The 977,098-nt window shown below is 44.5% G+C and overlaps 2 protein-coding genes across 15 annotated transcripts; both read right to left on the minus strand.

Annotated features, from left to right (window-relative positions):
• Positions 1-9,380: 9,380 nt before the first annotated feature.
• pcloa (piccolo presynaptic cytomatrix protein a) lies at positions 9,381-538,281 on the minus strand. 14 transcript variants are annotated; one of them, XM_052034279.1, is made up of 27 exons: positions 538,221-538,281; positions 536,826-537,300; positions 514,686-516,047; positions 352,573-353,214; positions 339,155-344,162; positions 336,726-338,791; positions 305,229-307,353; positions 301,817-301,879; positions 300,625-300,761; positions 290,591-290,672; positions 277,282-277,407; positions 266,228-266,336; positions 256,935-257,002; positions 224,687-224,895; positions 214,909-214,956; positions 210,598-210,728; positions 206,196-206,222; positions 192,280-192,373; positions 167,363-167,434; positions 157,464-157,644; positions 150,640-150,834; positions 148,051-148,227; positions 98,640-98,778; positions 87,806-87,906; positions 62,772-62,906; positions 39,965-40,110; positions 9,381-12,863 (listed from the first exon to the last, which is right to left on the minus strand). In XM_052034279.1, exons 2-27 carry the CDS (start codon positions 537,150-537,152, stop codon positions 12,690-12,692), a joined length of 13,944 nt encoding a protein of 4,647 aa, XP_051890239.1. In that variant the 5' UTR covers positions 537,153-537,300; positions 538,221-538,281; the 3' UTR covers positions 9,381-12,689. The 14 variants fall into 14 exon arrangements, 11 of the variants coding, with proteins under 11 accessions (XP_051890239.1, XP_051890236.1, XP_051890234.1 ...); XM_052034276.1 differs by lacking the exon at positions 538,221-538,281 and adding an exon at positions 537,961-538,139 and having other exon boundaries at positions 336,726-338,767; XM_052034274.1 differs by lacking the exon at positions 538,221-538,281 and adding an exon at positions 537,961-538,139 and having other exon boundaries at positions 256,939-257,002; positions 266,236-266,336.
• Positions 538,282-613,826: 75,545 nt separating this feature from the next.
• LOC127580625 (semaphorin-3E-like) lies at positions 613,827-812,388 on the minus strand. The gene is made up of 18 exons (XM_052034285.1): positions 812,319-812,388; positions 725,946-726,106; positions 714,584-714,646; positions 712,207-712,326; positions 685,190-685,283; positions 660,848-660,964; positions 655,470-655,612; positions 649,788-649,902; positions 643,580-643,649; positions 637,782-637,926; positions 629,723-629,954; positions 629,293-629,384; positions 629,157-629,198; positions 628,392-628,558; positions 619,914-619,978; positions 619,090-619,092; positions 616,023-616,162; positions 613,827-614,285 (listed from the first exon to the last, which is right to left on the minus strand). Exons 2-18 carry the CDS (start codon positions 726,057-726,059, stop codon positions 613,827-613,829), a joined length of 2,181 nt encoding a protein of 726 aa, XP_051890245.1. The 5' UTR covers positions 726,060-726,106; positions 812,319-812,388.
• Positions 812,389-977,098: the final 164,710 nt, after the last annotated feature.

Below are 977,098 nucleotides of genomic sequence, written 5' to 3' on the forward strand. Positions count from 1 at the left end.
GGCTGGCTCGCCAAATTGTTGTCCCGATCTTAAGTTCCACTTCTGTTTGCTGCAAAGTAACACAGTGCCACCAGGTTGATTCAGTAAAAACACATTTATTAGCAGTATGCCACTAGGGAGAGGTCTCGTCAGCACTTGTTGAGAGTCGCTATCCGAGGTCTCCACAGTACAAAGGAGCAGACAGTAACTTATACACATATTGTCATGCACACTCAATGAATGCGGCTCTGCAAGTTTTGGTCAGGCCTCGGAGATCCAAAGACAGACATCGCACCCATTGTTCAGTATCATTGATTTACAATCAAGCGATTCAAAGACAGGTATCACTCTCATTGTTTAGGACAAGCTTCCCACTCGCTGGTTATTACACCCATCACCCTTATTGCCTAGTATAATTGGCTTGCCACCAAGGTTCCGGACACAGTAATTATCACCTAGCCCTGAGTCAGGGGCTTGCTTGCTCTTTATTTTTTTCATCAGTTATATGTACAGACACAGTTTCTTAACACTTTACTTCCTCACCTGCACCCAGACTGTAACCCTCTATACCTCTCTCATTCATGTAACAATCCAAACTTCTCTTAAATACTTCAATTTAACCCACATTCACCACATCCGCTGGCAGATCATTCCACACTTGCACCACTCTGAGTGAAGTAGTTCGCCCTCAGATTCCCCTTAAATATTTCAGCTTTCACCCTAAACCTATGACCTCTAGTTCTAGTCTCACCCAACCTGAGGGAAAAAAGCCTGCATGCATTCAGCCTATCTGTACCCCTCATAATTTTGTACACTCCTATAAGATCTCCTGTCATTCTCCTGTGCACCAGGGAATAAAGTTCTAACCTATTCAACCTATCCCTATAACTCAGGTCCTCAAATTCCAGCAACATCTGTGTAAATTTTCTCTGCACTCTTTCAAGCTTATTGATATCTTTCCTGTAGGTAGCTGACCAGAACTGCACACAATACTCCAAATTTGGCCACGTCAACGTCTCATACAACTTCAACATAACATCCCAACTCCAGCACTCAGTGCCCTGATTTATGAAGGTCAATATGCCAAAAGCTCTCATTATGACCCTATCTACCTGAGATGCTACTTTCAAGGAATTAGGGATCTGTATTCCCAGGTCCCTTTGTTCTACCACACACCTCAGTGCCCTACCATTCACTGTGTAAGTCTTACCCAGGTTTTTCCTCCCAAAGTGCATCACCTCACACTTGTCTGCATTAAATTCTATCTACCATTTTAGCCCATTTTCCCAGTGGGTCCAGATCACTTTGCAAGCTTTGCTAGCCTTTCTTGCTGTCCACTATAACCCCAATCTTAATGTCATCTGAAAATTTGCTGATCCAGTTTACCACATTATCATCTAAATCATTAATATAGATGATAAACAACAATGGACCCAGCACCGATCCCTGTGGCACACCAGTGGTCACAGTCCTCCATTCAGAGAGACCACCATCTGCTACCACTCTCGGGCATCTCCCGCGAAGTCAACATTGAATCTAATTGACTACTACATCCTGAATTGCCAAGTGACGTAACCTTCTAGAGCAGCCTCCAATGCAGGACTTTACTAAGGTCCGTGAAGACAACATCCACTGCCTTCTCTTCAGAACCTTTCTGGTAACCTCCTTGAAAAACTGTATTAGATTGGTTAGACATGACCTGCCATGCACAAACCCATGTTAATTATCCCTATATCCCTAATCGGGCCCTGTATATCCAAATACTTGTATATCCTGTCCCTCAGAATATTTTCCAATAATTTACTCATGACTGACATCAGGCTCACTGGCCTATAATTTCTCAACTTCTTCAAGCCTTTCTTGAACAACATTCGCTATCCTCCAGTTCCTCTGGCACCTCACCCGTGGCTAAGGACGTTTTAAATATCTCTGCCAGGGCCCCTACAAATTACTGCTCCAGCCTTCCACGAGGTCAAGGGGATACTTTGTCAGGCCCTGGGGATTTATCCACCCTAATTCTATCTTTCTTTTCTTTTCCAATCTTTTTATTAGTTTCCAAATTAATACAGATTAATACATAACATCGATGCTTGTACATGTAATACAAAGAGATCAAGAGAACAATCATGGCATAGATAATCATAAAGAATAGTAAAAATATAAAACAAAATCTTTAGATCCTATGATCTCAGTAGATGAACATAATATAAAAGAAAGGAAAGAAAAAGATTTATTGTGTACATAAAAGAAAAAAATCCCCAAATCAATAAAAATAAAATTGTAAATAATATAACAAACCAGACTAAAAAGAAAATTTCAAAAAGATGAAAAAAAACTTGACTGAAATTTCTCTATAGAAACAGAGCAATATTATGTCGTCAACTCCATTCCTCTAAATTGAAAAGGGATCTATATCATATGAAAGTATTGAATAAATGGACTCCAAATATCTTCAAATTTAAGCAAAGGATCAACAGTACCACTCCTAATTTTTTCCAAGTTTAAACATGATATAGTTTGAGAGAACCATTGAAAAGTAGTAGGGGGTATTGGATCCTTCCACTTAAGCAAAATGGATCGTTTGGCCATTAATGTGACAAAGGCAATCATACAGTAAGCTGAAGCAGATAAATGGCCAGATTCTATCCTTGGTAATCCAAAAATTGCAGTGATAGGGTGAGGTTGTAAATCAATATTCAATACAGTTGAGATAATGTTAAAAATGTCTTTCCAATATTTTACCAAAAGAGGACAGGACCAAAACGTGTCAGAGAAGCCACATTCGATTTACATCTGTCACATATAGGATTTGTATGGTGATTAAAAATGGGCTAGCTTATCTTTTGACATATGGGTCCTGTGAACTACCTTAAACTGTATCAGAGTGTCTGGCACACATTGAAGATGTATTAACTAAATGAAGAATTTTCTTCCAAGTCTCTGCAGGTGAAGATGTCTGGAGTTCACTTTCCCATTCATTCTTAATTTTGTCCAGTGATTCTGGACGTATTTTCATAATTAAATCATAGATTATTGCTATCAAGCCCTTCCGATAAGGATTAAGACCTAATTTTTTTTTCCATAATTTCGGTTTTATAGTGTCAGAAAAGAGGGTATAGTAGCTTTTAAGAAATTTCTAATCTGCAAATATTGAAAAAAGTGTGATCTAGACAACACCCAAATTCACCTCAAGACAGGAAGCACCTCGTCTTCCATAATCCAGATACGGTCCATGACCTCAGTACTCTTTTTCCTCAGTTCTATAGAATGTGTCTGTCTTCTGAGTAAACAGATGCAAAAAATCCTTTTAAAATCTTCCCCCATCTCTTTCAGCTCCATGCATAGATGATCACCTGATCTTCAAGAGGACCAATTTTGTCCCTTGCTATTATTTTGCTCTTGATATAGCTATAGAAATCCTTTGGATTCTCTTTAACGTTGTCTGCCTTATTAACTTATTAATCTCTTCATCAAGGCTACTCAGCCCTCCTGATTTCTCTCAAGTGTAATCTTGCATTTCTTGTACTTCTCAAGTGCCTCATTTGATCCTAACTATAAGGTGGGACCTGTACAGAGAGGACGGGTTACACCAAACCTGAGGGGGACCAATATCCTTGCAGCCAGGTTTGCTAGGGTGGTTTAAACTAGATTGTGAGGGGGAAGGGAAATGGAGGAGTAGGTCAGAGGAAGAAGGGGATGGGGAAAAGTCAGATCTGACAGGTAGAGAGGCTTTGAGGAAGGAGAAGCAGAGTACAGGCTATAAAAGTAGTAAGGTGCATGGGCTAAAGTGCATTTACAGAAATGCATCAGGAATGAGGGACATGAACTGAGAGCTTGGATAAGTACATGGGATGACTATATTGTGGCTATCACAGAGACATGGCTGACATCGGGGCAGGAATCGATATTGAATATTCCTGGTTTTCAGTGTTTTAAAAGGGATGGTGGGGGTAGAAGAGGAGGTGATACTGGTCAGGGACACTGTCACAGCTGCAGAAAGTGCGGATAATGTAGAAGGATCCTCTAGAGTCAATGTGGGTGGAAGTTAGGAACAAGAAAGGAGCAGTTACCCTCCTGGGAGTATTCTATAGGCCCCCCCAGTAGCAGTAGGGCTACTGAGGAGCAGATTGGGAGGTAGTTTTTGGAAAGGTGCGAAAATAAGAGTCATTATAACGGGAGACTTCAACTTTCCAAATATTGATTGGCACCTACTTAGTGCCAAAAGTTTAGACAGGGCGGAGTTCAAGTGTGTCCAGGACAGATTCCTGACACAGTATGTTGACAGGCTGACTAGAAGGAATGCCATATTAGATCTAGTTTTAGGTAGTGAACTGGGACAGGTGACAGATCTATCGGTGGATGAGCATTTATGGGACAGTGACCACTGCTCCATAACCTTTAGAATTGACATGAACAGGGATAGGAGCAAAGAGGACGGGAATATATTTAATTGGGGAAAGGTGAATCATGAAGCTATAAGGCGAGAACTTGGGAGTGTAAATTGGGATGACATTTTTGAAGGGAAATGTACTATGGAGATGTGGTTGATGTTCAGGGATCTTTTGCAGGATGTTAGGGATAAATTTGTCCCGGTGAGGCAGTGAAGGAATGGTAGGGTGAAGGAACCGTGGGTGATGAGAGAGGTGGAACAACTAGTTAGGAAGAAGAAGGCAACATACATAAGGTGTAAGCAGCAAGGATCGGACAGGGCTCGTGAGGAATATAGAGTAGAAAGGAAGGAACTTAAAGGGCTGAGGAGAGCAAGAAGGGGACATGAAAAGGCTTTGGCGAGTAGGGTTAAGGAGAATCCCAAGGCTTTTTACTCGTACGTGAAGAGCAGAAGGATGGCTAGAGTAAAGACAGGTCCGATTAAAGACAAAGGTGGGAGGATGTGCCTGGAAGCTGTGGAAGTGGGTGAGGTTCTCAATGAATACTTCTCTTCAGTATTCATCAGGGAGAGGGGTCTTGATGCTGAGGACAGTGTTGGTAAGAGTAATGTTCTAGAGTATGTAGATATCAAGAGAGGATGTGTTGGAGTTGTTAGAAAATACTAGGACAGATAAGTCCCCGGGTCCTGACAGAATATTCCCCAGGCTTCTTCGTGAGGTGAGGGAGGAGATTGCTGAACCGTTGGTTAGGATCTTTGAGTCTACGTTGTCCAAGGGGATGGTACCGGAGGATTGGAGGGTGGCGAATGTTGTGCCCTTATTCAAAAAAGGTAGTAGGGATAGTCCAGGGAATTACAGACCAGTGAGTCTTCCGTCTGTGGTGGGTAAGCTGTTAGAAAAGATTCTAAGAGATAGGAACTATGAGCATTTAGAGAATCATGGACTGATTAGGAACAGCCAGCATGGCTTTGTGAAGGGAAGATCTTGCCTCACAAGCCTGATAGGGTTCTTTGAGGAGGTGACCAGGAAGATTGATGAGGGTAGTGCAGTGGATGTGGTCTACATGGATTTTAGTAAGGCTTTTGATAAGGTTCCACATAGTAGTCTTCTTCAGAAGGTCAGAGGCCAAGGGATGCAGGGAGGTTTGGTAGTGTGGATTCAGAATTGGCTTGCCTATAGAAAGCAGAGGGTTGTGGTGGAGGGAGTGCATTTGGATTGGAGGGCTATGACTAGTGTTGTCCCACAGGGATCGGTTCTGGGACCTCTGTTTTTTGTGATATTTGTTAATGACTTGGATGAGGGGGTGGAAGGGTGGGTCAGCAAGTTTGCAGATGACACAAAGATCAGTGGTGTTGTGGATAGTGTGGAGGGCTGTCAAAGCTTACAGAGGGATATCGATAGGATGCAGAGCTGGGCTGAGAAGTGGCAAATGGAGTTCAATCCAAGGAAGTGTGAGGCAGTACACTTTGGAAGGACAAATTATAAGGCGGAGTACAAGGTAAATGGCAGGATTCTGGGCAGTGTAGAGGAGCAGAGGGATCTGGGAGTTCATATCCACAGATCACTGAAAGTCGCTTCACAGGTAGATAGGGCAGTTAAGAAAGCTTATGGCATGTTAGCTTTCATAAGTCGTGGCGTCGAGTTTAAGAGTCGCAAAGTAATGATGCAGCTTTACAAAACTCTGGTTAGGCCACACTTACAGTCCTGTGTCCAGTTCTGGTCGCCTCATTATAGGAAGGATGTGGAGGCGTTGGAAAGGGTGGAGAGGAGATTTACAAGGATTCTGCCTGGATTAGAGAGTATGGATTATGAGGAGAGACCAAAGGAGCTAGGGCTTTACTCATTGGAGAGAAGGAGGATGAGGGGAGACATGATAGAGGTATACAAAATATTAAGAGGAATAGATAGAGTGGACAGCCAGGGCACCAATGCTCAAAACAAGAGGACATGGCTTTAAGGTAATGGGTGGGAAGCTCAAGGGAGATGTCAGAGGGAGGTTTTTCACCCAGAGAGTGGTTAGTGCATAGAATGCGCTGCCTGGGGTGGTGGTGGAGGCTGATACGCTGATCAAGTTCAAGAGATTGTTGGATAAGCATATGGAGGAATTTAAGATAGAGGGATATGTGGGAGAAGGGGTTAGATAATCTTAGGTGTGGTTTGAAGAGCGGCACAACATGGTGGGCCGAAGGGCCTGTATTGTGCTGTATTGCTCTATTGTTCTATACCTGACATACACCTCCTTTTTCTTAACCTGGGACTCAATATCCCTTGATCACCAAGGTTCTTAAACCTGTTCTCCTTGCCTTTTATCCTAACAGGAACATACAGATTCTGTACTCTCAATATTTCTCTCTTGAAGGCCTCCCACTTAGCAAGCATCTCTTTGCTCAAACACAACCTGTCCGAAGGCATGTTTGCCAGATCCCTTCTGATGCTGTCCTTCTTCTTCAGTTGGGACCTCTACATATTGATTGAGAAAACCTTCCTGAACACATTTGACAATCTCGATCCCATCCAATCCTTTTACAGTATGGGAGCCCAGGTCAATATATGGAAAGTTAAAATCACCTACTATCACAACTTTATTTCCTGCAACTGTCTGCTATCTCTCTACAAATATTGTCCTCTAAATTCCACTGTTTGGGAGGCCTATAATGTAGTCCCATTAACAAGCTTGTAACTTTTTTAATCCTCAGTTCCACCCAAATTGCTTTGGTAGTTGAGCCGTCCAGTATGTCCTCTCTGAGCACTGCTGTGACACTGATGAGCAATGCCACCCCCAGCCCCCCCCCCATGCCTAAAATAACAGAACCCCAGAACATTAAGCTGCCAGTCCTGCCCCTCCTGCAACGAAGCCTTACTAATGGCTACAACAACATAATTCCATGTGCTGATCCATGCTCCAAGTTCAAATGCTTTATCTGCAATGCTCCTCACATTGAAATAGATGCAACTCAGAACATTAGTCCCACCACGCTCACCCTTTCAGTTTTCATCTTTGCTTGTGGCCTTAATGTCTATTTTCCCCATGGTCTCTCTGCTTGCTGTCCTGCCTCTCTGGTTCCCACACCCCCTGCAAATCTAGATTACATCCCCCACCCCCCGAGCAGCACTCGCCTTCCCACAAGGATATTGGTTCAGGTGCAAACCATCCTGTTTGTACAGGTCCCATCTGCCCTGGAAGAGAGCCCAATGATCTAAAAATCTAAAGCCCTCTCTCCTGTACCATCTCCTTAGCCACATGTTAAACTGCACTATCTTCCTATTTCTTACCTCACTAGCACATGGCATGGGTCGTAATCCTGAGATCACCACCCTGGAGGTCCTGTCTTTAACTTACACCTAATTCCCTGAACTCACTTTTAGGTCCTCGTCGCTTTTCCTGCCTATGTCGTTGGTACCAATGTGCACCACAACCTCTGGCTGCTCACCCTCCCCTTAAGAATGCTATGGACTTAATCCAAGACGTCTCTGACCCTGGCACCTGGGAGGCAACGTACCAACTGAGAGTCTCGTTTTCGTCCACAGAATATCCCGTCTGCTCCCCTAACCGATGAACCTCCTATCACTACTGCTTGCCTCTTCTCCCTACTTTTCTTCTGAGCCAAAGAGCCAGACTCAGTGCCCGTGACCTTACTGCTGTGGCTTTCCCTGGTAGGTCATCCCCTCCCAACAGTACCTAAAATGAATTGCTTGTTATTGAGGGGAACAGCCACAGTAGTACCCTGCACTCTCTCCTGACAGTCACCCAGCTACCTGTCTCCTGCAACTTTGGTGTGACTGCCTCCCTGAAACCTTTGTCTATCAACCCTTTAGTCTCCCGAATGATCCAAAAGTAATCCAGCTCCAGTTCCCTAACATGGTCTATAAGGGGCTGCAGCTGGATGCACCTTGCAGATGTAGTCATCAGGGACACTGGAGGTCTCCCTGACTTCCCACATCATGCAAGAGGAGCACACCACTGCCCTGGGTGTCATTCCCACTGCTCTACCTGTGCAATAATAAAAAGAATTTAACAGAACCTCACCTTAGCCTCCACCCCTATTTGCCAAAGCCTCTTGAGCTAAAGCTTCAGCTCCTCACTCTTGCACCGACCCACTCCCACAATGGCCACTCTGCTTTGTCCTACCTGCCTTTTATTGGCTGAGTTGCTACGCACTTAAGCCAATCAGAGACAACTTTAAAAAAGAGCTGTTGGCTCTTCCCCTCTGCTGCTTTGGCTTCTGGATATTACAGCAATAAAGAGTGCAGAAGAGATTCAGCAGGATGTTGTCTGGAATGGAGGGCTATAGTTATAAGGAGAGATTGGATAGTTTGGGTTTATTCCCACTGGAGAACCTTATAGAAATTTATAAAATTATGAAGGGTGTAGATAGGGTCGATAGTTAGTCTTTTTTTTCCAAAGGCAGGTGATTCCAGAGCTAGCGGATACAGTTTTAAGACGAGAGGGAGAAATTTAATGTAATCTAGAGGTTAAGTTTTTCCACACACAGGGTGGTGGTTATCTGGCACAAACTGTCAGAGGAGGTGGTGGAGGCAGATACAATTACATTTAAATGGCATTTGGACAGGAAAGGTATGGAAGGAATACAGGCCTAATGCAGTCAAATAGGATTAGTGGAGATAGGCATCACGATCAGCATGGATGAGGTGGGTCGTAGGAACCCATTTCTGTGCTTATATGATTCTATCATTCCAACATGCCTGCACATGTAATATAATCTGAATCTGCAGTCAAAGGATTGCAGATGCTGGAATCCAGAGCAAGGAACAGAGTGCTGGAGGAACTCTGGGTCAGGCAACATCTGTGAGGAGAAAGGAATTGATGACATTTTAGGTCGAGACCCTGTATTAGTACTGAGTCAGTCTTTGTTTGTCTTGTAGTCCTACTTGGTCTCCTCCCACCCAAACCCACTGCACCATTTTTAATAGCAGATCGTAAAAATAATTTTAAAAAGTACTACCTCTTCATGAAAAAAAGCTGAAGTAACTGAAGAAGGAACTGACACTCAGTTATTTCCAATATTTATTAGCGAGGATAGGGTAACAGCCTTTATACACCACAGTTTGCATCCAGTGTCCCTAGAAACACTCTGTGTACAACCACACAATCAGCACACTGTGATCTTTACATAGAATGTGATTCCAGACAAATTTACAAGCATTATTTAAACCGGAATTATGTGGTATAATTGTCTCTATTTATATATCCTTCATATTGATTTGGCTTTGTCGAGAATCTAGAAGCAACCAAAAAAAAACAAGGACCACCCATAAAACATGCAACATCTACCAATGTAACAGAAATATAGCAACACTTGTCTTAAATCAAGGACAAATGTAATTTATTTTCAAAAAGGAAACAGTGGGTTTGGTGTACAAGTACTGAAAGGTTGACAGCACATACGCAATTCAGCCATCACTGAGGACCTCAGCACTTCACCGCACTCCTGGAACAGTTATACAGAATAGCTTTTTGTGGATTGTTTCAATGTTTTTTTGTCTTTTTTTTTAAAAAGTTTTTTTCTAAACAACAAACATTTCACATCCACATGCTGAATGTCAGACCAAATAAAATTGTTCAAAATCTGCTGTAGAAAAGAAGTTATATTTACATGGTACAAAGGGAACACTTTATCTGCACCAGACAAATGTTTTATTCATACTTAAAGACAACTAAGACACTCATCCATCAGGGAAAGTTTAAAGGATATAGTGTTCACTAAAACAGACATCAAATAGCATTAATACAATTATGTGGAATGAAAGAAACAGTGCCTTTCCTGCTGGTCTACATAGGCTCTATTTCAAGGTATTTAATTACAGTCCCTACAGTTTTCTTACCAACATCACTAACAATTATTTCAAGATAGATTCTTGTCTTTAATGTGATAAAATTGAATACTATTCCCAAAAAAGAAAAAAACAGGAGGATAGTAAACACAGATTCCAGTATCAGACCAACAACTTTGAGTAAAGGTGAACAAAGTTAAATTTAAATCAATCTGTCTTCCTCCAACTTGCATTAAAACTGGAATGTAACCATGCCATTAATCTTATGTCTTCATTGTTTGGTTTCTCATTTTGAAATAAAATAATCCTTTTAAAGGTACTTTAGGAAATATAATCTCATTATGCAAGTACAATTGATGTTCTTTACACCAAGAAATAAAGACAGCTGCCATTCACAATGGTTGCCATTACTGTGATTAGCCATTTGAGCTATAAGACATGCTATGAAATTGCTGTCATCTGGCATGTTTAAAGTATTTTCTCAGTTTTTTGTTTCTATAAAGGACTGAAAACTTTTAGCGAGCAAAATAAATCCTAGGAAATATATTATGGTGTCAGGTGTAAAAAGTACCTTTAATAAAATTTGTTACCCATGACACAATGTCATTTTCATTATCTCTTACATATATAACAAAACTTCTGAGGAATGTTAAAGCCAGGCAGTGACAAGTTGGAGAGAATGTTACCTAGGTTTTACTGCTGCAATTTTATTTTTACTTTGACATAAAGCCTGTGTAAGCAAGCAAAAGGAATGAATACTTTTGAAGAAAATTTGGTGCTGTACAGTATTCTCCAGTAACTGATTAATCTATGAGCCACACTTTTTTTTACAGTGAGCTTTATGTGTAATACCAGCACAATTTTTTCTATTGTAAATGCTGCATGTAACTGCATTGGAGTGCAACGTAAGAAAACATATACAATGTGCTTTTACTCATGTTTAGTCGCAAGCTCCCTTCATTTTTAGTTTAACTGTTGCATCCAAAATTTGTAGAGTCCATTTTGCATAGAGTACCTCCAGTCACAGAGTAAATCTTATTTTAATATATATGTGCATATATATATATATATATATATATATATATATATATATATATATATATATATAATGCGCATTTATATATAGAACAGACCATACACACTTTGGAAGCATATTTTAAACTCTTTACTGCACAATTAGCCTTCTGGATTGGCTCTTTACTTCCCACCCCTACACACTCAATGTATTTACACAACTGAAAATTTGCATATGAAATGAAGCAATAATGGAATTCAATTAAACATTAAATACTTTAATAGCTGCACAACTAGTTGAATTGTGGCCGTGCCCACAATAAGTAAGGAACCAATAGCAAGTCAGGATTTAAAAAAAGAGCCCCTCAAGCACGAGAATAATATGACAACTGTGTTGCTAAGTGGTTATGATTTCAGATCTTTCAGATTATTCCTGGCCAGATCTGGTCTAGTCATGGCAGGCTTGCACTCAATACGAATGTCTCTGAAATATAATTCCAGGCACTTAATCACTCTAGTCAAAAAACCTCACTCTTTTGCAAGTTTAGCAATGTTTGCACATTTGCCATCAAATTCTTTAAACAAAGGCTTTAAATCTTGAAGAAAGAAAGAAGTTAGGTGAAGAATTTATAAAGTACCTAGAAAATATCAAAATTAAGAATGATTTGTGATTATCTCCAACTTCCCATCAAGCAATTATGCTGACAACTTTAGACAAAACCATTCAGTCTTCTTCTTATCAATAAACCACTTCCTATTTTTTTTGCTTGTAATTCATATCTACAGTCCTTCACCTGAGTATGTCAGAGAATTACAGTAATCCACCTAAAGACCAGAATTCAGCATTTCAAGACCACATTCAACCTCAGCAGAAAGAGGCTTTGAAATTTCAACATTTGCCCCATGTATAAACTCTGAATCATACAGCCATTACCTTGCTCCGTCAATCACCATATTGTTTAAAAGTAACAAAAACCTGAATACTTTAATTTCAGAGATAATTTTTGGAACATTAGAAATTTTCTCACACTATCAAAAATACTGCAAGTTTGTGTATATTTGTGACTGGATATCAGGACAATACTGATATTTTCATATGAAAAAGGGAGTTTTCGCACAGTAGGGTGACATGGTTATATTAATTTTCTGTGCCTATTAAGGCTGATCTTCACAACCCCTCCACCTTACAACACAGATCTGTTCCAACACTTCCTTTGCCTTGAATGGATTCCATATAATACATCAGTATCTGCCCACTGTTGTACGTTAGTCCCTTCAACATTTTCTTTATATTTTTGCTGTTTAAAGGTGTTATGTATTTTATAACCTGGTTTCTTACTTGCAAATGCTGTCACTTTGAACCACCTAAGACTGGACTGAACTAGACTCTGGGGAGTCATGATGGCCACAGTATAAATAGACTGAGACACAATCTCTTTCCCTTTGAGAAGTTCCAAACTGTTCAACAGGACAGCAGCAAAGAGCCAGATTTCAACTTTCCACTTGGTGACCAGGTCAGTTTTGCACATTAAACCCAGACGTAGCTCCTCGTTGACTCTCAGTTGAGCTGACGAGCAGCTTGTGCCAGTTAACCACTCTCTTCCTGAGATCCACTTTGTCAAGCCAGATATATGCCTCACCAATCAGCGTCTTCCTCATGAATTTCCCACCATTAGAGACAAGTAAAATCTAAAACAGAGAAAGCAAATGCATAATCCTATCTTAATGGAGGAGACCAAGTACAGTTTAAGAGAACAATAAGGTAAGAAAAATCAGCAGAAAGCCAGTTTACCCCTCAAGCTTGCTTCACTATTCAGTAAGACTATCGCTGATCTAATCACTGGCCTCAACCTTGCTTTGAGCATGACCTCTGCAACCCTGGTTCTTTGTAATCTAAAAACTATCTTTGCCTTAAATATACTTAATGATTTAATGTCCACAGCTCTCTAGGAGACTGAACTCCAAGGATTCGTAAAAGATTCAGAAAAGAAATCCTATCTCATTTTAATTTTAAATGAAGCATTTTCAACCATCTTCAGTCATAAGTGTTAAGTGGATGATCCAGAGCAGTTTGCTTCTGACATGTCGGGACAGAAGCCACTTCACTGCTCAAACCTGTTGGGAATGGCTAAGAGCTGTGGATTGAGTTCTTTTGAGGTGGTGACAAAGATGATTGATGAGGCAGTGGATGTTAGAACATAGAACAGGACAGCACACGAACAGACCCTTCAGTCCACAATGTTACACTGAACTAATTAAGCTAAAGTCACAGAATTAAACTAGTCCCTTCTGCCTGCACATGGTCCATATCCCTCCATTCCCTGCATATTCCTGTGCCTGCCCAAGAGCCTCTTAAATGCTTCTTTCATATCTGTCTCCACCACCGCCCCTGGCAGTGCATTCCAGGCACCCACCACTCTCTGTGTGGGGGGGAAAAAAAACTTGCCCTGAACATCTCCTTTGAACTTTCCCTCCTTCACATTAAATGCATACCCTCTAGTACTGGACATTTTGACCCTGGGAAAGAGATACTGGCTGTCTAGATTTCTCATACTTTTATAAACCTATCAGGTGTCCTCTCAGCCTCTGCCACTCCAGAGAAAACAACCCTAGTTTGTCCAACTTTTCCTTATGGCACCTGTCCTCTAATCCAGGCAGCATCCTGGTAAACCTCTTCTGCACCTTCTCCAATGCTTCCATATGCTTCCTATAATGGGGAAACAAGAATAGAATGGCCTAACCAGAGTTTTATAAAGCTGCAACATCCTGACTCTTGAACTCAGTGTCTTGACTAATAAAGGCAAGCCGCCATATGCCTTCTTTACCACACTACATGTTGACTACATGGACTTTAATAAAGCATTCGACAAGGTCGCTCATGGGTAGGCAGTTCCAGAAGTTGAAGATGCATGGGAACCATGGTGACTTGGTAGATTGGATTCAACATTGGTTTAGCTACAGAAGGCAGATGGTAGTGGTGGAGAGGTGTTATTCTGACTGGAGGTCTGTGTTCAATAGTGTCCTGCAGGGATCAGTGCTGAGACTTCTTTTGTCTGTGAAAATGTATAAATGAGTGAAAATGTAGATGAGCTGATTAGTAAGTTTGTGGATGATACAAAAATTGGTAGAGTTATGGATAGTGAAGAAAGTTGTCAAAGGATAGAGCAAAGTATAGATCAGTTGCCGATATGGGCAGAGAAATGGAAGATGGAGTTAATCCAGATAAGTGTGAGATGTTTCACTTTGGGAGGTCAAATGTAAGTACATAAATGGCAGAACCCTTAACAGCATTGATGTAGAGAGGGATCTCCCTGAAGTTCATAGTTCCCTGAAAGTGGCAACACGTAGATAGGGTGGTAAAGAATGCATATGGCCTGTTTGTTAGCCAACCCACTGTCCATGCCTGTATGTTACCTCCAATACCATGAGTTCTTATCTTATGTGAGGGACTTTGTTGAGTGCTTTCTGGAAGTCCAAATACAGTACATCTGCTGGTTTCCCTCTATCTACTCTGCCCTGGAATGAGTGGTGAAGATTAGGTGAAAGACTAACCACTAAAGCCCGTGGACTCCCACAGCTGCCTTGACTTTACTCCTCTCACCCTGTCTTCTGTAAAGGTGCTATTCCCTTTTCTTAGTTCCTTTGCCTCCATCACATTTGTTCCAAGGTTCAACTCTGGTGCCTCTGAAATGTCCTCCTTTTTCCTGAAATATGGCTGTCCCTCTGCCATAGTGGATGGAGCGCTCAATCACATTTCCTTTATTTCCTGCATATCTGCTCTTACCCCATCTTTTAAACACTGTAATTGTACCAGCCTTTATAGCTTCCTCTAGCAGCTTGTTCCACGTAGCTACCACACTCTATGTGAACAAGTTTTCCCTCACGTCCCCTTTAAACTTTTCCCCTCTCACCTTAAATCTGTGCCTTCTAGTTTTAGACTCTCCAACCCTGGGAAAATACTGTGACCATTCACCCTATCTATGCCCCTTGTGATTTTAGATACTTCTATAAGATCACCCGTTAGCCTTCTACTCTCCAGGGAGAAGAGCCCCAGCATATCCAGTCTCTGCTTGTAACTCAAGCCCTCCAGTCCTGGTAATGTCCTTCTGAATCTTTTCTGCAACCTCTTCAGCTTAGTGACATCCTTTCTATAGCCCGGTGAACCAAACCATATAATACTCCAAGTGCGGTCTCACCAATGCCTTGTATTGATGTAACATGACATGCCAACTCTCATACTCAGTGCCCTGACTGCTGAAGGAAAGCATACCAAATTCCTTCTTCACCACCCTGTCTACCTGTGTGGTAACTTTCAGGGAACCATGCACTTGTACCCCCCAGGTCTCTCTGTTCTAGAACACTCTCCAGAGCCATGCCATTTACTGAGCATGTCCTGTCCTGGTTTAACTTCATAAAATGTAATGCTTTGCACTTGTCTGAGTTAAATTCCATCTGCCATACCTAACTTCACTTTTCAAATTGTTCTAGATCCTGTTGTAATCTTAAATAACCTTCTTCATTTTGGTATCATCCTTAAACTTACCATGCCCACTACATTTTCATCCAAGTTGTTAATATAGGTGACAAATAAAAGTGGACCCAACACTGATCCTTGTGGCAAACCTCTGGTCACAGGCCTCCAATTTGAAAAGCAACCCCTTCACTACCTCCCTCTGACTTCTACAACAAAGCAAATTTTGTAACTAATTGATTAGCTTACCCTGGATCCCTATAGGGCCAGACAAATTTGGCTCTAATACTGAAGGCATACTCCTTGAATTGAGATGCTTTAGGGCAGCTGAAACAGTGATATTATTTCTTGTCCAGCAAAAGCAAGACAAATCCAATCAGATTAGTTGCCATGACATGAGTGCTCCCTCAATCAGCAGCAAAGTGGTAGAAGGTGCTGTCAATAGTACTGTCAAAGAGGACCTTTTCACTGATGCACAATTTGTATTTTGCTAGAATGTCTCACCTCTGGATATTATAGCATTTTTCAAACACGGCTAAAAGACCTGAAGTCCAGAATGAAGTTGACTATTCCTGACATCAAGACTGTATTTGACGGAGTGTGATATCAAGGATCTCCAGTAAAATTAAAATCACTGGAAAATGAGGGGAATATTCTTCATTGATTGGCATTATGAATAGCACAAAGGAATATGGTTGTGGTGTGGACACCAATTAATGTCAGCCACGGGGCATTACTGCATGTGTTTCATAAGGCAATAGTTGTTGAATCAATGACCTTTACTCTATCAGAATTGGGCATGTCCACTGATGATTACATCGTGTTCAATTCATTTAGCTAATTCCTTATATAATGAAAGTCCATGGCCCAGTGCCAGCTATGGTCTCAGGGTTATACTCTGACCTCTGAGTCAGAAGGTTATAGCTTAAGGATGCACTCTAAGGTCTGGTGATCAAAAATTTACGCTGATCCTTTGCCTGGAGAAATGAAGCCCTCTAGTTTCATTTGTTTTACAGATGAAGCATTCTGCCTCTCAGGTAGAAATGAAACATCACTTGGCTGTATTTTGAAGAGTAAGTCAGTTATCTTCAGTATCACCTCCTAATGATAATTGCTTATAAATAACAATGCTGCTCAATTGTGTTTGTTCACATGGGATTTTATGTTTGATCATAAGTGCATAAGTACATTGTCTTCAGTCTCTCTCACAAACTCTGTTTCCTCTCCGCTGTCTGCAACTGAACCAGAATTATTGCAACTTTGGTGCCCATAGTTTACCCTGAGACAAGTTTCAATCTGCATATCCATATAATTACTGAGATTAATTAGTCCAGGCATCATATCATTGCCCAATCCCATCCCACCACATTGCCCCCTCTCCCTCAGCTTCATTGCTGCTAAATCCCTCATTGATGCCTTTCAACTTGACTATTCCAATGCACTCCTTGATCTCTCCACTCTATTTTTGGTCAAACTGAAGTAATGTGATGCTCATGATTTAACCCTTTCCAGGTCTTATACACTGAACACCATGTGTTCATTGATCTTGCTTCAGCAATAGATTTTAAAATGCTCATTTTGAAATCCCTGTGTGCCTCTCTCTTCCTTTTCTCTCTACTCCAGTTCTGTAACTTTCCAATATATCTGCCCTACTACAAATTTTGCCCTCTTGTTCATCCCAGAATTTAATCATTCCAGTGTTGATGACTACACCTTCAGATGCCAAGACCTAAGTTCTGAAAATCACCGGAACCGATTACAGCGGGATCAGAAAGGAAAGGAGAAAGCAAAAGGGAGCATGAAGAAAGACAAGCAGCTAACATAAAAGATCACTCAAAGATGTTCTTTTGGAATGTGATCAGGAAAAAGGTTATAATTGGAGAGGTGGGGTTGATAAGAGATGAAAAAAAACACTCATGATAGCAGTGGAGATGGCTGAAGAACTAGATGAGTAATTTATATCAGATTTTAATGAGATAAATACTGCTGGATTCTCAGCAATGGGAGGCATAGTCGAGATTCTGAATGGGATAAATATTGATTAAAAAAGACACAAAAGATTAGCTGGATAAAGCACCTCATCCAAATCGGATGCATTCTCAGTTGTTGAGGGAGGTAAAGGAGGAAATTGCAGGGGGAATCCCATAATCTTCCAAATGTCAGTAGATTTAGGGGTGCTACCTAAGGACTGGATAACTTCAAATGATACATCCTTGTTCAAAAAAATGTCGCAAGGATAAACTAGTAACCTCAGTGGTAGAGAAAGTTCTAGAAACATTAATCATTGACAAGATTAGAAGTCACTTTAAGTATGAAAAAGTTAGTGTGGATCTATTGAAGACAAATCATGCGTAATTAGTTTGGTCGTGTTTTTTCAATAAAGCAACGAGAGGGTCGATGAAAGAAATGGAATTGATACATAAGTGCACTTCCAAAATATATTTGATAAAGTGCCAAATAATAATATCATCATCAAGACTGAATCTTGTAGGATAATATGGTTGCAGCCACATGGATAAACATTGGCAATCAAAGGGGAAACAATAGTGATGGCAGGTTGAAGTTGTTATAGAACCATACAGCACAAAACAGGCCCTTCGGCTCACCATGTTGTGCCGTCCATCAAACCATCCTCACACTAACTAACCCCTTCCTCCCGCATATCCTCCCATCCCACACTCCTCCATATGCCTATCCAACAAGCTCTTGAACCTGTTCAATGTATCTGCCTCCACCACCACCCCAGGCAGTGCATTCCATGCACCAACCACTCTCTGGGTGAAAAACCTCCCCCTGACATCTCCCCTGAACCTCCCACCCATAACCTTAAAGCCATGCCCTCTCGTCTTGAGCATTGGTGCCCTGGGAAGGAGGCGCTGAGTAATACAGAGTAATACAGCTTGGAAAACAGGCTCTTTGGCCCAAAGTCCACAACGACCAAGATGCCGACCTATCTAGTCCCAATTGCCACATATGGCCTATATCCCTGTAAACTTGTTCTTTAGAATTGGAGTGAAGAGTGGAGTGAATTCCTCACAGATCAGCACAAGTACCATATTTTCCTTAATAAATAAAAATAACAGACGAGTGCCAAAAACAGAATTTCCAAATCTGCAGAGAACATGTACTTTGTAGGAATTGCAAATTGTGAAGTGATGTCAGCAGGTAAGGCGCAGGCAGTTTAAAAAGTGGGTTAAAAAAAACGGAGGTTTCGTGGGTTTCGCTTCGGCAGACGTCGGGACTTCGGAGCAGAGGTTTTTCTTTTTTCATAGGGTTTTTATAAGGTTCTTTTTTATAAGTTGTTATATAAGTTTTAATCGGGAATAGTGGGGGCTGGACTGCGCAGGTGCGTGATGTCAGCAGGTAAGGCATGAAAAGCAAACCACCATATCCAGCGGGTAGCGTCAGAGCGGGCAGCAGAGTGAGAGGGAGCAGAGTGGTTGGGCTTTGGCTTAAAGGGCTTAGGCGTAAAGGGGCAAGGTGGGTGAGTAGCTGGTGAGTCAGTAAAGGTAAGGCTTTACCTGTTACCTGTTTATAAATTTTTAAGTAGGAAAAACTAGGAGGAAAAAAAAGAATTAGTTCAGATGGAGGACATGGTGGTGTGCTGCAGCTGCTTGATTTGGGATCCCGTGGACCTTGCTGTGGTCCACGATGGCCACATCTGCAATAAGTGTTTGAGGCTGGAGGAACTTGGGCTCACAATCGATGAGCTGGAGTTGCAGCTTCAAACACTGTGCAGCATCAGGGAGGGGGAGAGTTATGTAGATACTGTACATCAGGAGATGGTCACCACCCCCCCCCCCCCCCCCCCCCCACCTTAGAGCAGGTACTTCTGGAGTCCAGGAAGTAGATAGAAGGGTGACTGTCAGGGGAGGGAAAAGGAAAAAGAAAACGAACAGGCAGATAGAGCAGAGGACCCCAGAGGCTGTTCCCCTCAGTAACAGGTTTTCTGCTTTGGAAGCTGTTGAGGGAGATGACCTGCTGGGGCCTAGCAGCAGTAGCCAGGTCTCTGGCACCGGGACCGGTCCTGCTGCTCAGAAGGGAAGGGAGGAGAAGAGGAAGGCAGTAGTGATAGGGGACTCGATAGTCAGGGAAACAGATAGGAGGTTCTGTGGCAGTGAGCATGAATCCCGGATGGTATGTTGCCTCCCAGGTGCCAGGGTCTGGGATGTCACTGATCAGGTCCACAGGATTCTAGAGCGGGAGGGAGAACAGCCAGAAGTTGTGGTTCATGTTGGTACCAACGACATAGGTAGGAAGAGGGATGAGGTCCTGAAAAGTGAGCTTAGTGAGCTAGCTAGAAGGCTGAAGAACAGGACCTCAAGGGTAGCGATCTCGGGATTGTTGCCAGTGCCATGCGATAGTGAAGGCAGGAATAGGAGGAGATGGCAAATAAATGCGTGGCTGAGAAGTTGGTGCAGGAGGGAGGGTTTTAGATTTTTGGATCATCGGGATCTCTTCTGGGGAAGGTGGGACCTGAACAGAGAGGACGGGTTACACCCGAACCTGAGTGGGGCCAATATCCTTGCAGCCAGGTTTGCTAGGGTGGTTCAGGAGGATTTAAACTAGATTGTGAGGGGGAAGGGAACTGGAGGAGTAGGTCAGAGGAAGAAGGGGATGGGGAAAAGTCAGATCTGATGGGTAGAGAGGCTTTGAGGAAGGAGAAGCAGAGTACAGGCTATAAAAGTAGTAAGGTGGATGGGCTAAAGTGCATTTACTTAAATGCAAGAAGCATCAGGAATAAGGGGGATGAACTGAGAGCTTGGATAAGTACATGGGACGATGATATTGTGGCTATTACAGAGATATGGCCGACATCGGGGCAGGAATGAATATTGAATATTCCTGGTTTTCAGTGTTTTGAAAGGGATAGGGAGGTGGGGAGAAGAGGAGGAGGGGTGGCGATACTGGTCAGGGGCACTGTTACAGCTGCAGAAAGGGTAGATAATGTAGAAGGATTCTCTCTAGAGTCTGTATGGGTGGAAGTTAGGAACAAGAAAGGAGCAGTTACCCTCCTGGGAGTATTCAATAGGCCCCCCGGTAGCAGTAGGGATACTGAGGAGCAGATTGGGAGGCAGTTTTTGGAAAGATGCGAAAATAACAGGGTCATTATAATGGGAGACTTCAACTTTCCAAATACTGATTGGCACTGACTTAGTGCCAAAGGTTCAGATGGGGCGGAGTTTGTTAAGTGTGTCCAGGACAGATTCCTGACACAGTATGTTGACAGGCCGACTGGAGGGAATGCCATATTAGATCTAGTTTTAGGTAATGAACTGGGACAGGTGACAGAACTATGGGTGGGTGAGCATTTGGGGGACAGTGACCATTCCTCCATAACCTTTAGAATTGTCATGAACAGGGATAGGAGCAAAGAGGACAGGAAGATATTTAATTGGGGAAAGGCGAATTATGAGGCTATAAGGTGAGAACTTGGGAGTGTAAATTGGGATGACATTTTTGAAGGGAAATAGACAATGGAGATGTTTAGGGATCTTTTGCAGGATGTTAGGGATCAATTTGTCCCGGTGAGGCAGAGAAGGAATGGTAGGGTGAAGGAACCGTGGGTGACGAGAGAGGTGGAACAACTAGTTAGGAAGAAGAAGGCAGCATACATAAGGTGGAATCAGCAAGGATCAAACAGGGCTTGTGAGGAATATAGAGTAGCAAGGAAGGAGCTTAAGAAAGGGCTGAGGACAGCGATAAGGGGACATGAAAAGGCTTTGGCAAGTAGGGTTAAAGAGAATTCCAAGGGTCTTTTCTAGTATGTGAAGAGCAGAAGGATGGCGAGAGTCAAGGTAGGACTGATTACGGATAAAGGTAGGAAGATATGCCTGGAAGCTGTGGAAGTGGGTGACGTTCTCAATGAATACTTCTCTTCAGAATTCACCAAGAGAGGGGTCTTGATGATGCTGAGGACAGTGTTGGTAAGGGTAATGTTCTAGAGTATGTAGATATTGAGAGGATGTGTTGGAGTTGTTAGAAAATATTAGGACAGATAAGTCCCCGGGGCCTGATGGAATATTCCCCAGGCTGCTTCGTGAGGTGGGGGAGGAGATTGCTGAACCGTTGGTTAAGATCTTTGAGTCCTCGTTGTCCACGGGGATGGTACCAGAAGATTGGAGGGTGGCGAATTTTCAAAAAAAGTAGTAGGGATAGTCCAGGAAATTACAGACCGGTGAGCCTTACGTCTGTGGTGGGTAAGCTGTTAGAAAGGATTCTAAGAGATAGGATCTATGAGCATTTAGAAAATCATGGACTGATTAGGGACAGCCAGCATGGCTTTGTGAAGGGAAGATCTTGCCTCACAAGCCTGATAGGGTTCTTTGAGGAGGTGACCAGGAAGATTGATGAGGGTAGTGCAGTGGATGTGGTCTATATGGATTTTAGTAAGGTGTTTGACAATGTTCTGCATGGTAGGCTTCTTCAGAAGGTCAGAGGCCAAGGGATCCAGGGAGGCTTGGCCGTGTGGATCCAGAATTAGTTTGCCAGTAGAAAGCAGAGGGTTGTGGTGGAGGGAGTGCATTCAGATTGGAGGGGTGTGACTCGTGGTGTCCCACAGCGATCGGTTCTGGGACCTCTACTTTTTGTGATATTAATGACTTAGATGAGGGGGTGGAAGGGTGGGTTAGCAAGTTTGCAGATGACACAATGATCGGTGGTGTTGTGGATAGTGTGGAGGGCTGTCGAAGCTTACAGAGGGGTATTGATAGGATGGAGAGCTGGGCTGACAAGTGGCAGATGGAGTTCAATCCGGAGAAGTGTGAGGTAGTACACTTTGGAAGGACAAACTCCAAGGCAGAGTACAAGGTAAATGGTAGGATTCTGTGCAGTGTAGAGGAGCAGAGGGATCTGGGGGTTCATATCCACAGATGACTGAAAGTCGCCTCACAGGTAGATAGGGTAGTTAAGAAAGCTTATGGGATGTTAGCTTTCATAAATCGTGGGATTGAGTTTAAGAGCCGCGAAGTAATGATGCAGCTTTACAAAACTCTGGTTAGACCACACTTATATTACCGTGTCCAGTTCTGGTCGCCTCATTATAGGAAGGATGTGGAGGCATTGGAAAGGGTGCAGAGGAGATTTACCAGGATGCTGCCTGGATTAGAGAGTATAGATTATGAGGAGAGACTAAAGGAGCTAGGGCTTTACTCATTGGGGAGGAGGAGGATGAGGGGAGACATGATAGAGGTATACAAGATATTAAGAGGAATAGATAGAGTGGACAGCCGGTGCCTCTTTCCCAGGGCACCAATGCTCAAAACAAGCGGAGATGGCTTTAAGGTAATGGGTGGGAAGTTCAAGGGAGATGTCAGATGGAGGTTTTTCACCCAGAGAGTGGTTGGTGCATGGGATGCGCTGCCTGGGGTGGTGGTGGAGGCTGATACATTGGACAAGTTCAAGAGATTGTTAGATTAGCATATGGAGGAATTTAAGATAGAGGGATATGTGGGAGGAAGGGATTAGATAGTCTTCGGTGTGGTTTGAAGGGCAGCACAACATGGTGGGTGGAAGGGCCTGTATTGTGCTGTATTGTTCTATGGTTCTATAGAATAGTAATAGACTTCAAGGAGAATTAAACGGGCTGGTGAAATTTAATGCTGAGAAATGCAGTGTTGCAATATTGACAGGAACACAGAACATTACAGCATAGTACAGGCCCCTCAGCCCACGATGTTGTGCTGACATTTTATCCTGCCGTAAGGTGTATACAACCCTTCCCTTCCACATAGCCCCCCCATCTCTCAATCATTCATGTGCCTATCTAAGAGTCTCTTAAATGTCCGTAATTTATCTTCCCCCACCAACTCTGCCAGCAATGCGTTCCACGCACCCACAACTCTCTGTGTAAAAAAACTTAGCTCTGCTATCCCCCATAGACCTTCCTCCAATCTCCTTAAAATTATGCCCCCTCGTGTTAGCCATTTTTGCCCTGGGAAAAAGTCTCTGACTGTCCACTTGATCTATGCCTCATCATCTTGTACACCTCTATTAAGTCACCTCTCATCCTTCTTGTCTCCAAAGAGAAAAGGCCTAACTCACTTAACCTATCCTCATAAGACATGCTCTCCCATCCAGGCAACATCCTGGTAAATCTCTTCCACATCCTTCCTATAATGAGGTGACCAAAACTGAACACAATACTCCAACTGTGGTCTAAACAGAGTCCTACAGAGCTACAACATTACTTTGCGGCTCTTGAACCCAATACCCTGATTAATGAAGGCCAGCACACCATATTGCCTTCTTAACAAACCTAGTGACCTGCGTGGCAACCTTGATGGATCTGTGGATGTGGACCCCAACTGCCCTCTGTTCCTCCACACTGCTGAGTCCTGCCATTAACCTTGTATTCTGCCTTCAAATTTGATCATCCAAAGTGTATCACTTCAAACTTATCTGGGTAGAGCTCCATCTGCCACTTCTCAGCCTAGCTCTGCAACGTATCAATGTCCTGTTGTTATCTACAGCAATCTTCTACACTATCCACAACATCACCAACCTTCGTGTCAGCTGCAAACTTATTAACCCACCCTTCCACATCTACATCCAAGTCATTTACAAAAATCACAAAGGGCAAGAGTCCCAGAACAGATCCCTGTGAAACACCACTGGTCACCGACTTCCAGGCAGAATACTCTCCATCTACTACCACCCTCTGTCTTCTATGGGTGAGCCAGTTCTGAATCCACACAGCCAAGTTTCCCTGAATCCCATGCTTCCTGACTTTCTGAATGAGCCTTCCATGAGGAACCTTATCAAGTGCCTTACTAAAATCGACATACACCACATCCACTGCTCTGCCTTCATCAGTGTGCTTTGTCACATTCTCAATGAATTCAATCAGGCTCGTGAGGCACGACCTGCCCCTCACAAAGCCATGCTGACTGTCTCTAATCAACCTATGCGTCTCTAAATCCCCATAATTCCTATCTCGAAGAATCTTCTCCAGTAAATTGCCCACCACTGAAGTAAGATTCACCAGTCTGTAATTCCCAGAGTTATCCCTACTCCCTTTCTTGAACAAAGGAACAACATTTGCCTCCCTCCAATCATCTGGCACTACTCCTGTGGCCAGTGAGGGCACAAAGATTGTTGCCAAAGGCGCAGAAATCTCATCCCTCACTTCCCGTAAAAACCTTGGCTATGTCCCATCTGGCCCCGGTGACTTATCTATCCTAATGTTTTTTGAAAAGCTCCAGCACATCCTTTTCACTCACGCCAACATTCCCTCGCGTATCAGCCTGTTGTACGCCATCCTCACAAACGTCAAGGTCTCTCTCACTGGTGAATACTGAAGCAAAATATTCACTAAGGACCTCCCCTATCCCTTCAGACTCCAGGCACATGTTACCTCTTTTATTCCTGATTGGTCCTATCCTCACTCTAGTCATCCTCTTATTCTTCACATACATGAAGAATGCCTTGGAGTTCTCCTTAATCCTACTCGCTAAGGACCTCTCATGCCCTCTTCTAGCTCTCCAAAGTCCATTCTTCAGCTGTCTCCAGGCTACCTTGTAATTCTCCAGAGCCCTGTCAGATCCATGCTTCATGAACCTCTGGTAAGCTTCTTTCTACCTCTTGACAAGATATCCTACGTCTTTTGTCAACCATGGTTCCTTCACTCTACCATCCTTACCCTGCCTCAATGGGACAAACCTACCCAGAATCCCATGCAAGTACTCCCTAAACAACCTCCATATTTCTGCTGTGCACGTCCCCAAGAACATCTGTTCCCAATGCACGCTCCCAAGTTTCTGCCTAATAGCATCATAATTCCCCCTCCCCTAGTTAAATACTTTCCCATATTGTCTTCTCCTCTCCTCTCCAAGGCTATAGTAGGAGGCAAGTAATTATGGTCACTGTCCCTAAATTGCTCTCCCACTGAGAGATCTGAAACCTGATCAGGCTCATTGCCTGGAACCATGTCCAGAATGGCCTCTCCTCTCGTCGGCCTGTCCACGTACTATGTCAGGAATCCTTTCTGGATACACTAACAAACTCTGCCCCATCTATCCCCTTTACACTAAGGAGGTGCCAATCAATATTAGGGAAGTTGAAATCACCCATGACAACAACCCTGTTATTTTTGCACCTCTCCAAAATCTGCCTGCTGATCTGCTCCTCGAGTGTCTCTGCTGCTATTGGGGGGGGGGGGGGGGGGGGGGGGGGGCGCGCACAATACTCCCAACAGAGTGATCGCTCCTTTCATGTTTCTGACTTCCACCCACACTGACTCAGTAGACAAGCCATCCAGGACATCTTCCCTTTCTGCAGCTGTGATACCGTCCCTGATCAGCAAAGTCACTCCCCCATCTCTTTTACCTCTGTCCCTGTCTCTCAGGAAACATCTAAATCCAGGAATATCCAGCAGCCATTCCTGCCCTTCTGACAGGCAAGTCTCTGTAATGGCCACAACATCATTGTTCCATGTACTTACCCATGCTCTAAGTTCATCACCCTTGTTCCTGATAGTTCTTGCATTAGACACACTTCAGCCCATGCAACTGACTGCAAATTTGCCCTTTCAACTGTCTATCCTTCCTCACAGTCTTTCTACATGCTGCATCCACCTGTACACTAAGTGCACCAAGGTCTGACCTATCGCTTGGGTTCCCACCCCACTGCCAAATGAGTTTAGGGGGACGGGGGAAGACTGATAAGAGACAATATAAATTAAAGGTCACAATTCTGAAGGATACAAAGAGAGGGTGATTAGACGATATTTGTGCAGAAGTCACTGACAGTGGCAAGGCATACTGAGAAAATGGTTGAAGTAAACATATGGGATCCTGGGCTTTGCAAATAGAGCAAATTGTGATGAACCTTTATAAAACTGTGGTTCAGCAACATAGAATCATAGAACACTACAGCACAGAAAACAGGCCATTCGACCCTTCTAGTCTGTGCCGAAACGTTATCCGAAACGTTATTCCGCTAGTCCCACTTGTCTGCACCCAGTCCATGACCCTCCAGACCTCTCCCGTCCATGTATCTATCCAATTTATTCTTAAAACTTAAGAGTGAACTCACATTTACTACATCAAATGGCAGCCTGTTCCACACTCCCACCACTCTCTGAGTGAAGAAGTTCCCCCTAACGTTCCCCCTAAACCTTTCCCCTTTCACCCTGAAGCTATGTCCTCTCGTACTTATCTCTCCTAATCTAGGTGGAAAGAGCCTACTGGCGTTAACTCTGTCTATGCCCCTCATAATTTTGTAAACCTCTGTCAAATCTCCCCTCATTCTTCTACGCTCCAAGGAATAAGGAACTAACCTGTTCAATCTTTCCCTGTAACTCAACTCCTGAAGATCCGGCAACATTCTAGTAGATCTCCTCTGCACTCTTTCAATCTTACTGATGTCCTTCCTGTAGTTAGGTGACCAGAACTGCACACAATACTCCAAATTTGGCCTCACCAATGACTTATACAACCTCACCATAACATCCCAACTCCTACGCTCAATGCTTTGATTTATGAATGCCAGGATGCCAAAAGCCTTTTTTCACAACCCTATCTACCTGTGACCCCACTTTCAGGCTTTTATGTATCTAATTCCCTCATGTTTTCTTTTTGCCTTCCTGATTTCCTCTTTTAGTATTTTCTTACTTTTTCTATACTCTTCAAGTACCTCTTTTGTTCCTAGTTGCCTTTACCCGCGATTAGTGTTTAAGGATCAAATACATAGGGTACAGGATAGGTATGCCCTGATTAGAAGGAAGGACATGAATGGCAAAATAAGGGAACTTTGGATGTCCAGAGAAGTGATGAACTTGGTCAAGAAGAAAAAGGGCAAGTATGTAGAGCTTCGGAAGTTCGGATCAGATAGAGCACGTGAGGACTACAAAGAAGCTAAAAATGAACTCAAGAAAGGAATTAGGAAAGCCAGGAGGGACCATGAAAAGTCCTTAGCAAGTAGGATCGAGGAGAATCCAAAGGCATTCTATACCTATGTCAGGAATAAGAGGATAGCAAGGGAAAGGGTAGGATCACTTAAGGATAAAGAAGGGAATCTATGTTTGGATGCAGAGGATGTGGGTGAAGTTCTGAATGAATATTTCTCTTCAGTATTTACCCAGGAAAGGGACATGCAGGACACAGAAATTGAAACCGAGGGCGTAAACATGTTAGGGCATTTATTGTCAAGGAGGAGAGTGTTAGGTCTCCTAAACAGTATTAAGGTAGATAAGTCCCTGGGGCCCGATGGGATATACCCTAGGCTATTGAGGGAGGCAAGAGAGGAAATTGCTGGGGCCTCAACCAGTATCCTTGTATCCTCTTTGACTACAGGTGAGGTCCTGCATGACTGGCGAGTGGCTAATGTTGTTCCTCTATTTAATAAAGGAACAAGGGAAAATCTGGGGAACTATAGACCGGTGAGTCTCACGTCAGTTGTAGGGAAATTGCAGGATAAAATTCTTCGAGATAGGATATACGAGCATCTGGAATCCAATAGCTTGATAAGGGAAACCCAGCATGGCTTTGTGTGGGGCAAGTTGTGTCTTACTAACCTGGTTGAGTTTTTTGACAAGGTGATGAGAGAGATTGATGAAGGTAGAGCTATGGATGTCATCTATTTGGACTTCAGTAAGGCATTTGACGAGGTCCCACATAATAGGTTAATCAAGAAAGTTCGGATGCATGGGGTCAGTGGAGAATTGGCTGTGTGGATCCAGAACTGGCTTGTCTGTACAAGACAAAGGGTGGTGGTTGAAGGGACTTATTCGGGCTGGAGGCCTGTGAGTAGTGGTGTTCTGCAGGGATCTGTGCTGGGACCTCTGCTGTTTCTGATGTATATAAATGGCCTGGATGAGTACGTTGATGGCTGGGTTAGTAAATTTGCAGGTGATACCAAGATTGGTGGAGTTGTGAGTAGTTGAGAAGATTGGCAATGGATACAGCGAGATATTGATCAGTTGCAGATGTGGGCAGAGAAATGGAAGATGGAGTTTAACCCGGATAACTGTGAGGTGTTGCACCTTGGTAGGACTAATGTCAAGAGGCAGTACACTCTGAAGGGCAAGACCCTTAACAGTGTTGAAGAGCAGAGAGACCTTGGGGTGCAAGTCCATGGCTCAATGAAAGTGGCTACACAGGGAGATAGGGTGGTTAAGGCAGCTTATGGAATGCTTGCTTTCATTAATTGAAGTATTGAGTATAGGAGAAGTTATGATGCATCTCTATAGAACTCTGGTTAGGCCGCATTTAGAGTATTGCATGCATTTCTGTTCACCTCACTATAGGAAGGATGTCGAGGCTTTAGAGAGGGTGCAGAGGAGGTTTATGAGGATGCTGCCTGGATAAGAGGGTATGTGCTATCAGGAGAGGCTGGACAAACTTGGGCTCTTTTCTCTGGAGCGGCAGAGGCTGAGGGGTGATCTGTTGGAAGTGTATAAAATTATGTGGGGCATAGATAGGGCAGACAAGCAATATCTTTTTCCCATTATTGAGTGATCCAATACCAGAGGGCATGCACTTAACGTGAGAGGGGGGTAGGTTCAGAACAGCTGTGAGGGGTCCGTATTTTACTCAGAGAGTGGTGGATGCCTGGAATGCGTTGCCTGATAGGGTGGTGGAGGCAAATTCATTGGGGGCTTTTAAGAGGGGCTTGGATGGGCACATGAATGAGAGGAAAATTTCGGGATATGGGCATTCTGTAGTAGGAGGGATTAGCTATGTCGGCACAACCTTGTGGGCCGAAGGGCCTGTTCTGTGCTGTACTGTTCTATGTTTAAGGTCCGACACAGGAGATTGATGAACACAGCACATGGGTAATTGGGGTTAATATACTAGCTTTAGTTGTGAGGTTTTGAAAATAAAGAATAGAAGTAAATGGATCCTTTTCTGATGGGCAGTCTGTGATGAGTTGGGCACAGGGATCAACGCTTGGACGTGAAGCTTTCACAATCCATATCAACAACTTATACTATGAATGGTAGGGCAATGGGGAGTGTATTGGGAACTAGGGAGTGTAGTCTAGAGGGACCTAGGAGTGCAAGTGCATAGTTCATTGAAAGTGGTGTCACAGGTAGACAGGGTGGTGAAAAAGGCATTTAGCACACTGGCCTTCATCAGTCAGGGCACTGAGCACAGGAAGCCACACTTGGAGCACTGTGTACAGTTTTAGCCACCCTGTTATAGGAAGGATGTAGGTAAACTGGAAAGAGTGCAGAAAAGATTTATGAGGATGTTGCCAGGACTAGAGGGCCTAAGTTATAGGGAGAGGTTGGACAGGCTTAGTCTTTATTCCTTGGAACGTAGGAGAATGAGGGACGACCTTAAGAGAAGTGTTTAGAATTATGAGAGGCATAGTAAAGATGGATGGTAACAGTCTTTTCTCCAGGGTAGGGGAATCCAAACTAGGGAGCATAGATTTAGGGTGAGAGGGGAAAGATTTAAAAGGGACCTAAGGGGCAACTTTTTCACGCAGAGGGTGGTGAGTATATGGAACGAGCTGCCAGAGGAAGTGGTTGAGGCAGGTACAATAGGATCATTTAAGAAGCACTTGGATAGGTACATGGAGGGGAAGGGCCTGGAGGGATCTGGGCCGAATGTAGGAAATTGGGACTAGCTGGGTGGACAACATGGCTGGCGTGGACTGGTTGGGTTGAAAGGCCTGTATCCGTGCTATATTGCTCTATGACTTTAATTTGGCTGAGGTGACCAGATGTAACATTTCTACGTTTACTGATGTCACAAAAAAAGTGGCAATGTAGGTAGTGACTATGATGCAAAGAGGCTTCAAGAGGATAAGGACGAGTGAGTGAGCTACAACATGGCAGAAGGACTAATATGCAAGGTTATCCAGTTTGATAGAGAGAAAAAAACATGCTTCGTATTTTTTAAATGGTGTGAAATTTTGAAGTGGAGACACAGGAGACTCTGCAGATGCTGAAATCTGGAGCAAAATGTAAACAGCCGGAAGAACTCAACGGGTTCAGAAGCATCCGTGGAGGCAAAGGGATGGTTGAAGTTTTGGGTTGAGGTCCTGCATCCGGGCTGATGGTGAAGAGGGACGATAGAAAGTAGATGTCAGAGACAGGGGTGACAGAGGCTGGTAGGTGATTAGGTCGAAACACACGAAGAGGGTTTGATGGGAAGATGGCGTCTGGTGTGGTGGCAGAAGGGGGCAGTGTTGAGTCGGAGGCCGGTGGATGATAGGTGGAGATAGCAGTAGAAAAAAATGGCAAATGGAGACAGGTGGGAGATGGAGGGGGAAAGGGTCAAGACAGATGCTGGTAGCCATAGAGAGCTTGGATAAGTACATGGGACTACGGTATTGTGGCTATCACAGGGACATGGCTGACATCAGGGCAGGAATGGATATTGAATATTCTTGGTTTTCAGTGTTTTAAAAGGGATAGACAGGCGGGAGAAGAGGAGGAGGGGTGGCGTTACTGGTCAGGGACACTGTTACAGCTGCAGAAAGGGTGGATAATGTCGAAGGATCATCTCTAGAGTCAATATCGGTGGAAATTAGGAACAAGAAAGGAGCAGTTACTCTACTGGGAGTATTCTATAGGCCCCCCGGTAGCAGTAGGGATACTGAGGAACAGATTGGGAGGCAGATTTTGGAAAGATGCAGAAATAACAGGGTTATTATAGTGGGAAATATTGATTGGCACCTGCTTAGTGCCAAAGGTTCAAATGGGGCAGAGTTTGTTAAGTGTGTCCAGGACGGATTCCTGTCACAGAATGTTGACAGGCCGACTAGAGGGAATGCCATATTAGATCTAGTTTTAGGTAATGAACTGGGTCAGGTGACAGATCTATCGGTGGGTGAGCATTTGGGGGACAGTGACCACTGCTCCCTAACCTTTAGAATTGTCACGGACAGGGATAGGAGCAAAGAGGACGGGAAGATATTTAAGTGGGGAAAGGCGAATTGTGAGGCTATAAGGCGACAACTTGAGAGTGTAAATTGGGATGATATTTTTGAAGGGAAATGTACTATAGAGATGTGGTTGATGTTCAGGGATCTCTTGCAGGATGTTAGGGATAAATTTGTCCCGGTGAGGCAGAGAAGGAATGGCAGGGTGAAGGAACCGTGGGTGACGAGAGAGGTGGAACAACTAGTTAGGAAGAAGAAGGCAGCATACATAAGGTGTAAGCAGCAAGGATCGGACAGGATTCATGAGGAATACAGAGTAGCAAGGAGGGAACTTAAGAAGGGGCTGAGGAGAGCGAGGAGGGGACATGAAAAGGCTTTGGCGAGTAGGGTTAAGGAGAATCCCAAGGCTTTTTACTCGTACATGAACAGCAGAAGGATGGCTAGAGTAAAGGTGGGTCCGATTAAAGACAAAGGTAGGAAGATGTGCCTGAAAGCTGTGGAAGTGGGTGAGGTTCTCAATGAATACTTCTCTTCAGTATTCACCAAGGAGAGGGGTCTTGATGATGCTGAGGACAGTGTTGGTAAGGGTAATGTTCTCGAGTATGTAGATATCGAGAGAGAGGATGTGTTGGAGCTTTTAGACAATATTAGGACAGATAAGTCCCCGGGCCTGACGGAATATTCCCCAGGCTGCTTCGTGAGGTGAGGGAGGAGATTGCTGAACGGTTGGCTAGGATCTTTGAGTCCTCGTTGTCCACGGGGATGGTACCGGAGGACTGGAGGGTGGCGAATGTTGTCCCCTTATTCAAAAAAGGTAGTAGGGGTAGTCCAGGGAATTACAGACCAGTGATCCTTACGTCTGTGGTGAGTAAGCTGCTGGAAAGGATTCTAAGAGATAGGATCTATGATCATTTAGAGAATCATGGACTGATTAGGAACAGCTAGCATGGCTTTGTGAAGGGAAGATCTTGCCTCACTAGCCTGATAGGGTTCTTTGAGGAGGTGACCAGGAAGATTGATGAGGGTAGTGCAGTGGATGTGGTCTATATGGATTTTAGTAAGCCGTTTGACAAGGTTCTGCATGGTAGGCTTCTTCAGAAGGTCAGAGGCCAAGGGATCCAGGGAGGCTTGGTCGTGTGGATTCAGAATTGGCTTGCCTGTAGAAAGCAGAAGGTTGTGCTGGAGGGAGTGCATTCGGATTGGAGGGCTGTGACTAGTGGTGTCCCACAGGGATCGGTTCTGGGACCTCTACTTTTTGTGATATTTATTAATGACTTAGATGAAGGGGTGGAAGGGTGGGTTAGCAAGTTTGCGGATGACATAAAGATCGGTGGTTTTGTGGATAGTGTGGAGGGCTGTCGAAGCTCACAGAGGGATATTGATAGGATGCAGAGCTGGGCTGACAAGTGGCAGATGGATTTCAATCTGGAGAAGTGTGAGGTGGTACAGTTTGGAAGGTCAAACTCCAAGGCGGAGTACAAGGTAAATGGTAGGATTCTGGGCAGTGTAGAGGAGCAGAGGGATCTGGGGGTTCATATCCACAGATCACTGAAAGTCACCTCACAGGTAGATCGGGTAGTTAAGAAAGTTTATGGGATGTTAGCTTTCATAAGTCGTGGGATCGAGTTTGAGATCCGCGAAGTAATGATGCAGCTCTACAAAACTCTGGTTTGGCTGCACTCTGGTGGGTCCAGTTCTGGTCGCCTCATTATAGGAAGGATGTGGAGGCGTTGGAAAGGGTGCAGAGGAGATTCACCAGGATGCTGCCTGGATTAGAGAGTATGGATTATGAGGAGAGATGAAAGGAGCTAGGGCTTTACTCATTGGAGAGGAGGAGGATGAGGGGAGACATGATAGAGGTGTACAAGATATTAAGAGGAATAGATAGAGTGGACAGCCAGCGCCTCTTTCCCAGGGCACCAATGCTCAAAACAAGAGGGCGTGGCTTTAAGGTAATGGGTGGGAAGTTCAAGGGAGATGTCAGAGGGAGGTTTTTCACCCAGAGAGTGGTTGGTGCATGGAATGCGCTGCCTGGGGTGGTGGTGGAGGCTGATACATTGGTCAAGTTCAAGAGATTGTTAGGTAAGCATATGGAGGAATTTAAGATAGAGGGATATTTGGGAGGAAGGGGTTAGATAGTCTTAGGAGTGGTTTGAAGGTCAGCACAACATGGTGGGCTGAAGGGCCTGTATTGTGCTGTGTTGTTCTATGATCTCCCATGCACAAAGCCATGCTGACTACCCTGAATCAACCCCTGTCATTCCAGATGTATGTGTATCTTATCCCTCAGAATCTTCTCCAGTAACTTACCTACCATAGATGTTAGAATTACTTGTCTATATTTCCCAGGTTTTTCTCTTCCACCCTTCTTAAATAAAGACACAACATTCACTTACCTCCAGTCTACCTGTTCCTCAACCATGGCTAATGATGATTCAAATATCTCAGCCAGGGTTCCTGCAATGTCTTCTCCAGCCTCCCACAGTGTTCTTGGATAAACCTGGTCAGGCCCTTAAGATGTACCTTAAAACTTTCATACCTTTATACATCCAGCACCTCCTCTACTGTAATGCAGACTATTGCCAAGACCTCTCCATTTACTTTTCCTAGTTCTGAAGCCTTCATGTCTTTCTCCGTGGTAAAAAGAGAGGAGAAATATTCATGAAAGACCTTGCCCATCTCCTGGCTGCACACGAGGTGAGAGGTGGAACCAGATACGGGAGTGATGATAAGCAATGGAATCAGGTGGGAGAGGGGATAAGAAAGGCGAAGGAAGGAAGAAAAAAACAAGGTAGATAGCTTTGTGGATGTCGGGCAGATGGAAACAGGTAGGGGAGTGTGATAAGTCTCGGTACTGGAGGGATAGAAGAGGTAAACAAAGGGAGAGAGACACTGGGTAGACTTGTGGAAGTGGGAAAGGAACACAGGGGAGTGGGTTACCTGAAATCAGAAAATTCAATGCTCATTCTATTGGGCTGTTGTCTACCCAAGTGGAATAATGAGGTGCTGTTCTTCTAGTTCTCCTAACATGTCAATAAGGTGTGAACATCATGGCAGTGGAGAAAGCTGAAGACAGATAGGTCAGTGTGGGAATGGGAAGGGGAGTTGAAATGATAAGCAATCAGAAGCACAAAATTACCTTTGTAGACAAAGTGCAGATGATTTGCAAAACGGTGGGCTGGTCTACTAGGATTTCATTGAAAAAGGCTGAGAAGGGGTGGAATTTTTAAAGTGCATCTGGCACAGTTTTTTGAGTCAGTTTATCGATAGTGCTACTAGAGCCAGGGCAGAACCCAAAGCCTAAAGCAACTGAATCTTAGGGAATGTTGCCAGGAACGTGGTTGAAATGCGAGAGGGAGAGCATTTTGGAGATAATGATCATAACTCTAAGTTGCAGGGTAGTTATGGAAAGGGATAGGGATGAATTAGAAATCAAGATAATAAATTGGAGGAAGGTGATTTTAATATCGTAAGACAGGAGGGAAGAACTGGGAGCAGTGAGTTGCGGACAGATCTGCATTTGACGGGTAGGAATCATTCAAAAATTAAATAACAAGAGTTCAATGCCAAAGTGTTCATAAGGATGAAATGTGTGGGCAAGAAGTCAAATGAGTTCATAACATTTAGGGATATCGAGGGTTGGATAAAAAAAAACAGATGGCAGGTATAGAGAACTGAAAACAGGGGCTCTTCATGAGTATAAAAGACCAGGGCTGACTACCTAAGAAGCAAATTAGGAGGGCAAAGCCGGGGGGGCGGGTGGGGGAGGTCATGAAATGCAAGGTTAAGAAACATCCCACAGCATTACACAGGTTTATGAAGGGGAAGAGAACAATCCTAACTTATCTTCTTTTTTCCTATAATTTTACAGCACTGACCACTTCCTCAAATTTCATCTGTACCTTGTCCACTGCAATGATATGTTTTGTGTAATGTGGTGATCAAAACAGCACTGAATATCCAAACTTTGGACTGCTAAGTATCATTTACATTGTTTACGATCTCCTGCTTTATAGTTAGTCAATAGTTCAGCTGATGAAGTACAAGTTCCCGCTGTTTTTTCCTGCTGGATTGGAGGACTTCAGTTATGTGGGGAGATTAGATAGGCTGGGCTTGTTTTCCCTCGAGTGAAGGAGACTGAGGAGTAACCTAATAGCAAAATAGCCTTCATTGATAGAGAGATTGAATTTAAGAGCAGGGAGGCTATGCTGCAACTGTACAGGGTACTGGTGAGGCCACACCTGGAGTACTGCGTGCAGTTCTGGTCTCCTTACTTGAACAAAGATATACTGGCTTTGGAGGCAGTGCAGAGGAGGTTCACCAGATTGATTTCGGTGATGAGGGGGTTAGCCTATGGGGAGAAATTGAGTTACCTGGGACTATACTCGCTGGAATTCAGAAGAATGAGAGGGAATCTTACAGAAACTTATGATAGAGGTTTACAAGATGATGAGGGGCATAGACACCAGAGTTAATGCAAGTAGGCTCTTTCCTCCTAGATTAGGAAAGATAAGTACGAGAGGACATGGCTTTAGGGTGAAAGGGGAAAGGTTTGGGGGAACATTAGAGGGAACTTCTTCACTCAAAGAGTGGTGGGAGTGTGGAATGGGCTGCCATCTGATGTAAATGAGGGCTCGCTCTTAACTTTTAAGAGTAAATTGAATAGATACATGGACGAGGGAGGTCTGGAGGGGTATGGGCTGGGGGCAGGTAAATGGGACTAGCAGAATAATGTTTCGGCACAGACTAGAAGGGCCGAATGGCCTGTTTTTCTGTGCTGTAGTTATGAAAAGGATAAATAACATCGAGGCAGGAAGGTTGTTTCCACTGGTAGGTAAAACTAGAACTAGAGGACATAGCCTCAAGATTCAGTGGAATAGATTTAGGATGGAGATGAGGAGAAACCACTTTTCCCAGAAAGAAGCGAATCTGTGGAATTCTCTGTCCAGGGAAGCAGTAGAGGCTACCTTATTAAATATATTTAAGGCACAGTCAGATAGATTTTTGCATAGTAGGGGAATTAAAGGTTATGGGGTAAAGGCAAGTAGGTGAGTCCTCAGCCAGATCAGCCATGATCTCACTGAACGGCAGAGCAGGGTCAATGGGCCAGATGGCCTTATCTTGCTCCTATTTCTTATGTTCTAATGGAACCGTATAAGATTATCAGAGGCATAGTTAGGAGAGATTGTCAATATCTTTTTCCCTTGATATCAAAAACAAGACAGCATAAGCTTTAGGTGAGAGGAAGGAGATTTAAAGGGGATCTGAGTAGTAAGTTGGTTTACTCAGACCGGTTGATTTCTGAAATGTGCTGCCAAGAGGAGGTGGTGCAGTCAGATGCAATTGTTACATTTAAAAGGCATTTTGAGAGACACTTAAATTGGCAAGGCAGAGAAGGAGACTGATCTAATGTGAGGAAATGGGATTAGTGTAGACAGGCAAAAAAGTTTGGCATTGACGTTTAGGGCAGAATGGCCCATTTCTGTGCTGTATGACTCTCTGACCCTGTGATTCTTTGACTTAATTTTTCTCCCATTTATTCTGCATTCTCTTGCCTGGTTGTAACTCCCCAAACTACCTTACACATCTCTGGATTAAACTTCATTCTCTCTATTTCTGCCCAACTGACCAGACAATCTCCTCCTGACATGAAAAGCTTTCCTCCTTTCATATGGCCAACTTCTGCAAACATCTTTGTCATGCTGACATTCATATAGTAATGTTCTTTCAGGAATTCTCCTTGGCAACCTTCAAGAGCACTAGTGTGTTGACCTTGAAGGTCTATGTGGCATTCCAGCACACAGAACATCCCTCATAGAGCCAGAGAGTCACAGAGTCATACAGCATGGAAACAGGCCCTTTGGCCCCACAGATCTACGTCGACAAAGATTCCCATCCAAGTTAGTCCCATTTGCCTGCATTTTGCTCATATCCCTCTAAACCTTTCCTATCCATGTACCTGTCCAAGTGCCTTTGAAACGTTGTTAATGTACATGCATCAGCCACTTCTTCTGGCAGCTGATTCCATAAGCAGAGCACCCTCTGGGTGAAAAGTTGCCCCTCAGGTTCCAATTAAATCTTTTCCCTCTCACCTTAAACCTATGGTCTCTAGTTCTTGATTCTCCAACCCTGGGAAAAAGACTGTGCACATTCACCCTATCTATGCTTCTCATGATTTTATACACCTCTATAAGATCACCCATTATTCTCCTGTGCTCCAATGAAAAAAAGCCCCAACTTGCTCAATCTCTCTCCATAACAGTCCCTTGAGTCCTGGCAACATTCTCATAGATCTCCTCTGCACTCTTTCCAGTTTAATGGCATCTTTCCTACAGCAGTGTGACTAAAACTGAACACAACATTCCAAATGCAGCCTCAGCAACATCTCGTACAACTTCAACATAACATCTCAACTTCGATACTCAATGCCCTGACTGATGAAGGCCAGTGTGCCAAAAGCCTTCTTCACTACCCTGTCTACCTGTGATGCCACTTTTGGGGAACCATATACTTGTACGCCCAGGTCCCTCTGTTTTACAACACTCCCCAGGGCCCTACTGTTCACTGTGAAAGTCCGACCCTCATTTGTCTTCCAAAAATGAAAACACCTCACACTTACAAATTAAACTCCATTTGCCATTCCTCAGCCCACTTACCCAAATGATCAAGATCCCTCTATAAATCCTGATAACCATCCTCACTGTCAACACCTACTTTAGTGTCATTTGCAAATTAACTAACCGTGCCTTGTACATTCTCATCCAAATCATTGATATAGATGACAAATAGCAATGGGCCTAACACTGGCCCCTGGGGAACGCCAATAGTCACGAGCCTCCAGTCCGAAAAATAACCTTCCACCATCACCCTCTGCTTCCTACCATCAAGCAATTGTATGCCTGGATCCCAAGTGATCGAACTTTCCATAGCCCTAACCCTAACCCTGGAATAATATTCTTCTTCACCCTTCTTCTCCTTGCCCACAATTGAAGCAGCCTTTATTGATGAAGGAGACACTCCAGTAGATTGGAAAGCAGTTTGGATCTAGGTTAAATCAAGGGGAAAATACTGGTAATGGCAGGACCTTTAGTAGGATCCAATTCCATAGTCCCCTAAAAATGGTAATGCAAATAGATAAAGTGGTAGAGAAGGCATATGGCATGTTTGCCTTCATTAGTTTTTGGCATTGAGTATGAGAGCCAGGAAGTCATGTTGCAGTTGTATAAAACTTTGGTTAGACTGCGCTTGGAGTATTGTATGCATTTCTGGTTGTCCCTTTGGACACACTTGGGTTGTTTTCTCCTGAGCATCAGAGACTAAGAGGAGACCTGACAGAAGTATATAAAATTATTAGAGGCATTGATAGGCTAGGCAGTCAGAATATTTATCCCCAGGTAGAAATGTCAAATTATAGAGTACATGCATTTCAGCTGAGAGCAGGAAAGTTTAAAGGAGACGTGCGGGGCAAGTTTTTGCTCACAGAGTGGTAGGTGCCTGGAACGGGCTGCCGGGGTAGTGGTGGATGCAGATATGATACTGGTCTTTAATAGGCTTTTGGACAGACACATGAATATGCATGGAATGGAGGGATATGGATCATGTGCAGATGGAAGGGATTAGTTTAATTAGGCATCATGGTTGGCACAGACATCATGAGCATAAGGGTCTGTTCCTGTGCTGTACTATTCTACATTCTATGTTCTAAACACTACATTCAGTTCTGGTCATACAAAATGATAAAAAGGCACAGAGAAAATGTAAATAAGACCTATAAGGCTGTACATATCTGGGAAGGATGAGTAGGCTGGTTCTCAGGGATGACCTAATGGAGAACCTTGTAATTACGAAAGGTTTTGAGAGAGTGGATACAGAAAGTTTTGACTTCTGATGAAGAATACAACTAGAGGCCACATTGTTGTTTAGTGAACCGTGAATTTCAATATCACAAGTTTTATGGTACTTTTAAGAATAATATTCGCATGCAACACAATGCTGCTTTAGTAGAATAGGAATTTGTATGCTCATGCTTTTTCAGTTTTGTTCACTGTGACCCGTATTTATCAGAACCACTGAGGTGCCTGACTGAGAAAAAAAACTGGCGATTTGATTGCCTGCTGAGATTGGAATCCTCTTTGATAACCATGGAACGCTTTAAGCGCTCTTATGCTAATATGACATTAAGATCGAGTGGTATGATGCAGATTCTCATAGAGTCATAGAGAGATACATAACAGAAACAGGTCCTTTGGCCCCACCAACCATCAACCAAATATTTAAATAATCTACATTAATCACATTTTATTTCATTCTCCCCTCATTCTTTGTATTTGACTTATTTCCCGTTTTGACTTAGACCATTAGGAATCCACTGTTTCTCATGGAAAAATTTATTGTGAACCTTAAAAAATCTTCAAGCAGAAGAGAATTACCTGACAAAATCCATCGATGTATAACGCACTCAAATTCAGTTTGTGCATAATATTACCTGAAGTGAGTGTCCAGCTGGGCTAAGACTAAAACGAAATGTCTCATTAAATGAAGGCTCTCGGTCATGCCTGCAGACACGAGTTTTCTTCTTAAATATTCGCTTTTGCGTTGAAATGTTTATGACATATAATTTCACGTACAGGTCTGTGAAAAGATACAGAATAATGTGAGAGGATTTCTTTCCAGTGGCTCAAAGAATACTAGTGACATTGAGCCGACATCTGATCGACACTGAATGAACACTTGCACTGTTCATTTGAATACTAAGCTATATTGAACAGTAAGGGCTGGGCTTGATAGTTTGTCAGTCCTCATTGAAAATATGCTAACCAGAGCCTACTGGAAACACTATATTCAGCTACAGTTTTATTGCTGGAAGCAATAAACCCTGTTAAAATGTATGTAGAAAAGCTCAGCTTCAGGCCTAACTGTGCTACTTTAAACAGAACATAGAACAGAGAACATTGAATACAGAAAAGGAATAGGCCTTTCGGCCCACGATGCCTTTGCTGACCATGATGCCAATTTAAACTGCACGTCTATCTGAACATCGTCTATATCTCTCCATTCCCTGTCTGCTCATGTGCCTGTCTAAATGCCCGTTAACCACTGATATCGTATCTGCTTTCACTATCTCCCCTGAAGGCGCATTTCAGGCACCTACCACTCTCTGTTAAAAACTTGCTTTGTAAATCTCCTTTAAATTTTCCCACTCTCACCTTAAAGCTCACCTTAAAGCATTTTTGACAATTCTAAATTACTAAGCTTGTCAAAGGATACAGCAGGATGCAAGGTTGTCAAAGGATGCAGCAGGATATAGATCATAGATCATTTAACATAGTATGTTCAGTTACAGGCATGGGCGGAGAAATGGCAAATGGAGTGATTCCAGGTAAGTGTGAGGTGTTACACTTTGGGAGCACGAACGTAAATTAATAGCAGAACTCTTAGCAGCACTGATGTGCAGAGGGATCTTGGGGCCAAGTACACTGAAAGTGGCCACGCAAGTAGATAGGGTGGTAAAGAAGGCATATGGCATATTTGCCTTCAATGGCCAGGGCATTGAATATAAGAGTCAGGAAGTTATATTGCAGCGAGATAAAACTTTGGTAAAGCCACACTTGGAGTATTGTCTGACATACTATTTAGCCCACTTACATTTTTATCCAAATCATATAAAAAATTACATCACAAATGATAGCGATTCCAGCTCTGATCCTTCAAACACCACTAGTCACACACCTCCAATCAGAATAACACCCCTCCACTTTTACCCTCTATCTTCTCTGGCCAAGCCAATTTTGAATCCAATTTACTATGTCACAGAGTCAAAGAGCATTACAGCACAGAAACAGGCCCTTTGGCCTATATAGTCCATGCCAGCCTAGTTTTCTGCCCAGTCCCATCTACCTGCACCCAGACAATAGCCCTCCAAACCCCTCCCATCCACGTACCTATCCAAAATTCTCTTAAATGTTACAGTTGAACCCGGATCCATCACTTCCGCGAGCATCTCGTTCCACCCTCGCACCACGCTCTGATGAAGTAGTTCCCCCTCAGATTCCTCTTAAAATTTCATCTTTCACCCTAAACCTATAGTTCTGGTCTCACCCGACCTGAGGGGAAAAAAGCCTGTATGCACTCAAGCTATCCATATCCCTCATAATTTTCTATACTTCTATAAGATCATCTAAATCATTAATGGAGATGATAAACAACAATGGGTCCAACATTGATCCCTGTGGCACACCACTAGTCACAAGCCTCCAATTAGAGAGACAACCATCTACAACCACTCTCTGGCTTCTCCCGCTGAGCCAACGTTTAATCCAATTGACAACTTCATCCTGAATGCCAAGCGACTTCACCTTCTGGACCAGCCTCCCATGGGGGCCTTTGGTAAAGACCTTGCTAAAGTCCATGTAGACAACTACTACCACCTTCCCTTGATCAACCTTCCTGGTAACCTCCTAGAAAAACTCTATTAGATTGGTTAGACACGACCATGTTGACTATCCCTAATCAGGCCCTGTCTATCCAAATACTGATATATTCTGTCCTCAGAACACCTTCCAATAACTTACCCATGACTGACGTCAGGCTCACTGGTCTATAATTTCCCAGCTTATTCTTAGAGCCTTTTTTAAACAATGGACCAACGTTAGCTATCTTGATGCCCTCTGGCACCTCATCAGTGGCTAAGAGCATTCTAAATATTTCTGCCAGGGATCCTGCAATTTCTGCACTAGCCTCCCACTAGGTCTGAGGGGACACCTTGTCAGGCCCTGGGGATTAATCAACCCTAATTCAACTCAAGAATAGCAAGTACCTCCTCTTCCATAATCTGCATACACTCCATGACCTCACTACTCTTTTTCTTCAGTGTTTGTCTTTCAATTAAACACAGACGGATAAAGTTCATTTAAAATTTCCCTCGTCTCTTTTGGCTCGAAGCGTACATGACTATGCTGATCTTCAAGAGGACCAATTTTGTCCATAGAACCATAGAACAATAGAGCACAATACAGGCCCTTTGGCCCACCATGTTGTGCTGACGTTCAAGCCACTCCTAAGACTATCTAAGCCCTTCCTCCCAAATATCCCTCCATCTTAAATTACTCCATATGATTATCTAACAATCTCTTGAACTTGACCAACGTATCAGCCTCCGCCACCACCCCAGACAGCGTATTCCATGCACCAACCACTCTCTGGGTGAAAAACCTCCCTCCGACGTCTCCCTTGAACATCCCACCCATTACCTTAAAGCCATGCCCTCTTGTATTGAGCATTGGTGCCCTGGAAAAGAGGCACAGGCTATCCACTCTATCTATTTCTCTTAATATCTTGTATACCTCTATCATGACTCCCCTAATCCTCCTCCTCTCCAATGAGTAAAGCCCTAGCTCCTTCAGTCTCTCCTCATAATCCATACTCTCTAATCCAGGCAGCATCCTGGTAAATCTCCTCTGCACCCTTTCCAACGCCTCCACATCCTTCCTATAATGAGGCGACCAGAACTGGACACAGTACTCTAAGTGTGGCCTAACCAGGGTTTTGTAAAGCTGCATCATTACTTGGCGACTCTTAAACTTGATCCCACGATTTATGAAAGCTAACATTCCACAAGCTTTCTTAACTGCCCTATCCATCTGTGTGGCAACTTTCAGTGATCTGTGCATATGAACCCCCAGATCCTTCTGCTCCTCTACACTGCCCAGAATCCTGCCATTTACTGTTACCATTTGCCTTGGAGTTTATCCTTCCAAAGTGCACCACCTCACACTTCTCCGGATTGAACTCCATCTGCCACTTGTCAGCCCAGCTCTGCATCCTATCAATATCCCTCTGTAAGCTTCAACAGCCCTTCACACTATTCACAACACCACCGATCATTGTGTCATCTGCAAACTTGCTAACCCACCCTTCCATCCCCTCATCTAAGTCATTAATAAATATCACAAAAAGCAGAGGTCCCAGAACCGATCCCTGTGGGACACCACTAGTCACAGCCCTTCAATCCGAATGCACTCCCTCCAGCACAACCTTCTGCTTTCTACAGGCAAGCCAATTCTGAATCCACACGACCAAGCCTCCCTGGATCCCTTGGCGTCTGACCTTCTGAAGAAGCCTACCATGCGGAACCTTGTCAAACGCCTTACTAAAATCCATGTAGACCACATCTACTGCACTATCCTTATCAATCTTCCTGGTCACTTCCTCAAAGAACCCTATCACTCTAGTGAGGCAAGATCTTCCCTTCATAAATCCATGCTGCCTGTCCCTAATCAGTCCATGATTCTCTAAATGATCATAGATCCTATCTCTTAGAATCCTTTCTAGCAGATTACCCCCCACAGACATAAGGCTAACTGGTCTGTGATTTCCTGGACTATCCCTACTACCTTTTTTGAATAAGGGCACAACATTCGCCACCCTCCAATCCTCCGGTACCATCCCCATGGACAACGAGGACTCAAAGATCCTAGCCAACCGTTCAGCAATCTCCTCCCTCGCCTCACGAAGCAGCCTGGGGAATATTCCATCAGGCCCCGGGAACTTATCTGTCCTAATATTTTCTAAAAGCTCCAACACGTCCTCTCTCTTGATAGCTACATGCTCCAGAACATTACCCTTACCAACACTGTCCTCAGCGTCATCAAGACCCCTTTCCTTGGTGAATACGGAAGAGAAGTATTCATTGAGAACCTCACCCACTTCCACAGCTTCCAGGCGCATCTTCCCACCTTTGGACCTACCTTTTACTCTAGCCATCTTTCTGCTCTTCACGTACGAGTAAAAAGCCTCAGGATTCCTCTTAACCCTACTTGCCAGAGCCTTTTCATGTCCCCTTCTCGCTCTCGTCAGCCCCTTCTTAAGTTCCTTCCTTGCTGCTTTATATTTCTCACCAGCCCTGTCTGATCCTTGCTGCTTACACCTTATGTATGCTGCCGCCTTCTTCCTAACTAGTTAAGTGTGGTTAACTTCACCCTGGTTCCTTCACCCTGCCATTCCTTCTCTGCATCCCCAGGACAAATTTATCCCTAACATCCTGCAAGAGATCCCTGAACAACGACCACATCTCCATAGTACATTTCCCTTCAAAAATGTCATCCCAATTTACACTCCCAAGTTCTCGCCTTATAGCCCCATAATTCGCCTTTCCCTAGTTAAATATCTTCCCGTCCTCTTTGCTCCTATCCCTGTCCAGGACAATGCTAAAGGTTATGGAGCAGTGGTCACTGTCCCCAGATGCTCACCCACCAATGGATCTGTCACCTGACCCGGTTCATTACCTAAAACTAGATCAAATATGGCATCCCCTCTAGTCAGCCTGTCAACATACTGTGATGGGAATCCGTCCTGGACACACTTAACAAACTCCACCCCATCTAAATCTTTAGCACTAAGCAGGTGCTGATCAATATTTGGGAATTTGAAGTCTCCCACGATAATAACACTGTTATTTTTGCATCTTTCCAAAATCTGCCTCCCAATCCACTCCTCAGTATCCCTACTGCAACCGGGGGGCCTATAGAATACTCCCAGTAGAGTAACTGCTCCTTTCTTGTTCCTAACTTCCACCCATATTGACTCTAGAGAGGATCCTTCTACATTATCCACCCTTTCTGCAGCTGTAATATGTCCCTGACCAGTATCGCCACCCTCCTCCTCTTCTCCACCCCACCAATCCCTTTTAAGACACTGAAAACCAGGAATATTCAATATCCATTCCTGCCCTGTTGTCAGCCATGTCTCTGTAATAGCCACAATATCGTAGACCCATGTACTTATCCAAGCTCTCAGTTCATCTCCCTTATTCCTGATGCTTCTTGCATTTAAGTAAATGCACTTTAGCCTATCCATCTTACTACTTTTATATCCTTTTCTGTCCTTTGGCTTTTACTATAGCTACAGCAACCCTTGGGATTCTCTTTCACCTTGTTTGCCAGAGCAACCTCATGTCTTCTTTGAGTCGTCCTTATTTCTCTCATGTGTTCTCTTGCATTTCTTATACTCCTCAAGACCCTCATTTGATCCTAATTGCATATACCTGATATGTACCTCCTTTTTCTTTACCAGGGCCTCAATATCCCTCGATAACCAATGTTCCCTAAACCTGACAGTTGTAACTTTTATTTTAAAAGGAAGATACCGGTTCTCTACTCTCAATATTTCACTCTTAAAGGCCTCCTACTTACCAAGCATCTCTTTGCTTGAAAACAACCTATCCCAATGCCTGCCTGCCAGATCCCCTCTGATGCCCTGAAAATTGGCCTTCAGTTTAGAATCTTAACCCTAGGACCAGTCCGAGGATTAAGATTCTAGACTGCAGGAAGGTACCATGTAGCGCATGTGCCTTAATTCTTTGAATCAGCCTACCATGAGGTACCTTGTTAAATGCTTTACAAACGTCCATGCAGACAACATTATCAATCACCTTCATCACCTCCTTAAAACCTTAATCAAGTTTGTTTGATATGACCTCCCCCACAAAAAGCCATGATGTCTATCTGTTATAGAACATAGAACACTACGGCACAGTACAGGCCCTTCGGCCAACAATGTTGTGACATTGTCTCCTGCTCTAAGATCTATCTCACCCTTCCCACCCACATAGCCCTCCATTTCTCTATTGTTCATGTGGCTATTGAAGAGTCTCTTAAATGTCCTTAATGCATCTGCCCCCACAACCTCCGCCGGCAGTGTGTTCCAAGCACCCACCACTCTCTGTGTAAAAAAAACTTAACCCTGACATCCCCCTTATATCTTCCTCCAGTCACCTTAAAAATCATGACCCCTCATGTTAGCCATTGTCACCCTGGGAAAAAGTCTCTGACTGTCCACTCGATCTATGCCTCTTATCATCTTGTACACCTCTATCAAGTCAGCTCTCATCCTCCTCCTCTCCAAAGAGAAAAGCTCGAACTCATTCAACCTATCCTCATAAGACATGCTCTCCAATCTAGGCAGCATCCTGGTAAATCTCCTCTGCACCCTCTCTAAAGCTTCCACATCCTTCCTATAATGAGGCAACCAGAACTGAAAACAATACTCCAAAGGTGGTCTAACCAGAGTTCTATAGCGCTGCAACATTACCTTGCGACTCTTGAACTCAATACCCTGACTAATGAAGGCCAACACATGATACGTTTTCTTAACAACCCTATCGACCTGTTTGGAAACCTTGAAGGATCTATGGACGTGGACCCTAAGATCACTCTGTTCCTCCAAACTGCTAAGGGTCCTGTCATTAAACTTGTATTCTGCCTTCAATTTCAATCTCCCTAAGTGTATCACTTCACACTTATCTGGGTTGAACTCCGTCTGCCACTGCTCAGCCCGGGTCTGCATTCTATTAATATCCTGTTGTAATCTACAGCAACCTTCTACACTATCCACAACACCACCAACCTTTGTATCATCAGCAAACTTACTAACCCACTGTGTTATTATGTGTTGTTATTGCAGTGATAATAAAGAACTACAGTTCCCAGTAGGCAATGCAAGGGGTCACATGGGGGAATAGGAAGTAGCTGGAAAGAGCAGGAAAAAGCAGCCAGCCGGTCTGCTGCAAGTCTGTTGCAGCCTGTTATCGTTTTGTTGTTTTGATAAATGTTCAGATGTTAAACACACGCCAAGTTTATCTCGTGATGAAGAACAAACGTAACACCCACCCTTCCACATCCTCATCCAAGTCATTTCTAAAAATCACTAAGAGCAGGGGTCCCAGAACAGATCCCTGCGGAACACCACTGGTCACCGACCTCCAGGCAGAATATGCTCCATCTACCAACACCCTCTGTCTTCTATGGGCGAGCCAATTCTGAATCCACACAGCCAAGTTGCCCTGGATCCCATGCCTCCTGACTTTCTGAATAAGCCTTCCATGAAGAACACCTTACTAAAATCCATATACACCACATCCACTGCTCTACCTTCATCAATGTGCTTTGTCACATCCTCAAAGAATTCAATTAGGCTGGTGAGGCACAAACTGCCCCTCACAAAGCCATGCTGACTGTCCCTAATCAGCCTATGCTTCTCCAAATGCCCATAAATCCTGTTTCTAAGAATCTTCTCCAGTAATTTGTCCACCACTGAAGGAAGACTCACCGGTCTGTAATTCCCAGGGTTATCCCTACTCCCTTTCTTAAATAAAGGAACAACATTTGCCACCCTCCAATCATCTAGCATGACTCCAGTGAAGACACAAAGATCATCGCCAAAGGTGCTGCTTTTCCAGATGTAAGTAGATTCTATCCTTACGAATCTTCTCCAATAAATTCCCTAGCAATGATTGTAGACTCACTGAGTCTATAATTTCTAGGTTTGTCCCAACTGCCCTTCTTAAAGAAAGGAACAATTTTGGCTATTCTCCAGTCCTCTGGGATCTTGCCTGTGGCTATACAGAGATCTTTGTCAAAGCATTGTCTGATGCCACTAAGGTATTTTAACTCTGTTTCTCTTTATATGGATGCTGCCTGACCTTGCGAATGTCTTCAGCATTTTCTGTTTTTAATGCAGATTTCCTGGATCTGTAGCTTTTGTTTGTTTAATTTGGAACTTTTAAAGAAATGGAATGAATGAGTTATTGGTACGATTTCTAAAGTTTTTACTACATTTGCAGTGGGATTCCAAAGGATCATCAAGATTTTATGGTTCAGACCAATAATAGTTTTGTTGAAAGTTCAGCAACTTGAGGCTTTATCTCCGTTTCTTTCTCCAAAGATGCCACCTGACCAGTTGAGTATTTCCAGCATTCTCTGGTTATATCTGTGGAGGCTTTGGTAGTCCAAGAATTTCCCTAGTATTTCCAAGTAAGATTGAATCAGGATTTGAACATGAACAATGAGCAGGAGAGTGAAGTAATGAAAGGATGCAGCAGGCCAGAGTATTTCACCTTTCAGATTCAAATAAATCCAAGAAAATATAACTGTTAATGAAAGGGATTGAAAGCCAAAAAAAACAGATGCAGGAAATCTGAAATACAGATAGAAAGTGCTGGAAATGCTCAGCAGCCCAGCCAACCTCTGCCAAGAGAAAAACAGAGTTAATGTTTCAGGTTGATAACCTTTCATTGGAACTAGGAAAAGTGAGGAGATAAATGTTTTAAGTTGCTGAAAGTATGACAACATAAGAAACAGAAGCCTGCACAGCCACTTAATAAAGATCTTGGCTGATATTTCACCTCAGTGCCATTTTCTTGCAATAACTAAATATCCTTTGATTCCCTTAATACCTAAAGATCTATGTACTCTGTTTTGAATAACAGCCTCCAAATAAAATTCCAAAGATTCATTATCCTCTGGGGTGAGAAATTAGTCCCTGATACGAGAACATGATCCCTGGTTCTAGCTAGGGGAGACATCAACCTTGCTTCTATTCTATCAAGGCCTGTAAGAATTTTTTTATGTTTCAACTTACAAAAGGTTCAGAGAACTAGGTAATGTTAGAGATCTGGAAGAGTATAAGGCTAACAGGAAGGAGCTTAAGAAGGAAATTAGGAGAGCCAAAAGGGGCCATGAGAAGACCTTGATGGGCAGGATTAAGGAAAACCCCCAAGGCATTCTACAAGTATGTGAAGAGTAAGTGGATAAGATGTGAAAGAATAGGACCTATCAAGTCTAACAGTGGGAAAGTGTGTATGGATCCGGAGGAAATAGCAGAGGTGCTTAATGAATACTTTACTTCAGTATTCACTGTGGAAAAGGATCTTAGTGATCGTAGTAATGACTTGCAGCAGACTGGAAAGCTTGAGCTTGTGGATATTAAGAAAGAGGATGTGCTGGAGCTTTTGGAGAGCATCAAGTTGGATAAGTCACCGGGACCAGATGAGATGTACCCCAGACTGCTGTGGGAGGCGAGGGAGGAGATTGCAGAGCCTCTGAGGATGATCTTTGCATCATCAATGGAGATGGGAGAGGTTCCAGAGGGTTGTGGATGTTGTTCCTTTATTCAAGAAAGGGAGTAGGGATAGCCCAGGAAATTATAGACCAGTGAGTCTTACTTCAGTGGTCAGTAAGCTGATGGAAAAGATCCTGAGAGGCAGGATTTATAAACATTTGGAGAGGTATGATATGACTAGGAATAGTCAGCATGGCTTTGTCGAGGGCAGATCCTGCTTTACGAGCTTAATTGAATTTTTTGAGGATGTGACTAAACACATCAATGAAGGGAGAGCAGTACGTGTAGTGTATATGGATTTCAGCAAGGCATTTGATAAGGTTCCCCATGCGAGGCTTATTGAGAAAGTAAGGAGGCATGGGATCCAAGGGGACATTGCAATGTGGATCCAGATAATGGCTGGCTCACAGAAGACAAAGGGTGGTTGTTGAAGGGTCGTATTCTGCATGGAGGTCGGTGACCAGTGGTGTGCCTCAGGGATCTGTTCTGGGACCCTTACACTTTGTGATTTTTATAAACGACCTGGATGAGGAAATGGAGGGATGGGTTAGTAAGTTTGCGGATGACACAAAGGTTGGAGGTGTTGTGGATAGTGCGGAGGGCTGTCAGAGGTTACAGCGGGACATAGATAGGATGCAAAGCTGGGCTGAGAAGTGGCAGAGGGAGTTCAACCCAGATAAGCGTGAAGTGATTCATTTTGGTAGGTCAAATATGATGGTAGAGTATCGTATTAATGGTAGGACTCTAGGCAGTGTGGAGGATCAGAGGGATCTTGGGGTCCGAGTCCATAGGATGCTCAAAGCAGCTGCACGGGTTGACTCTGTGGTTAAGAAGGCATATGGTGTATTGCCCTTCATCAACCATGGGATTGAATTTAGGAGCCGAGAGGTAATGCCGCAGCTATATAGGACCCTGGTCAGACCCCACTTGGAATGTCAATGTCAACAAAACTAGAGAGCTGGTCATTGACTTCAGGAAAGGGGGCGGTGTACATACACCTGTCTACATCAATGGTGCTGAGGTCGAGAGGGTTGACAGCTTCAAGTTCCTGGGAGTGAACATCACCAACAACCTGTCCTGGACAAACCACGTGGAAGCCATGGCCCAGAAAGCTCACCAGCACCTCTACTTCCTCAGGAGGCTAAAGAAATTTGGTTTGTCCCCTTTGACTTTCACCAACTTTTACCGAAGCACCATAGAAAGCATCCTATCAGGATGTATCACGGCTTGGTATGGCAACTGCTCTGCCCAAGACCGCAAGAAGCTGCAGAGAGTTGTGGACACAGCCCAGCGCATCGCGGACACCAGTCTCCCCTCCTTGGACTCTGTCTTTACCTCTCGTTGTCTTGGTGAAGCAGCCAGCATCATCAAAGACCCCACCCACCCGGGACAGTCTCTCTTCTCTACTCTTCCATCGGGTAGAAGATACAGGTGCTTGAAGGCACGTACCACCAGGCTCAAGGACATCTTCTACCCCACTGTGATAAGACTATTGAACAGTTCCCTTATACAATGAGATGGACTATGATCTATGACCTCATGACCTCACGATCTACCTTGCTGTGACCTTGCACCTTATTGCACTGTACTTTCTCTGTAGCTGTGACACTTTATTCTGTACTGTTACTTTTTTTTACCTGTACTACATCAACGCACTCTGTACTAACTTGATGTAACTGCACTGTGTAATGAATTGACCTGTAAGATCGGTTTGTAAGACAAGATTTTCACTATACCTTGGTACAAGTGACAATGATAAGACAATACCAATACTGTGCTCAGTTCTGGTTACCTCACTACAGGAAGGATGTGGAAGACATAGGAAGGATGTGGAAGCCACTGAAAGGGTGCAGAGGAGATTTATAAGGATGCTGCCTGGATTGCGGAGCATGCCTTTATGAAAGCAGGTTGAGGGAACTCGGCCTTTTGTCCTTGGAGTGCCGGAGGATGAGGGGGGGGACCTGATAGAGGTATATAAGATGATGAGAGGCATTGATCGGGTAGATAGTCAGAGGCTTTTTCCTAGGGCTGAAATGGTTGCCACAAGAGGACATAGGTTTAAAGTGCTGGGGAGTAGGGAGATGTCAGGGGTAAGTGTTTTACTCAGAGAGTGGTGAGTGCGTGGAATGGGCTGCTGGCAACGGTGGTGGAGGCGGATACGATAGGGTAAGAGACTTTTGGATAGGTACATGGAGCTGAGAAAAATAGAGGGCTATGGGTCTCTTAAGGTAGGAACATGTTCGGCGCAGCTTTGTGGGCCGAAGGGTCTGAATTGTGCTGAGGGTTTTCTATGTTCTAAGTGCTCCCTCGTTCTTCTCAGTTAAAAATTGGGGCAAGGCTAATCAACATAGTTTTAGACAAGAGCTGGGGAGGGTCGATTGGGATCAGCTGTTATTGGGTAAGTGGGAGTTGTTTAAAGGCCAGCTGGTCAAAATTCAAGATCAATATATTCCTGTGAGGAAGAAAGACAAGGATGGCAAGGTTCAGGAACCTTGGATGATGAGAGATGTTACAAATTAAGTCAAAAAGTAAAAAGGACTTCGGCCCATATGGTCCATGCTGACCAAGAGTCCCATCTGCCTGCATTTGGCCATATCCCTTTAAACCTTTCCTATCCATGTACCTGTTTAAATGTTCACAAGATCACAAGACAAGGGAGCAGAAGCAGGCCATTCGGCCCATCGAGTCTGCTCCAAGGAAAGGGAAATAGAATGAGAAATGGGGAATGGGGGAAGAAGAAAAAAAAACTATTCTAATCCCAATTACCGGCCTTATCCCCATATCCCTTGATATCCTGACTATTTAGATATCTATCGATCTCCTCCTTGAACGCCCCCACTGATCTGGCCTCCACTGCTGTATGTGGCAAGGAGTTCCACAAATTCACCACCCTCTGGCTAAAGAAATTTTTCCTCATCTCTGTTTTGAAACTGTACCCTCTAATCCTAAGATTGTGTCCTCTGGTCCTGGACTCACCCACCAAGGGAAACAGCCTAGCCACATTTACTCTGTCCTTTCCTATCAATATTTTAAATGTCGCTATGAGGTCCCCTCTCATTCTTCTGTACTCCAGTGAGTACAGTCCAAGAGCCGACAAACGCTTCTCATAGGTAAGCCCTTTCATTCCTGGAATCATCCTCGTAAATCTCCTCTGAACCCTCTCCAACGTCAACACATCCTTCCTAAGATGTGGGGCCCAAAACTGCGCACAATATTCCAAATGAGGCCTCACTAGTGCCCCGTAGAGCCTCATCAACACTTCCTTACTTTTATACACTATACCTCTCGAAATGAATGCCAACATAGCATTCGCTTTCTTTACCACCGATCCGACCTGGTGGTTAACCTTTAAGGTATCCTGCACGAGTACCCCCAAGTCCCTTTGTACTTCCGTGCTTTGGATTTTCTCTCCTCCTAGATAATAATCTGCCCGCTTATTTCTGCTTCCAAAGTGTACAACTGCACATTTCCCTACATTGAATCTCATCTGCCATTTCCTTGCCAATTCTCCTAAACTGTCTAGGTCCCTCTGCAACCTTCCTATCTCTTCAATACTCCCTACTCCTCCCCCTATCTTGGTGTCATCCGCAAACTTAGCCACGAAACCATTTACTCCATCATCCAAATCGTTAATGTACAAGGTAAAAAGGAGCGGTCCCGACACCGACCCCTGCGGCACACCACTAGTAACCGGTAACCAACCAGAACGAGATCCTTTTATTTCCACTCTTTGCTTCCTGTCAACCAGCCAATGCTCCACCCATTCTGTTATCCTACCTGTAATTCCATGACCTCTCATCTTATTAATCAGTCTCTTGTGAGGCACCTTATCAAAGGCCTTTTGAAAGTCTAAATACACAACATCTACCGCCTCTCCCTTATCCACCTTACCTGTGATTTCTTCAAAAAACTCCAATAGGTTGGTCAGGCAGGATCTTCCCTTCACAAAACCACGTTGGATAGGACCTATCCTGCCCTGCACCTCTAGGTATTCCATAACCCCGTCTTTGAGGATAGATGCCTCAACCACTTCATCTGGCAGCTCATACCATGCACTGACCACCCTCTGGGTGAAAAAATTGCCCCTCAGTTTCCTATTAAATCCCTCCACTCTCACAAACCTTTTCCCTCAAGTTCTTGATTCCCAAACCCTTGGAAAAGGACCCTATCTATGCCCCTCATGATTTTATACACCTCTGTAAGATCACCCCCCTCATTCTCCTACAAACAGAACCAGAATCTCAAGGTTAGTGATCTCTGGATTACTCCCGGTGCCAGGTTGAGGTCAGAAATAGAAGGATAGGCCAGTTGAATTTGTGGCTGAAGAGCCTGTGCGGCAGGCAAGGATTCAGGTTCTTGGACCATTTGGATCTTTTCTGAGGTAGAGGCAACCTGTAGAAGAGAGACCATAGAGAGACCAATATCCTTGCTTGGAAATTTGCTAATGCTACACGGGAAGGCTTAAACTAGCTCGGCAGGGGGGTGGGGCTCTGAGCAGGAGCAGGTCATGGGGTACAGCAGTAGCCAGCAAGAGCAAGTTCAGTCATCAGCATAGCCGGGGCACAGTAAAGACAGGGAAAGGAATACCCAGTTAAACTGCATTTATTTCATTGCACGAGGTTTAACAGGTAAAACGGATGAACTCAGAGTGTGGATTGGCTCTGAGGACTGGGATGTTATAGCCAAAACAGAAATATGGCTGAGAGAAGGGCAGGGCTGGCAGCTCAATATTCCAGGATACAGACAGACAGGCATGACAGAGGTACAGTGAAGCGAGGAGGGGATGTTGCCTTTTTTTTTATAAGGGAGGACATAACAGCAGTACTTAGAGATGAAATTCTTGGGGGATTGTCCAGTGAGGCCAAATGGGCGACATGTTAGTGTAGCGGTTAGCGTAACGCTATTACAGCGCCAGCAACCCAGGTTCAATTCAGGCCACTGTCTGTAAAGAGTTTGTACGTTCTCCCCGTGACCGTGTGTGTTTTCTCTGGTGCTCTGGTTTCCTCCCACACTCCAAAGACATATGGGTTAGTAGGTTAACATGCATGTAATTGGGCAGCGCGGTCTCATTGGGCCAGAAGGGCCTGTTACCATGCTGTATAAATAAAGTTCTCTTAAAAAAAACAAACCAAAAAGGGAGGGTCACTCTAGTGGGGCTGTATAGACCTGCCAATAGTCAGCGGGAACTAGAGGATCAGGTATGTAGAGAAATTGCTCATCGTTGTAAGAATAATAGGGTTAGAACATAGACCAATTACAGCACAATTCAGGCCCTTTGGCCCACAAAGCTGTGCCAAACATGTCCCTGCCCTAGAAATTACTAGGCTTACCCATAGCCCTCTACTTTACTCAGCTCCATCTACCGATCTAACAGTCTCTCGAAAGACCCTATCGTATCAGCCTCCACCACCATTTCCGGCAGCCCATTCCACACACTCACCACTCTCTGAGAAAACTTACCCCTGACATCTCCTCTATATCTACTCCCCAGCACCTTAAGCCTATGTCCTATTGTAGCCACCAATTCAGCCCTGGGGAAAAGCCTCTGACTATCTACCCTATCGATACCTCTCATCATCTTATACACCTCTATCAGGTCACCCCTCATCCTCCGTCTCTCCAAGGAGAAAAGGCCGAGTTCCCTCAACCTGCTTTCATAAGGCTTGCTCCGCATTCCAGGCAGCATCCTTGTAAATCTCCTCTGCACCCTTTCTATGGCTTCCACATCTTTCCTGTAGTGAGGTGACCAGAACCGAGCACAATACTCCAAGTGGGGTCTGACCAGGGACCTATATAGCTGCAACATTACCTCATGGCTCCTAAATTCAATTCCCCGATTGATGAAGGACAATACACCATATGCCTTCTTAACCACAGAGTCAACCTGCGCCGCCGCTTTGAGCGTCCTATGGACTCGGACCCCAAGATCATCCACACTGCCAAAAGTCCTACCATTAAGACTATATTTCACCAACATATTTGACCTATTAGGATTGTATTAGTGGGAGAATTTAATTTCCCTGGTATTGAATGGGCCACCCAGAGTGTTAAGCACCTGGACAGGGTGGAATTTGTGAAATGTGTCAGGAATGAATATATAGAGGACCCTACTTGGGAGGGTGCAATACTGAACCTCCTCTTAGGGAGCGAGGCAGGGCAAGTAACTGAAGTGCCAGTCAGAGAGCACTTTGGCTCCAGTGACCATAATTTGATTAGTTTTAAGCTAGTGTACAAGTAGATGCAGAGTGTAGAAAGACTGAGGAAGGATAGGCATTTGAATGGGCAAAATTGCAGTCAGTTGGATGGGCTGAAGTGTGTTTATTTTCGTACGAGAAGTATCAGAAACAAGGGTGATGAACTTAGAGCATGGGTAAGTATGGGGAACTATGATATGGTGGCTAATAAAGAGACTTGGCTGTTGCAAGGGCAGGAATGGGTGCGAGATATTCCGGAGTTTAGATGTTTCAAAAGGGACAGGGACGGAGGTAAAAGAGGTGGGGGAGTGGCTTCGCTGATCAGGGACAGGTCACAGCTGTAGAAAGAGAGGACATCCTGGAGGGATCGTCCACTGAGTCAGTGTGGGTGGAAGTCAGAAACAGGAACTGAGTATTCTGCAGACACACAAATAGCAGCAGAGATGCTGAGCAGATTGGGAGGCAGATTTTGGACAGGTGCAAAAATACCAGGGTTGTTGTCATGGGTGATTTCAACTTCCCTAATATTGATTGGCACCTTTTTAGAGTAAAGGGTATAGATGGGCCAGAGTTTGTTAGGTGTGTCTAGGAAGGATTTCTGACACAGTGTGTGGACAGGCCGACTAGAGGAGAGGCCATTCTAGACCTGGTACTAGGCAATGAGCCTGATCAGGTTTCAGATCTCTCGGTGGGAGAGCGTTTTGGAGACAGCGACCATAACTCCTTGACCTTTACCAAAGTCTTGGAGAGGGATAGGAGCAGACGATATGGGAAAGTATTTAACTGAGGGAGGGGGAATTATGATGCTATTAGGCAGGAACTTGGGAACAGATGCTCTTGTGGAAGTGCACAGCGGAAACATGGAGGTTGTTTAGGGAATACTTCCATGGGTTCTGGGTAGGTTTGTCCCATTGAGGCAGGGTAAGTATGTTAGAGTGAAGGAACTATGGTTGACAAGAGATGTAGAATATCTTGTCAAGAGGAAGAAAGAAGCTTACCTAAGTTCTAGAAAGCATTGATCAGATGGGGCTCTGGAGAGTTACAAGGCAGCCAGGAGGGAGCTTAACAATGGACACGAGAGAGCTAGAAGGGGCATGAGAAGGGCCTTTGGCAATGATCTTTGTGTCCTCACTGGCCACAGGAGTAGTGCCAGATGATTGGAGGGTGGCAAATATTGTTCCTTTGTATAAGAAAGGGAGCAGGGATAACTCTGGGAATTACAGAGCAGTGAGTCTTATTTCAGTAGTGGGCAAATTACTGGAGAAGATTCTTAGAGACAGGATTTATGGGCATTTGGAGAAACATAGGCTGATGGGGACAGTCAGTATGGCTTTGTGAGGGGCAGGTTGTGCTTCATGGGCCTGACTGAATTCTTTGAGGATGTGACAAGGCACATTGATGAAGGCAGCGCAGTGGATATGGTATACATGGATTTTTAGTAAGGCGTTTGATAAGGTTCCTCATGGAAGGCTCATTCAGAAAGGATATTGATAGAATGCAGACCTGGGCTGAGAAGTGGCAGATGGAGTTCAACCTGGAAAAGTATGAAGTGATACACTGCAGGAGATTAAATTTGAAGGCAGAATACAAGGTTAATGGCAGGACTCTTAGCAGTGTGGAGGAACAGAGGGATCTTGGGGTCCACATCCATAGATCCCACAAGGTTGTATCACAGTTTGATAGGGTTGTTAAGAAGGCGTATGGTGTGTTGGCCTTTATTAGTCGGGGTATTGAGTTCAAGGGCCGCGAGGTAATGTTGTAGTTCTATAGATCTGTAGTTAGACCACACTTGGAGTATTGTGTTCAGTTCTGGGCACCTCATTACAGGAAGGATGTAGAAGCTTTAGAGAGGGTGCAGAGGAGATTTTCCAGGACGCTGCCTGGATGGAAAGCATGTCTTATGAGGACAGGTTGAGTGAGCTCAGGCTTTTCTATTTGGAGAGAATGAAGGTGAGAGATGACGATAGAGGTGTACAAGATGATAAGAGGCACATATCAAATGGACAGTCAGAGACTTTATCCAAGGGTGAAAGTGATTAACATGAGGGGGCATTATTTTAAGGTGACTGGAGGAAGATATAAGGGGGATGTCAGAGGTAAGTTTTTTTAGACAGAGAGTGGTGGGTGCATGGAATGCATTGCCAGCAGAGGTTGTGGGGGCAGGTACATTTGGGACATTTAAGAGACTCTTGGATAGAGAAATGGGGGGTGGGGCTCTGTGGGAGGGAAGGATTAGATAGATATTGGAGCAGGATAAAATGTCAGCACAACATTGTGGGCCGAAGGGCCTGTAGTGTGCTGTAATATTCTATGTTCTATGTTCTGGAAGATTACAGGACAGATCCATAGGTTAGGGTCATAAACTGCAGCAGGGCTATTTTTGGGAGAATAAGGCAGGATCTAGCAGAGGTCAACTGGGTGAGTCTGTTTGAAGGGAAAGGAATGAATAGCAAGTGGGAGGCTTTTAAGAGGGTGATATCAAGAGTCCCGGAGCAGTATGTTCCTGTTTGGGTGAAGGGTAATCTTGGCAAGTTTAGAGAACCTTGGCTGATGAGAGATATTGAGGCTCTGATCAAATAAATGAAGGAAGCGTACACTGGGTTTAGGAGGTCGGGAACGAGTGAATCCCCTTGATGACTACAACAAGATTAAGAATACTCCTAAGAAGGAAATCAGAAGGGCAAACAGAGGGTATGAGAGGGATCTGGCAGGTCAGGTTAAGAAAACTCCCAAGAGGTTCTATAGCTAGATTTAGAGTAAAAGGGTGGCTAGGGTGAGAATAGGTCCTCCTAGAGGTCAGCAGGGCTGCTTAAGTCTTGAGCCGCAGGAGATGGGTGGGATTTTTAAGGAATATTTCTCGTTGGTGTTTACTGAGGAGAAAATCATGGCTGCTCAAGAGATAAAGGAAAGAAGTGGAGATGTTTTGGAGGACATTCATATTATCAAGGAGGAGGCATTAACGTGGATAAATCCCCAGGGCCTGACCAAGTGCATCCTTGGATTTTGTGGGAGGTTAGAGAAGAAATTGTGGAGGCCCTTGCAGAGATAGTTACTTCATCATTAGCCACTGGTGAAATTTCCAAAGACTGGAAGGTGGCTAATGTTGTTCCATTGTTTAAGAAGGCTGGCTAGGATAAGCCAGGGAACTACAGGCCGGTCAGCCTGATCTCAGTGGTGGGGAAGTTACCAGAGGGAACTCTAAGGGACAGATTCTATGAGCATTTGGATAGACAGAATCTGATTAGGAGTCAGCATGGCTTTGTGCATGGAAAGTTGTGTTTGACGAACCTTTTAGAGTTTTTAGAGGAGGTAACTAAAATGTTAGATGAGGGTAAGCTAGTGGACATTGTCTATTTGGACTTTAGCAGGGCCTTTGACATGGTCCCGCATGGTAGGTTGAACATAGAACATAGAAAAACTACAGTACAATTCAGGCCCTTTGGCCTACAAAGCTCTGCCGAACATGTCCCTGCCCTAGAAATTACTAGGCTTACCCATAGCCCTCTGTTTTACTCAGCTCCATGTACCTATCCAACAGTCTCTTGAAAGACCCTATTGTATCAGCCTCCACCACCGCTTCCGGCAGCCCATTCCACGCACTCACCACTCTCTGAGTAAAAACTTACCCCTGATATCTCCTCTGTATCTACTCCCCAGCACCTTAAACCTATGTCCTCTTGTGACCACCAATTCAGCCCTGGGGAAAAGCCTCTGACTATCTACCTATCAATACCTCTCATCATCTTATACACCTCTATCAGGTCACCCCTCATCCTCCGTCTCTCCAAGGAGAAAAGGCCGAGTTCCCTCAACCTGCTTTCATAAGGCATGCTCCGTATTCCAGGCAGCATCCTTGTAAATCTCCTCTGCACCCTCTCTATGGCTTCCACATCTTTCCTGTAGTGAGCTGACCAGAACTGAGCACAGTACTCCAAGTGGGGTCTGACCAGGGACCTATATAGCTGCAACAATACCTCTCAGCTCCTAAATTCAATTCCCCGATTGACGAAGGACAATACACCATATGTCTTCTTAACCACAGAGTCAACCTGCGCAGCCGCTTTGAGCGTCCTATGGACTCGGACCCCAAGGTCCCTCTGATCCTCTACACTGCCCAGAGTCCTACCATTAATACTATATTCTACCATCATATTTGACCTACCAAATTGAACCACTGCACACTTCTCTGGGTTGAACTGCATCTGCCACTTCTCAGCCCAACTCTGCATCCTACCTATGTCCCACTGTAACCCCTGACAGCCCTCCAAACTATCCACAACACCCCCAACCTGCGTGTCATCCACAAACTTACTAACCCACCCCTCCACTTCCTCATCCAGGTCGTTTATAAAAATCACAAAGAGTAAGGGTCCCAGTACAGATCCCTGAGGTACACCACTGGTCACTGACCTCCACTCAGAATATGACCCATCAACAACCAGCCAGTTCTGGATCCACACTGCAATGTCCCCTCACCTTCTCCATAAGCCTCGCATGGGGTACCTTATCAAACACGTTGCTGAAATCCATATACGCTACATCTACTGCTCTCCCTTCATTGATGTGCTTAGTCACATCCTCAAAAAATTCAATCAGGCTCGTAAGACAGGACCTGCCCTTAACAAAGCCATGCTGACTATTCCTAATCATATTATACCTTTCCAAATGTTCATAAATCCTGCCTCTCAGGATCTTCTCCATCAGCTTACCAACCACTGAGGTAAGACTCACCGGTCTATAATTTCCTGGGCTATCCCTACTCCCCTTCTTGAATAAGGGAACAACATCCGCAACCCTCCAATCTTCCGAAACCTCTCCTGTCTCCATCGACGCAAAGATCATCGTCAGAGGCTCCGCAATCTCCTCCCTCGCCTCTCACAGCAACCTGGGGTACATCTCATCCGGTCCCGGCGACTTACCTGACTTGATGCTTTCCAAAAGTTTCAGCACCACTTTTCTAATATCTACATGCCCAAGCTTTTGAGGCCACTGCAAGTCCCCACTACAATTCCGCAGATCTTTTCCCGTGGTGAATACTGATGTAAAGTATTCATTGAGTACCTCCGCTATTTCTTTGGTTGGTCTGGAAGATTAGGTCCTATGGAATCCAGGGAGGGCTAGTTAGGTGGATTCAAAATTGCCTCAGATATAGGAGGCAGAGGGTGGTGGTTGAAGGTTGTTACTCAGAATGGAGGCCCGTGACTAGTGGTGTGCCGCAGGGGTCAGTGTTGGGACTCTAGTTATTCGTTATTTATGTAAGTGATTTGGATGCGAACACGCAAGGCTTGGTCATTAAGGTTGTGGCTGACACAAAATTAGGAGATGTTGTTGACAGGTTATCATAGATTACAGGGGATCTTGATCAGTTAGGGAAGTGGGCTGAGGAGTGACAAATGGATTTCAATACAGATAAATGTGAGGTGATGCATTTTGGAAAGTCAAACCAGCATAGGACTTATACTATGAATGGTAGGACACTAAGGAATGTAGTGGAACAGAGGGACCAAGGAGTATAAGTGTAAAGTTAGTTGAAAGCAGCATCACAGGTAGGCAGGGTGGTGAAAAGGGCACTTAGCACACTAGCATTCATCATTCAGGGCATTGAATTTAGGAGTTGGAAAGTTATGTTGCAGTTGTATAAGTCATTGGTGAGTCGCACTTGGAGTACTGTGTACCGTTTTGGTCACCCAGTTGTAGGAAAGACATAGTTAAACTGGAAAGAGTACAGAAAAGATTTATAAGGATGTTGCCAGGACTAGAGGGCCTGAGTTATTGGGAGAGGTTGGCCAGGCTAAGTCTTTATTCCTTGGAGCGTAGGAGAATGAGGGGTGACCTTATAGAGGTTTATAAAATCATGAGGGGCATAGATAAGGTAAATAGTAGCAGTCTTTTCCCCAGGGAACTGGAGTCCAAAACTAGGGGGCATAGATTTAGGGTGAGAGGGGAAATATTTAAAAGGGACTTGAGGGGCAACTTTTTCATGCAGAGGGTGGTGAGTATATAAAATGAGCTGCTGGAGGAAGTGGTTGAGGCAGGTACAATAATATCATTTAAGAAGCACTTGGATAGGTATGTGGACGGGGTGGGGCTTCGAGGGATATTGACTGAATGCAGGAAATTGGGACGAGGTGGGTGGGGACCATGGTTGGCATGAACTCGTTGGGCTGAAGGGCCTATATTCATGCTGTATTGCTCTCTGACTTTATGACTCTAACTACCCAATCATCTACTCACCTTTTCTGATTGCATTGTACTGGATCTATAACAGCTTGATTCGTTGTTGGTTACACAGCATACTGATCATGAAATCTATTTCAGGAGATGGCAGTTAGTGCAGGAAACTGGTATTGAGGTAAAAGCTAAATAATGACCTTATGGAATGCTGAGTGTGCATGATGGCTTATTTGCTGGATCTATTTTGCAGTTGTACAAGACGTTGGTAAGGCTGCATTTGGTGTACTGTGTTCAGTTTTGGTCACCTTGCTGTAGGAAAGATGCTATTACACTGGAAAGAATGACGAAAAGATTTACGAGGATGTTGCCAGGACTCAAGGGACTGGGTTATCAGGAGAGATTGGACAGGCTAGAACTTTATTCCTTGGAGTGCAGGAGAATGAGGGGTGATCTTATAGAGGTATATAAAATCATGAGGAGCATAGATAGGGTGAATGCCAAGAACTTGAGGGCATAGGTTTAAGGTTAGGGGGGAAAGATTTAGTTGGAACTTGAGGGGCAACTGCTTCACACAGAATGTGGTCTGTAGATGGAACAAGCTGCCAGAGGAAGTGGTTGAGGCAGGTACAATAACATTTAAAAGACATTTGGACAGGTACATGGATCGGAAAGGTTTGAGGGATAGTGGTCAAACATGAGCAAATGGGACTAGATTAGATGGGGATCTTGGTTGGCATGGATGAGTTCAGCCAAAGGGCCTGTTTCTGTGCTGTATGACTATTTCTAATATTATTATATAGGTCATGCACTCATTCTCCACATTATTACTGCTAATGTAATTTTCGCAGTGTAATTGTAAAGTCTCCCACGATTACTCCATGTATCCTTGTTGTAGGTACCTCAAATTGCCTGAGGAATATTCTGCCCTGCAATGCTACCACCCTTCGATGCTCCTTAGACAACTCCAACACCAAAGCAGTCACCTAGTCTGTGATTCTGACTGGTGGCTGAGTCAACAAATACTGATACCTGGTAAATGATCGGGTGACTTAAATTTGTAGGTAATGTTTCTGCATTGAAGAATCTCCACTAATAGCTGCTCTCCATCTGTTTTCATCTCCTTCTTCAGAGCAATTTTAATCTCTCCCATTACTTGAGTTTTACCTGTGATCAAGAAGAAGAAAGTACGTTTCAATAAAAGTAATTTTATTAAAATTTTGTCAGTATTCATTTTAATTCACAAATGAGTCGAGAATTTTCCATGGGGCTTCATTCTGTTTCCAGGATATCGGATAAGGTATAAAAACAGAACATGTTGGAAACACTCAGCAGGTCAGGCAACATTGGTGGAAAGAGAAACAGAGTTAAGAACCTTGGTCTTCCACCTGAAATTTTAACTGTTTATCTTTGCACAGCTGCTGCCTGACTTTTCAGTTTCTATTTCAGACTTCCAGCATATGTGTTTTTCAGTTACTATTGGATAAGAAAACTCAGCAGCAATACATGGTTCAAAAATACAACATTATTGGAGTACCATGTGCATGGATGTGCTCAAAGGAGATAGTATTACACAACTATATTTGAATATTTTGTTAGCCATATAAAAGTGAGATTATAAAAGATCTATGGGTGCCATTTTATCCATAAATCTTACCAAGCCAATATATGATGGTAAACCCACCTCGTCTACTTAATAGAGAATACTCTGAAGAGAAGGAAGGGTAAGCGAAGGGCAAAAAGTATTTAGAGAAAGAAAACTTAGGTTACTTCATTACAGTTTAATTCTGCTTTAAATATTTATCCCAGAGATGTTCATGCCACAGGCGAGATCCCAGAGGACCGGAGAATACCAATGTTGTTCCTCTGTTTAAGAAATACAATAGAGACAAACAAGGAAATTACAGGCCAGTAGTAACATCAGTGATTGGGAAATTCTTGGAGACAATTCTCAGGGATAGGAATTATTCGTATCTGGAAAAGTACAGACTTTTGTATGGATATTCAGCATAGCTGCGTGCAGGGGAGATCATATCGTACAAACTTGATTGAGTTTTTTTAAGGAGGTGTCAAAGATGATTGATGAAGGCAGGGCAGTGGATGTTGTATACATGGACCTTCCTAAAACTTGACAAGGTCCCTCATAGTAGGTTGATCCAGAAGATTAAGGCATCTGGGATCCATGGTAGACTTGGTAGATTGGATTCAAAATTGGCTTGGCCATAGGAGACAGAGGGTAGTGGTGGAGAGGTGTTTTTCTGACTGGAGGTCTGTGACTAGTAGCGTTCCACAAGGATCAGCATTGGTATCCTTGTTGTTTGTCTTACATATAAATGATCTGGACGAAAATGTAGGTGAGCTGATTAGCATGTTAGGAGACAACATGAAAGCTGGCGGAGTTGTGGAGGAAGGTCGTCAAAAGATTCAGCAGGACATAGATCAGTTGGAAATCTGGGCATAGAAATGGCAGATAATGTTTAATCCAGACAAGTGTGAGGTATTGCAATTTGGGAGGTCAAATGTAAAGAGGAAAGTATACAGTAAATGGCAGGATCCTTAGAAGGATTGATGTACAGAGGGATCTTGGGATGCAAGTCTATAGTTCACTGAAAGTGGCAACACAAGTAAATAGAGTCGTAAAGAAAGCATAAGGCATACTTGCCTTCATCGGTCAGGCTGTAGAATATAAAAGTTGCAGCTGCATACAACTTTTGTTTGGCCACATTGGCAGTATTGCGTGCAGTTCTGGTCGCCCCATTATCGGAAGAATGTGAAGGCTTTGTGGGGGGTACAGAAGAGGTTCACCAGGATATTGCCTGGATTAGAGAGTATTAACTGAAAGGAGAGGTTGGACAAATTTGAATTGTATTCTCTGGAGCATCAGAGGCTGACGGGTGACTTGATAGAAGTATATAACATTATGAGAGGCATTGACGGGATAGATTGCCAAAGCCATTTTTCCCAGTGTGGAAATGTTAAATACTAGAGGGCATAGGTTTAAGTGAGAGGGGTAAAGTTTAAAGGAGATTTTTGAGATTTTTGCCAGGAACCCACTGCCAGGGGAAATGGTGGAAGCAGATACAATAGCAATGTTTACAAGGCATTTAGACAGGTACATGAACAGGCAGGGAATGGAGGGATACAGACCATGCGCAGGGAGATGAGATTAGTTTAAATTGGCATCATGTTTGGCACAGGCATCATGTGCCGAAGGGCCTGTTACTGTAGTATCAGAGAACAGTACAGCACAGAACAGGCTCTTCAGCCCACAATGTTGTGCCAACATAGCTATTCCTTCCTACCTACAGAATGCCCATATCCCGAAATTTTCCTCTCATTCGTGCGCCCATCCAAGCCCCTCTTAAAAGCCCCCAATGAATTTGCCTCCACCATCCTATAAGGCAACACATTCCAGGCATCCACCCCTCTCTCAGTAAAAAAAAAACACCCCTCATATGTCTGTTCTGAACCTACCCCCTGTCACCTTAAATGCATGCCCTCTGATATTGGATCGCTCAATAATGGGAAAAATATATTGCTTGTCCACCCTATCTAGGCCCCTCATAATCTTATACACTTCCAACAGATCACCTCTCAGCCTCCACCGCTCCAGAGAAAAGAGCCCAAGTTTGTCCAGCCTTTCCTGATAGCACATGCCCGCTAATCCAGGCAGCATCCTCATAAACCTCCTCTGCACCCTCTCTGAAGCCTCGACATCCTTCCGATAGCGAGGTGACCAGAATTGCACGCAATACTCTAAATGCGGCCTAACCAGAGTTCTATAGAGATGTATCATAACTTAAGTTATATGTTCGAAATTTTTTTCTGTAAGTTTGACACATCATTTTACTTAACCCTTGCAATCTGAGCAGAATTGACAAGTTCCCCACAAGTAGCAAAGGTTGTTCCAAATACTCCAAGCTCTGCTTCCTGACACCCTTTACATCACAGAGAACTATGGACCTGTTAGCTAAACATCCTTCATTATAGTTTCCAGCATTTCATGGACTGATATTAGTTTTGTGAGGGAGAGCAAGTCACAGTTAGAGGAGATATAGTAAAATCACCATTGATTTTATTAATACAAGCAAAAGTCAGCTTTCAAACTACTTACATAAGTAACTTGCATGTTTTAAAACTAAAAGGATAGCTGCATAAACAAATGTCCCTCTCTATGAAGGAATATGCTTTGAAAACTGACATCACCATGGGACATTCTTGTGTGGCGTGGCCAATTGTCAACATGGCTATGTTAATTGGATGACAGCAAAACCCCATCCTTGGCTACACCGAGAGGAAAATGTAGCATCCATTGATACAGAGGATCAATAGATGAAGGCCTAGGCATTGGACATCTTGAGTTAGATATTTTGCACCATTATGACATAGATAAAAGATGTCCCTCAATCTCCAATTCCAAATTGGATATTTTGCCACTTAGAACATCATATTTGTTCTGAAAATTAATACCTAGGGTGTTTGTGTATCCAAAAGTCACACCTCAAAATACTGTGGTAAAAGAAGGATAGATGGATGTTTTGGATGTCCTCAGAAGTGTTCAGAATATTTATATGAACTACCTTGTCTTCACAAAGATATTTGCTGGTCCTGTCACTTAAGATGTGCTCCCATTGAAAATGTATAATTCCATGGAACCATTTGTTCACACCAAAATATTTCATTAAACTGTATATTGTAACTATTGAGATTGTATTTAATCATCTGTTGGAATTTTTGTACTGAAAAGGGAATAAAAAATCCATGTATTTTGAGTTTGGGGAGATTCTTCCCCTGGGCCTCGCCTGTATGTTTGCAAGTGCTTAATAAAGACTTGTTAAAATCTACAGCCCTCAAATCTGACTGGCTTTCTGAACCACAACAGTTTTTTTTTATTAATACTGTGTTATCCACAATGCATAACTCACAGTAGCAACTGTATGCTGTAAATGTTTTCTGTTTGTTAACAATCTGATGTTAATAGACTTCCAGACAATAACTGAATCATTGCTGGAATTTTGCCGCCGTTGCAGAACGGAAGAATTTGACCATCATTTATTCGATCCTAGTAGAACCCCATCAGTCCCATTCTTCAGCTCTTTTGCCATGGTCATAAAGTCATACAGCACGGAAACAGGCCCTTCAGCCCAACTTGTCCATGCCGACTAAGGTGCCCACCTGAGCTAATCCCATTTGCCTTGTTTGGCACATAACCCCCTAAACCTTTCCTATCCTTATACCTGTCCAAATGTCCTTTAAACTTTGTGATTGTACCTGCCTCTATCACAGGTCATTCCACATGTCTACTACCTTCTACGCGAAAAACTTGCCCCTCAGATCCCTCTTAAATCTTTCCCTCCTCACCTTAAAATCTATGCCCTCTAGCTCAAGACTCCCCTACCTGGGAAACTCACTGTGACTTCATCTATGTCCCCCATGAATTTATAAACCTCATTAAGTTCACCTCTCAGCCTCCTTTGCTCCAGGGAGAACAATCCCAATCTATCTGGCGCCTCCATATAACTCAAGCCATCCAGTCCTTGCAGTATCCGTGTGAAACTTTTCTGCACCCTTTCCTGCTTTAATCACATTCTTTCTATAGCTCGGTGGCCAGAATTGCAAACAATACCCCAAGTGCAGTCTCACCAGCGTCTTGTACAGCTGTTATATAATGCCTCAACTTTTGCACTCAGTGCCCCGAATGATGAAGGTTGTTCAAGTTAAATTCCATCTGCCATTCTTTTGCCCACATTCCCAGTTGATCTAGGACCTGCTGTAAGCTTAGACAACCATGGTTTCTGTCCACCACACCACTAATTTTGGAGTCATCTGGAAACTTACTGACCATGCCACCTAAGTTCATCCAAATTGTTAATATGTATGAAAAACATTGGATCCAGCCCTAATCCCTTTGACACACCATTGGAAAGGAATTGTTGATGTTCGAGTTGTAGCCCTGCATCAGGGTTGACCCAAAACGTCGACAATTCCATTCCTCCCACAGATGCTGCTCGACCCACTGAGTTCTTCTAGCAGATTTTGTTGCTCCAGATTCCAGAATCTGCAGTCTCTGGTGTCTCCACCACTGCCACTCCCTGACTCCTTCCACCAAACCTATTTAATATCCAGTTCATAAGCTCAATTGCCCTCTGTAGCCAATTCATTTTATTCCTGTTTACAGTCATGGACACAACCTAGTTCTCAAACATGAAGAGCCTATGGCATATCCAGACAGGATTTACATTTCAAAAAGCATAAAAAACTGTATATGCTGGAAAACTGGAATAAAACAGACAACGCTGGAAATACACAGAAAGTCAGGCAGCATCTGTGAAGGGACAAACAAAGTTAACATTTCATGCCAAAGAAAATAAAACAACAAACTGAATAACTAGCTGTTTTTCTCACCACAGATAATGCCTGACTGAAAATCGTAGAGTCATACACCATGGAAACAGGCACTTTGGCCTAAATGGTCTATGCTGACCAAGATTCCCATCTAAGCTCGTCCCATTTGACTGTAATTGGCCCATATCTCTCAAAATCTTTCCTACCATGTACTTGTCCAAATGTCTTTTAAATATTGTTAATGTATCTGCTTCAACACTTCCTCTGGCAGCTCATTCCATTTACAGACCACCCTCTGGGTGAGAAAATTGCTCCTCAGGTTCCTATTAAATCTCTCCCCTCTCACCTTAAACCCATGCCTTCTAGGTCTTGATTCCTCGACTCTCAGAAAAAGACTATGCGCATTGACCCTATCTATGCCCCTCATGATCTTACACAGCACTACAAGATCACCCCAAATTCACCAAAGCTCCAGTGAATAAAGACCCAGCCTGCTCAACCTCTCTTCATAACTCAAGTCCCGTAAGTCCTGGTAACATCCTTGTAAGTCTCCTCTGCATTCTTTCCAGTTTAATAATATCTTTCCTACAGCAGGGTGACCAAAACTGAACACAATATTCCAAATGTGGCCTCACTAACATCTTGTACAACTGCAACATAACATCTCAACTTCTATACTCAATGCTCTGACTGATGAAAGCCTCCATGCCAAAAGCCTTCTTCACTTGTCTCTCTAATCGCAACACCACTTTCAGGGAACCATTTACTTGAACTCCTAGATCCCTCCATTCTCCAACACTCCCCAGGGCCGTACTGTTCACTTAAAAATTCTACCCTGATTTATCTTCTCAAAATGCAACACCTTGCGCTTATCCAAATTAAACTCCATTTGCCATTCCTGGGCCCAATTATCCAGCTGATCAAAATCCCTCTGTAATTCCTTTTACAATATTTTTATTAAATCCATGAAAAAAATACAGAGTACATGCATTAAAAAAGAGGATAAGAATACTACTGAATACATTGTGTTAAGTCATACTTAAGATCACAATACTCTAAATTAATAATCACATAATAATTAGTTAATAAAGAAAAAATTGGAATATTTTTATTGTAAAAAAAATCTTCCCCCACTACCAAAACCGAAGCTGTTTGATAAAAAAGACAAGGAAAAACCCTTGAAACCTAACATTATCAGCCAATGTCCGTATTTTAGTCACCAAATCAAAGGTTTGGAAAATAATTCAAAAAAAGGGTCCCCACAGGGTTTGAAAGTCTAAGTTAGATTCAAGAATTGAACAATGGATCTTCTCTAGATTCAGGTGTGACATAACATCCCGTAACCATTGAGCATGAGTAGGTGGAGTAACTTCCTTCCATTTAAGCAACACAGCTCTCCTGGCTATAAGAGAAATAAAAGCCAGAGTGTGGAGATCAGGAGCCTTCAAAGTTATATCTTTTTCTCCAACAATCCCAAATAATGTAGTCAAAGGATTAAGTTTAAAATTTATTTTAAAAAGCACAGAAAAAGTTTGAAACACCTCTGTCTAATATTCTTTAAGACTCTGACACATCCAGAACACGTGAATTAAAGAATCCTTTCCGTTATTGAATTTGTCACAGTAAGAAGATATATCGGAATAAAAACGGGATCGTTTGTCTTTAGACGTGAACTCTATGGACCACTTTAAATTCCAGGAGAGAATGACGGGCGCATAATGACGAAGTATTAACCAATTTAAAAATTTCATTCCAAGTTTCCTCAGAAATTGACATCCGCAAATCTTGTTCCCAAGCATTTTTAATTTTATCTGGTGGAACCTTACTCATTCTTAATAACCTATCATAAATATTAGATATTGAGCCATCGTGAAAAGGCTTCAAATTAAAAATTACATCTGATAGATTTTTATCAGGACTCATAGGAAAAGAATGTAATTGAGATCAAAGAAAGACTCTAATTTGAAAATATCAGAAAAAATGAGTTTTTGGTAAATTATACTTGGAAGACAATTTTTCGAATGAAGAAAGGTTTATATTAGTCACATGTACATTGAAACACACAGTGAAATACGTCTTTTGCGTAGTGATTTCCGGGGGCAGCCCGCAAGTGTCGCCACGCTTCCGGCGCCAACATAGCATGCCTGTAACTTCCTAACCCGTACGTCTTTGGAATGTGGGAGGAAACCGGAGCACCCAGAGGAAACCCACACAGACACAGGGAGAACGTACACACTTCTTACAGACAGTGGCTGGATTTGAACCCAGGTCGCTGAAAACAATCCTGAAAACAAGTAATATCCAATTTGTCCCACTCTTTAAAGACTACGTCAGTCATAGAAGTTTCAAAAAAAAATTAGAAAAAATGGGACCGGACAAAGAAAAACTCAATAAACCAAAATATTTTCTAAATTGTAACGAAATCCTCAAAGTGTGTTTAACTACTAAATTATCTGTTAGTTTATTTAATGATAAAGGAAGTGAAGAACCAAGCAGAAAAATAATAGAAAATTTTTTAACAGAGTTAGCTTCTGAAGAAACCCATACTGGACAAGCCTCTTGATTAACGTAATGTAATCAAAACGTAAGATTTCGTATATTGACTGCCCAGTAATAAAACCTAAAATTAGGTAAGGCTAAACCTCTGTTCTTTTTAACCTTCTGAAGGTGAACTTTATTTAGTCTAGGATGTTTGTTATTCCATATGTAGGAAGATATAGTTCCTGATATCCATCTTCATTGTCAACGACACCACCTGAAGTGTCATCTGCAAACTTGCAAACCATGCCTTGTACATTCTCATCCAAACCATTGATATCGATGACAAATAGCAATGAGTCTTGCACTGACCCCGAGGCACACCACTAGTCACAGGCCTCTAGTCCGAGAAATAACCTTCCACCATCACCCTCTGCTTCCAACCATGAAGGCAATTTTGTATCCAATTACCCGGCTCTCCTTGAATCCCATGCAATCTAACTTTCTATTGCAGCCTACCATGTGGAACCGTATCAAAGTCCTTACTGAAGTTCATATAGTCCATGTCTATGGCCCTGCCCTCAACGACCTTCTTGGTTACTTCTTCAAAAAACTCAATCAAATTCATGAGCCACAATCTTTCATGCACAAGGCCATGTTGACTATCCCTAATCAACACGTCTTTACAAATGCATATATATCTTATCCCTCAGAATCCCCTCTGGTAATGTACATGCCACAGATGTTAGGCTTACTGGTCTATAGATCCCATGCTTTTCCTTTCAGCCCTCCTTAAATAAAGGCAGAACATTAGCCAGCTTCTAGTCTTCTGGCACTTCACCTGCCATTAACAATGATACATATATCTCAGCCAGGGCTCCCACAATTCCTCTTCCAGAGATGCTTCCAGTATCATCATGTTTTTCATCTTGACCTTTTTTCCACAGATGCAGCCTGGCCTGCTGAGTTCCTCCAGCATCATAGTTTTTCATTCGTCTTCTAGCATTCCACAGTGTTTTTAGATATACCTGATCAGGCCCTGTAGATTTATCAACCTTCATATGTTTTAAGACATCCAGCACCTCCTCTGCTGTAATGTGGACCACTCCCAAGACATCCCCATCATCTATCTCAAGTTCTGAAGTCTTCACGTCTTTCTCCATGGTAAAAACAGAGGATAAATATTCATTGAGGGCCTCTCTGACCTCCTGCGGCTCCACATACAAAGATGTCCACTTTGCTCTTTGAGGATCCCTATTCTATCCCTAGTTACTCTTTTTCCCGTAATATACATAAAATATCTTTGGACTCTCCTTAATCTTCTCTGCCAAAGCTATCTCATGCCTCCTTTTTTCCCTTCTGATTTCTTTCTTAGGTATATGTTTAGTTAAGTACGGGAAAGGTAAGGTTCCAGTAAGAAGGAAAGACAAGGATGGCAAGGTAAGAGATTCTTAGATTATCAGAGAGGTGGTGAATTTAGTTAAGAAGGAAAAAGGAAATGTATGTAAGGTTTAGGAAGTTAAAGTCAAACAGCGCCCTTGATGATTATAAAGAAGCTAGAAAAGAACTCAAGAAGGGAATTAGGAGAGCCAGGAGGGGCCATGAGAAGTCCTTGGCAAGTAGAATTAAAGAGAATCCCAAGGCATTCTACACCTACATTAAGAACAAGAGGATCACTAGGGAGATGGTAGGACCACTCAAGGGTAAAGGAGTGAACATATGCTTTTGGAGGCGGAGGATATGGGTGAGGTCCTAAGTGAATACTTTGCATAGGTATTTACCAAGGAATAGGACATAGAGAAAAGTGAGATCAGTGTGGAGCGTGCTAATATGTGAGGGTATTTTGAGATTAAGGAAGAGGTAGTGTTGGAGCTCTTGAAGAACATGAAGGTGTATGTCTCCAGGGCCTGATGGGATATACCCCAGGTTATTGAGAGAGGCAAGAGATGAGATTGCTGGGGCCTTGACCAAGATCTTCGTGTACTCTCTAGTCACAGGCGAGGTCATGGAGGACCGGCAAGCAGCTAATGCTTTTCCATTCTTTAAAGATGGGAAATAGGGATGATCCTGGTAACAATAGACCACTGAGTCTCACATCAGTGGTAGGGAAGCTTTGGAAAGGATTCTTAGGTATAGGATTTACTAGTATTTGGAGAAGCATGGCTTTATTAGGAACAGTTAACAAGGCTTTATGCAAGGCAGGTCATGTTCATGTCTTACAAACGGTTGAGTTTCTTGAGGAGGTGATGAAGGTAGAGCTGTGGATGTTGTCTGCATGGATTCTAGTAAGGCATTCGACAAAGTCCCACGTGATAAGCTTATCCAGAAGTTTGTGATGCATGGGATCCATGATGACTTGGTCGTTTGGATTCAGAATTGACTTGCCATAGAAGACAAGAGGGTAGTGGTCGATGGAACTTATTCTGGCTGGAGATCTGTGACTAGTGGTGTTCCGCAGGGATCTGTTCAGGCACCTCTGCTGTTTGTGATATACATATATAAATCTTGGATGAAAATATGGATGTGTGGGTTAGTAATTTCGCAGATGATACAAAGATTGGTGGATTTATGGATACTATAGACTGCCAAAGGATACAGTGGGATATGGATCAGTTGCAGATATGGATGGAGAAATGGCAGATGGAGTTTAATCCAGCCAGGTGTGAGGTGTTGCACTTTGGGAGATCAACTGTACAGGGACAGTACATAGCTAATGGCAGGACCCTTAATGGAACTGATGTACAGAAGGATCTTGGGGTCCAAGTCCATTGCTCCCTGAAAGTGGCTGCACAGGTTGATAGGTTGGTTAAGAAGGTGGATGGCATGCTTGCCTTTATTAGTCAAGACACTGAGTTCAAGAGTCAGGAAGTTATGTTACCTGAAGGGACTGTTTGTGTGCTGTACTCTATGTTCTACGTATATTCCTGTATCCTTATACTCCAAGGATTCACTTGATCCTAGCTGTCTGTTCCTAACCCATGCCTCCTTTTTGCTGACCAAAGCCTCAATAGGGTCATCCAGTTTGTTCCCTCCTCCGTCATCCTTACCCTTTAATTTAATAGGAACCTGCAGACCTTGAACTCTTGTCATCTCACTTTTAAAAGCTTCCCACTTGTTTCAGATCCCTTTGTCCGCAAACGACCTACTCCAATCAACTTTTGCAAGTTCCTGTCTAATATCATCAAAATTTTCATTGTCCCAATTTAGAACTTTAACTCATGGACCAGATCTGTGCCTTTCCATAACTAATTTAAATGCAATAAAACTATGGTCACTGGTCCCAAAGTGCACCCCCACTGACACCTCAGTCACTTGTCCTGCCCTATTTCCCAAGAGTAGGTCAAGTTTTGCCCTCTCCCTAGTAGGACCCTCTATATAAAGAACATAGAACAGTACAGCACAGAAAAGGCCCTTCGGTCCACAATGTTGTGCCTGCATAGCTATTCCTTCCTACCTACAGAATGACTATATCTCTCTATTTTCCTCTCATTCATGTGCCCATCCAAGCCCCTCTTAAAAGCCCCCAATGGATTTGCCTCCACCACCCTATCAAGCAACGCATTCCAGGCATCCACCACTCTCTCAGTAAAAAAAAATACCCTTCACATCAGTTCTGAACCTACACCCCTCACCTTAAATGCATGCCCTCCGGTATTGGATCACTCAATAATGGGAAAAAGATATTGCTTGTCCACCCTATCTATGCCCCTCATAATTTTATACACTTCCAACAGATCACCCCTCAGCCTCCACCACTCCAGAGAATAGAGCCCAAGTTTGTCCAGCCTCTCCTGATAGCACATGCCCTCTAATCCAGGCAGCATCCTTGTAAACCTCCTCTGCACCCTCTCATCCTTCCTATAGTGAGGTGACCAGGAAAGTATGCCCAAGGAAAGTTTCCTGAACACACTTTAACAAATTCCACCCCATCTAAACCCTTAACAGCATGGCTGTCCCAGTCTATGTTAGGAAAGTTAAAATCCCCTACTATGACAACCCTATTATTCTTGCAACTTTCTGCAATCTCCCTGCATAGTAGTTCCTTTAATTCCCATTGAATATTAGGAAGCCTATAGTCCAATCCCAACAAGGTGACTATCCCCTTCTTATTTCTCAATTCCACCCATAAAGCATCACTGGATGATCCCTCAGTAATTTCATCTTGGACTACTGTCGTGATGTTCTCTTTAATCAGATATGCAACGCACCATCCACCTCTATCCCGCCTATAGCACCTGTACCCTGGAACATTCAGCTGCCAGTCCTGTCCCGCCCTTAGCTATGTTTCTGTAATGGCTGTAGTATCCATTCCCACGTACCTATCCGTGGCCTTTCATCCACCTTACCTGTCAGGCCTCTTGCACTGAAATAAATGCAATTTAATTCAATAGTCTTTCCTTGCTCGCTGCCATGCTGCTCCCTGTCTTGTCTACTGAATTTACTGTTGTTGAATTCTGTATTAACTTCTACCTCCCATCGGTGTTTGGACCCATGTTATTTATCATTTATATAAATGATTTGGATGTGAATGCACAAGGTTTGATCAGTAAGTTTGTTGATGACACAAAATTGAGAGGTGTTGTTGATAGTGATTGAGAGGTTGTTGTGGATTACAGGGGGATCTTGATCAGTTAGGGAAGTGGGCTGAAGAGTGGCAAATGGATTTCAATACAGATAAGTGTGAGGTGATGCATTTTGGAAAGTCAAACCTGCGTAGGACATACTATGAATGGCAGGGTACCAGCAAGTATAATGGAACAGAGGGACATAGTGCAAGTGCATAGTTCATTGAAAGTGGCATCACAGGTGGACAGGGTGGTGAAAATGGTGCTTAGCACGCTGGCCTTCATCAGTCAGGGCACTGAGAATAGGAGTTAGAACATTATGTTGCAGTTGTGTAAGTCTTTGATGAGGTTGTACTTGGAGTACTATGTACCGTTTTGGTCACCCTGTCATAGGAAAGACATGGTTAAACTGGAAAGGGTGCAGAAAATAATTATGAGGATGTTGCCAGCACTCGAGGGCCTGAGCTATAGGAGAGGTTGGCCAGGCTAAGTCTTCATTCCTTGGAATGTAGGACAATGAGGGGCAACCTTATAGAAATGTTTAAAATTATGCGAGGCATAATTAAGGTGGCCGGTAACTGTCTTTTCCCCAGAGTAGCGGAGTCCAAAACCAGGGGGCATAGATTTAGGGTGAGAGGGAAAGATTTAAAAGGGGCTTAAAAGATTTAAAATGAGGTCCTGAAGAGCGAGTTCAGGGAGCTAGGCAGAAGACTGAGGAAGAGGACCTCAAGGGTAGCGATCTCGGGATTGCTGCCGGTGCCACATGATAGTGAAGGCAGGAATAGGAGGAGGTGGCAGATAAATGCGTGGCTGAGAAGTTGGTGCAGGAGGGAGGGTTTTAGATTTCTGGACCATTGGAATCTCTTCTCGGGAAGGTGGGATCTGTACAGAGAGGACGGGTTACACCCGAACCAGAAGGGGGCCAATATCCTTGCAGCTAGGTTTGCTAGGGTGGTTCGGGAGGGTTTAAACTAGTTTGTGAGGGGGAAGGGAACCGGAGGAGTAGGGCAGAGGAAGAAGGGGATGGGGAAAAGTAAGATCAAACAGGTAGAGAGGCTTTGGGGAAGGAGAAGCAGAATACAGGCTATAAAAGTAGTAAGGTAGATGGACTGAAGTGTGTTTACTTAAATGCAAGAAGCGTCAGGAATAAGGGAGATGAACTGAGGGCTTGGATAAGTATGGGGGAACTATGATATTGTGGCTATTATTGAGACGTGGCTGACGTCAGGGCAGGAATGGATATTGAATATTCCTGCTTTTCGGTGTTTTAAGAGGGATAGGGAAGGGGGGAGAAGAGGAGGAGGGGTGGCGGCGATACTGGTCAGGGACACTGTTACGGCTGTGGAAAGGATGGATGTTGTAGAAGGATCATCTCTAGAGTCCATATGGGTGGAAGTAAGGAACAAGAAAGGAGCAGTTACTCTACTAGGACTATTCTATAGGCCCCCCGGTAGCAGTAGAGATATAGAGGAGCAGATTGGCAGGTAGTGTTTGGAGGGAAGCAAAAATAACAGGGTTGTTATAATGGGAGACTTCAACTTCCCAAATATAGACTGGAACCTGCTTAGTGCCAAAGGTTTAGATGGGACGGAATTTGTTAAATGTGTCCAGGAGGGATTCCTGACGCAGTATGTCGACAGACCGACTAGAGGGAATGCCATGTTAGATCTAGTTTTAGGAAATGAACCGGGACAGGTGAAGGATCTATTCGTGGCTGAGCATTTGGGGGACAGTGACCATTGCTCCATAACCTTTAAAATTGTCATGGACAGGGACAGGTGCAGAGAGGACCAGAAGATATTTAATTGGGGAAGGGTGAACTATAAGGCTATAAGGAGAGAACTTGGGAGTGTAAAGTGGGATGTCCTTTATGAAGGGAAATGTACCATGGAGATGTGGTTGATGTTCAGGGATCTTATGCAGGATGTTAGGGATAAATATGTCCCGGTGAGGCAAAGAAGGAATGGCAGGGTGAAGGAACAGTGGGTGACGAGAGAGGTGGAAATGACTAGTTAGGGAGAAGAAGGTAGCCTGCATAAGGTATAAGCAGCAAGGTTCAGATAGGGCCCGTGAGGAATATAGAGTAGCGAGGAAGGAACACAAGAAAGGGCTGAGAAGAGCTAGAAAGGGACATGAAAAGGCGTTGGCTAGTAGGGTTAAGGAAATCCCAAGGCCTTTTTCACCTACGTGAAGGGTAGGAGGATGGCTAGGGTAAAGGTAGGTCCGATTAAAGACAAAGGTGGGAGAATGTGCCTGGAGGTGGCGGAAGTGGGAGAAGTTCTCAATGAATACTTCTCTTCGGTATTCACCGAGGAGAAGGGTCTCGATGACGCGGAAGTGAGTGCTGGTAAGGGTAATGTTCTTGAGGTTGTAGATATCAAGAGAGAGGATGTGTTGAAGTTGTTAAATAATATCAAGACAGATAAATCTTCAGGGCCTGACGGGATTTTCCCCAGGCTGCTTCGAGAGGCGAGGGAGGAGATTGTTGAACCGCTGGTAAGGATCTTTGAGTCCTCGTTGTCCACGGGGATGGTGCCGGAGGATTGGAGGGTGGCGACTGTTGTCCCCTTGTTCAAAAAAGGTAGTAGGGATAGTCCAAGGAATTACAGGCCGGTGAGCCTTATGTCTGTGGTGGGTAACCTGCTAGAAAGGATTCTAAGGGATAGGATCTATGAACACTTGGAGAATCATGGACTGATTAGGGACAGCCAGCATGGCTTTGTGAAGGGCAGATCTTGCCTCGCAAGCCTGATAGAGTTCTTTGAGGAGGTGACAAGGAAGATTGAAGAGGGTAGTGCAGTGGATGTGGTCTATATGGATTTTAGTAAGGCATTTGATAAGGTTCCTCATGGTAGGCTTCTTCAGAAGGTCAGAGGCCAAGGGATCCAGGGAAGCTTGGCTGTGTGCATTAGGAATTGGCTTGCCTGTAGAAAGCAGAGGGTTGTGGTGGATGGAGTGCCCTCTTATTGGAGGGCAGTGATTAGTGGTGTCCCGCAGGGATCAGTTCTGGGACCTTTAGATTTTGTGATATTTATAGATGACTTAGATGAAAGGGTGGAAGGCTGGGTTAGTAAGTTTGCAGACGACACTAAGATCGGTGGTGTTGTGGATAGTGTGGAGGGCTGTCGGAGCTAACAGAGGGATATTGATTGGATGCAGAGCTGGGCTGACAAGTGACAGATGGAGTTCAATCTGGAGAAGTGTGAGGTGGTACACTTTGGAAGGACAAACTTCAGGGCAGAGTACAGGGTAAATGGCAAGGTACTTGGCAGTGTAGAGGAGCAGAGGGATCTGGGGGTTCATGTTCACAGTTCACTGAAAGTTTCCTTAACTGCTCTATCCACCTGTGAGAAGGCCTATGGGATGTCAGCTTTCATAAATCGTGGGATTGAGTTTAAGAGCCGCGAAGTGATGATGCAGCTTTACAAAACTCTAGTTAGACCACACTTAGAGTACTGTGTTCAGTTCTGGTCGCCGCATTATAGGATGGATGTGGAGGCGTTGGAGAGGGTGCAGAGGAGATTTACCAGGATGCTGCCTGGATTAGAGCGTATGGAATATGAGGAAAGGCTTAAGGTGCTAGGGCTTTATTCACTGGAAAGGAGGAGGATGAGAGGAGACATGATAGAGGTATATAAAATATTGAGAGGAATAGATAGAGTAGACAGTCAGCGCCTCCTTCCCAGGGCACCAATGCTCAAGACGAGAGGGCATGGCTTTAAGGTTATGGGTGGGAGGTTCAGGGGAGATGTCAGGGGGAGGTTTTTCACCCAGAGAGTGGTTGGTGCATGGAATGCACTGCCTGGGGTGGTGGTGGAGGCAGATGCATTGGACAGGTTCAAGAGTTTGTTGGATAGGCACATGGAGGAATGTGAGATAGAGGGATATGTGGGAGGAAAGGGTTAGATAGTGTGAGGGTGTTTTGATGGACGGCACAACATGGTGGGTCGAAGGGCCTGTTTCGTGCTCTATGGTTCTATGGCTTGAGGGGCAACATTTTCATGCAGGTGGATATATGGAATGAGCTGCCAGAGGAAGTGGTTGAGGTAGGTACAATAGTATCATCTAAGAAGCACTTAGATAGGTACATGGAGGGGCAGAGCTTAGAGGGATATGGGCCAAATGCATGATATTGGGACTAGTTGAGCAGGCACTGTGGTTAGTATGGACTCGTTGGGTCGAAGGGCCTGTATTTGTGCTGTATTGCTCTTTGACTATTTGCCTCACAGCTGCTTTGGATCCCACACACCTGCCAATCTAGTTTAAACCCTCCCTAGTAGCACTTAAAATTAGCCTACTAGGATATTGGTCTCCCTTCAGTTCATTTGCAAACCTCTGTCATAGAAGAGATCTAATGATGAAAAATTTGACACCCAGCCATCTGCACCAACTCTTCAGCCATGCTTTCATCTGCTATATTCATTAGCTTGTGGCACTGGGAGTAATCCAGAAATCATGCTTTTTCACCTCTTTCCTGATTCTCTGTATTCATTCCACAAGACATCATCCCTTTTTTTACCTGTCATTTGTGCCAATATACACAATGACGTCTGGCTTCTCACCCTCTCCCTTGAGAATATTCTGTAACCATTCAGAGACATCCTTGATCCTGGAACCAGGAAGGTAACACATCATCTTAGTGTCCTTTTTGGGGCCACAGAGTCTTCTGTTTGTCACCTTAACTTTTGAGTCTCCTGTCACTAATTCTGTCTGATTTCATCCTTCCCTGCTGAGCCTCAGAGTCAGTCTTGGTGCCACAGACCTGGCTTCTGCTGCTGCTGCTTTTTTCCTGAATGGTCACACCCCCTCCCCAATCCCCACCGCCCAACAGTATCCAAAATTCCCATTTTCAATTCAGGAGTTACATTTCCTGGATTGCTCTAAATCGGGCACATGAACCCCACTGAAACAGTAAGTACTATCCAAAACATATCTGCAGAATTTCCCTGACTCTTATGACAAAATTATTTGGATGTATGGAAAATCCCAGTGGAATCTCAGCTCCATCCTATTGTGTGTTTATTCAAGATATCTATGGTGGGCACAGGATGCTGTGTTTAGCCACTGAAGTGAGAATACAAGTCCTTTAACTGACTCCATCATGATGGAAGATTCAGAACCATTTCCACTCACATCTCTTCTATTGACGATTTAATTGTCATCCTTACTTTTTAATTTCCTACTAATGATCCTGAGGAAGTAAAGGGTTAAAAACTGACTAACTGTAGCCATGCATATAGCTGATGGAAAAATACTTCGCAAGCAAGAGCACGCAAGCTGCTGACTCAATGGATGGGTGTGAATTACTGTATCCGAAACCTTGGTTGCAGACCAGTTATACTAGACAATAAGGGTGCTGGGTGCAATAAACAATGAGTGGGAGGCTTGTCCTAAACAATGAGGGTGATACCTGTCTTTGAATCTCTTGATTGTAAATCAATTATATTGGACAAAGGGTCCGATGCCTGTCTTTGGATCTCTGAGGCCTGAGCGAAACTCACGGAGCCGTATTCATTAAGTGTACGTGAAAATGGTGGAGGCTGATACGATAGGGTCTTTCAAGAGACTGTTAGATAGGTATACGGAGCTGAGTAAAATAGAGGGCTATGGGTAAGCCTGGTAATTTCTAGGGTAGGGACATGTTCGGCACAGCTTTGTGGGCCGAAGGGCCTGAATTGTGCTGTAATTGTTCTATGTTCTATTATCTGTAACAATTACTGTCTGCTCCGTTGGACTGCGGAGAGCTCTGATAAAGACTCTACATGAGAGTTTGAGGAGAATTCTCCCGCAGTATACTGCTAATAAACGCGTTTTAACCAAATTAATCTGTGGCACTGTGTTACTTTGCAGCAGACAGGAGTGGGAACTTAAAATCGGGACAACAATTTGGCGAGCTAGCCAGGAGTCCAAGACAAGGTTTCGGAAGCGGCATGAGCGGCCGACGGGGATAACGACTACCTGAGCCAGAAGGGCCCCACAAGGTAAGATTCACCTTGATCCCTCTCAGGGAGTCGGACATCTGATCGATCCCTTCGCTTGTCGAATATCCTCTGACGGACTCCTCGCGAACCTATCTGAGTGCCACAGGTAAGAGGGGTTTGGGGTTCGAGTCCCCAGTTAGTTTTGTGTTTGGGGTTCGAGTCCCCAGTTAGTTTTGTGTTTGGGGTTCGAGTCCCCAGTTAGAACATTAGAACACAGAAAAACTACCGTACAATTCAGGCCCTTTGGCCCACAAAGCTGTGCCGAACATGTCCCTACCCTAGAAATTACTAGGCTTACCCATAGCCCTCTATTTTACTCAGCTCCATGTACCCATCTAACAGTCTCTTGAAAGACCCTACCGTATCTGCCTCCACCACCATTTCCGGCAGCCCATTCCACACACTCACCACTCTCTGAGTAAAAAAACTTACCCCGACATCTCCTCTATATCTACTCCCCAGCACCTTAAACCGATGTCCTCTTGTGGCCACCAATTCAGCCCTGGGGAAAAGCCTCTGACTATCTACCCTATCGATACCTCTCATCATCTTATGCACCTCTAGCAGGTCCCCCCTCATCCTGTCGCTCCAAGGAGAAAAGGCCGAGTTCCCTCAACCTGCTTTCATAAGGCACGCTCTGCATTCCAGGCAGCATCCTTGTAAATCTCCTCTGCACCCTCTCTATGGCTTCCACATCTTTCCTGTAGTGAGTCGACCAGAACTGAGCACAATACTCCAAGTGGGGTCTGACCAGGGACCTATATAGCTGCAACAATACCTCCCTGCTCCTAAATTCAATTCCCCGATTGATGAAGGACAATACACCATATGTCTTCTTAACCACAGAGTCAACCTGCGCAGCAGCTTTGAGCGTCCTATGGACTCGGACCCCAAGATCCCTCTGATCCTCCACACTGCCAAGAGTCCTACCATTACTACTATATTCTGCCAACATATTTGACCTACCAAAATGAACCACTTCACACTTATCTGGGTTGAACTGCATCTGCCACTTCTCAGCTCAACTCTGCATCCTATCTATGTCCCTCTGTAACCTCTGACAGCCCTCCAAACTATCCACAACACCCCCAACCTTTGTGTCATCCGCAAACTTACTAACCCACCCCTCCACTTCCTCGTCCAGGTTGTTTATAAAAATCACAAAGAGTAAGGGTCCCAGTACAGATCCCTGAGGTACACCACGGGTCACTGACCTCCACACAGAATATCACCCTTCAACAACCACTCTTTGCCTTCTGTGGGCCAGCCAGCCAGTTCTGGATCCACATTGCAATGTCCCCTTGGATCCCATGTCTCCTCACCTTCTCCATAAGCCTCGCATGGGGTACCTTATCAAACGCCTTGCTGAAATCCATATAAACTACATCAACTACATCTAGTTGTGTGTTCGGGGTTCGAGTCCCCAGTTTCGGGTTTGGGGTTCGAGTCCCCAGGCTTGGGTTTTAAGTTTGTGAATTTTAAGGTTTTGAGCTCTAAGTTTTGAGATCGGTTCTCCGGTACTACCACCCTGCCTTAGACCAGTTCTTAAGAGGGGAAATCCCCCACAGGAAGGTCAGGAACCTGAAGTGGGTGAAGGAAAGAGACCGATCTTATAGATAATCACAGCGATTTGTACCGTACGGTCGGAAAAAAATGGGACAAACTCTCGATAAGTCTGGGTCCAATACCCCACTATCTAAGTTATGTAAAGACGATCTGAAAAATGAGAATAACTTCCGTAAATTATTGGCATGCCTCAATAAAAAATTGGGAAATGAAATATGGCCATTAGGGGGAACTTGGGATGTGGATAAGTGCCTAGAGGCAGATAGGGTGATTTGGGAGTGCAATACGGGGGAAAAATGGAAAATATTAATGTCTACTTGGTGAAAAACGGCCAAAGACCTAACAAATAAATCTAAACAGAATAGTTGGGAACATAATGCGCGCAGAAGGGGGATTAGTGTGTGTGATGAATAGGGAAATCCTAAGAGTTGGGAAGTTATGAAGTCTCAGTGTGGAGACCACAATGCTGAGAGGAACAGAAAGGAGAGGGAATGGGTAGATCAGGAGAATAAGGGAAAACGTAGGAATAAAAATAGAAAAAGATAAGGATAAAGTGGAGGTACCTCCCGACATGTCTGGTGTGCCCGTTGTTTCAAGGTAATGATATGGACGAAAATGAGGATCGGATGGTCCGACCCACAGCCCCTACCTACCCGCTTCACTAACGCCCCCATATAATGCGACTAGTCCGCAAACCGTTCCGCTCTCACCACCAACGACTGCTAGCCAAGTCCCGCCCCAAGGACAATTCCATGGCCCTATTGCGTCCCAAACTAGGAATCAGCTTAGACGGAGAGAAAGCCCACATGCGAATGGCTCTCAGGCCACAGACAAGCGATGGGACTTTTTGGTAGGGGACAGACCTTTAGGAGACCCACAGACGGACACCGATTATGACTCCGATTCTACCACTGATAATGATGATACTAAAAATCCCGGCCCACCACCTGTGTTGAATGAGGTAAAGGGTATCCAATGCACTCCAACGTTCCAAGAGCCCCAGTGTACAGACCCCCTTACGTGCCACTACCACCCCCTCGTAATTACCCAGGACCCAGGGGATCCCAACAACCCGCACCGACGAGGGCCAGGTCAACAGGATGCTACCTTTGCGGGGCACTTGACCATTGGCGACGGGACTGCCCCCACTACCACCAACGGCAGACTAGACCCCCAGTAAACGACAACCTTTTTCAACTAGCAACCCGTTTTCCGCCTGACTAGCTGTGGGAAGTAGCCATTCCATGTACCCTGGCCTCACCGATAACCCGGATGATGAACCTATCATCAATTTATTAGTTGAGGGAAAACTGATCCCCTTTATGATAGGTACAGGGGCCAATACCTCCACCCTCGAAGCTCCTTGCATCACCCAGCACGATTTTAAACTGTCTACAGCCACGGTTCCATTGAGCGGGTAAGGAGGGTACAGCACTTTTAGTTCAAACGCCTAATGAATTGTGGAATCAGTCAGGCTTGATGTCCCCTCACATCACCCTATCAGTTAATGAGGGTCATATACTGAAGGAGCTGGGATTCCTAGCCCACCAACTTGAGGTACAGGCAGACACAGGCCTCTACGGGGTTCCCCAGATACTGCCAGAAGGGACCCTGACTTATTACCTCACCCCTTTCTCGGTGACAGGCTGTTTACGCCACCATCAGCTCCACTGACTCCCTTCGGATGAGCCAACCCCTGATCTATGGGCCGCGTCGAAAGCTGAGGTAGGATTCACCCCAGTCCAAATCTGTGCAAGACCAGGAGCACCACTGCCTTCTGTCCCACAGTACCCCCTTCAGAGAGAGGCAGTTGACGGAATAACCCATTTAATAGATTCGTTCTGCAAACAGGGCATTCTGGTTCCTTGCCAATCACCCTGCATCAGTCAGTGGTTGTTTATTCCTCCCATACCGTAATGGCACTCCTGACCTCCCATCAGACTCAACACCTTACCCAGGCCTGCTTAAACCAATACGAGGTAGCGCTCCTGAATAACCCACTCCTCGCTTATGTAAAGAACCTCCTGCAAGCCAGCCATCCTCCTCCCTAACAAATTGGCCATCATTAAATGCTCGGCTCACTTTTCAGATGCCTCCCTAGTAACACAGGGCAATAACAGGGCAGACACAGAGGCTAAATTGGCAGCACACCAGGGGTCTAAAATCGCTTCAACTGCGGAAAAACAAGCAGTTGCCTGCAAGCCAAAGATAACAACGCAGGGCACCCCAGACATGGTCACTGTGCAGCATTTATAGGGGTACTCCGACAGATAAGTTCAGACAATGGTCCCCACTTCATAAAGAAAATAAATGAGTTGTGTGAGGCACTGCAAGCAGTTTAATTGCACCTACCACCCTCAGGCAGTGGGTATAGTAGAACGAGCTAACAGCACCCTGAAGAATAAACTAACTAAATTAGTATCAGAGACGGGTCTAAATTGGCTGAAGGTTCTCCCCTTAGCATTATAGCACATGAGGATTACCCCCCCACCCCACCCGGCCACCGGGGTGTCAGCTGCCGAAATTGTCTATGGATGTCCGGGAATAACCCCATGGGATGCTGACACCCAGCCCCCACCCAGGTTGACTTTAATATCATGGGGGATGAACTACAAAAGTATTTCAGACAACTTACGTCCTCTTTAAAGTTTCTTCATGCACAGGTGGAGAGTGCCTTTAAACCACTGGAAGGACAGAATGCGGAACTTCCTGACCTGGAAATCGGAGATTTGGTACCGATACGAGATTGGGAGCACCCTAAACTGGGACCTCGGTGGAAGGTCCCCTTCCAGATACTACTACAAACTCCTACAGCCATGAAAGTACAGGGCCAGGAACACTGGATTCATCTGAGTGACTGTAAACAATGGCCGCCGGAAGAAAGATGGTATTTCTTAGATTCGGACTCCTTACCATTACCGGTACCCTTGCGTGGGCGTTAGAGGTAATTTGTTTTACAAAGTACATATGCAGCTACATGGGAATCGCACCATTTTCTACCCCTTGGCAGAATCAGTGGAAGGTCTTTTTGTAAACCCCAGGGCTCCCTTAAAGTATGAACACTCAAAAACAAAGTGTACTGGGCAGACGGGAACTTACGGGAGGGTGCTGCTGGGTAAATGCTTGCAAAGAACAGTAACAGGTCCAAGTAGCACAAATAACCACCTGTCCTTCTCTCGCTGCTTCACTGGTAAAGGATGGGGTTGTGGGGTAGCGATCGTTCAGCACACGATATCACGTGCCACCACCTCTTGTACAGAGAGAAAATGTGGATTTGGGGGGAATGGTTTAGGTGTGAGTGCGCTGCCACTAGGTGTGTTAAGTTACTTGGGGGGGAGCGATGGGTTTGTGGGGAAAGGAACGGGACCCATGTGAAATTGTCCAATGTCTCTTTAGAATGGCTAACCAGGGAGAATTACCTGAGAGAGCATGGGAGAAATGTTGTTGGAATCTCTTGGTATTCTCAGATGCCTAGTCCACAGCAATCGGGTCATGTAACCTGTCAGTGGGCTAAGGAGGGGTAGTGTTCCTCTTTAATGGTACTTACACTACCGCCACCCCCACTCTGCCAGCCTGGTTTGCAATGGGAACGATCGGGCCGGTCACGGTCCCCTGTCCCCAGAAGGCTCATGTCCGACGAAGACATGTGGTGTGGTCAGTTAGCGAGGAGTTCTGTGAGGACTGGAGGGATCCTATTACGTTGGGATCTCCCTTATCATTGTTAGGCTATGGGTTTCTGAGTAGTCTCTCTCTGGGGGGTTTCGGCAGGAACTATAGCTGCAAAAAACCGGAACTACCTTATTTGTGGACTGGCCGTGCTGGGAAATAGTACCATAAAGGGCCTGGAGGCAGTGAACCAGGGACTGGCAGAGCTTCGACTTTATGCCCAGCAGAGCCGGTATGCTGTGGACTACCAGTTGGCTCGGCAAGGAGGAGTATGTGCCATAGTAGGGGACAAATGTGTCACCAATGTGAGAGATGAGTCCTACAACATTTCCCATGTCATTCAGGACATTCAGAAGCAAGTAGATAGTTTTAGGAAGGGACTTACAGGAGGGGTGGGTTGGTTGGGGTGACTACGAGGAGGATCGTGGGCATCATACCTGCTGCATGGAGCAGTGGGGTTAATCGTTATTATTATAGCATGCTGTGTGGTGCTGACCTGCTTAAATACCTGTTGCAAGGTCCTTATTAGTAAACTCTCGCTCCTGTTCTTGGTGTCCCTCTAGATTATCATGTAATGATAATAGGAGGGAATGAGGAAGTAAAGGGTTAAAAACTGTGACTAACTGTAGCCATGCATATAGCTGATGGAAAAATACCTCGCAAGCAAGAGCACGCAAGCTGCTGACTCAATGGATGGGTGTGAATTACCGTATCCGAAACCTTGGTTGCAGACCAGTTATGCTACACAATAAGGGTGCTGGGTGCAATAAACAACGAGTGGGAAGCTTGTCCTAAACAATGAGGGTGATATCTGTCTTTGAATCTCTTGATTGTAAATCAATTATATTGGACAATGGGTGCGATGTCTGTCTTTGGATCTCTGAGGCCTGAGCTGAATTCATTAAGTGTGTGTGACAATATCTGTATAAATTACTGTCTGCTCCGTTGGACTGCGGAAACCTCCGATAAAGACTCTACATGAGAGTTTGAGGAGAATTCTCCCGCAATACACTGCTAATAAACGTGTTTTAACAGAATTAATCTGTGGCACTGTGTTACTTTGCAGCAGACAGGAGTGGGAACTTAAAATCGGGACAACACTCTGGCCAGGTCATTTTGTCCTCACTTCACATGTTACCACCCTAAAGAATAGGTTGTTGTCAAATATTAAAGAAATTTGAAGAAATGCTATTTATATCATTGTTTATATCGGTTAACCACAAATTCTGCCAATCACCCAAGAAAGGATCCCAATGGAAATTGCAGTCAAATATTGTTAACCTTACCTACGTTACCCATCATTATCCCTTGATATTGAATTCAACTGTAATTGGTTGGAATCACATGAAAATGTTTCTGTTGATCAGATATATTTTGAAAATACACACTTAAATACTCTCTTAATTTCTTTGCATAAGAAGTTTTGAAGAATGCCCAACATCCATGTATTGGACTGGCATCTTACCATTGGTTTCTGCTGGGCCAAGGCCCTGCTGCTGGAACTGGTCAGATGCTTTGTGCTTTTCCTCTTTCAGAATGATCTCAGAGTCCTGGCTCATTTTACCCCTGGTGAAAACAAGGACAAACAGTTGCAATTTATCAAGTTACAAGTAGAGCATGGTGAGACTAAAGTTGGGGTCAGAATATATGAAGATTATTTTATTTATTACATCAATAACCAAGATAAATGACTAAATATTCACACTTTGGGTCACTGAATTCATGCATCTGGCTGGCACCAACATTATATAAGTTTTACTGCGATATGTGGAAAGGGTTATGGAATCAAATAGCTGCTGGGTGACTGGATCTTACATGCCCCTGAAAGCATATAGATTGCATCATAAGAGTCATAGAGCAATACAGCATGGATACAGGCCATTCGGTTCCAATGAGTCCATACTGCCCAACAAGTCCATCAGTTAACACTTTATAAATCTTAAGTTGCTCGGCATACATTGACAATGTTTGATAGTTTTTTTGTTGCTTTTTTACTCTAGATTGGCTGTACTGTTCTACTGTATGTTCTATGCATCTCTTTCTCACTATTTATAACACTACTGATTTTCATGCCATCTGAAAACTTATTAACCATTCCTCCTATATTTGTATCCAAATTGTTAATGTATACAACAAACACTGTGGGTCCCAGCACTGATCCCTCTTGTCACAGATTTACAATCACAAAAACCCTCCACCAGCACTTTCTACCACCTATTACCAACTTTAGGTCAAATTTGCCAAATTGCCCCAGGTTCCATGGGGCTCTAACCTTTCGGACCGGTCTCCCAAGTGGGACCTTGTCAAAGGTCTTACTGAAGTCCCTGTAGACTACATCAACTGCACTGCCCTCATCAATACCTTTTATTACCTCTTCAAAAAATTCAATCAAATTGGTCAGACAGGATCTCCCATTCATAAAACCTTCTTACTATCTTTGATCAATTCCTGCCTTTCCAAGTGGAGATTGATCCAGTTCTCATAAATCTTTCCAATATTTCCCTACCACTGACAATAGACTCTTGTAATTACCTGGCTTATCTCTGCTGCCCTTCTTGAATAAGGGAACCACATTTGCTGGCCTCCAGTCATCTGGACCCCACCTGTGGACAGCAAAGATTTAAAAATCTCCTTCCTTTCCTCCTGCAGTAGCAGTAGCCTCATCTCATACAGCTCATCAGGCCCTAGGGATTTACCCACCTTCAAGCCTGCTAATACATAATACTTCTTCCTTAATTATAATATATTTTAGAATTTCAGTGCCTTACCTCCCCTCATATGGACACACACACACGCATACACACACACACACACAGACATGCACACACACGCGCACACATACACATGCAAACCCACACGCACACATGTGAATTCAAGCAAAGGAACATCAACCCAAAACATCAAATATCATTTTGCCTCCACAGATGCTGCTTGACCATTGAGTTCTTCCAGAAGATTATCTTTTGCTCCAGATTTCAGCATCTGCAGTCTTTTGTGTCTCTGAAATGCAGGACTGCAGGACATATCCAGCAAGTCAGGTGTGCCAATGGAGAGAGATAAACTGAGCCAATATCACAGAAAGACAACTTCTAGCAGAAATGGCCAGTTCTGATATGGACAGAGAAAGCAGGTTACTTGAAGATGCAGAACTCTATCGAGTATAGAAGGCTGCAATGTGCCCCGTGGGAAGAGCTGTTCCTCGCACTTACATTGACCATTGTTTAACAGAGCAGGAGGCCACAGACAGATAGCACCTCATCTTCTGTATGGCACATCCAGACTCAATATTAGTATATAAGATATTTATTAGTCAAATGTACATCGAAACACACAGTGAAGTGCATCTTTTTGCATTACTGACAATGTGCTGGGGGCAGCCCACAAGTGTCGCCACTCTTCTGGTGCCAACATAGCGTGCCCACAGCTCCTAACCTGTACGTCTTTGGAACATGGGAGGAAACCGGAGCACCTGGAGGAAATCCACGCAGACATGAAGAATGTACAAACTCCTTACAGACGGCAGCAGGAATTGAACCTGGGTCGCTGCCACAGTAATAGGATCATTTCGGCGAATGTCGGACTTCGGAGCAGCTCAGTGTTTTTTTTACTCTTTCTCTAATCAGAATCAGTGGGGCTCGAGTGCGCAGGCACGTGACGTAAGCGGGTAGCACGCGAGAGGTTTAAAAAGAAGACTGCCATATCCAGTGGGCAGCGTTTGCAGCGGGCAGCAGAGTGAGAGGGAGCAGAGTGATTGGGCTTTGGCGAGAACGGGTAAGAGGCGAGATTTATAGAGCGGGGGTAATTTACTAGTTTATTTATTTTAGTGACATTAGACAGTGCCATAGCAGTATGCATTTGGAGTGCCAGATGTGGGGACCCTGGGAGACTACCAGCCTCCCCGAGGACTACATCTGTGCAAAGTGCATTGAGATACGGTGCCTCAGAGATCACGTTAGAGACCTGGAGCTGCAGCTCGATGACCTTCGGCTGATTAGTGAGAGTGAGGAGACAGACAGAAGCTATAAAGAATTTGTAGAGAGTACCTCTGTGGCAGTCCCCCTCAAAAATCGGTATCTCATTTTAGATTCTGTTGGAGAGGATGATCCGACAGAGGAAGACCATGACAAACGGGACTTTGGCACCGTGCCTGGTGCCGTGGTCCAGTGGGCAACGAAAAATACAGTGGTTATCGGGGATTCTATAGTGAGGGGAACAAATAAGAGATTCTGCGAACCCGACAACAATACCCGGATGGTGCGTTGCCTCCCTGGTGCCAGGGTACGGGATGTCTCGGACTGGGTCCAGAATATTCTAGGGGAGAGGGCGATCAGCCAGAAGTCTTGGTACATGTAGGTACCAATGACACAGTAAAAGAGAATAGTAAAATAGAAAGAGAGAGGAGGCCCTGAAGGAAGATTACAAGGAGCTAGGAGGAAGGTTGAGAAGCAGGACCTCCAGGGTAGTAATCTCAGGATTTCTACCTTTGCCACGTGCTAATGAAGGTAAGAATAGCAAGATCAGGCAGATGAATGCGTGGCTGAGTAACTGGTGCAGGGGGCAGGGCTTCAAATTCTTGGATCATTGGGACCTTTTTTTGGGAGAGGTATGACCTATTCATAAAGGATGGGTTACACCTGAACTCCAAGGGATCCAATATCCTGGCGGGAATGTTTAATATAGCTGTTGGGGAGGGTTTAAACAAATTTGGCAGGGGGAAGGAAACCAGGATGTTAGGACAGAGGAAGAGGTATATAGGAACAAGTCCAAGACAGTGTGCAGTGAAGATGGTAAGAAGGACAGGCAGGTGAAAAGACAGGATAATTTGCTGAACAATAGAGCGAAATCGACAGCAGATACTGGTCTCAATGTGCTATATTTAAATGCACGTAGCATTAGAAACAAAGTGGATGACCTAGTGGCACGGCTACAGATTAAAAAATATGACATTGTGGCTTAATGGCAGATGTGATTGGGAACTGAATGTCCAGGGGTACATAGTGTATAGGAAAGATAGGTGGGTAGGCAGAGGGGGTGGTGTGGCCCTGATGGTTAGTAATGATATAAAATCAATAGAGAGAAGGGACATAGGGTCAGAAGAAGTGGAATCCTTATGGGTGGAGCTAAGAAATGGCAAAGGTAAAAGGACAATAATAGCAGTTATATACAGGCCCCCTAACAGCAGCCGGAATGTGGACTATAAGTTACAGCTACAAATAGAAAAAGCGTGTCAGAGAGACAACGTCAAGATAATTATGGGGGATCTTACCATGAAGGTAGATTGGGAAAGCCAGGAAAGCAGTGGATCTCAGGGGAGTGAGTTTTTGGAGTGTCTATGGGATGGCTTTTTGGTGCAACTTGTTGATGAGCCCACCAGGGGATCGGCTGTTTGGATTGGGTGCTGTGTAACGAACCCGAGGTGGTTAGGGAACTAAAGGTAAAGGAACCATTAGGAACTAGCAATCACAATACGGTTGAGTTCAGTTTCAAATTTGAAAAGGAGAAGCTGATATCAGATGTGTCAATATTTCAGTGGACCAAAGGAAATTACGGTGGCATAAGAGAGGAACTGGCCCAAATTGATTGGAAAAGTAAGCTAGTTGGAGGAACGGCAGAGCAGAAATGGATGGAATTTCTATAAGAAATATGGAAAATGCAGGATAGATATATTCCAAGAAAAAAGATTACAAACGGAAAAATGGCACAAATGTAGATAACGAGGGAGGTGAAGGCTAACATAAAAGCAAAAGGGAGACCATACAAGGAAGCAAAAATTAGTGGGAAAACAGAAGACTGGGAAACTTTTAAAAACTTACAGAAAGAAACTAAGAAGGTCATTAGGAAAGAAAAGATGAATTACGAAAGGAAGTTGGCAGATAACATTCAAAAAGATACTAAGAGTTTTTTTTAAATATATGAAGAGTAAAAGAGAGACAGGTTGATATAGGACCAATTGAAAACGGTGCGGGAGAGATTATAATGGATAACAGAGCGATGGCATCGGAACTAAATGAGTATTTTGCATTGGTCTTCACTGTGGAGGACATCAGCAATATACCTGATAGTCAGGGCTCTCGAGGGATAGGACTGAGTTTGATCAAGATTACTGGAGAGAAGGGAAGCTAAATGGACTAAAGACTGATAAGTCTCCTGGACCAGATGAGATGCACCCCTGGGTTCTGAAGGAGACGGCTTTAGAGATTGCGGAGGCATTGGTGATAATTTTCCAGGAATCTATAGACTCCGGCATGGTTCCGGAGGACTGGAGGGTCGCAAATGTAGTTCCGCTGTATAAGAAAGGTGGGAGGCAGCATAAAGGAAATTACAGACCTATTAGTCTGACATCGGTGGTGGGAAAGTTATTGGAATTGATCCTCAAGGATGATTTTATGGAATACCTAGAGGTGCAAGGCAAGATAGGTCCAAGCCAGCAGGGTTTTGTGAAGGGAAGATCCTGCTTGACCAACCTATTGGAGTTTTCTGAGGAAATCTCAGGTAGGGTGGATAAGGGAGAGGCTGTGGATGTTGTGTATTTAGACTTTCAAAAGGCCTTCAACAAGGTGCTGCACAAGAGGCTGATTAATGAGAGCTCATGGAATTACAGGTAGGATATTAGAATGGGTGGAGCATTGGCTGGTAGGCAGAAAGCAAAGGGTGAGAATAAAGGGATCCTGTTCTAGTTGGTTGCCGGTTACTAGTGGTGTTCCGCAGGGGTCGGTGTTGGGGCCGATTCTTTTTATTTTGTACATTAATGATTTGGATGATGGAGTAAATGGATTTGTGGCTAAGTTTGCAGACGACACCAAGATAGGTAGAGGAGTAGGGAGTATTGAAGAAACAGGAAGGTTGCAGAGGAACTTGGATCGTTTAGGAGAATGGGCAAAGAAATGGCAGATGAGATTCAATGTTGAGAAATGTGCCATTATACACTTTGAAAAAAGAAATAAACGGGCAGATTATTATCTAGAAGGGGAGAAAATTCAAAGTACAGGACTTGGGGGTACTCGTGCAGGATACCCTAAAGGTTAACCACAAGGTCGGATCGGCGGTAAAGAAAGCGAATGCTATGTTGGCATTCATTTTGAGAGGTATAGTGTATAAAAGTAGGGAAGTGTTGATGAGGCTCTATGGAGGACTGGTGAGGCTTCACTTGGAATACTGTGTGCAGTTTTGGGCCCTGCATCTTAGGAAGGATGTACTGACGTTGCAGAGGGTTCAGAAGAGATTTACGAGGATGGTTCCCGGAATGAAAGAGCTTACTTATGATGAGTGTTTGTCGGCTCTTGGACTGTACTCATTGCAGTACAGAAGAATGAGAGGGGACCTCAGAGACATTTAGAATGTTGAAAGGACTGGGCAGAGTAGATGTGGTTAAGCTGTTTCCCTTGGTGGGTGAGTCCAGGACTAGAGGGCACAATCTTAGAATTAGGGGGTACCGGTTTAAAACAGAAATGAGGAGAAATTTCTTTAGCCAAAGGGTAGTGAAATTATATAATTCTTTGTCATGTACAGTTGTGTGGAGGCCCAATCATTGGGGGCATTTAAGGAGGAGATTAATAGGTATCTAATTAGTCAAGGTATCAAGGGATGTGGGGATGAGGCCGGAAATTGGGGCTAGATAGGAATAGTTTTAGTTTAGCTCATGGACCAGACTCGATGGGCCGAATGTCCTACTTCTGCTCTTCTGTCTTGTGATCTTGTGATGATGCTCACCACTACACTACCATGTCGAAGTGCAACCTGTCCTTCTTATACAAGTCCCACTTGCTGGGGAAGCAATTCCAATGGTCCAAGAATCTAAAGCCCTCCCCACTGTACCAACTGTCTAGCCATGCATTCATCTGTCCTATCCCCATACTTCTACACTCACTAGAATAGAGTCATACAGTATGGAAACAGGCCCTTCGACCCAACTCTTGCACGCTGACCACATTGCAAACTTGAGCTGGTCCCATTTGCCTGCATTTGGTCCATATCCCTCCAAACCTATCCTATTCGTGTACCTGTCTAGATGTCTTTTAAATGTTGTAACTGTACCTGCCTCTACCACTTCCACTGGTAGTTTGTTCCACATATCCACAACCCCCTGTGGTCACAGGCGTCCAATCTGAAAAAAAACAAGCCTCCACTACTGCCCTCTGACTCCTATCACCAAGTCAATTTTGTATCCAATTGACTAGCTCACCTTGGATCCTATGTCATATAATCTTCTAGACCAGCCTACCAGGTGGTCAAAGGCCTTGCTAATGTCCATGTAGACAATATATAGGAAAGACGTCATTAAGCTGAATAGAGTGCAAAGATTTATGAGAATGTTGCCAGGACTTGAGGGTCTAAATTATAGGGAGAGTTTGGGCAGGCTAGGACTTTATTCCTTGAAGTGTTGTTGATTGAGGGGTGACGTCATAGAGGTGTATACAATCACAAGGGCCATAGACAGGGTAAATGCACACAGGTTTTTTTCCCAGGGAAAGGGAATCAGAAACTAGAGGGCACAGGTCTAGAGAGAAGGGAAAGAATTAAAAGGGATCTGAGGGGGAAGAAGGAGGGGTGAGGAGGAGCTAGCAAGTGACAGGTGAATTCAGGTGGGGAGGGGTTGATGGGATTAATTCATGGCCACGGATGGATGTGGAGGCCAAGTCATTGGGTGTATTTAAAGTGGAGGTTGACAGCTTCTTGATCAGTGAGAGTGTCAAATGTTACGGGGAGAAGGCAGGAGAATGGGGTCAAAAGGGAATAATGAATCATCCATGATCGAATGGCGGAGCAGACTCGATGGGCCAACTGGCCTAATTCTGCTATGTGTTATGGGTGGATGTAGCCAGGTTTGGGGGTTGGAGGGAGGGGTGGAGATACCAACAGAGACTGGGAAGTGGGATGTAGCAGCCGCAGACAAGGGTGGTGTTACTGGCAGGCTAGATGGCAGCTCTTGCACACCTCCTCATACCTTGAGCCATGATCCCACCATGAATACTAGGCCACTGTATTCCATACCATCATAGATCTCATCACTTGAGGAGGTCTCCCCTCCACAGCCTCCAAATGGATCGCACCCCAGCCCCCTACTGCCTGCTTCTGTTTCCTCCCCAAGATCCACAAATAGGTCTGCCCTGGTAGGCCCATTGCTTCTGCCTGTTCTTGCCCCACTGAACTTATCTTTTCGTACCTTGACTCTAACTTGCCACCCCTAATCCACCCCCCACCCTCCCCACCCACCCCCATCCAGTCCCTTCCCACCTACATCCAGGGCACCTTAAATGCTCTCTACCAATACATCAACTTCCAAAACCCTGGCCCCCACAGCCTTACCTTCCCCATGGGCGTCCAGTCACTATGCACCTCCATTCCCCATCAGGAAGGCCTTCAGGCTCTCCATTTCTTTCTAGACATAGATCCAACCAGCTCCCTTTTACTAACACTCTCCTCCACCTGGCAAAATATATTCTTACCCTAAACAGATAAGTCCCTAGGGCCTGACGGAATATCCTCCAGGCTGCTTCGTGAGGCGAGGGAGGAGACTGATGAACCGTTGGTTAGGATCTTTGAGTCCTCGTTTGCCACGGAGATGGTACCGGAGGATTGGAGGGTGGCGAATGTTGTCCCCTTATTCAAAAAAGGTAGTAGGGATAGTCCAGGGAACTACAGACCAGCGAGTCTTATGTCTGTGGTGGCTAAGCTGTTCGAAAAGATTCTAAGAGATAGGATCTATGAGCATTTAGAGAATCATGGACTGATTAGGGACAGCCAGCATGGCTTCATGAAGTGATGATCTTGCCTCTCAAGCCTGAAATGAGAATGTGTATAAGGTATAAGGAAAGGTTAGGAGCATAGAAGAATGTAAGCCCTGAGACGTGAATTAAAGGGTACATCACTATGGCTGTAATAGACTGCTTGAAATAGCTGTGCTTTGCATTGCCTTGCTTCAGAGATTTTGCTTGCTTCAGCTAGTTTTCTTCAGCCTTGAGGTATGATAATACCAGTACAATCAGTTCCTGTCTCAGCAAGTCTGCACAATTGACTCTTGCTCCACTAAACTGACCCTGAGCCCACCATGTATACAAAGATAACCAGTGGAACAAGATGGTCTGAAAAGATTAAGGAACTATAACTTCAGTAGCTTTAGTAACTTTTTTAAGTAAATTCCTTGGTCTGTAACCAATCACAATGTAGAAAACAAGTGCCATGCTGCCTAACTAATGCATGATCATTCCTTGTATGGTAATTGTTTGCACCTCTGAAAAAGTATAAGAATGTATGTAGATCAATGTATCTCAGAGACCACCCGGTCTGGGACGTAGGTGCCTGGCTTGGTGCCCTCTCCTCAGATCAAGTAATAAAGAGATTGAACGAGAACAGTGGTCTTTTGAGTCTTCTCTCCGACCGAATTTGAAAATTTTGGCGAGCCAGCCAGGGTTCTTTGAGGAGGTGACCAGGAAGATTGATGAGGGTAGTGCAGTTGATGTGGTCTACATGGATTTTAGTAAGGCGTTTGACAAGGTTCCGCATGGTAGTCTTCTTCAGAAGGTCAGAGACCGAGGGATCTAGTGTGGAGGGCTGTCGAAGTTTACAGAGGGATATTGATAGGATGCAGAGCTAGGCTGACAAGTGGCAGATGGAGTTCAATCCGGAGAAGTGTGAGGTGGTACACTTTGGAAGGACAAACTCCAAGGCGGAATACAAGGTAAATGGCAGGATTCTGGGCAGTGTAGAGGAGCAGAGGGATCTTGGGGTTCATATCCACAGACGATTGAAAGTTGCCACACAGGTGGATAGGGTAGTTAAGAAATCTTATGGGATGTTAGCTTTCATAAATCATGGGATCAAGTTTAAGAGCCTCGAAGTAATGATGAAGTTTTACAAAATTCTGGTTAGACCACACTTGGAGTACTGTGTCCAGTTCTGATCACCTCATTATAGGAAGGATGTGGAGGCATTGGAAAGGGTGCAGAGGAGATTTACCAGGATGCTGCCTGGATTAGAGAGTATGGATTATGAGGAGAGACTAAAGGAGCTAGGGCTTTACTCATTGGAGAGAAGGAGGATGAGGGGAGACGTGATAGAGGTATATAAGATTTTAAGAGGAATAGATAGAGTGGACAGCCAGCGCCTCTTTCCCAGGGCACCAATGCTCAATACAAGAGGGCACGGCTTTAAGGTAATGGGTGGGAAGTTCAAGGAAGACGTCAGAGGGATGTTTTTCACCCAGAGAGTGGTTGGTGCATGGAATGCACTGCCTGGGGTGGTGGTTGAGGTTGATATGTTGGTCAAGTTCAAGAGATTGTTAGATAAGCATATGGAGGAATTTAAGATAGAGTGATATGTGGGAGGAAGGGATTAGATAGTCTTAGGAGTGGTTTGAAGGTCGGCGCAACATGGTGGGCCGAAGGGTCTGTATTGTGCTGTATTGTTCTATGGTTCTATTATGACCAGTGGTGTACCACAGGGTTTGATGCTGTGACCTTTGGTAATTGTTATATACATTAATGATTTGGATATGAATGTAGGAGGTATGATTAGTAGGTTTGCAGATGACATGAAAAAAAATTGCTTGAGTTGTTGATAGTGAGGAGGATAGTCGTAGGCTACAGGATAATATTGATAGGTTGGTAAAGTGGGCAGAGGAATGGTAGATGGAATTTAATCTGGATAAGTGTGAGCTGATACACATTTCTTGATACTTTTGAAAAGTATAATTTGTAGAGGATGACATCTCAAGTGTAACAGAATTGCATGACAAAATTCATCTTGGATAATGTGAACTTTTAACAATATACTGATGCAGAGGAAGATTGATATTTCACAATCACTGGATTTATACTTCTCTTCCAGACTATTTTTCCATTGACATTTGAGACAATCTGCTAAGCAAACAATTATTTTAAGTATATTTGTCTGGGAAGAGTCTGATGATCATGTCACTGTATTTTAAGATTTCAGCTGGCCACTGTCTTTTTTTTAAAATCAAGTTACTGATTAACTCATTAGAAAACTGAACAAGCCAGTACAAAAGAGTGGAAATAAAAACAGAAAATGCTAGAAACACTCAGCAGGTCAGGTAGCATCTGTGGAGAGAGAAACAGGTAACATTTTAGGTCTGAGACCCTTCATCAGAATTGGGAAAAAGGCCCCAAGGCCTTAGACCTGAAACGTTAACAGCTTGTCCTCCCACAGATGCTACCTGACCTGCAGATTTTCAGCATTTTCTGATTTTATTTTAGGTTTTCACCATCTGCAGTTTTTTTGATTTTCAGAAGAGTAAAATTCATTCTTAACAAAATGTATCGAGTTTTAAATAAACTTACATTTGAGTGTCAGTGAACAGGTTGCACTCCCCTCCTGTCGTGCTGCCTTCACTATCTACATTGTAGCCACTTCCAGCACTGCTAACAGATGAGGCAGTGGAGATGGAAGACTCGCCGGGTCTGTGGTTCGTGGACTTTGCTACATAAGGAGCAGAATATGATGGTTTAGTTTACAGACAGTTTGAACAAATGTTTCACCGCTTCTGGCCAGGCAAAAAATTTATCTCTTTCTATAAATAACGTCTAAAAATTCTATCAAATATTGGCAGCAACATTTTCATGAGGAGAACATGAGCAACGTGATTGTAGTTGTTATAGCAGATCCTTGTTGTTACAATTCTCCTCTGTTAACAGGAACACATTTTGAATCTGATGAAGCTCCATCGTACTTGCTAAAAATCTGCACTTCCAATAGAATGGCCTACTCTGTGAAGCCTTAAATACAAACTTAAATTAACATTATAGCATTCTTAAGTTCAGTTTCAATACAACAAAATCATTGAAATCATATTTCAAATGAACAAGTTTCCACTCCAATTAATATATGGACATTATTTTACAAAAGTAGAATTAACTTTATCAGAAGATCATTTCACTAATCCAGGAGAGTGCTCTCATTCAATGTGAAATAAGTTACATCACTAAAATGTATAGAGGCAGATACTATACGGACATAGTAATAATGAAGATACTACTTAGTTAGCAAGGTTCACATTAGCCAGAGTATTAGCCATTTCCTAGTTATACAGCATGGAAACAGGCCCTTTGGCCCTATTAGTCAATGCCGACCAAAATGCCCATTCAAGCTTGTCCCATTTGTTTGTGTTTGGCCCACATCCCTATAAACATTTCTGATCCATGTACCTGTCCAACTGTCTTTTAAATGTTGTTATTGTACCTGCCTCAACCACTTCCTCTGGCAGCTCGTTCCATGCACGGACCATCCTCTGTATAAAAAAAGTTGCCCCTCAAGGTTCTGTTAAATCTTTCCCCTCTAAGTCTTGATTCCCCAACACTAGGGATATTCTAAATTGGTCTTCCTTCTTTCAAAATTAAGATTTTTTTTATTTTCAACTGATTTTTCTTCTTTTATAATTGAATATTCTGGTAAAAATAAAGCAACTTCCTGTAATTTTATCCATGAGTGTGCAGAGGTATGTCTTTGACACCTTGATCAAAAATATAGCAGTTTATGTGGTTAATGGAAGATGGTTAGACTATGAAAACTTCTATAATCTGTTATAGAATGATGCTTACTGTAAAAGTAAATTTTGACACTGATATATAGCTAGGCTCTATGGCACCTCCTGAAATAACTCAAAATCATGTGTTAAGTTTTATAGTAATTGGAGATAGAAACACTGTACCTTGATTAGCTTCCAGCAAAGTTGTCAGAAGAGCAAAGAGCACACCATAAATCAAAGTGTTTTGCAGTTTTTATTCAAACAACACTTTCAAACTGTAACTAACGAGTTTAACAGTGTCTTTCAATGTATTGAATTGCATTGAAAGAAGAGAAAAAGAAAAAAAGACTCAAAGAATTGAATCAAGAATTAAGTGCCTGAAAAGCAAAATGTTGCTGATTTGTAAGGGAGCAGAACAAAGAATCACCCTCATAGATTTTTAAAATGCAGCCTTGCAATATTACCAAAATAACTTCCCATCAATCTGCATTCAAGTAGAGTGGATTGGTTGTACACAGTATTGGGAAATTGGTGAGGTTGGAAGGACATCAGTAAAATACCTCACTTTGATTTAAATTTAATAATCTTTGTTAGCAACGAAATTAGGATTAATTCCCGACTTTCATACACAGCACCTTGAATGAAGGCAAGCATGCCATACACTTTCAGAATCAGATTTATTATCACCGTCTTATATGACGGGAAGTTTGTTGTTTTGAGGCAGCAGTACAGTGAAAGACATAAAAACTATAAGTTACAAAATAAATAAGTTGTGCAAATAAAAGGAACAATGAGGTAGTGTTCATGGACCGTTCAGAAATCTAATGGCAGGGGGAAGACACTGCTCCCAAATCGTTGAGTGTGGGTCTTCAGGCTCCTGTACCTCCTTCCCGATGGCAGTAATGAGAAGAGCACACGTCCCAGATGGTGAGGGTCCCTAATAATGGATGCCACCTTCTTGAGGCACCGCTTCTTGAAGATGTCCTCGATGGTGGGGATGCTTGTGCCCATGGAGCTGGCTGAGTCTACAACCCTCTGCAGCCTCTTTCAATCCTATGCATTGGAGCCTCCACACTACTCTTTACCACTCTTTTCTACTTGTGTTGCCACTTTCAGGAAGCTATGGAACTGCACCCAAATATCCCTCTGTGCATCAGTGCTTCTAAGCATCCTGCTATTTACTGTATACTTTCCTTTATATTTGACCATGTGAAGTGCACTTCACACTTGACAAGATTAAACTCACTCTGCCTATTCTGTCTACGTTTTCAGCTGATCTCTGTCCTTCTGAATCTTTTGACAATCTTCCTCATTATCTACAACTCTGCTAATTTTTCTGTAATCTGCAAACTTAGTTATCAACCTAGCTACATTTTTATCCAAGTCATTTATACATATCACACACAACAAAGGTCCCAGCACTGATCACTGTGGAACACCACTGGTCACAGATCTCGAATTAGAATATCACAGCTCCACCACCAGCCTCCATCTTCTATGATCAAACAAATTTTGAATCCAATCTGACAAGTCTCCATGAGTATCAGAGGCTGATGGAAGTTCATAAAATTATGAGAGGCATAGATAAGGTAGACAGAGTCTTTTTCCCCCAGGGTGGAGATGTCAAATACTGGAGGGCAAAGCTTTAAGGTGAGAGGAGAAAAGTTTAAATCTAGCAAGTTTTTTTCCCCCACACAGAGGGTGGTGGGTGAATGAACTCACAGTCAAGGGAAATGGTGGAAGTGATATGAAAGCAACTTTTAAGAGGCAATTAGACAGGCACATGAACAGGCAAGGAATGGAGGGATACAGACCATGTACAGGCAGATGGGATTAGTTTAAATTGGTATCATGGTCAGCACAGACATAGTGGCCTACAGTGTTGTGCCAAACTAATTAAGCTAATGACACCTAATCTGAACATAGTCCCTCCATTATCTGCATATTCACTTGCCTATCCAAGATCCTCTTAAACAACTCTATTGTATCTGTGTCTGCCATGCAATACACTCCAGGCACCTACCACTCTGTGTAAAAACTTGCCCCACACATCTCCTTTGAACTTATCTCCTCTCACCTTAAAATACATGCCTTCTAGTATTAGACATATCGACCCTGGGAAAAAATACCAGCTGTCTACTCCACCTATGCCTCTCAGAATTTCATAAACTTCTATCAGGTCTCCCCTCATCCTCTGCTGCTCCAGTGAAAACAACCCTAGTTTGTCCAAACTCTCCTTAAAGGCAGCATCCTAGTGAACTTCTTCTGAACCCTCTCCATAGCCTCCACATCCTTCCATAATGGGACATCCAGAATTGAATGCAATACTCCAGATAAATTCTAATTCAAATAAAACTCCCTTCCAGGGAAATTTATTTTGAATTATTTTCTAATCTGTTTTCATTATACAGAATTTCGATCTTAAAATGTCTTGTTTCTACTAGAACATAGAACATTACAGCACAGTACATGCCATTTTATCCTGCTCTAAGGTCTATCTACCCCTTCCCTCCTACATAGCCCCCCATTTCTCCATCATTCATGTGTCTATCTAGAAGTCTCTTAAATGTCCCTAATGTATCTGCCCCCACAACCTCTGCTGGCAGTGCGTTCCACGCACCCACCACTCTGTGTAAAAAAAAACTTTCCCCTGACACCCCCCCTTATATCTTGAATCATCTTAAAATTATGTCCCTTCATGTTAGCCATTGTCGCACTAGGAAAAAGTCTGACTGTCCACTTGGTCTATGCCTCTTATCATCTTGTAGATATCTATTAAGTCACGTCTCATCCTCCTTCTCTCCAAAGAGAAAAGCCCAAGCTCATCAACTTATCCTTATAAGACATGCTCTCCAATCCAGGCAGCATCCTGGTAAATGTCCTCTGGACCATCTCTAAAGCTTTCACATACTTCCCATAATGAGGCAACCAGAAATGAACACAACACTCCAAGAGTGGTCTTGCCAGAGTTCTATAGAGCTGCAACATTACCTGGTGGCTCTTGAACTCAATACCATGACTAATGAAGGCCAACACACCATACACCTTCTTAACAACCCTACCAACCTGTGCCGCAACCTTGAAGGATCTATGGATGTGGACCTCAAGATTCCTTTGTTCCTCCACATGCTTAGAGTCCTGCCATTAACCTTGTTTTCTGCCTTGAAATCCAATCTCCCAAAGTGTATCACTTCACACTGACCTGGGTTGAACTCCATCTGCCACTTCTCAGCCCAGCTCTGCATCCTATCAATGTCCTGCTGTAACCTACAGCAACCATCTAAACTATCCACAACACCACCAACCTTCGTGTCATCTACAAACTTACTAACCCACCCTTTCACATCCTCATCCAAGTCATTATAAAAATCAGAGAGCAGGTGTCCCAGAACAGATCCCTGCAGACCACTGGTCACCGACCTGCAGTCAGAATACGCTCCATCTACAACCACCCTCTATCTTCTATGGGTGAGCCAATTCTGAATCCACACAGCCAAGTTTCCCTGGATCCCATGCCTCCTGACTTTCTGAATAAGGCTTCCATGAGGAACCTTATCAAATGCCTTACTGAAATCCATGCACACCACATCCACTGCTCGACCTTCATCAATGTGCTTTGTCACATCCTCAAAGAATTCAATCAGGCTCGTGAGGCATGACCTGCCCCCCATAAAGCCATGCTGACTGTCTCTAAATCAGCCTATGCCAATAAATCCTGTCTCTAAGAATCTTCTCCAGTAATTTGCACACAACTGAAGTGAGACCCACTGGCCTGTAATTGGGCGACACTTGTGGGCTGCCCCCAGAACACTCTACATGTGACTAAAAGATTTTATCTTATCTTGAATAAAGGAACAAAATTTACCACCCTCCAATCATCTGGCACTATCCCTGTGGCCAGTGAGGAAGCAAATATCATCACCAAAAGGTACAACAATCTCTTTCCTCGCTTCCCGTAATAATCTGGCCCCAGTGATTTATCTATTCTAATGTTTTTAAGAAGTTCCAGGCCATCCCCTTTCCTCACATGGACATACCCTAGCATATCAGCCTGTTGTATGTCATCCTCACAAATGTCAAGGTCTCTCTCACTGATGAATACTGAAGCAAAATATTCATTAAGGACCTCCCCTACCTTTTCAGAGGGATATGGGCCAAATGTGGACAAAGGGGACTAGCTCAGGTGGGCAGCTTGGTCGGCATGGAGCAGTTGAGCCAAAGGGCCAGTTTCTGTGCTGTATTACTGTATGACTCTGACTCAATTTTATAAACTGCTGTCAGGTGTTCCCTCAGCCTCCAATGCTCCAGAGAAAACAACACGTTTGATCAGCCTCTCCTTATAGCTCATACCCTCTAATCGAGGCAACATAAGATATCTTTATTAGTCACAGATACATTGAAACACAGTGCACCCTTTCCAAAGCCTCCACATCCTTCTTGTAATGGGGCAACTAGAACTGCACACAGTACTCTGATGCTGCCTAATAGAAGTTTTATAGAGCTGCAATGCAATTTCCTTATACTCTTTATACAATTTACAATTATACAGGAAATTATACAATTTCCTGACTGTTATACTCAAGCCTCAAACAATGAAAGCAAGTGTGCCATATGCTTCTTTACCACCCTATCTACTTGTGTTGCCACTGAGTATGGACTTGGTCCCCAAGATTGCTCTGTACATCAATGCTGTTAAGAGTCCTGCCATTTACTGTGTACTTTCCTTTTACAGTTGACCTCCCAAAATGAAACACCTCACACTGGAGGGAATTCTGAGAGAGAGAATCTACCAGCATTTCCAAAGACAGAGTCTGATTAGGAGGAGTAAGCATGGATTTGTGTGGAAAGTCATGCTTGACGAACATTTTAGAGTTTTTTTTGAACAGGTAACCACAAAGTTAGATGAGGATAGGGTAGCGCAGTGCATGTTGTCTATTTGGACTTTCGCAAGGCCTTCAGCAATGTCCTGCATTGCAGGGTGGTCTGGAAGGTTAGGTCCTATGGAATCCAGAGAGCTGGTTAGATGGATTCAAAATTGGCTTGGTAGGAAGCAGAGGGTGGTGGTTGAAGGTTGTTTCTCAGAATGTAGGCTGGTGACTCATGGCATACCACAGGGGTCTGTGTTGGGACCCTTGTTATTCATTATTTATATAAAATGATTCGGATGCGAATACACAAGGCTTGATCAGTAAGTTTGTGGCTGACACAAAATTAGGAGGTGTCGTCGATAGTGAATAAAGTTATCGTAGATTACAGGGGGACCTTGACCAGTTAGGGAAGTGGGCCGAGGAGTGGCAAATGGATTTCAATACAAATAAGTGTGATGTGATGCAATTTCGAAAGTCAAACCAGTGTAGGACTTATGCTATGAATGGTAGGGCACCAGAGAGTGTAATGAAACAGAGGGACCCAAGAGTACAAGTGCATAGTTTGTCGAAAGTGGAGTCACAGGTAGACAGGCTGGTGAAAAAGCCATTTAGCATGCTAGCCTTCATCAGTCAGGGCATTGAGTACAGGAGTTAGGACATTATTTGGCAGTTGTATAAGTCATTGGTGAGGCCGTATTTAGAGTACTATGCACAGTTTTGGTTACCTGTTTTTGGAAAGAAGTGGTTAAACTGGAAAGAGCACAGAAAAGATTTACAGAGATGTTGCCAGGACTAGAGGGCCTGAGTTACAGGGAGAGGTTGGCCAGGCTAGGTCTCTATTCCTTGGAATGTAGGAGATTTTACAGAAGTGTTTAAAATTATGAGAGGCATAGATAAGGTGGACGGTAACTGTCTTTTCCACAGATTAGGGGAGTCCAAAACTAGGGTACATAGATTTAGAATGAGAGGGGTAAGATTTAAAAGGCCCCAAGTCGCAACTTTTTCATACAGAAGTGTGATAATATTGAGTGTACCATCCAAGAGCTCTAAACTTAAGTCAAGACTTTAAGTTCTATCTAGCATAAGTATCTCTGAGTACCCTCACTATAGGGAGATTCTACTGTATCAGCCTACACTTCAAGGACTAGTTTACTTCACTACTTTAGTCTCTATGGAAAGGTCTAGCTGTCAATAATCACTATTTTGAACAGTGGTCCCTCCTCCCAACCAAGGAGAAGGTACTTCCAGCTAACGAAGAAGTTTAAACACAGTTTATTTTATTTTAAATGATATACTTTTAACTCTAATAAGTAATTCTTAAGACCGACTTATAACTTACAAAGGATTTCCAAACACAAGTACAAACTTTACAAGCTAAAATGTCATACCAACAAGTTGAAGTCGAGCAGGTTGTCCGTTGCAAAAACCTAAGGCTGAGGAATGAATTCTCGGTTTTCTTTCTGTAACCCCTACCCTGACTGCTTTCTAACATTTATACTGTTTTTTCGCTGAGTCTACATCATTGGCATGTGATGTTTTTCAACTACATTTTCAGGCCAGGTGACTGGAATGTTTAAGTAAAGGTGGATCCCATTGTTCTCTTGTTTATGTTAAGAGGCTTGACCAGGGAATATTGGTTTGAAGTTTAACTTGGCAAACAACAAACATCTTGAGCCTTGGACAATTTCTGCTGTTTTTGCAAAAGGGATTTTAGCTTACTGAGCAACCACTACTTGACCTTTGGACAGGTCATGTTGCTGTGCTAAAAAAAAAGCCGAGTTTGGCAATAAACCTTTTTGGGGTCTGGAAAAGAAAATCCATCACAGAAGGTGGTGAATATATGAAACAAACTGCCAGAGGAAGTGGTTGAGGTAGATATAACCACTTAAGAAGCACTTGGATTGGTACATGGAGGGGTGGGGCAAAGAGGGATATGGGCCAAACACAGGAAATTGGGACTAGCTGGCAGGCACCATGGTTGGCATGGACTCATTGGGCTGAAGGGCCTGCATCTGTGCTGTATTGCTCTGTGACTCTATGACTTGATAGTTGTTACTTGTTTTGTTCTGAGATCAAGTTTTTGAAATGAAACAATTAATAATTAAAGTAATTTCACATTACTTTGAAGCAAGTGTTTTATAAACAGGGAGAATTTTTGGCATATTTGTTCTTTTTTTGGATCTAGGCAAGGTCAATATTTTTTGGGCATCCCTAAGTGGCCTTGAGAAGAAGGTGGTGATCTATGTTCTTGAAATACTACTGTCCTTCTGGGCAAGTTCCTTGTACATTGTAGTTGGTTAGTGAGTTCCAAGAATTAAAAGTGGTGATGGTGACATACAATATATTTCCACATCATTACGCTGAAATTATTGACTCTGCACTGTGGAAACTCTCCCATCATGTATTATCATAAAAACTTGCTCAAAGAACATTCCCTGGACTAAATTATACAAGATTGTTATTCAATTTTAAACAGATTTGGAAAACAGATTAATAATAAGATATTAAAGCTAAATATGGCTGAATAGAATTCCTTAATCCACTATCCAGTGAAGGAAATCACCCATTTAACATAAAATAGATGTCATATGATTTCCACGGAGGCAGCGCAAGTGAGTGGGTGGTGGTAAAATTGACACCACATTATGATGTCAGCTCCAATTTATTCAAGTACAGTTTATTATGCTGCCAGCAAACAACCACTTGGGAGAGGTGCTTGTCTATTCCAATATTATAATTGCTCAATTACAAATTAACATGGGTTTCAGTGTTTAACTTTTGCTTCAATAAACAAACTGCTGGAGGAATTTAGTAGGTCAGGCAGCATCTATGGAGGCAGAGGGATGGTCAGTGTTTGAATTGAGTTCCTGCATGATTACTGAGAGTGCAGAGGGGAGATAGCCTGTGCAAAGAGTGTGTGGGAGGGGCTCAGCAAAGACTGGCAGAGAAGAGCTGGAATCTGCTGAGGAGAGGGTTGATGGGCAGGGGTGGAATTGGGATACAGTGGCTGGTGGGAGATACGTAGAGGCACATAAGGAGAAAGAGGGACAGATGGAGGTAGGTGGGGGAAGTGAGGGAGAGACAGAGGCTGCAAGGTGATGTGGAAACCCAAGAGGCTGCAGATACTGGAATCTGATAAGTAAGGCAGGTGATGTGGAAACAAATAAGGGAGGGATAACAGGCAGACGGAACCATTTGGGAGAGAAGATACGAGACCTAATCGGTTAAGTGTGTCAGTGACAAGCGGATGGAACCAGGTGGGGGAGAGGAATGAAACTGCGTGGGGGTGGGGAGGGGAGGGAACCTGTGTGGATCATTAGGAGAGAGATAGGAGCATGTGGGGTACAGGTTACCTGAAAATGGAAAATTCAATGGACATTCTATTGAGTTGTAGACTATCCAAGCAGAACATAAGGTGTTGCTTTTCTAGTTTGGAATTGGCCTCACCCAGACATGGAAAAGTCTGAGGACAGACAGGTTGGTGTGGGAATGGGGAGATGAATTGAAATGGCAAGCAAATGAGAGCTTGGGATGGCAATTTAAGGACAGAGCGCAGGTGTTCTGCAGACCAGTCATGTAATTTGTGCTTGGTCTCATCAGTATAGAGGAGGCCACGTCAGGAGAACTGTATGCAGTAGTCAAGGTTGGAGGAGATGCATATGAATTTTTCCCTCACCTCAAAGGGCTGTTAAGGTCTCTGGATGGTGGTGAGGGAGGAGGTGCAGGGACAAGTGTTGCACTTCTTACAATCGCAGGGAAAAGTGGCAGGGGAATGGGAAGTTGGGGGGGGGGGGGGTATGGAATGAGTAGTGAAGGATGAGTGGACAACTGAGAGGGCAGTCCCTGTGGAAGGAATAAAGGAATGGGGAGGGGATAATGTGACTGGTGGTGGGATCGGAGGGGCAGGTAGTGTGAGGAAGCAGACAGTTTGCAGAAGGAGGGACAGGTTAGGAGAATGGGCAAAGAAGTGGCAGATGGAATACAGTGTAGGGAAATGTATGGTTCATGCACTTCGGTAGAAGGAATAAAGGTGTTGACTATTTTCTAAACAGGGAGTGAATTCAGTTATTGGAGGTGCAAAGGGACTTGAGAGTCCTGCTGCAGGATTCCTTAAAGTTTAACATGCAGGTTAAGTCAGTAGTAAGGAAGGCAAATGTGATATTAGCATTCATTTTGAGAGGACTGGAATATAAAAGCAAGGATGTAATGCTGAGGCTTTGTAAGGTGTTGGTCAGACCACATCTGGAGTATTGTGAGCAGTTTTGGGCCCCATATCTAAGGAAGGATGTGCTGGCATTGGAGAGGGTCCAGAGGAGGTTTACAAGAAAGATCCCAGGAATGAAAGGGTTAATGTATGAGGTACGTTTGATGACTCTGGGCCTGTACTTGCTGGAGTTTAGAATGATGAAGGGGGGGTGGGGGGGGGGGGGCGGTATGCAAATCTCATTGAAACCTACCGAACATTGAAAGGCCTGGATAGAGTGGATGTGGAGAGGATGTTTCCAGTAGTGGGAGAGTCTGGGACCAAAGGGCACAGCCTTAGAATAGAAAGACACCCCTTTAGAACAGAGATGAGGAGGAATTTCTTTAGCCAGAGGGTGGTGAATCTGTGGAATTCACTGCCACAGATGCCTGTGGAGGCCAGGTCATTGTGCGTATTTAAAGTGGAGGTTGGTAGGTTCTTGATTAGTAAGCGCATCAAAGATTATGGGGAGAATGGGGTTGAGGGGGAAAATTAAATCAGCCATGATCGAATGGTGGAGCAGACCCAATGGGCCAAATAGCCTAATTTTGCTCTTATGTCTAAAGGTCTTATAGATTGCGTTGCCACTGGCAGAAATGATGAAGGATGATGTGCTAGATGTGAAGGCTGGTAGGGTGAAAAGCAAGGAAAATGGGAAGTCTACATCAGTTTTGTATGGTGGGGGGGGGGGGGGAGAAGGTGGTGAGTGTTGGAGTGCCGGAAATACAGGAGATGCAGGTGAGAGCTCCATCAAGCACAATAGAGGAACAGCCACATTTCCTGAAAAAGGAGGGCATTTCAGATCTCCTGGAATGGAAAGCCTCATCGAGAACAGATGTGGTGGAAGTGGAGAAATTGAGATGAAGGAATGGAGTCCTTATAAGAGGCAGGGTGGGAGGAGTTGTAGTCAAAGTAGCTGTGGGAGTCAGTGGGTTTATTGTAAAATGTCAAGAGATAGTTTGTCTTCCAAGATAGAGACAGAGACAGAGAGATCTAGAAAATAAAGGGAGGTGGCAAAATTGATGAGTTCTGCATGAATGCAGGATGTAGCACCAATGAATTGTTGATATAGTAGCCAAAGAATTGAGGAGTGGTGCCAGAGAAGGTTTGGAACAGGACTGTTCTACATAGTCAATGAAAAGGCAGGCATAGCTTGAAAACATTGATTTGTATAAAGTGAGAGGAATCAGGGTAAGAACAACTTCTACCAGGCAGATGGGAGTGTTTCTGGAGAGGAACTGGATGGGTCTTTGTTGCAGAAAGAAGCCGAGGGCTTTGAGACCTTCTTGATGGGAGATGGAGGTGCCTAAAGACTGGACATCCATGGTGAAGATGAGGCGGTGGGCCCAGGGACTTTTGCTTTAAGGGTTACCCAGACATCTTGGAATACTCTAGTCCAAAAAAGGCCAGATAAAAATAGCAAGGGAGAGGTCAGCAACAAACAACTATTACGAGTTCACAGACTCCCACAACTATCTCAATTATACTTCTTTCCCTCCACTGCCTTCCATCCTTCCACCTCCAACATATCTTTTCTCATGATGATTCTTTCAATATAGGTGCTTCTGAAATGTCTTCCTTTTTCCTTAACTGCACCTTCTCCTCCACCATAGTTGACAGAGCCCTTAACTGTCTCATTTATTTTCCACACTTCTCTTATTACCCTATTTCCTCCTTGATGCAGGAAGGATAGAATTTCCCAGTTTCACCTCTATCCACCTCCACTTTCAATGGATCATTCTTTCAATTCCGCCACATTCAACAAGATTCCTTCAATGTCCATTGCCCTTCCTACTCTTTTCAGCATTCAAAAAGAGGTTTTCTTTCTGCAAGTCTCCCCATTTCCGGCAAAGCCCATTCCTTGTGAAAATTTCCCCTGCAACCACAGGAGATGTAAAACTTGCCCTTTTATCTCATCCCTTCTGACCATCCAAAGACCCCAAATGTTCTTTACGTAACACAGTGAATCATTATATGTCCTTTGGTCTGCACTGTCCCAATGACACCAAAGTAAGCTTGACAAAAACCCCTAATCTTCCATATTGTATCCTTTGGAGTACAAAATCAGAGTCAACAATTTCAGTTTTCTTTCTCTCAACTACAAGGAAAAAAAACGATTTTGTTTCTCCCGCTCCCACCAATGTCACCAAGATAAAGCAATTTTTGGGCTTTCTTATCATGTTAACCCCCGAAACACCCTATCCCTCAATCCTCACTGCACACTTTCAATTCACCATTACATAAATGACAGATCACTTTCTAATCAGAAAGATTAATCATTTATCTAGACTAAATTCCTCACATAAATTTAACCTTCTAATATATGTCAAATACATATTTGTATGCCCTTGTGCAAATACAAATCTTCCCTTTTCCTTTCTGTTCTATGAACTGGTTTTGCAGAGGTAGAGACAGACTTCTCAGTCTGTTCTGATGGTTGAAATACATGGTCAAAATTCTGAGAGTCTGAAAGCCCATGAGGACCACTACACAGGCAGTTCCATCTACACCTTGGCAGGAGCTGGATCTACCCAACCCCTGCTAGTTCCACACAACTTGCTGTGCACAGGTGAGGAAACTAAACCCTATTTATGCTATATACATATAACTGGACAATATTACAAGTCTCATACCATCCTCTCTCTCCCACCCCTCTATCACCCTTCCACTACACACACACACAAAGTGGGATTATGAACTGCTGGATCTAGGATAGCTGTCATGTGTTTCAAGGTGGCATTCTTGTTGTGTAACCTCTACTGCTTTACCACGAGACCATTTAGCTTCAGATTACATCAGAGCCTTGGGACCAAACATGAAATAAAGAACTAAGTTCCAGAGGCTTGGTGAGAGTGACTGCCCTTGATATCAAGGCAGAATTTTAAGTGTGGCAGTTGGGATCCCTGGGAAAAATGAAGTCAAAGGGACATGAAGGAAACTTCTAATAGTTGGAGTCATACCTTGAACAAATGAAAACAAGTAAAACTGTAGATGCTGGAATCCAAAACAAAAATGCTGGAATAATTCTCTCTTCTGTCCCAACCCACCAATCTCCATCTTACAAAATCTTCCAAGAAACAGGAGGAGATGCAACACCTGTCCACTGACTCTGAGAGTCATAGTGTACTACGGTGCAGAAACAGGCCATTCAGGCCATCTAGTCCACGCCACCTGATCTTCTGCATAGTCCCATCTACTTGCGCCCGGACTATTTCCCTCCAAACCCCTCCCATCCATGTACCTATGCAAACTTCTCTTAAATGTTACAATTGAACCCGCATCTACCACTTCTGCTGGCAGCTTGTTCCACACTTGCACCACCCTCTGCGTGAAGAAGTTTCCCCTCAGATTCCCCTTAAATATTTCACCTTTCACCCTAAACCAATGTACTCTAGTCGTAGTCTCACCCAACCTTAGGGGAAAAAGCCTGCATGCATTCATCCTGTTTATACCCCTCATAATTTTGTATATACCCCACAGTAGCATAGCGGTTAGCGCGACGTTACTACAGCGCCAGCGATTGGGGTTCGATTCCCGTCGCTGTCTGTAAGGAGTTTGTACGTTCTCCCGTGTCTACGTGGGTTTCCTCCGGGTGCTCCGGTTTCCTCCCATATTCGAAAGACGTACGGGTAGGTTAATTTGGGGGTTTAAAATGGGCAGCGTGGACTTGTTGGGCCGAAAGGGCCTGTCACCACGCTGTAAATAAAATTAAAAAAAAAATTTAAAAATTTAAAATAAAATCTCCACTCATTCTCCTGTGCCCCAGGGAATAAAGTCCTAACCTATTCAACCTTTCCCTATAACTCAGGTCCTCAAGTCCCGGCAACATCCTGTAAATTTTCTCTACACTCTTTCAAGCTTATTGATATCTTTCCTGTAGGTAGGTGACCAGAACTGCACAAATACTCTAAATTCAGCCTCACCAATGTCTTGTACAACTTCAACGTAACATCCCAACTCCTGTACCCAGTGCCCTGATCTATGAAGGTCAAAGTGCCAAAAGCTCTCTTTACGACCCTATCTATCTGTGATGCCAATTTCAAGGAACTATTCATCTGTATTCCCAGATCCCTTTGTTCTGCCGCACACGTCAATGCCCTACCATTCACTGTGTAATTCTTACCCTGGTTTGTCCTCCCAAAGTGCGACATCTCACATTCACCTGCATTGAGTTCCATCTGCCATTTTTCAGCCCATTTACTTAGCTGGTCAAAATCAAACTGCAAGCTTTGATAGCTTCCTCACTGCCCACTACACCCCCAGTCTTGGTGTCATCTGCAAATTTGCTGATCCAGTTTACCACATTATCATCCAAGTCCTTAATATAGACGATAGTAACAATGGACCCGTTGCGATCCCTGTGGCACACAATTAAATCACAAGCCTCCAATCAGAGAGACAACATCTGCTACAACTCTCTGGTTTCTCTCGCTAAGCCAATGTTGAATCCAATTGACTACTTCATCCTGAATGCCAAGTGACTTTTCCTTCTGGAACAGCCATGTGGGACTTTGTCAAAGGCTTTGCTAAAGTCCATGTAGACAAAGTCCACGTAGACAAAGTCCACTGCCTTTCCCTCACCAACCTTCTTGGTAACCTCCTTGATAGATTAGTTAGACATGACCTGCCATGCACAAAGCCATGTTGACTACCCTTAATCAGACCCGGTCTAGCCAAATGCTTATATATCCTGTCCCTCAGGATACCTTCCAATAATTTACCCATGACTGACGTCAGGCTCACCGGCCTATAAATTCCTGGCTTATTCTTAGAGCCTTTCTTGAACAACAGAACAACATTAGCTATCCAGCTGTTCTCTGGCACCTCACCCACGGCAAAGGACGTTTTAAATATCTTTACCAGGGCCCCTATAATTTCTGCATTAGCCTCCCCCAAGATCCAAGGAGTCACCTTGTCAGGCCCTGGGGATTTATCCACCTTCATTCGCCTCAAGACTGCCAGCACCTCCTCTTCCATAATCTGGATACGATCCATGACCTCACTTCTCTTTTGTCTCAGTTCTCTGTGTCAGTCTCCAGAGTAAATACAGATGCAAAAAATTCATTTAAGATCTCCTCCATCTGTTTTGACTCCATGGCCTATTGGCGAAACAGGTCTACAGCGGATGCCATCTCCACGGCCCTACACTCAGCTCTGGAGCATCTGGACAGTAAAGACACATAAGTTAGACAATTGTTTATTGACTACAGCTCTGCCTTCAATACAATAATTCCAAGCAAGCTTGTCACCAAACTCCGAGACCTAGGACTCAACACCTCCCTCTGTAACTGGATCCTTGACTTTCTAACAAACAGAACGCAATCAGTGAGGATAGGCAGCAATACCTCCGGCACGATTATTCTCAACACTGGTGCCCCACAAGGCTGCATTCCCAGCCCTCTACTCTACTCCTTGTACACTCATGACTGTAGCCAGATTCTGCTCTAACTCCATCTACAAGTTTGCAGATGATACCACTGTTGTAGGCTGTATCTCAAACAGTGATGAGTCGGAGTACAGGAAGGAGATAGAGAGCTTAGTGGAATGGTGTCATGACAACAACCTTGCCCTCAATGTCAACAAAACTAAAGAGCTGGTCATTGACATCAGGAAATGTACCTGTCTACATCAATGGTGCTGAGGTCGAGAGGGTTGAGAGCTTCAAGTTCCTGGGAGTGAACATCAACAGCCTGTCCTGGTCAAATCACATAAATGCCATGGCAAAGAAAGCTCACCAGCACCTCTACTTCCTCAGGAGGCTAAAGAAATTTGGTTTGTCCCCTTTGATTCTCACCAACTTTTACCGATGCACCATAGAAGGCGTCCGATCTGGATGTATCACGGCTTGGTACGGCAACTGCTCTGCCCAGGACCGCAAGAAGCTGCAGAGTTGTGGACACGGCCTAGCGCATCACGGACACCAGCCTCCCCTCCTTGGACTGTCTTTGCCTCTCGTTGTCTTGGTGTAGCAGCCAGCATAATCAAATACCCCACCCACCCGGGACATTCTCTCTTCCATCAGGTAGAAGATACAGGTGCCTGAGGGCACATACCACCAGGCTCAAGGACAGCTTCTACTCCACTGTGATAAGACTATTGAACAGTTCCCTTATACAATGAGATGGACTATGACATCACGATCTATCTTATTGTGACCTTGCACCTTATTGCACTGCACTCTTTCTGTTGCTGTGGCACTTTACTCTGTACTGTTACTGTCCTTACCTGTACTACATCAATGCACTCAGTACTAACTCAATGTAACTGCACTGTGTAATGAATTGACCTGTACGATTGGTTTGTAAGACAAGCTTTTCACTGTACCTTGGTACAAGTGACAATAATAAACCAATACCAATGCACAGGTGTCCACGCCGATCTTCAAGAGGACCAACTTTCTCCCTTGCTATTAATATAGCTAATAGAAACCCTTGGGATTCTTTCAGCCTGTCTGCCAGAGCAACCTCATGTCCTCTTTTTGCCTTCCTGATTTCTCTCTTTATTCTCTTGCATTTCTTATACTCCTCAAGCACCTCATTTGATCCTAACTGCCTATACCTGATATACTTTCTTTTTCTTTACCAGGGCCTCAATATCTCTTGATAATCAAGGCTCCCTAAATCTGCTAGCCTTGCCTTTTATTCTAACAGGAATAATCTTCCCTTCCCACCATCAAGAGACCCAAACAATCAAAGCAGCAATTCACTTCTTCCAATCTGGTGTATTGTTCACAATATGACCTCCTCCACGTTGGATCCAGTTTTAGCCACAACTCAACTTTCTCGCCTTTTCCCCCCACAACCTTGACTCTCCTGCACACCAAAAATACATTGATTTCAGCCTTTAATATATTTAATGACCGAGCATCCACAGCCCTCTGAAGCAGAGAATTCCAAAGATTTGCAAGCCTCTTGCAAAAAGAAACTTCTCTTAAGTGGGTGGCAACACACAAAGGAGCTGAAGGAACAAAGTGGATGAGGCAGTACTTATGGAACAAAATGGACAGTTGATGTTTTGGGCCGAGACCCTTCATCAGGACTCTCAAATGGGTGGCTCCTTAATCCATAATCATGCCCCCTAGTTTTAGATCCTCCCAGCATCTACCAGTGAAGCTTGCTCAGAATATGTTTCAACAAGATCATTGCTCATTATTCTAAACTCTGATAAGTAAAGGTCCAATCTGTTCAGTCATTCCTCATAGGACCCATACATCTCAAGTATTACACAGAATGAGCCTGTTCCCAACTGCTTCCACAGAATACAACATGGAAGGTGGACATCTGTCTTCGGAGTATGCACCAACTTGATGAAAGATCAATTTAATTATGTCTACTTCTATGCCTCCTCTGCAAAGCCTTGCACATTCTTTTCTTTCAAATGTTTATCTAGCTCCATTGTGAATTCTACGATTGAATCTGCTTGCACTGGAGTTTGTACATGTGCTCCATTATTGTATGGGTTTTCCTCCGGAGGCTCTGATTCCTTTGAATATCCCAAAGGTTATGATGTTAGATTAATTAGTTACTATCCCTTAATGTAGGTTAACAGCAAAAATAAAGAATCAAAGGGGAATTATTGGGCATGTTGTAAGAGATTAAGTTATAGTGATACAGGGGAATAAGGAGGGGATATAGGATAGTGATATTGCTCCCCCAGAGGCAGAATGGATTTGACTGGCATCTTCCTGTGCTGTTACAAAGACACAAGAGGAGTTAACACACATCTAACAGATCCCCACACAATCATCTGTTTCAGAGACAAGATGCCAGCTTTTTCCCATTTATCCATCCCTTATTCCTGGAATCTTTCTGGTAAATCTTCAAGCTCTATAATTTTGAAATAGAACCATAGAACACTTCAGCACAGCGAACAGGCCATTCGGCCCTTCTAGTCTGTGCCGAAACCTTATTCCGCTCGTTCCATTTACCTGCACCAAGTCCATAACCCTCCAGACCTCTCCCATCCACGTATCTATCCAATTTATTCTTAAAACTTAACAGTGAGCCCGCATTTACCACATCAGATGGCAGTCCGTTCCACACCCCCACCACTCCGAGTGAAGAAGTCCCCACTAATGTTCCCTTAAACCTTTCCCCCTTCACCCTAAAGCCATGTCTTCTCGTACTTATCTCTCCTAATCTAGATGGAAAGAGCCTACTCACATTTGCTCTGTCTATACCACCCATAATTTTGTAAACCTCTATCAAATCTCCCCTCGTTCTTCTATGCTCCAAGTCCTAACCTGTTCAATCTTTCCCTGTAACTCAACTCCTGAAGACCCAGCAACATTCTAGTAAATCTTCTCTGCACTACATCAATTTAACTGATATCCTTCCTATAGTTAGGTGACCAGAACTGCACACAGTACTCCAAATTTGGCCTCACCAATGTCTTATACAACCTCACCATAACATCCCAACTCTTATACTCAATACTTTGCTTTATGAATGCCAGGATGCCAAAAGCCTTCTTTACAACCCTGTCTGTGATGCTACTTTCAGGGAATTATATATCTGAACTCCCAGATCCCTTTGTTCCTCCACACTCCTCAGTGCCCTACCATTTACTGTGTATGTCCTCCCTTGATTTGTCCTTCCAAAATGCAACACCTCACACTTGTCTGCATTAAATTCCATCCGCCATTTTCTGGCCCACTTTTCCAGTTGGTCCAGATCCCTCTGCAAGCTTTGAAAGCCTTCCTCACTGTCCACAACACCTCCAATCTTAGTATCATCAGCAAACTTGCTGATCCAATTTACCACATTATCATTGAGATCATTGATATAGACAACAAACAACAATGGACCCAGCACAGATCCCTGAGGCACACCACTAGTCACAGGCCTCCAGTCAGAGAAACAATCATCCTTTACCACTCTGTCTTCTCCCACACAGCCAATTTCGAATCCAGTTTACAACCTCTCCATAGATACCTAGTGTCTGAACCCTCTGAACTAACCTCCCATGTGGGACCTTGTCAAAGGCCTTACTAAAGTCCATGTAGACAACATCCACAGCCTTTCCTTCATCTACTTTCTTGCTAACCTCCTCGAAAAACTCTACAAGATTCATTAAACACGATCTACCATGCACAAAGCCATACTGAGTATCCTTAATCAGCCCTTGGCTGTCCAAATACTTGTATATCCAATCTCTCAGAACACCTTCCAATAATTTTCCTACTACTGATGTCAGGCTCACCAGCCAGTAATTACCTGGTTTACTTTTGGAGCCCTTTTTTAAAAAAACAGAACAACATGAGCTATCCTCCAGCACCGCACCTGTGGCTAAGGACATATTAAATATACCTGCCAGGACCCCTGCAATTTCTACACTAGTCTCTCTCAAGGTCCAAGGAAACATCTTATCAGGCCCAGGGGGTTTATCTACCTTTATTCGCAGTTAGGCAGCAAGCACCACCTCCTCTTTAATCTCTATATGTTCCATGACACTACTGCTTGTTACCCTTCCTTCCATATCCACTATGCCAGTTTCCTGAGTAAATATTGATGCAACAAAACTGTTTAAGATCTACCCCATCTTCTGAGGCTCCACACATAGCCCACCACTCTGATCTTCTAGGGCACCAATTTTGTCCCTTACTATCCTTTTACTCTTAATATACTCGTAGAAACCCTTTGATTTTACCTTCACGTTATCTGCCAAAGCAACCTCATGTCTTTCTTTTGCCCTCCTGATTTCCTTTCTTACTTTTTCTATACTCAAGTACCTCATTTGTTCCTAGTTGACTATACCTGCTATACACCTCTCTCTTTTTCTTAACCAGATCGCCAAATTCCCTTGAAAACCAAGGTTCCCTATGCTCGTTAACTTTGCCTTTAATCCTGGCAGGAACATGCAAACTCTGCACTCTCAAAATTTCACCTTTGAAGGCCTTCCACTTACTGAGCACATCCTTGCCAGAAAACAACTTATCCCAATCCACTCTTCCTCGATCCTTCCTCATTTTCACAAAATTGGCCTTTCTCCAATGTAGAACCTCAACTCAAGGACCAGACCTATCCTTATCCATAATTAACTTGAAACTAATGACATTATGGTCACTGGACCCAAAATGCTCACCGACACATACTTCTGTCACCTGACCTGTATGGTTCCCTAATAGGAGATCAAGTATTGCATTCTGTCTTGTTGGTACCCCTATATATTGATTTGGAAAATTTTCCTGAACACATTTGACAAACTCTAAGCCATCCACCCCTTTCACAGTGTGGGAGTCCCAGTCAATATGTGGAAAGTTGAATCACCTACTATTACAACTTTGTTTCTTACATCAGTCTGCTATCTTTCTACAGATTTGTTCCTCCAATTCTCTGACTATTGGGCGGTCTATAAGACAACCCTATGAGTGTGGCCACACCTTTTCTGTTCCTGAGCTCCACCCATATGGCCTCTGTACACGAGACCTCCGGGCTGTCCTGTCTACGCACAACTGTGATATTTTCCATTACTAGTAATGCCACTCCTCCCACTTTCATCCCTCCCCCTCTATCATGTCTAAAACAACAGAACCCCAGAACATTAAGCTGCCAGTCCTGCCCCTCCTGCAACAAAGTCTCACTAATAGCAATGCCATAATCCCACGTGTCAATCCACGTCCTAAACTCATCTGCCTTACCTATGATACTCCTTGCATTGAAATAGATGCACCCGAGAACATTTCTATCACATACAAACCTTTGATTTCTGTCTATACATGCAGTCCTCGTGTGACCTTTTTCCTCACTATCTGCTTGAACACTCTGGTTCCCCACCCCTGCAAATCTAGTTTAAACTCCCTGGAGCAGCACGAGTAAAGCTACCAGCAAGTATGTTAGTCCCTCTCCAGTTCAGGTACAAACTGGCCTGTCAGAACAGGTCCCACCTTCCATGGAAGGAAACCCAATTGTCCAGAAACCTGAAGCCCTCCCTCCTGCACAGTCTCCTAAGGCATGTATTCAGCTGCATTATCCTCCTACTTTGAGCCTCACTGGCATGGTTAGTAATCGTGAGATTGCAACCTTGGAGGTCCTGTCCTTCAACTTTGCACCTAATTCTCTAAACGCTCTCTGCAGGATCTCCTTTGCAGGACTTTCTTAAAGTCTGGGGCTGAGAAATGGATACAATATCACAATACCCAATGTTTATGAAGGTTTATCATTACTTCCTTATTACCATAGAACCATACAGCACAAGTCAAGCCCTTCGGCCCAACCATGTTGTGCCGTCCATCAAACCACCCTCACACTATTTAACCCTTTCCTCCCGGATATCCCTCTATCTCACATTCCTCCATATGCCTACCCAACAATCTCTTGAACCTGTCCAATGTGTCTGCCTCCACCACCACCCCAGGCAGTGCATTCCATGCACCAACCACTCTCTGGGTGAAAAACCTCCCCCTGACATCTCTCCTGAACCTCCCACCCATAACCTTAAAGCCATGCCCTCTTGTCTTGAGCATTGGTGCCCTGGTAAGGAGGCGCTGACTGTCTACTCTATCTATTCCTCTCAATATTTTATATACCTCTGTCATGTCTCCTCTCATCCTCCTCATTTCCAGTGAATAAAGCCCTAGCACCTTGAGCCTCTCCTCATATTCCATACGCTCTAATCCAGGCAGCATCCTGGTAAATCTCCTCTGCACCCTCCCCAACGCCTCCACATCCTTCCTATAATGAGGCGACCAGAATTGAACACAGTACTCCAAGTGTGGTCTAACCAGAGTTTTGTAAAACTGCATCATCGCTTCGCGGCTCTTAAACTCAATCCCACGATTTATGAAAGCTAACATCCCATAGGCCTTCTTAACTGCTCTATCCACCTGAGAGGCAATTTTCAGTGATCTGTGAATATGAACCCCCAGATCCCTCTGCTCCTCTACACTGCTAAGTACCTTGCCATTTACCCTGTACTCTGCTCTGGAGTGTGTCCTTTGTTGCGGACTCAGTGAAAGTCCCTTTAAGATAGAGAGTGTGTGTGTGTATGTGTGTGTGGGGCGTGCTTACGTCAATAGAAGATAAAGGACGTAATGACGTGGTTGAAGGAGGCAGAAGAAGAAGGAGAGAGAGAGAGAAGGGAGAGAGACACCAGCCTGCTTGTTTTCTCTATCGATGGATGAGAAACAATAACTGTGTTTGCCACTGAAATCCATGTATGGAAGTTGGAAGTAATCCGGTGGAGTTCACTTTGTTGCTGACCTGTAGAAGGAAACAGGTATTTGTGTGTGGACGACCACGGTTCGGATGTTTTCGGGGTGAGGAAGTCACTACCGAGTAAACACTGAAGTGTCGTTTGGGTTCCATCGTGGAACATTTGGATTTCGTATGTACTCTCTCTATGTTTTTCTACATCTACATCTTATCTTCAGACAACGGTGGTTGTTGAAGAAGCCCTTGCTCATGTTTCACCTTATGGCTTGCGGAACTGAACTTTAAGAACCATTCCGGAACTGGGAGTTTTGGACTTTGTCACACACACACACACCACGAGTTTAGTTTTGGGGTTAACGTTCAAGGTTTAACATTTTTGAATTCTAACATACTAACATTTTTACTTTTATTTTACGTATTATCATAAGTAGTGATTAATAAAATGGTTTTTAACACTGAATCATGCTCAGTGTGTTTCTTTTGTTGCTGGTTTGTGACACCTTCCAAAGTGTACCACCGCACACTACTCCAGATTGAACTCCATCTGTCACTTGTCAGCCCAGCTCTACATCCTATCAATATCCCTCTGTAAGCTCCGACAGCCCTCCACACTATCCACAGCACCACTGATCTTAGTGTCATTTGAAAACTTACTAACCCAGCCTTCCACCCCCTCATCTAAGTCATCTATAAATATCACAAAAAGTAGAGGTCCCAGAACCGATCCCTGCGGGACACCACTAGTCACTGCCCTCCAATCCAAGGGCACTCCCTCCACTACAACCCTCTGCTTTCTACAGGCAAGCCAATTCCTAATCCACACAGCCAAGCCTCCCTGGATCCCTTGGCCTCTGACCTTCTGAAGAAGCCTACCATGAGGAACCTTATCAAATGCTTCACTAAAATCCATGTAGACCACATCCACCGCACTACCCTCAATCTTCCTCATCACCTCCTCAAAGAACTCCATCAGGCTTGTGAGGCCCTTCACAAAGCAATGCTGGCTGTCCCTAATCAGTCCATGATTCTCTAGGTGTTCACAGGTGGATAGAGAGTTAAGGCGGCCTATGGGATGTTAGCTTTCATAAATTGTGGGATTGAGCTTAAGAGCTGCAAGGTGATGATGCAGCTTTACAAAACTCTAGTTAGACCACACTTGGAGTACTGTGTTCAATTTTGGTCGCCACATTATAGAAAGGATGTGGAGGCGTTGGGGAGGGTGCTGAGGAGATTTACCAGGATGCTGCCTGGATTAGAACGTATGGAATATGAGGAAAGGCTTAAGGTGCTCGGGCTTTATTCACTGGAAAGGAGGAGGATGAGAGGAGACATGATAGAGGTATATAAAATATTGAGAGGAATAGATAGAGTAGACAGTCAGCGCCTCCTTCCCAGGGCACCAATGCTCAAGACGAGAGGGCATGGCTTTAAGGTTATGGGTGGGAGGTTCAGGGGAGATGTCAGGGGGAGGTTTTTCACCCAGAGAGTGGTTGGTGCATGGAATGCACTGCCTGGGGTGGTGGTGGAGGCAGATACATTGGACAGGTTCAAGAGTTTGTTGGATAGGCATATGGAGGAATGTGAGAGAGAGGGATATGCAGGAGGAAAGGGTTAGATAGTGTGAGGGTGGTTTGATGGACGGCACAACATGGTGGGCCGAAGGGCTATTTTGTGCTGTATGGTTCTATGGTTCATTGATCCTATTTCTTAGAATCCTTTCTAACAGCTTACCCACCACAGAGGTAAGGCTCACCAGTCTGTAATTCCCTGGACTATCCCTACTACCTTTTTTGAACAAGGGGACAACAGTCGCCACCCTCCAATCCTCCAGCACCATCCCCGTAGACAACGAGGACTCAACGATCCTTACCAGCGGTTCAACAATCTCCTCCCTCGCCTCTCGAAGCAGCCTGGGGAAAATCCCGTCAGGCCCTGAAGATTTATCTGTCTTGATATTATTTAACAACTTCAACACATCCTCTCTTGATATCTACAACCTCGAGAATATTACCCTTACCAGCACTCCCTTCCGCGTCATCAAGACCCCTCTCCTTGGTGAATACCGAAGAGAAGTACTCATTGAGAACTTCTCCCACTTCCGCCACCTCCAGGCACATTCTCCCACCTTTGTCTTTAATCAGACCTACCTTTACCCTAGCCATCCTCCTACCCTTCACGTAGGTGAAAAAGGCCTTGGGATTTTCCTTAACCCTACTAGCCAATGCCTTTTCACGTCACCTTCTAGCTCTCCTCAGCCCTTTCTTGTTCCTTCCTCGCTACCCTATATTCCTCACGGGCCCTGTCTGAACCTTGCTGCTTATACCTTATGTATGCTACCTTCTTCTCCCTAACTAGTCGTTCCACCTCTCTCGTCACCCACGGCTCCTTCACCCTGCCATTCCTTCTCTGCCTCACCGGGACATATTTATCCCTAACATCCTGCATAAGATCCCTGAACATCCACCACATCTCCATGGAACATTTCCCTTCAAAAAGGACATCACACTTTACACTCCCAAGTGCTCTCCTTATAGCCTCATAGTTCGCCCTTCCCCAATTAAATATCTTCTTGTCCTCTCTGCACCTGTCCCTGTCCGTGACAATTTTAAAGGTTATGAAGCAATGGTCACTGTCTCCCAAATGCTCACCCACCAATAGATCCTTCACCTGTCTCGGTTCATTTCCTAAAACTAGGTCTAGCATGGCATTCCCTCTAGTCGGCCTGTCGACGTACTGCGTCAGGAATCCCTCCTGAACATATTTAACAAATTCCATCCCATCTAAACCTTTGGCACTAAGCAGGTTCCAGTCTATATTTGGGAAGTTGAAGTCTCCCATTAAAACAACCCTGTTAGTTTTGCTTCTCTCCAAACACTGCCTGCCAATCTGCTCCTCTATATCTCTACCGCTACCAGGGGGCCTATAGAATACTCCTAGTAGAGTAACTGCTCTTTTCTTGTTCCTTGCTTCCACCCATACAGACTCTAGAGATGATCCTTCTACAACATCCATCCTTTCCACAGCCGTAAGTGTCCCTGACCAGTATCGCCACCCCTCCTCCTCTTCTCCCCCCTTCCCTATCCCTCTTAAAACACTGAAAACCAGGAACATTCAATATCCACTCCTGCCCTGACGTCAGCCACGTCTCAGTAATAGCCACAATATCATAGTCCCCCATACTTATCCAAGCCCTCAGTTCATCTCCCTTATTCCTGACGCTTCTTGCATTTAAGTAAACACACTTCAGTCCATCTACCTTACTACTTTTATAGCCTGTATTCTGCTTCTCTTTCCCCAAAGCCTCTCCACTTGTTTGATCTAACTTTTCCCCATCCCCTTCTTCCTCTGACCTACTCCTCCAGTTCCCTTCCTCCTCACAAACTAGTTTAATCCCTCCCGAACCACCCTAGCAAACCTAGCCGCAAGGATATCGGCCCCCTTCTGGTTCGGGTGTAACCCGTCCTCTCTGTACAGGTCCCACATTCCCGAGAAGAGATCCCAATGATCCAGAAATCTAAAACCCTCCCTCCTGCACCAACTTCTCAGCCACGCATTTATCTGCCACCTCCTCCTGTTCCTGCCTTCACTATCGCGTGGCACCGGCAGCAATCCCGAGATGGCTACCCTTGAGGTCCTGTTCCTCAGTCTTCTGCCTAGCTCCCTGAACTTGCTCTTCAGAACCTCATCCCCCTTCCTACCTATGTCGTTGGTGCTAACATGGACCACAACTTCTGGCTGCTCTCCCTCCTGCTCAAGAATCATGTGGACCTGATCAGTGACATCCTGGACCCTGGCACCTGGGAGGCAACATACCATCCGGGATTCATGCTCACTGCCACAGAACCTCCTATCTGTTTCCCTGACTATCGAGTCCCCTATCACTACCGCATGTCTCTTTCCCACCCTTCCCTTCTGAGCAGCAGTACCAGTCCCAGTGCCAGAGACCTGGTAACTGCAGCTAGGCCCCTGCAGCTCATCCCCCTCAACAGCCTCCAAGGCGGAAAACCTGTTACTGAGGAGAACAGCCTCCGGGGTTCCCTGTTCTGTCGGCCTGCCTGACTTCTTCCTCTTCCCTCCCTAACAGTCACCATTCTATCTGCCTCCTGAACCTCAGATGTACCTGCTCTAAGGGGGGGGGGGGGGGGGGGGGGTGGTGTGGTGACTGCCTCTTGATGGACCATCTACATAACTCTCTCCCTCCCTTATGCTGCGCAGTGTTTGTAGCTGCGACTCCAGCTCATCAACTCTGAGCCGAAGTTCATCCAGCCTCAAGCACTTACTGCAGGTGTTGCCATCTTGGACCGCAGCAAGGTCCAAGAGTTCCCACATCAAACAGCTGCAGCATATGACCATGTCCTCCATCTGACTACCTTTTCTTTCCCCCTTAGTTAATCCCACCTACAAATCTATAATAGACAACAGGTAAACCTTACCTTTACCTACTTACCAGCTACTTACCCTCTTTGCCCCTTCATGCCGAAGCCCCTTGAACCAAAGCCCGACCACTCTGCTGCCTCTCACTCCACTGCCTGCTCCGACGCTGCCCGCTCTATAGGCGGTTTGCTTTTTAAGCTGCCCACGCCGTGCCTGCGCAGTCCTTGTATGAGTTACTAAATGAGGATTTTGCTTCAGTATTCATCAAGGAAAGGACACAGAAGATAGTAAGATTGGTGTGGGGCATGCAAGTGTGCTGGGGCATTTTGAGATCAAGGAGGTGGTGCTGAGTCTTTTGAAGAGCATCAAGGTGGATAATTCCCCAGGGCCTGATGGGATATATTGCAGGTTATTGAAAGACACAAGAGATGAGATTGCCAGGGTCTTGACAAAGATTTTTGGGTCCTCATTAGCAATGTGTGAGGTCCCAGAGGACTGGAGAGCAGCAAATGTTGTTCCTTTGTACAAGAAGGGAAATAGGGATAATCCAGGAAATTACAGGCCTATGAGCCTCACATCAGTGGTAGGGAAACTATTGGAGGGGATTCTTAGGGACAGGATTTATGCACATTTGTAAAAACATTATCTGATTAGGGACAGTCAGTATGGCTTGTGCAGGGTAAGTCACGTCTTATAAACTTGAGTTTTTTTTTGAGGAGGTGACAAAGGTGATTGATGAGGATAGGGCAGTGGATGTTGTTTACATGGATTTTAGTAAGGCATTTGATGAGGTCCCTCATGGTAAACTGATCCAGAAGATTGAGATGCATGGGATCCACAGTGACTTGGTAGTTTGGATTCAGAATTGGCTTTTCCATAGAAAACAGTAGCGGTGGAAGGGTGTTATTCTGGCTGGAGGTCCGTGACCAGTGGTGTTCCGCAGGGATTGGTGCTGGGCCCTCTGTTGTTTGTGATTATATATAAATTACTTGGATGAAAATGCAGATGGGTGGGTTAGTAAGTTTTCAGATGACAAAGACTGCGGACAGTGAAGAGGACTTGCAGAGCATACAACAGAATATAGATCAATTACAGATACAGGTGGATAAATTGCAGATGGAGTTTAATCCGAGCAAGTGTGAGGTATTGCACTTTGGGAAGTCAAGTGTAAAGGGAAAGTATACAGTTAACTGCAGGACCTTGGAAGCATTGCTGTACAGAGGCATCTTGGGGTTTAAGCCCATTGTGTTATTATGTAGTTATAATAAAGAACTACAGTTCCCAGTAGGCAATGCAAGGGGTCACATAGGGGAACAGGAAGTGGCTGTAAAAAGAGGGAAAGCAAGCCAGCCTGTTGTTGGTTAATAAAATATTCAGATGTTAAACCCATGCGAAGTTTGTCTCTTGATGAAGAACAAACATAACATGGTAGATAAATGGAGTGAGGTCTGAAGAGTAGATGAATACTGTGTGCAATTGAGAAAGAGACTCCGAGTACGAAAGAAAAGCTGTAATAAGACAGAGAAAAAGCCGGCCGGCTGGCGAGGGAACACATTGTTCTTGAAGTTCAGCCGTCACTGGATTTGCCAAGAGATATTCAGGTGAGAGGCCGAGAGTTCCCGTTATGGATAAGCTAAGTCCTCCCACGCCTATGCAGTTTACTGGCAATCTAACCAATAATTGGAAATGCTTCAAACAGTGATTCAACATATATTTAGATGCTAGCCGAGCAGGAGGGAATGACGAAAAATTGGAAGTCTATTTTTCTGCATGTGATTGGCAAAGGTGCTTTGGACATCTAACAGCTTTCAAATTGATGAGACAGCTTTTGAGTTGGGCACTTTGATGAAAAAAATTGAGTAGTTTATCCCAAGTAAAAACATCACATTTGAGAGATATAATTTTTTTTCCCCCCTGTGACCAGAAACAAGGTGTTAGCTTCAACCAATACTTAGCTGAGCTTCACACAGAGTTAAGTCTTGTGAATTTGGAGATTTGAGAAACTCACTAGTTAAAGACAGAATAGTTTGTGGAATTCCAGATAATGGACTCAAAGACTGTTGCATGAAAAAGATTTGACCCTGGAAAAGGTGGTGAATATGTGCAGGTCAGCAAAAACCACATGAGCACAAGCTAAGGAGCTGCACAGGGCAGACAACAGTACATGCTGTGAAAACAGAAGCAGCACACAAGGCATTTCCAAAAGCAAAAGCAAAGCAAAGAGGAAGGCTCAAACAGCAAATGTGGAGGTAGACACATTCCAAAGATGTGTCCTGCTTATGGGAAGACCTGCAATAGCTGTGGGCAGAAGAATCACTTTGCAAGGTGCTGCAAAGCTGGGGCTAACAAGAGAAAGGTGCACACAGTTGATGAGGAAATGGAGGAATTCTTCATGGATTCTGTACAGACTGTGGCTGCTGGTAAGACAGAATGGATTGTTCCAGTAATTGTGAATGAGACAGTAATTCCATTAAAGCTTGACACCAAAGCTCAGGTGAATCTGTTATCCGTGGACTCTCACAGTAAAGAGTAAAATTTACCCTGTGAAGTTAAAAGTGACAGGCTACACTAGAAAGTCCCAGCGAAAGGGGGCTGTATGGTAACTTTTGAGCACAAGAGGCAGCACTTAAAATCACAGCTACTGATTGTAGAAAAGAAAGTACAGCCAATACTAGGTCTGAGTGCATGTGAAAAGCTCAACCTAGTGAAAAGAGTCTTCATAGTAGCTTCACATACCAAAGATGCACACACCAGGTAAGCATCCAAGCCCCTCAAAGACATCTGCATACTCTTCCATGAGAGTATGCAAATGTCTTTGAGGGGCTCGGACGCTTACCTGGTGTACACAAAATTCACATAGATGAGGCAGTAGCTCTTGTTGTCCATGCATGCAGGAAAGTTCCATTTCAAATTAGAGATAGAGATAAACTTAAACAAGAACTAGCATGCATGGAACAGATGAATGTCATATAGAAAACTGAAGAACCAACAGATTGGGCGAGTTCACTTGTCATTGTGCAAAAGAAAAATGGAGCATTGCAGATATCTCTATAAAGCCATCAAGAGAAAGCATTTTAAATTGCCAACATGGGAGGAGATCATGTCCTGGTTTTCAGGTGCCAAGTGGTTTAGCAAGCTCGACACATCATCTGGGTCTTGGCAGATGAAGCTTGATGAGGAAAGTTCGAGATTGTGTACTGTTAACACACAAGGAAGATATCGCTACCTTCAGCTGCCTTATGGAATCCTGCCCACACCAGAAGTCTACCATAAAAATCATGTAGATGATGATTTTTGTGGGTATACCCGGTGTCAAGACCATGATGGATGACATCATTGTCTGGGGGTCCACCAAGGAGGAACACGATACTTGACTGAGACAAGTGCTTGACGTGACTAGGAATGTCAATTTGAAATTAAATAAAGAGAAATGCGAGTTTGGTGTTAAGACACTGATCTTCATAGGAGATGTCATATCTGAAGAGGGAGTGAAGTCTGACCCAAGAAAGACGTCAGCCATTAAAAACATTGAGAGGCCCTAAAACAAAAAGGAGGCGAGACGTTTCTTCAGGATGGTGACTTACCTGCCTAAGTTCATCCCTCGACTGTCAACAGTGTCAGCACCACTTAGGTCACTCCTTGAGCAACAAAATGAATGGATTTGGTCTCACGAGCAAGAAGAATGTTTCCAAACATTGAAAAGGGTCCTAATTGAAGAGCCCGTGCTGAAGTTTTATGATCCAGAAAGGTGTATCAGGATATCAGCTGATGCGTCCCAGCGTGGCCTTGGATCAGTACTACTGCAGCAGCATGATGGTACATGGCAACCTGTGGCCTATGCATCAAAGGCTTCAACAAGTGTGGAAGCCAACTCTGCACAGATAGAGAAAGGGCTTCTTGCCAGTATATATGCATGTGAAAGGTTCCATCAGTACATCTATGGGCAAGCTATTGAAGTGGAGACAGACCATAAACCACTGGTGTCAATTATGTCCAAACCACTGAATGACTGTCCCATGAGGATACAGCGCATGCTGATAAGGCTGCAGAAATATGATGTGAAGATGACCTACACACCGGGAAAATATACGTTTGCTGCTGATGCTCTGTCTCGAGCAGTCGACAAGACAGAAAAGAGTGACCAACAGGTTAATGCAGATATACAGGCCTATGTTGACATGATTGTCACCTCTCTTCCAGTATCTCCAGATACAACAGAGCAGATTAGGAAAGCAGCAGAGGCAGACGAAACAATGAAAGTACTCAAGGATACAATATGGAAAGGATGGCCAGCAGCAAAGGATGACTGTCCAATGTGTATTCAGGATTATTGGGCATGCAGGGCTGAACTGTCAGTAGTGAAAGATATGGTCTTCAAAGGGAAAAGGTTTGTGATTCCAGTGTCACTACACAAGGAGGTGCCCCAGAAGATACACGAAGGGCATCTTGGGGAGGAAAAATGTAAACATAGAGCACGTGAAGTGATGTACTAGCCAAGAATGAACCAAGACATCAGCTGGACCACTGCTTCATGTGAAATATGCCTTATCTACAGACCAAAGCAGCGAGCAGAACCACTTACACCACACCCTGTACCAGACAGGCCATATTTCAAAGTTGGAGTGGATTTGTTTGACTGTAATGGGAAGAGCCATATTGTTGTTACAGACTACTTTTCCAATTACCCAGAGTTTGCGACACTGCAATCAATGTCCTGCAAAGCAGCTATCATGTTCCTGAAAGCTGTGTTCGCGAGGCATGGAGTTCCATGTGAAGTTGTATCAGACAGTGGTCCACAATTTTCGAGCTGTGAATTTGAATCCTTTGCCAATGTTTGGGGGGGTTTCAACATATAACCTCAAGCCCACATCACCCAAAATTTAATGGCCTAGCAGAGAGTTCAGTTAAGGTGGTGAAGGGCCTCATGAAGAAAGTGCAGGATGGACAAGAGGATTTCCACAGAAGTCTAATGATTTACAGAAGTGCACCACTGAAGAACAGCCTTTCACCAGCCCAAATGCTGATGGGTCGACGCATACGCACTAACCTTCCAATACACGAAAACCTGTTGACACCTTAAGGAGCACACAAGGTCAAACAGGCTAAAGAGGAAGGGAAAGAAAAACAAACAGAATCACAAGACAGTGAAAAGCCTACCAGTCCTGAAGCCTGGGGATCAAGTGCAAATCCGAGATCATGATTCTGGTACATGGTCCATGCAAGGAGTTGTGCAAAAGGAAGTAAATCTACATTCATACCAGATCCAGATGGAGTGAAGGACATCTGAGGAGGAACCGCGTGGATCTATGACCACAAGCTTCAATCTATGGCTGTGATCTATCCCCACACCAAAGGGGCCAGCATCTGGAGAAAGTGAACATGTGGACCAGAGTTCCCAGGAAAACAGCAAATAGTAATGCAGCAAATGAAAGCAACACACCTGCGAAAATAAGTACCAGACTAAAAAAGGACCATATAACCACCTCAGAGACTGACTGAAAGCTGCTGAGAAGACAAGGGTTCTTGGCAGATTTATAAGGACAAAGTATTGTGTTTGTTTTTCTATAAAGGGGGAAGATGTGTTATTATGTAGTTATAATAAATAACTACAGTTTCCAGTAGGCAATGCAGGGGGTCATATGGGGGAAACAGGAAGTGGCTGTAAAGAGAGGGAAAGCAAGCCAGCTTGTTGTTGGTTAATAAAATGTTCAGATGTTAAACCCATGCGAAGTTTGTCTCTTGATGAAGAACAAACATAACACCCATAGCTCTCTGAAAGTGGCCACACAAGTCAGTCGGGTGTAAAAAAGGCATATGGATTGCTTGTCTTCCTTGGTCAGGGCCCGGATTACAAGAGTATTTCATGTTGCAGCTGTATAAAACCTTGGTTAGGCTGCACTTGGAGTACTGTGTGCAATTCTGGTTGCCCCATTACAGGAAGGATATGGAGGCTTCAGAAACGCTGCAGAAGAGGTTTACCAGGATGGTGCCTGGATTGGAGGGTACGAGCCATCAGGAGAAGTTGGACAAACTTGACTCGTTTTCTCTGGAGAGGTGGAGGTTGAGGGGAGACTTGATAGAACTTTATACAATTATGAGAATAATAGATAGGGTTTTTCCCAGGGTAGAAATGTCAAGTACCAGAGGATGTGCATTTAAGGTGAAAGAAGGAATGTTTAAAGGAGATGTGCAGTCTATGTTTTTTTTTCCCTTTATACAGAGAGTGGTAGGGACCTGGAATGGGCTGCTAGGGGAAGTGGTGAAGGAAGTACCCCTTTCAGAAGCTGTTAGACAGACACATGAATATGCAGGGAATGGAGGGATATGGATTGTGTACAGGCAGAAGAGATTTAGTCTAATTTGGCATTGTGCTCAGCACAGACATTGTGGGCTGAAGGGCCTGTTTCTGTGCTGTCCTGTTCTGTGTTTTGTTGTTTTACTCTAAGCCTCTGTTTATATCCCAGGATCCCATGTGCTTCTACCTTAGAAGCACTTCCTCAATCTGACTATTCACCTGTCCTCCCAGATCTCTCAGTTCTTGTATCCCTTTTGGAATTGTGTCTCTACTTTATTCCTGACTCTTCTCATTCTTCCTAAGAAAATGTAACAGTTCCCATTTCAGTATTAAGACCCTCATCTACCACCTATCTGCCCATAGCATCAGCCTGTCTTACAATTCTCCTCTCATTTCACTACACATCCAAGTGTTGTGTCACTTGCAAATCTGGATATTCTATCATGTACACTAAATACAAGTTATTAATACATAAAGCAAAGCACTGGTTCCAGTTACTATTACCGCTGTTGCTCCTGCTCTGTTTCGGGTTACTTTGCTAATTTTATACACATTGCAAAAGCCTCTTCCCCCCCCCCCCATGGCTTTCAATCTTAATGACAAACTTGTATGTGGCATCTCACCAATTGCCTTTTGAAAGTCCAAATATTCTGTATCTAATGCATTCCCCTCACTGAGGCTCTCTATAAACTCTATTGTTAATTTGACAATTTGGCTTAAATCTATGTTGGTTTTCTGTAATTAATCCACACTTCTCCAAGTGACTGCTAACTCTATCCCTGATTATTGTTTCTAGGACTTGCCCCATCAGAGGTTAAACTCACTGGTTGGAGTTACTGCTTTATTCCACACTCTCTCTTTTGAGGAAGAGTGTAACATTTAGAGTTTCCAAATCATCAGACACCAGCCCTGAATCTATGGATGTTGGCAAGATTGTATTTGGGGCCTCTGCATTTTACTCCCCAACTTCCTTCAGCAACCCAAGATCTATCCCATCTGGACTGGGTCTATTTATCTACTTTTTGATACCTCCTCTTTCTCAATCCCATCTGGAATCTTAACATTTTCCTTTTCTGAGACTTCAGTAGCATCTTCTTCCTCAGTGCTGATTGAAGTAAAGAACTCATTTAGTACCTCAGCCATACCGTTGTAAGCACAGAAATGGGCCCTTGTTCCTGCTGTCTCCAAAAATAAATTTCCATTATGGTCTCTGACTTGCCCAATAACATGCTTATATTCTTATTTTTATTTATTTTTTATTTGATTGTGTGAGTATCTGATGGAGATGTTTAAAATCGTTTAATAGCTTAAAACAGCACAGGAGGATGTATTCAGATCCATTCTACCTTACTCCCCTTAAGCCTCATTAATCCCATTTCCCTCCCTCTCTTCCTCCCCCCCCCCCAATCTCTATAATCTATTCTCTTACATATACACCCAATAAATTATACCTTGATTTTTTAAATATATATGGTTGCACATAATTTTTGGATTCCCTTTTACCTTTATTGTCTGTCTTTACTCTTGGATTTCCTTTCATATTTCTGAACCATCTATAGTCATAGAACAGTGCAGCACAGTGACAGCCCACGAAGTCTGTGCCCACCATGATGCCAAATGAAACTAATCCCATCTGCCAGCCCATGATCCACATTCCTCCATTCTCTCCACGTGTCTGCCCAAGTGCCTTTTAAATACCATGATCATATCTGCTTCCACTACCACACCTGGCAGCCTGTTCCAGTCACCCACCACTCTCTGTGTAAAAAAACTTGCCCCACACATCTCCTTTAAACTTTCACCCACTCACCTTAAAGCTATGGACTCTACTATTTGACATTTCCACTCTGGGAAAAAGGCCCTGACTATCTTCCCTATCTATGCTTCTCAATAATTTTATAGATTTCTACCAGATCTCCCCTTACCCTCTGATGCTCCAGAGAAAACAATCCAAGTTTTTCCAACCTTTCCTTACAGATCATACTCTCTAATCAACACAGCATCCTGGTGAACCTCCTCTGCACTCTATTCTAAGCCTCCAAACCCTTCCTGTAATGGGGTGATCAGAACAGGATACAATGCTCCAGGTACAGCCAAGCCAATGTCAGCCAGATTCTCACCTGTGTTAAAACCTTGCATCTGTAATCTACTTTTTTTTCTGCTCTACTTTATACTTTGTCTTATTGGTTATTCAGGGAGCTTTGACTTTTCATTTCCCTCTTCCTTTTGGGGACTTTAGCCAAACTTTACTAGCCACCCATTTTTCAATTATCGCTGCCATTTGCCTCATGTATGTACTGATGAAAAAATTCCTCCCAAGCACATTGCAGATAGCCCTCCAACCATTTAGCCCTTATATTATTGTTATCCCAGTCTACACTGGCATAACTCAAGCCTTCAAGATCATTACTCTTTTGCATATTTGAGCAATTTCTCTGCAAATTTGATTCTTAATATCCTTCCATTTAGTTACCAATGCAAGTACATCCATTCATAAATAAGGATTCTTGAATAAAACCTGTATGCAATACTCTAAATAGCAAGACTACCTTACTTTTATAATGTCTCCTTAGTATTTGAGAACAACATTCCATTGACTTTCCAAATAACTGCAGTATGTGCCTGCTAACTATGCAAAAAACAAATACAACAGCAGAAGTGACCCTTTCACTGACCTTAAATGTTGACTTGCTTCTCTTTCCACAGATGCTGCTTGACTGGTTGAATTCTTCCAGAATTTGTTTTTGTTGCAAATCTTATGTATTTGATGGCTTAATTGTATTGTGATTTTCTAAATGTCATGCTAATACCTCGTTAATGGATTCCAGCATTTTCCTGATGATAGGTGTCAGGCCAACTGGCTTTTAGTTGCTTGTTCTCTTCTTCCATTCATGACTACTTGTCTTATATTTGCAGTTTTCCAATCCACAGGAATCTTCCCAGGAATAGAAACAGGAAGGGAGTGATCACTATTGGGAATATTCTTCAAACCCCCCCATTAGCAGCAGAGACACTGGGGAGTAGATCGGGAGGCAGATTTTGGAGAGGTGCAAAAATAACAGGGTTGGTGTCATGGGTGATTTCAACTTCACTAATATTGATTGGCACCACCTCAGTGTAAAGGGGGCAGATGGGACGGAGTTTGTTAGGTGTGTCCAGGAAGGATTCCTGACACAAAATGTGGACAGGCCGACTAGAGGAGAGGCCATACTGGACCTGGCAATGAACTTGATCAGGTTTCAGATCTCTCGGTGGGAAAGCATTTTGGAGATAGCGACCATAACTCCTTGACCTTTATCAATACCTTGGAGAGGGATAAGAGCAGATGATACGGGAAAGTATTTAACTGGGGGAGGGGGAATTATGACACTATTAGGCAGGAACTTGGGAGCGTAAATTGGGAACAGATGTTCTTGGGGAAGTGCATGGTGGAAATGTGGAGGTTGTTTAAGTAATACTTGCATGGGGTCTGGATAAGTTTGTCCCATTGAGGTAGAGTAGGGATGGTAGAATGAAAGAACTGTGGTTGACAAGAGATGTAGAATATCTTGTCACGAGGAAGGAAGAAGCTTACAAAAGGTTTAGAAAGCATAGATCAGACAGGACTCTGGAGAGTTACAAGGTAGCCATGAGGGAGTTTAACAATGGACTTAGGAGAGCGAGAAGGGAGCATGAGAAAGCCTTGGCGAGTAGGATTAAGGAGAACCCCAAGGCGTTCCGCATGTATGTGAAGAATAGGATGACGAGAGTGAGGGTAGGACTGATCAGGGATAAAAGAGAAAACATGTGCCTGGAGTCGGAAGAGGTAGTGGAGGTCCTTATTGAATACTTTGCTTCAGTATTCACCAGTGAGAGAGACCTTGACATTTGTGAGGATGGCGTATGACAGGCCGATATGATAGGACACGTTGATGTGAGGAAAGAGGATGTGCTGGAACTTTTGAAAAACATTAGGATAGATAAGTCACTGGGGCTGGACGGGATATATCTAAGGTTATTATGGGAAGAGATTGCTGCACCTTTGGCGATGATCTTTGCATCCTCACTGGCCACAGGGATAGTGCCAGATGATTGGAGGGTGGCAAATGTTGTTTCTTTGTTTCAGAAAGGGAGTAGGGATAATCCTGGGAATTACAGACCAGTGAGTCTTACTTCAGTGGTGGGCAAATTACTGGAAAAGATTCTTAGAGACAGGATTTATGGGCATTTGGAGAAGCATAGGCTGATTACAGACAGTTAGCATGGCTTTGTGAGGGGCAGGTCATGCCTCACGAGCCTGATTGAATTCTTTGAGGATGCGACAAAGCACATTGATGAAGGTAGAGCAGTGGATGTGGTGTACATGGATTTTAGTAAGGTATCTGATAAAGTTCCTCATGGAAGGCTCATTCAGAAAGTCAGGAAGTATGCGATCCAGGGAAACTTGGCCATGTGGATTCAGAATTGGCTCACCCATAGAAGTGGTAGTGGTAGGTGGTAGATGGAGCGTATTCTGACTGCAGGTCGGTGACCAGTAGTGTTCCACAGGGATCTGTTCTGGGACCCCTGCTCTTTGTGATTTTCATAAATGACTTGGATGAGGATGCGGAGGGGTGGGTTAGTTTGTTTGCCGATGATACAAAGGTTGGTGGTGTGGATATTGTAGAAAGTTGCTGTACATTATAACAGTATATTGATAGAATGCAGACCTGGGCTGAGAAATGGCAGATTGAGTTCAACCCGGAAAAGTGTGAAGTGATAAACTTCGGAAGACTGAATTTGAAGGCAGAATACAAGGTTAATTTGGCAGGGGAATGGGAACCGGAGTGATAGGGCTGAGGAAGGGGAAAACAGTAATAAATGAAAGATAGTGCGCAGTAAGGAGGAGAGGAAGGACAGCCAGGTGATGGGGCAAATTTGCAACCAGTGGGATGAGTTGCAGTGCAATCAAAGCAAAAGGTTCCAAATACTGGACTTAAAGTATTATACTTAAATGCACGCAGCATAAGAAATAATGTGGATGATCTTGAAACACAGCTACAGATTGGCAGGTATGATGTTGTGGCCATCACTGAGTGTGGCTAAAGGATGGATGTCTTTGGGAGCTGAATGTCCAAGGATACACGGTGTATTGGAGGGATAGGCAGATAGGCAGAGGGGGTGGCGTGGCTTTGCTGGTAAGAAATAATATTAAATCATTAGAAGGAGGTGACATAGGATCAGAAGGTGTAGAATCTTTATGGGTTGAGTTAAGAAATCGCAAGGGTAAAAGGACCCTGATGGCCGTTATATACAGGCCTCCAAACAGCTGCCGTGATGTGGACTACAAATACAGGAAATAGAAAAGCCTTGTCAGAAGGGCAATGTTATGATAATCGTGGGAGATTTTAACATGTGAGTGGACTGGGAAAAGTAGGTTGGTACTGGATCTCAAGAGAGAGAATTTGTCGAATGTCTACGAGATGGCTTTTTCGAACAGCTTGTTGTTGAGCCGACTAGGGGATCAGCTGTACTGGATGGGGTATTGTGCAATGAACCACAGGTGATTAGAGGCCTTAAGGTGAAGGAACCCTTAGGAGGCAGTGATCACAACATGATTGAGTTCACTTTGAAATTTGAGAAGGAGAAGCCGAAATCTGATGTGTCAGTATTTCAGTGGAGTAGAGGAAATTACAGTGGCATGAGAGAGGAACTGGCCAAAGTTGACTGGAAAGGCACACTAGCGGGAAGGGTGGCAGAGCAGAAATGGCTGGAGTTTCTGCGAGAAGTAAGGAAAGTGCAAGACAGATATATTCCAAAAAGAAGACATTTTCGAATGGAAAAAGGACACAGCTGTGGCTGACAAGAGAAATCAAAGCCAAAGTAAAAGCAAAGGAGAGGGCATAAAAGGAAGCAAAAATTAGTGGGAAGATAGAGGATTGGGAAGCTTTTAAGAACTGACAAAAGGCAAAACCATAGAACCATGGAACAATACAGCACAATACAGGCCCTTCGGCCCACCATGTTGTGCTGACCTTCAAACCACACCTAAGACTATCTCACCCTTTCCTCCCACATATCCCTCTATCTTAAATTCCTCCATATCCTTATCTAACAGTCTCGAACTTGACCAACGTATCAGCCTTCACCACCACCCCAGGCAGTGCGTTCCATGCACCAACCACTCTCTGGGTGAAAAACCTCCCTCTGACATCTCCCTTGAACTTCCCACCCATGACCCTTAAACCTTAAAGCCATGCCCTCTTGTATTGAGCATTGGTGCCCTGGGAAAGAGCCGCTGGTTGTCCACTCTATCTATTCCTCTTAATATCTTGTACATCTCTATCATATCTCCCCTCATCCTCCTTCTCTCCAATGAGTAAAGCCCTAGCTCCTTTAGTCTCTCCTCATAATCCATACTCTCTAATCCAGGCAGCATCCTGGTAAATCTCCTCTGCACCCTCTCCAATGCCTCCACATCCTTCCTATAATGAGGCGATCAGAACTGGACACAGTACTCTAAGTGTGGTCTAACCAGAGTTTTGTAAATTTGCATCATTACTTCGAGGCTCTTAAACTCGATCCTACGACTTATGAAAACTAACATCCCATAAGCTTTCTTAACTACCCTATCTACCTGTGAGGCAACTTTCAGTGATCTGTGGATATGAACCCCCATATCCCTCTGCTCCTCCACACTGCCCAGAATCCTGCCATTTACCTTGTCCTCCACCTTGGAGTTTGTCCTTCCAAAGTGTACCACCTCACACTTCTCTGGATTGAACTCCATCTGCCACTTGTCAGCCCAGCTCTGCATCCTATCAATATCCCTCTGTAAGCTTTGACAGCCCTCCACACTATGTAATGGGAGACCAGGAGATGGCAGAGGAACTGAATGAGTATTTTGCATCAGTCTTCACTGATGAAGACATCAGCAGTATACCAGACACTCAAGGATGTCAGGGAGGAGAAGTGTGTGCAGTCACAATTACAACAAAAAGGTACTTAGGAAGCTGAACGGACTAAAGGTAGATAAATCTCCCGGACCAGATGGAATGCACCTCGAGTTCTGAAGAAAGTAGCTGTAGAGATTGCGGAGGCTTTAGTAATGATCTTTCAAGAATCAATAGATTCTGGCATGGTTCCGGAGGACTGGAAAATTGCAAATGTCATTCCGCTATTTAAGAAGAGTGCGAGGCAGTGAAAAGGATATTATAGACCTGTTAGCCTGACATCAGTGGTTGGGAAGTTGGAGTCGATTGTCAAGGGTGAGGTTACGGAGTACTTGGAGGCACATGACAAAGTAGGCTGAACTTAGCAATGGTTTCCTTAAAGGAAAATTCTCCCTGACAAACCTATTGCAATTTTTTGAGGAAATTACAAGCAGGCTAGACAAAGGAGATGCAGTGGCTGTTGTGTATTTGGATTTTCAGAAGGCTTTTGACAAGGCGCCGCACATGAGGCTGCTAAACAAGATAAGATCCCATGGAATTACAGGAAGGTTATGAGCATGGATAGAGCATGAGCTGATTGGCAGGAAACAGAGAGTGGGAATAAAGGGATCCCATTCCGGTTGGCTACCGGTTACCAGTGGTGTTCTGCAGGGGTCCGTGTTGGGGCCGCCTTTTTTTACGTCGTATATCAATGATTTGGATTATGGAATAAATGGCTTTATGGCTAAGTTTGCCGATGATACAAAGATAGGTGGAGGGGCGGGTAGTGTTGAGGAAACGGAGAGTCTGCAGGGAGACTTGGATAGACTAGGAGAATGGGCAGAGAAGTGGCAAATGAAATACAATATTGGAAAGTGTATGGTCATGCACTTTGGTAGCAGAAATAAATGGGCAGATTATTATTTAAATGGGGAGAAAATTCAAAATCCAGAGATGCAAAGGGACTTGGGAGTCCTCGTGCAGGATACCCTAAAAGTTAACCTCCAGGTTGAGTTAGTGGTGAAGAAGGAGAATGCAATGTTGGCATTCATTTTTAGAGGAATAGAATATAAGAGCAGGGATGTGATGTTGGGGCTCTATAAGGCATTGGTAAGACCTCACTTGGAGTACTGTGTGCAGTTTGGGCTCCTTATTTAAGAAAGGATGTGCTGATGTTGGAGAGGGTTCAGAGAAGATTCACTAGAATGATTCCAGGAATGAAAGGGTTAACATATGAAGAACGTTTGACGGCTCTTGGGCTGTACTCCTTGGAGTTCAGAAGAATGAGAAGGGACCTCATAAGATAAGATATGATGTCTTTATTAGTCACGTGTACATCGAAACACACAGTGAAATGCAGTTTTTGCGTAGAGTGTTCTGGGGGCAGCCCGCAAGTGTCGCCATGCTTCCTGTGCCAACATAGCATGCCCACAATTTCCTAACCCGTACGTCTTTGGAATGTGGGAAGAAACCGAAGCACCCGGAGGAAACCCACGCAGACACGGGGAGAACGTACTGAGGAGCTGGAATTGATCCTGGGTCGCTTGCACTGTAAAGCATAATGCTAACCTCTACACTACCGTGCCTGCCTATCATCAGCTGTCAATCACCATATACATAGAACAGTACAGCACAGGCCCTTCGGCCCACAATATTGTGCCGACATAGCTAATCCCTCCTACCTACAGAATGCCCACATCCCTCCATTTTCCTCTCATTCATGTGCCCATCCAAGCCCCTCTTAAAAGTGCCTCCACCACCCTATCAGGCAACGCATTCCAGGCATCCACCACTCTCTCAGTAAAAAAAAGTACCCCTCATGTCTGTTCTGAACCTATGCCCTCTCACCTTAAATGCATGCCCTCTGGTATTGGATCGCTCAATAATGGGAAAAAGATATTGCTTGTCCACCCTATCCATGCCCCTCAATTTTATACACTTCCAACAGATCACCCCTAAGCCTCTGCCGCTCCAGAGAAAAGAGCCCAAGTTTGTCCAGCCTCTCCTGATAGCACTTGCCCTCTAATCCAGGCAGCATCCTCATAAACCTCCTCTGCACCCTCTCTAAAGCCTCAACATCCTTCCTATAGTGAGGTGACCAGAATTGCACGCAATACTCTAAATGCGGCCTAACCAGATCATAACTTCTTGACTCCTATTCTCAATACCTTGATTAATAAATGCAAGCATTCCATAAGCCTTCTTAACCACCCTGTCTACCTGTGTAGCCACTTTCAATAAGTCATGGACTTGCACCCCAAGGTCTCTCTGTTCTTCAACACTGTCAAGCATCTTGCCCTTAAGAGTGTACTGCCTCTTGACATTAGTCCTACCAAGGTGCAACACCTCACATTTATCCAGGTTGAACTCCAACTGCCATTTATCTGCCCACATCTGCAGCTGATCTATATCACAATGTATCCGTTGCCAGTCTTCTACACTATTCACAACTCCACCAATCTTGGTATCGCCTGCAAACTTACTAACCCATTCATCAACATACTCATCCAGGTCATTTATGTACATCACAAACAGCAGATGTCCCAGCACAGATCCCTGCGGAACACCACTACTCACAGGCCTCCAGCCCGAATAAGTCCCTTCAACCACCACTCTTTGTCTTCTACAAGCAAGCTAGTTCTGGATATACACACCCAATTCTCCGCTGACCCCATGCAATCGAACTTCCTTGATTAACCGATGACATGGGACCTTGTCAAATGACTTACTGAAGTCCACATAGATGACATCCACAGTTCTACCTTCATCGGTCTCTCTTGTCACCTTGTCAAAAAACTCAACCAGGTTAGTAAGACACGATTTTCCCTGCACAAAGCCAAGCTGGGTTTCCCTAATCAAGCCATTGGAATCCAGATGCTCGTATATCCTATCTCAAAGAATTTTCTCCAGCAATTTCCCTGCAAATGACGTGAGACTCATGAGTCTATAGTTCCCTGGATTTTCCCTTGTTTTTTTCTTAAATGGAGGAACAACATTAGCCACTCGCCAGTCATCCGGGACTTCACCCGTGGTCAAAGAGGACACAAAGATACCGGTCAAGGCCCCGGCAATTTACTCTCTTGCCTCCCTCAGTAACCTGGGGTATATCCTATCAGGCCCCGGGAACTTATCCACCTTAATACTGTTTAGGAGACATAACACTACCTCCTCATTGACCTCTAAATGCCCTAACATGTTTCCGCCCTCAGTTCTAATTTCTGCGTCCTGCATGTCCCTTTTCTGGGTAAATACTGAAGAGAAATACTCATTCAGAACCTCACCCACATCCTCTGCATCCAGATATGGATTTCCTTCTTTATCCTTAAGTGGTCCTACCCTTTCCCTCATTATCCTCTTATTCCTGACGTAGGTATAGAATGCCTTTGGATTCTCCTTAATCCTGCTTGTTAAGGACTTTTTATGGCCCCTCCTAGCTTTCCTAATTCCTTTCTTGAGTTCACTTCTAGCTTCACTATAGTCTTGGTGTGCTCTGTCTGAACCTAATTTCCAAAGCTCTACGTACTTGTCCTTTTTCTTCTTGACTAAGTTCATGACTTCTCTGGACATCCAAGGTTCCCTTGTTTTCCCATTCACATCCTTTCTTCCTTATCGGAACATACCTATCCTGTATCCTGTGTATTTGATCCTTAAACACTTTCCACATGGTCGATGTGGACTTGCCAGCGAAAAGGTGTTCCCCGTTTACTCTACCTAGTTTCTGCCTTATGCCTTCATAATTAGCCCTGCTCCAATTTAAAGCCCTCCCGCCAGCCCCATACCTATCCTTATCTACATCTATCCTGAAAGTTAATGAGCTGTGGTCACTGTTCCCCAATTGCTCACCCACTGACAGGTGAGTCACCTGGCCAGGCTCATTACCCAACACCAGGTCCAGAATAGCCTCCCCCCTTGCTGGACTGTCAACATATTGATTTAGGAACCCCTCCTGGATATACCTAACAAATTCTGCCCCATCTAACCCCCTTGCACTAAAAGGGTCCCAATTTATGTCAGGGAAGTTGAAATCCCCCATGACCACAACCCTGTAATGCTTACACATTTCCCTAATCTGTTTGCATATCCGTTCCTCAAATGTCCTGGTGGTTATTGGGAGGTCTATAGTACACCCCCAAGAGAGTGATTGCACCCTTCCTATTCCTGAGTTCTACCAATATAGACTCTGTATCCGAGCCCTCCATTATGTCTCCCTGGAGTGCAGCTGATATATTAATTAGTATTGCAACTCCTCCCCCTCTTTTACCCCCTTCTCTATTCTTCCTAAAACTTCAAAACCCTGGTACATCGATCACCCATTCCTGACTCTCCCTCAACCAAGTCTCTGTAATGGCCACAACATCATAGTTCCATGTACTGATCCGTGCTCTAAGTTCATCACTCTTGCCCATAACACTCCGAGCATTAAAGTACAAACACTTCAAACCGTTCGTCCCATCACATCTGGTGTCAGGAATCTGCCTAATACTACATTCCCTGACATCAGCCCTCCTGCCCGTTCCCTCACTTACTGACATGTTGTTCCGGTTCTCATCCCCCTGCAAAGTGAGTTTAAATCTTCCCCAGTAGTCTTAACAAGCTTCACTGCCAGGATATTGGTTCCCTCCAGTTGAGGTGCAACCCGTAAGCAGTTGGCACTATACAAATTCAGCAATGGTTTGCAATCATGTTTTTTCAAAGAATGTTTCTGAAGAAGTTGAAGGAGAAAACTAGACCTGTGATCCCAGAATTTACATTTCAAATGTTAAAAGGCCTGGAGAGAGTAGATGTGGCAAAGTTGTTTTCCATGGTAGGGCAGTCTAGTACAAGAGGGCACGACTTCAGGATTGAAGGCCGCCCATTCAGAACACAGATGCAGAGAAATTTCTTTAGCCAGAGAGTGGTGAATCTGTAAAATTTGTTGCCACAGGTGGCTATGGAGGCAATGTCATTGGGTGTATTTAAGGCAGAGATTGATAGATATCTGAGTAGCCAGGGCACCAAAAGTTTTGGTGAGAAGGCGGGTGAGTGGGGCTAAATGGGAGAATGGATCAGCTCGTGATAGAACGGTGGAGCAGACTCGATGAGCCGAATGGCCGACTTCTGTTCCTTTGTCTTATGGTCTTATTGGCAGGACTCTTAGCAGTGTGGAGGAACAGAGGGATCTTGGGGTGCATGTCCAGAGATCCCTCAAGGTTGCTACACAGGTCGATAGGGATGTTAAGAAGGCGTATGGTGTGTTGGCCTTTATTAGTCGGGGTATTGAGTTCAAGAGCCGCGAGGTAATATTGCAGCTCTGTCGAACTCTGGTTAGATAACACTTGAAAGGATACTAACAGGTTTTTATAAATATATAAGGAGTAAGAGACAGACACGGGTTGATATAGGACCAATTGATAACAGTGTGGGAGAGATTATAATGGATGATAAAGAGATGGCAGAAGAACTAAATGAGTATTTTGCATCGGTCTTCACTGTGGAGGACATCAGCAATGTGCCGGTTAGTCAGGGGTCTGACGGAATGGAACTGAGTTCAGTTAAGATTACTAGAGAGAAGGTGCTAGGAAAACTAAATGGGCTAAAGACTGATAAATCTCCCGGACTGGATGAGGTGCATCCCTGGGTTCTGAAGGAGACGGCTTTAGAGATAGCGGAGGCATTGGTGATAATTTTCCAGGAACTGATAGACTCCAGCATGGTTCCGGAGTACTGGACGGTCGCAAATGTAGTTCCGCCGTATAAGAAAGGTGGGAGGCAGCATAAAGGAAATTACAGACCTATTAGTCTGATGTCAGTGGTGGGAAAGTTATTGGAATCGATCCTCAAGGATGGGGTTATGGAATACCTAGAGGTGCAAGGCAAGATAGGTCCTAGCCAACATGGTTTGGTGAAGGGAAGATCCTGCCTGACCAACCTATTGGAGTTTTTTGAAGAAATCACAGGTAGGGTGGATAAGGGAGAGGCGGTAGATGTTGTGTCTTTAGACTTTCAAAAGGCCTTCAACAAGGTGCAGCATAAGAGACTGATTAATAAGATGAGAGGTCATGGAATTATAGGTAGGATAACAGAACGGGTGGAGCATTGGCTGGTTGGCAGGAAGCAAAGGGTGGGAATAAAAGGATCTTGTTCTGGTTGGCTACTGGTTACTAGTGATGTTACGCAGGGGTCCGTGTTGGGGCCGCTCCTTTTTACCCTGTACGTTAACGATTTGGATGATGGAGTAAATGGTTTTGTGGCTAAGTTTGCGGATGACACCAAGATAGGTGGAGGAGTAGAGAGTATTGAGGAGACAGGAAGGTTGCAGAGAGACCTAGATAGTTTAGGAGAATGGGCAAGGAAATGGCAGATGAGATTCAATGTTGAGAAATATGCAGTTGTACACTTTGGAAACAGAAATAAATGGGCGGATTATTATCTAGAAGGAGAGAAAATTCAAAGTACAGAAGTACAAAGGGACTTGGGAGTACTCGTGCAGGATACCTTAAAGGTTAACCACCAGGTCGGATCGGTGGTAAAAAAAGCGAATGCTATGTTGCCGTTCATTTCGAGAGGTGTAGTGTATAAAAGTAAGGAAGTGTTGATGAGGATCTACGGGGCACTAGTAAGGCCTCATTTGGAATACCGTGCACAGTTTTGGGCCCCATATCTTAGGAAAGATGTGCTGATGTTGGAGAGGGTTCAGAGGAGATTTACGAGGATGATTCCCGGAATGAAAGGGCTTACGTATGATGAGCGTTTGTCGGCTCTTGGACTGTACTCACTGGAGTACAGAAGAATGAGAGGGGACCTCATAGAGACATTTAAAATGTTGAAAGGACTGGACAGAGTAGATGTGGTCAAGCTGTTTCCCTTGGTGGGTGAGTCCAGGACCAGAGGGCACAATCTTAGAATTAGAGGGTACAGGTTTAAAACAGAGATGAGGAGAAATTTCTTTAGCCAGAGGGTGGTGAATTTGTGGAATTCCTTGCCACGTACAGCAATGGAGGCTGGATCACTGGAGGCGTTTAAAGAAGAGATAGATATATATCTAAATGGTCGGGGTATCAAGGGATATGGGGATAAGGCTAGAAATTGGGGTTAGGTTTTTATCCCCCAACCCCCCCCCCCCACCACACCCAATTTCTCATTTCTTTTTATTTTTTCCTTTTCTTTGGAGCAGACTCGATGGGCCGAATGGCCTACCCCTGCTCCCTTGTCTTGTGATCTTGTGATCTTGTATTGTGTTCAGTTCTGGTCACCTCATTATAGGAAGGATGTGGAAGTCAGAGAGGGTGCAGAGGAGATTTACCAGGATGCTCCTATTCATGTACAAATTTCTTTTAAATGTTGTTATTGTACCTGGCTCAACCACTTCCTCTGGCAGCTCGTTCTATATACCCGCCACCCTCTGTGTGAAGAAGTTGCCCCTCAGGTCCCTTTTAAATATTTCCCCTCTCACCTTAACCCTGTGCCCTTTATATACTCAAAGAATTTTGGAACACTTTCAGTACCAGTGCAGGTGATAAAGGGTCTCAGATCTGAAACGTTATCTGTTTCTTTTTCCAGTGACATTGCCCAACCTGCATTTTCCATTTTTTTTATTTCAGATTTCCAGCATCTACTTTTTTTTGATGAACATGTAAGGCTACAAAGGTTAATGGTAGTTCTGAAGATTGGAAACCTTATTTTGGAATTGGCAAAAGATGATTAAAATAAATTAAAGAGGGAGAAATTAGAGTATGGAAGTAAGTTAGCAAAAATTATGAAAACAGAGAATTAAACTGGGAAATAAGGAAATAACAGAAACATTGAACAAATAGTTCACGTTATTCTTCACAGTAAAAGACACCAAAAGCATCCTGATTGCAGTAAAAAAAATCCAGTTGTGAACAGGCAGGAGGAACTAAAAACAATCGTTATCACTAGAGGGAGTAATGGAACAAAATGATGATCGCTCCCTGAACGTTCTTCCCAGGATACTAAAAGAATGACTGCAGATATAATGGCTGCTTTGCTTGTAATCTTTCAACATTCACAGAACAAAGAACACAGAACATTACAGCACAGCACAGGCCCTTCGGCCCACGATATTGTGCTGACATTTTATCCTGCTCTCATATCTATCTCACCCTTCCCTCCCACATAGCCCCCTATTTTTCTATCATACATGTGTCTATCTAAGTGTCTCTTAAATGTCCCTAATGTACCTGCTCCCACAACCTCTGCCAGCAGTGTGTTCCACACACCCACCACTCTCTGTGTAAGAAACTTACCCCTGACATCCCCCTTATACCTTCCTCCAAACACCTTAAAATTATGCCCCCTCGTGTTAGCCATTGTCACCCTGGGAAAAAGTCTCTGACTGTCCACTCAATCTATGCCTCTTCTCATCTTGTACACCTCTATCAAGTCACCTCTCATCCTCCTTCTCTCCAAAGAGAAAAGCCCGAGCTCACTCAACCTATCCTCATAAGTTTTAGTTGAGAATTCTTATTTCCCTAAATTCTTTTTTTTTAACCATCTTACCTTTTAGTCCATATTCCCAAGCCACTTTAGCCAATTCTGCCAACAAACTTACGTGAATATCTTTAAGTTTAAGATATTTGATTCAGACCTAAGTTTTTCACAGATAAAGTGAATGCGAAATTCGGTCATCCTGTGACTATTCTTCTCAAATTCGTCTTGTACCATAAAATCTTTAAATAAGTGTTTCACTGCAAATGACCAGATCTAAATAGCTGGTTTTTTGGTTGGTTCCACAATATTATTACTTTAAGAAACTGATCTGTATTCTCTCCATGGGCTCATCAATAAAATGCCTTCGCTGATTCAATTGGTCCAATCTACATGAAGATTTGAAGATTGAATTTGCCCTTGATTATTGTAGTACCTTTCCCCCAGGCCCTTATTATTACCTAAAGAAGAATATATTTGATTTAAAGGCAGGTCAAAATCTTATTGAATGGATTTTTAGGCACAGCCGCGATCTTATTGAATGACCGGCCAGACTTGGGGAGCTCCCTGAATGACCTACTTTTGTTCTTATTTCTTACGTGCTTCTTTCTGATGTATACTAAGCATCATCCAACATAAAAATGGGCAGGGGTTCTGGATTGCAATACATTTCAACATTTTTAAATCAATTGATGAAATAATGGCAAATATCAAAAGCATCTTCTATCAGCCAGGCCATGTTTTTACCAGAATTTAGGGGCCTGGAGGTTTAACTAGTGAGAAAAATTGATTTGAATTACATCGACAAGCAGTTCACAAGAATAACTAATGAAATTACATCATTAATTTAGAGAAATTTATAAGCTAAATCTTCCAGATTCAGAATTTGGTAGGGGTTTAAGAAGGCTATAAATGAATTTCCACCTACTTACTTGTATCCAAAATTGGGAAATATTTTAGTAACGTTGATCTGCTTACCTCCTTCGGCCTTGGGTGATCCTTCTGACATCACCTTCCTTATGGCGAGTTGACTTTGGTCTTTGTTCTCATTGGCTGGTGAAGGTAGATTGTCAGACTGAGTTCTTTGTATTGGGACGCCTGCAATGCTGTGTCTGTGCTTCCTGGCGTGATTTTGAGCCTGACCGCTTTTATGTGCTGTGGCAAGTGTGGGTGAAATGGAAACCCAGAGTATGTATCCTCAGATGGAACCAGCTTAAGTGTATTTCATGCAAACAGAAGTGTTTCATTTAAATAAGTAGTGTAAACACCAAGGAAACACAACATGCAGAGCATTAAGGAGTTGAAACTGGCCAGTTCCTTTGCCCAGACCTAATTATGTTTAATTTGGCCTCATATTATTGTATTGTGGAATTTCACTAGCAGTGTTCTACCAACAATATTCAGAGTGGTAAACAATAATAGTCAAAATGCATTAGCAAGAACTCAGGTGGAATGAAGTCCTTGTACAGACGTGAACTCTTTCTGTAGGTATCTGTGCTTGGGTGTACGATAATCACGATGACAATCTGATTATGGGATAGTCATCACTTTTTCTAGTCCCATGAAGTTCTTACTAATGACTATCTGTACTTGTAATGGATACATTTTCCATTAGTTATCTGCATGCAATACTCCAAAGAAAGACAAATATTTCAATATTTCAAAGTTATTAGGATCACATCTGAGTGCTGAGATTCATATTCTGGTCAAACAAATTTTATACTGCAATTGGCTCCAATAAAAGTCAACAATACAAAAGTCCTGCTCTATGTTTTAAATTATTTCTTGGTTTATGCACAAACTTGCCCCTGTTAAAAAAGGAAGAAGTACTAAAACTATATTTTAAACACTACAATAAATTATGTTCAATAGTCTTGAGGTCCACAGGAATCTTCAATGATTAAAGTTAAACCTTGCATTACATTGTCCACAGAGCAGGACAGAGCAGAGTGATTTTGTTTGTCCTAAATTTACTGATAATGCATTTATTGTGTATAGTCCTGTTATAGTCATCATTTCATACATGCATAATAGGTACCAGTCTAGTGCTATTTTTTCCACCAAGACGAGTTTTGGAGCTGGACATTAGTACTATAGGTACTCTGATCTTTACTGTCATTTATCATTATTGGCAATGAAGTAAATGTTCAAGATCAATTGAACAATTTAAGTCCATATCATACACATGTGATCCAGTAATCCCATCTTTAAGTGGCAAAAGACAAACATGTATTAAAGCTAATGGTTTTGCCTAAAATGAGTAAATGTGCATTATATTTTAAAATTAAAGGGAGTCTCAGAACAGACCAAGAAGCTCATTGCAAATTATAAAGCAGGTCTCCTTCAACAGACTATTCTACCCAATTGCAGTACTAGCCAATGACGTGACTATAAGAACCACATTAGTTGGACTGCTGATTTTTTAAGACCCATTGTTAAGGTACTGTCAGTCTGTTCACCTTCCACCACAAGTAGCAGAAATTCTGCATATCATAAGCAGAATTAAGTTTACCAGTTGTGATCCACAAAAATGAAGTAAATTTAAAATTATTTTAATTATTTCCATTTGTGCAATCATGTGGAATTGTAGCTGTGTTTGGACAGGCTGGGTTTGATCTCACTGGGTTTGATCTCACTGGACTGTAGCAGGCTGAGGGGTTATCTTATAGAGCTTTGTAAGATTTATGAGGGGCACAGACAGTGTAGTCAGAGTCTTTTCCCTGGATAGGTGAGTCTAAAACTAGAAGACATTGATTTAGGGTGAGAGGAGAGAAACTTAAAGGAGATCTGAGCGACAAAGTTTTTCACACAGAGGGTGGTGGTTGTATGGAATGAGCTGCCAGAGAAGGTGGTAGGGGCAGATAGAATTACAACATTTAAAAGGCATTTGGACAGGTACATGGATAAGAAAGGTGTAGAGGTATACAGGTTTAATTCAGGCAAATGAAATTAGTGTAGATAGGCATCATGTTGGGCATGGACAAGTTGGCCGAAGAGCCTGTTTCTGTGCTGTACAGCTCTATGACTCTGTGTTGATGCATTCCAATAGTTACCAGGACAAGATTTTCTTTCAGGAAATGAAAGGGATTTCAGTATCAGTTCTGTGCCTTGTTTAGAGTGCCATTTTCAGCTGTTTGGGAGCAGACCAACTGCCTATTGAAGGGACTCAAGAACAAGAAGAATTCAAGCCAATTAACTTCAACAAAATGACAAATGAATTTCTTTTTTTTGCTTAATAAAGCCATTCACGTTGCCCATATTTGTTACTTTGGTCTAATCCATATAAACACAATAGATTTGTGTTGGTGAGGGGGCTAACAGTACAGGAACAGCCAGTTTCACTGCCTTATTCCAAATACAAAAAAACAGTTAGGAAAGTGATCTGTGATTTAGAAACACAGCAACACAAACAGATACTACTACGTACAGTGAGCAGACTTTGCAGACAGTTATAGATAACTGAAGAAAACCAGAGTAACTGATGCTCAGAAAGTTAAGGGAGCGAAGTAAAAAGGCAACAGATGAATGTTAAGCTGCCATGCTGAGGAAGTTATTTGTGTCGTTTACTTGGCTGGACTCGGAGCTGCTGCACAGCTGCTTCTGCGGCAGCAATGGCTGCTCCAGCATCTTCTAGGTGGGTCTGAGTGACGCTGCTTTTGCTCTGACTTCGTGATGGTCCATGAGAACGCAAATGTCCTTCTGATGATGATTTTGAGCTGGCAGGACTACTCTGAGATTTCTCAATGGTGGGCACGTGCATCTCTGGGGAAACAAAAACATATTCAGCAGTTGCACTACGATATTCAATATTATTGCTTTCAAGTTATGAAGTCGCAGAGTCACACAGCATGGACACAGGCTCTTTGTCCCAATTCATCCTTGATGAACAAGATGACTACCTAACCTAGTCCCATTTGCCCATGTTTGGACCATATCCCTCTACACCTTCACTATCTGTGTATCTGTTCAAATGTCTTTTAAATGTTGTCATTATACCTACAAACAATCTGCTGGAGGAGATTGCAGCATCTGTGGAAGGAAAGGAATTGTCGATGTTTCGGGTTGAAACCCTGTATCAGGACTCAATTTCTTTCCTCCCACAAATGCTGCTTGAGTCACTGAGGTCCTCCAGCAGATTGTTTGTTGCTCCAGATTCCAGCATCTGCAGTTTCTTGTATGTCCTTTGTTATTGTACCTGCCTCAATCACTTCCTCTGGCAGCTCATTCCATATATGCACCATTCTGTGTGAAGTTGCCCCTCAGGTTCCCATTAAATCTTTCCGCTCTTACCTTAAAATTATGTCCTCTAGTTTTTGATTCCCTTTTCCTGGGAAAAAGATTGTGTACATACACCCTGTCCATGCCCTTCATGATTTTATACACCTCTATCAGCTTTCAGTCTCCTACGCTCCAAGGAATAAAGTCCAGCTTGTTCAATCTCTCCCTATAACTCCATCCCTCGAGTCTTGGCAGCATCCTTGTAAGTCTTCCTTGCATTTTATCCAGTTTAATGTCATCTTTTGTATAATAGGTAACCAAAACTGTACACCATACTCCAGCTGTGGCTTCACCAATGCCTTGCACTGCAACAAAAATACCTTCGGAGGACTCGAGGGCTTCAGTTCGGAGGACTTCGGAGCATCTAAGTTTTTTCTGTTTATCACTTTTATTAGGGTTTTAAGTGTAAGGGTTAGTTTTTGTTAGGGTTTTAAGTATAAGGGTTAGATTTTTATAACTTTCTTTAGTAAGTGTTTTAAAAGTTTTTTCTAACTAGTCGAGTGGGGGCTGGACTGCGCAGGCGCGGCGCGGGCAGTTTATAAAAGCAAACAGCCTATAGAGCGGGCAGCTGAGTGAAAGGCAGCAGAGTGTTCTGAGCTTTGGCTCAAGGGGCTTCGGCGTGAAGGGGCAAGGAGGGTAAGTAGCTGGTAAGTAGGTAAAGGTAAGGTTTACCTGTTGTCCATTACAGATCTGTAGGTGGGATTAACTAGGGGGAAAGAAAAACAAGGTAGTCAGATGGAGGATATGGTCACATGCTGCAGCTGTTTAATGTGGGAACTCGTGGACCTTGCTGTGGTCCACGATGGCCACATCTGCAGTAAGTGCTTGAGGCTGGACGAACTTCGGCTCAGAGTTGATGAGCTGGAGTCACAGCTACAAACACTGCGCAGCATAAGGGAGGGAGAGAGTTATGTAGACACGGTCCATCAGGAGGCAGTCACCCCCCTTACAGCAGGTACATCTGAGGTTCAGGAGGCAGATAGAATGGTGACTGTCAGGGGAGGGAAGAGGAAGAAGTCAGGCAGGCAGACAGAACAGGGAACCCTGGAGGCTGTTCCCCTCAGTAACAGGTTTTCCGCCTTGGAGGCTGTTGAGGGGGATGACCTGCAGGGGCCTAGCTGCAGTTACCAGGTCTCTGGCACTGGGACTGGTACTGCTGCTCAGAAGGGAAGGGTGGGAAAGAGACATGCGGTAGTGATAGGGGACTCGATAGTCAGGGAAACAGACAGGAGGTTCTGTGGCAGTGAGCATGAATCCCAGATGGTATGTTGCTTCCCAGGTGCCAGGGTCTGGGATGTCACTGATCGGGTCCACAGGATTCTTGAGCGGGAGGGAGAGCAGCCAGAAGTTGTGGTCCATGTTGGCACCAATGACATAGGTAGGAAGGGGGATGAGGTTCTGAAGAGCGAGTTCAGGGAGCAAGGCAGAAGACTGAGGAACAGGACCTCAAGGGTAGCAATCTCGCGATTGCTGCCGGTGCCACGCGATAGTGAAGGCCGGAATAGGAGGAGGTGGCAGATAAATGCGTGGCTGAGAAGTTGGTGCAGGAGGGAGGGTTTTAGATTTCTGGATCATTGGGATCTCTTCTCGGGAAGGTGGGACCTATACGGAGAGGACGGGTTACACCCGAACCAGAAGGGGGCCAATATCCTTGCGGCTAGGTTTGCTAGGGTGGTTCGAGAGGGTTTAAACTAGTTTGTGAGGGGGAAGGGAACTGGAGGAGTAGGTCAGAGGAAGAAGGGGATGGGGAAAAGTTAGATCAAACAGGTAGAGAGGCTTTGGGGAAAGAGAAGCAGAATACAGGCTATGAAAGTAGTAAGGTAGATGGACTGAAGTGTGTTTACTTAAATGCAAGAAGCGTCAGGAATAAGGGAGATGAACTGAGGGCTTGGATAAGTATGGGGGACTATGATATTGTGGCTATCACTGAGACGTGGCTGATGTCAGGGCAGGAGTGGATATTGAATATTCCTGCTTTTCGGTGTTTTAAGAGAGATAGGGAAGGGGGGAGAAGAGGAGGAGGGGTGGCGGCGATACTGGTCAGGGACACTGTTACGGCTGTGGAAAGGATGGATCTTGTAGAAGGATCATCTCTAGAGTCTGTATGGGTGGAAGTAAGGAACAAGAAAGGAACAGTTATTCTACTAGGAGTATTCTATAGGCCCCCTGGTAGCAGTAGAGATATAGAGGAGCAGATTGGCAGGCAGTGTTTGGAGAGAAGCAAAAATAACAGGGTTGTTATAATGGGAGACTTCAACTTCCCAAATATAGACTGGAACCTGCTTAGTGCCAAAGGTTTAGATGGGATGGAATTTGTTAAATATGTCCAGGAGGGATTCCTGACGCAGTATGTCGACAGGCCGACTAGAGGGAATGCCATGCTAGACCTAGTTTTAGGAAATGAACCGGGACAGGTGAAGGATCTATTGGTGGGTGAGCATTTGGGGGACAGTGACCATTGCTCCATAACCTTTAAAATTGTCACGGACAGGGACAGGTGCAGAGAGGACAAGAAGATATTTAATTGGGGAAGGGCGAACTATGAGGCTATAAGGAGAGCACTTGGGAGTGTAAAGTGTGATGTCCTTTTTGAAGGGAAATGTTCCATGGGGATGTGGTCGATGTTCAGGGATCTTATTCAGGATGTTAGGGATAAATATGTCCCGGTGAGGCAGAGAAGGAATGGCAGGGTGAAGGAGCCGTGGGTGACGAGAGAGGTGGAATGACTAGTTAGGGAGAAGAAGGTAGCCTACATAAGGTATAAGCAGCAAAGTTCAGACAGGGCCCGTGAGGAATATAGAGTAGTGAGGAAGGAACTTAAGAAAGGGCTGAGGAGAGCTAGAAGGGGACATGAAAAGGCATTGGCTAGTAAGGTTAAGGAAAATCCCAAGGCCTTTTTCACCTACGTGAAGGGTAGGAGGATGGCTAGGGTAAAGGTAGGTCCGATTAAAGACAAAGGTGGGAGAATGTGCCTGGAGGTGGCGGAAGTGGGAGAAGTTCTCAATGAATACTTCTCCGGTATTCACCAAGGAGAGGGGTCTTGATGACACGGAAGGGAGTACTGGTAGGGGTAATGTTCTCGAGGTTGTAGATATCAAGAGGGAGGATGTGTTGAAGTTGTTAAATAATATCAAGACGGATAAATCCGGGGTCTGACGGGATTTTCCCCAGGCTGCTTCGAGAGGCGAGGGAGGAGATTGCTGAACCGCTGGTAAGGATCTTTGCGTCCTCGTTGTCCACGGGGATGGTGCCAGAGGATTGGAGGGTGGCGAATGTCGTCCCCTTGTTCAAAAAAGGTAGTAGGGATAGTCCAGGGAATTACAGACCGGTGAGCCTTACGTCTGTGGTGGGTAAGCTGTTAGAAAGAATTCTAAGGGATAGGATCCATGAACACCTGGAGAATAATGGACTGATTAGGGACAGCCAGCACTGCTTTGTGAAGGGAAGATCTTTCCTCACAAGCCTGATGGAGTTCTTTGAGGAGGTGACGAGGAAGATTGATAAGGGTAGTGCGGTGGATGTGGTCTATATGGATTTTAGTAAGGCGTTTGATAAGGTACCTCATGGCTTCTTCAGAAGGTCAGAGGCCAAGGGATCCAGGGAATCTTGGCTGTGTGGATTAGGAATTGGTTTGCCTGTAGAAAGCAGAGGGTTGTGGTGGAAGGAGTGCCCTCGGATTGGAGGGCAGTGACCAGTGGTGTCCCGCAGGGATCGGTTCTGGGACCTCTACTTTTTGTAATATTTATAGATGACTTAGATGAGGGGGGTGGAAGGCTGGGTTAGTAAGTTTGCGGATGACACTAAGATCGGCGGTGTTGTGGATAGTGTGGAGGGCTGTCGGAACTTACAGAGGGATATTGATAGGATGCAGAGCTGGGCTGACAAGTGGCAGATGGAGTTCAATCCAGAGAAGTGTGAGGTGGTACACTTTGGAAGGACAAACTCCAGGGCAGAGTACAGGGTAAATGGCAAGGTACTTGGCAGTGTAGAGGAGCAGAGGGATCTGGGGGTTCATATTCACAGTTCACTGAAAGTTGCCTCACAGGTGGATAGAGCAGTTAAGAAGGCCTATGGGATGTTAGCTTTCATAAACCGTGGGATTGAGTTTAAGAGCCGCGAAGTGATGATGCAGCTTTACAAAACACTAGTTAGACCACACTTAGAGTACTGCGTTCAGCTTTGGTCACCGCATTATAGGAAGGATGTGGAGGCATTGGAGAGGGTGCAGAGGAGATTTGCCAGGATGCTGCCTGGATTAAAGCATATGGAATATGAGGCGAGGCTTAAGGTGCTAGGGCTTTATTCACTGGAAGGGAGGAGGATGAGAGGAGACATGATAGAGGTATATAAAATATTGAGAGGAATAGAGAGAGTAGGCAGCCAGTGCCTCCTTCCCAGGGCACCAATGCTCAAGACGAGAGGGCATGGCTTTAAGGTTATGAGTGGGAGGTTCAGGGGAGATGTCAGGGGGAGGTTTTTCACCGAGAGAGTGGTTGATGCATGGAATGCACTGCCTGGGGTGGTGGTGGAGGCAGATACATTGGACAGGTTCAAGAGTTTGTTGGATAGGCACATGGAGGAATGTGAGATAGAGGGATATGCGGGAGGAAAGGTTTAGATAGTGTGAGGGTGGTTTGATGGACGGCACAACATGGTGGGCCGAAGGGCCTGTTTTGTGCTGTATGGTTCTATGGTTCTATAACATCCCAACTTCTGTACTCAATGCCCTGACTTCTGGCCGGTATGCCAAAAGCCTTCTTCACCACTCCATCTACCTGCGATACAACTTGCAGGGAACCATGCAATTGTACTCCTGGGTTCTTCTGGTCTACAACACTCCCCAGGGCCCTGCCGTTCACTGTGGAAGTCCTACCCTCATTGGTCTTCCTAAAGAAACACTTTGTACTTATCCGAATTAAACTCCATTTATCATTTCTCGGCCTGCTTACTTAGCTGATCAAGATCCCCCTATAATTCCTGATAGCCATCTCTACTGTCTACAACAGTACCTATTTTAGTGTCATCTGCGAATTTACTAACCATCCCTTGTAGATTCTCATTTAAATCATTGATACAGATGACAAATAGCAATGGGCCCGGCACTGACCCCTGGGGAACACCACTAGTCACAGGCCTCCAGTCTCCATGGCTTCCACCATCTCCCTCTGCTTCCTACCATCAAGCCAATTATCCAATTATCTAGCTCTCCCTGGACTGCATGCAATCTAACTCTCCATAGCAGCCTACCAAGTGGAGCCTTATCACAGGCCTTACTGAAGTCCATATAGGTCACATCTACCGCCCTGTCCTCATCAATCTTCTCGATTACTTCTTCAAAAAAACTCAGTCAAATTCATGAGACATGATCTCCCATGCACAAAGCCATGCTGACTATTCCTAATCAACCCCTGTCTTTCCAAATGCATATCTTATCCCTCAGAATTCTCTCTAGGAACTTACCACCACAGATGCTAGGCTTTCTTTTTAACTAAAGCGATAACATTAGCCACCCTCCAGTCTTCTGGCACTTTACCTGTTGCCAACGATGATGCATATATGTCAGCCAGAGCTCCTGCAATTTCTTCTCTAGCATCCCACAGTGTTCATGCAAATAACGAAATCAGGCCCCGGAGATTTATTTAGCTTTATACATTTTCAGACATTCAGCACATCCTCTGCTGTAATGCAGACTATTCTCAAAATACCCCATTAATTATCTCAAGTTCTGAAGTCTTCATGTCTTTCTCCACGATAAAAGAACGGAGGACATGATGGGCTGCAGCACCTGTTCCTGTGCTGTAGGTCTCTATGACTCTATTATACAATCTCATCAACATCTTCTTTAAAACCTTTTCTTATTTAATTTCTCCATCTAATCACCCTATCACAAGAATTCCCCTGAATTCTTGTCTGCCCTTCCTCCTTTCCCTGCATCTTAAAACTTATTTTGTGTCAATTTTTGCCCCAGTTGTGATGAAAAGTTATCCACAGAGTAAAACATGAATGAAGAAGAACCCTCCTTCTATGCAATTGGTAAATGAGAAGACCAGAGGGATCAAGGAAAATGAACTTACACAAACACTTGAGGGAAACATAGAAACAGTGTGACTTACCCTTGGATGGATCTGGGAAGATACCATGGCTGCGACTCTTGATTACTGAAGTTTTTGGAAGTTGCTGGCTGCTCTGTCCAGAATGTGACCTCACTTGGTCAATACTCTCAGTCTGTTCCTTTAGCGGATACCATCGCAAGGTGTTATCAAAATGTGAGGTATTAGACAAGTCAATCAGCACCTTACAAAGAACAAGGTGACACAAGTTCAAGCAATCAACTTACCAGGTTTTACAGAATCAGAGTCTCAAAACATTAATTATACTTAACTCAGTGATATATTTAGAGTATAAATAAAACATTTAAAGAAATATATTGATTGAAAAATAAGGTGATCACCTTTGTGGCATTGAGAAATTTACATCCCACAGAAATGCCCTTGGTTAACTGGGCCTTTGGAGGAGAATGACCATAATATGATAGAATTTTATTGTGAGTGTGAAAATGATGTTGTTTAATGCAAAACCAAAGGAAGCAATGAAGGTCTTTGATAAGAATTGACGGTGGCTGATTGGGAGAATATATTAGAACATAGAAACATAGAAAACCTACAGCACAATTCAGGCCCTTCGGCCCACAAAGTTGTGCCGAACATGCCCCTACCTTAGAAATTACTAGGCTTACCCATAGCCCTCTATTTTTCTAAGTTCCGTGTACCTATTCAAAAGTCTCTTAAAAGACCCTATCGTATCCGCCTCCACCACTGTTGCTGGCAGCCCACTCCACACACTCACCACTCTCTGAGTGAAAAACCTACCCCTGACATCTCCTCTGTACCTACTCCCCAGCACCTTAAACCTATGTCCTCTTGTGGCAACCATTTCAGCCCTGGGAAATAGCCTCTGACTATCTACACGATCAATGCCTCTCATTCTCTTATACACCTCTATCAGGTCCCCCCTCATCCTCCGTCGCTCCAAGGAGAAAAGACCGAGTTCCCTCAACCTGTTTTCATAAGGCATGCTCCCCAATCCAGGCAGCATCCTTGTAAATATCCTCTGCACCCTTTCTATGGCTTCTACATCCTTCCTGTAGTGAGGCAACCAGAACTGAGCACAGTACTCCAAGTGGGGTCTGACCAGGGTCCTATATAGCTGCAACATTACCTCTCGGCTCCTAAATTCAAATACATGATTGATGAAGGACACTATACCATGTGCCTTCTTCACCACAGAGTCAACCTGCACAGCCGCTTTGACCGCCCTCTGGACTCGGCCCCCAAGATCCCTCTGATCCTCCAAACTGCCAAGAGTCCTACCATTAATACTATATTCCGCCATCATATTTGACCTACCAAAATGAACCACTTCACACTTATCTGACTTGAAGTGCATCTGCCACTTCTCAGCCCAGCTTTGCATCCTATCTATGTCCCGCTGTAACCTCTGACAGCCCTCCGTACTATCCACAACACCTCCAACCTTTGTGTGATCCACAAACTTACTGACCCATCCCTCCACTTCCTCATCCAGGTTGTTTATAAAAGTCACAAAGAGTAAGGGTCCCAGAACAGATCCCTGAGGTATACCACGGGTCACTGACCTCCATGCAGAATATGACCCTTCAACAACCAATCTTTGCCTTCTGTGGGCCAGCCAGTTCTGGATCCACAATGCAATGTCCCCTTGGGATGCATGCCTCCTTACTTTCTCAATGAGCCTTGTATGGGGTACCTTATCAAATGCCTTGCTGAAATCCATATACACTACATCTACTGCTCTCCCTTCATCGATGTGTTTAGTCACATCCTCAAAAAATTCAATCAGGCTCGTAAGGCAGGTCCTGCCCTTGACAAAGCCATGCTGACTATTCCTAATCATATTATACCTTTCCAAATGTTCATAAATCCTTCCTCTCAAGATCTTCTCCATCATCTTACCAACCACTGAAGTAAGACTCACTGGTCTATAATTTCCTGGGCCATCTCTACTCCCTTTCTTGAATAAGGGAACAACATCCGCAACTCTCCAATCCTCCGGAACCTCTCCCGTCTCCATCAATGATGCAAAGATCATTGTAAGAGGCTCCACAATCTCCTCCCTCGCTTCCCACAGCAGCCTGAGGTACATGTCATCCAGTCCTGGTGACTTATCCAACTTGATACTTTCCAAAAGTTCCAGCACCTCCTCTTTCTTAATATCTCCATGCTCAAGCTTTTCAGCCTGCTGCAAGTCCTCACTACAATCCCCCAGATCTTTTTCCATAGTGAATACTGATGTAAAGTATTCATTAAGTACCTCTGCTATTTCTTCCGGATCCATACACACTTTCCCACCGTTACACTTGATAGGTACTATTCTTTCGCATCTTATCCTCTTGCTCTTCACATACTTGTAGAATGCCTTAGGGTTTTCCTTAATCCTGCCCGCCAAGGCCTGCTCATGTCCCCTTCTGCCTCTCCTAATTTCCTTCTTAAGATCCTTTCTGTTAGCCTTATACTCTTCCAGATCTCTAACATTACCTCGCTCTCTGAACCTTTTGTAAGCTTTTCTTTTCCTTTTGACTAGATTTATTAGTCTTTGTTCACCATGGTTCCTGTATCCTATCGTAACCTCCCTGTCTCACCTGAACATGTTTATGCAGAACTCCACACAAATATCCCCTGAATATTTGCCACATTTATTCTGTACTTTTCCCTGAGAACATCTGTTCCCAATTTAAGCTTCTAATTTCCTGCCTGAGAGCCTCATAATTCCCTTTACTCCAACTAAACGCCTTTCTCATCTGTCTGTTTCTATCTCTCTCCAATGCTATTGTAAAGGAGATAGAATTACGATCACTATCTCCAAAATGCTCCCCCACAGAGAGATCTGACACCTGACCAGGTTCATTTCCCAATACCAAATCAAGCACAGCCTCTCCTCTTGTAGGCTTATCTACATATTGTGTCAAGAATCCTTCCTGAACACACTTAACAAACTCCACCCCATCTAAACCCCTTGCTGCATGGAGATGCCAATCGATATTTGGGAAATTAAAATCTCCCATTACAACAACTCTGTTATTACCACACCTTTCTAGGATCTGTTTCCCTATCTGCTCCTCGATATCCCTGCTACTATTGGGCGGCCTATAAAAAACACCCAGTAAAGTTATTGATCCCTTCCTGTTCCTAACCTCTACCCACAGAGTCTCCGTAGAAGGTCCCTTCTCTATCACCTGCCTATCCTCCCTCTGGGACAGTCTACAAGTTTTCTCTACTTGAGAGCCAAACACCTCTTTCCCAGTCTCTCCAGTTTGGATCCCACCCCCCAACAATTATTGAAAGGATGACAATGGGATGTACCCCAGGGAGGCGAGGGAGGAGACTGCGGAACCTCTGACGATGATTTTCGTGTCGTTCATGGAGACGGGAAAGGTTCCGGAAGATTGGAGGGTTGTGGATGTTGTTCCCTTATTCAAGTAGGGATAGCCCAGGAAATTATAGACGGGTGAGTCTTACCTCAGTGGTTGGTAAGCTGATGGAGAAGATCCTGAGAGGCAGGATTTATGAACATTTGGAAAGGTATAATATGATTAGGAATAGTCAGCATGGCTTTGTTAAGGGCAGGTCCTGCCTTACGAGCCTGATTGAATTTTTTGAAGATGTGCCTAAGCACATCAATGAAGGGAGAGTAGTAGATGTAGTATATATGGATTTCAGCAAGGCATTTGATCAGGTATCCCATGCGAGGCTTATGGAGAAGGTGAGGAGACATGGGATCCAAGGGGACATTGCAGTGTGGATCCAGAACTGGCTGGCCTACAGAAGGCAAAGAGTGGTTGTTGAGGGGTCGTATTCTGAGTGCAGGTTGGTGACCAGTGGTGTACCTCAGGGATCTGTACTGGGACCCTTACTCTCTGTGATTTTTATAAATGACCTGGATGAGGAAGTGGAGGGGTGTGTTAGTAAGTTTGCAGATGACACGAATGTTGGGGGTGTTGTGGATAGTTTGGAGGGCTGTCAGAGGTTACAGAGGGATACAGATAGGATGCAGAGTTGGGCTGAGAGGTGGCAGATGCAGTTGAACCCAGATAAGTGTGAAGTGGTTCATTTTGGTAGGTCAAATATGTTGGCGGAATATATGGTAGGACACTTGGCCGTGTGGAGGATCAGAGGGACCTCGGGGTCCGAGTCCATAGGACGCTCAAAGTGGCTGCGCAGGTTGACTCTGTGGTTAAGAAGGCATATGGTGCATTGTCCTTCATCAATCGGGGAATTGAATTTAGGAGCCGTGAGGTATTGTTGCAGCTATATAGGACCCTGGTCAGACCCCACTTGGAGTACTGTGCTCAGTTCTGGTCGCCTCACTACAGGAAAGATGTGGAAGCCATCGAGAGGGTGCAGAGGAGATTTAAAAGGATGCTGCCTGGATTGGGGAGCATGCCTTATGAAAACAGGTTGAGGGAACTCGGCCTTTTCTCCTTGGAGAGACATAGGATCAGTGGGGACCTGATAGAGGTGTATAAGATGATGAGAGGTATTGATAGGGTCGATAGTCAGAGGCTTTTCCCCAGGGCTGAATTGGTGGCCACAAGAGGACACAAGGGAGCAGGTACAGAGATGTCAGGGGTAAGTTTTTTACTCAGAGAGTGGTGAGTGCATGGAATGGGCTGCCGGAAATGGTGGTGGAGGCTGATACAATAGGGTCTTTCAAGAGACTGTTAGATCAGTATATGGAGCTGAGTAAAATAGAGGGCTATGGGTAAGCCTAGTAATTTCTAGGGTAGGGACATGTTCGGCACAGCTTTGTGGGCCAAAGGGCCTGAATTGTGCTGTAATTGTTCTATGTTCTTCTATGTTCTATGAAGAGGGAATGAATAGTATTTAAAAAGCATAATTTACAAAAAAAATCTTTCAGGCACAAACACCCAAAAGAAAAGTGGTTCAACTGTGGTTAACAAGAGAAATTAATTATACAATATGGCTTGATGACAGGAGTCAGAGGGTGTTAGTGGAGGGTTGCTTTTCAGATTGGAGGCCTGTGACCAGTGGTGTGCTGCAGGGAATGGTGCTGGGACCTCTGTTGTTTGTCATCTACATTAATGATTTGGTTGATAATGTAGTTGGCATGATTAGTAAGTTTGCAGATGACACCAAAATTGGTGGTAGAGTGGACAGTGCCATCTTCTCGCAGGGACCATCAGGCAGGAGGCACAGAAACCTGATGTCCCACACCACCAGGATCAAGAACAGCTACTTCCCTTCAACCATTCAGTTCTTGAACCAACCTGCACAACCCTAATCACTGTCTCAGTGCAGCAACACTGTGACCACTTTGCTCTGCAATGGACTTTCTTTTGTTTTGTTTCAGTTGTGTTCTTTCTTGTATAATTTTGTATAATTTATGTTGTTAATTTGTTTTTCTTGTGAATGTTGTGTATCTGATGCTATGTGCCTGTGATGCTACTGCAAGTAAGTTTTCCTATGACAACAAAATTGACCTTGACTTGTTCTGACACCATGACACAAGGTTTGTGATCTCTTTTCTGTACCCTGTTCCATCATTGTTGTTGATCCATCCCAACACAACGGTGTCATCAGTGAACTTAAAGATCGAGCTGGCACTGTATCTGGCCTCACATGGATATACAGGGAGTAGAGCAGGGACTGAGCACACAGCCCTGAGGAGCACCAGTGTAGAGGGTCAGGGTGAGGGTGGATAAAATGTCCTGGCCAATTCTAATCGACTGAGGTCTGCTGGTCAGCAAGTCTGGAAACCAGTTGCAGATGTGGGGGGGGGGGGGGGGGCCAAAGCATCTCACGAGCTCACTGAAAGTGGCCACACAAGTAGATAAAGAAGGCATACGTCATGCTTGCCTTCATTGATCGGGACATTGAGTATAAAAGTCAGGAAGTCACGTTGCAGCTGTATAAAACTTTGGTTAGGCTGCACTTTGAGTAGTGAGAATTTCGGTCACCCCATTACGGCGGATGTGGAGGCTTTGGAAAGGGTGCAGAAGAGGTTTGCCAGGATGCTGCCTGGATTAGAGGGTATGAACTATAAGTAGAGGCTGGACAAACTTGGGTTGTTTTCTCTGGAGCACTGGAGACTGATGGAAGTTTATAAAATTATGAGAGGCATGGATACGGTAGTCAGTCAGAATCTTTTTCCCAGTGTAGAAATGTCAAATACTAGAGGACATGCATTTAAGGTGAGAGACGGTTAGGGTCAATTATATGGTCCATATATCCCTCCATTCCCTGCACATTCACTTACCTATCTTAAACACCACTATCGTATCTGCCTCCACCACCGCCCCTGGCAACACATTCCAGGCACCCACCACTCTCTGTGTAAAAAAAACTTGCCCCACACATCTCCTTTGAACGTTTCCCCTCTCACCTTAAATGCATGCCCTCTAGAATTAGAGATTTCGATCCTGGGAAAAAGATACCAGCTGTCTACTCCATCTATGCCTCTCAGAATTTTGTAATTCTGAGAGCCAGTGTCGCTCCAGAGAAAACAACTCAAGTTTGTCCAATCTCTCTTTATACCACACACCTTCTAATCCAGGCAGCATCCTAGTAAACCTCTTCTACACCCTCTCCAAAACCTCCACAGCTTTCCTATAATGGAGTGACCAGAATTGAATGCAATACTCCAGATGGGGTGAACCAAAGTGTTATAAAGTTGCAATATAACTTCACGACTCTTGAGCTCAGGTGCCTTGACTAATAAAGGCAAGCATGCTGTACGCCTTCTTTACAACCCTAAATGTACTTTCCCTTTACATTTGTTCTTCCAAGGTGCAACACTTCATAATTGACCAGGTTAAACTCCATCTGCCATTTCTCCACTCACATCTGCAACTGATCCATATCCCACTGTATCCTGTGGCAATCTTCTACACTGTCCACAAAACTGCCAGTCTTTGCATCGTCTGCAAACTTACTAACCCAACTATCCATGTTTTCATCCAAGTCATTTATATACTGTATATCACAAACAGCAGAGGTCCCAGTATGGATCCCTATGGAATACCAGTAGTCACAGACCTCCAGCCAGAATAAGTCCCATCGACCACTACCCTCTGTCTTCTATGGGCAAGCCAATTCTGAATCCAAATGGCCAAGTTCCCCTGGAATACATGCATTTTAATTTTCTGGATGAGTCTACCATCGGGGACCTTGTTGAATGCTTTACTAAACTCCATGTAGGCAACTTCCACTGCTCTACCTTCATCAATCACCTTTGTCAACTCCTTGAAAAACTCAGTCAAGTTAGTTAGACATGACTTGTCCCATACAAAGCCATGCTGATTGCCCCTAATGCTCATAAATCCTATCTCTAAGAAACTTCTCCAGTAGCTTCCCTACCACTGACATGAGATTCACTGGTCTTTTGTCACCAGGATTATCCTCATTTCCCTTCTTGAACAACATTAGCTACTCGCCAGTCCTCTGGGATCTCGCCTGTGGCGAGAGAGGACACAAATATCTTGGTCAAGGTCCCAGCAATCTCATCTCTTGCCTTTCTCAATTACCTGGGGTATATCCCATCAGGCCCTGGGGACTTATCCACATTAACATTCTTCAAGAGACCCAACACAATCTCCTCCTTGACCTCAAAATGCCCTAGCATATTAGTATGCTCCCCACTGTCCTCCATGTTCTTCTCCTCAGTAAATACCGACACAAGTACTCACTTAGGACCTCACACATGTCCTTCGCCTCTAAGCACATGTTCCCTCCTTTATCCTTGAGTGATCCTACCCATGCCCTAGTTATCCTTTTGTTCTTGATGTATGTATAGAATGTCTTTGTATTCCCTTTAACCCTACTTGCCAAGGATTTTTCACGGTCCCTTCCAGGCTCTCCTACTTTTCTAGTTTTATTAAATTCATCAAGGGCTCTGTTTGATTTTAGCTTCCTAAACCTTACATATGCTTCCTATTTCTTCTTGACTAAATTTACCACCTCTGCTATAATCCAAGGTTCCCTCACCTTTCCATCCTTGTCCTTCCTTTTTACTGGAACCTGTCCTGTTCTCTGTGCAGCTGGTCTTTAAATACCCTCCACATGTCAGATATGGACTTGCCCAAAAACAACTGTTCTCAATTAACTTTCTTTGGTTCCTGCCTAATACTTTTGTAATTTGCCCTGCCCCAGGTTAATACTTTCCTGTAAGCTCCATACTTAACCTTATTCACAGCTATCTCAAAATTAAGGATCTGTGATCACTGTTTCCTAAATGTTCTCCCATTGAAAGGTCAGTCACCTAGCCAGGCTCATTACCCAACACCAGATCTAGTAGGGCCCCTTCTTTTTTTGAATATCTACATAATGATATAAGAAACCCTCTTGGATGCACCTAACAAATTCTGCCCCATCTAAACCCCTTGCACTAAGGAGGTCCCAGTCTATATTAGGGAAGTTGAAGTCACTCACAGCAACAACCCTGTCGTTTTTACAACTTTCCCTAATCTGCCTGCACATCTGTTCCTCAATGTCCCTATAGCTGTTGGGGGATCTGTAGTTTAATTCCATCAGAGTGATTGCACCTTTCTTATTTTTGAACTCTACCCATATAGACTCAGTGGATGAGCACTCCATTATGTCCCCTCTGAGTGCAGCTGTGATATTGTCCCTGATTAGTAATGCAACATTCCCACCACCTTACCTCCCTCTCTATCTTTTCTAAAACATCAAAACCTTGGAACATTAAGCAGTCCTGTCCCTCTCTCAACCAAGTCTCAGTAATGACCATAACATCATAGTCTATGTACAGACCCATGCTCTAAGTTCATCATCCTTATCCTTAATACTCCTTGCATTAAAATAAAGACACTTCAACCCATCCATCCAATTGTGTCTATTACCTTGCTCCTGCCCATCCTTCCTTACATACTTGCTGGTCATGACATCTACTTTCCTCTCAACTCCTCTGCTTTCTGACCTGGTGCTCTGGTTCCCATCTTCCCGCCAAACATGTCTTCCAGATATGTTTGTTAACATTGTGTCATTGTGATTACCTCATACCTTCTGATTAGATCAACAGTAGACATTTTCATTACCATTTGTATTTCTGCATTAATAAAAGTATTTGGCTGCATTTTACAGAAGCATTAATTTTCTGCTTTGTCTTTGTAGGTGTCAGGTTAACCCACTTCCCCAGAAGACCATCACTCTAAGCAGAGGAAGGAGCAGGAGCAGAAGAGGACACTGGCAGGAGAGAGGAGACGGATGATGATGATGATGATGATAAAAAGCATAATGTAACATTTTGCCTGACACCTCATAGGATTGTCTAGACTTTGGCACCGAGGAATGAGCATATTATGACATCTAAAAGATATTTAGGCAGGTACATGGATTGGAAATCTTTAGAGAGATGTGGGCCAAATACAGGTGAATAGGACTAGTTCAGTTAGGAAACTTGGTCAGCATGGAACAGTTGGGCCGAAGGACTGATTTCTGTGCTGACAGCTCTATGAATCCACGACTCTATTAGGTTAGAGGGGCACATGAAACAGAGAGAGAATTATTCGTTAGTAGATTGCAGTCTGGTATCAGGTATATGGAATCTGGAGACTGGGTTTACTAGAAGATACCTTTGGTGTGGTGCAAATGTCACCTGCTACCAATGAGCCCTTGCCTGAATGATGTCCAGGTCTTGCTCTGTGGAGACATAGACTGTTTCATTTGTTGGTCTCTGCTTTTGAACCAAGTTTCTCTGCTACTACATGGGTTTTAATCATTTAACATATTTCCCAGGCAGAGTCTGATCAAGAGAAGTTATGACCAAATATATGGGCATCACCCAGAAGATGCAACACACTTATAAATAAAATCATTTTAATAACAGTGCAAGACACCTGAAAATAGAAAAACCCATACAAATTAAAGCTTCACTTGGAATTATTTTGAATTAACAAGAGATAATACTATTTATCTTGCTAAAAATCAGAAAGACTCACTTCACCAAGGAAGTCATTGGAGGAGATTCGATCGTAATCCCAAACGGTAACTTCCAGTGTCTTCTTTTTAAGCTGCAGTGAAAGCACCAAATAATTAACCGGAATTCTATCATATAATGTCAGATGTTGTTACAGCTAATTGTTTCATCATTACAAGGTGTTTTCTGTCATTAACAATAAGCCTGAAATACAATAACACGTTTGGATTATGTAATTAACTCAAGAAAATGTTTTAGGCTCAACAAAACGTAATGCAAAATGCGCAAATATTTCAGACTAAGATTGTTGGGAGACAAGATTGATGTTAGCAGCTATTTTCCCTCAACCAATTTAAAATACTGAAAAGCCTGAAGTGAGCAGTTTCTGCCCTGAGCTCTAATACTTTCTGAGGTTGAGTCAACTGTGATATCTTCAAGAAGCGGTGCCTCAAGAAGGCAGCATCCATCACTAAGGATCTTCACCATCTGGGATATGCCCTCTTCTCGTTATACCATCGGGGTGGAGGTACAGGAGCCTGAAGATCCACACTCAATGATTTAGAAACAGTTTCTTCCCCTCCGCCATCAGATTTCTAAATGGTCCATGAACCCATGAACACTACCTCGTTATTCCTTTTCTTACACTATTTATTTGGTAGTATATAGTAATTCTATGTCTATGCATTGTACTGCTGCTGCAAAACAACAAATTTCATGACATATAAGTCAGTGAAAATAAACCTGATTCTGATTCTTAATGTGTTCGTTAATTTCTTTAGCTAAATTCAGGGTTTCGTGTCAAACAATATTGCCAATAGGTACATACTTGGTATAAATGGGTTAAGCCTTTTATTCCATGAGAATTATTCCATGAATTCTTGATTAAAAGTACACTAAAATCACATATTTGCAGAGTCTTTTGGTAACTGCTGGCTACATTCCACAGAGCTCCTAGAATTCACCCACATGTTTGCAAGTTCACTGCTCCTTTGCTTGAGTCTGGTGGCAAAGTCAGAACTTACTGCTATTTCCTATTACTTACGGTGAGGAGCATCCTCCTGGATCCTGCACTGGCTTAGATTTGGTACATTCATTTAAATGGGTATTGGAGGGGTGCAGAAAGAACAGGAAGAATCAGGTAAATGACTTTTTATTATTTGTGCTTTTCATTTTCAATTAATAATAGAGACGGCGGTATAGTATGGAAACAGGTCCTTTGGCCCACCAGTTCTATGCTGACCACCAACTACCTATCTAAACTAATCCCATTTACCAGAACCTGTTCCATAGCCTACTATACCTTGGTGATTCTAGTGCTTCTCCAAATACTAACACATTGTGAGAGTACCTGCCTCCACAACCTTCTCAGGCAGTGCATTCCAGACTTCAACCACCCTCTGCAAGAAAATCTTTCTTAGATCCCTTCTATACCTCTTACTCATTTTACCTATGCCCTCTGGTCTTAGACATCTCTGTGCACCCTTTGGGTGAAAAAATTCTTCCTCAAATTTCCTTGACAACTCCTTCCCCTAATCTATTTTGTCTGGGTACAGACATCTCTCCTATGGGGAACAGTTTCCTTTTATCTAATCTAATAGTGCCGCTCATAATTTTGAATACAATCTATGCTCCTCATTATTCTGTAAGACTGCCAAGGTAATTTTGCATCCAATTTGACAAATTATTCTGGAACCTATGGGCTCTAATATTATAGACCAATCTCCCAAGTGTGATAGGCCTTACTGAAGTCAATATCAACTACATCAACTGACCACTCTCATTGACATAATCACCTCCTTGAAAAATACAACCATACCCACATCTCCAAGTGCCAATTAATCCTGTTTCTTAGAAATGATTCTCATTAATTCCTTAACACCAATGTCAGACTCACCAGCCTATAATTACACACTTTCAATGATAAATTATTTAACAATTTCACTGCCCCCTCCCTGAATTCTCCAACTAAAATACCATTCTCCTCAGTAAATACAGTTAAAAAGTTTTCAATTAAGAGCTCATCTACATCGTCTGGCCCCATGATAGATTGCTGCTTTGGTCCCTGATGTGCCCTATGCTTTCTTTGGTTACACTTCTTGCCCTTAATCTTCCAGCATGACTGGGCAGGATGTAAAAGAGGAAGTGACATTGTAATATTGACTAATTAATCCATTACTGTGGTCATGAGGGAGGATGTCCAACAGGGGTGATTTTTTAGAGGTATATAAAATAATGGGGGGTGTGGATAAAGTGGATGGTCACAATCTTTTCCACAGGGTAGGGGAGTCTAAAACTAAAGGACATAGATTTAAGATGAGAGGGATCCAAGGGGAAATTTTTTCACATAGAGGTTGTTGGGTTTATGGAACAGCTGTCAGAAGAAGCTCTAGAAATGGACACAATTACAATGTTTAAAAGACATTGAGACAGGTACATGGATAGAAAAGCTCTGGAGGGATATGGGCCAAACACAGGCAAATGGGACCAGCTGGGACAGACATCTTGGTTGGCATGGACGAGTTGGACCGAAGGGTCTGTTTCTGTGCTGTATACCTCAATGACTCGATGACTATGTCTTGAGAAGGTTCTTTAAATGAGGCCATATATATGGATCTAAGGAACAAATGATGGGGGAAGGTCACTTTGCTGGGTGTGTACCACATCTCCTCACAGTCAGCATAGTATAGAGCAAATATATAGACTAATTGCAGAGATGAAGAGTAATAACGTGAATCGCTTCAGTGTGAAAGGTGTAGAGGGGGCAGAATTTTTAAAGTGTGTCCATGAGAGCTCTTTGAGCTAATACATAGATAGTCCAATTGGAGAAGGAGTAGTGTTCAGCCTAAACTTAGGGAAAGTACCTGCACCAGTGTTTGAAGAGTCAGTGGCTAAGCATTTTGAAGAAACTGACCATATTTCTTTAAGTCTAAAGGTAGTTATGGAAAAGAATGACTCAAATTAAGGTCCACAATTAGGTTAAAGCCAATTTCAATATCATAAAGGAAGAACCTGAGAAAAATAGACTGGTGGCAGCTGCTTGCAGGTTGGCCGACATCAGGCAAGTGGGAGTCATTCAAAAGGTAAGCTCAATGTCTTATATGCCCGTTTTGAGCAGGCAAAAAAAGTTCCACCAAGGTGTGTCACCCCATCCTCCATTCGCTCCGTCCCTCACATCTCAGCGGCAGAAGTGAGATCTGCTTTAAACTCTTGGAAACCGGTTGACCCAGATGGAGTCCCTGGTCAGGTTATGAAATCGTGCATGGTCAGCTGGCCACCAACTTCACCAACATCTTCAACCTTTCACTTCAACAGTCTACTGTCCTCATCTGCTTCAAGGAAACCTCCATCACTGCAGTCCCCAAGAAAGGTAGTGCCCTGTCTCAATTACTCCCGACCAGTAGCTTTTACATGGACCATAATGAAGTGCTTTGAGAGATTGGTAATGGCCCACAACAGCACCAGCTTCCTAAACAATCTATACCCCTTGCAATTTGTGTACAGGAATAATAAGTTCAGAGAGGACACCATCTCCCTTGAACTACATTCAGCTCTGGATCAATAAGAGTACATATGTCAGGATGTCAATCATTGACTACAGCTCAGCCTTCAACACCATACTACCAAATAAGCTCATCTCTAAGTTTCTGGATCTTATCCTAGGTGCCCCCATCTGTAACTGGCTTCTAGACTCTCCGACCTCAGTCAGTCATAACATTTCATCCACACTCTGACCCTCAACACTGTGCCCAGTCCCCTGCTCTACTCCCTATACACCCATGACTGTATGGCCAGATACACTGCCAACTTGATCTTTAAGTTTGCCGATGATACCACTGTTATTGGATGGATTAACAACAATAATGAGGCAGATTACAGGACAGAGATCGAAAACCTTGGTAATGGTATCAGAACAGTAACCTAGCCTTAATGTCAGTGAGATGAAAGAGTTGGTTGTTGACCTAAGAACATGGGGGGGGGGGGGGGGGGTGGCGAACACAACCCTGTCCTCATCACCAGAGCTGCTGTTGAGATGGTCTACAGCTTCAAGTTCCTCGGTGTCCATATCACAAGTAACCTCTCCTGGTCCCTTCATGCAGTGATCAAGAAAGTCCATCAGAGTATTCACTTTCTTAGGCATCTGAGAAGACTTGGTTTGTCCACAAGGATTCTCTCAAACTTTTATAGATGCACTACAGAAAGTATTCTGATGAATTGCATCTCAGCCTGGTATGGCAACTGCTCTGCTCTTGATTGACAGAACCTGCAGTAAGTGGTAAACACTGCCCAGTTCATCACAGGCTCGTCACTTCCTTCCCTCAAGTCCATCTTCATGGTGTGTTGCTTCAATAAGGCTAACAATATGGTCTAGGATGCCTGCCACCCTGGCCATTCCCTTTTCTCTCTTCTACCTTCTGGAGGAAGATACAGGAGCTGGAAAGCCCAGACATCCAGATTTAAGAACAACTTCTTCCTCATGACTATCAGACTCCTGAACCAATCACCTCTTTCACACCTCCTTCCTGCTGGTGCTGCTATGATGTCATAGTCTTAACTTTCCCTCTCTTGGTTGTTCCTTTAATGTCACTTTAGCATATCTTTTTGCACTACTTCAAATTGCACTGCAATCTTTGAACCATTCTGCTGTTTTGCACTCATCTTTGCAGTTATTGTTGTTTTTATTATAGAGTAAGAGTCATATTATTACCATGTATGCTGTTTACTCTGTGAGCTTTAAGCAAACAAAGAATTTCATTGCACTCTGATAAATATGACAATAAACTAAGTTCAGAGCCAGCATGTTCCCATAAGGGTGAAAGGTATGGATTGTAAGTACAAAGAACCTTGGATGTCAAGGGATATTGAGGGATAGACAAAGAAAAAAAGCACACAGGGAAATGAACACAAGGAGGTCCTTCAGGAGTACAGAAGGTATTCAAAAAGAAAAACCAGGTGGATATGTTGGCGAAGGTGGTGTATTGCACGCTTGCATTCACCAGTCAGGGCACTGAGTACAGGAGTTGGGACGTCATGTTACGATTGTACGAGTTGTTGGAGAGACCACGCTTGGAGTATAGTCTACAGTTCTGGTCACCCAGCTGTAGGAAGGATGTCGTTAAGCTGCGAAGGGTACAGAAAAGATTCATGAGGGTGTTACTGGAACTGAAGGGCTTGAGTTATAAGGAGAGGCTGTATAGAACATAATATAGCAGGGCACAGAAACATCCACTTTGGCCCATGATGTTGTGCTGAACTAATTAAACATCTAATTAATCTAATCCCTTCTGCCTACACAATATCCATATCCCCGCATTCTCTGCACACTCAAGTGCCTAAGAGCCTCTTAAACCCCTCTATCGTATCTGCCTCCACCACCACCCCGGCAGCACATTCCAGGCACCCACCGCTCTCTGTGTAAGATACCTGCCTCGCACATCTCCTTTGAACTTGCTCCCTCTCACCTTAAATGCATGCGTTCCAGTATTAGACATTTCAGCCCTCGGAAAAAGATATCAGCTGTCTATCTATGCCTCTCAGAATTTTGTAAACTTCTATCAGGTCTCCTCTCAGCCAGTGCCACTCCAGGGAAAACAACCCAAGTTTGTCCAATGTCTTTTTTACACCACATGCCCTGCAATCCAGGCAGCAACCTGGTAAACCTCTTCTGCACCCTCCATAGCCTTCCTATAACAGGGTGACCAGAATTGAATGGAATACTACAGATGTGGCCTCACCAGACCTTTATAAAGCTGCAACATAATTTCCCTACTCTTGAACTTAATGCCTCGACTGATAAAGGCAGGTATGCCATATGCCTTCTTTACCACCCTATCAACCTGTGGAGCCACTTTCAGGGAGCTATGGACTTGGACCCCAAGATTGCTCTGTCCATCAACATGGTTTGGAGTCTTATATAAGATCTTATATCTTATCTTATCCACAAAGCCACCAATCTTTCTATCATCTGTGAACTTACTAACCCACCAGCCACAACAAGTCCCATTGATCACCACCCTCTGTCTTCTATGGGCAAGCCAATTCTGAATGCAAATTGCCAAGTCACCGTGGGTGCCATACATCTTAATCTTCTGAATGAGCCTATCATGATGAACCTTGTCAAACACCTTACTAAAATCCATGTAGACAACATCCACAGTTCTACCTTCATCAATCACCTGTAACCTTCTTGAAAAACTCAATCAAGTTCGTAAGACATGACTTGTCCTAAACGAAGCCATGCCGACTATCCCTAATTAGGCCATGGTTTTCCAAATGCTCATAAATCTATGTCTAAGAATCCTCTCCAATAGCTTCCCTACCACTGATGTGAGACTCACCAGTCTATAGATTCCAGGATTATCCCTATATTCTTTCTTGAACAATGGAACAGTAGCTACTCACCAGTCCTCTGGGACCTCACCTGTGGATAGAGAGGACATGAAGATCTTGGTCAAGGACCCAGCAATCTCATCTCTTGCATCTCTCAATAACCTGGGATATATCTCATCAGGCCCTGGGGACTTATCCACCTTAATGTTCTTCAAGAGTCTTCTTTCTTTATCTCAAAATCCCCCAGCACATTAATACGCTCCACACTGATCTCATCATCCTCCACGTCCTTCTCCTTGGCAAATACCAACACAAAGTACTCATTTAGGACCTCACCCACATCTTCCACCTCCAAACACATTTTCCCTACTTTATCCCTCAGTGGTCCTACCCTCTCCCTAGTTATCCTCTTGCTCTTGATGTATGTATAGAATGCCTTGGGATTCCCTTACATTCTACTTGCCAAGGACTTGCTCTCCTAATTCCCTTCTCTTTTAGCTTCTTTATAATCCTCAAGGGCCCTGTTTGATTTTAGCTTCCTAAATCTTACGTAGGAATCCTTTTTCTTCTTGACTAAATTCACCACCTCTCTCATAGTCCAAGGATCCCTTACCTTGCCATCCTTTTCCTTCCTTCTTACTGGAACATACCTGTCCTGTACTCTGTGCAGTGAGTCTTTAAACACGCTCTACATGTCAGATGTGATTTGCCTAAACACAGCTGTTCCTTATTAACTTTCCCTAGTTCCTGCCTAATACTCTTGTAATTTCCCTGCCCCAATTTAATACTTTCCTGCAAGGTCCATTCTTATGTTTATACATAGTTATCTCAAAACTTTAGGAGTTGTGATAATCATTCCTTAAAATGCTCTCCCACTGAAAGGTCAGTCACCTGGCCAGGCTCATTACCCAACATCGGGTCCAGTACAGCCCTTCCTCCAGTTGGTTTATCTACATACTGATTTTAGAAACCCTCCCGGATGCACCCAACAAATTCTGCCTCATCCGAACCTCTTGCATTGAAGAGATCCCAGTCTATATTAAGGAAGTTGAAGTCACCCACTACAACAACCCTGTTGTTTTTGCACTTTTCCCTAATCTGCAGGCTAAGGTTCAATTCCAGCCACTGTCTGTAAGCAGTTTGTATATTCTCCCCGTGTCTGTGTGGGGTTCCTCTGGGTGCTCCAGCTTCCTCCCACATTCCAAAAGACGTACAGGTTAGGAAGTTGTGGGCATGTTATGTTGGCACCGGAAGCGTGGCGGCACTTGGGGGCTGCCCCCAGAACACTTGGTGCAAAAGGATGCATTTCACTGTGTGTTTCGATGTACATGTGACTAACAAAGATATCTTATCTTATATCTCTTCCTCAATGTCCTGGTGGCTTTTGGTGGGTCTGTTGTATAATCCCGTCAGAGTGATTGCACCTTCCTTATTTTTGAGTTCTACACATATAGACTCAGTGGATGAGCCCTCCATTATGTCCCCCCTTGAGTGCATCTGTGATATTGTCCCTGATTAATCGCGCATCTCCACCAACCTGCCCCCCTTTACCTCCCATTCGATCTTTTCTAAAACATCCAAACCCTGGAACATGAAGCATCTGTAAGGATAATCTCTGGATAGGCTGGGACTATTGTTCCTGGAGCATGAGAGACTGAGGAATAACTTTATGGAGGTTTATAAAATCACGACGGACATAGATTAGGTGAATGGTCACAGTCTTTTTATCAGTTTTGGGGAGTCTAAAACCAGTGGGCAAGTGTTTAAGGAGAGAGGGGAAAGATTTACAGGGGACCCAATGGAAAATTTTTTTCACAGAGAGGGTGATGGGTATTTGGAAAGTGCTGCTAGAGGAAGCTGTAGAGGTGGGAGGTGGGTACAATTACAGTGTTTAAAAGACATTGAGACAGGTATATGGATAGGAAAGGGTAAGAGGGATATGGGTCAAATGCAGGCAAATAGGACTCACACAGGTGGACCATATTGACAGCATGGATGAATTGGGCCACGGATGAACAGCTTTTGGGTGAGGGGTAAAAGATCTAGACAGGATCTAAGGAAGAACTTTTCATCCAGATGGTTGGAGTCTGGAACACACTGCCTCATTGTGTGGTGGAGGCAGGTACTCTCACAACATTTGAGAAGAATCTAAATGAGCATAGAAGGTTATGGACCAAGTGCTGGTAAATGGCATTAGTATAGATATGTGGTGGATGCTCAGGGTGGACATGGTGGGCCAAAGAGACCCTTTCTGTGCTGTATGACTTTCTTGACACTTGAGGTTTGTACAAATTTCACAAAGGCAACACCTGATGTCAGGATTGAACCCAGGTCATTGGAGGTGACACAGCAGCTCTAGTAGCTGCATTATTGTGCCACCCACTCTTACTGCAGCACCTTTCTTGTAAGCCCCAATTATTTCTTGATTTATACCATCCTAAAATGTAGCCTTTAAGGGGCCTTTAGACTACCTTCCACCAGTGACTTCCTGTTTCTTAGCTCCACCCACGCTGAATCTGTATCTTGATCTTAGACAAGTTCACAACTGCACTGATCTCATCCTTTATCATCAGACCTACCCCACCTCCTTTTCCTTTCTGCCTATTCCTGTGAAATGTCGGGCCCCTGAAATATTCAGTTCCTAGCTTTCATCACTCTGCATCTGGATCTCTGTAATTATTACCAGATCACAGCCATTTAATTCTTTGTGCCCACAATTCATCTATCTTGTGAATACTGCATGTGTTCTGGCAAAGAGCCTTTAATTTTGGCTTTAGTAAAGTAAAATGTGGAATTTTGGTTTGTGCTTCTTAATAGCACAATGTGATTAGTCAAAGACTTTCTGGCCAGTCAAGGGCTCCTTCCTTCATTGTTCCCTATCCATTCCTGCTCTTCAGATAACTGGTGCAGAAGCTGAATTTGCATTGCTGTGAGTGTATGCAGCCAAAGACTTGCTGAAGAGCAAGGCTTTAAACACTGAAGGTCGCAGCACCCATGAATGTTTTTGCCTTTGGCTCTTTCTGGAATGGAATGATGTACATCTACAATGTTTATCAATCTGCAGCATGCTATTAGGGAGCCATCATTGCACACTACTTGCACATTCAGTGGCGTATCCTGTAATTCACATACGACACCCTCACTGCAATGTGAGAGCAGTCACTAGCACCCTGCATCATGTTCACACTGCCTAATACTGAATGCCAACAGAGCTGAATGTGATGCACTCCGTCCTCCTGTGCGACAGCAGAAATTCCTGAACTTGCCAAACTTTACCAATGTTCTACTTCCTATGGAAAATGTTGATGGTTGCCTTGATCTTAACAGGTCTTACAAAATGGCTCTAGCTACGAAAGAAAAAAGAAAATGCTGGAAATACTCAGCAGATCAAAAAGCATCTGCAGAGAAAGAAAATGAATTAATGTGTAAAATCAATGAACTTGCACTGGAACTAGATATATTGACTTTATCTTAAATGTTAGGCACCTGAACATAAAGTGAAAGACATTATAGAAAGCAATAGCTCTCTATCAGATAATGAAAATAAAAAGTTGTAATTTGCACATATTTATTACTCAAGATACCAGAGATCAAGCTGCCAAAATTACCATGGTGTAGCTGCAAGTATTTACCTTTGTCTCTGGTTGGAGGTTGGCCAGGTTGGCAGAGTCCCTGGGCTATTGCTGAACTACTGATCTTCTGACCTACAGCCCATTGTCGACTTGGAAACTTCACCACACTACTGGGAGCTTAATTGCAATATATCCTTTATTAGGTAGGGCAAACAGACCAGGACACAATATTCTGGAAGTAATCTTATCTTGCTTTTATACAACTGGTCCAAGACTGCTCTCCTCCATGACACTAATTCTCTTGCAATAAAGTCCTTCCTAATTGTCTGCTGTGTCTGCATAGCAATCTTCAGTGATCCATGAACAAAGACACCCAAGTTCCTCTGAATACTGACACCTTTCAATCGTTCACCCTTTTCAAAACATGTTGACTTTCTATTTTTTCTACCAAAGTGGATGATTTCAGTAGGGAGTACTGAGGAACAGAGGGACCTTGGTGTACAGGGGCAGCACATACACTATGAATGGTAGGGCCACAGGGAGCATTGAGGAACAGATTCCTAAAGGATCTTCTTCACAAGTAATAATGAAAGCAAAATGGTTGAGCCTTCTACAATTAATAACACAGAACACAGCGGTACCAGAAAGGTTGATTGGTAAGTCACCAGGACCAGATGGGATGCATTCTCGGATTCTGAGGGATGTACAGAGGGAAATTGTAGAACACTGAAAATAATCTTCTGATGTACTTTGGATGTAGGGATGGTGCCAGAAATATGGAGAATGGAGAATATTACTCTTGTTCAAAGAAGGGAATAAGGAAAAGCTCAGTTATTACAGGGCAATCAATTAGAGTACTGGTCGCCTCATTATAGGAAGGATGTGGAGGCATTAGAAAGGGTGCAGAGGAGATTTACCAGGATGCTGCCTGGATTAGAGAGCACGGACTATGAGGAGAGACTAAAGGAGCTAGGGCTTTACTCATTGGAGAGAAGGAGGATGAGGGAGACATGATAGAGGTATACAAAATATTAAGAGGAATAGATAGAGTGGACAGCCAGTGCCTCTTTCCCAGGGCACTAATGCTCAATACAAGAGGGCATGGCTTTAAGGTAATGGGTGGGAAGTTCAAGGGAGATGTCAGAGGGAGGTTTTTCACCCAGAGAGTTGTTGGTGCATGGAATGCACTGCCTGGGGTGGTGGTGGAGGCTGATACGTTGGTCAAGTTCAAGAGATTGTTAGATAAGCATATGGAGGAATTTAAGATAGAGGGATATGTGGGAGGAAGGGGTTAGATAGTTTTAGGAGTGGTTTGAAGGTCGGCACAACATGGTGGGCTGAAGGGCCTGTATTGTGCTGTATTGTTCTATGGTTCTATGGATATCTTTCCTGCAGGTAGGTGACCAGAACTGCACACAATACTAAAAATTCGACCACACCAATGTCTTGAGTAACTTCAAAATAATATCCCAACTCCTGTCCTCAATGCCCTGATTTATGAAGGCCAATGTACCAAAAGTTCTCTTTATGACCCTATCTACCTGTGATGCCACTTTCAAGGAATTATGGGTCTGTATTCCCAGGTCCCTTTGTTCTACCGCACACCTCAGTGCCCTACCATTCACTGTGTAAGTCTTATCCTTGTTCGTCCTCCCAAAGTGCATCACCTCACACTGTCTGCATTAAATTCCATCTGCCATTTTTCAGCCCATTTTCCCAGCTGGTCCAGATCACTTTGCAACGTTTGATAGCCTTCCTCGCTGTTCACTACACCCCCAATCTTTATGTCATCTGCAAATTTGATACATGATAAGAGCGGAGAGATTTAAAAGAGACCTGAGGGGTAACTTCTTTGCACAGATGGTGGTGAGTACCTGGAATGAGCTGCCAGAGGAAGTGATCGAGTTGGGTGCAACTGCAACATGAAAGAGGCATTGGATAGGTACATGGAGGGGAGGGGCTTGGAGGGTTATGGGCCGAATGCAGGCAACTGGGACTAGCAGGGAGGATGCTGTGGTTGGCATGGACTTGTTGGACCAAAGGCCCTGTTTCTGTGCTGTATTACTCTATGACTCTAAGGAGAATCAAACGACATTCTATATCAGGAGCAAGAGGGTAGCCAGGGAAAGAGTATGTCCTTTAGGTCCAAAAGGGTAATCTAAGTGTTGAGCCAGGGAATGTGAGTGAGGTCCAAAATGAATATATCTCATTTGTATTCAGCAAGAAGTACTTGGAAGTTAATGAGTTCTGGAAGGGTTTGTGGATAATCTGAAGCAGGTCAGTAATTAAGAAAGAGGATGTACTCGATGTCACGAGACACATGAAGGTTGATAAATCCCCAGGGCTGGATAAGATATACTGCAGTGTGCAATGAGAAGCAAGGGAAGAGATGTCTGGGGCCTGACAGATTTTTATCTTCATTAGCCATGGGTGAGGTACCAGAAGACAGGATAGCTGATGTTCCTCTTTTATTTCAGAAGGGCAGCAGGGATAAGCCAGGTAACTATCGGCTGGCAACCCTTGTATGAACATTGTGGGGCTGATGGGCTGCAGTGTGTTTATTTCAATGCAAAGAGCATTATGGGTAAGGCAGATGAAGTTAGAGCCTGGATTAGAACTCGGAACTATGATGTTGTAGCCGTTGCAGAAACGTAGTTGAGAGAAGGGCAGGACTGGCAGCTCAGCATTCCAGGGTTCAGGTGTTTCAGATGAGATAGAGAGAGATATAAAAGAGGTGGGGGAGTTGTACTACTGATCAGGGAGAATGTCGCAGCTGCATTTGGAGCGGGCATCCTGAAGGGTTCATCCAGTGAGGCAATATGCATAGAGCTCAGGAATAAGAAAGGTGCAATTGTTATGGGGTTATACTACAGAACTCCCAATAGAGGAGAAGATGTGTAAGCAGATTATAGAAAGAGGTAAAAGAAACACTGTAGTTGTGGGTGACTTTAACTCCCCCAATATGGGAAGTTTAAAGGTGACATGAGGGGCAAGTTTTTTTTTATATATAAACGCAGAGAGTTATAGGTGCCTGGAATGGTTTACTAGGGGCATCAGTAGAATCAGGCAGTTTGATGGAGTTTAAGTGGCTTTTAGATAGATACATGAATATAAAAGGAATGGAGGGATATGGATGATAAACAGCAGGAAGACATTTTGTATAAATTGGCATCAAGATTGGCACAACATAATGGGCTGACTGGCCTGTCCAGTGCTGTATGGTTCTATGTTCTATGCTCTATTGATTTAGAGTCCCTTAGTGCCAAAGGCTGAAGTGGGACAGAATTTGTTAGGTATATCCGGGAGGGTTTCTTGATGCAATATGTAGATAGTCCAACCATGGAAGGGACCATACTGTACCTTGGAGTGGGAAATGAGGTGAGCAGTGTTTCAGTGGGAGAGCATTTTGTGAACAGTGAACCATAACTCCACAAGTTTTCAGATAGTTATGGATGAGATTGTATCTTGGGGGAAATTGCTAAATTGGGAAAAGGTTAATTGCACACTGCAAGGCAGGAGATGCAAGAGACGGTAGATGCTGGAATCTGGAGCAAAATACAAACTGCTGGAGGAACTCAGAGGGTCTAGCAGCATCTGTGGGTGGAAATGGACAGATGACATTTTGGGTCGAGATGCTTCATTTGGACTACTAGGCCAATATTATTTCTCTGTTTAAGGGCAATAGAGATAAGCCAGAAAATTAAAGGCTGGTGACAGGGAAATTACTGGAGAAAATTCTTAGGTATAGGAGCTTCTTGTGTCTGGAAAAGCATGGACTTATTAGGGATAGTCAGCATGGCTTTGTGTGGGGCAGGTCATCTCTTACAAACTTGAATGAGTTTTTTTGGGGAGGCGACAAAGATGATTGATGAGAGCAGGGCAGTAGATGTTGTCTACATGGTCTTTAGTAAGCTTTCAACAAAGCCCCACATGGCAGGCTGATCCAGAAGATTAAGGCACATGGGATTCATGTGGACTTGGTAGATGGGATTCAGAATTGGCTCGGCCATAGAAGACAATGGTGAAGCGGGTGTTATTCTGACTGGAGATATGTGACCAGTAGTGTTCCGCAGGTATCAGTGCTGGGACCTCAGTTATTTTATAGGTATAGAAATCATTTGGATGAAAATGTAGGTGGGCTGATTAGCAAGTTTGCAGACAACACAAAAATTGGTGGAGTTTTGGATAGTGAGGAAGGTTGTCAAATGGCAAATGGAGTTTAATCCGGACAAGTGAGTGATGTTGCACTTTGGGAGGTCAAATGCGAGAGGAAAATGCTGTAAACGGCAGAATTCTTCAGACATTGATGTACAGAGAGATCTTGGGGTGTAAGTCCATAGCTCCCTGAAAGTTGTAATACAAGTAGATATGGTGGTAAAGAAGGCAATTGGCATACTTGTCTTCATTGGTCTGGGTGTTGAGTATAAAAGTTGGGAAGTCATGTTGCAGTCATATAGAACTTTGGTTAGGCCACATTTGAAGTATTGTGTGAAGTTCCAGTCACCACATTAAAGGAAGGATATGGAGGCTTTTGAGAAGGTGCAGAACAGGTTCACCAGGATGTTGCCTGGATTTGAGACTATGGATTTGAGATTTGAGTTTGGACAAACTTGGATTGTTTACTCTGAAGCATTTGGGCAACCTGATAAAGTATATAAAATTATAAGAGGATTTGATAGTGTAGATAGAGTCTTTTTCCTCCAAGGTGGAAATGTTAAATATTAGAGGACATAGATTTAAGGTTAGAGGGGGATAGCTTAAAGGGGAGTTACAAGGCAAGTTTTTTTTATAATAAAGACAGCGAGTAGTAGGTGCCCGCAACACACTGCCAGGGGAAGTGGTGGAAACAGATACAATAGCAACATCTACAAAGGCATTTAGACAGGCACATGAACAGGCAGGGATGGAGGGATGTAGAATATGTGCAGACAGACAGGATTAGTTTGGATTGGCATCAAAGTTGGCATAGACAGAGTCAGAGCATAATGCAGCTAAAAGTGGTGACACAGGTAGGCAGTGTGGCAGAGAATGCTTTTGGCACGCTGGCCTTCTCAGTCAGGGCATTGAGATTTGGAATTGGGATGTTATGTTGCAGTTGTACAAGGTGTTGGTGAGGCCTCACTTGGAGTATTGTGTTCAGTTTTGACCACCCTGCTATGGGAAAGATGCCTTTAAGCCAGAAAGAGTACAGAAAAGATTTAGAACACAGAACAGTACAGGAACCATTCGGCCCACAATGTTGTGCCAAACTAATTAAGCTAATGACGCTTAATTAAACTAATCTCTTCTGCCTGCACATGGTCCATATCTGTCCATTCTCTGCATATTCATGGAATATTTACAGAACTCTTAAATACCTCTATCATATCTGCCTCCACCACCACCCCAGTAGCACATTCCAGGCACCCACCACTTTCTAGGTAAAAAAAAACTTGCCCTGAACATCTCCTTTGAAGTTACCTCCTTTGAAGTTACCTCCTCTCACCTTAAATGCATGCCCTCTAGTATTAGACATTTTAACCCTGGGAAAAGATACCGGCTGTCTACTCTACCTATGTCTCTCAGAATCCCTCTGCTTCCGCCACTCCAGAGAAATCAACACTAGTGTGTCCAATCTCTCTTTATAGCACATGCCACCTAAATCCAGGCAGCATCCTGGTGAACCTCTTCTGCAGTCTCTCCAAAGCCTCCACGTTCTTCCTGCAATGGGGTGACCAGAACTGAATGCAATACTCCAGATGCTGCCTAATCAGAGTTTTATAAAGCTGCAACATAACTTACTGACTCTTGACTGATAAAGACAAGCATGCCATATGCCTTTTTTACCACCCTATCAACTTGTACAGCCACTTTCAGGGAGCTATGCACTTGGACCCCAAGATCCCTCTGTATATCAACACTGTTAAGCGTCCTGCCATTAACTGTGTACTTTCCCCTTACTTTTGATCTCCCAAAGTGCAACACCTCACACTTGGTCAGATTAAACTCCATCTGCCATCTCTCCACCCATATCAGCAACTGATCTATATCCCTCTGTATCCTTTGGCAATCTTCTACACAATCCACAACACCACCAATCTTTGTGTCATTTGCAAACTTACTAAACCACCCATTCACATTTTCATTCAGGTCATTTATATACATCACAAACAGCAGATGTCCCAGTACAGATCCCCGCGGAACACCAGTAGTCACAGACTCCCAGCCAGAATAAGTCCCATCAACCACTATCCTCTTGTCTTCTATGGGCAAACCAATTCTGAATCCAAACAGCCAGATCGCTAGGGATTCAATGCATCATAATCTTCTGGATGAGCTGACCATGAGGAACGTTGTCAAACGCCTTACTAAAATCCGTGTAGACAACATCCACAGCTCTACATTCATCGATCACTTTCATCACCTCCTTGAAAAACTCAATCAAGTTAGTAAGAAACAATTTACCCCGCACAAAGCCATGCTGATTGTCCCTAGTTTGGCAATGCTTTCCTAAATGCTCATAAATCTAATTTCTAAGAATCCTCTCCGATAGCTTCCCTACCACTGTTGTGAGACTCACCGGTCTATAGTTTCCAGGATTATCTCTATTTCCCTTCTTGAACAAAGGAACAACATTAGCTACTTGCCGATCCTCTGGGACCTTGTCTTTGGCTAGAGAGGACACAAAAATCTTGTTCAAGGCCCCAGCAATCTCATCTCCAAACCCTGAATAACTTGGGTTTATCCCATTAGGCCCTGGGAACTTATCCATCTTAACATTCTTCAAGAGACCAAACACTACCTCTGTCTTTATCTCAAGATGCGCTGGCATATTAGTACACCCGACACTACTCTCGCTATCCTCCATGTCCTTCCCTGTGATGCAAAATACTCATTTAGGACCTCGTCCACATCCTCCACCTCTCAGCACATGTCCCCCCCCCCCCTTTCATCCTTAAGTGGTCTTATCCTCTCCCCAGTTATCTTCTTGTACTTAATGTATGTATCAAATGCCATGGGATTCTCTTTAATCCTACTTGCCAAGGATTTTTCATGCCTCCCTGCAGGCCATCCCCCGCCCCGGCTCTCCTAGCACCTTGCTGGAGTTCTTTTCTGGTTTCTTTAGATTCCTCAGGTCCTCAGGGTCCCTGTTCGATTTAGCTTCTCAAACTTTGCTTACGCTTCATTTCACTTCTTGACTAAGTTCACAACCTCTCTCATCATCCAAAGTTCTTCTACTTTGCCATCCTTGTCTCCCTAGCCCCTCTCTAATACTCTCATAGTTTGCCCTGCCCCAATTTAGTACTCTCCCTAAAGGTCCAAACTTATCCTTATTCAAAGTGATCTTAAAATTTAAGGAGTTGTGTTCATCCGTTTTACCTGTCAGGCCTCTTGCATTGAAATAAATGCAATTTAATCCAACAGTCTTTCCTCACTCCCTGTCATGCTGCTGACACCTGTCTCGACTACTGGCTTTATAGTCATTGAACTTCCAGCCTCCAATCTGCTTCACTTCTGATTTGGATCCCTCCCCCCACCAATCTACTTCAAACTCTCCCTAGCAGCACTAGCAAATCTGTCCACCAGGATATTGATCCCCCTCCAGCTCAGGTGCAAACCATCACTCTGATGAAATGAAATAAAACCCCCAATAGCCACTGGGACGTTGAGGAACAGATTAGGGAAAGATGTGAAAACAACAGGGTTTTTGTCGTGGGTGATTTAAGAAACCCTTCTGGATGCACCTAACAAATTCTGCCCCAGCTAAACCTCTTGCACTAAGGAAGTCCCAGACTATATTAGGGAAGTTGAAATCCCACCCTCTTGCCAAACTAGTTTCAACTGTCCTGAGTAGCACCAGCGACCGTCCCTGCCAGGATATTGGTTCCCTTCTAGTTCAAGTACAACCTACCCCCCTTGTAAAGGTCTTCCCTGCCCCAGGAGAGATTCCAATGATCCAAGGACTTGAAACCCTACCCCCCACCACCATGCATTCATCTGTTCTCTCTTTCTATTTCTGTCCTCACTAGCACGTGGCACCAGGAGTGATCCAAAGATTTATGAGGATGTTGCCGGTTGTCAAGGGACTGGGTAGTAGGGAGAGGTTGGGTAGGCTAGGACTTTACTCCTTGAAGTGTAGGAGACTGAGGGGTAACCTTATAGAGGTGCATGAAATCATGAGCGGCATAGATAGGGTCAATGCACATAGTCTTTTTTCCCAGGGTTGGGCAATTAAGAACTAGAGGGTGTAGGTTTAAGGTGAGAGGGGAGAGATTTAATAGGAAGCTGAAGGGCAACTTTTTCACCCAGAGGGTGGTCAGTATATGGAATGAGCTGCCAGAGGAAGTAGTTGAGGCAGGTACATTAACAACATTTAAAAGACACTTGGACAGGTCCATGGATAGGGAAGGTTTAGAGGAATATGGACCAAACACAGGCAGTATGACTAGCTTGGATGGGCATCTTGATTGGCATGCATGAGTTGGGCCAAATGGCCCATTTCTGTGCTCTATGACTCTATCGCTTTTATTTCAGGAACTTCAATCTTGATGCCAAGCCTGTTGTGTGGCATTTGTTCAAGTGCCTTCTGAGAGCCCATATAGGCTATATCAATTGAATTTCTTCATCATCCTTCTCAGTTAGCTCATCAAAAAACTCTCGGAAACATTTTCTCTGCACACTCCACTCTTACTTTCTCTGCAAATTAAAACACGCTTGTCTTCCAAAGGTCATTAACCTGAAATATTAACTCTATTTCTTTCCCTACAGATGCTGCCTGACCTGCTGTGTATTGCCAGCAATTTCTGTTTTCATTTCAGATTTCCAGCACCTGTGCTGTTGCTTTTAGTAGTACACGGGGGTGGGTTAAGAAAGGTATCAGGAACATAAAAAACAGAAGGATTAGGTCATTCAACCTCTCACACAAGCTTTGCCATTCAGTAAAATCATGCCTGATTGTTTTGTTTAGTGTCAGTTACCTACACAAACCCACCTTACTTGATTCTCTTTATATCAAAAAATCTGTTGATCTCTGTCATGAATAAACACTGACTGCGCCTCCATGTCCTCTTGGACAGAGAAGCTTGGAGAGCTGCGCATGATATGAATGCACCTTGAGAGGTACATAAGGTTGTTGATCTACAGATGCAAATAGTCACATGAAAACATGGTATTGTGGCAGTAATAGAGAACTGGAATAGAAATATTCTATAAATGTTCTTATGGAAATATAAAGAGTAAAAAGAAAGATGGTGATGGAAGGAGGTGTGGCGGTATTAATTAAAGAGGCATGCAGTACTGGAGAGTGAACGATTTAGAATTCCCATTGAACAGAGGTGCGTTAATCATTCATTACATGATGTGTTCTGGACAGATTTCATCATGAATTTGCTGTTTGCAAATTCAATAGGGCCCAAGACATTCGGCAGCATGGAATCAGCCTTATACAAAGGAAGGTGTTGGTAGGTGTTGGACAGTAAAGGCACCTACGTTAGACTATTGTTTATTAACTACAGTTCTGCCTTCAATACAATAATCCCAAGCAAGCTTGTCATCAAACTCTGGAACCCAGGACTCAACACCTCCCTCTGCAACTGGATCCTTGACTTTCTTACCAACAGACCGCAATCAGTGAGGATAGGCAGCAATACCTCTGGCACAATTATTCTCCTCCCTATACACTCATGACTGTGTGGCCAGATTCTGCTCTAGCTCCAGCTACAAGTTTGCAGATGATACCACCGTTGTAGGCCGTATCTCAAACAGCGGTGAGTCGGAGTACAGGAAGGAGATAGAGAGCTTAGTGGAATGGTGTCATGACAACAACCTTTCCCTCAATGTCAAGAAAACAAAAGAGCTGGTCATTGACTTCAGGAAAGGGGGCGGTGTACATGCACCTGTCCACATCAACGGTGCTGAGGTTGAGAGCTTCGAGTTCCTGGGAGTGAACATCACCAACAGCCTGTCCTGGTCAAATCACGTAGAGGCCGTGGCCAAGAAAGCTCACCAGCCCCTCTACTTACTCAGGAGGCTAAAGAAATTTGGTTTGTCCCCTTTGTCTCTTACCAACTTTTATCTAGGCAACATAGAAAGCATCCTATCTGGATGTACCATGGCTTGGTATGGCAACTGCTCTGCCCAGGACCGCAAGAAGCTGCAGAGAGTTGTGGACACAGCCCAGTGCATCACGGACACCAGCCCCCCCTCCTTGGACTCTGTCTTTACTTCTCGTTGTCTTGGTGAAGCAGCCAGCATAATCAAAGACCCCACCCACCCGGTACGTGCCCTCAGGCTCCTGTATCTTCTCTCCCCTTCCATCGGGTAGAAGATACAGGAGCCTGAGGGAACGTACCACCAGACTTAAGGACAGCTTCTACCCCACTGTGATAAGACTATTGAACGGTTCCCTTATACCATGAGATGGGCTCTGACCTCATGATCTACTTTCTCTGTAGCTGTGACACTTTACTCTGTACTGTTATTGTTTTTACCTGTACTACATTAATGCACTCTGTACTACCTCAATGCACTCTGTACTAACCCAATGTAACTGCACTGTGTAATGAATTGATCTGTACGATCGGTATGCAAGACAAGTTTTTCACCGTACCTCGGTAAAAGTGACAATAATAAACCAATACCAATACCTTTTAACACTGCTGCAGAATAGAAAGTGCAAAGAAACTTAGTTAGACAGGGAAGAGGCTTGGACCAGGGAAGAGGGTAGGGTTGGATGTGGGTGAGAAGCACAAGGATGGGGTGGAGGGTTGAAAATTGAAAGATGGGGCTGTAGGATGAGGGTCAGCTGGCCACACTCAGTGGTGGGGAAAATATGTGATTACTGCACTTGTGGGTGAGGGAAGGACTCATCAGGTGATCAATGGGAAATTTCAGGTAACTGACAGGTCTGTAGATTGGTGTGTGATAATCAATGTCAGTTGTGGATGTACTGGATGATTGGTGGGAAGGGGTGTTGAGCTGGGTAAAGGTTATAAGCTTTATGGATCGGTGGGAGTCAGAAGGTCAATATCTTAAAGGGTAGCCACTTAATTTAGATTGAGTGGGAGGGCCGGGACCCATTCCTAGAGGAACACTTTAGGTTGCACAGAAGCAAAATGCATAGATGCTATGAAAGTTATATTGGCAGGAGTATTCTGTGGATGTGCATGAAAACCCCAGAAATGTCTTAGGGTTAGGGTTAGGTTCAGATTTATCTTTATTCATTGTGAACATTGGCATATTGCAGGCATAAGGGATGTACTGGTCTCCATTAGTCAGGGCACCGAATACAGATATAAAACATTGGTCAGACCTCAGCTGGAGCACTGCATGCAGTACTGGTCAGCACACTATAGGAAGGATGTGATCGTGCTGGAAGGGGTGCAGAGAAGATTCACCAGGATGTTGCAGTTCAGTTATGAGGAGAGAATGGAGTAGCTAGTTCTGTTCTCCCTGGAGTGGAGAATGTTAAGACAGACATGATTGAGTACATAAAATACAGGGGTACAGATAGGGTAGACTGCAGGAACCTTTTCCCCATATCAAAGGTATATAAAAACTAGAGGACATACATTTTAGGGTAAGAACCATAGAATCATAAGGGGAAGAGATTTACAGGGGATCTGAGGGGAAGGATGCAAAGATCATTGCCAAAGGTGTAGCAATCTCTTCCCTCACTTCCTGTAAAACCTTGGACATATCCCATGTGGCCCTGATGACTTCTCTATCCTAATGTTTTTTAAGAGTTCCAGCACATCCGCTTTCCTCACATGGATATGCCCCAGCGTATCAGTCTGTCATACGCCATCCTCACAAACATCACGGTCTCTCTCTCTCTGGTGAATACTGAAGCAAAGTATTCAGTAAGGACCTCCCCTACCTCTTCCGACTCCAGGCACGTTTCCTCTTTTATCGCTGATCAGTCCTACCCTCACCCTGGTCACCCTCCTATTCTTCATACTGTTATATACTTTACAAACCTTACATACTGTTCCTTCCTCCAGCTCATAATGTAAATTCCTCAAGGGCCATGTCTGATTTCAGCTTCCTAAACCTTACATATGCCTCTTTGTTCCTGCAACACTTACTTAGCAGAGTGGGAGAACATGGATCAAATCGACTGGGGAACAATTCTTTTTGGTCATTAACACAAGACTAGATTGGAGCAGCTTTAGATAAATTCTTTACTTGCCTTTCATCCTTTAACACCTCCCTTACTACCCTTCTCACCAAACATTGCTCAGATTTTTGCCCCTTGACCCACAGATCTTGTACCTGATAACCTGGTCCAGTCTCTAGCCAACACTATCCCCCACACCTTACCGGACCCTCTGAACCTTTGACCCCCAACCCGGCAACCTCAGACTTGATCATGACCCGCCCTGCCCCTGCCCCAAAGGTCCTTCTGATATCCCAACCCTCCAAGGCTTAGGCTTTGACCCATTGATCTCTTGAATGTCCTGAGGGAAGGCCCAATCACCAGCCACAATCCTTGCCCACCTGGACCTTGACAGTCCTCAGCCAATGATCCTTCACCTGTAATTCCTGAAGAACATCAAAAAATGCATGTTGGAAATCTGAAATATAGACAGGAAGTGCTGGAAACATTCAGCAGATCAGGCAGCATCTGTGAATAAAGAAATAGTCACTGTTTCAGATCCAATACTTTGTTAGAACTTGGGCAGAGAAAAAAATGGGTTAGTTTTGTAGCAGAGAATGTGTAGGAGGGTTGGGTAGAACAAAAGGAATATCTCTGGGGTGAGATCAAATGAGTTAATGTAGCAGTTAGAATCAGATTATGCTTTTTTGCATATTGTGTTGGCACTTTAAATCTCCATCACACTCCCATGTTGACCTCTGTCTGTGACCTCCTGTACTGTTACAATGAAGCCCAACACAAGTTTAAGGAATCTCATCTGCCATCTGGGCATGTTGCTGCCTTCTCCCACTTTAGGTAACTTGCCCTTTCTGTCTGTCTGCATCAGAATTGGCCATTTCTGCTTGGTGTCATTTTGGCTCAGATTTTCTTTTCTCTCTGAAAAGTTGGCCTGTAGGGTATGTTATACAACTTTGTACTTTAATAGACAAAGGAGCAATAGTCTGATTCTAACTACTACTCTATTGCTACATTAACTCATTTGGTCTCTCCCTATCAGAGATATTCCCTTTATTCTACCCATCCCTTCCCACCTTCTCTGCTACTGAAAACTAGCTGTGTTTTATCTCTTTCCCAGTTCTGATGAAGGGTCTTTGACCTGATACATTAGCTGCTTCTCTTTCCACAGATGTCGTCGGACCTGAGCGTTTCCAGTATTTTCTATTTGTGCTTCTGAAGAACAATTCCCTCAACATTTAACTTTTTTGGTGATTAGACCCTGGATGTCTGGCTGCCTGCTATCTCCTGCTCCACTCCCCTCATGTCCAGACCTTGGGTCCATTGCAGAAAAGTCTTTCCCCTCTAGTGCACTGCTTTCAGAATCTATTGTCTCTGAAATGTATGTGTGGTTGAATCAGAGCTATAAACAGCAGAAAATTCAGCCTTTTTGCCTTGTGTGACCATTATTGAGATTGTTTCATTGTGGAAGTTTAACTGTCATCAGTTTTTTTTAGAAAATTCTTTTAAAAATAGCCTGAAGAAAGACTATAAGTCAATATAACTTACCTTTTCTTGACAAGCATGTGCTTTTGATTTTTGTTCTCTTTTCTACTACATTGAAGAAAGTATTGGTCTGATTACATTGGAGCTTTTGAGGCTAACAAATACATGAAATCGTGAAAACCTGACTAAGTTTTGGTTGCAATGAAACTGTAGTTATTCATGTAAATTATGTAAAATAATTAGTTCCAGACATGAAATAATCACATATTTGCTATTATTTTAATAAAGGATTCAATGACCCAAGATGACTGTTAAATGAGCTTGGTGTTATTCGAATGTGTAACCTGGGAGAAAGACAAAACTATTGATACTGAGCAGTACAAAAATCTGAAAATATTTTGAAGTTTGATTGTATTTAAATGGTCTCAGAATATTTAAAATGAAGAATGACGTGATCAATAATTTCCAATTTTTTTCAATGTTTTAAAAAATCCATGTGATAAATAATGGTTTTCTCTCTCATGTTTTCTAGCTCAAACTTGGAAAACTGGAAGAACTCAACAGGTTGAGCAGCATCTGCAAGGGGGAGGGTAGGAATTGTCGATGTTTTGGGTTGAGACCCTGCATCAGGGCAGAGTAGAGCGGGAAGGTGGCCTCCTTATGCTGGCTACCTTCCGTCTCCACTCAGTCCTGATGAAATGCTGACAGTTCTTTTCCTCCCCCAGAGATACTGCTCAACCCTCCGAGTTCCTCCAGCAGTTTGTTTTTTGCTGCAGATTCTAGCATCTGCCGTCTCTGGTGTCTCCTTTGAAACCTGGAAATTGAAGGGCAAGTAGAAGTTAATTCCTGAATTTAAATTTGAAAATGTTCGAGAGTTTAAAGAAAAAATGCATAAAGTGTTTGATTCTTTTTGATCTGCATATGTTTTATTAAACGATTACATGAAATATTGCAATATTGTAACCTTATAAATTTTGTATTTCATTCCTTCTGCTCGGTTGTTTTGTCTTTCCTGGTTTCCCACAATTTTTATGAATGTAAATATGTATAATAGGGAGTGTTAAATTTAAATTTATTTTCTGCATTTTTCCTTTTAAATCAAGTACCATTTCACAAGACTGCATAGAATTTGATGGCACAGCATTATCATAAAATATTCACAATGAGAAATGCCGTTAAAAGACATTGATGTGTCTACCATTGCAATTTTTTGAACTTGATCATTTCCTTTCACCTTGTTAATTCATATACCAATAATAGGCAAAAATATTAACATGAGAATGACTGAGTGCACACCTCCATAGCTATTTGAATTCTCCCAACAACGTATCCTGCCAATTTTAGAAATGCACTATTCCATTTGTAATTATTTTCACCTGCATCTCACATTTTCAAAGGTATGTCTTCTCTTTCAATCATTATCTTCTTGACAAATGTACTGAGCTGTTAAAATCGCAGTATTACCTGCTCCATTGTGATGTTTTTGTAAATCACAGTTTGATTCCATTCTGGGTTGAGGCTTTTCTGCACGTGCTTAGTTCTGCGCTTGTTCTCTACACTGTTGTAAAACGCAATGCATTAGTTAATAAATCCGATGTTTAAAAATTAGATATTGTATTGATAACCATTGAAATAAATTAAGCATCTGCACTCTCAGTTTTTTTGAAGAAGGTATGAGGATAGTTTCAGAATCTTTACACGCTACTTTCATGCAAGTTTGTCATTTTAACCCACAAACTGCTTTCAATAAATCAATAACTAATGCAATTTTAAACTTAATTTTCCAATTATACTTTTTGATGTTTTCCTATATTGGGAATATACAAGTTGTGTTAGTAGTGAACTCTTGCACGTAAACAAACTTGGTGGACATTTAAGAACATAAGAAATAGGAACCAGTTTAGGCTATTTGCTATTCAGTAAGGTCACAGCTGACCTACCTCAGCACCATGTCGCAGCATTAACCCCATATCAATTGATTCCCTTAATATTATATCTTGAACATGTCAGCAACTGAGCGTCCACAGTCCTCTTGGGTTGAGAATTCCAAAGATTCATTATTCTCTGGACAAATACATTTCTTCTCATTTCTGTACTTAATGGCTGAATGGCTTTATTGTAATGCATGACTCCTGGATCTGAACACTTGTCAGGACAAATATCCCTATATCTACCCTGTCAAGCCCCATCAGAATTTTGTGTGTTTCAGTTATTTCACCTAGAGTCACGATTATACAGCATGGAAATAGGCCCTCTGGCCCAACTGATCCATGCCGATCAAGTTGCCTGACTTAACTAGTCCCATTTGCCTGCATTTGGCCCATATCCACAATACCAGTCCTATCCATGTACCTGTCCAAATGTCTTTTAAATGTCATTATTGAACCCACCTCTACCAGTTCCTCTGGCAGATTATTCCACATACCCACCACCTTCTGTGTGGAAATATTTGTCCCAGGGTCCCTCTTAAATCTTTCCCCTCTCATGTTAAACCTATCCCCTCTAGTTTTGGACTCTCCTACCCCGGGTAAAATAATGTGGTTATTAAGCCTTTCTATGCCCCTCATGATTTTACAAAGGTCACCCCACTGCCTCCTATGCTCCAGGGAAGAAAGTCCTAGTCTATCCAGCTTCTCCTTATAAATCAAACCCTCTAGTCCTGGTAACATACTTAAATCTTTTTTGCACCCCTTCCAGTTTATTGACATCCTCTCATTGTTCTGAATATGATTACAGACAAAGTCTTCCTAACCTCTCCTCATAGGGCAAATCCCACTTAAGACCATAAGATATAGGAGCAGAATTAGGCCATTCGGCCCATTGAGTCTGCTCCACCATTCAATCATGGCTGATTTTTTTTATTCCAACACTTCTCTCCGTAACCCTTAACCCCTTTACCAATCAAGTAATATCAACCTTTTCCTTAAATACATCCAATGACTTGGCCTCCACAGCCCTCTGTGGCAACAAATTCCACAGATTCACCACCCTCTGGCTGAAGGAATTCCTTCTCATCTCAGTTTAAAGGGAGGCTGTATTTATTCTGAGGCTGCGCCCTCAGATCCCAGACTCTCCTACATCCTCTCCACGTCCACTCTATCCACATCCCAGAAATCAGTTTGGTGAACTTTTTTCCACTCCAAGGCAGATGTATCCTTCGTTCAGTAGGGAGAGCAGAACTGCATGCAATATTCTCACTTGGGACCTATACAAATCCAACAAAACATTTTACTGTTTCCAAATCCTCTTGCAAAGAAGTCCATCCTTCCCTTTACACAAAAAGCTCAAATGATAACCTTAACTTCAGCAAGAATTCAGAGCTGTACCAATAACCTACTGGTGAACAAGACAAATTGGAGTCTATAAAGGAAGTCTACATCAGAGTCAGTCATACAGCACAGAAGAAGGCCCTTCGGCCCACCACATTCATGATGACCTACTTGCCCATCTGCACTAATCCCATTTGCCACGTTATGACTGTATCCTTCTATGCCTTGCCTATTCCAGTGTCTCTCTAGTTGTCTCTTAAACACAGTAATTACGTCTGATTCCATCACCACCTCTGTCAGCAAGTTCCAGATAGCAACCACTCTCTGTAATTTAATCTTACCCATCAAAGCCCCTTAAACCTATGTCCTCTTGTTTTTGATACCTCCATCATAGGAAAAAGATTGACTACCTACCCTATCCATGCTTCCTAATCTTGCAGACTTCTGTCAGGTCACCACTCAGCCTCCTTCGCTCCAGGGAAAACAAGCCCATTCTATCCAGTCCTTCCCCATAACTAAAGTCCTCCAATCCAGGCAACATTCTGGTGAACCTCTGCACTCTCTCCAATGCAATCACATCCTTCCTACAGTCTGGTGACTAGAAATTCACACAATACTCCAAGTTTGGTCTAACCAGTGTTTTGTAAAGTTGCAACATAACGTCCCAACTCTTCTATTCTTGGCCCTGATATACAAAGGCAAGCATGCCTTCTTCACCACCTGTGTTGCCATATTAATCTTGAGTCATAAGATTCTCTGCCTATTTTCAATGGTAAATCTCGATTTTACACAAATGCAATTTTGCTTAAATTTTAACATGGAATATGTGTACCTCGGAATTGGTCATTTCTTGAAATGGAGTGTAAACACTGGGTTCACGGCAGGCAAAAAATATGTTTCTCGAGCCATCATTACTGAAAAATTCAGTTGTGTGCAAGGCTGGAGGGAGATTGTACTACCAAACAGGGCTTAAAGTTTTACAAAGGCCTTTCCTCTGAGTACTCCATTATTATAGAGTTTGCAAAGGAAATCAATAGGCCTATTGACCAAGACTGGGTCTGGGTGTCACAGGGAAGAGATATCCAGAAATGGGGATAGTAGAATATCAGGAGTATTGGGTCAGGTTCAATGGTAGGTTAGGAGTTACAGGATGGGATCTGGGTGAGTCAGTGAATTAGTGAGTGTGTTCGTGTATTGAGTGAGTGTTGTGTGCTTGGAGAAGGAGCAGGGTGTGGTAAGGGGGATTGAGGGAGGTTGAACAAGTACGTTCTCTGAAGGCATTAAACTGATTCAACTTCCCAGTACCAGATTAGAGGCTGAGCAGATCGATATTCTAGGTTATGCTAAATTAGCCCTCACAAGCAACATGCAGGTCTACTTCCACCTGTGGCTGAGGACTTTGAACCATGAATGAATAATGTGGAAATCACTCCAAGTCGGATGAGGTATATCCGGGGTCCACAATGTGTCCATGCATGGTACTCAGGGCCCAGAATGAAAGTCATGAGTTTTGTGCAATTTGTCGCAAGATCAACATTTTCCATTATTTGATTTTTCATTGCAATGGAATTACATAGCGAAGAAAAACATGGCACTATGCAATCTATTTTCTTGACTGCAATCCCTTTCTCATTTGAACTAGTTGAAGTAAAATGATTAAGAGGGTGTTCTAAGTCAGAGGATTTCCAGTGGTTTCTGTTTCACTTTAAGCTTATTAAATTCTGCATAGAGGACTCTTATGTCTATGCAAACATTTTACCATGGAGACAGCCTGCAGATGCAAAGAGCTAAACATCCAAGTAAATTCTTATCTACTATTATGTATTACTTCTGAAAGAAGTAAATAACTGAAACAAAGTAACTTTCTCGATATGTTGTGGCTTGAATAGAGCATAGAACCATAGAACAATACAGCACAATACAGGCCCTTCGGCCCACCATGTTGTGCCGACCTTCAAACCACACCTAAGACTATTTAACCCCTTCCTCCCACATATTCCTCTATCTTAAATATAGAACCATAAAACATTGCTTCACAACAGCATGCATTTTGTGGGGCAGAACACAACTGATCATCAGCGAAAAGTTACTTTCGCAGAAGTACTTGTGGAATTAGAAAGTGAGTCAGTTCATGCTGATGTGAATCATTGAGTTTCTGTCTCAGGGTGAACTGTAGAACCTGTGGACACATCACCTGCTCTGCTCTCCTGAAAACAAAGGCTTTGTATGATAATTCTATAATGATTGGAAGAAAAGTGACAGGGTAATCATTGTATGAGTTTAATCTCTTCCATCTCTCTATTACACTGGCAGAAACTATGTATTTGAAAGATTGACTCACATTTCACTGATCTGGCTGAGAATGTAATCAAAAGTGCTTTGCTCTTTGTATGTGCAATAGAATGAAATTACAACTGAAGCTATTTCATTTCAAAGGTCCAATAAGGAATTGATGCTCATTTTGAAATAAGTTTACGTTCGCAGCTACTTGATTAATATGCCAAACTTAGAAAACCTCTGCAATGAAGTTCTTTGTCAATGAGTTTTAACCAAGACTTTTCCCAATTCTCCCTTAAACATTTTGTGTAAAACTGAGAATGCAGATCTCTCCGTAACTTTATTATGTTTTCACTCATCAGAAATGCTTCTGTTCAAATGTATCTGTAAAATAAAATTTAGTGAAACAAATATTAATATCATTATCCACATTCTTGGACTGCAGTGATGTTCAAACTTTTAACCTTTTGCAAATTCAAGCTTTCTTTGCTAGCTATTAGCATTTAACCACATCGATAAGAAATAAATAAACACAGGTAAAATTTTATATACAATTGCATTTCCTTTTGTGCCCTGCCCAAGAAACAATGGCCTCATCTCAACACATGTCTACACAGGGCGGCGCAGTAGCGTAGCAGTTAGCATAATGCTATTACAGCGCCAGTGATTTGGGTTCAATTCCCGCCGCTGTCTGTAAGGAGTTTGTACGTTCTCCCCATGACTGCGTGGGTTTCCTCTGGGTGCTCTGGTATCCTCCCACATTCCAAAGATGTACGGGTTAGCAGGTTAACCGGGGTGTAATTGGACAGTGTGGGCTTGTTGGGCCAGAAGGGCTTGTTACCGTGCTGTATAAATAAAGTTTAAAAAGCTTGCATTTGATGGAGTCAGGAGCTGGCTATCCAGTGCAATGTCCTGGCACTTCCAAGTCACATGCAATGAGCTTTGGTGCAACTAATGGGACACTGCACATTTCTGGTGGTTTACAAATGATTAGCAGTCACATGCCCTGTTGGGCTTTTCTGCAGTAAGTGGATGGAAATTGGACCAGAATTTGTTTAGAGGAGAGGGGCAGAAATCAGAGCAGTGGAATATTTTGTGGGAGAATTGGAGGCGGCACATGGACAATTAGGTCAGATAATTTTGTCAGAGGTGTAGGCTATTGATAAAGAGGTGTTGGTAGGGATAGGTAATTCCAGGAGAAGGGAAATAACCCAAGGATGAAAGAAATTAATACGGTTGGGCCACTACTGTGGTCCTAGTCCAGCAGTGCGCTTGGAAGACAAGGTTCATCCAGGAGTGTCCACCAACAGGCAGCCCAAGGACCACATGATCTTATTCTCTAGAAATTGTGGCAGGAGCACAAGAATGACTGACACCATGCAGAGCTCAGTCAAACATCTAGAGTGATGGAAAATGACCTGGGAATGCTTGTTAACTCTGGATAAAGATCAATTTCCAGTTGCTTAACAAAAACTTGTGCAACTGAATTTCAAATCAAAAAAAATTTACCCATGCTAGATGACCATAAGCAAGCTGGTACTTCCAAGTTATGGAGGTAGCAGATTAGTGTGGCAGAAAATTAGTCAAAGAGTAGAAAACAGAGTGGGGATAAATGGGATGGCCATAACTGAGGCCATGGGGTCCATCCTGGTCGCTTAGCTGTTCATGTTTTGGATTAATGACAAATAAAAAGACAGTGTAATATCTAAATTTACTTTCAGGACCTGAAATGTCGACTATCCCTTTGCATCCACAGGTGCTGCCTGACCCACCAAGTTCCTCCAAGCAGTTTTTTTTTCTGGGATTCAAGGTGCATTGACAAACCGGATCCAAAAATGGCTGGTGATAGGGAGCAGAGAGTAGAGGATGAGATGGATTTTCTGACGTACCCTGTAACCAGTGGTGTAGTGCAGGGATTAGTGCTGGGACCATTGTTGTTTGTCATATATAAATGACCGGAGCGAGAATATCGGTGGACCGATCGGTAAGTTTGCTGATGACTAAAACATTGGTGGAGTAGTAGATAGCGAAGAAGGTTGCGAAAGGATACAGAGGGATATAGATAACTTGGAAAGTTGGGTGGAGTGGTGGAAGATAGAATTTAATCCAGACAAGTGTGACCTTAGGGTGCAAATTCACAGCTCCCTGAAAATGGCAACAAAGGCAGATAAGGTAATAGACAAGCCATTATGCATGCTTGCCTTCACAGGCTGAGGCGCTGAGTACAAGATTTGGGACGTCATGTTGCAGCTGTGCAAAACACTAGTCAGGCTGCATTTGGAGTACACAAGAGAGACTGCAGATGCTGGAAATCTGGAGCAACACACTCAGCCTGAAATGTCAACTGTTCATTTCCCTCCATAGATGCTGCCTGACCCACTGAGTTCCTCCAACATTTTGTGTGCATTGCATTTGGAGTAGTGCGTACAGTACTGGTCACAACACCAAAGGATGTAGTAGCATTAGAAAGAGATCGGAAGAGATTCACCAGGATGTTGCCTGGAATGGTAGTTATAAGGAAATTGTATAAAGATGGGTTTATTCCCACTGGAACGTACGAGGCAGAGGAGTGACCTTATAGAGGTTTAAAAAATGATTAGGGATATAGAAAAGGTAGACGCGAGAATCTTTATCGCAGGATAGAGCATGAGTAGAGGGCACAGGTTTATTGATAGAGGGAAGAAAAATTTAAAGGAGATTTGAGGGGAAAGTTTTTCCCCCAGAGGGCAGTGGGTATATGGAATGAGATGCCAGAAGAAGTGGGAGAGGCGATTACAATTACGATGCTTAAAAGACATTTGGACAGGTACATGGAGAGGAAAGGAGCAGAGGGATGTGGGTCTAACATGAGTAAATGGTATTAGTGTAGATGACTATCACGGTCAGCATGGACAAAATGAGCTGAAGGTCCCTTTTCTGTGCGGTACAATTCCAAACCCACCAACTTCACCCAAATCCTCTGAGCTCTCACCTACACTATAGGAAACTAGTGGTAACCAATTAACCCATCTTTGGGATGTGGGAGAAAACTGGAGCACTGGGGAACTTGCATGGTCACAGGAAGACCCCCCAACACACAGCACCCAGTGTAGGAAAATAATGACAAGGTAGAAGACCAGCTATGTTCTTGTGAGCTTGTGAATGGCAGAGCAAGCTTGAAGGGCCAGATGGCTTGCTTCTATTTTTTAGTTACTACATTATTATATCCTCAGTGTTAGATTTGATACCTTGATCCACAAGCGTTTTTCTCAATCTGAGCTGAGAGGGGAAAGATTTAGAGTCATAGAGTAATACAGCACAGAAACAGGCTCTTCAGCCCATCTAGTCCATTCTGACCACTTTCCAGCCCATGTTTCTAGCTGGTCAAGATCACGCTGCAAGCTTTGATAGCCTTCCTCGCTGTCCATTACGGCCCCAATCTTGGTGCCACTGAGTCATAGAGCACTACAGGACAGAAACAGGCCCTTCAGCCCACCTAGTCCATGCCAGCCTAGTTTTCTACCTAGTCTCATCTACCTGCACCCGGACCAGAGCCCTCCATACCTCTCTCATTCACGTACCTATCCAAACTCCTCTTAAATGTTACAATTGAACCCGCATCTACCACTTCTGCTGGCAGCTCGTTCCACACTCGCACCACACTCCAAGTGAAGCAGTTCCCCCTCAGATTCCCCTTAAATATTTCACCTTTCACTCTAAACCTCTAGTTCTAGTCTCACCAAACCTGAGGGGAAAAAGCTGGCATGCATTCACCCTATCTATACCCCTCATAATTTTGTATACTTTCATAAGATCTTCTCTCATTCTCCTATGCTCCAGGGAATAAAGTCCAAACCATTCAACCTATCCCTGTAACTCAGGTCCTCAAGTCCCGACAGCATCCATGTAAATTTTCTCTGCACTCTTTCAAGCTTATTGATATCTTTCCTGCAGGTAGGTGACCAGAACTGCACACAATACTCTAAGTTCGGCCACACCATGTCTTGAGCAACTTCAAAATAATATCCCAACTCTTGTATTCAATGCTCTGATTTGTGAAGGCCAAAGAGCCAAAAGCTCTCTTTATGACCCAATCTACCTGCGATGCCAATTTCAAGGAATTATGGATCTGTATTCCCAGGTCCCTCCGTTCTACTGCACACCTCAGAGCCCTACCATTCACTGTGTAAATCCTACCCGGGTTTGTCCTCCCAAAGTGCATCACCTTACACATGTCTACATTAAATTCCATCTGCCATTTTTCAGCCCATTTTCCCAGCAGGTCCAGATCACTTTGAAAGCTTTGATAGCCTTCCTCGCCGTCCACTACGCCTCAACGTTGGCGTCATCAGCAAATTTCCTGATCCAGTTTAACACATTACCATCTAAACCATTAATATAGATGATAAACAACAACAGACCCAGCACCGATCCCTGCGGGACACCAGTGGTCACAGTCCTCCAATCATAGTGACAGCCATCTACTACCACTCTCTAGCTTATCCTGTGAAGCCAACATTGAATCCAATTGATGACTTCATCCTGAATGCCAAGCGATGTAACCTTCTGGAGCAACCTGCCATGTGGGACTTTGTCAAAGGCCTTGCCAAAACCCACGTAGACAATGTCCACCACCGTCCCTTCATCAACCTTTCAGGTAACCTCCTCAATAAACTCTATTAGATTGGTTAGATATGACCTGCCATGAACAAAGCCATGTTGACTAACCCTAATCCAGCTCTGTCTATCCAAATACTTATATATCCTGTCCCTCAGAATACTCTCCAATAATTTACTCAAGACTGACGTCAGGCTCACTGGCCTATAATTTCCTGGTTTATTCTTAGAGCCTTCCTTCAACAACGGAACCACATTAGCTATCCTGCAGTTCTCCAGCACCTCATCCATGGCTAAGAACATTCTAAATATCTCTGCCAGCTTCCCTGCAATTTCTGCACTAGCCTCCCACAAAGTCAAAGGGAACACTTCGTCAGGCCCTGGGGATTTATCCACCCTAATTCACCCTAATTCACCTCAGCAAGCACCTCCTCTTCCATGACCTCATTCCTCTTTTTCCTCAGTTCTATACACTCCTTTGTGTCTGTTTCCCGAGTAAACAGAGGTGGAAAAAATCAATTTACTATCTCCCCCATCTCTTTTGGCTCCACGCTGATCTTCAAGAGAACCAATTTTGTCCCTTGTTATCCTTCTGCTCTTAATACAGCTATAGAAACCCTTTGGATTTTCTTTCCCCTTGTCTGCCCTCTTGTCCTCTTTTTGCCCTCCTGATTTCTCTCTTAAGTGTTCTCTTGCACTTCTTAAACTCCTCAAAGCATCTCATTTCACCCTAACTGCCTATATCTGATATGCACCTCCTTTTTCTTTACCAGGGCCTCAATAGTATGAGCTACCAGGAGAGGCTGGACAAACTTGGGCTCTCTTCTCTGGAGCGGCAGAGGCTGAGGGGTGATCTGTTGGAAGTGTATAAAATTATGACCGGCATAGATAGGGTGGACAAGCATTCCCATTACTGAGAGATCCAATACCAGAGGGCATACATTTAAGGTGAGAGGGGGGGAAGATTCAGAACAGAGGTGAGGGGTACATTTTTTTTACTCAGAAAGTGTTGGATGCCTGGAATGCGCTGCCTGATAGGGTGGTGGAGGTAAATTCATTGGGGGGTTTTAAGAGGGGCTTGGAAGGGCACATGAATAAGAGGAACATTGAGGGATATGGGCATACTGTAGGTAGGAGGGAGTAGCTATGTCGGGACGACATTGTGGGCTGAAGGGCCTGTTTTGTACTGTACTGTTCTATGTTCTATGTTTCAATGTCCCTCGATAACCAAGGTTCCCTAAACCTGTTAGCCTAACTTTTAATCATAACTGGAACATACAGATTCTGTACTCTCAATATTTCACTCTTGGCCTCCCACTTACCAAGCGTCTCTTTGCCAGAAAACAACCTATCCGAATCCACGCCTGCCAGATTCCTTCCGATGCCCTCAAAATTGGCCAGTATCACCTTCACTCTTGTTGGGACCTCTGCATATTGATTAAGGAAACTTTCCTGAACACATTTGAGAAACTCGATCCCATCCAGTCCTTTTAGAGTATGGGAGTCCCAGTCAATATGTGGAAAGTTAAAATCACCAATGATCTAAAAACCTGAAGCCCTCCTCCCTGCACCATCTGCTTAGCCACATGTTAAACTGCATTATCGTCCTATTTCTTGCCTTACTGGCACGTGGCATGGGTAGCAATCCTGTCATCTGCAAATTTGCTGATCATTTACCACATTATCATCTAAATCATTAATAAAGATGTTTTTACCTTCACTACATCAATGCACTCTGTACTAACCCAATGTAACTGCACTGTGTAATGAATTGACCGTACGATCGGTATGCAAGACAAGTTTTTCACTGTACCTTGGTACAAGTGACAATAATAAACCAATACCAATAAACAACAACAGACCAAACACTGATCCCTGCGGCACACCAGTAGTTGCAGGCCTCCAGTCAGAAAGACAACCACCTACTACCACTTTCTGGCTTCTCCTGCTAAGCTAATGTTGAATCCAATTGGCTACCTCATCCTGAATGCCAAGCAACTTAACCTTCTGGAGCAGCTTCCCATGCAGGACTTTGTCAAAGGCCTTGCTAAAGTCTATACAGACAACGTCCACTGCCTTTCCCTCATCGACCTTCTCGGTAACCTCCTTGACTAACTCTATAAGATTGGTTAGACATGACCTACCATGCACAAAACCATGTTGACTATCCCTTTACTATCCAAATACTTATATATCCTGCCCCTTAGAATACCTTCCGATAATTTACCCACGACTGACGTCAGGCTCACCGCCTGTAATTTCCCCACTTATTTTTAGTGCTTTTCTTGAACAACGGAACAATATCAGCTATCCGCCAGTCCTCTGACACCTCACCCATGGCTAAGGATATTTTAAATATCTGTCAGGGCCCCTGCAGTTTCTGCACTAGCCTCCCACAATGTCTGAGGGGACACCTTGTCTGGCCTTGGGGATTTATCCACTTTCATTTGCCTCAAGACAGCCAGCACCTCCTCTTCCATAATCTGGATATAGTCCATGACCTCACAACTCTTTTGCCTCAGTTCTATAGTCTTTGTGACTGTGTCCATAGTAAATACAGATGCAAATTGCCCCTTTTAGCCTCCTGATTCCCTACTTAAGTTCACTCTTGCTTCCTTCTTTCCTCAATGGCCCTGCCTGATTTCAGCTTGCTAAACTTTACATTTGCTTCCTTTTTATTTTTGACTAAATTTGCAAACTCGCTTATCATTCAAGGTTCCTGAACCTTGCCGTCCTTGTCTGTCTTCCTCACAGGAACATGTTGGCCCTGAATTCTGACCAACTGGCCGTTAAACAACTCCCACATGTCAGATAACAGCTGCTCCCAATCTACTCTTCCCAGCTCCTACTAATATTGCTGTAATTAGCCTTTCCCCAATTAAGAACTTCCCCCAAGATTCAGCCTTATCCATAACTATCAGAAAACTTACTGAATTATGATTACTGTTCCCAATATGCTCTCCCACTGAAACTGTAATCACCTTGCCAGGCTCATTTCCCAAAAAAAGGTCTAGTATGGCATTGAAGTATACTTCAGCCATCAGTCCCACCATGTTCAATAAATTGTTCTAAAAAATGAAACTTTGCAATCTGTTAGCAGTGAATAAGATCATTTTTCTCTCTGATGACATTATAGTTCATTGAAATAAATGGGTAGCCCAGATCCTATATTGTATTGAAATGTTACTGCAGTTACTTGTGCTACCCTCTGTTCACCATCTGATTTTACAGACCTCCATCAAATCTTCTTTTGATTATCTTTATTAAAAAAAAGACAGAGAATTTATATTCACATCAACATTTTCACGGAAATTAGGAGAAGGAGCAAAACATGCGAGAATAAAAATTTTTGCCAATTATTGCTGGACAAGAAGAATGAAAACCTATGGCAATGGCTGTGTTAAATATGCATGGCACTGGATTATCACTGGCTGATATTGATTTGAATGCTAGTGGAGGGACTGCAGAATTACAATCCTATTCACCTCCCCTCCTGATTGGAAGAGTTTAATTGGAGCCAAATCGTTCCACTAGGGAAGAGCACAGAGAGAATCAATTTTCAATTGCGTTTTCAAAGAAGTGATGAACTCCTATGGTTTGGGGCTTGACAAACTGATGTCAGAATGATCTGAAAGCAACATGTGGTTAGTTGAACATTTAAGAAATAGGCAGATCAAGGAAATGGAATATTATCTCTTCTCTGGCTGGGTTTAAGCCAGTTATTTAATTTGGCCCCGCTACACAGAATACAAAAGCTGACATTTGACATACGACAGAGATGACATTTTCAAGTACAGCAGCAAATGTACAATGGTTGCACACTTCTTATTCTAAAGCAACAATAGCAAATAACTGCACCTCAAGCATCAATGCAGCTTGTTCTAATTTCAAAGTTTGACTTGCCTCCTACCTTCATGCAAAATAAATACCTGACTGGAAGGTTAGTGAAGGGTTTTTTTCTTTGTTGGCCTATAAAGCACATGTAGACATCACAACACTGGTGATTCACAAACCCCAGTGGCTTGCTTCAGTATTTACAGTCTGTCCCCAGGTGACGAGCTCCTGACTTACCAACACCCCAATTTATGACCAAGCTCCCATAATATTAAATTCAAAGGTCTGATGTATACACATTTGTTCCTACAAGTGGCAGAACTAATTTCTTCTCTCTCCACTTTCAGTAATTGTTATCAGTCTTATGTACTCTTTATGCCATTCACTGCACCACTGTGATGTGGGTGCCATATTGAGTCAATTTTGTGTATTTTATGACCTACTTGCAAAATTGACTTATAGGTGCCTGTAAAAACGGAACTCGTTTGTTACCTGGGGGCGTACTGTAAACATATTTAGATGACAATGCGAAGATTAGCCCTCTACAAACCTTCAAGTCAACAAAACTGAGACATGACAAAACAAAAAGTAAACTATATCATTGTGAAAGAGCTCAGTTATTAGTTTTTGACAACAGCTTTGCAGAACCTGTAAGGTAAAGATGTACCTAGGACTTCATCTCCACAAGTTTCTGTGCTGAGGTGATTCAAGGCCAAAAGGAGTTGTCAGATTTCATCTGGCGTGTACTGCACATGCACAAGATAACTTAAAGGTATATACATTCGAAAGTACAAGAAGTCTGAATTATTTCCTTTGTTAGTTACCCACGTTCTGTACTGACCAGCTGACTGCAATATTCAGCTGCACAGAAGGAAGTAATGTTACTTTTCCTGTGTTGCTGCCTGCTGGATTTTCATTGAATTTTGTGGTCTTTATTGCACAATTTAATCCTCTGTTTAAATGCAGATCTTAACACCTGCCCTAAAGCTGTGTTGCAGCTGGACTGACACATTAATTCATAAGGACTCTGATTTGGACCCAGTACTGTACTCATACCAACTGACCAATGCACTGTATTGCACCAGCATAAAACTTGGGTAACCATGTTCTTTTTCACTATTGCATTACATTAACAATTTCTTTCTCTCCTGGATGTTTAAGCCTCTATCACGTTTCTGTTATACTTAGGAAGTGATTAACTTTAGAGGTGAATTCTTATTTTGAAGTGTTGACCAGTCATTAATCAAATGACTGATAAGTAGACCAAATAAGTAATGCCTGTCATGCCACATACTAATATAAATGTGCAACAGAACCCAGCTCTAAAGTCAGTACATCCAGATCTTGTTAGTACAAAAATTGGCACAACATAAATCACAAGCAGAAGGGAAAAGCAAACACTACCTTGCATTCTGGACAACCATAACTTGGCTGCAAACGCCCAGAGATTGAGGAGAGAGCAGAGCAAATAGAAATAAAAAGATGCACAAAGGCAAAGACAAATCAGAGTGAGATCGGGAATAAAGTTAAGCATCTGAAGTAATTCATACAAAAATCTTTGAAGGCGAGCAAGAGAAGTAGGATTTAGGTTAGAGCACTAAAACAAATAGCTAATATAATATAAAACAGTTACTAGATTTTCCATGGCTTAGATGAGGCTCTGCACACAATTTAAAATTGCTAATAAATGTATAAAACAAGGCAACAGAATAAATCAATATTTTTCATTCAGTTTTAACTGTGAATATAGGACTAGTTGGAAGCCATTCATCGAGTCTGTTATGCCACACTATGTGACTAACTTTGTAACCTTGTTGTCCCCCAGTGGTCCCTCATACTTTGGGCTGTCAAAATCTTTCAGGGAGCAGATTGGACAATGAGGTATGGGAGGAATTGTCAGAATGGTAATTTAATGGAACTATCTACGTTATGAGATGCCGAGATAGTTAATAGGAAGGAACTATTAGTAGAAGCATCAAAAACTAGGTAACATAGATTTATAGTTATTAGTAGGGAACACGAGGAATTTCTTTTGCCACACTGGTTGAAAGGATGGTTGAAGCTGAGGCCCTTATCACATATAGAAGATACTTGGATATGTACTTGAAGAGTTGTAACCTGCAGGGCTATGGATGCAGTGTTAGAAGGTTGGATTCATTTGGGTATTCCTTTCTCGACTGACAAAGACACCATGGGTTAAATGCCTTTCTTTTTGTGTCCTGAATTTTCTATAAATCTCCTCAGAATCAGACCATTCAAATGTGAAGTTTAGGAAAACAAACTGTCCCATATTGAAGGAGAGAAATGTTTCAGATGAAGTTGGAATATAAGCACATGACCCAAACTGTTAGATCAGGCTGTATTGTTCATTTCAGTTTTACACAATTAAAAATTAATTTTAGAAGAAGTATCTTAACAACCATATCTGGGTCAAATTATGACGGCCTACTATATCAACTGGCCACTTCCCAGTATGATAAGTGGGTCAAGTGGAGCGGCCATTCTGGAGCAGCCATTTTGAGAGTGAATACCTACCTGTGAATACCAGGCTTCAGTGAGGAGGGTGAACAACACTGAGGGAAGGTGAGGGAAGGTTCTTATTCATTTTTTTTGTCTCTTTATTTTCCCTCAAAGCTTTTGAGTTATGGCAGGTGAGCTCAGACCCATGTCATGCTCTTCCTGCACAATAGAATATAGAACAGTACAGCACAAGAATGGGCCTTTCGGCCCACAATGTTGTGCCGAACCAATTACATGAGTAATAAAATGCCTGACTATATTAGTCGCTTCTGCCTACACAATGTCCATATCCTACCATTTCCCTCACATTGATATGCCTATCTAAGAGCTTCTTGAATGCCCCTATCGTATCTGCCTCCACCACCAGCCCAGGCAACGCATTCCAGGCACCCACCACTCTCTGTGTAAGAAACTTGTCCCGCACATCTCCTTTGAACTTCCCCCCTCTCACCTTAATTGCATGCCCTCTGGTATTAGACATTTCAATCCTCGGGAGAAGATACTGGCTATCTACTTTATCCACGCCCCTCATAATCTTATAAACCCCTGTCAGGTCTCCCCTCAGCCTCTGCCCCTCCAGAGAGAACAACCCAAGTTTGTCCAACCTCTCCTCATGACGCATGACCTCTAATCCAGGTAGCATCCTGGTAAACCTCCTCTGCACCCTCTCCAAAGCCTGCACATCTTTCCTATAAGGGGGCGACCAGAACCTAATGCAATACTCCAGATGTAGCCTTAATAAAGTTTTATAAAACTGCAACATAACTTCCTGACCCTTGAACTCAGTGTCTCGACTAATGAAGGCAAACATGTCATCCACTTTCTTTACCACCCTATCAACCTGTGTAGCCACTTCCAGGGAGCTATGAACTTGGACCCCAAGATCCCTCTGTGCATCAACACTGTTAAGAGTCTTGCCATTAACAGCGTACTGTCTCTTTACATTTGATCTCCCAAGATGCAACACTTCACATTTGGCCGGGTTGAACTCCATCTGCCATTTCTCCGCCCATATCTGCAACTGATCTATATGCTGTTGTATCCTTTGTCACTCTTCTAAGCTATCCACAATACCACCAATTAATTGGGGGAGGGGGAATTATGATGCCATTATGCAGGAACTTGGGAGCGTCAATTGGGAACAGATGTTCTTGGGCAAGTGCACAGTGGAAACGTGGAGTTTGTTTAAGTAATACTTGCATGGGGTTCTGGATAGTTTTGTCCCACTGAGGCAGGGTACGGACGATAGAGTGAAGGAACCGTGGTTGACACGAGATGTAGAATGTCTTGTCAAGAGGAAGAAAGAAGCTTACCTGAGATTTAGAAAGCATGGATTAGACAGGGCTCTGGAGAGTTACAAGGTAGCCAGGAGGGAGCTTAAGAATGGACTTAGGAGAGCTAGAAAGAACATGAGAAGGCCTTGGCGAGTAGGATCAAGGAAAACCCCAAGCCATTCTACACATACATGAAGAATAGGAGGATGACTAGGGTGAGGGTAAGACAGATCAGGGATAAAAAACGAAACATGTGCCTGGCGTCGGAAGAGGTAGGGGAGGTCCTTAATGAATATTATGCTTCAGTAGTCACCAGTGAGACAGAACTTGATGTTTGTGAGGATGGCGTACAACAGGCTGATACTCTAGGGAATGTCGACGTGAGGAAATAGGATGTGCTAGAACTTTTGAAAAAGGTAAGGATAGATAATTTATCTGGGCCAGATGGGATATATCCAAGGTTATTATGGTAAGGGAGGGAAGAGATTGCTGCGCCTTTGGCGATGATCTTTGCGTCCCCACTGGCCACAGGAGCAGTGCCAAATGATTGGAGGGTGGCAAATATTGTACCTTTGTTCAAGATAGGGTCTTTCAAGAGACTGTTAGATCGGTATATGGAGCTGAGTAAAATAGAGGGCTATGGGTAAGCCTAGTAATTTCCAGGGTAGAGACATGTTCGGCACAGGTTTGTGGGCCGAAGGGCCTGAATTGTGCTGTAATTGTTCTATGTTCTATGTTCTAAAGCTTCTCAGAAACATCAGGAGATTTTAACCACTGAACCATTGAGGCTACAAATAACAGATTCTATTTTAAAATGCAAAATAGGTATTTTGCTTCTCATTTGTGTCAATGATATATATAGAGTCATAGAGTTATATAGCACGGAAACAGGCCCTCTGGCCCAACTCGTCCATGCCGACCAAGATAAGATATCATACTCCTAAATAATCCAATGAACAAATAAACTACAAAGACTTAATAAAACACTTTATCTATGAAATTCTTTCTGGAATTAAAGAATATACTTCACCTTTATAATGTTGAGCACAGCATTTGCCATGGGGAATACCTCTAGACCTTATTTTTCATCATTCAACCCATATAAAATCCTAAATTTATGAATGCACATTAAAGTGTTTCTACTAAGATAAGATAATGTACAGCTTCAAGATCTGGCATCAGGCTGAAAATGTTCCTGAATTATTCAGCTCATGGTAACTGAGGTGGAAGGTAACTTTGATAATCAACTGACAATATTGTCTCCATCCCAATTAAAATGTAGTCTGCAGGTCAATTGAAAAGCACTGCATTCATTGTGTCCAAGCTCATTACAAAGTTTTAATACTGCATTCTCACAACAGGAGCCCTAAGGATTTTGTTTGGTACAAAGACCTAGTGATTGTGGGACCAACGGTACAGGGATTTCAAATGCATTTCTAACCAGAATCTTAGCCTTGAAATCCACAAGAATTTCAATGGAACAGGCTGGAATGTCCATTATTTACTCAAGTTTTGTACAAAGCAAAAATAACTGAATATTGAAAATACCAAAAAAATTACCATTTATAAGATCATGAGAGGCAAAGATAGGCAGCTGGTATCTTTTTCCCAGGGTCGAAATCTCTAATACTAGAGGGCATGCATTTGTGAAAGGGGTTAAGTTCAAAGGAGATGTGTGGGGCATGTTCTTTTTACACAGCCAATGGTGGATGCCTGGAATGCGCTGCCAGGGGTGGTGGTGGAGGCAGATAGGATAGAGGCATTTAAGAGGCTCTTAGATAGGCACAAGAATGTGCAGAGAATGGAGGGATATGGACATTGTATAGGCAGACGAGATAAGTTTAGTTGGGCATTTAATTACTAGTTTAGTTAGTTCGGCACAACATCGTGAGCTGAATGGCCCGTTCCTGTGCTGTACTGTTCTATGTTCTACTGAGCTTTAGTGTTTGCATTTCAGGGGAACAATTTTTTATTTTGCAAAGGCATTACAGTTCTTGAGTTATTTTTCTTACCCTCTGCCTGGAAGAAGATAAACCTTAACAAATGGGTCTGAATAACCATTGTTGTCTCTTGGAGCAAGGTCCCGGGCTTGTAGAACATGAACAATGAGATTTCCAACTTGCTTGTCATAGTTCATTTGCAACTAAGGGAAAATAGAGAATCCAAGTGACAGAAAGTTAGTGGAGATTACACATCTTCCATGTCTTGCTTATATTTTATGATCCCTTTTCCAGTTGAAAAATGCAAGATACTAATTTAGGGTGTGACTATTATTCTCCAATTCCCATATCTAATTGCTCATTTCCAGAAACCTTCCACTAGATTGCAGAATAACTGATAACGGAATTTTACGTCCAGCGTTTTGCTGCAATACTTTGACAATATGTAAAAAGCCACCATGCAACAGCCAAGTTAGTGGCAGTTCTAAATGTGGAATTAATTGCAGGGTGACTGGAACCAATATCATACTCATTTAATCATTGTCATTTGTACTTCCAATCAAAATCCTTCTGCTACTTGCCAGGAAGGAATAAGATCTCTCATCATACACCAAAGAAATGTCCCTCCAGAATGGGAGAGGGAAGGGAAAGGAAGGGAAGGAGGATCTGGCGATAAGGCGAGAACTTGGGAGTGTAAATTGAGATGACATTTTTGAAGGGAAATGTACCATGGAGATGTGGTCGATGTTCAGGGATCTGTTGCAGGATGTTAGGGATAAATTTGTCCCGGTGAGGCAGAGAAGGAATGGTAGGGTGAAGGAACCGTGGGTGACGAGAGAGATGGAACAACTAGTTAGGAAGAAGAAGGCAGCATATATAAGATGTAAGCTGCAAGGATCGGACAGGGCTCGTGAGGAATATAGAGTAGCAAGGAAGGAACTTAAGAAAGGGCTGAGGAAAGAGAGAAGGGGACATGAAAGTCTTTGGTGAGTAGGGATAAGGAGAATCCCAAGGCTTTTTTCTCGTATGTAAAGAGCAGAAGGATGGCTAAGGTAGAGGTAGGTCCGATTAAATACAAAGGTGGGAGGATGTGCCTGAAAGCTGTGGAAATGGGTGAGGTTCTCAATGTATACTTCAGTATTCACCAAGGAGAGGGGTCTTGATGTTGCTGAGGACAGTGTTGGTAAGGGTAATGTTCTAGAGTATGTAGATATTAAGAGAGAGGATGTGTTGGAGTTGTTAGAAAATATTAGGACAGATAAGTCCCCGGGGCCTGACAGAATATTCCCCAGGCTACTTCGTGAGGTGAGGGAGGAGACTGCTGAACCGTTGGTTAGGATCTTTGAGTCCTCGTTGTCCACGGGGATGGTACTGGATGATTGGAGGGTGGCGAATATTGTCCCCTTATTCAAAAAAGGTAGTAGGGATAGTCCAGGGAATTACAGACCAGTCAGCTTTACGTCTGTGGTGGGTAAGCTATTAGAAAGGATTCTAAGAGATAGGATCTATGAGCATTTAAAGAATCATGGACTGATTAGGCACAGCCAGCATTGCTATGTGAAGGGAAGATCTTGCCTCACAAGCCTGATAGGGTTCTTTGAGGAAGTGACCAGGAAGATTGATGAGGGTAGTGCAGTGGATGTGGTCTACATGGATTTTAGTAAGGTGTTTGACAAGGTTCCGCATGGTAGGCTTCTTTAGGAGGTCAGAGGCCAAGGGATCCAGGGACGCTTGGCCGTGTGGATTCAGAATTGGCTTGCCTGTAGAAAGCAGAGGGTTGTGGTGGAGTGACTGCGTTCGGATTGGAGGGCTGTGACTAGTGGTGTCCCACAGGGATCGGTTCTGGGACCTCTACTTTTTGTGATATTTATTAACGACTGAGATGAGGGGGTGGAAGGCTGGGTTAGCAAGTTTGCAGATGACACAAAGATTGGTGGTGTTGTGGACAGTGTGGAGGGCTCTAGAAGCTTGCAGAAAGATATTGATAGGATGCAGAGCTGGGCTGACAAGGGGCAGATGGAGTTCAATCCAGAGAAGTGTGAGGTAGTACACTCTGGAAGGACAAACTCCAAGGCAGAGTACAAGGTAAATGGCAGGATTCTGGGCAGTGTGGAGGAGCAGAGGGATCTGGGGGTTCACATCCACAGATCACTGAAAGTCGTCTCACAGGTAGATAGGGTAGTTAAGAAAGCTTATGGGATGTTAGCTTTCATAAGTTGGGGGATCGAGTTTAAGAGCCACAAAGTGATGATGCAGCTCTACAAAACTCTGGTTAGGCCACACTTAGAGTATTGTGTCCAGTTCTGGTCGCCTCATTATAGGAAGGATGTGCAGGCATTGGAAAGGGTGCAGAGGAGATTTACCAGGACGCTGCCTGGATTAGAGAGTATGGATTATGAGGAGAGACTAAGGGAGCTAGGGCTTTACTCATTGGAGAGAAGGAGGATGAGGGGAGACGTGATAGAGGTACACAAGATATTGAGAGGAATAGATAGAGTGGACAGTCAGCGCCTCTTTCCCAGGGCACCAATGCTTAAAACAAGAGGACATGGCTTTAAGGTAATGGGTGGGAAGTTCAAGGTAGATGTCAGAGAGAGGTTTTTCACCTTGAGAGTGGTTGGTGCATGGAATGCGTTGCCTGGGGTGGTGGTGGAGGCTGATACATTGGGCAAGTTCAAGAGATTGTTAGATAAGCATATGGAGGAATTTAAGATAGAGGGATATGTGGGAGGAAGGGGTTAGATAGTCTTAGGTGTGGTTTTAAGGGTGGCACAACATGGTGGGCTGAAGGACCTGTATTGTGCTGTATTGTTCTATGGTTCTATGGTATACTTGTAATCATAAATTACTTTCTGATTTTTTACTATCAAATCTTATTTCCAATGAGAGCCAAGATTGTCCCTGTGCTTTGAGGTTCAATGAAGACATGAAGTACATCTCAAACCTTATTAGCAGTGTAATTTATGGTGTATATATTGCAGCTTGTGTACAGTCTAAAATGTATAATCAAGCTCCTATTATTTACACCTACATAAAAAACGTATGCAAGTGATTTGCAGTTCTCTTTGTGAATTTTTCCCTCTGATGTAACGTCCCAGTTTGGCAACATAGATTGTAAAGCGTATAATTTAAAGAATACTATTTGATTCATTTTTTGGGACATGGGTGATGTTGGTCTGGCCAAGATTTGATGCTCATCCCTCACTGTCTTTGAGAAGGTAGCGGTGAACTTCCTTCTCGAACCTCTGCAGTTCACCCACCAAAGGTACTTCCATAATGCTGTTGGAAAGGCAGTTCCAGGACTTAGATTCAGCATGAATGAAGGAATGGCAATATACTGTATCTTCAGATGAGGATGGGGTGAGATTTGGATGTCAGCCTAAAGGTGGTGGTATTTCTTTCTGCCTTGGGTACAAGGGTAGTCTTGGTCTCAGGAGTGACATCAATGTGTTGGTGAAATGGGATGAGAAATGGCAATGGTGTTTGATCCTGATAAATGATAGAGAGGGTGCAGAAGAGATTCACCAGGGTATTGCTTGGAATGGAGGCCTATAATTATCAGGGGAGACTAGATAGACCAGGTTTATTCTTACTGGATATAGGTATGATAGACTAAACAGCGTTTATTTTAATGCAAGAAGACTGACAGGAAAGGCAGAGGATCTCAGGGTGTGGATTGGTACTGTATATGGGACTGGGATATTATAGCCATGACAGAAACATGGTTGAGGGAGAGACAGGACTGGCAGCTCAATGTTCCAGAGTACAGATGCTACAGGCATGATAGAGGTGGAGGCAAGAGAGGAGGGGGAGTTGTGTTTTTGATTAGTGAGAACAACACAGTAGTACTTAGGGAAGATATCCTAGGGGGATCGTCCAGTGAGGCTATATAGGTGAAACATAGAAATAAGAAGGGGGGTGATCACTTTGATGGTAGTGTACGCTAGCCCCCACCCCCAAGAGTTAGTGGGTATTTCTAGCATTTTCAGTTTTTGTTTCGTATTTCCAGTATGTGCATTTTTTTTGATTTCCAGAATTAAAATTATGGGCAAAAGCTGCCAGGGTGTTGTGAGAAATACCAGGATACTTTTATGCAGAGTGGTGATGACCTGAAACTCACTGTAAGGATGCACAGTCGATCAGGGCCATCTAAAGGAAATTGGATAGGGAGTGCAAGGAGATTAACTTGCAGGTCTGTGGGGAAGGGTACTGGTCAGATCTTCTCTTCAAGAAGCCAGCGCGTAAATGATGAGCCAAAAGGTCTCCTTTGTGCATTAATGATTCCATAATTCCTGAAATCTCAAAGTTATAATCACATCTGGTAATGTAAAATGTTGGAAAAATAAAGCATTAACATAACATAAAATGCCAGCAGATTTTTACCTGAATTTCTCCAGTAATTGGATGTGACTTGCTTGCTGTTTCAGGAGGCTGCAAAATAATAAACAACTATGCAACAGCTTCCTCACTTAATGAATAAATATTTTGTGTAATTGTTACTTTTTATCCCCTACATTTATGCAACATTGGGTTAATTTTCCTATTTGTTTACAGGAATGAAAACATAAATGAAAAGCAATGATTATTGTTAGATATCTGTTCTAAATTTCTGTCTTTTCCAAATTGTTCGGGCCTGAGTCAATTCAGTTTACCTCATTATTACATTCTTTCCTTGCTTCTATTTTCTTGGCATTAATGTGTTGCAATACAGTGATAATGGAAGTGAAGTAAGAATATAGCAAAAGATGTAGAAAGCATTCATCCAATCCATCCTCCGAATCTCTGCAACAGTGGAGGGATCCCTGCTGGATTTCTCTTTACTATTTCTCTCACTCTCTTCACTTGAAATTTTTTTACCTTGTATTCTCTCTATCCTTTCCATTCTGCTATGTGACCTGGAACTACTTTATGACGATTCTGGAAATAATATATCTGCACAAATACGTAATTAGCCAGACAAGCAGTCTGTTCTACACAGTGAAACACGAGCATGGAAAAGTCCACAGAGAAAAGGTCAATCAGCTCATTCAATTAACATGTCATTGTGTCATTAGCAAATGTTACCAGGCTGATAAAGTATGGCTGAATTCATTGGGACATTACAGCACCTTAACTCCAACTATAGGAAAACATTTCCAATAAAGATATTTTGTTTTGGCCAAACCAAGTATCTCTGAATGAGGTTGTTAATGCAATGTAGTTCTGGTCTCAACTTTTGTGGGTGGTTTTGGATTGTTTGTGTTTGTGGTATATACATAATTGAGAACTTGTACTTCATTAAAGGTAATCACAGCCCTTGGGAGAAATATTTCAATCTTATCAGTTCATAATAAGATTTCTTTATCAGTCACATGTACATCGAAACACACAGTGAAATGCATCTTTTGCGTAGGGTGTTCTGGGGGCAGCCCACAAGTGTCGCCACGCTTCCGGCGCCAACAAAGCATGCCCACAACTTCCTAACCCGTATGTCTTTGGAATGTGGGAGGAAACCAGAGCACCCGGAGGAAAACCACAACAGTGGCCGGAATTGAACCCGGGTTGCTGGTGCTGTAATAGTGCTATGCTAACCGCTACACTACTGGGCAAACCAATAAATTGAAAGCTTATTGAACACAATTAGAAATATCAGGCCTCAGGAAAACATTGATTTTGCTGTCTAATTGTTTATTGAACTTACCCAATTTTTCAGAGATGGTGACGACAACACGGGGAAGTTTTTAATTGGGGGAGGGCTAATTACAACTGGAACTTGGGAACGTAAATTGGGAACAAACGTTCTCAGGGAAATGCACAGTAAAAATATGGAGGCTGTTTCGGGAACACTTGCATGGGGTTCTGGATAGGTTTGTCCCGCTGCACAGGGAGAGGACGGCAGGGTAAAGGAACCACGGTTGACAAGAGAGGTGGAACATTTAGTCAAGAGGAAGAAGGAAGCACACTTAAGCTTTAGGAAGCAAAAATCAGGCAGGGCTCTTGAGAATTATAAGGGAGCCAGGAAGGATCTTAAGAAAGGACTTAGGAGAGCTAGAAGGGGTCATGAGAAGGCCTTGGTGAGTAGAATTAAGGGAAACCCCATGATGTTCTACATGTACAGAAAGAACAGGAGGATGACTAGAGTGAGGATAGGACTGCTCAGGGATAAAGGGGGAAACATGTACCTGGAGGCGGAGGAGGTCGGGGAAGTCCTTACTGAATACTTTGATTCAGTGTTCACCAGGGAGAGGGACTTTGACGAATGTGAGGTCAGCGTAGAACAGAATAATATGCTGGAGCATATTGAGGTTAAGAAAGAAGCAGTGTTGGAGCTCCTGAAAAACATCAAGGATAGATAAGATCCCGGGGCTGGATGGGATATGCCACAGGTTACTATGGGACGCAAGGGAAGAGATGGCTGGGGCATTGACAATGATATTTGCATTTTTCCTGGTCACAGGAGTGGTACCAGAGGACTGAAGGATGGCAAATGTTGTTCCCTTGTTCAAGAAAGGTAATAGGAATAATCCAGGGAACTATAGACCAGTGAATCTTATGTCAGTGTTGGGCAAACTATTGGAGAGGATTCTTAGGGACAGGATTTACGAGCATTTGGAGAAGCATAGTCTTATTAGGGAAAAACAACGTGGCTTTGTGATGGGCAGATCATGCCTCACGAGTCCAAATGAGGTTTTCAAGGAGCTGACAAAACAAATAGATGAAGGTAGAGTGGTGGATGTGGTGTATATGGACTTTAGTAAGGTTTTTGACAAGGTGACATAGAAACATAGAAAAACTACAGCACAATTCAGGCCCTTTGGCCCACAAAGCTGTGCCGAACATGTCCATACCCTAGAAATTACTAGGCTTACCCATAGCCCTCTATTTTACTCAGCTCCATGTACCTATCTAACAGTCTCTTGAAAGACCCTATCGTATCCGCCTCCACCACCGTTTCTGGCAGCCCATTCCACACACTCACCACTCTCTGAGTAAAAAAAACTTACCCCTGTCATCTCCTCTATATCTACTCCCCAGCACCTTAAACCTATGTCCTCTTGTGGCCACCAATTCAGCCCTGGGGAAAAGCCTCTGACTATTTACCCTATCAATACCTCTCATCATCTTATGCACCTCTATCAGGTCCCCCCTCATCCTCCGTCGCTCCAAGGAGAAAAGGCCGAGTTCCCTCAACCTGCTTTCATAAGGCATGCTCCGCATTCCAGGCAGCATCCTTGTAAATCTCCTCTGCACCCTCTCTATGGCTTTCACATCTTTCCTGTAGTGAGGCGACCAGAACTGAGCACAATACTCCAAGTGGGGTCTGACCAGGGACCTATATAGCTGCAACAATACCTTTCGGCTCCTAAATTCAATTCCCCAATTGATGAAGGACAATACACCATATGCCTTCTTAACCACAGAGTCAACCTGCGCAGCCGCTTTGAGCGTCCTATGGACTTGGACCCCAAGATCCCTCTGATCCTCCCCACTGCCAAGAGTCCTACCATTAATACTATGTTCGCCAACATATTTGACCTACCAAACTGAACCACTTCACACTTATCTGGGTTGAACTGCATCTGCCACTTCTCAGCCCAACTCTGCATCCTATCTATGTCCCTCTGTAATCTCTGACAGCCCTCCAAACTATCCACAACACCCCCAACCTTCGTGTCATCTGCAAACTTACTAACCCACCCCTCCACTTCCTCATCCAGGTCATTTATAAAAATCACAAAGAGTAAGGGTACCAGTACTGGGGTATCCTGAGGTACACCACTGGTCACTGACCTCCACTCAGAATACGACCCTTCAACAACCACTCTTTGCCTTCTGTGGGCCAGCCAGTTCTGGATCCACACTGCAATGTCCTCGTGGATCATGCGGTCAGTGGAGAATTGGCTGTGTGGCTCTAGAACTGGCTGTCCCGTAGAGGGTGGTGGTTGAAGGGACTTACTTGGGCTGGAGGCCTGTGAGTAGCGGTTTTCTGCAGTGATCTGTGCTGGGACCTCTGCTGTTTGTGATGTACATAAATGACCTGGATGAGTATGTTGATGGATGGGTTAGTAAGTTTGCAGACGAGACCAAGATTGGTGGAGTTGTGAATAGTGTAAAAGACTGGCAACGGATACAGCGTGATATAGATCAGCTGCAGATGTGGGCAGAGAAATGGCAGATGGAGTTTAACCCAGATAAATGTGAGGTGTTGCACCTTGGTAGGACTAATGTCAAGAGGCAGTACACTCTTAAGGGCAAGACCCTTAACAGTGTTGAAGAGCAGACAGAACTTGGGGTGCAAGTCCATGACTCATTGAAAGTGGCTACACAGGTAGTCAGGGTGGTTAAGAAGGCTGATGGAATGCTTGCTTTCATTAATCGAAGTATTGAGAATAGGAGAAGTTATAATGCATCTCTATAGAACTCTGGTTAGGCCGCATTTAGAGTATTGCATGCAATTCTGGTCACCTCACTATAGGAAGGATATCGAGGCTTCAGAGGGTACAGAGGAGGTTTACTCAGATGCTGCCTGGATTAGAGGGCATATGCTATCAGGAGAGGCTGGACAAACTTGGGGTCTTCTCTCTGGAGTGGTGGAGGCTGAGGGGTGATCTGTTGGAAGTGTATAAAATTATGAGGAGCATAGATAGGGTGGACAAGCAATATCTTTTTCCCATTACTGAGCGATCCAATACCAGAGACTATGCATTTAAGGTGAAAGGGGGTAGGTTCAGAACGGATGTCAGGGGTACTTTTTTTTACTCAGAGAGTGGTGGATGCCTGGAATATGTTGCCTGATCGGGTGGTGGAGGCAAATTCTTTGGGGGCTTTAAAAGGGGCTAGGATGGGCACATGAATGAGAGGAAAACAGAGGGATATGGGCATTCTGTAGGTAGGATGGATTAGCTATGTCGCCACAACATTGTAGGCCAAGGGTCCTGTTCTGAGCTGAACTGTTCCATGTTCTATGTTCCCCATGGTCGGCTCATCCAGAAAGTCATGAGGCATGGGATCCATGGAGACTTGGTTAAGTGGATTTGGAATTGGCTTGTCCACAGAAGATAGAGGGTAGTAGTAGATGGAGAGTATTCTGCCTAGAGTTTGGTGACTAGTGGTGTTCTGCAGGGATCTGTTCTGGGACCCCTGCTCTTTGTGACTTTTATAAATGATTTGGATAAGGAAGTGGAAGGGTGGGTTAGTAAGTTTGCAGATGACATGAAGGTTGGAGGTGTTGTGGATAGCCTAGAAGATTGTTGTAGACTACAATGGGACATGGACAGGATGCAGAGTTGGGTGGAGAAGTGGCAAATGCAGTTCACTCCAGAGAAGTGTGAAGTAATACACTTCAGAATGAACTTGGAGTACAAGGTTAATGGTAGGATTCATAGCAGTGTGGAGGAACATAGGGATCTTGGGGTCCAAGTTCATAAATCCCTCAAAATTGCCATGCAAGTTGATTGGGTTGTTAAGAAGGCATATGGTGTGCTGGCCTTCATTAGTCGGGGAATTGAGTTCAAGAGCTGTGATGTTGCAGCTCTATAAAACTCTGGTTAGACAACACTTAGAGTACTGTGTTCAGTTCTGGTCACCTTATTATGAGAAGGATGTGGAAGCTTTAGAGAGGGTGCAGAGGAAATTTACCAGGACGCTGTCTGGATTAGAGATAAGATACGATCTTTATTAGTCACATGTACATCGAAACACACAGTGAAATACATCTTTTGCGTAGTGATTTTTGGGGGGCAGCTCGCGAGTGTCGCCACGCTTCCGGCGCCAACATAGCATGCCCACAACTTCCTAACCTGTACGTCTTTGGAATGTGGGAGGAAACTGGAGCACCCGGAGGAAACCGGAGCACTCGGAGGAAACCCACACAGACACGGGGAGAACGCACAAACTCCTTACAGATAGTGGCTGGATTTGAACCCGGGTCGCTGGCGCTGTAAAGCATTATGCTAACCACTATGCTACCGTGCCTGCCAACATGTCTTATGAGGACATGTCTTCATAACACAAGAACATGTCTTATGAGGAAAGGTTGAGCGAGCTTGGGCTTTTCTCCGTGGAGTGACGCAGGATGAGAGGCGATTTGTTAGAGGTGTATAAGATTACGTTGGGCATAGATAGAGTGGACAGCCAGCACCTGTTCTCCAGGGTGGCATTGTCCAATACCAGAGGACATCAGTTTAAGCTCAGTGGAGGAAATTTTAGGGAAGATGTCAGAGGAAGGTTCTTTACACAGAGAGTGGTGGGTGCCTGGGACACACTGCCGGGGGTGGTGTAGAGGCTGATATAAAAGGGACATTTAAAAGATTCTTAGATAGGCACATGGAGGAAAGTAAAATGGAGGGTTGTGGGCTGTGTAGGAGGGAAGGGTTAGATTGATGAGGGAATAGGTGTTTATATAAGTCAGCACAACATTGTGAGCCAAAGGGCCAGTACTGCACTGCACTGTTCTATGAAAAGTCACAAAAATTGTGAAGGTATTCATTTTGAATTGTGATAAAATTGAGGATCACATTTAATGACAATATTCCAGGGCTCTGGCTGTAGAATAACTGGCCACAGTTCCTGCAGTTGAGCATGTACTTGCAATTTCTGTTAGAGTTGATAGAAATTAAGTGAAAGAGCATCCACTGTGACGTCCCCATTTCTGAGTGTCAAATGTTCTGCCGAAACTCACCATCAAAGCTTACACATCAACAAAGGTGACCTGGGAGAGGAACTGGAGAATGGCTGGTGCAGGTGCCACACCATGGGTCAAGAACTTCAGTAGGGGAGCAGACCGCTGCAGGGTTGAATTACTGAAACCTATTAATTACTTAAATAATTTACCTAAATAATTTCAAACATGAACAATTAAATGATAAACCCTAACTTCCTGACTCTACTGGGTTAGAATATGGTAAACCCATATATAGAACAGAAATATTTGAAAAGAAAATGTGAATAAGAAACAGGAAATGAAACAAATGAGGCAAACAAATGAACTGAATAAGACTTATTGCACCTTCTTCTTGCATGTCACTGCAGTAGAGCTATAAAATTCTTTTCAGGGATAGGGCTTACCTCAAGAATATTTTTCTCATATTTGTGTCAGGAGCAGGTAAATAGACAGGAAAGGTTTGGTGGGATATGGGCCAAACACGGGTAAATGGGACTAACTTTGATGAGTATCGGCATGGACGAGTTGAGCCGAAGGGCCTGTCTCTGTGCTGCATTGCTCTATGACTCTATGGGTCTAAGGGCAAGGAGTATTGTTGTGATCTGCTGTTTGATCTGGGTTATTGCAGGAACAGCAAGAGAAACTTTTATTCACTTTTCTGGGCATTACTGGCAAAACTAATATTTGTTGTCCATCCTTAAGTATCCTTCAACTGAGTCACCTGCTGGACCAGTTAACAGTCAACCACATTGGTGGGTCACAAGAAGTGTGAGCAGGAACAGATCTTTTGGGCCCTAGTTCCTGCTCTGGAATTCAAAAAGATCATGGCTGATCTCTTACCTGAGCACTACTTTTCTCACCCCTTATCCCTTACTGTCTAAACTTTGTCGAAACCTCTCGCTGCCTTGGTGAAGCAGCCAACATAATTAAAGACCCCACCCAACTGGATCATTCTCTCTTCTCTCCTCTCCCATCAGGCAGAAGATACAGGAGCATGAGGGCACATACCACCAGGCTCAAGGACAGCTTCTATCCTGCTGTGATAAGACTTTGAATGGTTCCCTTATATGATGAGATGGACTTGTTGACCTTGCACCTTATTGTCTACCTGCAATGCACTTCCCTGTAGCTGTGACACTTTACTCTGTATTCTGTTATTGTTTTACCCTGTACTACCTCAATGCACTGTGTAATAAATTGATCTGTATGAACGGTATACAAGTTTTTCACTGTACCTCGGTACAAGTGACAATAATAAACCAATACCAATACCAATAAATGAATCTCTGGAGTCACAAATAGTGCAGACCGGATAAGGGCAGCAAATTTTATCCCACAAAGTACATTAGTTAAGCAGGTAGGTTTTTGCAAGACCGTGGTGTTTTGATGATCATTATAACTCACAATGAGTTTTATTTTAATTCCAAATTATTAAAATTAATTGAATGCACAGCTAAAGAACTAGTGTAGGAGTGAGGGCTTCAGATACCTGGATCATTGGATTCTCTTCCAGGGCAGGTGGGAGCTCTACAAGAGGAGGGGTTGCACCTAAACTGGAGGGGAACAAAAATCCTTGCGGGAAGGTTTGCTAGTGCTACTCAGGAAGGTTTAAACTGGTGTGGGAGGAGGGTAGGAACAAGAGCAGTTGGTCAGCAGGAGGAGAGATTCAGGAGAAGGTAGAGGTTAGATCAAGTCAGTTTGATAGGAAGAACAGGTAGGACCACCTGACAGTCTGAAGTGTATTTATTTTAATGCAAGGAATCTAACAAGCAGATGAGTTTAGAGCCTGAAATAGTACATGGAACTACGATATTGAAAGAAAGGCAGGATGTTTCAGAAGTGATAAAGAGGGATGTAAAGGAGATGGGGGAATTTGCACTACTGATCAGGGAGAATGTCACAGCTGCACTTAGAGACGAGATCCTGGAGGGTTTATCCAGCAAGACCATAGGGGTGGAACTCAGGAATAAGAAAGTGCAATCAGTGTGATGGGATTAAACAATAAGCCTCCCAGGTGCCAGTGGGAGCTTGAGGAACAGATATGCAGGTGGGTCATGGAACGATGTAAAAACAATAGGGTAGTTGTAGTGGGTGACTTTTAATTTCCCTAATACTGACTGGGACAGAATTTGTTAGGTGCATCCGGGAGGGTTTCAGGATAGAAATGTGAAATACTAGAGAACATGCATTTAAGGTGATAGGAGAAAAGTTTAAAGGAGATGTGCAGGGCAAGTTTTTTTTAAGCAGAGAGTGGTGGGTGCCTGGAACGGGCTGCCAGGGGTGGTGGTGGAAGCAGATACGATAGTGGCGTTTAAGAGGCTGTTAGGTAGACACATGAATATGCAGGAAATGGAGGGATATGGACCATGTGCAGACAGAAGAGAATTAGTTTAATTTGGCATCGTGTTCAGCACAGACATAATGGGCCAAAGGGCCTCTTCCTGTGCTGTTCTGTGTTCTGTGTTCAATCATCATTTGCAAATTCCTGTCTAATGCCTTCAAAATTTGCCTTGCCCCAATCTAAGACTTTAACTTGTGGACCAATCCTATCTTTTTCTCTCACTATTTTAAAACTGATAGAATTATGGTCACTAGTCCCAAAGTGCTCCGCACCGACACTTCAGTCATTTGCCCTTGTGTGCCATCTTACATGAGGCCTTCTGAGAGACCAAATACACCACAGAACATAGAACGTAGAACAGTACAGCACAGGTCCATACCCCTCCCTTCCCTGCCTGTTCATGTGGCTGTCTAAATGCTTCTTAAATGTTCCTGTCCTATCTGCTTCCACCCCTTCTCCTGGCAACACATTCCACCTTGTAAATCTCCTTTAAACCTTCCCACTCTCACCTTAAACTCATGCCCTCTAGTATTTGAGATTTCCACCATGGGAAAAAGACTATCTACTCTATCTATGACACTTCATAATTTTATAACCTTCTATCAGCTCGCCCCTCAGCCTCCAATGCTCCAGAGAAACAATCCAAGTTTGTCCAACCTCTCCTTATAGCTAATACACTCCAGTCCAGGCAACATCCTGGCAAACTGTTCTGCGTCTTCACCAAAGCCTCCATATCCTTCCTGTAATGGAGTGACCAGAATCAGTCACAGTAATTTCAGAAGAAATGCTCAGGGCAAATTAAGACGTGGCAACTCAACACTTGTTAAATGCAACTATGTCCCAATAAATGGGTCATGAGCTGATCAGGACTTGTAAATGTGAAATGACATTTTCATGTTATGTGTTTCAGTGTGGTTCACCAGCCCTCTTTGATGTATATCATTCTTAGCTCTCCTGTTTTTTGTTCTTCAATGGCTGATCTCCAAACTAAAGCATATTCCTTTCATGCATTGATCAGTTTTTCAATTTAGGAATCTATCTTTTTGGAGATGTATAATTTCCACAGCAAACTTTACTGATTTCAATCAATCCAGCAGCAGAATCTCAGAAGAGACATCTTATTGGAGAAATGACTTTGCCTTTGGTATAAGCAACCTTCTGGACGGACTGGAACTCACCTTGCTGCTGTGTCGCTTTTTGCTTATTGAAGGGGAAGCAGGTTGCCCAGGACTCGGGGCAGCGCTCGAAGCAGCGGATGTGGTTCCTGAATGGCTGTGGGCTCCTTTCTCTGTGGCTGAACTCACTACACAAGGTGCCTGCTGAGACACCTTCTGTAGTTCTGCTGCCAGTTGCTTCGGGTCAACTCCTGGTGACCTTTGCTTTTCTCCTGAATAAAATGAACACATTGTCTTTACAAAGGAAATAAACATTGATCAAATTACAAGTTTTTAAAAAATAGGATTTGTAATTTTAAGACTTTTATTCCTACGGCCTCAAATTGTGACAGGCAATTCCAAAATGTTTCTCTGGCTGAAACAATCAATCACAAGGAGCAGGAATATTATTGTAACCAGAAATGCAAATGAATTTACATCGGTAAGCTTTGTCATGGGCAAGCCTAGCAGTTTAAGTTTGACTACTTGATATCCTCAATGCTTAATCCAAGGAATCAACACCCCTGTTGCCCCAACTCTCCCCTACTCTCTGTATACCCCTGAACTCTGCACATAGAGTACCAATTCTTAATCATAGAATCATTAACACACAGAATGCAGCCACTTCACACTGTGGAGGATATTAAAAGGCAATCTAGTTGGTCCAATGATCACAGTTGTTCCCTGGAGCCTTGCAAATTTTTATCATTAAAAATTTATCCAATTTTCTTTTGAAATGCACAATCAAATTTACATTGATCAGGCTTACCGGCAGTGTATTCCAGACCACAATCACTCATGTCACCCCTGGATTTAATGCCACTCATTGTACTTCTTCTGGCCAGTGAATCCAGCAGCAATGGGAAGAGTTCCCCTCTGTTCCCATCATCTTAGAACATAGAACATTACAGCACAGTACAGGCTCTTCGGCCCACGATGTTGTGCCGACATTTTATCCTGCTCTAAGATCTATCTAACCCTTCCCTCCCACAGAGTCCCCCATTTCTCTATCATTCATACGGCTATCTAAGAGTCTCTTAAATGTCCCTAAAGTATCAGCCCCCACCACCTTTGCCTGCAGTGCATTCCACACACCCACCACTCTCTGTGTAAAAACTTACCTCTGACAACCCCCCTGTACCTTCCTCCAATCACCTTAAAATTATGCCCCCTCGTGTTGGCATTTTCGCCCTGGAAAAAAGTCTCTGACTGTCCATTCAATCTATGCCTCATCATCTTGTACACCTCTATCGTTACCTCTCATCCTCCTTCTCTCCAAAGAGAAAAGCCCCAGTTCACTCAACCTATCCTCACAAGACATGCTCTCCAATCCAGGCAGCATCCTGGTAAATCTGCTCTGCACCCTCTCTAAAGTTTCCACATCCTTCCTACAATGAGGCAACCAGGACTGGACACAATACTCCAAGTGTGGTCCAACCAGAGTTTTATAGAGCTGCAACATTACCTGGCGGCTCTTGAACTCAATACCCTGACTAATGAAGGCCAACACATGATAGGTCTTCTTAACAACCCTATTAACCTGTGCGGCAACCTTGAGTGATCTATGAATGTGGACCCCAAGATCCCTCTGTTCCTCCATGCTGCTAAGAGTCCAGCCATTAACCTTCCTTGTATTCTGCCTTCAAATTTGATCTCCCGTAGTGTATCACTTCCCACTTTTCTGGGTTGAACTCCATCTGCCACTTCTCAGCCCAGGACTGAATTCTATCAATGTCCTGTTAGAACCATTGAACCATACAGCACAAGACAGGTCCTTCAGCCCATCATGTTGTGCCGTCCATCAAACCACCCTCACACTATCTAACCCTTTCCTCCTGCATATCCCTCTCTCTCACATTCCTCCATGTGCCTATCCAACAAACTCTTGAACCTGTCCAATGTATCTGCCTCCACCACCACCCCAGGCAGTGCATTCCATGCACCAACCACTCTCTGGGTGAAAAACCTCCCCCTGACATCTCCCCTGAACCTCCCACCCATAACCTTAAAGCCATGCCCTCTGTTCTTGAGCATTGGTGCCCTGGGAAGGAGGTGCTGGCTGTCTACTCTATCTATTCCTCTCAATATTTTACATACCTCTATTATGTCTCCGCTCATCCTCCTCCTTTCCAGTGAATAAAGCCCTAGCACCTTAAGCCTTTCCTCATATTCCATATGCTTTAATCCGGGCAGCATCCTGGTAAATCTCCACTGCACCCTTTCCAATGCCTCCACATCCTTCCCATAATGCGGCAACCAAAACTGAACACAGTACTCTAAGTGTGGTCTAACTAGAGCTTTGTAAAGCTGCATCATCACTTCGCGGCTCTTAAACTCAATCCCACGATTTATGAAAGCTAACATCCCATAGGCCTTCTTAACTGCTCTATCCACCTGAGGCAACTTTCAGTGAACTGTGAATATGAGCCCCCAGATCCCTCTGCTCCTCTACACTGCCAAGTACCTTGCCATTTACCTTGTATTCTGCCCTTGAGTTTGTCCTTCCAAAGTGTACCACCTCACACTTCTCCGGATTGAACTCCATCTGCCACTTGTCAGCCCAGCTCTGCATCCTATCAATATCCCTCTGTAAGTTCCGACAGCCCTCCACACGATCCACAACACCGCCGATCTTAGTTTCGTCTGCAAACTTACTAACCCAGCCTTCTACCCCCTCATCTAAGTCATCTATACATATCACAAAAAGTAGAGGTCCCAGAACCGATCCCTGCGGGACACCACTAGTCACTACCCTCCAATCCGAGGGCACTCCTTCCACCACAACCCTCTGCTTTCTACAGGCAAGCCAATTCCTAATCCATACAGCCAAGCTTCCTTGGATCCCTTGGCCTCTGACCTTCTGATGAAGCCTACCATGAGGAACCTTATCAAATGCCTTACTAAAATCCATATAGACTACATCCACCACACTACCCTCATCAATCTTCCTTATCACCTCCTCAAAGAACTCTATCAGGCTTGTGAGGCAAGATCTTCCCTTCACAAAGCCATGCTGGCTGTCCCTAATCAGTCCATGATTCTCCGGGTGTTCATAAATCCTATCCCTTAGAATCCTTTCTAACAGCCTACCCACCACAGACGTGAGACTCACTGGTCTGTAATTCCCTGGACTATCCCTACTACCTTTTTTGAACAAGGGGACAACATTCACCACCCTCCAATCCTCCGGCACCATCCTCGTGGACAACGAGGACTCAAAGATCCTTACCAGCAGTTCAACAATCTCCTCCCTCGCCTCTCGAAGCAGCCTGGGGAAAATCCCGTCAGGCCCCGGAATTTATCTGTCTTGATGTTATTTAACAACTTCAACACATCCTCTCTCTTGATATCTACAACCTTGAGAACATTATCCTTACCAGCACTCCCTTCCGCGTCATCAAGACCCCTCTCCTTGGTAAATACCGAAGAGAAGTATTCATTGACAACTTCTCCCACTTCCGCCACCTCCAGACACATTCTCCCACCTTTGTCTTTAATCAGACCTACCTTCACCCTAGCCATCCTCCTACCCTTCATGTACGTGAAAAAGGCCTTGGGATTTTCCTTAACCCTACTAGCCAACGCCTTTTCATGTCCCCTTCTAGCTCTCCTCAGCCCTTTCTTGTTCCTTCCTCGCTACTCTATATTCCTCACGGGCCCTGTCTGAACCTTGCTGCTTATACCTTATGTAGGCTACCTTCTTCTTCCTAACTAGTCGTTCCACCTCTCTCGTCATCCATGATTCCTTCACCCTGCCATTCCTTCTCTGCCTCACTGGGACATATTTATCCCTAACATCCTGCATAAGATCCCTGAACATCCACTACATCTCCATGGTACATTTCCCTTCAAAAAGGACATTCCACTTTACACTCCCAAGTTCTCTCCTTATAGCCTCATAGTTCGCCCTTCCCCAATTAAATATCTTCTTGTCCTCTCTGCACCTGTCCCTGTCCGTGACAATTTTAAAGGTTATGGAGCAATGGTCACTGTCCCCCAAATGCTCACCCACCAATAGATCCTTCACCTGTCCCGGTTCATTTCCTAAAACTAAATCTAGCATGGCATTCCCTCTAGTCGGCCTGTCGACATACTGCGTCAGGAATCCCTCCTGGACACATTTAACAAATTCCGTCCCATCTAAACCTTCGGCACTAAGCAGGTTCCAGTCTATATTTGGGAAATTGAAGTCTCCCATTATAACAACCCTGTTATTTTTGCTTCTCTCCAAACACTGCCTGCCAATCTGCTCCTCTATATCTCTACCGCTACCAGGGGGCCTATAGAATACTCCTAGTAGAGTAACTGCTCCTTTCTTGTTCCTTGCTTCCACCCATACGGACTCTAGAGATGATCCTTCTACAACATCCATCCTTTCCACAGCCGTAACAGTGTCCCTGACCAGTATCGCCACCCCTCCTCCTCTTCTCCCCCCTTCCCTATCCCTCTTAAAACACTGAAAACCAGGAATATTCAATATCCACTCCTGCCCTGACGTCAGCCACGTCTCAGTAATAGCCACGATATCATAATCCCCCATACTTATCCAAGCCCTCAGTTCATCTCCCTTATTCCTGACGCTTCTTGAATTTAAGTAAACACACTTCAGTCCATCTACCTTACTACTTTTATAGCCTGTATTCTGCTTCTCCTTCCCCAAAGCCTCTCTATCAGTTTGATCTAACTTTTCCCCATCCCCTTCTTCCTCTGACCTACTCCTCCGGTTCCCTTCCCCCTCACAAACTGGTTTAAACCCTCCCGAACCACCCTAGCAAACCTAGCCGCAAGGATATTGGCCCCCTTCTGGTTCGGGTGTAACCCGTCCTCTCTGTACAGGTCCCACCTTCCCGAGAAGAGATTCCAATGATCCAGAAATCTAAAACCCTCCCTCCTGCACCAACTTCTCAGCCACGCATTTAGCTGCCACCTCCTCCTGTTCCTGCCTTCACTATCGTGTGGCACCGGCAGAAATCCCGAGATCGCTACCCTTGAGGTCCTGTTCCTCAGTCTTCTGCCTAGCTCCCTGAACTCGCTCTTCAGGACCTCATCCCCCTTCCTACGTCGTTGGTGCTAACATGGACCACAACTTCCGGCTGCTCTCCCTCCCGCTCAAGAATCCTGTGGACCCGATCAGTGACATCCCAGACCCTGGCACCTGGGAGGCAACATACCATCCGGGATTCATGCTCACTGCCATAGAACCTCCTATCTGTTTCCCTGACTATCGAGTCCCCTATCACTACCGCATGTCTCTTTCCCACCCTTCCCTTCTGAGCAGCAGTACCAGTCCCAGTGCCAGAGACCTGGTAACTGCAGCTAGGCCCCTGCAGGTCATCCCCCTCAACAGCCTCCAAGGCGGAAAACCTGTTACTGAGGAGAACAGCCTCCGGGGTTCCCTGTTCTGTCTGCCTGCCTGACTTCTTCTTCTTCCTCTTCCCTCCCCTGACAGTCACCATTCTATCTGCCTCCTGAACCTCAGATGTACCTGCTCTAAGGGGGGTGACTGCCTCCCGATGGACCGTGTCTACATAACTCTCTCCCTCCCTTATGCTGCGCAGTGTTTGTAGCTGTGACTCCAGCTCATCAACTCTGAGCTGAAGTTCGTCCAGCCTCAAGCACTTACTACAGATGTGGCCATCGTGGACCACAGCAAGGTCCACGAGTTCCCACATCAAACAGCTGCAGCATGTGACCATATCCTCCATCTGACTACCTTGTTTCTTTTTCCCCCTAGTTAATCCCACCTACAGATCTGTAATAGACAACAGGTAAACCTTACCTTTACCTACTTACCAGCTACTTACCCTCCTTGCCCTTTCATGCCGAAGCCCCTTGAGCCAAAGCCTGACCACTCTGCTGCCTCTCACTCCACTGCCCGCTCTGACGCTGCCCGCTCTATAGGCTGTTTGCTTTTTTAAGCTGCCCGCGCCATGCCTGCGCAGTCCAGCCCCCACTCGACTAGTTAGAAAAAACTTTTAAAACACTTACTAAAGAAAGTTATAACAAATCTAACACTTAAAACCCTAACAAAAACTAACCCTTACACTTGAAACCCTAATAAAAGTGATAAATAGAAAAAACTTAGCTGCTCCGAAGTCCTCCGAACCGAAGCCCTTGAGTCCTCCGAAGATTTTTTTCTCTCTCCTTTCTTAAGCTGCCCTCACCGTGCCTGCGCAGTCCAGCCCCCACTCGACTAGTCAGAAAAAGCTTTCAAAACACTTACTAAAGTAACCTACAGCAAACTTCCACACTAATCACAACACCGTCAACTTTTATGTCATCTGGAAACTCACTAACCCACCCTTCCACATCCTGATACAAGTCATTTATAAAAATCATAAAGTTCACATCACATGAAAATCACATCTTGAACAGTTCTGGTAAATGACCTTACGAGGAGATCATAGAAACATAGAAAACCTACAGCACAATTCAGGCCCTTCGGCCCACAAAGCTGTGCCAAACATGTCTCTACCTTAGAAATTACTAGGCTTACCCATAGCCTATTTTACCCAGCTTCATGTACCTATCCAAAAGTCTCTTAAAAGACCCTATCATATCCATCTCCACCACCGTTGCCGGTAGCCCATTCCACGCACTCACCACTCTCTGAGTAAAACACTTACCCCGACATCTCTTCTATAACTACTTCCCAGCACCTTAAACCTATGTCCTCTTGTGGCAACCATTTCAGCCCTGGGAAAAAGCCTCTGACTATCTACCCGATCAATGCCTCTCATCATCTTATATTCCTCTATCAGGTCCCCCCTCATCCTCTGTCGCTCCAAGGAGAAAAGGCCGATTTCTCTCAACCTGCTTTCATAAGGCATGCTCCACAATCCAGACAGCATCCTTGTAAATCTCCTCTGCACCCTTACTATGGCTTCCACATCCTTCCTATAGTGAGGTGACCAGAACTGAGCACAGTACTCCAAATGGGGTCTGACCAGGGTCCTATATAGCTGCAACAATACCTCTCGGCTCCTAAATTCAATTCCACGATTGATGAAGGACAATACACCATATGCCTTCTTAACCACAGAGTCAACCTGTGCAGCCGCTTTGAGCATCCTATGGACTCGGACCCCAAGATCCCTCTGATCAAACTGCCAAGAGCCCTACCATTAATACTATACTCTACCGTCATATTTGACCTACCAAAATGAACCACTTCACACTTATCTGAGTTGAACTCCATCTGCCACTTCTCAGCCACGCTGTGCATCCTATCTACGTCACGCTGTAACCTCTGACAGCCCTCCACACTATCCACAACACCTCCAACCATTGTGTCATCTGCAAACTTACTAACCCACCCCTCCATTCCCTCATCCAGCTCATTTATGAAAATCACAAAGAGTAAGGATCCCAGAACTGATCCCTGACGTACACCACTGGTCACTGACCTCCATGTGGAATATAACCCTTCAACAACCACTCTTTGCCTTCTGTGGGCCAGCCAGTTCTGGATCCACACTGCAATGTCCCCTTGGATCCCATGCCTCCTTACTTTCTCAATAAGCCTTGCATGGGGTACCTTATCAAATGCCTTGCTGAAATCCATATACACTACATCTACTGCTCTCACTTCATTGATGTGTTTAGTCACATCCTCAAAAAATTCAATCAGGCTCGTAAGGCAGGACCTGCCCTTGACAAAGCCATACTGACTATTCCTAATCATGTTACACCTCTCCAAATGTTCGTAAATCCTGCCTCTCAGGATCTTCTGCATCAGCTTACCAACCACTGCAGTAAGACTCACTGGTCTATAATTTCCTGGGCTATCCCTACTCCCTTTCTTGAATGAGGGAACAACATCCGCAACCCTCCAATCTTCTGGAACCTCTCCCGTCTCCATTGATGATGCAAAGATCATCGTCAGAGGCTCTGCAATCTCCCCCCTCATCTCCCATAGCAGCCTGGGGTACACCTCATCCGGTCCCGGCGACTTATCCAACTTGATCAATCCCACCTTCTAATTTTATAGCTGAGTTTCCTTCTCTGAATGTATTTAGCAAATCTTTTCTGCACCTCCTCTAGGGTGTTCTTATTTTTCATGGAGTGCAGCAATTGTAATTGCAATAATCTACTTTTGGCCAAAACAGATTCGTATAAACACCCAAAATAACGTTTCTATTTTCGGTTAGAGAAACAGAAAATGCTTGACATACTCAGCAGGTCAGGCACTACCTTATACGAGAGACACAGAGTTAACATATCTGGTCAATGATCCTTTGCCAGGACAGACCACACAGGGAAGGTTGTGGTATGGTGTGTGACAGGAGGGACTGATTGACAAATGAAGTGATCATTCTGAGTCATTGAAGGTCGTATGGGACAAGTAAAGTGAGAAAAGATCAGTCTGGAGGAGCTGTAAGTCATAGATTTATCCAGCAATCTTTCCCTTCTTCTTCCTGAAGTGTTAAAGGAGAAATAATAAATCTGGAAATGTCAATTATTTGAACTTGTTGATCTCAATGCTACATTCTGGAGACAGTGATGTGCCCAGTTAGAAGATAAGGTGCTGCCCCTTGAGCTTACTTCAAGCTGTGTTGAAACAGGGATATCAGAGTAGGAAATGGGATGGAAAATTAAATTGACAGGTGACTAGAAGCTCAGGTCCTGTTTGGGAATGTCCTCCACACTGTTACCACACTTCCAAGCTTCATGCCATCTGCAAATTTTGAAATTTTACTCTTATTCTGTCTTTGTCATTACTTTCTGGTAAAAATAACAATGGTTTGGCACTGACCCCTGGAGAACATCACTGAATACCATGTTATAGAAACAGGTGCATGCGTCCGCAATTCAGCCCCCTCCTGCCTGCTCTCCATTCAGTAACATCATAGTCCAGATGAAGGGTCCCAACTTGAAACATCGACTGTCCATTTCCCTCCACAGATGCTGCTCGACCCACTGAGCTCCTCCAGCATCTTGTTTGTTGCTCCAGATTCCAGCATCTGCAATCTTGTGTCTCCTTGTTCACCTTCTACGCCAATATCATTTTCTTGTACCCTCCATATATTCCTTGATTCCATAAAAATATCCAGAAACATCAATCCCAGTTTTTGAATCAATCGGTGATTCAGCCTCCACAGCCCTCTGACTCACCAGCCGTTGAGTGAAAAAAAGTGACTGTTCCACTGGCATGTCCCTCATTCATTATCCTCTCTCCACCAACTCTCTACTACTTCCCTTCCCACTATCAAAAACACCATAAGACATAGGAGCAGAATTAGGCCATTTGGCCCATCGAGTCTGCTCCGCCATTCGATCATGTCTGATTTATTTTTCTTCTCAACCACATTCTCCTGCCTTCTCCCCGTAACCTTTGACATCCTTACTAATCAAGAACCTATCAACTTCCGCTTTAAATATACCCAATGATTTGGCCTCCACAGCCGTCTGTGGCAATCAATTCTACAGATTCACCACCCTCTGGCAAAAGAAATTCCTTTTCATCTCTGATCTAAAGGGATGTCTTTTTATTCTGAGGCTGTGCCATCAGATACTAGACTCTCCCACTACTGGAAACATCCTCTCCATGTCCACTCTATCCAGGCCTTTCACTATTCAGTAGGTTCCATTGAGATTCCCCTCATCCATCTAAACTCCAGTGAGTACAGGCCCAGAGCCATCAAACGCTCTTCATACGTTAACCCTTTCATTCTTGGGATCAACCTCATAAACCTCCTCTGGACCCTCTCCAACGCCAGAACATCCTTCCTTAGATATGGTGCCCAAAACTGCTCACAATACTCCACATGTGCTCTTATAAAGCCTCAGCTTTACATCCTTGCTTTTATATTCTAGTCCTCTCGAAATGAATGCTGACATTGCATTTGCCTTGCTTACTACCGACTCAACCTGCAATTTAACCTTTAGGGAATCCTGCACTAGGACTCCCAAGTACCTTTGCACCTCCAATTTCTGAATTCTCATCCCGTTTAGAAAATAGTCTATGCCTTTATTCCTTCTGCCAAAGTGCATGACCATGCACTTCCCTATGCTGTATTCTATCTGCCACTTCTTTGCCCATTCTCCCAACCTGTCCAAGTCCTTCTGCAGACTCCCTGCTTCCTCAACACTACCTGCCCTTCCACTTATCTTTGTATCATCCACAAACTTGGCCACATGTCATTAATTCCATCATCCAGATCATTGACATATAACGTGAAAGTGACCTAACATTGACCCCTGCTCGTCACATGCAGCCAACCAGAAAAGGCCCCCTTTATTCCCACTCTTTGCGTCAGTCAGCCAATCTTCTATTCATGCTGGTACCTTTGCGGGCTGTCCCCAGAACACTCTACACAAAAGATGCATTTCATTTTATGTTTCGATATACACGTGACTAATAAAGATCTTATCTTATCTTTCCTGTAATACCTGGGCTCCTATCTTGCTTCGCAGCCTCATGTGCGTCACCTTGTCAAAGGCCTTCTGAAAATTCAAGTTAACAACATCCACTGACTCTCCTTTGTCTATCCTGCCTGTTACTTCCTCAAAGAATTCCAACAGATTTGTCAGTCACGATCTCTCCTTAAGGAAACAATACTGACTTCGGCCTATTTTATCATGTGCTTCCAAGTCTCAATTATCCTGAAACCTCAGCCTTAACAATGGACTCTAAAATTGAAGTCAGGCTAACTGGCATTTAATTTCCTGTCTTTTGCCTCCCTCCCTTCTTAAAGAGCGGAGTGACATCTGTGATTTTCCAGTCCTCTGGAACGATTCCTGACTCTACTGATTCTTGAAAGATCACTACTAATGTCTCTTCAGCTACAATCTCTTCAGCTACCTCCTTCAGATTCCTGGGGTGCAGTCCATCCAGTCCAGGTGACATATCCACCTTCTAACCTTTCAGCTTCCCAAGCATTTTCTCCTTAGTAATAGCGACTACACTCCTGTCCCCGACTCTCTCGAATTTCTTGCATGTTGCTGATCTCTTCCACAGTGAAAACTGACACAAAGTACCTATTCGGTTTGTCCGCCATTTCTTTGTTCCCCATTACTACCTCTCCAGCGTCAGTTTCCAGCCGTCCCATGTCCACTTTTGCCTCTCTTTTGCTCTTTATATTTCTGAAAAAACTTTTGGTACTCCCGTTCACATTATTGGCTAGCTCACCTTCAAATTTCATCTTTTCTCCCCTTATTGCTTTTTTTAGTTGCCTTCTGTTCGTTTTTAAATGCTTCCCAATCTTTTAGCTTCCCGCTAATTTTTGCAATATTGTGTGCCCTCTCTTTTGCTTTTATGCTGTCTTTGACTTCCCTTGTCAGCCACAGTTGCCTCATCCTCCCTTTAGAATGCTTCTTCTTCTTTGGGATGAAGTGATCCTGTGTCTTCTGAATTACTCCCAGAAACTCCTGCCATTGCTGCTCTACCGTCATCCCTGCTAGGGTCCCCTTCCAATCAACTTTGGCCAGCTCCTCTCTCATGCCTCTGCAGTTACCTTTACTCAACTGTAATACTGATACATCTGATTTTAGCTTCTCCTTCTCAAACTGCAGGGTGAATTCTATCATATTAAGATCACTGCCTCCTTAGAGTTCCTTTACCTTAAGCTCTCTAATCAAATTAGGTTCATTGCACAACACCAGATCTAGAATTGCCTTTTCCCTGGTAGGTTCAACCACAAGCTGCTCTAAAAACCATCTCGTAGGTGTTCTTAATTCTACCCACAAGGATTCAGCATCTTCTGATCCTATGTCACTTGTTGCTAAGGATTTGATTTAACTTTTTACCAACAGAGCCACCCCATCCCCTCTGCCCACCTGCCTGTCATTTTGACAGGATGTGTATCCTTGAATGTTTAGCTCCCAGCTGTAATCTTTCAACCATGACTCTGTGATCACCACAACATCATACCTGCCAATTTCTCACAGTGCTAGAACATAGGGACCAACACAGTCCTTCCAGGTGAAATAGTGATTCACTTGTACTTCTTCTAATTTGATATTACTTGTTCAGTGCTAATGATATAATACTTTGTCCCTGTACATTGGAGAAACCATGCAGATTGTGTGACCACTTTATTCAGTTCACAAGGGTGACCTGAGCTTCCAGCTGCCTGTCACTTTATTTCTGCATTCCTACACCCACACTGCCCTTCTTGCAATAAAGCTCAGCATGAGTTTGAAGGACACCTCCTCCAGGCAGATCAGCAAGCTTTCCCCACCTTTCTCAGCCTTCAGCAGCACCACTTGTGTCAATCAGCCCCTCTTGGTCTACCATATCACAGACCTTGCCTTTTTTCCTGACACCACTCCCCCTTTACTCCTACTTAAAATATGTCAGGATGCTCAAGCATTCAAACTGAAAATCAATTGAAAGCATTGAAGCTAATTTAATAAATGATTAAAAAGTCCTACCCTGGGAGCCGATGCTTCATACTCAGTGAGCAGGACCTTGCATCAGGCTCAATCCAGCACTGACCTGGGACAGATTTCCCAGCATAAAATCTGGGACGTCTGCGATCGATCGTGTAGTCCTGCTGGACTTGGTGAGGAGTCGACTGGAGCAGCATAGAGTCAGTGGCAGAGGGGATAATGCTGCCATTGGCTCAGGCTGACTCCAGCACAGGACACTGAGAATAATCAACTGAATAACATTGAAGAGACATCCGGACAGGCACTTGAATGAGCAGGGTATAGAGGGATATGGAATTAATGCAGGTAAGTGGGATTAGTATAGATAGGCATGATGGTTGGCATAGACATAGTGGGCCGAAGGGCCTGTTTCTGTGCTGTATAACTCTGATTCTATGGCTGTGTTTAACTCTGTCCACTGCCAAAGAAATAGTTCTGTAGTCAAGATTTATTTTAACTTGATGATATAGTAACACAAATTATTTCTGAGCCAATTACTTTCTCCCGAAGAGGATCCTTTGGAAGTCCTTCAGTCCCTGAGGGATGTGTTAAACAGGCATCCAGGGGTCTACACCTGGTGTGTGAGACCCTGCAATAAACTTATGTCATAAATGAGACCCAAGGCATTTTCTGCATAAGGACAGAGGTCTTGTGCACACAAAGTCCTTTCCTCTTGAGCCACTGAGAAAGATCTGTTGGGCTGTGGATTGCTTGATAGGAGGGTGTTTCAGGCTTGAGTTCATGTGCAAGACCTGTACTGTTTACAGCCCTCATTGCACAGAAGAATGTTGTATATGTGACATCAAAGTGTGCATTGTGCGCTTAGGTACTATCATGCATGTTAGATGTCCTTCATTTAAACACGTAATAATGCACAGAATTAAAAACCAGTAAATGCTCACCTATGAACTCTATATCCAATCATGTTCAGCAAAAGGGATTTGAAGTAAGTTCAGTTGCACTGCATAATTAGCACTGCACGACTTGACAGAATTTCTGTGCTGATATTTCTTAATTTTATGCAGCATAATAATGAAGTTTATGAGTTACAAGTATTGTCATATGCACAAGTACAGCGAGGTACAGGTACAATGAAAAACTTGCAGCAGTATCACAGGTACGTAGGTACAGACAACACACAGAACATAAATTGTACAGAAGTTATTTTTAACCTTTTTTTTGTTTTATTCTTGCCATTTGGCTTTCCATTTGACTAACTAATTACTCACCTTTGTGCCACCTTGTATGTGAATAATTGGTTTTGTTATATTTTAACATAGAACATAGAACACTACAGCACGTACAGGCCCTTCGGCCCACAATGTTGTGCCGACATTTTATCCTGCTCTAAGATCTATCTAAGCCTTCCCTCCCACATAGCCCCCCATTTCTCTATCATTTATATCGCTATCTAAGAGTCTCTTAAATGTCCCTAAAGTATCTGCCCCCACAATCTCAGCCGGCAGTGCATTCCACACACCCACCACTCTCTACGTAAAAAACTTACCTCCAACATCCCCCCTGTACCTTCCTCCAGTCACCTTAAAATTATGTCCCCTCGTGTTAGCCATTGTCACCCTGGGAAAAAGTCTCTGACTGTCCACTCAATCTATGCCTCTCATCATCTTGTACATCTCTATCAAGTCACCTCTCATCCTTATCAAACACCTTACTAAAATCCATGTACACCACATCCACTGCTCTACCTTCATCAATGTGCTTTGTCACATCCACAAAGAATGGGATTAACACTGTTATCAGTAAAAATATTGGGAGCAATGCAGGAATACAAGAGTTATGATTGTAAAGGTCACTGGACAGATAATGCAGAGGGTTGGACTAATGATCCAGAGAGAAGAATTCAAATCCCACAACATGTTTACATTTAAATTCATATAGTTATAAAATTCTGGAATATATATTGATGACCAAGAAACTAACATAAGAATAATAAAAAAACAAACAAGAGGGGGGTCATTGGGTCTTTGTGCATCTTCATGGTTTAGCTTTCAGTACAGCACCACTTTCCTGCTCTGACCCACTGTTACTCAATAAGTAGGTGACTGAGCCTCCACAGCCCTTTTACACAGAGAATTCCAAAGATTCACTATCCTATGTGTTAAGAAATTTCTTTACATCTCTTCTTCAAATGGCTTTTGCTTTATTATGAGACTTTGACCATGATTCTTCACACCCCAGTCAGGAGAAAGATCAGCCCTCCACCTTCCCGTTCAAACCCTGCTTGCATTTTGTACATTTCAATGAGTTCACCTCTCATATTTTAAAATCAATACAGCATTGACCCAGAGTGCATAATCTCTATTCATATTGCAAATCCCCATTCCGGTAATTATTTTGATGCACTCTCTCCATCACAAGTATATCCTTCCTTAGACAGAGAGACCAGACCTGTGCATAATATTCCAGTTTCATTTTCACTGGGGTTCAAAATAATTGGAGCAAGGCATCTCTATTCTTTTACTCAAATCTTTTGGCAAAAAAGGCCACATACTTCCTAATTGCTTGCTATACCCGTGTGTTAGCTCTAAGTGATTTATGTACAAGGACTCACGTTCCTCTGAACACCAACACCTTGCAGTCACTAGTTTTCCTATAAATATGGATGTCCACATATTTTTCCATGTATATGTGTACCTGCCCATTCACTTATCCTTTCTGTATCCCCAGAAGCCATTCTGCACCTTCCTTACAGCCCAGACTTCCACCCAGCTTTGTTTTAACGGTAAACTTGGATACATTACACTTGATCCCCTCATCCAACCATTGTTACAGATCGCGTAAAGCTGGAGTCTCAGTGTTGATGCTGGGGCATCCCACCAGTCAGTCTCCTAACCCAAAAATGAACAGTTTGCACAAACTTTCTGTTTTCTATCTGTTAGCAATTTCTCAGTGCAGACCAGCATAGTACCCAATATTGTGTAGTCTAATTTGGTGTAATAATCTTACATGGCACATTGTCAAAGGTATTCTGGGAGTCCAAATACATTTCATTACATGGTTCACCCTTATCTAAATCTTTATTTTTATTCTGCTGGGTTCCCAGCTACCACTCCCTTAATAGTAGATTCCAGGATTTTCCCAACTACTAACTGCTCTGTTCCCTGTTTTCTCATGGCCTCCTTTCACAAACTGCAGGGTTACATTTACTCCCTTAGAACTGATGGGAAATTTTCCAATCTCTTTAGAATTCTGGAAGATAACAATCAATCCATCTCTTATCTCCATAGCCACCTCCTCCAAAAGAACATAGAACTCTACAGCACAGTACAGGCCCTTCGGCCTACAATGTTGTGTCGATATTTTATTTTAAAGAGGATCTGCCCTGGGCCCAACACATTGACGCATTCATGAAGGAGGCATGCCAGCAGCTCTACTTCGTGAGGAGTCTGAGGAGATTTGGGATGTCACGAAAGACTCTTGCAAATTTCTATAGATGTATGGTGGAGAGCATTCTGAATGGTTGCATCACAGCCTAGTATAGAACCTCCAATGAACAGGATTGCAAGAGGCTGCAAAGGGTTGTAGACACAGCCAGTTCCGCGTGACGTCACCCGGAAGCGCGCGGGCGATTTAAAAGTCGGAGGTTCGCCTTCAGTTTTCTTTCCAGCGACGAGAGAGCGGAGAGTGCCGGAAAAAAACGAGCGAGGTTTTTTTTTTCTCTTTCTAGCGTTTGGGACAGCGGCGAGTGAATGCGCAGGCGCGTGACGTCACCCGGAAGCGCGCGGGCGATTTAAAAAGCAGACGAGCATATCTAGCGGGCAGCGTCGGAGCGGGCAGCGGAGTGAGAGGGAGCAGAGTGGGTTCGGCTTTGGCTCAACGGGCTTCGGCGAGAGCGGGAAAGAGGCGAGATTATAGAGAGAGGGTAAATTATTAGTTTAGTTTAGTTGTTGAGCTCAGTGATATTCAGCAGTATGCATCTGGGATTAGTGTTGTGTTTGGAGTGTCAGATGTGGGGCCCCTGGGAGACGACCAGACTCCCTGATAACTACATCTGCGCAAAGTGCACCGAGATGCGGCTCCTCAAGGAACGGATTGAGAGTCTGGAGCAGCAGCTGGATGACCTTCGGTTGGTTAGGGAGAGCGAGCAGGAGATAGACAGGAGTTATAAAGAATATGTAGACAGCACCTCAGTGGCGGTCCCCCTCAAAAACCGATATCTCATTTTAGATTCGGTTGGAGAGGATGACTTCATAGAGGAAGACCTCAGCAGCCAGGACCTTGGCACCGTGTCTGGTACTGTGGTCCAGCAGAGGAAGAGACATGCAGTGGTTATTGGGGATTCGATAGTAAGGGGTACGGATAGCAGATTCTGCGATAGCGATAATGAGTCTCGGGTGGTGTGTTGCCTCCCTGGTGCCAGGGTACGGGATATCACAGACCGTGTCGAGAATATTCTGAGAGGGAAGGGTGAGCAGCCAGAAATCTTGGTACATGTAGGTACCAATGATGTAGGTAGAAAAAGAGAAGAGGTCCTGAAGGAGGAATACAAGGCATTAGGGAGAAGGTTGAAAAGTAGGACCTCAAGGGTAGTAATCTCAGGACTACTACCCATGCCGCGTGTCAATGACAGGAAGAATAGAAAGCTCTGGCAGTTAGATGCGTGGCTGAGTGACTGGTGCAAGGGGCAGGGCTTCAGATTCTTGGATACCTGGGACCTTTTTTGGGGGAGGCAAGACCTATTTGCTAAGGATGGGTTGCACCTAAACTCCAAAGGGTCCAATATCCTGGCGGGAATGTTTAATTTAGTTGTAGGGGAGGGTTTAAACTGATCTGGCAGGGGGATGGTAACCAGGATGCTAGGTTACAAGATGCTAAGGTGAGGGAGAAAGTGTATAGAAACGAATCCATTGAGGATGGCAAGAATGACAGGCAGGTGATAAGTCAGGATAATTTACTGAATAATAGAAGTACAACAAATCAGGATGTTAGGATATAGAATGTTAGGATCGGGGATGAGGATGTTAGGATACTGAATGTTAGGATAGGGGATGAGGTCTACACGAACATGTCTAAGATAGTAGGTAGCGAAGATAGTAAGAAGGATGGACAGGTAGAAAGTCAGGATAATCTGCTGAACAATAGAAGTACAATAAAATCAATACCAGTCTAAACGTACTATATTTAAATGCACGTAGCATCAGGAATAAAGTAGATGACCTAGTGGCACAACTACAGGTTAATAAATATGACATTGTTGCAATCACTGAGTCATGGCTTCATGATGGATGTGATTGGGAACTGAATGTCAAGGGGTATACAGTGTATAGGAAGGATAGGCGGGTAGGCAGAGGGGGAGGTGTGGCCATGATGGTTAGTAGCGATATAAAATCAATAGAAAGGAAGGACATTGGGTCAGAGGAGGTGGAATCCTTATGGGTGGAGCTAAGAAATAGCAAGGGTAAAAGGACAATAGTTGCAGTCATATATAGGCCCCCGAACAGCAGTCAGGAAGTGGACCATAAGTTGCAGATTGAGATAGAAAAAGCGTGCCGGAGTGACAATGTGAAGATAATTATGGGGGATTTTAACATGAAGGTGGACTGGGAAATCCAGCAAGGCAGTAGTACTCAGGAGAGTGAGTTTGTGGAATGTCTAAGGGATGTTTTTCTGGAGCAACTTATTGAGGAGCCCACCAGGGGATCGGCTGTTTTGGATTGGGTGCTGTGTAGTGAACCCGAGGTGATTAGGGAACTAAAGGTAAAGGAACCACTGGGAACAAGTGATCACAATATGATTGAGTTTAGTTTCAAGTTTGAGAAGGAGAAGCTGATAACTGGTGTATCGATATTTCAGTGGAATAAGGGAAATTGCAAAGGTATGAGAGAAGAGTTGGCCCAAATTGATTGGAGGAGTAAGTTAGCTGGAGGAACGGCAGAGGAGAAATGGAAGAAATTTCTACAGGAAATAAGAACAATGCAGGACAGATATATTCCAAGAAAAAAATAAGGTTTTGAATTGAAAAAAGGCACGGATGTGGATAACGAGGGAGGTGAAGGATAAAATAAAAGCAAAAGGGGCGGCGTACAAAGTAGCAAAAATTAGTGGGAAAACAGAAGATTGGAAAGTTTTTAAAAATCTGCAGAGAGAAACTAAGAAGGTCATTAGGAAAGCAAAGATGAGTTACGAAAGGAAGCTGGCGGACAACATTCGGAAGGATTCTAAGAGTTTTTTTAAATACATAAGGAATAAAAGAGAGACACGGGTTGACATAGGACCAATTGATAACGGTGCAGGAGGTATTATAATGGACGATAGTGAGATGGCAAGGGAATTGAATGAATATTTTGCATCGGTCTTCACCGTGGAGGACATAAGCAATGTGCCCGTTAGTCAGGAGTCTCACGAATTGGAACTGAGTTCAGTTGAGATTAATAGGGAGAAGGTGCTAGGAAAACTAAAGGGGCTTAAGACTGATAAGTCTCCTGGACCGGATGAGGTGCATCCCCGGGTTCTGAAGGAGGTGGCTGTAGAGATAGCGGAGGCATTGGCGATTATTTTTCAGGAATCGATAGATTCTGGCATGGTTCCGGAGGACTGGAGGGTAGCGAATGTAGTTCCGTTGTATAAGAAAGGTGGGAGGCAGCACAAAGGCAATTACAGACCTATTAGTCTGACGTCAGTGGTGGGAAAATTATTGGAATCTATCCTCAAGGAGGAGGTTACCGAATACCTAGAGGCGCAAGGCAAGATTGGACCCAGTCAACATGGTTTTGTGAAGGGGAGGTCCTGTCTGACCAACCTATTGGAGTTTTTTGAAGAAATCACAGGTAGGGTGGATAAGGGAGAGGCGGTAGACATTGTGTATTTAGACTTTCAAAAGGCCTTCGATAAGGTGCCTCACAAGAGACTGATTAATAAGATGAGAGGTCATGGAATTATGGGTAGGGTAGCAAAATGGGTGGAGCATTGGCTGGTTGGCAGGAAGCAAAGGGTGGAAATAAAAGGATCTCGTTCTGGTTGGTTACCGGTTACTAGTGGTGTGCCGCAGGGGTCGGTGTTGGGGCCGCTCCTTTTTACCTTGTACATCAATGATTTGGATGATGGAATAAATGGTTGTGTGGCTAAGTTTGCGGATGACACCAAGATAAGTGGAGGAGTAGGGAGCATAGAGGAAATAGAAAGGATGCAGAGGGACCTAGACAGTTTAGGAGAATGGGCAAGGAAATGGCAGATGAGATTCAATGTTGAGAAGTGTGCAGTTGTACACTTTGGAAGCAGAAATAAGTGGGTAGATTATTATCTAGAAGGAGAGAAGATTGATAGTACGGTAGTACAAAGGGACTTGGGGGTACTCGTACAAGATACCTTAAAAGTTAACCACCAGGTTGGATCGGTGGTTAAGAAAGCCAATGCTATGTTGGCATTCATCTCGAGAGGTATAGTGTATAAAAGTAAGGAAGTGTTGATGAGGCTCTACGGGGCACTAGTGAGGCTTCATTTGGAATACTGTGCGCAGTTTTGGGCCCCACATCTTAGGAAGGATGTACTGACGTTGGAGAGGGTTCAGAGGAGATTTACGAGAATGATTCCGGGAATGAAAGGGCTTAAGTATGATGAGCGTTTGTCGGCTCTTGGACTGTACTCACTGGAGTACAGAAGAATGAGAGGGGACCTCGTAGCGACATTTAAAATGTTGACAGGTAAGGATAGAGTAGATGTGGCTAGGCTGTTTCCCTTGGTGGGCGAGTCTAGGACCAGAGGACACGATCTTAGAATTAGAGGGTACAGAGATGAGGAGAAATTTCTTTACCCAGAGGGTGGTGAAATTGTGGAACTCCTTGCCACGCACAGCAGTGGAGGCCAGATCAGTGGGGGTGTTCAAGGAGGAGATAGACAGATATCTAAATAGTCAGGGTATCAAGGGATATGGGGATAAGGCTGGAAAATGGGATTAGAATAGTTTTTTTTTCTCTTTTCTTTTTTCTTTTTTTCCCACCCCATTTCTTTTTCCCTTTTCCTTGGAGCAGACTCGATGGGCCGAATGGCCTGCTTCTGCTCCCTTGTCTTGTGATCTTGTGATCTTGTGATCACGGGCACAACCGTCCCCACCATCGATGACATCTTCAAGAGGTGGTGCCTCAAGAAGGCAGCACCCATCTTTAAGGACCATCACCATCCAGGACATGCCCTCTTCTTGTTACTGCCATCAGGGAGGAGGTACAAGAGCCTAAAGACCCAAACTCAATGATTCCAGAACAGCTTCTTCCCCTCCGCCATCAGATTTCTGAACGATCCATGAACTCATAAACACTACCTCATTATTCCTTTTTTCACATTATTTATTTGTTTTTGTAATTTATGGATTTTTATGTCTGCCACAAAACAATAAATTTCGTCAGATTTCAGTGGTAGTGTCAGCAATAATACATGGCAGGCAAGGTAGTGTAGCTGTTAGTGTAACTATTACAGTGCCAGCGACCTGGGTTCAATTCCAGCCACCGTCTGTAAGGAGTTTGTACATTCTCCTCATGTCTGCGTGGGTTTCCTCCAGGTGCTCCGGTTTCCTTCCACATTCCAAAGACATACAGGTTAGGAAGTTGTGTATATGGTATGTTAGCGCCGGAAGCATGGCAACACTTGTGGACTGCCCCCAGAACACTCCACACAAAGATGTGAAAGCCATAGAAAGGATGCAGAAGAGATTTACAAGGATGCTGCCTGGATTGGGGAGCATGCATTATGAAAACAGGTTGAGTGAACTTGGCCTTTTCTCCTTGGAGCAATGGAGGATGAGAGGTGACCTGATAGAGGTGAATAAGATGATAAGAGGCATCGATCGTGTGGATAGTCAGAGGCTTTTTCCCAGGGCTGAAATGGTTGCCACAAGAGGACACAGGTTTAAGGTGCTGGGGAGTAGGTATAGAAGAGATGTCAGGGGTAAGTTTTTTACTCAGAGAGCGGTGAGTGCGTGGAATGGGCTGCCGGCAACAGTGGTGGAGGCGGATACGATAGGGTTGTTTAAGAGACTTTTGGATAGGTACATGGAGCTTAGAATATTAGCCCTCTATTTGCTATGGGTAAGCCTAGTAATTTCTAAGGTAAGGATATGTTCAGCACAACGCTGTGGGCCAAAGGGCCTGTATTGTGCTGTAGGTTTCCTAAGCTTCTATGTTTCTATGATGCATTTCGCTGTGTGTTTTGATGTACATGTGACTAATAAAGATATCTTATCTTATCATTTCTAATTCATTGGGTCCAGGGGATTTATTGCCTTTTGGTTCTCTTAGCTTCCCCAGTACAGTTTTCACGAAAGGTAGTTAACCTGGGTTCATCGTTTATTCTAGACTTTAAACCTCTACATTTTCTCAGAGGTTTTCTTCTGTGAAGACAAATACAAAATACTTATTTTATTTCTTTACCATTTCCTTTCTCCCCAACATAATTACTCCTGTCCAAGTCTTCAAGGGGCTCAATTTACTGTTTGTTTTACTTATCTGTAGAAGCTCTTACAAGTACACCAGTCTAACTCGCATTTTTGTTCTCAATGCTCTTTCATCTTCTGTTCCTCTATCCTCTTTTGCTGAATTATGCAGTTTTCTCTTTCCTTGGCATACCACTTTTTATTAGCAACATTTTATACATCCTTTGAGCTAATACTACCTTTAACTTCCCTTTATAACTATAACTGGACCACTTTCCCTGGGTGTAGGAGCATAAGAGCATAAGAAATGAAAACAAGAGAAGGCTACCTGGCCCTTAAATCTGCTCAACCTTTTGTTAAGATCATGGCTGATCTACTTCACCACCATTTTCCTGCGCTATCATCATATCACTTGAATGCCTCAATGTCCACAAATCTACTGATTTCTGTTGGGGGAAGCATCCTCCCACATCCATCCTGTCAAGCCCTTTAAACATTGTGTAAGTTGTGATGAGATCTCCTTTCATTCTTCCAAACTGTAACGAACCCAGTCTCAGCTCACTCAATCTCTTCTTTTATGGCAAACCTGCCATCTCTGAAACCAATAACGTAAATCTTTGTTGCACTACCATAATGGCAAGTACATTCTTTCTCAGGCAAGGAGACCAAAACAGTACACAATGGTCCAGATATGGACTCATCGAGGCTTAATACAACTTCTTTAAGACTTCCTTATTCCAATTATCAAACCCCCTTATAAAAAGGCTAATACACCATTTGCTCTGCTAATCACTTGCAGCACCTGTGTGTTGGCCTTCAGAACGTGTACAAGCTCACCCAGGTCCCTCTGAATATCAACATTATCTAATCTCTCAACATTTAATAAATTATCTGCTTCTTTATTTTGTTCACCAATGTGGATAATTTTATTTTTCCACATTATATTCTATTTGAAATATTCTCACCCACTCTTTCAGCTTGTCCTTATCCCTTTGAAGCCTCTTTACATCCTCTTCCATACCCACAATCCCACTAGCCTTTTCTGGTTTACTGTCTACCTTTTAATGTAGCTCCACAATCTACAATAGCTATCTCATGCCTCATGCCATTGTTCGTTTCATTCCGATTTCATTACGGACTCAGTGAAAGTCCCTTTAAGATAGAGAGTGTGTGTGTATGTGTGTGTGGGGCGTGCTTACGTCAATAGAAGATAAAGGAAGTAATGACGTTGTTGAAGAAGTAAGAAGAAGAAGGAGAGAGAGAGAAGGGAGAGAGACACCAGCCTGCTTGTTTTCTCTATCGATGGATGAGAAACAATAACTGTGTTTGCCACTGAAATCCATGTATGGAAGTTGGAAGTAATCCGGTGGAGTTCACTTTGTTGCTGACCTGTAGAAAGAAACAGGTATTTGTATGTGGACGACCACGGTTCGGATGCTTTTCGGGGTGAGGAAGTCACTACCGAGTAAACACTGAAGTGTCGTTTGGGTTCCATCGTGGAACATTTGGATTTCGTATGTACTCTCTCTATGTTTTTCTACATCTACATCTTATCTTCAGACAACGGTGGTTGTTGAAGAAGCCCTTGCTCATGTTTCACCTTATGGCTTGCGGAACTGAACTTTAAGAACCATTCCGGAACTGGAAGTTTTGGACTTTGTCACACACACACACGAAGAGTTTAGTTTTGGGGTTAACGTTCGAGGTTTAACATTTTTGAATTCTAACATACTAACATTTTTACTTTTATTTTACGTATTATCATAAGTAGTGATTAATAAAATAGTTTTTAACACTGAATCATGCTCAGTGTGTTTCTTTTGTTGCTGGTTTGTGACAAAATTGGGGGCTCGTCCGGGATCCAATCCAAAGATTAACGAGTGTCATCTGGGATCGTTCCCCAGATTGACGAGATTTGTTCGGGATTCAATCCAAAGATTTTTGAGGGAGGTCTGATAAATTCTTTTTAATTGGCTTGTGTGTGTGGAAACCAGCAGCAATGGATATTAAGGCATTTTTGGAGTCACCAACCCAAAAGGGATTGGAGGTGGCGAAAAAGGATGATTTGATAAAGATTGCTACAAGGCTAAACCTTACAGAAGTAAAGCAGTCTATGAGAAAGGCAGATATTCAGAGATTGATAGCTGGCCATTATGTGGAAAAGAAGGTGTTTGAGAAGGAAGTGTTAAAACAGTTTCCTGGCAGTGAAATAGCAATTTCTGAAATAGCAATTTCTGAAATAGCAAATTCAGCTGGCAAAGGTAGAAGCTGAACGAGAACAAACCCAGTTAAAGATAGAAGCTGAACGAGAACAAAAGAGATTAGAGGCCGAACGAGAGCAAACCCAGTTAAAGATAGAGGCCGAACAAAAGCTAACTCAGATGAAGATAGAGGCTGATCTAGCAATGAAGCAGATGGAGCTGGATAACGAGGAGAAAAAGAGGCAGCATGAGTTACAAATGAAGCGTAGGAGTTCGGAATCTGATTCTGATGATGATTTTTCAGCCAGCAGGGAGGTTCGATTAGTCCCTCAGTTTGAAGAAGATCAGGTTGATCAGTATTTCCAACATTTTGAAAAGGTTGCTGTGAGTTCAAACTGGCCAAGGAAAGGATGGGCTCTTATGGTACAGAGTGTGATTAAAGGTAAAGCTCAAAAAGCTTATTCTGCTTTGTCTGTTGAGGATGCAGCTGATTATACCAAGGTAAAACAAGCTATATTGAAGGCCTATGAATTGGTCCCTGAGGCTTATAGACAAAAATTCAGAGACTTGAGGAAATCTGCAGATCAGACTTATATGGAATTTGCCAATGGAAAGAGAATATGTTTTGAACGATGGTGCCTGGCTAAAAATGTAGATGGGGATTACGATAAATTGACAGAATTGATACTAGTGGAAGACTTTAAAAGATGTGTTCCAGCTGAATTAACAACATATTTAAATGAAAAGGCAGTGGAAACTTTACAAGAAACTGCTAGGTTGGCAGATGATTATGCTTTAACCCATAAATCCAAATGGGGACAACCTAAAACCTTTCAAAAGAGTTACGAAGACAATCCAGGTAAACCAGAGATTAAATTGGGAGGTAATCAAAAAGGAAAGGATGAAAAGAAGCCAGGGCTGGAGAAACCTGTTGAGCGTACTTGTTATTACTGTAGGAAACCTGGTCACGTGATATCTAATTGTGCCCTTTTGAAGAAAAAGAAGGAAGCTGGGCCCAATGCTTGCTTTCAGGCAATTAAAAATCAAAAAGGTTTAGGAGATGCTGTTAAAGATCAGTCCTTGCAAGAGGGAAAAGCGGAAAAGTTGGAGGAGGTGAGAAAGGAATTCCGTTCGTATGTATCAGAGGGTTTTGTTTCACTGAATGATGAGTCACCCCAGGTGCCAGTGAAAATTCTTAGAGATACTGGGGCTAGTCAATCTCTCTTGCTGGACAGTGTTTTAAATTTTGGTGAAGAAAGTGACACTGGTGAGGTAAATCTAGTGCGAGGCATTACAGGTGACACCATGTCTGTCCCTTTACACAGGGTGATTTTAAAGTCAAAGTTCGTAGAAGGACCAGTCGAGATAGGGATAAGACCTAGGTTGCCAGTGGAAGGAGTTTCTTTGTTATTGGGAAATGACCTTGCAGATGGAGAAATTGTTCCTGTGGTACGGTTAACGACCAAACCAAGGATTGATGAGTCTGAGGATGATTCAGATGTTTACCCATCATGTGCGGTGACTCGAGCTAGAGCTAAAGAATTAGCCAAGACAGACAGTCCGGTGCAGTCTGATGTGGTTCCTTGTGACAGTCCTAAACAGGAAGAAAATTATGATGCCTTATCTGAGACTTTTCTGTCTTCACTGGAGGATCAACATCCTTATAGTGAGCCTGAATTTAAAGATTTGTCTTTGTCAAGGAAGGATTTTATGGTGGAACAGACAAAGGACCCTGAGTTGACAGAATTGAAAGAAAAAGCACTCTCATGTGAGGAGATTGAAAAAGTACCAACTGGATACTATGTCAAAAATGGAGTGTTAATGAGGAAATGGAGACCTCCTCATGTTCCTGTTACTGAGGAATGGGAAGTTATTCATCAGGTTGTTGTTCCAAAAGTTTATAGGGATGAGATTTTAAACCTGGCCCATAGTATGCCTTTGGGTGGTCATTTTGGTGTGAATAAAACTGTAGGGAAGATCTTGAAACAATTCTATTGGCCTGGTTTGAGAAAAGATGTGGTGATGTTTTGTCGAACCTGCCACACATGTCAGATGGTAGGTAAACCAAATCAAAAACCCCCTGTGGCTCCTTTGAAGCCAATTCCTGCTTTTGGTGAACCCTTTTCGAAGGTGATTGTGGACTGTGTTGGTCCATTACCAAAGTCTAAGACTGGAAATCAGTATTTGTTAACCATCATGTGTGCCACTTCTAGATTTCCAGAGGCAATACCCCTTAGAAATATTAAGGCCAAGACGGTGTCAAAGGCTCTTGTAAAATTTTTTACCTTGTTTGGTTTGCCAAAAGAAATCCAATCTGATCAAGGTAGTAATTTTATGTCAAAAATTTTTCAACAAATAGTCTATGAGCTGGGAGCAAAGCAGATTGTATCATCTGCATATCACCCAGAATCTCAAGGAGCTCTGGAGAGATTTCATTCTACTCTCAAAAATATGCTGAAGACTTATTGCTTTGAAAACACCAAGGATTGGGACGAAGGTATCCATTTACTTTTGTTTGCCGTTAGAGAATCGATCCAGGAGTCAATAGGATTTAGTCCGTTTGAGCTTGTGTTTGGACATAGGGTGAGAGGACCTTTGGAGTTGTTGAGAGAGCAATGGGTTAATGAGGAAGTTCACTTGAGTCTGTTGGACTATGTCCAAAAATTTAAAACTCGGTTGGAGAGAGTCTGCCAGCTAGCGAGAGAGAATCTGAAAACAAGCCAGATAAGAATGAAGACATATTTTGATAGACGTGCTCGGCCTAGGACATTTGCAGTGGGGCAAAAGGTGTTGGTATTTTTCCCTAGCCAAAATAATCCCTTGCAATCTCGTTTTTCTGGACCCTATGTTATTGAATCTCGAGTGACTGATCTAACATATATAATCAAAACACCAGATAGACGCAAGAAAACACAACTCTGTCATGTAAACATGCTAAAACCTTATTATGAGAAGGATTCAGTTGTGGCCTTGGTGGATGGTGAAAAGGTTGTTTCTAGAATGCCTGATGTTGATGTTGAGGAAGGCCAATTTAGACCAAATATTGTTCCATCAAAACTAAAAAACCAAAATATCCTGGAGAACCTTGAAACGAAGTTGGACCATTTACAAGTTTCACAAAAACAACAGATGAGAGAATTAATTTTAAAATTTAAAAATCTGTTCCCAGATGTTCCAAACAGAACATCGATAATTACCCATGATGTTGATATTGGGGATGCAAAACCAATCAAACAACACCCATATCGAATGAATGTGGAAAAAAGTAAACTTGTTGATCAGGAAATAAAATACATGTTGGAAAATGATATTATTAGACATTCTACTTCAAATTGGAGTTCGCCCTGTGTTATTGTACCTAAACCTGATGGAACTGTCAGATTTTGCACAGATTACAGGAAAGTGAATGCTGTAACAAAGTCAGATGCTTACCCTATTCCTAGGGTGGATGATTGCATAGACAGAGTGGGAAAGGCAAAATTTCTTACAAAGATTGACCTATTAAAAGGGTACTGGTGTGTTCCATTAACAGAAAGAGGAAGGGAAATTTCAGCCTTTGTAACCCCTTCTGGATTGTATGAATACAATGTTTTGCCATTTGGAATGAAAAATGCTCCGGCAACATTTCAAAGAATGATTAATTCAGTGATTCATGGGTTAAAACATACAGATGCCTACATTGACGACTTAGTGACTGGGAATGATACTTGGGAGGATCACATCTCTGCGTTAGAAAGGTTGTTTGAAAGACTTTCCAAGGCTAACCTTACAGTTAACTTGGCTAAAAGTGAATTTGGCCATGCCACTGTGACGTATCTTGGTTATGTTGTAGGTCAAGGCAAGCAAGCTCCTGTTCAGGCAAAAGTTCAAGCAATATCTGAGTTCCCTATTCCCACAGGTACGAGGACTGTTAGAAGATTTTTGGGAATGGTTGGATATTATCGAAAATTTTGTAAAAGTTTTGCTGATATTGCTCTTCCCCTAACTAATCTTCAGAAGAAGGGAGTAAGTTTGTTTGGACAGATTCTTGTCAAGAAGCATTTGAGAAGCTGAAAGCCATTTTATGCTACCATCCTGTGCTCAGAACACCTGACTTTGAAAAGCCATTTTCATTAGCAGTAGATGCCAGTGATGAAGCTGCAGGAGCTGTGTTGTTGCAGAAGGATGAGCTTGATGATATTGACCATCCTGTAGCTTACTTTTCAAAGAACTTTAATGAGCATCAAAAGAATTATTCCACCATAGAGAAAGAATTACTGTCGCTTGTTTTAGCCTTGCAACATTTCAGTGTGTATGTTTGCACCGCTCAGAAACCATTGACTGTGTATACAGATCATAACCCATTGGTGTTTCTAAGCCGAGTCAAAAACAAGAACAGAAGGCTGTTAAACTGGAGTTTAATTTTGCAAGAGTTTGATCTCATGATAACTCACATTAAAGGCAAAGATAATGTGATTGCTGATTGTCTTTCCCGATGTTAAATGGGAAACATGTATCTGTACTAATCTGATAGTCTGTAGTTGTGTAGCATGATAATTATTAACATTACTAACTATGCGCGGTTAAAATTTTCTTGGGAAAATTTTTTTTTTAGGTGGGAGGTGTTACGGACTCAGTGAAAGTCCCTTTAAGATAGAGAGTGTGTGTGTATGTGTGTGTGGGGCGTGCTTACGTCAATAGAAGATAAAGGACGTAATGACGTTGTTGAAGTAAGAAGAAGAAGGAGAGAGAGAGAAGGGAGAGAGACACCAGCCTGCTTGTTTTCTCTATCGATGGATGAGAAACAATAACTGTGTTTGCCACTGAAATCCATGTATGGAAGTTGGAAGTAATCCGGTGGAGTTCACTTTGTTGCTGACCTGTAGAAGGAAACAGGTATTTGTATGTGGACGACCACGGTTCGGATGCTTTTCGGGGTGAGGAAGTCACTACCGAGTAAACACTGAAGTGTCGTTTGGGTTCCATCGTGGAACATTTGGATTTCGTATGTACTCTCTCTATGTTTTTCTACATCTACATCTTATCTTCAGACAACGGTGGTTGTTGAAGAAGCCCTTGCTCATGTTTCACCTTATGGCTTGCGGAACTGAACTTTAAGAACCATTCCGGAACTGGAAGTTTTGGACTTTGTCACACACACACACGAAGAGTTTAGTTTTGGGGTTAACGTTCGAGGTTTAACATTTTTGAATTCTAACATACTAACATTTTTACTTTTATTTTACGTATTATCATAAGTAGTGATTAATAAAATAGTTTTTAACACTGAATCATGCTCAGTGTGTTTCTTTTGTTGCTGGTTTGTGACAAAGAGCTTTGGTATTAGATTGAACTCAATACCTTTCCATTTTATATAAAGTTCTTTTGATTAGCATTGTTTCCTCAAGACTCTTTAACTACCAGATCATCAAGGAGTAGTTTCTCATTGCACAACAATAGATTTATAACATTCTGTTCCTCATGGACTCCTCAATATATTGATCTTGAAAACCCTGTACATTCCATGCATTCAACCTCCACACCTTGAAATCACATCTCTGTAATGGTTTTTATTCTGCACCCATTGATTTATCTTTTACCTGTGCTGTATGCCTTCAGATAAAGATCATTTAACTTTGTCCTTTTAGCATTTTCCTGCTCTGATCCTACATGGATAGCACAGACATTGTGGCCCAAAGGGCCTGTTGCTGTACTGTACTGCTTTATGTTCTATGTTAACAATGAAAAAATGGTGGAGTTGTGGAGAGTGAAGAAGGTTGTGCAGGGATTCGGTGGGACACCGATGGTGGCAGATGGAATTTGATCCAGACACGTTTGAGGTAATGAATTTTGTTATGTCAAACAACAGCAAATACTGGTCAGTAAGTTCATGGATAACACCAAAATTGGTGGTGCAGTGGACAGAAGAAAATTATCTAAGATTACAAAAGGGTGTAGATCAGCTAGGATTTGTCATGTAAGTTATGAATAATTTATGTTAGTTTAAGTTTATGTAATTTATGTTTATCATGCTGTAAGCTACTGAGCTGATGCTGCAAAGAGCTAATTTTCATGGCATTTATACGCTAGGTATGTATGTCCATGACAATAAACTTGAACTTGAAGTGGGCCAAGGAATGGCAGATAGAATTTAAGATAAGGTATCTTTATTAGTCACATGTACATCAAAACACACAGTGAAATGCACCTTTTGTGTAGAGTGTTCTGGGAGCAGCCGCAAGTGTCGCCACAACTTCCTAACCTGTACGTCTTTGGAATATGGGAGGAAACCGGAACACCTGGAGGAAACCCACGTAGTCATGGGGAGAATGTACAAACTCCTTACAGACAGTGGCTGGAATTGAACCCAGGTCACTGGCATTGTAATAGCGTTACACTAACCGCTACACTATTGTGCCTACCTGGAATTTAGCTCAGATAAGTGTGATGTGTTGCATTTTGGGAAGGTAAACCAGGGCAGGACTTACACAATAAATGGTAGGGCCCTGGATAGTGTTGCAGAACAGAGGAGCCTTGGGGTACAGGTACATAGTTCCCTGAAGGTGATGACACAGGTGGACAAGGTGGTGAAGAAGGTGTTTGGCATGATTGCCTTCATCAGTCAGGGCATTGAATACACGAGTTGGGACGTCATGTTGCAACTGTGCAAGTCATTGGCTTGGCCACACTTTTTGTGTGGCCAAGCCAATGGGTATTGTGTGCAGTTCTGGTCATCTAGCCACAGGAAGAATGTCACTAAGCTGGAAAGGGTGTAGGAAAACTCACAAGGAGGGCTTGAGTTAGAAGGAGAGGCTGGATAGGCTGGGATTTTTTTCCCTGGAGTGTAGGAGGCTGAGGGATGTCCTTAAAGAGGTTTATAAAATCATGAGAGGCATAGATAAGGTGGATGGTCATCATCTTTTTCCCCTGGACAGGCGAGTCTAAAACTGGAGGGAACAGATTTAAGGTGAAAGGGGGAAGATTTAAAATGGACCCAAGGGGCAACTTTTTCCACACAGAAGATGGTGGGTATATGGAACTTTTATGTTTGGATATGGTCACATCTCATGTTTCTAAACTACAAGGAATACAGATTCAAACTGTCTCGCACCTCAACACTCTCATCCAGGAATTGGCCTGGTACATTTCCTTTGGACTACCTTCAATGCCACTCTATCTGTTTTCATATCATCAGCAATCTTGGAAACCTTACATTTTATTCCCTCCTCCACTTTATTAATGTAAATAGTAAACAATTGAGGGTCAAGAACAGATCCCTGGGGTACTCCACTAGTTATATTGCTCCAGCCTGGAAGAGACCCACTTATTCTAACTCTTTGTTTTCTTTGTAACAGCCAGTTTTCAATCCATGCCAACACACTTCCTCCAATACCTTGGCCTCTTAGTTTATGCACCAGCCTCTTATATGGCACCTTGTCAAATGCCTTTGGAAATCTAAATACACCTCATCTGCAGGTTCCCCTCTATCAACTCTTCCCGTCACATCCTCAAAATTTCAAGCAAATTTGTCAAGCGTAATTTACCTTTGATAAAGGTTTAATTAGAAATTATTTGAAATGTTTAGTTATTTCATCTTTGATTATTGACCAGCATCTTGCCAACAATAGATGTTAAACTGGAGCAACACACAGATGCTATAGAGGAATTTGACAGGTCAGGCAGCATCTGTGGAGGGAAATGGACAGTCAATGCTTCACGTTGAAAACCTTCATGTGGACTGAAAGATAGAGGGGAGATAGCCAGTACAAAGAGGTGGAGGTTAGGGGTGGAGCAAGAGCTGGCAAGTGATACGTGGATCCAGGTGAGGAGGGGTGATAGACTGATGGAGGAGGGGGGAGTGGGAATAACAACAGAGTCTGGGAGGTGATGGGTGGAGGTGACAGAGGGTGACAGATAGTGGAATCTGATAGCAGAGGAAGGTGGAGCCTGGAACCAAATCAGGGAGGTGGGGAGGGCAGGTGGGAGCAGTGAGGAGAGGACCCAGTTGGAGGAAAATGTCCATTTTGTGTCTCCATAGAAGTTATACTAACCCGCCTTTAGTTTCCTGCCTTCTGAACAAGGACTACATTGGCTGTTTCGTGGCCTCCTGAAATTTTGCGAGTTTTGAAAAAGTTCAGCCAATGGGTCCACTATCTCCACAACCACTTTCTTTAAACCCCTTGGGTGCAGGGCATCGGATCCCAGCAATCTGTCTGCTTCTCACCCTGTGAGTTTCTATAGTATTTGATCCCTTCTGATTGGGATTGTTACAAGTTCCTCCCTGTTATCTGAAATTTGTCCATTTGCAGTTGAAAACGGATGTTTACATTTGTCCTACCTGCCTTTGTTCGGTCCTTCAGGTCCAAATGCTGGAGCTTCTCTGAATCGGAAAGCATGTTGAGGTCCCTAGAGGAAAATATTATGTCTTATTATTATATAAAATTATTGATCACTTTAAATGAGCATGCTGCAGTTTAATCACAAATATAACGTGATCGGTGCTGGATGGAATAAGAATATGTCACAGACATCTCCTGTTGGTGATGCCTCAACCAACTAGCAGTAGAGTTAAAACAGAAATGGATGAATTGTTGAAAGTGAAATCTTTCTTACTTGAATGTTTGAACCACTAATAAAATGCTCCAGAATATATCTAATTAATTCAAAATCAACTTAGCTATGTATCAACAAAAGGCAATGTACATTTTTTCATCAGGGTAGGAGGAATGGTATGGGGAGGGGTGTCCAGCACTAGGATGGATGGAGGGTGCCGACCATCAGGGTACAAGAGAGAAGAAAGAGGAATAAGAGCTAGAATGAGGGGACTGAGGGAGAATGAAGGACTACAGGCCGGTGAGCCTAGTATCAGTGGTGGGAAAGTTACTGAAGGGGATTCTGTGAGACAGGATCTATCTGCATTTGAAAAGACAAGGACTGAGAGTTAGGACGACCTTGTACATGGGAAATTGTGTCTCATGTATTTAATTGAGTTTTTTGAGATGTGACCAAGAGGACTAAAGAGAGCAGGATCGTAGGCGTGGTCTACGTGGACTTTAAAAAGGTCCTGCATGGTAGGCAGGTCAGTAAGGTTAGATCACATGGGATACAGGGTGAGCTGGCCAATTGGCTTGGTGGAAGGAGACAGAGTGTGGTAGTGAGGGTTCTTGTCCAAGTTTCAAATATTGTGACCAGTGGTGGGCTGTGGGGATTGGTACCAAGTCCCCTATTGTTTGTTATCTATATTAATGATTTGGAGTCCTCCTGACAAAAGCCTGGGAAGACAGTCTTGTCGTACCCACACCTTGTTTCATTAGAGAGACAAGTGCAAGACCTGATGCCAACACCCCAATCCAGCAATGGTACCTTTTAGATTATCTAATTGTTTGAGCAAGAGACCACAAGACTTTTTGCACAACTGTGCCCTGACAGATACCAATGACTGTCAGACTGACCACCCACTAATCTGCTCTGTTACCTCCATCAGCATGGCCTGAAAACAATAAGCAAAATGGAGCAGCCAGAAAATCAACGCTGAAAATCCCAAGGACCCTCAGATAAGTCTCCTCAGACAGCTCCTCAAAAACTACCTAACAACCCCTAACCAACAGGTGTCCTTTGGACTGTGTGCACACTTTTCTAGACTGAAGTTCACCATAACAAACACCAAAAGACACCTGGGCAGGTCCCATGAATATGACCAGGAGACACACAAGTTGGTTAACTGGAAGCAGAAAATGTTCTTTGATTGAAATCTCTGCCATACTTGAAGGTAAAAGAAACAGTTTTACAGGCGCTTGAATTCTCAGCCAGGATTTGCCCTTGTCTTGACTTTCATTGGTTGCACGCCTGGGGAAATTTTCTGGTCCAACCTACTGACAAGAAATCGAAAAGGCCAAATGACAACTGAAAATCACCAAGACCAGACAGCAGATGGGATCGGTGCTGACAAACTTCACTCACAAATTAAACTCCTCCTATTCCATATCCAGGACTTTAGAGACATTACAATTGGGCCCATCTTCAAGAAAGAAGACAAATCTCATTGCAGTAATTACAGAAGGATATCCCTGCTGTCTGTGTAAGAATCCTCTGCAGATGCCTCCTCCCTGTGGATGAAGGTTTGCTGCCTGAATCACTGAGTGGATTCTATCCATGTGAAGATGCATTGGACTTTCACTGTGTCAATTCCAAGGGAAATAAAGTGAGTGGTATCAACCATTGTATGTGGCATTTTTGACCTCATAAAAGCCTTTGACCATCAAGTGGGAAGGAATGTGGAGTTTTCATCTCAAATGTGGCCTGCCCTCAGAAATTCATCTCCATCTTACATTCACTACATGATGGCAAGCTGCAATTTTAAGCAACACATTACAACAGATCTTTATTTAGCACTGGTTGGTGTTCAGCACGGCTGCATTATTGCCTTGACACATTTTTCAATCTTTCTTGCTGGAATAATGCACTTTTACCGGAGTTGAGTTAAACAAAAGGACAAATGGGAAATTGTTCAAAGTATATGGTCTTGAAACATGGTCAATTCAACCTCACTACCAAGATGATGGGTGACCAGGCATACTTTCAGATGCCAAACTCTAAATCATCATCAGCTTGTTGACTGATATTGGAAAAGGGCTTCACTTGATAACTGCACACAAAAAATTCCTCTACCAAACTGCACAAAACCATTCCTAACAATAGAGCTTTATGACAAGACCCTGTCAAACATGAACTGCTCTCCCTACCTTACAGCTTCCTCTCAACAACAATGACTGATGATGAAATTCACCACTGTCTTCAGTGCACCAGAGCAGGCTTTGGCTGACTGAGAGAAAAAGTGAAGGCCAAATTTGGCACAAAGCTCAAAGTGTACTGGGTCGTGATTCCTACCCATGGATACAGACTGCCTACAGTGGGCACCTCAAAGCACTGGAGAAATAACGCCAACTCTGTCTGTGCAAACTCCTTCAATTCCATTGGAGGATAAGTGAACCATAATCAGGATTCCCTCCCAGGCCAACATTCTGGGCATCAAGGCCCTAGTTACGCTCCACTGGGTAGTCCGCATTGTTCTTGTGCCTGACACCAAATACGTGCACACTATGGTGAGCTCTGTCACAGCACAATATTACCAGCTGGACAAAGGAAACCATCCAAGAATTTTCTTAAAGCTTCCATGAAAAATTGTAGCAACCCTATCAACTTGTGGGAATCTCTGGTAAAGACCATTTAAAATGAAGAAGAAATATTCAAGATGGCAGAGTCCATTTGTTTAAATCATGCAGAAATGCAGTGGAAGTGCACCACCTCCCAAAGCCAAAATCCCTCTGCCTTATCAAACACCTCTGTCCCTCTAGGGGCAGAGTCTTCAAGTTACACATTTGCTTCATATGTCATTCTGTACACAGAGAACTGAAGTGGAATTAAATCATCTTCAATCTCGGGGGACTGCCTAAGAAGACAAATTATTAAGCACCACAGATTAGGGCCCTCCTTGATGTTATGGTTGATTTTATCAGCCCAAATTGGGGATTGCTAACCTACATTGTGTGGTTATAGGAGCTGAAGAGGAAGGGTAAGGCAAACTGCAAACATAACAAGAACATAAGATTATGAGAAAGTAAAAAAAAGGTCATTCAGCCCCTCATATTCTGTCATTCATTAAGATCATGGCTGATCTGTGACCACAGTGTCAATTCCTAGACTAACTCTATATCTGCTGAATATCTAAAATCTATTAGTCAATGAACAATAATATTTTATAAGGAATCTTGCTGACAATTAGCAGCCCTCTTCAGTCCAGAAGACAAAGAAGGAATTCTTTGACATGGAAGTTATTGGAAAATATTCTGAAGGACGGGATTAATCAATAAATGCATGGATCGATCACAGCTTTAATGGGGGAGATTTTGTCTGACCAATTTGATTTTTTGAAGAGGTAACAAAATAAATTGATGAGGACAGTGCAGTTGATGTAGTGTACTTCAGTGGACTTCAGTAAGGCCTCTGACAAGGTCCCATATGGGACACTGGTCCAAAAGGACAGACCATAGCTCATGGGATCCAAGCAAAGCTGCCAAAGTAGTTCCAAGATTGAATTAGTAGTAGGGTGGTGGTGGGGAGCTTATATCATAGTCACAGACAGAAACAAATTGTCTGATTACACTCAACCTACATTAATTCCATGTTTTGTTCTCCTCACATTTTCATCAACTTCACACAGATTCTACCACTCATCTACACACCCAGGGGAAATTTACTGTGGCCAATTAACCTATCAACCCCCATCTAAGATAGACAGCACCAAGGTCAGGACACAGAGAAAGGAGAAAGAACAAAGGGAAGGTCAGAAGGGAGATTGGAGGGCTGTGACTAGTGGTGTCCCACAAGGATCGGTTCTGGGACCTCTACATTTTGTGATATTTATTAATGACTTGGATGAGGGGGTGGAAGGGTGGGTTAGCAAGTTTGCAGATGACACAAAGATTGGTGGTGTTGTGGATAGTGTGGAGGGCTGTCGAAGCTTACAGAGGGATATTGATAGGATGCAGAGCTGGGCTGACAAGTGGCAGATGGAGTTCAATCCGGAGAAGTGTGAGGTGGTACACTTTGGAAGGACAAACTCTAAGGCGGAGTACAAGGTAAATGGCAGGATTCTGGGCAGTGTCAAGGAGCAGGGGGATCTGGGGGTTCATATCCACAGATCACTGAAAGTCGCCTCACAGGTAAATAGGTTAGTTAAGAGAGCTTATGGGATGTTAGCTTTCATAAGTCGTGGGATCGAGTTCAAGAGCCGTGAAGTAATGATACGGCTTTACAAAACTCTGGTTAGACCACACTTAGAGTACTGTGTCCAGTTCTGGTCGCCTTATTATAGAAGGATGTGGAGGCATTGGAGAGGGTGCAGAGGAGATTTACCAGGATGCTGCCTGGATTAGAGAGTATGGATTATGAGGAGAGACTAAAGGAGCTACGGCTTTACTCTTTGGAGAGAAGGAGAATGAGGGGAGACATAATAGAGGCATACAAGATATTAAGAGGAATAGATAGAGTGGACAGCCAGCGCCTCTTTCCCAGGGCACCAATGCTCGAAACAAGAGGACATGGCTTTAAGGAAATGGGTGGGAAGTTCAAGGGAGATGTCAGAGGGAGGTTTTTCACCCAGAGAGTGGTTGGTGCATGGAATGCGCTGCCTGGGGTAGTGGTGGAGGCTGATACGTTGGTCAAGTTCAAGAGTTTGTTAGATAAGCATATGGAGGAACTTAAGAGGGATATGTGGGAGGAAGGGGTTAGATAGTCTTAGGTATGGTCTGAAGGGCGGCACAACATGGTGGGCCGAAGGACCTGTATTGTGCTGTATTGTTCTATGGTTCCATGGAGGTGCACTACACGAGGGAGAATATGATAATGAAGTGATTTTGTGTTGTAAAGAAAAAGAAGGTAATACTGGAAAGGCAAACACTTCATTTTCTGGAAATCCCAAGATCCTCAGAATCTTGTTTCAATACGATCATCTTTATTATTAAAAATCAATGCATACAATCCCAACTTTCTCAATTCTTCCTCATAAGACAACTTACTTCCAGGAATCAGCTGAGTAACCTCTCTGATCTGCCTCCACTGTAAGCTTATCCCTCCGTAAATAAGGAGAAAACTGGTACTCGAGGTATCATTTCGTGAAATCCTGTACAGTTTTAGCAAGACTTCCTTTCTGCCAAACTCCACCTTATTTGTTATAAAGATCACATTTCATTCGATTTCTTTTCATTTGTTTCACGTGCACACTAACTATCTGCATTAAAGTGTGAGAATACAAACAAAGCAATGGGAAAAGGTGTTAAAAGCAAGTGTTTTACATTTGCTTTGTATTCTTTTTCTAAAACTGCTCCATTAACTAATCAACCATATAACCGCTACAACTTATCCTTGCCCAACCCTGACCTCACCACACAGGGATTTTCTCTTTGCTCTATCCATCAGCTTCTCTGCAACTTAAAATTGACTTCTTTACTCAGAGACACAGGAAACTGCAGATGCTGGTATATGGAGCAACACACAAAATGCTGGAGGAACTCAGTGGGTGAGGCAGCATCTATGAAGGGAAATTGGCAGTCGACATTTTGGGTCAAGACCCTTCCTCTGGACTGAAAGGTAGAGGGGAGAAACCCAGTATAAAAGGTGGAGGGAAGGGGTGTGGCAAAAGCTGGCAGGTGATAGGTGGATCCAGGTGAAGAGGGTGATAGGCCGATAGAAACATAGAAATTTAGAAAAACTACAGCACAATTCAGCAGAAATTACTGGGCTTACCCGTAGCCCTCTATTTTTCTCAGCTCCATGTACCTATCCAACAGTCTCTTAAAAGACCCTATCGTATCCGCCTCCACCACTATTGCCGGCAGCCCATTCCACACACTCACCAGTCTCTGAGTAAAAAACTTACCCCTGACATCTCCTCTATACCTACTCCCCAGCATCTTAAACCTATGTCCTCTTCTGGCCACCATTTCAGCCCTGGGGAAAAGCCTCTGACTATCTACCCTATCAATACATCTCATTATCTTATACACCTCTATCAGGTCCCCCCTCATCCTCTGTCACTCCAAGGAGAAAAGGCCGAGTTCCCTCAACCTACTTCCATAAGGCATGCTCCGCATTCCAGGCAGCATCCTTGTAAATCTCCTCTGTACCCTCTCTATGGCTTCCACATCCTTCCTGTAGTGAGGCGACCAGAACCCAGCATAGTACTCCAAGTGGGGTCTGACCAGGGATGTATATAGCTGCAACAATACCTCACGGCTCCTAAATTCAATTCCCCGATTGATGAAGGACAATACACCATATGCCTTCTTAACCACAGAGTCAACCTGTGCAGCCGCTTTGAGCGTCCTATGGACTCGGACCCTAAAATCCCTCTGATCCTCCACACTGCCAAGAGTCCTACCAGTAATACTATATTCTGCCATCATATTTGACCTACCAAAGTGAACCACCTCACACTTCTGAGTTGAACTGCATCTGCCACTTCTCAGCCCAACTTTGCATCCTATCTATGTCCCTCTGTAACCTCTGACAGCCCTCCAAACTATCCACAACACCTCCAAGCTTCGTGTCATCTGCAGGGGGAGAGTGGGAATGGCGACAATGGGCTGAAGATGGTAGAATCTGATAGGAGAGGCAGGTGAAGCATGGAATAAAGGGACGGAAGTGGGGAGGGCAGATGGGAACAGTGGGGAGGGGACCCTCTGGGTGGTGTGTTTGGGTGACAGGCAGATGGAGAGGGTGGAGGGGGGAAGAGACATAGTGATGGGGCCAGGTAGATCAGGAGGAGAGAGAAAAGGGGCAGAGTGGGAGCAGTGCTCATGCTGCTAGGTTGTGGATGACCCAGGTGGAACATGAGGTGCTGTTCCTCTAGTTTGTGTTTAGCCTCATCTTTGAAGTAGAGGAGGCTGAGAAAAACATGTCGGTGTGGGAACAGGGAGGAGAATTATAATAGCTCGCAACTGGGAGCTCCAGAGAGCCAAGGCAGACAGTGTGCAGGTGGTCAGTGAAGCAGCTGCCCAGTCAGCGTCTGGTCTCGGCGATGCAGGGGAGGCCCCAACCGGAGCACCGGATACAATAAATAACATTTTCTCTCTTTGTTCTGATGAAGTGTCTTCAACCTGAAACACTAACTCTGCTTCTCTCTCCACAGATCCTGCCTGACATGCTGAGTATTTCTAGCATTTTATGTTTTTTTTTCAGATCTCCAGCATATGCAGTTTAATGATTTTTAATTCATTTGATAATTTCAGATAACCATTCAATCCAGGGTCCGAGTTCATTTGTCTGGCATTTAGTTTTTCTTTCTCTCTCGCCTTCTGATAATTTCAGATTTGATTCACTTCCTTCCAATTACATCTTCACTGAACATATCTCCTGTTATTTACTTGCCTTTATCTTCCTCTTTCAGCCGGTACCTTATGGTGCTAGATGGCATAGGAAAAGTCTTAAATTAATTCTTTTTATCTGGATTTAACAAGGAGAAAGACATTGCAGCTGAAGATTTCAGACGGAACAGTAAATTTCTAAAGTGTGTTAAGATTAAAAAGGAGAAAGTATTAGATGCTTTAGTGGACACCAGGGCCTGATGAGATGTATTCCAGGTTGTTATGGGAGCAGATTGCAGGGTTCTGACTGAGATATTTAAATTTACCCTGGCCACAGGTGAGGTGTCAAATGATCGGAAGACAATAGATAGTTCCATTATTCAAGAAGGGCACAAGGGTAAGCCAAGTAATTATAGACCAGTTTGTCAAATGTCAGTTGTTGGGAAGTTATTGGAACAAAAAGCCTGAGGGACTGGATTAATCTACACTTGCAAGAAGGGAACGGATCAGGATACACAGCATGGGTTTGTCAGAGGAAGATCCTATCTGACTAATTTAATAGTTTTTTTGAAAAAAAAATCTAAAACACTGGTTAGGCAACAGCTGGAATATAGTGTGTAGTTCTGCTTGTAGCGTAACAACACTATAGAAAGGACATGATTGCACAGGAGAGAGTGCAGGGGATAGTGTCGAGGAGAACCAGGATTTTGCTTGGGATGGAGCGTTTCAGCTATGAGGAGAGACTGGATAGGCTGGGTTTATTTTTCTTGGAGCAGAAGAAGTTGATGGGGACCTGACAGAGGCAAACTAAATTATGGAAGGCATAGATAGGGAACATAGCAAGAAAATCTTCTCCATGGCAAATATGTCCAAGATCACAGGGCATTGTCTTAAAGTGAGGGGTAAGAAGCTTAATGGTGATTTGAAGAAGAATTTTTTCACCCAGAGGATGATTTCAAGCCGAACCCACTGCCTGAAAAGTTGGTGGAAGCAGGGATACTCACAACATTTAAGAAGCATCTGGACGAGCACTTGAAGCACCAAGGCTTAGTATACTATGGATCAGGTACTTGTGAATAGGATTAGTATGGACAGGTACTTGATGGTTGGTATGGACTCAGGCCATGGGGCATGTTTCTGTGCGGTATGACTCCATGACCATGATCATTTGCATCTTTCAGGCTCTCCAGATGTCCACCCTGTCACTACATTGTTTGCTCTGCCCACTTCAACTTTCTCTATCTTTTAACTGTCCCCATCTGAAGAACAATCATCAACCTGAAACATTAACTCTTTCTCACTCCACATATGTTGCTTGATCTGCTGATTATTTCCAGCATTTGCAACAGTTTGCTTTTTGTCCATCCAGAAGGTCTTCTTTGGTACACATTTCTTTCAGGTTAAGTCAGAATAACAGGAAAAAATTCTCAATTACAGTCATTTACATTGAGGTCTTGGTTGAATTGGTCAATTGTTGGTTTATTTCATAAAGGATTCTGTTTTGTACAAACTTCATCATGAAGATTTAGGCCTGAGACAAAATAAACTAGTTTGAGGAGAATGTGCTCAGTGAATGATAGCACTGTAACTTGTTCTTGTTGAAGGAACAGCTGAACTTAAAAGCCATTTCATGTGTTGTGATATTCCTCTGTTTTCTGGTACAAATGAACACATACAATAGGGTGATTTACAAAGGTTTCACCATAACATGATGTAAAATAAAAGTCATGGAGTTTGAATGGTAACAGAAAGGTGGGGAAAAACTCACAGTCTTACACATATTTCAGCTTCCCGAACTGGGACACCAATGACGCATTGCACTTCCTCATAGGTTTTACCAGTCAAAGGAATTCCATTCCACTCAAGAACTTGCATTCCTACCAAACAAAGCACACAGAATGAGACTGTCAAAGAGCCCGTAAGTACAGACCTGGCTGGCTGTGGATATCACTCAATTCTTTTAACTCTAAAGGAATTAGCTTAACTTCAATTAGCTTTCCATTCAGTGAATATGTATCCCAATCTCTGATCTTAAATATTTTAACAAATGGCTCAGATAAACGTGTTGCTATTATATTTCTGTTTACTGAAACTAATATGCTCAGCTGAAATGGAAATGAATGCTGTTGAAAACTATGAACTATTGCATTATATAAATAGCAAAAGCAAAAGTTTGAAAATTGTCAGTCATTAATATTTTAAACACTTAAATGGTTTTAAAACTATTTCACAGCAAACATAGGGAAAGTCTTTTTAAAACACATCAAACATGCATTTTAATAGCAATTACTATTTTTAATAGTAATTTTACTCATGAAATCAAGCACATCTCAGCAAATGGTTAAAGACAAGAAAAAGAGAAAACAGTAAAGTGAAAAAAAACAGATGTTCCAACTTACACTTACAGTAATGTTAGCGAGTCAATATAAAGGGTCGGTAATTATGGCCAAAAACTTTGAGTGCTGCACAAAATAAATGGCAAAATAAAAAGGACAATAAGCATGCATTTTCAAAGAAGACTATCTTTTCTCCACTGGTATCTTGCCCTTTCTTTATTTCCCAAATACAAGAGCCTACTGGCATTGCATGTGAGATAGCTTCATATCACAAACTTTAAAAAACAAGACCATTTGTGAATACCTTGCAAACTGAGGACAATGACATCTGTACAGGGGCCTTCCTGTCATCAACTGCAAGCATCTTTCCATTTCTCTTTTGTAATAGTCGAATCCACACAACATTTTCTACTAGTTTCATAACACTGATATTTCGAGAACTCCTACTCGTCAGGCACGTTATGGCTGAATGCATTCCATTTACTCCATTGACAGGACAGAGGCGACACTGATAAGGCCAGCATTTACTGCCCCTCCCAAATTTCCCCAAAGAATTTAGTAATGAGCTGTCTTCTTAATATCTTGCTACGATATCTCAAGAGGGCAGTAAAGAATAATCCACAATGAAGTGGGTCTGGAATCACAGGCCTAAGTTTGTACAATAATCCATCATTGAAAGTAGATTTTGTTTAAAAAAAAGGCAATAGATTACCCCATGGATTTGAACTCACGACTGATGGTCGAGGCTTCTGGATTATGAGCACTAGTCAGGGATGGAAATGGAATCGTCTCCTGCATGAGTGCAGTTCCAACTACAGTCAAGAAGCTCGGCACCATCCAGGACAAAACAACCTGATCGAATGGCAAATAACTCACTACCCCGAGTAGTCACCTCTACCAAGACTGACACATTATGGCTGAATGCATTCCATTTACAAAATTCTCTGTAGTGACTTGCCAATGTTTCCTCAACAGCAAAAACAAATTTGTGGAGGAGCTCAGCGGGCCGAGGGGGATGTTTCGGGTCAAAACTCTGCATCAGGACAGTTTCTGCAACAGGTACCTTCCAAACACATGATCTGGACTGAAAAGTGCAGCAGGAACATCAGAACACAAGTCTCTGCAGCTCACCTCCACGGATATGTTTCATTGTTGTCACTGAACCTAAATCCTGAACTCCTTACCTAATAGCACTTTGGAACTGCAGCAATTCAAGGTGGAGGACTGGCAATAAATGCTGGCCTTACCCGTCCTGTCCGCACTACACCAAAGAACAAAGGAAAACATCTATATTTACAAGTCAAACTGAGAAGTTGTTTTACAGTGTTGATTTGCCTTCAAGTTGACATTACTCATCATGAGGAAACTTCTTACACCCACAGCAATTGTTGTAATTTCTGTTCCTTGGCTGTGGAAGGGCAAACACAGCTTTCATTAGCTTCTGAATCAGAACATCTGAAGCATTCGACTCGTTTCCCTCCAGCACCTATGACTTGAAAGATTGTTATTGAACACCATTTAACTTTAGTCTCTGGTTGTTGACACATTGGCTCAGCTGCTGTGGTTTCTGCCTGGATAGATCCTAAAACTGTGGACTACGATGACAAAAGTACCTTGAAGTTACAGCATTGAAGATTTACTTTCATGTGTGAGACACAAAATATTATTTTAACCTTGTTACCAAACATAAAGCTGGATATAGTATACTGTTATACTGGATATAGCATTCATGTCTTTCTTGCATGGTAAATAGTTGCAAAATATTCATTTAGGACTTTGCCCATCTCCAATGCCTCCACACAGAGATAACCTTGCTGATACTTAAGGGGTCCTGTTCCCTCCCTAGTTACTCTTTTCTATAACCGTAGAATCTCTTTGGATTCTCCTTTACCTTATTTGCCAAAGTCATCTCGTGTCCCCCTTCTTGTCCTCCTGATTTCCCTCTGAAGTGTAATCCTCCATCCCTTATACTCCTCAAGGGATTCACGATCCCAGCTGCCTTTAGCTGACATATTCCTCCTTTTTGGTATTGGTATTGGTATTGGTTTATTATTGTCACTTGTACAGAGGTACAGTGAAAAGCTTGTCTTACAAACTGATCGTACAGGTCAATTCATTACACAGTGCAGTTACACTGAGTTAGTACAGAGTGCATTGATGTAGTACAGGTAAAAACAGTAACAGTACAGAGTAAAGTGTCACAGCTACAGAGAAAGTGCAGTACAATAAGGTGCAAGGTCACAACAAGGTAGATCGTGAGGTCATAGTCCATCTCATTGTATAAGAGAACTGTTCAATAGTCTTATCACTGTGGGGTAGAAGCTGTCCTTAAGTCTGGTGGTACGTGCCCTCAGGTTCCTGTATCTTCTACCCGATGGAAAAGGAGAGAAGAGAGAATGTCTCAGGTGGGTGGGGTCTTTGATTATGCTGGCTGCTACACCAAGACAACGAGAGGTAAAGAAAGAGTCCAAGGAGGGGAGACCGGTGTCCGTGATGCGCTGGGCTGTGTCCACAACTCTCTGCAGCTTCTTGCGGTCTTGGGCAGAGCAGTTGCCATACCAAGCCGTGATACATCCTGATAGGATGCTTTCTATGGTGCATCGGTAAAAGTTGGTGAGAGTCAAAGGGGACAAACCAAATTTCTTTAGCCTCCTGAGGAAGTAGAGGTGCTGGTGAGCTTTCTTGGCCGTGGCTTCCACGTGGTTTGTCCAGGATAGGCTGTTGGTGCTGTTCACTCCCAGGAACTTGAAGCTGTCAACCCTCTCGACCTCAGCACCATTGATGTAGACAGGTGCATGTATACCGCCCTCTTTCCTGAAGTCAATGACCAGCTCTTTAGTTTTGTTGACATTGAGGGAAAGGTTGTTGTCATGACACCATTCCACTAAGCTCTCTATCTCCTTTCTGTACTCTGACTCATCGCTGTTTGAGATACGGCCTACAACGGTGGTATCATTTGCAAACTTGTAGATGGAGTTAGAGCAGAATCTGGCCACACAGTCATGAGTGCATAGGGAGCAGAATAGAGGGCTGAGGACGCAACCTTGTGGGGCACCAGTGCTGAGAATAATCACGCCAGAGGTACTGCTGCCTATCCTCACTGATTGCGGTTTGTTAGAAAGTCAAGGATCCAGTCACAGAGGGAGGTGTTGAGTCCTAGGTCTCGGAGTTTGGTGACAAGCTTGCTTGGAATTATTTTATTGAAGGCAGAGCTGTAGTCAATAAACAATAGTCTAACATATGTGTCTTTACTGTCCAGATGCTCCAGAGCTGAGTGTAGGGCCAGGGAGATGGCATCCGCTGTAGACCTGTTTCGCTGATAGGCGAATTGCAATGGGTCCAGGTTGTCTGGTAGGCTGGAGTTGATGTGTGCCATGACCAACCTCTCAAAGCACTTCATGATGGTGGATGTCAGAGGCTCAGTATCTCTTGTCAGACTCTTGCCAGCCTTGCCCTTCACTCTAACAGGAACATGGTGTCCTTGAATACTCTCTATCTCACTTCTAAAAGCCTCCCACTTGCCAAACATTCCTTTACCTGTAAAAAGCCTCCCCCAATCAACTTTTGAAAGCTCTCTTCTCATATCATCAAAAATGGCCTTGCCCCAATTTTGAACTTTAACTTGTGGACCAGTCATATCCTTTTCCATAACCATTTTCAAATTAATAAAATTATGTTCACTGGTCCCAAAGTGCTCCCTCACTAACACAATTCAGTTGCTTGCCCTGCCTTATATCCCGAGGAGGTCGAGTTTGCCCCCTCTCTGATGAGGCCATTTACGTATTGATTGACAAATTTTTCCTGAATATGCTTACTAAGTTCCTCCCCCTTAACACTATGGTAGTTACTTGGAAAGTTAAAATCTCTTACTACTACCACTTATTCTTATAGCTATTTGCGATCTCCCTACATATTTGCTACTCTAATTCCCGCTGACTAATGGGAGGCTCATAGTACAATCCCATCAAGGTGATCAGCCTCTTCTTAGTGCTCATTTCTACCCATATAGCCTCACTGGATAATACATCAAGAATATCCTCTCTAACTGTTGTGATGTTCTCCCTAATCAAAGACAGAACTCCTCCTCCTCGCTTACATCCACCTCTATCTATCCAATAGCATCTGTACCCTGGAACATTGAGTTACCATCCCTCTCTCAGCTATGTTTCTGTAACAGCTACAATATCCCAGTTCCATGGACCTATCCACACTGTGAGTTCACCTGCCTTACCTGTCAGGGTTTTTGCATTGAAATAAGTGCAGATAATTCAGCAGTCTTCCCTTGTTCCCTGCCATGCTCCTGCTTGTCCTATCCACTGAACTTACTCTCTTCAACTTCTGTATTTACCTTAGCTTTCTTATCTGCCTCATCACTGCTTTGGGTCCCACCCACCCACCCCCATCCCTGCCAGACTAATTTAAACCCTCCCGAGTAGCATTAGCAAATTTTCCTACCAGGATAAACCCGTCCCTTTGGTACAGGTCACCTCTGCACCAGAAGAGATCCCAGTGGTCCAAAAGTCTGGATCTCTGCCCCTGCATAAGCTCCTCAGCCACGCATTCACTTTTTTGAAGAGGCTTCCATGAAAGATCCATGGTTTCTTAACTTTCACAAGATACATATCTTTCTTCAAAGCACCATCTACCAAAAATCAGTCTCAAATTGCCAACCTTGAAATTGCAGAAACAGCTCAAGATCAGGTTGAGACAACAGCCAATGCCCTCAGGTCCTGAAACCAGCACATAATGGCACCATCATGCAAGTGGAACTCCCTCATATCTAACAGATTTTGTAACAAAGTAAAGAATGTGAAGAATATAAAGTTTAAGAGAATCAAACACTTCTTTTAATTAACAAGGGTGTACATTTGTTAAGTAAAATAAATCTAAAAAGAAAGCTCATTATGGACTCAGATCAAGGGAATTATATTGGGGAATAAGGAAATGACAGTGAAATTAAATAAAAATATTTTGCATTTGTCTTACATAGAACAGTACAGCACAATACAGGCCCCTTGGCCCACAATGTTGTGCCGACCTTTAAACCTCTCCGAAGACTATCTAACCCCTTCCTCCCACATATCCCTCTATTTTAAATTCCTCCATATGCTTATCTAGTAATCTCTTGAATTTGACCAATGTACCTGCCTCCACCACCGCCCCAGGCAGCGCATTCCATGCCCCAACCACTCTCTGGGTAAAAAACCTTCCTCTGATATCTCCCTTGAACTTCCCACCCATTACTTTAAAGCTATGCCCTCTTGTATTGAGCATTGGTGCTTTGGGTAAAGGGTGCTGGTTGTCTACTCTATCTATTCCTCTTAATATGTTGTATATATCTATCATGGCTCCTCTCATCCTCCTTCTCTCCAAAGAGTAAGGCCATAGCTCCCTTAGTCTCTCCTCATAATGCATACTCTCCGAACCAGGCAGCATCCTGGTAAATCTCCTCTGCACCCTTTCCAACACTTCCACATCCTTCCTATAATGAGGCGACCAGAACTGGACACAGTACTCTAAATGTGGTCTAACCAGTGTTTGATAGAGCTGCATCATCACCTCGCGGCTCTTAAATGCGATCCCTCGACTTATGAAAGCTAACATCCCATAAACTTTCTTAACTACCCTATCCACCTGTGAGGCAACTTTCAGGGATCTGTGGATATGGATCCCGAGATCCCTCTGCTCCTCCACACTACCCAGTATCCTGCCATTAACTTTGTACTCTGCCTTGGAGTTTGTCCTTCCAAAGTGTACCACCTCACACTTCTCCGAATTGAACTCCATCTGCCACTTCTCAGCCCAGCACTGCATCCTATCAATATCCCTCTGCAATCTTCAACAATCCTCTACACTGTCCACAACACCACCAACCTTTGTGTCATCTGCAAACTTGTCAACTCACCTTTCTACCCCCTCATCCAAGTCATTAAAAAAAACGCATCTACAACCGGTACCTCAGCCGCATCTACAGGCGGTGCCTCTGGTGCATCTACAGGCAGCAAATTCCAGATTCCAGACATCTGCTGAATAAAAAAGCTTTCTCTAAAACATCTCTTAATACCTTCCCCTTTATTACCTGTGATCTCTAGTCCATGACCATCCACCAAAGGGATCGACCTCCCTCCCACCATCCACTATGCCCAGACCCCTCATCTCCCCTCAGCCTTCTCTTCTCCAAGAAAAGCAGTTACAGTCCGTAGAACTGGGAACTAGGCACACCTTTGGCCCACTGCATCCACACTAAACATTGAGCCCCCATTTATGCTAATCCTATTTTATTTTCCCCGCAGTCCCATCAACTTCCTCTTGCCATTCACCTACACACACAGATTCTACCACATCCACACACTAGGGGCACTTTTAGGTCACCAATTAACCTACCGACCTCTACTTGTTTGTTTTGTGGGAGGAAACTGGAGCAGCCGGAGAACATGCAAACTCCACACAGACAACAAATATGAGGCAGCAGCTCTTGTGCTCTTCCCACAGTGTCTCCCTAATATGTAACTGGAATCCCACATTCCAGGAGGGGTTTGGAGGGATATGATCCAGGTGCAGGTAGATGTGACAGGCAGAAGATCAGGTCGACATGGACTAGATGGGCCGAAGGGCCTATTTCTGTCTGTAGTACTCGATGACTCTATGAACCTTCCTCAAAAATCTTTTCTGGGCCCTCTCAGATGTCTTCATATCCTTCTTCGAATGTGGTGACCAGAATTAAACACAATACTCCAGTATGTCCGGACACATGTTTTTATAAAGGTTCAGCTTAATTTCCCTATGTCCCCATTGGTATAGCCCAGAATTTGTCTGTGTGAAGTTTGTGCGTTCTCCTCGTGTCTGTGTGGGTTTCCTCCGGGTGCTCCGGTTTCCTCCCACATTCCAAAGACGTACAAGTTAGGAAGTTGTGGGCATGCTATGTTGGCGCCAGAAGCTTGGCGACACTTGTGGACTGCTCCCAAAGTACTCTACGCAAAAAGATGCATTTCACTGTGTTTTGATGTACATATGACTAATAAAGATATCTTATTTTGTTTTCCTTATTAACTATTTTCTCAACTTGCCCTGTTGCTTTCAGCAAGTTGTGTCCTGACCCCTCTGCTCACACATCCCTTTCAGAACAAAAGCTTGTCTCTCCTCATTATCCCTACCAATTCTTTCACCTCATAAATATTCATAAGAGTCACAGAGTCCTTCAGCACAGAAGCAGGCCCTTCGGCCCACCTTGTCCATGCTGACCATTCTGCTAGTCTGCACTAATCCCATTTGCCCACATTAGGCCCATATCCTTCTATACCTTGCCTGTCTAAACATCTCTTAAATGCAGATTGCATCTGGTTCAACCACCTCCTCTAGCAGCGTATTTCAGGTATCAACCACTTTCTGTGTAAAAAACTTATCCTTCAAATCCCCTTTAAAATACATTCCTCTCATCTTAAACCTATGCCCTCAAGAGTTTCATACCCCTACCACGAGAAAAGGATTTTGATTATCTACTCTATCTAGGCCCCTCATAATCTTATAGACTGCTATCAAGGTCACTCATCAGCCTCCTTCACTTCCAGAAAAACAGGACCAGTTGATACAATTTCTCCCCATAACTAAAGTCCTCCAATCCAGACAATATTCTGGTGAATCTCCTCTGCAATGTCCAGTGCAACCACCACACAGTGGGGCAACCAGAACGTCACACAGTACTCCGTGCGGTCTAACCGGTGCTTTATAAAGTTGTTACATAACACATAACATCCCAACTTTTGTGTTCCATGTCCTGACCTATGAAGGCAAGGACGCCACATACCTTCATTATCACCCTATCCACCTGTGTTGCCATTTTCAGGGAACTGTGGACTTGAGCCCCAAGGTCCCTCTGTCATCAACATTCCTTAGCGCCCCACCATTTACTGCTTACGTCCTACCCCTACGTGACTTCACAAAATGCATTACCTCGCACTTGTCATGATTAAATTCCATCTGCCAACACTCTGCCCAACATTCTGTCTGATGTATATCCTGCTGTAGCCTTAGACAACCTTACACTATCCACCACACTATCAACTTTCATGTCATCTGGAAACTTATTTATCATACCTTCTACATCCACATTCAAGGCAGTAATTTATGTCACAAACAACAAGGGTCACAGCACTGATCCCTGTGGTATGCCACTGGTCACAACTTCTCGATTAGAAAAGCATCCTCCCACCACTACCCTCTGCATCCTTTCACTGTCAATTTTGGATCCCATTAGTCGGCTCACCTTGGATCCCATGTACGGCATCTTCTGTTCAAGCATACCATGCAGGACCTTATCAAATGCCTCACTAAAATCCATATACATGTCTACTGCCCCACCTTCATCAACCTTCTTAGTTATCTCCTTAAAAAACTCAGTCAAATTAGTGAGGCAATAAACTTCATCTATCACCTATGTGCCCATTCTATCAGCCTGATTATATCCTGGTGCAATCTATCAATATCCTCTTTAGAGTTCATAATACTGCCAGGTTTTGTATCATCTGTAAATTTAGAAATTGCTGCTTGCATCCCCAAGTTTAAATCACTAATACAGAACAAAAAAAGCAATTGTCCCAACTCTGATCCCTGGGGAATGCCATTATCAATCATCCTCCAGACTGAAAAGTAGCCATTCGCTGTGATCCTCTGTGGCCTGATACTTAGCTGAATGTGTCTCCATGCTATCAATGTCCCTTTTGTGCCACATGCTTCAACTTTGTTGGTAAGGCTTTTATATAACATTTTCCATAATTCCATAAGTTCTTGAACAGTTCCTACTCATTGGAAGGTAATAAGTGTAACACCAATATCGAAGCAAGGAGGAAGAGAGAAAATAGGATATCAGTATTTGGGAAAATGCAGGAATCTGTCATTAGGAACGTGCTAATAGAACACTTTGAAAATTCGTGTAGGATTTGGCAGAATCAACATGAATTAATGAAAGAGAAAGCACGTTTCTTAAATCTAATCTGTAACTCGCAGAACTGATCAACTACCTCAGCACCCCACACATCTGGGGTGGAAATCTAATCTGTAACTGGCAGAACTGATCAGCTACCTCAGCGCCCCACACATCTGGGGTGGAAATCTAATCTGTAACTGGCAGAACTGATCAGCTACCTCAGCGCCCCACATGAACCTGAGGGACAGCCTCAAGAGAAGAAATGAAGTTCTGCCTTTTCTATTTCTCATTAACACTTGATTCAAGGAGTCATAAGTTAGTTGATTGATTCAGGATCCAGACAAGAGAAGACTGATTATTTTGATTACTGTGGTTATTTCCAATGATATCTTTACTTCTGACATATTTGTAAGTAAAGTATAGGTTACTATAGATCCCTATATAGAACATATGTTGACTTTAAATAAACACGTAATATAAAAGATGAGCCTCAAAGCTAACTTAACCCAGAAGATAGAGAAAATGAAAACAAGGAGTGATGTCCCACTGTTTGTTACAGATGACTTATCTGTGTGTGCAGCCTTCCTCAGTTGTTTAGATAAGTGATCATTCTTTCACTGTGAGCCTATGTCAATGGATTCTGTAACCATAGTGAACAACAAAATTGCACTAGTCCAGCCCTACAATCTGATCACATCCCTTGACCAAAATCAAGACCAAGAATTAAAAGCAGAAAATGCCAGATATTGCAGATAAGGCAGCAACTGAGAAAAGAGAAACAGACTTTGCATTTCAATCACTGAAATGATCTTTGAGTGATGAACAGTCTTGTGTCTCTCTCCATGGATATAACCCGACTTGCTGACAAGCTCTAGCTTTCCCTGTTCTTGTTTCAGATTTCTTGCATTTTTTTTCACCGCCCCTGTTTCCAGTGACATTGCTTCTTGGTGCAGATTTCTATAAAGAACAAGATTTTACTGATGTTGTGAATTCTAACTCTCTATATAGGACCTTTTCTCTGAGTATTTTACATGTGGTTATTCTAAATTGTCTTTTTTATTAACCTAGTTTGAAATAAAGTGTAGAATTGTAGATTTATAGAATCATTACTGTGACAAAGAAGACATTCCCTCCAGTGCTGGTTCCTGTAGAGTAATCCACTTACTGCCTTTCAACCACATTTCCCCAAAGCCCTGACAATTACTTTCCTTGTAGTGCTGATCTAATTCCCTTTAAGGGCCTAACGTGACTCTATTGCTACCACCATTGTGGTAAATGAGAAAAAAAAGCACATCTTTCATGGATCAAACACAACAGAGAAATACAACTGTCTCTGGGAATAAAGTGTCCTTGAAGTGATTATAGTCCTTAGGTTGCAGAAGTGGTATTAAAGGCAGCTTCAATGCATCAACACCATGGTACAAAGGATGATAAACCAGAAATGGCATTTATTATATCAGGGACTACTCCATAAAAGAAAAAATCAATGAATGGGTATGACGTCTATCAAACTGTGACTTAGTAAATTAAATTTTCCAGTGTGATAGGGAAGAGTCCACTTACCTTCTGTGAGCTTGCCTGTTTGCTCCGCAGATCCCCCAGGAACGACCTTGGCAACATAAGCACCAATTTCTCCATTTCGTCCTGGAATTTCTTTCCCACCAATAATCCTGATTCCCAATCCATTTCCTGATTTAACAATAAATAAATATTAACAGTGGGAAGTAACAAGTGTCTTGAACTATATATTTCCAAGTTACTTCTACTCGAATTTCCTGTTAGCATGGTTGCTTGATCACTTCACACAGTAGGAGCGTAGATGTCTCAACCCTGCTATTCTTGATTTGGTAAGTTCCAAGTTTCAGTAGGTCTCTGGAGGACTACACAGAGTAAAACATTGAAACACTTAAATTCTTCATGCACATGATGTCAACCAATTGGCTGAATATTTGGCTCACTGTAAGAACAGACTATGTCTTTCAGATGAGGAATGGCAGCATGCTAATGAGGTGAAGAAAACAATGTGTTAAGTTGGACATTTCATTAAAGCTGCACAGAAAAAGTCATGTTTCTACTTCAGAAAACATGAGCAAAGTATCCAAGTATTGTCTTATGAAGGATTCTTCATCTTCTGTTTGGGATGAAGCAACCATAGAACCAAAGAACAATACAGCACAATACAGGCCCTTCGGCCCACCATATTATGCCGACCTTCAAACCACTCCTAAGACTATCTAACCCCTTCCTCCCACATAACCCTCTATTTTAAATTCCTCCATATGCTTATCTAACAATCTCTTGAACTTGACCAATGTATCAGCCTCCACCACCACCCCAGGCAGGGCATTCCATGCACCAACCACTCTCTGGGTGAAAAACTTCCCTCTGACATCTCCCTTGAACTTCCTACCCATTACCTTAAAGCCATACCCTCTTGTATTGAGCATTGGTGCCCTGGGAAACAGGCACTGGCTGTCCAGTCTATCTATTCCCCTTAATATTTTGTACACCTCTATCATGTCTCCCCTCATCCTCCTTCTCTCCAATGAGTAAAGCCCTAGCTCCTTTAGTCTCTCCTCATAATACATACTCTCTAATCCAGGCAGCATCCTGGTAAATCTCCTCTGCACAAGGAGGCAACTTATACAGTCATAAAGCAATACAACATGGTGACCATGAGTCCATGTCGACCATGGTGCCCACCCAACTAGTCCCCATTTCCTGCGTTTGGCCCAAATCCCTCCAGGCCTCTCCCCTCCATGTACCTATCCAAGCGCTTCTTAAATGATACTGTTGTACCTGCCTCACCCACTTCCTCTGGCAGCTCTTTCCATATACTCACCACCCACTGCGTGAAAAAGTTTCCCCTCAGGTCCCTTTTAAATCATTCCCCTGTCACCCTAAATCTATGTCTCTAGTTTTGGACTCCCCTACCCTGGACAAAAGACTGTTACCATCCACCTCATCTATGCCTCTCATAATTTTAAAGATTTCTATAAGGTCATCCCTGATTCTCCTACATGCCAAGGAATGGAGACCTAGCCTGGCCAACCTCTCCCTATAACTCAGGCCCTCTAGTCCTAGCAACATCCTCGTAAATCTTCTCTGCACTCTTTCCAGTTTAACCATGTCTTTCCTATAACAAGGTGACCAAAACTGTACACAAAGTGCGGCCTCACCAATGACTTACACAACTGCAACATAATATCCCAATTCATATACTCAGTGCCCTGACTGATGAAGGCCAGATGCTATGCATCTTTTTCACTACCCTTTCCTGTGACTCCACCTTCAATGAACTATGCACTTGTACTCCTAGGTCCGTCTGTTCCATTACACTCCCTAGTGCCCTACCATTCATAGTATAAGTCCTACACTGGTTTGACAATCCAAAATGCATCACCTCACACTTATCTGTATTGAAATCCATTTGCCAGTCCTTGGCCCACTTCCCTAACTGATCAAGATCCCCCCATAATCTAAAATAACCTTCTTCACTACCAACAACACCTTCTAATTTCATGTCATCCGCAAACTTACTGATCAAGCCTTGTGCATTCGCAGCCAAATCATTTCTATAGATGATAAATAACAAGGGTCCCAACATGGACCCCTGCAGCACACCTCTAGTTACCGGCCTCCATTCTGGGAAACAACCTTCAACCACCACCCTCTGCTTCCTACCTCTGAGATAATTTTGAATACATCTAACCAGCTCTCCCTGGATTCCATGGGACCTAACCTTCTAGACCAGCCTACCATGTGGGACATTGTGGAAGGCCTTGCTAAAGTCAAAATAAACAAATTTCATCCAAATAAATGTCTTGAGAAGAGAGTGAGTGATAGTTGAGGATGGGGCAAGTCATCACAGATACATTGATGAACACAGGACTGGGGGTGAGGGCTTCTGCAGAAATAGGATATAGATTCATTGACTAGTTTAATTTCATATACACTGGGGTGTAATGAAATTCCTTGCTTGCATGAAGTTGGGTAGAGCATTGGCAGATGGAATTTAATCCCAACAAGTGCGAGGAGATGCATTTTGGGAAGTCAAATAAGGGGTAGGACATAAACAGTAAATGGTAGGGCACCAAGGAATGTTGATGAACAGAGAGACCTCGGAGTCCAAGTCCATATGTTCCCTGAAAGTGGTAACGCAGGTGGATAGGGTGGGGAAGAAGACATATGGCATGTTTGCTTCATAGGTCAGGGCATAGGGTACAAGAGTTGAGATGCTATTTTGCAACTTTGCAATACACTGGTGGTGCCTTACTTGGAGTATTGTGAGCAGCTCTCGCTCCCACACGACAAGAAGGATGTGATTATGCAGGAGAGAGTACAGAGCAGATTCACCAGAATGTTGGCTGAATTGGAGGAATTTAGTTATGGGGAGAGATTGGATGGCCTGGCCATGATTTCCCTGGAGTGAAGGATGCTGATATATCTCCAATAGAGATGCATGAAATTTTAAGAGCTGTTGATTGGGTAGATAGTCAGAATCCCTTTCATAATTTTATATGTTTCTATAAGATCTCCTCTCATTCTTCTGAATTCCAGCGAGTATAGTCCCAGGCGACTCAATCTCTCCTTATAGGCTAACCCCCTCATTTCCGGAATCACTCTGGTGAACCTCCTCTGCATTGCCTCCAAAGCTAATATATCTTTCCTCAAGTAAGGGGACCAGAACGGCAGTCAGTACTCCAGGTGTGGCCTCACCAGTACCCTGTACAGTTGCAGCATAACCTCCCTGCTCTTAAATTCAATCCCTCCAGCAATGAAGACCTTCTTGATAACCTGTTGCACCTACAAACCAACTTTTTGTGATTCATGCACAAGCACTCCCAAGTCCCTCTGCACAACAACATGCTGCAGTCTTTCACCATTTAAGTAATAATGTGAACTTCTATTTTCCTTTCCAAAGTGGATGACCTCACATTTACCAACATTGTACTCCATCTGCCAGACCCTTGCCCATGCACTTAACCTATCTGAGGAAAAGGTTTTTTTTAACAGAGAGTGGTTGATAGCAGGAACTCACTGCCAGAGGAGGGGGTGGAATCAGATACAATCGTTATGTTTAGGAGACATTTACACAGGCACTCCAATAGGCAAAGAATAGAAGGATACAGGCCAAATAAATGAGATTAGTGTAGATAGGCAAAATGGTCAGCATGGACCCGGTGTCCCGAGTAGCTCAGTGATCTAAGAGTATGACCATGCTGTGCGACTGTCTCTGTGCTGTATGACTGACTCTGTGCTGTATGACTGACTATGCTGTGCGACTGACTCTGTGCTGTATGACTTGACTATGCTGTGCGACTGACTCCAAGACTTGTGCTGTGTGACTCTGAGTCTAGGTTGCTCTGCAATGGGAAAATCTCCCAGCATTCCCTCTTAAGCCCCATCAGAATCAAAACGCTTATCATTCTTCCAAAAACCAAGTTTTTACACAGAGAGCGGTGGGTGCCTGGAATGTGCTGGCAGGGATGGTGGTGGAAGCAAGTATGATAGAGGCGTTTAAGAGGCTTCTAGACAGACACATGAACACGCGGGGAACGGAGGGATATGGACCATGTACGGACAGAAGGGATTAGTTTAAATTTGGCATCTTGTTCGGCAGAGACATCGTGGGCCAAAGGGCCTGTTCCTGTGCTGTATTGTTCTGTAAACCAGTAAGTATAGGTATAACCAGCTCAATCTTTTCTCAGCAGACAATGCCAGAAATCAACCTGATGAACCCTCTCTACATTGTAATCCAGGTGTGACGTCACCAGCACACTCTGTAGTGTAGCAAGGCTTTTATAATAAAAACAGCAAAAATCTCAGGAGGTCAGGCAGCATCAGTAAAAGGGGAAACAGAGTCAAGTTTTCAAGTTGGAAACGTATCAACGGAACTGGGAAAGAGAGATAAAAAGGTAATATTAAGTTGCAGAGAAGGTAGGTGGAGAATTGGGTGTCGGACAAGTGCGAGGTGTTACATTTTGGTAAGTTAAACCAGGGCAGGACTTGCACAGTAAATGGCAGGGCCCTGGGGAGTGTTGTAGAACAGAGAGACCTGGGGGCACATAGCTCCCTGAAAGTGGCGACATAGGTAGACAGGGTGGCGAAGAAAGTGTTTTGCATGTTTGCCTTCATCATTCAGGGCACTAAGTATAAGAACTGGGACACCATGTTACAACTGTACAAAGACATTGGTGAGACCACACTTGGAGTATTGTTCTGGTCACCAAACTCTGAAAGTGATGTCTTTAAACTGGAAAGTGTGCAGAAAAGGATGTTACAGGGATTGGAGGGCTTGAGTTATAAGGAGGGATTGGTTAGGCTGGGCTCTTTTACTTGGAGCTTAGGAGGCTGAGGGGTGAACTTATAGAGGTATATAAAATCCTGCGAGGCACAACCAAGGTGAATGGTAACAGTCTTTTTACTAGGTTAAGGAAGTCTAAAACTAGAGGGCATAGATTTCAGATGAGAGGGGAAAAATTGAAAGGGACAAAAGGGGAAAGGGTTTCATCCAGAGGGTGGTGAAAATCAGGAACGAGTTGCTAAATGAGGCAGATAAAATTACAACATTTAAAAGGCATTTGGACAGGTACTTGGATAGGAAAGGTTTAGAGGAATATGGGACTAGTTCAGGTCGGCAACTTAGTCAGCATGGACAAGTTGGGCTGAAGGGCCTGTTTCCATGCTGTATAATTCAAAACTCCATGACTCTATGAACAGGACAAAAAAAACATCAGTGGTAGGGCGAGACCAGGTCAATGGATTAATGGGACAGTCAGGGGGTGATTACGTCTCTTTGTCTGTTGTATGTTCTCTATGGCTGTGATATGGCACATTCTCAGCAGGTCAGGCTGTACGAATGGTGAGAGAACACTGAGTCATAGTCACAGTTGGATAAAGTACAGTGGAAAGTTCTGAAGCAGACAGAGTTAGCAAGTTAACTAAAGTTGAGGAATTTGATATTGAGGTGGTCAGCACAGACATTGTGGGCCGAAAGGCCTGTTCCTGTGCTGTACTGTTTGATGTACGTTCTATGAAACATAAAGGCTGCAACGTGCCTAGACACATGAAGTGGTATTCCTCAAGCTTGCATTGAGCCAGTGCGGGAGGCCACAGACAGGACAGAGTAGGAATGGTTGGTGTCATGGTGCTGAGCTCACCCATGCTAACTGTGATGCCCATCTCTGCTAATCCCATTTACCAGCACTTGGTCCATAGCCTTCTCCACCTTGGTGATCAAATGCCCCACCAGGTACTTCTTAAATGTTGTGAGGCCATAAAACCATAAGACATAGGAAAAGAATTAGGCTATTCAGCCCATCAAGTCTGCTCTGCCATTCGATCATTGCTGATTTATTTTTCCCTCTCCACCCCATTCTCCTGCCTTCTCCCTGTAACCTTTGACACCCTCACTAATCAAGAACCTATCAACCTCTGCTTTAAATATACCCAATTCCACAGATTCACCACCCTCTGGCTGAAGAAATTCTTCCTCATCTCTGTTCTAAAGGGACAGCCTTTTATTCTGATGCTGTGCCCACTGGTTCTAGATTCTCCCACTACGAGAAACATCCTCTGCACGTCCACTCTGTCCAGTCCTTTCATACACAGTAGGTTTCAATGAGGTCTCCCTTCATTCCTCTAAACTCCAGTGAGTACAGGCCCAGAGCCATCAAATGCTCCTCATACGTTAACCTTTTCATCCCCGGGATCATTCTTGTAAACCTCCTCTGGACTTTCTTAGATATGGGGCCCAAAACTGCTCACAATACTCCAAATGTGGTCTGACCAATGCCTTATAAAGCTTCAGCATTACATCCTTGCTTTTATATTCTAGTCCTCTTGAAATGGATTCTGACATTGAATTTGCCTTCCTTTCTACCAACTCACACTACAAGTTAACCTTTAGGGAATCCTGCACCAGGACTCCCAAGTCCCTCTGCACCTCTGATTGCTGAATTCACTCTCCATTTAGAAAACAGTCTTCACCTTTATTCCTTCTACCAAAATGCATTACCATACACTTCCCTACGCTGTATTCCAACTGCCACTTCTTTGCCCATTCTCCCAAACTGTCCAAGTCCTTCTCAGACTCCCTGCTTCCTCAACACTACCTGCCATTCCACCTATCTTTGTATCATCCACAAACTTGGCCACAAAACCAACAATTCCGTCATCCAGGTCATTGACATATAACGTGAAAAGTAGCGGACCCAACACCGATCCCTGCAGAACACCACTAGTCATAGAACATTGAACAGTACAGCACAATACAGGCCCTTCGACCCACAATGTTTTGCCGACCTTTAAACCTCACCTAAGACTATCTAACCCCTTTCTCCCACAAATCCCTCTATTTTAAATTCCTCCATATGCTTATATAGTAATCTCTTGAATTTGACCAATGTATCACATCTTTACTGTGATGACCAAATCTGCACAAAATGTCCCAGATGTGGCCTCACCAATGTTTTACAAAACTGCACCATAACTTCTCTGTTCTTATATTCTATGGCCTAGCTAATGAAGGCTAGTATCCTGCATGCCACCTTTACCACTCTATCTACCTGCCCTGTCACCTTCAGGGACCTTTGGATCTGCATTGCAGGAAAATAGCACAGAGTTAGATCATCTGTGATCTTAATGAATGGTGGATGTCTTACTCGTCTCTTATTTCTTTGGTTCTTAATACTTAAACAACCTGTGTTGACTCAGGGAAAAGTGTCAATATTTGCAATGATTTCTATGCAAATTTGGCATAGATACTTCACATTTTAACATTGGAACATATCATTTTTGCAGATGGTTTTTCAAACTAAATGGCCAAAATATCACAAAAAACTACACAGGCTAATCTGCAGGATAAATAATATATTAGATAAATGTGCCACGAGTTTAATTAATATTTAGTACAATTGGCAAGGAACATGTGGGTTATCACTCACAGACTAAAATTAATCAGAATCAGATTTATTATCACTGACATATGCTTCTTCCCCTCCGCTATCAGATTCCTGACGGTCCATGAACCCATGAACACTACCTTGTTATTCCTCTTTTGCACAATTTATTTATTTTTGTAACTTACAGTAGAACATAGAACAATTGCAGCACAATTCAGGCCCTTCAGCCCACAAAGCTGTGCCGAACATGTCCCTACCCTAGAAATTACTAGGCTTACCCATAGCCCTCTATTTTAGTCAGCTCCATATACCGATCTAACAGTCTCTTGGAAGACACTAACGTATCGGCCTCCACCACAATATCCGGCAGCCCATTCCAAGCATTCACCACTCTCTGAGTAAAAAACTTACCCCTGACATCTCCTCTATATCTACTCCCCAGCACCTTAAACCTATGTCCTCTTGTGGCCATCAATTCAGCCCTGGGGAAAAGCCTCTATCAATACCTCTCATCATCTTATACACCTCTATCAGGTCCCCCCTCATCCTCCGTCTCTCCAAGGAGAAGAGGCCGAGTTCCCTCAACCTGCTTTCATAAGGCATGCTCCGCATCCCAGGCAGCATCCTTGTAAATCTCCTCTGCACCCTCTCTATGGCTTCCACATCTTTCCTGTAGTGAGGCGACCAGAACTGAGCACAGTACTCCAAGATCCCTCTGTCCTCCACACTGCCGAGTCCTACCATTAAGACTATATTCCTCCAACATATTTGACCTACCAAATGAAATGTTTATGTCTTGCATTGTACTGCTGCCGCAAAACAACAAACTTCACAAAGGAAAGGGGAAAACAATACTGTCAGGAAGTCCCCATGTACCCGGTGCATGTGGTAGAATGTTGTTAATTTGGTGATGGAGCGATTAATTGGGTCACTGGGCCACTGCATTGAAACTCATTAATTAGGGATTAACCAAGCAATTAACCAGTCAGACAAAGATGTACCACTTGGTTGTCTTCTGAGAGATGTAGTTGGCCACAGGTTCCAATCTGTGGGAGCAAGGACCTTGGACATTACTGATAGATTTACACAGTGCAGACCCTGGGCAGCTCAGAAGCAGGGAGAGGTTAGACAGTACTTCATATGGCAGAGACAGACAGTATCAGGACACCAGCTCTACACTGGGGAGAATGGGAGGGAGGTGGGGCAGGAGGTCAGTGAGGGGGCGAGAAGAGTGGGGTAGTGACGGCCAATACAGTGAGGGAATGGAAGGGTTCAAAGAGTTTCACTTCCTTGCAGGTCTCCTGCCTGATCGCTGTGGGATTAAAACCTTTGGGATGCGGGAGATCTGAGGAACAAGTTTTTCGCACAGAGTGTGGTGGGTGTATCGAATGAGCTGCTAGAGGAAGTGGTAGAGGCAGGTACAGTCACAATGTTTGGACAGATACATGGATAGGAAAGGCTTAGAGGGATATGGGCCTAAAGGTGGTAAATGGGATAAGCAAAGGCAGACAGCATGGTCGGCATGGACGAGTTGGGCTGAAGGGCCTGTTTCTGTGCTGTGCGATTCTATGACGTGTCTCAGATTGTCCAACAATGGGCATGCCCTGGACACTGTGGTCCTAGTTACCCTACAATTCCAAAACAAGCATTGCATGAGGAACCCCAACCCTAAAGCATGGTCAGTACAGACATGGTCGGCCAAAGTTGTTCCTGTGTTATACTATGTTATGTTCTATGTTCAATGTGTGAATCCAAATACAAGTTTTGTCCCAAGCTTGTAGAAACAACAGAGGTCACTGGAAACTGTGTAGTTGTGGGAACCTGGTACACTTTGTTCACATCTGAGGAATTTGGAAACTAATTTCAGAAGAGAGGTTGAAAATCCCAAATGTATCTGATCCAGCCACACACTAAATAATCTTCCAAGGCAATCAGGAGGGCACACAATTCAGAAGCCTTTGCTGATGAATGTAAGTTTGTTCTGAATGTCAGGGTATATTTGGTTATACTCCTGAGATTGTGGCCTGTGACTATGGGTCAGAACCAACAGTAACTTAAAACTAAAATGACGACTATTTTCCAGACATCCAGAGCAGGAGGTTCTCACTCTGGGACTCGAGTCTACTACAAAAGACATTCATTAAATGCAACAAGGCCTTTTCCAACATCCTTGCAATGATCCACCAGATTACTATCAGTGAGTCATTATGCCTTTCTTCAAATGATTCATTGTTCATGTTAGTCACTTTGCTGTCAACATGATCGGAAGACCAGGCAAGGCTTGTGCTGTAACAACTTTCACTTCGATGATTCATGTTCTCATCAGTTTTCCTGAAATCTTAATTTCATTGTGTCCCAACATTGTAAGTGTAGAAGTGAGAATACAGTCTAGGTGATTCAGCCCTGGGTTATTACAATGGGGCTTCAACAAATCAAAAGCAACTCTGGATATTGGCAAGGTTTCATCAGGAGACATGCTTTTCTGAAATTGATTTAAATATAATATTTATCCCAGAGTGAATGAACCTATCAGACATAAATGGGATAAATATGATGTGCATCCAGATTTCATGTAACATTTTAAATACCATAATTTTTCAGCTAGATTGGATTTTTTCCCAGATCATTTTGTAACAAAAGACAGATATAATATTAATGGCTTGTTACTTTTTCCTAAAAGTTAAACAGGGGACTTTAACGAGATGATTGGTGAGTAGATTGGGTTCTAACAAACTAGACAGGTTTTAGACTGGATCAGTTGTGCCAAGGTTACACCTGATTGACCAGAGGATCTGGATCAGTGGCTGCTGGCTGTGTAACATCTGCAGGCAGGGTGGGTGAGGGATCGCTGGCAATGTAAAAACCAAACACAGATTGGGTGACCACTTAGCAGAGCACTTGTGTTCAGTCCACAGGTCAACCCTGAGCGTCCTGTCGCCTGCCACTTTAATTCACCGTCCCACTCCCACTTTGACCATTCTGTGGCCTCCATTACAATGAGGCCCAACACAAGCCTGGGGAACAGGACCTCATCTTCCATTAGGGCAGCTCCAGCCTGCTGGATTCGATATTGAATTCTACAACTTCAGGTAACTTGATTTCTCCGCCTGTATCAGTTGTCTTTCTGTGATACAGGCTCAGACGGTGTTTTTCCCTTTTTTTCTTTCTTTTCTCTCTGGGAGTGAAGGACATTCCTGGCCTGACCTACTGGGCATGTCTTCCTGCTCTGCATTTCACAGCCGCCACATGCTTTAACCTCCCTTATTTAGTTCCATGCTCCAACTTCCTTTTCTATCAGATTCCATCATTTGCAGCCCTTCGTCACCTCCACCTATCACCTCCCAGCCTCTCGTCAGTATTCCCACTCTCCCCTTCTCCATCTGCCTATCACCCCTCCTCACCTGGCTCCACCTATTGCCTGCCAGCTCTTGCCACATCCCTCCCCTCATCTCTTTATACTTGATATCTCTACTCTCTCAGTCCAGTTGAAGGGTCTCCACCCGAAACGCCAACTGTTCATTTCCCTTCACAGATTGTACGGTGGAGAGCATTATGACTGGTTGCATCACAGCCTGGTATGGAGCCTCCAATGCACAGGACCATGAGAGGGTGCAGAGGGTTGTAGACTCAGCCAGCTCCATCATGGGCACAACCCTCCCCACCATCCAGGACATCTTCAAGAGGTGGTGCCTCAGGAAGACAGCATCCATCACTAAGGACCATCACCATCCGGGATGTGCCCTCTTCTCATTACTACCATCGGGGAGGAGGTACAGGAGCCTGAAGACCCAGTCAGTGATTCAGGAACAGCTTCTTCCCCTCCACCATCAGATTTCTGAACGGTTCATAAACCATGAACACTACCTCGTTATTTATTTTTCTTGCGCTATTTATTTATTTTGTAATTTATAGTAATTTTATGTCTTTGCACTGTGCCGCTGCTGCAAAGCAACAAATTTCACAACATACAAGTCAATGATAATAAACCTGATTCTGATGAGCAGATTTCAGGAACAGAAATTGCCAGATCTTGTATTATCTTTACTTTCTCTTTTTTTAAATTATTTAATATAATTTCCTGGAATGTCCCATGGTTTGCAGGAGACGTTGACTCACTGAGCCTGTGCTGCCCACTGGATTTCTGTTATACAGCGAGGCTCATCTATAGCTTGTCCCTTGTTGCTGGAATACAATTTTGGCAACTCTGCTATGGACTCAATGGCCTCTTCCTGCTCCTGTGATCTAGTGATTCTGGCAACTTCTCTGCTACCCTGATCCTGCCTAAACTTTAAGGACCATTTGAGTCAAAACCCAGAGCTTTTGCAGTGGTACTGGCTCCCATGAATGAGTTGGGAATGAGTTTCCCGGAACGGCTGATGGGTGCGGCAAGGCAGTTGGAGTGTGGAGGAAGCGTGTTCAATGTGCACGGATGGAAGTGACTTTCACTTGAATTTCCGCTCTTTAATACCTACACTGTGAACGCACTTCAACTGGCAGCAAATCAGCTGGAAGGAAAACTTCTGACGAACGACCATCTAACTGGCAAAGATCAACTTCATGTAATAAAGATCTGTGAATGGTCACAGCACAAATTGTGGACCGACATGAAGGACTTCAAAACACATGAAATTGGATTCAAACATAAAATCATTGACAGCACCAAAGGAGGCCATTCAGCCCATCGTGTCTGCACCAGCTGTCTACTGGAGCATCTCACTAGTTCTGCTCACTGGCCTCTTCTCTTGCAAACTTTTCTTTGCCTTGTATTTATCTGATTTCCTCTTGAATGCCACAATAGAACCTGTCTCCGCCATATCTTCAGCCAGTGGAGTCCAACCACGTACTGTATGAAAAAAAGATTTTCCTCACAATGCTATTAATTCTCTTCCCCTTTAGTTCATGGCTATGACTTGTTGGTCATGACCCCTCCATTAACAGGAACACACTGCCACTATTTGTTCTATCGAGATCACCCATCACTTTATCTACTTCGATAAATCACTCCTCATCCTTTCCTTCTCTAAAAAAGTCCCAGCCTCTCCTTGTAATGTTGTCCTTCATCACCAGAACCATATTTTTATCTCCTCTGAACCCTCTCCAGTGCCTCCACACCTTTCCTGTAATAAAGGTGACCAAAACTGTGCACAGGACACCAGCTGAGGCTGGATCAGTATTTGATAAAGATTTGTGCAGCCACGCTCTAGACCTCTTTCTTCCTGAGACTTTTTAAGAACATTTTTCCTTATTCTTTCTACCCGAGATACATCACCTCATAAATTTTATCTGCCAACTATCTGCTCATTCCACCAACCTGTTTATATCCTGCTGCAGTTTATCACTATGCTTTTTGAAGTTCACAATACTAACAAGTTTTTAATACCAATAAATTTAGAAACTGTTGCCTGCACCCCGAAGTCTAAGTCATTAATAAAGCTAAAAATAAATCAATGGTTCTTACACTGATTGCTGGGGAACACCACTATTCCCCTTCTCCAGTCTGAAAGTCAACCATTAAACACAAAACTATTGTCTGTTAGTCAGCCAACTTAGTTCCCATTCTGTCAATCCTCCTTTTATGCTGCATCCTTCAACTTTGCCTGTGATGCAATCTTATCAAAAACCTTCTGGAAGTTTATAGTGACTACATCATCTCATCAATTCCATCCAAACACAGCAGCGGTTTAGTCTTAATCATCAGGAACATTGATTAGATCGTACATGGAAAGCTGACCTTAGAAGAAAGACCTTCAAATGTTAAGCACATTATAGCTTTATCCAGGACTTATTAATGTATATATCTTTTATAGGCTGAAGAAACTCATTGAATTTATCATGCTCAACATGTTTCACCTCAAAGTGCAGTCAATAGTGCAGCAATGAATAGGAATACAAACAGGTTGGGAAGGATACCTACACAAAGGACACACCAAGAGTGGGCAGGGGTGGAGGGGGTGTAATCCTTTTACCTGAGATTGTCTGGTCCTTCATATCCCTTTGAACTCTGACCCGAGAGTGGGGAAAGTTGTACTGAACAGGCTTCCCACTAATCTGCAGAATAACATTTGGAAATTATGTTTTAACATATTCTTCTTGAAATAGCAAAACAAATATTTTGGAGAAAGCTTGGCATATCATGAAGGAAAAAACATGAAACATACAGACGAACACATATTCACAATAGAACTGCAACCAAAGATGTAAAGATCAATAAGTCAAGCAGTCAATTCAGCGAGAAAGATCACCCAGCAGCTCAATGATTTCAACTGCAAACCAATCAAATATTCTTCTGTACAAAAACACTTTCCCAGCATCATATTAAAGTAATCTTAAACTAACAACACATGTGAAAATATGGAAAACAAATGCCTAGAATTGGATCCATTTGCTCACATTTTGGGGTAATTTGTGTGTAAAAGCCAATCTATACTCATCATAGACACTGCTGCCGTATTCATTGGGAAATTGGCTCAGGTGCATCAGGGTGTGATTCACTTTAATGGATCTGTTGTTTGTCCTGCATCAGATGTGCATCCAGTGAAATCATTTCACGTCTAACAGGTGATTCCCCATTTACTAACAGAAATTGCCTTTTAAAGGTATGAGCTTTGACCTGCATTTATAACTCATGGAAAGAGCAAACCCTTCTGCAAGTTGACAAAGAGATTCAAATTAAAGGCTCCTGATGTGGACATTGTTTTTATCCAGTCTCTGTCAGACTCATTTTTCCACACCTATTCTTGTTCACATGCATCAATGACAAACATCAAATCTTCTCTAAGTAATGCTCCTTAGAGCAAGATCTGCATTCATTTACTTCTTGATGAGCCTGTACCTTACAGTGGTTTGAGGCCACTCAGACTCCAGTCACTGTCTCATGGTAGCTGTCCAGCTACACAGGAGATCACCAAGGCCTCCTGCTATCCCTTCCCATTTCCCCTCAGCTTCATGGCAGCCTTTTGTGTGTGCTGTAGTGTGGCTACAGGGAGAGTGCTCGTGAAATGCTGACTCACATCTATCAGGAGCCACGTGGGCAAAGCTTTACCACGATTCAGCTTAAAATCCACAGAAGTATTTTTAACAGGTTTTCAACCAACTTTGTGATCTTTGTTGATCAATTGAGTCATCAGGGCACAGAAAGCTATGGACAAGTGCTGGTTAATATAAATATCAATCATTTAAATATCCATCAATCTCTAGAAAGTAACAAAATGCAATTTTAAAAGGGAATTATCATTCTGACTGGAATTTTTTATTTATTAAAGTGCACAGTAATTTTATCTTAGAACAAACTGGATTGAAATGCTGTCATTTGTTTTTTATTTGTTTCCACGTGGACATTCTCATGATACTTTACAGCTTCCAGGTGGTTGGATTGTGTATGGGGTTTCTTTGGAATTTAACTAGAGAATATATTGAAAGTGAGGGCTGTGGTTAGGGTTAATCTCCCTCCAGGCTTCAGCGACCTCTTCCTATAGCAATTACAACTTTGCTGGATCCACTCTTACATTGTGGATGTCACTAGAAACACTGTGAGCTGCTTCTGATCCTTTCATCCAGGAAACTGAAGAAATCAGTGGCTTGCAATGTCATATCCGAGTGCAGATAAGAGACAGGAAGACAAGAGGGCAATACCAGACTGGGTAAGAACCACAGGTTAAGGACTTGAAAAGGCTCTCTTGTGTTTTCATCAGGTTTCATTCCCCAAAATAAGTTTCATCTCACAAATTGGTGAAGGTTGTTGTAGGTTGCAACAAGATATGGACAGGATGCAGAGCTGGGTGGAGAAGTGGCAGATGGAGTTCAATCTGGAAAAGTGTGGTGATACACTGTGGAAGAACGAACTTGAAGGCGGAGTACTAGGTTAATGGCAGGATTCTTAATAGTGTGGAGGGACAGAGGGATTTTGGGATCCAAGTCCCTAGATCCCTCAAAGTTGCCGCGGAAGTTGATGGGGTGGTTAAGAAGGCGTATGGGCCTTCAATAGTCAGGGGATTGAGTTCAACAGCCGCAAGGTAATGTTGCAGCTCTATAAAACTCTGGTTAGACCACACTTGGAATGTTTTCAGTTCTGGTCACCTTATTATTGGAAGGATGCGGAAGCTTTAGAGAGGGTGCAGAGGAGATTTACCAGGATGTTGCCTGAATTAGAGAACATATCTTATGAGAAAATGTTGAGCAAGCTTGGGCTTTTCTCTTTGGAGTAACGCAGGATGAGAGGCGACTTGATAGAGGTGTATAAGGTTGTGAGGGGCATAGGTAGAGTGGACAGCCAGCACCTTTTCCCCAGGGTGGCAATGGCCAATACCAGAGGACACCTGTTTAAGGTCAGAGGAGGAATGTTCAGGGGAGATGTCAGAGGTAGGTTTTTACAAAGAGAGTGGTGGGTGCTTGGAACACACTGTCGGTGGTGGTGGTAGAGGCTGATACAATAGGGGCATTTAAAAGACTCTTAGATAGGCACATTGATATAAGAAAAATGGAGGGGTTTGGGCTGTGTAAGAGGGAAGGGTTAGATTAATCGTGGAGTAGGTTTATATGGGCCAGCACAACATTGTGGGCTGAAGGGCCCGTACTGTGCTGAACTGTTCTATGGTAAAACTGGTGTGGAAGTGCTTGTATATATAATTTCTCAGGAGGGCAGTAGATGTTGTCTACATGGACTTTAGTAAAGCATTTCACAGAGTCCTTCATGGTAGACTGGTCCAGGAGATTAAGTCATATGGGATCCACAGTGAGTTAGAACACAGAACATGGAACAGGCTCTTCGGCCCATGACTGGAGGCTACCTCATTAAATATACTTAAGACATGGTTAGATTAATGTTTTGTGTAGTAGGGGAATTAAGGGTTATGGGGAAAAGGCAGGTAGGTGGATATGAGTCCACGGACAGATCAGCCATGATCTCATTGAATGGCGGAGCAGGCTCGATGGGCCAGATGCCTCCTCCTGCTCCTATTTCTTATGTTCTTATGAGCATGATGCCAAATTAAACTAATCCCTACTGCCTGTACATGATCCATATCTCTGCATTCCCTGCGTATTCATGTGTCTATCTAACTATCTATGTTGGTAAGTTTCATACAAAATTGGCCTGCATATAGAAAAGAGAGGGTAGTAATGGAGGGGTGTTTTTCTGACTGGAGGTCTGTGAGCAGTGGTGTCCTTCAAGGATAAGTGCTGGGACCTCTGTTGTTTGTAAATATAAATATCGAACATAGAATATTACAGCACAGAACAGGCCCTTCGGCCCACAATGTTGTGCCAACGTAGCTAATCCCTTCTATCTGCAGAAGTCCCATATCGCTCCATTTTCCTCTTATCCATGTGCCCATCCAAGCCCCTCTTAAAAGTCCCCAGTGAATTTGCCTCCACCACCTTATCAGGCAACACATTTCAGGCATCCATCATTCTCTGAGTAAAAAAAATGTGCCCCTGATGTCTCTTCTGAACCTACCCCCTCTCATCTAAAATGCATACCCTCTAGTATTGGATCACTGAATAATGGGAAAAAGATATTGCTTGTTCACCCTATCTATGCCCCTCATAATTTTATGCACTTCCAACAGATCACCCCTCAGCCTCTGCTGCTCCAGAGAAAAGAGCCCCAGTTTGTCCAGCTCTCCTGATAGCACATGCCCTCTAATCCAGGCAGCATCCTAGTAAACCTCCTCTGCACCCTCTCTCCCTCTCTAAAGCCTTGACATCCTTCCTGTAGTGAGGTGACCAGAATTGCACGCAATACTCTAAATGTGGCCTAACCAGAGTTCTCTAGAGATGCATCACAACTTCTTGACTCCTGTACTCAATACCTCGATAAATGAAAGCAAGCATTCCATAAGCCTTCTTAACCACCCTATCTACCTGTGTAGCCACTTTCAGTGAGCCATGGATTTGCACCCGAATGTCTCTCTTCTCTTCAATACTGTTACGGGTCTTGCCCTTAACCATAGAACACTACAGCACAGAAAACAGGCCACTCGGCCCTTCTAGTCTGTGCCGAAATGGTATTCCGCTAGTCCCATTTACCTGCACCCAGTCCATAACCCTCCAGATCTCTCCCGTCCATGTATCTATCCAATTTATTCTTAAAATTCAAGAGTGAGCCCACATTTACTACATCAGATGGCAGCCCGTTCCATACTCCCACCCACTCTTTGAGTGAAGAAGTTCCCCCTAATGCTCCCCCTAAATTTTTCCCCTTTCACCCTAAAGCCATGTCTTCTCATACTTATCTCTCCTAATCTAGGTGGAAAGAGCCTACTCGCATTAACAGTGTACGGCCTCTTGACATTCGTCCCACCAACGTGCAACACCTCACATTTATCCGGGTTAAACTCCATCTGCCATTTCTCTGCCCACTTCTGCAACTGATCTATATCACGCTGTATCCATCGCCAGTCTTCTACACTATTCATAACTCCACTTTTGGTATCTTGGTATTGTCTGCAAACTTACTAACCCATCCATCAAGATACTCGTCCAGGTCATTTATGTACATCACAAACAGCAGAGGTCCCAGCACAGACCCCTGTAGAACACCACTACTCACAGGCCTTTAGCCCGAATGAGTCCCTCCAGCCACCATCCTTTGTCTTCTACAGGCAAGTCAGTTCTCGATCCACACAGTCAATTCTCCACTGACCCCATGCATCTGAACTTTCTTGATTAACCGATTATGTGGGACCTCGTCAAAAGCCTTACTGAAGTCCATATAGATGACATCCACAGCTCTACCTTCATCAATCTCTCTCGTCACCTTGTTAAAAAAACTCAACCAGTTTAGTAAGACACGACTTGCCCCGCACAAGGCCATGCTGGTTTTCCCTTATCAAGCCATTGGATTCCAGATACTCGTATATCCTATCTCGAAGAATTTTCTCCAGTAATTTCCCTACAACTGATGTGAGATTCACTGGTCTATAGTCTCCTGGATTTTTCCTTGTTCCTTTCTTAAATAGAGGAAAAACATTAGCCACTAGTCAGTCATGCAGGACCTCACCCGTGGTCAAAGATGATACAAAAATACTGGTCAAGGCCCCAGCAATTTCCTCTCTCACCTCCCTCAGTAACCTGGGGTATATCCCATCGGGCCCTGGGGACTTATCCACCTTAATACTGTTTGGGAGACCTAATACTACCTCCTCTTTGACCTCTAAATGCCCTAACACGTTTATGCCCTCAGTTACAATTTCTGCGTCCTGCATGTCCCTTTCCTGAGTAAATACTGAAGAGAAATATTCACTCAACCACATCCTCTGCATCCAAACATAGATTCCCTTCTTTATCCTTAATTGGTCCTGCCCTTTCCCTCGTTATCCTCTTATTCCTTAAGTAGGTATAGAATGCCTTTGGATTCTACACCTACCTAATCCGATTTGAAATGGACTTTTCATGTCCCCTCCTGGCTCTCCTAATTCCTTTCTTGAGTACATTTCTGGCTTCTTTATAATCCTCATATGCTTTATCTGATCCTAACTTCTGAAGCTCTACATACTTGTCCTTTTTCTTCTTGATCAAGTTCATCACCTCTGGACATCCAAGATTCCCTTATTTCCCCATTCATGTCCTTCCTTCTAATCGGGACATACTATCCTGTACCCTCTGTAATTGATCCTAAAACACTTTCCATATGTTTGCTGTGGACTTGCCAGCAAAAAGTTGTTCCTAGTTTACTCTACCTAGTTCCTGCCACATGCCTCATAATTAGCCCTGCTCCAATTTAAAACTCTCCCCACTAGCCCCATACTTATCCTTATCTACAGCTACCTTGAAAGTTAAGGAGCTGTGGTCACTGTTCCCCAATTGCTCACCCACTGATAGGTGAGTCACCTCGCCAGGCTCATTACTCAACACCAGGTCCAGAATAGCCTCTCACCTTGTTGGACTATCAACATATCGATTTAAGAACCCCTCCTGGATATAGCTAACAAATTCTGCCCCATCTAACCCCTTTGCACTAAAAAGGTCCCAATCCATATTTGGGAAGTTAAAGTCTCCCATGACCACAACCCTGTAATTTTTACACATTTCCCTCAATGTCCTGGTGGCTACTGGGAGGTCTATAGTACACCCCCAAGAGAGTGATTGCACCCTTCCTATTCCTGAGTTCTACCCATATAGACTCTGTATCCAAACCCTCCATAATGTCAGCCCAGAGTGCAGCTGATATATTATCTCCAATTATCATTGCAACTCCTCCCCCTCTTTTATCCCGTCACTATTCTTATAACTTTGAAACCCTGGTACATCGATCACCCCATTCCTGTCTCTCCCTCAACCAAGTCAACTCAAAACCAACCACGACATCATAGTTCCATATATTGATCCGTGCTCTAAGTTCATCACTCTTGCTCATAATACTCCGAGCATTAAAGTACAAACACTTCAAACCATTCGTCCCATCACATCTGGTGTCAGGAATCTGCCTAATACTACATTCCCTGACATCAGCCCTCCTGCCCGTTCCTTCACTTACTGACCTGTTGTTCTGGTCCCCATCAGCCTGCAGCACAGGAGGCTGAGAGGTGACTTTAAAGTGGGATAAAAATTCATGAGGGGCATAGATCCAAGTGGAAATATGGGGAAATATATCAATAGTTTGGATGAAAATGTAAGTGGTCTGATTTGTAAGTTTGCAGACAACATGAAAACTGGTGGAGTTGTGAATAGTGAGGAAGGTTGTTAAAGGATTTAGCTGGTAAAAGAGGAGTTAGAAATTTGTATGGAGAAATGGCAGATAGAGCTTAATCTGGACAAGTGTGAGATGATGCATTTTGGGAGGTCAAATGCAAGAAAAAAGTATACAGTAAATGGCAGGACCCTCAGGAACACTGATATGCAGAGGGCTCTTGAGTCAAATGCAAGAGGAAAATTCATAATAAATAGAACCATAGAACACTACAGCACAGAAAACAGGCCATTCGGCCTTTCTAGTCTGTGCCAAAACTTTACTCCGCTAGTCCCATTGACCTGTGCCCAGTCCATAACCCTCCAGACCTCTCCCATCCATGTATCTATCCAACTTATTCTTAAAACTTAAGAGTGAGCCCGCATTTACCACATCAGATGGCAGTTCATTCCACACTCCCACCACTCTGAGTGAAGAAGATCCCCCCCAATGTTCCCCCTAAATCTTTCCCCTTTCACCCTAAAACCATGTCCTCTCGTACTTATCTCTCCTAATCTAGGTGGAAAGAACCTACTCGCACTTGATCTGTCTATACCCCTCATAATTTTGTAAACCTCTATCAAATCTCCCTTCATTCTTCTGCGCTCCAAGGAATAAAGTCCTAACCTGTTCAACCTTTCCCTGTCACTCAACTCTTGAAGACCCAGCAACATTGTAGTAAATCTTCTCTGCACTCTTTCAATCTTACTGATATCCTTCCTATAGTTAGGTGACTAGAACTGCACACAATACTCCAAATTTGGCCTCACCAATGTCTGATACAACCTCATCATAACATCCCAACTCCTATACTCAATACTTTGATTTATGAATGCCAGGATGCCAAAAGCCTTCTTTACAACCCTGTCTACCTGCGACGCCACTTTCAGGGAATTATGTATCTGAACTCCCAGATCCCTTTGTTCCTCCGCACTCCTCAGTGCCCTACCATTTACTGTGTATGTCCTACCTTGATTTGTCCTTCCAAAATGGCAGGACCCTTAGCAGCCCTTGACCAGGAGAAGGCATTTGACCGGGTGGATCATGGTTTCCTGACGGGCACTCTGCAGGTGTTCGAGCTTAGACCGCACTTTGTGGCCCAGATCCATCGGAGGCTTAGATAGGCTAGATAGTCAGGGTCTATATCCCAGGGTGGAAATGTCAAATACTTCTTGGAACCTATCCACATTACAAAAGGGAAAGTTCTGGTGGTCTGAACATATCATAAAGTGGATAAATCCCTGGGGCCTGACCAAGTCTATCCCAGGACATTGTGGGAAGCTAGGAAAGAAATTGCATGGACCCTGGCAGAGGTATTTGCATCACCATTCACATTATCTATGTCCTCATGAATTTTAACCCACTATAAGGGCACCTTTCAGCCTCCTATGCTCCAGGGAAAAAGGTCCAGGCATATCCAGCCTCTCCTTGTAACTTAAGCCCTCCAGTCCTGGTATCATCATTGTGAATCTGTTCTGTACTCTTTGCAGCTTAATGACATCCTTCCTTTAGCTGGGCAACCAGAAATGCACACAAGTGTGGTCTCACCAACAATTTGTATAATTGCAACATGACATCTCAACTCTTGTACTCAATGCCCTGACTAATGAAGGTAGAGGAGTGCCAAATGCCTTCTTCACCACCTGTTTACCTACGTCTTACCAAATGTTAAGCTGCTAGAAAACATTTAAAGCAATCAAATAAATTTAAGCAACAACAATTACATCTTCTTCTTCACACGGAATTCCTCAGGACTTGTTTCCACTTTGGTTTTAATGGGTTCTGAGGTGGCTTGTAAGTGCAATGTGGGAACTGTAAACTTTTCCATAGAGGGAGCAGGTAGTGACTGACAGGGTGGTTAGAGTAGTATGTGGGGTGGGTCACTCCTTCTGCTGCTCATGCAGAACTTCTGCACCTCCTGAAGCATGGCCTCAAGGTTCTCAATACCATTCCAAATACTCGTTTTCCATTGTGTACAAGAGGTGGCGAGGGGCAAGTGTGGATGCTGCACTGTAAGGAGGCTTTGAGTCATTCTTGAATCTTTTTCTCCAACTTCCTGGTAATGTCCAGCCATGACAGAGTTTGGAACAGAGTGTCTGATTCAGAAGTCTGGTGTTGGGCGCATGAACATCATGGCCTTCCTACAATGGCCAACTGAGATTAACGTGTGCGTCATTTCTGCCTGGGAGAGGACATCAACATTGGTTCACTTGTCTTTCCAGTGAATTTGGAGCATTTTGTGAAAAGAGTGTTGGTGGCATTGTTGCAGTGCCCTGGGATGCTTCAGGTCTCAGAAGCATGTTGGAGGGCAGGCCATGAGTTGATCTTGGTGAGGGCATGTCTGGAGTACTCTATACAATTGTGATCTCCTCACTGAAGAAGGGAATATACTCACTATAGAGGGAGTGCTACAAAGATGCAACAGATTGGTTCCTGGGATGTCAGGTGTGTTATATATGGAGAAATTTGGTAGGGCAGGTCAGGGAACGATATAAGATTCAGGCTAGCATCTCATCTCTAATATTTAGAAGAATGACAAGAGCCTTTATTGAAAGATATAATGTCTTAGAGAGCTCCACAGGGTAGCAACAGGGATCATGGAGTCACAGTGGGTAGGTCAGCTATGACTGAGATAAGTAACTTTCTCACACAGATGATGGCAGATCTTTGGAATTCTTTATCCTGCGTGCTGTGGTCTGAGTTCGTTCAAATCAGAGATTGATAGGTTTCTGGATATTAGTGGAAACAAGGAATATGTGGATAGGGCAGGAAAATGGTCTGGAGTTTGAAGATCAGCCTTGGTCTTGCTAAATGTCAGGGCAGGTTTGAAAGGCTGAGGCATCTGCTCCTGCTCATATTTTTGATATTGTATGCTCTTAAGCTTTATAAATTAAAAAAAAAATGTTGTCTGACTCATATCTTTCTCTGTCTCCTGTTCCTCTCCATTGAAATGAATGGTGTTGCTGTACCTGTGCCAGGTGGGTGCAATGGGCAGATTCCTCACTGTAACTAGTGGAAAACTACAGGAAAGCACATTCTAGTGCTGGACCGCATTGATCACAGTCAGGAACTCACCAGTGGCCACGTGTTCAAAACTCACATATTGTGTAAGGGTCCTGAAGTTACAGTCAGTACTTGGGTGAAATGCTAACAGGTCTATGGTGAATTCTGGTCTGCTGTCCATTAGGATACAATATTCAAAACTGAAGATAAGTCAATCACAACCATATTCAGTAATTAATTGGAACATGATAACTAACCCAAGAATTAAAAATAATTAATTCATATTTAGTGATGAAAATGTAAAAGACAAATGAATAAATGTTCCCTTACTTCTGCAGACTGTGGTTGAGATTGTCTGGAATGGGATAATTTCTCTGGAACTTTGCGATTTATGGCAGGTACATCTTCAATGCGAGATTCACGTGGCTTGTCAAACCAATCTGTTTCTTCCCGTCGAAGATGGTATGCTTTGAAAATCAAAGTACTATCAATTCTTAAGCCATGCAAAGGGAGTTTAGGAGTGGCAGCAAACTACAGGAAAGGATTGCATTCTTCCCACTGGGTTTATGCAGCATGCAAGCTTTTCAATATGTTCATGCACGATTATCACCTATGACACAAGACTATGGCAAAGCGCAAAACGCAATTGTAACATTTCATAGATTTATTAACTGGGGACGAAAGGAGTGCAAACCATTGAATGTTGAAATCATTCAATAGTTGTCTTAAATTTTAATGGGATCGAAGTTTTTTGCACAGGAATACTGTGAGTGTCATATGGCTATTTGTCAATTCTCATGAAGATTTTTTTAAGGATTGATAATAGTTATTTGTAAAGTCTAAATTCAAATCAAAATATAAAACAATCATTCTAATCTGGTGTTAGAATCAGATAAATTGGTCAAAATTTCTTTATTGAGACAATTAGCTTCCAAAGTTTTGATAAGAAAATGGAAACTAGTCAGGACAACATAAATTCTGCCATAGATTCTAGGAAACATGCATTTCTTTGATTTAAAACCAAAATGTAATATTTGGAATGGTGAGTGGGCCAATTCTGTATCAATTGCTGTTGTCACTGATGTTGCCTAAATCATCAAAGGTTAGATTTTCACCCACTGATGGTGAATGTGTGAGAAATCTACCCTTATTTTTTTTTGAGGACAATTATTTCACTGAGGGCTGATCTATAAAACCAGCTTAATGCTGAAAAACTATACAACACACCAATATAATTTGATTTGGGATTGGCATTTGTCTAACCTGAAGCAGTGGTGTCCTTAATTAGAACATCATGTTGCTCCAAGTCTTAATTGTTTCTAGTTGAATCATTGAAACCGGGGGGCCTAGCAACCACAGTGCACTTATTTTAGTTTCCTTTGGTATTTTCAGTAAACAAATCTTCCCAAGAACCAATGACCATGCCTTGCATATGTACCATATAATATCACTCAGTGGCCCTTCATTAGCTAGCAAACTCAATTTAACAAAGCTGAAAGTCCAGCCAAATTATTCAACTCACAATTGATTTCAATGAACTTAGTTTGGTTGGGTTCAGTTAATTGATTCAGTGCTGTGCATAGCCCTGTTTGATATAAAGCAAGAGAAGGAAAAAGAAAAAAAAAGCAGCGTCAGAATAATTCGGCTCCTCAGGTGTTATTCTATTTTTATGTGATGTAGGGAACCAAGAATTTTCACAGCAGTCACCTCTGATTGTTAACTAGCATTTTCAAACTAAAATCTGGTGAAGTCATTGTCTGTATTCACTTCTTCGGAAGGTAGTTTGGGAAATGGGACAGAAAGTAGACACTAGCAACAAATTCAGAATGTCCCAAAGCAGCAACTGGAGTCTTTGTCAATAATAAAATCAATGAAAAATATATAAAGCATTATTAACTCAGTAAAACACTTCTAAAAACTGACAAACACTCTTTCAATTACTCATCAATATAAACATTTTGAGGATGGGATTTTAAGTTGCAAATTTTGTCCCACTATAGGCAGACTAACACTGTTCACTAACCTAAGGTAACTGCAGTTGTCTTGCCAGAAGCTTAGAGAAAACTACTTATCCATGAACTCATGCAAACTTCTGCAATCTATTTGTTTAACTTATTGAGTCCAGAATGGAATTGACAGCTTCCTTGTGTAGCCAATTTCCAAATATAAAAATGAAAAATGTGGAAATAAATTGGCAGAATAGAGTGCGCCTAAATAAGTTAAAGCTCAAAGTGATCAGATCTCTAACACTATTTCCTGGATTTTCTTGGATCTGTCAAAATTGAAAGAAATACAGTAGAGAATCATAAAGACAACTTCCCCATTTTTATCAACTTAGACATTTAAAAATACATGACATCCTGCTGTGGTCCAATATTTCAAAACTAATAATGCTAATTCCTCTGTAGATCACAGTAAATGAATGTGAAAATGGTTTAAACAGTGATACGATGTGGACAGTCACACAGACAAAAATAATAAAAGGAAATTGCAAAAAAAGCAGTTCTTCATGAAATCATTGCAGATAAGGGGCAGCAACATAGACATTCACACAAAATATATGAGTCAAAGAGTCATACAGCACGGATACAGGCCCTTCGCCCCAACAAGTCCCTGCCGCCCACGGTGCCCACCCAGCTAATCCCAATTTCCTGAGTTCAGCCCATATCCCTCTGAGCCCCGTCCCTCCATGTACCTATCCAAGTGCTTCTTAAATGATACTATTGTATCTGCCTCAACCACTTCCTCTGGCAGCTCTTTCCATACACTCACCACCTCTGCATGAAAATGTTGCCCTCAAGTCTCTTTTAAATCTTTCCTCTTCAACCAAAATCCGTGCCTCTGGGTTTTGGACTCCCCTACCCCAGCGAAAAGACTGTTACCATCCACCTGATCTATGCCTCTCATAATTTTAAGCATTTCTATAAGGTTTCCCCTCAATTATTCTATGTTCCAAGGATAAAACATCCAGCCCGGCCAACCTCTCCCAATAACCCAGGCCCTCGAGTCCTGGCAACATCCTCGTAAATTTTTTCTGCTCTCTTTCCCAGTTTAACCACGTCTTTCCTTGAACAGGGTGACCAAGACTGTACACAGTATACATGGGACAGTGCAGCACAGGAAAAGGTTCTTCAGCCCACAATGTTGTGCCGAACTAATTAAACGCCTAACTAAACTAATCCCTTCTGCCTACACAATGTCCACATCCCTGCACTCTCTGCACATCCATGTGCCTGTCTGACAGCCTCTTGAATAACTCTATCGTATCTGCCTCCACCACCACCTCTGGCAGTGCATTCCAGGCACCCACCACTCTCTGTGTAAAAAAACCTGCCCCACACATTTCCTTTGAACTTACTCCTTCCCATCTTAAATGCATGCCTTTTTTATTAGACAATTTGACCTTGGGAAAAAGATACCAGCTGTCTACTTTATTTATGCCTCTCATAATGTTATAGACCTCTATCAGATCTCTCCTCAGCCTCTGCCACTCCAAAGAAAACAACCCAAGTTTGTCCAACCTCTCCTTGTAGCACATGCCCTCCAATCCAGGCAGCATCCTGGTAAACCTCTTCTGCACTATCTCCAAAGCCTCCACATCCTTCCTATAATGGAGTGACCAGAATTGAATGCAATACTCCAGATGCGGCCTAACCAGAGTTTTATAAAGCTGCAATATAACTTCCCAATTCTTGAACTCATTGCCTCGACTAAAAAAGTCAAGCATGCCGTATGCCTTCTTTACTATCCTATCAACTTGCAGCTATTTTCAGGGAGCTATGGACTTGGATCCCAAGAGACCTCTGAACATCAACACTGTTAAGGATCTTGCCATGAACTGTGTACTGTCCTTTTACATTTGATCTCCCAAAGTGCAACACCTCACATTTGACTGGATCATTTGCCATTTCTCCACCCATATCTACAACTGATCTATATCCCGCTATATCCTTTGGCAATCTTCTACACTATCCACAACGCCACCAATCTTTGTATCGCCTGTGAACTTACTAACCCACCCATCTATGTTTTCATCCATGTCATTAATATACTGTATGTCACAAACAGCAGAGGTCCCAGTACAGATCCCTACAGAACACCACTAGTCATGAATGTCCAGCCAGAATAAGTCCCATTGACCATTACCCTCTGTCTTCTCTGAGCAAGACAATTCTGAATCCAACCGGCCAAGTTACCGTGGATCCCATGCATCTTAATATTCTGGATGAGCCTACCATGAGGACCTTATCAATCACCCTACTAAAATCCATGTAGACAACGTCCACAGCTCTACCTTCATCAATCACCTTCATCACTCCTTGCAAAACTCAATCAAGTTAGTAAGACACGACTTGCCACACACAAAGCAATGCTACACTGTTCCTAATTCGGCTATGGTTTTCCAAATGATCATAAATCCTATCCCTGAGAATCCTCTCCAATAGATTCCCTACCACTGTTGTGAGACTCACTGGTCTATAGTTACCAGGACTATCCCTATTTCTCTTCTTGAATAATGGAACAACATTAGCCACTCGCCAGTCCTCTGGAACCTCGCCTGTGGCTGGAGAGGACACAAAGATCTTGGTCAAGGCCCCAGAAATCTCATCCTTTGCCTCTCTCAATAACCTCTGTGTATCCCATCAGGGAACTTGTCCACCTTAATGTTCTTTAAGACACCCAATACTACCTTCTTCTTTATGTGGTTCATTAGCCTCCTGATTCCCTCACTTGGTTGACACAAAATCCTCAATGGAAGCAGAAATCTAAAATATTTGTAACATGCTTTCAGGGAAACACCTCCGCTAAAGTATACACAAATAAACAAATAAACACAGGCAAGAGCAAGGGAGTACAGAAATGAACAGAAACTATGTACATGCATTAAAGGTACCTTTTGTCATTGATAAAACAACATTCAGATTCCATGTTACCTTCACTGTCTGACATGGCATGTTGGAAGTCATCCATGATGAATGCTATATCACGGTCATATCCACGGGTCCGAGATTCCTCTCTCATGTGCTGCTGCACTTCAGGCAGTGAGTGGCTTGAGCCAAACTGCTCCCTAGTATCAGCTGATATTGGTGGCAATGGACCTGCTGCTGCACGAGCCATTCCCATGGGTTGTCCAACTGGGCTCAGAGGACTTTCTTCTTCTGAATTCTGGGCCACAATGGGAATTCTCCCCCTACTGTGGCTGATGGGTAAACTAGATGGCTTAGTTCGTCCAGAAGGAGCATAGGCCATATCTAACGGATCATTTTCCTGACTTTTTATCCGTAACGATGTACTGGAAGGATCTCTTTTAATTGACAAATCAAGTCCATAAACAGATGAGGGCCTGGATCTTGTTCCACTTGTGTACGCTTTGTCAATTTCATCATCTAAAGTCGACCTGATAGCTGGCCCTAGAAATTTCTGCTGGTCACGAATATTTTTTCTTAGTCCAAATGTTATGTCATCCTGAATAAGTCTTGCCCTGGAACTAACTCCAGATGCTGACGGTGTACTGCCCATGTAGCTGGCATATTCTGCCTCGACATCTCGAGCTTCCTGAATTGGCAAAAACTTGGAAATTTTGGGGTCCAGCAATTGTTTTTTGTGCTTGCTTTGTTTTTGGTAAATAAAGGATGGGGGCAATTGTTTTGCAGCTTGTTTTTCCAGAGTCAGCCTGCTAATGCTGTACTTCTCAGACTTGGCAAAGTGCCGGTAGCTGCTGTCTCCGTGATAATAGTGGGGGAGGCCAGAAAGATGTTCTAAACCTTCGGTACCTCTGCGGAACTCTTGTTTTATTTGTTGCTTCAAAAGCTTCAGCTCGTAAGGATCCTCCATGGAGTCCTCTTCTGCTTTCCCATAGGAGTGTAACCGGGTAGACGTCTGCAGTGTCCCGATAAAATCTTTCACATCTCCAGCTCTCCGTGCTTCACTGGCACGGAGAAGTCGCTCACTCTTTTGTACTTCCTTTTGTATATTATGAAGGTTAAAACCAGTAGTAAGAGAACTAGATCCTTTAGTGAGTTCCCCAATGTCATCAATCAGAACATAGTTCCTGGGTGCATGGTGTTCTAGGTCTGTATAATAGGAATCTGCAGAAATACCTGACATGGGACTACTTACCATGGTTCCTCTTTCATCCAAACCTATTCTAAGGTCTAAATTGCTGTATTTACTACTCAAATGAGGAACTGCATATGTGGTGTCTGTAGAAGTAGAGGCCATTAGAACAGGCTGATTATGAATCACCTCATAGTTTGTGGTTATTTTTGGTTCAAGATCAACAAGTGCTGTCTGTCTGGGTTTTTGCTGAATCATCATTACTTGTGATGAATGTGGGTAGGTTGCGGACTGGCCTTGGGAAGCAGGGGACTGCTGTTGTTGGTAGGTAATGGTGGGGACTGCTTGATACGTTGGCTGGGTTTGATAGGGAGAAACTTGCTGATGGTATAATGACTGCTGTTGGTACTGTGTTTGGGCTTGTGTTGGTGTTGGAGTGGAGTACTGGTACTGTGTATAATGGCTGGGAGTGGTTGCGTACTGAGGTTGAGACTGGGTTTGAGAGGAGAGAAACTGCTCATAATCAGACTGTGGTGCCGTTCTCGGCCTCTCTAATCCACGTTGTCCGTCCATTCTGGTTTCCCTTATATTGCTTACTTCACTGTCTGACATGTAGTCTCTTTCTTCGGCCACACCCTGTAAATATGCTCGCTCCCTTTTCTCTCTCTCTTTCAGTAAAGCTTCTTTTCTTCGATTGATGCCCATTTCTAAATATCGTAACTTGGCATCAATTTCTTTTTCTTCTTCATCCAGCTCTGCCTGTTTTTTCCTGAGTTTGGAGGACTCTCTCTCCACAAGCTCCAATTCCCTGTCAATGTCCTGGAGAATTTTAGCTCTTGCCATGGTGTTTGTCCTACAGACTCGCCTTCGGGAAACAGAGCCCGCATTGGAGAATGTTGCCTGATTCCCTGCAGCACTAGCCTCCTCTGGAGGAGGGTTGGGAAGAGTTCGCTTCACTTTTTTCTGAGTACCCGCTGGAGTGATACTTTGAGAACTTTTGGTCTGAAATTAGAGCAAATAACTCAAGTGAATATTGCTTGCAATGGTCAAGGTTAGAAGCCCAGTGAAAATAACATAATGCTCAATGAAATTCAACAACTCTCAAGTTCAGGTAAACATTAAGACACAATCTCACATGTATGCTGTTAGGGCTTTGCTTGAGATTTCACTCACGATTAGACACTATAAATCACTGTCACCAATGAGCTTTTGCTTCCCATAGGACAATCTAATGGAAGGTATTCTAAGGGACATGATATATAAGTGTTTGGATAGACAAGACCTGATTAGGGATAGTCAACATTGCTTTGTACATGGTAGGCCATATCTAACCAATCTTATAGAGTTTTTCAAGAAGGTTACCAAGAAGGTCGATGAGGGAAAGGTGGTGGATGTTGTCTATGTGAACTTTAGCAAGGCCTTTAACAAAGTCCCACATGGGAGGCTGGTCCAGAAGGTTAAGTCGCTCGGCATTCAGGATGAAGTAGCCAATTGAATTCAACATTGGCTTAGTGGGAGAAGCCAGAGAGTGGTAGTAGATGGGTGTCTCTTTGACTGGAGGCCTGTGACTAGCAGTGTGCCGCAGGGATCGGTGCTGGATCCATTGTTGTTTATCATCTATATTAATGATTTAGATGATAATGTGGTCAGCTGGATCAGCTAACTTGCAGATGACACCAAGATTGGGGGTGTAGTGGACAGTGAGGAAGGCTATCAAAGCTTGCAAAGTGATATGGACCAGCTAGGAAAATGGGCTGAAAAATGGCAGATGGAATTTAATGAAGACAAGTGTGAGGTGATGCACTTTGAGAGGACGGACCAGGCTAAGACTTACACAGTGAATGGTAGGGCTCTAAGGTATGCGGTAGAACAAAGGGACTTGGGAATACAGATCCATAGTTCCTTGAAGGTGGCGTCACAGGGAGATAGGGTCATAATGAGAGCTTTTGGCACTTTGGCCTTCATAAATCAGGGCAATAAGTACAGGAGTTGGGATGTTATGTTGAAGTTGTACAAGACGTTGGTGTGGCAAAATTTGGAGTATTGTGTGCAGTTCTACAGGAAAGATATCAATAAGCTTGAAAGAGTGCAGAGAAAAATTACAAGGATGTTGCTGGGACTTGAGAACCTGAGTTACAGGGAAAGGTTGATAAGGTTCGGACTTTATTCCCTGGAACGCAGGAGAATAATGGGAGATCTTATAAGAGGTATAGAGGGGTATAATTATGAGGGCTACAGATAGGGTGAATGCATGCAGGCTTTTTCCCCTCAGGTTGGGTGAGACTAGAACTAGAGGACATAGATTTAGGGTGAAAGGTGAAATATATGAGGAATCTGAGGGGAAACTTCTTCACTCAGAGGGTGGTGCAAGTGTGGAACGAGCTCCAGCAGAAGTGGTAGTTGCATGTTCAATTGTAACATTTAAGAGAGGTTTGGATGTGAAGGGTTTGGAGGGATATGGTCCGGGTGCAGGTAGATGGGACGAGGCAGAAGATCAGGTCGGCATGGACTGGATGGGCGAAAGGGCCTATTTCTGCGCTGTAGTGCTCTATGATTCCATGACTCTAACATAACGTGTTTGCTGCTGTATTATTTGTGAATTGAACTGAAAACCATGTTGCTAAAATGGGATCACTGAATTGGAATGGATCCTTGTATCTCCTGTTCTTTGGGCAATGGAAGAGAACACATTTGATCAGTTTCTGAGATTCAGGCTACAGAATAGACATAGGGTTTGACAATTTAGATTTTTAGTTTCAGTCCCTTTGGTCATTTTCAGCTCAACTGGTACTTTTTTTCATATTTGATTAGTCCAGCAAAATCAGGTTATTAAAAACATCAATCAATAGATGCATCAACTTCTGGTCTCTGGTCAGAATAAAATAAATTGAAATTAGCAGTAACAACATTACATGTTCACATTAGGGTCATTAACTTTGTGAACACTTACCTACTATCATGACACAGGAGGTTATTCAGCACATTGGGGTCATGCCAGCTTCTGGGGAGCAGCTGCATCCATCCCATCCCCTCTCCTTATTTCCTTGCTCGCTCACATACTCATCTTTTGCCACTTGTCTATATACCAATGGCTAATTTAAAGCAACTAGTTAACCATTAGCACATCTTTGGAAAGTGGGGAAAATTAGAGCATCCAGAAGAAATCCACATTGACACAGGGAGAAAATGTAAACTCCACACTGACAACAGCCAGGGTCCGAGGGCAGGGCCAGAGCTGAGCCCCTGGAGATGTGATGAAGCAGCACTAACTACATCTGCAGTTTGTGATTTCCCTTCATTCTACGAATGTCTGGAAATCTAATGATCTTTGTTCTGAATGAACACAATGATTGGACCCCCATAGCCCTGCAGGGGAAAGAATTCCAAAGATTCCTCAATTATCTAAGTGAAAAAATCTCTTCATATCTCAATGCTAAAAAGGCACACTTTATATTACAAAACTGTGGCCCCTGCTCCTGGACCATGTTTCCTGCATCCAGCCTGTCAAGTCTGTTAGGAATTTTGAATGTTTCATTGACTTCTCCCATCATTCTTCTAAACAATGGAGAATAGAGTCCTAGTCTAACTCTTCTACAGGAAACCTGCCATCCCTAGAATCAGACTGGTGAACATTTGCTCCATTCCCTCCATATCAAGTATGAGGTAAGGAGACCAAAATTGTCCAGAATACTCCAGGTGCTGTCTCATCAAGGTGCTCTACCATTGCAATAAAACTTAGCGTCATGGAGTCAAAGAATCATATAGTGTAGAAACAGTACATTCCGCCCAACTCGTCCATGCAGACTTGTGGGCACCCTTCTGTATCCATAGCCTTCTATGCTTAAGTGATTCAAGTGCTCATCCAGACACTTCTTAAATACTCTCAGTGACCTAATTTCCATCACTCTCTCAGGCAGTTCATTCCAGGTACTTACCATTGTCTGGGTGAAGAAGGCTTCCCTTGATTTCTCCTCTGAACCTCTTCCCCCTTTCCCTAAATTCATGTCCTATAGTTTATCTATCTCTGATATAAGGAAAAGTTTACTGCAGTCTACCCTACCTATACCCCCTCATAATTTTATATACCTCAGTCGTCCCCTCTTAACCTCCTCTGCTCTAGGGAAAACAGAACTAGCCTCTCCAGTTTCTCCTCATAACTAAAACAAAAGTTGTTCATGTGTAGCATGTGGGTTAGCGTGCAGGCAGTTTAAAAAGGCAAGAAAAACTACTTCGTCAGTTTCATTTTTGGGTCGATTCGGCAGACTTCAGACCTCGGAGCAGCTAAGTTTTTTTCTCTCTAATTGGGAATAGCGGGGCAAGACTGCGCAGGCGTGTGATGTAAGTGGTGAGCACGCGGGCAGTTTAAAAAGTTAAAAAGTCTCCCAGCCTCCAGGATGACCACATCTGCACCTGGTGTGTCGAGCTGCAGCTCCTCAGGGACCACGTTAGGGAAAAGCAGATGCAGCTTGATGACCTTCGTCTGGTCAGAGAAAATGAGGAGGTGATAGAAAGGAGTTAGAGGCAGGTGGTCATACCAGGGCGACGGGAGTCAGGTAAGTGGGTCACAGTCAGGAGGGGGAAGGGAAAGAGTCAGGTACTGGAGAGTACCCCTGTGGCTGTACCCCTTGACAATAAGTACTCCTGCTTGAGTACTTTAGGGGGAGACAGTCTACCTGGGGGAAGCAACAGTGACAGTGTCTCTGGCACAGAGTCCGGCCCTGTGGCTCAGAAGGGTAGGGAAGGAGAGAGGAGGGCACTAGTGATGGGGGACTCTATAGTTAGGTGGGCAGACAGGCGATTCTGTGGATGCAGGAAGGAAACTCGGAAGGCAGTTTGCCTCCCAGGTGCCAGGGTCCGAGATGTTTCAGATCGCGTCCAAGATATCCTGCAGAGGGAGGGAGAGCAGCCAGAGGTCGTGGTACATATTGGCACCAACGACATAGGTAGGGAAAGGGATGAGGTCCTGAAAAAAGACGATAGGGAGTTAGGAAGGAAGTTGAGAAACAGGACCTCAAAGGTAGTAATTTCAGGATTACTGCCTGTGCCACGTGACAGTGGGTATAGGAATAGAATGAGGTGGAGGTTAAATGCGTGGCTGAGGGATTGGAGTAAGGGGCAGGGATTCAGATTTCTGGATCATTGGGGCCTCTTTTGGGGCAGGATTGACCTGTACAAAAAGGACGGGTTGCACTTGAATCCCAGGGGGACCAATATCCTGGCGGGGAGGTTTGCTAAGGCTACTGGGGAGAGTTCAAACTAGAGTTGTTGGGGGGTGGGATCCGAACTGGAGAGACTGGGGAAGAGATGTTTGGTTCTCAAACAGAGAAAGCTTGTAGTCGGTACGAGGGGGAGGATAGGCAGGTGATAGAGAAGGGACGTGCTCAGACCGACAGTTTGAGATGAGTCTATTTAAATGCAAGGAGTATTGTGAACAAGGCGGATGAGCTTAGAGCTTGGATAAATACTTGGAGCTACGATGTGGTGGCCATTACAGAGACTTGGATGGCTCAGTTACTTCAAGTGCCGGGTTTTAGATATTTCAGAAAGGACAGGGAGGGAGGCAAAAGAGGTGGGGGGGTGGCACTGTTGATCAGAGATAGTGTCACGGCTGCGAAAAAGGTGGACGTCGTGGAGGGATTGTTTACGGAGTCTCTGTGCGTGGAGTTTAGGAAGAGGAAAGGGTCAATAACTTTACTGGGTGTTTTTTTATAGGCCACCCAATAGTAGCAGGGATATCGAGGAGCAGATAGGGAAACAGATCCTAGAAAGGTGTGATAATAACAGAGTTGTTGTGATGGGAGATTTTAATTTCCCAAATATCGATTGGCATCTCCATATAGCAAGGGATTTAGATGGGGTGGAGTTTGTTAAGTGTGTTCAGGAAGGATTCTTGACACAATATGTAGATAGGCCTTCAAGAGGAGAGGCTGTGCTTGATTTGGTATTGGGAAATGCACCTGGTCAGGTGTCAGATCTCTCTGTGGGAGAGCATTTTGGAGATAGTGATCATAATTCTATCTCCTTTACAATAGCATTGGAGAGAGATAGGGAAAGACAGACTAGGAAGGCATTTAGCTGGAGTAAGGGAATTATGAGCCTTGCAGACAGGAAATTGGAAGCTTAAATTAGGAACAGATGTTGTCAGGGAAAAGTACAGAAGAAATGTGGCAAATGTTCAGGGGATATTTGTGTGGAATTCTGCATAAACATGTTCCAATGAGACAAGGGAGTCATGAGAGGATACAGGAACCGTGGTGCACAAAGGCTATAATGTCTAGTCAAAAGGAAAAGAAAAGCTTACAAAAGGTTCAGAGAGCTAGGTAATGTTAGAGATCTGGAAGAGTATAAGGCTAACAGGAAGGAGCTTAAGAAGGAAATTAGGAGAGCCAGAAGGGGGCATGAGAAGGCCTTGGGGGGCAGGATTAAGGAAAACCCCAAGGCATTCTACAAGTATGTGAAGAGCAAGAGGATAAGATGCAAAAGAATAGGACCTATCAAGTGCAGCACTGGGAAAGTGTGTATGGATCCGGAAGAAATAGCAGAGGTACTTAATGAATACTTTACATCAGTATTCACTATGGAAAAAGATCTGGGTGATTGTAGTGAGGACTTGCAGCAGGCTGAAAAGCTTGAGCATGCAAATATTAAGAAAGAGGAGGTGCTGGAACTTTTGGAAAGCATCAAGTTGAATAAGTCGCCAGGACCGGATGAGATGTACCCCAGGCTACTGTGGGAGGTGAGAGAGGAGATTGCAGAGCCTCCAACGATGACCTTTGCATCATCAACGGAGACGGGAGAGGTTCCAGAGGATTGGATGGTTGCGGATGTTGTTCCCTTATTTAAGAAAGGGAGTAGAGATAGCCCAGGAAATTGTAGACCAGTGAGTCTTACTTCAGTGGTCGGTAAGATGATGGAGAAGATCCTGAGAGGCAGGATTTATGAACATTTGGAGAGGTATAATATCATTAGGAATAGTCAGCATGGCTTTGTCAAGGGCAGGTCCTGCCTTACGAGCCTGATTGAATTTTTTGAGGATGTGACTAAACACATCAATGAAGAGAGAGCAGTAGATGTAGTGTATATGGATTACAGCAAGGCATTTGATAAGGTACCCCATGCAAGGCTTATTGAGAAAGTAAGGAGGCATGCGATCCAAGGGGATATTGCATTGTGGATGCAGAACTGGCTGGCCCACGGAAGGCAAAGAGTGGTTGTTGAAGGGTCGTATTCTGCATGGAAGTTGGTGACCAGTGGTATATGTCAGGGATCTGTTCTGGGACCCTTACTCTTTGTGATTTTTATAAATGACCTGGATGAGGAAGTGGAGGGATGGGTTAGTAAGCTTGCAGATGACACAAAGGTTGGTGGTGTTGTGGATAGTGTGGAGGGCTGTCAGAGATTACAGCGGAACATAGATAGGATGCAAAACTGGGCTGAGAATTGGCAGATGAAATGTCCACTCCGGACATTCTCTCTTCTCCCCTCTCCTATCGGGCAGAAGATACAAATGCTTGAAAACACGTACCACCAGGCTCAAGGACAGCTTCTATCCCACTGTTATAAGACTATTGAATGGTTCCCTAGTACAATAAGATGGATTCTTGACCTCACAATCTACCTCAGTATGACCTTGCACCTTATTGTCTGCCTGCACTGCACTTTCTCTGTAGCTGTGAAACTTTATTCTGCATTCTGTATTGTTTTACCTTGTACTACCTCAATGCACTGTGTAATGAATTGATCTGTATGAAGAGTATGCAAGACAAGTTTTTCACTGTGCCTCAGTATAAGTGACAATAATAAACCAATTCCAATTCTCCCCTGGTCAATTATTGTAATTTAGTTTGGCCCGCAGGTACAGTATGGAGTTCATGAATGTCACAACCTTTCCTGCCAATGACTATATTACTATTGCTGACGTCAGGAGGCATGGCAGGGTAGATGCTGGAATATTTCCACTAGTGGAAGATTCTGAAATGAAGGAACATCATCACAGGGTTAGGAGGTGGTCACTTAAAGCAGAACAGTGAAGGAACCTATTCTCATAGAGGGTGGTGGATCTCTGGAACTCTCTACCCTGGGAGGTTGTGGGGGCTGGATCATTGGGAGTATCTGAAGAGGAAGTTGATAAATTTTTGAAATATCAAGGAATTGAGGGCTATGGAGAACTGGCACCATCACTGTCTTGTCTAATTTATGTATAATTTATATTCTGTGTATTGTCTGTACCCACGTGCCTGTGATGCTGCTGTAAACAAGCTTTTCATTGTACCTGTACCTCACCATATTTGTGCACATGATAATAAACTTGACTTGAGATCAGCCATGACAAGATTGAATGGTGGGTCAGGCTTGAGGGACTGAGTGCCCTACTCCTGTTTCTATTTTCTTATATTATTATGTTTAGTTTATGGGATAGAAAACTGCAGGATCAAGTTTGAGATCACACAAAGACAGGCAACACTGAAAGCAATATAGGTGCAAACTGAAAAGTACAAAGAAATATCAGTGGATTAAGGTAACTGGCAATACTGTGGTCTCAATATAGGTAAGTCCATTACGGTGCTATAAAAAGTGCTTGACAGAGAAGAAAACTACTACAAATGCAGGAAGTCAGTAACAGTGACCGTATCTCAATCTACCACCTCTTCTGGCAGCACGTTCCAGATATCAACTACTCTCTGTGTAAAAACTTTCCCCTCAGATCCCCTTTAACACTCCTTCCTCTCACTTTAAACCTGTGCCCTCTTGCTTCTGATTCCTCTACCACAGGAAAAGATTCTGACCATCTAACCCTATCTCTGTCTCTCATAATTTTATATACCTCTATCAGGTTGCCCCTCAGGCTTCTTCATTCAAGAAAGGAAACAGAGCAAATGTTTTAGGTAGATGGTCATGGTCCTGAAACATTAATAAGAACATAGAAAACCAACAGCACAATTCAGGCCCTTCAGCCCACAAAGCTGTGCCGAACATGTTCCTACCTTAGAAATTACTAGGCTTACCCATAGCCCTCTTATCTTTCTCAGCTCCATGTACCTATAAAAAAGTCTCTTAAAAGACCTTATCATACCTGCCTCTACCACCGTTGCCGGCAGCCCATTCCACGCACTCACCACTCTCTGAGTAAAAAAACTTACCCCTGACATCTCTATACCTACTCCCCAGCAACTTAAACCTATGTTCTCCTGTGGCAACCATTGCAGCCCTGGGAAAAAGTCTCTGACTATCCACTTGATCAATGCCTCTTATCATCTTATACACCTCTATCAGGTCCCCCCTCATCGTCCGTTGCTCCAAGGAGAAAAGGCCGAGTTCCCTCAACCTGCTTTCATACGGCATGCTCCCCAATCCAGGCAGCGTCCTTGTAAATCTCCTCTACACACTTCCTATGGCTTCCACATCCTTCCTGTAGTGAGGTGACCAGAACTGAGCACAGTACTCCAAGTGGGGTCTGACCAGGGTCCAATATAGCTGCAACATTACCTCTCGGCTCCTAAATTCAGTTCCATGATTGATGAAGGACAATACGCCATAGGCCTTCTTAACCACAGAGTCAACCTGTGCAGCCGCTTTGAGCATCCTATGGACTCGCACCCCAAGATCCCTCTGATCATCCACATCTATGTCCTGCTGTAACCTCTGATAGCCCTCCACACTATCCACAACACCTCCAACCTTTGTGTCATCTGCAAACTTACTAACCCATCCCTCCACTTCCTCATCCAGGTCGTTTATAAAAATCACGAAGAGTAAGGGTCCCAGAACAGATCCCTGAGGCACACCACTGGTCACTGACCTCCACGCAGAATTTGACCCTTCAACAACTACTCTTTGCCTTCTGTGGGCCAGCCAGTTCTGGATCCACAAAGCAGTGTCCCCTTGGATTCCACACATCCTTACTTTCTCAATAAGCCTTGCATGGGGTACCTTATAAATGCCTTGCTGAAATCCATATACACTACATCTACTGCCTTCCCTTCATCGATGTGTTTAGTCACATCGTCAAAAAATTCAATCAGGCTCCTAAGGCAGGACCTGCCCTTGACAAAGCCATGCTGACTATTCCTAATCGTATTATAACTCTCCAAATGTTCATAAATTCTGCCTCTCAGGTTCTTCTCCATCAGCTTACTAACCACTGAAGTAAGAATCACTGGTCTATAATTTCCAAGGCTATCTCTACTCCCTTTCTTGATTAACAGAACAACATCCGCAACCCTCCAATCCTCTGGAACCTCTCCTGTCTCCATTGATGATGCAAAGATCATTGCCAGAGGCTCCGCAATCTCCTCTCTCGCCTCCCACAGTAGCCTGGGGTACATATCATCCATTCTCGGCGACTTATCCAACTTGATGCTTTCCAAAGCTCCGGCACCTCCTCTTTCTTAATATCTACAATATCTGCTTTTTCTTATGTTGATGCTGTCTGACCTGCTGAGAAGTTCCTGTGTTTTCTGTTTTTAATTGAGTTATGGAATCATAGAATTATACAGCGCAGAAACAGGCCCTTCGGCCCAACTCATCTATGCCGACCAAGTTGCCTCCCAACTTATCTATGCTGGCCACAATACTCCAGGTCTGTGGTCTCACCAATGCCTTGTACAACTGCAACATGAGGTCCCGACACTTGTATTCAATGCCGCTCCAATGAAGGAAAGTTTGCCCTACACCTTCTTCACTACCTTGTCTGACTGTTTCAACGTTCAGGGAACTATGTATTTGTAACCCTAGGTCTGCCTGTTCAAAAAAACTCTCCAGATTGAAAGAGATTTGGAGGCAGGCACATTGGTACAGGACTGATCAGAAGGGTCAGTGGAATTCTGGCCTTAACACCCAGAGGACTGGATGACCACCAGGTAGGCAATGCTGCAGGAAGTTATACAAACCTGGTTAGACCACAAGTGGAGCACTCTGAGCAATTCTGAGGTGATAGTTTGGCCTGATTGGACTGGATGTGACCCACCCAGTGCATTCAGGTCTGCATTCTCCCAACCATGTGCCTATATTTTGTGATCATGCCACCGGTCAGACTGCTGCAACAATGTGGAGCAATCCATGAGCGGTGGCAAGGTCACAGACAGTGAATCCTAAGGTCCTGCTATCAACCACCCTAATAGCTTCAAAAGCCTTTGAACAATGGGACCTAATCTTAGGAAACATGGCTGGGAATGTCCTTGAAGTGGTAGTAGGAGAGAATTTTGGAAGCAGAAGACAATAACTCTGAGTTTCAGCATCGCAGTAGAAAGAGATAAGGATGGTCTGGAAATTAAAGTTTTGGTTGATGACTGATATTGGTTAAAGGGCTCTCTCTTATTCCTCAGTTTGTAGCTGACGCACTAAATTCCATTGAATCTGGACAAACATGGATATCCTCCATGGTCATTCTCTCTTTATTGTCTTCACTAAATCATTTTGACTAACTGCTTGTTCTCTCTCTTTCAAAAGTTTAGGATTTAAAAGAATAAAGACAGAAAATTCTGGAAATATTCCACAGGTCAAACAGAATCTGTGGAGAGTGAAAGATTTCAGGTCAATGAACATTCACCACAGCTGCTCTCTGATCCCAGATGACCTCAGCTTTAACCCTCCACATCCTCACCTCAATGAATTTGAAACCCTACATGACATTGAGTTCTTCTACCACCTTTGCCTCCATACCCATTTCTTTGCCCAGGAACCTTTACGCCAGACTATGGACCCTTTCACCTGCCCAAAGAATTCTTGATCCGCCTGTTCCAATCATTCTGGCATACTTCTTTGTTTAGATCTCTTCACCACTAACTGCTGACACAACATTAAACGTGTCAATTCATCCAACATCTTATGCAAGAACATAAGAAATAGGAGCAGGAGTCAGCCATCTGGTCTGTTGAGTCTGCTCCGCCATTCAATAAGGTCAAGGCTGATCTGGCCGTGGACTCAGTTCCACCTGCCTGCCTTTTCCGCATAACCCTTCATTCCCCTACCATGCAAAAATCTATCTAACTGTGTCTTAAATAAATTTAATGAGGGAGCCTCTATTGCTTCCCTGGGCAGAGAATTCCACAGATTCATTACTCTCTGGGAAAAGCAGTTTCTCCTCATTTCCATCCTAAATCTATTCCCCCAAATCTTGAGGTTATGTTCCCTAGTTCTAGTTTCAGCAACAGTGGAAACAACCTTCCTGCATCGATCTTATCTATCCTTTTCATAATTTAATATGTTTCTATAAGATCCTCTCTCATTTTTGTGAATTCCAGTGAGTATAGTCCCAGGCAACTCAATCTCTCCTCATAGACTAACATGGTGAACTTTCTCTACACTGCCTCCAAAGCCAGTATATCTTTCTCAAGTAAGGAGAACAGAACTGCACACAGTACTCCAGGTGTGGCCTCACCAGTACCCTGTACAGTTGCAGCATAACCTCCTTGCTCTTAAATTCATTCCCTCGAGCAATGAAGGCCAACGTTCCATTTGCCTTCTTGATAACTTGTTACACCTGCAAACCAACCTTTTGCAATTCATGCACAAGCACTCCCAAGTCCCTCTGCACAACAGCATGCTGCAATCTTTCACCATTTAAATAATAATCTGATCTTCCATTTTTTCTTCCAAAGTGGATGACCTCACATTTACCGACATTGTACTTCGTCTGCCAGAACTTTGCTTACTCACTTAACCTGTCTACATCTCTCTGCAGACTCTCTGCATCCTCTGCACAATTTGATTTTCCACTCAATTAGCGTCATCAGCAAACTTAGATACGCTACACTCGGTCCCCTCTTCCAAATCATTAATATTCTAACCTAACCCTCTTTGTACGTGCCAGACCCTGGTAGCTCGGTCTAGTCCAAATTTGTCATCAAACTTGCTGATAAGGAGGAGATGGGGTGAACGGACTCCACCTCCCAGAAGAGAAATGCTTGCTCCCTGACATCCCCACATACCTCAGACTGCACCACAAACCCACCAGTGAATATCAACTATCATCTCCTAGAGAGTCATTGGCCTCATCTCCTCTGACAATCTGCATTCTAATTCATAATAATTGAGAGAAGATGGATTGAACAGTGATTAGTCTGATTGGATTTGCCCTTTTTTGTAAATGGGGCATATCTGGACAATTTTCTACATTGTCGGGTAGATGTCAACATTGCAAACGTACTGAAACATTAGTTCTAGAGTGTAAGTCTCTGGTGCCACCGCTGGTTCAGTAGCTTTTAGGAATGAAAGGATTCGTTGCAGATTTGTAGTAAAATGTAGGTTATTAAATCAATGTTCAATGCCCAGTTTATTTCCTTATTAAAAGTTAAAGTTTTGTCCCAGGATGGAAAGGTCAAATACTATAGGGCATAGATTGAAGGTGAGAGGGGGAAAGTTAAAAGAAGATTTAGATGGTAAGTGTCTTACACCAAGTGGTAGGTGCCTGGAACGTGCTGCCAGGGGAGGTGGTGGAAGCAGATATGAAAGCAATGCCGTAGAGTCATTTAGATGGGCAAACAAACAGGCTTGGAATGGAGTGATATAGACCATGTGCAGGCACATGTGCAGTTTAAGTTGGCATCACGGTCAGCACAGACATCGTGGGCAGAAAGACCTATTCCTATGCCGTAAAATTAATTCAGCCTCTAAATACCCTCTGCATCTGAACAAGTCCAAATCCATCAGTTCTCACTGCTATGAAGCGATCTCCCCTGTGGGCCAAATCCCACTTTTATCCGTGCAGATTCATTTGGACTTGAAAGTGATCAGACACCAGGGACAGACTACCTACCAGTTATATTCACAAACTGCAGAGGGCCCAGTATGAACCCCTGCGGAACACCACCAGTCACAGACCTCCATCTAGAATAAGTCCCATTGACCACTACCCTCTTTTCCATGGGCAAGCCAATTCTGAATCGAAATGGCCAAGTCACTGTGGACTGCATACAGCTCGATCTCTGGATAAGCCTACCATGTGGGACCTTGTCTTACTGAAATCCATGCGGACAATATTTACAGCTCTCCCCTCATCGATCACCTTTGTCACTTCCTGGAAAACTCAGTCAGTAAGATGCCCTGCACAAGGCCATGCTGACTGTCCCTAACTAGGCCAGGCTTTTCTAAATGTTCATGAATCCTATCCCAAAGAATCTTTTCCAATAGCTTCCCTATCACTGACGTGAGACTCACCGGTCTACAGTTTCCAGGATTATCCCTATTTCCCTTCTTGAACAAAGGAACTACATTAGCTACTCGCCAGTCCTCTAGGACCTCACCTGTGACTAGAGAGGACACATCTTGGTCAAGGTGCCAGAAATCTCTTGCCTCTCTCAATAACATGGGGTACATTCCATCAGGCCCTGGGGACTTATCCACCTTGACATTCTTCAAGAGACCCAACACCACCACTTTCTTCAACTCAAAATGCCCTAGCACAGTGTAGCCCTATGCGCCGTACAGATCTCACTATCGTCCACGTTCTTATCTTTGCTAAGTGCTGATGCAAAGTACTCATTTAGGACCTTGCCCACATCCTCTGCCTCCAAGCACGTTCCCTCGATTATCCTTGAGTGGTTAACCTCTTGCTCTCGATGTGTGTATAGAATGCCCTGGGGTTCTCTTTAATCCAGTAAAACTACTTTGTTTATTTTATAATCAGAAGTGTACTATTGGTTGCAATATCATCCTAAAACCACCACAACACTCTGGCATGAAATCATTGTTGACTGCACCTCCGGTAAAACTCAACCCACACTTAAAATGCAATTTCATTGATGTATTGTTAGGTGCTTATCATGAAATTAAAACTTCACAGTGTCTCATTGCTGCAGTGATTCCTAAATATATCACCAGACACAAAGATTCCATTTGGACATCATGAATGCAGTACTCCCCTGTTTATTTGATTTTGAAACAATGCAATAATTTCCACCACATACACATTTAACAAATTTATTATTCTGAATTCAGATTAAAAAAATCTAATATGAAACTGCCACCTACTACCAATAACTGTCTCAGAAGTTTATCATAGAATCATAGAACAGTACAGCACAATACAGGCCCTTCGGCTCACCATGTTGTGCCGACCTTTAAACCTCACCTAAGACTATCTAACCCCTTCCTCCCACATATCCTTCTATTTTAAATTCCTCCATATACTTATCTAGCAATCTCTTGAATTTGACCAATGTATCAGCCTCCACCACCACCCCAGGCAGCACATTCCATGCACTAATCACTCTCCGGGTGAAAAACCTCCCTCTATCTCCCTTGAACTTCCCACCCATTACTTTAAAGCCATGCCTTCTTGTATTGAGCATTGGTGCCCTGGGAAAGAGGCGCTGGCTGTCTACTCTATGTATTCCTCTTAATATTTTGTACACCTCTATCATGTCTCACCTCATCCTCCTCTCCAAAGAGTAAAGCCCTAGCTCCCTTAGTCTCTCCTCATAATGCATACTCTCTAAACCAGGCAACATCCTGGTAAATCTCCTCTGCACTCTTTCCAACGTTTCCACATCCTTCCTATAATGAGGTGACCAGAAACGGACACAGTATTCTAAGTATGGTCCAACCAGAGTTCTGTAGGGCTGCATCATTACCTCGCGGCTCTTAAACTCGATCCCACGACTTATGAAAGCTAACATCCCATAAGCTTTCTTAACTACCCTATCCACCTGTGAGGCAACTTTCAGGGATCTGTGGATATGAACCCCCAGATCCCTCTGCTCCTCCACACTACCCAGAATCCTGCCATTAACTTTGTACTCTGCCTTGGAGTTTGTCCTTCCAAAGTGTACCACCTCACACTTCTCCAGATTGAACTCCATCTGCCACTTCTCAGCCCAGCTCTGCATGCTATTAATGTCCCTCTGCAATCTTCGACAATCGTCTACACCATCCACAACACCACCAACCTTTGTGTCATTTGCAAACTTGCCAACCCACCCTTCTACCCCCTCATCCAAGTCATTAATAAAAATCACGAAAAGCAGAGGTCCCAGAACCGATCCTTGTGGGACACAGCTAGTCACAGCCCTCCAATCTGAATGCACTCCCTCCACCACACCCCTCTGCTTTCTGCAGGCAAGCCAATTCTGAATCCACAAGGCCAAGCTTCCCTGGATGCCATGCCCATGTAGTTTCTTGTTGATGACATAATTAAAAAAAACAATGTTGTTAGCTCAGCTTCTAATTCTTCACCTAACTCGAGGATTATTTATTATTTAGGAAAGAATGAACCAGCTTGAATGCTTCAGTAGCTGTAAAACTATTTGCCAGCTCCCCACATTGCTATTGATTTACACGTCACCTTTTGCATGCTTATTCGCCTTCTTCTTGGTTGATACAGTGTTCTGGAGATCGCAGTACAAATGGTTACAACTTAAGACTAAAATTTTGCTCAGGAACAAAATGACTGATGACACAGGCAGAAATTATATTCTGCATTGGTGAACAAAGAACTGCAACCTATCAATGACCAAATGTCGCTTTTCAACTGAACTATTATTAAATATTGTAGCATTGCATCATATTGAGAAAGCAGCCATCTATTTCATGAAAAAAACCTCATGACATAGTACAAAGTAATCACGAAGTAATTGATTACTAATAAAATTGTGAGAAAACAAGTAATCTTACAAATACTTGGATTTGTGCTGAAGAACTATGGTTTTCTTTATCATGTATATATTATTTGAAAACACAAATAACATAATGATGTGGATATTATAACGGTTTAACAGTAATAAACTTACCGTATCTGGTCAACAATATAACGGGTAATCCAATGGTTCAGTGGCTTTTCATTATTTAAAGTTGACATTTGCCCTCCTAATTTCCCTCCCCCCCTCCCTGCTCTCGAGGTACGGGCTGTGTGTTGCCCTCCACCTGAGTGGAGAGGACCGAGTGCTTCTTACAGAGAGACTGACACCTAGCATCTGCCGAGCAATTGGTGCAATCCCTTCCTATGACTCAGCACAAGGGCACACCAACCATCATCAAGTAATATCAATATTTATCCTCTGTCATACACATTCCAAAATGAATAATTGCTGAGCAGTTGCAAAAATAACCTTGTACGTCTAAATAATTCACAGCCTAAGGGATAAATTATAAAGTAGCGAGTGGATGAGGAAATGTTTGACGGATTGCTGATTACCTAAAAATCTATACTGAAGATCTATATCTTCAGTGAGATTGCCTTGAAATTCCCTTTCAAAATTCACCATTGTCATTAAACTATTCTATTCCCTTCCGGATCTATATAACCTCAGAGATTTTTGTTTAAATTTACAAAAGGCATTCTGTTGGCTATGAATATACAGTTTCAATCATTTGAGCCTTTTCTTATATTTAATTCAAATGTTATTGGTGAATGAAATACAAATACAATATTCTACTCTTCATTCTGAATAAGGTTATATAATTGAAAGTTAAAAAAGAATCATGCCTATTTTGAAAAAAAAATGAGACAAAAGGTGTTTTCTTTGAAAGCTGTCAGATGGTAAAGGAATGCTTCACTTTTGGTAACTGAAGGAGTTACTGTAAATAGATTATGACTCCTAATTGGATCAAGCAGACATCTGCAGGAGATCATTACACCATTAGATGGATCAGATAATGCACACTGCATGAAACTTTTATTATATATCTGTTTCAGACAATAAGTCATAATTGAGAGGAGGAAGAACACACTTGCCTAACTCTGGTATTTACAGGATCTGTTTCAGGGTCTGTTTTGACACATTAGGAAGATAACAGGAGTGAAAAAGACCCACGCTAAGAATACCGATGCACAGGAGACACTCTAAACACCACCTTCCGCCATGAATTATCATTCCTTTTTATCATAATGATGTTGAATATCTTGAGCAATTGCTTATAAGGCTTGATTGCTTTTATTTAATTTGTAACTTGCTGACCATATGATGGATGATTCAAAGACCAGACCCATATTCTTTTCTTCATTTTCATTCCAATTCCCAAATCGGTTTCGGGCCTGCATGTTCCTGTTAGGGTGAAGGGCAAGGCTGGTTGACATGAGATATTGAGGCTCTGGTAAAGAAAAAGAGGGAGGCATATACTGTGCATAAGCAATAGGGAACTAGTGAATCTCTTGATGACTACAAGAAGTGTAGGAGGGCAAAAGGAGGACATGAGAAGGATCTGGCACGCAAGGTGAGGCAAAATCTCATGAGATTCTTCAGGTATATTAAGAGTAAAAGGGAGGGTAAGGAGAGAATAGGTCCTCTTAAAGATCGGCATGGCCATTTGTGTGTAAAACTAAAGGAAATGGGTGAAATTTTTAATGAATATTTCCTATTCAGTTCCTGCTTACACCTTATGTATGCTGCCTTCTTCCTAACTAGTTGTTCCACCTCTCTCGTCACCCATGGTTCCTTCACCCTGCCATTCCTTCTCTGCCTCACCGGGACAAATTTATCCCTAACATCCTGCAAAAGATCCCTGAACATCGACCACATCTCCATAGTACATTTCCCTTCATCCCAATTTACACTCCCAATTTCTTACCTTGTAGCCTCATAATTCACCTTTCCCCAATTAAATATCTTCCCGTCCTCTTTGCTCCTATCCCTGTTCATGACAATTCTAAAGGTTATGGAGGAACGGTCACTGTCCCCCACATGCTCACCCACCGATAGATCTGTCACCTGACCCGGTTCATTACCTAAAACTAGATCTAATATGGCATTCCCTCTAGTCGGCCTGTCAACATACTGTAACAGGAATCCATCCTGGACACACTTAACAAACTCTGCCCCATCTGAAGCTTTGGCACTAAGTAGGTGCCAATCAATATTTGGATAGTTGAAATCTCCCACTATAATAACCCTGTTATTTTCACATCTTTCCAAAAACTGCCTCCCAATCTGCTCCTCAGTATCCCTACTGCTACCGGGGGGCCTATAGAATACTCCCAGTAAAGTAACTGCTCCTTTCTTGTTCCTAACTTCCACTGATATTGACTCTAGAGAGGATCCTTCTACATTATCTACCCTTTCTGCAGCTGTAAGTGTCCCTGACCAGTATCACCACCCCTCCTCCTCTTCTCGCCCCCTCCCTATCCCTTTTAAAACACTGAAAACCAGGAATATTCAATATCCATTCCTGCCCTGATGTCAGTCATGTCTCTGTAATAGCCACAATATCATAGTCCCATGTACTTATCCAAGCTCTCAGTTCATCTCCCTTATTCCTGATGCTTCTTGCATTTAAGTAAACGCACTTTAGCCCATCCACATTACTTTTGTAGCATGTACTCTGCTTCTCCTTCCTCAAAGCCTCTCTACCTGTCAGATCTGACTTTTCCCCATCCCCTTCTTCCTCTGACCTACTCCTCTGGTTCCCTTCCCCCTCGCAATCTAGTTTAAACCTTCCTGAACCACCCTAGCAAACCTGGCTGCAAGGATATTGGTCCCCCTCGGGTTCAGGTGTAACCCGTCCTCTCTGTACAGGTCCCACCTTCCCCAGAAGAGATGCCAATGATCCAAAAATCTAAAACCCTCCCTCCTGCACCAACTTCTCAGCCACACATTTATTTGCCATCTCCTCCTATTCCTACCTTCACTATCGTGTGGCACCGGCAGCAATCCTGAGATCGCTACCCTTGAGGTCCTGCTCTTCAGCCTTCTGCCTAGCTCACACTTTTCAGGACCTCATCCCTCTTCCTACTTATGTCGTTGGTACCAACATGAACCACGACTTCTGGCTGTTCTCCCTCCCGCTCTAGAATCCTGTGGACCAGATCAGTGACATCCGGGACCCTGGCACCTGGGAGGCAACATACCATCCGGGATTCATGCTCACTGCCGCAGAACCTCCTATCTGTTTCCCTGACTATCGAGTCCCCTATCACTACTGCCTTCCTCTTCTCCTCCCTTCCCTTCTGAGCAGCAGGACCAGTCCCAGTGCCACAGACCTGGCTACTGCTGCTAGGCCCCTGCAGGTCATCTCCCTCAACAGCTTCCAAAGCGGAAAACCTGTTACTGAGGGGAACAGCCTCCGGGGTCCTCTGCTGTATCTGCCTGTTCGTTTTCTTTTTCCTTTTCCCTCCCCTGACAGTCACCCTTCTATCTACTTCCCGGACTCAAGAAGTACCTGTTCTAAGGGGGTTGACCATCTCCTGATGTACCGCGCCTTACCTGCCGACGTCACGCGGCTGCGCAGTCCAGCCCCCACTATTCCCGATTAAAAACTTATAAAACAACTTAAATAAAAACTTTCCCCCTCCCTGATGCTGTGCAGTGTTTGAAGCTGCAACTCCAGCTCATCGATTGTGAGCCCAAGTTCCTCCAGCCTCAAACACTTACTGCAGATGTGGCCATCGTGGACCACAGCAAGGTCCACGGGGTCCCACATCAAGCAGCTGCAGCACACCACCATGTCCTCCATCTGAACTAATTCCTTTTTCCCCCTAGTTTTTCTACTTAAAAATTTGTAACAGATAACAGGTAAACCTTACCTTTACGTACCTACCAGCTACTCACCTGCCTTGCCCATTTACGCCTAAGCCCCTTAAGCCAAAGCCCGACCACTCTGCTCCCTCTCACTCCACTGCCCGCTCGGACGCTGCCCGCTGGATATGGCGGTTTGTTTTTTAAACTGCCCGCGCCTTACCTGCCGACGTCACGCGGCTGCACAGTCCAGCCCCCACTATTCCCGATTAAAAACTTATAAAACAACTTAAATAAAAACCTTATAAAATCTAACCCTTATAATAAAAACCTATTAAAAAAAAGAAAAAACTTATCTGCTCCGAAGTCCCGACGTCTTCCGAAGTGAAACCCACAAAGCCTCTGAAGTTTTTTTTTTCTACCTGCTTTTTAAACTGCCAACGCCTTACCTGCCGACGTCACGCACCTGCACAGTCCAGCCCCCACTATTCCTGATTAAAAACTTATAAAACAACTTAAAAAAGAACCTTATAAAATCTAACCCTTATAATAAAAACCCTATTAAAAAAAAAGATAAGACATCTGCTCCGAAGTCCCGACGTCTTCCGAAGTGAAACCCACAGTAAGTTCTGTTGCAGCTTTATAAAACTCTGGAGGACCTCAGGGGGTCAGGTAGCATCTATGGAGTGAAATGGACAACCGACATTTCGAGTCAATATCCTTCAGCTTGTCCAGATGAAGGGTCTTGACCCGAAACGTCAACTGTCCATTTTCCTCCATAGATGCTGCCTAACCCACTGAGTTCCTCCAATGCTTTGTGTGTTGCTCCAGATTCCAGCATCTACAGTCTCGTGTCTCATCTCTGCACCTACGTCCCATTTGAATTTTCTATGTTTCAATACGATCACCTCCTTCCTCAAAACTGAGTTCAGTTCAGTCTACTTATGCTCTCCTATGTGATAAACCCACCATCCCAGGAATCATCTGACATGTGTATTTGATCCAACCTGAAGATTACCAGATTATTCCTCCTCTCTGGTTTAAATATAGAAAAATTGAAACTAGGAGCAGGAACTATGGTCTCAACATGAAACGTTGACTGTCATTTCCCTCCATAGATGCTGCCTGACCCATTGACTTCTTCCAGTGCCTTTTATGTTACTCCAGATTCTGGCAAGTGCAGTCTCTTGGTCCTCTCTTTATAAAACTCTGGTTTGGCTGCATCTGGAGAATTGCATTCAATTCTGGTCACCCCATTATTGGAAGGATATGGAGGCTTTGGAGAGGGTGCAGAAGAGGTTCACCAGGATGCTGCCTGGATTAGAGGGCATGTGTTATAAGGAGAGGTTGGACAAACTTGGGTTGTTTGCTCTTGAGTGGCAGAGGCTGAGGGGAGACCTGAAAGATCCTCAGATAGGGTCCTCAGCCCTTTACTCTACTCCCTATACACTCATGACTGTGTGGCCAGATTCTGCTCTAACTCCATCTACAAGTTTGCAGATGATACCACCGTTGTAGGCCGTATCTCAAACAGCGATGAATCGGAGTACAGGAAGGAGATAGAGAGCTTAGTGGAATGGTGTCACGACAACAACCTTTCCCTCAATGTCAACAAAACTAAAGAGCTGGTCATTGACTTCAGGAAAAGGGGGTGGTGTACATACACCTGTCTACATCAATGGTGCTGAGGTCGAGAGGGTTGACAGCTTCAAGTTCCTGGGAGTGAACATCACTAACAACCTGTCCTGGACAAACCACGTGGATGCCATGGGCAAGAAAGCTCACCAGCGCCTCTACTTTCTCAGGAGGCTAAAGAAATTTGGTTTGTCCCCTTTGACTCTCACCAACTTTTACTGATGCACCACAGAAAGCATCCTATCTGGATGTTTCACAGCTTGGTACAGCAACTGCTCTGCCCAGGACCGCAAGAAGCTGCAGAGAGTTGTGGGCACAGCCCAACGCATCGCGGACACCAGCCTCCCCTCCTTGGACTCTGTCTTTACCTCTCGTTGTCTTGGTGTAGCAGCCAGCATAGTCAAAGACCCCACCCACCCGGGACATTCTCTCTTCTCTCCTCTTCCATCGGGTAGAAGATACAGGTGCCTGAGGGCACGTACCACCAGACTTAAGGACAGCTTCTACCCCACTGTGATAAGACTATTGAACAGTTCCCTTATACAATGAAATGGACCTATGACCTCACGACCTCACGATCTACCTTGTTGTGACCTTGCACCTTATTGCACTGCACTTTTTCTGTAGCTCTGACGCTTTACTCTGTACTGTTATTGTTCTTACCTGCACTACATCAATGCACTCTGTACTAACTCAATGTAACTGCACTGTGTAAAGAATTGACCTGTACGATTGGTTTGTAAGACAAGTTTTTCACTGTACCTCGGTACAAGTGACAATAATAAGCCAATACCAATACCAATAGAAGTTTATAAAATTATGAGAGGCATAGATAAAGTAGACAGCCGGTATCTTTTTCCCAGGGTCAAAATGACTAATATTAGAGGGCTTGCTTTTGAGGTGAGATGGGGTAAGACCACACTTGGAAAATTGTGTGCAGTTTGGGTTGTCCAGCTATAGGAAGGATGTAATTAAACTGGAAAGAGCGCAGAAAAGATTCAAGAGCGTGTCACCAGGACTGGAGAGCTTGAGTTGTGAGGAGAGGCTGAATAGGCGGACATTTTGCCCTGGAGCGTAGAGGGTTGAGGGGTGACCTTATAGAGGTTTATAAAATTATGATGGACATAGATAAAGTGGATGGCCTTTTTCCTAGGACAGAGAGTTCTAAAACTAGAGAGCAGAGATTTAAGGTGAGAGGGTAAAAATTTAAAAGGTACCCGAGGGAAGTTTTTCACACAGAAGGTGGTGGGTACATGGAAGAATCTGTGAGAGGAAGTGGTAGAGACAGGTACAATTGCAAAGTTTAAAAGATATTTGGACCAGTGCATGGATAGGAAAGGTTTAGAGGGATTTGGAGCCAAACGCAAGCAAATAGGACCAGCTCAGATAGACATCTTGGTTGGCAGGGATGTGTTGGGCCAAAGGGCCTGTTCCCATGCTGCATGTCTTCATGACTCAAAGAGCCTTGTTTATTGGATTGAATACATTGGCACCTGAATGAAGGGATTCCCTTGCTCATGATTCCACAGTGGTGTAACTGGTAGAACTGTTGCCTTACAGCCCCAGTGATCAGGGTTTAATCATGATCTCCAGTACTTAGTTGAAGAGTTTGCACGTTCTCCCTGTGACAACATAGGTTTCCTTTGGGTGCTCTGGTTTCCTCCCACACCCCAAAGATGTGCAGACTGATAGGTAAATTGGCCACTGTAAATTGCCCCTAATGTGAATGAGGTGTAGAATCTGGAGGGAGTTGATGGGAAACTAGGATCAGTGCAGGATTAATGTAAGTGGATGCTTGATGGTAGACCTGCATTTGGTTGGCTGAAGGACCTTTCCTGTAATATATGTGAATGACAATCTGGGACTTCTGTTTAATGATGAGGGTGTCTGTTCTGCTTCTTTTTTTCCAGAACAGTTCAGGTGAGTGCTGGAAAATAAAGTATTGGCTCCAGAAAGCTCCTGTATAATGTCACCTTGTGTACCTGTTGCAATCAAACAAATTTAAACCAGTAGTTCTCTGAAAAAGTGACACCAAGCTCCCAGGGTGGTTGGAATCGGTCCCATAACACTCTCCCTGTTCCTTGAGCTATGGAGAACATTACCCAGATATGAGCAGCAGAGAGTCATAGACTGCATGCAGCTGGACGTGCAGCCTAACTATAGGTATTGGAGCAAACATGGTAAATTATAGCCTGACTTACCAATGTGGCCCAGAGACCACCTGGTGGAATTTTAAGCTGGCTTTGTTTTTGTGATAACTGCTTATGGACATTCATGTGGACATATTGTAGTCCGCGATTTCACCTTGGATACTGAGGTTGTCATGAGAACATGTGAAAAAGAATCATTAGGAGGCCATTCTGCCCCTCATGCCTGCCGTTCAATAAGATCATGCTAGTCTCTTAACTCAGCATTACATTCCTGTACTAACTCCATATTCCTCAATTCCTTTAAAAACCTATTGATCCCTGTCTTGGATATACTCAGCGACCAAGCCTCCAAAGCTTGATTAGAGATTTCCAAAATTCAGTACCCTCTGGGCAAATAAATTTTGCATCTGTGCCCTGAACAGTTGGCCCAGTGACAATAGCAACCCAATAGCAAAGTTACTGCACACTGGTTGGACCACACATGGAATACTGTGTGCAGCTATGGTCGCCACACTATAGGAAGGATGTGGTTGTGTTGGAGAGAGTACAGAGGAAGATTCACCAGGATGTTGACCTTGATTAGAGGATTTTAGTTATGGGGAGAAATTAGAGAGGCTGAGTTTTCCCTGGATTGGAGGAAGTTGAGGGGGTGACCTGATAGAGGTGTATAAAATCATAAGAGCCTAGATAGATAATCTGGACAGATAGTTGGAGTCTTTTTCTCATGGTAGGGGAATCATTAAAAGTGGGCACAGGTTTAAGGTGAGAGGAAGGAGTTTTAAAGGGGATTTGAGGGGAAAGGTTTTTTTATACACAGAGAGTGGTTGATATCTGGAATGTGCTGCCAGAGAAGATGGTGGTAACAGATGAAATCACTGTGCTTAAGAGACATAGAGACATTACCTTAAGTAGGCAAGGCAGAGGAGGAGATGGACCTAATGTAGGTAAATGAGATTAGTGTAGATGGGCAAAAGGGTCACCATGGACATGGTGGGCTGAAGGGTGTGTTTCCATGCTGTACAACTTTATGACCCTTTCTTTTGATATAATCTTTGATCTAGACCCAGCTAGGGGGAAAAAAAATCAACTCTGCATCTACGAAGTGCTAGAGGAACTCAGCAGGTCAGGCAGCACCTATGGGACGGAAATGGATGATCTACGTTTCAGATTGAGACCCCTCAACTGGTTCTGATGAAGGGTCTCGACCCAAACCGCTGACTGCCCATTTCCCTCCACAGATGCTGCCTGACCCGCTGAGTTCCTCCAGCACTTTGTGTGTTACTCCAGATTCCAGCATCTGCAGTCTCTTGTATCTCAACTCTGCACCTACGCCCCATTTGAATTTTCTCTGTTTCAATAAGATCACCTCATTCCTCAGAACTCAGTTCAGCTAAGTCTTGTTATCCTCTCTCATGTGATAAATTCACCATCCCACGAATCATTCTGACACTTACATTTGATTCCTTCATTCATTTCACTGATATAGATCCAACTTGAAGATCACCAGTTTATTCCTACCTTTTGGTTTAAATATGGAGACATTGAAACTTGGAGCAGGAGCAGACCATCCAGCCCTTTAAACCTCCTCCTGTGTGATCACAATTGATCATCCAAATTCAGTCCCTGTTCCTGCTTTCTCCCTGATCCCTTTATCTAATGTTATATTACATAGGATCTAGGAGGAGATAGCTGATTGGATTCATAATTGGCTGAATGGTAGGAAGCAGAGAGTGATGGTTGAGAGTTGTTTCTCAGACTGGAGGCCTGTGTCTAGTGGTGTGCCACAGGGGTTGGTGCTGGGGCTTCTGTTGTTTGTAATTTATATAAACAATTTGGTTGTGAATATACAAGACATGGTTAGTGTGTGGATGATACTAAGATAGGTGGCGTTGTAGATAGTGTATAAGGTTATGAGAAGTTTCAGGGAAATCTTGATCAACTGGGTATGTGGGCAGAGGATTGGTAAATGGCTTTCAATCCAGATAAATGTAAAGTATTGCATTTTGGGAGATCAAACTAGGGTGGGACTTATACAGTGAATGGTAGGGCTCTGGAGAGTGTTTATGGAACAGAGGGACCCAGGAATGTATATGCATAGTTTGCTGAAAGCAGTGTCACAGGTAGATAGGGTGGTGAAGAAAGTGTCTGACATGCTGGCCTTCATTAATCAGGGCAGTGAGTATAAGAGTTGGGAAATTATGTTGCATTTATATAAGACGTTGGAAAGGCCTCACTTGGATTTTTGTGTACAGTTTAGGTCACCCTGTTATACAAAAACTAGAAAGACTTGGGGGCCTGAGTGACAAGTAGAGGTTGTGTAGACTAGGACTTTATTCTCTGTAATGTAGGAGATTAAGGGGTGACCTGATAGAGGTAAATAAGATCATGAGGGGTATAGACAGGGTGAAGACACATAAGCTTTTTCCGGGAGGGGGTGCTAAAAACAAGAGGGCATTGATTTAATATCAGAGCTGAGAGATTTTAAAGGGACATCAGGGGCAGCTTCTTCACAGAAGTGTATCTGGAATGAGCTGCAAGAAATAGTGGTTGAGGTGGGCACATTAGTAACATTTAAAAGTCATCTAGATAAGTCAATGGGACTAGCGGAATAAAGTTTCGGCACAGACTAGAAGGGCCGAATGGCCTGTTTTCTGTGTGTTGTGTTCTATGGTTGTAAGTACACAGATAGGAGAAGTTTAGAGGGCTATGGATCAAACACAGACAGATGGGACTAGCTCGCTGGGCAACAAAGTCAGCAGGGATGGGTTGGGCTGAAGGGCCTGTTTCTATGCTGTACAACTCTATGACTATGACTATTTAGTCACTTGTACCATATCTTTTGAAGTAGAGAAGTCAATTGGTTCTCCATTCTTTGGGTGAGGAAATTTCTTCTCATCTCAGTCCCAAATGGTTTGCTCAATATCCATTGGCTGTGACACCACCTCCTGAATTTCCCCATCATTGGGAACATCCTTCCTCCATCTGGTCTGTACAATCCCATCAGGATTTGATAAATTTCAGTGAGAAAATCTCATTCTTCTAAACTCTAGTGAATATGAGCCAACCATTCCAATCTCTCTTCATATGTCGGTCCTGCCATTAGTCCTATAGTCAATTTTTTGTCCATTAATTAATCATCAGTTCACCTGGTGTTTTACCTCCAATGCAGCAGGCTTTAATCTCGCATAACAACCTTTTGTGTGGCACTTTGTCAATGGCTTTCTGAAAGTCCAATACACCACATCGACTTGTTTACCTTTATCTTTTCTGCTGGTTGCAACTTAAAATGTACCAACTGATTTGTCAAACGTGATCTCCCTTGCATGAATCCATGTTGAGTCCTATTAGTGTTCTCTAAATGCCTGTTAGCATTTCCTTGGTAACAGATTGCAACATTTTCCCAAATATGGATTCCCTTTATGGGCACACAGCCCACAGTGAATGGATTCCATGGCCAAACCTTGTGTAGTGGAGACTCAGAAATGAGCTTTGAAGCCTGTGATTTGTAGCTTTTTATCCTTGTATTTAAAAACATCCTGAAGCATCCTAAGGTGAGATACAGAGAATACATCAGGCAAATATTAAGACTACTCTGAAGAAGCTCTTTCAGTCTCAACGAGCTCAGGGAGTCATCAGACGTCTCAGTTTAGACCTGAGTTAAGCGTCAGTCAAGGTATGACAGGCACCACTTGGCCTGCATCCCAAATGATGGAACTTAGAACTGGTGCACTGCCTGTAGCTGGCTCTATATCACCCAGCACATGGACCACACCAGTCCAGCCTGTCCACAGCTGCCTCCACCACTCCAAAGCAGCTCTGTCGGTGTTGCAGGGTTTTCATTGCCTGTAAACATACTGGAATCCAATGTACAACACTGGAATCATCCCTTCATTCTCATCTTCCTCCTCAGGCTTCTGTTAAGCTGCACCTGTCCGCTGCAGGGAGTCCCTGATGAACTGTAAACTGTTCTCAATGAATACTTCTCTTCAGTATTCACCAAGGAGAGTGGTCTTGATGACGCTGAGCACAGTGTTGGTAAGGGTAATGTTCTAGAGCATGTAAATATCAAGAGAAAGGATGTCTTGGAGCTGTTAGAAAATATTAGGACAGATAAGTCCCTGGGGCCTGACGGAATATTCCTCAGGTTGCTTCGTGAGGTGAGGGAGGAGATTGCTGAACCATTGGCTAGGATCTATGAGTCCTCGTTGTCCACGGGAATGGTACCGGAGGATTGGAGGGTGGCAAATGTTGTCCCCTTATTCAAAAAAGGTAGTAGGGATAGTCCAGGGAATTACAGACCAGTGAGCCTTACGTCTGTGGTGGGTAAGCTGCTAGAAAGGATTCTAAGAGATAGGATCTATGAGCATTTAGAGAACCATGGACTGATTAGGGACAGCCAGCATGGCTTTGTGAAGGGAAGATCTTGGCTCACAAGCCTTATGGGGTTCTTTGAGGAGGTGACCAGGAAGATTGATGAGGGTAGTTCAGTAGATGTGGTCTACACGGATTTTAGTAAGGCGTTTGACAAGGTTCCGCATGGTAGGCTTCTTCAGAAGGTCAAAGGCCAAGGGATCCAGGGAGGCTTGGCCGTGTGGATTCAGAATTGGCTTTCCTGTAGAAAGCAGAGGGTTGTGGTGGAGGGAATGCATTCAGATTGGAGGGCTGTGACTAGTGTTGTCCCACAGGGATCAGTTCTGGGACCTCTACTTTTTGTGATATTTATTAATGACTTAAATGAGGGGGTGGAAGGGTGGGTTAGCAAGTTTGCAGATGACACAAAGATTGGTGGTGTTGTGGATAGTGTGGATAGCTGTTGAAGCTTACAGAGAGATAAAGATAGGATGCAGAGCTGGGCTGACAAGTGGCAGATGGAGCTCAATCCGGAGAAGTGTGAGGTGGTACACTTTGGAAGGACAAACTCCAAGGCAGAGTACAATGTTAATGGCAGGATTCTGGGCAGTGTGGAGAAGCAGAGGGATCTGGGGGTTCATATCCACAGATCACTGTAAGTTGCCTCACAGGTGGATAGGGTAGTTAAGAAAGCTTATGGGATGTTAGCTTTCATAAATCGTGGGATTGAGTTTAAGAGCCACGAAGTAATGATGCAGCTTTACAAAACTCTGGTTAGAGCACACTTAGAGTACTGTGTCCAGTTCTGGTCGCCTCATTATAGGAAGGATGTGGAGGCGTTGGAAAGGGTGCAGAGGAGATTTACCAGGATGCTGCCTGGATTAGAGAGTATGCATTATGAGGAGAGATTAAGGGAGCTAGGGCTTTACTCATTGGAGAGAAGGAGGATGAAGTGAGACATGATAGAGGTATACAAAATATTAAGAGGAATAGATAGAGTGGACAGCCAGCTCCTCTTTCCCAGGGCACCAGTGCTCAATAAAGAGGACATGGCTTTAAGGTAATGGGTGGGAAGCCCAAGGGAGATGACAGAGGGAGGTTTTTCACCCAGAGAGTGGTTGGTGCATGGAATGCGCTGCCTGGGGTGGTGGCGGAGGCTGATACGTTGGTCAAGTTCAAGAGATTGTTAGATAAGCATATGGAGGAATTTAAAATAGAGGGATATGTGAGAGGAAGGGTTTAGATAGTCTTCGGTGTGGTTTGAAGGTCGGCACAACATGGTGGGCCGAAGGGCCTGTATTGTGCTGTATTGTTCTATGTAACTTCCTCGGGGACATCCCAGGCAGCAAAACATGCTCAACCTATGAAAGCAGTGAGTCTCTGTAGCCCACTCGATGCCTCCGAAGTTAATAACAAACTTTGTCCTCGGCATGGCTGACTGCCCCCACTTTTGGCATCCACTCCTTCCCCCCACCCCACCCCCCCACATCCCACCTACCTTTAATGCTTGAACAGATTCAAGTGTCCTTTGACCTCTTCTAATAGAAAGGTGCTTCCCTTCTATGCATCATCTCACACTCACCAGACACCCTTCCTGAACTTCACCTTTGTTGTAATTGTCCACTCTTTCAGAAACCACAGTGACAGGAAAATATCATGTGGTCAGATCATTACATTCTGCATTTACACTAATTGTTAACCACAGTGAAATGGCTGTTGCCAGTTAGTACTGCTACAACATGCTAGTCTGATTGGCTGAAGTATCAAAAACATTTTCATAACAATCTATTTCATTACTAGTGACATTTCACGTTACAGACAATGAGAAATTGTAATGTGGCCGAATGCTTACCATGTAGCTGTCGCTATATTGGAAATGTAATCTAGAGCTTTCTTCTGCTGTAGGACTCAGTGGTTTGGGGTCAGACATGGATCGCTGCATCACCTTGATGGTCCTAGGGCTTAGAGGCTGACCCTTAGGCAGTTCTGGAGCTGTTAGTTTCTGTGAGATTATGTCCACTGAAGAGGATTTATCATAGGGCTCAAACACAGCCTCTAGTTCTTTGTTTGGAGACATTGGTGAGATTGGTGAGTACAATACCTTGGGAGATTTGGGGGGGGAGGGAACAACTTGAAATGATGAATCTGCTCGAAGATGAGTTGAATATCCAATTTCTAATGGTGTTGGGCGTTTTTTGTCAGATTTTTGTGGGGATGCTGTCGCGATGACCTTACTGCTCAAGTATGGGGGACTTTGCCCATCAGAATCTGCCTCAGTCTGGCAACCTAAGCTTTCACCTTTGTAAGTTTTCTCTGGAGCTGAAATGTGCTTCACAATTTCTATCTTGGACTCAATTCGAGCCCTTATTGAAGGTGTCCTTATTATTCCTTCAGGTTCTGTTTGAACAGAAATTTCAGCTACAGTCTGCACTGCAATATTGGAAAGTTTTGTCAACTGCAAGCGCTTTGCTTTGTCCAACTCTGCACCACCGTCAGCGTACTTTCCCCCACGAGACTTGCGTCTTCTAGTGGGAATGTCCCAGTCCTCCTGATTATCTTCATCATCTGTCTGAACACTGGAATCCACACTCTTTTTTGATCTTCTTCTTCTACTGGTGTAGGATCTTTCTGTTCCTTCTTCATCATCAGTTTGGACTCCACTGTCAACTATCTTCTTGTACGATTTTGACTCTTGCATACCTTCATCCAGATCATCTGTACACTGAGCTCGCAGCCTCGGCATGGAGCTTCTCTTTCTCAGTGGCCTTCCTTCCCGCACATCCACATCTTTCAAAGACATTTCTGATACTGAGCTCGGCAGGCAGGGCCGAGGCATGTGCTGAGGAATTCCATCTGACTGAACAGCATACCATGACTGTGTCTGCGGCACCTCATGTCCCATCACAGCTGAGACTGAGGTACTGGCCTCTTGGGCATGCCAGAACTGACCATTGTCTGCTGTAGTGTACTGGGATTCTCGAATTGCTTGATCTGCAGATGTCTGGGGTGTGACCACACCGGAGGGATCATAACTGTACTGGTATATCTGTCGGATCTTTTGCTCCTCAAGTTGTTGTTGCAGTTGCTGCTGTAGCTGTTGTATTTGTTCGAGCTGCATCTGCTGCTGGGCTATGGTTTCTTGCTGCATCATAAACTGAGCTTGACGTTCCTCTTCTTGCTGATACAGGAGTTGCTGTTTCATAGTCTGGAGCTCCTGAAGTTCCCGCTGAACAATGAGCTTTTCCTGCTCTCGGAATATCTGGATCTCATGGCGCTCTCGCTCAAGTTCTTCAGCTAAACGGATCTGCTTCATCTTCTCAAACTCCAACATTTCTCTTTCCATCAGCAAATGTTTGTTCTCTTCAGATGTAGGTGAAACAACAGGTGACAGTTTGGGAACTGCTGGTGAGTCAATGTCTTGTTTCTGCATGTAATCAGTTTCAGATGGCATGAAGCTGCCTCTTGAAGAGGAGTCTGGATGTGTGGCTGCAATCATTGTTATGTGGGGTCCACTTTGCAGTGGTTCCGTGCCAACAGATTGAAAGGTTGAAGTATCTAAGCCTAGTGGAAGCCCAACACCTAGTTCTCTGCCTATTTTAGCTGGCTGACTATGGGGTAACCCAGATATTGAAGGTGAGGTTTCGCTGGTATGGAGACTAAGGGACTGGCTGAATATTGAACCTGGCTGGGTAGTTATTGCAAAAGTGGACGGGATTGGAGTTGCCACAGAAGAATAAACAATGCCACCAGAAGATCGTAGAACACTTGGCATGCCATAGTGGCTTCCTATAGTTGGTATTATTCTTGCTTGAGAATATTGTGGCAGCCCAGCTGGTCTTGTCTCTGGATAGCTCAGTGCTCCCTTGCTGAGGTGGTCTTGAGGCTGAGTACAAACTGCAGAATAGTCCATTAATTCACCTGTAATCATAGGGTCAGAAACACAGCTCATTCCAAGATACTGAAATTGATATGTGGGGATCATCATTGGCATTCCATCCAGGTGATGAAAGCAATGTGCATGCAGTTCTTCGTTATCATGAACAGTTGCAATTGGATATGAAGCAAAAACAAGCTGAAAACAAAACATGCAGACACATGCAGGCAGCCGTACGCATAATACAAAAAGATGAAACAAATGTCCTCGTGCTCAATATTCTGGGACCAAATGTAAAGAAAAAGGAATTAGAAATGATGCAAAAAGAAAGCATTAGCCCAACACAAGTTGAGGGAAGCCATGCAGCCTTAACTTTAAGGAGAGATCTGTGGCTTTTTCATACTGACCTGTCGTCAGTTTTCCTGCAGTTAAGTCAACTGCTATATCTGCTGTACCAATGCTGTCAAAGCTGTGTTTGCTCTTGTACAGAAACACACCAGCTTCTGCCAAGTTTGTATCAGACATGGAAGGCTTCATGCTCCCAATTCCTCGGTAACCATGGGGTCCACTACGATCATATACATAGTGGTCGTCTCTGTACCCATAACGATCTTCGGGTAGTGTAGAAGCAGGTTCCTGCACTAAAGAAGAACAACTGCGACCAAATGGAAACTTGTAAACCACATCACAGCAAACGTTTTGTCTTCCTGCCGTCAAATCAACAGGTTTGTCTTCCTCTTCCACAATTGCAGTAACAATTCCAGATGTTAAATCATCAAGTGCCACCATCATTCGATGAGGTTTTGTGGTGCTTAAGTCAACTGCTGCAACCTCTGCAGGTTGTATGTCTACCCATCCATTAGTTGTTCCAGTAGGAGCTATGGTCGATGGCTTTGGAACAGGCCAGCCTGCCAGTGATGCAGTGGTACTACACGTCAGGTTGATTGGAATTTCTTCCATGCTTGTTCCAGCTGGCTGACCATGAGTGATTGCTGCATCATCAAACTTGGCTGTTAGCTGAAGTGGTAATGACACAGCATGTCCCAGATCTACAGGTCCATCAAAAGAGTCGGCAGTAAATGATGCGCTTGTGCTGCAAGGAACTGCAGCTACACTCGTTGCAGGCAATGCCAGGGTGGAAAATGGCATTTGTTCCACTGATCCAGTTGTACTTAGATTCACAATGGCAGGCTGAACCACACTGCCCTGCCGCCCACTGCCAGCATCAACTATCAAATCCTGCCTTCTCCCGTCCACTGAGAATGTTGATAAATCCATCCCGTTATCCGTCATCGCAGAATCCAGAGATGACAAAGTACGAAGATCAATCACATCACTGAGGAATGGGGCTGTGTGATCCAGGGTTCTCTTGGTTTCCTGAAGGTGTGTCTGTTCAGAATATTTACTGTCAGGAGGTATGGATATAGAGACACTCAATGCACCAGTGCTTGGTACTGTATTGTATACCACAGGAACCTGTGTGACCTTAGCCGATAGCTCACGAGCCACTGTTGATATAACACCCTGTGCCAAACTCTGATAGAAATAAACGGTCTCTGTTTTCCCCTTTTCAACTATTTTCTGGGTTTCCAGAGATTGGGTGAAGTGAGCTAAGGATATGGTGGATGGTAAACAGGCGAGACCATGTGATTTTGTCACGGTTGCAGTTAGTTGAGTAGGAGATGATTGACAAGTAATGGATTCCGTCGGTGTACCAGGCTCCGATGGCAAGGTGATTACTACATAAGTAGCTTGGGAGTGCAGAGTTAACTTTGGAGAAGCTTTGTTTGAGAGAGGGGACATGGGAGATGTTGGAGAGGTTAGCTTAAAGTCCCCTGGCGAGGTCAAATTCAAAGACAAGGTTGTGGTTGAGGCAGTAGTTTTTTGCTGTAATTCACTTGGTTGATGCACAGTCAAGGGAAGGTGAGTGAGTGAAGGCTTTGGCGGAATTGCAGGCCGTATTCCGTCTGTTGGTTTTGTAGGGAATCCCAACCCAGAGGGAATAGAGGCTGGTTTAGGAGGGACAGGAGGTGGCATTGCGTGGAATAGCTTTCCATCTGCTGTCAAACTGCTTTGATCTGAGGTATCAGATATACCAGTTCTAACACTAGTGTGTATGGGAGAGCCCAGTCCACAGGTTGGAACTGAAGCCAGGGATGACTTTTTTGGGATGATAAATGGCTTTGGAAAAGTGAGAGGAGGGAGAGGGGGAGGAGGTGGTGGTGGGGGGAATTGCGAGTCTATAACAGATTGCAGTGTTGGCCTTGTGACAAATGGCCCCACTTTAAAAGGAAGAGAAGGATCCCAAGATGTGGTTTGTGGTCGTTGTGGGGCAGTACAGGTGACTGTGGTGAACACTGCCGTGGAGGCAGTGGAAACTGATGCAGTACTTGAGGCAGTTGTAATTTTCTCATTTTCTGACACTGGCACAATAGAAGCCAGTGTAGCTTTAGGTATCGGTTGTGTTGTATCCGGGCCTCCACATATAGTAACACTCACTGAAGGGACAACTTTAGTGTAAGTATTACCTACAATAGATGGTGTAGCTTCTGGTAATGAAGCCACTGCAGCAGAGTTGGGAATCTCAGAACTTTCCAGAGTTGGAGGCACTGAAATAATTACATGATCTGCCATGGTTGCAAGCTCAGAAGGGGCAGTAACAAAATATACATGAGAAGTCCTTCCCACTGCACAAGTTAAAGGACTTGTTGTAACTTTGACAGTAGATGTGGATGTAGGTGCTAAAATGACACTCTCTTCACTTGTGGATTTACCAGCTGTAACAGAATCTTTTGCCTCAACTGGCATAGTGTAGCAAACTGCTGTGGTAACAGTTGAAGGAATTGTGCAGGTAGGTGTGGCAAATGCTGTAGATGTTGCTGTTGTTGATGCCACAGAGCTGGTTGTAGCCTCTGATTTGCTGTGTTTCACAGCCTCTGGGGTATCATGTCCTTTATCGACACAATATTGTTCTGTGTATTCTGTTTCAATGTCCTCTTCTGTTGTAAAGTGCTGTGTAATTTTGACATCTGGGATAGAATGCATCATACCAGCTGTCATTATAGTTTGGGTGGTCCCTGCATCCAGATGTGGCATTGAGGTTGTCAATTCGTCACGTACCCTGGTGGAAGCAGATGGAAATGTTGCCACAGAAATGTGAGTAGCATCTGATTCAGCAGACACAGGGGACTCAGGAGAACTGGGCTGGGTTGGGCTGGTTCCAGGAGTTAATAGTGCCCTTTGTCGCTTCATGAGTTCCTCATATGCAGTGTCAGCGTCTAATAACTGCTTGTCCATGTTTGTGGAAGATTCAATGACCCCTGATGAATGAGTAACAATTACTTCTCCACCAGCTTGCATAGAGGAAAGCAATTGCTGTTGCTGGAGGCTCACGTCTAAAGGTTGTGCGTAACAGTACTGTTTGGTGTCACTGTAAGTGGGTGATTTTTTCATTATTTCTTCATAAATTTCATCTGGACTTCTTAATTTCTTTTCAGCTTCTTGGAACAGTCCAGCACCAGTATCCTGCCCTGTACTTAAGTAATGGTTATCTGTGGTTCCATTATAAGTATCTTCTACTAAAGATTCATATATATAATCTTCAATTAACATGCCCCCATATAAAGGCTCCTTTTCAAATACTTCATCAGGTCCTTTCTGATTCTGAAGTAATTTTGCTTTCTGCATCATTTCTTCATATGCTTCTTCGGCACTCTTCAATGACTTCCGACTAATAGCATCTTCCATAATGTTGCCAGTTTTGTCATCTGTTGGAGAATACAACAAAACCGATGTAGGCAACTTGTAAACTTTCTGGACCTCTAGAATTTTTTCTGGACTTATTTCGAAGCCTTCAGATTCAGACTCAATGCTGGGTGAATATTCAGAGCATGAAGATCGATGTAATTCCTCCATTTCTGCGGCTTGTCGCAGCTCTTCTGTAGGTGAGGCATCTTCAATTGGCGAGAGGTTGCTAGGAGGTGTTTTTGGACGCTCACGTCTTCTCTGAGCTCTCAGCTCATCTTTATCTTTCTTAGATTTCTTTGTTGAACTTTTTCTTTGTTGCTGCTCTAATTCTCGTTGTTTCTCTTGTTCTCGCAGAAGTTCTTCCTCCTCCCGCAATTCTTCTTCTTCAGAAGAGTCTTCAATAGTTGGCAACAACGGACCATGTGATCTGTGCCTAGCCTTCCGTTGCTGTTTACTCTCTCCAAGTACGGTTTTGTGACCTGGGCTACTGTCACTATCTTCATCCAACGATGACACTGATGTGGGTGAAGTACCAGGGGTGAAGCTGGAAGTTGCATGTAGGCTGGATGAACCTTCTCCTCTCGATCTGTCTTCTGGTGAATCAGTCAAGCTTTCCATCTCCAGCTCTGGTTCCTCATCGTAATACAACTCATCCTTTTTGTTCACAGAATCTTCTGTATATTTATTTGCAATAGAACTGTTCAAATCAATTGTTTTGAAACGTCGAAGACCTCCACCAGCTGAGACAGACAACTCTTCATTGTCTTGACTTTTAGTCTCTCTGTACTTTGCATCGGGGCTCTCATCGTACACTTCATCATCGTCATCATCGTGCCACGAGTGCCGTCTCCCTGGATCATCATCGTGACTTGTGCTGCTTTTCTTTGAAAGGCGTCTGTGCTTAACAGTTGATCCTTTGCTCTCAGGGCGCTCTTTTGTACTAATCTCTTTCAGCTGAGCCCTGATGAATTCATCCTCATCAGATCCTGATTCATCTTCTTCTGCACTCATCTCAATAATCTGCTTTCGAATAAATTCTTCTTCATCACCAGAACCGTGGCTGTCACTACTTGACGATCCAACACTGATTGTTCTCTGTCGGTGAGGACGGGGTGAGTGTTCGCTCTCACTGCTGTCCTCCAGAGAATCATACCTCTGTCTCCTCATGGCTGCTTCATCCTGAGAACCATAGGTTTCTCTCATCTCTGTTTTAGACAATGTATCACCATGATTCTCATCCTCCAGAGCTTCTTCATCTTCTTCCTGAATATCTTCCAGATCCTCTTCATCTGAGCTATAAGATTCAGGAGTAATTGGCAAGGTCCTTGGCCTGTGTCGTTCCCTTTCTTGGTCATTATAAAGTCCATAAGGATCTTTGTACTGGCCTGGCTTCTCATTGTTTTGTGTGTTTGCCTGAGCTTCTAGGATTGAAAGTACAGTACTTTCTAACTTGGCAAGGTCAGATGGACTTGAAGGACTACTTTCCTGAGAAACGGAATCTTTCTTCACTGGCTCTTTGAGCAAGTCTTTATCTTCACTTGGAAGGGTGGTTGTAATTTCACCCAGTGAGCTTGATATACCATCAGATGAATAGCCTGTATCACTCAAACCCTGTGGGCTCCTCTGCTGAAGTAATGCAGATGAATCTGATTTGTCTTCCTCCTTCTCCTGTTTAGGAAACATAGTACATTCTTGAATGAAATACAAACAATAAGCACATGAATTTATTCACCTATAACATCGAGGTATTTGTTAGTTTCAATGGCTCATGATCAGAAATGGCAATTGCATCATACTTACAGTTAATAACAGATGGAGCTAATCACAAGTCAATAAAAAAACAATTAAGTTAGCGGACGTACCCTCTGGTGTCAGACAATGGCGACTCAATTCTTGTCTATTGCAGGATTTACACTTTGTTCAGTTTATTAAAGAACAGATTTCCTTTTTCTTTTCAATTAATTCTACGGAAGAAATTTCCAGTGGGATATTATGGGATACCTTTAAAGCTTATATCCGGGGTCAAATTATTTCATACTCTGCTGGATTGAAAAAATGAACTAATAATGAAATACGTATATTAGCTGATAAGATCAAAGAAATCAATAAAAAGTACTCTGATGCTCCTAATTTGGAGCTTTATAAAAGAGAACTGAATTTCAATTACAACATAGTTTATTATTAACATCTCCAATTGAAAATCAATTACTCAAAACTAGGAGTCAGTTTTATATACCTGGTGATAAATCTGGTAAATTGTTGGCCAACCAACTGAAAGCTGCTTCAACTAAACGTCAGATTATTAAAGTTCGTAAACGAGATGGTAATTACACGGTGGACCATGATCAAATTAATAAATATTTTCAAGAATTTTATTCTTCTTTATATCAATCAGAATTTCCCGAGGACCCTACATTAATTCATGAATTTTTAAGGAATTTGAAGACTCTGAAATTATCACTTAATGAAGTTCAATATTAGATGCACCCATTTTGGAGGAATAAATAAAGAAAACAATTTTTTCAATGAATTCGGGTAAAACACCTGGTCCCGATGGGTATACAGCTGAATTTTTAAAATCCTTTTCTGATCTTCTCTCTCCCTGGTTAGGTACAATTTTTAAAGATGTCCTATTAGTAGGTAAATTACCACAATATTTTTATGAAGCAACTATCTCTTTAATTTTGAAAAAGGATAAAGATCCCACTGAATGTGCATCTTACAGACCTATTTCTTTATTGAATGTGGATTCTAAAATTGTTTCCAAAATATTGGCTTCTAGACTAGAAAGGGTACTCCCACAAATTATTTCTGATGACCAGACAGGATTTATTAGGAATCATTATTTGTATTTTAATATTAGGAGGTTAATGAATCTTGTATATACCCCCTCACCTACAATCCCAGAATGTGTAATCTCGCTAGATGCCGAGAAGGCATTTGATAGAGTCGAATGGGAATATTTATTTAACACACTTGAGAAATTTAATTTTATCCAAATTTTATATCCGTGATTAAATTGATTTACCATACACCTATGGATTCAATACTTACTAATAATCAGAGATCCCCCTTTTTTAGTTTTTTTCGAGGCACTAGGCAGGGTTGCCCTTTGAGTCCTTTATCATTTGACATTGCCTTGGAACCCTTGGCAATTGCCTTTCGGAACTCTTTTAACATATTTGGTATTACTCATGGAAAGGGGACCCATAAGATATCCCCATATACAGATGACCTGTTACTCTTTATCTCTAACCCGGAGAAATATATTCCTGCAGCATTATCATTGCTTGCTCAGTTTAGTGGTTTCTCTGGTTATAGATTAAATCTTGATAAGAGTGAACTTTTCCCATTAAATATGAAAGTCCCAATTTATAGGCAATTACCATTTAAATTAGTGACTGATTATTTTACGTATCTGGGTGTTAAAATTGCCAAGAAGCAGAAGGACTTATTCAAAGTTAACTTTTTACCTTTAATTGATCATGTTAAACAATTGTTCACAAAATGGTCCCCATTGTCTCTATCATTGATTGGTCGAATTAACGCGGTTAAGATGAATATTTTACCAAAATTTTTGTACTTATTTCAGGCGGTTCCAATTTTCATTTCGAGATCCTTTTTCGATTCTATTGATTATAAAATTCTTTCAATATATAGCAGAATAAAAATCCAAGGTTAAGTAAGAAATATTTACAGAAATTAAAAAAGGATGGTGGTATGGCTTTGCCTAACTTTAGACCTTATTATTGGGCAATCAATACTAGATACTTAATTTTCGGGGCACAAGATTTAGATGTAATTCAATGTCCTCGATGGGTGTATCTTGAGTATGAATCAGTGCAAAGATTTTCATTAGCTTCTATTTTGGGAGCCTCACTCCCCTTCGCACTTACTAAATTGAGTAAACAAATGATTAACCCAATAGTTAAACATACAATATGAATATGGTTTAAATTTCGTAAGTTTTTTGGATTAAATAAATTCATTTTATCAAGTCCTATCCAATCTAATTTTTTCTTTCAACCATCCAGAATTGACTTAGCTTTTTATTTATGGAAAATCAAAGGAATAACATGCTTTTGTGATTTATTCATTGATAACTGTTCATGCACCAACCACTCTCTGGGTGAAAAACCGCCACCTGACATCTCCCCTGAACCTCCCACCCATAACCTTAAAGCCATGACCTCTCGTCTTGACATTGGTCCCCTGGGAAGGAGACGCTGACTGTCTACTCTATCTATTCCTCTCAATATTTTATATACCTCTATCATGTCTCCTCTCATCCTCCTCCTTTCCAGTGAATAAAGCCCTAGCACCTTAAGCCTCTCCTCATATTCAATACTCTCTAATCCAGGCAGCATCCTGGTAAATCTCCTCTGCACCCTCTCCAACGCCTCCACATCCTTCCTATAATGAGGTGACCAGAACTGAACACAGTACTCTAAGTGTGGCCTAACTAGAGTTTTGTAAAGCTGCATCATCACCTTGCAGCTCTTAAACTCAATCCCGCGATTTATGAAAGCCAACATCCCATTGGCCTTCTTAACTGCTCTTTCCACCTGTGAGGCAACTTTCAATGAACTGTGAATATGAACCCCCAGATCCCTCTGCTCCTCCACACTGCCAAGTACCTTGCCATTTACCCTGTACTCTGCCCTGGAGTTTGTCCTTCCAAAGTGTACCACCTCACACTTCTCCGGATTGAACTCCATCTGCCACTTGTCAGCCCAGCTCTGCATCCTATCAATATCCCTCTGTAAGCTCCGACAGCCCTCCACACTATCCACAACACCGCCGATCTTAGTGTCGTCCGCAAACTTACTAACCCAGCCCTCCACCCCCTCATCTAAGTCATCTATAAATATCACAAAAAGTAGAGGTCCCAGAACTGATCCCTGCGGGACACCACTAGTCACTGCCTTCCAATCCGAGGGCACTCCTTCCACCACAACCATCTGCTTTCTACAGGCAAGCCAATTCCTAATCCACACAGCCAAGCTTCCTTGGATCCCTTGGTCTCTGACCTTCTGAAGAAGCCTACCATGAGGTACCTTATCAAACGCCTTACTAAAATCCATGTAAACTACATCCACCGCACTGCCCTCATCAATCTTCCTGGTCACCTCCTCAAAGAACTCTATCAGGCTTGTGAGGCAAGATCTTCCCTTCACAAAGCCATGCTGGCTGTGCCTAATCAGTCCATGATTCTCTAGGTGTTCATAAATCCTATCCCTTAGAATCCTTTCTAACAGCTTACCGACCACAGAAGTGAGACTCACCGGTCTGTAATTCCCTGGACTATCCCTACTACCTTTTTTGAACAAGGGGACAACATTCGCAACCCTCCAATCCTCTGGCACCATCCCCGTGGACAACGAGGACTCAAAGATCCTTACCAGCGGTGCAACAATCTCCTCCCTAGCCTCTCGAAGCAGCCTGGGGAAAATCCTGTCAGGCCCCGGAGATTTATCTGTCTTAATATTATTTAACAACTTCAACACATCCTCTCTCTTGATATCTACAACCTCGAGAACATTACCCTTACCAACACTCCCATCCGTGTCATCAAGACCCCTCTCATCGGTGAATACCGAAGAGAAGTATTCATTGAAAACTTCTCCCACTTCCGCCGCCTCCAGGCACATTCTCCCACCTTTGTCTTTAAATGGACCTACCTTTACCCTAGCCATCCTCCTACCCTTCACGTACTTGAAAAAGGCCTTGGGATTTTCCTTAACCCTACTAGCCAACGCCTTTTCATGTCCCCTTCTAGCTCTCCTCAGCCCTTTCTTAAGTTCCTTCCTCACTACCCTATATTCCTCACGGGCCCTGTCTGAACCTTGCTGCTTATACCTCACGTACGCTACCTTCTTCTCCCTAACAAGTCGTTCCACCTCTCTCGTCACCCACGGTTCCTTCACCTTGCCATTCCTTCTCTGCCTCACCGGGACATATTTATCCCTAACATCCTGCATAAGATCCCTGAACATCCACCACATCTCCATGGAACATTTCCCTTCAAAAAGGACATCCCAATTTACACTCCCAAGTTCTCTCCTTATAGCCTCATAGTTCACCCTTCCCCAGTTAAATATCTTCTTGTCCTCTCTGCACCTGTCCCTGTCCGTGACAATTTTAAAGGTTATGAAGCAATGGTCACCCACCAATAGATCCTTCACCTGTCTCGGTTCATTTCCTAAAACTAGGTCTAGCATGGCATTCCCTCTAGTTGGCCTGTCGACATACTGCGTCAGGAATCCCTCCTGGACACATTTAACAAATTCTGACGAGTTGAAGTCCCCCAACTGCTGCTCCATCCTTTCCTGCATCACATACTTCTTGGTTTATTGCCTGTGCCACTGTAATGTGATTATTCGGTGGTCTTTAGACAACTCCCACAGTGATTTCTTTCCCTTCACTATTCCTAATCTCTGCCCAGATGGACTCAACATTCTACTCCTTGGATCTTATATTGTCTCTCACTATCGCCCTGATCTCATCCTTAATTAAGAGCACTACCCCACCTCCCTTACTTCCCTGCCTGTCCTTCTGTATTACCCGATATCCTTGGATACTTCATTGCCACTCATCTCCACCCTGCAACCACATTTCTGTAATGACCACTAAATCATACCCATTTGTACTGATTTGTGCCACAAGTTCACTCACCTTGTTTTGAATACTACGGGCATTCAGATAAAGTGCCCTTACACTCATTTAGAATCTAGTGAGCTTTGTGTCCTTTGTGTTTGACTTTTCTGTACTCCACTCTTACTTTTCTCTTCCCTAACTTTTGATTTGGTCTCTGCTTTGCTTCCCACTGTCTTTCTGCACGGATTCCCATCCCCCTCCCCAACAGCACGAGCAAACAATCCCTCTAGGACATTGATCCCAGTCCCGCCCAAGTGTAGACCGTCCGGTTTGTACTGCTCCCACCTCCCCCAGAACTGGTTCCAATGCCCCAGGAATCTGAAACCCTCCCTCCTGCCCCACTGCTCAAGCCACATATTCATCCTAACTGTGCTGCTATTCCTACTCTGACCAGCACGTGGCACAGGTAGTAATCCTGAGATTATTTCCTTTGAGGACCTACTTTTTAATTTATCTCCTAGCTCCCTAAATTCGGCTTGTAGGATCTCATTCTGCTTTGTTCCTATATCATTAGTACCTACATGCACCACATCATTCCCCCACCCCCACCCCCACCCCCTTTCAGAATGCTCTGCAGCTGCTCTGAGAATCCCCGACCCTTGCACCCGGCAACAGCACACCAACCGGAAGTCCTGTCTATGACCACAGAAGCTCCTGTCTATTCCCCTTACGATGGAACCCCTGCCATTATAGCTCTGCCGCTCTCTTCCCTTCCCTCCTGTGCAGCAGAGCCAGTCCGCAGTCTCTTGAGTTAAGATTTCTCATAGATCCTCATTGCACTCTTTCCAACTCAATGGCATATTTCCCATAACAGGGTAACTAAAACCGTACACGATACTCCAGGTGTGACCTCACCAACATCTTGTATAGCTGCAACATAATGTCCCAACTCCGATACTGAATGCCCTGACTGATGAAGGTCAGCATGCCAAACGTCTTTTTCACCACCCTGTCTACATTTCATGCCACTTTCAGGGAACCATGTACTTGTACTCCTAGGTCCCTCTGTTGTACAACACTCCCCAGGGCACTACTGTTCACTGTGAAAGTTTTACCCTAGTTTTGACTTGGAACATAGAACAATACAGCAAAGGAACAGGCCTTTCAGCTCATGATATTTTGCTGAACAAATTAAACTAGTAATTAAATCCCGAACTAAACTAATCCCTTCTGCCTTTGCAATGTCCATATCCTTCCATTCTCTGCACATTCATGTGCTTATCTAAGGGCCTCTTAATTACCTCTATCGTATTTACCTCCACTACCACCCCTGGCAGCACATTCCAGGCACCCACCACTCTCTGTGTAAAAACCTTGCCCTGCACACCTCCTTTGAACTTACCCCCCTCACCTTAAATGCATGTCCTCTAGTTTTAGACATTTCGACCCTGGGAAAAAGATACCAGCTCTCTATCTATGCCTCTCATAATCTTCTAGACCTCTATCAGTTCTCCCCTCAGCCTCTGCCGCTCCAGAGAAAGCAACCCAAGTTTGTCCAACCTCTCCTCATAGCACATGCCCTCTAATACAGGCAGCATCCTGGTAAACCTCTTCTGTATGCTCTCCAAAGCCTCCATCTCCTTCCTATAATGGTGCGACCAGAATTGAATGCAATACTCCAGATGTGGCCTAACCAGAGTTTACTAAAGCTGCGTCATACCATCCCGACTCGTGAACTCAATTCCCCGACTAATAAAGGCAAGCATAGTCATACTCCTTCATTACCACTGTATCAATTAGTGCAGCCACTTTCAGGGAGTTATGGACTTGGACCCCAAGAGCCCACTGTACATCAACACTGTTAAGGGTCTTGCCATTACCAGTGTGCTGTAACTTTACATTCGATCTCTCAAAGTGCAACACTTCACATTTGGCTGGACTAAACTCCATCAGCCATTTCTCCACCGATATCTACAATTGATCTATATTTCACAACACCACCAATCTTTGTATCATTTGCAAACTTACTAATCCAACCGTCCACATTTTCATCCAGGTCATTTATACAAATGACAAACAGCAGAGGTCCCAGTACGGATTTCCCAAAATGCAGCACCTCACACTTATCTGTCTATTTTATAGAAATGTATAAAATCTGGAGGGGCATAGATAGGGTGAATGCACATTGTCTTTTTCCCAGGCAAACGGAACCAAAAACTGGACAGCATAGTTTTAAGGTGAGAGGGGAAAGAATTACGAGGGACCTGAGGGGCAACTTCTTCACCCAGAGAGTGGTGCATATGTGGAACGAGCTGCCAGAGGAAGTGTTTGAGGCAGATGCAATAACAACATTTGGATAAGTATATCCACAGGAAAGATTTGGAGGGGTATGGAACAAACACAGGCAAATGGGACTAGCCTAAGTGGGCATCTTGGTTGGCATTGGATATGTTGGACTGAAGGGCTTGTTTCTGTGCTGTATTACTCTATGACTCTCTCTCTCTTGCTTCCACATCTTTCCTGTAGTGTGGTGACAAGAACTGTACACAACACTCCAAATGCAGTCTAACTAATGTTTTCTATGACTGCAACATGATGTCCCTACTCTTATACTCAACTCCTCGGTCTATGAAAGCAAGCATACCAAAAGTCTTTCTCACTACCTTATCCACTGGTGTTGCCACCTTCAAGGAGTTATGGACTTGCACCACAAGATCTCTCTATTACAACTCTAAAGTTGCTACTGTTTACTGCAAGTATCCCTACAGAATTTGACATCCCAAAGTGCAGTACTTCCCATTTATGTGGATTAAATTCCATCTGCAACCATTCCATTCAACTTTCAGGCTGATCTATGTCCCACTGTATCCTTAGACAGACTTCTTTGCTATCTATGACTCCACCAATTATCAATTCATCTGCAGACTTACTAATGCATACATATATATAACGGTTCCAGCACCGATCCTTGTGGTACAACACGTTACAGATCTCTAGATGGAAAACACCCCTCCACCACTATCCTCAGCCTCCAATCACCAAGCCAATTTTGGATCCAATTCATTAACATACCTTGGATCCCTTGTGCCTTTACCTTCCAGGCCAACCCAGCATGAGGGACCATGTCCAAAGCTTTACTAAAGCTCGTATGGACAATACCTACCTCCTTGACTTCACCAATCTCCTTAGTTACCTCCCAAGAAAAACAGATTTGTGAAACCCATCCCTCATTGCCTTTGATGAACCACATACTTGAACTGCTGCAGTCCTTTTGATGAGCATACTGTCACAGTGCTATTGGGTAGGGAATATGGGATGTAGAACCCGAAGAAGAGGATTAAACCTTGTTCATGGGCACCCCAGCACCTGACATTTACCTGACCATAAATTCCCACAGGATTGTGTGGAAAGTTATAAGTGAAGTAATATTCAAGAATCCTTTGGAAAGGAGGAAAGAGAACAAAATCAAGATTCTACTCACTGTTGTTACTTTTTCTTTTACTTTCTCCACCTGCTCAGGCTTCCTTAGTTGTTCAGTCTGCTCCTTTGTCACTTCAGAGCGCGATTCCGTAAGGCCAGTTATGGACAAGGCTTCTTCAGCTTTCACATCCTTTATTTCAGCTGCTTCATGTTTGGTGACTACCTGCAAATGTTTTGGTGCAGATGATTCTGCGTCTTGTTTCTCAGCGGTTACTGTTTGCTCGGGAATAGATTGAAACTGCTTTTCCTCAGCGGATGGAGGCTGCTCTCTAGTGCCTGGTTTTGGGGCGTGTAATTCCTGTTCCAGAGCTGCGTCTTGTTTAGTTGTAAGTGTTGTTTCTGCTGGTTTGGCTGGAACAATTGAGACTGCTTCCTTTGTCTCTGCTACTTGGGAAGTTCTTGCCTTTTCTTGCTCTGTTTCTTTTGGCTGAGGGACCATTGTTTGTTCTCCTGAGGGTTTGGAAGGTGATGAACTAGTTGAAGGTGGAGATGGTTGTTGTTTGGGTGGGGGGAGACCAGGCGATGACTGTTTCACTGGTGGTTTTGATGACATTGGAAGCAAAGGTGGCATTTTTCCAGGGTCTCCAAGTTGTCCACTGAGAGCCCGTTGAGTCTGACAGGTCAAGCACAACCATTCCTCAACCTAAAAGACATAAACACCACTTCAGTAAAAATCCTTTCTTTTACCTGCTCACTTTCAGTCAAATTTTAGAATTATGGAGTCATGGAATATTAACAAGAGGGAGGTCACAGCCCTTTGAATCGATCCCATCTGTCTGTGAGACCAGGGCACTGAGTTCACTTTCTCTTATAGATCTGCATTTTTTATGCCCAGTATTAATCTCATTTCCTTCTGATCTGCCTCCACTCTGTCACAAAACATGTTTCAGACCCTAACCACATGCTGCAAAACAGCCTTTCCTTATGTCACCTGTGGTCCTTTGCCCAATCACCTTTCAAGCTCCGCCCTTTGCTTTTTGACCTTTCCATCAATGGGAGCAGTTTCTCTTGATCTATTCTGTCTAGACTCATTACTTTGAATCCCTCAATCACATCTCCTCTCAACCGTGTCAGGTTTAAGGAGAACAATCCCAGCCTTGGCCTATTCCCCTAGAGTTTAGAAAAGTAGAAGGTTATTTGTAGAATTCTGAGAGATATTGACAAGGTAGATGCTAATAGGGTGATTCCTCTCAGAAGAGAATCCAAAACCAAGGGTATTGGATTCTCTTCTGAGAGGAACCACCCTGTTAGTATCAGGGTGACCAATCATAGTTATACAGCATAGAAACAGGCCCTTTTGCCCAATACTTCCATGCTGACCAAGATGTCTACCTGATGTAGTCCCATTTGCCTATGTTTGGCCCATATCCCTCGAAACACTTCCTATTCATGTACCTGTCCAAGTGTCTTATAAACATTGTAATTGTACCCGCCTCTACCACTTCCCCTGGCAGCTTGATCCACATACACACCACCCTCTGTGTGCAAAAGTTGCCGCTGAGGTCCCCTTTAAACCTTTCCCCTCTCACCTTGAACCTGTGCTCTCTAATTTTATACTCCTATACCCTGGGAAAAAGACTGTGGCCATCCACCTTATTACACCCCTCATGATTTTATGCACCTTTCTAAGGTCACCCATTAGCCTACAATACTCCAGGGGAAAATTTCCCAGCCTATCCAGCTTCTGTTTTTAACTCAAACCCTCCAGTTCCAATAACATTCTCATGAATCTTTTCTTGCTTAATGACATCCTTCCTATAGCTGTGTGACCAGAACTGCACACAATACTCCAAGTGTGGTCTCACCAGCAACTTGAACAGCTGCATCCCACTCCTGTACTCAATGTCCTGACCAATGAAGGCAAGTGTGCCAAATGTCTTCTTTATCACCCTTTCTACCTGTGTCGCCACTTTCAGGGAACTATGTATCTGTATCCCTAAGTCTCTCTGTCCAATAACACTCACCAGAGCCCTAGAACTTACTCTGTAGGTCCTGCCTAGGTTTAACTGATCAAAATGCAGCACCGTACACTTGACTGAGTTAAATTCTATCAGCCATTCCTTGGCCCACTTCTTTTGTTCACCTAGATCCTGTCGTAGTCATATAACCTTCTTAATTGTCCATGACACCACCAATTTTCATCCGCAAACCCACTACTGGATTGGATATTCACTGTCCAGGCCCAAAAGGTTTATTGCCAACTTCATCTTTTCAGCACAGCAGCAGAAACGGTTCAAGGTTCAAGATGTTTGTTGTTCACTGAGTTAAACTTCTAACCAGTATTCTTTGCTCACCCTCTTGAATTAATCAAGATAAATAAAAGGATCCACGTTGACCTAATTAAACACTCCATCCACCTGGCCCGATAAGTGTAGTTGCGAAATATCACATACAAATGATGTCAACAAATAGGAAAACAATAAATGTTAGAAGGCAGTCAGGGTTGTTAAGGGTGACAGAGAGAAAACACAGAATCCATTCCTCAGCATCCGCATTAGGACATTATCCATCTAAGTCTTGCCTACTTATGTGTTTGTTTACAAGTAGTTTAGTACTTGATTCCAGCACCTCCTCTGTAGTGTGTCCCTGATATCAATCACTGTCCATATAAAAAACTTACCCTGCAGATCTCCTGTTCCATTTCGTAGGTTACTCCAAGTACAGGTACTTATTTCAGGTAAAAGTGCAAACTTTGAGAAAACTCTGCTCACCTATGTATTGAAACATAAGGGGTGGATCTTTTCAGAGAAATAATGATGTCAACTAATAAATATGTCAACAGTCTGCAAATCACCAAGTAATTTCAGGGGATTCAGGATATGCATATTGCAAATCTCTTGAACTAGTTGATCGATTTATGACCCTGCTCCTTGCTTTGCACAGGCACCTTCTTTCCCTTGTTGGCATTTTTAAGAACTGCTGGATTAGATGTTAATCACTCAGAGAACCAATTTAGGAATTAAGTCTTGGAAAATTTACTGAAGATTAACAATGCAAGTTTTCTAGTCTAGTAAGTTTAAACATCAATTTAAGCTGGACTGATCTGTAATGATTGGAATATCTTGAATCATTGAAGGTCCAAAATATATTTTGTTTTGCTTTGTGAAGTCATCACCAGTAATCAAGGGAAATAAACATGCTGCTGCCTTCTGAAAATATCTCACCCGGTCAGGTCCAGCACAGGGCCTGTGATCCCATCCACTCCAGTGGGATTATAAAGCAGAGATTAAGCAGGCAAAGGGAAAGGTACATTACTTGTATTAAAAATAATTGCCTCAGCTTCATGTTTTTAACGTTGTGTTTATGTGGTTTTAATTAACTTTATTTTAGAAAATCTATTAATTTTATCTTTTCATTGCAGGTTACAGCAGGGTTCTGTTCCTGTGAACTGTTCGTAACCCGGACAGTCCACAAGTCGGAAATGCAGCTGTGAACCAAGTTCCCACAGGGCAGTCCTGCAGCAGCCAGCGAATCCATCCCGCCAGTCTCCCAGACACTCCCTCATATGTAGGGACTGTACATAAGTTAGGTATTGATAAACTGGGGAGAACCTGTGCTTTATTTGACAGTTTTTGATACGTGTCTGAATGTCAGAGATGTTTAAAAGCTGGTGAAGCTGTGACACCTTCCAAAAGGCTAGCAGGGCACGATGTGCTGATTGCCCTCATACTCAGCTGTAAGCTTTCAAAAATCTATAACTCGGAAGCCACTTGAACTGCTCCATCATTCAATACCTCAGCTCCCCAGATTCTCTCAAAATTCACAACAGACACAAAAAAACTTTGTTAGACCACACTTGGAGTACTGTGTTCAGTTCTGGTCGCCTCATTATAGGAAGGATGTGGCAGCTTTAGAGAGGGTGCAGAGGAGATTTACCAGGATGCTGCCTGGATTGGAGAGCATGTCTATGAGGATAGGTTGAGTGAGCTGGGGGCTTTTCTCTTTAGAGTGAAGGAGGATGAGAGGTGGCCTGATAGAGGTGTACAAGATGATGAGGCAGTGCAAAAATGGCTAACATGAGGGGGCATAATTTTAAGGTGCTTGGAGGAAGGTTTAGGGGGGATGTCAGGGGTAAGGTTTTTTACACAGAGAGTGGTGGGTGCGTGGAACGCACTGCCGGCAGAGGTTGTGGGGGCAGATACATTAGGGACATTTAAGAGACTCTTAGATAGACACATGAATGATAGAGAAATGGGGGGCTATGTGGGAGGTAAGGGTTAGATAGATCTCAGAGCAGGATAAAATGTTGGCACAACATCGTGGGCCAAAGGGCCTGTACTGTGCTGTAATGTTCTATATAGACAGATCTCTCAGTGCTGAGCTTGTCTGTGAATAACAACTGCCCTGAGAACCTAGAGAATGGTGAAAATGGTTTGATTTTTACATTAATTTTCTATTAATTTCAGTCACAAGTTGAAAAGCAGCAAATTCAAAAAAGGACTGAATTGAGTTCTAGTTACATGCTTTAGAAATGTACGAACAGCACCCAGGGCATTAACATTCATTTGACAAGTTCTTTCAGCAATTCCCTTTAATGGTTTCTGACAGCTCTGATGGGAACAACCAAGTTAATGAGAATGCATGTTGTGTCCATACAATTATAGGGCTTCATTTTGCAATTTACATGGGCTTTAAGAGCCTTGTGTTATATCGTTCATTTTTAATAGAAAGTGTCCAATACCAGGCCTCAATTCACCAAATAAATCAGCAATATCACAAACTGAGAAACAAAACTAGATTCTCATGAAAATCAAAAAAAATTGCAGATGCTGGAAATCTGAAATAAAAACAAGGTCCTGTCAGCTGGTTCAGAAGGTTAGATCACATGGGATCCAGGGTGAGATAGGAAATTGGATACAAAATTGGCTTGGTGGTAGGAAGCAGAGGGTGGTTGTGGAGGGTTGTTTTTCAGACCTGTGACCAGTGGTGAGCCACAGGGATCGGTGCTGGGTCTTTTATTTTTCATCATATATATATTAATAATTTGGAAGAGAATATAAGTGGCATGGTATAGTGTAAAAGGTCATGGCTGTTATGTGACCGTGACAACACTGACCCCTCTGGCTGGGATGACACCACTGAGCACATGACCGAAAGCGACACCACTGTCAATCAAGGTTTGGCTCCACCCCACTAGGTAAACACCTTTGTCCTTGCTGGACCACTCGGAGCGGTCTGTGCGAGCACCTTTGTCCTGGGCACATTTACCATTGGCCTGTTTAAACACCCTTGTCTTGTTGGACCACCCAGCCCCCCAGCAGTATAAAAGTGCTGCATGTTTGGTTTCCTACCTCCTTCTGTCTCCGAGGATGTTGAGGTAAGCTGTGCACTACTTCAGGGCAGTGTGTGTGTGTGTGTGTGTGTGTGTGTGTGCGCGTGCGTGCGTGCGTGCGCGCGCACGGCGCACACACCTCATCCCCTGTTGCAATTTCCCTCCACATTCGCAATCTCCTGCTTGAGAGTGTGTGAGTGTGCATCCGTTCCCATTCATTCTGTCTCCGCGTTTGTCTTTGTTAGGGTCCAGACCTTTATCTTTAAGATACCAAAAGAACCTTTTTCATAACACATGGTTACTAAGTTTGCAGATGACACCAAAATCAATCGTATAGTGAACAGTGAAGAAGGTGTCTAAGGTTACAACTGGATCTAGGTCAACTGGGAAAGTGGGCAAAGGAGTGGCAGATGGAATTTAACTCAGATAAGTGGAAAGAGATGTACTTTAGGCAGTTAAACCAGGCCAGGATATACATAGTGAATGGCAGGGCTCTGGGTGTGTTGTTGAACAGAGTGACCTAGGATACAAATACATAGGTGACACAGGTAGACAGACTGGTGAAGAAGGTGTATGGCATGCTTGCCTTCATCAGCTGAGGCAATGAGTATAGGAGTTGGGACGTTTGGTACAGTTGTACAAATCATTGACTAGTCTGCACCTGGAGTACTGGTCACCACACTATAGGAAGGATGTGGTTTAGCTGGAGAGGGTGCAGAAAATATTCACCAGGATGTTGCTGGCAGTGGAGAGTGTGAGTTATAAGGAGAGACTGGACAGGCTGGGACTGGTTTCCCTGGAGGCTGAGGGATGACCTAATAGAGGTTTATAAAATTATAATAGGCACAGATAGGGTAGATAGTCAGTTTTCTTTCCAGGGTAGGAGAGTCTAAAACCAGAGGGAATCAACTTAAGGTGAGAGGGGAAATATTTAAAGGGGATCGGAGGGGCAGGTTTTTCGTACAGAAGTGGTGCATGTATGGAACGAGCTGCCAGAGAAGGTGGGAGAGGCGGGTACACTTACAACGTTTAACAAACATATGAACAGGTACGTGGATAGGAAGGGTTAGAGGGATAGGGCCAAATGCAGGCAAATGGGATGAGCTTAGATAGGTATCTTGGTCAGCATGGACCAGCTGGGCTGAAAGGCCTGGTAACTCTAGGACTCTTGTGAATCTATGAACGAAACAGAAAATGCTGGAACTGCTCAGCAGTTATGGCAGTACCTGTGGAAGTAGAAACTGTCAGAATTGGGGAAGAGAAAAGTCAATTTCAGTGGCAGAGAAAGTGGGGGAGGGATGGATGGAACAGAAGGAATATCTCTGAAAGGGTGAGACCAAATGAGTAAAAGTGGCGATAGGAAACAGATTGTGCTTCTTTGTGCTTTGTGTTTTTTACAGCAGGGCTGAGGGACAGGTATTTGTCGAGAGAGACAGAAGGTCAAACAACAGAAATGTTTTGATAGACACATTACCTAAAGTTGTGGAATTCAATATTGAGACCTTGGTGGCTGCAGCGTGTCCAGACAGAAGATAACGTGCTGTTCCTTCAGCTTGCACTGGACTTCGATGTGAGAGAGCAGAAGGCTACAGACAGGTCAGAGTGGAGTTTGGATCAAGAATTAAAGTGGCAACAGCAAGCCTACGGTCATTCTTGAGGACCTAGTGCAGATGCTCCACAAGATGATGACTCACCTGTATTTGGCTTCTCCAGTGTAGCAGGGACCACGCTGCAGACACTGTGATCAGTGGTGTTGTGAATAGTGTAGAGGTTTGCCAAAGGATACAGTGGGATATAGATCAGTTACAGATATGGGTAGAGAAATGGCAGATGCAGTTGAATCCGGCCAAATGTGAGATGTTGCACTTTGGGAGGTCAAAAGCAAGGGTAAAAGGACAATAGTAGCAGTTATATATAGGCCCCCTAATAGCAGTCAGGAAGTGGACTATAAATTGCAGTTAGAAATAGAAAAAAGCGTGCCAGAGTGACAACATTAAGATAATTATGGGGGATTTTAACATGAAGGTGGACTGGGAAATTCAGCAAGGCAGTAGAACTCAGGAGAGTGAGTTTGTGGAGTGTCTATGGGACGGCTTTTTGGAGCAACTTGTTGATGAGCTCACCAGGGGATCGGCTATTTTGGATTGGGTGCTGTGTAATGAACCGGGGGTGATTAGGGAACTAAAGGTAAAGGAACCATTAGGAACTAGTGATCACAATATGATTGAGTTCAGTTTCAAATTTGAGAAGGAGAAGCTGATAACTGGTGTATCGATATTTCAGTGGGACAAAGGAAATTACAGTGGCATGAGAGAGGAGCTGGCCCAAATTGATTGGAAGAGTAAGCTAGCTGGAGGGACGGCAGATCAGAAATGGATTGAATTTCTACAAGAAATCAGGAAAATGCAGGATAGATATATTCCAAGAAAAAAGGTTTTAAATGGAAAAAAGGCACAAATGAGGATAACAAGAGAGATGAAGGCTAAAAAGAAAAGCAAAAGGGAGAGCATACAAGGAAGCAAAAATTAGTGGGAAAACAGAACACTGGGAAACTTTTAAAAACCTGCAGAAAGAAACTAAGAAGGTCATTAGGAAAGAAAAGATGAATTATGAAGGGAAGTTGGCAGATAACATTAGAAAGGATATGAAGAGTTTTTTTTAAATATATAAAGAGTAAAAGAGAGACACGGGTTGATATAGGACCAATCGATAATGGTGCGGGAGAGATTATAATGGATAATAAAGAGATGGCAGAGGAAGTAAATTATTTTGCATTGGTCTTCACTGTGGAGGACATCAGCAATATATCGGTTAGTCAGGGGTCTCAAGGGAAGGAACTGAGGTTAGTTAAGATTACTAGAGAGAAGGTGCTAGGAAAACTAAATGGACTAAAGACTGATAAGTCTCCCGGACCGGATGAGGTGCATCCCCGGGTTCTGAAGGAGGTGGCTTTTAAGATAGCGGAGGCATTGGTGATAGTTTTCCAGGAATCGATAGACTCCGGCATGGTTCCAGAGGACTGGAGGGTCGCAAATGTAGTTCCGCTGTATAAGAAAGGTGTGAGGCTGCATAAAGGAAATTACAGACCTATTAGTCTGACATCGGTGGTGGGAATGTTATTAGAATCGATCCTCAAGGATGAGGTTATGGAATACCTAGAGGTGCAAGGCAAGATAGGTCCAAGCCAATGTGGTTTTGTGAAGGGAAGATCCTGCCTGACCAACCTATTGGAGTTTTTTTGAAGAAATCCCAGGTAGGGTGGATAAGGGAGAGGTGGTAGATGTTGTGTAGTTAGACTTTCAAAAGGCCTTCGACAAAGTGCCGCACAAGAGACTGGTTAATAAGATGAGAGGTCATGGAATTACAGGTAGGAATAACAGAATGGGTGGAGCACTGCCTGCTTGGCAGGAAGCAAAGGGTGGGAATAAAAGGATCCTGTTCTGGTTGGCTACCGGTTACTAGTGGTGTTCCGCAGGGGTCGGTGTTGGGGCCGCTTCTTTTTACCTTGTACATTAACGATTTGGATGATGGAGTAAATGATTTTGTGGCTAAGTTTGTGGATGACACCAAGATAGGTGGAGGAGTAGAGAGTGTTGAGGAGACAGGAAGGTTGCAGAGAGACCTAGATAGTTTAGGAGATTGGGCAAGGAAATGGCAGATGAGATTCAATGTTGAGAAATGTGCAGTTGTACACTTTGGAAACAGAAATAAACGGGCAGATTATTATCTAGAAGGAGAGAAAATTCAAAGTACAAAAGTACAAAGGGACTTGGGGGTACTCGTGCAGGATACCCCGAAGGTTAACCACCAGGTCGGATCGGTGGTAAAGAAAGCGAATGCTATGTTGGCACTCATTTCGAGAGGTGTAGTGTATAAAAGTAAGGAAGTGTTGATGAGGCTCTACGGAGCACTAGTGAGGCCTCATTTGGAATACTGTGCACAGTTTTGGGCCCCATATCTTAGGAAGGATGTGCTGATGTTGGAGAGGGTTCAGAGGAAATTTATGAGGATTATTCCCGGAATGAAAGGGCTTACATATGATGAGTGTTTGTCGGCTCTTGGACTGTACTCACTGGAGTACAGAAGAATGAGAGGGGACCTCATAGAAACATTTAAAATGTTGAAAGGACTGAACAGAGTAGATGTGGCCAAGCTGTTTCCCTTGGTGGGTGAGTCCAGGACCAGAGGGCACAATCTTAGAATTAGAGGGTACAGGTTTAAAACAGAGATGAGGAGAAATTTCTTTAGCCAGAGGGTAGTGAATTTATGGAATTCCTTGCCATGTACAGCAGTGGAGGCTGGATCACTGGAGGCGTTTAAGGAGGAGATAGATAGATATCTAAATGGTCGGGGTATCACGGGATATGGGGATAAGGCCTGAAATTGGGGTTAGAATAGTTTTTTTTTCATTGCCCCCCCCCATTTCTCATTCTTTTTTTTCCCTTTTCTTTGGAGCAGACTCGATGGGCCGAATGGCCTTCTTCTGCTCCCTTGTCTTGTGATCTTGCGAAGGTATGCAGTTAGTGGCAGGACCCAAAAACAATGTTGATGTGCAAAGTGATCTTGGGGTTTAAGCCCATAGGTCCTTGAAAGTGTACACAGTAAAGAAAGCATATGGCATGCTTGCCTTTATTAATTGAGGCATTGCATTCAAGAGTCAGGAAGTCATGTTACAGCTTTATAAGGCTCTGGTTAGGTCACATCTTGCATTCAATTCTAGTTGCCCCATTACAGGAAGGATGTGGATGCTTTGGAGAGGGTGCAGAAGAAGTTTACCAGGATGCTGCCTGAATTAGAGGGCATGTGCTATAAGGAGAGGTTGGACAAACTTGGGTAGGTTTCTCCGGAGTGGCAGAGGCTGAGGGGAGACCTGACAGGAGCTTATAAGATTACGAGAGGCACAGATAGAGTAGACAGCTGGTATCTTTATCTCAGGATCAAAATGTTCAATACTGGAAGACATGTATTTAAGGTGACAGGGAGAAAGGTCAAAGGAGAAGTGTTGGGTAAGTTTTGTTTCACACAGAGAGTGGTGGGTGCCTGCAATGCGCTGCCTGGGGTGGTGGTGGAGGCACATATGACAGAGGTGTTTAAGAGGCTCTTAGATAGGCACATGGATGTGCAGAAAATGGAGGGATATGGAGGTAGAAGGAATTAGTTTAGTTAAGTGTTTACTAGTTTCATTAGTTTGGCACAATATTGTGGGCCAAAGGGCCTGTTCCTGTGCTGTACTGTTCTACATTCTATGTTCAAGCACTGAGTGCAGGTGCAGTACACTAGATTGGAAGGAATGCCAGTGGACTGTTGCTACACTTGGAGTGTTTGGGTCTCTGGATAGTGGAAAGGGAAGAGGTGAACCCCCCGTGATTGCATTGGGGAAATGACATAAGATGAGGAGTGGTTGGTGGGGATGGATGAGTTGGGGGAGGGGTGGGGTGGCACAAGACAACACGTGTCCAGTGGTAGAACCCGACATTGAATATGTTAGTTGGTGGGATGGAAGATGAGGACCAGGGGAACTTTGTTTTTGCTCTGTCTAGGAGAGAGGGTGGGAGCAGCTTTGCTATAAGTATTGATGGGAAAGGTTAGAGTGAGTGAGGGAAGTGGTGTGAGGATTTGTTTACATAGAGTCGTACAGCATGGAAACATGCCATTGGCCCAACTCGTCCATGCTTACCATGGTGCCCACCAAGCTAGTCCCGTCTGCCCGCGTTTAGCCCATATCCCTCTAAACCCCTCCTGTCCACGCACTTATCCAAACGTCTTTTAAATGTTATTATTGTATCTGCCACACCCACTTTCTCTGGCAGCTCATCCCATATACAGACTGCCCTCTGTTGCCCATCAGGTCCCCTTTAAATCTTTCCCCCTCTCACCTTAAACCTATGCCCTCTAGATTTTAGTTCCACTTCACTGGGAAAAAGACTAAATGTGTTCACCTTATCTATACCCTTCATGATTTTATATACCTTTATAAGGTCACCCCTCAGTCTACTTAGCTTCAAGGAATAACGACCAAGCCCGTCAAACCTTTCCTTAAAACTCCGGACCTCGAGTCCTGGCAACATCCTCGTAAATCATCACTGCACTCTTTCCAGTTTTATAATGTCTTCCCTCTAACAGAGCAACCAAAACTGTACACAATACTCCAGTGTGGTCTCACCAAAGTCTTGCACAACTAACAAAACATCCCAAATGCTAGACTCAGTGCCCTGACTGATGAAGGCGAGCTGCAACACCTTCTTCACCACCCTGTCTACCTGTGACGCCGCTTTCAGCAAACAATGTACCTGTACCCCTTGGTCCCTCTGTTCCACAACAATCCCCAAGGCTCAACCACTCACTGTACAAGTCCTACCCTGGTTGGACTTCCCAAAATGCAACACTTCACACATCTCAAACAGCGATGAGTCAGAGTACAGGAAGGAGATAGCTTAGTGATATGGTGCATGACAACAACCTTTCCCTCAATGTCAGCAAAACAAAAAAGCTGGTAATTGACTTCAGGAAGGGGAGCAGTGCACATGCTCCTGTCTACATCAATGGTGCTGAGGTCAAGAGGACTGAGAGCTTCAAGTTCCTAGGAGTGAACATCACCAAGAGCCTGCCCTGGTCCAACCACGCAGACGCCACGGCCAAGGAAGCTCACCAGCACCTCTACTTCCTCAGAAGGCTAAAGAAATTTGGCATGTCCTCTTTGATACAACCCAGCACATCACAGAAACCAGCCTCCCCTCCATGGACTCTGCCTATACTCCTTGCTGCCTTGGTAAAGCAGTCAACATAATCAAAGACCCCACCCACCCCCCGACATTTTTCCACTGTACCTCGGTACAAGTGATAATAATAATAAACCAATCAATTCCATCTGAACTGAAAGCCATCTGCCATTCCACAGCCCACATACCTAGCTTGATCACAATACCCCTGTAATTTTTGATAACCTTCACCATCTATGATACCATCTATTTTAGTATCATCAGCAAACTTACTAACCTTGCCCAATACATGTACATCCAAAATCATTAATATAAATAATGAACAAAATTCCCAGCACCGACCCCTGTGGCACACCACTAGATACAGACCTCCAGTCTGAGAAACAACCCTTGACCATCACCCTCTGCTTCCTACTATCGAGCCAATTAGAAACCCAATTAGCTATCTCTCCTTGGATCCCATGCAATCTAACATTCCAGACCAGCCTGCCCTGCAGGTCCTTATCAAAGGCCTTGCTAAAGTGCAGACAGACCAGTGGTTTACAACCTTTTTCATGCTGCGGCCCCTCAGAACATGTCCTTGTTAGCTGGTGGACCCCTAAAGCCCACAAAATCAAACAATCGATAATTCATGCACACAACACTTAAATTACTGCACATAGGCCCTATTGAAATAGTGACTTTATAAAAGCGGCCTGGCTTTGAAAAAGTTAACGATTTTAATGCACATGGAAAACACATCCACAAGATTTTCATCCATATCGTTTGCAGCCAAAGCCTCACGGTGAATCATGCAGTGGGTTGCTGCTACATGTGGAGCTACTTCTTTCATCGTGCGACTAGACCCGACTTCCATCCCGTCACTGCGGCAGCACCATCCGTGCATACTCCAATACACTGTGTCCACGCCAATGTCGATTGTACAAAAAAAGTGTCAAGCACACGGAAAAGCTCTTCACTGGTTGTACGCCCTGGGAGCGCCTTGCAAAACAAAAAGTCTTCCAAAGCCTCTCCTTCCCTGCAATATCGAACATAAACCAACAACTGCGCAGCACTGGCAACATCAGTACTTTCATCGAGCTGAATCGCAAATCTGTCTTGCTGAAGACGTGCTATCAGCTGGCTCTGTATACCTTCCGCCATATCACAAATTCTTCTGCTTACTGTGTTATCAGACAGTGGAATGGCTTTCAGTTTTTGACTGGATTCTTTTCCCAGTACAACTTCTCACATATCTACTGCTGCAGGGTCTTCTCCAATTGTGTGAGGCTTTCTGGAACGTGCTATTTGTAATGCTACCAAATATGATGCGTGAAGAGCCTTCTCACTTACAGTGGCGCAGGCGGTCATTTTGCCTTTCTGCTTGAGGTACAGCTCCTTTTGCCACTCAAAATATTCCTTCGGCTTACTGGCAACATCTGGATGCGCTGTTGTTAAATGGCACTTCAATTTCTCTGGTTTCATTGCATCGTTGGACAGTGTTTACAAACACACAACACAGAGAGGTTGGTCCGCATTTGTCCCAACTGCGATGAAGCCATATGAAACTTAAACTGGATCGTACTTGCGTTGTTTTCTCTTTCGGTCACCCTTATCCCCTTAGTCATCAGAATCTTCCAGTTTCTGGTCAGCTTTTCTCTTCAGAAATTTCTCCACACTTAGCAATACACGCTGGACAGTTTAATTACTATTACTGATAAACAAAATTATCAAAACTAATCTAAAATTTACATGCTTGCGCACTTTTCATTTAACAGTGATGTCACTGTGGCGTAAATGCACGGTAAGTAAGCAATATTATTGAGGCACACCAACAACGTCACTCAGTCTCGCTAACACTACAGTGCACGACAGAATAGTAGTGAGTAGTGACTACTCTGACTACACAAATCGAATTTTAAGCAGCAGCTTACCAGAAGGGAACACCGTCTAAGTCTCTAAGATTGTCACCTATAACAGATAGAATAGGTATGGCTGATCTTCTGAATAGTGGAAAACTGGAGCAAGCAAGTAAGCTATGTCTTTGTAACAGGTTAGTTTTTCCATTTTTTTCCTTGGCTTGCTCGCGGACCCCCTGGCAACTCGCCGCAGACCCCCGGGGTCCGCGGACCACAGGTTGAAAACCTCTGATACAGACAATGTCCATTGCCCTGCCCTCATCTACCCTCATGGTTACTTCCTCAAAAAACTCTGAGACAATTTATCGCGCAAAAAGTTGTGCTGACAGTGCCTAATTAAACCATGTATCTCCAAATGTTGATAGATCCTGTCCCTCAAAATCTCCTCCAGTAACTTGCCCACCACTGATGTCAGACTGGCCTGTAGTTCCCTGGCTTGTCTTTGCTGCCCTTCTTAAATAATGGTACAACTTTAGCCACCCTCCAGTCTTCCAGAACTTCACCTGTGGCTAAAGATGAAACAAGTATCTCTGCAAGAGCCTCTGCAATTTCTCTCCCAGCTTCCTACAAGGTCTAAGGTTGCACTCGGTCAGGCCCTGGGGATTTATCCACCTTTATGCACTTTAGGGCCGCCAATACTGCCTCCTTGGTAATTCGCTTGTGGTCCAAGATGTCATTACTCATTTCCCTCATTTCTTTATCATCCATCATTTTCTCCACAGGAAAAACAGATGAGAAATATTCATTAAAAATCTTGCCCATCTCCTGTGGTTCCACACACATGCTGATCTTTAAGGGGAACTATTCTCTCCCTAGCCATTCTTTTACTCTTAATATACCTATCGATTCTGGCAATATTGCTTACTTCATCTAACTGGTGCTTTTTTTTACCTGGATTATATTATCTCAAAAGTTACAGTATGTTAAAAAAAATGTTATAAATGTTAGTGTAGGTGACTTCAGCCCAGAGTTTAATGTTGTCTGTTCGCGACTAAGTTGTTATCAGAATTGCATCCTGAGCCGCGTTGTTTACCTGCCCCCTTCCCAACATCATTTTGGCAGTGAGCTCTGCTGTAGGATGTCCATCAAACCTGGATGAATCTGTTACAGAGAGCAAGCTAGCTCAAGTACTTTTTGATCAAAGCTTAAATTGGAAAGGATGCAGGAGATGGGTCATTACAAGGAACACTGGTATAACAGAGGGGTATAAAACCGAAGGAAAGTGAAAGAGAAGAGTCTCAGACCTGAAACATTAACTCTTGTTTCTCCTTCCACAGCTGCCCAAAGCACTGAGCATTCCCAGCATTTTCTATTTTTATTTCAGACTTTCAGCATCTGCAGTTTTTTGATTAACATAAAATCAACTTTGTCTTACAATTCTCACAGCTGCCCACTCTGACATACAGTAACCTTGGTGGTGGCTTGTAACAGTTCTCCAGGCAATCGATATTGTAAAGCCTGCTGCATGGGTTGGACATGGGAATTTGCCTCTTGGGGCAATGGTTCCATCAGACAAATCTCCAGCAAGCGACTGATAAACCAGCTGGTTCCACCTGAACCTGGGGAAATGGTGCACTCCCCTGTTGGCAGCTGTCGGCTTCTCTCCATTTAACAGAACACTTTTTGTCTTCAGATAATCGCCTTTCATATCAACATGTATCAGCCAGACCCTTCACTGAAACATTCATTTCAACCACATTCCCAACATGAAAAATGGTCTTTCTTTCCTTAACCTTCCTACAACAGGTATCACTTCATGAGAAATTGCCGGGTTAGTTTTAGGCTGAGATAAAGGGTAGTTTAAGGCTAAACTTTCTTCAGAAGTTTTTTAAAATATGTACATTTTGTTCTTATTTTGGTTCGAGTCATTGATGCATTATCATCTGCATGAGGAAGATTGGGAAAGGACAAATTGTCTCCCAATCACATTTTGCTTCAAGATATCAGATCACCAATGGCATCAGGAAAGTTACAAACAAATCAAGGAGGGAATTTAATGTGAATGCTAATGAAACAGATAATGGTACTTAGGAGAAACAAATGACAAGAACCAGATGGCTTTCTCTGCAGGATAAGGGGCATGAAAAAGGAGTTTGAAGATGAGACAAAATTTGGTCATGTGGTTGATAGTGAGAAGAAAATCTTTAGACTGCTGTAAGATACAGATACAGATACAGACGGTCTGTCACATGGAGGGAGAAATGGAAAAAGTTTAATCCAGGGGAGTGTGAAGTCCAACATCTGGGAAGGTATAAAAAACAGCAGGGGAACACACAATAAATGGCAGGATATTCAACGGCATGGAGGAAAGGAACATTGAAGTGTACTTCCACAGACGTTTAAAGGTAGCTAAACAGATCTATATAGTAGTTAAATGTCACACAGGATGTGTTCCTTTATTAGACAAGGCATGGAATATAAGAACAGAGATCCTTTGCTAGAATTATCCATAAGAATAATTCTGTAACAGCTTGGGAACTGCACAGTTCTGGTCTCCAGATTACAGGAAATGTGTGATTGTACCGGAGAGGGTGCAGAGAGAATTTTGAAGATGTTGCCTTTCCTTGAAATTTGTAACTATGAGGAAAAATTTGACAGGCTGGGGTTGATTTCTTGGAACAGAGAAGGCTGAGGGGAGACTAAACTGCGAAGCCTATACAGGGTAAATCGGAAAGACCTACTTCCCTGCCTGCAACTACTCTACCTGAGACCGTGAGAAACTGTAGAGAGTTGTGGACACAGCCCAGCAGATTACAGAAACCAGCCTCCCCTCCATGGACTCTGTCGATACCTCTTGCTGCCTTGGTGAAGCAGCCAACATAATCAAAGACCCCACCCACCTGGGTCATTCTCTCTTCTCTCCACTCCCATCAGGCAGAAGATACAGGAGCCTGAGGGCACGTACCACCAGGCTCAAGGACAGCTTCTATCCCACTGTGATAAGACTATTGAACCGTTCCCTTATACGATGAGATGGACTTGTTTGACCTTGCACCTTATTGTCTATTTGCACTGCACTTCCCTGTAGCTGTGACACTGTTATTGTTTTTACCCTGCACTACCTCAATGCACTGTGTAATGAATTGATCTGTACCAACGGTATGCAAGACAAGTTTTTCACTGTACCTTGGTATGTGACAATAATAAACCAAAACCAATACCTTAGCAGAGGGGTCAATACCAAAGGGTAGAGATTTTAGAGGTTTCAAGAAGGGATGAAGAATTTCTTTTTTCACTCAAATGGTGGTGGAGTCTGCAACTCACCACCTGAAGGGGTGGGAAAGACAGAAACCCTCGTTACGTTTAAACAATACCTGGATCTGTACTTGTAGAGCCACGACCTGCAGAGCTGCAGATCCAGTTTTGGAAGGTCAGATTAGGTTGCGTATCGCTTGTTTAACGAGGTCTTGTTAGATGTTAGTGAGTTGAAATTATCAAAGGACATATGTAAAAGCAGGGTAGATGTAGATAAGATGCAGGGAGAATGGAAGAACAGGTTGGAGGGACTGAAAGTCCAAACATGATGTGCCAATGACTGACACGTTCAGAAAATGGAATGACAGAGTTTCCAGCTGAGGTTGTAGTGTTCAGACTACACAATAATTGTTGGTGTTTTCAGTGAATGAAGTCACAGTAACAAGACCTTCATCATACTTTAACATTTATCGAAGTAAGGAAATGTTAATTATAGGTGACATAGAAAAGCTTAAAAGTATTTCAGATAAATCAGGGTTGTGAAATTGCTGCTAAGAGACATTTCTAAAGCAGCACCAATGAGCTGTGTGGGGAGGCAAGGGAGAGTGAGAGGTCTGACAACAAGCTTAGTTTTACAATACATTTTGAAAAGGGTTCATTGGCAACATTAGTCAATGCAAGATAATCCCTAATGATAAATTTCCTTATGCATGAAAGGCCATTTATTCCATCAACTCTACGCTGGCACTCAGATGAATCCTATTCCCCCACTTCGTTCCCGATAATCTATCCCGTCTCACGCACCTTTCAACTCTCCACCCTCTACATTACTGGTAATTTACCAGTAACCAACCAACCTTCCAACCACTACACCTTTTGGATGTGGGATGACTTCAGAGTACCTGGGGAAACTGACGTGGTCACTGGGAATACTGGGTGTGAGCAGGATACAGTTTTGCAGGAGATTTTTATTGTCAGGATTATTTTTACCAATTGGCAAGAACTTTATGGTTTCCACACACAGTAAAACATTTGCAATTTATAGCATTACAACCTGCTAGTTTAATACTTTAACACTGCCCTCAGCATCCATGGGCAAGCTTGTCCTGAATAAGCTTCACAACCTCACTGCACCACCCATTCCGGGTGGAATGACATTTCTGTGAATGCACAGTGTGGAACATACGGTTGATGAAGTACAGATAGCCACATCAGGATATGATATGGTGAAGGTAACAGAAACTTGGTTTAAAATAGGGGCCGGGCTAAGCATTAAATATTCCTAGTTACAAAGAGTTCAAGAAGGACAGGGAAGGAAAGATAGGGGTGCTGGGTGGCGGGGAGGAAAGGGGAAAGTGTTGATTAAAGACAGTGCTGGAGAGAGAATGGTGCAAAGGGGTCAAAGATGGAACTTGCTCAGTTAGATCGAGGAACCAGTGGAGGGAGCATGACACTGCTGGGTGTGTTCTAAAAGTTACCAACAAGTTTACAGAGAAGTGCAAACAACTGTAGAGTAGTCATGATGTAGGACTTTAATATCTTTTTGTACATTTGGACAATTAATAGCATTAAAAGCAGAGAGGGTGAAGAGTTTCTAAAATGTGCCTAAGATAATTTTCCAGAGCGATATGTTCCCAGTCCAATGAGGAAGGAAGTATTGCTGGATGTGGTTTTGGGAAATGAAATGGGTCAAGTGCATCAAGTTCACGTATGGAACATTTCAGGGATAGGGATTGTAACATCATAAGATCTAACTTAGCTACAGAAAAGGAGGAGAAATCCAAAGTAGTACTATCTATATACTGTACATAATGGAAATTCAAATATTAGAGGGCATAGCGTTAAGGTGAGAGGAGGAAAGTTTAAAGGGGATGTGCGGGGCAAGTTTTTATATACACAGAGAGTGGTGGGTGCCTGGAACCGGCTGCTGGGGGAGTGGCGGAAGCAGATAAAATAGCAACATTTTAGAGGCACTTGGACCAACACAGGAGCAGGTAGGGAATGGAAGGATACGGACCTTGTGGAAGCAGATAGGATTAGTTAGATTGGCATCATGATTGGCACAGCCATGGTGAGCCAAAGGTAAGATAACATTAGATAAGATAAGGTTTCTTAATTAATCACATGCACATCGAAACACACAGTGAAATGCATCTTTTGCACAGAGTGTTCTGCGGGCAGCCCGCAAGTGTCACCACTCTTCCAGCGCCAACGTAGCATTCCCACAACTTCCTAATCCATACGTTTTTGGAATGTGGGAGGAAACTGGAGTACCCAGAGGAAACCCACACAGACATGGGTGGGGGGGGGGGGGGGGGGGGAGGGGGCACGTACAAACTCCTGATAGACAGCGGCCGGAATTGAACCCGGGTCACTGGCACTGTAATAGTGGTACGCTAACTGCTACACTACCATGCCTACCCTGTTTTTGTGCTGCCCTGTTCTGTGTGCTATAAGTTTTCACTAATTAAAATAACAGGAACTAATTACAGTGACTGTGGATCTACTGGACTGTGGGAACCGCATCAACTTCACCAATGCTCTTCAGTCTGGCCTATTTGTGACTCATCCCCACTCACTGTGGTTGACTCTACTCTCTGAAATGGTTCAGGAAACCTCTCAGTTCAAGGCAGCAACTAATGGGAATGCAAATCAACCCATTTCCCAAAAATAAATAAAGAAATAGTGATACCTGCAATTAACCAACTGCTTTCCAATCCACATCCATGTATACATAGAAATTTATGCACAACAACTGAATAGAATGAATGTAGATTGCAGAAGATTATCCATACTGTGCTTTGGGAATGTTGGAATTATTTCACACCGTTTCTGTCTCACCATTCCGGAAAATTTCTGTGAACATGACACCACATTATAAATCACTTGCAAAGTGTTCACAACCTGACAGCCACACAATACTCATTGCGTGGCTATCAGGACAGAATCACCACACGTAGCATCCTTTCAGTTATGCACCAATAAGACAATAAATCAGCTTCCACACAAGCTAAATGTTGTGTTAACCTGATTTTGCTGCATTTGCTGTTAAAGTGTGAAACTTGTGCTAAAATATTCTGGATAAAGGAAAGTTGAATTCTGGCCAGTTGATGATGATACACCAACAGTCGGTCTCAATGATTACATCCTCTACTTTTGTATTCTTTTGGTAAGAGTTTTTTTTCCAAAGGATAAAGAGGTCCTGTCTATGATAGAAAATGTCCTGCAATTAGAATCTGATATTTTTCAGCTGCATAACTCATCTTCTGCCATAATCATGTGGCTATGGTGATGAGTGTCTGCTGAGAGTTGGAACATAATCACAGCTGCATATCAGCGTTCTTTGATATTGTTGCTGCAGGAGTCAGCACCAGCTTCTCTGGACCCGACCACTAACATGGGCTAATTGAAAATGTGTAACAAAAGCTTTGCTAACAGAAGAAATAAAAAAAAATGCCTCTTAATGTCAATCAAATGAAAGGCAGGGAGAAATCAAAGAATTCTCTCTTCCAATCCCCTGTGCTGCAGGCTAGAATAATCTAATTGCAACTTGCATCTGTCTCGTCTGATTAAAGGAAGACACATTTTAAATCGCGCAACAGTACTCGGGGTATCCCTGATTAGGCAGAGGATGAAGCTTTAAAAATGGACAGGGAACAAATTCAGCTAATTTAAAAAATAGATGTGAATTAAACTTCATTAAAAGTTAATAACTGAAATTGGTTAATTCCATAGCTCCCCAGGTAACACCAGTTAGCAGTTCTACATGATGTAATTTCACACTTGACTCAGCTAATTTTACAAAATAACAGGTATTTTAACTTCCTACTACTATTTAATCTGTTCTTTTAACATTTAAAAAAATTACTTTGCTTTAAAACCTGTGCTTGTCCAAGCTGAAACTCAGTTGTCTCATTTGCTGAAACCAAGAGATGGGTTCAGGTGAAATACAGCTTAGATTGACAGCCAGGTTTGAAACTTCAATTTGAGGATAAAGTGTTGCTTTTATTTCTGATGTTTCCATAGAACACTACAGCATAGAAAAACAGGCCATTCGGCCCTTCTAGTCTGTGCCAAAACGTTATCCCGCTAGTCCCATTTACCTGCACCCAGTCCATAACCCTCCAGACCGCTCCCGTCCATGTATCTATCCAATTTATTCTTAAAAATCAAGAGTGAGCCCACACTTACTACATCAGATGGCAGCCCGTTCCATACTCCCACCATCCTCTGAGTGAAGAAGTTCCCCCTAATGTTCCCCCTAAACCTTTCCCTTTTCACCCTAAAGCCATGTCCTCTCGTACTTGTCTCTCCTAATCTAGGTGGAAAGAGCCTATTCGCATTAACTCTGTCTATACCCCTCATAATTTTGTAAACCTCTATCAAATCTCCCCTCATTCTTCTGCACTCCAAAGAATAAAGTCCTAACCTGTTCAATCTTTCCCTGTAACTCAACTCCTGAAGACCCAGCAACATTCTAGTAAAAGTTTCCTTTTCAATCAGATTTCACACCAGCACAGAGAAAGATGATGGGTTACACCCTCCAATGACAAGAAACAAAAATCTCCTCTGGTATCAGGGAGCAGAATTTGAATTGTTCACATTATTTGCACTGTATAATGATGTGAGATGCCATGTCATGCAACTATCTGAGAACACACAAAGCAAGGCCGATCCATTGGTTCCTTTCCAGTTAAATAATGTGAACATATTTTCTCTTCAAGGACAGTGTTCCCTTTGTAATATCCAACCACCTGGAATTTTCCATTACACTGGCTGCATGGTTCATTTATCTCATTCAAACAACAATGCACCTTGAAGGGAATTGTTTCTGGACTTTGTTCTCTGAATCTTGTGACTGGTCTGTACCCATTTACTCCAGACGTTACTATATGAGGCATTAGCAGAACATCTGCAGATTTCAACTAACTGTCAATCCAATCCAATAGATGAGTTTCAAATATGGTCAAACATCTTCAGTGAACAAGGTGAATTGCCTCTGCAGTGTGTGTGGTAGTCTGTCATGTCTCCTAACCATCTCTGAAGGTGGCAGGAAGGAATCGTGGAGGGGGTTGGTGGGAGGGAGGGGTTGGTAGAGGCAAGGAACAGACTGTTGGACTACTATACACACACCAAAGCTCTTGGATTTAGTTACAGGTGAATGCTGAGTTGGGGCCAATGTCCCTGCTGTAAAATAACCAACTCTGTTCAACAAAGGCAACCTGACATTCTCACAGGTCTTCCAAGCAAGTGTCTGAACACAAGAGCACAAACCTTGATTGGGCTAGGGTTTCTGAATACCTCATGGTCAAGAAGTGAGACTTATCCCACAGGCTGCAAAATTTTAACTCCAGTATGTGACTTTATAAATCTGCAGGTTGCCTGCCCAGAAACCACACAGATTGGCAGTGCAGATTATGCTGGGATCCTGGAGGTGAGCAGTGGTGAAGGATGAGCCAGATTGAGCCAGTTAGGTTGAGATGCCAGGGCAAAGTATTCCTACTACCCCTGTTCTACAGTGAGAGCACTGTCTTTTGTTAGCTGCCAGGTTTCACTGAGACTCTGAATGGTTAGGAATAGAGCTTCAAATGTTTCACTGGATCCTGTCTGATCAGGTACAATGCTGCCACAATCAGAGACTCTGTGAGGCAACTGGATCTGGTTTAATGTAGATGCACAGTTATTGAGATGAGATCAATCATCGCCTCTGAGTGAATTAATTATCAAATTTTACCAAATGATAATGACATCAATCCTTAATCACACTGTGCAATGGGTCCTTCACTCAATTAACGATCATGGAACTGAAGCTGACTGCAATGCAGCAGTTAATTCGCAACTGAATACCTCAGCATTACACTTCTGTCAAATTATATGCAGTAAGCTTCTCTTTTAAACATACTATTGCAATGTTTGAAGTACTTTCATCTGATTTCTGAATAGTATTTGCCTCTTTGTTCCATCTGCCAACACTTGCGTCTGTCTTATTGAAGATCAGACTCCATCCTAATGTCAGTTAAGGTCATATTTGATCACAGAAACAACGTATTTGTGTTATTTATGAGGTCTCACATTAACTCATTTTGGTGAGTGATGCATCATTAACACCCCCCAATGACTTTATTCCACCCACAGATAATGGGGGGCCAATTAATGCATCCAATACAGAGGTACTTGTCAGTATTAAACCTCACTAATCAGTCCAGGAAAATGCTTGTCAATATCACAGGACTGATGCAGGGTCCCAAGTTGAAACATTGACCCTCCCTTTGCCTCCACAGATGCTGCTCGACCTGCTGGGTTCTTCAGCAATTTGATTTTTGGACCCATGATGCTTTTTGTAGTTACAGCAGGAAAGTAGAGTTGAGGCCAAGATTAGATCAGCCATGACAGTATCGAATGGCAGAGCAGGCCTGAGGGGCTGAATGGTCAACCCCTGCTCAGAATTTGGACGATGTTTTTTCCCAGCTCTTGGTCTATAGTCCTGGAGATGACAGCATTTCACATAGTCACCCAGGAACATTTTCAACGTGGTGAGGTGTCGAACCATCAGCCTTTCCAACAGTGAGCTCCAGACTCCCACCATTCGACTCAGTGGAAATGATTTGCCACAACTTCCCTCGATTCCTTCTGATAACTAAACACAATGACTAAACAAATTGATGAAGGAAGAGCAGTAGGTGTAGTGTATATGGATTTTAGCAAGGCATTAGATAAGGTACCCCATGCAAGGCTTATTGAGAAAGTAAGGATGCATGAGATCCAAGGGGACATTGTTCTGTGGAATCAGAACTGTCTTGCCCACAGAAGGCAAAGAGTGGTTGTTGACGGGTCGTATTCTGCATGGAGGTTGGCGACCAGTGGTGTGCTTCAGGGATCTGTTCTGGGATTTTTATAAATGACCTGGATGAGGAAGTGGAGGGATGGGTCAGTAAGTTTGCTGATGACACAAAGGTTGGAAGTGTTGTGGATAGTGTGGAGGGCTGTCAGAGGTTACAGCGGGACATAGGGTGCAAAACTGGGCTGAGAAGTGGCAGATGGAGTTCAACCCAGATAAGTGTGAAGTGGTTCATTTTGGTAGGTCAAATATGATGGCAGAAAATAGTATTAATGGTAAGACTCCTGGCAGTGTGAAGGATCAGAGGGATCTTGGGGTCCGGGTCCAGAGGACGCTCAAAGCGGCTGCACAGGTTGACTCTGTGGTGAAGAAGGCATATGGTGTATTGTCCTTCATCAATCATGGAATTGAATTTAGGAGCTGAGAGGTAATGTTGCAGCTATATAGGTCCCTGGTCAGACCCCACTTGGAGTACTGTGCTCAGTTCTGCTTGCCTCACTACAGGAAAGATGTGGAAGCCATAGAAAGGGTGCCGAAGAGATTTACAAGGATGTTGCCTGGATTGGGGAGCATGCCTTTTGAAAACAGATTGAGTGAACTCGGCTTTTTCTCCTTGGAGCGACAGAGGATGAGAGGTGACCTGATAGAGGTGTATAAGATAAGAGGCATTGATTGTGTGGATAGTCAGAGGCTTTTTCCCAGGGCTGAAATGGTTGACACAAGAGGACACAGGTTTAAGGTGCTGGGGACTAGGTACAGAGGAGATGTCAGAGGTAGGTTTTTTTACTCAGAGAGTGGTGAGTGCGGGGAATGGGCTGCCGGCAATGGTGGTGGAGGCAGTTACGATAGGGTCTTTTAAGAGACTTTTGCATAGGTACATGGAGCTGAGAAAAATAGAGGGCTATGGGTAAGCCTAGTAATTTCTAAGGTAAGGATATGTTCGGCACAACTTTGTAGGCCGAAAGGCCTGTATTGTGCTGTAGGTTTTCTATGTTTCTCTGTTCTAATTCCCTAAAATCTCATTCCCAAGTTAGAGTCAGAGATGTACAGCAAAGTGTCGGGCTCTTTGGTCCACCATGTTCACTCTGACCTTTTTACCTATCTACACTATCCCATTTGCCCAGACGAAGCTTGTATCGTTCCATACCTTGTCTATTTAAGTGCCAAAATGTCTCTTAAATGTAGTAACTGTATCTGGTTCCACTACTTCCGCTTGGTGTGGGTTCCGGAAATCAACCACTCTTTGTGCAAAAGATATTCTCCTTAAGTTCCTTTTAAAACTCCTTCCTCTCACTTTCACCTTATGCCCTTTATTCTGATATTTGACCATGGGAAAAAAATACTAACTATCTACCCTATCAATGCTTCTTATAATTTGGTATCCCTCAATCAGCCTCCTTTGGTCCAGAGAGAAAAATAGCCCATCCTATCTAATCTCTCCTCATAACTAATGTCGTCCAATCCAGAGAACATCTTGGTCAATCTCCTCTTCACTCTCTCCAGTGCGACCACATCCTCCCTATGGTGTTGTGATGAGAACCGCACACCATACTACATGAGCAGTCTAACCAGTGTTTTGTAAAGGTGCAACTTAACCTCCAAGTTTTTATATTCTATACCCTGATCGATGAAGGCCTCCAGCACCGTCTTAGGCAGTGTGTTCTGGATTCCAACAATCTTCAGGGTAAAAATGTTCTTCCTCAGATCTCCTAGGAACCTCCTGTCCCAACGTTAAACCAATGTCCTCAGACCTGACGTAGAGTTTTAACATAGAACATTACTGAACAGTACAGGTCCATCAGCCCACGATGTTGTGCTGACATTTTATCCAACTCTAAGATCTATCAGCCTTCTCCCCACGCCCCATGGCCTTCATTTTGCTATCATTCATGTGGCTATCTAAAAGTCTCTTAAATGCCCCTAATGTATCGGCCTCCACCACCTCTGCCAGCAGTGCCTTCCATGCACCCATCACTCTCTGTTTACAAACTTACCCCTGACATCCCCCTTATACCTTCCTCCAATTACCTTAAAACTATGCCCCCTCGTGTTAGCCATTGTCACACTGGGAAAAAGTCTCTGACTGTCCACTCGATCTATGCCTCTTGTCATCTTGTACACTTCTATCAAGTCACCTCTCATCCTCCTTCTCTCCAAAGAGAAAAGCCCTAGCTCGCTCAACCTATCCTCATAGACATGCTCTCCAATCCAGAGAGCATCTTGGTAAATCTCCTCTGCATCCTCTCTAAAGCTTCCACATCCTTCCTATAATGAGGCGACTAGAACTGAACACAATACTCCAAGTGTGGTCTCACCAGAGTTTTATAGAGGTGTAACACTTCCTCGCAGCTCTTGAACTCAATACCCCAACTGATGAAGGCCAACACACCATACGCCTTCTTAACAACCCTTTCGACCTGCGCAGAAATCTTGAGGGATCTATGGACATGAACCCCAAGATCTCTCTGTTCCTCCAAATTGCTAAGTGTCCTGCCATTAACCTCGTATTCTGCTTTCAAATTCAATCTCCCGAAGTGTATCACTTCATACTTTTCTGGGTTGAACGCCATCTGCCACTTCTCAGCCCAGCTCTGCATTCTATCAACATCCTGTTGTAATCTACAGCAACCTTCTACACTGTCCACTACACCACCAACCTTTGTATTATCAGCAAACTTACTAACCCACCCTTCCACATCCTCATCCAAGTCATTTATAAAAATCACAAAGAGTAGGGGTCCCAGAGCAGATTCCTATGGAACACCACTGGTCACCAACCTCCAGGCAGAATACACTCCATCTACCACCACCCTCTGTCTTCTCTGAGTGATCCAATTCTGAATTCACACAGCCAAGTTTCCATGGATCCCATCCTTCCTGACTTTCTGAATGAGCCTTCAATGAGGAACCTTATCAAGCGCCACATCCATGTACACCACATCCACTGTTCTATCTTCATCAATGTGCTTTGTCACATCCTCAAAGAATTCAGTCAGGCTCGTGAGGTATGATCTGCCCTTAGAACCTCGCTCCATCTAGAACCACGCTCTGTCTTCTATGAGTGAGCCAATTGTGAATCCACACAGCCAAGTGATGAGCTTGCTTGGAATTATGGTGATGAAAATGGAGCTGCAGTCAATAAACAATAGTCCAACGTAGGTGCCTTTACTGTCCAGATGCTCCAGAGATGAGTGTAGGGCCAGGGGGATGGCGTCCGCTGTAGTCCTGTTTTGGTGGTAGGTGAATTGCAGTGGGTCGAGGTTTCCCAGGAGGCTGCGTGCCATAACCAGCCTCTGAAGCACTTCATGATGGTAGATGTCAGAGCCACCGGTCAGTAGGTATTAAGGACCTCCCCTACCTTTTCTGACTCCAGGCATGTTTCCTCTTTTATCCCTGATCAGTCCTACCCTCACTCTGGTCATCTTCCTATTCTTTACATTCGTGTAGAACACCTTGGGATTTTCCTTAGTCCTACTTGCCTTCCCATGCCCCCTTCTAGCTCTCCTAAAGTCCATTCTTAAGCTCCCTCCTGGCTACCTTGTAACTCTCCAGAGCCCTGTCTAGTCCATGCTTAAGGTTTATAAAGTAAGTTTCTTTCTTCCTCTCAACAAGGTATTCTATATCTCTTGTCAACCACGGTTCCTTCACTCCACCATCCTTACCCTGCCTCAATAGGACAAACCTATCCAGAATCCCACTCAAGAACTCCCAAAACAACCTCCACATTTCCGCTGTGCACTTTCCCAAGAACATCTGTTCCCAATTTACGCTCCCAAGTTCCTGCCTAATCGCATCATAATTCCCCATCCCCTACTGAAATACTTTCCCACATCGCCTGCTCCTATCCCTCTCCAAGGTTATGGTAAAGATCAAGGAGTTATGGTCACTGTCTCCAAAATGCTCTCCCATTGAGAGGTTTGAAACCTGATCTGGCTCATTGCCTCGCACCAGGTCCAGTATGGCCTCTTCTCTAGTCAGCCTGTCTGCATACTGTGTCAGGAATCCTTCCTGCCTCGTCTGTCCCCTTTACACAAAGGAGGTGCCAACCAAAATTGGGGAAGTTGAAATCACCCATGACAACAAACCTGTTATTTTTGCACCTCTGCAAAATCTGCCTCCTGATCTGCTCTTCAGTGTCTCTGTTGCTATTGGGGGGACTGTAGAATATTCCCAATAGTGATCACTCCCTTCCTGTTTCTGACTTCCACCCACACTGGCTCAGTAGACAATCCCTCCAGGACATCCTCCCTTTCTCTCTTGCCCTTTATGCACCTAACAAAGCTTTTGCAATCTTCTTTTATACCACTTGCTAGCTTACCCTTGTACTTCAATACAATAATTCCAAGCAAGCTTGTCACCAAACTCTGAGACCTAGGACTCAACACCTCCCTCTGTAACTGGATCCTTGACTTTCCAACAAACAGAACACAATGAGTGAGGATAGGCAGCAATACCTCTGGCACGATTATGCTCAACATTGGTGCCCCACAAGCCTGCATCTTCAGACCTCTACTCTACTCCCTATACACTCATCACTGTGTGGCCAGATTCTGCTCTAACTCCATCTACAAGTTTGCAGATGATACCACCGTTGTAGGCCGTATCTCAAACAGCGATGAGTCGAAGTACATGAAGGAGATAGAGAGCTTAGCGGAATGGTGTCATGAAAACAACCTTTCCCTCAATGTCAACAAAACAAAAGAGCTGGTCATTGACTTCAGGAAAGGTGGGGGTGTACATGCACCTGTCTACATCAATGGTGCTGAGGTCGAGAGCATTGAGAGATTCAAGTTCCTGGGAGTGAACATCACCAACAGCCTGTCCTGGTCAAATCACGTAGATGCCATGGCCAAGAAAGCTCACCAGCGCCTCTACTTCCTCAGGATGCTAAAGAAATTTGGTGTGTCCATGTTGACTCTCACCAACTTTAACTGATGCACCATAGAAAGCATCCTATCTGGATGTATCACGGCTTGGTATGGCAACTGCTCTGCCCAGGACCACAAGAAGCTGCAGAGTTGTGGACACAGCCCAGCCCATCACGAACACCAGCTTCCCCTCCTTGGACTCTTGTCTTTACCTTTCATGATCTTGGTGTAGCAGCCAGCATAATCAAAGACCTCACCCACCCAGGACATTCTCTCTTCTCTCCTCTTCCATCGGGTAGTAAATACAGGAGCCTGAGGGCACATACCACCAGACTTAAGGGCAGCTTCTACCCCACTGTGATAAGACTATTGAATGGTTCCCTTATACAATGAGATGGACTCTGACCTCACGATCTACCTTGTTGTGACCTTGCACCTTATTGCACTGCACTTTCTCTGTCGCTGTGACACTTTACTCTGTACTGTTATTGTTTTTACCTGTACTACATCAATGCACTCTGTACTAACTGCATATAAGTGTACTGCGTAATGAATTGACCTGTACAATCAGTATGCAAGGCAAGTTTTTCACTGCACCTCGGTACAAATGACAATAATAAACCTTTACCAACTCTGGCCAGCGTCTCCTTCATGCCTCTGTAGTAACCTTTACTCAACTGTAATACCATTACATCAGATTTCAGCTTTTCTCCCTAAACTGCAGGGTAAATTCTATCATATTATGGTCACTGCCTACTAAGGGTTGCTTCACAAGCTCCTTGATCATGTCTGCCTTATTACACAGCACCAAATCCAGAATTGGCTGTTCCCAGTGGACTCTACCACAAGCTGCTCTGAAAAACCATCTCGTAGACATTCCACAAATTCCTTCTCTTGAGATCCAGTACCAACCTGATTTTGGAATTGGAATTTGGAATTGGCCTATTATTCTCACTTTTACTGAGGCACAGTGAAAAACTTGTCTTGCATACCGTACATACAGATCAATTTGTTATACGGTGCATTGAGGTAGTACAAGGTAAAATAATACAGAATGCAGAAATTGCAGATTTGCAGAGAACTGCAAATTTTCCCAGTCTACCTGCATATTGAAGTCCCCCCATGATCATGGGGGAACCCTTGCTGTTTTCAAATGCCTTTTCTATCTCCTGTTGTAATTTGCACCCTACACCTTGACTACTATTTGGAGGCCTGCACATAACTCCCATCAGGGTCTTTTTTTTTACCTTTGCAGTTCCTCAATTCTACCCATAAAGATTCTGCATCTTCTGATCCTATATCGCTTCTTGCTATTGATTTAATTTCACTTTTTACCAACAAGGCCACCCATCCCCCTCTGCCCACCTGCCTGTTTTAGGATGCATAATCCTTGGATGTTTAGCTCCCAGCTCTGATCCCCTTTCAGTTCTTAGATTTGATCACCCTGGGGTTACATTTCTGTAATGGCAATTAAATTATTTGAACATCTGTGTTACTAATTCATCCACTTTTTTGCAGATGCAGCTTGCATTTAGATATGGTGCCTTCAAATCTGGCATTCTAACATGTTTTTGTGGATATGTGTTTCTTATTTTTTTGAAGGAGAAGCAGGGCAGGCATGGTAGTGTAGCGGTTAGTGTAACGCTTTACAGCGCCAGCGACCCGGGTTCAATTCTGGCCGCTGCCTGTAAGGAGTTTGTATGTTCTCCCTGTGTTTGCGTGGGTTTCCTCCGGGTGCTCCGGTTTCCTCCCACATTCCAAAGATGTATGGGTTAGGAAGTTGTGGTACTGGAAGTGTGGCAACACCTGCCCCCAGAACTCTACGCAAGAGATGTATTTCACTGTGTATTTTGATGTACATGTGACTAATAAAGAAAGCTTATCTAATCTAGTATATGGGTAACTTTAAAAATGGAATGTGCCATGCAGAATAACTTTTGATTTGCCGGCACTAGTGGAGAGTTCACTGCCTTCAATAACAAACACTCTCCTGGTTAGGTCTACCTTTGTTATTTGCCTTAGTAAACAGCAACATATAACAGCTGCAGAGATTACAAAGAATGAATGAGAGACCCCTATTCTTATAATTCTATATGTATACAGTTTCCAAGGTATTTAAATGTTCTGACTGTGATCATCAAAGATGCTCTCTTTGGTGTTTGTGAGATGTATCATTTGATGCCTCTCACAAATGATGAATCAGAATTGGTACACAATACAATTTCTCTCATCCCTTTGGAGCTCCCAATGGCTCAGCAGGACATCTCTCGTGTCATATCTGTCTGCAGCTGCAAACTACGTTATCCTTTCAATATACGTGTTAATGACCTAGGAACTCTTTTGCATCCTACAGGAATATTAATCCATCAGAGTGTGGCACGGCAATAACTGTTCCACTCTTTTGTTGAAGATTCTTTAAATCATCTTGCTCCAGGAAAGAAGTAATGTGAGCTTCAGAGCTGTGAACACAATGTTTCCGAGCAAGGTCCCATTGTGCTATGCACAGGGAATGGCATCATAACATGTTGGTCCAACGTGGAGGTTGCATTATCAGTGCCAGCACAATTCACCATGGGAATTGCACATTGAATTTCCATAGTGCTATAAGTGGACTCAAAAACTATCACAATCAAATTTGATTTTCAAGAACATACCACTTAAAAACCATGACTTGATCAACCTTCTAGACATCTATATTTTATATTTCAAGTCCACTGATTTGTCAACATCTTAAGTTGAAGTTTTCTGATTGATTGAATACTCCCATATCAGATTAGTTCAGTCAAAATAAAGGACTAATTAAAATACACTAGAAAACACAATTGGCTTAAGGGTGATCATTTAACATTTACAATAAAATAGTCATAGAATCAGGGAAAGTACAGCACAATACAGGCCCTTCGGTCCACTATGTTGTGCCGACCTTTAAACCTTGCCTAAGACTAACCCCTTCCCCCCACATATTCCTCTATTTTTTTTCTTTATAATATTTTCATTAAATCCACAAAAAAAAATAAAGAGTACATGCATCAAAAAAGAGAGTAAAAATACTGCTGAATATGTTGTGTTAAATCATACATAGGATCACAATACTCTAACTTAATAATCACATGAAACAGTTTTAGTAAAGGGAAAATTGGAATATTTTATTATGAAAAAAATCTACTCCCACTACCAAAAACCAAAGCTGTTTAATAAAAACAAAGGAAAAAACCCTTGAAATGTAACAATGTCAGCCAATGTCTGTATTTTAGTCACCAAATGAAAGATTTTGAAAATAATTCAAAAAGGTCCCCCACAGGGTTTGAAAGTCTAAGTTAGATTCAAAAACTGAACAGCGAATCTTCTCTAGATTCAGGTGTGACATAACATCCCGTAACCATTGAGCATGAGTAGGCGGAGTAACTTCTTTCCATTTAAGCAACACAGCTCTCCTGGCTATAAGAGAAATAAAAGCCAGAATGTGGAGATCAGGAGCCTTCAAAGTTATATCTTTTTCTCCAACAATCCCAAATAATGTAGTCAAAGGATTAAGTTTAAAATTTATTTTGAAAAGTACAGAAAAAGTTTGAAAGACCTCTGTCCAATATTTTTAAAGACTCTGACACGTCCAGAACATGTGACTTAAAGAAGCCTCTCCGTTATTGCATTTGTCACAGTAAGGAGATATATCGGAATAAAAACGGGATAGTTTATCTCTAGACAAGTGAGCTCTATGGACCACTTTAAATTGAAGGAGAGAATGACGGGCACATAATGACGAAGTATTAACCAATTTAAAAATTTTATTCCAAGTTTCCTCAGAAATTGACATCTGCAAATCTTTTTCCAAGTGTTTTTAATTTTATCTAGTGGCACCTTACTCATTCCTTGTAACCTGTCATAAATATTAGATATCAAGCCATCGTGAAAAGGTTTCAAATTAAATACTACATCTAATAAATTTTTATCAGGACTCATAGGAAAAGAATGTAATTGAGATCGAAGAAAATCTCTAATTTGTAAATATCGGAAGAAATGAGTTTTTGGTAAATTATACTTGGTAGACAATTGTTCAAACGAAGAAAGGTTTCCTCCAACAAACAGATCCTGAAAACAAGTAATACCTAATTTGTCCCACTCTTTAAAAACTACATCAGTCATAGAAGGTTTAAAAAAATAATGAGAGAAATATTTTCTAAATTGTAACTAGATCTTCAAAGCATGTTTAACGACTAAATTATCTGTTAGTTTATTTAATGATAAAGGAAGTGAAGAACCAAGCAGAGAAATAATAGAAATTTTTTAACAGAGTTAGCTCCTGAAGAAACCCATACTGGACAAGCCTCTTGATTAATGTAATGTAACCAAAATGTAAGATTTCGTATACTGACTGCCCAGTAATAAAACCTGAAATTAGGTAAGGCTAAACCTCCGTTCTTTTTAACTTTCTGAAAATGAACTTTATTTAATCAAGGATGTTTATTATTCCATATGTAAGAAGATGTAATTGAATCAAGAGAGTCAAAGAAAGACTTACGAATAAAAGCAGGTAAAGCCTGAAATAGATATATGAATTTAGGTAAAATATTCATTTTAATAGCATTAATTCGGCCAATCAATGATACAGAAAGGGGTGACCAACTTGATAACACCCTTTTCACATAATGCAGTAAGGTGAAAAAATTTTCTTTAAACAAATGTTTATAATTTTTAGTAATTGACACCCCCAGAAAGGTAAAACGATTTCTTACAATTTTAAAAGGAATGTTAATTTCAAATGGTACCAGGTTATTCAGAGGAAAAAGTTCATTCTTGTGCAAGTTCAATTTGTATCCTGAAAATTGACTAAAGCAAGAAAGTAAAGAAAGCACAGGAGGTAAAGAGGCTTCAACATTAGATATAAAAGGAAATAAATCATCAGCATATAATGAAACTTGATGGTTAATACCTCTTCTGGAGATACCGACGATATCCTAGATTATCGGAGAGAAATAACCAAAGGTTCTAAGGCCAAATCAAAGAACAAAAGGCTCAAAGGACATCCCTGTCTGGTTCCACGTTGAAGTTTAAAAGATTTAGAATTTTCAAAATTAGTAAGAACTCGGGCAGAAGGGGACAAATAAAGTAATTTAATCCATTGGATAAAATCGGGCCCAAAGTTAAATTTCTCTAAAGTTTTAAATAAGTAATTCCATTCAATCCGATCAAAGGCCTTCTCAGCATCTAGAGATATCAGACATTCCGATATTTCCATAGAGGAAGAATAGATAATATTCAATAAATGACGAATACTAAAATGATAATATAGAATACCTCTCTATTTTAAGTTCCTCCATATGCTTATCTAGCAACCTCTTGAATTTGACCAAAGTACCTGCCTCCACCACCACCCCAGGCAGCACATTCCATGCCACAATCACTCTCTGGGTAAAAACCTTCCCTCTGATATCTCCCTTGAACTTCCCACCCATTACTTTAAAGCTATGCCCTCTTGTATTGAGCATTGGTGCTTTGGGTAAAGGGTGCTGGCTGTCTACTCTATCTATTCCTCTTAATATGTTGTATATATCTATCATGGCTCCTCTCATCCTCCTTCTCTCCAAAGAGTAAAGCCCTAGCTCCCTTAGTCTCCCCCCTTAATGCATACTCTCTAAACCAGACAGCATCCTGGTAAATCTCCTCTGCACCCTTTCCAACACCTCCACATCCTTCCTATAATGACGCAACCAGAACTGGACACAGTACTCTAAGTGTGGTCTAACCAGAGTTTTGTAGAGCTGCATCAATACCTCGCGGCTCTTAAACTCGATCCCACGACTTATGAAAGCTAACATCCCATGAACATTCTTAACTACCCTATCCACCTGTGAGACAACTTTCAGTGATCTGTGGATATGAACCCCAGATCCCTCTGCTCCTCCACACTACCCAGAATCCTGCCATTTACCTTGTACTCTGCCTTGGAGTTTGTCCTTCCAAAGTGTACCACCTCACACTTCTCCGGATTGAACTCCATCTGCCACTTCTCAGCCCATCTCTGCACCCTATCAATGTCCCCCTGCAATCTTTGAATGTCGTCCACACTATCCACAGCACCGTCTTCGAACTTACCAACCCACCCTTCTACTCCCTCATCCAAGTCATTAATAAAAATCATGAAAAGTAGAGGTCACAGAACTGATCCTTGTGGGCACCACTAGTCACAGCCCTCCAATCTGAATGCACTCCCTCCACCACAACCTTCTGCTTTTTACAGGCAAGCCAATTCTGAATCCACACAGCCAAGCTTCCCTGCATCCCATGCCCTCTGACCTTCTGAATGAGCCTACCATGTGGAACTTTGTCAAATGCCTTACTAAAATCCATGTAGACAACATCTACTGCACTACCCTCATCAATCTTCCTGGTAATCTCCTCAAAGAACTCTATCAGGCTTGTGAGACATGATCTGCCCTTCACAAATCCATGCTGGCTGTCCCTGATCAGACCGTGATTCCCTAAATGCCCATATATCCTATCTCTAAGAATCTTTTCCAACAGCTTGCCCACCACAGATGTAAGGCTCACTGGTCTATAATTCCCTGGACTATCCCTACTTCCTTTTTTGAATAAGGGGACAACATTTGCCGCCCTCCAATCCTCCAGTACCATTCCCGTGGACAACGAGGACTCAAAGATCCTAGCCAATGGTTCAGCAGTCTCCTCCTTCACCTTGCGGAGAAGCCTGGGGAATATTCCGTCAGGCCCCGGGGACTTATCTGTCCTAAGATTTTCTGACAACTCCAACACATCCTCTCTCTTGACATCTACATGCTCCAGAACATTACCCTTACCAACACTGTCCTTAGCATCATCAAGGCCCCTCTCCTTGGTGAATACTGAAGAGAAGTATTCATTGGGGACCTCACCCACTTCCACAGTTTCCAGGCACATCTTCCCACCCTTGTCTCTAATCGGTCCGACCTTCACTTTCATCATCCTTCTGCTCGTCACATAAGTGAAAAATGCCTTGAGGTTTTCCTTCACCCTACTCGCCAAGGCCTTTTCATGTCACCTTCTTGCTCTCCTCAGCCCCTTCTTAAGTTCCTTCCTCGCTAACCTATATTCCTCAAGAGATCTACTTGATCCTTGCTTCCTAAACCTTATGTATGTTGCCTTCTTCTTCTAACTAGTTGTTCTGCCTCTCTTGTCACCCACGGTTCCTTCACCCTGCCATTCCTTCTCTGCCTCACCGGGACAAATTTATCCCTAACATCCTGCAAGAGATCCCTGAACATCGACCACATTTCCATAGTACATTTCCCTTCAAAAATGTCACCCCAATTTACACTGGCAAGTTCTAGCCTTATAGCCTCATAATTGGTCCTTCCCCAATTAAATATCTTCCTGTCCCCTTTGCTCCTATCCCTGTCCATGACAATGCTAAAGGTTATGGAGCGGTGGTCACTGTCCCCCAAATGCTCACCCACTGAGAGATTTGTCACCTGATCCAGTTCATTACCTAAAACTAGATCTAATATGGCATTCCCTCTAGTCAGCCTGTCAACATACTGTGACAGGAATCCGTCCTGGACACACTTAGAAACTCCGCCCCGTCTAAACCTTTGGCACTAAGCAGGTGCCAATCAATATTTGGGCAGTTGAAGTCTCCCATGATAACAACCCTGTTATTCTTGCACCTTTTCAAAATCTGCCTCCCGATCTGCTCCTTAGTGTCCCTGCTGTTACGGGGGGCCAATAGAATACTCCTGGTGGAGGGGGGTGTCTAATTTTTGCCATGAGTTTCCGTGTTAGAATAGCCAGTACTGTTTGCTGCTTTGCTGGTATCCATAGCCTCTTCCATCACTCCAGAGACCTGAAGGATGACAAGTAAACCAATCGCAGACCCTTTCGTTATGAGTGATAATGTTTGGATTACACACCCAATGTGTGGGCTCTTGTCACGCTCAACCTTCTCAGTCCAGACTTTCTCAACCCAGGGAAACAGTGACAATACTCAGAAGAACTTAAAATTAGAAGCAGGAGGAGACCATTCGGCCCTAGTTCCTGCTCTACCATTCAATGAGATCACGGCTGATCTATCTTAACCTCACTCTGCTGCACTAACTCACATCCTATTATATCTAAATATAATATCTAAATATCCTATTATAACCCTTCATATTTAAAATCTATCGCTCTCTCTGTCCAAACACAGTGACTGAGCCTCCACAGCTCTCATGGACTGGGAATTCCAAAGATTTACTGCCATATGGGTGAAGATGCATGTTCTCATCCCTGTTCTGAATGGCTCAGCTCTTACTGTGAGACTGTGACCCCTGGTTCTGGAGTGTCCAACCGGGGGGAGCATTATTCATTGTACCTCCCATTTTGTATGTTTTAATGAGTTTGCCCCCCATTCTTCTGCACGCCAAGGAGCAGACCCCAGTCTGCTCAATCTCTTCTCATCCCAGGAAGCCATCTGATGAACCTTTACTCCACTCCCTCTATCATATGTATTTCACTACTTCGATAGGGAGACCATCAGACTTTCACTGAGAGAGCATTTTGGGAACAGTGAGCATAATTCTAAGTTTTCAGATAGTTATGAATCAGGATAAGACTGGACCTTGGGAGACAAGTGCTAAATGGGGAAAGCTTAATTCTAACAGTATTGGGCAGGAGCTGGGAGGGTAGTTGGAGTGGCTGTTATTGGGAAAGTCAATATCTGACATGTGGGTGTTGTGCAAAGGCCAGCTGGTCAAAATTCAGGGCCAACATGTTCCTGTGAGGAAAACAGAGAAGGATGGCAAGGTTTGGGAACCTTGGATGATGTGATGTTGAAAGTTTAGTCAAAAAGAAGCTGAAATCAGACAAGGCCTTTGAGGAATAATAAAGGAGGCAGGAGAGAAGTTGAACAGTGAATCAGTACGCTCTCTATACACACGTGACTGTGTGGATAAGCACAGCTCTAATATCATCTACAAATTCACTGATGACACCACTGTTGTCGGACAAATCACAGATGGTGATGAGTCAGCTTACCGGAGCGAGATAGGACACATGGCTGAGTGAAGCCGCAACAACAACCTCTCGCTCAGTGTCAGTAAAACTAGAGACTGATTGTTGACGTCAGGAAGGGGAAGGAGGGCAAACATGTGCCAGTCTACATTGGGGGATCAGTGGTGGAGAGAGTCAGCAGCTTTAAATTCCTGGGCATTAACATATCAGACAACCTGTTCTGGGCCCAGCACATAGGTGCTATCATAAGGAAGGCACGCCAACAGCTTTACTTTCTTAGGAGGTTAAGGTGGTTCAGCTTGTCACCAAACACTCCAACAATCTTCTACAGATGTACTGTTGAAAGTATGCATCAAAGTCTGGTACAGCAATTCAAATGCACAGGAACACAAGAAGCTGCAAAGGACCGTGGACTCAGCCCAATACATCACGGGCCCATCCCTCCCCACCATCGAAAGTATCTGCACGAGGCGCTGCCTCAAGAAGGCAACATCTATCAGCAAGGATCCCACCATCCTGGCCATGCCATCTTCTTGCAGCTACCATTGGGCAGGAAGTACAGAAGCCTGAAGTCCCACACCACTAGGTTCAAGAACATGTACTTCCCTTCAACCCTTCGATTCTTGAACCAGCTGGCACAACCCGAATCACTACAGTTTAGCAACACTGTGACCACTTTGATCACTTTGCACTAAAATTGACTTTTTTTGTTCGAATTGTGTTCTTTCTTGTAAAGAATGTGTTTAATGTTTAATTTATGTTTTTCTTGAGAACGCTGCTTATATGATGCTATGTACCTGTGATGCTGCTGCAAGTAAGAACCATAGAACCAGACAGCACAAAGCAGGCCCTTCGGCCCACCATGTTCTGCCATCCATCAAACCACCCTCACACTATCTAACCCTTTCCTCCCGCATATCCCCCTACCGCACATTCCTCCACATGCCTATCCAACAAACTCATGAACCTGTCCAATGTATCTGCCTCCACCACCACCTCAGGCAGTGCATTCCATCGCCAACCACTCTCTGGGTGAAAAACCTCCCCCTGACGTCTCCCCTGAAACTCCCACCCATAACCTTAAAGCCATGTCCTCTTGTCTTGAGCATTGGTGCCCTGGGAAGGAGGTGCTGACTGTCTACTCTATCTATTCCTCTCAATATTTTATATACCTCTATCATGTCTCCTCTCATCCTCCTCCTTTCCAGTGAATAAAGCCCTAGCACCTTAAGCCTCTCCTCATATTCCATACGCTCTAATCTAGGCAGCATCCTGGTAAATCTCCTCTGCACCCTTTCCAACGCCTCCACATCCTTCCTATAATGAGGCGACCAGAACTGAACACAGTACTATAAGTGTGGTCTAACTAGAGTTTTGTAAAGCTGCATCATCACTTTACGGCTCTTAAACTCAATCCCACGATTTATGAAAGCTAACATCCCATAGGCCTTCTTAACTGCTCTATCCACCTGTGAGGCAACTTTCAGTGATTTGTGGATATGAACCCCCAGATCCCTCTGTTCCTCTACACTGCCAAGTACCTTGCCATTTACCTTGTTCTCTACCCTGGAGTTTGTCCTTAGTACGTTGTCCTGGAGTGAGTTATTCATTACACCTGTGCACACATGGACTTGTGCAAATGACAATAGACTCAACTTTAACGGAGGCTATAAGGGACCATGAAGTGTCCTTTGCAGTGGGAGTAAATAGAATCCCTAGGTACTTTCCTTGGAGTGTAGGGGTGGTCTTACAGAGGTGTATAAAATTGTGAGGGGTATAGATAGGGTGAATGCACATAGTCTTTTTCCCAGGTGGATAAGTCCTGCAGGGCCTAATGGGATGTATCCCAGGATACCAATCGAGGCAAGAGAGGAGATTGCTGGCGTCTTGACAGATATCTGACTTGTGATCTCTTTAGCCAGAGGACTGGACAGTAGCCAACGTTGATCCTCTGTTTAAGCAAGCAATAGAGACAAACCCATTAATTACATGCCGGTGATCTTTACATCGGTAGTAGGGAAATTATTGAAGAAGATTCTTAGGGGTAGGATCTACTCACATCTGGAAAAGGTTGGACTTATTTGGGATAGTCAGAATGGGTTTTGTGTGGGGGAGGTCAATTCATACATACTTGGTTGAGTTTTTTGAAGAGATGACAAGATGATTAACGAGGGTACAGAGACCAGTACAGCACAGGAAAAGGCCCTTCAGCCCATGACGTCTGCACCAAGCACGATGCTGAATTAAACTAAATCTTGTCTGCCCTGCATGACCCAGATCCTTCTGTTCCCTGTATATTCATGTGTCTATCTAACAGCCTCTTATATGCCACCATTGTGCATGCTTATACCACTTCCCCTGGCAGCCTGATCCAGGCACCCACCACTTTCTGTGTAAAAAAAACTCACACATCCCCTTTAAACTTTCCCCCCCTCACCTTAAAAAATCTCAAGTCTACCCTGGGAAAAATATTCTGACTGTCTACCCTACCTGTGCCTCTCATAATTTTATAAACTTCTATCAGGTCTCCTCTCAGCCTCTGACACTCCTGAGAAAATAACCCAAGTTTGTTCAACCTCTCCTTATAGCTCATACCCTCTAATCTAGGCAGCATCCTGGTAAACCTTTCCTGTAGCCTTTCCAAAGCTTCCACATCCTTCCTGAAATGGGGTGACCAAAATTACATCCAAAAATTTTAGGGCAATGGATGTTATATCGATGAACTTTAGTAAAGTTTTTGACAAAAGTCCCTCATGGTAGGTTGATCAAGGAGACCCTGGGATCCATGGAGACTTGGTAGACTGGATCCAAAACTGTCTTGGCCATAGTTAAAATTAGTTGGATTAGTTAAAATTGGCATGGTTGGCATTGACATCGTCGGGCCTGTTCCTGTGCTGTACTGTTCTGTATTCATAGCTGTACATAATATTGCAGATGTGATCTCACCAGACCTCTATATACGTGGAACAAATGTCTCTACTCTTATAGTCAAATCCTCTCACAATAAAGGGCAATGTACCATTTGTCTTCCTCATTGCTTCCTTACCTGCATGTTAACTTTCAGTGATTTTGGTACATACACTCAGGACCACTTTAACAGGAAACACTTCAGACCCTTCCATTATCTACTAAGGTGGTTGACCTCACGCTTCTCCACATTATGTTCCATCAGCTATGACCTTGCTATTGATTTAACTTTTTGAAGTCCTCTTGAAACCTTTTCACATTCTCCTCACAACTATACTGCCACCAGCCTTGTGACCCAGACAATGGTGGATATATTACACTCAATTCCCTCATTCAAATCATTGATATAGATTCTGAACAGCTGGATCTCCATTACTGATCCCAGTAGCATCACATTCATTGCAGTCTCCTGTTTATTCCTGTTCTTTGTCTTTTCTTGGTCAACTAATCCTCAGTCCATGCCTATATATTAACCCAATACCATGTACTTCAATTTTGTTCAACTACCTCTTGTGTGGCATCATCTTGTTGGCTTCTGAAAGTCCGAGTACATGACAGAACTGATTCCCTCATTTCTACTCCAATATCTTTCCTACTCCTGCTGTAAGACCAATTGGTTCTCTGTTTTCTCTCTTACTCCTTTCTTAAACAGTGGGATTTGGTCAGCCCTAACCCAAACCATTCTACGGAATGTTGGAAGGTGACAACCGGTGCAGCCACTTTCTCCATATCCATCTCCTCCAGAAGCCAAGGACCCAAGACATGTTCATTCCCTTCCCATATCAATGCCGAATTCTGAAATGTTCCCAGTCTTCAGACTTCTTGACCCCAGCCACAAGTGGCAATGCTGTAAAATTCTTCCACTCAAACTACAGTAATGTTAAGACAATGTGATTAAGCAGTGCATACTGCTTCAGCAGTCCCTCAGGATCGAGAATGACTTACTTGCTCTTTGGTTTGTGGATAAGGTAAGATATCTTTATTAGTCACATGTACATGAAACACACAGTGAAATACACCTTTTGCGTAGAGTGTTCTGGGGGCAGCCCGCAAGTGTTGCCACGCTTCCAGCACCAACATAGCATGTCCACAACTTCCTAACCCGTACGTCTTTGGAATGTGGGAGAAAACCGGAGCACCCGGAGGAAACCCACGCAGACACACGGGGAGAATGTACAAACTCCTTACAGACAGTGGCCAGCGGCCGGATAGATGGGTGACTGCGGGGGTGGGGGGGGTTGGTGGTGGGAAAGGGGGCAGGCAGGAAATGCCAGAGTCTCCTGTGGCTGTTCCCTCTTTAACAGGTGTACCACTTTGGATACTGTTGGGAGGATGGCCTCTCAGGGGAAAGCAGCAGCAGCCAGATTTGTGGCACCAAGACTGGCTCTGTCGTACAGCAGGGTAGGGCAAAGTCTAAGTATGCAATTGTAATAGGGGACTCTTATATTCAGGGGCACAGACAGGCTCTTCTGTGGCTATTGCTATTGGTGTTGGTTTATTATTGTCACTTGTACCGAGGTCCAGTGAAAAGCTTGTCTTGCATACCGATCGTACATGTCAATTCATTACACAGTGCAGCAGTGCAGTTACACTGAGTTGGTACAGAGTGCATTGATGTAGTACAGGTAAAGACAATAACAGTACAGAGTAAAGTGTCACAGCAACAGAGAAAGTGCAGTGCAATAAGGTGCAAGGTCACAACAAGGTAGATCGTGAGGTCAGAGTCCATCTCATTGTATAAGGGAACCATTCAATAGTCTTATCACAGTGGGGTAGAAGCTGTCCTTAAGTCTGGTGGCACGCGCCCTCAGGCTCCTGTATCTTCTACCCGATGGAAGAGGAGAGAAGAGAGAATGTCCCGGGTGGGTGGGGTCTTTGATTATGCTAGCTGCTTTGCCGAGACAATGAGAGGTAAAGACAAGAGTCCAAGGGGCGAGGCTGATGTCTGTGATGCGCTGGGCTGTGTCCATGGGTACATGTACATTGCCCTCTTTCCTGAAGTAAATGATCAGCTCTTTTGTTTTGTTGACATTGAGGGAAAGGTTGTTGTCATGACACCATCCCACAAAGCTCTCAATCTCCTTCCTGTACTCTGCCTCATCGTTGTTTGAGATATGACCTACAACGGTGGTATCATCTGCAACCTTGTAGATGGAGTTAGAGCAGAATCTGGCCACACAGTCGTGAGTGTATAGGGAGTAGAGTAGAGGGCTGAGGACGCAGCCTTGTGGGGCACCAGTGTTGAGAATAATCATGCCGGAGGAATTGCTGCCTATCCTCAGTGATTCTGGTCTGTTTGTTAGAAAGTCAAGGATCCGGTTACAGAGGGAGGTGTTGAGTCCTAGGTCTCGGAGTTTGGTGACAAGCTTGCCTGGGATTATTGTATTGAAGGCAGAGCTGTAGTCAATAAACAAAAGTCTAACGTAGGTGTCTTTACTGTCCAGATGCTCCAGAGCTGAGTGTAGGGCCTCCACGATGATGTGTTGCCTTCCTGGTACCTGAGCCAAGGATGCCTCTGAGCAGGTACAGGACATTCTGCGAGGGAAGGGTGAGCAGCCAGAGGATGTGGTCCATATTGGTACTAACGGCATAGGCAGCAAGAGAGGTGAAGTCCTGCAAAGTGAATATAGGGAGTTTGGCAGAAGGTTAAAAAGCAGGACCTCGAGGGTTGTAAGCTCCAGATTACTCCCTGTGCCACCTGTGAGTGAGAGTAGGAACAGGAGGAAGAGACAAATGACTGTATGGCTGAAGAGCTGATGCTGGTGGGAGTGCTTCAGCTCCTTGGACCATTGGGGCAGTGGTGACCTGTACAAGAGGGATGAGTTGCATCGTAACAAGGAGAAGTTCAATACCCTTAGAGTCATAGAGCACTACAGCTTGGAAACATGCCCTTCAGCCCATCTAGTCCACGTTGGCCTGGTTTTCTGCCTAGTCCCATCTACCTGCACCCGGACCATAGCCCTCCATACCTGTCTCATTCATGCACCTGTCCAAACTTTTCTTAAATGTTACATATAACATAGAACATATAGTCTTCATAATTTTGTATGTCCCTTCAAGATCTCCCCTAATTATCCTGCACTTCAGGGAAGAAAGTCCTAACCTATTCAACCTATCCCTGTAACTCAGGTCCTCAAGTTCTGGCAACATCTGTGTAAATTTTCTCTGTACTCTTTCAAGCTCATTGATATTGTTCCTGTTGGTAGGTGACCAGAACGGCACACAATACAAATTGGGCCTCATCAACGTCTTATACAACTTCAACGTAACATCCCAACTCTTGTGGAGAGGTTTGATAGTGCTGCTCAGGAAGAGTTAAGCTAGCGTGGCAGGGATGTGATCCCAAGTAGTCAAGTATTAGATGAAAAGGTTGAAGCAACTATAAAGGTTGAAGCAAGCAAAAAACATCAAACACACAGGAACAGGCCCTTTGGCCGACAACGTCTGCACTGATCATGATGTCAATCTGAATTAATCCCTTCTGCCTGCAGGTGGACCTTCTATTCCTACCTGTTCATGCGTTTATCTAAATGCTCCTTAAATGTTGCTATCACATCTGCTTTCACCACCTTCCCTGGCAGCTCTCTAAAACATTTGCCTCATAAAACTCCTTTGATTCCTTAAACCTATGCCCTCTAGTGTTTGACATTTCCATCCTGGGAAAAAGACTCTATTTCCCCCTATCTATGCTTCCGATAATTTTATAAACTTCTATCAGGTCTCCCCTCAGCCTCCGACGTTCCAGAGAAAACAACCCAAGTTCATCCAACCTCTCCTTGTAGCTAATACTCTCCAATGCAGGCAGCATCCTGGTGAACCTCTTCTGCACCCTCTCCAAAGCGTCCACATCCTTCCTGTAATGGGGTGACCAGAAATGTTCACAGTGCTCCAAATGCAGCCTAACCAAGGTTTTATACAGCTGCAGCATGACCTGCAAGTGCAGTAGGCAGGCCAGGCAGGGGCAGGACAGGGAGCGAGGGAAGGTCTGATAGGATAAATCACATTTACATTAATACGAGAAGCTTCACAGGTCAGGCAGATAAATTCAGAGCATGGATCAGCACATGGGGGTTGTGACAGTGGAGCTGTTACAGAAACATGGGCAAGGAATAGGCAGGTCTGGAGGGTCAATGTTCCGGGGTTCCGATACTTTGTGACAGAGGTGGAGCTAAGAGAGGAGGGGGAGTTGCATTATTGATTAGAGAGAACATCAGGCAGTATTTAGAGAGGATGTCCTGGGGAAACGTCCAGCGAGGCCAGATGAAATTTAACTCAGACAAGCGTGAAGTGATTCATTTTGGGAAGTTAAACCAGGGCAGTACAGACACTGTAAATGGCAGGGCCCTGGAGAGTGTTGTTGAATAGAGAAACCTCGGGTACAAGTACATAGGTCCCTGAAAGTGATAACATCGATATACAGGGCAATGAAGAAGGTTGGAACTCTACCTGAGAGATATATGTACCTGACCTTGGTCACATCATAACTATACATCTTCTTCCTTTGACTCTAAGGCAGAGATAGCAACTTATATTTTATCCAGTTTTGGTGCCAATCTACAGAATCTGGTATGGGTACATGACTATTAGTCTTTAGCCCTGGAAAAGATTAGGAACGAGGTTCAATCTGCTGTGCAACCACATGAATGAGTTTCCATCAGTGTAAAAGATGGATAATTCGTCTTCACCCATTTTGTCTCCTGCTTATGGTGGCATTGAAGAGAACAGTTAATGCTGCTACCTCCTGCTCCAGGAATGTTGATTTGATCCTGACTTTGGGTACTTTCTGTGCGGAGTTTGCTTGTTCTCTCCATGACCATGTGGGTTTCTCCTCAGTGCCCCAGTTTCTTCCCACATCCCAAAGATGTGCTGGTCGGTCAACTGATTACTGTAAATTACAACTTGATATAGGCTAATGGGAAGGGAATCAAAGGGGAACTGATGGGGTTGTGTGAGACAATAAGTTGCAGGGATGCAGGAAAATAAGAAGGGGGAAATGGGATAGCTGTTATAGAGTCATAGAGTCACAGACATAATCATACTCATGAGTATGAGTCATACTCATGTTCTATTTTTGATGTATTTATTTTCCAATTCTTTACACAGCCAGTAGATCTTTTGGTTGAAGGAGAGGACTACCTGACAGACAAAGGAGCTCAGCAGATGGCTGGTCGGTGGTATCCTCGACCAGCCTGCACTGCTTTCTGCAGCATTTGGATCTGAACACAGTCCTGATCCAAGCATCACCAGAGCAGATGGCACGGAACAACACTTCGATCACCAGGATTCTTCTCTGCAGCAATTTCAGATCATTCCTCATGAAATCACAGGAACATGACATTGCAATAGGAAACAGTAAGTAAACAACAACTATGGGGGAAGGAGAGGACAGGCTGCGGGGGGTGGGGGGGGGGAGACTGAATAGAAAGTAGATGCCTAACAGCCCTGATCAGAGACTGGGGAGAGAATGGGGAGGGCGGAAGAGAACAGGTTGGGAGTGCTAGGGTGGTGATGGGGTTGGAAGGGGGAGCTGTGGGTGAGATAAATCAGGACCAAGGGAAGAGAGCTGAGGGAAATTGAGAGCAGGGTGGAAGGAACCAAGAAAGAGAGCAAGGGGCAACTTTTTCACACGGGGTGGTGAGTGTGTGGAACGAGCTGCCAGAGGAAGTGTTTGAGGCAGGTACAACAATATCATTTAAGCACTTGGATAGGTACATGGAGGGGTGGGGCTTGGAGGGATGTGAGCTGAACGCAGGAAATTGGAACTATCTGGTTGGGCATCATAGTCAGCATGGACTGGTTGGGCTGAAGGGTCTGTATCCAGAGTCATGGAGCCATACAGATGTGAAACAAGCCATTCGGACCAACGAGTCCTCAATGACCAGTGGGCATCATCTGTATTAATCCCTTCTATACTTGGTGATTCAAGAGCTCATCTAGGCATTCCCAAATGCCATCAGCGACTCTAATTCCACTCAGGCACTGCATTCCAGGTACTGATCACACTCTGGGTGAAAAAGGTCCCCCTCAGATCCATTCTAAATCACTTACCTCTTACCCTACATCCTTTAGTTTTATTCACCTCCAACAAGGGTAAACATTTGCTGAAATCTAGCCTCTTCCCTCTTACCCTGAAATCCATATCCTCCAATTTTTGAATATGGGAGATATGGGAGAAAGTTTCCTGCTGTCCACCTTGTTTCTAACACTCATAATTTTATATCCCTTAATCACATCCTCTTTTAATCTCTTCCGCTCCAGGGAGAACAGACCCAGCTTCTCCAGTCTCTCCTCGTAATTGAACTGCTCCATTCCAGGCAACGTCCTGGTAAACCTCCTCTGCACTCTCTCCAAGCCTATCACATCTTTCCGATAGTGATGTGAACTGTACCCGGTACTCCAGCTGTGGTCTGACCAATGTTTTATAAAGTGGGAGCATAACTTCCCTGCTCTTTTATTCACTGCTCCAACTAATGAAGGCCAATATCTTATCTGTCTTCTTCATCATGTTATCTACCTACACTGCCACCTTCAAGGACCTTTGGACCAGTACAACAATGTCCTCCTGTTCCTCAATACCCCCAAGGACTTTGCCATTCATGGTGTACGTCTTAGCCTCATTATTACTCCAAAAATGCATCACCTCACATTTATCAGGATTAAACTCCATTTACCATTTCACTAACATATTGATATCACCCTGTAGCTGAAGACCACCCTCCACACTGCCAACAACTCCACCAATCTTTGTATCATCTGCAAACTTTCTGATCATGCCTCTTACATTCACATCTAAACAATTCACATATATTGTAAACAGCAAGGGTCACATTAGCATCAAAATGCTTTATATTTTTAGGTTTGAATTTATAACATTACTGCCTCGCACCAATGGCTATTCCAAGTGATCATTAATTCTTGGGATAGCCATCAGTGCAAGGCAGTACTATTATAAATTCATACCTACAAATATAAAGCTTTTTGGTGCTAATGCGACAGTTAAAAAAAAATCCTTCAACCAGATGACTAAAAATAATTCAGTGAGTTGCTGTTGAATGATTCAATGAGTACAGCAGTATGACACATTCTAAGAATCTGGATCAAAGGTTTTGAGCTGAGAATGCACTCAAACTTTATGCAAACTTTGTCCGCATTTTATTTCTCTCATTGTCACAGCTGTCATAGTCATAGAATGACAGAAACAGGCCCTTCAATCCACCACATCTATGCTGACCTGTATGTCCATCTTCACTAAACCCACGTACCTGCAATAGATCAGTATTCTTCTGTGCTTTGCCTATTTGAGTGCCTGTCTATATGCCTCTTAAGCATAGTGGTTGCATCAGATTACACCCCCTCTTCTGGCAGAACATTCCAAATGCTCTCACTTTAAACCTACGCCCTCCTGTTTTATGACACCCCTACCCTGAGAAAAAAAGACTCTGGCTATCTACCCTGTCTTCTCATTTTATGTACCTCTGTCAGGTCATTCCTCAGCCTCCTTCACTCCAGGGAAAACAAGCCCAGCCAATCCAATCTTATAACTAATGTCCTCCAATCCAGGCAACATCCTGGTGAGTCTCCTGCAGTGGAGATTTACCAGGATGCTGCCTGGATTGGAGAGCACGTCTTATGAGGATAGGTTGAGTGAGCTAGGGCTTTTCTTTTTGGAGAGAAGGAAGATGAGAGGTGGCCTGATATAAGATGATGAGGCATAGATTGAGTGGACAGTCAGAGACTTTTTTCCACGGTGAAAATGGCTCGCATGAGGGGGCCATAATTATAAGGCAATCGGAAGGTATCGGGGGGACGTCAGAGGTAAGTTTTTTGACACAGAGAGTGGTGGGTGCGTGGAATGCACTGCTGACAGAGGTGGTGGAGGCAGATACATTAGGGACATTTAAGAGATAGCCACATGAATGACAGAAAAATGGAAGGCTATGTGGGAGGGAAGGGTTAGATGGATCTTAGAGCAGGATAAAATGTCGGCATAACATCGTGGGCCGAAGGGTCTGTATTGTGCTGTAATGTTCTATGTTCTATGAATCTCCTCTGCACATCCTTCCTATAGTGTGTTGACCAGAACTGAACACAATACTCCAAGTGCAGTCTCTCCAGTGTTTTGTAAATTTGCAACATAATGTCCTAATTTTTACATATTATGCACACAATATCCAGACTTTCATATTCTATGACTCAGGCTTCTCAATCTTTCCACTGAGATCTGAGCTCAGAGTTGGGAATTTCTGCAAAAGTCTTCATCTTGGAAATGAATCTTTGATGTACATTCTGCTAATGTGCAAATATGGTTTCATCAATGTTACCCCTGCAAAATAGAGAACTCTCTGATTGTCTGGTGCCTCACTGCTCCTCTTCAATATGACGGGAAGTTACAACCTCCCTAGTAGCACCAGCAAACTCTCCTGTAAGGATACTGATTCTGTTTGGATGTCACCGGTACAATTTGTACAGGTCCCCTCTGCCCCCAAAATGGCCCAGTGCTTTAGAAATCTAAAGTCCTCCTTCCTATACCATGTCACCTGGAAGACCTCCATTTGGTCTCTCCTCCTATCCCTGTACTCATGATCATGTGGCACGGAAAGTATTCCTGACATACTATGTAGAACATAGAACATTATGGCACAATACAGACCCTTCGGCCCATGATGTTGTGCCGACATTTTATCCTGCTCTAAGATCTATCTAACCCTTCCCTCCCACATAGCCCCCTATTTCTCTATCATTTATGTGGCTATCTAAGAGTCTCTTAAATGTCCCTAATGTATCTGCCCCCACAACCTCTGCCGGCAGTGTGTTCCATGCACCCACCACTCTCTGTGTAAAAAACTTACCTCTGATATCCCCCCTATACCTTCCTCCAATCACCTTAAAATTATGCCCCCTTGTGTTAGCCATTTTCACCCTGGGAAAAAGTCTCTGACTGTCCACTCAATCTATACCTCTTATCATCTTGTACACCTCTATCAAGTCGCCTCTTCACTTCATTACGTTTGTATTCCAGCTCTTTAATCTCTTTCCTCATGCACTAAAACCTGTTCACAGAACATGCTCTCTGTCCACCTTTGGTATTGGGACTGATCTGGACCACAAACTCTGGCTCCATCCTCCCCTTTCAAAATGTTTTTCTGTCATTCTGACGTCCTTGACCCTGGCACCGAGGAGGGAACATACCACCCTGGGGTCACAACGTACCACCCTAGGGTCACACCTGCAGCCACAAAGGCACCTATTTGTCCCCTTAATGACTGAATCCACAATCACTTTGCTCTCCCTCTCCTTTTCCTTCCCTCCCGTGCAGTTGAGTCACTTGTGGCGCTACACTCCTGACTCTGACTGCACTACCCTCAGGAAGGATCACACCCAACATTATCCAATAGGGAAAATCTGTTAGCTAATCGGATTGACTCAGGAGCCTCCTGGATTATCTGCCTGTTCCTCCTGGTTTGGTCTCTATTCCCTCTCCATCCACACATCCTTAAACTTCAGGGTGACCACCATCCGAAATATACTGTCCATGAAGTTCCCAAACTTGTTGATGCTCCACAGTGACTCCAAACGTGCTGTAAGGCCTGAAACGTTGAGTTAGTGATCCCAGCATTTCCAAAATTTATGTCAGATTTCATGCATCTGAAGTGTTTTGTTTTTTGTACTCTTTAAATTATTGGCTGAATATTCAAGAGTGCCTCATACTAACTGAAGTTACTTCCTCTGCTTATTTATCTACATCAGGGGAATCCACCTACTGGAGAGAGTGCACAGGTGGTGAGTTGTACTCTGTGTACAGGGGAGCAGGGCAACCGATCTACTGGTGGTGAGTTGTACTCTGTGTACAGGGGAGCAGGGAAATCAATCTCCTGGGGACAGTACACAAGGTGGTGAGTTGTATTCTATGTACAGGGAGCAGGATTGTGATGGCAGATTCTCCCATTGTGTTACTCTCAGATTGTAAACTCACTTCCTAAATTGGTTTTAAACCAGGCCAACTGTTGGCAGACTACCTTAACTGGAACTGCTGAAAATTATAATAATGTAGGTTATCACCTTCTGAAAATGCATGCAATTAATAATTTTTTTCTGCTTATTAACAGGTAACTTTAGCAATTTAAACACACTGTAAAGTACCACGTGAACGCTCAATTATAGACCAACTCTCAACGAAATCTAATTTTATCGTGATACTCGTGTCAGCTTCTGGGGTTACATTCAGTTAAGTTCAGGACAATTATACTTGACCCTTTACAGTCTGGTTTACAAACATTTTCTGGGTAATTAGTAAATACTATTGTGCTCATTTATATTGCAAAACACTAGCTCACAGCTCAGGCCTTTAACACACAGCAAGAGGCTTCATCTCAACGTAAACAGCATTAGACTGGAGTGATGTGATACAAGCTGGCAGCTGGTTGAGCACCTCATAAAACTGGAAGCAGAGCAGTTTTCAGGAGCTTGAAGGAAACATGATTTCACCCAAAGGGATCATTAATGCCATATTGATCACTGTGAATAAACAGTGCAGTGGAAAGGGCAGCAACCTCCTCAATCCCAGAACAAACAGTCATAAACGTGTTCAGATCGGTTCTGCTATGTTTAAACAGCAGACGGTCATGTATGAATTTTCAGTTGAATACAGGAACGTTTTTCAGAGTAACACCATAATGTTTATTCGGTATTGGAATTTAATTTACAAGTGGGACAAATAGTAGCATTTGGGGTTTGGGAAGTGCTGTCAGCCGAGGCAAGAACCTCCTGCAGCCACAATGCAGTACAGAGGCAGGGAATGAAGGCTGAAGATAAGGATTGGCTGCCAGTCAAGCAGCTTTCAGTGTTGTTGGAGTGAGCCTTATCCAAACATAAGGAGACTCTTCCATTGCAGTATTGACTTGTGCCTTCTAGATGGTGGAAATGTTTTGGGGTATCTGGATTCGGATACCCAGCTTCTAACCTTTTGTAGCACAGCATTTATTGTGGTGATCCTGTTGAGTTTCTAGTCAATGGTGAACCTCCCTTTGCCCTACTTCCCCCAGGGAGTTAATGGTGAGGAACTTGATGATGGTAATGCCAAGGGTTGATGGTTGGGCTCCCTCTTGTTGGTGATGGCCATTGTCTCCGACTTCTGTTGTATAAATGTTACTTACCACTAGCTATGAATCGCTTCATTTACTGAAAAGCTCTGAATGGAATTGGACATTATGCAATCAGCAGTGAAATCTCCATTTCTGACCTTATGATGGAAGGAAGATTATTGATGAAGCAGCTGAAGGTAACTGGGTGAAGGACACTGCCCAGAAGAGGGAGCAGTTAACAACGTCAGTGAGAATTTGAGAATCTTTCTTTGACAGGTAATGGATGTGAGGCACATCCATTGACTGAAGAATTAGTTCACCACTCAGAATGCTGAATTTACATCATTATTTCCCGTTCATAAGGATTTTGATGAGTCATTTTATGCTTTACTAAATGTTCTACTGACGCTTCTTTAACAATGGATTCTAGCATTTTCCTGAGAATTGTTCCTGTTAGAGTGAAGGACAAAGCTGATAAGAGCAGGGAACCCTGAATGATGAGGGGTATTGAGACTCTGACCAGAAAAAAGGAGGCATGGGTCAGATACAGGCAGCTGGGATCAAGTGAATCCCTGGAGGAGTATAGGGAATGCAGAAGCACACTCAAAAAGAAATCAGGAGGGCAAAAAGGAGGCATGAGATAACCTTAGCAGAAAAGATTAAGGAAAATCCAAAGATATTTTAAAGTTATATTAAGAGGAAAAGAGTAACTAGAGAGAGAACAGGGCCCCTCAAAGACCAAAGGGGACACCTCTGTGTGGAGTCGCAGGAGATGGGTGAGGTCCTTAGTGAATATTTTGCCTCTGTTTCTACCGTGGAGAAAGACGTGAAGACTTTGGAACCAGGAAAAGTAAAAGTAAATGAGGTCTTGGGGATAGTCTGCATTACAGTAGAGGAGGTGCTGGATGTCTTAATAGGTTTGAAGGTAGATAAATCGGCAGGGCCTGACCAGGTTTATCCAAGAACACTGTGGGAGGCTGGTGAAGAAATTGCAGGAGCCCCGGCTGAGATATTTGCATCATCATTAGCCACAGGTGAGGTGCCAGTGGACTGGAGGGTAGCGAATGTTGTGTCTTTATCTAAGAAGGGCAGCAAAGAAAAACCTAGGAACTATAGACCAGTAAGTCTAACATCTGTGGTAGGTAAGTTACTGGAGAGGATTCTGAGGGATAAGATATACGTACATCTGGAAAGACAGGGGTTGATTAGGTCATGGGAGATCAAGTCTTACAAACTTGATTGAGTTTTTTGATGAGGTGACCAAGAAAGTTGATGAGGGCAGGGTGGTAGATGTGGTTTATATGGACTTCAGTAAGGCCTTTGATAAGGTTCCACATGGTAGGCTGCTCTGGAAGGTTAGATCGCATGGAACCCAGGGAGAGCTGGCTAATTGGATACACAATTGGTTTGATTGTTGACAGCAGAGGGTGATGGTGGAAGGTTGTTTCCTGGACTGGAGGCTTGTGTCTAGCGGTGTGCCTCAGAGTCGGTGCTGGGCCCATTGTTGTTTGTCATCCATATCAATGATTTGGATAGCATATACAAGGCATGGTTAGTAAGTTTGCAGATGACAGTAAAATAGGTGGTATAGTGGACAATGAAGAATGTTATCAAAAATTACAGGGGGATCTTGATCAGCTGAGTAATTGGGCCAAGGAATGGCAAATGGAGTTTAATTCAGATAAGTGTGAGGTGTTGCATTTTCGAAAGTCAAATCAGATAGGACTTTCACAGTGAACGGCAGGGCCCTGGGGAGTGTTGTAGAACAGAGGGACCTTGGAGTACTGGTACATGGCTCATTGAAAGTGGTATCACAGGTAGACACGGTGGTGAAGAAAGCTTTTGGCACGCTGGCCTTCATCAGTCAGGGCATTGTGTATAAAGTTGGGAGGTCATGATGCGGTTGTACAGGGCGCTGGTGAGGCTGCACTTGGAGTATTGTGTCCAGTTTTGGTCGTCCTGATCTAGGAAAGCTGTTATGAAACTGGAAAGAGTTCAGAAAAGATCTACAAGGACATTGTCAGGACTTGAGGGACTAAGTTATAGGGAGAGGTTGGACAGGCTAGGACTTTATTCCCTGAAGCATAGGAGACAGAGAAGTGATCTTATAGAGGTGTATAAAATCATGAGGGGCCTAGATAGGGTAAATGCACTCAGTCTTTTTCCCAGAGTTGGGGAATCAAGAACTAGAGGGCATAGGTTTAAGGTGAGAGGGGAAAGATTTATGAGGAACACGAGGGGCAACTTTTTTACACCAAGGCCGGTATCCGTGTGAAATGAGCTGCCAGAAGAAGTGGTTGAGGCAGGTACAATAACAACTTTTAAAAGACAGTTGAACAGGTCCATGGATTGGAAAGGTTTAGAAGGTTATGGGCCAAATGCTGGCAAATGGGACGAGGTTGGATGGGGCACCTTGGTCAGCATGGACCAGTTGGGCCGAAGGGCCTATTTCCATGCTGTATGACTCGATGATGTTCACTGACTGTTCCACTTTTCTCTCTCCCTCCTGTTCTGAACATAAGTTTTATATCTTCTGATTTCCAATCCTTTGGGAAATGGCATCCAATGCTTTCTCTATGACTACCTCCTCTGGAATTCTCGGAAGCACAGTTCTGTCAACCCTCAGTTCAATTGGTTTGTCTATTACTTTTGTGCCACAGTTCATCATTCTCCACCCTCCCTTGCCACTTGCTTACATTATTTTTTGAAATACCTTCGTGTCCTCTACTGCGGAAATAAATACAAAATTTTTCTTTTGCTTGTCTGTCATTTCCTTATTCTCCACTGTTAATTCCTACCTCACCGTTCAAGAGAAAACTGTTTACTTTTGCTACATTCTTCCTTTTTACCTGCTTGTGGAAGCGTTTACAATCTTGTTTTATACCAATACCAATATTTCTCGCCAATTTTCCCTAATTTTCAATCCTTTTCTGAATTTATCATTTTTTATTCGTCCTTTGCTAGTTTTCAAAGGCCTCAGGCCTTCGATGCTTTCAGCTTTCTATGCCCTTTCTTTCAATGTAATAGCAGCCGTAACTTCAGTCCTTAGCCGCAGATGAATCTCAGAGTCTTTAATTCTCAATGGAAATATATCTGCTGAGAATAAGAATGTTTTTCTTTAAATGTTTCCCACCATTTATCTACTGTCAAACATTTTTATCCAATGACCCCGATCAGAAAAGTGCACCCCCACCTTCCCTACCAAACTGCTTTTGTTAAGACAACACTCAGACTTCAGAGTTCCACAACGTAAGGTTCCAGAAAACCAACCCAAATTCATTCCATCAACTCATCCTTTTCTTGCTTTTGCCAATTTGATTTTTATTGTCAATATAATAGATTAAACACTCCAGGAGCTCTGCATTACCTTTGTTCCAGGACCACAATACTATTTAATTTGTATTCTGCCCACAAACCAGCTGTGGGGGCCTTTAAACTTTATTTGTTAACAGGATTCAAACATCGTTGGCAGCGTCAACATTTATTGTCCATCCCTGAGCAGAAGAAGCAATTAAAAGTCAATTTTACTGGGGGGGGGTCAGGTCAGATACCCACCAGAGTGGGTGAACACGGCAGGCCAGAATCTTTGAAGCTCATTCGTGAACCAGATGGGTGTTAACAAGTACCAGCTTTATTCATTAACTCTAACTGAAATTCCCTAGGATGTAGTTGGATTCAAACCCATATCAATGGAGCAATAGACCTGGGCCCTGGATCAATGGTACCTGGTCTTTGGAACACTGGTCTCCAGATCACCGGTCCCTGGATCACTGGTCTCGATCACTGGTCGCTGAACATACAACACTACAGAACAGTATAGGCCCTTCGGCCCACAATATTGTGCTAACATTTTATCCTGCTCTAAGATCTATCTAACCCTTCCCTCCTACACAGCTCCTCATTTCTCTATCATTCATGTGTCTATCTAAGAGGCCCTTAAATGTCCCTAATGTATCTGCCCCCACAACCTCTGCCGGCAGTGCGTTCCACGCACCCACCACTCTCTGTGTAAAAAACATACCCCTGACATCCTCCTTATACCTTCCTCCAATCACCTTAAAATTATGTCCCCTCGTGTTAGCCATTGTCACCCTGGGAAAAAGTCTCTGATTGTCCACTTGATCTACGCCTCTTATCATCTTGTACACCTGTAACAAGTCACCTCTTATCCTCCTTCTCTCCAAAGAGAAATGTCCGAGCTCGCTCAACATATCCTCATAAGATATACTCTCCAATCCAGGCAACATCCTGGTAAATCTCCTCTGCATCCTCTCTAAAGCTTCCACATCCTTCCTATAATAAGATGACCAGAACTGAACACAATACTCCAAGTGTAGTCTAACTGGAGTTCTAAAGAGCTGCAACATCACCTTGTGGCTCTTGAACTCAATATCCCGACAAATGAAGGCCAACACTCCATACGCTTTCTTAAGAGCCCTATCGACCTGCGCGGCAACCTTGAGGGATCTGTGGACGTGGACCCCACGATCCCTCTGTTCCTCCACACTGCTAAGAGTCCTGCCATTAACCTTGTATTCTGTCTTCAAATTCTATTTCCCGAAGTGTATCACTTCACACTTACCCGGGTTGAACTCCATCTGCCACTTCTCAGCCCAGCTCTGCATCCTATCAATGTCCCATTGTAACCTACAGCAACCTTATGCACTATCCACAACACCACCAACCTTCGTGTCAACTGCAAACTTACTAACCCACCATTTTACATCCTCATCCTACTCATTTATAAAAATCACAAAGAGCAGGGGTCCCAAAACAGATCCCTGCAGAACACCACTGGTCACCGACCTCCAGGCAGAATACGCTCCATCTACCACCATCCTCTGTCTTCTGTGGGCAAGCCAATTCTGAATCCACGCAGCCAAGTATCCCTGGATCCCATCCCTTCTGACTTTCTGAATAAACCTTCCATGAGGAACCTTATCAAACACCTTCCTAAAATCCATGAACATCACCTCCACTGCTCTACATTCATCAATGTGCTTTGTCACATCCCCAAAGAATTCAATCAGGCTCTTGAGGCACGACCTGCCCCTCACAAAACCACATTGACTGTCCCTAATCATCCTATGCTTCTCTAAATTCTCATAAATCCTGTCTCTAAGAATTTTCTCCAATAATTTGCCCACCGCTGAAGTAAGACTCACCGGTCTATAATTCCCAGGGTTATCCCTACTCCCTTTCTGAAACAAAGGAACTACATTTTCCACCCTCCAGTCATCTGGCACTACTCCTGTGGTCAGTGAGGATGCAAAGATCATCGCCAAAGGCTCAGCAATCTCTTCCCTCGCTTCCCGTTATAACCTTGGATATATCCCATCGGGCGCCGGTGACTTATCTATCCTAATGTTTTTCAAAAGTTCAAGCACATCCTCTTTGACATGCCCTAGCATATCATTCTGTCATACGCCACCCTCACAAATGTCAAGGTCTCTCTCTCTCTCTCTGGTGAATACTGAAGCAAATTATTCATTAAGGACCTCCACTACCTCTTTTGACTCCAGGCACGTTTCCTCTTTTATCCCTGATCAGTCCTACCCTCACTCTAGTCATCCTCTTATTTTTCACATACATGTAGAACGCCTTAGGGTTTTCCTTGATCCTACTTGCCAAGGACTTCTCATGCCCCCTTTTAGCTCTCCTAAGTCCATTCTTAAGCTCCCTCCTGGCTACCTTGTAACTCTCCAGAGCCCTGTCTGATCCTTGCTTTCTAAACCTCACGTAAGCTTCTTTCTTCCTCTTGTCAAGATATTCTATATCTCGTGTCAACCACGGTTCCTTCACTCTACCATCCTACCCTGCCTCAATGGGACAAACCTATCCAGAGCCCAATGCAAGTATTCCTTAAACAACCTCCACATTTCCGCTGTGCACTTCCCCAAGAACATCTGTTCCCAATTTATGCTCCCAAGTTCCTGCCTAATAGAATCATAATTCCCCCTCCCCCAGTAAAATACTTTCCCATATTGTCTGCTCCTATCCCTTTCCAAGACTATGGTAAAGGTCAAGGGTCAATGGGATGACATTTTTGAAGGGAAATGTACTATGGAGTTGTGGTCGATGTTCAGGGATCTCTTGCAGGATGTTAGGGATAAATTTGTCCCAGTGAGGCTGAGAAGGAATGGCAGGGTGAAGGAACCATGGGTGAGAAGAGAGGTGGAACGACTAGTTAGGAAGAAGAAGGCAGCATACATAAAGTGTAAGCAGCAAGGATCAGATAGGTCTTGTGAGGAATATAGAGTAGCAAGGAAGGAACTGAAGAAGGGGCTGAGGCGAGCCAGAAGGGGACATGAAAAGGCCTTGGCGAGTAGGGTTAAGGAAAACCCCAAGGCATTTTTCTCGTAAATGAAGAGCAGAAGGATGGTTAGAGTAAAGGTAGGTCCGATTAAAGACATGTGCCTGGAAGCTGTGGAAGTGGGTGAGGTTCTCAATGAATACTTCTCTTCAGTATTCACCAAGGAGAGGGGTCTTGATGATGCTGAGGACAGTGTTGGTCAGGGTAATGTTCTAATGTAGATATCAAGAGATAGGATGTGTTGGAGCTGTTAGAAAATATTAGGACAGATAAGTCCTCCGGGCCTGATGGAATATACCCCAGGCTGCTTCGTGAGGTAAGGGAGGAGATTGCTGAACCATCGGCTAGGATCTCTGAGTCCTCATTGTCCACAGGAATGGTACCAGAGGATTGGAGAATGGTGAATGTTGTCCCCTTATTCAAAAAAGGTAGTAGGGTTAGTCCAGGAATTACAGACCAGTCAGCCTTACATCTGTGGTGGGTAGGCTACCAGAAAGGATTCTAAGAGATAGGATCTACGAGCATTTAGAGAATCATTGATTGGTTAGGGTCAGCCAGCATGGATTTGTGAAGGACAGATCTTGCCTAACAAGCCTGATGGGGTTCTTTGAAGAGGTGACCAGACAGATTGATGAGGGCAGTGCAGTAGATGGGGTCTACATGGATTTTAGTAAGGCGTTTGACAAGGGTCCACATGGTAGGCTTCTTCATAAGGTCAGAGGGCATGGGATCCAGGGAATCTTGGCCATATGGATTCAGAATTGGCTTTCCTGTAGAAAGCAGAGGGTTGTGGTGGAGGGAGTGCAGTCAGATTGGAGGGCTGTGACTAGTGGTGTCCCACAAGGATCGGTTCTGGGACCTCTGCTTTTCATGATTTTTATTAATGACTTGGATTGGGGGGGGGGGTAGAAGGGTGGGTAGGCAAGTTTTCAGATGACACAAAGGTTGGTGGTGTTGTGGATGGTGTAGAGGATTGTCGAAGATTGCAGAGGGACATTGATAGGATGCAGAGCTGGGCTGAGAAGTGGCAGATGGAGTTCAATCCGGAGAAGTGTGAGGTGGTACACTTTGGAAGGACAAACTCCAAGGCAGAGTACAAAGTTAATGGCAGGATTCTGGGTAGTGTGGAGGAGCAGAGGGATCTGGGGGTCCATATCCACAGATCCCTGAAAGTTGCCTCACAAGAGAGTTTATGGGATGTTAGCTTTCATAAGTTGAGGGATCGAGTTTACGAGCCAAGAGGTAACGATACAGCTCTATAAAACTCTGGTTGTACCACTCTTAGAGTATTGTATCCAGTTCTGGTTGCCTCATTATAGGAAGGATGTGGAGGCGTTGGAAAGGGTGCAGAGGAGATTTACCAGGATGCTGCCTGGTTTAGAGAGTATGAATTATGAGGAGAGACTAAGGGAGCTAGGACTTTACTCTTTGGAGAGAAGGAGGATGAGAGGAGACATGATAGAAGTGTACAAAATATTAATAGGAATAGAGGAGAGTAGACAGCCAGCACCTCTTTCCCAGGGCACCAATGCTCAATACAAGACGGCATGGCTTTAAAGTAATGGGTGAGAAGTTCAAGGGAGATATCAGAGGAAGGTTTTTTACCCAGGGAGTGGTTGGGGCGTGGAAGGCACTGCCTGGGGCTGTGGTGGAGGCAGGTACATTGATCAAATTTAAGAGATTACTAGATAAGCATATGGAGGAATTTAAAATAGAGGGATATGTGGGAGGAAGGGGTTAGATAGTCTTAGGTTTCGTTTAAAGGTCGGCATAACATTGAGGGCTGAAGGGCCTGTATTGCGCTGTACTGTTCTATGTTCTATGTTCTTTAATCAACACAGTGATGCTTCAGTGAATTATTCCACAAAATGGTATCGTGTGGACCTGCAAACACTGTTTGCCTCAGTGATAGAACAGTGGTCAGAACTTCCCCATGGACAGCATGTTGTCAGCAACTACCAGAGAATGAACTATCGGAGCCAAATGTTCCAGTCAAAACTGTGGCTTTCAGCCAAGAAGTTTACGGAAGTGCTTGTGTGCATGAATTGTTCACTGTAGAAGTCCAAGACTTCCTGACAGCAGGGACATTAAAACACTGTTAAAGTCCTTGACAGCTGACAGAACTGTGAAGCTCTTCCCCCTACCTACTGTTCATTCTGGGAGTGGGCCTCTGCTGAGTCACTGCGGACCCTTTCTGCCCAACTCAGAAGCTTGGCCCTCCTCACCCGGCCCAGGAGTGTGGGTGTGAAGGAACTGTGGACATCGGTTCTAAGTGACGTGCCTTATCCAATTAGATCCCGTTGACTTTTGCTCGGATGTTTGGTTCTGTACATCTGTGCCACAGAAAATCTGGCCACATCATTGCACTACACACCATGCTGGTGTCAGATGGAAGTGACAGGTGTTTGCAACAATATGCTGCTCTGGGTAAAGTCAAGGGGTAGAGATTACCTTGCAGTACTAGTACAATCCAAACCCAATCAGTACCAAGGTTCTGGAAAAATGTAGAAACAAGCCAGTTACACTCAAAAACACTTAGAACCATAGAACCATAAAACACTACAGCACAGAAAACAGGCCATTCGGCCCTCCTAGTCTGTGCCGTAACTTTCTTCCGCTAGTTCCATTGACCTGCACCCAGTCCATAACCCTCCAGACCTCTCCCATCCGTGTATCTATCCAATTTATTCTTAAAACTTAAAAGAGTGAGTCCGCATTTACCACGTCAGATGGCAGCTTGTTCCATACTCCCACCACTCTCTGAGTGAAGAAGTTCCCCCTAATGTTCCCCCTAAATCTTTCCCCTTTCACCCTAAAACCATGTCCTCTCACACTTATCTCTCCTTATTTGAGACATTTTAGTTTGAGATGGGATTTGTTGCATTAGGCCTCACCCATACCACTGCAAGGACTCTGTTGGGCTGACAAGGCTCAGAGTTTGTTTCTAAAGAACACAAGACTGGCAGCAGAGTTTAAAAGCTTTCATGTCATATGGTTTTTAAGTGACTAACAAACTGACCAGTGTATCACAGTGTATCACATTTAGCTTTCAGAGATCTTGAATCAGAATAATCACGTGTGGGATGAATCCCATGTTAATGGTCATGGCAAACCCACTGTCAGTTAGTGCACTAACCACCCAAATACCTCAAACAAATGCTGGAGATACTCAGCAGGTCAGACAGTATCTGTGGAGGGAAATGAACAGTCGACGTTTTGGGTCAAAACCCTTCATCTGGACTGAGGTTGGATTGTTGAATATAAAGGTCAGGAGGTCATGTTGTAGTTGTATAACCTATCAGACCTTCCTCGCTCCCTGTCCTGCCTACTGCACTTGCAGGCCATGCTGCAGCTGTATAAAGCCTTGGTCGGGCTGTAGTTGGAGTACTGTGTGCAGTTCTGGTCGCCCTATTACAGGAAGGATGTGGAGGCTTTGGAGAGGGTGCAGAAGAGGTTCACCAGGATGCTGCCTGGATTAGAGGGTATGAGCTACAAGGAGAGGTTGGACAAACTTGGATTGTTTCTCTGTAGGGTCGGAGGCTGAGGGGAGATGATAGAAATTTATAAAATTATGAGAGGCATAGACAGGGTAGACAGGTAATTATAATCAGAGCTCACATACTTCCATCAACCATTTGGTCCAGGAGATTCATCAGTCTTTAATTTTTCATCATCTCAATTATTTTGTTTGCTTTAATTCCCTGTTACTGATTCAGTTTTGATTTCCCAGGGATGTCAGAAATGCCATTCTTTCTTTAACCATCAATACTAATGCAGTGATCACTTCCTTATTTATATTTATAACCCTGAACATTATCACTTATTAAGGAGCTCAGATTGATCCTGATTGTAGTTTCTAATATGACTGAAAAATTGTGTTGATTTTGATATCCCCTGCATGTTGTTCTTCAACAGTCTCCATCTGATTTGTCACTTTTTTGTATCACTCTCAGGATCTGTTCCAGTTTTTATCTTTTTGCAAATATTTTTCTTTTACTGTCTTTTATCTTTATTCACCCTAGCCTGCATTGTTCTTATTGAGTTGTGTAAGATGCACTAACTCTCCCAGTTTACTCTGAGACAGCAGCCTCAGAATAGAAGGATGTCCCTTTAGAACAGAGATGAGAAGGACTTTCTTTAGCCAGAGGGTGAATCTGTGGAATTCATTGCCACAGACGGCTGTGGAGGCCAAGTGATTGGGTAGATTTAAAGCAGAGATTGATAGGTTCTTGATTAGTAAGGGCATCAAAGGTTATGTGGAGAAGGCAGGAGAATGTGGTTGAGAGGGAAAAATAAATCAGCCATGATCGAATGGCAGAGCAGACTCGATGGGACGAATGGCCTAATTCTGCTCCTATGTCTTATGCCCCCCTCATCTCCCACCCAACCCCCCCTTCTCCCCCCTCCTCAGCTCCCCTTCTTCATCCTCCCATTCCTCTTCCTTGTCCTTTGGTCTTGTTAATTTACCTGGGGTCACTCTTTGTCTCTTCCCATAAAGTCAAAGTTACCCAAGCCATGAATCTCAGTAGACATGTAGAGTCAGTAGATGAAGTAGATCTGCCTCTCCCTTTCAATATTATACAACTTGATCATATTCAGGTCATTACTGGACATACGTTCATTCAGCAATCCAACACTGAACATGTTGGTCAGTTAAAGCACTTGCTCATTTGTCTCTTGATACAACACATCTCATTCTGATTCTGCCTCTTTAGAAACAATGAGTAAAGTTCAGAGTGGACTGTCTGGATATTCCTAAAGCCAGAAAACATAGATGAAAACTTGGAAGAATTACCTGCTAAATGGCAGGAATGAACAGAGGTTCTTTCTGCTCAAGAACATGGTTAAGTCATTGTTGTATAACTTGCTACAACTAGACCGGATGAGAGACCCACATCACTGATTGGCAACACATCGCAAGCACCATTGCCAAGATCAGATCTAAGGTAACAGTCAACTACTTCTCGGAATTCTAAGGAGAGCTTGGACAAACTTGGGTTGTTTTCTCTGGAGTGTCGGAGGCTGGGTGGAGACCTGATAGAGGCTTTTAAAATTACGAGAGGCACAGATAGGGTAGACAGTCAGAACCTTTTCTCTCGGGTAAAAATGTCAAACACCAGAGGACATGCTTTTCAAGTTGGTGGGGGGTGGTGGTGGAGTTTAAAGGTGATGTGAGGGACAAGTTTTTTTTATGCAGAGAGTGGTAGGCGCCTGGAATGGGTTACCAGGGGTAGTAGTGGAAGCAGGCAGTTTGGTGGAGTTTGAGGCTTTTACAGTCACATGAATATGAAGGGAATGGAGGGATGTGGACGATACACAGGAGGAGGACATTTGGCATACATTGGCTTCAAGATTGGTACAACATTGTGGGCTGGATGGCCTGTCCAGTGCTGTACTGTTCTATGTTCTATAATGAAATCCCAACTCTAGATGACTAATAGAAGTGTAATTGAGGTCTGTAGCTTGTCACAACTGAAGGTGCAGTTACCTGCACAACTACCTGGAGTGCCAAAGAAAATCACTGCTCGTAGAGCAGGGCGCCTCTCAGCCTCAGGCCCATTCCTTGGACATATTGTGTGCAGTAATAATGATTTATAAAATCAGCATGTGCCAAATGATCTCTGTAATTCAACTGACACCATATGTTAAAAGCACTCCCATTACATAGAGTCATAGGGTGGTCCCGCACAGAAACAGGGCCTTGGGCCCACCATGTCCACACCAAACTTCTTGCCCATCTACACTGATCCCATTTGCCTGCATTAGAACTGTATCCTTCTTTGCCTTGCCTATTCAAGTGCCTGCCCAAATACCTCTGAAACACAGTGACTGTATCTTAGATATAGGATATACGAGCATCTGGAATCCAGTGGCTTGATTAGGGAAACCCAGCATGGCTTTGTGCGGGGCAAGTCTTGTCTTACTAACCTGGGTGAGTTTTTTGACAGGGTGATGAGAGAGATTGATGAAGGAAGAGCTGTAGGTGTCATCTATAAGAACTTCAGCAAGGCATTTGACAAGGTCCCACATAATCGGTTAATCAAGAAAGTTCGGATGCATGGGGTCAGTGGAAAATTGGCTGTGTGGATCCAGAACTGGCTTGTCTGTAGAAGACAAAGGGTGGTGGTTGAAGGGACTCATTCGGGCTGGAGGCCTGTGAGTAGTGGTGTTCCGCAGGGATCTTTGCTCTGTCCTCTGCTGTTTGTGATGTACATAAATGACCTGGATGAGTATGTTGATGGATGGGTTAGTAAGTTCACAGATGATACCAAGATTGGTGGAGTTGTGAATAATGTAGAAGACTGGCGATGGACACAGCGTGATATACAGTAGATCAGTTACAGATGTGGGCAGAGAAATGGAAGATGGAGTTTAACCCAGAAAATGTGAGATGTTGCACCTTGGTAGGACTAATGTCAAGAGGCAGTACACTCTTAAGGGCAAGACCCTTAACAGTGTTGAAGAGCAGAGAGACCTTGGGGTGCAAGTCCATGACTCATTGAAAGTGGCTACACAGGTAGACAGGGTGGGTAAGAAGGCTTATGGAATGCTTTCATTTATTAATCGAGGTATTGAGTATGGGTGTCAAGAAGTTATGATGCATCTCTGCAGAACTCTGGTTAGGCTGCGTTTAGTGTATTGTGTGCAATTCTGTTCACCTCACAGTAGGAAGGATGTTGAGGCTTTAGAGAGGGTGCAGAGGAGATTTACTAGGATGCTGCCTGGATTAGAGGGCATGTGCTATCAGGAAAGACTGAACAAAAGAGTGACAAATGAGATAGAAAAAGTGTGCCAGAGTGACAATGTGAAGATAATTATGGGGGATTTTAACATGAAGGTGGACTGGGAAATCCAGCAAGGCAGTAGAACTCAGGAGAGTGAATTTGTGGAATGTCTATGGGACGGTTTTTTGGAGCAACTTGTTGATGAGCCCACCAGGGGATCAGTTGTTTTGGATTGGATGCTGTGTGATGAACCGGAGGTGATTAGGGAACTAAAGGTAAAGGAACCACTGGGAACTAGTGATCACAATATGATTGAGTTCAGTTTCAAATTTGAGAAGGAGAAGCTGATAACTGGTGTATCGATATTTCAGTGGAACAAAGGAAATTACAGTGGCATGAGAGAGGAGCTGGCCCAAATTGATTGGAAGAGTAAGCTGGCTGGAGGGACAGTGGAGGAGAAATGGAAGAAATTTCTACAGGAAATAAGGAAAATGCAGGATAGATATATTCCAAGAAAAAGGTTTTGAATGGAAAAAAGGCACAAATGTGGATAACAAGAGAGGTGAAGGCTAAAATAAAAGCAAAAGGGACGGCGTACAAAGAAGCAAAAATTAGTGGGAATACAGAAGAGTGGGAAACTTTTAATTACCTGCAGAAAGAAACTAAGAAGGTCGTTAGGAAAGAAAAGATGAATTATGAAAGGAAGTTGGCAGATAACATTCGAAAGGATACTAAGAGTTTTTTTTTAAATATATAAGGAGTAAAAGAGAGACACGGGTTGATATAGGACCAATTGATAATGGTGCAGGAGATATTATAATGGACGATAAAGAGATGACAGAGGAATTGAATGAGTATTTTCCATCGGTCTTCACCATGGAGGACATCAGCAATGTGGCGGTTAGTCAGGAGTCTCACGAAATGGAACTGAGTTCAGTTAAGATTACTAGAGAGAAGGTGCTAGAAAAACTAAATGGGCTAAAGACTGATAAGTCTCCCGGACCGGATGAGGTGCATTCCCGGGTTCTGAAGGAGGTGGCTTTAGAGATAGCGGAGGCATTGGTGATAATTTTCCAGGAATCAATAGATTCCGGCATGGTTCCGGAGGACTGGAGGGTCGCAAATGTAGTTCCGCTGTATAAGAAAGGAGGGAGGCAGCATAAAGGAAATTACAGACCTATTAGTCTGACGTCAGTGGTGGGAAAGTTATTGGAATCGATCCTCAAGGATGGGGTTACGGAATACATAGAGGTGCAAGGCAAGATAGGTCCTAGCCAACATGGCTTTATGAAGGGAAGATCCTGCCTGACCAACCTATTGGAGTTTTTTGAAGAAATCACAGGTAGGGTGGATAAGGGAGAGGCGGTAGATGTTGTGTATTTAGACTTTCAAAAGGCCTTCGACAAGGTGCCGCACAAGAGACTGATTAATAAGATGAGAGGTCATGGAATTACAGGTAGGATAACAGAATGGGTGGAGTGTTGGCTGGTTGGCAGGAAGCAAAGGGTGGGAATAAAAGGATCTTGTTCTGGTTGGCTACCGGTTACTAGTGGTGTTCCGCAGGGGTCGGTGTTGGGGCCGCTCCTTTTTACCCTGTACGTTAACAATTTGGATGATGGAGTAAATGATTTTGTGGCTAAGTTTGCGGATGACACCAACGTAGGTGGAGGAGTAGAGGGTATTGAGGAGACAGGAAGGTTGCAGAGAGACCAAGATAATTTAGGAGAATGGGCAAGGAAATGGCAGATGAGATTCAATGTTGAGAAATGTGCCGTTGTACACTTTGGAAACAGAAATAAATGGGCAGATTATTATCTAGAAGGAGAGAAAATTCAAAGTACAGAAGTACAAAGGGACTTGGGGGTAATCGTGCAGGATACCTTAAAGGTTAACCACCAGGTCGGATTGGTGGTAAAGAAAGCGAATGCTATGTTGCCATTCATTTTGAGAGGTATAGTGTATAAAATTAAGGAAGTGTTGATGAGGCTCTACAGGGCACTAGTGAGGCCTCATTTGGAATACTGTACGCAGTTTTGGGCCCCATATCTCAGGAAGGATGTGCTGATGTTGGAGAGGGTTCAGAGGAGATTTACGAGGATGATTCCAGGAATGAAAGGGCTTACGTATGATGAGTGTTTGTCGGCTCTTGGACTGTACTCACTGGAGTACAGAAGAATGAGAGGGGACCTCATAGAGACATTTAAAATGTTGAAAGGAATGGACAGAGTAGATGTGGCTAGGCTGTTTCCCTTGGTGGGTGAGTCCAGGACCAGAGGGCACAATCGTAGAATTAGAGGGTGCAGTTTCAAAACAGAGATGAGGAGAAATTTCTTTAGCTGGAGGGTGGTTAAATTGTGGAATTCCTTGCCAGGTACAGCAGTGGAGGCCAGATCATTGGGGGCGTTCAAGGAAGAGATAGATAGATATCTAAATAGTCAGGGTATCAAGGGATATGGGGATAAGGCCAGAAATTGGGATTAGAATAGTTTTGTTTTCCTTCTTCCTCCCCCCTATTTCTCATTTTTTCCCTTTTCCCTTGGAGCAGACTTGATGGGCCGAATGGCCTGCTTCTGCTCCCTTGTCTTGTGATCTTGTGAAACTTGGGCTCTTTTCTCTGGAGCGGTGGAGGCTGAGGGGTGACCTGTTGGAAGTGTATAAAATTATGAAGGGCATAGATAGGGTGGACAAGCTATCTTTTTTTTCCCATTATTGAGCGATCCAATACCAGAGGGTATGCAATTTAAGGTGAGAGGGAGTAGGATCAGAACAGACATGAGGGGCACGTTTTTTTTTGACTGAGAGAGTGGTGGATGCCTGGAATGCGTTGTCTGATAGGGTGGTGGAGGCAAATATTAGGGGCTTTTAAGAAGGGCTTGAATGAGCACATGAATGAGAGGAAAATAGAGGGATATGGGCATTCTGTAGGCAGGAGGGAATAGCTATGTCGGCACAACATTGTGGGCCAAAGGGCCTGTTCTGTGCTATACTGTTCTATGTTCTATGTTCCATATGTATCTGCTTCCACCACCTCCTCTGGCAGTGTGTTCCAGATATCACCCATCCTCTGCGTAATAAAACTTTCCCTCAGATCTCCTTTAAAACTCCTTCCTCTCACTGTAAACCAATACCCTCTAGTTTTTGTTATTTCAACCATGGGATTAAGATTCTGACTATCCACCTTATTCATACCTCTGATAATTTTATAAACCTTAACAGGCTATTGCTGAGCCTCTTCTACTTCACGGAAAACAAGCCTGTCCCATATCTCCCCATCGCTAAACCATGCGAATCCAGGCAACATCCTGGAGAATCTTCTCTGCCCCTCACTCTGCAACCACATCCTTCCCATCGTATGGTGACCAGAACTGCACACAGTGCTCCAAGTGTGGTCTAATCAGTTGCAACATAACGTTCCAACTTTTATATTCTATTCCCTGACTATGAAGGCAAGCATGCCATATGCCTCCCTCACCACCCTACGTACCTCTCTTGTCATTTTCAGGGAACTATGGACTTAGAGGTATCTCTGTTCATCAACATTCCTTAGTGCCCTACCATTTACTGGATATGTTCTGCCTCTATACGACTTCCCAAGATGAATCACCTCACACTTGTTGGGATTACATTCCATCTGCCAATGCTCCGCCCAACTTTCCATCTGATCTATATCCTGCTATAGCCTCAGACAACCATTCTCACCATCCCAATAACTTTTCTGTCATCTGTAAATGTACTCATCATTCCTCCTAGATACATATCCAAGACAATTATATATATCACAAACAACAAACGTCCCAGCAAGATCCCTGTGGTACACCACTGGTCACAGACTTCCAATCAGAAAAGCATCCTTCTACCGCCACTGTTTGCCTCCTATCACCAAGCCAATTGTGGATCCAATTAGCCAACTCACCTTGGATCCCATCCACCTTAACTCTCTGGATGGGCCTACCGTATGATATCTTGTCCCACTAAAATCTCTATAGACAACATCTATCACCTAGCCTTCATCAAACCTCTTAGTTACCTATATCCGTATCTCTTGATGGAAAACCTGTAATTCATTTGCCCAAATCATTCCTTCAGTCAGATGGGCTGTTGTCCAGTGCTGTATTACTGGAAGCTGGGGTTGAAATCACTCCACAACAGTAAATTAAAAATTATATTGTGTTTGAAGAAGTTTCCAGAAATTTACTGGAAATTATCAGGAAGACTGGTACATTTGTTAATCTTTCACTTTGAATACTATCACTCAAAGAGAAGTTTGTGTCTGAACTTTCCAAGATAAAACTATTTGGAAAATGTCTGACAATTCTGAAAGACGTAAATCACAGCAACTTCCTCCACTCTTCCTCATGCAATGACTAACTGGATAAAATCTGCCTCAAGCCTACAGCCTTAATTCAAGTAACACAAGCAATATATTTACTTAATAACTAGTTAGGAAAATTATTTCACTGACACAACAATGGTAATTCTTTAATTAAAATAATTGCTGGGTAGCAGAGAGGAAAGAGAATCTGCAAAGCATTGAGCATAATGTTCTTACGAAGAGTAACACCTAATTGATAAACGATGAACAATAGATCTGTGTGAGAAGATACCACTTCCATTGATGGAAAAAGACTGAAATGGAAAGGTGAAGATCTGGCTCTTGGATCCTTAAACCTTAGTTGGGCAATTCAGAAACAAAACCTTTTCACTGTATCTTGGTACACGTGACAATAATAAGCCAATACCTCTCCTTCACTGCTCTCATTCTCATACCAGGAGACTGAGTAAAATGTGCATCGCCACTGTTTCAGTTTGATACAAGAATTGCTCTGGGAGTAGCAGGTACTTGTTCAACTCCTGCTCCTATTCATTGATAAAAAAAAATCTACATTTCAGGAAATAGCTATTCTGCCCAACTATTAGAGTCATGGAGTCATACAGCACTGAAACAGGCCCTTCGGCCCAACTGGTCCGTACTGACCAAGATTCCCTTCTAAGCTAGTCCCATTTAGATAAGATATCTTTATTAGTCACATGTACATCGAGAAACACAGTGAAATACATCTTTTGCATAGAGTGTTCTGGGGGCAGCCCACAAGTGTCATCACGCTTCCGGTGCCAACATAGCATGCCCACAACTTGCTAACTCGTACGTCTTTGGAAAGTGGGAGGAAACCGGAGCACCCGGAGGAAACCCACGCAGACGTGGGGAGAACGTACAAACTCCTTACAGACAGTGGCGGGAATTGAACCTGGGTCACTGGCGCTGTAATAGCGTTACACTAACCGCTACACTACAGTGCGCGCATTTGGCCCATATGTTATAGTCGTTCCGTGCTGTAATAAAGCAAGGACAAACAGAACCAAGGAGCATACAACAAGCACTTTATTTTTCTTTTGCTAGCAGGAGCGAGGGATACAGAGAAACAGTAAACAGTGCAACCCGAGCTCTGTATTGATCCTCACTCAAAGATTCAAATGCCAGGGTCCCTCTTTTATACTTAAAAGAAAGAAGCCTACGTGCTAAGTTTCACATAGCAAGCTATGTTAACGATGATTTTTTTCTTAATTGTGATGATTTACTCCTTCCTTCATTATCTGTTATCTTCTTATCTTTAAGCACTTTGTAACCCAGCAGCAGTTCATCATGTTACAATCTGAAGTCACAGACTCCAAGGATAACCGCTTATCGCAACCAGCTCGCAAAGACAAGGGATACTCCTTTAACTAACTACTTCTTTGATTTACACAGGACACCTGGACATTGTGCATCTCTACTACAGTCCTGCCGTGGTTAGGCTACAGCAGCTGGATGACATTAACCCTTACGTTCTCAGTTACTTTTACACATAGACATCTAAATCTTTCCTATCCATGGACCTGTCCAAGTGACTTTTAAAAGTTGTTAATGTACCTGCCTCAACCATTTCCTCTAGTAGATCATTCCATACACTCACCACCCTCTGGGTGAAAAAGTTGCCCCTCAGGTTCCTATTAAATCTCTCCCCTCTCACCTTAAACCAAAGCCCTCTAGTTCTTGGTTCCCCAACCCAGGGAAAAAGACTGTGTGCATTCAGCCTATCTATGCCCCTCATGATTTTGAACACATCATTTTATACACATAAAACATTCTAGACCAACAGTATAGACCCCACAAGATTTCTCCCACTTTTCACTATCCTTTGTTTCTCTTTCCCATTCCCATCGGGCAGAATGTACAAAAGCCAGAAAGCACGTACCACCAGGCTCAAGGACAGCTTCTACCCTGCTGTTATAAGACAATTGAATGGTTCCTTAGTATGTTAAGATGAACTCTTGACCTGACAATCTACCTCATTATGACCTTGCACCTTATTGTCTGCCTGCACTGCACTTTCTCTGTAGCTGTGACACTTTGCATTCTGTTATCGTTTTATCCTGTACTACTTCAATGCACTGTGTAATGAATTGAACTGTATGAACGGTATGCAAGACAAGTTTTTCACTGTGCCTTGGTACACGTGACAATAATAAACCAATTCCAATTCCAATATCCCTTAATTCCCTTAAGATCCAAACATTCTTTTGATCACTGACTTGAATGAGACTCCACAGTTCTCAGGGTATAGAATTCCGAAGATTCACCATGCTCGAGGTGAAGATATTTCATTGCACCAGAACGGCAGGCCCCTTATTGCAGACTTTAACCCCTGGTTCTAGACACTTCCACCAGGGTAGGCATCATACCTCCATCTTCCATGTCGACCCCCAGTTGCATCAGTGTGTCGTACCCTGCCTTCAGGATACATTCCACTGGAGTCAAAGGCAGAGTACAAGGTGCCAGTGCTTCTATACAGTGTGATCAGTGTCACTCACCAGAGGAGGTGGTGGAGCAGATACTACTGGATGTTTAAAAGGGACATATACTTGGATAGGAAAGGCATGCAGGGATTCGGGCCTCATGCAGGACTACGGGATTAGTGTAGATCGGCGTCAAGGTTGGCATGGAGGAGGTGCGGTGAACAGGCCCATTTCTGTTCTGTACAACTCAGTGATTCAATGATTCTGTGACTGGGAACTTCCACTCCACTGGTTCTGGTTCGACCTTCTGCACTCCAGTCCCAGTGTCTCTTCTGTCACCTTCCTTATATTGTCCACAGTAAACCTGAACCAATAGCAATGCAGAGGTGGTTGCTAATGTCATGTAATGACATATGCTCAAATCAGCATATCTTCCTCCTCTGTCTCTCAATGAGCACAGAGACAGGACGTTGCAAGACCAGGAGTGCAGGTGTTTCTGAATGTGATGTAACCAGAGCACCTGCATATATCCTCAGTGGAAACATCTTCAGCCTGCAAATGAGGAGAAATGTTGAGGACTCTCCACCACTGGGGTCAGAAGGGATATTGACACACTGTGGGAAGTTATGCCACAGTAATGTTGGTTCAGGATGTACGACTGTTCAATGCAGTTCGTCTGTCGGAAGTACAGAGATGTCAGACAAAAGCCCAGCAGAATGGAAGCAATTGCAGCTCTGAACAAAGGTGGGAATTTGATTGGACAGATTCCTGAAGGAACTTCCAGATAAATATTTGGGAAGTGACTGAATGTTGAAGAACAAAGACAGGTGGAAGATGGAGCAGGATGGAGAAGAGAGTTGTGGGCTGACAGGTGTTGATGGTGGATGTGAAGGAGAGAGGAACTGTACCTGAGGACGAGACACAACCATTAGTGATACCACCGGATGAGGGGCTGGGATGGGAAGCTGGACAACAGTTAGTGAGGACACAAGGTGAAGATGTTGGAATCTGGAGCAACAAACAATTTGCTGAAGGAACTCAGCAGGTTGAGCAGCATCTGTGGGGAAAGGAATTGTTGATATTTCGGTTGGAAGCGCTGCATCAGGACCATTTAGTGGGAGTGGGTCAAAGGAACAAGAGGTGGACTCTGTGGACAAGACGAATCCAGAGAAGTCAGGACCCTGGGCTGGGTTAGGAGAGGGTGGGTATCAGGGGATTCGAGGTTTGCCTCAGAGGGGCAGGGGAAGTAAAGGAGCAGCAAAAGTACCAACTGTACCTTGTTGGTTTTCGTGATAAAGAAATCGAGGAGCTCTGCAATTGCTTGAGGTGAAGATGGAGGGGACAGGAGGGGAAGACTGAAGGCAAGGCTTTACATTAGCAAAGAAACCCCTCGATATGTTTGCACAACCTCAGATGCATTTATAGAGTCATGGAGTTCTACAGTGCAGAAACAGGCCCTTCAGCCCATCATCCATGCGACCAAGGTGCCAACCTGCTGCTTCCTTTACTTCCCCTGCCCCACTGAGGCAAACCTCTAATCCCCTTATACCCACTCTCTCCTAACACAGTCTCATTTGCTTGTGTTTGGCCCATATCCCTCCAAACCTTTCCTGTCCTTGTACCTGTCCAAGTGTCCCTAAAACACCAGAATTGTACCCACCTCTACCACTTTGTTTAGCAGCTCACTCCACATACCCACCACCGTCTGTGTGAAAAAATTGCCCCTCAAGTCCCCTTTAAAATCTTTCCCCCCTCACCTTAAACCTCTGCCCTCCAGTTTTAGACTCATCTACCCTGGGAAAAAGATTGTGAACGTTCACCTTATCTATACCCCTCATGATTCTATAAACCTCCATATGGTCACCCCTCAGCCTCCCTCGCTCCAGGGAAAACAGTCCCAGTCTATCCAGTCTCTCCTTATAACCCAAGCCCTCCAGTCCTGGCAACATCCGTGTGAATATTTTCTGCACCCTCTCTGGCTTAATCTCATCCTTCCTATAGTGTGGTGAGCAGAATCGCACACAGTGCTCTAGGTGTGGTTTCACCAACATCCTATATGTTTATATTCCATCCTTAAAGCTGCAGAAACATTGCAAGGTGCATCAGAGGAGCATTATCGGACAAAAATGGATGCCATGCCGCATGAGTCCTTGGAGGGAATGACAAAGATCATTGTCAAAGAGGTGTCTTTCAGGAGGAGGACAGAGAGGTGGAGAAACAGAGAGGGGGGGATGTGAATTGCAGAGTTTAGGTTCTTGGCACTCTCAGTGCTGCTTCCGGTAATGGGTTAAACATGGAGGTGATCAGGTCTGAATAAAAGTACCACTGAGATATTGGAGGGTTACAGAGTGGAGATTACAGAGGTGGGGAGGCAATGAGATCACAACAGGATTTGAAATGAGAATGAAATATCCGTAAACATGTTCTACATTCTTAAAGAATTGTCTGTTTATTGTGACAGGGAAAATAGTAACGCACAAGCTGAACAGAAATTATATAACTTGGTTGTGCAAATGAATTACAGTTTATTTCATAAAAATCACAGATGCAAGCCCCAAGACAAATTGAATTGTTGACAGGGATCTGAATGACTAACTGAGTAAATGTATTATTTTTCAGGCCTGCTCCCATGAAATGAGATAAGACAAGATATCTTTATTAGTCACATGTACATTGAAACGCACAGTGAAATGCATCTTTTGCGTAGTGTTCTGGGGGCAGCCCACAAGCGTCACCACACTTCCGGCGCCAACATAGCATGCCCACAACTTCCTAACCCGCACGCCTTTGGAATGTGGGAGTGAACCAGAGTACCCAGAAGAAACCTACACAGTCACAGGGAGAACGTACAAACTCCTTACAGAATTGAACCTGTAATAGCGTTACGCTAACCGCTTCACTACTGTGTAATCCTGATGCACAGTAAATCAAGCAGGCACTGATCTCATTCAGAACAGGAATAGTTTATTAAATTCTCAGCATATACTCCACAGACTAAGACAATCATTTGTTCCAAAAACAGGCATCTCTAAACCGATTGCTGTAATATGCAGATTATGAGCTTACCCTGACAAACCCTCCTCACCAGATTCCTCTCCATGCACGGAAGCTACGTGACTCAGTCAAGGAAATCATATTTACGTAAGCATTGCTCTGTTTGTAGAATTTTGCACACAGTATCTGCACTGCTGAAAGCTGGCTAATGGCTGTTTTGTCTAATGCCTTGTGACAGATGGAGGCATAGAATTGTGGAGTTGTACAGCACAGAAGCTGGCCCTTCGGCACAATTCATTCATACCAACTGTGATGCCTACATACACTCATCCCATTTGTCTGCATTAGGAGAGTAGTTCTCTGCTCTTTTCTGATCAGTTCCTGTCCAAGTGTTTTTTAACTCTGTAGTTGTATCCGCCTCTACCATCCCGCCTTGAACCACCACCCTCTGTGTGAAAAACTTACCCCTCAGATCTCCTTTAAATTTCTCCCTTCTCACCTCTAACTTATGCTCTCTAGTTTTGGAACATAGGACAGTACAGCACAGGAACAGGCCCTTCGGCCCACAATGTCTGTTCTGAACACAAGGCCACATTAAATTAAATCTCTTCTGCCTGCACATGGTTCATATCCCTCTATTCCCTGCATATTCACGTGCCTGCCTAAAAGCTTCTTAAACACCACTACTGTATCTGCCTCCACCACCTCCCGTGGTAGCCCATTCCAGGCACCCACCGCTCTCTGTGTGTAAAAAACTTGCCCCACACATCTCCTTCAAATTTTTCCCCTTTCACAAGTACATGTCCTCTAGTATTTGACATTTCTACCCTGGGAAAAGACTCTATCTACCCTATCTATGCCTCTCATTTTATAAACCTCTATAAAGTCACCCCTCAGCCTCCTACATTCAAAGCAAACTTACCAATCAGACCACCTACGTTCTCATCCAGGTCATTTATATATATGACAAACAACTATGGTCCCAGCACCAATCCCCGAGGTACACCACTGGTTACAGACCCAGTCAGAAAAACACCCTCCACCTCTACCATCTGCCTCCTGTCATTTGGAGATATTTGACAATGTCCACAACAATCATGAGAGGTATTGATAAGGTGGACGGAAGCAGTCTTTTCCCCAGGGTAGGGGAGTCCAAAACTAGGGGACACAGATTTAGGATGAGAGGGAAAAGAGACTTGAGGGGCAACTTCTTCAACCAGTGGGTGGTGAGTATTTGGAATGAGCTGCCAGAGGAAATGTTGAGGCAAGTACAACAGTTATCATTTAAGAAGCATTTGGATAGTTAAATGCAGGGGTGTGGCTTAGGGGGATAATTAACAGAGACACACAGAAAATTGGGATTGGATGGGTGAGAACTATGGTCGGCATGGACTCGTTGGGCTGAAGGGCCTGTATCTGTGCTATATTGCTCTTTGACTGTAGAACAAAACATAACCTGTGTAATTCTACTTACACATTCATGGCACTTATTTCTTGTCAAATGACCAAGTGCAATGTTACAACTAGAAAGTTCTCTTCACGAGTTGCCATTGTCTCCTGCTTCCAGCTGACAAGTTATTGTTTAATTTATAATTAGCTCACACTCATATTAAAAAGTGAACTTATGAACTTTTAAAAATATAACCATGGTAGCCATCGTTTTCTACATTTGTCTTCAAAGTCAAGCAAAATATTTATTTAAAGTCATCAAGAGACGAAGGAAATCAGAGAGATGGATGTCCACCAACTTTCCTTTCTCCTGACCCAGACCTGCGTTCATAGTTCCAGAGGAACCCTCACATTTTGTATTCAGCATCTGAAACTTAGCAAACAGTTTGAAACTTTATTTATTTTCAGACCCTCCTTCCACCTCAATTGTGATTACCTGTCACTCCATTATTAGTGCATCATGTTTAAATTACATATTGGCCAGTGATAGAATAACACAGCTGTTGTGACCGATCAGCCGATTTTCCAACTTGGAAAGGTTAATTTGGAGAATATTTTAGTGATTGATCTATTTATGATAAACATGACTGGTCTAATGCAAACCTCCAATTGTCTGGAAGTGACCCACGACTCCACAGAGCCTCCTGCTTGCTTGCACCCAGAATCACCATGAAACATAGATGCTGGTGACCAGTGCCGTGGTGCTGAGAACAGAGTGTCTCTGTTGAGCAAAAGATGTGGCCTGCCCAACTCAGCTGAGTGAGTGTGACCAGGGTCTCAATGCTGGGGATAGCGACCTGGGAGAGCACACAACATCGGTTTGTTTATCCTTCCATTTGGAGGACTTTGGGAGACAGTATTGTTTGTAATTTTCCAGCATCTTTAGTTAACCGCTGTAGGTAGTACAAGTCTTGGAGGCCCCAGTGGCCACCTCATGCCCCATCTGTTGTATAGTCAGCAGTTCCCACATTGGCCTCACCTGAGAACCCAAAGTGGAAGCAAGTCATCCTTGATCCCACAGGACTACCTAAGAAAGTACAAATGATGACCAGCCACATGGATTTAGGAATTTTAGCACAACACCGGGCTGAACACACACCTGCAGAGTGGGGAAATTCAATTTCTCTGCTTAAAGTAATAAAGTATTCAAAATTAAATAAATTGTTCTATCAACAGGACAAGCAAAGCTTTAATCCTTAATAGCTAATAAAACAATGCAGCTTTATAGATGAACATGGACCTTGAAGAACAAATACTTTACTGTTGCCTTAATGAAAACATAAAAAAAACAACTGGGTGCATTTAACAAACCTTCAGCAATAGCAAAACATTCCAAAGATCTTGACAGGAAAGTATCCAGGAAATGGGGAAAGAGGTAAAGCTAAAGTTAACAATACAGGTTTAATAGGATTCAGGATGTCGAAGAGAGTTCAGATGGGAAGAGTGTGGTCTCCACCAGGGTTAAGGCCTGGCCCCAAAATTGTGGTAAAATGATCAACAAAAAGGGCATTGAATGTAGAAGAGGCCAGAATCACAGAGGGTGTCATATGGAGGTTGGCATGTTGGCGGTCATGTTGGTGTTTACATGTTGGTATGTTATGGAGGTCTTATGGAATCACAGAGGGTGTCTTATGGAAGTTGGCATGTGCAACACCGGAAGAGCTTAGTATCAGAGGAGGGAGATAGTAGTGATCAGGGCATGAAGGAGTGAAAACTAGAAATTTGAATTCACAGTGACTGGGATTCAAAGTAGGTCAAAAGACACACCAGTAAGAAACACGAGGACCTTGGTGTGGGATAGGTTGTGGCAGTGAAGTTTGATATGTTGAAATTTTGTAAGAACATAGAACAGTACAGCACAGGAACAGGCCCTTCAGCCCACTATGTCTGTGCCAACCATGATGCCAATTTAAACTAATCCCATCTGCCTGCACATGGTCCATATCCTTCTATTTTCTGGCTGGTCATGTGCCTGTCTAAATGCCTCTTAAACATTGCAATCAAATTTGATTCCCCAACCAGCTTGTTCCAGGCACCTACCATTCTTTGTGTAAAAAACTTGCCTTTTCAATCATCTATACACTTACCCCCTCTCACCTTAACTCTATGCCCTCTAGTATTTGACATTTTCTCCCCAGGAAACAGTCTCTGACCATTGACCCTATCTATGCCTCTCATAATTTTATACACTTCTATCGGGTCTCCCCTCAGCCTCCAACACTTCAGAGAAAACAATCCAAGTCTGTCCAACCTCTCCTTATAGCTAATACTCTCTAATCCAGGCAGCAAACTGTTAAACCTCTTCTGCATCCTCTTCAGACTCTCCATATCCTTCCTGTAATGGGGAACTGCATATAGTACCCCAGTGTGGCTTGACCAAAGTTTTACACAGCTGCAACGAGAGTATGGATGAAAGGTTGGTGGTTGGACAAGACACCAACAGGTTCTCAACTGCGAGATGCAAGCAGATTAAATCGACTCTCCAGCCCAAACGGTAAATAAATGAGTTTGCACGACGCATGGTGGGAAGGTTATGGGGGTGTCGGTTCCATGACAGGGAGATGATTTGGCCAGAAGCTCAGCTCAGAGCCTAACAGGTAGAAAATAATTCGCTGTTTGGTGGCAGGATGGAGTTGATGGTGAAAGTAGGCAGCTGCTGAGTGCTGGAGATGATACCAATATCTTTCCAATATTTGTTCAGTCAAAGACACAATTACAGAAACAAGACAAATACTCAAGGAAGGCTATTCCTTGACGCAGTGTTTAGTGTGGTATACACTGAGCATCATGATCAAAGGCTCCTAAACTTCATGACTGGCTTGTTGCAGTGAATCAACACCAATAACAGCGCTGAAACATTGTCTTTGCACCATATAGCACAGACCATCAACCCACTGAATCCATGCCAGCATTCCTAGACAATGTGTGGAAAACTGGCCAGGATTCCCTGCCTTTGTTACAAGCTAACTGAGCCCAGACTACAATGTTCTCTGCAGTAGGGTTCTGCATCAGATGTAATCTACCCTCAGCCATGAAGAAGTAGTTTGTAACTGTTACCAGATGTTTCTATGTCCAATGTGACTGCACGTTGATATAAAGATAAATGGCAGAAACAAATGGAGATATTAGTGAACATTTTGTTCCCATGAATTTGTGGCTATCTGGTCCAGAATCCAAAATTACTGGGATTTTTATCTGTATAGTTTCTGAGAGGTTTTCCAGGATTGTGTTGGCCACTGGAAATTGCAGCATTTTGTACTGCAGCACAGGGGCTGTGTTTAGAGTCACTCATTGGTCAACATTTCAGTTTAATCCACTGAGCATTCTCATGCTGGTCTTTAGCAAAGACTGATTACAGTTCCCAATACTGTGTGCATTCTTCATCAAATTACAAGCATAACCCATTGAATTACAATTAGATGCTAGTTCAAATGCAAGAGCACCCATTGCTGAGTGTCACACGGCTAAAAGGGCTGAGATAAGGCAGCACAATTTGATTTTCAGAAATGATCAGATGGCTAATATTCCTGTAGACTGTTGCCTCAATTTTTGGCTTGCCCAGTGGTTTTCAGTCATGCTTGACATTCACCAGCAGAATCCAATAATTGCTCTTTTCATAGGGTTACATACTGCCTTAATTATATTTTGAGCGACTGTTACATTAATATTCAGGATGAGCAATTATTGCCCATCTAAATGCATGAAACGAACACGGTAGCTTTCGATCTGATTTCTGATAAAGGCTTTTCTCAACAGTTTGCAAGAAAAAAATCCAGCATGTTCTTCAACAAAAGGAAGTGTCAGTGTGAATGCTGGATTCCACACTATCAGTTCACAAACACCCCTCCTATCAGTACAGTAACTGACACAGAGGAGAACTTGCTCATGGGGGCATTTTCACACACTTTCTGCCCTTCTCAGTGGTAGAAGTTGCGGGTTTGGAGATCATTTTGTAGACAGTACAGACCACTTTCGTGGGATGCTGATGGCAGAGGAATGAATGTTTACATTCGCAGAGGAATGCACTCAGACGGGACACAATGGAGGGATGATCCACTGAGTCCATATGGGTGGAACTCAAAAATAAGAAAGGTGCAATCACTCTGATGAGATTATACTACAGACCCCCCCGGTAGTCACTGGGACATTGAGGAGCAGATATGTGGGCAGATTAGGGAAAGGAGTAAAAACAACAGGGTTGTTGTCATGGGAGACCTCAACTTCCTCAATATAGACTGGGACCTCCTTAGTGCAAGAGGTTTGGATGGGGCAGAATTTGTTAGGTGCATCCAGGATGGTTTTTTTAAAATATGTAGATAGTTCAACTAGAGGAGGGGCCGTATTGGACCTGGTGTTGGGAAATGAGGCTGGCCAGGTGACTGACCTTTTAGGAAACAGTGACCACAACTCCTTAGTTTTAAGATGGCTATGAATAAGGATAAGTGTGGACCTTTCGGGAGTGTATTATATTGGGGCAGGGCAAATTACAACAGTATTAGGCAGGAATGAGGGAAAGTTAATTGGGAACAGCTGTTTTTGGGGCAAGTCCACATCTGACATGTGGAGGGTATTTAAAGACCAACTGCACAGAGAACAGGAAGGTATGTTCCAGTAAGAAGGAAGGATGACAAGGTAAGGAAAACTTGGATTACGAGAGAGGTGGTGAATTTAGTCAAGGAGGAAAAGGAAGTGTATGTAAGGCTCAGGAAGCTAAAATCAAACAGAGCCTTCGTGAATTATAAAGAAGCTAAAAAAGGGAATGAGGGGAGCCAGGAGGGACCATGAAAAGTCCTTGGTAAGCAGGATTAAAGAGAATCCTGAAGCATTCTATACATACATCAAGAGCAAGAGGATAAGTAGGGAGAGGGTAGGATCACTTGAGGATAAAGGAGGGAACATGTCCTTGGAGGTGGAGGACATGGGTGGTCCAAGTTGAGTACTTTGCATCGGCATTTACCAAGGGGAAGGATGTGGAGGATAGTGAAATCAGTGTGGAGCGTGCTGACATGCTGGGGTATTTTAAGATAGAGAAAGAGGTAGTGTTGGGTCTCTTAAAGAACATTAAGGTGGATGTCCCCAGGGCCTGATGGGATATTACCCAGGTTATTGAGAGAGACAAGAGATGAGATTGGTGGGGCCTTGACCAAAATCTTCATGTCCTCTCTAGCCACAGAGGAGGTCTGGGAAAACTAGCGAGTAGCTCATGTTGTTCCGTTGTTCAAGAAGGAAAATAAAAATAATCCTGGAAACTATAGACCGGTGAATCTCACATCAGTGGTAGAGAAGTTATTGGAGAGGATTCTTTGGGATAGGACTTATGAACGTTTAGAAAACCATGGCCTAATCATGGACAGTCAGCGTGGCTGTGTGTGGAGCAATTCGCATCTTACTAACTTGATTACGTTTTTCAAGGAGATGATGAAGGTGATCCATGAAGGTAGAGCTGTGGATGTTGTCCACGTGGATGTTAGTAAGGTCTTTGACAAGATTGCTCATCGTAGGCTCATCCAGAAGATTAAGATGCATGGGATCCATGATTACTTGGCTGTTTGGATTTAGAATAGGCTTGCCTATAGTAGACAGAGAATAGTGGTCAACGGACTTATTCTGACTGGACGATAGTGACGTGGTGGTGTTCCAAGATAAGACAAGATATCTTTAATCATCACATGTACATTGAAACACACAGTGAAATGCATCTTTTGCGTAGGGTGTTCTGGGGGCAGTCCGCAAGTGTCACCACGCTTCCGGCGCCAACATAGCACGCCCACAACTTCCTAACCCATACATCTTTGGAATATGGGAGGAAGCTGGAGCACCGGGAGGGAACCCACGCAGACACGGAGAGAACATACAAACTCCTTACAGACAGTGGCCGGAATTGAACCTGGGTCTCTGCTTTTTGTGACATATATAAATGACCTGGATGAAAACATGGATATGTGGGTTAGTAAGTTTGCAGACGATACAAAGATATAGGCAGGCACGTTAGTGTAGTGGTTAGCGTAACACTTTACAGTGCCAGCGCCCCAGGTTCAATTCCGGCCGCTGTCTGCAAAGAGTTTGTACGTTCTCCCCGTGTCTGCGTGGGTTTCCTCCGGGTGCTCCGGTTTCCTCTCACATTCCAAAGATGTACAGGTTAGGAAGTTGTGGACATGCTATGTTGGCACCAGAAGCGTGGCGACACTTGCGGGCTGCTCCCAGAACACTCTACGCAAAGATGTATTTCACTGTGTGTTTTGATGTACATGTGGCTAATGAAGATATCTTGTCATAAAGGTTGGTGGCACTGTGGATAGTGAAGAAGACTGGCAAAGGATATGGATCAATTGCAGATATAGGCGGAGAAATGACAGATGGAGTTTAATCCGGCCAAGTGTGAGGTGTTGCACTTTGGGAGATCAAATGTGAAGGGATGGGACACACTTAATGGCAGGACCCTTAACAATGTTGATGTGCAGAGGAATCTTGGGGTCCAAGTCCATAGCTCCCTGACAGTGGCCGCACAGGTTGATAGGGTGGTGCAGAAAGCATACGGCATGCTTACCTTTATTAGTCGAGGCACTGAGTTCAAGAGTCGGGAAGTTCTGTTGCAACTTTATAAAACTCTGGTAGGTCGCATCTGGAGTATTGCATTCAATTCTGGTTGCCCCATTACAGAAAGAATTTGGAGGCTTTGGAGGTAGTGCAGAATAAGTTTACCAGGATGGTGCCTGGATAAGAGACCATGTGCTAAAAGGAGAGGTTGGACAAACTTGGAGTAGCGGAGGCTGAGGGGAGACCTGATATAAGTTTATAAAATTATGAGAGGAATCAATAAAGTAGACAGCCGGTATCTTTTCCCGAGGGTTGAAATGTCTAATACTAGACAGCATGCATATAAGGTGAGGGGGGGTAAGTTCAAAGGAGATGTGCAGGAAAAGTTTTTTTTACACAGAGAGTGGTAGGTGTCTGGAATGTGCTGCTGGGGGTGGTGATGGTGACAGATACGATAAGAAGCTCTTAGATAGGCACATGAATGTGCAGAGAATGGAGGGAAATGGACATTGTGTAGGCAGAAGGGATTAGTTTAGTTAAGGGATTAATTACTAGTTTAATTAATTTAGCACAACATCGTGGGCCGAAGGGCCTGTTCCTGTGCTGTGCTGGTCTATGTTCTCTGTTTAATTTGGTGGATGGGGTGCCAATCAAGCAGCCTAATTTGTGCAAGATGGTGGCAAGCTTCTTGAATTCATTGATGTACTTGTCCAGGCAAGTGAAGTGTGCTTCATGGTGGAAAGGCTTTGCGGTTTCAGAAAGTGAGTCAATTATCACAGGGTCCCCAGCATCTCGTCTGCTCTTCTAGCCATGGTGCTTACGTTGATTTTCTAGTCAGTGGTGACTCCTGGGAGGTTAATGGGGAAGATTAAGTGATAAAGATACCATTGGATGTTAGGGGTAGGTAGTTAGATACTCTTATTAGAAATGGTACTTGGAGTGGAAATGTTACTCGTCATCTCAGTCCAGACCATTCAATGCCATCCTGATGTGCCTTCCCACCTTGCTGTACCTTCACAAATCCACAACCTCACACTTCTGCTCTACTGACCTGACCATCAATATCTTCTTGCAGTCTGAAGTCTCCCTCCTCACTGTGAACTCTCAGGCAATGAGAGCCAGATCCCCACCTGCCTCTGGGTGAATCTATTTTTTACACACCTTCCTTCTGAAACTTCCAAACTGATGTTAAATCTGTGCCCTCAGTTTGTAACCATTTGCTAACGGGAGCAGGCCATCCAGCCCTTGAAACTGCTCTCCCATTCAATGGCTCCTCCTCACTGGGGTAGGGAGTCCCAAAGACTCATGTTCCTCTGAAAGAAGAAATTCCTCTTCCTCTCTATCTAAATGGGTAATCTCTAATTCTGAAACTGCACTCCCTCTGAGTGAAACATCCTCCCAGTGTCCATCCTGTTGAGCCACTTTGGTTTCAGACAGATTATTTTGGAAAGGTGCAAAAATAACAAGGTTGTTGTCATGGGTGACTTCAACTTTCCTATTGATTGGCATCTCCTTAATGCAGAAGGTTTAGCTCAGGGCAGAATTTGTTCGGTGTGTACAGCAAGGCCAACTAGAGGAGAGGCCATGCTGGATCTGGTATCAGGCAATGAACCTGGTCAGGTGAACGACCTCTCAGTGGGCGAGCATTTCGGGGATAGTGACCATGACTCCCATAGCCATGGAAAAAGATAGGAGCAGACAGAAGCTAAAATTGGATGTATCAGTATTACAGTTAAGTAAAGGTAACTACAGAGGCATGAGAGGAGCTGGCCAAAGTTGATTGGAAGGGGACCCTAGCAGACAATATTGCAAAAATTAGTGGGAAGCTAGAGGATTGGGAAGCATTTATAAACCAACAGAAGGCAACTGAAAAAGCAATAAGTGGAGAAAAAATGAAATTTGAAGGTGAGCTAGCCAATAATATAAAAGAGGATACCAAAAGTTTTCCTAGATATATAAAAAGTAAAAGAGGCAAGGGTAGACACCGGACTGCAGGAAAGTGATGCTGGAGAGTAGTAATGGGTAGGAGCAAAGTAGGAACAAAGAAATTGTAGACAAACTGAATAAGTATCTTGCGACAGTCTTCACTGTGGAAGACACCAGGAACATGCCAGAAATCCGAGAGAGTCAGGGGGCAGGAGTGAGTGTAGTTACTATTACTAAGGAGAAGGTGCTTGGGAAGCTGAAAGGTCTGAAGGTAGGTAAGTCACCTTGACCGGATGGACTACACCTCAGGGTTCTGAAAGAGGTAGCTGAAAAGATTGTGGAGGCATTAGTAGTGATCTTTCAAGACTCACTTGATTCAGGAATGGTTCTGGAGGACTGGAAAATCACAGATGTCTCTCCACTTTTCAAGAAGGGAGGGAGGCAGGCAAAAGACAGGAAATTATAGGCCAGTTAGCCTGACTTCAGTAGTTGGTAAGATGTTAAGAGTCCATTATTAAGGATGATGTTTCGAGGTACTTGAAGCACATGATAAAATAGGTGGATCAGCATGATTTCCTGAAGGTGAAATCTTGCCTGACAAATCTGTTGGAATTCTTTGAGGAAGTAACAGGCAGGATAGAAAAAGGAGAGTCAGGGGATGTCGTTTACTTGGATTTTCAGGAGGCCTTTGACAAAGTGCTGCACATGAGGCTTCTAAACAAGATAGGAACCCATGGTATTACAGGAAAGGTACTAGCATGGATAGAAGATTAGCTGACTGGCAGAAGGCAAAGAGTGGGAAGAAAGGGGGCCTTTACTGGTTGGCTGCCGGTGACTAGTGGTGTTCCCCAGGAGTCTGTGTTGGGTCTGCTACTTTTCACGTTATAGGTCAATGATCTGGGTGACAGAATTAATGGCTTTGTGGCCAAGTTTGCAGAAGATAGGTGGAGGGACAGGTAGCGTTGAGGAAGCAGGGAGTCTGCAGAAGGACTTGCACAGGTTGGGAGAATGGGCAAAGAAGTGGCAGATGGAATACAGCGTAGGGAAGTGTACGGTCACGCACTTTGGTAGAAGGAATAAAACTGCAGACTATTTTCTAAATGGAGAGCAAATCCTGAAATCGGAGGTGCAAAGGGACTTGGAGTCCTAGTGCAGGATTCCCTAAATGTTAACTTGCAGGTTGAGTCAGTGATAAGGAAGGCAAATGCAATGTTAACATTCATTTCAAGAGGACTAGAATATAACAGCAAGGATGTAATGCTGAGGCTTTATAAGGCGTTGGTCAGACCTCAGTTGGAATATTGTGAGCAGTTTTGGGTCCCACATCGAAGGAAGAATGTGCTGGCATTGGAGAGGGTCCAGAGGAGATTTACGAAAATGATCCCGGGAATGAAAGGGTTAACATATGAGGAGCATTTGATAGCTCTGGGCCTGTACTCACTGGAGTTCAGAAGGACGAGGGGGGAACCTCATTGAAACCTACCGAATATTGAAAGGCCTGGATAGAATGGACGTGGAGTGGACCTGGATAGTAGTGGGAGAGTCTGGGACCAGAGGGCACAGCCTCAGAATAGAAGGACATCTCTTTAGAACAGATGAGGAAGAATTTCTTTAACCAGAGCGTGGTGAATCTGTGGAATTCATTGCCACAGACGGCTGTGGAGGCTAAGTCATTGGGTATATTTAAAGCAGAGGTTCTTGATTAGTAAGGGCATCAAAGGATACGTGGAGAAGGCAGGAGAATGGGGTTGAGAGGGAAAAATAAATCAGCTATGATCGAATGGCATAGCAGACTCGATGGCCGAATGGCCTAATGGCCTAATTCTGCTTCTGTGTCTTATGGTCTCATTAATATTGCCTGGGGTGGAACGTTTCAGTTATGAAGAGAGACAGGATAGGTTGGATTTGTTTTCCCTAGAACAGAGGAGGCTGAGGGGGACCTAATAGAGGTGCACAAAATTATGAGGGGCATGGATTGGGTGGATAATGAGGAACTTTTCCCCATTATGAAAACATATATAAACCAATGGGCATACAATTAAGGTGAAAAGTAAGAAGGTTAAAGAGAATATGAGGGAAAGAGGAATCCCCTGGAGGAACACACGGGGTCAGTGGGTGGTGGAGGTCGGCACTGTCACAACATTTACATTTTATCTGGACAAGCACTTAAATTGCGAAGGCAAAGAAGGCTCCAGACAAGTTCCTGATAAATGGGATTAGTAAGGTAGGGCACTTGATGGTTGCCATGGACACAATGGGTTGAAGGGCCTGTTTCTATGACTCCATGGATGAACAGCCATTATCATATGGAATGGTGGAGTAGGCCAAAGCGCTGAATGGCGTCCTCCTCCTATATTCTATATCTCCATATTTTAGATTACCTGGTATCTAAAAGCCATGCATTCAATAAAATCCTGATGTTGGGAGAAATAATTTGAATCACTCGGTACTTTCACTTAAAAATTGATGATTGATGTGTTTTGTTCCCAGTGTGGCTGAACCAAGTGCACTGTTTTGGTTCCGTTTCACTGCCCTTTCACCCACCCATTTCTTACTGTCACATTTACCAAGGTACAGTGAAAAGCTTGTCTTGCATACTGTTCATACAGATCAATTCATTACACAGTGCATTGAGGTAGTACAAGGTAAAACAATACAGAATGCAGAATAAAGTGTAACAGCTACAGAGAAAGTGCAGTGCAGGTAGACAATAAGGTGCAAGGTCACAACGAGGTAGATGATCCGAGAGATCTTCAGTTGTTGGAACAAGTGCAGAGAACCCACCCCTTCTGAAGGTGGATTACATGCTGCACTGTGAGTGACTGCAAAGAGTTCTTCCTCAGTTTTGACCACATCAGGAGCTGATTTATTGAAAATCCATCTCTCATCTTGAAAACAAATGCTGAGGCTGGTTTGCTAATGTGGTTCGGGAGGGTTTAAACTAGTTTGCGAGGGGGATGGGAACCAGAGGGATAGGTCAGTGGAAGAAATGGTGGAGTAAAGCCGGATCTAACATATGGAGAGGCTTTGAGGAAGGAGAAGCAGAGTACAGGGTATAAAACTAGAAAGGTGGATGGGCTAAAGTGCATTTACTTAAGTGCAAGAAGTATCAGGAATAAGGGTGATAAACTGAGAGCTTGGATTAATACATGGAACTATGATATTGTGGCTCTTGCAGAGACATGGCTGTCACCAGGGTAGGAATGGATACTGAATATTCCTGGATTTCAGTGTTTTAAAAGGGATGGGGGGGCGGGGGGAGAAGAGGAGGAGGGGTGGTGTTACTGGTCAGGGATACTATTACAGTTGCAGAAAGGGTAGATAATGTAGAAGGATCCTCTCTGGAGTCAGTATGGGTGGAGGTTAGGAATAAGAAAGGAGCAGTTACTCTGCTGGTGGTATTCTCTTGGCCCCCTGGTAGCAGCAAGGATACTGAGGAGAAGATTGGGAGGCAGATTTTGGAAAGGTGCAAAAATAAGAGGGTTGTTATCATGGGAGACTTCAACTTCCCAAATATTGATTGGTACCTGCTTAGTACCAAAGGTCTAGATGGGGCAGAGTTTGTAAAGTGTGTCCAGGACGGATTCCTGTCACAGTATGTTGACAGGCCAACTAGAGGAAATGCCATATTAGATCCAGTATTAGGTAATGAACTGGGTCAGGTGACAGATCTCTCAGTGGGTGACCTCTCATTTGGGGGGACAGTGATCACCGCTCCCTAACCTTTAGCATTGTCACGGATAAGGATAGGAGCAAAGAGGACAGGAAGATATTCAATTGGGGAAAGGCAAATTATGAGGCTATAAGGCGAGAACTTGTGAGTGTGAACTGGGATGACATTTTTGAAGGGAAATGTACTATAGGGATGTGGTCAATGTTCAGGGATCTCTTGCAGGATGTTAGGGATAAATGTGTCCCGGTGAGGCACAGAAAGAATTGCAGGGTGAAGGAGCCGTGGGTGACAAAAGAGGTGGAACATCTAGTTAGGAGGAAGAAGGCAGCATACATAAGGTGTAGGCAGCAAGGATCAGATCGGGCTCTTGAGGAATATAGGGTAGCAAGGAAGGAACTTAAGAAGGGGCTGAGGAGAGCAAGAAGGGGACATGAAAAGACCTTAGAAAACCCCAAGGCATTTTTCACTTATGTGAAGAGCAGAAGGATGACGAGAGTAAAGGTAGGACTGATTAGAGACAAAGGTGGGAAGATGTGCCTGGAAGCTGTGGAAGTGGGTGAGGTCCTCAATGAATACTTCTCTTCATTATTCACCAAGGAGAGGGGCCTTGATGACGTTGAGGACAGTCTTGGTAAGGATAATGTTCTAGAGCATCTTGATATCAAGAGAGGATGTGTTGGAGCTGTTAGAAAATATTAGGACAGATAAGTCTCCAGGGCCTGACGCAGTATTCCCCAGGCTGCTCCGAGTGGCAAGGGAGGAGATTGCTGAACCGTTGGTAAGGATCTTTGAGTCCTCGTTGTCCACGATAATGGTACTGGAGGAATGCAGGGTGGCGAATGCTGTTCCCTTATTCAAAAAAGGTAGTCAGGATAGTCCAGGGAATTCCAGACCAGTGAGCCTTAACTCTGTGGTGGGCAAGGTGTTGGAAAGGATTCTTAGAGATAGGATCTACGAGCATTTAGAGAATCATGGTCTGATCGGGGACAGCCAGCATGGCTTTGTGAAGGGAAGATCATGTCTCACAAGCCTAACAGGGTTCTTTGAGGAGGTGACCAGGAAGATTGAGAGTAGTTCAGTAGATGTGGTCTACATGGATTTTAGTAAGGCGTTTGACAAGGTTCCACATGGTAGGCTTCTTCAGAAGGTCAGAGGGCATGGGATCCAGGGAGGCTTGGTCGTGTGGATTCAGAATTGGCTTGCCTGTAGAAAGCAGAGAGTTGTGGTGGAGGGACTGCATTCAGATTGGAGGGCTGTGACTAGTGGTGTCCCACAGGGATCGGTTCTGGGACCTCTACTTTTTGTGATATTTATTAATGACTTGGATGAGGGGGTAGAAGGGTGGGTTAGCAAATTTGCAGACGACACAAAGTTGGTGGTGTTGTGGACAGTGTGGAGGACTGTCGAAGCTTGCAGAGGGATATTGATAGGATGCAGAACTGGGCTGAGGAGTGGCAGATGGGAGTTTAATCTGGAGAAGTATGAGGTGGTGCACTTTGGAAGGACAGACTCCAAGGCGGAGTACGTCAATGGCAGGATTCTGGGTAGTGTGAAGGAGCAGAGGGATCTGAGGGTCCATATCCACAGATCACTGTAAGTTGCCTCACAGGTGGATCGAGTAGTTAAGAAAGCTTATGGGATGTTAGCTTTCATAAGTCGTGGGATCGAGTTTAACAGCCTCGAGGTAATGATGCAGCTCTACAAAACTCTGGTTAGACCACATTTGGAGTACTGTGTCCATTTCTGGTCGCCTCATTATAGGAAGGATATGGAAGCGTTGGAAAGGGTGCAGAGGAGATTTACCAGGATGCTGCCTGGATTGGAGTGTATGGATTATGAAGAGAGACTAAGGGAGCAAGGGCTTTACTCCTTGGAGAGGAGGAGGATGAGGGGAGACATGATAGAGGTGTACAAAATATTAAGAGGAATAGATAGAGTGGACAGCCAGCGCCTCTTTCCCAGGGCACCAATGCTCAATACAAGAGGGCATGGCTTTAAGGTAATGGGTGGGAAGTTCAAGGGAGATATCAGAGGGAGGTTTTTCACCCAGAGAGTGGTTGGTGCATGGAATGCGCTGCCTGGGGTAGTGGTGGAGGCAGATATGTTGGTCAAGTTCAAGAGATATTTAGATAAGCATATGGAGGTACTTAAAATAGGGGGATATGTGTGAGGAAGGGATTAGATTGTCTTAGGTGTGGCTTAAAGGTCGGCACAACATGGTGGGCCGAAGGGCCTGTATTGTGCTGGATTGTTCTGATTTAAGTTCAAGGGAGATATCAGAGGAAGGTTTTTTTACCCAGAGAGTGGTTGGGGCATGGAATGTGCTGCCTGGGGCATTGGTGGAGGCAGGTAGATTGGTCAAATTCAAGAGATTGCTAGATGAGCATATGGAGGAACTTAAAATGGAGGGATATGTGGGAGGAAGGGGTTAGATAGTCTTAGGTGAGTTTTAAAGTTTGGCACAACATTGTGGGCCGAAGGGCCTGTATTGTGCTGTATTGTTCTATGATTCTATGATAATTTAATTGTATACCATTGGAGAAGAGTATATAACTTGTAACTGGTTGATATTTTTGCCAATTCTGGTGGTGCTGGTGGCAGAGACCTCCAGTTCCGCCGACTTGGTGCTGAGTTTCTCTGTGCTGCCCCCACTATCCAGTCAAAGGTTCCTCTTGTTTAACGTTGGCTTCAGAAACCCAAACTTTTTGCATTTTAAAGGACCAGATATTTCACTGCTCTACATTTCTCACCAATAAATTATTACATTTGAAACCTGAATACAATGCACTTAACATGTAAGTTTCAGATAACTGATTGGATCTCCATTATTGAAATTACATCGGCTTCACTGCCATTGAAAGAAAGCTCATTGAAGGTGGCAGCTTCCCTCACTGAAGGTTGGATCCACACAGGTATCTACAAGACTGGTTACTGAGATCCATGTTGCCTTGTGATAAGGTGCTACGAGGAGGAAATCACAGTGAGCATAAGGTAGCAAGTTCTAAACTCGACTACAGCATGCTGCATGGTATTGTACCATCACAAAACTAGAAAAGAGACATCTTTGTGCTCACTATTATTGTGGATTATTCCTTTGTTATTTCCTGGAAACGGAATAAAGGCCCTTGGGATCAAAGGTGTAACCCGGGACTGGGTTTACCAGATAATTCACAGGCAAGAAAGAATTGAATAATTCAAAGCTGGTGTTAGAAATGGGAGAAAACCATCCTATAACCATCATTCTGTTCGGTTCCCCTTTTCAACATTGCTGTTGGGAAAATGCTAGATTGTTTCATAAAGGGTGTGCCATGAAGATACTTAGAAAATATCAACATCATTTAACAGAGTCAACATGGATTTATGAAAGAGAAGCCAAATTTGAGGAATCTATTGGAGTTCTTTGAGGATGTAGCTGGTAGAGGGGGAACCCATGAATCTGATCCATTTGTATTTTCAGAAGGTTTTCATTAAGCTCCCACATAGGAAGTTGCTGCCTAAGGTATGGAACTGGGGGCAACAGTGGAGTTGAATGAGAGTTGTTTAACAGATAGGGAGGTTGATAGTCTGTGGTTAGTGTTTAATGGGTACTGCAAGGACTGGTGCATGACTCCAACTTTTCACAGAGATTATTGGCAATTTCCAGATTTGGTGATGACATGAAATTAAGTGGGAACTTGAGAAGTTACAAGGATGAAAAAAAGCTTCAAGGTGATAGAAAGAAGTGAGAGTGGGCAACAACACTTCAAAATGGTATTACCAATGTCAATGTCACACCAGATTTTCTGTTCTTAATTTGTTGATGCTTCTGTAGAAAACCCAGCCATGTAGCTGAAAATCATAAGAAGATGGAGAATAATAAAAAGACCATAGAGAAATATGGACTGATTAGGGACAGCCAGCATGGCTTTGTGAAGGGAAGATCTTGCCTCACTAGCCTGATAGGGTTCTTTGAGGAGGTGGCCAGGAAGATTGATGAGGGTAGTGCAGTAGATGTGGTCTACATGGATTTTAGTAAGGCATTTGACAAGGTTCCACATGGTAGGCTTCTTCAGAAGGTCAGAGGCCAAGGGATCCAAGGAGGCTTGGCAGTGTGGATTCAGAATTGGTTTGCCTGCAGAAAGCAGAGGGTTGTGGTGGAGGGAGTGCATTCAGATTGGAGGGCTGTGACTAGCGGTGTCCCACAGGGATCGGTTCTGGGACCTCTACTTTTTGTGATATTTATTAATGACTTAGATGAGTGGGTGGAAGGGTGGGTTAGCAAGTTTGCAGATGACACAAAGATCGGTGGTGTTGTGGATAGTGTGGAGGGATGTTGAAACTTGCAGAGGGATATTGATAGGATGCAGAGCTGGGCTGACGAGTGGCAGATGGAGTTCAATCCAGAGGAGTGTGAGGTAGTACACTCTGGAAGGACAAACTCCAAGGCAGAGTACAAGGTAAATGGCAGGATTCTGGGCAGTGTAGAGGAGCAGAGGGATCTGGGGGTTCATATCCAGAGGTCACTGAAAGTTGCCTCATAGGGAGATAGGGTAGTTAAGAAAGCTTATGGGATGTTAGCTTTCATAAATCGTGGGATTGAGTTTAAGAGCCGCGAAGTAATGATGCAACTTTACAAAACTCTGGTTAGACCACACTTAGAGTAATGTGTCCAGTTATGGTCGCCTCATTATAGGAAGGATGTGGAGTTGTTGGAAAGGATGCAGAGGAGATTTACCAGGATGTTGCCTGGATTAGAGAGTATGGATTATGAGGGGAGACTAAAGAAGCTAGGGCTTTACTCATTGGAGAGAAGGACGATGAGGGGAGACATGATAGAGGTATACAAGATATTAAGAGGAATAGATAGACTGGACAGCCAGCGCCTCTTTCCCAGGGCACCAATGCTCAAAACAAGAGGACATGGCTTTAAGGTAATGGGCGGGAAGTTCAAGGGAGACATCAGAGGAAGGTTTTTCACCCAGAGAGGGGTTGGTGCATGGAATGCGCTGCCTGGGGTGGTGGTGGAGACTGATACGTTGGTCAAGTTCAAGAGATTGTTAGATAAGCATATGGAGGAATTTAAGATAGAGGGATATGTGGGAGGAAGGGGTTAGATAGTCTTAGGTGTGGTTTGAAGGGCCTGTATTGTGCTGTATTGTTCTATGGTTCTATAATCACAAAGATCCCCAGACACCAAAGAGGAGGCCATTCCGCCTCTTTAATCATCCAGTCTCCACAAGCATACTCAAAGAAACGTTGACTGCATTAAGCCCTCAGATAATAAATTGTTTACATCGGATCTCCTTGTCCTGCAACAACATTTTGTTTCTTCCAGAATTTACTGTTCACTTCTTTCCTTTAAAAGATGCAGAAGCCAATGTTTCTGATATTCCATAGAATCATACAAGTATTGTGGGACAAAAGAGGCCACTCAGACCATCAGATCTAGATTTGGAACTGGTTTATCATTGTCATATGTCCGTTCAAGAGTTTGATAACAGGGGGATAGAAGCTAACCTGGTGGTTCGTGCTCTCAAGCTTTTGTAGCTTTTGCCTGATGGGAGAGGGGAGAAGAGAGAATGACCGGGGTGGGAGGGGTCCTTGATTATACTGGCTGCCTTCAAGAGTGTAGACAATGAGGGGAGTCAATGGAGGGGAGGCTGGTTTGCATGATGGACTGGGCTGTGTTCATAACTCTCTGCACTTTCTTGTAGTCTTGGGCATAGCAGTTGCCATGCCAAGCTGTCCGGATCGGATGCTTTCTGTGGTGCATCTGTAAAAATTCATAAGATCTATGCCCAAGTAGGGTCTAGAACTATCAGAAAGGGTGGGAGAGGCAGCAATTTCACCACAGTTAAATGATACTTGGATATTTACTGAAGGCCCTGTGACTGCAGGATGACAGATCCAGAGTTGGATTAGGCCGGGTTGTTGTTTATCCATTGTCATGGATGTGATAGACCCATTTGGCCTCCTTTAGTGTCATAACTTTTCTACTCTATGATTAAACGAGGTGAAACTGACTGGGCTGTTCCTGCTCATCCTTACACTCATTTCTGAACAAGAGACATTTGTCATTCTCCAACATTCTGTGGACTCACTTGAATCCAGGCAGTAAAATAGGAGGGAAGGGTCAGATAGATATTAGAGCAGGAAAAAATGTCGGCACAACATCATGGGCCAAAGGGCCTGTAGTGTTCTGTGTATGTCACTCGGACACTCTTCCCTTCTATAAATTCTCCTGCAACCCCCCCACTCTCAACTCTTTCATCACAGCAGATATCCCAGGGCAGTTGTTTAAGTCGAATCAGTTGTTTTAGTCCCTCTTCTTCACCTATTTCCACTCCATCCATTATTGTCACCTCTTCTGCTTCTACTGAGATTCTGACATCATCCCTTCTTGGTAAAGGCCCATACAAAGTACTGATTTAGTATTCTGGCTTTGGCTTCTGCTTCCATGCATAGATAACATTTATCTTAATCCTTTTAGTACTAATTTATTGGTCACATGCTGATACGGGACTTCTGGATTACTTTTTTGGTAGCTGCCTTTCTTATCTCATTCCCTCTGAAAGATCACCTCTCTGGAACAGAGTATGCAGCACAATGAGTCATGGCTGAAATTTACAGCTTCAAAATGCCAGAAGTGGAGTGTCAGATTACAGCTAAACTCAGCCTCAAAACTCAGGGTACGTGGAAAGCCACCCACCTCAGACTGCCCTGCATAAGCAGATGTCAAGCCACAGACCTTCTGTTGCTATTTATAAGTCGGATGTTCACAAGCAACAGCACACCAGCACCAACCTCGCAGCCCTTCCCTCAAAACCTCTCCCAGGTAAGGAACAATTATTTAAAATAGTCATTGCTCCCATCTCTCTCTCTCTCTCTCTCTCTCTCTCTCTCTCTCAATATTTTATTCATCTTTCCAATTCTTTTAAGAGAGCTACTGCCTTAAATTATAAAATAACTTTCCATTTGGGAGTCTGTTCAAAGGTTCAGAGAACTGAGATATTCTGGGGCTTCCTCATGTTCCCACTGAAAGGAACCTGTGTTGTTTGTCATAGAATGCTGCAAGGTGCATCAACATGGCTGATTACTGGCAGGTGGCTATAGACCTTGTTTAGGACACAGTGCTGCCTTTAATCACATCAAGTCATGCCACCGCTCAGGACACACCCACACAGACACATTTTCCCAGTGTACCTTTAACCAATTGCTTTTCAACTGACAATGCAATAAAAATGATCAATCTTGAAATATAAATCCGTGCACCTAATAAGATATCATATTTAACATTACGTGACAGGTAGATTCTTGACTTTTTCTGCGTTAACTCTGAGCTATCATTCGCCAGTGAAGGACCTAGAGACAGCTCTTTAAAACACATCCCCAAAACATGGACATCACACCCAAAACTGACACCTAAGGCTCTCTGATCTCAAACTAATGGTCCATTTCAACTGTGAACACTATCAACATGTTACATTCAAAGTCTTTTCCATGATTGCTCTATGTCGTGAGGGAGCCATTTTCTTAATGTAGAGCAATTGACTTCAGCATCCTGAAGAAAATACAGTTGGAGACTGGAATCTGTAAACACATTCTGCAGTGCCGGTGGGATTAGATGGAAATTGAAGTGGAGGGGTGGGGTGGGGGTAGATCCGTTGCTTATTGTTCACAAGGCAAATAATAGATTCTACATTATCCTTCATTGAACACAGTGTCAATCTAACATAGCCCATAGCTACCAGAATGAATGCCTGTAAGTATTTCAATACAATCTGCAATGCTGCACAATTTGTGTCAGGTTTAATTTAAATCACTGAGGTTGATAAAAGCAAATTGCTTTTGGGCTTTACGATATTTTTATACAGTGCCTTCACTTGGAATAAAGTACCAAATACAAGACAGAAAAGAAAGACACAGTCTAGCTCCAAGCTCCATAAGAAATGTTGTAAATTTAACCATGACACAGGAAAATTCCATCCACCATCAACACATTACATTAAATTTAGAAAGTTAAAGAGAGGTGTGGTCACATTTTTCAAGAGATCATGAGGAACTGCTGGATCAGAAGTGTGGAGGCAGGAGACAGAGTCTAAAAATTAGAGGCTGGGTTTTAAGAGTGAGGTCAGGAAATATTTCCATATGGAGCTGTGACTTTTTGGAAATCTCTTCCACAAGAGACAAGTAATAGTATTAGTTTCAAATCTGAGATTGGAAGAGTTTAGTTATGAAGGAATATGGGGCAAAGATAGAGAAAAAAGTTAGATATCAGATGTTGTTATACATTGTGATCTCATTGCATGATAGAACGTTTGATGGGCTGAATGGTCTCTCTATTCCTTTGCACAATACTGAGAATATATGGAGACTGGTAGCTGATTATTAAAGTCTGAGGGGGATCAGATTTAGTTTGTGAAAATTCATGGAATGACTGAGATCACCGACCCCATTGTTGTCATTTGTTTGATTTTCATGACTTTCATTGAACAAATGTTTTCCAAAATGTTCCTGTGCTTACTGTTTCTGCCAAATGAAACTCGGTGCAATTCCCAAATCTCAATAATAAGAATCTTAGCTTTATTTAATGGGATTTTCAAATGTTACTGATTTCGATTCATTGAATTGAAAAATAAGATACCCCAGGATCATTATAATAACTTCTGCAGTTCTGGTCACCATATTATAGGAAGGATGTGATTAAGTGAGAGGGTGCAGATGAGATTCACAGGACTGTTGCCTGGAGCAGAGGAGATGCATTATCAGGAGAGATTGGATAAGCTGGGACTGCTTTCCTTGGAGTGAAGGAGGCTGAGGGGTGACTTTATCGAGGTTTATAAACTTAGAGATAAGGTGGATTATCAGAGTCTTTTCCCAGGGTAGGAGAGTCTAAAACTAGTAGGCATAGGTTTAAGGTGAGAGAAGGAAAATTTAAGGGGACCAGATGGGCAGGTTTTTCCACCCAGAGGGTGGTGGGTATATGGAACGAGCTGCCAGATGAAGTGGTCGGGGGAAGTACAATTACAGCATTTAAAGGTCATTTGGATAGCTGCATGGATAGGAAAGGTTCAGAGGAATATGGGCCAAAGGTAGGCAAATGGGAGCATGGACCATTGGGCTGAAGAGAGTGGTGAAACCTTCTTCAGCCAGAGGGTGGTGAATCTGTGGAATTCATTGCCACAGATGGCTGTGGAGGCTAAGTCATTGGGTATATTTAAGGCAGAGGTTGATAAGTTCTTGATTAGTAAGGGCACCAAAGGTTACGGGGAGAAGGCAGGAGAATGTGGTTGTGAGGGAAAAATAAATCAGCCATAATCAAATAGCGGAGCAGACTCGATGGGTCGAATGGCCCAATTCTGCTGCTATGTCTTATGGTTTTAAGAGCTTGTTTCTGTGCTGTATGAATCTCTATGAATCTATGACTGTGTCTGCCTCAGCACTGGATGATATATTAGGACCCCAAAACCCTTGTGCCAAACAGCAAACTTTGTTAAAAAGTCAAAGTCGGGTTTATTGTCATATGCACAAGTACATTGGAATTGGTTTATTATTGTCACTTGTACCGAGGTAGAGTGAAAAACTTGTCTTGCATACCGTTCGTACAGATCAATTCATTACACAGTGCAGATACATTGAGTTAGTAGAGAGTGCTTTGAAGTACTACAGGGTCAAAACAATAACAGAATACAGAGTAAAAGCATAGGGCGATTATAGTAAAAGTAATGAGTAGATCTGCAGAGAGCAGTTTGCAATGGGTTGCCACGCTCCGGCGCCATCTTGTTTTTTTTCTAATACGTGTGTGCACAGGTGCAATGAAGAACTTACTTGCAGCAGCATTGCAGGCACAGAGCATCAGATCAGCAGCATTCACAAGAAAAGCATAAATTAAACAAATTATACACAATTTTTTTTACAAGAAAACAAATTAGAACAAAGTCCATTTTAGTGCAAACTGATCAAAGTGGTCATAGTGTTGCTAAATTGTAGTGATTAGGGTTTTGCCAGTTGGTTCAAGAAATCAAAAATAATTTGCATTTCAAATATCAAATTTGCTGAATATTCATTGAACAACTCTAAAGTAAAGTAGGGACCTGCGTACAGTCAAAGAGGCCAATTTCTATATTTCCCAGTGATGCACAAGGAGACATTAGGCTTGGAATAAGCTGCTACTTGGAATTCTTCACGTGGTGCTCTGTGATGCGACCTGCATTGCCAAGGGCAATACCTTGCACTTAGCACTCACGTGCAGAGAATCTTCACGTCCAGCCAAACCGCACTATGACAAAAAGAATTTAATTTCCCACATTGAGAAGGCATGCCAGGAGCTGACAGGAAAGAGTTGTGAGGCACAACGTGATACAAAGAAAGTGAATTAGCCAAAAGGGGAAAAGTATCACCCAGCATGGCTCTTTACACCAAAACTATCGAAACAGTGAAACAGCAAGGGCAAAGCTTTCCATTTTCCTACCCCCACCATTCCACCCCTTGTAGATACTGCAAGATTTCCAGCCCAGTGATTTGAATAAGTTTCACTCACAGGTCACAAGACAAAGGAGCAGAAGTAGGCCATTTGGCCCATCGAGTCTGTTCCTTAAGGTGAGGAACCTCCTCAATGGTCACTGTCCACTACAAGAAGAGTTTGCATATGCAAACCTTTCAATTATTATCCAACCAAAATGCTAATCCCATTTGCCTGTGGTTGGTCCATATCCCTCTAAACCTTTCCAATCCATGTACCTGTCCAGATGTCTTTTAAGTGTTGAAATTGTACCTGCCTCTACCTCCTCCTCTGCCAGATCGTTCCATATACCCACCATCTGTATGAAAAACTAACTCCTAAGATCCTCTTTAAATCTGTCCCCTCTCACCTTGAACCTATGCCCTCTAGTCTTAGAGTCATAGAGCACCACAGCACAGAAAAAGGCCCTTTGGCCCATCTAGTTCATGTGGACCTGATCTTTTCGTAGTCCCATCTACCTGCACCCAGACCATATCCCTCCAAACCCCTCCCATCTATGTACCTATCCAAACTTCTCTTAAGTGTGACAATTGAACCCACATCCACCACTTCCGCTGGCAATTCATTCCACACTCGCACCACCCTCTGAGCAAAGAAGTTCCCCTTCAGATTCCCCTTAAATATTTCACCCAAAACCTCCAGGTGCTCTGGTTTCCTCCCACATTCCAAAGACGTACTAGTTAGGAAGTTGTGGGCATGCTATGTTGGCACCGGAAGCGTGGCGACACTTGCGGGCTGCCCCCAGAACACGCTATGCAAAAGATGCATTTCACTGTGTGTTTCAATGTACGTGTGACTGATAAAGATATCTTATCTTATCCTCTAGTACTAGTCTCACCTTGGGGGGGGAAAGCCTGCATGCATTCACCCTATCTATACCCCTCATAATTTTGTATACCTCCCTAAGATCTGCACTCCAGGGAATAAAGTCCTAATCTATCCAACCTTTCCCTATAAATTAGGTCTTTCAAGTCCTGACAATATCCTTGTAATTTTTCTCTGCACCCTTTCAAGCTTATTGATATCTTACCTGTAGGTAGGTGACCAGAACTGCACACAATTATCTATATTTGGCCACACCAATTTCTTATACAACTTCAACATAACATCCCAACTTCTGTACTCAATGCCCTGATTTATGAAGGCCAAAGTGCCAAAAGTTCTCTTTGTGACCTTATCTGCCTGTGACACCACTTTCAAGGAACTATGGATCTGTATTCCCAGGTCCCTCTGTTCTACTGCACACCTCGGTGTCCTACCATTCACTGTGTAAGTCTTACCCTGGTTTGTCCTCCCAAAATGCATCACCTCACACTTGTCTGCATTAAATTCCATCTGCCATTTTTCAGCCCATTTCTCCAGATAGTCCAGATCACGCTTCAAGCTTTGATAGCCTTCCTCACCATCCACCACGTCCCCTGTCTTGGTGTCATCTGCAAATTTGCTGATCCAGTTTACCACATTATCATCCAAATCACTAATACAGATGATAAACAACAACGGACCCAGCACCGATCCCTGCGGCACACCACTAGTCACAGGCCTCCAGTCAGAGAGACAACCATCTACTACCACTCTCTGGCTTCTCCTGCTAAGCCAATGTTGAATACAATGGACTACTTCATCCTGAATCCCAAGCGACTTAACCTTCTGGAGCAGCCTTCCATGTGGGACTTTGTCAAAGGCCTTGCTAAAGTCCATGTAGACAATGTCCACCGCCTTTCCCTCATCGACCTTCTTGGTAAACTCCTCAATTAACTCTATAAGATTAGTTAGACATGACCTACCATGTACAAAGCCATGTTGACTATCCCTAATCAGGTCTATCCAAATACTTATATATCCTGTCCCTTAGAATACCATCCAATAATTTATCCACGACTGACATCAGGCTCACCGGCCTATAATTTCTCAGCTTACTCTTAGAGTCCTTAGACCATAGAACACTACAGCACAGAAAACAGGCCATTCAGCCCTTCTAGTCTGTGCCAAAACTTTATTCCGCTAGTCCCATTGACCTGCACCCAGTCCTTAACCCTCCAGACCTCTCCCATACATGTATCTATCCAATTTATTCTTAGAACTTAAGAGTGAGCCTGCATTTGCGTCAGATGGCAGCTTGTTCCACACTCCCACCACTCTCTGAGTGAAAAAGTTCCTCCTAATGTTCCCACTAAACCTTTCCCCTTTCACCCTAAAGCCATTGAACAACAGAACAACATTCGCTATCCTCCAGTCCTCTGGCACCTCACCCATGGCAAAGGATGTTTTTAAATATCTCTGCCAGGGCCGCTGCAATTTCTGCACTAGCCTCTCAGAAGGTCTGAGGGGGACACCATGTATGGCCCTGCGGATTTATTCACCTTTTTTCACCTGAAGACAGCAAGCACCTCCTCCTCTGTAATCCAGATATTGACCATGACCTCACTACTCTTTTGCCTCAGTTCTATAGTATCCCCATCTGTCTCTAGAGTAAGACTCCCCTACCTGGGAAAAGACTGTTCATTAGGGCTATCCACTGTCATAGGAAGAATAGAATAGATTCATATGAAAAACATCCCTGTGAATCTTTTCTGCACCTCCTCCAGCTTAATCCCATCCTTCCTCTAGTGTGGTGACCAGAACTGTACACAGTGCTCCAGCATTTTGTACAACTGTAACGTGATATCCCAATTCTTACACCTAATGTTTCAGTTGATGAAAACAAACATGCCATATGCCTGCCTTGCTATGCTCTCTACCTGTGATTTCAGGGAAATATGAAATATGTACTTGTACTCCTAGGTCCCTCTGTCCTACAACATTCCCCAGGGCCCTACCATTCACTGTGAAAGTTCTACCCTGGTTTCACTTTCCAACATGCGACACCTCGCACTTAACTGGATTGAATGCCATTGGCCAATCCATGGCCCACGTACCAGCTGATAAAGATCCCATTGTAATTTCTGATAACCACCTTCACTGTCAACGACACCACCTACTTTAGTGTCATCTGCAAACTTGCTAACCATGCCTTGTACATTCTTATTCAAATTATTTAGATAAATGACAAACAACAATGAGCCCAGCACTGTCCCCTCGGGAACACCAAAAAACAACCTTCTCCCGTCACTCTCTGCTTCCTACCATGAAGCTAATTATGTATCCACTTAGCTGGCTCTCCCTCGAGATCTAACCTTACAAGACTAGCTTTCCATGTGGGATCTTGTCAAAGGCCTTGCTAAAGTCCATTTAGACAACATCCACTGCCCTGCCCTCATTAATTACAATCTCCTTATTTAAGGATTGATATCCTAACATTGGAAGCTGTTCACTGGATTGAGTCCTGGAAGAGAAATTTCTCTCATGAGGAAAACATGAGCAGATTGTGCCTACATAATGGAGCTTATCTCACCAAAACATGTCAGATTCTGAGAAGATATTTACCCTGGTGGGGGAATCCAGGACAAGAGAACATAGTTTCGGAAGAAGGTATCTGCTACAAGTCTTAGATGAGGAGGGAATTCTTCTCTCAGAAGGTTGTGAAGTTTTGGAATTTTCTACCCAGGGAGCTGTGAAGCTTGAGATATTGAATCTAATCAAGGCTGAGCTGGATAGATTTTTGGCCTGTAGGATTATGGGAACAGACTCTGAGGCCAACAATCAGAACAACTATGATCTTGCCGAACAATAGAACTGAATGGTTACTTCTGTTCTATTCTGTATGTTGTTATGTGTTAGTCATCAACAAACCGCAGAAATTATTCAGTCTAACCTCCTGTAACAATCACCCACCAGAACAAATTTAGATACAAATTAATCAAATTTCTGTCCAGTTGCCATCTCAAGAGACAATCAATTTGCCAGTGTCCTACATATTTAACCTGGATAGGGATTCAGACAGGATCACAAGTGCAGACAGCCCAGGATTACATTTAATCAAACCTATTTCAGTGTTGTGACCTCAGGTGCAAGATAAAATTGTATGTGGCATTTAGCCTTGTTCTGCAATTATCTTCAGCTTTGGAAGGACAGTCTCACAACAACATGCAGAGACCAGAAATCATGAAAATGTCTTAATACTGATAGCAGAAAGGGGTTGCTGTTGGTTTATCATTAGTGAATGAGCATGAACAATAAAATATCTATCGACAGAAGTTGAGCCTAACACAGCAACGAGCAGGGTGCATAGTTCACAGTTATACATTGCTGTTATGGCAACTAAAACATTCAATTATCCAAGATGCTACATATTAAAATGTGGTTAATTTGCCCAACTACAATGATAATATTTACACAACTGAAGTTCAGGGGCAGTATGCCTCAGCAGGGACTGACCACATGATAAGATGCAGTCACACCGACAAGGAGGGAGCCATGTGGGCCTCCAAAAGTAGGTTCAATAATTAGCCTCTGATTGATAGGCATTGCACTGAGGTGCTGCAGAGGAGAACAATCTCCACTCCTGAGGCCAGGGTAAGTCCTGCATATAGCTGTTGAATGATTGGCATCAGTGGGAGAGAACCTCGATAAGCTTCGGGTGTTCAATGTTGAGCAAGGAGGGGCAGGGAGACTGGAATGGGACAGAAGTCACAGCACAAAGATACCCACCATGATTTATAACATTCTGACCCATAGGGAAGTGGTGAGAGATACTTCAGATCCCAAGTTGGTGTCCTCAATTAAAAGATGGATAAATGTTTAGCTGAAGCATTGGTCTGAGTTCCATGAGAAGATCTTCCATGGGATGATCAGCTTCCTTGGGTTGGAGCAACGATTTGGGAGTTAACATAGAACAGTACAGCACAGGAAGAGGCCCTTCGGCCCACAATGTTGTGCTGAACCAATTACATTAGTAATAAAATCCCCAACTAAACTAACCCCTTCTGCCTACACAATGTCCATATCCTACCATTTCCCTCACATTCATGTACCCATCTAAGAGCTTCTTGAACACGCCTATCGTATCTGCCTCCACCACCACCCCAGGCAGCACATTCCAGGCACCCACCACTCTCTGTGTAAAATACTTGCCCCGCACATCTCCTTTGAACTTACCCCCTTCACCTTAAATGCATGCCATCTGGAATTAGTCACTTCAACCCTGGGAAAAAGATACTGGCTGTCTACTCTGTCTACGCCTCTCATAGTCTTATAAACCTTACTCAGATCTCCCCTCAGTCTCCACCACTCCAGAGAGAACAACCCAAGTTTGTCCAACCTTTCCTCATAGCACATGCCCTCTAATCCAGGCAGCATCCTGGTAAACCTCTTCTGTACCCTCTCCAAAGCCTCCATCACCTTCCTATAATTCAGACAACACTCCAGATGCGGCCTAACTAAAGTTATATAAAGCTGCAGCATAACTTCCTGACTCTTGAACTCATTGCCTCGACTAATGAAGGCAGAATGCTATATGTGTTCTTTATCACCCTATCAACCAGTGCAGCCACTTTCAGGGAGCTATGAACTTGGACACCAAGACCCTCTGTTCGTCAACACTGTTAAGGTTCTTTCCATTAACAGTGCACTGTCTCTTTACATTTGATCTCCCAAGGTGCAACACTTCACATTTGGCCGGGTTGAACTCCACCTGCCATTTCTTCACTCATATCTGCAACTGATCTATATCCTGTTGTATCCTTTGCCAGTCTTCTACACCGACCACGACACCACCAATCTTCGTATCATCTGCAAATTTACCAATCCACCCATGTACATTTTCATCCAGGTCATTCATATACATCACAAACAGCAGAGGTCTCAGTATGGATCCCTGAGGAACACCACTAGTCACAGATCTCCAGCTAGAATAAGTCCCATTGACCACTACCCTCTTGTCTTCTGTGGACAAGCCAGATCTGAATCCAAACGGCCAATTCTCCGTGGATCCCATGCATCTTAATCTTCTGGATGAGCCTCCCATGAAGGACTTTGTCAAACGCCTTACTAAAATCCATGTAGACAACATCCACTGCTCTACTTTCATCAGTCACCCTCGTCATCTCGTCAAAAATCTCAATCAAGTTAGTGAGGCACCACTTGCCCTGCACAAAGCCATGCTGACTGTCCTTAATTAGGCTATAGTTTTCCAAGTGCTCATTATTCCTATCCCTAAGAATCCTCTCTAGTAACTTCCCTTCTTTGATTTGTTTTGACCCACGAATGATTTGAATTTGTATGTGTAAACCTATGTATCTATGGAAATGCTTTTCATGAATAAGGGACTTTAATATAATTGTCTGTTATTTTTTTAAAAGGCTTATGATATTTTTGTTTCTAGATTAATTTTACGTGTGTGTTCCAGTCTTTACTCAGAATGTTTGTAATGTTAGAATAAAAACTTTGCATTTTCGTTCTCATTTGTTAGCTATGAAAATCGTTTGTTTCGATTGGCTGCCCATTGGGCTTGACCACATGACTACTGCTGGATGAGGAATCTCATTGAACTGATGCCCAAAAGCCACAGGCATTGGATGAGGAGACATTTGACCACAGGGATCCTTGTGGGCAGCTTGCTGGGGGCAGCAAGGACCACCACTGCTTCATCATTGACCCCACATTTTAGGCTAACCAACCTTATTTCTTTGACTCTCTTCACCTGATTTGACAGATAATGTGGTGAGGCAGTGACAAATAAAGCAGACCTATAGAAAATTAAATTCAAAACAGGATGAATGCAAGGTGTTGAACACTGATAGAGACACAGGAATAAATTTACTGCAACACTCAGTTGTGGATGCGGCTGTTAAACTGCTGACAGCTCACCTGAGTCAGACGCTGCTAGTTTCTATCCAGAGCAAAGCAGCTCAGGGCGAAAATTAGCAGAGATCTTCTAACTCCTACCGGGCCTTGTTAGTTTATTTTTCTGCAATATTCAGTAGCCAGAGGTCACAGATGAAAATATCTTCACAGCAGTGTTATTAGACAAAAACACTGATGATGGTTAGTCCACAGTTCTGGCTGTCACACCACAAGAGAGATGTGGTAGCATTAAAAAGAGTGCAGAAGAGATTCACTAGGATGATGCCTGGAACGAAGGAGAGGTGGGATCGACTGGGTTAATTCTCACTGGTGCGTAGGAGGCTGAGGGGTGAAGGGTGTAGATAGACAGTCAGAGTCTTTTTCCTAGGCTGGGAGAGTGTAGAGGGCATAGGTATAAGGTAAGAGGGGAGAAATTTAAAGGGACTTGAGGGGCAAGTTTTTCCGCACAGAGGGTGGTGGGTGTATGGAACGAGCTGCCAGAGGAAGTGGTAAAGGTGGGTACAGTTTGAACGTTCAGGAGGGATTTGGACAGGTACTTGGATTGGAAAGGACATGGACACAAAGCGGGCGAATGGGATTAGTGTAGATAGTCATCACAGTCGGCATGGACAAGTTGGGCCGAAGTGTCTGTTTCTGGACAACCTTTTGACTCTTTAACATAGCGTTATATTTAGGCAGATGTCCAAGTGCTTGTCAAGTTGGAGTAAAATGGGATTTTGAAGATTAGAGAGATGTGGAAAGTATTGGAGAAGGAATCTCAGAGCTTGGGAACCAAAGGTTAAGGCAGAGCCACTGATGGTGGAGTGATCAATGATGATGATGAATAAGTGTCCGAAACTGGAAGAGGAGAGAAATTTCAGAGGTTGAAAGTAAGGAATCTCGAGATGCAGAGAGGGGCATAACCATGAAGAGACTTTCACTCAGTTACAATTGACATGTTGCTTAACTGAGAGATGATGTTGGTCAGAAAACCTTTGGGTGGTGAGTGTGAGTTAGGACTTGGGCAGCAGACTCTGGACGCCCTCAGGGTTACGGAGAATGAAGTCCTCGTGTTGACAGATTCCTTACTATTCCACGTTATGGCAGCTGCTTCCCCGCACTCTCTGCAGTTCTCATCACTGGGCTGGAGCGATAGCAAAGCACTCGAAGCTGCCCTAGAAAAGCCCACAGCATTGTCATTTCTGCAGCTGTAGCTCATCAATCCCCACGTGCAATCGGGCAGCCTCGAGAAAGTTCATTCCACCCTCCTATTGGTGCATTATTAAGAATCCTGCAGTTGAGTTTTCTGATAGATGGCAGAACTATATGGAACTAAGTACTTTGATGTAATCTATCATTAGAACTCACTTTCATATCATTAAACTACAAAGTGATGACCATGCCTTGGATCAGACTCCTGCTGAGGGGTCACTTTTAGTGCTGGTACATTGAGTTGTTCTTCAGTCAGTCCTACAAGACCTGGCATGTATCTTCTGTTAGAAAAGGCTATTTGAAGCCTTGATCATCTGATATATTACTGGGTTACTTGCAGAGTGATCTTAGCCAGGACTGCTGCCTCTATTCTAGATCAAACTCATTACTCTACTGCTCAAATCACTCATGGCATCTCATGTTTGTAACAGCAGGTATGCCTGACCTAATTACATTTTTAAGAAAGCATTGTGATACTGTGTCCACCATCTGTTACACTAACTTTTAAAGTTAAAAGCTTAATACATTTAAAGATCTCCTCTTTGTACCTTCCCTCTGTATAGATTACTGAAATTATTAATTCCCAGACTCAGTACACTTTGTTCATTTTTCACATTGCTCGGTGGTTGTAACTGAATGCATAGCTTGCTCTGAACCTCGCTGCAGAGGGACTCCACACTCAGAGCAGCTGGTGCCAGTGGCAACTACCAGACCATAAAGACAACACGGGTCCCAGAGCTCAGCGCTGATCCAATCAGAGTTAAGAATAGTCAACCAGTACAAAACTGACGCTGGAAATGTGTGTGAGATGTTGGATGAGGTTAGGATGTATCTTGCTGTGACTCTCCTGCCCTCGATATTTTGCAACTTGCTGCCTGATCTCATGTGTCTGACTAGAAGCTGGGATCAAATCTCATCGATGATTCTAGGCACTGTAGTAATGGCATAAAAATTAGTAAAAACAAAATAACAGACACATGACTATATTTGCCTGTGCACCTTTGAATTATTGCAATGTTGGATGAAGTAACAACTTACTTTAAAACACCTGTGGGATGATATTTGTGAAATGAGATTGGGTTGTGTGTGGGTGGGACAATCTGCAAGGACCTGCTCAACAGACCAACAGTGAGCATCAAATATCTGAACTGTCAATTCCTTTGGAAGAAAATTGAGAGCAACGAGAAATAGGGAATCATTTACATATATTGTTTTTCAAGTTGTCATTCAATATCAGTCAGATTACACTGAACATTGAACAAGGTTATGTTCCATTGGAAGTGCACAAACCTGTTAAAGCGATGAGTTTCGTGTCAGTATCAGTGACTATTATGGGTTTGGAACAAACAGCAGCATGAATTTAGTGTTTTCTCAGTGACATCATCGAGAACCTGTCACCACAGGAATAAGCCTCATGGGTAGGCTCCAGCGAAGATGGTTACAGATCACAGAGTGCAGTCCTGCACAACCAGAGGGCAACTATGGGACCATGGAACCATAGAACCATACAGCACAAAACAGGCCCTTCGGCCCACCATGTTGTGCCGTCCATCAGACCACCCTCACACTACCTAACCCCTTCCTCCATATCCCTCGATCTCACATTCCTCCATATGCCTATCCAACAAGATCTTGAACCTGTTCAATGTATCTGCCTCCACCACCACCCCAAGTAGTGCATTCCATGCACCAACTACTCTCTGGGTGAAAAACCTCCCTCTGACATCTCCCCTGAACCTCCCACCCATAACCTTAAAGCCATGTCCTCTTGTCTTGAGCATTGGTGCCCTGGGAAGGAGGTGCTGACTGTCTACTCTATCTATTCCTCTCAATATTTTATATACCTCTATCATGTCTCCTCTCATCCTCCTCCTTTCCAGTGAATAAAGCCCTAGCACCTTAAACATCTCCTCATATTCAATACTCTCCAATCCAGGCAGCATCCTGGTAAATCTCCTCTGCACCCTCTCCAATGCCTCCACATCCTTCCTATAATGAGGCGACCAGAACTGAACACAGTACTCTAAGTGTGGCCTAACTAGAGTTTTGTAAAGCTGCATCATCACCTCGTGGCTCTTAAACTCAATCCCGCGATTTATGAAAGCTAACATCCCATTGGCCTTCTTAACTGCTCTTTCCACCTGTGAGGCAACTTTCAATGAACTGTGAATATGAACCCCCAGATCCCTCTGCTCCTCCACACTGCCAAGTACCTTGCCATTCACCCAGTAATCTGCCCTGGAGTTTGTCCTTCCAAAGTGTACCACCTCACACTTCTCCGGATTGAACTCCATCTGCCACTTGTCAGCCCAGCTCTGCATCCTATCAATATCCCTCTGTAAGCTCTGACAGCCCTCCACACTATCCACAACACCGCCGATCTAAGTGTCGTCTGCAAACTTACTAACCCAGCCCTCCACCCCCTCATCTAAGTCATCTATAAATATCACAAAATGTAGAGGTCCCAGAACCGATCCCTGCGGGACACCACTGGTCACTGCCTTCCAATCAGAGGGCACTCCTTCCACCACAACCCTCTGCTTTCTACATGCAAGCCAATTCCTAATCCACACAGCCAAGCTTCCTTGGATCCCTTGGCCTCTGACCTTCTGAAGAAGCCTACCATGCCTTACTAAAATCCATGTAAACCACATCCACCGCACTGCCCTCATCAATCTTCCTCGTCACCTCCTCAAAGAAATCTATCAGGCTTGTGAGGCAAGATCTTCCCTTCACAAAGCCATGCTGGCTGTCCCTAATCAGTCCATGATTCTCTAGGTGTTCATAAATCCTATCCCTTAGAATCCTTTCTAACAGCTTACCCACCACAGAGGTGAGACTCACCGGTCTATAATTCCCTGGCCTATCCCTATTACCTTTTTTGAACAAGGGGACAACATTCGCAACCCTCCAATCCTCCGGCACCACCCCCGTAGACAACGAGGACTCAAAGATCCTTACCAGCGGTTCAGCAATCTCCTCCCTAGCCTCTCGAAGCAGCCTGGAGAAAATCCCGTCAGGCCCCGGAGATTTATCTGTCTTAATATTATTTAACAACTTCAACACATCCTCTCTCTTGATATCAACAACCTCGAGAACATTACCCCTACCAGCAGTCCCCACCGCATCATCAAGACCCCTCTCCCTGGTGAATACCGAAGAGAAGTACTCATTGAGAACTTCTCCCACTTCCGCCGCCTCCAGGCAAATTCTCCCACCTTTGTCCTTAATTAGACCTACCTTCACCCTAGCCATCCTCCTACCCTTCACGTACTTGAAAAAGGCCTTGGGATTTTCCTTAACCCTACTAGCCAACGCCTTTTCATGTCCCCTTCTAGCTCTCCTCAGCCCTTTCTTAAGTTCCTTCCTCGCTACCCTATATTCCTCATGGGCCCTGTCTGAACCTTGCTGCTTATACCTCACGTATGTTACCTTCTTCTCCCTAACAAGTCGTTCCACCTCTCTCGTCACCCACGGTTCCTTCACCCTGCCATTCCTTCTCTGCCTCACCGGGACATATTTATCCCTAACATCCTGCATAAGATCCCTGAACATCGACCACATCTCCATGGTACATTTCCCTTCAAAAAGGACATCCCAATTTACACTCCCAAGTTCTCTCCTTATAGCCTCGTAGTTAGCCCTTCCCCGATTGAAAAACCTCTTGTCCTCTCTTCACCCACCAATAGATCCTTCACCTGTCCCGGTTCATTTCCTAAAACTAGATCTAACATGGCATTCCCTCTAGTCGGCCTGTCGACATACTGCGTCAGGAATCCCTCCTGGACACACTTAACAAATTCCGTCCCATCTAAACCTTTGGCACTAAGCAGGTTCCAGTCTATATTTGGGAAGTTGAAGTCTCCCATTATAACAACCCTGTTATTTTTGCTTCTCTCCAAACACTGCCTGCCAATCTGCTCCTCTATTTCTCTACTGCTACCAGGGGGCCTATAGAATACTCCTAGTAGAGTAACTGCTCCTTTCTTGTTCCTTAATTCAACCCATACAGACTCTAGAGATGATCCTTCTACAACATCCATCTTTTCCACAGCCGTAACAGTGTCCCTGACCAGTATCGCCACCCCTCTACCTCTTCTCCCCCCTTAAAACACCGAAAACCAGGAATATTCAATATCCACTCCTCTCCTGACGTCAGCCACGTCTCAGTAATAGCCACGATATCATAGTCCCCCCATACTTATCCAAGCCCTCAGTTCATCCCCCTTATTCCTGACACTTCTTGCATTTAAGTAAACACACTTCAGTCCATCTACCTTACTACTTTTATAGCCTGTATTCTGCTTCCCCTTCCCCAAAGCCTCTCTACCTGTTTGATCTAACTTTTCCCCATTCCCTTCTTCCTCTGACCTACTCCTCCGGTTCCCTTCCCCCTCACAAACTAGTTTAAACCCTCCCGAACCACCCTAGCAAATCTCGCCCAAGGATATTGGCCCCCTTCTGGTTCGGGTGTAACCCGTCCTCTCTGTACAGGTCCCACCTTCCCGAGAAGAGATCCCAATGATCCAGAAATCTAAAACCCTCCTTCCTGCACCAGCTTCTCAGCCACGCATTTATCTGCCACCTCCTCCTACTCCTACCTTCACTATCACGTGGCACTGGCAGCAATCCCGAGATTGCTACCCTTGAGGTCCTGTTCCTTAATTTTCTGCCTAGCTCCCTGAACTCACTCTTCAGGGCCTCATCCCCCTTCCTACCTATGTCATTGGTGCCAATATGGACCACAACTTCTGGCTGCTCTCCCTCCCACTCAAGAATTCTGTGGACCCGATCAGTGACATCCTGGACCCTGGCACCTGGGAGGCAACATACCATCCGGGATTCATGCTCACTGCCACAGAACCTCCTATCTGTTTCCCTGACTATCGAGTCCCCTATCACTACCGCATGTCTCTTTCCCACCCTTCCCTTCTGAGCAGCAGTACCAGTCCCAGTGCCAGAGACCTGGTAACTGCAGCTAGGCCCCTGCAGGTCATCCCCCTCTACAGCTTCCAAGGCAGAAAACTTGTTACTGAGGGGAACAGCCTCCGGGGTTCCCTGCTCTGTCTGCCTGCCTGACTTCTTCCTCTTCCCTCCCCTGACAGTCACCATTCTATCTGCCTCCTGAACCTCAGATGTACCTACCCTAAGGGGGGTGACTGTCACCTGATGCACCGTGTCTACATAACTCTCTCCCTCCCTTATGCTGCGCAGTGTTTGTAGCTGCGACTCCAGCTCATCAACTCTGAGCTGAAGTTCGTCCAGCCTCAAGCACTTACTGCAGATGTGACCATCGTGGACCACAGCAAGGTCCACGAGTTCCCACATCAAACAGCTGCAGCATATGACCATGTCCTCCATCTGGCTACCTTTCTTTTTTCCCTAGTTAGTCCCACCTACAAATCTATAATGAACAAAAGGTAAACCTTGCCTTTACCTACTTACCAGCTACTTACCCTCCTAGCCCCTTCACGCCGAAGCCCCTTGAGCCAAAGCCCAGAACACTCTGCTGCCTCTCACTCCACTGCCTGCTCCGACACTGCCCGCTCTATAGACTGTTTCCTTTTTAAGCTGCCCGCGCTGCGCCTGCGCAGTCCAGCCCCCACTCGACTACTTAAAAAACTTATTAAAAAATCTAAACCTTACACTAAAAACCCGAACAAAAACCAACCCTTACACCCAAAAACCCTAATAAAAGTGATAAACAGAGAAAACACTTAGCTGCTCCAAAGTCCTCCGAACCGAAGCCCGAGTCCTCCGAAGTTTTTTTTTCTCTCCTTTCTCCCCCAGTGATGTTATGGGCACGCAGTAACTTGTGATATGTCCTGCATTGGCTATGGGAAGGAAGGGTGTTGGACTTCAAGGCTCTGCTGCCCATGATTTTAATGGACACTGTGCAAGATTCCTTCCAGCTAGAGCAACAGCTGGCTTCTCCCTAACGAGATAATTTTACCATTCCAACGATGGACATGCAAGTTCAACATGGAAAGAGGTTTTACATAAAGAATTACCTGGAAACTAGGACACAGATTTCATTGGTGGTGATAAAGATAACAGGGAGCACAGATGTCAGAGGCGCAGTGTGTCACAAGGTGGAAGGGAACATTTGACTTTGAGTAGAGGAGTGCACAGAGAGGGAGGCACTCATGTTTGTCCTTTGTTGTGGTGAGACTGGAGTGTGTGTTTCCTGGAGTGACATGAGGCTGGCCTTAATGCTTCAAATCTCAGAGATATTTCTGTCTCTCCATTCTAGTGGTGCAGTCAGTGAGGAGATGGAAACCGATGCATTGTCATAGAAAAAAACAACCTTGAACCTCCTCAATCCTTGTCACTGGTTACTTTCCTACCTGTCATTTTATGCTAGCAACTATAAATTGTAAGAAGTTCAGGCCCCAGTACATCACTTAGAACATGGAACAGTACTGCACAGGAACAGGCCCTTCAGACCACAATGCCTGTGCTGATTTGATGACACCAATTTAAACCACACATCTGGTTGCATTTGGTCCATATCCCTCCATTCTCACCTGTTCATGTGTCTGTCTAAATGTTTCTTAAACCCCACTATCGTATCTGCCTCCACCACCTCCCCTGGCAGCCTGTTCCAGGCACCCACCACTCTCTGTGTAAAAAGAAAACTTGCCCCACACATCTCCCTTAAACTTTCCTCCTCTCACTTTAAAGTTGTACCCTCTAGTATTTGACATTTCCAATCTGGGAAAAAGACTCTGATTGTCTATCCTATCCCTGCCTCTCATCATTTTATAAACCTCCATCAGGTCTCCCTTCAGCCTCCGACGCTCCAGAGAAAACAACCCAAGTTTATCCAACCTCTCCTTATAACCAATACGCCAAATGACACCTTGGTGAACCTCTTCTGCACCCTGTCCAAAGCTTCTACATCCTTGCTGTACTGGGGTGACTAGAACTTTGCACAATCCTCCAGATGTGGCGTAGTAGTGCAGTGGCACAGCTGGTAGAGCCTCTGCCTCACAGATCCTGCAACCTGGGTTCAATCCTGACCTCTGGTGCTGAGTATGAGAGGGTTTCGGCTGGCTGTTTCCTCCCACATCCCAAAAAATGTGCAGGTTTGTTGGTTAAATGGTGGTGTAAATTGTGTAGGTGAGTGGTAGAATCTGGGAGGAGTTGATGGGAATGTCGGGAGAATTAAATGGGAAAATGTAAATCGGTACTTGATGGTCAAAGTATACTCAACAGTCTGAATACAGCACAGTACGGGCCCTTCAGCCCACGATGTTGTGCCAACCTATATAAACCTACCCCACAATCAATCTAACCCTTCCCTCCAACACAACCCATAACCATCCATTTTTCTTACATTCATGTACCTATTGAAGAGCCTTTTAAATGTCAATAGACAATAGACAATAGGAGCAGAAGTAGACCATTCGGCCCTTCGAGTCTGCACTGCCATTTTGAGATCATGGCTGATCCTCAACAATCAATATCCTGTTCCTGCCTTGTTCCCATATCTATAAGAAACCTATCTAGCTCCTTCTTGAAAGTGCCCAGAGAATTGGCCTCCACTGCCCTCTGAGGCAGTGCATTCCACAAATTCACAACCCTCTGGGAGAAGAAGTTTTTCCTCACCTCTGTCCTAAATGGCCCCTGGTCCTGGACTTCCCTAACATCTGGAACATATTTCCTGTCTCTATTTTGTCCAATCCCTTAATAATCCTGTATGTTTTAATCAGATCCCCTCTCAATCTTCTCAATTCCAGCGTGTACAATCCCAGTCTCTCCAACCTCTCAGCATAAGACAGTCCCGACATCCCCGGAATTAACCTCGTAAACCTACACTGCATGCCCTCTATAGCCAGGATATCCTTCCTTAACCCTGGAGACCAAAACTGTACACAATACTCCAGGAGTGGTCTCACAAGGGCCCTGTACAAATGCAAAGGAATCTCTTTGCTTTTGTACTCAATTCCCCTTGTAATACAGGCCAACATTCCATTAGCCTTCATCACTGCCTGCTGCACTTGCTCATTCACTTTCAGTGACTGATGAACAAGGACTCCTAGATCCCTTTGTATTTCCCCCTTACCTAACTCCACACCATTCAGATAATAATCCACCCTCCTGTTCCTGCTCCCAAAGTGGATAACCTCACACTTATCCACATTAAGCTTCATCTGCCAAGTATCTGCCCACTTACCCAACCTATCCAAATCATCTGGAATTCTCCTGACTTCCTCTACACATGTCGCACTGCCATCCAACTTTGTATCATCAGCAAACTTGCTAATGTTATTCACAATGCCTTCATCTAAATCATCAACATAGATCGTAAACAGCTGCAGTCCCAGCACCGAGCCCTGTGGCACCCCACTAGTCACGGCCTGCCATTCTGAGAAACATCCATTCACCCCTACCCTTTGTTTCCTATCCGCCAACCAGTTTTCTATCCATGTTAGTACCCGCCCCCCAATTCCATGAGCCCTAATTTTACCCACCAATCTCCTGTGCGGCACTTTATCAAATGCCTTCTGAAAGTCGAGGTATACAACATCCACTGAATCTCCCTCGTCTATTTTCCCGGTTACATCCTCAAAAAACTCCAGTAGATTAGTCAAGCATGATTTGCCCTTGGTAAATCCATGTTGACTCGACCCAATCCTATCATTGCTATCCAAATATGCCGCTATTTCATCCTTAATAATAGACTCTAGCATCTTCCCCACCACAGATGTTAGGCTAACTGGACGATAGTTCCCCGTTTTCTCCCTCCCTCCTTTCTTAAAAAGTGGGATAACGTTAGCCATTCTCCAATCCTCAGGAACTGACCCCGAATCTAAGGAACATCGGAAAATGATCACCAATGCATCCACAATTTCTAGAGCCACCTCCTTTAGTACCCTGGGATGCAGACCATCTGGACCTGGGGATTTGTCAGTCTTCAGCCCCATTAGTCTACCCATCACCATTTCTTTCCTCATGTCAATCCACTTCAGTTCCTCTGTCACCCTCTGCCTTTTGTCCATCCTTACTTCTGGGAGATTTCTTACGTCTTCCCCTGTGAAGACAGATCCAAAGTACTTATTAAATTCGACTGCCATCTCCCTGTTTCCCGTAATAATTTCACCCGATTCGGTCTTCAAGGGCCCAACATTGTTCCTAACTAACTTCTTTCCCTTCACATACCTAAAAAAGCTTTTGCTATCCTCCTTAATATTCCTGGCTAGCTTGCCTTCGTACCTCATTTTTTCTTCCCGAATTACCTTTTTAGTTAAATTGTGCTGCACCTTAAAAATTTCCCAATCTTCTATCTTCCCACTCAGCTTGGCTCTGTCATACTTCTTCCTTTTTAACACAATGCTATCTCTGACTTCCTTTGTCAGCCACGGTGGCCCCTTTCCCCTCTTTGAGTCTTTCCTTCTCTGGGGAATAAACTGATCCTGCACCTTGTGCATTATTCCCAAGAATACCTGCCATTGCTGTTCCACTGACAATTCTGCTAGGATGCCCGCCCAGTCAGCTTTAGCCAGCTCCTCCCTCATGGCTCCATAGTCTCCTTTGTTCAACTGCAAAATTGACCCTTCTGATTTGCCCTTTTCCCTCTATTCAATCAGCCTCGACCACCACCCCCAGCAGTGCGTTCCAGGCACCCACTACTCTCTGTGCACAAAACCTACCTCTGACATCTCCCCTAAACTTTCCTCAGCTTAAATGGATGTTCTCTGGTATTGTCCATTGCCACCCTGGGGAAAAGGTGCTGGCTGTCCACTCTATTTATGCCTCTCATAATCTTATACACCTCTAACCAGTCACCTCTCATCCTTCGTCACTCCAAGGAGCCCTAGCTCACTCAACCTTTCCTTATAGGACATGTTCTCTAATCCAGGTAGCATCCTGCTAAATTTGCTCTGCACCCTCTCTAAAGCTTCCACATCCTTCCTGTAATGAGGCGACCAGAACTAAATACAGTGAACTCTAAGTGCTGTACATTCATTGGTTCCCTTTTGTCCAAAGGGTATGGCTTCTTCAGAGAATTCCAATGAATTAGTCAAACATGATTTTCCTTTCACAAAACCAAATGATGCTCCTTGTATTGTCAAAAGTGAAGAATGTTGCAAAATACCTGTTTATTCATCTGCCATCTCCTTGTTTCCAATTGTTGACTATCCAGACTCACTTTCTATGAGGGTAATGCTCATTTGTAACTCCTGTAAAATATCTCTAGAAACTCTTATTGTTTTCACCGTTCTGACCAGCTTTTTCCTTCCTTCCTTGTACATTTTACAGTCATTGATGACTTTATATTCTGTTTAATATTCCAACCTTTCAGCTTTGTGTAATGTTTTTTGTTTCGGTTTGAGACTATCTTTAAAATTTTTGGTTAACCATGGATAGTGGCTCCATTCTTCCTCAGAAGAAAGAAGCTGCTTTGTGTGTTCTGAATTATTCTCTTGAACATCTAACCCTGCATCTCGACTGATGAACCCTTTACCTCATTGCCAGCTCACTTTTGCCTGCTCTGATTTTATGGGCTTATTGTTGCCCTTATTTAAGTTGAACAGACCAGTCTTGGCCCCATTCTCTCCTTCAAACTAAATGTAAAATTCAGTCACATAATGATCCCTCATACCTCCAGGCACTTTCGCTATAATGACATTAATTAATCCTATTTCATTGCATTATTGTATCCATTTCCATCCATTCACACTTAATAAAAAACATTTATCTGTGGTCCGAATTCCTTCCTCAAGCTGTGCTGCGCAATATTCCTGCAGACCTACAAATTGAGAAACTCAGAAGCAGATGTTGCCTGTCCGGTGAGTTCCTCCAGCGTTGTTTTCTGCTCCAGGTTCCAGCAGCTGCATTCTCTCGTGTCTACAAATGGCAAAATGTTCATTTTCACCAAGAAACCCACTTAATGGGCTCAGCTCCACTTGGACAAGACACAGGATCAAATGATGTTGGATTCAGAGAGAGTGAGATTGGCAAGGAGCTCAGAATATAGACAGTTTGATCAGTGATTTTACAACTACTGGTAATTTCCTTGTAGTTATTTAGAACCATAGAACCATAGAAAACTACAGCACAGAAAACAGGCCATTTGGCCCTTCTAGTCTGTGCCAAAACATTATTCTGCTAGTCCCATTTACCTGCCCCCAGCCCATACCCCTCCAGACCTCGCTCATCCATGTACCTATCCAATTTATTCTTAAAAGTTAAGAGCGAGCCCGCATTTACCACATCAGATGGAAGCTCATTCCACACTCCCACCGCTCTTTGAGTGAAGAAGTTCCCTCTAATGTTTCCCCTAAACCTTTCCCCTTTCACCATAAAGCCATGTCCTCTCCTACTTATCTCTCCTAATCTAGGTGGAAAGAGCCTACTTGCATTAACCCTATCTATGCCCCTCATCATTTTATAAACCTCCATCATATCTCCCCTCATTCTTCTCCGCTGCAAGGAATAAAGTCCTAACATGCTCAATCTTTCCTTATAACTCAACTCCTGAAGACCCGGCAACATTCTAGTAAATCTCCTCTGCACTCTTTCAATCTTACTGACATCCTTCCTGTAGTTCAGTGATCAGAACTGCACACAATATTCTAAATTTGGTCTCACCAATGTCTCATACAACCTCACTAAAACATTCCAACTCCTATAATCAATACTTTGATTTATAAATGCCAGGATGCCAAAAGCCTTTTTTACAACCCTGTCTACCTGTGACTCTACTTTCAAGGAATTATGTATCTGAACTCCCAGATCCCTTTGTTCCTCTGCACTCCTCAGTGCCCTACCATTTACTGTGTATGTCCTCCCTTGATTTGTCCTTCCAAAATGCAACACCTCACACTTGTCTGCATTAAGTTCCATCTGCCATTTTCTGGACCATTTTTCCATTTGGTCCAGATCCCTCTGCAAGCTTTGAAATCCTTCCTCGCTGTCCACTACACCTCCAATCTTAGTGTCATCCGCAAATTTACTAATCCAATTTACCACATTATCGTCTAGATCATCGATATATACAACAAATAACAATGGCCCTAACACAGATCCCTGAGGCACACCACTAGTCACAGGCCTCCAATCTGAGAAACAACCATCCACTACCACTCTCTGTCTTCTCCCACTCAGCCAATTTCGAATCCAGTTTACAACCTTTCCATGGATACCCATTGACTGAACCTTCTGAACTAATCTCCCATGTGGGACGTTGTCAAAGGCCTTACTAAAGTCCATGTAGACAACATCCACAGCCTTACCTTCATCTACTTTCTTAGTGACGTCCTCAAAAAAACTCCACAAGATTCGTTAAACACGATCTACCACGCACAAAGCCATGCTTACTATCCTTAATCAACCCTTGGCTGTCCAAATACTTATATGTCCTATCTCTCAGAACACCTTCCAATAATTTACCCACTATTGATGTCAGGCTCACTGGCCTGTAATTACCTGGTTTACTCTTCGAGCCTTTCTTAAACAATGGAACAATATGAGCTATCCTCCAGTCCTCTGGCACCGCACCCGTGGCTAAGGACATTTTAAATATATCTGCCAGGGCCTCTGCAATTTCTACACTAGTCTCTCTCAAGGTCCGAGGAAATATCTTGTCAGACCCTGGGGATTTATCTACCTTTATTCGCAGTAAAGCATCAAGTACCTCCTCCTCTTTAATCTCTATATGTTCCATGACACTAGTGCTTGTTTCCCTTCCTTCCATATCCACGATGCCAGCTTCCTGAGTAAATACTGATGCAAAAAAACTGTTTAAGACCTCCCCCATCTCCTGAGGCTCCACGCATATATGACCACTCTGATCTTCTTGGGGACCAATTCTGTCTCTTACTATCCTTTTGCTCTTAATATACCTGTAGAAACCCTTTGGGTTTACCTTCACATTAACTGCCAAAGCAGCCTCATGTCTTCTTTTTGCCTTCCTGATTTCCTTTTTTAGTAACTTCTTAAATTTCCTATACTCTTCAAGTACCTCATCCGTTCCTAGTTGCCTACACCTGCTATACACTTCTCTCTTTTTCTTAACCAGCTCACCAATATCCCTTGAAAACCAAGGTTGCCTATGCTTGTTACCCTTGCCTTTAATCCTGACAGGGACATACAAACTCTGCACTCTCAAAATTTCGTCTTTGAAGGCTTTCCATTTACTGAGCACATCCTTGCCAGAAAAGAACTTATCCCAATCCACCCTACCTAGATCCTTTCTCATTTCCACAAAATTGGCCTTTCTCCAATTTAGAACCTCCACTCGAGGACCAGACCTATCCATATCCATAATTATCTTGAAACTAATTGCATTATGGTTACTGGACCCAAAATGCTCACCTACACATATTTCTGTCACCTGGCCTGCCTGGTTCCCTAATAGGAGATCAAGTTTTGCATTCTCTCTCATTGGTACCTCTATATATTTCTCCAAGGTTCCAGTGCTCTGAATGTATTCTGAATGAGAACAAACAATAAAACGACTCTCAGTCTCAGAATAAGGAGCATGCATCTTCACACACAGATAAAGAGAAATACCTTCACTCAAAATAGTCAATGCTTTCTGGAGAGTAGCCAATGCCATCCCTCTGTTCAAGAGGGGAAAAATGAATAATCCAGGAAATTATAGGCCAGTGAGCCTCACATCAGTGGTTGGGAAGCTGTTGGAGTGGATTCTTAGGGATAGGATTCACGCACATTTGGAAAAACATGGCCTGATTAGGGACAGTCAACATGGCTTTGTGCAGGGGAGGTCATGTCTTACAAACTTGATTGAGTTTTTTTTGAGGAGATGACGAAGATGATTGATGAGGGTAGGGCGGTGGATGCTGTATACATCAATTTTAGTAAGGCATTTGACAAGGTCTCTCATGGGAGGCTCATCCAGAAGATTAAGATGCATGGGATCCGTGGTGATATGGTAGTTGGATTCAGAATTGGCTTGCCCATAGACAACAGAGGGTAGTAGTTGAAGGGTTTTATTCCAGCTGGAGGTCCATGACCAGTGGTGTTCTGTAGGGATCGGTACTCAGATCGCTGTTGTTTGTGATTATATATAAATGATTTGGATGAAAACGTAGATGGGTGGGTTAGTAAATTTGCAGATGACACAAAGGTTGGTGGAGCTGTGGACAGTGTAGAGGGCTGTCAAAGGATACGGCAGAATATAGATCAGTTACAGATATGGGCAGAAAAATGCAAATGGAGTTTAATCTGAGAAAGTATGAGGTGTTACACTTTGGAAAGTCAAATGTAAGGGGAAAGTTTACAGTTTGTGGCAGGACTCTTAATAACATTGATATGTGGAGCAATCTTGGGGCCCACTGAAAGTGGCAACACAAGTAGATAGGGTGGTAAAGGCAGCATACGGCATGCTTGCCTTCATTAGTAGGGACACTGAGTACACGAATCATGAACTCATGTTGCAGCTGGATAAAACTTTGGTCAGGCCACTCTTGGAGCATTGTGTGCAGTTCTGGTCGCCCCATTACAGGAAGGATGTGGAGGCTTTGGAAAGGGTGCAGAAGAGGTTCACCAGGATGCTGCCTGGATTAGAGGGTATGAACTATAAGGAGAGGTTGGACAAACTTGGATTGTTTTCTCTGGAGCATCAGAGACTGAGGGGAGATCTGATATGAGAGGCATAGATAAACAATCTTTTTCCCAGGGTAGAAATGTCAAGTACTGGAGGACAGGCATTTAAGGTGAGGGAGGGAAAGTTTAAAGGAGAATTGCGGAGCAAGCTTTTGCACACAGAGCGGTGGGTGCCTGGAACGGGCCACCGGGGTGGCGGTGGAGGCAAATACGACAGTGGTGTTTAAGAGGCTGGTTAGATAGACACATGACTATGTGAGGAATGGAGGGATATGGATCACGTACAGGCAGAAGAGATTTAATTTAATTCGGCATCGTGTTTAGTGCAGACATTGTGGACTGAAGGGTCTGTTACCGTGCTGTACTGTTCTATGTTCTAAAGGGTAGCGAATCTCTAGAATATTCTATCCCAGAGGACTGTGGAAGCTCAGTCAGTGAGTTCATTCCAAACAGGGAGCAATAGATTTCTGAAAGTTAAGGGAATCAAAAGAAGGTGCAGGTAAAGACAGCCGAGATTAAATATTAGCCACGATCTTGATAAATGGGATACGAGTCACGTGCAGACAGATGGGATTATTTTAATTTGGCATCATGGTCAGCATGAAGGGCCTGGTCCTGTGCTGTTTTATGTTCTATGCTAACAGCAGAACAGGCTGCAAGGGCCAGATAGCCTACTCCTTCTTCTTAACTATGATTAGACATGCAAAACAATAGCTCACTCCCACACACAGCCATCAGTCCAAACATTTTATTGATATTTTGTTTAGTTTGTTGTGCTTGATGAAAATAGCACATCGAAGACACAGATAAGTCACTACGCTGGCTTAGAAATTCACACATTGATTTAACATTGCTGAATTTACTTTTACTATGACAGATTTCATGTGGATTTAATAAGCAACACAGAGCCATAATCTGACAGTTTCCCACACAGAGAGACAACCTGTTCTACCTCAAAATGGCCTTCCCTCCTACCATCCACAAATGGCAGCTCCCCATCATCGCCACCATCGGGATGTGAAGGTACCACTGCCAACGCACCAGGAATAGAAACATTCTGACTCACTTTGGCTCTGCAATTCCCTGCTTCAGAACAACAGAAGGCGTTCATTCCTCCTGGGTAGGATCTTCAAACTAGCCAGAAACTGCATTAAGGATTATGTGCTTTTACTTTATCAAGTATTTATTGTAAAATCATTTTTATTTTGCCATAAAATTCAGTACTTTGGCAGTAAAGGTTGATATCTGGTGTTAATGTAGAAGCTGTTCTGTGATTCAGAATCCAATGGTGACAGAGTGAAGTGAAACTTGTACCGTATCTGCTCTGAGTTTCTTGGGCTTTGGGTGGATAATGGGAAGAAATGCGACTTCTGTCAGTTTATCCAGAATACGCACAGTAATTTCAGCATAAACATCATTTTTTTTGTGGGTTTCAGACATCGCTCTCAGTAACAGCAGCTAATTGAACTCCTTTGTGAAAAAGGAGATCTTTGTCCAGAACTGCCCTGCTGCCCCTACACGGGACGAAACATTAACTCGACAGATTAAATATTTGCAAGACAATCATCTTCCAGGGAATTGCTTTGTTTTCAAAGCAGGTAGACATTGGAGCCCCCATCCCCACAAAGCCTTGCATTTCTATTTCAGTCAGCTGATAAGTATGAGACTCAGAAAAAAAAATAGGAGTGAGAGAGTGGGGTGCGTGAGGGATTACAACAAAGTAAAGAAACCAATTTTTCTTTAGAAATGTTTTTCTTTCAAAAACTAAATTTGAGGAATTCGGTCCTTATCTACTCCACCTCTCCTCATACAGCTAACTCACCATCCCTAGAACCAGAACCAGGCTACTGAATCTTTACTGCATTCCCTAGATGAAAAGTACATTCTTTCTTAGGCAAGAAAACCAAAACTGTACACAATACTCCAAATGCAGTCTCACCACCATCCCGTACAGTTGTATTTGATCTTCCAACTGTGCAATCGCCCCAGTTCGGTAGTTGAATTTCATCTGCTGATTCACTGACAGATCACCCTACTCACTGCTTGGTTTCTTTGACCAGTATTTCCACCACCCACCCTAGAACCCGGAATAGAAAGCTGCCAGTCCTGCCTCTCTTTGAGCCATGTTTCACTCCTACTCCTCCAAGGTGTAGAAATGAACTGGATCGAATCTTTCCCAGGTCCCTGCAGATCCCCTGGAATCTGGAGCTGGGAACTGGATCTAATCTTGCTCAAGCTATTGGTGCTGATCCCCTCATTAATCTGGAGCTGAGAACTGCCATAATTCCATGCTCCACTCTTGGAGAATCCAATGTCAAAAAGATGGTGCAGAATAAATGGCAAACAGGAAATTCAACTATTACAGAGGGAAATGGTGGCAGTTCCCCTCAAATCCCAATGGGCAAATTTACAATCTAAGTTGCCTCCATCTCGGGTTTCTCTTGATGCCTCTCTGGACAGCACCTGGAGAGAGGCAGTCAAGAAATAAATCTGTTGCACAAACCCCATCACAACATCTCAGTGCTCTGACATCCCTGATGAAGGCAGCTGGTTATAACGTGTCTACAAGTGATGTTGGTCAATTAAATAGTAATGATTCAGACACACTTCCAATTATAAAGATTGTTTGAAACTGCTTCATTAACCCAATAATTTAAAATGTGAGCTGTGTATTAAATATTTTTTTCAGCAACAGTTCTGTTGCAATCATCATAAATAGAAAACACTTTGTTAGCTCTAGGACCCTCCAAAGTAGCCCAAAGCAATCTACAACTTTGAAAAAGTTCATCACTGAATTTACACAGGAATTCTACCACACCTCCCATCATCCTGGTGAATATTCAATTAATTCACCGGAAAACACCACTGAATGGTTTATTCTAGGTGAATATTTTGCAGATGTTCCACTTGAATCTGGATCGTTTTTATTAAATCAGAACAAGTAATGGCCCCTCCATTGATCTGCCTGACACATCTCCTCAGTTCAATGACTCCTCCAGTGATAATCCACTGCCTGCTCTCCCAGTGCATCCTTCACCTCAGTTTCATACGGCTCAGTGGCTGCAGATATTTGTGGAAACTGATGAACAAGAATGGTATCCAATGCCTATCTAGGAAGCCACTTTAGAAAAGTCTCACAAAATGTTTGAATAAAACCCTACAGAACAGATGGAGTTCAACCTGGATAAGTCTGAAGTGATACACTTTGGGAGATCGAATTTGAAGGCAGAATACAAGGTTAATAGCAGGACTCTTAGCAGTGTGGAGGAACAGAGGGATCTTGGGGTCCAGGTCCATAGATCCCACAATGTTGCCGTGCAGTTTGATAGGGTTGTTTAGAAGGCGTATGGAGTGTTGGCCTTCATTAGTCGGGGTATTGAGTTCAAGAGCCACGAAGTGATGTTGCAGCTCTATAGAACTCTGGTCAGGCTACACTTGGAGTATTGTATTCAGTTCTGATCGCCTTATTATAGGAAGGATGTGGAAACTTTTGAGAGGGTGCAGATGAGATTTACCAGGATGTTGCCTGGATTGGAGAGCATGTCTTATGAGGATAGGTTGAGTGAACTACGGCTTTTCTCTTTGGAGAGAAGGAGGATGAGTTGACTCGATAGAGGTGCACAAGATGATAAGAGGCATAGATCAAGTGAACAGTCAGAGACTTTTTCCCCAGTGTGACAATGGCTAACACGAGGGGACATAATTTTAAGGTGAGTAGAGGAAGATATAAGGGGGATGTCAGGGGTAAGTTTTTTTTTTACACAGAGAGTGGTGGGTGTGTGGAACGCACTGCCAGCAGAGGTTGTGGGGGCAGATAAATTAGGGACATTTAAGACACTCTTAGATAGACACATGAATGATAGAAAAAATGTGGTTATGTGGGAGGGAAGGGTAGATAGATCTTAGAGCAGGATAAAATGTCAGCACAGCATTGTGGGCCGAAGGGCCTGTACTGTGCTGTAGTGTTCTATGTTCTAACAATTCTTTCCATTTAATAACCTAGGAAGAGTCTCCCTTCCCAGGCACTGCTTTCAGTCGAAGTTTATAATTTTATAATTTGTGTAAAAGGCTTTGGGAAAGGCAGATGGCTCTGACAAATCACCTTCAGCATTCCTCCAGCCTTTCCTCTCCACTTTGCTTGCCTTATGCCACACACCAGGTCTAGCTGAGAGCAGAGAGACAACTAACGTCACTGCAGCAGTGGAGATTACACAACAGATTGGCAGCCTCTCTGTTCCTCTTTCCTTCCTGAGCCAAAGGCTCTGGCCTTTCCTCACAACCTCCAACAGCACAGCTAAAAATAGAACCATCGCTGTGTGGCACAAAGCCAAACCTTGGACATAAGCCGTAGATCCTCTGACATGATTGGCCTTTGAGAGATCTCGTCAGACATCAACCCACATCCAGCTGACACTCGCTTTCTGTGAAAAGACCTGGGTGCAGAATGTTGCTGTCCAGGGCATGAATAATAAGAACAAGGTTTAAATCCAAATTCTGTGCACAGGACCTGATGCAGTGATGTACTTGTTTGGTTTAATATTACATTCTTCCCTTCTTTTAGTGTAGCAATGACAAAGAAATACTGTGAACTTGTTCTTACACTGGATTCCATCAACACGCAAATGGTTAAGAATTGCCATCCAGACGTTGCTGCAGAATAGCTGAGGAGCTCAGACATTCTTTGGCTTGTGGACCCATCACCCTTTGTGTCACAGACAATAGGTGAACTTATATAATGTGGAGTTGATGTGACAGCTTCTTATTTACGTCCCATTTACTGTACATGTACATTTTACAAAACGTCTGTACAAAATGGATTCATCAAAAAATGACAAAGAAACCAAATGGTAAACAGCAGACAAGTCTGGGGCAAGTGGTTTTTAAACCTAAAATAGAATCTACAATTTAAAGAGAGAGTCATCATCTTCTGTTCAATGGTTCTTATTCTAAGTGCTTACAAAAATGAAGGAGGATTAAAAAATGCAACTGTTGTTGCACTTTAAGTAAAACCTTGCAGCCATTAGGAAAAAGATTAATGTCACTAAACTGTTTAATGAAGGTCATTACAGCAACCTGAACATTCTTGCAGCTCTGGATTTCATGAGGCACTTTTACTTGTGTTGATTACCTCTGATGGCGTGTAATTGCACTAGTTTTCATTAAAAAGTCACGTGAAATGTTTGTCTAACACTGGGATCGATACTGGAATGTGAAAGCTGGGCTTCTGCCAGAACATCCGGGCCCAGTCTTCAGATCCCAGCGTTACAGTCACCCAGCCAAGAATTCAACATCTCATCCATTGAACAGGCACACTACAATCATGGCTGGGTCCAAATCCTGGAACTCCCTCCCCACAGCATCTTCACCAGAAGGACAACAGCTGTTCAAGAAGGCAGCTCACCCTCTCCTTCTCAAAGACAATAAATGTTGGCCTTGCCAACAATGACCAGATTAAAAGGAATAATAATCTGCCAGTCTGGTACCATTTGCCAAATCCATACTTGGAATGCTAAGGGAATGACAGAGATTGCCTGCCCTCTCACCGGGATGTGGGACCTGCTAGAGTTCATCAACAAAAGATGATCGAAATGTTTGGATTCCTGGTGTCAGATCCAATCCAGGCAAGGGTTTTGATAAATTGCAATGCATCTCATTAACTTAGTGATTAGAAATGACCCTGCAATCTTGACAAGGTCTCTATCTGTTGCCCAATTTGTCCCCAGTATCGTTTACCCCCAGGTAAATTTGTGTGGAATCTGAATTTCAGAATTTGTCACAGGCTCTGGAACTTGGTGGTTAAAAATTAGTATTGAGGATGGTGACTCATTGCTCCAGCAGCCAGTCACAAGCAGGTTAAATAGCAGTAGCTCCTCCCATGGTAAACTAGATGAGTATGTTCCACTTATCTTCATAACAGCACATCAAGACCCTGAGAAGTGCTCGGTGATGCACTTCGGCAGGACCAGCAGTGAATCGTTGGGCCATGGGGAGTATTGAGGAACAGAGGGATCTCGGTGTGCAAGTCCAAGGATGCCTTAAGGTGGCAGCACAGGAAAGTAACGTGGTGAATGACTGGGAGGAACTCAGCGGGTCAGGTAGCATTTGTAGAGGGAATTCGACAGTTGACGTTTCGGGTCGAGACCCTTCATTGAACTGGATGAACAAATGACCATTCAAATGGACAGTCCAGATGAAGGATCTCCCAGCATCTGCCGTCTCTTTTGGTGTACAGGATGTTGGTCTTCATTAGCTGGTTGTATGATATAAGAGCAGGGAGCATGTGGTAAAACATTTCCCAATACCAGATGTATAGAGTCACGGAAACAGGCCCTTCAGCCAAACTGGTCCATGCCGACCATGGTGCCCATCCAAACGAGTCCCATTTGCCTGTATCTAAAACTTGTTCGTCACTTGTTCTTGAATAAGACCATGACATCCAGTCTATAGTTCAATGTGTACAGAGATGGGTGATAAGAAAACCTGGGCTGGAGGGCTCCTTTCATGCTGGTGACAGGTGTGCAGGTGCTGTAACAGCAATAGCTAGTGATCTTTGAGATTCTCTTTTCCTCTTTGCTTCCTCCATTCCAGCCTCCACGTTTTGTGCAGGTATGTCAGACAGGAACAAATAATGCTTGTTGCTCCCAGTGGTACGTAACAATGTTGAAACTCTTCAGGGATGTTCTAAGAAAGTCTTTGAACCTCGTTTTCTGTCTATCTTGTGACCGCTCGCCCTCTCCACGAAGAGTTGCTTTGGTATTCTGTCATCAGACATTCTTCTGCCATGACCTGACCACCTGATCTGTGATTGTTTCAGCAAAGTGTAAATGCTCGGGAGGTTTGTTTGGGACAGAATCTGTGTGTCTGAAATGTTTTCTTGCCACTCGATGTGGAGTATTCTGTGCAGATAGGTCAAGTGGAAGTGGTTAAGCTGTCTGGCACGTCCGTTGTACACCATGTGTCGCAAGCATACAGTAACGCGAGTATAACAACACCTTCAGCTTGGTCTGCGGGCTGATTCCTCTTCGTTCCCACACTTTAATTCTCCACAAGCAGAGCTGGCTTTTGCTGTCCTGTTGTTGACTTCATCATCAGCATTGACCGATATGGAGAGAGTGCTGTCAAGGTATGTGGAAGTCCACCACAGAAAACCTCTGCCCATTGTCACAAACCAGCAACAAAAGAAACACACTGAGCATGATTCAGTGTTAAAAACTATTTTATTAATCACTACTTATGATAATACGTAAAATAAAAGTTAAAAAAAAAATGTTAGTATGTTAGAATTCAAGAATGTTAAACCTCGAACGTTAACCCCAAAACTAAACTCGTCGTGTGTGTGTGTGACAAAGTCCAAAACTCCCAGTTCCTGAATGGTTCTTAAAGTTCAGTTCCGCAAGCCATAAGGTGAAACATGAGCAAGGGCTTCTTCAACAACCACCGTTGTCTGAAGATAAGATGTAGATGTAGAAAAACATAGAGAGAGTACATACGAAATCCAAATGTTCCAGGATGGAACCCAAACGACACTTCAGTGTTTACTCGGTAGTGACTTCCTCACCCCGAAAAGCATCCGAACCGTGGTCGTCCACACACAAATACCTGTTTCCTTCTACAGGTCAGCAACAAAGTGAACTCCACCGGATTACTTCCAACTTCCATACATGGATTTCAGTGGCAAACACAGTTATTGTTTCTCATCCATCGATAGAGAAAACAAGCAGGCTGGTGTCTCTCTCCCTTCTCTCTCTCTCTCCTTCTTCTAACTTCTTCAACAACGTCATTACGTCCTTTATCTTCTATTGACGTAAGCACGCCCCACACACACATACACACACACTCTCTATCTTAAAGGGACTTTCACTGAGTCCGTAACACCATTCACAAGGATGTTTGGTTCTGTCTCTGGGGTGTTTGGCGCGTAACTTCTGTTTTCTTCGTGCGGATTGTGAGGCCGACATTGCCACAGGCACTGCAGGTTTGTCCAAGCTTTCTTGCTGTCAGCAATTGAGCTTGCATTGAATGCAGAATCATCAGCAAAGGGGAAGTCCCTTAAGGTGGTTTCACAAACTTTGGTTTTGGCTGGGGGTCTCCTTAGGTTTAAGAGAACCATCTTAAATTAAAGCACATAGGTTTATGGTAAGAAGTAAGAGGTTTAAAGGGGATGAGAGGAAATATTTTTTACCCAGAGGGTGGTTAGAATCTGCTTGAGTGAATGACAGAGACAGGTACTCTCTCAATTTAGAAGCATCTGGACGACCACTTGAATTGCCAACACAGAGAAGTCTATGTACTGAGTGCAGGGGTTAGTATAGCTACTTAAATGATGGTCAGCATGAACTTGGTGGGCTGAAGGGCCTGCTCCTGTGCCGTGTGATTCTACGACTCTAACACCAATACAAGCCTAATGACTGTGCTGCAATGTGAAGACTTTGCACGTTCATTTGGAGCTGTGACCAACTGCTGACAATACCCTGCTCTCACCAAGGGGGTGATTATTATTTATGAAGTTGGCCATTGATCAAGGTTTTAATTGGCAATGCAAGTAGTAGACTTCATGGATTTTTTCTTAAGTAATGGAATGAAGACGTGGGTTTTGTCTTCAAACAGATTATAGTCTGAATGGCTTTACTATCCTAACTGAAACATCATTTTAAAACAGTGTAAATCAGCTCAGCTTTAATAACCTGCCAGGCACTCCATTATTATCCTGACTGTTCACCCTGTGTGATCTTCTTATGCAGCAGAGACTGTTGGGGCCAAGAATTCTAAAGTCCTCTCAATCTGAACATACCCAGCGTTTTGATTCCGAATAAAAATAAGGATGTTTTGGATGTGATGCAGCTCGAATTTAGACATTATATGTACCACACCAAGAATTGTCTGGTTTACATTACTGTCAGTGCTTAAAGGCTGTTGTAATTTTCAACATATTCACCGTCTTAAATGTTAAATGACATTTGATGTTTATACTGTAGCGTATACAGGAGGTCAGGTGTATTATCACTGAGAACGGGCAAAGAAATGGCAGATGAGATAACAATATTGAGAAATGTGCCATTGTACACTTTGGAAAAAGAAACAAATGGACAGATTATTATCTAGATGGGGAGAAAATTCAAAGTACAGAAGTTAAAAGGGACTTGGGAGTACTCTTGCAGGATACCCTAAAGGTTAACCACCAGGTCGGATCGGCGGTAAAGAAAGCGAATGCTATGTTGGCATTCATCTCGAGAGGTATAAAGTATAAAAGTAAGGAAGTGTTGATGAGGGTCTATGGGGCACTGATGAGGCCTCATTTGGAGTACTGTGCACAGTTTTGGGCCCCGTATCTTAGGAAGGATGTACTGATGTTGGAGAGGTTTCAGAAAAGATTTACGAGGATGATTCCCGGAATGAAAGGACTTACGTATGATGAGCGTTTGTCGGCTCTTGGACTGTACTCACTGGAGTACAGAAGAATGAGAGGGGACCTCAAAGAAACATTTAGAATGTTGAAAGGACTGGACAGAGTAGATGTGGTTAAGCTGTTTTCCCTGGTGAATGAGTCCAGGACCAGAGGGCACAATCTTAGAATTAGAGGGTACAGGTTTAAAACAGAAATGAGGAGAAATTTCTTTAGCCAGAGGGTAGTGAAATTATGGAATTCTTTGTCACGTACAGCTGTGGAGGCCCAATCACTGGGGGCGTTTAAGGGGGAGATAGATAGGTATCTAATTAGTCATGGTTTCAAGGGATATGGGGATAAGGCCAGAAACTGGGGCTAGATAGGAATAATATTAGTTTCGCTCATGGAGCTTGCTCCTTTGTCTTGTGAAAAAAACAAACCCATTCCTGACAGACAGGAGAATGGCGTGGTGGACTATTAATACAAGTTAATTAGGATGGAGCAGTCCTGCTGATGCTTCTGCTCACTGTTTCAGCACTTGGACACGTTGAAAATCTTACCAGATAAAGACAACCACAGCAACAAGCAAACTCGCATTTAAAGCAAAAGTGTATCAAGGGCTCTCAGCAGGGAATGGGGTTAAGTGGTAACCTCATACAACAGGCTTTTCTGATGATGCTGCTCCTAATCAGAGTTATGCTGACACTTTGGCAAGAGAATGGACCACCCCAAACTCCTCCAGGTCCAGATTATTCAATAGGCTCATCATGCACCATTTATCCTACATCCAACTTCAGGCATGCTAACTAGGCAGGTAAAGAAGTCAAAGATAAGCATTGCTTTAGACAAGTGGTAACCTGCAATAACATGGTGTCAGAGGTGTGTTCCAGTTAAGGACACTGGACCCAGACAAAGAAATATAATGAAGAATATTTTCACGGTAGGCTCATCCAGAAAATTAGGATGCATGGGATCCACGGTGACTCACCTGACTGGATCCAAAATTGGCTTGCGCATATAGAAGACAGAGGATAGTGGTGGATGGGTCTTATTCTAGATGGAGGTCTGTGACTAGTGGTGTTCCTAGGGATCTGCACTGGGACCTCTGTTGTTGGTCATATATGATTTGGATGAAAATGTGGTAGGGTGGGTGAGTAAGTTTGCAGATGAAACAAAGATTGGTGGTGGTGTGGATAGTGTAGAAGATTGCCAAAGGATACAGTGGGATACGGATCAGTTGCAGATATGGGCGGAGAAGTGCAGATGGAGCTTAATCCGGGCAAGTGTGAGGTGTTGCACTTTGGGAGATTCAACATAAAGGGACAGTACACAGTTAATCGCAGGATCCCTAACAGCGTTGATGAACAGAGGGATCTTGGGGTCCAGGTACATGGCTCCCTAAAATTGGCTGCACAGGTTAATAGGCTGGTAAAGAAGGTGTATGACATGCTTGCCTTCATTAGTCGTGGCATTGAGTTCAAGAGCCAGGAAGTTATGTTGCAGCTTTACAAAACTCTGGTTAGGCCACATTTAGAGTAATGTGTTCAATTCTGGTCACCTTTACCAGGATGCTGCCTGGATTGGAGGGCATAGGTTGAGTGAGTAGGGCTTTTCTCTTTGGAGAGGAGGATGAGAGAGGACTAGAAAGAGGTGTACAATCTTAGAGCAGGATAAAATGTTGGCACAACATTTGGGCCAAAGGGCCTGTACTGTGCTGTAATGTTCTATGTTCTCATTACAGGAAGGATGGTCAGGGCTTTGAGTATAAGAGTAAGGAAGTTGTGTTGCAGCTGTATAAAGCTTTGGTTAGGCCACATTTGGAGTATTGTGCGCGGTTCTGGTTGCCCCATTACAAGAAGGATGTGGAGGCTTTGGAATGAGTGCAGATGAGGTTTACCAGGATGCTGCCTGGATTTGAGGGTATGTGCTATAAGGAGAGGTTGGACAAACTTGGGTTGTTTTTTATGGAGTGGCAGAGTCCGAAGGGAGACCTGATAGAAGTTGGGAGTTGAAGAGACTGTTTGACAGTCACATGAACGTGCAGGGAATGGAGGGATATGGATCATGTTCAGGCAGAAGGGGTTAGTGTAATTCTGCATCATGGTCGGCACAGACAAGGTGGGCCAAAGGGCCTGTTCCTGTGCTGTACTATTCTGTGATCTATGAAAGCTTTTCCACACAGAGGGCGGTGGGAATATTTAATGAACTGCCAGAGGAGGCGGCAGAGACAGGTACGGTTACAATAGTTAAAAAGCATTTGGACAGATATGGATTGGGAAGGAAGAGGAGGATATGGGCCAAATGCAGGCAAATGGGATTAGCATAAACAGGCATCTTAGTCGGCATGGATGAATTGGGCCGGTTTCCATTCTGTAAGACTCCATGACTCTGAGTGCATTTAAATACTTTGATCCCCGAGTGAGCAGATGGCCATTGTGGAGTTCCGGAGAGGGAGCCTGTGGGGAGAATCCTCAAGCCCTTGCCTATATCGTGGGAGTATTTTGGGATGTTGGGTGAGGCATTGTGGGTTGAACAGGCGAGTCTTTCCTCGGAAGGAGAGGAATGGAAAGTGAATATATTTATCTTTGAGAAGCCATGATCTGATCTTCCCTCGCAGTGTTGATCGCTCCCAATGTGTTTGGATGGGTATTTGTAACCACGTCTGGGAATATGGGGTATCTCTCGTGCACTTGTATTGAACCAGCAGGAATTTCTTGGATTTGAAGCAATGACTGAAGGCAACATTTGGCAGCTTGCCATTACAGGCATTAACAATGAAGCAGTAAAGAGTGATTGAGAAGCCCATTTGTTTCATGCTTTCAGAATCCCTCCCACAAACAGCTATTAGAACATAGAACAGTATAGCACAGGACAGGCCTTTCAGCCCAAAATGTTGTGCCAAACTAATTAAACCAATTAATCTAATCCCTTTTTCCACGCACATTGACCATATCCCTCCCTTCTCTGTATATTCATGTACCTAGTTAAAAGTCTCTTAAACGCTCATAGCACATGTCCTCCAAACCAGGCAGCATCCTGATAAACCTCCTCTGCAAGTTCTTCAAAGCCTCCACGTCCTTCCTGTAACGAGGCGACCAGACTTGAACACAATACTCTAAATGTGGCCTAAGCAGAGTTTTATAAAGCTGTAACATAACTTCCTGGCTCTTAAACTCAATGCCTCGACTAACTAAGGCAAGCATGCCACCCACCTTCTTGACCAACCTATTGACCTGTGCGGCCACTTTTAGGGAGCTATGTACCTGGACCCCAAGATCCATCTGTTCATCAATGCTGTTAGGAATCCTGTCATTAACTGTGTACTCTCACTTTATGTTGGATAGCCAGCACATAGAAACATAGAAAACCGACAGCACAATTCAGGCCCTACGGCCCACAAAGCTGTGCCGAATATGTCCCTATCTTAGAAATTACTAGGCTTACCCATAGCCCTCTATTTTTCTCAACTCCATGTACCTATCCAACAGTCTCTTAAAAGACCCTATCGTATCAGCCTCCACCACCGTTGCCAGCAGCCCATTCCATGCACTCACCACTCTCTGAGTAAAAAACCTACCTCTGACATCTCCTCTATATCTACTCCCCAGCACCTTAAACCTATGTCTTCTTGTGGCAACCATTTCAGCCCTGGGGAAAAGCCTCTGACTATCTACCCGATCAATGCCTCTCATCATCTTATATACCTCTATCAGGTCCCCCGTCACGCTCCGTCGCTCCAAGGAGAAAAGGCCGAGTTCCCTCAACCTGCTTTCATAAGGCATGCTCCGCATTCCAGGCAGCATCCTTGTAAATCTCCTCTGCACCCTTTCTATGGCTTCCACATCCTTCCTGTAGTGAGGTGACCAGAACTGAGCACAGTACTCCGTGGAGTCTGACCAGGGTCCTATAACTTACTCACCAACCCTACCACATTTTCATCCAAATCATTTATATATACGACAAACAACAGAGGCCCCAGTACAGATCCCTGTGGAACACCACAATTCACAGACCTCCAGCCAGAATAAGACCCATCCACCACTACCCTCTGTCTTCTACAGGCAAGCAAATTTTGGATCCAATCAGGTGAGTCACCATGAATCCCATGCAACCTAATTTTTTGGATGATACTACCATGCAGGACCTTGTTGAATGCCTACTAAAATCCATGTGGACAACATCCACTGCTCTACCTTCATCAATCACCTCTTGAAAAACTCAGATTAGTCAGGCATGACCTGCCCCTCACAAAGCCATGCTGACTGTCCCTAATTAGACCATGCTTCTCCAAATGCTCACAAATCCTATCCCGGAGAATCCTCTCCATGAGTTTCCATACCACTGATGTGAGACTCACTGGTCGATAATTTCCAGCATTATCCCCATTTCTCTTCTTGAACGAGGGAACAACATTAGCTACCTGCCAGTCCTCCGGCACCACACCTGTGGTTAACAAAGATACAAAGATACAAAGATCTTGGTCAAGGCCCCAGCAACCTCATCTCTCACTAACCTGGGTATATCCCATCAGGCCCTTGGGACTTATCCACCTTAAGACACTTTTGTGGTATCTTTTTGTTCTCTCGCCCTTTGGGTAAGAATCAAAATTACCATTCTCCATTATCTTGATAAATTGCACAAGATTTTTTTGTGGTAATTTTCCTTTCTAGTTGGAATAGATTTGGCTGTTAGGCCTTCCCTGCCCATGGAGCAAACTCTGTAATTAGAAGGTTTGAAATGGAACTGCAGTGTGGTGATTAGGGTAGAGAACAAGCAATTCAACGTGAGAGGTTAAAATCTCAAGCTCCACAGTGGCAAGCTGTGAAAATGAACTGTGGTAATTCATTTACTGGAAGTAGAATTGCATGCACAACAGGACTTCTATATTTGCAGTTGTTCTCAGAGCTGAACGTTTTCAGAGTTGCATTGTCAAATCCAGATCTGTTCTCCAATTCCCCTTACTTAATGATTGCTGGTTCAAACCAGAGGACCAATAGGCATTTTCTAGCATTTTTTTTAAGTTGTTATTCATCTTTCCAGCTGAAGCAGATTTATCTTCATCGTCTGGCCCAAGTCACCAACCCTTCATGGGACCTGAATTATTGAGTTTCTTGGAATTAGAATAAAATCAAACTAGAATTGTTGGGGGGTGGGATCCGTACTGGAGAGACTGGGGAAGAGGTGTTCGGCTCTTAAATAGAGGAGGCTAGGACTAAGTACCGTAGGCAGGTGATAGAGAAGGGACGTATTCAGACAGGCTTGAGATGTGTCTATTTTAACACAAGGAGTGTTGTGGACAAGTCGGATGAGCTTAGAACTTGGATCGATACTTGGAGCTATGATGTGGTGGCCATTACAGAGACTTGGACGGCTCCGGGGCTGGAATGGTTGATTCAAGTGCCGGGTTTTAGATGTTTCAGGAGGGACAGGGAGGGAGGCAAGGGGAGGGGGTGGGGGAGTGGCACTGTTGATCAGAGATAGTGTCACGGCTGTGGAAAAGGTGGACGTTGTGGAGGGATTGTCCACGGAGTCTCTGTGGGTGGAGGTTAGGAACTGGAAGGGGTCGATAACGGTGCTGGGTGTTTTTTCATAGGCTGCCCAATAGTGACAGGGTTATTGAGGAGGAGATAGGGAAGCAGATCCTAGAAAGGTGTGAGAGTTGTTGTGATGGGGGATTTTAATTTCCCAAACATCGATTGGCATCTCCAGACAGTGAGGGGTTTAGATGGGGTGGTGTTTGTTAGGTGTGTTCAGGAAGGGTTCTTGACACAGTATGTAGATAGACCTACAAGAGGAGAGGCTGTGCTTGATTTGATATTGGGAAATGAACCTGGTCAGGTGTCAGATCTCTCAGTGGGTGAACATTTTGGTGATAGTGATCATAATTCTATCTCCTTTACATTAGCACTGGAAAGGGATAGGAACAGACAGGCTAGAAAGGTGTTTACTTGGAGTAAAGGGGCTCTCAGGCAGGAAATTGGAAGATTAAATTGGGAACAGATGTTCTCTGGGAAAAGTAAGGAAGATATGTGGCAAATATTCAGAGGATATTTGTGTGGAGCTCTGCACAGACATGTTCCGATGAGACAGGGGAGTCTCATGATGATGGGATACAGGAACCGTGGCGTACAAAGGCTATAATAAATCTAGTCAAAAGGAAAAGAAAATATACAAAAGGTACAGAGAGCTAGGTAATGTTAGAGATCTGGAGGAGTACAGGGCTGAAAGGAAGGAACTTAAGAAAGAGATTAGGAGAGCCAGAAGGGGACATGAGAAGGCCTTGGCGGGCAGGATTAAGGAAAACCCCAGGGCGTTCTACAAGTATGTGAAGAGTAAGAGGATGAAATGCGAAAGGATAGGGCCTATCAAGTGCAGCAGTGGGAAAGTGTATATGGATCCAGAAGAAATAGCGGAGATACTTAATGAATACTTTACGTCAGTAATCACCACGGAAAAAAGATCTAGGGGATTGTAGTGGGGACTTGCAGTGGCCTGAAAAGCTCGAGCATGTAGATATTAGAAAAGAGGTGGTGCTGAAACTTTTGGAAAGTATCAAGTTAGATAAGTCACCGGGACCAGACGAGATGTACCCCAGGTTGCTGTGGAAGGCGAGGGAGGAGATTGTGGAGCTTCTGACGATGATCTTTGTATCGTCCATGGAGACGGGAGAGGTTCCGGAAGATTGGAAGGTTGCGGATGTTGTTCCCTTATTCAAGAAGGGGAGTAGGGATAGCCCAGGAAATAATGGACCAGTGAGTCTTACCTCAGTGGTTGGTAAGCTGATGGAGAAGATCCTGAGAGGCAGGATTTATGAACATTTGGAGAGGTATAATATGATGAGGAATAGTCAGCATGACTTTGTCAAGGGCAGGTCCTGCCTTACGACCCTGATTGAATTTTTTTGAGGATGTGACTAAGCACGTCGATGAAGGGAGAGCAGTAGATGCAGTGTATATGGATTTCAGCAAGGCGTTTGATAAGGTAGCCCATGCAAGGCTTATGGAGAAGGTGAGGAGACATGGGATCCAAGGGGACATTGCAGTGTGGATCCAGAACTATGCTGGCCCACAGAAGGCAAAGAGTGGTTGTTGAAGGGTCGTATTCTGTGTGGAGGTCGATGACCAGTGGTGTACCTCAGGGATCTGTACTGGGACCCTTACCATTTGTGATTTTTATAAACGACCTGGATGAGGAAGTGGAGGGGTGGGTTAGTAAGTTTGCGGATGACACAAAGGTTGGGGTGTTGTGGATAGTTTGGAGGGCTGTCAGAGGTTACAGAGAGACATAGATAGGATGCAGAGTTGGGCTGAGAAGTGTCAGATGCAGTTCAACCCAGATAAGTGTGAAGTGGTTCATTTTGGTAGGTCAAATATGTTGGTGGAATATAGTATTAATGGTAGGACTCTTGGCAGTGTGGAGGATCAGAGGGATCTTGGAGTCCGAGTCCATAGGACGCTCAAAGTGGCTGCGCAGGTTGACTCTGTGGTTAAGAAGGCATATGGTGTATTGTCCTTCATCAATCGGGGAATTGAATTTAGGAGCCATGAGGTATTGTTGCAGCGATATCGGTCCCTGGTCAGACCCCACTTGGAATATTGTGCTCAGTTCTGGTCGCTTCACTACAGGAAAGATGTGGAAGCCATAGAGAGGGTGCAGAGGAGATTTACAAGGATGCTGCCTAAATGCGGAGCATGCCTTATGAAAGCAGGTTGAGGGAACTCAGCCTTTTCTGCTTGGAGAGACGGAGGATGAGGGGGGACCTGATAGAGGTGTATAAGATGATGAGAGGTATTGATAGGGTAGATAGTCAGAGGCTTTTCCCCAGGGCTGAATTGGTGGCCACAAGAGGACATAGTTTTAAGGTGCTGGGGAGTAGGTATAGAGGAGATGTCAGGGGTAAGTTTTTTACTCAGAGAGTGGTGAGTGTGTGGAATGGGCTGTCGGCAACGGTGGTGGAGGCTGATACGATAGGGTCTTTTAAGAGACTGTTGGATAGGTACATGGAGCTGAGTAAAATAGAGGGCTATGGGTAAGCCCAGTAATTTCTAGGGTAGGGACATGTTCGGCACAGCTTTGTGGGCCGAAGGGTCTGAATTGTGTTGTAATTGTTCTATATTCTATGTTCTAAATCAGATTTCTTCCAAGATCAGTAACCTGTCCCAGATACCAGGCTCAGCTGAAGATGAATGCAGATATCACAATCGCCCTTTGATGTTTGCCGCTAAGCACCTGTGTTTCTCTGCACAATTTGGTCAACTGCAGGTGGACCTTTTCCCCAAATCTCTTTACTGCCAGTTATTCATCCACCAACCTGCGAAGAGGCCAGGGACACACCTTGACCGAGCTTCCCAACCTGATCTGGCATGATTAACCACGACACCACACTTAGCCAACTTCCAACTCCTTCAATTATTGCAACAGGCTTTTCTATGACCACCTTTCTCAATTTCTCTGAAATTGATTCCAACACCTTCAAGTTACTCATCATCCTCAAGGATTCCCAACACAATACCAGGCCTAGGTGCATTTCACCATGCCTGCTACATATTGTAGCCATTACCTAAACACCCTCCAATCACTTTCACTGCACGCAATCACTAAATTCACATCCACTGGGTTTCAGTCGTGGATTATCTTAGTTCCAGATGGAATCAAGAACATTTCATTCTGCACAGAATTGAAGGATTGTTACAGCACAGCAGGAGGTCAGCGCAGACATGCTGGGCCGAAGGGCCTGTTCCTATGCTCTATGTTCTACGTTCAAAGGAGGACATTCAGCCCATCGAGTCTATGCTAACTACTCAGAAAACAACTTGTCCAGTACCAACCCCAAGCTTGTTCCTCACAGCCTTGCCAATTATTTCTGGTCAAGAAGCCATTCATTATTTATAGTGACTGATAACGGATGTTATCGACAAAAAGTTTCAATTCACCAGCACAATATTCTTCCAACTCTTTCAAAACAAAACAATTCAGGAAAGGAGGCAGTGCACATGCTCCTGTCTACATCAACGGTGCTGAGGTTGAAAGGGTTGAGAGCTTTAAGTTCCTAGAAGTGAACATCACGAATAGCCTGCCCTGGTCCAACCATGTAGATGCCACGGCCAAGAAAGCTCATCAGCACCTCTACTTCCTCAGGAGGCTAAAGAAATTTGGCACGTCCCCTTTGACACACACCAATTTTTATCGATGCATCATAGAAAGCATCCTATCTGGATGCATCACGGCTTGGTATGGCAACTGCTCTGCCCATGACCGCAAGAAACTGCTGAGAGTTGTGGCTGAGCACATCATGGAAACCATCATGAAAATCATGGATTGTCTATACTTCTCACTGCCTTGGTAAAGCAGCCAGCATAATTAAAGACCCTACCCACCCCGGACATTCTCTCTTCTTCCCCCTCCCATCGGGCAGCAGATACAAAGGCCTGAAAGCACGTACCACCAGGCTCAAGGACAGCTTCTATCCTGCTGTTATCAGACTATTGAACAGTTACCTAGTACGATAAAATGGACTCTTGACCTCATAATCTACCTCGTTATGACCTTGCAGCTTATTGTCTGCCTGCCCTACACTTTCTCTGTAACTGTTACACTTTATTCTGCACTCTCTTATTGTTTTATACCATCTCAACGCACTGTGTAATGAATTGATCTGTATGAACTGTATGCAAGACAAGTTTTTCACTGTATCTCGGTACATGTGACAATAATAAACCAATTTACCAATTTTATTTTACCAATTCTTTGAGAATTTTCTTCATAATAATTTAGAGTCCAACGCCACTGACTTTCTTGGCATACCTCCTTCTGGTGATGGAAGAACAGAAGTCATAAACTTTATCATGCAATACAGGTGCCAGTCAAAGGCAGCCTCATCATCACAAATCTCAGATTCTGAAATTAAGAAAAACCATTGTATTAATTAAGTGTCATCCATTCCATTGGGGTGCATTGCATGAGGTTTTCAGTACACAAGCAAGGCTGTGTAACTACAATTCTGTGGGACCTTGGAGAGACCTCCACCCCCTCCCTGGACCATTGTGTACACATTTGGTCTCTTTACTTGATATTCTTGCCACAGGGGGAATGCAGATAGAAGTTCACCGCAAGTTCTTGGGATGGTGGGACTGCTGTATGAGGAGTGGTTGGAGGGACCAGGCCTGTATCCAGAGTTGAGAAGAACAGGAGGATCTGACAGGTTTGACAGGCTGAGTGAGGGAAGGTTGTTTCCCGTGACTGGGGGTGGGGAGGGGGCACATACCTACAACCAGAGGTCACAGTCTCAGGAGTAGGGGAAGTCAGTTAGGACTGAGATGAGAAGAAATTTCTTCACTCAGAGGGTGGTGACCCTGTGGAATTCTCTACCACAGAGGGCTGTGGAGGGTAGGTCGCCAGATATAACTGAGAAAGTAGATGGATTCCTAGACAATGTCGAGGTGTGGGGAGGGAACAGGGATGTGGTACTGAGGATCAGCCAGGATAGTAATTAATGGTCAGTAGGCTTGGAGGGCTGAATGGCCTCCTTCTGCTGGTATTTATTCTGACAGGAGGCTGCTCTACATTTACTGTATGTTTCTCTGTTTCCAATTCACTGGAATGTTTGGATTTGTAGGTCAGTGCCACAGGCTGGAGTTTAAAACAGGTGCGTCAATTATTGTAATGCTGTCCTGTGCAAAGCCAGTCTTTGGTGTGATTCTGATAGGACAGGCACGAAAGGCAGGCTGTGTCTGCATGCCAGGAACTTATATAATTAACAGCACCTGCAGATCAGACACTTGGGAATAAATTATGACTAATGTCTAGTTGGTTCTAATTATCACAATTGATAATCTCACATTTTGGCTACCAAGAGTTTGAATAAAAAGCATGTCACAAATGGCTGCTCATTCACACCAAGTAATTCCATATTGATTATCATGTGAGGACACTGCTAATTTAAGATTTTCCTAAATGAATTTATCCAATTTAAATGTGTTTTAAAACCCATTATTGGCGATTGCACAGTTCTGCCTACAATTGCACACATCCCAAAGAATTTATTGCATTCCGTAGCCTTCCCTATATTTGATATCAAGTTGTATTCTTGATAAGACCCAGTTTGAATGGGTCCAGAGATTTTGTTTGACTGCATTACTGCTGTAGATTTCCCACCCTCTGGTGTAACCTGTCAGAAACATTCTGACATTCTGGGGTTTGAAGCACAAATTACACTTGGTGCACCTTGAGTGTCCAGGATCTCCAGGCTGGTGAGTGGGCCACCACCGGAAGGTCCCATGTATTCATAATTTACGTACAATCAGATAAAATGATACATTTTCAGTAAGTTTGATTTTTTTCCCAGGAATTTCTTAATTAAAACATAGGGTTTTGCAAGCAGAAAGCTATTCTCTATAACAGCTGAGGAGCAAAGCAGTGGATCCTTCACCACCCACCCCACCGCAACCCCCCCCTCCAAATCATGGCTGACCCTGTTCTTCACAAACATTTTCCCAATTAATCTGCATATCCCCAAGACCTTTGACATCTAACAGTCCACTGATCTCAGACTAAACAATTCCAATCCCTTGTCTCTGGTCTATTCAATGTGCTACTGTAACCAGCAGAACAGAGGTAATAGATCACACAACACTACTGAAAGAGATCACGCTGGTCTCTCCTGGACAACATCCATTCCTCAATCAACATCAGTATAGTATGTGTGGTGCCATTTGTGGACTTTCTAATGGTGGTTCCAGTCAGTATTCAACCTCACTTTCCCATTCCATTCCATCTGCAGAGAACTGCAAACTCACACTTGGCCCATTGAAAGGACTGAACAATTCAGTTTGCAGAATCTCACCCACCTGCCCCTGCTGAACATCTCATCCACACCTCCTGGGTGACCAATACAGCAGAGAGGGTGAAGGGAAAATTTTATCATGTTGTTCAAAATGATGTAATAGAATATTTGAAGAAAATTGCTTTCAACCAGTAAGGAAGTAATGTGGGAGGGTGAGTGAAGGAAGTAACCGGTGAACAAAGTTAGTGGTTCATTTGAGAAAAGAAACACGACACAAACAGTACCTGCCACATGCACACACCTGCCATGTGCGCACACGCGGGCACCTGCCACGTGCGCACTTTGGTAGAGGAGGCAGCCACAGACATGGTTCGAAAAGGGAGTGGGACTGAGAATTAAAGTGGCAAATGACATAGACATGTATGCTTACATTTATGGGACTTTAAAAAAAATCTTCATTAGTAATTTGAAACACAGATAACTGAATTTGTTTGACAATATGCCAAAGTTTTTCCAGAACATTTGTAATTAAGCAATTGTTAATTCAGAAGAACATGCTTTGCCATATTTTTCTTTATGGGTCACAAAGTCATGTTGCAGCTGTATAAAACTTTGGTTAGGCCACATTTGGAGCACTGTGTTCAGTTTTGGTTACCTCATTACAGGAAGGATGTGCAGGCTTTGGAGAGGGTGCAGAAGAGGTTCACCAGGATGTTGCCTGGATTGGAGAGTATGGGCTACAAGGAGAGGTTGGACAAACTTGGATTGTTTTCTCTGGAGCAGCAGAGGCCAAGGGGTGATCTGATAGGTTTATAAAATTATGGAAGGCATAGATAGGGTAGATGGTCAGAGTCTTTTCCCCAGGGTGGAAATGCCAAATACAAGAGCATAGTTTTAAGGTGAGAGGGGGAAAGTTTATAGGAGATTTACAAGGCAATTTTATATATCTATGAGTGGTAGGTACCTGGAGCATGCTGCCAGGGAATGTGATGGAAGCAGATATGATAGGAATGTTTAAGAGGCATTTAGACAGACACATGAACAGGCAGGGAATGGAGAGGTCTGGACCATGTGCAGGCAGATGGGATTAGATAAACTGGCAACATGGTCAGCACAGATGTGGTGGGCAGAGGGGCCTGTTCCTGTGCTGTACTGTCCTATGTTCTGTGATTACGAGAAAACTGAGACTGGGTTTGGTGTGGGTCTATGGCTGGACTAGTCAATGAGTGCAAGTTGAAATGCTTACAATTCAAAGTATCCCTTAGTGCAGCAGCTGAGGCTAAGTTTGGGACTAAGCTGTCAGCTTGCATATCACCTGAGCTCACCTGTCATTACTCAGGAGTTGAACAGCGATGCTCCACACTGCCACGGATCGAATGTCATACTGAACCATGGAGAAGTAAACATATCTTGACTGCTATAGAATAATGAACATTATCCAACATACTGATCACTACAGGACCTTCTTTGGGGCTCTGCTGAGTATTTCTGTCTTCAAAACTATTTGGTGAACAAAATATTGAAAGTCAGCTGCATAGTTTTATGCAACCTTTTAAAATCCCAAACTGAAGTTCCTTGTGTGGCAAACATGAAATGTCCTTCTGGTTTCCTGTTACAGAGGGAACGTAGTTCCTTGATTTACTCTTCAGTTTTCTTGTGAATCCAGCACTGTGACCTCCCAATCACTAACAGCCTCTGACCAACCCGCTGCCAGTGTGGGGAGGCTTGTTGGTGAATCCATTGCCTAAACAGCTATTTATCTGACCCTTGAAACTGGAAGAATTGCTGGGGTTCACTGTTATTAATTTCATGAATCTCAGAGCGGCAAAGCAAATCAGTCAGTGGCTCACAAGGGGTGTCAGCAGATGGTTTCAAATCGATGATCAGGTTCTCCATCTTGCAAGGATAAAAGGCACAAACCGAAGAACAAATTGTTTCCAACACAAGAGAGCCTGAAGTCATAAATTCCGATTAAATTCTTCATCTCCTCTTGCAGAAATCAATTTGGACAAGGCCCTGCTGACTGGTGTCCAATCAGGACTGGGCTTCCTGTCAATTCCAGATTACTGGTGATTACTTCTAAGCAAGTCCATTGGCATGTGTGGAGTTGAATCCAATTCTGGTTTTATTACATGGTAATTCAGTGCAGACAACATCTCAGTTGAAGTTCTACTGGGGAAGAACTTTGGTGACAAATATGCAGCCTTATCTCATTGGGGGAAGAGATGGAGATATCATATTCATGACCACCTTCTAAGGGGACAAATCTGATCGTGGTAACCACAAGGGTCTCCCTGCAGTCTGCCACAGGGAAAGTCATCGCCAGCATCCTCCTCAAAATGAGAACCCCCACTGGCTGAACAACATCTCCTCTGATCACACTATGATTTGCACTGTTTACCACCTGTTGACTCCACGAGAAACAAAGAAGGCAGGGTTAACCACTATACACAGCCAAGTTCAACTTCAGAAAAGAGGAGCATCCTTCTCAAGTGTGGCTGCTCAAGGAAACTCTCTTCAACTTCCTGCCTGATCACAACAGCCAGCAGCCTGTGACTTTAACCCACAAGTCCAAGCTCAGTGCAGACCGGTGGGTGACAAGAAGGGTTGCATCATCACCCAGTCACCGATGATCTGTGACTTCGCATTTTTCCAAAACATGGACTACTTACCGAAGCCTTGCTGAAGCATGGTGAGATATAACCAGTGCAGTCTCCTCATAATTCTCCAGATTCCTTGGCAGGATAAGTGAACTGACATCACTTTCTCTCCTGGGCTCATCATCCCCAGCAATGAGCCCCTAATTATACAGTCCTGGGGCTCACATGGTTGAATCAGGACTCCCAAAACATACACTGTGATCCAAGCTGTGGTCTGACCAAAGGTCCTTGACTGGAAACATTAATCCTGCTTCTCTTCCCATGGATGCCTCCTGACCTGCTGAGTATTTCCAACTTTTTTCTTTGCAGTCCAAGCTCACAGGAAGACCAAAGATTCAAGGTTGTGCTCAAAGTGGCTTTGAGGAGGAGCAACAACAACCCAAGAGACTTAGGGGAATTCTGAGCCCATGATCACTCAAAATGGAGGAGGAAGATTCAGAGTTACCCGAGAATGTCATCTGTTCCTCCAAGTGCTGGCTTCAGGTTAGAACATTTACACGGCCATCAACAGCAAAGGTTTTTCGCTGTGATTTATACAGGAGGAAAATAAAGATTAAAAACTGTGAAATCCCTTCACACAGAAACACACAGAAGTCCAAGTAAATTGTGAAGGAGATTAGCACCTCCGAAACTAACCATCCAATGCCACAACAAGCACCTCCTGGCCCTTCCGTGCCAGCGTCTGATGCTCTCATTGTGGCCTCGTCAGCGAGCCCAGAACCCACAGAACTGGACTGAAAGCAAATCATCCTCTATCCAGAGGAAAGCTGAAGAAGTCAAACATCAATGTTGGGAGAATTGGTTGGAGAACATTTTGTGAATCTGACTGAACAACATGACTTCCAATACTTTGATCCACATATATAGAATACGTTATTCATCTTATTTTGCTATCAAGTGTCAACCATATCTTGCTCATGCAAAGTATTTGGCGAAACTAGTTATAAAATGACTATCAAAGAAACACGGCAGTAAAGGAGCATCAAACCTTGACCCTTTGGATCACAATGAAAGGTAAATAATTGAATAGTGGATTCCTGCACAATAAACATTGGCAAGCACAGCCTTGAGAAAGTTATTCATCAAGGTCATCGTCAGAGGTGGAGCAAATATTGTGTTTACAATCAGGAGCACAGATGTGAAGCAATAAAATGACATTCACACTACAGCAAGAACATCTGAAGGTGATAGGCAGTGTGTGGACCTCCCCAGATCTCTAACAGAAATTATTACAAGCAGTAGAACTTATCTTAAGAGCCTAATTGCAGCCAAAGCTTTTGTGACCTCTCATCTTCTGAATTATAATTGCCTATTCTCATGTCTAGAGAAACAGTGACACCAGCTTCCAGTGTTGACGCAGCAGGTACAGCCACTGCCTTACAGCTCCAGGGACCCAGGTTCAATCATGTCCTCTGGTGCTGTCTGTGTGGACATTCTCCCTGTGACCACATGCATTTCCCCAGAGGCACTGGTTGCCTCTCATGCCCCAATGACGTGGGTTGATTTGTTAATTGGCCAATGTAACTTTCTGCAAGCAAATAGCAAGCATAGAGTTATACAGAAAGCTATTGGGATGCTAAGAGGTAATACTGACTCAAAATAGAGTCCCTGACCAGCTGTCAGTTACGGCAGGGCTTACGTGCCTTAACAGGCTACAAGATGAAGTCGGGCTGCATAGCTAACAGCAGCGCATCCCTTCCGGATGAATTTAACGCATTCTATGCGCATTTTGAACAGAAGTGAAGTGGATTGGCACCATCCACCCTGACAGCCACCAATGAAGCTGAACCTGTGATCACAGTGGAGGACGTAAGATCAGTCTTCCAGAGAGTGAACACAAGGAAAGCACTTGGCCCAGATGGCGTCCCTGGCCGTGTGCTCAGATCTTGTACTAATCTGCTGGCAGAAGTATTTGCGGACATATTTAACCTCTCCCTGCTTCAAGCACAGGTTCCCACCTGTTTTAAGAGGATCACTATCATCCCGGTACCGAAGTAAGCAATGACTACCGACCAGTGGCTCTGACATCCACCACCATGAAGTGCTTTGAGAGGCTGGTCATGGCTCGCATCAACTCCAGCCTACCAGACAACCTGGACCCATTGCAATTCGCCTATCACCGAAACGGGTCTACAGCAGATGCCATCCCCCTGCCCTGACACTCAGCTCTGGAGCATCTGGACAGTAAAGACACCTACGTTAGACTATTGTTTATTGATTACAGCTCTGCCTTCAATACAATAATCCCAAGTAAGCTTGTCACCAAACTCCGAGACCTAGGACTCAACACCTCCCTCTGTAACTGGATCCTTGACTTTCTAACAAACAGAACGCAATCAGTGAGGATAGGCAGCAATACATCCAACACGATTATTCTCGACACTGGTGCCCCACAAGGCTGCATCCTCAGCCCTCTACTCTACTCCCTATACACTCATGACTGTGTGGCCAGATTCTGCTCTAACTCCATCTACAAGTTTGCAGATGATACCACCGTTGTAGGCCGTATCTCAAACAGCGATGAGTCGGAGTACAGGAAGGAGATAGAGAGCATAGTGGGATGGTGTCATGACAACAACCTTTCCCTCAATGTCAACAAAACTAAAGAGCTGGTCATTGACTTCAGGAAAGGGGGCGGTGTACATGCACCTGTCTACATCAATGGTGCTGAGGTCGAGAGGGTTGAGAGCTTCAAGTTCCTGAGAGTGAACATCACCAACAGCCTGTTCTGGTCAAATCACATAGAAGCTAGGGCCAAGAAAGCTCACCAGCGCCTCTACTTCCTCAGGAGGCTAAAGAAATTTGGTTTGTCCCCTTTGACTCTCACCAACTTTTACTGATGCACCATAGAAAGCATCCTATCTGGATGTATCATGGCTTGGTATGGCAACTGCTCTGCCCAGGACCGCAAGAAACTGCAGAGAGTTGTGGACACAGCCCAGTGCATTACGGACACCAGCCTCCCCTCCTTGGACTCTGTCTTTACCTCTCGTTGTCTTGGTGTAGCAGCCAGCATAATCAAAGACCCCACCCACCCAGGACATTCTCCCTTCTCTCCTCTTCCATCGGGTAGAAGGTACAGGAGCCTGGGAGCACGTACCACCAGACTTAAGGACAGCTTCTATCCCACTGTGATAAGACTATTGAACAGTTCCCTTATACAATGAGATGGACTATGACTTCACCATCTACCTTGTTGTGACCTCGCACCTTATTGCACTGCACTTTCTCTGTAGCTGTGACACTTTACTCTGTACTGTTATTGTTTTTTACCTGTACTACATCAATGCACTCTGCACTGACTCAATGTAACTGCACTGTGTAATGAATTGACCTCTACGATCGGTTTGTAAGTCAAGCTTTTCACTGTACCTCTGTATAAGTGACAATAATAAACCAATACAGCATAGAGAGAGGCCCTTCGGCCCAACTCGTCTGTGCTGACCAAGATGTCCATCTGAGTCCAATTCTGGTCGCCTCTTTATAGGAAGGAATGTGGAAGTGTTGGAAAGGGTGCAGAGGAGATTTACCAGGATGCTGCCCGGATTGGAGAGTATGGATTATGAGGACAGACTAAAAGAGCTAGGGTTTTACTCATTGGAGAGGAGGAGGATGAGAGGAGACATGATAGAGGTGTACAAAATATTAAGAGGAATAGATGGAGTGGACAGCCAGCGCCTCTTTCCCAGGGCACCAATGTTCAATATAAGAGGGCATGGCTTTAAGGTAATGGGTGGGAAGTTCAAAGGAGATATCAGAGGGAGCTTTTTCACCCAGAGAGTGGTTGGTGCATGGAATGCGCTGCCTGGGGTGGTGGTGGAGGCTGATATGTTGGTCAAGTTCAAGAGATTGTTAGATAAGCATATGGAGGAATTTAAAATAGAGGGATATGTGGGAGGAAGGGGTTAGATAGTCTTAGGAGTGGTTTGAAGGTCGGTACAACATGGTGGGCCAAAGGGCCTGTATTGTGCTGTATTGTTCTATGGTCCTATAACCTGCTAATGGGTGCTTGGTGGTCAGCATTGAGTGGACTGAAGGGCCTCTTGCCATGCTGTACGTCTTGATTTCTCCAAGTTAGAACCAATCCAAATCCATTGTACTTTGAAACCTTTAACACTTACTCCAAATACAAGCTTCCAATTGGAGCAATTATATAGCATCAATGGCAAAGGGGACTTGACTGTGATTTAGAGACATGGGCTTCACGGGCTAAGCCAGCGTTTGTTGCCATCCCTAGTTGCCCTCGAGAAGGTGGAGGTGAGCTGCCTTCTTGAACTGCTGCAGTCCTAAGGTGTGGGTGTACCCACAAAGCTGTTAGAGAGGGAGTTCCAGGATTTTGACCCAGTGATGTTGAAGGAATGGCAATATATTTCTAAGTCAGGATGGTGTGTGCCTTGGAGGTCAACTTCCAGGTGGTAGTTCCTCATGCTTTTGCTGCCCTTGTCCTTCTAGCTGGTAGAGGCGGTGGGTTTGGAAGGTGCTGTCTAAGGAGTCTTGATGAGTTGCTGCAGTGCATCCTGTAGATGGTACAAACTGCTGCTACTCTGCATTGGTGGTGGAGTGAATGAATGGTTGTAGATGGGGTGCCTATCAAGAGCGCTCTTATGTCCTGCATGGTGTGGAGCTTCTTGAGTGTTGTTGAAGCTGCATTCGTCCAGGCAAGTGGAGAGTGTTCCCTCACACTCCTGACTTTAGCCTTGTAGATGGTGGTCAGCCAACTCCATCATGGGCACAACTCTCCCCACCACTGAGGACATCTTGAACAACCTGTGCCTCAAGGTGGCGGCATCCATCACTAATGACCCTCACCATCTGGGACATGCCCTCTTCTTATTACTACAGGAGCCTGAAGACCCACACTCAATGATTCAGGAACAACTTCATCCCCTCCGCCATCAGATTTCTGAACGGTCCATGAACCCATGAATACGACCTCATTTTTGCAATATTTTTGTAATTTATTGTAATTTTGTGTTGCACTGTATTGCTGCCACAAAACAACAAACTTCACACCATACAAGTCAGTGATGATTCTGATTCTGACTTTGGGGAGTTGGGAGGTGAGTTACTCACCATAGGATTCCTACCTTCTGACCTGCTCTTGTAGTCACATTGTGTACATGGCGACTCCAGTTCAGTTTGTGGTGAATGATAACCCCAGGATATTGATAGTGGGAGATTCAGTGATGGTAATGGCATTGAATGACAAGGGGTGACAGCTGGATTTTCCCTTGTTAGATATCATCATTGTCTGGCACTCATGTGGTGTGAATGCTACTTGCCACCCATCAGCCCAGGGCCAGATATGGCCCAGGTCTTGCTGCATTTGGAAGTGGACTGTCACTGAACATTGTGCGATCATCAGCGAACATCCCCACTCCTGACCTCTCAGTGGAAGGAAGGTCATTGATGAAGCAGCTGAAGGTGGTTGGGCCAAGGACACTGCCCTGAGAAACTCCTACAGAGATGTCCTGTGGCTGAAGTGATGGACCTCCAACCACCACAACCACCTTCCTTTGTGCTGGGTACAATTCCAACCAGTGGAGGGCTTTCCCTTGATTCCTATTGACTCCAGGTTAGCCAGGCTGACGTCAAGGGCAGTTACTCTCACTTCACTGTGTAAACTAAAGATAAAAATAGTAAAAATTATTTTAATAATTCTAAATGAATATCATTAAACTAAAATATTAGAATTCAGATGGAGAAAATATAGATTGGATGATGATTTCACCCTGAAACAGAAACTGGATACATCAATGTCAGTGATCTCCCATCTGACAAGCAGCTAATGTCATGCATGTAAACTGAATGAAATTGCCTCAGGTTGGAACTCTCTCATTTAAAGGATTTTCCATCCATCCATCAACTAAGGGTGCTCAGTCCACACATCATCATTGGCTCCTTCCCTGGACCCAGTCTTCGTACATTTGGCTTCCTCAACTTCCTACAACTTGTCTCCACTCCTACATGAGTGTATGTTACAGAGGGCACACTGACCTTTAAAGAAAAGCATCTCAAAATCTACTTTTTCAATAAAACCTGTGCTTTTGATGCAAATTATTTTTACAATGTAGCTGAATTATTTCAGATTAATAAAGTTAACATGCATGACAGTACCGGGAGTAACCAGCTTTCTCACAATTAAAATGATTGGAAAATGCTTACTAATACATGGCAAAGCTCCCTGCTAAAATTAGCCTTGATGACTCATCACATTAGCACAAGGGATGGCCTTATGTTCCAGCCATGTTTCTGCACAGTCAAATCCTGCAATAATTTTGAAGTAACACTTTTTTTTAATGACAGACAAGAGTAATGTACCTTTCCCAGGCTCTTTTCTGAATATTAAGCACTGTCACTGCAGAGGCTCCAAAGTAAATCTTAAAGCAATCTATACCACATCTGCAGCCAGAGTTAGACAAAAACCCCTCTGTCCCCACTGGTTCGTGCTGAATTCTATTCTCACAGCTCTGTCCTGCTCCTCGCTGCCACAAATGCAAAGATTTTTAATGCATTTTAGCACAATCTCTAGTGGATATAACATAAATTCCTGTATAAACATGGTCCATTTTACAAAGCAGATTGTGATTGACTTCACTCCTGCAACCAGATACCCCAACATCACAACAAAAACAGAAACGACAAGGTGCTAAGCTTTTTAACACTGGACATCGCACCTTGACCTCTTACATAAGCTTACCCCCAAGCTGTGGCTCACAGACTTCCCCACTAACAATGAGGTTATACTTCAGGTATAGGGATAGTTTCAGCAGATGTGTTGACACAACCCCATTGCTTAGCTCATGGTATGCTAGGCCACAGTAATTCCCAACCTACTGTAAACCTCAGTAGTCACATTCCATATTCCAGCCCTGGCCTGAGTCCCTCTCCATTTCTTCATGGAACTTACAGGACGATTGCCCTTAATATGAACATCTGCACAACAGAAGTCCTCAAGCACGTTCCAGCTGTGACACACTGCCCCGATGATAAACGTCTGCAGCAAGATCCCAGAAAACATGGACCACTTCCCACATCTCAGGAGCCACCTCTGTGTGATAAATGACTTCAAAAATAAAGAGGAGAGATAAGATGCTGGAATCTGGAGCAACTCAGCGGGTCAGGAAGCATCCGTGGAGGGAAATGGATGGTTGATGTCTTGGGTTTAGACCCTTCATCTGGACCATCTAAATATGATTGAGCAAAATCAACATGGATTAATGAAAGGAAAAGGAGACACAGTGGATGTCGTGTAGTCAGATTTTCAGAAAGTTTTCAGGAGAGTTCTTCACAAGAGATTGGAGAACAAGTTAGAACACTGGGAGTAAAGGTATTGATTGAAGCTGAGTTAACAGATGGAAAGCAAAGAATAGAAATAAATAGATCTCTCTCAAGTTGACAGGCTGTGACAGGACTACCACGGTAGTCAGTGCTCGGTCACCAACTAGTCACAATCTACATCCATGATCTAGCTGACGGGACCAACTGCAACATTTCCAAGTTTGCTGATGACATAAGACTAAATGGGAATGTGAGTACTGATGAGGATGCAAAGAGACCTCAAGGGTACGTGGACAAGCCGAATAAGTGGGCGAGGACATTGCAGATAGAGAAGCATGGAACAATGCGAGGTTGTCCACTTTGGTAGGGGAAACAGAAGTGCTGAGCATTTTACAAGTGGTGAGAGACAGGGAAACACTGATGTTCACAGGATGTCCTTGTACACCACTCACTGATAATTACCTGTTGAGCATGCATGTAAGCTAAGGCGGCAGATGGCACACTGGCCTTTATTGACAAAGGAGTTGAGCACAAGAGTAAAGATGTCTCACTACAATTATATAGGCCCCCCTTGGTGAGACCACATCTGGAGATCTGTGTATGGTTAGAATACAAGAAAATAGGAGCAGGAGTTGGCCACAGCCCCTCAAGCACGCCCCATATTCATTATGGTCATAACTGATTGCCCCAGGCCTCACTTCATCTTCTATGCCAGTTCCCCTTTTGGCCCTCAATCCCTGATTTTTCAAAAACCTATCTACTTCCTCCAATGATTCAGCATCTATAGTATGAGAATTCCAGAGGTTCACCACCCTCAGCAAGAAGTTCCTCTACACCCCAAATATAAATAACTGCCCTCTAATCTTATAACTATACTCCCTCATTTGAGATTGTCCACTAGAAGAAACACCTCAAAGCATCCCCTATCGTGCCCATCAGGATCCTTAATGTTTCAATAAGATCACCGCTCATCCTTCTAAACTCCAAAGAATATATTTTGATTTCCTAGACGTAAAAAAGGATACACCTGCTACTGAGAGAATGCAGTAATGAATCACCAGACAGGTTCCTGGAAGGCAGGTTTGTCACAAGGACAGAATGAAGAGGCAAGGCCTACATTCTCTAGATTTATACAATGAGAGATGACTTCATTAAAATATATAGAAGTCTTAGAGGTCTCAATGGAGTAAATATGGGGAGATGTTTCCCCAGCTTTAGATCTAGAACCAAGGGTCACAGGCTCAAAATACACAGGAGGACATTTAGAATGGAAATGAGGAGAAATCCCTTCAGGCCAAAGGTGGTGAATCCTTGGAATTTTTTGTCCAGAGGTGGGATATGGAGGTTCTGTCATTGACTGCCTTCAGCACAAAGTCCAGGTGAAGGGTCTTGACCCAAAATGTTGACTGTCCACTACCCTCCACAGAAAAACCAAGAAAGCTTTGTTAATTCCTCTCTGTTTTCTGTCTGGTAGAAGGATGAGAGTGGAGTTGAGGGGAAGTCATGAAGGAGGAGAGAGTGTGGGTCTTGGACATCAGCTGGACTGTCTCCAAGTCAGTCTTTAATTTCCAACCTGAATTGCCTTCTGGCAAAGATCAAGTCCAACATTTATTTCAATTGGATACTTGTGCGTATCTTAAAAAATTAACTTGTGTATGGCTCCCACATCAGATTTAGCATCACAAATGTTTCAGATCTGTCTTCAGCTGACAGTTGGAATCAAACCATAATGCAAACAAAGAAGAAACACCCATGATATCAGTGTCCAGGGAGCAAGAGCTAAGTTGTCAAACACTTACCTCATTTAATAGCCCATTTGGCAAGTCATAATTCAACAAAAGCACTCCATCAAATGTTTCTTTTAATTCATGTATTTCAAAAAAATCAAATTAATTTCTTCACCCAGGGTCTGCACTGTGCCACGCCAGTGAGGTGTGGAATACAACAGGTGGGGACAGAACACAAGCTGCACCTTGCCAGTGATGTATCTTCAGGGTCACCCAGTCAATGCAGAAAGATTCCTGGAAATTATCCTGGAACTTCCCAGCATCATTTTGTCCAGTGAAGGATTCCAAAGGTGATTCGTCTGTATTGAACACGTGACATCATTTCCCAAAGGTCCCCAAATTTCAATCATTCCCCTTTTAAACAGGAAACATTGTGACAATGCTTTTCATGACTAATTTTGAGTATATTTAATATTTTGTGTTATTTTCATTGATGTGCCAAATTCAATAAAACCTACTGAAAACTCTGAAGACATCTTTGCAGGACTAAAACAGTAACTTTTCCCAGCAGTGGGGCATTATCAGATACTGCACCTTGTTGGTTTTCTACTGCTGGTTTTACACCAGGAACGGAAATATGTGTTCCAAGGGAAACAATTTCTGATTCCTACTTGAAACAAAGATGTGAAAGTTTTCCAATTTAATTACAAATGATCCAATACAGAACAGGAAGTGATCATGGATGCCAAGGGTGAAAATAATGTCCTAACAGCTAACCCCCTTAGCAACCACACGTTTTCCTGGCAAGCTTTGACTTTCCTGGCAAGCTTAACACCTTTTAAGCACGCTTTGAAAAGGAGAATAACACTACACCTGTGCGAACCCCCACAGCATCCGGTGACCCTGTGATCTTTGTCTTGGAGGCCGACGTCAGAATATCCTTCAACAGGGTGCTGCATTTGGAGGTTCCCACCTGCTTCAAAAGGGCATCAATCATACCAGTGCCCAAGAAGAGCAGGGTGAGCTGCCTCAACATCTATTGCCCAGTAACATTCACATCTACTGTGATGAAGTGTTTCAAGAGGTTAGTTATGTCTAGAATTAACTCTTGCCTGAACAAGGACCTGGACCTGCTGCAATTTGCCTACTGCTACAACAGGTCTACAGCAGACACAATCTCACTAGCTCTTCACTCTGTTTTGGAGCACCTAAACAACTGCAAAATATACATCAGGCTGCTGTTTATTGATTACAGTTCAGCATTCAACACCATCATCCCCTCAGTACTAATCACCAAGCTTCGAAACCTGGGCCTCTGTACCTCCCTCTGCAAATGGATCCTCGAATTCCTTATCAGGAGACCGCAGCCAGTGCGGATCAGTAGTAACATCTCCTCCTTGCTGACAATCGACACAGTCACACCTCAAGGATGCGTGCTTCACCCACTGCTCTGCTCTCTCTATACTCATGACTGTGCAGTTAAGCACAACTCAAACACCATCTATAAATTTGCCGATGTCACCACTGTTATTGGTAGAATCTCAGATGCCGATGAGGAGGTGTACGGGAGTGAGGTAGATTGGCCAGTTGAGTGGTGTCACAACAACAACCTCACACTCAATGTCAGCAAGAGCAAGGAACTGATTGTGGACTTTGGGAAGGGGAAGACAGAAGAACACACACCAGTCCTCATTGAGGGGTCAGCGGTGGACAGGGTGAGCAGCTTCAGGTTCCTGGGCACCAACATCTCAGAGGATCTGTCCTGGGCCTAACACATTGATGCAATCACGAAGAAAGTTACTTCTTCATTGTGGCTCTACTTCATTAGTAGTTTGGGGAGATTTGGCATGTCACCAAAGACTCTTGCAAATTTCTATAGACATATGGAGGAGACCACCTTGACTGGTTGCATCACAGCCTGGTACGGAGGCTCCAATGCACAGGATCACAAGAGGCTGCAGAGGGTTGTAGATTCAGCCAGCTCCATCATGGGCACAACCCTCCCCACCATCGAGGACATCTTCAAGAGGTGCTGCCTCAAGAATGCGGCATCCATCATTAAGGACCCTCACCACCTGGGACATGCCCTCTTCTAGTTACTACCATCGGGGAGAAGGTGCAGGAGCCTGAAGACCCACACTCAACGATTCAGGAACAGCTTCTTCCCCTCCGCCATCAGATTTGTGAACGATCCATGAACCCATGAACACCACCTCATTGTTCCTTTTCTTTTGCACTATTTGTTTAATTTTGTAATTTATAGTAATTTTAGGCCTTTGCACTGTACTGCTGCCACATTGCAGCTTCTAGGGACTGGATAGAACTAAAAAAAATACAGCAACATGTAAGCAATGTGCTGACATAAACACAGGTTATATAATATGTTAAAGTTCCTACCACCCGGGCCTCTATAGTCTTAAACAATCTGGGTTACATGCCCTTTAATTTTGAAAGGTGTTTTGAGGAGGGACATATATTCTGATGAAATATTGATCACCACAAACTTCCACTCAGATAAAGAAGATCAAAAAACTGTAGATGTTGGAAACCTGGAATAAAAACAGAAAATGCTGGAAACATTTAGCTGGTGAGGCAGCGTCTGTGGAAAACAAACTTAATGTTTCAGGTTAAAGAACCTTTGTCAGAAATGGAAAAAAGAGAAAACGTTAGTTTTGAGAATGCAAAGAGATTTGGGGAAGGATGGATTGGACAATGCAAAAGAAGCTCAGTTTGTCTCTCTGCACTGACACTGCCCGATCTGCTGGTCAGTTCCTACACCTCTGACCTGCATTTCACCACATAGATCCAATTACAGCTTATCCTGGCCCCACTATCAAAGATATTTTCTTCATCCTATCATCCCCGAACAACAGGAGTTGTTAATACAAGTTTGTTTGCGAACACGTTGTAGACCAATCAGACATGAAGCTGCACCCATAACTCAGGAGTGAGGTACTGGGTATGTTGGACCCAGCCCTGCAGCAGTCAGAACATGCCTGCCTTTCACTGCAGTGACAGGGAATCATCTACCCATTCCTCCCATAAAACAAGGAAAAAAATTCTTCCCAGGAATTCTCTAAATAATTGATGAAAGGTAGGAACCTAAAACATACCATCATCCTGAAAAATTCAATCAGAAATGTGCTTATGAACACTGGGGCAATCTCGAAAGTTATAGATCCACGTGTAATACACGACCTGCGGAACATTATAGGGTTTGATACATTTTACATCCTGATGAAATATCGATTTGATCTGGCTGCCAATGCTCTTCAATTTTCACCTCTCAAAGGCTCACGGAAGGAATGTCAATAACACAAAACATAACTGAAATAATCAAACCTCGGCATTCATTCCCAACCTCACTGTTTGATGTTGAAAAAGCACATGGTATTTCTCATTCGTCTTGTTTGATGCAATGTTTTCAACTGTTCTATCAACACCATTCAACATTCATAAAGGAATCATGGTTGACAAGAGAGGCAAAACATTTAGCCAAGAGTTAAAAGGAAGCATACTGAAGAGTACGAGGCAAAAATCACACAGGGCTCATGAGAATTATAAGGTAGCCAGGAAAGAGCTTAAGAAGGGACTTAGGAGAGCTAGAAGGGAACATGAGAAGGCCTTGGATTAAGGAAAGTAGGATTAAGGAAAACCCCAAGGCATTCTACATGTATGTGAAGAATAGGAGGATGACTAGAGTGAGGGTAGGACCGATCAGGGAAAAAGGGGGAAACGTGCCAGGAGGCAGAGGAGGTCCTTAATAAATACTTTGCTTGAGGGTTCACTAGGGAGAGGGACTTTGATGAATGTGAGGTCGGCATAGAAAAGGCTACTGTGCTGGAGCACATTGAGGTTAAGAAAGAGGCAGTGTTGGAGCTTCTGAGAAACATTAGGATACCGTAGATAAGTCCCTAGGGCCGGACAGGATATACCCAGGTTACTATGGGAAGTGAGGGAAGAGATTGCTCGAGCATTGATGATGATCTTTGCATCCTCCCTGGCCACAGGAGTGGTACCAGAGGACTGGAGGATGGCAAATGTTGTTCCCTTGTTCAAGAAAGGTAATAGCGATAATCCTGGGAATTCTTGACCAGTAAGTGCCACATCAGTGGTGGGCAAACTATTGGAGAGGATTCTTAGGGACAGGATTTATAAGTATTTGGAGAAGCATAGTCATATTATTATTACATGAAAATTATATTGGGGATAGTCAACATGGCTTTGTGAGGGCAGGTCGTGCCTCACGAGCCTAATTAAGTTTTTCAAGGAGGTGACAAAACAGATTGATGAAGGTCGAGCGGTGGATGTGGTGATTATGGACTTTAGTAAGGTGTTTGACAAGGTTCTCCATGGTGGGCTCATCCAGAAAGTCATGAGGCATGGGATCCATGGAGACTTGGCTGCGTGGATTCAGGATTGGCTCACCTATAGAAGGCAGAGTGTGGTAGTAGATGGAGAGTATTCGGCTTGGATGTCGGTGACCAGTGGTGTTCCGCAGGGATCTGTTCTGGAACCCCTGCTCTTTGCGACTTTTATAAATGACTTGGATGAGGAAGTGAAGGGATGGTTAGTAATTTTGCAGATGACACAAAGGTTGGAGGTGTTGTGGATGGTGTAGGTTGTTGTAGGTTAAAATGGGATATAGACTGGATACAGAGTTGGGCAGAGAAGTGGCAGATGGAGTTCAATCCGGAAAAGTGTGATGTGATACACTTTGGAAGAATGAACATGAAGGCTGAGTACAAGGTTAATGGCAGGATTCTTAATCATGTGGAGGAACAGAGGAATCTTCGGGTCCAAGTCCATCGGTCCCTCAAGGTTGCTGCGTAAGCTGATAGGGTGGTTAAGAAGGCATATGGTGTGCTGGCCTTCATTAATTAGGTGATTTAGTTCAAGAGCTGGATGTAATCCTGCAGCTCTATAAAATTCGGGTTAGACCACACAGAGTATTGTGTTCAGCTCTGGTCGCCTCATTATAGGAAGGATGTGGAAGCTTTAGAGAGGGTCCAGAGGAGATTTACCAGGATGCTGCCTGGATTAGAGAAGATGTCTTATGAGGAAAGGTTGAGCGAGCTTGGGCTTTTCTCTTTGGAGTGATGCAGGATGAGAGACAACTTGATTATGTATAAGATTATGAGGTGCATAGATAGAATGGAGAGCCAGCACCTTTTCCCCAGGGCGGCAATGCCCAATGCCTGAGGACATCCATTTAAGGTTCTTCCTCTAAGAATGTTCAGGGAAGAAGTCAGAGGCTTTTTTTTTAAATATACACAGAGTGATGGGTGCCTGGAATGTACTGCCGGGGGTGGTGATGGAGGCTGATACAATCGGGACATTTAAAAGAACCTTAGATAGGCACATGGATGTAAGAAAAATGAAGGTTGTGGGCTGTGTGGGAGGGAAGGGTTAGATTGATCAAGAAGTAGGCACAACATCATGGGCCAAAGGGCCCATACTGTGCTGTACTGTTCTATGTTCATCAGTCATTCACCATTGACTTGCCAATTATACTCGTCAGGCTGCTCAGAGGTTCACACCAGAGCCTATCTAGTGACTGGGTGTGGAATTATAAACAAGCAGAATATCAACAAATCATTGAAATCATTGCTCTAAGATACTCCATGGTGTACTAATGGTTATAAAAATATCACAGGAACAAACTCAAACAAAACCTCTCTGGAGGTACTGGGCTTGGTTAAAGAAATTTTTTTTTAAGGAATGTTGGGATTGGTGCAGAAGGGAAGGAAGATTGGCATGGTCACCAACAGTGGAGCGATTCAATTCATGGATCAGAGGCCAGAATTAGAGGACTGAATATGTGACAGAAGATTATTGGGCTGGGGAAGATTACAGAGATAGAGAGGTGACTTCAAAACAAGGATGAGAGTTTTAAAAACAAAGCATTTCTCAACTAGGAGCTGGCACAGGTCTGTGAGCCTGGTGGGGCGAGCTCTGTGTTACAATACTGGCAGTAACCTTGGATAAGATCCTGTTTATGAAAAGCAGGAATGTGTTGGGATAATTGTGAATAGAGATAGCAAAGGCATGGATGAGGATTTCAACAACTTAACTCGGGGGGGGGGGCAGGGGGGGGGGGGTGGGTGGGGAAGGCCTAGAGATGAGAAAATGTGCTCTTGGTCACGCCACACAGAACTTCAGAAATTTGGTATTGGCATATTATTGTCACTTGTACCAAGGTACAGTGAAAAGCTTGTCTTACACACCGATTGTACAGGTCAATTCATTACACAGTGCAAATTTACTGCACAGAAAGAGGCCACTAAGCCGTGTATGGCTGGAGTGGTGAATAATGGAGGCAGTTCGGTTATTCCCACTTGGTCTATGGCTTTGTCAGTTGTCGCTAGTTAACTGGCTTTGTCACAGTTGTCATCAATGTACAGAGGGATCTTGGGATGCAAAATCATAGCTCCCTGACAGTGACGACACAAGTGGAACGGGTGGTAGAGAAGGCGCAGGGTGTGGAGTCAGGTAGCACAGGGCGTTTCCTGTGTTCCTGTACTCAGTTGACAGACTGGTGTGTGATAAGAGGATTCTCAGCAGACAGAGAACCATCGCATGGTTACTTTTATGTGGATTTTAACAAACCTATATTTCATTAAAACATCTCAGTTCCATTGATAGCTTTGAGTGAATGAGATGAACTGAAGACTTCCCTGTTAAATACCTTTCTGCAGATTCTGGGGGAAAGCAGTACTGATGGCTTGGAGAGGTAGACAGGACAACAGTCATCAACAGACCATACTGCTCCTTGAATACAGAGAAACAAGATTCCTTCCAAAATTTCAGATAGTTTTCTCCATGTTGGGAGTACTGCCACCAGAAACTGAACTTGCCACCCAAGTGCAGGACACTGCTGCTTTGTAAGTGTTCGAACCGAAGTGGAACTCCTTCCACCCAAGGGGTTAAACTCACTCTGTTCGGTCTCTCATACCACATATCAGATTACATGATTAAGATCAAGAATGAACAGTTTTCTTTACAATTCTTTAAAAACATGAAGTTGCAATTTGTTACATGAACATCTCTGAAAGCACACTCTGATTTTCACAGGGCATGTGTTCCATTGATCAGCTAATGCAGATCTCTGGTCATTACGAATGTGCTATTGAATTACTGGGAACTGACAAATGATTTTTAATCATCACTGTGAGATTTGTCTACATAACAAAAAATGATAAACCTTTAATACAAGATGCAAACAGATGGCAGCATTGCAAACTATCAGCTGGTCAATGTCAGCATAAATCAGCTTTAGCTTGACCTCGTTACAGCAGGTGTTTCATTAAGTCACAGATCATATACAAAAATAAATATTCATAATAAATACTTCATCAATAATGATTCATCACTTCAAGTATTTTAAAGCACAAAAGTTTCAAATACTTTGAGATTTTAATGGATTTAAATCATGAGGTAGAGAGTTTAATGCAAGGTATGGATGAGAATAAACACACACTTCATTCAATACTTGTAAACATTTTTGTTCAGAAGCCTTCTAATCATAACATTTCTCACACCAATAAAACCAAGAATAATTACTTCAAAATACAACAAATATGGATTACGTGTATGATCTACTCACCACATATTTTCAGTGCATGTTACTGGGGATCTATAAATAGCTGGAGGTTCAAAGTGAACTGCTGTCAACATCAGTAATTTCCTTCATTATACTGTGGCTATCCTTAAATTAGCAATTTGTGTTATCTCAGGGACACAATTGCCTGCTTTAATGAGAGTGAAATCCTACCATGGATTCCACCTGCTTCGATGCAATCAGCTGCAATGCGTTGGACAGCAAACATGACTAGCTGGGAAAAACATTTTGTGTGTTTAAAGGTTCCTTTCTCCTGTAAATCTGTGTAGGAGGAAATGGTACCAAGGTTGACCGTGGCTTTAAAGCCACTTACTATAAGAAAGGTCTTCACAACATTTGTAATGAATTGCTCAAAGATGAAAAATACTGCCAATCTGCAGTTTCTTACTTGAAAACAACAACAAATAATGTTAAAAATTGCAATTATTTCTTACCTCTGTTAGATGTGGCATTGGGTTAAATCCACAGAGGTTGCACACAACAGTCTTGCATTCTGTACATGTATTGTAGTTGGGAGCAGCGTTGGAACCAATGTTCAGATCAGTTTTACAAAGAGGGCATGTGGTCTCAGATGGAGCACCCATTTTAGGCTCCATTGGCTTGGGTCCCTTGGCAAGTACTTCAGCTGTTTGTTTTACTGCTGCAACCTTCTGAGCAGGTCCAGTCTCCTTCGTGCCTTGAGCTGTCACAGTTGCCTTCTGCTCTAATTTTTCTGCTGCTTGAGCTTTTATTTCTCTTTTACCGGTGTCTGGTTTAAAACTTTTCTGAGACATGCCACTTGCAGCAGGGGTTGGCTGTGCAGGATGCTGCTTGGGACCCAGCTTGTGTTGGTCCTGTTGCTGCGGTGTTGTTGATATTAAAGTAGAGGCTTGGCTGAAGAGCGAAGCCCCGAAACCAAAGAGCTTTCCAGTAACACTTTCTTGAGGAGTTGTTGGCTGAAACTGTGGGGGTTGGGTAGAACCCCCCAAGTTTAGGCTGAAACGCCGTGACTGTTCTGGAGGCTTCTGAACTCTTTGACTCTCTGGAGGAATTTGTGAAGACAGTGGCTTTGCAGCTGGCAGCCTCTGACTTGGTTTTCCAGTCTCTTCTTTTGGATGAATGGTTTTTGATTCCACTTTCAAAGCAGGCTGCTTGAGGGGATGAGCAACCCCAGCAATCTGCTTTTCCTGGGGAGCTTTGACCACTGGTGTTGGCTTCTGTGCCTGTGTTGATTGGCTTGCTTCAACCACATGCTCTTTTTGGACAACCTCTGGCTCTGGAGCAGAAACCCCCTTCATTTTCAACTGTTGTGGCTGCATTCTAGGATCAGAATCTTTCTGTTTCTCTGCAGGTTGTTGAGTTGCTGTTTGGTCCATTTTTTTAGTCTGTTTGGAATCTTTCTGCTGGGCACCTGGTGAAGGTTGTTGTCTTTCTGGTGTCTGAGTGGTGGAAACAACCTGTGGTGAAGCTTTAACTGGTTTTGGTTTCTGGACCGTTTGCTGAAGTGGTTGTTGCTCTGGTGGCCCATGGGATGGTTGTTTGGGCTTCTGTGGTGGGGATGCAGCCATTGATTTCTGCTTGGTGAGCAATGGCTGCTTCCTTGGTCCAGCTTGTGACAATGGCTTAGCTTGTTCAAGTCTCTGAGTGGGCTCTTTCTGTGTTGTCTGCTGAGCTGGCCCCTGTTTGGCCGCTTGTGGGGCTGAGGCAGGAGTTCCCTGCTTTGACTGCAGGGGCTGTGGTTTGGAGCCAGGGGCTGAGGTCACGTCCATACCAAGGGCTCTTTGCATCTGACAGTTCAAGCACAGCCATTCTTTGACCTGTGAATAATATACATAAAAATATGAGTTAAGTACCACCAGGTGTTCACTATCTGACCAAGCTGCATCTACTGAAATTAGTTAATAGTTAACTTTTAAAACTAGCAAACGTCAAAATCTGAGTTTTAGTAACACACTCATTAATCACATCAATGGAATCAGCTGTATTTATTCATTACAATTGCATCAAACATTACCACCTGATTTTATTGGTCTACACTGGATGCCTTTGCCTCATCTAAATGATCTTAAGTATCCAAATGTTCTTCTTCAAAGAGATAAACTTAACAAACAGAACATGGAAAAATGGAAGATTACATGAAATTGTAACAAAACTTCCCTGCTGTGATAGCAACTAGTGACTTTATTAGACTGTCTCTGTGGCAATAATGTTTCAAGGATGGAATCACACAGACTGTGTTGCCCAGTGAGCTAGTCCCACCTGCCCGTGTTTGGCCCATAACCCTCTAAACCTCTCCTTTCCATGTACTTATCCAGACGGCTTTTAAATGTCGCTAATGTGCCTGCCTCAGCTACTGTTTCTGGCAGCTCATTCCAAACATTCACCACCCTCTGTGTGAAGAAGCTGTCCCTGATGTCCCTTTTAAATCTCTCGCCTCTGATCTTAAACCTAAGCCCTCTTGTTTTTAGCTCCCCCTCCCTGGGAAAAAGACTATGTGCTTTCACCCTGTCTATGCCCTTCATGATCTTATACACCTCTATCAGGTCACCCCTCAATCTCCTACGTTCCAGGGAATAAAGTCCTAGTCTACGCAACCTCTCCTTGTAACTCAGGCCCCCAAGTCCAGGTAACAATAGGGAAACAAAGGACTGCAGATGACGGCATCTAGATGAAAAACATGATGGTGATGGAAGAAGTCAGCAAGCCAGGCAGCATCCATGGGAAAAAGCAGGACTGAAGAAGGGTCCTGACCTGAAACGTTGACCGCCTGCTTTCCTCCATGGATGCTGCCTGGCCTGCTGAGTTCCTCCAGCATCATCGTATTTCTCATTTTCTTCAAATCCAGGTCACATCCTGGTAAATCTTTTCTGCACTCTTTCAAGTTTAATAACATCTTTCCTATAACAGGGTGACTAAAACTGTACACAATACTGCACTATTGATATGAGCACCATTTGCAATTCTACATCAGTTCTTCCATCACCACCATGGATCTTTATAAAACACAGGAAAACTTTTGGAATTATATTGTAGACACAACATGGGTTTGATTTGCTTGTACTTTATATTTCAATGGCTCTTTAATGGCTTGTTACATTCAGTATCCACGAATCCTATCTAGAACTAATGGATATTAGTTGCTTGATTGAATTTTCTCAATGAAGTACAGAAGGTCGATATAGGTGGTGCGGTAGACGATGTGCATTGGGATTATTGAGAAATAGTTAGTAAAACAAGATTGAAGAGGCAGTTACACCACATATAAGAAGTTCCTAGGAGACTGAAAGCAGAGAACCCAGCAGCACGGTTGTTTTCAGATGGGTGGGGGTGGGGAGTTTTTGAGCTGTTCCCCAGGATCACTATTCTTTTTGATATGTATCAATGATCAGGGCTTGAGCTACAAAGCATCATTTCTAAGTTTGCAGTTGACACAAAACTGGGAAATATGGAAGTCCGTTGCACGGAAGGCACGGTGACTGTGCTGACATGAGTCATGTGAACTAGACCTGAGAATCCAATGAAAAACAGGGACAGACAAAACAGAAGTTAAATATACAAGTTTAAAGAGGGCATGGGTTCAAAGTGCTTCACAGGCATGAGAGGGTGACTGGAGAAGTTGAGAAGCTGTTAACAAGCATTTGAATCCTTTGTTTTATTGATACAGAAACAAAGACATTAGACAATAAGCCTTTGTAGGTCAGGCCAGAAGATCAGCAAAGCCCTGCAGAAGGTACAGGGGAGACTCACCAGGATGCTGACCAGCTGGTCAGAGAGACGAACAAGCCAGCTGTAAGATCACAGAATCATACAGCACAGGAACAGGCCCTTCAGCCCACATGGTCCACACTGACCATGATGTCTAGCTATGCTGATTCCATTTGCTCACATGTATCCAAATCCAGGTACCTGTCTAAATGCTTTTTATATTTGTAATAGTATCTGCCTCCTCCACCACCTCCTCTGGCAGCTTGTTCCAAATATTCACCACCCTTGGTATCAAAATCTCACCCCTCAGATCACCACCCAATTTCTCCCCTTTAACCTGTGCCCTCTAGTTTTATCCCACCTTGGGAAAAAGATATCTACCCAATCTATGCCCTTCATAATTTTGCAGACCTCTATAGTTCACCCTTCAGGCTCCTGATTTTAGATAATGACTAAAAATCCGCAGGGTAATAAGGAGACTTGTTAGAATGAAGCAACTGATCACAGGCTGGAATTCACTGATGAACAGGATAGAACAGCCACCTTCAAAAGGAAATTGGATAAATTGCAGAAAAATAGAAATCTTCAGAGCTCAGGGACAGGGTGGAGTTGTGCCAATTGGAGAGTTTCAAAGGGTTGACATGGACACAATGGGCTGAACTGCCTCCTTCATATTTCATATTATTGCCGATTCCTAATTGACTTCAAAAGAAGGATGATGTTTGACAAATTCTCCATCTGTTCTACATTCACTGAATACTGTAGACACTGTGTGTTCTGGGAATCAGTGGGAATGACTGAACTGTCATTACTTGGGCACCAGAGTGAGAGCTGTCATCAAGCTCCATCATCAGCCGATGTCACATTAGAATCAGATCCAGGATGTGCTGTGGGAGCAGTTGTAAAATAGCCAAGTAAACCATAGAACCACAGAACAATACAGCACAATACAGGCCCTTCGGCCCACAATGTTGTGCCGACCTTCAAACCACACCTAAGACTATCTAACCCCTTCCTCCCACATATCCCTCTATCTTAAATTCCTCCATATGCTTATCTAACAATCTCTTGAACTTGTCCAATGTATCAGCCTCCACCACCACCCCAGGCAGCGCATTGCATGCACCAACCACTCTCTGGGTGAAAAACCTCCCTCTGACATAACCCTTGAACTACCCACCCAATACCTTAAAGCCACGTCCTCTTGTTTTGAGCATTGGCACCCTGGGAAAGAGGCGCTGGCCGTCCACTATCTATTCCTCTCAATATCTTGTATACCTCTATCATGTCTCCTCTCATCCTCCTTCTCTCCAATGAGAACTGCCCTAGCTCCCTTATTCTCTCCTCATAATGCATACTCTCTAATCCAGGCAGCATTCTGGTAAATCTCCTCTGCACCCTTTCCAACACCTCCACATCCTTCCTATAATGAGGTGACCAGAACTGGACACAGTACTCCAAGTGTGGCCTAACCAGAGTTTTGTAAAGCTGCATCATCACTTCGTGGCTCTTAAACTCGATCCCCCGACTTATGAAAGCTAACATCCCATAAGCTTTCTTAACTACCCTATCCACCTGCAAGGCAACTTGCAGTGAGATGTGGATATGAACCCCCAGATCCCTCTGCTCCTCTACACTGCCCAGAATCCTGCCATTTACCTTGTACTCCACCTTGGAGTTTGTCCTTCCAAAGTGTACCACCTCACACTCCTCTGGATTGAACTCCATCTGCTACTTGTCAGCCCAGCTCTGCATCCTATCAATATCCCTCTGTAAGCTTTGACAGCCCTCCACACTATCCACAACACCACCAATCTTTGTGTCATCTGCAAACTTGCTAACCCACCCTTCCACCCACTCATCTAAGTCGTTAATAAATACCACAAAAAGTAGAGGTCCCAGAACTGATCCTGCGGGACACCACTAGTAACAGCCCTTTAATCCAAATGCACTCCCTCCACCACAACCCTCTGCTTTCTACAGGCAAGCCAATTTTGAATCCACATGGCCAAGCTTCCCTGGATCCCTTGGCCTCTGACCTTCTGAAGAAGCCTTCCATGCAGAATCTTGTCAAACACCTTACTAAAATCCATGTAGACCACATCCACTGCACTACCCTCATCAATCTTCCTGGTCACCTCCTCAAAGAACCCTATCAGGATTGTGAGGCAAGATTTTCCCTTCACAAAGTCATGCTGGCTGTCCCTAATCAGTCCATGGTTCTCCAAATGCTCATAGATCCTATCTCTTAGAATCCTTTCCAACAGCTTACCCACCACAGATGTAAGGCTCACTGGTCTGTAATTCCCTGGACTATCCCTACTACCTTTCTTGAATAAGGGGACAACATTCGCCACCCTCCAATCCTCTGGTACTATCCCCTTTGTCAATGAGGACTCAAAGATCCTAACCAACGGATCAGCAATCTCCTCCCTCGCCTCATGAAGCAGCCTGGGGAATATTCTGTCAGGCCCTGGAGACTTATCTGTCCTAATATTTTCTAACAGCTCCAACACATCCTCTCTCTTAATATCTACATACTCTAGAACATTACCCTCACCTACCCTGTTCTCAGCGTCATCAAGACCCCCCTCCTTGGTAAATACTGAAGAGAAGTATTCATTGAGAACCTCGCCCATTTCCACAGCTTCCAGGCACATCCTTCCACCTTTGTCTTTAATTGGACCTACCTTTACCCTAGCCATCCGTCTGCTCTGTAAGTACGAGAAAAAAGCTTTGGGATTCTCCTTAACCTTACTCGCCAAAGCCTTTTCATGTCCCCTTCTCGCTCTCCTCAGCCCTTTCTTAAGCTCCTTCCTTGCTACTCTATATTCCTCACGAGCCTTGTCCAATCCTTGCTGCTTATACCTTATGTATGCTGCCCTCTTCTTCCTAACTAGTTGTTCCACCTCTCTTGTCACCCATGGTTCCTTCACCCTGCCATTCCTTCTCTGCCTCACCGGGACAAATTTATCCCTAACATCCTGCAAGAGATCCCTGAACATCGACCACATCTCCATAGTATATTTCCCTTCAAAAATGTCACCCCAATTTACACTCCCAATTTCTCGCCTTATAGCCTCATAATTCGACTTCCCCCAATTAAATATCTTCCCGTCCTCTTTGCTCCTATCCCTGTCCATGACAATTCTAAAGGTTATGGAACAATGGTCACTGTCCCCCAAATGCTCACCCACCAGTAGATCTGTAACCTGACCCGGTTCATTACCTAAAACTAGATCTAATATGGCATCCCCTCTAGTCGGCCTGTCAACATACTGCATCAGGAATCCGTCCTGATGTCAAAAATTTATTTAGAAAACTAAATAAATGTTTGAGTCCTCGTTGTCCACGGGAATGGTACCAGAGGATTGGAGGGTGGCAAATGTTGTCCCCTTATTCAAAAAAGGTAGTAGGGATAGTCCAGGGAATTATAGACCAGTGAGCCTTACGTCTGTGGTGGGCAAGCTGTTGGAAAGGATTCTTAGAGATAGGATCTATAAGCATTTAGTGAATCATGGTCTGATCAGGGACAGCCAGCATTGCTTTGTGAAGGGCGGATCATATCTCACAAGCCTGATAGGGTTCTTTGAGGTGGTGACCAGACAGATTGATGAGGGTAGTGCAGTAGATCTGGTCTACATGGATTTTAGTAAGGCATTTGACAAGGTTCCACATGGTAGGCTTCTTCAGAAGGTCAGAGGGCATGGGATCCAGGGTAGTTTGGCCATGTCGATTCAGAATTGGCTTGCCTGTAGAAAGCAGAGGGTTGTGGTGGAGGGAGTACATTCAGCTTGGAGCGCTGTGACTAACAGTGTCCCACAAGCATCAGTCCTGGGACTTCTGCTTTTCACGGTTTTTAGTAATAACTTGGATGAGGGGGTAGAAAGGGGGGTTGGCAAGTTTGCAGACAACACAAAGGTTGGTCATGTTGTGGATAGTGTAGAGGATTGTCGAAGATTGCAGAGGGACATTGATAGGATGCAAAGCTGGGCTGACAAGTGGCAGATGGAGCTCAGTCCAGAGAAGTGTGAGGTGGTACTCTTTGGAAGGACAAACTCCAAGGCAGAGTACAAAGTTAATGGCAGGATTCTGGGTAGTGTGGAGGAGCAGAGGGATCTGGGGGTCCATATCCACAGATCACTGAAAGTTGCCTCACAGGTGGATAGGGTAGTTAAGAAAGCTTATGGGATGTTAGCTTTCATAAGTAGAGGGATCGAGTTGAAGAGCTGCGAGGTATTGATGCAGCTCTACAAAACTCTGGTTAGACCACACTTAGAGTACTGTGTCCAGTTCTGGTCGCTTCATTATAGGAAGGATGTGGAAGTGTTGGAAAGGGTACAGAGGAGATTTACCAGGATGCTGCCTGGTTTAGAGAGTATGCATTATGAGGAGAGACAAAGGGAGCTCGGGCTTTACTCTTTGGAGAGGAGGAGGATGAGAGGAGACATGATAGAGGTATACAAAATATTAAGAGGAATAGATAGAGTAGACAGCCAGCGCCTCTTTCCCAGGGCACCAATGCTCAATACAAGACGGCATGGTTTTAAAGTAATGGGTGGGAAGTTCAATGAAGATATCAGAGGAAGGTTTTTTAGCCATAGAGTGGTTGGGGCATGGAATGCACTGCCTGGGGTGGCGGTGGAGGCAGGTACATTGGTCAAATTCAAGAGTTTGCTAGATAAGCATATGGAGGAATGTTAAATAAAGGGATATGTTGCTGGAAGGGCTTAGATAGTCTTTGGCGAGGTTTAAAGGACGGCACAACATTGTGGGCCAAAGGGCCTATATTGTGCTGTACTGTTCTATAATTCTATGATTAACGGAATTAAGGTGCAAAAGCTTCCCATAACTATCTTAAAGAGTAAATCGACAAATGCTTGTCACCGGGACTGGATGAGATGTACCCCAGGCTCCTGTGGCAGGTGAGGGAGGAGTTTGCTGAACCTCTGGCTATGATGTTTGCATCATCAATGGGGACAGGAGAGGTACCGGAGGATTGGAGGGTTACGGATGTTGTTCCTTAATTCAAGAAAGGGCGTGGAGATAGCCCAGGAAATTATAGACCAGTGAGTCTTACTTCAATGGTTGGTAAGTTGATGGAGAAGATCCTGAGAGGCAGGATTTATGAACATTTGGGGAGGTATAACATGATTAGGATTAGTCAGCATGGCTTTGTCAAGGGCAGGTCCTGCCTTATGAGCCTGATTGAGTTTTTTGAGGATGTGACTAAACACATCGATGAAAGGAGAGCAGTAGATGTAGTGTATATGGATTTCAGCAAGGCATTTGTTAAGGTACCCCATGCGAGGCTTACTGAGAAAGTAAGGAGGCATGGGATCCAAGGGGACATTGCAGTGTGGATCCAGAACTGGCTGGCCCACAGAAGGTAAAGAGTGGTTGTTGAAGGGTCACATTCTGTATGGAGGTCAGTGACCAGTGGTGTGCCTCAGGGATCTGTTCTGGGACCCTTACTCTTCGTGAATTTTATAAAAGACCTGGATGAGGAAGTGGAGGGATGAGTTTGTAAGTTCGCTGATGACACAAAGGTGGGAGGTGTTGTGGATAGTGTCAGAGGTTACAGTGGGACATAGATCAGATGCATAACTGGACTGAGAAGTGGCAGATAGCGTTCAACCCAGATAAGCGTGGTTCATTTTGGTAGGTCAAATATGATGGCAGAATATAGTATTAAAAGTAAGACTTTTGGTAGTTTGGAGGATCAGAGGGATCTTGGGGTCCGAGTCCATAGGACGCTCAAAGCAGCTGCACAGGTTGACTCTGTGGTGAAGGCGGCATACGGTGTATTGTCCTTCATCAATCGTGGAATTGAATTTAGGAGCACAGAGGTAATGTTGCAGCTACATAGGTCTCTAGTCAGACCCCACTTGGAGTACTGTGCTCAGTTCTGGTCACCTCACTACAGGAGGATGTGGAAGCCATAGAAAGGATGCAGAAGAGATTTGCAAGGATGTTGCCTGGATTGGGGAGCATGCCTTATGAAAACAGGTTGAGCCAGCATGTGCACTTGGTGAAATTTCACAGAAAATGTAAACTGGAGACTCAAATTCATGAAGGTACGAAATTGAGCCGAGAATGGTAATTCTTCCTTCAGGGGAGAAATCTGAGCTTTAGTGATTGCTTCCCCACCAGAATGATGGAGAACTCCTGAAAACCCGAGAACCAGGACCTGTGCACCAGCCATCCTCTGCACATGGTGGCTCAGACACAGTGCAAGTCAGAGAGCCGAGTGATGACGTAACACAAAATACAAAGTTCACTTGTCATTTCTGTGTGCACAGATAGTTTGACAGAGTCAAATTATTCCCCAGTTGTCTTTATAGCTGCTTTGAATTATGGATTTATCAGGTTCTAAATCAAAGCACGCTTAATATTTTCAGAATGCATTAACTATTCGTGAGAATCATCTTCAGAGACGCACATCATTTGAGCATCCCCTGTGTGTTACCTCATAGAAATATTCTCAGAGGACCTGGTTGCCATGTAATGCTCTCACTGTACCTTAAATAATCGATATGAAACAGAATCACTTTAGATAGACAAAAAATTAACACACATTTCAGACAAAGAGTTTTTTGAAAAGATAGCAGGCCTTGAATTTATATAAACCCTTAAAATGACACACTCTGGCCACCTCTTCAAAAATTTGACACCAAGCCACTAAAGATATTCTGGTAAGTATCCAGAAGATTGGTCAAATAGATAGGTCAGGGTGCATTTCGAAGGTGGAGAAGCAGAGGGGTTTATGGAGGGCTGCAGACTCTAATTATTCTCTCTCCAGGTTAGTCTCTCTTTTCAGAGGGAGGAGCATAATCCTGAGCAAATCTAAACAAGGACAATCAGATTAGTGTGTCTGGAAAACAAGGATTACAGTACACATGGCTCACCAGGAGTTCTGTTGATCAGTTTCAAAGAAATTCTAAATTCTTCTCTTTCTATCAACCAGCCTCAATGTTCAAGTGCAATGAAGAAAAGGAAACCCAGGGGACACTTTGGCCAAAGGAGCTTTGAGGAGCCTTGGCTATTTTACAGAACAGAGGGAGAAAGAGATATGCCCACCTCCCTGTCAAAACGATGCCAGTAGAGCAGTCATGTCTTTGTGTCTGAACCCAAAAGACAGTAGTGAGGTGGGGGTGGGAGTAGGTTGGGGGGGAATGGGAGTAGGAGTTGGGGGGAGGGGGGAAATGAGAGGGAGAGGGAGAGTAGGAGCCACTGGGCCCAGGAGCTGCAGCACCATTCGATAAGATCGTGTCTGATCCAGTCCTCCACCTGAGCACCATTCTCCCGCTCTCCCCAAACCCTTTGACATGCTCGTAGTAAAATGTCTGCCGATCACATCTTGAATGTATTCAGTGGCTCTGTCTCCACAGCTCTCTGAGGGAGAGAATTCCCCAGGTTCTGGGTTCAAATCCTATTCCAGAGGCACAGTGAATTGTGCTTCATTTGTCCAGAAGTTTGGGCAACTGAACCTGTCGTAGCAGCTGGAAATTTAAATTCAAGAAGTTTTGTAACCTTGGACTTAGCAATGATTATGAAGCCAGTGGGTTGTTGTAAAACTATCTGGTTCATTTATGTCTTGTAGCAAAGGAAATCTGTCACATTCCATGTTCTTACCATATGTGACTCTAGGCCCACTGCAATGTAATTGGCTCTGAATTGCCAATCAGATTAGTTAAATCCACAGTAAATCTACACAGGGCCATCCAACATGGCCCTTTGGCCCAACTGGTCCATGCCAAACAAGATTCCCACCCAAGCCAGTCCCATTTGCCTGCGTTTGGCCCATATCTCTCTAAACCTTTCCCATCCATAGACCTGTCCAAGTGCCTTTTAAATCTTGTTATTGTACCTGCTTCAACCACTTCCTCTGGCAGCTCGTTCCATATACTGACCACCTTCTGGGTGAAAGTGTTGCCTTTCAGATTCCTATTAAATCTCTCCCCTCTCACTTTAAACTTACTTCCTCTAGTTTTTGATTCCCCAGCCCTGGGAAAAGGACTGTGCTCATTCACCCTGTCGACACCTTTCATAATTTTATGCACCTTAATAAGATCACCCCTCATTCTCCTACGCTCCAATGAATAAAGTCCCATCCTGCACAAATTCTCTCCATAACTCAGTCCCTCAAATCCTCGTAAATCTCCTCTGTACTCTTTCCAGCTTAATAGCATCATTCCTATAGCAGGGTGACCAAAACTGAACACAATATTCCAAACAGAGTCTCACCAACGTCATGTACTTCCCACAACAAAGAAGTCAAAGCTTCAGCACAACAATCAGGTTGACCCTCCTGTCCAGTACAGAAGAAGTGCTGCCACCTTTCTGAGGAGATGTTAACCTGACACCCAGACTATGCTCTCCAATTCATGTCAAACATCCTGTGGACTACTTATGAGTGAAAGTGTTCTCCCCATCCTCCTGGCCAATATAATCCTGTGCCCTGTATAACTATCGCTTCCCATAAGGTATTTCCTTCCCTGGGTTGTCATGGATTCAGAGAGACATGCAGCATGTAAACAGGCCCTTCAGCCCACTGAGTCTGTACTGACCATCAACTATGTGCATCCCCATTAGCTTAGTTTAAGTGCAAAGCTGATGCGGCAGGATTCATGTGCTTAAATCTACATCACAGCATCTGCACATGTTCTTACGCTGCCTTCCTTGTTAAACATCTCGGTAATTTTATGAGTTTAAATTGGTCTTGGCTTAATAACTTTTACACTTCTACTGTAAGTACTGTAATGACGGGCATAGCTATCAGCATGATTACGGTAGCTTCTGATACTGCTGGCTGGAACAAAAACAGATCAGGTTACAACTATGCAGCTTTACACTTTACTGGGATTATCTCCACATCCACTGAACTACCTGCAGCTGTCCCAGGGATATTCTTTTGTCTTGCTGTCAATCTGGAGTGAACATAATTCTGACATTAGAGATTTTCATAAAAATCATATCATAATTGTTCAAAATTAGAGTTGTGAAAAGATCTGAAATGTCTCTTCTCAATACCCTTTCCAGAATCATTACCAGGGCTAGAATAATCTGTATATATAAACATAACATAACAATTAGTTTGCCATAAATTGGCATATTAGAAATGTTAAACACATAGGAGAAAAAAAAAATCCCTTCAAATAAAATCAGAAAATTGGCCAAAATAGAAATGAGAGCATTGTCAGGATGGCTTGCGCCTGAAACATGCTTTGAAATGGGGCCGGTGTAGTTCCTGATTGGACCAAGTGTGATTCTACAAAGTTTCTGTGCCTCAATTTGAGGGACATGAGCCCCCAAAGGCTGGATCTCCATGGTGGCCACATGGGAGGGAGAGGAAATAGGAAAGAGGACAAACCTGGCCTGTTCATCAGTGAGATAGATGCCAAAGGGAAGGTCCAGTGTGCCGAGGGAGGGGGAAGGAGGTAGGGAGCTCCTCTTGCTCCAGCTATCCCCCATGCCCCTCAGGCTCCAGGTGTGTTTGCTGCTCCTTCTCAAGCACCGGCTGTTTGCTGCCCATGGCTAGCCTGTGCAGCAAAGACTGTCTGTAAACCTGCTGGATGCCACTGCACTGATGCAGACTGAGGAATCACATGTTAGAGAAAGATTCTGGCGCTTGTGTGGCTCTCGTGGCAGAGTTCAGTACCTGCGGTAGGAAGGTGATTGTTGTTGCGAGCCAGGGAAGGAGCAGACCTTGTCCCAGGGGATGGTTCCTCTGGGAAATGCTGGTTGTGGAAAATGACTGCGAGTTTGATCTTCCCGAGGATGGAGTCAGGGTGACCTTGACTTCTCCAGAGAGAGTAGTTCATATATGGGTGGGTGGCCAAGGGTCTTCCTGTAGCATCTCACGTATCTCGCTGGTGGCATAGACTTGGAAAGCCGAAGCCTGTGAATCCATTATTCATTAGAGAAGTCTGGGTAGAATGTGGTCTCTCTGGAGACCCTGTAGGAATTCTTACTTCTCAGATGGACGTGTCTTTGCCTTGTCCCTAGGTCTCAACACACTCTGCTTGGTCAGTCATTTCCATTCTGAAGCCTCCAATAATGGAATGTTGTCAACAGAGCCACCACTGAGGCGGCACAGACACCATGGGCTGAATGGCCTGTTCCAGTGCTGAACTGTTCTCTGTGTCCTTGGAACAAGAACCTTGGCCTCTAAATGGAGAAAACATTTCAGTGCATGGTGGATCTGGATGGTGATCAGTCCATGGTCAGGTTTCCATGTCAGCTGGGTCTCACTTTCAATGGGAACAAATGCCTCAAAGTGCAGCTTCAAGTTATCATGGAAGTATTCAACTAAGATCACAGATAGCACCCAGAGGGTCCAGCTGATGGTGGCAAGGTACAGACTGAGCGACCTCATTAGGTGTGTGACTGATGCCAGTAAAATGTTAGATGGACTAAGGTGAACTGTGGACAGAAATGTAAGGGCCAGTTTCCCAGTGGGGAAGATTTCACCCACAAATGATCACAAACAGAATTTAACCTGGGTTAAAGTGCTTTCATCCATGAATTGTGCATAAAAAGCAGGCACAATCAATCCGATTTCTAGCTGGTACGTTTTAGACAATGGTGACTACTGACTCTTTTTAAGAAGAAATCAATGTTTTTTAAACTTATACTCAAATTGCATGAGCAATTCAAGTCCTACGTGCCCACATGTACATAGTTCCCTGAAAATGGGAATACAGGTAGACAGGGTGGTGAAGGTGGTGTGTAGCACGCTTGGCTTCATTGGCTGAGGCTTTGAGTACGAGAGTTGGGACGTCATGTTACAGCTGTACAAAATGTTAGGCCACACTTGCAGTATTGTGTGTCGTTCTGGTCACCACACTAGCAGAAAGATGTGCTTAAACTCAAGAAGGTAAGGAAAGATTCACAAGGATGTGTTCTGGAATGGAGGGCTTAAGTTATTAAGAAAGATTGGATAGACTGGGTCTGAGTTCCCAGAGTGAAGGAGGCTGAGAGGTGAAGTGATAGTTATATAAAATTATGAGAGGCATAGATAGGATAGATAGCCCGTTTCCCATGGTAGGTGTCTGTAAAACTAGAGGGCATTGGTTTAAGTTGAGAGGGAGGAGGTACCTGGGATCTGAGGGGTAAATTTTTCATGCAGAGAGTAGTTGGTATCTGGAATGAGCTGCCAGAGGAGGTGGTGGAGGCAGGAACAGTAACAACATTTCAGGAATCTGGACAGATACTTGAATGAGCAGGGCAGAGAGGGATATGTAATTAATGCAGGTAAGTGGGATTAGTATAGTTAGGCATGATGTTCAGCATGGGTATGATGGGCCAAAGGGCCTGTTTGTATGCTGTATTACTCTATAGCTCCATGACCATATCCACGTTTGGTTGCACCTTGCTTCCTGCAGTGTTTCTTCAACAAGATGTGGAAGCCATAGAAAGGGTGCAGAGGAGATTTACAAGGATGCTGCCTGGATTGGGGAGCATGCCTTATGAAAGCAGGTTGGGAGAACTTGGCCTTTTCTCCTTGGAGGATGAGGGGGACCTGATAGAGGTGTGTAAGATAATGAGAGGCATTGATCGTGTGGCTAGTCAGAGGCTTTTTCCCAGGGCTGAAATGGTTGCCTCAAGAGGACATAGGTTTAATGTGCTGTGGAGTAGATATAGAGGAGATGTCAGGGGTAAGTTTTTTACTCAGAGAGTGGTGAATGCGAGGAATGGGCTGCCGGCAACGGTGGTGGAGGCGGATACGATAGGGTCTTTTAAGAGACTTTTGGATAGGTACATGGAGCTTAGTAAAATAGAGACTATGGGTAAGCCTAGTAATTTCTAAGGTAGGGACATGTTCGGCACAGCTTTGTGGGCCAAAGGGCCTGAATTGTGCTGTAGGTTTTCTATGTTCTAAATATTGGTCTGGAACAAGATTGTTCTGGAACATCTGCCTGTTCATTCTTGAGCTGATGGAATGTAACATCCATCCTCCCTTTGAAAAATCCCTGGATCTGCTCACACTTCTGGAGAAGTGGCTCCAGTTGTGGCAATCCCCAGTCTGTGCAGCAGACTGACCACCACCCATGTAGCAGGTCACACCTTTGCAGCCATATTTATTTATTTTAATCCAGAAATGACAGGTGCCAAATTCTACTGACTAATTTATCCACTGCAATAATTGGAACAATAATGATATCGCAAAGCACAGGTTAATGAAGATGACGGTGGTTACAGACTCTTCTGGTCATCCTTGGCCTTCTAGCCTGACTAGACTGAAGGCTCCTGATCAAACAACATCAACGTAACACCAGGATGGCATCTGCACTACATATCCATACACCGACTCAGAAGAATTAACTCACGACTCTTTAAACCACCGCCATGTCCAACATCTCATGGGAACCGATGGGGAGACGTTTGGGATACCCTGTTCGGGGGTGAAGGGAGTTTGAGAGAGGTGCAACCAGAAGTGTCCTGCTCGGAACAATGACACTGCTGAAATGGGAACCACAGACTGGTGTGTACCAGGAGGCAGTTTAAGATGCAAAGGATAATCTGTTCATTGGTACATGGATCAATCTTGTCAATTCTTGTCAAAGGATTCTTCTCCTGGTATTGGGGTAGGCATCCTGGGAGCTGCTGAATCAAACACACTCTGCCCTGACACTGTATCTTTTCCAGTGAACATTGGAGGTAGAAGACTTTCTTCCTGATTCTTAAGCACATTTGTGAAAGGATATGGTGAATAGAAATGTCTGAAATTAGATCTAAAGTTGAATTTTGTTTTGACTGTTTATACATTGTCTCCACGGAGTACTGCAGCTGAAGTGAAAGCTCTTTGGACAAAAAGAGCAGTTAATTGGATAATTAACTGATTATAGGAGAGTAGAATAGTTATCAATGACAGCAGTTGTGTTTAAAGAGCTCAACAGCCGTAACCAGTTGTGCATTCATCAACCCTCAGATCACCACTGTTCTGCTGAAAATAGAAAGCAAGCATGTTGTTTCAAGAGGGTTTGTGTGGAAAATAATGTCATTAGTTGGGGATGAGCACTTCCACATTACTGCAGCAAAATGGTGTCTCAGGTAGAAACGACAAAGCAGATGCAGAAATCTGCACCTTGTCACGGGATGTCCCACGGTGCTGAATCACAAGTTGCCTCATCGTTCACCAGAAACCAGCGACATCCAAGGAATTGTACAGACTAAACAACCTGCCAAATGTCTTCAAAACACAATGTAAAACAGAAATCAAAAGTATGACATATTGTGGTGATTACATTGTCATCTTCCAGTCATTGGGTGGTTTCATGGGGAATATCATGTCATCCACTGACTCTCATTGGGGAGAAATTGCAGGCCACATCTTCGGGTTTTAATAGTCACCACAGAGAGAAGAGCTACCAAACTGGGCCTCTTGATATTTTTGTCACAATCCCTGTAGGAACCAGGGAATCCAAAAGGGAAACCAGTACATTATTTTTAAACAGTACTTAGAGCAGATGTGTATACCTAATGAAAGGCACATGTCAAGAAAGAATTACTATGAAGTTGGACTGTGATCTTGTTAAAAATCGATCAGTTCAATGTAATGTCAAAAAAACTAATGCTGACAAAAGTGAAAGTAAGCCCTCAATATTGTCTTGAGCTGTAGTTGTAATGTTCATTGATGGGATGTGAACATCACTGGCATGGCTGATGAGAATGATCCACCTTTTTGGGGTGGGTGGTCTCTGTTGATGCTTCATCTTCAATGTTGTTGTTGGGCAGTTTCACGAATTAGACCCAATGAAAATAAAGGAATATCTGTACATTTCCAGATCAGTCCGGTGTATGGCTGTGGACAGTACCCTCTGTGCTCTCGGGGTCCCTGACATTCCACAAATCTTGAGAATAAATATGGACCATGTACATGCAGAAAGAACGGGAGCCAATGGAAATAATTCAGGAAGTAATAAGGCTCAGGGTGGTCAAATTACCACAAGATGCTAGTCTGTTCTGAACAACATGAAGGTAATTGAATAATTGGGAATTACATAAAAATGCTCCAATGCGCAGAATCGAAAGAGGCTGCAGAGGGTTGTGGAGTCAGCCAGCTCCATCACGGTCACAACCCTCCCCACCATCCAGGACAGCTTCAAGAGGCGGTGCCTCAAGAAGGCGGCAAACATCATTAAGGACCCTCACCACCCGGGACATGCCCTCTTCTCGTTACTACCATCGTGGAGGAGGTACAGGAGCCTAAAGACCCACACTCAGCAATTAAGGAATAACTTCTTCCCCTCCGCCATCAGATTTCTGAACGGTCCATGAACCCATGAACACTACCTCGTTATTCCTTTTTTATTTGCACTACTTATTTTGTAAGTTATAGATGTTTATGTCTTTGCACTGTACTGTTGCCGCAAAACGACAAATTTCACGTCATATGTCAGTGATAATAATTCTGATTCCGATGTGTACAACTTGGAAAAGGAGAACACAAACAAATTACAAAATAATGAGATTAGTTGATTGGTTTTCCTATGTTGTCAAATTAAACTTGCTTTAAAGTGACACTAGAGGCAATTGTTCAATGCTTCCGAAACTCTCTTCTAAAAATCAGTACAAGCAAAATTTTAGTTGCATCTACTCATTGCAAAGTGTCAAATAGGCCTCAAGCAAATTCAGGTACCTAGCCTTACATACAACATCAAAGAGCAGGACAGAATGGGGTTGGAGAATGTGACAACCGGGTTGAGTATAGTAATAGCAGAATAGTATCTGCTTTTTATTACACTATCCTCACACACTTTCCATGGAATTTTGCATGGCCATTTTGTCATTAGAAAGCCCAGACAGTGTATCTACACAGAGCTAAGCAATCAAGATATCGTACATCTTAACTAATCAGATTGAAGAATCAATAAGCAACACACAAAATGCTGGAGAAACTCAGCTGGTCAGGCAACATCTGGGAAGGGAAATAGACAGTTGACATTTCGGGTCGAGACCCTTCATCAGGACTGGAAAGAAAGAGGGGAGGTAGCCAGTGTAAAAAGGTGGGGGGGGGGGAGGGTGGAGCAAGAGCTGGTGGGTGGTGGGTGGATCCAGGTGGGGGGGGGGGGGGTGATAGGAAGATGATGGAGGGAAACAGTGGGAATAATGCAAGAAGCTAGGAAGTGGAAGTGACAAAGGGCTGAAGAAGATGGAATCTGATGGGAGAGGACAGTGGACCATGGAAGACAGGGAAGGAAGTGAGAAGGGGAACTGAAGGGTGGAATGTGTGGGTGATGGGCAGGTGGAGAGAGCAGGGAGGGGAAAGAGAAGGGGTATTGGGACTGGTGAATCAATAAATAGTATGTGTCAGGAACTGTCAGAATGCTTAATTCAGTTAAATCAGGCACAGAAAATGAAATAAAGAGAAATTGAAAGATGGGAGTAAAAGATGGAAAGAAGTAAAATATACATGTTATGTTTTAAATTTCTGATAGGACAGCTTCCACTCAGGAATTCCTAGTTATAGACACAGCTACCAGCATATTTGTTGTGGATCTTGGTGGAACATTTTCCCCAATGATTTACATTGCAGTGGACAAGCAATAATTTTTTTACGGTTCTTTCTGGAGATTTGCCCCATTCCCACTGTGGTTCCAATTACAGTGTAAGAATGAGTGAATTATGGTACACTGAATGAAACATTTCATCATTGCTTGTATATCAGTTTTCCTTCTGCGTTTGAGATTTGGTTTGCATTCTTACACACCGGAGGTTGTCTACAGTCAACCAATTTTGCTCCAAGCAAACATCAACAAAAAAACAATTTTATCTTAAGAATCTCTGCCTACAGGACCAGCTGCAAGCTTGTGTTCTTGAACCACAGTCATCACTGTACATCAACGTGCCACAAACTCCCACAACTATCCAAACTACACCACATCTTGCTTTACATCCCCCACATCATTTGCTCACCTTTTCGGGCTCAGACATATCTTGATGGCATCACCTTCCACGCAATGCTTTTGAAACATCTTCCTTGTTCCTTACATGTGGTTTCCCTTCAACCATAGTTGACAGGGCTCTCAGCTGAGTCTGTTCCATTTCCTTACTTCTCCTCTCCCATTTAGAACACAGACATGGTCTGCTTCTCCTCACCCTCTACTCCACCAACCTCCACATTCGTCAGAAGACTCATGGTTTCCACCACCTTCAGTGTGATGCCTACACTGGACATAACTCCCACTCCCTTCTGATCCTCCTGAGGAACCATTGTCTCCATCCCTCTCTGGTTCACTCTTCCATTGCCACCAACCCCCACCACCCTTCCCTTAGCACCTTCCCATATAATTTGCAGGAGATGCAACATCTGTTCTTTTACCATGTGCCTTCACACCATCCAGGGACCCAAACACTCCCACCAGGTGAAGCAACAATTCATTTATACTTATTCCAATCTGCTGCCCCTACATTCATTGCTCATGATATGGTCTGCTCGACAATGGGGAAACCAAATACAAGTTGCCTCCACAGGGCAACCCTGAGCTCCCAGTTACCTGTCATTTTAATTCCCCGTCTCATTCCCCCTCTGTCTTTGACAATATCTTCTGATCTGGCACATCATTGCCCTCAGAACTGAGCAAATTCAGATGATGGCTCAGTTCTGATGAAAGATGAACAACATGTAATGTTAACTCAGTTTTTTTCAGTATTTCCAGAATTGTTTTATTTCAGGCTTCCAGCAGCTGCAGTGTGTCATATCTCACTGTTCCCAATTCCATCTGTCTCCCTCTAGTTCCACCTCCTTGGGCTAATGAACAAACCTTCACCACCCCCCTCCACAGCACCAACACCACTGTGTCAGTCAATCCCTCTCGGTCTCCATCCCATCCTCTTCCCTGTTACTTAAAACACATCTGATACATTCTTTCAGTTCTGATTAAAGAACATCAACCTAAAACATTAACTCTGTTCTCTCTCCATGGATGCTGCCAGACCTGCTGAGTATTCCCAACATTCTCTGTGTTGACATGACAAGACTGACCCATTCTGTGCCCCCATCATATCTGAACAAGGGAGCCAATCAGCAAAGTGTGATCCTGTCAGGTAAAGATTGACTCAGTCACCATTGAGCTCCCCACAACCCTCACCAGATTAGGATTAATGTACCGAAGAGTAAATTCACAAAGATTCCATCTTCTGATTAGCATACAAGTTTTACAAATTTCTACAGATGTACGGTGGAGAGCATTCTGACTGGTTGCATTACTGCCTTGTACGGAGGCTCCAATGCACAGGATTGCAAGAGGCTGCAGAGGGTTGTAGACTCAGCCAGCTCCATCAGGGACACAACCCTCCCCACCATTGAGGATATCTTCAAGAGGCGGTGCCTCAAGAAGGCGGCATCCATCACTAAGGACCCTCACCACCTGGGACATGCCCTCTTCTCATTGCTACCATCAGGGAGGAGGTAAAGGAGCCTGAAGACCCACACTCAATGATTCAGGAACAGCTTCTTCCCCTCCGCCATCAGATTTCTGAATGGTCTATGAACCCATGAACACTACCTCGTTATTCCTTTTTTGCACTATTTATTTATTTTTGTAATTTATAGTAACTTTTATGTCTTGCACTGTACTGCTGCTGCAAAACAACAAATTTCACATCATATGTTAGTGACAATAAACCTGATTCTGAAAACTCGACAGGTCGGGCAGCACGTGTGGTGGGAGAAACGGGGTTAAATCTTTCAGTCAATGATCGGAGTAACTCGGGGCACTGATCTGAAAGGATGTTTCTCTCTCCACAGCCGCTACCTAACCTGCTGAGTATTCCCAGCGTTTTCTGCTGAACTTCTGTGGAGAGCTATGGGTGTGGTCGGGAGATGGGATCAGGTGAGGATGATTCAGGTGGGTGGTGTTTAATGCCCCCTCCTCCCCAGGTTTGTCGGCAAGGCTCCAGTCTATCCCCGGTCCTGCCGGCCACCACCTTCACCCCCCGGTCCCGCCCGCGACCACCAGTCGACACCACCTTTATCCCAGTCACCGCCAGCTTGAAAACCGACGGCTGCACTTCAGCTGAACGGATGCATCGAGCACGCAGAACGATGCTGAATGGTACATTGATGGATCGGGTCACCGTGTCAACCCCGCACAGAGCGGGGCTGAAGCAACTCCCGCTCAGCGCCGTCGGTTTAAAGGTAACACGGGGCCGATCCGGGCGACAATAAACCCCAGTGACTTTAAAATCAATACAAGTTGCGTGCACCCAAGGCTCTCCCTGTGGTTTGGTTATAGCCCCGTTCCTCACCGATCCACAGCAGCTGTCACCACTGGTCAGGGTGTGGGCGGAGGGGCTCAGGACCCCGCAGCCTCCGTCTGAGCTCCCCCTAACCCGGGGCTGCCTCCGTCTGAGCTCGCCACAAGGTCGGGGACCCAGGTCCACAGACACTGAGTATGACAGTCCCGGCGCCGTGTCCGGCGGCAACGCCCTGGGCGAACATGGTCGTCCGCTCGGCGCAGGTACCCCTGCCCCGAATACATCGTCCCCCAGCCCCGACACCAAACCCTCAGCTCCTCCCCTAAATTGACCCCAAACCCCCAGACCTTCCCCCAAACTATCAGCCCCTCCCCCAAAACCGATCCCAACCCCCATCCCCGACCCCAAACCCCCCCGCCCCTCCCACAAACCCGATCCCAAACCCCCAGCCCCTCCCCTAAATCAACCTCAAACCCGGCCCGGACCCCAAACCTCCAGACCCTCCCGCTAATCCAACCCCAAACCCGGCCCCGACCCCAAACCCCCAGCCCGTCCCCCAAACCCGATTCCAACTCCCGGACCCAAATACAACGGGTCTAACCCCGGACCCACCCCTCGCAGCCCTACCGCCCGCCCTCCCGGCCGGCCGGACTGCGGCCCACACCTCCCGGCGCTGCCCCGCTCACCTGGCTGATGTGCGGGTTGGGGTTGAAGCCGCACTGAGCGCACACCAGGAGCCCACACTGGGTGCAGCGGCTGCAGTTGGCGGCTCCCAGCTCGGCGCTCGCACACACGGGGCACAGGTTCCCAGGCGGCCCTGGCGCTGTCCGCGGTGCTGAAGCCGGCGGCTCGGCCGTGCCGGGGTCCCGGGCGCCGGGCGGGGCTCTGGGCGCGGGTGCCGGGCGCCGGGCCGCCTCCTCGGGCTCGACTTTGGAGTCGAAGAGGCCGAACTTGTTGACGACCGAGGACACGGCGCTGAGCGGGCGGCCGTCCGAGAGGAAGCTGGGCATCATGCTGGTGGTGCGGGGCGGTGGCGGCGCGCCCGGGGCTGCCGACCTCTGTGCACGGGCTGGGGGCTCCTGGGCGGGGGGTCCCGGTCCCGCTCCCGGCTGCGGCTCCGCTCCCGGCTCCACTCGGCCCCCACCGCTCGCCTGCGGGATCCTGCAACGCAAAGACAGCGCGCTGTTTACAGGCAGCAGACGAGCCCGCGCCCCGTGCTCGCTCCCGCGCCGCACATCTGGATCCCGCCTCCGCTGACGTCGGCGCTGCGCCGGCCGCACGCGCTGCGCGCTCACGGCACTTAAAGGGATCGCTCGCCAGCGGGTCGCCGCAAATCTTTGCGGGGCGGAGCCGGGACGGCAGCCTGCGCGCTCCCGGAGCAGGGACCCGTCCCGGGACGGCAGCCTGCGCGCTCCCGGAGCAGGGACCCGTCCCGGGACGGCAGCCTGCGCGCTCCCGGAGCAGGGACCCGTCCCGGGACGGCAGCCTGCGCGCTCCCGGAGCAGGGACCCGTCCCGGGACGGCAGCCTGCGCGCTCCCGATGCAGGGACCCGTCCCGGGACAACAGACTGCGCGCTCCCGGAGCAGGGACCCGTCCCGGGACGGCAGCCTGCGCGCTCCCGGAGCAGGGACCCGTCCCGGGACGGCAGACTGCGCGCTCCCGGTCCGGGAACATCGCTGGCGCCCCGCACTGCCGCAGGAGCCGCCGCTGCCCCGCAGCCTGGGCTGTGAGCGGGGGGGGTGCGCCACGGTGCGACGGGCAGAGCGGTCTTCGGGATCGTCCATCCCCACCCGGAGCGCGCACGGATCCCGGGGACGTGCCTGCCGGCCGACATGACGGCGCGGATCTGCCGGCGTTCCTCGTCGCTCAGCCGCCGGAGATCGGGCTCCTGGGGCGGGGGCAGCAGGTGCGGAGGGACCGGGTTCGCCTCGGCGCTGCTCTCGCTGCCCATGGTCGGCCGCTCCCTCAGCGCCGCTCCCTGGACCGGCCGGCCCGGCCCGTCGCCAAAACCCCCGGACCCACACTTGCCGCAGCGCGCATGCCCAGAGCCGCTGCCAAAAGTCTGCAGCATCCCGCTAACCTTCCGCTAACATCCCGGTGCGCACCCCCGCCCCCGCCGCCACTCCCTGCATCCTTGCGGACTCCGCGCTCCCGCCGCCCATTGCTGCTGCTCCGGACCGAGTCCACACCCAGGCTCGCCCCCGCCGCCGGGTCCCGCACCCGGTCCCGTCTCCACGTTAAACCCTGTCGGGTGTCTCTCCCCATCTCACCCCACCCAGAATATAAAGGCAAGGATGTAATGCTGAGGCTTTGTAAGGCGTTGGCCAGACCACATCTGGAGTATTGTGAGCAGTTTGGGTCCCATATCTAAGGAAGGATGTGCTGGCATTGGAGAGGGTCCAGAGGAGGTTTAGGAGAATGATCCTGGGGATGAAAGAGTTAACGTATGAGGTGCGTTTGATGTCTCTGGGTTGGAGTTTAGGGGCGATCTCATTGAAACCTACAGAATATTGAAAGGCCTGGTTAGAGTGGCCATGGAGAGGATGTTTCCATCAGTGGGGGAGTCTGGGACCAGAGGTCACAATCTCAGAATAGAAAGACACCCCTTTAGAACAGAGATGAGGAGGAATTTCTTTAGCCAGAGGGTGGTGAATCTGTGGAATTCATTGCCCCAGACAGCTGTGGAGGGCAAGTCACTGGGTGTATTTAAAATGGAGGTTGATAGATTTTTGATTAGTAAGGGGGTCAAAGGTTAAGGGGAGAGGCAGGAGAATGGGGTTGAGAGGGAAAAATAAATCAGCCATGATCGAATGGCAGAGCAGACTCGATGGGCCAAATGGCCTAATTCTGCTTCTATGTCTTATGATCTCATCTCCCCCCTTCCTCGTCTTCCCCCCATAGAACTCATTTCCCCTTGGACCCCAGCTCCCTCACCCACCCCTCACTCTGCCTTTGCTCCCTGGTCTCATCCTCCACCTTAAAGACTCTGACAACTTGACCATGTTTATAAACCCTTCCTCTGCTGTGATTTCCAACCCCCCCACGCGTCCCCCAAACTCTGGCAGCGGACGGATTGAACCCCGCAACCCCTCCCCTTCCACCCCACCCTGAGTCTGACAGTGTCCATGCACCAGATGTGATAGGCTCCAGGTTCAGCCAGTGTCTCAGTCACACGAAATAAAACTGGCTGCACTTCTCCCCCTGGTAACTTTCAAACCCACTAGGGCCAAAGCTGAGGAAATTCTCCAGAATAAGGGAAGTCTCACTTGTGTTGGAATTCTGTAAATGTTCATAAGGTGTATATGTCATTCCACAAGTTGCAAGCCCATGAAACCAAACAGGATGCCCCAAAATTTGATGTAATGACAAGTTACACAGTTATTTCACCAACTCAGATGTTTGGCCCCACAGATTATTCCGACAGCCCCAAATCGGACCCAGAGAATGACCATGTGCTGTGAGAGCCGTCAGCGGCCCCCCTGCACCCTCACCTCTGTGGACATACTGCACTTCCTTCGCCAGCCCGTCAGTAGGAGCCAGTGCTGGGAGTGGGTCTCTGGAGACCAGGCCAACCCTTCTGCAACCAAGGTTGAAGGGGAAATAGTTGGACAGAGACCAGGCCAGTGTGGGCGACACAGGCCTCGGGCTCTGGACGGAGGTGGAGAAAGAGGGAGATGTCCTCAGGTGCATAGACGCCAAGTCCTCCTGCACGCAGTAGCAGTGGGAGGAGATAGAGGTCCAATACTCACCCCCACTAACCAGGACCTGGCCCAACAGCAGCTCTCTGATACACAAATGTAATGGGTGGTGCACAGTGCCAGGAACATCAGCCTCCCCCCAACACACACACACAGTTCACTGCTGCAGATAGAGCAAAGCTGGGAGCAGCAGCCCACTGCAGGGGTACAGAAGAGAAGCTGTTGGTCACCAGTGCCAGCGGCAGGGCCGAGCACTGACGGTGGACACTAGCCCTTTGCTCACACCCCACATTCTCTCCATGAACCTCCTGAGTGACACTCTGGATGGCGTAAACGACACTGATTCCACCCTCACCCCACATTGTATCCCTGTCCTTGTCTCTTTCTCGTGAACCAGGAGATGCCAGGGTGGGTTGGTCCAGTGATAGTCTGCACTGAGGACACACAGTTACTCATCTCTGATAGTGCATAACTCAGACACAGGCAGAGAAACAGGTGAGTACAAGCAACTTGCCGTCAGTGGAAGGGGCAAGGGTGGCACTGGATCAGGTTTGACCGCAAGGGATTTGAAGGAAGGCTTCACTGTACAGCTGACAGCTAAAGGCTGATGTCTGTGCAATGAAATGCCTCATGCATCACAGCTCCAACACCTAACTCTGTCCAGACAGTCTCTGATGGCCAATGTTTCAAGTTACATTGAGCGTGGATAGAAACCACACCATGTCTGGATCACAAATTGCAAAGGGTTTGCCTGGATCTCACAGGATTCAACAGCCCCAGCTCCAAGGGATAGAACATAGAACATAGAACAGTACAGCACAACACAATACAGGCCCTTCAGCCCACAATGTTGTGCCGACCTTTAAACCTCACCTAAGACTATCTAACCCCTTCCTCCTACATATCCCTCTATTTTGAATTCCTCCATATGCTTATCTAACAATCCCTTGAATTTGACCAATGTACCTGCCTCCACCACCACCCCAGGCAGTGCAGTCCGTGCCCCAACCACTCTATGGGTAAAAAAAAACCTTCCTATGATACCTCCCTTGAACTTCCCACCCATTACTTCAAAGCCAAGTCCTCTTGTTTTGAGCATTGGTGCCCTGAGAAAGAGGCGCTGGCCATCCACTCTATCTATTCCTCTTAATACTTTGTACACTTCTATCATGTCTCCTCTCATCATCTCTCCAAAGAGCAAAGCCCTAGCTCCCTTAGTCTCTCCTCATAATGCATACTCTCTAAACCAGGCAGCATCCTGATAAATCTCTTCTGCACCCGTTCCAATGCTTCCACATCCTTCCTATAATGAGGTGACCAGAACTGGACACAGTACTCTAAGTGTGGTCTAACCAGAGTTTTGTAGAGCTGCATCATTACCTCGCGGCTCTTAAACTCGATCCCTCGACTTATGAAAGCTAACACGTCATAAGCTTTCTTAACTACCCTATCCACCTGTGAGGCAACTTTCAGGGATCTGTGGATATGGACCCCCAGATCCCTCTGCTCCTCCACACTACCCAGAATCCTGCCATTAGCTTTGTACTCTGCCTTGGAGTTTGTCCTTCCAAAGAGTACCACCTCACACTTCTCCAGATTGAACTCCATCTGCCACTTCTCAGCCCAGCTCTGCATCCTATCAATGTCCCTCTGCAATCTTTTACAATCCTCTACACTATCCACAACATCACCAATGTTTGTGTCATCTGCAAGCTTGCCAACCCACCCTTCTACCCCCTCATCCAAGTCATTAATAAACATCACGAAAAACAGAGGTCCCAGAACCGATCCTTGTGGGACACCACTAGTCACAACCCTCCAAGCTGAATGCACTACCTCCACCACAACCCTCTGCTTTCTATGGGCAAGCAAATTCTGAATCCACATGGCCAAACTACCCTGGATCCCATGCCCTCTGACCTACTGAAGAAGCCTACCATTTGAAAAGAATGCCTTACTAAAATCCATGTAGACCACATCTACTGCACTACCCTCATCAATCTGTCTGGTCACCTCCTCAAAGAACACTATCAGGCTTGTGAGACATGATCTGCCCTTCACAAAGCCATGCTGGCTGTCGTTGATCAGTCTATGATTCTCTAAATGCCCAAAGATCCTATCTCTAAGAATTTTTCCAACAGCTTTCCCACCACAGACGTAAGGCTCACTGGTCTATAATTCCCTGGACTATCCCTACTACCTTTTTTGAATAAGGGGACAACATTTTCCACCCTCCAATCCTCCGGTACCATTCCCGTGGACAACGAGGACTCAAAGATGCTGACCAATGGTTCAGCAATCTCCTCCCTCACCTCGCGAAGCAGCCTGGGGAATATTCCATCAGGTCCCGGGGACTTATCGGTCCTAAGATTTTCTAACAGCTCCACACATCCTCTCTCTTGATATCAACATGCTGCAGAACATTAAACTTACCAACACTGTCCTCAGCGTCATCAAGGCCCCTCTCCTTGGTGAATACTGAAGAGAAGTATTCATTTAGGACCTCACCCACTTCCACAGCTTCCAGGCACATTTTCCAACCTTTATCCCTAATGGGTCCGACCTTTACTCCCGTCGTCCTTCTGCTCTTCACATGAAAAAAGCCTTGGGGTTTTCCTTAACCCTACTCCCCTTCTTGGTCTCCCCAGACCCTTCTTAAGTTCCTTCCTTACTACCCTACATTCCTCGAGAGACTTACCTGATCCTTGCTGCCTAAACCTTATGTATGCTGCCTTCTTCCTCCTAACTAGTTGTTCCACCTCTCTCGTCACCCACGGTTCCTTCACCCTGCCATTCCTTCTCTGCCTCACCGGGACAAATTTATCCCTAACATCCTGCAAGAGATCCCTGAACATCGACCACATCCCCATAGTACATTTCCCTTCAAAAATGTCATCCCAATTCACACTCACAAGTTCTAGCCTTATAGCCTCATAATTTGCCCTTCCCCAATTAAATATTTTCCCATCCTCTTTGCTCCTATCCTTGTCCATGACAATGCTAATGGTTAGGGAGCAGTGGTCACTGTTCCCCAAATGCTCACCCACTGAGAGATCTGTCACCTGACCTTGTTCATTACCTAATACTAGATCTAATATGACACTCCCTCTAGTCAGCCTGTCAACATACTGTGACAGGAATCTGTTCTGGACACACTTAAACTCTGCCCTATATATACCTTTGGTACTAAGCAGGTGCCAATCAATATTTGGGAAATTGAAGTCTCCCATGACAACAACCCTGTTATTTTTGCACCTTTCCAAAATCTGTCTCCCAATCTGCTCCTCAGTATCCTTGCTGCTACCAGGGGGCCAAGAGAATACCACCAGCAGAGTAACTGCTCCTTTCTTATTCCTAACCTCCACCCTTACTGACTCCAGAGAGGATACTTCTACATTATCTACCCTTTCTGCAGCTGTAATAGTGTCCCTGACCAGTAACACCACCCTCCTCCTCTTCTCCCCCCCCCATCCCTTTTAAAACACTGAAATCCAGGAATATTCAGTATCCATTCCTACCCTGGTGACAGCCATGTCTCTGCAAGAGCCACAATATCATAGTTCCATGTATTTATCCAAGCCCTCAGTTCATCACCCTTATTCCTGATACTTATTTAAGTAAGTGCACTTTAGCCCATCCACCTTACTACTTTTATACCCTATACTCTGTTCCTTCTTCCTCAAAGCCTCTCTATATGTTAGATCTGACTTTACTCCATGCACTTCCTCCACTGACCAATTTCTTCGGTTCCCATCCCCCTCGCAAACTAGTTTAAACCCTCCCGAACCACACTAGCAAACCTGCCTGCAAGGATATTGGTCCCCCTTGAGTTTAGGCGTAACCCATCCAATCTGTACAGGTCCCACCTTCCCCAGAAGAGATCCCAATGATCCAAAAATCTAAAACCTTGTCCCCTGCACCAACTCCTCAGCCACACATTCATCTGCCATCTCCTCCTATTCCTACCTTCACTATCATGTGGCACTGGCAGCAGTCCTGAGATTGCAACCCTTGAGGTCCTGTTCTTCAGCCTTCTGCCTAGCTCCCTAAACTCGCTTTTCAGGACCTCATCCCTCTTCTACCTATGTCATTGGTACCAACATGAACCACGACTTCTGGCTGCTTTCCCTCCCACTCAAGAATGCTGTGGACCAAATCAGAGACATCCTAGACCCTGGCACCTGGAAGGCAACATGCCATCCGGATCCTCGCTCATGTCCACAGAACCTCCTGTCTATTCCCCTGACTATCAAGTCCCCGATCACTATTGCTCTCCTCTTCTCTTCCCTTCCCTTCTGAGCAGCAGGACCAGTCCCAGTGCCGGAGACCTGGCTACTGCCGCTTGATCTCTGTAGGTCATCCCGCTCAACAGCATCAAAAGCGGAATACCTGTTATTGAGGGGAACAGCCTCCGGGGTCCTCTGCACTGTCTGCCTGTTCCCTTCAGCACATCACCTTGCCCTCCATCTGAACTTTTTTTTTCTTACCTAGCTGTAGTCTATTTAAAAGTTATAACAGTAACAGAAAACCTTACCTTTACTTACCAGCTACTCGCCAGTGTTGTTGCAGATGGCCTCTGCCTCTTGTTGCCGAAGCCTGTTGTGCCAAAGCCACTCACTCGGACTCTGTCCATTCTGAGAATGGCCGCTCTAAAATGGGATTCTCATGGTGTTTCCTTGGGGAGTGACAATGTTCCATGAAGGACATGCCACCTCCTCTCAAGATGAAGCGTTTCTCCTCCTGCAGGCCATTCTATGGGTGCCTTTGTTACTTGCTGTCAGTAGAAGCTCAGACTCTGCTTTTCCTGATGAGGCAGTATAAGCCTGACCTCCTAGTCCAGGTAGTCCTCAAAGATCATTGGCAGCCTCTTCCCAACATACAGTAGGCACTGAGGGAGCTCTGTGCTGGAGTACCAAGACAGGTGATGGTGCAGGGAAGCCAGGCACTAGAAACATACACCACAAATTGTAAGCTCATGGCGCGGTATTTCCCTCAATCCACGGGTCAACCCTGGTTGTCTGAGAAGTGCAGTAGTGCATGCTGGGAGGTGTTAACAGGTGATTTACAACACAAGGTCACGTGCATGCTGAACCCCAAAACCAGCATGCAGTAGGCAGATCTGCTCACAACCTATGGATGAGATCAGCTGCTTCCTCCTGAGATCCCCAGATCACAGGTCAGTCTACAGCCAATTCAATGTATCCACATGACGTCAAGAATGGAATGAGTGAGAGTGCTGGATACAGCAGAGGCTTTGAGAGCAGACAACAAGCCAACCGTAGTAGTGGAAACCTGCTCTCCTGAACAATCTGCATCTATAGCCAATGCAGTTACAAAATGGGGATCCATCCAACCGTGCAGTTTCTCAATGTGCTGTTCTCAGTGCACACTTCACACCTGCAGTTTGTTTTGGTTAGATTTCAGAATGAACTACTTTCAATCATTATATGAATGTTTTTATAAAATGATGATCACTATCTTCTCTAAAGTTACAATCACTATCAGATTATGAACATTTTACTGCTAATTTGGTTTGCCCGATCCATACAATGATTATGGTGTTAGCCGGGTCCATGGTGCTTCTCATGTCCTTGCTTTTACCATGCCCTACACTAAACTGTTTTGGGGTCAATGCACAATTTGCATCAATGCTTTCTACCTCTTGTATTTTCTTAGCTTCACCCAAACTAATTCTACTTGTTGATTTTCTGGGCCTTCCTCTCCAGCATATTTCTCCTCCTCTTTATTACCATGGCTAAACCTCTTTTTTTGTTAATCTTTCTTTAATTTAATTTAATGCCCAGCCTTGTCTGTTTGTCCCATGTCTCTGTAATAGTGCTGAGATTGTACCCAGTTATATCACCTGTGCCATCTAGCTTGTTACAGGTAAAAATGCTGCAAGCATTCAGATAAGGAAACTTGGGTTAGAGTCATGGAGTCATAAAGCACCACAGCACAGAAACAAACCCTTCAGCCCATCTAGTCCATGCCGGCCTGGTTTTCTGCCTAGTCCCATCTACCTGCACCCGAACCATAGCCCTCCATACCTCTCCCATCCATGTCCCTATCCAAACTTCTCTTAAATTTTACAACTGAACCCACATCTGCCACTTCCGCTGGCAGCTCATTCCACACTCACACCACCCTCTGAGTGAAGAAGTTCCCCCTCAGTTTTGTCTCTTTTCTATTTTCCCATGCTCTGATCCTTACTGGAACTACAATTAAAGTTCTGTCTCTTAGTCATGGAGTCATATAGCATGGAAACAGACCCTTCAGCCCAACTAGTCCATGCCAACCAAAGCTAGTCCCATTACCCGAGTTTGGCCGATATCACTCTAAACTTTTCCCGTCTGTGTACTTGTCCAAGCATCTTTTAAATGTTAAAATCTTCTGGAAAGACTCTGGCTATGATTATCCATTTCACTACTTTGCACTATTGCTTTGCAACTTTCTAAGTTTCCTCTCATCAAAGCAACCCCCCCACACCCCATCCCCCCTGTTATTTAGCTTAAGACCATATTTACAGCCCAATTTACGCAATTTTCTCAGACTCTGGTCACAGTCTAATTGAAGTGAAGCCCATTCCAATGGGACAGCTCCTTTCCTCCCAGTGCCAGTTTTAGTCAAAACCTATTTCTCCCATATCAATTTCTGAGCCATGCATTCAACTAGAATATAGAACATGGAACATAGAACATAGTACTTCACAGGAACAAGGTCTGTGGACCAGGCTGTCTGTGATGACCATAATTCCAAACCCAAACTAATCCCGTCTGCCTGCATATAGGATTTATGAGCATTTGGAAAACCATGGCCTAATTAGGGACTGTCATCATGGCTTTATGCAGGGCAAGTCGTGTCTAACTGACTTCATTGAGTTTTTCGAGGAGGTGACAAAGGTGATTGATGAAGGTAGAGCTGTCGATGTTGTCTACATGGATGTTAGTAAAGCATTTGACAATGTTCCTCATGGGAGACTCATCGAGAAGATTAAGATACATGGGATCCAGGGGAACTTGGCCGTTTGAATTCAGAATTGGCTTGCCCATAGAAGACAGAGGGTACTGGTCAATGGGACTTATTCTGGCTGGAGGTCTGTGACTAGTGGTGTTCCACAGGGATCTGTACTGGGGCCTTTGCTGTTTGTGATATATATATATATATAAATGACCTGGATGAAAACGTAAGTGGGTGGGTTAGTAAGTTTGGAAATGATGCAAAGGTTGGTGGTGTTGTGGATAGCATAGAAGTCTGCCAAAGGATACAGCGGGATACAGATTATTTGCAGATATGGGTGGAGAGATGGCAGATGGAGTTCAACCCAGCCGAATGTGAGATGTTGCACTTTGGGAGATCAAGTGTAGAGGGACAGTACACTGTTAATGGCAAACCCTTAACAGTGTTGATGTGCAGAGGGATCTTGAGGTCCAAGTCCATAGCTCCCTGAAAATGGCTACGCAGGTTGATAAGGTGGTAAAGAAGGCAGGAAAGGAGATTTACAAGGCATTTTTTTTTACACAGGGAGTAGTGGAAGCAGATACAATAGGAATGTTTATTAGGCATTTAGACAGACACACCAACTGGCAGCGAATAAGAGGCATATAGACCATAGAACATAGAACAGTACAGCACAGGAACAGGCCCTTCAGCCCACGATGTTGTGCTGAACTAATTAAATTAGTAATCAAATGCCCAACTAAACTAATCCCTTCTGCCTACTCATGCTTGCCTTCATTAGTTGAAGACTTGAGTTCAAGAGTCAGGAAGTTATGTTTCAGCTTTATAAAACTCCAGTTAGGCCGCATCTGGAGTATTGCATTCAATTCTGATGACCCCATTACAGGAAGGATGTGGAGGCTTTGGAGAGGGTGCAGAAGAGGTTCACCAGGATGCTGCCTGGATTAGAGGGCATGAGCTATAAAGAGTGGGTGAACAAACTTGGATTGTTCTCTCTGGAGCGGCAGAGGCTGAGGGGAGATCTGACAGAGGTTTATAAGATTATGAGTGGCATAGATAGAGTAGACAGTCAGTATCTTTTTCTCAGGGTCGAACTGTCTTAATACCAGAGGGCATACATTTAAGGTGAGTGGGGGTAAGTTCAGAGGAGATGTGCGGGGCAAATTCTTTACACAGAGAGTGGTGGGTGCCTGGATTGTGCTGCCAGGGGTAGTGGTGGAGACAGATACAATAGAGGTGTTCAAGAGACTCTTAAATAGGCACATGAATGTGCAGAGAATGGAGGGATATGGACATTGAGTAGGCAGAAGGGATTAGTTTAGTTGGGCATTTGATTACTAATTTAATTAGTTTGGCACAACATCGTGAGCTGAAGGGCCTGTTCCTGTGCTGTACTGTTCTATGTTCTATGGTCTATATGCCTCTATTCGCTGCCTGTTGGTGTGTCTGTCTAAATGCCTAATAAACATTCCTATTGTATCTGCTTCCACTACTCTCTGTGTAAAAAAAATGCCTTGTAAGTCTCCTTTAAACTTTCCTGCTCTCGCCTTAAACGTGTACCCTCTAGTATTTGACATATCCACCCTGGGAAAAAGATTCTGACTATCTACTCCATCTGTGCCTCTCATTATCTTATAAACCTCTCTCAGATCTCCCCTCAGCCTCCAGAGCTCCAGAGAAAACAACTCAAGTCTGTCAGACCTCTCCTTATAGCTAATACTCTCTAATCCAGGGAATATCCTGGTGAACTTCTTCAGCAGCCTCTGCAAAGCCTCCACATCCTTCCTGTAATGGGGCAACCAGAACTGCACACAATACTCCAAGTGTGACCTAACCAAAGTTTTACACAGCTGCAACATGACTTCCCAGCTTTTGTACTCAATGCCCCACCCGATCAAAGCCCGTATGCCCTACGCCTTCTTTCCCACCCTATCTACTTGTTGCCACTTTCAGGAAGCTGTGGACTTGAACCACAAGATCCCTCTGTACATCAATGCTCCCAAGGGTCCCACCATTTACTGTGTACTTTCCTCCCAAAGTGCAACTATTTCATCACATTGACCCAATGACAATTTGCATGTAGCTCAGCTATTAATCCAGGAGATAACAATCATTGTGGTAATTGTGTTTAATTTGGACTCGTGCTGTTCATACTCCCTGGAGAATTTCCTTCTTTGTCCTTTCTACATCATGAACTTCACAACAACTGGATCATTCCTTTCCCACTCTGTTGAGGAGAAGTCCTTGGCACTGCCGCCAGGTGGGCATCCAGATTCTCCACAAATAACCAATAAGAGGAAACACATCCATAGAACCATAGAACAATAACAGCACAATACAGGCCCTTCGGCCCACAATGTTGTGCCGACCTTTAAACCACGCCTAAGACTATCTAACTCCTTCCTCCCACATATCCTCCTATTTTAAATTCCTCCATCTGCTTATCTAACAATCTCTTGAACTTAACCAACGTATCTGCCTCGACCACTACCCCAGGCAGTGCATTCCATGCACCAACCATTCTCTGGGTGAAAAACCTCCCTCTGATATCTCCCTTGAACTTCCCACCCATTACTTTAAAGCCATGCCCTCTTGCATTGAGCATTGGTGCCCTGGGAGAGAGGCGCTGGCTGTCTCGTCTATCCATTCCTCTTAATATTTTGGATACCTCTATCATGTCTCCCCTCATCCTCCTTTTCTCCAAAGAGTAAAGCCCTAGCTCCCTTAGTCTCTCCTCAGAATCCATACTCTCCAATCCAGGCAGCGTTCTGGTAAATCTCTTTTGCACCCTTTCCAAAGCTTCCACATCCTTCCTATAATGAGGCGACCAGAACTAGACACAGTACTCTAAGTGTGGTCTAACCAGAGTTTTGTAGAGCTGCATCATCACTTTGCGGCTCTTAAACTCAATCCCATGATTTATGAAAGCTAACATCCCATAAGCTTTCTTAACTACCCTATCCACATGTGAGGCAACTTTCAGTGATCTGTGGATATGAACCCCCAGATCCCTCTGCTCCTCCACACTACTCAGAATCCTGCCATTGACCTTGTACTCTGCTTTGGAGTTAGTCCTTCCAAAGTGTACCACGTCACACTTCTCTGGATTGAACTCCATCTGCCACTTCTCAGCCCAGCTCTGCATCCTATCAATATTCATCTGCAAGATTCGACAGTCCTCCACACTATCCACAACACCATCGACCTTTGTGTCATCTGCAAACTTGCTAACCCACCCTTCCACCCCCTCATCCAAGTCATTAATAAATATCACAAAAAGTAGAAGTCCCAGAACCGATCCTTGTGGGACACCACTAGTCACTGCCCTCCAATCCGAACGCACTTCCTCCACCACAACCCTCTGCTTTCTACAGGCAAACCAATTCTGAATCCACATGACCAAACTACCCTGGATCCCTTGGCCTCTGACCTTCTGAAGAAGCCTACCATGTGGAACCTTGTCAAATGCCTTACTAAAATCCATGTAGATCACATCTACTACACTGCCCTCATTAATCTTCCTGGTCACCTCCTCAAAGAACCCTATCAGGCTTGTGAGATATGATCTCCCTTTGCAAAGCCATACTGGCTGTTCCTAATCAGTCCATGATTCTCTAAATGCTTATAGATCCTATCTCTTAGAATCCTTTCCAACAGCTTGCCCCCCACAGACGTAAGGCTCACTGGTCTATAATTCCCTGGACTATATCTACTACCTTTTTTGAATAAGGGGACAACATTTGCCATCCTCCAATCCTCCGGTACCATCCCCGTGGACAACGAGGACTCAAAGATCCTAGCCATGGTTCAGCAATTTCCTCCCTTGCCTCGCAGAGCAGCCTGGGGAATATTCCATCAGGGCCCGGGGATTTATCTGTCCTAATATTTTCTAACAGCTCCAACACATCCTCTCTCTTGATATCTTCATGCTCTAGAACATGATCCTTACCAACACTGTCCTCAGTGTCATCAAGGCCCCTCCCTTTGGTGAATACTGAAGAGAAGTATTCATTGTACATATCAGCAGTGAGAACACTACATTTGAAGCAGAAAAGAAATATTTTCAAAAGTTCCCACTACTCAACCTATTAAATGTTCTCATTAGTCTAAAGTCAAATGGTAATGAATGATTTCACTGTTGTATCATGTTGCATTCCAATGGCAAATAATGTTGCCAGCATTCTACAACACTCTGGTAATGCTGACACAGCGCTGGTCGGAATTCTTTATGATGATGTCAGTTTGAAACACAAGGATGCATCAGCTAATCACAATTGATATAGTAACCCCACCACTGTCCCCCCAACCGTCCCCCCAACCCCATCTCCCCCAACCCCACCACTGTACCCCCAACCCCACCACTGTCCCTTCAACAGCACCACCCCACAACCCCACCACCCCACCACTGTCCCCCCGACCCCATTTACCCCCAACCTCACCACTGTCCCCCCAACCCCACAACCGTACCCCCAACCCCATCTCCCCCCCAAACCCACCACTGTCCCTTCAACAGCACCACCCCACAACCCCACTACTGTCCCCCCAACCATACCCCCAACCCATCTCCCCCAAACCCCACCAGTCCCTTCAACAGCACCACCCCACAACCCCACCACTGTCCCCCCAACCCCACCTCCCCCACAACCCCACCACCTCCACCCCAACCCCACCACCTCGCCACCTCCTGCCCCCACAACCCCAATTTCCACACACAACCCCATCACCTCTCCACCACCCCACCACCTCTCCCCAACCCCACAACCCCACCACCCCACCACCTTTCCCCAACCCCATCACCTCTCCACCACCCCACCACCTTTCCCCAACCCCACAACCCCACCACCCCATCACCTTTCCCCAACCCCACAACCCCACCACCCCACCACCTTTCCCCAACCCCACAACCCCACCACCCCACCACCTTTCCCCAACCCCACAACCCCACCACCCCACCACCTTTCCCCAACCCCATCACCTCTCCACCACCCCACCACCTTTCCCCAACCCCACAACCCCACCACCCCACCACCTTTCCCCAACCCCACAACCCCACCACCCCACCACCTTTCCCCAACCCCACAACCCCACCACCCCACCACCTTTCCCCAACCCCACAACCCCACCACCCCACCACCTTTCCCCAACCCCACAACCCCACCACCCCACCACCTTTCCCCAACCCCACAACCCCACCACCCCACCATCTTTCCCCAACCCCACAACCCCACCACCCCACCACTGTATCCCCAACCCCACAACCCCACCACTGTATCCCCAACCCACTCTCCTCCACATCCCCACCACCTCGTCCCCCACATCCCCACCACCTCCTGTCCCCCACAACCCCACCACCTCCTACCTGCCGCAGCCCCACCACCTGCCCCCAACCCCACCATCATACCTCCCCAACCCATCCACTTGCCCCCAACCTCACCACCTCACCTCTTCCTGCCCCCCACAACCCCACTTTCCACACACAACCCCACCACCTCCCCCCACAACCCCACCGCCCTACAACCCCGCCACCATCCCACCTCCCCTCACAACCCCACATTCCCACCTCCCAACTAATTTCATTCTGCTGGTTATTCTTTACTTGGTCATCCTCCAACTAATTGCCTCCAGCTGGCCACCCTTCGCATTAGATGTGGAGAGTGTCGTGGTGAGGAGCTGGAGCTGAGTAAGTTGGGTTGAGCCCATCTGGTGGAGATCTGTTCCTACACAATGTTAACATCTGAGTTTTGATGGGTGAGGCTTTTAATGCAGAGAGGAAGAGTTGTTGTTCTGGTTCTTTAGTGAGCAGACTGAGGGAAGGAGTGGGAATAGTGAGAGCCGAGAGTGGATTCAAGGTAGTTAGTTAGAGGGTGATAAAAGGTAGAAAGATAATAAGAAGTTTGAAATAAAATTAAGGTGCAGCATAGCAGAAAGGCATGGAGGTGACAGGCTAATGAGGTCAACAAGTGAAAGGAGCTGGTTGGTGGGTGACTGATGAATATTTTTGTTTTAAACTGTTTACTTGAGGTAAGTGAGTCAATCCAATAAATGGATGTGTGGCCGGCCGTGTTTGAATGCACCTCCTGGACTACATAGGGACCAAGATGCTTCCAGTGTCCTGGACATCACAGGTGCAGGAAGAGTTGTCAGCTGCAGGAGTTCGAGCAGCAGGTGTGATCCATCCGTGAGTCTCTGCATCTCATCAACAGTACGTTTCAGGAGCTGGTCAGCTCACAACTCGAGAGTGAAGGTGGAGAGTGAATGAGTGAGCAGTAGACAGACAAGGAAAGAACAGGTGGGTAGTTCAGGTAACTTCTGAGGACATCTGTTCACTCAGTAATCTTCAGCTCACTCCCTGAAGAGTGCAGTCATAGCCAAGGACACAGCACCATGGGTAGTTCCAGAGTATGGAGCAGGGGAGTGGTTACTGGAGCAACACCTTGGGAATTCTATGGTTTGGGGACTCCAGAGTATGTTGGCTCCCTGGTGCTAGGTTCCAGGGTATCAGTGAGTGGCTGCAAAACATTCCGGAGGGGAAGGGTGAACAGCCAAAGATGCTAGTCAATGACATGAGTAAGAAGGTCGTCCTATCGGCAAACTTTAACATGTGGGAAAAGTGATTAAGAGGCAAGGCCTCGAAGGTAGTGAACACTGATCACTCCCAGTGCCATTTGTCAATAGTTTACAAACAGGAGGAAGTGCAGATGAATGCGTGGCTGGAGAGGAGTTGCACAGTGACGATTCCAGGATTCCTGATGCATTGGCACCTGTTCAAGAGAAGGTAAGTCCTCTGCCACCAACAGAATGCACCTCACTGGTGCTGGGACTTATTCAGAGAAGCAACCAGAGAATAGAACTCACCCTTCACATTTGCAAAGCCAAAGTCCTCTGCCAACCTGCCTCCTATGTGTAACCTTTCCCCCTGGAAATAAAGGTCCACAGTGAGAACTTGGAAACTGTGGAACACTTCCTATATCTTAAGAGCCACCTCTCAACAAAGGCAGGCATTGATGATGGAATTCATCATCACTTTCAGCAAGCCAGCACACACTCTGGGCATTTGATCAAAAGATGACTTGAAGGTCAAAACCTCAAAGTAGGTGTGAAGCTGTATCAACAATACTACCTCTGTAAATTTATCCAACACCCTGGCAAGATAAGCAAACTAATGTCAGTGTCCTTTAACAGGATAACTCATCCAGCATTGAGGTCCTCATTATACTCGGTCCACTGGGTAGGTCACATTGTTTGTAGGCCTGTCACCAGGATCCTGAGACACTCTACTCAATCACAGCACGGGATTAGCAGGTGGACAGTGGAAGTAATTTAACGATGTTCTGACAGCCACCTTGAAAAGTGTAACGTTCCCACCGACATGACTTATCACCAAACACAATGGAGAAGGAACTGTTGATATTGCATGCAGACCCTCACATCATCAGGAGCACACGGAGCCCAGTGTAAATGGCAGTAGGAGTCCCCCACCTCCCAAACTACCCACCTGTCTGCCACTTTACCATCTCTTGCCTTACCTGTCCCAGAGTCTGCAGATCCAAAACCGGCCTCATCAGGCACCCGAGAACCCACAAAACTGGAGTGGAAACAAATTATCTTTGACCCGAAGGATTGCCTAAGAAGCAGACAATATAATCTTTGTCCCTGATGGATCTCACATCACTTCATACCACTTGCTTACTAGTTACACACAATATGCAGGGTTACGACCTGAGATGTCGACAGTTCCTTTCCCCCCACAGATGCTGCTCAACCCCCTGAGTTCCTCCAGAAGATCATTTGTTGCTCCAGATTCCAGAACCTGCAGTCTCTTGTGCCTCCTACTAACTATTTATTTGTTGGTAGGGAATTTTGGGCTCACGTTACATTGACTTCCATTCCTCTCTCATCTTATCTCCTTGGCCAGTCTCAGTTACCTCTTCTGTCCTCAGATGGTTATACTTAGCCTGGCTGAAGAAGTCACCTGACCTGCATCACCACCCATGGTTACTTCTTATTCCCCTTCTCTACCATCACCCCAGGAGCCCTGGTGTTGGTTATTCCACTGTTCTGTCTTGAAGCGTACGTATGTCCTGAATCACTTCGTCCTTAGAGATCCAAGTTGTTACAATTTGTCCTGGTTCCACATTTTAACCCTCTGCACATCAACACTGTTAAGGGTTTGCCATTAACAGTGTACTGTCCCTCTACACTTGATCTCCCAAAGTGCAACATCTCACATTCGGCTGGGTTGAACTCCGTCTGCCATTTCTCCGCCCATATCTGCAACTGATCCATATCCCACTGTATCCTTTGGCAGTCTTCTACACTATCCACAACATCACCAATCTTTGCATCATCTGCGAATTTACTAATCTACCCATCCACGTTTTCATCCAGGTCATTTATATGTATCACAAATAGCAGAGGCCCCAGGACTAATCCCTGTGGAACACCACTAGTCATGGACTTCCAGTCAGAATAAATCCCATCAACTACTACCCTCTGGCTTTTATGGGCAAGCCAATTATGAATCCAAATGACCAAGTCACCATGAACCCCATGCATCTTAATCTACTGGATGAGACTACCATGAGGAACCTTGTCAAATGCCTTATTAAAATCCATGTAGACAACATCCACAGCTCTACCTTCCATCAATCACTTTCATCACCTCCTCGAAAAGCTCAATCAAGTTAGTAAGACACAACTTGCCCCGCACAAAACTATGCTGCCTGTTTCTAATTAGGCCATGGTTTTCCAAATGCTCATAAATCCTATCCCCAACAATCCTCTCCAGTAACTTCCCTACCACTGACGTGAGACTCATCGGTCTATACTTTCCAGGATTATCCTTATTTCCTTTCTTGAATAATGTGACAACATTAGCTACTCGCCAGCCCTCTAGGACCTTGCCTGTGTCTGCAGAGAACACGAAGATCTTGGTCAAGGCCCCAGCAATCTCATCTCTTGCTTCTCTCAATAACCTCTTAATAATAAACTGTAATAATAATTATGTTGTTTTTTTTTATACACAGAGTGGTGGGTGCCTGGAATGTGCTGCCATGGTGGTGGAAGCAGACAAATGACAATATTTAGAGGCATCTCAACATGAACAGGCAGGGAATGGAGGGATATAGACCATGTGCAAGCAGATGGGATCAGTTTAGATTGACATTGTGAACTGAAGGGCCTGTTCCTGTGCTGCACTGTTCCATGTTCTCTGTTCCAAAGTTATGAGGAGAGACTAGTTCTGTTCTCCCTGGAGCACAGGAGGTTAAGAGGGGGCATGATTGAGGTACATAAAATTATGAAGGGTATAGAAAGGGTAGAATGCAGGAAACTTTCCCTCATATCAGAAGTAGATAAACCAGAGGCCTCAGATTTAGAGGAAGGGGGAAGAGATTCAGAGCGGATCTAAGGGGGACCTTCTTCACCAGAGAATGATGAGCACCTGGAACACACTGTCTGAGAGAGTGGTGGAAGCTGGGTCGCTGACAGCATTGCAGAAGTGTCTTGATGAACACTTGAATCATTTAGAAATAGAAAAGGACCAAGATCAAATCAGAGCAAAGATTCTAAACTTGGGTGAGGCAAATTTTTCCAGACTGGGATAAAGGCAGAGAAAGCTGCAAACATTCAGCAGGTCAGGCAGAGCTGTGGAAAGAGAACCAGAGTTAACATTTCAGGTTAAAGACCCTGTCAGAACTAGGAAAGAGAGAAAACAAGTTGGTTTTAAGTTACTAGACCGGAACTGATTCATTGAAAGTGGCCGGCAATCTGTCCCAGAGCAAGATGGAGATCCAAGGGGTTCAGGATAAATAGATTCCCACAAAGAGAAAGGGTGGGACTGCCAAATCCAGATCCCCCTGGAGGACAGTAGAGGGGTCGGATGAGACAAAAGCAGAGAGCTCATGTCACGAACACAGAGATTAATACAACAGCTTGAGGAGGAGTGAAATTGGCTGAGTGATTGAGAGCGAGGAGGAATACGATCGCCTGTGGGAGATATTGATGGTTTGCTCAACCGGGCAGAAAATAAGCAAATGGAATTCATTCTGGAGAAATGTAAGGTAATGTGTTTTGGGAGGTGAAAGAGACAAAGGAATACACAATAACTGGGGAGGTATTGACTGGCTTGGAGTGACAAAGAGACCTGAAGTGCAGAAAGACAGGTTGATAAGAAGGTTCAAAGCTACTTTCAATGTTTTCCAATATTACCTGAGTCATAGAATATAAAGAGAGGACCTGCTCAAACTCTTCAGATGGGAAGCGGGTACTGTGGTAAAAGGTGAAACCATGACCTCAGTGGTAGGGAAGCCATTGGAGAGGATCCTTAGGGATAGGATTTATGAGCATTTGGAAAACCATGGCCTAATTAGAAACAGTATGGCTTTTGTGCAGGGTAAGTTGTGTCTTACGAATTTCATTTGAGTTTTTCGAGGAGGTGATGAAGGTCATTGATGAAGGTAGAGCTGTGGATGTTGTCTACATGGATTTTAGTAAAATATTTGACAAGGTCCTTCATGGGAGGGTCAGCGAGAAGATTAAGATGCGTGGGATCCACGTTGACGGCCGTTTGGATTCAGAATTGGCTTGTTGTAGAAAACAGAGGGTAGTGGTCGATGGGACCTGACTTGGGTGAAAATGTGGCTGGGTGGGTTAGTAAGTTCGCAGATGATACGAAGATTGGTGGCAATATGGATTGCGTAGAGGACTGGCAAAGGATACAGCAGGATGTAGAGCAGGTGCAGATATGGGTGGAGAAAAGCCAGTTGGAGTTTAATCCAACTAAGTGTGAAATGTTGCACTTTGGGAGGTCAAAAGTAAAGGGAAAGTAAACAGTTAACAGCTCTTAACAACGTGGATGTACAGAGGAATCTTAAGTCCATACTCCCTGAAAGTAACCACACAGGTTGATAGGGTGGTAAAGAAGGTGTATGGCATGCGTGCCTTTATTAGTTGAGGCACTGAGTTGAAGAGTCAGGAAGTTATGTTGCAGCTTTATAAAACTCTAGTTAGGCGGCACCTGGAGTATTGCATTCAGTTCTGGTCACCCCATTATAGGAAGGATGTGGAGGCTTTAGAGAGACTGCAGAAGAGGTTGAGGGGAGACCTGATAGAAGTTTATGAAATTATGAGAGGCACAGATAGAGTAGATAGCTGGTATCTTTTTTCCCAGCGTTGAAATGTCTAATACTAGAGGGCATGCATTTAAGGTGAGAGGGGGTAATTTTAAAGGAGATGTGCGAGAGAAATTTTTACACAGAGAGTGGTGGGTGCCTGGAATGTGCTGCCAGGAGCAGTGGAGGAGGAGGATATGACAAGGGTGCTTTAAGAGGTTCTTAGATAGGCACATGGATGTACAGAGATATAGGGACATTGTGCAGGCAGAAGGGATTAGTTTAGTTGGACATTTAATTGCCAGTTTAATTAGTTCGGCACAACATCGTGGGCTGAAGGGCCTGTTCCTGTGCTGTACTGTTTTATATTCTATGTTCTAGGCATTCAAGAGGATCTTAGGTTGACACATGAATATATAGAGAATGGAAGGATATGGACCACGTTCAGGCAGAAGGGGAGTTTAGTTAGGTGCCATTAGCTCGATTAATTCCGCACAACATCTCTGTTCTATCTTCTATGTTCTATGTAAGATTCTGACTGTCTACTCTATCGATGCTTCTCTTCATTTTATAAAATTCTATCAGCTCATCCTTCAGCCTCCACCGCTCCAGGGAATACAATCTCAGCCTATTCAATATCTCCCCATGTCTCCTCATATCTACCCATGTGCTGTTCAGTTCTATCTTTCATGTAACTAAAATCCTCCAATCTGGGCAACATCCTGGTGAACGTCCTCTGCACCCCCTCCAGCACACCCTCGCCCTTCCTGTCATGCAGAGACCAGAACCGCTCACACTGCTCCCAGTGCGGTCTAACCCCAGATTTGTAATTATAACTCCCACAGCCATTTGGATACCATGGGATCACAGAAGGCCATTCACACATCATATCCATGCAGCCTCCTTCAAACAGCTCCCTAGTTCTTCTCATTCCTCCAGCCTTTCCCCATAGTCCTGCAGCTTTTTTCACTGCCAACCACTTATCTACTTTTAACTCTGCTTCCCCTGCTCTCTCAGGCTGTGCTTTCTGAAGCACAATACCTCACTGCTCTGTTATTTTTCTCACGTCCTCTGATTCTTTGGCAATTACCTTAAGCCTGTGGCCTCTGGTTGCTTGACCTGTTTACCAATGAGGAACAGGTTCTTGTTCACTCTATCAAAACAGTCTGTTAAATCTTCCCTAAACCTTCAACCAGCGGCTCTACTTCATTAGGAGTTTGAGGAGAATTAGTACGTCACCAAAGACTTACAGATGTACAGTGGAGAGCATTCTGACTGGTTGCATCACTGCCTGGCATGGAGCCTCAATGCACAGGATTGCAAGATGCTGCGGAGGGTTGTAGACTCAGCCAGCTCAATCACGGGCACAACCCTCCCCACCATCAAGGACATTTTCAAGAGGTGATGCCTCAAGAAGGTGGCATCCATCACTGAGGACCCTCACCATCCAGGACATGTCCTCTTCGTGTTACTACCAACGGGAAGGAGGTACAGGACCCTGAAGACCCACGGAACAGCGTCTTCCCCTCCATCATCAGATTTTTGAATGGTCCATGAACCCATGAACATTACCGTGTTATTCCATGTTTTTTGCACTATTTATTTAAATTTATAATTTCTAGATTTTTATGACTTTTCACTGTACTGCTGCCGCAAAACAACAAACTTCATGTCATATGTCAGTGATTATAAATCTGACTGATTCTGACACCTTTTCAGGAGAACATGCTGCTTTCTCTCATTTCTCAAACAAACCTACTAACACCAGAAAGCAGAAGCAGGAGTACGTTATTCAGCCCTTTGTGCTGTACAGTCATATCATGGCTGATCTTTTACCTTAGTAGCACTTTCCTGCACTGACCCATATCCCCTAATATCTACAAATTCATCCATGTCCCCCCTCGGACAGAGCCTCCACAGCCCTCAGGGGTAGGGAATTCTAAAAGTCACCGCCCTCTGGCTGAAGAACTTACTTCATGGCTCTGTCTTAAATGGCTTATTTTACAACTGTTCCTCCTGGTTTTAGATGCCCTGACCAGGGGAGCATGATCCCTGCATTGACCCTGTCAAGTTATAAAGTTATGGGGAAATGCAGTACAGAAACAGGCCTTTCAGCCCACCGTGAGGTTGAATGAGCCACCATGGATGAGGTTTCTTGAAGCCACCATGAGGTTGGATGAGCATGGATCTTGCCACTGGCTCTCCAATCATGAGAAGAGCCATGCAGTAAAGGGTTTAGTAGGATCCCATGAACCAATGGCAGTGCAGAGTACCTCCGTGTTGTGACAGTTTGGGTAATGGAAACGCACCCTTACAGAATTCACAAACCATGACCAAAAATTTTGAGATATGGAATAAAAATCACTCCAGTGGAACTTGTGAGAAAAAATAAACACAAAATGTATGCAGAGAACTGAACTATTTTATCAAGGACAACAATTGCAGACTGTCAGTTCACGGTGAGGAGCCACTGAAGACATTTACTTTGGAAACTGACAAAACAATCTTTTCTATTGATACTTGTACAACAACACTTTATCAGACAATATAACATCCACTTCTTGTCAATTAAAACACTGATTTCTCTTCTGCCTGCAATACAATCAGAATCCTGTTACCCATAGATAGTGGACACAGAGGGGCAATACTTTGAAACAAATCTTCCCGTAGGAACAAATTTCCACTTATAACATAGGATTCAATGGGAAAAATGGGTTTGTGTTACAGAAAGTCGTGAAACAGATGCTGTCTGGGAACACAACCCCTCTGTAACGCAGGGGTACACTGTATCTTGCATTTCACATACTCAGGGAGGTACAGAAGACTCTGGGTCAGAAGGATGCAAGAACTTGAATGGCCAGTCATGCTCTCGAACTGAGAAGCACATTGAAAAGCAGAATATTCTTTGTCAGTTAACTTTCATACAAGGTGACAAGTCTCATAGAACTTTTCAAAGTAATTGTTTTTAGACTCCCTTCTTTTGTGACAGTTGAGAGACAAGGATCCCTGAAAGTGACAGCACAGCTGGATAGGGTAATGAGGGTGGTGCACGGGATACCTCATCAGCTGGGGCACAGAGTATAAGAGTAGGGAGATCTTGATAAAACATTTCAGCCACAGCTGGAGTATCACATGCATTTCAGACTGCCAGACCTTGGAAGTGATGTGACTGCACTGGAAAGGGTGCAGGAGAGATTCACCACGACGTTGCCTTCACCAGGAGGTGGAGCGTTTCAGGTGTGAGGAGAGACTGGATGGACTGGGTTTGCTTTCCTCAGAGCAGAGAAGGCCATGGGGGTGCCCTGAATGAGCTGCACAAAATCATGAGGGGCACAGATAGGGTCAGTGGTACGAAATGTTTTCCCATGACAGAGGCGTCTAAACCAGAGGACGCAGGTTTAAGGTGAGGAATAAACGGCTCAGAGGGGATCTGAGAAAGAATTTTTTCCACCCAGCTGTTTTGAAATCTGGAAGGGATGGCAGAGACTCTCACACATTTAAAGAGCATCTGGATGAAGCATTTGAATCACCAAGGCATGGTAGGCTATGGGTTAGTACGGATGGGCAAGATGGTAGAATAGACATGTGGGTCTGAAGGGCTTGTTTCTGTGCTGCGAAGAAAGGTTCCCACAGACAAGCCTGTGCAGGAAGGGTTGTGCGGGAGGAACTACCTGATGCACCATCCTGGCGCACGGCCTGACCTCCCTGCTATTGCTGTTGGCACTCAGTAAGCTGGGCTGTTGACTGATGATACTGGGGCTGCAAACAAGCAGACAACATGCTAACTCAGCCGACAGCCACAGCACTAAATAATAAATGGGAAAGTGACGTGTGAAGGAAGTCCCTACCATAGGAGAATATTACAGGAAGACCATGCATGCAATGACCCCAGAAATGCCAGCTGTCCCAGACATGTACAGTGTACCTAACCCTAACCCGTACACAAGCTCCTCAGTGAGTCTGCTGTGAAATGGGCATTGTTTCTCAGTGCTAATTATAAGGCCAAGTACACCATTGTCCTAAGAGTAATTATCCTCAAGAGCGTTTTAATTTGTTACCTTTCACAAAATAAGAAATGTGTCCAATAAACAATTATTGACCTTAAGAAGTGAGAACTATAATTAATTAGAACATCTTGATGCTGGGTGAAATGACTAAACCAATTCAAATGGAACAATTATTAATAATTCCTCCGCTCTCTCAACAGACGTGGCTAAATCAGGAGGGACAGCGTTGATGATTTTGAACAAGTCAAATATCACTTGCACAGTGACACATTATAAATAGTACGCTCCCTTCCTGTCTGTTGGAGGTGTCCATCAGCTGAGGTTTGTTTGCACCTTGGTACAGAACAGGTGCTGTGGGCTCAGGCCCACTATACCTAGAATCATGGATCAGTTCCATTGCAATGTCCTACAGGATACAGGGCTGTTCTCCACCTTACTTTTGGAAATAAAATGGAGCAGGTGGTGGAACAGTTGGTGGGGGGACACCTTGGGAACAGTGATCATAATTTTATAAGTTACAGAGTCATTATGGAAAGGGTAAGGTTGATTCTTAAGTTAAGGTCTTGAACTGGGGGAAGGCTGGTTTCAGTAACCTAAGAGAGGACTTGGTGTGAGTAGATTGGGAGCAGATGCTTGAGGGTAATATGACAGCTGATAAGTGGAAGTCTTTTAAAGGAGAGTTAGTAAGAATTCAGGGCCAGCATATTCCGGTGAGGGTGAAAGGCAAAGGTGGCAAGGAGAGGGAACTGTGGATGACAAAGGATATCGAAGATTTGATCAGGAAATAAAGGAAGCCTGTGACAGGTACCGGCAACTGGAATCAAGTGAGTCTCTTAAGGCACACGGCGGGTGTAGGAGAGAACTTAAAGGGATTAGGAGGGCAAAAAGGGGCCATGAAATCCTTGGCAAGTAAGATTAAGGAGAATCTCAAGACATTATGTAAGTATATCAGGAGCAAGAGGGGAGCCAGGGAAAGAGTAGGTCCCCTTAGGGACCAAAGGTGTAATTAATGTGCAAAGCTAGGCAATGTGGGCGAGGTCCTAAATGAATACTTTTCATCTGTCTTCAGCAAGGAGAAGGACATGGAAGATAGTGAGTTCAGGGAGGGGTATGTGGATAATCTGGGCAAAGCAGTATTAAGAAGAAGGAAGTGTTTGATGTCATGAACACATAAGGGATGATAAATCCCCAGGGCCAGACGAGATCTGTCCCAGGATGCTATGGGAAGCAAGGAAGGAGATAGCTGGGGCCCTGACAGATACTTTTGTACCATCATTAGCCACAGGTGAGCTGCTAGAAGACTGATGCTGTTCCTTTATTGAAGAAGGGCAGCAGCGATAAGTCAGGTAACTGGAGGCCAGTGATCCTTACATCAGTGGTTGGGAAATTATTGGAGAAAATTCTAAGGGATAGGATTTATATACATTTGGAAAGGTAAGGGCTGATCAGTGGTATTCAGTGTGGCTTTGTGCACTAATTTGATTGTGTTTTCTGTGGAGGTAACTCAGTAGTTTGATGAAGGCAGGGTGGTAGATGTTGTCTCTATGGACTTTAATAAGGCATTTGACAAAGTTCCAAATATGAAACCATAAGACCATAAGATATAGGAGCAGAATTAGGCCATTTTGGCCCATCGAGTCTGCTCCACCATTCGATCATGGCTGATTTTTTTCAAGCCCAGTCTCCTGTCTTCTCAACGTAACCTTTAACCCCCTTGATGAAGAAGCTATCAATCTCTGCCTTAAATACACCCAATGACTTGGCATCCACAACCGTCTATGGCAATAAATTCCACAGATTCATCACCCTCTGGCTGAAGAAATTCCTCCTCATCTCTATTTTAAAGGGACGTCCTTCTATTCTGAGGCTGTCCCCTCTGGTCCTAGACTCTCCCACTAATGGAAACATCCTCTCCACGTCCATCCTATCGCGTCCTTTCAGTATCCAGTAGGATTCAATGAGAACCCTCATCATCCTCCTGAACTCCATCAAGTACAGGCCCAGAGACATCAAAAGCTCCTCATGCATTAAACAAGTTCATATCTTAAGGTGGTCCAGATTAAGATACATGGGATCCAAGGTGAAGTGACTGACTGGCTTGGTGATGGGACGCAGAGGGTAGTGGTGGGTGATGCGTTTTCTGATTGGAAGTGACCAGTGGTGTACCGCAGGGATCTTGCTGGGACTTCTGTTGTTTGTGATATTGGCAACACAGGTCAACAGGGTAGTGAAGAAGACATATGGTGTGGTTGCCTTCATAGGTCGTGGAAAAGGATGCAAGACTTAGGATATTATGTTGCAACTTTACAAAACACTGATTCGACCAGGCTTGGGGCATTGTGTGCAGTTCTGGTCACCACACTGTAGGAAGGATCTGGATGATCCAGAGAGAGTGCGGGGGAGGTTCACCAGGATATTGCCTGGAATGGAGTGCTTCAGTTTGGAGGAGAGATTAGATAGGCTGGGATTAATTTCCCTGGAGTGAAGAAGGCTGAGGGGTGATCTGATGATGGGGAAGATAGTCAGAATCCTTTTTACAAGGTAGGGGTATCACAAATAAGAGGGCACAGGTTTAAGGTGAGAGGAAGGAATTTTATAGGGAATTTGAAGGAAAAGTTTTTATACAGAGAGTGGTTGATATCAGGAACTCGCTGCCAGAGGGGGTGATGGAATCGGATATAATGACTGTGTTTAAGAGGCATTTAGACAGAAACCTGAATAGGCGAGGCATTGGACTGAATGCGGGGAAATGGGATTCGTGTAGATGAGCAAAAGGTCAGCATGGACATGGTGGGCCGAAGGGCCTGTTTCTGTGCTGTACCACTCTGTGACTCTTACATCAGCCACTGGATGTGATCAGAAGCCGATACAACACCTCCTGTTTATCCCAAATGAATTTCTAGCCCACATCTTCAAGCAGATTTTACACTTACAGATTTGTATCTCACTTCAATTACTTACAAGCTGAATCCAATATTTTAAATAGCTGGCTGTCAGTATGGATTTTGACCATTTGCTGTGATACATTACAAGTACTTTTAACACAGACCTACTGAGGCTATTGGTAAACATAAGGTTTTTCCTCAGTTAATTGAGCTCTGAGGCATGACATCCAAGGCCAGTCCAGATAAAGCAGCAGTGAACAGAATTGTCCTCTTGCGACCGGCTGTTGGAGAATCTGCAGTCACAAGAAGGAACCAGTGTGTATCCAGGGACACAGCCAAAGGTCAGCTCAATCATACAGTCTCTGAATAAATCTACTGCCATGGGAGTCAGCTATCAGACCAGGGGGTCATTTAATATGTAGTAGAATATGTTTCCAGATGCCAATCCATCTTCAACAGGAAACGTCTAGTGACAGGAAGATACATCAAGGGGGTAAACTGTCGAGGGACGCTTTTATTTAACACTGAGTTACTTTCCAAGCAGAAGACCTCCTGGGAGGGAAATCAGAATAGTCATAGAGTAATAGGGTCACTTGTGTCTGACTGCCCAGGATTACCATGGTACTGAACAGTCACATGTGTACTCAGACCTGTGTGTTGTCCACCCTAGCTTCTGATGAACCTTCTGTGGTTTCAGAGGTGGCTCATGAAGTGAATGTGGAACTGGAGATTCTGCCACAGGTGGGCAGGAGGTATCTGATGCATGACCTCAAGGTCCTCAGTACCATCTTGAATGCTCCTTCTCCATTTTGAGCAGCCATTGGGCCAGAGGTTCCCAGGAGTTAGAGGGGATGGAGACTTTAAACACATCCTTAAACTTTTTCTCTGCCCACCTGGTGATCTCCTTCCATAATAGAATACAGAATAGAGTGTTTACTTCAGGGGTCTGGGCAGTACCCGTGACTAACGATGCCTGCCCAATGGAGACAACTGAGTCAATTGAAGTCTCGGTGGTAAGGATATGGCCTTGGGAGAGGAGGCTGGTGTTGGTTCACTTATCCTGGCAGTGAAGGTTACAGGGGTCGTAGAGGTCAGACTTGGCTGGTAGAAGCATGAACTGAAGGAAGTATAAAGTGAACTGCTTACCGTCTCTCGTACAACAATTCAACAAGTAACTACAGTCATACAGCACCAGTGTAGATTGAAGGTAGGGGAAATGGGCGGGGGGTGGGGTGGGGGGGAGAGTGGATAGGAATGTGAGAATAATAAGATGGGCCCAATGGTCTCCATTTATGTCACAAGAAAAATGTGACAAACTTAGCCAAATCCCTCCGAGATTCTACACTGAAGTGTTATCAAAAACAGGTAACAGATGACCCCAAAATTTGTGGTATACTGGACAGTGAAGAAGGTTGGCTAAGGTTACAGCAGGAGCTGGATCAACTGGGAAATTGGGCAAGGGAATGGCAGATGGAATTTAACTCGGACAAGTGCAAAGTGATGCATTTTGATGAGTTACAGACAAGGTGATGGAGAAGACGTATGGCATGCTTGCCTTCATTGGCCAGGCCAGTGAGTATAAGAGTCGTAACATCATATTATAATTGTACAAAACATGCTTAGATCACACGGAGTATAGCATTCAGTTCTGGTCACCACACTACGGGAAGGATGTGGTTAAGCTTGAGAAGGTGTGGAAAAGATTCGCAAGGATGTTCCTGGGACTGGAGGGCTTGAGTTATAAGGAGAGACTGGATAGGCTGGGACTGTTTCCTCTTGATCGAAGGAGGCTGAGAACCTTATAGAGGTTTACAAAATCACAAGGGGCATGGATAAGGTAGGTAGTCACAGTATTTTCCCCAGGGTTGGGGAGTCTAAAAACTAGAGGCCATTGGCTTAAAGAGAGAGGGGAAAGATTTAAAGGGGATCTGAGGGGCAAGTTTTCACACAGAGGATGGTGGTTACACGGAGTGAGCTGCTTGAAGAAGTAGTTGAGGCAGGTACAACAATGTTTAAAAAAAACATTTGGACAGGTACATGGATAGGAAAGGTTTAGGGGATATGGGTCAAACTTGGGCAAGTGAGATTAGCTTAGGTGAACATTTTGGTCAGCATGGATGAGTTGGGCTGAAGGGCCTGTTTCCATGCTGTACAACTCTATGAATCTCTGTGAATCTATCATGGATTCCTGGTAGCAGCACAGGCTGGTAAAGTGATCAAGGAGGAATTAACATCATTGATCAACAAATAATTTACAAAAGCAAGTAGGTTATGCTTGAATTATAAAAATAATAGCCTAAAGTAAGAATTTTACATTGTTTGAATTTGATTATTTCATATTTTTCCTTATTTTATGTTTAATTTCCCTTCTTATGCAATATGCAGCTGCTTAATTTCTGTTAAACATAATTACTGAATATTTCTGCCATGTTTTGACTGCTGTCTGTTTTGTGCATTCCTTCCATCCCTATCCCTATCCTCCCTACAACCACCCCCACCCCCCACCCACCTATCTGTCAAATCAGTGACTGAATCCTCTATCTACAATTCTCTTCCTACATCCCAGGTCTTTTCTCCAACAGTGCTTTCCATTCTACACAGAACAGGGAACATTGAACCGTTCAGTGCAGGATCAGGCCCTTCAGCCCACCAGGTCTCTGCCAACTATGATGTTAATATAAACTGATCCCATCTACCTGCACATGATCCGTATCCCTCCATTCTCTATCTGTTCATGTGCCTGTCTAAATGCCTCTTAAATCTTGCTGTCATATCGCTTCCCTGGCAGTGTGTTCCAGGCACCCACCACTCTCTGTGTAAAGAACTTGCCTTGCAAACCTGCTTTAAACGCTCCCTCTCTCATCTTAAAACGATGTATTTGACCTTTCCATCCTGGAGAAAAATGACCATCTGTCCTATCTACACCTCTTATAATTTTATAAACTTCCATCAGGTCATCCCTCATCCTCTGACACTCCAAAGAAAGCAGTCCAAATTTGTCCAACTTCTCCTTACAACCAATATTCCCTAATCCAGGTAATATCCTAGTGAACCTCTTCTGCACCCTTTCCAAAGCCTCCACATCCTTCCTGTAATGGAGTGACCAGAACTATACACAGTACTCCAAATGTGGCCTAACCAAAGTTTTATACAGCTGCAACATGACTTCCTAACTTTCATACTCTTGGGGAATCAAACATAAAGGAAGAGTACACAGTTAATGGCAGGATCCTTAACAGTGTTGATAAACAGAGGGATCTTGAGGTCCAAGTACATGGCTCCCTAAAAGTGGCCGCACAGGTTGATAGGGTGGTAAAGAAGGCATATGGCATGCTTGCCTTCGACTGAGTAAAACAGCCAGGAAGTTATGTTGCAGCTTTATAAAACTCTGGTTAGGCCACAGAGTATTGTGTTCAATTCTGGTCACCTCATTATAGGAAGGATGCAGAGAGTTTGGAGAGGGTGCAGAGCAGTTTTACCAGGATTCTGTCTGGTTTGGATGACAGGTACTATGAGGAGAGGTTGGACAAGCTGAGGTTGTTTTCTCTTGAGCTGCAGAGGCTGAGGGGTGATTTGAAAGAAGTTTATAAAATTATGCAAGGCATAGATAGAGCAGACAGCCAGTATCTTTTTCCAGGATTGAAATGTCCACTACTAGAGGGCACGTATTTAAGGTGAGGGGGGAAAGTACAAAGGAGATGTATGGGATGAGTTTTTTACACAGGGGGTGGTGGGAGCCTGGAACGGGCTGCCAGGGGAGGTGGTGGAGGCAGACAGCATGGGAGCGTTTAGGAGACTCCTAGACAGGAACAGGAATATGTAGAGATGGGAGGGATATGGTCAACGTGCGGGGAAAAGGGATTAGATTAATTAGGAGTCATTGGTTTAATTAGCTCGGCACAACATCATGGGCCAAAGGGCCTGTCCTGAGCTGTATTGTTCTATATTCTATACTCAACACCCCGACTGATGAAGGCAAGGATGCCGTACACCTTCTTTACCATCCTATCCAATTGTGTTGCCACTTTCAAGGAACAATGGACTTGAACCCGAACATCCTTCTGTACATCAATGCTCCTAAGGGACCTGCCATTTACTGTATACTTTCTTCTTACATTTGACCTCCCAAAAAAGCATTACCTCACACTTGTCTAGATTAAATTCCATCTTCCATTTCTCTGCCCACATTTCCAACTCATCCATACCCTGCTGAATCCTTTGACAACCTTCCTCACTACCCACAACTCTGCCAATCTTTGTGTCGTCTGCAAAATCAGACCACCACATCTTCATCCAAATTCAGAACAAACAACAGAGGTCCCAGCACTGATCCCTGCAGAACACCACTGGTCACTGACCTCCACTCAGAGAAACACCCTCCATCACTACCCTCTGTTTTCTCTGACCAAGGCAATTTTGTATAAAATCTACTAATTCACTGTGGATCCCATGGGACTTAATCTCCTGGACCAGCCTACAATTCTACCAGAATCTTAATTAGTAGTAAAGATCCCAGACATAAAGAGCACAATGATACATCAACAATCTGCACTAACAAAAAAACAAAATGTTTTGAACTAATTGTGGAATTAACCACATTTCACTTCAATCATTAATTTAGTTTGAAGTTTTAGTGCCTTTGGACATTTGCTTGCTCAACAAATGTAACGTGTTGTTGTTATTATAATGAAGCTGGATTTTACCACACACTTTCTGAAAAAGAAGAATAGTTCACTTACCTGCTCTGAACTTCTCTCAGAAGCTTCTGGTAAAATGATTTCTTTCTAGCTGAGGATTGATGAGTGAAAGCTTAGCTCAAGGTCCTTCAATTTAATTGTGCAATCTATGGATAAACACAGAAGATGGTGGAGAAAAATACTGTCTTCTGCTTTCGGAGAAGGAGAAGTTCAATTAAGAGTTTTGTTTCCATGTGGAGAGCACAAATAGCCTCAATGTTTTACCCTCAGGCACAAGTGCTCTGCTCTAATATCTTTACTGGTGCTGGAACTGAGTCATGGTAACAACTCGGGGTATAAATGAGTAATGAGCTACTTGATCCAGTTTGAGCAGCACCCGGCATCAAGTGAACTGTAGGTGGGAGCTCTTTATTTCACAGCCATTCTTAAGATGAAACAAGAAACAATCTTGAAGCACAACCTCCAAAAGTTCAAAGATTTTCTTCAGGTACTCTAATGAAAGGATAATTTAGGTTAACTGACAATCGAAATTTAAATATGCAATGTTAATCAGTGAACATTAATGTGTTACACTCTCATTGCACAGTGGTTTATCTCAGTATAATCCTATCACAGGAAGGATGTAAACCCGACATAAAAACGTCCACATTCCACTTTGGATCCAATCCTCTTCCCATCTAGTTTCTCCTTCTCCACATATTGTCCTCCGTGACACGCACCGGTCCGTGGGATGCCAGTGGATCTGTCCTGTTTCTGAGCCTCCTCCCCACTAATTCCATTGGGAACATGTGGGGAAAGTTTTGGGATCATTCCCAGTTGTTTTTTTCTTCCGCCGTGGAATACTTTACTGGCCTTTACACGTTTTAATTGTCGATTGATGTACTCATCCAGAGGCGGGGAGTTCGGAAAGTGATGCACACAAAGTGTATAGTGATCTATTTTCTTTTTGCTCAGTCACTTTTCAACACAGCCCGGACTCAAAGGACAAGATGAATGATTTCTGTAAAGCCCTTGCCATGGCAACTCTGAATGAGGTGCGGGAGACACATGGTGTTTGTGGATAAATCAGCTCGAATGTTCTGAGACTTTTATTAATGACTTGGTGTTGTGGAAATCATTTTACTGTGATCTTGATGAATGGTACAGGAGATTACTCTAATTCTTCTGTAACTGGACAGCTAAGAAGCTGGCTTATTTGTCACTTTTTTATATATAGTTTAGCTGCTTTGTGTTGGTTCAATAAACCCTCACTCTGATCGATTGGTGCCATAATAAGACCTGGTCAAATAGAGCCGCATCCAGCACTTTCTCTGAGTCCATTCTCTGCAGAGACAATCTCATCTTCCAGCTCTTGATACTTGGCAAAGTTGGTCTTTTTATTATTCTGTTGACAAGTGAAAGCATTCACCGGTGCCTTTGGAATTCTTCACAATTTCTACTATTAATGACAGTGATACTTCTATAGACACAGTCACAATAAAATTAAATACATTACTTACAGATTTCAATAACACTCAGGCAGGATTCTATGGAGATAATGTTTCAGATCAACTATCCTACATCAGAACCAGGGAAGGGAGAAGACCAGTGAGTTACGAGGATGGAGGTAACAGGGCACGTCTCAAGGAATCAGAATCGGGTTTATTATCACTGACCTAAATGACGTGAAATTTATGTTTTGTAGCAGCAGCACAGCGCAAAGACATAAAATAACTATAAATTACAAAATAAATAAATAGTGCAAAAACAAAGAGATAACGAGGTGGTGTTCATGGGTTCATAGATCGTTCAGAAATCTGATGGCGGAGGGGAAGAAGCTGTTCCTGAATCATTGAGTGTGGGTGTTCAGGCTCATGTACCTCCTCCCCGATGGTAGTAATGAGAAGAGGGCATGTCCCAGGTGGTGAGGGTCCTTACTGATGTATGCTGCCTTCTTGAGGCACTGCCTCTTGAAGATGTCCTCGAAGGTGAGGAGGGTTGTGCCCGGGATGGAGCTGGTTGAGTCTACAACCCTCTTCAGCCTTTTGCGATCCTGTGCATTGGAGCCTCCATACCAGGCTGTGATGCAACCAGTCAGAATGCTCTCCACCGTACATCTGTAGAAATTTGCAAGAGTCTTTGGTGACATACCAAATCTCCTCAAACTCTTAATGAAGTAAAGCCACTGGCGTGCCTTATTCATGATTACATCAATGTGTTGGGCCCAGGATAGATCCTCTGAGATGCTGACACCCAGGAACTTGAAGCTGCTCACCCTTTCCACCGCTGACCCCTCAGTGAGGACTGGTGTGTATTCTCCCGACTTCTCCTTCCTGAAGTCCACAATCAGTTCTTTGGTGTTGTTGACATTCAGTACAAGGTTGTTGTTGTGACACCAACCAGCTGATCTATCTCACTCCTGTACGCCTCTTTGTCACCATCTGAGATCCTACCAACAACAGTGGTGTCATCGACAAATTTATAGATGGCGTTTGAGCTGTGCCTATCCACACGATGAATGTAGAGAGAGTAGAGCAGTGGGCTAAGCACGCATCCTTGCGGTGCGCCTGTGTTGACTGTCGATGAGGAGGAGATGTTGCTACCGATCTGCTGACTGTGGTCTCCCAATAAGGAATTCAAGGATCCAGTTGTACAGGAAGGTATAGGGGCCAAGTTTTGAAGCTTGTTGGTTAGTACTGAGGGGATGATGGTGTTGAACACCGAGCTGTAATCAATAAACAGCAGCCTGACATATGTTTGGCTGTCGTCACTGATGATCATGAGCTTCCACTCACCTATCACCCACTCGCAATGTGACCTCTCTTTCTTCAGCTTCCTATTTGGTTCCAACAAAACCCAATGTAAACCTGAGGAACAGCAGCTCCTCTTCCATCCAGAAACGTTGCTGCCCTCGGCACCAAATATGGAGTCCAACAATTTTACATAACCAGCTGTCACTGTTTGTTTCAGAACTGGCCTCTTTTTTGGGTCTACAAATATCCCTCTGTCCAAAGATGTTGTTTGATACTGACTATTTCCAGCAATGGTTTTGGTTTTGGAATTCCAGCAACAGCTGGAACTTTCTGTACCTTGGGGCTCCAGCATTCATTTACTTCTGCTCCAAAAGCACTGTATCACTGGACAATCCTTATATCGTCCCATCCCCTCACCTCCCCTCCCCTCAGTATTTGTCAACTAGCATTCAAGGTGTCGTGCTTTCCTCATCCGTTGTGTACCAGGGAATACTGGAATTTCTCTGCTCCAGGACAAGGAGCTAAGGGAAGTCACAGCACCTCTGAACAAGAACCATGACTGAGACCAGTTCCTCAAAACAAAGAGGCACCTGCATATAATTCTAGTCCCCGTACTTCTGCACATCGACAGAAAAAGCAACAAAGGCATTCTGAAATTTAGATCATCACAGTTTTAATTATAATCCAGACTTTTTCAAGAATATGCATGTTGAATTTGCTTCATTTATAGTCCTGATAGGTTTGCGTTGTTAGAGCAATGTGCTGAGTGATTCTGGCTCACGTTCAAACAGTTCTTGTGCACGACAGCTGGCTTCTTCTGGAAGAGACCTTGAGCTTTTCTCTGGCTCAAATGCTGTTACCATCTGGCGCAAAGTGAACAGTCCCTTTGGTCTAAGATACTGGATGACTGTCTGTCCAGCACAGTAGAGATCACATTTATTACCAGCTCAAATAAGAGGCAAATAAAAACCCATCTCCAAAATAAGTCATCTGTATTAAAAAAAATACTCAGCAGTTGACTCATAATGGCCTTGTACTTTAATCATTTTGTTCAGATGTTCTCAATTTCCACATACAAAAGTAAACTAGTATTTCGATGAAGGGTCTTCACCCAGAATGTCAACTGTCCATTTCCCTCCATAGATGCTGCCTGACCCGCTGAGTTCCTCCAGCAGTTTGTTTTAAACTGGTATCTGTTGAGTAAGGTCCTGATCACATTACGTACTACATTTAGCCAAATAACATTAATTTTAATCTTATTTATCTGGTTGTTAATTATCTTGGCAATTAAAAGCTGTGAGATCACACTGGAAGGGGGAAAGAGAGGTTAGGTGTGATAATTCACTTGATACAACTGACAGCAAAAGGAGATGGGAGTGTGAGAGGGGAGGCGGTGTCTGACAGATTTTAACTTGGCTCTGCAGTGCAACCAGAGCAAATAGTGCAACCACCAAAACCAACAACAACCCAGCACTACCAACAACAGTAACGACAACCCAATGAGATAGCAACCCATCACCATCACCAAACCTACCACCATCATTTGGAAATGGAACAGAACATTTTTGAACATTGTTCACTGATGTTTGCACATCACACTTCTGGTGGAAGGAGGTCATTGTTTAAACAGCTGAAGGTTGGGCCTACGACACAGTTTTGAGAATTCCTATTCTGATGTCCTGGGGCTGGAATAATTGAACTTCAACAACCATAACCATCTTTGCTTTCTGCCAGGTGTGATTCCAGTCACTGGAGTGTTTTCCTTTAGATGCCCATTGACTTCAGTTACACCATGACTGCTTGATGGCATCACTGTCAACTCACATCTGGAACCCATCCCTTTTGGTCCATGTTTGGACCAAGGTTGTGTTGAAGCCTGGTGCTGAGAGGATTTTGTGAGATGCAAACTTGGTATCAGTGGGCAGGTTATTGGTGAGTGAGAGCTGCTGGATAGCACGATGGATGAAAGCTTTGTCACCTTGCTGATGACTACAAGTAGACTGATTGGACAGTAATTAATTACATTGGAGTTGTCCTGCTTTTGTAGACAAGACATACTTGTCTAATTTTTCATATTGTTGCTAAATGTCGGTATTGTACCTGCACTGGAACAGCTTGACTAGAGATGGGATAGTTCTTCAATACTGCAGTTGGGCTCTTACCTGGACCCATAAGCTTTCTCTTACCCACTGCTCCCAGACTGGATAAAGATAGACTTCTGAAATGGTGGGATCTCAAGGTGAAAGCAAAATGGATCAAATTGTGACAAGTGCCAAAAGTAGGAGAGCTGCCTATTTAATTCTCTCCAGATTCTACCTCTCACCTATACACGAGGAGAAATTTACAGTGGTCAATTTACTTACCAACCCAAATGTCTTTGGGATGTGGGAGGAAACCGGAGCACCCGGGGAAACCCACATGCTGTCACAGGGAGAACGTGCAAACTCCACACAGGCAATACCTGAGGTCAGGATTGAACCTGGGTTACTGGAGTTGTGAGGCAGAGGCCCTACTAGCTGCACCACTGTGCTTCCCCAACTGCTCATCTTGGTCCATAACAGGTCGTCAGTGAACCAACACGAAGGTTGAACCTCAACCTAGCCTCACTTTCCCTAATCTGCTTGTGACAGATGCATCTGTCCATGATGGTGTTGGTCAGAGTGAGCTCCACATTGTCCCTGTGGAGACAAGTGCCAGCATCACTCTCAGGCCACCCTTTATTGTGCTGTGTGCATTTGCAATATAAGGCAGACATAAACACACATGCAGTAACGTTTCCATGCAATGCCAAGGCAGAATGAAGAAAAATCATAGACTCATAGAAACATACAGCACAGAAGCAGACCCCTTCAGCCCTTCTCGTCCGTGCTGACTGACGCCTATCTACACTGATCCCATTAGCCTGCGTTAGCTCCGTATCCCTCTACGTCCTTCCTATCCAAGTACCTTTTAAAGGTTGTAATTGTATCTGCCTCCACCACCTCCTGACAGCTCATTCCAGATATTCACCACCCTCTGTATGAAAACCCTACCCCTCAGATCTCCAACTTGCCCCTCAGATATTAGGAATGCTATCTTGTATCGAGCAGGGCGGACTTACTTCAGATCCAATATCTGCAGCAAACGAAACTTCCTCCACGTAGACTCGATGGTGAATCCTGTCTGCACTCACTGCACTGAAAACATCATTTTAATTCTGTTTCTTCTGGGCCTTGATGAATTGCAAAATCTGTTTCATTCCTGGTTATATTTCTGGTTTTCCTGTAGGTTTTATTTCACTTAAAACAGATGTTCTGTAATTTAGGGGCAGTGAAGGCTTTGATTCCCAGTGCTCCTTCTCCATGGTCTGGGAGTTTTGTCTGTACAGGAGGAAGCCTCAACTCGCCCTTCTGTTCAGCTCTGCACTAACTGACAGAATTTGCCACATGATTGCAGCTAATTTTGATGTTCTGTTTCTGTCACCTCTCCCATCGATTCCAGGCATGAGTTTGGTAACTCTGGATAATGTCCACAGACATCTGATTAGCCCATTTAATTTGCCATGGTAACAATAGATTGGATGGTGCCTCATTAGCATCATTTGGATAAACACAGACAACTGCTTCTGTTCAAAGAGGCTGGGCTGTTGACTTTCCTCAGGAACCTATCTTTTGATTGAGAGCCAACAGTTGTGGCCAGAGGGAGATTCATCAAACGGGGGCATCAGGGAAAGAGAATCAGATTCTGAGGAGAGGAAAGAGCAGAGATATTGGGGAGCAGAAACACAGCCAAAGGCAATACATCTTCCTCACAGCATTCAGCTCCATGCACAGAAATAATCAGGATAGCTAATCCATTTTATATTTTAACCTGGATTGCTTTGACCCATGACATACAAATATTAATGTTGGTTTGATCAATGTTTTGCTATTTATGTCACAATTTAATAGCTGCCGAACAGAGATGAAACAATAGAGGCTAAAGCATTCACCTTTAAAACCTGATATGGTGCATTAACTGCAGCCTTTCACTGTCAGGAAAGACTAGAGGAGAGAAAAGGATGATGGTTATTCTTCAGTCTGTTGAAGAATTTTCAGTTAACTAGAAGATTTTCATTTTGAGCATATAACATCCCAGGGAACTGAATCTTCCCCAGTCGCTCCACATCAACGTTACCCATTCCCAGACTGATGCATCGTGCAGAACAGAACTAGGATTTTAGCTGCAAAAAATGATTTCACCCTAAAAAATTCTGATTGGGAATATGAGTGTGAGAAATCCATTCATTGTAAAGGATATAAGCACAAGTTCCAGAAAAACAAAATATGTTTCACAATTAGTCAACACAATTAAACAGTGAACTGTAATACGATCATAGAATCATACCACAGAGGAACAGGCCTGTTCATCCCACCTGGTCCACAGCGACCATGCTCACTGTCTACACCAATCCCATTTGCCTGCATTAGGCCTCTATCCCTCTATGCCTTTTCTATCCAACAATCTGTCTTAATGCCTTTTAAACATTGTAATGATATCTGCCTCTAACACCTCCTCTGGCAGTCCGTTCCAGATAACCACAACCCTCTGTGAAACACTTACCCCTCTGAACTTGTTTAAATTCCCCCACCAACTTAAATCTATGCCTTCTGGTTTTAGGCTCCTCTGCCTTTGAAAAGACTGACTATCTACCCTATCTATGCCCACATAATTTTATAAACTACGATAAGGTTTAAAAGTTACGAGAGGGGATTCTGAGGGACAGGATCTACCAGCAATGGAAAGGTGAGGACTGATTAGGGACAGTCAGGATGGCTTTGTGCGTGGGAAATGATGGGAAATTGTGCGTGTGAATTTGATTGAGTTTTTTTGAAGAGGTGACCAAGAATATTGATGAGGGCAGTGCAGTAGAAAAGGTCTACAGGGACTTTAGTAAGGCTTTTGATAAGCTCCTGTATGGTAGACTGGTCCAGAAAGTTAGATCACATGGAATTCAGGGTGAACTAGCCAATTGGATACAAAATTGGCTTGGTGGTAGGATTCAGAGGGTGGTTGTGCAGGATTGATTTTTCAAATTGGAGGCCAGTGACTAGTGCTGCAGGGATTGGAGTTCAGTCACCTGTTATTCGGTATTTATATTAATAATTTGGATGAGAATGTTGTTAACATGGTTAGTAAGTTTGTGGACGACACTGAAACTGGTGGTGAGTGGACAGTGTTGTTTCTCGGGGAGTGGGCCAGACAATGTACCAAATGCCTTCTTCATTACCCTATCTACCAGCATTGCTACTTTCACCCTGTGGTCTCTCTGTACATTAATGTTCTGAGGATTCCTGACATTTACTCTATATAGCAACCAGATGTTGACTTCCCAAAGTGAATTACTTCACACTTGTCTAGATTGAGTTGCATCTGCCTCTGCTCTGCCCAACTTTCCAGGTCGTCTATTTTCCACTATATCCAATTTTCCTATTGTCTGCAAACTTGCTGATCAGATCACCTACATTCTCATCCAACAAACACCTCAAAACTAATCCCTGCATTAGGACACCTCTTCTTCCTATTATTGACCAGCCGCCAGTTATGGCAGGGCTTACATGCCATAACAGGCTACAAGATGAAGTCAGGCTACATAGCTAACAACAGCGCATCCCTTCCTGATGAACTTAACACATCCTATGAGCGTTTTGAACAAAAGGGAAGTGGATTGTCACCATCCACCCTGACAGCCACCAGTGCAGCTGAACCTGTGATCCCAATGGAGGACGTAAGATCAGTCTTCCGGAGAGTGAACACGAGGAAAGCACCTGGACCAGATGGTGTTCCGGGCCGCGTGCTCAGATCTTGTGCTGATCAGCTGGCAGAAGTATTTGCGGACATATTCAACCTCTCCCTGCTTCGATCTCAGGTTCTATTCTGTTTTAAGAAGACCACTATCATCCTGGTACCAAAGAAAAGCAAGGTAACATGCCTCAATGACTACTGACCAGTGGCTCTGACATCCACCATCATGAAGTGCTTTGAGAGGTTGTTCATGGCACACTTCAACTCCAGCCTCCCAGACAACCTGGACCCATTGCAATTCACCTATTGACGAAACAGGTCTACAGCGGATGCCATCTCCCTGGCCCTTCACTCAGCTCTGGAGCATCTGGACAGTAATACATTACATTAGACTATTGTTTATTGACTACAGCTCTGCCTTCAATAATTCCAAGCAAGCTTGTCACCAAACTCCGAGACCTGGGACTCAACACCTACCTCTGTAACTGGATCCTTGACTTTCTAACAAACAGACTGCAATCAGTGAGGATAGGCAGCAATACCTCTGGCACGATTATTCTCAACACTGGTGCCCCACAAGGCTTCATCCTCAGCCCTCTACTCTACTCCTTATACACACACGACTGTGTGGCCAGATTCTGTTCTATCTCCGTTGTTGGCCGTATCTCAAATAACGATGAGTCGGAGTACAGGAAGGAGATAGAGAGCTTAGTGGAATGGTGTCATGACAACAATCTTTCCCTCAATGTCAACAAAACTAAAGAGCTGGTCATTGACTTCAGGATAGGGGGCGATGTACATTCACCCATTTACATCAATGGTGCTGAGTTCGAGAGGGTTGAGAGTTTCAAGTTCCTAGGAGTGAACATCACCAACAGCCTGTCCTGGTCAAATCATGTAGATGCCTCGGCCAAGAAAGCTCACCAGCGCCTCTACTTCCTCAGGAGGCTAAAGAAATTTGGTTTGTTCCCTTTGACTCTCACCAACTTTTACCGATGCAACATAGAAAGCATCGTATCTGGATGTATCAGAGCTTGGTATGGCAACTGCTCTGCCCAGGACTGCAAGAAACTGCAGAGAGTTGTGGACACAGCCCAGCGCATCATGGATACCCGCCTCCCCTCTTTGGACTCTGTCTTTACCTCTCGTTGTCTTGGTGAAGCAGTCAGCATAATCAAAGACCCCACCCACCCGGGACATTCTCTCTTCTCTCCTCTTCCATCGGGTAGGAGATACAGGAACCTGAGGTCACGTACCACCAGACTTAAGGACAGCTTCTACCCCACTGTAATAAGACTATTGAATGGTTCCCTTATACAATGAGATGGACTCTGACCTTACGATCTACCTTGTTGTGACCTTGCACCTTATTGCACTGCACTTTCTCTGTAGCTGTGACACTTTACTCTGTACTGTTATTGTTTTTACCTGTACTACATCAATGCACTTTGTACTAACTCAATGTAAATGCACTGTATAATGAATTGACCTGTACGATCGGTTTGTAAGACAAGCTTTTCACTGTACCTCGGTACAAGTGACAATAATAAACCAATACCAATAATCAGCCAATTTTGGATCCAGTTTGCCAATACATCTCATATCCCTTGTGCCTTAACCTTCTGGACCAGTCTACCATGTGGTATATTGTCAAAAGCATTACTAAAGTCCTTGTAAACCATGTCTGACACTCTGCCCTCATCAATTTTCCTAGTTACCTCCTCAAATAGCTCACCCTGAAATAATGAGCTGCCAGTCCTGCCCTTTCCCCAACTACGTTTCTGTGAATGCAACAATATTCTAATTCCATGTGCTGATCCACACTCTCAGCCTGACTGCCTGACCTATGAGACTCCTTGCATCAAAGGAAATGCAGTTAAGCTTCCAGCCCTCTCATGCTTCCCCACCTGTCTGTCTGCTCTGTCCCTTGGACTCGCCAGTTGTGTTTCCACCAATGTCGTGCTGCTACGGTACTGAGCCATGGGATGCCCAGCAGACACAGAGTGAACATGGTCCAACTCTTGCAACAGGGTCAGTCTCAATTCTCAGTCCAATCCTCTAATTATCTGCAAATTGATCCTTGCATTAACAGAAAGCATTACATGAGCATTGAGTATATTCTCCCAGTAATGTGACTAAACTTTTAACTTTCCTGGTGCAGAAACCTGTAAACACATAAACAATAGGTATGACCATGAGTAAACTGACTTCTTTTGATCTCTGAACTACATTCTGTTGGTTGGAACTTATTTTGTCAACTCAGCTACTTCTGAGTGCCAGAAAATACAAGTCTTTCTTTGTTATGTGATTTCACGTTGTGACCTTCTGTATAATATTTGAATCATACAGGAACTTTAGGTACACAAGATGAATACACATTAGTCCAGTAAAGCAATTTCATCTATTATTGATTATGGATGTGTGATGTATTATACTCTGATGTAATGATTAATATGGTCTTCAACAACAATGAACAAAGTGATAGTTTCTAGGCTCACTGTCTGGAGGTTCCTATGTATTACTGCCATCTTTTCCATAGTATTTGTAATAACAGGGATGTACATGGAGGCAGGATGGGGATCAAGGTGGGGGTGGTGATGAATAGAATGGGGGAGGGCTCAGTTAAAGTGCAGTGGGAGAACCTAAATCTTGGCAACTGAAGCTGAAGGTCAAGGACACCAGCCTGAATCTGGCAAAGCTGCAGGCTGAGTCCTGATGAACATTTTATTTCAGCTTGTTGAATTAATTTCACACTTAAGTATCTCCTGTTGTTTGAGTAAACACACATCTGCAATGAGGCTTTCTCTAATCAAACACTTTGCTTTAGGATGTTATTTTCTTTCTTAGTTCCCAGTCATGATTAATGTGGTAACTTTTAGTTGAATCAATATCACATTTTTCTCACCACACTTACTGCTTGTACTTCTCTATTGCTCTGCCTTGTTTCCAGCAGTAATGTAATTGCATTGTTGACCTTTACACAGTTTCACTTTTGCCAGAGTTTGTCATATTTGTCAGAAGTTTTCAGCTGACTCTTTCCACCATTTCCCAAGCCAGTCAGTTCCCACCGAAGCCCCACAACTGATGTCAGAGCGATCCCAAGTTACAACCCTTGTATAGTAGGTCAACTTGTGTACTTCTCTCCACAGTTGTTCTAATGGGCTCTTAGGTATGATCCATGAATTCTGGGCGAGTGTGTTCCTTTTTAACCCTTCCTACTAAATTGGCACCAGAAGGTAACAGGTCATTGATTTCTCTGCTTTCATATTGTGCTCAGTTAAATGCCTTCCGGAGTACAAAGAAACAGAGAAAGAGAGACTAGGAGCAGTAGTAGACCATTCAGCCCTTCAAACCTGTCCCATCATTCCCTGTGATCATTGTTGATCTCAATGCCATCTCTCTGCACACTCCCACAGCCCTTTGATGACTTTGTATCTGGTACTACCTCCTTCATCAATACATTCAGCAGCATCTTCTCTGTTGACATAAGATCACAAGGGACTAGATAAGGTGGATGGTTACAGACGTTTTACCAGGGTAGGGAAGTCTAAAGCCAGAGGCCACAGGTTTAACCACAGGGTCTTTTTTGTGGAATTTGGAACTGCTTCCAATCCTCAGGCTGGCTGCTTTTTCTGGTAACTCTTTAGGCCTCTTCTTTGTTACCCTTTGTTGGGTCATGTTGATAAGATAAGATTTCTTTATTCGTCACGTACATCGAAACACGCAGTGAAATGCATCTTTGCATGGAGTCTTCTGGGGGCAGCCCACAAGTGTCGCCACGCTTCCGGCACCAACATAGCACGCCCACAACTTCCTAACCTGTATGTCTTTGGAATTGCCTTTTATAGTTTTGTTTAGAGAGGAACATGTAGCCATTATTGGTTGAAATCATCAAGTAGTTTTTGTACTTTGTCCATATTTATCTCTTGTTGTTTACCCTTATCCAGACCCTAAATGTTAGTGCATTCTTTTGTTTGCGTATTAGTCAGAGCACTACAGTGCAGAAACAGGCCTTTCAGCCCATCTTGTCCATGCTGACCTGATCTCCTGCCGAGTCCCGTCTACCTGCACCCAGACCATATCCCTCCAAACCCCTCCCATCCATGTCCCTATCCAAACTTCTATTCAATGTTACAATTGAACCCACATCCTCCACTTCCGCTGGCAGCTCGTTCCACACTCACACCACCCTCTGAGTGAAAAAATTTCCCCTCAGATTCCCCTTAAGTACTTCACCTTTCACCCTAAACCTATGACCTCGAGTTCTAGTCTCACCCAACCTGAGGGGAAAAAACCTGCATGCATTCACCCTATCTATGTCCCTCATAATTCTGTACACCTCTATAAGATCTCCTCTCATTCTCCTGCGCTCCAGGAAATGAAGTCCTAACCTATTCAACTTTTCCCTATAACTCAGGTCCTCAAGTCCCGGCAACATCCGTGTAAATTTTCTCTGTACTCTTTGAAGCTTATTGATATCTTTTCTGTCGGTAGGTGACCAGAACTGCACACAATACTCTAAATTCGGCCTCATCAATGTCTTGTACAATTTCAACATAACATCCCACTCTTGTACTCATTGCCCTGATTTATGAAGGCCAAAGTGACAAAAGCTCTCTCTTCGACCCTATCTACCTGTGGCGCCACTTTCAAGGAACTATGGATGTATTCCTAGGTCCCTTTGTTCCACCACACACCTCAGGGCCCTACCATTCACTGTGTAAGTCTTACCTTGGTTTGTCCTCCCAAAGTGCATCACCTCACACTTGTCTGCATTAAATTCCATCTGCCTATTTTCCCAGCTGGTCCAGATCACACTGCAAGCTTTGATAGCCTTCCTCACTGTCCACTACACCCCCAATTTAGGTGTCATCTGCACATTTGCTGATCTAGTTTACCAGATTATCATCGAAATCATTAATATAGATGATAAACAACAATGAACTCAACACCAATCTCTGCAGCACACCGCCAGACACAGGCTTCCAATCAGAGAGGCCACCATCTACTACCACTCTCTGACTTCTCCCGCTAAACCAATGTTGAATCCAATTGACTACTTCATCCTGAAGGCCAAGCAACTTAACCTTCTGCAGCAGCCTCCCATGTGGGACTTTGTCAAAGGCCTTGCTAAAGTCCACGTAGACAATGTCCACCGTCTTTCCCTCATCGATCTTTTTGGTTATCTCCTTGAAAAACTCTAGAAATTTGGTTTGATATGATCACAAAGCCATGTTGACTATCCCTAATTAGGCCCTGTCTATCCAAATACTTATATATCTTGTCCTTTAGAATGCCTTCTAATAATTTACCCACAACTGATGTCAGGCTCACCAGCCTATAAATTTCCTAGCTTATTGTTATCCTCCAGTCCTCCGGCACCTCACTCATGGCTAAGGATGTATTAAATATCTCTCCCAGGACTCCTGCAATTTCTGTGCTAGCCTCCCACAAGGTCCAAGGGGACACCTCGTCAGGCCCTGGGGATTTATTGACCTTCATTCACCTCAAGATAGCCAGCACCTCCTCTTCCATAATCCGGATACGGTCCATGACCTCATTACTCTTTTGCCTCAGTTCTGTTATCTCTGTGTCTGTCTCCAGAGTAAATACAGATGCAAAAATTTCATTTAAGATCTCCTCCATCTCTTTCGGGTCCACAAATAGATGTCCACACTGATCTTCAAGAGGACCAATTTTGTCTCTTGCTATCCTTTTGCTCTTAATACAACGATAGAAATCCTTGGGATTCTCTTTCACTGTCTGCCAGAGCAACCTTATGTCCTCTTTTTGCCCTCTTGATTTCTCTCTTAAGTATTCTCTTGCATTTCCTATACTCCTCAAGCATCTCATTTGATCCTAACTGTCCATACTTGATATGCGCCTCCTTTTTCTTTACCAGGACCTCAATATCCATCGATAACCAAGGTTCCCCAAACCTGTTAGCCTTGCCTTTTATCCTAACAGGAACATAAAGATTCTGTACTCTCAATATTCCACTTTTGAAAGCCTCTGACTTACCAGTTATCTCATTGCCGGAAAACAAACTATCCCAGTCCATGCCTGCCAGATCCCCTCTGATGTCATCAAAATGGGCCTTACTCCAATTTCGAATCTCAACCCAAGGACCAGTTCTATCCTTCTCCATAATTATCTTGAAACTAATGGAATTATGATCACTGGATCCAAAGTGTTCCTCTGCACACACTTCTGTCACCAGCCCTGTCTTGTTCCCTAAGAGGAGATCCAGTATCACGCTCTCTTGAGTTGGGACCTCTACATATTAACTAAACACATTCTTGAACACATTCAATGAACTCGATCCCATCCAGTCCCTTTACAGTATGGGAGTCCCAGTTAATATGTGGAAAGTTAGAATCACCTACTATCACAACCTTATTTTCTTGCAACTGTCTGCTATCTACAAATATGTTGCTCTAAATCTCGCTGACTATTGGGAGATATATAATATAGTCCCATTAATGTGGTCATCCCTTTCTTATTCCTCATTTCCACCCTTATTGCCTCAGTAGACAAGCCCTCCAGTATGTCCTCTCTGAGCCCATCATCCTCTACGTGACAGAGTTACCCCTCAGGTCCCCTTTAAATCTTTCCTTCTCACCTTGAATTTATGCTCTCTAGTTTTAGAATCCCATACCCTGGGAAAAAGACTGAGCATCAACGTCAAGTAGATGAGCTTATCTTGGATAAGTATCCCCAAGCTCCCACAGAATGTACCTGCAGCTCATCTTCTGTCCTCCTATTCATTTCATTAATTAGGTCAGTGATTATTTCCCTTGTTTGGTTTACTCAATTAAGTGAAGTTTAGTTGTTACAATTTCAATGCTTTGGGTTAGTGCAAAACTTGGTCTACATTACTACCAATCACATCGCTGCCTCACCTGTGAGCTCATGGGGCAGTTTCTCTCGCTGCTACGAAACCACACGAACAAATGCTGTAGCTCAGTACCTCTCCCCTTCCCCTCTCTTCTCCCCCCACCAGTCTCCTCCCCCACCTGTCTCCTCTCTCCCCCCTCACCCTGCTCCTTCTCCCTCCTCTTCATCTCTCTCCCTCTCCCTCCTCTCGAGGAGATCTCATCCCCAATCCTAGTGCGACGTGCCCCCTATTTTCTGTGAGCCATTAACAAGTACACCAGTCACAACTGACCTTTGACTGATGGAGGCAGATCCTGGGACCTGATGTGTGCCGGGCTGTCACAGTGGGCACTGTATTCTGCCCTCCAGGGCGTGCCTGGGTTAGTTCCCCAACAGGGGAATGGTCAGGATCGCTTAGCTCTGTAAAATCACTCATCCCCGTCTCCTCTGTGTGAGAAATGTTACCCAACAGAGCTAGTGCTGCTCTGGGGGGGTTTAAACTAGATTTGCAGGGGGAGGGGAACCAGAATGTTGGAACAGATAGTGAGATGGAGGAGGAAAAAGGTCATGCGAGGACTGCAGGTATCGACAGAAATCAAAGGTTTGTACATGATAGAAATGTTCTCAGGTGCATCTATTTCAATGCAAGAAGTATTGTAGGTAAGGCAGGTGATCTTAGGGCGTGGATTGGCACGTGGGATTACGACATTATTGTTATTAGTGAGACTTGGATGCAGGAGGGGCAGGACTGGCAGCTTAATGTTCCAGGCTTCCGTTGTTTCAGACGTGATAGAGGGAGAGGGATGAAAGGGGGAGGAGCTGCATTACTGGTCAGGGAAAATACCACAGCTGGGTGTAGCCAGGACAGCCCGAAGGCTCGTCTACAGAGGCCATATGGGTGAGCTGAGGAACAGGAAAGGTGTGACCACACTAATAGGGTTGTATTATAGACCGCCCAATAGTCAGAGAGAATAAGAGGAACAAATCTGTAGAGAGATAGCAGACCGATGTAAGAAACAAAAAGTTGTAATAGTAGGGATTTTAACTTTCCGCATATTGACTGGGACTCCCACATTGCGAAAGGGTTGGATGGCTTAGAGTTTGTCAAATGTGTTCAGGAAAGTTTTCTAAATCAATATATAGAGGTACCAACGAGAGAGAATGCAATACTTGATCTCCTATTAGGGAACCATACAGGTCAGGTGACAGAAGTATGTGCAGGTGAGCATTTTGGGTCCAGTGACCATAATGTCATTAATTTCAAGTTAATTATGGATAAGGACAGGTCTGGTCCCCGGGTTGAGGTTCTAAATTGGAGAAAGACCAATTTTGCTAGGAAGAGTGGATTGGGATAAGTTGTTTTCTGGCAAGGATGTGTTCAGTAAGTGGAAGGCCTTCAAAGGTGAAATTTTGAGAGTGCAGAGTTTGCATGTTCCTGCCAGGATTAAAGGCAAAGTTAACAAGCATAGGGAACCTTGGTTTTCAAGGGATATTGGCGATCTGGTTAAGAAAAAGAAAGAGGCGTATAGCAGGTATAGGCAACTAGGAACAAATGAGGTACTTGAAGAGTATAGAAAAAGTAAGAAAATATTGAAGAAGGAAATCAGGAAGACACAAAGAAGACATGAGGTTGTTTTGGCAGATAATGTGAAGGTAAACCTAAAGGGTTTCTATGTATATTAAAAGTAAAAGTATAGTAAGGGACAAAATTGGTCCCCTAGAAGATCAGAGTGGTCGTCTATGTGTGGAGCTTCAGGAGATGGGGGAGATCTTAAACAGTTTTTTTGCATCAGTATTTACTGAGGAAACTGGCATAGTGGGTATAGAAGGAAGGGAAACAAGCAATAGTGTTATGGAACATATAGAGATTAAAGAGGAGGAGGTGCTTGCTGCCTTACAGTGAATAAAGGTAGATAAATCCCCCGGGCCTGATAAGATATTTCCTCGGACATTGAGAGAGACTAGTGTAGAAATTGCAGGGGCCCTGGCAGATATATTTAAAATGTCCTTAGCCATGAGTGTGGTGCCGGAGGACTGGCGGGTAGCTCATGTTGTTCCTTTGTTTAAAAAAGGATCTAAAAGTAAACCAGGTAATTACAGGCCAGTGAGCCTGACATCAGTAGTAGGTAAGTTATTGGAAGGTGTTCTGAGAGATCGGATATACAAGTATTTGGACAATCAAGGGCTGATTAAGGATAGTTAGCATGGCTTTGTGCATGGTAGATCATGGTTAACGAATCTTGCAGAGTTTTTCAAGGAGGTTACCAAGAAAGTAGATGAAGGAAAAGCTGTGGATGTTGTCTACATGGACTTTAGTAAGGCCTTTGACAAGGTCCCACATGGGAGGTCAGTTCAGAAGGTTCAGACACTAGGTATCCATGGAGAGGTTGTAAACTGGATTTGAAATTGGCTGTGTGGGAGAAGACAGAGAGTGGTAGAGGATGATTGTTTCTCAAACTGGAGGCCTGTGACTAGTGGTGTGCCTCAGGGATCTGTGCTGGGGCCATTGTTGTTTGTTGTCTATATCAATGATCTAGATGATAATGTGGTAAATTGGATCAGCAAGTTTGCTGATGATACTAAGATTGGAGGCATAGTGGACAGCGAGGGAGGCTTTCAAAGCTTGCAGAGGGATCTGAACCAACTGGAAGAATGGGCCAGAAAATGGCGGATGGAATTTAATGCAGACAAGGGTGAGGTGTTGCATTTTGGAAGGACAAATCAAGGTAGGACACACACAGTAAATGGTAGGGCACTGAGGAGTGCAGAGGAACAAAGGGATCTGGGAGTTCAGATACATAATTCCCTGAAAGTGGTGTCGCAGGTAGACAGGGTTGTAAAGAAGGCTTTTGGCATCCTGGCATTCATAAATCAAAGTATTGAGTATAGGAGTTGGGATGTTATGGTGAGGTTGTATGAGACATTGGTGAGGCCAAATTTGGAATATTGTGTGCAGTTCTGGTCACCTAACTATAGGAAGGATATTTGTAAGATTGAAAGAGTGCAGAGGAGATTTACTAGAATGTTGCCGGGTCTTCAGGAGATGAGTTACAGGGAAAGATTGAACAGGTTAGGACTTTATTCCTTGGAGCAGAGAAGAATGAGGGGAGATTTGATAGAGGCTGACAAAACTATGAGGTGTATAGACAGAGTTAATGCGAGTAGGCTCTTTCCACCTAGATTAGGAGAGATAAGTACAAGAGGACATGGCTTTAGGGTGATAATGGGAAAGGTTTAGGGGGAACATTAGGGGGAACTTCACTCAAAGAGTGGTGGGAGTATGGAACGGGCTGCCATCTGATGTAGTAAATGCGGGCTCACTCTTGAGTTTTAAGAATAAATTGAATAGATACACGGATGGGAGAGGTCTGGAGGGTTATGGACTGGGTGCAGGTAAATGGGACTAGCAGAATACTATTTCGGCACAGATGAGAAGGGCCGAATGGCCTGTTTTCTGTGCTGTGGTGTTCTATGGTTCTAACATTTTGCTTTTTCTGTTTCCTCTTATCTGCAATGATTCGAACACTTCAGATTCTCATCACGCCAGGAGTCACTGTTTGTACATTTATCATTAACTCCTGTGTTCTTTCTGGTTAGTGTGTTCCTGGTGATTAACTTGGTCTGTATCGTTTAACCATGTCTCCTGTGTTATTAGTTCTAGGTCTGTGTGTACCACCTCATGCAGCCTTTGCCTTGACACTATACTCAGTCTTGTTGAGATAATGATCACCTCCACATTGTCTTTGTGCAGCCCATATTTCCTCAGCAGACTGAACAAACATTTGTCCGGACTCTGGGCAAATTCAAGTGAAACTTTACAAGAAATCATGTTCAACTTTTCACAGTCACCATGCAGATTACCAATACATTGCACACTAGGAAATGACGCATGTACAAGATATCAAAACTCCAGAATTGCAAACAAATCGATATGGCTCTTATTCCTGAAATTCATCACCTCTTTCTTTCCAGTGTAGCAAATAAGTCAGAATCATAATCAGGTTTATTATCACTGACGTATGTCATGAAATTTGTTGTTTTGTGGCAGCAGTACAATGCAAGAAATAAAATTACAGGAGAAACAAAGGACTGCAGATGCTGGAATCTGAATGAAAGACACAATGATGCTGGAGGAACTCAGCAGGCCAGGCAGCATCCATGGAGTAAAGCAGGTGGTCAATGTTTCAGGTCAGGTCCCTTCTTCAGGACTGAAGATAGGAAAAGGGGAAGCCCAATATATAGGAAGGAAAAGCAGAGCAGCGATAGATGGGCAAAAGAGGGGAGGGGGGGTGGGTACAGGGTGGTGATAGGTAGATACAGGTAAGAGATAGTGATGGGCAGGTGTGGGGGAGGAGGGGAGAGCAGATCCACTGGGGGTTGGGTCAAAGGTAAGGAGAGAGAATAAAAGGGGGTAGAAAAAAGAGAGATGCTCGGAAAGGGAAGGAAAGAAAAAGCATGGTTGTGAGGAAGGGATGTGGGGGTTACTTAAAGTGGGAAAATTCAATGTTCATGCCATTAGGCAGCAAAGTTCCAAGCGGAAAATGAGGTGCTGTTCCTCCAGTTTGCACTTGGAATTCTCCTGGCAGTGGAGGAGGCCGACGACTGACATATCTGTGATGGAGTGGGAGGGGGAGTTGAAGTGACTGGCAACAGGGAGATGCAGATCGCGGTCACTGACAGAGTGCAGGTATTCTGCAAAATGGTCACCTAGTCATAAAAATGACTATAAGTTACAAAAATAAATAAATAGTGTAAAAAAGGAATAGCGAGGTAATGTTCATGGACCGTTCAGAAATCTGATGGCGGAGGGGAAGAAGCTGTTCCTCAAATGTTGAGTGTGGGTCTTCAGTCAACGACTAAGATGCGAAGGCCACTAATTATTAAACTAACAATCATTGCTTTAATTACTGCAATGTACCTCACAATTAAGGGCATGATGAATTATCCCGATTCCAGACCAGTAGTGTTCTGGAAAGCTGATTTTATTGAAAGGTAAGGGGCGAGGTAAAGCTAAACCACATCACCTGAATGACCGAGCCCAGGCTTCCTGACCTGAGGTGGACAAAGGGAGTTGTGCCCACATCAGCGGGACTTTGTAAGCAGCATGGTTATTGCTGATAAGCTATGTTCAAACTGAGTTCCTGCCAAGTTTTTCTTGAGCCATATTCCCAGAGGACATTCTGATGTGAATTCCTGCCACACTTTAGGCAAGGAAAAAACCAGTCAACCAATCCAGTGTGGAAATGCTGCTGGTACACCCCTCCTTTCTTTTCACTTAGAATCATTGAATCATTGAGTTGTTACAGGGCACCTTTACAACCCACCAACTGGTTTTGTAGACCAGTCCAGTTAGTCCAGTGGCCCTATATGTTTTTGTTTTTTGTATGAAGTATATGTCCAATTCTATGTCCCTTTTGAGGAGCGAATTCAAGATCACATCTACTATTTTTCTACTCTTGGAGTGAAAGCTGCCCTTACATCCACTTCCTCACAAGAAGACATTTGGTGAGATCCCACATGATTGGCAAAAGCAAGGCTCATGGAACTAAAGCGTGAGTGGCTACATGGGTGGGGAAATAGCTTCAAAGCAGAAGGTAGAGTCATAGTGAAAGGTTTTTGTCCACTGGATATCAGTCCCCAGGATCCAGGGCTGGCACCACTGGCTTTTGATTTATTCATTGGGTTTACAGGGTAAAGTTTCCAAATTTGTATATAACACAATTCTTGTGGTAAACAGTGAGGAGGATAGTTATAGAAAAAGAGAAGATGGGGTGAGATGGTGGAATGGATGGACAAGTGGCAGCTGAACTTTAACACAAAGTGTGAAGAAAGAATGAAGACAGACTGTTGGCTGAACAGAGTCATGGGTAAAGTGTGTGGAAGTCTGTGATTCATAAATAGCCTGAACAAACAAGACAAGATATCTTTACGAGTCACATGTATGTTGAAACACAGTGAAATGCACCTTTTTGTGCAGAGTGTTCTGGGGGCAAGCCTGCAAGTATCGCCACGCTTCTGGCACCAATATAGCATGCCCACAACAAGTGACACAGTCAATGCCGTGGATCAAAGAAATAAGACACTTAGGTTGCAGAGGTGAGGGGGATGGAGGGAACAGGGTAATATCTGTGAACGGGTCCAGCCCATAGTACTTTAAAACAACAACAACTGGAGACAGAAGAGAAAAAACTAATGGAAGCAGGAAGGACAGCCACACTTCTGGAGATAAAAAAACACAATGAGTGGTTACCTGAAGCTGTTAATTTATTAGGAATTCCCAAGGACTTTGACACATCCAGGTGGAAAATTAAGTGCTGTTTCCTGAGCTTGTGTTGGGCATTGTTAGAGAAGGTTCGGGACAGTGTGGGAGGGGAGCTTACACAACTGCATTTGGTGCTCACAGTGTGGTCTCCTCTACACCAGAGAAACCAAACAGACTGCACAACACACAAAGGGCTGGGGGAACTCAGTGGGTCAGGCAGCATCATTGGAGGGAAATGGACAGTCCCCATTTCAGGTCGAGACCCTTCATTGTGACGGGAAGGCAGAGGGGACAGAGCCAGTATAAAAAGGTAGAGGGAAGGGTCAGAGCAAGAGCTGGCAGGTGATAGGTGGATCCAGGTGAGGAGCAGTGATAGGCTGATGGGGGAGGGGGAGTTGGAAGGTGATAGGTGGAGGTGACAAAGGGCTGCGGATGGTGGCATTTGATAGGAGAGGAAGGTGGGGTATGGAATAGAGGTGGGGAGGGTAGATGGAAACCACGGGAGGAGCGTGTGGGTATGGGCAGATGGGGAGGGTGGGGACGAGACATGTGATAGGGGCAGGTGGATCAGGAGGAGAGAGAAAAGGCACAGTTGTTGTTGTTACTGGAAGCTGGAGAATTCAATGTTCACCAGCAGAAGTTCTCGAACTTCTGGTGACCGTTTCCTCTCTGCCAGCTCTTGCTCCACCCCCTCTCTCCACCTTTTATGTTGGCTATTTCCCCTCCATCTTTTGGTCCAGATGAAGGGTCTCAACCTGAAATGTCTCAGTGCCAGAGAGGCGAGCACTACAACTTGTCGCTGGTAGGTCATCCCCACCAAAAGTATTCAAAACGGTATATTGGTATTGGTATATTATTGTCACGTACCAAGGTACAGTGAAAAGCTTGTCTTACAAACTGATCATACAGGTGAATTCATTACACAGTGCAGTTACATTGAGTTAGTACAGAGTCCATTGATGTAGTACAGGTAAAAACAATAACAGTACAGAGTAAAGTGTCACAGCTACAGAGAAAGTGCAGTGCAATAAGGTGTGAGGTCACAACAAGGTAGATCGTGAGGTCAGAGTCCATCTCATTGTATAAGGGAACTGTCCAATAGTCTTATCACAGTGGGGTAGAAGCTGTCCTTAAATCTGGTGGTACGTGCCCTCAGGTTCCTGTATCTTCTACCTGATGGAAGAGGAGAGAAGAGAGAATGTCCCAGGTGGGTGGGGTCTTTGATTATGCTGACTGCTTCACCAAGACAGCGAGAGGTAAAGACAGAGTCCAAGGAGGGGAGGCTGGTGTCCGTGATGCATTGGGCTGTGTCCACAACTCTCTGCAGTTTCTTGCGGTCCTGGGCAGAGCAGTTGCCGTACCAAGGTGTGATACATCCAGATAGGATGCTTTCTATGGTGTATCTGTAAAAGTTGCTGTGTGTCAAAGGGAACAAATCAAATTTCTTTAGCCTCCTGAGGAAGTAGAGGCGCTGGTGAGCTTTCTTGGCCATAGCTTCTATGTGATTTGACCAGGACAGGCTGTTGGTGATGTTCACTCCCAGGAACTTGAAGCTCTCCCTCTCGACCTCAGCACCATTGATGTAGACAGGTGCATGTACATCACCCCCTTTCCTGAAGTCAATGACAAGCTCTTTAGTTTTGTTGACATTGAGGGAAAGGTTGTTGTCATGACACCATTCCACTAAGCTCTCTATCTCTTTCCTGTACTCTGACTCATCGCTGTTTGAGATACGGCCTACAACGGTGGTATCATCTGCAAACTTTTAGATGAGTTAGAGCAGAATCTGGCCACACAGTCATGGGTGTATAGGGAGTAGAGTAGAGGACTGAGGACGCAGCCCTGTGGGGCACCAGTGTTGAGAATAATCGTGCCGGAGGTATTGCTGCCTTTCCTCACTAATTGTGGCAGCACAGTAGCGTAGCAGTTAGCGCGACGCTATTACAGCGCCAGCGATCAGGGTTTGATTCCTGTCACTGTCTGTAGGGAGTTTGTACATTCTCCCGTGTCTGCGTGGGTTTCCTCCTGGTGCTCCAGTTTCCTCCCACATTGCAAAGACGTATGAGTAGGTTAATTTGGGTTTAAAATGGGCGGCGCAGACTCGTTGGGCCGGAAAGGCCTGTTACCACGCTGTAAATAAAATTTTAAAAAAACATTCAAAAAATGACTGGGAGGAATTCTTTGACCTTGCCTTGGAGACGATAAACTTAGTTTCTAGGTTTCATTCATGAAATATACATGGAAAACATTCAGAATGTTTTGGCAGCAGGTTGACCAGTGGGATAGTTAACACAAAGCTGATTTTGTTTGTTTTTCAACTAAAGATGATAAATGAGCTACAAAGATTAAGCTTCACACATGGATTCTGTAACTGGCTGTGTAAATTAATCCCCACATCCATTCAGGGCTGTCATTCACATAATAGAATTATTTCTGTTGATTATGTTCAAGACAGCAGGTGTTCGCAAATACAACCTATGTGATAACTCGATCTGTTGGCAAGGTCATTGAAGCTGTAATTACTGCCAAATAATGAGACATATGAAATTTCTCTGACACTTTATAAAGCTAATCTCTGGAACAATTGAATTTAGCATCATGCCTAAAATATTGCTTACATGAATAATCTGTCCTGTATCTGGGGCAGAGAGGAGATTGGCAGGAAAGCAATGAAAAGTTCTACAAGCTGGTGTTCACAGAGACACCTTGTTGATCAGAGGTGAAATCGTGGTTGTGTCCCCAGAAGCTGTGCAGATTCTGCAGGAGGACCTTTTATCAGTGGAACATGTTTGGAACAAATTTGCATCTGTGGACTTTGGACAGATTTCTTTTCCAGATTCCCCTTCCTTCCCCATCTGCATCTCAGTTAAAAATAAAGTATTCTCTGCAAATAAATATCAAAGAAATAATTGCACAGCAAACATGAAATATTGTGTTGATAGTTAAGGCAACAATTCAGTTTCCCGGTGTCTGTATGACCAAGGCATTGGATCAAATGCTGGGAGTATGTTTGGGTGAAATATGACCATATTTTCAACAACACTTCGGGCTAAGATAATTCAGAAGAATATTGTGCATACTCCATACACAGTAGTTCTGGTTTTATTGTTGACCATTTGTAAAATGGAAGTGATTGACAGAAGATACATCTCTGACCTTAAACATGTGAACATGGTCGCATGTGCCCTATTCAATCTCAAGACCTCACAGGATTTATATTTCTGCAATAAGTTTGATTGTTTCCATATCCATGTTTGTAAACCCGAGCCATGCCTTTGTGCCTTGGTCACTCCTCTAAAGCTCTCGAGGGCCTGAGTTACAGGGAGAAGTTGAGCAGGCTAGAACTTTATTACTTGGAACATCGGGTGATCTTATTGAGATGTATAAAATCATGAGGGACATAGATAGGGTGAATGTGCACAGTCTTTTTCCCAGGGAAGGGGAACTAAAAACTAGAGGGCATAGGTTTAAGGTGAGTGGGGAATGTGGGAGGAAACCAGAGCACCCAGGGCAAATTCTTCACATTGAGGGTGGTGGGCATACAGAATGAGCTGCCAGAGAAAGTGGGTGAAGCAGGTACATGAACAACATTTAAAGACATTTGGATAAGTACATGGATAGGAGGGATTTTGAGGGACATGGGCCAAACATGGGCAAATGGGACTAGCTTGGTGGGCACCATGGTCAGCATGGATGAGTTGGGCCGAAGGGCCTGTCTCCATGCTTTATGACTCTATGACTCTCTTGGCTGGGCTTACATGATGCAACCCTCCAGAAACACTAGTTCATTAACATCACTGTTTGTTGTTTTGTATTTGTTTATTATGTTGAATTAATATATTTTATTAGATATTATTTTATTGTTATATTATAAAATATATGTTATAAAATAATAATATAATGTGTAACGTAATAATAAAAATAAAATATAAATTAATAATATTTGCAGTTGCTGTATCCTCATTCCCGCCCCTCTGATGATATATTGGCACTAACTCCCTCCAAATTTAGAAGTGTCACCCTCACTTCAATCCCTTCATGGGCTCATCATTGTAAACTGCTCTGAATCAACAATGTCAAAGAATGCCATTCCACAACACTCTGTTCGATGTTCTGAATGTTTGATTCCCATCACTGTCCTTGCCTACTGCGTAAAACTCAAACACTAGACTCATTAAACTCTGCCACCCATTGTCCTTTACGATGACGGCAGACAATTGTCATGTGATGAAGGTTGAGCTGTGATTCCATTGGAGGTGGAGCAGGCTCTACTCCTTTTGTAATTCCTCTGTTCTCTAGGGGCGGGCACGGTAGTGTAGTGGTTAGTGTAACGCTATCACAGCACCAGAGACCTGGGTTCAATTCCGGCAGATTCTCCCTGTGTCTGAGTGGGTTTCCTCCGGGTACTCCGGTTTCCTCCCACATTCCAAAGACGTATGGGTTAGGAAGTTGCAGGCATGCTATGTTGGCACCGGAAGCGTGGCGACACTTGCGGGCTGCCCCCAGAGCACCCTATGCAAAAGATGCATTTCACTGTGTGTTTCGATGCACATGTGACTAATAAAGAAATCTTCTTTTACCTATTCACAGTCTTAACATCTCTCTGGAATGTGTTCAGAGATAAAAGTGCTGTCTGCAAACATATTCATCAGCCCACCTAAATTTACATCCGAATTATTTATATATTCACAAACAGCAGAGGTCCCAACACTGATCCTTGCAGAACACCACTGGTCACAGATCACCCCTATACCATAACAGCTTTGAACCCAATCAACCAAGTGTCCATGGATCCCATGTACCTGAATCTTTTGGATCAGCCTACCATGAGGAACCTTGACAAAAGCTTTACTAAAGTCCAAGCAGACAACATCCACTGCCCTGCTCCCATCGATCATCTTTGTCACTTCCTTAAAAAACTCAATCAAGTTCATAAGACATGACCTCCCTCGCACAAAGCCATGCTGACTGTCCCTAAGAAGTTCACGCTTTACTAAATGGGACTAGATCCCTAAAAATCTTCTCCAATAAGTTCCCTACCACCGGTGTAAGGCTCACCAGCCTATAATTTCCTGGTTTGTCCTTACTTTCCTTCTTTAATAGAGTCACAGAGTCATTGAGTTATACAGCATGGAAACAGGCCCTTCGGCCCAACTGGTCCATGCCATCCAAGATTCCCCATCCAACCTTGTCCCATTTGCCAGCATTTGGCCCATAACCTTATAAACCTTTATAACCTTATAATGATAATTATGAACAATTATTCATGTGGTCCATTTTAACTATGGGATTTAAAATTTGGAGAATATATGAACTTAATTCCAGAAAACATTTGTCTTCAATACAATTAAATTGTTTCACTTTGTGAAGGAAAAAAAACACAGCCTTATTGTTTATGATTTAGCCTCTCCAGAACAAAGTTTGAAAAGTACAACATTTGGAGAAATCTCGAGATTCTTTTAAAATAAGACAAGTTTAAAAGCTAGGGGGAAGAGTTTAATTTGTTGCAAACTATTTTCTTTCACACTAAGAAGAAAGGAAATAAAATTCCTGTCACATTCTGTTCATTGATGATTTAATATCGCAGAATTGCAATGAATATAGCTTCCTCTTTACTTATATTCACCTCTGTAGTTTAAGTTTATGATTTAATTTTATTTTCTTCATTGTGGTTCCTTGAATACTCTGCACACATATCAAATCATCTGCCATTGAAATGACAACTAATAATATTTACATTACAAAAGCCTTTTTATTCAGTTAAATTAGATAACGTTCTGTGGTTATCGTGCATTTACCGGTGGATGTGGTGAACTTAGATACAAACATGAGAGATGGCAGTGGCCCAACAGCCCCTAGAGTAGGTTTCATCCCTCAGTCAGATCATAATTGATAATTACACGGCCACAAGTCTAACATAGGTGTAGGGAGTTATAGGAAAAACCCTTAGGAGCAGGATTAATCACAGTTGAAAAGGCTGGGATTAATCAGGGATAGTCAGCATGGCCTTGTTAGAGGGAAATCCTGTCTGACCAAAGTGATTGACTTTTTCAAAGAATTAATGGAGTGTGTTGATGAAGGTAGTGTGGCTGATGTAGTGTACATGGAGGTCAGGAAAGTTACCTCAAATGGTCTCAATCTTGGCCTTGAATATATTCAATGACTCCTCCACAGCCATTTGAGTAGAAAATTCCAAAGAGGCATAACCCTTGGACACAAGAAATTCCTCCTCATCGCCACCTGACATAGTTGACCCATTATTCCAAAACTATGATTTAGGTAACTGTACTGGGGAAATCCTCCCCTCAGCACTCACCCCTCACTCTCCATCAGCATCTCAGATACTTCAATGAGATCACCTCTCGTCCTTCTAACCACAATGGGAACAGAAAGTCAAAAAAACTGCAGACATTGGAAATTTGAAATAAAAACAAAAATGCCAGAAGCAGCAAGTCTGGCAGCCTCTGGAGAAAGATTATGAAGAAAGATTATGGAGAAAGAGACTATGACCTCACGATCTATGTTGTTGTGACCTTGCACCTTATTGCACTGCACTTTCTCTGTAGCTGTGACACTTTACTCTGTACTGTTATTGTTTTTACCTGTACTACATCAATGCACTCTGTACTAACTCAACGTAACTGCACTGTGTAATGAATTGACCTGTACGATCGGTTTGTAAGACAAGTTTTTCACTGCACCTTGCTACAAGTGACAATAATAAACCAATACCAATACATCCTGATGAACCTCTTCTGTGCCCTCTCCAAAGCCTCCACGTCCTTTGTGTAATGTGGCGACCAGACTGCACACAATTACAATATTGAAAAAAGACATTTAGCTAGGTACACAGACAGGAAAGATTTGGAGAGATGTTGGCCAAATGCAGGCAAATGGGACTAGTTCGAGAAGGCATCTCAGTCAGTGAGGACAAGTCAGCCAAAGGGCCTGTTCCCGTGCTGTATAAATCTCTGACTCTCGGACTCCAATACTCCAAATGTGACCTAACTAAAGTTTTATCCAGTTGACTTGCCAACTTTTACTAATAACCCAATCTCTGCGTCTCATAATTTTATAAATTTCTGTCAGGTCACCTCTCAGCCTCTGACATTCTGGAGAAAAAAATCCAATTTATAGCCAATACCCTCTAATCCAGGCAGCATCCTGGTAAACCACTTTTGCACCCTCTCCAAAGCCTCCACATCCTTCCTATAGTGATTTAACTAATAATCCTTTCCCAGGGTTGGAGAATCAAGAACTAGGGAGCATAGGTTTAAGGTGAGAGGGGAGAGATTTTACTGGAACCTGAGGGGCAACTTTTTCACCCAGAGGGTGGTCAGTATATGGAACGAGCTGCCAGAGGAAGTGGGTGAGGCAGGTACATTAACAACATTTAAAAGGTACTTGTACAGGTACATGGATAGGAAAGGTTTAGAGGGATATGGGTCAAACACAGGCAAATGGGACTAGCTTTGATGGGCATCTTGGTTGGGATGGACCAGTTGGGCTGAAGGGCCTGTTTCTGTGCTGTAAGACTATTCTGTATATCACTCTGCCATTGAAAGTGGAAAATCTCAGAGTCAGTGATAATACTGCAGTCAGTAAGTAATTTAAGTTGATTAGTCAGTAATTTAAATTAGTTCAGTCGGTAATTTAAATTAGTAATTTGATTAGTTTGATCAGTCAATAATTTAAATAATAGTCTGTTTATCATTCTATCATCGAAAGTGGAAAACCTTCATCAATGAGGGCATTGAGTAAATTGGTTTATTATTGTCACATGTACTGAGGTACAGTGAAAAACTTTGTTTTGCCTGCCATCCATACACATCATTTCATCACATCAGTACATTGAGATAGTACAAGGGAAAACAATAACAGAATGCAGAATAAAGGGTTACAGTTACAGAGAAGGAGCAGTGCAGGCAGACAATAAGGTGCAAGGCCATGACGAGGTAGATTGTGAGGTCAACAGTTCATCTTATCATAATGTTGGCAAGTGGGACATTGTGTATGGAAGTGAGGATGTTCTGTTGCAATTCTACATGTTGGTGGGACCACACTCGGAGCATTGTGTACAGTTTTGGTCACCCTATTATAGGAAGCTGGAAAGAGTGCAAAGAAGATTTATGAGGATACCTCCAGGACTCGAGGGACTGAGTTTTATGGAGAGATTGGGCAGGCGAGGACTTTATTCAGTGGAGCATAACAGACTCAGGGGTGACCTTACAGTGGTGCATAAAATCATGAGGGGCATAGATCGGGTGAATGTACACAGTCTTTTTCCTGTGGTTGGGGAACCCAAAACTAGAAGGCATAGGTTTACAGTGAGACGGGAAAGATTTAAAAGAGACCTGAGGGGCAACTTCTTTATGCAGGGGGTAGTGGGTATATGGAACGAGCTGCCAGAGGAAGTGGTTGAGGCAGGTACAACAACAACATTATAGAATCATAGAATGGTACAGCACAATACAGGCCCTTCGGCCCACCATGTTGTGCCGACCTTTAAACCTCATCTAAGTCTATCTAACCCCTTCCTCCCACATATCCCGCTATTTTAAATCCCTCCATATGCTTATCTGGTAATCTCTTGAATTTGACCAACGTACCTGCCTCCACCACCACCCCAGACAGCGCAATCCATGCCTCAACCACTCTCAAGGTAAAAAAAAACCTCCCTCTGACATCTCCCTTGAACTTCCCACCCATTACTTTAAAGTCATGCCCTCTTGTATTGAGCATTGGTGCCCTGGGAAAGAGGCGCTGGCTGTCCACTCTATCTATTCCTCTTAGTATTTTGTATATCATGTCTCCTCTCATCCTCCTTCTCTCCAAAGAGTAAAGCCCTAGCTCCCTTAGTCTCGCCTCATAAACCATACTCTCTAAACCAGGCAGCATCCTGGTAAATCTCCTCTGCACCCTGTCCAACGCTTCCACATCCTTCCTATAATGAGGCAACTAGAACTGGCACAGTACTCTAAGTGTGGTCTAACCAGAGTTTTGTAAAGCTGCATCATTACCTCGCAGCTCTTAAACTGGATCCCACTCCTTATGAATGTTAAAATCCCATAAGCTTTCTTAACTACCCTATCCATCTGTGAGATCTGTAGATATGAACCCCCTGATCCTTCTGCTCCTCCACACTGCCCAGAATCCTGCCATTAACTTTGCACTCCAACTTGTCCTTCCAAAGTGTACCACCTCACACTTCTCCAGATTGAATTCCATCTGCCACTTGTCAGCTCATCTCTGCATCCTATCAATATCCCTCCACAATCTTCGACAATCCTCCACACTATCCACAACACCACCAACCTTTGTGTCATCTGCAAACTTGCCAACCCACCCTTCTACCCCCCATCCAAGTCATTAATAAAAATCACGAAAAGCAGAGGTCCCAGAACCGATCCTGGTGGGACACCACTAGTCACAGCCCTCCAATATGAATGCACTCCCTCCACAAGCCAATTCTGAATCCACACGGTCAAGCCTCCCTGGATCCCATGCCCTCTGACCTTCTGAACAAGCCTACCATGTGGAACCTTGTCAAACGCCTTACTAAGATCCATGTAGACCACATCTACTGCACTACCCTCATCAGTCTGTCTGGTCACTTCCTCAGGATTGTGAGACATGATCTGCCCTTCATGCTGGCTGTCCCTGATCAGACCATGATTTTCTAAGTGCTCATAGATCCTATCTCTAAGGATCCTTTCCAACAGACGCAAGGCTCACTGGTCTATAATTCCCTAGACTATCCCTACTACCTTTTTTTGAACAAGGGGACAACATTTGCCACCTTCCAATCCTCCGGCACCATTCCCGTGGACAACGAGGACTCAAAGGTCCTAGCCAATGGTTCAGCAATCTCCTCCCTCGACTTGTGGAGCAGCCTGGGGAATATTGTGTCAGGCCCGCGGACTTACCTGTCCTAATATTTTCTAACAGCTCCAACATATCCTCGCTCTTGATATCTACATGCTCTAGAACATTAACCTTACCAACACTGTCCTCAACGTCAAGGCCCCTCTCCTTGGTGAATACTGAAGAGAAGTATTCATTAACCTCACCCACTTCCACAGCTTCCAGACACATCCTCCCACCTTTGTCTCTAATCGGTCCTACTTTTACTCTCGCCATCCTTCTGTTCTTCACATGTGAAAAAAGCCTTGGGATTTCCTCAACCCTACTCACCAAGGTCTTTTCATGTCCCCTTCTCGCTCTCCTCAGCCCCTTCTTAAGTTCCTTCCTTGCTAACCTATATTCCTCAAGAGACATATCTGATCCTTGCTTCCTAAACCTTATATATGCTGCCTTCTTCCTCCTAACGTTGTTCCACCTCTCTTGTCACCCATGGTTCTTTCACCCTGCCATTCCTTCTCTGCCTCACTGGGACAAATTTATCCCTAACATCCTGCAAGAGATCCCTGAACAATGACCACACCTCCATAGTACATTTCCCTTCAAAAATGTCATCCCAATTTACACTCGCAAGATCTAGCCTCATAGCCTCATAATTTGCCCTTCCCTAATTAAATATCTTCCTGTCCTCTTTGCTCCTATCCTTGTCCGTGGCAATGCTGAAGGTTAGGGAGCAGTGGTCACTGTTCCCCAAATGCTCACCCACTGAGAGATCTGTCACCTGACCTGGTTCATTACCTAATACTAGATCTAATATAGTATCCCTCTAGCTGGCCTGTCAACATACTGTGACAGGAATCCGTCCTGGACACACTTAGCAAGCTCTGCCCCATCTAAACCTTTGGTACTAAGCAGGTGCCAATCAATATTTGTGAAGTTGAAGTCTCCCATGATAACAACCCTGTCATTCTGCACCTTTCCAAAATCTGCCTACTGATCTGCTCCTTACTATCCTTGCTGCTACCCGGGGGGCCTATAGAATACTCCCAGTAGAGTAACTGCTCCTTTCTTGTTTCTAACACCCACCCATACTGATTCTAGAGAGGATCCTGCTACATTATCCACCCTTTCTGCAGCTGTGATAGTATCCCTGACCAGTAACACCACCCCTCCTCCTCTTCGCCTCCCCCCCCCATCCCTTTTAAATCACTGAAATTCAGGAATATTCAGTATTCATTCCCGCTCTGGTGACAGCCAAGTCTCTGCAAGAGCCACAATATCATAGTTCCATGTACTTTTCTTGCATTTAAGTAAATGCACTTTAGCCCATCCACCTTTCTACTTTTATACCCTATACTCTGCATCTCTAAGTTAAATTAAGGAACTTAAGAAGGGGCTGAGGAGAGCAAGAAGGGGACATGAAAAGACCTTGGCAAGTAGGGTTAAGGAAAACCCCAAGGCTTTTTTTCACTTATATGACGAGCAGAAGGATGACGAGAGTAAAGGTAGGACCGATTAGAGACAAAGGTGGGAAGATGTGTCTGGAAGCTGTGGAAGTGGGTGAAGTTCTCAATGAATACTTCTCTTCAGTATTCACCAAAGAGAGGGGCCTTGATGACGCTGAGGACAGTGTTGGTAAGGTTAATGTTCTGGAGCATGTAGATGTCAAGAGAGAGGATGTGTTGGAGCTGTTAGAAAATCTTAGGACAGATAAGTCCCCGGGGCCTGATGGGATATTCCCCAGGCTGCTCCGTGAGGTGAGGGAGGAGATTGCTGAACCATTGGCTAGGTTCTTTGAGTCCTCCTTGTCCACGAGAATGGTACCGGAGGACTGGAGGGTGGAAATGTTGTCCCCTTATTCAAAAAAGGTAGTAGGGATAATCCAGGGAATTATAGACCAGTGAGCCTTACATCTGTGGTGGGTAAGCTGTTGGAAAGGATTCTAAGAGATAGGGTCTATGAGCATTTAGTGAATCATGGACTGCCTAGGCGATAGCCAACATGGATTTGTGAAGGGAAGATCATAGGGTTCTTTGAGGAGGTGACCAGGAAGATTGATGAGGGTAGTGCAGTAGATGTGGTCTACATGGATTTTAGTAAGGCGTTTGACAAGGTTCCACATGGTAGGCTTCTTCAGAAGGTCGGAGGGCATGGGATCCAGGGACGCTTGGTCAAGTGGATTCAGAATTGGCTTGCCTGTAGAAAGCAGAGGGTTGTGGTGGAGGGGGTGCATTCATATTGGAGGGATGCGGCTAGTAGTGTCCCACAAGGTTCGGTTTTGGGACCTCTGATTTTCATGATTTTTATTAATGAATTGGATGGGGGGTAGAAGGGTGGGTTAGCAAGTTTGCAGATGACACAAAGTTCAGAGGTGTTGTGGATAATGTGGAGGACTGTTGGAAATTGCAGAGGGATATTGATAGGATGCAGAGCTAGGCTGAGAAGTGGCAGATGGAGTTCAATCCGGAGAAGTGTGAGGTGGTACACTTTGGAAGGACAAACTCCAAGGCGGAATACAAGGTAAATGGCAGGATTCTGGGCAGTGTAGAGGAGCAGAGGGATCTGGGGGTTCATATCCACAGATCACTGAAAGTCACCTCACAGGTGGATAGGGTAGTTAAGAAAGCTTACGGGATGTTAGCTTTCATAAGTCGTGGGATCGAGTTTAAGACCCGCAAGGTAATGATGCAGCTCTACAAAACTCTGGTTTGACCACACTTGGAGTACTGTGTCCAGTTATGGTCGCCTTATTATAGGAAGGATGTGGAAGCATTGGAAAGGGTGCAGAGGAGATTTACCAGGATGCTGCCTGGATTAGAGAGTATGGATTATGAGGAGAGACTAAAGGAGCTAGTGTTTTACTCTTTGGAGAGAAAGAGGATGAGGGGAGACATGATAGAGATATACAAAATATTAAGAGGAATAGATAGAGTGGACAGCCAGCGCCTCTTTCCCAGGGCACCAATGCTCAATACAAGAGGGCATGGCTTTAAAGTAATGGGTGGGAAGTTCAAGGGAGATATCAGAGGGAGGTTTTTTTCACCCAGTGCGTGGTTGGGGCATGGATTGCACTGCCTGGGGTGGCAGTGGAGGCAGGTACATTGGTCAAATTCAAGAGATTGGTAGATAAGCATATTGAGGAATTTAAAATAGAGGGATATGTTGGAGGAAGGGGTTAGATAGTCTTAGGTGAGGTTTAAAGTTTGGTACAACATGGAGGGCCGAAGGGCCTGTATTGTGCTGTATTGTTCTATTCGATCTCCTTCCTGAAAGCCTCTCTGTATGTTAGATCTGACTTTACTCCATGCTCTCCTTCCACTGACCGATCCCTCCGGTTCCCATCCCCCTCACAAACTAGTTTAAACCCTCCCGAACCACACTAGCAAACCTGCCTGAAAGGATATTGATCCCCCTGGAGTTCAGGTGTAACCCATCCTCTCTGTACAGGTCCCACCTTCCCCAGAAGAGATCCCAATGATCCAAAAATCTAAAACCTTGCCCCCTGCACCAACTCCTCAGCCATGCATTCATCTGCCATCTCCTCCTATTCCTACCTTCACTATCACGTGGCACTGGCAGCAATCCTGAGATCACTACCCTTAAGGTCTTGTTCTTCAGCCTTTTGCCTAGCTCCCTAAACTCTCTTTTCAGGACCTCATCCCCCTTCATACCTATGTCATTGGTACCAACATGTACCACATCTTCTGGCTGCTTTTCCTCAGGCTCAAGAATGCTGTGTACCCAATCAGATTTTAGAGATATTTGGACAGGTACATGGATAGAAAAGTTCAGCGGGATAAGGCCAAACGGCAAATGGGACTAGCTTAGGTGGACACTTTGGTCAGCATGGATCAGTTGGGCTGTAGAGCCTGTTTCCTTGCTGTATCACTCTACGATTCTATGACTCACATTTTCCTACATCCCACTACATCTGTCGACTTCTTGCCTGGATTTCCAAAAGGAATTTGATGAGGTGCCAAATTAAAAGTTATTGTTAAAAATATCCATCCAAATAAACAACCAATTGAATGGGCTTTTGACTTTACTCTAGGTAGAGCAAAGCAAAAATTCTCCATCTGCCACAGTGAAGTTAACTTTGTTCTCAAAAGAGCGAGCAAGTACATTCAGTGAGGATCAGGATTATGCACGATGCACTTTCAGGTCCTCAGTCCCCAGAACTCCAGGATGGGAGAGAGGAGTTGGGGCAATACCAGTTTGGCCTTTGGCTGGGAATGGGAATAGGAACAGCGTCTGGAAACTGGATTACACACTCTGGGTTCCTTCACTGCCATGGGATCCAAGATCAATGTGACCCTGAGTCATCCTTTCTGGGTGAAGTGCTGCCAATTGTGAAATTGCATCAGGTTCTCCAATCTTCTTCTGCTTCCACGGCTGATGTTTTTCCATTGTCAGACATGGACCTAATTACAGCAGTGGACATGTTATCCTGTCCTGTGCATCTGGGATCTTAGCTCCAACCTGAAAACCTTTGTCTTCAGTGATGTCATGTGCCCAGCATTATCGGCACACTTGAACCTTCCCAGGTGCTCTTGGATCAGGTGGACAAGCGGCATAAATTGGACTTATACTGTAATGCTGGAGGAACTCAACAGGTCAGGTAGCATCCGTGGAGAAAAGCAGTATCATTGTGTTTCCCATCTCTGCTTTTCTCCATGGATGCTGCCTAGCCTGCTGGGTTCCTCCAGCAACATAGTGTTTTACATCTCGATTCCAGCATCTGCAGTCCTTTATTTTTCTAAGTTGAATTTTTATTCAGTCAGAATTTAAAGGGCCACAGCTCCTGCAGAATCCTTGGCAAGGATGCTCCTGAACTCTGCATTCTGCTCACACAGCTCACAATGTTCAGACTGTGGATGAACGAGCACAGGGTGTGTTTTGAAGAATTGATTTACCGGGTCTCTTTAGCCCTCTATGTATCTGTGTGTACGTATGTGTGCATGCATGTTTTCATGTATGCATTTATCCACATCATACTCCATCAGCCATGCATTTGCTGGTTCACTCAACCTGTCCTAATCACACCACAGCCTCCCTGCATCCTCCCCTCAGCCTCCCATCCTCACTCAGATTTGTGCTGACCATGGATTTGGAAATATCACATTTAATCCCTTCACCTAAATCATCAAGATGATTTAAATTCCAATTTAAAATGCAACATCTTAATTGAGGCTCTTAATTTTGTCCAAATCAGTGTCACCAGAAAAGCAAGGGGTAATGCAGAGAGCCCTGTAGCCCCTCACTGTACAAATCATCCAGCCACTGCAACTTCCTTCAACCGTCCACACTTGCCTTCTTCCACTGAACCAGTTGTGGTTCCAACTTGCCACTTTTCCTTGGTTCCCTTGGACCTTTCTCTTTCTGCACCCTCTGCTATGGTACCTTGTTAAACACTTGTTAAAATCTAGATGTCCCTCGCTCGTCAGTGTCTAACTTCAGTCCTGACTGTTCCATCACTGGAAGAAGAAAAACAGGCCAGGCAGCATCCGTGGAGAAAAGCAGGCGGTCAACATTTCGGGTCAGGACCCTTCTTCAGGACTGAAGATAGGAAAAGGGGAAGCCCGATATATAGGAGGGAAAAGCAGAGCAGTGATAGGTGGACAAAACAGGGGAGATGGGGTGGGAGAGAGAAAAGGGGGGTAGAAAAAAGAGATAGTCTGGGAAAGGGACGAAAAGAAGATGCATAGTTGGGGGGTGTTGGGGGCAGGGGTGTGGGAGAATTCAATGTTCTTGCCATTAGGCTGCAAGGTTCCAAGACCCCCACATCCCAGACCCCTCCCCCAACACGCCCCACCCCCAGCCATGCCTTTTCTTTTCTTCTCTTTTTTCTACCCCCATTTTTTCCTCCTTACCTTTGACCCATCTCCCAGTGGATCTGCTCTCCCCTCCTCCCTGCAGCTGCCGATCACTATCACCTACCTGCATTTACCTGTCACCACCCTGTGCCCACCCCGCCTCCCCTCTGTTGTCCACCTATCACTGCTCTGCTTTTCCCTCCTACATATTGGGCTTCCCCTTTGTTGTGGGAAAAGGGTATTTCGGGTCTCAAAAGCAGAGGTATCTGGATACAGTCTCTGGATTTTAAAAAGAATTTATTTACAAAGACAAACGTGGGAACAGAATGACGGGAACGGATGCACACTGACACGCATCCACTCAGGTAATCGCATTACATGAGGGGCGTCGCAGTGGGGTGAAGTGTACACACAAACACACACACACACACACCACACACACACACACCACACACACACACACCACACACACACACACCACACACACACACACACACAGAGTAAGCTAGTTACAAAGGGTCAGGGAAAAACACAATATGGTGCCTGAACCCCTCCCTGTCTCTGGGACAAACAATGGCTCTAAGCTACTGGGAATCTACTTAAAAATGCCCTAAACCCCTATAGACACAGACGCTTACCAGTGGTCCCTCGACGTGGCTTCGACCCCGGCAGCAATCAAAGAGAGAGGGCCACCCACATGTGACATCCTTTATTGTGCTGGAGAGCTGGGTGGAGCTAACTCAGGTAATTCAAGAAGTCCAATGGGTCATGGCCAGGTATGAAAGGTGTGCACAGGGACCAATGGTCAGAGTGTGCTGCTAATGGCTGGGTGGGGCTAGACCCTGATTGAAAGTGGTGTCACTTTTGACCAGTACTTATTGGCGTCACATGACAGCCATGACCTTTCACATTATCCCCTTTTCCTATCTTCAGTCCTGAAGAAGGGTCCTGACCCGAAACATTGACTGCCTGCTTTTCTCCACGGATGCTGCCTGGCCTGCTGAGCTCCTCCAGCATCATCGTGTTTTCCATCTGGATTCGGGCATCTGTTCCACACTTTGTGGGCAAACCCCCTAGATCTCCTCAGTTTAGCTGAATAACCCCTCCCCCCTCATCCTGGAAGCCTGAGGCCATCCCAAACTCTGATACTGTACCTTAACTCATACTGAACCCTGCTGACATCCAGCCCTGTGCTCACCGTCCTATCCCAGCTCCTGGGTTAGCTATTTGTTGTTTTTGTATCTCTCCATGGTCTCCCCTTCCTTTGGTACTACACCCCCCTGAGACCTCAGAACTCCATCAAACCCATGGACTCTCCCACTGCCTCTGTCCCACTGTGGGAGTCCCTGTCTTCAGCTGGACTTTAACTGGGGATTTCTCTCCCTCCTCATCTCCACCTCTCACAACTTCCTTCCTCTGGAAAAAATAGTTTCTACATCTCCCTGCTTGACCAAGCTTTTGATTACCTTCTCTGATACAGGGACATGAGCACAGAAACAGGCCATTCGTCCCACCACATCTATGTTGACCATCAAATACCAATCCCCCATTTACCAACACTTGGTCTGTAGCCCTCTCTGCCTTGGTGATTCATGTGCTTGTCAAGAGTTTTCTGAAATGTGAGAGTCTCTGCCTCTACCACCCCCTCAGATAGTGTGTTTCCAATTCCAACCACCCCCTGAGTGAAAAAATCCTTCCTCAGATCCCCTCTCAATCATTTGCTCTTCACCTTAACCCTATACCCTCTGGTCTTATACACATCTGCCATGGGGAAAGTTTCTTACTATCTTCTCATGTGTGTCTCTCATAACTTTACATGAGGTCATCAGGTCTCCCCTCAGCCTCCTCTGCTCTGAGGAAAACAAGACTCAGCCTATCCAGTCTCTTCTCATAACTGAGAGCATCCTGGTTAATCTCCTGATGGAGGGTCTCTACCCGAAACATCAGCAGTTCCTTCTTCCCCGACAGGTGCCGCTCGACACGCTGAGTTCCTCCAGTCATTTGTTTCCCTTCCACCGATGTTAGAATAACTGGCCTATAATTGCCAGTCATTTCCCTGCTGTCTTTCTTGAATAAGAATTGGCTGTCCTCCAGTCATCTGTGATCCCACCTGTGACCAGTGAAGGGTCCCAGAAATCTCCTCGCTGGCCTCCTATAGCAGCCGGTGATACATCTCATGGCCCTGGTGATTTATCGATCTTTATTCTTGTTAAGATATCTAATACCTCCTCCTTGCTAATCTTATCATGGTTGGGAATTTCACCGTCCCAAATGAAGTTTTCAGCTTTAACGTCCTTCCCCTTGGCTCCACTGGTTCCACACACAGATGGCCCTTTTGGTCTCTCAAGGCCCTACTCTTTCCTGGTACCTTTATAAAATGTCTTGGATTTTCCTTCATCTCACTTGCCAGTGATATTTCATGGCTCCTCTTTGTCCTCCTCATTCCTTTTCTCATCACCTTTCCATACCTTTGAAGTGCCTCATTGGTTTTCAATGTTCTTTACCTTACTTTTATTTATCAAACCGTCTTCATTAAACCCTCTACATCTTGACCTGCAGGGTTCCATGGACCTTATCCTTCACCATTTAGCGATCACATTGGCCCTGAACTCTCACCTTTTAAAAGACCCCCACTTCCCAAATGTGGATTCAGCTGGAAGTCACTGTTCCCCATCCCCATCTGCCAGGTCCTGATGAAACATTGATATTGAAACCGACCTTCCTCCGATTCACACTTACCAAGAATAGTACAGCACAGGAACAGGCCCTTTGGCCAACCATGTCTGTGACATCCATTATGCAAAATTAAACTAATCCCATCTCCCTGCATGTGGTCTGTATCCCTCCATTCCCTGCCCGTTCATCTGCCTGTCTAAGTGTCTCTTAAACATTGCTATTGTATCTGCTTCCTCCACTTCCCCTGACAGCACTCTCCGGGCACCCACCACTCTCTGTGTAAAGAACTTTCCACACACATCTCCTTTAAACTTTCCCCTTCTCACCTTCAAGCTATACCGTCTTGATTTGACATTTTCACCCTGGGGAACAGACTCTCACTGTCTACCCTATCTACGCCTCTCAAAATTTTATAAACTTCTGTCAGGCTTCCCTTCAGCCTCTAATGCTCCAGAGAAAACAACTAAGTTTGTCCAACTTCTCCTTATAGCTGATGCTCTCTAATCCAGGCAGCATCCTGGTGAACCACTTCTGCACCCTCTCTAAAGGCTCCACATCCTTCCTGTAATGTGATGACCAGAACTGCACACAGTGCTCTATATGTGGCCTAATCAAAGTTGTATATGGTTGCAACATAACTTCCCGACTTTTATAGTCAATGCCCATACCAATGAAGGCAAGCATGCTGTCCACCTTCTTTACCACCCTATCAACTTGTTGCCACCAAGATCCCATTGTACATCAATACCCCTAAAGGTCCTGCTGTTTACAGCACTTTCCCTTTACTTTTGACCTCACAATATGCAACATCTCGCACTTGTCGGGATTAAACTCCTTCTGCTATTTTCTCCACCCATATTTCCAACTGATCTTTTGTATATCCTCCCGACAACTTCCCTCACTATTCCAAATTCCAATTCCACCAATTCTCATGCAGTCTGCAAACTGTGCAAATTGTGCATATATCACAAACAGCAGAGGTCCCAGCACTGATCGCTACAGAACACCACTGGTCACAGACCTCCAGTCAGAATAACACACCTCCATCACCACCCTCTGTCTTCCACAACCAAGCTACTTCTGACTCCAATTTACCAAGTCATCATGGATCCCATGTGTCTTAATTTTCTGTATCAGTCTACCATGTAGGACCTTGTCAAATGCTTTACTAGAGTCCATGTAGACAACATCCACTGTTCTACCCTCCAATCATCTTCATCATCTCCTCAAAATACACAATCAGGTTTGTAAGACATGACCTCCCCCTCACAAAGACATGCTGGCTGTCCGTAAGAAGTCAATGCTTTTCCAAATGTGAGTAAGCATTACATCACTGTCCCCAAAGTGCTCACCTCCTGATGCTAACTTCATTCCCTAGGATTAGATTTGATGTACAATGGGATCTTGGTGGCAACAAGTGGATGCATCCTGTGTAGGATGATCAATGTACTTACACAAAAAGCCCTTCTGGGCTGCACCTTAGAAATTCCACCCCATCTATTCCTTTAACACTAACGTGATCACAATTAATATTGAGGAAGTTGAAATACCCTACAATCATTCCTCTTATACCTCTCTGTGATTTACTGATATATCTGTTTCTCTCTCTCTCTCTCTCTCACTGTTTGTTGGGAGGCCTATAATATAATCCCAGCAAAGTGATCGCCACTCTTTTGGTAATTTCTCAGTCTGCTTGGTTTTTGATGATCTGCTCCGAAACATCTTTGGCTCTTTTACCTTGTTGGAAGTGCTGTGAAAAGGAAGTGCTGTGCAGGGATCTCCCAGAGGTCAGTTTAAGGGCCATTGCTTGTCAGTTGCATGTAAGTGGGTTTGGATTTAGAGAGTATAATTTGTGGATAACCCCGTAAAACTTGAAGTGGTCAATGACTAGATATTAAAGGGTTAAATGTAATTCAGTCATTGCTATCCAATGTTCTTCAAATGTCCTGTCATAAAAGTGAAGGACATGTTTTGTATTGCAGTTCCTTGGCTCCATGGCTAAGATCAAGGCAATTTTCTCTCTTGTGTAATGGGTATATTCAGGCTGACACAAAAGAATTAATTGAAAAAAGTCAAATGTTAAGATTTTAATCAAAATAAGAAAACAAAGCAAGTCCAATACTGCCGGTATCGTTAACATCTCCAATCAATTTGTTGTGTGGTCTTGTGTGGAAGCAGTCATTAGCCAGTGTTTCTCTGTCACGAGTGCTAGAAAGTAAAGAATTAAAAACTAACATAACACTAATTTTATTTTTCAATATAAACAGGAGATAGCAGAAAATGTGGAAAGTCCTAATCAAGTAGAGTCTTGAGGACTGGTTGAGGGGGAAATCACTGGGGAAACATCAGCCAAATGTGGACGGATGGAAACCAGCAGATGCAAAGTATTTGGATTTTCAAAATGTGCTTGACAAGGTGCCACATAAAAGGTTGCAAGGCAGCATCAGAGCTTGTGGGTTTGGCGGTAATATATCAATAAGGCAGAGGCCTGATGAACTGGTGGGAGCAGTGTGCAGGGATAAAAGAGTCACTTTCACTTTGGTGACCTGTGGTCAATAGGCTGCTGCAGGGTTCAGTGTTGGGACCACAACTTTTTACAATATATTTCTTACAATATATCTTCTGAGGATCTGGAAGAGGGAAGCAAATACACTGCAACTAAAGTTGAGATACAGCAGGTCATTGAGAAGACTAAAGGAATGGGGACTTAAATTTTAAGGAGGTTGGAATATAAGAGAAGTCTTCCTACAACTGAGTGGACACGAGTGAGGCCACATCTAGCCTGTGGTGTACAGCTCCTATCTGGAGGAAGTTCAGAGAAGGGTCATGAGGATGATCCTGGGTATGGAGGGATGATTGAATGGGTTGGGTCTCTACCCTCTGGAGTTTGGAGTGTGGAAGAAAGAAAGCTGGTCTTATTGAGCCAAATAAAATTTCAGGGAGTCCTGATAGGGTGATGGAGGATGGGTCTGCTCATCGGAGGGTCCAGGTCTGGAGGGTATGGACTCAGGATAAGTGAGCACCCATTTAAGACCGAGATGAGAAGGAATTTCTTCTCTCAAATAATTGAGAGATTTTGGAATTTCTTGCCTCAGAAAGCTGTGGAGACTGAATCCTTGCATATATTCAAAATGTGGGCACATTTTTAATCCTTAAAGAAACAGTGGTAATGGGGACAGGGTGAGAAATGGGACTTGAGGAAGGTTGGATCAGCCATAAGCCTATTGAATGGTAGAGCAGACTTGAGGGGCCAAGTGGCCTTCTCTTGTTGCTATTTCTAAGGTCAGATGTTGTTCATCTGGCAATTATCGCTGCTGAACTGTCAAATGTAACCACAAGGTTAGACCTTTCAATTTAACCTTCTGATGTGATTGAAGTCGGTTTGACAGACTCATCTGAAGTAATACTTAAGGTTGATTTACTAATGATATTTGATGAAAGGGAACTCTTTTGTAGGAATAAATCTGGAAAACCTTTCTCTGTTGATGCAGGAAACATAAAAGCAAATTTTTAATGTTGTGATGGTGCTAGAAGATGTGAGGATCAACAGTGATGTAAGGGTTTAGAGTGATGTTATGTAAGGAGGGAAATAGATCGAGTGAATACGCACAGTCTTTCCCCCAGGGTTGGGGAACCAAGAACTAGAGGGCATGGGTTTAAGGTGAGAGGGGAGAGATTTAATAGGAACCTGAGGGGCAACTTTTTCACCCAGAAGGTGGTGAGTATATGGAACAAGCTGTCAGATGAAGTGGTTGAGGCAGGTACATTAACAACACTTAAAAGACACCTGGACAGGTACATGGATAGGAAAAGTTTAGAGGGATACAGGCCAAATGTGGACAAATGGGACCAGCTTAGACAGGCATCCTGATCGGTATGGACCACTTAGGCAGAAGGGCCTGTTTCTCTAAATCAAAGATTCACCAGCTTGTTGCAGATATTGGTGAGTGGCTTTACAAAATTATTAAATATCAACAAGTGTAATGGTTGAAATTTTAGTGAATCAACAACAGTGATGCAAAAGAGATAGTGAGACAAACTGAAGGAATTTAATGGAAAAGCTCTGCAGAATTATATCCAACATTGGTTTTGTGTTTCACAAAGGCTGTCAATCTGTAGAGTGTACACTTCACTGTGGACTGCACTGTTAACCCCACCAGTGATATTCACCAACATTTCTCTGCATGTGCAGTTATTGAAGATTTGAGCTCAGGAATCCAATTGTCTAACACCAGAATGTGCAATGCTTTATGTAAGCAAGAAATACATTCTGTAAAAAATTTCTTTGATCCTCCTGTCAACATTGCATCCTCTGTTTGTTAAATACTCAGATTTTTATCAGCTGCCTTCATGTGTCTAAAACGTGTCGTGGTGTTCGCCGATGCTCTGAGTGGGCCCTGGCTTTGACCTTCCTCTCCGGCGCGTTGCCATACTTCCATTTATTCCCTGCACCTCTGTTCTTCTTTCTCCTCTTTTCACTGCACCATATTTTCTGACAATATTCCTCCACCCGTTGGAAGTTACTGTAGCCGATTAACTCGAGAAACTCTTTATACCACGGTCTCATCCCTTGGTGACTCCCAGGCTGCAGCACACAGGGCAATTTGCGGGGTGGCTCCTCTTCATCACTCTTGTGAAATATTCCATCAATTTGCTCCTCTTGCAAGACGTCCAGTTTGATTTTGGTCACTGTCTGTATGAAGCCATGTTCCCTTGACTTGCAGAAGTAAATTCCAGCATCCCTTCTGTGAAGGTTGAGAAGCAAGAGCCCCAGGTCGGTTTTAATCACTCGATCATCTGTTTTGACCTAAGAGAACATTACAGTAAGTATTTCTTCACTGGGATTCTGCCTGATCCTGCAAGATCCAGAAGAAATGAAACACCTAAACCAATCATGGGAAGAAGAGAAAAAAACAGAACGAGCTGCGAGACACAAAAACAGCCAGGGAATTAATGGTGTTATATTTTAGGAGTATGGAAGGGTTAAGTGAAAGACACCAGCGTCAAACATGAGTTAAGATAAGACCAGACCAGTCACATGTACATCGAAACACAGTGAAAAGCATCTTTTGCGTAGAGTGTTCTGGGGGCAGCCCGCAAGTGTCGCCACATTTCCGGCGCCAACATAGCACGCCCACTACTTCCTAACCCGTACGTCTTTGGAACGTTGGAGGAAACCGGAGCATCCGGATGAAGCCCACGCAGTCACGGGGACAATGTACAAATTCCTTACAGACAGCAGCTGGAATTGAACCCGGGTGGCTGGCACTGTAAAGTGTTAAGCTAACGGCTACACTACCGTGCTGCCGATGCAACAGTACACAGAATGTAACATTTATGGAAAGGAGCGGCAATAGTACACGACAAGGAGCTGGTCAGTGACATTATTACTGAATCACATTTACACAAAGATCAGGCCTGGGAACTAAATGTTGCAGATTATTTAGGAAAGATAAGATCAATAGAAATGATGGACAGGCTCAAGGACAGCTTCTTTCCTGCTGTTATAAGACCATTGAACGGTCCCCTAGTATGATAAGGTGGACTCTTGACCTCAAAATCTATCTCATTATGACCTTGCACCTTATTGTCTGCTTGCACTGCACTTTCTCTGTAACTGTAACACTTTATTCTGCATTCTGTTATTGTTTTCCCTTGTACTACCTCAATTTGACTATGTAATGAAATGATCTGTATGAATGGCATGCAAAACAGTTTTTCACTGTACCTTGATACATGTGACAATAATAAACCAATTTACCAATTTATTGAAAGAGAAGATAAAGGCAGCAGAAGAGATAACCACATCGTAAGGACAACAATTAAATCCAACGAGGGAAGAGCAGAATGCGGCAAATGCTCCAAATTGTCAGACAGTATCAAGAGCAACAGAGTTATTGCTTCAGCTCTACAGGCAGGGAATGTTTATCCAGTACGAAAAATAAAAACTAAAAGCCATTGGGGATTCATGCATGGATAAAAGAACAGGGAATCTGAGGATTTAGGAAGTAGAGCACACCAGGTATCTGGTCAACAATGGAGAACAAGGGGGAATTTAAGGCATTTAGGGACAAAAGGCATTTGGGAGAGGTCAAAAAATCTATTACGGAAGGAAAGAAAAACTATGAGATTAAATCATCAAGGAATATAAAACAGAATAGTTTAATATTCTGGAGGAACACAAATAAAAGCAGAGAAGCTAGCTTGGGAATAGGTCAATAAAGGACACTGAGAATAGAATCATTGGCACCAAAAGTCACCAGGCAGAAACATTCAATAATTACTTTGTCTCAGTATTGGGGAGATAGATCAGGAGGATGGAACCACAGAGTGAAGAAGAAGTGTTAGAAAAGCACAAAGAGGATTAACGCCCTGATCCAGAGGCCCACCTGACAACAGGAGCAGGAGTTGGCCATCTGTCCTTTTGCACCTGTCCACCATTCATCAAGATCACAAAATGGTTCTGTTGTTTTTTGCAATGTAACCTATGGATGTATGGTTCTGATATTTTATTCATACAGTCAGAGTTCACTAAGTTACTCACCTCCTCCTGTCCTGTGTTGGATGATCCTTCCACAAACCACAGCACTTTAGCTTGAGGTGATCGGGGAATGCACTCCAGCAATGTGCTGTTTCCCTCAATCCCATACAAAAATCTCTCTTCTGGTTTAGACAGTGTCTCATCTGCCCACCAAAGAAAAGGCAAAGACAATTTGTGATGTGAAAACATGGTAAATATAGAATAACTAATAATGTGCATCATTCCATCAAAGGTGCCTTGTTCAGCAGCAGCTGGGGATGCACATTTCAAGTTTCCTTATTTATAACATCAGTTCCATAACTCTCAAGTGGAGCCATTATACCTGACATGTTCAAAGAAAGACTTGTGTTTCTCCTGTGTCTTTCAGGACTTCCTAAAGAGTTTACAAGGAGATGACTGAGTGCATTAAAAGCATGGTGAATACATTAATGCTTTTGGCTGGTCCAAAAAGTAGAGGGTAGGTTGGGAATATAGATGGGATCTGAGGATGATTTTATTTACATAGAGGATGGTTGAAATCTGGAATGTTCAACTTGAAGGGATGATCGAGGCAGATTCTCTAGAACAGCTAAGAAGTACTTAGATAAACACTTGAATCACCAAGGCAAAGAAGGCTGTGGACCAAGTGCCGGTATATGGGATTAGTACAGACAGGTGGTTTTTAGCTGGATGGACATGCTGGGCAAACTGTGGACTATGAGCACAGCACCTGTGGCAGTATAATCACTGTTGTATCATTGTGGGCTTCAGGAAGGGGAAGTCAGGAGAACACACACCAGTCTTCATTGAGGGGTCAGTGGTGGAAAGGGTGAGCAGCTTCCAAGTTCCTGGGCAGCAACATTTCAGTGGATATATCCTGGGCCCAACAAATTGATGCAATCGTAAAGAAGGCATGCCAGCACCTCTACTTCTTGAGATTTGGTATGTCACCAAAGACTCTTACAAATTTCTATGGATGAACGGTGGAGAGCATTCTGACTGGTTACATCACAGCCTGGTATGGAGACTCCAATGCAGAGGATCGCAAGAGGCTGCAGAGTGCTGTAGACTCAGTCAGCTCCATCATGGGCACAACCCTCCCCACCACTGAGGACATCTTCAAGAGGCGGTGCCTCAAGAAGGCGGCATCCATCACTAAGGACCCTCACCACATGGGACATGCTCTTTTCTCATTACAGCCATCGGGGAGGAGGTACAGGAGCCTGAAGACCCACAGTCAATGATTCAGGAACAGCTTCTTTCCCTTCGCCGATTTCTGAATGGATCATGAACCGTGAACACTACCTCGTTATTCTTTTTTTTTGCACTATTTATTTATTTTGTAATTTATAAGTCTTTATGTTGCACTGCACTGCTGCCACAAAACAACAAATTTCACCTCATATGTCAGTGACAATAAACCTGATTCTGATTCACGGGCAACGGGGCAGTCAGTTCATGCATCGTATCATCCCACTGATGGCGACTGAGGGATAAGCATCGGCCAAAGCACAGGGCACAAGGGAGAGGTGCCCTTCTCCTCCTCCACCACCTGTCTGAGAGGACAAACTGAACTGCAGTTTATTGCCCCTTCTGCAAGTCTGACATAGAACATGAAACACTACAGCACTGTACAGGCCCTTCGGCCCACTATGTTGTGCCGACATTTTATCCTGCTCTAAGATCTACTGTATCTAACCCTTCCCTCCCACATAGCTCCCCATTTCTATATAATTCATGTGTTAATCTAAGAGAATTCTGACAGTTCTGCCCTCACTGTGGATTGCACTGGATGTTGGACAATACTCTGTGTTTGTGGCTGCAGATAGCTTCGATCACACAATCAAACAAAAGATGGTTTCTGGACAATGTTGTTCATCTCTGACAAGATCGAGAAGTAACACAACCCCTTGCTGGATTATTGTAAGTATCCCCAGGGTTGAAAACATCATTTATATTTGGATTTTGGCCCAAAGCATCACAATTTTCATATCCGGTATTGGATTTTCTCCCTTTCTCAGTCATAAACAGCATATGCCTTATTCTCAAACTGTGTCTCCTAGTCTGAGACTTCCCAGTCAAGGGAAACATTCTGCCTACATCCAGCCTGTCAAGTATTTTGCAAGTTTCACTGAGATCTCCTCTCATTCTTCTAAACATCAGAGAACGCAGTTGACTTAATCTTTCCCCATATGGTAAACCCTCCATCCCTGGAACCAGTCGAGTGAAGCTTCTCTGCACTTCTTCTATAGCAAGTACACCTTTCTTTGGTAAGGAAGCCAGTGCCTAATGTTCCAGGTGCATTCCCACCCAAGGCCCTGCACAATTACACCTACTCCTGTACTCAATTCCTCTCATGATAAAGGCAAATATATCCTCCTGAACATTTGTTGCATCCGTATGTTGGCCTTCAGTGACTGGAAACATGCCCGTTCGCTTTCAACATCAACACTGCCCAGTCTTTCACCATTTAACAAATGTTCTACCTCTCTGTTTTATGACACAAGATAGATGACCTCACACCTGTCCACATTATGTTCCATTTGCTGTGTTTTCACCCGCACAGCTTGTCCACTCTCCTTGAAGCCTCTTTATTTCCTCCTCCCTGCTCACAATCCCACATTTTTACTGTTGTCGGCAGACTAAGAAACATGACTATTGGTCCCTCAGCCAAACTGTCGATGTTCATTATGAGCAGCCGGGGTTCCAGGAACGGTCCCTGAAGTACCACACCTGTCACACCTGAGAAAGGTCCTTGTGGTCCCAACTTAACTTCTTGTCCAATAAACAATTCTCAATCCATTTCAGTTTATTGCCTCCAATTCTGTGTGTTCTAATCTTGTTCACCAACACACTATATATGACTTTATTGAAAGTTTCCAAGGAATCAAATGTAACACATCCACTGGTTCCCCCTCTTTTAATCTACTGGTCACATCCTTAAAGAACACCAGCAGATTTGTCAGAGGTGACTTTCCTTTCATAAAGAAAGTTCCATACTTCATGCTGACTCTCCTCAGTCCTGTTCTATTCAAGGTTATTATGTCCTTCATGATAGATTCCAGCGTTTTCCCTACCACTGACATCAGACTCACTGAGAGGGTAACAGAGACAAGAAATTCTGCAGATGCTGGAATCTGGAGTAAGGCACAAAAAGTGCTGGAGAAACTCATCAAGTCAGGCAGCATCCATGGAGGGAAATATACAGTCGACGTTTCGGGCCAAGACCCTTCATCAGGAGAGGGTAACGGATGTGTTCAACAGTAAATGATGCCACCATTATGTTAATCTTTCTGTAGTGTGTCTCATGTATCCAACAGTTTCAACATCCTTTATATTGTCAATTTTGAGAAGGGTCTGGTTTGAAAAGAAGAAAGAACATCACACATCTGAATAAAATGGAAACTGCTAAAATCATTTGTGGAGAGAGAAACAGAAGTATTGTTTCAGGTCAATGACTTTTCATAAAACACTCTTTCTCCACAGATGCTGGTGGCCAGCTGTGTATTTTCAGCTTCAGTGATTTTTTTTCTATCTGATCTCACATGAATGATTTTATAGAAGGAGAATGTAAGGAAATGAGATAATCTGAGGATAAAATGGAATATTACTGGGAGGAAGGAAGGTTGGGAAAGGAGGATGGATGGAATTTTCTGAATGAATATGACTGCGGGTTGGGTAGATGACATTGAAGAGCTGGTTGCCTCAGTGTCAAACATTTTACTGTATTGGAAGATCTGAAGTTAAAAACCTGGCACACTTAATTTGAAGATGGAACGTATCTGAATGATATATTAACAAGTTTCTAATTATTATAAAACTCTTCAGCATCAGCTGAAATAAACCCCTCACAAACTTATTTTCTGATCTCAGATCCAGCTTCATTGTTGACCATGGAACACAACGGTAACATACCATTCTGCAGGTCAAAGCACTGCTGTGTTACATCACCATGTCGAATATCTTGCCTACGGAATCGCCTGAAGGGAGGAAATGGAAAAAGTACTTTATTATCCTCCGATAAAATCTACATTGTCTCCCAAATATCTTCCAGGATTTGATTCCAGAGATCTGTGCCAAGATGTGCAGACATAATTCTTCTCTAATACATGTCACAGGACATCACTCTCTTGTGAATGGAAGAGTCAACGTCATGACGTTAACTCAATAAGTCTTATTCATAGCCAGCGGGCAGCAAAGAGTCCAACTTCAGTCAAAGTTTGACTGCCTGCATTGTTTAAAATATAAACCATAACTTGGACTGGGAAAAGAGTTAATGTTGAGGCAAACTTCGGGTGATGGGGTGTGGCATGTTGAAATAAAGAGGAATGTGATCCATCCATGACTAATCAAAGAAATTAAGTCTGGCCATAGATTGAAAGAAGGGGGAGAGCAGAACTCAGCCAAAGCTGGCTGAACAATTGATAATATAAAGATAAAAGTAGTCAGTAAGTCAGGATGGGTTTGTTTTCCTTGGAGTTCAGGTGGCTGAGTGGGGCCCTGAGAGAGGAGGACACAATTAGGAGGGACAGAGGGAGGTTTGAAGTGGCACAGTGACACAGGTAGTAGAGCCCCTGCCTCACAGCTCCAGTGACCAGGGCTCAATCCTGACCTCCAGTGCTGTCTGTGAGGAGTTTGCATGTTCTCACGGTGACCACGTGGGTTTTCTCTGGGTGCTCCAGCTTCCTCCCACATCCCAAAGAGGTGCAGTTTGGAAGGTTAACTGGCCACTGTAAATTGTCCCTAGTGACAGGTGAGTCATAGTATTTGGTGGGAGAACATAGAACATTGCAGCACAGTACAGGCCCTTCGGCCCACGATGTTGTGCCAACCTTTTAACTGACTCTAAGACCAATCTAACCATTCACTCCCCTGCACATAGCTGCCCTTTCTCTATCATCCATGTGCCTATCTAAGAGTCTCTTAAGAGTCCCAAATGTACCTGCCTCCACTAGCACCCCTGGCAGCGTTTCCCACGCACCCATCACAACCCCAAACACTGATCAAAATAAGCCCGAGTCTCACACTGCCACCTTATCCTGGGCTGATCAAGTGCATCCCAGATACTGAAGGACAACACTTCAAATCAGCTTCACTTGATGCCAACCTTTCCCACCACCGTATCCTGCTGGTCTGGACCAAAGGTGGGTAAATGGGACCAGCACAATGGCTAGGATGGGGACAGTGGGCTGAAGGGCCTGTTTCCGTGCTAAACCATTCTGATCCTTAAATAAATGTGAGTAAACTCAAATTCTGGATGAGAGATGCATCATATTGATAAGAAGACTGTGAAATATAAAAACACCCCAACAGAAGGAAATCATTAAAGTAAGTCAGGAAGACAGGAGGGCTGGATTATTCACTTCCTCCATCATTCAGCCAACGTGGCACCAATCGTCAGACATAGAACATGGAACATTACAGCACAGTACAGGCCCTTCGGCCCACAATGTTGTGCCGACATTTAATCCTGCTCTGAGATCTATCTAACCCATCCCACCCACATAGCCCCCTCATTTCTCTATCATTCATGTGGCTATCTAAGAGCCTCTTAAATGTCCCTAATGCATCTGCCCCCACAACCTCTGCCGGCAGTGCGTTCCAAGCACCCACCACTCTCTGTGCAAAAAACGTGCTTATGACATCCCCCGTGTACTTTCCTCCAATCACCTTAAAATTATGTCCCCTCGTGTTAGCCATTGTTGCCCTGGGAAAAAGTCTCTGACTGTCCACTTGATCTATGCCTCTTATCATCTTGTACACCTCTATCAAGTCACCTCTCATCCTCCTTCTCTCCAAAGAGATAAGCTCTAGTTCACTCAACCTATCTTGATTAGACATGCTCTCCAATCCAGGCAGCATCTTTGTAAGTCTCTTCTGCACCCTTTCTAAAGCTTCCACATCCTTCCTATTATGAGGCTACCAGAACGGAACAAAATATTCTAAGTGTGGTCTAAGCAGAGTTTTACAGAGCTGCAACATTACCTTGTGATTCTTGAACTCAATCCCCCCAGCTAATGAAGGCCAACACACCACAAGCCTTCTTAACAACCCTATTGACCTGCGTGGCAACTTTGAGGGATCCATGGACTTGGAACCCAAGGTCCCTCTGTTCCTCCACATTGCTAAGAGTCCTGCCATTAACCCTGTATTCTGCCTTCAAATTCGACCATCCGAAGTGAATCACTTCACACTCTTCCATGCTGAACTCTATCTGCCATTTCTCAGCCCAATTTTGCATCCTATCAATGTCCCGTTGTAATCCTCGACAACATTCTACACTATTCACACCGGCAACCTTTTTGTCATCAGCAAACTTACTAACACACCTTTCCACTTCTTCATCCAAGTCATTTATAAAAAATTCACAAAGAGCAGGGGTCCCAGAACAGATCCCTGTGGAACACCACTGGTCACCGACCTCCAGGGACAATATGTTCCATCTACATCCACCCTCTGCCTTCTATGGGCAAGCCAATTCCGAATCCACACAGCCAAGTTTCCCTAAATACCATGTCTCCTGACCTTCTGAATGAGCCTATCATGGGAAACCTTATCAGACACCTTACCAAAGTCCATATACACCACATCCACTGCTCTACCCTCATCAATGTGTTTTGTGTCATCCCCAAAGAATTCAATTTGACTCATGAGGCATGTCTTTCCCTTCACAAAGTCATGCTGACTATCTCTAATCAGACTATGCTTCTCCAAATGCTCATAGGTCCTGACCCTAAGAATCTTTTCCAATAATGTGCCCACCATTGAAGTAAGACTCACTGGTCTATAATTCCCAGAGTTATTCCTACTCCCTTTCTTGAAGAAAGGAGTAATATTTGCCACCGTCCAATCATCTGGTACTACTATTGTGGCCATTGAGGATGCAAAGATCATTGCCAAGGGCTCAGAAATCTCTTCCCTCATTTCTCATAATATCCTGGGATATATCCTGTCTGGCCCTGGGGACTTATCTATCCCAATGTTTTTCAAAAGTTCCAGCACATTGTCCTTCTTAACATCAACATGTTCTAGTTTATCAGCCTGTTTTACATCAAGGTCTCTCTCACAGGTGAATACTGAAGCAAAGTATTCATGAAGAACCTCCTCTACCTCCTCCGACTCCAGGCACATGTTTCTTCCTCTATCCCTAATTGGTCCTACCTTCACTCTAGTTATCCTCCTGTTCTTCACATACCATAGAACACAACAGCACAGAAAACAGGCCATTCAGCCCTTCTAGTCTGTGCCAAAACTTTATTCCGCTAATCCCACTGACTTGCACCCAGTCCATAACCCTCCAGACCTCTCCTGTCCATGTATCTATCCAATTTATTCTTAAAACTTAAGAGTGAGCCCGCATTTACCACGTCAGATGGCAGCCCCTTCCACATTCCCACCACTCTTTGAGTGAAGAAGTTCCCCCTAATGTTCCCTCTAAACTTTCCCCTTTCACCCTAAAGCCATGTCCTCTCATAGTTATCTCTCCTAATCTAGGTGGATAGAGCCTACTCGCATTAACTCTGTCTATACACCTCATAATTTTGTAAACCTCTATCAAATCTCCCCTCATTCTTCTCTGCTCCAAGGAATAAAGTCCTAACCTGTTCAATCTTTCCCCGTAACTCAACTCCTGAAGACCCGACAACATTCTAGTAAATTTCCTCTGCACTCTTTCAATCTTACAAATATCCTTCCTATAGTTAGGTGACCAGAACTGCACACAATACTCCAAATTTGGCGTCACCAATGTCTCATACAACCTCACCATAACATCCCAACTCCTATACTCAATACTTTGATTTATGAATGCCAGGATGCCAAAAGCTTTCTTTACAACCCTGTCTACCTGTGATGCCACTTTCAGGGAAATATGTATCTGAACTCCCAGATCCCTTTGTTCCTCTGCACTCCTCAGTGCCCTACCATTTACTGTGTATGTCCTACCTTGATTTGTCCTTCCAAAATGCAACACCTCACACTTGTCTGCATTAAGTTCCATCTGCCATTTTCTGGACCATTCTTCCAGTTGGTTCAGATCTCTCTGCAAGCTTTGAAAGCCTCCCTCGCTGTCCACTACGCCTCCAATCTTAGTATCATCAGCAAACTTGCTGATCCAATTTGCCACATTATCATCTAGATCATTGATATAGACAACAAACAACAATGGCCCCAGCACAGATCCCTGAGGCACACCACTAGTCACAGGCCTCCAGTCTGAGAAACAATCATCCTCTACCACTCTCTGTCTTCTCCCACACAGCCAATTTCAAATCCAGTTTACAACCTCTCCATGGATACCTAGTGCCTGAACCTTCTGAACTAATCTCCCATGTGGGACCTTGTCAAAGGCCTTACTAAAGTCCATGCAGACAACATCCACAGCCTTTCCTTCATCTACTTTCTTGGTAACCTCCTCGAAAAACTCCACAAGATTCATTAAACATGATCTACCACGCACAAAGCCATGCTAACTATCCTTAATCAGCCCTTGATTGTCCAAATACTTGTATATCCGATCTCTCAGAACACATTCCAATAATTTACCCACTACTGATGTCAGGCTCACCGGCCAGTAATTACCTGATTTACTTTTAGATCCTTTTTTAAACAATGGAACAACATGAGCTACCCTCCAGTCCTCCAGCACCGCACCCTTGGCTAAGGACATTTTAAATATATCTGCCAGGGTCCCTGCAATTTCTACACTAGTCTCTCTCAAGATCTGAGGAAATATCTTATCAGGCCCGAGGGATTTATCTACCTTTATTCGTTGTAAGGCAGCAAGCACCTCCTCCTCTTTAATCTCTATATGTTCCATGACACTATTGCCTGTTTCCCTTCCTTCCATATCCACTATGCCAGTGTCCTGAGTAAATACTGATGCAATAAAACTGTTTAAGATCTCCCCCATCTCCTGAGGCTCCACAGATAGACAACCACTCTGATCTTCTAGGGGACCAATTTTGTCCCTTACTATCCTTTTACTCTTAATATACTTGTAGAAACCCTTTGGGTTTACCTTCACATTATCTGCCAAAGCAACCTCATGTCTTCTTTGTGCCATCCTGATTTCCTTTTTTAGTATTTTCTTACACTTCTTACATGTAGAACCCCTTGGGGTTTTCCCTAATCCTACTCACCAAGTCCTTCTCATGCTCCCTTCCAGCTCTCCTAGGTCTATTCTTAAGCTCCTTCCTGGATACCTTGTAACTCTCTGGAGCCCTGTCTGATCCTTGCTTCCTAAGCCTTAAATAAGCTTATTTCTTCCTCTTCATTGGATATTCCACATCTCTTGTCAACCATCACCCTTCACCCTACCATCTTGTTCGTGCCTCAATGGGACAAACCTATCCAGAACCCCCTGCAAATGATCTCTAAACAACCTCCACTATTCCATTGTGCATTTCCCCGAGTACATCTGCTCCCAATTTACACTCCCAAGTTCCTGCCTAATGGCATCATAATTCCCCTCCCCTAATTAAATACTTCCCATACTGTCTGATCCTGCCCCTCTCTAAGGCAAGTGTAAAGGTCAGGGAGTTGTGGTCACTGTCTCCAGAATGCTCAGCAGCTGATGGGAATGTGGGGAGAATAAAATGGGATTAGAGTAGGATCAGTGTAAACGGCTCCTTGATGGCCGGCGAGGGCTGTCTCCTTGCTGTTTCACTCTATGCCTCCAGAGGTAGATGGTAGGAAACTTTTCCCCATGGCAAAGGTAGACAGCACAGGTTTAGGGGAAGGGGCAAGAGGTTTAGAGGGGATCTCAAGAAGAAATCTTTTTCATCCAGAGGGTACATGGAATGTGGAACACACTGCTTGACAGGGTCGTGGAGACAGGTACTCCCACAGCAGTTAAGAAGCACCAGTGAGAACACTTGAATCGCTAACAAATGGATGGCCTTGGACTAAGTGCTGGTAAGTTGGATATGTACCAGATGGTTGATGTGGACACGGTGGGTCAAAGGGCCTGTTTCCTTGCTGCATTACTCTACAGCCAAACCTGCAATCTTTTAATAGATTCTTTGTTAATTACTTCTGATTATCTAGGTTTCCTATCGTATAGCACTCAAATAAAAATGGTCAGATCTTCCATCACAATGCAATTGTGACCGTCCCTTTACTCCATGGACTGTTGTGTGAGCACATTGTTGTAAGAACACAACTGAAACAACTTACTGAATAGGAATTGGGAAACTGTTTAACTGTAGAGGGCTCTGGATTAGAGCAGGGTCATTGGATAACAAGCAGGGGTGGCTGAGGTCTGGCAGAGACGAGAGGAGCTGAATAATCTCCTGTGGCGCATGTTTCTGTAGAAAGCCAGCTAGTACTTCCTAAATAATTATTAATTAAGTTATGAAGGGTAACTGGAAACTTATTCAAAAGAATGAGTGTGGAGGCTTTTGGAGGGTGAGGCCCAAGAGGGTGTGAATGGGCATACTGGAGTAGCAAATACCTTGTCACCAGTAGTGCAGTAACAATGGATCAAGTTGAGCTACACAATGCATGAGGATAGAAGAGCTTCAATGTAAGGTGAAGTCCTTAACAATGACATGGACCTTCAGTCTAACCCGTTGGAGAAGGAAAACATGACAGATGGACAGGGGTTGGAGCAGGACAGCAGGTGGATGCAGCATATTGGTCTCTGTTGGACCACCCGGTGAAGGAGACCCATCACAGTGTTTGTCCTGGGATAAATATTGTGATGCCAAGATAACACAGGTCTTGGCGATGGTTTAAGGATCATCTCAAAATTGAACAGGTACGAGATAACCATTACATTGGTTTGGCCTGTTGACTCCACCTCAGGCACAGTAAGGGTCAATGCCACGGAGAAAGGACAAGGAGTTAGGGTGGGGTGGGGGGGGCATCAATCTTCTCAGTGTTGAGCTGACAAAGGTCGATTAATCAGAAGTTTCCCTCTGCACAGGCAATGTAGTGGAACTGATCCATCCGAGGTTCTCCCAGTTTAATACTAGAAACACAAGAGCACAGATTGTTCCAGTTTTAAAAAGATATTTTCATGTTGAGGAGTGAAGTAAATCTGAGGGTGTGAAGCCCTCGGCTCATTTGCTCAGACGAGACAGTCTCTGCAGCAGATTGGATCTGAGGGTCTGTGGGGAAAGGGCTCCCACTGCCACCTGTAGGTAACTAGAGGTTCCTGCAGCCTCCGACCTCCTCACTTCCCAAGTCAGTTTTAGTACCATTACAGAAACAAATGAGGCTATTCAGAGGATTCTTAAGTATTCCACAGATTACAAAGTATGTTCACACCCTTATAAACCTGTGCAATGAAAAAATGTACAGCACAGAAAAGGCCCTTCGGCTCACTATGTCTATGCCGACCATCATACCTACTAATCCCACCTGCCTGCATTAATTCCATCTCCCTCTGTGCCCGGCTCATTCAAGTACCTGTCCAGATGCCTTTTAAATTCTGCTACTGTTACCACCCCCACCACCTCCTCTGGCGGCTTATTCCAGATACCAACTACTCTGTGTGAAAGATTTCCCCTTCAGATCCCCTTTAAACCCCCTCCTTCCCACCTTGAGCCTATGCCCTACCATGGGTAACAGACTCTAGTTGTTTACCCTACCTATGCTTCTCATAACTTACATACCTCTGTCATGTCACCCTTCAGCCTCCTCTCCTCCAGGGAAAACAGACCCAGGGTCTCGACCTGAAATGTTGACTGCCCATCTCCCTCCACAGATGCTGTCTGACCCACTGAGTTCCTCCAGCACCTTTTGTGTGTTGCTCCAGCCTATCCAATCTCTCCTTATGACTCAAGTCTTCCAATCTGGGCAACATCCTTGTGAAACTTTCCTGCATCCTCTCTAGCTTAATCACATCCTTCCTACAATGTGGTGACCAGAACAGCGCACACAGTGTGCTGTACCATGTGACATGACATCAAATAATTATACTCAATGGCTCAGCCAATGAAGACAAACATGTCATGTGCCTTCCTCGGCACCCTACCTACCTGTGTTCCCACTTTCAAGGAACTGTGTACATGTACTCAAGGTCTCTCGGTTCAACAACACTCCCCAGGGCCCTGCCATTCACTGTGTATGTCCTGGCCTAGCTTCACTTCCCAAAATGCATTGCTTTCCACTGGCACTCCATGTTCCCTGACACTCTCTATTTAACTGCAATTACATCCACAGAAGAAGAAATTATACTTCAGAAGCAAAATGTCACATCTGTGTCAAGACTGGTATAAAAATAGCCAGCAGAGCTGATTCAGCACAAACACTCTCCGAGACTGACAAAGACTGTGTGAAGTTTCTGCAGCGGGACACAGATCTTGTTCCAAATATCCCCACACAGCAGCTGCAGGGTCTACCACAGTTTACACTGCAGTCAGAACATTAACAAACAGAGCGGATTACCTTTTAGAAGTTACTGCAGATGGGTAATACCTGGTGCAGGATTCTCCATCCCAGGCACAGTAAGGGTCTCTGGCGAGGCAGCAGTCCATGCAGGCAGAACCATACATGTCACACTGGTGAATTCTCACCTGAGCAACAGCCGACTTCGATGCAATGTATAGGTTTTGCTAAATTAAAATAATAAATGAACTGTGATCAGGCTTGTTGAAGAGATGATTCATTTATTTAAACATCTGAAGCTCAAAAGTTGATGCCGATTGTAGCCCAGGTGGTCTGCAACAGTGCAGAATTGGGAACATTAATTAGAAAATAATTCTCTGGGTTTGGGAGAAACCTTGATCTCACTGCATTGTAAAACAAGAGAAACATTTACCAGTTTGTAGGAACAGGCAGCTACAAGCTTCTGAGAGAAGATCCGGCAGCAAGACATTAACCTGCCCCCATAAGCTGTGGAATTCTTGGCTTGAAGCTGTGGCCTGGTTTTCAGCCCTGAGCTCTGTCCTCAGGCTGAAGCCTGCACTCTGTAAAGTGACACTTTGTAAGCTGAGTTTTGCGAAGAATTCCCCCTTTGACAAGCAGGATGACTCTTTAGTGACCACTCAGGACCAGCTGAGTGAACATTCATAGCTCCCTAAATCTGCATTGTGAAAAAGCACTTGCAGCAAGTACCACCACTAACTTGGGGTCTCATCCGATGAGTGAGTTTTTACTGCTTATTTTAACCGCTTTATATTCTTTGCTTCTCCAACAGTTGCACAATCTTACCCGTTTAACAGAGATCTCCATACTGATAATTGGAGTTGGCACCTGAAATTGAGACAAATATCCTGATTACTAGATGCCCTTGCTTCCCACAACTGCAAGAAGTCCATTAGAGAAAGTGCGATATGCATATTCTCACCTTAAATACATACAGTTCCTCTAACACCACTTCCTCCATCGTTTCAGCTTCCTTGTTGTAAATTACAATAACCTTTAACACCACCCCTGCATCTGTGGAGAGGGAAAAAAACTGCAATTAAATGTCCATCAGCCTGACAGCTGCATCTTTCACAATGGTCATGTGCAGAGATGCAATTAGGAATAAGCAAAACCCACCAAAATGTCAATTCATGGTAATTCTGGGTGGTTTCGATTATACAGTTCCAAGCAAAGTAAGTTAATTTCAAAATGCATTGACGATATCAATTTGTGACTTGGAGATATTGTCTCCACTGGGAGCTGGGTATCACAGAAAGACTTTTGATTTATAGTTATGTAGGCTGAGCGGGGGAAGGAGCAGACGGGGACCATGTAATTTCAACAGCATCATCACCCAAAGTCCAGTTCACCTGTGCCAATAAACAGGACATCATATTGACCATCTTCAGCATCAACACGATCAACAACTATTTGCTTCAGGTTGTGTCGCCCATCTGTTCTCAGGAGCACGGGTCTGTTGTGTACAGGGTGGACATGTTGGTACATCATGGGATGACTACGTACAAAACGAAGGACGTCGTCTGGGTAATCCTTTGTCGTGCTGTACTTACTTCCAGGTGGTGCATTTATCTGGCTGGCACACTGCAGAGGACAATGTTGTTTGAGTCATTGTGTCAGTTAATAGTTATACATCTAATTTGTACTCTGACATAACATTCCAATTGCTTTCGTACAACACTGCCCATGAAATCAAACTAATCCAGACCTTTTTGCCATAAATCATGCTCAATTATATGTACAAATAAAAATTTATTTTAAATAACTCAAGCTTTGTTTCATAAATAAACTGTTTCAAAACTGATCAGTTCCGGTTCTGCATTGTACAGCAGGTCAAGTCAGAGTATGTCATTATAATCAATACGCTGTCCCTTTCCAAACAGGTTCATGAGTCAACAACTCTTCTTCGCTCTCAGATACCACTGGTGTGATGAAACAGCATGGCTCCATAAAGAAAATCAAAAAAAGCCAGATACTGGAAATCTGTAAAAAAAATGGAAATGTGAGAAATACTCAACAGGTCAGGTAGCATCTGTAGAGGAGAAGCAGTTAACATTTCAGGTCTGGGACCCTTCATCAAAACTTATTTTTCTCAATGAAGGGTCCTCAACATAAAGCATTGACTGTTTCTCTTTCCACAGATGCTGCCTGACCTGCTGAGTATTTCCAACATTCTCCATTTTTATTTTCTGCAGGAGGGGAAGAACATAAACTGGAATCAGAGTAAAGTGACCCTGGAATATATTAAAAGGGATAAAATGGTCCAATTCATTCCAGCTGTTGTGTGCGTTTAATATCGCGATACTTGGTGGTGATGGTTCTGCACCAAGAAACACTTTCATCTTGCACCCATTCATAACTCCAGATGTTCCTTGATTGGTACATCACATTCCAGATGCACAGCTATTTTGGACTAAGCAATGATTTCAGGTTATTAACTTTATAGATTAACAGGACATTCTCCTTACCTATAGTTTTATCTTATTAGCCTATTTGTTAATGAATTGGGAAACCCTCCATTTTCAGGCAATTGTACTGAAAGTGCCAGTTGGGGATCTTTACGCATAGAACATCTTTCAGGAGCTACGGGATGGGAAGAATGGCCAGTTAAAACCAACAAGAATCAGTCTTCAGTCTAAGACAAGGCTAGTTGCATGAATGCACACCATTGTCCATGAGAGCCAATTCTCAATGCAGTGGTAAAAGAAGGATCCTCAACTGAAATATTTGAAAATGCAGAGGTGTTCCTGTCAGTTAAGATGTGCTCCCATTGTATGTATTAGTTCCAAGGAGTCATGTCTGCACCTGGAATGTTGAAGCAAACTGTAATTGTGACACAACAGCCTGCAGATGTGGAATGAGATGCTGGAGCAACTCAATAGGGCAGGCAGCGTCTGTGCAGGGAAATGGACAATCCATGTTTCAGTCCAGATGAAGGGTCTCGACCTGAAACGTCAACTGCAACTGTGACCACTGAAACTGTATTTACTCACCTGCTCTTATCTTTGTGCTTAATGTATAAAACCTCAGTGTACTTTTGGTCAGAGAGATTTTCCTGAGTTTCTCTTGTCACGAACCAGCAACAAAAGAAACACACTGAGCATGATTTAGTGTTAAAAACTATTTTATTAATCACTACTTATGATAATACGTAAAATAAAAGTAAAAATGTTAGTATGTTAGAATTCGAAAATGTTAAACCTCGAACGTTAACCCCAAAACTAAACTCTTCGTGTGTGTGTGTGTGTGTGTGTGTGTGGCAAAGTCCAAAACTCCCAGTTCCGGAATGGTTCTTAAAGTTCAGTTCCGCAAGCTATAAGGTGAAACATGAGCAAGGGCTTCTTCAACAACTACCGTTGTCTGAAGATAAGACGTAGACGTAGAGAAACATAGAGAGAGTACATATGAAATCCAAATGTTCCACGATGGAACCCAAATGACACTTCAGTGTTTACTCGGTAGTGACTTTCTCACCCCGAAAAGCATCCGAACCGTGGTCGTCCACACACAAATACCTGTTTCCTTCTACAGGTCAGCAACAAAGTGAACTCCACGGGATTACTTCCAACTTCCATACATGGATTTCAGTGGCAGACACAGTTATTGTTTCTCATCCATCGATAGAGAAAACAAGCAGGCTGGTGTCTCTCTCCCTTCTCTCTCTCTCTCCTTCTTCTTCTGACTTCTTCAACAACGTCATTACGTCCTTTATCTTCTATTGACGTAAGCACGCCCCACACACACACACACACACACTCTCTATCTTAAAGGGACTTTCACTGAGTCCGTAACACTCTGGAGTGTCTCTGAGAGAGGCAGATTCTCCAGGATGCCTGCATGTCATGCTGACTAGAGACATATCTACAGTCCAGTCTCCCCATGGCTCATTCACAGTCACAACAGTGCCCACACACCTCATTTAGATACTTACACAAACATCTCACATCCATTGTCCGTCTCTCTGACCCTGATCTCAAGAGTGAAGCAATAATTCATTGAACATTTGACTCAAGGAGCTGGACAGCACAGAAGCAGCACCCTTGGACCACTGCTTGTTGAAATGAAGCTGCCCTGGGCACAGCATTGCAGGAACATTGACTAGAATCAGTTTATTTTTGTAATGGCAAGTAATATTCCAAGGAGAAAGTCCAAAATATTTTCCCATTACCTATTAGAATCAAACCTGCTGAAGGATTGCCCAAAAAAGAAACAGGTACAGCTATAAGGAACTTACCTGGATGAATGCAGATCACTCAAGACAGTCAACATTATCCAGGGCAAAGCAGTCTGCTTGATTGGCACCTTATCTTTTACCCAAAACATTCACTGCCTCCAGTCCCAGAAAAATATCTTAAAAATCGTAAATCTTAAAATCTTAGTTACTCGCCTGGGCTACTTCAACAACACCTCCAAAACATGAAGGTTGGATCGTGTAGATGGCTGTCGTAGGTTAAAACAGGATATAGACAGGATGCAGAGTTGAGCTGAGAAGTGGCAGATGGAGTTCAACCTGGAAAAGTGTGAAGTGATACACTTTGGAATATGGAAGTTGAAGGAGGAGTACAAGGGTGCAGAGGAGATTTACCAGGATGCTGCCTGGATTAGAGAACATGTCTTCTGAGGAAAGGTTGAGTGAGCTGGGGCTTTTCTCTTTGGAGCGACGTAGGATGAGAGGTGACTTGATAGAGGTGTATAAGATTATGAGGGGCATAGACAGAGTGGACAGCCAGCACCTTCTACCCAGGGCGACAATGGCCAATACCAGAGAACATCCGTTTAAGGTGAGTGGAGGAAAGTTCAGGGGAGATGTCAGAGGTAGGTTCTTTACATAGAGAGTGGTGGGTGCTTGGAATGCACTGCCGGGGGTGGTGGTAGAGACTAATACAATAGGGACATTTAAAAGACTCTTGGATAGGCACATGGATGTAAGAAAAATGGAGTGTTATGGGCTGTGTAGGAGGGAAGGGTTAGATCGATTGTGGAGTAGGTTTATATAGGTCAGCAGAACATTGTGGGCCGAAGGCCCCATACTGTGCTGTACTGTTCTATGCTCTAAGATGTGGATGTGTTGAGAAATCAAGTGGCAAGCTGAGAGTTTGCCTCAATCCAAGGGACCTTAATAGGTTTCTGAAGTGGCATCACTAAACCATGGAGGCATTGGTAGACGTTTTGCTAGACCTGAGTTGGGCAAAGATGTTCTCTTGGGGAGGGATAGTTTCTCACACATGGAACTTGATGAGATAAGCTCATAACCCATTTCAACACAACATCCCATAAGTACCGCTGCAGAACGCTGTTTGGAATCTCAGGCAACACCAGAGGAATTCCAGCAAAGGCTGAATGTTGAGTTCCAGTGGGATAGGGACCTTAGCCGATGGTGTAGAAAAAGAAAGAGTGGAAAAGGCAAGGTTAGACCACGAGCCCTGATCAGCAGGTGCATGGAGGCAACTGAAGCTGAATGAACAAAGGAAATCTCCCCTCTGGGCCACTGGGTTGCCAGGGAGAGACTGAAGCCAGATCCAGCAATAACCAAGCGGTAATGGAGATGCTGAGCTTTGGTGGATGATGCAGGGTGGAACACCTTCTGAAGTTCACTGATGATCTGAGCAAGTTCTTGTCCCATCTAACGAGACGTGTGAGTCACTCAGTCAGCTGACAACCAAGGATCTATCAAGCTTATTGATATCTGTAGGTAGGTGACCAGAATTGCACACAATATTCTAAATTTGGCCTCACCAATGTCTTGTACAATTTCAACATAACATCCCAACTCCTGGACTCAGTGCCCTGATTTATAAAGGCCAAAATGCCAAAAGCTCTCTTTACGACCCTATCTACCTGTGACACCACTTTCAAGGAACTATGAATCTGTATTCCCAGGTCTCTTTGCTCTACTGCACTGTGTAAGTCCTACCCTGGTTTGACCTCCCAAAGGGCATCACCTCACACTGTCTGCATTAAATTCCATCTGCCACTTTTCAGCCCATTTTCCCGGCTGGTCAAGATCATACTGCAAGCTTTGATAGCCTTCCTCGCTGTCCACTACACCCCCAATCTTGGAGTCATCCACAAATTTTCTGATCCAGTTTACCACATTATCATCTAAATCATTCATATAGATGAGAAACGACAACGGGCCCAGCACCGATCCCTGCGGCACACCACTAGTCACAGGCCTCCGGTCAGAGAGACAACAATCTACTACCACTCACTGGCTTCTCCGGCTAAGCCAGTGTTGAATTCAATTGACTACTTCATCCTGAATGCCAAGAGACTTAGCTTTCTGGACCAGCCTCCACGTGGGACTTTGTCAAAGTACGGGTTAGGAAGTTGTGGGCGTGCTATGTTGGCGCCGGAAACATGGTGACACTTGCGGGCTGCCCCCAGATGCTACGCAAAAGATGCATTTCACTGTGTGTTTCGATGTACATGTGACTAATAAAGAAATCTCATCTGATCCCAAGTATCTGGAAGACCTTGTGTAAAAATGAAGAATGCAGAGTCTGGGCAGTTATTTTTGATGTGATTTCTTTTGTGTTTTTCTTTCAGTTTTAGAGCCAGGATATAACACACCATCTCAGTTGGTACCAAGTGCTTTGTTGGGCAAATGGTTCATGGTTATAGGTTTACAGAAAATGCCCATGAATGTAGAGAATGCAACTGCTTGTATAATGGAGGGTCCTTTACAAATAAACCTCATTTGTTTTTTAAATTAAATAGTTGGCTTTCATCTTGTAATCTAGTGAGAGAAAGAATGTCGCTGTCTCTAAATCCTGAAACTCCCTGTCCAACAGCACTGTGAGATCAGCTTCACCAGGAGTGCGGAGATGGCTCATCACCACCCTCTGAAGGTCAGTTAGGGATTGACAATTAATGTTGGCCTTGCCAGCATTGCTCCAATCCATGTCTATTTCTTTAAATATTGCCTCGTTAACCTGTTAATGCCAGTAATGACACATGTAATTAACTCAGTGAAAGAGGAAACTATATGTTGAAAAAAAGTTTTGACCTGTATTATAGAACTCTCTTGTTCCAGTGAGTTTCTGAGCTGCGTCTGGGATTATAAGGAAGACCTTTCAGTCATCAGAAAAATAATAAAATAACTAACCTTAAAGTCATGGAGATCTACAGCACAGAAATGGACCCTTCAGCCCAACTTGTCCATAGTGACCGTGATGTTTATCAACGCTAATCCCATGTATCTGCCTCTACCACCTCCTCTGGCAGCTTGTTCCATATACCCACCACTCTCTTGTCAGTGAGATACAAGAAATCATGGTCTCTTGCATCACAACAACATCCCTGCTGTGAAGGTTTTACTGTCTGGTCTCTGCAGGAATCCAGGTTTGGTTTATCTGTAGCTCTGTAATAAATGATGAAGGTATTTTGTGTCTCTGGATTTGTCCCTGGGCCATTGATAACCTAGATTCCACACCCTGCTTTAGTGCATTCTGAATCGTAACATGTTTATATCTGTTAGCAACATTTCACAACACAATCCTATCCTATAGATTCCACGCACAACAGTACAGTCTGCCAGAATCAGTTCAGTCATCACAATACTGCATCCCCTAATGCTGTATAAAATGATGTGTGGTCACAGCTTCAACTTAGTATAAACAGCTTTCCTCAAAGAATAATAGATTTTCTAAACAGGTCTGGTTTGAATGATTTCTCCATTCATTGCTGAAAGGTTGTATTATTAGTTAATATTTTACTTTATCTGTTTTTTTACACTGCTTTATGCCAGTGTAGTGCAATGAGTAACACAGTGTCCAGTCCCCAGTTACTCCTGGACACTTATTTATGTCCAAGTGTTGGAAGACTGGTGAGTCAGTCCCTTGGTAAGGTTCAGGGCTCTTCAGTGTGCCAGTGAGAGTACTGAGTAGCAGCTTCTGTGCACTGTACTCTGTCTCTGAGATCCATTCATCACCACAGGAGAATGAGTTTCAAAGCAAAGCCTAACTCCCAAATGTGACCACACCTCGGAAATAATGTTTCTGATGGAGACGATTTTCTAGACAGTTGTATTGCTAGTTCATTATGCCAGTGTGGATAAATATTATACATAAATAGCAAACAATTGATACTTAATTGGAATAAAAAAACTGCAGATGCTGGAAATCTGAAGCCAAAGCAGAAACTGCTGGTAGCAGTCAGGAGTTTGAGCAGCATCCATGGAGAGAGAAGCAGAGGTATTGTTTCAAGTCAAGGACTCTTCATAGTGAGAAGATGAGAAAACAAGTGTGTTAAGTTGCAGAGAGGTGGAGCGATCATGGGGAAAGTCTGTGACAGGATGCAGACCAGAGTGGTCAAGGTAACAACTACATTAGAAACTGGCAGGTAGGGAGAGAAACAATAAAGCAGAGAGGTACATCCACGTGTGTGGAGACAGAGAAAACAAAACAGGCTTCTCTGAAGGTAGTAAATTCAATACTAAGCCTGAGGATTTCACTGTGCCCAGAAAGATGTGTTGGTAGGGTCACCCTGAATGTTGTTAGAACAATGTACTAGGTTGAAGCAGAGAGGTCAGAATGGGAGTGGGATGAACAATTAAAGCACTTCTTCCAACTTAGTATATTGCATTCAATGTTGTCTCCTTGACAGCAGAGAAACCAACACAGATTAGAGGACTGCTTTGCAGAAACCTCCGTTCAGTCTACATGGGTGACTCTGAACCTCCAGCAGCCTGTCTTCATCCTTCTACATTCCGACTGTGTCCATGGTAAGCTTGAAGAGCATCACATCTTGCGTCTGGACATATTGCAGCCCCAAGGACTTAATATTGAATTGAACAGTTTCAGACCGCACTCTCCTCTCTGCTCTCTCTCTACAGATGTGTCGGCATGTCTCTGCTAAAATTTGATTCTTTTGTTTCCCTTTTGCCTCTGCCAGATTTTCTGTTACATTGACAACCTTGGTCTGCACCCTAACATAGACATCTCATCTATCTCCCACCTCCTCCTATCTCCCCACATCCCTCCTATCTCCCACTTCCCCACCTCCTCTTATCTCCCAATATCCCACATCCCCCCTATCTCCCCACATCCCCCTATCCCCCCTATCTCCCCACATGCCCCCCTCCCACCTCCCCACATGCCATCTCCCACCTCCCCGCATCCCCCCTATATCCCCACCTCCCCTCTACTCTGCCCACTTTCCCCTCTCTGCAACTTACATCGTACCTATCCTCATACTCGATGAAGGGTTCCTGACCTGGAACATGGACTGCTTCTCTTCCTGCTGAAGATTCCAGCAATTTGTGTTCTTCAATGGAGTTTGTAACCTGTTGAAATCTCTGTCTGCTTGTCAGAGTGATGTTGTGTAGTGATGTTCTGATCATATTTCTATTGTTTTTATTAAACGTTGAATACACAATTAAAATGTTCACTTTGCTGTAAATTGACTTACACTGCCTGGTCTTGGGTAAGGCACCTTGCCCTCATAAGGTGCCCAGTGATACTCAGGCCCTGGTTTGTGTGCGTAGGGTCCGTTAAATGCTTCACGGATTGCAGACATGTGGTAAACACAAACTGCGTACCCCTGGAATACATTGCTGTAACATACAGATCAACCAACAAGTGTGAATTAAAATAATTTATCATTCAGTTTCAATATACATTCAAAAACTTAAAATTGTGAAGCACCTTTCATAGAACCATGTCCTCCCAAAGCACTTTACAGCCATTTCAGTATTCACTGTGGCAGTGAAGGAGACAAGACAGTAATTTATAAACAAGCTCCAACAAATGTAGGATGTTCTTAATGTGCATTTAAAGGCGCAGCATCTCTCTAATTTTTCTGCCAGGTATTTACTTTGGCTGCTTCCTGAACACATATTTGCTTCACTAATGAACCTAATTACTGTTTCTGCCATAATTTACAGAGTCAGTGCGTGGCTGGTGTCAGAGTGGAATTAAGGTACCTGTGCAGAACCCCAAAGTTTCATCACATCTGCTGTCAACTTCCACAACATTGTCACTTCCATTTGTTCCATCTTAGACTCTCCACTCTCTTTCCATCTCAGGGGCTAGGTTAGTGACCAATGTCCACTGAAGGCTGACAGATTGCTGCAGCTGCCTTGACCACACGTCCTCCCATCTTGCTTTCTGTAGGGACACCATTCCTTTCTCAGGTTCTCAGCATCCACTCTATGTGCTGGTCATTGCACTGTGCTCACTGCTACTTCTCAGGTTCCTTCCTTTTCCTTTAACCATGATTTCCCATCCAAAATAGTTAGCAGCTTTTCACACTGTCTGTTGAGTGTTGTCTCACATTAATCTCTACCCTGTACTTTTCTGAAACACTGCCTAACAGCCACATCAGGCACCTTGATGCACTGGAAATGTAGAGCCAATGTTGTAGCCATGAAATTCTCCAAATCCACTAACAAATCAATGTCAGTGTTATCACCCAGTCTAACATTCCCCAGTCTGACATCTCCCACGCTGATATCCCCCCGTCTGACATCCCCCCAGTCTGACGTCCCCACGCTGACATCTCCCAATGACACTTGGATGGCTCTGTCAGGCAGGTTACAAAAGAATCCCAAAATAAGTACTCTATTATGAACAATTACCAGCTGGAGATAGGAAAAATATTTAAGGATGTTTCACAGCGTCCTTGAAAAATGTAACCTTGTGGAAATTCTTGGTCCATGGACAGTCTGAAGTGAGCAGGATCATTCAGGGTGGGACTGAGATCCTTGACTCTATTCAAGTGGAACAAACAGAACCCTGTGTACCACCACCCAAACTATCCACTGAGCTCCCCGTCAATAACTTCCTCCAACACCTCGGCAGAGACTGGGGGTTCCACACCAGCTTCATCCATTGCTTCAGAGCTGACAGAAGTTGACTTGGAACAAATTATTGCAAATCCTGAGGGACTACCTCAGAAGTTGGGAGGTTTCTCAACCTCATCTGTTCCAGTACTTGCTCCTCTTGTCACCTCTTCATCTCCCACCTGGAAAAAAGACTGTTCTCCCTTTTCCTCAATCTACTGGTCTCTACATCGATCATTTCTGTAACATTTAACCTCTCACCACTCCCAGATGAATCTTCCTTTCCAACGTTCCGCCCCTTCCACCTGAAGGGACTGTTCCCTCACTGACCCTTTGGTTCACTCCTCCATCTCCACCAACACCCCTTCCACTTCTCACGGCCCTTCCCCGCACAGAGATATAAGATACAACGCCTGTCCATTCCCAGTGTTCTGGGCCCCAAACAGTCCTTTCAGATGAAGCGACAATTCACTTGCCTTTCTTCCAAATTAGTACGCTGCAGCTGGTGTTCACAGAATGGTCTCTACTGGAGAAACCAAATGAAGAACTTGGGTGGCTGCTTTGCAGGACACCTCCATTCTGACCACCATGGTAGCCTTGAACTCCAAACATCTGTCACTATCCATCCCATTCCCTGACTGGCCAATCTATCTTTAGCCTCGAACAGTTTTCCAGTGAAGCTCGACATTCCTCGAGGAACAGCACATCATCTTCTGCTTGGCAATTTACAGCCTTTGGCATTCAACTTGATTCTCTAATTACGGGTAATCGACCTTACCAGATGTGGTTGAGAACCTTGTCTCGTACCTAAACCTCCTCCAAACCACCAGCTGGATTAACAAGTCTTGGCCCTCTCTCAGCCAGCACCACCTCTGGGTCTCCATTCCATCACAGACATTCCTTTTGTACTCTCTATCTCCCCATTCTCCACAACCATAAGTATTCTTGATTTTTAACTTTTCTGAGTTCTGATGTAGGGTCATCAGCCTGAAACATTAACTTCCCTCTCCACAGATAATGCCTGATCTGCCATCTATTTCCATCATCTTCAGATTTTATTCCATATTCCAGCATCTTCAGTTCTTGGACTTAAGATAAGATGGATGGACGCAGAGAGAATGTTGGGAAGAAGAACAAACTATAGCAAAGCCCAAGCTGTGCTAGCTGAGTACAGAATGGTATTGACTTTTTCCCCATGGAAACTCGTTGAAAGAAAATTTGTGAGGTTTGTATTGGTCAACTACACAATTTTGCCCACAGATACAACTTGATGGTTGGGGGAATGTGAGGAGGTCAACTTTCAGACAGGAAGTGGTTTTGAGATGGAACTCCCAGACAGTGAAGAAATCAATCATTCAGAAGGGAATAGAATGGGCACTTGGGGGCAAGTCATTAGTCAGGACATTGGGAAAGAGCAGGGAAATGGGACTGATGGGATTGCTCTACTAAAGCAGAGGGAGACTAGGTGGGCTGAATTGATCACCATCATTGTATGAGTTTTTTGCCACTATTGAAATCAGTGGAGTGCAAAATAAATCTGGGGTGAACCAGTCGTGCTTGTACATCAGAAGTCTCCAAACTTCCTGCATGATACCATCTCATTCTGGCTTCATAATGGAATGAGTGCAGGTTACTTCCAGAGGGCTCACAGGCTCCAAATTAAATTTCACTTCTGGCCACTTTGCAACATTATTTTCCATTGTTTTCAGTATAAAACAAAAGTGGATGATCCTTTGAAGCAGTCTCCCTGTACAATGTAATAAACAGAGATTTCTGAGATTGCATTCACGCTCCCCTGCACAAGCATGGTGACTGACCTTCAAGTAACTTGCAGCAATATTTCTGATCTGACAGCTCTTCACAGAGTCACAGTTGATTAATATTAGAAATAACAGCATTATTTATTTTATAATATCACAGGGGTCCAGAGGGGAAAATGATTGAGAAGTCTCGACAGGCTGACCGTAAAATCAAATAATGTGAGCATTGGCCTTCTCGATGTGTTCAACATTCATCGGCCTATGAGTCATAGTCATAATGCCATAAAGCATGAAAACAGGCCATTCGGCCCAACTTGTCCATGCCGACCAAGCTTGCCCCATTTGCCTGCATTTGTCCCATATCGCTCTAAACCTTTCTTATCCATGTACCTGTCCAATTGACTTTTAAATGCTGTAATTGTACCCACCTCTACCACTTCCTCTGGCAACTCGTTCCACACACCCACCACCCTCTGTGTGAAAAAGTTGCCCCTCAGATTCCTCTTAAATATGATGACACTTGCAGTCTGCCCCCAGAACACTCTATGCAAAAGATGCATTTCACTTTGTGTTTAGATGTACATGTGACTAATAAAGATATCTTATCTCTTAACTCTCCCCTCTCAGCTTAAACCTATGCCCTCTAGTCCTTGAGTCCCCAACCCTGGGAAAAAGACTGTGTCTATCTATGCCCCCCCCATAGTCTTATACTCCTCTATACGGTCACCCCTCATGGTTTTATACACCTCTATAAGGTCACCCCTCATGGTTTTATACTCCTCTATATGGTCACCCCTCATGGTTTTATACACCTCTATAAGGTCACCCATCATGGTTTTATACTCCTCTATACGGTCACCCCTCATGGTTTTATACACCTCTATAAGGTCACCCATCAGTCTCCTGCAGTCGTAAGGAATAAAGTTCTGGCCTGTCCAACCTGTCCCTATAGTTTAGGCTCTCGAGTCCTGGCAACATCCTTGTAAATCTCCTCTGCACTCTTTCCAGGTTAATGACATCTTTCCTAGAGCAGGGTGACGAAACCTGAACACAATCACATAACACCACAGTGGTCAGAGTCTGTGCCCACAATAACCCCACACACTTGTTTAAAAGAGCGGTGCTGAGCTTCCAACTCTGCTCCAACCCCTGACAATACCCAGGCAATTACGCCAGATATCTCCAGTACAGGAGGTTAATCCCAACAAATGTTGAAATATTAGTCTGTGTTGGAGCAGACGGTGGGAAGAGAGAGGACTCTAAAGGGCATGGGTTTGTTAAATTAGAAAAAAATACAAGGGTTTGTCTAGCAAGGGTGATGGTGCATAGGCTAATTAATAGAAGGTTTCAGAAAAAGGATTTTTATTCTATTGAAAACTTTTGCTGGGTTCAATATTTGCACCGACTTTTATATCAGCCAATATGACAAAAACCAAAGCTCCAACCTGGACACAGCAACACGAAGCGAACTCTTTACATCTCCATCAGAAAAACAGCAGAGAACGAGTGGTCAATATCTCACCACAAATCTTTCAGCTACATCAGCCTTACAGGGGGAGAGACCTTCATGGTCGCACAGGTGGGAAGGGGATTATGGAGAGAGGAGGACCACCGTGGTTGTGGGGATGAGGCAGGGTGGGTGCGGACGTGACAGGGAGAAGGCAGGGTAGGTGCGGACCTGAGGGGGAGAGGGCAGGGTGGGTATGGATCTGAGGGCGAAAAGGCCTGGTGGACCATCCAGGGGCAACAGGCCAAGGCGCCATCCACAGGGAGGGCGGGTAATTGGAAGTGGACCTCCCCAGGTGAAGAGGGTGCGGACAGGGCCAGGGGTAGTGGAGAACGGTGCAGGTAAATGGAATTCGTGAAGATGGGTACAAATGCAGCAGAGATATGATGGGCCAAAGGGCCTGTTTCCATGCCGTATGGCACTGTGACTAACAGGGCAGGAGTTTGGGTGGGGCAGAAGCCATGGGGAGGGGGTGAGACACTGAGAGATCGAGGGGAACAGACTGGGAGGTAGGCAAATGGGTTTGAGTGAAGGGGAAAGGCTTCACCTGGTGAGGGGTAGGGCTGAAGAGATCTCTAGTGCTGATCAGGTTTACCATGGATATCCTGTGGGATGGGTTAAGGGGAGGTGGGAGATGGGCCGAATTCATGGTGCACCAAAACACAGAACTGCTCAACCGCAAGAAACTGCAGAGAGTTGTGGACACACCTCAGTCCATCACGGAAACCAACCTCCTCTCCATGGACTCTGTCTACACTTCCTGCTGTCTCGAGAGAGCAATTAACATCATCAAAGGCCCCTCCCACCCCGGTCATTCTCCCCTCTCCCGTTGGGCAGAAGATACAAAAGCACACGAGCACGTATCGTTAGGCTCAAGGACAGCTTCTATCCCACTGAATGGACCTCATGTGATAAAGATGAATTCTTGATCTCTCAGTCTACCTCATCATGGCCCTTGCATTTTATTAGTCTACCTGCACTGCACTTTCTCTGTAACTGTATCACAATTTTCTGCATTCTGTTATTGTTTACCTGGATGGCTTGCAAACAAAGCTTTTCACTGCATCTCAGTACATGTGACAATAATAAACCAATTACCAATTAATCTGATTTCTTGGCATCCTAATGCCAAAGGTATCATGTAGAGGTGGCTCTTTACCTTGTAGTTCTGAACAAGATGTAGACATCAGGGTTTCTGTGATCTCTAGTCTGCAACAGAAACACATCCTCTGTAACACAGAAACACAGGGAATTATTGATTGTGCAGCATATGACCCTTTGTGAAAATATCAAAACACTAAAGCAGTATTTCAGAGAAGTCTCTGCTCAGGTTGGCCACTTTGTCTAAGGACTGGATGAGATAAACTGTTCTATCTCTTGCAACTGAAAGAAACAAACCCGTAGCTAATTAATAGTTAATTATACAGGCTAAGTAGCCTTGATGAAGAGATTAATAAGTTTAGAGGTCTTCTACTTAGAACCATAGAACAATACAGCACAATACAGGCCCTTCGGCCCACCATGTTGTGCCAACCTTTAAACCACGCCTAAGACTATCTAACCCCTTCCTCCCACATATCCCTCTATTTTTAATTCCTTCATATGCTTATCTAACAATCTCTTGAACTTGACCAATGTATAAGCCTTCACCACCACCCCAGGCAGTGCAGTCCATGCACCAATCACTCCCTGGGTGAAAAACCTCCCTCTGACATCTCCCTTGAACTTCCCACCTTAAAGCCATGCCCTCTTGTATTGAACATTGGTGCCCTGGGAAAGAGGTGCTGGCTGTCCACTTTATCTATTTCTCTTAATATTTTGTAATATACTTCAGAATAGTGTGAGACCTGTCCTGGCTTGAAGGGACTATGCCTCAATAGACCCATGACCAATAACCATGCAGGTACCTTGTTAGTGAGGTTGGGTGGGTTTAGTGTAGGTTAGCATGGGGTTGGGAAGCTGAGGGAAGATTCAGAAATGGAAATGGACTGCAGATCACTGGAGAGTTTGAAAAGCTTCAGGAACAGCTTCTTGCCCTCTGCCATCAGATTTCTGAACGGTCCATGAACACTGCCTCGTTATTCCTCTTTTGCACTATTTATTTGTTTTTATAACTTATTGTAATATTAAGTTTTCATGTCTTGCACTGTACTGCTGCTGCAAAACAACACATTTCACGACATGTGTCAGTGATAATAAACCTGATTCTGAAGCAGAGAAAATAATAGTTGGAAAATAGTCAACTAAGGAGTCTGCTTGTGCTTAATGGTACATATGGATCGGTGTAGTGAATTCAGTGTAGTCAAAGGCACTGATAGACAGAACAAAGACTAATATAGGTAACTGAAGGAGGAGCAGGACTGTGAGCTTAATGTTCTTCGTTGCAGGGTTTTCAGAGGGGATAGAGATGGTGAGGAAAATGAGAGTGGACATGGGAGTACGGGTTAAAGAAACAATAACAGTTGTGCAAAGGGATGATATATTAGGACTGGCAATGAGCTGTGTGGTTTGGAACAAGGAGACTGCACTATTGGGAGTGCGCTTTTGAAATCCAAACAGTCCAGGGGAGGTAGGATAGTGAATCTGTCAGTAGATTTTTGTCAAATGCAAATGCCCAAGGGCAGCAATAACTGGGGGCTGGGGGTGGGGGTGGGAGTTCAATTATCCTTGTGTTACCAGGGAGACAGTCAGAGTGAAAGATACAAAGGCCATAGAACTCCTTAACTGCATTCAGGATTTTTTAATCAGTATGGAATAAGCTGGACAAGGAGGGTCAGTTGTCAGTTTAGTTTCAGGGAATGAAGCTGAGCAGTGGATGCAGCATTGTGGGAGAGATCAGCATTCAGTTGGATTGAACATAATTATGGAAAAGTACCAAACTGCCTGATCTGTGTTACAAGATCAAGAAGTAACTCACCAAAGTGGACAGGAAATAACTGTTGAAGCTGAATCAGTTTCAGAACAATGACAAGGAAATTCAAAGTGTTTTGGGGTGAACGGTCCCACAGAAAAAGAATGTTGTGTTGCTAAAGTGGTTGTGCTTTGGATGACAAGATGCAGAAAGGGTAAGATGAGGCAAAAGAGGGAAGGTGATACAGAAAGACGGATCATAATAAAGAAATTTGCAGGAGATACCAAACGTTTCTGTGTAGTTGAGAGTTAGGGAGAAAACAAGATGACAGGAAGGTATTGATGGTCTGGTCAGTTGGGTGGAGGGATGGCAAACAGAATTTAAACCAAAGACATGTTGAGTTGGGGAGGTGCAACCAGGGAAAGGAATGTACCATTGATGGTGAGAACAGAGACCTAAAGTAAATGGTAGGAGGATGAGAGGAGAGATGAGGAAAATTGTTTTCACCCAGACACAGTGGAGGCCCGTCACTCGAGAGGTTGGTGGAGGCAGAACCTCTCACCACACTTAAAAACCACTTGGATATAGACGTGGCATACAGATTTAAACATTAGTTGTTCTTTAGAGAGTATACAATGGTGATTAGTATTGTGGCTACTGAAAAATGTCAGCTCGTCACAGAGAGGCTGATATGGAATTTGTAAACAGAGGGATGATGTGACCTGCAACACCTGGGGAGAGGGTGAGCAAACCGTTGTAAACTGCCTCTCAATAAGACCAGACTGTTGGGCCATTAAACCTGGATTGTGATACATTAATATATGGGAGAAGGCTACTGTAGGAAAAAATGCTTCAGTTTACTCTAAATATTAGACCACAAAAGGAGCTTCATTCCACCACCAACTTCTTCATTTTTCCACAGCTGGCTGGTTTGATTATGTTCAAAATGACTAAAGTAGATAGAACATAGAACAGTACAGCACAAGAAAGTTTGGAGCAGGAGGAGCCAACCAGCCCTGTAGAGACTGGATGGGCTGGATTTGTCTCATAGAACATCGAACAGTACAGCTCAATACAGGCCCTTTTGCCCACAATGTTGTGCCACCCTTTAACCTTGCCTAAGGCCATCTAACCCCTTCCTCCCACATATCCCTCTAACTTAAATTCCTCCATATGCTTATCTAGTAATCTCTTGAATTTGACCAATGTACCTGTCTTCACCACCGCCCCAGGCAGCACATTCCATGCTCCAACCACTCTCAGGGTAAAAAACCTTACTCTGATATCTCCATTGAACTCCCACTCATTACCTTAAAGCCATGCCCTCTCGTATTGAGCATTGGTGCCCTGGGAAAGAGGCGCTGGCTGTCTGCTCTATCTATTCCTCTTAATATCTTGTATACCTCTATCATGTCTCCACTCATCGTCCTTCTCTCCAAAGAGTAAAGCCCTAGTTCCCTTAGTCTGTCTTCATAATGCATACTCTCTAAACCAGGCAGCATCCTGGTAAATCTCCTCTGCACCCTTTCCAACGTTTCCAAATCCTTCTTATAATGAGGCGACCAGAACTGGACACAGTACTCTAAGTGTGGTCTAACCAGACTTTTATAGAGCTGCATCATTACCCCGCGGCTCTTAAACTCGATCCCTTGACTTATGAAAGCTAACATCTCAAAAGCTTTCTTAACTACCCTATCCACCTGTGACGCAACTTTCAGTGATCTGTGGATATGAACCCCCAAAGCCCTCTGCTCCTCCACACTACCCAGAATCCTGCCATTAACTTTTTATTCTGCCTTGGAGTTTGTCCTTCCAAAGTGTACCACCTCACACTTCTCTGGATCGAACTCCATCTGACACTTCTCAGCCCAGCTCTGCATCCTATCAATGTCCCTCTGCAATCTTCGACAATCCTCTACACAATCCATAATACCATCAACCTGTGTGTCATCTGCAAACTTGCCAACCCATGCTTCTACCCCCTCATCCAAGTCATTAATAAAAATCATGAAAAGTAGAGGTCCCAGAACTGATCCTTGTAGGACACCACTAAGTCACAGCCCTCCAATCTGAATGCACTCTCTCCACCACGACCCTCTCTGCTTTCTAGAGTCAAGCCAATTCTGAAACCACATGGCCAAGCTTCCCTGGATCCCATGCCCTCTGATTTTCTGAAGAAGTCTACCATGTGGAACCTTGTCAAATGCCTTACTAAAATTCACGTAGACCACATCTTACTGCACTACCCTCATCAATCTGTCTGGTCACCTCCTCAAAGAACACTATCAGGCATGTGAGACATGATCTGCCCTTCACAAAGCCATGTTGGCTGTCCCTGATCAGACCATGATTCTCCAAATGCCCATAGATCCTATTTATAAGAATGCAGAACAATACCCCAGACTCAGACCATGTGAACTCACACCTTTCATCAGCGCTATATTTCAGTTTACATTGGACAAACCAGGATGCCTCTTAGAGTCATAGAGTCACACAGCATGGAAACAGTCCCTTTGGCCCAACTCGCCCTCCATGCTGACTGTGTTGCCCAGCGAGCTAGTCCTATCTGTCCGTGTTTTGCCCATAGCCCTCTAAAACTATCTAGATGGCTTTTAAATGTTGTTAATGTGTCCGCCTCAACCACTATTTCTGGCAGCTCATTCCAAATACGCACCACCCTTTGTGTGAAGAAGCTGCCCCTGATGTCCCTTTTAAGTCTCTCACCTCTGATCTGAAACCTGTGCCCTCTTGTTTTTAGCCCCTCCCCCTGGGATAAAGACTACATGCTTTCACCCTGTCTATGTCCCTCATTATCTTATATTCCTCTATCAGGTCACCCCTCAATCTCCTACGTTCCAGGGAATAAAATCCTAGTCTACGCAACCTCTCCTTGTAACTCCGGCCCCCAAGTTTAGGCAACATCCTGGTAAATCTTTTCTGCACTCTTTCTAGTTTAATAACATCTTTCCAACAGGGTGACCAAAATTGTACACAATACTCCAAGTGCGGAATCACCAATGTCTTATATAACTGCAACGTAACTTCCCAACTCCCATACTCAATGCCCTGACTGATGAAGGCCAGGGTGCTAAATACCTTTCTCACCACCCTGCCTACCTGTGATGCCGCTTTCAGTGAACTATGCACTTGTACTCCTAGGTCCCTCTGTTCCATAACACTCCTCAGGACCCTACTGTTCATTCTTCACTCAACAGATTCAGTGTTGGATGAATACTAGGCCCCTCCCCGTCTGTGGGGAGTGCATTGGCTGCAATTATCAACTGCTGGCTGCTTGCTTCTCCTCTGAAGAATGGTGTGTGACAGCTGACAACGGGAAGGCTGTGCACTTTACTCTCTTCAATGGTGCCCAAGGCATGTCAAAGGGCAAGAGGTTGTAAGGATCTAAGTGCAATTTACAGATATTAAAGGAACTGATAACAGGTTGAGGGCATTTTAAATAATTGTTGTATTTTCTTTAATGTTTAATTATCATAGGTCAAGGCATAGAGTATAAGAAGTGGGAGGTTATGTTGCAACTTTACCAAACATTGGTTAGACCACACTTGGAGCACTGTGTACAGTTCTGGTCACCAAGCTGTAGCAAGGATGTGGTTGTGCTGGAGGGAGTGCAGAGGCGAGTCACCTGTATGTTGCTTGGATTGGAAGACTTTAGTTGTAAGGAGAGATTTGATAGGCTGGGCTTGGTTTTTCATGGAGTGAAGGCTGACCTGATAGAAGTTATGAGAGGCATAGATAGGGCATATAGTCAAATCTTTGTCTCATGGCAGGGGTATCAAAACCAAGAGGGCATAAGTTTAAGGTGAGAGGTTGGAGATTTGAAGGGGATCTGAGGGGTAAGTTTTTTTTACACAGGGAGTGGGTGATATCTGGAACTTACTGCCAGAGGAGGTGGTGCAATCAGATATATGCAGGGCATTGAAGGATACTGTCCCAATGCAGGCAAATGGAATCTGTGTAGATGGGCAAACAAAGTCAGCATGGATGTTTCTGTGCTGTCTGACTCTGTGACTTTGACTCAGGAGCCAGGGAGATTGGGAATTTTGGAGCTTCCCCTCTGCCCAGTTCTGAGCTGCTGTTGGAATTCTTGCTACAGTCCTCAGTCTGCTGAAGGCTGGTACACATGGAACTCTGCCCAGTAACTAGTTGGCCAAATGTGGTGCACCACCAAACTAATGGGTAGTCCTGGCAGAACTGAGCAGCAAACACCCATTATTACAACTTCCAGTGTACTGCATTGTGGTTGGAATTTAAACTTCAGTCAGGAGTCCCCTTTAACAAAATATGACTTCAACAGTTTTAGTGGGAGTAATAGAATTGCTTATTTAAAAACCAATAGCATCTTGTTCCGTAATATATGATTCAGAGATGGAAATGCAGCTCTGATTTCCAGCTTGAAGTGCCTGACGAGGACTGGATACGACAGAACACTCCCAACCCTGAACCCAACACAAGTGATTGTGTGGAGGGAGGTATAACTGGAGGTAGAATGAGTTACCCATTTCATCAAAATGTGTCTCAATCCCGTTGGGCCCCAGCACTGAGCAGATCAGTCTGGTCTTCATGAATGTGCTCCATTTATTGACCAGAACCCGTTGTCCTCCAATGTCATTCTGAAGAGAAACAAGAAACAGCAGTAGATTAACATATCAATACACTCATCAGAAGATCATCAACATCATTTATTTTTATCCTTCCAGTTCTACTCATTATTGTTTTGAATAACAAGTGGACTAATTAACTGCAGTTGCTCAGTGCAGAGAATGGGCTTTGTGAATTTAAAATCAACTTGATTCAGCTAAACTACTTATCACATCAATTGTTATTGATTTCAAAGTACATGCTGTGCACAATGCTGTTCACAATTGACTATTCAAACAGTTTCCCCCGGGGTACACTATGTATGCTCTTGGCAATAAATATTTACTTGCAGATCTACTTTAGGTGAAGTCAAGTCTTCCAGAGGGAATAATGGGCAAAGCATTCTGTCGTGTCAGATCAGCACTCTGAAAGGAAACCTTGTATTTTTTCCTCACCAACTCTTGCAGGAAGAACATAGAACATGGAACATAGAACGTAGAATGTGGAACAGAGAACAGTACAGCACAGGAACAGGCCCTTTGGCCCACCATGTCGGTACTGAACATGATGCCAAATTAAACTAATCCTCTCACCCTGCACATGATCCGTATCCCTCCACTCCCTGCCTGTCCATGTGTCTGTCTAAATGCCTCTTAAATGTTGCTGTCGTATCTGCTTCCACCACCCCTGGCAGCCCGTTTCAGGCACCCAACACTCTCTGTGTAAAAAACCAGCCCCGCACATCTCCTTTAAACTTTGCCCCTCTCATCATAAATACATGTCCTCTAGTATTTAACATTTCTATGCCAGGAAAAGATAGAAATAAAGGACTGCAGATGCTGGAAAAAAGATTCTGTCTACCCTATCTATGCCACTCATAATTTTATAAACTTCTATCAGGTCTCCCCTCAGCCTCAGACGCTCCAGGGAAAACAACCCAAGTTCTTCCAACTTCATCTTGTAGCTCATATTCTCCAATCCAGACAATGCCCTGATGAATCTCTCTGCACCCTCTCCAAAGCCTCCAATTCTATATCCCCTGTATCCTTTGGCAACTTTCTTCACTGTCCACAACTTCACCAATTTTTGTGTTATCCACAAACTTACTTATCACAGCAAGTACATTTTCGTTCAAATCATTTATATATATCACAAACAACAGAGGCTCCAGGACTGGTCCTTGCAGAACACCACTGGGCACAAGCCTCCAGTCAAACACCCCTCCACCACTACCTGCGCCTTCTATTGGCTCAGCCAGTTTTGAAACTAGTGTTTATTGACTACAGCTCCATTTTCAGTACTATAATTCCAAGCAAACTCCTCACCGAACTCTGAGATCTGGGGCTCAACAACTCCCTCTGCAACTGGATGCTTGACTTCCTGACCAACAGACCACTATCAGTGAGGATCGGCAGCAATACCTCCAGCACGATTATTCTCAACATTGGTGCCCCACAAGGCTGCATCCTCATCCCTCTACTCTACTCCCTATACACTCACAACTGCGTGGCCAGATTCTGCTCTAACTCCATCTGCAAGTTCGCAGATGATACCACCATAGTAGGCCGTATCTCAAATAACGATGAGTCGGAGTACAGGTAGAGAACTTAGTGACATGGTGTCATGACAAAAACCTTTCCCTCAATGTCAGCAAAACAAAAGAGCTGTTTATTGACTTCAGGAGGGGGGCGGTGCACACGCTCCTGTTTACATCAACGGTACCGAGGTCAAGAGGGTTGAGAGCTTCAATTTCCTAGGAGTGAATATCACCAATAGCCTTTCCTGGTCCAACCACGTAGAAGTCACGGCCAAGAAATCTCCCCAGCACCTCTACTTCCTCAGGAAGCTAAAGAAATTTGGCATGTCCCTGTCGGCACTCACCAATTTTTATCGATGCATATAGAAAGCATCCTACCTGGAGGCATCATGGCTTGGTATGGCAACTGCTCTGCCATTGATAATGTGGTAAAGTGGTTCAGCAAATTTATGGATGACACAAAGATTGGGGGTGTAGTGGACAGCGAGGAAGGCTATTAAAGCTTTCAAAGTGATCTGGAACAGGTGGGAAAATGGGCTGAAAAATGGCAGATGGAATTCAATTCAAACAAGTGTGAGGTGATGCACTTTGGGAGGACGGACCAGAGTAAGACTCACACAGTGAATGGTTGGGCACACCTCAGAGGTAGAAGAAAGGGACCTGGGAATACAGATCCATAATTCCTTGAAAATGGCATCGCAAGTAGATAAGGTCATAAAGATTTTTTGGCACATTTCCCTTCATAAATCAGGGCATTGAGTACAGGAGTTGGGATGTTATGTTGCAGTTGTGTAAGAGGCCAAATTTAGAGTATTGTGTGCAGTTCTGGTCACCTACCTGCAGGAAAGATATCAATAAGCTTGAAAAAGTGCAGAGAAAATTTACATGGATGTTGCCAGGAGGGAGTACCTGAGTCATAGGGAAAGGTTGAATAGGTTAGGACTTTATTCTTTGGAGAGCGGGAAAATGAGGGGAGATCTTATAGAGGTATACAAAATTATGAGGGGTATAGATAGGGGGAATGCTGCAGGCTTTTTCCCCTCAGGTTGGGTGAAACTAGAACTAGAGGTCATAGGTTTAGGGTGAACGGTGAAATATTTAAGGTGAAATTCTTCACTCAAGCTGCCAGGGGAAGTGGTGGATGTGGGTTCAATTGTAACACTTAAGAGAAGTCGGTATAGGTACATGGATGAGAGAGGTATGGAGGGATATGGTCCAGGTGCAAGTAGGCAGAAAACAAGGCTAGCATGGACTAGATGGGCCAAAATGCCTGTTTCTGTGCTGTAGTTTTCTATGACTCTATCTTTGTGAACCTTTCCAGCAGAAAGAGAGAACCAAAGGACTGCAGATGCTGAAATCAAGATGAAAAACACAATGATGCTGGAGGAACTCAGCAGGCCAGGCAGCATCCACGAAGAAAAGCAGGTGGTCAACGTTTTGGGTCAGGACCCTTCTTCAGGACTGCAAGAATCTTTTCTACACCCTCTCTAGCTTAATCACATCTTTTCTGTAGTGTGGCAAACAGATCTGCACACAGTGCTCCAAGTGTGGCCTAACCAATATTCTGTACATCCGTAACATCATGTCTTGTACTCTTGTACTCAATTCTTCAGCCAAAGATGACAATCATGACATATGCTTTCTTTGGAACACCTAGACAACAACAAAACACACGTCAGGCTGCTGTTTATCGATTACAGCTTGGAGGTCAACGCCATCATCCCCTCAGTACTAATCAACAACCTTCTAAACCTGGGCCTCTGTACCTCCCTCTGCAACTGGATCCTTGATTTCCTTATAGGGAAACCACAGTCAGTGTGGATCGGTAGTAACATCTCTTTCTCACTGACAATCAACACAGGCGCACCTCAAGGATGTGTGTTTAGCCCACAGCTCTACTCTCTACACTCTCGACTATGTGGCTAGGCACAGCTCAAATGCCATCTATAAATTCGCTGATGATGCCACTGTTGGCAGAATCTCAGATGGCGATGAGGAGGTGTATAGGAGTAAGATAGATCGGCTGGTTGAATGGTGTCAGAACGACCACCTCACACTCAACGTCAGAAATACCAAGGACATGATTGTGGACTTCAGGAATGGGAAGTCAAGAGAACACACGTTGGTCTTCATTGAGGGGTCAGCGGTGGAAAGGGTGAGCAGTTTCAAGTTCCTGGGTGTCAACATCTCAGAGGATCTATCTTGGGCCCAACACATTGATGCAATCATGAAGCAGGCACGCCAGCGGCTCTAGTTCATCAGGAGTTTGAGGAGGTTTGGTACGTCACCAAAGACTCCTGCAGTGTAGAGAGTATTCTGACCGGTTGCATCGCCGGCTGGTATGGAAATTGCAATGCACAGGATTGAAAGAGGCTACAGAGGGTTGTAGACTCAGTCAGCTCCATCACGGGCACAAATCTCCCCACCATCGAGGATATCTTCAAGAAACGGTACCCCCCAAGAGGGCAGTATTCATCATTAAGGACCCTCACCACCCGGGACATGCCCTCTGCATATTACTACCATCAGGAAGGAAGTCCGAGCCCGAAGACCCACACTCAACGATTCAGGAACAGCTTCTTCCCCCCTGCCATCAGATTTCTCAATGGTCCATGAACACTACCTCGTTATTTCTCTTTTGCACTATTTATCTATTTTTGTAACTTATAGTAACTTTTATGCCTTTATGTCTTGCACTATACTGCTGCCGCAAAACAACAAATTTCACAACATATGTCAGCGATAATAAACCTGATTCTGATTCATCATCCTGTCTACCTGTGTCGTCACTTTCAGGGAACTATGTATCTGTGCCCCCAGGTCCCACTGCTCAAAAACACTGTGTAACTCCTGCCCCAGTTTAATTTCCCAAAATGCATCACTTCACAGACCTGATCAGTTCTCCCAAATTGGGTCACCTGATTTGTCTGAATTAAACTGCATCTGCCATTTCTCAGCCCATTTCACCAACACATTGATATCCCCACTCCCCACACCTCACTCCCACAAACTACACTCCACACCCACAACTCCCAGCCCCCACCCATGTCATTCACAGCTGAGCATAATCAACAATTGAGCCGTCAGAGCCCATTTGGGGAGATAAATCCAAATATTAACTACCCTTTTGGTGACGAAATTTCTTCTCAACTCTGTCCTGTATGGTGGACTCCTTACCTTTGTTTCTCGACATCCCAGCAGGAGAAACATTGACACAAATGACCCTACCAAGCCCTGTGAAAGTTTTGTACATTTCAATGAGATCATCTTTCATTCTTCTCAGCTAAGAGTGTATCGGCCAAGTCTGCTTCACCTCTCCCCGTACAGCAAACCCACCATCTCAGGAATCCTTAGACTCTCTCTGTCACAAATATCTTTCCTCAGGTCAAGAGACCAAACCTACATATGATACTTCAGATTCTGTCTCATCAAGGTCTACAGAACCTCCCACATTAACAGATGGTTTCACCAACACCACCAACCTGGTCTCATCCGATCAGTCATTCCCTTTATTTAGTTCATTCCCCCTCCCCCACCCTCTCTCCAACTTATTTTCTCACTTATTATCCAGTTCCAATAAAAAACCTTTGACTGGAACCCGTAACCCTATTTCTCTCTCCACAGAAGCTGCCTGAACTGCTGAGTGTTTACAGGATTTTGTGTTTTTATTTCACATTTCCAGCATCTGCAGTGTTTTTGATTTCCGATAATTGTTGAAAGACATCTCAATTTTTTGTACTTAAATACTTTTGACAGAAAGGCAAATCTGTTGTTTCTCTTCTGAGATAATATGCTGGTTTGTGCTTGAGAAGGGTTTGGATGTTGGGATGTTCATTGTTCCCTTGTTATGGGGAGAGGGTTTGTACAGACAGATTCAGACTTTGTCGACTGGTTGACGGTACTTCTGTAGGTTTAGTTACCCACAAACTGCATTATTCACAATGGACATTGTTTATTAAAATTGATTTGCAATGTTGAATTGGAATTGAATTGGAAGCTGGGAGTGTTTAGTGCTCAAGGTGATGAAGATTGAGGTGTTACTGGAGCACTGCACTCACTCACCACACACAGTCTCGCCACACGGGAGTAGATGGCAGTGTCTCCTCCCTCAGACTCCAGCGCCTTCTCCGTGAAGAAGAAATATACTTTGTCATCATCTCTGTCATCATTATCAGCAATCAGATGAGCTGCAACGAACTTGGGTTCTGTTGGTAAACATAATTATTCACATCGGTGTCATGGTGTGGAGGAACCAGTACCTGGTTAAAGGCAATGGATCCCAGCTGCCCCAGAGCTGGACATCCATTTGCTCATTAAACAATGAGGCAACATTAATATTTTTCCCATCTCCCTACCACCAATATGCTGCTGCAATTCCACCTTCTAAATATCGCATCCAAATTCAAGGCTTGTGGTTATAGCCACTTACATGTTAATGTTCAAGAAATAATAATTAGCTTTGTGCTAAACCATTACAGTTGATTCAGAAAAGCTTCTACATTTGTGATGACACATGTAACGTTGCAGAGCTGAGATGGTCACTCATTACTATTCAATGGTCACCCACTGTTACCCATTGGTCACTCACTGTTAACTCATGGTCATTCCTTGCTGTCTGATGGTCTCTCACTGTAACCTGATTGTGTCTCACTGTTACCTGATGGTCACTCACTGTTACCTGATGGTCACTCCTTGCTGCCTGATGGTCACTCCTTGCTGCCTGATAGTCACTCAGATGTTCTGGTTCCTAAATGACATGCTGCAGTTGTGAGCTAAAAAGATCTGCATAAAAAGTAATAAATTGGTACTCTGCCAAGAAATTCAAATATAAAGGTACAAAAGGAAGTCATTCCACCCACTGAGTCCAGACTGGTCGAAGTGAGCCCTGCAGAGAAGCACAGCCCCCATTTGCCCACATTAGGCCCGTATTCCTCCACACCTTTCCTATCCAAGTACCTGTCCAATGCCTTTCAAACAGTAATTGTATCTGACTCCACCATTCCTCTGGCAGAACATTCCAGATATTCACTGCCCTCTGCATGAAAAACCTACCCCTCAGATCTCCTTTAAATTTCTCCCCTCTCATCTTAAACTTGTGTCCTCTAGCTCTAGGCTCCCCTGCCCTGGGGCAAAGAGTCTATCTATCCTGTCTATGTTCCTCATAATTTTATAAACCTCCATCATTCATCCCTCAGTCTCCCGTGATCAACTGAGAATAAACCCGGTCTATCCAATCTCTCCTTATAACTACATTATATTACCTTCATTATTTATGTCTCTATTCCAGGTGACATCCTGCCGGGGTCAGATGGGATATACCCCAGGTTACCACGGGAGGCGAGGGAAGAGATGGCTGGGGCGTTGACAATGATATTTGCATTGTCCCTGGTCACAGGAGTGGTACCAGAGGATTAGAGGATGGCAAATGTTGTTCCCTTGTTCAAGAAAGGTAATAGGGATAATCCTGGGAGTTCCAGACCAGTGAGTCTTACTTCAGTGGTAGGCAAATTATTGGAAAAAAGTCTTGGGGACAGGACCTATGCGCATTTGGAGAAGCATAGTCTGATTAGGGATAGTCAGCATGGCTTTGTGAGGGGCATGCCTCACAAGCCTAATTGAGTTTTTCGAGGAGGTGACAAAACAAATAGATGAAGGTAGAGCGGTGGATGTGGTGTATATGGACTTTCGTAAAGTGTTTGACAAGGATCCCCATGGTAGACTCATCCAGAAAGTCATGAGGCATGCGATGCATGGAGACTTGGCTGTGTGGATTCAGGATTGGCTTGTCCACAGAAGATAGAGGGTGGTGATAGATGGAGAATATTCTTCCTGGAGGTCGGTGACCAGTGGTGTTCCGCAGGGATGTGTTCTGGGACCCCTGCCCTTTGTGATTCTTAAAAATGACTTGCATGAGGAAGTGAAGGGATGAGTTAGTAAGTTTGCAGATGACATGAAGGTTGGAGGGGTTGTGGATAATATAGAAGGTTGCCATAGGTTACAACAGGATATAGACAGGATGCAGAGTTGGGCGGAGAAGTGGCAGATAGAGTTCAATCCGGAAAAATCTGAAGTGATACACTTTGGAAGAACCACCTTAAAGGCAGAGTACAAGGTTAGTGGCAGGATTCTTAGCAGTGTGGAGGAACAGAGGGATCCTGGGGACCAAGTCCATAGATCCCTCAAAGTTGCCACGCAAGTCAATAGGGTGGTTAAGAAGGTGTATGGTGTGCTGGCCTTCATTAGTCGGGGGATTGAGTTCAAGAGCCGCGAGGTGATGTTGCAGCTCAAAAAACTCTGGTAAGACCATACTTGGAGTATTGTGTTCAGTTCTGGTCACCTCATTCCTGGAAGGATGTGGAAGCTTTAGAGAGGGTGCAGAGGAGATTTACCAGGATGTTGCCTGGATTAGAGAACATCTTACAAGGAAAGGTTGAGTGAGCTAGGGCTTTTCTCTTTGGAGCGAAACAGGGTGAGAGGCAACTTGATAGAGGTATATAAGGGGCATAGATGGAATGGACAGCCAGCACCTTTCCCCCAGGGTGGCAATGGCCAATACCAGAGGACATCACTTTGTCAGAGGAGAAAAGTTGAGGGGAGATGTCAGAGGTAGGTTTTTTTTTTACACAGAGAGTGGTGGGTGCCTGGATGCACTGCTGGGGGTGGTGGTAGAGGCTGGTACAACAGGGACATTTGAAAGACTCTTCGATAGGTACATGGATGTAAGAAAAATGGAGGGTTATGGGCTGTGTAGGAGGGAAGGGTTAGATTGATCATGGAGTAGGTTTATATAGATCGGCACAACATGGTGGGCCGAAGGGCCTGTACTGTTCTATGAATTGTTTCTTCACACTCTCTATTGTTATCACATCCTTCCTGTAGTGTGGTGACCAGAACCGTCCACAACACTCCAACTATAGTCTAACCAATGTTATATAGTCTAACCAATGCGGTGACCAGAACCGTCCACAACACTCCAACTATAGTCTAACCAATGTTTTGTACAGCTGCATAATGACATCCCAACTCTTGTACTCCGTGCTCAGGACGATGAAGGCAAGCGTACCAAATGCCTTCTTCACTATCCTGCGCTGCCAATTTCAGGGAGCTATGGACTTGCACCCCAAGGTTTCTCTGTATATCAGTGCCCTTGAGGTCCCTGCCATTTACTCTATGTTCTACCAGAATTTGACCTCCCAAAGTGCATGATGTTGGATTATGGTTCAGATCATTGTTTTCATTGGGTTTTTCCTCGCAGTTTTAGCTTTCTTTATGCTTGCTCATATGTTTGTATAATCACCCATTTGTCTGTAAACTTTTAGTGATGTAATATATTCAGTTCTGTAGTTCCTTTGTCTGCAAAGCTGAAGTGTAATTCATTCAGCACCTGTTAACAGGTTTCTTATCTAAACCAGGTTTAGACTGGTTTGCAGTATAAAGGAAGCATTTGCTCAAGTTCCTTTGTTACTTCTTTACTTGCCTTGCTTCCTAGTACAGGCTGACCCTGTCCGTGATGAACACCCAATAATACGACTACAATCATTAGATTTTTGCCTCATTCTTGACTTCCAAAGAACTTTCTGGATAACATCACCTCCAGATATAACAAAGACCTCACACTTGTCTGGATTAAATGTGGTGAAATGGTCGTGGTCAGCTGCTAGGACCTGAATGCTCCTTTCTTCTGTACATCAGTCAATGGTCTTCCATTTCCAGGGCACTGATCAATAATAATCCTGCTCTTTCCTGAGGTCACCAGCATTGCTCCCAGAGAGACAGGTGCCTTCTCCAGTTCATTATCAATACTGTGTTGTGTCATTATGGATGGTTCTGGACTGAAAATCTGCTACAAATATTCATTTTATTTTGAAATTGCAACATCTTACATTGATGTTTAATAACATGGTTCATTTTAATCTTGTTATGTGTGACAGATAAACAGAAGGTAACACCATTTACGTTCTGTTATTGACAACCACTTGCACTGTTGTTGAGGTGTAGGAGGGAACAGGAATTGTCTGGGTAGGAATGAATTGAATGTGTGTTCAGATCAGTGAACATTTCAATAACCACCTGATTGGTTCTTATGATGGAGGGTCATGGAATGATACATTTGACCCATTGAGTCTGACAGCTCGTTCAAAGACCCATCGAACCAGCCCAGCCCCTGCTCCTCCTCCTTATCCCAGCAACTTATAGTCCTTCAGTGTTTCTCTGAATCATTCTTGGAAGGACCTGAGGAACCTGTGCCCTTCAGCTTTGTGAATTTGTAATGCTGCATAATTCCTTATCTCTGTTCCTATGGAGATCCCAGCCTCCTACCACAACCACGGAGATATAGTTATTATTTGGTTCGTCTGGGCACCTACCATTATAAGTCTGAAGGCAGCAATTTAGAAAAGTTGTTTCAAAAAGCAGCAATGAAAGTGAGACTGGAATATTGTTTCATTCATTCCCAGCCTATGGGACCATCCACTTCATCTGAACACGTCCTGCTCTGTTGTTTGGACACTGCTACTTCACTGATAGACCCGTGACCTCCCACCCATCCTCACCCCACACTTTTGATGCTCCCATGTCTCTTCCACACACTGAGGGATATTTTTGTACCAGACAGCCCACTCCCACCGCCGACTCTCCCCTTGACTTGACATACTCTGTCATCTAGAGTTTCTCCAGCTGTTCCCATTGTTACTTTAACCCTGTACCTCATCCTTCCTCGAGACCTGTGCTGCCCTGTCTCCCATCTTTATGTCTCATTATATGTCACAGATTAGAGTCATCATCCCAGGCTCCCTGATGGATCCAGGACTGTAATCCTGACCCCTGTCCCAAATTATCAGAAGACTGTTTTCTGACATTTTAGCCTGATTGGGGAGTTAGATGTGACTCAGATTCCAGCACTTGCTTGCACTTCCTGCTCCTTCAATATTTGCTGTAATTAATATTTAACCACCAACCTGAATTTTGGGGAAAGGGGACCAGAAGGTCACACGATTGGTGGAGTTATTGATGGGTTGGAAGGGAGTTTTAGGCTGCAGGGTGGTATTGATGTGTTGGTGAAATGGGCCGTGGAATGGCAGATGGAACTTAATCTTGATAAATGTGAGGTTTGGGAGCACCAATGAGGTTAGGGCATACACCAAGAAGTGTCTAGACAAACACTTGAATCACCCAGGCATAGAAGGCTATGGGCCAAGCGCTGGAAGATGGGATTAATGCGATGGGTGCCCACTGGTCAGCAGGAGTGAGTGGAGTCGAATGGCCTGCTTCCGTGCTGGACCATCTGTGATTCTATGACTGTAAGTGAATGATTTCTATGGTCCAAAACTGAGAGCTCAGATCAGCTGTGCAGTTGTGATTTGACCCCAGCTGTGGTCACCTTCACTGCATTGTTCTGGCAGCCATTCAACAACAATTTACAGGAAGCTGCAGGTGTTTACCATTCAGCAGTCGCTCATCGTGCTCTGTTCTGGTTGCAGAATGGGAATTCAGGCTGCGAAATATTGCAGGATCTTCTCCAAAAAAGTCAGTGTAGAGTCCGATGTACAACTGGCCACCTAATGGGGACAAAGATTAGAAGTGGTGTCAGTCAATGGCAGACAAAAATAAAGTTTTTTATGTTCTAGATCAGAGAATTGTGGAAATAATCAGGCGGCAACTGTGGAGAAAGAAGCAGACATAAAGTTTCAGGTGGATGACCTTCTAACCTTGCCTGTCTCTCCCTCCCACTAACGTCTGAGAGGCTGGCAGTGGATGAGGGTGATGACTAACACTGGTGGGGAGCTGGGGGTGAGAATGGTGGGGAGCTGGGGGTGACACCGGTGACGGTGAGGAGCTGGGGGTGACACTGGGGGTGAGGATGGTGGGGAGCTGCTCACTAACACTGGTGGTGAGGATGGTGGGGAGCTGGGGGTGACACTGGTGACGGTGGGGGGCTGGGGGTGACACCGGTGACGGTGGGGGGCTGGGGGTGACACTGGTGATGGTGGGGAGCTGGGGGTGACACTGGTGACGGTGGGGGGCTGGGGGTGACACCGGTGACGGTGGGGGGCTGGGGGTGACACCGGTGATGGTTGAGAGCTGCTCACTAACTCTGGTGGTGAGGAGGTGGGTGAAATTGAGGGTGGGGGAGAGGTGGGGGTTTCTGTCTTGGACTAGGATCTACCATGCGATGGGAGAGGGGAGGGTGAATGTGTAGCATCAGGTGCGACACGAAGCGGAGGTTTGATCTGTAAAGACAGCTTCCCAACTCCACGCCACTCCTGAGTTTAGTCTGGAATTGGCTGAGGATGAAGTCGGAGCCAGATTCCTGTTACACCAGGCATTGGGATCACTGTGTTGTAGACTTCAGTCACCACTGGTGCCACTGTGCTTGATACCACCCAACTCTTCACTGTCCCCTGGTAGGACTTGACTGGAAACCAACTATCCTCATACCAACAGGAGTTCAGGAAACCTGGGGGACCTTCTGAGATCTCACCACAAAATGGTTAAACTCATAGCATTTGTTTCCTGAGCTTCATCTTATACTTCCAAGCTATGTTTTAAAAAATACTTCCTGAAAGCTGTTTCTCTGAAATATTAGGAGAAATATTTTTCCATCATCCACAATGGCAGCTTGTTTAATGGGTTATTACAACTTTCAGCTCCCACATTTTTCTATTTAAGCTTTCTCCACATGCAATGTATTTTCTTTCCGTGAATATAAGGATTCTTTAAACATGGATAACATGTACCATATGTCCTTGACTGAGTAACGCCAACTATTTTCAATGTTCTACAAACCCAATTGAAAGAGAAACAGGTTTATTGGTCAAAACAACTAACTTAAAAATCTGTCACCACCGAATCACACAATGGGTACAACAGGGGAGAAGGCCATTCAGCTTGCTGAGTCTGCACTAGATGTCCATGTTAGTCCCACTCTCCTGTTTCTATGCACAGCTCTGCAAATCTTTTCCTTTTAGGTATTTATTCGGCTCCCCTGACCACTGAATCTGCCTCTGCTCCTCCCTGGCAGGGGTACTCCACACACTCTGTGCTGAGTAAAAGTCTTTACCTCCTGCTACGTTTGGTTCTTTTGCCAATCACTTTCATTCATGTCCCTTCATACTCGACCCCTCCACCAATGGGAATAATTTCTCTCCATCAACTCTGTCTATACCCTTAATGATTTTAAATACCTCAATCAAATTCCTTCACAACCTTGGCTGTTACAAGAACAACCCTGGCTTCTCCAACATATCCATATACTGGGAGTCCCTTACCTCTAACAATTCCATAAATCTCTTCTTTTTTAAAAATTTTAAAAAATATTTTATTTACAGCATGGTAACAGGTCCTTCTGGCCCAATGAGTCCACGCCGCCCATTTTAAACCCAAATTAACCTACCCGTTCGCCTTTGGAATGTGGGAGGAAACCGGAGCACCCGGAGGAAACCCATGCAGACAAGGGGAGGACGTACAAACTCCTTACACACAGTGACGAGAATCGAACCCCGCTCGCTGGTGCTGTAATAGTGTCGCGTTAACCACTATGCTATCGTGCCACCCACCCTCTTTCAAGTATTCATGACCTTCCTAATCTTTTGGAGGACGTGACTAAATGTGTTGATGAGGGTGGTAGGGTTGCTGTAGCCTACGTAGACTTCAATAAGAACTTGGATTTGGTGCTACTTGGAGGACTGGTCTGAAAGGTAAGGGCCCAATATGTGAAATTGGCTTGGCGATAGAACAGTGGGTGATGGTTAAAATTGTTCTTGTGATTGGAAGCCCCTGGCCACAGTTACCACAAGGATTGGTGCTGGGAACATTGCTCCGTAATGTGCATTCATATTGTGGAGGTGAATGTAGAGGTACGATTAGTAAGCTTGTGGTGACACAAAGGCTGGTGTTGTTGACAATGAGGATTGTCCTTGACTACAGAATAATGTTGACGAGTTGATAAATCTGATAAAAGTGGCAGTAGGAATTGAATCCTAGAAAATGTAAGGTGATATCTTTTAGGGAGACTGATGAGGCTGGGATATACACTGAATGGTCAGCCCCTAGGAAATACTACAAAGGTTATAGAACAGTACAGCACAGAACAGGCCCTTCAGCCCACAATGTCGTGCTGATGTAACTATTCCCTCCTGCCTACAGAATGCCCACATCCCTCCATTTTCCTCTCATTCATGTGCCCATTCAAACCCTTCATGAAAGCCCCCAGTGAATTTGTCTCCACCACCCTATCAGGCAACACATTCCAGGCATCCACCACTCTCTCAGTAGAAAAACGTACCCCTCACGTCTGTTCTGATCCTATCCCCTCTCACTTTAAATACATGCCGTCTGGTATTGGATCGCTCAACAATGGGAAAAAGATATTGTTTGTCCACCCTATCTATGCCCCTCATCATTTTTATACACCTCCAACAGATCACCCCTCAGCCTCCACTGCTCCAGAGAAAAGAGCCCATTTGTCCAGCCTCTCCTGATAGCCCTCTAATCCAGGCAGCATCCTAGTAAACCTCCTCTGCACCCTCTCTAAAGCCCCGACATCCTTCCTATAGTGAGGTGACCAGAATTGCATGCAATACTCTAAATGCGGCCTAACCAGATTTCTATAGAGAAGCATCATAACTTCTTGACTCCTGTACTCAGTACCTCGATTAATAAATGCAAGCATTCCATAAGCTTTCTTAACCACCCTGTCTACCTGTGAAGACACTTTCAGTGATCCATGGATTTGCACCCAAGGTCTCTCTGCTCTTTAACACTGTTAAGGGTCTTGCCCTTAAGAGTGTACTGCTTCTTGACATTAGTACCATCAAGGTGCAACACCTCACATTTATCCGGGTTAAACTCCATCTGCCATTTCTCTGCCCACATCTGCAGCTGATCTATTGATGAAGTATTGAGGAACAGAGGGTCATTGGTGTATAAATCAAAAAGATCCCTGAAGGCAGTAACACAGGTAGGTAAGGTGGTGAAGGCAGTGGGCTGGACTCTGGCCTTCATTAGCCAAGATATAAAATACAAGGGCAGGAAAGTTATGTCCTCAGCTGGTGTACTGTGCGCAGTTCTGGTCACCACACCATGGGAAGGACATGACTGCACTGGTTAGTGTGCAGGGCAGATTTACCAGGATGTTGCTTGGGGTAGAACACTTCAGTTAGGAGCAGAAACTGGACAGATGGAGTTGTTTTCCTTGGAGCAGAGAAAGCTGAGGGGGAACCAAGCTGAGTTATACGAAGTTATGAGGAGCACAGATGGGGCAGATAACGAGAAACCTTTCTCCTTGGCAGAAACATCTTTGACCAAAGGGAATAGCTTAAAGGTGAGGAGGAGGAGATTGAGAGGATTTGCGATAGAATTTCTTTCCCCAAAGACATGGTTGAAATCTGCCTGAGGAGGTGATGATGGCAGATACTCTCACATCATGGAGTCACAGAGTAACACAGCATAGAAACAGGCCCTTTGGCCCAACTGATCCATGCCGACCACAACATCCTCCCTGCTGAACCCAACTGAGGAGGTGGCGGCGGCAGATACTCTCACATATTTAGGAAACGTCAAGACATGCACCTGAAATGCCATGAGATAGAAGGCTACAGACCATGTGCTGGTGAATGGGATTAACATAGATGGGCACTTGATGGACTTGGTGGGCTGAAGTCCTGTTTCTGTGTTGTGCGACTCAGTGACCAGAATGGGACAAAATACTCCACTGTGGTGGAACCAACATTTGGTAAAAGTTAAGTGCGACTTCCTTGTCTTTGTACTCTGTGTCTTTGTTGGTAAAACCAAAGATCTCCTGTCCTTTATAACGACTTTCGTAACTTTCCCTGCTATCCTCTAGTTTTGTATCCCTTTCTGAATCATGCCATTTAGTTTACACCGTCTCTTCAGATTCTTTCTCAGTCCTTGGACAGGTACATGGCTGCGGAAGGTTTAGAGAGATTTGGGCCAAATGCAGGCAAATGGGATTAGTTTAGGCAGGCACCTTGATCGGCATGGACCGGTTAGGCCAAAGGCCCTGATTCTGTGCTGTATTTCTCTGCGAACAGATGAATAAATGTCATCTTCCACCCACTTGGCAGCCCATCTTCTATCACCTCTCAGATCACAATGCCAGTTCTAAAGAAAGTACTAGTCCAGTACTGGTCTCATTTTTCCTGCTCCTTACCCAGTTTCCTTCCCAGTTGCCGCAACCCCTTTTACTCCACGGTCTTCAACCTTGATCACAAGCCTATTATTTGGCTTTGGAAATCCATATATAAGCTCACTAACTGTGTTTTCCCATTAACCTCCCCTGATTCTTCAGCATAAGGCTCTGTTAAATTAATTAGATATGATTTGCCTTTAAAAGATCAATGAGGAGTTTTGCTCATCAATCTGCACTTATCTAAGTGACTGCTAATTATGGCTGATTATTGTTTCTTGAATTTTCCCACCAAGGTGGAACTGATCACCTTGTGATTATTCCTGCATTCCTTCCTCAAACAAGATTTGCAGTTTTCCAGCCCACAGTCACACCTCTGAATCTACAGGAAGATGATGACCAGGACCTCTGAAATATTCTCCCTTTCTCCCCTCACCCACTGAGGGTGTCTGGATCAGTTGACCTACCTACTTTAAGACAACTAGCCTTTCTAGTTCCTCAGTTTTAACCCACCTGGAACCTTTCTCTGCTGAAATTCCACATCCTTGAGAAGACTGATATAAAGTATTAATTTAGTACCTCAGCCATGTCTGCTTATTCCATAAGCAGCTGTTCCTGTGTTTCTAAAAGCAGTTCCCACCAGGACCAGCACTCTATCCCTGGCTGAGAGTTGCTTTGTTGAATGGTCGAAGTCTCCAACTTCCCATCAGGAAGAACAATGTCCTGCTTTGAGCGGTTTGCATTCGTCAGTTGTCACCAACTGAGTAGCTGGTCAATGAGCAGGTTCAGGCCGCTGAGCAGGAAATTGCTTCCTTCTTCAACAGCCTCCTCCACTCCAGGGAAAACAAGCCCAGCCTATCCAACCTCTCCCCTTAACTAAAGTCATCCAATCCAGGCAACATCCTGGTGAATCTTTTGCATTCTCTCCAGCACAACCACATCCGTCCTATAGCATAGTGACCAGAAACTCACACAGTGCACAGAGGTTAATCTGACCAGTCTTTTGTAAGCATAAGGTCCCAACTTTTATATTCTCTGCCCTGACCTATGAAAACAAGCACACCGTACACCTTCTTCACCACCCTATCCACCTGTGTCGCCACTTTTAGGGAGCAATGGACTTGCATTCCAAGGTCTCTCTGTTCACCGACATTCCTCAGCACCTTACCATTTCCCTCTTAGACGTCATACCATTTACTTCTGGTCTTAGGCCAGAGGGCAGAGGTTTAAGGTGAGGAGTAAAAGGTTTCTGATGATGAACTTTTTCACCCAGAGTGTGGTTGGAATCTGGAACACACTGCCTGAGCATTGTTCCCTGTGGTGGAGGCAGAGACACTCTGAAGAAGCAGTTCAGAAACATCTAGACAAGCACTTGGATCACCGAGGCAAGGTTGGAGATAGGCCAAGTGCTGGTCAATGGGATTAGTGTAGATGGGTACTGGATAGTTGGTGGAGAATTTGTGGGCTGAATAGCCTGCTTCCCTGCTGTATAAATCTATCTCTGACTCTATGACTTTGGATCCCCTCACTGATGAAATAATTGGCTCAGTCTCTATCACATTCTTTGGTATCTCTGAGAACATAAATCACAGCTTCAGTGTGGCCTTGACATTGAAGAGCCATTCCTGTGAAATACAATTGTAATTAAAATGCGCAGACTGTCTGATCATGAAGCCTGATGGATTAACGACACCGTTTCACCCTCGGTACTGAGCTGGTACTTTTAACTGCATTGCACTGAAGTGGCTCCAGGAGTCTGATTCCATCTGAATCATCTCTCTCTGCTGCTGTTCATTCTACAAAAGCACTTGGGAAAGTGATTAAAATACTGACACCTGACATTCTGTTAAACACTACAACTTGAGCCATGTCCCTACAAGTAATGGTGTGTGTCAGTGGCAATGTGGGGCGACTCTAGGTTACAGATACATTCTGTCAAGGACCCAGTTGAGCAGCTGCGCAATTGGTGCCGTGGTTCATGGTTCAAGTTTCAACAAGGAATGTTAACCTAAACATTCCTTCCATTTAATGTGTGGTACCGAGGGGCTTCAACGTGTGTAAATGCACAACGATAAGTAATTCACTTCCGTCGCAGCACATGCCACAGACATACTGAACGGAACCAGTCTGGACTGGAGACTGCAGATTACAGCAGTGCCAGTAGTCAGACCCATGCACTTTACTGGTGGGAGACTGTGGTGCCAGCACATTCACAGGTGAGCCTGAGAGTACTTTGGGGCAAGACATGAGTCCTGCCTGCTGTGTGTCTGTCAGAAGTCGGCTGTCCAGCCCAGGAGACCAGCAGGACTGGACACTGCAGGACAGGTGGTCAAGTGTGTAAGGAGATGATGAATCCCACCACGTTTTGGTCTGTATTCTCCTTCCTCATTTATGTGAATGTGCCTGAGTGGCTGCTCGACCAGCAGTGGCTGAACCTTTGCTCACTGGGACCAGCACTCCACACCCCTGCCTTTCTCTTTATATTTAAGGTGTTCCTAGGACCTAGATCTTCAATCAAAACCATGTCCGAATGTTCCCATAAAAGTATTGCATTGTCAAATATTGTTTAATACCACTTCCATAAGGTACCTGGGAGCTCTTACTATGATAACGTTGTGTTATAAAGCAAGTTGTTGTTGCAGGTGCTACCCATAAATCTCTGTATGGTCTGACCAGTACAGTAACAATAGCAATTCAGAACATGGCTGGCTCTATCGTTCTTATATAAATGGAATCAATTATTTTCAGGTACTTGGTCTGAATGATTTCTAAAATGCACTCAAGGAGAACAGCAGAGAGAGCAGATCATTATTCATCTCCTGCATTTGACAGTAAATGAAAAACCTTTGAATAAGTCATTACCTGCTTCATAAATCACTATTTCTACAACCTCCCTCAGCACATGAACCAGAACACAGGCAGATAAGTACCTGCTGCAGAATTCATGCCAAAGCAAATTTACAAATATAGTTTATCATCAGCTCAGTATTGGTAGAGGAATGTTGGGTTATTTCATCTTTTCAGAAAGTAGAAAATAAAAATACAAAGCTCTGGATTCCAGAAATAATAACTTTGAGATTATTGACTAGCCATTATTAAGGAAAAACTCAGAAGTCTAGCTTCCAATGTAGGTCCACATGTAGCATGAGGTATAAATGGGGAAGCTATTCTCTGAGCCTCAACATATCAGAGGTAGACAACACTGGAGGACACAGGGTGAGGGGTAGAGGTTTAGAGGGGTAAAGGTTTCGAGGGGGACCTGTTTCACCCAGAGAGTGGTGAGTACCTGGAACACACTGCCCGAGAGAGTGGTGGAAGTAGATCCACTGACGGCATTTAAGATGTGTGAAGATCACTTAAATTGGCCAGGCATAGAAGGCCCACAGGTCAATGGCTAGAAGGTGGGATTAATGCGGACAGGTGTCCACTGCTCAGCATGGATATAGTGGGTCGAATGGCCTGTTTCCATGCTGCTTGATGTTATGACTGTGACTCAATGAGTGGTCCCGTTCCTTCACAGGTTTCCCTGCCAAGAACTTCACAGAGAGACTCAACATTCAGCACTTGAGTGGCATGTGATCCAGATGGAAAATGCCTGCTTGCCCTGGCAGAGAGAGTGCCCATGCATTAGGGAGAAGGTGAACTTTTAACAGTTGATACGTCAGAATTAGTGCCTAGAAATTAACTTTTCCAAGTTATAGAGTCTCGTTCTTTCAGACTGTAATTATCATTGGAAGCTAAGGGGCAATGGAGGCATAATGAGAGACATAGAGAGGGTAGATGGTCAGAGTCTGTTCCCCAGGTGTCAAAAACAAGAGGCAGAGGTTTCAGGTGGGAGGAAGGAATGTTAAAGGGGATCTGAGGGGAAAGTTTTTTTTTACACAGAGAATAGTTGACACCTGGAACTCTCTGCCAGAGGAGCCGGTGGATACAATCATTACGTTTAATAGACATTTGGATAGACAGTTTAGGCAAGGTATAGAAGGAGGTGGACCTAATGCAGGCAACTGGGATTAGTGCAGATAGGTAAAATGGCCGGCAAGGACATAATGGGCCAAAGGTCCTGTTTCTGTTCTGACCCACTCCACAACACTGATTTTATATTAAAAGCAACAACTTTTTACATAGAATGAAAAGCAGTGTTCTACTTGAAAGCCCAGAGCCTGTCTTTGGGCAACTGAAACCAAGGAAAAGGCAGGTGCACCTTGGTGATGGGAGACACCAGGACTGTGGAATTGGGAAGAGGATCAGCCATGGTCATATTGAATGTCAGAGCAGTCTCAGGGTCTCAGAGAGTCACAGAATCAGGAAGTCGTAAAACCAGGGTCACTGGATCATACAACCTCCGACCACCATGTCCAAACTGACCATTGGTCCCTGGCTACATCAGTCCCAGGTAGTGGTCTGTAACCTTGGCAATTCAAGTGTTTGACCAGGTACATGTATTGGTATTGGTTTATTATTGTCACTTGTACTGAGGTACAGTGAAAAACTTGTCTTGCATACTGATCGTACAGGTCAATTCATTACACAGTGCAGTTACATTGGGTTAGTACAGAGTCCATTGATGTAGTACAGGTAAAAACAATAGCAGTACAGAGTAAAGTGTCACAGCTACAGAGAAAGTGCAGTGCAATAAGGTGCAAGGTTGCAACAAGGTAGATGGCAAGGTCACAGTCCATCTCATCGTATAAGGGAACCGTTCAATAGTCTTATCATAGTGCAGGGGGTAAGGTTGTAGATTTTTGGACCATTGGGATCTCTTCTGGGGAAGGTGGGACTTGCACAGATTGGATGGGTTACACCTGAACTCGAGGGGGACCAATATCCTTGCAGGAAGGTTTGCAAGTGTGGTTCAGAAGGGTTTAAACCAGTTTTCAAGGGTGGTGGGAACAGGAGGGGTAGGTCAATGGAAGAAGGGGATGGTGAAAAGACAGATATAGCATACAGAGAGGCTTTGAGGAAGGAGAAGCAGAGTATAGGGTATAAAAGTAGTAAGGTGGATGGGCTAAAGTGCATTTAGTTAAATGCAAGAAGCATCAGGAATAAGGGAGATGAACTGAGAGCTTGGATAAGTACATGGGACCATGATATTGTGGCTCTTGCAGAGACTTGGCTGTCACCAGGGTGGGAATGGATACTGAATACTTCTGGATTTCAGTGTTTTAAATGGGATGGGGGAAGAGAAGAGGAGGAGGGGTGGTGTTACTGCTCAGGGACATTATTACAGCTGTAGAAAGGGTGGATAATGTAGAAGGATCCTCTCTGGAGTCAGTATGGGTGGAAGTTAGGAACAAGAAAGAAGCAGTTATTCTACTGGGAGTATTCTATAGGCCCCCTGGGTAGCAGCAGGGATACTGAGGAGCAGATTGGGAGACAGATTTTGGAAAGGTGCAAAAATAACAGGGTTGTTATCATGGGAGACTTCAATTTCCCAAATATTGATTGGCACCTGCTTAGTACCAAAGGCTTAGATGGGGCAGAGTTTGATAAGTGTGTCCAGGACAGATTCCTGTCACAGTATATTGACAGGCCGACGAGAGGGAATGCCATATTAGATCTAGTATTAGGTGATGAACCAGGTCAGGTGACAGATCTCTTAGTGGGTAAGCATTTGGGGGACAGTGACCACTGCTCCCGAACATTTATCATTGTCATGGACAGGGATAGGAGCAAAGAGGACAGGAAAATATTTAATTGGGGAAGGGCAAATTATGAGGCTATAAGGCTAGAACTTGCGTGTCTGAACTGGGATGACATTTTTGAAGGGAAATGTACTATGGAGATGTGGTCATTGTTCAGGGATCTCTTGCAGGATGTTAGGGATAAACTTGTCCCAGTGAGGCAGAGAAGGAATGGCAGGGTGAAGGAACCATGGGTGACAAGAGAGGTGGAACAACTAGCTAGGAAGAAGGCGGCAGCAAACATAAGGTTTAGGCAGCAAGGATCAGATAGGATTCTTGAGGAATATAGAGTAGCAAGGAAGAAACTTAAGAAGGGTCTGAGGAGAGCAAGAAGGGGACATGAAAAGGCCTTGGCGAGTAGGGTTAAGGAAAACCCCAAGGCATTTTTCACTTATGTGAAGAGCAGAAGGATGATGGGAGTAAACCATAGAACCATACAGCACAAAACAGGCCCTTCGGCCCACTGTGTCATGCCATCCATCAGACCACCCTCACACTATCTAACCCCTTCCTCCCGCATATCCCTCTATCTCACGTTCCTCCATATGCCTATCCAACAAGTTCTTGAACCTGTTCAATGTATCTGCCTGCACCACCACCCCAGGCAGTGCATTCCATGCACCAACCACTCTTTGGGTGAAAAACCTCCCTCTGACATCTCCCCTGAACCTCCCACCCATAACCTTAAAGCCATGACCTCTCGTCTTGAGCATTGGTGCCCTGGGAAGAAGGCGCTGACTGTCTACTCTATCTATTCCTCTCAATATTTTATATACCTCTATCATGTCTCCTCTCATCCTCCTCCTTTCCAGTGAATAAAGCCCTAGCACCTTAAGCCTCTCCTCATATTCAATACTTTCCAATCCAGGCAGCATCCTGGTAAATCTCCTCTGCACCCTCTCCAACGCCTCCACATCCTTCCTATAATGAGGCGACCAGAACTGAACACAGTACTCTAAGTGTGGCCTAACTAGAGTTTTGTAAAGCTGCATCATAACCTCGCGGCTCTTAAACTCAATCCCGCGACTTATGAAAGCCAACATCCCATTGGCCTTCTTAACTGCTCTTTCCACCTGTGAGGCAACTTTCAATGAACTGTGAATATGAACCCCCAGATCCCTCTGCTCCTCCACACTGCCAAGTACCTTGCCGTTTACCCTGTACTCTGCCCTGGAGTTTGTCCTTCCAAAGTGTACCACCTCACACTTCTCCGGATTGAACTCCATCTGCCACTTGTCAACCCAGCTCTGCATCCTATCGATATCCCTCTGTAAGCTCCGACAGCCCTCCACACTATCCACAACACCGCCTATCTTAGTGTTGTCCGCAAACTTACTAACCCAGCCCTCCACCCCCTCATCTAAGTCATCTATAAATATCACAAAAAGTAGAGGTCCTAGAAACGATCCCTGCGGGACACCACTAGTCACTGCCTTCCAATCCGAGGGCACTCCTTCCACCACAACCCTCTGCTTTCTACGTGCAAGCCAATTCCTAATCCACACAGCCAAGCTTCCTTGGATCCCTTGGCCTCCGACCTTCTGAAGAAGCCTACCATGAGGAACCTTAGTCGGACCGATTAGGGATAAAGGTGGGAGGATGTGCCTGGAAGCTGTGGAAGTGGGTGAGGTCCTCAATGAATACTTCTCTTCAGTATTCACCAAGGAGAGGGGCCTTGATGACGCTGAAGACAGTGTTGGTAAGGTTAATGTTCTAGAGTATGTTGATATCAAGCGAGAGGATGTGTTGGAGCTGTCAGAAAATATTAGGACAGACAAGTCTCGGGGTCTGACGGATTATTCCCCAGGCTGCTCCATGAAGCGAGGGAGGAGATTGCTGAACCATTGGCTAGGATCTTTGATTCCTCGTTGTCCACGGGAATGGTACCGGAGGATTGGAGGGTGGTTGTCCCCTTATTCAAAAAAAGTAGTATGGGTAGTCCAGGGAATTACAGACCAGTGAGCCTTACATCTGTGGTGGGCAAGCTGTTGGAAAGGATTGTAGAGATAGTATCTATGGGCATTTAGAGAATTATGCTCTGATCAGGGACAGCCACCATGGCTTTGGGAAGGGCAGATCATGTCTCACAAGCCTGTTAGTGTTCTTTGAGGAGGTGACCAGACAGATTGATGAGGGTAGTGCAGTAGATGTGGTTTACGTGGATCTTAGTAAGGCATTTGACAAAGTTCCACATGGTAGGCTTCTTCAGAAGGTCGGAGGGCATGGGATCCAAGGAAGCTTGGCCATATGGATTCAGAATTGGCTTTCCTGTAGAAAGCAGAGGGTTGTGGTAGAGGGAGTGCAGTCAGATTGGAGGGCTGTGACTAATGGTGTCCCACAAGGATTGGTTCTGGGACCTCTGCTTTTTGTGATATTTATTAATGACTTGGATGAGGGGGTAGAAAGATGAGTTGGCAAGTCTGCAGACAACACAAAGGTCGGTGGTGTTGTGGATAGTTTAGAGGATTGTTGAATATTGCAGAGGGACACTGATAGGATGCAGATCTGGGCTGAGAAGTGGCAGATAGAGTTCAATCCGGAGAAGTGTGAGGTGGTACACTCTGGAAGGACAAACTCCAAGGCAGAGTACAAAGTTAATGGCAGGATCCTGGGTAGTGTGGAGGAGCAGAGGGATCTGGGCGTTCATATCCACAGATTCCCGAAAGTTGCCTTGCAGGTGGATAGCGTAGATAAGAAAGATTTTGGGATATTAGCTTTCATAAGTCGAGGGATCGAGTTTAAGAGCTGCAAGGTAATGATGTAGCTCTACAAAACTCTGGTTAGACCATACTTGGAGTACTATGTCCAGTTCTGGTCGCCTCATTACAGGAAGAATGTGAAAGTGTTGGAAAGGGTGCAGAGGAGATTTACCAGGATGCTGCCTGGTTTACAGAGTATGGATTATGAAGACAGACTAAGGGAACTAGGGCTTTACTCTTTGGAGAGAAGGAGGATGAGAGGAGACATGATAGAGGTGTACAAGATATTGAGAGGAATAGAGTAGACAGCCAGCGCTTCTTTCCCAGAGCACCAATGCTCAATACAAGAGGGCATGGCTTTAAAGTAATGGGTGGGAAGTTCAAGGGAGACATCAGAGGAAGGTTTTTTACCCAGTGATCGGTTGGGGCATGGAATGCACTGCCTTGGGCGGTGGTGGAGGCAGATACATTGGTTAAATTCAAGATATTACTAGATAATCATATGGAGGAATTTAAAATTGAGGGATATGTTGCTGGAAGGGATTAGATAGTCTTCGGCGAGGTTAAAGGTCTGCACCATATTGTGGGCCTGAGGGCCTGTATTGTGCTGTACTGTTCTATATTCTTGGGGACAAACTCAGCCCATCCAGTCTCTACAGGGCTGGTTGGCTCCTCTGGCTCCAATCTTTTTTTCTATCTTCAGTGTTCACACTAAATCCCAGGACCCTGATGCATTTTTTCATGTTTCCCAGGATTTATCAGTTCTGTGGAAGAATGGTTGAAAGTAAAAATTCCTCTCACCCAGATTGCGTACAGTTTTTAACAGTATTCTCCAGATACCCATACCTGCTTAGAAAAAAGATGGATGGGCAGCTGAGCTGCTTTGTGGTGGTAGATTAGTTACAAGGATCCTGCGAAGATCCCAGCCTTCCTTAGATACCACCAGAGATTTGTCAATATCCAGGCCCAAGTGCAGAGACTGCTCAGGTCACCATCACATCTGACAATCCAGCCGACTGCTGCACTCAGGAGGATCTGAGCGGAAGAAATAGGAGCAGGAGTTGGCCATTCATCCAAACCGTGGCTGATCCTATGCCTCATCCACTTTCCTACCTTACCTCCATAATTCTTCTTTTGGTGTCTAAAAGTCCATCAAGCTCAGCTTAGACATACTGGATCACAGGCACTCACCGTGCTCAATGCCAGAAAATTCGAAGGATGAACCATTCAAGAGCTTGAAGAAATGTCCTTACTTCTCAATGTTGAATGACTCACCCAGGGCATCGCAATTAAATAACCCAGAAGTCTAACAAATCCAGATACCCAAGCTCATCTCAAATGAAGACCAGATTCCTGATGCAAGATGTCAACCCAAAACATCAACAATTCTTTCCCCCCCACAGATGCTGCTCATTCCATTGATTTCCTCCAGCAGATTGTTTGTCGCTCCAGATTCCAGCACCTGCAGTCTCTTGTGTCTCCCTTCCCAAGTCTACAACCCACCAGGGTGGATGTGAAACCACCATTCAGTTTACTTTAAAAAAAAACAGCTGATCTAAGAAAAATGATCACAGAACCACTGAATCATCACGAAAAGGTACATCTGCTGCACTAAGGCTTTTCAGGGGAGGAAAGCTGATGTCAGGCTCTCTGTGAACACAGACAGGAGCAACACTCTTAATAACCCAGCAAGCACTTTGTTCAAGAGCAACTGGGGATGGACGATAAATAGTGGCCTTGCCAATTACACCGAGGAAATTTACACAGAGGAGAGTTATGCAGAGGAGGTTTACAAAGATGCTGCCTGGGATGCAGAGCATGCCTGATGAAAGCAGGTTGAGGGAACTCAGCCTTTTCTCCTTGGAGAGACGGAGGATGAGGGGGGACCTGATAGAGGTGTATAAGATGATGAGAGGTATTGATTGGGTAGATAGTCAGAGGCTTTTCCCCAGGGCTGAATTGGTGGCCACAAGAGGACATAGGTTTAAGGTACTGGGGAGTAGATATAGAGGAGATGTCAGGGGTAAATTTTTTACTCAGAGTGGTGAGTGCGTGGAATGGGCTGCCGGAAACGGTGGTGGAGGCTGATACGATAGGATCTTTCAAGAGACTGCTCGATAGGTACATGGAGCTGAGTAAAATAGAGGGCTATGGGACATGTTCGGCACAGCTTTGTGGGCCGAAGGGCCTGAATTGTGCTGTAATTGTTCTATGTTCTAATAACCACATAAATAATCCTTTCATACACTAACCAACTCAGAACCTGGGTCTTGGAGGTGACAATTTGGTGGATAATGGGCACTAATGGGTCTTTCTTTGGCTGGGAAGATATAATGAGTGACGTGTTGCAGGATTGCTGCTGTAGTTTCAAGTTTTTACAATTTATAATAATGTCCTGGCCAAAGAGAGCGAAGGTCCGGTTGTACGTGTGCCGGTGACACAATGATAGGTGGGGAAATAAATGGTGAAGAAGACACAAGGAGGTAGAGAGGGATACCGAGAGGTTATGTGAGAGGGCAGAGATCCGGTTCGTGGAGTATGATGTGGGAAATGTGAAATTGTCCATGTTGGCAGCAAGTAATAAAAAAAAGAGACATATTATCCAAGTGTTATTATTTATTGCTGAGAGGATTAAAAACGAAGTCGGAATGTTATGCTTCAGATACATAGGTCACGTATGAGAGCCCACATCTGGAATAATATTTACTGGAATGGTCTCTTGATTTGAGGAAGGACGCTAATATGCTGTGAGCAGCTCGGAGAAGGTTTACCAGACTAATACCCGGCTTGCACAGGTTGTCTTATGCGGAAAGGTTTAATGTGAGAGTGAGTGGGGTCTTCAATGAAAGATATAACATGCTGAGGGGTTTGGACAGGGTGGAGGTGGAGAGGATATTCCTTCACCAGGAGTCATTGCTTAAAATAAGAGATTAGCCATTTAAGACATTCAAGTGTTGAGGTGAATTTTTTTTCTCTCAGAGGGCAACGAGTCATTGGAAGTCTTCCACAAAGGGTGATGTCAGAGGCTCATACTGCACAGAAACAGGCCCTTCGGCCCAACACACCATGCTGACTGTGTTGCCCAGCAAGCTAGTCCCATCTGCCCACGTTTGGCCCATAGCCCTCTAAACCTCTCCTATCCATGTAATTAAACATAGAAAACCTACAGCACAATTCAGGCCCTTCATGTCCCTACCTTAGAAATTACTAGGCTTACCCATAGCCCTCTATTTTTCTAAGCTCCATGTATCTTATCCAAGAGTCTCTTAAAAGACCCTATCACATCCGCCTCCACCACCATTGCCGGCAGCCCATTCCACACACTCACCACTCTGAGTAAAAAAAACTTACCCCTGACATCTCCCTTATACCTACTTCCCAGCACCTTAAACCTGTGACCTCTTGTGACAACCATTTCAGCCCTGGGAAAAAGCCTCTGACTATCCACACGATCTATGCCTCTCATCATCTTTTACACCTCTATCAGGTCCCCCCTCATCCTCCGTCGCTCTAAGGAGAAAAGGCTGAGTTCACTCAACCTGTCTTCATAAGGCATGCTCCCCAATCCATGCAGCATCCTTGTAAATCTCCTCTGCACCCTTTCTATGGCTTCCACATCCTTCCTGTAGTGAGGTGACCAGAACTGAGCACAATACTCCAAGTGGGGTCTGACCAGGGACCTATATAGCTGCAACATTACCTCTCGGCTCCTAAATTCAATTCCATGATTGATGAAGGACAATACCCCGTATGCCTTCTTCACCACAGAGTCAACCTGTGCAGCCGCTTTGAGCGTCCTGTGGACTCGGACCCCAAGATCCCTCTGATCCTCCACATTGCCAAGAGTCTTACCATTAATATTATATTCTGTCATCATATTTGACCTACCAAAATGAACTACTTCACACTTTTTAAATTTTAAATTTAAATTTTTAAATAATTTTTTAAAATGTTATTTACAGCGTGGTAACGGGCCCTTCCAGCCCAATGAGTCCGCGCTGCCCATTTTAAACCCCAAATTAACCTACCTGTACATCTTTAGAATGTGGGAGGAAACCGGAGCACCCAGCGGAAACCCACGCAGACACAGGAGAACGTACAAACTCTTTACAGACAGTGACGGGAATCGAGCCCCAATCACTGGCACTGTAATAGCGTTATGCTAACTGCTACGCTACTTATCTGGGTTTAACTCTATCTGCTACTTCTCAGCACAGTTTTGCATCTTATCTATGTCCCTCTGTAACCTCTGACAGCCCTCCACACTATCCACAACACCTCCAACCTTTGTGTCATCTGCAAGCTTACTAACCCACCCCTCCACTTCCTCATCCAGGTCATTTATAAAAATCACAAAGAACAAGGGTCCCAGAACAGATCCCTGAGGCACACCACTGGTCACCGACCTCCATGCAGAATACGACCCATCAACAACCACTCTTTGCTTTCTGTGGGCCAGCCAGTTCTGGATCCACAAGGCAATGTCCCCTTGAATCCCATGCCTCCTTACTTTCTCAATAAGCCTTGCATGGGGTACCTTATCAAACGCCTTGCTGAAATCCATATACACTACATCTACCGTTCTCCCTTCATCCATGTGTTTAGTCACCTCCTCAAAAAATTCAATCAGGCTCGTAAGGCAGGACCTGCCCTTGACAAAGCCATGCTGACTATTCCCAATCATATTATACCTCTCCAAATGTTCATAGATCCTGCCTCTCAGGATCTTCTCCATCAACTTACTGACCACTGAAGTAAGACTCACTGGTCTATAATTTCCTGGGCTATCTCTACTCCCTTTCTTGAATAAGGGAACTAGATCCGCAACCTCCAGAACCTCTCCTGTCTCCATTGATGATGCAAAGATCATCACCAGAGGCTCCACAATCTCCTTCCTCACCTCCCACAGTAGCCTGGGGTACATCTCATCTGGTCCCAGTGACTTATCCAACTTGATAATTTCCAAAAGCTCCAGAACCTCCTTTTTCTTAATATCTACATGCTCAAGCTTTTCAGCCTGCTGCAAGTTCTCACTACATTCACCAAGATCTTTTTCCATAGTGAATACTGACGTAAAGTATTCATTAAGTACCTCTGCTCTTTCTTCCGGATCCATACACACTTTCCCAGTGCTGCACTTGATAGATGCTATTCTTTTGCATCTTATCCTCTTGCTCTTCACATACTCGTAGAATGCCTTGGGGTTTTTCTTAATCCTGCCCACCGAGGCCTTCTCATGCCCCCTTCTGGCTCTCCTAATTTCCTTTTTAAGCTCCTTCCTGTTAGCCTTATACTCTTCCAGATCTCTAACATTACCTCGCTCTCTGAACCTTTTGTAAGCTTTTCTTTTCCTTTTCATTAGATTTATTATAGCCTTTGTACACCACCATAATTAACTAGCTGGCTTTTAATTGATCCTAACCTGCCTGCCTCAACCACTATTTACAGAGTTGTAATCATACAGCACGGAAACAGGCCCCTCAGCCCATCTGGTCCATGTTGATCAAGATTCCCACCTAAGTTAGCCCCATATCCCTCTAAACCTTCCCTATCCATGTACCTGTCCAAGTGCCTTTTAAATGTTGTTATTGTACCTGTCTCAACTACTTCCACTGGCAACTTATTCCATATACCAACCTCCCTCTGGGTGAAAAAGTTGTCCCTCAGGTTCCTATTAAATTTCTCCCCTCTCACCTTAAACCTGTGCCCTCCAGTTCTTGATTCCCCAAGCCTGGGAAAAAGAGTGTGCATTCACCCTGTCTGTGCCCCTCATGATTTTATACACCTCTATAAAATCACCTCTCAGTCGCCTATGCTCCAATTTAAAAAGTCCCAAGCTGCTCACCCTCTCTCCATAACTCAGTCCCTCAAGTCCCAGCAATATTCTTGTAAATCTCCTCTGCACTCTTTTCAGTTTAATGGCATCTTTGCTAAAGCAAGGTGCCCAAAACTGAACACAATACTCTAAATGCTGCCTCACTAACGACTTGAGCAACTGCAACATTTAATCCCAACTCCTATACTTAATGCCCTGACTGATGAAGGCCAGCGTGCTAAAAACTTTCTTCACACCCTGTCTCCCTCTGATGCCACATTCAGGGAATCATGCCCTTATAATCCTAAGTCCCTCTGTTTTACAACACTCGAGTTCTCTACCGTTCACTGTGGAAGTTCTAACCTCGTTTGCCTTCCCAAAATGCAACACCTCACACTTATCTCAATTAAACTCAATTTGTCATTCCTCGGCCCAGTGACCCAGCTGATCAAGATCCCTCTGTAAATCCTGAGAACTGTCTTCACTGTCAACTACACCACCTGTTTTAATCTGCAAACTTACCAACCACACCTTGTACATTCTTACCCAAATTACTAATGACAAATAGCAATGGGCCCGGCACTGACCCCTGGGGAACACCACTGGTCACGGGCCTCCAGTCTCCACGGCTTCCACCATCTCCCTACCATCAAGCCAATTGTGTATCCAATCAGCCAGCTCTCCCTGGATCCCATGCCATCTAACCTTCCACAGCAGCTACCATGCAGAACCTTATCAAACACCTTATTGAAGTCCACATAGACCCCGTCTACTGCCTTATCCTCATCGATCTTCTTGGTTATTTCTTCAAAAAACTCAATCGAATTTGTGAGACATGATCTCCCATGCACAAAGCCGTGCTGACTATTCCCAATCAACCCGTCTTTCCAAATCCTTGTATATCTTATCCCTCAGAATCCCCTCTAGTAACTTACCCACCATTATTTTCTGGCAGCTCATTCCAAATACGCACCACCCTTTGCGTGAAGAAGCTGCCCCTGATGTCCTGTTTAAAGCTCGCCTCGGATTTTAAACCTCTGCCTTCAGCACCCCCTCCCTGGGAAAAAGAATATGTGCTTCCACCCTGTCAATGCCCCTCAATATCTTATATACTTCCATCAGGTCACCCCTCAATCTCCTATGTTCAAGGGCATAAAGTCCTGGTCTACGTAACCTCTCCTTGTAACTCAGGCTCCTGAGTCCAGGTAACTTCCTGGTAAATCTTTTCTGCGCTTTTTCTGGTTTAATAACTTTCCTATAGCAGGGTGACCAAAATTGTACACAATACCCCAAGTGAGGCCTCACTTGTATAACTGCAACATAACTTCCCAACTCCTATACTCAATGCCCTGACTGATGAAGGCCCAACATCTTTTAAACATTGTAATTGTACCTGCATCCACCACTTCCTCAGGCAGCTCGTTCCATAAACCCGCCACCCTCTGTGTGAAAAGCCTGCTCCTCAGGTTTCCTTTAAATCTTTCCCCTCTCATCATAAACCTATGCCCTCTAGTTTTAGAGTCTGACTATCTACCCTACCTATCTACTCCTCTTATTATATACCTCTCAAGTCACCCCTCAGCTCCCTACACTCCAGGGAGAAAAGCCCCAGCCAATCCCACGTCTCCTCATAACTCAAGCCTTCCAATCCTTGTTTGTCTTTTATGCACCCATTCCATTTTAATGATGTTCTTCATATAACTGGGCGACAATGTTGAAAAGACATTTGGACCAGTACATGGGTAGAAAAGGTCTAGAGGGATACGGGCCAAGTGTAGGCAAATGGAACTAGCTCAGGTAGGCATCTAGGTTGGCATGAATGAGTTGGACCGAAGGGCCTGTTTCCATGTTGTATTGCTCTATGGCTCTAGATGATTCAGCAATGCTGAAATGCCAGTGGGAAAAATTATTCAGTGAGAATCTTAGTGAAAAATTTGGAATAAACTATGTGGCCTTCGTTTGACCATATTCCCTCTCAGTGCAACCTTCACAGTGAGTGTGGGGTCCTCTCTACAACATCACTCTAACACAGGCATCTGGTGAACAGTGGTGTGCCAAACAATTTAAGAACATGTTTGATTTGTTTGTGAAATTATCACCCAACCATTGGAAGAAACTCTCGCTCTAGCTGCTGCAGGCTTGTTGATGTGACCTTCGGCCATTTTCATGAATTTGAGAATCTTTCCCGCTGAGAAGGAGATCAAGAGAAGCGAGCCCTTCAGAAAGAATCAGATGCCCAGATGGCAACACATTGAAAGGCTGAGGTCCACAATCTGACCTTTGAATATGAAATTCATCCCAGACATCATGGGACGAAGGGCCTGTTCCTGTGCTGCATCTTCTATCCCCTTAATTAGTTCAACCATGGATAACAGGAAAATATCAAAGAAAGCATGAAATCCACGGAAAGATTAATAAGGTGTCAGAAAAATTATTCAGCCTGAGGGCACAGAATGCTTTAGAATTCAACAAAGGATGACCAAAATCTCATTTAAAAGACCCAGAAAAAATGACAATGACAGTAAACTAGCAAGTAACATATAAGCAGACTGAGAGGGCTTCGATTGGTGTATTGAAAAGGAAAAGCCCAGCGAGGGCAAACATGGGTCAGAGACTAGAGAATTTATCACGGGAAATAAACAAAGACACCAAACAAAAATCTCTGAGAAATACGAGATCCAAGGTTCCCGTGCAGAACATAACCAAAAGGAATTAAGGACAGTAATAAAAATCTGAGACAAGCTTGTGAGACACATTCAGGGAAAATTCATTCTATGTGTGGAGAGATTGGGTGGAGACGACCTGTCTTCTAGAGAATTTAGCAGATTGAGAGGAGATCTTACAGAGCCTGACAGGTTGGATGGGGAAAGGACAGTTTAGCCCTTTAGCACTGAAATAAGGAATCTTTTCTACACTTCAAGGACGGGGAATCTTTGGAATTTTCTACCCTGGCAGGCTGTAGAGCTAAAGTAGGTGATTGGATTAAAAACTGAAGGTGATATATTTCTGGATCTTGGAGAAATCAAGAGAGATGGAGACAGGGCAGAAAAATGATGTTGAGATAACAGATCTCCTTTGATCTTATTGAAAAGTAGAGCAGGTTTGGGAGGCTGAATGGTCACTCCCGGTCTTACTTCTTATCGAGTCATGGAGTCATTGCTTATCATCAACCTCCCAACAACATTAATCCTACATTAGTCCCAATTATTTTAATTCTCTCCACATTCCCATCAACTCCCCCCTGATTCTACACCTCACCCACACACTAGGGGCAATTAACCTACTGACCCACATGTCTGTGAGATGTGGGAGGAAACTGGGGCACCTGGAGGAAACCCGGATGGACAAGCAATATCTTTTCTTCATTATTGAGAGATCCAATATCAGAAGGCATGCATTTAAGGTGTGGTGGGGGGGGGGGTGGGCGGTAGGTTCAGAACAGACGTGAGGGGTACGTTTTTCACTGGGAGAGTGGTGGATGCCTGGAATGCGTTGCCTGATAGACTGGTGGAGGCAAATTCATTGGCGGCTTTTAAGAGGGACTTGGATGGGCACATGAATGAGAGGAAAATAGAGGGATATGGGCATTCTGTCGGTAGGAGGGAATAGCTATGTCGGCACAACATTGTGGCCCAAAGGGCCTGTTCTGTGCTGTACTAATCTATGTTCTATGAAAACCATGTGGTCACAGGGAGAACATGCAATCTCCACACAGACAGCATTGGAGGTCAGGATTGAACCCAGGTCTCTGAAGCTGTGAGGTAGCCCTTCTGCTCACCATGCCACTGTACAGCTCTCAAGCTCTAAAGTTCTTATGAAACAAAAATCTCTCACATAAATTCAATCTGGAGGTCAAGCCTATTTTTCTGCATTCTCTGCCAAGAACACACTTGAAAAAAAATACAAGAAATGTAGAGAACAAAAACTGAGGCAATACTGCTGGAGGTGGTTCAGATTGAGGGAGGCATCAACAGCGGTTTACTCTAAAATCAAATCTTAATAAAGCAAACTCTGTACATCAACAGGTCAACAGTAGAAGCGACCTGTTATCTGTGAATATATTTTGCATCCTCAGCACTGAGCTGGGGGAGGAGAGACATTCCTGGAAGTACAAGGAACATTGAAGAGTAATCCAGAGGCTTTCAACAATCTAGTCAAGTGCAATTGCACCTGATCTCCCTGGAGCATTAATCTTTCCTCATTGTTTCTTATACATCTGAGCTCTAAAATCATATAATGGTTAATGTTATGAACATTGCAAGAAGTCTCAGAGGTAATATAAATGCAAACAAAAGTGAACAGTAATTACTTCATTTTCTGGTACTGTTGTTTGTCACCTTAATAGTGTGAATGCCATGAGAATTCAGCACTCTCATTTGGAACTGCACATTGATACTGCGGTTTATGTTTTGATGTAGAGTTGAACAAAGGGAATGGCTTTCTTCATTTTATTTACCTTGGCAAGATGCTTTTCTTTATTAATTTTATACTGAGTGACGTTATGTGGCAGAAGTGGTTATGTAGAGGTGCAGGATGTATCAATGCCACAGTATTTCATCCTTCTCCGAGTACACACAGAACTGACTACTTTGCTCAGAAACAAATGTATCAGGATTGCAATACCATGGGGAAGCATTAAAAGTCTATAATTAAGAGATTCTGGTGGTTATGTTATCTTGATGACAGGGGGAGTGTTATTCACTCTCAGTCAGGCACATGAATAGAGTGACTTGCAGGAGTTATTTCACATCAACGATTGGCTCATTTCCTGAGTATGAAATGAACCCTGAAATAAATCATTGTTGCTGGTAATCCCTCCTTTCATAGGTTTAGTGTTTCATCACACAGAAAGGTTCAAACAAATTTTTCTGGTATTCACAGACCAATACAGAGCATTAAGCTCCGAGTCTAACACTGGAACGGTAATGTTTTGTATTCTTCCAAGATGTAGAAGTAGCTGTGAATGCCCTTTAGAAAGAGAATGTGAAATGAAAAATGCAGTCAATCTTCAGGAGCTTGCAGCATGAATAACCCTGGATTCTTCCACTGAGACTGGGGGTTATTTAAGTTTCTATTTATGTGCTCCCAGTATAAGAGTGATGGAATGTGATTGATTTCTGACATGAATGCTAATGTTAGCTCTAACCTTTGTCATCTGTATCAGTGTTCTTCCATTTCAAGTAAAATGGAACAAGTTGCAGACAAATAATTGACTTGAAAATATATTTCGCTGCAGATTTTCCCCAAACAAGGTTTGCTGCTTTTCAACTCTTATCCTGAAACAGCTCTCACAGGTGGTATGGAAATGAGAAACGATTTTTGGGGAGAAGTTAAGTGCAATGGAACTTGGAATCAAATTGTACCCACTGCCTGACTCACGTTTAGCATTGACAGCTGAGATGTATTCATTCATTGATAGAATTTTAAGATTTACATACCAACCAACGTGGAGGCACAGGTCTTGTTTGGATCATAAGGACATTTGTTTCGGCCATGCCCGAGCTGTTGAGATTCCAGCTTGAACACTTGATCCTGGGAATACAATGAGAAAAATGACACCATGATGATCATAACACGTTGGACCAGCATTGACAAGGTGGAACTGATGACCGACAGTTGTCCTTTGCATTGAATGCCAGGTGCACGTAATGTGGGATGAGACAGCTTGTCCCTGAAGGTACAGGATGGGAAACCAGCGATGGGTGGACCAGCTGATCACACAACGTGGTCTCAGTAAGACCAGCATTTATTTCCCATCCCTTGTTGCTCCAATGGACTGATTTGCTGGGCGAGTTCAGAGGACAACTAAAATTCACCCAGGTCGCTGTAGGTTTGAGGTAAGTGGGGCAGGTTTGGGGTAAGTGAGGAAGGTTGGTAAGGGGGCAGGTTTGAGGTAAGTGGGGCACGTTTGGGGTAAGTGAGGAAGGTTGGTAAGGGGGCAGGTTTGAGGTAAGTGGGGCACGTTTGGGGTAAGACTGAGGAAGGGGTGTAGGGGCATGTTTGGGGTAAGTAGGGGCATGTGGGTAAAGGGCAGGTTTTGGGTAAGTAGAGCAGGCGGGTAAGGGGGCAGATTTAGGGTAAGTGAGGGTAGTTTTGGGTAAGTGGGAGCAGATTTGGGGTAAGTGGGACAGGTTTTGGGTGTGGGGGCAGGGGGATAAGGGAGCAGGTTTGGGGTAAGGGGAAGGGCAAACTTCCTCTCCAAAGAACAAAAGCTAACATATTATTTTTGATGAAAAACACTATGATGCTGAAGGAACTCAGCAGGCCAGGAAGCAGCTGTGGAGAAAAGCAGGCTCAATGTTTCAGGTCAGGACCTTTCTTTAGGAGGAAGAAGAGTCCTGACCCAAAACATTGACCCAGTCCATATTATTTTTGACCAGCCAATAGTTTTACATTCACCAGTACAGACCAACATTTTATTTTAAAAACATTTAGATTCATCTAATTATTTGAATTTAAACTGATGTTGCAGACTAGACCAGTGGGCCAGTAAGGAAATCACTGGTTTGCAGGCCCATAATGTGTAATCATACATTTCAGCGGCAGGTGATTTCCCTTCCAGTAATTTCAAGAATTCAGAGAATGAGCCGTCATCGACTCACATCTCTGGCTAAGTAGAAGGGCCACTTCAGTCACGGCCTCTTCAGGATTCCGTTTCTGACACTTCAACATCTGTGCTGAGCCTGAACACCTTCAATGCTCTCGCTGTTGCTAGTGCAATTCAATACAAAAGTAGGGAGGTACTGTCTCAGTTACACTGATTAGACCATATCTGGAGCACAGTGGACAGTATTGGGCTCCTGATTTAAAGAGAGATGTTAATGCATTGGAAGAAGTTCAGAGCAAGTTTGCTGGACCGATAGCTGGAATGGGTAGGTTGTCGTACAAGGAAATGTTGGACAAGCTGGGCTTGTATCTGCTGGACTGCAGAAGAGTGAGGGGGACTAGACTGAAAACATACAAGGTTCTGAGAGGTCTCGACGGTGGTGTGGAAAGGAAATTTCCTTCTGTGGGAGAATCCACAACTTGGGGCCATTTAAGACCGAGATAAGGCAAAATATTTTCTTTCACAAGTTTGAGAGTCTTTGGAACTCTCTTCCTCAAAAGAAGGTGGGAAGCAGGTCTTTCAAATATTTTTAAGCCACAGTCAGATAGATCCTTGATGGTCAAGGGGGTGAAAGGTCAGGGGTGCAGCCAGGAATTATTAAGTGGCAGAGCAGGATTGAGGGGATGAGTGTCCTCATCCTCAGGCAGTTTATACGTATATTTGGAGCAAGAGGAGAGCTGGGAAGGGGTAGTCCACTCAAAAGCAAAGTAAGGAATGTGTCTGTGGAGGCAGAGGCAGTGGGTGAGGTATGAAATGAGTGCATCAGTATTCACCAAGGGGAAGGATATGGATGATGGTGGGATCAGGGAGGGGTACGTCATGTCCACATTGAGAAGGTACATTGATAAATAAGTTTATTATTGTCACTTATACCAAGCTGCAATGAAAAACTTGTCTTGCCTACTGTTCATACAGATCAATTCATTACACAGTGCATTGAGGTAGTACAAAGGAAAACAATATCAGAATGCAGAATAAAGTGTTACAGTCTCAGAGAAAGTGCAGTGCAGGCAGACAATAAGGAGCAAGGTCATAATGAAGTAGATAGTGAGGTCAAGAGTCCATCTTATTGTACCATAGAACAATACAGCACAATACAGGCCCTTCGGCCCACGACGTTCTGCCGCCTTTCAAACCACACCTAAGACTATCTAACCCCTTCCTTCCACATATCCCTCTATCTTAAATTCCTCCATATGCTTATATAACAATCTCTTGAACTTGACCAATGTGTCAGCCTCCACCACCACCCCAGGCAGCACATTCCATGCACCAACCACACTCCAGGTGAAAAACCTCCCCCTGACATCTCCCTTGAACTTCCCACCCAATACCTTAAAGCCATGTCCTTTTGTTTTGAACATTGGTGCCCTGGGAAAGAGGTGCTGGCTGTCCACTCTATCTATTCCTCTTAATGTCTTGTATACCTCTATCATGTCTCCCCTCATCCTCCTTCTCTCCAATGAGTAAAGCCCTACCTCCTTTAGTCTCTCCTCATAATTCATACTCTCTAATCCAGGCAGCATCCTGGTAAATCTCCTCTGCACCCTTTCCAACGCCTCCACATCCTTCCTATAATGAGGCGACCAGAACTGGACCAGTGTGGTCTAACCAGAGTTTTGTAGAGCTGCATCATGACTTTGCGGCTCTTAAACTCGATCTCCCAATTTATGAAAGCTAACATCCCATAAGATTTCTTAACTACCCTATCCACCTGTATGGCAACTTTCAGTGATCTGTGGATATGAACCCCCAGATCTCTCTGCTCCTCCACACTGCCCAGAATCCTGCCATTTACCTTGTACTCTGCCTTGGAAGTTGTCCTTCAAAGTGTACTACCTCAGTACTTCTCTGGGATTGAACTCCATCTGCCACTTGTCAGCCCAGCTCTGCATCCTATCAATATCCATCTGTAAGCTTTGACAGCCCTCCACACTAACCACAACATCACCGATTCTTTGTGTCATCTGCAAACTTGCTACCCACCCTTCCACCCCCTCATCTAAGTCATTAATAAATATCACAAAAAGTAGAAGTCCCAGAACCGATCCCTGTGGGACACCACTAGTCACCAGCCCTCCAATCGAATGCACCCCTCCACCACAACCCTCTGCTTTCTACAGACAAGCCAATTCTGAATCCACACGGCCAAGCTTCCCTGGATCCCTTGGCCTCTGACCTTCTGAAGAAGTCTACCATGCGGAACCTTGTCAAATGCCTTACTAAAATCCATGTAGACCACATCTACTGCACTAACCTTGTCAATCTTCCTGGTCACCTCCTCAAAGAACCCTATCAGGGTTGTGAGGCAAGATCTTCCCTTCACAAAGCCGTGCTGGCTGTCCCTAATCAGTCCATGTTTCTCCAAATGCTCATAGATCCTATCTCTTAGAATCCTTTCCAACAGTTTCCCACCACAGATGTAAGGCTCACTGGTCTGCAATTTCCTGGATTATCCTGACTACCTTTTTTGAATAAGGGGACAACATTCGCCACCCTCCAATCCTTTGGTACCATCCCCGTTGACAACGAGCACCTAAAGATCCTAATCAACGGTTCAGCAATCTCCTCCCTCACCTCACAAAGCAGCCTGGGGAATATTCCGTCAGGCCCTGGGGACTTATCTGTCCTAATATTTTCTAACAACTCCAACACATCCTCTCTCTTGATATCTACGTACTCTAGAACATTACCCTCACCTACACTGTCCTCAGCATCATCAAGACCCCTCTCCTTGGTGAATACTGAAGAGAAGTATTCATTGAGAACCTCACCCACTTCCACAGCTTCCAGGCACATCCTCCCACCTTTGTCTTTAATCGGACCTACCTTTACCCTAGCCGTCCTTCTGCTCTTTACGTCTGAGAAAAAAGCCTTGGGATTCTCCTTAATCTTACTCGCCAAAGCCTTTTCATGTCCCCTTCTCGCTCTCCTCTGCCCTTTCTTAAGTTCCTTTTTTGCTACTCTATATTCCTTACGAGCCCTATCCGATCCTTGCTACTTACACCTTATGTATGCTGCTCTCTTCTTCCTAACTAGTTGTTCCACCTCTCTCGTCACCCACGGTTCCTTCACCCTACCATTACTTCTCAGCCTCACCGGGACAAATTTATCCCTAACATCATGCAAAAGATCGCTGAACATAAACCACATCTCCATAGTGCATTTCCCTGCAAAGATGTCATCCCAATTTACACTCCCATGTTCTCGCCTTATCGCCTCATAATTTGCCTTTCCCCAATTAAATATCTTCCCGTCCTCTTTGCTCCTATCCCTGTCCATGACAATTCTAAAGGTTATGGAGCAATGGTCACTGTCCCTCAAATGCTCACCCACTGATAGATCTGTCACCTGACCTAGTTCATTACCGAAAACTAGATCTAATATAGCATTCCCTCTAGTCGGTCTGTCAACATACTGTGTCAGGAATCCATCCTGGACACATTTAACAAACTGCGCCCCATCTAAACCTTTGGCACTAAGTAGGTGCCAATCAATAATTGGATAGTTGAAGTCTTCCATTATAATAACCCTATTATTTTCTCATCTCTCCAAAAACTGTCTCCTAATCTGCTCCTCAGTATCCCTACTGCTACGGGGGGGCCTATAGAATACTCCCAGGAGGGTAACTACCCCTTTCTTGTTCCTAACTTCCACCCATATTGACTCTAGAGAGGATTTTACATTATCTACCCTTTCTGCAGCTGTAACAGTGTCCCTGACCAGTACCGCCACCCCTCCTCCCCTCCCTATCCCTTTTAAAACACTGAAAACCAGGAATATTCAATATCCATTCCTGCCCTGATGTCAGCTAGGTCTCTGTAATAGGGAACCATTCAATAGTCTTATAACAGTGGGATAGAAGCTGTCCTTGAGCCTGGTGGTACTTATTTTCAGGCTTTTGTATCTTTTGCTCAATGGGAGAGGGGAGAAGAATGTCCAGGCTGGGTGGGGCCTTTGATTATGTTTAGCTGCTTTCCTAAGGCAGTGGGAAGTGTAGACTGGGTCCATGGAGGGGAGGCTGGTGTCTGTGATGTGCTGAGCTGTGTCTACAACTCTCTGCAGTTTCTTGTGGTCCCGGGCAGAGCAGTTGCCGTACCAAGCCATGATGCATCTTGATAGGATGCTTTCTATGGTGCATCGATAAAACTGGTGCGGGTCAAAGGGGACATGCAAATTTCTTTAGCCTCCTGATAAAGTAGAGGCATTGGTGAGCTTTCTTGGCTGTGGTGTCTACATGCTTGGACCAGGACAGGCTATTGGTGATGTTCGTGCCTAGGAACCTGAGGTCAACCTTCTCGATCTCAGCACCATTGATGTAGACAGGTGCATGTACACCGCCCCCTTCCTGAAGTCAATGACCCGATCTTTTGTTTTGCTGACATTGAGGGAAAGGTTGTTGTCTTGACAGCATGCCACTAAGCTCTCTATCTCCTTCCTATACTCCCATTCATCATTATTTGAGATACGGCCCACTCTGGTAGTATCATCTGCAAACTTGATGGAGTTAGAGAAGGATCTGGCCACGCAGTCATGAGTGTACAGGGAGTGGAGTAGAGAGCTGAGGACGCAGCCTTGTGGGGTACCAGTGTTCTGCCTATCTTTACTGAAGGATTAGAAGGAAGTGTTGAATATCTTGAAAAACATTAAAGTGGATAATGCACATTATCCCAGGGAGGAGGTGCTAAAAACAGGAGGGCATAGGTTTAAGATCAGATGCGAGAGATTTAAAATTGGCAAGTTACATTGCAGTGTATAAAATTTTGGTTCGGCCACAGTCGTAGTGTTGCAGTTCTGGTTGCTACACTACAGGAAGGATCTGGAAGCTTTAGAGAGGGTGCAGTCAAGGTGTTTACCAGTTTATTGCCTGGATTGTTGGCTATAAGGAAAGGCTGTTCAAGCTTGGATTGTTTTCTCTGGAGTGTTGGAGGCTGAGGGGCCACCTGATAAAAGCAAATTTACACAGTAAATGTTTATACAGACTTACACTGTAAATGGGAGGGTCCTGGAGAGTGCAGTAAAACAGACAGACCTAGGGGTACAGGTACAATGTTCCCTGAAAGTGGCGACACAGGTAGACACGCTGACACAAGAGTTGGACATCATGTTGTAACTGGACAAGTCATTGGTGGATGTGGCAGATGGGATTGAGCACAGTAAAATGTGGAGTAGGAAAGACAACACATCATAAAGCAAAGCCATTCTAAAGTGTGTGCAGAAAGGGAGCACACTGGTTGGTCACGTGCATTGATCCTTGAAGGTGGCAAGGCACATTGGGAGCGTGGTTAGTGAAGTGTTTGGGCTTTGTAAATAGAGATAGAGAGCCCAAAGCAGGATATTATGATTAAACTATCTCAAAAGATGGTCAGGCCACAGTGGAATTTTCTTTGAGGAGGAAATTGTGACCTGAAGGATGTGTGGGAAGATTCACTGAAATGATTCCAGGCTGAAAGGGTCCAGCTCAAGGATTGGACTGGAGAAACTTGGGTTCTTCTTGGAACAAGACAGTTGAAAGGAGTTTTGACAGAGGTGACAGGAAGGGTTCACCTGGAGAATTGGATGAAAGCTGGTCCCATTCATAGAACGGTTGAGAACACAAGAACTAGAAGATTTCTGGTGATTAGCTCCAAGTTCTTGTGTTTTTCCAGAATCCCATTATTAAAATTAATACTTTTATCTTAGGTTGATATGTCATTGGAAAAAACTACTGAATGGGATGGGTATGACAGCTGCATTAAAGTTCTGGATGGGTGACTTGAAGCTTTGCTGTTTTAGGGGATTGGTATTGGTTTATTGTCACTTGTACTGAGGTACAGCGAAAAACTTTGCATAACGTTCTTACAGATGAATTCATTACACAGTGCATTGAGGTAGTTCAAGGTAAAAACAATAACAGAATACAGAGTAGTGTCACAGCTACAGCAGAAGTGCATTGCAGGTAAACAATAAGGTGCAAGGTCATAACAAGGTAGATTGTGAGGTCAAGAGTCCATCTCATTGTATAAGGGAACAGTTCAATCATCTTATAACAGCAGGATATAAGCTTTCATTGTGCCTGGTGGTACAGGCACTCAGGCTCCTGTAATTAAAGGCCAGAAGGGAGAGGAGAGAATGACCCGGGTGGGTGGGGTTTTGATTATGCTGGCTGCTTCACTGAGGTTGGTTTGTGTGATAGACTGAGCTGTCCACAATTCTCTGCAATTTCTTATGGTCTTGGGCAGAGCAGTTGTTGTACCAACCCATGATGTGTCCAGATAGGATACTTTCTATCATGTATCTATAAAAATTGGTGAGGGTCAATGGGGACATGTTAAGTTTCCTCAGCCATCTGAGGAAGCAGAGGCATTGGTATGCTTTCTTGCCTTAGTCTACACGGTTGGACCAGGACAGGCTATTGGTGATGTTACACCTAGGACCTTGAAACGATCAAAGGGTGTTAGCTTTCATAGGTCAAGGAATCGAGTTTAAGAGCTGCGAGGTAATGATGCAGCTCTAAAAAACTCTGGTCAGACCACACTTAGTACCATGTCCGGTTCTGGTCACCTCATTAGAGGAAGGATGTGGAAGCGTTGGAAAGGGTGCAGAGGAGATTTACCAGGATGCTGCCTGGTTTAGAGAGTGTGCATTATGAGGTGAGACTAAGGGAGCTAGGGCTTTACTCTTTGGAGAGGAGGAGGATGAGAGGAGACATGATAGAGGTGTACAAGATATTAAGAGGAATAGATAGAGTGGACAGCCAGCACCTCTTTCCCAGGGCACCAATGCTCAATACAAGACGGCATGACTTTAAAGTAATGGGTGGGAAGTTCAAGGGAGATATCAGAGGAAGGTTGTTTTTAACCCAGAGAGTGGTTGGTGCATGGAATGCGCTGCCTGGGGTGGTGGTGGAGGCAGGTACATTGGTCAAGTTCAAGAGATTGTTAGATAAGCATATGGAGGAGTGTGGGAGGAAGGAGTTAGATAGCCTTAGGCGAGGTTTAAAGGTTGGCACAACATTGTGGGCAGAAGGGCCTGTATTGTGCTGTACTGTTCTATGTTCTATCTCCACCTCAGCACCACTGATGCACCGCCCCCTTCCTGAAGTTGTGGTGTTGGTGTGGTGGGGGTGCTGTAGAAATGCCTTTTTCTCCCCCCATCAGCCTTGTGGCCTTGTAATTGGCCTTTGATGAATCATCAGTGCCCAATTTATCTTCTGATATGTGTGCCAAGAGCCGGTTACAATCATGGCCTGAAGAGGCAGTAAATCAGATCCAGCTGGGATCGTACCTGGTATAAGCCTGGATCTCCTGAGCTTCCTGTCACTGTACTGGACTTACCCGAGTCTTTCTGCAGGAAGGTGTTCCGGTTGCCCAGGGATGCTGGAAACTGACTCAAGGACAAGGTTGGGAGTAGGAAACATGCTGTAGCACTGCGATCATTAGAGAAATGAACCTTCAGACAACAGAGTTACATACTACAGAAATGGCTCCGTTGTCCCAACTCGTCTGATCAGGAAATTAATTTTACATTTCATAGACCTGAAGAATTAACACACACAATGCTGGAGGAAATCAATGGGTCGGGCAGCATCTGTGCAGGGAAATGGACAGTTGATGTTTCAGCTGAGACCCTTCTCCAGATTCCAGCAATCTGTAGCCTCTTGTATCTCCACTTAAGGAATTAATCTTGAAATATTCCCGCAGAAAAGAGCATCCCATAACTGAAGACCCCTAATAACATCACCTTATAAAAAAGATTAATCAAGTCCTTGATTAGTTTGGAGGTGTTGTTATTAAATAATCTTGACAGACCAACTCTGCCCTGGACCCCTGAAATATCAAGGGGTATGGGGTCAGAGCAGGAGTACAGAGGATCGGCCATAATCCTGACAGAGCAAACTCAAAGGGAATGAATGGCCTTCATCCTGCTATGTTTGTATTTCTGTATCCATGCCATGGCTTGTACCAGCCCCATCTGTTTGTTTACACTGGGTGCATTGGAATGTTGCCAATTTACCTTGTGTAACTAAAACCTGGGGCCTGTGGCTGAAACAACAGAATATTGTTAAGTTTTGAGGTTAACAGGATTCCTGACATCTACATAGCTCCAAACTTTAAAGCTGAATATTTATTCAAAGGTTCACCCTGATAGAATATTTAATCATAAAATAACAAAGACTAAGTTGTGATTCATTTTCTGTGTAACTTAGCTATCAAGCGAGATGGAAAGTTCTCACATTTTCCTTCATCTCCCCACCAGATAAGAAACACTCCCAATTTAAGCTGCTGAGCCATACATTAACTCTCCCCATTTAATGTGCTTTATACTGACGAAATTATTTGCAGCAAAAATGCTCTGACAATTACGATTTGTCTGCTGCAACTCTGAAATTCATGAGACATACAAGTGGCTGCCACTGAAAAAAGTAATTCCTCAGTCCCCTTGAATCCTTCCAACAATTACACAAATCTTTGTCTCTTAGTGATCTCTCTGAGGAAAATAAGTCCCTTCCTATCCACTTTAACTCAGTTTGTCAGAATTTTACAAACCTTGGCCAAGTCTCCCCCTCAACTTCCTTCACACCAAATAAAACCTTTAGCCTAACCAATCATTCCTTTTGTCAAAGATTCTTCATCCCTAGCAAAATCTTCATACATCTCCTCACCACATTCTGGTGCCATCACATCCTTCCTGTAGGCTCCAGCCATGGTCTAACTCCTGTTTCAGACCACTGTTGTTCTTTAACCACATTCTGTCCTCAGCCCCAGGTACCTTCCTAACCATTGTATCCAGTAGTCCTGCTTTCTTCAAGGATTGTAGACATGTTCTCCAAGATCCCACACTCTCTCCACATTTTTAGTATTTATTCTTACAGAAGAAAGCCTCAAAAGAGCATTGAGTTCTTTGTTCACATAAAGCTGCAAGCTCCTTCTTCAGACTGAACCATAGAACAATACAGGCCCTTCGGCCCACCATGTTGTGACGACCTTTAAAGCACACCTAAGACTATCTAACCCCTTCCTCTCACATACCCCCCCTATTTTAAATTCCTCCATATGCTTATCTAACAATCTCTTGAACTTGACCAACGTACCTGCCTCCACCACTGCCCCAGGCAGCGCATTCCATGGGTGAAGGATGCTTGGAGTCCTGCCTGTTATGTTGGTGTTCAGGGGAGAGACAAGAAACAGTTGAGAAACTGACTCAGAAGTAGCTGCTGTGTGTGAAGAGTCTGTAAAAGAGTGAAGAATGAGATTGGAAGAAACTTCTTCACACAGAAGGTCATGAGGATACAGAATGTTCTGAAACAAGGAATTGGTGGGCAAATGGAAACTGTTGATCTCGCACAGAGAAACGATAGATACCTTCTCCCTGGGGTCACTGCTTATTTTGGTTCAGTGCCTGAGTGAGCTCGGCTCCAACTTCTAGGTTTCTATGATTATGCAGATGATGTTCTGTCTTCCACAGAGAGATGTGAGACGTGTGGTTAGTCCCGATGACCGAGTATTCCTTCCTGAGATAGCTCCTGCTGTTTAACAGGTTAACTTGTTCATAAAACATTGTATGAGCAGAACTAGAAATTCTTCACCTCACCAGGTGTCTGTAAGGAGCTGAGATTCAGAGAATATCCAAAGAACGGGAAATGGTATAAGAAAATGAAAGTCAGCAGCGGACTGGGATAAGTTCTGAATCCAACACAGGAGGACATAAAAGGTGGAGAAAAAGTACTCAGATACAAGGACTTCTCCAAGTATATATAAAAAAAGAGGTCAGGTGAATATTGGACCCCAGACATGAGCATGGGAAACCAGTTATGGAGGAGAAAGAAGTGCCAGAGGAGTTTTGCTTCTGTCTTTAGAGAAGATCACACTATAAACCTCCTAATAATATGGAATAACACCAGAGTCAAACTCAATGCCATCACATCACAGGAGAAATTACATTAGGCAGACTAATGGGTCTGAAGTACCATAAATCCCCTGGTCTGGATGGCTGACATCCTTCTATCTCGTTGTTATCAGACTCTTGAACATATGCTAAGATGAATTCTTGATCTCTCATTTGACCTCATTGTGGCCCTTGCACTTTGTCTACCTGCACTGCACTCTCTCTGTAACTGTAACACTATACTCTGTGTTCTGTTTTCCTTTGTACGACTTCATTGTACTTCTGTATGGCATGATCTGTCTGGATGGCACACAAGCTTTTCACTGTATCTTGGGACACATGTCAAATAAACCAATGCAAAGTAATGACAACTGAGATCGTGGATGCATCAGTTATAATCTTCCAAACTTTGACCTGTCCCCTGGTGGATCTGCTCTCTCCTCCCCCACACCTGCCTATCACTATCTCTTACCTGCATCTACCTATCACCACCTTGTGCCCACCCATCTCCCCTCTTTTGTCCACCTATCACTGCTCTGCTTTTCCATTCCTACATATCGGGCTTCCCCTTTTCCTATCTTAAGTCCTGAAGAAGGGTCCTGACTTGGAAACATTGACCACCTGCTTTTCTTCACAGATGCTGCCTGGCCTGCTGAGTTCTGGTAGAAATGACATTTGTAACATCAGTGAACAGCCTGTTTGTACTATAGGGGAATGATGTAGACGTGACCATTGGAGGCATGACCAGTGACTTCATGAACAACACAGACTGGCAGAGTTGTTGAGTGTTGAAGGTAGTCTTTGGCTGTAGAGAGATAGCAAAATGATGAGGGGTAGAGATGAGGTGGAAGGCAGGAAACTGTTCCCAATATCAGAGGTAGATAAGAATGCAGGACACAGATTTAGGGTGAGGGGGAAGAGATTTAAGAGGACACCCGAGGAGGACTTTCCTTACCCAGAGAGTGGCGAGTACCTGGAACACATTGCCTGAGAGGCAGAAGCAGGGTCACTGACACCATTTAACAGGTGTCTGGATGAGCACTTGAATTGCTTAGAGGGCTAAGGACCAAGTGGTGGGATTAATACAGAAGGATGCCCACTGGTCAGTATGGATGAGTTGGGCTGAATGGCCTCTTTCCATTCCATGAAAACCTGGCTTAAAAATGAATCATTATCAAGTAATTGCTGCATTGAACTGCCCTCTGAAGATCTGTTCATCACATTGTTCCACTCTTTGCTCATTTAACAAAGTTTTAGGCATTGGTCTGCAAGCAAACTGGCTTTGAAATGGTAACCTTAAATCATTTCAAAGTCAGGAACTACTTCATCAAAATAAAAAATGATTCTTTTCAATCGTACTGGAAACTGGGTGTAGTGTCCAGCAGTGACCACTCCTCACTGATAAATCATTCTTCACTGGGGCTGACAACAGCTCAGACAACCAGTCTGATCAGAAACAGGCAGAGAGCTTCCCGCTGGGGTTCTGCCAGTAACCATCATCTGCTTAAATCTGCAATGAGTGCAGAATCGATTTTTAAGCTCACTTACTTTCAAATGTTCTCTTTTAACTTCATTTAACATGTTCATTTCAACCCAACTGATTGTGCCATTAATTGACACACAGCCTAACAGCTGCCCAAGTGACTGCCATTTACATACCATGCCCGTAGGAAAAGCAATGTTACTTTACAAAGATGCTGCACTCTCAAACCTGAACAGGATGATAACATAAGAAACAGAAGCAGGAGGCAGCCATTCGGCCCTTTGTGTCTGCTCTACTGTTCAGTATTATGACTGATCTTTTGCCTCAGGACCACTTTCCTATTCCATCCCAAGTATACCCTCCTTAGGTAGGAAGACCAGACCTGTACATGATATTCCAGATGTGGTCTCAACAGATCACTTTATAACTGCAGCAAGACCCCACTCTTGCACTCAGATCCTCTTGGAATAAAGACCAACGTACCATTCGCCTTCCCAATCGCTTCCTGAACTTACACATTAACTTTCAGTCATCAGTGAATAAGGACATTCGAGTGCCCCTGAACACCAACTCCTATCAATCCTTCACCATTGAAAAAAGACTTTGTTATTTCCCTCCACCAATGATTACAAGCCCTTGTTGACTTTGAATACGCAGGTGACAGCTGTACCTGTGCTGTCTGAACTATTGCTGGTATCAGGATCTCCGTTAATTCAAACCTTGCAAGATCCTCAGTCCTGAGGTCTGGTTATTGGTGGGGCTCAGGTACAATGTTAACTGACCAGTTAGTTAGGATTCCTCATCTTGTCCAAAAATTGCTTGTGTAAAACTAAATTTCTGATTAGACTTAAATCAAACAACAGAAACCACACTGCACATTTCTCAATCATTCACTCCAAATTCAGGCAGAACCTGGTCAGTGATTTAAATTGTGATCATAGAAAACCACAAAGAATTTGAAATAAAAGCAGAGAAACGCTGGAAACACTCAGACAACCTTCCTCATGATCCACAAATCCACCAATTTCCATGCTATCTGCAAACTTACAAATCAGCTCATCTACATTTTTGTCCAAATATATCTCACAAACAATGAAGGTCCCAGCAGCGATTCCTTCGGAACATCAGTGGTCACACACCTCCAGTCAGAATTATACCCCTCTATCACAACTGTTTCTTCTGTAGCCAAGTCAATTTTGAACACTTCAACACATCATTCTCTGCCGGTTCTGCCATCTCCAACAGGACCCACCACCAAGCATGTCTTTCCCTCCCCACCCCTTGCTGCCTTTTACAGGGACTGCTCTCTCCGTGACTCCCTAGTTCACTCCTCTCCCACTCCCCATCCATCCTGCTCCCACCCCAGGAACTTTCCTCTGCCCCTGTCATAGGTGCAACACCTGCCCCTATACCACCTCCATCCAGGGACCCAAACGGTCCTTTCAGGTGAGGCAGGGATTTACCTGCACTTCCCTTAATATTATCTACTGCATTTGGTGCTCCAAGTGTGGCCTCCTCTACATTGGTGAGACCAAACGCAGGCTAGGTGACGTTTCGCAGAACACCTGCGCTCCGTCCGTAACTGTGATCTGTATCTCCCTGTTGCCTTCACTTCAACTCCCCCTCCCACACTGTCATAGAAATGTCAGTCCAAGTGCAAACTGGAGGAACGGCACCTCCTTTTCCGTCTTGGAACCTTGCAGCCTAATGGCATGAACATTGAATTCTCCCACTTTAAGTAGTCCCCACACTGCTACACAAACCCCCCCACCCCCCATACCTCTTCTCTTCTTCCCTTCCCAGCCTTTTTTCTACCCCCCTTTTTCCTCCTTATCTTTGACCCATCCCTCCGGTGGACCTGCTCTCCCCTCCTCCCCCACACCTGCCTATCACTCTCTCTTACCTGCATCTACCTATCATCACCTTGTGCCCACCTCACTGTCCCTCTTTTGTCCACCTATCACTGATCTGCTTTTCCCTCCTATATATTGGGCTTCCCCTTTTCCTATCTTCAGTCCTGAAGAAGGGTTCTGACCCGAAACGTTGACCGCCTGCTTTTCTCTATGGATGCTGCCTGGCCTGCTGAGTTCCTCCAGCACGGTGTTTTTCATCTAGATTCCAGCATCTGCAGTGCTTGGTTTCCCTAGTCTGGTATTCTGTTCTCGGCATGTCCTATGATGGACTGGATCCTACTCAACAGTAGCTGAGGATCTTTGATCAATCTGTTCCTGGGTCACTGCAAATGGAGATCGGGCCTTGGATATGTGGAGCAGGCTGGAATAATTCAAAATCTTCTGATAAGTCAACATTGATTCACAATGGTTTGAAATCACAGCTGATTGAATATATAACTGAGTTATGACTCATTACAAAGATCAACAGTTCATCTCCCTGGCTAGCTGATAATTCTCTGCATCAATGGGTGAAATGATCAGATTACAAGGAGTAATGTGACAATAAGTGAGTTAAAGGTTTCACCTCTGCACACACGCACTGAAGAGTCCCTGCCAGAAGATCAGGCTGGGAGCTGTGGCAGGTGGAGGTGCTCCCCCGCACCCTAGAAAGTTTGGTCACTGAGTGGTTGTCTCCCTGGGTGGTGGGAATCTGCTCACCTTCACTGTAGCTTTGACCCAAGCTGCACAAATGCTTAGCCATGGGCTGCAGAGGTGAGACCGACTCAAAATAGAGTCCCTGACCAGCCGTCAGTTATGGCAGGGATTACATGCCATAACAGGCTATAAGACGAAGTCGGGCTGCATAGCTAATAAAAGAGCATCCCTTCCGGATGAAATTAACACATTCTATGTGCATTTTGAACAGAAGGGAAGTGGATTGTCACCATTCACCCTGACAGCCACCAATACAGCTGTGATCACAGTGGAGGACGTAAGATCAGTCTTCCGGAGAGTGAACACGAGGAAAGCACCTGGCCCAAATGGTGTCCCGGGCTGCGTGCTCAGATCTTGTGCTGGTCAGCTGGCAGAAGTATTTGCAGACATATTTAACCTCTCCCTGCTTCAAGCTCAGGTTCCCACCTGTTTTAAGACCACTATCATCCCGGTACTGAAGAAAAGCAAGGTAACATGCCTCAATGACTACCGACCAGTGGCTCTGACATCCACCACCATGAAGTGCTTTGAGAGGCTGGTCATAGCACACATCAACTCCAGCCTCCCGGACAACCTGGACCCATTGCAAATTCGCCTATCACCAAAACAGGTCCACAGCAGATGCCATCTCCCTGGCCCTACACTCAGCCTTGGAGCATCTGGCCAGTAAAGGCACCTACGTTAGACTTTTATTTATTGATTACAGCTCTGCCTTCAATACAATAATCCCAAGTAAGCTTGTCACCAAACTCCGAGACCTAAGACTCAACACCTCCCTCTGTAACCGGATCCTTGACTTTCTAACAAACAGACCAGAATCACTGAGGATAGGCAGCAATACTTCTGGCACGATTATTCTCAACATTGGTGGCCCACAAGGCTGCATCCTCAGCCCTCTACATTCATGACTGCGTGGCCAGATTCTGCTCTAAGTTTGCAGATGATACCACTGTTGTAGGCTATATCTCAGATAACGATGAGTCGGAGTACAGGAAGGAGACAGAGAGCTTAGTGGAATGGTGTCATGACAACAACCTTTCCCTCAATATCAACAAAACTAAAGAGCTGGTCATTGACTTCAGGAAAGGGGACGGTGTACATGCACCTGTCTACATCAATGGTGGAGGTTGAGAGGGCTGAGAGCTTCAAGTTCCTGGGAGCGATCATCACCAACAGCCTGTCCTGGTCAAATCACAGAAGCCACGGCCAAGAAAGCTCACCAGTGCCTCTACTTTCTCAGGAGGCTAAAGAAATTTGGTTTGTCCCTTTTGACTCTCACCAACTTTTACCAATTCACCATAGAAAGCATCCTATCTGGATGTATCATGGCTTGATACAGTAACTGCTTTTCCCAGGACCGCAAGAAACTGCAGAGAGTTGTGGACACAGTTGTGCGCATTACGGACACCAGCCTCTCCTTGGACTCTTGTCTTTACCTCTCGTTGTCTTGGTGAAGCAGCCAGTATAATCAAAGACCCCACCTACCCAGGACATTCTCTCTTCTCTCCTCTTCCATCGGGTAGAAGATACAGGAGCCTGAAGGCACGTACCACCAGACTTAAGGACAGCTTCTACCCCACTGTGATAAGGCAATTGAACAGTTCCCTTATACAATGAGATGGACTATGACCTGACAATCTACCTTGTTGTAATAGACCATAGAACAATTACAGCACAATTCAAGCCCTTCGGCCCACAAAGCTGTGCCAAACATGTCCCTACCCTAGAAATTACTAGCCTTACACATAACCCTCTATTTTACTCAGCTCCATGTACCTATCTAACAGTCTCTTGAATGACCCTATTATATCAGCGTCCACCACCATTTCCGGCAGCCCATTCCACACACTCACCACTCTCTGAATAAAAAACTTACCCCTGACATCTCCTCTATATCTACTTCCTCATGGCTCCTAAATGCAATTCCTCGATTGAGGAAGGACAATACACCGTATGCCTTCTTAACCACAGAGTCAACCTGCACAGCTGCTTTGAGCGTCCTATGGACTTGGACCCCAAGATCCCTCTGATCCTCCACACGGCCAAGAGTCCTACCATTACTACTATATTCCGCCAACATATTTGACCTACCAAAATAAACCACTTCACACTTATCTGGGTTGAACCGCAATCTGCCACTTCTCAGCCCAACTCTGCATCCTATATATGTCCCTCTGTAACCTCTGACAGCCCTCCAAACTCTCCACAACACCCCCAACCTTCGTGTCATCTACAAACTTACTAACCCACCCCTCCACTTCCTCATCCAGGTCGTTTATAAAAATCACAGAGTAAGGGTCCCAGTACAGATCCGAGGTACACCACTGGTCACTGACCTCCACTCAGAATACGACCCTTTAACAACCACTCTTTGCCTTCTGTGGGCCAGCCAGTTCTGGATCCACACTGCAATGTCCCCTTGAATCCCATGTCTCCTCACCTTCTCCATAAGCCTCGCATGGGCTAACTTACTAAACACCTTGTTGAAATCCATATACTTGGTATTGGTTTATTATTGTCACTTGTACCGAGGTACAGCGAAAAACCGATCTTACAGGTCAATTCATTACACAATACAGTTACATTGAGTTAGTACAGAGTGCATTGATGTAGTGCAGGTAAAAACAATAACAGTAGAGTAATGTGTCACAGCTACAGAGAAAGTGCAATGCAATAAGGTGCAAGGTCACAACAAGGTAGATTGTGAGGTCGTAGTCCATCTCATTGTATAAGGGAACTGTTCAATAGTCTTATCACTGTGGGGTAGAAGCTGTCCTTAAGTCTGGTAGTACTTGCCCTCAGGCTCCTTATCTTCTACCCAATGGAAGAGGAGAGAAGAGAGAATGTCCCAGGTGGGTGGGGTCTTTGATTACGCTGGCTGCTACACCAAGACAACAAGCGGTAAAGACAGAGTCCAAGGAGGGGAGACTGGTGTCCGTGATGCACTGGGCTGTGTCCACAACTCTCTGCAGCTTCTTGCGGTCCTGGGCAGAACAGTTGCCGTACCAAGCCGTGGTACATCCTGATAGGATGCTTTCTATGGTGCATCGGTAAAAGTTGGTGAGAGTCAAAAGGGACAAACCAAATTTCTTTAGCCTCCTGAGGAAGTAGAGGCGCTGGTGGCATCTATGTGATTTGACCAGGACAGGCTATTGGTGATGTTCACTCCCAGGAACTTGAAGCTCTCAACCTCAGCACCATTGATGTAGACAGGTGCATGTACACCACACCCTTTCCTGAAGTCAATGACCAGCTCTTTAGTTTTGTTGACATTGAGGGAAAGGTTGTTGTCATGACACCATTCCACTAAGCTCTCTATCTCCTTCCTGTACTCTGACTCATCGTTGTTTGAGATACGGTCTACAACAGTGGTATCATCTGCAAACTTGTAGATGGAGTGAGAGCAGAATCTGGCCACACAGTCATGAGTGTATAGGGAGCAGAGTAGAGGGCTGAGGACACAACCTTGTGGGGCACCAGTGTTGAGAATAATCGTGCTGGAGGAATTGCTGCCTATCCTCACTGATTGCAGTCTGTTTGTTAGAAAGTCAAGGATCCAGTTACAGAGGGAGATGTTGAGTCCTAGGCCTCAGAGTTTGGTGACAAGCTTGCTTAGGATTATTGTATTGAAGGCAGAGCTGTAGTCATCAGAGATGAGGAAAAATTTCTTTAGCCAGAGGTGAATTTGTGGAACTCCTTGCCACGTACAGCAGTGGAGGCCAGATCAGTGGGGGCGTTCAAGGAGGAGATAGATAGATATCTAAATAGTCAGGATATCAAGGGATATGGGGATAAGGCCGGTAATTGGGATTAGAATCATTTTTTTTTTCTTCTTCTTCTTCCCCCATTTCTCATTTCTATTTCCCTTTCCTTGGAGCAGACTCGATGGGCCAAATGGCCTGCTTCTGCTCCCTTGTCTTGTGATCTTGTGATCAATAAATAATAGTCTAACTTAAGTGTCTTTACTGGCCAGATGCTCCAGAGCTGAGTGAAGGGCCAGGGAGATAGCATCTGCTGTGGACCTGTTTCGGCAATAGGCGAATTGTAATGGGTCCAGGTTGTCGGGGGGGCTGGTGTTGATGCGTGCCATGACCAACCTCTCAAAGCACTTCATGGTGGTGGATGTCAGAGCCACTGGTCAGTGGTCATTGAGGCATGTTACCTTGTTTTTCTTTGGTACCAGGATGATATACACTACAACTACTGCTCTCCCTTCATCGATGTGCTTAGTCACATCCTCAAAAAATTCAATCAGGTTCATAAGGCAGAACCTTCCCTTGACAAAGTCATGCTGACTATTCCTAATCATATTATACCTCTCCAAATGTTCATAAATCCTGCCTCTCAGGATCTTCTCCATCAGCTTACCAACCAGAGGTAAGACTCACCAGTCTATAATTTCCTAGGCTATCCCTACTCCCCTTCTTGAATAAGGGAACAACATTCACAACCCTCCAATCTTCCAGAACCTCTCCCATCTCCATGGACAATGCAAAGATCATCATCAGGGGCTCCGCAATCTCCTCCCTCGCTTCCCACAGCAACCTGGGGTACATCTCATTCGGTCCTGGCGACTTATCTAACTTGATACTTTCCAAAAGTTTCATCACCACCTCTTTTCTAATATCTACACGCTCAAGCTTTTCAGGCCGCTGCAGGTCCCCATTACAATCCCCCAGATCTTTTTCCCTGGTGAATACTGACGTAAAGTATTCATTAAGTACCTCCGCTATTTCTTCCAGATTCATACACACTTTCCCACTGCTGCACTTGATAGGCCCTATCCTTTCGCATCTCACCTTCTCATGTCCCCTTCTGGCCCTCCTAATCTCTTTAAATTCCTTCCTTTTAGCCTTGTACTCCTCCAGATCTCTAACATTACCTAGCTCTCTGTACCTTTTGTATGCTTTCCTTGCACCTTATTACACTTCACTCTGTACTGTTATTGTTTTTACCTGTACTACATCAATGCACTCTGTACTAACTCAATGTAACTGCACTGTGTAATGAATTGACCTGTACGATCGGTTTGTCAGACAAGCTTTTCACTGTACCTCGGTACAAGTGACAATAATAAACCAATACCGGGAGTGCCACACGGGTTCAGGGCAGCTCAGTACAGCAGTGAAGAGGTTAGCCCAAGACAGCAGCCCTCCACCAGCACATGAGATGATAAGTAGGAGCAGGAGATCCTTAGGCCCCATGTGTCTGCCCCACCACTGCATGGTCATGGCTGATCTTTTATCTATTCAGGGAACGTGGGCTCCACAGGCTGAGCCAGCAGTTAATTACCCACCCAGTGTTGCCCCTGAAGAAATGGTGGTGGCCTGCCTTCTCAAACCACTGCAGTCTTCGAGATGAAAGTTATCCACAGGGTTGTCAGGGTGAGAGTTCCAGGATTTTCACCCGGTGATGGTGAAGGAACAGCAATACATTTCCAAGTCAGGATGTGTAGCTGGGAAGGCAGCTTCCAGAGATAGTAGTCCCTGTGCTTTTGCTACCCTTGTCCTTCGAGCTGGTGGGTTTGGGAAGTACTGAGGAGCTTTGGTGAGTTGCTGCAGTGTCAGTCCAGCACTGACCCCATATCCACCAGTTCCCCAAATGAAACTATATCGATCTCTGTCCTGAATATACTCAGCGGTCACCCTCCACAGACTCATGTAGAGAATTTCAAAGATTCACTAGCTTCTGAATGAAGAACGTTCTCTTCACTGGATACTGTAAACACCATCCCCTTCCTCTACATGTCAAGGTTCATTTGTATTCACTGAGATCACATCTCACTGAGTCTGTTGGTGGCGCTCCATGGACTAAGTCATACTTTGGCTTTGGTCCAGGCACTTTTCAATCTATTATTTACCACCCTTTAATAAGTCTTTTTACAATACTGGCACAAGTTTAATCTTGACTTTTAACTGTGAAAATGACCACCAGATCTAAAGCCTCTGCTAATGGTAAAGGTAGTGGAGAACAACCTACTTCGGAAGCTATTTCTAATCTGGACAGAAAGTTTGATCGGAGCTTTGCCGAATGAAGTTTATTTTAAAAGACTTTGAAGAAAAGCAAAATATTCTTATCCAGGAGAATGCCAAACAAAGGCGATTAATTGCTGAACTTGACCAAGCTGGTAAAGAGAGAGAAGCCAAACTCCACTCACTTGAAAAAGCCTTAATTAAGACCAAGCAAAACCTGGAGATCACATCTCACTCTTTGCTGCGAGGTCTAGAGGACCAGTCTGTTTGACCTCTGCTCAAAGAACAAATTCTACATCCTCAATCTTGTGAACTTTTGTTGAACTCCCTCTAACATATTCTTCCTCAGGTAGGGACAAGCTCACAAGGGCTCTCACACAGCTTGGTATAACTATTGTAAGGTGCCTTTACTCTGGCACTGAAAAGCCAACAACTCATTTGCCTTCTTCATTGTTTGCAGGAGCTACAACTGAAACTGTACAAGGACACTGAGGTGTCTCTGAACACGTTTTAAACTCCCACTGTTTAAAAAATACTCCATCTTGTTATTTTTTCTACCAAAGTCAATGGTGTCACATTTTCCAGATTATATTGTCTGCCACGTACTTAACCATTTATGTAGCTGGTGATTATTCTTGTGAAGCCTCTCTGCATCTTCCTCAGAGCCCACACTGCCATCCAGCTTGGTATCATCCACAAACTTGGTGTATAGCAGTTAGTGTAACACCATTACAGTGCCAGTGACCTGGGCTCAATTCCAGTCTGTGAGGAGTTTGTACGTTCTCCCCGTTTCTGCGTGGATTTCCTCCGGGTGCTCCGGTTTCCTCCCACATTCCAAAGACATATGGGTTAGGAAGTTGTGGGCATGCTACATTGGCGCCAGAAGCGTGGCGACACTTACAGGCTGCCCCAGAACACTATGCAAAAGATGCATTTCTTTATGTTTCGATGTACATGTGACTAATTAAAACATCTTAGATTAGGGAATCAAGGGTAATGCAAATCATTCATATGGGTTGTGAACAGCTTTGGCCTCACTGATCCGAGGCACCTCACTAGTAAAGATAATGCGAACCACAATGATGAACCTATTCCTCCTGTTTTCTGCCTGTTGACCTGTCCTCATTGCTTGCCCATGGCTGAACCCCAGGGAAATGCTGTCTGATTTTGTGTAAGTGTTTGCATGACATTGCATCGAATACGTTTTGTAGGTCCAAATACTCCATACCGATAGGAGTTGCAATTTCAGACAATTCCAGTCGATCTGTCAGACGTGATCTCCCTTCATAAACACACTGACTGCCCAATGCATTATTTTTCAGTGCTCTTAACATTCCTGAATAGGTTCTAGAACTTTCCCTACTGCTGATGCAAGGCTAACAGGTCTATAGTTCCTTGTTTACTTGGTCCCTCTTTTCTTTGATAGTGAAAGTATAAACAGCCTGTACAACAGCTCAGACACCTCTACAGCTTGTTGTTTCTCACTAAATTAAATGTACTCTTCCATCCCTTCCCAAGTTCTTGGTCCTCATTTGAACTGCTCCCAGCTCTCCGAACCACTGTTCCTTTCAGCAATGTCAGAATCCCTTCCTTTTGATCTTCTATCTTTAATTCCCTTTGTAGCCTCACAGGATCACGTCACCTATTGTTTTTTGCCCTGAAGGATCCAGATATAATTCATTAATTCTGTAAATGTGGGTCATCTCATACCTATTCATGTAAATTTCCAAAACTACCAGAGCCAGCTCACAGCCCATAACTGGAAACAAAACAAGCCACAAAGTTAAGACCCTGTTTACAGATTGAACATCACTTACAATCTTTACATAAAATTCCATATTGTGACCACTCTTCCCTAAAGGCCCCTTAACCACCAGATTAGCAGTTAACCCATTTTCATTGCTCAATACTGAATCTATAACAGCCTGTGTCCTATTTGTTTCCTCAACCTACCGATCTAGAAAGACGTCTCATACAGACTCCATGAATTTGTCCTCCACACTATAGTTGTTAATCTAGTTTGCCCAGTTCATATGCAGATTAAAGCCCCCCCCCCCATGATCATTGTATTAACCTTGTTACATGTAATTCTAGTTTCATCTTTTATACAATGCCCCACTTTAGCACTGCTGTTTGGGTACAAGCTCCTGAAATAGCTCACAGGATCAAAATGATGGCACTACCATCTGCTGCTCTGCTTCATATAACAGTTAGGGAACACAAGCCTGGTGCAGAACAACTCTGGGTCAATAGATAATCCAGATACTTATTTGAAATGAAAAACACTGATGCTGGAGGAACTCAGCAGCCAGGCAGCATCCGAGGAGAAAATCAGGTAGTCAATGTTTTAGGTCAAGACCCTTCCTCAGGACCTGGCCTGCTGAGTTCCTCCAGCACCACTGTTTTATCTAGATCAGTGACCTGGGTTCAATTCCAGCTGCTGTCTGTAAGGAGTTTGTACATTCTCCTTGTGTCTACGTGGGCTTCTTCTGGGTGCTCTGGTTTCCTCCCACGTTCCAAAGGCATACAGGTTGGGAAGATGTGGGCATGCTATGTTGGTGCTGGAAGTGTGGTGACACTTGTGGGCTGCCACCAGAACACACTACATCAAAGATGCATTTCACTGTGTCTCAATGTACATGTGTCTAATAAAGATATCTTATTCTTAGATTCCAGCATCTGCAGTCCTTTGTTTCTATTTATTTGAAACTTTTTTTGAAGTGATGTACAATGTTAACACATTAAGGAGGCAAGTTGGAGTTATCTCATACCCAAGTATTTGAGATTTATCCTTTGCCTTAGATAACAGCCCTCACCATTGAGAGCATCTACGAGGCTGTCTCAAGAAGGCAGCATCCATCATCAAGGATCCCCACCATCCAGGTCATGCCCTCTTCTCACTGCTGCCAACAGAAGTCCCCCATCACCAGGTTCAGGAACAGCTACTTTCCTACAACTATCAGGTTCTTGAACTGACCTGCACAACCCTAACCCTACCTCAGCAATGGAACACTATGGACCACCCTTTGCATTACCATGGACTTGTCTCTGAGACAACACTAATGTCTTGTTTTGCAGTCTTTTTTCCCCCCCACTGTCTTGTATAACTTGTTTAGTTTATGTTCTGTGTTTGTTTCTATGTGCCTGTGATGCTGCTGCAAGTCTTGTGCACATGACAATAACCTCAACATCTTTTAGAGGGCATTGAATCTTGGTCCTTAAGTAGGGTTGGGAGAAGTGCCAGATCTGAGACATGGAGAATTCTTCTTCATTGTAGGCCTGGAGGAAGTGTTTTCTGCCCATAGCACTGGGAGGTATTGATGTTTGAGGATCACAGCCCTGCAATCACCAAACTAACAGGAATGAACAGGCAAGTCCTGGAGATGCCTAAATGGAGGAAGGCTCAGTACATTTGTGTCACATTCCTTTGTGCAGGATTGCAGACAGGTGTTAATGATTTAAAAGTAGAAGGCTTGGAATAGCAGATGAGCAATGTCTTACAAATGTATCAACTCTGGTCACATCACCTGCAACTGGCTTAGGTTTCATGTTCCAGAAAACACAGAAAATTGTTTTTTGCTGATTTGAACACAGGTTGCAAAAACATAAGAACATAAAAGCTAAAAGTCCAAATGAACCTTTGAATCTGCTCCAATATGCAATAACCATCCCTGTTCCCGTGTCCTGCCCATTTCCCTCTGGGTCCGCATCTCCTCTGATTCCCTCAGTGTCCAAGAATCTTCAACCTCGAGTATACTCAGAACATCCACACCTCATTCCAGTAGATAATCCAAAAGACACATCTCAGTGAAATGGCCAACTTGACCCTGGCTCCAGACTGCCTACCTGTTCATTCAAGAACATTAAATGAGAACTATTTATTAATTTGAGAAAAAGTCCAATTTTTCCCATATCAGAAACAAGCTGGGGATATGAATGTATTCTACAGTCTGCTCTAATTATAGGAGCACTGGTCTCAGGAGGATAAACTTTCAGAACTCTCATTGATGAAACTGAATGAATTTTTGTCAGGATCCTAACTTCAGAAAATAAATCTGTAAAATACTGTAGATGCTGGAAATCTGAAATGAAAGAAAGGTGGAATTTCTCAGCAGGGCAGGTGGTCTCTGCGGAGAAAGAAACAACTAATAGGACAGATCAGTTACACAGCACAGAAAGCCCCTTCTGCTGCTGAGTCTGTGCTGACCATCAACCCCACTTCACCCTTCCACATTCCCATCAACTCCCCCAAGCTTCTACCACTCACCCACACGAGGGACAATTTACAGCAGCTGATTAACCCATTGACCAGCATGTCTTTGGGAATGTGGGAGGACCCAGAGGAAACCCTACAGTCACAGGGAGAGCATGCAAACTCCACACAGACAGCAGCAGGTCAGTATCAAACCCGGGTCCCCAGGGCTGAGAGGCAGCAGCACTACCCACTGTGCCACCTGAGCCCCAGCCTGTCTGTTCCAACATGTCCTCAGTCTTGCATTAGCTCACTGCCCACAGCTCCCAGAATGGCTTTAACAGCTGTTGAGGACTTCACCCCTGCCTCAGGGGCTGTAACAGCTGTGTGATTGGGACCACTCAGTCATTCAGAAACATGTGGGGCAATTTAAAAAAACTGTTAAAGGATTTTTTCCAACCCAATGCACTGAAGAATATTTAATCCACTGAAACATTGAAACAAACAGACAGTAGTGGTGGTGAAAGGGCCTGAGTCCAAATCCCTCCACAACAGCCGTGGAATTTAAATTTTTGAATATATTAGTGACGATGAGTTAAAAAAATTGGCTTCCTGTAGCTCATTTGATTCACTATTGCCCTCCAGGAGGACATCTGCTGTCCATACCTGGTCTGTGCTCCAGACACACTAATGGTCAACATTGAAATGTCGGAGCAAGCGAATCACTTGCAATTTGTAATCCATGTACCTGTCCAAATGTATTTTAAATGTTGTAATTTTACCCATCACCACCACTTCCTCTGGCTGCTCGATCCATATACTCACCATGCCCCTCAGGTGGCCTTTAAACCTGTGCCCTCCAGTTTTAGACTTCTACCCTGGGAAACAGACATTGACGATGGCCTATCCATGCCCCTCATGATTTTATAACCCTCTAAAAATCATCCTTCAGCCTCCTACACTCTAGGGAAAACAGTCCCAGCCTGTTCAATCACTTCTTTGTATCTCAAGCCTTCTATTCCAGGCAACATTCCTGGGAAGAAACAAGGCTCTCAACCAAACACATCCATTTCCCTCCACAGATGCTGCCTGACCCAGAGTTCCTCCAGCAGTTTGTTTTTTGCTGAACATGTGAATCTTTCCTGTTCCCTGTCTAGCTTTACCACATCCTTCCTATAGCATGGCAACCAGAAGAGCACACAATACTCAAGTGTGGCCTCACTGACGATCTCTCAATGAGATTGTCAATGTTTGTAAAAGTCTGGGCTTACTGGTAATTTCTTCAAATCCACTCCAATATCAACAGCTAAAGACAAGCCCTGAAATAATGCAGTGAGATTCTACTACATAAACATTATTTCATTCCTCTGAAATTCTTAATGGTCTTGGGTAGCATTAAAATCCTGCTGTCCCTCATCATAAATTCAACTTCAGCACTTTAATCTGCTGCTTTAACATATTTCTTCCTGACAGCTGGCATACTGTATCCCTGTTGGTGTAGTATTACTTTAATAAACACACCTCTAAATCCAATCAAAATCTAGCCTGCAAATTCAGAAAGATTATAAACCTCTTTACTGTCTGGCTCCAGTTAATACTATCTCAGCACAGCCTTTAATAACATGGTTCAGACCAGGGACTTGACGCATGTGCAGTTCAGATGTGATGCATTGCAAGTCCATGCTCTCAGCCAAGCCACCACCCCATCACACCACCAGCACTTACCTCTGTCCACCGACCCACTCTGATGAAGGAGCAGGTTGGATCAAAGGCTCCAGTTCCACAGGCCAGCAGGTGAGAGCGATTGTATGAATGAAGAACACGGACAAAGTTTGCACATTCAGACTGCAGGAAGGGTTAAAGAATGATGTTAATGTTGAGATGAACAACAATTAACCATGATACTGACAGGTTGAAAACAGAATGGTTAATCAGCAAAAGATTCTGGGTGGTTGCTTGGTTTAAAGCTGACTAATTCACTGGATTCTTCATTCACTTTCAGGGAGCCATGGTCTCTGTACATCAATGGTCCCTGCCATTTACTCTACCTGTCCGATCAGAACTTGACCTCCTGAAGTGCATAACCACACTTGTCTGGATTAAATTCCACCTTCCACCCCTCTGCTCATCTTCCCAGCTGATCTGTGTCCCACTGTACCATTAGACAATCTGTTCACCATCTAGGACGCAACCTTCTGGACTGGCCTACCATGTGTGACCTTGCCATATAGAGTCATACAGCACAGAAACAGGCTCTTTGGCCCAACTGGTCCATGCTGACCAAGCTCATCCCATTTCCCCATGCTTGGCCCATATCCCTCTAAACCTTTGTTATCCATGTACCTGTCCAAGTGCCTTTCAAATGTTGTTAATGTTCCTGCTTCATCCACTTCCTCTGGCAGCTCATTCCACATACAGACTACCCTCTGGGTAAAAAGTTGCCCCTCAGGTTCCTAGTACATCTCTCCCCTCTTGCCTTAAACCTGTGCCCTCTAGTTCTTGATTCCTCAACCTTGGGAAAAAGACTGCACCCTTACCCTTTCTATGCCCCTCATGATTAATGAATAATGTCCCAACCTGCTCAACCTCTCTCTGTAACTCAGTCCCTCAAGTCCTGGCAACATCCCTGTAAATCTCCTTGGCACTTTTATGTTACTAAAGTCCGTGTTATCCATATCTATCACCCTGCTTTCGTCAACTTTCTTAGTTACCTTCTTAAAAAATCTTATTACAATGATATAGCCCTTGTGGAGACTATTGTGGAGAGTTTTGGTCTCCCTACCCAAAGGAAGACATACTTACCACTGAGGGATTGCACAAAGGCTCACCAGACTGAAAAGGGATGGTGAGTTTGCAGTACAAGGAGAGATAGAGTACACAAGGTCTGTGTCTTCTAGTGTTTAGAAGAAAGGAAATCTCACTGAAACCAAGTTTTACAGGGCTTGACAGCTGAAGGCAGGGGTGTTGGATCGGGGTCACAGTCTCAGGACGAGATGTTGACCGTTCAGGACTGAGATGAAGCAAGATTTCTTTACTCAGAGGGTGGTGAACTTTTGGAATTCTGTACCCTGGAGGCCGAGAGTTCATTAAATACAGAGATCAAACTTCTGGATATTAGGGGATTTAGAGATGTGGGGATAGAGAAGCGAAATGGAACTGGGGAGATCTTGATGAATGGCACAGCAGGCTCGAGGGGCTGAATGGCCTCCTCCTGCTCTGTGTCCTTATGTAGTTGGGAACTGTATTGTGCCAGATCAGCACAGAGTACCAAGTGCCTGCATCAACATTCTGGAACAGAGATCATACCTAGATAGGGAAACTAGAGACCTCTGTTGAATGTTTATAGGCTTAAACCTGAGAGAAGTTTATAGATAATGAAAGGCATTGAAAGGGTAGACAGTTTTTTTTTTACCCCAAGATAGAAATATCCAATACTGGAGAGACTAGCTTTAGGGTGAGAGGGGGAAGTTTAACTTTTTTAAAACCACACACAGTGGTGGGTGCCTGGAGCTGGCTGCCAGGGGTTGTGGTGGAAGCAGATACCATAGAGAGGTTTAAGAGGCTGTTACATAAACACAAATATGCAGGGAATGGAGGGGTGTGGACCACATGCAGGCAGAAGGGATTTCGTTTAGTTTGGCATCATGTTCAGCACAGACACTGTAGGCCGAGGGGCCTGTTCCTGTATTTGTTCTGTTTTAGGTTTAAAGCCATAAACCAGAGACTTTCACAACAGTGAAGATGTGTGTCAGTTCCATTACCAAACTGATGTGAGACTAATCAGGCAAACCTATGGATCTCCCTCAGGCTGGTGATCTGCCAGTCCATACCTCTGCAATGAAAGCAGACCAGTTGTGCTCAGTGTACAACTGCTTGCAGCAGCTCAGCTTGGTTTGAGAGAGAAACTGAAAGTGGAAAGGGCTATTACACTCTGCTTATCCCATTCTTCCCATGTAGACCCACACCCAGCCACAGTCAGCTGTCGTTCAGTAGACTCCTTACTAATTCTGACCAGTGCTGGTGTGTTCAACATGTGGAGAATATGCCCACACTTTGACAGTAATTCTAAACAAACACAACTTCTCAGGTAATGGACACGCACCAATGGATCTCTGCCCTTCAGTCGACAGCTCTCCGTCTGACTCTCCGTCCCAGACCAGTGAATCTGAAACAAAAAAAGATGGCTGAGACTAAAAGAGCCCACCACTGCCTGGACAGTGAGCTGAGGAAGGGGGAGGCAGCTCGAAGACAGACCATGGGGATCTCCAGGGACCTGGATCCTGTTCATGTGGGCAAGGGGTTAATGTTGGGGGATGGTGGAGGGAGTGGAGAGTGGGACATGGGTGTTTGAATGGGGTGTGGGGCTGATGAGGGACATAGCCTCACCCCAACAGGTCAGTCAGTCTCCCCATCAATAGGAGACCCCTCAGTGAGAGGTTGGGGCTCACAATCCCAGTCCTCAGGGAACTTGTGTTCTCCAGAATGGCAGGGATGTTGTAAACTCAATCTCCATGATCAAAGGGGGAAGAAAAATCATCCCTCAAACCTCTCTGGAAACTGTTTGATTTGTTGGATGATTCAATTTTAACCTTTGGCCTTTCGGCAGAGGTTGTGGAGGCAGATACGTTCAGGACATTTAAGAGACTCTTAGATAGTCACATGAATGATAGAGAAATGGAGGAGTATGTGGGAGGGAAGGGTTAGATAGATCTTAGCAGGATAGAAATGTCAGCACATTGTGGGCCAAAGGGCCTATACTGTGCTGTAGTGTTCTATGTTCTCCTTTAACTTCTGATAGACTTTAAAGTATTGTGATGTGTAATGGAAACTAATGAGTCATGTGGAATAACTCGTTGCCCAACCCCTGGGGACTTTGCAAACTCCATCCTTTCAACTCATTTCCCACCTTTTCTCTATTATCAGATAATTTCGATTCAATGTGCCATCTCACAGATTGTCGATTGTCAAGTCCCAGAATCGATCCCTGTGGCTTCGTTAATTACAAATTACCCTTTACCTTGACTGTGGTTTCTGACAGTTAACAACTTCTGAATACCTGATGTATTGCCCTAACCAGGTCCAGGACATTGCGGACACACAAGAGACTGCAGATTCTGGAATCTGAAGCAACACAAGAACATAAGAAATAGGAGGAGTTGGCCATTCGGCCCATCTAGCCTGCTCTGCCGTTCAATAAGATCACAGCTGATCTGGCCATGGACTCAGCTCCACCAACCTGCCTATAACCCTTAATTCCCCTACCATGCAAAAACCTCTGTCTTAATATATTTAATAAGGCAGCCTCTACTGCTTCCTTGGGCAGAGAATTCCACAGATTCACTGCTCTCTGGGAAAAGCAATTTCTCTTCATTTCCATCTTAAATCTATTCCCCAGAATCAAGAGGCTCTGTCCCCTAGTTCTAGTCTCATCTACCAGGGATCTTATCTATCCCTTTCATTATTTTCTGTGTTTCTATATGAGGGGATCTTCTGAATTCCAGTGAGTATAGTCCCAGGCAACTCACTGTCCTCATAGGCTAACCCTCTCATCTCCAGAATCAACCTGGTGAACTGCCTCTACACCGCCTCCAAAGTCAGTATATCCTTCAAGTAAGGAGACCAGAACTGCACAGTACTCCAGGTGTGGCCTCACCAGTACCCTGTACAGTTGCAGCATAACCTCCCTGCTCTTAAATTCAGTCCCTCCAGCAATGAAGGCCAACATTCCATTTGCCTTCTTGATAACTTGTTACACCTGCAAACCAACCTTTTGCAATTCATGTACAAGTACTCCCAACTCCCTCTGCACAACAGCATGCTGCAATCTTTCACCATTTAGTAATCTGATCTTCCACTTTTCCTTCCAAAGTGGATGACCTCACATTTACCAACATTGTACTCCATCTGCCAGACCCTTGCCCACTCACTTAACCTATATCTCTGCAGACTCTCCACATAATTTGCTTTTCAACTAAATTTAGTGTCATCAGCAAACTTAGATACGCTACACTCAGCTCCCTCTTCCAAATCATTAATGTATATTGTGAACAGTTGCAGGTCCAGCACTGACCCCTGCAGCACCCTGCTCACCACTGTTTGCCAACCAGAGAAACACCCATTTGTCCCAACACTCTGCCTTCTGTTGGTTAACCAATCATGCTAATGCATTATCCCCAACTCCATGCATCTTTATCTTATGGATAAATCTTTTATGCAGCACCTTATTGAATGCATCCTGGAAATCCAAGTATACAACATCCACCTGTTCCCCTCTATCCACTGCACTCATTTCCTCAAAGAACTCCAGTAAGTTTGTCAGACAGGACCTGCCCTTCCTGAATACATGCTGTCTGCCTACTGGAACCACTTCTATCCAGATGTCCTGCATTTCTTCCTTAATGATCACTTGACACAAATAAGAATCTGGGGGAGCTCAGCAGGTCAGCCAGCATCTGTGCAAAGAAACCTTCTGCACACCCTAGCCCCACATCACCCTCCTCCACCCACTATCTGCCCACCACCCACTGTTCCCTCCCCACCTCCCTAATTTGGTTCCAGGTTCCACCTTCACCTCCCATCAGATCCCACCATCTGCAGCCCTTTGTTGCCTCCACCTGTCACCTCCCAGCCTCTTGTGACTATTTCCACCCTTCCCTCCCCAGTGCCCATCACTCCACCCTGCCCTTTACCTTTCTAAACTGGCCATCTCTTATCTTGTATTCCAACCCAAAATTTACCTGTCCATTCCCTCCACAGATGCTGCCTGACCCATTGAGTTCCTCCAGCAGTTTGTTTGTTGATATCAGTCATTAGTTTTACTGGTACTTTTTCTTTAGTGATACTAATCAACCTGGACTCCTCCTGTTAAGCTCTGCTCGTTTTAGTTATGCCTTTTGTATCTTTGACTGTGCAACCCGATAGAAATTATTTCTCTTCTGTCATTGCCTTATTCCCTGTGATTAAGATATCTTTTAGTCACATGTACATCGAAACACAGTGAAATGCATCTTTTGCGCAGTGTTCTGGGGGCAGCCCGCAAGTGTCATCACACTTCCGGTGCCAACATAGCATGCCCACAACTTCCTAACCCGTACATCTGTGGAATGTGGGAGGAAACCCACACAGACATGGGGAGAACGTACAAAATCCTTACAGACAGTGGCCAGAATTGAACTCTGGTCACTGGCACTAAGACATTACACTACTGTGCCTGCCCATAATTACCCTGCCTCAGTCTACTTTTGCTACTTTCCTCCTTGTTATATACATAAAATAATGTGCATTATTTTTCCTGGCAGTTTATTCTCTCGTCCCATTTTCTTCACCTTCCAGGTTTTTCAATGTCTTTGGTGGTTTCTAAAATTCTCAGACTGATTGCTATTCACCACAATCTAACTTTTTCTTATGGCCCTTATTTTTAATCATTAAACCACTGATAGATTGTCTCCTGTGGAGTCTGCATTTCTGATTGGAATAGATATTTATCCAGATTTATGAAGTATTTCTTTAGTCTTGCACTGTCTTCTAATCCAGCCCCACCTTCTAATCTCACCCTTGCCCTTCAGACTGGTTTTATACTCTAGTTCCTCATTCTAAAACTGATTGTAACATGCTATTCTGGCCTCTCCCAGAGGACCCATTGTTATGAGGTTCCCACCTGCCAGTGATCCTCTTCCATATATTGATATTGATGTGAATCTTTTCATATCCTCAAAGAACTAAAGCAATTTATAGCCAACAGCTACTCTTAGTATTGAGTCAGGGTAAATTTGACAATTAAGGTCTGCACACAGGAAATAAACTGAACCCTCGCAACAGGAAAAGCCCTTCAGCCCCTCAAGATTGTTCACTATTCAGCTGGTCTCAGGTGACCTGTGTCTTCACTCCATTTACTCCTCTTGGTTTCAGAAACTGTTCAATCATATCCCAACACTGAACTTTGACATTTTCAATGGACTCCAGCATAAAAATCTACTGAAATTAACCAGAAATTTGATGGTGCAAGTTGAGGGAAGATTGTTGGCAAGGATGCAAGAGACTCTGCTCTTTGTTCAGTTCCTCCACTTTCACTGAGGAAACAGATTAAATAAACAATCTTAGTTTTCAAAATCTTCTGGCTGAGTGCATTGATAAATGTTCTGTAGTTTAATATGTTAAAGATGGGATTGCAGACAAAGTCCTGGGGAAATCAGGAAATGGAGAAGTTCAACAAATGGTTTGTATCTGATTTCAAAGCAGAAGCTACAAAAGGCCTCTAACAATAGGTAGCACTGGGCAAAAGGGAGGGAGGAACTGTAAGCAATTAGCATCACATCTTCAGCAAAGGTGTGAAGCTTTGAAGAGGGTAGCAGGAGAGATTTCTTGAACTGATTCCAGGGATGAGGGACTTTAGTTCTGTGGATGAACTGGAGAAGTTGGGGTTTTCCTCGGAACAGGGGAGTGCATGAAGGGTCTGTTAGAGGCATTTAAAATCATGAAGGATATCTATAGAAAGAAATTGTTCTTGGCAGAAAGTTCCAGAAGCAGGGTCAAAGGAAGATGATTGGCAAAGGAATCAAAGGGACACAAGGAAAAGGTTTTTTTTTGTGTGCCGAGTAGTTGAGTGCTGCAGGGGAAGGAGGGGGATCCAACAATGTTCACAAGGGAATTGGAATGTATTTGGAAGGGAAGTATTACATAGAATCACAGAAACAGGCCCTGCAGCTCACCTCATCCATGCCGTGTCATACCCACCCATTCTAGTCCCATTAGGTCTGTATCTTTCTACACATTTCCGATCCAAGTACCTGTCCAAACACCTTGTAAACATTGTAATTGTACCCACCTCTACCAGGGTAGACCTGAGGGGTAACCTGACAGATCTATAAGATCATGGGGGCCATACACAGGGTGAAAGCACTGGAGAAGGGGTGCCAAGAGGGCATAGTTTAAGATCAGAGGGGAGAGAGATTTAAAAGGGACATCAAGGGCAGCTTCACAGAGGGTAGTGAACGTTTGGAATGAGCTGCCAGAAATAGTGGTTGAGGGGGGCACATTAGTGACATTTAAAAGCCATCTAGACAAGTACATGAATAGGAGAGGGTTAGAGGGCTATGGGCCATATGTGGGCAGATAGGACTTGTTCACTGGGCAATACCATCAGCATGGACGAGTTGGGCCAAAGGGCCTGCTTCCATGCTGTATGACTCTACCACTTCATCTAACAGCTCATTCCACTTTTTGTGTGGAAAACTTACCCCTCAGGTCCCCTTAAAGTTTCTCCCTACCTTAAACCTGTGCATCTAATTCTAGACTCTCCTGCCCTGGGAAAAAGACCAACTCTCTACCCTATGCCCCTCAAAATTTTATAAACCCCTACAAGGTCACCCCTCAACATCCTATGTTCCAGTGAGAACAATCCCAGTCTCTTTATAACCACAGCCCTCCATTCCAGGCAACATCCTGGTGAATCTCTTCTGCACCATTACTACCACTTCCTTCCTGTAGTGTGGTGACCAGAACTGCACAAAATTCCAAGTGTATCCAAACCTTGTGTAACTGCAATATTATCTCCCAACTCTTATACTCAATATCTATGCCCATGGAGGCAAGCAAGCTGAATACCTCCTTAACTACCCTATCCACCAGTGTCACCATTTTCAGGGAGCTGTGAACTTACACCCAAAGGTTCCTCTGTACACTAGTGTTTCTAAGGTCTCTGCCACTCACTGTACGTGTCCAGGCAGTATTAGACAACCCAAAGTGCATCACCTCACTTGTATGAAATAAGTTCCATCTTCCACCACTCTGCTTAACATTCCAGCTGATCTGTCCACTGTCCTTGGGTAACTATCCTTTACAATGCCACCAATCTTGTTGTCAGTGTTTGCTTATCCAACTATAGACATTCTCATCCAAGGCAGTTACCTATATGACAAATACCAATAGTCCCATCACCGATCACTGCAGTACACCACTGGTTACAGTCAGAGAAACAGTCCTTCACCACTCTCCTCTGCCTCAAATCCATGTGCCCCAACTTTCTGGACCAGCCTGTGGGACCTTGCCCAATGCCTTCCTAAAATCCCTGTAAACTGTATTTACCACCCTGCTTTCAATTTACTTAGCAACCTCAAAAAAAACTCAAATCCATGAGCTAGGATTTCCTCTGCAGAAAACCATGTTGACTCCCCCAATCAGTCCCTGCCTTTCCAAGTCCTGTCCTTAGCAACATTTTCTAATAGTTTCCCCACTACTGATGCCAGGCTCACTGCCCTGTAGTTTCCTGGCTCATCCATAGCACCTTTCTTGAATATGGGAATGTTCACCACCCTCCAGTCTTCCAGTACCTCACCTGTGGCTAAAGATGATGCAGAAATCTGTCAGAGGCCCAGCTATCTTCTTCATTGCTTCCCATAATACGCTGGGACATTTCATCACACCTCCCCCAACTCTCCACCCTTGTCCCTGGGGAATAATAATGTGAAGTATTCATTCAGGACACTACACATCAGCTAACTCCACACAAATACTTCCCTTTTGGTCTCAGAGGAAACCCACTCTCCCTAGCTACACTCTTGCACTTAATACATTTATAAAAGGCTTTGGAATTCTCTTTAATGTTGTTGGCCAGGGCCATATCATGTCTGTCTTTGGCCCTCCAACTGAGTTCTTAATCTCCCCTACATCTTCTATAAATCTCAAGGGACTTGCTTGATAATAATTTCCTGTACCTGACATTTTGCTTCTTTTCCCTGATCAAACCCTCAATTTCCTTTATTAACCAAGATTCCCTAATTGTACCACCTTTGCTTCTTACCCTGACAGGAACCTGCCAACTCTGAACTCTTACTACTTTGCTTTTAAACATCTCCCACTTATCAAATGTTGTTTTCCCCTCGAGCAGCTGCTCCCACTCTACTTTCCCCAGGCCCTGCCTTACACAATTGAAGTCAGCCCTCCCCAGTTTAAGACCTGAACTGGAGGTCCAAACATATCCTTTTCCATGACCACATTGAAGTTTACTGGATGGTGGTCACCGTTCACAAAGGGTTCATCCTCAGACACTTCCACCACTTGTCCATCCTCATTCCCTGAAATGGGCCAAGTACAGCTCCCTCCCCACTAGAACCCTACTGCTTTAAAAAATCATCCAAGCCCCTTACACTAAGGAAATCCCAGTCGATATTGGGAAAGTTAATCGCCCACAACTACAACCCCATTGATGTTACATCCCACTGCTATTTGTCTCTATATTCGTTCTTGCGAATCCCACCGACTATTTGGGCACTGACAGTATAACCCCAAAGTGATCGCTCCTTTCTTGTATCTGTTCCACCCATGGTGGAAGGACATGGAAGACAGTGAGATCAGTGTGGGGCATGCTGAGATCAAGGAGGAGGTAGTGTTGGATCTATTGAAGAACATTAATGTAGCCAAGTCCATAGGGCCTAGTGGGATCTATCCTAGGTATTTGAGAGAAACAAAGAGATTGCTGTGGCCTTGACAAAGAACTGTGTGTCCTCTCTAGCCACAGGCGAGGTCTCAGGACTGGACAGAAGCTAATAGAGCATAGTACAGCACAGTACAGCCCCTTCAGCCCACATTGTTTTGCTGAACTATATGAACAACACCTCCATGATCAATCTAACCCTTCCCTCCTGCGCAGCCCATAACCCTCCATGTGCCCATCTAAGAGCCTTTTAAATGCCCCTATTGTATCAGCCTCCACCACCACCAGTGTGTTCCAGGCACCCACTGTGCAAAAACCTACCTCTGACATCTCCCCTGAACATTCCTCCTCTGATCTTAAACTGATGTCCTCTGGTATTGGCCATTGCCATCCTGGGGAAAAGGTGCTGGCTATCCACTCTTATTTCCCTCAATCTTATACACCTCTATCAAGTCGCCTCTCATCCTGTGTCACTCCAAAACGAAAAGCCCTAGTTCGGTCAACCTTTCCTCATAAGACAGGTTCTCTAATCCAGGCAGCATCCTGCTAAATCTCCTCTGCACCTTCTCTAAAGCTTCTACATCCTTCCTATAATGGAGTGACTAGAACTGAACACAATACTCCAAGTGTAGTCTAACCAGAGTTTCATAGAGCTGCAACTTTACCTCACGGTTCTTGAACTCAAACCCCCAACTAATGAAGGCCAGCACACCATACACCTTCTTAACCACCTTATCAACTTGCACAGCAACTTTGAGGGATCTATGGACTTGGACCCCAAGATCCCCGTTCCTCCACACTGCTCAGAATCCTGCCATTAACCTTGTACTCGGCCTCCATGTTCATTCTTCCGAAGTGTATCAATTTACACCTCTCCAGATTGAACTCCATCTGCCACTTGTCAGCCCAACTCTGCATCCTGCCCATATCCTGTTGTAACCTATAACAACCTTCTACGCTATCCACAACACCTCCAACCTTCATGTCATCTTCAAACTTACTAACCCATCCCTCCACTTTCTCATCCAAGTCACTCAAAAATTTCAGAGTAGTGGTTCCAGAACAGATCCCTGTTGAACACCAGTAGTCACCGACCTCCAGGAAGAATACTGTCCATCTACTACCATTTTGTCTTCTGTGGGCAAGCCAATTTCAAATCCACACAGCCAAGTCTCCATGGATCTCATGCCTCATGACTTTCTGGATGAGCCTACCATGGGGAACCTTGTCAAACACCTTACTAAAGTCCATATACACCACATCCACTGCTCTACCTTCATCTATTTGTTGTCACCTCCTCAAAAATCTCAATTAGGCTTGAGGCACGACCTGCCACTCAAAGCCATGTTGACTGTCCCTAATAAGACAATGCTTCTCCATCTGTTCAAATCCCATCCTCAAGAATCCTCTCCAAAAGCTTGCCCACCACTGACGCAAGACTCACTGGTCTATAATTCTCAGGATTATTTCTATTACCTTTCTTGAAGGGAACAACATTTGCATGCCCCAGAGCTTGTACCTGGACACTATCCTGTCCCCCCGGTCCAATCCCTTCCCACCTACATCTGTGACATCACACGCTCTCCAACTCTTCCATAGTTTTAAGCTCATCTTGGGAGCAGATGAGGTGGAGAAGTTGAGAAAAAGGGATAGTGTCCTTGCAAGAGACAGGGTGGACTGAGCTGTAATAGAGGCAGCTGTGGGCATCAGTGGGTTTGTAGATGTTGGTGAATAAGGATGTCTCTTGCAAGGCAATTATCTTTTTTCTCAATTTCTCCACCTCATCTGCTCCCATGATAACCGTGGCTTCCCTACTACCGTTGTCGTCAATGCCCCAGCCATCTCTTCCATTACCTCCCATAGCAAGCTGGGGTTTATCCCGTCTGGTCCCAGAGACTATTATCTTAATGTTTTTCAGAAGCTCCAACACTACCTTTTTCTTAACCTCAAGATGCTCCAGCACATTAGCCTGTTCTGCACTGACCTTACATTCAAAGTCCCTCTCCTTAGTGAGCCCTGAAGCAAAGTATTCATTAAGGACCTCCCCTACCTCCTCCAGGCACACATTTCCCTCTATCCCTGAGTGGTCCTACCCTCATCTAGTCATCCTCCTGTTCCTCACGTATGTGTAGAATGCCTTAGGGTTTTCTTAATTCCACTCACCAAGGCCTTCTCATGTCCCCTTCTAGCTCTCCCAAGTCCCTTCTTAATATCCTTCCTGGCTACCTTACAATTCTCAAGAGCCCTGCCTGATTTTTGCTTCCTAAAGCTTGCTTCTTTCTTCCTCTTGTCAGTGTTTCCTTTACCCTGCCATCCTTTCCCTGTCTCAGTGGGACAAACCTATCCAGAACACCATGCAAGCATTCCCTAAACAGCCTCCACATTTCTTCTGTGCATTTCCCCAAGAACATCTGTTCCCAATTTACGCTCCCACCTAATACGGTTGTAATTATCCCTCCCCCATTTAAAAGCTTTCCCATAATCATCTGCTCCTATCCCTGTCCATGGCTTCATGAAAGGTCAGGGAGTGGTGTTCACTATCTCCAAAATGCTCACCCACTGAGAGGTCTGTCACCTGACCAGGTTCACTGTCTAGCACTAGATCCAGTATGGCCTCTCCTCTAGTCGGCCTATTCACATACTGTGTCAGGAAACCTTTCTGGACGCACCTAATAAATTCTGCCCCATCTAAACCTTTTGCACTAAGGAGGTGCCAATCAATATTAGGAAAGTTGAAGTCTCCCATGACAACAACCCTGCTATTTTTGCACCTTTCAAATATCTGCCTACTTATCTGTTCCTCAGTGTCCTGGTGGCTACTGGGGGGCTTAAAGAATACTCCCAATAGAGTGATGGTTCCCTTCCTGTTTCTGACTTCCTTCCACACTGACTCAGTGGACGACCCCTCCACATTGCCCTCCTTTTCTGCAGCTGTGACACTATCCCTGATTAGCACTGCCCCTCCCCCACCTCTTACCTTATCCCTTTTGAAACATCTAAACCCTGGAACATCAAGCAGCCAATCCTGCCCTTATGACAGCCAAGTCTCTAATGGCTACAACATTGTAATTCCACATACCGATCAATGTTGTGAGTTTATCACCCTTATTCTTAATAACTTGCATTAAACTAAAGACATTTCAACCCATCTGACTGCATTTATGATCCATCTGCTGTCTATCCTTCCTCTCAGTCTCTCCACATAATGCATTCACCTTTACACCAAGTGCTCCATCATCTGACCTATTACTCTGGTTCCCATCCCCTGCCAACCTAGTTTAAACCCTCCCCAACAGCTCCAGCAAACCTGCCTGTAAGGATATCGGTCCCTCTCGAGTTCAGGTGTAACCCATCCTTTTTGTACAGGTTGTACCTTCCCCAGAAGGGATCCCAGTGATCCACAAAACTGAAGTCCTGCCCTCTGCACCAACTCTTCAACTATGCATTCGTCTGCCATATCTTCCTATTCTTACCTTCACTGGCATGTGACACAGGCAGCAATCCAGAGATTACCACCCTTGAGGTCCTGCTCTTTAGCTTCTTCCTAACTCCCCATATTCCCACTTCATGACCTCATCCCTTCTCCTACCTATGTCATTGGTAGGAATGTGTACCATGATTTCTGGTGTTCCTTTAAGAACAATAGGGATAATCCTGGAAATTATAGACCAGTGAGCCTCACACTAGTGGTCAGGAAGCTATTGGAGAGGATTCTTCAGGATAGAATTTACTCACATTTGGAGCCTCCCATCACCAAGCCAATTTCTCACCTGATGGCTTTAAATAAATTATTGTGTGTTCAGGCTATAGTTTGGGTTAGTGGCGTGTATACACATGAAATAGCACAAAGTGTGTGGAGGAATGTGCTCTGAGGTATAATTGAAGTTCTGCAGCCCACAACACAGACCATTGCTAACTCTTCTACATAAATAATTGACCTACTTGACATTTTGCAAGGTCAACATTTCAACATATGAACAAATGAAGGAATGCAGAGTAAGAACACCACTCCCACCTCAAACAGCTGCCTCACCTCTCGATAATCCTGATCAATACGGTCCAGGCTGAGTGAACAGAGCAGGTCTCTGCCTCCGAGGAACAGCCGCTCCTGGTACTCATCCAGTAGCATGGTCTGTACGTCCGCCATTCCCTGGGACCCATGGAACACCCTGGTTCTGTTCAGTTCCCACAACTCTGGAAAAGCAGCAAAAAATAAGAGTGGACACCAGACGGCTGCCCCTGACAGAGAGAGAACAGTCCTCACAGCACAGATGCCAGCTGTGCCCAAGGCCCCATGGGTTAGAGGAAGCCATGGATTGCCAATGGCAGTGACCGTCAGCTCTGACACTCAGTCCTACTTTCAATTACCATTAGTCTTGTGAATTTCATGCAACTGATGCACAAATTCTTGCCTGAGCTGCAGGGATTGTTGGGAGAGTCCTGGGTGTTGTATGCAGGGTTGTCCTGGGATCGCAGTGGTTTCAAACAGATACAACCTCTGGCATACAAGCCAGTGGAAAGTCTCAATCACTGCATCCAGTGGTTGCTGTGATGGAGAGACTAAGAATGGTGATAATCAGCCACATTGTTGAGAGACTGAAGGTTTTGAATTTCAAAAGCATTTGTTTTGAATTTGTAAACCTTTACTCTTTATATTTTGCAAGAAGGGAATGGACAGGCTAGGACTTTATTCCTTGGAGTGTAGGGGAATGAGAGGTGACCTTAGAGGTATAGAAAATCATGAGGGGCATAGATTAGGTGAATGCACGTAGTCTCCACCCCCCCCAGTGTTGGGGGGATCAAGAACTAGAAACCATAGCTTCAAGGTGAGAGGGGAAAGGTTTAACAGGGAGCTGAGTTTATTTTTATTACCAACCTTTGTTTATATGACCATAAGACAGAAACAGAATTAGGCCATTCAGCCCATCATGTCTGCTCTGCCATTTGATCATGGCCGATTTATTTTTCCCTCTTATCCCCATTCTCCTACCTTCTCCCCGTAACATTTGGCACTCTTACTAATCAAGAACCCATTAACCTCCACTTTGGATATACCCAATAACTTGGCCCCCACAGCTGTCTGTGGCAATGAATTCTGTAGATTCACTGCCCTCCTTTTCATCTAAAGGGACATCCTTCTATTCTGAGGCTGTGCCCTCTGGTCCTAGACTCTCCCACTACTGGAAACATCCTTTCCACCCAGGCCTTTCAATATCCACCCCCCCCCCCCCCCAACAACACCTGACCAACACCTTATAAAGCCTCAGCATTACATCCTTGCTTTTATATTCTAGTCCTCTCGAAATGGATTCTGACATTGAATTTGCCTTCCTTTCTCAGAAAAACTCACACTGCAAGTTAACCTTTAGGGAATCCTGCAGCAGGACTCCCAAGTCCCTCTGCACCTCCAATTTCTGAATTCTCTTATTTTGAAAATAGTCTATGCCTTTATTCCTTCTACCAAAGTGTATGACCGTACACTTCCCTACGCTGTATTCCATCTGCCACTTCTTTGCCCATTCTCCCAACCTGTCCAAGTCCTTCTGCAGACTCCCTGCTTCCTCAACACTACCTGCCCCTCCACTTATCTTTATCATCTGCAAACTTGGCCACAAAGCCATCAACTCCACCATCCAGATCATTAACATATAACATGAAAAGTAGCAGACCCAACACCGACCCCTGCAGAAAACCACTAGTCACTGGCAGCCAACCAGAAAAAGGCCCCCTTTATTCCTACTCTTTGCCTTCTGCCAGTCAGCCAATCTTCTATCCAGGCTAGTACCTTTCCTGTAATACCGTGGGCTCCTATCCTGTTTAGCAGCCTTATGTGCAGCACCATGTCAAAGGCCTTCTGAAAATCCAAGTAAACAACATCCACTGACTGTATCCTGCTTGCTACTTCCTCAAAGAATTCCAACAAGTTTGTCAGGCAAGATCTCCCTTTAAGGAAACCACGCTGACATTGGCCTATTTTATTATGTGCTTCCAAGTATTCCCAAAACCTTGTGCTCAATAATGGACCCATTTTATGCTTAATAATAGTGTCTAACATCTTACCAACCACTGAAGTCAGGCTAACTGGCCTATAATTTCCTGTCTTTTGCCTGCCTCCCTTCTTAGAGTGAAGTGACATTTGCAATTTTCCAGTCCTCTGGAACCATTCCTGACTCCAGTGATTCTTGAAAGATCACTATTGATGCCCCCACAATCTCTTCAACTACCTCTTTCAGAACACTGGGGTGTAGTCCATCCAGTCCAGGTGATTTATCTGCCTTCAGACCTTTCAGCCTCCCAAGCATCTTCTCCTCAGTAACTGCAACTACACTCATTTCTGCCCCAACTCTCAAATTTCTGGCATGTTGCTGGTGTCTCCCGCAGTGAAGATTGACAAAATACTTTAGTTTGTCCACCATTTCTTGGTTCCCCATTACTGTCTCTCCAGCATCATTTTACAGTGGTCCAATCGCCATTCTTGTTTCTCTTTATATATCTGAAAAAACTGTTGGTATCCTCTTATGTTATTGGTTCAGATTTCTTCCTCCCTCCCCCCGACTCCCCATATTGCTTTTTTAGTTGCCTTCTGTTGGTTTTTAAAAGCTTCCCAATCCTCTAGCTTCCCACTAGTTTTAGTATGTAGAATGAGCTGCCAGAGAAGGCAGGTACATTAACTTTTAAAAGTTATTGGACAGGTGCATGAACATGAAATGTTTAGAAGGTTATGGGCCAAGTGCTGGCAAAAGACAAGCTTGGATGGGGCATCTTGGGCAATGTGGACAAGTTGGGCTGAAGGGCCTGTTTCCATGCTGTATGACTAACAAATAATTAGCTGTCATCATTGAGCTGGCTGTTTCATTGACCTGTGAAAGAGATGCATTGTGAAACAAAAGTTGCACACCACCAAATGTAGTGAAGCCACTACAGCTGGGACACAGCTTCCACATCTGCAGTCAACTCACTGTGGGTTTCTGTGGAAAATTTAAAAGTCATTATCCAAAGTGGAATAGTTTGGAAATAAGCCAGTCCATGTTGACCTTTGTTTGTTGCTTTCAGCACTTGGCTTACTGGGAATGTTTAAAATATGTTAAAATTGGTCTGACTGAGTCACCAAGATCAACATTTGAATCCACTAATTAGAAGCAAATGACCCACATTTTACATACTCATTTGCATAAATATTTTCTGAAAAGTGCATAAATGATTTCAGAATTGTTTGCAAGAGAAATTCTAAAAATGTCTCAATGCTTCAAATCTGATATTAAAAACAGACAATGCTGGAAATACGGAGCAGATCAGGCAACATCTGTGTAAGGAGAAAGATTTAACTGCTCAGGTCAAAGGCCTTTTGCCAGAACGGAGTTTCTGGCTAAAGTACTGACGTGAAATGTGAAATCTGCTTCTCCTTTCAATTGCTGCTTAACCTGTGGAGTGTATCCTGTTTTTCTGGAATTGTTTGCACATATGCTTGATTATAGTTAAATTATTTTGCATTTTGTACAATCGACTGTATAAAGACTGTCATTGGACTGACAGATGCTGGTCAAGATGCATTCATTTTAAGGAGAAAACTATGGGGCTGCTTCAGTGCACGAGTTGTTTGGTTGATGGTTTTAACAGTGATTTCTCCAACACAAAGATTCTGTCTTAAGTAAAAAGTTCCCAGCTTGGTCAGCACATCATTAATTCAAGCAGAAGTTGTTTCAAGGTTTAAGGAAACATTCTTCAAAATACAAAGAATCAAACTTACCACTGGACGAGACAAATGTGTCAACAAGTGAGATTCTGAGATTGATCTTCCACATTTTGTTCTGTGATGACTGGAGACCAGAGTTGCTGCATGATATGAATGCTCACACTCCTATCACATGTGCACAAAGGTGGACAGGTGTGTGTGCACACAGCCACCTGGCCCATCGAGCCTGCTCTGCCATTCAATAAGATCATGGCTAATCAGGCCATGGACTCAGATCCATCTACCTGCCTTCTCCCTATAGCCCTACCATGCAAAAATTTAACTGTCTCTTAAATATATTTAATGAGGCAACCTCTCCTGCTTCCCTGGGCAGAGAATGCCACAGATTCACTGCTCTCTGGGAAAAGCAATTTCTCATCTTTGTCCTAAATCTATTCCCCTGAATCTTGAGGCGATGTCCCCTAGTTCTAGTCTCACCTACCAGTGGAAACAACCTTCCTGCCTATATCTTATCTCTCCCTTTCATAATTTTATATGTTTCTATGGGATCCCCTCTCATTCTTCTGAATTCCAGTGAGTATAGTCCCAGGTGACTCATTCTCTCCTCATAGGCTGACCCCCTCATCTCCTGAATCAACCTAGTGAACCTCCTCTGCACCACCTCCAAAGCCAGTATATCCTTCCTCTAGTAAGGAGACCAGAACTGCATGCAGTACTCCAGGTGTGGCCTCACCAGTACCCTGTACAGTTGCAGTGTAACCTCTGCTCTTAAATTCAATCCCTCCAGCAATGAAAGTCAATATTCCATTTGCCTTCTTGATAACCTGTTACACCTGCAAACCAACCTTTTGCAATTCATGCACAAGCCCTCCCAAGTCCCTCTGCACAACAGCATGCTGCAGTCTTTCACCATTTAATAATCTGATCTACTTTTCATTCAAAAGTGGATGGCCTCACATTTACCAACATTGTACTCCATCTGCCAGACCTACCCATTCACTTAACCTATCTAAGTCTCTGAAGACTCTACATCCTCTACACAATTTGCTTTTCTACTCAATTTAATGTCATCAGCAACTTAAATACGCTACACTGTCCCCTCTTCCAAATTGTTAATGAATATCATGAATATCTGTGGGGCCCAGGACTGACTCCTGTGGCACCCCACTCACCACTGATTGCCAACTAGAGAAACACCCATTTATCCCAACTCTATTGCCTTCTATTGGTTAATCAATCCACTATCCATGCATCCTTATCTTATGGAAGAGTCTTTTATGCAGCACCATATCGAATACCTTCTGGAAATCCAAGGATACAAAATCCACCTGTTCCTTTCTATCCACTGCACTCGTTATATCCTCAAAGAACTCCAGTATGTTTGTCAAACAGGACCTGCCCTTCCCGAATCCATGCTGTATGCCTGATGGAACCACTTCTATACAGATTTCACTATTTCTTCCTTAACAATAGCTTCAAGCATTTTCCCGACAACAGACATTAAGGTGCTGTAACTGGCTTATAGTTACCTGCCTTTTGTCTAGATCCTTTTTAAACAGTGGATTGACATTCACTATCTTCCATTCCACCCAGAGAATTTAGGTAAATCATCACAAATGCCTCTACTATAATTTCCACCATTTCTTTCAGTACCCTGGTATGCATCCCATCAGGACCAGGGGACTGGTCTGCCATTAGTCCCACTAGTTTGCTCATCACTGCCTCTTGTGACAGCAGTTGTATCAAGGTCCTCACCTCCCATCACATCCATAGCATCTCTTTGGCACGTTGGACATGACCCCCATTGTGAAGACTGACACAAAATAGTCATTCAAGGCTTGAGCCATTGCCACATTACCCCCAATATTAATTCTCCCTCATCTTCCAAGGGACCTATAAAAATGTTCACTGTTTTTATATTTTGTGCTAGTTTACTTTCATAATCTCTTCCTTTTCCTTGCTTAGTGGTTCTTTGTTACTTTTTAAAGTTTTCCCAATCTTCCAGTTTCCCATTACTCTTGGCAACTTTGTATGCCTGAGCTTTTAGCTCAACGCCTCCAACAGTATAACTGTTTGAGGGCAATGACTGCAGGGGACTCCTGCACTACCTTCCTGTTGGTCACCTGTTCCTTATCTTTCCCCAGGTCTTTAAACTACAATGTGACCAATTCACTAAGTGTGCTGTCCACAACATTCTCAACATTGCAGATGCCCCAAAGTGAATCCATGTGCAGCTCCAGTACCATCATGCAGTTTTTCCAGGAGCTGCAGCTGGACACACTTCCTGCACAGTCATCAGGGACACTGGTGGCCTCCCTGAGCTCCCACATTGGACAGGAGGAGCATGACACAGGTCTGAGCTCACCTACCATGACTAAAAAGCTTTGAGAGAAGATAAAGAGACAAAAAAAAACTACCTTCACCTTACCTTAGTGCTGCTTGCCCTCCTCACTGAAGCCTGGTATTCACCAAAGCCCACACTTAGACAACCAGCAGCACTTTGCCCAGACAGTAGCCCCTCTCAAAATGGCTGCTCCAAAATGGCCAGTCCACTTGAGCCTAACTTTTTATTAGCTGCTGATAATTAGCCCATCACCTATTAACTAACAACTAGCTGACTTACACTTTAAATTCCTGCAAGTGAAACTCACAAACTAGGAGGTGCTCTGGTTTTCAATGCTCCCACTTTCAAGTCACAAACTCCCTCACCTCCACCTCAAGCCAGAGCCTCAACTTCCTGGACCTTAACTTCTTTTTATTGGCTGCTGTTAACTAGCCAATGAGTCAATCAACTATTAACAACTTGCAAATGTGCCTATTTTAGACTCCTACAAGGTGAAACTCCCAAGCAGAAGCACAGAGACTCATCTCTTTTCAGATCTCCCACTCCAAATCTCACTCAGATGCACACATGAGCACACACACACAGACATGAGCACACACTTATGTATGTCTCAGACACAGAATCCATGCCCCCTGCATCAGTCTCCACATACCCTACCTCAACCCTCCAGTTGACCTATCCCCCATACACTCCCCACCACTGAATCACCCCACTGTAATGCTCTCAGTGCTCCCCAAATTCCAGAGACCTTCCCCTCTCTCCAAGCACGACACCTGACTCTCAGCCTCTCTCTCGCACCCTGCCACCTTCCCAAAACTGAGCACCCCTCACCCTCCCTATCTTCCGGTGCGGTGCTCTGCTCCCTCCACACCTGCGTTCCCCCACCCCACACCATTCCCCTCCCAAGTCCCCACCATGCCCTCTTTCATACTCCAGTCCTGTGAAAGATTCCATGACATTGCTGAGTGAATTTCCCCAGAGACGGCCTGGGCAGGGGCCGTGTCCAGGATAGTTGATGGTGACAGCCTTTGGTCAGTGGGCACTGGCCTGGCCAGGGGAGCAAGTCCAGAGAAGGAAGACTGGCCTGAGGGGACCTTCCCTCTTCAGCTTCCTCCTCCTTGATGCAGTGAAAGATAAGGCCCAGCTGTCTGATGTTGGAACCAAATTCCAGAGCAGGCTCTGAGATACTGAACATCCAGTCCTGGAGAGAAAGGGAAACCAAATCCCACCTCCACAGAGTGCTCACAACCTGAGGTCACCACACCGGTCCACAGAGCACTCATCATTCTGTAACACCCTGAGGACCAGGGAGCCTTGGATTTGATTGAACAAGCCATACCTCCACCACAATGCTTCCAATGAGATCCCTGGATGTTTGGTGGACCATGATCAGATCAGTGGCTGCAGAACTCTTATGTACAAATAAATATTACGTCAGCAATTTTGTTTTTCAACATCTCACCACTGTTGGGTATGGCTCCCCACCCACTTCAATCGGCCTCTCATCGTTTTGTTTTGTTGGTCGTGATATTAAGTCCAGTCCAACACCCTTGGAGGTCCTCAAGGATACACATTCTAATATTTGTTTAAGAATATATTCTCCCATTTATTGACCCACTTTTATCCCTTATTTCAGTTTAATTTTTCTCTCAGGAATTTGCATGTCACAAAGATTACAAACATGGTCATTCAGCCCAATTTATCCATGCTGACCAGTGGACAGCCTTTTGCATTAATCCAATCTCCCAGCACTTGGTCCAAGACCTAAGCTATTCAAGTGCTCATCTAGACACTTCCTAAATGCTGTCAGTGACCCAGTTTCCACCAGTCTCTCAGGCAGTGAGTTCCAGGTACTCACCACTCTCTGGGTGAAGAAGGTCCCCCTCAGATCCCCTCTGAATCTCTTCCCCCTTATCCTAAATTTGTGTCCTCTAGTTTTGACTACCACTGATGTGGGGAACAGTTTGCTGCAGTCTACTCTATCTATGCCCCTCATAATCTTATATACCTCAGTCACCTCCCCTCTTAACCTCCTCTGTTCCAGGGAGAACAGACCCAGCCTCTCCACCTCTCCTCATAACTGAACTGCTCCATCCCAGGCAAGGTCCTGGTGAACCTCCCCTGCACCGTCTCCAGTGCTGTCACAACCTTTCTATACCTCGGTGACCAGAACTATATGCAGTACTCCAACTGAGGTCTGACCAAGTTTCTATAAAGTTGGAGCATATCCTCCTTACTTCTGTATGCAGTGCTTCAACTAACGAAGGCCAGTATCCCATTGCCTTCTGAACCACATTATCTACCTGCATTGTCACCTTTAAGGTTCTGTGGACTTGTACTCCAAGGTCCCTCTGTTCCTCAGTACTTCCTAAGACCCAACCATCCATGGCGTATGTCCCAGCCTCATTAGTGCTCCCAAAATGCATCACCTCACATTTGTCTGGATTAAACTCCATCTCCTGTTTTTCAGCCCGTTTCACGAGCACATCAATATCTCTCTGCAGTTGAAGACAATCTTTCACACTGTCAACAACCCCGCCAGTCTATGTGTCATCTGTGAACTTACTGATCTTGCCTCCCACATCCATATGCCAGTCATTCATGTACACGACAAACAGCGCGTATCCCAGCACTAACTGATTAGATGGCAGATATATTTTTAGAACATAGAACATAGAACATAGAAAAACTACAGCACAATTCAGGCCCTTTGGCCCACAAAGCTGTGTCGAACATGTCTCTACCCTAGAAATTACTAGGCTTACCCATAGCCCTCTATTTTACTCAGCTCCATGTACCTATCGAACAGTCTCTTAAAAGACCCAATCGTATCAGCCTCCACCACCGTTGCCAGCAGCCCATTCCATGCACTCACCACTCTCTGAGTAAAAAACCTACCTCTGACATCTCCTCTATATCTACTCCCCAGCACCTTAAAACTATGTCCTCTTGTGGCCACCAATTCAGCCCTGGGGCAAAGCCTCTGACTATCTACCCTATCAATACCTCTCATCATCTTATACACCTCTATCAGGTCCCCCCTCATCCTCTGTCTCTCCAAGGAGAAAAGGCCGAGTTCCCTCAACCTGCTTTCATAAGGCTTGCTCCACATTCCAGGCAGCATCCTTGTAAATCTCCTCTGCACCCTTTCTATGGCTTCCACATCTATCCTGTAGTGAGGCGACCAGAACTGACCACAATACTCCAAGTGGGGTCTGACCAGGGACCTATATAGCTGCAACAATACCTCTCGGTTCCTAAGTTCAATTCCCTGATTGATGAAGGGCAATACACTGTATGTCTTCTTAACCACAGAGTCAACCTGCGCGGCCGCTTTGAGCATCCTATGGACTCGGGCCCCAAGATCCCTCTGATCCTCCACACTGTCAAGAGTCCTGCCATTAATACAATATCCCGCCAACATTTTAATGATTGATACGTTACTGAGGGAGTGGACCGACCCCTTAAAGCACACCTTCCACCATTAATTTATGAACCAGATGCTTCCACAAACATTGGGCTAACCCTGGTAACTCTGGCCTCACCCAATCAGAGACATTCCCATTGTCTCATCCATCCCTTCCTCACCCTTCAAACTAACTTGTTTTCTCAGTTGCCCTGTTCTGATGAAGGGTCTTTGACCTGAAATTTTAACCCTGTTTTACTTTCCACAGATACAAACTGACAAGCCAGTGTTTCTGGATTGTCTGCTGTTACGGACTCAGTGAAAGTCCCTTTAAGATAGAGAGTGTGTGTTTATGTGTGTGTGGGGCGTGCTTACGTCAATAGAAGATAAAGGACGTAATGACGTTGTTGAAGAAGTAAGAAGAAGAAGGAAAGAGAGAGAGAAGGGAGAGAGACACCAGCCTGCTTGTTTTCTCTATCGATGGATGAGAAACAATAACTGTGTTTGCCACTGAAACCTATGTATGGAAGTTGGAAGTAATCCGGTGGAGTTCACTTTGTCGCTGACCTGTAGAAAGAAACAGGTATTTGTGTGTGGACGACCACGGTTCGGATGCTTTTCGGGGTGAGGAAGTCACTACCGAGTAAACACTGGAGTGTCGTTTGGGTTCCATCATGGAACATTTGGATTTCGTATGTACTCTCTCTCTGTTTTTCTACATCTACGTCTTATCTTCAGACAACGGTGGTTGTTGAAGAAGCCCTTGCTCATGTTTCACCTTATGGCTTGCGGAACTGAACTTTAAGAACCATTCCGGAACTGGGAGTTTTGGACTTTGTCACACACACACACGACGAGTTTAGTTTTGGGGTTAACGTTCGAGGTTTAACATTCTTGAATTCTAACATACTAACATTTTTACTTTTATTTTACGTATTATCATAAATAGTGATTAATAAAATAGTTTTTAACACTGAATCATGCTCAGTGTGTTTCTTTTGTTGCTGGTTCGTGACACTGCTTTTACTGCAACTGTACAGGGCTTTGGTGAGACCTGGAGTACTGGTCTCTTTACCCAAGTCGGTTCTCTTGTCACAGCAGGAGTACGATGAAGATTCACCAGATTGGTTCCAGGGATGGTAGGTTCTGCCCTATGAGGAGAGATTGTATCAATGAGGACTGTATTCTCTGGAGTTTAGAATAATCAGAGGGTATCTCATCAAAGCTTACAAAGGTCTTACAGGCCTCAACAGGCAGGAGGTAGTGAGGATGTTTCCCCAGGCGATGAAGTCTAGAACTAGGGAGCGAGTTGGGATCAGAATTAGGGCGAGACTGGGATTGGGATGAGGAGATTTTTTTCATGCAGAGTGTAGTGAATCTTTGGAATTCTCTGCCCTAATGTCAGTGAGGACCCAGTCATTGGTTGTTCCCAACAGAGATCAATAGATTGCTGGATATTAAGGGAATTAAGGGATGTAGGGATAATGCAGGAAAATGATGCTGAGGTAGATCAGCTGTGATCTTGATGAATGGTGGATCAGGCTCAAAGGCTCAGATGGTCTAATTTTGCCTCCATTCCTATGTCCTTATGTTCTCTGTACTTGTTTAGTGACATTAATAATTTAAAGCATTAGTCAACAGGTCGATAAGAGCCCATTTTCAAGTACATTATCGATCAGATTTATGTTGGCTTCAAGCTGCAGAACTGAGGGCTGAGAAGCCCCAGAAGTGGTTGTTCATCTCAACTGACAAAGTTTTACTGCAGCAAGAGTTCTGAGTTATAAAAGCCAAAGAGCCAAAGGGAAATGGGTTGTTAGAATGAGTGCTTTAACTGTGGAACTGCAGCTTCGTGTTATTTTCTAAAAGTCAACTTGTGGAGTCCAAGGAGAAAGCAGTTCCTGGGTCAGTGGAACAGGTCATTGTTGGTGGGAGTAGAATGTGATTCCCTCTGGTCACTTGACAATGATTATTGTTCAATTCAAGGTTAAGAATTATGGTTTGTGTCAATCCAGAGACTAGAGTGCTGAAACTGCTGTAGAGTAGTCAGGTCCTTGTAAACGAAACCAGCATCTAGATCAGCTGGGGAAGTGGGCAAAGGAGTAGCAGAAGGAATTTGATTGTAACTTTGTGCCTTCACCTGCTGAATTTTGCTACCAATATAATTTCACTGACAGCTGGTGGGCCAGGTCCGTGTCAGCTTCTTGCGAGTGAATCCACTGAGAGCGAAGAGATTCATTTACAAATAATCACACTGTAGTTCTTAACTGTAAATGTAAAGTAAGTAATGAGATCTGCAGAATGGATATCAATAAGAGCAGAAAGGTGTGTAGATCCCTCCACACCACATCATGCTGCATGTTTCAAAGTGAAACCCTGTTCACACTAACTGACAAACTAAATGAAATATAATGCAAGGAAAGTGTATGAATTCAGTTCCTGTGCCCCACACCAGTTGGTGCAGATGCTGTTGTCTCCAGTATATATTTATTCATTGATGGGACTGATGTCCCCGGTAACACAGGCATTTATTGCCCATCCAATTAGTTGACGAAATGAGGAGGAGGTTCAGAGTCAACAACATTGGTCATCTGGCCACATCTGGCCACATCTGGCAAGGATGGCTGACCTTCTCTGAAGGGCATCAATGAAACAAATCGGCATTTACGGCATCCAGCAGATTCAAGCCCACCGCCCTCTGCACATTCCAAATGTTCTCAATTCTTTGACGTTAAGTTTCCCAGCTGCCACGTTGGGATTCGAATTCTCGTCTCCGGATCAATGGTTCAGATCCCTGGCTGTTGGTCCAGGCCGGCCCTGGTACTGAATAGTTCCAGTCTATCACTCGGCATTGCTGACCTTCCTAACATAACACTGCGAACCGACACCACACAGACCAGCTGAGGCAGGAACTATTAGGGAGGTAGGGCCTTATGTGGTAGGTACTAAACTTTGTTCATTGAATGTTTGCGACTGTTCCCTGTGACTGACAAATGCAAGAGGTTCGCATAGACAATCAGTAAATAACTAAACTTCATCTCTCATTCCCACCTTCCAAACGCAACCTCCATTTGCCTTCATTTGTTCACTTACATTACCAAACCAAGCTCTGGAATCAATACTCAAGTTGCAAAAACATTACCAGCACAGACCTCAGCACAGACCAATCTAATGGTCACTATTACATCGGCATTTGTACCAGGAAGTTTTGTTTAAGACCACTGACACACTGGGGTGTTTATATTTCAAGATTTCTTTATTAGTCACATGTACATTGAAACACACAGTGAAATACATCGTTTTATGCAGTGTTCTGAGGGCAGCCCGCAAGTGTCACCACGCTTCCGGCGCCAACATGGCATGGCCACAACTTCCTAACCCGTATGTCTTTGGAATATGGGAGGAAACCGGAGCACCCGGAGGAAACCCACGCAGATACAGGGAGAACGTACAAACTCCTTACTGACAGCGGTCGTAATTGAACCTGGGTCGCTGGCACTGTAAAGCGTTAAGCTAACTGCTACACTACCGTGCCTGCCCTTTACACAAAGCAGGGGTTTGGCTTCATTCAACAGCAGAAAGCAGATACAAGAACTCAATAAAATTTAGTTTAAAAGTTTAAAAGCTCTAATTTCCTCACTTAAAATGCATTCCTACCGTAAATGTATAATTGTATAGAACCATACTTTCACACACCAAATACCAAGATAAAGTAACCTGTACTTACCAAATTTGTGTCAACAGTTGATGCGGCTACTGGACAGGGAAGGGAAGAAAGTGGAACCCCTGCCTGCTCTCTCCAGCAGGGGAGGTGATCGTGGACAAGGTGTTCGGTCAAGGAGGGTGATAAAATGGAATCTCTTAACAATGGAGTTACCACAGTCAGGACACGGTTACTGCGGGGGGGACGGGGTTACTGCGGTGGGGACGGGGTTACTGCGGTGGTTAATGTGGTGGGGACGGGGTTACTGCGGTGGGGACGGGGTTACTGCATTGGAGACAGGTTTTCTGCAGTGGACACAAGGTTACTGCGGTGGGGACGGGGTTACTGCGGTGGGGACGGGGTTACTGCGGTGGTTAATGTGGTGGGGACGGGGTTACTGCGGTGGGGACGGGGTTACTGTAGTGGGGATGGGGTTACTGCAGTGGGGACGGGGTTACTGCAGTGGGGACAGGGTTACTGCGGGGGGGACTGGGTTACTGTGGTGGGGACGGGGTTACTGCGGTGGAGACGGGATTACTACATTGGAGACAGGGTTTCTGCAGTGGACACAGGGTTACTGCGGTGGGGACGGGGTTACTGCAGTGGGGACAGAGTTACTGCGGTGGTTAATGTGGTGGGGACAGGGTTACTGCAGTGGGGACGTGGTTACTGCAGTGGGGACATGGTTACTGCAGTGGACACAAGGTTACTGCGGTGGGGACGGGGTTACTGCGGTGGGGACGGGGTTACTGCGGTGGGGACGGGGTTACTGCAGTGGGGATAGGGTTACTGCGGTGGGTACGGGGTTACTGCGGTGGGGACAGGGTTACTGCAGTGGGGACGGGGTTACTGCGGTGGGGATAGGGTTACTGCGGGGGGGATGGGGTTACTGCGGTGGGGACGGGGTTACTGCGGTGGTTAATGTGGTGGGGACGGGGTTACTGCGGTGGGGACAGGGTTACTGCGGTGGGGACAGGGTTACTGCGGTGGTTAATGTGGTGGGGACGGGGTTACTGCGGTGGGGACGGGGTTACTGTAGTGGGGACGGGGTTACTGCAGTGGGGACAGGGTTACTGCGGGGGGGACTGGGTTACTGTGGTGGGGACGGGGTTACTGCGGTGGGGACGGGGTTACTGAATTGGAGACAGGGTTTCTGCAGTGGACACAGGGTTACTGCGGTGGGGACGGGGTTACTGCAGTGGGGACAGAGTTACTGCGGTGGTTAATGTGGTGGGGACAGGGTTACTGCAGTGGGGACGTGGTTACTGCAGTGGGGACGTGGTTACTGCAGTGGACACAAGGTTACTGCGGTGGGGACGGGGTTACTGCGGTGGGGATAGGGTTACTGCGGGGGGGACGGGGTTACTGCGGTGGGGACGGGGCTACTGCGGTGGGGACAGGGTTACTGCAGTGGGGACGGGGTTACTGCGGTGGTTAATGTGGTGGGGACGGGGTTACTGCGGTGGGGACGGGGTTACTGTAGTGGGGACGGGGTTACTGCAGTGGGGACAGGGTTACTGCGGGGGGGACTGGGTTACTGTGGTGGGGACGGGGTTACTGCGGTGGGGACGGGGTTACTGCAGTGGGGACAGAGTTACTGCGGTGGTTAATGTGGTGGGGACAGGGTTACTGCAGTGGGGACGTGGTTACTGCAGTGGGGACGTGGTTACTGCAGTGGACACAAGGTTACTGCGGTGGGGACGGGGTTACTGCGGTGGGGACAGGGTTACTGCAGTGGGGACGGGGTTACTGCGGTGGTTAATGTGGTGGGGACGGGGTTACTGCTGTGGTTAATGTGGTGGGGACAGGGTTACTGCGGTGGGGACGGGGTTACTGTGGTGGGGACGGGGTTACTGCGGTGGTTAATGTGGTGGGGACGGGGTTACTGCGGTGGTTACTGTGGTGGGGACAGAGGTACTGCAGAGGGGACGGGGTTACTGCAGTGGTTACTGCGGTGGGGACGGGGTTAATATGGTGGGGATGGGGTTATTGTTGTCGGCTGCTGTGTTACAACGGTCTGGAAGCTGAGCTTGCCACTAACCAGCAGATGTCAGTAGGTGAACCAAACAGAAGGGACTTCAGTCAGGAAAATGAATCTGGGAGTCCCAGCTCATCAGATCGTTGGCGTCTGGCTGGTGGGACGGATGTGTGTCCTTGCAGGGGTGAGCTGGCAGGGAGGTGTTGAGGGAATGGGAGGGATATCCTGGTGTCAGTTCACTACAATTATTGTGCTCTCCTCAGGTCAAATAAAATATCTCACTGTGGAATAAGGAATTCTGAGTTCCAGTCGTTGACACTTGTTGGTCTTTGAGAAAATTCCTTACCAGGACTTCTGCAGATCTGGTGGTAATCACATTTCTGGGGCACTGTCATGGTGCTGGCAGAAGGGTCCCAGCCTCATCTCCTCCCAGAGCATGCTGAACCTCTGGGATTCTCCACCCGGAGAGCTGTGGAGACTGGAACAGTGAATATATTCCAGGCCGAAATAGATCAATGAGTGGACCAAATGGAGTCAAGAGTTCAGGGGAACCAGCAGAAAAACAAGCCTGGATCAACATCAGATCAGTCACGATCTTATTGAATAGTGGAGTAGGTTTGAGAGGCCAGCGGTCTCCTTTTGTCCTGTTCCTTATCACCAACAGTGAATCTCACCAGCCAATGGGAATTGTTTAATGTGTTCAGTCTCCCTGGGTGAACTCCACTCCCACCAGCACAGCAGGTACCCCGCTACCTGGCACATGATGTTGTGGTGACTGGCACACATGTGGATTGGGGTATTTATTTTTTCACTAAAACAGGGCAGTTTAAACTGAACAATTTGACCACACTAATAGGTCTCAGGCAAGTATAAAATCATCCTGATCCACAGAAATGATGAAATGTCATCAATCTGAAATATTGCCTCGGTTTCTCTCTCTGCAGGTGCTGCCTAACCCGCTGAGTAATTCCACCATTCTCTGTTTTATTTCAGAGTTCCAGCGTTTGCAAGATTTTGCTTTTTCAAGGTATCCTGTTCATTGACCACAACAAAAACACAATATTTGCAGCAGGCAAGTTTGCTGCATGACTGGGTTCCAATATGAGAATTTGACACTGTTATTTGTATTCGATTCCAAGCGGAAAGATGGCCTGGATTGGGGAACAGCATTTCACAGAAGGTGGGTTTGCAATAAATAGTCTTCATTGTGTTTAACTGGTGGGAGTGTAGAGAATCAGTGATATCTGGTTCTGTGAAAGCAACCATGGCTGTAAGATTTACAGGGAGTGAGGGAGGGTCTCAGTATTGATGTCTTTGGGCTTGCTGAATCCTAAGGCTATAAAATTCTACATTTCATATTGTTTACCAAATTACAACATGGACAAATCTCCGAGCATTTAAAACCTTTCATTGTCCTCAATCACCTGACACCCTGCAGCTTGTAAACTTCCAGACACATCACTCTGCATATAAAACATGAAACTACCTTTTAACAAGGGAGCCAGTTGGCTGGAAAAGATGCATCTCTTTGGGCATATTGTTGTCACTGAAATTTCTACAGTTTATTGAAAGTGCAGCGGGATAAATCAGTGATCTGCGGTATGGTGTAAAATCATGTGGATTAAAGAGAGAAAAAATGGTTTTAATTTCAAATAATTCCTTTTAACCATTCTAATTCATTTACACAGTGCAGAGCTCCTGATTAAAGTATAACAGGTAAACAAACAGAAACCCTCTGCCCGTGAGCTGGTGTGAACAAGTTTCCACCACTCTTCATTGTGTCCTGAGTCACGAGTGGAGTTTGGAGTCAGTTGTAGATCAGTGGCCCACGGGCAAACCCAGTGACCTGTGAGTCAGGGATTCCCAGCTGAACCACCTCACCCCTGTCACAGGCAGCATCCTGCTGTAATTGGCACTGCAGGGCTGTGATTGGATGGCAGCTGGTTAAAGGTGCTGATGGACGGAGCACAGGTTCTGGTTTGGGGGAGATGTCCAACCTTTGTCAACAGCCTGTCCCCAGCCCCGCCCAGACCGACACATTGAACACTGAGTGGCAGTTGGTACTGTGTGTGGGGACACCCCAACTTTAGGCACATTTATACCAGCATTGTTTCTCTGTACATTGTTTACCACACAGCAAAGATGTTGCAGTTTGAAAACTAATGTATGTGATGTGAGAACATGATAAAAAATATATCAAAACATGTGTAAACTGAGCCTTGAACGAAATGGAGTGAAATAACATGGCTTTACGGACGGATCATCAGGGACGGAAACTGTGGGAGTCCTTGGCGAGGGGAAAAGGAGGTGGAATTGGCTTCCTTAGGAAGCTGGCTAACCTTTATTCTTGGAAGACCCGAAGTAGATGGAAGGCTGGTCCAGAAGGTTCGAACACATGGGATCCAGGCTGAGCTAGCCGACTGGATACAAAATTGGCTTGGTGGTAGGATGCAGAGGGTGGTAGTGGAGGGGTGTTGTTTGACCTGTGACCAGTGGTGTGCCACAGGGATCTGTGCTGGGTCCACTGTTGTTTGTGAGAATGTAGGTGCCATGGTTAGAAAGTTTGTGGATGACACCAAAATGGTGGTATAGTGACAGTAAAGAATGTTGTCCGAGGTTACCACAGGATTTAGATCAACTGGAAAAGTGGGCAAGGGAGTGGCCAGTGGAACAACTCAGACAAGTGCAAGGTGATGCATTTCAGGAAGTTGGACCAGGTCAGGACTTGCACAGTGAATGGCAGGGCCCTGGGGAGTGTTGTAGAGCAGAGAGACCTAGGGGTACAAATACATACTTTGCTGAAAGTGGCAACAAAGGTAGACAAGGCAGTGAAGAAGTTGTGTGGTATGTTTGCCTTCATTGACCGTGTTATAAAGAGTTGGGACATCGTGGTACAATTGCACAAAACGTTGGTTAGACTGCACCTGGAGCACTGTGTGCAGTTCCGGTCACCACACTATAGGAAGGGTGTCATTAAGCTGGACAGGATGCAGAAAAGATTCACCAAGATGTTGCCAGGACTGGAGGGATTGAGTTATAAGGAGAGACTGGACAGGCTGGGACTTGTTTTCCCAAAAGATGTTGTGGGGTGACCTTACAGAGGTTTATAAGATCATGAGGGGCAGAGATAAGGTGGATGGCCAGTCTTTTCCCCAGGGTGGGGGAGTCTAGAACTAGAGGGCAGAGGTTAAAAGTGAAAGAGGAAAGATTTAAAGGGGATCTTAAGGGCAGGTTTTTCAGCCAGAGGGTGGTGGGTGTGTGGAACCAGCTGCCAGAGGAAGTGGTTGAGGCAGGTACAATTACAACGTTTAAAGGGCATTTGGTCAGATACATAGATAGGAAAGGGTTTAGGAGTATATGGGACAAACACTGGCAAATGAAATTAGCTTGAAGAGACATCTTGGTCAGCATGGACATGTCGTATAGCTCCATAAATCTACATTTGTTGGGGATTTTCCCTCCTTTTGCCTCATAATGAGCTTGTTAAATTGGACACGTTCCTTGTATCAGCAGCTCGGGGCTATTCAACTGCATGGGGCATCAAAACACCTGAGCTCCTGGGCCACTATTTGTAGTAATGAATATTCCAATTCATTCTTATTCCAGTGCGACTCTTGGCACCATGTACCCCAGATCTGCTTATTCAGTGCCATGGAATGAGCTCACCTCTCCCTTGTGTACACAGCTCTCTCTGCAGCACATTGTGTGTGGGTGGTGCAGACAGGTACACTCACAGTGTTTATCTGGATGTGCACTTAGATCAACAAGGCACCGTCAGCTATTAACCAAGTGCTGGGGAAGGGAATTAGGTTGGTACTTGGTGGTTGGGCTGAAGGGCCTATTTCTGTGCTGTGTGACTCTGTGATCTGATGACGAGCTTCCTCTTTCAGTGAATCCAGCCTGCTGACACTGTGCTGCTGCCAAGACCTCCCTCACACTGTCCCTACCCATCGGCACCACCTGCTGTTGACACAAATAGACTTTATCAAAAGCAGGCAGGAAAATAGATTTATGTTAATCCATGTGTTTGGGTTGTCAAGGGAGATCATTATGGTCAGACTCCTTACTTAACTTCTATATAAATGTACAAACTCCCCATGGATTCAGCCACAAAGTCATTCTCCATTATATTACAGACATTACACTCCTTTCTGGCATACAGTGGGGTAGAGTAATGACCATTTAGTGAGGGCTTTAGTCTGGCACACTGCTGTTTTTGGAGACTTTAGTCCTCTGTTCAGAATAGTCTCTGTCCCTGGTTCTAACCCAACAGAAACCAAGCTCCGATCTCTGTTGACCCTCACCTGCCACCCACGTATTCCTTATTACGTTGGAATGTTAAAAGAGGGAGAAACTGGGCCTCTGTTGTCCCAGAGAATGGAGCCAGAACCAGCCACAGGGAAGAACACCAACACTCAGGAGATTGATGTTGTGTCTTTGCCAACAGGCTCAGTTGGAGCGGCCTTGAAATTGGACTAAATGTGACTGCCACTGGGCATGAAGCAATATAAAAGAGTAGTTAACTTTGTTAGTCTGAAGTGGCCCAATGTTCACATGGCAAATCCATACCCACATGGCATGAGGATAATCCATTGTCAGGATGCTCGCCAAAGGGACACCATCACCTCCAGTTCACCAACCACCCTAAATTTGCTGATTTTCATCAACATTTTCCTGCAGTCAGAAGCTTTCCTCCCCACTGTCAAACTTCATTAAAACATCCCCCACTCTGAAGTCCAAATCTTTACAAAGAACAAGTGACAAGTACTGAGCTCTCCAGAATGCCACCAGTAACAGCTGTCAGCTCAGAAAAATATCCTCTGCTTCCCATCAGTGAGCTGATTTTCCATCCAATTTTTCCATTGGATCCCACAGACTTTTACTTTGTTGACATGTCTCACACGTGGGAACTTACCAAGAACTTTTCTGAAATCCATAAAGTTTGCATCAAAGGTACTGCCCTCATTACCACCATGTTCTCTCTTCAAGTAATTCAGTCAGGTTCATCAGACACAACCTTTCCTTAAATCCGTATCAGCAGTCCCTGATCATCTGAATAAAGGTGTATATCAACCCTTAAAATTGGTAGTGTAGCGTAACGCTATTACAGCGCCAGCGACCCGGGTTCAGCTCCGGCCGTTGTCTGTAAGGAGGTCTCCCCATGTCTGCGTGTGTTTCCTCCGGGTGCTCCGGTTTCCTCCCACATTCCACAGATATACAGGTTAGGAAGTTGTGGGCATGCTATGTTGGTGCCAGAAGCGTGGCGACACTTGCGGGCTGCCCCACAACACTCTACACAAGAGATACATTTCACTGTGTGTTTCGATGTACATGTGACTGATAAAAAAATCTTATCTTAAATTGTTCTTCTCTTTGTGAATGCAGATGAGAAGTACTCATCTGAGACCTCACCTACCTCTGTCTCCACACACAGACTGCCCCTGTTCACTTGTACTTCTTCCACCCCAGTGAACTGTATTCGGTGTTCACACTGAGGTCTCCTCTACATTGGAGAAACCAAACACAGATTGGCTGACCACTTTGTGGAACACCTACATCAGTCTGCAGGAGTGACCCTGAGCTTCGTATTTCTGTCACGTTATTTCCCCATCCCACTCCACTCTGACCTCTCCGTCTGTGACATCCTGCCCAATGTCAGCTGGAGGAACAGCACCTCATCTTCTGTCTGGGCACATTGCAGTTTTCTGGACTCAACCATGTAGACATCATGGCCAAGAAAGCTCACCAGCACCTCTACTTCCTCTAGAGGCTAAAGAAATTTGGTGTGTCCCCCTTGACCCTCACCAATTTTTATCGATGGACCACAGAAAGCATCCTATCCGGATGCATCACGGCTTGGTACGATAACTGCTCCTCCCAGGACTGCAAGAAACTGCAGAGAGTTGTGGACACAGCCCAGTATATCACAGAAACCAGCCTCCCCTCCATGGACTCTTGTCTACATTTCTCGCTGCCTTGGTGAAGCAGTCATTCCAATTCCAATACAGAATTCTACAATTTCAGGTAACTTGATTTTTGGAATTGGCATTGGTTTATTATTGTCACGTGTACCAAGGTACAGTGAAAAACTTGTCTTGCATACCATTCATACAAATCAATTCATTACACAGTGCATTGAGGTGGTACAGGGTAAAACAATACAGAATGCAGAATAAAGTGTCACAGCTACAGAGAAAGTGCAGTACAGGCAGACAATAAGGTGAAACGAGGTAGATTGTGAAGTCAAGAGTCCAGCTCATCGTACTAGGGAAACATTCAATAGTCTTATAACAGCGGGACAGAAGCTGTCCTTGAGCCTGGTGGTACGTGCTTTCAGGCTTTTGTATCTTCTGCCTGATGGGAGGGGGGAGAACAGAGAATGTCCCGGGTGGGTGGGGTCTTTGATTATGTTGGCTGCTTTACCGAGACAGCGAGAAGGATCGACAGTCCATGGAGGGGAGGCTGGTATAATGAATGAGCTGCTAGAGGAAGTGGTTGAAGCAGTTACATTAACAACAGTTAAAAGATATTCGGGCAGGGAGATGGATAGGGAAGGTTTAGAGGGATATGGGACAAATGCAGGCAAATGGACTGGCTCAGGAAGACACCCTGGTTGGTGTGGAGGAGTTGGGCAGAAGGGCCTGTTTCCGTGCTGTGTAACTCCATCACTCTAAGACTTTGAAATAGGTCTTCAGCCAGTCCAGGACCTTAACTCCCAAACTATCCTTTTCCTTTTTCATATCTACCTTGGTTAACTTGATCCCAGTTAGTTAATCGCACATAAAGATAATGCATGAAATGAACATATTTTGTGATGGGATTCCTTCCCAAAGTGAAAAGGGGAATTGAAACTAAAATCCTGTTTCTCAAATTTGAAGCTGTAATGATCTAAAATTAGTTGCTATCCAGACTCTATTTTCCAAAGTTACATATGAGCAATTACACAATTATCTATAATTCTGACATACATGACTTTTATGGACAGGAGGAACTCCTGACACACCTCCTCAGAAACACAGTTTTAGTAACTTCTCAGAAGTCTCAGAGAAGGTCCATTGAAGTAACAATTCAATCACAGTCTGGCTGGGATTTTAAGTTGTATCCTGGGGCTGGAACTCCCCATCTGACCTGTCTGTAACACAGCTCTGTCAGATCACAGGGGGTCCTGCTTATTTTCCTTTAATAATTTTTACCATCCAGCTCTTAAGCCAGCCGACAGAATTTGATCTCTAAATGTATTATGATTAGCCTTTCTTTTCCTTCAAAGAATAATACCACCCTCGCCAGCCGTGGAGAACATTCCTCTCATTCCTCTTTTATCCCAGCTTTGAATCCCATTTTAATGTTTAGTTCATTTCCAAACAAGCCTTGTTTTCAAAAAGCTGAAGCCTTAATAATGATGTTCAGCACTCTCTATAGACACCGGGCAATATTAATTCCCATTCTCTGTTTTACAGCATCATTTATATCCGTTACACTCAGATTCAACGCCCCTTATTACTTTTGCAAATATTTGCACTCTTGCATGTTAATCACCTTAATCCAGTTATGAGCAAACACCATGTAATGTCAAAATGTTTGCAAGGTCCACTTTGGACACACCTTCCATTAGGAGTGGGAATGTTAAAGTCACTGATTTGGTGGACATGGTCACTCTTTCCTTTGGTGACTATTTCTCCACTCTGTTCCATTCTGTTTCCACATCAGTCCAGCAACAGGTCAACATGAGATCTTTCTGATTTACACCCAGCTGCCTGGACATTGGATCTCACTCACTTTTGGTGCAGTAACTGTGAGTTGTGATTGGCCAGAACACCAAATGGTAATGGGATTGATGTGAAACTTGCTTCTTGTTTTACTCTGAGTGAAAATCAAAGGTTGTGGGTCAGGATCTTTTGGTCCAGTCATCAATGAACAGGAAGTAGTGAATGTTGTGCCCATTGATGATGTCGTTACATGCATGAGGACAACGAGGAAATGAGATTCACACTAACGTGAACTGTGACCAAAGTGCAGTCCAATTTCCTGAGGAAAGTAGATGTAAGCACTTCAACAACAGGAGCAACTTACATATAAAACAGATGCAACCAGCTCCCATCTCTAAACGGTTTCCTTGAAATCTCAAACATTCTCATCAACTGTGCATGTTTCAAGTCAAGTTAGAATTAACATTTTAAGGCAGAAAATCCTTTCGTCTCATCAGTTTGAGTGTGCTAGATGATGAGGCTATTCTTCGCCTCCTGTGGTTGTGTTACACAGGCACACCCCTGGTTGGTTCGATGTGTAAGTGGGGGACCAGTCTAATACTGAGTTCAGGCTGAGAAAAGCAGGTTTCAGAAAAGACCATTGCAGCACCTAATCATTTACAGCTGGACTGTAAACACACACAGAGGCAATTTAATTTGACAGTCACATCTGGTTCTTTCAGCCTCTGCTTTTTCCTCTCCTAATTCTGAAAGGATTGATTTCTTGACATTGAACAATACGCCTTTACCATTAATCAGTATAAAGGTCCTGATGAGATATTTCTTCAAAATTTTCTTTTAAAATTTGCAATATTATCATGGAAATCATAAACATAAGCTTCATAAATGAATTAAATTTACACAAGGCAGCAGCAGGAGAGGTTTGAACCTGTGCCTGTGGACACTTGTTGAGAAGAAAACAGGTCAAAGCTTCCTTCTTCAGCAACAAGTTTCATTCACAACTCACCCAGCTCTAGTCCTTTAAGTGGCTACTGACATTGTCCCAAAGATAGACTCTGTGGAAATAGCTTATATTGACAGAATAAACCTAAAATAGTATCCAACTCTTCAACGCCTTGGTTGGATTTTGCTCAGATAATGATTAAGGATGACAATTGCAAATGAGAAATCCAGAAACTTCTCTCAGTAAAACCTTGCTCCCCCTCAAGGTGCAACAGAACAGCCCTGATGGACTTGGTACCAAAACCAGGGTGATGCTGGGAAGTTGTCAGTCTTGTCCACGTCCTTCTTCAGGCCTGAAGTTAGGAAAAGGGGAAGCCCAATATATAGGAGGGAGAAGCAGAGCAGTGATAGGTGGACAAAAGAGGGGAGGCGGGGTGGGCACAGGGTGGTGACAGGTAGATGCAGGTAAGAGACGGTGATAGGCAGGTGCGGGGGAGGAGGGGAGAGCAGATCCACCAGGGGATGGGTCACAGGTAAGGAGAGAAAGGAAAAAAAAGTGTAAAAAAAGGAGAGTTAGGCTAGTTTTATACAGCTGCTACATGACTTTCTGACTTATACTTAATGCCCCTAGTGATGAAGACAAGCGTGCTGTACACCTTCTTTACCACCCTATCTACTTGCATTGCCACTTTCGGGGAGCTATGGGCTTGGACTTCAAGATCCCTCTGTCAAACTAGAGAAACAAAGGACTGCAGATGCTGGAATCCAGATGAAAACCACGATGATGCTGGAGGAACTCAGCAGGCCAGGCAGCATCCGTGGAGAAAAGCAGGCGGTCAACGTTTCGGGTCAGGACCCTTCTTCAGGACTGAAGATAGGAAAAGGGGAAGCCCAATATATAGGAGGGAAAAGCAGAGCAGCGATAGGTGGACAAAAGAGGGGAGGCGGGGTGGGCACAGGGTGGTGATGGGTATGGAAGCAGGTGCCCCACGGGGAAAGGGGAGGAGAGGAAAAAATTACCTTTGACCCCGGTGGATCTGCTCTCCCCTCCTCCCCCGCACCTGCCCGTCACTATCTCTTACCTGCATCCACCTATCACCACCCTGTGCCCATCCCGCCTCCCCTCTTTTGTCCACCTATCTCTGCTCTGCTTTTCCCTCCTATATATTGGGCTTCCCCTTTTCCTAACATTAGGCCTGAAGAAGGGTCCTGACCCGAAACATTGACCACTTGCTTTTCTCCACAAATGCTGCGATGCTGCCTGGCCTGCTGAGTTCCTCCAGCATCTTGTTTTTTTCATTTTAGTTCTGAGAAATGCCAACATTTCTACAGCTTGTACAAGTGTAAAATTCCCAGAAACCCAGAGAGATGTTTTCCAGGGTGTTGCCAACTGCACCCACCACAAGATCCCTTGATGCTTTAGTGGGAGTAATGTGCCTGTAGAATTTGTGCCAGGCTAGACCAGGGGCATGAATGGCCACTCCATTAATCTCAATGGAGAAGAAAAGCTCTGAGGGAGAAAGGTAACTTTTAGATAATATGTTTTTTGAGTTAATGAATTTATCTAAATGTTTTCAATTGTTTTTCAGCTGTATTCAGAATTTTACTTTTTCAACTTCATTATTGTAATAATTAGTGAAAGATTCAGAGTATCAAAGAAATTTGATGATCTCCTAGGTGTTAGGGGTGTGGCTGATCTGTATTTCCCTCAGCCACTGTGATGGTTAGAGCCTATTTGGGGTCATTGATGTGGGAAGTGCCTGCGGTTCCCAGAGACCCAGTGGTGAAGTGGAGCCAGCTTCCCTGAGGGTGGATGGATTTAGCTGCTGGGTGAGTGCAGAGTATGGGTGTCCCACCCAACCAGCAAAAGCTATGTCTCAGTCTGATAAAAAATTGCTGACCTGAAGCATTGACTCTGTTTCCCCTTCCATGTGTGCCACCTGAGTTAATCCAGGTTTTCCAACTTCTGCAGGATTTGCTTTAGTGCCTTACTGCTGGAGATCTCACTAAAGGAATTGGAATGCCATTGTCCATTGGGAGGAAAGTTCACAGTTGTAGGTATGAAACCCCAAAAACTGATGAAAATAAGCCCGAGTCTCACACTGTCACCTTATCCTGGGCTGATCAAGTGCATCCCAGATACTGAAGGACAACACTTTAAATCAGCTTCGTTTGATGCCAACCTTTCCCACCACCGTATCCTGCTGGTCTGGACCAAAGATGGGTAAATGGGACCAGCGCAATGGCTAGGATTGGCACAGTGGGCTGAAGGGCCTGTTTCTGTGCTAAACAGTTCTGATTCTTAAAATAAATGTGAGTAAACTCAAACTGTGAATGGGAGATGCATCATATTGATAAGAAGACTGTGAAATATAAAAACACCCCAACAGAAGGAAATTATTAAAGTAAGTCAGGAAGACAGGAGGGCTGGATTATTCACTTCCTCCATCATTCAGCCAACGTGTCACCAATCATCAAACAATGAAATTCCAGGTTCAGTTCCCAATTCCCGCTGAATAAATTGGAACACCAGCGTCCTGAATGACCCAGTGTGGAAATCCTCATGCCTTATGCCAGGTTGGGTATTGAGTGAGGATTGGGTCTGACAGTGAAGCTCTCCACATTAACTGGCATCTCAAGAATGCAGACACAGGAGACAACAGAGGCTAGAATCCAGAACAACACACAAAAAGCTGGAGGAACTGAGTGAATCAGGTGGCACTGCGGAGGGGAATGGACAGTCGATGCTTCAGGTCTCAACCAGAAACGTCAACTGTCTATTTCCCTCCATACATGCTGCCTGAATTGCTGAGTTCCTCCATCTTTTTGTGTGTTTCTCAAGAACACAGTTCAGGTTAAACTGCCACCTCTGGATTATCACAGTGCCTTCTGAGGAGACAATATCCAACTTTGTCCTCTTCCCTGAACACAAGATGAAACACTTGCAGTATACTTGGTGGTCCCGCAGTTCAAAGTATTTGCAATTTCTGTTGGAGCAAGTGTTTAGTCTTGAATAATTGTAACCTACAGCATTCTCGAGTAATGTTATTGCTAATCCTGGAGGGAAATGTCCTGCTCTATGTCTGTAAAGCTTTCAGTAGCCTTTCAGATTCAGATCAGGTAAACTAATATATTTGGCAACATCAGCCTGTGGTTAAGTCTGTAGCAAAGGCAGTCAGGGCTGAGGAGAAGGTGCACTGCAACGATAACAAGTTAGTGCTATTTGGCAGCCTGCTCCTTGATGTTCAGGTCAGTCTCTAATGTCCCCCTTGATTGCTTCAGTGAAAAAGGCATTTTTTATGACACCCTTTAGCATTATGTCAAAGTGCATCTTTTTTCATTTGCACAAGTGTTAAGATCTGCTCAATTTAGGTACATCGCACATGGCTCAGATACACCCAAGAGATTTTTCTTTGTTAATTTATGTTTTATGTCAAAAAAAACCAAGCCCCTGAAACATTAGGGCTGTCCTGCGGCAGTGGAAGAGTCTTTCCACTAATGAATATTTTATTCACACTCTGGAAATGTAAACCGGAATTCATTTATGGAAGTGGATCTCTTTCTGCAGAATAAGCTTCTCAGTCTCAGGAACATAAACAAACATCAGGCAGTTACATTCACTCTGTAGGCAAACTGATGATATGTTGAAACCTATTCATGCCCCGTTACTCATGCATTAACACACAGTTTCTTACATTTGCTGGTGCAAACAGGTACTTCAGAAACAACATTCTATCTATCCCAAAGTTATCGTTGTCTCATGGTTTTAATATATTGGGGAAGTTTCAACCTTAGAGGGCCTTTTACCCATTCATCCCTGCTGCTCAGAGGTATAAGTGACAAAGAGAAACTCCAGCAGAATTGGATAATGAGAACTGAGAAAAATTTTGATGCAAATTTCCATAAAATGACTTCAGTGGATGGGCCACAGGGATCTGGCCTGGCTGACATCTAATTTGTAGCTGCCATACGGAACCAACCCTTATCAACTGGGATGAGAACTTGGACTCAGGGAGCTGTGTCAGTTTCTGTTATCCAAATCTATTAAACATTCTCGAGTTATTTTCTGGGTTACGTGGCAACACACCAATGTTGAATGCTTCCAGTTCTGAAATGTTTAATGTTATGAATGTTGTGTTGTGTTTAAAAATGTTGTGTTTAAAATGCAGAGTCTGCAGCAATGCAGTAAATTAGGAAAACTAATTTGCTATATAGAAGCCACAGATCTGCAGGGCTTACAACTATCAACAGGAAATGTCCAAAAGTAATAGATCCTGTTTGTATTACTTATTCAGCTGACTAGCAAAGATTAACTGGTTCAATGTGTGAGGTTGTGAATCAAACAACTCAGCCTTCAGGCCCCCGGACTCCTGCATCTCACCATTCCAGATGAGTTATTTGAAATTGTCTGGAGATGTTTTGCACTCCTGCACAGCTGGAACTAGTGCAGCCTACGATAGCTTCTCACCACCCCAGTACATTTGCAAGTGTAACCCTCCGGATCAGACAGGGGAAATGTTCCACTTGCTCAACAGACTAAAACCTCCCTGGGATGCAGCAATGGACACCTCAAAGTTGCAGCAGAATTAAGGGAGGCAACTTAAAGTGTGGTTGGCAAAATAAACTCTTGTTGTTTCATCTAAAAAGTTTTTGATCGTAAACTTTAGATGAATTTAATTTTGTTTTAATTACAAAGCTGCTCTACAATTTAGTGTCTGGAGGTAGCTTAACCATTTGACTCTGTTAGACAATATATTGTGCACATCTTTGGGGCTATAGAATAAGCTTACTAACCCTTGCTGGGGACACTAGTGAACAATAATTAATATTGCCATACAATATTCTTCTTGCTTCAGAAGAAGCGATTTAATGCCTCTAACTCTTAGGATTCTCACCAGATGTGAACAACATGTGAATCAGGAGCTAATGGTCTTCCCCGGCCTCCAACCTATCACAGAACCATAGAACACTACAGCACAGAAAACAGGCCATTCGGCCCTTCTAGTCTGTGCCGAAACATTATACCGCTAGTCCCATTTATCTGCACCCAGTCCATAACCCTCCAGACCTCTCCCATCCATGTATCTATCCAATTTACTCTTAAAACTCAAGAGTGAGCCCACATTTACTACATCAGATGGTAGCTCATTCCACACTCCCACCACTTTTTGAGTGAAGAAGTTCCCCCGAATGTTCCCCCTAAACTTTTCCCCTTTCACCCTAAAGCCATGTCCTCATCTTACTTATCTGTCCTAATCTAGGTGGAAAGAGCCTCTCACATTAACTCTGTCTATACCCCTCATAATTTTGTAAACCTCTATCATATCTCCCCTCATTCTTCTGCGCTCCAAGGAATAAAGTCCTAACCTGTTCAATCTTTCCCTGTAACTCATCTCCTGAAGACCCAGCAACATTCTAGTAAACCTCCTCTGCACTCTTTCAATCTTACAAATATCCTTCCTATAGTTAGGTGACCAGAACTGCACACAATACTCCAAATTTGGCCTCACCAATGTCTCATACAACCTCACCATAACATCCCAACTCCTATACTCAATACTTTGATTTATGAATGCCAGGATGCCAAAAGCCTTCTTTACAACCCTGTCTATCTGCAACTCCACTTTCAGGGAATTATGTATCTGAACTCCCAGATCCCTTTGTTCCTCTGCACTCCTCAGTGCCCTACCATTTACTGCGTATGTCCTACCTTGATTTGTCCTTCCAAAATGCAACACCTCACCCTTGTCTGCATTAAATTCCATCTGCCATTTTCTGGCCCATTCTTCCAGTTGGTTCAGATCCCTCTGCAAGCTTTGAAAGCCTCCCTCGCTGTCCACTACGCCTCCAATCTTAGTGTCATCAGCAAACTTGCTGATCCAATTTACCACATTATCTTCTAGGTCATTGATATAGACAACAAACAACAATCGCCCCAGCACAGATCCCTGAGGCACACCACTAGTCACAGGCCTCCAGTTTGAGAAACAATCATCCTCTACCACTCTCTGTCTTCTCCCACTCAGCCAATTTCAAATCCAGTTTACAACCTTTCCATGGATACCTAGTGTCTGAACCTTCTGAACTGACCTCCCATGTGGGACCTTGTCAAAGGCCTTACTAAAGTCCATGTAGACAACATCCACAGCTTTTCCTTCATCTACTTTCTTGGTAACCTCCTCGAAAAACTCTGCAAGGTTCGTTAAACACAATCTACCACGCACAAAGCCATGCTGACTATCCTTAATCAGCCCTTGACTGTCCAAATACTTGTATATCCGATCTCTCAGAACACCTTCCAATAACTTACCCACTACTGATGTCAGGCTCACTGGCCTGTAATTACCTGGTTTACTTTTAGATCCTTTTTTAAACGAAGGAACAACATGAGCTACCCTCCAGTCCTCTGGTACCACACCCATGGCTACGGACATTTTAAATATATCTGCCAGGGCCCCTGCAATTTCTACACTAGTCTCTCTCAATGTCCGAGGAAATATCTTAAGCCCGGGGGATTTATCTACCTTTATGCGCTGTAAGGCAGCAAGCACCTCCTCCTCTTTAATCTCTATATGTTCCATGACACTATTGCTTGTTTCCCTTCCTTCCATATCCACGATGCCAGTTTCCTGAGTAAATACTGATGCAAAAAAACTGTTTAAGATCTGCCCCATCTCCTGAGGCTCCACACATCTCCAAGACCACTCTGACCTTTTAGGAGACCAATTTTGTCCCTTACTATCCTTTTACTCTTAATATACTTGCAGAAACACTTTGGGTTTACCTTCACATTATCTGCCAAAACAACCTCATGTCTTCTTTTTGCCTTCCTGATTTCCTTTCTTAGTATTTTCTTACTTTTTCAATACTCTTCAAGTACCTCATTTGTTCCTAGTTGCCTATACCTACTATACACCTTTCACTTTTTCTTAACCAGATCGCCAATAACCCTTGAAAACCAAGGTTCCCTATGCTTGTTAACTTTACCTTTAATCCTGGCAGGAACATGCAAACTCTGCACTCTCAAAATTTTGCCTTTGAAGGCCTTCCACTTACTGAGCACATCCTTGCCAGAAAACAACTTATCCCAATCCACTCTTCCTAGATCCTTTCTCATTTCCACAAAATTGGCCTTTCTCCAATTTAGAACCTCAACCTGAGGACCAGACCTGTCCTTATCCATAATTAACTTGAAACTAATGACATTATGGTCACTGGACCCAAAATGCTCACCTGCACATACTTCTGTCACCTGACCTGTATGGTTCCCTAATAGGAGATCAAGTATTGCATTCTCTCTCATTGGTACCTCTATATATTGATTTAGAAAACTTTCCTGAACACACTTGACAAATTCCAAGCCATCCAGCCCTTTCACAGTGTGGGAGTCCCAGTCAATATGTGGGAAGTTAAAATCCCCAACTATTACAACTTTCTGTTTCTTACATCTGTCTGCTATCTCACTACAGATTTGTTCCTCCAATTCTCTCTGACTATTGAGCGGTCTATAATACAACCCTATTAGTGTGGCCACACCTTTCCTGTTCCTCAGCTCCACCCATATGGCCTCCGTAGACGAGCCCTCCAGGCTGTCCTGTCTACGCACAGCTGTGATATTTTCCCTGACCGGTAATGCCACTCCTCCCCCTTTCATCCCTCCTCCTCTATCACGTCTGAAACAACGGAACCCCGGGACATTAAGCTGCCAGTCCTGCCCCTCCTGCAACCACGTCTCACTAATAGCAATAATGTCGTAATCCCACGTGCCAATCCACGCCCTAAACTCATCCGTCTTACCTACAATACTCCGTGCATTGAAATAGATGCACCTGAGAACATTTCTATCAGGTACAAACCTTTGATTTCTGTTTATACTTGCAGTCCTCGCATGACCTTTATCCTCCTCCACCTCACTATCTGCTCTAATACTCTGGTTCCCCTCCCCCTGCAAATCTAGTTTAACCCCCCCCCGCCCGGAGCAGCACTAGCAAACCTACCCGCAAGAATGTTAGTCCCCCTCAAGTTCAGGTGCAAACCATCCCGTCGGAACAGGTCCCACTTTCCCTGGAACAAAGCCCAATTGTCCAGAAACATGAAGCCCTCCCTCCTGCACCATCTCCTTAGCCACGTATTTTGCTGCATGATCCTCCTACTTCTAGCCTCACTAGCACACGGCACGGGTAGCAATCCTGAGATTGCAACCTTGGAGGTCCTGTCCTTCAACTTTGCACCTAATTCCCTAAACTCTCTTTGCAGGACCTCCTCCTCTTTCCTATCCATATCATTGGTCCCTACATGGACCACGACATCTGGCTGCTCACCCTCCCTCCTGAGAATATAGAGAACTTGATCCGAGATATCACGGACCCTGGCACCAGGGAGGCAACAGACCATCCGGGATTCTCGATCTCTCCCACAGAACCTCCTATCCGTCCCCCTAACTATCGAATCCTCTATCACTACTGCTCTCCTCTTTTCCCTCCTTCCTTTCTGAGCCAAGGGTCCCATCTCTATGCCACAAGACCTACTGGTTTGTTCTTCCTGCTGCAACTTTTTTGCTGTAAAATATTGTTTAACTTTTTCTTCTGGTTCTGATGAAGTCACGAACCTCAAACGTTGATTTTGTTTCACTGCATCAACCTCGAATGATTAAATGGCAGAATAGGCTTGAAGAGATGATTTCCTCATTTTTATGTCCGACTGCTCTTTCCACAGACGCTGCCTGATCTGCTGAGTATTCCCAGCAGTTTCTGTTTTTTTTATTTGTGATCTCAAGCATCTGCAGAGTTTTTTTTGGAATAGAGAACTGCTGATTGAGTTTATGCAAGAACCATCCAACTTCATTGGTGAAGGTTCAAACAAGTTTAATACTTGACTTCCAATGAGAAATCTTCCTGCTTTACAGTTAGGTTCAAGTACTCAGTGGGTGAACATTTTGGTGATAGTGATCATAATTCTATCTCCTTTATGATAGCACTGGAGAGAGATAGGAACAGACAAACTAGAAAAGCGTTTACTTGGAGTAAAGGGAATTATGAGGCTCTCAGGCAGGTAATTGGAAGATTAAATTGGGAACAGATGTTCTCAGGGAAAAGTACGGAAGAAATGTGACAAATACTCAGGAGATATTTGTGTGGAGTTCTGCACAGGCATGTTCCAATGAGACAGGGGAGTCACAAGAGGATACAGGAACCGTGGTGTACAAAGGCTATAATAAATCTAGTCAATAGGAAAAGCTTACAAAAGGTACAGAGAGCTAGGTAATGTTAGAGGTCTGGAAGAGTATAAGGCTAACAGGAAGGAGCTTAAGAAGGAAATTAGGAGAGCCAGGAGAGGACATGAGAAGGCCTTGGCGGGCAGGATTAAGGAAAACCCCAAGGGATTCTACAAGTATGTGAAGAGCAAGAGGATAAGATGCGAAAAAATAGGGCCTATCAAGTGCAGCAGTGGGAAAGTGTGTATGGATCCGGAAGAAAGAGCAGAGGTACTTAATGAATACTTTACATCAGTATTCACTGCGGAAACAGATCTGGGGGATTGTAGTGAGGATTTGCAGCGGGCTGAAAAGTTTGAGCATGTAGAGATTAAGAAAGAGGAGGTGCTGAAACTTAGAGAAAGCATCAAGTTGGATAAGTCACTGGAGTCGGATGAGATGTACCCCAGGCTGCTGTGGGAGGCGAGGGAGGAGATTGCAGAGCCTCTGACGATGATCTTTGCATCATCAGTGGAGATGGGAGACGTTCCAGAAGATTGGAGGGTTGCAGATGTTCCCTTATTCAAGAAGGGGAGTAGGGATAGCCCAAGAAATTATAGACCAGTGAGTCTTACCTCAGTGGTTGGTAAGCTGATGGAGAAGATCCTGAGAAGCAGGATTTATGAACATTTGGAGAGGTATAATATGATTAGGAATAGTCAGCATGGCTTTGTCAAGGGCAGGTCCTGTCTTACGAGCCTGATTGAATTTTTTGAGGATGTGACTAAACACATCGATGAAGGGAGAGCAGTAGATGTAGTGTATATGGATTTCATCAAGGCGTTTGATAAGGTACCCCATGCAAGGCTTATGAAGAAGGTGAGGACACATGGGATCCAAGGGGACACTGCAGTGTGGATCCAGAACTGGCTGGCCCACAGAAGGCAAAGAGTGGTTGTTGAAGGGTCGTATTCTGAGTGGAGGTTGGTGACTAGTGGTGTACCTCAGGGGTCTGTACTGGGACCCTTACTCTTTGTGATTTTTATAAACGACCTGGGAGAGGAAGTGGAGGGATGGGTTAGTAAGTTTGCGGATGACACGAAGGTTGGGGGTGTTGTGGATAGTTTGGAGGGCTGTCAGAGGTTACAGTGGGACATAGATAGGATGCAGAGTTGGGCTGAGAAGTGGCAGATGCAGTTCAGTCCTGAGAAGTGTGAAGTGGTTCATTTTGGTAGGTCAAATATGATGGTAGAATATAGTCTTAATGGTAGGAATCTTGGCAGTGTGGAGGATCAGAGGGATCTTGGGGTCTGAGTCCATAGGACGCTCAACGTGGCTACGCAGGTTGACTCTGTAGTTAAGAAAGCATATGGTGTATTGTCCTTCATCATTTGTGGAACTGAATTTAGGAGCCGGGAAGTTTTGTTGCAGCTATATAGGACCTTGGTCAGACCCCACTTGGAGTACTGTGCTCAGTTCTGGTTGCCTCACTACAGGAAAGATGTGGAAGCCATAGAAAGGGTGCAGAGGAGATTTACAAGGATGCTGCCTGGAATGTGGAGCAAGCCTTATGAAAGCAGGTTGAGGGAACTCGGCCTTTTCTCCTTGGAGAGACAGAGGATGAGGGGGGACCTGACAGAGGTATATAAGATGATGAGAGGCATTGATCGGGTGGATAGTCAGAGGCTTTTCCCCAGGGCTGAAATGGTGGCCACAAGAGGACATAGGTTTAAGGTGCTGGGGTGTAGGTATAGAGGAGATGTCAGGGGAGGATTCGTGGGTTTTACTTCGGAAGACATCGGGACTTCAGAGCAGATAAGTTTTTTCTTTTTTTTAATAGGGTTTTATTATAAGGGTTAGATTTTATAAGGTTCTTTTTTAAGTTGTTTTATAAGTTTTTAATCGGGAATAGTGAGGGCTGGACTGTGCAGGCGCGTGACATCGGCAGGTAAGGTGCGGGCAGTTTAAAAAGCAAACCGCCATATCCAGCGGTCAGCGTCGGAACGAGCAGTGGAGTGAGAGGGAGCAGAGTGGTCGGGCTTTGGCTTAAGGGGCTTAGGCGTAAAGGGGCGAGGCGGGTGAGTAGCTGGTAGGTAGGTAAAGGTAAGGTTTACCTGTTATCTGTTATAAATTTTTAACTAGGGGGAAAAAAGAATTAATTCAGATGGAGGACATGGTGGTGTGCTGCAGCTGCTTGATGTGGGAGCCCGTGGACCTTGCTGTGGTCCACGATGGCCACATCTGCAGTAAGTGTTTGAGGCTGGAGGAACTTGGGCTCACAATCGACGAGCTGGAGTTGCAGCTTCAAACACTGCGCGGCATCAGGGAGGGGGAGAGTTTTGTAGATACTGTACATAAGGAGACGGTCACCCCCCTTAGAGCAGGTACTTCTTGAGTCCGGGAAGTAGATAGAATGGTGACTGTCAGGGTCGGGGAAAGGAAAAAGAAAACAAACAGGCAGATAGTGCAGAGGACCCCGGAGGCTGTTCCCCTCAATAACAGGTTTTTGCTTTGGAAGCTGTTGAGGGAGATGACCTGCAGGGGCCTAGCAGCAGTAGCCAGGTCTCTGGCACTGGGACTGGTCCTGCTGCTCAGAAGGGAAGGGAGGAGAAGAGGAAGGCAGTAGTGATAGGGGACTCGATAGTCAGGGAAACAGATAGGAGGTTCTGTGGCAGTGAGCATGAATTGCGGATGGTTTGTTGCCTCCCAGATGCCAGGGTCCGGGATGTCACTGATCGGGTCCACAGGATTCTAGAGCGGGAAGGAGAACAGCCAAAAGTCGTGGTTCATGTTGGTACCAACGACATAGGTGAGAAGAGGGATGAGGTCCTGAAAAGTGAGTTTAACGAGCTAGGCAGAAGGCTGAAGAGCAGGACCTCGAGGGTAGTGATCTTAGGACTGCTGCCAGTGCCACGTGATAGTGAAGGTAGGAATAGGAGGAGATGGCAAATAAATGCATGGCTGAGAAGTTGGTGCAGGAGGGAGGGTTTTAGATTTTTGGATCATTGGCATCTCTTCTGGGGAAGGTGGGACCTGTACAGAGAGGATGGGTTACACCTGACCCTGAGTGGGGCCAATATCCTTGCAGCCAGGTTTGCTAGGGTGGTTCAGGAGTGTTTAAACTAGATTGCGAGGGGGAAGGGAACCGGAGGAGTAGGTCAGAGGAAGAAGGGAATGGGGAAAAGTCAGATCTGACAGGTAGAGAGTCTTTGAGGAAGGAGAAGCAGAGTACAGGGTATAGAAGTAGTAAGGTGGATGGGCTAAAGTGCATTTACTTAAATGCAAGAAGCATCAGGAATAAGGGGGATGAACTGAGAGCTTGGATAAGTACATGGGACGATGATATTGTGGCTATTACAGAGACATGGCCAACATCGGGGCAGGAATGAATATTGAATGTTCCTGGTTTTCAGTGTTTTAAAAGGGATAGGGAGGTGGGGAGAAGAGGAGGAGGGGTGGCGATACTGGTCAGGGACACTTACAGCTGCAGAAAGGGTAGATAATGTAGAAGGATCCTCTCTAGAGTCAATATGGGTTGAAGTTAGGAACAAGAAAGGGGCAGTTACCCTCCTGGAGTATTCTATAGGTCCCCTGGTAGCAGTAGGGAATCTGAGGAGCAGGTTGGGAGGCAGTTTTTGGAAAGATGTGAAAATAACAGGGTTATTATAATGGGAGACTTCAACTTTCCAAATATTGATTGGCACCTACTTAGTGCCCAGGGTTTAGACGGGGCGCAGTTTGTTAAGTGTGTCCAGGACGGATTCCTGTCACAGAATGTTGACAGGCCGACAAGAGGGAATGCCATATTAGATCTAGTTTTAGGTAATGAGCCGGGTCAGGTGACAGATCTATCAGTGGGTGAGAATTTGGGGGACAGTGACCACTGGTCCATAACCTTTAGAATTGTCATGGACAGGGATAGGAGCAAAGAGGATGGGAAGATATTTAATTGGGGAAAGGCGAATTATGAGGCTATAAGGAGAGAACTTGGGAGTGTAAATTGGGATGACATTTTTGAAGGAAAATGTACTATGAAGATGTGGTCGATGTTCAGGGATCTTTTGCAGGACGTTAGGGATAAATTTGTCCCAGTGAGGCAGAGAAGGAATTGCAGGTGAAGGAACTGTGGGTGATGAGAGAGGTGGAACAACTAGTTAGGAAGAAAAAGGCAGCATACATAAGGTGTAAGCAGCAAGGATCAGACAGGGCTCATGAGGAATATAGGTTAGCAAGGAAGGAACTTAAGAAAGGGCTGAGGAAAGCGAGAAGGGGACATGAAAAGTCTTTGGCGAGTAGGGTTAAGGAGAATCCCAAGGCTTTTTTCTCAGACGTAAAGAACAAAAGGATGGCTAGAATAAAGGTAGGTCCGATTTAAAGACAAAGGTGGGAGGATGTGCCTGGAAGCTGTGGAAGTGGGTGAGGTTCTCAATGAATACTTCTCTTCAGTATTCACCAAGGAGAGGGGTCTTGACGATACTGAGAACAGTGTAGGTGAGGGTAATGTTCTAGAGAATGTAGATATTAAGAGAGATGATGTGTTGGAATTGTTAGAAAATATTAGGACAGATAAGTCCCCAGGGCCTGACAGAATATTCCCCAGGCTGCTTCATGAGGCGGGAGGAGATTGCTGAACCGTTGGTTAGGATCTTTGACTCCTCGTTGTCCACAGGCATGGTACCGGAGGACTGGAGTGTGGCGAATGTTGTCCCCTTATTCAAAAAAGGTAGTAGGGATAGTCCAGGGAATTACAGGCCAGTGAGCCTTACGTCTGTGGTGGGTAAACTGTTGGAATGGATTCTAAGAGATAGGATCTATGAGCATTTAGAGAACCATGGACTGATTAGGGACAGCCAGCATGGCTTTGTGAAGGGAAGATCTTGCCTCACAAGCCTGATAGGGTTCTTTGAGGAGGTGACCAGGAAGATTGATGAAGGTAGTGCATTAGATGTGGTCTACATGGATTTTAGTAAGGCATTTGACAAGGTTCCGCATGGTAGGCTTCTTCAGAAGGTCACAGAGGCCAAGGGATCCAGGGAGGCTTGGCCATGTGGATTCAGAATTGGCTTGTCTGTAGAAAGCAGAGGGTTGTGGTGGAGGTAGTGCATTCGGATTGGAGGGCTGTGACTAGTGGTGTCCCACAGGGATCGGTTCTGGGACTTCTACATTTTGTGATATTTATTAACGACTTAGATGAGGGGGTGGAAGGCTGGGTTAGCAAGTTTGCAGATGACACAAAGATTGGTGGTGTTGTGGATAGTGTGGAGGGCTGTCGAAGCTTACAGAGGGATATTGATAGGATGCAGAGCTGGGCTGACAAGTGGCAGATGGAGTTCAATCCAGAGAAGTGTGAGGTGGTACACTTTGGAAGGACAAGGCGGAGAACAAGGTAAATGGCAGGATTCTGGGCAGTGTGGAGGAGCAGAGGGATCTGGGGGTTCATATCCACAGATCACTGAAAGTTGCCTCACAAGTAGATAGGGTAGTTAAGAAAGCTTTTGGGATGTTAGCTTTCATAAGTCAGGGGATCGAGTTTAAGAGCCAAGAAGAGATGATGCAGCTTTACAAAACTCTGGTTAGGTCACACTTAGAGTACAGTGTCCAGTGCTGGTTGCCTCATTATAGGAAGGATGTGGAGGCGTTGGAAAGGGTGCAGAGGAGATTTACCAGGATGCTGCCTGGATTAGAGAGTATGGATTATGAGGAGAGACTAAAGGAGCTAGGACAGTTCTCATTGGAGAGAAGGAGGATGAGGGGAGACATGATAGAGGTATACAAGATATTGAGAGGAATAGATAGAGTGGACAGCCAGCACCTCTTTCCCAGGGCACCAATGCTCAAAACAAGAGGACATGACTTTAAGGTAATGGGTGGGAAGTTCAAGGGAAACGTCAGAAGGAGGTTTTTCTCCCAGAGAGTGGTTGGTGCCTGGAATGCGCTGCCTGGGGTGGTGGTGGAGGCTGATACATTGGACAAGTTCAAGACATTGTTGGATAAATATATGGAGGAATTTAAGATAGAGGGATATGTGGGAGGAAGGGGTTAGATAGCCTTAGGTGTGGTTTGAAGGACTGCACAACATGGTGGGCCGAAGGGCCTGTATTGTGCTGTATTGTTCTATGGTTCTATGGTTCTGTAGTTCTCTGGTAAGTTTTTTACTCAGAGAGTGGTGCATGTGTGGATTGGGCTGCCGGCAACAGTGGTGGAGGCGGATATGACAGGGTCTTTTAAGAGACTGTTGGATAGGTACATGGAGATGAGAAAAATAGAGGCCTATGGGTAAGCCTAGTAATTTCTAGGGTAGGGACATGTTCATCACAGCTTTGTGGGCCGAAGGGCCTGCATTGTGCTGTAGGTTTTTCTATGTTTTCTTTCTATGTCTGGTTGGTAGGTTTGTGCTTTAACTGTCTGGGTGTCGTTGGCCTGAGCTAAGTCTAACCTCTCTGAACTTTACTCAGCATAACGTGAACAGCACTCAATTTTGTTACAGTCCATTTTTGGAATGTGTTCTTTCCAAATTAAATTATATGCAGGTAAAAACAAGCTCCAGAGTGCAGGGTGAAAGTGCCAGAAGCTTTGGGTTGAGGGTGATGAGTGCATATTGCTGCACTCTGCTCTTTCATCTTGATGGAAGGCCAGAAACTTTTGGCAGCAGCAGTAGCTATGATCGGACAGCTATACAGTGCATGGTAACATTACCTGTCAACTTAGCTGTCACCATAGAGAGTCACACTTTCAAATGGGATTGATACTCATTTCTGTCTAAACTTTTCTCAGAAGTTCACCCATAGCTTGGCGTCTCCTGGTCCTGCTAACCATAACCAGTTATCAACGTATTAAACCCTGTCTTCAGTCACTCCCACAAACTGTTTCATATCAGAGGCTTGAGGGTGTTTACTTAGTAAAGCCTTGGCTCAGGATGTTTATTACGTTCCAGTTGTTATAAAGCCTGTTTCAAGGGTTGGATCCAACACACTATGTTAGATGATGTATCAGCCTTTGTCCAAAGGTCTGGGATTCCTGCTGCAAAAATCACTCAGACAATTAATTATAAAGCTGAGGGACTTGGTCTCTTGGCTGCCCCCGAAATGGCCAGACTGCTTGCCGAGGACAATTAACGATGGGCAATAAATGGTGACTTTGTTGGCCACGTGGGTCCAGAGCCTGAAGGCAATGCTGCTTGGTTTAATCTTACATAGATCAGCAGCATTAAAGCCAAATCCTGTGCATGCCATAGCACTCTGGCTGAAATCAGTGACTCAACACAGCCAAACATTTAGAGATGGTTCTGGTTACCTCTGGGTATTCAGTTTTTGAAAAGAACTCATATTTTTGACTCTGTCAACTCAAACGGCAACATTTATCCTTCAGTATCTGACATCAACCTGATGCCAATTGCATCAATGTAGTGCTAAGTTTAAGAAAAACTCTTGCACTGTAGAGCTGACATTTTAACGTGAAATATGTTGGGATGTGAAAGTGTTGCTAGAGCCAGTGTCATGTTCACTTCTTTCAGGGAAAAGGAATCAAAAATGTTCACTTCTTCCAATGAATTATTTCGAACTATTTGCATCTTCATCAAGAACAAAACCTGTTCATGAGAGGCTCTTTCTGTAAAATCCAAAAGTGAAGTTCTACATAAAATAGCCAAATCAGCATCAGATTTTCCTTCACTTATTTTTTTCCAAGATTTGGGCATCACTGACAAGGCCAACTTTGATTGCCCATTCTGAATTACTTTTGAGGAGGTGGTGATGAGCAGCATTCTTGAACTGCTGCAGTCCTTCTGGTGAAGATATCCCACAGTGCTATTGGGGAGGGCATTCCAGCATTCAGTCACGGTGAAGGGTGATGACATATTCCCAGGTCCGGATGATGTACAATGGAGGGGAACCAGCAGGTGGTCTCCTGAACCTGCTGCCCTTGTCCTTCTTGGAGAGAGTTCACGGGTTAGTGGGGTGCTGTGTGAGGAGCCTGGCTGAGGATCTGCAAGGGGTGCCGGTGTGGGATGTGATGTCACACTGGTCAGGGATGTGCTCGTCTAAGGGCCAGGTTAAGCTGCAGCCCTCAGTGCAGTGATAGGATTGCACCCTGATTTAGCCAGGCTACAGCAGGCCCAGACTGGGCAACACCAACAAAATGCTGCAGATAATACTGTTCGACAGCAGGAGGACCTGGACACTTTGTTCCAATATGTCTCTTGCAGCATTCATAATCTCACACACTCTGAGATTTAATGTGCATCTTATAAGCAGTCAACATGGTGCAAGAACATAGAACATACAACATATAACGTAGGAACAGGCCATTCGGCCCATGATATCTGTGCTGACAATGATGCCAAATTAAACTGAACCTATCTGTCTGCACATGGTCCGTACCCCTCCATTCCCTGCCTGTTCATGTGTCTGTCTAAATGCCTCTTAAATATTGCTGTTTGCATCTGCCTCCACCACCACCCCTGGCAGCCCGTTCCAGGTACCCACCACTCTCTGTGTAAAAAAACTTGTCCCGCACATCTCCTTTAAACTTTCCCCCTCCAACCATAAACCTTTGCCCTCTAGTATTTAACATTTCCACCCTGGGACAAAGCCCCTGACTGTCTATTTCTACCTCACATAATTTTATAAATTTCTATCAGGTCTCCCCTCAGCCTCCAACCCTCCAGAGAAAACAATCCATGTTTGTCCAACCTCTCCTCATAGCTAATACTCTATAATCTAGGCAACTTCCTGGTGAACCTCCTCTGCACCCTCTCCAAAGCTTCCACATCCTTCCTGTAATGGGGCGACCAGAACTGCACACAATACTTCAAGTGTGGCCTGACTAAAGTTTAATACAGCTGCAACATGACTTTTATACTCAAATGCTCTGACCAATGAAGGCAAGGATACCGTACACCTTCTTTACCACCCTATCCAATTGTGTTGCCACTTTCAGGGAGCAATGGACTTGAACCCAAAGATCCCTCTGTACATCAGTGCTCCCAAGGATCCTGCCATTAACTGTATACTTTCCTCTTGCATTTGACCTCCCAAAGTCCAACACCTCACCTGCCTGGATGAAACTCCATCTGCCATTTCTCCATCCACATTTCCAACTGATTGATATCCTGCTGAATCCTTTGACAACCTTCCTCACTATCCACAATTCTACCAATTTTTGTGTCTTCTGCAGACTTACTAATCAGCCTAACTATGTGTTTGTTCAATATATATCACAAATTTGGATCAGCAGATTTGCAGATGACACCAAGTTTGGGGGCATAGTGAACAGCAAGGAAGGCTATCAAAGCTTGCAAAGTGATCTGGACCAGCTGGGAAAATGGGCTGAAAAATAGCAGATGGAACGCACTTACACAGTGAATGGTCGGGCTCTGAGGTGTGCGGTAGAACTAAGGGACCTGGGAATACAGATAATTCCTTGAAATTGACATCACAGATAAATTGAGTCATACAGAGAGCTTTGGGCACATTGGCCTTCATAAATGGGTATTGAGTACAGGAGTTGGGATGTTATGTTGAAGTTGTATAAGACATTGGTGAGGCTGAATTTAGAGTATTGTGTACAGTTCTGGTCACCTACCTACAGGAAAGATATCAATAAGTTTGAAAGAGTGCAGAGAAAATTTACACAGATGTTGCTGGAACTTGAGGACTTGAGTTATAGGGAAAGGTTGAATAGGTTAGGACTTCATTCCCTGGAGCGCAGGAGAATGAGGGGAGATCTTATAGAGGTATACAAAATTAAGAGAGATATAGATAGGGTGAATGCATGCAGGCTTTTCCCCCTCAGGTTGGGTGAAACCAGAACTAGAGGTCATAGGTTTAGGGTGAAAGGTGAAATATTTAAGGGGAGTCTGAGGTGGAACTTCTTCACTCAGAGGGTGGTGCGAGTGTGGAACGAGCTGCCAGCGGAAGTGGTGGATGTGGGTTCAATTGTAACATTCAAGAGAGGTTTGGATAGGTACATGGATGGGAGGGGTTTGGAGGGATATAGTCAGGGTGCAGGTAGATGGGACTAGACAGAAAACCAGGTCAGTATGGACTAGATGGGCCAAAGGGCCTGTTTCTGTGCTGTAGTGCTCTATGACTCTATGACAAACAACAGGGGTCCCAGCACTGATCACTGTGGAACACCACTGGTCACAGACCTCCAGAATAATACCCCTCCACCACTACCCTCTGTCTTCTATGGCCACTTACAAAAAAGATTCAAAATGTATTTTAACCTAGATTGAAAGAATTAGATTTACTGCATTTGTGTCTCTTAAAGAAACAGATGTCTTTCTGGGGTTTATGCCTCTGTTGCCCATGTGGTCCACACCTACCAGATTGATGGTGGTGTTAGAACATCTCTGTGTGTTCCCTTAGAGGGACTGGTTAATACTGGTTAATAGCTTTGTGCTGTGTGGCTGTATTTACTTCAAGGTGAGGGTCGTGGTATTCATTGATATAACTCATTCACAGAAATCTCCCTCTGATTCACACCAAAATTTTTGCTTTACTAGAACAGAGTGGCGTAATGAACAGTTGTACAGTCAAACCTCTGGCACAGTCTGCAATGAACAACACTGTTGTCAAATCAAAAATTATACTGAGCTGGAGAGCATTAGGACGTAAGAAACATAAAACAATAGAAGCAGCATTTGGCTTTTCAGCTCTGGAGCTTGCTTCATCGGTCAGTGAACTCATGACTGGTGCTGCACCTTAATCCCTCTCCTACTCAGTCCCCACACTCATTGATTCCTTGGGGTCACAACCCTCTCAGCCCAGGCTCAATGAGTGAACCAGGACTAGTGGTCTCTGCCTGGTTGGTAGCACAGTGGCAGAAGGTTTGTGATTTGAAGGGCATTCATTTCAAGACTCAGGTTAAAGTAAGAGCTTGAAAGCAAAAAAAAAACAGCAGAAACTATAAATCTGAATTAAAAACAGAAACATTCAGCAGGTCAGGCAGCATCGGTGGACAGACACACAGAGTTAATGCTTCAGGTCAAAAACCCTGCATCTGAATTTAAAGCAATATTTTAGTGTCTTAGGACATTAAATATAACATGCAATGCTAAGACCATCAAAGGCCTTGACCTATTTTAATATGGAGTATTTGTCTCAAGCAGTCATTAATTTTGACAGTCAGATCCAACTTAAAGTTGACTACTCGTCCATTAAAGGACGTAACTAGAATGTTCCATGACCTGTTTATCTCCTCTGAAGATTCCACCATAGTAAAGATCACAGTGGGTTCAAATATTTATCACCCCATCAATCCCTCAGACATTTGTGGCATTGTCTGTGGATGTTCTGAAGGTAAATCCGCACTGACGGGGAGAAACTACACTCTTAGCTGGAATTCTCTGCACTGATCCAGGAATGGCTTCACCCACCTCTCCCCTCCCTGCTACTTGAAGTAACTTGTTTTCTCCAAGCTTTTTCAGTTCTGATGCAAGGTCTTGGACCTGAAATGTTAACTGTTTCTCTCTCAACAGATGCTGCCTGACCTGCTGAGTGTTTCCAACAGGAGCAAGTTTGAGGCATAGGATTCAGAAATATGCAAATCAAGAATCCTTTATATTAAGCAATAGGTAATATGAATGTAATGTGCTGAGAGCAGAGGTTTTCACTGAAGCAAAATCCTGTAGATGCTGGAACACTCCACTGCACAGACAAGAGTGCATCAGTGTTCAAGGTGAAAAGGAAGATGTAACGACTCTGGTGATTCAAGATTGGACTGGCGGGACAATCCTGAGCAGGACAATGACATCACTCTCATTGCCACCTTGAGAAAGTTCATGACCTTGCTCCAACTTTCTGCAGATTCCTTTGTAACTCCTTCTCCTCCTCCCCCTACCCTCTCCTCCCTCCTCCCCCCCTCCTGAGCAATGACCTACAGCAGGATGCCCTCTGCTTGATTGGACCCCTACGTTAAAGTCAGCGGTGGGTGCGTGGCCACCAATGAGCAGGGCTGATGGGAGAGCAGTCAGGGTGTTAGTGCAGCACTGGCACTACAGTAACAATCGACTCAGTGTAAAACAGACATCCTGGACCTTAAGCACCAGAGTTTATTACGTTGTGCAGATTAGGTTAATTGCTAGTAAAATTAAGGTGCCATAATGATGCTGGCTATTTATAACTGAAATACTCTGGATCTGTGATAAATGTACTGTCTGGAATCACCAGACGTTTGAAGTGGTGCCCAATGCAACGAGCAGCAGCTCACGTTATCGACACTAATCCTGTACTTCCTACAGTCAGCACGTTACTGATCAAGACCACAAGCCACATGGAATCTCTGTGAAGCAGCACACGGGAATATTTTACCATTTCTTCCTGCTGCAAGCCTAGCAGGCTCCACATTTGGCCAAGTAACCGATGGGCTCACTGCTTCTATGGAAAGTGGACACACCTCTGCTGTGACAGTCTGAGCCCACACTTCCTCTGCGACCCTGCCATCTCAGTCAGGACAGAGGCAGCCTCCTGTGGCCAGGACATTAAAATCTCCAATTCTTCTGTCTATTAATATGCATCCAACCACATGAATTGCTTGTTAATATTAACAAGCAATGGTTGTTGAGCTGTCTCAGCTCAACCATTTGGGACGTGGCTGCAGTTCTGTGTTCTTGGTACTGGTGGTATCTCACATCTCCAGTAGCTGTAAAACCATAATGGTCATCAGAAATGATGGACTCCTGACAATATAAACTGACAGCTCTTCACAAACAGCTCTTGTACCTTGACTCAGTCCCCTTCCGGTTTGACCCTAAGAGAGACATTGCCGCTCACACCAATTTGTTGTACCACAGCAATTGTAAACACCAAGCACTGCAAGGTCAGAGGTCAGAGTGTGATGCTGTGACAGGGGACAATAAGGCAAGATCAGAGAAGCTCAGAGACACCTCACGATGCAGATTGTCACAAACACACTGAATGTGCCGAGGAGAACTTTATAACAAGAAAGACCAAGTTACCAGTGACAGCAACATTGCAATTATCAGTGTGGTTTTGCTGGAAACACTGACTTCCTGTTGAGAATCACGATGGAGAGAACTGTGGGAGGGTCAGTGTACAGCAGGACTTGCTGGAGGCAGATTTTCTGATGGAACAAGTTGCAGGCAGCTGTGTGACCAGATACCAGATGGGCTTAACCCCAGGGAGGTAGCACGCAGCACATGCCCTCAGATGCCAGATGGCTGTTCTTCATCAGCTTGTACTTCATTAACCTGGGTGTTGGAGGATGGAGCACGAAAAGCCATTCTCAGCAACTGCACCTGGAGGCCAAATGTGTGGGAGCAAAGACAGAGGAATTTGCTCCCTTTATGATGGAGTTCAATCTGGAGAAGTGTGAGGTGGTACACTTTGGAAGGACAAACTCCAAGGCGGAGGACAAGGTTAATGGCAGGATAATGGGCAGTGTGGAGGGGCAGAGGGATCTGGGGGTTCATATCCACAGATCACTGAAAGTTGCCTCGCAGGTGGATAGGTTAGTTAAGAAAGCTTATGGGATGTTAGCTTTCATAAGTCATGGGATCAAGTTTAAGAGCCGCAAAGTGATGATGCAGCTTTACAAAACTCTGGTTAGGCCACACTTAGAGAACTGTGTCCAGTTCTGGGCGCCTCATTATAGGAAGGATATAAAGGCATTGGAAAGGGTGCAGAGGAGATTTACCAGGATGCTGCCTGGATTAGAGAGTATGAATTATGAGGAGAGACTAAAGGAGCTAGGGCTGTTCTCATTGGAGAGAAGGAGGATGAGGGGAGACATGATAGAGGTGTACAAAATATTAAGAGGAATAGATAGAGTGGACAGCCAGCGCCTCTTTCCCAGGGCACCAATGCTCAATACAAGAGGACATGGCTTTAAGGTAATGGGTGGGAAGTTCAAGGGAGACGTCAGAGGGAGGTTTTTCACCCAGAGAGTGGCTGGTGCATGGATTACGCTGCCTGGGGTGGTGGTGGAGGCTGATACGTTGGTCAAGTTCAAGATATTGTTAGATAAGCATATGGAGGAATTTAAGATAGAGGGATATGTGGGAGGAAGGTGTGGTTTGAAGGGTGGCACAACATGGTGGGCCGAAGGGCCTGTATTGTGCTGTATTGTTCTATGGTTCTATGGTTTATTGAGTTGTAAATAACTCAGAAAGAGGAGAAAGGGAAAGTGAAGAGGTTGTTGTATCTGGTTGGTCTTCTGAACAATCAGATTGACTAATGAGATGTCGGAAGAGGTTCTACAAACTTCTGTGAGTTATTATAACACCGCTTCTGATTTCAGGTCTGCAGGAGAGACATTCAACAAGTCTCTGGCTGCCAACTGTAACTTAAGAGCTTTAAGGCATTCATTGGTTTGTGACTCGATTGTAATCAGATGCCAGGGGAAGAACGTGTGACATGGCCAAGATCCCGTGAGGCAAAGACTGAGAAAGATGTGGCAAACCGGAACAGGAGTCAACCAAAGAATCTGTGGCAGGTTCTGGAGACTGAGGTCAATGATGACACATAGCTTCCGCTGAGGAACAGGAACACTGCAGTTCAACTAGACCATGGGGAACTGCAGTCAGAGAAATCTGGGAGAACATTCATCAAGTGACTCATCGCGTGGACTTACTGCTGGAGTAGATATCTACATATCAACGGATTGGAACCATGCTGACATTTTATGCACAGTGGTTTACAGGCACCAATGCATGCAAATTACTTGCGTTCATTAGAAAAATTGGAGGTTGGACTCTCCATTATGATGAACATTGAATGTTGTACACTCCTGAACAAATATCAAAAAAAGGACACAAAAGATGTAACATCATCTCACTTTGTCTCAGGAGAATATTTGCGAACATCAGCCATTTCCACATCAGAGGGTGTGGCCAAGATGGAGGAGACTCCAATACAGGTTTGTAAATATTCAGAGGTAATTTTATATTCTCACCAAGATCTGAGTGAAACTGACAAGGTGTGTTTTATTGAAAGGAGGAACAGACTGCCAGTGGTGACCTACACATCACCAGCTGAACATTAGACATGAAGATCCATTCAATCAGGTCCTGAAGAATTTCTACCCAGTAGTGTTTGTCTGTTCAACAAGACCAAGCTGGTTCCAAAGTCAATCCATTTGTCTTCCCTGGATTTCCCAGGTGTGGAGAGTTGGAGTTGTTCACCCAGAGGTGCCAAGGAATGTGAACGAACACTGAACCAGGAGATACCGCTCCCTATCTGCCTCTGCTCCAGTCAGTGATGGTGAAACCCTCAGAAATCTCAGTTCCCTTGATCAGCAGCAGCGGCTTTGCTCTGATCAGGGTTTCTCAACAGACATTAGTGTGAATGTTGATCAGTGTGGAGAATGATACAACTGGGGCTGGAGAGAAGCACCGATCCCAGGAGCTTTGGACAAGCAGGAGTCTGACTCCTGTGGCTCTGATGTCAGAATGATTGACATTCCTGTCTCAGAGACCCAGGCCCAAGTGAAGCAGCTGTTACACTTGTTAACTCCCTGTTGTCATAGAAATGGCTAATCATGTGCTTAATTTGAAAAAGTTAACACTAAATCCAACCCTCATGTTGGAACAAACAGTGTGGTCCTTACATATCCAAGTGCTTTGATTGTGATCGTTTCCACTTCACTGACTACAGCCCGAAGAAAATATTAGCAAAGAGAATATCACCCTCATTTCCCACTGAGAAGAGAATTACAGGCAATGGTTTTACCAAGACAATCAATCCATGTAATTTCCTCACAATTACAGAAGGGTGCAGCCAGTTTGTAACACTGAATGCAAAGACACAGAACTGCTCCAGTATCAATTATCCAGCATCAAGAACAGTTTTCCTTCAGATTAAATAAAGAGTTTGTAGAATGATTGGTGTTTAATGGGATCTTGTTGATGCATTCTGCTTGCACCCTGTGTTTAGAAGTTCATGTTAATGCTGAGTCAGCAAAACTGACTGAAGATTTTAACTTATTTCTGAAAGTGCTGAGTTAGTAATGCACAAAGCTGCTCAGGTCCATGCATTGTACAAGTGAAATTTCACTTTTAATTTTTTGTCTCAATTACTTTGTAGCAATGATACAAATCAAAACTTTCTCACACAGATGAGCTTTGTTTCCAAATCTGGTTGGGAAAATTTTGAAAATGGAGATTTGATAACTTACCACCTTAGACAGAAGTGGAAGAACATAAACAGTAACGTTCAAAAGAACAAGAACGTTGAGATTGCTCAACCATTCAAGAAAATCGTGGGCAAAACCATGCCTCATCCATCTCCTGAAGTGACCAATAAACCTCTGAGGTCACCATTCACCCTGGAAGAGGGAACTAACTTTTGACACCTAACAGACCAAATACGTTGTGAAATCTAACCTATCTCCTTTATTGTTTGGGATCAAAGTAATATTTTGAATAATTATTGGTTTAATGAGGAATAAAAGTCGTAACAAGTTCCATTCTTCCCACTCTCTGCCTCCTCTGATGTCCAAGAAGGACTGAGCCAGAGTCAGACGTGGTTGAAACAATTTGAAATCCATTATTGTTCTCAAACAAGATAAATTGGCTGGAATTAGCCGGGAAAGACTTGAGCCAAATGTTTCTTATAAATCGCTGTCCTGAGGACAAAACCACACTGATCTCTGAACAACAGATTGGATTTGTGAATATGAATAATTCAAATCATTACATGCAGCAACTAAAAAAATCTTGGTGAAGAATCAAAATTGGATTTCAGGCATTTTCTGGGAGCGTTCTCTGGGACTTTGCATCCACAATATGAAATTCCAAGAAAAGCAGTGTTTTCCACTTACCAAGGCTATGCTGATATCCTGGTGAAGTTAGTCTAACCACAGAACACCCCCACAATCTGAGCAGTGCTGGACTGTGAACCTGATGGAATGAATTATTGTTCTAGGCTCATTCCAAGCAGAGATCTGCTCTGGGTTTGGATCCGGAGATTCCCAAAGCAACAGATTTACAATTGAGAGAGGAAATTATTGCTGCTGTGCTATTGCAAATTATTTGCCTTTCGCCAGAGGTTTAAAGTTCCCAAAGAAAGAGAAGGAAGGGACGGCAGAGAGTTGTGGACACAGCTCAGCACATCATGGAAACCAGCCTACCCTCCACGGACTCTGTCTATACTTCCCACTGCCTTGTTAAAGCAGCCAATGTAATCAAAGACCCCACCCACCCCGGACATTCTCTCTTCTCCCTTCTTCCATCGAGCGGAAGATACAAAAGCTTGAAAGCACGCCCCACTAGGCTCAAGGACAGCTTCTATCCTGCTGTTATAAGACTATTGAACGGTCCCCTAGTACAATAAGATGGACTCTTGACCTCACAATGTACCTTGTTGTGACCTTGCACCTCATTGTCTACCTGCACTGCACTTTCTGTGTAGCTGTGACACTTTATTCTGCATTCTGCTATTGTTTTACCCTGTACTACCTCAATGCACTGTGTAATGAATTGATCTGTACGAACAGTAAGCAAGACAAGTATTTCACTGTACCTTGGAACATGTGACAATAATAAACCAATTCCGTTGGTTGGTTCCATCCTGGAGCAGCAGGTGGGTGACACCTGGCCCTGTGGCACTGAGTGCACGGTGTGTCCTGGGGTGGAGCTCAGCTGCCACATCCTGCATTAGGGTCATTGCTTTTCTATTGGCAGCAGGACCCACTGAAATCCTTGGAGCCATGAGTTTAAAATGAGAGGGAAACAGGATACTGGGAAGCTAAACAGATTGTTTAAGTTAGACAGTTGTTGGATGGTAAAGAAACAAGAGGATATTCACATGCCTCGTGACTTAAAGAATTCTGGATCTGATGGTGTAAAAGGTGTGTGGAATTGGCACCGTTTTTTAAACCTGGGATAAATGTTTGGAGGAGAGCAGTGTAAAATACTAAATGTAGGCAGAGTGAGTGTCGTATTCTGTGGATCAGGGTGGCATCTTACAGCTGTCCAACGTAAGACACAGTGCCACCCTGTGACACTGATTGGTCTGGTTGAATTGTGGGGACTGCTGGTCCCAGTTGGATCCTGAAGTTTAGAGGGTTCACCTGTGCAAAGAAACTGTGGAGCTAGAGGATACCGCTGTGGTCTGATGCCTGGTACAGTGAGGGACACCACTGGCTCAGCCCTCGAGATGGTAGCCTGTGTCCTTCACCCCAACCAGTACTGTCTGTCCAGTGAAGGGGTTAAAGAAAGACATTTATACTTGTCATGTCTCATCTTTTTAAAGCAAGAGCAGTTGGTTGAAAGATAATTCAGTAGGCTTAGTTTTAGATTCCACAAGATGATCGGGATGTGAGTGTAGGGGAGGATGGGGTTAGGGTTAGGTTGGGGATTCTGTGGACGGAACACTGAGAGGTCACTGGTGGGGTCTGATGTCAGGCCAGGATGTGTCACGTGGGGTGGTTCCAGGCACAGAGTGAGGAGCTCTCCCTGGTCTGAGTGAACTTCACCATCAATAATTAGCACAACTGTTGAGAAATCTTTAGTGCAGTCCAGCACTGCATCAGTAGAATGATGGTGAGTAATTCAAACTGAACCAGAAGGTTGGGACACCCCTGGAAAGGGCTGGACCTGCACTTGTCCCACAAAGGAGCCCACTGATGACAATCATCACTAACTTTTAACAACGTCTGCAGAAACCAGCCCAAGGTTTTACATGAAGGAACTTGCCCATAACATAAGAGTAAATGGGGCTGTCTGCTGTGTTTACAGTAACAGTCACTATCCATCATATCTCGCGAGTAATGGTAGCTGGATTTAACTCTGCTAAATATCTCACAGGGAGAAAATTTTATTTTTGTTCCATGATTTATGATATTTGTGAATTTAATTTCCTCTTTTCATCTGCTCTCTGCTCTGCTTATTAGATGTATAATAATTCCCGTCTCTGCCACTTTAATTCAACCATAAAATCTTTCAAAGTAAACAGGTTGCTCACGGCAGAAAAAAAGGAAACTGCCTGTTCGTCGGCTCTGGGTTTGAGTTCCTGCTGATCTTGGTCCCACTGAGTTGTTTCCCTCCAGCTGAGGGACCAGAGTCCTACCTGAGCACCACATCAGTATTACCGAGACTGAGCAGTTAACGAATGTGGAGGAAGATGCCAGAACCAATCAGTGAAGTGCCCAGGAGGTGATAGATGGTGGTGCTAATTATCTTGTAATTACAGCTCTCAACCCTCCGGCAGAGTTTAGTGTGGCTACAACAAATGCAATGTTACTTTTGTGTCAACACTTACGGAGATCAAAACACTCTGCCCTGTTTTCTTAAGCACTACAAACTCATTCATTCCAACAATGTTCAGCCTGTGGAAACCTTTGCACTGTTTTGTTGACAGGATCAGGTGGACCCCTCCCTTGCTGCTGAAATATTACCAAAGAGAAAGGTACAGATCTTCCTTTCAATGGAGAGATTTTAATTACCATTAACCTGGACGCTATCATTCCCGATCTGTGGAACCATCCAGGTTCAGACCTCCTGAGTAAAACTAGTTCACAGGCACAGCTGCTCTGTGGAAAGTTTCTTTGTAGCAGCCTACATTTTCCTGATGAGCTTTTGAGCATAAGTTGACGTTAACATTGCACCCGAAAAGAAGGTCCATGGTTCGAAAATTGCACAATGTCCCACAACGTTCTACTGCCCAAAAGACAAACGGATACTAATAAAATACTTCATTCTCATTACATGGAATACAAAAAGGGAGTTGACTTTGAAGTTCCTTTGTCAAAGCCAACATTTACCTGATTGTACAGATGAAAGCCACAATTTGAAGTGTGGTTACTTATAGGTCAGTTATTACTGAGTTTGCCACCTTAACCTCAGCGAACAGAGGAACCTCAGGGACCACCAGCCTGTTTTGATGGTGAGTCAATGACTTACACCTTCAGTCAGTCACCAGGGTAAGATTAGTGTTCAGACATTGGGGGAATCACCTTAATGCGACCACCCTTCCAAGGTTCACTTCGGGGGTTTTAGCTGACTGAGGGTAACGAGTCAAGAGCAGGTAAAAGCCCTGAGTTAACAGGAGCTGGACTGCAGCCTGGTCCCCTTCTTCCTCCTTGTTGCAGATGAGCTTTCAATCCAAAACATGCCTTCCTCCAGGCCAAAGCATTCCTTCTACAAGATTATAATTTCTAAACAAAAAACTAAAAATGATGACAATCCAAAACATGATAAGAACATTCTAGAAATGCTACTGACCTGGTTACTTTCAGTGTTGCTGTTGTTTTATAATTTCCTACATCACCACAGTGAGCACGCCTCATGTGTACCGCAGTGAACACGCCTCATGTGTACCACAGTGAATACACCTCATGTGTACCACAGTGAACACGCCTCATGTGTACCACAGTGAATACACCTCATGTGTTCCACAGTGAACACACCTCATGTGTACCACAGTGAATACACCTCATGTGTACCACAGTGAATACACCTCATGTGTTCCACAGTGAACACGCCTCATGTGTACCACAGTGAACACGCCTCATGTGTACCACAGTGAATACACCTCATGTGTACCACAGTGAACACGCCTCATGTGTACCACAGTGAATACACCTCATGTGTACCACAGTGAACACGCCTCATGTGTACCACAGTGAATACACCTCATGTGTTCCACAGTGAACACCCCTCATGTGTACCACAGTGAACACGCCTCATGTGTACCACAATGAATACACCTCATTCGTACCACAGTGATTTCCCCGGACAGTTTTAGAACAAACACTGAGTTCTCCAGCTGACACCAAATGTTCAGCCCCAGACACTCTTTGTTCGATGAGTTTTCTCACTTAGTTGCAATGCCAGGATGCAGTGTAATGGAGCAGACCACAGCTGGCCTCTGCTTTGTGTCGATGTTAAATAAATAACCGGTGTGGAGGCAAGAGCCCACAAGAATTGTAAAGTGGTGGAATGAATTGTCTCAGTGTTTGCTCATTCTTGAGACACACAGTTCCTGTTCTGCCTATCTTTATATGTGGTTGCTTTATTCATTTCTAAAGGTAATAGACATGTTAAATAATGAATTGAAAAACATTAACACCGTCAGCATCTTGGGGCTTCTGATCTCGTACATAACTTTCACAGATCAGTAAGCACACTGTACGCCAAGATGCAGTGGTGCCACTGATCAGGAGTCTGTCAGTTTTTGAGAATATTCAAGACTTAGATCAATAAGATTTTTAGATCCTGAAGGAATCAACAGATTTGGGAATTGGGTGGGAAAGTGGATGAGGCATTGGATCAGTCGTGATCTCATTGGATAGTGGGCCAGACTCTGCTTCAGCAGATGAGCAAAACCTCAAAGAATTATCTTCCTGTGGTGTGACCTCGGTTACCCAGGAACACACCTCCATCTCTGAAACCGAACCTTACTACAGCCCCGGGACCTCTGTTGTTTGTAATATATATTAATGATTTAGAGGAAACTGTTGGTTGCAGATGACACAAACATTGGTGGAGTAGTGGGTGGTGAGTAAGGTTGTCAAAGGCTGCGGCAGGATATAAATCCATTGGAAATGTGGACCACTAAGTGGCAGATAGAACTTAATCAGACTAGTGTGAGGTGATGCATTTTGGGAGGTCAAATGCAAGATGAAAGTACACAGTGAATGGTAGGGAAACTGCAGAATCTAGATGAAACACACAATGATGCTGGAGGAACAGCAGGCCAGGCAGCATCCGTGGAGAAAAGAAGACGGTCAATGTTTCGGGTCGGTAAATGGTAGGACCTCCTTGGGAGCAGTGAAGTACAGAGGGATCTTGGGAAGCAAGTCCATAGCTCCCTGAAAGTGGCAACACAAGAAGATAGAGCAGTAAAGAAAATGTATGGAATACTTGCCTTTGTCAGTTGGGGAGCTGAGTATAAAAGTGGGTAAGTAATATTGCAGCTGTATAAAACTTCTGTTGGACCACACTTGGAGCACAGGGTGCCCAGAATGCACTGCCAGGGAGGTGCTGGAAGCAGATACGACAGCAATGTTTAAGAGGCATTTAGGCAGACACATGAACAGGCAGGGAGTGGAAGGATGTGGACCATGTGCAGGCAAATGGGATTAGATTGGATTGGCATCATGGTTGGCACAGACACGGTGGGTGGAAGGGCCTGTTTCTGTGCTGTACTCTTCTGTGTTCTAATGTTTGATTATAAGAAGAAATCTATCTAATGATTTAAATTATGAGAGTTGGAAGGGAGTTGATAAACCGGAGCACTGGGATTAAGAGAGACTGATGAAGAGGACCTAATGAAAGAACCAGTGGGACTGACAGTCTTGGGGAGAGACAGATTCCACTGAATCAGAGTTGGGATGGGCGAGAGAGAGGCACATTGATGGAGGCTGAGAAAGGAGGGACAGGGGTAATCGTACAATGTAAAGAGAAAGTACACAGTTAATGGCAGGACCCCTAACAATGTGGTACAGAGGGATTGAATTCTCTCATTTTGTAATCCCCACCCCCCTTCCCCACAACACCACCCCCACCGTGCTTTTTCTCACCTTTCTTAGCCTATCTCTCCTTTTTTTACAATTTTTTTTCCTTTCTCTCCATTCCCCGGTGGATCTGCTCTCCCCTCCTCCCCCACACCTGCCCATCGCCATCTCTTACCTGCATCTACCTATCACCACCCTGTGCCCACCTCACCTCCCCTCTTTTGTCCACCTATCACTGCTCTGCTTTTCCCTCCTATATATTGGGCTTCCCCTTTTCCTATCTTCAGTCCTGAAGAAGGGTCCTGACCTGAAACGTTGACCGCCTGCTTTTCTCCACGGATGCTGCCTGGCCTGCTGAGTTCCTCCAGCATCATTGTGGTTTTCATCTGGATTCCAGCATCTGCAGTCCTTTGTTTCTCTAGTTTGACAGAGGGATCTTGAAGTCCAAGCCCATAGCTCCCCGAAAGTGGCAATGCAAGTAGATAGGGTGGTAAGGAAGGTGTACAGCACGCTTGTCTTCATCGCTAGGGGCATTAAGTATAAGAGTCAGGAAGTCATGTAGCAGCTGTATAAAACTGTGGTTAGGTCATACTTGGAGTATTGTGTACAGTTTCTGGTCGCCCCATTATAGGAAGAATGTGGAGGCTTTGGAGAGGGTGTAGAAGAGGTTCACCAGGATGCTGCCTGGATTAGAGGGCATGAGCTATAAGGAGAGGTTGGACAAACTTGGGTTGTTTTCTCTGGAATATCAGAGGCTGAGGGGAGACCTAACAGAGGTTTATAAAATTATGGGAGGCACAGACAGGGTCGACAGTCAGTCTTTTTTCCAGGGTAGAAATATCGAATACTAGAGGGCATAGGTTTAAAGTGAGAGGGGAAAAGTTTAAAGGGGATGTGTGGGGCAGGTTTTTTTACACAGAGAGTGGTGGATGCCTGGATTGGGCTGCCAGGGGTGGTGGAAGCAGATACCATAGTGATATTAAAGAAACTTTTAGACAGACACCTGAGTATACAGAGAATAGAGGGATGTGGATCATGTGCAGGCAGAAGAGATTTAGTTTAGTTCGGCATTGTGGTCGGCACAGACATTGTGGGCCGAAGGGCCTGTTCCTGTGCTGTACTGTTCTGTGTTCTATGTCCTAATCAAGAATTGGTTGAGAGGAAATAGAGGGTTTTGGAGAAAAAAGACTAGAAAGATGTGGGCACCAGAGTGATTGAGAGGAAAGGGAGCTGGGATGTTGGTCGTGAGAAAGCATGATTGTCAAACGGGAGGAGGGAGGAGAGCTGGGAAAGGAGGAGGGTGGTGAAGTTTAACAAGACAGGTTTACAGCAGCAGATTTTAACATAATTCTGGATGTGGGAACATAAAAACATGTAAAACTGCTTGTAATTTATGACTTTAATACAGAGACTGAATTATGCCATTGCAAACTCACTTGGAGTATTGTGCACAGTTTTGGTCGCCCTGTTACTGGAAAGATGTTATTAAACTAGAAAGAGTGCAGAAAAGATTTACTGAAATATTGCCTGAACTTGGGGGCCTGAGTTACAAGGAGAGGTTGTGTAGGCTAGGACTTTATTCCCTGGAACGTAGGAGAATGAGGCGTGACCTGATAGAGGGGTATAAGATCATGAGGGGCATAGGCAGGGTGAAACACATAGTCTTTTTCCCATGGAAGAGGTGCTAAAAATAAGAGGGCACAGGTTTAAGATCAGAGGCGAGAGATTTAAAAGTGACATCAGGGACAGCTTCTTCACACAAAGGGTGGTGCATATTTGGAACGAGCTGCCAGAAATAGTGGTTGAGGCGGGCACATTAGCAATGTTTAAAAGCATCTAGATAAATACATGAGTAGGAAAGGTTGAGAGGGCTATGGGCCAAATGTGGGCATATGGGACTGGCTCGCTGGGAAACACAATCGGCATGGACGAGTTGGGCTGAAGGGCCTGTTTCTGTGCTGTGTGACTCTGTGAGTCTAAACTGAAGCCAGGGTTTGTTGCAGACAGTTCAGCAGCAGCACTGTGCCCCAGGATGGGGAGGTGTTGTCGCTCCCTGTACCAGCCAACATGTTGGAGTGTTGACATTGCCTGTATCAGCACCCCTGAGCAGGGCAGATCCCGGTTATTTCCCTCACAATTCTGTTGTGCAGTGAGCCCCGGTCTGTTTGCTTGGCTCAGTCGGGGTGTGCTGCTCTCTGACTGAGGCCTAACTGTACCCAGGGGAAGCTGAGGAGCTCCACTCCAGGTGGGCAGGGGGAGAGGCGGGTCGCTGTCTGGAAGTTCCCTGCCTACCGACAGGTTGTCCAGACTCTTGGATATTATTCCAGTTCCAAGCCCAATAATCCTGCAATTCACTTTTTTATATTATACTCATAATAATAAATTTTACAGTGAACCCAATTAGTTTAAGGGGCATTCTGGAACTGGGGCCCGGGTGAGTTCCAGGGGCGTTCAGGAACCGGGATCCTGGTGAGTTCCAGGGGAGTTCAGGAACCGGGGTCCTGGTGAGTTCCAGGGGAGTTCAGGAACCGGGGTCCCGGTGAGTTCCAGGTGAGGGTGCCAAACATCACCCGGTGAGGCAGATGCCGAACCATTTGGGTTTCCGATCTGTCAGAAAGTGGATGTTCTCAATTAGCAGAGTAAGTGTCATACAGAAGTCTCGATATTCAGAGCCTGGGACACTGCCTGATGTTTTTGAGACTGCCCTGAACTGCTAATCAACAATCTGAACTGATCACCTCTACAGATGGCTGTGTAGTAAGGGCATTAATAGACTGAGCAGCTTCAGTTCTGTGTCACCCCTTTTGGGCAACCCCTCAGGAGGAGGAATTCCCACTCTCTGGGTTCTCTGATGATCAGTGTGGATCCCACACACCCTTCCACAGGTAGGGCAGAGGGTGATGGGCTGGGTGGGTGTCTCATTTGGGATGTAATGTATTGGTATTGGTTTATTATTGTCACTTGTACCAAGGTCCAGTGAAAAACTTGTCTTGCATACCGATCGTACAGATCAATTCATTTCACAGTGCATTGAGGTAGTACAGGGTAAAAACAATAACAGAATACAGAGTAAAGTATCACAGCTACAGAGAAAGTGCATCGCAAGTAGACAGTGAGGTGCGAGGTCACAAGGTAGATCGTGAGGTCAAGAGTCCATCTCATCGTATAAGGGAACCGTTCAATAGTCTTATCACAGTGGGGTGGAAGCTGTCCTTGAGCCTGTTGGTATGTGCCCTCGGGCTCCTGTATCTTCTGCCTGATGGGAAAGGGGAGAAGAGAGAATGACCAGGGTGGGTGGGGTCTTTGATTATGATGGCTGCTTCACCAAGGCAATGAGAGGTAGAGAGTCCATGGAGGGGAGGCTGGTTTCCGTGACGCGCTGAGCTGTGTCCACAACTCTCTGCAGTTTCTTGCGGTCCCGGGCAGAGCAGTTGCCGTCCCGAGCCGGGATGCTTTCATTTCAGCATTTACACTGGGCTGCTGTGTGCTCCCCATCTGTGGGTCCCAGGTTCTCAATACCATCCTGGGAACTCGTTCCCTGTTCCAGGGGTCACGGGCTGGAGGTTCTCAGGAGGCAGTGGGGACGTTGAGTTTTCTGAGGGAAGCATTGAGAACATCATTGAATCGTTTCCTCTGTCCATCCGACAATTGCTTCCCACGACAGAGATCAGAGTGGTGGGATTCTTTTCAGGCATCTGCTGTTGTCATACTAGTGATGTGGCCTGTCCAAAGAGGTCCTGAGGATAAGGAGCACCTCAGTGTGGGGAAGGTTGGCCCAGGACAGGGCACTGACACTGGTCACTTATCCTGCCTGTGAATTTGGGAGATTTTTCAGGGACAGTGTTGGTGGTGTCTCCCCTGTGTCAGGTGACTGCTGTAAGTAGTCCAGATCTCAAGAGTGATCAGGATCACAGCTGCCTGGTAGACCATGGGATTGTCCAGGGTTTGAGGACCTGATTTGCAGACAGTCCTTTGACCAAACGTCTGTGCTGGCAGAGTAATGGTGATCTGGAGTTTCATCATCAACGTTCGCCGTCACTGAGAGATGGCTCCCGAGATATGGGAGGGGGTTCACAGTTTCAGGGTTGTGTCAGAGGACAATGAAGCAGGTTATGTTGAGGCCTGCCTTTCATATGCCTCGGTGAATGAGTTAATGATGAGTGCAGCTCACTTTGTGGAGGTGCGAGCATCGTTAACCCTTGGGCAACCACCGACCTGACTAGCTTCACATTCTGCAAAGTTTTGAATACAGAGAGTTTGGCTGCTGTGCAGAGCGGTGCATCCTTGTGACAGGATTTACAACGGAGGCCTCGATACCTCATTCACCTCCTAATGCTGGCGAGTAGTTGGCTGCTTTATGTCAGTACCTTCACGGGGGTGGAGGGGGCAGAGAGTGACTGTGGTCATTCAGGTGGCCGGACACAATCCCACAGCAGGCAACTGGAAAATACTTGTTGGTGAACTGGCCTGGGTTCAGGGACAAGAGGAGTGCTCTGACTGCCCCTGTGGTGGGGAGGGGAAGGGACGAGGTGGAGGTGTTGAGATGGTTGGTGCTGAGGCAGCCGTGATATTGTTGGTTAGCAGAGGCTGAAGGGATTTCCCTGCCCTTCCAATTCCAACTAACGAACAGTTACGTCGTGTGCCTGTTCCGATTTCCAGCACTCTGACCACCGCTCGTTACAGAGTCCAGACCTCGAGAGGGGTTTGTGTGGTGTGAGGGCTGTCTGTTTATCGCCCACACTCACAGTGGGACCTCCCACAGACTCCTGCACTCGTTCTGTGTTATCAGCTAGGTCCCCAAAATAGCAAGTATGAAATGTGGGTCATAGCCGTGTGTAGGTGCAAATGTTCCGACACTCCTTCTCAGAGACTCACAGTCACAGTCATACAGCAGACAAACAGGCCCTTCGACCCAGCACGTCCATACTGACCATCATACCCTCCCTTCCCGTCTCTTAGATGATATTACTCTGTGGCTTCACTGCTGCTTGGCAGCTTGTGTGATTTCTCCACACCAATGTTCTCATTACCGACAAGTTCCTCTACAATCTCCTCTTCCTATCCTACCCTCCTTTCTGTACAAACACCACCTCTCGTCCCACCCCACCCTCTCCCTGCTCACCCGCCCTCCTCGTTTTCCCTTCTCCCACACACTCTCAGGCCCATCCTGTTCCGATCTCTCGAGCTGCTGTTCTCACCTCTGCTGGTTTTTCCTCCTCCGCTCACTGCGACTGGTTTCCGAAGCCGCACCCACCTGGCCCGTGTAACCTGAGCCACCACTTCTGTCACAGTTTCTGCTTTTACTTCAGATGGTCTGTACAGAGTTCCTCTCTACCAGTGATTTATTAAATAATAGTCCCCATTAAAGCAGTGCAGGCAGGCTGCATGTTGGTTGTGTTGACTCACCGACTACACAAGCAGTGCCAGTTGTAAAATTAACCACAGGGCTGGATCCTGTAGCTCATTAGAAACACTGATCTCAGGACCTGAGATGGAGTCACAGAGGATGGGAACAGAAACATCTCCAGTTATGTACCACTCCCCAGAATCCATTCACCATTGCTGTACACAGATTCTGTGGTTAAGGAGACTGCATTTTCCTTTCAGTGCATCCGCTACTTAGAACGTAGAACACAGAACAGTACAGCACAGGAACAGCCTTTTCCGCCCACCACGTCCCCACCAACTATGATGCCAATCTAAACTAATCCCACCTGCCTGAACATGGTCTGAATGTGGGCAGGCACGGTAGTGTAGTGGTTAGCGTAACGTTATTACAGCGCCAGCGACCCGGGTTCAATTCCAGCCACTGTCTGTAAGGAGTTGTATGTTCTCCCCGTGTCTGCGTGGGTTTCCTCTGGGTGCTCCGTTCTAGAACCATAGAACAATACAGCCCAATACAGGCCCTTCAGCCCAACATGTTGTGCCGACCTTTAAACCTCGCCTAAGACTATCTAACCCCTTCCTCCCACATATCCCTCTATTTTAAATTCCTCCATATGCTTATCTAACAATCTCTTGAACTTGACCAAGGTATCAGCCTCCACCACCACCCCAGGCAGTCCATTCCATGCACCAACCACTCTCTGGGTGAAAAACCTCCGTTTGACGTCTCCCTTGAACTTCCCACCCATTATCTTAAAGCCATGCCCTCTTGTATTGAGCATTGGTGCCTGGGGAAGAGGCGCTGGCTGTCCACTCTATCTATTCCTCTTAATATCTTGTATACCTCTATCATGTCTCCCCTCATCCTCCTTCTCTCCAATGAGTAAAGCCCTAGCTCCTTTAGTCTCTCCTCATAATCCATACTCTCCAATCCAGGCAGCATCCTGGTGAATCTCCTCTGCACCCTTTCCAACGCCTCCACATCCTTCCTATAATGAGGCAACCAGAACTGGAAACAGAAACAGTAAGTGTGGTCTAACAAGAGTTTTGTAAAGCTGCATCATTACCTCGCAGCTCTTAAACTTGATCCTACAAATTATGAAAGCTAACATCTCATATGAACCCCCAGATCCCTCTGCTCCTCTACACTGCCCAGAATCCTGCCATTAACCTTGTACTCCACCTTGGAGTTTGTCCTTCCAAAGTGTACCACCTCACACTTCTCCGGATTGAACTCCATCTACCACTTCTCAGCCCAGCTCTGCATTCTATCAATATCGCTCTGTACGCTTCGACAGCCCTCCACACTATCCACCACACCACAGACCTTTGCATTGTCTACAAACTTGCTAACCCACCCTTCCACCCCCTCATCCAAGTAATTAATAAATATTATGAAAAGTAGGAGGTCCCAGAACTGATCCCTGTGGGACACCACTTGTCACAGCCCTCCAATCTGAATGCACTCCCTCCACCACAACCCTCTGCTTTCTACAGGCAAGCCAATTCTGAATCCACACTGCCAAGCCTCCCTGAATCCCTTGGCCTCTGACCTTCTGAAGAAGCCTACCATGTGGAACCTTGTCAAACGCCTTACTAAAATCCATGTAGACCACATCCACTGCACTACCCTCATCAATATGCCTGGTCACCTCCTCAAAGAACCCTATCAGGCTTGTGAGGCAAGATCTTCCCTTCACAAAGCCATGCTGGCTGTCCCTAATTAGTCCATGATTCTCTAAGTGCTCAGAGATCCTATCTCTTAGAATCCTTTCTAACAGCTTACCCATCACAGGTGTAAGGTTTACTGGTCTGTAATTCCTTGGACTATCTCTACTATCTCTTTTGTTATAAGGGGACAACATTTGCCACCCTTCAATCCTCCAGTACCATTCCCGTGGTCAACGAGGACTCAAAGATTCTAGCCAACGGTTCAGCAATCTCCTTGCTCGCCTTACGAAGCAGCCTGGGGAATATTCCGTCAGGCCCCGGGGACTTATCTGTCCTAATATTTTCTAACAACTCCAACACATCCTCTCTCTTGATATCTACATGCTCCAGAACATTACCCTTACCAACACTGTCCTTAGCATCATCAAGACCCCTCTCCTTGGTGAATACTGAAGAGAAGTATTCATTAAGAACGTCACCCACTTCCACAGCTTCCAGGCACATCCTCCCACCTTTTTCTCTAATCGGTCCTACCTTTACTCTAGCCATCCTTCTGCTCTTCACGTATGAGAAAAAAGCCTTGGGATTCTCCTTAACCCTACTCGCCAAAGCCTTTTCATGTTCCCTTCTCGGTCTCCTCAGCTCCTTCTTAAGTTCCTTTCTTGCTACTCTATATTCTTCATGAACCCTATCTGATCCTTGCTGCTTACACCTTATGTATGCTGCCTTCTTCTTCCTATCTAGTTGTTCCACCTCTCTCGTCACCCACGGTTCCTTCACCCTGCCATTCCTTCTCTGCCTCACCGGGACAAATTTATCCCTAACATCCTGCAACAGATCCCTGAACATCGACCACATCTCCATAGTGCATTTCCCTTCAAAAATGTCATCCCAATTTACACTCTCATGTTCTCGCCTTATAGCCTCATAATTCACCTTTCCCCAATTAAATATCTTCCCATCCTCTTTGCTCCTATCCCTGTCCATGACAATGCTAAAGCTTATGGAGGAGTGGTCACTGTCGCCCAGATGCTCACCCACTGAGAGATCTGTCACCTGACCTGATTCCTTACCTAAAACTAGATCTAATATGGTATCCCTTTTAGTCGGTCTGTCAACATACTGTGTCAGGAATCCGTCCTGGACACACTTAACAAACTCTGCCCCATCTCAACCTTTGGCACTCAGGTTTCCTCCCACATTCCAAAGAACGACGGGTTAGGAGGTTGTGGGTATGCTATGTTGGCGTCGGAAGCGTGGCGACACTTGCGGGCTGCCCCCAGCACACTCTACGTAAAAGGTGCATTTCACTGTGTGTTTTGATGTACATTTCACTGATAAATATATCTATCTTAACTATATCCCTCTATTCTGTGCCTGTTCATGTGTCTGTTGAAATGCCTCTTAAACGTTGCTGTTATATCTGCTTCTACAACTCTCCCAGCAGTAGGTTCCAGACACCCACCACTCTCTGTGTAAAAACAAACTAGCCCTGCATGTGTCCTTTAAACTTTCCCCTCCTCAGCTTAAAGCTCTGTCCACTTGTTTATGACATTTCCAATCTGGGAAAAAGGCTCTAACCGTCTACCCTATCTGTGCCTCTCATAATTTTATAAACCTCTATCAGGTCTCCCCTCAGCCTCTGCCGCTCCAGAGAAAACAACCCAAATTTGCCCAACCTCTCCTTATAGCTAATACTTTCCAATCCAGGCAACATCCTGGTGAACCTCTTCTGCACCCTCTTCAAAGCCTCCACATCCTTTCTATAATGGGGCGACCAGAACTGCACGTGGTGCTCCAAATGTGGCCTGACCAAAGTTTTACACAGCTGCAACATGACTTCCTGACTCTTATACTCAATGTTCCAACCAATGAAGGCAAGCATGCTGTTCGCTTACCATAGAACCATACAGCACAAAACAGGCCCTTCGGCCCACAGTGTCGTGCCGTCCATCAGACCACCCTCACACTACCTAGCCCCTTCCTCCCGCATATCCCTCTATCTCACGTTCCTCCATATGCCTATCCAACAAGCTCTTGAACCTGTTCAATGTATCTGCCTCCACCACCACCCCAGGCAGTGCATTCCATGCACCAACCACTCTCTGGGTGAGAAACCTCCCTCTGACATCTCTCCTGAACCTCCCACCCATAACCTTAAAGCCATGACCTCTCGTCTTGAGCATCGGTGCCCTGGGAAGGAGGCGCTGACTGTCTACTCTATCTATTCCTCTCAATATTTTATATACCTCTATCATGTCTCCTCTCATCCTCCTCCTTTCCAGTGAATAAAGCCCTAGCACCTTAAGCCTCTCCTCATATTCAATACTTTCCAATCCAGGCAGCATGCTGGTAAATCTCCTCTGCACCCTCTCCAACGCCTCCACATCCTTCCTATAATGAGGCGACCAGAACTGAACACAGTACTCTAAGTGTGGCCTAACTAGAGTTTTGTAAAGCTGCATCATAACCTCGCGGCTCTTAAACTCAATCCCGCGACTTATGAAAGCCAACATCCCATTGGCCTTCTTAACTGCTCTTTCCACCTGTGAGGCAACTTTCAATGAACTGTGAATATGAACCCCCAGATCCCTCTGCTCCTCCACACTGCCAAGTACCTTGCCGTTTACCCTGTACTCTGCCCTGGAGTTTGTCCTTCCAAAGTGTACCTCACACTTCTCCGGATTGAACTCCATCTGCCTCTTGTCAACCCAGCTCTGCATCCTATCAATATCCCTCTGTAAGCTCCGACAGCCCTCCACACTATCCACAACACCGCCTATCTTAGTGTCGTCCGCAAACTTACTAACCCAGCCCTCCACCCCCTCATCTAAGTCATCTATAAATATCACAAAAAGTAGAGGTCCCAGAACCGATCCCTGCGGGACACCACTAGTCACTGCCTTCCAATCCGAGGGCACTCCTTCCACCACAACCCTCTGCTTTCTACATGCAAGCCAATTCCTAATCCACACAGCCAAGCTTCCTTGGATCCCTCGGCCTCTGACCTTCTGAAGAAGCCTACCATGAGGAACCTTATCAAATGCCTTACTCAAATCCATGTAAACCACATCCACCACACTGCCCTCATCAATCTTCCTGGTCACCTCCTCAAAGAACTCTATCAGGCTTGTGAGGCAAGATCTTCCCTTCACAAAGCCATGCTGGCTGTCCCTAATCAGTCCATGATTCTCTAGGTGTTCATAAATCCTATCCCTTAGAATCCTTTCTAACAGCTTACCCACCACAGACGTGAGACTCACCGGTCTATAATTCCCTGGCCTATCCCTATTACCTTTTTTGAACAAGGGGACCACATTCGCAATCCTCCAATCCTCCGGCACCACCCCCGTAGAGAACGAGGACTCAAAGATCCTTACCAGCGGTTCAGCAATCTCCTCCCTTGCCTCTCGAAGCAGCCTGGGGAAAATCCCGTCAGGCCCCGGAGATTTATCTGTCTTAATACTATTTAACAACTTCAACACATCCTCTCTCTTGATATCAACAACCTCGAGAACATTACCCCTACCAGCACTCCCTTCCGCATCATCAAGACCCCTCCCCCTGGTGAATACCGAAGAGAAGTACTCATTCAGAACTTCTCCCACTTCCGCCGCCTCCAGGCAAGTTCTCCCACCTTTGTCCTTAATCGGACCTACCTTCACCCTAACCATCCTCCTACCCTTCACGTACTTGAAAAAGGCCTTGGGATTTTCCTTAACCCTACTAGCCAAAGCCTTTTCATGTCCCCTTCTAGCTCTCCTCAGCCCTTTCTTAAGTTCCTTCCTCGCTACCTTATATTCCTCACGGGCCCTGTCTGAACCTTGCTGCTTATACCTCACATATGTTACCTTCTTCTCCCTAACAAGTCGTTCCACCTCTCTCGTCACCCACGGTTCCTTCACCCTGCCATTCCTCCTCTGCCTCACCGGGACATATTTATCCCTAACATCCTGCATAAGATCCCTGAACGTCGACCACATCCCCATGGTACATTTTCCTTCAAAAAGGACATCCCAATTTACACTCCCAAGTTCTCTCCTTATAGCCTCGTAGTTAGCCCTTCCCCGATTGAAAAACCTCTTGTCCTCTCTGCACCTGTTCCTGTCCATGACAATTTTAAAGGTTATGGAGCAATGGTCACTGTCTCCCAAATGCTTGTCCAAGGGAGCTTCAAAAGTCAATTCTGTTTTTATAGTATTATTTCAGGGAGACCATTGTGCTGTCCTTACAGTGAAAGTGAAATCATCCGCAGGGTACGGAGAATACCTCTGATGAACGTTTGAGGTTTGTGCTCACACCAGGCTTGCCACATTCCTTGCAGCTGTGATTATCTCTACTGGAATGGGACAGGACCGCTGAACCTATGACCTCCACCAGACACATGGGTAGACCACCAGCTACAGGTTCCCCTCCTTCACAGCCCTGACTGTGAAATATATCGTTGGTCCTTCAGTCCTGGAACTCTGTCCCCGACAGCACTGTATAGGGGCACCTTCAGCGGAAGACCTGTAGCAAGTTCAAGGAGGTTGCTCACCACCACCTTCTCATGGACAAAGAGGGATGGGCAATAATTGGCAGCTTGATGTCCAGTGAGGCCCAGATAACAATAAATGATTATAAATTAGTCAAGATGTCCTTCGAAAACAACAGTGACCTATGAAATGGGAGACCTTCTCTCCACCGCACCCTTGGGATGAAGGAGCAGTGTTCCAGGGTGTTTTCCAATCCCAATGCACTGGATGCAACATGACTGGATACTGTTCAGTCAATTTAAAATTAACAACAGGAGCAAGCACTAAATTAAAGACCATCAACAGGCAAAACCATGGCTTCTCATTATTTCTGACAAGCTGTATTTTCAAAGGCTTCATTTGTTGGGACCTCAACTGATCTATGTTTAGAAATATCTGATCAGATCTGCAGCCTCATCCACCAGAACACCATAGGTTATCCCTGGAGGATGATGAGATACTATGGAAATAGGGATATGTGAAACGGATGTGGTGAATCCCACATCAAGATGTGGAACACCAGTGCCTGAGTCCTTGCATCAGAAACCCATTCAGCCAATATTATGGGATGTAATCAAGACTGCCATTTGAAAACATTCTATAAATAGGCAATTCCCAAATTTCTACTCTGATGTCTGCCGTGGTTAACCACAAAAAGTACTCGGGCAAGGAAACTGATTGTCAGTCTTATTCCTGAAAGACTCATCACAACAGCTGCTGAAGAAGAATATGTTGAACAGCTGCTTTAGTAGCATTTCCTGGGCTTGAACAAAAGGTGCCTCTTTCAGCTGGAGACACAGGAGGCTGCAGATGCTGGGATCTGGAGCAAAAAAAATTGCTGGAGGAACTCAGTGGGTTGAACAGCATCTGTGGAGGGAAAGGGATGGTCAATGTTTAGGGTTGAGACCTACCCATCCTTCTACCTCCAGAGATGCTGCCTGACCTGCTGCTTGTTTTTTGCCTCATTCAACTGGGTGGGACATCAAAGAATCTCGATATATCCTCATTATCTCTCACTGTCTCCAACCAATTACAACCCTGCTGTAAAGAGGCCTTTGGGGAAGACCAAAATATGATGAGAACTTTACGTGGAAGTGATGCAGTTCAATGCAAATCTAGCATCTTGACTCTGAACAAACAAAATTATGAAGGTATGAGAAGAGGGTGAGGGAGAGTCTGTGGAAGAGGCACGGCAGTGGCTGGCAGTGTGAGCATTGAAGGGAGTAATGCATAACTTGTAAAGAAAAAACCTTTGAAAGTGCAGAAGCCAAACAAGAACAGTGGTTCCTCCATAGCTGCTGAGAGAAGAGAATTATAATGTTGGCAGAAATCAGACGAGACCTGAGGGTCACAACTTACCTGAGGAGTGGGAACAGTTTAGAACTCACCAAGATAAAGAAGGGCAAGGTGAATGTGAGTAGATCGGTGATAAGCATAAAAACTGGCTGCCAGAGTGCTTCGGTACATATGAAGGAGCGAGGGCAAGTGTGGGTCTCTTATAGACAGACAGGAGAATTTATAATGGGCACAAAGTAAATGGCAGAGGAATTAAACCATTTCTTTGCCTGTTTTCAGGAAAGCAGAGATACAAAGCCACATCAGATACATTAGAGAATCCTGTATCTCGTACGGATGGGATCTGCAGGAACTGAGTGTTCAGATGGTGTGGGGAAGGTAGTAAGTATGAAAGCTGGGATAGCTCAAGGAGCTGATGATTTATGAGCCAGAGCTTTGGAAGAAGTGGCTTTTGAGTTTGTGGATCCTCTGTTTGTCATCTTCCAAAATTCTGTTGGTTCTTGAATTAGAGTCGCAGAGTCATACAGCAGAGAAACAGGCCCTTCGGCCCACTGTGTCCATGCTGACCATTAAACCCATCTATACTCATCCCATTTACCAGCACTTGCTCTGCAGCCTTCTATCCCTTCGGCAGTTTATCTTCCAACATTTCCAACTCCCAAGCCCCAAGAATTACCCTCACCTCCAACCCTCCTCCACACCAGAGTTCTATCCCCAAATACAAGTTCATCAAACAAGGAACTGAGCCACACTAAGCAAAGGGAATTAACATTCTGCCAACAGGCCATCACCTCTTCACCCCCAGCCTTTGTGTGTGGGAGAGGAGGGCAGCCAGGGTTACCTCAACTATGCACAGTAATGACCACCCGTCTCTCACCCCTGTCACACCACTCGTGTCTGCTGCCCCAGTGCTCTGCTTATATCTCAGTTATGAACAATGCTTCAGGGAGAAGAGGCTGGAGATGGGAGGAGATTACAGACCACTGCCTTCTACTCAACTTTCTCATTCCATTGTTCAATTCAAACAAAAAGATGTAATTTTATTTTTACCAGAGGATGTAAGATTGCAGGCTTCCATTCATTGACCTGGGGATGAATCTCAAAGATTCCTGCTTCAGTCTCACTGCCAGACACAGGCAGCATGGCTGATTGAAATGTCTGAAAGTCCATCTACCCTATTTTGAAGTATCCATAGCAACCATTGAAGACCACCATAAAATTCACAGAAAAGCACAAGTTTGAATGGGTGTCATTATTTTCATCTACAAGATAGGTGGAAGAGGTTGTGATGAGGACATTGTGATCCTGCATCGAGATATAGATGCTGTAGATTGAGTGGTTGGGTGAAAACCTGGCCACTGGAGTTTAATGTGGGGAAGTGTGAGCTCATGCACTTGGGTAAGAGGAATCAAAAGACGGATTGTTATCTAAATGGATAGAAATGAAAATGAGTGAAGATCAGAGGGATTGAGGTGTTCTAGAGCATGAATCACTAAACATTAGCAGGTAGGCCCAGTTAAGAAGACAAACGACATGTTGGTCATTATTGTGAAGGAGTTGGAGTTTAAAAACAGGGTTGTGTTCCTGTTGTACAGGGTGTTGGTGAGGCTACACCTGGAGTCCTGAGCACAGTTCTGGTCCCCTTACCTAAGAAAGGAGATTTGTAACGTTGGAGACAGTCCAATGGAGGTTCACCAGGGTAATTCCTGGGATGAAAGGGTTGTCCTGTTGAGAGAGGCTGAACAGTTTGGGTCTATATCCCTTGGGGTTTAGAAGAATGAGGAGTGACCTTATTCAAACATACAAGATCCTGAGGGGCAACAGGGTAGATGTTGGAATGTTTCCACCAGTGGGGGAGTCACGAGCGGACACAGTCACAGCATAAGGGAACGGTGAGTTAAAATGGAGGTGTGTACTCTTGGAGGGGGATGGGGTGATTCCCTGGAATTATCTGGCCCTGAGAGTGCTGGAGACCAGGTCATTCGATATATTTAAGGTGGAGATTGATAAATATTTGAAAGGTTGAGGAATTGAGGATTATGGGAACTGGCACAGAAGAGGAGCTGAAGCCAGTTTAGATCGGCCATCGAATGGTGGGACAGGCTTGAGGGGCTGAGTGGCCTCCTCCTGCTCCTGTTTCCTTGTGTTCTACATCAGCAAATTAGTGGAAAGATAAAAAACAGTCCCAGGATTTTGAAAGTAAGTTTCTTTCTCTTACTGTTATTGGCCCACTCCTGTGTCTGTTTCAGTGACAATACAGACACAGTGCACAGGATCACAGGCCAGAAATAACCCCTGTACTCTGACCCTCCATGTGTGCTTGTGCCTCTGTGTGTGCATGTGTGTGATGGTGCATGTATGTGATGGTGCATGTGTGCGCATGTGCGTGATGGTGCCATGTGTGTGTGTGTGTGTGTGTGAGGAGAGCTGGTAGTCAATGATGAGAGACCCTTAAAGACGAAGTTTAAAGTCCTGCAGTAAATATTTGGAATCTGCACACTGCTTAAGGTTTGTCCCACACAGCTGTGGCACCACTGCCAATGCAGCGGGAGCATTATTTTGCCATTGCACTGACTGTAAGGATTGGGTTCAGCTGAGGTTTGGTGACAGGACCCAGTGGCAGACCCCGGCCCCTTGGTTCTATGTCTCTCAGTAATCCTCTGACAAAGGTTGAGGAAGGTATCGGTGTGAAATGATGAAGTCCCAGTAGAGGCAGGAACATCAATTGCACTTCACCAGTTTTCTGGTTAATTTCTAATTTTACATTATGAGTCAAAGTAACCATCAACCCCATGCCCAATGATGCCACAACACCACAGCTTCCTCATTAGGATGTAGCCTCAAGCTACCAACCTGCTGGAGTTAATCAGGAGTCACTCGATTTTTTTAAACTTTACAGCTAACCAATCTCCCCTCCACTAATTTCCCCTCAGGCTCATTTCTTGATTTCCCACATTTCCTCTTGGTCCAACTTTAAAAATAAATCTAGTCCTGATGGTTGTGACAGTCAGACTGAATAGTTGTGTCACACAGATTGGGGAGGGCCTGCTTTGATGTTCACTCTGCTATAAATTAATTAAGTGAATTAGTCCCAAAACCCAGGTCCTGGGCAAGGCACGTTCATGGTCAAAATTCCTCTTTGTCACTTCGCGATCTCTGCTCTTGGAGATATCATTGGGCTCGGCGCCAATCCGACTGTGTGCTGACAGAACAGTTGTGTGTTTGGAGGGGCTTTGTACGGTAAGCAGCAGCAAGAAGGCAGAGTCTCTCGAGGATGAAGAGGCAGGAGAGCAAAGAATAACAAAAAACAAGAGTTTCAGTTTGGGCTCCATGAAGGAAAATATTGGGCTACAGAATCCAAACGGAGGTATTCCAAGATGTCAATCTCTTTCTAAACACAGAACACAGAACAGCACAGGAAGAGGCCCTTCAGCCCACCATGTCTGTGCTGAACACGATGCCAAATTAAACTAATTCTCTTCTGTCTGCACATGGTCCATATTCCTCCATTCCCTGAATGTGTCTATTTAACACCACTCTATTGTCTGCTTCCACTGCCACCCCTGGCAGCCCGTTGCAGGCACCCAGCGCTGTGTATATAAAAAACCTGCTCCCACACATCCCCTTTAAACTTTCCCTTCTCACCTTAAATGCATGTCCTCTAGTATTTGACATTTCTACCCAGGGAAAAATCCTTAATATTTTATCACATGACTCCCATTTTTGGGAGAGAAGGTAGATTTGAACTCAAACAATGAATACGGAGGGACTGTACTGATCCTGACTGTGTCAGTATGTTTTTGATGTGAGACACAAGTTGTTTCATGCACACTGCATGGGTTTTCGATCAGCTTGTTGGAGGTAAATCAGGGATGGCAACTTTTATCCCTTTCATGGTTGTACAAAGTCAAATCCATTTATTTTGTGCTTTTATCCATTGTTCATGATCTTCAGGTACCTCAGTAAAAGGTTAAGTAGAATGTGAAATCTCTGGGAGCACTGAACAACTGTGACTTTCTGGGGTATCAGAGAGTGGGTGTCAGCTGTCCTCGCATCCAGGACATGTTCACTCCAGGCATTCATTGTCATCGCCATGCTCAGTACCTCAGTGGGAGCAACATCACTGGTAAATTAAAGTTGGTAAATTGGTTTATTATTGTCACATGTACCGAGGTACAGTGACAAACTGTCCTGCATGCCATCCATACAGATCAGGCCATTACATCAGTGCATTGAGGTAGTACAAGGGGAAACAATAACAGAATGCAGAATAAAGTGTCACAGCTGCAGAGAGAGTGCAGTGCAGGCAGACAATAAGGTGCAAGGGCCACAACGAGGTAGATTGTGAGGTCAAGGGTCATCACACTGACACTGCGGCTTTAAACCTGGAGCAACAATCTGCTGGAGGAACTCAGCAGGTTGTGCAGCATCTGTGCAAAGAACGGGTCTTGAGACTTCAGGTTGAAACCCTGCATTAGGATTGATGCAGGAGTACTGATGTAGACCTGAAACATTGCCAATTCCTCTCCCCCCACAGATGCCGCTTGTCCTGTTGAATTCCTCCAGCAGGTTGTGTGTTGCTCTAGGTTCTAGCATCTGTGGTCTCTTGTGACAAGCGCCAATACTGCCCGTACCCCAAGAACAAAGTAAGGAAAGGGAGTCACCATGCACATCTGCTTTAAACACCATAGCCCTTGTGCTGAGGGCTGTTGTTCTGGCCACATCTCCCAGAGTCTGCATTGTATTGTACTGAGGCTAGGAGCAGTGCAGGAATGTCCACCAAAGTTTGTCAAACTACACGTGTACTGACAGGGTAGACGGTTTGTGGATCAGTGACGATGACAAATGGTACGGACGTTTCCAGAACCGCCTTTCACAATTGAAGAAGAACTGACAGCTGTTTATACATCACTTTTTTAGGATTTGGTAGTTTTTCAGATTACATTTCCTTTTAAAACATTATTGATGGTGATTTTATTTATCTGTAGCAATGTGTCATTGCAACTAAATGTAATGTAGCTTCAAGATATCAAGTATCTTTCACAATATCAGGTTTCTCTGTTGATCTTCAGTGGAGCTAACATAAGTCCCAATTTTAACTAAAAATCAAAAGATTGTAGATGCTGGAAATCTCAAATAAAAACAGAAGAATTACAGCGACTCAACAGGTCAGGCAGCATCTGTAGGAAGAGAACCAGAGTTAACATTTCAGGTTGAAGACATTTCTTCACAACTAAAACTCTGTTTTTCTCTCTCCACAAACACTGCTTAAACTGCTGTGTGTTCCCAGCATTTTCATCTCGGGGTTAATTTCACCCCCTCCTGGTCTCTCCCACACTCCTCTCTGGATCTCCACCTCACCACCGACCTTAACCCCAGGATTTCATTCTTATGGAATCCTGGAGATGACTCACACCCAAACAAAACTCCACACTTGACGCTGGGTGTGCCTCCACTGACGTGAGAAATAGGAATGTTACCCAGGAGATAAAATCTCTCCAAACCTTGGCCTGTGTCATGCACAGACCCCTACCTTCCCCCACCCCCCCCCCCACCCCAGTCCTGAAAGCACATACCACCAGGCTCAAGGACAGCTTCTATCCCACTGTTACAAGATTATTGAATGGTCTCCTCGTACGATAAGATGGACTCTTGACCTCACAATCTACCTTGCACCTTATTGTCTGCCTGCGCTGCACTTTCTCTGTTATTGTAACACGTTATTCTGCATTCTGTTATTGTTTTACCTTGTACTTCCTCAATGCACTGTGTAATGAAATGATCTGTATGGACGTTATGCGACAAGTTTTTCACTGTACCTCAGTACATGTGATAATAATAAACCTATAAACGGTCCTTCTCTGAGCCCCTCCTCTTGTAAAATTTGGGGCATTATAACCAAATTATTTATGAAATGTTTATTCAAAGTAAAGTTGTAAAGTTGTTTGTAATTAAACATAGAGATTCTGGATTCATTCCAGTTCTGTTTTGCATCCAACTGTTCACACTGGTACGTCGGACCTTCTAGTCTGTGCTTCTGCAGAAGTTTGAAAGTGAAAAGCTCTGCACTGTGAAAGTTGCAAAGGACAACAATATTAAATGCTACAGTTTTGATAAACCACCTGTCTCTGCTCTCATGATTCTGAGGTGCAGTTCTTCGTCCTTGCTCTGCTGCTGAAGAGCTGGAAGCACAGATCTGAGTGTTAGCCAGCACCACGCACCACGTTCTGCGCAAACAATGATGTGTGGTTTGCACTGGGTTCTTAGAAATGGGCTGTCGGGGAGGGTGAGCTCTGGGCTTAACCCTGGAACCTTTCTCCTGAACAATGGGGTGTTCTCCACTTTGTATCTACTCTGTGATTGATCACACCCTCTACAGAGTCTGACCCTGAGAGCAGCTTTTTGATGTAATAACGTCAATATTTATATCCTCTCTAATATTGTATTTATTTTTCATTTTTATTGCACTTTCATAAAGATCAGACCCTCAAGAACTGTCAAACTGACCTAGAATCATAAACATTAAGTAACATCCTGTGGCAGAACAATTGTAATTTTGTTTTAAAAGTGTGAGGACCATAAACCAAGATCCCAGTGAGACTGATTGATCCTGGTTACTGTGACGTGTTGAAGGATGTGTCAACGTTGTCAGGGCAAGTTGTTCTTTCTGTGGTAATTAGTGTGGTCTGCAGCAGAGGACAATGGTTAAAGCTGCCACAGTATGATTTATGCTTTTGATTTCCTGAGTTAATAAACTGGGCTTGAATTTAATTCCCACTGCAGTGAGGTCAGAGGGAAAGATGTCCCTCACTGGGATAGGTACTAGGAAAGCTCAGTGTAGTTTAATGGTCTGACCTTATTAACATGACATTTCCCAGCCAGCACTGAATTCCAGAGCAGGCATAAACATCACAGAAAATGCAGTCACTGCGGATAAGGGCCTGGGATTTGCTGGAAGCTCCTCACAGAACTGCCGGCTTTGATCCAAGGACACAAGTTGAGGACTCCCCCATAAGGTGGAATTCCGAATGACCAGCCAAACACTACGGCGATCTGCCAACCGGATTCTGCTGCTGAATTCCACATGGAGTCCAACTCTGAAGCAGAGCTGCCTGGAATTCCCAGAGAATCCTATCTCACATTCCTTGCCAGGATAAGCCCAGTGCTGTATCCACCAGCATTCACTTCAGTGCCCAGAGAAGAAGTAGAAGATGTTTAGTCATTTGTTTTTTAATGTTTTAATTATTTTGATGGGTTTTTCATGTTTGAAAATTATTTAGTGCTATGAATTGTTTCTTTCCTTTCAAGTATTCTGCAGCTGTGGTCACAGCACTGGAAAGCAGAGACTGCAGAGATCTCTCGGGGTGTGGCCAGGACAGGAACACCATGGTGGTGAGGACAGATGGGGCTGTTTGCTGAGGGGAAAATTAATTGAGAGGTATAAAACAAGAGTGGCCTGGACAGAATACATAGGGAAGACATCGAGATTTTTAAAGTGTTGCAAGGTTTTGGTATTGGTATTGAAATTGGTACAGTGAAAAACTTGTCTTGCATATTGAACATACAGGTCAATTCATTACACAGTGCAGGTACATTGGGTTAGTACAGAGTGCATTGATGTAGTACAGGTAAAAACAACAACAGTACAGAGTAAAGTGTCACAGCTACAAAGAAAGTGCAGTGCAATAAGGTGCAAGGTCACAACAAGGTAGATCGTGAGGTCATAGTCCATCTCATCGTATAAGGGAACTGTTCAATAGTCTTATCACAGTGGGGTAGAAGCTGTCCTTAAATCTGGTGGTACGTGCCCTCAGGCTCCTGTATCTTCTACCCGATGGAAGAGGAGAGAAGAGAGAATGTCCCGGGTGGGTGGAGTCTTTGATTTTGCTGGCTGCCTCACCAAGATAATGAGAGGTAAAGACAGAGTCCAAGGAGGGAGGCCCTATACACTCATGACTGTGTGGCCAGATCCTGCTCTAACTCCATCTACAAGTTTGCAGATGATACCACCGTTGTAGGCCATATCTCAAACAGCGATGAGTCAGAGTACAGGAAGGAGATAGAGAGCTTAGTGGAATGGTGTCATGACAACAACCTTTCCCTCAATGTCAACAAAACAAAAGAGCTGGTCATTGACTTCAGGAAAGGGGGCGGTGTACATGCACCTGTCTACATCAATGGTGCTGAGGTCGAGAGGGTTGAGAGCTTCAAGTTCCTGGGAGTCATCACTACCAACAGCCTGTCCTGGTCAAATCACGTAGATGCCATGGCCAAGAAAGCTCACCAGCGCCTCTACTTCCTCAGGAGGCTAAAGAAATTCGGTTTGTCCCCTTTGGCTCTCACCAACTTTTACAGATGCACCATAGAAAGCATCCTATCTGGATGTATCACAGCTTGGTACAGCAACTGCTCTGCCCAGTGGATTTAGAGAGAATATTTTCACTATGGGGAAGAACAGAACCAGAGGCTGTCATTATAAGAGACTCACTGAGAAATCCATTCGAATTCAGAAGAAGATTCCTAATCCAACAAGAGGGGAGAATGTGGAACTCACTCTTTCAGGGAGTGGCTGAGGTGAACGATATGGATGCATTGAAGGGGAGGCTGGACCAGTGGACAGGGGAGTAGAGGGTGGTGCTGATGGATGGACATGAGACAGGACGGTACTGGAGTGGAACGTTAGTGCTAGCATCGTCTGGATGAGTTGAATGGCCAGTTTCTGTGAAGTATGTCCCATAAAACATCGGAAAACTTTGGCAACCTTGACAGCAGCAAAGCCAGGGATGGGTCTTTACTGTCAACCAAGAATTCCTGTGGGAATCTGTGGGAAGAAGGCCTTATACTGGTCCACCCACATTCCTTCCACCAATCAGAAGAGCTGATCCTAGTGAGTTTCCATGGAGATGAATTGATGCAGTTCTCATGCTGCCGTGCTGGAGAGAGACCAATGTTCACTGCACTGACCCTATGATAACCCCTTACCTTTTCACCTTTTGCCCCTCCTTCATTACCCTTTGACCCTCACCCCCATTTAAAATCAGGGCTTGTGATTCCTCTGTGGAATTGCTGGGAACGGGAATAATGAGGCATGAGGAATCTCCTACGGTAGTGCCCACTGTGAAAGGTGGCTGGGATGTTCTGGGCAAAGGCTGGTGGGTCAGGAAGAACGGGTGACAGTCAAGGTTATGGGAAGACTTCTTCTGGACTGTGACATGTCCAACACCGTCTGTGTAGAGCAGCCACTCTGTGTGGAATGGTCTGCAGAGTGCCAGATTCATCAAAGTTTGACAAATTGTAGAAGATATTTTCTGCAGAGGATGTTTCAGGATCTGAGCATCAGTGATCAGGCCAGCATGTACTGCCCATCGCCCGACTGCCCTTGAAGTGATCGGCCATTTCAGTGTCACCACAATGGTGGGTCTGGGGCCACCCAGACCAGAAGAGGGCGTCAGAGGTCACTCCCGGCAGCACCTCAGGGAACCAGAAAGGTTTTCTCAACAACCCAGTGGTTTTGTGACCATCATTACAAGTTACCTTTATAAATAAATCCTAGCTTATTAACAGAATTGAAAGTCCATGACTGCTGGGGTGGGATTTGACCTCCTGACTTGCCATCGTCCAGGCCTCTGTATTGCTCGAATGGTAACTCCATTGTACCCTGGGAAGGGGCAAGACAGGACGGTCAGTGGTCATGGGATACCACTGCTGGACAGCACACTTTCCATTGGTAACAGTTTCATAAATAAAAGCAACACTTGCAGCAAAAGAGAACTTTTAATTGTGTTCACCATGGGTGAATAAATCCCCTAACCGATTGTGGAATTTCTTGGGCTCCTTGGCATTGAATCCGATTGACGGATTTTTGACATTCTAGCAGCCCTGATAGCTAATAGGTTAATCTGATAATTCCAAAAATATATCAAGAATTAATCCTGCAGGAAATTTCACATCCGCTGACTGAGACTTTCTTCAGAAGCGATGCCTCAGTAAGCAGTCATCTTTATTTGATTGTTGCTAAAATCGATCTTAACCTGGTTTAGATTTGGAATTCACCATGGCAAGATTTAAAAAACAATCACAAAAAGAGCACAACCTCTTCTAGCCTGCAGACAGGACACAAGAGGTTAGTGTTACAATTCCTCTTATCTGATTCATACCCAGAATTAATATCACCAGCTGCAGCCTGAAAAAGTGCAACGACATAGTAACAAGAAAACAGCTGAAAGATTGTAGGATTAATTGGGAGAACATTGTGATAACTCTGAACTCTGCATTGCTGTAAGCTGGCTCAGAGGATGCCAGGGCTGAAAGAATTGCAGATGCTGGAAATCAGAAATAAATAACAGAAAATGTTGGAGATACTCAACAGGTCAGAGCGGCACCTGTAGTGAGAATAAAACATGGTCATCGAGTCATGGAGAGATACAACACAGTAAAAGGCCCTTTGGCCCACTCAGTCTGCACTGACCATCAACCACCCATTCACACTAAGCCTTTATTAATCCCATTTTATTCTCCCCACATTCCCATCAATTTCCCCTAAATTCTCCCTCTGCACCAGGGGCAATTTACAGTGGAAAATTAACCCACCAAATGTACTTATATCTGGAATGATCTGTCTGGGTGGCATGCAAAACGAAGCTTTTCACTGTGTGTGACAATAATAAACCAATTACAATTGCCAACCTGCACATCTTTGGGACATGGGAGGAAACTGGAGCACCTGGAGGAAACCAACACAAACAGGGATAGAATGTGCAAGCTCCACACAGACAGCACTGGAAGTCAGGATAGAACCTGGGTCACTGGCATTAGGGGCAGCAGCTCTAGTAGCTTCCAGCTGTGCTGCCCTTAGACAGAGAACATTTCAGTCATGGAGCACCATTGACCTGAAACGTGAACTCTGTTTTTCTCTCCACAGATAGGCTGCATCTGGAGTATTGTGTTCAATTTTGGTCGCCCTATTATAGGAAGGATGTGGAGCTTTGGAGGGAGTGTAGAAGAGATTCACCAGGATGTTGCCTGAATTAGATGGTAGGTGCTATGAGAAGAGGTTGAACAAACTTGGGTTATTTTCTCTGGAGCGGCAGAGGCTGAGGGGAGACCTGATAGAAGTTTATAAGATTATGAGAGGCACAGATAGACAGCTGGTATATTTTCCCCAGGGTTGAATTGTCTAATACCAGAGGGCCTGAATTTAGGATGAGAAGGGGTAAGTTCAAAGGAGATGGACAGGGCAAGTTTCTTACACAGAGAGCGGTAGGCACCTGGGATGCACTGCCTGGGGTGGTGGTGGAGGCAGATACGATAGAGGCGTTTATGAAACTCATAGATAGGCACATGGATGTGCAGGGAATGGAGGAATATGGACTTGTGAAGGCAGAAGGGATTAATTTAGTAGGCTTTTAATTATAGTTTAATGAGTTTGCCACAATATTGTGGGGTGAAGGACCTGTTCCTGTGCTGTTCTGTGTTCTATGTTCTACGTTCCAGATGCTACTTGACATGATGAGTATCTCCAGCGTTTTCTGTCTTTATTTCGGATTCCCTTTCCTGAAGAGCCCCAATGAAAGAAATGGATTTACGTGAATGAATTTCCCATCTGTCATTAAGGGGTTTGAACACCTTTGTGTCCAGGCCTCTGTATTCATGACCAGTAACTTCACCACTCCACTATAGTACCCAGTGTAGCCTCTGCTCAGGATGGAGGGAATTCCCAGTTGCCTATGGACTTCATCCCAGTGACCAGTGAGAAAAATTCAAAAATTTCAAAAATTCCTTGATCAGGAAAGGTTCCATTAGATTGGAAATAACAAATTAGGTCCTTAATTCAAATAAGGGAGGAAGGCAGTAAGTGGAAGGTGCGGAGCAGTTCACTGAACATCCGCCAAGGGGACACGTTAGAAGCTGTTGTTGAAGACATTATGGGTTTACTGGCTGGTGGGAAACACAGGAAACCTAAGTGGCTTTGTTTTCTCTGACTGGCAAAGCATAAGAACGGTGCGTCACAGATCAGTGCTGGGGTGTGGTAGCAGCAGAGGGTGCAGAAGACATTCCCAAGGATGCTGCCTGGAATGGAGGAGTTTACTGATAAGGAGAGATTGGAGAGAGTGGGTTTGTCCTCACTAGAACGTGGGGGGCTGAGGGGTGACCTAAGAGAGGTTTCTAAAACTATGAGGGGTATTGAAAGGGTAGACAGTCAGAGTTAAGGTAGGGGAGTCTAGAACTGGAAGGAACAGGTGAGAGGGCTGAGAGGTAAGTTTTTCACACAGAGGGTGGTGGGTATATGGAACGAGCTGCCAGACGATGTGGTAGAGGTGGGTACAATTACATTAAGAGGTGTTTTGACAGGTGCTTGGAGAGGAAAGGCACAGAGGGAGACGGGTCTAATGTGATTAAATGGGATTAGTGTAGATCGGAATCGCAGTCAGCATGGATGGGAGCCCCCCTCCCCCCCCCCACTGTTTCATCAGCACCCCGCCCCCCCCAGATTATACCATCTCATACAGATGGAGGGGGCAATAGTTCGATCTAAAACCAGTGTATTGTTCCTAACCAAGGGAGACTGCAACGGGGTGAGGGAGGAGTTGGCTAGCGTAGACTGGAAACACAAGTTATACGGTGGGACAGTTGACGAACAGGGGAGGACTTTCAAAGAGATTTTTCACAGAGCTCAACAAAAGTACATTCCAGCTAAAAGCAAGGAGAGTAAGGGTGGGAGAGCCAGCCTTGGATAACTAAGGAAATAAAGGAAGGCATCAGGCTAAAAGCTCATGCGTTTAAAGTCGCCAAGAGTAGTGGGGAACTGGAAGATTGGGAAAACTTTAAAAAACAACAAAGAATCACTAAGCAAACAATAAGGAAAGGGAAGATAGATTATGAAAGTAAACTAGCACAAAATATAAAAACAGATAGTACTAGTTTCTATAATTATATAAAGGGGAAAAGTGTGGCTAAAGTGAACGTAGGTCGCTTGGAAGTTGAGAAGAGGGAATTAATATTGGGTAATGTGGAAATGGCTTCAACGACTATTTTATGTCGGTCTTCACGGTGGAGGACACATCTAACATGCCAAAGAGAGATGTTATGGATGTGATGGGAGGTGAGGACCTCGATACAATCACTGTCACTAAAGAGGTAGTGATGAGCAAACTAAAGGTAGACAAGTCCCCTGGTCCTGATGGGATGCATCCCAGGGTACTGAAAGAAATGGTGGATGTTATAGTAGACACATGTGATAATTTACCAAAATTCTCTGCGCTCTGGGCAGGTCCCAGTGGATTGGAAGACAGTGAATGTCACGCCACTGTTTAAAAAATGATGTAGGCAAAAGGCAGGTAACTACAGGTCAGTTAGTTTAACGTCTGTAGTCGGGAAAATGCTTGAAGCTATCGTTAAGGAAGAAATAGCGAGACATCAGATAGAAGTGGTTCCATCAGGCAGACACAACATGGATTCAGGTAGGGCAGGTCCTGTTTGACAAACTTACTGGAATTCTCTGAGGATATAATGAGCACAGTGGATAGAGGGGAACAGGTGCATGTTGTATACTTGGAATTCCAGAAGGTGGCCGATAAGGTGCCACATAAAAGACATATCCATAAAATAAGGATACATGGAGTTGGGGGTAGGATATTAGCATGGGTAGAGGATTCATTAACCAATAGAAGGCAGAGAGTTGGGATAAATGGGTGTTTCTCTGGTTGGCAATCAGTGGTGAGCAGGGTGCCGCAGGGGTCGGTGCTGGGCCCACAACTGTTCATGATATACATTAACGATTTGGAAGAGAAGATCGAGTGCAGCATCTCTAAGTTTGCTGATGACACTGTGGAAAAGCAAATTGTGCAGAGAATGCAGAGAGTCTGCAGAGAGATATAGATAGCTTAAGTGAGTGGCAGATCTGGCAGATGGAGTACAATGTTGGTAAATGCCAGGTCATCCACTTTGGAAGGAAAAATGCAAGATTAGATTCTCATTTAAATGGTGATAGATTGCAGCGTGCTGTTGTGCAGAGGGACTTGGGAGCACTTGTACATGAATTACAAAAAGTTGATTTGCAGGTGCAATAGGTTATCAAGAAAGCAAATGGAATGTTGGTCTTCATTGCTGGAGGGATTGAATTTAAGAGCAGGGAGGTTATGCTGCAACTGTACAGGGTACTGGTGAGGCCGCACCTGGAGTATTGTGTGCAGTTCTGGTCTCCTTACTTGAGGAAAGATATACTGGCTTTGGAGGTGGTGCAGAGGAGGTTCACCTGGTTGATTCCGGGGGTGAGGGATTAGCCTATGAGGAGAGAATGAGTGGCCTGGGACTATACTTGCTGGAATACAGAAGAATGAGCAGGGATCTTATAGAAACATATAAAATTATGAAAGGGATAGACAAGATAGAGGCAGGAAGGTTGTTTCCACTGGTAGGTGAGACTAGAACTAGGGGACAGAGCCTCTTGATTCTGGGGAATAGATTTAGGACGGAGATATGGAGGAACTGCTTTTCCCAGAAAGTAGTGAATCTGTGGAATTCTCTGTCCAGGGAAGCAGTAGAGGCTACCTCATTAAATATATTTAAGACACAGTTAGATAGATTTTTGCATAGTCGGGGAACTAAGGATTATGAGGAAAAGGTGGATCTGAGTCCACAGCCAGATCTGCCATGATCTTGCTGAATGGCTGAGCAGGCTTGACGGGCCAGATGGCCGACTCCTGTTCTTATGTTTTTGCCACTTGCTAACAGTAATCAATTAGCTACCGACCCACACATGGATCATGGAACAAAACTGGAGCACCCGGGGAAACCCACTCAGACAGCACCCGAGATCAGGTTTTATTCCCCTTGGAATCAGACAGGGAGGTGCACGTTTCCATGATTCTGGCCGTGTCAGCTCTGGGTCTCCAGTGTCTCAGCCATGTGTCGTCCATCCCTCAGACGTCTGCTGGGCACATGGGGAACCGGTAGACACTGCTGGTCACTGGACCTGAGACAGAGCCCGAAGACCCCCAGTGCCTGACACTGACAGGCACCTGTCACAGCCTCTGAAATAGCGTTAGTTTCAGAGTTTGTCCGTCTCAGAAACATCAGCATGTGTTACAGGTGTTCACTGCAACAACTCAGAACCCAACCTCAGACATCAACATTCTGCAGACTCTACAGCGAAGCTCCACCGCAGGCAGAATCAGGTTTCTTGTCACTGACTTGTACGTCATGAAATTTATCATTTTGCAGCAGTGCTACAGTTTACAAAAGGTTATTATAACTTACAAAATAAATAAATCGTGCAAAAAGGAACAACAAAGTAGAGTTCATGGGTTCATGGACCATTCAGACATCTGATGGTAGAGGGGGAGAAGCTGTTCCTGAAACGTTGAGTGTAGGTCTTCAGGCGTAGGAGACATTCACTGCTCCCTTTCAAGTGCTGCAGGAGGAGCGTCCACTTTGTGTGGGGACTGGCAACGAGTAGCAGTCCTGGGACAATGGGCTTTAAGTACAGTGTGAACTGGGAGCTGTGAACTGTAACATGTCCTGCACTGCCCATGTGTCCTTTGGACCGACCTGTCCTGCCACAAACACTGATCTGTCTTGGTTCCCAACCCATGCTCCTTAAGGTATCAACCTCACTCTCCACCCCAACCCACATCCTCACCTCCCTGACCCAGTGACCACCCTAACCCCCTGTTCATGGTCCTAATCTCCACCCCACACCTCCCCCCACCCCCCGGCCACTATCTGGTCATCATACCAGAGTTGTTCACCCCCCACCTCTTCCCCTCCCAAATCTGCATTCACCCACCCACTCCAGCCCGAGTGGAGAAAAGGCCCTCCTGAAAGGTTTCTTCAGAAGGTCAGAGGCCAAGTGATCCAGGGAGGCTTGGCTGTGTGGATTCAGAATTGGCTTGCCTGTAGAAAGCAGAAGGTTGTGGTGGAGGGAGTGCATTTGCATTGGAGGGCTGTGACTAGCGGTGTCCCACAGGGACCAGTTCTGAGACCTCCACTTTTTGTGATATTTATTAATGACTTAGATGAGGGGGTGGAAGGGTGGGTTAGCAAGTTTGCAGATGAAACAAAGATCAGTGGTGTTGTGGATAGTGTGGAGGGCTGTCGAAGCTTACAGAGGGATATTGATAGGATGCAGTTCTGGGCTGACGAGTGGCAGATGGAGTTCAATCCAGAGGTGGTACACTTCGGAAGGACAAACTCCCAAGGCAGAGTACAAGGTAAATGGCAGGATTCTGGGGAGTGTGGAGGAGCAGAGGGATCTGGGGGTTCATATCCACAGATCACTGAAAGTTGCCTCACAGGTAGATAGGGTAGTTAAGAAAGCTTATGGGATGTTAGCTTTCATAAGTCGTGGGATCGAGTTTAAGAGCCGCAAAGTAATGATGCAGCTTTACAAAACTCTGGTTAGACCACACTTAGAGTACTGTGTCCAGTTCTGGTCGCCTCATTATAGGAAGGATGTGGAGGCATTGGAGAGGGTGCAGAGGAGATTTACCAGGATGCTGCCTGGATTAGAGAGTATGGATTATGAGGAGAGACTAAAGGAGCTAGGGCTTTACTCATTGGAGAGAAGGAGGATGAGGTGAGACATGATAGAGGTGTACAAGATATTGAGAGGAATAGATAGAGTGGACAGCCAGCGTCTCTTTCCCAGGACACAAATGCTCAATACAAGAGGACATGGCTTTAAGGTAATGGGTGGGAAGTTCAAGGGAGATGTCAGAGGGAGGTTTTTCACCCAGAGAGTGGTTGGTACATGGAATGCGCTGCCTGGGGTGGTGGTGGAGGCTGATACATTGGTCAAGTTCAAGAGATTGTTAGATAAGCATATGGAGGAATTTAAGATAGAGGGATATGTGGGAGGAAGGGATTAGATAGTTTTAGGTGTGGTTTGAAGGTCGGCACAACATGGTGGGCTGAAGGGCCTGTATTGTGCTGTACTGTTCTATGGTGCTATGGTTCTCTGGAAAGAATGACCAGAACATGAAGAACTGCTCAGCTGAGTTCTGAAAAGTCACCCCACCCCACATCACTCCTACTACCACCCCTCCATCACTGGCACCAGGCAGCCTGTCAATCTGTCTGGCTGGAATCTCCCAGCTACCCTGTGTGGGGAGATTGGTCACTGGATCCCGGTACATTGGCTTCTGAGCTCTCGGTGCTGGTGCCTCAGGCAGAGTCATCCACCGTCCATCCAGTTAACAACAGCCGTTCCATGATCCTCAGTTATCAGGAGAGGTGGGAGTTAAAGATTCGTCAAGTTCAGTTACTGAAATCAGCAAACATTAAAATTCCAGAACTAATCCCTGGCCTCAGCCAACACTTGTTCTCTGATGCCTCATCCGCTCTCTGCCTCAGGAGTAGCTGAGCTCTGGGTGTGAAGAAGTTTCTTCTTGTGTGAGCTGCTCAGTGGCCAAGCCTGCACGATACGGGCGGTGGGGTATTCAGAGGGTGCAGCGTCCCGTCTCATTTGATAGAGTGTGTGTGAAAGGAGAAGGAGCAGAAATCTCCTCCAGGGCTGTGATACAACATCGCTGCAGAAAGCTGAACATTTTCGCCTGAGCTTTCTGAAAGTTTACAGTGGACTCTGCTGCTCTAGATCAATCATTCAATCAGCATTCCCTATCTCAGAAGTGAACACATGTCTGGAAAAGATCACATTTTGCTTGTCAAACAATTACTATTGTTTAACAAAGGTACAAAATATATAAACAGCTGTCTAACTGGAGGAAAGGATTGTTAGAAGGTTTCTCTTCCTGTGACGATGCATCAATAAAATGCTCAAGGGTCTTAATTTGAACAGTATCGAGAAACTGAGGGTTAAGACAGCTGGGACACATTCAGTGGATTGACCTGTGCATTTTTGTTGTCAAATGTGTGATCTACGCAGATCCACAGAAAGGCGATAGGGTTTGCTTCATAAATCGGCCCTGCTCATGCAGAAATTAAACTTCACTCAAAAGATTAAAGAAACACTTTTAAATTCAATGCAATGTAACATTTGACAAATCCACACCAACTCTTTTACAAATGTGCCCTGTGGTGAACACACGATAAGTAAAATAAAGCAACTGTTCAACTACTTGGCAAACAGAAAATCACAGCTTTAGTGCAGTTTGTTCTCCACATTAGCCCAGCTGATGACAACAGTAAACTTGCGCTCACCTTTATATGACAGGCGTAGTCTCGGATGGCTGGTGTCACCAGCACTGGAAGATTGCAAGCTCAATGCAAGTAAAAGCCACACAATGTCTACCGTTGACATACTGCTGAAGGTATGTCTTTCGCTTCTTCACTCCTGAACTATATTCATTCTCTTTCTCTCTCTCTCTCTCTCTCTCTCTCTCTCTCTCTTATTCCAGTGTCAGAATGACACTCTATCTTCTGGTCAACACTGTCTGCCTTGTATTTCAATCTTCAGCTACCAGTCTCTTCTGGAAGTTTAATCCCACCTCCCTGGTGTTTTTTCAATCCTTCAGGACTTAACCCTGCCAAGCAGTGAGGTTTGGTTCACCTTTCACCTCTCCTAATTAGAAGCACGAAGTTCTTGCCTCTGCTTGCTCTCGGCAGGGGTCAGTGCTGGCCGAGGCTGCGGTGCAGAATGGTGAGCTCTGTGAAGGATGAAACCTAGTCCGGAGAACCAGTGCAGTGCACACGCCGATCACTGATCCTTCCTCCCTGCTCTCTCCCAGATCCATAGCCCCCTGGTGTTACGTGGAAAAATGCCAAGATACACTTATGGGTCACAGTAAAAGACAGATTAGTTTGAGCTCCACATTTAAAGAACGACTCCTTTGAATGCCATATTTTAATACTTTCCAATTAATGTTTTATTTGGGAGAGTGGGACTTGAATCGCTTCATAAGTTTTAAAATTACTTAATACTTTGGCCAGTATTTTGTAACCAACATGTCGAGTTACTTGGAAGGAAACTGAGTTAATTATATAGCACATTGTAAGCATTAAGTTTGCATAAACTGAGATATGTTGCTGATCTACATCATTTAGCTCCAAATCCATGAAGACTTTGTTCAAAAACTATGCCAGACAGCTTCAGTTATCACACAGAGCTTCAAGAAATCTCTTAGTGGAGAGAAAGAAGAGCAGTGTTTTACTGTCAGTAGTGGTAGTGTCTGGTGTGTTCCAGCTTCGTTTTAAATGTTCTTTGGCTAGATACTGAGTAAGTGTACAAACTGCACACGTCATGGAAGGCACATGCAATGTTAGCATTCATCTCGAGAGGACAAGAATATAAAAACAAGGATGTAATGCTGAGGCTTTATAAGGCGTTGGTCAGACCACATTTGGAAGATTGTAGGCAGTTTTGGGCCCTAAATCTAAGGAAGGATGTGCTGGCATTAGAGATGGTCCAGAGGAGGTTTACGAGATTGATCCTGAGGTTGAAAGGGTTAATGCATGTGGAGTGTTTGATGGCTCTGGGCCTGCACTCACTGGAGTTTAGAAGGATGAGGGGGGGATCTCATTGAAACCTACTGAATATTGAAAGGCCTGGATAGAGTGGATGTGGAGAGGATGTTTCCATTAGTGGGAGAGTCTAGGACCAGAGGGCACAGCCTCATAATAAAAGGACATCCCTTTAGAACAGAGATGAAGAGGAATTTCTTCAGCCAGAGGGTGGTGAATCTGTGGAATTCATTGCCACAGACGGCTGTGGAGGCCAAGTCATTGGATGTATTTAAAGTGGAGGTTGATAGGTTTTTGATTAGTGAGGGTGTCAAAGGTTACAGGGAGAAGGCAGGAGAATGGGGTTGAGAGGGAAAAATAAATCAGCCATGATCGAATGGTGAAGCAGACTCAATGGGCCAAACGCCTAATTCTGCTCCTGTCTTATGGCCTTATATCGAGGGGATTTGAAACTCTAGGATGGGACGGGGGGGGGGGGGGTGGGGGGGGGTGGTGTTGGCATCAGTGTTCCTGATCAATGAGGGCACAACTGAGCCGGACCTGGTCACTCACCTGTGAACTGAGCTTGGGTTGGACAGGCTGGGACTCGATGTGTAAATTTCACAGAGGGAGAAATGAGGCTGCTCCCAGCCTGGTCCCCCTGGGAGCTGACTGCCGAGCAGGTACTGATGCTGACTGGTCACCCAGTCTGGCTGTCTGTCTGCAGAGTCAAGGCGACAACTGTGGACAGGTAAAGGTCAGGAAATATGTAACTGAGCAAATTATCACCAATGTCCTATTTTTTCTTTTCGAAAGGAGGTTTAGTGATTACAGCATCACATTATTTCAATACCATAGTATTCCACAATTCACACGATTTACAGTTTATAAAACGGTCATCTCTATCCAGACCGTTCCCAGAAATCCCCCACTGTACCCATAGATACCATGTGCTCCTTCTCCAGGGACACATGGGCACGGACGTAACCCAGGAAGAGGGGCAGGCAATCAGCTGGGGCAGAAACCCCGACTGCCTAGACCCATGACCCACTGGCCATGCCCAGGATGGAACCCTGACCAGGAGGTCCCCTGATCGACCCACCCCCCTCTGCACCGGGTGACCAAAGATCAGGAGCATGGGGTTGAAGTGCAATGGCCTGTGTCCTGGAGCTGATTGTCCTTAATCAATGTCATTGAAACATGATTCTGTCACTTTGCTGATTGGGCACACTTGCTGCACATAAATTTGTTGTGTAATTTCATACAATAAACTGTGAGTGACTACACCTCAAAAATGTTCATTGGCTTTAAGATCTGGTGATGCCTTGGCAAGAAAAATACTGGGATACTGCCTGGATTAGAGGGCATGAGCCATAAGGAGAGGTTGGACAAACTTGGGTTGTTTTCTCTGAAGAATTGGAGGCTGAGGAGTGACCTGAGGGAAGGTTGTAAAATGATGAGAGGCACAGATTGGGTAGACGTCAGAGTCTTTCTCCCAGGGTGGAAATAAGATAACATAAGATATCTTTAGTAGTCACATGTACATCAAAACACACAGTGAAGTACATCTTTTGCCTAGATTGTTCTGGGGGCAGCCCGCAAGTGTCGCCACGCTTCCGGTGCCAACATATCATGCCCACAACTTCCTAACCGGTATGTTTTTGGAATGTGGGAGGAAACCGGAGCACCCGGAGGAAACCCGTGCAGACACACGGGGACAACGTACAAACTCCCTACAGACAGCGGCTGGAATTGAACCCAGGTCTCTGGCGCTGATACACAGGGCGTAGGTTTAAGGTGAGGGGGGAAAGCTCTTCACAGGGCATGGAAGATGCCTAGAGTACGCTGTCAGGGGAAGTGGAAGAAGCAGACATGACAGCAACACTTGGGAAGCATTTAGACTGACACAAGAACAGGGAGGTGGGTCACGTGCAGGCACATGGGATTCATTAGATTGGCATCTTGGTCGGCACAGACATGGTGGGCCGAAGGACCTGTTCCTGTGTTGTACTGTTCTGTGTTCTCTGTTCCATAAAGGACACAGACAGAAATGAGAATCATTCTTGCAGCAAACACACAAGCAAGAGACAAAGAATAGGCTGTGAATGAGACAGCTGAGACAGGACAAGGCTGCTCATCACTGCTCTGGGTTGTCTCAACAGCCCAGCAAGGTGACCTTTCACTGAACAACCCTTCCTTGCAGCAGCAGGACAATCCCGACCACAAAACCATTCCATCTCGCATCATTCGTGGCCCTGTTTGATCATGAGATGAACACAAGAACGCAAGAAATTAGGAGCAGGAGTAGGCCACTCGGCCCCTCAAGCCTGCCCCACTATTCAATATGATCATGGCTGATTCATGCTGGCCTCAACTCCTCTTCTGTGTCTTTTCCCCATAACCCTCAATTCCTGAATCTTTCAAAATATTAGAAGCTTTGTTTTAAATACTGAGAAGAAATTCCTATGCACTCAATTTTAAATAACTGTCCCTTATCTTGTAACTGTGTCCCCTCATTCAAGACTCTCCCACTTATGGAAACATCTCAACATCTACCCTGTTATTCTCTCTATATCTGTGAATTTTATATGCTTCAAGTTTCTAAACCCTTCATGCTTCTAGAATCCAAAGATTAAAGATCCGACTTCTTTAGCCACTCATTGTAGGACAACTCCCTCAATCCAGTATTTAGCCTGGTGAGCCTCTTCTGCGCCACCTCCAGTCCCAGGGTATTCTTTGCTTAATAAGGGGACCAAAACTGTGCTCAAAACTCCAGATGTGGTCTCAGTAACATCTCATACTATCGCAACAGTACTTCCCTCTTTCTAACCTCCAATCCACTTGCAATAAAGGTGAATATGACATTGCCCATCTGGACCACTCGCTGCACCTACCTGCTAATTTATGTGTAATTCACATGAGATAATGCCTGGATCCCTCTGAACTTCACTCACTGGCAGGTAAGGTTGAAAACAGCAGGAGGTTCTGTAGCTATGTTAAAGGTGGCCAGGGAGACAGTAGGTCCTCTCAGAGATCAGCAGGGCCGCCTGTGTCTCGAGCCAAAGGAGATGGGCCGGATTCTTTAATGAATATTTCTCCTCAGTGTTTATTCTTTTTAAATACTGAGAAGAAGTCAACCTTACACCTTGCCTGCTCTCCCAGGTCATTACTGCTCAGGAACAAAACCTTCACCACCACTTGGGCCACTCGACTCATTTACCTTCTCTGATGCCTCTTTGTTAAGATTCAGGGTTGAGGATGGAGGAAGAGATGTGTAGAGGGTTTTTACCCTAGGAGCTCTGCTGAGATTATTGAATTGATTGTTTCATGAAGGTCACCAACTCCACAGTTTCCAGGCTCTCCTACTGTGAGGTGAGCTCTGCATCGTGCTACCACAGAGAAATATCAACTCCTCTTGCTGAAGATCTCCCACAGCACAGCTGTTCCCCAGCATTGAGGAACCAGGGGCATTGTTCCAACAACAGATGAATAGGCTGCAGTGCCAACTCTATACCTTCTTGAACTTATTTAGACTGACGATAGCTGTACCCACTGTTCCATCCTGGCCCCATCAGTGAGCTGACTCAATAACATGAGAAGCTTTTCTTGATAATTCAGATGTATTTGGAACCGAAGTGTACTTCAGGTTGACACTGCTGTGTGGCTGTGATCTGTGCCGGCTCCTAACGATGCCATTTCTAAGCCTTGCTCTCTCAATTAGCAACTGCTTGAATGGCAAAAAACTCATCAGACATTGAGGACAGAATTTTTGTTGTATCTGGCAGCAAGGGAGAACTGGAGTGTAATACCAGATCCAGAAGAGATCAGGGAGATGTGTGGGGCCTCTTGTTGGAGCTGGGTGTTTAACCAGCTCACTACAAGCTGGAAGGTGAGGATAGACCTTGGGAGATCTTCCCAGAAAATGGCCAAAGATGGAGCAATCCACTGAAAGACAGGACATTGGAAATGTGAAGAGCATGTTTTCCCGATGTGGGCAGGGAGAGGGTTGAGGAACCTTTGATTTTGGAAAGGTCTGCTCTGTTTGCCCTCTCATTTCTGGGTCAGGAGGTTCTGGGCTTCAGCTCTCTGCCACAGCCTGACCTTCGAATTCAGGACAAGGCTTCAGGGAAGTCCTCTGAAAGAGATCCTGTAAACCATGACTACTCCTCCCTGTGGATATTGAATCCTAAATGAACAAGGACCCTGGTGCTCTTGAACAACAATCCCCGTTCAACCACAGCTCTCTAAAGGTAGGTTAACTCCTTGACCTTGCTGTTTGTTGGATGTTGTGAGTAGTGAATGGCCAAAACTCTGTGGCGAAGTGAGAAGTGCTTTGAAATGTTTTGACATATTATCCGAGCACTTTGTAACTGCACGGAATTTATGCTATATTCTGATCGCACTTAAAGCTGTCAACATTCAACGGTGTAAAATATGGACTATTAACGAAATGCCAAAATACATTGCAAAGCATAAAAAATACAAGCTGATGCTTATTTATTTAAGAAATAAGAAAATGAAAAGTAGAAGCAGGGGCAGGCCATTCAGCCCTTCGTCCCTGCTCTGTCATTCGATAAGATCATGGCTTATCTCAACGTCGCTTTCCTCTTCTAACCCCTTGTCCCTTGGTTCCATTGATATTCAAAAATCTATTTATCATTGCCTTGGGTCCTCTCAGCAAGACCGATGAAGGGATCTCCTCAATGCCCACCCCACACCACCAGGGATCTCCTCAGTGCCCACCCCACACCACCAGGGACAGTACATGAGGTGGGTTATCATTCAGTTGCGCTCTAGGGAACTTGATGGCCTGGAAATGGCTCCACACCATTTCTTTGGTTAAAATCAACAGCATGGCCATCCCAACACTCTGTGAATGTTGCACAAGGAATAGCTACCCGAAGGCAAGGTTCCCTGAACAGCGTTGTTGAGTTTTCCTGTGTAACGCCACACCGACACATTGAAGGTTTCCTGTTGCAAAAGTTCTTGCAGCTGTTATAATGCAACCCAGCAAGCAGCTACCAAAGAACACGCCACAATACAAACAGTGGTTTTCTAGCTGCTGGGAAGAGTCACTACTGGCATTTGTATTGGTACAGATCTGCAGAGAGCAGCTTGCAGCGAGTCGCCATGCTCCAGTGCCATCTTGCTGGATTAAAGAATGCTTGGATGCTGCAATGATGGATGCAGTACTGGAGAGAGCTTGCAGGCAGTCTGAGAGATAACCTGGCAAAGAACAGTGTTCTCAGGAGGTATGTCCTTTGTGCAGGGTGGTGGGGAGGGAGCAGAGATCCTCCAGGGAAGAGATAAGGAGTGCCTAGTGGGGTGTGACCAGGAGGTGTCTGTACGGACATGAGAACGGGCAAGAACCTCCCTTAAATGGGACCTAATGCCCCTCTGCCCCCATAGTATCTGACAACTCTCACCAGCCCTCCTCTCTGAACCACCCCCATTCATCCCAGGCTCAATCCCAGGCCCCCATTGGCTTAGATCCTGAACCTTGAACCCACGCATGGTTTAAGTCCCAACCACCACAACCCAGCAGACCTTCAGGTGACCGACTGAGACCCAGCCCTGAGCTTGGCACTGTTTAGTGAGATCCCCACAGATGCAGCTCGCTCCTCACTGACTTTCCCTGCAGACTGAGCACCCAGTGACAGAAGGGTCACCCAGTCAAACTCTGGAAGCCATCGGTCATGCCCAGAAACCTTTGCACCCGTGATCAATACACCGAGGATTGGAATGAAGAGTTGGAATAACAGCTGAGTTTGATTTCTGAGTGAGGTTCAGAGGGTTTGCAAGTTGTTCACCATCTGAGTCCTGAGTAATGGACTTGTCTGGGTCGTGTTAGAGTCTCCATCTTGTGGCTCATGCAAGAACCAGCAAAGTTCACCAGTCAGAGCGGTCTGGAGCTTTTGGCCAGAACTGTGATTGTGTAGTGATGTTTAATTCAGCACAGTACCATTGACGATAAACTTTTACCGACACCAACACAATCGTGATGATTTGGTGCTGAGAGTCACTCTGGGAATGTGACATTTCCAATAGATTTCTGTCTCACACTTACAGCAAATGAAATATTGCTTTTGGAAATCAGTCCACATTGTCCTGGGGCTCCCAGTTATCAGTGTTTCGAGAATATCTGTTTACGTCACCAGACCAGGACTCTGCTGAGGCAAGTCCAAGATTTCTCAGCACCCATCACACACCAACCACCCCTACCCCGCCCATCCCCAGCTGTTACAGACCCAACCCCACGATCTCAATAGTCTCCCTCTCCTCCTTTCTCTCCCCGTGTATGACTCTCTCGTCCCTCTCCAACTTCTCTACCCCTCCCTCTCTCTCCTCTTCCCCTCCCCCTCTGACTATGACTTTCTCTCTCCGTCTCCATCCCCTTCCCTCCCCGTCTCTCTCCCCCTTCTCTATCTCCCCCTCTGACTCTGACTTTCTCTACCTACCTCTCTCACTCTCTCTCTCCCCCCCCCTTTCCATCTCTCTCCATCTCCCTCTCTCCCCCCCCCCCCCCCCCCCCCCCCCCCCCCCATTTACCCTCTGTGAGGTGTGTGGCGGGTGAACTGCGTGTTGCTCACCCACTTTCACTGGCCGTCAGTACACGGGCTTCCCCTACAAAGGTCAAACTGCTAACCTCACCCTCTCCCTGCGAGTGCTGGGAGCTGCCAGCTGGAGGAGGCAAATTCACTGGGTAAACATTAGACCCTCCTGCGGCGTTCCCCAATCCCTGCTGGCCGGCAGCTGTGGAGAAGGTCGGCTCGGTGTGCCTGGGACGTGGGGGAGCCATTTGTTGAGGAGCAGCCTGTCTGAGCTCTTGTCTCTTGGTTCTGCCGGCTCATCGCTCTGACTCTGACTGCAATGTGACCAGTTCACTGAACTCTTGCTGCTTTGTACACTCCATGAAGCCGGATATTATCACTTCATTAGCACTTTGAAAACCGCAGCCACTTCTCTGCACGGCTGTGAAAAATATGGCTCAAATAATCAAGCCTATTCAAAGAATATGATCTCTGGTAAAGCTCTCTCTCCCCTTAGGCCTTCTGTTATGAAAGCCATCTGACAGTGTAATTCCTTCAGCAATGACTCAAGCAGCAGAACCAAAGGATGAAAGGAGGATCAAAGTTCACTGACTGAACAATCCTTCATTCTCCATGTCCAGATCCAGGATCAGGTACACTGCTCTCACATTCTCTGCAGTAATTGGCTGGCCTATTGGCCCAGACCTGTTGGAGGGTGTGGGCTGATGGGAGTGTGGTGAGCCGTGTACGTTGGACAACACACAGTGATGGTGCAAAACCAAAATACAGCAGAAGCTGAAGGTCTGAAACAAGAGCATTATTTATTTAAGCATCTTCATTTAGAATGGCTGTCAGGATAGACTTGGTAATTATAGACCTGTTAACCTAACATCTGTGGTAGGTAGGTTGCTGGAAAGCATTCTGTGGGATAAGATATAACATTTGGAAAGGCAGGGGTTGATTAGGGACAGCCAGCATGGCTTTGTGTGTGAGAGATCTCGTCTTACAAATTTGATTGAGTTTTTTGATGAAGTTTGATGAGGGGAGGGTAGTAGATGTGGTATATATGGATTTCAGTAAGGTTTTTGATAAGGTTGTGCATGGTAGGCTGCTCTGGAAGGTTGGATCACATGGGATTCAAGAAGGAGAGAGCTAACTGGATACAACATTGGCTGGATGGTAGGAAACAGAGGGTGATGGTGTAAGGTGCTCTGTGACTAGTGGTGCGTCCCAGGGGTTGGTGCTGGGACCTTTGTTGTTAACGATTTGGATGAAGATATATGAGGAATAGTTAGTAAGTTTGCAGATGGCATTAAAATAGGTGGTGTCGTAAACAGTGAAGAGCGATATCAAGAATTGCAGCGGGATCTTGATCGGCTGGGTAGGTGGGCTGAGGAATGGCAAATGGAATTTAATTCAGTTAAGTGTAAAGTGTTACATTTTGGAAGGACAAATTGACCTGTACAATCATTTGTAAGACAAGTTTTTCACTGTACCTCGGTACAAGTGACAACAATAAACCAATAAATCAAGGTGGGACGTTTACATTGAACGCAAGGGCCTGGGTACTGTTGTAGAACAGAAGGACTTTGGAGTACAGGTCCCTTAACGTGGAGTCACAGGTAGACAGGGCAGTGCAGAAGGCTTTTGGCATGCTGGCCTTCATCAATCAGGGCATTGATTGTACAAGATGCTGGTAAGGCCAAACCTGCAGTATTGTGTTCTGTTTTGGTCACCCTGTTATAGGAAGGATGTGATTAAACTGGAAAGTACAGAAAAGATTTACAAAGATGTTGCCAGGACTCGAGGAACTGGGTTATAGGGAGAAGTTGGACAGGTTGGGCCTTTATTCCTTGGAGTGTAGACTGAGGGGTGATCTCATAGAGATGTATAAAACCATGAGGGGCACAGATAGGGTGAGCGGTCCTTTTTCCAGGGTTGGGGAATCAAAAACAAGAGGACGCAGTTTTAAGGTTAGAGGTGAAAGGTTAAAGAAGAAACTGAGGGGCAACTTTTTTTACAAAAATATTGCAAGAGGCGGCAGAGGGTGGTAGACTCAGCCAGCTCCATCACAGGCACAACCTTTCCCACCATCGAGGACATCTTCAAGAGGTGATGCCTCAAGAAGGCGGCATCGATCACTAAGGACCCTCACCACCCGGGACATGCCCTCTTCTCGTTACCACCATCGGGGAGGAGGTACAGGAGCCTGAAGTCCCACACTCACCGATTCAGAAACGGCTTCTTCCCCTCTGCCGTCAGACTTCTGAATAATCCATGAACCCATGAACACTACCTCGTTATTCCTGTTTTTGTACTATTTGTTTTTGTAATTTATAGACTTTTATGTCTTGCACTGTACTGCTGCCACAACACAACAAACTTCACATCATACGTCACTGATAATAAACCTGATTCTGGTTCTGGCTGAGGCAGGTGCAGTAGATACACTGAAGTATGGACAGGTTTCGGGATGACAAGCTTAGAGGGATATGGGCCAAGTGAAGGATGTGGGAGATCAGGGAGACTGCCAGTGGCCCTGATGACTTCACCTGTAGGATGTGCACCCAGCTCAGCTCCTGACTGACCGTGTGAAGGAGCTGGTGCTGGGGCTGGGTGTGGGGGTGGTGGGACTGGGGATGGGGCTAGATGTACTTAGGATCGTCTGGGATGCTGAGAGCATCATAGACAAGAGTTTCAGTGAGGTGCAGGCAGCAGAACATTGGGTGAACCCCAGGGGAGGTAAAGGGAAGAGACAGACAGTGTGTGGTCCCCCTGTGGCCATTCCCCTCAGCCCTCAGCAATACTGCTGGGGGGATGACCTATCAGGGCACAGCAGCAGCAGCCAGGTCGGTAGCACTGTGGCCGGTTCTGCGGCTCAGCAGGGAAGGGTAATGTCAGGCAGAGCAATAGTGACAGGAGACTCGATAGTTAGGGGGACAGACAGGAGATTCTGTGGCTGCAAAAGAGACACCAGGATGGTGTGTTGCCTCCCAGGTGCTAAGGCTGAGGATGTCTCAGAGCGGCTGCAGAATATTCTCAAGGGGGAGGGTGAGCTGCCATCAGAAGATTTCCGATCCATATTCCACCAGGACATACCCGACAGCCCTGAACTTGCCGAGATCATCTCTGAAGTTGTCGGATGTTGGGTTGTGGTGGACGGACTGCATTCGGATTGGAGGGCTGTGACTAGTGGCGTCCCACACGGATCGGTTCTGGGACTTCAACTTTTTGTGATATTTATTAATGACTTAGATGAGGGGGTGGAAGGGTGGGTTAGCAAGTTTGATGATGACACTAAGATCGGCGGTGTTGTGGATAGTGTGGAGGGCTGTCGAAGCTTACAGAGGGATATTGATAGGATGCAGAGCTAGGCTGAGAAGTGGCAGATGGAGTTCAATCCGGAGAAGTGTGAGGTGGTACACTTTGGAAGGACAAACTCCAAGGCAGAGTACAAGGTAAATGGCAGGATTCTGGGCAGTGTGGAGGAGCAGAGGGATCTGGGGGTTCATATCCAGATGACATCCACCATCATGAAGTGCTTTGAGAGGTTGGTCATAGCACACTTCAACTCCAGCCTCCCAGAACCCATTGCAATTCACCTATCGGCGAAACAGGTCTACAGCGGATGCCATCTCCCTGGCCCTACACTCAGCTCTGGAGCATCTGGACAGTAAAAGCACATACGTTAGACTATTGTTTATTGACTACAGCTCTGCCTTCAATACAATAATCCCAAGCAAGCTTGTCACCAAACTCGGAGACCTGGGACTCAACACCTCCCTCTGTAACTGGATCCTTGACTTTCTAACAAACCGCAATCAGTGAGGATAGGCAGCAATACCTCCGGCACGATTATTCTCAACACTGGTGCCCCACAAGGCTGCATCCTCAGCCCTCTACTCTACTCCCTATACACTCATGACTGTGTGGCCGGATTCTGCTCTAACTCCATCTACAAGTTTGCAGATGATACCACCGTTGTTGGCCGTATCTCAAACAACGATGAGTCAGAGTACAGGAAGGAGATAGAGAGCTTAGTGGAATGGTGTCATGACAACAACCTTTCCCTCAATGTCAACAAAACAAAAGAGCTGGTCATTGACTTCAGGAAAGGAGGCGGTATACATGCACCCATCTACATCAATGGTGCTGAGGTTGAGAGCTTCAAGTTCCTGGGAGTCATCACCACCAACAGCCTATCCTGGTCAAATCACGTAGATGCCACAGCCAAGAAAGCTCACCAGCGCCTCTACTTCCTCAGGAGGCTAAAGAAATTTGGTTTGTCCCCTTTGACTCTCACCAGCTTTTACCAATGCACCATAGAAAGCATCCTATCTGGATGATCACAGCTTGGTATGGCAACTGCTCCGCCCAGGACTGCAAGAAGCTGCAGAGAGTTGTGGACACAGCCCAGTGCATCACAGACACCAGTCTCCCCTCCTTGGACTCTACCTCTTGTTGTCTTGGTGTAGCAGCCAGCATGATCAAAGACCCCACCCACCTGGGTCATTCTCTCTTCTCTCCTCTTCCATCAGGTAGAAGATACAGGAGCCTGAGGGCACGTACCACCAGACTCAAGGACAGCTTCTACCCCACTGTGATAAGACTATTGAACGGTTCCCTTATACAGTGAGATGGACTATGACCTCACGATCTACCTTGTTGTGATCTTGCACCTTATTGCACTGCACTTTCTCTGTAGCTGTGACACTTTACTCTGTACTGTTACTGTTTTTACCTGTACTACATTGATGCACTCTGTACTAACTCAATGTAACTGCACTGTGTAATGAATTGACCTGTATGATCGGTTTGTAAGACAAGCTTTTTACTGTACCTCGGTACAAGTGACAATAATAAACCAATAATAAACCACAGATCACTGAAAGTTGCATCACAGGAGGATAGGGTAGTTAAGAAAGCTTATGGGATGTTAGCTTTCATAAGTCGTGGGATCAAACTTAAGAGCCGCGAAGTAATGATGCAGCTTTACAAAACTCTGGTTAGGCCACACTTAGAGTACTGTGTCCAGTTCTGATCGCCTCATTATAGGAACATTGCTGCCTGGATTAGAGAATATGGATTATGAGTAGAGACTAAGGGAGCTAGGGCTTTACTCATTGGAGAGGAGGAGGATGAGGGGAGACATGATAGAGGTATACAAAATATTGAGAGGAATAGATAGAGTGGACAGCCAGCACCTCTTTCCCAGGGCACCAATGTTCAATACAAGAGGACATGGCTTTAAGGTAATGGGTGGGCAGTTCAAGGGAGATGTCAGAGGAGTTTTTTCACCAGAGAGTGGTTTGGTTGCATGGAATGCGCTGCCTGGGGTGGTGGTGGAGGCTGATACATTGCACAAGTTCAAGAGATTGTTAGATAAGCATATGGAGGAATTTAAAATAGAGGGATACGTGGGAGGAAGGGGTTAGATAGTCTTAGGTGTGGTTTGAAGGTTGGCACAACATGGTGGGCCAAAGGGCCTGTATTGTGCTGTATTGTTCTATGGTTCTATGATGCTGGGGCATTTCATCCCAGTTATTTTCAATGGGAATTGTTTGACCAGGTAGAGTATGGACTTGCTTGCAGTGACCTGGCTTTTTATAAAAGTGCTCTTTACGTATTTACAAGATGTTCATCGCCTCCAGCAAAATATTTACAAAATCAAAACAGGAGCATGCTTGTCCAGGACACACCCCAGCCCCTGTGGCACCCACCAGTCCCAGACTGCCTCGAGGACACCACATGGTCCCTCTCCGGTGAGACCCGGGCACAGATGGATCCCCAGAGGGTCAGGCAGTCGGCTGGGGGGGATCCCCGACAACCCACTGCCTGGATGTGTGTGTGGCCACGCTGGCCGGGTCCAGGAACAGACAGACCGACCAGTCCCGCTTAGCACTAGGCCCCAGTCAGGAGAATGGGGCTGAAGTGCAGCCAGAGGTTGAGGCGCGGCCCTGGTACCCACTCAGATGGGGACTGCAGCCGCTCACACTCCATGTGTACATGGAACATGCGGAAATGACAGCCGGCCTGGGAGTCCGTGAACCAGCTTGACACTGCTCTGTGGAACACTATCCACCCCAGGTCCCTGATGTAAGGGGGAGGAATCCCACATGAGAGACCTCCACTGGAGACCCCCCCTCACTGCTGAATGATAGAACAGACCATCATGGTGTATTTGGACAGCAGACAAGGGTGGGGGTGTGTAGGAGCAGCCCGTACAGGAAACACCTCCGTGCGGCATGGAGGGGATTTACAAGAAACAGCTCATGTTGGAGCTGGCTCCTGAGGAGGGTTTTGGTGCTTGGGTCTGATGAACAATCCCGACCAATTCAGCTCAGCCGGGATCACCTGGTGCTCACCGGCCCACTGGGCACCGATAGTGACAGGATGGCTGGAGGAATTGGCACAACACCCCAGTGTGGTTCAGCTCCCCCCTCCACTTCCCGTCCATCTCTTCATCCACTGGTTCCTTCTGGATCTGGGCAGTGAAGGCAGAGGGTATGACCAAAGTACCCAACCCGTACCACAGTGCAGAGGACACCCGTTGAGCTATGACCAGCCCTTGGCCCCTGTGGGGAAGAATGGGGTGCAGTTCTGTCCAGCTACTCGGCTGGGCAGTGACCTCCATCTCCTGCCTGTTTCCCGGCCAGGCTTTCTCAATAGGTCTCAGGTAGACTCCCAGACAGAGGAGGTGCCTGGTACCCCACACAAGCAGTAGTGCCACCTTGACCTGATGGGCACATCAGCATTCCAGAGAAGCTGAGAATCTGCCCTCACCGGCAGGGCGAGGGGTACATGGTCCATGCACTTTGGTCGCTGAGAGAGTTGATGAGTGTACTGGTGTGTCAGTGTCTGCACTCCCTCAGTCACAGGCTCCAGGGCGCTCGGTGCACGTGTGTCCTCAGTCACACACCGTGGAGCGCTCGGTACATGCGTCCTCAGTCACAGGCTCCGGAGCGCTCAGTGCACGCGTGTCAGTCACACTGTGGAGCGCTCAGTGCACACGTGTGTCCTCAGTCACACTGTCGAGTGCTCGGCGCACTCGTGCCCTCTGATCTCGCTGATGCAGGAAAAGGGGAATGGACTGCTGAGTAACGTAGTGGAAAGCAAGACCACCGGCTCCAGGGAAGACCGAAGAGTGAGCTTGAGGAAAGCAATGAGAGAGAAAGAACGATTCCACCCTCCCCTCATACCTGGTCCCTCCTCTCCTTCCCCCGGACTTCCATGACTGTGCTGGACCATCATCTCCCGGCCAGGACCCATTTCACCTTAGGATGTTGCATTTCCCTGTTCCCGACTTACTGTTAACAAACCTGGTGGCCAGTAACATTGGCACCCGGACAGCAAGGTCCACCCTTGCCTGCCTCCTTGTGGTTACTCAGGGCCCTTCAGACACTTCCCCCCACCAGGTCTGCAGGCACAGTTGATATACTGGGCTTCAAACCAATTGATATTATCCATCAAAACCCAACTGACCCAGGCATGGAGTTCTCGCACTGGCTGTGGTAGCAGAATGGTGAGGATTCGGCTTATAACACACAAGTGTTGAGATAGTTCTCATCCTCTGCTAAAACCCATAAACTAGAGAGCCTTGTCAGAAGGAGTGATGGATGAGTTGGGAGGGTGAATAACTGCAGGGGGTTTGAAGTGACAGTGCTGAAAAGACAGAGCTGTTGATTAGTTGTGAAAGGGTAAAGGTGACATTCAGACACAGCTCTCTGACAGAGGCTGCACAGCCCAGACCAACTGGATGACTACCAGCCCTGTGGAGGATTAACTCATCAGCTCTCAGCCCCACCTAATGAGCTGCTGCTCAATGTTCCCCATTAAACCTCTGTCCTGGAACCTGTTATAGGAACAGGCAGAGTGAAAGGTCACCCCAGAGTCATGAGTTATGACTGTCTGGGTGAACAAAGCTACTGGTATTGGAAAGTGTGTGTTGCTCATTCACATTATTAGACCCTCGAGAGAGGAACCAAAATCTGGTTGTCTGAGAGATTCGAACTTCTGGTGAGCACCCTCCTGCTGTACTGCTTGGTACCACTTTACCCAGGCATAGACTGGAGTATTTTACCTGAGCTAAAGGCTGTACAGTGGAGACTACTCAGGAAGTCAGTCCTGCGACATGAGAGCAGGGGATCTCGCTACTCAGAAGGTGACCCTCAGGTGTACAACAACAGAAGCATCATTTAACGATGGAAAGTGCAGTAACTGTGGACAATCCCAAACATCAGCAAGTTAGAACAAGCAGATAAATCGAAAACAACGGGAATTGCTGGGGCTGGGTTTGGGTTTGTGGTCTGATGAATTCATCAGGTAATTCTCAATTGATGCTTTTGGCATTGAGACGTGTTACATCATGCCAAGTGTATAAATTGACCTGGGTACATAGCCATTGGGGAATGTTTAACTTACATTACATGGGTAATTTAAGATCAATTTAGTTATTTGCATTGTTGGCTAATTACAGATGCACATAATAGGGACTGCCGCAGAAGGTGGGTTACTCCAGTTCTGACCCTCTGATTTTCCAACATTCATTTCAGAAGTTCTTGGTTTCTGACACACAATCCACCACATACTCGTTCTGCCTTTACCATTAAATCACAACTTCTTTGGTTTTCACTTGGTATTGTCATTCATTGTTTAAAGGCGTTCTCAATGTTTCTGTGCTGTACAGTATGCTTCAGCTGTCTGGCCTGATTTATGTTCAGTGTTTGACCTCGTTGTGTACTGAAATTTCATCCATCGACTCTGGTCTGGGACATCCCTCACTAACCAATCACCATCACCTGGTGTGGTCTGGGGCAGCCTCACTGACCAACCACCATCGACTGTGTGGATATAGTTATATAGAACCACCGCTCAGGCTGACCTCAGTGGCAGCTCAGTAGTGACAGTGCCAGTGCCAGTGACCCGGGTGCAATTCCGGCTGCAGAGTACAACTGATGGTTCGGATTTATCTAGAACCTTCTGGACAACTTTTTGTACAGACAACATAAGCAAATGTGGAACAAGGTCCCCACATGCCACAAACAGGATTATCTCATCCTACCTTGACTCTATCCTTTCTCCACTGTTCCAGGCCCTCCACTTTCACCTGTGACACCCCTGATGCCCTCTGCCACTTTGACAGCTTCCATCTTCCTAACTCCAGCCAGATCACCTTCACTGTGGACATGCAATCCCTCCACACATCAATCCCTCACTAGGACAGATTGAGGACCACTCCTTCCTGAACGAAGGCCCAACAGTTCCCCTTCACCAACACACTCATTCATCTGGCTGAACTCATTTTACATTGAAGAATTTCCCTTCGTCTCGCTCACTTTCTCCAATCAGAGGTATAACCTCAGGGAAATGACATGGGATATTTGGTCCTCATCTTCCACTCTACCTCCCAACACACTCAACGTATCCTCCAGAATTTCTGCCACTTTCAGCAAGATTCCAGCATCTTCTCCTCCTCACTGAAGGGGCCATTTCCTCTGCCCTTGTTCACTCTTCACCAACCACTCCCCACCTCAGGACACTTCCCCATGCACCTGCACCAACACGTGCCCTTTCTCCTCTTCCCTTCCCACCATCCAGGGAGCCCATCAGTTCTCCAGTGAAGCACCAATTCACTGCACTCAGCATTCATTCTGTGGTCTCTGCTGCATTAGAAAACGTGCATTGGGTGACCACTTGGCAGAACATCTCTGAACCATCCGCAAGGAATTTCCAGTCATCCATCACTGTAATTCTCAATCCCACTCCGACATATCACATCGAAGCTGGGAAACAATCTCGGTGCTGACCGGTCCAGTACGGGGACTGGTGTATGATGGCTGTCTCCACATAGAGTCAGAGAGTTGTACCCTGCAGAAACAGGCCCTTCAGCCCACCACATCCGTGCTGACCCCTTGGTCCCTCTGCACTGATCCCATTTACCTGCATTAGGTCCGTATCCTTCTATGCCTTGCCTATTTAAGTGCCTATCTAAATGTCTCTAAAATATAGTACGGGGCAAGTTCGTGTCTTACTAACCTGGTTGAGTTTTTTGACAGGGTGATGAGAGAGATTGATGGAGGTAGAGCTGTGGATGTCATCTATATGGACTTCAGTAAGGCATTTGACAAGGTCCCACATCATCGGTTAATCAAGAAAGTTCAGATGTATGGGGTCAGTGGAGAATTGGCTGTGTGGATCCAGAACTGGCTTGCCTGTAGAAGACAAAAGGTGGTGGTTGAAGGGTCTTATTCGGGCTGGAAGCCTGTGAGTAGTGGTGTTCTGCAGGGATCTGTGCTGGGACCTCTGCTGTTGGTGATGTACATAAATGACCTGGATGAGTATGTTGATGGATGAGTTAGTAAGTTTGCAGACGATACCAAGATTGGTGGAGTTGTGAATAGTGTAGAAGACTGGCGATGGATACAGTGTGATATAGATCAGCTGCAGATGTGGGCAGAGAAATGGCAGATGGAGTTTAACCTGGATAAATGTGAGGTGTTGCACCTTGGTAGGACTAATGTCAAGAGGCAGTACACTCTGAAGGGCAAGACCCTTAACAGTGTTAAAGAGCAGAGAGACCTTGGGGTACAAATCCATGACTCATTGAAAGTGGCTACACAGGTAGACAGGGTGGGTAAGAAGGCTTATAGAATGCTTGCATTTATTAATCGGGGTATTGAGTACAGGAGTCAAGAAGTTATGACGTATCTCCATAGAACTCTGGTTAGGCCGCATTTAGAGTATTGCGTGCAATTCTGGTCACCTCACTACAGGAAGGATGTCGAGGCTTTAGAGAGAGTACAGAGGAGGTTTACTAGGACGCTGCCTGGATTAGAGGGCATGTGCTATCAGGAGAGGCTGGACAAACTTGGGCTCTTTCCTCTGGAGCAACAGAGGCTGAGGGGTGATCTGCTGGAAGTGTATAAAATTATGAGGGGCATAGATAGGGTGGACAAGCAATATCTTTTTCCCATTATTGAGTGATCCAATACCAGAGGGCGTGCATTTAAGGTGAGATGGGATCGGATCAGAACAGACATGGGGGGCAGAGAGAGTGGTTGGTGCCTGGAATGTGTTGCCTGATAGGGTGGTGGAGGCAAATTCATTGGGGGCTTTTAAGAGGGGCTTGGATGGGCGCACGAATGAGAGGAAAATAAGAGGGATATGGTCATTCTGTAGATATTAGCTATGTCGGCACAACATGTCAACCACTCTCCGCATGAAATTCTTTCCCTCCAAATCTTTTTTAAAACTCCTTCCTCCTATCTTAAACCTTTAATATTGCTACAATGGGAAAACGATTCTGCTATCCACCCTATTGGTATTGGTTTATTATTGTCACATCAGGCAGAAGATACAAGAGCCTGAGGGCACGTACCACCAGGATCAGGGGCAGTTTCTATCCCACTGTGATAAAACTATGAGATGGACTCTTGACCTCACAAACTACCTTGTTATGACTTTGCACCTTATTGTCTACCTATACTGCTCTTCCCTGCAGCTGTGACACTTTACTCTGTATTATGTATTGTTTTACCCTGTGTGGGAGAGGGGAGGAGAGAGAATGACCCAGGTGGGAGGGGTCTTTGATTATGTTGGCTGCTTCACCAATGTAGCAAGAGTATGTTCTTATAATTTTATATGCTTATATCAGGTCAACCCTCAGCCTCCTTCACTCCAGGGAAAACAAGCCCAGCCTATAAAATCTCTCCCCATAACTAAAGTCCTGCAATCCAGGCAACATCCTGGTGAATCCCCTCTACACCCTCTCCAGCACCATCACATCCTTCGTAGAGTGTGGTGACCGGAACTGTACACAGTGCTCCAAGTGTGGTCTAACCAATGTTTTGTAAAGTTGCAACGTAAGGTCCCAACTTTTATATTCTATTCCCTGACCTATGAAGACAAGCACACCGTAGACTTCTTCACCACCCTGTCCATCTATGTCGCCACTTTCATGGAATTATGGATCTGAACCCCAAGATCTCTCTGTACATCAACATTCCTTAACACCTTATCATTTACTGCTTACATCCTACCCCATTTGACTATCCAAAATGCATCACTTCTCACTTGTCAGAATTAAATTCTATTTTCCATCATGCTGTCCAACTTTCCAACTGATCTGTATCCTGCTGTAGCCTTAGACAACCTTCCTCACCGTCCACCACACCACTAACTTTCATGTCGCCCACAAACTTACTAATCATCTGTTCTACATTCATATCCAAGTTGTTGATATATGTCACTGACAAGGTCTGAGTACTGATCCCTGTAACAGCACTGGTCATAGACATCCATTCAGATAAGCACCCTGCCACAAAACCAATCTTGGATCTAACTAGCCAGCTTGCCTTGGATCACATGTTCTTTAACCCTCCCAACCAGCCTAGCATGAGAGACCTCATCAAATGCCTAAAGTTCACGTGGACAACATCTACTGCCCTGCTTTCATCAGTCTTCCTGGTTACTGCCTCAAGAACCTCAAATTAGCAAGACAAGATTTCCTGGTAGGGCAGGACCAGACCTCTGGAACCATGACAGTGGGTTCAACAGTATCTTTCCAAGGAGAATGGACAAAGGAAGATAGGAAATAGAGTTGGTGTTTGGCCTTGAGCCTGTTTTGCCACTCAGTCAGATCAGGCTCACCTACATAAAATTTTAGTTATTTGAATTAGGGTGTGAATTAATTTAGAAAGTAGCTGAGAGAAGATTAATGATATTGTTTCTGATATTGTTTGAAGCATCGTTTGCTGAACAGAGATGGTTTGCAGCTGAAGTTAACAGAAATGGGGGTGAGAAGCACAAAGGTTGAGCATGTTCCTCTGCAGAAAGAACTTGAGTGGACCATGATCTGAATATGTAGGAGGAGGCTTGGTTCTGATCTGATTATACAGATGATGGAGAAAGAAGGCATATCCATGGGGATTGTCCAAGCTCGTCAAGGCCAGACGATGAGAAGATCAGAGATAGAGGAAAAGTATTTGACCCGTTGATTTTTGACTCAGTACAAGTTACAAGACAGTGTCTCAGCTAACAAAGGAGTCCCTCTCTGTACTGCTTGACTTTGGGATAGATATCCAGAAAGGAAGAATTTACAGGTCAACACAGAAAGGTCAGAGGAGCAGAGGCACTGAATTGTGCTCAGAAAGAACTGACACAGGTTTGTGATGTCTGATTCTCCAAACACCAGCTGTAGCTCATCATAGTCAGACATCTGTCACTGGAACAAATGCAATGCCGAGCACTGGTACTGGGACTGAGAGTCTGTGCTGGCTCCAGCTACGTCACCAGTTATCAAAGAGTCATCAACTCACAGCACAGAAATAGGCCCTTTGGCCCAACCAATCCATGCCAACCAAGATGCCCATCTAAGCCAGTTGCATTTGCCTGTGTTTGACCCACATTCCTCTAAACATTTCCTATCCATGTACCTGTCCAAGTGTCTCTTAAATGTTGTAAATGCACCTGCCTCAACCACCTCCTCTGGAAGCTCATTCCATATACAGACCTCCCTAACTCTCGGTGAAAAAGTTGCCCCTCAGGTCCCTGTTAAATCTCTCCCCCCCCCTCACCTTAAACCTGAGCCCTCTAGCTTTTGGCTCCCTTCCCCTGGGAAAAAGACTGTGCACATTCACCCTATCTATGCCCCTTGTGATTCTATACACATCAACCAGGTTAATGGCCCTCCACAAAGTTCTACCAGCTGATGGCAATGTGCAAACCACAAGAGGGATGTCAAGGAAGTCATGAACCAAAACTCAAGAAAATCTGGTCTGCTCCAAAACTAATTGAATTAAAGAATTATGTGCAATACTGACCAGAAACAAACTCACAATAAACCACAGCTGTAGGAAGAAAGGCACTCATTGTTGAAAGCTGGATAGTGTTCTAATACTGAGATAAAGAATGGTTAATAACCAGAATGGTCCTCTAGGCACCCACTCTATGAAGGATTTCAGGGTGTGGGGAGGACATCAGAATTTGAATCAGAATCAGGTTTATTATCACTGACATTGTTGTGAAATGTGTTGTTTTCCAGCAGCAGTACAGTGCAAAACAAAACTACTATAAATTACAAAATAAATGCAGAAGAACAATAATAAGATCTTCATTTGTCACATACATCGAAACAGTGAAATACATCTTTTTGCATAGTGTTCTGGGGGCAGCCCACAAGTGTCACCACATTTCTGGCACCAACATGCATGCCCACAACTTCCTAACCTGTACATCTTTCGAATGTGGGAGGAAACCTGAGCACCTGGTGGAAACCCACAGACATGGGGAGAACATACAAACTCCCTACAGACAGTGGCCAGATTTGAACCCAGGTTGCTGGCACTGTAAAGCATTACACTAACTGCTACACTACTGTAGTGTTCATGGACCGTTCAGAAATCTGATGAGGGGAAGAAGCTGTTCCAGAATCGTTGAGTGTGGGTCTTCAGGCTCCTGTACCTCCTCCCTGATGGTAGTAACAAGAGGGCATGTCCCAGGTGGTGAGGGTCCTTAGTGATGGATGCCACCTTGAGGCATCACAACTTGATGTCCTTGATAGCGGGGAGGGTTTGTGCCCATGGAGCTGGTTGAGTCTTGTGATCCTGTGCATTGGAGCCTCCATACCAGGAGGTGATGCAACCTGTCAGAATGCTTTCCACTGTACATCTAGAAATTTGCAGTTTTTGGTGACATACCAAATTTCCTCAAATGAAGTAGAGCTGCTGGTGTGCCTTCTTCATGATTGCATCAATGTGTTGGACCCAAGATAGATCCTCTGAGATGTTGACATCCAGGAACTTGAAGCTGCTCACCCTTTCCACTGCTGACCTCTCATTGACTGGTGTGTTCTCCTGACTTCCCCTTCCTGAAGTCCACAATCAGTTCCTTGGTCTTGCTGACATTGAGTGAGGTTGTTATGACTCCACTCAACCAGCTGCTCTCTCTCTCACTCCTGTACACCTCATCACCATCTGAGATTCTACCAACAACAGTAGTATTGGCAAATTTATGGATGGTGTTTGAGCTGTGCTTAGCCAGTCATGAGTGTATAAAACAGACTTATTGAACTTGTCCCAGGTTGCATTATGAGTGGCCATAATAACTCCAGTTTAAATATGACTATACCTCGTGTCCTGGCACTGATGTGACAGACTTCCTGCATGTGAAATGTTTGGAAGCTCAGACAACGACTGCATTCAAGAAAGGAGGATTGTTTTCTGGGGCAGGAAAATGGCACTGAGGTCAATGATCTGTTGTGATCTGGTTTAACAGCATACAGGCTGGGCTGGGGGGGGGGGGGGGTGGTGGTGTGGGTGAATGTCCTTCACCTGCTCCTTTTTCTTCCAGTCTTATGTGCATAGGAAGGTTTTAGATATTCATAAAGAACAGTGATTTAAATATATCACTGCATTTGAGACTAATGACAGGACTCTTAGTGTGGAGGAACAGAGGGATCTTGGGGTCCACAGATCCCTCAAGTTTGCCTCACAGGTCACTAGGGTTGTTAAGGCAGCTATGGTGTGTTGGCCTTCATTAGTTGGGGTAAGGAGTTCAAGAGCCACAAGGTGATGTTGCAGCTCTGTAGAACTCCAGTTAGACCACACGGTATTAGTTCAGTTCTAGTTGCCTCATTATTGGAAGGATGTGAAAGCTTGAGAGGGTGCAGAGAAGATTTACCAGGATGTTGCCTGGATTGAAGAGCATGTCTTATGAGGATAGGTTGAGTGAGCTCGGGCTTCTCTTTGGAGAGGAGGATGAGAGGTGACTTGATAGAGGTGTACCAGATAAGAGGCATAGATCAAGTGGACAGTCAGATGTTTTCCCCAGGGTGACAATGGTTAACACAAGGGGACATAATTTTAAGGTGATTGGAGGAAGATAAGGGGGGGTGGGGGGGGGGGGTATGTCAGGGGGCAAGTTTTCTTACAGAGAGTGATGGGTGTGTGGAATGCACTGTCTGCAAAGGTTGTGGGGGCAGATACATTAGGGACATTTAAGAGACTTAGATAGACACATGAATGATAGAGAAATGGAGGACTATGTGGGAGGAAAGGGTTAGATAGATCTCAGAGCAGGATAAAATGTCAGCACAACATTGTTGGCCAAAGGGCCTATACTGTTCTATGTTCTTTGACAGCATACAGCAAATGAGGATGCCTCTTTGGCACAGAAACAGTTAGAACAGTTTGTGTAGTTTACTAATCAGGAGCACAGCATATCTAGAGGCAGAAAGTTAAAGAAGGTATTTTCCTGCAGTACAACTCTGCTGAGGCCGTCTGGACACAACTCAGACGCACTGCCAGAGAGGGATGTTGGGAGTCCCTGTGTAATCACCAATAATGAGGAGACATTTCCTTATTGTGAGTGATGGCAAGAAGAGATGAAATCATTTTAATAAAGTTGAAATTAATTGTGTCTGGGTGAAGGAAGTTCTAATGAGAAATTGTCAAGGGAGGAAGAGTTTAAACAGATGAAAAACTGAGTCAGCGGAAAATGACCAGAGGCCTTTGTAAGGAAGATTGTTCACATCCAACACAAGAACAAGAATGACAGGTCAAAGAATCTTTCAATTTCCACATTTTCCTTTCATGTTTGATAAAGCAGCAAGGAGCATTTTTAATATCTTTTAGCTTGAAATATGCAGATCAGTTCAAATACCATTTCCAAATACGTCCAAGGGAGCAGGGAAGGAATCTCAGGATGAACAAGCTCCCTGGAGTGGAGGTGGCTCAGAGCTGACATGGAGGTATACAAAATTCTGAGAGACAGGTAGGGATTGCTGGAACCTGTTTCCCTTGGGAGGGCGGGCACAGGTTCAAGGTGAGAGGGAGGTGGTTTAAAGGGGACCTGATGGGTAGATTTTCCAGAGTAGTTGGTATCTGGAATGAGCTGCTAGAGGTGGAGGCAGGAACAGTAACAACATTTAAGGGGCATCTGGACAGGTACTTGAACGAGCAGGGCATGGAGAGAGATGCAATTAATGCAGACAGGTGGGACTAGTATAGATAGTTGGTAGAGACAGTGGGCTGAAGGGCCTGTTTCTGTGCTGTACAACTCAGACTATGACATTACACAATGGAGACAAAAATTATACTAATCACAATAAAAACTTACTTTCCATTATTTGAGGAACTCTATATCTGTGAACAATAATTCACTTTGGGTGGCTGTCCACATCTTGGGTCCTTGGGCTGTGATCTCTCACCTCCTGTTGGTCATTAGATTATTCACTCAGAAGACCTCAGCCACTGGTTGACTCCCATTAGTTGCTAAATGCATTTTCTATCTTTCTCCCTGAATGAGGTCAGTTTGACTCCCAGATCTGTGATGGTCAACTCCAATGTTAACCACTCTCCAACCTGAAGCTTACTAACCTCACTCGACAGGAGGTCAGTGGAGGTGAGAACATTGCTGCTCCCTTACTGGGAGTGGAGAAGCCTTGGAACAAGAAAGAATAGAGGCAGGAGGCCATTCAACTTGTACTATCCAGCTTAACATATCTTAATTCTTGCTCCGTAGCCCTGCAGGTCCAAGTACTGTTTAAATGTGCTGAACCTCTCCTAGTGAGTTCCAGACCCCACCACCTTCTGGGGAGAAATAAACCCTGAATCTCATGTAATCCTTCTGCCAATGATCTTAGGTGCTGGGCCCCAAGTTATCAATGTGTTACTGAAGGGACCAGGCCCTTGTGCAGCCTGGTGGTGTACAGAGGAGATCCACTGACCCAGGTCTTCTGTTCAAATCCCATGGGGTGGGATGGGGTGAAATTAAACTCAGGTTATTAAATAATGTCAAATATTTAACAAATCCAGTGTAGCTTTAAAACTAGAGAAACAGGACTGCAGATGTAGGGATGTAGATGAAAAACTATGATGCTGGAGGAACTCAGCAGGCCAGGCAGCATCTGTGAAGAAAAGCAGGTGGTCAATGTTTCAGGTCAGGAACATTGAAGATAGGAAAAGGGGAAGCCTGAGATATAGGAGGGAAAAGCAGAGCAGTGATAGGTGGACAAAAGAGGAGAGGCAGGGTGGTGATAGGTAAGACGCAGGCAAGAGATAGTGATAGGTAGGTGTGGGGGAGGAGAGGATAGCAGGTCTACTGGGGGATGGGTCAAAGGTAAAGAGGGGGAGGAAAAGGGGCTAGAAAAGGGTAGAAGGGAAGAAGCGTGGTGGGGGGAATACTGAAACCTGAGCTTCTGAACCTCTGGATTGTTGTAAAAAAAATTCTGACCGTTCAGGGAAGGAACTCAGTTGTGCTGCCCAGTGAGGGTGAGACAGTGGTGCAGCAGGTAGTGCAGCAGGTCACAGCTCCAGAGACCTGGGTTTCATCCCAGCCTCTGGTGCTGTTTGTGTGGAGTTTGCATGTTCTGACTGCATGGGTTTCCCATGAGCACTCCAGTTTCCTCCCACACTCCAAAGACTTGTGGGTCAGTTAAATAACAGCTGTAAGTTGCCCTTAGTGTAAAAGGATGGCACAAGAAATAAGTGGCAGCCGATGGGCTTGAGGGGCAAGAGGTTATGGGGAAATGGGACTCCTGGGAACACTGAGGGCTGGCATTGACTTGATGGACTGAATGTCCTCCTGTGTTGAAGTGGGATGTGATGTCTCTGTAGACCCACTGACATGGCTGCTTGTTCATTGTCTCCAGGGGCAGAGACAACAAATCACAGGCAGCAGATGCAAATAGAAGGCAAAAACATCAGGCATTTTTCTAATTGAGAAGTCAGCTCTGATCACTTTATTTAATCAAATGGGCACAAAGACCCGAGTCCAGTCTGGCTGCTGGTCTGCCCAAAGTCTGCAAGGCATTGCAGAGTTGTGAACGCAGTCCAGTCCATCACACAAACCAGCCTCCCCTCTGTGGACCGTCTACACTCTGCTGCCTCGGGAAAGCAGCCAACATAATCAAAGACCCCACTCACCCTGACATTCTTTTCTCCCCCCTCCCATCAGGCAGAAGAGTCAAAAGCTTGAGAGCATGCATCACCAGCCTCAAGGACAGCTTCTATCCCACTGTTGTCAGACTCACACAGACCTCTTATGAGGAAAGATGAATTCTTGAACTCTTGATCACTCAACCTTCCTTGTTGAGGCCTTAGTGCAGTGCAGGTAGACAAACTATCTACAGCACTATATTCTGCATTGTTTTTCACTACCTCGATGTAAATATTTATGGAATGAATTGTCTGGATGGCATACATACAAATGCTTTTCACTGCATCTTGGTACATGTGACAATAGACCAATAAACTCTTTACAAGAATGGTGAGCAGGTGCCTGCAGATACTGCTGTCTAAGATATTTTTATCACAAGATCACAAGATAAGGGAGCAGAAGCAGGCCATTCGGCCCATCGAGTCTGCTCCAAGGAAAAGGGAAAAAGAAATGGGGTGGGAAAAAAAAGAGAAAAAAAAACTATTCTAATCCCATTTGCCAGCCTTATCCCCATATCCCTTGATACCCTGACTATTTAGATATCTATCTCCTCCTTGAATACCCCCACTGATCTGGCCTCCACTGCTGTGCGTGGCAAGGAGTTCCACAATTTCACCACCCTCTGGGTAAAGAAACTTCTCCTCATCTCTGTCTTGAAACTGTACCCTCTAATTCTAAGATTGTGCTCTCTGGTCCTGGACACGCCCACCAAGGGAAACAGCCTAGCCACATCTACTCTATCCTTACCTGTCAACATTTTAAATGTCGCTACGAGGTCCCCTCTCATCCTTCTGTACTCCAGCGAGTACAGTCCAAGAGCCGACAAACGCTCATCATACTTAAGCCCTTTCATTCCTGGAATCATTCTCGTAAATCTCCTCTGAACCCTCTCCAACGTCAGCACATCCTTCCTAAGATGCGGGGCCCAAAACTGCGCACAGTATTCCAAATGAGGCCTCACTAGCGCCCCGTAGAGCCTCATCAACACTTCCTTACTTTTATACACTATACCTCTCGAGATGAATGCCAACATAGCATTCGCTTTCTTAACCACCGATCCAACCTGGTGGTTAACTTTTAAGGTATCTTGTATAAGTACCCCCAAGTCCCTTTGTACTACCGCACTATCAATCTTCTCTCCTTCTAGATAATAATCTACCCGCTTATTTCTACTTCCAAAGTGTACAACTGCACATTTCTCAACATTGAATCTCATCTGCCATTTCCTTGCCCATTCTCCTAAACTGTCTAGGTCCCTCTGCATTCTTTCTATTTCCTCTATGCTCCCTACTCCTCCACTTATCTTGGTGTCATCCGCAAACTTAGCCACACAACCATTTATTCCATCATCCAAATCATTGATGTACAAGGTAAAAAGGAGAGGCTCCAACACCGACCCTTGCGGCACACCACTAGTAACCGGTAACCAACCAGAACGAGATCCTTTTATTTCCACCCTTTGCTTCCTGCCAACCAGCCAATTCTCCACCCATTTTGCTACCCTGCCCATAATTCCATGACCTCTCATCTTATTAATCAGTCTCTTGTGAGGCACCTTATCGAAGGCCTTTTGAAAGTCTAAATACACAACATCTACCGCCTCTCCCTTATCCACCCTACCTGTGATTTCTTCAAAAAACTCCAATAGGTTGGTCAGACAGGACCTCCCCTTCACAAAACCATGTTGACTAGGTCCTATCTTGCCTTGCGCCTCTAGGTATTCGGTAACCTCCTCCTTGAGGATAGACTCCAATAATTTTCCCACCACTGACGTCAGACTAATAGGTCTGTTATTGCCTTTGTGCTGCCTCCCACCTTTCTTATACAACGGAACTACATTCGCTACCCTCCAGTCCTCCGGAACCATGCCAGAATCTATCGATTCCTGAAAAATAATCGCCAACGCCTCCGCTATCTCCACAGCCACCTCCTTCAGAACCCGGGGATGCACCTCATCCGGTCCGGGAGACTTATCAGCCTTAAGCCCCTTTAGTTTTCCAAGCACCTTCTCCCTATTAATCTCAATTGAACTCAGCTCCAATTCGTGAGACTCCTGACTAATGGGCACATTGCTTATGTCCTCCACGGTGAAGACCGATGCAAAATATTCATTCAATTCCCTTGCCATCTCACTATCGTCCATTATAATACCTCCTGCACCGTTATCAATTGGTCCTATGTCAACCCGTGTCTCTTTTATTCCTTATGTATTTAAAAAAACTCTTAGAATCCTTCCGAATGTTGTCCGCCAGCTTCCTTTCGTAACTCATCTTTGCTTTCCTAATGACCTTCTTAGTTTCTCTCTGCAGATTTTTAAAATCGTTCCAATCTTCTGTTTTCCCACTAATTTTTGCTACTTTGTACGCCGCCCCTTTTGCTTTTATTTTATCCTTCACCTCCCTCGTTATCCACATCTGTGCCTTTTTTCCATTCAAAACCTTTTTTCTTGGAATATATCTGTCCTGCATTGTCCTTATTTCCTGTAGAAATTTCTTCCATTTTTCCTCTGCCGTCCCTCCAGCTAACTTACTCCTCCAATCAATTTGGGCCAACTCATCTCTCATACCTTTGTAATTTCCCTTATTCCACTGAAATATCGATACACCAGTTATCAGCTTCTCCTTCTCAAACTTGAAACTAAACTCAATCATATTGTGATCACTTGTTCCCAGTGGTTCCTTTACCTTTAGTTCCCTAATCACCTCGGGTTCACTACACAGCACCCAATCCAAAACAGCCGATCCCCTGGTGGGCTCCTCAATAAGTTGCTCCAGAAAAACATCCCTTAGACATTCCACAAACTCACTCTCCTGAGTACTACCGCCTTGCTGCATTTCCCAGTCCACCTTCATGTTAAAATCCCCCATAATTATCTTCACATTGTCACTCTGACATGCTTTTTCTATCTCAATCTGCAACTTATGGTCCACTTCCTGACTGCTGTTCGGGGGCCTATATATGACTGCTATTATTGTTCTTTTACCCTTGCTATTTCTCAGCTCCACCCATAAGGATTCCACCTCCTCTGACCCAATGTCCTTCCTTTCTATTGATTTTATATCGCTACTAACCATCATGGCCACACCTCCCCCTCTGCCTACCCTCCTATCCTTCCTATATACTGTATACCCCTTGACATTCAGTTCCCAATCACATCCATCATGAAGCCACGACTCAGTGATTGCAACGATGTCATATTTATTAACCTGTAGTTGTGCCACTAGGTCATCTACTTTATTCCTGATGCTACGTGCATTTAAATATAGTATGTTTAGACTGGTATCTGCTATTGATTTTATTGTACCTCTATTAGTCACATGTACATCAAAACAGAAAAATGCATCTTTTGCAGAGTGTTCTGGTGCCAGCCTGCAAGTGTCACCACACTTCCGGCACCAACACAGCATGCCCACAGCTTCCTAACCCATTTGTCTTTGGAATGAGAGGAAACCTGAGCACCTGGAGGAAACCCACATGCTACTTCTCCTCCCAGCCCTGTACACAGGTTTGCACTCAGTACCATACTCAGCTCTCCCAAGCCCTTCTCCCTGGTGCCATCCCTAGGTTCTGCCTGGCCTATGTTGTGGGAAGGTTGGCTTCTCTCCTGTCACCAGGGGCAAGAGACTGGGTGGCTTCCCTTCCACTGACAGGGGATTACAGAGGAGGGACTGGTCACACAAGAGTGAAAGGTCTCCTTCCCTGAGGGAAGGAATATCTGAACTTTGGAACAGGGGAGGCCATTCAGCCCCTCAAGCTTGTTCCAGACTTCAGAGAGCACAGATATTATTGTCATGTGTAGTGAGGTACAGGTGCAATGAAAAACTTGCAGCAGCATCAGCCATGTAGATTCAGACTGCACAAATTATACATAGAATTATAGCATACAGTGAAATAAAACTGCAAAAGCAGGAAGTTGGTGCAAAAACTAACAGGTACAATCAAAGGAAGTGCACAGTGCCGGAGGTGGTCCGTACTGTTTCATTGCAGAGTAACGAGTGCAGTCCTTACACTCCGCATTCTTTTTTCTACATCCCTTAGTACTTTATCTTGATAAAGCATCAGTATCAGGCTCATAACCAACATCCAAAGTTCCACTGCCCCAGCTGCCTCTACTGAGATCCATTCTTGAGTGGCTGTGGTCAGCTGGTGAACTGGAATGTTGTCCAGTTTGATGACCACTCCATCCTTCGAGCTACATTCTGCCCAGTATGAGGGTTGATGTGATGAAAGATGGTCTTCTGTTTATCTGGCCTTCACCATTCTGTCCCACAAGTCAGGACCTGAGCCCTGACCCAAAGTTTGTTCTCAGCCCATGCTTTGAGGCATTGTTCCTTTCCTGGTCCGTGTTCCTTCTCCTTGCCAATCTGCATTCACCACCCATGTGCTGGGCACTGCTGAAAAGATCCACCACTGTTACATTCTTTAATTATTACAGTGATATTGTTCCTTAATTAACTTCAGGAAGGAAGCTTGCTCATGTGGCTACCCTCCAAGACATCCGAGATCAACACAAGGCTATGTCTACACAGTGGGATGAACATGTAATTTTTGGTTCTGTGGAGATGGATGCAATGGTCCCTGATATTGCCCAGAGAATTTCTGACTGACAGCTCATAAGGGAAATCAGCTTTACAACATTTTCTGTACAGCCTCCAAAACCTCTTAGAACACTGTTGCAGCCTGCAATAGCAAAATTGTTAATCATAGACTTCCTAATGAAATAAATCCTAGCAGTGTGGTTGAGAGAGTTATGGTAGTGATGGATTGATGATTGTACCTGTCACAGTAACATTCTACAGCCAATTTAGTTAATATCCTGCCTGTGTTATCAAAACAAGCTGGCTCACAATTTCTCGCAAAGAACTCAAAACTCACACATAAATCCAGCAGCTTCTCCATCCATACAACCAGAGGATCTTACATGAATGAGAACTGCAGAAGTGTGTCACTTCCACCAAGTACGTCAATTGTAACATTTCTGAACCAGAACCACACAAGTCACTGACCACTGCTGCTTCTGCTCTCACTGGGACAGAGGGCCCCAGCACAGAAACAGGCCCCTTGGCCCAACCTGTCCATGCCAACCAAGTTGACTACTTAAGCCAATCCCATTTGTCTGCATTTGGCCCATATCCCTCTAAACCACTTACCTGTCCAAGTGCCTTTAACATTGTAATTGTCCTCACCTCTACAGTTTCCTCTGGCAGCTCATTCCACATACCCGCCACCCTCTGGGTGAAAAGTTTTCTCCAAGTTCCCTTTTAAACCTTTCCCCTCTTCTCAGGTCAGCAGCTTTTAAAGAAAAAAAAATTAAAAAGTTAATTGCCCCCTCTACCATCAGGATTGCTGGAAATGTTTCCATTCTCAGAACAGTGCGTTGTGTCTCTGTTGAAGGGATGCTGATGGATGATAATCCTGGGTCAAGTATCCATTACAAGGACTATTGGGCAGGCTGCTGAGAGGTCTCTGCTGCCTGCCACAGGGACGGTCACTGTCAGGATCTCCCCTCAACCACCCCTTGCCAATCACATACTAACCTGGGGTGCACTGGTAGGAGCTTCACCAGGACACATTCAGGAAATGTGGGAAGCAACAATGACCCCTACCCGTGGCCTTCCATGACCTCAAAGACCTTTGACTCCATCAAAGAGAAGGCATTGTGGAGACACTTTGATTGGCTGACTTAGTGAGCCATTTGTTGAGTGCCAATGATGACACACAAGCTGTGATTTTAATGAATAGTCCAGCACAGACCCAACCCCAGTACTGATGAGGTTAAACAGAACTGTATAGTTTCTCTAAGCCTGATCTTCCTTGGTGCAGTGCTGCCCCCTCACCTTCAACAGCTTCCCGCCAGAGCAGAACTAACCTAACCTATATGAGGAGGGGAAACTGCTGAGAACATAAAACACTATGGCACGGGCCCTTTGGCCCACAATGTTGTGCCAACATTTTATCCTGCTCCAAGATCTATCTAACCCTTCCCTCCCACATAGACATGAATGAGAAAAATAGGGGGCCATCTAAAAGTCTTAGATGTCCCCAATGTATCTGCCCCCACAACCTCTGCAGGCAGTGCGTTCCATGCACCCACCACTAAAAAAACTTACCCCTTACATCCCCCTCATACCTTCCTCCAGTCACCTTAAAATTATGTCCCCTCATGTTAGCCATTGTCACCTGGTAAAAAGTCTGACTGTACACTCAAACTATGCCTCTTATCTTGTACACCTTTATCAAGCAGCCTCTCATCATCCTCCTCTCCAAAGAGAGAAGCCCTAGCTCACTCAACCCAAGCTCAAGACATGCTCTCCAATCCAGAAAAAATCCTGTTAAATCTCCTCTGCACCAGCTAAAGCTGCCATTTCCTTTCTACAATGAGGAAACCAGAACTGAACACAATACTCCTTGTGGTCTAAGGAGAGTTCTATTGAGCAACAATATCACCTCATGGCTCTTGAACTCAGTACCCCAATTAATGAAGGCCAACACTCCATACACCTTAACAATCCTATTGACCAGCATGGCAACCTTGAGGGATCTATGGATGTGGACCCCAAGATGCCTCTGTTCCTCCTCACTGCTAAGAGTCCTGCCATTAACCTTGTATTCTGCCTTCAAATTCAATCTCCCAAAGTGTATCACTTAACATTTCTGGTTTGAACTCCATCTACCACTTCAGCCCAGCTCTGCATTCTACCAATATCCTGTTGTAATGTACAGCAACCTTCTCCACTATCCACAACACCACCGACCTTCATGTCATCAGCAAACTTACTAACCCACCCTTCCACATCCTCAAAGTCATTTATATATAAAAAAAGAGCAAGGGTCCCAGAACAGATCCCTGCAGAACACTACTGATCACTGACCTCCAGGCAAAATATGCTCAATCTACCACCACCCTGTCTTCTACAGGTCAGCCAATTCTGAATCCACATAGCCAGATTTCCCTGGATCACATGCCTCCTGACTTTCAGAACAAGTCTTCCATGAGGAACATCAAATGCCTTACTAGAACCCATGTACACCACATCCACTGCTCTACCTTCAATTGCTTTGTCACATCCTCAAAGAATTCAATTAGGCTTGTAAGGCACAACTTGCCCCTCAAAGCCATGTTGACTGTCCCAATCAGCCTATGCTTCTCCAAATGCCCATAAATCTTGAATCTATGGATCTTCTCCAGTAATTTGCCCACCACTGAACTAAGACTCACTGCTCTAATTCCCAGTGTTATCCCTATTCCCTTTCTTAAAGGAAGAACATTTGCCACCCTCCAATCATCTGGCACTACTGTAGCGAGAGGACACAAAGATAGTCAAAGGCACAGCAATCTCTTCCCTCACTTCAGATTTATCCCATCCAGCCCTGGTGACTTAACTATCCTAATGTTTTTCAATAGTTCCAGCACATCCTCTTTCCTCACATCAACATGCCCGAGCGCATCCGCCTGTTGTATGCCATTGTCAAATGTCAAGGTCTGTCTCGTGAATACCAGAGACAAGTATTCATTGAGGACCTCCCCTACCTCTGACTCTAGGCACATTTCTTCTTATCCCTGATCAGTCCCACACTACCTCTAGTCATCCTCATTCTTCACATACATGTAGAATGCCTTGGGGGTTTCCTTGATCCTATTCAAAGGACTTCTCATACCCCCTTCTAGCTCTCCCAAGTCCATTCTTAAGCTCCCTCCTGGCTACCTTCTAACTCTCCAGAGCTTTGTCTGATCCATGCTTTCTAAACCTCAGGTAAGCTTCTTTCTTCCTCTTGAAATGATATTCTACATCTCATGTCAACCACAGTTCCTTCATTACCCTACCTCAACAGGACAAGCTTATCCAGAACCCCATGCAAGTATTCCTTAAACTACCTCCACATTTCTGTTGTGCACTTACCCAAGAACATCTGTTCCCAATTTACACTCCCAAGTTCCTGCCTAATAGCATCATAATTCCCCCTCCCCCAGTTAAATACTTTCCCATATCATCTGCTCCTATCCTCTCCAAGGCTATGGTAAAGGTCAAAGAGTTATGGTCACTGTCTCCAAAATGCTCTCCCACAGAGATCTGAAACCTGATCAGGCTCATTGCCCAGTACGGCCTCTCCTCTTGTCAGCCTGTCCACATACTGTGTCAGGAATCCTTCCTGGACACTGAACAAACTCTGCCCCACCTATCCCCTTCACACTAAAGAGGTGCGAATCAATATTGGGGAAGTTGAAGTCACCCATGACAACAACCCTGGTATTTTTTTGCACCTCTCCAAAACATGTCTCCCGATCTGCTCCTCAGCTGCTATGGGGTTTGTGGGGGGGGAGGAGAGAGGGGGGGTGTGGCAGGGGCTGGTCTCTAGAATGCTCCCAATACAGTGATCGCTCCCTTCCAATTTCTAACTTCCACCCACACTGACTCAGTGGACAATTCCTCCAGGACATCCTCCCTTTCTACAGCTGTGAGTGTCCCTGATCAGCAAAGCCACTCCCCCACCTCTTTTACCTCCGTCCCTGTCCCTTTTGAAGCATCTAAATCCCAGAATATCCAGCAGCCATTCCTGCCCTTGTGACAGCCAAATCTGATGGCCACCACTTCATAGTTCCACATACTTACCCACACTAAGTTCATAAGCCTTGTTCCTGATACCTCTTACATTAAAGTAGGTCCATGCAACTGACTGCAATTTTGCCCTTTCAACTGCCTATCCTTCCACAGTCTTTCTACATCCTGCTTCTACTTGTACAGTAAATGAACCAAGTCCTGACCTATCACTCTGGTTTCCATCCCCCTGCCAAACTAGTTTAAACCCTCTCCAACAGTTCTAGCAAACCTGCCCACAAGAATATTGGTCCCCCTCCAGTTCAGGTGTAACCAGTCCCTTTTGTACAGGTCATACCTTCCCCAGAAGGGATCCCAATGATCAACAAATCTGAAACCCTGCCCCAACTCCTCAGCCACACATTCATCTGCCAAATCATCCTATTCTTACCCTCACTAGCACATAGCACAGGCAGCAATCCAGAGATTGTCACCCTTGAGGTCCTGCTTCTCAGCTTCCTACCTAACTCCCTATATTCCCTCTTCAGGACCTCATCTCTTTTCCTACCTATGTCATTGGTACCAATATGTACTACGACCTCTGGCTGTTCACCCTCCCCCTTCAGAATACTGTGGGGGGGGAGAGGATGTGACATCCCCGACACCAGGGAGGCAACATACCATCCAGGAGTCTCTTTCACATCCACAGAATCTCCTGTCTGTCCCCCTTACTATGGAATGCACAATCACTACCACCCTCCTCTTCTCACCCCTTCCCTTCTGCATCACACAAGCAGGATCAGTGCCAGAGACCTGCTCACTGAAGCTTTCCCCTGGTAGATCATCCCCCAACAGTATCCAAAGTAGTATACCTGTTATCAAGGGGAACAGCCACAGGGGTACTCTGCACTACCTGGCTATTCTCCATCCTTCTCCTAACAGTCACCCAGCTACCTGCCTCCTGCAGCTTCAGAGTGACTGCCTCCCTGTAGCTCTTGTCTATGTGCTCCTCAGTCTCCCATAGGAGCCAAAGGTCATCCAGCTGCAGCTCCAGTTCCCTAACACAGTCTGTAAGGAGCTGCAGCTGGATACACCTCATGCAGATGTAGTTATCAGGGACACTGGAGGTCTCCCAGAACTCCCACATCTCACAAGCTGAACACACCACTGACCCTGGAGCCATTCTCACTGCTCTGCACTACAGGGAACACCACAACAAAGGAAGGAACTTACCAGAGACATACCTTCACCTCTTCACACCAAAGCTTCAGCTCCCCCACTCTGACACTAATCACTCACACAATGGCCACTCCACTTAGACTTGCATTCCCTTTATTTGCTGCTGTTAATAAGCCAATCAGCAGGTAACAATTTGCAAATGTGCCTCGTTTAGACTCTTGCAAGGTGAAACTCACCAGCTTAGGCACAGAGACTCACCTCTTTTCAAGTGTCCCGCTCAAAATCTCACTCCAACTCCCGACTCTGCAAGTTTAACCTTTGTCATTTCATCCTCACCAAGTCATTGACCAACAGCACACAAACACCTCTTGTATAAATGCACGTTTGTAGACTCCAAGTTGTCAGGTTGAAGATTCTAATCCTAATGACCAGGCTAAAGCCGGGGGAAGCAGGAGAACTGGTCACTTGCTGAAACTCCATCCCAGCAGCATCAGTCTCGACCTGGTCCTTGAGGCAGCAACAAAGACCCTGCCCTGCTCCCTGACCCGGAGCCTCCCGCTGCCCGGCTCTCCGACCTGGAGTTTCCTGCTGCCCGGCTCTCTGACCTGGAGCCTCCCATGATTTGCCAGAATTACCAGGGCTGATGAACTCCAGATCTGGGTCCCTCTTGTCTGATTTACCTTTGCAGGAAGCACTCTGAGGCAGAGAACAGTGGTTCGTGGATACTGGTTAAATAGAAATGCACCAGCCAGCAGTCAGCGAGGACCCCAAAGAGGAGAAGCAGAGATCTCCCTGGGGTTTGGGTTGTCTTTGCCTTCACCGTGATGGGATTTCCATTCTCTGCAGTCAGCCAGCTTTTTGTACAGTTATACGCAGACGGGGGAGTGGAATGATGGGATTAGTTCTGGATTGATCTACCTCTGATCGGCCAAGTGACCAGTTTGTACCTGTTGCATGGACTCCACGGTTCCAGAATCTGGTCAGTGGCTCTGGCAGGACTTTACTGAAGCTGAAACATTTTACTAAAACCAAAAACATGGGAACATTAGAGCAAAAATGATGAATTGGTTATTCAGAACATCAAACCCTTTTGTCATCCTGTTGGCTCATGGCTGACCCATGTCCCTCAATATCCTCAATTAATAAAGCAACATTGAGCACAATGGAATCTTCAACTAACCTCCAGCCTCAATAGTACTTTGTGGGAACGTTCCAGATTCTCCGCCCCTTCTGTGTGAGGAAGTACTCCCAATGTCAGCAATGTCTCTGGTCACCCCAATCCCCTTCCCTCACCTGCCCAAGCACCCTACTATAGGAAATAACTTCATCTGCTCAATCAAATCACCCCTTCTACAAATCATCAAACAGAAGCCCACTCCGGGCAATGTGGCCTCAGAATTTAACCTGCTCCTGTGCACCCACTGACCCACTGTAAGTTCCTGTGCACCCACTGACCCACTGTAAGGTCAATCACTCCCCCCAAAGTCGGGTGTTTGGAATGAACCCCTGTTGTTCCAGGTGGGACATAATCAACCTCTCTCCCTCGGTAACATGAAGTGAAGATCCATATTCTATCAGCCTTTTTAATGTCTGTTCAAGTCATAGAGTTATACAACATGGAAACAGGCCCTTTGGCCCAACTCGTCCGTGCCGACCAAGATGTATATACGGGCTAGTCCCATTTGCCCGCATTGAACCAATACCCCTCTAAACCTCTCCCATCAACAGACCTGTGCAAGTGTCTTTAAACATAATAATTGTACCACTTCCTCTGGCAGCTCGTTCCATATACCCACTGTGTCGAAATGTTGCCCCTCAGGTCCCCCTTCAATCTTTCCCCTCTCACGTTAAAACTGTGCCCTCTAGTCTTAGACTGCCCCACCCTGGGGAAAAGTGTGACCATCCACCTTATCTGTGCCCCTCATGATTTTATGAACCTCAGTAAAGTCACCCCTCAGTCTCCTTCGTTCCAAGGAACACAGTCCCGGCCTGTCCAGTCTCTCATAACCCCAGCCCTCCAGTCCTGGCAACATCTGTGTGAATCTTTCCTGCCCCCTGCCCATAGCCTGGCGACCAGAACCGCACACATTACTCCAGGTGTGGTCTCACCAATGTCTTGTACAGCTGTCACATGACGTCCCAACCCTTGTACACTGTGCCTCAACCGATGAAGGCAAGCTCTGCAATTTATAATTTTCAGATAATCACTGACCTCAGGTTTGAATGATTTTATTTCAATCATTGTGGAAAAAGGATTCACAAACTGCCCGCTGTGCTCTGTAGCCAGTGAAGATTGTTCAGAACAGGGCTCCACTCTCAGATTACACGGGAAGAGCTTGTTGACACAGACTCTCAGTGACCATTTAACCTTCACTCTTTGCATCCAAAAGAATCGTCTATTAATTACATTGAAACAACTACATCATAATCCATTGATGAACCGATTGAATTATGTGTAACTTTGCCGTTCCTAAACTGCACAGAAAGAAACTTAATTGAATTTATTTTTTATGTATTAATGTTTTTTCTGTGTTAACTAATCCATGGTTGGAGAACAAAAATTCTGGGTCATGAAAGGCAAGCTGACGTTAATATAAGTTCTGGCAGCATGCCAACTTGCCAAATGATGCTGAGGGAGCAGAACCAAATCACCTGGTCAGCATTTCTTAACTTCCCTGGGATAAGGAATAGCTGATGACCCTTTCACTGAGGTTCTGAATGAAGATAGAACAGTTAATATCATCCTGCATGTTTCTCTTTAGGCAGTGTGCAGCTTGGTTGCAAGAAAATATTTATTGGCCAGTGGAATTTATACCTAGAAATGTTTGAATATTGTATATATTATTTCAGCAGTCTAAAAGGAGGGAATCCACATGGGAAGGTGAGCTTACGGCAAAGGAAACCGGAGCAGGTAGCACAGCCACAGCACCTACCCTGACATTCCACAAGACCATGGCTGAAGCTCTTCCTTGTTCACCTTTCAGGGGGATCCCCACCCTCTCCCACTGACTCAGCCTCAGTACACTCACCACCTGAGCACTCACTGCCCTCTAAGTAAAGTATAGAATTCCAAAGATTTAGAATCCCACATAAAGAGTTTCCTCTTTATCTTCATCTCAATGACCAATCCGTTGTCCCCAGACTGTGTCCCCTGGTTCTGAACTCTGAGGTATAGACTCTCAGCATTCACCCTGTCAATTCTTCTCAATAAGATCAGCTCTCAATCCTCTCAACTGCACCAAGTATTGACCAATATGGCACATCCTCAGACATCAATGTGTATCCAAGGCAGGTACGTCCTTCCTGCAATTGTACAAAGTGCTCCAAGTGTGCTTTCATCAAAGATGTGCACAATTAGAATAAGGCTTCTTCACTCATGTTCTCCATCACTGGAATAGCGGGCACACACCACCTGCCATCGTCATTACCTGCTTTATCTGCATGTCATCTTCCTGGGGTTTGTGTTCAAGGACACCTGGATCTCTCTGAACAGATGGTTAAGGTTCGGGCTAACTCTCACCCAAACTCCAGCCAGTTTCACCCATTACAGATGGTAGATCGATTTGGGAATTCACTTTGAGAGTTTGGAAGAAAGGTCTAAACATCTGTAATGATTTGGATGGAAGGGAATCAGCATCAATGAAACGTGAATATCTACTTCATGTAAAGTAGTGACAAACTGCCACATGTACAAGAACATTTTAACATGAAAATGTTTCCTACATAAATGAGAAGAAATTCTATTTTGTTTAACATTCCTTTATGATCAACTGATTCTGGTTGTGTTTATATCTATATGTGTGTGAGTTTGGAAATGTTTAAATGTGCCTTCTATGATCAAAATAAATTGAACTGCAGATGAACTCTTCGTTAAAAATGTGCTAAAATATTGCACAGAGCTGACTAAATATAATTACAGCACCGACATAAAGTAATGAGCCAGATCAATGAGCCAAAAATTCTGTGTGGAACTAGGAGCATCTCTCTTGACATTACAGCACAGAATGAGGCCATTCAGCCTACTGAGTACATGTTGGCTCCCTGGAGACCAATCCCATCAGTCCAACCCCCTTGTTATTTCTCTGCACAAATGCAACCTGTTCTCTCTCATGTGCCAATCAACTCTCCTTTGATTCTTTTGTCACCGACCTGCATGAAGGGTAACAACCCTCCAATGAACCCACCGACCTGCATGTCTTTGGGATCTGGGAAGAAACTGAGCACCCAGGGAAACCCATGGTCAAAAAGTCAGAGTCAAAGTCAAGTTTATTGTCAGATGCAGAAGCAGAATCAGGTTTATTATCACTGACACATATGTTGTGAAATGTGTTGTTTTGCAGCAGTACAGTGCAAGACATAAAATGACTATAAATTACATAATAAATAAATGGTGAAAAAAAAGGAATAACAAAGTAGTGTTCATGGGTTCATGGACCGTTCAGAGATCTGATGGCAGAGGGGAAGAAGCTGCTGTTGAGTCATTGAGTGTGGGTCTTCAGGCTCCTGTACCTCCTCCCCGATGGTACAAGTCCATGTGTGCACAGGTGCAATGAAAACCTTAGCATCACAGACACAGCATCAGATAAGCAGCATTCACAAGAAAAACATAACTAAACATAAATTATTCACAGGGAGGACGTGCAAACTCCACACAGACAGCACGAGGGTCAGGATCACACCCTGGTCTCTGGAGCTCAGAGAAGCAGGAGCACTAACCATAGCCCCGCTGTGCCCCCTGACGATGTAGCTGTGATGGTGACACATCTGCCACCAAGTTTGGGATTTCTGCTTCAGACCGAAGTCCCAAACTTGCTGCCTGCCTTCTGCTGATGATTTCTTGACGAACTTCAACACTGAACTCATCATAGAGTCCAGTGACGGAGAGTGAATGTGACAAATCCTCATCAACATTAGCAGAACTCAGTGCTCGTGATGCCAACTGTCCCTCAACTGAAACTGACTGAAACATCTCCCAGTGAATACAATTGATGGGGTCCTCTGCTGCATTGAGCAGGGATCTGGTGTGGCAGCTTGGAAACACCCTTGGGGAGAAGTTGAGGGTCAACGTGACCCAGACCTCCATGGAGAGAGTGGTCTCACAAGAGCTCACAGAGTTTCACATTATCAGAGCAAGAGCCTTGGAAACCTGAGCCTGTGAAACACTCAGTGAGGTCCAGGTAGGATGTAGATCTGTGGAGACTCTGTGGCCCTGGGCTGTTCAGTGATGACCATGTCTTCATCTCCTAGCCCAGTATCACTGAGTGGCTGGCCTTGGACACAACACCACCTCCAGTGATGGTGTGCTGCCCACCTGTCACTACTGAGGTACCAACTGAACGGGGACGTCAGTAGCTAAGTGATGGAAGAGGCACACCCCTGTTGGTTGTAGCACACACTGTGAATGTTGGGAAGTGTTTGAACAGCCTGCAGTCAGTCCTGATGCTGCTAATCGAGTCTGATCTCAGAGGGGGATCCTGTTAAATAATATATTAAAAAATCACTAACATAGTACAAGGTTCTCCTAGTTCTGCTCAGACTGTTTGATGATGGTTGTAGCTTACACCCTAAACTCCAGATTACATTGGCAAGTGTGGGACTGAAAGTTCATAGAGTTATAGAATCATATAGGATGGAAACAGGCCCTTCGGCCCAACTGGTCTGTGCCGACCAAGATGCCCCATCCAAGCTAGTACCATTTGCCTGTGTTTGGCCCATATCCCTCGAAACATTTCCTATCCATTTACCTGTCCAACTATCTTTCAAAAACTGTTATTGTACCTGCCTCAACCACTTCCTCTGGCAGCTCGTTCTATATACTGATCAGCCTCTGGGTGAAAAAGTTAAATATTTCCCCTCTCACCTTAAACCTGTGCCCTCTGGTTCTTGATTCTCCAACTCTGGGAAAAAGACTGAGTGCGTTCACCCTGTCTGTGCCCCTCGTGATTTATAAACCTCTATAAAATCACCTTTCAGTCTCCTACGCTCCAAGGAATAAAGTCCTAGACTGTCCAATCTCTCCCCATAACTCAGTCCCTCAAGTCCTGACAACATCCTTTTAAATATTTTCTGCACTTTTTCCAGTTTAATAACATCTTTCCTATAGCAAGGTGACCGAAACTGAACACAATACTCCAAGTGCGGCCTCACCAGCATCCTGTACAAGCACACCATGACGTCCCAACTTTTATGCTCAATGCCCCGACTGATGAAGGCCAGCGTGTCAAGAGCCTTCTTCACCACCCTGTCTACCTGTAACTCCACTTTCAGGGAACCATGCACTTGTACTCCAAGGTCCCTCTGTTCTATAACACTCCCCAGGGCCTTGCCGTTCACTGTGAAAGTCCTATCTCATTTGACTTCCCAAAATGCAACACCTCGCACATCCGAATTAAACTTCATTTGCCATTCCTCGGCCCAATTACTCAGTTGATCAAGATCCCCCTGTAATTTTTGATAACCTTCTTCATTGTCCACTATACCACCTATTTTACTATCATCTGCAAACCTACTAACCATGCCTTGTATATGCTATCCAAATCATTGATATAGATGACAAACAACAATGGGCCCAGCACTGACCCCTGAGGCACACCACTGGTCTCAGGCCTCCAGTCCAAGAAACAACCTTCCACCATCATCCTCTGCTGTCTACCATCAAGCCAATTGTGTATCCAATTCGCCAGCTCTCCCTGGATTCCCTGTGATCTAACCTTCCAGAGCTACTTACCATGTGGAACCATATCAAAGGCCTTACGGAAGTCCATATCAACCCTGTCTACTGTCCTGCTCTCATCAACTTTCTTAGTCATATCATCAAAAAACTCAATCAAGTTCACGAGACATGATCTCCCATGTACAATGCCATCCTGACTGCCCCTAATCAACCCCTTTATTGTACAAGTTTGGCATCATTGGATGTGTTCTTGATGCTGGCAAATGTCTGCTGACCTGGGAGTGTGCAAAGGAGTTGTCCAATCACTTGGACATGACAATTGGGGTGAATTTCTCTTGGTCAACTCAATGTATACATGTTTTGTGCATAAAACAGGGCACAATCTGATCTCGTTTCTGGGCTGGACACTTTGTATTCTGGTGCTTTGGAGGAGCTAGGCTTCAAATCCTATTGGGCTATTGTTGACCACACCCTCGCCCACTGCCCACCCCCCACCAGCCCTGAGCCCACACAAAGACCTGGGTTCTATATTGTTCTACCGGTCGAACAGGGTGTGGGTGGGACCAGATCCCGGGTCCCATCTCGAGTCCCCACCCCCGACATGACCCTGATCTCCTCTGACACCTCCTGAGGCCTTCACACCATCTGTACATCAGGGATGTTCAAACACAGTTGAAGTTGATTTAAATATCTTTTTAAAAGCATTAAGAATACTAAATTGATTTTTAAAAAAAACTGTTAATTATGTAAGCCATAAATATGTGTTGAAATAAAGGAAAATAAACAAAATACTTACCTCAGCTTGGAGACACAAGAGACTGCAGGTAATGGAGTCTGGGTTTCAAGCCAAAACATCAACTGTCCATTTCCCCCCCACAGATGCTGCCTGACCCGCTGAGTTCCTACAGCAATTTGTTTTTACCTTAACTTGCCTTTCAATTCAAGGTTGACAACTCCATTTGAGGCTTCACTCAAAGCACCAGTGCAGCTGGTGTAAAACTGAGAAGGGGTGCATCAGCTCAGCAACATACAGAACATCCCCGACTCATCGGTGAGACCAGGACAGAGAAGTTTGATGTGTCGGCAGTGCAGAAGCACAGGAATTCAGAATGTGTTGACACATGGCAATGATCCTCTACAGTTCTGCCAGCATAATCGTTCCTTTATAGATGTAGGCTGTGATTCCGACAGATAATTAGTTCAACATTTATAAATGTGGGGAGAATTAAATGGGATTGTTGTAAATGGGTGTTTGATGCTTGGTGCGGATTCGATGGGCTGAAAGGCCTGTTTTCCTGTTGTATGAATCTATGACTCGCATCTTTACCATTATTCTGGCTGGAAATTCCTGCCCATTGTAGATCAAGCGAGTTATTCTCCTGTCCCTGTCAGCTCAATCAATCAGCTCAGACAGATAATATTATCACTCATCTCGTTGTTTCATGAGTACAAGTTATCATGATCGTAGTGACCATACTTCAGAGTCATGCATTTGCTGCAAAATATTTTGGGAGATGTTGAACTCCTAAAATTCCTCACATTAATGTAAGATCTTCATTTCAAGGCAAAGGGAATTAATCCCAATATACTCTTCAAAACCCTCTTTGCAATTTGAATGTTTTGTTGAACAATTCATTTCTCTTAATGACTGGACCTCATCTGTACAAACTCTGAGATTTATTACATTCAAAGAGGCAATGGAGGAAGCTGGTGGTTTATTGGTGCCAGACTGTCTGGAACTCCCCTGTAAACAAGAGTTCACAAAAATAGGATGGTTCTGTATGGTGTAGAAAAATCCTTCATCTATTCCTTAATCTTAACAGTCCTGTTTAGTAAAACACCAGAACTTATTTTGAAATGCAAGTGTATGGATGGTCCAAGGAACAAAAGCCTTAATGAGTGAATTTGAGCATAATTAGAGGAGTGAAAGGGGCTTCTGTTGCTCTAATTTACAATATCCTCTCATGAAGTTTCCACAAGTCTGTGAACTCTCCAATGAACCAAGGATTATATTGCCCAGGTCTGACGTTCTTTAATTGCCTCCTTATGGCAGGTTGAATGTTACTGTTGGCTTCAACGGCCTCCACTTACAAAGTAATTAAAAGGCAATTTTTAAAGCACCTTGGGCACAAAGAAAGGAACCCAACAGCTCAGACTTATGTCAGTCAGTTGAGGTGTCGGAACTGGACAGTCTAACATGAAGCAAAGGGAAGTACAAATTACTGCAGGAAAACAAGAGCGAGCTCACAGGGCTAACGTCAGATTTCCAAAACATCTCAAACAATGACGCCTCCTCTTGAAGATACATCATATTCCTGATCATTTATTTGGAACAACATTGGGTAGACCTTTCTCTCCACAGAGACTTGCTTCACGTGTTTTCTGTTTTCTCCTCAGGCTTTACCTTCACCCCAACCCCATGTCTGTCCTCCGTGTTGGGAGTTCCATCACCCCCATGTCTGTCCTCCGTGTTGGGAGTTCCATCACCCCCATGTCTGTCCTCCGTGTTGGGAGTTCCATCAATCAAACATGCAAGAACACAAGAAAACTGGAGCAAGAGTAGGCCACTCGGTCCCTCAAGCCTGCCCTATCATTCAATATGGTCATGGCGGATCTGTCCCAGGCCTCATCTCCTATTCTGTGCCAGTTCGCCACAGCCCTCGATCCCTGATCTTTCAAGATGTATCCAGCTCCTCTTGAAATGCTTCTAATGTTTCAGTCTCCACAATCCTTTGAGGTGGAGAATTCCAAAGATTCACCACTCTCTGCAAAAGAAATTCAAAGCCCCTCAGTTTTAAATGACTGGCTCCTAATCTATGTCCTTGGCTCCAGATTCTCTTGCTGGTGGAAACTTTCCAACACCAACCCTACCACACCCCTTGAGGATACTTCAGTAAGATCACCCCTCATTCTTTTAATACAGGTCAAGCTTCTTTTGCCACAAAGACAGGAACCCCCTCAATATCCCAGAAACTAGCCTGATGAATCTCTTTTGGACCTTCTCCAATGTTTCCATATCCTTTCTTAAACAAGGAGACCAAAGGTGTGCACAGTACTCCGGGTGTGGCCTCACCAGTGCCGTGTACAAGTGTAACACTGCTTCCCCAAGTCCAAACTCCAAGCTTCTTGCAATAAAGACCAATGTGAGATTTGCCTTCCTGACCACTGGCTACACCTGCCTACCAACATTTTGCAGCTTGTGCACAAGAACACCTCAGCCCCTCTGTTCCTCGCTCACCTACAATCTTTCTCCATTCAGATAACAGATTACCTCTAGATTCCTCTTACCAAAGTGCATGACCCGACACCTTCCCGCATGAAACTCCATTTACCAAGTTTTCACCCACTTACTCCGTCTACCTAGATCCTGTTGCAGATTCCAGGTCTCCTCGATGCAGCCCTCCCACCTATTTTCATGTCATCGGCAAACTGAGATGCCTTACATTCTGCCCTCTTCTCCAGGTCATTGATATAAATAGGAAATGATTGAGAGGCAAGAACTGATCCCACAAGAACAAGAAAACAGGAGCAGAAGGAGGCCACTTGGCCCCTCAAGCCTGCTCCACTATTCAATATGATTGTGGCTGATCTATTCTGGCCTCCACTCTGCTGTGTCATTTCTCTGCACCCCTCTATTCCTCGATCGATCAAATATTTATCCTCGAGTACTCGGAATGATCCAGCTTCCACCACTCGCTATGGTATTCTAGTTACATCCCTCCAACTTGAAATAGATCCATTTACTCTGTGCTGGGGTGATAACCTCATTCCAGGCTAACATTTCCCCCAATACCATGAGCTCTTCATTCCAGCAAAGCTCTCTCCCCTCTCCACAATATACTGAAAGATAAGTCAAGATAAATGCTGAACATCAGGACAATATTGACCAAACATTGAATGGCTCTTATGACCTGTTGAGTTTTGCACCAGTTTCATGGGAAGAACAAAATTACCTTCTCTAATCTGACCATTTTATTTAGAAAGAAGGTTCAGTCATCTGAATCACAAAATAATCACGTGTCATAAAAGAAGCTACCTCTGCTCATTTCCACTGGGGTGTGTCACTGTCTGTGAGAATGGGGCCCAGGAAGAGACATTCTATAAATGTCTGCCTTTCCTTTAAAATCCTCATTTACCAATCCAGTAATCTGACTGTAGTGAGGAAAGGTATGGTGTCAATCTGACTGTACCGAGGAAAGGTATGGTGTCAATCTGACTGTACTGAGAAACTGTATGGTGACAATTTGAGATATACTGAGGAAAGGTATGGTGACAATCTGACTGTACTGAGAATAATCACTTACTGCAGACTGTTTGATGTTTATGAACACCAGCTTCATTTCACTAAATTTCCTGTTATTGCAAAATAAAGGGTGAAAATTCAACTGTGGCATGAAACAGACACCAACAATTCGAACATTCACCACCCCCACACCACTGTTATTTCCATTGGGATCTTGGTTCAGCTACCAAATAACCGTCCTGTGCTTAAACAGCACAACACAGAGTCTTCATGTTACACTAACTACTCACCATTTATTTCGAGGTTCAGAAGAAATTGTTTTTTCTTTGCAGGAGAATACTAGTGAAAGAGAATCCTGTAAGATATGGAGACAGCACATAGAATCCACACATTTCCTAATGGAAAGGTTATCGTTGTTGGATAATGGAACCTGAGCAGAGCCATGAGAACATCCTGGTGATGTGAGCAGGGAGTGGGGCAGCTGGAGGGAGTGGTGCTGGGATATTTGGGAAAGGTGTTCCCATGCATCTGCTGCCCTTGTCGTTTGTGGTGGGACAAGTTGTTGGTTTGGGGGGTGCTGTTGGAGTAGCTGGGGAATGTGATGCATTTTGTAAACAGTGTGTACTGTGGCTGCTGTGTGACAGCAGTGGAGGGAATGGATGTTGAAGGCAGTGGATGGGGTGCCAACCAACAGGCTACATCCATGCTGGATGGCGTGTGAGTGGCTCCGTGTGTGCTGTTGGAATTGTGCTCAGCCGAGCTGGCAGAGGGTATTCCATCACAGTCCCAACTTGCAGCTGTGGAAAGGCTTTGATGTGCCAAGAGGTGTGTCACTTGCTGCAGGCTACAGGATGTCCAGCCTCTGACTTGGAGTCATAGAGTTACGTAACATGGATGCAGCCCCCATGGCCCAACTCTGACCAAGATGTCTACTTCAGCCAGTTCCATTTGTCTGCATGTAGCTCTTATCCCTCCAAACCTTCCCTATCCAGGCACCTGTCCAAATGTCCTTTAAACTTTGTAATTGTACCCACCTCTACAGCTTCCTCTAGCAGCCCAATCTATGTATCAACCACCATCTGCTTGAAGAAGTTACCCCCCCGTCCCCTTTAAATCTTTCCCCTTCCACCAAAAATCTATTGGCCTCCAGTCTTAGACTCCTCCATACTGGGAAAAATTGTGACTATCCACCTTAACTAAACCTCTCATGATTTTATAAACCTCTATAAATTCACCCCTCAGCTTCCTACGCTCCATGGTAAAGGTCCCAACCGATCCAGTCTCCCCTTGTAACTCGAGCCCTCCAGTCCTGGTAACATCATCGTGAATCTTGTTCTGCACCATTTCCAGCTTTGAAGACTGGTTCTCGTTTGTATTAACAACTGTCATCCACATAATTCCCGAAGGACATCTGATGTCTAACAATCAGAGATGTCTCAGCTCGAGACCACATCTTCTTAAGGGGGAGGGTGAACAGCCAGGTACACATTGATACCAATGACATAGGCAGGAAAAGTGATGAGGTCCTGCAAAGTGAATTCGGGGAGTTAGATGATGTTAAGAGACAGGAACTCCAGGGTGGTGATCTCAGGATTGCTACCCGTGCCACATGCCAGTGAGGCAAGAAATAGGAAGATAGTGAAGTTTAACATGTGGCTAAGGAGATGGTGCAGGAGGGAGGGCTTCAGATTTTTATATCATTGGGCTCTCTTCCAGGGCAGGTGGGACCTGTACAAAGGGGACGGTTTGCACCTAAACTGGGGGACCAATATCCTTGTGGGAAGGTTTGTTAGTGCTGCTCGGGGGGGGGTTTAAACTAGAGTTGCAGGGGGGTGGGAACCAGATGGGCAGCGCAGCAAGTGAGCAAGTGGAGAGACTGTGGGGAAAGTAGATGTTAAGACTACAGGCAAAGTTGGAAACCGAAAGGTTGAGTGTGGTGGGACTAATGTTCTGTGTTGTGTCTATTTCAATGCGAGGAGTATTGCAGGTAAAGCAGATGAACTTAGAGCACGGATCCGCATGTGGAATTATGATGTTGTAGGCACTAGTGAGACCTGGTTGCAGGAGGGGCAGGACTGGCACCTCAGTCTTGGGATTCTGATGTTTCAGACATGATAGAGGGGGAGGCATCAAAGGGGGCGGGATGGCATTACTCATCAGGGAAAATGTCATGGCAGTGCTCAGAGAGGACACACTGGGGGGCTCGACTACCGAGGCAATATGGGTGGAACTGAGGAACAAGAAAGGGATGACTACATAAACGGGACTATATTATCAACCTCCCAATAGTCAGTGGGATTTCGAGGAGCAAATTTGGAGACAGATAGCAGAAATCTGCAGGAAATGGTAAGCAGGGTAAGCCTAGTAATTTTTAAGGTAGGGACATGTTCAGCACAGCTTCTTGGGCCAAAAGGCCTGAATTGTACTGTAGGTTTTCTATGTTTCATATATATTGAGTTGTGGTAGTTGGTGATTTTAACTTTCCACATATTGACTGGGACTCCAATACTGTAAAAGGACTGGATGGGATCAAGTTTGTCAAATGTGTTCAAGAAAGTTTCCTTAATCAATATGTAGAGGTCCCAACTAGAGAGAGCGTGATACTGGATCTCCTCTTAGAGAATGAGACAAGGTTGGTGACAGAAGCGTGTGCAGAGGAACACTTTGGATCTAGGGATCATAATTCCATTAGTTTCAAGATAATTATGGAGAAGGATAGAACTGGTCCTCGGGTTAAGATTCTAAACTGGAAGAAGGCCAATTTTGATGACATCAGAAGGGATCTGGCAGGTGTGGATTGGGACAGGCTGTTTTCCAGCAAAGAGATGCTTGGTAAGTGGGAGGCCTTCAAAAGTGAAATATTGAGGGTACAGATTCTGTATGTTCCTGTTAGAATAGAAGGCAAGGCTAACAGGTTTGGGGAATCTTGGTTACTGAGGGATATTGAGGTCTTGGTAAAGAAAAAGGAGGTTCATATCAGGTATAGGCAGTTAGGATCAAATGAGGCACTTGAGGAGTATAAGAAATGCAAGAGAACACATGAGAGAGAAATCAGGAGGGCAAAAAGAGGACATGAGGTTGCTCTGGCAGATGGTGAAAGAGAATCCCAAGGGTTTCTACAGCTATATTAAGAGCAAAGGAATAACAAGGGACAAAATTCTTCCTCTTGGAGATCAGCGTGGTCATATATGAGTAGAGCTGAAAGAGGAGGGGGAAATCTTAAGTGAATTTTTTGCATCTGTATTTACTCGAGAAACAGACACAGAGTCTATAGAACTCAGGAAAAAGAGGAGTGAGGTCATGGTAGAGGAGGTGCTTGCTGTCTTGAGGTGAATTAGGGTGGATAAATCCCCAGGGCCTGAGGAGGTGTCTCCTCGGACCTTGTAGGGGGCTAGTGTAGAAATTGCAGGGGCCCTGGCAGAGATATTTAGAACTTCTTTAGCCACAGGTGAGGTGCCGGAGGTCTGGAGGATAGCTAATGTTGTTCCATTGTTTAAGAAAGGCTCTAAGAATAAGCCAGGAAATTATAGGCCGGTGAGCCTGATGTCAGTCATTGGTAAATTATTGGAAGGCATTCTAAGCGACAGGATATAAATATTTGGATAGACAGGGCCTTATTAGGGATAGTCAACATGGCTTTGTGTGTGGCAGGTCAGGTCTAACCAATCTTATAGTTTCTCGAGGAGGTTACTAGGAAGGTTGATCAAGGGAAGTTGATGGACGTTGTCTGCATGGACTTTAGCAAGGCCTTTGACAAAGTCCCGCAAGGGAGGCCGCTCCAGAAGTTTAAGTCGCTTGGCATTCAGGATGAAGTAGTCATTTGGATTCAACGTTGGCTTAGCAGGAAAAGCCAGAGAGTGGTAGTAGATGGTTGTCTCTCTGACTGGAGACCTGTGACCAGTGGTGTGCCGCAGGGATCGGTGCTGGGCCCATTGTTGTTTATCATCCATATTAGTGATTTGGATGATAATGTAGTAAACTGGATCAGCAAATTTGCAGATGGCATCTGGATTGGGGGTGTAGTGGACGGCGAGGAAGACTATCAAAGCTTGCAAAGTGATCTGGACCAGCTGGGAAAATGAGCTGAAAAATAACAGATGGAACACACTTACACAGTGAATGGTCGGGCCCTGAGGTGTGCGGTAGAACTAAGCGACCTGGGAATACAGATCCATAGTTCCTTGAAAGTGGTGTCACAGGTAGATAGGGTCATAAAGAGAGCTTCTGGCACATTGGCCTTCATAAATCAGGGCATTGAGTACAGGAGTTGGGATGTTATGTTGAAGTTGTATAAGACATATGTGAGGCCAAATTTAGAGTATTGTGTGCAGTTCTGGTCACCTACCTACAGGAAAGATATTGATAAACTTGAAAGAGTGCAGAGAAAATTTACACAGATGTGGCTGGGACTTGAGGACCTGAGTTACAGGGGAAGGTTGAATAGGTTAGGACTTTATTCCTTGGAGTGCAGGAGAATGAGGGGAGATCTTATAGAGGTATACAAAATTATGAGGGGTATAGATAGGGTGAATGCATGCAGGCTTTTCCCCCTCAGGTTGGGTGAAACCAGAACTAGAGGTCATAAGTTTAGGGTGAAAGGTGAAATATTTAAGGGGAGTCTGAGGGGGAACTTCTTCACTCAGGGGGTGGTGCGAGTGTGGAATGAGCTGCCAGCGGAAGTGGTGGATGTGGGTTCAATTGTAGCATTTAAGAGGTTTGGATAGGTGCATGGATGGGAGGGGTTTGGAGTGATATGGTCTGGGTGCAGGTAGATGGGACTAGGTAGAAAACCAGTCCGGCATGGACTAGATGGGCTGAAGGGCCTGTTTCTGTGCTGTAGTTCTCTATGACTCTGTGACTTTAAGCCCTAAAGGCCCACTGCTGCCTGTAATCTTGCTCATTATGTCTGCTGAAGATGATTGCAAGTGCGTAAGGAAGGGGTTCCCAGTCTCCTGAAACACACCCTGAATAGGCCCACAGTTTACCCTGGTTGTCCCTCTTGTTGTGATGCTTTGGGTGATCAGAGGTGAGGTTCCTCGCTGTGTCGTCAGCCGGGTTTGTCAGGTCTCCACCTTATCACCACGTGGGTGGGTCTCAGGCTGGGAGTGTAAGGCTGCTGATGTACAAAAGCAACGTGGAAACCACTAGGCCTCAGGCAGATCTGCTCAAACATTTCCTCGTGGGTACAGAGCAGCTGAAGCGCGACAGAATTAAACTCCTTCTGGTTGAAGAATGTTTCAAGTTGATTAGAATCATGAGAAGGTGGACATTTAACCATCAGACTGAGAGGTCCATCTCTGCAGAATAAAGACCTGGAGAATTGTAAACCGTTTAAAGAAAGTAAGGACAGGCCAAGTGTTGGCAGGGAGCTTCCCATGTCTGATGGTTTAACAATCCACCGACCTTCTCCCAGGACGGAGGGGGAGTGGAGGACCAAGGGTTAAAACATACCCCAGCACATCCCTCACATGTGCATTTCATTACCAAGTAAGGGAAGTTCATGAAATTATAACATAACTGATGATGTTAAAAACACATAAAATATGTAAGACATAAATATTGCTTAAGCTCCATGTCTACCTTGGGTTGATTACATGTAGAATTTATCAGTAAGTTTTGGAGCATTCAATGGCAGGAATGTGCAAGTGAATTGTCCACAGTTTGAAGCAATCTCTGCAGTAGCACCTCTGCACTGAAAGTAAAGGCACTTACATCGCCTCAGACAATTGCCAGTGAAGAGAATTAGCTCGGTGCTGTAAAGAACGTTAAAGAGATCTGTTTAAAAAGAAGTTGTCCAGGAAACCAAACGTCACAAAAAAATGCAGATTGGAAGCTGAAGCAACAGATCTGAGGAATATTTGTCAATCACCAGTCCAGGCTTCAAGTTCAAATTATGATTTTGTTTTGCCTGTATTCACCAGGGTATGAAGGAATGTTACCCTGTGGAGATTGCATTTTACTGTGGAGACACCCCCAGTGCATTATATCATATTTCTCATGTTTTCTTATGGCACCAAAGGAGGTCATTTGGCTTATCTAGTCTATGCCAGTTCTCCGAACTTTTCATTGTTCCCATTCACCCACCGATTTCTCATTAACGTGTCCTCTCTCACTTGCCCATCAGTGAGCTCAGATTCACTCGCCACCCTCCTACACAAGGGAGATTTACAGGAGCCAGTCATGTCTTTCTCAGTCTATGGTAGATGGATTGTTTGGATAATGAAAGATTTACTAAGGTATGGATTGACAAACTAGCTGGAAAAGGCAAAACAAAAGAAATCTAGTTATAGAACATAGAACGTTATATTATAGAGTTGTACAACGCAGAAGTTATAGAGTTGTACAACACAGAAACAGGCTCTTCAGCCCATCGTGCCTATGCTGGCCACCTCGCCTACCTACACTAATCCCACTTACCTGCATCAATTCCAGGTCCCTCTGTGCCCTGCTCATTCACGTACCTGTCCAGATGCCTCTTCAATGTTGTTACTGTTCCTGCCTCCACCTCCTCCTGTGGCAGCTCATTCCAAATACCAACTACTCTGTGTGAAAATGAAACCCCCTTTAAGCTCCCTCCCTCGAGTTTTAGACACCCCTCCCATGAGAAACAGGTGCTTGTTATCTACGCTATCTATGCCTCTCATAATCTTACATACCTCCATCATGTCACCTCTCAGCCTCCTCTTCTCCAGGGAATACAGACCCAGCCTATCCAGTCTCTCCTGATAACCCAAGCCCTCCAGTCCCAGCACCATCCTTGTGAACCTTCTCTGCACCCTCTCTAGCTTAACCACATCTTTCCTCTAGCGTGGTGACCAGAACTGCACACAATACTTCAGGTGTGGTCTATCCAACATTTTATGCAACTGTAATATGATGTCCCAACTCTTCCACTTAATGCTTCAGTGGATGAAGGCAAGCAGGCCATACACCTTCCTCATCACCCTGTCTACCTGTGTTCCCATTCAGGGAAGTGTGTACTCTCTGTTCTACAACACTCCCCAGGGCCCTGCCATTCACTGTACAAGTCCTATCCTGGTTTGATCTCCCAAAATACAACACCTCACATTTATCTGGATTGAAAGCCATTTGCCAATCCTCAGTCTACATACCCAGCTGATCAAGATCAAGAACTTTTCTTAGTGAAACTCCATCTGCCAGTCCCTTGCCCACATTCCCACGTGATCTAGATCCTATTGTAACCTTAGACAACCTTTTCCACTGTCCACTACACTAATTTTGATGTCATCAGCAAACTTACTAATCATGTCAACGTCACTTTTATCCAAATCATTAATATATACGACAAACGACAGAGGACCCAGCACCAATCCCTGTGGTACACCACTAGACACAGGTCTCCAATCTGAAAAACATCCCTCTACTACCACCCTCTGCCTCCCACCGCCAAGCCAACTTTGTATCCAATTTAGCTCACACAGGATTCCACGTGTTGTAAACTCCCAGACCAGCTTACCTTGTGGGACCTTGTCAAAGGCCTTGCTAAAGTCGACTTGGTACGTTTGTCATGTCAGAACTTGATTGATGAGTGATCCTTTCCTGCAATCTCACGGAACAAAATCAAGACAGTCAGATGATAAAACTTATTTTGGGACAACTTCACGTCAGTTGTAATTTTATTAGATTATGACATCATGGTTAAAAAAATTATTAACTCATCAAGCCTCAACAAACTATTTGGAAGAGTTAAATACTGACCATTTTTATAAACCATGTGAATCAACACAGCGTGTCTGTGAAAAGCTGGAGGAGTGTAGGAAGTGTACGGGTGGAATCTAACAGGAATTTAGGAAAAACAAAGAGAAGACATGAAGAATTACCTGCAGATAAAGATCCAGTGAAATGCAGAGAGAGCAAGGGGATAGCTAAGGACTAAAAACTGTGTGAGGTGGAGGTCGTTGGTTGTGTTCCTCCTGATTCGTGGTGGCCAACTTTACAAAAGGTGTAATTAAGGAAGAAGTGTGTGAGGTATCAGATGGGATAAATTAGTCAGAGAGGAAATATGGAGAGGTTTGCAGCTTTGAAAGTGGATAAATCACCAGGCCCAAGGCAGTTAAAAGAAGCTGAGGTGAATTGCAGGGGATCTCAGCTGCAGGAGTTGTGCTGAAGGATGGGAGGACTGGTCACAGTTTACTGTTACTTAATGAAGGTAGAAAGGATAAACTAAGTACAAGTAAGTTTGTTTAGCTTTGACAGTGGGCAATTTATTGGGATCAATTATGAGGACAAATAAATCTTCATTTAGAAAGCCACAGATTAATCAGGGACAGTTAGCGTGGATTTGTTGAGGGAATTTTGTGTCTTAGGCAGTAACATGAACATTTTATACTAAACTCCACCATACAAGAGATTACCAAGTGCTTAAACAGTGAGAGACTGAAAGATGCTGAGGTTAGTGCAGGAAAGAGACACTGAGATAAAAGAGTAACCGTGGTTTATTAAATGGTGGAGCAGGCAGAGGGGTCAGAAGGTCGATTCTTGCTTCTCTTTCTTAAGTCACTGTGGGTGGAGGAAATAATTCAAGGATGTTCTCAAAGTGTCTTTCAAAACCGTGTAGCATTCCCACCAAACCCTGGAAACCCTTGGCCCATGACCTGTCAACTTGACTGCATCTGTTGGTTGTACAGAGAGGATCCAACAGAGCAGCAGTCGGAACACATTAGCTCTCTAACTACCCCCTGCCCTGCCTCCAGCACCTCCTGCTACACCTCAAGCAGAGTCTGCAGCTCCCACATTGACCTCATTGGACACCTTCAAACCCACAGAACAGAGTGGAAGCAAATCATCTGGAACCCAAGGGAATACCTCAAAAGAAGGATGACAGAGAGTCCTTTCCACCCATTTTCATGAGGACAATGGTGTTTGTTGTAATCCAGGTCACTGCTTTGTAGTGCATCCTCGCATATTCAATCATACGTGTAACACCTGGTGATATTCTGGCGTAGGGTGAGTGAATCTTACTTAGTGGTAGGACAGAGCCCTGTTGGAGAGAAAGGTTTAAACCACACTCTGGACAGCCCAGGCAACATCTCAAATAGTTGTTCAAGTTATTGGAAAGATATCGAAACAGGCTAGTGCCCTTTTTTTAAAAAACTGTATTGTCATACCAAGCTGCAGTGATTGAATGAAGTGAGATCAGAAGTTCTGCTTTAGAGATTCATCTAAATGTGGGAGAAATCCAAAGACTTGACTCATTCTGTTTCTCACCCAGACTCTGCACGTGTGCTTTACCCTCGGAGACCAGCCAGTGTCCCGGTGATATTACTGTTGTTTCTGAATGGTGTTCATAAGTAAACATTTCGGATCAGTCAAGTGAGCAGCTTATACTGAGGAGGTTTCAATAGCAAACCGTAAGTACAGACACACGCTCAAGTGGGCTGCTTTGTCCTGGATGATGTCAATCTCCTTGACAGTTGTGGGAGCTGCATTCATCCAGGCAAGTGGAGACTGTTCCCTCACCACTGGTGACTTGTACCTTGTAGATGGTGGAAACTACTTGGGATGTCGGGAGGTGAGTCACTTTCCAGTCTATACCCAGCCTCCAGTTTGATGTTGTAGCTACAGTATTTATGTGGCTGATCTACTTCTGATTAATGGTGACCCCTTGGACATTGAGGGTGAGGGCATTGGTGATGGTAATGCCATTGGTCATGAAGGGTGGGTGGTTAGACTTTGTTCTTGGAGATTGAAAACAATGCAATCAAAATGATCAAAAACTATGAAATTATTCTGCCAGTACCACCGAGATTCTGCAGGAACATCTCCTTTCTGCCTTGTCTTTGAACAGAACACCATACATAAGAAACATCTACATGATGCCCAACACAAATCTCATGAAATTAGGCCAACAGTCTTTGTTAAACCAAAACCTTAGTTAGACATACTTTTCCACAATATCAAGCTTGTCTGGCAAAGTTTCCATCATTACGGGAACAATAAACTTGTAAATGTTTCCCAGGCTGGGACTGCAGCAGGTGCCTGCTCCTCATTCCACTGCACTCGCCGTTTAACTGATCTCAGAGTTCAGTGGCCCAGACTGAATTCTAAATTATTTTCAGTCTGCACGACAAGATTGCTGAAACCAGTTTAAGCTGCTCATTAATTAAGGTAAATGACGAGCTCGATGCGGAACTGCAGAAGGTAATTTCCACACTGATTGCCTCATCCCTATTAAACAAATCTCAAAGATCAAAATGAAAAACAGCCACATGTCTGGAAAATGGTTCAATCCCCAGGACCGGGGGCAGGATTAACCTCTGAGCTATGTGACTTGGAACAGAAGGCAAGAAGACACAGGTTTAACATTAACAAGCTCCAAGTGTGATGTGAGATCAGAAGAAACCTTACGTTTTCCCACAGTGTTCGGTATGTGGGAAAAGCTGAATTAGTGAACTCCTTCACAAATGTTGCTGATGGTAGACGGAAGCCAAGACTGTGCTGATTGCCACGGACTGAAATGGTCAAACAACCAAAAGTACGGTTGCTTCCTGCTTTAGAGTCCTAGTCATAGAGTCATACAGCACAGAAACAGGCCCTTCGGCCCAACTCATCCATGCTGACCAAGATGCCGATCTAAGCTAGTTTGCCATTTTCCCACATTGGTCCATATCCCTCTGAACCTTTCCTATCCGCGTAGCTGACCAAATGTCTTATAAATGTTGTTACTGTACCTGCCTCAACCCCTTCCTCTGCTGCTCGTCCCATAAACCCACCACCCTCTGTGTAAAAGAATTACTCCATGGGTACCTCTTAAATCTTTCCTCTCTCACCCTAAACTGATGCCCTCTAGCTTTTGATCCCCTAATAGTGGGAAAAAGACAGAGTACATCCACCCCACCTGTGCCTCTCATGATTTTATACGCCTCAAGTTGTTCAGTTTATAGTCATGTGCACAGGTTATGGTGAGGTACGGTACAATGAAAATCTTACTTGCAGCGGGCAGCGTAGTTAACAAAGCTCATCCATTCCTGATGAGCTCAACGCATTTTATGCGTGATTTGAACAGAAGGGATGTGAATTGTCACCACCCACCCTGATAGCTTCCAATGCAACTGAACCTGTCGTCACTGTCGAGGATGTAAGATCAGTCTTCCAGAGAATGAACTCGAGGAAAGCATCTGGCCCAGATTGTGTCACTGGCCGTGTGCTGAGATCTTGTGCTGATCAGCAGGCTGGGGTATTTGCAGACATATCTAACCTTCCCCTGCTTCAGTCTCAGGTTCCCACCTGTTTTAAGAAGACAACCATCATCCTGGTACCCGAAGAAAAGCAAGGTAACATGCCTTAATGACTACCAACCAGTTGCTCTGACATCCACCATCATGAAGTGCTTTGAGAGGCTGGTCATGGCACACATCAACTCCAGCCTCCCAGACAACCTCGACCCACTGCAATTCGCCTACCGGCGAAGTCTACAGCAGATGCCATCTCCCTGGCCCTGCACTCAGCTCTGGAGCATCTGGACAGTAAAGACACCTATGTTAGACTATTGTTTATTGACTACAGCTCTGCCTTCAATACTATAATCCCAAGCAAACTCATCACCAAACTCCAAGACCTAGGACTCAACACCTCCCTCTGTAACTGGATCCTTGACTTTCTAACCAACAGACCGCAATCAGTGAGGACAGGCGGCAATTCGTCCAGCACGATTATTCTCAACACTGGTGCCCCACATGACTGCGTTCTCAGCCCCCTATTCTGTTCCCTATATACTCTTGACTGCATGGCCAGATTCTGCCCTAACTCCATCTACATGTTTGCAGATGACACCACTGCAGTAGGCCGTATCTCAAATAATGATGAGTCAGAGTACAGGAAGGAGATAGAGAGCTTAGTGGAATGGTGTCATGACAACAAGCTTTCCCTCAATGTCAACAAAACAAAAGAGCTGGTCATTGACTTCAGGAAAGGGTGTGGTGTACATGCACCTGTATACATCAATGGTGCTGAGGTCAAGAGGGTTGACAGCTTCAAGTTCCTGGGAGTGAACATCACCAATAGCCTGTCCTGGTCCAATCACGTAGATGCCACAGCCAAGAAAGCTCAACAGCGCCTCTACTTCCTCAGGAGGCTAAAGAAATTTGGCATGTCCCCTTTGACTCTCACCAGCTTTTATCGATGCACCATAGAACGCATCCCATCTGGATGAATCACGGCTTGGTATGGCAACTGCTCTGCCCAGGACTGCAAGAAACTTTAGAGAGTTGTGGACGCAGCCCAGCGCGTCATGAAAACAAGCCTCCCCCCCATGGACTCCGTCTATACCTCTCGCTGCCTTGGTGAAGCAGCCATCATAATCAAAGACCCACCCACCCAGGACATTCTCACTTCTCTCCTCTCCCATCAGGCGGAAGATACAGGAGCCTGAGGGCACATACCACCAGGCTCAAGGACAGCTTCTACCCCACTGTGATAAGACTGTTGGACAGTTCCCTTATACTATGACATGGACTCTTGACATCACAATATACCTTGTTGTGACCTTGCACCTTATTGTCTACCTTCACTGCACTTTCTCTGTAGCTGTGACACTTTACTCTGTACTGTTATTGTTTTTACCTGTACTACCTCAATGCACTCTGTACTGACTCAATGTAACTGCACTGTGTAATGAATTGATCTGTACGAACAGTATGCAAGACAAGTTTTTCACTGTACCTTGGTACAGGTGACAACAAACCAATACCAATACTAATACCCCTACAAGGTCACCCCTCAGTCTCCTACAATCCAAGCCTGCCCAATGTCTCCCTGTATCTCAGGCCCTTGTCCCGCAACATCCTGGTAATTTCTGGAGAAATGAGAAATGTTGTCTGGAAGGAGACATACGTGGGCTGAAGGGTTGAGGTGTGATGACAGATGAATATTCTGGAGTCTGTCGCATTAATGTAAAACTTTCTCAGGAGATTAGACAGGTTGTGATGGACCTTGCATTCTCTGTGATAACTCAACATTGTAAGTGGCTTCATGAGCTTGGAATGACACTGAACGAGGCAGTGCAAAGGATCTTAAACTTCTTCAATTACAGTTTACCACAAAATTCTCACACAATAGTTGATGCTTAGGGTCATGTCAACGCAGTAGAGCTGACGATTTGTAAGTAGATCTAACAAAACTTGGTTCAACTCCGATCATATGGGAGTGATCGGAAGGAAGGTTCTGGATGCCAGAACTCTAAAATAACAGAGGAAATGTCCAACGTCCTTGCCAGGTCTTTCAATGACCTTTCATCAGTTTCAACACATGAACTTGTTCCTTTCTCTATCGATGCTGTTTGACCTGCTGAGAATTCCCAGCATTTTCTGTTCTGTGCTGTTTCCCATTTAATCTGCATCTTATGTCCAGTAACCGATATCCAACTGGTTTCTGTCCTGTGTTCCTCCAACCCCATTGATGTTCCCTGACCCCACTGCCCACTGACTGTACCCCCTGACCCCACTGATGTTCCCCCCCGACCCCACTGTCCACTGACTGTTCCCCCTGACCCCACTGATGTTCCCCCTGACCCCACTGCCCACTGACTGTCCCCCCGACCCCACTGCCCACTTGACTGTTCCCCCTGACCCCACTGATGTTCCCCCTACCCCACTGCCCATTGACTGTCCCCCCCCGACCCCACTGCCCACTGAGATATGAGCACCAGAATGTCTACAGTTCTAGAACAAGATCCATCAGTGTAGTGAAGACACAGTGGGGAACCGTCTGTGGAAGCCGGACCCACCCAGCACTGAGGGTGAAGTCCTCCTCACTGAGTCCTGGTGTCCGATCTCAGTAAGCTCTGCAAGGACATAAGGTGCAGGGGGAATGGCCTCCAATAACAACTGATGTGCTCTGAAGGATCAGCATTATCAATGCCACTCAAATTAAGTTCAGAAATTGCTGACATTTGACTTAGTTTGAAGCCAGCTCTTCCTCTGCTGCTGGGGAAACACAGTGACATTACTCAGCTGAGACAGAGCCTGTCAGTGCAGTCACGGGGTTAGTGCCTGATTTCCATGAAATGAACAAAAACGAATGTCATACTTCAGGCATGCGGAGCGGTATATTAGATTACGAAGGTGCCCATTTCCATGCTAGTTAATTCCTCTCTTCAGTTTCTGGTGACAGCAGGTCATGTGTAAGCAGACAACCGGTTTGCAACGTAAGCACTTTTGAAGTAAGTTTATCAAACCCATATGCTTTCCGACGCTGAGAGTGGGCTCTCACAATTCATTGCGATATATTGCATACCTCATTCCATTAGAGGATTAGCTGAGTCCAGTTGGTGACTCGGAGGAGAAAAGTCCTGGATGGAACTGAGCCAGATCCACATGTCTACAGCCTGGACAATGAACACTATATTCAACAGAGCAGGTATCCAGAGCAACTATCACACAGTTACTGTTCAAACCCACGCTTGGTGCCAGAGAGCTTGGCAGAGGCTGGTGTTGGATTCCGAACTGTGCATTGGTAAAACGGTGAGCCTGGGGCTCTGATCCATTAGTTAAGGAGCTGGGTTTCAGTGTTGCCTTGAGCCACAGAAGATCCTTTCTCCAGATTCCAAGTCTCCAATCTCCTCTACTGTAGGGAGATGACTGGTCAGGCACCATCAATGCCGTGGCAGAACGTGGACACTTGGCAGCCTACATCTCCGAGACTGGGACTGCTCCATGGGATGATTTAGTCTCAAACCTTTGCTTCCATCTCAAAGAGACTCTGCAGATATCTCAGGAGGGAATGGGCTCAAGATTGCAATGTGTGTGTGTGTGTGTGTGTGTGTGTGTGTGTGTGTGTGTGTGGGGGGGTGTGTGTGGGTGTGTGTGTGTGTGTGGGTGTGTGTGTGTGTCTGTCTGTGTGAGTGTACATGTGTGTGTCTGTGTGTGAGTGTACACGTGTGTGTATCTGAGTGTGTGTGATTGATTGTGTGTGTGAGTGCGTGTGTGATTGTGTGTGTGAGTGCATGTGTGTGATTGATTGTGTGCATGTGAGTGTGCGCGTGTGTGTGATTGATTGTGTGCGTGTAAGTGTGCATGTGAGTATGCGCGTGTGAGTGTGCGCGTGTGCGTGTGTGTCTGTGGAGAGTGAAACTGTTAGCGTCTCAGCCTGTCTCTGCCCCCGATGCTGCCGGACCTGCTGAGTTTTTCCAACATTTGCTGTTTTATTTCAGATTTCCAGAATCTGCAGATTTTTGATTTTCATTTACTGCTTCAATGTCACCTCCTCACCTCACTGTTTGTTCTCCTGGGTTGTTCTGGATTTTGTCTGCCAAGGGATATGAGTAGGTTCGGTGAGTGGACAAAGGGCATGGAGGATAGGGAAGTTCTGATGAAACTTTACAAGATGTTGGTGAGACTGTGCACAGGTTTGGTCTCCTCACACAAGGAAGGATGAACATGCACTGCAGACTGCACAGAGAAGGTTCACTGGGTTAATTCCTGGGATGAAGAGGTGACCTATGAAGAAAAGTTGAACAAGTTGGGCTGGTACACAATGGGGTTTGGAAGAATAGGACGTGGTCTTATTGAGACACAGGAGATTGCAGGTGCTGGAATCTGGAACAACACATAAGATGCTGGAAGAACTCAACAGGTCGAGCAGCGTCTGTGGGGGAAAGGAATTGCCAACATTTCAGGTCAAAACCCTGCATCAGGAATCCTGATCGCTAATAGTTCCTTTCCTCCCACAGATGCTGCCTGACCCACTGAGTGCCTCCAGCAGCTTGTCTGCAGTTCTTATTGAAGCTTAAGATTCTGAGGGGGATTGGCAGTGTGCCTGCTAGAAGTCTTCTCCCCCAGAGGAGGTATTGAGAACTAGGGGCTCATAGAAGTGGTCACCCGCTTCAGATGGATGTAAAGAGGAGTTTCTTCTCTCAGAGAGTCATGAATCTTTGGAGTTCTCTTCCCCAGAGAGCTGTGGAGGTGGAGTCACTGAATAAATTCAAAGTGGACACCGACAGATGTTTGAAGAACACAGAGTGAAGGTGTTGGGAACAGTGGGGACATGGTGTTGAGCCCCTTTTTTCTGATGTCCCTACATCCAAGGGCTGGTGGAAGCTCCTTCACTGAACCTTTTGTGCTGAGGTTTTGAAGAATGGTCATCCTGCTGGTGACACTTGGGTTATGGCAGAGAATGGCTCATGATTTCAGTTTCTCAGCTGAAGCACTACTCTTATTGTTTTTTGCAAGTTAACCAGCTCTTTAAACTTTGAAAAATGTAAAACGAAGATCACTGCAGGTTTGGGCAGGTTGAGAGAAGTCTCTCAAAAAAGGAGTGACAAAATGCCAGCGGAAACATTCTGATCACTTACTGAACTTCCAGAAATAAAATGTTGGGGCTGAGTGGCCTGTTCTTGCTCCTTGTTCTAAGGTCCTTATGATCTCCAGTGACTAATGGATGCTAAATGTGAGCCCAGAATCAAACACTGCAATGCTCTCTGTCCACAAAGAAAATGCTGTCAAATCTGATTAATTTCCCTCAATCAAAACCAAATTGCAGTGGCAGAATCATATCCTGCAGAATTTAGGACAAATATCTCTTGACATAAAACTTACAACAAAATAAATTAATAAAAAATATTGAAACCACAACCATGGCTGTGGAAAGGAATGATGTAGATTCAGATTTTTAATCAGATATTTACATCGAATGATTCTGAAAGTGTCATGACATAAAATTAGAGTGTTACACTTTTCTCACTTTCCAAATATTTCACTCTGTTGAATTTTGAACTTGAAGATCTCAATCACTCACAAGTTACAATTTAGATATTCACAAATTTGATATTTGCACAGTTTCTTGATGATAAAAAACCATGCATGGGCTGCTGTGAGATGAGGATTTTTTCCAAAAATATTCACCCCAGCAGGTTAAAATCTAATCTCCCATTAAGCTATTTTATAATAAAGTTCAGTTGCAGGATGTGACTGGCGTGTTGATCACCAGCTCAGCACTGCAAGGGTCAGCACCGAGCTCAGACTGAAGCACAATGCAAATTCTGCAAATTACTGTGACACCTTATGAGCCCATATTTTCTAAGTGTGAATAATTGTAAAAAAAATCAGATTTATTGTCAAATGAAGATAAGATTTACATGTGCATTTGTATTTGTTTTTATTACTCATTCTTGGAATGTGATGTTTATTGATGCCCATCCCTGAGGTATAAAATACTTGCTGACTGCACAGTGTTGCTGAATCACAAAGGTACCGTGAGCCCATTTTTGTGCCGGACCTCTGGGAGTGGGTGAACAAGGAGCAGCGTCAGCAGGAAACGCTGAGAATGAGCCCACACCACCAACGCCTTCATTTCCCAGTCTGGGTGAACAGTTAGCAAGAGGTGGTCATCACTGGCAATACCTGCACTTATTGTCCCTAAACTGAGGGCAATGTTCAGAGCCAAGCCCACTGGTAAGCATGGAGTTACACAACAGCCAGACCAAGAAGGACAGAAATCTTCCCCTCCTGAAGGACATCAGTCAACCAAAGGGTTTCATGCAATAATCTGGTAGCTTCATGGCCAACTTTTATTCTTAAGAGAATACATATTCACTTAATTATTTGGATTTAATTTCACATCTGTCATGATGAGATTAGCTCCTTGGTATTAGAATTGGTTTATTATTGTCACCTGTACCAAGGTACAGTGAAAAACTTGTATTGCATACCATTCGTACAGATCAATTCATTACACAATGTATTGAGGTAGCACAGGGTAAAAACAATAACAGAGTACAGGGTAAAGTGTCGCAGCTACAGGGAAATGTATTGCAGGTAGACAATGAGGTGCGAGGCCAAACAAGGTAGATTGTGAGGTCAAGAGTCCATCTCATCGTATCAGGGAACCATTCAACAGTCACAGGTTGAGAGCTCTGTCTGTTGGTCCATTATCTTCATCACTGTATAACTGTACACAGCTGGGAGGTGTCAGGAAAAAATAGGAAACCGAACAGCCCAGCCACTTGGATACATGTCACACTCTTGAATGCATTAATTTGCCAACAAATTATACAATTGATTCAAGAAATTATGGTTTAATGTGCATTGGGAAGGTGTCTAAAAATGATTTGCTTTTTCTACGTGAAGCGCCTTCTGCTGCAGCAGAGCACTTTTCTAAAGTGATCCAGATGAATGAATGAATGGAATCCTGCCTCACAACTTTCACTGGGGTCTTTAAGTTGCTTGTTTCAGAATTCAACAGGCTTGAGACATCTGGCTGGGCTTGTGTTCATTAAGCGATGTGTGCTTTGATTTATTTCCTAGTCCTTGCTGAACTCCATTCCAAGGCTGAGTCTTGATGGACACCTGCGGCAGTCAGTAATTCCCCAGGTCAGAAGTTTATTGCATCACTAGCCCGATTTAGCAGAAATTACAGACATGTTTTCACAGGCAAGTTTTGGTATTTTCATGGAGGAGAGATTCACGTGGACAATCTTTAACATCTTGAGTTCTCCAAAATGGAACTAGCATACTTCAGGGCATTGGATTCAACAGAAATTGTAAGTGGAACTGGACCCTACAAAAATCACAGTGTGACTGGGAAATATTAACACTGATATGTGACACGGGACCTGTGATTGACATATCTGGGAGGGTTGGTGAGTTTGTAACTTGCAGGATAATTATGGGGAACGAGTGGGGGATAATTATGGGGAACGAGTGGGGCTTTTCCACCTGGATTTCCAAAAGTCACTGGCTACCATGTCACATTAGAAGTCAAGGGATTGGAGGTTAGTAGTTGTTGGTAACTGGGCAGGGAGCAGGAATAAATGGTTACTTCTGGGTCGGTAAGTTGTGACTCTGGAGTACAACAAAGATCCATTTTGGGGTCTTGTGCATTAGTGAGGTGACGAGTGTAATGTGTCCATGCTTGCTGATGACACAGAGCGAGATGGGAACTGAGCTGTGGGCAGACAAAGTCTACAAAGGGATATGGGTGGCTAAATGTGTGGACAAGGTGGTGTATGGAGAGTAAAGAGGGCAAGCCAAGGTCATGTACTTTGGAAGATGGAAAAGTAGAACAGAAACTGGCTCGAACTTAACATTGAGACGTGATTGGACAAGTACAGCCCAATGAGAAAGAAGAATTCCAAGGGGATGACTTATCATTGTGGTACAGTAAAATAGGAAAGGTGGTAAACAGGTGACAGGTCAGAAGATTATAGAAAATGAAAACAAATGCCTAAAAGATTAAGAGATAAAAAAAATTCAAACATGAGATAAAGTGAGCCAAAATCACAAGGTCAGATGGAAAGAACTTTCTAGGGATATTAGAGTCAGAGAGTCATAGAGCACTACAGCATAGAAACAGGCCCTTCAGCCCATCTAGTCCATGCCAGCCTGGTTTTCTGTCCAATCCCATCTACCTGCACCCGGAACACAGCCTTCAATAACTCTCTCATCCACGTGCCTATCCGAACTTCCTTAAATGTTACAATTGAACCCACATCTACCATTTCCGCTGGAGCTCGTTCCACACTCGCACCACCCTCTGAGTGAAGAACTTCCCCCTCAGATTCCCTTTAAATATTTCACCTTTCACCCTAAACCTATGACCTCTAGTTCTAGTCTCACCCAACCTGAGGGGAAAAAGCCGGCATGCATTCACCCTATCTATACCCCTCATAATTTTGTATACCTCTACAAGGTCTCCCCTCATTCTCCTGCACTCCAGGGAATAAAGTCCTAACCTATTCAACCTATCCCTGTATTTAAAAGGGAAAGGCATTCACAAGGTGAGTGTTGGTCCTATAGAGAACAAGGAGCTGGCAGATGAATGAAACAAGCATTTTACATCAGTCTTAACTGTTACAAATGACAACTGAGAAATAGCTGTACATCAGGAATTGTGGAGGGAAGGAGGAACTCAGGAAACTACAATCACCAGGGCAGCGGTAGTGAGCAAGTTGTTGGAGCTGTAGGTGATAAGGCCCTGGTCCTGATAGACTGTGTTCTTGCATCTTAAAAGTGGTGGCTAGTGATATAGTTGATGTGTTGGTTTTATATTGCAAAGTTCCCTCAGTTTGGGGAAGTTTCCGTAAGATAATTTGGAGCTGGTACAATTGAGATGTTGTTGGTGAAGCTGTGTTGTATGTGGTGGAGTCATACAGTTGTCCACCATAGAAACAGGCCCTTTGGCCCACTGTTTCTATGCCAACCATCATACCTATCTGTACTAATTCAACTTGTTTGCATTAATTCCATAACCCTCTCTACGCTCTGCTCATGAAACATTTCTTAGACGTTGTTACTGTTCCTGCCTCCAACACCTCTCTGGTAGCTCATTCCAGATACCAACTGCTCTTTGTGTGAAAAATTTACCTCTCAGATCCCCTTCTTCCCTCTCACCTTAAACCAATCCACTCTAGTTTTTTGACACCCCAACCATACTCTATCTATGCCTCCCATAATTTTATATATCATGTCACCTCTCAGCCTCCTTTGCTCTAGGAATGACAGAGCCAGCCTGTCCAATCTCTCTGGATCACTCAGGCCTCCAGTCCAGGAAACATCTCTGTGAATCTTCTCTGCACCCTCTCCAGCTTCATCACATCAACTGCACACAATACAAGAGCGGCCTGACCAACGTATCGTACAACTGTAACATGACATCCCAATCCTTGTACCTTGGCTGGTGAAGGCAAGTGTGCCACACTCCTTCACCACTCTGTATCACCACTTTCAGGGAACTAAATACTCGTAGCCCTCGGTCTCTCTGTTCTACAACACTGTCCAGGGCCCTGCCATTCACAGTGTAAGTCCTGCCCTAGTTCAACTTCCCAAAAGGCATCGCTTTGCACTTCTCTGAGTTAAATTCCATCTGGCTTTCCCATGGCCACTTTCCCAGTTGATCACTTGTAACTTTAGTCACCCTTCTTCACTGCCCACCACACCATTGATGCTGGTGTCATCCACCAACATACTAACTGCACCACCTACGTTCCCATCCAAATCGCTAGTAAATGAGATGAACACAGAGGACCCAGCACCAATCCCTGTGGCACACCACTGGTCACAGGCCTCCAATATGTAAAGCAAACTGCACCACCACCCTCTGATTCCTTCCACCAAGACAATTTTGTACCCATTCGGCTATCCCACCCTTAATCCCATGTACTCTGACCTCCTGGACCAGCCTACCGTGCAGGCCTTGCTAAAGTCCACATTGGCCGTGTCTACCACCCTGCCCTTGTCATTTTCATCTCTTCAAAAAGTTAATTAAACCGGTGAGACACGAGTTTCCACATACAAAACTATCCCGACTCAGTCTTTACCTTTCCAAATGCAAATAAATCCCTTCTCTGGACCATGCCTGTACAATAACTGTATAGCTTTTGTAGATCCCAGGGAACCCACAGTTGCTTTCAAGGAACAACTTCTTGTGAAGAATGACACAAGATTCTGGAATATTCAGGGATGAAGCCCAGAGGTGCTGCATCTTTAAGATGTCCCCTGATTTTATCAACTGTTCACTGGGTCCTTGACCAGTGCCTTGGGTCAGAAAATCACAACACCTGCAGCATCGAGAACAGCTGCTTGCCAGAGAGCTTTTGGAGGAATTTTTCTTGGTGTTTGAGGAACAAAGGGGTGCTGTCAGGAATCTCAGCTGAAGATAACTTCCCTTTTTATTTGTAGACAAAGAAAATGTTCTCACAAAACTGCTCTTATAATTCAACAAAAGAATTAATGTTTATCTCGTAAAACAGAAAAAAATACGTCCCCAATTAAGAATGAATTCATTAAAAATGATTTAACTAGTGTGTAATTAGGATTTCATGGTGTACCAATTATTGCTGCTGGGCTTGAACAATGTTGTAATTTAGTGCAGAGTTGGAAGCCACACTAATGGGCTTGAGTAGCCTCAGGAGGTCAGTTGTAGAAATCGCTGCAGGGGAAAGACATCTGAACTTCACCCCCCATTCTCACTGGGACAAGGGGACTTCATACAGTACATGAAAACAGTCCCACAGGAGTATGAAGTGAGTTCTCAGGAAGGGCCATTGAACCAAATCATTAACTCTGTTTCGTTCTCCACAGATGCCGAGTGTTTGCAGTGAAGGACTGGTTCACATCAGAGAAAGTCTGAATTTGCCAGACACAGATATAGGTTTGGTTCGCTGAATTCTTCCAGTTTGCTGTTGGTTTGAACTCGTTACCCATTTGAAGGTATTAGATCCAAAACATCAGGTTGCAATGAGCGCAGATTAATTCTTTTTGAAGAGTTCACACCACTGGTGTAAGCAGACAAAGTTGTCTGTTACACTTCCATTTGCAGAGATCTTTTGTGAGTTTTGGCAGGAGTTTATTTCTCTGCTTACTGTCTGTGTCTGGAAACCGGCTGAATAACTGAGTGTTTCCTTAACTGATCAGACTGAAGAATTTTTGATGAGGTGTGCCAAGTCTCACTTTGTTCCGGCCCTATGTTGAGGCTTGGCGTACTGCAAGTTGTGATTGAGAGGAGCCCAGTGATAGATCAATGCAATCCTTCACCTTGTCTAAAGGAGGGAGGCATGACTCTGAGTGTCAAAATTAGTCTGACTTCTAACACTTTGAAGAGTTTCCTTAGTGGAGTACCGAGGAGCCATAACTTTGCTCCTCAAGGTTGAGGGTATTTAAAGGGATGGTTAAAAGTTGGCCAATTACTCCCTAAATTTTCATTCTCAGTGGATGCAATGCCGAGGTGGGGATGGAGCTGGGAATTGTGGGATCACACGATCTGCAGTGCTGGGCCAAGTGTGAAGCTTTCTGCGTGCTTATGAAGGTTATTGTTGGAATGGTGTAATGTGAATAATCACATGGATCATTCATCCCAGCAAGGCCGGAAGCACATCGAGGAAATTTACGGGAATGTTACGGAACTCAGGACTGGGTTATAAGGAGAGGTTGGGTACACAAAACATAGAACAAAACAGCACAGGAACAGATCCTTCGGCCACTATGTTGTGCTAAATGAATTAAACTAGTAATTAAACACCTAACTAAACTAATCCCTTCTGCCTACACAATGTCCACATCCCTCCATTCTCTACACATTCATGTGCCTTTCTCAGAGCCTCTTAAACACCTCTATCATATCTGCCTCCACCCCCACCCCCGGCAGCACATTCCAGGAACCACCACTCTCTGTGTAAAAAATCTTGCCCGCACACCTCCTTTGATCTTACCCCCTCTCACCTTAAATTCGTGCCCCCTGGTATTAGATATTTTGACCCTGGGAAAAAGATACTGGCTGTCTACTCTACCTATGCTTCTCATGATCTTATAAACCTCTATCAGGTCTCCCCTCAGCCTCTGCCGTTCCAGAGAAACCAACCCAAATTTGTCCAACCTCTCCTTATAGCACATGCCCTCTAATCCAGGCAGCATCCTGGTGAACCTCTTCTGCACCCTCTCCAAAGCCTCCATATCCTTCCTGTAATGGGGTGACCAGAATTGAATGCAATACTCCAGATGTGGCCTAACTAGATTTTTATAAAAAATTCTTTACACGGGGGATGGTAGGTATATGGAAGTGGATGAAGCAGGTACAATAACAACATTGAAAAGACACTTGGACATGTCCATGGATAGGAAAGGTTTAGAGGGATATGGGCCAAAGGCGGGCAAATGAGACTGGCTCAGATGGGAATCTTGGTCAGCATGGATGAATTGGGCTGAAGGGCCTGTTTGACTAAGAGGGTGACTGATTACCTTAGCCCGGAAACAGCAGACCCAAAGCGCAGAGGGAGCCGTTTTTGAAGAGGTTTCCAACTTGACACCTCTGATCTGAAATCTTCATTTAGATTTCATAACAATGCTGTCACCAGGTATCATTCAGCAGTTATCTGAGAATTTACCACAAGCTCAACGCAGCTGTTCCTGAAATGTTCAATATAGAAAATGCTGGAGAAACTCAGCAGGTCAGGAAGCATCTGTGGAGAGAGACAGAGTCAACATTTCAGGTTGATGACCTTTCATCAGAACTGGGAAAGGTGAGAAAGTGAGTGTATTTTTATAAAGCTGAGTAGAGCTTTATTCCTTGGAGTGTAGGAGATTGAGGAGTGACCTTATAGAGGTGTATAAAATCATAAGGAGCATAGATAGGGTGATATACACAGTCTTTTCCCCAGGGCAGGGGAGTCCAAAACTCGGGGGATGAAGAATTACAGTCATGGACAGCTAGAAACTCAGGGTCACCCCTACAGACTGAGAAATGTTCTTCAAAACGGTCACCCAATCCACATTTGCTTTCCTCTGTACAGAGGAGACCATGTTGTGGGCAGTGAAGTAGCGTGGTAAAGTGTGAGTGGATCACTGTTTCACTTACAGTCATAGAGCACAGAAACAGGCCCTTCGGTCCATCTAGTCCATGCTGGCCTGGTTTTCTGCCAAGTCCCATCTACCTGCACTCGGACCAGAGCCCTCCAACCCCCTCCCATCCATGTACCTATCCAAACTTCTCTTAAATGTTACAATTGAACCACATCCACCACTTCTGCTGGCAGCTCGTTCCACACTCGCACCACCCTCTGAGTGAACAAGTTTCCCCTCAGATTCCCCTTAAATAGTTTCCCTTTCACCCTAGGTTCTAGTTCTAGTCTCACCCAACCTGAGGGGAAAAAGCCTGCATGCATTCACTCTATCTATACCCCTAGCGGTTAGCGTAACGCTTTACAGTGCCAGTGACCTGGGTTCAAATCTGCCCGCTGCCTGTAAGGAGTTTGTACATTCTCCCCGTGTCTGCATGGGTTTCCTCTGGGTGCTCCGGTTTCCTCCCACATTACAAAGACGTACGGGTTAGGAAGTTGTGGGCATGCTATGTTGGCGCCGGTAGTGTGGCGACACTTGCGGGCTGCCCCCAGAACACTCTACAAAAAAGATACAATTCACTGTGTGTTTCGATGTACATGTGACTAATAAAGATATCTTATCTTTTCTAATCTCCCCTCATTCTCCTGCGCGCCAGGAATAAAGTCCTAACCTATTCAACCTTTCTCTGTACCTTAGGTCCTCAAGTCCTGGCAACATCCGTGTAAATTTTCTCTGCACTCTTTCAAGCTTATTGATATCTCTCCTGTAGGTAGGTGACCAGAACTGCACACAACACTCTAAATTTGGCCTCACCAACGTCTTATACAATTTCAACATAACATCCAAACTCCTGTACTCAATGCCCTGATTTATGAAGGCCAATGTGCCAAAAGCTCTCTTTATGACCCTATCTACCTGTGACACCACTTTCAAGGAATTATGGATCTGTATTCCCAGGTCGCTTAGTTCTACCGCACACCTCAGAGCCCGACCATTCACTGTGTAAGTGTGTTTCATCTGTCATTTTTCAGCCCATTTTCCCAGCTGGTCCAGATCACTTTGCAATCTTTGACAGACTTCCTCGCTGTCCACTGTGCCCCCAATCTTGGTGTCATTCACAAATTTGCTGATCCAGTTTACCACATTATCATCTAAATCATAAATGATAAACAACAACAGACCCAACACTGATCTCTGCCATACACCACTCGTCACAGGCCTCCAATCAGAGAGACAACCATCTACTACCTCCATGTAGACAACGTCCACCACCTTCCCTTGATCAACCTTCCTAGTAACCTCCTTGAAAAACTATAAGATTGGTTAGACATGAGCTGCCCTGTCTATCCAAATACTTATATATCCTGTCCCTTGGAATAACTTCCAATAATTTACCCACGACTGATGTTAGGCTCACTGACCTATAGTTTCCCAGCTTATTCTTAGAGCCTTTCTTGAAGAACAGAACAACATTAGCTATCCCCCAGTCCTCTGGCACCTCACCTGTGGCTGAAGACATTCTAAGTATTTCCACCAGGGTCCCTTCAATTTTTGCACTAGCCTCTCACAAGGTCCAAGGGGACACCTCGTCAGGCCCTGGGGATTTATCCACCCTAATTCACCTCAGGACAGCAAACACCTCCTCTTCCATAATCCAGATACGGTCCATGACCGCACTAATCTTTTTCCTGAGTTCTATAGGCTCTGTGTCTGTCTCCAGAGTAAATACAAATGCAAAAAATTCATTTAAGATCTCCCCCATCTCTTTTGGCTCCATGCATAGCTGACCACGCTGATCTTCAACTGGAAGAATTTTGTCCATTGCCATCCTTTTGCTCTTAATATAGCAACAGAATCCCCCGGGATTCTCTTTCACCCTGTCCGCCAGAGCAATCTCATGTCATCTTTTGATTTCTCTCAAGTGTTCTCTTGTATTGCTGATACTCCTCAAGCACCTCATTTGAACCTAACTGCTTATACCTGATATGTGCCTCCTTCTTTTTTACCAGAGCCTCAATATCGATATAAAATATTGAGAGGAATAGATAGAGTAGGAAGCCAGCACCTCCTTCCCAGGGCACCAATGCTCAAGACGAGAGGGTATGGCTTTAAGGTTATGGGTGGGAGGTTCAGGGCAGATGTCAGGGGGAGGTTTTTCACCCAGAAAGTGGTTGGTGTATGGAATGCATTGCCTGGGGTGGTGGTGGAGGCAGATACATTGGACAGGTTCAAGAGTTTGTTGGATAGGCACATGGAGGAATGTGAGATAGAGGGATATGCGGGAGGAAAGGGTTAGATAGTGTGTGGGTGGTTTGATGGACGGCACAACATGGTGGGCCGAAGGGCCTGTTTTGTGCTGTATGGTTCTATGGTTCTATGGTTCAGTAACCAAGGTTCCCCAAACCTGTTAGCCTTGTCCTTTATCCTAACAGGAACATACAGATTCTGTACTCTCAATATTTCATTTTTGAAAGCCTCCCACTTACCAAGCATCTCTTTGCCAGAAAACAACCTGTCCCAGTCCATGCCTGCCAGATCCCTTCTGATGCCATCAGAATTGGCCTTACTCTAATGTAGAATCTCAACGCAAGGACCAGTCCAATCTTTCTCCATAATCATCTTGAAACTAATGGATTATGATCATGAGATCCAAAGTGTTCCCCTGCACTCACTTCTGTCACCTGCCCTGTCTCGTTCCCTAAGAGGAGATCCAGTATCATGTTTTCTCTGGTTGGGACATCTGCATATTGATTAATAAAACTTTCCTGAACACATTTGACAGTCCCTTTACAGTATGGGAGTCCCAGTCAATATGTGGAAAGTTAAAATAACCTACTATCACAACTTTATATTTCCTACAACTGTCTGCTACCTTTCTACAAATTTGCTCCTCTAGATCCCGCTGACCATTGGGAGGTTTATAATATTGTCCCATTAATGTGGTCGTACCTTTTTTATTCCTCAGTTCCACCCATATTGCCTCGGTAGTCGAGCCCCCAGTATGTCCTCTGAGCACTGCCGTGACATTTTCCATGATGAGTAATGCCACTCCAGCCCCTTTAATCCCTTCCCCTCTATCATGTCTGAAACATCAGAACCCCGGAACATTGAGCTGCCAGTCCTGCAACCAAGTCTCACTAATGGCTACAACATCAGAATTCCATGTTCGGATCCACGCTCATCTGCTGTACCTACAATACTCCTTGCATTGAAATAGATGCATTTCAGAACGTTAGTCCCACCACACTCATCAACCTGTCGATTTGTCTTTGCTTGTCTTCTTAACAGCTACTTTCCCCACAGCCCCTCCATTTGCTGCCCTGCCACTCTGGTTCCCACCCCCCGCAACTCTAGTTTAAATGAGCAGCACTAGCAAACCTTCCCACAAGGATATTGGTCCCCCTCCGTCCCGTTTGTACAGATCCCACCTGCCCTGGAAGAGAGCCCAATGATCTAAAAATCTGAAGCCCTCCCTCCTGCACCATCCCTTAACCATGTGTTAAACCGCACTGTCTTCCTATTTCTTGCCTCACTGGCATGTGGCACGGGTAGCAGTCCCGAGATCACCACCCTGGAGGTCCTGTCTTTTAACTTAGTTCCCTGAACTCACTTTGCAGGACTTCGTCACTTTTTCTGCCTATGTTATTGGTACCAATGTGGACAACCTCTGGCTGCTCACCCTCCCCTTAAGAATGCTATGGACACGATCCAAGAGGTCTCTGACCCTGGCACCTGGGAGGCAACATACCAACTGAGAGTCTTGTTCTCGGTCACAGAACATCCTGTCTGCTCCTCTAACCAATGAACCTCCTATCACTACCGCTTGCCTCTTCTCCCCTTCTGAGCCAAAGAGCCAGACTCAGTGCTCGAGACCTCACCGCTGTGGCTTTCCCCTGGTAGGTTGTCCCCACCTATCGAAAATGAAATACTTGTTACTGAGGGGAACAGCTACAGGGGTACCCTGCACTGACTGCCTATTCCCTTTCTCTCTCCTGACAGTCACCCAGCTACCTGTCTCCTGCAACTTAGGTGTGACTGCCTCCCTGAAGCTCCTGTCTACCAACCCCTCAGTCTCCCGAATGATCCAAAGGTAATCCAGCTCCATTTCCCTAACACGGTAAGGGGCTGCAGCTGGATGCACTTCTCACAGATGTAGTCATCAGGGACACTGGAGGTCTCCCTGACTTCCCACATCATGCAAGAGGAGCACATCACTGCCCTGGGTGTCGTTCCCACTGCTCTACCTGTGCAATAATAAAGAGAACTTAACAGAACCTCACCTTAGCCTCCACCTCTATTTGCCAAAGCCTCTTTCCCACTCCTACACTGACCCACTCCCACAATGGCTACTCCACCTAAACCTAACTTGTTTTTATTGGCTGCTGCCAATTAGCTAATTAGCCAATTAATTATTACTAACAAAACTTGGAAGGAGTGTGCGAGGGAAAGGAAGGGGTAAAATAAGGGGGTGTTACATTCCTGTGGCTACATGGGAAAGAGCGGTGAGGGGGACTGGCTGATGGAGATGGAGGAACAAGGCGGGAGTTGGGGATGGAATCGTCCCTTTGGAAGGCTGAGAAAGGAGAGGAGGGGGAGGTATGTCCAGTGGTGGTATTGTGTCCTGTGGCAGAACTTACAGAAGGTCTGCTGGATGTGGAAGCTGCTGGGTTAGAAGGAGAGAAGCTTCCTCTTGCCATGGGTGGAAGGAGAGATGGTGAGACCAGATGTAACAGATCTCTCTCAACGATAGCAGAGGGAAGCCATGGTGGTCAAGGATAAAGGAAGGCTGCTCTGGGAAGTATTGTTGCAGTGGAGCCAGGGAAAATGGGAGAATGTTTTGGAGTTCTTATGGGAAGTGGAATGGAGATCATGTGGGAGCCTCTGGGTTTATCGCTAGAAACACTCAGTAGTCGGGCAGCATCTGTGGAAAGAGGATCAGAATTAACGTTTCAGGCTGAGGCACTTTTGTCAGAACTGGGGAAGGTAGAAAACAAGCTGGTTTCAGGTTGCAGACGGTGGGGGAAGGATGGATTGGACAAAGGCAATATCTCTGATAGGGTGAGGCTCAGGTTGCTGTGGTGATCAGCTGTTGGTAAAGCCATCAGATCGAGAAGTTAATGAGGGCAAAGAGAAGGTGTGAAGGAGAGGCGATGTATCGGCTGTGAAACACAGAGCAGTAGGAAATGCCCAGCAGGTCAGGCTGAGGGAGAGAAACAATATCACAGATGAGCTGCAGCAGAACTGGTTCTGACACAGAGAAAGCTCACCACCTGAACTTGCTCAATGTGATGTTGTCTGGAAGGCTGCAGTGTGCCCAGGGGAGAAGAGGAGATGTTGCCTACACTCAATTCTCGCTCTCCACCCCAGTCAAACCAAAACACTGACTTCACCCGCTGGTCCACTCCCTCTTGCCCGTCAATTACCTCTGCTTTCTTTCCATTCTGCCCCCACTTCCCATGCCCTGTCCTCCCATTGTAGCTCCCATTCTCCCTGTCCTCCTGCTCCCGTTGCTGGGGCTGACATTGCTGCCTCAGTGCACTGGAGGTGGGGATGGTGGGAGAGGATGTCTCCACTACGTCATCCTCCACCCTGGGAGGGTGTCGCGGTGCAGTTGGAGGGAGGGGTCCTGCTTCCTGCTTCAGTTCACAAATCACGGCACACTGATCAAGTTCCCAGACTGCTGGTTACGGAGTGAGATACTGATGCTGGCATGTATAAATGATGAACAAAAGTAGCAGCTCGATTTTATGATCCATTTCTTTTCCATTGAACTTATTAAGGCAGAAAATTAAGATCCTGTAAAAAGCAAAAAAAACAGTCAAATTTCCCCAATGGGCACATCTGATGAGTCAGACTGTAAATGATTTGGAATCTACATCTGCTGCCAAATGTTTTATAACCATACAGTCAGTGAATCCTGGTGAATCACAAAAAGATATCACCAATTTTTGAGCTTTGTTTCTCTCGCGCACATTGTTTGAGTTATTTTCTGTTGAAGTTTCTCCTTCTGCATTTCATTCTTGGGTATTGTACACTTAATATTCAGGAATCTGAATGTGTACTTCTCCCAGAGGAAATTATTCCATAACTTTACATTTGGCCTCAAGTAGATTCTGGTATCATTTGATCTAACATCACATTGTTTTCTTTATTCACACTGAACTTGAAAAGCAACTAGCAAGGTGTTCTGTCGGAGTTGGCAGTCCCTTCATTGGACTGTGAAAACAGCAGTGTGTGGTTATCTGATGAACTGGTTGCTGTTGGCCCTGGTCCCAGCAGGAGAACAGGATGACCCCACATTCCATGTGATGTTCCAGTGTGAATTTCACATTCGTAATTTGTTATTGACTAAAACAGTCGGGTTACAGTGCACGGACATGCGGAGTTTGTCCAGTGACCATGCAATGATCCACTTGTGACTCTATTGGCAAGAGAACGTAACCTCAGCAGGTAAATCGGGAGCAAAAAGGCTCTTTGTTAATTCTCCATCATCCATGGGGGAGGAGTCATATGATGTGGCTTCCCACCCGATGCCCTCGTACCTATCACCTCCACCCTCCACCCTCCACCCTGCCCCCTCCACCGTTCCCTCCACCCTCCACACTATCACCTCCACCCTCCACCCTTCACCCTACCCCCGACATCCTCTACCCTGTCACCTCTATCCTCCACCCTTCACCCTACCCCCGACATCCTCTACCCTGTCACCTCTACCCTCCACCCTCCACTCTCCACCCTACCCTCAACATCCTCTACCCTGTCACCTCCGTTCCACTCTCCACCCGACAACCTCTGCCCTCTGCCCTGCCCCTGACACCCTCTGCCCTCTGCCCTCCACCCTGTCCCCAACACCCTCGACCCTGCCGCCGACAACCCCTTACTCTCCACACTCCCCCTTCCCTACACCCTCTCTAGCCTGGGTTACACAGATGACATTTGCTTCAAATCTGAGGACAGATAAGTCCCCGGGAACTGACGGAATATTCCCCAGGCTGCTCCGCGAGGCGAGGGAGGAGATTGCTGAACCGTTGGTTAGGATCTTTGAGTCTTCGTTGTCCACGGGGATGGTACCGGAGGAATGGAGGCAGGAAAATGTTGTCCCCTGATTCAAAAAAGGTAGTAGGGATAGTCCAGGGAATTACAGACTGCTGAGCCTTACATCTGTGGTGGGTAAGCTGTTGGAAAGGATTCTAAGAGATAGGATCTATGAGCATTTAGAGAATCATGGACTGATTAGGGTCAGCCAGCATGGCTTTGTGAAGGGAAGATCATGCCTCACAAGCCTGATAGGGTTCTTTGAGGAGGTGACCAGGAAGATTGATGAGGGTAGTGCAGTAGATGTGATCTACATGGATTTTAGTAAGGCATTTGACAAGGTTCCACATGGTAGGCTTCTTCAGAAGGTCAGAGGCCAAGGGATCCAGGGATGCTTGGCCGTGTGGATTCAGAATTGGTTTGCCTGTAGAAAGCAGAGGGTTGTGGTGGAGGGAGTGCATTCGGATTGGAGGGCTGTGACTAGTGGTGTCCCACAGGGATCGGTTCTGGGACATCTACTTTTCATGATTTTCATTAATGACTTGCATGAGGGGGTAGAAGGGTTGGCAAGTTTTCAGATGACACAAAGGTCGGTGGTATTGTGGATAGTGTGGAGGGCTGTTGAAGATTGCAGTGGGATATTGATGGGATGCAGAGCTGGGCTGACAAGTGGCTGATGGAGTTCAATCCGGACTGGGGGTTCATATCCACAGATCACTGAAAGTTGCCTCACAGATGGATAGGGTAGTTAAGAAAGCTTATGGGGTGTTAGCTTTCATAAGTCGTGGGATCGAGTTTAAGAACCACGAGGTAATGATGCAGCTTTACAAAACTCTGGTTAGACCACACGGAGTATTGTGTCCAGTTCTGGTCACCTCATTATAGGAAGGATGTGGAGGCATTGGAAAGGGTGCAGAGGAGATTTACCAGGATGCTGCCTGAATTGGAGAATATGGATTATGAGGAGGGACTAAAGGAGCTAGGGCTTTACTCTTTGGAGAGAAGGAGGATGAGGGGAGACATGATAGAGGTGTACAAAATATTAAGAGGAATAGATAGAGTGGACAGCCAGCACCTCTTTCCCGGGGCACCAATGCTCAATACAAGAGGACATAGCTTTAAGGTAATGGGTGGGAAGTTCATGGAAGATATCAGAGGAAGGTTTTTTTACCCAGAGAGTGGTCTGGGCATGGAATGTGCTGCCTGGGGTGGTGGTGGAGACTGATACATTGGTCAAGTTCAAGAGCTTGTTGGATAAGCATATGGAGGAATTTAAGATAGAGGGATATGTGGGAGGAAGGGGTTAGATAGTCTTAGGTGTGGTTTGAAGGTCGGCACAATATGGTGGGCTGAAGGGCCTGTATTGTGCTGTATTGTTCTATGGTTCTATGGTTCTATGATTGCCAACTCCGTGACTTCTGCAAAGTTTGACAGAGTAAAGAATGGGTCTTTGGCTGCCCGATGAGAGACCCCTCCTGACTAACAATGCCAGAACACACTCCCCTCCCAGCTGAGTGGGAAAATTGTAAGCAGGAATGTGAAACGGATATCTCCTGGAGCATCTTCATATTAATCAGACCACAGAAGAAAATAAAAGCCCATCCTGAATTTGCAAGATATCAGATTTAGTCAAGCAGCCAATGAAATGATTTCACAGCAGGTGGTACTGATCAAAATGACGAACAATAAAAATTTGATAATGTTGCACTGCCCCTAATCCCTGGTCTTACATCATTATAAATAATGGCTCTGTCATTTGTGGGTGTATCGCTTGTGGATTTGGTCTTTAAAGCTGATGCTTACACATTCCTTCCTTGTTACAAATAACAGCAGTCAGACATCTGTGACAACAAATCTCAGCCACCAATGTTCAGCGGGGACTCTCTGAATCATTTAATCAATGTGTCAAAAATATCTTCTTTCTGCATTCATTCCAAAAGGCCACTGGGAACACAGATTCATTAAAGGGCAATAAAATAATAACTATGCAAGCTCAAGTTAAACCATATTGGAGAAGTACAAACTTCCAGCATTTCAAACTTGTAGTCAGCATTGAAGACATTAGACCATCCTCGGGTGGTGAAGGGTTCAGTGGTCTATGAGAACGTACAACAGCACAGCTCAGGAACAGGCCCTTCGGCCCACGGTGTCTATGCCGGACGTGATGCCGGATTAAACTAATCCCGTCTACCTGCATGTGGTCTACATCCCTCCACTTCCTGCCTGTTCATGTATTTGTTGAAATAAAGTCAGCCAGAGATCTTGCTGGTAGCTCTTTACAAACAGTGTTGTCTCCTACATGGGTTCTGGGTGACTGTAGGGTGAGGAAAGTTGTGGTTCCCTCTGCTACCATTTCCATACAAAATAAGATCTCTTTATTAGTCACATGTACATTGAAACACACAGTGAAATGCTTCTTTTGCGTGGAGTGTCCTGGGGGCAGCCCACAAGTGTTGCCACGTTTCCGGCGCCAACATAGCATGCCCACAACTTCCTAACCCGTACATCTTTGGAATGTGGGAGGAAACCGGAGCACCCGGAGGAAACCCACGCAGACACGGGGAGAACATACAAACTCCTTACAGACATTGGCTGGAATTGAACCCGGGTCTCTGGTCCTGTAATAACATTACGCTAACTGCTACACTACTGTGCCTGCCCACATCCAGACCTTTCTGTGCATCAACCTGTGCCAACAGTCTGAGAGAATGCTCCAATCAGTCCCGCCCGTGTAAATTCACCGGGTGTCTATCCAGTTCCCTTTTGCAGAATTTGCTTTAAACAGCTTTTTGGGCATTGTGTTCAGATGACAATAAGTCGTTCTATTAAAAATCTTCCTCCGGTTCTTTTGCCAGTTCCCTTAACTCTGTCCCCTAGTTACTGAATCCCTTGCCATTGGAAAGTGTTTCCGCCCATATCTCTACCAGAGCACTTCTGATTTTGAAAGCTGGATTATTAGCCCATAAACACGTGGATTTGGATGGTCTGTGTGGTTCTTGTATGATTTGAATGAGAGAACTGTCCTGGCCCCTTGCCCAGGAAATCAGGCAAGGTGTGAGAGAAGAGAGTCATCAACAAGACATTCCTCGTCCCTGTCCTCAGCTGTCTGAAATTCACCGGCAGGAGCTATTGTGAGAAGTGATAATCTGTCCCAGGAACACACAGTAAACCCAGAGGTGCACCAACACAGGTTCTCAGTGAATTAGGCAACTCAGTTCACAGCAAAGTCCTCAACGTCAAACTGCCCGTAACGCAGCTCCTGCAAAGGGAGGTTTAATGGTTTTTGTTTTTTCTCATGATCCCCAGTTAATACTTTTAACAATATCAGCTGCTGTGGCTTTCTTTGTTCATCCCACTGATGCATTGCTGAGCTACTTCCCCTGAGTTACCTCAGTGGCTGGGAAGAGGGTATTGGGGGTTGTAAGATGTGCCTAATATCTTTATTTCAAAATATATTCATTTCACTCTATGCAAAAGAAGCATTTGACTGTGAGTTTCAATGTACATGTGACTAATAAAGATATGTTATCTTTTCCAACAATGAAGAACATGTTCAAACCAAAAGGATTTATCTGGCTAAACATCATGAAGTGCATTGGCCATACTGTATCACAGCTTCCCTCTCGCCCTTCCAGGACTTACAGTGTGAACGTGAGAGGTGAGCATCTCTGTCTGGGTGATGCAAAGTTCCACAGAACCGTCAACAAATACAGGCCTTGCCAGCACTGCCCAGATGCCCAAAATGAATTGTAAAAATGCTGTTATGTTTGCATTATTAGTTGCTACTTCAGTACAAAACATCAAAGCATTGGGAATAAGACAATGAGAACTTTTTTATAAGAGGTTGAGACAGAATATAACTTGACATTAGGTTGAAGGTGATAACAAAATGTTGTTAATTTTGATAAAGGTGACAAAGGACGTTCACCAGGATGTTGCCTGGGTCGGAGAGTATTAACTGTAAGGAAAATTGGACAAACTTGAATTGTTTTCCCTGGTGCGCCAGAGGGTGAGTGGAGACTTGATAGAAGTTCGTAAAATTATCAGAGGCACAGATGGGGTAGATAGTCAGAGGCTTTTTCCCCAGGGTAGAAATGCCAAATACTAGAGGGCATTGGATTACAGTGAGAGGGGGAAAGTTTATAGGAGACGTGTGGGCCAAGTATTTTTACATAGCGGTGGGTGCCTGGAACGTGTTGCCAGGGGTGGTGGTGGAAGCAGATCCGATAACAATGTTTAATAGGCTGTTAGATGGACACATGGTCATTCAGTAAATGGAGGGATAGGGATCACGTGCAGGCAGATGGGATTAATTTAGATTGGCATCGTGGTCGGCGCAGGTTTGGTGGGCTGAGGGTCCTGTTCCTGTGCTGTACTGTTCGGTGAAACAGGTGCACCTGGAGGAAACCCAGGCAGTCACAGGGAGAACTCCACACGGACAGCACCAGAGGTCAGGATCAAACCCACTACCTGCTGCACCACTGTGCCAACACAAAAAAGGAAGGAATTTGCAGGCTCTAGGGAGAGGAGTGGAGCTACTGAATTGCTCATACACAGTAAAGAAATTACAAAAGACTGCAGATGCTGGAAATTTGGAATAAAAACAGAAAATGCTGGAAACACTCAGCAGGTCAGGCAGCGAATGTGGAGAGAGAAACTACTCTTGTTTCAGGTTAATGGCCTGTCATCAGGACTGCTCCTATTAAGGTTACTGACCTGAAACATTAACTCTTGTTGTTCTCTCCCCATTGTCTGAGCTGCTGAGGATTTCTAGCACTTTCTTTTCCTGGAGAAAACAAACGTTGAAAGAGGCAGAGAAAGGTGAACTGTGGGACGAGGAGAAAAAGGTTGGGATCGAGGGGAGGGCAGGAGAGGTGCAGAGACAGCAGGTCTGATCTTGCAAGGTGACAGAGGGTCTTATTGGGACAGACAAAGGAACAAAAGTTCAACCTGGGGGAAGGTATAACTGGGATGAACCCTGAATCATTGTTTGAAATCACAAAGGTAAAAATTGTCAGCTGGTGAAATCTGAAATAAAAACAGAAAATAGTGGGAGTGTGGATTGCCAGAAATTGTTGAACTCAATGGTGGGTCCAGTTGTGATGTTGCCAGTTACAGAGTAAGGTGCAGTTCCCCGAGTTTACACCAAGGTTCATTACACCTGTGCAGGAAGTCAGTTGTGGAGAGGTCAGAGTGAGTGGGTGAAAAGATTAACGTATCAAGCAGCTGGAGTATTAGGGCCATCGTTGTGAGATGAATGTGAGGTGTTCTGCCAAGGGATTACCTGGTCTGCATTTGGTTTCCCCAATGCAGAGGAGACCACGTGGTGAGAACTGAACAGGGTTCAGCACACAAAGTGCTGGAGGAACTCAGCGGGTCAGGCAGCATCTGTGGAGGGAATGGACAGTTAACGCTTTGGGTCGAAACCCTTTATTTGGACTGCGACCGGAAACATCAACTGTCTATTTCCCTCCAAAGATGCTGCCTGACCCGCTGAGTTCCTCCAGCATCTTGTGTGTTGCTCCAGATTCCAACATCTGCAGTCTCTGGTGTCTCCATTGTACATGGTTCAATTGTTTGGAAAAGTCAGTGTGTGTTCAGCCCTCAGTTACTCAGTTTTCAGCTCTGTTTTGAATTTTCACTGAGATTGGATGAAGAAACTCAAAATATTTGCTGCCTGAGTCAATTAGTTTGGAAATATGGCAGAAGGGGACAGCTCCCAAACTCTCACGTGGTTCTGTGCTGACCTCTGTCATTTTAGGAACTGGAAAATGAGGTCTGAGGGACTGAGAACAGGTGTCAGCAGACGTCCGATGCAGGTATCGTTCCACGTGGTCAAGACCTTCGACCAGATGTGGTCAGCAGATGACAAAATATGGAATGGGGGCATCTATCATTAACACAAGACTGGTTTCATGTTCGTCCTGAACTATAAACTACAGAGGTCTGATGGAGTTCTGCTTTGCATGGGACACTGAACATAAGATGTTGACGTTATGGGTCTGGGTATGGACTTGCTGGATCACATCCACTGCAATCCCCAGGAGTTGCACCACATGAAGAAACAGCTCAGCTTGGCAGTTCCTCCATTGGCTGATATCCAGTTGGAAGGTTGCCAGAGAACGAGGTTGCCATGGCAATGGAGAGGCAGCCCGAGCCTGTGTCCTGTGCCTGTCATTTCTGGTGTGACTCCGGCACTGTGTTCAGTAGCTGGCTAAAGGTGGATCCAGATGTTACAGCGTTCGGATTCTATGTCCCTGTTAACTTCAGTAACGCCCTGGTAACCCTACAGTCCAGGGTCTCAGCTTAACTACACATCACACTACACTGGACAATTTCAGTAACTTTGCATTTCTTGTTGTTTTCATTTTTCCCCAGAATTCACCCTCCCTTCTCTCAGAAGGAACTACTGTCTGTGTTGTGTCTCCCTGTAATGGTGTGACTGAGGTCATTGAATCCCGGAGTCACTATGGAACAGAATCGGGCCATTCAGCCCATCTAATCCCTGCACTCTCTCCCTAAAATGATCTATTCAATTCCTTCCCCCAGCTCTTTCCCATTGGCCGACAACTGCTGTCCCTCATGTCCGTCCAATGCCGTTGAAAACCCTGACTGATTCTGTCTCCGTCTCCCTCATGCACAGAGAGTTTCAGGTCATTGCTGGTCTCTGTGTAAAATTAGTATTTTCTTGTATCTCTCCTGTATCTTCAGCTTATCACATTGCATCTGTGGCCCATGGATCTTTCACCATCAACTAAAGGGAACATTTCAACCCTCTCTAACCTTGTCAAGACCTTGTCCACCTCCACCAACTCCTCTTGACCTCTGCTTCAAGAGATTCCTGGAATTCTCTATCTGAGAGCTCTCTGGGAGGACCTTCACCACAAGGCCTGCTCACCCCACCATCCCCTGACCAGTTAGGGGTGGACAGGAAATGCTGGCCTTGCCTTCTGACAGATCAGGACAACTCGATCAATGTCAGCCATGTCTTTAGTTTCCTTGCCTGTGCTCTGGAATCCCTTCCCAAAACCTCTCCGCCTCCTCCTCCTTTAGGATGCTCTTTACACCAATTTCTGACTGAAATGTTGGTCACTTGCCCGAATCCTGTATCTTTGAATCAATATATTGTTTGGTAAACTCTCCTGTGAAGCTTTGGGATGTTTCTGCTACATTGAAGGTGTTAATAAGTGTCTCAATTTATGGCCCCTAAGAAGGTTATTGGAAGCCTCCAAGCAAAAGTGAATCTAACTCCACGGTTAACAGAGATTCAATAATCACAGCCTCTTACAGCCCAATTTTCAGTGAGGATTGTATTTCAAGATCTGAGCCAGGATAAATGCAGGAATATGGTATTAGAGACATATAATTTAGAAGCCTTGGATTTTTCTGCATCTGTTTTCATTTCCTTTCATGGATTACAGACTTTTAGTTAATCGTGTTAGAGCTTCCATAAAGATCTTACAATCTGAGACATTGAAGAAGGTATAAGTTCAGGGCCACCCTGCTTACTGGGTGGTCTGTGAACGTTGGGCACTGCACTGGGCTAGACTTTCCTTCCCCCAGGACATCAAACAACACCTGCATTGATCAGAGATTCCTCCACATCAGCCGGGGGACAGGAAACTCAGAAATGCCTTCGTCAATGATACTGGGAAGGTGGGTTAAAGACAGTGAATTAAATGTCGTAGGTTTACGAAGGAATAAAAAGCTGGATTCATAAGTGGAAAAAAAGATTTAAAGCAAAAGACAAAGAATTAAGAACTTGACATATTTTAACCTCTTAAAGTAAATCACAGACTGAAGGGGTGAAGTTCTCCCAATCCCTGTGGACACCACTGGTCACAGACTTCCAATTGCAAAACCAACCTTCCACCCTCAACCTCTGTCCCCTACTGCAGGCTGACTTCAGACTTCCCTTGGACTCCATGCCCTTTCGGACCAGTTTTCCATGTGGGACCTTATTTTAGGCCTTACTGTGCAGACTGCATCGAGCACACTGCCCTCACTAACACACTCCGTCACCTCCTTGTAAAAGTTAGTCAGATGAGCCAGAGAGCACATCTCCTTCCGAGTGCTCATTTAAATACTTCTTAAATGTGGGGTCTCAGCCTCCACCAGCCCTTTGGGCAGTGTTCTAGGTTCCAGCCACCTTCTGGGTGTAGAGGAGAGAAGAGGTAGCCAGCAGAGGGGATGAAGAATGAAACTGTACTGCACTTAGAATCTCTGCCCATGTCACTGTGTGTTTCGATGTACATATGACTAATAAAGAGATCTGAAACATTGCCTCAGTCTTTATGATAATTACCATTTCTTTCTCTGTTGATGACAGGATATTTATTTTATAGAAGCAAACTGCTGGAGCAACATCCATGAGGCAAGGTCAATGTTTTGGGTCAGGACCCAGCATCAGGGTTCCCTCCCTTTCCCCTCACATTTAAGAGACTCTTAGATAGACACATAAATGATAGAAAAGTAGGGGGCTATGTGGGAGGGAAGGGTTAGATAGATCTTAGAGCAGGATAAAATGTCAGCACAACATTGTGGGCCGGAGGGCCTGTACTGTGCTGTAATGTTTGTCACAAACCAGCAACAAAAGAAACACACTGAGCATGATTCAGTGTTAAAAACTATTTTATTAATCACTACTTATGATAATACGTAAAATAAAAGTTAAAAAAAAATGTTAGTATGTTAGAATTCAAAAATGTTAAACCTCGAACGTTAACCCCAAAACTAAACTCTTCGTGTGTGTGTGTGTGACAAAGTCCAAAACTCCCAGTTCCTGAATGGTTCTTAAAGTTCAGTTCCGCAAGCCATAAGGTGAAACATGAGCAAGGGCTTCTTCAACAACCACCGTTGTCTGAAGATAAGATGTAGATGTAGAAAAACATAGAGAGAGTACATACGAAATCCAAATGTTCCACGATGGAACCCAAACGACACTTCAGTGTTTACTCGGTAGTGACTTCCTCACCCCGAAAAGCATCCGAACCGTGGTCGTCCACACACAAATACCTGTTTCCTTCTACAGGTCAGCAACAAAGTGAACTCCACCGGATTACTTCCAACTTCCATACATGGATTTCAGTGGCAAACACAGTTATTGTTTCTCATCCATCGATAGAGAAAACAAGCAGGCTGGTGTCTCTCTCCCTTCTCTCTCTCTCTCCTTCTACTTCTGCCTTCTTCAACAACGTCATTACGTCCTTTATCTTCTATTGACGTAAGCACGCCCCACACACACATACACACACACACTCTCTATCTTAAAGGGACTTTCACTGAGTCCGTAACATGTTCTATGTTCTACGTTCTCGATGCTGCTCGACCCACAGGCTACCTCCAGCAGTTTGTGTGTTGCTCCAGATTCCAGTATCTGCAGTCTCTGGTGTCTCCGTGTACTTTATGAACCATGTTTCCCCGTCCCCAATCCACTTCAGCTGATGCAGTCACTGAGATACATCAACAGGTTCCTACCTCCGACTGTGTAAATGGATCTTTCAGACCAAAGGGATGGACTGGGGCAACAACCTCGTGGGGATTGGTTAGCTTGAACCGCACAAGCACGTGACTGTAGTCAAAGAGCAAGGTTAATCAATGTACCACAGCCACAGTCTGTATCATTTCAAGATGTGATCTGTCAGAGGCTTGGCGATGTTGCCCTTCAGTTAAAGAAGTTCATCTATTTCTCTGTGTTTGAGTGAAATGAAGACGGACAGGTGATGGGACGGCTTGTATATTAACCCATTCAGTGACCAGCCTAATTGTTGAGGACAACCAATGTCCTAATGACAGTGGCCCAGATTTCTCTCGTGTATCTCAGTGACTGCAGTCTGTCTGGTAAAATTTTCTCAAGGATCCAATTTCCAAACATGATTGGGTATTTAGTGGATCAATTAAACACAGCTGTGCAGTGTCTGAGCATGGGTGGAAGCTTCTGGAAGGCACAGTGATGTGGAGTAGAGTGCCAATCTTGTTTTGACATCACATGCACAAAAATGTATTGCAGTTTGCGGCTACTGGTGGTAACCGGTTTCTTATTGTCACATGTACCGAGATAGAGTGAAAAGCTTCTGATGCTTGCATGGAGGTAGGTTCTAAACAATGGCTTGGCCTTTATTTACCGGGTCATCCTTACCAAAACTTCAGCAGGGACATCCCATGCATTCTTCCTGCAGGTGGATTCCTCTTTCAGTGTTCTAGTGATGGCCCCCAACCACACCCTGACCCACCACACTAACCATTGTGCTTCATCTCCCATCTGACCCAACATTGACAATCACCCCACCCTGTCTCCCCATGACCATCTGCTCCCAACACAAGCCCCAACCCTCCCTCGTCAACACAATTTGCTCTCAACCTCATTTTCCTGGTCAGTTTCACTCTGTGGGGGTGGACACCTAAACTTGGTCCTCAGTTCAGGGAGTAAGGACTCCTCTGCTGAGTTCTGATCACAACTCCTCCCTCTGTTTAAAATAAAATTAGTTCTTCTTTTGCCCACAGATATGGGAAGGCTCATGTTATGACTACATTTGACTCTGCTGTTTCCGTGTACAAACCCTGTGAAGTGGGCAGCAGACAACGTTCTTCATCAACAGCTCGATTTAGTCCGACTTGGTCTTCTCCACATAGACATAACATTTTGTTTGCTGCAGGCACGACCACTCTGGTCAGTTCTTCATAAGTTCATCATCTTCTCTTGGTGCCTCCAGCCCTTATCTGGCCTTCCAAGAGGTCACCTTTTCATCTGTCCCGATGAGAGGCTGAGTACCTTGTTACCTCAGTGCCAACGTCTTCAAGCATTCCACCTTGTCTCTCCAAGTGTTTCTTGGTGAAGCTTTGAAACATCAGAACCATTCTTCTACTCCAGCCTGTTGTCTCAGCCTGTCCTTCCCCACTGATGTTGGCCTGTTTGCATGCATTGTTACCGTGATGGCACCTGTGGTCACTGTCAATTGCCCTTGTACCTGTAATACTTCACCAAAGTATTTTTCAGCTGAATGGTGCTTTCGCATGATAATCTCTTGCTAAACTTGCTAGAATGAGTATCTCGACCCATTATCAAATAGTCTGCAGCAGAATCTATTCATACATCAATGCACTGGTTGTCAGTCAACATTCAAATTCGGTCTGTTGCTCTCACTACTTAAGGCATTGGTGCTGTACAAAACATATTGATTCCCTGAATGAACTTCTGTCCTTGCTGTTGTTTCCAACTTCCACTGAAATTGCCTTTTGGCTTGTCTTTGCCTTTGATCTGCAGGACATCAAAATGTTATCTTTCTTTCGGAACAACTGTACACTTGCCTGTTCTCAGCCAACAAGGTAGTGGGGACTGATGTGATACAAGGACAACTGGACTGGTCTCACTGGTACCTTCAGACTCTTTCATGGTTCTTCAACTTTGTCCAGCTCTTTGACTCTGGACCACAGCTAAATCACTGCCTGTGGTGGAAGCGAGTCTCCAGCTGTCAAAGTACTCACCAACTGCCTTGTCCTGCATCTGGGACCTTCTCCTAAGCTTATAGCTTTAAGATGTTCCTAATGGCATTGGATTAAAATAATCTTCTGCTTTCTACATATCTTTAAACAAGCCACTTTCAGCATGTGGCACAAGATTTATTGGCGTCCATTTGACTCAATCATTGATGCTGTGCTCTGTTCAAGTATCTCATTGTTGTTCTTTCACAGTGTCACCACCTCCTTCCACCTCCAAATGTTGTTCACGTTAAGTCCATTCATTCGATGTAGGGATCACTGGTTTTGGAACTCAGTCACACGTGGCCAGTCGGGACAAACATGCCCACACTCCAATGAGTAACATCAGTGTGTTCAGTAGGTCAGAGATAAAAAATTAATGTCACCATCCCTTGCCAATGTGGGTTGTTGTGTTGGTAATGTGGAGACCTTGCAGAAAGGAGAATCCATGAGGGAAAACAACCAAAGGTGAGTTTGGCTGCTGCAAACTTGCCAAAAATCTATTGTGTAAGTTAAAAATGTTCTTGAACAATTCTAAAGAAGAGCTACATGCGACCCTGCTCCATTCACCAGCTTTTAATGACTTCACAAGTGCAGAAAGATGCAGAATAACTACATCCAGAGAGGCAACAAGATAAACAATGTGGCTTAATGACCACCGACCGGTGGCTCTGACATCCATCATCATGAAGTGCTTTGAGAGGCTGGTCACGGCATGTGTTAACTCCAGCCTCCCAGACAACCTCGACCCACTGCAATTCACTTACCACCAAAATAGATCTACAGTGGATGCCATCCTCCTGGCCCTACACTCATCTCTGCAGCACATGGACAGTAAAGGCACCTACATTAGACTACTGTTTATTGACTACAGCTCCGTCTTCAATACCATAATTCCAAGCAAATGCATCACCAAACTCTGAGACCTGGGACTCAACACCTCCCTCTGTAACTGCATCCTTGACTTCCTGACCAACAGACCGCATCAGTGAGGATAGGCAGTAATACCTCCTGCACGACTATTCTAAGCACCAGTGCCCCACAAGGCTGTGTCCTCAGCCCCCTACTCTACTCCCTATATATTCAAGACTGCATGGCCAGATTCTGCTCTAACTCCCATATTCAAGTTGGCAGATGATACTGCAGTAGTGGGCCACATGTCAGATAACGATGAGTCAGAGTACAGGAAGGAGATAGAGAGCTTATGGACATGGTGTCATGACAACAACCTTTCCCTCAATGTCAGCAAAACAAAAGAGCTGGTCATTGACTTCAGGATGGGGGTCGGTGCACATGCTCCCATCTACATCAATGGTGCTGAGGTCGAGAGGACTGAGAGCTTCAAGTTCCTAGGGGTGAACATCAGCTGGTCCAACTACGTAGATGCCACGGCCAAGAAAGCTCACCAGCACCTCTACTTCATCAGGAGGCTAAAGAAATTTGGCACATCCCCTTTGACACTCACCAATTTTTATCGATGCACCATAGAAAACATCCTATCTGGATGCATCATGGTTTGGTATGGCAACTGCTCTGCTCAGGACCACAAGAAACTGCAGAGAGTTGTGGGCACAGCTCAGCACATCACGGAAACCAGCCTCACCTCCATGGACTCTGTCTATCCTTCTCGCTGCCTTGGTAAAGCAGCCAGCATAATCAAAGACCCCACCCACCCCGGACATTCTCTCTTCTCCCCCCTCCCATTGGGCAGAAGATACAAAAGCCTGAAAGCACATACCACCAGGCTCAAGGACAGCTTCTATCCCACTATTAAACAGTCCCCTAGTACAATAAGGTGGACTCTTGACCTCACAATCTATCTTGTTATGACCTTGCACCTTATTGTCTGCTTGCACTGCACTTCCTCTGTAGCTGTGACACTTTATTCTGCATTCTGTTATTATTTTACCCTGTACTACCTCAATGCACTGAGTAATGAATTGATCTGTATGAACAGTCTGCAAGACGTTCTTCACTGTACCTCAGTACATGTGACAATAATAAACCAATTCCAATTCCACTTCAGGTCCACCGTGCTCAGCTCCTGGGGGGTGTGTGTGCTCCTGTTGGTGTTACAAAGTTATGAAGACACTCCACAACTCTCTGTGCAGCAGGACTGAAGCACACAGATACTCAGAGAACATTATGTGCACGGGCTGGCATGTTGCAACACATGTACAGAATTATTGCAACTAGAAGTCAAAGTCACTAATCCAAGGGAAACTCCTTAATCCACATTTTGTACAAATTAGCAAAATAGATTTTGATGTTTGTAGATTTTCACAATGTGGTTCCTTTAATGACTAAATATTCTAGATCTGGAACCATGTTTTAATTAATTGAAAAGCTTGTAATCACAGTATAAGTTGTAATCCAATCATCACTATCTGGAAACACCCTAATCACGTATTATAGTCATCAGGTTATAAACTTTCAGCAGAAGTGTTGGTTTACATTATCCAGTAAACTGTGTCCAGACCACTCTCCGGATCTAGAGGATCTGTTCACAAAGACATCCCACAACACAATGTTGGAAGAAGAGTTGAGAGCTGCTCTTCATTAATTGTTCTAGTTTACACTGGTTCAATGTCAGTTGTTATATTGCACTTGAGCTGTACCCTGTAAACGCTGTGCAGCAAGGCCTCTATTCATCAGCTTTCCTGGGCAAGGACCCACAGTCTGTCCGAGTGGACCCCACAGATCGTGACCTTCAGGTCCCAGCCTTGCCTCACCCAGTAAAGCAGTGCAGAGCAGAGAGAAACTGTCAGCACCACTAACTCAGTGTGTAGCAGCTGTGAGCTGTCATGGCCAACTGGATTGCTTCATCTGTAATATAATAATTTTAATCATTATGATTTACTAAAAACATGATATCATTAAAAATTGAAGGTGCTTGGCACAGCTTGCTGAGGTGTTGCTTCAGGGGCATTGTAAATGATCAAATCTGAATTCCTGTGGGTAAATTAGCTCAAATATTTACTTATCTGTTGAGCATCAATCCAATATCAAATATACAAAATGGAAGTGAACCAAAAATGGCAAAAAGAATCTGGAATGAATAACTGGCTGAAAATTGAGAAATCTGATCTCTCAGTTCTTTTTCAGAGCCTTGGTTCCTGAACCAGCGAGCTTCTCTTAACAAGATGGCCAAATGGTTGCTTTTCTCTTTCCTGAATTCTTATGCACTTCTCATCCTGTAATCCCATCAACTATCTGAATCCAAGCACATGAAATGTTTAAATTAGAAACACACCATCAATTAAATAATTAATTAATTGCTGACTTCCAACTTGCCAAAATATTATACTTTTTCAGTTGTAAACATAGTAATCTCTGCACTGGGTTCTTGCTTCCAAACAGCCCCCCATCTTTCACACATTTCTCATATGCATCCTGCTGAATTTTGGGCAAGTCTTTCACCTCTCTGCAACCTCTTTGCATGCAAGACTTCTTCTCAAATTTACAGTTCTCATCCTTGTTTTAAAATCCCATCAAAGACCCACCCATTTATCAATGTAACCGTTCCCATTCCCAAAACCTTCTGAGTGAATTTGGAACTCCTTCCATGTTGAAGCTTGCCTGTCATCACAAGGATATCTTCAGTAGTTTGCTGGAATCTCTCAGCCTCTCCCCCATTTTACACCCTCCTCCATTTCCACCTCTTCGTCTAAGCTTCTCAATACCCTTCCAAACCTCCAATATCCGATTCAGCCTTTGAACTTTGTTTTGATTTTTTCATGTCAAAAGCACCAATATAAATACCAACTTTTTCAGCCAATCTTTCAAGAAATATTTGATGGTAATCTTGCACTGTAATGTTCATTTAGAATTTCTTCTCTCCAGCAGTTCCACACTGACTATGACATAAGACCATAAGACACAGGAGCAGAATTAGGCCATTCGGCCCATCGAGTCTGCTCCACCATTCGATCATGGCTAATTTATTTTTCCCTCTCAGCCCCATTCTCCTGCCTTCTCCCCGTAACCTTTGATGCCCTTACTAATCATGAACCTATCAACCTCCGCTTTAAATATACCCAATGACTTGGCCTCCACAGCCATCCGTGGCAATGAATTTCACAGATTCACCACCCAACAGCTAAAGAAATACTTCCTCATTTCAGTTGTAAAGGGACATCCTTTTATACTGAGGCTTCGCCCTCTGGTCCTAGACTCCCCCACTACTGGAAACATCCTCTCCACGTCCACTCTGTCCAGGCCTTTCAATATTCAGTAGATTTCAATGAGAATCCCCCTCATCCTTCTCAACTCCAGTGAGTACAGGCACAGAACCATCAAATGCTCCTCATATGTTAACATTTCCATCCCTGGGATCATTCTTGTAAACCTCCTCTGGACCCTCTCCAATGCCAGCACATCCTTCCTTAGATATGAACCATAGAACCATAGAACAATACAGCACAATACAGGCCCTTCGGCCCACCATGTTGTGCCACCCTTCAAACCACTCCTAAGACTATCTAACCCCTTCCTCCCACATATTCCTCTATTTTAAATTCCTCCATATGCTTATCTAACAATCTCTTGAACTTGACCAACGTATCAGCCTCCACCACCACCCCAGGCAGCACATTCCATGCACCAACCACTCTCTGAGTGAAAAACCTCCCTCTGACATCTCCCTTGAACTTCGCACCCATTACCTTAAAGCCATGCCCTCTTGTTTTGAGCATTGGTGCCCTAGGAAAGAGGCGCTGGCTGTCCACTCTCTCTATTCCTCTCAATATCTTGTATACCTCTATCATGTCTCCCCTCATCCTCCTTCTCTCCAATGAGTAAAGCCCTAGCTCCTTTAGTCTCTCCTCATAATCCATACTCTCTAATCCAGGCAGCATCCTGGTAAATCTCCTCTGCACACTTTCCAACGCCTCCACATCCTTCCTATAATGAGGCGGCCAGAACTGGAAACAGTATTTTAAGTGTGGCCTAACCAGAGTTTTGTAAAGCTGCGTCATTACTTTGCGGCTCTTAAACTCGATCCCACGATTTATGAAAGCTAACATCCTATAAAGTTTCTTAACTACCCTATCTACCTGTGTGGCAACTTTCAGTGGTCTGTGGATATGAACCCCCAGATCCCTCTGCTCCTCCACACTACCCAGAATCCTGCCATTTACCTTGTACTCCACCTTAGAGTTTGTCCTTCCAAGGTGTACCACCTCACACTTCTCTGGAGTGAACACCATCTCCCACTTCTCAGCCCAGCTCTGCATCCCTTCAATATCCCTCTGTAAGCTTTGACAGCCCTCCATACTATCCACAACACCACCAATCTTTGTGTCATCTGCAAACTTGCTGACCCAGCCTTCCACCCCCTCATCTAAGTCACAAAAAGTAGAGGTCCCAGAACAGATCCTTGTGGGACACCACTAGTCACAGCCCTCCAATCCAAATGCACTCCCTCCACCACAACCCTCTGATTTCTACAGGCAAGCCAATTCTGAATCCACACGGCCAAGCCTCCCTGGATCCCTTGACCTCTGACCTTCTGAAGAGCCTACCATGCGGAACCTTATCAAACACCTTACTAAAATCCATGTAGACCACATCCACTGCACTACCCTCATCAATCTTCCTGGTCACCCCCTCAAAGAACCCTATCAGGCTTGTGAGGCAAGATCTTCCCTTCACAAAGCCATGCTGGCTGTCCCTAATCAGTCCATGATTTTCTAAATGCTCATAGATCCTATCTCTTAGAATCCTTTCTAACAGCTTACCCATCACAGATGTAAGGCTCACTGGTCTGTAATTCCCTGGACTATCCCTACTACCTTTTTTGAATAAGGGGATAATATTCGCCATCCTCCAATCCTCCGGTACCATCCCCATGGACAATGGGGATGCAAAGATCCTAGCCAATGGTTCAGCAATCTCCCCCCTTGCCTCACAAAGCAGCCTGGGGAATATTCCGTCAGGCCCCGGGGACTTTTCTGTCCTAATATTTTCTAACAACTCCAACACATCCTCTCTCTTGATATCTACGTACTCTAGAACATTACCCTTACCAACACTTTCCTCAGCATCATCAAGGCCCCTCTCCTTGGTGAATACTGAAGAGAAGTTTTCATTGAGAACCTCACCCACTTCCACAGCTTCCAGGCACATCCTCCCTCCTTTGTCTTTAATCGGACTCACCTTTACTCTAGCCATCCTTCTGCTCTTCACGTACGAGAAAAAAGCCTTGGGATTCTCCTTAACCCTACTCGCCAAAGCCTTTTCATGTCTCTTTCTCGCTCTCCTCAGCCCTTTCTTAAGTTCCTTCCTTGCTACTCTATACTCCTCACGAGCCCTGTCTGATCCTTGCTGCTTACACCTTATGTATGCTGCCTTCTTCTTCCTAACCAGTTGTTCCACCTCTCTCGTCACCCACAATTCCTTCACCCTGCCATTCCTTCTCTGCCTCACCGGGACAAATTTATCCCTAACATCCTGCAAAAGATCCCTGAACATTGACCACATCTCCATAGTACATTTCCCTTCAAAAATGTCATCCCAATTTACACTCCCAAGTTCTCGTCTTATAGCCTCATAATTCGCCTTTCCCCAATTAAATATCTTCCCGTCCTCTTTGCTCCTATCCCTGTCCATGACAATTCTAAAGGTTATGGAGCAGTGGTCACTGTCCCCCAAATGCTCACCCACTGATAGATCTGTCACCTGACCCAGTTCATTACTTAAAACTAGATCTAATATGGCATTCCCTCTAGTCGGCCTGTCAACATACTGTGTTGGGAATCCGTCCTGGACACTCTTAACAAACTCTGCCCCATCTAAACCTTTGGCACTAAGTAGGTGCCAATCAATATTTGGAAAGTTGAAATCTCCCATTATAATAACCCTGTTATTTTCACATCTTTCCAAAAACTGCCTCCCAACCTGCTCCTTGGTATCCCTACTGATACTGGGGGGCCTAGAGAATACACCCAGGAGGGTAACAGCTCCTTTCTTGTTCCTAAATTCCACCCATATTGACTCTAGAGGGGATCCTTCTACATTATCTACCCTTTCTGCAGCTGTAACCGTGTCCCTGACCAGTATCGCTACCCCTTCTCCTCTTCTCCCCCCCTCCCTATCCCTTTTAAAACACTGAAAATCAGGAATATTCAATATCCATTCCTGCCCTGATGTCAGCCATGTCTCTGTAATAGCCACAATATCGTAGTCCCATGTACTTATCCAAGCTCTCAGTTCACCTCCCTTATTCCTGATGCTTCTTGCATTTAAGTAAATGCACCTTAGCCCATCCACCTTACTACTTTTATAGCCTGTACTCTGCTTCTCCTTCCTCAAAGCCTCTCTACCTGTCAGATCTGACTTTTCCCCATCCCCTTCTTCCTCTGACCTACTCCTCCGGTTCCCTTCCCCCTCGCAATCTAGTTTAAACCCTCCCGAACCACCCCAGCAAACCTGGCCGCAAGGATATTGGCCCCACTCAGGTTCGGGTGTAACCCGTCCTCTCTGTACAGGTCCCACCTTCCCCAGAAGAGATGCCAATGATCCAAAAATCTAAAACCCTCCCTCCTGCACCAACTTCTCAGCTACGCATTTATTTGCCATCTCCTCCTATTCCTACCTTCACTATCGCATGGCACTGGCAGCAATCCCGAGATCGCTAAACTCCAGGTCCTGTTCTTCAGCCTTCTGCCTAGCTCGCTAAACTCACTTTTCAGGACCTCATCCCTCTTCCCACCTATGTTGTTGGTACCAACATGAACCATGACTTTTGGCTCGAGAATCCCGTAGACCCGATCAGTGACATCCCGGACCGTGGCACCTGGGAGGCAACATACCATCCGGGATTCATGCTCACTGCCACAGAACCTCCTGTCTGTTTCCCTGACTATCGAGTCCCCTATCACTACTGCCTTCCTCTTCTCCTCCCTTCCCTTCTGAGCAGCAGGACCGGTCCCGGTGCCAGAGACCTGGCTACTGCTGCAAGGCCCCGGCAGGTCATCTCCCTCAACAGCTTCCAAAGCGGAAAACCTGTTACTGAGGGGAACATCCTCCGGGGTCCTCTGCTCTATCTGCCTGTTCGTTTTCTTTTTCCTTTCCCCGACCCTGACAGTCACCCTTCTACCTACTTCCTGGACTCCAGAATTACCTGCTCTAAGGGGGGTGACCGTCTCCTGAAGTACAGTATCTACATAACTCTCCCCCTCCCTGATGCTGCACAGTGTTTGAAGCTGCAACTCCAGCTCATCGATTGTGAGCCCAAGTTCCTCCAGCCTCAAACACTTACTGCAGATGTGGCCATCGTGGACCATCGCAAGGTCCACGGGCTCCCACATCAAGCAGCTGCAGCACACCACCATGTCCTCCATCTGAACTAATTCTTTTTTTCCCCTAATTTTTCCATCTTACAAATTTATAAACAGATAACAGGTAAAACCTTACCTTTACCGACTTACCAGCTACTCACCTGCTTTGCCCCTTTACGCCTAAGCCCCTTCAGCCAAAGCCCAACCACTCTGCTCCCTCTCACTACACTGCCCGCTCTGACGCTGCCCGTTGGATATGGCGGTTTGCTTTTTAAACTGCCCACGCCTTACCTGCTGACCTCACGCGGCTGCGCAGTCCGGCCCCCACTATTCCCAATTAAAACTTATATAACAACTTATAAAACAGAACCTTATAAAAACTAAACCTTATAATAAAAACCCTATTTAAAAAAAAGAAAAATTTATCTGCTCCGAAGTCCCGACATCGGCTGAAGCAAAACCCACGAAACCTATGGGGTCCAAAAGTACTCACAATGCTCCAAATATGGTCTGACAAACGCCTTATAAAGCCTTGGCGTTACATCCTTGCTTTCATATTCCTGTTCTCTTGAAATAAATGCTGACTTTGCATCCCTAACATTGCCATTTGTCTACCAACTCAACCTGCAAGTTAACCTTTCGGGAATCCTGCACTGGGGCTCCCTAGTCCCTTTGAACCTCTGATTTCTGCATTATCTCCTCACTTAGAGAAAAGTCTGCGCCTTTATTCCTTCTACCAAAGTGCATGACTGTACACTTCCCTACGCTGTATTCCATCTGCCACTTCTTTGCCCCTTCTCCCACTTGTCCAAGTCCTTCTGCAGACTCCCTGCTTCCTTGAACTACCTGCCCCTCCACCTATCTTTGTATCATCCGCAAGCTTGGCCACAAGGCCATCAATTCCGTTATCCAGATCATTGACATATAACGTGAAAAGTAGCAGACCCAACACCAACCCCTGTGGAACACCACTAGTCACCAGCAGCTAACCAGAAAAGACCCCCTTTGTTCCCACCCTTTGCCTTCTGCCAGTCAACCAATCTTCTATCCATGCTAGTATCTTTCCTGTAATATCATGGGTTCCTATCTTGTTTAGCAGCTCCATGTGCGGCACCTTGTCAAAGGTCTTCTGAAAACCCAAGTAAACAACATCCACTGACACCTTTGCCTATTCTGCCTGATACTTCCTCAAAGAATCCCATCAGATTTGTCAGGCAAGATCTTTCTTTTAGAAAACCATGCTGACTTTGACCTATTTTATCATGTGCTTCCAAGTACCCTGAAACCTCATTCTTAATAATGGACTCTTTTAACATCTTATCGACCACTGAAGTCAGGCTAACTGGCCTATAATTTCCAATCTTTTGCCTCTCTCCCTTCTTAAAGAGTGGAATGACATTTGCGATTTTCTGGTCCTCTGGAACCATTCCTGACTCTAGTGATTCTTGAAAGAATCCACAATCTTTTCAGCTACCTCTTTCAGAATCCTGAGGTGTAGTCCATCCGGTACAGGTGACTTATCCGCCTTTAGACCTTTCAGCTTCCCAAGCACCTTCTCCTCAGTAATAGAGACTACACTCACTCCTGCCCCCTGACTGTCTCGAATTTCTGGCATGTTGCTGGTGTCTTCCACAGTGAAGACTGATGCAAAATACTTATTCAGTTCATCTGCCATTTCTTTGTTCCCCATTACTGCCTCTCCAGCAGCATTTTCCAGCCGTCCCATGTCCACTCTTGCCTCTCTTTTGCTCTTTATATTTCTGAAAAAACTTTTGATACTCTCCTTCACATTATTGGCTAGTTTACCTTCAAATTTCATCTTTTCTTCCCTTGTTGCTTTTTTCGTTGTCTTCTGTTGGTTTTTAAAAGCTTCCCAATCCTCTAGCTTCCCACTAATCTTTGCAATATTGTGTGGCCTCTCTTTTGCTTTTATGCTGTCTTTGACTTCCCTTGTCAGCCACAGTTGCCTCATCCTCCCTTTAGAATGCTTCTTCTTCTTTGGGATGAACTGATCCTGCGTCTTCCGAATTACTCCCAGAAACTCCTGCCATTGCTGCTGTACCGTGATCCCTGCTGGGGTCCCCTTCCAATCAACTTTGGCCAGCTCCTCTCTCATGCCTCTGTAGTTACCTTTACTCAACTGTAACATTGATACATCTGATTTTAGCTTCTCCCTCTCAAACTGCAGGGTGAATTCATATTATGATCACTGCCTCCTAAGGATTCCTTTACCTTAAGCTCCTTAACCAAATCTGCTTCATTACACAACACCAAATCCAAAAATGCCTTTTTCCCAGTGGCTTGACCACAAGCTGCTCTAAAAAGCCATTTTGTAGGCATTCTACAAATTTCTTCTCTTGGGATCCAGTGCCAACCTGATTTTCCCAGTCTAGCTGCACATTGAATCCCCCGTGACCACTGTAACATTGCCCTTTTTCCATGCCTTTTCTATCTCCTATTGTAATTTGTACCCCACGTCCTGGCTACTATTCGGAGGACTGTATATAACTCCCATCAGGGTCTTTTTACCCTTGCAGTCTCTTAACTCGACCCACAAGGATTCTACATATTCTGATCCTATGTCACCTCTTGCTAAGGATTTGATTTGATTTTTTTACCAACAAAGCCACCCCACCCCTTCTGCCCACCTGCCTGTCTTTTCAATAGGATGTGCATCCTTGATGTTTAGCTCCCAGCTGTGATCTTCTTCCAGCCGTGACTATGATGTCCACAACGCTGGTGGGCCGAAAGGCCTGTTTTGTGCTGTATGGTTCTATGGTTGTTCCTGCCAATTTGTAACTGCACTATAAGCTCATCTACCTTGTTTCATATACTGCATGCATTCAAATCTAACACCTTCAGTCCTGTATTCACTGCCCTTCTTCTCAAATTCGTCTCCATGTTGCCTGAAGCTAAATTCTAATCCCTTTCTAAACTTTCTGTATTTTTTTATTCTGAAGACCAGTAATCTCTCCTGCACTCTCCTTCTCTTATACTTTATCCACACCTCTGCTGTTTACTTTAAAGCTCTATCACAGCCCCAGTGTGTGATTCGTCAGGACAGTTTGTGGTTCATTGTTCTTGCAGCTGCTCTCAGCTATCTGTGGGCTCCAGAATGTGGAATTGAGCTGCAGGATCTTCACTCAATGTGATAAACAATCCTGATTAATTAAAGTAACCTCTACTAGTGAGAGCTATGACGCGACCACATCCCGTTGTATCTCTGTGTTTGGGAGTGTGAGTGGAAGCTTCCCACTTTTAGCAGATTGATGGTGAATGTTGGTGGGAATTGGGGCCACAGTGAGCAGTGAGGAGCCTGCAGCACAGGGTCTCTGGGCTAGAGTGGGAGGGCATGGTTCAACCAACTGGGGCTGGGCTCATGTTGAAGATTCGCTGTGAATACCAGGTTGTGTCTCCCTCTTCCTCCCAGTCCCCTCCAGTCTGCCTCCCTCAGCCACACTTCCACCAGCCTCAACCCTCCTTCCCTGCACTCGTCTCCTATCCGCCCCCCCACTCACTGTCCCCCCACTCTTCACACCCTCTCCCTCCACCACCTGCCCTCCACACACACTCTTCCTCCCTCCACTCATTTGGGAACATCATATTGTAGCTGTACAACGTCATATTACAGTTGGTCTGATTATTACATAGAACAGTACAGCACTGGACAGGCCATTCGGCCCACAATGTTGTGTTGATCTTGATGCCAACATATACTAAATGTCCTCCTCCTGTGAATCACCCACACCCCTCCATTCCCTTCACATTCATGAGTCGATCTAAACGTCTCTTAAATTCTACCAACCTGCCTGCTTCCGCTACTACCGCTGGTGACCCATTCCAGGCACCTCCCACCCTCTGCGTAAAAAACTTGCCCCTCACATCGCCTTTAAATTTCCCCCCCCTAACCTTAAAAGCACGTCTTCTGGTGTTTGACATTTCTACCCTGGGGAACAGATTCTGGCTGTCTACCCTATCTATGCATCTCATAATTTTAAAAACCTGTCAGGTCTCCCCTCACCCTCCGATGGTCCAGAGAAAACAACCCAAGTTTGTCTAATGTTTCCTTATAGCTCATACCCTCTAATCAGGCAGCATCCTGGTGAACCCCTTCTGCACCTTCTCCATAGTCTGCACGTCCTTCCTGTAGCGGGGTGACCAGAACTGCTCACAATACTCCAAGTGAGGTCTGATTAAAGTTTCATACAGCTGCAGCATAACTTCCTTGATCTTATGCTCAACACCAAACCAATGAAGACAAGCGTGCCGTACACCTTCTTTACCACCTTATCTACGTGCAGCCACGTTCAGTGAACTATGGATCTGGACCCCAAGATCCCTCCGTACCTCAATTCTATTAAGAGACCTACCATTAACTGTATACATTCTCCTTTCATTTGACCTCCCAAAGTGCAACACCTCACACTTGCCGGGATTAAACTCCATCTGCCACCTCTCTGCCCATATCGGTAACTGATCGATATCCCGCTGTATTCTTTGATAGTCCTTTACACTGTCCACAGCTCCACCAATCTTGGTGTCATCCACAAACTTGCTAATCCACCCATCTACATTTTCATCCAGATCATTGATATACGTCACCAACAACAGAGGTCCCAGCACCGATCCTTGCAGAACACCACTGGTCGCGGACCTCCAGCCAGAATATCAGCCTTCCACCCCTCCTCTCTGTCTTCTGTGGGCAAGTCAGTTCTGAATCCAAACTTACGATTCACCCTGGATCCCATGCATCTTTATCTTCTGAATCAACCTACCATGAGGGACCTTATCAAATGCCTTACTGAAGTCGATGCAGATAACGTTCACTGCCTTACCCTCATCAACCACCTTTGTCACCTCCTCAAAAAACTCGATCAAGTTTGTAAGGCGTGACCTGCCCTGCACAAAGCCATGCTGACTGTCCCTAAGCAAGCCATGCCTTTCCAAATGTGCATGCATCCTATCCCTCAGTATCCTCTCCTATAGCTTCCCTACCACTGACGAGAGGCTCACTGGCCTATAATTTCCTGGATTATCCTTATTTCCCTTCTTGAACAAAGGCACAACATTTGCCACTCTCCAGTCCTCTGGGACCTCGCCTGTTGCTGGTGTGTAGAGTTCTAGTCACCACAGTACAGGTAGAATGGGGTAGCAATATGGAGAGTGCAGAACAGATTCAGCAGGGTGTTGTCTGGAATGGAGGGCTCTACTTATAAAGAGGGTTTGGACAGGGTGGGATTATTCGCAATGGAACATCAGAGGCTGAGGGGCAACCTTATAGAAGTTTATAAAATTATGAGGGGTGCAGAAAGGGTAGATGGTCAAAGTCTTTTTCCCAGGGCGGAGTCTAGAACTAGAGCTGGAAGGAGACACAACTTCTGGCGGTATGAACATTTATTTCTCCAGCTTCTAGTAACCACTCCCCTCTGTCCACCCTTTTATTTTCCTTACATGACGTGAGGGGTACTTTTTTTACTGAGAGAGTGGTGGATGCCTGGAATGCATTGCCTGATAGGGTGGTGGAGGCAGTTTCTTTGGGGGCTTTTAAGAGGGACTTGGATGGGCACATGAATGAGAGGAAAATGGAGGCATATGGGCATCCTGTAGGTAGGAGGGTGGTGGGTATGTGGAACGAGCTGCCAGAGGAAGTGGTTGAGGTGGGTACAACTACAATGTTTAAAAGGCGTTTGGATAGGTACTTGGATCGGAAATGAGTAGAGGGATCGGGGCCTGATGCAGGGAGATAAGGACCATGTGTGGATGGATATCATGGTTGGAATGAATGTGGTGGGCCGAAGGGCCTGTTTCTGTGATGTATGACTCACCTGCCCTCCATTCATTCCTCCCTCCACCTGCACTTCACTTATCGTCCCTCACTCCCTCCACCCACCCTCCCTCTCTCCCTCCATCCACTCACCCCCTAGGAGTCACTTTTACCTCTTCACTGATACCTGACTTGGGCGCCTCTAACTCTTCTGTCGAAGATATCTGTTGTTGTCTGAAATCCATTTGCACTTTAATAACCTCTTGAGCAATGTATTCCCCTGTTTTCCTGTGGCTGATAGACTCAATTTATCTCATCTGTTTCTAACTTTTAACTTTACATTTGCAACTATAATTTGTTTAATTACATTGGCCTCAGGATCTTCTTAAAGTTAATTTCCACTTTATTGACACTCCTGCAACCCCTCCCTTCCTCCTACCCCAGGGACATTCATCACATTGTTGAACTTTAATGGAAGCAACATTTAAAAACAAAAAGTAGGTAATTTGTTGAGGAGTTTCAGCATTTTATAGATTGCTCTGAGAATGCTGACTTTACTTTGGAATGAGATTTTATAGTGTTGAACTGACAACGTACCAAATGCTTGCACCTTATTGATGAGTTAATTATTGTCAGATTGATTCCCAAGGCCACATTAATCCAGACTCAGTCAGCAGTGAAAATCTCACATCTGGCAGTGCTGTTCTTGTCTGGAGCTGGCTGACTTCTTCTGTTTACTTCAGACCATTCATAATGACCATCACTGATTTGTCATCAGTGAATCAATTACAGGTTGATTGGTCCTTGGACCCATTTCGTTTGGTTTCCATTCACTGACACATCATCCCAACCTCTGCAATGAGCTGGATATTCCTTTACCACAGAGCTTAACTCTTTGAAGAAAACAATGCACACAGTATTCACATTGCCAATAGTGGCACCTTGCCTTGAGTCATGAAGAGACATTGGAAAGGCTGGCGTTTTTCTCACTGGAGTGCAGGAGGCTGAGGGGGGACCTTACAGAAGTTGATAAAATTATGAGGGGATCATAGAGAGAGGAGGTAGTTGCAGTCTTTTTCCAAGGGCAGGGGAGTCTAACATTAGACGTTATAGGTGTAAGGTGAGTAGGGAAATATTGTAAGGAGATCTGAGGTTTTTCATACAGAGGGCGGTGGGTATATGGGACGATTTGCCAGAGGAAATGGTTGAAGCGCCAACAATTACAACGTTTAAAATGCATTTGGACAGGTACGTGAGAAGGGAAAAGAAGGATACGGACCCAAAGCAGGGAAATGGGATCAGGGTAGACAGGTATCTCAGACAGCACGGATGAGTTGGGCCGAAGGGCCTCTTATTGTGCTGTGTATTACTCACTGACGATATCTCTCATTCTTTTTTAAAAAAAAAATCATTTTGCAGATTATCTCAAGATAGGAAATGAAGAGGGATGGTGCCTTTTCACTCTGGGCTAGAAGGTTGTGGATTCAAGCCCCCCCTCACACTGGGGCACTGAATTCTGGGCTGGCACTCTGCTGCAGTGCTGGGGGAATGGCACACTCTTTAACATAGAACATAGAACATTACAGCACAGTACAGGCCCTTTGGCCCACAATGTTGTGCCGACATTTTATCCTGCTCTAAGATCAATCTAACCCTTTGCTCCCACATAGCTCCCTATTTCTCTATCTAAGAGTCTCTTGATGTCCCTAATATATATGTCCCCACAACCTGTACCAGCAGTGCGTTCCACGCACCCACCACTCTCTGTGTAAAAAACTTATCCCTCTTATGTCTTCCTCCAATCACATTAAAATTATGCCCCCTCGTGTTAACCATTTTCACCCTGGGAAAAAGTCTCTGACTGTTCACTCGATCTATGCCTTTTATCATCTTGTACACCTCTATCAAATCACCTCTCATCCTTGTTCTCTCTGGAGAGAAAAGCCCTAACTCACTCAATGTATCCTCATAAGACATGCTCTCCAATCCAGCCTTATTTACAACCCTATCAACCTGCGTGGCAACCTTGAGGGATCTATGGACGTGGACCCCAAGATCCCTCTGTTCCTCCACACTGCTAAGAGTCGTGCCATTAACTTTATATTCTGCCTTCAAATTCGATCTTCCAAAGTTCACATTTTTCCAGGTTGAACTCCATCTGCCGCTTCTTAGCAAGCTCTGCATCCTATCAATGTCCTGTAACCTACAGCAACCTTCTCCACTATCCACAACACCACCAACCTTCACGCCATCTGCAAACTTACTAACCCACCCTTCCACATCGTCATCCAAGTCATTTATAAAAATCACAAAGAGTGGGGGTCCCAGAACAGATCCCTGCGGAACACCACTGGTCACCGTCCTCCAGGCAGAATATGCTCCATCTACCACCACCCTCTGTCTTCTATGGGCAAGCAAATTCTGAATCCACACAGCCAAGTTTCCATGGATTCTATGCCTCCTGACTTCCTGAATGACCCTTCCATGAGGAACCTTATCAAACATCTTAATAAAATCCACCTACACCACATCCACTGCTCTACCTTTATCAATGTGCTTCGTCACATCCTTAAAGAATTCAATCATGCTCATAAGGCATGACCTGCTCCTCACAAAGCCATGCTGACTGTCCCTAATCAGCCTATGCTTCTCCAAATGTCCATAAATCCTGTCTCTAGGAATTTTCTCCAGTAATTTGCCCACCACTGAATAAGACTCACTGCTCTTTAATTGCCGGTGTTGTCCCTACTCCCCTTTCTTGAACAAAGGAATAACATTTGCCACCCTCCAATCATCTGGCACTACTCCTGGTGTCTGTGTTGGTGACAACCGCTGTCCGATTGTGAAAGGCCAACACATTCCCATCTTTCAGTCCATGCCTTCAGGGGAATTTATGTCATCGTTGTTTAGTACAAAAGGTAACGCAATATCCAAGATGCACTCTTACACAAATATTGTGTGAGAGACTGAGTAGGTGAGGCCTCTGACTCTTTAGAATTGAGAAGAATGAGGGAAGATCTCATTGGCGGGCTCATCAGGGTAGATGTGGGAAGGATGCTTCCCCTGAGAACAGAGTCTAGAACTGGAGGTCACACACTTAGAATCAAGGGGGTGTCATTTAAGGCTGGAATGAGTAAAAGTTTCTTCACCCAGAGGGTGGGGAATCTCTGGAACTCTCCCACTCTGTCATCTTTGCCTGACAAGGTGGTTTGCCTGTATCATGCCACTGAGACAGGAGGGAAACCTGGCATTCCGTCCTGTTCCCTCCTTAAGACAGGGTTCCCTCCTGTTTTAAGAAGACCACTATCATCCAGGTGCCAAAGAAAAGCAAGGTAACATGCCTCAATGACGACTGACAAGTGGCTCTGACATCCACCATCATGAAGTGCTTTGAGAGGTTGGTCATGGCACACATCAACTCCAGCCTCCCAGACAACCTGGACCCATTGCAATTTGCCTATCGCCGAAACAGGTCTACAGAGGATGCCATCTCCCTGGCCCTACACTCAGCTCTGGAGCATCTGGCCAGTAAAGACACCTGTTAGACTATTATTTATTGACTACAGCTCTGCCTTCAATACAATAATTCCAAGCAAGCTTGTCATCAAGCTCCAAGACCTAGGACTCAGCACCTCCCTCTGTAACTGGATCCTTGACTTTCTAACAAACAGAAGGCAATCAGTGAGGATAGGCAACAATTCCTCCGGCACGATTATTCTCAACACTGGTGCCCCACAAGGCTGCGTCCTCAGCCCTCTACTCTACTCCCTATACACTCATGACTGTGTGGCCAGATTCTGCTCTAACTCCATCTACAAGTTTGCAGATGCTACCACTGTTGTAGGCCGTATCTCAAACAGCGATGAGTTGGAGTACAGGAAGGAGTTAGAGAGCTTAGTGGAATGGTGTCATGACAACAACCTTTCCCTCAATGTCAACAAAACTAAAGAGCTGGTCATTGACTTCAGGAAAGGGTGTGGTGTACATGCACCTGTCTACATTAATGGTGCTGAGGTCAAGAGGGTTGAGAGCTATGACATGCTCTTGATTGCTGGAAAAGTCACCAGACTTCCAAGCAAACACTTTTGTGTTTACACAACCTTCAGTGACTGATGATTTGATCATTGTTTCCCACTGCATCTCTGTGCTTGAATAGGACAAATATGCAGAAACTGTAGTGTGAAATGAAAGCAAATTTCACTCCTCTGTTCTCCCTCTGTAGAGAGCACAGAAACAGGCCCTTCGGCCCACCAGGTCCTTGCTGACCCTTTTGCCCATCTCCAACGATCCCATTTGACCACATTAGGTCCATGTCCTTCCATGCCTTGCCTACTCAAGTGCTTGTCTAAATGTCTCTTAAACGTAGTGACTGCATCTGATTCCACCAGCTGTGAGTTCCAGATATCAATCACTCTCTGGTAAAAAAACTTTCTCCTCAGATCCCTTTAACAATCCTTCCTCTCACCTTAAACCTCTGCCTCTTGTCTTTGAAACCCCTACCCTGGGGAAGGGGTACTTACATCTTATGTTTGTACGTACATATCCTCCAGACACATCAGCTGGCTTTAACAAGCCACCTTCACACTACCTCAGTAGATATCAAACCTCGACATTCACTCCCTCATTGTACCGACCCTCCACTTGTTCTCTCCACCCTTCCCCTTCAACACAACTTACAACATTCCTGTTATCTGAATGTTCCTGGTGCTGTGCAAAAGTCATTGACTGCGAGTTTAAGATCTCTCTCTCTGCACAGATGTTGCTAACCTGCTAGGCTTTTCCAGTGTTCCCTGCATCTATTTGTGTTGTTTAATTGTTCCTCAGTAAGTGTTGGGTACTCTCAGATTCAGAATCAGATTAGTTTTATTGTTATATACACCAGGTGCAATGAAATTCCTTGCTCATGTGAAGCTCACAGAGTAAACAGGAAACATGGTAATCATAAATACAGCACTAAACACAGTGACAAGCACAAAAACAACAGAACGGGGCAAAGATTGTGGTGCAAACTGAGGGAGTGCAAAAGAGCTGCTGAAGTGCTTGAAGTTATGACCACTGTGTTCCTCATTGCCTTTCCCCAACCCCTTTTTGCTTGTGTGTATACATCCTCCCCAGGTTATGACAGGTTTCTGTTCCTGAGAAACATTCCTAACCCCAACAGTTGGAAATGTGGCCGCCTGACAATATATTTAAATAAAATCATAGGCCATCCAAGGGCAATGTGCAGTTACAGCAGGGCCTGCTAGCATGCGTTTGGGTGGGAGAAGAAACCAGGGCATCAGGCAAAATGTGGGAGACAGCCCCTGAGGGGACGGGGACGGGGACGGGGACAGAGACTGACAATGTTTGAGCCGAGCACTTGAAAGGTCAAGGACCAAGTGTTGGTCGGTGGGATTGGTGTGGATGGTCAGCTTCAGGACCTGTTCTTTGTTCATGAGAAACCCATGGTCGTAAGTCATTCAGACAAAACAAAGGTCTGGATCAAACGTGGGTCCCTGTAGCTAGGAGACAGCAACACTAATTGTTGTGTAACTGGAAATTCAGGCGTATGTTTTATGAACTAATTTCTCAATTTTCCTAAACATCATCCTGTTGTAAATTGTTACTGACTTCTGTCTTTAAAGCGATTTAGGAGCTTGGGGTTAGATTTGGGTTCTTGTTTGGATACTATTACTTCCTGTGTGTCAGGGCATGTTGCATTTGTCTGCATGGACGTACAAATGTAGATTTGGTCTAGGAGCGAGGTGGCAACAGAGCTAGGATTCAACCTAACAGAAGAAGCGAAGAGCACTGAACCCAGCAGAGTCTATGGTAACATGGAGAGAGGGCACAACTTGTGTTCAGAACTGTGTTTGAGCTGTTGGCTACTTAGAGGCTCTTGAAGCTTTGATCTTTTAGTTTGCTATCCATGATGACAAAATAGCACAGGCACAATGCAGGCACAAACCATATACAAATGGTTAACTAGGCAACTATCAAACCAAAGTCTTCCATAATGAAACCTTGTCTGGTCAATGAATTTTACTCCTTGTTTTTCGGCCTTGAACAAAATTCACCAGCATTCCTGACGATTGACTATGGTGCAGTGATCTTCAATTTATATTAAATCCCAGGTTGTAATTCTTATTCAGGGAGCAGTCGATGGTCCCTTACTAATTCACCTTGGATCGAGCAAGCATGCACTTTGCAAAATAGTTGTGTGTGTCACATCCAATTCCCAAATTCAGCCCCCAAGTGATGGCTGATGTTTATAAGTGATAATCTTTCCAACAACAACGTTGAAAGAATGGATATTTAGAGATAATATAGGAAGGCGTGTGGAAGGAGAGTTTTGAACAAAGTGTTCTTGTTCCGACCTGTAGATCCATGTACCAGAGGGATGTAAGAAAACACTGATCTAACCAGGACGTGTGGGAGAACATGAATTCTAATCATCACATAAGAACGATCTTTACACAGAGAGTGGTTTGGTATCTGGAACTTACTGCCCGAGGAGGTGTGGAATCAGATACAATCTCTACATTTAACAGACATTTAGACAGACACTTAACTAGGCAAGGTATAGAAGGATATGGCCCTAATTAAAGCAAATGGGATTTATGTTGATGGGAAAATGGACAGCATGGACGTGGTGGGCCAAAAGGCCCGTTTCTAGACTCGTTGACCTGATGCTTTGTGTTCCCAGCCCAATCGTTGGAAACATATGGGTCAAATTTCAGTCTATGCACTAATACCCTCACTTGTAACATCACTGATAATACCTTCCTGTGATTTCTTGGAAAAGTCCATCAGGAGCTGAGCTCTGAGGCATTATTCAGCTGGACAGACAAGTCAGCAGTGGATACGGTCCATGACTGATGAATGATAATCACTGGTTCACTGGTGTTCCCCACCATTCACAGCGAGCAGGAGGAGGCAGGGTTGTCAAGAGTCCCTCCATTCTGACTGTGAAGAGCGGTTCTAATGTTGGGAAAAAGCGCAAGGTATGGCACTGTGTTTTATTGAACAATTTCAGCTGAGCCTCATCATCAGTTCCACTTACATGTACAGTTAACATTCCCCTTAAGGCCACTGATATTGTTACATTTTCTGACAACATTGGCCTCCTGGTATAATAGATACTGCAAGATCAGCAGATCAAATTTAGGCTCAGCTACAGGCTAATTGAGGGAAAATGACAAAGAAGTGTAAACAGAAATGTACACTGCTTTAGCAGGAGGTTTGATAGTTACAGTAATAGAATCATATGGTGAAGCAAAGTTCCCTGGCCTAATGGGCAGTTCGTAGAACCAGTTCTGTAAGGCACGTTAGCCTAAAAGAATGGATTGGTTAGCATCGGTTTTACATGCACAATTCCTAATAAAAATCTATTAACCAGACCAGGTTGCCCTGGCGATCATTTCTGGGTGAAAGAGAACCCACTGGGAATCGGGTGTTGGCCCTCCTATCTACTGTCCAGCAGCTGTGGTTGGTCTGGTGAGAACCGACTGCTGGACCCGAAATGTTACCTCTCTCTCCACAGATGCTGCCCTCGGTGAGTCAGGCAGCATCTGTGGAGAGAGGTAACATTTCAGGTCAAAGACCCTTCATCAGAATCAAAACTGAACTTTCTTAACTTTTGGATTTCCACTGCTTCCTGGTTCTGATGAAAGATCATTGACCTGAGAAGTTACCTCTGTGCAACCGCTGCCTGACCCCGGAATACTTACATGGAATATAGAACGGTACAGCACAGGGACAGGCCATTCGGCCCACCATGTCTGTGCCAAAAATGAAACACATTCTCTTCTGCCTGCACATGATCCACATCCCTCCATTCCATGTACATCCACGCGCCTATCCAAGAGTCTCTTAAACCCCTCTATCGTATCTGCTTCCACCACCACCCCTGGCAGCGCATTCCAGGCACCCACCGCTCTCTGTGTAAAAAAATTGCCCCACCCATCTCATTTAAGCTTTCCCTCTCTCACTCTCTCTACTTGCATCGGCATTTTCAGGGGGCTATGGACCTGGACCACAAGATCCCTCTGTACGTCAGTGCTGTTAAGGGTCCTGCTATTGACCATGCATGGCATTTGTTGCTTTTATTCCAACATTCCAACATCTGCAGCTTTCTTCTTTTCATGCCCACTTTATGTGTGTAGAAGACATTCAACTTTGCCAGATGGTGATAAGAATTGGTAACAACCTCATCTGTCAACTTAGTACGATATGGACAGAAGAGAAACCAAAGGAAGCTGAGAAACAGGAAACATTATTCACAAGATGCATTACTTTTACCTTCAGCTCTTTCTAAAACATCGGAGTATTTCTTGTATCAGGAGCTGAATGTGCTGGTTGGGAAAGTGCTGTTGCCAAACCCAATGAGGCCTGACTGCACATGGCAGGGACGTTCAGTCATCTGTTTTACATAAAGCCAGTCCAAGCAGGCTGTTACCAGAGCAGCACGATCCTCCATGAATCTGCTTCGGAAATGTAACCCAAGGCTAGAGAAAAGCAGAAAGGTTATTCTCTGGAAAATGTTATGCAGAATGAAAAATAACAATGGCCTTGTGTTGATTGGCAGAGAGAGTAGAATTCAACCCAACTCTTTGCACTTGGGTTGGGATAAATGTTTTTATTGTACAACAGAGGTAACATTGTCACTGGAAACTAACTCCATGTTACCCTCCCTGAAAGTGTGCAGCCTCATTGAAGGGACTGAGATTCTCCCACTGTTATTCTGAACAGGAGCACTGGGTATGATCAGCTGGTACTTGCTTCCTGCAGTGATGTTCATGGTGGATCTATCTGATGAGATCTCCACAGGAGCATTTTGTTTGCAGTTACAATGTTTGGTAATGACCCATGGGTGAATATTGGGAAGGTGGTGGGCTCCTTCTGTGCATTTGTATATCTGGAACTGCAGGCCAGAACTAGCCAGATTCAAACTAACCATGAGATTAAAATGTAAAATAAAACTGATTAACTCGTAATTGACCTGGATGTTTGGTGGTTTCTCCTCCAGCCCAGGGTATCAGGACCTGAGATCTAGAACTAGGCTTGTTCTGATATTTGGGGACACAAGAGGCTGCAGATGCTGGATTCTGGAGGAACTCAGTGGATCAGGCAGCATCTGTGGAGGCAAAGGGATGGTTGACATTTCGAGACAGAAATGTTGCATCAGGACAGAAACATTGACCATTGCTTTGCCTCCGCAGATGCTGCTCAACCCACTGGAGTTCTTCCAACAGTTTGTTTTTTGTTCCGAGACTTGCCTGACTGAGCACTAATTGTCCACAACTCACACTGCACCTCCCTCAGATAAAACCGTGTGTGCAGGTGATAAACCAAAAACCAGCAGGTTCCCAGAGCTCCATTTCAGTAAAAGGGATCTGAGAGCCTTCAGTATTGATTGTGATGTGGGAGACTGTAGCTGGAGGAGGAAGCGGATGGAAACGTCAGTGGTGGTTCAGGACATACCATCGTGGTGATCGGTAAAAACAGTCACGGTAGACACCAGCACCCTGAGTAAGGCCACAGAACCGTAGCTCACTAGATGTTGCCGGTTGCCGACACCATCAGTGTAGCACTAGTAGCAGGCTCTGTCTTTATGAACCAGCTTGTCTAATCAGTGAAGTGCAGGACATGATACGACCTCGCCAAAGTCTGAAAGCTTGAAGCTGCACATCTATCGTCTTGTGCTGGGGAAGAATGTCAATCAAACACCAACTGTTGCAGGCTGGTTTGGTTTGGGCCTTGTACAGGTCTAAGATTGGCCATTCCATCCCTCCCCCCCAGTGCCCAGACAGTCTTCCTGTGGGAGGCCTGAACTCTGGATGGGATTCTTTAACATTCCTGGTGAACTGGCAGGCTAAACAAGGGCCGATCACAGCTTGGTGGTTTCCTGTGACCCACAGGCAACTGACTGTGGTCTTCAACATCTGGAGGAAGGGCACTGCCTGCATTGTGTTCATGCAGAAAATGCAAAAGTAATTGTTGCTTCAGGCTGGCAGGGCTGGGTTTGTGGTAGGAACCTTTGTTCAGGGGCATGTCTGTTGATTGACTTTTAACTTAGTAAGTCACATTTAAAATTAAGTCTAGGAAACGCTGTGGTTTGAGGTTCCTTTGGGATGGGAGCAGAGCACAGAGGGAGGGACGAACTGCAGGGGGAGGGGAACCAGAATGTTAGAGCAGATAATGAGGTGGAGGAGGGAAAAGGTCATGCGAGGACTGCAGGTATCGACAGAAATCAAAGGTTTGTACCTGATAGAAATGTTCTCAGGTGCATCTATTTCAATGCACAGAGTATTGTAGGTAAGGCAGATGAGATTAGGGCGTGGATTGGCACGTGGGATTACGACATTATTGCTATTAGTGAGACTTGGATGAAGGAGGGGCAGGACTGGCAGCTTAATGTTCCGGGGTTCCGTTGTTTCAGACGTGATAGAGGAGGAGGGATGAAAGGGGGAGGAGTGGCATTACTGGTCAGGGAAAATACCACAGTTGTGCGTAGACAGGACAGCTCATCTACAGAGGCCATATGGGTGGAGCTGAGGAACAGGAAAGGTGTGACCACACTAATAGGGTTGTATTATAGACCGCCCAATAGTCAGAGAGAATTGGAGGAACAAATCTGTAGAGAGATAGCAGACAGATGTAAGAAACAGAAAGTTGTAATAGTTGGGGATTTTAACTTCCCACATATTGACTGGGACTCCCACACTGTGATGGCTTGGAATTTGTCAAGTGTGTTCAGGAAAGTTTTCTAAATCAATATATAGAGGTACCAACGAGAGAGAATGCAATACTTGATCTCCTATTAGGGAACCAGAGACGTCAGGTGACAGAAGTATGTGTAGGTGAGCATTTTGGGTCCAGTGACCACAATGTCATTAGTTTCAAGTTAATTATGGATAAGGATAGGTCTGGTCCCCGGGTTGAGGTTCTAAATTGGAGAAAGGCCAATTTTGTGGAAATGAGAAAGGATCTAGGAAGAGTGGATTGGGATAAGTTGTTTTCTTGCAAGGATGTGCTCAGTAAATGGAAGGCCTTCAAAGGCGAAATTTTGAGAGTGCAGAGTTTGCATGTTCCTGTCAGGATTAAAGGCAAAGTTAACAAGCATAGGGAACCTTGGTTTTCAAGGGATATTGGTGATCTGGTTAAGAAAAAGACAGAGGTGTATAGCAGCTAGAGGCAACTAGGAACAAATGAGGTACTTAAAGAGTATAGAAAAAGTAAGAAAATACTAAAAAAGAAAATCAGGAAGGCAAAAAGAAGACATGAGGTTGCTTTGGCAGATAATGTGAAGGTAAACCCAAAGGGTTTCTACAAGTATATTAAGAGTATTGGTATTGGTATTGGTATTGGTTTATTATTGTCACTTGTACAAAGGTACAGTGAAAAACTTGTCTTACAAACCAATCTTACAGGTCAATTCATTACACAGTGCAGTTACATTGAGTTAGTACAGAGTCCATTGATGTAGTGCAGGTAAGAACAATAACAGTACAGAGTAAAGTGTCACAGCTACAGAGAAAGTGCAGTGCAATAAGGTGCAAGGTCACAACAAGGTAGATCGTGAGGTCATAGGTCATAGTCCATCTCATTGTATAAGAGAACTGTTCAATAGTCTTATTACTGTGGGGTAGAAGCTGTCCTTAAGTTTACTGGTATGTGTCCTCAGGCACCTGTATCTTCTACCCGATGGAAGAGGAGAGAAGAGAGAATGTCCCGGGTGGGTGAGGTCTTTGATTATGCTGGCTGCTTCACCAAGACAACGAGAGGTAAAGACAGAATCCAAGGAGGGGAGACTGGTGTCCGTGATGCATTGGGCTGTGTCCACAACTCTCTGTAGCTTCTTGCGGTCTTGGGCAGAGCATTTGCCATACCAAGCCTTGATACATCCTGATAGGACGCTTTTTATGGTGTATCGGTAAAAGTTGGTGAGAGTCAAAGAGGACAAACCAAATTTCTTTAGCCTCCTGAGGAAGTAGAGGCTCTGGTGAGCTTTCTTGGCCATGGCATCCACATGGTTTGTCCAGGACAGGTTGTTGGTGATGTTCACTCCCAGGAACTTGAAGCTGTCAACCCTCTCAACCTCAGCACCATTGATGTAGAAAGGTGTATGTACACCGCCCCCTTTCCTGAAGTCAATGACCAGCTCTTTAGTATTGTTGACATTGAGGGAAAGGTTGTTGTCATGACACCATTCCACTAAGCTCTCTATCTCCTTCCTGTACTCCGATTCATCACTGTTTGAGATACGGCCTACAATGGTAGTATCATCCGCAGACTTGTAGGTGGAGTTAGAGCAGAATCTAGCCACACAGTCATGAGTGTATAGGGAGTAGAGTAGAGGGCTGAGGACGCAGCCTTGTGGGGCACCAGTGTTGAGAATAATCGTGCCAGAGGTATTGCTGCCTATCCTCACTGCTTGCGGTCTATTTGTTAGAAAGTCAAGGATCCAGTTACAGAGGGAGGTGTTGAGTCCCAGGTCTCGGAGTTTGGTGACAAGCTTGCTTGGTATTATTGTATTGAAGGCAGAGCTGTAGTCAATAAATAATAGTCTAACGTATGTGCTTTTACTGTCCAGATGCTCCAGAACTGAGTGTAGGGCCAGGGAGATGGCATCCGCTGTAGACCAGTTTCGGCGATAGGCCAATTGCAATGGGTCCAGGTTGTCTGGGAGGCTGGAGTTGATGCGAGCCATGACCAACCTCTCAAAGCACTTTATGATGGTGGATGTCAGAGCCACTTGTCAGTAATCATTGAGGCACGTTACTAAAGGATAGTAAGGGACAAAAGGGGCGGCACGGTAGCGTAGCGGTTAGCGCAACGCTATTACAGCGTCAGTGATCGGGGTTCGATTCCCATCGCTGTCTGTAAGGAGTTTGTATGTTCTCCCATGTCTGCGTGGGTTTTCTCCGGGTGCTCCGGTTTCCTCCCACATTGCAAAGACGTACGGGTAGGTTAATTTGGGTTTAAAATGGGCGGTGCGTACTTGTTGAGCCGGAAGGGCCTGTTACCACGCTGTAAATAAATTTTTTTTAAAAATTGGTCCCCTAGAAGATCAGAGTGGTCGTCTATGTGTGGAGCCTCAGGAGACTGGGGAGATCTTAAACCGTTTTTTTGCATCAGTATTTTCTCAGGACACTGGCATAGTGTATATGGAAGGAAGGGTAACAAGCAGTAGTGTCATGGAACATATAGAGATTAAAGAGGAGGAGGTGCTTGCTGCCTTACAGCGCATAAAGGTAGATAAATCCCCTGGGCCTGATAAGATATTTACTCGGACATTGAGAGTGACGAGTGTAGAAATTGCAGGGGCCCTGGCAGATATATTTAAAATGTCCTTAGCGACGGGTGCGGTGCCAGAGGACTGGAGGGAAGCTCATGTAGTTCCGTTGTTTAAAAAAGGATCTATAAGTAAACCAGGTAATTACAGGCCAGTGAGCCTGACGTCAGTAGTGGGTAAATTATTGGAAGGTGTTCTGAGAGATCGGTATACAGGTATTTGGTCAGCCAAGGGCTGATTAAGGATAGTCAGCATGGCTTTGTGCGTGGTAGATCGTGTTTAACAAATCTTGCAGAGTTTTTCGAGGAGGTTACCAAGAAAGTAGATGAAGGAAAGGCTGTGGATGTTGTCTACATGGACTTTAGTAAGGCCTTTGACAAGGTCCCACATGGGAGGTCAGTTCAGAAGGTTCAGACACTAGGTATCCATGGCGAGGTTGTAAACTGGATTCGAAATTGGCTGTGTGGAAGAAGACAGAGAGTGTTAGTGGACGATTGTTTCTCAGACTGGAGGCCTGTGACTAGTGGTGTGCCTCAGAGATGTGTGCTGGGGCCATTGTTGTTTGTTGTCTATATCAATGATCTCAATGATAATGTGGTAAATTGGATCAGCAAGTTTGCTGATGACACTAAGATTGGAGGCGTAGTGGACAGCGAGGGAGGCTTTCAAAGCTTGCAGAGGGATCTGGACCAACTGGAAGAATGGGCCAGAAAATGGCAGATGGAATTTAATGCAGACAAGTGTGAGGTGTTGCATTTTGGAAGGACAAATCAAGGTAGAACATACACGGTAAATAGTAGGGCACTGAGGAGTGCAGAGGAACAAAGGGATCTGGGAGTTCAGATGCATAATATCCTGAACGTGGCATCTCAGGTAGACAGGGCTGTAAAGAAGGCTTTTGGTATCCTGGCATTCACAAATCAAAGTATTGTATAGGAGTTGGGATGTTATGGTGAGGTTGTATGAGACAATGGTGAGGCCAAATTTGGAGTATTGTTTGCAGTTCTGGTCACCTAACTATAGGAAGGATATTTGTAAGATTGAACGAGTGCAGAGGAGATTTACTAGAATGTTGCCAGGTCTTCAGGAGTTGAGTTACAGGGAAAGATTGAACAGGTTAGGGCTTTATTCCGTGGAGTGCAGAAGAATGAGGGGAGATTTGATAGAGGTTTACAAAATTATGAGGGGTATAGACAGAGTTAATGCGAGTAGACTCTTTCCACCTAGATTCAGAGAGATAAATACAAGAGGACATGGCTTTAGGGTGAAAGGGGAAAGGTTTAGGGGGAACCTCTTTACTCAAAGAGTGGTGGGAGTATGGAATGGGCTGCCATCTGATGTAGTAAATGTGGGCTCACTCTTGAGTTTTAAGAATAAATTGGATAGATACATGGACGGGAGAGGTCTGGAGGTTATGGACTGGGTGCAGGTAAATGGGACTAGTGGAATACCGTTTCAGCACAGACTAGAAGGGCCGAATGGCCTGTTTTCTGTGCTGTAGTGTTCTATGGTTCTATGGCAGACTCACTTGGTGAACATGCAGCACAGCCAACTGTCTGATGAGACCAATCCCCCGCCTGGGAAAGTCATTGAACAATTGATTCTGTGTAGTGGGATTGTGCTGTGCACTGGAATTGCCCTGAAGTTAGTGTGGTTTGCCCCTTTGTACATTACTTCAGTGTATCTGCTGGGCAGATGACTCTCCCAATGACTCACCCTAGAACTAATGAGCCACTCAGGAGATGAAGGCACTTTTCTGACGGATTGGCTACTTCACTGGTGTCACCCTCGTATCTCCTTTAGTCACTGACTGGGGTAACATAGATGCATAGAACCATAGAACAATACAGCACAATACAGACCCTTCGGCCCACCATGTTGTGCCGAGCTTTAAACCACGCCTAATACGATCTAACCCCTTCCTCCAAAATATCCCCCTATTTTAAATTCCTCCATATGCTTATCCAACAATCTCTTGAACTTGACCAACGTATCAGCCTCCACCACCACCCCAGGCAGCACATTCCATGCACCAACCACTCTCTGGGTGAAAAACCTCCCTCTGACATTTCCCTTGAACTTCCCACCCATTACCTTAAAGCCACGCCCTCTTGTATTGAGCATTCGTGCCCTGGGAAAGAGGCATTGGCTGTCCACTCTATCTTAATATTTTGTATACCTCTATCATGTCTCACCTCATCCTCCTTCTCTCCAATGAGTAAAGCCGTAGCTCCTTTAGTCTCTCCTCCATATTCTCTAATCCAGGCAGCATCCTGGTAAATCTCCTCTGCACCCTTTCCAACGCTTCCACATCCTTCCTATAATAAGGTGACCAGAACTGGACACAGTGCTCCAAGTGTGGTCTAACCAGAGTTTTATAGAGCTGCATCATTCCCTCGTGGCTCTTAAACTCGATCCCTCAACTTATGAAAGCTAACGTCCCATAAGCTTTCTTAACTACCCTATCCAACTGTGAGGCAACTTTCAGTGATCTGTGGATATGAACCCCCAGATCCCTCTGCTCCTCCACACTCCCCAGAATCCTGCCATTAACCTTGCACTCCGCCTTGGAGTTAGTCCATTCAAAGTGCACCACCTCACACTTCTCTGGATTGAACTCCATCTGCCACTTATCAACACAGCTCTGCATCCTATCAATATCCCTCTGTAAGTTTCGACAACCCTCCACAATATCCACATCACCGACCTTTGTGACATCTGCAAATTTGCTAACCCAGCCTTCCTTCCATCCCGTCATCCAAGTCATTAATAAATATCACGAAAAGTAGAGGTCCCAGAACCGATCCCTGTGGGACACCACTAGTCACAGCCCTCCAATCCGAATGCACTCCCTCCACCACAACCCTCTGCTTTCTACAGGCAAGCCAATTCTGAATCCACACTGCCAAGCCTCCCTGTATCCCTTGCCCTCTGACCTTCTAAAGAAGCCTACCATGCAGAACCTTGTCAAATACCTTACTAAAATCTATGTAGACCACATCTACTACACTACCCTCATCAATCTTCCTGGTCACCTCCTCAAAGAACTCCATCAGGTTTGTGAGGCAAGATCTTCCCTTCACAAAACCATGCTGGCTGTCCCTAATCAGTCCATGATTCTCTAAATGCTCATAGATCCCATCTCTTAGAATCCTTTCTAACAGCTTGCCCACCACAGACATAAGGCTCACCAGACTGTAATTCCCTGGACTATCCCTACTACCTTTTTTGAATAAGGGGACAACATTCGTCACCCTCCAATCCTCCGGTACCATTCCTGCGCACAACGAGGACTCAAAGATCCTAGCCAATGGTTCAGCAATCTCCTCCCTTGCCTCACGACGCAGACTGGGGAATATTCCGTCAGGCCCTAGGGACTTATCTGTCCTAATATTTTCTAACAACTTCAACACATCCTCTCTCTTGATATCTACGTACTCTAGAACATTACCCTCACCTACACTGTCCTCAGCATCATCAAGACCCCTCTCCTTGGTGAATACTGAAGAGAAGTATTCATTGAGAACCTCACCCACTTCCACAGCTTCCAGGCACATCCTCCCTCCTTTGTCTTTAATCGGACCTACCTTTACTCTAGCCATCCTTCTGCTCTTCACGTATGAGAAAAAAGCCTTGGGATTCTCCTTAACCCTACTCACCAAAGCCTTTTCATGTCCCCTTCTCGCTCTCCTCAGCCCTTTCTTAAGTTCCTTCCTTGCAACTCTATATTCCTCACGAGCCCTGTCCGATGCTTGCTGCTTACACCTTATGTATGCTGCCTTCTTCTTCCTGACTAGTTGTTCCACCTCTTTCGTCACCCACGGTTCCTTCACCCTGCCATTCCTTCTCTGCCTCACTGGGACAAATTTATCCCTAACATCCTGCAACAGATCCCTGAACATCGACCACATCTCCATAGTACATTTCCCTTCAAAAATGTCATCCCAATTTACACCCTCAAGTTCTCACCTTATAGCCTCATAATTTGCCTTTCCCCAAATAAAGTCCTGACCTGCACCATCTGTTGGTGAAACAGGAGCTTTGTGGTTCAACACATTAAGAAGATCAACACACTGGTTGATTGCATTCATGGGTCAGCTGAGCGTTGAGGTAAGAGGACTCTGCATGTAATGTCTTCAGGTCTTGACACAAGGATGAAATTATGAAATAAAGAAACAAGTGACGACCTACGTTTACTCTGAAGGATCGAGGTGAGGAGCAAGATAATTCAAGGGGGTAAAAAAAGGGGGAAAATTCTCTAAAGCCTTTTCTGCTTCAACCAAGATTCGGTTCTTGAACCAACTGGCAAAACCTTAATCACTGCAGTTTGGCTACACCATGACCACTTTGACCAGTTTGCACTGAAATGGACTTTGGTTTTTTGTTCTAATTGTGTTTTCATGTAAAAAATGTGCATAATTTATGTTTAATTCATGTTGTGAGTGCTGCTTATCTGATGCCCTGTGCCTGTGATGCTGCTGCGTACGTTTTACATTGCACCCGTGCATATATGGACTTGTGCATCTGACAATAAACTTTGAGACAGTTAGGGAAGTGGGTAGATGTTCATACTCATGAAACACAGCCATGGGAAGTTCTTCACATTGATACTGGTCAACATATTTGGGATGGTGGCAAAACTGAAAAGGACCCCTCAGGAACATTTTGATGTGGTGGGTTGACTGTGTGCAGCTGGGCTTAGCTTGATGAATGGTTTTCCTTATTTGTACCTGTCTCATGGTCTAGTGATGTGGTCATTCTCCCACCGTGAGGCCAGCCTCTTTCCTCCACTCCACCATTCACCATCTGTTAGGATGAAGGTGACCCTTGGAGAAGTGTCAGTAGCTGCTGGTGCATTGGTTTGAATGGGATCTATCATCACATTTCCAGTGCCAGCTGTCCAATTAGTCCCAGTCCCCTCCCATCACCCGAGCCTTGCTAATCTTTCCTTTTCAATCTTCATCCAATTCCCATTTGAAGATTAGTTTAAGCTGCTCCAACCACTTCCAGGCAAGACCCTCTAGACCAGAACATCCCACTGTGAAATGAATTCTCTCCTCATTCTGCCCTGACAGGTTCCATCATCTTTGTAATAATAATTCTAAGTAAATGTTGGACCACAGGAAACAGGGTCCCACCAGTGTAGCACTGTTCTAACCTCACAGAGCAGTCAAAGTCCAAACCAGAGTCCATCCACAATGTGACCTGCTCCAGCAGGACAGGGTCACCACCTGGGCTGGGAGAGAAGCAACTGTTAACTGGAAAAATGATAAAAAAATTCATGTTGTTAGAGTCAGAGAGCATGGAAACAGGCCCTTTGGCCCAACTCATCCATGCCATCCAAGTTGTCTATCCGAGCTAGTCCCACTTGCGTGTTTGACCCATATCCCTCTGAGACCATCCATTTTATCTATGCCCCTCATGGTTTTATAAACCTCAATAAGGTCATCCCTCAGCCTCCTTCACTCCAGGGGAATAAAAAGTCCTAGCCTATCTAGCCTCTCCTTATAACACAAGCCCTCTAGACCTGGTAACATCTCTGTGAATCTTTCCTGCACCCTCTCTACCTTAATGAAATCCTTCCTATAGCTGGGTGAGCAGAAGGGTGCACAATACTCTGTGAGGTCTCACCAACAACTTGTACAGCTGCAACATGACATCCCAACTCCTGTACTCAGTGCGCTGACTGATAAAGGCCAGCATCCAAGCACCACCTTCACCCTGTCTACCCGTGTCACCACTTTCAGGAACCTTGTACTTGTACCCCTTGGTCTCTCTGTTCTACAACACTCTCCAGGGGCCTGCCGTTTACTGTGTATGTCCTATCCTGGTTCAGCTCACCAAAATGCAACACCTCGCATGTGTCCAAGTTAAACTCCATCTGCCATTCCTTGGCCCACATCACCAGTTGATCAAGATCCTGTTGTAACCTCAGATAACCTTCTTCACTGTCCACTCCACCACAAATTTTGATGCCATTTGCAGACTTACTAACCATATTAACAACATTGTCATCCAAATTGTTAACATAGATCACAAAATCAGTGGACCTAGCACCGATCTCTGTGGGACACCAGTGGTCACAGTTCTCCAATCTGAGAAACAACCCTCCACTACCTCCCTCATGTTGCTGCTGTTACCCAAGTGTCAGCTTCATACATGGACCCTTAGAACTCCAAACATGCTCCACATACACAACAGAAAATTACAAGAAGGGAGATGTGAAGCTCAGGAGGGAAGCTACCTCTGTGGAGGGTTAATAGTTGGGTCCTCATCCACAAACTGACTCTCCGGAGATTGACTACATGTTTCAGCCCTTTTTGTTTTTGTTTCAGATTTACAGCATCTGTAGTTTTTTGGAAAGGAAAGATTTTCTGGCCCACTGCTTTTTTTAGCTTATTTCCTCTCGCCAGCTAACCGCAGGTTTGTTTTGGTGGAACTGGGCAAGTGAGTGCAGGAACACCTATTCCACATCCTGTCCATTCCCATCCAGGCCATCCCATGTGAGTCTTTCCTCCTGGATGTTTGTGTTAATAACATTTGAGTAGGAACACAAAAATGTCATTATTGCAGTTGTTGAATATACAGATGTGCCAAGCTCATTAATAACTCTGTTATTTTTAAGAACGTTAAACCACTCAGACTTGCATGGTTTAGAAGGGGTCAGTGACTCTTTGTTGGGATTTGACAGGCTGGGATTAATAGTTGGACCTTGCAAGGGTGTACATTGAACACGACTTGTGGAATGTTGCAGTTAGTCAGAAAGTATTTCAATATGATCTGACTGCCATCAGTGACGATCCATTTCAATTACTGCTTCACTGAACAAGTCTCAGCACTAAAGAATAACGTAAAGGGAGCTTGTGGAGAACCATGCTGCTGTGATGACACTGTGTATTTTGTAAGGCATTGGTTGGGGTGTGGTGGGCAATCCTCCTCATGAAGCCTGGGAGAATTCCCTGGGCAATCCATTCCTGAAGTGGGGCAAATTCCTGCAGTCCCACTCAGAATCTCCAGTGGGCCATAATCTTGGCTGCCCCGTGGACCAGGCAGGGAGGTCCCTGGTCTTCCCTGTCCATTGCCTGGCTGTGGAGCCTTTAGTGAGCTCTGGAGTGGTCTGGGGATGGTCTAGTCACCACTTGATGCTTGCTATGTCTCACAGGGTGACTCAAATGGAGAGCGAGCTTGGCCATCTCAGCACATCTGGATCAGGTTCGTGTTGGCAGGCACCACAGTGGGCCAGAGCAGGATGAACCAGCCCAGTCAATGTTCTTGAAAGCCTTTGACATAGGTCCAGTATTGATGAGGACATGGTTCCAATCCCAGTATCCTCAACAGAGAATTAGATTTCAATAACTCTGGTAAATTGTGGGTTTTACAGAATAAAAAGCAATGGAAGTTGTCCAAAAGAACAGACGGGGACAGGGAGGGATTTAGAGTGAATTCCAAGGATGGGATCTTGACAAGTGAAGAAATATTTGTCTACAGCAGGATAAAGTCAGCAGGTTTTGTAAAGCAGAGGACCTCAGTGGGTTCCAGCACTGAATGTTCAGAGACAGACGGGAGGGTTGATAGAAGGAGTTAAATCACAGGATTCATTGTGACAGAGTATTCATGGGATTGCACTGATATTTATAAGAATTCTGCAAGTAACATGGAGTTTGAACCTGTCATTTTAAATATTTAACAGCCTGTATTGAAATAATGTACAGGGAAATATAATCATCCACTCATTGGATTATCACAAATGTGGCAGCACACAACTCAGAGTCCAGGGTCCCTGCTCCTGTGGCAAGGTATTGTCTCACCACTGTGTTTGTGCACCTATTCCCAGGGATGTAATTGGCCCAAACACGGACCACAAAGCTGAATTCTAGAAACGAGGTGAGACTGACAGCCCTTGACATCATCAGACTAACTCCCTGAGAGCTGTTGGATCTACACTGGTTCAGGTAATGGGATAGTCTGCCATTTGATCCCACTTTTGTGACAGACTCTTCATTTGTGCCATGAGGAAACTGGAAAGGCCTTGGGGTGTCAGGAGATGAGTCACGGTCTCAGACGACACAGCTTCAGTCCTGATGCAGGGTTTCAACCTGAAATGGTGACATTTCCTTTCCCCCACAGATGCAGCTCGACCCACTGAGTTCCTCCAGCAGATTGATTGTTGCCCCAAATTCCATCTCCTGTCGTCTCTGGTGTACCCAACCTCTGACCTGTAGCCACAGTATGTACATGGCTGGTCCAGTAAAATTTCTGGTCAGTGGTGACCCCCGGGGTATTGATGGTGGGGGATATGGTAATGGTCACGTGATTGAACATCAAAGGGACGTGACTGGAATCTCCCAAAGTTCCTTGATTTCACCCTCTAAGAGTGAGGGCCATGGAGAAGGTGGACGTGGCCAGGACTGGTAAGGGAGAGAGAGCCAGGGGGTGTTGAGAAACACAGACCTGGGGCAGGACTAAAGAGGGGGCAATGTGGCTCTTGGCTGGGGATGATGGGGACAGTTTAAAGGTAGGCGGCTGGATGCTATAAGTTTTCAGGTTAAATCTGAAGGACATGAAAATCCATGGCTCAATCTGTAGAAATAACTCGGTGCAGGGAAAAGCCCAGCGCACTGTGGTGTTAGGAGAGCAAGCTGCTTCATGTACAAGCAGTGGAAACAACACTTTAATTATAGATCAGCACACTAACCTCATGCCACGAAGCCAAACACAAATCAGTTAGTCAGCTGAAGGGAGTGAAAGCAAGAGTCTGAATCAGAGGGTGCAGAGCAGGGGAGAGCAGCAGGGTGACTGCGTTCCGTCCCAGCACCAAAACTCAGGCCCCAATTGTTTTCAGATTTTATCTTTTACTGAGCCTTCACCAGTTAGTTAATGTTCCCATTAAGCAGCTCTTATTTCTGCTTGGTATGCACATTAATATCTCTTAATAAAGCACTAAAATCCCTGGGCTGCTGGGGTGGGTGTTGTCTAGACAAAGGGAGACAGGTTTCTGGAAGGTTTTGTGCAGAGTCCAACATACATGCAGCTTTCCAATATTTGTCTAGCGTGTAGCTCGGACGGACAATGGGGAGGTTGTAGATTAGTGCTGATCTGAACTGCCAGTCGAGGGGAGAAGGCAGATCTTCTCTGGCACTTGCCACGTTGGGGAGGGTTGACCACTGCCATCTCTCCTGCATTCAATTACCCAACACTTTCATTGTGCCAACTCTTATCTACTCATGAACCGTGTGGGGAACAGGTGGACAAACTGTTCTGTGTGCTCATTGGGCAGAGCCATTGCCTCCAATTCTCTGGCTAGAAGTGCTTCCCTCAGGACTGAGAATGGGAAATAAAAATACCATCCATGTAGCTCTGAGACTGGATGAGATCTTGAACAATGTCACATCTACTTCCTCAGACAAGTGTCCAGGAAACCTCGGGACTATTTGAAAGGGGATGTTTTCTCCACTCCACACCATCACTGAGTAGACTGAAGAGTCATTCACTTTGTTCTGTTTTGTGGAGCTTGGTTGTATGTAAACGACCTCTCTCATACTGAGGCTGAGAAGGTGTTGGGTCTCTTGAAGAACATTGTGGATAAGTTCCCAGCACCTGAAGGGATCTATCCAGGTTATTGAGAGAGGCAAGAGAGGGGATTGCTGGTGCTTTCTCAGAGATCTTTGTGTCTTTTTCAGCAACAGGTGAAGTCTCAGAGAGCTGGACAGTAGCCAATGTTATTTCCTTGTCTAAGAAGGACAATAGAGTCAAACCAGGAAATTATCGGCCAGCCAGCCTCACATCAGTGGGAGGGAACTTATTGGAGGAGATTTTTAGGGATAGGATCTACTTGCATCTGGAAAAGTGTGGATTTATTCAGGATTTGTGCAAGGGATATGTCTTACAAACTTGATTGAGTTTTTTGAGCAAGTGCTGAAGGTGATTGATGAGGGTAGGGCAGTGGGCGTCATACACACGGACCTGAGAAAGGTATTTGACAAGGTCCCTCATGGTAGGCTAATCCAGAAGATTAAGGCACATGTGCTCAATGGAGACTTGGTAGATTCAATTCAAAATTGGCTTGGCCATAGTAGACAGAGGGAAGTGGTGGAGGGGTGTTATTCTGACTAGAGGTCTGTGACCAGTGGTGTTCTGCAAGGATCAGTGCTGGGACCTGTTATCTGTGATATGTATAAATGATTTGGACAAAAATGTAGGAGGGCTAATTCGTAAGCTTACACACAAGACAAAAATTGGCAGAGTACGGATCATGAGGAAGGTTGTCAAAGGATGCAGCAAGATATCGATTAGTCGGAAATATAGACAGAGGAATGGCAGATGGAGCTTAATCTGGGCAAGTGTGAGGTGTTGCACTTTGGGAAGTTAAACGTAACAGGGAAATATACAGTAAATGGCAGGACCCTTAGGAGTATTGATGAACAGAGGGATCTTGGGGCCCAAGTCCATAGCTCCTTGAAAGTGAGCATAATAGTAGATAGGGTCAGAAAGGGATACTTGCTTTCAATGGTTGAGCTGTTGAGTATAAAAGTTGGCAAGTCATGTTGCAGCTGTATAAAACTTTGGTCAGGCCACATTTAGAGTATTGTTTGTGGTTCTGGTCACTGTATTACAGGAAGGATGTAGAGGCTTTGGAGAGGGTGCAGAAGTGGTTCACCAGGATATTGCCTGGATTAGAGAGTATTAGTTATAAGGAGAGGTTGGACAAAGAGAATTGTTTTCTCTGGAGCAGCAGAGGTTGAAGGGAGACCTGATAGAAGTTTATAAAATTATGCAAGGTGTAGATAGAGTCTTTTTCCCAGGGTGGAATTGTCAATGCCAGAGGGGACAGGTTTAAGGTGAGAGGGGGAAAGTTTAAAGGAGATTTTCAAGGCAGTATTTTTACACACAGAGTGGTAGGTGCTGTCAGAAGAGGTGGTAAAATAAGATAAAACAAGAGTTTCACTTTGCAGAGTCAGAATTGAAGTGAGACCTTGGAAAAGAGGTGAGTCTCTATGCCTGAGGTGGTGAGTTTCACCTTGCAAGAGTCTAAACGAGGCACATTTGCAAATTGTTACCTGCTGAGTGGTGTATTAACAGCAGCAAATAAAGGTAAGGCAGGGATCAGTGGAATGGCCATTTTGGGAGTGGCCAGTGTTAGAGTGGGGGAGCTGAGGCTTTGGTTCAAGAGGCTTTTGGGAGAAGAGGTGTTGTGGTGTTCCCTGTAGTGCAGAGCAGTGAGAATGGATCCAGGGCCAGTGATATGTTCAGCTTGTGAGATGTGGTAGTTCTGGGAGACCTCCAGTCTTCCTAATAACTACATCTGCACGAGGTGCATCCAGCTGCAGCTCCTTACAGACTGTGTTAGGGAACTGGACCTGCAGCTGGATGACCTTTGGCTCCTATGGGATTCCAAGGAGTACATAGATAAGAGCTACAGGGAGGCAGTCACTCTGAGGCCGCAGGAGGCAGGTAGCTGGGTAATTTGTCAGGAGAAGGATGGAGAATAGACAGGTAGTGCAGAGTACCCCTGTGGCCATTCCCCTCAATAACAAGTATTCTGCTTTGGATGCTGATGGGGGGGAGTTGGGGAATGACCTACCAGAGGAAAGCTGCAGTGACCAGGTCTCTAGCACTGAGCCTGGTTGTGTGGTGCAGAAGGGAAGGGGGGAGAAGAGGAAAGTGGTAGTGATAGGGGATTCCATAGTAAGGGGGGCAGACAGGAGAGTCTGTGGACATGAAAGACACTCCCAGATGGTATGTTGCCTCCTGGGTGCCAGGGTCAGGGACATATTGGATCGGGTCTACAGCATTCTGAAGGGGGAGGGTGAACAGCCAGAGGCTGTGGTACATACTGGTACCAATGACATAGGAAAAGAGATGAAGTCCTGAAGAGGGAATATAGGGAGTTAGATAGGAAGTTGAAAAGCAGGACCTCAAGGGTGGTAATCTCTGGATTGCTGCCTGTGCTATGTGCCAGTGAGGGTAAGAATAGGATGATTTGGCAGATGAATATGTGGCTGAGGAGTTGGGGCAGGGTTTCAGATTTGTTGATCATTGGGATCTCTTCTGGGGAAGGTGCAACCTGTATGAGAGGGATGGGTTACACCTGAACTGAAGGGGGACCAATATTCTTGCGGGCAGGTTTGCTAGAGCTGTTGGGGAGGGTTTAAACTACTTTCCCAGGGGATTGGGAACCAGAGTGATAGGTCAGAGCTTGGTTCATTTCATCTACAAGTAGATGAGGGCGTAGAAAGACTGTGAGGAAGGATAGGCAGTTGAAAGGGTGAAATTGTAGTCAGTTGGATGGGCTGAAGTGTGTTTACTTTAATGCGAGAAGTATCAGGAACAAGGCTGATGAACAGTGTGGGTAGTACGTGGAACTATGAAGTGGTTGCCATCAGAGATTTGGCTGTCACAAGGGCAGGAGTGGCTGCTGGATATTCTGGGGTTTAAATGTTTCAAAAGGGACAGGGGCGGAGGTAAAAGAGGTGGGGGGGCGGCTTTGCTGATCAGGGACGGTGTCACAGCTGTAGAAAGGGTTAATGTCCTGAAGGGATTGTCCACTGAGTCAGTATGGGTGGAAGTCAGAAACGGGAAGGGAGTGATCACTGTATGGGAGTATTCTACAGACCCCTCAATAGCAGCAGAGATGCTGAGGAGCAGATCAGGAGGCAGATTTTGGAGAGGTGCAAAAATAACAGGGTTGTTGTCATGGGTGATTTCAACTTTCCTAATATTGATTGGCCCTTCCTTAGGGTAAAAGGGATAGATGGGGCAGAGTTTGTTCAGTGTCCAGGAAAGATTCCTAACACAGTATGTGGACAGGCCGACTAGAGGAGAGGCCGTACTGGACCTGGTGCTAGGCAATAGTCCTGATCAGGTTTCAGATCTCTGGGAGGGCATTTTTGAGATAGTGACCATAACTCCTTGACCTTTACCATAGCCTTGGAGAGGGGTAGGAGCAGATGATATGGGAAAGTATTTAACTGGGGGAGGGGGAATTATGATGCTATTTGGCAGGAACTTGGGAGTGTAAATTGGGAACAGATGTTCTTAGGGAAGTGCACAGTGGAAATGTAGATGTTGTTTAAGGAATACTTGCATGGGGCTCTGGATAGGTTTGTCCCATTGAAACAGGGTAAGGATGGTAGAGTGAAGGAACAGTGGCTAACATGACATGTAGAACATCATGTCAAGAGGAAGGAAGAAGCTTACTTGAGGTTTAGAAAGCATGCATCAGACAGGGCTCTGGAGAGTTACAAGGTAGTTAGGAGGGAGCTTAAGAATAGATTTAGGAGAACTAGAAGGGGGCATGAGAGGTCCTGGGCAAGTGGGATCAAGGAAAACCCCCAAGGTCATCTACACATGAAGAATAAGAGGATGACTAGAGTGAGGTTAGGACCGATAAGAGGAAACATATACCTGGAGTCGGAGGAGGTGGGGAGGTCCTTAATGAATACTTTGCTTCAGGGTACACCAGAGACACCTTGACATTTGTGAGGATGGTATGTGTCATTTGATATGTCATTTGTGAGACTGATGTGCTGGGGCATCTTGACGTGAGGAAGGAGGATGTGCTGGAACTATTGAGAAACATTAGGATCGATAAGTCACCGGGGCCCGATGGGATATATCCAAGGTGATTATGGGAAGCTGGGGAAGAGATTGCTGTCTTTGACAATCTTTGCATTCTCACTGGCCACAGGAGTAGTGCCAGATTGGAGGGTGGCAAATGTTGTTCCTCCTCTTAAGAAAGGGAATAGGGATAACCCTGGGAATTAAAGACCAGTGAGTCTACAGTGGTGGGCAAATTGGAGAATAAGAATCTTAAGGATTTATGGGCATTTGGAGAAGCATAGGCTGATTAGGGACAGTCAGCATGGCTTTGTGAGGGGCAGGTCATGCCTCAGAGCCTGATTGAATTCTTTGAGGATGTGAGAAAGCATGTTGATGAAGGTAGAGCAGTGGATGTGGTGTACATGGATTTTAGTAAGGCATTTGATAAGGTTACTCATGGAAGGCTTATTCAGAAGGTCAGGAGGCATGGGATCCAGGGATACTTGGCTGTGGATTCAGAATTGGCTCACCCATAGAAGACAGGGTGGTGGTAGATAGAATGTATTCTGCCTGGAGGTCAGTGACCAGTGGTGTTCTGCAGGGATCTTGTCTGGGAACCCTGTGGTGTGATTTTTTTCTTTTAAATATAAATGACTTGGATGAGGATGTGGAGGGGTGGGATAGTAAGTTTGCTGATGATACAAAGGTTGGTGGTGTTGTGGATAGTGTAAAAGGTTGCTGTAGATTACAACAGGATATTGATAGAATGCAGACCTGGGCTGAGAAGTGGCAGATGGAGTTCAACCCGGGTAAGTGTGAAGTGATACACTTCAGGAGATCGAATTTGAAGGCAGAATACCAGGTTAATGGCAGGACTCTTAGCAGTGTGGAGGAACAGAGGGATCTTGGGGTCCATATCCACAGATCCCTCAATGTTGCTGCACAGGTTGAAAGGGTTGTTAAGAAGGCTTATGGAGTATTGGCCTTCATTAGTTGGGGCATTGAGTTCAAGAACTGTGAGATGATGTTGCTGCTCTATTGAACTCTGGTCAGACCACACTTGGAGTATTTTCAGTTCTGGTCACCTCATTCCAGGAAGGATGTGGAAGCTTTAGAGAGGGTGCAGAGGAGATTTACTGGGATGCTGCCTGGATTAGAGAACATGTCTTGAGGATAGGTTGAGTGAGCTAGGGCTTTCCTCTTTGGAGAGGAGGATGAGGTGACTTGATAGAGGTGTACAAGATAAGAGGCATAGATCAAGTGGACAGTCAGACTTTTCCCAGGGCAACAATGGCTAACATGAGGGGGCATAATTTTAAGGTGATTGGAGGAAGGTATAAGGGGGATGCCAGGGGTAAATTTTTTTTAGTTATAGATGTGTGGAATGCACTACCTGCAGAGGTTGTGGGGGCAGATACATCAGGGACATTTAAGAGACTCTTAGACACATGAATGATAGAGAAATAGGGGGCTATGTGGGAGGGAAGGGATTAGATAGGTCTTAGAGTAGGACAAAATATTGGCAAAACATTGTGGGCTGAAGGGCCTGTAATGTTCTATATCTTAGTTACATATACATCAAAACACAGTGAAATGTCTTTTTGCATAGTGTTCTGGGGGCAGTCCGCAAGTGGCACCAACACAGCCCACAACTTCCTAACCCATATCTTTGGAATGTGGGAGGAAACCGGAGCACCCGGAGGAAACCCACGCAACATGGGGAGAACGTACAAACTCCTTACGGACAGCAGCCGGATTCAATGGCAGTGTTTAAGTGGCATTTAGACAGACACATGAATGCGGAATAGAGGGATATGGACCATGTCAGTAGATGGGATTAGTTTAAATTGGCGTCACATCAGCACAGACCTGGTGGGTCCTGCTGTACTGATCTATTTTTAATGTGATCACACTTCTTCCCCCTTCCTCCTTTATTATTGTGAAGGCTCTTGGTTCACTCTTCAATTTCTACCAATAACCACTGCCCTTCTCATGACATCTTCCCTTACAACATCAAGAGATGCAATCCCTTCCCCATTACCCTTCCCACTATCCTGGAACCTAAATCTGCCATCCAGGTGAATTCACCTCCCAATCTAGTGTACTGCACTTAGTGCCCATCTTCTGATGTCACCCACAATGCAGATTGGGTGAATGCTTTGCAGAATCTGTTCAGCCTCTGAGGTGACCCACTCAGACCCGTCTTTTGCCCCCTATGTTACCCCCTCATCTGTCTGGACACATTACAGCCTTCCAAACTCAATATTAATTAAACAAATTCTCACTATCAGTTTGTGACAATGCTGACCATTTCTGAAGTAAGGTCAAAGTCTATTTTTTGTCATATGCACAAGTACAGTGAAAAACTTATTTGCAGCATCATCACAGGCACAGAGCATCAGAGATGCAACATTCACAAGAAAATCAAAATGAAACATAAATTGTACAAAATTATACAAGAAAGAACACAATTAGAACAAAAAAAAGTCTACTGTAGTGCAAAGTGGTCCCAGTGTTGCTGTACTGAGGTAGTGATTAGAATTGTGCCCAGTTGGTTCAAGAACAGAATGGTTGACTGCAAATTGAATGGTCATCAGCCTCCAGTGTTAACTCTTTGATTTTCCATTTGTTTGTTCAGGCATCTCCCTCCGGTTATGCATCCTTCAGACAGTTCAGCTGTGACTAGGAAGCATCTACCACCTTGGGTGGCACTGAATCATCTGTCTCATTTGATAAACCTTTTTCTTCACTCGAGTAAAATGAAGCACAAATGTTCTCACTTTTCTAGTTGTGTTGAAAAGTCATTGATCTGAAATACTAACTCTGCTTCTGTCCTCATAAGCTGCCTGACCTGAGTGTCTCAATTTTGTCTTACTTTAATGTAAATGTTTGAGGAATGGGGAGGAACATCAAAAGGTAAGGAGAAAGGACAAGGTGATCACATAAGGTAGCAAAATGATCAATGACCTGGAAGGTATTGAAGTAGACCTCCAATTAGGGTAAAGCAAGAAAAGTGGTAAAAGGCAAAATTGAAAGCTTTGTATCTCAGTGCATAAGAAATAAAATAATGGTGCAAATAGAAATGCATATGATCTAATGATCCTCAGTGATGTCATTGTAAAGTGACCAAGGTAGAGAACTCCATATTCTATACTCCCAAATACATCACATCAACTGGTTCACCCTCATCTATCCTCTCCATTAATTTTCTTCTAACAGATTAACTTTGAGAAGAGTTGGGTGAATTGCAAATGAAGTGGGGGGAGGTGGGTTAGCCTTGATGATCAAGGAAGGAATAAAGACAGTGGAGAGAAAGGAACTTAAGTCAGAGAATCAAGGAGCAGGATCAGTTTGGAAGGATGAGCAAAGGACAGAAAACATCTGATGTGAGTTGGCTATCAGTCCCCAAATAGCAGTGGCAGCTGAGTTAAGAAATCTTTGGGGAACAGTGATCATGTTATGATACAATATTTTATTAGAATGAACATATTTAAATCCATTAAAAGTCAGGAATCCAAATCTGAATAAACAGACACATGTTGGTTGTGGTAAGTTGAGAAACATTAAAGTGAATCACAGTAAACAAGCAATGACTGATACTTGGAGTTAATGCATGGTTTACTGCATATCCTTTTAAGGCAAAACAAAAACAGGGCAAGTGGTCCAGCTGTTGGTATCAAGAAAAGTTAGACTCATCATGCTGTCAAAAAAAAACAATAACCCTGAAGAATGGGGAAAGTTTCAGCATTTTGTGAAGCAGGATAAAGGCAATGGACAGGAGGATGTTGGAGTCCTTCAGAAGGAGACAAAGATGGACAGTAAAAGCTTGCATGGATTGGTTTAAAGAACTGATAAGCGACAGTCAATGTCAGACCTGACAGACTGAAGAAATTCTGGAAAAAAAACAGAAAATGCTGGAACCTCTCAGCATATCAGGCAGTATCTGTGGAGAGAAACAGTGAATATTTCAGGTCTGGGACCTTTCAGCCGTTCCCAAGCAAGGTTTATATTTGACCTTGCAATGAGTTTCTCTGGTGTGAGCCTCAGTCTTGGTTTTGAGATGTGAACACATTTTACCTGGGAATCCAGCTGCAATTGGGTTTGTCCTGTCAGTTTTAACTGCTTCAACACAGCTTCAGGTTGAATCTCAATCAAACACTCATGGGTGTGTGTGCCCTCTGAAGTTTGGACTGCCTTTGGATTTCAGATTGAAATCTCAATCTCTCAACTGAGTTGGTTTTTCTCTTTGATTTTATTGTAAGATGGCATCAAGTTGATTCAGCGAATTCCCTTGGCTGATTTACATGGTCAGTTTTAAACTGTATATTAGTGTTTGGTCAAACTGATGGACCACCTAAATTGTCCTCATTCAGACTGCGGCTGATGCCAACTTTGAAGTCTGAAGACTGGCACAGAAAGTTCAGGCAAAGGGAAATGAAATGATGAACGATTCTAATTGTTTTGGGGAAAACACAGCCCATGGAGTGCAAGATGAAAATACTAAATCTGTGCAGGAAGAGTGGAGGTTGCAGCAACTTCGTAGGGTCAGAGAATATGAAGTTAATAAAGTTCAGAGGGTTAGGTCATTTGTTTTATTGTGAATAAATTCAATTACTTGGATGTACCAGATGTTTATAATTCTCTCTCTACATGGAGAGGCAGCAACACATGAGAACTCAAATATTTTATTTGCTGAAAGGATGATGGGAAAGGAGAAGATATTCTTTACATTTATCTAAGAAAGAGCAGACTTGCCATATAATTTGGGGAAAAGGACTCTATGAAAGTTTAGTGCCTGTAATATGTTCAGCAGTGCTTTCCTTCATTACATTGGGCATTATTTATCTTGGCACATTTTTTTTATCAAACATTGCAAGATTGGTTTTATGAGATCTCTTTGCTATTACTGCATTTTCTTGAAAATTGTTCTGTGACCATTAATCTGGACTTGGATTTGGCTCTCACTAATAGGGAAAGGGGATATGTGCTTCTGTGTTACCAGACCCTCACCAGTGCTATTTGTTTGAACATGCACTGCTCTTCATGAAATAGTGGCCATCAATAGGCTTTGTGCAGTCTGGAATCCATAGCTAAAGTCAACATGTCAGAGGTATGTCCAGCTGTTCATACTGCTGTCAAAACAGTGGATGGGGTCCCTTGTCAAAGCTGATAAAATTCGTGGCATGAATGCGCAGGCTGAATGAATGTCAGGAATCTGAGATTTAACTTGCATGTCTTGCAACAGTTCCCCAGTTTCCAGCAGGTAATGGTGCATAAGAACTCATTAGAAAACTGTACATCTTTTCACCATCTAATCGCTCATCTTTTAACATAAGTCCTTGTTCAACCAAAGCTTTAACAAAATCTCCCTGAACTGCTCAATACTTTGAGTCTCTGGTGGGATTAGACGGTTATTGAGAGAGCAGTACTCAACCATGAAGGTAGAAATCAAACACAGGGGATGTCAGCACTTGCCAAGATTTTGTTCATTAATGCTTCGAGGTGACTCGAACAACATTTCAATGTTCCTTCAGCCCAACCATCCTGAGTTCTCCATGGTAGTTGCTCCTAAAAATCTCTTCAGACAAGTCCTTTCAGTGAGGTATGTTGTAGCTGAATCCGATGTTTCACAGGGCAGTTGGGGAACACTTTGCTGCATGTTCCTAATGTTCATCCAGACAAAATGTTAGAGGTTGTTCTGTGAAGGCTGGGGATCTGGAGACATTGAAAGCCATGTTGTTGACCATATTACATCCGCCCCTCTGCCACTGCTGGGGTTGGCTTGCCCTCTAGTGAGGCATCATTGCCTTTCCTCAGCACCTGCCAAGGTTTAGGGCAGGTAGCTCCCTCCCCAGCTCTTTGACCACACTCTGCAAACTCCATTCCAACAACAGTCCTCTCCACAATCCCACCCCATGTGCACCACCCCCAAACTCCTCCTCCTTGCCTTTTCCCCTTCAACATCCTAGGGAAAGTGCCCCTGACCACAGTCGCACCACTCACCTCGCACCTGAGCTTCCCGGGACAATGATGCTCTGTGGTCTGTTCCTGCCCAGCCCCACATCAGTCGTTGATAAGCCAAGCTTCCTTCATCACAGGGCATAGCTTATTCACTTCAGCAGAAACCATCTCCCCATCACACTGACCCAGACTGCGACAAAAAGTTTATCTACATTTTCTCACATTTAAATTCTTTAGATTAATTCTGTCCTCGCAATCACCACCTCTGAAAGGATCATTTCCCCTGTGAAATGTGAATATAAATAGAAGCTGTTATCAGAGAGCAGAGCTGCACAAGTCATAGAGCTGTTTGCTTGCCTGACCCTCGGTCTAGGAACAGAAACACACTGCATGCACACTTGCACGTACATTCTACATGTTTGAATGAGGTAACATTTTAAATTCTTTTAACCTTGAGCCCAGGCCCAGTCTGCTTAATCTTTCCTCAGGACAAGCCCACCCTCCCAGGGATCCACTGATGAACACTCACTACACTCTCTCCATTAAGTCTTTCCTTCCTTATGTAGAGAGACCAGCCCCATACACAGTATTCCAAGTGTGGTCTCACCAGGACATCATCTGATTGGAGGAAGAGGACATTACTCCTGCACTCAACTCTTGCAATAAAGGCTAGCCTACTATTTGAATTCCTCATTACCTGCATGCTAATTTTCAGTGATTTCTACACAGACACCCAGGCCTTTCTGAGCACCAACATCTTTAACCTTTCATCATTTAAACAAAAATTCTTTCCCCTTCTATTGTGTCCTAGCAAAGTGGATGAGCTCTCAACTTTCCAAATTGCTTTCCATCTGCCATGTCCTTTCCCATTCACTTGCCCTGTCGATATCCCCTGAAACCTCTCTGCATCCTCCTCACAGCCCACACACCCACCATTTCAGTGAACGTGGGCACGTTACACCTGATCCCCTCATCCAAGTCTTCAATACACATTGTGAACAGCTGGGGTCTCAGCACCAATTCCTCTACTACCCCACTGGTTACAAATCCCTAACCCCTCTGTTCCCGCTCACTATTTTCTGTCTGTTAGAGTCCTCAGTCCAAATCAGTGTATTATCCCAACATTGTGCTTCAGTTTTATTTAAAAGTGTCACCTTATCAAAGGCCATTGGGAGGTCTAAATACAGCACATTTCCCACATTCCCTGGCTCAACTCAATCGACATGATTTCCCTTCAGAAATCCACCTTTACTCTGTCCAAGCTTATTTTTAAATGTCCTGTTATTGGTTTATAAATAACAGATTCCAGCATTTTCCTTACTTCTGATGTCAGGCTAACTGCTGTTATGGACTCAGTGAAAGTCCCTTTAAGATAGAGAGTGTGTGTGTATGTGTGTGTGGGGCGTGCTTACGTCAATAGAAGATAAAGGACGTAATGACGTGGTTGAAGAAGTCAGAAGAAAAAAGAGAGAGAGAGAAGGGAGAGAGACACCAGCCTGCTTGTTTTCTCTATCGATGGATGAGAAACAATAACTGTGTTTGCCACTGAAATCCATGTATGGAAGTTGGAAGTAATCCGGTGGAGTTCACTTTGTTGCTGACCTGTAGAAGGAAACAGGTATTTGTGTGTGGACGACCACGGTTCGGATGCTTTTCGGGGTGAGGAAGTCACTACCGAGTAAACACTGAAGTGTCGTTTGGGTTCCATCGTGGAACATTTGGATTTCGTATGTACTCTCTCTCTATGTTTTTCTACATCTACATCTTATCTTCAGACAACGGTGGTTGTTGAAGAAGCCCTTGCTCATGTTTCACCTTATGGCTTGCGGAACTGAACTTTAAGAACCATTCAGGAACTGGGAGTTTTGGACTTTGTCACACACGCACACGAAGAGTTTAGTTTTGGGGTTAACGTTCGAGGTTTAACATTCTTGAATTCTAACATACTAACATTTTTTACTTTTATTTTACGTATTATCATAAGTAGTGATTAATAAAATAGTTTTTAACACTAAATTATGCTCAGTGTGTTTCTTTTGTTGCTGGTTCGTGACAAAATTTTTTTTTTTTTTTTTTTTTTTTTTTTTTTTTTTTTTTTTTTTTTTTTTTTTTTTTTTTTTTTTTTTTCAAAACTAAGTTACAATTTATTTGTAAACAATCTCAAACTGCGAGAGGTCCCGGGTTCAAATCCCGGACGAGCCCCCAATTTTGTCACGAACCAGCAACAAAAGAAACACACTGAGCATAATTTAGTGTTAAAAACTATTTTATTAATCACTACTTATGATAATACGTAAAATAAAAGTAAAAAATGTTAGTATGTTAGAATTCAAGAATGTTAAACCTCGAACGTTAACCCCAAAACTAAACTCTTCGTGTGCGTGTGTGACAAAGTCCAAAACTCCCAGTTCCTGAATGGTTCTTAAAGTTCAGTTCCGCAAGCCATAAGGTGAAACATGAGCAAGGGCTTCTTCAACAACCACCGTTGTCTGAAGATAAGATGTAGATGTAGAAAAACATAGAGAGAGAGTACATACGAAATCCAAATGTTCCACGATGGAACCCAAACGACACTTCAGTGTTTACTCGGTAGTGACTTCCTCACCCCGAAAAGCATCCGAACCGTGGTCGTCCACACACAAATACCTGTTTCCTTCTACAGGTCAGCAACAAAGTGAACTCCACCGGATTACTTCCAACTTCCATACATGGATTTCAGTGGCAAACACAGTTATTGTTTCTCATCCATCGATAGAGAAAACAAGCAGGCTGGTGTCTCTCTCCCTTCTCTCTCTCTCTTTTTTCTTCTGACTTCTTCAACCACGTCATTACGTCCTTTATCTTCTATTGACGTAAGCACGCCCCACACACACATACACACACACTCTCTATCTTAAAGGGACTTTCACTGAGTCCATAACACTGCTCTAAAGTTCCCCATTTTCTCTCCTTTCAAATAGTGGGGTTACATTTGGCATCTTCTAACCCATGGGAACTGTACTAGAATCTATGGAATTTTGGAAGAAGACATCAACACTCCATTATCTCTTCAGACATCTCTTCCAAAACTGTCAGACTGGTCATTAGGTCTTGAGCATCCATCAGATTCCTGTCCCAGTAATTTCTATGATAATATTTTGTTTCCAGTTCTAATGATGTTGAGCTCCTCATTACCTCACCTGCTGTCTGCCCTTGATCATGCAGACTACAGGCACCTTGTGCTTGTGGATAAATGCAAATAAGATGTTCTTCCATTTCTAACTTGTTGGTCCTCGTAGCTACCTCATTCACATCCGCATCCTTCCTGACAATCCACTTCTGTCATACCTAACCAAAGGAACATATCTGGCCCCTGGAGCAAGGTATCCAGGTAAATTTCCCTCTTCCTGATGCACCAAATATCTGAACTGAGCTGGTGTTCCTCAAGACACAATATGGATCCCCACAGTTTCCATCAGTTTCCACAGATTCCAACTGTGGCACATTTAGCTATTCTCCCACCTGTGCTCTCCATGACTCCCTTGTCCACTCATCCCTCCCCACAGATAATCCCCCGGCACTTATCCCTGCAACTGCATCAAGTGCTACACCTGTCCCTACACCACCTCCCTCACCACCATTCAGGGTCCCAGACAGCCCTTCCAGGTGAGGCAGCGCTTCACCTGTGAGTCCGAGGGTGTCATTTATTACATCTGGTGCTCCTGGTGTGGCCTCCTCTACATCAGTGAGGCCTGATGCAGACTGGGTGACCACTTCATTGAGCACCTTCACTCTGTCTCCCGGTGGCCACCCACTCCAATTTCACATCCCACTCCCACACTGACATGTTTATCCATGGCCTCCTCTACTACCATGTTGAGGCCAGGCACAGGTTGGAGGAACAACATCTCATATTCCACCTTGGAAGTCTCCAACCTGATGGCCTTAACGTCTATTTCTCTAACTTCAGGTAACCTCACCTCTTTTTCTTCCCCCCTCTCCCCCAATCCTTTGTCTTCCCTTATTCCTATGGTTCCCTTCCCCTGCCTTGATGGCCTGTCCATCTCCTCTCCTCCCCCATCCTTTATTCCATGGTCCACTGTCCTCACCTACTGGATTACTCCTCCAGCCATCAGCCTCTTCTTATCTTACAGTTTATCACATCTTCCCCTCCTTAACCCACCTAACTTGCCTACCCCCTGCCTGCGTGTGCTCCTCCATCTCCCCCCCCCCCCACCCTTTATTCTGGCTTCTGCCCTCTTCCTTTCCAGTCCTGATGAAGGATCTTGGCCTGAAACGTCGACTGTTTATTTCCCTCCATGGATGCTGCCTGACCCGAGTTCCTCCGGCACTTTCTGTATTGCTCCAGACGCATCTGCAGAATTTCTTGTCTCTGGAAGCTTTTCTCCCATGCTTTTCTCAATCTAATTTTCCAATTTCTTTTTAAGTCAAACTCTCCAGTCCTAGTAACAGCCTCGTGAATTCTTTCTGCAGCCTTTCCAGCTTAGTGACATCCTTCCATCTGTTCGGTGAACAAAACTATGCACAATACTTTGTGTGGTCTCACCAGTGTCTGGGGTCTGGCTGTGAATGTCTCCTGTTGGACAGGTTTGTGGTGTAGTGAGGGCAGGGTGATAGAGAACATATTTTGCAGATGTTGAGTCCAAGGCCCATCCTCTTGAGTATTTCAGTAAATGAGTAGATAAGCATTTGAAGGTTGGCCTCTGATCATGTGATAAAGTTACCTCTTTGTATTGCAGTTCCAGTATGGAGCTTCAGGTGACCTCAGTTCTGAAGTGTGTAGTCAGAACAAAGGTGTCTTAACAAACAAGATTCAGGGCTGTTGGGAATACAAGGGAATATTGGGACTAGGAGGACTTGGTGGGCAGAAGGGTGTGTTGTTTTGTTGAGCTAAATTAAAGAAAGATTTCCTGTGCCAAATATGTTGTACAGTAGCATCTGAAACTCACCTGAGGTTGTTGTGATGCTCCTTAGTGGGTTTACACCATGCAACAGGCAATAGACACATGACCCAGGTCATGCGGACAATGTCAGAACCCATAAACAATGATGTCATGTTCCATATGGACACATTTTGGTAAACAGATATTGTCTGCCTCACAGACACAGGTTAGTAGAAACAAAGTTGTGTTTTAAGGTTGGATATTGAAAATGAAGGAGGGGACTCTTTTGCTGTTTGGAGAAAAAAAGGAGCCGTAGATGATGTTTAATTGAAGAAGGAAACTTCATCCATTTCTTTTATTCTATTCAATTAATTGCAAAATATTTGACTAAAAGTTTGCCAGGACTTGTGGGAACCTTTAGGTCCTTGAAAATGAATGTGGACATAATTTAGAAGTACAATTAAAATAGTAAATGGCAGTATTCTTTTACATGGGAACCTTGTCAGAGACTAATACATTTGTATGTCATTTAAATCAGTATAGACTGATAAACGAACAGTTTTATTGCCAGAAATGATTTGAATTGCTTACCCAAACTATAGCTAAAGATTAATTTGATATTTTTCCATTTGTAGGAGTCTCAGTGATGGCTTCCTGTGGCTCACTCTCTGCAACCTTTGCTGCCCTTGTTTCTGCTGATCTTAACCATGTTTGTACATAGTTGGGCCTCTTGTCTTAGATCTTTGTACTTACCGTTGCCTCATCAAGATGCATTTTATATCATCCAGCAGTTCTTTCCTTTATTTAAAGAATCTTCAGATTACTTCTCCTCTCCTGTGACTGCAGAACCTGTTTTGTTTGTTTTCTTGCCCTGTTTCTGACCACTTACAGCGTAGAAGGGTTCCATTTGGCCCCTCTGCTTGGTGATAGTGTTTCTGCTCAGCTTGAACCTCCCACTTACGATCACTTTGCTCTGTACTGCAAAGCTGCATTTGTGAAGCACCCTCTGACGTTACATTTGTTTCCTTATTCACTCTGGGATTTCTTGTGTATTTGCCTTTTGATTTTGATTCCCACAAGTGTAGCCTGTAAAACATGGATTGGTACGGACCCTGCATTTACAGGTCCAACATGTTAGTATCATTTGCTTTACTCAACAAGGAAATAATTACACTGTCAATTGTAATTAGAAGCGCAAATTACTGAATAAACAGTCAAACTATTTTTAAAGTTAGAAGGATAGTAATTAATGTTGCATTTAGTTAGGGGATGGATTCTGTGAAAGCATTGATTAAAGTTCTACTGAACCCATGCAAACCAAGGTAGGGTCAAACTAAAATAATGCAGATGCTGGAAATATGAAAGAAATAACATTCTAGAAATACCCGGCAGGTCAGGCAGTATCTGTGGAGAGAGAAACAGTCAACATTTCTGGTACGTAACCTTTCATTAAATCAGAAATTGAACCATTCTTCAGAACTACAATCTTATGGATCATCTCTCTCCATAGATGCTGACCATTTTAAGCGGTCTTTACTTCTATTTCTGTTGAATAACTTCCCAGGAAGGGAGTAAAAAAAACACATCTGATAGCCCTCCATTTTTCTCATTCATGCACCTATCTAAGAGTCTCTTAAATGTCCCTAATGTATCTGCCCCCACAACCTCTGCTGGCAGTGCGTTCCATGTACACACCCCTCGTGTGAGCCATTTTTGCCCTGGGAAAAAGTCTCTGTCCACTCGTTCTATGCCTTGGATCATGTACACAGATCTATTTAAACAGAGCAGGAGATGAAATTGCTACAAATGCTGGGTCCTGCCAGACATCTTTTGTTGCTGTGTGTGGCATTATTTTCCTGATTATAAACATTTCAGGAAACAATAAATGGAAAGGGCAAAGACTTTCCAGTGTAATGGATGAGTGGAGGTGTTTTATGAAACCAGTCATGCTCAAGATTTGAGATTAGATTTTATTGCTGTTTTTAATTTTCCAGTAAAAATTAGAAGGAAAACAAAATGAAAGAATTGACAGCCCAAAGGAAATGAATTCTGTGGGAATCTGTATTTCTGGCAAATACAAACTTAAACCAATTGATCAAGGATCTGTTAACCATTTTACAAGAAGGGCAGATCCTGAGAATCTGAAACAGACAGAAAATGCTGGAAACACTCAGCAGGTCAGGCAGTGTCTAGAGAGAAAAACAGAGCTTATGTTTCAAGTTGATGATCTCTCATCAATCAATGAAATTGCTGCCTGATGTGGATATTTTTGTGACTTGTACACAGATACTCGCAGGTGATATTTCAGACCTCTTCTCTGAAAGTTAGGGTCAGATGTTTCAGACAGCATAAAATGTGGAAGTACAATAAATGTCACAGGTTGCAATCGAGGTGTCAGAAAAACAGGTTTCCTACCAAGGATTGTCGCCACAAGATGAAATTGAAGCCGAACCAACCAAAGGAATGAGCAGAGGACTGGTGAAGGAATATTGCTGGCATACCAGGAGCCCACAGACAGGCAGAGGCCTGAGGAACTGATGCACCATCCTGAGCACCCATGGCCCAGGTAACATGGTTTACAGGTGGACCTGCCAATGGCAGTAGATTCCCCTGAGATCAGGTAGGGCACTGCCTCATTTGCAACTTGTGGCTCTCACATTGAGCCTCTAAGACCTTGACTGCAGTCTGGACCAAAATGCAAGTGGCTTTCCAGTGATCCACAGCTTCTAAGTCGACATGGAACCTCCCTGAGGGAAACCTCTGGATTCACAAGGAGCAGGCCCCTACTGCTGAGCCCTTCCTCTGGGCTCCCCACTTTTGTGTAGTACAAGCACCTTTGATCTGTCTGCTGGAACAGCCAGGATCTCCTGGTAGCCAGCCACTTTAATACCATTTACCACTACCTTCTATTGGACAATAAGTGCTGATCTTGCCAGTGACACCCATGCCCAGAGAATGACTTACAGTAAACCATGGTATCAGTTCCTTAAACTAACCTTTGGTGACATTGTAGACCTTGGGGCTCAATCACCTTTGGGATGTCCCTAACACAGAATGGTGGCTGCTGACATCCAAAGTTATCAGGTTGGGGAGTTGAACGACCAACATAAACAGGTTATTTCTGAAACATTGAGCTGTAAACTCAGAGTTGTGGAGGAACAGGCCCTCTGACCCAACGTGTCCATGCTGACATTTTGCCCATCTGCACCAATCCCATTTACCCCCAATAGGACCGTATCCTTTTACACATTGCCTATTAAAGTTTAAATGCATCTTAAACACTGACTGTATCTGATTCTGCCATCTCCTCTGGCAGTTAGTTCCAGATATGAACCATTGTGTTTTTAAAAAAAAATATTTACCCCTCAGATCCCCTTTAAAACTCCTTCCTCTCACTGTAACCCTGTGCACTCTTGTTTTTGATGCCCCTACCATGGGGGAAACATTGGACAGGCTGGGACTGTTTTCCCTGAAGTACAGGAAGTTGAGTGGTGACTGTATGGGGGTATATGGGGGGTGTAGATAGGGTGGATAGTCAGTCATTTTCCCAGGGTGGGGGGAGTCTAAAACCAAGAGGGCACAGATTTATGGTGAGAGGGGAAAGATTTAAAAGGGGATTTGAGGGGTAAACTTTTCACGAGGGTGGTGTGTCTGTGGAATGAGCTGCCAGAGGAAGCTGTAGAGGTGGGTACAATTACAATGTTTAAAAAAACATTTGGACAGGTCCATGGATAGGAAGTTTAGAGGGATATGGGCCAAACACAGGCAAATGAGACTGGCTTAGATTGGCAACTTGGTTGGCATGGACAAGTTGGACAAAAAGGCCTGTTTCTGTGCTGCATGTCTATGATTCTATGACTAAGTTTTGCCTCTGTCTTGCACACTTCTATCAGGTCACCCCCTTCAACTCCTTCACTCCAGGGAAAACAAGCCCAGCCTGTTCAATCTCTCCACATAACTAAAGTCCTCCAATCCTGGCACCATCCTGGTGAATGTCCTCTGCACCCTCTCTGGCACAACCACATCCATACTGTAGTGTGGTGACCAGAACTGCACACACTGCTCCAAGTGCGGCCTAACTAGATTTGTAAAGTTGCAACATGCTGTCCCAACTCTTATGCCCTGACTGCTGAAAGCAAACTTGCCATAAGCTGCCTTCACCACCCTATCTCCCAGTGTTGCCACTTTCAGGGAAAGTCATGTCTGCAGGTTCTGACCTCCAGGGATTTGCCAAATGGAAATGTCCTAAAATGCATCCACTAAAAATAAACCTTTCCCAAATACTTTGTCTGTTGTGGAACTGATTGCATGTTATATTGCACAAATCACTCCATCAGGAAAAATGATCAGGAATATTATTTTCTTAACAATGAGATTCCTTGTTCACCTTTTGGTTCTGCTTCTGATTTTGCTCAGATGGTATGCAGAAAATCTTTGAGCTTCATATTTTCCTGATTCGTTTCTAGTCAACAGTGAGGTCTTCAAATACTCAGTGTTGACCTTAAAGATCTGGAGGTTGCATTAACTGCTCATAGCCAATGATTCATGATTTGAGACATGATTTCTGTAAAAAAAAACTGAAGGATTAAATATTCTCTGACTGAATTTATAAGACCAAAATCCAAGCTTGAATGAAACCCCTTGTAAAAGTTACTGCTGAACCACACCCTCTACAATTATAAACTGTCTTTGAGTATATAAAATATAATCCATTTGACTAACCAGTCCTGACTGGATTGAGATTAATGAGAGTGAAATCTGGAAAGTTACCTTTCACTTTGAGAACAGAGTTTGACTCGGTGAATGTGCAGTAAGACTCAGGCAAGACAAATGACTGCAACTTTTATCCCCCAAATGCTGGACACTTTGAATAAACCTAAAGATAACTAATTATACCTGTACTGTTAATGAACTCTTTTAGGACATTATGAATAAGTATTTATTTCAGAGGATGAATTGCTTTGTGAACTTCAGATGTGAAGTGACAGTATACTGGATAGAAGTGGGATTAACCTCTACACCAACTCTGCTTTAATCTAATATTCTTTCTTTTCATACAATCATTTTCAGAATCAGAGCAGCTTTGACAAGGCCAGCATTTATTGCCTGTCCATCATTGCTCTTGAAGAGATGGTGGTGAGTCTGCCTTCTAGAATCCTACAGTCCTTCTGGTGTAGGAAATCCTGCAGTGCTCTTGGTGAGGGAGTTCCAGGATTTGAACTCACCAATGGTGAAGTATCAATGATGGTTCCAAGCCAGGATGGGACATGACTTGGAAAGCAACCTGCTGGTGATGGTGTTGTTGTGTTCCTGCTGCCTTCATCTTTCTTGGTGGTACAGGTCACAGGTTTGGGAGGTACTGTTGGAGGAGCTTGGGTTCATAACTACAGTGTGCATGGTATGCAGCTACTGTGGTACAACCGGGCACTCGGACTGCTTTATCCTGGTAGTGTGGAGCTTCTTGTTGGCACCACACTCATCTAGGCAAGTGGGAATGTTCTATCAAAGTTGTAACTCATGTCCTGTAAATGGTGGAAAGCCCTGGGGTGTCAGGAGGTGAGCCACACCACAGCACACCCAGCCTCTGACCCCTCTTGCAGCCAGGGTATTTTTGTGCCTGATCACTTGGGTTTCCAGGGAGTGGTGACCCCAGGAACATTGATGGAAGGGAGCTCAGCAAATGTAATATCAGTTCCCAGTCAAGAGTAGGAGGTTGGTTACACCTTGGCCCTTGCAACTTATTGTCTACTTGCACTGCACTTTGCTGCAACAGTAACACCATATTCTGCATTCAGATTTTCCCTTCTGTACCACCTTGACGCACTTGTGTGTGCAATGATCTGTCTGGACGGTACACAAAACAAAAGCCTTTCACTGTATCTTGGTGTATGTGATAATAAACCCATTACCAATTACCTGACACTGCACGTAAATGTCACTTGCACGTGTCAGCCCATGGCTGTACATTGTTCAGGTCTTGCTGCATGCAGGCATGGGCAACTCAGCAAATGGAACTGAACACCGTGCAACGATCAGCAAACATCCCCACTTCTGACCTGATGATGGAAGGAAGGTCACTGATGAAGCAGCTGAACGTGGTTGGGCCCAGGACTCTGCCCTGAGGGAACTGCTGCACTGATGTCCTTGGGCTGCGATGATTGACTTCCAATGTCCACAACCATCTTCCTTTGTGCGAGTGATTTCCTTTCAGTGCCCTGTTGCCTTTAGTTTCACCAGGGCTCCCTGATGCCACACTTGATCAAGAGTAGCAATCTTACCTCACTGCTGGAATTCAGCTCTTTACTGCCCCCACTCTCTCACTGTGCCCTCTGGTTCTCGGTCAGGAGACACATCCTCCATCTACTGGTAAAGCCCTTCAACATTTCAATAAGATCTCCTTCCATTGTTATGAACTGTGAGCACAAAGCTCACTTATTCAACTCTCACCTAATGGTCAACCCACCATTCCTGGACCCAGATACCTTATGTATTCTCAGGTCTTCTGTACAGATGGTAGCTGCTCTTTCGTTGTTCCAGTGACAGCAAGTTATGCCCAATGCCCCTGAAAAGTCTGCGGGCAGCTCAAACTCACTGAAACTTGATTCCTGCATACTCTTCACTTGTGGGAAGATCCAGACCAACACACTCCACTTCTGGGCTGAAAGAACTAATCTGCTGGAGGAACTCAGTGGGTCGAGCTGCATCTGTGGGGGGAGAGGAATTGTCAATGTTTTGGGTCAAGATCCTACCTCACTTTATATGCTGCTCAAGAAAATAGAATTCACTGATTGAAAAGCAAAGGAATTGGTTTTAAGATAATGGTTCAAAGTGCCAGGAGCAAAACAGGGAAAGCTCATTTCATGTTTTCCTGCTGCATAGAAGGCGACCATTCAACCCATTGAGTATATGCCAACTTATCGAGCATTCCCTTCTATTTGATTCCCTATTTTCCAGTATTCTCTCTCATACCCATCAGCTCCTCTCAGATTCCGCCCCCATCTGCACAAGGTGCCATTTACAGTAGTCAGCTAATCTACCAAGAGCATCTCTGGGATTTGGGAGAAACCCACATGGACAAAGGGAGAATGTCGCAATTCGAGACAGACAGCGCCTGAGGTCGGGATTGAACCCAGGTCTCTGGAGTTGGGAGGCAGCAGCTCTACCTGCTGCACTGCTGGGTAATTAGTGATGTGAGTGGCAAAGATCAACTTAAAAATAATACACAGGACTCCTTGGAGTGAAGTGATGTTGTTAAAGTGATGGGAATTTTCCATGGTTTTACCAGTTGCTTCTTATTAAGGACACTAGACATTATCATTGAGCCCTGGAGTAAAATGCAAAATAAAGGTTTAGGTTAAAATCAAAATGACGTGATCACTCAGAAACTTGAACATTGAAGGTTTATGAAACAACTAACAAAAGCAGAAGAAATGGTAATTAAGTTAAAGCCCAAATAGGAAATGACATTCGGAATTCGAACAAAGGGCAAATTCAAAAATGTTTTCCACAGAAGTCATTCTGAAGAATCTGAGGAATGGCAAGTGAGTTTTCACTACAGTTTAAATCCTTTTGTTTCTGTGAGTACAGATGTTTCCCCACACCAGTGAGGTTTTTTTGTGAGAACAGATATTCCCCAAACCAGTGAGGTTTCTGAGTCCAGATGTTCCAGACTCCAGTGAGCTTTCTGTGAGGACAGGTGTTCCAGACCACTGAGGTTTCTGTGAGTACAGATGTTTCCAACTCGTGAAGTTGTTTTGTGTGTACAGATGTTCCCCATACCAGTGAGGTTTCTGAGTACAGATGCTCACTATACTTGTGAGATTTTTGTGAGGACAGATCTCCCGATACCAGTGAGGTTTCTGTGAGTACAGAAGATCCCACACCAGTGAATTTTCTGTTAGTACAGATGTTCCCCACACCAAATGAGGTTTCTGTGAGTACAGATGTTCCCTACACCACTGAGGTGCCGGTGAGTACTGATGTTCCCCACACCAGTGAGGTTTCTGTTAGTACAGATGTTCCAGTCACCAGTTTTCGGTGAGTACAGATGTTCCCCACGTGAGTGGGGTTTTAATGACTACAGTTGTTCCCCGCTCCAGTGATGTTTGTGTCATTAGATGTTCCCGACACCAGAGAGCTGTTTTGTGTGTGCAGATGTTCCTATACCAGGAATGGTTCTTATTAAGATGTTCCTGACACCAGTTTTCTGTGAGTACAGATGTTTTCAACATTAGAGAGGTTTCTGTGAGTACAGATGTTCCCCACACTAGTGAGGTTTCTGTGAGTACAGATGTTCCCCACACTAGTGAGGTTTCTGTAAGTACAGATGTTACCCACACTAGTGAGGTTTCTGTGAGTACAGATGTTTTCCATCGCAATGAGGTTTGAGTACAGATGCCCCCTACACCTGTGAGATTTCTAAGTGCAGATGTTCCCCACAGCAGTGAGGTTTTGGTAAGAACAGACGTTCCCATCATATGTGAGGATTTGGTGAGTACAGATGTTCCACACATCAGTGAGGTTTCTGTGAATACAGATGTTCCATACACCAATGATGGTTATGTGAGTACAGATGTTCCCGAGACCAGAGAGGTTACTGTGAGTACAGATGTTTCCCACACCAGTGAGGTTTCAGTGAGTACAGATGCTCCCCACTCCAGTGATGTTTCTGTCATAACAGATGTTCCCAACACCAGTGAGATGTTTTTGTGTGTGCAGATGTTTGCTATACCAGAAATGGTTCTGAGTACAGATGTTCACTATACCAGGAATGGTTCTGACTACAGATGTTCCTGACACCAGTGAGGTTGCTGCTCATGGTTTATCCAGCCAGCCTACTTTACATCACAGCTGCCCAGAGCCCCAGTCAATCATTACTCCTTAACCTGAGGAAGATGTTTTCCTTGGTGCGTGTCACATTCCTGTTTGCAGGAGTTTGTTGGCTCTCTTCAGCCTTCAGTCTGCTGATGGTTTTAATCACTTGGTTTCTCTTATCTCTGCACTGGGAGAGACCCTGCCCACACGAGGCAGTGCCCTAGCAGCAGTAACATCTCACAAATGTTCAATAATTTAGTGACAGAATAATGTCCACAGTTCCCACTGTGAAATTATTACTGCTCAGTCTATTGATGGTTTAAGGTGTGGGACTGAGTGGTTATGTTGGTGCTTTGATATCTGTTCCCATCCAGTGGAACTTCTGGTGTTAATGCCTGCATATTCCACTAGATGGTATACCTGGTCTTTCTAAGTACACTGTGCGGCATAGGTGCTTCACACGATTTGGCTCCATCTGTTTCAATGCACTAACGTTCACAATTACTTACTTTTTCCTAAATCTGTAAATATCAGATTCAGTGCAGTAATAATTTGTGTGTTTATCTGTAGTGCTGAGTTTTTTGTTGACATTATGCTCGTCATTTGGGTGCCAGGGAGCTGATTGGTCTTGTAATTTATGTGTGATTCTTGTGTGTTTAACAACATCAGGCCAGCTGCTGTGTGATCAGTACAGCAGAAGGTATGACACATACGTGGGAATAATACGGAGAAGGGAGAGGATGGAATCACTCAGTGTGATAGTCACTCCTCCACTGGAAGGAAACTCGTTGAGATTTCCCAGAATGACTGCCATAAAGCAGGGCCAGTGACGATGATGGTCATAATAGAATCATGCAGCATGGAAAGAGGCCATTCAGGCCATCAATCTACACTGACCTGTGGGCTTCCATCAGCACTGATCCCATCTCTGGCCCATGGACCTCTATGCCTGGGTGGTTCAAGGGCTCATCTAGACACTCCTTAAATGCCGTCAGTGACTCAGCTTCCACCACTCTCTCAGGCAGTGTGTTCCAGGTACTCACCGCTCTCTAGGTGAAGAAGGTCCCCCTTGGATCCCCTCTACATCTCTTCCCTCTCATCCCAAACACATGTCCTCTGGTTTTATCTGCCCTTGATATGGAGAATAGTTTTCTGCAGTCTACCCTACCTACACCCCTCGTAATTTTATGTAACTCAATCATGTCCCCTCTTCACCACCTCCATTCTAGGGAAAGCACAGTGGGAGCACAACTCCCCTGCTCTTGTATTCAGTGCCCCAACTAATGAAGGCCCGTATCCCATGCACCTCCTTAAACATGTTATCCACTTGTGCTGCCGCCTTCAAGGGCCCTCTGTCCCTTCATCCTCCCTCGACTTCACCATCCGTGCTGTATGTGCCCAGTCAGTGCTCTGAAAATACATCACTTCACATTTGTTTGGATTAAACTGCGTCTGCCATTTCTCAGCCCATTTGACCAACACATCGATATCTCCCTGTAACCTCAGACCATCTTCCACATGGTCACCAATGCCATCAGTCTCTGTGCCACCTGCAAACATCCTGATCATTCATGTACGTTACCAGCAGCAGGGGTACCAGCTCTGATCCCTGTGGAACACCACTCTCACAAGCATCCAGTCACAACACAACCTCTACCATCACCCTCTCTCCACTTGCCCAGCCACTTTTGGATCCAATTTACCAACTTGCCCCGGATCCCATGGACCCTGACCATCAGTTTCAGAGCCTCTGTGCTTTACAGACTGGTTCATGGGAACAGTGTGACTGATGGAATGCTGCCCTAACAGTGCTCGCCCTGCAGAAGTCCTTGGACATCACACCTCTTCCACATGCAAACCAATGGGGACTACTGGCCTCTGATAGTGATGGGACCTCTTCTTCCTTGCCCCTTTCCTGCTGGGTCACTCTGGGCTGTCCAGGCAGATGTCTCTGCTGCTCTAACAGGAGAGGGGTACCTGGGTAAAGCAGCTCCTGCCACTGGCTGCAGCCCCATCATCTCTGGACTCTGGGATGGAGCTTTGGGAAGTTTCTTTCCATAAAGAGTGGTTGATATCCGGAACGTGTTGTCAGAGGTGATGGAATTGGGTACAATCACTGTGCTTAAGAGGCATTTTGACACTTATGTAAGCAAGAGATAGAAGATATGGTCCTAGTACAGACAAATGGGACAGGTGTAGATGGACAGAGGTCAGCATGGCCACGGTGGGCCGAAGGGCCTGTTTGTGTGCTGTACCTCTCTGGCTGGTCTGAGGTGATGCTGTCAGTCTCAGAACTGAGCCCTGTGGTAATGTGCCAGGTTCAGGCACGGGCAGGCTGCTCTCTGGAGTTATGGCGATGAGATCCCAGCACGCTTCTCTGGTGGTCTGTGCCTAGTCAGGGAAGAATGGGTTAGTTGGCCATCATTATCCTAACACAGACTTCCCTGTGGCTAACAGTTTGTCAGTGTATGGAGCATTTTGTTCTTCCTCATTACTTGGGTGTTTCAGTCTTTTTGTTGATTTTCTCCTAATTTGTAGTTTTTGTTTCATTCTTTCCCAGCTGTAATTCAAAACCCTCCTCCCAACTCACCATTAAAAAATTAACATTCCATCAAATCAGAGGCTCCCAGCACCAACCACCCCAACCCTTCAACTTCAACTCCCAATCAAAGTTGAAAAACAAAACTCCTCACATCTAAGGACCCCCCACACACTCCTGTCCCGGGAACCTACGTCTGTACATTGGCACATCCAAATATAACTGTTGATTATAACCCCAGCAGGCAACTATTCCATGGCACCAGTTTAAGCAAGCTCTCAGCTCACTCCCACTGTAGGGAGAGGTGCTTGGAAAAGGGGAGTTATGGGATTATCAGAAGTGTTTGGGCCTCAAATCCACATCTAAGGGAGACAGAGAGATGGAGGGGTGGGGAAGAGGCAGAGAGATGGAGGGGTGGGGAAGAGGCAGATGGAGGGAGAGGGAAACAAGCAGAAAGGAGAGAGACAGAGAGTGGGAGAAATACATAGGGTTGCAAGAGGCTGCAGAGGGTTGTAGACTCAGCCAACTACATCACGGGCACAACCCTCCCCACCTCAAGAAGGCGGCATCCATCACTAAGGACCCTTGCTATTCGGGACATGCCCTCTTCTCATTACTACCATTGGGGAGAAGGTACAGGAGCCTGAAGACCCACACTCAGTGATTCAGGAACAGCTTCTTCCACTCTGCCCTCAGATTTCTGAACGGTCCATGAACACTACCTCGTTATTCCTGTTTTTTTTGCACTAATTATTTACTTTTATAATTTACAGTAATTTAATGTCTTTGCACCATACTGCTGCTGCAACACAACAAGTTTCACATTATTTAAGTCAGTGATGATAAGCCTGATTCTGATTCATTGAAAGAAAGGGAAGATGGATCAGACTGGGATCCTCACCTGGACACTCGGAACCCGGGAGACCAGGACAAGCAGCAGGTTCACCAGACTGATACCCAGTGGAATCAATAAGACAAAAGCAAGACAAGGACATGTATCTTAAGATATCTTGCAATTTTAATTGCAAAAGAAGAAGTGAAAAACAAAGACTGCACTAACAATGGTTAATTCCTGGTTAATTACGAGTTTTGGAATTGGTTTATTATTGTCACTTGTACCGATGTACAGTGGAAAACCTGTCTTGTGTACTGGTCATACAGATCAATTCATTACACAGTGCATTGAGGTGGTACAGGGTAAAACAATACAGAATTGTCTCCGCAGTGTAGAGTGTTACAGTTACAGAGAAAGTACAGTACATTGGATCTGAGGACATGACAAGGGACACCATCTGGACCAAGTGCTTTCCACAGGTTCACTCTCCAGAAGACTGATCTTACATCCTCAACGGTGACCACGGTTCAGGTGGATTGGAGGTTGTCGGGTTGGGTGATAACTACCAATCCCCTTCTGTTCAAAATGTGCATAGACTGCGCTAAGCTCATCAGGAAGGGACGGTGAGGTTGTTTGGCTCTTCTTTGTGACTGTCATGTCATTGAGTCTGAGCGAGGCTGTGAGATGCTGTTCTCACGCAGCCACTTGTAGTCTCCATCTCCCACCTTCACTCACCTCCTGCCCTCCTCTCAGTGAGCCCCATGCCTCTGTACTGACGCTACTTGGACAGGGATTCTCCAGCCAATTGCAGGCAATTGGGATTAGTGTAGATGGACAGAAGGTCTGCATGGATGTGATGGGCTGAAGGGCCTGTTTCTATGGTGCACGACACCGCGAATCTATTGCTGCAGCATGATTTCCCGTCCCCAGTCATTGTTGGTCCAGGTTAGAAGAAAGAGGTCGTCATGTTTTCAAGAAGTATTGAATAAAACAAAATATTGAACTAAATTCTTTTTTGTTTACCTGATGGTTATCTGAGGAGGAACCGGGCGCTAGTTGTTAGTGGTGCCAATTGAAGAAAACAGATGGAGACTTGTGTAAGTTGTTGCCATCATTGACAGGGGCTGTGCTAACTCCAAGGTGGAGGATTTGAACAATAACAAATAATATTGGCAATGTTACAGCACTTCTTCATGTTGATACATCTCTACACAATAAAGTATTGTGGAACATGTCACAGGATCTGATGCCAAATCTTCAGGGCAAGAATATTATTGCAGCAACAGGAAATTCAATGCTCACTTAAATTGTTGAAACATTGCATGGATCAAAGATTGGGTAATCTTTGATTTTTATTGAGTATTGGATTCTGACAAAGCTGCAATTCAATACTTCAAATGAACAAGTATCTCTTGGAGGTATAGTCACCAAATTTCAGTCCATCCATCAACCAAGATTAGATGGTGTCGGGGCAGAGAGAGACAACGTAAGTCTGTTTATTCTGCAGCTACTCAAACACTGACCTGGGTTTCTGCCATGTAAAGATCTGAAAAAGCACAGAATCAAGTTTTAAATTGTTGTTGACACTCTGCATGTATAAATTCCCTGTGACACCTGAGGGGAGACTGGGGGAGAGTGAATGTATGTCAGTCTCTGGCTTAAATCTGACAGAAAACTGAGCTGTCAGGAAGTCTGCTCCAACCTAATGACTTGTGTTTAACTTGAGCAGATTGTGCACAGCCATCTCTGGAGAGGTGAGCTACTAACTTACATATGGTAATCACCCGGGGGGGGGCACTGGTCGGTGTTAGAGACCAGTGTCAGGTTTCCCAGGCACCCTGAACATCTCAACAGAGAGAACATGACAGTGGTCAGGTCCTGATGCAAAGTCTCTAGTGAAGCCTCAATGCTCATGTTGGAAGCCACCAGTGAGAGCAGTTTGAATGGTTCCAGACCGGCAGGGAGCAAATATAACCCAACTATTTGGGGAGGGAGGGAGGAAACAGGTAATACAAACCACCATCCCAGATGGAAGGTTTTCTGGTGGTATTGGGGAAGGTTTAGGCAAACGACAGGAGAACAAGGCTCAGAGTAGATGTTCGGATGGGGAGGTACAGTCACCTACCAGAGAAAACGTTAATGTCCAGTAGGCAGAGCAGGGGGTTAACGTAGATCAGGGGAATTTCTTGGAATGGGTACAGGACATTCTGAGATGGGAGGGTGAGAAGCCAGAGGTCGTGGTCCAATTGGTACCAATGACAAAAGCAGGAAGAGAGATGAGGTCCCACGAAGTGAATATAGGGAGTTAGGCAGAAAGTTAGGAAAACAGGACGTCTAAGGTTGTAATCTCAGGATTAGTCCATGTGCCACATGTGAGGGCAAGAAATAGGAAGGTAGTGCAGTTTTGTGCAGGTAAGGCAGATGAACTCAGCCTGGATTAGTGCATGGAACTATGGTGTTGTGGCCTCTGTAGAGTCCTGGTTGAGCGAAGGGCAGGTAGGACTGGCAGCTCAACGTTCCATGATTCAGATGTTTCAAATGTGATAAAGAGGGATGTCAAAGCTGTGGGGAAGTTTCACTACTGATCAGGGAGAATGTCACAGCTGCACTCAGACAGGACATCCTGGAGGTTCATCCATTGAGGGAGAGATCAGGAACAAGAAAGGTGCAATCACTCTGATGGAGTTACACTATAGGCCTCCCAATAGCCACTGAGGAGATGGAGGAAGAGATGTGTAGACAGATTATGGAAAGATGTAGAAGCAACAGAGTTGTTGCAATGGCCAACTTTAATTTCCCCAGTATTGACTGGGACTCCCTTAGTGCCAGAGGCTGAGATGGGGCAGAATTTGTTAGGTGTGTTCCTGAGGGTTTCTTGAAACTGTATGTCAATAATCCAGCTAGGGTAGGGGCTATACTAGCCTTTGATTTTGGAAATGAGCCTGGCAGGGTGATCAGAGTTTCACTGAAAGAGCATTTTTGGAACAGTGATCATAACTCTGTAAGTTTTCAGAGTTATGGATCAGGATAAGACTGAAGCTTGAGGGAAAGTTCTAAATTGGGAAAGGTTAATTCCAACAGTATTGGGCAGGAGCTGGGAGAGTAGATTGGGAGCAACTGTTATTGGGTAAGTCCACATCTGATGTGGGAATTGTTCAAAGGTCAGCTGGTCAGAATTCAGGGCCAGCATGTTCCTGTGAGGAAGAGAGACAAAGATGGCAAGGTTCGGGAACCTTGGATGGTGAGAGATGTTGCAAATTTTGTCAAAAAGGGAAAGGAAGCATGTGGGGGTGATGAAGCTGAAACCAGACACAACCTTTGAGGAATGTAGAGGAAGAAGGAAAGAACTTAAACAGGGAACCAGGAGGACTAAAAGAGGCCATGGAATGTCCTTAGCCAGTAGGATTAAAGAGAATGCCAAGGCATTTTATACATTCATTATAAACAAGAGGGTAGCTAGGGAGAGGGTTGGACCACTCAAGGACAAAGGAGGAAATTGATGCCTGGAGCCAGAGGAAGTGGGTGAGGTACTAAACAAGTACCTTGCATCGGTATTCACCAAGGGGGAGGACATGGAGGGTCATGAGATCAGGGCCAGCAATGCTAATATTCTAAGGTATGTTGATACCAAGGAGGAGGAGGGGTTGGGTCTTTTGAAAAACTTTAAGAGGGATGTCCCAAGGGCCTGATGAGATCCATCCCAGGATACGTAGGGTGGAAGAGATGAGATTACTGGGGCCTTGACAGAGATCTTGGTATCCTCATTAGCCACAGGTGAGGTCCCAGAGGACTGGAGAATAGCTAGTGTTGTTCTTCTGTTGAAGAAGGAGCAATAAGGACAAACCAGGAAATTATAGGCCAGTGAGCCTTACATCAATGGTAGGAGAATTATTGGAGAAGGTCCTCAGGGATAGGATTTATTCACATCTGGAAAAGCATGGACATTAAGGATAGTCAGCATGACTTTGTGCAGGGAGGTCATCTCTTTGAAATTTGATTGATGCTCTTGAGGAAATGATGAAGATGATTGATGAGGGTAGGGCAGCGGATGTTGTCTCCATGGCCTTTAGTAAAGCATTTGACTAGATTCTTCATGGTAGGCTGATCCAGAAGACTAAGGTACATGGGATCCACGGTGACTAGGTAAATTGGCCATAGAAGACTGAGGGTAGTGGTGGGGAGGTGTTATTCTAATTTGTGGTTTATGCTGGGACCTCCATTCAGAGTAACGATTTGGACACCATGCAGGTGTCTGATTAGTTTGAAGATGGCACAAAAGTTGGTGGAGTTATGGATAGTGAGGAAGGTTGCTAAAGGATACAGCAGGATAGAGATAAGCTGGAAATGTGATGGAGAACTGGCAGATGGAGTTTTATCTGGACAAGTGTGAGGTGTTGCACTTTAGGAAGAGAGTTTGGGGAGGGTTGCACTTTCTGTAAGAGGAAAGTACACAGTAAATCGTAGGATATTGATGCACCAGGATCTTGGGTGAAGGCCCTTAGCTTGAAGATAATCAAGAGTGAGCCTCTGCTGGACTCTGAGGTTTCACCATTCTTTGAGTGAAGAAATTTCTCATTTCACTGCTAATTTGCCTGCTCCTCCCAACATTCCCCCAACAGCTGCCCAGTCGAACCCTCCAAGAATTCTGTATCTTTCACTGAATTCACCCCTTGTTCTTCTAAACTCAGAAGAATGGAGACTAGGCCTACTCAATATGTCCACACAGGACAAACCCAACACACCAACAACCAGTCTAGTGAACCTTCACTGCACTCTTTGCACGGCAAGTATATTCTTTGACTTTTAATCATTTTATTTACTAATACTGAATTCTTTTACTTCCTCATTCACACCTAACCTTTGGTTTTCCAGGATTTCTGGGAATTTTTTGTGTCTTCTTCCATAAAAACAGACAAAAAATATTTGTTTAATTCCTCGGTCATTTCTTTATTTCCTTCTATAAATTATCCCTGACAGACATGCTGCCTTACCCATGCAGTAACTCACTGGTTCCTTCCCGTCCAACCTCAAGAGTTTTCAGTGAAGGTGAACACCAGACCAGAACAGAATCAGGTATATTGTCACTGGCTTATATGACATGAAGCTAATTGTTCTGCAGCTGCAGTACAGTGCAAAGACATCAAATGACTATAAATTGGTGTTCAAATCAGTTGACCCTGACCCTGACCCCAAGAAATCAAGATACAATCTCAGTAAAGCTATCAGAGATTCCAAGAGACAATACCAGTCCAAAATCAAGTCCCAGACCAGCCGTCAGTTGTGGCAGGGCTTACACGCTATAACAGCCACAAAATGATGTCGGGCAGCATCGTCAACAACAGTGCATGCCTTCCTGATGAGAATGCATTCTATGCATGTTTTGAACAGAAGGTATGTGCTGTTGTTGTCACCACCCACCCTGACAGGCCCCAATACACCTGAACCCATGGTCACCCTTGAGGATGTAAGATCAGTCTTCCAGAGAGTGAACACGAGGAAAGCATCTGGCCCAGACAGTGTCCCTGGGGGTATTTGCAGACATATTTAACCGCTCCCTGCTTCAACCTGAGGTTCCCACCTGCTTTAAGAAGACCACTAATATTCTGGTATCTAAGTAAAACAAGGTAACCTGCCTTAATGACTACCAACTGGTGGCTCTGACATCCACCATCATGAAGTGCTTTGAAAGGTTGGTCATTGACGGGGGGGCACGGTTGGGGGGGGCCGGTTTACATCAACAGTGCTGAGGTCGAGAGGGTTGAGAACTTCAAGTTCCTGGGAGTGAACATCACCAATAGCCTGTTCTGGTCCAACCACATAGACGCCACAGTCAAGAAAGCTCACCAGTGCCTCTACTTCCTCAGGAGGCTAAAGAAATTTAGCATGCCCCATTGACCCTCACCAATTTTTAACAATGAACCATAGAAAGCATCCTATCCGGATGCATCACGGCTTGGTATGGCAACTGCTCTGTCTGTGACCCAAGAAACTACAGAGAGTTGCGGACACAGCCCAGCGCATCACGGAAACCAGCCTCCCCTGTCTGTTGCAATGAATTCCACAGATTCGCCACCCTCGGGCTGAAGAAATTCCTCCTCATCTCTGTTCTAAAAGGACGTCCTTCTATTCTGAGGCTGTGTCTTCTGGTCCTAGACTCTCCCACTACTGAAAACATCCTCTCCACGTCCACTCTGTCCAGGCCTTTCAATATTCAGTAGGTTTCAGTGAGATCCCCCCTCATCCTTCTGAACTCCATGGAGTACAGGTCCAGAGCCATCAAACACTCCTCATACATTAACCCTTTCATTCCTGGGATCATTCTTGTAAAGCTCCTCTGGACCCTCTCCAATGCCAGTACATCCTCCCTCAGATATGGAGCCCAAAACTGCTCACAATACTCCACATGTGGTCTGACCAACGTCTTATAAAGCCTCAGCATTACATCCTTGCTTTTATATTCTAGTCCTCTTGAAATGAATGCTAACATTGCATTTGCCTTCCTCACTACCGACTCAACCTGCAAGTTAACCTTTAGGGAATCCTGCACTAGGACTCCCAAGTCCCTTTGCACCTCTGATTTCAGGATTTGCTCTCCATTTAGAAAATAGTCTACACCCTTATTCCTTCTACCAAAGTGTGTGACCGTACACTTCCCTACGCTGTATTCCATCTGCAACTTCTTTGCCCATTCTCCCATCCTGTTCCAGTCCTTCTGCAGACTCCCCTCTTCCTCAACACTGCCTGCCCCTCCACCTATCTTTGTATCATCACAAACTTGGCAACAAAGCCATCAATTCCATCATCCAGATCATTAACATATAACGTGAAAAGTCACAGACCCAACACCGACCCCTGCGGAACACCACTAGTCTATCCTACCTGTTACTTCCTCAAAGAATTCCAACAGATTTGTCAGGCAGAACACCTGTTACTGCAATGGATCTCAGTCCAGCTTTGGACTCCATACTGTCATCCACAGCATTCCCAGTTTCTGGAACAGCTTTCCTTGGCAACTCTCTTGTTTTCATCCTTCTTTTCCTCTTGTGCCTCCAAAGTTAACCCCCTACCCTTCCTTTCACTTTGGAAAGACCTGAATGGCATTATCCTCGGGACTCAGCGAGCAACTCTGCTCAGAATACTGAGGCTGGGTTACCAACAGATCCTGCAGATGACGCTCAATTAACTGCATCAGTAGAGTGTACCAATAAGTTAACAAAATCCCCACTCAATTCAAAGGTCACTGTTGTTTTCTTCTGCAAGTAAGCCACCGTGTTAATGTCAGGGCTCAGATGAATTTACATTGTATCGTTGACCAAGCCAGCATTTTTACCATCGCAGTCTTTCATCTTAATTTAAGAGTAGGAAGACCACACACTGAGACCGGCACACCAGCTTCATTAATGCAGCTGCAACTGATTCATGTGATCTAAAAATACAACCTAAGTGCTCTGGCTCCTTCGTTTCTCTGCAACACAACCATCAAAGAATGACTTTCATGAGTATATTTTGATTTCTGTGTTGAGCTGGATAAAATTGTCCAGAGTGTTGAATGTGAATGTGTACATCCCCTGATACTGATGGAGAGAACTTCTCCAGCTGAGATAAGACACGTTTGACCAACAGAAGGACACTTGATTGGCCTCAATTACCTGCAGGAATATCCTATGTTCTTATCACAGGCTGCAAGGTGCAGAGTACTGACTTTGGGCTGGTCGATCTGCTGGCTCCCTGGCCCCTGCCCCGAGAGCCTCGTTGCTGGGGAGGGTGCCAAGCGCAGCCTTCTACTGGAGGATCCAATCCTGATCCAAACGGACAAGCCCCCTCCCCAGCATTGCCTTGTCGCAGTTAAACCCCAGCCCTGACCCACCAGCTGTCAGAGCTGAGACTGAACATGTGTGAATGCCTCTGACATTTCCAAATACTTGTAAATTATAGACAGTGAAATATGCTTATTCAGACTTTTTTAAAAAAAGAATAAAAAACACTTAAGACCCCTCAGAATTTAAAAAAAATCAATTTAATTGAATAAACACAGGAAATGACCTTGTAGTTGCCCTGCTCCCACTGCCATAGATCCTCAGTAAGATCAGTTGCCCACTGGACCTGCTCTATGGATTGGTGTGAAATCCACAGCCCACTGATCTCCATGAGTTCTTTGTGGTGGAGGGCAGGTGTCCTACGGTTAGTGACTGAGTAGGAGTCCGGGAGCTCCCGGTGACATCAAGTGACAGCAGCCAATCCCACCTAATCTGCTGCCGTTACATTGGAAGATCCAAATCCTTTCCTCAACAGCAGCTCCAGGTTTCATGTCCCTGTCAGTGAGCACCATGGGCACCCACACCGAGGGACATCACCCTCATTAAACACATCATTGACTCAAGGTTCTGTGGTTGCTGTTTGATACCATGGGAGCCCTCTCTGCAGAGCAACAGCATCTACATGACATGGTCAACAGCTAAAGTGGGGCATAATCACAAAGTATTTCACAGAGAGCCACACCTCTTCTCACAGAACTTTGTGTTTGTTTCTTACCTGCTGGAAACAAGTAATGAAGGAAGTTCCTCTGTCACCCACCCCAGACACCCTGCATCATTACAGGGCTGCTGAAGAGAGTGAATGTTCACAGCAAGGGTTTCCACAGTGCCTCAGACACTGCTCCCAAACAGTCAGTCCTGTTCCTTCCTGACAGGAGGTGTTGATTAAACCCTGTCTCGTCCCACACCTGTTACTGCACTGAAGGACTCATGACCCAACAAATTCTCCAGATCCTACACCGCGGAATGCCCGATGTAAAACCAAACTATAAATCACAGCCCTTTTATTGTAGTGAAACCAAGTACAGGCCTGAAATAAATATTTTGTCTTTGACTGAAGTTGAATCATCTCTCAGAGGCTCAGGGGAACTCAGCAGCATTCTGCAGCCTTCAGAGTGTGCCAGGAAAGGCATGCTTTATCTAAAGCCTAATGCACCTCTCTTCCCCCAAATATCTGCACCAACCCAGCCACCCAGCTGACAAGTCAGGATAAACAGAAGGGAGATGGCCATCTCATTGCCCACAGACACCTTCCTTCATCCTCTGCATCACTGCAGACCCTGGGCAGTTGGCATGGCTGCAGTGCTTTGTGCTGCAAAGAGTGGTGTGCTGGCAGATCTGCAATGAAGCAGGGTTCAAACTGCAGCTCCTTTCAGGATGTTTTTATAATCTACAGTGCATCAACCCCCTCCACTCGGGCTCGGCACGGGCAGGGAACACAACTTTCTCTTGGAATTCCAGGCAGCAGTTTACCCAGCATCTCTGCTCAATCAGTTCAGTTTCACACCATCTCTTTCATCCCTTGGCCTTACAAATGGGTCATCTCTGAGTATAGGATGGTGAGGGACAACCTTATCGAAGTGTTTAAAATTATGAGAGGCATAGACAAGGTGGACGGTAACAGTCTTTTCCCCAGAGTCGGAAGTCCAAAAAAAAGGGGGCAGAGGTTCAGGGTGAGAGGGGAAAGATTTAAAAGGAACCTGAGGGGTAACTTTCTCACAGGTGGTGAGTATATGGAACGAGCTGCCAGAGGAAGTGGGTGAGGCAGGTACAACAGTATAATTTAACTCCGAGACCGAGGACTGAACACCTCCCTCTGTAATTGGATCCTTGACTTTCTAACAAATAGACCGCAATCAGTGAGGATAGGCAGCAATACCTCTGGCACGATTATTCTCAACACTGGTGCCCCACAAGGCTGCGTCCTCAGCCCTCTACTCTACTCCCTATACACTCATGACTGTGTGGCCAGATTCTGCTCAAACTCCATCTACAAGTTTGCAGATGATACCACCATTGTAGGCCGTATCTCAAACAACGATGAGTCAGAGTACAGGAAGGAGATAGAGAGCTTAGTGGAATGGTGTCATGACAACAACCTTTCCCTCAATGTCAACAAAACTAAAGAGCTGGTCATTGACTTCAGGAAAGGGGGCGGTGTACATGCACCTTTCTACATCAACGGTGCTGAGGTCAAGAGGGTTGAGAGCTTCAAGTTCCTGGGAGTGCACATCACCAACAACCTGTCCTGGTCAAATCACATAGATGCCATGGCCAAGAAAGCTCAACAGCGCCTCTACTTCCTCAGGAGGCTAAAGAAATTTGGTTTGTTCCCTTTGACTCTCACCAACTTTTACAGATGCATCATAGAAAGCATCCTATCTGGATGTATTATGGCTTGGTACAGCAACTGCTCCGCCCAGGACCACAAGAAACTGCAGAGAGTTGTGGACACAGCCCAGCACGTTACAGACACCAGCCTCCCCTCCTTGGACTCTGTCTTTACCTCTCGTTGTCTTGGTGAAGCAGCCAGCATAATCAAAGACCCCACCCACCTGGGACATTCTCTCTTCACTTCTCTTCCATCAGGTAGAAGATACAGGAGCCTGAGGGCACGTACCACCAGACTTAAGGGCAGCTTCTACCCCACTGTAATAAGACTATTGAACGGTTCCCTTATACAATGAGATGGACTTTGACCTCACGATCTACCTTGTTGTGACCTTGCACCTTATTGTCTACCTGCACTGCACTTTCTCTGTAGCTGTGACACTTTACTCTGTACTGTTATTGTTATTACCTGTACTACATTAATGCACTCTGGACCACCTCAGTGTAACTGCAGTGTGTAATGAATTGACCTGTACGATCGGTGTGCAAGACAAGCTCTATGAGTCTGTGACTCTATGATTAATCTAAATGCCCTTTACATGTCCCCA

Source organism: Pristis pectinata, chromosome 19 (assembly GCF_009764475.1).
Source record: "Pristis pectinata isolate sPriPec2 chromosome 19, sPriPec2.1.pri, whole genome shotgun sequence".
In the NCBI taxonomy this organism is placed as follows: Eukaryota; Metazoa; Chordata; class Chondrichthyes; order Rhinopristiformes; family Pristidae; genus Pristis; species Pristis pectinata.

Coding starts and splice junctions, on each gene's coding strand:
- pcloa (XM_052034273.1), bottom strand. CDS start 538,091: ATGGGCAGCGAGAGCAGCGCCGAGGCGAACCCGGTCCCTCCGCACCTG. Junction 290,673..300,624: donor CTCAACCACAGTCTGCAGAA/GTAAGGGAACAT, acceptor GTTATTCTGCAG/ATTAGTGGGAAGCCTGTTCA. Junction 167,435..192,279: donor AAAACATCACAATGGAGCAG/GTAATACTGCGA, acceptor CTTTCACTGCAG/CTTAAAAAGAAGACACTGGA.
- LOC127580625 (XM_052034285.1), bottom strand. CDS start 726,059: ATGGCGGACGTACAGACCATGCTACTGGATGAGTACCAGGAGCGGCTG. Junction 649,903..655,469: donor GTGTGGCGAGACTGTGTGTG/GTGAGTGAGTGC, acceptor GTTTCTCTTCAG/AATGACATTGGAGGACAACG. Junction 629,199..629,292: donor AGGAACTGTATGTATTTAAG/GTGAGAATATGC, acceptor TCTCAATTTCAG/GTGCCAACTCCAATTATCAG.